Genomic DNA, 1,153,433 nt, shown 5'->3' with positions numbered 1-1,153,433 from the left:
ATTTTTATTTCCTTGTCGTATCTGAAGCTTAATTTTGCTGGATACAGAATTCTTGGTTGGCATCCATTGTCTTTCAGTGTTTGAAATACGTTGTTCCAGGATCTTCTCACTTTCAGCGTCTGTGATGAAAAATCCGTTGTTAACCTTATTGGTTTACCCCTAAATGTAATCTGCCTCTTTTCTCTTGTAGCTTTTAATATTTTCTCTTTGTTCTGTATATTGGATATCTTCATAACAATGTGTCTTGGCGTTGGTCTACTGTGATTTTGTGTGCTCGGTGTCCTGTATGCATCTACAATTTGTATATCTGTTTCCTTTTTTATTTCTGGAAAGTTTTCTGTAATTTTTTCTTTCAGCAGGTTACTCATTCCCTTGGTATGAATCTCTGTGCCTTCCTCTATCCCGATGACTCGTAAGTTTGGTTTTTTTAAGTTATCCCAAATCTCTTGGATGTTTTTCTCATGATTTTTTACCAGCCTATCTGAGTTGGCTAGACTCTTTTCAAGATGATATATTTTGTCTTCATTATCTGACGTTCTGGCTTCTACTTGCTCCACTCTGTTAGTGATATTCTCGATTGAGTTTTTAATTTGGTTTATTGTTTCCTTCATTTCTAGAATTATTGTTTGTTTTTCTTATAATCTCTATCTCCTGATAAAGATGCTTAACTTCTTCTTTTATCTGTTTATGTAATTCATTTTCAATGTGATCTTTAAGGTTCCTTTCCATCTGTCTAAGGTGTTCCTTGAGTTCTTTATATGGCCATTTTTCTGATGACTCCAGGTCCTCCTGAATATTTAGGCTGTCCTTCATTGTTTGTACTCCTTTTCTTCCTTGCTTTTTTATGCTCATGATACTTCTTGTTCTGTTTGACTGCTGAGTTACTGTTTACTCTTATAAATTTATTTGATGCTTGGGAGGAGAGATATTAGAAGGGAAGGGAAGAGGTCACTAAAGAGAGTGAGTGTAGGCAGGTAGAATTCAAGAAAGGGGGAATAAGAAAATTGAAAAGAAATGAAAAGACAAAAGAAAAAAGTGAAAAGAAAGAAAGAAAAAACGAAAAAATAAAAATTTAAAACCCCCAAAAAATTATAATGATAATAAACAAATGGAAATTAAAGTTTAAAAAATAATAGTAATAATAATAGAATAAAAATAATTTAAAAAAATTGAAACCATTAATAAGAAAGTTGAAGAACAACAACAACATCAACAACAAAAAGTGAAAATAAAATTTAAAAAAAATACCAATAATAATCATTAAAAAAATAATAATAATAATAAATGCAGTCATAGAGCTCAATTAACTTCTCTTCCAGTAGGTGGAGCTATGCCCACTGGGCCAGGCTTCTCTTCTTGATGGGTGGGAACCAATCACTGTGCCTCAGCTCTTCTTCCCAGACTGTGCGGGTCTCCAATCCTGAGTGCCTAGGGCCTTCTCTTGTGGTTCCTCAAGCCAGAACCCGCTCACCTGTGACGCTCACCACAATACTGGCTACACGCTGGGTCTGCTGCTCCTGGGAGCCCTGTTTCCATGGATGTCTGGGCACACCCTTTCTGTTTGCCTCCCTCAGACCCTAAGTTTGTAGGGCTTGGGGCTGAGGACCCCCAGCGAATTTGTTTGCCCTCAGGTAGCAACTCCCCTGGTAGCTGGTGCAAGGGACCTCTGTTGTCATCAGAGGGATACCCTGGGTCTGACTATCGTGCTCAGTTGGCTTTTACCTCTGTGAGTTCAGGTGGGCCGACTAGTTATTTCAGCGGGATCATTAGTGCTGAGTCACGAGAAGCAGGCGAACCGGAGCCAGAATGCAGCCAATCCGGGCTCGGTGTGTTTCGAGAAGGGCAGACTGTTCGCCCGGGATCCCCTTCAGCTCAACAGTGCCTAGTGGTCCTGAGCGAACAGTATTTTGACAGTTTACTTCTCCCTATGCTCGCGCAGCTGAAGGGGTTAGAGACTTGATCTCTCCGCGTCCACCGCCATGTTGGATCACTTAGATTTTAAATTGTCACTCATCTTATCAGCTGTTCCATTTTACTCGGCAGCTCACTCGCGCGGTGAAGAGTCTGCTCTATGGTGCTCCGTGGGAAGCGGCGGCGGCGGCGGCGGCGGCAGCAGCAGAGGCTCAGCTGTGGCCTTCGGGACCCCCGGGGAGGGGGTGCGGGCTGGGGGAGGGGAGGCAGTGCCTCGGGGCCCCCACCGGCCGGGTACTGGACCCGCGGGAGAGCGGGCGGGGTGGGGGAAAGAAATTGAGATCTAGATTTAGGGAGTGAGCGTGGGAGGAGAGACGGCGGGGGAGAAGCAAAGCGGAAAGGCGGAGAGGAGAAGGAGAAGGGGCCGAAGGAGCCGGGCAGCTCAGGGGCTGCAGCCTTACTGCTCGCGCTGAAGTCGTGATGGACTCACTCCACCTTGGCTGGAGTCGTGGCGGATTCACTCCACCTAGGCCCCTTTCTTGACATGGTGCTGAGTCTTTGTCGACAGATCTCATTTAATAGTGCATAGCTATATTGGCTATCCCAGATAGTCCTCTCTGGAACCTTCTTTCCAATTCTGCATGGAAAGTACTTTTCAAGTGACTAAAGTATTATATTTCACTGGCAGATTTAAAAAAGGGCCAGAGAGGGGTGTGGGTTTGTGGGAGATAGAGAAAGAGAAAGGCAGAATACAAGAATGAGCTGAGGACCAACGACTGATAAAAGAGAAAGAATCCCCCCAAGGAATAGGGAGGCTGAGACAGGAGAGTTGGAAGTTCAAGGCCAGCCAGCCTCATCCATTTAGGGGGACCTTGTCTCAAAATTTAAAAAAAAAAAAGTGCAGGGGTTGTAACTCAGTGGTAAAGAACTTCTTTCTGGATTCAATTCTCAGTATCTTCCCTCTCACCCCAAAGAAAAAGAGAATGAAGTAAAACTAGATGTTTGGGTGCATAAGTTACAGAAATTGGACACCCCATTGACCAGGCAGCTCGTATATCATCCACAATGCAGAGCCTCTCCATTCAGAGAACTAACAGACTAGCATCACTGCAGAGTTTGTTAGAAGTGAAGATCTGGCTGGGCGCTGTGGTGCACGTCTGTAATCCCAGCTGCTTGGGAGGCTGAGACAGGAAGATCATGAGTTCAAAGCCAGCCTCAGCAAAAGTGAGGTGCTAAGCAAACTCAGTGAGACCCTGCCTCTAAATAAAATACAAAACAGGGCTGGGGATGTGGCTCAGTGCTTGAATGCCCCTGAGTTCAATCCCCAGTACCATAAATAAATAAATAAATAAATAAATTAATAAAGTCTGGAGCCCCAGTCAGGACCTACATTAAAATATGTACTTGAATGAAATTCATATGTACCTTGCAACTTGAGAGACCCTGTTACAGAGCCTGGGTCCACTTCAATTGCTCTGCTGTTTCTGAACCGGGTTGCAGCACTTTTTGAGCAAACAAAACATATACTTTATATGTGAGTTGGACTTATGGGGCAATGGAACAGCACCTGAGTCAACTTTTGGGTCATCTGGTGGGGACCAGTTGCTTTGAGTCCATCACTCTGATCAAGTGATAGGCAGAGCCAGGGAAAGGGAAGAGAGAGATGCAGAATTTTGTAGGATGTCATTTAAATACTTCTAAGAGCCAAAGTGGAAGAAGGAGAAACACATTCAGAATAGAATCAAGCAAAAAATAAATTATTTTGGCTGATAAAGTGGTAAGCTAACTGGGGCAGTGTCAGGCTTATAGATACACTAGATAAGGATGTATTTTAAAGTTGGAAGAGACCAGCACCTTGTAATGGGCATAGACTTGGAGTTGGTTCGGCTCATGGTAATGATGAAAAGATTTCACTGTGTTAAAGATCATTGTCATGGAGCAAACCAAATCTCATACTGATTGAGTTAGGGAAAGATGCCCATAAGGTCTGAGTAATGAATCTCACACCTCAGCCAACAACCTCAAGCCAAAATGGATGCTTGTCCTACTGTAGTGGTTAGTGAAACTCCTTTCTGAAGGGGTCTTCATCCTTTCCAGGCTTTGAGCTAGGGAGACAGTAGAGTAAGCCAAATCCATAGGGTCAGCATTTCTGTGTAAACTTGTGGAGAGATTTTTACAAATATAATATGTATTTGTTTGGAATTTCAAATATTTGTAAAAGAGAACTTACTCTGTTAGAGAATTGTGATCTCAACTTAAAGAGTGTATATTTTTAGAGTTATAAAGGTATAAAGAAAAATTTAAAAGCCTTTTGGAATGTTGCAAAGAATTTGAGTTGCTATAATTTCATTTTCCTACAGTCACATAAATATTTGAAAATGTTCTGCTTGTTAGAAGCATTCGAACTCCTAAAAACGATTCAGTATATTAAAAATATAAGTACAGTTTGAAATTTGTAAGGGAATTTCATTAAACACGTTAACGAGACCATTTAAGAGAATTTAGTTCCTAAAGCTTTAGTTGACAGAACTTGGATCCCCTTGAAATTGAATTTTAAATTTTTTGATTTGTAAATAGAATAATAAGATTTCTATGTTGAACTTTAAGACTTAAGGAAAACTAGGTTTTAGAATTAGTTAAAATTTGTTCCTTTAATAAATTCATATTAAATTTAAAAACCCAAAATATCTACAAGTTGTCTCAATTATGCTCTAAAAGTTCCCATGAAAGACCCCAAACTTAGGTTGACATAAATAATTCAAATTGTCAGCAGTACCCCATAAGTTTAGAGACATTTTGAAGCCAGGAATGTTTTTTACAAGCATGGGGCTCACCTCTCACACAGACCTTCAAAGCCATAACTTTCAGTTTCATTTATGAAACTTTCCAGTCCACAATCAGTAGATACCCGGCCAGCAGACTGCACAGTGGCCTCTAGGGTGGTCCTTTCCAGGCCACCCCCTGCCTCACCTCCAGAATCCTGTCACAGGCAGAAGAGGTGGCAAAGCCACCCCTGACCCCCAGCTAAAGCTCTTCCATGATGGCTGCTGACCTGTGTGTCATTAGAATCCCAAGGGTTTGCTCACTGTCTCCTGTCAGGAAGCTCAGAGCTCAGGCCAGGATTATAGATTGCACATGGGGTGGAAAATTCTATTTTAAAATGTTGCTGAGCTTTTGAAGAACATATTTTCCTTACAGCACAAGACTGTCTTTCTGATGATGGGAATGTTTTGGGACCCAAACATCCAGACAACCAAATTTACATGCTTTGGTCTCCACAGACTGCCCAGACATAGGCCTTTTTCCACCAGGAGACTTTCATTCCATTGGCTGTTCTGAGACTTAGCGGGGGTGGGGGGGTGGGTGGGGGTGGATGGGGGGGGTGGGAGAAGAAAAGAAAGCCATTCTTCCTGTAGAAATGGCTTTGCCCTCGGGGTTTGAGAAACCCAGCAGGCTGAACAGTGGAAATTACCTGGACACTGGTCTATAGGATGCCCTATGGATGCTTAATGTTGTCAGGTCTGTCCCTTTCTCCTGCTAAGTGAAGGACAGAAGGAAACGCAGACAAACAACAAGTTATTTCTTAATCCAGGAGATAAAAGCAAAATCCCTGTGCTTGGTGGGGGTTTGTTTGTGTCCCCTTCCCTTCTCCTCAAGACTTTCCCTTCTTAAACTTTACTTTTTGAGTATATTTGTCCCTCAGTCCCACAAAGAATTAGTCCCAGGACTCCCCAGGATAACAGAATGCAAGAGTGCTCTAGATCTTTATACAAAATAGTGTAATATTTGCATATAACTATGCATATTCTCACATACACTTTAAAGCATCTCTGGGTTAATTATGATTCCTAATACAGTGAAGATGTCATATAAGTCAACTGTATTGTTTAGGAAACAGTAACAAGGAGAAAAAGTCCATACATGTTAGCACAGATGCAATTTTTTCCAAATATTTTCTATCTGAATCTGAGAAAATAGAGCCTGTAGATAGAGAGGGCCGCCCATGCCCTGTTATATGACTTCATATTGCAATTAGCGTATCTTCCCTTCACCCCAGGGCAAAGCTTGTGGTTTATTCTTCCTCATATTCCTCTGTAGCACCTTCCAGAGCAACTTGCACATTCTAAAGGCTCACGCAACATTTGTGAACCAATGAGCTAAAGTAGCCACGAATCAAATTAGAAATGTTTACGATGAAACAGAAGAAGGGATACTTTCTGTTTGCTTGAAGTTCTCACATTTTTTCCCCTACTTTAAATGTCAAATGTAGGATTAACTCTAACTCCATGGCTATGGTGTATTATTAAATATGTGCATATTTAAGATATTTAAAATGTGTGCATATTCTATGTATAAGGCCTACTCTTAATTACATGCACTAATGGAGAAAGAATTATAAAAGCTAATTGAAATAGACCTCACAGATTATTTGGTTGACTAATAATAGCTGTTATTATTATTATTATTATTATTATTATTTTCTTTTTATATTTATTTTTTAGTTTTCGGTGGACACAACATCTTTGTTTGTATGTGGTACTGAGGATTGAACCCGGGCCGAACGCATGCCAGGTGAGTGCGCTACTGCTTGAGCCACATCCTCAGCCCTGTTATTATTATTAACTACATTATTAGTAATAGTAACATTGATTGTTTATTAAGCACTTACTGTATGACAGGCACTGTGCTAATCACTGCACATACATCATCTCACATAATGATTGAAACAACCTTGTAAAGTAGGTATTCTTGTTATTTTCACATTACTGATCAAGAAAACATGCTCTAAGAGGTCATATCATTTGCTCTGGGTGCCAAAGATCATTTCAATATTTTTATATCTGACTTTGATCACAGTAGATTTATCTTTCCAGTACCTTTTATTCAAGCCAAAATGAAAATAATTTATATTTTTAGAAAATAAAAACAGATGATGGCAGAAAGTGGTTGAAATTAGCAGGGATTAAAGTGAGTTTCAGGCTATGCTCTCTTTCTTTTAAAGAATATTATTAGTGTTTGCAATGCACTGTTCTGGAAAGTTGGGAGGCATGGAAATGATAGAGGGCTTGGGTCCTCCCCGCAAAGAGCTGAACTTCTAGCAATGGGGATGCATCCTGATTACAAATAATTACAACGCAAGGTAGAACACTTTGACCTCTGAGCAAAGGGCAGAGGAAGTGTCCAGGTTCTGAGAAGAGAAACATCATCCTGGAGCAATAGGGCATCTTCAGAGAAAGGGGCTCTTGGGGGTCATGGAGGATGTGCATGGGAGGTGAGGGAGCAGGAGGCAAAGAGGAGCTCTTCCAGCAGAGGAGACAGGCGCCATGCAAACACACCTTGAGGCTACAGGTTGCTCTACCCAGCTGTCCTTTCTCACACAGAGGAAAGGTTTGCACCTGCGCCTTCCATTCTGACACCCTTGTTTCTCCTGGTTCCTTTCTAAACCATATACGTGTGATCCGGGGTTTTGTCATCTTTTAAATGGAGACCTTTCCTTAATCCCACTCTCTTTGCAGGTCTCTGGTTCTTTCCTTTCCATGACAGTCACAGTAAGCAAAAGATCTCTGTAGCAAGGCATGGTGGTGCACACCTGTCATCCCAGCAGCTCTGGAGGCTGAGGCAGGAGGATCTCAATTTCGAAGCAAGCCTCTTAAGCGAGGACCTAAGCAAGAAACTTAGTGAGACTCTGTCTCTAAATAAAAAAATACATATTAAAAAAATGGGCTGGGGATGTGGTTCAGTGGTTAAGTGTCTTTGCTCCTCCCCACCCAGGATTCCCCATCCTGTCCCCACCCTCAACAAAACTGCTCAACAGGATGATCATTGTCAACTCCCACAAACACACAGCCTGCCTGGCAGGTGATCTGTGGCTAACGTCTCATGAGCGTGCTGTGCCCTGGCTGTAGGACCACCGCTCTCTTTTGCTGGCCCCTCCCTATCCCACAGGTCTCGAACGGTATTCTCTGACCCTGATCTTTGGCCTACCTACATTGACTCTCAATACAAACTGTCCTCAGGATTTTGCTCAATCAGTGGATTCAACTGTCTCTACTCAGATAAGTGAAGAAGAGCTCTAATGTAGCCACGAAATCTGCCCTTCCCCGTCTCCCCTATACCCAGGTCACACAGGAGCCCAAATGCTCAGACTCTGTGCTGAGCTACTGACCCGCACAGCCCAGAGCTCCTCAAACCAGCCCAGTGGAGCTAATCAAGCCTCCCTCATTCCCTTGCTCTACTGAATCCCGCATGCTCAGTAATGGCCTGTCTCACCTGAGTGCCTGAGTGAGCCCCTCCTCTCTGTACCCACCGTGTCTTGTGGAAGGTCTCGGGCCTGTTTGTTCTTTTCCTCTCTTGCTGTGCAGTTCACTGTCTTCTCCCTGGGGTATCCTGACAGTCTCCTAAATCTTCCCCTTTAGCTTCTTTTAATTCAGATTCATCCACCCGGGTGCTGGGGGACTAATCCCAAACACCCCCAGTGCTATTTACTGTTATGCGTACAGTTCTCTATTGCAAGGAGAAGGTCCCCAGCCTCCTCCACTCATCAGTGACCACTTCTAGTCCTAGTCACAGCTGAATTCTTGCAGTTCCCCACTCAAACTTTTTGGGTGCCCCTTTTCTGGTTCCTTCTGTCCCTGACTCCTGCCCACCTGGAGAGCTAGCACTCCCCAGCCTTGTTGAGGCCTCCCTATTAAGCTGGATCTGTCAGCCTGGGAGGGGCTCCTGAGGGTCAGACCCTTCTTCACATAGGGGAATGGCACTGAGCGGCCCTAGCAGGGGCCATATATCAGGCTGCTGTAACACACTGCCATAGGCTGGTGGCTTAAGCAGCAAACTTGTGCCTCACAGTTCTGGAGACTGGGAAATCTGAGATCAAGGTGCTGGCAGACCCAGAGAGCACTTGTATCTTTTCTAATAAGGGCACTAACCCCATCCAGGAGGGCTCCACTTCAACCACCCAATCACCTCCCTTAGGGGTACTAGGGGGTGGATTTCATGAGATCAAAGACCAACTTTTTCCTCTTATTCGATTCTTTTCTGGGGCTTGACAGGAGAGAAGCAGATTTACTTTTGGTGGAAACAGGAGGCCACTAGAACCTCCTGTGACCTGCCACCTCTCTGGCTCCGGGCCCCTGATCTTAGATGGCAGCTCAAGGAGCTGGTCCCCCACCCACCCCCTCCACCCTCCCACACTGCAAAATGAAACCGAGAAGGAAATGATTTCCTTTCTTTGAAATGTCACTTCTCCGCCACCTTGCAAAGAGATCTCTATTGTTACATAACACCATCAACCGTAGCAGCCTTTCGGAGGATTAAACTGTTATTGATCTTTCATTTTTAAGAACACTTTAGATTTACAACACTGAATAGTAAATTTACAACGTTACAGAAACCAAATAAGAGATTAGTGCAATTAAATGAAAGCCACCGCCAATTAATTTAATCGAGACTAAAAACTGCAAAATGGTTACTAATACTCATCATGATTACAATGACATTAAGGCGCCTTTTTGGGTTGTTTTGTTTCTTTGTAAATGGGATTTAAGTAACATACCCTACGAAGATGATCAATCTAACTGCATGACTACCAGGTGCAAGAATTCTATTTGTGTGGCATGAACGGGGCCGCTAATCCTTGCTCATTTTTTTTTTCTGTTTGGCAGCTAACTATTTCCTGGTGCGCTCTGTAATAACAGGCAGCTGTCCTGTCAGCCCCACTGAAAAATGAGATAATAAGGCAGGCCAATGATGTCCTTTATGTCCCGAATCTACCACTTCCTGCAGTTTTCTTCTCAAACGCTTTAAGTAACAAGGATCTGGGCAACGTTCACACTGTTTCTTCTTCTAAAAAAGTTTGTCCAAATTCTTGGTGAATGTCATTTCCCTTTGGGACATTTGGTGGGAAAAGAGGCAGCCTGCTTCACTGCACCAAGACAGAAGGCTTCCAAAAAGCCTCTTGAATGGAGCTTGTGAATGGAAATCCCCCCTCAAAAGCCACCGAGGTGATCGGAACTGTCGCTGGGGCCTGGAGGGATGGGTTTGGCTCCCATGGAAGACTGCCGGGACCCTTCTGTCCTGCCACTGGCCCTAATGGGCCCTTTTAGAAGCTGCAGCAAGAGCAACAGTATCCTGTGATTCTTGAAAAGGGCTGGCTGGTGGCCTCCTGGCTGGGAAATGGCGATGGGTGGAGAGGATGGCCTGAACCTGGGAGCCCAGGCTGCCTATGACACACGGGTCTGAGGGATCCTGGGGTCAGCTGTGTCTCTCCCACATTTTACAATAAAGGAAGTCAAGACTTAGGCCGGAGGGTGTCTTGATGGCCAACCTGGGGTGGGTGCCTTTTCCCAAGGGTGCATTTATTTTTTGGAAATCTTTATAATCCATGCAGACCCAAGAGCAGTCACATACTAAATTCCTCTGATTTAAATGCTTCAGTAACGCATGGGAAGCTTCATGTTCAGAGAACATACATTTTGGAATATAGGTTTCAAGGACTCATGCAACAGCCTGTCATTCATTCATGAACCCCTCCGGAGGCAGGGGTTGGTGACAAAGAGGCCAGGGGCCTCTGCTGCCCCGGGTGGCATCTCAGGCCAGAGAAACACATTCCACATGTCCCAGCCGCGGGCTGTTGGCCGAGTGTGAAGGGCTGCTGGTCTGATTGAATTAGGAACAAACAGCCTGACGAAATAATCCCGCTGTACTTCCAACTGGACAGACTCTGCTTTTGCTCTGGCGCAAGGATCTTGCTTCTGTGACAAAGTTCGATTCTTCTTTCTTGTCCTTTGCTGGAATTAGCCTTAAAAAAAAACACAAAAAACAAAAAAAACAGCTGCAGGACAGGCCCTGCCCTGGGGGACCAGAACACTGTGCCTGCTGTTTGCTGTTGACCGAGTGGGGAGGGGGCCAGCAGCCACCTGGGCTTGGTGGTCCTCCTGAGCAGGCCTTTGTCCTGCCTGGCCCCAGGCAGGGATCAAGCTGGTCGTAGGACTGTGAGCAGTCCTGTGGGGGAGGGGCCCTCTGGGGAAAAGGGAATTTAATCAAGGGCTACAGGAGTTCACTTTGCAGACAGAATGTTCTGGCTCACTCTTCTGGCCTCCCCTTTGAAAGACTGGTCAAGGTGAAGTCTAAGCAATATTGAGAGGTTGTTGTGGTTTGTTAGCACCATCCACGTACCCTAAGGGAGGGAATAAAGCACCCTTTTATTCAACTCAAGTTCTTTCTCCGGTCTTCTCCCCTTTCCATCTCAAGCTTTGTTTTTCTCCTCCTCTATTCCTACTCTCAGAAATTAATTATGTATATAAAATGTATTGAATACTTACTATGTGCTGAAGCGCCGGTTCAGTTGCTTTACAAATGTCCACTCACTGAATTCTAGCAACCCAAAGATATTTCTATTATCATGTTTTATGGATGAGCATATTGAGGCTGAGAGAGGTTGAGTAACTTGTCCAATGTCACACAGCTGGCAAGTGGAAAGAAGTAGGGAATTCAAAAGTCTGACTTTGAAGTTTCTTTCTATCATTCTTCTAGGAATAGAATAGTACTTATCCCAAATCTAGATATACAGCATCCAATACAGTAGCCACTACTCACACACAGGTATTTAAGTTGACATCTAAATTAATTAAAATTAAGTAAATTAAATTTTTCAGTTCCTCAGTCACACTGGGCACATTTCAAGTGCTCAGTAGGCACAGGTGGCTAGTGGTCACTATATTGGATACTATAGATGGAGAAAAATATCCATAACTGCAGGGGACTCATGGGCCACTCTGCCCTGGAAAAAAATCCCTGACTTCCTATAATTTGAGTCTGCTTGGTAGAGGCCAGGAACCATAAAAACAAATAAAGGTGATATATGAAATGGGTAGTAAATGAAATGTCATCTTTGAAAATTGTTTACATAATATACATTGATTAAAATACTTCTTCCAGGAAGTTCTAATGCAGAGACTGAAAAAAAGATCAACTACCACAGCAGTCTGCAAAATGTGGTGCTATTTTTGTTGAAAAGGAGACACAAGCTCAGGACCATGTACACGCACATTAAAGACCCCCCCCCCCCCAGAGGACGAACACACACTCTTAATCACAGTCATCCATCCTGCAAAGTGGTTGTGGGGGCAGGATGCAGGGAAAGGAGTAGCTTTCCTTTTATAGTTGTTTGTTGTTTTTCTTTTTTTTTGTAGCAAAATTGTGCAACATTTATGATTTTTTTTTTAAGAGAGAGTGAGAGAGGAGAGAGAGAGAATTTTTTTTTTAATATTTATTTTTTTTTTTTAGTTCTCCGCGGACACAACATCTTTGTTGGTATGTGGTGCTGAGGATCGAACCCGGGCCGCACGCATGCGAGGCGAGCGCACTACCGCTTGAGCCACATCCCCAGCCCAACATTTATGATTTATGTTGCTTATAGAAAAAGATTCTAGAAAATAAAATTTATCTCATAAAAAATGAAAATGCTTTCTGAAATATTCTCATTGGGTGTTTGGATAACATCACCATATTCACAATCATAGTCACAATTTTTAAAGTGCCAAATCACCCTGAGGACATTTGCATCTTGTAAGAAAACAAATTCTGTTAAATTTAACTCGAAAGGCAGAAGCTGTGAGGACAAAGTTTTAGGTGGCTGGAGCCTGAGCAGAAACTAGGACAGAACAGGGGCCTTCATTGTGTCAGGGACCCACCAGGGGCATTTGCGGACCCCTGCAAGATCCAGTAACCCCACAGGAAAATCTAGGAAGCCCAAGTCTCAGGCAGCCCGGAGGATGACAGGCAGATTGGGGTTCAAGAAATGAAGGTAGGAACGTCTAGGAAGAAGGTCCTGGAAGAAAGAGCTCTGGGCTCTAGAGGACAGTAAGTGCCCTCACCTGCCTCGCTGGGCACCTGGCCTCTCCCTCTCCTTCACTTACCCTCCTGTAAGTTCAAACTTTGCTCTTTTCCAAAATAGAGTCCCAAACCTGGTGTGCATGCACCAAGTGCACACACACATATTTTAACATGCCAAAAATGCTTGCACAATTAATATATTTTAAAAAGCGAGAAGGAAATGTGCACTATGATAAGCTCCAAATGTGTTGGCTTTGGGGTGGGACACGGCCTGGCCACACCTGGCTCTTTGGTGGCTGCTCAGTGGTAAAGCTCTCCTGTTTTCTCTGGGGAGCAGCAGCTGGCCTTCCCTGCCTCACAGCAACAGGCCTTGAGACTCTCAGGCAGGCTTCTTTGAGGAGGTTGACCCAGTAGGCCGTCCGCACACACAGGCAGAGAATGGTGTGCCTGGGGTTGGGCAGGCTGGGGGCTGGGAAGAGGCCTGCTGGGGCCAGAGCTGCTGTGTTCCCCAGGCCCTGCAGGGCAGAAAAAGCTTCCCCCTCTGCGCTCCTCCTCCTGGCGCAGGCAGACTGCACCGAGCAGCCGGCTCAGAGAAGACGGTGCTGGTCACTTGCAAGTCATTTCAACATGGAGCACATTTGTGGTTTATAGTGTCTGTCGAGGGATTGAAAGGTCTGAGGTTCAAGCTCTCAGTGTCTCAAGGGAAAAGAAAAGGACTCGGAGTAAGAAAACATTTCTAGCAGCTCATCGCAAGGATGCATTTGTGAGGCCTTAACTCTTGACCCCTGTGTGAGAAAGCGTGTCACTAAGTAGAAAACCGGAAGGCGTGTGACCCCGGTTGGTCCCCAGTTGCAGATTCCTCCAAGGGTTTGGCTGCTCAAAGGCTGAACAGCAGGGAGGCCCGGGGAAGGCCCTGGGGAGGCCAGGCCAGAAGCTCCCTCCAGGCCAGCGCAGGCCTAGTCGGGCCTTCCTGAGAAGCCTTTGGGTTCTTTTCTGGGAGCAATAGGTGCCTGGGATGTGGCGTTCAGAATATGTCACATTTAAGAGCCCTTGGAACAGTGAATGATGAAAAGAGATTCACCCCAACTTCACAGAAAAGAAAAACACGGGAGAAATGGCCCATGAGGCCTTACTGCAGAGGCCCCAACACAGGCTTCTCATCCAGGCTGCGTCCCCCCGCATCAGAAAGGCGCTATCTCCTGTTGCCATTTGAATTTGTCTTGCCAAAGGATCCTCAGGTTCCAGTTCCAGTCAGGATAATTTTGTAAGAGACAGATTTTCCTCCATTGGTGACTGAATCAACCCCCCCCCTCCATCTGCTGGAGTAGAGTGAGGACCCCACTATAAACTCTGGTACCCACCTCTGCACCTCTGCCCCAACCAGGCTTCCTGCCTAGAGTCAGTGCAGAAAGTCTACGGAAGCGTTCAAGTGAGGCTATGCATCCCAGGAGCCCCTTCAGGATTCTGTGCTCACGTCAGGAATCTCTTCACGGGACAGTGAGAACGATGTCGCCGCATGGCTCCTGAGCTCCCTTCCCCTCAGTTTCCAGCAGCACATCCAATCCTAGAGGTCCAGCACACTCAGGGCTTGTCCAGGAGGACTGGGGCCAGCCTGTAAAACAGGTTAAGGATAAAGGTTTTGAAAAATGTTTCCAAAGATTTTTATTATTTATTTGTGGCAATCATATAAGAGGACCCTACAAACATTCCCTAGGAAGGCTGTTAGGAAAAGCAAGCGTCTGGGCACAGGCCAAGTACAGTTCATTCCTATTATTCAGGAACTTCTGTAGAGTTCTGTAGAGTCACTGTGAATACTGAATTAGAAAAGGTCCAACTACAGCTCTGGGGGAAATAGAGGGTTAAGGACTTGTGAGCCTCCGGTCACAGTTCTCATCAATCAGTCAAGGCATAACCCTGTTTTATATGCGTTTCTATGTAAGACAGCTTATTTTTTTTTTTTAAAGAGTGAGAGAGGAGAGAGAGAGAGAGAGAGAGAGAGAGAATTTTTAATATTTATTTTTTAGTTTTCGGCGGACACAACATCTTTGTTGGTATGTGGTGCTGAGGATCGAACCCGGGTCGCACGCATGCCAGGCGAGTGTGCTACCGCTTGAGCCACATCCCCAGCCCTAAGACAGCTTATTTAATACGTATTGTTGACATTGACATTGAACCTGAGGCCAGCAGCACTGCGGCTCCGACTTGAGAGGAGTTCTGCACTTCCCCTGTAAGTTATGTCACAGCCTTCCTGTCCTCAGGAGCAGTAGGCAGCATAGCAGCACCAACGTGTGTGTGTGTGTGTGTGTGTGTGTGTGTGTGTGTGTGTATGTAGGGGGCATTTGAAATAGTGAAATCTGCCAAAGCACAAAAATCTGACCCTACCTAGACCGTAGAGAGGACCCCCACTTGTTTAGAGTAGGAGTGGTAAAATCAAGATGGCAGAATATCACCTGTTCAACGGGGGCTGAGGACCAGGCCCCCTGGGTGAATTAAATATTTTTGTCAATTTGTATAAGTTTATACATAACCACAAAGTCCTTGCCAATCGTTGCTTTCGGGGTTACAATATTTTACTGAGGAGCCAAGTTCACAAATATGGAACCTGGGAATAATGAGGACCACTTGGACATCCCTCAGGGCAAGATCCATTAACCCTATTCCTACACCAGACTATTTCCCTGATATCATAAACTCATCAGTGCGGTTTTGCCTAGTGTTTGCCTAGCGTGCTGGATGCCCTGGGTTCCATCCCCAGCACTGGGGAAAAAAATATAAAGAAAGGCAACAACCTCTGAGAAGGGAAACAAAATATGTTATTTCAGTTATTTCTATATTATTATGAATTTCTTTGTCAACTTCCTTGTTGAAAAGGATTTATCTGCAAGCAGATTTAGAAAGGGCAGCATGAGAGTTGATGTGGGCTGAAGGTTGTGGAAACATCTGTTCTGAGACCAGGTTTGTTCTGTGGGATGACCCCCGAGGTCTTATTTAAGTCAATCTGAGGCCACCACCATGTCAGAGTGTCTTTCCACTCTGACAAAGGCCTCCTGCCCTGGGTGCTGAGACAGTTGAGCGGGCAGGTGTCGTGTGGATGTGGCTGTCACCTGACCTGGCTGCCTGGACTCTGAATTCCTTTTCCTCACTGGTGGGGCCTGTGTGCCTGTCCACCTCCCTTCTCCTGGCTTGGACCTGAGCTTTATGAATGGTCAGCTCCTTGACCCCAGGCTAGACTCCCTGACTTCTATCCACTTGTGATTGACCTCTGCCCGCCCCCGAATTCTTGGTGGTTCTGTCCTGATTTTCCAGTTTCCTGACCTTTTGCTTGGCTTGATCTCTAGCAGCCACAGGCTTTGTAACCCTCAGCTGGCCTGCCCAGAGGTTTCCTAATGATGCCAAGTCCAGTCTGTGTCACCCCTCCCCCACGGTGTGACGACCCTGCCCCCCACAGTGTTCAAGAGTCCAATGATTCAAGTCTTTATCTGGAGGAGGGTCTGCATTCCACGCCCACCACAGAGCATCCAGCCCAACGGGTTAAGCAAAGAGGACCCAAGACTTGGGAAACAGCCTTGCCAGTGTCAGCTCTGTGGTCACCCCGTAGAACAGGTAATCTGCATGGGGGATGTTTACTTTTCTTCTGGGTCAGTGATAATGGTAGAATGTTAGAGCCAGAAGAGACACTGTATTCCTTCACCTCAAAGATAAAGGAAGGTAAAGAAACTTCAAAGTCACCCAGCTACTAAACATCAGGGGTGGGATTAGAAACCAAATCACCTGATCCAAATCCAATGTCTGGTCCAGGATCCTGCATGCCTCTCCTATTTAGAGAAGGAAGATTTCACCTCTTAGATCAGGGGAGCTGAAGTGTGGGAGACAGAAACTGTGTACATTGTGGTTTAAGCAGAGAGGGATTTGAGGATTCAGTAAACTGCTGTCCAGGGTTCCCAGGGTCCCTAGCCTTCACTGTGATCTGAGACTCAGAAAGTCACTCCCAGAGCTGTAGGGTCCAAAGCTGCACATGTGGCCAGTGGTGTGTAGAACAGAGCTGCTTGTGGCCCTCCCCCTGCCTCTTTCCACTTCCGAACCACACCTTAGCCAGGTGCAGTGTGTGTGTCTGCGGTTCCAGCTGCTCAGGAGATCGAGGCAGGAGGATCACTTGGACTGAGAAGAGCTTGAGACCAGTCTGGGCAACATAGCAAGCGAGACCTCATCTCAAAACAAACCACAACACAAAAAAATCACATCTCTGGCCAAAGTAGCTGATTGATGTCACCTAAATCCTATCTTCATGGGATGGGGGTTGGTGGTGCTAGGGACAGGGCTATCTGGAGTTAGGCTTTCAAGATGAAGCAGTACAGGCAGGAAGGTATCTGGGGGACTGGACTTAGTCTAGTGAGCTAGCCTACACAGTTCCCACCCCGTGACCTGTTTCCTCATCTATAAAGTGGGGAAATGATTTTACTGAAATGATAGAATTGTTATAAACAACGTTTGTACTGCAAGTGTCCCAGGAACACTCATGCTGGGACATCAAAAGTACTCAGTAGGTGGTGTTAGGAAGAACTCAACACAGGTACCGCCATTTTGAAACATATCCTCCTTCCTAGAGGAAGAGTCACCTCACTGTCACTCTGACTCAGTCTGACCTAAACCCCAGACAATACTCCATCATCATACAAAGAAAGGAAATTGTTATCTGGGACTGGAATCCTGAAAACACCTGGTTCAACAAGGAACAGTGACCAGCTCAAAGAATGGAGGTGAGGACCATAAGAACCCTTCCCTGATGACCTCCTAGTAAGGGCCTAACTGCAAAAACTTCCCCTCCCCCATGTTCCTGTGTCTGCCCCAGGCTATGAGCAGAAGGGCCCCCCTGTGTTACTGTTGAGTGGTCTCCCTTCTCCAGTTCCCTCATTGTAATAATTATTCTCAGGACTTTAACCATGAATTTAATGTAGGTTTCATAGTCTTCCCCCCTCCCCGCCCAGTACTGGGGATTGAACCCAGGGCCTTGTGCATGATAAGCAAAGCAAGCACTCTACCGCTAAAATACAGCCCCAGTCCTTTTTATTGTATTTTAACACAGGGCTTTGCAGAGGTGCCCAGGCTGGTCTTGAACTTGAGATCCTCTTGCCTTAGCTTCCTGAATAGCTGGGATTACAGGCATTTGCTACCATGCCTGGCTTTGGTTCATTAGCCTATGCACTCTGCCTAGGCTTTTAATCTTCAGCCTGTCCATTTCATAGGTGTAAGAATTTATTATTTGACTAAAAGATTAAGTTTTCATTAAAACAGGACTTAAAACTCATAAAACATTTGAAATAGATTTTTTTTGGGGGGGAGATAATCTTATTCCTCCCCCTTTTATGGGAAGGAAAACAAGGCCCAGAGAAATGAGAGAATGTGATCAAACTAAAACCATTAACTAATTTCAAAGCCAGAACTAGCACCTAACGCTCTTACCTTAGCAAGGGATGTGCTGGACCTACAAGAAGGAAATAAAATGAATGATTATCCAGAGAGAGGCTGGAGAGAGCTAGGTCTTCAGTTTTCTAAAATATCACCCCAAAATGTAAGAAATTCCCATTTTTTTAAGGTACTCTGTCTTTGCAAATATGTACAGATTGGAGAGAAAAGCCCTTCATTATTCTAAAGGGAAAAACACGATAAAGGCTGTCTCAAACAACAGTCAACACTTTATATAAATGTGAAATATTGGAGGCACTCTTCTTCAGATCAGGAATGAGATGAAGATACTGTCTACCATTATTACAATTTAATGTGGTTCCAGAAGTCCTAACTAATTCATTGAGATAAGAATAAGAAATAAAGTGTGTCAGTGGGAAGCAGACTAAATTATCATTATTTAAAAATCTTTAGTGTTATACATAATGTGTAATTGTCTGCCAAGAAAACACAAAAGAATCAATTCAAAAGTTGCAGTGTTAGATATAATAAGAATCCAGTGATATGGCCAGTTGCTAAATACATATTTAAAAAGTTAGCTGCTTTCTTTTATCTTGGTAATGATGAGTTTGAAATTACAATACAAAAATAAAATGCTGTTCTTGACATCAACACAAATCATAAATTACCTAGACAGAAAATAAATTACCGTAGCAAGGGATGTGCTGGACCTACAAGAAGGAAATAAAAATATTTTGCAAAGGTACATAATATAATGGAGGCTTTAATAAATGAAAAACATACTTTGTCCCTAGAGGGAAAAACTAATAATATAAAGATGTCAATTCTCCCCAAAGCAATATATCTGCAATAAAAATCCTGAAAGGAAGTCTACAGGGATTTGGACAAGATAATTCTAAAATTCATCTGAAAGAACAAGTGAAAACTCACAAAAAATACAGAACTTTATTTATGGACAAATATATATGAAGTCAATGTTTTAAAGTATATACGGAAAGGTTCCTTGTTCAATTCATGGCTACCCTTGGTGTGGCAGGAAATAGTGTGAGCTGGGGACCACATAAGGGACTTGGAATCAATCTTTTGTGTTTTATTTCTCTTCCTAAAAAACACATCTGAGGCAATTATGTTAAAATGTTAGCATTTTTTTTAATAATTATGTGGTAGGTAATGATATATTGTTCTCTGTAATTTTTTTAAATTTTCCTTTTTTTAAAAAAAAAAATACTCCAAGGGACAGGAGATTGCACTGCCAGATACAGGAAGCTCTCAATAATTAATACATACTTTACTTGTTTTTGCACAGAAATAAATCCATAAAGAAAAAACTAAAAATAAAAACTAGCCAGGTGTGGTAGTGCATGCCTGTAATTCCAGAGGCTTGAGGCTTGAGGCTTGGGTGGCTGAGGCAGGAGGGTTGCAAGTTCAAGGCCAGCCTCAGCAACTCAGTGAGAGCCTGTCTCTGAAAAAATACAAAAAGGGGCTGGGGATGTGGCTTGGTGGTTGAGTGTCCCCTGGGTTCAATCCCTGGAATAATAATAATAATAATAATAATAATAATAATAATAATAATAATAAAAACAGATAAATAGAAACAGATCCAAGGTGAAGAAGTATTTTAAAGCAGTGAGAAACTATTTAGAGGTTCCTATTGATTTGCACACCACTGCACATTTAAAACATTGTTTTTTTTTTTAAAGAGAGAGTGAGAGAGGAGAGAGAGAGAGACAGAGAGAGAGAAAGAGAGAGAGAGAGAATTTTTAATATTTTATTTTTCAGTTCTCGGCAGACACAACATCTTTGTTTGTATGTGATGCTGAGGATTGAACCCGGGTCGCACGCATGCCAGGCGAGCGCACTACCGCTTGAGCCACATCCCCAGTCCTTAAAACATTGTTTTACTAGAGAAAACAATTTTTTAAAGTAAAGAATGAAACCCCCAAAGAGAAGAAGGAAATAGTATTGTGTATTTATCCAATTTCAGGGAAGAGAGGTCAAAATCTTTGAGCCCAAATACAAGGGCAAAATTTAACTATGAAGTCATTGAAGTGGCACAAGAAACAGGTACAGTTCAACTTCATGGCTGGGGATGGATTTAGTATGATTCCTTGGAGTAATCAGTCTACAAAACCTTTACAACATCAATGTACTTTGACCTTATAATTCCATTAGGAATTTACCTTAAAATAATAATTGGAGAAGAACCCCCAAAATTTTATGTACAAAATCTGTCTGCTTGCACTCAGGCTGCCGCGTCTCAGGACCTGCTCTGGAGGAACCTAGACCAAAGGTCCAGGGAAAGTTCTAGTGAGACAGTTTAGAAAATACTTGCTCTTCTCTAAGGAAACAGCCGTTAATTTCACTCTTCAGTGAGGACACTTCTTTATACAAAGTGCTCCACAGGATACTCATCTGAGCAGCTCTTCCATTTGTATGATTTCTTTTCGATTCATCATTTGAAATAATTTATACCATTTCTTTTGAGTTCACCATCGAGTTGCAAAGTTTATATAAAATCATCATATAGAGGGCGGGGGTGTAGTTTGGTGGTAGAGCACTTGCCTAGTATGCACAAGGCCCTGGGTTTAATCGCAAGCACTGCAAAAAAAAAAAAAAAAAGACAAAAGAAAATTGTTATATGTAAATGATGAAGTCTCTGTTTTTTGAAAGAAGGCCATAACTACTTAGTGCAATAGCTCAGACCTGATAAAGTTTGTTTAAAAAATGCAAAGACATTTTGTTAAAAGTTCATGTTTAGCTGGGTGTGGTGGTGCATGCCTGTAATTCCAGAGGCTCAGGAGGCTGAGGCAGGAGGATCATGAGTTCAAAGCCAGTCTCAGTAACTGAGGCCCTAAGCAACTCAGCAAGACCCTAACCCCCTGGGTTCAATCTCCAGCATGCACATGCACACACACACACACACACACACACACACACACACACACAAACACACATGCATTTGTTTTCAAAGCCAAATTGCAATTTGTATAGGTAAAGGGATTGTTAATTACCTATGTGCAGCTGAACTTTAAATAGTAATTATAATTTGTAAAGTAATTTTCAAACACATAACTTAATTGAAGTGAACTAAAATCGCAGATCATGTGGTGTCAACGAGTCCTGGGCTGACTGGTCCTTGGAGAGGCAGGAGAGGGACCTGTCAGTGTCCTGTGACCCAGTGCCTGTCTTCACAAGTGCAGCACCTCTGTGAGCCCAGTGAGGAGTGTGATGGGAAGTGGAGGCTTCTCCAGAGAGCAAGAACTTTTTGCTGTACTTTTGGACAGATCATGAGGCTCTCACTTTCCTTCACATTAATACTCATTAAAATCGAGGAATAGTCTGTATGCTGCTGTGGCCTTTTGAGTACAGAGTAAGATTGTAATTCTTAGCCCCAGTTGCCATTTGGATCTTATATGTCCCTCAGAGGCCCCTGATGTACAGTCTTCGGTCCCCAGTGTGGTGCGATTATGTAGTGATGGGGACTTTAACAGGTTGGCCTAGTGGGAGGTCTTCTGGTCAGTGGGAGTGTGCCCTGGAAGGGGAAGAGGGGACCCAGCCCCTTCTCTTCCTCTTTTTCACTTCCTGGTCTTGAAGTGAGTGATTTGCTCTCTTATGTGCTCCTATCAGATTGACCCACAAGAGCCAGGGCCACTCAGTCAGGAACTAGAAACTCTGAAACTGTGCTAAAATAAACCTTTTGTCTTTATGAGTTGGTTTATTTCAAACATTTGCTACAGTAATGGAAAACTGACTACATAGCTCCACCTACTCCCTTGTGGTTAGGTCATGTGATCAGTTCAAGATCAAGTTTTTAATTGCTTATATGAGACCCTCCAGAACTCTTTTTATCTGTCTCCATTCCAAATCGTGGGTACTTGATCAATGAATCTTCCAAGATAACCCATGACAGTGAATATGCAGCACAAGAAGAAAAAAAAAAAAACTTCATCATTTTAAGCCACTGAAGTTTGGGATTTTATTTGATACTGCAAAGGAATTCTAATGATTAGTCCAGTGTCCATCTGTAATCCCAATTACTTGGGAGGTGAGGCAGGAGGATTGCAGGTTTGAGGCCAGCCTCAGCAATTTAGTGAGAACCTGCTTCAAAAAAAAAAATATATATATATATATATATATATATATATATTGAGGCGGGGAATAACTCAGTGACAGAGTTAAAACCCCAATGCCACAAAAACAAAAAACAAAACAAAACAAACAAACAAACAAAACTGATTAATGAGATTCTTTGGAGATGCTGAGGAGTCTGCTATCTGGAAAGTCTCCTGGCTCCTATAGGAAACACCACTGTGCTTGCTAATCAAATCTTTCTCTTCTCACCATTCCACATCATTTTTTGATATTACACATGGAGAGACACTATCTTACTTTTACTCTCTTTAAAATGGTCAATTCAAAGTCAAAATTTTGCAAAGCAAGCTTCAAATCACACCAAGTTTTAATGATGAATTTCCATAAAATAGTTAGGAATTTTTTTTAATGTTCTAGAAAAATCCAACCTCACCTAATCTGGAGTGACATCTACTCACATGGCTGTTGCTCTAGTTACAAAGAAAAAAAAATTAAATCATGAAACATGACTGAGCGGTTATTAAATAGTATCTAGTCCCTAACGGCAAATTCATTTTCATTTAATAACAAGTTATTGTGAAATATAATGAAAAATAGAGTGGCATGCAAAATAAGCTGGCCTCTGTGTTCATTGACATTGTGCCAGTTTCTTGGGTGCAGCATTACCATACTATCCATCTTCATAAAGCACTCTTTGGAAGGCATTATTAAACAGCGGGGAGGGATGGCAGATGACAGCTTCATTAGTCATGACTAGGTAATCCTGGCCAATTTCTCTGGGGAATTATTAACACATTCTTAAACATCCAAAAAAGAAGAGAAAGAGATTGGTTGTAAGATATTGGACATTATCCAAGTCCAAGTTTCTTTGGGGCCTGGACCAGTCACTCTTCCCCAGAGATTCCCTGGAATGTTACTGGGGGAGTGGGACCTTATGAGCCAGGATGGACCAAGACCTCAAAACCCTTGCCATTGCTGAATACACAATCTGTGTGACATTTGACTGGTAGACAAATGGAGGTTGCATTGTTTGACGAGTGAATGAATTACCCCCAACTCATTCTTGTCTGGCTTGAAAACAGGAGCTCCAAGATGCTGTGTCTGGGAGCACAGTAAATGCATCCTAAGCCCACCAGAACCCAGCAGCAAAATCCCAGCAACCAGCCATCCCAAGTTAGCAAAAGATTTTCCTCATCCCCGAGAGCTTGCTCCATTTGTCTGGGCAGTTTGAAAAGATCCTGAGTGTTTCCATGACCTTCTCTAATGATACTGTCATTTGGTTTCTTGGTGAGTCATCTGGGTGGGGTTTGAGAGTGGTTCGGGAATGGTTTATTCTGCAGGCCAACAGAGTTTGAACCACCGGCTAAGACAGCAGTAACCGTGTGTGAAGTTCTCTGCTTATTTCATGGTGCAGCAAAAGGGTTTAAGAACTGGAGTGAGACTTGAGCTCAAGTGTTTGATCTGCCCCTTACCAGTTGTGGGACCTTGGGCAAGTTAATTAACCCTTCTTAGCCTTAGTTTTCTCAAAATAGGGGTAATAATAGAGATCAGAGAGCTGTCATAGGGCTTTGTGAGAATTAATTAATGTAATTAGGTAAAGCACTTGGCAAAGTGTTTCAGCAAATATTTTCCCCTTTATATAAATAAATCCATGGGTTCTGCATCTGTGGATTCAACCCATCATGATTCAAAATGTTTTTTTTTTTTTTTTTAAAAAACCACATCTGTTATAAACATGCACAGACTTTTTTTGGTCATTGTTCCTTAAGTAATATAATTATGTATTACTTAAGCATTTACAATGCATTACACAGCAATTGCATTGTACGAGGTATAGTAATTCAGAGACGATTAAAGTCCACAGGAGGATGTGCACAGGTTATGTGCAAATGCTATGCCATTTTATATCAGGGACTTGAGCATCTGAGGATTTTGGCACGGGGGGAGGGCCTGGAACCAATCTTCCTTGGATACAGAGGGATGACTGTATCTGTAAACTATGTCCTGCTCAAAAACAAAAGCAAAAATAATCAGATTTACAGAAAAGAGACATTGTTATGAGTTACTCATATTATCCTGCCTACTACCCCAAACTAAGTTGTAAGTGCCTGTTTTCATATACTTTTAAAAAGGAAGAAGGTGATGGCCAAATAATAATGACTGCACAGGACACGGGACACTGGTTTAATTTTCACATTGACTCTTACTATCCCCATTTTTGAGATGAGGAAATGGAGGCACAGAGCAGAAATATGCTGCCCAAAGACACAGAGCAGTATATTTATTCTGTTTTGGAAACCAGTGTGCCTGCAGAGTCTGTGTTCTTAACCATCACCATCATATTTATGAATTTTTGTTAAGAATTCTCTGCTTTTTTTTTTTATATCAGGGATTGAACGCAGGGACACTTCACCACTAAGCTCCATTTCCAGCCCTTTTTATTTTTTATTTTGAGACAGGGTCTCACTAAATCGCTTAGTGTCTTGCTCTATTGCTGAGGCTGGCCTTGAACTTGTAATCCTCCAAACAACAAGTGTTCTAAGGGCATTGTGTTAGTTTTCTGTCACTAAGACAAAATACCTGAGATAATCAACTTATAAGGAGAAAAAGTTTACCTTGGCTCCTGATTTCAGAAGTTTCAGCCCAGGGTCTTTTGGCCCTGGTGCTTTGGGCCTGTGGTCAGGCAGCATGTCATAGTGTGAGTACCTGGTGGAAGCGCTGTTCACCTCTTGCCACTGGGAAGCAAAGAGAGAGGTGTGAGGCAGGGGAGCTATGTCTTCTTCAAGGGCACAACCCTAATGGCCTCACTTCCTTCATCAGACCCTACTCCAAAAGTTTTCATCACCTCCCAATAGTGCCACAGGCTGGTGACCGAGCCTTTAGCATATATCCTTTGAGGGGACGTTTAAGATCCAACCTATAGCGGGCCCTGAAGTGTTCACAGGTTCCTAGTCTAGGATTCTCCCCTTCTACTCTCTACCCAGCTACAGTCCACGCTCAAGGCCGGGGTCCCTCAGGGAGCCTCCTTGGACCTTCTCTTCGTCTTCTCTCTACCATTCTAGCTTCATTCATTCCACAACCCACTCAGACCATTTGAGTCCTTCATTCATCAATTGCTTCCAAGAAGATGAGCCAGGGTGACAGCTGGAGAGGGTGACAGAATGATACAGGCAGGGACAAGAGAAAGTCCTCCAACAAGAGAGAGTAGGGGAGAGAAAGGAACTGAAGAGTGGTTCAATGACAAGGTAGATTTCATTTTATTTTTTGCGGTGCTGGGGATTGAACCCAAGGCTTCAGGCAGGCTAGGCAAGCGCTCTACCCCTGAGCTCCCTCCCCAGGTCTGGATTTCAGTTTTAAATATTCCATATCATAAAGTCTGAACTTTTTTTTTCTTCTCTGCCTCTGGCTTTGTGAAAGAGTGATATGTTTTTTGCTTTAGGCAACATGAAGGAATCTTGGTTTTAGTGATTCCTGACAGCAATTGAATTTGTAGCAGTGAAAATTTTTTTCATGACTTTTGTCTCTCTTTGAGTTCAATTTAATAAGAGTATCCTTTGGGGGAGTGGGCTAAGATTAGGAGACTACTTCAGTTACTTATTTCCTGTTTTAAAAAGATGTTAAAATTTTAAATTCCAACTGGAATTTAATACCAATGATGATTAATTTAATTTAATAATTGCTTAATACATGCCTGGCCCAGTGCCAAGCCCCCCAACACAAACATGGGTGAAGATCTCTGCCTTGGAGGAACCTTGAGCCTAATGGGGACTTCTCAGACTTGGTGGCATCCAGAGAGCCTGTTAGAGGTCCTCGCCTGAGCTCCACTCCAGCTTGGTCTACTCGATGAGGTGTCTCTGAAGCATCCCAATGCACAAGATTCTCTGGATGGGGCACACACAATAGGTACCTTCCCGTCCCTCACAGATCTGGCTTTAGAGAAAGTTATCCAGGATTTCATAGGCTCCATGGACACTTCTGTAACCCTATTTGCATTGAGTTCCTTAAATTGCAGTAGGTTCATGCAAAAGGAGGGCACACAGACGGGTGAGGTCAGGAGACAGATCTCATGTGACAGCTGAACAACACAGACTCTTGTCAAAAAGTTTAGAAGACCAAATTTGCATTGGGTCATTGCAAAATATCTTTGAACTTCTTTTTTTTTTTCAAACATTTGTTCCTTTTATATATATAGATAGTACAGTGGAGAAATATCTTAATTTTAGAGTTTTTTTTTGCGGGGAGATGGGGGTCCCCAGGCATTGAACTCAGGGGCACTTGACCACTGAGCCACATCCCCAGCCCTATTTTGTATTTTATTTAGAGACAGGTTCTCACTGAGTTGTTTAGTGCTTCACTAAGTTGCTAAGGTGGCTTTGAACTCATAATCCTGCCTTAGTCTCCCGAGCCACTGGGATTACAAGTATGCACCACCACATCCAGCTTAATTTTAGAGTTTTTAATATTAAAAAATATTGATTGAAAGAACTGTTTCAAGGGTCTATCTTGTCTTCCAATCTGCATAAGGTCAAAATAAATGTTATTGTACTAAATCAAACTTTTACACTCTGCAAAAGCCCAGTTTAATAAATTCATATATGATTTGATTATGCACAATATATTCTTTGCACTTCTAAAAATCTCAAATTGCCAATTAAAAATAATTTTGTTAATCTAGTTGTTTTTCCCATCATGGCTTCAAATTCTAGAATCTGTTGCTCTGATAATATTCTCACCCTATCTTACATTTTTCTCCACAAAATAAAACTAAAGCAATTTTATTATAACCATGTATGAACATGGCAAGATGAATCTCACTGTTTGGTATAATTATAATGCACTAGCAAAAATGAATAAGCAAACAAAGGCAATGATATGAATAGCTCTTACTTTGCAAGTAACTCGGATGAGGTCACCATGCTGAGCTTTACTTGACACAATTTTAGCTGACCCAATCTGAAAAACAAGAACAAGACTGCACAACAGCAGAGGTGTGTGTGTGTGTGTGTGTGTGTGTGTGTGTGTGAGAGTGTGTGTGTGTGTGTGTGTGTGTGTGTGTGTGTATTGGAATTGGAATCATTTTCATAGAGTACTGACAAACTTGTTGGTAATAACTTGGTTTTGCACTTAATTTTCTATTTCAACAAAGCCATTTTGAGTTCTGGCTGTGAGCACTTCTGATATTCCAGGGCTATAAATATTGTTTTTCTTTGCCAAAGGATCAAAGGGGTGGTGGTGACATTTTCTATGTCAAGGAATACAAGATCATCAAGGGGCGGGGGATTGAGGTGATGCTCTCTTCCCATCTCCCAGAGAAGAGGGGCAAGAGAGTTGGTGAGAAGTGGATAGGGACAGAGGTGAGATTTAGGAGAAATGGATCTGGCCATGCAGGTGAGAGCAATGATGAAGAGGCAGGCCAGTGGGGTTGGCAATGAGCTGAAATTGGACTTACAGACAGACAATAATTTGATGTACAATTATGTGAACATAATAAAGGGAAAACAAGAATTATTTATCCAATGGGTTTCCTATACAGATTAAAATTAGGGGGAAAGCACTTCAGATTCTTATTTATTTAGTGGTACTGAGGATTGAGCCTAGAGTTTCTCTTCCACTGAATTAAATCACAGCCCTTTTAATTAATTAATTTATTTTGAAATAGGGTCTTGATAAGTTGCTGAGGCTGACCTCAAATTTGTGATCCTCCTACTTCCCAGCCTCCCCAGTTGCTGGGATTATAGAGGTATGCCATCACACCTGGCTAGGTTCCTCCTTTAAACCAGTCTGAAATTAATTTAACCCAGTGCTCATTGATTGTTTTTAATTGTCTCTCCTTCCCTCTTCCCATCCTCCACTGAGCAGGAGGGCTGCTTGGTAGCAAGCAGGATGGCTGGTGCCATGCCATGGGGCTGACCTCGGTTCTAATACCACTGAGCTCCAGAACTGATGTGGAATTTGGGTAAAAGAGACAAATTCCAGGAGGCTGAGGCAGGAGGATCGTGAGTTCAAAACCAGCCTCAGCAAAATCAAGGCACTGAGTCAGTGAGATCTTGTCTCTAAATAAAAATACAAAATAGGGCTGGGGATGGGGTTCAGTGGTCCAGTACCCCTGAGTTAATCCCTGGTATTAGAGAGAGAGAGAGAGAGAGAGAAATTCCAACTTTCCCAGACATAAACTTACAGGAAACCAAATGAAGATTATCACATTTATTGTCTGGAAGGGAGAACTTGGGAACACAAAGCTTTACCCTGGCTTTTAGAGTGCCGTTAGCATTCAGTCGATGCTAAACAAAAGTGGGTGGACGAAAAGACTTCACTGCATGGTGGGCAGTGCCCATGGGTTGTAGCTGTTGTTGCCTGACCCTGAATTGACCTCAGAGTTTCTTGAAAAATCCTGCCAAGAGTCCTCTCACCCTCAAGGGCCTGCTGAGAGCCTTTCTCTGATATTCCAGAACAAAAGTGAGAATCAAATGCAGCATGTTAAAGACATAGGCTGAAGAACATGGCCAAGATCAACTCTGAGCCTTCCAAACAGGGGTGGCTGTGGCCTCTGGCAGGAAACACTCCCCCCCCTCCCTCTTCCCTGCCTAGTCCCTGGGATGTAATGTCACAAGAGAAGCAGGGGTGGGGTGGGGGAGCTGGGTGAGAACTGGGTGGGCTTCCCTTCTCCCTCCAACAGGTGGAACATTCTCCCAGCTCCACTTACTGTGTCTCAGGCCACTTCCTGGGCTTGGCCTCCCCTGGGTCTGCAGTGTGAACCCATTGTTCTTGGAAGGAGGCGGATGGTGCACACATGTGTGCCAAACTCCTGTAGCTCTGGTTGATCCTGGCTTAGGAGTGATCATCTGCTGACTGTGATGGGGGAGAAAGGTCCGGGAAGAAAGTTTGTCCTCATTCTTTGGTGATGTGTAAATGTATTGCCATTGGCTCTTACTAGGTAGCTCTAAGCCAGTGATGGAAAAATGTTTTCATTGGCAGGAGAACACATTTTACATCCACATACATGCATATCTACTTTGGCAGACTGCAGAAACTGGGGCTCAGGCCCGTCCAACTCCTCTGTCTACTGGATCCTTCCCGTGCTTCAAGGCCCTGCCCAGCGCTGCCTCCTGGTGAAGTTTTTCTTGACCATTCTCCCCGATCACAACTCTTGTTGCAGTGACCATCTCCACCACAGTGAGAGCAGATTTCTGGGAAAGTGAAGAAGCGTAACATTAGGTTCTGCTGGAGCTAAAGACAACTCCCAAGATCCCAGAAGCGCCCTTGCCTGAGCCCGAATGGTCATAAGCTTTAGGCATAAATGTAAAATCAGATTTTAACCACAATCGGCTAAGGATGTTTTCCCTTCCCACTTTGTTTCCCTGTCCATCAATTTCCTTGAGGAGGTGTGTGATGATGGAGAGGCCAAGGGCACCTTGGGGATGCCAGTTAAGGAGAGATTGAGTCAGAGATGTATTTTCTGGGGGTTCAGTGAGATCTACTTATGTGGTCCACACTCACTTCTATGAACAGTTAAGAAATGGTGATTTGCTCTCTGGTCATGGCTTCCAAAACACTCATGCTCAGGGAACAGTCACGGGCATCTCAGGTCCTACTGAGATTTAAATATATCCTGCAAAGCCTGATACTGGAAATGTGTGGGTGATGGAAAAGAACCAGGGTCAAAAAGCATAGTCCACAAAGACCATCTATGGAATGTTCTTGCAGTCATCAGATGCATAAAATGATGAGTGGATTGTTTGGTCCTCACTGAGGTCTCATCAAGACAGAATGACCTTCAGGAAGATATTCAAGAATGCAGTGTATATAATAATGATGCACCACATTACCATACTTTTAAAATAGGAATCAGAGTAAAACAGAATTGATTAGAATTCTTGTTTGTAGAACATGCAACTATAGCAATACTCTAAACTGCGAAGTATTGTTTTTGTGCATGCCAAGCTGCGTTTTTATGTCTCCCAACATACTGAATCAATCTTAGCATATCTGATTCACCTTATCCTGATGAAGTCTGGCAATATCAGAAACAGTGACATTTAAAAGCACTAAAACCTCAGCAAAGCAATCTAAGTGTTCCTGGAACAAAACACTCACATATTCATCCACAAGTTATTACACACAGTTTAAGGGCAATTTGATTAAACAGTTGTGTAGCTCAATCCAATATAATAGCATTTTTTCTTACCATTGTATTGCCTTTTTTTTTTACAATGGCATTTAAAAATACATTTGGATCACTTTCTCTTCTGTCTATGATAATGATTTTGCAAGATTGTCATATGAGGAGATGTTCATACAAAAAGTATGCATTCAAATGAGTAGGGAAAAAGAGAGGATAATAGAGGTACAGTATATAATTTTTTAAGGATTTTGTTGTTTGTGGTATTTTCCCCCTTGGAAAAAATGTGCAATGTATCTGGGTAGGGTGACAAATGCCTATAATCCCAGCTACTTGGAGGCCATGGCAGGAGGATCATAAGGTGAAGGCTGTCTGGAACAATTAGCATGATCCTGTCTCAAAATGAAATACAAAGGGCTGGAGAGGTGGTTCCATGATACCGTGTCCCAGGTTCAATATGCAGTACTTTAAAAAAAAAAAAAAAGTAGCCATGATAGTTTGTGATTTGGAAATAATTTTGACCATACAAAATTTTGTGTGGAAAATAAATAGTGTAGTTTCCAATACTCCCGGTTCCACTCTTAATTCCATGTCTGTCTTTTGGCATTTTTCTCCAGCCAGTTCATTTTAAGTGTGGCTTTGGTTCAGGCTGCCAGAGTTGACTTCCGCCTCCCCAGCCCCCACCCCCATCCCCACCCCCACCTGTGACCTTGGGAAATAGACTAAATCTGTTAGTACCTCCTCTGGAAAAGGAGGGTAAGTGCCTTTTAGGGGGTGCACCCAACATGCTGTACTCATTATGTGTTAGTTTGTTTGAAAAATTCACATGTTAGTTTCTCTGCTGTTATTTCATGTGCCTAAGTATATTGGTCTGGCTCCTCCCAAGACTGTAAACCCAAGATTAAAGATTAATGGAAAACATCTTGGGCCTCTCACAAGTCCTCCCAAATGCGTGGATGTGAGCGCCCTCTAGCTGCGGTCTCTGCCGTTCTCGTGGCCACCAGGCGACGAAGTCAGCGGATCTGGCTGTCTGCTAAGGGTAGGGGATTTGCCCCGGACTGAGGACCCTCGGTGGAGTGACAGAAATTCAGAACCAGTACTTTGGGAGTTACTCACAAGAAGTTAGAGATCCGTCAGAACCTAAGGGTGTCTTGCGGTGTGGTGGGGAGAGGAGGAGAGGTCAGGATCAGAGAGACTCCAGGAGCAGGGAGCAAAGGCTGCCTTCCCTCAGCCCCGGAAAGGGCGCTCAGAGCGGGGCTCCACGGAGGTCTTCAAGGAAGGTCGTGTGGAAAGGGGGATGGAGGGCAGCGAGACCTTTCCAAGATGACATGGCTCTGCAACTGCCTGGGACAAACAAAACAAAACCCAAACGAAAGGAAACAAAAAACAAAGCAAGGGTGAGTTGATAATAAGATCAAAGGATGACCAAAAGGTGCTTAATCAAAGGTAGCTGGGTGTATCCCTTATCATGTTAAAAGACTCTCCTTAAGGGAAAAAAAAAAAAAAAAAAAAAGATACTGGCAGATTAATCAGCCTTAGGTTGTAATAGAGGATACAATGGTTACTCACCTCCCCCAATCAATTCACAATCTGATATGAAGTGAAAAAAGCCCATTCCAGAGGAGCATGGAACCAATTTTATTTATTTTTATTTTTTTTAATATTTCATTTATTTATTTATTTTTGAAACTTTATTTTTTTAATTTTTTTTATTGGTTGTTCACAACATTACAAAGCTCTTGACATATCATATTTCATACATTAGATTGAAGTGGGTTATGAACCCCCAATTTTACCCCAAATGCAGATTGCAGAATCACGTCGGTTACACATCCACAATTTTACATAATGCCCTATTAGTAATTGTTGTATTCTGCTACCTTTCCTATCCCCTACTATCCCCCCTCTGGAACCAATTTTATTAACAAATATGAAAGAAAGAAAGAAACCAGAAAGAAAAGTAGTAAAATATGAACTGTGCTTATTCAGAGGAGTTGCATTATGAAAGAAACTTTTATTTCTTGTATGATTATAGAATCCTCCATTGTAATAAATATCTATTACTTCTGTAGTTAGAAAAGCATGTATTTAGCCAGGCACAGTGGTGCCCACCTGTAATCCCAGCAGCTCTGGAAGCTGTAGCAGAAAGATTGTGAGTTCAAAGCCAGCCTCAGCTACTTAGCAAGGGCCTAAGCAATTTAGCAAGACCCTGTCTTAAAATAAAAAATAAAAAGGGATGGGGATGTGGCATGGTGGTTAAGTGCCCCTGAGTTCAATCCCAGGTACCAAAATAAACCATGTATTTAAAAGCAATTAAGTAAATATCCATTTTTAAGTGGATGTTGTTTTTTGCATTCTTTCCCTAATGTTTTTTGATAATTTGGTCTAGTTCTAAATTGTAATTACAGAATTTAAAAACAGCTTGTCTCTCTGGGCATGCTGGTGCACACCTGCAATACCAGCTCCTCGGGAGGGATCACAAGTTCAAGGCCAGCCTGATCAATTTAGTGAGTTGCCCTGTCTCAACATAAAATGTAAAAAGGCTGAGGATGTAGCTCTGTGGTAGAGTGCCCTGGGTTAATCCCCACCACCACAAAAGAAAATGGACAAACAAACAACAGCTGTCCTCATAAAGGAAGCGCAGCATAGTATTCCACATAGAACAGACTCCATTTCCATAATCAAAATTGGATCACCTGTTGATCCACGAATAAGAAAGAAGTCATTCAGCATGATGTGGAAACTAAAACTGCAAAAGGTAATTTGACAATATAAAAATTTAAACTTCTGGTCTGGGGATATAGCTCAGTTGGTAGAGTGCTTGCCTTGCATGCACAACTCCCTGGGTTCAATCCCCAGCACCACTAAAATAAATAAATAAATAAATAAAATAATAAACTTCTATTCAAGAAGGCCTACCATAAAAGAAGTTTGAAAGATAATCAAACTGGAGGAAAATATCAGCAATATACATGACAAAGGATTTGAGATTATAATATATAAAAGTTGCAACAAGTCAATAAGAATCTGATATTCTAAATAATAGAAAAATAGATAACAGGCAATTCACTAAGAAAAACAATTCAAAAATATATTGAACAGTGCTGGGTGCAGTGGTGCACGCCTGTAATCCCAGAGGTTTGGGAGGCTGAGGCAAGAGGATGGAGAGTTCAAAGCCAGCCTTAATAATTTAGGGAAGAGCTAAGCAACTCATTGAGCCTCTGTCTCTAAATAAAATACAAAGTAGGGCTGGGGATGTGCTCAGTGGTTGAGTGCCCCTGAGTTCAATCCCCAATTAAAAAAAAAAAGTCAATCCTAAATGTAATTTTATAAAGATGTAAATTTTCATCCTGGAGATTGGCCAAGCATGCAAAGAATGATATTTGTTGTTGACTGAGATGTATATTGTATACAAAAATATATTTTACACTTTATAGGTAGAAATATAAATTGTCATGCCCTTTTAGTTTTGGTCTTGGAAAGCATTTTGGCTTCTAGGAATTTTTTTTTCTTTTTTCCTTCTTCTTCTCCTTCTCCTCATCCTCCCAGCACTTTTTGCATGCCAGGCAAACCCTCTACCACTGAACCACATTTCAAGCAAATATTTAGACTTTAAAAATCGATATCTGTATCTATATCTATATATTAGTTGTTGATGGGTCATTTATTTATTTATTTATGGTGCTGAGAATCAAACCCAGTACACATACCAGTCAAGCACTCTACCACTGAGCCACAACCACAGCTCAAATGTTTAGGACTTTTTCTTATAGTATTTGTACAAGCACTCCAAGGCATATGTTTATTACAGTATGCCTTGCTAAAGGAAGAAGGAGGAGGAGGAGGAGGAGGAGGAGGAGGAGGAGGAGGAGGAGGAGGAGGAGAAAGAAAAAGTCCAGAGGCTGGGTTTACAACTCTGTGATAAGAGTGCTTGCCTAGCATGTGTGTGTTCAATCCTCAACACTATGTAAAAATAAATAAATAAATACATAAAATAAAGGTATTGTGTCCATCTATAACTATTTTTTAAAAATCCATTTATGAATAACTGCTTTATCTCCATTGACTTGCATGGTATCTGGTACTTAGTAGGTGAACAATAAATATCTGTTGCATGGTTAAATGAATTTTTCAGATGTTAAGCAAAATGAGGTACTAATTAAAGTATCTAAATTATCTACTGGAAGAAGTTGCAGGTCTGTATTTATTTTGTCTATCTGTTGTCTGTCTAGTATTCCTATTTAAAAATGTGTAAAGTAAAAAGAAAATGTCTGAAGTATTTGCTTATAGTTTTCAAGGAAGATATTGCTGAGTGGAAGAGGGAATATCAGGCACTAATACTTTGTTTTATACACTTGTTTTCCTTGAAGTGTTTTTTTTTTTTAAACAAGTGAGGTTCTCCCTTGGTATCTGTAGGGGACTAATTGCAGGACTATGCATTCCCCATAATACAAAATCTGTGAATGCTAAAGTCCCACATAAAATGGGGTGATATTTGTATGTCACCTACACATGTCCTCCTATATACTTTAAGTCATCTCTAGATTATTCACAATACCTAATGCAATGCTATGTAAATAGTTGTTATACTCCATAGCTTAGGGAATAATGAATGACAAAAAAAAAAAAAACACATGTTCAGTACAAATGAAATTTTTTCTGAATATTTTTATTTGCCATTGGTTGGATTTGCAGATATGGAACCCATAGAAAGAGGCCTAATTGTAGCTGCTACTTTTGTAATCAGGAAAAGAAAAAAAAAACTTTTACATTAAAAAATAAATGAAACATGGGGCTGGGATTGTGGCTCAGAGGGAGAGGGCTTGCCTTGCATGCGTGAGGCACTGGGTTTGATCCTCAGCACCACATAAAAATAAAGCAAAGACATTGTGTCCACCTATAACTAAAAAATAAATATTAAAAAAAATGAAACAAAGAATCCTGACATTAGACCCTGCAGAACTTTCCTAAGGGTCCCCTTTCCCAACAGAGTGTCCATCTAAGACCCTGAAAGTCTTCAAGCCCCACGCTCGGAGCCTGGAGCTGGCTCTCCTTTTCTAAACTGGCTCAGCAGTTGGGAGAGAGAAAGAAAAGGGACTTCTCCCCTCCAAACTCAAAAGGAAAAGCATGACAGTGATTCCCACCTTCCACAGTCAGAAGGCAAGTGTCCATGGCTTTCTCTTTACCATATTGTCCCTACCCCTTAGGCTAGGACAAAATTCCAGGGGCCCATGACAACCTCCCTGGTGTGGTGGGGAGCTCACTCAGGGGCTCCTTCAGCCATTGAGCCAGTGGAGAAGGTTCCTTGGAGCTGGGGTGGGCTGGGGGAGGCCACCTGCACAGAGGGTACCCAGTGCAGGCTCAGGACTCCATGTGCTGCAAGAGGGCGGTGCATGTGGGACAGGTAGGGTCGCAAGCCAAGGCAAGCCAGTCTTGTCCTGTGTTGCCACTTCTCCTGTGTTGCTGGCTTGGCCTCTTGGCCAGGACCTTTCAGGTCTCAGGGAATCAGAATGCAACTGTAATGCCCCTTTATCTACCCCCACCCTGCCAAAAAAAAAAAAAAAAAAAAAAAAAAAAAGGTGTTTCATTGTTTCATTGCACATTCTCCTCTTTAGTGATTATTTATTTTCCTATCTATTTATTTTCATGGTGCTAGGGGTGGAGCCTTACACAATCTAGGCAAGTGCGCTAGCACTGGGCCACACTCCCAGCTAGCTTCCCATTGATGCTGGTGGTGAGAAGCCCTGGCATTTATTGAGCACTTACTGTATACTAAATACTCCTCTCAGTACTTAGCATACACTAACAGCAGATGCTCACTACCACCCTATGGAACAAACTTATTATTCTATTATTATCTAACTTTTAGAGAGGAAGCAACTGAGGCACAGTTTAAGTGGCTTACCCAATGTCACACAGCAAAAGTAGAAAGGTGAGAGTTAGGGCAACGAACTGATTGGTTAAAATGATCTTTAGTCTTTCCGTGGTGGGGTGTGGTGGCACATGCCTGTAATCCCAGAGGCTTGGGAGGCTGAGGCAGGAGGCTCTAGAGTTCAAAGTCAGTGTTACCAATTTAGCAAGACTCTGTCTCTAAATAAATTATTTAAAAAAGGGGCTGGGATGTGGCTCTGTGGTTAAATGCCTCTGGGTTCAATCCCTGGTACCAAATGAAACAAAACAAAACAAATCAAAAGTCTTTCTACAATCTTATAAAAGAGTAATTTCAGTTAGGAATTTCAGACTCGTGTCAGTCTGAAATTATTACTATTACCTATTTATTCTATGTTTTTTGAGATCCTCCCTCTTACATCCCAGAAACTGAAATAAGTGGAGCACACCTCTAGCCCTCCAGGAGCTAAACCTGTGAGGAGCGCTGTGTGCATGACTTAATACCACACGGGGCACTGGGAACCCCAGGAGAGGGAAGTTCAAGGGTGACGGGAGTGCCTGGGTCTGTCCTGGGCATTTGGAAAGGTGGCAAGGAGGACAAAGGTCACAGTTTGGTGTGGACAGCTATGGTGCTTCCGGCAGAAGGAAGGAAGGTAGAGGCCAAGGGTGGAGAGGAGGCAGCCAGGGGAGAGGGAGTGTGTGCAGGCAGGGGAGGTGGCCTCTGGTTGTGGAGGCTTGAGGGTTAGCTGGGAGGTTGTGGGGGAAGGGGGCCTGCAATGTCCATCTAACTATGCCTCCAACTCGGCCAGTCTGTGGTCAGTCTCCAACACAAACAGGAAGTGGCAAGGAGTGACCATCTCAGTCCCCAAACACTCTCACACCTGGAAACAGATAGGGGCGCTTCCAAGCCTGTCCTCCATGTAGCCTGGGCTGTCCTCCTCTAAGTCAGGGATGGGCTGGAAAATTTACCCTGAGCCAGGCTCACGGGAAGGTAGGGGTTAAACTGCAGAGATTCCGGTCACAAGGAAACCTTTGGAACTGGCTTCATAAGGAAGCAGAATTTTATAATCAGAGAAGGAGAAATCATAGAGATCCACTGTCCCTGCATCTCTCTCTAACTATCTCTGCTACTTCTTTTAAAAAACAAAAGTGCATAATGCAAAGCTCCTATCTTTCTAGCTCATCCTGTGGAAATCTTATCGTGGTCCTCAGGTCTCCTTGGTGCACACTCCACCTTCCTTAGAGCTTTTGCAGGTGGCAGGATGCACCTCCCTCTAGGTGGGTGCGGTCGCCACGCCTTCACTCCCCGTTGACTCTCTGGGTCCAGCTGAGCTCCACTGTTTGTAATGCAACTGGAGCAGGAGTAACAGGGCTGGCAACTAGGGCTGCTCTTGATTTTCATCACTAAAGTATGCATACATTAGTCAGATTTCCAAAGGTGCCTGTGACCCTAAAATCTCTAAAAACCACTAAGAAAAGTAAGAACTTTCTCTAACTAACTCACTATTGTCTTTTTAGTGTCTAGCAGAGTGCATGGCAAATAGTGGGTGCCTGTTCCTTTTGGTAAGAGGAACTTCTGATTTTTCTTCCTTATGCTACTTTCTTTCAATTATTATTATTTTGCAGTGCTGGGAATGGAACCTGGGGCCTCCATCATGCCAGGCAAGCTCTCTGCCACTGAGCCATACCCTTATTCTGCCTCTATCTTTCTAATGGTTGTACACAATCTTCAGTTTTTAAAATTTTTTAAATTTATTTTTGTCATTGTAGATGGACACCGTATCTTTATTAATTTATTTATTTGTATGTGATGCTGAGGGTCTAACCCAGTGACTCACACATGCAAGGCAAGCACTCTATCATTGAGCTACAACCCCAACCCACACAATCTTCACTTTGTTTGCTTGTTCATTTTTGGCTTTGGTGCTGGGGATGGAATCCAGGGCATTGTACATGCTAAGTACACCCTCTACACTGAGCTACAACCCCAGGCCAAATATACACCTTGGGAAGAACCCCAGCATTTCAGAGTTTTATAGGATCACCGAAGATTTTTAGGTCTCACCTAGGACCAAGTCATATTAGTTCCTATACCTTAAGTGTCTATTTGCTCCAATCTCTTAGCCAAAGAATAATAATAATGAAATTCTAACTAACATACTAAATTTATGTAAAGTAAATCATGAGTGTTTTACATCTAATAGCTTATTTACTCCTCCATGAGAACTCTACAGTATCATTACCCTCATTTTACCAATGAGAAAAAAGATGCTCTCCAGTTGGAGTGACGTACTCAAGGTAACCTAATCTGGGATTCTAACCCATGGTTCCACAGCTGAATCATTAAAGAAGAATGCTTAGTCCTGTTAAAGACCCAGCTCACTCCCAAGACACGGAGTCACAGTGATTCCATAGCATGGTTTATGGCCAGCCTTCGGGCACCTTCAGGTGTCACTTAGATACAGAGCACTCTCCTTAGCCATCCTGGATTCATTGGAATGATTTTTCTGGGTCCAGAGGCAGAGTTGCATCTGGGATCATTTCTTGGGATGTTCTGTCTAAAGACTTTGGTGTCCCTGTGTCCTACTGGGGATGGCCATTTGAAAAAAAAGTTCCTGAGTGGATTTCTAGAAGGGGTGCAGAATGATTTCAAGCTGCGTCTTTGGAGTTCTTGGCTTTCTTTAGTGGGATGGTCCTTGTGGTCCCACAGTGCCTGCTCTGTCGATTTGCAAGAGGCAAAACCCTTTTGAGAAGTCAAGGGGCAACCAGCACTCAACAGGACTTACCGGTTCTGGGTGTTGATTAAGTAATCTCTCTTTTTCTTCCTACGTATTTCAGTACATATAGACTCTTAGCAACCTGAAGACAAAAACCCAAACAGGCTTCAACGCCCTCCACACCACCTGGGTACTGATGGGGTTTCCAGTGACTATTGTGCGAGGAACTCTGCCTCTGTGTCCTCTGGCTTTCTTTTTGCTTTATGCCATTAAATTTTTATTTTAAACATGTCTTTAGAGGTTTTGCAAAATCTTTTGGCACTATCAAATGAATTGCCCATTGGTGCTAGACTGTATTTGTGTGAAAGTGTGAGAAGTCAGGAGACTTCCCAGGGTTCCAGTGACAGCTGATAAGGATATCCAGCCCTTGATGTTCTCCGTTAAACAGGTGTTGATGGAGTAAATAGATATTGTGATGTGCTAACTCATCCCCCAAGAGACTTGAGTCAAATACCACTGAATTAAACCTTTCCTTTCATAGTGATAGCTAAAAATTTACATGACAGAGGGTGAGAGAGGTGGGCATGGTGGTACATGCATGCCATCCCAGCTACTCTGAAGGATGGCAAGTTTGAGGCCAACCTGGACAATTTAGCAAGACTGGCTCGATATGAAATAAAAAGGGCTGGGGAGGTAGCTCAGGGGTAGAGTGCTTGCCTCACATACTCCAGGCCCTGGGTTCAATCCCCAGTACTACAGAATAAAGAGGGTGGGGTAGCTGGGTGGAACACATTAAGGAAAACTCCTAGGTTTAGATCTGGGCAACTTGTGAGTGAGCCTTCGTGACTTTGAGAATGGAAAGACTCAAGTAGCAGTGGACTCAGGCACAGAAACCGAGAGTTCTGATTTCAGATTTCTCAGTTTTAGGTCTACTGGCATTTCGGGCCTGGTGATCATTTGTTGTGGGGGGCTTTTTTGTGCATTGCATAATATTTAACAGCTTCTCTGGTCTTTACCCATTAATGCCCGTAGCATACCCTCTGCTCCAAAATATCCTTAGATATGGCTAAGTCTCTCCCTGGGAGAAACTCCCCAGGTTGTAAGCCACTGGTGTCTCAGACCAGTTTCTGTTGCTATAGCTGAATACCTGAGTCTGGATAATTTATAAAGAAGAGAGGTTTATTTAGCTTATGGTTCTGGATGTGGGAATCCCAAGAGCATGGCCTCAGCACCTGTTCAACATCTGGTGAAGACCTTGCTGCCTCATACCATGGTGGAAGTCGTCACTCAGCAAGACAGAGCCAGCAGGGAAGATCCAGTCTTGTTTCTTGTTCTTATAAAGCCACGAATGCCATCGTGAGCCCTACCCTCTTAACATTATCTGATCTTATGATCCTTCAAAAGCTTTACCTACAAAAACCACTAACATGAATTTGAGGGGCTGGGAGTGTTGCTCAGTGACAGAGCGCTCGCCTAGCATGTGTGAGGCCCTGGGTTCTGTCCCCAGCACTTCAAAACAAAACAAAATGAATTTAGGGATTCAATTTCCAACAAATGGTCTTTTGGGAGACACATTCAAACCAAAGCATGTGGCTGAAGAGGAAGACCCTATGAGATCACCAAGAGTGGCAGTGGGTATGTCAAGAATGCAGGGAAAGCAAAGGACTTAAAATCAGCATACTACAGTGACCCGCCACATCAATGTTATAGAAGCTCAATTCACAATAGCTAAGATATGGAACCAAACTAGATGCTTTTCAACAGATGAATGGATAAATAAACAGTGTTATATATACACAATGGAATATTACTCAGCCTTAAAGAAGAAGGAAATTATGGCATTTACCAGTAAATGGACAAAACTGGAGAAGATTATGCTAAATGAAATACGCCAATCCCAAAGAACCAAAGGCTGAATGCTTCTCTGATATGCGGATGCTAATTTACAATAAGTGTGTGTGGAGAATAGTGGTATTTTGGATTAAATGGAGAGGAGTGCAGGAAGGGGAGGGGGCACAGGGGTAGAAATGATAGTAGAATAAATCGGACATTATGACCCTGTGTGCATAGTGATCACGTGACCTGTGTAACTCTACATCATGTACAACCAGAAGAATGAGAAGTTACACTCTATTTGTATATGACATGTTAAAATGAATTCTACAGTCTCGTATAACTAATCAGGACAACAACAATAACTAGGAATGCGGGAAAGGCCTGAGTGAAGCACAAGTCCTAGCAGATGAGATTTACAGTAGATGTGAGAACTTGGGGAAATGGTTAGGTCCTGAAGGGCATTGCTTTTGGTCTCAGAAATTATAGGGAAAAGGATCAAGAGCTAGTTGGGCACTCTGGGCTGGAAGGAATGGACTCTGAGCCAGACAGGCCTGGCCTGGAACCTGGTTTGGGGATGCCTTTACTTAACTACTCTGGACTCATTTCCTTATTTGTTAAATGGAGCTAATAAGCGTCTGCCACCTGGGGTAAGCCAAGAAGATTTAGTAGCAGTGGATACAAAGATAAATGTAAGACACTTAGCACAGGGTCCGCATAAAATGGGGCCCCAGGAAACAGCAGGGATTGCTGCTACTGTGATTAATATTGTGTCTTCTGTTCGTACTTTCCTGCTAGGAGCTGGGGAACTAACAGTGGCCTTGAGCCTATCTTCCTGGTTGAAATGTGTGCAATCTTCCTGTGGCAGTGTTTGGGACTAAAGATGCAGTTATCTAGAAAGCAATCTACACTGTCACAGAAAAGGTCAGGACAACACTGTAGGTATGTCTTCGCTCACAGCCCCCACGTATTCGGGGCAGTAATCTGCTCCTGGCAGGGAGCACTCAATATATATTTAGTAGCTAAAGGGACTCATTAAGGGAGATGCTTTGGGTCTTCAGAGAGGAAAGCATTTTTTTTTCGGCCTAGAAATGCTTCATTTATTATTTTTTTATTTTTAAAACATGAACATGTAAGGTAGCAGCCATGCATGGGTGATGGACCAGATCGGCCACTCTTTTATGTCCATGGTTTGCACAAACCTTCAGAGCGATCAGTCAGGTACACAGTTGTATTATTCCATTTTCCCCAAGGAGGAAAGTAGGTCTAGAAAGGTTGTGTCTTTGCTCCATGTTACAAGTGGCGGAGCAGGAATACGAACCTAGACATTCTGCCTCCAAAGCCTGAACTTTTAACCACTACCCTGTAGAAAGCTCACATGAAGGTTGAGGGGAAACTTCTGGAGACCTTAACAACATCCAGATGATCATTTCCCCCGTTTATTATCCATTGTCAACATTCTCCATCTTATTTTCTTCCACACACACACATCTGTTGGTATTCCATTTAATTTCAATTCTTTTCATCTTTTTTTCCCAATAAATATTTTACTCATATTCAATACTATATTTAAAACACCAGGTACGAGAGAACCCTTCAAAGGGATCAGCGCTGAGCTGTCTGACGAAATGCTTATCCAGTGGCCTTTATCTCATGCAGCTGAATGTCATCTCCCCGTGGATGTCACCCTCCTCACTCACTGAATTGGCCCGTGGTGCTTCAGTACCAGTTGAAACTGCCCCAAGATCTGAGCTGTTCCCAAGGACCTGGGTGGTGCCTGTAAACCTGCGAGCCTGGGTGGCTGAGACGAATGTACACATTCCCCTGGGACTGTGGGGTCTTCATCAAGGATGAGTTAATTGAGCCGATGGAGGATGAGACCATTGGCTTCTCTGCAGGTTCACATCTTCCAGCCTCCTCTTCCCTGGGGTGAAGTGCCCCACTGACAGCCTGAGGAGCCAGCTGGGGTCTTCCTAAGGGGAAAGGGTGAGGACAGCACTGAGTGGCTTGAGTGGCCGCCCATCCACGCAGCAGCCAGGTAGGAAGTCCCTGCCATTTGGGTACTTGGGCTCTGAGCTACTTGGAACGGGGATGGAGAAGCTTTGACAGCAACATTAAGGACTTTTTAAAAGCAAAGGACTCTGCCTAGGCAGTCTCCCTGGAGTCCAATCTGCTGTTCCCCAGAACCCTAACACTGGAGGTAGGCTTGATCCCTTGCAGCCAGGTTTCAGCTACACCAAGAGGGCCACGGGGCCCCCTGTCCCCAACACGGTGCTAATAGACTTTGAAGAGGAACAAAGAGGAGACACTGGGAAAACCTCTGTGGAGGTGGCGTTTCAAAAGCTTCCCCTGAGCTTCTCCTGTGCTCACCACCCCACCCCAAGCTGTTAAACATGTTGAACTCACCAGCCCTACTATGGCGTCACCCAGCCACATCCTCCTTCCATCTCTCTCCGCCACCAGCCTCCCAATCACCTCCTTCTCCTCCCACCTTGCTCTCCAGCTCTGAGGAACACCATCTTCCACCCTCTGGAACATGCTCTTTATTTTTTCTTTTTTTGTACTGGGGATTGAACTCAGGGGCACTCGACCACTGAGCCACATCTCCAGGCCTATTATTTAGAGACAGGGTCTCACTGAGCTGCTTAGTGCCTTGATCTTGCTGAGACTCTGTGAACTCTCGATCCTCCTGCCTCAGCCTCCCCAGCCCCTGGGAATACAGGTGTGCACCACAGCACCTGGCTGGAATGTGTTGTTCTTCAAAACAGGTTTGTGTTCCAGTCACTCAAGGGCTGCAGGCTGAGTCAGACTGAAGACATTTTAGAGAAATAGGATATTTGTTCTGGCATCTTCTAAGTCTTCATCCACACTCCCACCCCTACCCCTTCCATGTCCTTGGCTGCCCTCTGAAAGAAGGAATTGAGAGGTCAGTGTACCAGCAGCCAAGAGGTTCAATAGGCCTATTTCTGGGCACACTCAATCAAGACCCTGAAGATACCCCACAGCCTTTCTGCCTTGACCCTTTCTCTCCTTGGCTTCTGTCCTTTAGCATACCCCTCCCACCCCTTGCAGTTCTCCTGGGAAAACTTTGTAGTTTCCACACTCAGCCCTGAAGAACTTGCAATCCTCGTGCCTTGGCCTCCCGAGTTGCTGAGATCACAATTGTGCCTCACCAAGCCCAGCCAGAAAAATCAAGGCTTTGAAGTTCATCTGACCCTGGCTTCAAGTCTTATGCCTGTATGACCTTGAATGGGGCCTCTTACTCTCTCTGGGATCAGTTTTCTTGTGAGAAGAATAGTATTAATATCTACCTCGCAGGTTGTATGTAAAGATTTCATGAACAAATATGTGCATAGGTTTTTTTTTTCTTTTTGGTAAAGATAAAATGTTCTCGAGGTGAAATTCAAATAGTATGAAATTAACCACCTTGAAGCAAACAACTGGTGGGACTGAGTACATTCCCAATGTTGTACAGACACCACCTCTGTTTCAAAAATATTTTCCTGACCCCAGAGCAAAAATGTGTACTTATCATTGCCAGTACCCCTCTCGCCAGCCCCTGCAGTCACCTGCATTCTGTATCTTTGGATTTGTTTCTTTCAGGACATTTCCTGTAAGTGAAATCATACAATATTTTTTTTCCACATTTTTTATTGGTGCATTATAGCCATACACAACAATGACATTTGTTGATACCTATTCATACATGCACACAATATAGCAATACAGAATTTGTTTTGTGTGATTGACTTCCTTCGCTTAGCATGCTGTTTCGAGGTTCCTCCATATTAAAGTATGTATCACTCCTTCATTCTACTTCAGAGATGAATGAATGTCCCTTGCATGAATATACCACAAGTTGTTTATCCATTCATCAAATTCCATTCATAGGAATTTGGGTTATTTCTACGGTTTGGCTATTGTAGATAGCGCTGCTAAGCACATTCAAGTATATGCGTGGGTTTATTTTGTTTTGTTTTGTTTTGGGTACTGGGCATTGAGCCCAGGGGTGCTTAACCACTGAGCCACACCCCAGCCCTTTTTATTTTCAGACAGGGTCTTGCTAAGTTACCTAGGGCCTCGCTAAATTGCTGAGGCTAACTTTGAACTTGGGTCCCTCATGCCATTGGGACGACAGGCGTGCACCACCATACCTGGCTGTATGTGCCTTTTTGAAATACTGTGTGTGCTTTGTAAATGTCAAAGAGGCAAATGAAGTCCAGAGTCCTGTACTGATGATGACTGGAAGATTGCTTGTCTTTACAGCATCCCAGGCAAAGTTACTCATAGTTCAGGTCTCACGAACGACAGGGCTTCTCAAATCCATGCGCATCTAAAATCCAGTCCCCACACGCTGACAGATTATCAATAGGTATGAGTGAAGGGGAAACATGCTGGGTCCCGCCCGAGTACACTCGTTGTCTGGGTGACCTAACCAGGCCCAGGCTGGGTTAGTTTTGCTCAGTCTTCCACTGGTGCTCTTACTTCTTGTGTTGCAATGACTTGCGTATGCTGAATGCCCGTCTGATTCTTCAACCATTTTGCCTCAATCTCAGCACTTTATATTTACCCATCACACAATAGGTGCTCAGTAAGTGCTTTTTGTAGCAGCAATGAATGAGGCTATATTTTTAAAAAATATTTATTTTTTTAGTTGTAGGTGGACACAATATCTTTATTTCATTTTTAGGTGGCGCCAAGGCTTGAATCCTGTGCCTCATGTTTGTTGGACAAACACTCTGAGCCACAACCCCAGCCCCAAGGCTATATTTTAACTGCCCAGACAGAGACCCCAAATAATTGTGACTTTAAAAAAGTGTTATTTCCCTCTCATGTACAAACCTAAGCTTGTATACCAGCTCTGCTTCCTGAAGTGACTAAGGGCTGTGCATGGCCCAAGCTGGCTCACAATCTTCTCTGCTTAGGAAGAAGAATGAAGGCACAGCCCTTTTTCTAAGGGCAAGAGCTTGAAAATAAACACATCCCTTCAGCTCACCCTCCATTGGCTAGAACTAAATCACATGGCCGCTTCCAGCAGCCAAGGAGGTTGGGAAATGTAGTCTATTACTGCTCACAACTGTATTATTATGAAAGAAAGGGGTACTGGCCATGGGAGAAGGTGCAGCGTCTCCACCACACACAGTCCTTCATTTGATCTTCACAACAGCCCTATAATATCAGCCACATATGCCTTGTGGTTTCTGTGGATCTGATGAAAGAGCTAGCATTCAAGTTAAGTGACTCACTCAACAACCATGATGAGAAGCAGACTGCCAACTTGCTACCTTGCTGCAGGGAGAATGGTTTTGTGTCACATGGGCAACGACTCAGTTCAGCCACAGGATGACATGGCCATGACTCATTTCAATGTCCACTGAGCACCTTCTACATCCCAGGGCTTCCTGGGAGACTCCTGTCAAGATGCACAGCCTCACTGGGCCTGATGCTTCTGAGGAGTGCCAGCCTCATGCTCCAGCCTCAGGGAGTCAGCAGCAGCAATCAGACAAGGCTTTCTGCAGTTTCTGAGGCTGGGGGCAGGAGCTGAGGCTTCCTTGGCTGTTTGGTTTGTTCTCAAGACAGTTCATTCATTAACCTGATACATCCCAGGGCACTAGAGATACAGCAGTGAATGACAGTAAAAACTCCCTGCCCTCAGGCAACCTATTCCAGTCGGGGGAAGCACTGGGTAATATAATAGGCTCAATGGTGATAGGAGCTATGGAAAAATATAAAGCAGTAACAGGGAATATGACTAAGTCCCCTCCGGGGAGCAGAGCTGCAATGTTAAACATGGAAATGGTGAAGACCTTACCCAAAGATGATGCAGTTGAGAAGGGAATGAAGTGAGGGAGCAAAACAGAGGATACCTAGAGAATGAGACTCTAGACATAGAGGACAGTAAGTGCAAAGGCCCTGAGTCAGAAGCACCCATGGGGTATCCAAAGAACTCATGTGCAGTTGGATCAGAGAGGATGAGGAGCAGGAGAAGAAATGAGAGGTGAAGTGGCCTCTCAGTACAGTGCACAGGCTGTTCATAGCAGGAGGCATTGCAGCCTTGGTGCAGGATTGTGTCTGTCTGGAGAAAGGGTTAGCAACAAACTTCCTTTTTAATAACTATGACTTATTCTGCAAGAAGAAGAAGATATCCATTGGAAGGTTTGGAGCAGAGGAATGACATAATCTGACTTTCTCTTTGGAGACTGTTAAGATTGGACCATAGGCAAAGATGGACAAGGAAGAAATGTTTGGCCACCTGATGGCATTAGCAGCTTGGTGGCATTGCTAATCTAAAGGTGGACAGCCTGGTCCACTAGTCAGCAGCTAAAAGCCTGGCTCAGACCTTTCTGGAACCCTGTAGATTGCAGCCCTGTAGAAGTAGAAGCTAGGCTGGCCTGGTCTTCCCCAGCCAGGAGGAGAGTTTGCCTTTGTGTTATTGGAGCCAGGTCAGGCTCCATGCTGAGCGTTTTGCTGACCACTTCTATCCTCACTACAACTGCATGAGGAGTCTCATGAGGAAGCCAAGCAAGGTCAAAAATCTTAGAACCTCGTCTGAGACTCGCCATTATGGAGAGGCAGAGCTGGGATGCCAATCTCATCCATCCTGCCAAGCCTGGACTCTTCTCTGCCCTGGTATGCGTTGCTTTCCATGGGAGGAGGACTTCTGGGGACTTCTGAGCTCTGCTCTGGGCTCTTGGTCAAATTGCCAAAAAAACGAGCCTTCCCCTCCCACCCCCATTGGCTGAGAATCTGTCCCAGGTCTTTGCTCTCTTGTCTTCTAGATAAAGTTAGCCAGATGGGCAGCTGATTAAGAAACAACCTTATTCTGAAAGAGGAGAATGTTCCATAATTTTCTTTGGTAACTCAATTACTTCTGGTAAACAAGAACTTAACTAGTTTACTATCACCTGGGGTGGGGTGGTCATTTCATCTGGTGCCTAATAGGATGCCGATTCAATTAGTACTTGCTAAACAGATAAATGGAAATAATGAGGACTTAATTTCAGATGTGAGAGGCAGAATGGACGAGATCAGGAGGGCGGGAGAGCAAGCTCTAGATATTGCAATACACAAGTATTTTTGTACAACCTGACCTTTAACCTTTTGGAGAGAAGAAGAGGAATGAGACAGACGGAGATAGCTGCATGTGAAAAATCTTTGTAAAAGGTAGTGAAAAAGAGGCTTTTATTTTGACTTTGTGATGTCATCATGCATGTCCTGGTTATGGAGTGAGCTCCCAGTTTAAGGTCTAGCTCTGTCATTTAAGAGGTATGATCTTGGGCTGGGGATGTGGCTCAAGCGGTAGTGCGCTCGCCTGGCATGCGTGCGGCCCGGGTTCGATCCTCAGCACCACATACCAACAAAGATGTTGTGTCCGCCGAGAACTAAAAAATAAATATTAAAAATTCTCTCTTTCTCTCTCTTTCCTCTCTCACTCTCTCTTTAAAAAAAAAAAAAAAAAGAGGTATGATCTTGAGGTATGGTTTTCTCCTGGGAGGAGAATGGGTAAAGTACTTTTAGTGTACTTGCTGTGAGACTGGGGATACAGCTCAGTGAGACAGAGTAGGCTTAGCATGCACAGGGTTTGGGTTTAATCTTCAACACTAAAAATCCAGAACAAAACAAAACAGAAATACTAATAAAGAAAATAAGCCTGGTACAGTGGTGCATGCCTGTCATCTCAGTTACGCAGGAGGATTGCAAGTTTGAGGGCAGCCTGAGCAACTTAGCAAGATCCTGGATCAAATTAAAAAGGGGGTAGGGATGTAGTTCAGTGGTAGAGTGCCTCTGGGTTCAATCTCTAGTGCCATACAAAAAATTTATAAAAATAAAGAACTAGCTGGGCCTCAGGTTCTGTACTAGGGGCTCCTGCAGGTCTATTACCTTATTTAAACTCTACAATAAACTCATGGGAAGTACATGCTCTTATTAACCCCATTTTGTAGGGGAGGTGACTGAGCCACAGAAAGAATGAGTAACTGCCCAGCTCAGGAGTGCTGTCTGGACCTGAGATCTGGTCCCACCAGTCCATGCTCTTAACAGCCTGATTATTTCCCTATAGGCTCATCATGGAGGTGGAGATAAAAGAAAATGCTGATCGTGAAAGTATTTTGTAACCGGGACCCAGAATAGTGCTATGCAGCTTATAAATGCTGAATAATGTCAAGATTGTGGGAACTGTCTGACCTTTCCCAGAAGCCAAGAGAACTGGGAGTCAGGAAGGCTCCGTTGTCTGGTCCTGTGGTGGCAGGCACCCTTTGGAATTCAGAGCCCCCTAAAGATAGTGGTCCTGGTTCCCTGGGTCAGATGTGCAATGCTTGCCCTCTAGCTAGGGGCAGGGCCTGCCTTCTTGATCATCCAGATGAGTTGTGGATAAAGAAAAACCTTCAAGAGACCCAAGCTCTGAGAAAGAATCAGAACCCGGGAGATGGCGTACCCCATGTCACTGCATACAGGTGGAAGGAAGCCCAGGGTAGGAGATAAGGAAGAGATGATCATTATGGGACCAGAGAGGTTTCCCAGTGGACCATGAGGAAGCCTCAACCCTTCATCCGCCTGTTCTGTGTCAGAGACTGTGCAAAGCAATTCATAAAAATGACCCTATGTAATACAATAACGTTAGGTAGAACATTCTGTTATTTTCTTGTTTTAGAGATATGGACATTATGGTCCAGAGCAGTGAGGCAATGTGTTCATGCTCACAGAGTAAAAGGCCCAGCTGGATCTGAACCTGATTCCAGAACTTTCCACACACCATACTGTCATCTAAGGTCTTATCTTCTCTTGCAATAACATTGTTTCCATTTACTCAAGAATAAAGTAGCCAGTCTGCCTGAAATAATGACATACCTGAGTTTTTAATGGAGGTTTTCCATTAAAGCTGTTTCAATGGATTTTATAAAAGCCAGATCATGTTTAAATAAATGTTTTCAGGGTCCTTCTAGTGGGACTCAATGACAAAACACACCTTGATAGGAGTAATTGCTTTGTTAAGCAAACAAGAATTCCCTTTCCTTCTTTCAGGAGGACAAACTCATGTTTAACGTCAATCCTTGCTTTCATATTGGGATTATATCTATGATATAGATAGAGTGTATTTTGACATATTACACATACATGGAGTAGAACTTATCTAATTAGGATCCTTTTTTTGTGTGTGATTGTACATGATGTGGAGTTTCACTGGTCGTGTATTCTTATATGAACATAGAAAAGTGATGTGTGACTCATTCTACTCTCTTTCTTATGGGGATTATATTTCTAAAGCCACTGTATGTCATTATCGAGACAAGCGGAAACCAGACAAGATTCACAAAACCCACACTGCTGAACCACCAGCACGGTACCTGGAGGAGAGGATGGCCACCTTTGCTAGACCTTTCTTGTTGGGGTGTCAAGATGGTCTTCTGGAATGGCTACCTTTGGGCAGCTCCCAGGCTACATTTGCAGGTATCCTTCTGACCCTCTGTGAACACCAGTCCTGGTCTTCTGTGGTTCCTGGGACACCTCTGCAAGGCTCTTCTGTTGCAGCATCCGTGTCACACGCCCAAACCCAAAGTCCTGACCTTCCCTCCACGCCCCGTGCGCTTTGTTCATGACCCTTTCAAACCTCACTCCTCTGTATTCACTGGGCCACCCAACCTTGCCTCTCTGTTGCTCCTCGTCTTTCCTTTCGTGCAGGGGTGACCAAAAGACCTCGTCAGATCTGTTTCTGCTGTGACCCTGCTTTAACGAGCCTCTTCCCCTTCTTCTCTCTCTTTACAAAGTCAGATGAACTTTCCCAACACTGGCTCCAATCGTGACCCTGCTTGGCTCAAAAAAACTTCAGTATGTTTCTGTCATTTCCCTTTGAACTCAAGTTCACTGGCCTGATAATGAAGCTTATGGTGTGGCTTTATTTGTATATTTTGGTACTGGGCATTTATCCTAGGGGTGCTTTACCTCTGAGCTACATCCCCAGCTCTTCTTACTCTTTATTTTGAGACAGGATCTTGCTAAATTGCCTGGGGCCCTTGCTAAATTGCTGAGGCTGGCCTCAAATTTGCAATTCTCCTGCCTCAGCCCTGCCATGCATGGTGTGGCTTTAACTGGTACCTCCTGCCATTTTTTTGTTTGTGTTGTTTTTTCTTTCAGTACTGGGTTTAAAACCAGGGTTGCTCTACCACTCAGCTATATTCCCAACTCTTTAAATTTTTTTTAAATTTAGAGTTAGGTTCTTGCTAAATCTCCTGGGATGGCCTTACAATCCTCCTGCCTCGGCCTCCTGAGTCACTGGAATGACAGCATCCTTCCCAAGGGGCATTTCCTCCCTTTTCGTCACCTTCTTCCACTCTCAGGTACCAGCACTGGACTGCTTGTGCTCGCCAGCTGGCCCACAGTCTTCCACACCTTGGCTCTTGCTCAGGCCTGGGCTTCCCTTCCCTGCTCATCTGTGTGCCTCTGGAAACCTACCAGGGGTTCAGGGCCCAGCTCCAAGGCGCACTCCTTCATGAGACTTTCCTTTCAGTTCTTGGCTCTAGATGAATATAATCTTTTCTTTTGCAATTTGCTTGTATTTTTCTTTCAAACAGACTCTATTCTGTTTTGCATTATGGCTAATTAGGGCCTTGTCTGATTCTTCTTTTAAGAAAGATTTGAGAGCTGGGTGCAGTGGTGCACACCTGTAATCAATAGCAAATTGGGAGGCTGAGGCAGGAGGATCGGAAATTTGAGGCAACTTACTAAGGCCCTAAGCAATTTAGCAGTACCCAGTTTCGAAATAAATAAATAAACAAAATGAAAAGAACTAGGGATTGGCTTAGTGGTTAAGGGCCTCTGAGTTCAACCCTGGTAATAATCAATCAATCAATCAATCAATTAACTAATAAAAGAAATCTGTTTCACTGGGGATTGACGTCACTCACCCTAGGTAAGTGCTCTACCACTGAGCTAGGCCCCCAACCCAGACCCAGATTATTTGATAATTAGTTTCTTTTCTTTCTTTCTCTCTCTCTCTCTCTCTCTTTCTTTCTTTCTTTTCTTTTTCTTTTTTTTTTTTTGTATTAGGAATTAAACCCAAGGGCACTTAACCACTGAGCCCCATCCCCAGTCCTTTTATTTTTAAAAATTTTGAGACTAAATTGCTTTGGATCTCACTAAGTTGCTGAAGCTGGCCTGGAGCTTGGGATCCTCCTGCCTCAGCCTTCTGGACTGCTGGGATGATAGGCACGTGCCTCCACCCAGCTAGTTTCTTAAAGGCTAGAACCTTGTCACCTTTGTATATCTAACCACAGAGCCTTATATGTATCAGGGGCTCAAAAATACTTATAGGAAGAAGGGAATCACTCTGGATTTAGGGAGTTCTTCTCCAAAAGAGAAGATGGTAGGTATTTTTAGCTAATGATAGATAGATACCTTAATGAACGGTACACCTTTGGGTGCTTGGGTTGCAATCCTTGCTATGGAGCGTAATGGCACATCCATAGTAAGCTTTTTGTAAAGAATGTGAATCAAGTTCAACCCCACATGATGACAACCAGGACAGAGGACAGCATTCTCTTGCAGGGACCTGGCTTTTTCCATGCACAGCATACACATGGATCTTATTTTGAAATGACTGCAAATTCTCTAAATACCTCCAAGAGTGAAATCCGACTTTCCCTCCCCACATGCTGATAAAATCTGAGCACAAAGAGCAGCGAATGATAAATGTAGAAATCTGGTCCTCGTCTGCAAAATGAACGGTCTGAACTAAAAGATCCGTCCTGACGACCTGTGATAGTTTGGAAAAACAGGACATGTATTTTTGTTATGTTCAACGGGAGATTTAGCCAATCAGACTGAAAAACAAAAACAAAACCCCCCATCTCTCCAATGGCCAGGCTTTTGCATAGGAGGAAAAACAAAAAGTGACTTTTACAAGCGCCCTGCTTCTTTTGTGGTGACTGCAGAGCCCAATATCTAATCTCCTTCCCCACTTCCTGTGTTATGAAATGCTGGGCATAGTTTTCTCTTGGCTCAGCTGCATTTCGATAAAGAGCAGAAAGCGGAGCAGGGATGAAAGATGCAGCGAACACTGCCCCCTGTCGTCCACCTTGGGTTTCTGCCACGTCTTCAGAGGGTGTCAGACAGACAAGAGTTAACTCCATCTTGCTGAGCCAAACCTTGGCCAGTCATTCCATTTCGGTTGTTCTCTGTATGACTGGGAGGTTTCGGCTCTGTGAACATCTTTATTTTGGCATCGCAAACATTTCAGCTTACCCAAGGCCACCACTTTGCACCAGATACCATTTCATGAGGGTTGCTCAGTGCTGGCCCCCCCAAAGTAGAAGTCAAACTGAAAAGAGACTCCATTGTTGGAGGTCTCCTTTTTCCGTTTGGATTACCCAGTGAGCTCAAGATAAAACCCCAGGCACTAAGTGACATGTCAGCACTAACGGAAAAGATCACCTCTCACGTTTACTAACCGCTCATTTGGAAGAGAAGGCTTTTGTCTGAGCAGCTTGAGGAATTCTTTGAAAATAATTTGGTCATGACACTCTCCTCAGCGTGTTGTATGAGATGCAAAGGAAGGGATTTTGGAAACTGAATCTAGTGCCACTGTGCTTGAGTCTCTGGAAGCAATGCTAGCAGCGGAAAGGCATTTGCTTGTGGAACAATTTATACATTTTTAAATAGGCATAAGTAGAAATTTTGTAACTAGAAATTAAAAATGAATTGGTTCATTTTTGGTTGCCTTGAATCACACTTTGCATTTAAGTTTTTTCTTGTGGAAATGTGTTCACATTTAAAGGGGATGAAGACAACATCCAGGATGAAAGGCAGAGGGATACAGTTTAGAGTTATTTAGGGTTACAGTTATTTAGGGTTACAGTTTAGGGTCCTGTTGGCTTTGCGCCTAAAGGCAAGTTATTTACTGTGGTCTAAAAGTTTTTAAAAATAATATTTGTGAGGATGCAGCCCATCAATAAATCACAATCTATATCTATGCATCTGCTACGTGCTCAACTAGACATCAGGGTGACAATAACAGAGATGGTATTCTGCATGGAAAGGGAAGGATTAACTCCAGCAAACAGAGTGTGGAATCTGCCTCATGTGGTTTTGTGTTCTTCGACTTTAGCTTCCTTTACAGCAACTCTTTGTCTTTTATTTCCTAGGACAGTTCTGTGGATAGATCTATTGAGCTCCACTCTGCCCAGAAAGGAACTTGTACTTTTCAGACGATGCACTTTGATTGACAGTTTGGAAAACACGGTTAGATAAAGTCACGATCTGGGAAGGGGTCCCAGGGAACTCTTCCACTTCCACTACCCTTTGAAAAGCCCTGTGAAAATGCTACTGTGCCTTCCTATCTCATCAAGCCAGGGATATTACCTTTCCAAAAGGAATGTCAGGACTCTTCTAATCCTTGATACCCTCTCACCAATGAGAGCTCTCAAATGATCAGAGGTAAGTTCGATGTAAGAGTAGGAAAATACCCATCAAAGAGCAAAATCAGGAAATAGGTTGATTTAGTTGTTATCTTTCTTCTATGTGCCTTTGATGGGCCATTTGCATTGGCTTGTGCCCATGTGTATAGAATCAGGCAGATAAAAGTGGGAAATGTTTTAGCAAAGCAGTGGTAAGAATGTGTGTGGCTTCTATTCAGACACATGAAGCTGAAATCTGAAACTAAGGGCTCTGTCCTGTCTTTAGCAACTTAATTGCACAGAATGCCACAGTGGCCTGATGAGGAATGGTTAGGGTATCGAAATCATTTGAGAATACTGACACCAAAAGATTCAATACTGAGAAATTATTATCCAGTGTGTGGGGGAGGGGGGCAAAGAAAGGAAACAAGTTACAGAAAAGTCTACAGTCCCTGGGGACTACTTGTAGAGCACAATCTTTAGTGACTGCCCCTTAAATAGGACAGTACTGGGTTAATACACTTTCCTTATGAAATTGGAAGTTTTAGTCTTTGGGTCCAACACAGGCCAATGGAAGGAAAGGCAGTTTCTGTTTATTAATGAGAAAATGTACAGTAGGTTTTTTTTTTTTTAATTTAAAATATACATGAAATGCCAAAAAGTAACTTCTGGAATTTTCCCTACTCTCCTCCTCTGAGGTCTTTCTCCCGGGTAGGCTTAGAGGAAGGAGGGCTGAGCTGTGGGTTAAGGCTAGGGGAAAAGCCAGTTTACAGGGTTAATTTGTGATGCAGACTGGAAATAGAAACTAAAAGTTTATTTCCCTCATTTGAGGAAGGCTGGCCTTTTACAAACTGTCCTGGGGGCTGCTCAGTGAAGGCATCATGCTGGGGGACTGATCTCTCTTCCTCTTATCTGCAGCTTCTTCTCTGTCTACAGTTTGAATACATTTCAACCCCAGCAGTCCCTGAGGGGCCAGGCTGACACGTGCTTGCTTCACAAAGTCCCTAGTGCTGCATGCTAGGGGCTCCATGGGGTAGTCTTGGGTGGACCGGAGAGTTACCGTATTACCTCTGCCATTGCCCCCTGAGCACAGAATCAGCAGGGCCAAGCAGGGCCAAGCTGCTGTCCTCCCTTGCAGGCCTGGCTTGGTCTGAGCAGGCACCCAGACGGTGTCATGACTGTAGGTGGCCTTTCCAGGAATACATGGAATCTGTCAAACATCAATGCTGATAGAGCTAGTCTAGGAATCCCTTCTAGCTCCTAGTCCCAGTGCCCAGGGACATATCCCACAGAATTTGGCCAAAACCATTGCAACACCAAATAAATAAGTGGGAAGCCTGAAGCTGCTGGTGTCTGGGGGAGGCGGCAGGTCCTGGGGAAGGCAGTCAGCTATGCATGGAGGCTCTCCAAATCGTTAGCAGTGAGCTGCCATCTGACAAAAGAGATTTTCTGATTTGACTTTGAATTAAGTCAACAAAGGTAGAAAAAGTATGGGAAATGCTGTCCTTTAAGAGGAAGGCCCAAAGACTGTTTGCTAACTAAGGAGGGCTCTTTACCAGATCTTGGTAGGTTCTCTTTGAGAGCCTTCCAGCCCTTCTCTCAGATAATATGTGTGTGTATGGGAACATTTTTGTAAATGGACGCTTGTGTATGGCAGTGACAGCACTAACACATCCCTCACAACTCAGGGAAGTGACAGCAGGTGAGAACACCAGGTGAGCTTGGACAGAGCACAGAAGAGGCGTGGACAAGCCCCTTGCAGGTACGTGAAGCAGGTTTTTTCTTAGAGATCTTGTGAAGGAGACTGAAGGGGACTGATTTAGAATATGATCCCTCCCCCAGCAGAGGCAGAGCAAATTTATAGCAGAAAAGGACATGTTATTATGGTAGACACTCTTCCCTACAGTTCTCATATCGACTCTCCCTTCCCTTAGTGAGAACAGCATCTTTTTTGAAATGGGGAAAATAGAGCATTGCCCAGCAAGAGGGGGTGCTCCTGTCTGGGGAAAGAAGTGTTTTCATGCATGTGCACTAGGTTTGAGAAGCTGGCCAAGGAGGTACGGTGCAGCCTCGGGAGAGCCAAGCCCGTCATCAAGCTTGTCGCCTGCTGCTGACATCTAAAGCTGAAAGGAGGGATGTTATGGCACAATAAAACGTCCAGGCCAATAACCCCCATCCGGCGATTGGTCATGCTCCTGGGCATCCCGCCCGGCCTTCGCAGGGTTTTATCACCAAACTCTTGGCGCTCCCGGCTCATGGAGCTAGTCCTCAATAAAGGCACATTCGTTCCAGGCATGATGGCACCCCTGTCGCAGCCCCCACGGTCTCTTAAACAGGAAGACCAAGGGAAACCCCACAATAACCGCATCAATAATGGCAAAACAACCCAGGCCCCGGCGCTTACTGGCAACCCTCTTGGCTGGGAAGATGGGGCTGGGCTGGGCAGGTCCTGGCTCCCAGGAGGGACTATGGCTTCACAGTTGCTGGAGAACAAAGCTGAGGATCCCCAGGGTGCCTGGGTTGTGTCTATTCATGTGTGGAAACTGAAGCCCGGGTGGAGGGGGCATGGGACTTGGCTGGGCAGGTCAAGAGACGTACCAGCTTTTCTGGGAGAACACTACATTCTTGGTTCAGAGAGAACCTGCCCTGGCCTGAGTCTTCATTTTCAGGACAGGAGAAACTGTGATATGACAGCAGCTGTGGTCCATTATGGTTCATGGAGAGATTCTTTGAGATCCTGAGGACCTCCTCTACAAGTTGGTGTTTCTCTTACAGATCTCCAAAGTGATTTTATATGTTGAAGCTTGGATTTTTATTCCAGCCCTGGCACTTTAAAGATATGTGCAGTCCTAAGCAAAGCTGAAGTTTGAGAGGCTTAAGTGATTTATTTTTCCAGGCAGAAGAGACAGCATTTGCAAAGGCTCTCAGGTAGGAATGGGCGTGGTCCATTGATCCCTAACAGGTTTATAGTCAATGCTGGACCTTCAAATCAGTTCTGCACATGGCTCCTTCCTTTTTTTCATTTAGATCTTCTTAGCAAGGACTTCTCTGATTTTCCCATCACATCTTCATCCCATTCTCTTGGCTTGGTCTGTTTCAAACCTTCACTCTCATTATTTATCTACTTCCTTGTTATTGTCTGGTTAACTGAAAAATAAATTCCGTAGCAATGACCCTGATGACTTTACCCCACCGCGATGTTCTCAGCACCTACAACGCCTCCCACAAGCAGATGCAACTCCAAACCCCTTAGCTGAAGCCTTTGGGCCAAATGTTTGGAAATTCCGGATTTTTCATAATTTAGAAAGGTCATATGGTACATATCACTAATTTACAGAACACCCTGGCAGAGTCTGGGGCGGGATCCCCTAATCAAACCCATTTGCCCATCTACTTTGAAACCTGCAGAATCTATGGATGTTCACATTGAGGGAGATCAGTAAGGACTTGAAAGAGCCTCCTATCTGTTCGGATCAGGAGTTCCTGTCCAGGGAGCTTGCTGCCAACTTCTGGGAAATCTTTTGGTGTCCAGAGCTTTTTGGAGTTTGGAACTGCAAATAAGACTGTAAGCTGCATTCGATGAATAGATTTAGAGTGTATACATTAACAAATAAGATGGCATGCCTCCTACGTGCCCAGGCCTGGTGGCGGCCTGGCTCTGCAACAGTGAAACCCAGCAGAGATCCCTCCCAGCTCACACCTGCAGAGAAAGAGGCGGAGAAATAGAGTGAATTGCCACACTGCTTCCCATGAGAGGCCTCGCCTAAGCAGAGCCAGCCAGCAGTTTGGCACTGAGTTACACCCAGAGCCCTGCAGTCTCGTCTTAGAGGTAGGAGAGGGACAGGGAGTTTTCACCGAGGGCTGTGTTTCTCTGTTCCTTCCCTCCCCAGCAGGTCACAGTGTCAACCCAACCAGCTCCTGGATCTCCTTTAGAGGCCTCAAATGCCAGGCAGAAATGCTGGTGGGCCCAGAGGTACCGCAGGGAGGGTAGACATGCAGGGAGGGCAGTTTGGATTCCTTGGATGCCAGCAGCTCCTGTCATGGAGGCTGGAAGCAGAGTCTGTAGTTCTGTGGTGCCAAGAGGACCCCCTCCTAAGGCCAAGCAAGAGGCTGTCCTTGCCTTCCCTCCTCTTTCCCTCCTTTCTCCCTCTTCTTCCAACCAAGAACTATTTCGTGAACAACTACTCAGTCCTGGATAGGAAGGTAATCTGGATACAGTTGGAGTCGGCAGATGGCAGGACCAGAGCATCACGGATTCTATCTTCCCACTTAAAATAGCTGTGGAGAAGCTTTGTATTACGGAAATTTGGGGGACTGTAAGGAGCAGCAATCAGGTGACTTTGGCCTCTGAAAGACTTGGATTCCAACATAAGCTCTGACTCTTACTAGCACGTGTTTTTTATTTTTATGTTTTTGGTACTGGGGATTGAACCCAGGGCTGCTTTACCACTGAGTCACATCCCCAGTCCTTTTTATTTTTTTATTTTGAGACAGGGTTTTGCTTAATTGCTTAGGGCCTTACTAAGTTGTCAAAGCTGGCCTCCAACTTGTGATCCTCTTGCTTCAGCCTCCCCAGTTGCTGGGGACTAAAGATGTACACCACTGCACCCAGCTCATGTGAATTTTTCATAAGGAAGTTACTGAGCCTCAGTTTTTTTTTTTTTTTTTTTAGTAAGATGTGACGTACATTATCATCTGTAAAATGTCAGCTTCACAGGGTTGTGAGTCATACAATGAATGGACTAGCCCAGTGCCAAGCCCGTGAGCCACACAGATCCCCTATTCGTGGAGCACCGACCGTGGGCCAAGCTGCGTGTTGGATGCTAGATGTATGGAAATAAGAAAGACAAAACCTCCACCTTACAGAACCCAAGGGAACTGGCACTAATTAGATTTTCTAAGCTGCTAAGGTTCTCAGATTGACTAATTTTTCCTTTTTTCAGATAAATATTGTTTCAATGATCATAAACTAAATTTGTATCTACTAAAGAGACATTGAAAAAAAATCAGACGTAGAAAAGCACAACGATCATTCAATCCCATTTAAGTCATGTGACATGCATGTATTGAGCACCTACTATGTGCTAGCACTGTTTTAAGCAGTGGGACGTGACCGCGAGAGGCCGGCCAGGCTTCTGCTCTCAAGACGCTTACATTCTGGTGGGGAGAGAGGTAGTGAACCAGTAAATCAAAGAATTCCCAGTAGCACTGAGTGCATGAGGAAGAGGTTGATATGCCTGAGAGGAGGGAGTGGGGTCCAGTGTCACCGAGAGAGAGTGGGGAGGTGACTACGGAGCTGAGACTAGGGCCAGGAATCGGCCATGGAAGGTCTGGGAGAAGGGTTGTCAAGCAGCGTGATTTTTTCCAGTGGTTTTTCTTTTCCAGCATCCAGCTGTTTCTCATCTAGTCCCAGAGGAAAATGACGTAGAGAGAGCTGAGGGTTGCCAAAGCTTTATAATTTAGCCTCTCTGGTTCTACAGCCAGTTTCTACCACTAGCACATAAAGACTCTTAACTCTTGGGTTTCCTCTGCTCTTCGAATGTGAAGATTCCTTTCAGAGAGGAGCCTGCCTGTTGGCTCTTCTGCTGACACCAAGACAAAGATTGATGTGACTAGGCACACAGCACAGAAGCCTCCGGAAACGATCCTTCTCTGGACTTGGCATCCGCTGGGCCCTTCTCCAGATGGGACATCCATGGCCCGTCTCCAGAGAGATTGGGCCACGTCCAGCAGAATGTGGCCACTCTGTCCCAAGACAAAGTTGAAGGGTGTCCTCAAATATGTTGAGATTTATGAATAGGATGATCCCGAGGCCTCCACAGAGATGTGAGGAGGGATGTGGACTCCCCGCAGGCTTTGCCCAGACAGACGGCCATTCTTCCTCTTGGCCTCTCCCCATTTCATGAAAGTTCATTCTTTTCAATAAAAGTCATGTATTTAGTAAATGTATAAATAAGTGTGATTTAACTTTTATGGCTTTCTGCAAATTCTCCAAACAGACCCTTTGTTCTATAAACTGTCTTCGTGTTAGAGTCTAAATATATGTTCACTGTAATCAAAGGAATGGCCCTTCCGAGTACAACACTAAAGCAGTGATTTGATATTGATAAGGAGAAAAGGTTTTTAGAATTAGGACAGGAAAATTTACCCACTCGCCTTATGGGGCAGACATGGTCCCTTCTTCACACGTGGAGGCTGAGTTAGATGAGATTACCCACCACACTCCCAACAGTGATTCAGGGCAAAAGGTCATTGCAAAAAAAAAAAAAAAAAATCCCTAGTTGGGTGTGGGAGTTGGCACTGCCTGTAATCCCAGCTCTATTGGAAGCTGAGGCAGGAGGGTCACAGTCTGAGGCCAACCTGTGCAACTTAGTGAAACCCTGTCTCAAAATAAATAAATAAATGAAAGGAACTGGGGATGTAGCACAGTGGACGAGCGCTTGCTTTAGCATGCATGAGGCCTGGGTTTAACCCTCAGAACTACACTAAAAGAAAGAAAGAAAAGAAAAGAAAAGAAAAGAAAAGAAAAGAAAGAAAGAAAGAAAGAAAGAAAGAAAGAAAGAAAGAAAGAAAGAGAGGGAGGGAGGGAGGGAGGGAGAAAGTGAAGGAGGGAGGGAGGGAAAAAAAGGAAAATAAATCTCTAAGTTACGCTGACAATCCTGTCACTTAACCAAAGATCAAAGCAATGTGTGTGTACCTCTATCACCTTCTACCATTTACATCTCCTTTTACATTTGATATGTGCACCTTTGCAGTGTTATAGATAAAATTTAAGAATAACACAATATAATACTACTATGCACCTGGCTCTTCCCTAAGTCCTTTAAATACATTAACTTAATTTGCATATTAACTCTCTGAGACATGTATTATCATATATCCACTTTATGCTTGGTGAAATGGAGGGAGTTTTTCTATGGTCTAGTCTGTATTTTCATTTAGATTATAATATTTTCCTCAAATTTTTATTTTGCCTGGCCTCTGCTGCCTGTTATGTCTATTTTTCCACATCTTGTTTTTCTCCCCTAAATGTACCATGGAAATTTCTTTGGTTCAATCCATGTGGATCTAACACATTCTTTCTAAACTGCTGCTTAGTCAAAGGAAACAATCAAGAACGTGATGAGAGGGGCTGGGGATGTGGCTCAAGCGGTAGCGCGCTTGCCTGGCATGCGTGCGGCCCGGGTTCGATCCTCAGCACCACATACCAACAAAGATGTTGTGTCCGATGAAAACTAGAAAATAAATATTTAAAGATCTCTCTCTTTCTTCTCTCTCTCTAAAAAAAAAAAGAATGTGAAGAGAGAGCCTACAGAACGGGAGAAAAATCTTGGCCACCTGCACCTCAGACACAGCATTAATCTCCAGGATATATAAAGAATTTGGAAAAATTAATACCAAAAAACAAAGTAGCTCAGTCAATGAATGAGCAAAGGAACTGAACAGGCACTTCAAAGAAGAAGAAATATGATCCATCAACAAACATATGAAAAAATGTTCAACTTCTCTAACAATCAGAGGAATGCAAATTAAAACTATGCTGAGCTGGGATTGTGGCTCAAGAGGTAGAGAGCTTACCTAGCACGTGGAGGCCCTGGGTTCATTTGATCCTCAGCATCACATAAAAATAAATAAATAAAATAAAGGTATTGTGTCCAACTACAACTAAAAAATAAATATTAAAAAAAAAACTATGCTGAGATCCCATCTCTGGTCAGAATGGCAATTATCAAGAATACAGGTAACAATGTTGGCAAGGATGTTGGGGAGAAGGTACACTCATACATTGTTGGTGGGACTGAAAATTAGTGCAGTCACTTTGGAAAGCAGTATGGCAATTCCTCAGAAAACTTGGAATGGAACCACAACGTGACCCAGCTATCCCACTCCTTGTTTTATACCTAAAGGACTTAAAATCAACATACTGCAGTGATGCAGCCACATCAATGGTTGTAGCAGCTCAATTCACAATAACTAAGCTGTGGAACCAACCTAGGTGCTTTTCAACAGATGAATGGATAAAGAAAATGTGGTATATAGCTGGATAAGGGGTACACACCTATAATCTCAATGACTTGGGAGGCTGAGACAGGAGGATCTTGAATTCAAAGCCAGCATCAGCAACAGCGAGGTGCTAAGCAACTCAATGAGACGGTGTCTCTAAATAAAATACTAAATAGGGTTGGGGATGTGGCTGAGAGCCCCTGAGTTCAATACTTAGTACTCCCACCCCAAAAAAGGAAAATGTGATACACACACACACACACACACACACACACACACTAGAATATTACTCAGCCATTAAGAAAAGTGACTTTATGGCATTTGCCTGTAAATGGATGGAACTGGAGGCTATCATGCTAAGTGAAATAAGCCAATCCCAGAAAACCAAAGGCTAGATGTTCTCTCTGATATGCAGATGCTATCAAACAATAAGGGGGTGAGGGTGGGGAGAATAGAAGTTCATTGGATTAGATAAAGGGGAATAAGGGAAGGGAGGGTGATGGGGAATAGGAAAGACAGTAGAATAATTGGAAATAACTTTGCTATGTTCGTATTTGAACACACAACAGTGTAACTCCACATCATGTCCAACCACAAGATCGGGAAGCTATACTCCATGTGTGTATGATATGCCAAAATACACCCTACTGTCATTATATCTAAAAATAAAAATAAAAAGTAAAATAAAATGCTGCTTAGTATTCCACACAACAGGTGCTGCACGTATATCCTTACATAGTGACGTCCTCGTTTCTGGAGGATTAATTTCCAGAAGGGCAAATGCTGAGTGAAAGTGAACTGAAGCGAATGCTGAGTGCTGTGAATTTGGAGCCACCTCGCCAGGTCTTTCTCAGCACGGTGCAGCCCCTCTGTTCCCGCCAGTGGCGCCGTGAGTGCGCAGGCGCTGTCCTCATTTTGGTGTTTTGATATTCTGTTGGGTAAAACAATAGAGAGATGGAAATTTGAATTTTCTTCCGCCTTTATATGAACTAAGATAATTTTTTTGTCTAATTACAGAGGTCAATTCAAGACCTGAGCCCTGTGGAGTCTGCAAGGTAACAAGGTGAAGTGTAATTATTAGATGCTTCAGTGACAGTTCATAGACCAGTAATCTGCAGGGACATTGAGATCCAGGGGCATTTGGCTGAGTCCTCCCACACACTTAGGCAAATGCAGAAGAATCTCTCAAATGGAGAGAATTCTGGGTCTCATGTTCATTAGCTCCCGTGGTTGTCTCAGTCTTCCCAACTAAGAGGTTCTTGCCATCTGAGATGACTGGTCAAGGTTAAGGTGACTTTGCTTTTTCACTTCAATCAAGTGGAATATAAGATCTGTTACTCTCATTTCTCTTTAAATTTTTATCTTCCTTGTAATGTCAGTAGTGTAAAGCAAAAGAGAGAGAGAGAGAGAGAGAGAGAGAGAGAGAGAGAGAGTGTTTTTGTTTCCAATGGGACAGATAAGTGAAAAACTTTTTTGAAAGAAAATAGAATATGATATGTCAAGAGCTTTGTAATGTTTTGAACAACCAATAAAAAATAAATAAATAAGTAAATAAATAAGAAAGAAAATAGAGCAAGGAGGAAACAGAATTTGGAGACGGCATTGTAGTACATCACTAATGTCTTCAATTTGAATCAGCTGTTTGAAAAAAGGAGAAGAAAACCCAGTGTTTTGTGCATGTGTCATCTGCCTGCAGTGTATTAAGTTCTGGAATAGATGGGTGTTCGTGGACCATTGACTTGTTGCCTGTACAGTGCTTAATTTAATAATGGTGTGAAAAAGCATTTTACTCCTCACTTGGCGGGTCTTACCTCGGCTGGCATTGTTGTTTGTGTGTATATTGCTGTGTAAATCCTAGCTATGGAACATCTACTAAGTGCATGGACTCTGAGATCAGACAGGCCTAGGTTCAAACCCTGGATCTGCCTTTTCCTGTATGGTTTTGAAGTTATTTCACTCTTACCTGCCTTACTTAGTCTTAGTTTACAGGATGGTTGTGATGATCCAATGCATTAATTTTAAGTTAGATACCATGACACACATTCATATTACAAGCCATCTGGGAGGCTGGGGTAGGAGAACCCCAATTTCAAGGTCAGTATGGGCAACTTAGGAAGGACCTGTCTCAAAATAAAAAAAATAAAGAGGGCTGGGGATATATCTCAGATCTCAAGCAAGCCTAGCATCCTTGAGGTCCTGGTTATAATCCCTACCACTGTAAAAATAAATAAATAAATAGGTAAATGAGTTAATTTAAAAAAGGACTTAGAATGTGTCTTAAAAATTAATATGTGCTTATGGTACTGCACATACCATTTTTCCATGTTGATTTAAATTTTATCCTCAATGAAAGAAGAAAATCATGTATAACATATAGCATATTCAGACACAATATCTTAAGATCAAGTACCAAAAGAAATTACAGATTTAAAAAAGTTCTTTATGGCCTACTTTGGTGGCTAAAGTGTGGGTGTTGGAGTTACAGACATTTGGATTCAAGTTCCAATTTCAAGTTCTATGTTCACGTTTTAGTTGAATAGCTTTGGGGAAATTCTGTCATCTTTTAAAGGCTGTTTTTCTGGAAAACAGGGTTTACAATGTTACCTGCTTCATGGAGTTGCTCTGGGAACATGCTCAGATAATGCATAATGTAAAGGGATTGGGGAAAATACAAACCTAGATGGTGGTTCTTATTATTTTTAAAATTTTCTCACTTGGGCATTAGAATTTTGATGGTTATTGTTATGTAAAGTCCAATTCACTAAAGCAACTAGCTAATCATTCCTGAAGTGGTTCTTTAATTTAATAAATAATGAAGGACTTTATGAAATTGAAAAAAGTTTTATTGAAAATTATTGATATTTATGGGCTGGAGATGTGGCTCAAGCGGTAGCGCGCTCGCCTGGCATGCATGTGGCCGGGGTTCGGTCCTCAGCACCACATACAAATAAAGATGTTGTGTCTGCCAAAAACTAAAAATAAATAATAAAATTCTCTCTCTCTCTCTTTAAAAAAAAAGAAAATTATTGATATTTAAATGATGCACTATTTCCAGTTGCTCCTCACTCAATAGCCAATGGCTCTTCCAAGAGTGGCTTGGAACAGGATGAATCTCATCCCCAGTGTTGAGGACACCCTGGCAGATCCCGCTTTGTTTCAGACCGTGTAGTGTCTTTGGGTTGCTGCAGGTTATACTGAGTTTTATGTACTCACCGTGGGGAGTTATTTGACTGTGAGTTCATATTTGTTGAACAAAGAGCTTTCAGTACTAACTTTTAATCAACATTTGGTTTGAGTGAAGATGGCGGTGTTGCTGCCCCTCTGCCCTGGCTGATTGGCTCTGGCAATGGGGAGGGCATTTAAATCCCTTTTAGGTGGAAAAATCCACATTTTATGGGAGTCTGAGACCAAAATATCCCCCCACCCCCAGGTGCCTTTACATTTCTTGGAAACACTAATAAAGATTCATCATGACTTTTCCTTCATTCTTATCTCTCAGATAGTTCCTACTTGTTCACCGAATATTTAATGACCATTCCCTCTGTAGAAAACTTGAAAAAAATTGCCAGTAAACTAGAGATCAAAAACAATCACTCCCCAGGTGGCACACACCTGTGATCCCAGTGGCTCAGGAGGATCTCTCAGTGTTCAAAGCCAGCCTCAGCAATTTAGGGAGATGCTAAGCAACCCAGTGAGACCCTGCCTCCGAATAAAATACAAAACAGGACTGGGGATGTGGCTCAGTGGTTGAGTGCCCCTGGGTTCAATCCATGGTACCAAAACCAAACAAACAAGCAGGAAAAGACAATAAAGAAAAAAAAAAAGAAAGAAAAATCACTCCCCAAGGACAACACTTGTCACATGTCAATGTGCTTCTCTCCACCCTTCAAGGTTTCATTCCCTCCACTCTCCACTCTTTTAATAGAAGGTAGAGAGCTTTTGATTACATAATTTTTTTATTACTTCTATTTTTGCCCAACATTGGAACAAGGATTCCTCTGAGAATTGTGGCTTTTTTTGGTAGATATAAGTAAGATTAACTTTAATGGAGTAAAATGAGATATTTCTGAAAATTAGTATGAATAAGCTCAAATGAGAAACCCACAAAAACAATGCTTAATCTTACCCTTCAGAGACAGTCTCTGCTCTATGTTGGTGCATTTCTTTCTGCATTTAGATGATCTGTATTGCAGGTTGCTATAGTCTAGATCTAGAAAGTGCCGAAGGCCCAAGGGTTAAAGGTTTGGATCCCAGGTTGGCTCTATTTGTAAGCATTAAAATATGGGTCATAGTGCAAGAATGGTAGGTCAATGGGGGTTTGTCCTTGGAGGAGGTATTGGGACCCCAGCCCTTTTTGTCTCTCCCTTTTACTTCCTTGTTGCTATAAGGTGAATGGTTTTGTCCCACCATGTCCTCCCCCGACCATAACATACTACCTTACCACAGACCCAGTGTCCAAGGGAACATGGTCTGAAACTTCTGAAACCATGAGCCAAAATAAACCTTTCCTCCTTATGAGTTGTTTATCTCATGTATTTTGTTACAGTAACAGAAATCTGACTAACACATAGATCTATATGAGAGCATATTTTACACGCCATTTTTAGTCTGCATTATTTATCTAAAGCATATTGGCTCACATTTTTATATAAAGACATAAATTTCTGCAAATGTTTACACAGAACTCTACCTTATGCACGTTTCTGTTACTTTTTAACAGCTTCTTATTTTTACACACCTGGTCTTCTTTTATTGTTGGAATTCATTTTGAATGAATGCCCAGTGGCCCAGTGCATCATGATGGCACCTGCCACCTTCTTTCTTGTCTCTGCTATGAACTGTGTCTTTAGGCCAGAGAGAATATCTGAGCTCTTTATGATTCCCTAGCTTGTTGCCCAGGGCCCAGAACCAGGTCAACACTATAAATGATGGCTGGATGAATGGATTCTTACTGAGCTCAGATTACCTGGGAGACATTATATCTGACAGTGCAGACTTTATGAAGAACAAAATAGAAAGGGGATGCTGGCCTTGAGGGAGTTACAGTCCTGGGTCAAGGTAAAGTCTGTCCCCCGCCTCACCCTATTTGGTTTCCCTTCCGTACTGCACTGCAGCACACAGTCCCTCTTTAATTATGGGCCAGAATATGTATCTGCATCTTTCTGAAGGTGAGGATGATAATTAATTTTCATTATTTGGGAAAGCATGTTGCAAGAGGTGACATGATACCCCATTTGGAATAGAGGCTGGGGTTCAATTCCTTGCTCAGCTACTCTGCTTTGTGATTTTGGGAAATTCACACCCTTCCAGGCCTTGCTCTTTGTAGAGTGGGACTAATAACAGCAGTACTCAATCTTCCTATGCATGTGGGATTGGGCAGAGACAGACGAGCTGGGCAGCAGGAGGGGAGGGCGGAGAGGTAATCCACAAATTGTCTCAAATTAGATTTTAACTAATCAATCAACTAATTAATCTATTTTTTTTTTTTGTTACTGGGGAGGAACACACTAGTGCTCTCACATCCACTGAGCCACATCCCCAGCCCTCTTATTTTATATTATGAGACAGGGTCTTACTAAGTGACAAGTCTGGCCTTGAACTTGTCATCCTCCTGCCTTAGCTTCCTGAGTTGCTGGTATTTCAGAGGGCACCACCATGCCTGGATTAGATTTGAGTTTAGTTTTAATTGACAAATAATAATTACATGTATTTGTGGAGTAGAATATGATGTTTTGATCTATGTACACATTGTAGAAATATTCAGTTACACTCATCCTATTTATCACCTCATCAATTTGTCTTTTTTGTGGAAAGAGTGTTAAAAATCTATTCTTTTAGCAATTTTGAGATATATAATATATTATTAACTGTGCTCCCACAGCAAAGGGTTATCTGGTCCAAAATCCAAATAGTGCTTGGGTTGGGGATTCTTGCTACAAGGCATGCCGTGGGCTTATCCCAATGCAGAAGAAATGTCATGGTTGTTGCTATCAATTCTTCCACGTGGCTGCTCCCTGTTGGAACAATGAATGTGCTGAGGTTCAGGAAAGAAAATTCATTTGAGTCTCTTGATCTGATACACAAGAATGCTACTCAGAGGCACAAATGTTGGTGGAAAACGGTGCCTATCCATTTAGCAAGATAGCTGGTGAAGCAAGGGAGAAAGGAAATGAACCACAGACCTTGAGTGAACCCTGAGGGAAAATCTCGAATACCCTCTTTACCTGCTATCATTAATCCTCCCTGCAAATAAAATGGGTTCTGCCATCTTTAGAGAGGAGAATGCCTAAGTTCAAAGAAGCTACTTGACTTACTCGAACTTGCCAGTCAGGCTGGCAATTGATCAAGGCAGGGTTAGAACTGGGTTTTTGCTTGTTTGTTCTATGGAGCTGAAAAGGGAACCCAGAGCATTGCCCATGCCAGGCAAGTGCTCTACGATTGAGCTGCACCCCAGCTAGTCCAGATATTTTGACTTCCAAGTCTACAATCTTTCCACAGACTGTCTGCCTTAGGACAGGACTGTTCCTCTTGGCATCTGCCATCGGCCCTTCTACTGCCTTGTAGGGCTAACCAGGCCGGCCTCTCTGTGTTCTAGGTCAGGCCAGAACCTGTACATTCAGACAATAACTTAACAACATGAAAAGGAAATGAGGACTAAAAAATGTCACTGCGCTGAGGTGCTGTGATCTTAAACGGTTCACCCAATTTTTAGAATTTTAGTAAGAGCTCAGCATGGATCTAATCATATTGAAACTTAAAAATGTAAAAGATACATAGACCTATGGGACAGTGACTTCCAATCTTGGCGCCGATCCAAAGCCATGAAAGTAAAGGTTAAATGAAAACCAAAGGTGATCATGATTTAATTAAACAGCCAGACTGGTGATGCCTCTCTTTGTGAAAGCAGAATAGAAATATAATCCTGGAGTTTAGTGCCTTCCTTCCTCCCTACCTACCATTCTTAAGCCCTGACACACACACACACACACACACACACACACACACACACACACAGACACATACATACACTCTTTCATTCTTTTTGCATCCATTCACTCACTTAGCTATCTCTCTTTCTTCCCTCCTCTCTGCAGTTGGTTCCATCTTAATGTGGGGTAAATGACTCCAGCAAATCCATTAGAAGATGGGGTAGAGTCATGAGAAGAAATTTTAGGAGGGAGAAAAGCCACAATTCTGAAATAAAGCAGTGCTTTCCATAAAACAAAACAAAAAAACCCTAGTCTTTTCTTTTTCTTTTCCTATCTTTTATTCTCCTCTTTTTCTGTTTGGAGACAGAGGGCCGAGTAGAGAATTAGAGACAGCACAGCAGAGGCCAGATACGTGGCGTTGCTCTGAACCAGGACAGTCATCTAAGTGATAATCTGGGGCTGGGAAAGCCCACTTTGAAATCTGAGCACAGTGACAGTGTTTATTTAAACATTCTTGGTATTTGAAGGGTGGCTGGAGCAAAAGCCCATGAGGGACTTTGTTATTCAGACTTTTGGAAGGGGACATGGGGAACCTTGGACAGTGTGAAGTGGTTTGGAGTTGAGGCCAAGGGTCTTCTCAGGATACGGGAGGCCGAGGGTCTGAGCCACTCTTCCTGGTCCTCTTGGATCTGTTTAAATTTCTGTCTTCTTTTGCATCCAGCAGCTTTGGGTCATAAAGCCACCAGGAAAAGAGACAGAGGATTTATCTGCTTTAGAGACGAAGGGGGCTGGGTGACTAGCTGATAAGATCTGTGTGAGCCTGTCAGCTGAGCCTGGTCGTGGGGCTGTGCTCTCCTGGTGCCACGGTGGGGCCTCCAGAATGGGCGGCTGCTGGTCCACCGGAGATGCTGCAGGCTCAGCTTCGTGTTCCCAGGAGTGCTCCTGGACGCGGCAGGAGTCACGGGCCCTGGAAGCCACAACACCATCACAGGAGCCCTCTGCTCTCCTCTCTCCAGCCCACCAGCCTCCTCTAGGCTGGGGCTGCACACATTCTGCCTTTTTGATGACCAGATGCCTAGTCTAAATAGTGGCCCCCAAAGCCCTATGCTGGATTCCCTGGGCCCCCTCCTACATACTCCTGTATGTTTATGTGGTGACTTGCTTTGGCATGGAAGGCCACAGCAGTTGGTGGGCAGTAGCCTAAATTCTGGAGTCAGGCTGGGCTTCCCTGTCATTACTCAATGACCGTAGATAGCTCACTTGACTTCCCTGGACTCCAGTATCTACTTGGGACCAGGTATATGGTGAAGAAATGCTTACTGACTACTTGTTGTATGAATTCCTTTCTCTTAGTTTTATGGTGAGAATTACATAAAACCATGCGAAGTACCATTTCAGTATCTGGCACATGCTCAGGGTTCAATAATTGCTACTATCATAGAATAATACACAATATTATGATATAAAGATATCTAATACATATGCATAGTTATGTATATGTATGTGTATATGTATGTATGTATATATATATATATATATATACTTTCATGTATATATACATGTATATAATGCTTATTGTGTGCAGGTATTATTTTAAATGCTTTAAATACATTAAGTAATTGATTCCTTTCACAACACCATGGAGTAAGTAGTATCGTTACCCCTAGTGCATGAGGCATGCATGAATGTTAAGTGCCTTTCCCATGACTCAGGGCTAGTTAGTGGTGCAGGCACAATTTGAACAAGGCAAGCTGGCCTGGAGTCCACACTCTTACATCAGTCACCTATGTGTTTGAGGACCCAGAGGTATCGTGCAAGGAGTGAAAACCATCATGACATGTGAGGTCCATCCCAGAAGTCCCAGAATCTTAGGTGAGTTGGGTAGGTAAGACAGTTTTAGTCAAGTTTTTTCCCTGTTGTGACTAAAAGATCTGACCAGAACAATTTTAAAGGAGGAAAAGTTTACTTGAGGGTTCATGGTTTAGAGGTCTTAGTCCATAGAAGGCCATTCCATTTCTCCAGGCTTGAGGTGAGGCTGAACCTCATGGCGGGAGAGTGGCAGAGGGGAACAGCTCACATCGGGGTTGCTTGAACACAAGCTACCTGTTGTCAATCTGATATCTCAGGCAGCTACTGTGGCTAATAGGCAGGTGAAGTATACAGCTGGACAAAGAGATCATTCCCATTCTGGAAAGACAGAGCAGGATGGTATGAGATTTTATCACATTACTCAGAATCACACGCAATTGAAAACTTACAAAATTGTTTGTGTTTGGAATTTTCCATTTAATATTTTTGGATCACAGTTGTCTGAGGAACTGAAATCATGAACAGTGATACTGTGGATAAGAGGGGACTACTGTAATTCCAGGTTGTCTTCATCACCCCCAAAAGAAATCCCCTGCTTACTGGAAGTCCTTCCCCCCTCTTCTCAGCTCCTGACAATCAAGAATTTACTGTCCCCATGGATTGCCTATTCTGGACCTTTTGCACAAGTGGAATCATACAACTTGTGGTCTTTCATGTCTGGTATCTTTCACTAGGCATAAGGGTCATCCATGTTATAGCACCTCGTTCAGTACCTCATTCTCTTTGACAGCTGGTTTCACTGTATGGATCTGCTACATTTTGTTTATCCATCAGTTGATGGAAATATGGGTTGTTTCCATGTTGGGGCTGTTACAAATAATGGTGATGTAAACATCTGTATACCAGTTTTTTTTTCCAGTTTGAAACATATTCTATTTTTAACATAGCTAGAAATATCCAATAACTATATATTTTTAAGCAGAAAACTTTCTTTTCCTTCGTACAGCATCATTAGCAGAAAAAAAGAACATTTCTCGTTTTTAGAAAGGATACTGGGTCTCTTAAGAAAATGAAGACTATCTGTTGTATTTATGGAACTTAAAGTCTAAAAGCACAGGACACATTTTCAGAAGAGTAATTTACTTTTACCCATTTATATTCTGTATACCAGTTTTTGAATGGACATACATTTTCAATTCTCTTGGATATAGACCTAGAGGTGGCATTGTTGGGCCAAATGTTAATTCTGCTTATCTCCTTTAAAAAAATGTTTTTAAGATAAGGGGTTGCTCTGTTACCCAGGCTTGTCTTGAACTCCAGTGATTCTCCTAGAAGCCAGGACTACAGGCAGGCGTCACCATGACTGGCCTATGTTGGATTTTTTGTGTAACGCCCCAACTGATTTCCAAGGTGGCTTCTCCATATTACATTCCTGCCAGCAATGTCTGAGAGGTCCAATTTCTTCATATCTTTTCTAACTCTTGTGATATATGATTTTTTATTGGAGCCAACCAAGTGGGTGTGAAGTGAGTTTGCTTTGATTTGCATTTCTCTAATGACTAATCCTGTGAAATATCTTTTCATGTGCTTATTGGCCATGTATTTACTCTCTTTAGAGAAATGTCTATTCAAATATATAACCCATTTTTAAATTAGATTGTCTTTTTATTGTTCAGTCACAAGTTTTCTTTATATATTCTGGACACTCGATCCTGATGGGATATATGAATTCCAGATATTCTCTTCCACTTATGGGCTGTGTTTTCAAAACCTTCTTACTAGGGTCCTTGAAGGCACAAACTTGGTCCAATACATCCATTTTTCCTTTTGTTACTGTTCTTATGACGTTTTATGTAATAAGTCATTGCGTAGAAAACTGGAAAGAAGTATCAAGGAGTTGTGGGAAGACTTCAAGTGACTTCATATGTGTGGAATTGGAGTTCTCAAAAGAAAGAAGGGGAGGAGAAAAGATTTTGAAGAAATAATGGAGGAAATATTTCCAGTTTGATGGAAACTATAAACCTGAAGCACAAGAAACATGAAGAAAATTACACCAAGGGACATAACTATCCACTTACTCCAAACCCATGTTAAAGAATATTAAAAGCAGCCAGAGAAAAACAGAAATACATACTAAGAAACAAAGATAAGGAGGACAGCAGTTGCCAGAGTAGGAAACATACAAGTGAGAAGCTAGTGGAGCAATTACCTTTCAAACCATGAAATACAAGAAAGGCCCTGGCAGCTGGAATTCTGTACCCAGCAAAAGCAAAAACAAAACACAGTGACAACAAAGCTTTTAAAAACAAAGGTGGAAAATCGACTCTTTGAAGATTATGAAATCTGAAAGAAGTCATCAGCTGCTGTCCTGCCTGCCAAGAAATGTTAAAGGAAGTCGAGTCTTTTAGGCAGAAGGAAAATGGGACCCGAGTGCAAAAGGATAGACACAAAGAAATGAGGAGCCCTGGGAATGGGAGCTGTCTGGGTAAACAGAGGAGGATTTTGATATTTAAGTCTCTTTCACTCTTCTCTCTGGATGGGTTTCGTCCACTTCATTTTTCTTATATAAATGCCCTATGGTATAGTCACAGCTGGAGCCTGGGGCCTCTGCAGGACGCTCTGCTGTGGGATTTGCAAGATGGTGGGTGAATTTCTGATAAGGAAGGATGCGGCCTCTTACCAAAGGTCGTTGGTCAGGTCTTGAAGATGGCATTAAAAGTGCTGTTATGTTTTGGATATGAAGTGTCCCCTCGATACTCTTGTGTTGAAGGTTTGGTCCCCAGTGCAGCAATATTTAGAGGTGGGACTTCTATGAAGTGACTGGCTCATGAAACTTCTGACCTCGTCATTGGATTCATCCACTGATAACTGAATGGACTACTGGGAGGTGGTGGGGTGTGGTTGGGAGAAGAAGGTTACAAGGGCATGACCCAGTGGATCATATCTTGTCCCAGCCCCCCCCCCCTACTTTCTGAGCTGAACAGCTTTCCACCTCTATGCTCTTCTGTTATGATGCTCTGCCTGACCTCAGATCCAAAGCAATGGAGTTGATGGACCATGGATTGAAATCTCCAAATCAGTGAGCCCAAATAAATCTTTCCTCCTCTCACTCAAGTCATGTATTTTGGTCATAGCAACGAAGAGCTAACTAACGCAAGTGATTTTGGCCAAGTTCCCCAGAGAGGCAGTGCAGCCTCTGACAGAGGTTTAGCACACTTCAATACCAGTCAGCAGCAGCAGCTTCTCGGCCACAGGGGCTGGGTTGGTGCCAGTTCTTCTGTGGGCAGGGATGAGGTTCATCAGTGCAGAATTGCAGCACCTGTCACCTTGCAAAGGATGGTGAGGGGCTTGTGAGAGTGGTGATCTGCACAGGGCTAAAGGAGAGCCTGGCCAGGGTGATGGGCTCTTGGGTGCTGGTGGTAACCTCCGTGGAGAACCTCACACTCACACACACGTGACGGCTGCAGTCCCTGATAACCACAACCACTTTGAACCCAGTCCGCGGAGCAGCATGAATGACCTGAGAATCTGACACACAGGGACAAGAGACAGATCTCTTCCAGGAACGTGACTTTCAGGTCCTTGAGCAGGTGGCCCAGCTTGGTGTAGGGGACCTGCAGCTTGTCCCCAGCTTTGCCACCATGAGTCCCACAGCTTCAGTGCTGCAGGACCCCGAAGAGACCAGGCCTGGAGTCAGCTGCCACATCCCACACCGGGGCCCTGACGCTGCACCTGCCTTATCCCCATTGGGCGTCTTCCCAAGAAGCTTAAGGTCTCCTTAAAAGACAGTTGGCTGTTTAAAAAAACAACAATATGGTGTGCACATTCAAAACATAAGTAAAAATCTTTGCCAGGAAATGGGTGAACTGGAGGCCATCATCTAAGCAAGGCCAGACAGAAGGTTGAAGCGAAACTGAGGCTTGGGAAGTGCTCGTTGAAGAGGTCTGAGTGCCCTGGGATAGGAATCCTTCTCAGGGGTCATTGTACCTTCCTGGCACTGGGTACAATGACAGGGTTCCTCAAATAAAGGCCCTTTATTTGGAGTGAGTATTCTGAGGGTCGTGCTCTAAACAGTGGCTGCAGTAGGCTGCTCCTAACCTGTGCCATTAATGTGCCCAGGGCCCCAGTTCTACCCGCTGGCCCACGAATTCACACAGAATTCAATTACCAGCTGAGCCAGAGCTGTGGGAGTCTCTGTCCACTGACCCGTGCACCGGGAAGAAGACAATCAAGCAGCAGGTCACCTGGGGTCAAGCCCATGGCTTTGGATGACCGTTTGTCACTTGGTATTGGGCAGGGAGCCATAAACACAGGAGACAGTGGGTGAAGCTAACTAATCACACCCGAGTGTGGCCATAGCTTATCCTCTTCAGGCAGAGCAGGAGAGCAGCAGTTGGAAGGCAAAAGTGCATTTGAAAGCAGAGTCTGCCCAGCTCAGAGTGGAGCGGCCAGGGCAGGGAGACACAAGGAGGAGGTAGAGCAGCCCAGTCTTCAATTGGGAGCCCATGCACATGGGTTTGGAAAGGAGTGGAGGGTAATTTCAAGGTTCCCAACAATTAAACCGGCGAGTGCTGCGTTATGTCAACCTGGGGTAACCATCATGACAGAGTGAAAAACAGAAGCCCATAAAAAACGCTTCTCCACTAACCAGCAACTCAGGGATAATGGGATCCAGAGCTCTTGAGGGAGAGTGTGGCTGCTGGGCCGTCAATCAGGTTGGCTCAGCCGTCTCACTTGCTAAGATAAGGGAAAGAGAAAAGAAGACTCCAAACTCTTTCCAACTGCTAAAACAGGAGGCCTGGGCTTGGAGTTAAGCTAATGTGGGTTCAAATCTCATCTGCACCCACTAGAAATGGCAATGGGGGCCAAGTTCATCAATTTTGCTGAGACTTGGTATCCTCAGTCCTGAGAGGAGGAGAACACAGAGCTCCCAGGTGGCTGGGAGGGCTAGAAGTAATATATGTCCTTATGTAGTGAATGGACAGAAGGTGCCTCCTGAGGACCATGAGTTGGTCAAATAGTTCTCCTCAGGCTGGGGCTGAGGCTCAGTAGCAGAGCGCTTGTCTAGCATGTGGGAGGCACTGGGTTCTGTCCTCAGCACTACATAAAAGTAAATAAATCTATCAATAAATAAAATAATTATTCTAAAAAAATGTTAATCCTCCTACTCTTCATCATTCTCATTAACCGAGTGACTTTGTGCAAGCTGCCTTACTCTTTCTTTGCCATTAGTTTCTTTGTCTCAGGGTGGAAAACAGGGACCATCATCCTGGTCACTAGGTCAAGCTATTCCCCCCTTCAGTACCAGACCAGAGCTATCTTCTGCTAACCTTCTGTGCTGATAACCTTCTCTCCCTGGGAGCACCTGCCCACCCAGAGTAAAGGGGCTCAGCACTTGATTTTCTCGGACTAATTGTCAAGTGGCCAAGGCCAGGCCTCTGCACTCCCCACATACAGCAGCTCATCCCAAGATCTGCACCTATCCTCTGAATACAAGAGCTGAAAGCCACAACTGAGTACATCTAACCAAATGTCTATAAAAACAATATGGCCATTAGTCAACTGCAGCTCAACTCATCTATTACACAATTGTGCAGAAATTATATTCAATGGTGGATGTGGGTGCAGTTTATAGTGTCTGCAAAGGAATTGTGTCCAAACAAAGGCTCTACCTGTCATTTCTACTAGGATCCTCCCCTCTGGATGACAGACGAAATAGCAGCAGTTCTCAAAACAGATGCCAACTCCCAAGAGAAACAATGAGCACCACCCCTGCCCCTTGCTATCCTGTTTCATCCCATCTCTGCTGGGCTAAGTAGAAAGACTTCTAAGTCTATCAACTATAGTTTGGGTCAAGCATCTCTCTTTGTTCATTTGCATAAAAATATAATAATAATGTGGTGGTTAATGCTTGATTGTTTTTCTAAAAGGAGAAAGAAGGTGACATTGGAGACTGCTGCCTACATACTCTGCCTGACATAGAGTGTTTGCAGAAGTCCCTCAGCCGAATGTGTCATGGGGAGGCTGAAGATTTGGGTACTGTATTAGGGCACTACTTAGAAATATTATATAGCATAATATACATATTTATTTATTTATTTATTTTAGAGAGAGAAATAGGGAGGGGGTGAGAGAGAAAGATTATAAGAAAAGAGTTCAGATAAATATGGAGGCTGAGGAGTCCCCAGGTTGCCTCTGGCAAGCTGGAGATGAGGGATTGTTGGTGATCAGTTCCTGTCCAAAGTCAGCAGTCTTGAGACCTAAGAAGAGCCAATGAATTTGAATCCCAAAACAGAAAAATGCTAATGTCTCAATTCAAGCTGTCAGGTCAAAAGAACTCTCTGTTAGTCAGAGAAGACAGCCTGTTTTGTTCTATTCAGACCTTCAACAGATGAGCCGAGAGCAACCCAAATTAGATAGAATAAGAGTAAAGACTGTTTTTTTCAAACTATTGATTTAAATGTTAAGCTCATCCAGAAACATACTTACAGACACACCAGATGAACATTTGACCAGATAGCTGGGCACCACATAGTTCAATCAAGTTGACACATAAAATCAACCATCAAAGATGCATACAGGCCCTATTAGGCCTGATGATTTTAGTACAGGGAATTGTCAGGCAGTGTGGGTAAGTGGAATACATGTGCCCTGGAGTCAGTTGGACCTGTGGTCAAATATAGCTGGGCTTCTCTTTACTCCATCAGTCTTTGTTGACTCACAGAAAAATGCATATAGATTTATTGCATAGAGTTCTAAGCTTAGATGAGATGATTTAAACAAAACATCCATCAAGCGGTGCTTAATAAGCAGTGGCTATTAGGACTCCTAAAAATGATCTATGATGATGCTGATAAAATTTGGATCTGTGACCTTTACCTCATCAGCTGTATTCTGTATCATATTCAGGTTAACTCACCCTGAGATCTGCACCACCCCACAGCCTGATTTTACCATTTCCAAATGCACAGTTTAGCTTCCCAAACTACAAGGGAATGGATACCTTTCTAGTGATTGTTCTTGACTGAAGGAGGCTATTTTATCCACTACAGGCATTGTATCTAAGGCCTACAAGACTTCCCAAGGAAAATCTCATGTTTTATCCTTGAAAAAAATTCTGGATAGAAAACACACACAAAAAGAAAGTTTCAATGTTACAATTTACAATGTTTAATTAAATATCCACAAAAAGTAATCATATGTCAACCAGCCGATTGTGAAGCAACTCATCTGTTATTACATGGAAATTACATTTGATGATGGCTATGTTTGCAGTTGGGGTGTCTGCTTTGATGTGGGGGAGGCCTCCAGAAATAAGAATGCCTAGGGTCTATGGAGGTCTTCACCCTCATGAAGACTGGGAATGTGCATGGACCCTGGTTGGGGAGCCAATGGAAAAACATTTGGGAGAAGAATGTCGGGATAATTGGATATTGAGTGGTGTGCGAGGCCGTGGCCAATGAGCCTGCTGAGTGTGGGGTCTAGGAAGGTTCTGGAGACACAGGGTGGACAGTGTGGGGAGGGAGTGACGGAAGCCCTGCTTGTCCCATCATTGGCAGGTCCCCACTTAGCATCCAAGTCAGTGGAGAGAAAATCTGTGCCCAGGCATCTTTCAGCACGTAGCACAGGGAGAATCATCACACAGAAGAGAACTGCCGACAGCCTGAACCACAAACCTTCTAGCTAAACAGGAACAATTAAACGGAACCTGATGCCAAGAGCAATTCTCGTTCTAGTCATTCACTAGTCATCTCTTGGATTATCAGTGATATTTCCCTCTTTATCTTCTTTTCCTGCTCTGTACCATAAGCTATCTTTACTAAGCAGAGTTCAAAATGCACCCAAAAAAATAAATAAATAAAAAATAAAATAAATTCCAGAGGAACTGGGCTTATTCCCTCTCTTGGGTGGTGGATGGAACTTGGTGCTCCTTGGAAAGGGAGGTGCTGACTTTGAATCAGGGCGATTCCCCAGTGGCAGGCAAGCTGCTGGTGGCTGCCCACATCACACACTTAGCACCTGCACACCCACCACCCCGGGGAAGGAAAGAGGGTGTACCACCATGGAGTGAGACAGGAAGTCAGCGGCTGAGACCGTGTCTTAGTTTGCTTGTGCTGCTCTAACAATATATCACAGGCTGGGTAATTTATAAAGAGCAGAAATTTATTTCTCCCAGTTCTAGAGGCTGTAAGTCCAGGGTCAAGAACTGGCAGGGTTGGTGTCTGGTGAGGGCTGCTCTCTGCATCCAAGATGGAGGCCTGAAGGCTGTGTCCTCCCCAGGGGAGAAACATCATGTGCAGAAGGCAGAAGGGCAGCAGGGGTCAACTCCCCTGGGGAGCCCTTTCAAGAGGCAGTCAGACCTGTCCATGGAGGTGGAGGCCTTGTGACCCAACCCTGTCCCTAAAGCCAGCCTCCTAATACTGTCACATTGTGAACTAAGGTTCAACATGAATTTTTGGAGGGACAAAGTCATTCAAAGCATCATAGATGGCAAGATCAGATGGATAGTTCCCCCAAGATATGCCTGACCCTACCAAGTGACACACAAAGAATTGACAACACCCCGAGCTGCCAACCTGCAGGGGTGACCCCCTCCTTGCTGACTGTGTTTAAAGACTGCTTGCCATTACACGGACCACCAGATCAGCGCCTCAGTACTCCCGAGGGGGCCCTTTCCCTCTTCTCAGACAGGGTAAGTCAGGGCCATTGATGTAACTGACCCCCACACCCTATGACACAGGGCTGTGTTTGCTGATTTCCTTCAATTCTCTTTTTAAGGTAAAATGGCATGTGGGTAGCTTGGCAAAGTTCACATGTGTTACTGAGAAGAATTCTGTCTTTCTCCCTATCTCTCTCCCCTCTATCCTCTTCCTCTCTGACTTCTCCAGACAAATCCACCTCAAACCCACAACCCTTTCAGGGGAAACCTTTATTATTTGTTTTAACAAGCCCTTAGGTATCTCTTGTTATGTGCCAAATATGATTATAGGAGCATTTACAAATACCAAACTATTACCGATAGCAACTGTGTGTGATTGGCACCTATATTACCATCATCTGTATTTTACAGAGTAAAAGAGGAACAGAGAAGTTAAGTAACTTTTCCAAGATCACATTGCTTACCGTAGGCAGAACAAGGCTCTGAGCCCAGGCAGGCCATGATCATAACTATATCCCTGGGCTGCCCTATTTCTTGCACTGTGGCTGTCCTCAGACTGGGTTACACTTGTGGAATGTAAAGCTGGTCATGACCTTCTAATGACAATTTGGCCTTACCAGGTACAGGGGGAGCCACTGCTCACCCCTCTGTTCTCAGGTTTCAGAGTTGGCTTTGCTTGAAGCGGCCACTGCAAGGCAGCCTTGGGTGCCCAGCCTTCTTCTTCCTCATGCTCAAGGCCCAGCGGTAGCTTAGATTATGTCAGAAAACTCAGAGGAGCCAGCAGGTTAGGACAGGGCAACATGCCCAGGAGCAAGCAGAGATGAAGGTCGCCTGAACCAAGGCTGATCGTTTGTGCTCCTTTGGGTCCTGACCTGCAGCAGAAACCGACTAGTCAACTTAACCCCCTTCCAAAAAGGACAGTATGGGAAGGAGTCTGTGTGGCTCATCCCATGGAGGGAGATTTGATGGGCCTGGAGAGAGTGGCCCTGGAGACCTCGGCAGCAGGGCTCACGGATGGCCTCTGTACGACGTTCCTAAGGAATGCATCCAACTGCAAGCACCTCCCATCCTTTCTTCTTGATTTTTAACGGACACGTGGTCATTGTACATTTATTTTATGGGCACAGTATGGCAACCTAATTCCTGTGTGTGGTGTGTGATGGGATCAGGTTCATTGGTATCGCCATCACCTCAGACATTCATAATTTCTTTTTGCTGGAATATCTGAAATCCTCTCCTCTCTCTCTCTCTCTCTCTCTCTCTCTCTCTCTCCCAGCTGAGCTATACCCCCAGCCCCTCTCTACTATCTATTCTGAAGTACTCAGTTTTAACAATCAGTACCCTGTTGTGCTATAGAACATTGGGGCGCTCCTTTTATCCAAGGACACCCTGTGTCCATCACCAGCTTCCTTCCCTTCCCCTCTCCCTCGCGCCCTTTCCAGGCTCTGGTAATCTAGTGTTCTATTCTTCATTTCTGTGAGATCAACTTTTCAACTTCCACATATAGAACCTATGCTGTTCATCTCTCTGTACCCGGTTTATCTTACTTAACAGAATATCCTCCAAGTTCATCCACGTTGCCACAAATGACAGGATTTCATTCTTTTTTTTTTTAATGGCTCAATAGTATTCCAATGCATATGTGTACCACCTTTGCTTTATCCTGTCATCCACTGATGGACACTTTTGGCAGTTCCGTGTCCTGCATGTCTTGGCAATTGGGGATAATGCTGCAATAGACCTATGAGTAAAGATAATCTTTGTACCGTATTGATTTCTTTTCCTTTGCACATGTACCCAGAGGTCGGGGTTGATGGATCATATGGCACTTCTAATAGTTCTCATTTCTTGTGTTACTCCAGTGGATTTCCATTCTGCACAAAGAGACCCTGATTACAACAGGTCTGGTCCTAGGGGAAGCTCAGCCAGGCTTTGGGAAAGCCAGGGAGGAGGAATGGACACCATGCAGGTAAGAACAGCAGCTGTTCACTCAATGCCCACCATGGCAGATCCCCAGTGTCACTATGCCCCATTCCTGTTCACCATACCGCCTGATCCATATCTTTCTGTTTTGACTCCACCTTGTTAATCTTGCCCTGATTCCTCTCTTGTCTTCCTTGATGGTCAGGTGTTGGTTCTTCTGGTCTCTTCCAGGGTGCCATTTTGGGAGGGCCTTAGGTGGGTTTTATTATCTTCCTGTATTTGTTTCTACTATTTTTATTTTATAGTTATTAATGTCTGAATGACATTTTTTTACTTGAATCATCTCATTTAATCTCAAAGGCTCTGTGAAACAGGCAGATGGCTATTGTTTCCACCACCCTGTAGAAGGTGAGCTGGGATGCAGGTCGACGGATGGCTTCAGTTACCAAGTAATCAAGAAGCAGCTTTTGCACTGAAACCTAGGGCTTCCAATTTTGTAATGCCAGGTTGCTTTCCACTCCTCCCATCATGATAGTTTCCAGGTTGCTATGTGTCTTTCCAGAACAGTCTTTGATTAATTTAATACATATCCTCTTGTTTTTCAGAGAAGAAAGAAGAGCAAGAATGTGGTAAAAGGCAGGAGGCAAGACTCTGCTAAGGATTTTTTATGGTAAAATAAGAAGGTTAAGTGTTCATTTCAGCATGTTCAGAATATTTTGTGTTTTCCTTCCCTTGGCATTCCTTTTTTAATCCCTTGAAAAATAACAGTCACAATTCACTCAGTGAGTAAATAGGATCCAGCTCTCAGGCTGGCGGTCCTTCAGCCAACACCCACAGCTACATCATATTTCCTTCAGTCTTGGTAGGAAAGTCCTCTTGCCATTTAGACCTCTGTCAACACCAGTGGAAAGCTAAATGCAAATGACAAATCGGTTGTTATTACCAGTCTTGTCAAACCTCAGTCCCCACTGAGTTGGCTCACATGTGCTGCTGTTCCAAACTGGTTTAGCAGATACAGCAGGGGGTCTGGAAAACCGGGGTCCAGCTGCAGTGGGTGTTGGGTGAGTCCCAACACCACCTGGAGATTATCTCAGAGATTCCTCCAGTGCCTAAGTCCTGGGTGGTGACCACCTCTGGGGTACATCTTAAATTAAGTCATTTTGCAAAACATCTGTGAATTCATTTATTCATTCAAAAGATATTTATTAAGTGCCAACTGTGTGCCAGGTGCTGGTCACAGGGCTAAGTGAACAATTTAAATTCTCTGCTTTTATTGAATAATTGAATGCCTATAAATGTGTGTGTGTGTGTGTGTGTGTGTGTACATGTATATGTGTGGAGTGAGTTTTGATATCTTTTTTTTAATATTTATTTTTTAGTTGTAGTTGGACATAATATCTTTATTTATTTTTATGTGGTGCGGAGGATTGAACCCAGGGCCTCACAGGTGCTAGCTCTACCGCTGAGCCACAATTCCAGCCTGAGATTTGATTCTTAAGGAAGGAGTAATAGACTTCATTTCCTTCACAATCGAGGAGTTAGGGTGGATAAGCAAGGTTGTAACAGAACATCTCAAAATGGATTTGTTGTGGGTCAAGACCAGTAGGAGATGAGTACTGGGGATGGGAACAGGGAACAGGAAGGGAAGGAAGTGGGCAATGAAATTGACCAAATTGTTATGTGCATGTATGATTATATTGTGATAAATCCATCAATTTTGCATAACTATAAAGCACCAATAAAATTACATATATACACACATACATACACACACACACAATTGTACAATCATTTAATAGTATGATTTGGGCTAGGCTTGCTTGGTAGTCTTTTTGCTGATCTTATCTGGGCTCATTCACAGTCACAGTCCTTGGTGGCTTACCCTCTGGGTTGCTAGCCAGACTGCTTCGTCTCTCTTGTCCATGGCCTCCTTGGTAGTCTTAGGGTTCCCAGAAGCCAGAGAAGACAAAACCTGTGTCTAAGCTCCATTGACTGAAGCTAGTTTCACAGGCCAGCCCAGTTACAGGAGCGTAGAAGAGGCCCACTCAAGGGCATGAGTGTCAAGAGGCACAGGCACACGGGGGCCGTCACTGCTGCAATCTGTGCAGATGTTGTGTAACAGGAAGTGGCACAGAATATGCCCTATTGGAGAGTCACCTCTTCCACAGGTACTACATTCCCTGAGGGGATGCAGGTGACCTAGTGTAACCCAACTTTGAATTTTAACAGGAAGTCAGAAATCCATATATATATTCTCCTACTTAAAATGTTTTGTAGTTAGTGCAAAATTTTCAAACCTATTGTGGCCAAAGCAAAGCACTTCTATGGGCTGATTTTACTTAAGAGTTCATAGCCTGTGACATCTGTAATTGAGAGTGGAACACTAGCATGTGGAGTATTGGTTTTGAAACATTTTGAAATTTTCAAGTAGTAAAAGGAAAACTGCAAAAAGATCTGAATTTCTTACTTTTGCTGGTATAGATTTTTTTTTTAAAAAAGCAACTATCATCTATTATTCTCTGATTTTGTAGAAATGGGTAAAATCCTAAAATGAGAATAACATGAAACTCACAATAATGTACAGTTCTTAAGTTATGAGAGTTAAAATCTTATACCAACATGTTCCTTATTCTTCAATTCTAAGATGTGCCTTTGTCATATACTACAATTTTGAAATCATCATCCAGCTTGATTTTTTTCTACATTAGTGCATTATAATTGTACACAATAATGGGATTTATTGTTATACATTCAGACATGCACACAATATAACAATATAATTTGGCCAGTATCACTCCCCAGCACTTCCCCCACCCCCTCCTCTTATTCCTTGGTCCCTTTCCTCAACTAATCTACCTTTGATTTCCATGAAATCCACCCCCACCTTTCTTTTCCTTTTTCTGCTCTAGCTTCCACATATGAGAGAAAATATATGACCCTTGACCTTCTGAGTTTGGCTTATTTTGCTTAATGGTCTCTAGTTCCACCAATTTTCCTGCAAATGCCATAATTTCATTTTTTCTTTCACCATACTATAGAACTACATGCATATCCATGTTTATAGCAGCACAATTCACAATAGCCAAACTATGGAACCATTCTAGGTATCCATCAACAGATGCAAGGATAAAGAAAATGTGGTATATACACAATGGAGTTTTATTCAGCCATAGCTTGATTTTGTAAATAAACATATGCACTATCATGTTTTTTTTTTCTCCTTGGGTATATTATTAAGCAATTGTTTTTTTAAGGTACTGGATGCAGATTTAAGGTAAGTATGATACTGTCCTTATTTTTCTCATTTCATTCATGAATTGGTGAAAACTGTATAAGGTGGGTGTGGGTTGAATATAGTAACTTCTAGTAGGGTAGAAAGAGTACTGGTTTGAAATTTGATGTATCTCACTTTTAATCCTTGCTTCACTCTTTGTGGCTTTGGAATTTTTTTCTTTTACCTCTTTGAGTTCCAGTTTTCTTACTTGTTAAGTGAAAATAATAATATAGGCTTATACATTAAAGATTATATAAATTGCCTTGCAATACCAGGCACACAATAAATACTCAGTACATGGTAGCTATTGTCACACACCTTTACAAGGAATCATGGGAATCTGTACATTTACTTCTATGCAGAGCGCATGATGCAGATGGCTGGCCCCTGGTGTGAATGTTGAGGGCCAGTGCTGGCTCTGTCATTTCATGGCAGCAAATTCACTCAAGTGGCAGCCACATATAATTCTGCAGTAGAGATGAAAAGCATCCAGGGCATGGGACACCCTTGCCACCACCTTGACTTTGACAATGATTATCCTGCTGTTTGGACTGTTGGACTTTCAGGGTCTTTCTCAGCAACCATTGCCATATCCTGGAGCTCAAGCAGTGGTGACCTTATTTACCGTTCCTCTTTTGGATATTATGGGCCAGCTCAGGTCAACCTTGTTTTATATGTTTATATATCATATACATATGCTTCTTGTCTTTAATTCTATTGATGTGATGAGTTATGTTTATTGATTTCCATATGTTGAACCAACCTTGCATTCCTGGGATGTACCCCACTTGGTCATGGTGCACTATCTGTTTAATGTTTTTATGTGACTTGCCAGTATTTTATTAAGAATTTTTGTGTCTACGTTCATAAGGGATATTAGCCGAAAGTTTTCTTTCCTTGATGGTCTTTGTCTGCTTCTGGTACCAGGGTTATACTAGCTTTATACAATGAGACTGAAGGGTTCCCTCCTTTTCTATTTCATGGAATAATTTGAGGAGGATTGGTGTTAGCCTTTCTACCTGAGGCATGACCAAAGTCATGTGTTCAACATGTCATTTCCCCACTGTTTACTTCGACTCCATTTGTTGGAACTCTGGGGAGGAAGTGGTGTCAGGATGTCACCCAAGCTGTGCTTGGCTGTATTAGCCTCTGGGAACAGGTGGATGAGTAAAGGCCCATTGCTCATCTTTCTGTTGGTGACAGCTTTCTCCCCTGCCGCAGCAGGTGAACATGAACAGGTTGTGGGTCCTTACCTGAGCTGGTCTTGACCCCTATTATTCTTGGCCATCTCTGACAACCAAATCCATTTCCTGATTCTCTAATTGTGTCATGTGAATCTTAACTTGATTTGGATCTTTAAAGTTCCTGATTTTACTTTCTTTTTTCTCCACAGAAAGAAAGTAATAAATATAAAAACATGTTGACTTCAGGGTTGGGCAGATTTGGGTTTAGTTGCTGCCTACTAGCTATGATATTGAGTAAGTTAATTGGGTTTTCTGGGGCTCCGTTTCCTCATCTGTAAAATGGGTGTGATGATACCTACCTATGGCACTATTTTGGGAATTAAACATGACATCACATTATTACATAAAAAGCCTAGCATTGTCCTTGGCACAGAGTAGGCACTGAACTCATTAACTCAACAAGTACCTGTTAAGGTTTTACCATGGGCAAGGTGGCATTTTAGCAATGGGGGTCTAGCAGAGAACAAAAACAGTTTCCATGTCAATCAAACTTACTTTCTAGAGGTTAAAACCATAAAACAGTCACTTAAATGGCTAAAGGAACAAAAGAAGTGAAATAGTGAAGTGCTCTGAAGACAATATACCATAGGGAGGTGGGGGGAGGGGCAGGAAGGATAGGGAAACCCCCTTCAGGGGACTGATCAGTCCAGGCCTAGTTAACAAGAACCAGCCAGATGAGCAAAGACACAAAAGTCATCTTCTGGTTGAAGGAACCAGTGAGTGTGCAGCCCTCTTTCTGCTCTTCTTTCCAACTCTGACCGAAGGCTGGAACCTTGTGTTGCTTTCCATTCTGACAACTTGCGTAGGGGATTCAGCCCTGGACCAAATCCTCTCTGTTCCCAGAGGCCTGGTGGGAAGGAGCTGAGCTTGATCTCCTGATGAAACGTGGGTGCAGAGTTTGTTCCCAACTGCCCAGACTCACCATTTTGGAGAAGCCTGTCCTGGCTTACAATAGCTTGCTCTTATCTCTGCTGTGTTTCTGAGACCTCAGGCTTTGGGCTTCCACGTTAAGATTCATAATTTCTGAAGGACTCTTGTCAGGCTGACTCAGCTCTCCAGGTGGGCCCTGGGGTCCTTCACACATAGTCATCACTCCTTCTGCTGCTTTGGTCACGACCCCTCCCCCACAGTGCCTGCTACCATGTTTGGTTCCTGGACAAGGAATGCTCTTATCTTTCCACTCAACCCCCCCACCGCTGACACCCCCCTTCCTCCTTTATGTCCTCTATCGCTGCTTTATCACTAGTATGTGTAGTGACTGCGGATCCCAAGAAACAGGTAAAATGCCCAAAGAAAATTTCCACTGGGCCCCGAGCAGCGTCGGTTTGCAGAAGCAGCTCAATGAGTGAATGAATCTTCAGCAAACGTGTGGCCTCTCTTGGGTAATCTTGGCAAAGTTAGAAGCATTGGCCAGGTGATCCTAACTCCACCTCAGAGGAGAAGCCCTGTTCTGGGAAGACTATTGTAGGACTTTCCTTTTCCTGGGCTCTGATTCCTAGAACTCAGGCCACAGAGGTCTGCCAACGGGATATTGTTCTGGGTCCAAGGAAAAATCACTAGTGTCCCGTTGGGTCCCTGTGGCTTTTCTCTTGGTACCTGGTCTAGAGGTGAAGAGTTCAGGTGGAAATGGCTGTCCTGTAGTGCACATGTTCCCCAAGGTTGTGACTACCTTTGTTTAATCATCTCCATCATCTCTTTTCTAACAGACTATTTACAATCTGCTGGGACCACAGCAGTGACCTGCAGGCTTAAGAGGGAAGTAAACTGGTGTACCAGCTAGGGAGCTGCTCTCTGAGCTCTGACACCCACCCTGCCTCCCCCGTAGGCTCAGGGAAGATGTGGTTTATATTAGTGACCTGGAGAAAGTTCATGCCCTCTGGGAACAGTGTGTCCATGAAATGGCAGGGTGATTAATGGTTTATTTACAGCACTGACATCCAGCCTGTCAGGACCCTTTAGCAGCCTTTGATGTAAAACACACCGAGGGGCCCTGGGTCATCCTTATCTCCTCAGAGGAGAGAAATCAGAAATGAAGAATGGTGGGCCAGGGCTCTGAATGCTGGGCTTCAGGGCTCCGAATGGTGAAAACAGACAAGAGCCAGCAATTAGGGGGCGGTGGGGGAGTTCGGAGGGTGGGCAGCACTCAGCAGGGTGAGCTCATGGTCTTTCTCCTTTTTCCTTCTCTCTTGGATCTTCTTCCTTGGGCACCCCCATGTCAACTGGGACCCTCAAGTCTCACAGGAGAGTGATTTCACATGTTATGCACACGTTACCAGGGGTAACGCCACGCATGTTTGCATTTGTCAGGGACGGTGGGTGGGCAGTGGGAAGGCCACAGTATTGAACCCTTAATGACCATTTAAAGCACTCTGGCCTCTGGTTGAAGGAGCCCTGTTTCTTTAAGAGAACAAAAGAACCCAAACTGATTCCCAGCCACCCAGGACAGACACTGGAGTTTGCAAAAAGGCAGCTACAAGCTGACTCCAGCCTACAGCTGTATTTTGTTTGGCTACAGAGAGCTGAAAAACTTTTTAGTAGTTGCCAATGCCTAACAATAAGATTTCAATTGCACAAAAACATTCAGAATGCTGCTGTCTTTTGGAAAATGGGAGATTTTGGAGACTGGGCCTGTGTTTCTTCAGGGCCAAAGATCTGGGGCTGACCAAGGGTGCCCCCCTCAACTGAGTCCAAGCCTGTGTCTAGAGCCTCCCCAAATGATACTTCGCGTTTATACAATTTATTACTGCACTTGGGCTGCTGTTTTATTAATTCTTAGTTCAGTTCATGCCTGTTTTGATGAGTACTTAATGCAAATTCTTTGAATCAGCAAAAAAGTTTGTTTTCATCAGTAAAATAGGGATGTCAAAACTCACCTAATATGAGTGTTGATTTGGAAGCTGTTATTCAAATTGACTTTTTTTTTTGGTACTGGTGTGGAACCCAGGGGTACTTTTACCACTGAGTCCATCCCCAGTCCTTTTTATATTATTTTGAAGGTCTAAATTACTGAGGCTGGCCTTGAACTTGTGATCCTCCTGCCTCAGTCTCCCGAGTTGCTGGGATTACAGGCATGCACCACCATACCAGGTTTATCAAATTGACACTTTAGAAAGTGCCTATATTTATGAAGATTCATCTGAAAGTCCTACAATATTCCAATGCAGCCTGGATTCTGGACTTTTAAAGAATTCTTTGAGAACACCAATCAGCAATTTTCCACTGTCTGACATGAGAACGTAGACAGCAAGAGTAATTTCCCACTTCAGGGTTGATTAGTATTGGGTCAGACAAAACTGCATCTGGCTAAGAATGGAAAGATACAGAGAATAAAGAAATATCCTACCATGAGAGCACAGGAAGGTATCATCTAACATCTCTCTGGCTGCAATTTTTTCTATTTTCTTGTGGAAAAAATTAGGCAAAGGAGAGCTACAGTTGGTCTAATGAGTCACAACCCATAACGAGACACAGGTGGCCTCAAACCCTTGCTTCTGGCAGGCATTCTATTTGCCTTTTTTGTTGTGTAATTCCTCTTCTAGTTCTTCCCAGGCCAGTACCTGCAGTGTGGGAATCCAGAAGCAGTGGTGCTTGGTACAATTTCAGGTACAGTTACAAGTGGTCCTGTCCATGGGCACCGAACTTCACCTTGATGGGAACAGGCCAGTTCATCTGGAATCAGTTACACACTAAGGAGATGGCCAGCTCTTAATTGCGCTGCTCACATTATTCCTTCATAGGAAGAACTGGGCACATGCCTCTAAGCTGCATGATCTCCCTCATGTACCTAAATTTGCATGAGTTAGAATACTTTGGCTGCAAGTAACAGATACACAAATGTAATTATTATTTCAATTGTCAGGAAGTCTGACGATGGATTCAAATCTTTCCTACTAGAAGGATTTATATGATCTTTTACATTTAATGTCCTTTATATAATTCTTTAAAAAATTGCTAGACATGCCAAAGGGCAGCACAGTGAAATAAAAACCAAGAGATAAAACAGATCATGGAAACAGATCTCCATTGTAGTTAGCTGACAAGAGCTTTAAAATAGCTATGATTACTACAGTTGAGATAATAGAGGGAAAAGTGGGAGAAATAGAAGATCAAAGTGAAATTCACAGCTTTTTGGAATAAAATAAATCTAATAAAATTAGATTATGCAAAGCATAAAACCTGAAATTAAGACCTCATTAGATGAGTGAACAACCAATTAGACACAGTAGATGTGGTTAGTGAAGTAGAAAATCGTTTGTGTGTGTGTGTGTATGTGTGTGTGTGTGTGTGTGTGTGTGTGTGTGTGTGTGTGTGTAATCAGTATACAGGATAACAATGCAAAAGATGGGAAGGGTATAACTGGAATTAAAGCTTCCTAAAACTGTAGCATTATATGGTAAATGGTAAAAAATAGTCATTTTTACTAGCAAAAAGCTTGTGATACATTTTTCACCTCTAAGTGATCCTGAAATGAAGAGTAAGATGTGCTTCACTATTAAGTTAAGATAAAATGGAATCAAAAGAGTTAAAAATAGATAGGAAAAGAGAGAAAAGGAAAGAATAAATGTGTGAAATATAAAGTAAATGGCAAAATAATAGATAAAACAAGAATATATCATTAACTGCACTAGATATAAATGGACTAAATATTCCATTAAGTGACATTGTTTTAGTAGCTGGATGGTAGGTAATGATATTGGAGGTTGGAAAGTTAGCCAACTCCAGGACCCATGACTTGTAGTAGCAAAGCATGTGCCTGGCTCATGTAGCAGGAAGACCAAATAATAATTATAACCCTTCATTTTAAGTAAAAACAGTGGGAAATAGAATATTAATAGTGTGCATGTTTGTTGTGACTGGTTGCACTTACCAAAGTATCAGAAAAGATCTGTTCAGGCAAGGATTTGATGATTTGAGAAAGGAAACAAAAAGCAGCCTGTAGAGTCCAGATACTTGGGGTATTAAAAGATTAAAAAACTCATCTATATCTAGGCTCCAAACAGTAAGAAATAAGATGGAGAAAAAATTTAATAATGGCCCATTAAGATTCAGATTTACAGCAAGATCAGATTAGGTGTGTGGTTTTCCTATCCAAGCCAAATGACTTCAAAATTGTTAACACTGCATTAAGAGAAAGTCAAATGAGATCAAGAAAGACACCTGTCGGACTTGAGAATTCTACCTAGGAACTAACATACGGAAGAGACTGGAAACATAGATATCTAGGAACCTTGCTATGTTTTTGAGGAAGTTTTATTGCCAAAGAAATATGAAAAAAAGAATCATGTACGTAAAACAAAAACCTTTTCTAGTTGAAGCTTGAAACCTTTAGACCTCAAAATCTCAACCTGCAGGAACAACTGTTGACAACTGAGCCATCCCTGAAGAGGGCATACTTTCCAATGTCTACTTCAGGTATAACCAAGGAGGTGACGGTAGACAAGGAAGAATGTCCCAGAGGGGAGAGCTGTGGGTCATGGCAAATAACATACCTGCATCTAAGGTTTTTCTTCAGTGGAATTAGGATTGAATCAAGGAAGCTTCCCTACCCACAGAGAAGGGTTTTCATGATACCTGCCTGGCAGGACTCCATCATTGCTGTGTCCTAATGACTGCTGAGTGTTCACTGAGCTTCCTATTTGTGAATGAGTTTTCAAAGCAGTTATTCTCTATTCCCCACTGAGTAGTATGTGCCTGTGTGTGTGCTTGTGTGTGTTGTTTACAGGTGACTGGATCACAAGGGTGTGGAGGTGACTAGGAGTTTGCATTCTGTAGAGGTTCTGGAGTTTAAAGTGGAACTTCGAGTCATCCCCCCTAAGGAGAGGAAAAGCTTGTTGATGTGAGAAGACAAGAGAAATGGACTCTTGGTGACTCAAGTGTTGTTGGACCGTGACCAAGAATGGTCTGTGTTCACCAAAACATGTCTCCTTTACCTCCTGTACACACAGCCAGTCCTCTTGCCTTTCTTTCTTTGCAGTTATGAGGGGCCAAGTGCCTGAATCTGTGGGAAAAGCCTTTTTGCCACTTTCAGTCCTGGCTCATAGAAACCTCCGATGTGAAATTATGGCATTTGCCAGTAAATGGGTGGAAATGGGGACTATCATGCCAAGTGAAATAAGCCAATCCTAAAGAAACAAAGGCTGAGTGTTCTCTCTGATGTGTAGATACTAACTCATGATATGGGTGGAGGAGGGAAGAATATAGATTCATTAGATTAGACAAAGGGGAATAAAGGGAAAGGAGGGGGGATGGGAATAGGAAAGACAGAATAAATCAGACACTACTTTCCTATGTTCATATATGAACATAGCACCAGTGTGACTCCATACCATGTTCAACTACAAGAATGGGAAGTTATATTCCACATATGTATAATATATCAAAGTACATTCTACTGTCATGTATATCTAAAAAGAACAAATATTTTTTTTTAAAAAAAACCCTACCATACAATCTCATATGTTCTATCTTCATCTATAGACCAACTGGATGTTCATGCCCAGGGTGACTTTGGAAGCCATATGATAAATGTAGAGCCTCCGTCATCCTGGGTCTCAGAATGTAACCTCCCTGTGTTCCCATCTCCCACCTGATTGGCTTTTAAAAATTCCACCGTATAAGACTGCGGAGATTTTGCAGTTGTGGCTGGTGTTACCTTAATTAATATACCAGCCTTCCCTGCAAGTCATTCTCTACATTCTTTGACACCCTCTAACTTATGCACTTATGGCAGAGAGCAAATTATGAGCTTTGACAGCTGGCCAAGCCGTTGTTCAGAAGAAACATATTATCTTGCTGAGTTTGGGATAAACCAAAGAACTGTCAAGGGTAAAGCATATGGTCATCAGTCATCCTACAGTAGTGGGTGGGAATCTTTTTACAATCCCATTCTTGAGCTTCCCCTACTGCCAAAACACTCTTCCCGCAATTCCAGTTATTAAAGAGGTAGCAAGGGTTGTAGGAACAGCCTTTGCTTAATTCTCTTCCAAAGCCTTATGATGCTGTGGATATACTTATGATGTGTCCTGAGAGCAGTGTTCTGCCACGGGGTCAACATATTTCCCCACAAAGCCCAAATCCTGGAAATGTCTGACTAACGTTAGCATCATGTCTTAAGGGGGTGAAATAGCCCTGCTATCTGGCCCCAGGAATGTAAGCCTCCTCATTTCAAGTAATTCATCTCCAAGGGGTGTTTCTGTGTTTTTCTTGGTCAACTACACAGTCATCTCTTTTTGTAGCCAGGAGTAATTTGTTTCTCTGAAACCGTCCAGCTTACAAGGTTTGTCTTCCAACCAGGAAGGGCGTTGTGGTGCAGTTCTGTCTGACACACACTGATTCATGATTGCTTTAGGGAACTAGCTCCTTGTCATCCTATTAGAATACGAATTTGGCAGTGGGGTAAGATTTCAGTTCAGTGAGTAAAAGAATAGTGGAGAAATGCGTGTCGTTGAGCCTGAGTGTGACCATGTGTATCTGTCTTTTATTAAGCAATGGGTCTAAAAAAATGTCAGTGAGATTCTCAAAGATGGGAATCAGGTTTCCCGGCAAGGCTGAGGACAGGCCCAGTTAAGCTGTTATGAATCTGATGTTTTAGATATAAAATCAAATGAGGAGGAAACAAACTTTAGCCCTCACCGGATGGCCCGCAAGTGCAGAGCAGGAGATGTGAAGTTGTACGTTCTTTCTGTCAATTAGAGGCTGCCCTCCTGCCACACACCCCTGCAGGTTGAAGATGATGACTTCAGAGACTGAGTCGCTGGATTGCAATCTGTCATTCATCAGAAAGATTGGCAGATGAAAATTTGGGATTTGGGAATTTAGTGTTAGACTCTTATTGTTACATCTTGTAATAAGGCTCAGATTGACCCACTGACAGGCTGATTCGCGTATTTAACAAGTATTTATCAAACAGCTGTCACATTAGAGGTCCTGGTCTGGGCTCTGGGGAGACCGTGGGGCACAAAAAAGAGAGTTTCTTCCTCTGTGGAGTTTGCAGTCTGGTTGGAGACACAGATCAATAAACAGACTCAATCACAGTGGCGACCAGGGAATGTTACAAAATGTGTATACAGTTGCTTAGGGAGGCCAGGGAAGGGTCGGCCAACCCAGTTCTGTGGAGGGCTCATGAAAGATTCCCTGGAAGAAAGGATGTCTCGACTGTCACATAAAAGATGAGGGACAGCTAGGCGAAGGCTGCAGTTGGGATCAGGGAGAGTTTGGCAAGGGAAGGCAACAAGCTAGAGAATTTGAAGCCGAGGGAAATGCAGAAAGCATGGTGTGGAGGGACCCGGGGGAGTGGGCAGGAAAAACTGAAAGCAAGCTTCAAATCTGCAGAGTTTGTGGCCCATTTCTCATGTGGCTAGACTGTTTGCAAGAGAAAGAGGGGCTGTTGAATCAGCTTAAAATTAGCTTGATAATAGCTTGACTTTGTAGTTAGTTCTCTTTGCAGAGCTCGAAGGCTGGACAGATGCACGTGGTGGGCAGCTGGCTTCTTCCGACCTCTGCTGCATGTCTACTTTGTTCCATTTTCTTACAGATGTCCTCCCAGATCTCCAACTCACTCTAAATAATCTGTGCTAGCAAAGTGAAGAGAAAGAGTAAATATTGCAAGTGACAGATGATCCTAAATCCTCCATCTGATTTGGGAGTGTGATCACATAGACAGGGACCAGACACACACACATAATCACATGCATGCTCACTTTTTTTTTTTTTAAAGAAGCTTTATTGGGAACAGGGGGAGGGAGAAGAGGAGGGAAAGGGGAAGGACTGAGGACTGAATTGCAGCAAATTAAATTCCATAATTGTATAATTATGTCAATATGAACCTCAATATTATGTCTAACTATAATGCACAAATAAAAAAATAAAAAACAGCTTTTTTGAGGTAAAATTGATGCACAACAAGTTGCACATATTCATTGCATACAAAGTGATGAACTTGGACTTATTCAGATACTCGTGAAGGCATAACATTTTTTCTTGATTGTGTGTTCCTTGCTTTACCCCAAAGGCTTTGTAGATGGTCCATATTCTCCCTCTAATGTGCCTCTGCTTTCCTAAATAAACTTTGGTCTCTGATTATCTATCTATTATCTATGTTAAGGAACATTATAATTTCAAGAACTGTGATTTTCAACATGTCTTTAAACTAATTTCCAAAGATTCTCTAGCCTGCTTTACCACTGTATTAGTTTCCCATTCCAAATACTTGACACAATGAACTTCTAAAAAGAAAATGTGTGTGCTGGATGTGGTGGCGCATGCCTGTCATTCCAGCCACACGTGAGGCTGATACAGAGGATCCCAAATTTGAGGTCAGCCTCAGAAATTTAGGGAGACCCTCAGCAACTTAGTGAGACCCTGTCTCAAAATAAAAAAATAAATAAATAAAAAGGGCTGGGATGTGGCTCAGTGATAAAGTGTCCCTGGCTGCGATCCTCAGTACTGCGCCACCCTGCAAAGGAAAAGGTTTATCGTGGCTTGAGGTTTTGGAAGCTTCAGTCCAAGTAGGGTGGCCCCATTGACTTGGGGCCTGTGGAAGGACAGCACATCATGGCAGGGACCATGGGTGGGGGGCAGGGGAATAAAGCCACTGCCTTCACAGCTAGAATCTGAAAAAGAGGAAGACTAGAACCCCACTATCCTCAAGGGACTTCCCCCAGTGACCTGAAGACTTCCCACACAACACCACCTCCCCACCTCCTGAAGTCTTCACCACCTTCCAAAAGTGCCACAGGTTGGGGACCAAGCCTTTAGCACATGGTCTTTTGAGGGGCAATTATCCAAATCATAGTAACCACAGACCCCTTTTGTGTTTTTGGGCTTTGAGAGGACGTTGGTGCCTCTGTGGCTGAGCGTGTCTCTGTGGGGAGGGGACCAGGTCTCTGCGTCCCAGAGCTTATGATTTGTGTGTGTGTCTGGGACAGAGTGCATCATGGCACATACAGAGCACTTACTGGATTCTTTTCTCCAGGAGGGACAGTGTGCCGGTTTAGTCAATTCTCCAAGGAATTATTCAGAGTGAAGTAACGGGAACAGCAATTCATTTGTAAAAACAAACACAGGCAGCCCTGTACCAGCAAACCTGTGGAGAGTAACTTGCTCAATATTTTAAATGGGTTTTAAAGGAGGATTTGGGGTCTTAAACTTGACATTGGGGAGAAAAAAAATAATCCATGTTAAGAAGGAACATATGCGAGACAGACACCGGGCAGCTGAATGTCGTGGGTAAGTTTGACACATTTTAAGTTGCAATTCTAAATTTGAAAAAAAAAAGATATAATCTTATAAAGTTCACCTTGCAAAAAAGTTCTTTTGAAATAGACAAGCTGTTCTGCATGACATTTACCTAATGGTATGGAGTTTTGCAAACAAAAGTGCAAAAGAATCTTAGCTTTGCTGATAGACCTTCAAGAGTAACATCCAGGTCTGGAAGATTTTCCTGACTTGTACTATTCTAAACTGTTTTTAACAATCAAGACATTTCCACCCACTCTTTGGATCTCACAAGAGTCATAGAAAGGCTGCTCCAAATGGAATGAGCAGATACACATGTGATAAAAAATTAATGCAAGAAACCCTGAAAAAGATAAAATTTTGCCAGTTGCAGTGGCACACGTCTGTAATCCCAGCCAACTTGGGGAGGCTGAGGCAGGAGGATTGTGAGTTCAAAGTCAGCTTCAGCAATTTAGCGAGACCCCAAGCAACTCCGTGAGACCCTGTTTCTAAATAAAATACAAAAAATCGCTGGGGGTGTGGCTCAGTGTTTAAGTGCCCCTGAGTTTAATCCCAGTACACAAAAGATGAATGAATGAGTAAATAAATAAATAAATAAATAAAATTTTAACTGTTTACATCAGAAAACATCCCTAGAATCTACTATGAATCAGTGAGCCCAGCAGGCTTTAAGGGATTCAAAGGGAACCAGTTGATTGCAGGAAGGTTAAAGCAAAAAGAACTCAGATCTTAAGAGACCTATTTCTTAAATGCACACATGACGTAATGCTTTTCATAATAATTCTGAGAAGTTCACATTGTTCCCAATTTACTGCTGTATAAGTTGAGTTTGGGGAAGTGCAGAGACTTTCCCAAGTCTCTGTAATTATTGAACATTAAATTAATATTTTAACCTAAAGCCACCGTACCTCTCTGTTCAACACTCCTGCTTCTAATGGCAAAGCTGGTCCCACCTGCATAAATTTAATTTGAAAGTTAAGGATAAAAGATCTTTGACAAGTAAGAAACATTCAACGACTTTTAAAATCAAACAGAATCCTGGGATGAAAACACATGGAAACAGGAATGAAATTGTTTCTGCATAGCTACTTAATTTAATCCAGCAAACCCAAGCACTTTCCAGGCCCTGGTTTAAGCACTTTGAAAATGTGCTTAAACAATCTTATGTGGTAGGTACAATTGGCATCTCCCTTTTACAGAAAAATAAACAGAGAGGTTAAGTAACTTGCCTGAGGTTACCCAGCTAGTAAGTGGAAGGGCAGAGATCCAGCTCCAGAAAGACAGGCCCGAGAGTCTGCGTTTTTAACTTTCAGGCTGTTGCTTCTTTGATCAGTCAACATGAGGTCTAAGGAAATTCCACATTAAGGTGCTGAGTCAGACGTTCAGGTTTTATAGTGTATTTACTTACCCAGTGTCAGATGCACTTTAGGAAAAGCAGATTTTCAAAGCTTTCCTGAATAGTACCATGTCACAGAACAGGAGGCCTGGATGTCTGTATCTGACGAGGATCTCTTGACCCTGTGTGACCCCCATGTGCTCTTCTCAGGGGTGGTCTAATTTCATTGGCCACGGTGAATCAGATCCCATGGCTTCTCTTGGGGGACAGTGGGTGGAGGGCTTGTCCTGCCTGCAGAGTCAGGACTCTCTGATTGGCACAGGGTGATACAGAGGGTCTCCTTTTGTGTTTCTCCATCATTTGTAGTGCTCAGTCACAATAGGCACTAAGAAGCAAATCATATTCCATGCAAGTATGGTTATGTTAAAATGAACCCCACTGTTATGTATCATTGTAGTGCACTAATAAAACTATTTAAAATACTAAAAAGCCAATATGCACTAAGATGCTTCAGAAAACCACAACAATAACATTAAGAGTAACCCTCACCACTAATCACACACACACACACACACACACACACACACACAGAGCTGAGTCAGGAGCCACGTGAACAAACATTTGTGCCAAGGTCTAATGGAGCACTGCTGTGCTTGAGTTAAAGGCTGGGAACTCTCAAAGGAATAGTGTCAGCAGAATTGAGACTGCCCTGTAAGGTGTTACGACATTGAAAAACAAGGGGTGGGGGTGGCAATATGGTAGAGCACTTTCAGATAGCGGTTAATGATGGACAGGAACTTTTAAAAATAAAACCAATAGATTGTATTGTGCATACTTGAGGTTCACAGCATGATGTTGTGGGGCAAATATGGTTAGTGAAATGGTTGCTATAGTGGAGCAGATGAACATGTCAGTCATCTCAGTCACTTTTTGGTGATAAGAGCAGCTCAAATCTACTTGCTTAGCAAAATCCCTAATGCAATACAATTTTATGAATTTTGGTTGGGTGCTAAGCTTGTTCATTCTACATGTCTGCTATTTTGTCTCCTTTGACAAAATCAAGTCCAAGGAGACTAAACACTTGTTACAATATTCTCACCCAATTCCCTTTTCTCTAACTAGGTCAGGGCATAAATAAACAGTGATTTCCCCCTTTATAGAAAGACAAGTTGGACAAACTATGAAGCAAAAGAGGAAATATTATGTAGCAGTAGGTTCTACTTCCATTTCTTTTAGTTGACCATTGTCTTTTGTGTAAAATAAAGTAACAAAAAGTTTCCTTTAATTCTTGTCTCTTTTGCAAGGGTTTTCTAACTTCACAAAGAACTTCCATTTGTTTCTTTTTAACATTTTCCCCTCAGAAAGGCAGAAGGCATGGGATGTAAATTATCATGTTTAATCAGTTCCTAAAGGACATATCAAGTCTTTGGAGAAAACAAAATTCTAAACAGTGTATTTAATCTAGGGAGTATTATTTAAAATGTTTTCTCACCACCAGAACCTAACAGGTAGCAGATTTACCCAACTCTGGACTTTTCCAAGTGAAAACTCTGGAAAATTTATCCTTGTGGCCTGAACATTTAAACCCATTCAGATTTTGGAAGGAGATGGCTGAAATGTCTTGGGTCTCTGGAAAGAAAAGCGCTTGCCTGCAAGGTGTGTTGAAGTTTTGCTCAAGCAGAGAATGACCACAACACTAAGAATCGTAGCTGACCTCAGCATTTCCAGATGTGGAACCAAGTGTCAACATAAATTTCCCCAGATTTTTCTTTTTTGCAAGTGTGGGCTTGACTGGAACACACAAGGAGAAAGCATGAGGTGGTGGCCCCTCTTCCCACGTGAAAGGGCTGCACTGTGTCCCCCCACCCCTGGCACCCACCTCATGTTTCGAAGCCAGCTCTCAAGTGATGGAGCTGAGCCACGGTTTTGTCTGCTTTGGAACAGACCAGAATAAGAAGTTCCAAGAAATGGAGGTGGAAGGGGACCTGAGAGAAGAGAATACACCTCTCGTGAACTTTCAGTTTTGTTTCAAGACACATGGAAATAGCTTTCTTTTAAACCTTGTATTCTACACAGTTCCATGTGCACTGTGGTATATCACCTTCACAATCTTAATTTTAGTGTTGACAAGATTCTCTTAAGTATCTTATAATGGAATTCACTCTTCTCTGCTATTGGAAACTGAATCTTTTCTAAATTTTTAGTAATAGAAAAAAAAAGTTCTCTGCCATTAGTATTTTCATGAGCATAATTGTTTTTCAAAACATTTGGTGGTGTTTCTATTTTTCTGAGTGTCTTTTCAATGGGATTTTTATGAATTATTGGTGCACACCCTCCTTTGGCTCTTTCAGTACATCATTGCTTGGAAAGTCATTAACAAGCAAGCCAGGAGAAAAAAAAAAAAGAGAGAGAGAACTGGGGAAATGTTCATTGTTTTAGTCAGCTTTTTTGCCACTGTGATCTGACAAGAACAGTCAGAGGAGGAAAACTTTATTTGGGGGCTCATGGTTTCAGAGGTCTTGGTCCGTAGATGGCTGACTCTGTTCCTCGGGGTCTGAGGTGAGGCAGAACAACATGGTGGAGGAGTCTGGTGGAGGGAAGCAGCTCAACATGGCACCAGGAAGCAGAGAGAGAGCTCTCACCAAGGATAAAATATATTCCTCAAAGGTGCGCCCCCATACTGACCCACCAGGCACACCCCCAATGACCCACGTCCTCCAGCCACACCCTACCTGCTTACAGTTACCACCAAGTTAATCCCTATCAGAGGATTAAGTCACTAATTAGGTTAAAGCTCTCATAATCCAATCATTTCACCGCTAAACACTTTTGCACTCACACACAAGCTTCTGGGGACACCTCATATCTAAACTATAACATTCATTCAATGAAATGTTAAAAATTAAATGCTGTTTAAAAATTTTAAATATTTATTTGTTTTTGTGTTACTGGGGATTGAGCCCAGGGGTGCTCTACCACTGTGCTATATCTCAAGTGCTTTCTTGTTTATTTATTGTTTTTGACCAGGGTCTCACTAAATTGCCCAGGCTGGCCACTAACTTTGATCCTCCTGTTTCAGCCTCCCGAGTCACTGGGATTACAGGTACGCACCATCGTGCCCAACTAAAATGACTTTTTCAAATGCAAGAATGTTAAAAGTAGATTTTTAAAAATGCCCACAATTATAACCATCCTAATATCATAATTCCACAACCACCTATACCAAAATATGACTGTGTTTCCTATTTGGCCAGTCTTCGCCTTTGCAAAGATGTAACAGCCCAGCAAACACATCCAGCATCCCCTCCTCCACACAAGGGAACTGTGTTGGCTAATTAAATCCTCCCGGGAAACTATAAGGAAGCAACTGCCAGTTTTCCTGTTTTATGAACAAGAAACTAAAGAATCAGAAAAGTTACATAAGCTGCCCAAGGTCACCACTGTACTCCCCAAGTCTCCCTGAGCCCAGTAACTCTCTCAGCATCTTCTTATTCATGAGATGTTTTGCGGATTTCATAGGCTTGAGGAAGCGCCTGCTGGGCCTGACCCTGACCCTGCAGCCTGTGTGCAGCTGTTGTCTGGGGATGACCTTCCTCATTTCCCCAGAGATTCCCTTCACCTCTCCCTTCCTAGGCTCCTCTCCCCTGCGTTCCTGTCGGCCTGTTTCTTGGTTTATTCTCTCATTTTGCTGGAGCACGGCTGAGGAGGAGGAAGAGTGCCGAGGAGGTCCCCTCTTTGGATTTTGAAAATGCCCACTCAGCCCTGCCTTCCTTTATCTCAAGTACTGCACGTGGAGTCCTAGGCGACAGGCCCTTTCCTCCAGAAAGTTTAAGAGAAGGCAGACTCCATTTCTGATTCTTTACCCTTTGTATAAAACCTGTGCTTGCTTTCTGGAGGATTTTAGAATCTTCTGTCTACCCCCTGTTGCCTTAAGGGGGCCTCTGAGACACAGACTGAATAGAACTGAAATGCACCTGATTAACTGAGGGATTAATCTCAAGGGAAGGGAGGTGAGGGCAGCATGAAGGGCCTGCCTGGGAAGGAGCTGAAGAAGAGGTCTCCCCGGAAAACTGAGGGGGTACTGTGGACCAAGAATTGTCCCAGAGAGTTGTCCCCCTTTGAAGGCAAGGTGACTGAACTTTTGAACCTTGAAGTTGGTAGGTCATTGGTTGTGAGTTCTGAGCAGGAGCAGAGTGGTGGGTGGAACCCCCCAGAAGGCATAGCTTCTGCTGGGCTGAAGGCTGTTCTCCAGAGAGGGGGGCTATGTGCCCTTAGCAGCTGCTGTGGCTGGCGAGTGTTCCTCCAAAGTTCATGTGTTGAGCCGTAGTCCCCAAATTCCCATATTAAGGACATGTAGAGGTGGGGCCTGTGGGTGGTCAATTGGATTAGATGAGGTCATGAGGTGGGGCCCGGAGATGGCATTGTAAAGAGAAAGAGAGACACCAGCTAAGCACACTTGCTCTGCCTGTGGGATCGTGCAGCAAGAAGGCCCAAGCCATGTCATCTGCAAATAGTGATAATTTAAGTTCTTCTTTTCCAATTTTTATGCCTTTAATTTCTTTCGTCTAATTGCTCTGGCCAGTGTTTCGAGAACTATATTGAATAGAAGTGGAGATAGAGGGCATCCCTGTCTTGTTCCGGATTTTAGAGGGAATGCCTTCAACTTTTGTCCATTCAGAATGATGCTAGCCTGATGCTTAGCATAGATAGCTTTTACAATGTCAAGGTAAGTTCCTGTTATCCCTAGTTTTTCTAATGTTTTGAACATAAAGGCATGCTGTACTTTGTCGAATGCTTTCTCTGCATCTATCGAGATGATCATATGGTTCTTATCTTTAAGTCTATTGATGTGGTGAATAACATTTATTGATTTCCGTATGTTGAACCATCCTTGCATCCCAGGGATGAATTTAATAGGACACCCATAGCACAAGAGTTAACAACTAGAATCAACAAATGGGACTTAATTAAACTTAAAAGTTTTTTTTCAGCAAAAGAAACAATAAGAGAGGTAAATAGGGAGCCTACATCCTGGGAACTAATTTTTACACCTCACACTTCAGATAGAGCCCTAATATCCAGAGTATACAAAGAACTCAAAAAACTAGACAATAAGATAACAAATAACCCAATCAACAAATGGGCCAAGGACCTGAACAGACACTTCTCAGAGGAGGATATACAATCAATCAACAAGTACATGAAAAAATGCTCTCCATCTCTAGCAGTCAGAGAAATGCAAATCAAAACCACCCTAAGATACCATCTCACTCCAGTAAGATTGGCAGCCACTATGAATTCAAACAACAACAAGTGCTGGCGAGGATGTGGAGAAAAGGGTACACTTGTACATTGCTGGTGGGACTGCAAATTGGTGCGGCCAATTTGGAAAGCAGTTTGGAGATTCATGGGAAAGCTGGGAATGGAACCACCATTTGACCCAGCTATCGCCCTTCTCGGACTATTCCCTGAAGACCTTAAAAGAGCATGCTACAGGGACACTGCCACATCGATGTTCATAGCAGCACAATTCACAATAGCTAGACTGTGGAACCAACCCAGATGCCCTTCAATAGACGAATGGATAAAAAAAATGTGGCATCTATACACAATGGAATACTATGCAGCAATAAAAAATGACAAAATCATAGAATTTTCAGGGAAATGGATGGCATTAGAGCAGATTATGCTTAGTGAAGCTAGCCAAACCCTAAAAAACAGATACCAAATGTCTTCTTTGATATAATGAGAGCAAGTATGAACAGAGCAGGGAGGAAGAGTAGGAAGAAAAGAGTAACATTAAACAGAGACTTGAGATGGGAGGGAAAGGGAGAGAAAAGGGAAATTGCATGGAAATGAAGGGAGACACTCATTGCTAAACAAAATTACATATAAGAGGTTGTGAGGGGAATGGGAAAATAAACAAAGAGAGAAATGAATTACAGTAGATGGGGTAGAGAGAGAAGATGGGAGGGGAGGGGAGGGGGGATAGTAGGGGATAGGAAAGGTAGCAGAATACAACAGTCACTAATATGGCATTATGTAAAATTGTGGATGTGTAACTGACGTGATTCTGCAATCTGCATTTGGGGTAAAATTGGGAGTTCATAACCCATGTCAATCTAATGTATGAAATATAATATGTCAAGAGCTTTGTAATGTTGTGAACAACCAATAAAAAAAAATGTAAAAAAAAAAAAAAAGAAGGCCCAAGCCAGATGTCTAGGCAGATGCTGGTGTTATGATCTTGGACTTCTCAGCCTCCAGAACTGGAAGAAGTGTATCTTGTCAGGTATTGTGAAGGCCACATAAATGGATGAAGGCCACAGCCAGCCTTCCCAGCAGCTGGAGGGTACAAGGCCTGGACATTGGAACTCTTGGACGTGTGTGTCTTCTTCTAGAATTTTTTTTCTTTTTTTTTTTCTCTTTCTTCTTTCTGAAATTTAAAAAATTTCTGAGATCTTACTTTGAAATTCTAAGTCCTCTTCTTTACTCTTCTTTATGTCAGTAGTTTTCTGCTCCTGTTTCATGGTGAGCCACCTTTTTTTCTGATGATATTAACAGTAGCTTTGTTTCTTCCCCCTTCATTGTCTCTGCTTCCTTTGACTTGCTTGCGGAGGGCTCCATCTCAAATGAAGGGAGGCGCATTGGTTTTGTTCCTAATCTTTTGTATCTAAGGCTCTTCCCCACACACCTACTTGGCTGTATGCTCACTTGAAATAGTTGGGCACTGAAATGCTGATCAGAAATTCTTGAGTTAGTGGAGTTGTTATTATTAATGTTATTATTATTTTGAACCCAGAGGCACTTTACCACTGAGCCACATTCCCAGCCCTTTTAATTTTTTTATTTTGAGATAGATGGGTCTTTCTAAGTTGCTTAGAGCCTCACTGAATTGCTGAGGCTGGCCTTGAGCTTGTGATCCTCCTGCCTCAGCCTTTTGAGCCAGTGGTATTATAGGCATGGGCCACCATGTCGCATTAGTGGAGTTATTGACTATGAACTTGCTGTAGGGTGACCTGGAGAGGTCATGTTTCTTTGAGGAGGGCACTAAGACTGTTAGGTCTTTTCTTGTGACTTAATTAGATTCCACAGGGAAGCTTCTGCCAATCTTCTGCATGGAAGAGACAAATCTGGTCTCCATTGGTTTGAGAGCCATGGAGGAGGAGATGACCAGTTGTTTCAAAATCCAGTAAATCTTCATTTGACCTTCCTATTTACCATTTTCCAAAGGCCATTCTTGGTCTCACTCCAGTGTAAAAGAGAGCTGGTCACCAGGCTCATGGGGTGAGAGAAGGAATACAAGGGACCTAATGGCTTCTTAAACAGACTTTCACCCAACACCACCTGTTCCAGAGTCACTGCTCTCCTAACATCTAGAAGAGCTTGATGCCTCCAATGCATGATGCGTCTGTGGATTCTTTGCTATAAATCATCTCCACTCTCTCCGTATAGGATTTAAGTTTCTTGAATCAGTAACTATTCATCCATCTGCTTTCTGGCTTCCACAACTGGGCAGCATTGTCTGCTCTGGAATTCTTTGTTCTTGTACATTTATGCCTTTTTTTCATCTTTATGCTATTATTTTAGTGGAATCACAGGAGGCAGTAAACATTAAAGCATGTGCTCCATCCAACATCTTTAACTGATATCCACGATAGAATCTTCTAATCGTCTTTCTTTCAGGGGAAAGAAATTCTCCTCTGAAACTTCTCTCAACATCTGTTTCATTCTAACTGTGTTGAGCCTGTCTTCTTCAGTGGTAAGGCCTGTCCTTGTTATGTTTTAGATATGAGGTGACCCCTCCAAACTCCTGTGTTAATGCAAAATATTCAGAGGTGAAATGATTATGAGAGTTATAACCCAGTCAGTCTATCATAATTCGAATGGGTAGTAGGGTAGAAACAGTAGGTAAGAGGGCTGTGGCTGGAGGAGGTGGTCACTGGGGATGTGCTCTGGAAGGGGGGCAAACTCTGGAAGGGTGCATCTTCCCTGACACCCCCCTCCCCACGACCACCCCCCTGTCTCTCTGCTTCCTGGCCACCATGATGTTCTGGGTCATCTTGGGCCCACAGCAACGGAGTTGGCCTACCATGGACTGAACTTCTGAAACTATAAGCCAAAATAAACCTTTCCTCTTCTAAATTGTTCTTGTTGGGTATTTTGGCTATCGTGAGAAAAAGCTGACGAGCAAGAGTTCTCATAACCTGAACTTCTTTTCTTGTGTGTACTTGATAAAGATAACTAATAAAAATTTTCTCTTGTCAAATATTTATACAACATTGTATGTTCAAAATTGTGTTAGATCTTCTAAGGGTATATCTAATTGGAGAAGAAAAACATACACATCATGTTGTTCTACTGTGTTAAATAATCAATAATCCATTCACAGATTCTATAGCCAACAAAAACTTTACATAGTATCTTTGAAACTCCACAGGAACATTTCCTTAATTTACTCATAATTTAAGTTCCCTTAATTCACTAACACTTTATGAGAGGTGTTTCACTGTAGTCTTCTAAGTCTTGCTCTAATGTCAAAGAGCTGACTAGAGCTATAGCATCAGAAATAGCTGTGATGGTAGAATGTAAAGGTATTTCTACTCTCCTGACAAGGGCCATTAAAAAAAAAAGTGCCTAAGATCAGAAAGAAAATTCAAAAGCTAGAACTACAGGGACAATAATCTACCAGCACATGTTGTTGGTGCCTTACCCATATACCCTTGACCTTCACCTCTTCCCCTTGACCTTGACCTTTCTTGCTCTGTACACCTGGGGCCGCTTGCTGTGAACATCTGCCAAGTTCCCATGAAGGGTTCTCCTGACTGCAGTGTTAAGCTTAGCTTGAGCACAGGGGACATCAGAAACAGCAAAGAGTTAAAATCCCTGGAAATCACCCTTCAATCAATGTCATAAAGGAGATGTTACTGGAGGCTGGGTTCCCCAGTTTCCGAGACCCTGGGTTGGGATAACTCTGTGCCTTCTGTACCATCTCCCCAAAGCTCCTGGGTAGATTGCATTCTGGTTGTTCCCAGTGATAACCTGCTCAGTAACACGCTCTTTAATGGCTTCCTTGCCTTTTGTGTTTCATTTCTTCTCATAATGCAGAGGGAAAACACCAAAGCGTTTGTTTCTATTTTCTCACTCAACAACCAACACAGAAGAGTTCTGTGACTTTTGGTCACCAAGAAACATGTGGGACTCTCTTACCAATGACCTATAATTTTGTGGTAGGTAGTAGCTGGCATCCTCTAGTTCAATCCAGTTCTGACACTATCTACCTGGAGATAGCCTCAGGTCCCACAGGAGGAGGGCTCTGTCCCATAAGCCTGCCTCCTACTTCTCACGCCTATTGCAAGTCCCCATGATTTAGCCTAGTGCTTCCGATGGACCAGCTATAAACTGGAGTTCCCACAAACCCCTCCTTGCTTTCTGTTAATCTGCTAGAGTGGTTCAAAGAACTCAGGGGAACACACTTACATTTATCATAAAAGATATCGCAAAGGATACAAAGGAGGAGATGCCCAGGACAAGATATGGGGGGAGGGGTGCAAAGTGGCCATCGTCTCCCAGGAGCGCCATCCCCCAGCAACCTCCATGTGTCTAGCCATCTGGAAGCTCTCCAAACCCTGTCCTTTGGGGTTTTAATGGAGGATTCAACATTAGGCATGATCAATTACACCGATGGCCACTGTGATCAACTTAACCTTCAGCATCTTTCCCTTCCTCAGAGGTTGGGGTAGGACTGAAAGACTCACCCTCTAATGCTGCCTTAGTCTTTTCTGTGACCAGCTCCTATCCTGAAGCTTCCTAGGAGTCTCAGCTATCAGTCAACTCATTAACATACAAAAAGACAATTATCACTTTAAAAATTTCAAGGATTTTAGGCCAGAAAATGGGAGGAGGGGAAGCCCACCAAATATATATTTCACAATATCACACTACTCCAGTTCCTTACTGATGCTTCCATGGTTAACCCCTAAATAAACTATTGGTACTCAAATTCTTGCCTCTGGGGGATCTAGACTGAGATATTCCTTAAACAATAATATATATCAAAGAGGTCATGCTCTTTCTCGGAACCTTGAAAGAGTAAATGAACACAAGTGATACACAAGCAGTCCAGTACCCCAGGCACGTAGAACTTTGGGATAACATGACATCCAACCAATGCTCACAGTTAGATCCTGGCAATGGAAATGGGGTAAATACTAATTTAATTCAATGGGGAGATATTAGAGTCACTCATTCCAGAGATCCCTGAACAAGATCTCCTCAATCTTCAGTTTAAATACTGCAGAACACCCACAGAAAACCAGAACTTCATGTTTAAACGCCTACATTGGGTTGACCATAGAAGATGCTAGAAAAGAATGAAGACAAATAAAAAAGCTTCTAAAAGCATGAGCAGTTATCAGGAAGGAGCAATTGAGACCATCACATATAAAAACACCACTAAGAATTGACTTGATCAATATTCCCAAGCTATTGAGTCAATCATTAAACTCAATGAATCATTTGGATTTTTTCATTCAGTTTCTAACCAATCTCTGTTTTCTATTTTCTCTGAATAGAAATCTCTCATGCTCTGCCTGAGTGAGCATCTCTTGACAGCCACACAGTGGACCCTGCTGACACTCCAGGAAATTAAGTTAAACAGTTTGAACAGCACATGTCCACTCCTGGTCACAGCAGCCTCATTAGAGACTCGTTATCATTGCGTCTCACCCCCTGGGTAAACAAAGAAAGGCTAAGAAGTGTGTGAACACCCAACTTACTGCCAAAACCAGGAGCTGCTTGTACTCAGTGCAGCTGCCAAGCCAGTCTTCGCAGAGGGTGCTGGAACACTGGGCTGTGGGCCATCTCCTCTTCTCCCACAGCCGAGTGAGACTCTCAGAACCACTGGACATTTGCAAGGGATATTAATATGAAAGGTACTAAACAGAAGGAAACTTACCAATCTAGGTAGCCACAGAGGGCAATCACAAAACTTTGGAAAGTAAGAGGGTCCAGGGTGGTGGGCTGTGTGGGTATGAAGAGGAAGCCAAGTGGTGAAACAAGACACTAGTTGTGTGAGCTAAGGCACTGATTAGGCTCTCTTCAACCTCAGTTGCTTCAGTCAGACAGGAATGACAATGAGAGTTAAAAGGATTCTTTGGGGGAGTAAACAAAGTAACAAAAATAATTAGAAAAATATAAAATTATAAGGCAGTGCATTGCATTATTACTGCCATCCCTCACTGAGGGCTGCATTAAGTAATAGCAATGCCCCCCACCCCCCTGTTTGAATGACCAATCTGAATTAGGGAAGCATAGTCAATCCAAAGCAATTATTAATTTTCTTTTCTTCTTTTGGTACTAGGGATTGAACTCAAGGGCCTTTAACCATGGAGCCACATCCCCAGTCCTTTTTATTTTTTCTTTTGAGACAGGGTCTCACTAAGTTGCTAAAGCTGGTCTCGAACGTGCAATCCTCCTACCTCAGCCTCCTGAGCCACTGGGATTACAGGCATGTGCCGCTGTGCCCAACCAAAGTAATTATTAATTTTAATTGAAGATAATTTATTGTCATTGTTCAGACTATGATTGACAGACCACTTATTAGATGTCAGCATGGTGGTAAGCTCTTTTCATTATCCTCACTTTAATTTTTAAAATAGAGATGAGGTACTTTTCCTGATGTACAGGTGAGAAAATAAGTTCAGAGAAGAGAAATTATTTTTATAAAGACTGTAACAAATGTGTAGAGTCAGGATGAAACCCAAATCTGTCAGACTCCTGTGCCATGGTAAATGTATGACTGAAGTTGGTGGCTGGGGACAGACACGTACGAAGGAGAGAACAGTGGGCAGGTGCAGGAGGGCATTGCTCAGGGGCAGCCTGAACATCAAACTGGATACCCAGAAAGGGCTAAGCCAGAGTTTGGCCAAGGACTGGGGTGGGTGCATCTTGGATCAAGTTATTAGATGTGTTCTCTCAAGGGCAAGACTCTTCACCATGAAACAGCTGACTGTCCGGAACTGAAGACTTAACTAAAAGCAACCTAAGCAGAAATGGAGTTGATCATGTCACTGAACACAAAGGACAGAGAGGAGTGAGTGCTTCCAGGGCCATCAAGGACTCAGATGTCCCCCTCCCTCTGCCAACTTGCACAATGGCTGTGTAGTTCCTGAAGTTTCATGCAGAAAAACCACACCCAAGACGGGGAATGAAATTGTCCTATTATACTGTTGCATGTGTGAATGTGTAACAACAAATCCCACTGCGAGGTATAATTATGATGCATCTACAAAAAGGGAAAAAGAAAAACCACACCCAAGAAAGAACTGGGCATTTCCCATTTCTTCCCCTGTGCCGATGTCTACTTATTATAGAGAAAATCCTTTCCGGAAGCCCTGAAAGGATTTCCTTCCAGGTTCATTTGTTAGCACTGAGTGACATGACCAGGCCCAAATGATCCATGGTTTCTGTTGAGGATTGGTTCCAGAACTTTCCTAGGATACCCAAATCTAAGAATGCTGCAGTCCCTTATATAAAATGACATAGTATTTACATAAAACACATATATTTTAAATTATCTCTAGATCACTAATGATACCTAATAAAATGTAAAAATAATAATACCTAATACTATATAAATAGTTGTTATATTGTTTTGTGTAGGGGGAAATGGCAAAAAAAGGGTCTGTATATGTTCAGTACAGATGTAATATTTTTCTGAATATTTTTGATTTGCAGTTATTTGAATCCATGAATGTAGAACCTAAGGCTATAGAGGGCCAACTGTACTATGGTTAGCTTAGACTAACCAGTATCCACCTACTGGGCAGGGTGAGGGGTCCTTTTTCCTTACCACAAGGTGTGTTGGAAGCAACACCTACACAAAAATCAGGCTCTCCTAGTAAGGAAGAAGCATGTGTGTGTGCATGGAAATGTGTGTCATTATTATTATTCCTATTGCACAGGCAATTATGGGCTTCGGAGGAGACAGATGAGAAGGCTGCTTTCAATGTTTCCCCTGAAGGCAATAAGAAAGGATGACATTTTCATGGAATTCAAGTAAAAATTCATGACACCAAACTCCAAGTCTTTTCTCCCTGGATATTTTCATCTTCTAATTTGATGGTCTCTTTGCTCTGCAACCCGGCTCCTCTCTGCCTGGTCTGAATCAGGCCAGACTCTGAAATTCTCTCTCCCCAGTCTCTAGAGTTGGGCCTACGGCCTCTGTTCTCCAGACCTTTCTTTCTTGGACCATTTTGATCATGGAACACTCTACCTACACTTTTTTGCTTTTGGAGAAACACCTGTTGAAACTATGGAACCCAGCTTAGGAAATGCTAATGTCAACAATTCATCCAGCAAAGAACTATTATTTCAGGGAAACACAAAACCACAAGAGATTGTTTTGGGGGAAAAGCATTTCCTCCTAAATATTCCTGTATTTTTAGCTGTTCTCTGTCTTCCGTTAGACACCAGAAAAACAAACCATTCCTCCTCCCTGCTTCCCAAGGCGAACCCTGTGACTGCTTCCCTGGCCGGAGCTGGCCATGATACAGCCCAGCTTCTTACTCTCATGGCGGCAGGGGTGGGAGGAGCAGCCCAAACTAAGCTTATATACTAATACCAAGCAGGGCTACTCTCCAAAATGAGTGTGGCAGGGAGCCCAGGACTACAGACATAAATAAGCTGCAGGTTTTCAGAAACCTGCCAGCAGCCCTCTGGAACAGGAAGAGGATACTTAGAGCTGTCCTGCTAACTCTCAGCTGTGGCCTCATGTGGAGGCTGGGGTCTGAGGCTCCCTGGCTGCCAAAGCACCAGCCTTGGAGCTGACAGCAAGGGCACCGGGCTAGGAGGCTGCCTGAACTCGGACAGCAGGGTGGGAGGACTCGTAAGATAACCCCTCCATTTGCAGGAGCAGAAGGGGGTTATAAATGTCATTCGTTTTCTGGGAGATGTGATACAGACGCCATTAGACTTCCAGGAGAATGGAAAACAAGCAAACAGACAACGAGAGGCTTAGGATAATGGAGCAGGATCAGGGCTGCTGCTGGGGTGGCTGGGGAGCTGTTCCCAAGCCCTCAGCATCCTGGGGCCCAGACTTGGCTGGGACCCAGAAGAATGCTGTTCACATGTAGAAAGAGCAGGAATGTATATTTTAAAGTCTGCTGCCATCAAACCAGGCATCTGGGTTTTTCAAGTCGGAGAGTCTTCAGATGTGAGTGAAAAGCCATTGTGGATTTATACAAGGAATACAGCTCAGCAACATCCTCCCGTGGAAATAATACCGAATGGTCAAGGCTTTGCAGATGGCCTGCTCATGTCCAGCCATATTGATACCAACGCATTGGGGGGTCATTCTTCAGAGCCTATGGGGATGCGAGTCGAGCCTAGGGGTTCCAACTAGGAATTTTATCAACTGTCAGGAAATAGCATCCAGTGCTATGTGGTCAAAGACACAAAAGATGTCTCCTGTTCTCCAAAAGCTTCCCACAGCCATAAACATAGGACAAGTTACACAACTTAAGTAACTGAACATGAGCACATGAGTTGTCACAAAGCTTTATCTGAGAAAGGATGGTGTGCGGGAGTCAGGCCATGCGTAGGTGGTACTGTTCAGTGAGACAGAGTGATCTCTGAAGGCTTCTGAGAGGAGGTGGGATTTGATCTGGGGCTTACAAGATGAAGGATCTGGACAGATGAAGGGGAAGAGAAAGGAGGGTATAAGGGAAAGCTCAAGGAATAGTCACGTGGGAACAGTGTTGTCTCCTAGGGTGTTTTCACCCGCCTGCGTGCCCAGGTACTCATCTGCCTGAAAGTCACTATTATTATGGTCTTTTTGTTGCTGCTCTAGAAGTTAACTACTTTAACAGCTTTATTGAGATATGATAAAACATAATAAATCACACATAAAATATGTCCTTTGATGCGTTCTGATACATATATACGACTCTGAAACCATCCCCACAGTCAACATAGTGGACAGACCCATCCGCTCTCAAGTTGTCATCCTCTTTTCAAACAGGGAAGCCTGGTGTGGGGCTTCCAGACACTCTTTCCACTTGGATTTGGAAGATCAACTCCTTTCCTTTCTCTGACACGGGTCCCTCCCACCTCCACCCCAGAACATGGATTCACGTCTCAGTAATGGTCTGAGACCCTCCTTCACTAGGATTGCACTTCTTTCATTATTATGCCTAAAGACAATCCCAGTGAGGACGTATTCACTTTATTTCCTTTTCACAGAAAGAGAAAAAAGCCTTGGAGAAGTCAGTCCCTTGTCAAGACAGTGAGTAGATGGAAGAGCCTCTGCTGGATCTCGGGTCAGCCTGTCCCTGAGGCATAGACACACATGCGTATTCTCTGAGACCTTTATGACCCTCTTCCAGGGCAAAGATCCAGCCTGGCTGGCACACGGGGAGAGAGAAGATAGAGGATCAGCTCCATCGTCCTTGAATCCTGACCATGTATATCCAGTGAGTGCAGGTCAGCTCATTCCACTTTTCAAAATGAAGCCTGTATGGATTCAAATGCCCATCAACAGTGTGCAGGGTTCCCTTCCCTCCGCATCCTCACCCACTGGTTATCTTTTGTCTTTCTGACAATATTTGCTCCAACAGGTGTGAGGCAATATATTGTTGTGGTTTTGATGTGCCGTTCCCTGATCATTAACCTGTGTCCCCATGTTCACTGTCCCGTTATTCACAAAAGCCAAAATGTGGAAACAGCCTCAAGGTTGACAAATGAATGGATAAACAAATGGATGAATGGATTAAAAAAAATAACACACACACACACACACACTAGAATGTTATTCAGTTTTAAAGACTTGCTATTTGTGACAACATGACAAACATGGAGGACATTATGTTAAGTGAATTAAGCCAGATGCAGAAAAACAGATTCTGTATGATCTCTCGCACATGTGGAATCTAAAATAGGCAAACTCGTGGAAGAAGACATGGTGGTTACCAGGGGCTGGAGATGGTCCATTGCATCTTAGTAAAGTTGAGGGGGAAAAGTGAGATGGTGACTTCTGCTCCCTGTAATGGAGCTTTGGTGGTCCGGGGTGGGTGCAATGTGGAGGTTCTTTTGTCCATCACTACTCTGCAATCCCAGCCAGTCCTCCAGTCTTTTCTGGAACCCAGCCAGGATCCTTCATGCCTGGTGGAGGAAACTCATCTCAGTGGTAAGACAAAAGAAGGCATCTCTCAGTCTTAAACTCTCCCAATGACCTGCGCCACCCTGGGGATCAGGGACTCTGCTCAATGCTGCTGTATAAATGTCCTGTCAACCTGTTTATATTCACAGTGCACTTTCTTGGCTTCCCCAGCTCTGTTAATTGCCTCTAGCTCAGGAACCTTTGAAGGGATAAAAGCCAGATTGCAGAAACACAGCCGTGTTTATCACAAATGCCTTTCCAGAGGATCCTTGTCACAGAAAGGGGCAGGTCCTTTTCTTCAGATACCAACCCTTTGTGGCCTTCTGCTTGGGATACTGCCTCTTGCTCCATTCAAATGGGGGCTTCTGATTCACAGGGGAGGGCTGACTTCTACTCCTGGTCTCTGGTCGGAAAACTTATGAAGTTGCAGCTCATGATGTGAAATGCCATGTTGCACGGTTTTGCTTTGTTTTGTTTTTCATTGTGTTTCTGCACTACCCTGTCCTGTCCTTCAAGCCCTCCCAAAGTGCCCAACCCATCCTCAGAATAGGAACCTCTCCCTGAACCATCTCAACAATGTTTGCCCCTGTGCTATGATATCTCTGTTCAAGTCCTGCACATGATTCCAGAGTCTGCATTTGCAAAGCTCTGTGTCAGGAGAAGCTTCTCTCAAGGAAAACACCACATGTGCAAGAACAGCTAGAACACAAGAGAAAACATGAGAAGTTCTTCAGAGCATCTCAATGAAATAAGATGCTTAAACAAGGGAGAGAAGGCACCCAACTGGAGAATACCAGGGGACATGTGTGAATTCAGCATGTCCTGGACGTTATGTTATTTCATCTTGACAGTGAACCCACTAGGTAAGGAGACTGAGCATGCAGTCAAGAGCTCCCACCTGGCCACCAGGGAGCCTCAGAAGCGGTAGAGGAGGGATCTGCATTCTGGGAGCCTGGCTTTTAATGGCACAGCTGTACTGCGAAAGTGGCATTGGTGTTGGCACTTGAAAGATGAGTGGGGTTGACTGGTAGGGTTAAGAGAGGACATTCTCAGCTTGAAGAGCAGCAGGAAAATGGAAAAAGAAATTTAGTAAGAAAATCATGCAAAACATCGCTAGGGAAATCCACCCATTCATCCATTCATTTGTCCAGCAAATACTTGCTGGACACCTGCTATGTGCCAGGCACTGTTAGACTCTGAGATCCATTAGTGAGCAAAGCCTCCTGCCTTCACAGAGCTTGAATTCTACCATGATTTGTGTTAGGGTTCAGGTATGATTTATTCCCTGAAGAAATACAACCCATCCCCAGCTCCTGTGTTGATTCAGGAATACCTGGAGGTGAAATGATTGGATTCTGAGAACTATAACCTAATCAGTTCATCCTGGTTTGAATGGACTGACTGGATGCTAACTGTAGGCAAGTGGAGTGTGGTTGGAGGAGGTAGGTTACTGGGTGTGTATTCTGGAAGTTTCTTCTTCCCAGTTGTCCCTCCAGCTATCTCTCTCTCTCCTTCCTGGCCACCACAAGCAGAGCAGTTCTCCTTCACCATGTCCTTCTGCCATGATATTTTGGCTCACCTTGGGCCCAGAGGAATGGAATGGACTTACCATGGACCGAAACTCTGAAACCATGAGCCAATACAAACTTTTCCTCTTCTAAATTGATCTTGTTGGGTTTTTGGTCACAGCCACATAAAGCTAATACAGGTTAACTCTGAAAATGAAGTACAGCATGTTAGAAATTATACCAATAGAAAAACAGCCCAGACAGGAAGGATTGGGGATCTAAGGTAGCATGGGGGCAAGTAGCTGTTTGAAAAAAGGTGGTGGTTGGTGAACCTATCCATCACTCAACCATTCTTTCCCTTCTAACTTTTGCTTGTCCTCTTCTCCTCCATCTCTCTATCCATCTATCACACCAGCCTCAGAAACCATAAAATTCCTGAGTTGGTGTCTTAGGACAAATTTGTCCTGCTGTATTGACAATCCCAAGCTGCTGAGAACACTCCTTGGACCAGCCTGGGAGGTGCTGCACCCCAGAAGGTTTTGATCCGGGGCAGGGTTGAGCATGGTGGCTGATGTTTTCTGCTCCCCAGGCCAGGCCAGGCCTGCTGTCTTCCTGTTTACTATATCCTACTTTGGCCCCTTCCACACTAGAGGGTCAACTGTTAGGACAAGGTTGAGGACAGACTCTTCCTGGGCTTGTGCAGCCAATAGCTTTGCTGCAAAACCAACCACCAGTTTGGAAGAGGCATCGAAGGAATGCAGAGTGTGACTTGGGAAGGGGAGTGCAGAATTCCACCAAAGAAATACAACCCATCCCCAGCACCCTGGCCTGGATTCCAGAGTAAACAATCCAGAAAGGAGCACACAGAGGGAATGTGTGGAGAGAGATGCTCTCCCAGAGCCCAGACTGCTTCTTCAAGAGCCATCAGGGAATTCAAAAGGAGCAAGAGCAAAGCTGCTCCAGGGAACTGGCTGAGGACTGCTCAGAGATCGGGGGGTGGGGGGGCTCTTTCTACAACTTCACACAAGGACACACAGTCTAGATAAGCAGCATGTGAGTGCACAGGGAGCTAAAGCAAGAAAAGATGACTCCTTTGACTCTTTGTCACCTGTTTGCACGAAGACATCTCCTGTTGACCTCCAACAAAGCAATGACTCACCTCACAGATACATATATCCATGCAATGTTTTTCCTCGCACGATTCTTTCCTGGGTGAGCTAAGATGACCCATCACATGTGCTTTTAGGCAAGAATTTACGTACCAGGATGCCATGAGCTGCAATGACGTTGGGTGTGGGACTCAACAAAGCAAAGGGGTTTATTAGTCAGAGACTCTTTACTTTCAAGCTAGTTGAGTCTTTATTAAGGTGTGGAGAGGAGCAAGAAGAACAGTTCTGGAATGGAGCAGAGATATCTCACACAGCTGAGGATGGGGGCTAAAAAAGGGCTCCAGCAAGGCCCAGAACAGGAAGCCAGGAACTGAGTCCATCCGGAGGCCTTCTCTCTGACATTCGCCTCTTCCTTCTCTCTCCGCAAATGGGTTTCCTCACTTTCCCACAAGCAGATTCAATCAGTCCTAGCTTCACCTGGAGTCCAGTTCTTAAGGGACACTGATAGGGGTTTCTGGATCCTAACTCCAAATGCCTGTTGGGAAGATTTGGCCTATCTTCGCTTGTCTGTTGAACCTTTCTTCAATTAGTTGGAGGCAAGTAGTTATAAAAATGATCATGGGAGTCTCCAAAAAGGGGAGGTGAGGCAGAGTGGAAGATGAAAGGGATATAGATGGGCAGATCTTCCAGAAAACACCTGCTCTAGAGTCCTCACAAGTTGGGGAAATGTTCCATAGAAGAGTCAAATCCAGCACTATTGATTGGAACACATTGGCTGCTCAGATGCAGACCCCGTCTTTAAAGAAGACGGTTCGTTATTTATTTCACTTTCACATAATGCTGTAGCTTCAGCAGACCAGCTACAAGGAGCCACTCCTCGGTGGCAGGATGTACAGCAAATAGCTCTCCAGTGGCTCCCAGGATCCTCTCCTCCTGGGACTCATGGCCTTGCATCATGATCTGGCCTGTGGGTAAGACCAATAACTCTCTTCTAACAAATAGCACAGGTGTAAGTGGTGGGATGTCTGTTCTGAGATCGGGCTATGAAAAGACTGGCTTCCATCCTCCTGTCTCTCCCTTGTTCTGTCTTGTTCCCACTCATTCTCTTGATCCTTCAGTGGAAAGCCATTTGCCATGGAATCACCTGCCCTGAGGAGAGGATCACTTAGCCAAGAACTGATGTCCCTAGTCAACAGCCATCTGGGACTGCCAACAGCCCTGTGAAGGAGCTGGGAAATAGATCCTCCCCCAAATGAATGCTGAGATGCAGGAGTTGGGGCCAATCCCCTGACTGTGGTCTCATGAGAGATTCTGATTCAGAGACCAGCAGAACCACCTGGTTCCTGACCAACAGAATTTGTGAGATCAGGGATATTGAAGCCACTAGAGTTGGGGATGAGTTACTACAGAGGAATAGAACAGTAACTCTGGGTATGTACCAGACTTCTTCATCTTGTTTCTCTGCCATCTTTGGGTGTCACTCTCCTCCACAGGGTCCAAGATGACTCACCACCATGCACACATCCCAGCCAGCAGAAACAGGGAAAATGAATGGGAGGACACAACTCTTCTTAATTTTCAGAAAAGACTTGGAAGCTTCTCTCCACAGTCCATGGGCCGGAACTTAGTTGCATGACCATACTTAGTTGCTATCAAAGAGAATTGAAGGGGCAGCCTCATGTCCAACTCACAATCAGGGATTCAATTACAATAGGAAAAACAGAAGAATGGATACTGGGAGATAATTAGCAGTTTCTGCCACAAACACCAATGTTCTCAATGTTTGTTTTCGTCGCATATGTGATGGGGGTATAGCCACGTGTATGTTGTCTCTTGAGGCCCACGGCATTGTGAAGATCCAAGAAGTTAAGATGTGGAGAACACCTTCAGGGACAGAGCACTGAGCCTGCTGAGCAGGTGACAATTCATGCTTGCCAGAAGAATGAATGAACCAGAAACCTAGGCCCTGTTGTTTCCTTAGGTCACACAACTGTTAAGGAGTGGAGCCACTATCACCCCCAGCCCCTGCCTCCTAACCTAGACCTCTCTCTGTAGGACAACGTTAGAGTGTTTATTTTGGGCAATAGGAGAATGAGGAGAGAGTGACACACAGCAAAGCCCTTGTGACAACCACTTGCAATCCTGGCATTAATTTTCCTGCCAGAACAAAATGGTTTGGTTCCAAGCACCTAGTCAATATGGCACCAGGTCTGTGCACCCCCACGAGCTCAGCAGGGCCATATCACCTGTGGGGGATCAAAACATTTTAATTCTGTTGACACCTGGTGAAAAGAGAAGACTTTGCCTCTGGCATAATTTCCTGCAAAAAAATACATAAGCAATGATCCTACTTGTGAATTTGGTTTACCTATAGATAGGTTAGGATTTTCCTTTTAAAGGTTTTACACTCACAAGGCCTTTTTTTTTTTTCTGGAAAATTAGGGTAAACTAGAACATTGGCACACAGGAAGCAGTCTATAAATGTTTGCCCAATGAAATTATCTTTTCATTCAGCAATTACTGAGGCACAGAGAAGACTCCTGTCAACCCCACCCTGTCACTCTCCATATTCAATCTCTCGTTTTTCACTTAGAAATATAATCCCTGGGTCCCAGCTGGGCACATGGGTGTCTAGTGAGAGACCATATTTCCCAGCCTTGTTTGCAGCTGGATGCAGACTTGGGCCACATTGGGGCTAAGGCAGTGTGATGTGTGCAACATCTGGGTCATCTTCTAGCCACCGGGCAATGGTATCAGTGGCATTCGGAGCTGCATTCTTGAACTCAAAAGTGAAGCCACATGCTGAGGCGTGTAGGGAGCCCAAACTTAGATGCTTGGAAGAGCCATGGATTTGAGCCAACTGCCAGCACAAGACCACCTGCTTCACTCTGGACTTTTACATAAGAGAGAAGAAAACTCCCATCTTATTTAACACTCTGTATTTGGGGGTCTTTGAGTGTTAATGATACATAAGGTTTAGTATTATTACAAAGTTTGAGACAGTGTTTAAGACAGCATTCAAAGTTTTTTTTCTTTTTTCTAGGTCTGTGTGTACACTCTAAAAATTTTTGCTGCTTAAAATATATAGCATAGGTCGGTGGACCGCCCCGCGGATGGAGTCTGGGGCACGCACTAGTTAGTTAGCGGCGAGGTTCCAGAGCGGGATTACAGCGAAGCGGATTCTGGAGGCTCCTGCCAGCGGTGCACTGGCCGCGCTGAGTGCTGAGTTCCGGCCTTGAGACAGAGGAGAGAACCGGTCCAGTTCGATTCCCGACACCGGTCAGAACACGGAGGAGGGCAGCAGCCGCCATCATGGAGAGCTGATGCAATCATCCCTGTTTTCTACTGATCTCAGCTCATTCAACTACGGAACAGGTGATTCCAGGCTGGTATTTGCCTGCGTCTTGCAGACAGATCGCTCAGGCTCCGGACTGGAGATCCTGAGGAGAATACTCTTCGGGGCTCACCCCTGGCAAGGCGGGCGCCGGACTTTGAGCGGCCAGATTCTAGCTCCCCGGGTTGCTTTGGCCCAGGGCGGGGGATCCTTCGGGGACTCCGGGCTGAGGCCAGTTACAAGTGGATTGTGCGCTGAGGGGTGGCGTGGCTCGGACTCCCGGAACAGTTTTGGCCCAGGGCTAGGGAGCCCGCGGGGACTGCGTCTTTGACCCTGCCCCTGGCGGAGCGTACACTGAGCTAGGAGAGGTTGGAGCGGCCAGGCTCGGGCTCCCGGGGCTGCTGGGGCCTGAGGCTGGGGTACCTCTGTGGAGCCTGCTCCTAGCAGAGTGTGGCAGGGATCGGAGAGGCTGGGTTCTGGCTCCCGTAGCTGCTTGAGCCCAGGGCTGGGGAACCTGCAGGGACCGCGAGCTGAGGCCAGCTACAAGTGAAACTTGCGACGAGGGGCAGCGGGACTCTGACTCCCGGAACAGTTTTGGCCCGGGGCTGGGGAGCCCGCGGGAACTGCGTCTTTGACGCTGCTCCCAGCGGAGCGTGCACCGAGCAGGGAGAGTCTGGTGCGGCCAGGCTTGGGCTCCCGGGGCTGCTTTGGCCTGGGGTTGGAGAACCCGCGGCAGTTGCTCTGTGGAGCCTGCTCCTAGCAGAACGTGGCGGGGACCGAAGAGGCCGGCTCCTGACTCCCGAAGCTGCTCTGGCTCAGGGTTGGGGATCCTACAGGGACTGCTTCTCGGTCCGGGTCCTGCTAGGTGCTGCGGGGGCCTGGGGGGCAGAATGGAGCTGCCACCTGTGCCCAGAGCAGGCTAAGGGTCCCGCCGGTGTGGTATCGCGACACCCCAACTGCAGCTGGGGCCGAGGAGAGTAGCCGCCCACGCCTGGAACAGGACCAGCGACCCGACGGCAGGGTAGCCAAGTCAACCCACTTGGAGTGGAGGCCGTGAAGAGCCGCCGTCTGATCCTGCAAGGTAGGCAGACCTGCGTCCCACTGGCAGGACAGGCTCGGCAGCCTGCCAGTGTGGTGGACAAGTAGCATCGAGGCAGTCACGTCACACTGGTTGGAGTGCGGGTTGAACAGAGCCGCCGCCAGTGTCCGGAAAAGGCCCAGCGACCCGTTGGAGAGGCAGTTAGGTACCCCCACTGGGAGTGGGGGCTGAGCAGAACTGCAGCCCAAGCCCGCAAGGTAGGCAGATCTGAGACCCACCGGCGGAACAGGCTTAGAGGCCGACCAGCGTGGTAGACACGTCACACCAATTGGAGTAGGGGTGGAGCAGAGCTGCCGCCCACATCCGGATCAGGACAAACGATCCGAGGACGTGGTAGGAACGTCACCACAATTGGAGTGGGGGCAGAGTAGAGCAGCCACCCGTGCCCACAGGGTGGGCAGACCTACGACCAACCAGCGTGGTAGATAGATCACTCTAATTAGAGGAGGAGCACAGCCACTACCCGCCCTACAAGAGAGATATCCCAACTATACAAGAGCAATATAAATAAATAGGGGGAAAATTTCAAAAACACAACAGTTTCACCAAGCAGAAAGAAACGCAAGCAATATGAAAAGACAAGGAAAGAAAGCAATGCAGGTCAACTCAACTCTAGAAGAGGTAATAGCTGCAACAGATGGAATGTCAGATAAAGAGTTCAGGATATACATGCTTCAGATGATCTGGAGTCTCAAAGAAGACATGAGACAGCAAAATCAGACAATGAAAGATCACATTGACAAGGAACTACAGAAACAAATCCAGGAAGTAAAAGATCAATTTCACAGGGAGTTAAAAGTAATAAAAAACAAACAAATAGAAATCCTAGAAATGCAGGAAGCAATAAACCAACTTAAAAACTCAATTGAGAATACTACCAGCAGAGTAGATCACTTAGAAGATAGAACATCAGACAATGAAGACAAAGTATTTCAACTTGAAAAGAACATAGACAGCTCAGCAAGACTGCTAAGAAACCATGAACAGAACATTCAAGAATTATGGGATAAATTAAAAGACCAAACTTAAGAGTCATTGGTATACAGGAAGGCACAGAGCTCCAAACCAAAGGAATAAACAATCTATTCAATGAAATAATACGAGAAAACTTCCCAGACTTGAAGAATGAAACAGAATCCCATATCCTAGAAGCCTACAGGACGCCGAAAGTGCAAAATCATAAGAGATCCACACCTAGACACATTATAACGAAGATGCCCAACATACAGAATAAGGAAAGAATTTTAAAAGCTACAAGAGAAAGAAAGCAGATTACATTTAGGGGCAAACCAATCAGGATAACAGCTGCTCTCTCAACACAGACTCTGAAAGCTAGAAGATCCTGGAATAACATATTTCAAACACTGAAAGAAAATGGGTTCCAACCAAGAATCATGTATCCGGCGAAATTAAGCTTCAGGATGGAAGATGAAATTAAAACCTTTAATGATAAACAAAAGTTAAAAGAATTCGCAGCTAGAAAACCATCTCTTCAAAAAATCCTTGGCAAAACATTACAGGAAGAGGAAACTGAAAATAATATTGAAAACCATCAGTGGGAGGTAGGACAGTAAAGGGGGGAAAGTAATCAAACAGGAAAACTAATCAGGTTTAGTAACATAAATAAACAAATATGACTGGAGGAACAAACCAAATCTCAATAATAACCCTAAATGTTAATGGCTTAAACTCACCAATTAAGAGACACAGGCTAGTTGAATGGATCACAAAACAAGATCCAACAATATGTTGCCTACAGGAGACGCATTTGATAGGAAAATATATACATAGACTGAAGGTGAAAGGCTGGGAAAAATCATTCCACTCATATGGACTGCGGAAACAAGCAGGAGTGTCCATACTCATATCAAACAAAATAGATTTCAAGCCAAAGTTAATCAAAAAGGATAAAGAGGGACACTGCATACTGCTCAAGGGAACGATACACCAACAAGACATAACAATCATAAATATATATGCTCCAAACAATGGTGCAGCTACGTTCATCAAGCAAACTCTTCTCAAGTACAAGAGTCTAATAGACCACCATACAATAATCATGGGAGACTTCAACACACCTCTCTCACCACTGGTCAGATCTTCCAAACAAAAGTTAAATAAGGAAACTATAGAACTCAACAACACAATTAACAACCTAGACTTAATCGACATATATAGAATATACCACCCAACATCAAGTAGTTACACTTTTTTCTCAGCAGCACATGGATCCTTCACAAAAATAGATCATATATTATGTCACAGGGCAACTCTTAGACAATATAAAGGAGTAGAAATAATACCATGCATCTTATCTGATCATAATGGAATGAAACTGAAAATCAACGATAAAAGAAGGAAGGAAAAATCATGCATCACTTGGAGAATGAACAATAGGTTACTGAATGATCAATGGGTTATAGAAGACATTAAGGAGGAAATTAAAAACTTCTTAGAGTTAAATGAAATCACAGATACAACATATCGGAATCTATGGGACACATTGAAAGCAGTTTTAAGAGGAAAATTCATTGCTTGGAGCACATTCCTTAAAAAAAGAAAAAACCAACAAATAAATGATCTCATATACCATCTCAAAATCCTAGAAAAAGAAGAGCAAAACAACAGCAAAAGAAGTAGAAGGCAAGAAATAATTAAAATCAGAGCTGAAATTAATGAAATCGAAACAAAAGAAACAATTGAAAAAATTGACAAAACTAAAAGTTGGTTCTTTGAAAAAATAAATAAAATCGACAGACCCTTAGCCATGCTAACGAAGAGAAGAAGAGAGAGAACCCAAATTACTAGCATACGGGATGAAAAAGGCAATATCACAACAGACACTTCAGAAATACAGAAGATAATCAGAAATTACTTTGAATCCTTATACTCCAATGAAATAGAAGATAGTGAAGGCATCGATAAATTTCTTAAGTCATATGATCTGCCCAGATTGAGTCAGGAAGATATAGACAGCCTAAACAGACCGATAACAATAGAGGAAACAGAAGAAACCATCAAAAGACTACCAACTAAGAAAAGCCCAGGACCAGACGGGTATACAGCAGAGTTTTACAAAACCTTTAAAGAGGAACTAACACCAATACTTTTCAAGCTATTTCAGGAAATAGAAAAAGAGGGAGAACTTCCAAAGACATTCTACGAGGCCAACATCACCCTGATACCTAAACCAGACAGAGACACTTCAAAGAAAGAAAATTACAGACCAATATCTCTAATGAACCTAGATGCAAAAATCCTCAATAAAATTCTGGCGAATCGGATTCAAAATCATATCAAAAAAATTATACACCATGATCAAGTAGGATTCATCCCTGGGATGCAAGGCTGGTTCAATATACGGAAATCAATAAATGTTATTCACCACATCAATAGACTTAAAAATAAGAACCATATGATCATCTCGATAGATGCAGAAAAAGCATTCGACAAAGTACAGCATCCCTTTATGTTCAAAACTCTAGAAAAATTAGGGATAACAGGATCATACCTCAACACTGTAAAAGCAATCTATGATAAGCCACAGGCCAGCATCATTCTGAATGGAGAAAAATTGAAGGCATTCCCTCTAAGATCTGGTACAAGACAGGGATGCCCTCTCTCACCACTTCTGTTCAACATAGTCCTCGAAACACTGGCCAGAGCAATTAGACAGACGAAAGAAATTAAAGGCATAAAAATAGGAAAAGAAGAACTTAAATTATCACTATTTGCAGACGATATGATTTTATACCTAACAGACCCAAAAGGGTCTACAAAGAAACTATTAGAGTTAATAAATGAATTCAGCAAAGTGGCAGGATATAAAATCAACACGCATAAATCAAATGCATTCCTGTATATCAGTGACAAATCCTCTGAAACGGAAATGAGGACAATTACTCCATTCACAATATCCCCCCCAAAAATAAAATACTGGGGAATCAACCTAACAAAAGAGGTGAAAGACCTATACAATGAAAACTACAGAACCCTAAAGAGAGATATAGAAGAAGACCTCAGAAGATGGAAAAATATACCCTGTTCATGGATAGGCAGAACTAACATCATCAAAATGGCGATATTACCAAAAGTTCTCTATAAGTTCAATGCTATCCCAATCAAAATCCCAACAGCATTTCTTGTAGAAATAGATAAAACAATCAGGAAATTCATATGGAATAATAAAAGACCCAGAATAGCAAAAACAATGCTAAGCAGGAAGTGTGAATCAGGCGGTATAGCGATACCAGACTTCAAACTATACTACAGAGCAATAGTAACAAAAACAGCATGGTACTGGTACCAAAACAGGCGAGTGGACCAATGGTACAGAATAGAAGACACAGTAACCAACCCACAGAACTACAACTATCTTATATCTGATAAAGGGGCTAAAAGCATGCAATGGAGGAAGGATAGCATCTTCAACAAATGGTGCTGGGAAAACTGGAAATCCATTTGCATCAAAATGAAACTGAATCCCTTTCTCTCGCCATGCACAAAAGTTAACTCAAAATGGATCAAGGAGCTCAATATTAAATCAGAGACACGGCGTCTGATAGAAGAAAAAGTCGGCTATGATCTACATACTGTGGGGTCGGGCTCCAAATTCCTCAATAGGACACCCATAGCGCAAGAGTTAACAACTAGAATCAACAAATGGGACTTACTCAAACTAAAAAGTTTTCTCTCAACAAAAGAAACAATAAGAGAGAGAAACAGGGAGCCTACATTCTGGGAACAAATCTTTACTCCACACACTTCAGATAGAGCCCTAATATCCAGAGTATACAAAGAACTCAAAAAATTAGATAATAAGATAACAAATAACCCAATCAACAAATGGGCCAAGGACCTGAACAGACACTTCTCAGAGGAGGACATACAATCAATTAACAAGTACATGAAAAAATGCTCAACATCGCTAGCAGTCAGAGCAATGCAAATCAAAACCACCCTAAGATACCATCTCACTCCAGTAAGACTGGCAGCCATTAAGAAGTCCAACGACAACAAGTGCTGGCGAGGATGTGGGGAAATGGGTACACTTGTTCATTGTTGGTGGGACTGCAAAATGGTGCAGCCAATTTGGAAAGCAGTATGGAGATTTCTTGGAAAGCTGGGAATGGAACCACCATTTGACCCAGCTATTCCCCTTCTCGGTCTATTCCCTAAAGACCTAACAAGAGCATGCTACAGGGACACTGCTACATCGATGTTCATAGCAGCACAATTCACGATAGCAAGATTGTGGAACCAACCTAGAAGCCCTTCAATAGATGAATGGATTAAAAAATGTGGCATTTATACACAATGGAGTATTACTCTGCAATAAGAAATGACAAAATCATAGAATTTGGAGGGAAATGGATGGCATTAGAGCAGATTATGCTAAGCGAAGCTAGCCAATCCTTAAAAAACAAATGTCAAATGTCTTCTTTGATATAAGGGGAGTAACCAAGGACAGGGTAGGGACGAAGAGCTTGAGAAGAAGATTAACATTAAACAGGGATGATAGGCGGGAGGGAAAGGGAGAGAGAAGGGAAATTGCATGGAATTGGAAGGTGAGCCTCAGGGTTATACACAATTACATATAAGAGGAAAGGAGGGGTAGGAGAAAAATTATATAAGTGGAAGAAACGATTTATAGTAGAGGGGGTGGAGAGAGAGAAGGGGAGGGGAGGGGAGGGGAGGGGGGATAGTGGAGAATGGGATAGACAGCAGAATACATCAGTCACTAGAAAGGCAATTTGTAAATCAATGGAAATGTAACTGATGTGACACAGCAATCTGTATATGGGGTAAAAATAGGAGTTCATAACCCACTTGAATCAATCTGTGAAATATGGTATATTAAGAACTATGTAATGTTTTGAACAACCAACAATAAAATAAAAAAAATGATAAAAAAATATATAGCATATTTTTACAGCTGACTACCAAAAATCCTCCAAAGAAATCCCCAAGGCAAGTAAAGGACAACCCATACTCCAGTATGTTAATCTATTGAAAATGACATTGATTCTGCTTCATTAAACATGTCTACCATCTTGAATTAGAGATTTATTATGGTCTGGATATGAGGTGTCCCCCCAAAGCTCCTGTATAATGTAGGAATATTTGGAGGTGAAATGATTGGATCTTGAGAGATGTAACCTAATCAGTGCATCCTAGTTTGAATGGACTGTCTGGGTGGTAACTGTAGGTGGGGGGGGGGGCATGCCTGGACAAGGGGGTCACTGGGTACATGCCACCCAGTGGACACAGGGTGCAGCTTCCCTGTGGCCCCCTTCCCTCTCTCTCTGCTTCCTGGCCACCTTGAGGAGAGTGTTGCTCCTTTACCATGCTCTTCTGCCATGACATTCTCCCCACCTTGGGCCCAGAACAATGCAGTCAGTGACCATTGACCAAGGGTCTGGAACCATGAGCCAAAATAAACTTTTCCTCCTCTAAGTTGTTCTGGTCAGGTATTTTGGTCACAGTGACAAAAAGTTAACACATGATTCTATTAGAAACAGGTTCTAGTAGAAAATAAGTTGTCTGTGACTACACAAAATTTATCTTCTGTGAAGGATGGAGTCCTTTAAGAGAGGGCAACTTGATTGTATTTTATGAGTAGGGAGGATGATTTTCCCTACTCATAAAGTCACTTACGTGATGGAAATGGTTACTACTTGAAAACGCCACCTCTATGTCCTAATGGTTCCAGGGACAATGTGAGACAGCCTACAAAATGTCCACTAGAAGAAATGGAATTGCCTGATCACCTGCTACAAAGTAGCACTGGGCTCTGAATCAACCACACGGAGTTTTCTGCCTGAACACACCATCCCCCATCCTCTGTGCTCTTGTTACCTTGTTGATGTCATTTGGCCATGATCTCTTCACAAAGGACCCAAGAAATAACCTTGGCATGGGTTACTTCCAATCTTCAATCTGGGTGGACCTGATGATGCTCCTACAACTATTGTAACACCACCTCATCTTTGAACCTCCCAGCACCAACCTGCCTATTTGGACTTCCTCGTACTTTTGAAATATTTGGAAAGAGAGGTGTGGGTTTGTGTGTGTGTGTGTGTGTGTGTGTGTGTGTGTGTGTGAGAGAGAGAGAGAGAGAGAGAGAGAGAGAGAGAGAATGTTTATGTATGACTGAGTGAAATAAACATCAAATATTCTAACCAGAAAGCAATGTTTTCCTTTCCAGTTCTTACCCATCAAAAACTCTGAGGACTTGAATTCATCTTCAGTGCCCATTGAGTAAAGTCTCAGACAGATTTTACGGATGCTTGGTCATTTTCAAATATTACAAGTCCAGTCCTGTTCCATATTAGAACCCTAGAATTATCCAGTGAGAATGTTTTCTGTCCCCTCAGCTCTGACCTGCCTCTGTGGAAAGGACCTGGTCATCTCTTCTCCCTTCCTCACCGCCTGCACTACTGGAAGGTCCAGTTTTGTTCTCGGGGTCAGGATCGGGTGTTGGTCGTGGGGAGTTTGGAGGAATAAGAGAAAATGGGTAAAGTTGTATCAATTGAGCATGAGGGCCTTCTCTGTTTCTGTGTGCCCCAAGGTTGGCTTGGCTCCTGGGTTCTTTGGAGCCCTCAGCACTGAAGATTTCCCATCTGAATGTCCATTGAGGAGGGGCCTCTTTTAACTAGCTAAGATTGCCTCCTACCCCAGCCTCTGATTTCTGGGTGGTTCTCCCTTGGGGTCACCTCATCCTTTCCGGAGGCCCTCTCATACAAGATCCCCTAGCATATGACACAGCACCAGCTCCCCTCCTCAGGGCCTGCAGGACATGCGAGAGTCATCACCCGCTGTGTCCCAGGCACTCACCTTTCCCAGCACTGCTGGTTGAGGCCACATGTGCCGTTAGACGTTGTAGGAGGGGTGCCAGTCTGGTTCCAGGGAGCAGAGGTTGGTTTCTCCAGTAGCCCACTTCAAGTGCACATTGGTGTCCTCATCAGACCTTTCACTTCATGCCAAACAGCAGCAAGAGATGGTCTCCCACCAAGAGATGGTTCTTTGGTTCCCTGGTCGTGTCTGCCCTGGCTCCTCTTTGTAGACGTCCCATAACCCAGCCATGCCCACAAGGGCCACTGCCTACAGCCCTGCTTTCTGGGGGTGGGTATTCCATTAGATGTTGGCAGCAGCCTTGTTCTCAGCTGCAAGGAGCCATGGAAAGGGGTGGGTATGTGTACAGAGAGGCCTCCCAGCTACCCATGGGCCCAGGCCAGCACAACCACCAGCAAAGAAACTGTGTGCCAGGCCCTGGGAGTCCTGTGGGTAAGAGCCAGGCTCCCACAGAATGGTGAGCCCAGCCTTGGGGTGGTCCAAACAGACCCCAGTGAGGAGGCCCCACAAAGCTCCTGGAACTTCCTCTGATTTATGATCCACAAGACTCAGTAAAATGAACACACACTTAATACATGCTTGTTGATTTAGCCACCATTTATTGGTTGAATAAACTTGGTCAGGTTTTGTTTTGTTTTTCCTAAGAACCTTGGCCATTTTGTCTACTGGTGGTGACACCTTCTCTGGATTGTGGCCAAGGGGCCAAACCAGGTGAACTTCTGTGGCTCCTTTCAGATCCTGGTTTCTGTTATTGGTTAAAGCAGAAGTGTTTGACACACTTCTCTAAGTACCAAATTTCATTTCAGTTTGCATTTGAGAGGAGGTGGAACTCTGGGTAAAAGCCCTGGCTCTAGCACAGATGGCCAAGTAGGAATTCTGGTGCCTTCAGTTACCAACAGTATAACTGGGAACAAACAAGCTATGCAGTAACTGGTATGTGTTCCCGTTCCCTTTACTGTTCAGTTAGGATAATGGCTCACACACAGTAAGTTGTTAATAAATGGGAGCTGCCATTATAAAGAAGGAGATGGTTCCATATTTCAGTTAAATCCTATTTGGAACTGTATCACACCAAATTGTGGTTCTGTGTCTGGGTTGGTTTGGACATAGTTGCTGAAGTGCTACAGGTACGTGTGAAACAATATCGTTACTATGAGCATCCTCCATCCCAACCATGTCTCATTAAGGCACAGCAGAGTTATTTTAGGGATTCACGATGGGAAGGATGTAGCAATCTGTTTTGGAGGAAACTCAGGTCTTTCTCCTCTAGTATACCTCATTACTGGATTTGCAGGAGCTGAGGCACAAGACGTGATCCTTGACAGTCTGTGACGCTGGATAAACCCAGGAAGCAGCCTGACTCCACCTTTCTTTATGTCTCTCTTGAAATTGCCATGTTTTAACTGTGGTGCAGGGGATTTCCTATTCTAGATCCTTTGCAACTAGTTTCTCTTTTGCTACCAATATATATATATATATATATATATATATATATATATATATATATATATATTGTTTTGGAAAATTCACTGGGTGTCATCTTTTCCCTTCTTGTTTCAGAAAGCAGAAGAGCCAAAGAGAGTTCCTGTCTCATGTTCTATCCATGCTGTGGGTAAAATAAGCATGACTACCTAGTGATTGAGTCCCGTTTAATTAAGCAGTTGGCATACAGCTAGCAGATTCTGTGTTATTAAGCTTAATTCGAGTTTTATTTTCTTCCACTTCTCAAAAATGACAAGTAGCTAATGTAGAATTAGCGATTTTTTTTTTCTACTACACAGCCTATAGGAAAACATCTGGGAAAGGTTGAATGATATTGGTCTTAATAATTTTTTGGCTTTCAGCAAAATCTCAGACAACAAAAGCAAATATAAAAAAGTCGGATTACATCAAACTAAAAGCTTCTACATAACAAGGAAATATTAAACCAAATGGAAAGCAGATTACAAACTAGGAGAAAATATTTGCAAACCTTATATCTGATAAAGGGTTAATATTCAAAACATATAAGGAGCTCAACACAACTTTTTTTTTTACAAGACAGTCTGTTTTTTATTGATTGTTCACAACATTACAAAGCTCTTGACATATCATATTTCATACATTAGATTGAAGTGGGTTATGAACTCCCAATTTTTACCCCAAATGCAGATTGCAGAATCACGTCGGTTACACATCCACAATTTTTCATAATGCCCTATTAGTAATTGTTGTATTCTGCTACCTTTCCTATCCCTTACTATCCCCCCTCCCCTTCCCTCACATCTTCTCTCTCTACCCCAGCTACTGTAATTCATTTCTCTCCTTGTTTATTTTCCCATTCCCCTCACAACCTCTTATATGTAATTTTGTATGGCAATGAGGGTCTCCCTTCATTTCCATGCAATTTCCCTTTTCTCTCCCTTTCCCTCCCATCTCATGTCTCTGTTTAATGTTAATCTTTTCTTCCTGCTCTTCCTCCCTGCTCTGTTCATAGTTGCTCTCATTATATCAAGGAAGACATTTGGTATTTTTTTTTTTAGGGATTGGCTAGCTTCACTAAGCATAATCTGCTCTAGTGCCATCCATTTCCCTGCAAATTCTATGATTTTGTCATTTTTTATTGCTGCATAGTACTCCATTGTGTATAGATGCCACATTTTTTTTATCCATTCATCTATTGAAGGGCATCTGGGTTGGTTCCACAGTCTAGCTATTGTGAATTGTGCTGCTATGAACATCGTTGTGGCAGTATCCCTGTAGTATGCTCTTTTAAGGTCTTCAGGGAATAGTCCGAGAAGGGCAATAGCTGGGTCAAATGGTGGTTCCATTCCCAGCTTTCCCAGGAATCTCCATACTGCTTTCCAAATTGGCCGCACCAATTTGCAGTCCCACCAGCAGTGTACAAGTGTACCCTTTTAGGAGCTCAACACAACTTAATGGCAAAAAAAACCAAATTATTTAATTAAAAATGGATAAAGAACTAAAATAGAAATTTCCCCAAAGAGGACATAAAAATGGCCATCAGACATATTAAAATGCACTCAACCTCACTTATCACAAAGTACAAATTAAAAACACAGTGAGATGTCACCTCACACCTGTTAGGATGGCTCTTATCAAAAACACAAGAGATAGTCTGGGAGTGTAGTTCAGTGATATAACTCTTGCCTAGCATTCAAATAGCCCTGGATTCAATCTTCAGCACCAAAAAAAAAAAAAAAAAGGAAGAAAGAACAAGAGATAGTGTTGGATATGATATGTCAAGAGCTTTGTAATGTTGTGAACAACCAAAAAAAAAAAAAAAGAAAAAAAAAGAAATCATTATCAAAAAGAAAAAAAAGAGATAGCGTTGGTAAAGGTGTGGGAAAAAGGCGAACCCTTGTGTAGTTGGTAAGGATATAAATTGGCACAGCTATTGCAGAGAATGATATGGAAGCGCTTTAAAAAATTAAAAATAAGTAGAGATATATTATATGAACCTAGCAATCACTGTTCTGGGAATATACCCAAAGTAAATGAAATCTGTACCTCATGGAAACATCTGTACCCCATGTTCGTTTCAATATTATTCACGATAGCCAAGATATGGAATCAACCTAAATGTCCATTGATGAGTGAAAGGATTAAGAAATTGTGGCATATGTAAACAATGGAATACTATTCAGCTTTTTAAAAAAAGAGAGAGATACTGCCATTTGTGATATGGATGAACCTGGAGGATATTATGCTAAGTGAAAACAAGTTAGATTCAGAAAGAAAAACACTATATGTCCTTACATGTGAAATCTAAAATAAACAGAAGTTGAATGCAAAAAAAAAAAAAACCAGAATGGAATGGTAAAAATCAAAGTGTACAAAGTTGCAGTTATGTAGGAGAAGTCTCTAGGAGTCTAATGTACTGTAGGAAGACTGTAAAATTTGTCTGGAATATCCCCTGAAGTTTCATGTATTAGAGGCTTATTTACCTGCCCATGGCACTGTTGACAGATGGTGGGACTTTTAGAAAGTGGGGTTAACTAGGCACGTAGAGAAATGCACTTGAAGGGAATGTTGTTCAAATGCTTCTCTGTTTACTGGTTCCCATGAGGCAATTAGCTTTGCTGTACCATGCCCTCCCTGCCATAATGCTCTGCCTGCCACAGGCCCCAAGACAAAGGCACCAACTGACTGACCCTGGGCTGCAACCGTCACAGTCAAACTGTGAGCCAAAATAAACATTTCCTCTTCTAAATTGACTCTCTCAGGTGTTGTGTTGCAGCGACAGAAAGCTGACCAACACAGTATTATAGTTAGTACTATTGTATTGCATATCAGAAATTTGTTAAGGAGAGATTTTAGGTTCTTTTAACATACATACACACACACACACACACACACACACACACACACATACACAGGGGTAACCATATAAGATGATGCATATGCTAATTTGCTTAGAGTAGTAAACATTTTACTATGTATATCAAAACATCATATAGTATATTAAATACATACAAAACAAAAACTAAAGCCTAGGAAAAACCCTAGACTTCTAACATTAGAGGAATGTTTGATTACATGAAGGCATATCCACAAATGTAATGCTACACAGCTATATAAAAGAATAAAAAATGCATAATATGCTGATAACAACAACAGCAACACATAAGAATGGTGACAGAGACCTGCGTCTACTACCTGTGTAGGGGTTAAGAGCTCATACTTTGGAGCCAGACTTCTGGTGTTTAGAGCCTGGTTTTGCCATCATTTGTGAGGTTTGGCAAACAACTCAACCCCAAGCCTATTTCCCAAATGGCCAAATAGGGATAGTAAAGGATTCTCATGCATGTAAAGCACTTAGCACAGTACCCGGCAAATGGAAGTTTGCCAGACCTACTGCTGTGTATTGTTATTCTAGTCCTTAAAAAAGCATAATGTTGAAAACTAGTGATATGATAGTGGGCGATTATGGACTACTTGGGTCCCTCCCAACTCATATATTGGAGCTCTAACAATCAGTGTGACTCTATTTGGAGACAGGTTTGTTAAGGAGGGGATTCAGACAACATGGGCCACAAGTGTGGGGCCCTAATCCAATGATTGGTGTCCACAACAGAAGAGGAAGCCACACCAGGGTGCAATGGCATCCAGGAAGGCCCCACAAGGACACAATAAGAAGGCAGCTATCTGCAAGCCAAGGACAGAGGCCTCCCTAGAAAGCAACAATTGTAGCACCTTGAGCTTCAGAACCATGAGAAAGACAATTTCTGTTGTGTAAGCCACCAGTCTGCTGCATTCCATTGTGACATCCCTAGCAAACTAACATGAAGGCAATGAAGGTCTATTTTTGACCAGGGGTGCATCAGAATCACCAAGAGCAATTGTCAAAACAGATTACTGATCTTGGTCCTCAGGGTTTTTGCTTCATAGATTTAGTGACATCTAGAATCTGTATTTCATTTTAAAAAATTTATACACATGATTGTTCATATTTATAGAATACAATGTGATGTTTTCATACATGTGTACATTGCGTAATAATCAGATGAGGGTAATTAGCATATTCGTCCCCTGAAACATTTATCATTTCTTCATGGTGAGAACATTCAAAATCCGCTCTTTGAGCTATTTTGAAACATTTTGCTATTTTATTGTCAACTGTAGTCACCCTCAGGATGAAATCCTGTTATTTGCAGCATGGATGAACCTGGAGGACATTATGTCAAGTGAAATAAGCCAGAACTCACACATGGCATCCAAAAAGTTGATCTCATTGAACTTGAGCATACAGTTGTGGTTACTGGAGGCTGATGAGGGCAGAAAAGAGGTTGGCCCACTGAGTATCATGCTGCAGTAAGGAGCAAGTTCTAGCATCTGCATTTCTAAGAGTTTGCAGCTCACTGACGATGCTGGTCTGGAGATTGCACTTTGAGAACCACTGATTTAGACCATGCCCACCTTTACCCGAATCATCCCTCTTCTTATCTCATTCAAGGGCAACAAGAAGCACACAAACTAGGCCCTTTTCTCCATGGCCTTAAGCACTGTCCTGAGTTTTTTGAAGACAATAAAGAGTAGAGCAGCCTTCAGAGCTTGTGAGTTAGCAGCATTTCTATAGGGCAAACAAAGGAGCAGCTTCACTTTGAGGGAGGAGTGACAGGCCTCCACTCTACCCTCCTCCCACTGACAGCCACATGTTCTCCAGCAGAGAGCTTGCCCCAGCTCTGCCAGGACTTCAAAGGAAGGCCTGTTGGCCAAATGTCTGCACGTGATGAGCAGCCTTGCGTGTGCGCCTCCCAGAGCCCTGCAGCTCTAGGCTTTAGGGCAATTCTCTTACCTTCATGGAGCCTGCACGAGTGTTTCCGTGCGGTCCTGAGCCCCGGGCAGGTCTCCTGGCCTCTGTAGAAAAGCTGCTGTGATTCTCTTACGCAATCTTTAAATACAGCTGTGATCGCTCAAACCCACAGCCTTGTCTGGACTGCATTTTAAGCACCTTGGGGGGCTCACAGAAATGTTTTCTAAATGGTTGCGAGCAAAAGCCCAGCAGGCAGGGTGCTGGGATTGCAGAATGGTTCCCAGTCACCGTGGCACCCACCCTTGTCATTGGGCACCTGGAGTTGCCTGGCAGGAGGCAACCCCGATTGCTTCCTGGGGTTGGCCCTCACTGGCTTAACCACCGCCTGAGGGGAGGTCTGGAAGTGGTTGGCACCCTGGAGGCTGGCTGAGTGATCAACAGAGGGGCCGTCTGTACCCGGGAGTGGACTCTGCTGGTGGTTCCTCTAACACATGCATAGGCACTGGCTGAGTTACCTTTCTGTGGGCAGCAGGGCAGCTTCCTGGCAGGAGGCCTGACATTACAATGGGCCTCATGCTCAGAGGAGGCCACATTTGCTTAATGGCCTATGGTTCTGTCTTGTAATTCAATTTTTGAATTGCTCCTGATATTTCATTGTGTATCTAGCCCTGTAAATTGTATAGTTGATCCTGGGGAGCAGTCTCAACCAGGACGTGAGAATAGGGGCACCAGGGAGGAAAGAGCATTTGATTGTACCTAATACATCAAGTGAGCTTTTGGCTCTGCTATCCTGAAAACCTCGGGAACTGGCAGTGACGAGAGATTGCAGGGTCACCCACGGTAAGGTCATCCTCCTACTTCTGGCTCCTTGGGAACCTCTGTGCTGAAAGCTTGCTGGATGTAACGATTAGGATGGAAGGTAGAATCAGGGAGAATTTTTTCCCCTATATGGATCCCTATATGGATTCCCGAGAGAAATCGCACAATCTGAGTCAACACATTGAGATGATCTTTCAAACAAGAGCCATGTATAGCCCTGCAATGTAGTGGCCGCGTTTCTAGAGCTCTGGCCCCTCTCAGGCCCCTTGAACTCCCATGCTGCACTTGACCTACAGTAGGTGCACCCAGTTGTTATTGACAGCAATGGTTCCAACAGTAAACGCAGGTCTCTGCCAGGCCCTTGGCGCATGCCTGTAATCCCAGCAGCTCCGAGGCTAAGGCAAGGAGGATCATGAGTTCAAAACCAGCCTCAGAAACTTAGTGAGGCCCTAAGCAACTCAAAGAGATCTTGCCTCTAAGTAAAATATAAAAAAGGGCTGGGGAAGTGGCTCCGGTGGTTAAGCGCCCCTGGGTTCAATCCCTGGTACCAAAACAAACAAACAAATAAACTAGTAAACACAGGTCTCATTCTCATCTCCTCTGGATGGAGCAACCACGTATCACCCAAAAAGACCCCTCCTAGTGAAGTTGCAACTGCTTGTCCTCCAAATTGCTTTTTTTCAGTACAGGTATGGGATCAGCCCCAACCCAACCCAACCAACTCCCCAAAGACATTTCCAACCTCTGATTGTATTGGCTAGTGGTCATTACTCCAACAATGCTATGCAACAAATCACCCCCAAATTCAGTGACTTAAAATGGTAATTGCTTTTTCTTATGAATCTGTCAGCAATCTTGGGGTCCATTGAAGTAGGTTTGACTTGTGGGGAAGGCTTTGCTTTAACTAGTGGGCCCGCTGAACTTACCTGGGGAGATAAGCTTCCAATGTGTGCACTTTGGTCTCAGAATGCAATACAGCAACTCATTTCAGGGCAAGCTTCTCTTGGGCTCTGTGGGAAGTGTGAGAGGACAAGTGGACATACTGAAGGTCTCTTAAGTCTTCTCTGAGATCATGTACATCTGTCCAGACTCCACTGGCCATAGCAAGTCACATGACCAAACTCAAAGTCAAGAGGCAAAGATATACTCTGCCAATTGGAGGTCAAGGCAAGAAGGTGGTTCTTGAGGTGAAGAGTTGATGGCCAATAATTCATTCTACACTAATCTTATTTTCCTAAATACCCTATCCATATTTTAGTCATAACGTGGGGCCATGGCCTTTTGTGCATTTAATACCTGCTAAGTGACAAGCAAGTTCCAAACGGAATTAAATGGAAGCATATATCTCATACCCCAAAATTCAAAGATTTTATTATGGAAACCAGTTCATAAAAAAAATCTCCTAGGAAGCATGCTAAAATGCAGATATCCAGCCTATTAAAATGTACATATCCCATATCCAGAGAGCATGATGAGGGGGTCCAGGAATCTGAATTTTCACATGCAGCTCAAGAGAAAAAGGGCTCATGTTTGTGGATAAACTGTCCTAGTCCTTGACTCTGGTATTAGGTTAATCCTTTCTGGATGCTAGCAAGTTTGGGCAGATCTGGAGAAATATTTAGCGATGGGTATTTCGTAAACTCACAAATGAATGAGTTTTCTGACCTCCTCATCCTCTCCCTGCATGAAGTGAGGTCTTGGCCAGGTCACTGACTACAAGATTCACAGGTGGCTTCTGGTCTCTAAGCAATATCTCAATGCATATACCAATTAGTCTTTGATGATCTGAGTTTGGTTCGTTTTGATTGTCTTTCCCCATCCATTAGCCAAACCCCTTTTTATGTTACTTCACTTAGATTAATTTTTCCCCTCATAACTACATCTTCTGATTTTTCAATTGATGGGGTAAGTCACAGCTGACGATGACCACTACATGATGTCCCTGGTTCTGGGTAAGCCACATAAAGTCAGGATGATTGTTGAGAAGACACATGTCTTCTGGTATAGGCCAAGCTTCTGTCTGTGGTGCACTAAGCTGGTAGATGAAAATCCAGAGCTGTGGCTGCTCATCATGTCTACTCTAGCAGCTAAAGCTGTCTGAGCAAGGCCAATCTAAAGGAAAGTAGAGCAAAGGATTTTAGCAACAGTGCTCAGTTTCTGAATCCAACTGTACCTGAAGCTGTATCCCCGGCTTTTCCTATTTTATTAGCCAATGCTAGCAGGGCTCTTGTTGTTTGAACCAATTTGAGTTTGGTTTCTTATACTTGCAACTCAAAGAGTCTTTGCTGATGTATCATAATCTGATATTGAGACCAACATGATCACAAGCAAATGGGACTGATCCGAGCTTAGTAAAGCCCAGAATTCACTCAACTAGACACACACACACACACACACACACACACACACACACACACACACACAGTTTGTTCTGTCAACTAGACCAGACTTGGAGACCAAACTTCATTAGTAGTTACTGAGGCACATCTACAGGAAAATAGATCAGTTTAAAAACAAATATACAAATAAAAATTACACTGAGATTTCATCTCACACAAGTCAGAATGGCAGTCATCAAGAATACAAATAATCATAAATGCTGGAGAGGCTGTGGAGAAAAAGGAACACTTTTACACTGTTGGTGGAACTGAAAATCAGTTCAACCCACTATGGAAATGGTATGGAGGCTCCTTAAAAGACTAGGCATAGGAATGTTCTCTCTGATGTGCAGATGCAGATGCTAACACACAATAAGGGGTAAGGGAGGGAAGAATAGAAGTTCATTGCATTAGACAAAGGGGAATGAAGGGAAGGGGAGGGGAGGGGAACAGGAAAGACAGTGGAATGAATCAGACATAACTGTCCTATGTTCCTATATGATACACGACCAGTAAAAGTCCACATCATGCACAATCACAAGAATGGGAAGTTATACTCCATAATGTGGGGCCATGGCCTTTTGTGCATTTAATACCTGTTAAGTGACAAGAGGGTCCAGGAATCTGAATCTGAAGCTGCATGTATAATATGTCAAAATACACCCTGCTGTCATGTATAACTAACAAGAACAAATAAAAATTTTTCAAAAGACTAAGCATGGAGGGCTGGGGCTGTAGCTCAGTAGTAGAGCGCTTGCCTAGCACATGTGAGGCACTGGGTTTGATACTCAGCACCACATAAAATAAATAAATTAAATAAAGCATTGTGTCCATATACAACTAAAAATTAAAAAAAAAAAATCCTAGGCATGGAACCACCATTTAACCCAACTATACCACTTCTCAGAATGTATCCTGAAGAATTAAAGTCATCTTACTACACTGATATATATTATAGCAGCACAATTCACAATAGCCCAACTATGGAACCACTCGAGGGGTCCATCAATGGATGAATGGGTAAAGAAACCATGGTCTATATACGCAATCAGTCATAAAGAAAAATGAAATGATGTCATTTGCAGAAAAATGGATGCAAGTAGAGACTGTCAGACTAAGCAAAATAAGTCAAATTCATAAGGTTAAGGATCATATTTTTTTTCTCACATGTGGTAGCTAGAGAGGAAAAAGGAAATAAAAAAGGTTGGGAGTGATCCCCTCAAAATCAAAGAGAAATCAGTGGAGAAACTGAATTAAGGGGTGGGAGTTGGGGAAGGAGGGGAAAGTGCTGGGGAGTAAGATTGGCCAAATCATATTTGCACACAAATAATATTGTGTTCAAGTATGAATATGTAACAACAAATGCCATCATTATGTACAACTATAATGCACCAATAAAAAAGTGGAAAAAGATGAATGCAGACATTAAATGCATCTGTGCATTTAACCAAGACTTATTCGCAATATTTAAAATTATTCCCCCTTTTCTTAATATCTTTTTTTTAAGAGAGAGTGAGAGAGGAGAGAGAGAATTTTTAATATTTATTTTTTAGTTTTTGGTGGACACAACATCTTTGTTTGTATGTGGTGCTGAGGATCGAACCCAGGCCGCACGCATGCCAGGCGAGCGCGCTACCGCTTGAGCCACATCCCCAGCCCTTCTTAATATCTTAAGATTCTATTTTCTCCCTCTCTTGACTGCGACTATTAACATTTTTGGTGATGTTTCCCCAGGTAGTACATGGAAGGATCTTTCTCTGAAACCATTTCTTGTTTCTGTTCAGCTGTGATAAAAGGACAGAAGCCTAATGTTGGAAGGCAGGAAATAATGCATCACTCTGAGTACTTTGTCTCTTCATTATAAATATGATGATTATGGCTAGGTGGGAAGGTTTCAAAGAGACAGGATGTTACCTTAAACATTTACAAAGTTGCGGTTAAAACAGTCTCCTTAAACTACCTTTTCAACCCACGGAGCTTACATAAATATTTGGCTGCTGGTGACGGGCCTAATAAATCTATTTAGAATGTTGCAGCAATATTTACTTTCAAAGTAATGTCATAAGCCCACTTTGGCCAATAATTTTAAGAAGAGAAGATGCTACTTTTTAGCACCTTGCATAAATATTTGCAAGACCTACAAATTCAAGATAACCCTGCCCCTTTCCTAAAGCTATTTACTGCTTCCTACCCAGATGCCCCTTGTAAATGTTACTCAATCCAGTTAGAAAGGCTTCACATTTACTTGAGATATATTGGAAGACATCCACAGATACTGGGCTCTCATGGAGGAATTCTCGGATTCCCTAATGACCCAAAGTCCTGCAAGGTAATTTCAGGTTGGAGGAAAAACAGACGTTCTTTTGCCTCTAAAGAGAGTGAATCAGAATCTGAACACTTGGGAATAAATCTCATTATGTCTGACCAGGAACTAAAGATGCAGCCCTTGGTGATCTGCCTTGTTATGGGGATCACAGGACAGTAGAAGGGAAAGTGGGTCCTCTGGGTATTGTTTCCCCTGCAGGAACTGAGATGGCAACTTCAGCATTTTGGCTGAGGGCAAATTGGAATGGTTCCTCCTTTTTACAAAGTGAAAGGAGATGGCATCTAACTTCTCCCTGGCTTTCTTCAAGAGTTGAGTTTCTTCTTAACAAAATTATGTCAAGGTCATTGTACTGTCATGTGTAACTAATGAAAATAAATTTTAAAAATTAAAAAAAAATTATGTCATTTGCAGGAAAATGGGTGGCACTCGAGAACATTATGTTGAGCAAAATTAGCCAAAATCAGAAAATCAAGAATCATATATTTTCTCTCCTATGTGGAAGTAGAGAGAAAAAAGGAAAGAAAGGGGGATGGGATAATCTCATGAAAATGGAAGACAGACTGGTAGGGTAGAGGAAGGGGACAGGGGAAGTGCTGAGGAATGAAATTGACCAAATTATGTTGTGTGCCTGTATGAATATGTAACAAAAAAATTTGAAGCCCAATGATATGTATAATTATAATGTAACAATAGAAAGGAAAGAGGTGAGTTTCTTCTTGATTTCCAGAAATGATTCGTCCAGGGAAAACACCAACAGTGGCAAATATCTTTTTATGAGGGCCGAATAGCAAATAAACTCTTGATTGCTTAACGTACCCCAGACTGGTTTTTAACGTGGTTGGATTATGTTTCCAAACATGAACAAGCGTTTCCTGTTTCCTACGTGGTAGAGGAGCCAGGTTGTGAAACACTCATCCCAAACACACCACCAGGGACTTCCAAAGTGTCATTTCTGTGCATCAGGTTTAATTGACAGTACGTATTAACTAAACCAGTGCTCACGGTTTACAAGAAAACAGGAACGGTTGACTTAGAGAAAGAGTATTTCAAGATCCCATGTGAAAATTGCTTTTTTTTCCAGATTTAACAGTCAGGACTTTTGGTTTGAACATTTCTGAAACACAAAAAGACTTGGCTTTGGTATTTACATTATCTAGGGGTGGAGGAAAAGATGATGGGGGCTTTGATGTTCTGAGGGGGATGGTATTTATCCTTTTCAGTGCATGAATTTAAACCAGATGATGCATTTAAAATAGGCTCCATTTTAAGCCACTGTACATTAAGTGGAGCCCTATGGAAAACACTCATTTCCTCTCTGCCAGTAGCTGGTGTGAGATCAGCCTCCTAGGAGTGGCAGCTGCGGGGCCAGCTTCTGCTGCCAGGTTGCAGCCACTCCTTGCCCTAGCACTGCTGCCCGCCAGTGCCTGTCTGCAAAGACTAGAACTTCATAGCCTAGATCATTGCACCTAAGTGAAACAATATACCCCAAAACATTGGGTGGGGTTTCAGATGGCGAGGGGCAGTGACAGTGTCTGATACAGTTATCATCAATCAATATATGGTGTTTATTAAATGAAAATGTCCATAGGAGGATACATTCTTTTCCTGTGGTTACAGTAACAAATCACCACAAACAGGGTGCTTAAAACAATAGAGAGAAATCCTCTTGAAGTTCTGGCGGAAATCAAGGTGTCAGCAGGCCACACCCCCTCTGGGCTGGTCTCAGCCTCTTCCAGCTTCTGGGGCCTGGTTCATGGCAGCACCACTCCATTCTCTGCCTCTGGTCACTTTGTCTGTACTTGTGTCTTCTCCTTTGTGTGTCTCTTATAAGGACATTACTCAGTTAACTTACAAAATCCGAAGAAATGCGTAGACCTTTTCCCTTTTGCGGCCAAAATGAAGTTCAATGCTTTTGTGACTTTTGATGGAAACAAGAAACTGCAAAAGGCATTTCAATGCACCTTCCCACATTCGCAGGAAGATTATGTCTTCCCCTCTCCAAAGAGCTGAGACAGAAGCACAAGGTTCTATCTATACCCATCCAGGAGGATGATGAAGTTCAGGTTCGGTGAGGACACTGGTCCAGGTTTACAGAAGAATCATGTCATCCCTATTGAACAGGTGCAGCGGGAAAAGGCCATTTGCACAGCCGTCCAAATGTGCATTCACCCCAGCAAGGTGGTGATCGCCAGGCTACACCTGGACGAAGACCACAAAAAGATCCTAGAATGGAAGGCCAAACCTTGCCAAGTGGGAAAGGAAAAGGGCAAGTAGAAAGAAGTGACAATTGAGAAGATGTTGGAATGAAGGAACCATATATAACTCACACTAAAAAGTACTAAATGAAAAAAAAAAAAAGGACACTACTCATCTAGATGACCTGGGATGATCTCCTCATCTTAAAATCATTAAGTTGATTACATCTGCAAGATGCCTGCTCCAAATAAGGTAACATCCCCAGGTTCTAGGACATGGGTATACCTTTGGGGGACCATCATTTGGCCCAGTCCACAGGACAACACATTTACATCTGGACATGGGCCCTTTGACTTGTCCATGTTACTTGGCTCACAGGCCACCTCCTCTCTTCCATGGGGGCGCCCAGGACTGACAGTGTGTTCTGCTGAGCGGAGGAGGCTGCTAGGAGTGAGATGCTGGAGGGCAGGGGGGACGCCAGGATGCTGCCCGTGCTTTCCTGTGACACTCAGGGACTTAGGGACTAACTTTGAGGAGAGGTTCCACTTTTTCTTTCTTTCCCTCTGTTTAGTTTGAAGTCTGGGTAACTCTTCAACTTCACTCCCTTATTTCAGAATTTCTCCTTTAGCACATGCTGAATTCTGTTGTGTTTCTCAGGAACTTCATGTGTTGATCAATTGGACCACGAATGAGGGCAGAGACACCTGATTTGTGTCCTCGGCTTCAGCACATGGAACCCGTGTTCCTGCCCAGAGTGTGGGATCCTTCTGATTGCACTGAGTTTGCTTATAATGGTGGGCGTGAGGGATGGTGTCTGTCATGTTTGTTTCAAAACCAATCATTTTTTTTTTTTACCCAAATGAGTCAAAAGCTGTCTTCACAAAAACCTCCTTATGGATGTTTAAAGCAGCTTTATTCACAATCGCCACACAGAAAACAACAGTTCTTGCAGTTCTGGAAGCCAGAATCCGGCTTTTAACAGGCGAGTGGGTGTGAACACTACCTCTAATGGTTGGAGGTTTTTTTAGTGCTAAAAAGAAATGAGATACTGAGGCTCTGAAGAGACACGAGGAAGCATGAATGCACATTACTAAGCAAAGAAGAAAGCCTATTTACTGTGTGAGTCCAACTCTATGAAGAGACAGTGCGATAAAAATCTCGGTGGTTGTTTGGGGTTGAGGAGAAGAGTGAAGAGCAGGCGCATGGATGATTTGGGGACAGTCACCCTCAGTCCGGTAGTAAAATGATGAACGCATATTATTATGTACTTGTCAACGCCCACTGTTCACCACCAAGAGCAAACCTTAGTGCAAATTGTGATCACTGATGGATCATGGCCTGTCACCGTTGGCTCGTCTATTGTAATCAATGTCATCACTGGTGCAGGATGTTGACAGTGGCGAGGCTGTGTGTGGGGAGGGATGGGGACACTGTACTTTCTGCTCAAATTTCTTGTGAACCTGAAACTGCTCTAAACAATTTAGTCTAGATATTAAACAAAAACCCAACGATCCTTTTCTTTTTCCTCCCAGAAAGGTCCGTGGTTCCTAATTACAGGCCTCACCTTGAGGACGACCTCTCAAGCAGATTTTTACCATCCTTTCTCCTCCTTGAGGATAAAATCCAAGATTGATATTCAGACCACTGGACAAACAATATTCTGGATTATTTGAGCTCACTGAACTCACCTTTCCTCTGAAATGCTTATTCTGGACAAACCAGGATGCTGCCCTTTCAGCCGTGTTCCTTGGAAAGGATCAGGTCATTCACAGCCTGCTTTAGGGTGTCCCTGGGCGGGGTGCATGTGCCAGCACCTGGGTCTTACAAAGAAGTCGCTGTTCCTCAGCCAGGCACGACTTTCCAGACTGGAGGGCAGAGAGCCTCAGGCTTATTCTATGGTGACAAAACATAGTGTTTGGCGTCCAAATATATTGATGTCACACATACCTAAGTTTCGGTAAATCGTGGCTTTAGTTATATTGGTCACATTTCAAGACTAAGAGGAAAATTGGAGGATAAAGTTGGTTCCCCTTCTGATCCCACCCCGAGGCACACAGACAGAATCAGAGAGAAAAACCATCTGTCAGCAAGTAGTGAAAATAGTGGGATAAGAAACAGACTGGGAGGCCTCACAGGGAAGCTCTGCAGGGCTGAGTTGGCTGCTGTCAGCCAGTTGGGTCCCTGAGATGCCTGGCGGGTGCTGCCTGCTTCCCCGCTCTTCTAAGGACTGTGATGGTCAGTAAGGCTGAGTCAGGGCCGGTTGGGCTTTTGAAGCTGCCTGCATACCTGAGTCCAGCCCGCCCTGCATGGCCTGAGTGTCCCCTACAGCCCTCCACACGTGGAGACGGATAGGCTCGCCCACTCCAGGCCACTAGGCTGACAGATCTGACCGCCATAGCCAGGTAGATCTCTCCATGTTGTGCATTAGGTCTCCACCGTTCAGATGTGTTTCGGAGGTGGTGTATCCAGATAAAGGGAGGATAAGAAATCATCTCAGGCCCCCACTGTGATGTGTGCTGGGGCAGCTCAGGGTGACCCAGGCACAGGGCATGCACACAGAGACTCCGGGCCCCGGCAGGCACTGGAACATACTCCCAAGTAATGAGAGTGTGAGGCAGACAGTGCTAACGGCCATAAAGAAGGCTCAAATGACAAACAGAAGGACTCAGGAAATGGAGATTGTCTGCAGCTGATTGTCTGCAGGGAACAGAGAGGTGATGGCAGGAACACCAGCAGTCAGTGGGCGAGAGGGGCGGGTCTGCAGACTGAGTGCTGGGGAGCGCAACGGGCAGCCTGGGAGTCATTTCATCATCAGCCCCAATGCAGGACGTGCATCATGTGGGAGTGCAAGGGGCGGAGGGTCAGGAGAGGGCCCAGGAGCAGAGAGAAATGGCTCCATGAGGCACATGTCTAGGTGGGCACTGCAGACATGGAGATGGCAATCTACCACACGCCCCAGGGGAAATCCAGCCAACATGGGAAGGGAAGGGAAGGAGGGTCCACACATTGATTATGGTTCAAGGAGGGATTTTGTGTTTCTTTTAAGGTAGAAAAGTTCTGACTGGGTGTGTACGCTGAGGAGAAGAAAGAAGAGGAAAGGGAGGGAATTGAAAACCTGAGTGGAACTTGGATAGGAAAAGACATAAGGGCACACAGACTTGGGTGGGAATGTTTGTAGTAGTTTGTTACTTGTGATTGCCAAAATGGAAACAACTCAAATAACCACCTACAGGGGAGTGGATGAAATAAATGGTGGCATATTCTTCATCTGGTGGAACGCTACACAGCAAAGAAAAATGAAATGCTGATGTTTTATGAATGATGTAGATGAAACTTGAAGACACAAACCTGAGCGAAGGAAGTACAGTACTCTCCACTTCCTATAACCCTCTTTCTGTGATTTCAGTTATCCATGGTCAATAGTGATCAGAAAATATTAAATGGAAAATTCCAGAAATAAACATTTCATAAGCGTTAAGTAGTATGATAAATCCTTGCACCATTCTGCTCTTTCCCACTGAGGACACAAATCATTCCTCCTTTCAGTGTAGTGATGCTATATATGCTGCCTACCCATCAGTCACTCAGAAGCCCCCTTGGCTATCAGATTGCAAAGTTTTTGTTTAAAGAACTATTATTTTACTTACAATGGCCCCAAACACAAGCTTTTATTACAGCTTTTATTACCGTGTATTGATATAATTGTTCTATTCCATTATTAGTGTTGTTATTAATCTCTTACTGTGCTTAAGTTGTGAATCAAACCTTATCCTAGGTCTGCAGGCACAGGGAAAACCAGTACCTACATGGAGCTCAGTACTCTCTGTGGTTGAGGCATCCAGCTGTGACCTTGGAACATTTTTCAAGTTCACGTAAATGCAATCATACAATAAGAATTCTTTGTGCCTGTTCATTTGCAAGTTTGATCCAGTAGTTGTCCCTTATGTATGGATATTATCTTTTTTATTTTAAAGAGAGAGTGGAGAGAGAGAGAGAGAGAGAGAGAGAGAGAGAGAGAGAGAGAGAGAATTTTTTAATATTTATTTTTTAGTTCTCAGCGGACACAACATCTTTGTATGTGGTGCTGAGGATCGAACCCGGGCCGTGGATATTATCTTTAAAAAAATAGCCACAACTAACTTACAGGAGTAGAGATCAGAACAGTGGTCACCTTAAGAAGGGTACCAGCTGGGAAGGGCCACAGAGGTGTTTTCTGGGGTGCTGGAATGTTCCATGTTGAGAAGGTGTGATGTTAGTAAGGGTCTATACCTGTGTAAAACTTCACTGTGCTCTACATTAAGATTTGTAATTTGATCTTCAAAAGAAAGAGAGAGAGAAGACAAATTAGGCAGATGATATAAGAAAGAGAGGAGGAGAGGGTGTGAGTGGGTGAGGGTTTTGAAGACAGATGGCAGTTCAGCTTCTGACCTCCCCACCATCCAGGTGTGAGGACGTAAATGCCTCCCCTGGGGTGGCGCTGATGAGGGACAGAGGTGGGATGCTTCTGCAAAGGAAGGATCTATAGGACTTGGTGTGGAGACTGGGGGCATCCAGAGATGAGCCTGAAACACTCCCGAGCCCAACCCTTGGAGGGATTGAGATACCTCCTGATCCCCTAGACACTCACTGACCCTTCCAACGCCTACCCCACAGTGGATGTGGACACGTATCTAATCCATTGCATTCAGTTTCTACTGACATAAGTCTTCTTTAGTCAGCTGTGGGCTGTAGCTCAATCACAGGAGCATTTGGAGCCTTAGAGCAGATGTGTGGTTCAGGGTAACATCAGCTCTCCATTGTCTCCTTGTTAAGACAGACTGGGAGGCTGGGGGTGTGGCTCAGTAGTAGATCTTCTGCCCAGTCCACACAAGGCCCTGGGTTCATCCCCAGCACTGTGGGAAGAGAAAGAGTCTGAAAGGGGTGGAGTGTGGGGCTTGCTCCAAAACTGTTGAACAATCATGAATACTAGAGCTGATGCCACTGAGAATTAAGGGGGATTATTACATGGAACAACCCAGTTCATATGTTCAAGAAACTATTCCTTCCAATACTGATTTCTGAAGCTAATTCAGAGGCCAAGAGCAGAAGGTGGGGAGAGGCAGCTAGCCCACCGGAGGCCCAGGCCTCAGCCTCCCTGCTCAGCATCAGAAGAGCCTCTGCCACGCTCTGCCGCTGGTCTCATGTCCTTGCTAAGGTACCTCAGGGTTCACTCTGTTGGAAGCCTTTTCATAGGTGGTAACGAGAGGCAGAAGTCAGCCACCTGGGTAAGTTCAAGAAATATGGCCTTCAGGGACTAGAGGAAGCAGGGCACTGATTCACCTCTGCCCCATAGACAAGGATGTAGGCTCACCGGGCCGAGTCCAGGTCAATCTAGGAGAGCCTGGTGTTGGAAACAGTCGCATACGTGGAGACACAGGGATTGTTAGTGTAGGCTCCTCTTGCTGGATGAGGTGAGCCAAGGTCGAAAGGACAGTGACCGAGCAAGCCCTGTGCTGTTTCTCCACCTCCGGCAGAATCCCATCCCCAAAGTGCTGCAGCTGCTGGGCCTCAGACAGGACCCAGGAGCAAAGGAGAAGCCACGGCAGGACAAGTTGCACCTGCTCAGCTGACTGCTTCCCTCCCCATGCTCTGCCTCCTGGCCAACTGAATTGACTGTGTGTGTGTGCGTGTGTGTGTGTGTGTGTGTGTGTGAGAGAGAGAGAGAGAGAGAGAGAGAGAGAGAGAGAGAGAGACAGAGAGAGCGCATATGCGCCCTTCAGTGAGTCCAGAACTCACTGAGCCAGTACTCTGAGGCATGTGGCCATATTGCAGGTAGGGAGGGAGGTGGCTGTGAAGGGGATGGTGGCTCTGGGGAACAGCAGACACAAGGTGAATGAGATGCCTCCAGTTCTTCGAAACATGCATGTCCTAAAAGACGCAAAACCCCACATGCACCAAAAGGAGGAACCCCATGAGGCAACCCAAGGCCAAGCGAGCTGTGCAGAGAGGAGTTAGTGAGACTCAGTGACACCAGGAGGGGGTGGGGACGAGAGTCAGCAAGCACAGAGAGGGAAGGCATCCAGTTGACAGGACGCCTGCTCTGGGCCTGGTGGAAACAGCTGAAGTTTACGCTAAGCAGAGAGAAGGGAGAACAACCCAGAAACCAGAACTGGTAGGTGCAAAGGTGTGGAGGTGGGGCAGGAGCAGAATGCCCAGGCGCAGGGGAGGAGCAGAGGTCTCCTGTGCTGGGCATGGGGCCGGGGCCACATGGTCAGCGTGCCCAGCCTGGAGAGTCCACTCCCCACTGTGTGCCTATTTGAGTGGTCAGTTAAGGGCACCTGGACTAGGACACATGCCAGGGAGGCCTGAGCTAAGTAGACAGAGGGGAGGGTAAGGGGACATTTTTAGAGGAGAGGAACACAATCCAGGGAGATTCCACGTCAGGGCTCCTCCTAGGTGATGCAGGAAAGAGAAGGACAGGGCCCCTGCAAAAGTGCCCAGTGGTCCCTGTGCCCACAGCTAGCTGAGTGCCCCCATGGTTCTCGTGAAGGTCTCCCCACAATGTGGCTGTGAGGTGTGACAATCCTGGAGCTTGGGCTGTGGAAGACAGACCTGGTCACATCCTGACTCTGTCACTTCCTAGATAGGTGACCTAGGCAAATGGCTCAACTTCCCTGAGTCTCAGTGATTTTTTTTTTTTTAATCTGTGAACGACAGCGCTATAAGAAGATTGACCTCAAAGGGTGGTTGGGAAGCTTAACGAACCTGGGACTGGCCCAGGGTGAGCGCTCAGACAATGTCAGCCGAGTTTGTTTGTTTATTTTTACAAATAGTGGGGTCCACTGTGTTCTCTGAGTCTACCACATGGATGCTAAAACTTCCATGGCTTGTAAGGCCCCTGGAGTAGGCAGTGCTAATTGCCTCCCCAAAGTGATTCTTCACTCCTTCCTTGCTAATCAAGCCTCCATTTTATTCAGTAGAGCAGTGCACCTGGATTCTATACCACACACACACCCACACACACACGAATTGTTCCCAGCTTCCCTTGCAGCTAGGAGTTATTATGTTCTGGCCAATGAAATATAAGCACTGTGCACTCCATAAAGTTCCTGAAATGAGCTGGCTCAGCAGGCACACATCATTTGCTCTTCCCACTTCCCTTTCTTCTTCCTACCCAAGATGTAGACGTGATGGCTGAAGCTTTGGCCACCTGGCTGACCCACATGGTAATCTTAAGGATGGAATCCTTGGAACTAAATCTGGATGTATAGACAAGGAGCAGAAGGTGCCTGGGTCCCAGATGATAATAGAGCAGCATCGTAGTCTTAGACCGTCTGTCTCTTAACCTCTCTTTACCTGATGAACGTAAGTCAGCGCCTGCGCTGTGTGAGCCGCTGTAGCTTTGACACCACTAATTGAAAATTGGAAATAATGCATTTCCCCTGGGGCAAAAAAAAAATGTTGATGGCAGACTCCTGTGTGAGCAAAAATATTGATGGCAGACTCCTGTGTGAGCAAAAATATTGATGGCAGACTCCTGTGTGAGCAAAAATATTGATGGCAGACTCCTGTGTGAGCAAATCCTTCCTGCCTGCCCTGGGGCCTCTCTATTTCTCTCTCCCACACTAATTCTCCCTTGCATGGGTTGAATGGAGACCCTAACAGATATGTCCACATCCTAATGCTGGAACTCATGAATGTGATCTTATTTGGGAAAAAGGAATTTGCAGATATAATTGAGTTGATGGTCTTGAAATGAGACCTGCATTATCTGGATGGTCCTAAGTCCAATGACAAGTGTCCTTATAAGAGACACACAGATGAGGAGACAGACAGAAGAGGAAAGGTAACCTAGAGGTGAGATGGAGGGATGTAGCCATGAGTCCAGGAAGGCTGATGGTCACCAGAAGCTGAAAGAGGCAAAGATTGTGTTCTCCCCAAGAGTCTCTGGAGGGAACATGGCCCTGCCACCAACTTGAATTCGGGCTTCTGGCTTCCAGAACTGTGAGGATATATTTCTGTTAAGTTAAGCCATCTCATTTGTAGTAACTTGTTATAGCAACCACAGGAACCTAATACATACTCATTGACACACTGCATTGCAGGCTCGCCTTGAGCAGGAAAAGAGTCTTCAACTCTCTGCACCTCCTCAGTCAATTCTTCTAGAACCTGATGGGTGTGTTTTTATATCAAAAATTCACAAGCGACGACGCACCCTCCCTCCCTGAGGGAGGAAGAAGCAGCCCCAGGACCTTGACGTTCCCCCGCACATTCCCCTTCCCAGACTCTGTAAACAGCAGCAGCTGCAACTCTCCCAAACACAAGAATAAAACCATTTGTAACCATCTGGAGGACATAGCCAGGTCCTCTTTGCTCTGAAATGTCTCCGAGTTTAGAAATCTAAACACATATTCCAGTTTGTCAAACTTCCCAAAGACTGGGATGTATTACATGGTTGCATAATATGGCTCAGTGACTGGACTTGTCTCCCTTCACCCCCACACGGGCCCCACAGTGGGACAGGAAGTGGGCTGCAGAGGCCTGGAGCTCCGGGATGGGGAGCAGGAGGGCAGAGAGGCCTGGGTGAGCTGGCTTAAGGATCGGGAGCCTTCCACCAGTGGTAGAAGAAAACCAGCTGTGGAAGAAAACATGGGATGTTGCATGTCCTGTGTTTCAGGAAAGCAAACGTAGGGTGGGGCCACATGTGGGTGACAGACACGAATTGGAGTCCAGCGTCTTCCTCTGACCAGCTCTGCGTCTTGGACCAATTCAATCTCTATGACTTGATTTCTTATTCACAAAGTAGGGACAGTGCCTACACCTACCTCGTGGGGGTTATGTGGGATGAGGGTGGCAGCAGAACCTGGTTAAGTGCCTGCTAACACAAGCACCTGGTGGTTAATTTTCAACAGGATCTTGGATAATAAAGTCACCAGGCTTTTCCCTGCCACTGGCATCCATCAGTGCATCCGTTTCCTGATGACAAGTTGTTCAGCCCTGAACTTTCCAGAACTTATCTTTCCATCTCCTTTTCCCCTTTCTATGTTGAAAAGCACTGGCCAAAGTCCACACCACAAAGTCCTTCCATTCCCTACTCAGGCCAGCAATGCCGCTGCCAAGGCCTTCCCACCTCCAGTACCTAGAGGGGCCAGCAAGCCCCGGAGAGGGCCAGAGACAGACATTCTAGGCTGGGAAGTTGCACGTGTCTCCCTCACATGTCCCTTTTCTTTATTCTCTTTAAAATAATTCTTTCTTTCTTCTTACTCTCCTTCCTTCCTTCCTTCCTTCCTTCCTTCCTTCCTTCCTTCCTTCCTTCCTTCCTTCCTTCCTTCCTTCTTTCTTTCTTTCTTTCTTTCTTTCTTTCTTTCTTTCTTTCTTTCTTTCTTTCTTTCTTCCTGTAGTGCTGGGGATCAAACCCAAGGCCTCATGTATACTTGACAATAGCTGTACCACTAAGCTACACCCCCAACTCTATACTTTTTATATGTTAAAAAAATTTTTTTTAAACTGAGAGTGGTAGTGCACACCTATAATCCCAGCGGCTCCAAAGGCTGAGGCAGGAGGATTGAAAGTTCAAAGCCAGGCTCAGCCACTTAAAGGCCCTAAGCAGTTTAACAAGGCCCTATCTGTAAATAAAAAATAAATAAAGAATGAAAAGGACTGGGGATGCTGCTCAGTAGTAAAACGCCCCTGGGTTGAATCCTTGATACAAAAAAAAAAAAAAAAAAATTAAACTTGAGTAGGCTCTGTAGGCCATATTTGGCCCAAGGGCTATACTTGGCAAGCCCTGATAGATGAAGGTTTAATGAGGCCAATTTTTTCTGAACAGATGACCCACCTGCATCAGCAAGGCTTCGCAAGATATCTGAGAACAAGTGGGGCTCCTGTCTCCTCTGACACTGTCAGGAGAGGAGGGGATGGCAGTGGTGGCCGCAGGGGGACGAGCAATGGTTGAAGGATCTAAAGTGAACCTGGAGGCCTGAGTGAGCCTCCACTCTTTGGGACCCCCGAGCCAGCCTGTTTCGAGTGAGCAACCTCAGTGAGAACAGTGAGCCCAGGTGAACGTCTGCACGTCGATACAGCCTTCCATCCACAGCTCAGAAATGCTGTCATTTCCCAGAAAGACACTCACAAGTTAAAATACTACACTCTGATTTCAGAAGTAATTTATTTCTGGTGACAATTTGTTCTCATCCTGAACCTTTTATTCCAGGTGGCAGAGGACAGGGCTGCAATTTCACTCTGACAGCAACAAAGAAACCCCGGGAGGGTGGACTGGCATCAGTAAATGTGAACCCCATGGCCAGGAGACTCCCCTCTGCGTTTAGTAGAAAAAAGGCTCGCAAAGCTGACAGCCAGTGGGCCAGGCTCTGACCAATAGGGCTCCACAGGGGAGGAAAGCCGAAGGCTGAGGTTGGCCACGTGGAGCTTGGGAGGATCAAAAGAGACAGTGAGGTTACCTCCAATTTTTCTTTATCAAAAATAGCAAGAGGTTAAAAAAAAAAAAAGGAAGCTAACAAAATTTGGGATGACAATTCTTAATGGTTTCCACAAAGGTGTATCTCCAGGGATCTCTGTTTCCTAGTAAAAGTTCATTCTTGCCCTGAGTTTCTTTACACCCAATGTCAGGGTTCTTCAAGAGAAACAAAGCCAATGAGCCGTGTGTGTGTGTGTGTGTGTGTGTGTGTGTGTGTGTGTGTGTACACGTGCACAGGGAGAACATGAGAGAGAGATTTTGAGGAGAAACTAGCTCACATATTTATGGTGGTGGCAAGTCCAAAATCCGTATGGCAGATGAGGAGGCTGAAAACCCGGGAGAGAAATGATACTGCTGCTCAAATCCAAAGTCGGTCTGTAGGCTGAATTCTCTCTTCTTCAAGACCTCAGTCTTCTTTTCTCCTAAGACCTTCACTTGTCTAGATACAGCCTACCTAAGTTAAAGAGACTGACCTGCTTTACTTAAAGGCTGCTTACTTAAATGTTAATTGCATCTAAAAATACTTGCACCACAGCATCTAGTTTGGTGTTTGACCACATAGCTGGATACTATGACTTCACTACATTGACACGTAAAATTAACCATCTTGCCCTAGAATCCTACTATTTTGGGGGGGGGGTTCCCAAATTTATCACAGATATGAGAGAATCTATGTCTGTCTTAGATGATAAAAAGGAACAATATGTTGTCCCAAAATAACATTTTATCCATTAGAAATGGATTTGACTGCAAGTAACATAATGTTGAAAAATAATAGCTTAAAAAGAATTTTATTAAATTTATTAAATTTCTCTCATGTCAAGAAATCCAATGATGCCACAAGAGACCCCCCCACCTTTTCTAAACTTTGCTTTGATATTCTAAATGTGTTGGCTATCCCCCTCACTTTATTGACTCATAGTTTCATGATAGCTGCAATAGCTCCAGATATCACATCAATATTCAAGGCATGGAATAAGGAGGGTGAGAAGAAGGAATGGTATCCATTGTGGCTTTTTCCTTTCATCAGGACAGCAAAGCTTTTCTGGAAATCTCCCCAGTGGTCTTCCGCTCATTCAATGGATGGCACTATTATGTGGGCACCTCAAGCTGCAATGGATGCTGGGAAATCAAGCACTTCCTAGAGCCAGGCTCAGGGACCCTCCAGGTAGAATTAGGGTTCAGTTAATAGCACAAAGGGTGACACGATTATTGAGTGGGTAACTTACAGCCTCTGCCGCAAAGACACTGTACAATGATTTTTATCTGGATTTGAAATGCTTCTTTAAATATGTGTTTATTATTAATTCAATAAATACTTGCATTTTCTCTATGACAGGTGTGAGATAGTTTGAATAGAAGAATATGCTTGCTTCTAAGAAAATCAGGTCTGTAGTGGAACTTTCCAAGAGTAAACCTCTTATTATAAGAGAGGTGGGTTGAAGAAGTGGGTTGAGAAACTGAGACAGCTTCAAAGAGGAGGCGAGGGTAGGACAGAGTCCTACAGGAAAAGCAGGAGTTCACCTAGAGGTTGAGCAGGCAGAGGCAGAGCAGAGGGAGAGCTGGAGCAGAGGTTGGAGCCTGGGAGCGAGAGCATGCTACCCCCAAATCAGCCAGGTTCCAGGAAAATGGACCCTTCTTCATGCATTTACCACACAGAGAATTTAAAGCAGGGGATTGGGTCAGTGGTGGAGAGAGATGCTGGGAGTTGAGCTCAGATGACGAGGCCATGCAGAGATTGGCAGCAGCAGGAAGCCACCAACCACCACCATCTCTGGCACAGCGAGCTTCTGGAGAGCTGTACTACCAAGAAGTTAAGCAATGCTGCAGAAGCTTCCAAGGCAGCAAGAAGAGAAATGCCTGGACTTCTCCCTCCTTTCTACTCCATGCTGCATGCCCAGCACCTCCTACTGGCCTAACCCCACCAGCTAGATACCTGAGACAGAGGAGCCTATGAAATGCAGCCTGCAGGGCTCCGCCATGGTGGATAAACACAGAACAGAGGAAGGCTGAGCATAGAGTCAGGCCAGACGAGCCCAGGAGCTGTCCTGCATCTTATGGAGCTGCAGGACTAATTGCATCCCAACAGCCAACACAGAAAGCTTTTGCTCTACGGTGGGGGTTAGGCTAAGATTTAGTGTGGTATGTACATTAACCTACCTAGTTAGCCTGGGTGGGAAGGTGGAGGAAGAGGAGGGGTGGGGGCAGGCGGTCATGCTGCAATGTGGGATTCAAAGCAAGGCTCACATCACGAAGGGCTTATATGTCAAACCAATGGCTTTGAAATTTATCTCAAAAGCACCCGAGAATCCATGGAGGTTGGGAAGGAGAATGGTATGGTCCATTTGGATTTTGAAAACATCACTCCATGCCTGAAATCCTGAGAATTGCTAACTCATCAAAGTACATAGAGGAAATCTGATGAAGGAGAACTGGGGTGTGACCAGATTCTCTGCCCCCTCCTCTGAGCAGAAAGCATCACTTCTGGACACTTTTGTCATCTGTTGACATAACTAGGGTCTTCTTTTACTTTATATCAGCAAAAAATGGAGGGGCAGACCTTTTTTAAACAAAATATTTGTTACTAATCTATACAATGGTTACAATGGTTGATGCACTAATACATTATTCACCTCATTAACGCACTTCCAGAGGAATCTACATCATCACGGTATTTTAGAGTTGGTTTGCTCTATCTGCTGCTTCCTTGAAGCATATACTGTGGTTCTTTTGATTTGCTTTTCAACTTTTAAAATAAATCAGTGTCATCTGTCACTGGATTGTGGAGGTGGCAGTTGGAGACAGAACCTCAGATTAACTTGAAGTGTTGACACAATGTTATCACAGAACTGTGACTTATGGCCTAAGAGGAGACATTTAGATTTCTTCTCTTCCAGCAATCTCTTCCACGGATGAGCCCACATTGATAAAGCCACCAGCCCAGGATTTGAAAGCAGTACTGGAGGCAGGCCTACAGCCCAGACACACAGGCCGGATTCTTCCACCCTTGGCTTATTGCCAATGGGCTCAGAGCTCATGAGAACCTGTCAGTATCAGAAATATTGTTCAGGTGGTGAGAATCCTGTCTCCATGGACTTAAACCAAAGAGGGAGCTTATTGGCTCCAGAAATGGTTTAGGAAGGGTACCAATTTCAGGCCTGGTCTTGTGAATTTGGCCTCAGGCCTCAGCCACTTTCTGAGCCCATTTCATTCAGGCAGGGTCCCGGATGCAGCAGTAAGCAAGCTTGCCTGCAAGGGCAGGCTTGGGAAATTTATGCCCAAACAAGTAATTCCCAGGTTGAGCTACCCTTGCTCACGAGGTCAGCGTTACGGGAAAGGTCTCTTCCTACACAGTGCAGTCAGTTCTCCACTTATTTGGAAATATGATGTTTCCTAAATTCCCAGTCTCTGCACACACTTTATCAGCTTTTATGGAAGAAGGAGGGAAAGGAAAGAAAGCCAATTGGAGCTCAGTGGGCCCAGTTTGTCTTCCAGATCCTATCTGGTGGATGGTTACATTCTACTGCTTCATACCTCCTTCTGAATTCTGAATCTGGTGATAAGACTCCCTGTTGGGATCTCTATGCTTTTTCAGGGGAAGAGGCTCAGAACTGGCCCTATCCCTTTCATGTCTGATGAAGGGTGTTTATTTAGATTTGGTAACGTTGAGTCCATTTCAACAGTGATGTATGGCACCCTGTCTTCTCATTACTTGATGCCCCCCTCCCTTTAATCCACTTCTGGTCTTCCAATTTAGGAGACGTGAATCAGAGCACTAAGATAGAATAATAGGGGGAAGAATACTCTGAAGTCCAGGTGTACATGGAGTTGGCATATTTTCAAATGCTCCTAGCCTCCCCAATCCCTCCCTCTCATCCCACTTGATTTCATTTTTTCTTTCTTTCATTTTTCAACCTAGCCCTCTCATTTTTCTGATCATGGCTCATCTGGATGGAATTGCAGTGCTATCCTCTCCCACCTGATGGATAATTTCCTGCACTGCATTTTGCAAGACAATCTGGTGAACACTCATTCCTCCCGCTGAGCCAAACGTTTCATGACTCTTTCGTCTTTCACAAGAGATCTAGCTCAGAAGCCGCACTGACTCAGGGGAGAGGAAGGGTTCCTTTAATCTCATCTTTCTTTTTTTCCGAGTATGTGTCTTGAGCTTTATCTGGGGCTGTTGGGTATCATTGAATTCAGAAGTCAAGGGACAACATCTTCACAGCCATCTATGTCACTTCACAGATGACTTGCCTAGTGACTCTGGAAAGAGGATCCATGTACTTGGCTTCTCCATCTGTTAATAATAAGCCCTCACAAAGCCCCATCAAGTTGGATGAGCCTTATTCCTGGGGTGCTCAGAAATCCTTGAAGAACATTCATCCCCCGTCAAAGTCCCTTCAGAGCAGAGCTGCAGTTAGGAAAACAGATATTCTATCCAAAGGGTGGCTAGTTCCCTCCTAGAACTAAAAGTCAGTTTTAAGCTGGGCACAGTGGCACACTCCTGTAATCCCAGGGACTCAGAGAGTCTGAGGCAGGAGGATCGCAAGTTTGAGGCCAGCCTTGGAAACTTAGTGAGACCCTGTCTCAAAATAAAAAATAAAAAGGGATGAGGATGTAGCTCAATGATAAAGCATCCCTGGGTTCAATCCCCAGTAGTGCCAATAAATAAATGAATAAGTCAGTTTTATAAGAGAGTTGTGATCCACTCCCAGCTCTTCTCTAGGTTCTCCATGAGTATTAAAATCTTTGCTTCTATTTATAAAGAAACGGTGTCTTTCTTTACCTTGGAAAAAAACTTGACACATTTTAGAAGGAAGAAAAAGAGACATCAAAATCCTGTAAGGAGCTTCTGGGGGTGATATATCAGATAGATGAGAGAGAGAGAGAGAGAGAGAATTTTTTTCCTGTGCTGAGGATCAAACCCAGGGCCCTACACATGCTAAGCAAGCACTCTACCACCGAGCTATGATACCAGCCCTTTGTGTTCTTTTATTTTTTGGTACCAGGGATTGAATTCAGGGGTGGTCAACCATTGAGCCACATCCCAGGCATGTTTTATTTTTCAGCATGTTTTATTTTATTTTATTTATTTATTTTTGAGACAAGGACTCACTAAGTTGCTCAGGGCCTTGCTAAATTGCTGAGGCTGACCTTGAACTTGCAATCCTCCCGCCTCAGCCTCCTGAGCTGCTAGGATCACAGGCATGCACCATCAGATCCAGCCCTAGGGGTTCTTTTTCTTGATTATGGTGATGGTTTCACAGGTCTATACATGTATCAACATTTATCAAAGTTGATACTTTAAATGTGTGCCATTGATTATGTGCCAATGATACCATAAAGCTATTAAAACAAAACCTATGCCTAACTTTTGCCCTTTCTGATCCAAGATTCCCATTTACCATCTTTCATTGTTACTAATAATTGGTGTTTCAATTATAAAAAATAAAAAGACATCATAAGAGAATACTGTTGGTTTGGACAAAACTTTCTAACGTGGCTAAGATCTTGTTTTATCTCACTGTTTTGCCTAAAAACTTAGTGCCAGACTCTGCTTGTGGGAAAAGACACTGAAGGGTAATTTGCCATGAGAAAGTAGACAGAGTGATAAAACCTACCTGAAATTATTTAAGACACAGCTGCATCAGGAGACAACCGTGGGTCCTCTCCCAAAGGACCTTAACAACCTGAAGGACGAGGTGGGTCCCATCTTAGTTGTTATCTTGTGGTTAACTTGTCATCAGTTCTCTTGACTGTGATTTAGGGACTATTGGGTCAGTTAAGACTAAAATTTCAAACAAGTTTCTATGCCTTTGAACTGGAAATATGAATGATGAACAGAGAAGTGTCAACTATCATTTAAATGGTGAGAAATTGCTTTTTTTTCCCTCCCATCATCAAAAGTATATTGACTTGCCAGGGGCTGGTTGGCACACACCTGCAATTCTGGTGGCTCGCAGGAGCTGAGGCAGGAAGGTTGCCAGTTCAAAGCCAGCCTTAACAACTGAATGAAGGCCTAAGCAATTTAGCTTGACCCTGTCTCTAAATAAAACATAAAAAGAGCTGGGGATGTGGCTCAGTGGTTAAGCACCCCTGAGTTCAATCCTCAGTTCCAAAAAAAAAAAGTTGACTTTACTATTTAGATAAAATGTTAATATTACCATGAGTAGGAAACCAACCAACTGGATGCATGTGGGGACTGCTGAGTACTCCAGAGCAGCACTGGATCACATGGCAGGAGGAGAATCACCAACAGGAGTCCCACAGACCCTGGGTTCTCTCTTCATGGTCAGGGTCAGGGAATGAGGCCAGCAGTTGTAAAACAAATACATTTCCGCCTTACAGTGGCTACGTTTGTTTGTTTGCGATATGCTTGGTGCTTTCCATGTGTTGTTCTTACCTTGATCTCCGACTTGAATATAGGTATATCATTCCCATTTTACAGAGGAGCAGCCTGAAGGTGTGATCTAGCTTACCAAGGCCACGTCATAGTACTACTTACAGGTACTTCTAGAGCGTGGGTTGTGTGCCAGGAACCATACCAACTGCTTTACATCTATGAACATGATTATCCTCCTGGTCACCCTTTGAAATATGGAATACCAATGTTTCCCTTACAAATGAAGATACTGAGGACAGGAGAAGAATAGTAACTCATCTAGGGTCACACGTTTGATAGGTGACAAGAGTCTGTGCTTTGCTAAACATAGCCTTGTGTGTCTTTCTGGTATACAGTAGGTGCTCAATAAGTAAATGTGTGTGTGTGTGTGTGTGTGTGTGTGTGTGTGTGTGTGTGTGTAATTGGGAGAGTAGGCTCTGGCAAGCTAGTAAAATTATTTGTTGTATTCCTAACTAAAATCCCCTATTTAGCTCAAATGAATAAGTCTGTGTGAGAGTCGACCCTAACACTGGGCTTTTGGTCCAACTGTCCCATATGACCACAGCCAGTCCAGTTACAGCTTCCACCTCTCTGTACCTGTTCCCGTTGCCTGTGGTTCTAGAAGGATTGTTAATCTTAGCACTTACTCATCCCAATAATCGGGGAAAGGATATTATGGGTCCAGCCAGTCAAAAACGTCCCCAGCAGCCTCCATGATTGGCCCAGCATTTAAGCATTTGATCTACCAGGAACCAATTAGGAGCCTTCCTCGGGGTTGTTGACACAGATGGTGGGAGGGACCCTTGTTTTCCTCTGGAAATTTTCATTAGGAGGGATATACCTGAACCTATCTGAGGCCAGGTTCTTCTTCCCTTTGCCCTGCCCATGCTAGAGTTTCAGCCATAATGGGAGAAAGAGGCCCCAATACCAGGGACGCAGAGAAAGGTGATGGGAGCAGAAAAGGAGAGGGAGTCTGCACACAAGATGGAGCAACTGGCGTCCTGTGCATGTTAGAAGTTTCTCAGGCCCACTCACCCCCTGAATTTCCTAGTTAAATAAACCAAGAAATCTCCTCCATTAATTAAGGTGGTTTTATTTAAGTATCTTCCATTTGTTACCTTAAAAACACCAACATATGCAGGAAATATTCTTTTCCATTGAAAGCATTAAAAGAATATCCCCTCCAAATTGACTTTGGCAATAATGAGGATTATACCTGTAACACCTTGAGGGAAGTGATGGGATTCTTTAACTACTCAGGGAGAATATTGTTGCTTTTATTTTTAGGTGACTACTATTTTGGAAATGTATTATCACTGAGAAATAATATGAACTAAAGGCTAATATTACCCTCTTTATGTTAATCAGAACAGAACCAAATGTGCAGAGACACAAGTTGGGGAGAGCTAGTGAAATCCACAGGACCTTGAGAAAAAAATAAATTATTTTTTTTGTAGATGATCCCTTTGGAAGGAGATTAAGCAAGATCAGTAAAAATTGGGCAGCATCCCCCAAAGTTTTACTTTAAACAGAATGCATTTGGGTCTTCCCTACCAAGTTCATCCCAGCCAAATACGTTTCAATGACTTGGGGCAGAGAAGTGTCCATGCAGCCCAGAGTCCCCCAGTGCCTGCAAGTTCACCCCTGGGAGCCATCCCTAGGGAGTAAACATTTCTTTTTCCCCTGTTTTTTTCCTTTAAAGAAAGATTCTTTGGCAGGTAATTGTACATGGTGTTCATCTTAAGATAGAAATTTTACAGAAGTCAAGTGCCTGGACTCCTTGCCAGACATCCTGGGATCATTCTAGTTGGACGATTTATTCACCATAGACCTTTGCATCCCTCTTACTTAAATCTCTCTCTGTGCTTTATTTTCCTCCTCTGTGAAATGGAAATAATAATAGTACTTCTATCAGAGGGTTGAAGCATGGGATAAAAGGAGATAACCCATGTTCACCTCTCAGCCTGGTACCTGGCACATAGTATCCGCTCAATAAATGGCAGCTATTATCCTGAGAGTGGGGCCTCCGTGGCAGTGTGGAAAGACCACTGAGAAACCCACCAGGAACCTCTCTGCTGAGCCTGGATGACCTTGACCAAGAGCACCTCACTAATGCCCCTGTGCCTTTTTCCCAGGGGTGGTCAACCTGAGACACGTGTTTTGAGGATAAAATTAAGCAATAAGAATAAGAGAGGTTTAGAAAGACGAAATAAATTTCTATAAATAATGGGTCCTCTCAGGAAAAAAAAACACCTGTTTATTCACTGAACAAATATTTACCAAGTGCCTACCAGGTGCAAGGATCAGAGTACAGTTTTATGTTCAAGCAGCTGGTGAAGCTGCTCTGTGAGAGAAGAATTTCAGGAGAGAGGAGGAGAGCCGGTTAAAAATAGGGCAAATGTCAGAGATGGGAGGCGAGAGAGAGAGCAGCTTCCCATCTTCCTGGTTCTGAAGCAGGCTCACTACACAGAGCTTTCTTGAACCTTCTCAGGGTGGCCAGCCCAGAGCCTGCTCTCGGGTCATCTGTTCTCAAGTCAGTACCAGGTGAAGGGAGGTCAGGCGGGTTTCTAAACAGCTAGGAAGAGAAGCCACCTCCACACATCTCATCCTCCAGGGCTCTGATTTGGTGTGTGCTGTTTTCCAAGGAGCAGAATGTGTTTGGAAAAGCTTGGGATAATTGTTCCAGGAAATTTGGAATTTTGTCCAAATTTTTATCCCCTCCGCACACCCCAGCTCCTCTGGCTTTTTGCTAGTCCTCTCTAGGCCTATACGGGACCCAGGCATCAGTGAAAGGGCAGAAAACGCTGCTCTGTGGGCCTGATGGCTTCCAGTCACAGAATCCATGTCTGATCCTTGGATTTCACCTTCTTTGACTGCTTTCTGTTTTCCTCTACTTTCCACGTAAATAAGACCTCCCAGGGGACAGGCGTATAAGCCGCAGTCCCTCGGACACCTTAGTTCAACAAGTTTAATGGAGACTTTTGAGGTCTTGTAAAGCAAAGTGAGAAAGAGCAGCTGCTCCTCCGCCCTGGGCCTCCATTAGTAATGAGATATGAGTTTGTCACGAAGGTAAACACGCTCTGGGAAAATGGGGAAGAGGGCCCCAGAGGGAGAGAGGACAACAGGACAGCTTGTAGGTGACTCTGGGGCCAAAAGTTAGGGGTGGTGCAAGTGTTGCTTTAGGAATGGGCCTTCATGGCCCAAACCTGAAAGGAACGCAGGTCTGCCAGTCTCCTGTGCCTCACATCCGGGCTCCCTGGAGAGGCTTTCAGCTCAGGAAATCCACCTCCTTCATACAGCTAACTAAAAAAAAAAAAAAAAAAAAAAAAAAAACAGAATTTACTGTGGGTTGCCCTCCTCAAAGTCACCAACCCAGAGGACATTTTATTCATGATGGCAATTTGAAAAACAGGCCTCAAGCAAAGACACAGTCTGTGGGCCTTCTCGATGGTGGTGGCAAGTCAACTCTTGGCTTGGATTTGGAAAAAGATGCTTATATCTGATCGATGGAGTATGTGATCAAACCAGATAAGTGGATTGGGGCAAGAAGACAAGGCAGGAGTTAGTATAATAGCTAACATTCATTGAGGCAGGCTAGGTAGGCCTTGTTCTAGGGTTCTGGATGGATTATCTTATTTAATTCTCACCATGACCTTATGGTTTGTAGAGTGTCACTGCAATTTTACACAGCAGGAAACTGAGGTACGGAGAAGTCAAATAATGTGCCATGTTACATGGCCACCTGATGTGGAACTGGAGTCTGATTCCTGAAACCTCACTCTTCAGCCTCCACTCTACCCTCCCTGATACACTTGTATGGTTTGTCAGTTGCTGGGCTGAAGGTTTACCAAGTAGACCTTTTTTTGATTAAAGTCTCCTGCTAAAATGCACATACGTTACTTTGGAGAACTTTTATTCAAACATGTTTAATAAATTACAGAGACTCAGAGAACAAAGAAATAGGAAATGGGAACTAGGACCCATGCATCTTCGTGGGGCAAAAAGTAGCAAAAGACCCAAATCCCCGAATTCCATGGAATAAAGCTAATAGTGTCGGTATGTCACCCATCCCTCCATCCCTTCATTTACTCAAAAAACATTTACTGAAGGCCCATGATGACACAGTACTAGGCAAAATCAGACTTGGCCCCTCCGAGTTTTTAGTGTCTGGAAAGGACAAGAGAAAATTTTTAACTATGATAAGATCTGGGGGGAAAGAGTACAAGGCGTTATGAGAACAGATGACAAGGGCTTGGAATGGAACCATCTGCGGTCACTGAATGTTGGTGGGGTGGGGGCAGGGTGAGAAAGAGATGCCAAAAACGTGGCAGGGGTGGGGCTCAGTGGAAGAGGATGCCGAACATTGAAGAGAACTTAACCTGAACTCCAAGATCAACTCTCCCTCCAGGTTTGGTGGTGGACATGTGCATGTGTGTACTGAGAGAAGGTTCAGTGTTTCTACAGGACGCTGTTATTTAGAAGAAATATGGTTTTCAACATGCTCTCAGCCTTGACTCTCTTCCTCCATAAGTCTACTGCTCCCTGTCACTTCAACCATCTTGATGTTAGTTGCCTCATGCATAAAATGATGTCACACACAAACATTGTCCCTAAGCTCAACTGAGAGTCTGTGCATAGCTACAGTACAAGGTCTACCGCCAACATCCATCTGTAATTTTCCTGAGTGTCTCTGCAGATTCTGAGCGAAGCAAAGGGCACCTGGAGGGCATCTGTTTCTAGAGAGTCCAAGGTGGGCTGGGGAGAGCAGAAAGGGCTTTCTTCCTTCTCTTTGTGGAGGGGGACAAATGGGGCCAAAAAGCCTCACTATTTGACATAATGTAGTCTGAAAACTGGGCTCATGTAACAGGGCCGGATCAGTTTGATCCAGAAGACAGAGTCTGCCTGGCAAACTGGTAATAGAAAGGAAAGTGTTTATACTGAACAGCTGCTAAGTGTACACATTTCAATCAGCCATTCATTTATTAATAATATTAATAATGTTGATAATACTAATAGTTAACATCCACTGAGGAGTGTCAATGTGCTAATTGTTTCATATCCACTTTCTCATTGACTTCTCGTGTTAATACTAAGAACTAGACGCTGTACTGTTGTTATTCCCATTTTACAGAAGAGGAAAGGGAGGTCTAGGGATATCACATGACTTTCCCAAGGTCTCACCACTGTTATGATGCAACCAAGTTTGGAACTGAGGTCTGACTGACCACAAAACCTTATAAACAACAGCGAAAGCTCTTCCTCACTTCTATTACCTCCATCATAAAAGAGATCGACATAAAAAAATATTAACAACCTGTTACTCTTTCATAAGAAGGGTATATCCCTAAAGACACTGAGCCCAACATTGCCAGGTTCTATAGACGAGTGCAATTTTTTTAAACATATGGGAATTTGACAGAAGGTTGTCAAGTTTTCAAACTTTGCTAGATGAATTTTTAAAGATATATTCCACTTGCATTTTATTAAAGAAAGACTAACTTAAAAAAATAAAAGGTAGAAATGAAATAATATCAGGATTTAAAAGCTGAATACATTTAACCCATGAACAAATAATTACTCTGGTCTGGTTTATCTCATTTTGCTACAAACTAGCAAAAACAGGGCCCCAAACGACTGACTGGCACCAGTGCAGGAACAGATATTTGGGAGTACCTATCCTTTGCCTTCTAAGATAACACTTTGATTTTGAATGTAACTGGGAAAAAATAGGATGGTATTTATTATACTCTTTTATAACTCAGACTTTCCATTACCTTCATCTGGTTTCTATCCTCCCCCACCAAGCAATTAGTCTGAATATTTGAGGTTTCCCTATTGTCTCCAGGAAGGTTCTTGAAGACAAGGTCAAATCAAGGGCAAGTCTCAGAGGTCAGAAGTACTCTGCTTTGAGTCATATGAGCATGTGCCTAAGTTTTACAAAGTAAAATCATGGTGTTAGTGAAGTTATTGAGTGTTTAAACTCAATAACTCAACGGGTGCCTAGGTCTTGGGGCCAAACCAAACAGCGTATTTTAGAGATGGCCAATGATTTAAAATTGATAATTTATCACAGTGCAAGTGGACAGAGAGAAGGAACTTTGGCCCCGAGGTGAGGGCATGGCTCCGATCAATGTTTGGGGGCTCTGATTTGTTTGGCGTTCGTGACCTTCCCTTGCTCTGATATTTTTTTTTTTTCAGATCTTTTTTGACCATTTGACATCCCACAGTTCTTCTTAGTTTATGAGCTGCAGGTTATCTTGAGGGCAGTGTCCTCTTTTCTGGGGTGTCTGTGAAAATTCCACCAAGTGGGCTGTGCACCATCCCTTTACTCCATTATTTATTTCTTTGACATTTGAGGGACAATCTGTTAAAAGAGTGTGAGATGCCTCAACATTTTCCTTTTAAAGTAAATCAAAGCACAGGGGTGACGAATTACTACCTTGGTAAAATCTTTTAACTTTAAAAGTAAAACAAATCCCACACCACGTCTTAAAACCAAGCCTCTGTATCTTCAGGTCACCCAGATAACAGGGGACAGGGTAGAAGATCATTTCAAGTACTTCAGGATTTTGGCCTCTCATCTTTGCTTCAGTTTTCGGAGTGATTCAGAAGACAAATAAAACTAAAGTTAAGGGCTCTGAGGTGTTAGTACAAAAATTTTCCATCAAGTCCAGGGATGATGGACTTCTGGAAATAGACCTGAGTCTCCAGGTGGGTTCCAGCATTTACATTCCTATGACCTTGAGCAACTTAATCCCCCTAAGCCTCAGTTTCCACATATGTAAAAAATAGATCAAGCAAGACAGTCTACATAACATTCTTGACATTGCATCTCATACATCAAGAAAATTCACAAAATGTGGTGGACACCATCTGAGCTGCCGAGTATTCTATGTGCTCCCCTATATTTCCCTGCCTGCCTCAAAATTAGTTGGAACCTGTGGAACATAAGTATATATGTCACATTTGGGCTGAGGAACTTAAAAGCTGATGTATAGCCTCCTTCTTTCTCCTTCTCTCTTCCTCTACCATAGTGACCTTGAAAGTCCCATGTTGAGCTGACAGCAAGATGGACAATTCCTAGATCCCTGAGTCACCACTTGGAGGAAAACCCTTGCTGAGCCACATCAAGTTTTGTAGAAAGGATGACAAACTTTCCCAGGTGAAGACACTGCAGTCTTGAGGAGTATCAATTATGGTAGCTCACATTAAATAACCTAACAAGCCAAGTTTGAGATACATACATATTTTTATTCAATCATGGAACCACGTTGTTGTTTTTTTTTTTTTTTTTTTTTTTTTTTTTTTTTTTGTAGCATCCCATTTCCATAGTGCTTCAGTTTCCCTGGGCAGGAAATTCAAAGAAGACTTCTGAGCTCATGCATAATTTGTCTCATCTTGACCTGTAAGAAAAGAAGCTGGTCTGAAAAGTTTGACATTCACCTGGCCAGTGACCAAGGCATTGAGAACAATCTGATTATCTGACAATCATGAGCTCATTCTGTGGCCTTCCAAGGTTTCCAAATTCTCTTCTTAGATTATTTCTATTCACCATCAACACATCCAACTTTCTACTGTCAACTGTATTATTCCTTGACTTAAATAGTGAATTTAGGACCTGAATGAAAGCTGCATATATCCATTCCTAGGTCTGCCATAACAAAGTACCACAGACTGAGAGGCTTAAGGAGCAGAAATTTATTTCCTCACGGTTCGTAGGCCGAAAGGCTATGATGGAGTGTCAGAGGGTTGATTCTTCCAAGGCCTCTCTCCTTGTAAACAGCCATCTCATCCCAGGTCCTCACATGGTCTTCTTCTTGAAGCTCTCTGTATCTAGATTTCTTCTTCTCATCAAGACACCAGTCATATTGGACTGGAGCCCATCCTAATGGCCTCATTGTGACTTAATTACCTCTATACAGGTTCTATCTCCAAATACAGTCTTGTTTTGAGGTACATGGGTTAGGACATCAATTTATGAATTATGGGGGACACAATTCAGCCCATAACACAGCACAACCAAGGTTCAGTGAGCACTGGGCCTCACCACATGAACCTGAGACATGCACAGTGAGTGAACACGGTTTGGCCCTATGGTGAGATTCTTAGAAAGGTCTCAGCTAGCTCATCCTCAGAGTTTTAAATTTAGCTAATTGGAATAATCTCAGATTGATCATGATACATCTAGAGTAAGTATAAAGGACCTAACATTTAAAAAGTCCTTGAGGATAGTATGAGTCTTTTCCCCCAAGTTACTAAATAATAGCAGAAAATTTAAAAACAGAAGAATATTCAGTTTACAACCTGCTCTTCAAGTTTGGTGCTTTTGTTAGGTTTGTGTTAATTAGGCAGCTGAAAACAGGGCCTGGATAGATCTAAGTACTGCCCTGGTCTGAGTGGCAGCTGCCCTGTCTCCCCCAGAGGCCCAGTCCTGGCCCTGCAGAGGAATGGTTGTGTCCAAATAGATGAAGCTTAGGCCACAATCATTTCCAATTAGATGAAAATATTTCCTTTTAAATTGGTTTTGCTACCCTCTTTGAACATATAAAAGACCAATTTGGGGTTTCATATATCCTTTCGGGTCGTTTCACTATTTCAAACTCATGCCTATGTGTAAAAGCATAAAAGGAAGTGAAATCAAGACTTGGAGCAGGGAGAAGTGATTAATTGCTGGCCTCTTAAAGAGAAGTCACTCCACAAAGCTAAGTAATGAATTAATAATGCCTCAGATCATGAATTAATAAAGACAGCTTGCCTAAGAGGTAGATGATAATTTGTAAAAGGACTTTGCGGGCAAAACATCTCAGGCAGCCCTTGGGAGGTAAGAGCATTGGGAAAGATGGCCATCATGTTGGCCCCCTGCACCAGTGACTGGAAGAAATTTAACAAATCCATCCCAGATTCTGGAGCTAATTCTGGTTTAGATTAGAAAGAAGAGATTCTTTGGACCTGCACAGAATTTGGCAAGGGTGGGGTGCTATTTTGTGGTTGTATTAGGGAGATGGTAGGTCAGGGCTCCTACAAAAGCCTATGTGGTCTGGGCCAATTTCTTTTCTTTCTTTCTTTTTTAATTAGTGGGCCAATTTTTAAGTACCTGTTAATGGCTCAGAAGTCTACAAAGCAGCACAGCATCAGACCAGGACTGAGGTAGGCTGCAGGGATTTACAGACCACAGCCCTGTTTCCCAGGGCAGCCTGGGCCTGACCATACTGGCTTCTCATCTACAGTGTCCTCTCTGTGCCCAGTCTCCAAAGCAGCCTTGTCCTGGTCAGCAAGACCAGCCCAGAAGAAAACTGAAGGGACTCTCACGTCCCTCATTGAATCTGCCTGTTTTCCACACAGGCACCCAGCTTTAGCACTGAATATTAACAAAATTTCGCTCTGAGGAGGACCCCAGGCAACAGGACGTTCCAGCTGCTCATTCCTTGAAGTCACCTGCACTTACCACAAGCGGAACCCTGGTGCACCTTGGTCACTCACAGGCTGTCACGGGACTTCAGTGACGTAATATGCATAAAATCCCCAGCACATGCATCGAGCGTGACAAGGGTTATGGAGACATTCCTCAAAGAAATAAGTCAGAGACTGATAACTCCTCCCTGCTACTGGGATCGGCTGAGCAGAGGCCTCAAGGCCAGCCTGTGGGCCTGGTGGCTCAGGGACAGCAACGTGGAAAACAAGGCCGGAGCCCTATGCAAAGAGCACTTCCCTCTGGGCTGGATGGCTGGACTTGAGTTCTGACTCCCCCAGACACACGTAAGCTCTGTGGGCCTCCACTTCTCGTTGGTAACAGAGAGATGCAGAGCGGGCTTCACGTGTTTCAAACCTTTTCTTCAATCCAGAGGGTAAATGGAACCCAAGGAGCTGAACCCATTTGGAGCAGGAATAAAGGTGGTTCCCCTTCCCCCACCCACCACTCAAGTGCCTTGCCCAGAGAGAACAGCTGAAAACCCAGAGCCCAAGGCAGTACTTTCCAGCGTGGTGTATGTGAACATCACCTTGTTTACACAGACTGTGATGCAGAAGTTGGGGGCGGAGCCTGAGGGTCTGAGTTTCTATTAAGCCCCAGCAGCTGCTAATCTGGGCACCACGCTCCAGGACAGGAGGTAATTTCTGCTTAGCTCTAAAGCCCATAAGTTCTCCTGATCCCTAAATTAGGGCACACCACTGGGGTCCCCTCCAGTAATGGCTGTCAACTAAGTGGAGAGGTACCCAGTTCTAGCTCCTTCTCTGCCTCTTTTTCTGGCTGAGTCATTCGAGAGTTAATTACAGATACCATAATACTTCATCCCTCCACATTTCGATTTATCATTCCTCGTATCAAGGTCATTCTCCTATATAACTGCAGAAGTTACATTCAGGAAACTCGGCATGGTTGCGATTCTAGTTTGTATCAATAAGTTACAGTCCATAGTCAAATGGTGCCAATAGTGTCTGGATTTTTAAAAGTTTCATCACTATCATATGACTTCCTAATGATCCACTGGACATTCATATAGGTTTTTAAAAAAAAAATCTTTTTGTTTCTGTACCTAGAACCTAACTTTATAAGTAAACACAAGCATGATTTTTCCATAGTTTTAATGAACATTAAAGTTTACACATGTGCGGTTACTGGGAAAACCAAGAAAGAATGCACTTTGTTTTTTTTCTGGAATTGAAAGAAAGTTGTTCACTCTTTTGAAACATGACATGGCAGAGAGAATGTTGCTTCTGGTGTCACTGCTAGCAACACCTGGGTGAAGCTGTGTTTGTCACTAGATCATCCACGGGATTCTGCTTGCAGGTGTGAATGGTGACTATTTTATTGTGCCTTCTTGTTTATGCCACCTCATCCACACACTAACACATGTATTATTTTATTAGAAATTGTTTTCTTTTTATTTCTTTTCCACTTCATATAAAAGTATTTGTCATTTTTCTTTTCAATGATGAATTACAGGTAGTAGTGATAATGGTCAATTTTAGTTTAGAAGCATAGGAGGGGTGTTACAAAACATTAATATACAAAAAAAGGAGTTGTTGAGCCCACTAGAATGCCTAAAATTAAGACTGACCCTGCAAGTGGTGAGGATGTGGTGGAACTGGAAAGCTCAGACACAGCTGGTGGGAAGCATAATCACTTGGGGGAAAAAATTATACTTTCTTAAAAAGTTAAACAAGAACCTACCATAGGATCCAGATATTTTCTTCCCAGAGATTCCCTGAAGAGAAATAAAAGCATTTGGTTATCCAATGACCTCTACATGACTGTTTACAGTTGTAATAGTCCAAACCAGAAACAACCCAAATGCCCGCCAATTTATCCAAGGTGAATGGATAAACACATTGTAATACGACCTTACAACAGAAGACTGTGAAACGATTAAAAAAAAAAAAATGGACCACTAATACAAAAACATGAGTGATTTTCAAAATGATGTTGTTGAGCAAAAGGAGCTAGACGAAGAATATATACCTCATGATTATTCCATTTATAAAAATTGTAGATGACACAAACACAACAATAGGGATGGAAAGTTACATAAGGGAGGAGAAAACTTTTGTGGATGTTATGGTTTAGATATAAGGTGTTCCCCCAAAAGCTCGTGTGTGAGATAATGAAAGAAAGTTTAGATATGAAATGATTGGGGTTATGAAATTTTTAACCTAATCAATGCAATAATCCCCCACAGGGATCAATTGGGTGGTTAACTGTAGGCAGGTAGGGTATGGCTGGAGAAGGTGGGTCTGTGGGGTGTCTTTGAAGTTTATGTCTTCTTTTTTTTTAATTCACTTATTTAACAAAATTTATTAACGTTCAGGCTTACATTACACAAAATGGGAATTTGGGGCTGTAGCATTGATGTGGGAAACAGGAACGGGGTTCAAGGACTCCTATTACTGCACCCCTAGGTCCTTACCATGACCCCCGGTGCTCAGTGTTATGGTGCCAGAGATGAGGAGTTCTTTGCAGACCAGGAGCATCCAGAGAGGACAAGACAGCTGCCCTCAGGGAGAGGGTGATGAGGGCAGGGCATCTTACAGCAGGATACGGCAGGGTCTTCAGACCAGAGAGAACGGCTTTAAGGGATTCTGAAGCTCCCATGGAGCACCTGCACCCCATAAGCTCTTTTTTTTTAATTGGCTTCATTTTTAATTTTAAAATCAGGTAACACTTCATTCCATAAAACAGAATCAGTTTTCCTATGAGCCAAGCACTCATCAAAAATAATTTGATGAGTTAACATCAGATTATTTATTTTGCTTACACAAAATAAGGACCAGGGAACTTCACTATTTCGCCAGTTGAGAATGGCTGTTCTCCCTCCAACCCAGATTTCTCTTGGAGGACAGATGTGTCAGCTTGGTTTGATTGACTCCATGTTGTTGTTTTGTTATCCCCCCCCCCCCCCCCGGAATATTGTCTCTGTTGAAAAACTAGCTTCACAAAGAAGGTGGCAGCAGGAAAATTTCAGAATCTAAAGCTTAAAAACAAGTCTTGGGCAGTGTGGGGTTATTTTCTGTCTCTGGGAGGGATCATCCGGTGTCTGAGGCCTGGGGACAGAGGCAAAGTCCCCAGCCACTCATCCAGAAAATGTCACTTTCAGTAGCGTCTGGTGTCCCGAACTGTGCTCGCCCAGGATGACGGTGGGTAAGGAGCAGCAGGTCATAGGGGCCCCCGACCCTCTGGGAGACAGCGCTCTCCCTGGGTAGACCCCAGGGCTGAGGGTCAGCAGCCAGGGGAGAATCATGTCAAAGATTGTTTCCACTTGTGGTCCCTGAGGTCCTGGGGCAGGGATGCAGGAGGCAGCCAGTGTCATAGACGTCCCTGTCCCCAGCCGGGCTGGGCGCCTGGCTAAGCGAGGAGAAAGATGGTGTCCCTTTTTAGGGCCTGCCCCTGCGCCTGGTCTCACTTCCTCCCTGGCACCGCCTAGAAGGGGAGGAAGTGACACCCAGGGGAAGGCCAGGAAGTGAGGCCACCGTCACATTCAAGTTCAGGGTGCGACAGCTCAGTCTGCCCCCCAACAGGCCCCATACTCAGGTCCCCTTCATGGGCCACGTCCCTTCTGAGAATCATGCCCTGCCCTTTATAGACACAAGGACCCAGAAGTTCCAGGGACACTTCCATGTTTAGGCCCTTGGATCCAGAAGTGCCTCAAGCATCTATGTTTAGGCCCCCGGATCCGGATCTGGAAGTTCCAAAGGTGCACGTCCATGTTTAGGCCATAGCATCTGGAAGTGCCTCAGGTGCACATCCATGTTTAGGCTCTAGGATCTGGAAGTTCCTCAGGTGTCCATGTTTAGACCCCAGGATCTAGAAGTTCCTCAGGCACACGTCCATGTTTAGGCCCCAGATCGGGAAGTTCCTCAGGTGCACATCCATTTTTAGGCCCCCAGATCCGGAAGTTCCTCAGGTGCACATCCATCTTTGAGCCCTCAGATCCGGAAGTGCCTCAGGTGTCCATGTTTAGGCCACAGCGTCTGGAAGTTCCTCAGGCGCACATCCATGTTTAAGCCCCTGGATCCTGAAGTGCTTCAGGCTTCCATGTTTAGGCCCCAGAATCCGGAAGTTCCTTAGGTGCATGTCCATGTTTAAGCCCCCAGATCCAGAAGTTCCTCAGTCCTCCATGTTTAAACCGTAGCATCCAGAAGTTCCTCAGGTGCACATCCATGTTTAGGCCTCTGGATCCAGAAGTTCCTTAGGCGCACGTCCATGTTGAGACTCTAGGATCCGGAAGTTCCTCAGGCGTGCATGTTTAGGCCCCCGGGTCCGGAAGTTCCTCAGGTGCACGTCCATGTTTAGGCTCTAGGATCCGGAAGTTCCTATGTCTTATTCTTGGTGAGAGAAAAACTTGCTTGCTCTGCTTCTTGGTGGTCATATTCTGAGTGACTTTCTTCTATCACACTCTTCTGCCATGATGTTCTGCCACACCTTAGGTCCAGAGCAATAGAGCTGTCATCTATGGACTGAGACCGCTGAAACTGTGAGCCCCCAAGTAAACTATGAGCCCCCAAGTAAGCCCCCCCTACAATTGTTCTTGTTGGGTCTTTTGGTCACAGCAGGGAAGAAGCTGACTAAAACAGTGATGGTCATTTTCATGACCTCAATTGTGACAATGATCTCCCAAGTGTATATATACTTGGCAGAATTTACCAAATTGCACACTTTAAGTATATTAAAATTCTAATATGTCAATCATCACTTAATGAAGCTATTAAAGAAAAAAAGAGGGGTTATTACTAACTTCTTCCCCATTAAATAGAATTCATGTAATGCCTCTACAATCTGAGCCCTTACTGCCTTTGCTTAGATAAACACTCTTCTCCTGGGTGGTGGATCCTCATGGCCTAAGTTAATTAGGGAGTTTATTTTCCCTTTGGTTGCCCTGCAAGGTTTGGGTTAGGTGTGAGCATGAACAGCCATTCTGGACAATGAAATGTGAGAGAAATTCTGTGGGAGGCTTCTGGGAAAGGTTTACTTCCCTCAAAGAAAGATTAATGGGAAAAGTACCTTTTCCTTCCTCTTGACATGGATGTTCCCAGATGCGAAGTCCGATGTTTCTGGAGCCATCTTGGGACCATGAGGATGGTGATCTGGGAATACAGCTAACACAGAGAGGAGGGCAAAACAAAGATGTGGGAAGAAGCAGATCCTTGATAACATTGTCCAGCTGTTGAATTAACCAACTCTAAATGCTGTATCATAATGAGTACCCTTATCATGTAAGGCTGTTGGTTTTAAGTTTTTGCAATATTCAGCAAAATCATGCTAACTGGCACATTCCTCCTCCTCCTCCTCCTTCTCCTCCTCCTCCTCCTCCTCCTCCTCCTCTTCTTCTTCTTCTTCTTCTTCTTCTTTTTTTTTGAGACTCAGCTCAGTAATCTCTTCCTCTGAGAAGACTTTCACGATACCATTTCTTTGGGGCCTAAGCTGAGTTATAGAACCCCAATCTATGTTCTCAGGACATCTTCTTATGCCCCATTTTACACTCTAGGTAATTTATCTGTCTACAATTCTCCCGCATCCGACTGGCAACTTCCCAGGACAAGAGACCCTTGTGGTTCATTCATCTCTATTTCACCAAAACCTGGAGTGTAATTGACCCATGGTAGGCATGTAACACACATGGGCCAGCTGAGCCTCTCCTCTCCTGCTCACCTTTCACACTCTAGCAAATGGGTCTCACTGCCTGCCAGTCATTGGCCCACATCGTCCTCACAGCTAAGAATTCCTTTCTTCTGCTCCTCAGTCTTTTGTGGTTGCTCTTCCTTGACATCTTTAGAACAGTGGTAGTCTTTGAAGTCTCTCTGCACCTGCCAAAGGCCAAATTCCAGGTGCATCCCTACAGGCTGAGAGGGAAGGAGGAGGGGAGCCTTGCCCCCTTTCTCTACCTTCCGGCACAGCCTCTCCAATTCCTGCCTGCTGCGGCCTGGGCTCTTTGGAAGAGCATCAGCTTTGCTATCCACAGCATGCTGGGTCAGCAGGCTAAAAGAACCTGTGCGTTTCCCTGCTCTCCCCAGGCCCACTTGGGATTAGATTTTTTTGCAGATGCTCAAGTTTGCCAAGAATGTCTAAGTTCTCACTAACTGACACTTTCATCTGTCATGCTGGGCACTTCCCGAAGGTACCAATTCCAATGAAACTGACAGGTTCTGTTTTCCTATCTCTCAGATCATCACCAGTGGAAAAGACATAGACCCAGCACGGTCCACCCCAGCCCTGGGCTCCCACTGAACATTCTCCCCACTCCAGGGAACCCCAAGCTGGAGGCAACGTTGCTTATCATTGCTTTGCAAATTGTGCAAGAAGATATTCTCTGTTTTTAGGGAAAAAAAAGGAGAGGGGCTTCTCTTTAAAATCCATAATATAAAATGGCATAGTCTCTCCTCCTTCCCCAAAGTTAGCCTGGGCATCTTAGTGAGACCCTATCTGAAAATAAAATAAAAAAAAATAGGACTGGGACTGCAGCTCGGTGGTACAGTGCTTGCCTAGCATGCATGAAGCCCTGGGTTCCATCCCCAGCACTGAAAAGGAAAGGGGAGAGGAAGGGTGCCCGTTTCTGCATCTTTGCTCAATCACGTATAGCTGTACAATCTTAAGGAAGAAGTTAAACTTTTCTGTACCTATTCCCAAAAGTGGTAATAATTATGCTATATTTATCTCAGACAGCTGTTGGAACCATTAAAATAGAGGTAGAGGGCTCATCAGCATGCCTAGTACAAGGTAGGTTCAATACAGGTCTTAAGGAGTACTACTACTGCTATTACTACCACTGAACCTTTACTTAAGCACATACTTTTACTATATGTCTGGTACTTATTATACTAAACTCTCTAAAAACACTAGTTTAAACCTAGATTTGGTGGTACATACCTGTAGTTCCAGCTACTCAGGAGACTGAGACAAGAGGATTGCTTGAGCCAACAAGTTCAAGGCCAGCCTCGAAAACATAGCAAGATCCCCATCTCTAAAAAGCAAACAAAAACCACAAGTCCCTCTACTCCTGGAAAAAGAAAAAAAAACAGTTTAAAACAGTTTTTGAGTCCTATGTGACCTGCACTTTTACAAGCCCTGTATACTGATTTTCTAATTTTCACTGCAAGCCTATAAATGATTACCATAAAGGCATTATGTGACAGATGAGGAAACCGAGGCTTAGATTCCATGTCTCACCCAGTTCACTTTGACTGTAAATGTGCAGAAGCCAACACTTTACTTCAACTCTGTCCCAAATGTTATCCTACATCCCAAACAGCTAAAGGGCTTGTTAAAACACAGATCCTGGCTCCATCCTGGGAAGTCAGTGATGGGGGCCTAGAATGTGCATTTCTGATAAGTTTCCAGGTGGTGCTGATCTGGGGTCATATTTCAAACCCTCTGTGTTAGCGGGAGACCTGCGTTATCCTTGACATGGGCAAAATCCTGCAGATCATGAGCTTTTCCTGAAAAAGGACCACACTGGAGCTGCCAACATGGCTGATTTCAAATGCCAATATGATATGTGGAGAGGCAGAAGCACCAGGTTGGGGAAGGGGGTCGGGTGTTTCCCTTGTTAATAGCAGATGATTATCAAATAAGGAAGACCTCTAGGACATCAGAACAGAGATTCCAAAACTGGAGAATGAAGTCCAGCACGTGGACCAGTCATCAATGTATTCCCTCTCAGCTCCAAACCCACCCATTTCTGCTCAGCCTCCCGATGTGCATCTGGGTCCTGTGAACATTTCTCCTCTCCAGCTGCCTCTATGTTAGCCTTTGTAGGAGAGGGTGCTTCGTCAGTATGACACTGGAGGGTCGCAGACAGGAAGAGGCTCCTCTCTGCACTCCTGGTGTGCTTCTTGTGGTACAGCTGCCAGCAGAGAGACTCACTCTCATCCAGTTTCTCCTACACCCAGCAGTCTACCTCCGGAAGACAGGCTCCACCAGCCAGCATGGCTGCAGGTGGCTTCCTGTAAATCAGCCCCAGTCCTCTGGTACCTAATTGGCAGCTCCCTGCTATCCAGTGAGTTTCTCAGTCACTTAGCAAGCTGTTCCTGCTGACCAGCTGGGCCCAAACTCTCTGGCAGGTTTCTCCAACACTGACAGGTAGGTACATGTTTCCCTGCAGCCACTCCATTCCCACTGAAGGCTGAACTTGAAAAAGGTCTTCTTTCATGTTCTCAGTTCTTTCATTATACTTTTTCCACTTTAGAGATAATAGCTTCTTTTTCCTGTGCCTGAATTCCTTAGTTCTCTTTAAGTAGTTAACTACTTTTTAATAGCTAACCATTTTTGCATTAAATTTTCCCTGTTCAAACACTAATGTGTATCTCTCTCCTGTTGACACCTTAATGATTCAGAGTTAAGGATGTCAGGAGTGGTTCCAGAAGACAGAGCCTCAGCCAGGAGATTTGGTATTAATTTGATCATCTCTTTAGGTTTAAGTGAAGTGATCCATTTTTCTGAGTGGCAAATGGATGTTAATTCTCCAGGGCATGGAGTAGCTTTGCAATTGATTGAGCCATGGTAATTTTGGTGAATTAGGCACAGAAGCAAATGCCCCTTGGTGGGGCCCCTGTGGTGTCGAATGGATCCTTCAGATGGCATGGAAACATTTGTAGAAAGCAAAGGACAAATTAAAATCCTTAAATTCTCAATTCAAGTCATGGCCTCAGGACCAGGAATTTCCATGGTTACCCTAAAAGAATTATGGCCAAAGGCTGATATTTTAGAAATTAAACACAGAATTTAATGGAGAGGCTTTCAGAATGGCAATGTCAGTTGAGTTCACAGCCTCACCAAGTCCCATGTATAAAAGTTAACGCATTGAGAGGGCAAGAGCCCAAGAACCTTGGAGTGGGACGGTCAGGTTGGAAGTTACGTGACAAGACTTCTACTACTCAGCCTCCTCCTTGTCCTTCTGTGCCTGAGACCCACCTTCCCTGATGGAAAATCCTGTGGTAGCTTCACTGGGACAGGAGGCTTCAAGGAGCTGCTCATTGTTCCCATGACCCCCCACAGCTGCCCCCTGTCCCTACTACAGCAATAACAAAGTTCCAAATGTATCAGGCTCCAAGGCTCAGGAACACATTATAACCTAGGAGGAAATGTCTTATAAACATTGTAAGACTTTGCTAATTTATGTGGGTCAAAACCTGAAGAATATGTGTGGGGTAGCTTTAATAAAATACAATCGTTGCTCATCCTTAAATATGTCTTTCCTCGGAGGCATAATCAAGGGTCCTTTTAAGCAAACAAAAGAACTTCATTTTACAGAAGAATTATGTGAAGACTAGCCTTAGTAGAAACTAAGAATGCAATATAAAACTATAGTATTTGAAACAGAATTATCGAGTACTTTGAACACAGTGGTCAATGGAACAAAATAGAGTTCAGAGAAAAATCTGAATATAAATAGGAATTTGATTTGTGAAAACATTGGTATTTTAGGTAAACAGTTGTTAGTTTTCTGTTACTATGACAAAATACCTGAGGTAATCAACTTAAAGGAGGAAAGGTTTACTTCGGCTCTTGGCTTCAGAGGTTCCAGTCCAGTTGGCCCTGTGGCTTCAGGTCTGTGGTGGCACAGTACACCATGACAGGGGGTGCATAGAGGAGGAGGTTTATACCAAGATGATATAAAGAACAGATTTTTTAAACTCAACCACGCAAAAATTTAAACTGGCCAAACAAACAAAGCCCAAAGACAAACAAACTAGGAAATTTAGGAAATTGACCTGACATTCATGTTAATTTATTTAGTTTACAAAAAAAAAAAAAAAAACTATTATGAGCCAAAAAGAAAAAAAAAAAGGTAAAAGCAAAGCTTGAAAATGTACAAAAAGATTAAAAAAAAAAACCTATTATAAGCCAAAAAGAAAAAAAAAAGGTAAAAGCAAAGCTTGAAAATGTACAAAAAGATAAAAGCAAACTAATTTAAAAAAATTAAAATTAAAAAAAAGATAAAAGCAAGCAACTCATGATAAAAGTACAACTGTTCTCGGCACAAATGGGTGCTCTACTCCAGTTAGAATTCAAGAAGGTACATGCAAACAACATTCAGAAAACAGTGGGTTGTATGAGTGGGAAAATGCTAGAAGCAATCTGAAGGCCTGGTGTTAGAGAACTGGTGAAATAAATCATGCTTCGCCCACATGGCGAGACACACTAGAGCCCCTTAAAACAATGGGATCTACAAGCGTTGACACCCAAAACTGTGGATGGTATATTATTAAGTAAAACAAACAAAGAGAAAAGCAAACTGCTGAACAGTATATATTGTATAACCCCATCTGAGTTTCTTAAAAAGTCTACACAAACACTGTAAATGTCTAAAAAGTGTCTGAAAGTTACACCAAAAATTATTAACAGATTTTGGCCTCTGGGGGAAAAATGGGCTGGGGAAGGCTGGGTTTGATGAGAAGCCTGGAATTGTTCATTTCTGCTTTCTGTAGTGCTGAACGGTCTAGCATTTTTTTAGTGAGCACATATCAATTTTGGATTGTAAAATTAAATACCCCCCCTCACTTTTAAACTTAAAATTAAAAAAAAAAAAAAGAATTTCCCTTTCTCTTTCTTCTTGGACAACTCTCTGCTTGGTGGCACTTCCCTTCTCCTTTGCTCTAAACTTGCCCAGAAAAACTGTTCTCAAGCTCCAGCCAGGCTGGGAGATGCAGGAAGCACTCCTGTGGCGGAGACCTGAGTTCCCTTTCTTCTTTCTGCCTCCAGGTTAACAGTAGGCTGTGGGACAAACGAACCTCTCTGAACCTCAGTTTCTTCATTTGTGGAGCGAGGCTGCAGGACAAGGAGCCTCCCAAGCTCCATGTAAGACGCCCGCCGGAGCGGAGCTGTGAGCAGCTTCCAACCCCCTGCCTGTCTCTGGAGACCGGCTCCAGCCTCCTGTGGGAAGCCCCTGCACCCACCTCTCACACGCAGGTGCCGCTGACACTGATGGACAGCAGAGGGCTTTTGTTTCACCTTGGATCTGCCTATTTTAGGTCACTATCAGCCACTGTACATCTCCGACTTGCCTGTTTTATCTAAATGGCCTCTTTGGGGCTGAAAAACAGATAGATGCTCTGGTTATCAAGGGGAGCTGTCTTTGTCTAGGTTTGATGTGGTTGCTCTGAACGATCCTGTCACCCAAACACCTGGGTGGCTCTTGAGATGAGCCTGGTGACACCGCAGCCTAGGACACCCATCTGCAGAAGGACTTCAGTCCAGGCAACATGAAGAGCCCCCCCCCCAACATGGCACCACATGTCTGTGGGGGGCTTCCTTCTCCTGTACCCTGTCTATGCCTACAGGGGGCTTGGTGCTTTCTACGGGATATATCATCAAATCCTCTAACCACACCAAAAGCTGTGTTATTAACCCCATTCCACAGAGGAGGAAAACAGACTCAGAGAGAGAGAACGCAACTTATAAACACATGTGCGAGAGGCTAGTTTGCTTTTAAGAAAATGAATTAAAGAACATGCACAAAAGTTTTCTTACCCACTGTGAAGCTGGCCCTTCTGTTTGAAAGGACTTAACAGGTCACCCCAAACACCTGATTGAATACTGGACAAGGATGACCTTTTCTCAGCTCTTCCCCAGTCTGTGGCCTCACACCTTCTCAACCACCACCAAAAGACCACTATTTTTATTTGCTTTCTTCCCCAGACATTTGCTTAAGTAAATTAAAACCTTCTGGTTGTCACTATTCACCAAGTTATGGCAGCTGGGTAGGAGAAAATAGGGCCAGCATTGAGGAGATGGGACACAAAGCCAGTGTTGATATGTCACTTAAAATATGGTGGGTGCCTGTGTCACAAGTTTGCACCAATCTCTGAATCAATTTTGTTGACTCTGAGTCACTTTTTGGAGACCAAGTGACAGATCTTGAAATACGGGGCTGGGAAACAACGTCAGTGGGCTCATTTTTCAATGACAACTTCCTCCTTATCTCCAGTGCCTCCGTTCTTCCAATTATAAGCATATGTCCCAGCGCTATGGAAAATAAATTCGTCAAGACAACAAGCTGGCACCGTGCAGAGCGTCACGCAGAACAGGAGGCTGTGGCAAATGCTTCTGTCCTCCCCGCAGACAAATCACCCTGCTCTGTTCACCAGGAGCCACCGTAGTAGTTAGCATTTTATTTCCTCGACTCTATAAAAGTCTAATTGGTGCCCATATGTCAGACAAGTGTGTTTCTTCCAGCCCTTTAAAGTCTGCTGCAAGATGAGGTGGTAGCAGGAGATAGTAACTGAGTCCTCCTTAGAATCCCACGTGCACAGATTCTCTGTACGAGCTGTTGGGATGTCAAGTCGATTTTCTCTTGGCTCCTGATTAGAGCTTCTCAACCTTACAACCAAAACCCCACCCAGCCCCTTGCACTCTCCCCACAGCATCCAAGTCCAAATCATTATTTATGAGCCTAGAGATCACTTTTAGGGACACCAGGAATGGCGCTCAGTGGTAGAGCCATCGCCTAGCATTCACAAGGCCCCAGGTTCAATCCCCAGCACTGCAAAAAAAAGAGAAAGATTACGCTAGAGTCCCCAGTTAGTTTTGTAATGTCCCAGAAAAAGATACACTTTTGTTGTTGTTGTTGTTGTTGTTAAGGACACAAGTGTTAGGTAAGGTGAGCTCTCATGGAAGGGGTTAGTGCTCTTATAAAAGGTACCCCAGACCAGGTGCCTGTAATTCCAATGATTCGAGAGCCTGAGGCAGGAGGATTGCAAATTTGAGGCCAGCCTGGGCATCTTAGAAAGACTGTGACTAAAAATAGAACTGGGGATGTAGCTCAGTGGCCTCTACTCTGAGTTCAATCCTGCGTGTGTGTGTGTGTGTGTGTCCCAGAGAGCAGCTTTGCACCTTCGACCATGTGAGCACAGAGTTTGAAGGTGCTGTCTGAACTAGGAAGCTAGCCCTTACCAGGCACTGAATATGCCAGCATCTTGCTCTTGGACTTCCAAACCTCCAGAACTGTGAGCAGTAAATTTCTTTTATTTATGAGCCAACTGGTCCGTATGATGTGTTCTTATAGCAGCCTGAATGGACTAGGATAGAGGGCGGGGGATTCGTCTGCTTTGTCACCATTTCCCTGGTGAAGGGTCTGAACATTAAGAAAGGTGTGTGAGCTGAAGAGAGATTGAAAGAAAGAAACAGACATGGGCAGAAATATTTCTACAGAAATATGAGCATATCTATACACAGTACTTTTAAATAAAGTAATAGATTTAATGTTACTTGAATTTAACCTCAGGAAACACCAAAGACAAAGCCAGGTACATTCTTGGTACTCAGTAAATATTCATTGAATTAGGAATAAATAAATCACAGTGAATAGCTGGAATTGTTGCCTGCCACATTCATCCTTTTCTTTCTGCTAAGAACTTCCTTTGGGGACCCTCTTCTCTCCCACCCTTACAGCACAGGCCTCCTATGAAGCTCCAGGCTGAGCAGATGAGAGCCCCAGACCTGAACCTCAGGCCACAGTGATTGGCTCAGACATGGGCACCTGGTCCAATCAGAGTCAATCTTGAGGCTCTCATGGAACCCTGGGAATAAGGAGTTTTGTCTCACTGAAACCGCTGTCTCCAAAAATACCAGGAGCCAGGAGCTTTCAGGGACCAACTTAGAGGGAGGTCCTACGTAGGAGTTAGCACAAAACTGACAAGCAAATCCAAGGGTGAGACTGAAGTTAACAATACCTGGGACTCAGAGTGCCCTGAGGTTTTTAATAGATGACCCAATAAACTCCTTCAAGCCAGCTGAATCTCTAAAAATCTAGTGTTTCAAAAGAATAAATAATAAGTTAAAAAAAGTCAATGATTTTATAACGATGGTCTATATTTGAATGTGTTAGGATTTGACTAGTCAAGCAGTCAAGAATAAGCAGGCTGCTGTTTCAGGGACCTCAAAATACAGCAACTTAAACAAGACAGACAACCCCCACCGGGTCCCAAACATAAGTCTGGGAGACAGTCCAGAGAGAGCTTCAATCAGGGCTTAACTAGGATTCCATCTTGTTACTTTGTCATTCTCAAAATGCAGCTTCTTTTCACGGTCCAAGACAGTAGTTCAAGTTCCTGACATCGTGTGTCTCCCTGCCAGCTCACAGGGAAGACCAAGGAAGAGGAAGATGTGTACTGACCTTTTAATGGCGGCATCAACTTGCAGAAAGATCCGGTGGGCAGATCAGAGAGAAACCCACAATACTCCTTCCTCCCTTTCCCCCTTCTTCCTTTCCTCTCTCCCTCCCTCCCTTTCTCTCTGTCTTTCCACAAGTGTTCATTGAGCACCTGCTATGTGCTGTGTTGACTGCTAGGTATGTAACATTGAAACAGTCAACTCAGTTCTGTTACCCCCGTTTACTTGTTGAGTAACGTTATTCATATGCATATTCAATTTCTTCATCATGTTTATATTATGAACCTTTTAATTATGCTGTTCAAGACTTTGACTCTATTCCAAGGAGTTTTAGGCAATTGCAGAAGGATGTACCATTTTTTGTCCGTAAAATGGAAATATAATGATACCTAATTTATAGATATGTTGTGAAAATAAAATGAGATAACCCATGTAAACTTCTTAGCATGGTTAAGAGGTTGATTATTTCTAAAATCATCTTTATTATATTTTCTTTTTTTTAAAGAGAGATAGAGAGAGAATTTTAATATTCATTTTTTAAATTTTCGGCAGACACAACATCTTTGTTTGAATGTGGTGCTGATGATAGAACCCAGGCCGCACGCATGCCAGGCGAGCGCGCTACCGCTTGACCCACATCCCCAGCCCTTATTATATTTTCTGATCAGAGAACATTCTTTCTCTCTCTCTAATTTTTCTTAAGGCACCTGGCAGAGAAGGTGCCTGGGTTTTTGTTTTCTGTTTCCTTTTTACAATGGGGACATATTACTTTCATATTTACTAATTTAATATAGAAAAATACTGACCTTTTTGTTTTTAAAATGATTTATATTCATTATAAAATATTTAAGCAATAGACTAGACTGAAGGTAAGAATCATTTTTAAAATAAACAAAAAAAAAACTCAAAATGATTACCATCAGGTGAATGATAATGCATATCTTTCTAAGCAAATGTACCAATTACAATGTTTTCAGCTCCAAAAATATGGATAAAGTCTAGATTCCATTGCTTTAACACATGGAAATGTGTTGATTCGTGTGACTGGGTGATCATCGAGTTGGGCCAATCCAGCTTTGCTTCTCCAGGACTCTCCCCCCTGTGCGTGGAGGCCCAAGTCACAGTCTGCTTTCACTTGTGGCAATAAACATGTCTGCAGCAGCCATGGAGTCTGCACCATGAAACTACCAAATCTGGAGAGAGAGGTGGGGAGCTTCTGGTGATGACCCTCCTGTCAAAGCTGGGGACACTCTTTCCCTAGAAGTCTCCACCAAGCCTCCCCTCGAGATTCCCTGGCCCATTCCAGATTCTAAACAGGAAGATGTCACACTTTGGTTAGCTCCAACCCGAGTTCCCTGAGACAAGGAAAAAATGGGATTATCCTCAGACTCATGTTGGCATTAGAAAGAAAGAAAGAAAAAGAAATAGACGTAGGCAGAAATATTTTCACAGAAATATGAGTGTATTTATACACACTATTTTAAAATAAAATAATAGACTTTTTGTTACTTGAATTTAACCTTAAGAAAGCAAAACTAAAATTAAAGGAGTTTTGCTCTCTAATTCATTGCCACAAGAGATATGATTAAAAGATTAATTAAGAGATTCCCTCCTGGGGAAATAAGGTTAAGAAAAAAAATTGTGCAAAATGTTAAAGAGGCTGGAATCATTTTTTTAGGAACATGTTTCAATTTTAGATGGTTTTGAATGACTCATGGTTATGAAGGATGAGTAAATCTTTAGACTTGTGCTTCCTCCCGACTCCCCACCCCTCATCTCTCAATTTTGGCTCTATTACTATTTTTACAATATCACAGTTTAAAATATTCACATTCTGTTGGGGAAACATTTCTTTCATAATTGCACAATATCATCAGTTTCAGGTTCAAATGAATTATATGTTTATGACAAATTCTTTTTAGCCCCAATTTTTCATTCCCAACAATTTTACTACTTTTTAAAACTCTGAATTGTCTGGGTTTCATCAGTGAACAATTCTCCTTGAGAAAGACCCAGGGGTGTATATTCCCTAAGTTCTTTGGTGGGTCAGAATATTTTATCTGTTGCTTTTAGCAAGACTCCATCTTGGATGGGTGAAATAGTCCTGAGACACATTTTCTCTTGGAAATTCTAGATGGTGCTTCTTTGTATCCTGGTGTTGAGTATAGATGGTCAGAGTCAGAAGCCAACCTAATTAGCTTCTTTCATATTTTATGTTCTATGCAAAAGGATTTTCTGTGTTAAGTCCTGGGAATCTAATAAGTTATTTCTCCTTTAGTCAGAGCCATTTCCGTATTTTTTTTTCCTTTTATCAACCAGTTCAAACTCAGAAAATGCAGAAGTGAGAGGACTTTATTTGAGGTCTTAAGAATTGCAATTTGGGAGACACTGGTTCAAAGAATCCTGAAACAGTGTTCCCAAGAAGTCAGGGAGGTGAGAGCTTCTGCAGGCAAGCAGTGCTATTTATGACAAAGCAGTAAACATTCCTTTGTAGGAAACTTCTACTGAAGTGTGGAGAAAGTGCAGGGGCCCGTGATGGAAGAAGATAAAGAAAAGGATGTACGATCAGAACAGAAATGTCCATCAAACTGGAGTCCAGTAACCTCTTCAAATGCATTGCAGTGTCGTTACTGGTCCTTCCGGATGTGGCAGTCTGGTGAACTCATGTGCAGAAATTCATTGTCCATCAACATTTCAGGCAGCAGTTTGAGACATGCATAAGTCCTGCTCCAAGAATGGCCTCCAGACTCCATTTTGAAAGGCTCTTTCACTGTTGCTTTCATCATGGTTTTCCTTTTATTTTCATACTTTGCATGTTTACCCCAGCCTGTTTGTAGATCATCTACTTTAGCATTCATTATTTACCTCCAAGCATTTAAGCATTTTCTCTGTGTAATTTTACTTTGAGCTGTGTCTATTTTTTTTTGCTGTTATTTACTTATTTTTCTGTTCCAGAATAATGTTATTTTGATTTTTAATGTGTTTCCATAGGACTGAATTATCCATTTTTTCCCCTCAGATCATTCTCTTGTCTCATCATTTCCTGCTTGGGGCTCAGCATGTCAATTTCATATTCTTGCAAGCCTGTTCTAGAACCCAAAGCATTCAGGAGAAGCCCCGTGCCCTGCTGGTTTGCTTCGTTCAAAACTTGGAACTGTTGGTAGAACTTCTTAAGATTTTGACGATTCAAGGCTTCCAGGGTGAATCCAGAGCTGGACACTGGACTCTTCTCAAATCTCCCCTTTCTCTCCTTTTCTTCCTCTTTTTACAAATGTGGCATTAGATTATACCCAGTTCCTTATCCACTTGCTGATACTGGTTTTTCTTTTCTTCTTTGTTCTTTTCTGTTGGTTTTCATTAATTTTATTCATATTTTAAATAGTGAGGGAGGAGAGTCTCTATTCATCATCTTTCTTCAGAAATCTCTATTGTTTATATTTCTCTTAATATTATAAAGTCAGAGAAAAGCGACCTCCAGTTTTCAAAACATCAATGAATTCATGTATATGAGGTTCACCTTAAAAGAGCGTACTATTGGGATATTGCTACATCAATGTTCATAGCAGTACAATTCACAATAGCTAGACTGTGGAACCAACCTAGATGCCCTTCAATAGATGAATGGATAAAAAAATGTGGCATTTATACACAATGGAGTATTACTCAGCACTAAAAAAATGACAAAATCATGGCATTTGCAGGGTAATGGATGGCATTAGAGCAGATTATGCGAAGTGAAGCTAGCCAATCCCTAAAAAACAAATGCCAAATGTCTTCTTTGATATAAGGAGAGCAACTAAGAACAGAGCAGGGAGGAAGAGCATGATAAGAAGATTAACATTAAACAGGGATGAGAGGTGGGAGGGAAAGGGAGAGAGAAAGGAAATTGCATGGAAATGGAAGGAGACCCTCATTGTTATACAAAATTACATATAAGAGGAAGTGAGGGGAAAGGGAAAAAAAACAAGGGAGAAAAATGAATTATAGTAGATGGGGTAGAGAGAGAAGATGGGAGGGGAGAGGAAGGGAGGGGGGATAGTAGAGAATAGGAAGGGCAACAGAATACAACAGACACTAGTATGGCAGTATGTAAAAACGTAGATGCGTAACAATTGTATATGGGGTAAAAATGGGAGTTCATAACCCACTTGAATCAAATGTATGAAATATGATATGTCAAGAGCTTTGTAATGTTTTGAACAACTAATAATAAATAAATAAAATAAACATACAAATATATTCCACCAAGAAAGATCCTTTTGTGGAGAATTGTAAGGATAAGAAAAAGAGAAAGCTCTTGAATTGACTATATTTTAACCCTAAATCTATAAAAAAAAAAAACAGTGGCTCTGAAAAATGGAATCATTTTGAAAAATAAAAATTAAGTTCTAATTGGAAAAAAAAAAAGAATCCAGAGGGAAGATGGGACCAAGTGAGTTTTATAAGTGAGTCATAAAACTGATTGACCCAAATTAATTTCTCTAAAATTTGATTTTTGGTCTCCAAATAATATAGGTTTATTGTAGAGGTGACAACCCAATGTATTGGCGAGAGTTTTGTAGCCGGCTAAAGGTTATACAGTGTTTCCGTTGCTTTGTGCTTGATTAAAACACATGATGATATTTCATTTTTCTAATAATCAGTTTCAATTTATCTCTAAAGGTGAAAAATAAATTAGGATATATATTATATTAGGATCATATAAATAAATATGGATACATATTTTAAAAAACTTTCAAATATAATGAAAAAAGCATTTTTTAAAAAATAAGATCATAGAAATGTGTTTGTTTGAGATGGGGTCTTGCTTTGTTGCCTAGGCTGGTCTCCAACTTGTGGGCTCAAGTGATCCTCCTGCCTCAGCTTCCCAAGGAGCTAGGACAACTGGCATGCACTACTGTGCCCAGCTTTTATACAGTCTTAAGGTTGGACAGATGTAGGATCTTGTGGGTTTGGTCTGGTTTGGTGATGGGACTGGTCTCACTAAATAACTCAGGCTGGCCTGGAATTTACAGTCCTCCTGCCTCATCCTCCTGAGTAGCTGGGATTACAGGCATGCACTACCACTCCTGGCTGCGTCTTGTGTTAATCCTACATTTAACTCAGAAACCTAATGACAGCATTCCTGATACTGACTTCTGCTGCTCTCTGTGATGGGAGATTACTCCTTGTCAAAGCCTGACCTTCAGTGGACGGACAGCTGTCAGTGTTTGAAATGATCTCCTACTACCTTTATTTAAGCAAAGAGTACTATTCTTACCTTCAACCTATGGTTTCTAGCTCTGCACTGCTTAGAGCAAAGCAGCCTTCAAAGTTGTCACAACGTAGAGATTTTGGCTTTCTGAAAAGCAAAAAATCATAAATAAAAACTAAAAGATTCAGTGTGTTTACACAGGAAGAATATAGATCACAATGATTTGTGTGAACTGTTTTCTATTTGTGCCCAAATATATAGAGAGAGCAGAAAAATGATTTTAATTCTAAAACAGCTAGTTTTATAGCAAGTTTTTAAAAATTGAACTCAATTGAATCCTACATAATTCTTGTTCAAAGCTGATAGATAATCGTTCCTACAAATGTTATGTAGCTTTTAAAGAAAATTAAATGGACCATTGCTGATTTCTGGTCATAATCGCCTCTCTCTGCCTCCCAGGCTGCTGAATAAGCACTTGTTGAGTGAGAAAGTAATTCCCAGGGTCCAGACCACGTTTCAGAGGAAGCAGCCCAAGGACTACTTCCTAATCAGCACACGCCTACTCCTCAGTGCCAAACCATCCACTTAAAAACACAAGAGCACAAATGACAGTTCTTATAATCAATTTTTTTATAATACTCAACTTTTTACAATTTGATTCTAGCAGGAACACATTTAAAATCTACAGACATTTTTGCATGTTGTTTCTGCTTAAGTTTCTCTTGAAAGTACTTAGCAATTACTGATGGTCTTTTGTTCTTTTGAGAGTAAAGTTCCCCAGCATTCTTGATGTTCCCAAGAGCTGGACACGGTGGTGCATACATATAATCCCAGCTACTTGGAAGGTTGAGGCAGAAGGATCATAAATTCAAGGCCAGTGTAGGCAATTTACAGACATCCTGTATAAAAAATTTTTCTAAAGGGCTAGGGATATACCTCAGTGGTAGAGTGTCCTTGGATTCAATCTAGTACTACCAAAAGAAGAAGGAGGAGGAGGAGGAGGAAGAGGAAGAGGAGGAGGAGGAGGAAGAGGAAGAGGAGGAGGAAGAGGAGGAGGAGGAGGAAGAGGAGGAGGAGGAGGAAGAGGAGGAGGAGGAGGAGAAGGAGGAGGAAGAGGAAGAGGAGGAGGAGGAGGAAGAGGAAGAGGAGGAGGAGGAGGAAGAGGAAGAGGAGGAGGAAGAGGAGGAGGAGGAAGAGGAGGAGGAGGAGGAAGAGGAAGAGGAAGAGGAGGAGGAGGAGGAAGAGGAAGAGGAGGAGGAGGAGGAAGAGGAGGAGGAGGAGGAGGAGGAAGAGGAAGAGGAGGAGGAGGAGGAAGAGGAAGAGGAGGAGGAGGAGGAAGAGGAAGAGGAGGAGGAGGAAGAGGAAGAGGAGGAGGAGGAGGAAGAGGAAGAGGAGGAGGAGGAGGAAGAGGAAGAGGAGGAGGAGGAGGAAGAGGAAGAGGAGGAGGAGGAGGAAGAGGAAGAGGAGGAGGAAGAGGAAGAGGAGGAAGAGTTCCCAAGGAAATCACGTGTTACTTCAATACTTAAGAATCAGATAAGAGACAGATAGAAGGACCCCTAATGGTGGTGTAGACAATTCCAGGTGGTAAAGGATCACTGACTTCCTCCCAGCTCCCTTTCCACCTTGGTTGAAGGTCAATATGCTTTGCTTGTTTTGCCCACAGCCTCCATAAGAAAGGGTGACCTCTCTGAGCCTAGCAAAACCCACGAGACCCTTCTGTGGGTCAGAGCAGACAAACTTCAAGTTGTTCTCACCCAAAACCACATTTTGACGAACATTTCTTAGAATCTTGCTTTTTTCCTCCCCTTGAATGGCGGGATCCAAATTCTCTTCCGTTATGAAGGGGACCTCAGCCTTCTCCCTCCTCCTCCTTCCCTGTTTTACTTCTGGGAGAGGCAGGCTTATCCTGACGGGTTTTGGTGTCCCTATACCCTAATCTTGCAAGGGAGAGCTTTGAGAAAACAGAGTTCTTCTCCAGGTCTGGTCTTGACCCTTCGCTCGCAAAGGCTGACATCTGATCAGAGCACATTGCTCTGGGGGCCCTTTGTGTATTACCTCATTTCACAAGAACCCTCTGACACAGGTTCCTTCACTAACCCTATTTCACATACTGGGAAATGAGGAATTCAATGGGCTGACCCAGTGTGACCTTCCTAGGAAGTAGAAAAATTGAACTAGTGTGTTGTAGAGTGCCTGCTCCTCCACTGCAGGCTGCCCCACAGCACCTCCACGCCAGGCGCACAGGAGTGCAAGTACCTCTGCAGGAACCATCAGGAGCAGGCGCCCTCTGCCTTCCTGAACCCCTCCCAGTGGTCTTCCTATGTGCCTCTTGTGAGCATCCCACACAGCGCTTGCTATTCCAGGTGATAAAAGTGGAGAGGAACGTGTCGGTAGGTGGCAGATGATGCTGGTGTAGTGTTACACGCGGGTCGCAGGGGCCTAATGGCATTTCCATTTTGGTCAATGTGGTGGATTGCATTACATGAAGCACCTCCTGCTAGGAGACACCTGGAAAAGCAGTACAAACCAGAACTAGCATCCCTCTAAATGTCCAGCTGAGCTCAGAAGAAGGAAAAGGAAATCCCCAAAGCCAAAAATGAAATGGAAACTAAAAAACAGAGTATAACCAGCAAACTGAAGCCAGGGCTACCTGGGGGCATGGGATGATCTCACGAACCAAGGAGTTTGAGATTTAATGGTCAGTCTGGGACAGAAGGAAGAATTGAAATCCCACAGAATGCTGTTACCCTTAGTGAAAGGGTAAAAGGAAAAAGTCCTACCACCACCAACCCCACCCTCTACCACCCAAAAGAAAAAGACCACGGAAATGACAAGGAAGATTGCATTCCTTGGTGTGAGCTCTGAGTGGAGGGGGAAAGAAATTCCCTTTCACTAACTGTGGAGTTTAAAGTTGCAGTCGCTATCTGGTGCTGGAGACCTCTGGGTATTAAGTTAGCATAGAAACAGTTTTTAGATGTACCCAAAGTTTCTGATATTGGAAGCACTGGGGAGATGCCCTCAAACCAGAGACTTGGGACTCCCATGGATTATACATCAAATAAGATGAATTTGAAATCCAAGATTTTTAAAAATCCAAACACATAAGCCAATGCCAGCAGGCAGAGCAATAGAAGATCTAAATCTTCCCCAAGCTCAGAGATGAGACAGAGTATAAAGTCAGAACCTTTACAGTGATTGAAGGTAAGAAAGAAGTATAAGAACAAAGGAGCCACCATAAAGTCTAGCAGATTGTACCCAATAGAACTTCGAGAGTGAACAATGAAGTCAATAAGGTTGAAACTCAAGGGCACTGAAGAGAGAACCACAGAGCCCTTGATCCAGTTCCCCCTGATATTTGAGACAGACAGATGAGAACAATTCCAGAAAAAAAGCGAAGGGAAACCAGGTCGAGGAAGGCAGTCTTGGTCTTTTACTGGAAACAATGAACAAGAATAGCTCTTTGGGTACTGGAGCTGCTGTCAGTAAACAGTTTTTTTTTTTTTTTTTTTTTTTGTAAAGGGCCAGATAATAATTATTTTCAGCTTCGCTAACCATCCATCTCTTTTCTAGCAATTAAAAAAATATAAAAAGTTTTCTTAGCCCTATGCTACACAAAAACAGTCCTTGGGTGGGATTTGGCCCTAGGATTATAGTTTGTAGACCCTTCTGCTAAGCCTTAAGTCTAGCTGCTCCAGAGAAGAAACATGCCAGGAGGAGGAAAAAGAGAACACATATTCCCCATGACGTGATTTGAGTGTCTGGACCCACCATGGACAAAGATTCAATCCAGGAATTTTTAGTTATATGAACCAATAAATGTTCTTTTTCCAAAACCAGCTTGCCTTGGTCTCATGCCACTTGTAAACAAAAGAGCAACAAGCTAACTTAGCAACATTGTTGAAGTTCACTTTAAACGAATCTCTATATCCTTTATGTGTGATCCTCTGCCGGTCTTGATATTGTCTGAGCTGCCATTGCTATTGTTCAGTAGTTAGTCCAATAGTTGAACCCAGATGAATGCAGTATTATTTTGCAAACAGTTGGTATGGGGAGGGAAAAATAGGAGAAAGGAGAATAATACTCTGGTGTGGGTTAGGCACTGTATTCAGTGACTTTCATATTGTCTCACTGTGGCTTTGTGAAATTGGCATTAATTCTCTTTACAAGTGAGAAAACTAGATTCTGAGAGGTGAATAACTAGGCCATGCCACACTCAGAAAGTAACAGCCCGACACCTGGATTCCTTTCCAAAATCATTGCTGGACTAAATCCCACATTGCAAATGTCCCATGTCAGGGGTCAAAAAGTATTTTCCATAAAGGAGCAGATAACAAATATTGTTCAATTTTGTGGGCTACACATTTATTGAGACTACTCCACTCTGGCAGATAGTGACAATAGGTAAACCAACAGGTGTGTCTGTATTTCAATAAAACTTTATTTACAAAAACAAGCGGTGGATAAGATGTTAATACCTGTCCTTGATGACTGCTGGCCTTAGAACAAAGGAACTTAACTCACCAAAAAGAGATCTTCTCCCCAAATACTACCCTGAAGTCATTTGTGTTTTATTGACATCACATGAAGAAACTTTCATCAAAATGTAGCCCCGTGCTGGCCTTGAACTTGTGGTCCTCCTGGCTGAGCTCCTGAGTCACTGGGATTCCAGGTGTGTGCCATCATGCCCGTCAATGTTCGTGATCTTTTCACATTTCCAACCTATTGTCCCCAACTTGATTTTAAGCTCTTTGGGAGCAGGGCTTTTCATCACTCATTCTCTGGATCAGCAATTAAAAATATAAAAAGTTAAAAAGTGGAATCCTGCTCCTGAACAATCTATGGCCGTGAGCTAGTTCTGTCTCCCCACTCCCATCTGTTTTCATTTTTATTTTATTTTATTTTTTGTGGGCCCTGCCTATTTTTATAAGTGAGTCTTTACCAGCACATGGATATTCTCATTCATTTATGTAATGGCTACTTTTTGCTACAGTGACAGAGTTGAGTAGCTGAGATAGAAATCTTATAGCCTTATTCACTATTGGACTCTTTACAGAAAAGGTTTGCTGACCCCTGCTCTTGACAATAATAGTGTAATCATTACCTTAACTGTTGGCTAAGATTTTTTTCTTAAGGGGAAACTGTCTTTTTGGGAAAAGACTTTGCTAGGTGTCTGTGTTGGAGGATCCCTGAGGACATTGGTATTTGGAGGACCCCAAGCAAAAAGGAAGACACACCTTCTACATGAGAAACTGAGAGGAGTGTTGGGGTTTAGCATCTGGCAAAAAAACCCAACCAAACAAACAAACAAAAAACAGTTTTCCAAGAAATCTCCATACCGCTTTCCATACTGGCTGCACCAATTTGCAGTCCCACCAGCAATGTATGAGTGTACCTTTTCCCCCACATCCTCACCAACACTTTTTGTTGATTGTCTTCATAATAGCTGCCATTCTGACTAGAGTGAGATGAAATCTTAGAGTGGTTTTGATTTGCATTTCCCTAATTGCTAGTGATGATGAACATTTTTTCATATATTTATTGATTGATTGTACACCAACTTCTGAGAATTGGGACTGGAACCACAATTTGACCCAGCTATTCCTCTCCTTGGTCTGTATCTAAAGGACTTAAAAACAGCATACTACATGGACACAGCCACATCAATATTTATAGCAGCACAATTGACAATAGCTAAACTGTGGAGTCAACCTAGATGCCCTTCAATAGACGAATGGATAAAAAAAAATGTGGCATATATTCACAATGGAATATTACTCAGCAATAAAAGAGAATACAATCATGGCATTTGCAAGTAAATGGATGGAGTTAGAGAAGATAATGCTAAGTGAAGTTAGCCAATCCCAAAAAACCAAAGGCCAAATGTTTTCTTTGATATCAGGAGGCTGATTCATAGTGGGATAGAGAGGGAGTATGGGAGGAATTGACGAACTCTAGATAGGGCAGAGGGGTGGGAGGGGAGGGGTGGGGACATGGGGTTTTAAATGATGGTGGAATGTGATGATCATTATTATCCAAAGTACATGTATGAAAACACGAATTGGTGTGAATATGCTGTGTATACAACCAGCAATATGAAAAACTGTGATCTATGTGTGGAATAAGATTGTAATGCTATTCTGCTGTCATTAAATAAATAAATGAATAAATAAATAAAATAAAGATATTGTGTCCAACTAAAAAATAATTTAAAAAAAAAACAGGAAGGCACAGAGGAGGAAGTAGGGTGGTGGCAGAAAAGGGAGAGAGAGAGAACCTGGAAGGTGCATAAGAGATAGGGATGTTGCTTGGGAGGTGGGCAGTAGGGTTCCAGAAAGATCTAATTCCTGATTTTAGGATGTTTGCTCTGTGGTATGGCCCCCTTCCTTGGGATCTCTTGGTCTTCAGTAAAATGTCTTACTTTTCATGATTGTTTTGGGTAAAGGACTGTCCAAGAGAAGTGATGTGGATGCTGAGAAGCAAAGAAATACAAGATGTGCAGCAAAGAAAATTTGACAAAGTTAAGATGGACGAATAGAATCAGCCACAAGACCACAAAATGTAGGGAGCCCTCAGGGAGTGCCTCCTTATCTACGAAATCAGGATTCAAGACAATGTTGTCTAGAGCTAAGCTAAGCTGACCTTAGCTCTAGAGACCCTAGCTCAGGCCTGTTTAGGGGCTTGCTCCACAATTGAACAGGCCTTCCCGGAGCCCAGGCTCTGAGGGGAATGAATTTAGGAACAACAGTGTGATATTCGCTCTGACAGGAGGATGAACAAGGTGCTGGGAAACCAAGAAGGCAAGATGGCCCCTCTGCCTGGGTGTCGGGAGGACTTCCTGTGGGAGGTGACATTGAAGCCAGGCCTTGAAGGAGGAGAAGCCAAATACTGTGGGGGAGCCGGTGAGGGAGAACCCCCCAGTCTGCACAACAGGAGGGTGAACTGGGAGGCCACCAAGGGCATGTGGAGATACAGAAAGCCTCCTGTGATGCAGGGAAGGGAGGGCAGAGGAGGGAGCCGGCACAAGTGGGTCAGGACCAGTCATTTTATGTGCTTGCTTTTCCCCTCCATCATGATTACTAGACAAGAAAAGCCCTCAGTAAGATTTGCTCGTTGGTCAACACATCCATTATGTCATAGGAACTGGAGTTGGCTATGGTATAAACTTCCCTTTCTTTTGTGACCTGAAGTGGCTCTTCCTACTGTGAACCTGTGACTTGTCTGAATATCATGATGAACATGAAGGACGTGGCGGGTCTTCACTGATTATTTGTGCTTCCAAAGGCAGCAACATTGTATATTAGGAGAAGCACAGGCTTGAGCTTAAACCTTGGGCTCCATACAAAAGTGGAGCACAATTTACTGACCCAGTCTAAGCCTCAGTTTCTCTGTTCATAAAAGGGTAAATAATGGCATCTAAGGGGTGGGACTGTAGTGGGGAGTAAAGGACATGAGAGCCAGTGGCTGTCACATAATATGTGCTCAGAGAAAATGAGCTTCCCACATTCTGATTAAGTGGGATTCTCTTTTTTTTTTTTTTTTTTTTATTGGTTGGGATTCTCTTTGTACGTGATTCTTTGGGAATTTGTGCAGAGTTGTATTGTTCAGTGTGGTAGCCACTGGCCTCAGGCAGCTGTTGAGCCTGTGAATTGGGGCTCGTTTGAATCAGGAAGAGTGGCAAGTGTGAAATACATGCCAGGTTTCAAAGGCCTAGTCTGTACTAAAGAATGTAAAAAGCACACTATAAATTTTGCAGCAGTTGCATATTAGAGTGATGATATTTTGGACATGTCGGGTTAAATAAAATATATTTGTAAAATAATCCCATTTCATTTTTAAAATTTTATTTATTTATTTATTTGTACCAGGGATTGAACCCAGGGGTGCTTAACCACTGAGTTACATCCCCAGCCCTTTTTTATATTTTATTTAGAGACAAGGCCTCTCTAAGTTGCTGAGGCTGGCTTTGAACTTACGATCCTCCTGCCTCAGCCTCCTGAGCTGCTGGGATTGCAGGCGTGCAATCCTGTGCCTGGTTCATTTTCGTTTTTTAGAAAGGATACTGGAAAATTTGAAATTACGTTTGTGTCTTGCATTATTTGGTATTGGACAATGACCGATCCAGAAGAATGATGGAATTGAAATTCAAGACCTCTGTAAAGCCCAGGTAATGTATTCAATATTTGTATCTTTCACCTTTTGTTGTTTGGATCTAGTCACCTAAATTCCAACAGAGTTTGAAAATTGGATCAGGAAGGATCACTAGTGATTAGGACAGGTTGACTTTAATGGGAAAAAATCCAGCTATCAACCTTTACTGTTCTTGCATTCCGCTCTCACCTGTATAATCTGAACACCCAGTCCTCAAATGTTCCCAGAAAGTAGGACAGCTCAAGAGCTGAGTCTCCAGTTCCCCCCGACCCCCAAATGCACAGAAGCCCCGGAGCTGCGTGCTCCATTGCCGGGTCTCTCCTGGATCGCCCCGGGAATTTGTTTTCTCTGAGTGACATCACCTTCGATCCTGAAACTCTTCATCTTCTGCAGCCACATGAGAACATCCCTGAACTGTGGAGGCGATTCTTTCAAAGGTCTCCATGATGTTAAAAAAAAAAAAAAGTCATTTAGGTGCACACACACAAAACACATGCAGAAGCCAGGTGTGGTGACACATGCCTATAATCCCCAGCAACTCAGGAGGCTGAGGCAGGAGGATCACAAATTTGAGGCCAGTCTGGGCAAACTTGTGAGGCTATATCTAAAAAGAAAAAGAAAAAGCCCGGGGCTGTATTCAGTGGTCAAACTCCTCCAGATTCAATCCCCAGTACTCCTGCTTGAAAAAACCAAAATGACCCAAACCCCCACACATGCAGAGGCCCAATAGAGAAGGAATGGCCTCTGTCAAAACAAATAAATCCAAAGCACCAGCTGCCCTGGGGATGCAGGAAAAAGCAGAAGCCTGACTTCATACACTCTATCTCCTCTTCCTTGCCTCCATTTGTGGGTCAGTTTGTTGGGGGCGGGTATCAAGAGGGTAAATGAGGCTCCCATAGCGCCCTTCTGTGGGTGCAGGAGGAGAGGTCAAAGGCAGCCCGTTCTCACTGTGAGGCCACACCATGGTCAGCCTCCATTTCCTTCTCTTCTAAGCCTCAGCTCTTCTAACCTGCCTTCCAACCCTAACACTCCCCGCCACGTCTGTCTCTCCCTGAGGACACCCGTGACCCACATATAGCCCCATCCAGTAGCTATTCTTCAGTCTTATTGAGAGCAGGAGATAGAGACAGGTTAGGCAACAGAGTTCAGGACCCCTCCTCAGGCTGCATGATGCTTCCGCATTTCTGCCATTGACCACAAATGGAGTAGACAGCTCATGTCCCCGGTGACTCCCCTGGAGCCTGGAGGTATGCAGAAATCCTGAGCCAGTCCCTGAGGCAAAGCACAGAATCAACATCCCTTTGGGACAGGTGACCTGGTGTGACTGGACTCACAGACCTACTTGTTTAAAATCTCTAGCCTGTGGTCTTCAAGGCCACCTAGCTCCTCTCTAACATGATCACATAAACCTCTAGACAACAGTCACCTGGCCACAACCCATCTTGGGACCCCTTCCCCACCATGGAAGCTCCACTTTCTATTACTTTAATAACCTGTTACTTTGCTCTCACCCTTTGTGTCTGTGGGTCTCATTCTTCACATTCATGAGACAAAGAGCCTATAAACCCTTGTGTCTCATTATCATAGGGACAATCTTTGACATCCACATCACTGAATCCAGCATTGACTTAGAGTTCATGGTTAGGTTCACCATCTACTTTCTAAAAAATTATTGTTTTTTTCTCCCCACCAACAATCCAAAGGGAGCCTCCTCCTACCTGGCTTTATAGATCTCCAAAGTGATCCCTTCAGAGGTCGCCCAGCACATAACCTAATGCTACACAAATAGGTCTTTTTTTTTTGGTTCTCATCTTTCTCAACCTCTTGCCAATATATCATTCTAATACAATTGTCATTTGATTTTTTTTCTTAAGGCCTTTGGACATTCCTTCCTATCTTCTTCCAGGTTCAGGGTTTTTTTCTTCCTTCTGATTTTTAAATATTGGATTCCTTGAACTTGGTCACAATCCTCCTTTTCTTCTCCTCCCTGCTCTTTCAATATTCAATCATCATAACCATAACCGCAGTTTCAACATCTGATAGTTTTGACAATTTTCAAATTTGTATCCTCAGCCCAGAATGTTATTCTGAGTTCCAAACCCATGTATCTACCCTTTTATTGATATCTGAACTCAAATGTCTGCAAGTCCTTCAAAATCAACACGACTGAAACTAAACCCCAAAGCATGGTCCTCCCTAAGAGCTTCATCACTCCACAGTGATGGGTCTGTTCCCCTCTTACATGAACCAGCAACTAAGTAAAGCATTAATTTTGGATCCTCCCTTCCCTCACCTTCAACTGCCTTGTCCATTACATCACCAAGTCCTGATTTTAGGTGATAACCTCTCAGATCCATTCAGTTCTTTCAGTCTTCCCTGTCAACACCTGAGCCAAAGTTACCATTCCTTCTTGCTAGGACGGCTTCAGTAGTTTCCTATCTACCTTTTCTCTCACTCCCCTCCAAAAACTGTCACCAAATCTGTCAAGAACTTCCCAGGTCTCTTGAGTCCTCTCCAACCTGGTTTCTTTCAGAGTGTAGAAGTCCTGGGCCTAGGAACCCTGTGATTCCTAAAAGCACTAGGATTTTGCAGAAATTAAGAGAAAAAGAAAGTGACTTCCAGCAAGTGGGTTGGGGGAGGCTTCCTAGAGGAGGGGTGTTTGCTTCTGAAGGCTGGCTGAGTGCCTGTCATGTAGATATCAAGCAGGTCACTTTAGAGAGTCGAACATGAGCAAAGACATAGAGATGACAAATATATATCGATATCCATTCAACCGTGAGTCACTGAGCATTGACTAGGAGCTAGGCATCCTTATAGGTGCTGGGAAGAGATGATGAACAACTATGGAGTTTACAGTGGAGAGGTACAGGGTGGGACTGGGCTGGTGCACAGAGCTCTGGAAGGGACGTTTTGCTGGAGGAGGAAGAACATGTCAGGTCAAGGAAGGAACTTGAGCAGAAGATTAAGGAACAAACAAGCTCCCTCAGGCCTCTTTGATAAGGCTCCTAAATCTCTTCAGGAGGACTTTGCCCTCCAGGTTTAACTAACTACTTCCTGAAAAGGCCACTCCTCTGAATACAGTCACCTTGGGGATTAAGTCTCCATAGACAAATTTTGGAGGGTCCCTAACACTCAGACCACATCCCTGCCCTTCTGTAAAATGGTTTGAAGATCGGGAACCCTGTAGGCAGAGAGCCCATGAGAAGTAGCCTAGGAGACAAAACAGGAGAGGCTGGATTAGAATTTGGAGGAGGGGTAAGAAACTGGGCTCATCCCAATGAATATTTTTCTCTTCTTTCTTATCAACTGAATCCCATGCAATCTGCTAGGCTGGAAAAAATTACATTTGATAGCCACTGAACTAGTTAGGTGTGGCCAAATAATTTTGGCCTATGTGATGGCAGCATCTTGTTGCATGAGGCTACATGAAACATGTTTAAAAGAAGTATGCCCTTTTGACCTATCCCCTTTTATCTTCCATCTTTGTGGGATATGGACACATGGTTTACTCCAGCAACCAAAGACAAAGATAAGAGAGAAGAAAGATGGAAGGATCAGCATCTTTAATGTCCCCTGTGCCATCATTTCAGCCCTGGCTTGCCTACCTTAGAGTTTCTACTCAAGGAAAAGTTAAGTTTTCTATGTGCTACATTTTGAGGGTTTGTTGTTGTTGTTATATGTAGTCAAACTGAATCCGGGGAAACCAACTAATAGGCTGTGGAGCTGGGCAGAATGGGAGCATAATGGGCTTGGGTATAAGATATTGGGAAGATTCAGGGCTGGGGTGTGACTCAGTGGTAGAGCTCCTGCCTTGCATGTGCGAGGCCTTGGGTTTAATCCCCAGCAGAGAAGAAAAATTAAAAAAAAAAAAAAAAAAAAAGAGGAAAAGGAAAATACTTAAAAATGGGCATAGCAAGAAACCAGCACCTGTCAGGGCAGGTGTCAAGGACCTGTTGAGTGTCTGCCTGTTTCAGGAACTGGTCCAAGTGCTTTACACGTGCTGACTCATTGAAATCTAACAACCGCACTCTAAAGAGACCATTCTTTAACCAGGTGGGAAAACCAAAGCACAGAGAGAATAGGTAACTTAGCCACGTCTCAGCTAGTAAGTGGTAGAGCCCTGGTCACTCAGGGTGTCTACTTTAGAGCCACACTGAGACTTCCGCCTGGTGCTGCCTTCACAAGATGCTGTCCCCAGCACCCTCACCACCACCCCTCTGCTTGCCACTCTTCAGCCATAATGCTTCTTTTTGACCTTGAAAATGCCATGTCCCTTCCTGCCTCAAGGCTCTTGCTTTCGCTGACCCCTGCAAGGCTCTTCCCCCAGCTTGTCGCATGCATGCTTTGCTCCTTCTAACTCTGGTTTCAGATCCAGTGTCCCCGCCTGAGTCTCTGGGCGAGTAGTAGGGTACTCTTATAATGCACGTTGCTTTTTCTATTTTTTTCCTCCTCGGTGCAAAAAATCCTCCTTTGTTTCTTCCCCTCATGCATGTTTCTTATAAAGAATTCTAACCTGTGTCCACATTCTCAGACATCTCTGGTTATGTTTCTCCATTTAAGCTAACCGATCAGTCTATTTAAAGACATAAAAACAAAAACCTGGAACGTCAGTACCAGATAGTCATCTGTGCCCTCGAGAAATGCTCTGACTAATGGGGAGGCGCACAGGATCCACATGTGTTGTGTATTATCTGTGCTCTTAGGGAGGTACAGACAGGGTGACGTGCACACCAAGGACGCACAGATCTGCTTTTGCAGAGGCCACTGCCAACAGTTGAGCGGAAAGGGTCAGAGGCTCATAGTTGCCCCCAGTTTCCTTTATCCCTTGTTTCCTTGGTAACAGGATCCCCCATTTTTTTAATGGACACGGTGTTTATCCAAGACAATAACTACATTTCCCAACCTCTCCTGCAGCAGATGTGTCCATGTGACAATGTTACAGGGGGACTCTACAGAACTTCCTAAGTGGAACTTCTCGGAAGGGGCCATAAAGAGAAGGGCAAGAATTATTTTGATCCTTCTTTTTTCCTGTGGGTTAAAATGTGGACCTGGGAGCTGATCTCAGGCAGCCATGGTGGCTGATAAGGTGGGAGCTACATGGTAAAGACAGTAGAAAAATAATATAGAAAAAACTTGGGTGATGGATGATATTTTCCAGATGAGCAGAAAAGGAATCAGCTTTAAAAAGTTTATGTCCTTGTTATTTTTATTTTTCTGTCACTTCAACAAAATCTAATCTTGATCCAGAGGGATTTCTTCCCTCACTTAGTAAATGAGCCTAGAAAGATAAAGCCAGATCGGTAAAATCATCTAAGAAATATTAAGAAATTTGAATTTCATCTTAAAACAATGTAAAGGGGGTGAACATTTCTTTTAGTAAGGAAACAACAGAGTTGGTTTCACTTTTTTTTTCTTTTTCTATTTTTAAAATCATTCTAAGAGTGAAAGCACCTTGGGAAGAATGGTGTGGAGGGGGCAAGACTGGAGGTAGGGAGGCCAGTTAGGAGGCTGGTAGAAGTGGAACAGCAAAATGGTGAGCCTCCAAGCTATTGTGGCAGGTGTAGAGTTGGACAAAATGGGTTTCAGGGAAAGAGAAGGGGCAGAATCTCTGCCACTCACTTTCTCCATGTGCTGAATGAGGAAAAGGGATCACCTGGAATAACTTTCAGGTTCTGCCTCATTTATGGGTGGAAGGCACTAGGAGAAATGGTTTACTAAAGCTTCAGAAAGGAGCCCACCTCTAAGAAGAGGGAAATTAATCAGCAGGTAACTATGGAAAGAGGGATTTAACCCAATTTCAAGATGACAGATCTATCTGTTAGACTTTTTGGCAGAGTCAAAAGCATGAACCAAATGGACTTGGTTCGAATTTTAGACAAACCTAAGTCATTTGACCTTGGGTTCAGTTATTTAACCTTGCTGAGTGTTAGTTTCTTCATCTGTAAAATGGGCTCAATCACAAAGACCTCACTGGGTTTTGTGATGGATAATGAAATTCCCAGTCAAGCACCTGGCCCTGGAATTAAACAGTCAATGCTTGGTAGCTGACCTGACCTGTATTTTCAGGTCATCCTCCTGCTGTATTGTCTCTTAAAGGTTCTTGGCACATAACATGGTATGTACTGCATTTAGTCTCAGTGAATTCTCACCTGACATCACATTCTCATTAAAAACAAAGATCAAAAAAGAGCCCAGCATGTCCAAGCTAGTCCGTGCAAAGCTATTAATATGAACCTTCTCTTTGATTCTCTTCCTGCTCTGTGTTTTCTCTCAGCTTCTCCTGTCACCTCTCCACTCCACCTAGCAGTTCCAGCAAAGACTTTTTAAAAATAAAGTGTTCCTAATGAAGATTTTGATAAGTATTTTGATGTTATAATGTAATGCACAAATGATTGTCTTTTTAATGAAGTTTTTTTATTTTCTTTGAAAGAATCTCAATTGGCACTATTGAACAACCAAAAAAAAAAAAAAAAAAAAACACCCAACCTGACATATATAATATTAATCAGCAGTAAATCTGGAAGAAATTCAAAACCCAGACAGAAGTCTTTGATTCTTTAAAGCATATTTAATCATGTTTTTAAGAAAAAAGAAAGACCACAAATTTATATGGACACTACAAACGGCAAAGAAATAACTTTTTATCAAAATCTTGTAACCTTATTCATGCCAAAAGAAATCAACCCTAAATAGTGCTGACAACCCTGTCTGAGACGTGGATCCAAAAACACTCTACATTTTTTTTCAATCATTCTTTGGAAGCCTTGAATGGGCTCAATGAAATTCCAGAATTAAGCCATTTTGGAATACATACTGACTCATTCCAAACGCCTCCCCTTTCCTCTTAGCAAGGTTCCCTTACTTATCTCCCTATAACACACACACACCTTCAGTTAGAATCAATGCCTATGATACATCAAATAGTCACCATTAGTCCAAAAGATTAATTTCATTTCCCTGCCTTTGTTTTTCCATCCTGGAGAGAAAATTTCTCCTTTACCACCTGGAATATTTCCCAGATGAGTTAAGATGCTCTTGATTTAGGAATGGTAGGTTGGCTCTTTAGGCCCATAAATCTAGGTCGTTCAGCAGTCTCACAGAGAATGCCAAGAGAACTCTGTTAGTATCTCCACCGATGCCAAGATGGCGGTAGGCTGACACTTATTGTGTAATCTTCATATAACAAATGATTTATCTATAGAGAGTTAAACTTCCAACATTTAATTTAATTCTTCTTCCAGGACTGCAGAAGTAGAGAGTCTGTGAAACAAAGTAGCTTCAAAGTTTATGATTTAATAACCTAAGAGATTTTTCTTTTAAAATGTAACTTTCAAAAGATATAATTCACATACATAAAACTCATCCTTTTAAAGTCTACAATTCAGTGGTTTTTAATGTATTCATAAATTTGTACAACCATCACGACTACCTATTTCCAGAACATTTTAATCACCCTGAAATAAAAGCCATGCTTATTACAGCCAAACCCCATTCCTCCAACTTCCAGCCCTAGACAATTGCTGATCTACTTTCGGTCCCTATAGTTTGCCTATTCTTGACATTTTATATAAATAGAATTATATAACAGGTGGCCTTTTGCATGTGACTTCTAGATGAGAGTTTGTGATGACATTGAATTTCTCTTCTACTAGCACCTACAGTTGTCCTCTATGGAGTGCCTCTCTGTGCCAAAGGGCTCCACACAACCATGGAATGAGGCATATATGATTGTACCCATTTTACAGATGGGGAACTGAGGCTCACAAAGAAGTCAAGAAGCAGGCATGGTGGTGCAGGCCTGTGATCCCAGCAACTCAAGAGGCTGAGGTGAGAGAATGACAAATTTAAAGCCAACCTCAACAATTTAGTGAGGCCCTAAAACAACTTAGTGAGACCCTGTCTCAAAGTAAAACGGGCTGGGGATGTGATTCAGTGGTTCAGCACTCCTGAGTTCAATCCCTGGTACCAAAAGAAATAAAAAAGAAGAAGGAGAAGGAGAAGGAGAAGGAATCAAGGAACTTGTCCAAGGTCAGGATTTGATTCAGATTTGTTTCTTCCTGTGATCTTAACCTCCAAGCTCCACTGTTGAAAGTCTTAGAGATGAAATCTGTTTCGCTACTTTTCCAACCTCTTCTTTTAAACAGGAAAAAGTATATTCCAAAGATGCTCGAGAGGAAAGGCGAGTCCTAAGAGCCGGACCTGTGTGGAATGCCTCACCAGTGAAAAGCGACCAGCAGGCTCAGCACGCTGAGCACCAGGAAGCAAGAGCTAGAAATCCCAGGATCTCTTAGGGGAGAGACCTAGAGCTCCTGCACCCAGCATGCCAGATGGACAGACTGAAAGCTGGGGTGTCTGGGTCAAACTTGGAATCTCATTGACATCCCTATGTGGGTCTCTAGCGGACGTGCTAATAAATCAGGTTATTCACATAAGAATAAGTTTATCCACAGCAATTGTCCATCTTGACTGATATTGGAGAAATAAGAAAAGAAAAAGAATCTTGCCCAGGATGATCTTTTCCGTCACTATGATGACCATAGCAAGTTTCAGCCCTAAGACTCTGGGCACAGGATTTCAATGTCTTCCTTGTCTTTTCAAAGAGGGACAAAACATACAAGCAGAGATCCATTGAAAACTGTGGATCTTCGTGTTTCTCCTGGACGTTTGGACATAAATTACAGCACAGTTCAGTCTTTAATCTCATTTCAATCATTTGTTCACCTCCAACTCTGAAATGTCAAAAGGCTAACTGGTCAGGGAGTGGTGGGCCTCACTTCTCCTTCCCACCCTCCAGCCTCAGAGGCCAGGGTCTCCACAAACCGCACTGTTGGAAGCAGGATGCATGGGTCGAGAAGGAGAAAATCAGAGGGTCTGCGGAATTCCTCCTTACAACATTGGACCCTGGATGCCTTTTGAATGCAGGTGCAGAGGAAATGGTCTATAAATGATGACAGATTATTAGGTACATGGTGAAAGTGAAGCCAGCCAACCTCGAATGTTCAGATCTTGATCCCAGTTCAATTTGGGGCTTCAGCTGAGTTCTTTAAAGAGGAAAAGAGCATCATTTTCTCTCCTGCCATGGGAGGACTGTCCCTCTGCCTGCTGCTTGCTATCTCTCATGCTCTCTGGCAGCCGGAACCTGTCCCTTCAGGCTGAACGCGAGTCTCCTCTGACTGCAGAGTGCTCACTGCATTTCTAGAGTCAGACAAAAGCCCATCTGCAGCCCCCTCTGCTGATTCCTGAGGTGAAGCAAATTACTTAACCTCCCCAAGCCTGTGTTTCCTCACTTGCTAAATGGGACTATGAATACTAACCTCTTCAGGGTGTTATGAGGATTCCATGAAATAAAATATAGAAAGCTCTTAGCAGAGTGTTTGACAGGGAGTAAGGCCCAGTAAACACGAGCTATTATTTTTATAAATTTCTCTCAGCTATTTGGAAGGGCGTCCCAGGGAGCCACCCCATGGGCTTTATTTTAGCACACAGGACACATGTATGAGTTAGAGGGCCTGGGAGGGGCAGGGTGGCACTGTCTCTAACAGGGCTTTACAGCATAAGCACTGCATCTGAAAGGGAGTGATTTTGTCCTCAGCTCATGAGTTCTGAACCTCTCAGAGGAGGCAGGGATGAGAGAGCCCAAGTGAGGAGACCAAATGATAGAGGATGCTGAGGCTGGGAGTGGGTACAAAAGCCACCACTGCTCAAGATAGCCGTGGTCCAGAGAGCAGGAGCAGGGAGGGAAGATCCAGACCACGTGGGGATGGGGAGAGGGGACGGCTACCATCGTGTCTAGCCACACAGCTTCCAGGAGCCAATTAGGATTAGGACTCTTTCTCCCAAACAGCACGTCCCCTCTCTAGGACCCGTGGGTGTGATGGGAACCTCAGCTGGATTTGGTTCATGTCCTCCAGTGGATCCTGGAGCAGCACCCAGCCTCCACCCAGCCTTAGCAGTGGCCTTGGACTGGGGCAGGTGTCGGCATCTGGTTAGAGACCAAGGGCCTGGAACCCGGAAGATGAGAGCAAATAAATGGATGATCTGTGGAGGGCAGGAGAGGAAGGGTCTCTGCGGTGTTTCTCTGTGTTGTGTCCCAGCCAATGAACCACCACCGCGATTGGCTTCCGCAGAGGCTGAAGCTGACATGAAGGTCGGATGTGAGATGGTGGTTACAGATCAGCACCGTGGAAGGAATGGGGAGGAGGCAGAAATGAGCAGAGGGAATCCAGAACTCAGTGCAGCCCCACGAAGCTGAAGCCAATGCAGACAGGAGAGGGGAAGGTCTGGAGCAAGGAGGGTCTGCACCCAGTAGGGCAGCCGAGACTCAAGAAGAGGATGACCTAGGGTACGGTGGCTTTCTGCAGCTGAGAGGGACCCTCCTAGCTGGGGGCTGACTGCTGACCCATTCCCCATGGCCAGGCGGCCAGGCCTTCTTGACAGCTCTGGGAGGAGCCTCTTGTTTCTACCACAGACACCTCCACTGCTGTTCACGGTCAATTCTCATTCGTGTTAGTTGTATTCAATAAAATCTCTGCAGACACTGCATTAGCAAATACTAAGCCATTGCTCCCAGGAGAATTGAAGCCCCTGGTCTCAACATTTTCACCAATCAATCCATACATAACCTTGTTTTATGTGTTTCCTTTAAAGATACTTTACAGAATACAAATTGTTTACACTGAATTCATGGCTGACAGCACTGTAACTCATGTCTGAGTGAAGCAGATATCTTACAAATCTTTTCCACAAGGAAAATTACAGCCGTCTAGTGCTTGGGAACACTGGTCAGCACCTCAACACTTCAGCTCTATACTTGGGGGGCACTTCAAATAGCAGATCACCAACCAAAAGTACAAAAATGCAAAAAAAAAAAAAAAAAACCCAGAAACAAACAACAGCAAAATACACCTACCACTTATTGAGACACTTGTTTGCAGTATAAAAGCTGAAAACTCAGACAGCATTCTCTCCGTGGACCTCAATTGGGAAGATGCACGATGGATCATTAAGTTTTTGCTGCTCTGTGTATGTCTATGGGTGGAGACAAAAGTGCTGCTAGTACCAGCTTTGAAATTACAAATCCATTTCCATGAGCAGGTGAATTCACAAATGCAGAAGTCCTGAATAATAACAATCAAACGTGTGTGTGAGTGTGTGTGTTTGTGTATGTGTGTGTGTGTGTGTGTGTGTGTGTGTGTGTGTTACTAGGGATCAAGCTCAGGGCCTTTCCACAATGCTGGGTCTATTTTTATTAACATACATTGCTATTAAAATTAAGTTTATCTTTATACCATCTAATATCATCTCTGCACTCTTAGTGATGCAAAAGGGTAAGGAACCAATGATCCGCTGAGGCTAGATCTTGTGAGTGGCAGGAAGCTGAGAGATCAGCAAGTTGGCCCTACCCAATCTTAGGGAATCCTTCTCTCCTTGGGTTTCTGTTAGAATCATTCATTTGCTCAAGAATCACTGGACTATACGGAACCAACTTCTCTTCCATGTGCCCTCAGCTTGAGTTATGTTTATTCCTCACTTGCTAATAAAACAACAGCCTGTGTTTAATGTGGATTGATTCAAATAAGAGAACTCAGCAACTTTCCAAATCCACCAACCTCTTCCTGTGTGGTTAAGCATTCCCATATTTGATGAAAATGGAGAAAGGAAATGAGAGAGGATTTGGCTATTATCCTGGAAGTTATTTTCTTGCTTTTAAAATATTAATAGACGATTTCTCCAAATTATTTTTTTATAATTTCTGTAGAAAGCAAGAACAATTTTTGTGGAAGAGCTGGTTTTTAGGCAAAAATGCCATTTAATCTCAAAGCACACCCTGCATCCGTTTTAAGTACTATCTGACATGTGTAATTGAAGATGGCCAAGGTTAATAACACTGCAAAGACTCTCTGAAGGAACAATAATCAGAGGGATGCAAGGTGACGTCTTTCAGTTCAGTGTTTGTTAAAAGCGTATGGGCTTTGAATTGGTTTTCTGCCTCCTGCCACACTATGTTCTCACTACATTTTCCTACAAGGTCTAAGCATTAGCAGAGTCATTTATAGATGAGTCTAAATGTTTGTTCATTCACAGTAGAAAACATTTAGAGCAAACAAAAGACGTATGTATAACTTTTTTTTTTTTAAATCTGGAACTTAAGATAAAGTGTTAGAGGATCTACATTCTATTTTCTTCTCCTTCACTGAGTCTTCTGATGGATATTAATTTCCCTTTGTAATTCCCTTCCAATTAATTATGCAGGAGAAAGAAGGAAGAGTTGTTCCAAATATAGCAAAATGATAGCTCAGCTCTAGAGTCCGGCTCACTAGAGAGACCTTCCCATACTTAATGTGGACTCTGGACAAAGGGAAAATCTGTGGTCCCAACACTTTGTCATCTTGTCAAATCCTCCAGGGCAGTTCCGCTTTCTCTGGGTTTTGCTGCCCCTAATTTCCCTCTCTGTTTTATCCCATGAGAGTGGCATCAGCTCTGGTCTTAACAGAATGCACTGCACATCTTAGCCATATGTCATGGCCTTTGACACCAGCTTCCACACCTGTGAGCTGCAGTACAATAGCAAAGAAGTTGCTGGCATATGACCCTCAGCTTTCATGATGTCAGGTAGCCACCTGGAGTGAATAGGGCTCCTGACCCATAACTCTGATCTTGAATAATCTCATCCATAGCATCTAACATGCAATACAGGAATTATCATTTCCTGTGTGTGCCATGAAAAAAGTTGGGGAGGACCACTGAAGAGTAATTTTAAGCCAAGGCATGATGGTGCATGCCTATAATCCCAGCAATTTAGGAGGCTAAGGCTGGAGGATCACAAGTTCAAGGCTAGCCTCGGCAACTTAGGGAGACCCTGTCTTAAAATAAAAAGTAAAAAGCCCTGGAGATGTAGCTCAGTGGTAGAGCACTCCTGGGTTCAATCCCTAATATCAAAAGAAAAAAAAAACCCAACAGAATTATCATGGTTTTCAGAATCTGAAAGGATTTCTTAATGCTCTTATCCTCAAACATATTTACTTGACGCTAGTGCCTCATGAGTAGCTGTCCCCCAAAACTGCCTCATCTTTAGTGTAGAAATGAGTCAAAAGTCATTCATTCATTCATTCAATCATTACTGCAAAGAATAAACTAGATGTGTACCCAACCCACTTCCCCTTCCTAGGCTTAGATTTCCTCAGGCCATTTCCTCTAGGTAGGCATGTAAGATTAGCTCTTGCTGAAGTAACCTACATCGAAGTGATATGTGACTTCTGGGTTAAGGCCACCAGCAATGGTGTGTCATCTCTGCACTTTCCTCTGACTCCTCACACCAAAGTACCCTTGGAGACTGCATGTGTTGAAGATGGCAGCTGGGTCCCTGAATCCTGTTATCCCACAGCCTCTAGCTGATTGGATGTGAGAAATACATTTTTAATTGTGTCAAGTCCTAAGACTTCAGAATTCATTAATTATAACAACTGGCATTACTTACTACAATCAACACAATTTCTTCAACCTTATAGAGATGCATGGTGCTATCCCGTGAATCATGTCCCACCCCCACCACCAAATTCATGTATAGAAGTGCCGACTCTCAATATCTCAGAATGTGTTTAATCCAATGTGACCAATGTCCTTGTGTGCAAAGGACAACACACAGAGGCAACAAGAGAGTGACCTTCTATAGAATAAACCACATGGAACTGTGGTCTTGAACTTCTAGCCTTTAGAACTATGAGAAAAATAAATATTGTTTTTTATGCCACCAAATCCATGGTACTTTATAATGGCAGCTGTACATGTCACATGACTGATGTACATGTCAAATCTCACATACCATCTTGTTTCCATCTCATTTCCTAATAAGTTTGCTTGTGTTTTTAACTTGTGGACAACTACTGAGTCCTTAAGGATGCTAATTTTGCTAGCTCTTTTCTCTATCATCGATATCCTTTGTGGCTCACAATCGATTTTGGTAACTTCTCTTCTCAGACAAGCCCACACACAAAAGCACACACCCACACACAGGTTATTATTGTTTTTGCTTGATGCTTTCCACATTTCATAATTGCCTTGGTCATAGAGGTTGATTTAATAAAAGCCTTTACCATAACAAGGGCTGTCCAGGATCTGAACTTGGTCTGGTCTGAGGGCCCACAGGGAGCTGGATGGGTTAGGTGAACACAATCCCCAATGTTTTTGCAAGATTCTCCTTCACTATATTTCCTTCCCGGCCACTGTTCAAAGCCTGTCACTAACAAACCCACTAAGTTATAGGTTCCTCTGACACAGGATCTGTCTCTGGAGACCATGAGCACGAGCCACGCTGTCCGGTGTGTGCATGTGCAATGTCAGCGGAATTGCTCATCTCCCTCACCATGCTCGGAGTCCGGGCCAGCCTGTGGGATCTGCGAGGCTAACTGTGGCACTGATACTTTAGGCCAAACCAAGCTCTGCTGATGGAAGCAAGATGTACAGTTCCAGGCAGCCCACAAAACTCAAGATACCACCTTGCAAATGCTTTGCTCAGGGCTTTTAAACAAGCAACCACCCCATTAATAATTGGAGCTTCCAAAGTGTTCACTGGGCCACCTGCTCAGATGACGGTCTTGCCCATCAGCTGGGGAATTTGTTTAAAACAGCGCCCTCTACTGGGTTATTAGTTACTCTGAGGCTTTTACAGTCATGCCATAGAATAGAACCCACGCCTAAGAGGAGCCAGGATATGATCCCAGCTTATTCTTAGGGACAAATATAATCCTAAATGTAGCTCCACATTTAGAAACAAGAGGGCAAAGGTGTTCCATAAAAATAAGCCAGAACATATTTACAAAAGGAGCCCTTCCAAAATAAAGAGTTCCCCAGATGAGAGCAGGCAGCTGTTTTGAGTCTTCCTTTCCTGGGACATCAGCGGGACCTTCAGAATTGGACCAAAGACTTTTCAAGATCTTTTGTACATACTTTTAAGAGGACCATCCAGGGACACCCCTGAGCCACACCTCCAGTCCTTTTATTTTTTTTATTTTGAGACAAGATCTGCCTAAGTTGTCCAGGCTGGCCTTGAACTTGTGATTCTTCTGCTTCAACATCTCAAGTCGCACGGATTACAGGTGTCCACCACCATGCCTGGCTCTTATTCTGCATGCTCTTTTTCTTCTCTTGCTGCCAAGCGGTGTCAGAAAGGAAACCCAAAGCAGGGGATGAGGGAGGAAAGTCTCTGAAAATGTGCTTCCTCTCTACAGAGCTCAAGGTCATTTAGCTGTGGAATGGAGGTTGCTCTCTGTGGAGCCAGCGTGATAAGCCCACTGCCCTCACCCATTTGTGTACAACACAGAGGATCATCTGCATTTGGGTTCAAAAAAGCCCAATAAATAGCACCTTTCTTGTCCCGCCACAGGAATCAGGCAAACTGAGATCAAAACAGATAGTACTGATAAAAGTTGGTTTGTTGGATATGGCATTAAATACATAAGCCAAAGGGACTTTGCGGACTCCCCCCACTGTATTGAACTCTCTCACCTGACCACAAGCAGCACCTTCTCACAACAGCCGGCCCCTGTAAAGTTTATGGCATGGAGGAGCAGAAGGAAACAATTCCCACCAGGGAAGGACTGAGTCACCCTGCCCCAGCTTCTTCTCCTGAACTATAAACTCTCCAATCAGATAAGTTATTCCTCTTGTCTCCTGGGAAGATTATGATGAAGTGGGGTAGGGTGGGCAAGAGGCCAGGAACATGGAAGGAGACTCAAGAGAAGGAAATATCTGTCCCCCAGCAACCTCCTCTGGAAGGAGGCCCTCATCTGTGTCCACTCACCTCCTCCCCCAGCACTGGCACAGGTGGGCATGCACATGGCTCAGCAGCATCTGGTGTGCAGGCCAGGTCAGGGGCTTCACCCAAGCTTCCAGAGCCTGCCATGACATGTATCGCTGGCCTTGTCATTCTGCTCCAAAACTGTTTTCTTTTCTATTTCCTGCATTTGAACTGGAACTCCTGGAAGGCAAGGATCATATTCCATTATTTTAAAAATGCATCTCTGCATCTCCAGAGCCTGTTAGTAGCACAGAGTAGATGCTTAACAAATATTTCTGGAATGAATGAACAGATGGGTAGATAGGTGAATAAAGCAAATGAGTAAAAATTCAATCTGTGGGAACCTACAGAAGAAGATTTCTTTTCTTTTCTTTCTTTTTTTTTTTTTTTCTTGTGGCACACCAAGGCTTTGATTTGATTTGATTTGATTCAGTCTAAGAGCATAATTGCCTTAACTCAGGGGAGGGGAATGGCAGAGAAGGGGTCATCCTAGAACTGACCTTATAGAAAGCCCCAGAGTACAGAAAATCAGGATCGGAACCCAAATCCTCAGAATGCCCGGGTTCCACAGATGGTGAGCCCCTGCTGGATCCCCACAGTGGTTCTGGCCTCTCACCTGAGTGTGGGCCTCTGAGGCATCCTCTTGTTCTCCATATTGCTACTGCTCCTCTCATCTTCTCTCCTTTAGGTTGGTCAAACTTTAGTTCTGGGCTGGAGAACTGGTCTGGGAATCTAACCCAGGAAAACACAAGGCCCTCTCACTACCAAAGTGTAACTATTGATAAAACACAAACTAAACGTTCACCTAGTATATATCATACACTTTCTCCTTTCTGTTTGCCTTTTTTGGCCTGATGTAGACTTGAATAGCAACTTGTCCAGAGAACATACTCAGTGAATATTGGTTAGATATGTTTAACTATGATGATGTCAGATATAACAGATTGAACTTTGAACAGAGGGAAGACCATGGAAAAGTTGCTCTGTAAACTGTACCGTCTTTTGTGTGATGTGATGCTTAACACAAGGAAACTAGTCCAACAGACTCTCATCGGGGTTCCACCTCTGTGGCAACTTTGACAATTCCTTTTCTAAACTTTTGTTTGCTCTTCTGTTCTCTGGAGATAATAATTGTATCAATCTCACAGGACTGTTCAATGAGAACTTGAAAAAAAATCAAATGCTTTGCATAGCATCAGGCACATAGTTAGTATCCCATTAAATACCTTTTTAGTTGCGAATGCTGTTTTTGTTATTTTTATCAGTTAAGATGCTGGGGAAGTGCAGGCAGCTGAGGAGAAAAGATAATAGCTTCCAGGAGCCTGTGTTGATTGAAGTGGCAAAGCCCAGAGTGACCCCATGCTGTGGCACAGATCTGTGAGCTTCCAGATGGTCACGAAGAAATGGTTTCTGAGAATGAAGGAGCTGAAGCACAGATGGAGTTGGGGTAACTTACAGGAGCTCAGAAGAAGTCAATTGTTAGATCATGTGCATGTAGAAACCCTGACATGGATATCTTGGCTCTTTCCTGGAGAGTTTGCTTTTGGGGTTTCCAAGCTCCATTCTACCCAAGGAGGAGAGTGGAGAGGGAAGGAAGAGAGAAAGTGAGAGAGAGAGAACTGCTCAACCCACTGTGCCTCAGTCCAGCTTCCTGCCTCCCTGGAGAGAGGAGACGTGTCCCTTGGCTGCTAGCCATCCAAGGTCTTAGCGGGACGCCTGTGTCTGAGGGTCCAGGGAAGACAAGCAAACCAGCTCTGCTTTGGGTTGTCCCAGGGGAAATGGCCTCTTGAGGACCCCGGTCTCTTGAGGATGCTGCAGAGTGTGTCTGCACACGTGGTCTACAGAGGGAAGCAGCTTGCCACCATGAGGGCTGACCGAGAGGCTGTGGAGTCCAGCCCCAGGGCTATTTTAGGCCAGGCCCAGAACTGGAGTCAATGGAGGTTTTGTTTATGTAACATCTGCAGAGGCCCTTTGGAGCGCATAACCCTGGGTCTCCAGGCCAGCACTGCAACTAGCAGGGGTGCGGCCGCCAGCTTCCTGTTGTTCTTGGCACGGCTGCCCAGCTGTTTGTGTGGCTCCTCTCTTGGAGCTGCTTCCATCCTTACAGGCTGCTCTCTGCCGTTGCCTTGTCTTCAGCTCCCTTCTGAGGGGTGGGATGGTAGAGTATAAGTAGCAGCAAAACCAGGCAGAGAGGGTGACTCAGGTACCTCGCCCAGAATTGCCTCCTGACTCCAAGGTGCCTTGGCTGAGCTGTGGCCTCCCTGCTCCAGGATGTCCTTCTTGCACATGCTGTTTGCTGAGCAGCTTTGCAGTCAGGTCCAGTGTGGGAAGCAGAGGATGATGGGCAGGAGTCTGTGAGCTCAGGTCTGAACCCAGATCTGCATCTGGGAGTTCTTGTTTTGGGTAAGTTGCTTAATCCCCAAGGTACTTATGACACACCAAAACATATATAAACATGGTCATCCCTTGGTGTCTTGGGGTGCTTGGTTCCAGGACCCTGTGGTTACTAAAGCCTACTTATGTTTGAGTTCATTATATATAAGGGCATAGTGTTTGCATATAACCTGTGCAACCCTCCTGTGTACTTTAAATCATCTCTAGATCACTAGAGATGTAAATGCAATGTAAGTATTTGTCATCTTGTACTGTTTAGAGAATAATGACCAGGAAAAAAGTCTGTAACATGTGTGTTCAGTAGAGAAGCAATTGGTTTTATTTTCTAATATGTTCTATCTGTGGTTGGTTGACTCCACAGATACAGAACCCACATACAAGATAAATAATAAACATTCATTTCCTGTCTACTGGATCTACTCAAAGGCATGAAGACTATATTGTGTATATATACCACATTTTCTTTACCCATTCATCTATTGAGGGACACCTTGGTTGGTTCCATAGTCTACTGTGAACTGAGCTGCTATAAACATTGATGTGGCTGCGTCACTATAGTATGCTGATTTTAACTCCTTTGAGTATAAACCAAGGAGTGGGATAGCTGGGTCACATGGTGGTTCCATTCCCAATTCTCTGAGGGATCTCCATACTGCTCTCCATAGTGGTTGCATCAATTTGCAGCCCCACCAGCAATGTATGAGTGTACCTTTTTTCACCATATCAACACTAACATTTATTGTTGCTGTATTCTTGATGATTGCCATTCTGACAGGAGTGAAATGAAATCTTAGAGTAGTTTTGATTTGCATTTATCTAATTGCTAGAGATATTATAACATGCTAAGCAAAATAAGCCAATTCCACAAAACCAAAGGCCGAATGTTTTCTCTAATATGCAGATGCTAATTCATAATAAGGCAGGTGGGGGCACTAGGAAAGAATAGCGTTACCTTAGATTAGGTAGAGGGGGAAGTGATGGGAGGGGAGGAGAGGGGATGTGGGTATAGGAAAAATAGTAGAATGAAACAGACATTATTATTGTATGTAAATATGTGAATATATGGCCAATATGATTCTGCAACATGTACACTCGTTATGGGAGTAATTAAGGTCAACAAGGTCATAAAGTGAGGACCCTGGTCCAACAGAATTAGTGTCCTTTTAAAAGGACAATTATATTCCATCTATATATGATATATCAAAGTGTATAAATGCATTCTATTGTCATGTATATCTAATTAAAATAAATTTTAAAAATTTTGTAAAAGACTATATTGTAATATTTTTTTAAATATTTATTTTTTAGTTGTAGTTGGACACACTACCTTTATTTTATTTATTTATTTTTATGTGGTGCTGAGGATTGAACCCAGCACCTTGCACGTGCTAGGCAAGCGCTCTACCACTGAGCCACAACCCCAGCCCTTATATTGTGATAGTTTTGAAAAACAGATTCATTGGGAAAGATTGGGATTAAAAGGCCTTTTGTAAACATAAGTAAAATTAACATACGCAAAAAAATGTACAGAGCTTGAAATGGACAATTGGATAAGTTTGTCTAATATTCATTGTGTAACTACTCCTTAAATCAAGATATAGAATATTTCCATCTCTCTGATGTAAAAATTTCCTTCTTATGCCTTTTGGATCAATAGCACCTTACCCCCAATCTCTGTGTATTAGTCTGTTAGAACATAACAAAATACCACAAACAGAGGGGTTTAAACTACAGAAATTGATTGATTTCTCAAAATTCTGGAGGCTGGGAAGGAGCACGAGAGACTGCAATGGAGTAAATCAAATTCCATGTATGTATGACTATTATAACTATAATGCACTAATAAAAGGGGAGGAGGAAAGAAGAAAAAACAAAAGAAATATTGGAGGCTGGACATCCAAGCCAGGGTATGAGCCTAACTCAGGAGGACTCTTCCTGGCTTGTAGGCGGTACCTCCCCACTGTGCCCTCACATGGCCTCTGTACAGGCGGAGAGAAAAAAACCAACTCTGATGTGTGTTTTTAAAAGGACACTAATCCTATTGGACCAGGGTCCTGACTTTACAACCTCGTTGACCTTAATTACTTCCATAAGGGCCTTGTCTCCGAAAATAGTAATAGTAGGGGCTAAGGCCTCCACATATGAATTTGGAGGGACACAATTCAGTCCATAGAACTATTACCATGACCTGCTCCCCCAGCCTGTGGCTGGTAGGTTCTTCTCCCCTTACCTCATAGCAACTCAAAAAGCAGGAAAGTCAACATTGGTATGCTACTCACTCACATAATGGAAAATAATGAGCTATTGGTTCATAGGATCTATTTTGGACTTTCCCCTGAGCAAGGTATGAGAGAAGCAAGACAACAGAGGTCTTTGGATCTTGAGAATTCCGACCCCTGCCAATGGTTAGTTCATAGAACCATGTTTAATTTATCCTTGTTGAAGGCAGAATTTCAAGGCTTTTGGGACCTGGTCTAACTACTGACAATGCTCCCACTGAGAGGCAGAGAAGGAGATCTCAGTTCACTGTGGTTCCTAGTCAAGATTTGATATGAAACATAGCTTTCTTGGGGAATAGAATTTGGACTTTCTATTATTCTTACCAAAAAACAATAGGGTAGCCAGTTGGCTGAAGAAAAACAGTTGTTCCCAATTACATGTAGTTGTGAATTAAGCCAATACTGACTTAACAGGTTTTATACAAGATGTTTTTCTATACGTGGGATATTTTACTAAATCCTAGAAAGATGTAGCAGATTTGCACATCCATTGTTATCTGGCCTCATGCTTTATGAAATATCAAAGGAAGTTTATTTTTAATAGTTGTACTGCCAGTTTAACTGTTTAACAAGGAAAGAGTTGTTTTGTTTTGTTTTTAAATAAAAATCTTCTCTTTGGGGACAGGGAGTTGTAATTTACTCTTATAATGGATTTTGAAGTGAAGGCATCGAACACTAGAGATCTGAAATAATAAGCCAAACTTCTTGCAACTCTGCAAAACGTGGCATTTCCCAGGCGGGGACTGGGCTTTCTGTTCCCAGAGGTTTCATCCTGGTTTCTGTAAGTCTGGTTTTTATCCAGAGACCCTGCTTGCCTGAGGTCCCAATTTGCACAGGAAGGATATTAAATTGGAAAGAAGCAGAGGAGCCTGGGCGATGTCGAGAGGGGTTTGTGTGTCAATATCTGAAAGACCTGGGTTCACCTCCTTTGTCTTCCCTGTCTGGCTGTGTACAGGAGCCAAGTTACTTAACTTTTCTAATCTTCAGTTTTACCACTTATAAAATGGGCAGCAATAATGTCTACCTCTGAGCATTTGCTAAGAATCCAGAAATCCTATCTGTGAAGTGCCTGTGTTTTAACCACCTTTTTCTTCTCTGTGACCCAAAGACCTTACAGGTTCAGAGGCCTCAGTCCTGAGATAACTAACTCCACTGTTCTGGGCCTGGGGTAAGGCAGAACGTCATGGTGGAAGGGTGTGGCATCAGAAGGCTGTTCAGGACATGGCAACAAGAATACAGAAAGCTCTGTCACCAGAGATAAAATATAAACCTCAAGGCACACCCCAGTTACCCACCTCCTCCAGCCACACCCTACCCGCCTACAATTACCACCCAATTAATCCCTATCAGTGGATTAATGCACAGATCAGGTTAAGGCTCTTATAACCTCTGAATGTTCTTGCATTGTCTCACACGTGAGCTCATGGGGGACACCTCATATCTCAACGATAACAGTATATAATAGCAAACTCTTTTAACAGATATGCATTAAGTGCCTACCTGTACTGTGTGCCAGACACTTTGCCAGGTAGTTCAAGGACACCAAGATGGCAGAGTCAGGGTATAAGAAAGATGCCACTGGGACAGATGACAAGTCATGCCCCTGTTTACTCTAAGTCCCATTACCATGACAAGTCTGGCCCCCGAGGACTTATCACCATGACAACTCACGCCACAGGTTGGATATTTTAAGTGTATTCTAATTAGGTCTTCTAAAATTGGACAATATCCTGATCAGGTATCATAAAGTAACCAATGGGAGCAAATGGGGTAAGGTCTTCAACCCAGTCCATATAGGAAAGAGAACACCTTGCAGCTCGCCATGTAAGACACTGATTCCCAGACACTGGGGCCCTGAGCCACTTTCTTGCTCAGCGCTCTCTGCTCTACTCCATGGAGCTCTACCCTCACCTCCACTTTCAATAAATTTGCATGCACTTCACCTGTTACTTGTGTGTGTCTTGCTCCATTCTTTGTTTGGGACACCAAGGACCTGGACCCCAACTGGACACGCCAACGATAACAACGTGAACAGTGGGGATGAGGGGTGAGCAAATTATGTCTGCCTTCCTGGAGGTCACAGCCATTCAGTCGTCACCATTCAAATGGGTAGATGGAAAGAAGATGCTCGAGTTCACTTTGTCACTGGGAAAATGCAATCAAAACCACAGGGAGATGCCATCTCACGTGTCTTAGGAGGTCCATGGTCAAAACAGTAAAAGGTAAGTGTGGTTCAGCATGTGGAGAGATCGGGACCTGACACACCACTTTTGGTAGGAATATAAAATGGTACGGCTGCTATGGCTCACAACGTGGAAGGTCATCAAAAAACTAAAAATAGACCTGCAATATAACCCAGCCATCCTACTTCTGGGTATTTATCCTGAAGAATTTTAAAAATCAAGACTTAGAAGAGAGACTATTATCCCAGTGTCTACTGCAGCACGATTCACAACAGCTAAGAGGTAAAACAACCTAAATGGTCGTCAATGGATGGATGAATAAAGAATATGTGGATAAATTCTCACACACATAGGAATAGTACTCTGTCATTTTTAAGGAAGGAAATCCTGCCATTTGTGACAACATGGATGAACCCAGAGGACAGTGCAATATGGTAGGTGAAATAAGCCAGTGCAGAAATATGAATACCGTGTGATCTCACATGAGCCACCTGAAGTTAACACAGAAGCAGAGCCAATGGTAGTCGCAGGGGGCTGGAGAAGGGACACATAGAAAACTTAAGGGTACTAAGGTTTTTTTTTTAATTGATTTTTTAAAATGAATAACAGTGAAATGCATTACAATTTGTATTACACATATCTCAGTCTATACCCAAAGGACTTAAAACAGCATACTACAGGGACACAGCCACATCCATGTTTATAGCAGCACAATTCACAATAGCTAAATTGTGGAACCAACCTAGATGCCCTTCAGTAGAGGAATGGATTTAAAAAAATGTGGCATAGATACACAGAGGGTACTAGGTTCCCGGCGTGCCCGAAGATGGATTTCTGGAGATCCGCTTGGCAGCACAGTGCCTCTAGTACTGTACTGGACACTTAAGAATTTGTTACGAAAGACAACCTCATGTTAACTGTCCCTACTATAATAAAATGTTCTAAACTGGATTTTGGTAAGGCTTGCATAACTATAAATTTACTAAAATTCACTGGATTATATAATTAAAAGGATGAATTTTATGATGTGTAAATTATACTTCAATAATAACGCTGTTCTTTCAAGTCGTTATTAAATTAATGGTCCCACTTCTTTCAAGCCTTTGTTCCATGTCACCATTCCCCCTCCTAAATGTCCTTTGCTTTCTTCTTTTTTGTAACCACCTTCTATTATACTATGATTTATTTTCCACATGTAACCAATTGTAAGTTGCATGATTTTTTTTTTCACATTTTAGCACACATGAAATCACGATGCAACAACTAATTAGCAGTATAGAATAACAGGGCCTCGCTTATCACTGCCACCTTAGAAATAGCAGACTGTGATATTGTGGTAGTGTGATATTGTGGTGCTGTGATATTGTGGTATTGTTTCCTACTATTTCCAGAATGTGAGCTCCACAAGGGTGGGATTTTAATTTTGTTTACTGCTATATTCCAAGTGCCTAAAACAGTGTCTGGCACATAGTAGGTCCTCAATAATCATTTATTAAATGAAAGAGCATCATGCCTATTGTCAATAAATATTAATAAAAGAAAGAAATTAAAATTAAAAGACAAAAACCGAGAAGCATATTTCTTCATTTCCTCATCCAGTGTATGCCCAGGACACTGGGGAAATCGCTTAGTGAGGAAGAATGTCAGCAGAGAGCCACCAGGGCTCATCCTCCAAGGACACAAGAGAAATCCAGGGGGATGAGGGTGGGACTCAGCATGCGCAAGGCCCTGGGTTCCACCCAGCATCACAACAGAAACAAAATCCCCAGAGACACCCAGGGACCTTTGGGAAAGTTGAGAAAAGGCACCCATTGTCAGCTCAGTTCCAGCAGCACTGGTTCCTGCCCTGTGTCCCTGTGACACCAATTCACAGAGTCCACGAGAGATGCAGGAGATAGGCCAGTACTGTAGGAAAAGTGGCCAACGGTCCCACTAGTCATCCCTTTGGCACTCCGTAATAGTACAGGGTCACCTGCCCCCAAAGTAGGCGGAGGTTCTCAGTTTGGCTTTGCCCTCCTGAGAGGTGGCTCCTGCTCATCTGCCTGGAGGCCCCAGGGGTCCCCAGTCTCAGGGCTGTGTGCAGACATCACCACTGGTCCTGGGACAGGTCTTCTGCCAGGTCTGGGTGTGCCTGGATGGGAACATGTGACTTCCTCCTTAGACAAGTCCTTTGCCTTCCTTAGCTGAAGATTACCAATCCCATCACAGACTGCTGTTTTATTTACCTTCAGTTGAAAGGGACAAATTTCATATTTTTCCTCCCTTCACTGACCCTCTGAAGGAAAAATGAAAGGCCAAAGAGCCAGGAAAACCCCATTTGGAGGACAGAAAAACCTCCCCTTAGAAGCAAGACCCCTTTCTCAAACAGCTTCAAGTGGCTGCGCTCTTCTCCTCATTTTTTTATTTCTCTTGCCATCAATTACCCAGTAAGCACAGAACCCTCCATGCCTTTAGGGGTGCATGGTTTTAGTGTCTTTTTAAAAGAGGACCAAAAAAAAGAACTTTCAATGTTAAAAAGAAAAGTTTTTATGTTTGTCTCAGTCCAGAAAAAAACATGAAATTTTTATGACCTATGACACTGCTCAGAGGAGGACATACAATCAATCAACAAGTACATGAAAAAATGCTCACCATCTCTAGCAGTCAGAGAAATGCAAATCAAAACCACCCTAAGATACCATCTCACTCCAGTAAGATTGGCAGCCACTATGAAGTCAAACAACAACAAGTGCTGGCGAGGATGTGGAGAAAAGGGTACACTTGTACATTGCTGGTGGGACTGCAAATTGGTGCGGCCAATTTGGAAAGCAGTTTGGAGATTCCTGGGAAAGCTGGGAATGGAACCACCATTTGACCCTGCTATTGCCCTTCTCGGACTATTCCCTGAAGACCTTAAAAGAGCATGCTACAGGGATACTGCCACATTGATGTTCATAGCAGCACAATTCACAATAGCTAGACTGTGGAACCAACCCAGATGCCCTTCAATAGATGAATGGATAAAAAATGTGGCATCTATACACAATGGAGTACTATGCAGCAATAAAAAATGACAAAATCATAGAATTTGCAGGGAAATGGATGGCACTAGAACAGATTATGCTTAGTGAAGCTAGCCAATCCCTAAAAAACAAATACCAAATGTCTTCTTTTATATAATGAGAGCAACTATGAACAGAGCAGGGAGGAAGAGCAGGAAGAAAAGATTAACATTAAACAGAGTCCTGAGATGGGAGGGAAAGGGAGAGAAAAGGGAAATTGCATGGAAATGAAGGGAGACCCTCATTGCTATACAAAATTACATATAAGAGGTTGTGAGGGGAATGGGAAAATAAACAAGGAGAGAAATGAATTACAGTAGATGGGGTAGAGAGAGAAGTTGGGAGGGGAGGGGAGGGGGGACAGTAGGGGATAGGAAAGGTAGCAGAATACAACAATTACTAATAGGGCATTATGTAAAATTGTGGATGTGTAACCGACGTGATTCTGCAATCTGCATTTGGGGTAAAATTGGGGGTTCATAACCCACTTCAATCTAATGTATGAAATATGATATGTCAAGAGCTTTGTAATGTTGTGAACAACCAATAAAAAAAAGAAAAAAAAAGAGTGGGTCTGAACACAGAGTGAAGACCTTGTCTGGAGAAGGAGGAAGTGACCTTCTGTGTGACAGGCTGCCGAGAGGTCTGGAAAAGCAAGAGCAGAGAATGGATCTAGTTAGATGGTAATCATGGGCCATGGTGGCCAAGGGGAGGTGACAAAACACAAGAAAGAATGGGAGGCAAGAACATGACAATGGACTAGAGAGGACTCCTTCAAAGATCTTGGCCTGCAGGAGCACTGAGAGCTGAGGCAAGAGCTAGAGGGGGCAAAGGTCAAGGGGATTTTGTTTTGTGTTCTTTTTGGGAATTAATCAATAGAAAGGGGGACATTATCGAAGCAGGACAAAGTGGGTGAATTGTAATAGTCAAAGCTGTTGGTGAGCCAGACACGATGGCAAACACCTATAATACAGCTACCTAGGAGGTTGAGGCAGGAGGATTGCATGTTCAAGGTCAGTCTGGGCAACTTAGAAGGATGCTATCTCAAAATTTTAAAAAATAATAATAAAAATAAAAAGGGCTGGGGATGTACCTTGGAGGTAAAGCACCCCTGACTTCAATCCCCAATACTGGAAAAAAAAATAGAAAAATAGGCTTGGGTAAGCAAGAGGAATAGAAAATAGAAGCGTGTACAAGGGGTAATAGGGCTACTCTCAGGAACAGGGATAATGCTACTCACTGTGGAAATGTGGCACATAGGACCTCAATTGCTTCGAGTGTGGTAGATTTGGTCTTATCAACAAGAATCCTCTCCAGGTATCTTAGCTAAATTTTTAGGCAGGAGTGAGGAAGTAGAAACATAGTCACAGGTCAGGAAAAGAGGGTGGAGACAGATATATTAGGATTGTCAGGCAGTGGATAGTGGCCCCTAAGATATAGGGCCTTTAATTAAAAGTGAGATCAGAGGTGGGCACAGTGGCCTGTCCTCCCACCTACCCTGGAGGATGAAGCAGGAGGATCATGCATTCAAGGCCAGCCTGGGCAACTTAGCAAGACTCTGTCTCAAAAAAATAAAGATTAAATAAAGAAAGTATGATTGATCAGCCTGGTTGTGTGTTTAGCTCCTACCAGTTTAGCCAGACAGCAGCAATCATGAAGCATGCAGGGAAAACCAAATGGTGCCGGGTGTGGTGGTGCACACCTGTAATCACAGCTGAGGCTGAGGCAGGAGGATTGCAAGTTTGAAGTCAGCCTGGGCAACTTAGCAAGAACCTGTACCAGAAAATATCTTAAAGAGGGCTGGGGGTGTAGCTTGGTGGTAGGGCACTTGCCTAGCATTCGTGAATGCTGGGTTCAACCCTCAGAACCACAAGAAAGAGAGAGAGGTGGGGGGGGAGAGGGAGGGAGGAAGAAAGGAAGGAAATTGCTAAGGAGATCCAGTTGAAGCTGTTTGATAGACACACAGAGCCTATGCTATAAATAGCATAGTAATATTATTTGAGAACAGGAATGTTATGACTGGGAATCATTCTATGATGAAAAAAAAAAAAACATTTCCTAGAAATGTCCAGTGTGACAGGCACTGTTCTAAGCAATAGGATACATCAGTGAACAAAAAAATATAAGGAGCCTCCATGCTGTGAGGAAAATCCTATGGAGATCAATGTTTTCCAAAGAAGACAGATACATGCAGTTCAATGGGCGTGCAAGACTATCTCGTTCAAAAATATTTGAACTTCTTCTCACATTTTTATGTCCTTTAATATCTATTTTATGTCACTAATTATATAATGTTAACATATATACACAGTATATACTCAATTACATAAATAAAAATAGATATGTTGAGAGATGCATACTGAAAATTATTTGCTGATGGAGGTGCTTGATTAAAAACGTACGGAAATCACTAGCCCATGTGGAGATAGCAGCGGCAGAAGAGGGATTGCCTCAAATCCCCCCAAACTGACATCTTTGAGGATAAATATAAGGAATTAGATTAGCTTTCTGAGGAGCACAATCCCTGAATTATCCCATCCTGTGTTGGGAGTTAAAATTCCTAAGTGGTGAGCCTTCCAGAAACGAGACAGACTGAAAAGATTGGGAAGGACTTTATAATGATTGTGCTGTCAAAACCCAGAACAGGCTGCCCTGGGACAAGGTAGAGACATTCAGCAGGGGCCAGATGCCTCTTGGTGAGGCTGGCAGTGGAGGGAAGTCCTTAGCAGGGTACCACAGATTTCCTTGGGAGGACTGGACCACATGACCTTCAGAGGGCCTTGTGAGAGTAAGCATCTTTGAACATAGGAAGAATGAGCTGGGAAGTTAGAATCCCAATCATATTTTTCTGTAGGGAATTGGACTAGGGAATGGTGACTCACAGCCTTGCATCCAAAATCAAAGGGGTCATAGCTGCCCAAATTGTGGCAAAAGGAGACCTGAAGGACACGTCAGCATTTCCAGCCTGCTCCGTGGAGGAGATGAGGCCTGAGTAGCAGATGTGAACATGTTGGTTTCTGTGGTTGGTATTTTCCGAGTGACTCACGAGGTCCCTACAGCCTGATAAAAATCATCAAGAGGCAGCTCAGAAGAGTGGAAAGTTACTCAATGTATGAGTGCTGCAGTGCTCACAGGTAAGGAAGCTGGTGCTCAGAAGGACAAAGTAACTAGGCTGGAGCTGCCCAGGTAAGAGCTGGCAGAGCCAGAATTCAAAGCCAGTGTTGCCTAACTTAACACCCCATATTTATGTTTATATAAAATTCAAATCGTATTTTACATAATGCAAAAAAATAAATATGGGGTGTTAAGTTAGGAAACACTGGCTTTGCGATTTTATTTAAATCTACATGGTAAATTTAAGAAATGTCTTAGGAAAAATGTGAAGGTTTGCAGGTGGTCAAAGAAACAAGAATTATAATGCAAAACAAAACAAAACAAAAAACAAAGTACATGTATAAAGTCATAAATTGGCGTGAACATACTTTATATACAGAGATATGAAAAATTGTGCTCTATATGTGTAATAAGAATTGTAATGCATTCCACTGCTGTCGTATTTTAAAAAAACAATAAAAGATAAAAAAGAGAGAGAGAGAGAGAGAGAGAGAGAGAGAGAATCAATGGAAATGCTAGTGGAGCATGGTCTAAGTAGAGCCTTAGGAGACTTCTAGGACACTGCAGAACTTACCAGTTAAGGGAACAACTACCTCTTCCATGAAGGTAGGAAGTCAGAAGGCTGCGGTGGGACTGGAATCCACATTGCCTCCTCCTCACAATTGCCTCTTGACTCCTGTGAAGCTGGGAGTTCTGAGAACCCTGCTGGAATACTACTGCAGAAATACGTCTCCACAAACTCATTTTCTAGCAAAATTCAGCCAAAAGCAACAGAAAAACCCCTTCTGCCTCACTTCCACCTTCAAAAGAAAAAAAAAAGTACAAAGAGGAATTTTGAGATTGTTCTAAAGGAAAATGAGGGAATAGACTTCTAGGTCTAGGGAATAGCATCTACAAAGGCAGAAGAGACAGGCTTCTTTCAGAGATGAGCTGGGAACTGAGTTTGGCTGAAAAGCTTTATAGTAGATGCAAGGGAACAAGAGTAAGAAACAAGAGTAGAATTTTTTTTTTTTTTTTTGTCATGGACATTGAATATTAACCTTGGTAGGTAAGAGAAGATGATTGCAGATTTGTAAAAAGAAAAAAAAAACAGTTCTGATTAGGTTTGTACGGCACAGAGATTGTTCCAACAGTGTATGCATAGCTGGGCTGGGAGTCAGGCAAGACAGAAAGCTAGGTGGAAAGTGGAAAAACTCTGGGCTGGGGTCAGGAGGCCTGGCTGCACACCCTGCCTCTACCAGGAATCCACTGTCACGTGGTGGTGACAAGTCCCTGTGTTCCCGTCTCAGCTTACCAACCACGTGGGAAAACCAGACAATCTACAGAGAGTGCTTAGCATGCTGGGCACGTGGGAATTGTTAGCATGGCCAGTACCTTGAAGAAGCCTTCTCTCCTGGCTAACTGCTTCCTGAGTTCAATGCAAAGTTTCCAAGAGTTGATTTCCAAAGACATTTTCAGCTCTAAAGTTCTCCGATTCCCTGATTCTGTGAATAGAATACAAATGTGTAACATTGGCTAAAGAAATGTGGCTAAAGAAATGTGAAAATTATAGTTTCATAATATTTTTCTTGCCATTTGTTTACATTAATTTTGTTCAACTCACCTTTGTTCCCCCAGACCAAATTATAATAATTTGTTGGTTACAGAGAAAGAGAATAAAATTCAAATTGTATTTTACATAATGCAAAAAACTGATGTCAGCCTTAGATAGTTGAAGTAATACCTGCCAAGGTTCATGCTTCTACCTTATGTCTTAAAAGAGGATTGGGAGCTTCTCACAACCATCTAATTTTCTGAATCAAAATACAAGTAGGTTCTTTACTAAAAGGATCTCTAGGTCCACCTACACCTTCTAGATAGAATTTCTACTTCCTGCAGCATTGTTGGGTACTCTTGGCTCCCAAGTTTGGGGAAACAGAGCTGTGCAGATGAGTTATACTCCTGCAGTTCAAGGAAGGGTAAAAGGGAAAAGCAGCCAATCTGATATTGGTTGGCCCATGTTACAGATTGAATTGTGTGCACCCCACATTTATATGTTGAAATCCTAACCCACAAACCTCAGAACATGACCTTGAGTTATGATGGGGTTACAGCCAGTAAATCCATCATAAGTTGAAAAAATATTTTAAGAAAAAAAAATGCATTGAATGCCCGTAACTTACCAAACATCCTCGCTAGCCACCCAGGGCACTGTGGAATTCTGGTGTGGCTGCCTGGAAGCTGTGCTCCCTGATGCTGCCCAACACCATGAGTGTCCAGCTGTATTAAACTAGTCTAGGAAAACATCAAAATTCAAGCTTCAAACTACTGCTGCTACTGAATGCAAATCACACTGGCATCATTGTACAACCGGAAATCCTGAGTGGAACCACGGTAAGTTAAAGACCTCGTGGGGTCTTTAAGGAGGTAATGAAGTCAAGATGAAGCCATGGAGGTGGGCCTTCATCCCATTGTGACTGGTGTCCTTATTGAAAGGGGAGATTTGGAGACAGCTTCACCCACCAGGGCCAATATCATGTAAGATGAAGCAGAGATCAGGATGAGGTTTCTAGAAACCAAGGAATGCCAAAGACTGTCAGCAAACTACCAGCAGCTAGGAGAGAGTCATGGAGATTCCCTTACATGCCTCAGAAAGAGCCAACCCTGCCAACACCTTGACCTTGGACATCTGATCTCCAAAACCATGAGATGATATGCATCTGTTGTTGAAACCGCCCCTTTTGGGTAACATAGTTACAGCTGTGCTGGTCAAGGAATACAGTCTATCACACCAAAGATGCAACCAGCAGCACTCAGGAAGGTGTTGGATAAATATTTGTTATATAAGTAAATAAATAAACGAGAAAATGGCTTTCAACAAATGAATACCTTCTCACCTCCTCTCTCTGCAGGAACGTTGCCTCTGTCGTAAGGGACACATGTAGCCAACTTACTAGAGGACGAGAGTGAGAACTCATGGGAGTAGGAAGAAGCAGCTGCCCGTAATGACCTGCAGTTCCTAGAAATTCTCCCCTGGCCAGACTTGCTACCTAGGAAAATTCACCTAGGAGGGTGGAATGCCTATTATTTATTACTCAAGCTAAGAACATGTTCCTGTCTAGAAAATGACTTTATTTTTTGAAATCAGCAAAATGGCTTAAAATATGTTAGGAGGTTTGGGGACTAAGGGTAACCTCAGGTGTATGTATCCAAATCAGTTTCTCCCTCTTTGTGAAAGACATCTGAGTTGCTAGGGGAATGGAATCCATGTTTCTAGCCCATCTATCCTGAAACCTCAAGAAGACTTGCTCTATAAGCACCACATGAGGGAGATGTGCTGATGACCCTCTAACTCCCTTCTTGAGTGAGTGCATTTCTTGCATCAGCTTTGCCCTCAAAGGCCTTTGGTTTAATTCTAACATCAGTTTCCTCTTCTGCTGGAGTAGCTCCTCACGGACCTTTTTGGGTATTTCTATTGAAGGGCACTGTGCTCGTCCGCTTTCTGTTACTATAATGAAACACCTGAGGCTGGGTAGACAGAAGAGGTTATTTAGTTTTCAGTTCCTCCGGGGCATGACGCTGGCATCATCTCAGCTCTGATAAGCACATTATGGCAAAGTATATGGAAGAGAGAGATTCCCGGCTAAACAGAAAGCTAAGAGGGACTGGGGAGGGGCCAGTCATGACCTCCCAATAGACCCCACCTCTTAAAGGTCCTTCCACCTCATAACATTGCTACACTGAGGACTGAGCTTCCAACACATGAAACTAGCAGGCCCACAACCCCAGCATGCAGCTCCTAGGTAGGTGAGGACCAGCCCCAGCCAGGCTCCTTCTTCCTAAGCAGCTGAAGATTCCTTGGCATCCAGTCTTGTCCTTGGGAAGTCCCTTCCTTGTGCACCTCTTTATGAAAGGCAGTAAATCATTTCTTTTAGGGTTTGGGATATTAAAAAAAAAAACTGATGTAAAACACACACCCTGTGAGCTGGACGAGGTAAAGACCTGTACAGTGTTACTGTATGTCCCAAGCAAATAGGAGAGTTTCCTAATAAATATTTGTGGGTCTCAGAGAAATGCAAAGCTGGATCTCAGGAAGATTCCAGAATATATGAACCACACAAGACAGGGCCCATTCAGGTTGGCTCTTTACTCTGAAATTTGTTTTGTGTTCATTGCTTCATGCATGTCAGTAACTACATACACTCTCAGAGTGTGTAACTGATCTTAAGCAGCAAAAAAGAAAGTTGAGTGAGCCAGACGTGATGTTGCACACGTGTCATCCCAGCAGCTTGGGAGGCTGAGGCAGGAGGATCGTGAGTTCAGAGCCAGCCTCAGCAACTTAGTGAGGCCCTAAACAACTCAGTGAGACCTTGTCTCTAATAAAATACAAAAAAAGGGCTGGGAATATGGCTCAGTGGTTAAGTGCCCCAGAGTTCAATCCCAAATTCCAAAAAAAAGAAAGAAAAAAGAGAGGACTGAGAATTCCATTTCAGATTAAAAACAGGGTTATTTTTAACCTGTTTTTAACCGAGGCCCGGGTTCAATCCCCAGCAACATAATAATAATGACAATAATAAGTAGAAGATGGAAGAGGGAGGAAAACAGAGCTCACACTGGAGACAGAAGACCTATCTGTTGGAGGGGAGAGAGGAGAACACACCGCGGAGCAGGCTGGGCAGCTATGTGGTACTGCCATCAGTCACTCCAGACAGTGCAATGTGGCCTTGCTGAGGCCAGAGCCTGGAGGTTCTGGTCTCTTACTCTCAGCTCTTGTATAATTTACCTTGTCTACACCGCAGGCTCCCCACCTGGGAAAGAAAACCACAGGAAACCTCTGTTCTGACTCAGAGAGGGAAGAGCAATTTGAGTTAGCAAATATTCTGAAGTGCGTTTTTAAGCCTCTCATGCCTAATGTCAAATTATTTTGCATTCTCAGCTCATGATGCATTATTTTAATTTGTCCTTGGGAAGTCCTTTTCTTTCTTCCATTTTTCCTTCTTCTTTCTTTCCCTTTATCTCCCTTCCATGTTCTCATTGCCCTTTCCTACCAACACCCCTTCCAGTGTGTTTAGAACATATCTTGACGTGTGTGCTTGCAAAATGAGGATGCATGTGGACTTTAGTTTTGCATATTTTGCATTACGGGATAGATCTCATGAGTCACAAACTCAGCATTTACTTGCCACCATCCCAGCGATAGATCACTTTCAGCAGCCCAAGCCACAGATAACACTGCCATCAGCATTTATTCAACAAGTAACTTCTACTTTTGAAGTTCACAGTCCAACAGAAAGAGACAGAAAAGAAGCAAATCACTTAATAAAGAAGTAAATCAGGAGCCAATCATGGTGGACCACACCTGTAATCCCAGCTTTCCAGGAGACAGAGGCAGGAGGACCACAAGTTGGAGGCCAGCCTGGGAAATTTAGCAAGAGCCCGTCTTAAGATAAAAATAAAAGGACTGGGGATGTCGCTCAGTGGAAGAGTGCTTGTCTATCATGTGCGAGGCCCGGGTTCAATCCCCAGCACCATAATAACAATGACAATAATAAGTCATGTAGTACATTAGAAAGTGATAAATATGATAGGAAAAAGAAAAAGCAGGATTAGAATTGTGAGTAGGATGAGCAGCAATAGAAATAGCATGGTCAAGAGAGTCCTTTGAGCACAGACCCAAGGGGAAGGGAGGGATAATTATGCAGATACCCAGAGAAAGGAGGTCCCAGAGAGAGGCAGCAGCCATTGCAAAGTGGTCAGGTTGGAAGGCACAGCAACAAGCCAAGCAGAGCAGCAGGAACAGCAGGAGGGCAGATCACTTAAACCCTGTCAAGCATTTAAAAACGTTGATTTGATGTTAGGTAGAGACTGGTTGCAAGGTTTTGAGCAAAGAAATGTCATGATCTGATGTGAGATTTTAAAAGATGGGTCTGGCTGACATTGGGAACAGATGATGTGAGAAGTGAGGGAGGAAGCAGGGTTCTGTAGATCACCACACAGTCGTTACGTGTTTGAGGCAGTCAGAGAACCGAGGTCTGCAGACAACCAAATAAACTCAATTTCAAAAAGTGACAGGACTTTGCCAGGAGAAATGAGTTCCGTGGGGCGTTTCCATCTGACAGTGCACACTGAGGAAAGATGGCTGCCAAAGACATAAGGAGAGAGGAGCTGAAGTTCTTCAGACATTCCTGAAGACCTTGGGTGGCCTGCTTTACCGCGAGCTGGACACAAGGGGAATTCTCACTCTCAAGCTTCTCCCTGCTTCTGACACCAGATTGAAGATTGAAGAGACAGGACAAGAGAGTGGCCACAGCACCCCTCAGTGTCCCTGGCCTGAAAGAAGGGGTTTCATTCCACTGGAGAACTGGAAGATTCCACATGCTGTCGCCAGCCCTTGGTCAAACACAGCTGAACTCTTGAGCCACTGGGGGACATACCACAAAAGTTTCTGTGCTCAAGAGCTCCTGCGGGTAGAGGGAAACCCTATCTGCCCCTGGGGTGACAGTATTCATGTCCCCTTCCTGCCCCCGAGAAACGAGGTGAAGATCCACTGCTTCTGGGGGAAGATGGAAACAAAAACCGTCCTCCCTGAGAGGAGGGGGCAAGAGAACCATCTGGACCCAGGATCCTGCACCAATGCAAAGCAGAAGGCTGCTCCCCTGGGGCGGGTGCAGGGGGGTCTTCTGCCCAGGAGTATACACTTTACAAGACGGAATTTTGGGTCATGGGCAGTGAGGGGAGAGGCCTAATTTCAAGATCAAGGCACACAGTCCCTGCCTAAGACTGAGGCTAAACCAGGAGAATTGAGGATTCCCCCGCTGTCACCCATTCAAGAGCCTAACATCAAGAAACAAGCAATAGCCAAGTGCCATGGCACACACCTGAGACTCTGAAGGCTGAGGCAGGAGGATCACAAGTTCGAGGCCAGCCTCAGCAACTTAGCAAGACCCTAAAGCAACTCAGTGAGACCCTGTCTCAAAATAAAAAAAAAAATACAAAGAGTCAGGGATGTAGCTCAGTAGTGGGAAAGCATCCCTGGGTTCAATCCCAAGAAAGAAACAAGGAAGGAAGGAAGGAAGGAAGGAAGGAAGGAAGGAAGGAAGGAAGGAAGGAAGGAAGGAAGGCGGGCGGGAGTAAAGAATGAGAAACTCTCTATGGCACAAACAGGGGTAGCTGGCACCTGAGGGTATAGTGCTCACAGAAAAAATTACTCTAGCATCCAAAGCCTCTCACTAAGAAAGGCTGAAGACAGCGCACCAGAAGAGCTGAAAGGCTACTGTCCTCAGAAGGTAATGACAGCAACAGCAAAGGCCAAATCTAGCTCAACTCCTCCACACTAATAGCTGGACAGAGGAGGAGCATGAATTCCATTTATCTCTGTCACTACTGTCCTCCAAACACAATGCCTGGCTTTCAATTAGAAATCGAGGCACAAGCAGGCACAATGGTGCACATCTGTAATTCCAGCTCCTAGGGAGGCTGAGGCAGGAGGATCTGGAGGTCAAGGTCAGCCTCAGCAATTTAGTGATTAAAAAAAAGGGGGGGGGAGAAAAGAAAAGGAAGAAAGGGAACTTCTTTAAGATGGAGGAATAAAATATGGCCTGGATCTCAGAGGTCAGGTTCCCACACTCTGGGACTGACAAATGGAAAGTTTATATTTGATTTTGTGAATCCTTAAAATTCTTAGCAAAGACTGCCATCCATTTTAAGAGCACTATTAAGAGTCAGAGCCGGTGGCTATCCATACATCTTTAACCGGGGGAATGGTTATTGTAAACCAGGAGGAAAGGAACTGGGCCAGATGCAGAGAAATAGCAAATGTCACAGGAAAGAAGCAAACGCAGAGGTAGCCTCAGTTCTGAAGAGGACTTTGAGCAGTGGAAGACAAATGATGCAGAGAGTTCGTAAGTGTATTGTGTATACACACACATGTGCGCTGTGTAAATATCCCACAGGCCGCCAGGCCATCCTTCAGATTCATGATATAGGAAGGTTTCCTTACACCCAAACTTAAATTGTCTCAACATATCCCTTCTATCAACTTCGAAAAGTTATTTCAATAATATTAACTATGTTACATTTAAGATATTTTAAGGGTAAATTTTAGCATCTGTTTCTACATAGTTCATCTGAAGAGGGGAACTGATTTAAACCCTGAGTTCTTTATTACAGTTAACTAACCAATAGAGTGAATCAAGTTCAACACAAAATCCTTTCCATTCTCATACATCCTCTTTTGAGCTTTCTGATAACATTTGTAGGTTGTGATTTTTCATCTCTCTGTGAGGCTACGGATCAGAAGCATTGCAAACACATGGTTACCTGTCAGGGTTTGTCAGCTTTCGGTGACTATGACAAAATCCCTGAGATGTTCAACCTAGGAAGAAGAAAGGTTTGTTTTGACTCATGGGTTCAGAGGTTTCAGTCCACGGTTGGTTGGCCCTGTGGATGAGGCCTGTGCAGCATGGTTTATTATGTGGGAGCACATGCTGGGAAGTGAAAAAGAAAGAGAAGCAGTGCCAGGGTCATGTATCCCCTTCATGGACACGCCCCCCTGCAGCAACCTAACTTCTTTCCACTCTAAACCCCTTAAAAGTTTCACTGCCTCCCAATAGTACCAAGCTGGCAACCAAGCCAGTAACCCATGGAATTTGGGGGAACATTTTAGATCCAAACTATAGCATTTGTCCTACTTCAGTCAGACATTCTAAATCCTGAGTACCATCTCCTGTTCAATCAAATGGAAGATGAAAGGGCAGATAGCGACAGAAAATTCCAGAACATCCCTGTCATATACCAGCTTAGTGAACATATATTTAGTGGGTATCATCTCAGTCCAAATAATTGTGTAATAAATACCTAGTTAGGGGTTTAATTAGGCTGCAAGACAAAAAAAAAGGATATATTTGAAAATAATTTACTTCACTATGGACAAATTATTAACTGATATTATCATAGAGTTAAATTAAACACTATGACTAATTACAAATATATAATAAAGGGATATTTCACTTTGACCATGGTGTTAGTCATATTTTTTGTTGCTATAACCCAAACTTAACAACTTAGACAAGGGAAAGTACCTTTTGGGCTCATAGTTTCACAGGTTCAGTCCATGGTCAGCTGGCTCCATTACTGTGGGCTCAAAGTAGAACCTCATGGCAGAAGGACAAAAACAGTGAAAGAAAGGTGCTGAGCTTGTGGTAGCTGGGAAGGAGAGAGAGAGAGAGAGAGAGAGAGAGAGAGAGAGAGAGAGAGAGAGAGAGAAGCCAGGGACGAGATATAGTCCAAGTCCACACCCGCAAGTGACCTACTTCCTCCAGCCATGCCCCACCTGTCTACAGTTATCACCCAGTAAGTCCATCCAAATTATGAATCCATCAAATGGACTAATCCTCCGATGAGGTTATAGCTCTCACTCTAATCATTTCACCTCTGAACTTTGCTAGGTTGCCTAACACATGTGCTTTTCCTGGGGACACCTTATATCCAAACCGAAACAACCACCCAGCCTCTTTTACCCAGGAGGGTTGCTGTGTTATATTGGATGTTTTAGTGAAGACCCCACAATAACAGTGACTTAGTAGAAGTTCGTGTACTGTCAGTAGAGGCTCAGGAAGGGGGCTAAGGGCTCTTATGGTAATGTCACAATCATCATAAACCCAGGATCTTTCTAATTTTATTGTCTTGTCATCACATCTTGAACCTGTATTAGGCTGCCATGATAGAATGCCCATATTTGGTGGCTTAACCAACAGAAACTTATTTTCTCACAGTTCTAGAGGCTGGAAGCCCAAAGCTGAGGTTCCAACAGGGTTGGCTCCTGATGAGGCCTCTCTTCCTGCCTTGCAGACACCTTCTCACTTGTCCACACAGCCTTTCCCCTGTGTGCACAAACCTGGTGCCAGTACCTCTTCTTAAAGGACACCAGTCCTATGACCTCATCTTAATCACCTCCTTCAACCCCCATCTCCAAACACAGTCACATTGGGTGTTTGTGCTTCCACATTTGAGTTTGGTGAGGACACAGCTCAATTCCTAACATGACTCAAGAGCGATACTCTAGCTGCCACCACAAGATCTCCATTCCAGCCATAAGGCAGAGAAAAAAACAGCAGAAGACACCCTCTTCCTTTTGAGTGCTAGAAATTTGCACACGTCACTTTAACTCAAATTCCATTGGCCAGATCCTTAGTTATGTGGCCACACCTAATTGCAAAGCAGCCTGGGAAATTGATTTTTTTGAGTGAACATCTGTGAGCCTGGCTGTTATGGTTGGGACATGAGGTGTCCCCCCAAAGCTCTTTTGTTAATACAGGAATATTCAGAGGTGAAATGATTGGATGAGGGGAGCTATAACATGATTAGTCCATCCTAGTTTGAATGGACTGGGGGGGGGTAACCATTTGAGGGTATGGCACGGCTGAAGGAGGAGGGTCCCTGGGGGCATGTCCTGGAAGGGGTCATCCTCCCTGTGGCCCCTTTATCTTCTCTCTCTTGCTTCCCTGGCCTCCAAGAGCTGAGCAACTTTCCTCCACCGCTCCCTTCAGCCATGATGCTCCACCTCACTCTGGCCCCCAGCAATGGAGTCGGCTGACCACAGACAACTTCTGAAATCAATGAGTCCAAAATAAACACTTTTTCTTCTCTAAGTTGTGCTTGTCAGGTATTTTGGTCACAGCAATGAAACACACCGGCTTAATTTTTTATTCAGGAGGGAAGACGAGATGTTTGGAGACAACCAGCCGTCTTAGCCACGGTTGGGAATGTTCCACTTTCTGGTATGATCGTGTCCATATCTTGGTTTGGGTCTGTCTGTCCTTATCCACTTCTCTTTAGTATTTCTTTGTCTCCTCTGCAGAGTGTTGGTTCTACTCAGCGTCCCCAACAGGAGCTTGGTGTGTTCTTACATTGGAAGGCTTTATATGGGTCCACAGGAGACCTGGATGCGTTATTATCTCAAAAGACCCTTCTGTGCTGTGATCAGGGGTGAGGAGGTCCAACACAGGAGTCCTAGGAGGAGAATTCAAGGTCAAAGGAGAGAACTTTTAGATGGAGACATTAGAACATTTTGTCTGCTGGTGGAGATGATAACCTTCTGTCCTTGTTTTTAAAATCTTCAAAGACAGCAAACCATTCGTGGGGGAGAGGATGTTTAGAGACTGTTGAATTCCTATGTTATTTCTCTCTGAGTAACAACTGGGTCCTGCCTCCTGCTTTGTGTCTCTTGAAGATGGAATGTCCCCTTCCGCTAGCATTTTTTAATCTGGTTCCTACAAAATTATGCAATTTCCTGATGTTTCTTCTATGATAACTGAGCCAATGTCTGCTTGGGGGGACTTTCCCTGTTTTAAGGTTTCCCAAAAGCTTTCTATGAGTCTCTGTGTCCTGTACTCTACGGGAACACTCTGTTCTGACACTCATGGAACAGCTATTTAAAAGTGCATCTTGTCACCTTGGCCCCATTTCAATCAACAAGTATTTACTGATTGCTTTCTCTGCCCCAACACCATTTGAGATCCTGTAGAATACAGACAGAGATCTGGAAAAGACCCGAGAGAGAACAGCTCACTTTGCAAATGAGCAATCGTGAGGCCCAAAGACCAAACAACTCGCCTCAAGATCTGAAGGCTGTTGAGAAAAATAACCTGCCGAGATTTCCCATTTCCTCTTCTCCTTGGGGTTTATGCTATGACGGGGAAAGACAAATGAAAGTGTGTGGGATAACAGGGCACCTTTTTCTGAGCCAGGCACTGCGTTTTCAGTATGTTATATAATTTCCATTATCCCCCTAAGAACTTAATAATAAGATTACTCTGTGAGAATTCAACTGCAAAAAAACCCACAGAATTCATCCCGGCAGATCAAATGCAAAACCTACAAGGAGACATGCACAAGAATATTTTCAATATAATTATTTATAACAGCAAAGACTAGAAAAAACCTATATGCCTAATAAAATCAGAATCATTAATTTTTTTGGAATAAAAATTTTTTTGTCCTTTTTAGATATACATGACAGTAGAATGTATTTCAACATGTTATACATAATTATGTGGTGGTGATTTACATAGTGGAATCTATTATAGCAATATAGATGAATAAACTGGAAATACATCAACGTTAAATACCTATATCTCTATTATACACAGTCATAACGTTAAAGGGAAAAGTAAGTTGCAAACTGACAAGCTGGATGTAATTCCATTTATTCAAAGTTTTAAAGCACAGAGGGACCACATATGTCTCTGGTGTACACATATATAGTATAAACAGGTGTGGAAGTCATCTAAAAATTCAGTGTACAATGATAATAGCAAACACATAGAGTTCAATTTGTGCCATGCACTCACTATTCTGAGCTCTTTGTACCTATTAACTCACTTCTTCCCATTAATACCCCTGTGGGGGAGGTACTGTTACCTGCAGAGAAGCTGAGCAGAAAAGGTCTGGTGAGTGCTGCTTTGTTATGCACTGGAATCCAGCCGTGAACACACTCATGTTCAAAGGCTCTGAGGAGTAGGATAGTTTTGTTTTGTTTTTTTAACCTTTTTAATTCTATGTTTTCTTAACTTTCTTGATGGCACCCTTTTTGATAACAATGCCCAGTGGCTTCCAATAAAGGTAATGCCTTACCCAAGATGATCTAGGTAGGAGCTCTGCTGCCCCCTAATGAGAAATGCTAATCTATTCATGTCTGAGCGAGGCAAGCTCTGGGCAGGGAGCCAGGAGCTGAGAGGCTGCCCTGAGCCATGTGCCCCAGCCTGCCCATGAGGCAGCACCGTGACCATGGGGGACATAGCTGCCCTATCACGATCAGATAACATTAACACTAAGATCACCCAGCAAATTCCTGGCTCTGTTTATGGTTCACCCAGGAATCTTCAACTTATAATTTATTTTCCCTGTAAATTTTCCAATTAACAAGACGAGTCTTATTGTTTACAAAAGTGCATTCTTTCATTCTGTCGTGAATTTGATAACGTAAGTCTCTTCCCAACACCAGTACCTACCCCAGAGCTTTATTTGAATGAACTAATAATCCAAAATCTGGACTGATAAAGCCAGGAACCAGATCTGGAACATCAGGTGTGGATACCTTCAGAAACCTTTTGGGAAGCAATCAGCCACTTGTCTAGGAATCTGTCTTTCTCTTGGCCTTTTTTATATCACCATATGTATCTAACCTTATCTTGCCAGCAATTCTGGGAAGAAGATGTCACCATCCTCATTTTAAAGATGAAAACACCAAGGCTTAAAGGGAGGGGGGTCTGGCCTGATTGACAGAAAATTATGATAGAAATCAAGTTTTATTGATGCCCCTCCCTATCCTTGAGGTGTTGGAGTGAGTCATACTCTTGTTTCACAACTTCCCAGTGGAGAAGGGCTAAAATGTCTGGGCAGAGGCACTACAATAGGTAACATCCTAACTCCTCCAGAGGCCATGTGGTAAATGCTTGTCCCCAGCCTCTGGAGCTACTGGGAGCTGGTGGGACCTTAGGAGGAGGTGGAGCCTTAGGGGAGTGAGTTACGTTATTGGGGTGCACCCTTGAAGGGGACATTGGGACCCCAGCCTCTTCCTCTCTCCCTCTGCTTCCTGGTCACCATGAGGTAAGTAGCTCTGCTCTACCATGGGCTCCCCTCTATGATGTGCTGCCTCACTACAGGCCCCCAAACAAAGGAGCCGACTGACCATGGCCTGAAACCATGAGTTAAACAAACCTTTCTTCCTTTTAAGTTGTTTATCTCAAATATTGTGTCACTGCAACAGAAAGCTGACTAACGCAGGCTACTTGGTGGCTAGGGCTTTGACCCTGAGATGAACATGATGATGAGCACAGCCCTCACAGCTGATTTCCCTGGGGTGCATGAAGTTTGCCCGTCCTTCTGCTTAGTAAGGACAGAAATCCTCACAGGGTGAGGCAGGATAGGGCCCTGGTCCTCTGGAAGGAGCTGGGATTTCTGGGGAAAAGGCAGGGTGTAGAAAAGAGTATGGAGGCCATAGCAGGAAGAGGAACAGGGCAATGTTCTGAACCATTTTCTAGAGCAAGTTAATGAGTGATCGACTATTCCTTCTTTCTAGAAACAGAAATCTGACAAGGAGAGCCATGGCCCCAGGTTTTTCTTTTGCACCATTTCCAGATGCTGCAGACATAAGAGTGGATACATGTGCACACATGCAGAGAAAATATCTGAAATAATAGTCATCAAAGTATTATTAACTGGGCTGGATGTTGTGGTGTACACCTGCAATCCCATGCACACGGGTGAGGTAGGACATAAGTTCAAGGTCGGCCTGGGCAACTTAGTGAGACCCCCATCTCAAGGAAAAAAACAATTACTAATTGTGATCTTTGGGCGAAGGTTTTGGTGATGTTTGTTTTCTTCTTTCTACTTTTGTTTTCTTTTTTTTATACTTATTTTATTTATTTATTTTTGTGGGAATCGACCACTGAGCCACCTTCCCCAGCCCCTTTTATTTTTTATTTTGAAGCAGGTTCTTGCCTAGGCTGGCCTCAAACTTGCAATCCTCCTGTCTCAGCCTCCTGAGTAGCTGGGATTACAGCTGTGAGCCATCATCCCCATCTTTGTTTCATTTTTAAATAGTGAGCTGAAATTATTTTTTAATTTTTAAAAAATGAGATTTTTTTTCATTTTTTAAAATTTTTATTTGAGAAACAAAGACCCACATGTATCTACTACTTTCAAGTATGTTTGCTGCCTCAAGGATGCCTGAAAGTTACAACACGACTGAACAAATTAGTATCCTCTGGCCACACAAAGATTTGAGAAGAGATGGAAGAAAATCAGACATACACAGATTTGGATGAGAGGGTGCCAGGTACACATCATACCGTTTTTAGTTCCAAGAACAGGCTGTTTGGTACCTCTTGACTCCCCACAAAATCATCTTCAGACTTTCCAGATATTTGCTCCCTGCCGGTTGGGGCAAAAAGAGCTCTTTAGGGCTGATTGTGATTACCAAAGACCTCGAATAAAAAGCTGAAAAAAAAAAAAAAAAAAAAAACATAGAGATTGAAACTTTTTTTTTTTTGAGACACAATCCAGAAAGAGAAATTGGGACATAGGTGTAGCTCAGTGAGAGAGTGCATGCTTGGCATGTAGCAGGCCCTGGGTTCAAATTCTAGCACAGTGAGAAGGAAGGAAAGAGCAAAAAGAGAAATGCTAACCAGCTGCTCCATCTTGGGTCCAGGAATGGACAAGAACCAAAATGTCCCTGAGTCACTTAGGGTGAGACCAGTAAATTGGCCTGAGATAGTGAGGCAGGGGATTTCCTTCTTTGACTCAACACATGACCATAGCACAGAATTTTGCCATGTGATTGTCCTTATAAAAACAAAGATATAGACTCAATCTATTTTTATTTTACGGCAGATGCTATGGTCCCCTCTCTCTTGACCTCCAATGAATGTGCCTATATCTAATGGTTGTCATCTGCAGAATCCAAGTTATTCCATGGATGAGGGCTAGAGCCCTAGAAAGGAGAACCAGGTGGGAGAACCTGGGGCCATGGCTCTCCCTGTCAGGTTTCTTCCTCCAGGTCTCTCCTAGATGATGCTGTCCAATGTAACCACTAGCCACATGTTTTTTATGTAAATTGAAATTAATTCAAATTGGTATTGAAGTGTCAAGAGAATCCAGGGACTCAAACAGGGGATCCCAAGCATAATGCCATCTCTTTTTTCTTTTTTGTACTGGCGAAGGAACCCAAAGGTAATTTACTCCTGAGCTATATCCCCAGCCCTTTTTATTTTTTATTTTGAGACAGTCTCGCCAAGTTGCTAAGGGCCTTGATGAGTTGCTGAGGCTGGCCTTGAAGTTGTGATCCTCCTGCCTCAATCTCTAGAGTGGCTGGGATTACAGGCATGCACCACCACACTCAGCCAGCCCATATCCCTCTCCCTCTCTCTCTCTCTCTCCCTTCCCCTCCCCATTCTCTTTCTCTCTTTTCCTTTTTTTCACCTTGAATAGTTCTCAGATGTTCTAGCATGGTAGCAGAAAGTATTGATCACCTCCAGATTGAACAGCAATGGATTTTTCTTTTAAAATAATCTACTCTCGCTGGGACCGCTCGCCCCTCCTGCCCCTCGCGGCTTCTCGCGCGCCCCTCCCCGCGCGCCAGCCCTGAGGAGGCGGGGAGGGGAGGGCTGGGCTGCGCTGCCCCCAACTGCACGCGGAAGAGCACGCAGTCCGACCTGGCCTTCTTCAGGTTCCCGCGGGATCCGGCCAGATGCCAGAAGTGGGTGGAGAATTGTAGGAGAGCTGACTTGGAAGATAAAACACCTGATCAACTAAATAAACATTATCGATTATGTGCCAAACACTTCGAGACCTCTATGATCTGTAGAACTATACATTTTGCAGAGGCATCAGAAAACTAAAGAATGATTGGGTTATTTTATTTCTCAAAATTAACTGAAGCAGATACTTGTGAAGTCACTGGGAGAGTCCTTATAGGACAGTACTTTGAGATAATGCAATACCAACAATATTTGATCTTACCAGTCATTTGAACAATCCACACAGTAGACACAGAAAACGAATAAAAGAATTGAGTGAAGATGAAATCAGGACAATGAAACAGAAAAAAATTGATGAAACTTCTGAACAGGAACAAAAACATAAAGAAACAAACAATAGCAATGCTCAGAACCCCAGTGCAGAAGAAGGGGGTGATGAACAGGATGAAGATATTTTGCCTTTAACCCTTGAAGAGAAGGAAAACAGAGAGTACTTAAAACCTTTATTTGAAATTTTGATTCTTATGGGAAAATAAAATATACCTCTGGACGGGCATGAGGCTAATGAAATCCCAGAAGGTCTCTTCACTCCTGATAACTTTCAGGCCCTGTTTGAATGCCGGATAAATTCTGGTGAAGAGGTCCTGAGAAAACGCTTTGAGACCACAGCAGTTAACACATTGTTCTGTTCAAAAACACAACAGAAACAGATGCTGGAGATCTGTGAGAGTTGCATCCGGGAAGAAACCCTCAGAGAAGTGAGAGACTCGCACTTCTTTTCCATTATCACTGATGATGTGGTGGACATAGCAGGGGAAGAGCACCTTCCCGTGTTGGTGAGGTTTGTAGATGAGTCTCATAACTTGAGAGAGGAATTTGTGGGCTTCCTGCCTTATGAAGCTGATGCAGAAATTTTGGCTGTGAAATTTCACACTACCATAACTGAGAAGTGGGGACTAAATATGGAGTACTGTCGTGGCCAGGCTTACATTGTGTCTAGCGGATTCTCTTCCAAAATGAAAGTTGTTGCTTCTAGACTTTTAGAGAAATACCCTCAAGCTATCTACACACTCTGCTCTTCCTGTGCCTTCAACATGTGGTTGGCAAAATCAGTGCCTGTGATGGGGGTGTCTGTTGCATTAGGAACAATCGAAGAAGTTTGTTCTTTTTTCCATCGATCACCACAACTGCTATTAGAACTTGACAATGTAATTTCTGTTCTTTTTCAGAACAGTGAAGAAAGGGGTAAAGAACTGAAGGAAATTTGCCATTCTCAGTGGACAGGCAAGCATGATGCTTTTGAAATTTTGGTGGATCTCCTGCAAGCACTTCTTTTTTGTTTAGATGGTATAAATAGTGACACAAATATTAGATGGAATAATTGTATAACTGGTGGAGCATTTGTACTCTGTAGTGCAGTAACAGATTTTGATTTCATTGTTACCATTGTTGTTCTTAAAAATGTCTTATCTTTTACAAGAGCCTTTGGGAAAAATCTCCAGGGACAAACTTCTGATGTCTTCTTTGCTGCCAGTAGCTTAACTGCAGTACTACATTCACTCAATGAAGTAATGGAAAATATTGAAGTTTATCATGAGTTTTGGTTTGAGGAAGCAACAAATTTGGCAACCAAACTTGATATTCAGATGAAACTTCCTGGGAAATTTCGTAGGGCTCAGCAGGGTAACCTGGAATCTCAGCTAACCTCTGAAAGTTACTATAAAGAAACCCTAAGTGTTCCAACAGTGGAACACATCATTCAGGAACTTAAAGATATATTTTCAGAACAGCACCTCAAAGCTCTTAAATGCTTATCTCTTGTACTGTCAGTCATGGGACAGCTCAAATTTAATACATCAGAGGAGCACCATGCTGACATGTACAGAAGTGACTTGCCTAATCCCGACACGCTTTCAGCTGAGCTACACTGTTGGAGAATCAAATGGAAACATGGAGGGAAAGATATAGAGCTTCCATCCACCATTTATGAAGCCCTTCATTTGCCTGATATCAAGTTTTTTCCTAATGTATATGCTTTGCTGAAGGTCCTGTGTATTCTTTCTGTAATGAAGGTTGAGAATGAACGCTATGAAAATGGACGAAAGCGTCTTAAAGCATACTTGAGGAACACTTTGACAGACCAAAGGTCAAGTAACTTGGCTTTGCTTAACATAAATTTTGATATAAAACATGATCTGGATTTAATGGTAGACACATATATCAAACTATATACAACTAAGTCAGAGCTTCCTACAGATAATTCAGAAACTGTTGAAAATACCTAAAAGACTTTTTAAATGGGCTTTCTCTTATATTTGATATTTGGAGAAAAGCCGTAAGGTATATGTAGGTCACTTATCACTGAATATCTTTGCCTACAGGCCTCATGAATACATTAGCCATTGGTAATCTGCCTATGTACATGGCACCTGTTTGAGCTCTCATGCTTTGAAAAATTGTCTGTTCTTCCAGAAGACTGCATTGGAAGTACCACATTTCACCTCTGCGTGACCTCTGCTAGTAGCACTCTGAAATTCTTTTAGTTAAGTCTTTTAGGTTATAAAATGTATTATTACCATGGATCCAGTTGTCAGGTATTATTATCAATTTTGAAGAAATAAATTTTGAGGAGGTATAAGAAAAGAATGCATCTTATGAAATGTTACAATGAAGCCTACTGTTGACCTTTGACTATTAGGAGTTTTAAGTGTGTTAAAATCTGTAATGGACAATTAAGGGAATTAACCAGAGTTGTGAGCTCACCAAATAGATTTCAGTATAGATTTTGTCTTTATCAAAAGAACTTAAAGAACAAGTTACAGTTAAAATTTGAGTGGAAGAGCTTGCTGTAGTTGTTCCACATCTGGTTGTTGCTGTTTACATTCCTTTGTTGAGCCTACGTCTTCATAAGCCTACACCTTCATTTTAGCAGGTAAATGGTGAACACTTTTGCTTCATGGTCAAGACAGAATCAGAGGCTGTGGATATGGGCAACTTGTCTGTTTTCTTTTTCCATGACTATATCTACTGCCTCGTCTTGATTTATAAGCAAAACCTGGAAAACCTACAAAATAAATGTTTCGCGGTTTATCTAGAAATAATACAGAAAATATTGCTGTTATTTTTGGTGAAGAAAATCAATTTTGTATAGTTTATTTCAATCTAAATAAAATGTGAATTTTGTTTAAAAAAAAAGATAATCTACTCTCTTCCTGTGTGCTTGTGTGCGCACCCCCCGCCCCCCGCACACACACACATGTTTGGAAAGGCACACACCAAATGAGGTGCTATGGCTACTTCTGCAAGTCAGGCATGATAGCTACAGGGTCAAAGGGGAGCTGACGAGGGGCTGGGAATAGAGGGACAAGGGACAATCCCTGTCCCTGTATTCATTTCTGGATGCAATGAAGGTTACCAGGCAAAGAATGCAAATCCCTGCCCCTACAGCTTTGAGGGTGAAGGAGGCAGAGTTCAAGGCCAGCCTTGTGCTAACTTTAGCATGGCAGAGCCTGGAACACAAACCAGCCAAAGGCATTCGAACAAAATACCACGGGAAACGAGGCCTTCCAGCTGCTTCCAGTAAAGTGGGACGTTTTCTTCGGTGAGGATGCTTTAATTTTTAATGTGAAAAACTGATATAAAGAGGCTTTAAAATAAATAAACAAGCAAATAAACACACCGTCCCCAAATTCTCGCCAATCTATTTTTTTTTTCTTGAAGGACAAAGCTTGTAAAGAATAATAAACAAATGTCTGGGAGAAAATCTTGTCCACTCTCACCTGCCGTGTCCCACCTTACTGGAAGCAGCTGGAAGGCCTCGTTTCCCTGTGGCGTTCGCATGGCTTTGGCTGGTTGTGTTCAGGCTCTGCAGTTCTAAAATCAGCACACAGCTAGTCTCCAACTCTGCCTCCTTCACCCTCAAAGCTGTAGGGGCAGAGATTTGCATTCTTTGCCTGGTAACCTTCATTGCATTCAAGGACTGGTTCCTTGTCTCATTTAGGAATCAGGTTGACTGAGATACGGGGTTTGCTCTTTATAACTATATGGTCAAGTACCAATTGACATGTTCTAGACCAGGATCCAAGTGATCAGAATGCTGGCTCTTTTTACTCACTATCACTGCACTTTAACCAAGTTATTTAGCTATTCCAATGCCCTAGTTTCTTCAGCTGCTATGTGAATTAAATGCAATGATATATATAAAGCCCTTTTAATAGTATTTGTCACATAGTGATTGTTAGGTGTCATTACTATTTGCACATCTAGAATCACAGAGGGGTTCTGGGGTCCAGGGATCTTCCAAATGTTCTGGCTAAAATAATTGATGGACAAATTTGATTTAAGGACTTAATATTAAATTTTTCTAAGCTCCTAATCATTATTGTTATCTTTAATGCTGCAGATTTAATGCGATTACAGTCATGTTTTTATTTTTTAAAACAAAGCTTTTACTCAGCAGCCTTTTCTATTATTTCTAAATACACTCGGATGCCATAAGATGTTTGGATCCCAGGAGAGGAGCCAGCTCCTCCAGACCTTCATCATCCCCGTCACAAACTCACCCTGTCTCCCCACAGAGCTTCTGGGTCTGTTCTCACTATAGCTTAAGAGAAAACGCTAGTGTGACTAGCCTCTCAGCTGCTTCCCCAGCCCCTGGCTTTCAAGTGAGGCAGATTCAAAAAGAGGACATAAACACGCTATTAAGACTTTCCTCTAATGTTAGATATATGGTCAGCGGGATGCAATTGGTACAACCATTTTGAAGTTCAATTTGACATTTAAAATAATTGAAGGTATCGCTAATCCCTTGGAGCTGGTAAATCCACTTTTGTGAATTTAAGTAACTGATAAAGTCCATCTGGCGTTGCTTACATTAGCAAAATATTCTGGAGACATATCTAAATGTGCATTCATAGTGAATATGATTACATAATTGTGACACTTTCATACTTTGAAATTTCCGTATTAATACTTTCTTTTTAAATATGAACGAGAACTGCAGATACTGCTACAAAAAGATGCCCACAGTGTGTTAAGATATCACGTTGTAGCAGTTCCCTATTGCCATGTAACAAACCATCCCAAAGTCTTATTTAGCAATCACTTACTTGCTCACGATTCTGTGTGCAATTTGAGCTGGGCTCAGACAGGACAACTCATCTCGACTAGAGGTGGGCTCAATGATAATGTGTCCCCAAGCAGGCACTGCTGGGGCCTTCTTAGAACTGCCTGGTCTTTCTCTTCTACCTGCCCTCTCATCCTCCAGGAAGTGAATCCAGGCTTGTTTACACAGCAGCTACACCCCCAAGAGACTGAGAGTGAAACCCGCAAATCCTTCTTGGCTGGGGATGCCCAATGTCTTTCCCACCTTTTTCTCTTGATCAAAGCGAGTAGTAAAGCTAGCCCAGATTCAAGGTGTGGAGAGATAGATTCCATCTCTTAATGGGAGCTGTGTAGTAGCCATCACCCCAAATGATCTGCAAATCATGCTCATTTTCTGGGATTTGTGTTTTTCTGTAGCCCCCTCCCATACTGAACCCAGGATAGCCCACGTGTCCAATAGGATAGAGTAGAAGGGATGCATGATTTGTGGGGCTAGGTCAGTGCAGGCTTTGCACCTGCCACTTTGTTCTCCTGCACCAGTCTTTGCAGGAAGTCAGGCTCATTCCCAGAGGAGTTTCAGCTGCCTACAGATAAACACCCACAAAAAGGAACCCAGGCCTCTGCCAACAGTCGGCTCCCTATGGGTGTGTGACCAAGCCACCGGAAGTGGGACCTCCTGCTCTAGTCAAATCTTCAGATGATGCAACCTCTGATGACACTTGGCTACAGCCTCGCGGAAGTCCCACACCAGGCCATGCAGTGAAGTTGCTCCTTGATTCCTGATCCACAGAACACTGTGAGAGGTAGTAGATGTTTAGTCTTATTTTAAGCCACTAATTTTAGAATGATTTATTATGTAACACTAGATAATGAATACAAGTGCAAATAATTGTAGCACAGAGAGATTAATGAGAGAGATAATTCCCAGAGGATGGGAATAAGTATGTGTGTGTGTGTGTGTGTGTGTGTGTGTGTGTGTGGTTGCTGTTGTTGGATGCTAAAGGAGAGGCAGAGTCACATTGTTTTCTTTAGGCTTTTTTTTTCATATTTGAAGCTTTTCACTGATGATATTTTACTTATCTAATTTTTTTAAACAACAACAAAAAAATTTCTCTTGATCTTTTGAAACATTTGCTTGCACGTGTGTATTTATTCTGGGAAGAAGGTCAACTCATCTGGGAGTCGTTAGAGGGCATCTGGTCCTTCCTGTAACTGCAGGACATGCTCAGAACATCAGCTCAGGCTTGGTTTACCACCATGAACACACTTGGGCAAAGCATCATGCTGGGACAGAAGTAACAGCTCAACTGCCGTGAGGTAAATGAGATTTTCCCCAAAAGTCAACATCCCACCTAGTCACTGCAATGCAATTAGAACATACAGCTGGATCTAGTTTAGAACATGGAGGATCTGTTTGAAAAAACAAACACAAAATGGGGCTCAGCTGTCTAACCCAGTTTAGAGAACACCGTGTTTAAAACAAAATGCTCCTATGCATTTTCCAATCACTTTTCATTGCAATGAGGTTTTGAAAATCAATGGACCCAACCAATTAATCTGTGTGATTGACAAGTTCTTTTCAAATAAAGAGTCTAAAGGTTTTCATCCACTGTAAAAAGAGATAATTACCATTTTGATAACTTGTGGGGTTTTTTCCCCCAAAGTCTGAGATAAATCCATAAATTTCTTCCTGGAGGGCAAGAAGCCTGCATTTTCTCTCACACTGTTCTTTTTATTTATAATGTTTGTTATTGCTTTTTTTTTTTTTTTTTTTTTTTTTTTTTACTGATTTACTAGGTGTTGACAGCATCTTCAGGGCTGGAAACAAAATCCTCAAGGAGGCACTAGCTTTGGCCTAATAGACAACAGCTTGGGTCTCTTCTCTGAGATTATTCCAGGATGCACGATCTTTAATCTTATGGCCTTGCACAGAGTCCTGGAAAAGGCCATTTCCCTTCAAAGGGAAATGTCTAACTTTCGAAAAAGGCATGAATTCGATCCCTAGCACCACAATTAATTAAAATAAAGAAAGAAAATAAAAATTTAAAAGGCATGAAATAAGGAAACATGATATAAAAAGGACATCTTCCTAACCCCTAGGGATTATACACCAATTGCTTAAAATTTCTAAATCTGTAATTTTTAAAAAAATATTTTTTAGTTGTCAATGGACCTTTATTTTTATTTATTTATATGCAGTGCTAAGAATCAAATCCAGTGCCTCACACATGCCAGGCAAGTGGGCTACCGCTGAGCCACAGCCTCAGCCCTAAAATCTGTGATTTAATGGAGAAATTCAAACCTGTTCTTCCTATTCTGATTAAAAGCTTAGGGGCATTGCAAATAAAAATCAGATTTTCCTTGATGCAGCAACTTCTTTTAATTTTCCCTACTGCTTTTAGTTCAACATCTGCCCCCAAATCCCATTCAAGACAGGATCAGGTGGGCATCTTAGGTGTATAAATATGAAAAAGACTGTTTCCCAAGAAATTGCAAGTCGAGCTTTCCCAAGAAATGTTCAGGAGGAAACTGTAGCCACTGCTAGCAATTTGGGATACACAGAGAGAAGGTTTGAGAGCTTCCATATGCTCCATATGTCCAGCTCCAAGACACACTGTGATTTCGAGCAAGCCACTCACATCCTTCTAGGGTTGGTTCCCTTCATTGATACAATAGAATAATTCTTGTGAGCCAAGCATCACAAAACTATTAGAAGGTTGACAAAAGTAGAGAAATTCTAGCCACAGAGATACAGTTCACATGGGTTTGTGTTCAATTGGGTTGACTCAATGGTAAAGACATTTAATATAAAATTCCTGAGGGAGTTTGCCTAAGTTTCCTTGAAAAAAATCTAAAATGTAGGAAGACTTTCACACTGATTTTGCAGATGAGGCAAGCCCTTGTCTTGTGAACTTTCTAATTCCAGTATGAGATCTATTTTCACAAACACGTTACACACAGGTATAGTAAAGTTGTTTGTGAAAGAAACAATTGAAAGTACAATCCACATTACTGATCATTGGGTTTGGGGTTGGGGAGTCCCGTTCTGGTTGAGGACAAGAACAAAAAGTGAATCAGGGATCTTCAGTACTATATAAGCCTTCTGAGGAACTGGATTGAAAGTGACTCCGAGCTTTATCCTGCTCTCCCTGAACTATAGGACCCATAAGGGTCTGACCAATGTACCAAAGAGTGAAAGGGGGAAAAAAAATGGAAGCAAGAGAACAGAGACATGTCTCAGCTGGCCTGGCATCCCTGTCAATAGGTGGCTGACTTAAAACAGGGAGATTAGACTGGACAGGCCCCTCCTCTTCCCTGCCCACCAAACATAGGCAGGCACACAGGATCTGAGAGAAGACAGAAGGGGGCCTTTGCTTTTTCAGTACAGCACCTGGTAAAACATGCTTCTCCTGTCTCACCAATCAGATTGGCCAGTGACTCCTAATCTTTCAGATTGGTCAGAAACCCCTCATCTTACCAATTAGACTTCTCATGACTCCTCCTATAGGGAGGAGCAAGTCCAGAATTTGGAGAGTTCAAAAGAGTGGTTCCCTATTGCACCACCCTCCTATACAGGAAGTCCCTTCCTAACATGGACAAGAAAATAAATGTTTCCTGGCTCTGCCTCAACCCAAATAAATATAATCCCTGTGTGAATAAATTATCTTGTAGGCATTCCAATGCTGTCCAACATATGTTAACCAGCACCCCAATTAACATGAAAGTTGGGGGTGTGTGGCTGGGAGATGAGTCACTGTATTTTTGCAAATTCATATGAAACACAAAACAGACAAACACTCTGCTCAGTTTTTGTTCTGAGTGATTTGGAGGTGGGTATGTTAGTTGTTAGAATTTGGAACACATTCCCCCCCTCCATAAACTGATGTTCCAAAGCAAATTGATATTTGGTTTCCCAAAGTGGGCCACCAAAAGTTTTTATACCAGTACAATTTTTCCCTCTGCCCTATTGTTTTCCTGAATAATGAATTACAAAATCTAACATGGAAAACCAGAAATATATTAGCATAGCGTGTACCAGCTGGGGCTCTCGCTACTCCTTCTCTCCTTCTCTGGCCCATGGAACAACTCTTCCAGGAACAACAGAATTGGGATTTTGAAAGAGAAGGCTTGGGTAGATTCTCCAAGACAGCAGTTACTTGCTAATTTTTCCATTTCTGTATCTGCATCTAAACAAGATGTAAGTTCTTCTCAACAGCTATATAAAAAACCTCAAGTTCCTTAAATGACTGAAATTGAGATGATAAAAGATTTTCTCATTCAGTTACTCATTTCTATATTAAAAATTTAGAGCCTGTTATATACCAGGTTCTGGACAGACAATTATGAACCAAACAGACCCTTTTCCTTCCTTCATGGAAGGAAACCTAATTGTAGGTACAGGGGTAGGTGTGGGTTAGTTAACTGTAAGTTCAATATTAAGCAAATAGACAAATAAATAATACAAGCCATATTAAGTGGTACAAAGGAATTGAGGGCAGGGAGGGAGTATCTCTAGGAAATGAAATTGGTGCTGAGGCTTGAAAGATGAGAGTTAGGCAGGAAGAGAGTTTGTGTGTGGGTGGGGTGGAGGTCAGAATAGACCAGCCCAGGAACAGCCAAGGCTGGGAGATGAGGAAAGCTGGGGGTGTTTAAGAGGCCACCAGCAGGTAGCCCAGAGCCCCACTGCACTGAGCAGAGAGGGAACTGAGGTGGTGTTGGAGAAGCCAGTGGAGGCTCCTCATGCCAAACCTTGTGGGCCAATTAAGGTGACATATCCTGAGTATGGAGAGGCTTGATGTCTTCAGATAGGCTCATGGCAGAATCAGAATTACTTTTTAAAAGTCTAGTCCAGTTGGGGTTGTGGAGTGTGGATTTGGTAGAGGGACTAGGGGTGGGAAGGGGAGCAGGGACACCCATTGGGAGATGACCACAGGAAGTCAGGTAAAAGAGAATGGAGGCTGGACCACTGTGGCTGTGGGGTTAGGGCAGTGGTTAAAGTTGCTCTAAAGTTTAAAGGAGGGATCAGGATATCTGTAGGATGAGTTGGAGTGTTTTAGTCAGATTTTTCGCTGCTGTGACTAAATTTTTTTTGAGCAGAACAACTGTAGAGGAGAACAGATTTATTTGAGGGCTCACGGTTTCAGAGGTCTTAGTCCATAGAAGGCTGGCTCCATTCCTTAGGGCTCAAGGTGAGGCTGAACATCATGGCGGAAGAGGGTGGCAGAGAGAAGCAGCTCACATCAAGGTGATCAGGAAGCAGAGGGAAAATTTCCAGTCTCCAAATACAAATATATACCCAGAGCCATGCCCCAATTCCTACCTCCTCCAGCCACACCCTACCCCTTTAGTTAATCCCATCAGGGATTAACTAGCTGATTGGGCTTAGACTCTAACTCAATCATTTCTCCACCAAACCTTCTTGCATTGTCTCATGTGAGCTTTCCGGACACCTCACACCAAACCATAACAGGCTGGAGCACTTGGGTGGATGAGAGGGCCTTGCACCATGATGGGAACATAGGAGGAGGGACAAGAAGAGAAAATGGAGAATTGGCTGGGGGGTGGGTGTGCAGTTGGAGATCACTGTGAAGTCTTGTGAGGCACTTACAACTCAGAAGGAGCTCTGAACTCTGAACCAGAGAAACCAATATGGGAGCTGTTGGGACAGAGATGGTGTCTGGAGCCACCATGGGGCCCTGCACACCTCACAGCCAATCACATCTGTAGTATAGGAGGGTAAACCAAGCCATAGGCTTAAAGTGGAGAAGGAAATCGATTAGTCCATGATGGTTCAAATAAACCACCTTCTACCTGCTATTATAATAAACCCACTTTTATCCCACACTTCACATAAGAGTGACAATGGGCCTGAGGAAAGGTAGCTTGGGTTCTTTTGTTGTAATGGTGGTATCTGGGGTGTGGGGTGCTGGGGATTGAACCTACGGCCTTATGCATGCTAGGCAACCACTCTATCGCTAAGCCCCATCCCCAGTCCATCGGGTTCTGATTTCTTTCTTGTGATTGGAACACTGAAGTGCCTCCTCTGTGATTTTGCATTTCACAGATTTAATATCCCTTCCTCAAAATACACCAAAAGTAAGGGAATTTTCTGTGCAGTTAGCTGGGCATGTCACTTTTCTGAAACCCTCTAAGAAGGGGCCATTTTGCCTTCTGGGCTAAAACCATTTGCTTTCCCTTCATGATTAGGATTTTAGTTGCATCTGGACATTGCTGAGTTGGAGCTTTACCACTCGCTGGAAAGTCCCACTCCAAGTGGAAGTGACACTCTAAAGCCATGGAGTTTGACCAGACTCTGGCCTCCATGCAGTGGACTGCCAGCAGTGAGTAATTCTGGCTTTGGAAAGGGTACATTTGTAAGGCTAAATTAATACGTCCTGTTTCTCATCCGTGACTTCTCTCTGTTTCCAGTTTTAAACAGTCAGCTGCCTTGGTTACATGATCATGCAAAAAACATTTTTTTGGAGGTGTGCATGTTTCTTGTCTTTCCCAGAATGGACTCGAGTCTTGGAACCAAATCAATCAGTACCTATCCAGATGCTCATAGGAGAGGAAGGAGAAATCAAATCCATGTCCCTTACCTTTCTGAATGGAAAACCCCAAACATCCAGCATCCTCAAATCTCCCGTCATTGTTCTCCAGTGATGAGAAGCTGTGAAGCAGATGGGGAACTTGATAGTTTCCATTACGTGGACAGTTTCCATTCCTTTCCCACATTTTATTCTTTCATTTCATCTGATAAGGTTGAAGAGGTGCGTGTGACTGATATAAATTGCTTTTCCTCATCAAAAAACTATGCCGGGCACTGTGGCGCACGAGTGTAATCCCAGTAGCTCAGGAAGCTGAGGCAGGAGGATAGTAAGGTAAAAGCCAGCCTCAACAATTTAGCAAGGCCCTAAGCAACTCAGCAAGACCCTGATCCTGTGTCTAAATCAAATGTTTTTTAAAAGGACCAAGGATGTGGCTTAGTAATTAAGTGCCCCTGGGTTTAAACCCTGGTACCAAAAAAAAAAAAAAAAAAAAAAAATCTCCCGAATCAAAGTCCATAAACATTCCTAGAGAGGGCACTTAGAGGAAAAACACTGGAAAGAAAAGTGAAATAGCATCTAAACTAAAGGCCCAACCTCCCTCTGATCTTCCTTTTTGTTACCCTAAATTCAGTACACAAGACTTAAGTCTCTGATGAGAAAAAATATCTCACCAACCTCAAGTTAAAAGACGTATGTGGCCTTAAGGCAAAATATCCCAAAGCTCCACCAGACCAAATCCAAGGTGACCAGGGGGACAATTACTCTAATGTCGTAACTCGCATATTTATGTAAATAGTAACTTGGGTCTCACTGGAGGGCATGGCTTTGCCTCCTAAAGGACTGTTTTACTTGTCTTTGACCAGCAGCCAGCTGCCCTGGGTAACTGCCACGGGCACAGGAGAGCTAATTGCTCACAATTGGAAGTACAGACGAGGACAATAAAGAAAAACAAGTCAAAGTTGGCCCTTAGGACTGACAACACATGTGCGGCTTCTCCTTGGCAAGCTGAAGTTTCCAGGTGGGACTTACTTCAATCCATTCTGTGGATTATTGATTAAAAGAATCTTGTCACAGTTAGGTTCCTAAAGTCAAAAGGACAAACCAGCCATCGGGCCATGGCAGAAACACACACAGAGGCCAAGGGATCTGCAGCGTCCACGTGTGGAATTGAGAATTGTGGTGGAGACCCAGCAGTCAGCAGCAGCAGCTGTGATTAGAGAGGCCAGTGGGTACCTGGGTGACACGGGTCCTACTTCCATGACGGAAAAGAATTCCTTTTCCAGGGCTAACAGTTTTTCAAGCACAATTTTTGGCGAATCACTGGAACTGTCAGCCACCAGAAGTGCTTAAGCCAACCACTAGGAAAAGCAAGATTTGGAAAAGCAAAAAACTTCCAGAATGTTCAACTAGCTGGGTCACTTTGCAAGTGACTTCACCCCTCCTACCCTCGGTTTCTTCATCTATATGATGGGGGTGATCATTCTAAGATGGCACTGGGAAGTAAATGAAATAATATAGATAATTAGCACAGGACCTGGAAAACAGTAAAATGTCTAATAACTGTTAGCCAAGATATTCCTGCTGCTGATTGTGATGTTGTCAAAGAGGGAGCAGAAGAAACCCTTAAATAAACAATAATTCTATATCTTAGACAAAGCCTTAGCCATAAACATGTTAATTTTTTCTTTCTTTTTGTTTACAAACATTGGCCAATGTTCAGTTATGACAACACTGCTTATGGAAAAAAAATACCGTTGAAAGTTTTGGCAAAGTGTGAGGAAAAAGTCAGAATCTCTTGATTTGTCTGATACAGTTTTCAGTGCACACTTCTTTGCATATTCAAAAATATAAGAATGCCCAGGATTCTGGGGCCTGTGGGTCAGCAGCTCCTGTTTATTTAGAAACTGGTCCCGGTACAAACATGTCCCGGGCCTAATGATAGCCCGAAGGTACAGTGACCCTGTGTTTATTTCCTTGTTGATTTCCCTTCCATGGCTGCAAACTCATTTTCCCATTGCTTGCAGGAAAACAACATCCAGGGGTGCGGTAAGCCTGACTTGGCAGCCCAAAGGTGAACAAACCATCCTGGCTTTTGGCAAGAGAAGGAGGAAGTTCAAGGGAGCCTCTGTCCATCCAAACCAGCACAGATTTGTCATTGATGCTAACAAGTAGCATTCTGTGGGGTGCTCTCCCTGGAGGATGCCCACAAGTTGCTCTCAGGATTGGGGATCTGTTCCCCAAGTCTTCATTAGGGCAGGGGATGTATTGAATGAACTCTGAGGAGGGGGATTTTCATGCCTATTCAGAAGGTGGGACTCAGGAGAGATGGAAATTTTCCTGATCTGCTGCTGAGCCAGAGAAACAGCTCCCAGGTGGATTGTCCCAGAGACCTCACACCACTGGAAAACTACCCAGCAAAGGTAAGAGGGCCTGGTTCCCCCACCAGGTGGAATCTCAGGCAATTTCAGAGTACTTTGCCCCTGCCCAGGCTCCTACCCTGGCTCTATCCGACACACATGCTCACCACCCCAAGTTGGGGAGGAACACCTAGAGGGGACCTTTCTCAAAACACTAGGAAGTCCTCCAGACAATAGCGCTTTTTGGGTCAATTTTTTTTTTTCCTTACTGATTTCATGGAAATCTCCTTTGCTTTTTTTTTTTCTTTTTTAAAAAAAGGAAACTAACTTGCAAAACAGATCAGTAAAAATGTATGCAATCCCAGTAAGCCTAATTGTATTTACATAACATTATTCTTCATTAGTTTTTAAAACATATTCACAGGCACATTTTGTTTCATTTCTGCAGGACTAGGTTTTCTTGTTGCAAGAAGAGACACTGTTCCAACACTGGGTCCTCTGTCACAGTGAAAGCTCTATGCCCAAGGAATGCCAAAGAGGTGGTGGGGGCTCTTCAAAGCTTGGGCTTAGCACAGAGAGGAGAGTAGATTGAGGGAGAGCATTTCAGATCAGCACATGTCCTCAGGGAGGAGTCTGTGGGGTGAACATTGACAGCAAGACCACGAGCATGTGTGTGGCTGCAAAGGAGAGTCTGGGAACACAGACAAGAGGAGCCCTGCCTTCTGTTTGATGAAAACGAGTGAGGTAGTTGTGCAACGAGCTGTGTGCAGCATGATATGAATGTTTGGGGATGGAGGGGGCTTGGGGGGCTCACCAAGTGTGTGAGAGCTGGGCTGGAGGCTTTGGCGACCTGTGGTGGGGAGGTGGGAAATTTCACAGCAGAGGCAGTATGTGGAGGGAGGTGGCATAAAACAGCAAGAAGAGCTACATAGATTTGATTTCAAATTCTATCTTTGTTTTCTCTTTACATATATATATTTATTTCCATAGTGATCTACAGGTATTGAAAACCATGAACGCATTCTGCGTCCTTCCAAGCCCAATACAACAGACAGAGTTCATTCTGCCTTTCTCCCTTTCCATGTTGGAACTCCCTTCTTTAACATTTATTGAAGACAGGCTACAATGATATATATTTGTTTATTTAATATACTTAATAAATTTATAATATATAGTAATACATTATATATTATTTTATATAATTTAAGAGATATTAATATATTTAATCATTTAATTGCTTAATATTTTTGCTCATTTGTTCATGTCCTGGATCCCAAAAACCTACAGCTGGCACAAGCCCTGTCCTTGTCCCCACACAGATGCCCTCCTTCCCTGCTTAGGCTCTGACACCTGGTCTGGGCCTCTACATCCCTCCACCACTCCTGCGTGGTGCCTACCTTGCTTGGCCCCACATAATGACCTTAAGGACTGTGGTCCATCCTCTGTATTAGATGGCTCCTAATTTATGATTGTTTGACTTACAATTTTGCAACTCTAGGATGGTGTGGAAGTGATGTTTTCAGCAGAAATCGTACTTCCTAGTACTCATACAACCATTCTACTTCTCACTTTCAGTACCATATTCAATAATATTTAACATGTTATTATAAAATGGGCTTTGTGAGAGACGATGTCCTGACTCTAGGCTAATGTAAGTGCTCTGAGCACATTTGAGGTGAGCTAGGCCAAGCTAGGATGTTCAGTAGGTCAGGTGTATTAGGTGCATTTTCAATTTATAATATTATCCACTTACATGGATTAGTCAGGATGTAACTCCGAGAAGGATCTGTATTATATCGTCCCTATCTTTAAGCTTTGAGGGGCAGAGCTGTCTTTCCAGGTATATAGGGCACGTGTTCCTGGCCCCAGGCCTGGAGAGGTGAGACTCACACCCTTTATCCCATCCCATTCAGTACTGCTCTCATATACAAGGACATGGGCTGCTCAGGGTCTGCTTAAGGTAGCAACAACATTTTCAGGGAACAAATTACTCTCTGCGATCACTGCTCCTATTTCTATTCTGCCAAGATCTTGCCCAGGCTCTCCCTTGCTCAACAACAGGTACTAATGAAGCAATGAAGCACTAGGTACCAGGTGTTTGTTTTTGTCTCTACATTGAGACACAGAGGTTTTTTTTTTTTTTTTTTTTTTGTACCAGGGATTGAACCCAGAGGCACTTAACCACTGAGCCACATCACCAGTTCCCCCCTTCTTTTTTTTTTTTTTTTTTTTTTTTGTATTTTATTTAGATACAGGGTCTTACCGAGCTGCTTAGGCCCTTGCTAAGCTGCCAAGGCTGGCTTTGAACTTGTGATCATGCCTTAGCCTCCCAAACCGCTGGAATTACAAGCGCATACCACTGCACCCAGCTAGACACAGAAATTTTAAACTGGGGTTTCCATTCTTAAGGGACACTCCATCTACTGGGCAGCAGACAAGCAGTCAGTGACAATTCCACATGGCCAAGGGCAATGAGAGCTGTCTTACTGAGGAAGGGCACCTAACCCAAATGCAGGGGGAGAAACGAGATGCTCAAGGGGAATCCTGGATGGGTCAGGATCAACAGGGAAGGAGGGCCAGAGGGAGGCAAAGGGAGTAGTGTGAAGGGCAAAAGGGAGAAATGGGTGGTAAATTCCAGCAGCTAACTAGGGTGGCTAGTGCCAGGGCCAGAGGCAAGGGCAGGGGCTGGACAGACAAGTTGGTCCAGGTGGACCATGCATACCAGGTCAAAGGCTGCATTGTAGACTTTGAGCCAAGAGGCTCTGGAGCTGAGCTCTCTGGGTTCAATCTTGGTTCTGCAACTTATTACTAGCTTTTCGATCTTAGGCAAGTTAATGTGCCTCAGTTTCTTTCACTGGAAAATTGGAGGCTATAACAGTGATGACTCATGGGACTGACCTGATTAAATAATTTCTTCTACATGGTACACACAGAAATGCACAGCATATGAAGCATATGATTAATATTAGATATTAATATGATTTTTCCAACAAGTAGATCAAAATGGGTTAGGGCACTGGCAATGCAGGATCATTAAAAAATAATTTTTTAAAAAAACAAATTATTTAAAAGAAAGAAATTTTAAAAAATAGATTTGAGCATTTCAAAAGAAACTGCAAAGTCATTGTCTTCTGAAAAAATCAGAAAATTTTGGACTTATTTTATGACTTCTTGTTTTTATTTGATACGTTTTGGGGAGTGGGGCATCATAACCTTTTCATTGTTTTGGCCTTGAATGGTCCTAGTGTTGCCCTGCATGCTCAGGAGACCTCTCATCTATTGGTTTCCCATTGTTAGGGGTAGCCTTTGTGTGCACTTAGTGGGTTCTGAGCCAATAGTAATGGTCATGATCTTCCTGACAACCCAGTAACAACCACCAAAGCTACCCCAAAGCTTAAAGCAGAATTATTGCTAAATCAATTCTGCATCATGAGTGTATCTGTGGGGATGGAAGGGCAAGGAACCTTGTAATTCTTGAAACTTTTCTGAAAGTCTATTTGCAGTAGGCCATGGTGGTCTTTTAGCATGGCCTTTTAGCCCTGCTATTGGAGCTGTGTGGTGGTCCTCTCTTCCCTACATCCGTATCCCTGAGAACCAGGGGAGCCAAAAGAGGAAGAGGAAAATCCCAATGATATATCAAAATTAAAAACATCTGTGCACCTAAAGACACAATCAACAGAGTGAAAAGGTGACCCAGAGTGGGAGAAAATGCTCACAAATCATATATCTGATAAGAGGGCTGGGGATGTGGCTCAAGCGGTAGCGCGCTCGCCTGGCATGCGTGCGGCCCGGGTTCGATCCTCAGCACCACATACAAACAAAGATGTTGTATACACCAAAAACTAAAAAATAAATATTAAAAAATTCTCTCTCATATATCTGATAAGAGATCAGTATCCAGAATATAAAGAAGTCCCACAATTCAACAACAAAAACAATTTAGAAATGGGCAAAAGACTTGAACAGGCATTTCTCCAAAGAAGATATACAAATGAACAAGACTCCCATGAAAGGATGCTCAGCATCACTAATCATTATGAAAATACCAATCAAAACCACAGAAAAATGCCAACTCACACTCATTAGGATAATTTTTGTTAAAAAAAAGAAAGAAACAATTGTTGTCAAGGATGTGGAGAAATTAGAACCTCTGTGCACACTTGGTGGGAATGTATATTGGTGCAGCTATTGTGGAAAATAGTAGGACAGTTCACCAAAAAACTAAAAACAGAATTGTCATATGACACAGCAATCCCACTTCTTGGTATATACCTCAAAAATTAGAAAGTGGAAACCTCAAACCAATGCTTGTATATCTATATTCATAGTAACATTATTCACAATAGCTTAAAGGTGAAAAGAAAGGTGTCAACTGACAGATGAATGGATAAACAAAATGTAATATATACATACAATTGGGTGCTATTTCACCTTAAAAGAGAAGGAATCTCTATACTGTGTACAACTAGAGAATTGAAATGTTGTGCTCCACTTTTGTATGATAAATTGAAATGGATTCTGCTGTCATATACAACTAAGTAGAATAAATTAAAAATAAATAATTTTTTTTTAAAAAAAGAAGGGAAATTCTGACACTTGGCATAAGTTGGATGAAATTTGAGGACATTATGTTAAGCGAAATAAAGCCAATTACAAAAGGACAAATGTTATATGATTCCACTTGCATGAGGCACCTAGAGTAGTCAGATTCATAGAGATAGAAAGTTGTTAAGAGCCGGGGGTTTGGGGGAATGGGGAATTATTATTTAATGGTAACAGAGTTTCTGTTTTGCAAACTGGAAAGAGTTCTGGAAACAGTGGTGATGGTTGTACAACAATGTGAATGGACTTAACTACTGACTGCACACTTATAAAAATGATTAAGATGGCAAATTTCATGTTGTGTGTATTTTACCATAATTTAAAAATGGCAATGAGTTGGATTGGGGTTTTTTGGTTGTAGTTTGTTTGTTTGTTTGTTTATTAAAAAGGTGGATCAATGATTTAGGGGAAGATGATTAGGAGAACTGTAGGACGAAAAAGAGTCCCAGGATTTACAAACTTTCCACATTTCACTATTTCCTAGAAATGGTGGAGACCTATGTTATAATACTTAAATTTTATTTTAAGGCTTTTCTCCTGGGAGAAAAATTATATATATAAAGTCTTGGTCAGAACTTGGTTGTGCTTCCTTTAAAGATTAGCTAAGACGCTCCGTTAAATCACAAAGACCTTACAACTCCACCAATTAACTATATAAGGAGATTGCCTCCAAACACCTTAGCATCCTACTGAAGGTACAGAAATGAAGATACATTATGCAACAGGCTTATTTTTTAGTGTGGGTGTGAGAGCATATAAGTGTGCTACTGAAATATTTCAGGCTGTAGCTCTTGATGGATGTCAGGTGGTATATGAGAGGATTTTAAGAAATCCACACCCTGATAATCCAGTTCTACGTAAAAATTTGTAGAAATAGACCAGCATGAGACTGAAACTGAATGTGAGGGCACAGCCATGGCAGGTAAAGCATCTGCCTAAACTCTGGTCCAAGAAGAAGAAAGGAGATGGAGTCAGGACCCTTTCCTCCTCCAGGTAAGTTACCTGACCAGGAGTCCAGCCTAGGCTGCCAGGGCCTTCCTGCCTCATATAGCTTCCTGTACCTCTTTTATTTTTGTTGGTGTATTATAATTGTACAAAATAGTGGGATACCTTGTGATATACACATATAACCTAATTTGGTCCATTTCATTTCCAGTACCTCCCCTTTCCCTCCTCTCCTCCCATCCCCATTCCCTTTGATGGGCATAACTTGGCTATTGGGGATTGGACTGCTTGGCTATTGGGTATACATATATTGCTGTAGCATTCTCTCAGATAAATATCAAGGAGTTTTACAGCTGGGTCATATGGTGGTTCCATTCCTAGTCTTTTGAGCTTTTGAGCTTTCTCCACCTCTAAACACATATGATCACTTCATCTCCATGTGAGGCATCTTAATTGATTCATGCTAAATTAGAACAATAATGAAACAACAAGTGAAAAAAAAATGAATAGTGGGTGATGGAGCTTTGTAGAGCCTAAACCAGATGTGTGTCTTCATTTGTTTATATTCCACTTCATTCTACAAAGGGACTGAGGCAACAACTGCAGGACAGAAAGGAGAACTGAGGCCACACAATTAGCATGACCCATTTCTGGCCAGCACAGAGTTTTAATTTTTTAATTCTATTATCCACTAACATCTAAAAAAAAATTTTAGGAAATTTCATATAAAAATTTAAATTTCGAATTCTTTTAAAGCAGGAAAATCCAGCCCTACTGTCCCCACATTCATTCACTCATTCATGCACTCAGCAAAGAGATTGGGTGACAATTCTGTGCAAGGCACTATTCTAGGTATGGGGGGTATAGAAGAGATGAAATAGACAGCAACCAAGCAGACAGATTAATGAGAAAAATAAAGGGAATTATAAATGTCATGAATAACTTAGGGCTAAGGGTAGAGGTTGACAATGGGGTAGGGGACAACATTATTTTAGTAGAATGTGAGGGAAGACCTCTCCCAGATTGCCAGTCCTCACCATGCCCAGTACCCCCACCCATTTCAATCATTCACCGTTATCTGCCCAGCAGTTGGGGAAATCTGAGTCTGTGAGTTCTGCAATAAAAGGATGGTTAAATATATTTTAAAAAAGAGTTTGAATTAGGATCAGGGCAAATTAAAAATAAGGATTGTTGATAAGACCAAAAAAAAAAATAAGAACCCAGCAGAGATAACATAAGAGTCTTCTTAATCGATATAGTTGGGCATTGGATTCACCGAGCTTCCTGGCAACTACAGCAAAAGGAAGATATGGGCAGTGGAAGTTATGGGCAGTGATGTCACTTTCATTTGCTGAAAAGAAGAAATAAAGCCACCCCTTTCCAGGTATAAAGCTCTTCTCTCCTGAACTGAGAATAGAAATTGGCTGCATCAGACTTTACAAAGGGAACTGAGTAAAAGAGTGATCAATACCTTCATTGACACACGTATATGTCCCATCACTTCAATAACTCTTCCAAAACCCCTTTATTAGGACACTAAAATAAGCATTAGAGAAGGAAAGTGCCAGTCTTTCTCTCCAGTGTCCACAGATATGAGACGAGGGCACATCTCACCTAATTAAACCTGGTGGGCAGTCATTGAAAAGCCAAGATAATGCAGAGCAGACCACTAGCTCCTGCTATGTCAATTCACAGTTCATGGAGCATTAGAAGAATGGACAGAGTGCCTGTCACTCAAACATCTTTCTTCCCTAAATCTTTTCTTTTTTTTTTTTTTTTTTGGTAATGGGATTGAACTCAAGGGCACTTAACCACTGAGCCACATCCTCAGCCCTTTTTATATTTTATTTTGAGACAAGGTCTTTCTAAGTTGCTTAGGGCCTCACTAAATTACTAAGACTAGCTTTGAACTTGCTATCCTCCTGCCTCAGCCTCCTGAGCTGCTAGAATTATAGGCATTCACCACTGACTGTGCCCTGTTCCGTAGTTAGACAGGGAGAAAGTAAAGGTTCTTGGTGGCATGCCTTAGTGCCAGACTATTACACAGAAAAAGCAATTTCTGTGGCCCTTGAGCTTTTGATTTAAGTAAGTAAAAGCTCCTTTGTTTTCTGGAGTAGCCTTGTGGAGAAACGCCAATGACCCTCGTAAAGGAAGGAAATTACTAAATCTATTCATCCACTTGCTGCACGAGAGGACTCTGCCACAGCCTGGGCTGGTGACCAAAGGCCAGGAAATCTCAACTGCCTTCTAGAATGTTCCTCGGTAGATCTCCCTTGGCTCCAGTCTCCTAAGCCTCCCCAGAATTGCTAAAGAAGCCTCTCCCCTGGATTCCTACTGTGTTCTGGCCATCATATATCTCCAGGTGCAGAGAAAATGTGCACTTTCAAATGTGTTCCTGTCCCAAGGAAAACATAGACGCCAAAGACAGTGAAGCCAAATTTTTTTGCCCTTATTTTTTTGGCCTGGGTGCTGCCTTGTCCTGGGTTATCTTTTTGCTCTCTGGAGATTCTGTGTGCTCACTCCCCTCCTGTAGGCAACAATCCGCAGCTGTCTGAGGGCCTGGACGGCAGGTAGGTATTATTTCTCTTTCTCTCTCTTAAAAACTGAAAAGAGCATTTTGACTGTGCTGCTTATAATCCCTTCCCAGACTTCCTCCACCCTCTGGCCACACCTCTCTGTCACTCTGGTTAAATATGCCCTTTGAGCCAACCTCACAGAACTGGTTCTCTGGGTTTGTAACAACGACCTCCCAGAATACCCAGGCGGAGCTCCCTCTAGCAGGAGCCTCACAGGTCTGTGCTTCTCCATCTGGCAACAGGCCCTTCAGGTATCAAATTAATCCGCCCCACCTGAGAGGCTCCTGAGCACCTGACGTGGAATCCCACTAGGTCCTGCAAAGGGGCAGTCATGGTCATCCGAGGATCTGCTTCTAGAGTCCCAGATGGGGCCATATTTTCTGACAAACTTCATCCTGTAAATTTCTTATCATGGACTGTAAACTCATTCATGGGCATATATCAACACAGTACTTAAATCACTTTCCAGGGGCTGGGGATGTGGCTCAAGCGGTAGCACGCTCGCCTGGCATGCGTGCGGCCCGGGTTCGATCCTCAGCACCACATACCAACAAAGATGTTGTGTCCGCCGAAAACTAAAAAAAAAAATAAATAAATATTAAAAAACTCTCTCTCTTTAAAAAAAAATCACTTTCCATTTCTTTCTTTTATCACTAAAATGAAATGCAAAACAATGAGTTCAACTTACCCATCGGGTTTTGTTTTTGAAGGGCAGGGGTCACTGTTACTAAGACTTCCGAGTTCTCCAAACATTTTAGTAGACAAAAAAAAAAAAAAAAAAAAAAAAATTTGTCACCAACGGGTGCTGAGTGGCTAGGAGACACACCTGGCAGGTGCCTGATGTTTTTGTGAATGCCAGATTCGTGGAATCTTGCTAATTGTTGCGGAATTCCTACTGTGGGCTGGGCACCCCAAACTCAACTCGGTTTGGTTTCTCATTCTCAGATTTCTGGAAAGTCCTGTTGTTATTCCCATTTTTCAGATAAAGAAAATGAGGTGCAAAGAGCTTCAGAAAGTTGTCCAAAACAGTGGGCCTGGGTTTGAACCCAGATCTGCTTCACTCTGAAGCTCTTAGGAGGCAGAAGGAGGTGAGGGAAAGGGTGAGATGGTGTGAGGTCTCAAGCCATCGATTCCTCAGTCCCCTCAGGCTTTATGACTCTCTATCCCACAGCCCTTGTCTGATTAGTAAACATAGACTCCATCTCATTCTCTACATCAGTCACACTATGTCCATTCTGGGTGCCACCTGATTTAGTTTTCCCAGGACAGGCATTTGGAGCTGGGTAATTCTTTGACATGGAGACTGTCCTGTGTGTTGTAGGATGTTTAGCCACACCCTGGGCCTCTGCCTCCTAGATATAAGTAGCTCCTCCCACATCTGACAACCAAAAATGTCTCCAGACAATGTCACATGGCCTCTGGAGCACAAAGTCACCCGCTTGGAGCACCAGCATCCTCCCTGCACACAGAGGCAAAGGGAGATTACAGTTCCTCAGAGGCCATGGTCAAAGTCCCCAGGGGTTGGAGCTTCCTGGGCCGCAGTGGGTGGTCTTTGGTAATTCTTCAAGGAGAATGATCTCTAGACATGGCAGCATTTTGGTCTCAAACTTGACAAAAAAAGACTGGGACTCCAACCAGCCTCAAGCAAGCCTCAGGTATCACCAGCTTGTAAGTGGATGGAGCAAGAGTCCCCCCAGAAGGCTGCAGGGTCAGGATTACCATTTGGACAGGAAATGGGTACCTTCTGGAGATGGTCCTTTCTTCTAGGCCATACCTGTGGCATTCATTTGACACCCCCCTACCCCAGCACAAGGGGTTAGAGTACCCATGCCAGATATGACTTTAGGGGTATAGAGGCTATGTGAGAAGGACTGTGTGGTGCTGGTTTCTCATGGCCTATCATAAGGTGACAGTGGCAGGCCACCAGGCCATTCATCCCAGGCCCCAGAATAGGTCTCAAATCTAAAATATTGACATAACCTCCAATGTTATATGCTTGCTGAATTTTAAAAATATGTTCAAAATCATTAATTTGTTCCAACTAAACATTTAAAATATATCATTCATATCTCTATTTTGAGATTTCTTTGATTGTTAATCTCTCGTGAGCTGTAAAACGTGAAAGTGGCCTGAACCAGTCTTGACTTTGGATGAGCCCCGTTGCATCATGTAAGCAGAGTAAGGCGCATGGGGAATGCACAGGGCTACAAGGCCCTGGGCTCCCAGCTTCTTCCCCACATGCTCTGATCAGTGCTGAAAATTCTATGAGAACAAATTAAAATAAGCCTACCATAGGATCTAACCATTGCACTCCTAAATATTTACTCATGAGAAATAGAAACCCCCGTCCAAAGAGTCGTACCCCAGCAAGTCTCATATTTTCACAGCAGCTTTATTGGTAGTAGCCCCAAACTGGGGACACCCCAAATGCCCATTCATAGGTGATTGAATAACTGTGTTATGCTGTGTCCACACCATGCAATACTACCCCACTGTGAGAAGTGTTGTCACACATAATATGAGTCTCCAAAGTGTCAAAAAAAGGATGCCCACTGTCTGATTCCACTTATGTAGACTTCTAGAAAATGCCGACAATCTAGAGTTATAGGAACCAGATCAGGGTTTGCCTGGGGATGTGGTGGAGGGACCAGGAGGACACTTTAGGGGGTGATGGATATGCTCCTTATCTTGATTGTGGTGATAATTTCATGGGTATATATGTATGACAAATTCATTAGGATTGTGATATTAAATATGTGCATTAGGATGGAGCCCTGTGTGTTAGGAGCAGGGACAGAGGCATAGTCACTTGGTCCACTTAAGAAATTCCACCATTTCTCTCTCCTTGGATTGAATGAACTTGGGGGTTGTGGCCATCACTCCTCAGCACTGTCTGGCAATTGTTAAGGACGTGTGAGGAACTCAGAAACAACATATCCGCTTCTTGGTGGGTGAGAGCCCTACTATGCTAGGGCTCACTGTTCCTGAAGGGCACCTTTTATCTGCTAACTCTCCTCTTGGGACCAAAAGCAAGAGATCAAAATACACCGGATGGATTTGCATGGCTAAGATCCCTCCTTCCTGGAGAGGGAAAAGGGTGGCCCCCACTTCCCCAGAACAGAGAAGGTGGCCCAGCAACCTGGATCCCCTCCAGCAGCCTCAAGCCAAAAAACCTGTGCAGTATCTCAGTGTTCATTGAAGAAACAGAATCGGTGCTGCCTCCAAAGCCGGGCTCTGCAGGTGCAAGCTCCAATTACAGCAGCCAGGCTTCCAATACCTTTTCATCCCCAACAACAGCCAAGCCTCAGCCCCAGCCAGGGATTGAGGGAGGCCCCGGAAGGAGTGCCGACCAGACTGGGAAAAACAAAGACTGTCCAAGCATAGCTCTTGGGAGTCAAACCTGAAACCTGGATCTGCTTTCAAAACTCTTGTGGGAAGGAGCCAGTGCACAATTTGGGGAAAATCAGTTCACTGGACACAGGGAAAGAATCCACCTGCCGAGGTCCTTACCCTGTCTGTAAGATATTGTGTGGCATTTTCTTTTGCACCCCATCAAGTCTCAGTATTTTTATAACAACAATCTTACTGGTTGTTTCCACCATTGACAAGGCTCCCCCTACACGGATGTATTTCCCAGGGTTATGGTTGCAGTATGTTCCCCTAAATTGATGGTTCTTTATTGTTAATATCACATCAAGGTTTAAAACTAAAGCACCCGGAACCTTCATATTTAGCAAAGAGGTGTGTGGCTGTGGATGCACTTACCTGTGCTCCATCTTCCACAGAAAGCACCAGGGCCACAGACTGTCTCTCTTAGTCCTCTTCCTTCTCATTTTATCCTGTGGTTTTTGCAAATTTTAGGCTAAAAAATTGACTCAAAGCTCCAGGCTGCTTCTGTAACGGAGTTAGCTTGTTCTGCAGCCAAAAGGGCACTGCCAGGGGAGAAAGATGTGCAGCCACCTCCCTGTGACTCTCTGGGCTGCTTTCCCCAAACCTGCTTCATGAGGAGCTGCTTCCTCACCTGTATGACACTCTTGTTTTTAACACCTAAATCTCTAAAGACTTAAAAGTAACAAAAGAAAGTTAAAAAATCTATATTTCTACCACCACTATCCTATCAGTCAGGTTTCGGTGTCTCCTTCTAGATCTTGTTATTGAGCCGATTTTTTTGGGGGGGTGGGGGGTCTACTTAGCATGTGAATACACATATAACTCCTGATTATTCCTCTGACTTGTCTCCTCCACTGAGTTTTGCAGTCATGAGACATGAACTGCTCATAAGGTGAAAACAAAAGAAATAGGCCATTTGACACTTTAGCACCTTAATGCAGCCAATTCTGGTTAGGGAGAAATAGACTGAGTGACTACAAGTCTCTGGTCACCACATTTTCATCAAATGATCAATACATAGCCTTGTCTTAAGTGTGTTTCTGTTTAAAGAAACCTTATCAATACACGTGATTGATTCTTTAGCATTGAACGTGTGTCCAATAGCGCTGTAACTCATGCCTGAAGGAAACTTATCTAATGTGAATATTTGCACCTTAAAACACAATGACAATCTTCTTAAGCTTTGGGACACTAGATAACACTTCAGCACTACACTGATGGGCCATTTGAAACAGTGAAATCACAAGTTAAAAGCACAAAAATGAGAAAAATGTGCCAATAAGTAGGCCACAAAAGAGCCCTTGTTATAGAACCCTCTGAAAAAAGAAGGCTAAGGTCACCTTGTTGAGGATGTGTGATCTGGTGAGTCAAATTTTCACTGCTCCACAAATGAGCTTGTCCACAAATGACCACAAAATCACTTTGAGTATTGATCAATTGGGCATTAAATTAAATTTTATTGCCTGGCACAGTGATGTACACCTGTAATCTCAGCAACACAGGAGGCTGAGGCAAGAGGATCACAAGTTCAAGGCCACCTTGGGCATCTTAGCAAGGCCATGTCTCAAAATTAAAAATAAAAGTGGCTGTAAATGTGGCTCAGTGGTAGAGTACCCCTGGGTTTAATCACTATTACCCCCCCTCAAAAAAAAAGAATTATTGAATAGGCAAATTTAAAACTATGGAATCTGCAAATAATAAGTATTAATCATACCTGTGTTGTATAAATACAATATATTATGAAGACAGAAGGCAGGTGGTTATTTATACTTCCCTTGGAAAACAGTTTGTCTTGTCTTATTAAAGTCATTACCAGGATGGCTGCCATGTCTCAGTAAAAAAATCTTTTCCTCTAAAGTGTTAGTTTCTGTAATATGTGACGGGAATCTTCTGTCTTGCTCCCAAGACCAGCATCAAAATTGCTAGATCTGGTTGAGTGGAATCCATCTGGGAAGAAGTCTGTCTGAGTTTGAGTGGTGGTCTAGACCCCATCAGCAGTCCTGACCTTGAACACAAGGTAAATGTCCTCATCTGCAAAGGAGAAAGTCTGCATCCCATCAATTCTAAGCCACTCATTATTTCCCATTTGAACCTCTCTGAAACTCTGTGGGGTTTTTGTTTTGCTTTGTTTTGCAACTGGTGATGCATTGTCATTTAAATGGAAGCATTTTGTTTTCTTTCTGGGTGGTACAAAAAATAAGAATGCACCGTCCACCCTTTGGTCTCATAGAAGTGATGAAATACAGCATTAGGGATGCTCCCTCAGGATGCTGTGTGGATTGAACAATGCGGCCGCTTCACGGGGCCAAGAAAAAGTCAACAACATGCAAAACAGAAATGTACAGTGCAGAGCACTTGCAAACAAAGTAATTATTATTTATGAGTATTTACTTTTGACGGGGAGAGCTCACTCTTTCACTTTCAAGTTTTTTTTCGGAAAATTTCACAAGGGCTGTGCCCTGACCTCTGCTCATTCAGATTATGTTTTTCAGGCAGTGCTTGGTACAAACAAATTATTTCACTAATAAAATGTTGGTCATTGGAAAGAAGTTCCTAAAGCAATTTGAAAACCATAACTTAGAAAAAAAGCAAAACACAATTTGGGGGGGGGCAGGGCTATGGCTCAGTGACCCCAGGACTATGGCTCAGTGACCATGAGGCTACCCGTGGTTCAGTTCCTGGGATTCTCTTCTTTGTACTACAAGATTCTTTGCCAGTACAAATTGGGTTTCCTCTTGTAGAACTGCCTTCTCCTATATCCTGTCCTCAAAGCAGTAAAGGAAAGTGAAACAATTGAGGCAATTATCCAGTCCTAATTATTAACACAGCTTAAGAATCTTCCATCTGCGATCCCCAGATCCTCACCTCGGAGGCTGCTGCTGCTTCTTTGGGGTAGAGGGTGGACACCTGGGTTCCATGTAGGAGAAAAAGCTTCCAGTGCCTTCACTCCAAACAAATGTTTCAAGTTCAGGGAACGTGTTTCCTGGTATGTGGTTGTTGGTTCCTTGATGGAAAGAGACAAAAATAGATCCAAGACATGTTTTCAGAGTCTAATGTGGACACACAACCGTAGGCTCACCAGGAGTGCAGCACTGAAAGCTTCTGAGAGTCTGCTCAGAGAGGAAAGTATGGAGGTGCTCTGTCTGCTGTCCTTGCGTCGAATGGCTCTCCACGTAAGAGGGCAAATGGGAGAGGACAGAAAACCAGAGTTTATCAGGTGCTTCTTGGGCATTTTGTGTAACGGTTTCAACACACTTAAATATGGGTATTATTATTTTTCTGTTTTACAGTTAAACAACCTGATACTTAAAGGTAAAATGAGGGCTGGGGATGTGGCTCAAGCGGTAGCGCGCTCGCCTGGCATGCGTGCGGCCCGGGTTCGATCCTCAGCACCACATACCAACAAAGATGTTGTGTCCGCCGAGAACTAAAAAATAAATATTAAAAACTCTCTCTCTCTCTCCTCTCTCACTCTCTCTTTAAAAAAAAAAAAAAGTAAAATGAATTGCTTAAGGTCACAAGGAACAAAATCAGCTTATCACTAAATCCTTCTGGCTCAAGTTCTCTCTCTCTCTCTCTCTCTCTTTTTCTTTCTTTCCTTTTTTCTTTTTTTTTCCAGGGCTGGGTATGAAATCCAGGGCCTCACATAAAACAGGCAATTAGATTCCACTTTGGGGCAACACCCCCAAGCCCCCTCTTTGTATTCTAAGGGACAGGAAGGTCTAACTAGAGTCTCAAATGCCATCATAATTCCTTTACCATCATTTATTTCTCCTGTGATCTTCTCTGAGGGACATTTCTAAACCTGGCTGCTGTGGTCATGTCGTGTCCTAACCACAGGGACATGCATAGGCAGCTGTGAGCTAATGTGTTAGAGACAATCAAGCTTTGTTTTCCCTGAAGCCAGGGGAGGATGCTGTATCCCTTCAGCCGCAACACTCCTCCTCCTTAGAAATATAAAAAGAAAGATAAAGTAATCGATGTGCGGCCTCTGTGAGATTCCTCTTTGATTTCCACTCTGAATAGCAGGCGTTATCCTTGGAGGTTATTGCTTTTGGAGTGCTGGCCAGTAAATATTAGTATCTCCTTTACGTAAATTATACTAGTTGACGGGCCTAAGGTCACACCAGGAATTAGTGATGCAGCCAAAAGTGGAATCTAATACTCCTAGTCCCCCATCCTGGGCCACATCAGACCACACTGCTGTTTTATGCACATTCAGTAAATATTTACAGCTCTCTATGTCTTCCCAGCTGCAGTTAGGACAAGAAGTACTCCTACATATATACGTGCATATGAAACAGATGTGAGAAAATGTAAACTTGACTTACATAGACACAGTCTCCTTGATATGAAAAGTGGTAGGCTAAACCCTGAGATACCCAAGATTTATGAAGAGTACTTGGCCCTTTTTTAATCTCTTGGATGTTTTCAATGTTTTGAATATAAGATGGCTTTTTTAAGATGAGTTGACAGAACATGTATCAAATCATGCCCCAACTTTCCAATACATAGATTTTACGTTAAATAATCAACAACTTATCAGATATCAGTCCTATGTCTCTTTGTAATACTATTGAATAATTACAATGTATTAATGATGAATAGACCCATTCTATTAAAATGGCAGATATTCTTTACTATAAGATGCTTGAGGAAGGAGAACATCTATCTTAATGGAATTGTATATTTTAAAAAATGAGATTCTTTTAAACATTATAGTGAATTATGTGAGGGAATGCTCATTCAAACTGATTAAAGAAAGAGAGGGATGTTGTTGGCTCACAAAACAGGGAAGTCTAGAGGAGAGGGTCTGGTTCCAACAGTACTGATCCCCCCCGCCCCCTGCGTAACCCCCACCAACCCCACTCCACCCCACCAGCATCTAGCCACTGCACTATTCTGCTTTAGAGGGAAGTGGTACCACTCTTCCCATCCCACCCACCTGACAGAAAAGATCCTAACTTGCTTGGTTACAAGTCAGAGAGCTCAAACATGCTGAGAAGGAATCATTGACTGAGTCAATCAGCCACCTTTGGGGCCAAATGGACTATGACCAGGGAGAAATGGACTATGGTCTCCTGAGGCCAGGTCCTGCGCCCACCTTCTGTCGTGAGTTGGTTGGCCAATGCCACACCTGTCAGTGGCACTAAGACCAGGGGATGGAGGAGAAGCTCTCCAGAAGAAGACAAGGAGTATCGACGCCAGAAGAATGGAAAACTGAGATGGGCAGACATTAAGTGCTAATTATCTCAGGCTGTTCTAGTGGGCTTGTGATTAAAATAACTACAATAAAAATCCAGTTGAGTGGCTGATATTGGGTGCACAAGGCTAATGTGTGACTTTCACCCTTTCCATGGTGTTACCATAGAGGATGTAGAACATGGTATTCTTATAGTTTAGATGTGAGGTGTCCCCCAAAAGCTCATGCATGAGACAATGCAAGGTTTAAAGGAGAAATGATTGAGTTATGAGAGCCTTAATCCAATAAAGTGAATTAATTCCCCTGATGGGATTAAATGAGTGGTAACTGAAAGCAGGTAGGGTGTAGCTGGAGGAGGTGGGTCCCTGAGAGCATGGCTTTGGGGTACATATTTGGTATCTGGCAAGCGAAGTCTCTCCCTGCTTCCTGATCATCATGTGAGCCAGGAATGGAGCCAGCTGTCTATGGCCAGAGATCTCTGAAACCATGAGCCCCCAAATAAACTTTTCTTCCTCTACAATGGTGCTGGTTTTGTTTTTTTAGTCACAGCAGTGAAAAAGCTGACAAAAAAACAGTATGCTCGATGACCTGATGAGTGATTTGCAATGGTTTCATGGTGTTCGTAACAAGAATATTAGTATCAAAATGTATTGTTCCCAGTTTCTGCACTGGGTTCCGGTGCCTCCCAAATAGTATTTTCTGAATCCCAGCAGGTCCCTTGTGGAGTAGCTGGCACATATTTCACTGTAGAGCCTTTCTGGTGATAGAGATACTGGACCTCAAGGAGGTGATGCAATCTCCCCAGGGTCTCACCGCCAGTTTGTGGCCGAGTCTGTAAACTCTTGTCTCACGTCCTGACTGTGGGGATGGGCTCCCTTCTGGGGCACCATTTGGCTCAGATGAGGAAGATTGATGAGGGCTCTTATGTCAAGCACCACTATGATTGGTTTTTAATGGCCTTGATTTTCATCTTGTAAGGAAAATAGCATATCCTTCCCTGGCTAAACACTATGTCAGGAAAAGCCACAAACCAGTCCCCTGAGTCCTGTTTACGAAAATGAACCCAAACCTAACTTTGCTGAGCCTACAGAAACTGATAACCTCATGGAGCTTCCCTGTGTGTACCCCCACAGAATGAGGAGCGGTGTTCTTGGGAATGGCCATGCATTTTTCTGAGTTCATCATGGCCGAAGGAAATGAAAAGCAGTGTGAAAAATTAGGTAAAGAAACCCTGGGAAAAGGAGATAGCAAGAGGAAGACACTCAAGGGAAGATGGAGGACATGGCAAGACTCCAAAAATCATTGTGTAGGGGGACCCACAGGGAGAGTGGAGAAGGAAGCTGGGAGGGAGGGCGGGTCCAGGTTCTAGGAGGCGGGGAAGATTGACATCACTGCATCCTTATCCCATGCCATAGATCTTCACATCCATTTTCCTGTTACATTTAATATGATCATCACGACGTCTTTGCAAGTGATATGTGGTCCTTCTGCATATATGTGAAGGTGGAAACAAAGGCTCATGGAATCCAGCTAACTTTTTCGGTTCCTGCCACTAATCCCTGATGAAGTTGGGTCTGAACCCAGACCTATTTGATTTCAAAGTTCATATTTTTTTCTGCCCCTCCCTCCCCATCACCCACTTGACTTCGCTTATCTAGAAATAGAGTCTGAGATAAGGATTCTTGTACAAAGCATTTCTTGAGGAAGTGCTCTCAGGAGAAAGGATGTGACAGAAGCAGGACAGAGCAGGAGACAATCCCAAGTGAGGAGATAGCTGTTTCAGGGCCAGGTTTAGCCTGATCCCACAGGGAGCATGAATTGCACCTGAGAATTCATCCTGCCTTGAGATGAGGGAGCAGACTTCTGTATACCATATCAGTCGGTTATCGCCTATGGGCTGTCCCACTTAGCCAGGGTGCAGAGGGATGGGGACAGGGGTGACACCTCAGAGGAGAAACTGTGTGGATGAAGGCAGTGGCTGTAAGCAATTAGCAGCCTCACTTGCAGCAGCAGGCCAAAGATCAGCAAAGGAGAACTGTGCGTGGTAACAGCTTTCTCTACACACCCGCTACAGCCTCTGACTGTGAAGGGGAAGGAAGGATGGGAAACCAAAGGAGAAGGAGCCGCTGTCCTGGTGGTCACTGGAAATCCCACTCTGAGTGCCCAGATCAGTTCTGAAGCCTCAGCCATTGCAGCCGTCAATTCCAGGTAGCTACCCTGACACTGAGCAAGGTCCTGTGATAATGCAGCCCTAGACATGCCCAGTACCAACCTTCTCCCCTCAGTGGCCCACCTGACTCTTTTCCAAGTCAAGCTGCAATTGATTAGAAGAACCATCCATCACCCTCACTGCATACAAGGCCAGAAAGACTAGCATTGGCTGCTAACATTGTCTCCAAGAAACTGCATCCCTTAATTCCAGGGACCTCTGCCCTGCCCCCACCATGTCTGGAACACACACATCCCAGATTGACCCAGTTCATAGGACCACACTTCTGGCCAGTGGAACCCCCTGAAAAGTTCTGGCTAGTACCCTATAGGCTCACCCAGACTGGTTTCTCCCACTGGCTTCTACAAGCAAGTAGACCCTAACCCAACCTGGGAGAGGGTTCTTAAGCTTTATTCTTGTTTTTCTGTTTTACTTCTAAGCCTGATTCAGTAAATTCTTTATTTTTTTATTTCTTTAAAAAAAATTATTTTTTTTAGATATACATGACAGTAGAGTGTGTTTTGACATGTCATACATACATGAACTATAATTTCCCATTCTTGTGATTGTACATGATACGGAGTTACACTGGTCGTGTATTCATAGATGTGATTCAGTAAATTCTCGATACTTGAGTTCTCTTATGTCTCTCTGAACACTAAATTAGCAAATTCTGAACCATTGTTCCTAGGAGAACTGTAAGCATCTAGTCACATTTTAATCAACCATCCAATACATAACCTTGTTTTATGTGTGTAATTGAAAACATCTTATTTAATATATATTGTTGATTCACTAACATCAAACACCCAATAGCACTATACCTCATGCCTGAGCAAAGCTTACCTAACATATATGTATTTGCTCTGTGAGGTACTTCACAGCCTTCTTTACTTTGGGACACTAGACAGCTCTTCAGCACAAGTCACTAGACAGGCACTGTGGTACACACCTGTAGTTCCAGTGACTCAGAAGACTGAAGCAGGAGGATCCCAAGTTTGAGGCCAGCTTCAGCAACTTAGCAAGACCCTGAGCAACTTTGCAAGAATCTGTCTCAAACAATAAGAATGGCTGGGGATGTAGCTCAGTGGTAGAGCATCCTTTGGTTCAATCCCTAGAGGAGGAGGAGGAGGAGGAGGAGGCAGGCAGCGGTAACAGGTGATGTCACCATGAACAGAAAGCACAAAAATGTGAAAGTGTGGTTCTAAATCGACTTGTTGAAACAAAAAGGCCACTTGTTGAAACAAGAAGGCAAACGTCATCTTGTTCAACCTCAGCTGGGAATATGTTCATCTGGTGACTCAAATTTTTGCAGCTCTGGGCATGTCCACAAATGACCACAAAATCACCATGAATATAGATTTGGTAGTTACAATTAAGTTTTATGGAGAAGTCAAACTCACAACTATGAAATCCACAGATAATTAAGATTAACTGTATAAGCACCCAATTCTAAATGACAAAATATTTTTGTGCCTTGTTATTAATTTTAAAGCCTCTGTTTTAAGCACAAGCTCCTGGAATATTATGTAGCATTAACGTGTGTGTGCGCGCTCACCAATGAAATAGAAGAAATAGTCCAGGTACATTGTATAGATTTTGACTTTTCAATGGATTAGTATTTTGGAGGAATGAGGAAAACAGATGTTATTATGGTCTTTATTGTGTGCACATACAGAGGATCTTTATTTTTTAAACAGGATCATCCATTTTTAAAATCTGAGGTGTACCTGTAATATTTAAAAACAAAAGGGAGGCTCTATTAAGCCACGATGCTGGCCTAGCGTCTTTCAGGTGACATCTGCTGAGATGAGTTGCAAGCCAACCACACCGCCACACCTACCACCCCAAAGACAGAGTACACACTGAGAAAGGGTGTCTTTTCTCCCATGCCTTGGGTCTGAGCCCGTCCCATACCTCCAGTTCAGCGCTGTTGCCTCATCTTTGAGGCAAATGGCTTTGCTGATGTTTTTGATCAGCTCTGGGCAGGGCAACAGCTGGTGGTGCTGACAAGCCAGTGGGCAAACCATTCAGAAGGCAGACGGCATGGTCATAGTGAGGGTTTAAGAGCCAGAGCGAACTCTAAGTAAGCACTGAAAGTCTGCCCCTTTGGGAGAGTCTGTTTCTTGGTTGAAAGGACTTTGTCACCATTGTTCTGTCTTTTAGGCACAACTTCCCATCCTGTGTCCAGTCCTGGATGCATGGAGGGATGGCTGGGCAGGAAGGGGTGCTCACTGCCACTCTCACCTCCGGGAACCCCCTTATCAGCCCAGGTGAACATCCTACCCTGTGTGTGTGCCCCAAGGACTGTCTTAGGGACAGACTTCCACTCATTCCCAACTTTCCAACCACATGGCTGCCTCCAAGCTTTGCCTAATAGAAATCCCAGAGATGATTTGGTTTCTAGTGATTTTCACTTTCTCTCCTACTTGGAAACCTGAAAAGGCCTCTGAAGCTGGAGTGTTGTAAACAGACACCCAGGATTGCATCTGGCTGCTTCCTATACGCAGTTTCCCTCACAGACTTGCGTAGTCATAATGAAATAAACCTGGCTCCACTTGACCCAGAGGGAGTGCAGATGGAGGCCTAGCTAAGGGGAAGGGTGTAAGACCCACACACTCTTGGACAGTCAGCCTCCAAAATTCTGAGCTGAATAAAACTCATTTTATAAATGACCTGGCCTCAGAAATTTTGCTGTAGCAATGAAAATGGACTAATACAGCTTATTTCTTTGCTTGACTTGTGAGAGTTCTTTATTTATTCTGAATATTAATAATCCCTCCTCCCATGTGCACCAAGAACTTTTAGATCTTCGTTGAGGAGCAGTGATAGCAAAGGAGGCTTCAAGGATCCAGTGCGGCTCAGAGCGTTAAATGTATACAGATGGTGGCATCCATCTGCAGAGATCTGACTCAGGACTGACTTGCACACAGAAAAGGAGTGCTTTCACTGAACAATTATTTGATTTTTTTAAAATCAAAAGTCTCCCGCCATTAACAGCAATTCTCATGGATATGATGTGGGAGTCCGTCTAAGTTACCTAGAAAAAAAAGTAAAATTTTCAACAGGATTGCTCAAATCAGTTTACCAACACTTGACAGGGCTTTTCTTAGATGTGTTACTGAGCAATTTACCTCCATCAGGAAGGATGATAAATACATGCTGAGGTCCACCCGGTACTTTCAAGGACATGACAAGAGAGTTCGGTGGACGGCGAGACACCAGTGGACAGCGAGAGTCCTAAGAAAACACAGATCTGGTCCCCATCTACCATCTGGGAAAGTCTTGTCCCTAGCTAAGCTCTCCTTCTCCCCCAGGACACTGCTAGCCTGAGAGAGAAAGGCTGAGAACAACAGCTGTCAGCATCCTGAGCCAGAGCCCCGCTGCACCCCAGTGAGTGTACCTGGAGCAAAAGTAGCCGAAGGGGACAGGAGAAGCCCTCACGAGCCACGCCTGTTGTGTCCAAAACGTATGAAGAATAAAGTTTCCCCAGAGGTCTGGTTGTCATCTGGCATCCACTTCCATTCCAGACTCATGCTAAAGATGGGCACCTGGTGTGGTTCTTATTAGATTTCAAAAGGGAACTTAATTCTCAAGACTTTAATTCTCATGAGTCTAAAGCCCCTGAGGAACTGAGGATCACAAGAGAGCTGACGGAGAGCTCGTCTCCTTTCCCTGGTTTGCCTATTTATGGCCAAAAGAATGTGAAGAAATGACACTTGACTGAGAAGAGAAGACTTTCTATCTTGGCTGCCCCCCAATTTCTACTATCCATATGGCTCCTGATGCCCCAGAGACCTGGTCTCTGCACTGAGGCGGGTGGCTTCAAAATGCCGTTTTGCCCAGCACCTCGCCCCCCCACCCCTGGCTCAGTGTGTTCAACGAGAATTTGAATGACAGAGGAAATGAATGCTAGTCTGCAGGCCACAAACCTCCATTTACTCATTTTACCTTTGTACAAAGTCATACTGAATTATAATTTACACAGCATAAAATTCACCTGCGTAAAATATACAACTCAGTGGGTCGTAGTTCATGTAAAAGATGGTGCAGCCATCACCACTATCAACCTTCAGAACACCTCATCCCCCCAAAAAGCAACCCTGGGCCCACTCCATGGTTCTCCATTGCCCCTCTTTGGTTCAGCTCTTGAAAACTACTTTCTGTCTCTATGAATTTTATTAATCCAAGAACCTCGTGTAAGCGGAATCATGCCGTCTAGATGTCCTTTCGTCGCTGTCTTTTTCACTTAGCATAATATGCTCATTGGGTCACAATGCCCTTCCTTTTTAAGGCTGAGTTGTATTCCACCGTGAGTATATACCACACTGGTTATCCAATCATCCATCAGCGGTCACGTGGGTTGCTTGCACCTTGGAGATTATGAATAATGCTGCCATGTACATCTGTGAACAAATATCCACTTGAGTCCCTGCTCTCAATTATTCTGGGATATTGAGGAACCTCCTCAATGTTTTCCCAAAGGCCAGACCACTTTAAATTCTTATTTTCTTTCTTCCTTCCTCTTTTCCTTCTCTTCCTCTTTCTCTCCCTCCCTCTCTCCTTCCTTTCTTCCTTTTCTTTTTGGCCATTCTGGTGGGTATCAAGTGATATCTCCATTTGATATACCGTTCTCTAACAATTAATCATATGGAGCATCTTTTCATGGATTTATTGGTTATTTGTGTATTTTCTTTGGAGAAATATTTATTCAAATCATTTGCCCATTTTTAAAACTGGCTTATTCTATGGTTTGGATAGAATCGAGTAAGTCCTCCAACGGTTCATATGCTGGAAGCTTAGGCCTTGGTGTGGTGCTATACGGAGGTGGCGGGACCTTTAATTGGCGGAGTCTAGTGGGAGGTGACTAGATCATTGGGGGATATCTCATTGCATAAATCTGCCCTCAGAAAATATCAATGAGGGTTGTTATAAACGAACAAGACTGGCCCCTCCCTTCTCTCTCCCTTTCTTTCTAGTCTTGCCGTGTGATCCCTTCTTCTTGCACACATTCCCACTGTGATGCCACCTGCCATGTGTCACAGCCCAGAGGACTCTCGTCAGAAGCCAAATGAATGGGACCACCCACTCTTGGATGGTCAGCCTCCAAAATTCTGAGCTAAATAAAACTCTTTTCTTTATAAATTTACCTGGCTTCAGAAATTTTGTTGTAGCAATGAAAATGGTCTGATACAGCTTATTTCTTTGCTTGACTTGTGACAGTTCTTTATTTATTCTGAATATAAATAATCCCTCTTCTGATGTGTGATTTGTCCATGTTTTCACATTGCAGGGGTTATCTTTTCACTTTCTCAACGATGTACTTTGAAGCACAAAAGCTTTTAATTTCGATGAAAACCAGTTGCTTTTTTCTTCTGTTATTTGTGCTTTTGGTGTTGTAGTAAGAAACCATTGCCTAATTCAAAGTCATGAAAATTTTCTCTTATGTTTTCCCATGAGTTTTATAGCTTTTTATCTTACATGTAGGCTCATGATTCACTTTGATTTAATTATTACATGATATGCCTGCAAGTTTCTCAAATATTAACCTTAAAAATATATAAGTCTTTTAGAACAATTGAATTAATTCCTTACTCTACAAAAGAGAGCTATTGTTGTGATGCTGAGCAGTTTCCTTTAACTGGAATCATTTTCCTTTTTAAAACTTTTTTTAGTTATATATGGACTCAATATCTTTATTCTGTTTATTTGTTTTTAAGAGGTGCTCAGGATCAAACCCAGTGCCTCACATGTGCCAGGCAAGCGCTCTGCCACTGAGCCACAACCCCAGTCCTGGAATCATTTTCTTATAAGTATTTTTTAAATGTAGAATTATGTTTATATGTTTAAAAAAGAAGAAAAAAAAGAAAAGAGAAAAAGTTTTCCTGGCCTTTACCCATATATACATTTTGTTTAGGAATTCAGAAAACGTTTAAATATTTTATTTAATCGCTCATTTAATAAATTTCTGTATGCTTAATATGCACGTGCAGTCCTCCAAAAAGTGGGTGGTCTGTAAGACTCAATGCTGCAGAGGGTTCAAGGTGAGGGGTCCCAGGAAAGTCCGTGAAGTTTGGCAGTTAGAAAGCATGAATGCCTATGCCAGGTCAGGCTCAGCAGGTGGGAGGGCATCTAGGGGAGTCACAACTAAAGAGAACATCGCTTGGGAAAAAGAGAAATCCGATAATACTAAAAGGTACAAAAGAGTCAAATTAAGAATTATCCCACCTGGGTGCAGTGGCACATGCCTGTAATCCCAGAGGCTTGGGAGGCTGAGGCAGGAGGAGTGCAAGTTCAAAGCCAGCCTTAGCAAAAGTGAGGTGCTAAGCAACTCAGTGAGACCCTGCGTCTAGATAAAATACAAAATAGGGCTGGGGAGGTGGCTCAGTCATCAAGCTGCCCCTTAGAGCAGCTTTTTTTTATTTTATTTTATTGTTGGTTGTTCAAAACATTACATAGTTCTTAATATACCATATTTCACAGATTGATTCAAGTGGGTTATGAACTCCCATTTTTACCCCGTATACAGATTGCTGTGTCACATCAGTTACATTTCCATTGATTTACAAATTGCCTTTCTAGTGACTGATGTATTCTGCTGTCTATCCCATTCTCCACTGTCCCCACTCCCCTCCCCTCCCCTCCCCTCCCCTCCCCTTCTCTCTCTTCATCCCCTCTACTATAAATCGTTTCTTCCACTTATATAATTTTTCTCCTACTCCTCCTTTCCTCTTATATGTAATTGTGTATAACCCTGAGGCTCACCTTCCAATTCCATGCAATTTCCCTTAACTCTCCCTTTCCCTCCCGCCTATCATCCCTGTTTAATGTTAATCTTCTTCTCCAGCTCTTCGTCTCTACCCTGTCCTTGGTTACTCCCCTTATATCAAAGAAGACATTTGACATTTGTTTTTTAAGGATTGGCTAGCTTCACTTAGCATAATCTGCTCTAATGCCATCCATTTCCCTCCAAATTCTATGATTTTGTCATTTCTTATTGCAGAGTAATACTCCATTGTGTATAAATGCCACATTTTTTTAATCCATTCATCTATTGAAGGGCTTCTAGGTTGGTTCCACAATCTTGCTATCGTGAATTGTGCTGCTATGAACATCGATGTAGCAGTGTCCCTGTAGCATGCTCTTGTTAGGTCTTTAGGGAATAGACCGAGAAGGGGAATAGCTGGGTCAAATGGTGGTTCCATTCCCAGCTTTCCAAGAAATCTCCATACTGCTTTCCAAATTGGCTGCACCATTTTGCAGTCCCACCAACAAAGAACAAGTGTACCCATTTCCCCGCATCCTCGCCAGCACTTGTTGTCGTTGGACTTCTTAATGGCTGCCAGTCTTACTGGAGTGAGATGGTATCTTAGGGTGGTTTTGATTTGCATTTCTCTGACTGCTAGCGATGTTGAGCATTTTTTCATGTACTTGTTGATTGATTGTATGTCCTCCTCTGAGAAGTGTCTGTTCAGGTCCTTGGCCCATTTGTTGATTGGGTTATTTGTTATCTTATTATCTAATTTTTTGAGTTCTTTGTATACTCTGGATATTAGGGCTCTATCTGAAGTGTGTGGGGTAAAGATTTGTTCCCAGGATGTAGGCTCCCTGTTTATCTCTCTTATTGTTTCTTTTGTTGAGAGAAAACTTTTTAGTTTGAGTAAGTCCCATTTGTTGATTCTGGTTGTTAACTCTTGCGCTATGGGTGTCCTATTGAGGAATTTGGGGCCTGACCCCACAGTATGTAGATCATAGCCGACTTTTTCTTCTATCAGACGCCGTGTCTCTGATTTAATATCAAGCTCCTTGATCCATTTTGAGTTAACTTTTGTGCATGGCGAGAGAAAGGGATTCAGTTTCATTTTGATGCAAATGGATTTCCAGTTTTCCCAGCACCATTTGTTGAAGATGCTATCCTTCCTCCATTGCATGCTTTTAGCCCCTTTATCAAATATAAGATAGTTGTAGTTTTGTGGGTTAGTTTCTGTGTCCTCTATTCTGTACCATTGGTCCACTCGCCTGTTTTGGTACCAGTACCGTGCTGTTTTTGTTACTATTGCTCTGTAGTATAGTTTGAAGTCTGGTATCGCTATACCGCCTGATTCACACTTCCTGCTTAGCATTGTTTTTGCTATTCTGGGTCTTTTATTATTCCATATGAATTTCCTGATTGTTTTATCTATTTCTACAAGAAATGCTGTTGGGATTTTGATTGGGATAGCATTGAACTTATAGAGAACTTTTGGTAATATCGCCATTTTGATGATGTTAGTTCTGCCTATCCATGAGCAGGGTATATTTTTCCATCTTCTGAGGTCTTCTTCTATGTCTCTTTTTAGGGTTCTGTAGTTTTCATTGTATAGGTCTTTCACCTCTTTTGTTAGGTTGATTCCCAGGTATTTTATTTTTTGGGGGGATATTGTGAATGGAGTAGTTGTCCTCATTTCCGTTTCAGAGGATTTGTCGCTGATATACAGGAATGCATTTGATTTATGCATGTTGATTTTATATTGCGCCACTTTGCTGAATTCATTTATTAACTCTAATAGTTTCTTTGTAGACCCTTTTGGGTCTATTAGGTATAGAATCATATCGTCTGCAAATAGTGATAATTTAAGTTCTTCTTTTCCTATTTTTATGCCTTTAATTTCTTTCGTCTGTCTAATTGCTCTGGCCAGTGTTTCGAGGACTATGTTGAACAGAAGTGGTGAGAGAGGGCATCCCTGTCTTGTTCCAGATTTTAGAGGGAATGCCTTCAATTTTTCTCCATTCAGAATGATGCTGGCCTGTGGCTTATCATAGATTGCTTTAACAATGTTGAGGTATGATCCTGTTATCCCTAATTTTTCTAGAGTTTTGAACATAAAGGGACGCTGTACTTTGTCGAATGCCTTTTCTGCATCTATCGAGATGATCATATGGTTCTTATTTTTAAGTCTATTGATGTGGTGAATAACATTTATTGATTTCCGTATATTGAACCAGCCTTGCATCCCAGGGATGAATCCTACTTGATCATGGTGTATAATTTTTTTGATATGTTTTTGAATCCGATTCGCCAGAATTTTATTGAGGATTTTTGCATCTAGGTTCATTAGAGATATTGGTCTGTAGTTTTCTTTCTTTGAAGTGTCTTTGTCTGGTTTAGGAATCAGGGTGATGTTGGCCTCGTAGAATGTATTTGGAAGTTCTCCCTCTTTTTCTATTTCCTGAAATAACTTGAAAAGTATTGGTGTTAGTTCCTCTTTAAAGGTTTTGTAAAATTCTGCTGTATACCCGTCTGGTCCTGGGCTTTTCTTAGTTGGTAGTCTTTTGATGGTTTCTTCTATTTCCTCTATTGTTATTGGTCTGTTTAGGTTGTCTATATCTTCCTGACTCAATCTGGGCAGATCATATGACTTAAGAAATTTATCTATGCCTTCACTATCTTCTATTTTATTGGAGTATAAGGATTCAAAATAATTTCTGATTATCTTCTGTATTTCTGATGTGTCTGTTGTGATATTGCCTTTTTCATCCTGTATGCTAGTAATTTGGGTTCTCTCTCTTCTTCTCTTCGTTAGCATGGCTAAGGGTCTGTCGATTTTATTTATTTTTTTCAAAGAACCAAATTTTAGTTTTGTCAATTTTTTTAATTGTTTCTTTTGTTTTGATTTCATTAATTTCAGCTCTGATTTTAATTATTTCTTGCCTTCTACTTCTTTTGCTGTTGTTTTGCTCTTCTTTTTCTAGGATTTTGAGATGAAGTATGAGATCATTTATTTGTTGGTTTTTTCTTTTTTTAAGGAATGAGCTCCAAGCAATGAATTTTCCTCTTAGAACTGCTTTCAGTGTGTCCCATAGATTCCGATATGTTGTGTCTGTGTTTTCATTTAACTCTAAGAAGTTTTTAATTTCCTCCTTGATGTCTTCTAAAACCCACTGATCATTCAGTAACCTATTGTTCATTCTCCAAGTAATGCATGATTTTTCCTTCCTTCTTTTATCGTTCATTTTCAGTTTCATTCCATTATGATCAGATAAGATGCATGGTATTATCTCTACTCCTTTATATTGTCTAAGAGTTGCCCTGTGACATAATATATGATCTATTTTTGAGAAGGATCCATGTGCTGCTGAGAAAAAAGTGTAACTACTTGATGTTGGGTGGTATATTCTATATATGTCAATTAAGTCTAGGTTGTTAATTGTGTTATTGAGTTCTATAGTTTCCTAAACCTGATTAGTTTTCCTCTTTGGTTACTTTCCCCCCTTTACTGTCCTACCTCCCACTGTTGGTTTTCAATGTTATTTTCCATTTCCTCTTCCTGTAATGTTTTGCCAAGGATTTTTTGAAGAGATGGTTTTCTAGCTGCAAATTCTTTTAACTTTTGTTTATTGTGAAAGGTTTTAATTTCATCTTCCATCCTGAAGCTTAATTTCACCGGATACACGATTCTTGGTTGGAGCCCATTTTCTTTCAGTGTTTGAAAAATGTTATTCCAGGATCTTCTAGCTTTCAGAGTCTGTGTTGATAGATCAGCTGTTATCCTGATTGGTTTGCCCCTAAATGTAATCTGCTTTCTTTCTCTTGTAGCTTTTAAAATTCTCTCCTTATTCTGTATGTTGGGCATCTTCATTATAATGTGTCTAGATGTGGATCTCTTATGATTTTGCACTTTTGGCATCCTGTAGGCTTCTAGGATATGGGATTCTGTTTCATTCTTCAAGTCTGGGAAGTTTTCTCGTATTATTTCATTGAATAGATTGTTCATTCCTCTGGTTTGGAGCTCTGTGCCCTCCTGTATCCCAATGACTCTTAAGTTTGGTCTTTTAATTTATCCCATATCTCTTGGATGTTCTGCTCATGGTTTCTTACCAGTCTTGCTGAACTGTCTATGTTCTTCTCAAGTTGAAATACTTTGTCTTCATTGTCTGATGTTCTATCTTCTAAGTGATCTATTCTGCTGGTAGTATTGTCAATTGAGTTTTTAAGTTGGTTTATTGCTTCTTGCATTTCTAGGATTTCTATTTGTTTGTTTTTTATTACTTCTAACTCCCTGTGAAATTGATCTTTTACTTCCTGGATTTGTTTCTGTAGTTCCTTGTCAATGTGATCTTTCATTGTCTGATTTTGCTGTCTCATGTCTTCCTTGAGAGTCCAGATCATCTGAAGCATGTATATCCTGAACTCTTTATCTGACATTCCATCTGTTGCAGCTATTACCTCTTCTAGAGTTGAGTTGACCTGCATTGCTTGTGGTCCTTTCTTTCCTTGTCTTTTCATGTTGCTTGCGTTTCTTTCTGCTTGGTGAAACTGTTGTGTTTTTGAAATTTTTCCCCCTGTTTATTTATGTTGCTCTTGTATAGTTGGGATATCTCTCTTGTAGGGCGGGTAGTGGCTGTGCTCCTCCTCTAATCAGGGTGATCTATCCACTACGCTGGTTGGTCGTAGGTCTGCCCGCCCTGCGGGCACGGGTGGCTGCTCTACTCTGCCCCCACTCCAATTGCGGTGACGTTCCTACCACGTCCTCGGATCGTTTGTCCTGATCCGGATGTGGGCAGCAGCTCTTCTCCACCCCTACTCCAATTGATGTGACGTGTCTACCACGCTGGTCGGCCTCCAAGCCTGTTCCGCCGGTGGGTCTCAGATCTGCCCACCCTGCGGGCCTGGGGGGCAGTTCTGCTCAACCCCCACTCCCAGTGGGGGTACCTAACTGCCTCTCCAACGGGTCTCTGGGCTCCTTCCGGACGCTGGCGGCGGCTCTGTTCAACCCCCACTCCAACCAGTGTGACGTGACTGCCTCGATGCTACTCCTCCACTACACTGGCAGGCTGCCGAGCCTGTCCTGCCAGTGGGACGCAGGACTGCCTACCTTGCAGGGTCAGACGGCAGCTCTTCACGGCCTCCACTCCAAGTGGGTTGACTTGGCTACCCTGCCGTCGGGTCGCTGGTCCTGTTCCAGGCGTGGGCGGCTACTCTCCTCAGCCCCAGCTGCAGTTGGGTTGTCGAGATACCACTCCGGCGGGACCCTTAGCCTGCTCTGGGCACAGGAGGCAGCTCCACTCTGCCCCCCAGGCCCCCGCAGCACCCAGCAGGACCCGGACCAAGAAGCAGTCCCTGTAGGATCCCCAACCCTGAGCCAGAGCCGCTTTGGGAGCCAGGAGCCGGTCTCTCCGATCCCCGCCACTTTCTGCTAGGAGCAGGCTCCTCAGGGCTACCGCTGCGGGTTCCCCAATCCCAGGCCAAAGCCGCCCCGGGAACCCAAGCCTGGCCGCACCAGACTCTCCCTGCTTGGTGCCTAAGCCTGGCCGCACCAGACTCTCCCTGCTGGGTGCACGCTCCCCTGGGAGCAGAGTCTAAGACGCACTTCCCGCGGGCTCCCCAGCTCCGGGTCAAAACTGTTTCAGGAGACAGAGTCCCGCTGCCCCTCTTCGCAAGTTTCACTTGTGGCTGGCCTCAGCTCGCAGTCCCCGCAGGCTCCGAGGCCCTGGGCTCAAGCAGCCACAAGAGCCAGAACCCAGCCTCTCCGATCCCTGCCACACTCTGCTCGGAGCAGGCTCCACAGAGGTACCCCAGCCTCAGACCCAGGCAGCCCCGGGAGCCCGAGCCTGGCAGCATTAGAGCAGCTTTAGCAAAGGAATAATTGAGAGCCCAGATTGCAGCGATGAGTAGCAAGGATAGTATGAAGAGCTTAGCTTTCATGAGTAACTTAGAAATCAGAAAAATATACCTATATAGAGATCTTGGAACACAAGCCAGCGTTTTAAACTAAAAGAAGTTCAAAATTTAGCATTTGAGGTCTAAGTGCAGACAGACCTGGCTTGGCTATTTGTTAGCTGTGCAGCTTTGAGCAAGCTACTAACTGCTCTGGGCTTCAGTAAAATGGGAATAGTGATAAACCTATCTCATGGGGTTGTATCAGGATTATATGAGACCTACACATAAATCTCTTGATAGCTATACATTCTGTACCTTGACAAAAAAAATGAAACACATCCAAGTAACTACAATTGAGACTTGGTTAAAATTCTATTTTATTCTACCATAACCCTCTTCCTACCAGGAAATCCTAATACTCTTGAAAAAAATATGATAAATACACATGACTCTCATCTTCTGTCCTTCATGCAATACGAAGTTGAGTCTCTTCTGCATTCATTAAACGCTCCATCCTCTGGTATAACTGAGACAAAGTCAGCCCTGCAGATTCCAGTTGTAAAATGTATTCAAGTGATCAGTTCCGGATGGTCCCTCCTAGTGATGAGATCAGCACCATTTTGAAATCTCTTCCAACCCCAAGCTAGAATAAGTCACTAAAGCTCTGTATGGCTAAAGGTCACCATAAAACATTCCTTTTCATCTCTGGCTAATGAAAGGACAATCTGTTTCCACCTATCTTGTGCAACTGTATTCACTCATTAAAACTCCCTCCCAAAGAATAATATTTTTCTTCTAAGAGAAATGAAATTGAGAAAGAAAACACCCGTGACTCCCAGGCACACAGGTCAGATCGTAAAGTCCTGTGACACAGATGAGCCACGTTTTCTGGCACCCTATGTCAGTCTCTCCTATCCTCTCGTCTCTCCAGCAATTGATATTTTCCCTGTAAACACAAGAAACTGCACTGGGTTAGGGATGTCTTGTTTTTCTCCTGAGTATTTTTCGTTTACAGTCTTAAACCTTTCCCTCTCATGAACTTCCTCCCTTGTTTTCTTTACCCTTTCCTGTTGTAAGAAGAGGATTTTGTTTCTTATACTGATTTGGAAAGCTTCCTTCCTGGCATTCAGATGCTGTCTTCAGAATCAGAGATAATGGTCCATTGCCGGCCAGGGGCAGGAGAGTGATGGAGGAAACAGGGAGCCCTGGTCTCTCCACGCTGATCAGGTGGCACGCTCCGAGGGCTGAGAGGCCCAGTGTGTGCCAACAGTGGTTGCACTGTTCCCTCCCGCGACACCGGGGCATTAACATGCAAGGCTGGTGGTTTGAAAATTGTCAGTATTTTCTAATCCACGCACTCTTTGGAAAGTCAATAGGTTTTCTGAAGAACTTAATCACTCAGAATAGAATTGAATTTATTGCAAATGCCAATTTTTGTGATCAAAATCCACTCTTCCTGGCTCCTGGCATACCTGAGGCAGGTTCTGCTTAATCATTTCCTTCTCATGAAACACGACATATATAATAAGTTATTTTTTAAAAAAATGTATGGGGAAACCTAACAGAGCAACTTGCCTATCAAATTATGAGAAATGATTATTAATCTCCAGAGGGCTGTTCAAATAAAACCTTCATTTCCAAAGAGACTTACATACCAAAAATATTCAAATTTTCATGCTTAAAAAGACTCAAGAGTATATGTAAGCAGGGGGTGAGGGGGGTGGCTGCATATAGCAAGATCACTCACTCCAATTCCTTCATTTATGAATGAGGAGACAGTCCAGGGATCTGAAATGAAAGAAACCCAAAGCAATTCATTGTGATCAGCATGCAATTTAGGACCCAGCTGTCAACCCAGACCTTGTCTCATGTCACCACCTCTGCCCTTTGAGGTGGGCTTGGGTACACCAAAATATAATAAGAAATCATAATGCAAATTTTTCAGAAGTAGAAACTAGATTTTCTCCTTCACTCCTAGTGACCTCCCAGTCGTCTTAACTTCCTGTGTGATTCTGTCAAACATCCTGGGTAGGATATCCCAAGCACAGGGTTCTACACAGTGCTATCATCTGGCAGGTTAGAAAATTGAGAATCGTTTCCAGTCCCCAGAGCAGAACTTCTGAAACTTTCATATGCATGCAAGTCACTTGGAGATCTTGTTAAATGTGAATTCAGATTCCTGGGTCAGAAGCAAGCTCTGAGATTCTGCCTCACTAACAAAGCTACTAGGTTCCCGGTGATGTTGGTGGGTTTTGTGCACCGCACTTGGGGTAACAGGGAACTACAAGGGAGACACAGGCGGAGACATCAGCAGGAGTCAGTTATGGTGTTACAATGTATTGAAGGCCGGCTGTAGAATTTGGATTCTCTCTTGGAAGTAACAGTGGCAACAACTATACTTGATATCTTCAAACCGATGTTGTCTTCCCAAGTTTATTGGATGCTCCTAAGTCATTTCCACAGGGAAGCTTACTCAGCCTTCCGTGGGTGGGTCATCACATGCACAGCTTTGTTTAGAATGTGTTACCCTCCAAGTTAATACTGATCCACTCATCTGTCAAAGTCACATGAATCTAAACACTGAGGGACAGCTATGTCTTTTTCAGTATTGAATGCTCAAACTGAATGTACCTAACACCTTATACTGGGTCTGCCCCATGGTTTTTCTATAAACATTGGTCTATGTTATATTTGTTCTAGGAAAAAAGTTCTCAAACACTAGCCTGCATCAGTTAGCCGGAGGGCTTGTTATAGCACAGGATGATAGATCCCACCTGGGGTGGGGCCTAAGAGTTTGCATTTCTACTATCCTTCCAGGTAATGCAGTTGCTGCTGGCCTGGGAACCACACTTTGAGAACCACTGGTCTAGAGGAGACCTTCAATAACTTCCTGCCAAGGGATGTTAATAAATAAGGCTAAAAGTGTGGACTCTGAGCTATTTATCATTAAGCCTCAGAATACACATACATAAAGTGCAGATGATAGAAATATTACTTACCCCCAGGTTAATGTGAAGATTCCATGAGCTAATATAGATAAATAACTCAGTAATTGTAAATCGGTATTAATTAACATTACTAAAACCACTCACCTCACTCGCTAATGGAACAGAGAGACTAAAATCTTTTGCATAAAGCCTCAAGGTGGTTTGTTTGTTTTTAACAAATAGACTGGGCAAATGTGAGTTTAGCTCCTAATCTTTTAAATCTTTAGGAATAGTATATGATCCTCTTGTGTTTTATAACCATGGTTTTTATATTTTCTTAACCCATGAGAATACCAGCTGACCTTGGATTAGTATGGCTGTAATAAAAAAGACAGACAATAATAAAGGTTGGCAAGGATGTGGAGCATTGGAAATTTCATATGTTGCTGACGGTTATGTAAAACGGTGCAACCACTTTGGAAAATAGTCTGGTATTTCATCAAAAAGCTCAACATAGGATTACCATATGACCCAGCAACCCCACTCCTACGTTTATGTTATATAGAATTGCAAATATGGTCTCACAAAAACTTATATGAATGTTCATAGAAGTAATTCTTTGTAGCCAAAGAGCCCCATACATTTATGAATAGCTGAACAAAACATGGGATATACTCATGGAATATCATTTAGCCATAAAAAGGAACAAAGTCCTGATGCCTGCTACAACATAGATGAAACTGGAAAACTTTATGCTGAGTGAAAGAAGTTTGGAACAAAAAGCCACAGATTAATGGACTCTATGTATATGAAAAGGGTACCCACCAGCCATGTGTGTCCTGAGTTCTTTTCCAAAGAAAATGATGCTAAAAGTGTTTAAAAAAAATTTTGAAGCATTTATAAAATAAAATATAACATCTCCATACAAATCCCTAGAGATAGGAAGCAGACTGGGATTACCAGGGCTGGGGGAAGAGGCAAGGAAGAGTGAGTGATGTTAATAGTTTGGGTTTTAAGGAGGATGATGTAAGTGTTCTAGGACACTGCCAGTGCTGCTTTCCCCATCTTGGGGGCGCCCAGGCAGTCCATCGGATCCCGGTGATGGAGTATAACAGGAAGCAAAGCTCTGGGAAACAGTGTCTTCGTCCAGCTTCTAGACGAGTCAGTTTGAGGCCAAGTTAAGTAACTTATAAAGCGTGAACAAAACTAAAGCAGCAGAGAATTATCTTACACAGAAGACAAGAGAAACAATTAAGTGGGAAGGTATCAAAACAAGGTTTGATGGAAATCCTTGAAAACGTAAGCCAAGAAAGAGAAAACAGCTTGAACTCAACAAAGAAAAGCGATGAAATGACAATTATTAGACTAAAAATATTTAGAGACTGGAACTTAATGGAACAATTCTAGTCGGAAGTTAAGTTCTGGTTAAATGTTTACTTTATTGTCTGTATGACTTTTTACACATTGAACTTGTGCAAAATTTAAAAACCATTGAGTTGTATGCTTAACGGGATTGATTTTATAGTATTAAATTATAGTACAAAAATGATTTTAAGATCCTATAATCCAAGTTGAGCTCAGTGGTGCACGCCTGTCATCTCAGCAACTCAGGAGGTTGAGTCAGGAATTTCGCAAGTTCAAATTCAGCCTCAGCAACTTAGCGAGACCCTGTCTCTAAATAAAAAATAAAAAGGACTGGGGATGTGGCTCAGTGGTTAAGTGGCTAAGCACCCCTGGGTTCAATTCCTGGTACAAAAAAAAAAAAAAAAAACTGTAATCCTGCTTGATTACAATATTTTCATCTTATTTTCATCTTGCACTGCCCTTTAGGGTACCCACCAGCCACGTGTGTCCTGAGCTCTTTTCCAAAGAAAATGATGTTAAAAGTGATTTTAAAAATTTTAAAGAAGAATTTATAAAATAAAATATAACATCTCAATACACTTTTAAACTGAAGTGATTCTATTTTGGATATATTTAAATAAAATATAATATTAAAATGAGCTTGCCTTTTTATTTTTATTTTTTAAAATCTAGCTAGTAGAAATTCTAGATTTTGTACATGATTTGCACTATCTTTCTATTGGCAGCACTGCTTAAAATGTCCTCCCCAATAGATCAGGTGTCTTTAGAGAGACACCATGAAAAGTATGGGTGTCTGGGAGTGGTGAAGCTGAGACTGGTCTTTCCTTCACACAAGGGCTCTGTACCCGGGCTCCCTGAGCTCTGTCCCATTAGCATGACTCAACACATGTAAACAGGGCAATTCAATGGATGTTTCCAGTTTTTGTTCTTTGAGTAGAAGGCCACCTGCGAAAACAGAGCCTTGTTATCTCAAAGAGCAAGGTTCTGAGCCATTATTATTTTAGAAAGTACTTTTTGTGTCTCTTGCTAATGAACTACACAGCAAGTCATCTGAAAAAGAAATTTTTAAGGCATAATTTCTTTCCTCTTCTGAGTAAATTTTTTTCCAAGACTCAAGTCCCGCATCAAAATATCATTAACATTGACATGTATTTCTAGATACAGTGATTCATAAGAACTCTCCTAGCAGGGAAAATTATTTAAAAATGAGTCAAAGACAAAGATTTATTTCATAAGCAAAGTAGTTAGAGGTAATTTACTTAAATGGTTTAGAATGAAAAAAAATGTCTATTAGTAAGAAAATTAAGTAGGTTGGTTGCTTTTACAAAAATCGTAATATCTTTTGACTATAAAAACAGCAGATGTTATTCCGAACAATGTCAAAAACACCAATAAGTAAAGACAAGTAAATAGCCAACAGTCCTAATTCTTCTACCAGAGATAACTGTTGATGTATAGATGTTAAGCCTTCCAGAAAAAAAAAATAAAGGTTTTGATCAGTCAAAATTTTTCTGCATAAAGAAAATTGGCTCAATTTCTGTTGTTGACTCCTGGCCAACAAATGGAACATTTACTTTCATCCAATCAGAGCTAATTCTGTCAGCACTCTAAATTTTGAGAAGACACATCCAATTTTTATAGATTTGATTAGACAACATTCCTAGGTTACAACATTTTGCCTTTACCTCAGCTAAAACAAGGAAGCTATTTACAGTCTGCACAGAGATGATGTGGGTGGGCATGAATCTATACATTTTTCTTTTCTCCTCACCAACAAGTTTGTATAAAAATATTTACTGCTTTCCTATAGATTCATGTACATGGAGTAGTGTCCAAGTCATGAGCCAGGAAGATGGATTATTTGCTGGAGTTTTTATGGACCCGCATTCAAGTATTTCCCCAGCTGTGTTTACAGCTTTGGGTTTCTAAGCCTCTTGAGAAGTAATCAGATTTGATCATCTTAAATCCCAAAGTAAATTTTCTTTTCTGGAGATTACTCTACTTTCGAACACAGGTTAGTTTGGCCTATTGAAACATCTTCTAGTGCCGTGACATCCAAAAATGAAATCTGTGATTTTGCTCCAAGAAAGAGAAAGGAAAACCTGAAATATGACTTAGATTCTTCCTGCAAGAAGTAAGATCTCAAAATCTCTCTGTTCTTTTAAAAAAATTATTATATCCTGTCTTACTCTTTGCTTACTTCATTTTGTAACTTTGGTCTCTTCAAAATAGTGTAAACCCCTTTAGAGCCAAGATTCTCAGAAGATTTTTTTTTGTATTATAGTTTATTTTATAACTTTCTATAGTAACCGGCTCAGACACAGATGGCTTTATATGCTCAATATTTTGTTTCTTGATTAATGGGAAGTACATATGACATTCAAAAGTTTAAGAGATTGTAACATGGGTGATTTTAGCCGGGGGACTTTTATAAGTGACTATTTTGGAATTCATTAGTTTAAACCTCTGTATCTTCACAGCAAGCTACACTTAGAGCCAGAGTGTTTGCTAAGAGCTGAGGCTTTGCCTGTTAACAGTAAGAATCAATTCACCCATCTGTGCCTCAGTGTCCTCATGGAAATGACAAAGAACTAATTGACTAAATTAGCTAATTCATGCAAAATGAATGGCATAGCAACCAGCATATTTATCAGGTTTTAACAAATGTTAGCTGCTAGCACTCATCTTACTACAACCACTATTCTCTTGATTAATGAGCTCAGTTCTCCACTAACTGAAAAAAATGTTCTCTTTTTCCAGGCTGGGTCCTTAGAGAGCCATGGATATAGAGAAGTGAGGCAACAGGGAACATCTGCAGAGCTGGCCAGGTAAGCTAAACAACCAGACCATTTTGTGACACATTCAAGTACCCAGGAAATGGGATGAAAGCAACACAGGTGTCATGTGAAATGCTTAATTTGGTCCACATATGCTGACCTCCCACTGCCGTACACTGCTGCCCAGGGAACGGGACAGCAAGAGCAGAAATGAGATGCTGTGTCTGCCTTTGCAAATTTTCCGTCTCTTGTGAGCTTTGCAGTGTACAGTACAAAGGAATTATTTGTGACCGTGTAGGGAATATGTTTTCCTAGATTTCTAAGAAAAGTCTCAGGGGAAAAAAATAAAAAATGTGCTTCATTTTACACGGAAAACTAGAAAAATAAAGATACTAAGTTAAAATGCTCATGCCCCTGTAATAATCAGGTGTTGCTGTTTTACAAACTACTTCAAAACTCTGTGCCTTCAAATAACTGTCATTCATTATTTGGCACAATTCTGTGGGTGGGTGAGCTAAAGGTTTTGCCTGTGATCACCACAGAGGAAAGTCCAAGATGGCCTCACCCGTGTCTGGGAGTTGGTGTTGGCGGTTGGCTAGAGCCTCAGTTCTCTTCCTAAAATTACTCATTCACCTATAGGTTAGGATGAGCGTCTTTACAGTTTGGTAATCTCAAGGTCTCAAGAGGGCAGGAGTGGAAGATGCAAAGCTTCTGGAATTCCCACTGTCCCAACAGCAGCCCATGTAGTCAGAAGTCCCACCTTTAGTTGCGGAAAGACGCGTTGCATTGCCAAGGGGTGGACACAGTGTCAGTTAACCATCGCTGCACAACAAACCACCAGGTGCTACACTAAATCTCCCACACCCTACTTATTACCCTTTCCGTTGTGGCGTTTTCTCTTTAGTGACATGTGTAATTATCCCTCCAGGTTCTTTCTGCAGTTACCTAATTTGAAGTGTCATGACAAAACGAGGGTCAATAACTTAAGGAGAACTACATTTCTTTCTCACTCTCAGAGTTCAAAAGCAGACCCATGCATTTAGGAATAGCTCCAAAAGTCAACTTGGGATGAAAGGAAGAGGATACATGTCTCAGTAAAGAGAGGGAGCCAGATTCTGAGGCTGGGCCACACCCCTGGACTCTTCCCAGCACCTGGAGCTTCCTTTGAAGTGAAGGAAATTGCTCCACCACAAGGAGGCTGGAGGAGGAGGGATGGGAGCCTGGAATGTGGACCCAGCAAACATTCTGTCTGCATCCAGGAGAAGATGGACTCCCGAGCTGCAAACAGCGTGGGCTGACTAAAGGGATCTCCAGTTAGGGTTCTTGGCTTCTTGTGTTTTACTTCAATTTGACCCTGAAGAATTTCACAATTTAAACAACTCTAAAAATCTGAAATCTCTAGCCCAACAAGCAAGGGTCACTTTCCCAGGTGCCCCCTGTGGAGCCCCTCCCCTCCAGTGTGCACAAAGAAGAACCGCAGTCTGATACTCTTAGAAAACATGCCTGCCATGGCCTGCCTTGCTCTGCCTAGAAAGGTTAACACGAGGGTCACTTCATAAAAGCAAGTGTGGACAAGAAGGGGCAGAAGTGGAAAACCCAAAAGGACACCCACTTCCAGAGGGGTGTCAGATGCCTTCCTCAGCGCTCTGTCCAGGACAAAACACCGAGTCATGGGAGAGAAAGTCTCAGAATAAAGTATCAGAATCCCACAGTCAGAAATTCTTTCCTGAAGAATGTGAGGCTCAGGGTTACAAATGCAACCAAAAATTTCCCGGAACTGAATAAGGTGTCTGTCAGAGTCCCTTGAACCAGCCGAGTCATTTCTGTATGTTTTCATATATTTTCATAAATGCAGGTGCATGATCAATTCAAGCACAGGTACGTGAGTCCAGGCAGGCATGGGTGGTCTTTTCATTTGTTTACTTTCCCTTTTATCTTTTTATTTTCACTTTGATTTGGGAGTTCCTCTTGTCTTCCTCACATTTCAAGTCCCAACCCACCACCTACCCAGACCCATTTAATACTCTAGTGAGTATATTTCCTATTTCTGCCCACGGCTATATAATGGTATATGGACACATACAAGCACAGACACACTCATGTGCTTTCTGATCATTGTCTAGTTCACAAAAATAACGATAGAATATACATTTCCTCTGCGTGGTGCACCCTATCAGCAAGCAATACCTTCTGAAATTCTTCCTGTCAACCAGCAAATGCTAATTCATTCTTTCCAATGACCATATTGTTGTATCATATAGAATCTATTACTGGAGGTATTTTCTAGCTTTTACAAGCTGTTTGCAAAAAAAAAAAAAAAAAAAAAAAAAAAAAAAAAAGAAAGAAAGAAAGAAAGAAAAGAAAAAAACAACAACAAGCAAACAAAAACACCAACCAACCTTCCCCTGTATCTTGGTCACTTTGGATTTGGTTTCCTAGGTGTTGCCTATGCATATCCTTTGCTCATTTTTCTATTTTCTTTCTTGTTTCTCTTGTCAAATTATAGTGAATCATCGTATATTATTATCAAATTATTATTTATCGAGTATCACTGCTATTATCTGCAAAACAAGTTTAGTATACGTGCTGCCAAAGCAAACACATGTTATCTGAATTACATATATTTTATTCAAATCTGTTGTGGTCTATTGTATCTTATGTTATTTTTACAGAAAAAGCTATAATTTTTATAGTTGAACATAACTGTCTTTTCTCCCAGAGTTTTGATTAGGAAGATTTTTTTCTGCCTCCATATAGTACATATAATTTACTAGATTTCCTTGTAAGTGCTTTGCTTTACTTTATCTTTTTATATTTTTCACTCTTATATTTGTACTACATCATTGAATATGCGATAAAATTGGAATCTAAAAAGACACTACTAGAATACAATGGCTTTATAAAAGTTCTAGTTACTTCTAAGCAAGTCCCCTGCCCATCTCTAGTTATTTTTCCAAACTTACTTGTCTTTTTCTTTGGTATTTAATTTTTTTCTCTAACAGTTCAAGGTCACTTTATCCAATTACCAAAAGCAAATGAATAAACCAAAAACATATCTTGTCATTTTTAGTGAAACACACACACAATTTGAGGAACCTAATACTTTTATGACAACGAGTCTTCCCATCCAAGATTATGGTACCTCTTTCCGTTTCTTCATTTTCCCTTTTGCACATAAGGGGAATAAGTTATTGTTGTTAATTTCCTTCTTATTGCATCTATTTGTAAGCACTTCACAGGGATTTTTTTGGTTTTCATCATTTTAAATACATTTTTTTCTACCCCTAATTTCTAGAGTAGAGAAGGACTAATGACGTTTTTACTAGATTCCTTGGGTTTTCTAGGTTTACAATCATATCATCTGCAAATGTAAATAGTTTTACTTCTTCTTTTCCAATGTTTATTCCAGTTTTCAAGTTCATTGTCATAGTTTAATATTTTATTATTTTTAATACCCTTAGCCATTTTAATATCTGTTCTTTCTGCTTCCTGATCATTTATAATTTTGCTTTTTCCCCCTTTTTAAAAAGTTAAGCCTATTTACAGATATGTATACGTGTTTAGATGTTTTTATATAACAAAATTGTAAATTTATTCATATATTCTACTACATGTTCTGATTCCTGTTTCATTAATTTAAGCTTTTACCTTTATCGATCATTCTTATTTTTTTGATTTTTTAGGATGGGGATTTAGTTTAATTCTCATCTGAAGTTTTCCATAGGCAAGCATTTCAGTTATAGAATTTTTCAGAACGTTCACAGATTCCTAGAGAATGTTGCAAAGTTCTCTTTTTTATGATTTTTGAAATTATCAGTAATTTCTATATTTCCTCTTTGAGCTGAATGTTTTTGAAGTATTTAACTTTCAATTTATTTTTGTCAACTTTAAAATTTTTTTTTCTTACTTATGGAATTTTGATCACATAACATAAACTGAGGTCTTTACACTTTTCTTTGGTATTTAATTTGGCTTGTAAATTTGGAATTGCTGCATTTTCCTTATAGTCATGTACATGGTCAGTCTTTTTAAATGCTCTGTGGATATGTAGAAAATGATGCAAATTTTTGTAGCAGGAATATGGAAGTTTATTTATTTGTCATGTGTGGGAAGAAGCACGGCACATAGGTTAAAATAAAGATTTCAGACAGGGGGCATGGCACGTGCCTGCAATCTAACCTACCTGGGAGGCTGAAGCTGAAGGATTGTTTGAGCCTACAGGTTTGAGGCCAGCTTGAGCAGCTAGCAAAAGCCTCATCTTAAATAAACAAACAAAAAGTAAGGACTTCATAGAAAACGTTTACTTTCAAATCTTGACTTTATACATGACCTTGAGCACATCTGTAAATATATAAATAATAGTATCTGCCTCATGGGGTCATTGTGAGCATTAAATTATTTAATATTCGTAAGATGTTTAGAATAGGAATTAGCACATGGAAGGTACTATGTAATTACTAAATAAGTAAAAAGAATTAGTCAATTCCTTCTTTTTTTTTTCTTTCTCCAGAACATTCCAACACAGTCCAAAGAGATATATTGAGTCACTGAAATTTTTTTGGTGTGTTCAAGGATGGCTTGTAGATTAAAACATATTATTCTTATTTTTAATTACATTTTAAGTTGTTAAAATTATAAATTGTAAAATTTAGTTCTTCCTTATCTCTTTTTCTTAAAGTAGATTTTTCAATGCTCACCTAACTTCAATGAGTTTTTCTTATCTTCACTATGTATTTTCTTCCACTTGACCACCCTTTTGTTCTTCAGTAAATTCAGCCCCACTCTTCCTTGACTGAGAGATCTTCTGCCAAGTTGTACATAAGTAACCATTGTTGGTACACTTTAGATCTTTGAAAGCAGTTTGGGGAAGATAAGTTGTTCTGTGTCATCAGTCTGGAGTAGAGAAGTACTCCCAAGTATGTTAAGCGATCTGAGTTTGGCAGTCCATTCATTTTTACCATTTCCAGTGTCCTTCATTTCTTTATGTAGAGCTAGGTTTCTGTCTGATAGCATATTCCTTCTGCCTGAACTACTTCCCTGAACATTTCTTGTAACGCATGTTTGATGATAATGCTCTCAGTCCATGTCTGAAAAGGCCTTCATTTCCCTTCCTATTTGAAAGACTGTTTCACTGAGTGCAGAATTGGGGTTGACAGTTTTCCTCCCCTTCAATACTTCAAAGATGTTCTTACATGGTATTTTGACTTTGATAGTTTGACAAATCTGCTATTTTTGTTCCTCTGATTGCCATCTATCTTCTTTCTTCATGATTTTCTCTTCATTTTTGGTTTTCAACAGTTTAAATGTGATGTGTCTAAGAATATTGTTTTTCATGAGGTAGAGAGGCAGGGATTTATCCTGCATGGTATTCTCTCAGAATTGCAGTGAATTGGGTCAGGCATGGTGGTACACGCCTGTAATCCCAGTAGTTTGGGAGGCTAAGGCAGGAGGATCACAAGTTCAAAGCCAGCCTCAGCAATTTAATGAGGACCTAAGCAACTTAGCAAGACTCTGTCTTTAAATAAAAAATAAAAAAGGGTTGGGATGAGGCTCAGTGGTTAAGTGCCCCTGGGTTCAATACCCTGTAACGGAAAAGAAAAAAAAAAGTTCAGCCAATCAACAATGGATTTTGGCTTGATGTCTTCTGTTATGAGAAGAGCTTGTATGTGGATGTGACTTCCCCTTGTAATTGGGGCTCTTGAGTTTCTAAACTTAGCTTCAGAAACTCATTACTAGTTTTTTATAACTCCTTTTAATGCACATCTGTTCTCCTCTTTTTTTTTCCCTTTGGTACCAGGGATTGAACTCAGGGGTGCTCTGCCACTGAGCCACGTCCCCAGCCCTACTTTGTACTTTATTTAGAGACAGGGTCTCACTGAGTTGCTTAGCACCTTGTTGTTGCTAAGGCTGGCTTTGAACTTTCAATCCTCCTGCCTCAGCCTCCTGAGCCACTGGGATTACAGGTGTGCGCCACCGTGCCTGGCACATCTGTTCTCCTCTCATGCTCCGCTTCGGGTAAGCTAGTTTGCATGTTGGAATTTTCCTTAGATTTCAGGCTACTTGCTCCTACAGCCTCAGCTCTCTAATGGACCAAAGAAAAATTATGATTTTGTAGATTATCCTGCATGCTCCTTTTCCATCCTGCAACTCACCTTCCCTGAACTGCTTTCAAAGATCTAAAGTGTACCAACAATGGCTACTTTTGTACAGTGGTGTTAGTGAGGCTTTATCCAGCTTTTTACATCCTAAGAGGAAATACCTACTTAGCTTTTAAATTTAAAGATATTATTAAATTTATAAATCTAGCAGAAAATATAATCCTTTTTAAGGGAAATTTTACAACCTAGTTATGAAACCTCTTTAACATGTTTAACTGCACTATCAATTATGTGATATAAAGTTAATATATCTCAATATTTTACTAGTTTTCTTGGAAAAAAAAGACCCACAGAGTATGGAGCCCAGAAATAAACCCAAACATATTTGGTCAACTAATTTTCAACAGGGGCACCAAGAAGATAGATATGATGTAGAAAGAATATTTTCTTCAATAAATGGTGCTAGGAAAACCGAATATCCACGTGCAAAAAATAAATAAATAAATAAAATTGGCCTCTTAACTCATACTTACACAAAAGTCAGTTCAAAATTAATTATAGGCCTAATATAAGTTCTGAAACAATGACATACCTGAAAGAAAACAGAAGCTCTTTGACACTGGTCTTCGTGTATACATGATTTTTTTAATAGAATAACAAAAACACAGGCAACGAAAGCAAAAATAAACATAGGGAACAACATCAAACTAAAAAGCTTCTGCACAGCAAAGGAAAAAATGAACCAACTAAAAAGGGAGCTTGTGGATGGGGAGAAACATTTATGGTCCATGTGTCTGACAAGGGGTTAACATCCAAAACATGTAAGGGACTCACACAACACAATAGCAAAAACCAAACAAACAAATCTGACTTATTAAACGGACAAAGTACCTGAATAAACATTTCTCCAAATAAGACATAAAAATGGTCACAGGGTGCTTAACATCACCAATCATCAGGGAAAAGAATCAAAGCCACAATGAGAGGTCACCTCACACCTGTTAGATGGCTGTTACCAAAAAGACAAGGGATAAGAGTGTTGGCGAGGGTGCAGAGAGAAGGGAACTCTGCACCTTGTGAATGGGAAGGTAGATTGGTTCAACTGTTATGGAAAATATTATGGAGGCTCCTCAAGAAAAAAAAAGAAAGAAAGAAAAACAAAAGAAGAGAACTATCATATGACCCAGCTATCCTTTCCCTGGGGTTGTATCCAAAGAAAATGAAGTCATCACCTGATAAATTTATGTGATGTCCATGTTAATGGCAACTTTGTTCATGAAGTCACAGTATGGAAACAACCAAAGTATCCATTGCTTGATGAATGAATAAAGGAATTGTGGTATACACACACACAAACACACACACACACACACACACACACACACACACACACCCTGACATCCGCATCAACAAGAATGAAATTGGAGAACATTATGCTAAGTGAAATGTCAGAAAAAAGAAAAATACTGCATGATCTCATTTATATATGGAATCTTTAAAAAAATTGAATACATGAAAACTGAGTAGAATGAGTAACAGGTGTGAGTGAGGAGGAGCATGAAGAGACATAGATCAAGGAGTACAAAGTTATAGTTCTGTAGGATGAATGAGTCTAGGATTGTAATTAATAATAGTGTACTGTATACTGGAAATTTGCTGAGTATATTTTAGGTACTTGTACCACACATAAACTTAACTGTAATAATTCCTTCATGGTTTAATCAGCTTTTTTGCTGTTGTGAATAAAAGACCCAACCAGAACAACTGTAAAGGAGAAAAGGTTTATTGAAGGGCTCACGGTTTCAGAGGTCTCAGTCCATAGAAGGCAGGCTCCAGTCCTCAGGGCTCAAGGTGAGGCAGAACATCATGGCAGAAGAATGTGGCCGAGGAAAGCAGCTCACACCATCATTCAGAAACAGGGAGAGAAAGACTCCACTCTCCAGCTACAAATATATACCACAAAGCCACGCCCCCAATTCCCACCTCCTCCAGCTAACCCTACTACTTCAGTTACCACTCAATGCTGCAGCCCAGCTGCAGCAAAAACGGGGGGGGGGGGCGGGGGGGGGGGCGCAGGAACTTGTGTACATTGATACAGCAGGAGTGGGAGCCGTTTATTGTAGGACAGGAGGGGTATATATACATTCCACACAGCTCATCTTAATTAACATAAACTAGATACAGCAGTCAACCAATAAGGAATCTCCACACTTAATGGCTTGCTGGCGTTACTTCACAAACCACTCCCTCTGGCAAAATGCCAGGCACCATCCTGACTTGTTTACAGACCCTAACAACTCACTTAATCCCTGTCAGGGGACTAAATCACTGATTGGGTTAAGTCCTCACAACCCAATCCTTTCTCCTCTGAACCTTCTTGCATTGTCTCACATGTGAGCTTTTGGGGGACACCACATCTAAACCATAACACTTCACTATACATATGTATATCAAAACATTACTGTTGTGCACCTTAAACTTATACAAATTAAAATGATAATGTGCTGAAATTTATTTTTAAGTGTTCCAATCATCTATTGCAGTAGATTGTATTTTTCAAGTGAGTACCATACCACTCTTCCCATCCTTCACACTCTGTCAGGAGTCTGTGCCACTCCCCACCTAAAAGTAGAGTCTTTCTCCATCACTCTAAATCTGGTGGTCTTTGTGACTCCTTTGGTCACTAGAATATGGGAGAATTGATGCCATGCTCATTCTAGGTATGACACTTAGCTGACCTGGCAGCTTGTTCTCCATATACTAATGGGGACACTAAGTCTCACTGATTTTGTGATCTGGGTCTCCTGTATTCTCCCACAATTCTCTGAGGAGTGTGAAAACCACAGGGTTTGGAGAGAGGGATGTTGTTTTATCACTTTTTATATTCAACTCATCTTTTTGCTACTTTATTTGATTATAAATTATTTTCATATTCTTTCAACATTTCATAGATAATTCAATTGCCTTCCATTAATTTTGCATATCTCTGTCTTATCTAATCCCCTGCTCACAGCTTCAGGTTTATTCTAATGACATTCTAAGGTTACCTACTATAATTATACTTTTTAAAAATCAAGCTGTTATTATATTTCTAATAGTTTTTGTTTCTACAGGTAGGGCGAACGAGTCTAGAGATCTAATATACAACATTGGTGAGTTTTTATGCTCCAGGTACATTTATTTACTCATTTATTTATTTTTATTAGAGCTTTATAGTTGTACATAGTAGTTGAGTTCGTCCCGACAAACTCATACATGGCATGGAATTCGATTTGAGTTCATGATTTCCTCTTAGATGTTTGGTGTTTGATGTACACAGTTTTATGATCATTATATCTTCTTTATTAAAAAATGTCCTTTGTCCTGCCCAAATATCTTCTTTTTATTCTGTTGAATGATTTTATACTTAAATGCCGCAGTCTGGCTGGGCACAAAATCACAAGCCACTCAAGCAGGAACAAACTTTATTTCTGAACTCCACCAGCACACTCCACACACACTCCTGGGAAAAATGTCGAACGCCTCGCCACGCAGCTCCTCCGGGACACACTACTCCAACAGGAAATCCCTCCTCCGGAATTCCCTCCTACCGCACTCCCCAACCAAGGGGAACTCGGGAGAGCTCCAAAGTAGCAGGCCAAGGCAGACAGCAGGGGTCTAATCTCCAATTGAATGTGCATCTTAACATAACCATTATCATCTCAATGGCTTGCTGGTGTCACCTTTCAACCCAAAATGCCATGCGTCATTCCTACTTGGCTATGGCTCTCAGCATCTAAATACCATTTTTGCTGATGTTAATTTTATATTTCAGATATAAATATAAACCTCTTCATGTGCCTCTTTTCTTCTCGTTATTAAGTCTGTACCCTTATTTCACCGTATTAACAGCATGCAGTTAAATTGTGTGTTTCAGTGTAATAGGAAAGTCTCTGCTATTTCCTTATTCAAAAAATATTAATTGAACACTTACTTTGTTCTACATTCTAGTCTAGGCATTGGTGGGTCAAACAAAGACACCTGATCTCAAGAAATTGGGTGAGAGGAGGCCAGTGATAAACAATACCCATAACCAAGAAGCAGTTAACATGGTGTATTACAAGTGCTAACTGCTGAGGAGAAAAAGAAGAGTTGAGTAGGGTACACGGCACTAGCATATAAGAGGGTAGGTTGCAGTTATACATCGTTCATGACAGGCCCTGTTGAATAAAAGTGAAGGACAAAAGGGAGTAGCTACGTTGGCATCTAGAGAAGAGTAGTCCAGGCAGAAATAACAGGCATTACCAAGTCTTATGGTGGGGGTGTGTCTCACATGTGCAGGGAAGAGCAAGGAAGCAAGTGTGGCTGGAGTGGGGTGCAAGAGAAAGCAGTAGATTAAGACTGACAACCACCATTGGATTCAGCTTTAGCAATGTCACTGGTAACCTGGCTACAGATGCACAGTGCTGGAGGGAGGCAAGGCCTTGTTCTCTGGGGCACTACTACATGGTGAATGTGCGGCTGGCCCTCCGTAGCTGCAGGTTCTAAAGTCACAGATTCCATCAACTTCGAATTGAAAATGTTCAAAAAAAATTAAGTCTGTACCAACTATGTATGTTTTAGTCAGCTTTTTCACTGCCATGACTAAAAGACCTGAGAAGAACAATTGTAGAGGAAGAAAAGTATCTTCGGGGCTCCATTGCTCTGGGCTTGAGGTGAGGCAGAACACCATGGTGAAAAAGGGTGGGGGAGGGAAGCGGCTCACATGATGATCAGAAAGCAAAGAAACTAAGCTCAGCTCATCAAATGTGTACCCCAAAGTCATGTCCCCAGTGACCTACCTCCTCCAGCCACAGGAACCACTCAGTTAATTCCTATCAAGGGATTAATTCACTGATTGGGTAAATGCTCTCATAACCCAAACATTTCACCTCTGAATGTTCTTGCATTGTCTCACACATGAGATTTTTAGGGGAAGCTACATATCCAAACCATAACAATGTATGTACACACCTTTATGCCATTATTCCCTAAATACAGTATAACAACTATTTACATAGCATTTACTTTGTCCTAGGTATTATAAGTTAACTAGAGATGATTTAAAGTATAGAAGAGGATGTAGGTAGGTTATGTGCAAATACTTCAACATCTTATATAAGGGATTTGACATCATATAATGGATTTTGGTATCTGTAGGAGGTCCTGGAACCAAGCCTCCTTGGTTACCAAGGGACAACCGTACCTAATTTTATTTCTACTCTTTAATTTATTATTTATTTTATCTTATTTTTATATTTTTATTTTGATACAATGATTTCAGTGGTTTGACCATTATTTGAGTTTTCTCCAGATTCTAATCTCATCTATACACTTTCTGGCCACAAAAGGAGCAGGATTTTTAGCTTTCCCTATAAGCCCTGGGCACAGAGGAAAGAGGACTGGGTGTGTCTTTGAGCCAGTGTCTCCAACTGGGCAGGAAGCAGGTGCCCTTGTCAGGTAACTGAAAACAGCTTATGAAAGGGACCAAGGTGCAACACAAGGTGTAGGATAACCAAAGGGAGAATGCAGGACCCAATGATAGTTTGTGTCGGAGTGAGATGGGTGGAGCCAATATCAGGCAAGAGAGAAGAAACAAACTTACATCACAAACTTGACCTCTCCATTAATCTGGAAGGGGAATTCAGAGGCACATAAGGTAGCATGTCACTCCTGGAATCTGGTGCATGCATAGCAGCCTCTATTCCAGTTTCCTGCCCCAGCACCCTCTCTTCTTAGCCTATAACCTGCCATTCCCACCCAAAAGGCTAATTCCCAATCAAACATGAGCACAAATCCTTAGACGTGGGGGATTTACCTTCTAGTTCATTACATAAAAGACAATTTAGTCTGTCTCTCACTTTGGGCTGGTATCATAATTGATTTTTGGTTACAAGAAACAAATAAACGGAGCCTAAGTATATTCCAGACATCAGATATGACCTTGCATACCCTTTGAGGTCTAGTTAAAACTTGGCCTGACCCCCAATACCACCACCTAGGAAATTCAGAATCTTCACTACAGTTTCAGTGAGTTCCTGGGCTATTTCCTTTTCCTCCTTCCTGCCTCTATACTCCCACCTCAGCATGGGCTCTGCCAGTTCTGCTTCTTGTTCATCTAGCATTTAAGTTGAGAGGATTCACTGATTTTCCTTGAGCAGCCCCTTTACTTCAAGCATCTTGTAAGGATAAGGACTTTAAAGACATGTCACTTCTCATTTGGTCTCAGTTCTTCTTTCTTCAAACATCATCCAGTGCAGGAAGTACATACTCGTGATAAGAAGACAAATATAGAGTGCAGCTTTAGCTTCTAGTGTACATTTAGTGTGTCAGTGGGGAAAGAATAATATTTTTTTTCCTATGAAGGGTAGAACAAAGATCAGCAGCTTATCATCAACTTCAAATGGACTTAGGATCAATTGGGTAAATTATTCTCCATCAAATTCATGAAACCACAAGTAGATTTGGGCAGCTCCCCTTGTTTCTGCACCATTGCCATCGTTTTTGTCAGTGTGTCTGGCAATGTCAAGGCCAGGGCTGGCTCAGGGGCAGCCTTGACACTGTGACATGGCTGTGCTTCCCCTATTGGAAAAATGTCTTGTTTGATCGTTAAGAATTTTGTTGATCAGAGCATCATTTGATTTTAGCATTTTACAACTGGAAAGGACCTTTTTACAGAAAAAAAGTGACAAGTGATGAGTCCTCTCATTGTCTCTGCTAATTTTTTTGCCTGTTTTCCTTTTCTTTTTAGTCTCAAAAGCAGATTCAGAGCTTCATACGCACTGCCAGTGCTAAGGCACACTCAAAAAAGTAAGAAAGCTGTCAACTTTCTAGACCTTCAGGTTTAGCTGGCTTGGAAATAGAGCCAGATGATTTATCAGGGGTAGATCTGAAAGCCCTGTGGCCCAAGCACACTTCCACCCAACCTTTCCTCTTCCTCCTTCACTGGCCTTGGCTTTGAATTGCAGTCTGACAGCTCTTCCAGCCATTCTCACACCATAACCCAGGGTGCTCATACAGGTTATTTCCCCTAATCAAGTCATAGGTCTTTTATCTCCTGAAGGTGTCTGCTGCTCAAGGGACCTGGACTAATCCTAGGGTGGTGTCTGGATCACAGGCAGCCGGGCTCACTGGCTACCTTTGGCCCCAATCCCCATGACACTGTGGAGGGGAATGTCTCACAGTGCTTTGGGCAGGAGCATCGATAGACCCCAGTTTCCATGTCTTACTCTATCCCATCAGTAGAATTCTAAGGCTTGGTGATGAGGAGCCACTTCTGCTATTCTATGAAATCTCGTGTGATCTTCTCCAAGGGAGGACAACAATGCTCATGGGAGGTGGCAGCCAGTCAAGCAGGGGTGAAGAGCGCAGCCTATTTACAGATTCCACATAGTGGGAGGACTTGTAGGCACGGGTGTGAGAGACAGGCAGAAACAGTGGTACCCAGCTAGGAGAGACTGGCTTTCGTATGACTGTCGGTGGGGACCGGCCTGTCAGTGACCCTGGTCTTCGGTTCCTGGTTCCTCATTCCAGAGAAGATGCTACCTTGAGATGAGTTGAAGGCAAACCAGGAACCTCACAGACCTTCTCCCAACTTGGGGCTCCAAGGAGTTGGTGTGTGAAACTGAGATGAGGAGGGGACGTCCTTAGCATAACTTGCTGTCCTCTCTGCCAAAACCCCATGGCCACATGGTACTGAATAGTAAGGACCCCACCTGCTTGCTGCCACACTCATGTGTACTCACAACTGCTGTGAGTTGTGGGTGAACCGACGGAACGGTCTATGTTCAGGTGCAGCCTAATCACTCAGAAGGACTGGTCACCCTGGGGGTCAATCTGGGGGTGTGAGTACAGCTGGGGCGGAACTCGTCAGGGTTGTCCTTCCAGTCCACCTCCTAGGCAGACTAAGAGAAAGTGGTTGAGGGGGGGACTGTCCTATCTTAGGGGGAAGGCTGCATCCGGAAGAACCAGTCTGGTCACCCTGGACGATGGCTGGCACTGATACCGACAAAGGCTCAAATTAAGACATCACAAACAGGGAACTTGGAGATCTGGGGCCTGTACTATCTGTACTGGTTAATAACACTGCACCTAGCTCTTAACCCTCCATATGCTATCACTGGACCAAGCTGAATGGATTTCAATACAAAATACAAGCTGCTTCTCTGGTATTCTGATATCCCAGAAGGAACTAGCTTCTGCTCTCTCACCTATACTGTGGTCCCTTGACTGCAGTGAAAGTCAACACTAGTTGAGCTACTCAATAACGGGGGACTCCAGAGAAGGTACATTATAATAATACCCCACACTCTTATAATGGACTAAGGACAGTTGCAAGGAAAGTATTCATTACTTGGTGATAATGTAAGCTCTGGACTGGAAGTTCAGCTTCCATATTGGGAGGAGATAGCTACTTCTGGGCCCAGAGTTATCAGAAACAGACGGACAAGCCCTCCCTGAGTCCACACCCACTGCTCCATCTTGCTGTGGCTTAATGGCTACCAAGAGACCTAACCTTGTTTGCCTTGAGCACCTCACCATGGATTAGCACCTGTTTATTAGGGTTCTCCTTGGCAGTGAAGAATTCAGCTTTAAAAGGGCTGAGAAGAGAGGTCACTCCATCCAGTGTAATTGTCCAAATTAGAAAAGGAGTGTTTTCATGCCTCATGATTGGAGAAAAGTCAAATGAGCTTCCCTTTGCAGAGACGCTGTTGCTCAGAAGCTGACTGCGGGGCCATCTACCCACTAGTGGTGAGTGGTTTTCATGATTCTCTCTTTCCTCGATTCTTCCACTCAGGAGGACCGTGGAGATGGGCTCTCTGCTGTGTTTTCTGTCTTGGAGGCCCTGCCCTTTCTTGCATGGAAGTGAAAGTTCACTGGAAGGAATGCACTTCCCCACCAAGAAAGCTGGCTTCTCCTGAACGTCTCACCCCCACATGGTCCAGCAACGCAGTTCCTATCTTGCTTTTACCCTTTCCACTACATTCCCTTTGGGGACATTTCTTGTGTGTATGTGTCCTTAAGTCACTTTATGAATTTTCAACCCCCTTGGGAAAATGTTTGGAGACTTGTGCTTTTAAGCCTGAACAGAGTCCTCTACTTAACAGCATAAAGCCCAGAGGGTGTGTGGATGGTTGACATAAAAATATAGTAATTTGTTATTTTCTACTGAAGACTGAAGACTGAAGATATAAAAGTAGAATGAAAAGGGATGGGGATTATAATAATGCTTTTAAACTTTTAATGCTTCAGGTGTGCATCTTTTAAAAAAAGGTCTACTGAGATGCCAACTCTACCTTAAAGGACTTTAAATTCATCTCAGTATTCAGTTGTTACTGTCATCGCACAGCCCAGAAATTTTTCAAAGCCTTGTCAAGGAGCCAGCCAACCCTGACTGTGGACATGAAAATAGAAACTAAATTTATGAACTGGTCTCTAACATTAGAGAACCTGCCTCTAACATTAGTGTGAACCATGATACCCTAAAAAGTTTAGATCTTTTGGGGTGATGAACTTCCAAAACCAGAAGAAGGTAGAGGTCCTTCTTTTCATGAGCCTTCTTCTCTGTGTGGCCCTACATGACTAAGGGTCAAGGCAAGACTGTTTGGGAACCTGGGAAGATGGCTGGATCTACCACCTAGCAGCCTGTGCTCAAACGTTAGCTCTGCCATTGACTTGGTGGGTGATCTCAGGCAAGTGCTTTTTAACAATTTGGAGTCTTGAAATTAGAAGAAGCAAGCTGGTCCCCTATCTCCTGTAACTGCATCTGCAACCTTCCTCTGTCATGATAATCTCCACCTTGCATTTCATTTGTCTATAAATTTCTTGACTATGAAATAAATTCCTTAAAGTCAAATTCTTTTTATCCTTGACACCAACTAGCATATTGGAGGCAACTCATACATTTGTTGTTTAAGTGAGTGAATGTGTGAATAATATTGGGATTATTGTGTGTAATTGTGAAAATTAAATGTAATAGCTCCCATCCCAAAACATATGGATCCTGATTCCTGAGAAAAGACTCAGGATTTAATGTAACAATGTGTATTTTCTTTGGTATTCATCTTTAGTTCTTTATTATTTATGTGTTTGTCTTTTTTATTTATTGTGGTACTGGAATTAAACCCAGGGTCTCTTGCATGCTAGGCAAGCACTTTACCAGGGAGCTACATCCCCAGCCTTCCATCTCTAGTCCTTTGAACTGAAATTTGTTGAAGTCCTCCAATGTCCCTTCCAGGTATTGAACTAAGCCCAAGATGACAGAAGAAGTTATTCTCCTTACTTTGCAGTCGAGAGAGGAGAAAGTATTTAAAAAACTAGAAGCAGTCAAATAATTGCTCAAGTGGAGTTTGTCGGGAGCACAGAACAGGCACCAATATCTGCGAGGGGAAGTCAGGCAGGGTTCCACAGAGGAGAGGGCAGCAGAGCCAAGCTCTGAGATGGAGCAGGAGTTGCACAGACTGTACTCCTAACAGCCGGGAGAGAGCCTCACGTCTGTCTGGAACCAGCCAGACATGAGGACAAGTCAGTGTACCTCTCAGAGAGCCAACTTCTTCTTCTGTTAATAACACAGTCCATGGGATTTCTGCCAAGACCAGTAAGGTAAGAGGCAAAGTGCATGATGACTATCCAGGCAATGATAAATGAACGCTGTCACCATGGTGCTGTATGGGAAGGAGCCTAGAAGAGACAGCCTGGTTGTTATGGGAGCCACAATCAGGTTTTATTTATTTTTTTTTTTAAGAGAGAGAGAGAGAAATTTTAATATTTATTTCTTTTTAGTTTTCGGCGGACAACATCTTTGTTTGTATGTGGTGCTGAGGATCGAACCCGGGCCGCACGCATGCCAGGCGAGCGCGCTACCGCATGAGCCACATCCCCAGCCCTACACAATCAGGTTTTAGAGGCAGCCCAGGGGAACCCCAATGAACATCGCCCCTCTTTTCCATCTGGGTTGAGGAAAATTTAGAAGGGTGATTATAGAGGCCAAAATATCACCTTCAAATTGCTAATGGTTAAATTAGAGAATCAGCATGGAACAAGGAAGCAGAGCTAGACGGCTCCCAACTGGGCAGCTCTGGCAAGGCAGCTTCCCAACAGGAAAGACTCAGCCCCTGGAGCAACAGGGGAAAACTCAGGAGCACTCCCCAGACAGAAAGAGGAGGAGCAAAACCAAGCTTGCCCAGTTGCTTTTTCCCGTGTTACCAGTCAGGGACTCCTGGGGCAGAGTGAGCAAAGGGTGGAGCAGGCAGTATGCTTAGCAAACAGTTTCCCTGTGGCAATGGGGACTTGGCAATGGGGACAGGGGAATGCTTCAGCGGATGTGGTGTTCCTAGGGCAAGGGGGCTGCTATTCTGGGCATGGAAAGGATTAGGACATGTGGATGAGGTTGATTGGCATCCAGGGCCCATACCTTGAGGAGCCATGCATGGAGAAGAGGCAAAAGACTGAGAGTAAGTGACTACTGAGAGAGAGGGAAGAGGGACTGACCAGGAATATACCTGGGTAGATTGCCAAGGGGAGTGACAAGTGTGTCTGCCACTGCATAGCATCAATATATGGTGGCGGGCTGGGGTTGTGGCTCAGTGGTAGAGCACTTACCTAGCATGTGTGAGGCACTGGGTTCAACTCTCAGCACTGAATATAAATAAATAAAATAAAGTCCATTGACAACTAAAAAAATAAAAATAAAAAAATATGGTGGCACTGATCCCCATGCTTCTAAGATAAGAAAAGGCTAATGACATGGTTTTGCCAAGTCCTTAGGAAGGATAGGATGTGGCAAGGAATTGAGATCTGAACATGGCAAGGAAGATGGGGGCTTGGTAGCCTCCATGGATCCAAGATCCACCAGCATAGTTAATGCAGAGGAGAAGGTAAAATTTTAATATGGGAATGAAAAATTCAACTGGGTCAGAGGACACAGAAGAGAAGTGCATTCTCTTATTTCTTTGTTTTTGAGATGGTAGACTTGGGGGTAACAAGATCTAAGGGGTAAGTCTGTGAATGGGTGGCTCAAGAAGAATTAAGTTAATTTATAGTTGGGGAGATTAAGGATGTTTAAGGGGTTATCTATAAGGATATGGAAGTTCTGAGGCTGAGGCTTAGGTCAAAGTTAATAGAGAAGGGACATTTTATTTCTTTACATGTGGAATCGGGTCAATTGAAGTAGTCATGTGTGAAACAAGACACGACAAGCTTCAAAATATCAACCACCACCACCAAAAAAGCTGCTTGAGAATATTTCACCTGGTTTATAGCAGGAAGGAGATCATACAGACAAAAAGACTTTTACAGCTGTCACAAAATAGAGGTCTAATGATGATTACAGAGACAGTAACGAAGAAGACTTTTTTTCCCCTCTACTACAGAAGAGTGTGCTGGCCACATATCTGCAAGGTCAACATTCACAAATGTATGCCATCTCCAATAAATGAATGAATTCTCATTTTCCCGAGAGATTCCTTGTCCCCACAAGAGCACATGAACCAGACAATAGACCCCTCCTAAGTTATGGACCCAGAGGTACTCTAGGGGCACATGTGCAAATCAGGCAACACATGCACTGTGAGTTTGTGAGAGAAACGGAATATGTTCCATTGCCATACAACCAGATGGCACCTACATCAGCTGATATTTATGATTACTACTATTATTTCCCATAATTGCCCTTCTGAGATGTGCTCATTTGCATCATGCTAAGCACTTGTAATTAGCCAATGAAAGATTTGGAGCTGAGCTGGTTCAAAATTGAGGCCTATGTGATACAATGTATATGTAGCAATTTCATCTCATAATGTTGAATATCTCCAGAAATTATGTAACTGAGGCTTTTTCTAGAGATGGCTTCTATTAAAATCAGATGAAATATGTTCATTTTTGTTGGGGCATTCAGTCATCTTAGCTCTACAAATAGGCTGGGGCCTGGGGAGGAAGCAAAACAGAGGCTACATAATTCTCCCAAATCACGAGGTATGGTCTTAGCAGTAGGTTCATTGCCAGGAGGAATCCTTGACAGTGCCGATGCTCATTGTGGGAATCTAGAAGTAAAGAGCTTTGAAATCAGCCCTCCTCCTCCCCTTCCATTTCCCTGTCAAGATGCATAAAGGCATTCAAACTAACCCAAAAGCCCAAGAGAGCTGGCTGGTTAAGTAGGACGGCCCAACCTTGAGTTCAGAGAGCTTTCTAATGCTTCCCACCTGCCTCTCTGAAGTACACTGCTTCCAAGATACAGAGGCAGCAAAGACAGAGAAGACCATGGGGTAGCAGAAATGGAAACTCATGGACGTTGGCGCAACCCTGAAAACACCATCGTTCTTAAGAAACCACCCCAAGATCAATCTACCCTTCTTTTCCTTTCTTCCTTCTCCCTCCTTCCTGAGAAAAGCAGCCTAGAGTAATATAAAGACATGAGAAACTCCACAGTCAAGGCTCTTGATAATCTGGTCCCATCTCACCTGTCCAAGTTCAGTGCCCTGGATCCTTTTGGCCCAGCAGCCTCTCACCTTTCTTTCCTCCCCACCACGCACACGCTCTGCCAGCACACATAGCCTGGATCATTCCAGCCCCCCACTTGAACACTGCGACTCTGCCTGCAGTCCTTTGTGATCTCTGCTTTCTCCACATCCTCCAAGTTCCTGCTCATGGACCAGCAATATGGCACCAGCAACAACAATGCCTTCCCTTCTGGCTTATCCCTCCCACTTACTGTCAAACTAGGGGTAGTAAATGGCTTGATCTTAGGGGTCAATATCAACTGCTACTGCACCTGGAAATGCAGCTGGAAAGTTCAGAGCTAACCTCTGAGATCCAGAGCACCTTGGCAATGAGAGCAGCAGGGGAGGAGGGAATGAAGCAGTGTGTGTCTACAGTCTGCCAGCCCTGGGCTAAACCATTCAGCCTGGTAATGTTGATAATGGAATTTAGTTTAACGTTGTCTTGTATTATTCAACTGGATGCAGTCTAGTGATCTTGTGGCAGTTCTGACAAAATTTTCAAATTTTAAAGACGCTGCTAAAATTATAGAGCGAAATGACCATAAAAGATGTCCTAGAGAGTTACAACTGGTCATCCGCTAGTGATCCTTCAAACTGGGTTTACTTCTTAGGGTTGGTTTGATAGGCCATAAAAAAGATGATTTCGATAGGCACAGTGGCACACGTCTGTAATCCCAGCGGCTTGCGAGGTTTAGGCAGGAGGATCGAGAGTTCAAAGCCAGCCTCAGTAACAGGGAGGCACTTAGCAATTCAGTGAGACTCTGTTTCTAAATAAAATACAAAAGAGGGCTGGGGGTGGAGGAGCAGGGGATGTGGCTCAGTGGTTGAGTGCCCCTTGAGTTTAATCCCTGGTACCAAGAAAAAAAGATTTCAATAATGCTCCCAGGAATGATAATGGTGTTTCTCAAATATAAGTATACACATGCATATGTGTCCTATACAGACACACTCAATGTATAAAGCAGATTACTGATTTAGTTGTAACTGCATTGCAACTGCAGACTTTCTTCCTAGAAAAGACACTCCCAGGCCTACTTCTACAAGACATCTCTTTCTGGATAGGTCAGAGGCTGAAGGAGGGAGGGTCCAGACCTTGTCCAGTGTACATCCAACCAGAACCTTCCCCTCTTTCTTTCCAGCGGTTAATAAGGACCTGGTTATAAACTACTCCGGCCCTGCCTCTTGCTGAATAAGCCATCTAGAAGCAAATTCTCAGCTTATCCAGGCCTCGGTTTCCCTAACTACGGAACGTAGGTAGCACTAGGACCTGATCTAGGCGGTCAGCCGAGCAAAGTGCTTGGAACAAAAGTGAACTTGGCAAACACTTACTCAATGTTAGCTTTTGTGATTATTATTTTCACCTTTCCCCCAGTACTTTAGAAATATAACTACTGAGATTATTCTATTAGATGGCTAATGTGTGAAGCAGCCCAGTGTTTTCTCTTCCTTTAGACACTACCTGGGAGCTCCACTCTAAGTTTAATGCTTATTCTCCGTTTTCATTCTTTTTTCCCTTCCTTTCTTTCCTCAGACCATACATGCAGACAGCTAGGGTTTGGTATACAGTAAGTAAAGCCCCACAGTATTGAGTCCTTTCTGTGAAGTTTTATGCACTGTCGCCTCCTAAAAATTCACTTCCCCTGCTCCCTGCGGCCAGTGCTGTGAACGTAAGCCTGATATCCAGTTCCCAGGTCAGATCCCAACCTTCTGAAAAGCCCCAGTGTGACCCACACCACACTGGCTGCTGGAGGCCTGTCCTTCTAGATGATTCAGCAGGTGGACAGCTCGCCCACCCCTCCCTCTGTTCCCAGGGACTCCAGGTCACTGGAAAGACCAAGTCTTTGTTTTGGTGGCCTGATACTTTTCCCTTTTTAAAAGATCTGCAAGCAAAACAATTTCTCTGCCTCAGTCTTTTTCTTGGTTGTTTTTATTTGCATATTAAAGGCACAGCCACAACTAACCTTAGTTTCTAATAAAGTCATGAATAACTTCTTTGGTTTGTTGTTGTTGTTTAATTTTTTTTTTTTAGTTGTGGATGGACACAATACCTTTGTTTTAATTATTTATTTTTATGTGGTGCTGGTGATGGAACCCAGTGCATCACAAGTGCTTGGCCAGCACTCTACCACTGAGTTACAACCCCAGCCCCTGTCTGTTTTTTCAGCTTCCAATTCCCCTCAACAGGCACCAAGCTCCCAGGTGGAGAAGGAATTTAGGCCTGTCTGGGGAGGTGGGGAGCCAGTTCCCTGCAGGTGAAGAGCCTAGGGTGCATCACACGTCCTGTGCCCTCCCCAGCATTTCTCTTCCTCGTGCACCCCTCCCCCACTGCTTTATCAGCTGTTGAATGACTGGCTGCAGCCAAGGTGGAAACCCAGGAATGGCATCAAAACTCCTTTTCCTAACCCCTTCCCAGGTTTCCTTCTTCTTTCACTCCTCCCCAGGTAAAATGCCAACCAACCCCCCAAACCTCTAGGTAGTACACTATTAAACACGTGGATGCAAAGCATTTTCAAGATCAGGAGGAGGGGTAAAATCTCTCTGGGCAAGCAGACCGTCCTCCAGGGAGGCTGAGTCCCCAGGTCCCCCCAGGCAGCACGTTCCTGAGAGTAAATAAATTGTGCGGGGATGCTAGATGCCTTCATAGACATGGGCCATGATGCAATAGGATGATAGGAATTGTTTACAGTCCTCTTCAGATGCCAGAGGGCTTAACAGCGGGGATTCCTCCTGGCTGCTGCTCAGGTGCCAGCTGAGTCAAGCATTAGCCTCCCTTTCCTGTTGGAAAGGCTGAAGCAGCAGTGACTTGCCCAGGGTCACACACAGCTTGGGACCGAAATAACTCTGACTCCTCCTTCCTGGCTCTAGCAGCAGACAACATCGCCTTATTACTGCGCTGTCATTCAAATCTGAATCATTTCAAAAGCTCCTAATTGCAGGCTTACAGTGAACTGTAACCGCCGTGTGACTGTAACTACCCAGCAAGCCCAAATAGGAATGACTGAAGTTTTACAGATTCCCCCAAAATGGAATTGAAGTGCTTGAGGTGAGGGGGGGGGGGCATGGCTTAGAGAAAAAGTGTTTGGAAATGACTTTAGAACTGCTGACAATGATCAGATTTAGATTTTTAAGCAATGAATTTGAAATGTCACCTCCACTTTGTCTTGATATTGGAACAGAGAATCACTCAGGATTTAAATAGATGCCATTCCAAAAGGCTTTGGGGGCTCAACCTCAGATATTTCTAAGGAGTCTATATCCTTTCTCTTTCTTTTTTTAAATCACTGTCTCGTTTCAGTATTTAACCCATTTTGTCCCAGCATCCCAGGTGTGGAACACCCGTAAAAACTTAAATTAAACCACAAATATACCACTTATCATAACTTCAAAATAACTATTGTTTGCAGAGTTGAAAACTTGGGACTTAATGGGTTAAACTTCCCTTTTAACTTCTATGTTGGCTGCTGTGGGGAGTGAAGAGGGCTTGGGGAAAAAAAAATCAGGCGTCTAAGTTCATATCTGTACACGGGGTTGGACACGTGCTGTGCTCAGGAAAGAAAGTAAATTCCATCTGGCAAATTGCTCTAACTGATTCATTTGTCCTCTAAGAGACGCCACCTACTTGCTTGCAGGTATTCAGGTAAATGATAGGTGGGCGGGACCTACTGAATGTCTCCATGCTAAGGTCTCAGCAATGCTTTATCTGTCCTGGCTCCTGTGATGTCACACGTTTCCTGCTCTGGACCAACCAATGCCCTCCTCCTTCCTCCAGGCACCTGTACACTGAAGTTGAGGCTGGTCAGAACTCAGGCAGCCCAAGAAGCTTCGCGAGGTTCAGCCACAAGGGGTGGGAGCTGCCTGGTGACTGCTATTTTGAGAGCCCCAAACATTTGAAAAGGTGAGCTGAAACTCCATTTTTTTTTTTTTTTCTCTTTGGTGTTTAGACCACTGGCATGGAAGGGAACTAAATGGGGAATTTGAATAAAAGCCGAATGCCTTAGCCCTGGGTAAAGTTCTTTTGAGAGGAGAGGAAACCTTGTCCTTGACATTCTGGTTGCAGAGTATACTTCTTTCAGGTCAGGTATTCAATCCTTTTTGTTTCTCCTAATCATTAATCCAGCCTCTGCTTGTCTGCGAAGCTGATCTGATTTTTTTTTTTAAAACCCCAGAAAGGAGTGGAGTAGAGACTTTTTGTTGAAACTTAGCACAAAGGCGCAGACCTGTTCATCCCGTTTAATGGAGGTTGGAAGGCCCCAGGGCTGAAAAAGTTCAGTTGCTTCTTTTTCGCTTGGCTTTGCCTAGCTTTCTGTGTTCATCTCAGAGACAATTGAGACCTAAATCTGTGCAACATGTTCCTCAGACACCTGCTTGTACCTGAATTCTGGTGACCAACTCAAAAGGCACCGTCCCTCCCATTTTCCTCCCTTTCTTCTCAGAAAAGATCTTCTGGATTCTTTGCTCTTTGTAGAACGAGTGCTTTTTACAAAAATACTGTGCTATCTAGATCAGAATCTTTACCTTCAGACTCAGATTGGCTGTCTGTTGACCTTTGGTTAAAATAAAGATTATCCCTTCAAGGCCACAAAGATGAAACAGCTTCCGTTCTAATTTTTAATTTGGGGGAATACTTTTGCTTTTTCTCTTTTTCTTTTAATAGGAAATATATAGAGGAGATTTGTTCTACCAGGGCCTGACTTGTTCAAAGTAATTGTATCACTAGGACCCATTTTTGTTTTCTTCCTCCTAATCACATGGCCTAGACTCCTTTTGCTCTGGACAGCCCTCGACAACTCCACACTGTTGTTAGTGAAAGCCAAGAAACCATCTCCAAACCCAGCCCCCTACTGGGGTGAGCTGGGAAACCTGGGGAATGAAATAACCTGTGAAGCTCTTCATTCCGGATTTATTCACGGGCCGTTTTTCTGAAATTTAAGTTAACAAGTAGGCTTGCAAAGGGGAAAAATCTATTAGGAATTATACTACCTACTATTTATCCACCCAGAAATTTGAATTACATGTAAATTTTCCAAGAGTATGAATTGGAACAAGTTAAGAAATCTTCATCTTAGGCAGACAGTTGCTTCTTACCACTAAGAATCTGCCCCGCTCTTGTTGCCAATTTCTCTCCTACTCCTAGAAGCTCACATTTTTTTTTGTTTTTTATTTATTTTTATTTTTTAATGTTTTAGTTGTAGATGGACATAATAACTTTATTTATTTATTTGTATATGGTGCTGAGAATCGAACCCAGTGCCTCACACGTGCTAGGCAAGTGCTCTGCCACTGAGCCACAACTCCAGCCTCTCAGATTGCTTTTTTTCACTGACCTCTGGGCCTTGAACTTGTGGTTGGGTGGAGACTGCTGCTTGTACCTTAATAATGTTCTTACTTGATTCAGAGCTTTGTCAGTAGAGAGAAAAAGATCTGAATCTTGTATCTTTTGGTTAAAAATGTGTCTTGAAAGTCCTGAATCTCTCCACAACCTTGTATTCCCTCTGGTTTACCATGGTTGATTAGTTCTTTTCACAATAGTTAACTTATGATTAAACACATAATCTCATCACTCTATGTCAGCATCTCTGGCTACTAAAGATCAAAGCCATGGACCTTATGCCCCCGTAGGAGAAAGGGAAAAAATGAGAGACTGAAATTCACAGTCAGAACATCTACAATGTAGCTGGTTTGTTGGAAAACTCATACCTGAGCTCTGTCCAAATCTCCTATATTAACTCCACCTGTTAGATCAAGGGACATAAAGCCTGATGGAAAAATCTCTTCCCCTGATAACACTGAGCAAATTACTTCTCTGACCTTCAGTTTCTTCCTCAATAAGACAAGAGAGAATAAGCCCTTGTATATACTGTAGTCAGGGGAAGTAAAGAAGGTAACTAAAATATGAGAAGCTTAGAGCAACCAGTGCTTGGGGTTGAGCCAGTGCCAAATAAAGGCGGGTCCATCTTTCCTGAAGGAACTCTCCTGAGTGTGTGGAGATGGTCCAGGCTACTGCGCTAAAAGATCTCCTGTGGTTGCAATTGTTAGGAACCCTGGTGGTTCTTGTCATTGTCATTAATTGGAAGTAGTTAACTCCAATGTGAATAGTTTGGAGAAATAAACCAGGTAGAGGTGAGTACCTACAGGATGTCCTGAAAGGAGCCAGGCACCAGTGTCTCCCAGTCTCCTAGGTAAAGCTTTGGGGAAGTTAGTTACTCCTTCCTTTCCCCACCTCACAGCTCTCACAACAGACACACAAAATATGGGCTCCCTACAGGCCTTCAGGGGGAAATGTGCCGCTGCCATTTGCTGTAATCTGACTTGGCAGGGAGCCCTGTTTGCTTTCAATTGTGCTATCTCCAGCTTGGACTGGGCACTTGATCGCCTCCAATCTTGCAGATAAACACCCTTTACCCGGCCTGCATGAGCCGATGGCAGCCAGAGAGGACAGACAGCAGGGCTGAAGCCTGCACTGTATTGTGTAACGGAGGTTCCAGGGTCCATTGGATCTAGGTGCCCCCTTAGTGGAATATCCTGGGACTTTCAGTGACCTTGAGTTGTTGCATAGGAACAGGGGTGTTCTCAGGGCCCTGGGAGTTTCTCCTGGTCTCACCCTATCAGAAAGAATAACACAGGTTTCCATCTTTCAAGAGCCAGGGGGTAGTGGACCAAGGACAGTGGCTTCTAATCTTGAATGTACTTCTATCTTGCTCAGGAGACTCTGGGGAAGAACCTTGACTTCCCTGACCATCAGTTTCCTTGTCTACATCTTTCCCCAAAAAAGGATGCCAAGATGAGGTACTTCACAGCCCTGTTGGTCCTTACAACAGATGCCAGGTGGGCTTCCCATCTAGGCAAGTGGGTCAGACTGACTGGAGCTGGGGGGCAATGCCTGGCTAGGAAATAGGAATCGTATTCATCCAAATTCTAGGTGGAGAAACGTTTCTGCTCTAGAACAATGACCTGGTATGTGGCATCAGATCACCTGGGCTCAAAACCCAGTCCCACCACGTGCTGCCTGTGTGCTCTGGGACAGGTTAGGTGCTGGGGATCCAACCAGGGCCACCTGCTCATGATAGACAATTGCTCTACACTGAGCTACCATCCCCAGCTAGAACAAGTTCACTAACCTGTTTATCTCAGCAGCAAAATAGGGTTATTGCAAAGATGAAATGAATTGCAATATGTAAACGGTACCTGATGGAAGGTTAACTCTTACATGCATTATTTTCTTGAAAGCATGGCTTAGTGGTGGAATCAGATTTGGGTTCAAGATTCAGTTCTGCCATGTAATTACTAGCCTCCATGTGGTACTCAATATCTCTGCCTCAGTTTGATCATTTGGTAAATTAAATGTTTAGCAAATTCAAGGCTGTTGTGACAAACAATTAAAAGAGTTACATGTGCAGTGCTTGGCATATAAATGCTTGGTCAGTGTTAACTATTGTTATGTTATTACAGAAAGAATGTCACATTGGCTACAATAACAATCTTCTTAATCAAGCTGAAGTCTGGATATAATGATGGAAATTCTAATAAATTGAGGGCTGAAGACTGAAAAAAAAAAAAAAAGGATTTCTCCCAAAGGCTTAGAAGGAAAACCTGTTAACAGAGATTATCTTCTTTACCTGGGCTCTCTAGGGTAGAATAGCTGCCAGCTACAGAGTTGGGCTTTTGCAGACCGGCAGACAGTAGGATCTGTGATGTGAGACACGGTGATCATCAGCTGCCGCTGCCATGATTCTCAGCTTCACACCTCCCAGAGCCTCTTCGACCTGACCTTGACCATGATATGCTTTTTGTATTTGAATTCCTCACTTAAGATGGGAAAAATAAGGTCTGCTAGGACTTTGGCCACCGTAAGAATGCCATCCGTAAGATGCTTCCAGGAGAGGACAAGTCAGGGAGGCTCTCAAATGTGGTTCCTCACTGCCTCGGTATCCCTGGACTTCCTGGTAACTATGGAACTATTCTTGCTATTTATGCTCTGGCATTACATAGACTCACTTTTACGTGGGTGGCACATTTATTGTCCTCTGACACTACCTCCAAACTATCAACGGCCTTTCAAAACTATTTGGAGGGCAGACAGTGTGTCACTCTTTGTGGGTTAATGAAATTTAACCATCTACTGTCCCCAAAGAATGAGGTTTGCCATGAAAACCATGAAAGTTTCTAAGTACAGAAAACTGCACTGAGCTCAAATCAGGAACAGAAAGTGGTTGCTGACTCTGGTAAACTTCCGACATCGGTTATTTCCTCCTATCTCATTCTGTGTGGCACAAGGACACCACAGTGACCTATTGGTTAGTTAAACAGAGCCAACTTCAGATCAGCATGAGGAAGACCTTTCTATGAATTAAGTTGACCAAAGTATAGCAGGTTGCTTGTCGCCGAAAGTGATAATTTCATGGTATATGCAGTGTTTGCTATGTGTTTGCCAGGTAGAGGGATGGGCATAAGGACAGCTAGATGGATGGCTGGATAGATGGATGGATGGATGGATGGATGGATGGATGGATGGATGGATGGATGACAAAGAATATTTGTGTTTCTTCAGCACACATACACTCACCCATAAAATGAGGGATCTATTAGGAATCTAACAAAATTATTTCAAGGATTAAATAAGAAGATACATGCCATGTACCTAGCACAGTATCTTGCATGCAATAAACTGCCCATTGAAAGTAACAATTATTATCTTAATTTATATTATATTCTAAAAAGGAATTCCTTACACTACACGTGTGAAGAGGGTAAATGAGATGATATGTGAACTTGAGATGTGCAGTTTCTATGACAGCCCCTTCATTCCTGTTCTGTCTCCCTGTGCTTTGTCCTGTACCTTTCTGAAAGAAGGTTTTCTTCCTGTCCCTTAAGCCATGTTCCTTGACATGGTGGGTTGACTAGTATACTTCCTATGGTGGCAACAGGTTCTATCCCAAATAACAGTCCTTATTCCTCCTCCTCCTCCTCCTCCTCCTCCTTTTTGGCAGTGCTGGGGATGGAACCCCGGTCACACCAGGTAAGCACTCGACCACTGAGCTACATCCCACACCTACCTTTTTGTTTGTTGACATCAAGAGTATGACTTGGAACATGTGGACTTAAATTCCACCATTATTTTCAAATGACTCTTATTTGTTTCTTGTATTGGATACATTTGTGACAGGGACACAAAAGACTTCACCCACAGCAGAGTGAAAACTCTCCAAGAATTTTCTTTAATAGCCTCTTGGCACAGAGCTTGGCCACTGCACATGTATGATGGGGAGGTCTAACTATGCCATTGCTATCTGTTGAGATGATTTGCATAACTTGCTTATGACTACTTTTGTCAGTCACGTGGCTTTTTTGGAATAGCACACTGCATGTTGAGGTTCCTGCATGCTCATGGTAATGCGTGAGTCACCTGGTGTTTTCAAACTCATCATTAAGTATCATTGTCATGCTTGCATTACGTCTTCCATAACACAAGCACACTCGGCCATCCCATCTGCGGCCCTTTACCCCTTGAGGCCTTGCAAATTGGCCTCACAGTCATCACTGAAGATGTCTGTATTCTAACTTATTAGTGGATTAAAAGGAAATCATAACCTTTTAGGACTAGAGAAGAGCTGCTATCCCTAAGTTACGTAGCTAAGTGATTGCCATCTCAAAATATTTGCCCTATCTCCAAGGCATCCTGAGAAGGGCTGGAGAAGGTCATTGGGAAGGTTCACCCACTCCTGTGGGAATGTCCTAAAAACACTTCCCCCCGCTTCTACTGGCTTCCTAGGTGTGCCATGACAAATTACCTTAAACTTGGTGGCTGAAAACAATGTGGGTTTACTCTTTCAGTCCTGGAGGCCAGAAGTTTGAAATCAAAATGTCAGCAGGGCCGGGCTCCCTCCTCTGAAGGCTGTCGGGGGAGAACCTTCCCCTGCCTTTTCCAGCCTTTGGTGGCTCCAGACATTCCTTCCTTGGTTTGCAACTATATAATTCTAATCTCTGCCTGTCCTCACATCCCCTTCTCCTCCATTTGTCTCCTCTTCTGTCTCTCATCTGGACATTTATTGCTGGGTTTAGGGACCACTGAGGTAATCAAAGATGATTTCCTCTCAAGATCTTAGAGTTGATGACATCTTCAAAGGCCCATTTTCCCCAATAAGCCATATTCCCAATTGTGGGATTAAGATGTGGACATACACTTAGAGGGGCTATTATTTTACCCACTCTATCCCCCAACTTATATCCATTTTTATGGGACCCTCCAACTATTTATGGAGAGATTTGTTTTTATCCTCTTGGAAGATGCAAAGTACAGGCAAGAAGAGTTAGAATAGGCAGCCTTCCCCATGGCCATCTTTTATTTCTATGAGGGGTTTTGAACTCTTAGACCTAATGAGTTCTTCTAGTCAATTCTCTAACTCTAAGGATCTATTGAGAAAAATCAGTATTGGCTGTGTTGCATTAGTAGGTGAGTAGAATCCTGGTTAAGGAAGTGATCACTCTCCTTAATTCTGAGTCCACCAAACCACAATAATTATGGTTCACTTCCAGGAGCCTTGTTTTCAAAGGGAACCTTAACAAACTAGAATCCTTTTCTACTACTTGCCTACCCAGGAAATCAGCTGGAAGGACCGGAGATGAAGGGAAAAGACAGAGGAGAAACCACCAAATGCTGTCTTTAATGCGGGGGACGGGGGGAGCTGTCACATTTGAGGGAGTCAGTGTGACAGATGTTATACTGAAAGGCAGAAACCAGGCCAAAGGTCAGAGTAACCAGAAGGAAGCATCCAGCTTTTGGGAAACTGACGTCCATCACCAACAGTGTGTCAGCAAAAGCGGGTAGGTCATCCCTTAGATGTTTTGGAAGAGCATTTCCCCATTTGGTAAGAATCTAAGATCCTTACCTAACTCAAAATCCTATGACTGCTGAAATAAATAATTTTAAAAGCTCAACTCATCACATGTGGACACCAGACACTAATGGGTACACTCCTCTTCCTTGAGTGCTACATTTGCTCAGGTCTCTGCACTCACTCAGATTTCTTCCCATCTGTCCAAATTCCATTTTCCTTCATAACCTTTCCTATGAACCTTCCTTAGCTGCTCCGGGCCACACTCCGGGCCTCTCTCTTGTTCCTTCTCCAAAGCTTATCTATTTATGGCTCCTACCTCGGCGGACCATCCTGCTGCCATTTGTAATGTTTTACCATTTTTCCGGGTTTGTAAACTCTATTTTCCTACTTAGATTTAAACTCAGTAAAGCTGAAATTGAACTCCCTTTGGAAGCTCCCACTGAGTTTAAGACAAATGCCAGGCATAGACTAGGCCATCAGTGAACACCTGTATAATGGAAATAGCAGGAAGACGTTGAGAATTCAAATATCTTTCTTCATCTCATTTTTCTCTCCATAAAACTTAGTTATCTGATTTTTAAAAACCCAGAAGTACTTCCTGAGGGGAAGAAGGCCCGTGTGCTTGCTTCTTTCCAATGCTTCTCCTCTGACATCAGCTCCTCCCAGGGCCCTGTGCTGACTGCGTGGACAGAGTGCTCGGTCAACGTAAAACACTCTGCCTTCATTTTTATTGTTGGCTCTTTCACCATGTTTATAGGCTAGGAAATAGAAGGACATCTTGTCCAGTAGAGCTTTCACAGACAAATCCCAAGAATGAAGGGTGCGCCATGACACCCCAGGGGAGGGGTGGTAAAATCCAACAGGAGAGGCGAAGCTCTTCTCCAACCTACTTCTGAAAGGTGTTTCCTGGCTTCTAAAACTCGTATCTGATTGGTTAGTCACTTGGGAGTCTTTTCGCTTAACCACTTCCCTTGTTTTTCCCACTTTATGAATATCTGCGTTCTCGGTTATTGACTCCAGATGTGTTACATTGTCTCCTTTTAGTTCAACTCTCCTATAATTTCCTGACCTAATTCTGATCACCGTAAAGATACCCCTCTCCTTTTTTTCTGCTGTCCTTTCTAGCATTGGAAACACTATGCAGGTGAATGTCATTAACACATCTCATTAATGAGTCACTTATTCTCTCTTTGAGGCCATGGATGTAGATGTTAAGCAGACACAAAGCTAACCACAACCTTTGTGGCAGCCTGTAAGCACCTGCTCCCCGTCTTCCTCTGCAGTGCACATGTCCCCTTAACATGCACACACAGCCCCCCACCCCCGACCACTGCAAGCAACCCTGGCTCTTGGTTCAAAGGCAGTTCATATCCCGCGCATGACCTTTTTATTTCTTTTCTTTTTTCCTGTGGGTACTGAAGATTAAGCCCAGGGGTGCACTACTACTGAGCCACATCCCGAGCCCTTTTTATTTTGAGACAAGGTGTTTAATCAGCTTTGCATTGTTGTGACCAAAATACGACTTAAAGGCAAAAAGTTTATCATGGCTCATGGTTTTAGAGATAGGCTGACTCCATGACTCTAGGCCCAAGGATGAGGCAGAACATCAGGGTGGAAACATGGCAGAGGAGCACTGCTCCATTCATGGCAGCAGGAAGCTGAAAGAGGGAAAGGCAGAAGGGGCCCTCAGGAAGATGGCCCCTCACAGGGCAAGCTCCTGCGACCCACCCACTTCAGTCATACACCACCTGCTTATGGTTACCACCCAGTCAATCCATTCAAACTAGGTTGGACTGATTAGGTTACAGCTGTCAAGGGAGCTTTTGGGGACACCTCATATCCAAACATAACAAGGTTCTCACTAAGTGACCCCAAACTCCTGCCTCAGCCCCCCGAGGAGTTGGGATTTCAGGTGTGTGCCACCGCTCCTGGCTGTGTGCCCCTTCTTATTCAGATCACTAAAGCATCTAATTCTTCCTGATTATGTATGAGTCTACAAACTAGGAAACAGCTCACAGAGCATCTGCCTATTTGCTTATGTATTTTAGTTCAAAAATAGTATTTATAAAAAAAAAAGTTGTTCCTAGGGATGAGCCCAACTACCATGTATAACCATAAAGATCTATTTTTTAAAAAGTCAATGGCACGGTATTGATACCTTCAAGTCTTAGTAAATTTATCTAAAATTTAGAAAATAATTATAAATTTACTTTGTTTGGTAGAGAAAGATAGTTAATCCTAACTTTGGTAATTACTCTCTCAAATAATATAATTTAGGAATTATGTTTCAGGCCAGGGCAGTGGTGACAGACCATGCCTGGATTACTGAACTATTAGTGAACTATTTTAGAGAGACCAGAACACTGTAGAAAGAATTACTACAGTATTAGTACTGGTACTGACCAGTGGGTTTCTGCACAGGTGTATTTCTGCTCAGGACAATGTTTCTGTGATTCTGATCTTTGCACTGAGGTATAGACCCAGTGACCAGTATGAAACCAACTATTCAATCTTTCTGACCCAAGGAGTTTCATCCGAAATTTATTTATTTATTTATTTATTTATTAATTTATTCATGCATTTTTTTCTTTTTTTTATTGTTGGTCGTTCAAAACATTACATAGTTCTTAATATATCATATTTCACAGTTTGATTCAAGTGGGTTATGAACTCCCATTTTTACCCCATATACAGATTGCTGTATCACATCAGTTACACTTCCATTGATTTACATATTGCCATTCTGGTGTCTGATGTATTCTGCTGTCTATCCTATTCTCTACTATCCCCCTTCCCCTCCCCTCCCCTCCCCTCCCCTCTTCTCTCTCTACCCCCTCTACTGTAAATCATTTCTTCCACTTGTATTATTCTTCTCTTACCCCTCCTTTCCTCTTATATGTAATTTTGTATAACCCTGAGGATCACCTTCCATTTCCATGCGATTTCCCTTCTCACTCCCTTTCCCTCCCACCTCTCATCCCTGTTTAATGTTAATCTTCTTCTCAAGCTCTTCATCCCTACCCTGTCCTTGGTACTCCCCTTATATCAAAGAAGTCATTTGGCATTTGTTTTTTAAGGATTGGCTACCTTCACTTAGCATAATCTGCTCTAATGCCATCCATTTCCCTCCAAATTCTATGATTTTGTCATTTTTTAAAGCAGAGTAATACTCCATTGTGTATAAATGCCACATTTCTTTTATCCATTCATCTATTGAAGGGCATCTAGGTTGGTACCACAATCTTGCTATCGTGAATTGTGCTGCTATGAACATCGATGTAGCAGTGTCCCTGTAGCATGCTCTTATTAGATCTTTAGGGAATAGACCGAGAAGGGGAATAGCTGGGTCAAATGGTGGTTCCATTCCCAGCTTTCCAAGAAATCTCCATACTGCTTTCCAAATTGGCTGCACCAATTTGCAGTCCCACCAACAATGAACAAGTGTACCCATTTCCCCGCATCCTCTCCAGCACTTGTTGTTGTTGGACTTCATAATGGCTGCCAATCTTACTGGAGTGAGATGGTATCTTAGGGTGGTTTTGATTTGCATTTCTTTGACTGCTAGCAATGGTGAGCATTTTTTCATGTACTTATTGATTGATTGTATGTCCTCCTCTGAGAAGTGTCTGTTCAGGTCCTTGGCCCATTTGTTGATTGGGTTATTTGTTATCTTATTGTCTAATTTTTTGAGTTCTTTGTATACTCTGGATATTAGGGCTGTATCTGAAATGTGTGGAGTAAAGATTTGTTCCCAGGATGTAGGCTCCCTGTTTATCTCTCTTATTGTTTCTTTTGCTGAGAAAAAACTTTTTAGTTTGAGTAAGTCCCATTTGTTGATTCTAGTTGTTAACTCTTGCGCTATGGGTGTCCTATTGAGGAATTTGGAGCCCGACCCCACAGTATGTAGATCATAGCCAACTTTTTCTTCTATCAGATGCCGTGTCTCTGATTTAATATCAAGCTCCTTGATCCATTTTGAGTTAACTTTTGTGCATGGCGAGAGACAGGGATTCAGTTTCATTTTGATGCAAATGGATTTCCAGTTTTCCCAGCACCATTTGTTGAAGATGCTATCCTTCCTCCATTGCATGCTTTTAGCCCCTTTATCAAATATAAGATAGTTGTAGTTTTGTGGATTGGTTACTGTGTCCTCTATTCTGTACCATTGGTCCACCCGCCTGTTTTGGTACCAGTACCATGCTGTTTTTGTTACTATTGCTCTGTAGTATAGTTTGAAGTCTGGTATCGCTATACCGCCTGATTCACACTTCCTGCTTAGCATTCTTTTTGCTATTCTGGGTCTTTTATTATTCCATATGAATTTCCTGATTGCTTTATCTATTTCTACAAGAAATGCTGTTGGGATTTTGATTGGCATAGCATTGAATTTATAGAGAACTTTTGGTAATATCGCCATTTTGATGATGTTAGTTCTGCCTATCCATGAACAGGGTATATTTTTCCATCTTCTGAGGTCTTCTTCTATATCTCTCTTTAGGGTTCTGTAGTTTTCATTGTATAAGTCTTTCACCTCTTTTGTTAGGTTGATTCCCAAGTATTTTATTTTTGGGGGGGATATTGTGAATGGAGTAGTTGTCCTCATTTCCGTTTCAGAGGATTTGTCGCTGATATACAGGAATGCATTTGATTTATGCGTGTTGATTTTATATCCTGCCACTTTGCTGAATTCATTTATTAGCTCTAATAGTTTCTTTGTAGACCCTTTTGGGTCTGTTAGGTATAGAATCATGTCATCTGCAAATAGTGATAATTTAAGTTCTTCTTTTCCTATTTTTATGCCTTTAATTTCTTTCGTCTGTCTAATTGCTCTGGCCAGTGTTTCGAGGACTATGTTGAACAGAAGTGGTGAGAGAGGGCATCCCTGTCTTGTACCAGATCTTAGAGGGAATGCCTTCAATTTTTCTCCATTCAGAATGATGCTGGCCTGTGGCTTATCATAGATTGCTTTTACAATGTTGAGGTATGATCCTGTTATCCCTAATTTTTCTAGAGTTTTGAACATAAAGGGATGCTGTACTTTGTCGAATGCTTTTTCTGCATCTATCGAGATGATCATATGGTTCTTATTTTTAAGTCTATTGATGTGGTGAATAACATTTACTGATTTCTGTATATTGAACCAGCCTTGCATCCCAGGGATGAATCCTACTTGATCATGGTGTATAATTTTTTTGATATGTTTTTGAATCCGATTCGCCAGAATTTTATTGAGGATTTTTGCATCTAGGTTCATTAGAGATATTGGTCTGTAGTTTTCTTTCTTTGAAGTGTCTTTGTCTGGTTTAGGAATCAGGGTGATGTTGGCCTCATAGAATGAATTTGGAAGTTCTCCCTCTTTTTCTATTTCCTGAAATAGCTTGAAAAGTATTGGTGTTAGTTCCTCTTTAAAGGTTTTGTAAAACTCTGCTGTATACCCATCCGGTCCTGGGCTTTTCTTAGTTGGTAGTCTTTTGATGGTTTCTTCTATTTTCTCTATTGTTATTGGTCTGTTTAGGTTGTCTATATCCTCCTGACTCAATCTGGGCAGATCATATGACTTAAGAAATTTATCGATGCCTTCACTATCTTCTATTTTATTGGAGTATAAGGATTCAAAATAATTTCTGATTATCTTCTGTATTTCTGAAGTGTCTGTTGTGATATTGCCTTTTTCATCCCGTATGCTAGTAATTTGGGTTCTCTCTCTTCTTCTCTTCGTTAGCATGGCTAAAGGTCTGTCGATCTTATTTATTTTTTCAAAGAACCAACTTTTAGTTTTGTCAACTTTTTTCAATTGTTTCTTTTGTTTCGATTTCATTAATTTCAGCTCTGATTTTAATTATTTCTTGCCTTCTACTTCTTTTGCTGTTGTTTTGCTCTTCTTTTTCTAGGATTTTGAGATGAAGTATGAGATCATTTATTTGTTGTTTTTTTCTTTTTTTTAAGGAATGAGCTCCAAGCAATGAATTTTCCTCTTAGAACTGCTTTCAATGTGTCCCATAGATTCCGATATGTTGTGTCTGTGTTTTCATTTAACTCTAAGAAGTTTTTAATTTCCTCCTTGATGTCTTCTAAAACCCATTGATCATTCAGTAACCTATTGTTCATTCTCCAAGTGATGCATGATTTTTCCTTCCTTCTTTTATCGTTCATTTTCAGTTTCATTCCATTATGATCAGATAAGATGCATGGTTTTATCTCTACTCCTTTATATTGTCTAAGAGTTGCCCTGTGACATAATATATGATCTATTTTTGTGAAGGATCCATGTGCTGCTGAGAAAAAAGTGTAACTACTTGATGTTGGGTGGTATATTCTATATATGTCAATTAAGTCTAGGTTGTTAATTGTGTTATTGAGTTCTATAGTTTCCTTATTTAACTTTTGTTTGGAAGATCTGTCCAGTGGTGAGAGAGGTGTGTTGAAGACTCCCATGATTATTGTATGGTGGTCTATTAGACTCTTGAACTTGAGAAGAGTTTTCTTGATGAACATAGCTGCACCATTGTTTGGAGCATATATATTTATGATTGTTATGTCTTGTTGGTGTATGGTTCCCTTGAGCAGTATGTAGTGTCCCTCTTTATCCCTTTTGATTAACTTTGGCTTGAAATCTATTTTATTTGATATGAGTATGGACACTCCTGCTTGTTTCCGCAGTCCATATGAGTGGTATGATTTTTCCCAACCTTTCACCTTCAGTCTATGTATATCTTTTCCTATCAAATGCGTCTCCTGTAGGCAGCATATTGTTGGGTCTTGTTTTGTGATCCATTCAACTAGCCTGTGTCTCTTAATTGGAGAGTTTAAGCCATTAACATTTAGGGTTATTATTGAGATATGGTTTGTTCTTCCAGCCATATTTGTTTATTAATGTTACTAAACCTGATTTGTTTTCCTCTTTGATTACTTTCCCCCCTTTACTGTCCTACCTCCCACTGTTGGTTTTCAATGTTATTTTCCATTTCCTCTTCCTGTAATGTTTTGCCAAGGATTTTTTGAAGAGATGGTTTTCTAGCTGTGAATTCTTTTAACTTTTGTTTATCATTAAAGGTTTTAATTTCATCTTCCATCCTGAAGCTTAATTTCGCCGGATACACGATTCTTGGTTGGAACCCATTTTCTTTCAGTGTTTGAAATATGTTATTCCAGGATCTTCTAGCTTTCAGAGTCTGTGTTGATAGATCAGCTGTTATCCTGATTGGTTTACCCCTAAATGTAATCTGCTTCCTTTCTCTTGTAGCTTTTAAAATTCTCTCCTTATTCTGTATGTTGGACATCTTCATTATAATGTGTCTAGGTGTGGATCTCTTATGATTTTGCACATTCGGCGTCCTGTAGGCTTCTAGGATTTGGGATTCTGTTTCATTCTTCAAGTCTGGGAAGTTTTCTCGTATTATTTCATTGAATAGATTGTTTATTCCTTTGGTTTGGAGCTCTGTGCCTTCCTGTATCCCAATGACTCTTAAGTTTGGTCTTTTAATGTTATCCCATATTTCTTGGATGTTCTGCTCATGGTTTCTTAGCAGACTTGCTGAGCTGTCTATGTTCTTTTCAAGTTGAAATACTTTGTCTTCATTGTCTGATGTTCTATCTTCTAAGTGATCTACTCTGCTGGTAGTATTCTCAATTGAGTTTTTAAGTTGCTTTATTGCTTCCTGCATTTCTAGGATTTCTATTTGTTTGTTTTTTATTACCTCTATCTCCCTGTGAAATTGATCTTTTACTTCCTGGATTTGTTTATGTAGTTCCTTGTCAAAGTGATCTTTCATTGTCTGGTTTTGCTGTCTCATGTCTTCCTTGAGACTCCAGATCATCTGAAGCATGTATATCCTGAACTCTTTATCTGACATTCCATCTGTTGCAGCTATTACCTCTTCTAAAGTTGAGTTGACCTGCATTGCTTGTGGTCCTTTCTTTCCTTGTCTTTTCATACTGCTCGCGTTTCTTTCTGCTTGGTGAAACTGTTGTGTTTTTGAAATTTTCCCCCTATTTATTTATATTGCTCTTGTATAGTTGGGAAATCTCCCTTGCATGGCGGGTAGTGGCTGTGCTCCTCCTCTAATTAGGGTGATCTGTCTACCACGCTGGTCGGTCGCAGGTCTGCCCACCCTGCGGGCGCGGGTGGCGGCTCTGCTCTGCCCCCACTCCAATTGTGGTGACGTAACTACCACGCCCTTGGGTCGTTGGTCCTGATCTGGATGTGGGCGGCGGCTCTGCTCGGCCCCTACTCCAATTGGTGTGACGTGTCTACCACGCTGGTCAGCCTCTAGGCCTGTTCCACCGGTGGGTCGCAGGTCTGCCTACCTTGCGGGCTCGGGCAGCAGTTCTGCTCAGCCCCCACTCCCAGTGGGGGTACCTGACTGCCTCTCCAACGGGTCGCTGGACCTTTTCCAGACACGGGCGGCGGCTCTGCTCCACCCCCACTCCAACCAGTGTGACATGACTGCCTCGGTGCTACTTGTCCACCACGCTGGCAGGCTACCGGGCCTGTCCTGCCAGTGGGTCGCAGGTCTGCCTACCTTGCAGGCTCAGACGGCGGCTCTGCACAGCCCCTACTCCAAATGGGGTGACTTGGCTACCGCGCCGTCAGGTCGCTGGTCCTGTTCTAGGCGTGGGCGGCTACTCTCTTCGGCCCCAGCTGCAGTTGGGGTGTCGTGATACCACGCCGGCGGGTCACTTGGCCTGCTCTGGGCGCAGGCGGCAGCTCCACTCTGCCCCCCTGGCCCCCACAGCACCCAGCAGGACCCGGACCGAGAAGCAGTCACCGCAGGTTCCCCAACCCTGGGCCAAAGCAGCTTCGGGAGCCAGAACCCGGCCTCTCCGATCCCAGCTCACGCTCCACTAGGAGCAGGCTCCAAGGAGCGACCCCCGCGGGTTCCCCTGCCCCAGGCCAAAGCAACTCCGGGAGCCAGAGCCCGGCCACTCCAAGCTCTCAGAGCTGGGTGCACACTCTGCTGGGAGCAGGCAGGCTCAAAGACACAGTCCCCGCGGGCTCTCCAGCCCCGGGCCAAAACTGTTCCGGGAGTCAGAGCCCAGCCGCCCGGAGCTAAGCGCACGCTCCACTTGGAGCTGGCCTCAACACGCAGCCCAGCCCTGGGCCAAAGCAGCCCGGGGAACCAGAATCCGGCCGCTCAAAGCCTGGTACACGCCTTGCCAGGAGCAAGCCCCAAGGAGTATTCTCCTCAGGTTCTCCAGCCCCGAGCCTGAGCGATCTGTCTGCGAGACGCAGGCAAATACCAGCCTGAAATCACCTGTTCCGTAGCTGAATGAGCTGAGATCAGTAGAAAACAGGGATGATTACATCAGCTCTCCAAGATGGCGGCTGCTGTCCTCCTCCGTGGTCCGACCGGTGTCGAGAACCAAACTGGACCACTTCTCTCCTCTGTCTCAAAGCCGGAACTCAGCACTAAGCACGGCCGTTGCACCGCTGGCAGGAGCCCCCAGAATCCGCATCGCTGTACTCCCGCTCCGGTACCTCGCCGCTTCCCAGCTGCGGGGCGATCTGCCGATCAGGCACTGCGACCCTCCATGCGGAGAAATCGCCCGCGACCCAGCCCCCGCGACCCAGCCCCCGCAGCCGAACCTCGCGCGTTGGAAATCCATCCACTAGATTCTGGAGCACCTCAATTTCACTGGAAATTCCCAACAAGATAGCCTTCAGCTGTTTCACCTTGTCTTTCTCCTGCACAGTGACTCGGCGCACTGGGGTGATGCACTCCCTTCGCCGCCATCTTCCGGAGCCCCCATCCGAAATTTAAAGTATCATCGATAACAAACTGTAACCTCAGATTTTTATTTATTTCTTTTTTGAAATGAGATCTTGCTAAGTTGCCCAGGATGGTCTCAAACTCCTGTCTCAGCCTCCTGAGTGGCTGGAACTAGGAGCTATAACATCATGCCCAGCTTTAAGCTCAGAATTTTTTTTTTTTTTTTTTTTTTTTTTGGTACTGGGGATTGAACTCAGGGACACTCAACCATTGAGCCACATCCCCATCCCTGTGTTGTATTTTATTTAGGAACAGGGTCTCACTGAGTTGCTTAGTGCCTCTTTTTTGCTGAGACTGGCTTTGAACTCGCAATCCTCTTTCCTCAGCCTCCCAAGCTGCTGGGATTACCGGTGTGTGCCACCGCCTTGCTAAGCTCAGATTCTTGAAGGTAACAGTTACCTGTAAAAGCATCTGGGATAGTGTTAGTCTGTGTGTGTTTGAAACACACTGTAAAACCTTAGATTGTTTGAAGGGATTAAAAGATTTTGAACAACTTGAAGTCAAAAAATGACAAAGCAAACATGACTGTTGCGCAATCACACCGTGTGTTCAGGGTTGTGCTCTGTGCAGCGTCCTGGCGGACAGAACAGTTGATTTCATGACCGGGCTCTCAGATATGCATGAAACACAGCTCCAGTTATTCCTTGATCTTTTTAGGCACCTGGCTTTAGATTGCACCTTCTTTCACAGGGTCCTAAAGGGGGTCATTCCCTCTGCCTCATGAACCCTTCAGCAAACTGCTTACCTGGCATCTCTGTCAAGTATAATCATAAGGTGGAACCACAATCAGGTTAGACGATGGTTAAAGTTTAGTGGCACATCTGTGAAGCAGTGGCAATTCTGTGGTTTTTGACATTGTACCTGGCTGGCATCCAGTTCAGGTGAAAGGAAAATGTGGAGACCCATAAAGGTGACTGATATCCCAGCTGGATCCAAGCTACAGTTTTGACACATTATGCTCTCTACCTGGGATTCTAAAACTAATAGCGACAATGTCATGGTTAAGGTGAGGCAAACCAGGTGACCCACCTTGGGATGCAAAATTGAAGTTACTAAAAAAATTCAATCATTATTTTAATGAAGTATTTTTAAAAATCAAAATTAATGAAAAAAATCAATGATGAACAACAGATCAAAACTTTAAGGAGAAGATCAAGCTGGGTGTGGTGTTATACATCTGTAATCCTAGACTCAGGAAGCTGAGGGAGGAAGATGGCAGGTTCAAAACCAGCCTCAGCAACTTAGCAAGGCCCTAAGCAATGTAATGAGACTCTGTAAATAAAAAAATTAAAAGGGCTGGGGATGTGGCTCAGTGGTTAAGTGTTCCTGGGTTCAATCATAGTACCAAAAATAAGAAATAAAATTTTAAAAAGTAAGGAGAAGATTCATAAGGTAAGGTTATTTAAAATGGAAATATTTCAGATGATTACTAGGTCAAGAGAAATTATCCAACATGGCATGTCCTCAAAAGTTAGATAAGCAAAGAGGAGGTAGGTTTTGAAAATATTGATGAGTTTGCTTCTTTTGCAAATCATGAAAGTAAAACTATCTTAAAAATTCTGCTTTTAGTATAAGTAAACGTCTAAGCTTTAAGTTACATGCTTTAATATACCTACTTTTCCTATTTCCCTCATTTTTTTCAACTACTTTAATGATCTGGGAAAAAATAACTTTTAGAAGGACACAGAAACATGTATATTGAGACACGTTTTTTTTTTCCTTTCACCTCAAACTGCAGTTTGGCTTAGCACAGCACTAATGGGAAAAATATGTCTGTTATTTGGAATATATTCAGTGCATCTTTCTGAACATGCTTTTCATGGCAAAAAGGAATTGCCATACGCAAGGCTTTCCAGCAGAAAAGGGGAAGAGGACACTGTTATGGACCAGGGTGACTAGCTTACCTCCTCAGACACTTTCTTTTTCCAATATTTGTGTATCGATTTCTCTTTTTCTTATTTTGGAAGAGGTGTTCAGAGCTGCAGGCTTCCAGTTCTTCCTATTACTCTCCATTAATTGCCCCTGACCTATCACTTTTTTAACTTTTTCTTTTTATTATTGAATTTCAGTGAATATTAATCAGCATTTGTGCTCTGGGTGGGACAACTAATCTGTAGTTGACTGTTTGTTGACTTGGTCTCCAGTTCTGTTTTCCTGTGCTGTTTATCATGTCAGTACATTTTGGAATGAGATTTATCAGAATTAAGGAATGCTTACAAACACATAGTAGTGCTCCAAATTCCCCAAATTCCATTTGTTCTAGGGAATGAGGATGTACTGTGGATTCCAATACTAAACTGTTTAGCCATTGAATACTTTTTTGTGTTTATATAAATCCACCTAGACCACAAATATCTTTGCATTTTCTAAAGCTGTGTTCATAGCTCTTGTTTCTGCTTTTAAAAGTCTAAACATTTCTCTGTCTTATTACCCTTAAGATGTGTATGGATGGATGGATGGATGTACGCACGTACACACATGGGTAAAAAAGTAGAGAGGTTGTTGACCTCAATATCTGCTGGATGATTGGTCCAGGACCCTGTGAATACCCAAATCTGCTCAAATTTCTTAGATAAATGTCACAATATTTGCATATAATCTTCTTACATCTTTCTGTACATGCTGAATCGTCTCTAGATTGTTTATAATATCTAATCTAAAGCTATGGAAAAAGTTATTATACTCTGTTTTTAAGGAATAAAGATAAGGCAAAAAGTCTGTAGTATTTTCTATCAACAGTTGATTGAATCCATGAATCTGTATCCCTCCCATACAGAGGGTTGACTAACACACACACACACATGCGGGGCATGTACACACATATTTTCTTTTTGTGTCCCTTGTAGCCAGGAATCATTTCCTTCAGGCCTCAGGGCAGAATCCTGCTCGGCCCACTCAGGAGCAGCCAGGTGTGCCACTGGTACCAAGCAGGCAGGTGGAGCCTAGGCTGGCTGCCATCAGACACAGGAATCCGAGGTGTGTCCTGAGGTTGTGGAACTCACCTTACCCATGCCTTGTGGGAGGGACACTGATAAGTCAGGGAGCTAGTGCAGGGTGGCTGTAGAATCTAGAAACCTGAAAAAAACGTTGGATGAACGTAGGGCTGATCAGCCTGGAAGAGGGCACACGATGGGTATTGGAATACTTCAGGACTTAGGGACAAGGTGTGTTCTAAACAGCAGTGTGAATAACACTGGTACTCATTCATGGAGGGCAGTGGGGGAGTTATATGGAGGCAAAATTTTGCCCAATATGTGAACTTTTCCCCTCACTACGGCTGTCCAAAGGCAGAATAGTCTATTTTATGAAGTAAGAAAGACCTGCTTCAGGACAATCCCTGAAAACTTCCTTTCAACTCAGAGTCTATGACTACAATGTTTCATTTTTAATACATTAAAGCACCAAAGCAGGACTTGCTGCCATCAGTGGGGGTAGATGGATTCTTTTGAATAATATGGAATCCTCTTTACTGGTCAGAAATGGGCACTCAGGCAACAATATCAGAGAAGCTTTAGGGTCAAATCCGGTTTTTCAATAGGAGGAAAATACGAAATCATCAGTGACAACTGTATCAGATAACAATTTTCTATAGTCAAGATGTACTGAAAGGAGAATTAGCAGGACAGTAGCACCCCCAGGGACCCCCAATGTTCTAAAGGACCTTATACAGAAATCTTCTCCTATCAGGCAGGCTATATTTCAAAGGCTGTTCTTAAATCTGTTTAGTGCAAATGATAGTTTCCACACAATCTCCAGGGACCCTCTAGGTTGCAGACAGCACCAACTCACTTTTGCTCTAGGATGCACCTTTGTTGTCAGTCAGGGCTACGGTTTGAGTGTCCCTCAAACGTACATTGACATTTAAGTGCTGTTGTGATAGTAGTAAGAGAAGAGAGGATCATGAACACTGGCCTTCAGGAATGGCCAAGGCCGGTCTCTCTGGAGGGGCTTGGTGATAACTGGATGAAGTTCAGTCCCCATTCGCGTTCTTTCTTGCCTGTCTGCATGTTCTGGTGCATGAGGCCCTGGACAGGCACAGGTGCCTTGCTCTGGCACTTCCCAGTCTGTGGTATTCTGTTGTAGCAACAGAAAGTGACTGAGACAGCCAGGAAGTTCAGAGTGTGAAAACCAGGCTTCTGTCCAGGTGTCAGACCCCGAAATGATGGGAGGAAGCACCTGTATTCTTTATGCTTCTTCCTGGTGCTTCTCAGCACTACATTGATGGCTTTGATGACACATTTCTATAAAAATCACCTTCAGCTTCTGTCCTACTCCAAATTAGAAGGGTGGGGAGAGAGTTGTGAAGGCACAGTAACCCTGAAAGTGCGACCCCCTACACACACACACACACACACACACACACACACACACACTTGAGGTTGGCATAGGCTCTTCTGCCTCACTCCAAACTGCAGAAAGCCCCGTGACAGTCTCTCTGCTTCCTTCAGCCAGGGCCAGAAGTGCTGCAGCCTGACACATCGAGTAAATTGAGATGGTCTCAAAGCCAACAGGCCCTCTCTCTTATTATTTGGGGCGGAAAATAGTTTACTTGTTACATCAGTGATTTTTGATCATTTCCTCTCCACTCATCAGCAAGGCTCCTCTGTGTCTAAAAACATGCGACATCATCTGTGTTTATAAGATAGAAACTGGAAAGATGAACTGCCAGGTAAATGATATTGACCTCTGTTTAAACGTCTACCTAGTTCTTTGCTTTAGAGCACAAACCACTGCTTCAGTCGATCTCCTCATCATCTGTTTTGATTCACAAAAGGCTTTATTTAGTCTAGAGTAAATTCAGAAAATCTATGCATCAGTGTTTATATTAAAAATACATTAAGAAATTGGTTTACCATATGGGTAAGTGCCAGGGCATTCAACTGCTCTCAGAAACAGAAAGAAAGAGAGGAAGGAGAGAGGAAGAAGGGGAGAGAAGGGGAAAGAAGGAGGAAGAGAGAGGAGGAAGAGACAGGATGGGAAGGGAGAGGGGAAGGGAGAGAAGAGGAAGGGAGGGGAGGCAAGGCCTGCAGTTGGGGCTGAGGCCACGTTTCTCCCCCTTCCCTTCATTCTATCTCAGATCATTCCAGGGCTCAGTAGAGTCAAGGAATCTTCTTCTCCCAAGATCTTCCCTATATCTACTTGCAGTAGGGCCTAAAGAGACAAAACCTTCTAACTTCCCAGACCTTTTGTATTGAATTAGTTACACTATTGGGGTTCTGAGTGGTCAAGAAAGGTGCTGGGAGATGAAGTGGTGGAATAGTTAGAAGCAAAAAGTGGAGGGAGAAGACAGTCCTGCCTGTTTGGTTTCCTTTTGGGTGTGACTGGCAAATTGTTACATAACACACTTTGGTTTCCTTGTCAGTTAAATTTAAAAAAAGAAACTTCTGGGGGGATTTTAAGGAATAAATAATATAATAAGGCCCCTTAACACAGTCCCCAGCACATGGAAAATGCTCAAAAAACTGTTAAGAAGAAAAGAAAAAAGAAAGGGGTGGATTCCAGACAGCCTGTTTCTGAAAGGTACTTTACACTAGTCTGGTGGATTACAATTTTTATTTCTTAAACCTCAAAGAAAAATTTTTTTAAATTTTTAGTTGTAGATGGATACAATACCTTTATTTTGTTTATTTAGTTTTATGTGGTGCTGGGGATTGAACCCAGGGCCTCACACATACTAAGCAAGTGTTCTAGCACTGAGCTACAACCCCAGCCCTCAAAGAGAATATTATGAGGAGTATTAATGTGTCAATGAAATATAAGCTGAGCCGAGCCTGGCTGGGGAGAAGTGCTCTATTAGTTAGGTCTGCATCACTGGAATGAAATACCAGCGGCAATTACTTACAAAGGGAAATGCATTGTTTTGGCACATGGTTCTGGAGGTTCCAATTCAAGATCACATGGCCCCATTGCTTTGGGCCTCTGGTGATGGTGGCACATCATGATGGGAGCATGTGAACTGCTCAGATCATGAACCAAGAAACAGAGAGGCCAGGGTCCCACCTGGCCCTTCAGGAGCATACCCCCAGTGACTTCCCAGGAGGCTCCACCCCCTCCCAAGAGCACCACCCTGGAGAACAGGCCCTTCACCCATGTACCTTTGGAGGATGCTCATCCAAGCCAAGGCTTCTCCTTGTCTCCTCCTACCTCCACTCTCCTAAGGAAGCTGAGGCATCTGACACCTTTTAGAACAGTTTAAATACTAAAAGTCTGCTTCCAGCCACCTTTCCATTGATAAAAGAATGATTCAGAAATGTGAAGTTATGTTTCCAGTGATAGCACCGGAGTTACGGACCCATTGCTATTCCAGACTTTCCCAACAGCCAGAGAGAAGGGACAGACAGGACGGGAGTACGTGGGAGTATGTGACCAAGGTCTTCCAGAAAACCCTCACAAGCCCCAGAGCTTCCGTTCACCATCTGTGAACCTTTTCCCCTGTAGTGAATGATAGCCTTTTGGGTGGCCTGTTTCCATTTTCTTGTTTATTTTTAACTATTCCTAGTGTCACTGAAAGCATTTCCGGTGAGGTTCCAGTACCTTCTAGCAGCCTTGAGGACAAATAGCAGCTGTGCAGGCTCCCAAGAAATTTGACTGAAAACTTCATCCCTTCTCGCACCCCCTGTCTTTGCGGTTGGTGGTCCTGGCTGACACGACATAAAATGCTGTGCCTTTTCAGTGCTTTCACACTGGGGGCATTTTACTTCAACCTCTTGTCCAGAGGGTTCTTCCAGGCATCCTAGCGCAGTTCAAAAATGTAAACAACAAAGCTGACTCAATGAAAGTTTGGAGTCGATGTAGTTTCTCTCTGAGATAAGGCGGTGTTTGTAAAAACAACCTCAGACTTTATTTGGAAGAGAGAAAAAATATAGCACAGTTTATGCTTTCACGCCATTTCCACATGCAGCTAGTCTGCATTTAGGTCACTCATGTGTCTTCATGTTCTTGTGGGAAGTTTAAGGTCTTCTTATTTAGTTTTGGAAAAAAAAGAAGGCTGACTTGGGGGTGAGAGGGGTTGGAGTTCTTACTTGTCATGAGAGTGGCCCTGGAGGCCTGGTGTTACCTGGGCTTCTGTTACTTTTGTGTGTGTCCATTTCTCCTCTGGATGGAGACTTCCTGAGAGCACACCCATCCTTCATGCCCCTCTCTGAGGTCTCACTCCCAACTCACTCCCAAGCTCACAGATGGTGCTTGAAAAAATATTCATCAACTGACTATCCATGAGACTTCCTTCCTATTCACAAATCAAACATGCTGAAAATCTCTGTTATTTGGGGGGCCCGGTCTATATTAGAGGAAAATGCACATTCTTATAGTATTCTGTTGATTTGAAAATATATATAATTGAATAGAAGAGCACTATTAGAACAAAGCTAAAAAGACTCCTTATGGGAACTGTAGCTTTCAGTTTCTGGTTCAACAGAGGTCAAGTGGAGACACAAAAAATGAATTCTGTAATGAATACATGTAAGAAGAGTAGCTAATATTTATTGAGCATTTAATAAATGCCAGGCACCCATCTAAGAGCTTTGTGAGACAGATCTTGTTTAATCCTCATATCAGTCCTAGAAAGTAGAACTTTATTATTCCCACTTTACAGAGGTTGAAACAGAGGCTGAAGTCACTGGCCCACAGTGGTGGTGGGATTTGAACCCAGGCCGTGTGTCCAGAACCCACCTCACCAGTGGCAACTGGGCAGATGAGAGGGGGAGGGAAATGCATGCAGAAGGAAACTGTGCTCTTCCCTTAGTAAAAATGCAAAAGACCCTGCACCTTTTCTTTCTTCTCAGATGATTTATTGAAGACTCTGGTTTTCCAGTTTCTGAGTTTTGGAGAAAGATAAGGAAAAGTTAAGAGAAAATCTTCAGTGTTAACTGTTTTATTTCTTATCCTGATGTGACAGAGAATTTTATGTCACTTTGTTTTTAATTTCATTAACATTACATTTCTTCAAGTTTATCTCTTTTAAGCTACAATAGGCATTTCACAGATATTACCAGGTGATCGTTAGTATGGCCACACAAGGATGTCACCAGTACATGTCACTCCACTCCCGTTGGAGTGGAGGGTGAGACTGAGGCCTATCAAGGCAAGGCCACTTGCCTGTCAGTCACAGAATGGACACTGCTCCATGATTGGATTAGGCCTGAGTTCCTGTCCACTGGTAGCAGAGTCTCATGCTGAGCATCAGTGTTTTGTGTGTTGTGAAGCAAAGATGAACCATTTTGTTCTCTTCCAGGTTTGCAGATGGCACCTAGGAGATCTTGACTTGTCCTGAGGAAGTATTGTTTTACTGGATTTACGGTCCAGCTGTTACCCAATTGACCATGATCCAGCCAGACTCCGTTGATGACCCGGATTCCAGCCCTTACCCGCTATGTGTGGTGTGCGGCCAAGCCCACTCCCCCGAGGAAAACCACTTCTATACCTACTCTGAAGATGTGGACGATGACCTTATCTGCCACATCTGCCTGCAAGCTTTGCTGGACCCTTTGGACACTCCCTGTGGACATACCTACTGCACCGTGTGCCTCACCAACTTCCTGGTGGAGAAGGACTTCTGTCCCGTGGATCGCAAGCCTGTGGTCCTGCAGCACTGCAAGAAGTCCAGCATCCTGGTCAACAAGCTGCTCAACAAGCTGCTGGTCACCTGCCCTTTCACAGAGCACTGCTCGGAGGTGCTGCAGCGCTGTGATCTCCAGCACCACTTCCAAACCAGGTCAGTCCTGCCCTTTGCTAGCTTGCAAACTCATCTGAGGGGATGCAGTGGGCTCTGTCTCCTGAGGGACAGGGCTTTCAGGGTGCTGGGTGCTCCATGGGATGCTGCTCCTCTCTTTTTCTTTGCATTCTTTGCATTCAAGAGAGATGCATTCAAAATAAGAAACATTCTAGGTGTTTAGGGCTGAGAATCAGTGTGAAGAAATGGTACATGGAGAGTTGTGTTGTGTGTATGTATGTTTATGGTTTTTCTTTGAAATTGTGTTAAAATATATAGAGCATAAAATTTACTATTTTTAACCATTACTGAGTGTGCAGTTAAGTGGCATTAAGTGCTTTGTGCAGCTATCACCACCGTCCATCTTGGGAACTTTCACATCTTCCCAAATTGCCACTCTGCACCACTGAATGAGAACTCCCTGTTTTGCCTTCCCAGACCCTGCAGCTGCCCCTGTACTTTCTCTGAATTTGACTGCCCTGAAGTACCTCATAGAAATGGAAACATATACTACTGTCTTTTGGGACAAGCTTGCTTCATGTCTATGTTTTGAAATGTGAAAGATACTAGAAGGAGCTGCCGAGAAAAAGATTTCCGGTGGGCATGACTTCTTTTTTTTTAACCTTAGGGGGAAAAAATATCTCCCAGTTTCACCCAGGACTATTAGAATTTCCTCTACACTAGAATTGACAATGCCTAATTGAGAAGATAAACTTTGGCCCTCCAGGAGACAGGTTCTGCTAACTTTAGGGCCAGGGAGCCCACACTGGTGGCAGACTTACAGCTGCTCCTGCTGGTGGTGGCTGGCATCACCTACTCCACCTGTCTGCCACTTCATTGTCATGTTCTGGGCAGTCCTTGTGGGAATGGCCTCACGGGCAGGTGGCCCTGATTTTTGTTCCACATGAGGGACTCTCCTAGGACATTGAGGGTGCTTAATCAAGGGTGAAAATAATACCACAATTATTTTGTAAGAGGAAATTTGGTGCCTGGTGTTTATCTTGGATTGGATTCTGCTGTGGCCAGAGCAAGGGCAGGTGCAGGTATTCTTGAAAAGGTCATTTGCCATAGGTCACAGATGTGTCTTTGTCTTTTGGGTCATACATAAATTCTCTAACATGAAGATTTGTATCAAAAGCAAGGACCTGAGCATGCTGCTTAGCTCATGTTTCCCATGCTAATTATGCCAGTGAACTCATTTTTGAGCCAACTGCTTCTTACTTGGATTTGCAAGAGACAGCTAGCTATCTGAGGATACCCACCTCCCTAATTCCCCAGAAGAAGAGTGGCCAAAGGAGAAGGAGGAAGGGGGTCTATTTGTGACCTTTGCTGGACATTTTGCCTAGGTGTGAAGGCGCCCAGTAGTTGCTGTCAGGTGCTGGTCCACACACGGCCAATACCAGGACCACACTGGGTGGGAAAGTGAGGAGCACGAGGAGAGTCCTGATGGAGCTCCACTACCCACACCCCATCCCATTCCCAACACGTTGTAACCTGCATATTTGTGTGGGCAGTGGTATTAGTTCCTTGTTGCTGCTGTAACAATTCATCATAAATTTGTGACTTAAAACATCTCAAATTTGTTAGCTTAAGTTCTGAGGGTTTGGAGTCCAGCACTGGCTTTACCAGACCAACCTCAAGGGGTTGGCCCAGCTGCTTTCCTTTGGGCCCTAGGGAAGGTTTCCTTCACTCACGCTTCCCAGCTACCTGCCACGGCTTGTGGCGCCTTCGACCATCTTGAAAACCAGCCACACTGTGTCTTCCAGTTTCTCTCTCTGATCCCTGCTTCTGTCAAGATATCTGTGACCCTGACCTTCCCACCTCCCATGTGGGACCCCCCTGGATCACCCAGTGTAGTCTCCTCATCTCCTTCACTGAGTCACTTCTGCAAGGTCCCCTCCGCCCTGTGAGGGATCATGTTCACAGGCTCTGGAGATCAGAAGGTGGACACCTTTGGGGCTCATCACTCTGCCCACTCCAGGAGTTACGAGAGAGTGAAGGAAAGAAATGGAGGCCCTTTCTGGGGAGAAAGTGAAAACACAGCTCTTCCTCACGCCTTCTCAAGAGCTGATTTGGGCTGAGAGTGGGCCGAAAAATAGGGGTGAGATGGCACATGGATTTGAGAGTGAGGCCAGGGCAGAGGCTGGGAGGAGGCTGTCAGACACCTGTGGGGCTCCAGGGAGAGAGGAGAGCTGCTCCCAGCCGAGCAGAGAGCATTCACCACCCACACAGCAGCATGACCCTCACACCCCAGGGAAGCTTGGGAGGGAGCCCTGCCCACCCGCCGCTCAGCTGATAATGATGTGAACATCAGGAAAACAGCAGTGAGAAAGGAACCCCAAACTGACAGAAATCCTGTCACCTCTCTGAGCTGTGGCCAGAGTCCTTCACAGATCCCCAGGCGGCTCTTTGGAGGGGGGACAATTCCCACCTCAAGTAGGTGTAGGCCTCAACACCTACTCTTGAATCTCTCCACACTCTGGCTGCCTAAGTAGGTCAAAGCCAGCATTTCCCCAAATATACCCTGTGTGTTAGTCATCAGATGCTTAATGCACCCCCCACCCCTCTGGTCCCTGGACACTTCATTGGCAAGAACTAAGAATCTGGAGATCACCTAGAACCTGACTCTGGATCCCTCTTGGGCCTTGACCACCTCTTCCTCCCTTAAGGGAGAGAGTAAGGAGGCTGTGATCAATACCTCTGCAGCCCTTTGAACTGGGAAGCTAGGAGGTGCCCAGGAGACCTGCATCTTCTTTACTTTTCTATAGGAAGCCTCCAACCTGCTAGGAGTATTGTCATACACGTGTGCTTTTGTTTATAAATTTTACATTTTCTTTAATATCATTTTATTCAGTAAATAAGTTTTCAATGTTTATTTTTTTTTTCATTGACTAATACAAATTATGATGTCCAGCACCATGTTATAAAATGTGTATTGTGCAATGGCTTAATCACGCTTCTTTAGGTGCATTACCTCACAGATTTATTTATTTTTGTGATAGAAACACTTAAAATCTAGTCTTAGCAATTTTCAAGTTTACAGAGCAATAACAGTGTTAATGTGGATCTCTTGAACTTACTTCTTCTGCCTAACTGAAAGTGACCAACAGCAGGCTTGAGTTGGGGTACGGGCAGGCAGCATGGTATTTTTAAACAAATGCTGCCTGTTTTCTCCAGGATTTATGTCATTTATAAACAGTGCTGTCTCCCTACTTTAGAACCTGAGTTGAATATAAATCCTGAGCAGAACCTTTAGGCCTGGCAGTGGGTGTGCATGACTGGATGGCTCATGGGCTACATGGACAAATCTTTCCGATTTCACACTAGAGAGCTCTTCTTTGGGAGTAACCCTGAGCATGTGAGCTAGCATTTGGAATCTTCTGGCAAATTCTGTTGACTTCTACCCTCTTAGAAGCTTGCAGACTCCCATGACATGGGTCTTCTGCAGGGAATTCCCAGCAGGTTGATAAGTTTGTTGAGTTGAGTGGCAGCTTCCTAACCAAAACACACTGCCAGGGGATATTGTGGGGCCAGTCCAGAGGGTCCGGCCAGCACATCTTTCTCGATGCAGACCATCAGTGAGACAGAGCATGGTGGCAAAGCTTTTCCTTCCTCCATCCTGATTGAGGCTCATCCTGGGCCCTGGACCATATCTGCCTTGTGTAATACCATCATCTGTATATATGATATTTATCAATAATCCGTACTAGGCCATGCTCTGGATGAAAGAGAAATCTACCCAAGCCATGATTTCTGCCTCTGAGGAAATGACCTTTAAAAGGTAAAGAAAATACTGAAAATGCACAGACATTAGGTTGTTTCAATTTCTCTTACTCTAAAAAATGAGAGATAATAAAGCTGACCCTCCTTAAGTACTTGAATAAAGAGATCATTGTTGAGTGTTTTGAAAGGAGTGGGGGATGGAAATATGATGTAATTGGCCCAAGACACACCTGGCTGCAGGTTCTCTGAGAATATTTCCTTGATTAACTTTGTACCCAATGTCCTGGGAGTTTCTTCTCCAAACTTCTGCCTGGAACCTGCGTTGACCTTTGCCCTTTTCTGAAGTGTGTTCAGTACAAGCCGGGCTCAGGCAGCTCTGTGGCAAGGGGGGATTTCACTTGGAGGAGAAGAATTCTAGGGGAGAATCGCCCCTGGACAGGTTGGTGTACTTCGAGTCTTAGTCATTTCAGCCTGGCTGAACACCTGCACGACTATTGTGCTTCGGCACATATATGCTTACCACACCTCCTGACCATGAACCCAGCCTCCTCTTGGCCTCTACCTCACCCCTGTGCAGTGAAGAGGAAAGAAATAAGAAAACAGAAGGTGATGAGTGATATCCAAGGTGACATTTAAGGATAAATAGGACAACAGTAGGGGCTGTTTACTGGCAAGGAAGCCAGAGAGCACTCCGTGATCATTGGATTTGATCACTGGAAGGTGGGGCTTTAGTCCCAGGGTATTGTGCCAATTGGGATTACATCTGGTGAGTGATGGTGTATCCGGGTTATATGGGTTTAACCAGGTAGCGATTTTATTTTTCTCATGTAACACCAAGGGTTTTAGTCAGCTTTCTTGCTGCTGTGACTAAATGCCCTGACAAGAACAAGTCTAAGGGAAAAAAAGTTTATTTGGGGGCTCATAGTTTCAGAGGTCTCAGTCCATAGACAGCAGTTTCCAATCCTGGGGGCTTGAGGTGAGGCAGAACATCATGGCAGAAGAGAGTGGCCGAGGGAAGCAGCTCACAACTTGAACAGGAAGCAGAGAGACTCCACTGGCCAGATACAAATATATAGCCCAAGGCCATGCCCCAGTGACCGACCTCCCCCAGCCGTACTCCACCTGCCTTTAGTCATTACTCAGTTAATCCCACCAGGGATTAATTCACTGATTGGGTTACGGCTCTCCTAACCCAATCATTTCTCCTCTGAACCTTCTTGCATTGTCTCACACATGAGCTCTGGGGATAACTCACATCCAAACCGTAACACAAGTCTTGTGGTGGGAAGCCTAGGACCAGAATGATGTGGCCATATTGCCACCAGGAATCCAGGCTCTTTCTGCTTTTCAGTTAAGTTTCCCTCCTCAAGTTTGTCACCTCATGATCTCAAAAGGCAAGGAAAAACACCCAGTGTGCAAACCGAGGCACTCCTTTAAATAGCTTTCTGGGATGCCTCACTTAGTATTTTCTGCTTGTATCTCATTAGCTAGTATTTGTCACATGACCCATTGCAGAGGGGCTACAGTAAACGAAACCTGGTTCTGTTATAAGAAAGAAGGAGAGATGAGATATTGGATAGGCAATCAGAAGTGGCTGCAGAGTGATGTAAAATAACAACTGAAAACAATACTTTAATACTTATATTGCATCCATGTTCATTAACTAGTTTTATCCCCTTGATTTGCAAGATGATGAGTACTCTCTTCTTCTGTAGAGGACCTACTGAATGTCAGGAACCATCTGACATGTCTAAGATTGCCAGAGGTACAACCCAATACCATTATGAAGTCCACAGCCTGTGTTTCAGGTTACGTCACCTGTGAGTTATGAGCTAGGCACTAGCTCTTGGACATTCAAGAAGAGCATGTCCCCAGAACTTTGTAAAACTCCACTTGTGGAAAAGACTATATTACATGTCATGTTCCTAATAGTACAGAAGGAAAGAAGGGATGAGAATAATAAAGCCTTTGGAGATACGTGAAGAGCTGCCAGCTAGGCTCATTCCCTAGTATTAATTACTATTAATAACAATATTCAGTGAGGACTCTGTTCTTTACAGGCATAATCTCATTTCACCTTCATACCAATACTCTGACTTAGTGCTGTTATTATTGTCTTTCTTTTATAGAGGAGGACACGGATGTTTAGAGAGGTTGAGCAACTTACCCAGTGTCACACAGCTAGTATGTGGCAGAAGCTCAAGCTTCTGTAATACCCAAATACCAAACTGAACTTCCTTTTTACTGTTTTTTACCATCTCTGACTCACACTTGCATTCCAGCCTTACTGGAATACCATTCAAATTTGGGCCTCAACAATATTCAAAATTATTACGTCACGCTTTATCAAGGTTGCTTATCTCTGATCTAAATTATAGAAGTTAAATCTGCACTGACCAGGGCTCTATTGCATTTAAACTCTTTGATTCCTGCCTCAGGTCCTTGCAGAATCCCGATGTCAAATTTCTAGTTACGCTCTGATGGCAGTTGGTCTCATCCTGTAGACTTCTCTGGTCATCTTCCTATCAAGGGTAGTTTGCTAGGACTGCTCAGTTGTCATTAGTGTAACTGTCCCTGTGAGCCATCTCTATTAAGATTTAAGCCTCAACGTGGTAAAAATGGATTTTAATCTTCTTAAATATGGGACAGAAGGAGGGGAGTCCGGGAGCCTTTTGTCATTCTAGAGCGTAGACACGCAATGAAGTCCGGTAGGACAGCTTCCATAGGCTCCAAGTGCAGATCTTACAGCTGGAGGAGATGATAAGGCCCAGTCCTTGCTGGACCAGGTACTATCAGTCCCATTACAAAGACGAGGTCACTGAGACTCAGGAGCTTTATGAAATGGTCATCGGGCTTGTGACAGATCTCCATCCTGTTACAGAGTGGGAGGAGGAACGGCAACTCCTTTCCTCACGGAATAGGACCCTGAGTGTTGTTTGGACTGAACTTCACGCCTGTCAGGCCCTTGTCCTCCTCAAAGAGAAGGACACATTCAATTCCTCTACAGAGCCGATTTTTAAAAGTGGCAAGGGAGCACTCCATCCCTTACACACATCAGTGTAGTCAGGATGGCGGTTGGTAAAATGTCATCAATACGAGTTCTAGATAGACAGGCAGTGCTCCGGAGGGGGGGCTGGCTTGTATCTAAGCCACTCCTGTGTCGCAGCATCTGAGACTCACTTCGAGCTCGGCCCTCCAGGCTGTGTTCCAAAGATGCTGATTTCTTCCGCTGTCTTGCTCCGGCAGACTGTAGGACAGATTTGATTCTTTGCTCATTCACACTGTGGGCTCTGAATATGCCATGCTTCTGCCCTCTTCCGACACGGCTTCACCCCCAGCCTGGCAGCTCCAGGCCAGTGATGTAAATGTACCAGCTGCTCCCCAAGAACCAGTCCGCATCCTGCAGGGGGGCTGGGCCCTCTGCCGGGCATCAGCCTGCCTGCTCTCTGCCTAAGCCCTCTTGCCAACCATGGTGGGTCCCTCCGATCTCCCATCATCTCATCTGAGAATCAGAGGACATAATCCTCTTACAGGCCCATGATTTATAGCATCGCTTAATCTAAAGGCTCTAAGTCAGATTCGTTATGATCTACTGATTGTGGGGAACATGAACAGGTTTGCTTAAAGGGGCTGGGCTGGCAGGGCCCTGCAGCTGTCAGAGGGAAGGTGGCAGGAAGAAAGCGGCACCCTGCTGGGAAGATGAAGGCGCTCCTGCTGCTGGTCTTGCCCTGGCTCAGTCCTGCCAACTACATTGACAATGTGGGCAACCTGCACTTCCTGTATTCAGAACTGTGAGTCCCCTCTCTTAGCCTGCCTGCTGCCTGCCTGTGTTTGTGTGTCGGGGTGTCGGGGGTGGGACCTGAGTCTGCTCCTGGCTGGTTTGTCCGTTTGGAGGAATTCATTCTCCATCCACTGGACTCGCTCGCGCACGATGCCCCTCCGGCAGCTTGGCCGCTCACTGTGATTTAACAAGGAAAACACCATCTTCCTGGGCGAGGTGCTTTCTCAGCACAGCATTTTTTTTTTTTTCTGCTTCTGTGCCAACGCGGCTTTTTACATAGTCGGCTTTTTCTCAATAGATGTGTGTTCTGCCCATAAATAGAACCCAAATAGCAGTTAAGAACAGAGCTGCCATGAATAGCTCTCCCTCCTCCATAGGGTATTTGTAATTGAGAACAGAAATAAGTAAAAAAATATACATTTGTTTTAGAGGTTGGGGACATGATCCCTTTATTGAGCCATGCATGGGTCTCCATACCTGAGAACAGGTATAATATCAGTAAAGGAAAAAAAAACCCTATGTATAAGATATGTAGGTAGGTAGGTAGATAGACAGATGATTGATAGACACACACATATCCATTTTATTTATATTTTTGATCATTTTTAAACACATGGGAAATATAGAATGATGCCATGAACACCCATATTCCCATCGTCTCAATTTAATGATGAATATTTAGCTCCATTTGCTTCATATATTTTATTTTTTTTGCTGAAAAAAAAAAGTGGTCTGGAGTAAATTATAACCATCATGACATTTCACCTTGAAATACTTCATTATACATCTCTAAATCAAAGACATTTTTCTACACAATTGATGTCCATTTTATGAGAGGAAATAGCTCATGTCCCCAATCTCTAAAATAAATATTTTTCTGGCTCCTTTTGTTAGTAAGCTTTGAAAGAGGATTGCAGACTGGTGTGAACAGTTTCAAGGGATCACGTAAAAAGTATTGCTGTGTGTACCTCGGTGTTTGGAGCATTTACAAAAATATATTCCTCCTTGTTAACCACGCAGGTAAAAATAGCAAGAATTGGTGTAAATGAGAGTCAGTGGGCAAATGAAAACAGGAACTCTAAACAGAGTTCATGGAACCCTGATTAGAAACACATGGTTTGTCATATTTAGATGGTGGTGCCACCCGTGACTAGGTGGTGACAGCCAGTGCCTCTTTTGTAATTAGCTAGACTAACCAATTTGTTTAGCACAGTAGCTGCTCAATAAATGCTTGATGAATAGAGCTAGGTCCCTGGAGACAGCTCATTTGTTTTGGGGACTCTACCTCTCAGCATTATCTGGTCCCCTTATTGGAAAACAATTCTAGTGCACCTTAGATAAGAACTCTCAAAGAGAAGGTGTCTGAAGCCCGAATCATGAGCACGTCTGGGGGAAATGATGCCACTGTGGAAGCTTTTCTAGAAATACATGCTAAATGGGTTACCTGGATAATGACAAGGCTCCTCCCTCTCTCCTGAAGGATGCTGAAGTATGGATCTCTGGAGTCCAGTACCAAAGCAGTCCTTCCCATTCCCATGCCCCTCCACCACCCTTGTTAGTTGCTGTGTTGGTTCCAAAGACTGCTGTAACAAATCACCACATGCTGGTTGTCTAGATATCTCTTTTTAAAATCCAAAAGCTTCAAGTCCAGATGTCAGCAGGCGCACACTTCCCATAAAAGCTGTAGGGGAATCTAACCCTGCAGCCCAGTTTCTGGTGGCTTCTGGTATTCCTTGGCTTCGGGCTGCCTAACTCTACTCTCCACCTCCGTCTGCACCTGGCCTTCTCTGTGCCCTTTCCAATTCTGTTTATGTCTCCTCCTCTTACAAAGATTTTCATGGTCAGGTTTAGGGCCTACAGGATGATGCTGTCTTGAGATCCTCAACTTAATTGCACCAAATAAGGTCGCATTCACAGTTCTGGTGGGCATATCCTTTTCCAGGAATTGGAGACTAGAGGCGAATTCAATCTTCTTCCGTTGCTACCTCAGGGCCTTTCCATTTAGTTACTTCCAGTTTCATAGCCTCATTGAAGGAAGAATTTATCTTGCCTTAACAATTTTCTTTTCTGAAAGTGCATGAATCAAAGGGAACTTTTCTGCTGAATAACTGAGTGAACACCCAGGTCTAAATTGTGACGTGACCAGGAAAGCATGATGCTAGGGAATTGTCCAGGACAGTACTCCCAGATTTATTTGACAGAACTTTCTTAGAAGTTTCCAATTGCTGAGGATGCTTGGTGACGGAATTCCATGAAGCCGCTGCCTGGTGCTGCTGTGATCATTGACAAATCAGTGAATCAATGACACATTTCATGTATAGTGGCTCTAAAGAATATTGGTGCTGTATCCACCCCCTCAGTGGGAGTTACAGTCGAATTGAAGAGGTGAAATGTATACACATAAGAAATGGAAACAATGAGCCAAGGCAGAAGGGATAAGCCTTTTCAAAGTAGAGTAGCTAGTCCATTGAGAAGAGGAGGTGGAGATCGTCCACCTCCAGTTCCTAGAGATCTTTGGGATTTGAACTGGAGCTAGATTAGGCAGAATTAGGAGTAAAAGAGAAAGCATTTCAGGCAGCGTAAACAACATTGGCAGAAAGGTTGAGCGTGGTTATAATTGTCACCAAAGCTTTGAAAAACAACTTCAAGCATAGGGCTGCGTGTCACTGAGTTGAGAGATTTTTCTCTTACCTACTATGGGCCACTGGGATCTTAAGGCAGGATAGCTCAGTGGATTTGCCAGGCTTCCTGCTCTTTTCATCTGAGCTTTGAGCCCTGACCTTGGGTGAAACTTGCCCTGTGTCCCCTGTGCTTACAGAGCCAGAGACCCCCCTTGCATTTTCCCTTCTAAGAAGACACTCTCAGCTTCATTCTGTGGGACCCAACTAGAAAACTGAAGCTAGGAGGAAATAGATTCAAATTTATCATGCAATCCAGGGTTCTTAAACTCAGATGCCTGCAGGAGGCAGGCAAAAAATATTTTAGAATGTGAATCATTCAGGTATAAGACAAAAGAGATGGTTAGGCCTTTGGTTGATGGATGGAGATATATATATATATATATATATATATATATATATATATATATATATATATATATATATATGCCAAAAGTCATTCAAATTCAATTTAAGATAATTTCAATTCAGCAGGTCACTTCTGCATGCTTGATTTGGCCTTGAGGCCCATAGTTTATGACCCTGAGCAGCTCCTTCAATAAACATGACCTTTGTCACCTGGTGCCTTGATCCAAAGGAGAGTAAGTTGACAGAAGCAGCCTAAACTAGAGTCTTTGGCATGGAGTCCCAGTCTGTCAAGTAAGGGTCAGGAGCCTGGGATGCTCCAGAGTTCGTACAGGGCATGCCATGCCATGGGAAAAAGGGCCAGCTCATTCACTCTTGAGGCCCTCATCCCCAGTCTCTGCCAGCTCTGATTCTGAATTTCCTAGATCCCAAAGAGAAAGCAGGAAATGAACCTCCTCGTATTTCTGGCCTACTTAGGGCCAGGCAGATGAAAACTTGCAGGTGAAGTCCTTAGAACAGTGTAGGTTAAGAGGAGCACTTCCATCAGAATTGGGGACTGAGTTTGTTTTTCAAATTCAGATTCTTGAACCTTAAACCCCACTAAAATTACAGTCTTTAGGGGTGGGGCCACCATGTTGCTCCTTGAACTCTTTAGGTGACTCATATGGGGCTCACCACTACCAGGCCAAAAGGGCTCCCCAGGTGATTCCTTGGCCCTAGATTTCAAGACTCCCTCCCTCCAGCTAAGATGCCAGCATCCTGACTTCCTGTTGAAAATTATTGCTCCTCTCAGTGTATCCTCCTTGCTGGGCATGGTCTTCCCACTCTACCTGGTGAGTTCTTAGGAGGGCTTGAGAGATTGTCACATGCCAAGTTCTGCACTCAATTAGTTAGGTTGAACTGAGTGACATGAATTTGCCTCACATCTTAGCCAATTTGTAGGCATTGCAAGCTGTGATAATGGAGACTCTGGTTTGGTTTCTATGGGAGGGAGAGTGGATCTTGCTCATCACAATCCAAGCTAGCCTCAGCTTAATGTCTCAGAATGCAGCTCTGTATTTGAGTAAGTAAGATTGTCATTTCCTTGGCCAGTGATCTCCTGTACTTTGAAATATTTAGTTTAGCAAACATCCTTGGGAAAAACACTGGCATTGGGAGGGGGAACAGTATGTGATACATTTTATGGTGCACCCAGAAAACCCATTTACAAAAAATATAATTTTTAAAATATTTCCTTCACCTTTCAAATTTCTAATTCTCATCACCCTTGAGAATACTTTTCACTGTCATTTCTGGTGGGCACTGTGACCTGCTCATGCCTAATGGGAAGTCTCTGAATGAGCTTTGAGTGGATACACAGTAAGCTGGGCCTTGCTTATCTACAGTACAGCTCAGCGTGATTGCTGGAGGATCACCAGTCTCGGAAACTAGCGCTACTGCTTAGCTGTGTGACTTGGGAAGCCAGGAAGTGCCGGCAATCTACCTAGCTTAGAGTCGGATAAATATTTTTGGTTTGTAAGTGGAATCACTATGAAGAGTATTCATGCCAGAATCTGGAGACAAAAAATTACACTTTATTCCCTGACCCCTGTTACATCACAGTTCCCAATGGGGATGGCTTCTTCCCACTGGAGTTTTATACTCAGAAAATGAAAATGAGTGATTCCAGTTCTGCTCGAATTATTCAGGGCGGTGCAAGGATGATGGCTCCAGGAGAAACCGCCAAGAGCAGCAGGAGTTGTGGGGGGTGCTCTGTGTGCATCCTTCCTGCAAACTGTGGTCAGCCTCAGGAGTCAGGACACGCAGCACTCATCAAGTGTCTTAGGGCCAAGGATTCCAACCACCCAGCACCTCTCTCTAGGAGGACTTTCTCAAACCAACCTGCAGAACACGCTTCTGGCAATTTGTACTGATTTCATGCAACAAGGACATTACTTTGGGGCTTACGGGTCAAAGAGAACCTTAAATCAAACCCAGCGGGGCATTCTGGGCCTTCAGGTGAGAAGATGGCTCACCTTTTATATGTCACTCTTTAGGCAATCTAGCTTCTCAGCTTTCCTTCTCTAGTTCAAGGCCTTATAGCAAAACTAGCCAGACTTGGATCAGGTGTCAGGTCACAAACTACATCCCCAGGGAAGCGCCTGTTCTGAACGCTTTATCCTAATGGAGAGCCACCCGGGCTTCTCTGTGTCCTTGCACTCTTCTGTGAACCAGGTCGAGGAGGACTAATGAGGGATGCAGTGGGATTACCTCAGCACCGTTTCCCCCCACTTTGTCTCACTGTGCTTTCAAAGTTCACACAAACCAGGGGAGCTTTGTGGATTTGCCGGTAAATGTTTTCCAAATTGACTCTCAAAGAATGTGTTCCTTTTCTGCCAAAATTGAATAGGGAAAAAAAATGCTACAGATCTCTGGATTTTTCTTGTCATGTTTGAGCACCTGAAGTCGAGTTTGGATCAGGGAAGAGGTAGAGTTTACAGAGGAAATGGGGTGAGGCTGAGAGACCATATTCCAGCAGGACTGAGGTCCAGTCTGGGGGGACAAAGCCAGGGCTCGTTTGGGTTCAGTGACTCTCAATGTCTTTGGAAGTATTTCGGTTCAGCACGTGTTTTAATGGGACATTTTCGCTCAACTTTTTAGACTTGTGTATTTTGAAGGAAATTGAAGCTGCATGTTCCTGATTATTTACACTGAACTCATCAAAATGCTGCTTTGTAATGACTCTTTGATGTCCAAAGAGCATTGTGATCCTGTTTCAAGGTCTTTTTTTTTTTTCCCCTCCTTCAGAGTTAACAGTTCCTTTTCACTGGCAGGGAGGCAATTCCAGTTCCAAACTCTTCACTTTCTGGTCTAAAATGCTCTCCCTTGGAAAACTCCTATGCCATCAAAACTCAGAAGTTTGACTCCCTGTCTCCTGTGTGTGGCCAATGGTTTCCTGTCTAGTCCGGTGACTGTGTCAGGTGAAGGGGCAAGGTTGGAGTTTCTTTAAAAGTCTCATCAATTCATGTTTGATTGATTGATTTTCTTCTTTATTTTAACTTGTTATAATGGAAAATTCCAAACAATACAAAAATAGAAGCATAATGAATACCCATGTATTTTACAACCATCTCTACACTTACCACTTTCCAGCCAATCTTATTTCATCCATGTCCCTTTGAATTGTTTTTGAAGCCAGACTCATCCTATCATTTTTTTGCAAAAATTTTGCAAATTTTTTTCCAAAAATTTGCAAAAATTCCAGCATTTAATCTCTGAAGGATAGATTCTTAAGAAGTGTGATTACAATGCTAATCTCAAGCCCAGAACAAGTAATTTGAGTACCTAAATATCAAATAACCAGTCAGTTCAAAAGTTCCCTATAGTCTCATAATTTTTCTTACTACGCTTTGTTTGAATCGTGTGCCAAATACGATCTTGCAAACGGTTGGCATAGCTCTGAGTCTCTTTCCCCCTCTTCCTCTCTCTTCTGTATGCCGCTGACACGGACAAGATCTGGAGTTAGATTTTTGAGGAATCCAGCTTTGGAAAACTGCAAATACTAGACTAGAAACTGAAAGAGAAGAATAGAACAATGATTTTAATTTAACATCCAAGTTGAGGGAATGATTAAGAGAGAGAGATGAAAACATTGAATACTAAAGCCTTTGTGAATTTAACTGCAGTTTTACCTGAAGTGAGTGTTTTTGATGACTTTGTCCCCAGGAGCTTTCGGGGGAGGACTTAAAGACACTGGAGAAGTGTCTTCTCCCTAGAGTGATTCATCTCCCCAAATTTTGATCATAAACCTATATCAATAAAGCTACCTCTTTGTATGCCTGTCATATGTATATTTATGTATTTGTATGTAGTTATATATAGTTACCCATACATATACATATTTCATATGTATTGTATATATATAGTCAGTCTTGATTTATATATGTCATATACGTATGTATAGTTTATATTTTGTCATATGTATAGTTATCTATAAACTACACACATGTCCTATCCATTATAGGACATGCATTAAAGTGTTTTTAAAGGCTGAGAAAAAGCTGTTAGCATTCTAGTGAAGTCTCCCCCGGTTCCTGACACTTTGGAGACTGCCGCTTGAGAAACAAGCCCTCTGAACTCTTGGCATAGGAACACAAGGGTTTCCATGTTAACAGAGGACATTCTTACTGTCAGTCTGCGGAGTTGGTCTTGGAAGGAATGGGGCAGGAAATGGCCCACTTTTACAGGCCAAGTAACACTTGCGGGCCAAAGGAACAGACATCCTTTTCTCTTAGTCATATTCCCTTTTCAGGAGAGAAAAAGGGGAATATCCTTATTTTATGTGCCCGCCTGTCCCTCTCTGCCCGTCTGCTTTCTCCACAGCTACCCCACTCTCCACCACCCCTGATGGCACAGGAGTGGGCTGAGGAGGAGCCAGGTTTGCCAAACCTGAAATATTGGATCATTTAAAAGCTTCATTTAAAGAAGATTCCATAAGGGTAGTTCCCCTCGCTGCTTCTGGGTGGGGCCCACACATGCCAGGAGCCTGGACCCATGACCATCAGTCTTGAAGTCATCCTGCTTCCTGCCAGAGCTCTCAGGTCTCACTCCCCTTGTGTCCTTCTTGTACAGACCCTACAGAAGCAGCGCTGCAGTCCCGGTGCCCTTCAAAGCCCACTTCTCCTATTCGACTCTTGCCTGGTCAGAGCAGAACAGTCCTTCCTGAGGCGCTGTGTGTCCTTCCCCACCCGCTTCCTTCATTAGCAGCTCGGCCCACAGCAGTAAGAGAGGAAGGGGCCAGGCCCCTGAGACAGCAAGTGAGTCCACTGGTCATCCGAACAACCGTGATCAAGTGACCCTCCACCGCAGGGATGGAGGTGAGATGACCTTGTGAATGAGTGACCAGGCACACACTGGAGGCAGACACACCCAGATCCCTCATACAGTCTCTGCCAGCCGGGCAACCTGGGACAAATTACTTAGCCTCTGAATTTTTCTTGCCCTAAAATGGGAGTAACGACACCTACCTCACAGGTTGTCATGAGTATTTAATAAAATTATCTGAAGTTTATTACAATGTTGAGCACACAGGAAACCCTTAAATTGTGAGTTTTATTAGTAATGGTCGGTAGTTACTAGAAAGTATGTCATTAGTCCTAAGACAAACTTTAATACCTCTGAAAGGAGGCTGAATACAAAGAAAATTGATCGTGTTTTTCTTTTTTATCTTGATGACATATAAAATAATGGTACAGTTGATAATAGATGAAGTCTTGGACTTGATGAAATTTGGTGATAACTTCATCCACAGTGAGCCTGGGTGGACAGAAATCAGAGGAATTGCTGAAACCACAGAGTCCCTTCTTCCCTCTCTCACTGAAGAGGCAGGCAAGTTATCTGAGCTGAGAAAGGGGTGTTAGGTGAAGTCTGGCCTCTTACCAGAGCCATTTGGCAACAAACAAGGTCCACACCTGCTCAGCAGATTCCTAGGAGCCTTGACCACACCTGCCCCTGACTCTTACCTCTGCCAGCCCTCCTCCCCAGGAGTCATTCCTTAGCTATTCAGCTCATTTCTAGTTACCCTCACATTGTGGCTCCTACTTCCTCCTTCCTGTCCAGCTTCCCCCTTCCTCCACTTGAAGAAGAAGTCTCAGCCCAGTGTGTCATTTGGCAGGTGGAGTCTAGTCCAGAACCATAGCTATTTAGAGTTTCAGGAGACCTTGGAGGTGATCTAGACCAAACTTCCTATTTTATAGGTGAAAAAACTGAGGTACAGTAGTGTACTCAAATGACTCAGCCCCATCAGTATTAGGCTACGTGACCTTGAACAAGTCATGATGTTTTATTGGAAACAATGTTAATGCATTCGTTATTGTATGAAATGTGACCTCGGGAAGCAATAAAACTGGAGCTAGTTGTTAAAATTTTCAACTAACAGCTTTAGGCAAAGCAATGCCATAGATGTGAGACAGTGAGACATGTGACCATGCATGTCACCCATTAGGAGCTGAGTGTCCCCTAAAGGAACCTCCTGGGAATGCTCAGAGAATGGTGTCATGGCACTTCTTTGGCCAGTTTTGTACAAATGCAACCTGGGGCCATTTGACCATAATAAAGCTTTTACATTTGCATGTAGCATTCCAAGGTTTTGATGGGATCCTAAGGGTTTCATATACAAAGGACTGCAGCAAAGGGGGAGGGCAGAGTCCTGTCATAAAGCAGCTTTTGTTTGTAATCATTAAAAATGCGGCCTCCAAAGTCACTTAAACCTGAGTTCAGATCCTGGCTGATGGCTGACCAGCTGTGTAACCCTGTTTATATGAATGACAGCCTCAGCTGCACCTCAAGTTTCTCATTCTTAAATCAGAGCTCTTAATGACAGTACCTACTTCGTGGGGGTCAGAACTAGATGTAATACTCATGGACCACTTAGTAGACTCCAGGAGCATTGTAAGCGTCCTATAAACATTAGCCATGGTGATGATAAATAAATTCACAGCTAAAGCAGTGAATTCCCATCTTATTGATGAGAAAAACTTAGATTCAGAGAATTGAAGGAAGCTCCCCTAAGTGACCTAGCCAACCTCGAAGGCAGGCACCCTGACAGCAGGACCAGGGCCCCCACACACACACTGCACCACACTTTGTTGCCATGGTGACAGATGGCTTCACTGGGGTGTGTGTTGCTCCAGACCTGTAATTTACTAGGGGCGGGTGAGTTATCGGAGCTGAGAAAGACGGATTGTGACCCAGACAAGTAATTGCTTTATAGATTAGAATAGTAGATAATTTAGTAGAATGTTTAGATTGTTTCTTTGACCAGTTAAAGTTATGCTGAAGACGGAGCTTTTTTTCGCTTGTACAGTTATCTTCCCACTGAAGTAGCCTAAGAGAGCAGACTACAAGAAGTCCCAAAGACATTTTTTAAAAAGTGATCAGCCAAAAACATTTTGGGTTTCATGACTAATTGCTGATAGATTTAAAGAGGTTCAAAGGCTTCCTACTGTGTGTGCATCTGAAATAATTCTTCTAAGATACCACTGCTGTTTTGTTAGAAAATTAATCCAGTCACCATCAGAAGTACAGAAGTCTCTCCTCCCCTTGTTAGAATCCCTGATGGGACTGAGGTGTCATTGGGGACATGCAGTATGATCACGGCATGAACTTGAGCCAGTGGCTCTGCCACTCACTGGGTACATATCTTCGGGCAATCACCACCACTTCTGAATCATGACGATCCTCATAGCAGCCCCGTGGATGTCCCTCGATAACTTAAGTGAACTTAAGGTCGCACGAGAACTTATCATGCACATGCAGCCCCAGTGGGTGCCTGGCTGGTGGCAATAGTTCTGCCAGCTATTTGTGTTTCCGGCTTGCTATTGTACAAGCCAGCTTCCTTTCTTCACTCCCTGTGCACTTTCCTCTTTGGAAAAGACACCCATGAGATATCCGGCAGTAGACTGGTGTCTACTTACTGGATGGGCTTCCCTGAGGTGCCCACCTTCTGGTTACTGCTCAGGACAGCAGCTCAACTCATCAGGGAATTAGGATCCTTTAAACATCATAGAAGAATTATGAGACCCCTGAGAAGTGCTAATTCTCCACGAAGAGAACTGCAAATGCTTATAATCTGCTTCAGAGGTTTTGGAAGCCCAGTGGTTACTAGACAGGAGTGGTGTCTGGGGTTCAAAAATATGACCAGGGAGTGAAGGAGACTAAGAAACCCAGTGTTCTCTAGACTCTGGTTTGTTTCTTCAGTTACAAAATAACCAGAAATAGGGTCAATTTGATTTTTTAAAAACATCCCATTCAATTGCTTGGTGTCATTTAAAGAAGCATCAGGGTGATTGATTTATGACTCTTCAGCTGGTTTGTTTGGACATAAGTCTCCCTCTCTCCTTTTCTTTCTGGAGTGCAGGGTTCAACTGAGGCATGGGACCTCCATAGAATCTGGTGATTTGATTCTCCTTCAAGTTCTTTGACATTGGTTTGATTTAGCAAAGGCAGGGAATTTCTGTGAATCAAAAGGCGTTTTACACTTTGTGTAAAACATAAACAGGTTTGCTTGTCCATTGGAAGCAAGTTAATGTTTTGAAAAAAAAAAAAAAGAAAAAATTCAGGGGCTGTGTGCAGCCTGCTTCAGGCAACCAGAGCGCCCACAATGAGCATCCCAGCCTCTGTGGAGAGTGAGCCGCTCCCTTGGCAAGCCCCCATCGGGGCCCAAGGTTGTAAGCAGGCCTCAGCCAACATCTTCCAGGATGCTGACCTGCTGCAGATCCAGGGCCTGTTTCAGCGCAGTGGGGACCAACAGGCCAAAGAGTGGCCCAAAATCATTTGGGAGTCTACCGGGGACCACCGAGTGGTAGAGGCCCTAAGGAGGCTGCACAAGAAGAGACCCCCAAGGCAGAAACCCCTGGCTCACTCACTCCACCACTGCAGCTGGCTCAGAATCCAGAGCCCTGCTCTCCACTGGCCAATGCACAGAGCAGTGCCCCCGAGACAGCCTTCAGCGAGCAGCACAAGAACTCCAGGAGGACAAGTGCCAGGATCCATCAGAACTGGAGGAAGCCAAGCCCCACAGGCTACCTTCACCAGATCAGACACTGATCCCAGGAAAGGGCTGGGAATGGCAAGATCTTCCCCAGGAATCCTGGGAACTTTGCCAAAGGCCTGGGAGGTGAAGACAGAAGACGGGCACAGATAAATGAAAGAAAGAGGCCACTGGCACGGGCCTGCTCAACTCAGAACAGGACTGGAGGCTTCCCCTGGGCTCTACACCACGTGATACCCATTCTTACCAGAGTGAGAAGACACACACTGTTCCTGCCTCAGCCCTTGTTGATCTAACACTTTACCTGGCCTGCATGATATTCTCCTGGGAATCAAACAACAGGCACTCAGATGCAGCACCTCACCACGTCTGCCCTAGTCTGCTGGCTACTACTGTCACCCATAGGCCAGCAGCCTGTCAGGCCAGCATGAGGAAACGGTGGTTTAAACGGCAAATAAAAACACTTGCATCCAAAAAAAAAAAAAAAAAAATCAGCAAGATGTTTTCCACCTCTTGGAAAGTCTTCAATGTTTTGTTTTCTAAACCAGGTAACCTCCTGGTAGTTGAACAAAGAGTTTAAACTTAGGTAGTAAAGAAAAAAAAAATGAACAAAGAGAAAGAAAAAGCAAGGCAAGCACACTCCTTCATCAACAACAAAAACACTCATTCCTGGGAAAAGTATAACAGTAGTAAATATTTATCAAATGCTTGTGAAATATCAGGATATTGGGCATATTCTGGGCTCTGGGGCTTACCGAAAACCTATAGTGCATCAGATGGAAATAAAGGGCTTGAAATAAAGTAGCCAGGGTAAAGGATGCTGTTTTACATAGGAAGGCCTGGTGAGAAAGTGGCATTAGGGCAGGTGCCAGATGGAAGATGGGAGGCACCCGTGGAGGCCTCTGATGTCAAGACAAGCCAATGCAGCAGGGAAGTCAGGACACTCTGCGGCCTAGGTCCACATCTGTAGGGTGACAATAAGAACTTCCAACCACAGGATGTCTGTGAGCATCAGACATGTAGAAGGGTCTTGCTCTTGAATGCTAGTTTTTGCTATTTCCACTTGCTTTCACCTCTTCTGGATTATTCCAGAAGCAGGGGAGAGGCATGCAGATTTAAATGGAGCAGAAGATGCCCGTGGCCTACCTCCCTGCCTCCCTGGCATCCCTGCTCAGTATGAATTCATGCTGCATTTTCTCACCTCTAAATTGTGCTGCTTTCTAAATTTCTCCAGTCGGTTCCTATCTGTGTTTTCAGTATTATGCTGTCTAATTGTAGATGTGTCTGTGTCTAATCCAGTTTATTTATTTTACCTCCCCTCCTGTCTTCTGGGGTATTCCCCACCTGAGTGTCATCCATAAATTTTGTGACACTTACTCCCAGGTCATCAGTCGGGGTGTTGAGATAGATGAGGTGGTGGATTGTTGTGACAGCCTCTGAAGTGCCTTCCCATGTCTGGGCTTCATACCACCTTGGTTCGTGATTTCTGTCCATTTCAGCAGTCCCCCTTCCTTCTGTATCTTTGCTCTAATAGTAAAAATAAAATCTTGCCCAAGCCACTGCATGAGGGGGTTCACCCCACCCCCACCCCCACCCCCAATCCTTTTATATTCTGAATTACATCAAGAACAGTATTATGGTCTTCAAGATAATCCCAGGAACTTGTCTTGGTAATTTAAATGCAAATTGTCCTCAGTTCATTCAATCTTGGCTTTCTGAACATTTAAAATTTTACTTCCCTACAATTCTAAAGTTTTTTAAACCAACGATTACTTATATTACCTAATAATTTTTCACTCTTTGTTTTCCTTCTGCATACTATCACATGTTGTTGGTCTTTTCCCAATTTTCGGACGTCCCCCTGAGTGCGAAGTAATTTTTCAGAGATAATTATTCATTTTTACTACACCATTGTTCAGTAAGCATATTAGTCAAATTCTCTTATTCCCCGGGGCTGTGTGTCCAGCTGACTAATGTGTGCTCGTGTTTGCCAAATATTCCTTTACTTATTGTTTTTGTTGTTGTCCAAACTTATCTGCGTGAGTTTATAATTCTCCAGATTTCACTTCTTTGTACCTCTGAAAGAGTTCTAGCATTTGGGGGTTTTAATTCCCGCATTTGCCTGCCTCTTTTACTTGTAGATCTGCATTCTATCAAGCGGTCTGGCCTATTTTTTAATGACTCAGGATGAGCTTATGGATTTTAAAGCAATTGCTAATGTGTTAAGATGTTTTGTTTCAACACATGTGTTTTTCTCTGCTGAGCTTAATTGATGCAGCCCATTGTCTTGGCCTCTGATTGTTCCTGCCTCCAGTGTTCGGAACTGTTCCTTGATCCTAAGGGTTTCTGACACATGACTTAATAGCTACCTACTTTTTCTACTTGATATAAATAGTTAGAAACTAGAATGAAAAAAAACATGTACTATAAATTTCTTTAAAAAAAAAAACAAAGAGCAATGGAATGTGCTGATCAGATCAGCTTTGTAGAAACTGTCAAGTGTCTCAAAGCCTAGAACTTTCCACGAGGTGAACAGCTTGGCACTGATTATTCACCTTTCCTCAGAGAAATGGTTTTACTCAACCCAGCCTCTTTTTCAACACGACCTTGCCAAGTCCACATTATTTTAGAGAGCATTTTTGCAGAAGTTTATTCAGTTGCTAATGGTATCCTAACTGGGTTGAGACCTCCACCCACTCACTGGAGAATCCTGAAATCACAGAATGAATTCCTGCCATTTATTTTTAGAATCTAATCCAATGCCCTTATTTTACTAAAAACAAATGTTTGACCCCAGTACGTGAGGACATCTAAACCTGTCGCCACTCTGTGTTGATGACTACTCCAGTAGAAGGCTCTGTCTCTGATGCAATAACTCTTATTCTTAACAAGAGTTTTTACAAGGTGGAGTGACACTTGGCTTGGGTTTGCTGTTGACGTGTGCTCAAGTGGTCTCATTGACATCTGTTAGCAGGAACAAGGTTATTGTTATGCCATTTTGCTTTATTCAAATAGCATTAGAGTTTGTATCGTTAGTAGCTAGAGCAAAAACAATTGGAACAACGCAAAATATTAAATTTCTGCTTCTAAATGTGTGGCCAAATCAGCTTTTGCCAAGGATGCCTAGGCATGAACAGCTGAAATGAAATACTTGGTGGCTGATTTCAAAGATAGAGCAGCCTTGCTCTGGGGAACACTCCCACCCTCACCCGCAGTAGCTCACAGAAAGCCACTGTCCCTGTTCTCTGAATGCACACTTGGGAAATAGGCAGTAAGCAATGTCTTAGATGGTGTGGGTTTTAGATAACAATAGTCCTGGTGTTGAGACTTCAGTGTAGATCCACTTTTAAAGAGGTTGGCACGGGGGTAAACCCAGCAAGTTAGAACTGGATCATTTTCTTCAAATAAAAGAATACTCTTATAAATCATGCGCTCATGTTAGTAGCAAAGAAACTTTAGAATTTTAAAATATTTTCAAAGTACTAAAAATCTTACAAATAAACAAGTTGTTTGAAAGAGAAAGATTGGGGAATATTTAGGCATTTTAACAACCCAGACAGAACTCAGTGGGCAAATAACCATAATCTCTATTATTATTCTTATAAGCAAAGGGCAAAATAACTTTCCTACTTTTCAGATTTTGTATAATTAGAGGACTAGAAGGATAGGAACCATTGCTAGGGATCTTTAAGGAAGGGAACACATGGACATTCCTTTGGTCCAGACCTTGACCTTGGGCATCTGGCAGCTCCACTTGGCAGGGGTCCTCATGGCCCAGTGGGTGGCTGATGGAGCCCTGGACCCATGCAGTCGCTGTAAAGCACCGTGAACCTCTTTGATGTAGCAGGATGATTGCATACTGATCGGATTTTAGTCAGGAAATTTAACTTGGTTGAAGTAAAACAAAAACAAAAACCCTTAAAACATATTAAGCCCTTGGACCTGACTCACTTTCAGTGGAACCAAGTTGATTTAGTCCTCTTTCTGGACCTCCTTCAACTCTTCGGATCTCTTGCACTTGGCCGTGCAAGACTGCAAGAACGTTAATCGGCTGCTTGGCTTCTCCTCTGATTACTTCCAGAAGGGCAGAACATGTTGTCCCTGTTGAGGGTCTTCAGTTACCATTCTTTTCCCCACTGCGCCTCCAAAAGGGCTCTTGTTCTGATATGTCCGTGTTCAGCCTTTCCTGGCCATGAAAATAATGAGACTAGACACTAATGGCTGCTGCATTTTGAGTTGTCATGTAGTGTCCCCAGTGAGCTGAACACCTGTGTGTCTGAAGGTACTTTCAATCAAGCTTTGGAGTCACCAGTGCATCAAGCGAGACTCAGGCTACGCAGGGAGGAGGTTTTAACCAAACACATGCCATGCCTCAGACTGAAGCCACCTGACAGAGCCAACTAGCTGATTGATTCTGACGTTTCCAAAATTTAGGCCTGGCTCAGATTCATTGTTTCTGAAGTGCAGTTAAGTGGTTTTTCAGAGACGACCCCAATTCATTCAGAAAAGAAGTCTGGGGTTCCCACCTCACACCCCACCTCACGTTACATGCCTCCTGCCCAGGTTCCCCCTGGGGGTGGTGGAGCCCCAGATGTGGCACAACTTTACAAGGAAAGCTGCTCTAGGTTGCAGAAAACACTGCACCAGAGGTTTTTCTGTGGCTGCTGACCTGGTTTGCTGAAGAGGGTCCGCTCAACCCAGGAGCTTCCTGGCTAGTCTAGTGGAAGGGCATGCAGTCCCATCCCCAGGAGCCAGCCCAAAGCCCACCCTGCGTGTGACACATGTGTCCTTCCTGTGTTCTGGGGGTTTTGCTTGGGAGTGAATTTTTCATAGCATTTTTGTAATTATCAATTTTTCTCTTTAATAAGGCATTTAGGGGGCTGCAGGGAGAGTTACTTACCTACCCGCAAGACCCAGCATTCAATCCCCAGCACCACAAAAATAAACAAATGAATAAGAAATCTATAATTTAGCTAATGGCTGATTGAAACTAAATGTATGCAAATTTCCTTAACATACTTTGTGTCCTCTACAATTTCATATTCAGAAGGAGAATAATTTGAGAAGCATCCACTGACCCTAGACAGGCTGCCCAGCCTTAGGATACTCTGACTTCCCTCCGGGAGGTACAGGCACAGCTCCCCTGGCCTCCCCACAACCCTTCCTTTCTGAAAAGAAGGAACCGGATGGACCAGACCATGTGTTTACAAGGAAGGAGAGCAACGCGTGGAAAGCTGCCCTCTCTGTTGTCAGTGACAAAGCCATTCCCTTCCCTGGTGTTACCGGGTGAGGTTGGGTAGGCTGTCCTGAGACTTAGGGACAGGCCAATGACAGGTGGACAAGTAGTACAGAGGAAGGAGCCCAGGGCCATCCACCTGTGTAGGCCCCAGGCAGCACCAAGAGCCTCCCAAGTCTGGCAGTAGAGCCTGGTGTTTTGTGTAAAGTTGGAGTGAGAGAAAACTAAATGAACAGAGTAACCATATCCCTCTCCTTTGTAACTACTTATCCCATGTGTGTACCTATTTAACTAAGAAAGGAATAAAACTAATGAATGTTTCCCAGAACCTGCATCCAACCTCTTGGGATAGAAACACTCTAATTTCCCTCCCTCCTCTACCCAGAAACAAGGCTAGATGCAGGGAGGACTAGAACTCAGCCTCAGCCAACAGATCCGATGGATCATACTTGTGGACTTCAAGGATGCTGTTAACCATTATCAAAGTACATTTAGAGCTGGGCACAGTAATGCACCCTTGTAATCCCAGAGGCTCCAGAGGCTGAGGCTGGAGGATCACGAGTTCCAAGCCGGCCTCAGCAATATAGCGAGACCCTAAGCAACTCAGTTCTCACCCTGTCACTAAATAAAATAGAAAAAAAAATGCTGGGGATGTGGCTTAGTGGTAAGCACCCCTGGGTTCAATTCCCCAGTACTAAAAACAAAACAAACCAAAACACACACACACACACACACACACACACACATACACACACACATATAGGCATGCTCATAGTTCCTTCCTTTATAATTTGATGAGTGGTTTGTTTTTGGTTTTGTTTTTTGGTACCAGGGATTAAACCCAGAGGCACTTAACGACTGAGCCACATCCCCAGCCCTTTTTTATGTTTTATTTAGAGACAGGGTCTCACTGAGTTGCTTAGGGCCTCGCTAAGTTGATGAGGCTGCCTTTGAACTTGCAATCCTCCTGCCTCAGCCTCCCAAGCCACCAGGATTTCAGGCATGCACCACAGCGCTCAGCTGATGGGTGTTTGACTCATCTGGGTGCCAGATGTTCATGGCAGTTGTCTTCCCCCTCCTTTTTTAATATGTCCACCTTTATCATATGTTTTCAGGCATATTAACTTTGACAAGAAAATCAGTATACCTTCCCCACTACCACACCAGGATGCAAAGAATACAGTTCTAGAGGTGAGTCCTTTCACTGATCAGCATGGGGGAATGGCTTAGGCTATGAAAAAGCAATAAACAAAAAGGCAGATTTCCCTGTAATTAGAAATTGACCACTGTTATCACCATGTTAGGGATATTTGGATTTTGCTACCAACAGAGAAAAAAAAATATCCTGGGATTGGAGCAGAAATTCCACATTGATGTTAATATTTGTAGCATATTGTGATAAATGCAGCTGATCACAGCTTTTGTGTTGTTGTTTAACCAAATGATACATCAATAGGTGTAGAATTAAGAAGAGGAAGAGAATCAACTAATTACAGACACACAAAGGAGTGACTTGTCATGAACACATTGTGCTTCTTCCAGTGACCAAAGACTCTGGGGAGGCCTGTGGAACACTCACTGGAGGAAGCTGTGTCACTTGGGTATCTGTACATCTTTTTATAAAGAAGTGATGTGGGAATGGGAGCCCCAGGCTGGGAACGTATTGGCCCTGAGATCTAACCCAGAGTTGGTACTTCAGGGTTGCCAAACTCCTTTTTGTAGCGTGCCTTTGTAGAACTCACTGTGTTCTAGGACGAAGGTCGAGGATAAGGAGGAAAACTTTATAGCCCGGAGTTTCTTGTGGCCTGGGCACTCTTCCACTCAGTACCTCTTCTGGGTGCTTTACTATGGCTGTTCTTGTTTTGTTTCTTACAAATTCCTCAGGGGACACCTCCGGTGGCTGCGGCCTTTGTGTTAGAGGCCTCTTCCAAAGGAGTGTGTAGTGGAATCTGTCCATCTATTTGAGCTTTGGTCACTGAAAGAAATTCTAGTAGGCATTTCCCATGGGATCCCACTGAGAGACTGACTTGCCCTTGAGAATGTAGAAGGTACATTCATAGAGGGCCTTGTGTTTAGAAATGGCCTTGGTTATTCTCTACCCAGTCCTCCTGCTTAAATAAAGAAAATGCCACTCTATTAAGTGGTATAACCAACAAAACACTGGTAAGGCAGTATAGGTGCTGTAAAATGCTTATTGACATCAAGTGATTCACTGCAAGGCTTACTGTTGGTGAGGTCTCTGGAAACTCTCAGAAGTACTGAACTTGACTAAGTGTTCTGCTTCAGTATCTCAGCTTCCCATCTGTACAATGGGTGTGACAGTGCCTTTGTCAGCAGTTATCAAGTTCTGTACCAAAGGCAGAAGAAGGTGAGTCCCAACCACTTATGATCTTGAACTGAACCAATATATGAATGAGAAGGCAGGGAGGGAGGCAGCAGAGTGAAGGAGGGAAGATAGGAGTGATTGAGTCAGAGGTACTGGGCACATACATAGTGCAGGGGATAGGGAGTTGATCAGGGACCAGGCTGACCACGAGCCAAGCAATCCCAACCCATCTTCCTGGCTCTCAGCCCCACATTTCATTTCAACCTATATCAAGGGATTGGGTTAGTTTTCCTAATTGATGGTAACGTTTACCCTGAGCATATTAACACAGTGTTTTAAAGTTTTCCTTAATGGAGTAGAATGATAAAAAGTAGTCATAAAAATAACTATTGTTCAATTTCATTACAACAGAGTGAGCCCATTTGTTTTACTGGACTGATTTCTCATGTGCCCTCGTCGGGAAGCAGAGGAAAACAGTTTGTTATTTTTGGCCAAGGGGCAATATTTCATTTATGGCAACATTAAGATTTAGGTTTTTCTGCCTATAGATGTCTTGAGATCATCTGTGAAACTGGTTAGCTACTCTCTGGACCTGGAATATCCCATAAAATCACATAATCCAGAGGCCCAGGCCATCAAGTTATACATATTCAAAAAGCCACCAGTATATGAAAGATGTCACCTTAAAGAAGCAATGTGTGCCATTCTGGCATGAAATGTGGAGTTGGTAGGTGTCCCCAGGCCAAATAGCAACCTGCATGGGGTCAGTGGCCCAAAAAGAGTGCTGAATTTTTGCTGCACATGCTTAAGGACACAGAGAGAATGCTGCACTGTAGAGCTTAGGTCTGGAGTCTCTGGTCATTTGAGCATATCCAGATGAAAAAGCAGCCAAGATATACCACCATTCTTACAGAGCTCATGGTCCTATTATCCCATACATAAGCTCCCCTTGCTATATTGAGATGATCTTACTGAAAAGGAAGAATTGTTGGTAAACCACAAGAGGAAAGTCATAGAAAAAAAAAGAATATCCCCAAAGAAACAGGGGAAACAGAAACTTGTGGCACAGAAACAAACTCGCCATCAGATAAATGCAAATAAAAGTTTAAATAAAATGATGCAGATATGTCATGGAAATAATAACATTGCAAGAAAAAGATAACCATTACAGTAGAATTTGCAAAAAGGACAAAAAGAGTCATGCCTCAAGCAACCCAAACAGCAAAACATTGTCTCAGTTGTTCATGGGGTCTGTATAACCCCGTTAAACAGACTTAATTTATAATGGAAATAGCAATGTTGGTGGATCTCACATGACTATGGTTATATCTTTTGTGTTCCTTTAAAAAAAATCTAAAATTTTAAATTATGATGCAGAAAGAAAAATGTGCTTCTATGTTTCTCCTGATTCCTTCCATCCCTGAGGATTATAATTATTCCAAAAAAAAAAAGGATAAGCACCTCCTATCATCAACAGGAAAACGTTTTCATTTTAACCCGTTAATGCTGAGGTGTCCGTCTCTTCTGCTTCCAAACAATCACTTCTTTTCATTGTGATTCCTTAAGAGGCTGTCTCCCCAACATTCTCTCAGTGATCCTTGCAATGTCACTGGGAGGTAATAGGTCAAGCCTTACAATAGGCAAGGACACTGAGGCCCCCAGACATCCAGAGGACTCAGCTGGTGATTAGAGACACAAAAAAAGACCACACATCATTGGCTCTTGACAGGTACTTGCTTGAGCATTACAAGACAGTTGAGTATTTCTAGGAAACACTTTTACATCTTTTTCATCAGTTGCATGCCAACTGACTGAAATGCAGGGTCTAGAATTCTCTCCCCTTCTTCCATTATCGGCTGGTGATAGCTGAGCCTGGAGATTGGCTCTACCCAGAAGCATGGTGCATTAGAGGATTCACACGCTCTCCAAGAGCCAGTTTAGCAAGGCTGTAGAAGCACTGGTGGGAAAATCAGGAGTGAAGTTGACATCTCTGAGCTGTTCAGCTCTGCTGGCCCTTGTGCATGGGATAACTGGAGCCAGTGCTAACTCATGCACACAGTCCCATTGTGAAAGGCCTTCATGGGTTCAATTGCAAAGCAAGTCATGCTGTCTTTAGGGTTAATGCACCCTGGGGAACTTGTGAAAACACAGACACTTGATCTCCCTCTCCACAGAGCAGTCGGCCTTGGCATTGTTGACATTTTGGATCCTGTAATTCTTTGTTCTGGGGCAAGGGCAGGGTCCTCCTGATCACTATGGGATGTTTAGCAGCATCCTTGGCCTCTGGGTGGATGCCAGCAGCATTCTCCCAAGTAGCGGCAATCAGACACTAGACATTTTCAGAGGTCCCCTGGGGTTGAGAACCACTGTCTCAGGGATTCTAATCCCTAATGGGAGAGGAAGACCCAGAATTCTATTTTTAATCAGCTCCTCCAGCCAGTCTAATCCCTTACGCATACTGGGCCTTTCTTCCTTTTAAGTGCTCCCATGTGCTTCTGCTCCTTCTTCTGTGGCCACCTCTAGGATTAACAGCAATCTAACATGGTAAAGCCCAGTTTGTCCTTCCCAGGCTAGGCCCACTGAGCTACCCAGAAGGCAATTCACTGACCTAGTGAACAAAACCATGCTGTCTGCTGCTAAGTGGGCTGCTCTTGTGTCTCTGAAGCACTTGTGCTTAAGCACAGGGTCCTTTTGAAGGTAATGTCCATGTTGTTGTTATATAACCCACAAAAACTACATACACACCACCCCCCCTGGGATCTTCTGGACCCCAAAAGGATGCAGAAGATCTCAGCCCAGCAGGAACAGATCACCTGGGCAGCCAGAGTGTTCCTGAAGGAAGGCTGGACCTGATTTCTCCTGCAGGTGAGACTACCTCTAGCAGGAACCCATCTCCCTGTGGTCTGGTAGAAGCTGGGCCCTAGCAAAGCTGAATCTGATGCCTGCCTTTCTAGCATGAGTGATTCCTGTGCTTTCAGGAATCCTGTTGTTTAGTCTGTCTCCTGTGGTTGGAACTTCCTCTCCAAATGGTCATACTGGGGATGTTATTTTCCAACTGGAGTGAGGAGAATTTCACTATCAAAAGACTCTGCTTGGAAGGGCTGCTTCATTCAATAGGGAAGGGCCTTCCGTGTGGCTCTTTATGGAAATGACCATTTTGTGTAAAATAAGCCTGGGTGCAGCCGGGTAGCCAAAGGGATTCCCATCTGTGGGTCCCCTTGGCATTTCCAGGTATTACAGCTGATGGACTTGTGTCATAGGTGATTTCTTAAAAGGGACACTAAATATATTGATGATATTTATATCCTTGATCCACCTCTTTCTTAAGGACATAAGTTTTTGCACAGTTGTACTTAGAAATAATGTTGTCATTACTTGTTTCTCATTGGAAGACTGAATAGATGTTCATGGTGTCAGCTTTTGGCTTGTGGATTTCTTATAACAGTACCAGAGCTGGCGAACTCCTCTCCAGCGAAGTGAGCAACTGAGGCAGAAAGTGATTTCTAGCCTGCAAAGCAGCCACACTGTGTCCCCCAAACATTCCTGAAGAGAGAAATAAATATATCACCAGGATGTTGTGATAGAGCAAAGAGCAACAACACCCGAAGATTAAGGGTCCCAAGCTCCCTCTTAGAACTCCGAGCATTAATTATGATCCAACATCAAGAAAAATGAAGTGCAAAACTGGTGGGCTTAACAGCAGCTCGGTTCAAACGTATTGCAAACGTGGAGCTTTTCAGTCTCACATGGAGTCCTTGCTCACAGTTTACACGAAGATTCTGAGCTCGTAGGCCTCCCTTTACATTTCTCCCTGAGCTTATATGTTTACATGGTGGAGAAGCATCAGAGCTAGCAAAACCTAACAACTAATTTCAAGCTAAAATAATTTACACTAAAAACTTTTCTAAAACTAAATATTGACCTGACCACTGCCTGTTTCTGTGAGCCTCTTTCAGGGACCTCTGGGTAGAGAATATGAGAAGGACACAGGTCTGAGCCAGCTGGGGCTCACAACTGTAAGATTTCAGGGGCATCCAGAGCAAATTTTGCCACGTCCATTTCTTCAATATTTCTTAGTTGCCCTTGGTGGCTTTTGAGGGAAAATTTAATATATTTTTTATATGTTAAAGTTTAAAATTTAATATATTTTTATATGTTAAAGTTTAAAATTTAATATATTTTTATATATTAGTTGTTTAATTATGCATGTAACAAATAGTTTTTCAATTTTTATCAGTCTCTTAATATTACTTATGATTCTTTCTGTATATTTTATTTATTTATTTGCTTTCATATATATATTTGGTATGGGGGATTGAACCCAGGGGCACGTAACCACTGAGTCACATCCCCAATCCTTTTTTTTTGTATTTTATTTAAAGACAGGATCTCACTGAGTTGCTTAGGGCCTCACTAAGTTCCTGAGGCTGGCTTTGAACTCATGATCCTCCTGTCTCAGCCTCCAGAACCACAGGGATTTCAGGCATGCACCACAACGCCCAGCATCTTTCTGTATATTTCAAAACATTATTTAGTCTTAAGGAATGCTTGGAAAGCAGAATGCAAGTATCTGTAACCATATCACTCTAACACAACTATTATTGTTTCCTAGTTTTTGTATACGAAGGCAAATGATTTTCATAATTGCAAACAGCTTAGAACATTTTTAGATGGAGAGAAGTGTGTAATTTCTGCTCGATTAAACATGCCAACTTTGACCTCTTGCATTTCTTTGAAGAGTAGAAAGTTCTCTACATGGAGGTGACCCTATTCAGACTCTCTGTATTGAGTGTGCACTTCATTTTCTCCTAATCTTTGAGCTCTTTTTCACAGGCCCCATGTAAATCATGTGCTCTTTGTCCATCTATAAATGAGGGAAGCCATTTGAAGACTGTGACCTGAACAGTGTATGCCCAGTTCCCTTGCCAATCATGCACTTGGCAATCATGCAACAGGGCTCATGTGGCCTCTGGCTCACAGCTACTGAGTTGGTTAAGCCCAGTTCATCCCCTCGTGTGGCAGGCCCTCTCCAGTGAAGGTCTCCCTTACTGAGTCTTGTGCTGCCGCAGCCTCCCAGTTCTCATTGTGAGTGCCAGCTTGAGTGCCACACTCTTATGCTGCAGTGCCAGTTCTGGGCACTCACAATGTACGTGAAGCTATTGGTGTCATGCTTCTTTGCTCCTGGAGCCTCCCTGCATCTGTCCTGTCAACAAGGACAGTAGCTTCGTGCCTTACTGGCAGACCATCCCTTTCAGGATATAGTGCCATTATTGCCCCTTTTCCCTTTGACTTTTAGTTCTCTTGTTTCTTGTGCATACAGTCTCTGTACGAGTATGGAAATATGTGAACGCAATAACTTAATATGCTGTCTTAAAAATCCACATCTCCCTGTTTTTCAACTGAAAACCCCTGCCTAGGTCTCTGGACCAGGGAGCAGAGAGGGGCATAGAAGAAGCATCTTCTTTTTTTTCCCTACCCACCCCCACCAGCTGTAATCTCTTCTGTTTCATGGGGCAGTGTAGCTGTGAGGTTTCCAGCTCCAGCTCCAGCACCCCCATCTCCTAGATTATGTCAGTGCATTGTCTAAGTTTTGGTATTTTAAGTTTTCTTATGCTATAGTGTGTGTGTGTGTGTGTGTATGTGAGCGCGCACACGTTGGGCAGGACTCTTAAGCTGCAGATGCCAATAAGCCAACAAAGATAGCATGCCTCACAGACTGAAACATCTAGACATCATTGGATCTTGGAATCCATCGGCATGGATCTCCCTTACCACCTCACAGATTAGGTTTTTTCTGTCCTGGCTTCTTTTCCACCAATGAAACATACAGTTATCTTTCCATATTCATGGGTTCTGAGTTCACAGATTCAACCAACTATAGACCAAAACTATTCATGGGGAAAAAAATCACATCTGTACTAAACAGGTACAGATTTTTTTCTTGTCTTATTCCCTAACCAATATAGTAGGACAACTATCTGCACAGAATTTACATTATATTAAGAATTGTAAGTAGCCTAGACGTGATGTAAAGTATATGGGAGGATATACATATGTTATGTGCAAATTGTGTGCCTTTCCATATAAGGGACTTGAGCATCCATGGATTTTAGTATCAGAGGGAAGTCCTAGAACCAGTCTCCCAGGATATTGAGGCACAACTGTAAATGGTTCCAACTCTGATTGAATATATCTCTGTCACATGTCCCTACTAGAACAAATCTCTTTAGATGTCCTGACTGGCTAGATTATATCACATGCTCTACCCACCCAGTCTTTCTTCCAAGGAAGGTGGTGCAGAGGTAGATAAAGTACTTGTAGGCCAGCTTGGATCAGTTATCTGCTCTCACTAGTTTCTGCCTAGAGTACACTTGCTTTTAAAATATTTTGTATATCATCTCCGTGCAAGCCCATGTGATTGACTGATAGTTCCTCTAGGTGGGGAGGAGCAGTTTTCAAAGGGCAAATATACCTAGCAGATAAACACAAAAGGCTATGCAACAATTTCTGCATTGTTGTGAGGACTTTTGGAGACAGATGGGAAAAACAATTGAACTGAATCCCAAATGTTAGATTAACTTAGAAAACATAAGACCCAGCACATAATAGGATCAAAATTAATATTTTGGGGTTGAATGAATGAATGAAAAAGTGAACTGTGACAGGTATGGTGGCACACACCTGTAATCCCAGCAACTCGGGGGCTGAGGTAGGAGGATCCCAAGTTTGAGGCCAGCCTGCACATCTTAGAGAAACCTTATCTCAAAATAAAAAATAAAAAGGACCAGGGGTGTAGCTCAGGGGTAACACACCTGAGTTTAATTCCCAGTATGGACGGGGGTGGGGGGAATAGGACTGCAATGAAGAATCCTTCCCCTTCCTCCCTTATTTGTCTGGGAAGACACCAAATCTGTCAGTGAGGGAGCAGCTTTCACAGAGTTCTGTCCTCACAAAGTCCAACAGCCCTGGGCTGCCCCCTCACCCCTGCCAAGGCTCATTACTGCACAGTCCACCTGGCACTTGCTGTAGGTGCAGGTATGGGCTTTGCCGCTGATTCAGTGAAGCCCAGAATTCAGGCTTTGCTGAGTAAAGGTGACATTGCTAAACAATGCAACGAAACCTGGGGAAAGTATAGTGGAGTCGGAGCATTTCCTATGCATGAACCCCATGTGTGAAAGGGGCTGCAGCGCACCTACAAGAACCTGTGGGGCCATGAGTGGCCTCGAGCTAAAACCTGTGAGATAACCAAGTCAGCACCAGGCTTGTGGAAACTTGTTCTGGGGGTGAGGGATTCAGCCCCTCTCTCAGGAGAATTGTGAAGCTGTTGGATAGTGAGCACCACTGCAAATTAGGAAAACACATATAGGCAAACAGATTCCTAAACTAGAAGAAAGTAATTACAATGGATAAGTAAGTAATCCTTGACTTAGAAAAATAACTTGAACCTAGCTAGTTCATTGAACGTGTAGATATAAAAGTACCATTAACTGAAATTTTTGTTATCAGTATACCAGGATGAAATGAAGTTAATCTTGGTGCTGATAATATAGAACTGCATTTTAAAATTCTTAGTGACATGGTTGATGTTTATAAACACTGTTAGGGTTGGTTTCTGGTTTTTTTTTTTTTTTTTGGGGGGGGGGTTCTTGTCTTTGGTGGAAAAAAAGAGTCTGGAAACTTATTTCACCTACCATGTATATGGTGTCTAATTAATGAATTCCCCATTCCTGATTTAGATATCATTTTCTATTACTTCAGAAAGATGACTGCATAGCTTACAAAGAGAAATTTTCTCTGTATTTGGGGAATTTTTTTGTCTGCTTATTTATTTAGATTTTGATACTGGGCATTGAACCCAGGGCCTGGCACATGCTAGGAAAAAGCTCACCCTGAGCTACATTCCCAGCTCCTTGCTCTGTATTTTAATTCATTCTACAAACTCTATGAGCCTTCTTTGAAGTCAGCTGCTGGAGATATAAAATTGTAAGATACCATTTTTACCAATAAGAGGCTGAGAGTTTAAGTGGTAACAAATTCACAACTGGTAAATGTCAGAGGTTCAGAGATTCAAAAAGAAAAAATATAGTTGGTGCTCAGTATCTGTGAGGGATTAGTTCCAGGACTTCCCTAGAACACTGAAATCCAAGGATGCTCAAGCCCTTTACATAAAATGGCATATAAGGCAGAGGGCACTAGGGAAGAATAGCATTACCTTAGCTTAGGTAGAAGGAAGTGATGGAAGAGGAGGGGAGGGATGTGGGTATAGGAAAGATAGTGGAATGAAACAGACATTATTACTATATGTATATATGTGACTGCATGACCAATATGATTCCACAACATGTACACTCAGAAAAATGAGAAATTATATCCCATCTATCTACGATATATCAAAGTGCATAAATGCATTCTACTGTCATGTAAAACTAATTAAAATAAATTTTAAAACTTAAAAAAATATATATATAATTTAAGTGGCTGGGGAAAAAGTACATACAAAATAAAATAAAATGGCATAGTATTTGTACACAATCCATATACATTCATCCATATCTATTATCCCTAGATTACTGGTAATATTTAATACAATGTAATTGCTGTGTCAATAGTTGCTACATTGTATTGATTAGGGAATAATGAAAAAAAAAAACAGTCTGTACAAGTTCAGTCCAGATGCATTTTTTTTTCTGAGTTTTTTCAATGCCAGATTGGTTAAATCTGCAGATGTGGAGAGCCTACTGGGCTTTTACCCTGGGGCTTAACGAAAAGATTTTAAGAGATGACCCTTGAGCTGGGTCTTGAAGATGCAAAGGGAGATTTTTGTTGGGCAATGACAAGGAAAGAGCAGATGGAAAAGCACTGAGATGGTAGCTGCTGGTGTCAGGAGCAGGGCAGGTGGCTGGTGTGGCTGGAGGGAAGCACCCCTCATCACAGGGACTGTGGGAAGCCGTGGATTCCTTCAGACTACCTTTACCAGCATCTTGGCTAATGCTTTCATTGGGCTTTAATATTTCTTTCTAAAAGTAATCATTATTATGTTATGTTGCATTTCAGGGGTTAATGGCTTAATCAATTGGAAATTCAGACACAAGAATTCAGAATTAGGGAGATAGTTCAGAAGTAGTTGTTATGTCTTGTTGATGCACTAACCAATACACATAATTTTATGTCAAGATTTATATACATCCAAAATTCAATTTCTTATATGAACATGGAGATGAATACTTAGGAATGTGTACTGAAGCAATTGTCCAATGAGGGGGTTTTGGGTTTTGTATCACCAACAGAAAGAGGTCTCTTGATAAATGTGATGCATAATAGCAGAAATTGTTACATATTTTTTCTTTCCTAAAAAGTCCCCAAAATAGGGTATACAGACGCTTCTCAATTTAGGATAGAGTTACATCCTGATAACCCATTGTAAATTGGGAATGCATTTGCCACATGCAAAACCCTATGTGTCTTTGCTCAGTAGTATAGTACCGTCTGTACTGTTGAGTGTCCATTGTTTCCCTCAGTGATCACGTGGAGACTAGAGCTGAGGCTTGCCACCACCTAGCATCTCAAGAGAAAATGGGACCACATATAGAGAACCTGGGGAAAGATCAAACTTCAAAATCCCAAATCCTCCCGAATGCATCTTGCTTTTTAATATCATCATAAAAGCTCAAAACTCTAATTTGAACTCTTATAAGTCAGGAATTGCTGTAATACTTTTCCTTTATGCAGCTTCCAGATAAATAGCCTGCATCTTCAAAAATGGAACGCCAATAATCAAGCAATTATTCTGATTAAGCAATAATTAGATAGATACTGGCAATTTGCAGAGTCCAATTTGCAAATTGCCCCTTTTATTAAATGACAGGGTATGGGCTGGCACTGCTCAGGTGGTATTTCCCCAAAATGGGGCTGAGCTCACAAAGAACTTCATTATTTTAACTAGCAGCCCAGCTTGCCAGTGCCCCGCCCCCAGCCCTGCCCCTGTCCCAAGAGTGCTCTCCCTGGCAGGGCCTGCCTTTTCAGCCACAGCTCAGTAGCATTGCTGGCCATGTTTTTGATCCAGGAAGAACCTTCTTTGACCAAGTCTACCTTTAAGCAGTTTTCAGTCACTGAAATGGCAGTATTGAGCTCTCTCTATATGTACCAGTCTTACTGTTCTCTCCTCGTGGTGGATGATGGCCAGTGGACTTTGTTGATGGAAGAACAGATATAGTTCTTAGATCTGCTGAGGCCACCAGAGAACTGGAATTGCAGACAGGGGGGGCCAATGACTTTTTGATCTGTGTGGTTAGCTAGATAAGATGGGTTGGGCTGAAACCATGGAAAAGCAAAAGCAGAATTAAGGGGTAGGGAGTTTTAGGCTTGTGTTCTCTTGGTTTACCAGCAGTTTGACTTTGAACAAGTAACAGAGATTTTAAGGAGTTTTAAAAATCTGTCACTGGGGGAAGCTTGTCCATGCTGAGTAGCTTCGGGAGTTCTAAATGAGAGTGGAGCTGAAGAATGAGCATGTGTAAATATTAGAAGGCTCTGTGGTTGCAAAGGGCTAATAAGTGTAGAGTACTACCTAAGCAGTACACAAAAGCTTTCTGGAAGCTTCTAAAACCATGCACAAATCTCCAGCTGCACACTGCAAGGTTTCTTCCATGCAAGGCCTCCTTCAGATCACATGGAAATTGGTAAAAACTACTTCAGCATGAACAGAGCTGTTTTGCCAAGAAAGAGCCTGTCCTCTTGGTAGACATATCCCCTGCTGACACATGTGTTGGGAAGCAGGGCACTGGCTGGATGGGAGTCCCCTCAACTCCTCAGCTGGGCTCCTGTGTGCAGGACCCAAATTGCTCAACTGTATTTACTTTTCTTAAATCTTATGTATGGTCTCCTCAGAAATGCAGCTGACTTTCTAGGAATTGAATGAGCCCAAGAGGTGATACTGACTGATGGAAAGAACATGGGTTTGCTATCACACTGGCTTATTACCCATATTTTGGTCTACCATCTACTAGTTGTATTGAGTCTTCAAGGAAAATCTTTCCTGTTGTATGACATTGGCTGACCAACTTAACTTCTCTGAATCAATTTTCTTTATTTTCTAAATGAAAAACAGCACCACCTTGGTCCTCAGATTTGGTGGTGAGTATTAAATGTGATAAATACCATCTATGAAATGAGGGTATAGGGGTCAACAAATGATTGTTCTACTGAGGGCCTTGTCTGCCCCTTCCATTAGCTCCTTATTTATTTTTAAGACAGGTGACCTCCACCCTCAATCACTAGCTCTACAAATCCATCATAATTTCAACAAGAACATGACCATATTGCTATCAAAGTCCAGTGAAAGCTTGTTGACTATGTCTTCAGAACAGAAAAAGAACATTTTAATTTAAACCATAAGACTGTTGCTTATCAAACTGTATCTTCTGAAAACACATCCCCCTACCATTAACATTAAGAGCGCAGACAGGGAGTCCAAATCTCCTGGTTTTCTGGAAGAACAAAACTTATATGAAATGTCAGTCTTATATAATAAGATTGATGGTCAATTTAAGAAAAGGCTGACCAGCCAGATGACAGTTAAACCAATGGAAAAGAAACTGTCTTCTGAATATCAGTTCTCAGTGTGGAAACTAACTCAGTCCTCTCCTGTAATCAACCAGATCCTCTCACTGTCAGGCAAGCAGGATGATGGGGGAATAATGAGAGTGGAGCCCTCACTGAGTATGTTAGGAAAAATTAGCAAAGTAAAAGGGGCTGCAAACTGTCTCAAATATCTTAAATTACCCGGATGCAGAATGATTTCTGTAATGTACCTAGGCCTGTCTCCATTACCTGGGTTTGTCTTCTTTTGGAGATACACAAACTATACTTCTAAGTTCACCTGTGAATCCGAAAATTTCTTTCCCACAGAGCACTGTCTGGGTTTGTATGAAATGTGCACATTTATATTCGAAAACTTGCACGACTTGAGATCATTGTTTCCAAGATTCACAGGATAGTACTAGAACAATCCTTAGTCTTTGTCAGGAACATAAACGCATGCCTAGATTGGGGTCTCCTTGGGATGTTCCTACAGGGTCCTATTCTTTAATGTAGTTGGAGATCTGTGCAGTTGTTTTATATTATCATAAACAACTCACAGTAAATGAAATGTCTAACATCTTAATAAAAATTTACAATATCTAGGAGAGTTCAGATCCAAAGGATGTTAACTCCAAAATCCACCACATGGAGACCGCGTCTTTGCTGACTGCCCTAATCCCCTGCAGCTTCGCATTCCCATCTCCTGTTTCCATTTTTGGCAGATGGGCAAAAGCTTGACTGGAACAACTTGGAAGTCCATGGCACCCTAATAAATCTGTGAATGCTGTTTACTCCTTCTAGAAAAATTGGACAGATTGAAATGTTTGACCTCATTGATCTCAGTGCGTTCTCTGGTGATAGATTTTAGTTATGAGTAAGTTGAGTGATAAATTGAGTAGTTGGCAGATGGCCAGACTCTGTGTTTCACTTACACATTTTTTTTCTTTTTCTGTTCTTTGCTATCTCTTTTCCACAAGGCTATTAAATTCCTAGAAAAGTGAAAGGAAAAAGAAATGGGTGGAGACCCAAAAGGCAAACTTTTAGCCCACAGGTGATTAAAAAAAAAAAAAAAACAGTAGGTATGGCCATGTTTAGGATTCAGAATAATAGGAATCAAAACTAAACACGGAGTATTGAAGAGTTCATAGTAAAGACAGAGGCTTTACCAGGTGTGCAAAACCTCCACTCTGCTTATAGGAAATCACCCTAATATGCATGGTGGGCAAGTAGTATTTTAAGACATTTACCCCCCTTGAGAAGTTTATAACCTTAGTGTGCATGGTTTGAGGGTGTATGTAAAGATGAGTATAAAAGTAAATGAGATTATGAGGGTATTTTTTAAAGTTATTTCAATTTTTTTTTGTACTGGGGATTGAACCCAGGGGTGCTTAACCACTGAGCAATAGCCCCAGCCCTTTTTATTTTTTATTTTGAGATAGGATCTCACTATTCTACTCAGGGCCTTGCTAAGTTGCTGAGGCTGGCTTTGAACTTGTGATCTGTCTGTCTCAGCCTCCCAAGCGACTGGGATTACAGGTGTCTGCCACCATGCCTAGCTAAATTATTTCAATTCTTAAGTGAGGTTTCTGAATCAGGAACAGAGTGACTAGTTTTTATATCAGGAATTGGAATCAAGAACCTAATTACTGAACTATTCCTGCATCGTCATTGAACAGGTGTTCCCTGAGAACCTGCTGCACTTGGAGCACCACCATCGTCCCCTGCACAGATCTTGGGCTTATAGTTAGAGCTGGCAGAGGGTCCAGTAGACCTCATTTGAAAGTTTTAATTATTTAAGAAAATGGAAAAAAAAATGAAACCCTTAATGAGGGTTGATTTAAGCCACAGAAATCCATCATTATGCTTATTGAAATGTACACCTTGAGCTGTCTATAAGTTTGGGGAATGTTTTGTGATCCTATCAGCCCCTCTTGATGGGTCGTTTGCCTGGTTGTATCTTACAGTATCATGCAAATAATAAAACTGTCAGAAGTCAACTTCTAGTAATTTAGAGAATAAATACATTGATTTGTGTAGTCTGGCACTGTCCAAGGCCAGGGTAAGTGGATGCTCTCTAGTGGAAGAGAGGGCAGTGAGCCTGAATTCTTCTTTTTTCAAGACCAAGTAGTCCCATAGTTGAGGGGAAAAAAAAAAAAAAAAGAAAAAGCAACCATTCCCCCTCTCCCTAGAGGAGCTACCCAGTACCTCAGGCTTTATTTACAGACAGTTCCCACACAGCCTAGATGAAGGAAAATAGCCTAGTAACTGCCCTGGGAGCACTGACACCTAGTCACCCAGCCTTGAAGAATGAAATGAATGATTTCAAGAATTCTCAGAGCAGTGATTGGTCAGTGGGCAGTTAGGTTTAAACACATGCATGTAATTCAGTCAATTAAATGAGATGGAACACTTTAGGATTGTGGCTCTCAGACATGACTATACACTGGAATCACCTGGGGGACTTTGCAAAAATACCAGTGTATAGTAGACCCACCCAGAGATTATGCCTTGCTTGATAGAAAAGGCATGTTGATAGAACAATGGTCAAGTTGCTTAGCAATATACCTCAAAATGTACAGTCTCTAAAAATATGCATTTCTTTTGGTCCAGTTGTAGGAAAACACAAAAATATAAACACCTGTATGTGCGTGTCTAGGCATATAAAAAGATTGAAAGGCTAAATACTAACAGAGTAGCAGCAGTTTTCTTTGGGATGGAATTATGGATTATTTTTATTTTCTTCTCTTTATTTTTCCATATTTTCAAAAATGAGGCTCTTCCCTAAACCTCAGTTTTGAAATCAGAACAAATCAAGCTATTTCTATGTGACTCTAATGTAACCAATGAAGCACTTTATAAACAGCTTCCACGTAAAACAATACTATATGCATGAGAGAAGACATACATGACGGGGTTGCAGGGAGTTTGACCTTTGACATGCCAGCAGAGGCGGGGGGCTACAGCATTGTAGGCCTATAGTTTATCTAGTCCCTTCAAGTGGATTCAGTGTAGCACTCAATACATGGAAAATTCAAGTTTGGTTTTTGGAATATTTTGGAATTTTTTTCCCCTGAATATATCTGATTCACACTTGGTGCACTCCTTGGATGTGGAACCTGTGGAAGTGGAGGACTATGTAGCTCCCGTGTCCTTGTTATCTGCCTGTCTTAGTGCTGTGCTAGATTACTAACTACTACAGGAGCAGAGCCTTTTTTGGGGGGGGGATGAGGGTACCAGGAATTAAACTCAGGGGCACTCCAACCACTAAACCATATCCCCAGCCCTATTTTGTATTTTATTTAGAGACAGAGTCTCACTGAGGTGCTTAGTTCCTTGCTTTTGCTGAGGCCAGCTTTGAACTGGCGATCCTCCTGCCTCAGCCTCCCAAGCCATTGGGAATATAGGCATGGGCGACCACACCCAGCAAGAGTCTTAGGAGCACCTAACCTATGTCCCACATTCAGTAGATATTATTAGCCACTTAAATATTTATGAAATGAGCCAAGTGTTGAGTCACACACCTATAATCCCAACTACTCAGGAGGCTGAGGCAGCAGGAGGGCAACTTAGAGGCCAATCTGATCAATGCAGAGAGACCCTATCTCAAAATTAAATATACGAAAGAACTACAAATGTAGATCAATGGTCAAGTGCTTGTCCAGCATGTGCAAGGCCCTGGGTTTAACCCCCAGTACCCCCAGTACCCCAAAACAAACCAATTAGAATGAATGAATGAATGAGTTCCAAGAAGAGAGAGATTATAGCAGTCCCCCCACCCCTTATCCATGGTTTTCCTTCCCAAAGTTTCAGTTACCCATGGTTAACAAAAAGAAGAGGGGTGAGTACAATACAGTAAGATGTTTAGAGAGACCACAATCATGTTACTCTCATCACAATATATTGTTATAACTGTTCTATTTTTAGTTATTGTTCATCTTCTACCAATCCTGATTTATAAATCAAACTTTATCATAGGCATCTATGTATAGGGAGAGCATAATATACATAGGATTCAGTACCCTCTGAAGTTTCAGGCATCCACTGGGGGTCTTGGAATGTATCCCCAGGTGATAAGTGGGGGCTGGTGTACTGTGAAGCTTCAGCAGAGAGAACAAGAATTGAGGTAGGCTTTGGATACATGGGCGGGACTTGCATGGTGGCCACTAGAGTCCAGCCTGGGCAAAGACCTACGGTAGAGATGGATTGGAGGTGAAGAGAGACCGTTTGTTGCTGTGCCTGATTGAAAGAAGCCTATGTAATGCAGCGTTAGGGTTTGGATATGAGGTGACCCCAAAAGCTCACGTGGGAGGCAATGCAAGAAGGTTCAGAGGAGAAAGGATTGGGTTGTGAGGTCTTAACCCAATCAGTGATTTATTCCCTTGATAGGGATTAACTGAGTGGTAACTGAACTGGTAGGGTGTGGCTGGAGGAGGTGGGAATTGGGGGGTGGATTTGGTGTATATATTTGTATCTGGAGAGTGGAGTCTCTCTCTGCTCCCAGATCCCTGTGATGTGAGCTGCTTCCCTCTGCCACACTCTCCCGCCATGACGTTCAGCGTCACCTGGGTCCCTGAGGAATGGAGCCAGCCTTCTATGGACTAAGACCTCTGAAGCCATGAGCCCTCAAATAAACTCTTCCTCCTCTCTAGTTGTTCTGGTAAGATCCTTTAGTCACAGCAGCAAAAAAGCTGACAAAAATATGCAGTGACTATGCCAAATGAAAGGAACTGAGCAGAACAGTAGCCAAAAGGTGGGAAAATGATGGAGAAAGAAGGGGTTTTCGGTTATCCAGCAAGTCAACACAGAGCTGGCATTTCCTGCCAACGGGAGAAGCATAACTCTGCTCCCCACCATTTATACAACACAGTGCAGAAGAAATAAAGTGTGATTTACAGAAGGAGGAAGAAGGTTGTTTGAATAGATTAAAAGGGAAGGAAGAACTGGGGTGGTGGCTCAGTGGTAGAGCACTTGCCTAGCACATGTGAGGCACTGGGTTTGATTCTCAGCACTGCATATAAATAAAGAAAATACAGGTCCACCAACAACTAAAAAGGCTTTTTTTTTTAATTAAAAAGGGGAGGAAGCTCATTTAGCAAACAAAATGACGGGAAAAATAGAGTTTTTGTTTCATGCAAAAAGATTTGGCAAAAAGAGCCGAATAGCTTTGCGTGACACTTTCTCAAACACAGAGGAGGAAGAACACAATTTCTCAATATCCGAGTGTCGGGTAGTGCATGTAAGAGTCTGACACCCAGTCCTGAAAGGGTTTAGACAAACTCTGGCATTTCATAGTTATCCTAGGAGTGCAATGGAATGCTCTTGGAGGACTGAAGGAAATGTTTTTATACGTCTGGAAATGATTTCCTCTCAAGTGCCACACCACCTTCCCCTACACTCCATCTTCACAAGGAGCTGGGACAGACTCTGAGCAGCCCCTGGGATGATAAAGACCTTACACAAAGGCTTCAAAAACAAACAAACAACAAACATTATAGAAAGCTGCACACCTAGGCTGCTTTCAAAGCTGATCAGAAAAGCTCAGTGATAGCATGTCTAGAAATTTTCACCACCATAAAAGCCACTCTTTCCAGTTACCCTAAAAATCCTTCCTGATCAATCCTGAAATGGAAATCACAGTTGATCTGAGCCAAGCTTTTGTCATTTGCAAGTGTTATAAAATTAAGTTCAGGCCAGGATCATTGTTATACGCCTGTAATCCCAGTGGCTCAGGAGACTGAGGCAGGAGGATCATGAGTTCAAAGCCAGCCTCAGCAAAAGCAAGGCACTAAGCAACTCAGTGAGACTCTGTCTCTAAACAAAATACAAAATAGGGCTGGGAATGTGGTTCACTAGCCTAGTTCCCCTGAGTTCAATCCCCGATACTCCAACCTCCCAAAAACTTAAGTACAATCACTCAGAATGGAAACAGGAATTGCAGGGAACAAAGGTTAACCCCAAAGAAACTGACCACCCCCCACACCTACATACCTGAATCCATCCATGGCAGCTGACAGAAAACTCAAATCATCTGTAGCATGGGAATTATCTGCTCCCCTCCCCCAAAGTGTCTAGAGAAAGAACTCAGTGACCCCAAAAATGTCAGAGACTCACAGAACGGATGAACTACTCTGACATCTCTGTGAAGAATGGATCTGGCATGTGGACTGTGCCCAAGCCCTCCACCTTCCCTCATTAACCACTGTCAACCTCACATCTGGTTTCGGCTTTGGAATTCTTCAGCCTCAGCCCAGGGAGCAGCACTGGTATTTATCAGGCACTCCTGGCTATCAGCTCAGCTCTTCCTAAACTAAACAGTGGGGTCAATTCCTTTAGTTGCTGGAAGCTCTGGAATTGTGTAAGGTTTGGACTAGCTAGAGCTGCCATGAGGGGCTGTACTGAGACAATTTGGGGATGGCGTTTTGGAACCCAACATGTAACAAGCAGCTTAGGATCCTGTGCTGGGGAGGTGCATGAGGTCCCCTTCAAAACCAGCTTCTGCTTCTCTTAAATCTTCGAGCAAAAACATAGGAAAAGACAGAAGATGTACTGCAGAATCATGGTTAAGAGTGTCCTATTCAGAGTCACAACTCTGATGCCAAACTCTGTCTTTGCCACTCATAAGGTGACCATCTTGTTTTTTGCCTGGGATTGACCAGTTTTAAAACTAAAAATTCTACCTCTCAAAAACCAGGTCTGGGACTGCTCGTCATCCTAGATGCTAACTATATGACCCTGGGCAAGTTAACCTATGTCTTGTTTCAAATATGCAAAACAGAGGTAATGACCATGCCTACCTCATTAGGTTATTGTTGGAAGAATTAACTGGGTAAGACCAACCTGACCTAGGTTAAGGCCTGTGTGTATATGTGTTAGTTGAGACCTGACATATGTAGAGAATTTAAATCAGCAATAAAAACCCAGTCAGGGGCTGAGGATGTGGCTCAAGTGGTAGTGTGCTTGCATGGCATGTGTGAAGCACTGGGTTCTATCCTCAGCACCACATAAAAATAAAATAAAGATATTGTGTCCACCTAAAACTAAAAAATAAATATTAAAAAAAAAAACAGTAGAGCTGTGTCTAACTTTCAGGTTTTGCTTTAATATTGTGCCATCTGGGGTAAATTACATAACCTTTTTGAACCTCATTTTTCCACACCTGTAAAATAGGGATAATATACCCAGTTGGGGCCGTGTTTAACAGGATAAGCCCCAGAACTGTGCCTGCTAATAAAGATCACATAGCAGACAACAGCTCAGGTGATGAGCATTGTGATTAAAAGGAGCAACCGGGGCGTGGCAGCCCATGCCTGTAATCCCAGCAACTCGGGAGGCTGAGGCAGGAGATCGCAAATTCAAAGACAGCCTCAGCAACTCAGCGAGACCTTGTCTGTAATAAAAGGGCTGGAGATATGGCTCAGTGGATAAGCACCTCTGGATTCAATCTCAGAGAGAGAGAGAGAGAGAGAGAGAGAGAGAGAGAGAGAGAGAGAATAGTGTACTAGCTAGTGTCATGGTCACCTTGGACTCCTCTCCTCAATGTTTACAACCAGGGCAGATGCTGTTATGAATGCACAGGAATATGCGGATGCCTGGACTAACGGGCTCCCCCTAGAGGTGGATGGATAAATCATACAGAGGAGTCAGCCTGCCCCTGCCCCTCACCAGACAGGATTCTTAAAGGCTCCATCTCTAGGATTCAGAGGCCACACCTGATCCTGGAGATATTTAAGTTATTTTTGGAGAGGAAGAATGGCAAAGAGAAACCAAGCTCGAGGGCACACGGGGACCCAGCAACATGTTCCACTGACAAATGGCCCTGATGACAGAGCCGACATGAAGGCACAGGCAGCATAATGGTCACAGTTAGCTCTTGCCTGTCACCCTAGGCCCCAAGATGCCAACTGGATAAGAACAGGCCACGCTTGACAGCTTGTGCCTCCTGTGTTCCCCATAGCAGCCACTCAGTAACTGGCGGCAAACGATATCAAAAGCAAAGAGTCTAAAATTATAATTAACCTGCTTCTAATTTTCCTTGCTTTTTCTCTGCCTCCCATGTTGCAATCACCTCCCAATTATCAACCATCAGTCTACATGGCATCTTGAGGTGTGTGCCCAGTTAAGTTCTGCCTGCCTTGGGTTCAGACCCCAGACCTTCCACTTACCATGTGACCCCAGGAGAGTTACTTCATCTCTCTGTGCCTCGATTTCTCATAGGCCAAGTGGGCATGTAACAGGATCTCCCTTGCGTGGATGGGGTGAGGACTGGATGGATTTATGTGTACAGAGTGTGTAAAACAGGGTTTAGTCCATAGATGATAATAAGTGGACTGGAAATATTGCCATAACTATGTGGTCATTTGTTAGAGTCTGTAAACAAGTCTGGATGGCGCCTGGCAAAATGCCAGAGGGAGTGGTTTGTGAAGTAAGGCCAGCGAGCCATTAAGTGTGGAGATTTCTTATTGGTTGACTGATGTATCTAGTTTATGCTAATTAAGATAAGCTGTGTGGAATGTATAAATACCGCTCCTGTCCTACAATAAACGGCTCCTACTCCTGCTGTATCAACGTGCACAAGTTCCTCGTCACCCCCCCCACCACCCCCACCCCCCCCCCACCCCCCCCCCCCCGTTAATTTGCTGCAGCCGGACTCCGGCAGTCATTGATTTGTGGGTTGAGATTCGATAAGAGATAACGCTTTAGTTGGCTTTTTCACAACTGTGACTAAAAGACCTGACCAGCACAATTGTAGAGGAGGAAAAGTTTATTTGCGGGATCATGGTTTCAGAGTTCTCATTCCATAGATAGCCAGTTTTATTCCTCAGGTCTCCATGTGAGGAAAAACAACATGGTGGAAGAATGTGGCTGAAGGAAACAGCTCACATGGTGATCAGGCAGCAGAAAGAGAGGTCTCCATTATCCAAAGCCACTCCCCCAATCAACTGCTTCCTCCAACCACACCCTACCTGCCTGGAGTCACCACTTAGTTAATCCCATCAGGGATCAATTCACTGATTAGGTTAAGGCTATGACCCAATCATTTCTCATCCAAACCTTCTTGTATTTTCTCACATGAGCTTTTCTGGGACACCTCACATCCTAACCATCACAGATGGAATCACAGATTCTTACAGATGCTAATTCTGTAAACTAATAGAAAAGAGAGAGAGAGGACATCTTTAACATTAGCTGGAAGAATGTTCACTTCCTCTTTCCCTCCCTTCTACCCTCCAAGGTAGAAACTGGCCCTGTTCAGAGACTGGCCAGCTGTTTCTCATGCCTGCCCAGCACTGGATAATTCCTCCCACTGCAAACATCAGTATCTTGGCAAAACTGAGTCAAGTGTGCTTGCTTAGGTTGGCCTTGGTCCATTTGTCACCTGAGTGAACTCTACCCTGAGGGCACGCTGCACCTTCTGCTCCTCTTCCCACCAAGCTATGAGGCTGGGGATCCATTTGCAGCTAACTTGGCCTTTGTTTTCACATACCTCTCCAGGTTGTTTTGAATTTTCCCTTTCTGGTGTTCTGGTGTTCATCAGCAAGTGAAACAGAGGTGGTTAGAAGAACTGGGAACATATATGCCCACTAGGGACATTTCCCCCCAGTGGTTTGGAGGCAGAAGAAAGGGGCTAATGAGGGGAGGCAGCGTGTGGCTGGGGTGATGTAAGAGAAGCAATGGTTCTCCAGCTTGGGGGCTGCTCAGAATCAAACTCGCACTCAGGATCTAAGCTGACTCCCAGAGATGATGATTTCTTCTATTAACTGACAGGTCACCCATGACTACAAGTGCTGGGGGTGTTTTCATGTACAGTTTCTGGTACCTGTGTAAGTGGCCATGAGGGTCTATCCCAAGGAACATGGATTATAACCTAGAAGGGGACAAAAAGCCATCTGAACAAGGAAGAATAACTCCACCTAATATTCTTAGCCCAAAGAGATATTATTCAAGAAGATGCAGCCTAAGATTATGCCTCAAGGCATGATAATTATGCTAGTTTCTGCTTAATGAGTTGCTACTACACAGCTGGGCAATTTTAATGAATCTTTAAACCTCATGGTAAATAAAAATTATTGTGTCCATTCTACCTATGGGAAATGATGTACAAAGGGACTGAGGAATTTGCCCAACTTTGCAGAGCTGGTTGATGGCAGACCTAGGATCCCACCTAGATGTTTTAAACTTGAAAGCCTGCACTATTTCCATTTCACTGTACCATCTTTCTGAGGAGGCTCTCTATAGCATTCATTGAATCAAAAATTATATTTCGGTATTACTCTAAAAAATCCCTATGGCACAAGCATCATGTGCCAAAGGGGACAATATATGGCAATAATTACTCTATAGTCCCAGGTTTTAAAACCCAGAGCAAATAAAATCCTATTAAAGTTTTAAGGGAAGTATGTGACCAAAAGGAAGACCAACTGAAAAAAATAAACTCTACCTTTCCCTTCCCACCCCCACCCCCACCACTCTCTCTGGCCTTGGATTGGAGTGCATGAAAATGAAAAGGAAAATGATGATCTTGCTGAGGGAAAGGGAGATGCCCATCAATCAGTATGACAATCACCCACAAGTAATTATGTGTTATCAGGGCCATGTGGGTGCAGCCTGAAATCCCCAACCTGGTAATTTCAACAAACAGAACACTAAAAGGGGTGACTGTTACTCAGTTCAATTCAACAAATGTTTACTTAGAGCCTTGTGGTTGCCCAGAGTTAACCAGTTAGCAGAGTTGATGTGTCTTGACCAGTGGCCATGAAACATATGGGAATCTAGGAGTCTGTTCTTCCCAAGCACCAGGATGAGGAAGCCACCTCAGTCCTAGAGAGCGAGCCTGCATTTTTAGAGTTTGGCTCCATTGACTTAATTATAGACTAGTAAATTCCAATCTCTCTGTGAAATGCTCCCCTATCATATATTTTTTTTTGGTGTAATAATTGTTATTGCATTGGAATTTTGAATCACAAAATCTGTTGTTTGGATGGTATATTTAGGCTTTAAAATATTGTCCCCCAAATAATTTTAAAAATGAATGTGCCTGTACTAATTGTTCAAGGAAATGTTCTCTGTGAAGGTCAGCATCTCACATCTGGTTCTCATGCCTCATTCATGAATTAGGACCTTAGCCTGCAGAGACTGAGTACCACAGTGGTGGGGTACAGTCTTCACACTGAGATGGTACAATGCCAAGGGGCACTTCATCTGGGTAGAAGCACAACTGACCTGAGTCATCTGATGAATATAAATAGCCAGTTAAGAAACAGGTTGAGAATACCTTATCTGAAATACTTGGGACCAAAAGTGTTTTGGATTTCAGATTTTTTTTTTAGTATTTTGGAATATTTGCATACACATAATTAGATATCTTGGGGTTGAGACCTAAGGCTAAACACAAAATTTATTTGTTTCATATACACCTCATACATATAGCCCAAGGGTAATTTTATTCAGTATTTTTAGCACATGTATTGACTGGACCCCATCACATTTCAGATGTGAAATGTTCCACTTGGGGCATTATGTCAATGCTGACAATGCTTCAGATTTTGGAGCTTTTTGATCAGGATTGTGCAACACGTGTGATTCTCTCTACAGTCTAGGAACTGAGTTAATTCTTTTATTAGGGAAAGTCATTCTTTCACTCACAATTTTATATTGAGCTGGATACAGTGGCACAGGCCTGTGATCCAAGCAACTCGGGAGGCTGAGGCAGGAGGATCACAAGTTCAAAGCCGGCCTCAGCAACTTAAGGAGTTCTGGATATCTCTTGCTGGATGATATCTGGGTCTCAAGAGAGAGAAAGAATCAAGGACAAGCCTAAGATTTGGGGGCTGAAGGAAGGATGTAAAATAAGGACGATGTGGGAAGAGCTGGTTTGGCAGGGAGAGTTGGCGTGTGTGTGTTAGGTTGAAGGTGCCTGTTAGATGTCAAAGTGAAGATGTGCATGGGTGCCCTGATAAAAAGTCTGAAGTCCTAGGGAAGCCAGAGGCCCAGGGAGAAAGCATGGAACCCACATTCTGGATTCAGATCCCAGCTCCTCTCTGTGGACTTGGACTCGTTCTCCCTCTGGCTTCTGTATCCTCATCTGTAAAGTGAGGTGGTGCAACCGATGCCTCAGGATAGCTGGGTGGGGGTGGGAGGGTAGTCAAGGCCTCATTTGTGAAGCATGATGCAGACTACAAGATGGGACGTGAACAATGTTCGTCTCCTCTTGCAACCTCCTGCTGGGAGATTGTAGATGAAACCATGAACAATGCAATGGGTCAGGAAAGGCCCACATCAGCATGAGAAGGTGGGACCCAATCCTGCAAGCAGTGGGACACATTTCCATGGGAAGTCCACGAGTAAAAAGAAATGGTGTTGGTGTGGTTACAGGGGACTGGATGGTGGGAAATCGGGGACGTAGACCTGGGACAGGGAGGAGGTTCAGGAGGAGGTGGTGCAGGAGGACTAGGGCAAAGCCAGTGGTCCTGGAGAAGGAGTTGGGGGCTGAGCACACTAAGCCCACCCTCAGTCTCTGGGGTCACCAGCACCTGATGGAGACCTTCTCGGAGCCCCAGCCCTGAGGCTCCCGTAGCCTGTTTCCCAGTTGCCTTCCCAAGAACATGGAGCCACTACTCTCTCCCAGCACCATCTCCCATCAGAATCACTCATCCTGTTCTATGGAACAGCAAGAGCCTCACACTCGGCTCTTGGCAGGGAAACCGGCTTCTCTCCAGAGTGTCCTAATCCTGGTTCCCTTTGCCTGAGAGAAAGAACATGCACATCCACAAGGGGTGAATGTCTCCCTTTACAGTTAAATATTAGCTTCCGGCAAGCTGTTCGTTCTCTCAGGAGTGAAGCAGTTGAGACTTCAGCCTCTTTCTCCAAATGGATTGGAAATGGGGGTGGGGCAGGTAATGAAAGGGATGCCGCCCCTGGGGGCCATCTCACCTCTGCATGCACACACGCCTGTGCAGGCACACACACATCTCACCCACATACTTTACACGGGGGAAGAGAGGGAGATTGGGGGCAGAGGAGGAGGAGGGCAGTGTTGCTGCCTGAGGCACGAAAAGAGAAAAAAACCCAACCTACCCACCTGGCCATTTTTTCTTATCACCAAAGATTGGAATATGCCACCTCTTGAAATAGATCTCTCCTACATATGTGTTTTGTTTGGACCACACAGTGTTTTTTAAAATTTTTGAATGTGTGGCCAACATTTAAAAATCAAGAGATTTCACATTTTTAAAAAATGATTCTTGGCATGCAAATTGCTTGCTCAACAGCACGGGGCTGGCCTTCATAAGGCTACAATCAGCAAAGCTCTGTAGTAGCCACTGAGTCCTACTCCCAACAGCAGTCTTCATCATGGTCCCCACCCAGTCCTTCCTCCCTCCTGTCCTCAAAGCACAAGAGTTTGCAAGCCCAGGTTTAAAGGAAGGTCAGAGTGGGTGATTAATGAATTCCAAGAGAGGAGCAAACTGGTTGTTTATCTGGTATAAAAATGAAATGAGAAAGAAAGAATAAAAGTTAGATTGAGGGGAGGTTAGATAGTTTCCCTGACAACGATGATGAAGGTATTGAAGGTCACTTTCTTGTGGACAACTTTTGCTCTCCTGTCATAAGAGGATAAGTTCACCATAGCAAGTTGCCATTCCCTATAAACTGGCTACTGCTGCCCGGTTGGCCCAACTCTTAGGAGGACACTCTTCAGGACCTCTGTGAGTTGAGTCTGGAATCTGTCCTGCTTCATCTACAACTCACTTTTAACAGTGAATTCACAGACCAAGGAAATTTCTAGGAAAGGGGTTTGTTTTCTCCCCACAAAAGAAACAAAAATCGCGGCATAGCTAGGGTTAGCATTCTTCCAGATTTGCCTCTGCTTGCTTTGATAAAGGAGCGCAGGCCCCCCCTACTCCATTATCACCAAGACAACCAGTGTTCCGAATTGCTTGTTTTAATGGACGTTCAAACATCCAAAGTTTGTGGTTCAGTTGGAAAGTGGTTTTCTGTGTTCCTTGTGTTCATCCTTCAAGTTCAGAGCCATCACCACCTGAGAGCACTTAGCAAGCTCAGGATAACTGAAAGAGAGCATAAATCCTGCTTGCTTTGAACACAACCCAGGGCTCACAGTATGTTCCTGAACTGGCCAACGGTAATCAGCTCTTCTTCTCTCCTTCCCTCTTGTGTGCTTGTAAATCAAGAGGCCCCAGTATTAGTCACCACAAAAGAGATAATTAGTAAGTACAAAGCTGCTCCCTCCATCCATCACTCAATGCCTTAGATTCCAGCTTAGCCAAGAGGTTGGAGCAAGCTAACATTGCACAAGGATGAGTTACTTAAACAAGATTATTTTTTGTTTTCAAACAAAGCTTATGAGTCTGTTTCACTCTAAATTCTGCAGTCGTAAGAACAGCTGTGACCCAGGGCCAAAGGGAAGGTCCTTACTCATTGCATGAAGTTTGCCTTTCCTGGAACCCCAGGAATTTGAAATAGCAGTGCTGCTTTAATGGCATAGTCTTGGGGATTCCCGAACTTTTAGGAATGCTTCACCCATATTCACCAGTGATCAGGAAACAGAATAAGATGCCACTTTCTTTTACTGGGATATGCCATGTCCTTCCCCAAGAAAAGCTTGCTTGTGCCTTTGCCAACCTTTTGTGCAATTGGAAAATTAATTTCCTGCTCTGGCAGGGCATATGGTCAAGGGAAACTGTTGCCCCCCAAAAATAAAGGCTGTTTCCAGACCCACTAAGCAGTCTAGGAACTTCCTTCCTGTGCCTTGCTGACCAAATATTGCTGGCCTGCATAGAAGTGTTCCACTCATGTATTTATGACTTGGGAGCTGCTCAAATGCACACTGGCTTCTATTTTTTCCAATCACACAATGTTTCTTCCAGTTTTTGAATTTCCCATATCAACCACTTTGCTATTTTTAAGCAGAATATTTTCAAGCCAAAGTAGCTGGTCGGTATGATAAAATCTCACTGACTCTTGCAGGAGCTTGAACTCTTCCAAGGTGGGCGGTATAAGCAGTATGAACTGGGCCTAGTCCCAGCCTTTCTCTTCTTCTAGAAGATGAGGTTGTATAATCCTAGTTCCTTTCTATTAAGATTTAAAATCATGTTTCATCAAAGCTAAGATGCTGCTAATTCTAAGAAACATCATACTGAAAGTGCTTGAAAGAAAAATAAATTTTAGAAGTTCCACTGGTTAAAAGATCTTGAAGCATCTTTAAAGATGTTTGTTCCCATGGTGACTGGATTGTTCACAGCAAACTCTTGTGCTTTGAAATCCTTTAAGGCAGAATTGTCAACTTCTCCTTCCCTGTGTTGTGTTTCTTGATATGACATAGTTGATCCTTTTTGAAGATCTAAGTAACAAAATGTAACATCACCTTTCATCTCCTTGGAGGTGTGTTTCTAAGCAAATAAAGCATTTACTTATTCCTTTGCAAGAAAATGTGGGATTTCAGATCTACTAAGGATGAATATTTGCTTCATCAATATCCAACGTATACCCCTCTGCTCTGTTTCTGAGACTTTCTATATGTACGGTAGCTTTTCATTTCAGTGCTGATTCATAATGTAAGCTTTTCTAAGACACTTAAGTGGCAGTTAAACTCAGGGTTGTAGTGCCAAGAGTGAGGCCAATACAGCAGAAATGACAAGAAAGACACCTGTGATTGTGTGGCCACTCTCAGGCAATGACATCCATGTCGTGACTGCTCCTTGGCAACAAACAAATACCCGCATCAATCACACTTGTTACAATATGAAAAAATGAGCATTTAAAAATAGCTAAATAATGGAAAGGTCTACAATTCACATTTACTGTGTATCTAGCAAGGTAAACTCTTAATAAGACAGTATCAACAAAACTTTATGCCAAGAAGTAAGTGTAGATTTTTTAACCAGGTTAAAAAAAATTGCCCCACATCCCTCAGTTCAGTAAATTTAAGGGCAAGGATTCTGATCCAGACAATAGGGCCTTCTATCCTGCCAGTTCTATGGTTATAAGGGTAGTAGACATCATGCATGCAGATCAACTGTAGACCAACATTGGATTCTGTTCCTTTTCAAGATTTTTCTTCCAATGAAGCATCATTTCCCACAGGATCACAAAGGTCTTTTTAAAATAGCTCAATCAAATAGAGTTTTTTTTAATAATTAATTGATCAGAATAACTTCTAATTAGCATGTCTAATACATGCCAATGGCCACTTCTTAAAGGAACTCAGGGGAATGATTTCTGTTTTCACAACTATGGGAGCTGCCTACCCTCACCACAGTGCAATGAGATAGTTAAATCATCATCATTTCCCAACCAGAACCTTGCCTATGAGCTGAAATGGCTTGCCCAGTGACAACAGAAATGCAGTCATGGTGAAATAGGGGCCTAGATCAGCTCAAACCTTGGACTCCCAAGCATTGGGTATCATCTTCTCTTTCTAATTCTCCCTATTACATCAATGACTGGTCTTACACAGTTAGTTTGTTTGATTTTTTACATAAATGGATGGTGAAACAAATAGTTTTTTTACATACATTGTTTACACAAATGGATGAATAGAAGAAAATATGTTTTTGTTAAAAAATAAAATAAAAGCTATTTTATTCTCCTAAGAAAATGTTAGAGGGCTGGGATGTGGCTCAAGCGGTAGCGCGCTCGCCTGGCATGCGTGCGGCCCGGGTTCGATCCTCAGCACCACATACAAAGATGTTGTGTCCGCCAATAACCAAAAAATAAATATTAAAATTCTTTCTCTCTCTCTCTCACACTCTCTCTTTAAAAAAAAAAAAAAAAAAGAAAGAAAATGTTAGAAAATGTGATCATGAATGACATTTTCCAGTATATAACATCCCTGGTCCTGGCCTCTCTGAGCAATAAGGGAGGTCCTTGGAGACCAGCCCAGAGGCAGAAATGGAAGCCACCAAGCCTGCCCCTAGAGTATAGCAATACTGAGAAAACTCCTGTGGCTTTGTGGCAATGGTGCTTTGGTTTCCATGGACAGTTAAATATGGATTCTGGGAGGAGCTTTGTATTTATGTTCAATACTGTGGGAGCAAAACCCAAAAGAAAGGAGTGAGAGTATGACTAAGAGCTTTCATGGTCAAAATAGATATCAGCAAGAAGAAATTACCAAGTCCAAACAGGTAAAGATCACCATCCTCCAACCCTAGTCACGTAGACACCAGAATGTTCATAGGTTTGCATTCCAGCAACTGGGATAGAGGCTGCATTAGGAGAATACAATAAGAACCCTTTAATTGTTTTCTCAGGTGGTTAATCCATTTGGTGGCAATGTTGGTATATTGAGTACCTACGTGTGAAAAGGGAAGGGGGCATAGGGCCAGCCTATGTGTTTGAAGAGGCCTGACTGAATACCGGCTGCAGGGGGGACCCTTTTCTGACCTCCCCACTGGTCCTGTCTCAGCTGTAAAGGTGCCTCCCACTATGGCCTGACCAAAGACAGGAAGAGGCGCTCACAAGATGGCTGCCCAGATGGCTGCGCCAGCCTCACAGCAACAGCGCTCTCCCCAGAGGTCTCCGCGGCTGCCACCATCTCCTTAATGATGGACGAGCCTGGCCTAGACAACCCTGCCTACGTGTCAATGGCCGAGGATGGTCAGCCAGCCAACAGTCCCTTGGACTCTGGCCTGAGCAACCGAACTAGGGGTGAGTCAAATGGGTGGGTGTTGGGGAATGGGCTCTTGGCCTTCCTTGGGATTGCCCTCCACGGAATACTCACCGTGGAAAATTCTGGAAATGTTTTTGTAAGGGAAATGGTTCTGGTAGTTTTGGCAGCCACTCCGCGTCCAATTCTCCAAAGTGAAATGAAACCAGGAGTACCTCAGGTCATTAGAACTGTGTACTCTGACGTGGTGAAAGGGGGTGAAGGGAGACCAGATGATTTATCACTCCCCCAGTGCCAGGGCCTTCCCTGCCTGCTCCAGAAAAGTGCTGTTACATTCACTTTCTCCCAAGGGGGAAAGCTGATTTTAAAACAAGCCACATGTATTTCACTGTAGAAAATTTAGAAAGCAGAGGTAAGCAGATTCTACCTAGAGGTAATCCTACTACCTAGAGGTCACCACTGTTCAGGTTTTCATGTATTTTATCAGATGTGTCCATGAAAGATGATTTCTATTAACTACTGGTTCTATCACCTTGCTTTTCCTCAGCACGGCCCTTTGAGCGATCCACTATCCGAAGTAGATCTTTTAAAAAAATTAACCGAGCTTTGAGTGTTCTTCGGAGGACAAAGAGTGGGAGTGCAGTTGCCAATCAAACTGACCAGGGCAGGGAACATCCTGAAAATCCCACTGCCCCTAAAGGTAAGTGAAGTCCCCCAGGAGGGTGGACCTGGGCTAGGCTCCCAGGGTAATTCAGGGTGAGGACAACCTAGCCACCACCCACCTTCTCTTCCCAAGGTTATAAAATACTTTTTGCCTTGATCAATATCCTTCTCTTGTAAGTAACTGAAGTCAGAAATGAATGCTGTCCTTTTTTACAAATGAGGGAAATGTGTCAGATCCCTTGCCTTTAGAAGCTGGTTGAGGGCTGGGGCTGTAGCTCAGTGGTAGAGCACTTGCCTAGCACGGGTGAGGCACTGGGTTCGATTCTCAGCACCACAGAAAAACAAAGGAATAAAATAAAGGTGAAATTCTTTAAAAAAAAAAACAAAAAGGAGCTAGCTTAAAGCATCGAAGAATGATAATCATAGTTAATAAATGGAAAGCATTTAAAATAGTGCTGGCACAAAATAAATGACGTATTAATTTGTTCTCATTAAACTCTGTACAAGGTGTGGTTCTGAGTGTTTTGTGTGCGTCTCCTCAGTCCTCCACACAATGAAGAAGTTACTATTATTATCCCTGTTTTACAGGTGAAGGCAACTGAGGCACAGAGATGTTACGTAGCTTGTTCCAGCTTATCTTGCTGAACTTTGAATACAGCTCTAGAATCCATGCAAAGAAAGTCATTAGGTAGATAGTAGATCCTATGTGGTTTCGGCAATTTAAAGGGAGCTGAAGAAATACCGTATTACCCATTTCTTCTCATTTCATTTTAGAAGTTTCGAGTAGTAATAATAATAGCTTTTTAAATAAAAGATGAGTTCTTTCTGTGTTCCAGGTAGAGTTCTGAGCCATCAACAATGCTAAGGAACAAGGGTTATCATTCCCATTTTATAGATGAGGAAACTGAGTCACAGAGAGATTAGGCAACTAAGCCAGAGTCACCCAGGTGAAAAAAAGAAATGGTAGAACTACGATTTTAGCTCAGATTCTCTGGCTCCAGAAACTACTCCGATAACCACCAAGTTATTCTGCCCTTCATTCTTGGGGGTTGAAAGGTGGAGCCTAAACCACCATATTTATTATGCCCTCAGAAGGTTCTCGAGGAGGCACATTAAGCCCCTTCTTTCTTACTTACTTATGACCGCCTCTTACCCTGTGTGTGTTCTCTCCCTGTGTCTCTGTTTCTGTGTGTGTGTGTGTGTGTGTGTGTGTGCGCGTGTGTGTATTTGTGCGCATGCACTCTAACTACTCTGAGCCTCTTACGGTCTTGTACATACTTTACCTCTTTTCCTTACCCTACTGCTATTATTATGAAACCTCAAAATACCCATTCAAATTGCTTAGCTCAGTGCCACCGTACAATGAACTCACTGTAAACAATAATAATTGTCAAATACTTTGGTCCTCTGGGGAGTGTGCAATTTTGAATAAATTCTTTTCTTTCCAGACTAATGCAAGTTTGACAGTTCAGAAATGACTTTAATGCGTTGGAGTCACTAGGGTCTCGCTGGTGTGGCTCTAATTAACATCATTTATGAGTGTGACTGGGTCTGTCCTTTCAGACTATGAAAGCAGATGTCCTTGAGCGGTTTAGGTTTGGGAGTATGGTTTTTGTAACTCTGTTGGGAATGAGGTAGCAAGGGAGGGGACAGAGGGAGGGAGGATCCGCAGCTTTGATGATTATTTCCAAATCTTTCTTTACTCAAAATACTTTTTAAGAACTCGCCTTTCCCTTGTTCCTAGACATGTCCTGACAGTTGCTGTGGTGTAGCCCACCTAATGGAATCAGAGTAGCTGAAACACTGATTGAACTCAAACACCCAAGTACTGTTAGCACCAGAACCAACAGATTAAGACAGCTACTGGCTGCTTTATAGCAAAGCCAGTCATTTCCATTAAATTAAATCTGAGCAGAGTTTAAGGGCACACATTTACAATGTCTCAGACTTGCTCTGGCCACTAAATTACCTTGTTAACCATGCTCTGTAACACTTAGAAATAACTGTGATTTTTTTTTAATGTATGGTTCCTGGAGAGTTGGGTTTATTAGGAAAAATGGACTGAAGTCATAGATTTTGAAAATAGTCACAAAAAATGGATTATCTAGAATCAGGCCCGAAGTGTTCCAGTTTCCAGATGACAACATTAAAGGAGATTCTCAGGGTAAAGACAGCTGTGAGCAGCTGCAGGAGGCAGAAGCTCATCCCTCTGCACCCTATCTTCAGTCTCAGGCTACTCAGGGGAGCCACTCTTCCCGCCTGACCTGGTGGCTGGGTCCCATCACTTAATGGTTTCTCCTCCATACACTTCAATTCAAGCTGAAATGGAAAAGTGTGCCCCTGCTGGGTTATGGTTCCTTAGGACAAGTCCCTGTGGCTTCTTACCTGGCTGTGAATACCTGGTTCCAGGAAGCCTGATGGAGGCAGTCAGCAGTCAGCAGGGACACCAGGTTCAGACCTGGCTCTGAGGGTCACCTGACTGCAGCCCCCAGCTAGTTGGTTCACTTCCCCTTTCTGTTGGAACAAGCTAAGGAGCAGAAAAGGCCCTACAGCCACCATCTTAGATGCTTCTCTTTACCTGGTCATAGCAGGATGGGAAGGGGGAGGAAAGAGGGAACTATGAAAGGTTTCATGGGGAAATCAGATTCTTCAGCTAAAAAAAAAAAAAAAATTAAGTTTGGAAACACCAGCCTACATAATCATTAAATCTCCTTAGCTCTGAATCCAGTGATTGAGGCAGATCAGGGACGAACCTCCAGAAGCTAAGCTTTGGACTCTTCTTACTTATGAAACAGCTCTTGTGACTTTAACTATTGAAAGTAGCATCTGAAAGAGAGGGCTGATGATTTCCCCCAACCCTAAAGAGCAGGGTCTTGAGAGGAAAGAATCCTTAAAATGATCAAAGAAGGCAGAAGAGCAGGTTTGTTTTATTTTTGTCCTTAAATCAGCAGGTGCTGACACTGCAGTCCATTCTGTAAAAGATGTTCCTTCATTCGCTCATCCATTCCTGTTCACCCAGTAAATATCAGCAGAAGACTCTTGCATGCAGAGATCTGTACACAGAACCATGGAGAAGCCAGAAATCAGGCCCTCAAGGATTTTACTATCAAGTGGGCAATATAAGAAAGGGGCATGAATATCCGTAATAGAAGGTTGAATGCCATAAGAAATAGAGAGAAAGGCTTATAGGAAATGGCATGTTTAGAGAGAGCAAGGGAAAAAGGGATCAGGGTAGAGTGTAATTGGAAGGGATCATTTCATGCAGCCTTGTAGGAAAAGTTGGTTTTAGGCCCAGGATGAAAAGAATTCCAGCAGAGCAACTCACCCTGGCACCAAGGGAGCAAAAGTAGAAAACACACTTGAGAAACAATGAACAGTTTAATTTGGCAAGAAAAGCGGTTGGAAATGCCACTGGGTGGTTGTCTTAAATAAATACTATCTTTGCCCATTTCAGTCTTTCCAAGGCTGTATCACCTGATTCCAGATGGTGAAATTACCAGCATCAAAATCAATCGAGTGGATCCCAGCGAAAGCCTCTCCATCAGGCTTGTGGGAGGCAGCGAAACCCCACTGGTCCATATCATTATCCAACACATTTATCGTGATGGAGTGATTGCTAGAGATGGCCGGCTGTTGCCAGGAGACATCATCCTCAAGGTAGAGACTGTTGGCTGTGGTCTGTGACAAGGCCCTTCCTATAAAAACCCTTCAGAGCAGATGATGGATGGATGTGGATGGACGGTTGAATGGACGGATGGGTAGGTTGGTGGATGGATGGCCAGACAGATGGGTGGGTGGATGGATGGTTGGATGGATGGATGGACAGGTGGGTGGGTAGATGGGTGGATGGATGGTTGGTTGAATGGATGAGGAGAAAATAGCAAAATAAATGTGGACATTCATTTTCCATAGTTGTCATATGACTCTTCATATGAGATTTATCATAATTGAGAAAGTCTTTCATTCTCACTCTTTCCCCTTCCAGTTTATAAATATTTCTGTTTCTGTATTATTTTTCTCTGTCTCCTTCTCTCCTCTCTTTCTTCTCCCTGCTACTTTTTAATCTTCTTTCCCCTTCTCTACCTCTCTTTTTCCCCCTCCTTCTCCTTCAGCATTTAAGTAACATAAAACTGGAACATATATTTTCGTAAATTATTTTTAGAGCAGATTAATGGAACATTTTGTGTTTTATCTAATCACATCCAGATATTCTTCTAAAGTAAATTTCCTATGGTTTAATGGTTCTCCATGAAAATAAAAACAATCCCTCGGCTATTTTTACCAACTCAGAGACATTGCAGGGGAGACACATGGAGAAGTGAGTTGTCTTGGGTACGCTGTCCGCCAAGACTTGGGTGAGGAGAGGGACTTCAAGGAGGACTTTTCAGGAGAAAGGATAAAGTAAGAGCTGTTTATCAGACAGAAGTCAAATGTGTGCCAGAAGTGACTAGGGATCCCTCCCTGCTCGTATATTTCCTGATACTAAGATAACGGCTGCATCCCTCCCCTTCTAGGTTGCTAAGGGACAAGCTCTTGTCACACTGTGAGCTGTTTGTTTGGCAAACTAATTGGAAGAAGAGGAGAAATAATCTAAAGCAGTTATTGCAGAAATTCTGACATTCCCACTGGCCTCTGAGGTGGGAATCAACCTCAGGGGGCCGCCAGCCGTGCAATCTGCAGTGCTCTGCATGGCTTCCTCCCCAACCATGGAAACTCTGCTGCCTGGGAGGGTTGCATAAGAAAACATTTTGATTCTTGTGGTCTTCAGCTGGCACTTGCAGGCAAAAGGGCTGCCAGCACTCTTTGCAGGCAACCCTGACCTCTTGGCCTGGGTGTAATGGGGAAAGCAGGCCCCATACTCTGCTCACCTGTGCTTGGACAAAGGTGGCCTGTGTTTGCATGGGGAGCCCCTGCTCTTCTCTGGAGCCGTAGCAGAGAATGGGTGACTGTCCCTCAGGAAGGTTTTTCCGAAGCTCATTCCAGGGCGCCTCTAACAATTGGCTGCAAGTACAAGAAATCTTACCAAACTCGAGAAATTCAAGAAGGCTGTGGCTCCTTCATGGGCCCCCTCCTCAAGAACCGAGTGTAGGGCTCCTCTGAATTGTTTTCTTCCAGAGAGGTGCCTAATGCTGGGGGCTGCAGCCCCCAGGCAGGACCTGTGTAGCTGGCGTAATTAAAACCAGAAAGCCTGCTGCAGCAACAGCCCTGCATGCTGTTATGAGAGGCACAAATGGGAGGGCCAAGCTTAAGTAGGTGAGGTGAGCTAGCCTTTCAATAAGGGAGCCCAGAAACTTCCTTTCACGTTGGTGTGTTTGAAATTGTATAAGGACTTCTCCCCACCTTTTTGCTGGAGGGAAACACAGACAAGATGAGCACCTTAATACCTACACACACTATCACTTTCACTACCACACTCACATACTTGGAAACAGACTCATGGCACACCACTTAGACACTTGTCCGTCACACACTTATACATACACCCTCATGCACATATGCACAGTCTCTCACACACACACATGCACTATCACTTGTAACAATAATCACGCATATGCACACGTGCACACGTTCAGATTTATATATTCTCTCTTCCTCTCTCTCTCTCTCTCTCTCACACACACACACACATACAGAGAGAGAGAGAGAGAGAGAGAGAGAGAGAGAGAGAGAGAAATGGGAAAAAGAAGTTCCAGTATGGGTGACCCAGGGAGAATAATCCAATTGAAGAATTTTGAAAAGAAAATGTCAACTCAGCTTGGTTTGAACGGCCATTAATGTTATCGTTTGGGGCTGGCATAGAGTTCAATGGCAGAGCATGTGCTTAGCATGCATGAAAAAAATCACAAAAAAAGAATAAGAGTTTAGTTATGTATCATTTGGCAGAGCTGTATGGGAAGATTTTTTTTGTTTTGTCTTTTCCTACTTTTTCTTTCTTCCCTCCCCTCCTACCAGCTAAAAACTAAGTTTGGCAGGCAACAGAAATGAAGGTTGGAACTCTGTCAATAAATGGGCAGCCTGTGTGAGGACAAGTTTGCAGATAGAGGGTACCCATTCACAGAGGCCTGAAAGGTACCACGGGAAAACCGGGATGTTTGGAAAGAATAAGGGGAGAGCCTGGGAAGTCTCTAAGGGAGCAGCACCCTGGGTCTTCCGAGGTCCTGGATCTTTAACTTCTTTACTGTTTCAGGATCTCACCCAGGGCCCTACACAGGTGAGCCTGGGCCTCTGCGGAAGGGTGATGACAGGGGTGGTTGACTGCAGATGCTCCATTCCCCCAGGTCAACGGAATGGACATCAGCAACGTCCCCCACAACTACGCTCTGCGCCTCCTGCGACAGCCCTGCCAGGTCCTGCGGCTCACCGTACTGCGAGAGCAGAAGTTCCGAAGCAGGAGCAATGGACAGGTGTTGGATTCCTACGGACCTCGGGATGACAGTTTCCATGTGATTCTCAACAAAAGCACCCCCGAGGAGCAGCTGGGAATAAAACTGGTGCGCAAAGTGGACGAACCTGGGGTGTTCATCTTCAATGTGCTGGATGGGGGCGTGGCGGACCGACACGGCCAGCTGGAGGAGAACGACCGCGTGCTGGCCATCAATGGACATGACCTCCGATATGGCAGCCCAGAGAGCGCGGCTCATCTGATTCAGGTGGGTCACAGTCAGAACCCCCCAGCTTGAGCGGAACACTTGCCTCCCTTCAGGCAGTCTAAGTGGAAGGGCTAGGGTTGCCAAAGCTTCCACCCAGGTAAGAACCGTATGCAAGCAACTGATGTGCCTTGGGATCTAGTGCATTCCCTGTGCATTGTTCCAGATGCAACTGAACACATGCAGCTATGTGTTGCAACCTCACAAGGTTAAGGTCACTGAAGGTTAGCAGGGTCAAGTCATCTTTGTACCCAGTGTGTTAGATGCAGACCTAGGAGTCATTCACATACCTCTGGAAACCTCCAAGACAGCCTATTGTATTAACTCCCTCAAGAAAGAGTTAACAATAGCCTGACAGTGCACTAATACATTTTTCTGATCGGTGTGATTTCATTTAGATGAGTGTGCATCTTATTGACTGTGGTTGGATCATCATGGAATTTTCTTCCTTTTCTTTTTTGTAATTAAACTTTTTATTTTGAGATAATTCTGGATTAATTAAAAAAAACAATAATCCTGGGTTGTTGTAAAAGACAACACAGAGGAATCCCTTATCCACATTTCTCTTTTCAACAGTGTTAATATCTTGCAAAACCCTGGTACAGTATCACAACCAGGCTGTTGACACCGACATATCAAGATGCAGAATATTTCCATCCCCACAAAGATCCTTATGAAAGTGATCCTTTTATAGCCACATCTGCCTCCCTCCTACCCCGCCTCCTTCTCACCCTTGGCAACTGCTCATCTGTTCTCCATTTCTGTAATTTTAAATTTTAAATTTTTTATATATATCATACAGTATATAAGCTTTTGTGATTGACTTTTCTCACTCATTTGAATTTTCTGAAGATTCCTTCAGATAGTTGGGTATCTCAGTAATGTTGCCTGAGCTGACAGCTTTATTCTTAAAGGGACAGATATTCTTCCGAGCTCTTGTGTTCTAACCCATTCATTCCCTTCACTTATCAAATGTGTATTAAGTTTCCACTGCTAACCCGGCTCTGGGTTAGGTGCAGAGAACAGGCATGTGTTGCTCTCCCCAAGGAGCCCACTCTTTGACAGGGTGGACTTTCTCTTCACAACTGTCATATGGTGTGATAGTTCTGCAATGGAGAACTAAAGTCCGGCTGATGCAGATGCTGGAGAGATCTTTGCTGAGATGGGCCTACCTAGGAATTCTTTGTGGCAGAAGAAAGTCTTGAACTGGAGCTTTCAGGAATGAGCAGAAGTTCTCTAGGTGGATAAGCAGTGAGAATCATTCTAATGAGATACAACACAGAAGAACATTTCCATCAGGGTAATGGCTAATACCTGAAGCATAGTGGGTTCAAAATAGCAGCAAATACACAAGGAAGAAGTGGGAGGCAAGGACCAGGCCATGGAGCGTATTATGAGCCAGGCTAAGGCCAAGAATATCTCCAAAGCTTGGGCTGGGGATGTGGCTCAAGCAGTAGCGCGCTTGCCTGGCATGCATGCGGCCTGGGATCGATCCTCAGTACCACATACAAACAAAGATGTTGTGTCCGCCAAAAACTAAAAAATAAATATTAAAAATTCTCTTTCTCTCTCTCTCTCTCTCTCTCTCTCTCTCTCTCTCTCTCTCTCTAAAAATAAAAATATTTTTAAAAAAAGAATATCTCCAAAGCCATGGAATATCATTGGATGGCTCTAGGAAGGAAGGTGATGTGAATCTTCCAGAAAGATCTGTCCTCAGAGAGATAGACAGTCAGCAGCAGAATCTGAACCCTGCAGGGCTCAGAGCTGCCCTCAAGACTTGATTGATCATCAAGCACTCATGCTTCCCTCTCCCCTTGGCACCTACTCATGGACTTCTTCCAGGGGACAGCAACTCTGATCACAGTTGTTTGTGTGTTTATCCCTCTTCTTCAAGGAGAATTGAGCAGTACATTGTATATTTGCCAGTTGAAACCTGGGCAGCCAGGGGCAGAGGGTGCATGGGGACTTGCCCTATTCCCTCTGTTCATGAGGGCAGGAATCACACCTGGTGCCTGGGCCCTGAGCAGTGGCTCTTGGTGGGAGTCCCAGTTCCAAGGTAATGCTCAGCCCCCTGGGTGTTCATTTGCCCAAGAAGGCCTGAGCTCATACCCTGTGGAGGAGGTAGAGGAAAAAAGCAGGGTTACCAGAGGCATATCCTCTCCGGGTTTACACCAGAATTCAAATTACCTGGCCCCAACATCTCTGACCACCACACTTACTTAGCTACATATATACTTGGTATCTAAAGTAAATGTCTAGCTAGGTGCAGTGGCACACACCTGTAATCCCAGTGGCTAGGGAGGCTGAGGCAGGAGGATCAAGAGTTCAAAGTCAGCCTCAGCAAAAGCAAGGTGCTAAGCAACTCAATGAGACCCTGTCTCTAAATAAAATATAAAATAGGGCTGGGGATGTGGCTCAGTGGTTGAGTGTCCCTGAGTTCAATCCCCGGTACCCATAAATAAATAAATAAAGTTAATGTCTAAAGGCACTCAAAAATGTCCAAAACTGATCCCTTGACTTCTCCACACTCCACCCATGGCCAAACCTTCTCCCCTTTCTCCTTTCCAGTCTCCAGAAATGGCGCCATTTACCCAGTTACTTGGCCAAAAGGAGTCTTCATATACTTGAGCATCCTTCTCTCCCAGTTCGTTTCTCACCACCTCCGTGGCCTCCATCAGCCAGGCTGGCCCACTACAAGAGCCTCTTAACCAGCCTCCTTGCTTCCACACTCAATTGCAGAATGACTTCTTTGCAAAGCCACTCTCCTGCTCTCAGCCTTCTGGGCCTTCTCAAAATAATTGGGTTAAAATTACAAAACCTTGGCATGGTGGGCAGACACAGACATACTCTGGCCTTTCGTTCTCTCTCCAGATTCATTTCTCAAGCAAAGGGGAGAATTTCTGGTATTCTCCACTTAGTTTAACCATTTTTAGCTACATTGCCTTCTTCCCACTCTGCACATATTTCAAGAAGTTTTCCACCTCCGAGCCCAAGTTCTTGCTGTCCCTCTGCCTAGAAGAATCTTCTGTAGAAGATTCATGTCTATCAGACTTCCCCCATACCTCATTTAAGTCTCTCCTTCTCAGAGAGGCCTTCCCTGACAATCTCACTTAAAATAGAGTGCCCGTCACAGAGTCCATCATCTCATCTATTTTTCTTTCCTACCAGCTGTTTTATGATTACCTGCCAGTCTAGGGTGGCATAATATGGTGGAATATTGTATCCCAAGCACTTAGCCCAGTGCCTGGCAAGAGCAGGCACTCTAATAAGCATTTACTTAAGGTTTGAAAATTTTGTTGAATTTGAAAAATGGAGTCAAATTATAAATCTGTAAATGTATGTAAGATATATTTTACACATTAATTCCACCTCAAGGGACTTGTTTTTAAACCATTTTACCAGAGAACAAGAAGTGCATCTACTTTTACATGCTATTTGTCCCCAAGACATAATCTCTCCTTGGATTTGTTCACATTATTGTTTGAGAAGCATCTGTGTACCCAGAGATGTGCAATATAGTGACAAACCAGACTGACACAGTTCCTGGCCTTATAGCCCTTGGAATGTACCCGTTCTTGACTCTGATCTCAAGTAGAAGTCAGCATGAGATGTGTGGTCTAGTCTGCATAAGCCAGTAGGTGAAAACACAAAATAGACCAAAAGAGTCTGTTTTATTTTTCCCATCAAGGAACTCCATTCTTAGCATTATTTTTTCTCTCCCAAAAGGAGAACTTTTAGGAGATCATCAAGGTTTCTTTCACGTTACATTGTTAGCGCCCTCTGCAGGTCAATTAAGGGAACTCACATTTTGAACATGATCTGTTGCCAACTGTACTTCGCAATAGGCAAAGGAAAAGCTCTTACTCATGTTATTTGGAAAAATCTTGATTGCATGTGGCAATCTACTTTTGTAGATTAATAACAGAAGAGCAAAAAAATTCCCTGAGAAAGTTAATTTATGAAATAAAATCTTGCCTAACAGTGGGAATTCCTAAAAGATTCTTTTGCTTACTAAACAAAGCCAATGTGCTTTATAAGCAGGAAAAGTTTTTCTTAAAAAAAAAAAAAAAAAAAAACTAGGGCAAAGCTAGTTGGAAAAGAAATGAAGAAAAAACAGAATGCTGGTAAAACTCAGCCAAGCAATCTCTTGCTGTTTCTAAAGAATGAATTTTATTTATGTGTTACTTGTAACACACACCAGGCTGGGGGGATTAAACTAAATGCCCTTCAAAGGTTGAGACTCAGATTTCCACCCATTCCTTGGCTCTGCAGCCCTCGTATGTCTACTCCATGAATCACATTTGCCTTACAGAGAAATTCCCAGACAACATGTCCCCTTGACCATGTTCTCTTCCACAGTACCCCACATTCTGCTTTTTTTCTGCATTACTTCAGGGAAGAGTTATTACAGAGAGACCACAACTGTTTTAAATCTGACCAACTTTACATATGTTGAGCCCTGACCTCAGCTTATTCAGCAGCAGCCTGGGTTAACCAGACCCTAGTGTTAGACAGATGGTCAGGCCCCACTGAGAAGAAAAACCTTAAAGAGACAGAAACATCCAACACAGAGCAGTTGACTTCGTGAGTACAAGTTGATTTTTCACTGTTGTTAATTTCTCAAGTGTTTTGAGCACTCTCATTGGACTAACTGTATATCAGAGACAGTGTTTTGGAAACTGTTTGATGTCATACCAAAATAATAGAACAAATAAATAATGGAATAAAGCATTGAGACACAAGGAAGAACAGAAGTCTCAACATCCCACACCTAGGAGGTCAGCATGCATCCACCCCGTTTGCATGAGTCTTTTATTCGGAGAGGTATGCCTATTTTGAGATGCTTTCATTTCTTGGCAATTCTAGATTCGTGTGTACATATTTATTTAGAAAGCAAATATAATTCATGTATATAATTAATAAAGAAAGAAGGTAACTGTGAATTTTAAACTTGAGCATCCCTCTTGTGGCTTTTGTCTTTTGACAACCCCAGACTTGATGTAGACACTGAAAAAAATTCTTAACCATTAGTAGAGGTGATAAAACGAGGGGTTTTCATGAATACTGACATGTGCTTTTGTTCTTCAGAAGAGTTAATATTTAAATGGAAAGTTATTTTATTAAAGAAAAACTGACACCCAGGCACTTCAGACTTTTAAAAAGAATACAACAGGGCTTTAGACAAAGCCAGAGGCAAGTAATACCTTATCATATTACCTAGGTTTATTCTAAATCCATGAGTTCTGCTACATACCTGGAAATAAAAAAAGAAAAGAAAAGGCAAAACTTTTGCGGTAATTTAAACATTCAAGTCCTGTGGAGCCAGTAAGAATCACCAGTGAAATAAGACCTGATAGGTCTGTGTGTGACTTCTACATATCAGCCAAGCTAATATGGAATCCAATCCCTACTAAAATTGTCTTCCCATGGTACTATAGTAAATTTAATACACATAGACTAAACTATACATAGATTCTTAAAGCTCCTTTAGCTGAATTCTCAAGGTCCAAATGATTTTTATATACAGCTCCAAATTCCATGTGTTTTTTGAGAAATTGTGCCTTGGTAAGTTGTACAGCTTTCCAACCTAGAGTTTTATAAATGCAAATCTTAGGCATAGCTATACACTGAACGTTAAGGAACCTGGACATTTTACTACCCTTTCTCCAATACACACATTCTCCACATGCATATTTTTGTTTTGCTTTTTACAAGACTAGGGATTGAACCCAGGGGCACTCTACCACTGAGCTGCATCCATAACCCTTTTAAAATTGTTTTTATTTTGAGACAAGTTCTCCCTAAGTTGTCCAGGCTAGCTTCAAACTTATGATCTTCCTGCCTCAGCCTCCTGCATAGCTGGGATTATAGGTGTGCACCACTGCCTACTGGCCACATGCACTTTCTCTTTTTTTAAACCATGGAACAGAGTTGATCCTGCAAGTAACCTCTAGACACTTTAAGAGAAATGGTGTTTAAGGCAGAGGAATAGGTTCACTCTCTGGACTCAACAATCAGCACATTCAGCAACGCAGGAACTAAATGCTTATTTTGAGTTTGGAACTGACATCCATATGACCCTGCCTAAATCACCATCTGTATTATCATCATCATTAATTTCTTTATACCTCAAAGATGTGTGTTTCTGGGAATAGGGGGTGAGCTACGGTACAGTGGAAAAAATAAACCAAATTGCTATCCTAATTTTCTCTTGCTACCCTGGCCAAATCCAAAAATCTTTTCCCCACTTTTTCCTCAAACCTCCTTAATTTCCTTTCTCTTCATCCAAACTCTAATTGCTTTTCATTCACTGAAAGAGATGCCACCTCTGTAGCCATTCATGAATTCCCTTTATAATGTGCCAGGCCCTGTGCTAGATGCTAAAATTTTCAATGCTAAACAAATCCACACATACCAGATTTGGTTTCACCAAGCTCATTTTATAGGGAGCATCAACTTGCCATGTACCATTAGCTCATTCTCGAGTTATATTTCTGAAGTTTCCAATTCTTTGATCAATGGGAAGGATTCCTCCCACCCCAGAAGTTCTCTTGCTCCCTGGAGAGAAGGGTAAGGGCCAGGACCTTGTTCCAATCCTTGTTGTGTAGTATGTAGTATGTGATTCAGTCAGTAGGAGTGACTGAACTCTGTTGTTTTTCTAGCTTATCATTTGGGTCTGATGCTTCCAGTTGTCTATATTGTCATGTAAGGCCATCCACGGTTTCAGAGGTAGGCCGAGCTGCTAGAATGTGTTGTGTGGTGCAGTCCTGTCTGTTATCTTTTAATTAATCAATAATGATCAAGACAGGAATCTATGGAGTTCTTGGTCCAATGAAACATATAGACAATCCTCTATGCAAGGTGGGAGTTCCGTCAATGAGGTCCTCTGTGCATCTGGCCCATCAGCCAAAAAAACCTTGCTATACTGGTCAAAGTAGAACTCAGCCTCTGGGCCCGGTTCTAAACACCCCACGTCCACCCAACTTTATAATTAGAGTCCAGAGTTCACCAGACTTTTGAGATGATTTGAAAAAAAATTAAATATTGCAGGAAGTAGAAAGAACTGACCCGGAAAGTAGAAGAACTAAGAAAGAGCGATGAGAGCCATCTTAAAGTAGGATTGTCACTTGGAAATTGATTTGGGGTTATCCTGTAGGGCCTAACCAATGGCAAGGGAGAGAATGACAAATTTAAGGTTAACCTAAAGGTAAATTTTCTAATTAGTGCTGTCTAAAATGGGCACACAGTGAGCTTCCTGTCATCGGGGGGCATTGACTCATGAGCTAGGTCACAACTGGCAAGGGGGTTGTAGGGAAATTGAACCATGGGCTAAAGGGAAAATGTTGGATTAGATGATGTCTGACATCTCTTGCATATCTGTGACTTTCTAATTAAATATAATCAGTGCTCCCCCACTCCCCCTGGGCTCCGTGTGCACAGATGGATGAGCTGAGCACGGTTCTTGAACATTTGCTGGGAGGGAAGCTAAAAGGGGCAGCCATTCAGGATAGAAAGAACCAGCCCCACAAGCCTATGTTGACAATCAGTTGAGCCAGATGACCTCAGCCTGAGATTTTTAGAAAAGAAGCCATTGGGGAATGCAGAATAAATTTGGTTTTTTAAAAGATGATCATTAAAACTTCTGATATTAAGGGATGGAACATTAATAGAGACCAGCTCTCCAGGCAGCAGGCACTATAAGTCCCACCCCTGCCATCACTCGCCTGTATCAGGGAGCCCTGCAATTGGTGAGCCTCCTGTGGACCTAGACTGCACTCTACAGAGAACTGTATCCCTGTTCTTCCTACTCTAAGCAATACAATCCTGAGGCCCCATTATCAATTTGGAGTCTCCCTTTCAGGTTGTTTGCATAGAAAGATGCCCTGCAGCATGCTGGGGGAAGGGAGTGACTCTTAATTTGAAGTGTTTTTTTTTTAAGAAGGAAAGAGAGTTTATAAAGCTAATAGAAGACAATGAATGAAACAACATGAATTAGATACAGTTTAGTTAGCATTTTATTTCAGCATCAATAAAAAGAAAAAAGCACCAAAAGTACATCTAGCGTGTCTCCTGTCTTCCTTTCCACATGAATAGCAAAGCCCTTGGCCAGGTGAGAGGCGAACACCTCCATGTGCAGATGATCTATCAACTTTTTCTCTGCCTGAACTCATCGCTGGCCCTCTAGCCATTATTTATCATTAAAATAACAGGTCCACTGTACCCATCTTCCTGGTACGTATTATATAGGTATCAAATTAAGAATCAGTCTCCTGTCAGACATGGTGGCACACACCTGTAACCCCAGCAGCTCAGGAGACTGGGGCAGGAGGATCCCAAGTTCAAAGCCTCAGCAATTTATCAAGGCCCTAAGCAGCTCAGTGAGACCCTGTCTCTAAGTAAAATACAAAAAAGGGCTGGGGATGTGGCTCAGTGATTAAATGCCCTTGAGTTCAATCCCGGTACCAAAAAAAGAAAAAGAAGCATTCTCCTTCACCCTGTTCTGCTCCTGGCCCATCTTCTCACACCCACATCACATTCTCACTAGTGGGGGAGAAATAAAGAGTCTGGAGCCAGGCTGTTTCTCTACCCTAATCCAGCTTCTCCTGAGAGGTAAGAGCCAGGACACACACATTAGCCCATTTCCCACCTTCTATCTTCAAACACTACAAAAGAAAGTGCCTCAAATAGTCTCTCTGTGAGCAATTTACAAGGTGGCTGGTGAGAGCCACAGATCCAGCCTCACAGAGAATTTATTTCCAAGTAAGTTGATACCAGAGTTATTTATTGGAGCATTATTCCTGCCAACAACTTAATACCAGAGCCAGCCTTTGAAAACACAGTGAGAAATCTGTGTTCGAAAATGTGAATTGAATAGCTCTCGCAGGCTGCTCCTTGGCCACATCCATTTTGCCTGGCAAGCCGACCCCATGCGTACGTCTCCAGTGTTCTCAGTTCTTATGAGGTGCTTAGATCATGCCCTGCTCCTTGTCCAAGATGAACCTGGGACGGTTCGTGGGCCTAGAGACAAACCGGCTGCCGGGAGCTTGCGCCACAGTGGATTTCCCCGAAGATAAGAGCAGATTCAGGCTCAGTGACTGAAGTTTGGACCTGACTGTTTGCTGCTGCTTATCTTTTAGTGATTTTTGCTTCAGAGAGTTCCCAAAGATAACCTTATTAGGATGACAGAGGCTTACAGGCCAAAGAAAGAGACACAGCTATTATTCCAAGGATCGACAGTTGGCTATTACCATAGTTCTGCAGGTCAGCATCTTCATGATTATTTCCTAGGCTTGTTATTTTTGCTCTCTTCTGACACAGGCTTTCTATGTGATGAGAAACACCAGGCAATGCAAGATGGGCAGGCAAACAAAGGGAGGGCACAGAGGCAAGGACTAGGCAGGCCAGGAGATGGCTGGGCCGGGTGAAGAAGAGCCAGCTGAGGACTTAAACTTATTTTTTGGACCCCATTCTTAGTAGGATTTTTTTTTCTTTCCTGCCTTTCTTCTTTTCTCTCCTCTCTCTTCTCTCTCTTTCCTTCTTTCTACTGGGTATTGGACCCAGGGATGCTTAACCACTGAGCCACATCTCCAGCCCTTTTTTATATTTTATTTAGAGACAGGGTCTCACTAAGTTGCTTAGGGCCTCATTAAGTTGCTGAGGCTGGCTTTGAACTCATGATTCTCCTGCCTCAGTCTCCTGAGCCACTGGGATTACAGGCATGCACCACTGCCCATTATTATTATTATTATTATTATTATTATTATTATTATTATTATTATTATTTGAGACAGGGTCTTTTTAAGTTGCTTAGAGCCTTGCTAAGTTGCTGAGACTGGCCTTGAACATGTGACCTTCCTGCCTCAGCCTCCTGAGTCGCTGGTGTTATAGTGGGCACTACCATGCCTGATTGGATTTTCTAAATTTATATGAAATGAATTAACTCACCTGAATGACCATCCATTGTGATACTGACATTCAACATACTAACTGCAATTCAACATACTTTAGCAATTTTATCTTAAAAGTTCCATCTAATTTACAGCAACCCAGTTGATGACCCCTGAGTTTCGAGAAAGCCCTGAGAAGAGAGATTATTAATATAAGAATGTAAAGTCATAAAGATTTGGGCTGATTGGTGTTAGACAACCATGGAGATAATTTCATTGCCGAGGGTTCATACTGCTTAAAGTTTTTTAAACAAGGGCTTGGTTCCTGAGAGATATGGGTTATGTGCCCTGGGAAGGAAGAGAAGAGAGGGAGCATCTTAGTCCATTTGGCTGCTGTAACAAAGTACACTAAACCAGGTGGCTTAAAAATAACAGAAAGTTATTCCTCACAGTTCTGAAGATTGAGGTACTGTGTCCTCACTTGGTGGAAAGGCAGACTCCCTCAGTCCTCTTTTATAATGGCACTAATCTCATTCCTTAAGTCCCCACATGTAATACCATCACCTTGTCGGTGAGGATTTCAGCATATGAGCTTTGGTAGGAATAAACACTGAGACCACGGCGGACGGAAAGCTAATACCTCCAGCTCCCATCATCCGAGCTAGAGAAGAAGAGCAGATGCTGTCCGCATGAGCTCTGAGAGCGGCTAACAGCTGTGTCTTCCCACCCAGGCCAGTGAAAGGTGCGTCCACCTCGTCGTGTCCCGCCAGGTTCGACAGCGCAGCCCAGACATCCTTCAGGAAGCCAGCTGGATCAGCAATGGCAACTGGTCACCAGGCCCAGGCGAGAGGAGCAACACTCCCAAGGTGAGGCCCAGCCCGGGCATGTCCGCTGCTCCTGGAAGGAGCTGCTTCTTAGGAAAACTGCTCACTTTATTATTTCAAAGTGTCACCTCTGGACTTTGTCACTTACAGAAACACTGTAGCGCCTATAAAACTTAAGGGCCAAAGTCCCATCATCTGATTGGTGAGATAACAGGTGTCTCCTATCCAAGCAGGAGCAAGGAAAGGGCTGGGAGAGTTTTAAAACCTGCTCTTACAGTAGACCTCATGTGGGGACCTGATTTCTAGTCTAAGCCAAATACATGTCTTGTTTTTACTAAGAGTCATTACGTGTAAGGACTGTTTTCCATTTACTTTGAAATGAAACAAGAGGTTTGCTTGGTTTCTGGTTCTTAAGATTCCCAGTCTGACTGGAAATAAAGAATGATTATTCCTCTGCTATTTTAAATATGTTTACGTTTTACAACAGACCCAGGAAGATGATTTAAACACTTGAAGCTCGTGGAATGGAACATTAGGGAGTGGTGGGGATTGGAGCAAACCAGAGAACATGTCCTATCTTAGGAAATTTAAAATCCAAAAAATCTTAAAACATTCTGGATCAAGCAGAATGGATCTGTGAGTGGAATCTTTCAGGCCACCAGTCTGCAGCCTCCCTTCAAGTGAGGTGACTCAACTCAACTTGTGCTGCTCTCTGTAGCTTCTATGAGAGGCCACACTTTAACCTCTCCATACATACATACATACACACATACATATATATTTTAATATATACATACACACATATATCCATAAATTGAGTTTTTGAGCAATGTATGCAGAAACAATATTCAAAATTTTAATTAAAGAGTGTGATTGCTTTATATTGTTCCAGAGTTTATATGATTACATCCTCTTCCCCAATCTCCAGCCAGCTATGCCCCATAGATCCTTAAATTCCATGTTTATAATAATAAATCTAGACAGACCAAATACAATCTTTTAAAACATTTTCTAGATAAGAACTTCCTGATGTTTTCTTGCTAATAAACACTGCTAAACGTGTTTAAATTAAACTGACAGTTTTTATAAATGGAAAAACTGGTGTATTTGCTTCATAACTAAAGTTTTTTGTTTAATTTTTGTTTAATTACTTAGAATGTAATATATTCTACTTAATATATTAAGTAGAATATATTACATTCTAATTCATTAAACCACTAGAAGGGAGGCCTCCCACCACCTGCCACGAGTCATGGCAAGGCCAGGAGGGTCTGCCCACTTTGCCACAACCCTCTGTCCTGTGTCTGAATTCCTGGAAACACTTCCACGCTGTCCTTCTGGGAAACCGTGCAGTTCTCTCTTGCCTTCTGAAATGTCCTTACAAAAAGAGTGGCACATTTAATATAAAACTAAGACACATATGGCTTGTTTGATGGTTTCGGTTTTTTATGTTCTGACTCAAGTTCTTTTTTTTTCTTGATTTAAGAAACAGTGTGGGGAAAAAAAAAAAAAGAAAGAGTGTGGCATTTTGAAAATAGGAGCATAAATGATTCAAAGACATACCCCAGGAGGCAAGCCAGGATTTATGGAACAGAAAAGCTTTTGGTCCATTGGAAAGTCAAGGAATTATAGGCGTAGGATGACCTCTGTGGGAGAGGAAAAGGCATGTGACTGGGGGAACTCGGGCCCTTTAACCCTATGCGGAACATTCTGTTGTCACCTCGGGTTGCAGGGTGCATGGTAGGTTGGGATGTTATTCTGCAGACAGTATTTTTAAGCATCTAAATTTTTACTTTAAAAATCCAGAGCAAATATTCTAAAATATATTTATTTTGTCTAGCTTGAGTGATGAATACTTGGCTGACCAAGTATTGGGCAGTATGATTATTTTTAATCTGCTTGAACTATTTCATCAGAAATTGTTTTTCAGCATTAAGGAACATTGCAAGGTCTTCAAAGTATGGAAGGAAGAGTGGGGAGAAAAGAAAAATAAAAAAGATTATTTCCATCATATTTTCCTCCTCCCCTCCCCAGGATCGGAAATGCTATGTGAAGGATTTTTTGAGAGACTTGGGTTTTTCCATCACTGCCTAGGACCTCTCTCAGATTAGGAGAGCAAAAGGAGATTCAGGACACATGGACATACGTGGACATAATGGCTTGTTTGATGTCTTAGTTTTTTATGTTCTGACTAAAATTTCATTTGTGTGGTGTTCCTTTGGTTCATCCTGTTGAACCCCACCCCCCCCCCATGCTCAGTTAATCATAACTTTGCTGAGTGCAGACAAGGCTGTGCAGTAAGCACCGAGGAAGAGAGAAGCGAGGGTCACTTGTTTTTCAGCTTACAAAACATTCCAGATATTCATCAAGGATGAGGGTTTTTGAGATGTTGACTTACCATCTCCGGAATGGGTGACTCGCTTGACCAATTTGAGATATGGTTCACTTTGTATACCTCAGATTTCTCCCCTCATCTCCAACCTGGCTGTCCCCCGATGTTTATTACTGCCTTTTCAAATGGAAACTCTCTCTGAGTTCGCCTATAGAATTTGGGATAATGTACCTGCTGTAGAGGGATGCAAAATGACAGTCCTTTTTATGTGTCTTTCTCTGTGATCCCAAGGACCGCCATCGTATTGATTCAATTTTCATAACGTATGCAACTTTGGTCATTTTTGCATGAAGACAACCCACTTGTGAATACATGCACCATGCTTTTTTTCTGTCTGTGCCCTCAGCCCTTCCATCCTGCAGCCACCTGTAACGAGAAAGTGATAAATGTTCGAAAAGACCCCAGTGAATCTCTCGGCATGACCGTTTCAGGGGGAGCATCGCATCGGGAATGGGACTTGCCTATCTACGTTATCAGCGTTGAACCTGGAGGAGTCATAAGCAGAGATGGAAGAATAAAAACAGGTAAAAAGCAAAGAGAATTAAGATACTGGGGTGGCAGAGCTCTAAGAGGGAATTAAAGCTCGCTAGGCTAGGTTACTGTTTTCAAGAATTACCAAGACAATGTGAGACAGATCTGGCTAGGACATCAGTGATGGCTTACCATGATTAGTTGGCACAAAGCAGCTGGACTGGGGTCCACTCCTTTGGCCATGGGGATTGTTAGGGGCCGGTTAGCCTGCCAGTAAAGCTAGAACCACCAGGCTGTGCCAGAAACGAACAGGCAATGGCTGCTGTTATGAGACAGTTGCTTCTAGGATATAATTTGGTTATATATCCTATATAAAATGGTTGTGTTCATTCTAAGTGCTTCTTTGTTGGATGATCCTATGACGAAATTAATTCATGAATTGTTCCATTTTATGGGTTGGATAGGAGGAATTATTTGGTAGATTTTGATTTAGTGGTACTGCACTGGGTGTTTTCTCATTAGAGAAAAAGTGTTTCACCCTCCTTCATCACACATTTCCTGGGCTACTTTAAGTGAAGGGAGGTGGTGGGTGGAAGGAGACAGCCATCATTATACAAAGTACATGTATGAAGATGTGAATTTGATGTCAACATACCTTATATACAAACAGAGATATGATAAATGGTGGTATAATAAGAATTGTAAGGCAAAAAAATCAATAAGAGAGCTCATGTATAATGGCATGATTTGGCATGAACATACTTCATATACAGAGTTATGAAAAACCGTGCTGTGAATGGATACTTATGAATGTGATGCATTCCATTATTGTCATGTATGAAAGAAATAAATTTTTAAAAAATTACTTCTACAAGTACATAGGGGTAACAGTATTGTCAATGCCCCCAAAGGGGTAGCTTAGGTGGATAGACAATTCCACCTTTGAAGGGTAAGTGGGTAAGAGAGAAAAATGTGAAGTTTCTGAAGATCAGTTGCTCAGCCTGAGAACCCCAGGGACTGGCATGTTAAGACCTCAGTCGGCCACCCCAAGGATGTTTGACCCATCAGCAAGGACTCCAGGCCTTTCCATCTGTATATTCCCTTGCCTGTTGACTCCTGCTGTGGTTATTCTGTATGAAAAAAAAAAAAAGATCAAGAAGAGAAGCCAAAGAACAGGAGAGATGAAATAATAGAAAATGATGATAGGGGAGGTTAGTATTTTCATTTCTCTTGCTTTTCTGCGAGAGCCTGTGTGCAGAACAACGCAATCCAACTGTAGTGAATCACTGAGGGAATACGAGCTGGAAGACGATACCCAGGGTGTATGGACATGGTCCTGCACACATAGGTGCTTAGCTGCATCCCTCGACAGCAGAAACATTCACTCTTTTTTCCACCTAAGAGCGCAGGTCCAGACCCTGTCTTACTTAGCTGCTCTGGACTCCTCTGCCAGCACCGTCAGGGGTAGCTTCTTATCATCTGGTCTTTCCATATTTATTGGGTTTGGTCTGTATGCCAGGCTCTGGGCGTTGCTGGAGCTTTTGCCAAGAGCTCCTGCTTTATGCTAAGAACAAACAAAAAGAATGAAAAGTAGAGGTTTTTTTATTTTTAAAGCAAAGGCCAAACGCCAATAGATAGTCTTTAGATAACCCCAAACAAACAGCATTGCTCCCCTGTTCAAAGAGTACGGAGGGAGTTTGCTCTGTGAGAAGCAACCTCACATCAATGCCAGGGACAAGTGATACACATGCCATCTGCATGTCCCACATCCTTGTCCCTTTGCCCTTGAAGCAGATGGGCCCTGTTTGCACTCACTAAACATGGCTTCTGCTTGTCTGGCCATCAGGTGACATTTTGTTGAGTGTCAATGGGACTGAGCTCACAGAAGTCAGCAGGAGTGAGGCAGTTGCCTTACTGAAGAGCACGTCCTCCTCGGTGGTACTCAGAGCCTTGGAAGTCAAAGAACAGGAGCCCCCAGAAGATGGCAGCAACCCAGCCGCCCTGGACTCAAACCACAACAAGACCCCACCCGGTGACTGGGCCCCGTCCTGGGTCATGTGGCTGGAATTACCACGGTGAGTCTCAACAGTCCATCCCTCTGGGGATGGGGGTGGGGGGGTGGGGGGGAATGATTCCATTTCTTAAACCACTGTTTTCACTCTCTGGGGCTGATTCATGGCACGAGCATCTTAATGAGACCCAGTCTTGGTTATGGGATTGTTTGAAATAATTCTGTCTTCCTGTTGGTTACTGAAAATGCACGATGTAGTGATCCTAAGGCAGGGACAGAGGTCTGGATACACAAACATGTTCAGGCACTCACACTGAATATTTGCAGAGTTGCCATGTACATCTGTATATGTTGTTCATGCAACAAGCAGCTCAGCAGACAGGCAAGAACGGGTAGACTTCAAGCCTGCATTTACACACTTGGGAGCTGAGCTGCCTCTGCCCAGGGGAAGCTTAACTTTTGCCTAATCTGCTATTGGCACTCCCAGGAACTTGTATTGAGGCTGACTGTGGCTTTGCCACTGCCTCTTTCAGTTGGCCATGGGAATACACAAACCCTGGGTGTACATAAAGCCTTTTTTAATACAGAAAGCCAACAAGCAGCAGAACACTGTGCCTTTGCCCAGAAGCCAAGCATCTGCTGGTTGAGATGCTTCTCAGCTCATGCCTCCTTAGTGCCTGCTCCTGAGAAGCGTTTTAGAAGCTTTCTGTTGTCATTTTAGTGGGGCGTTAAGTGAAGTATGAAGTCATTTTACATAGTGAGAGGTTTGAGACACTCCCACTAAATAGCTCTGTACAGAAATTAAATATGCAAAGGACAGATAAACCCATGTTTGCTCACCTGCATCGGAGTTTAAACACTGACCTTCAGAAGACGACCTTACTGATTTCCAATATGTGACTTAAATATCAAATATTGGAGTTGCTGAAGATGACATACTGGCACAGGATTAAATGAGTGAAAGCAAGATATTTGGAAGATTTGGTTTTAGAATGTTTTTTCTTGAGGCTGGAGATAGGTCCCTTTCATTTTTTTTTTTAATTTTAAAAGCTTCCCTGCCTCAGATACAAACTGACCTAGATTTCATTTTGAGCCTTCACTATATGACAAATTAATTTAAAACAGTACACTTAAAAAAAATGTTTAGAAGCTGAAAACCGGGTATTGACACTTTAAATCTTGAAACATTTTACAGCTGAAGCTGAGTAGAAGAAGAGAGTAATACTTCAAAAAAAATTTGTTTTTAAAAAAGTTTCTGAAACTTGAATCTTCAGTCGTGTTTTAGTTTTTGTCTGAAAGTGATTTTGTCATGTAGTCAAGGTCCCTCGTGGTTCATTCTCGTAAGGCAGGTCCGTGTGGAGTGCTTTTCTCTCCAAATACAGCCCAGTGATGGCCTCCTCTCTTCGCTTTCTGTCATTTGGCCTTGGATTAAGGCTGGATTTGCTCATTTCCTCTGAGAGGAGAGCCGAAGGTCTACCACGCGGCCTGCGCAGTGGTTTCATTAATGAGGTTCTGGCATTCAGTTAGTTAGAAGAGATCAAAATAAAACACACAGACAGTACCTTATTTTAATGCTAGGTCCGAGACGGCTCGGTCTCCCTGTTTCCCTGCCTCCAGCCGCTCAGCAGGGCAGCGAGGATTACTCTGGGCTAGCAGGAGAGAGAGAGAGCGAACACGCCGGGGATCAGCCTTTTATTTGGGGGAAACAAGAGATTCAGGGGAGAATTCCATCCAATGAAGGTTGAGGGGGGGCTGTACTCCAAGGTCAGGGTCAGTGATTGGGTCTCCAGGGTCAGTGGTTACGCACACCCCCACACGGATGGGCTCTCTCATCAGGAAAGGGTCGGGATAACTCCGACACAGCCAGAGTGCCTCAGGCCCTTAACGGGAGTCACCCAATCACGTGTCAGAATGGCTCCCCACATATTCCCCCTTTTTATTCTTAACAATGAGGCGGCGGTTCACTCTCTGGAGTCCCCGGATTCTTGATTGGAGGACTCGCCATCCTATAGTTACAATACAAAAGAGAATTAACAGCAAAGAGAATAATCCAATAATGTACCAAGCGGAGTGTTTAAGAATATTTCCAGGGTTGAATCCATTTAACTCCTTCAATATTTGGTTAGCCAAAGAAGAAGGATCTGAAAAATCAGCTCTATTATTTTGAATGTCTTGGATATGGTGATGAAGTTCCAGAATATCCAAGCTATTATTACTATTTTGCCAAATACCTAATAAATGGGTTTTAACCTTCTCCCAATCCCAGAGAGAAGCATTGTACTTGGCAGCTGTAACACATACATACTTATAATTAGCATGGCATTTAAGCCTTTCCTTAAATTTTAAGGCTGAAAGTTCATTACCAATGTTAATAACAGTCGCCTCTAAGGCGTTTAATTTAGTCTCAATCCTTTCATCAATATTTACTTGATTACGCAGAGCCTTGGAAGTATTTTGAGCTAAATTATTAAGAAATTTTGCATGCTGAATATTCTGAGACAATGTCAGAGATGCAGAGACGGTTGAGGCAATAAATGAGACCAGTGCTAAGGCACCAACAATTATGACTCCAATAGCACGTTTAGGTCTTGTTAGCTGGGCATGAATTTGCTGTAAAACTTGTAAACCAGCATCAGCATACCATGGCTCTGAAATATTAGCAGGTAATAAAACAAAAGAGGGCTGATGAAGTATCAGCACTCCTTTTCCTCCATTATACCTAGAAATACAATTGGTTAGGTTGCACTTATTACAAGTAACAAAATATCTATCATCTATCCATCTAACTTTTACATTTCCAATAATTAAAACATAAGGAGATTGGACACAGGCTCTTAGGCCATAGCAAGATCCCTCTTTACAGTTCTTGCCAACAAATTTTGGTAAAGGTTTATCTGTAAAATGTAAATATTCTGAGGCAGCAATTAAACGCCAAATATCTCTTTGAATGCCTCCTTCACTATAAGTCAAAATATTACTAACAAATCCTGCAGGTGTCATAGCAGAATTTCTTCGTAATTGTCTCTTATCAATTTTTGGAGACCAGTCTAAAATATACCCACTAGTTTTAGACACCTTATGTTGTACAGGAAAGGTATTTACACAATCCATCCATTTTGGAAAGGTGCCAATTTCAATTGTAGAACTATTTGGACAGTGGGGTACCGGTGGAGGTTTTGCAGAAATGACTGGCTTGTTATGGGAAAGTCCCATCTTAATTACTGATCTAGTATTAGGTTTTAAGTCTCCATAAATAGAATTATTTGTCAGTCTAGGTTTACCAATCGCTGTCTTTTCTTCAAATGATACTTTTAGACAGCCAGCATGTTTATCATGTGACCAACATAAAGGTAATTGGGCACTGTAGCCAGAATAATTAAATCTAGTCACATGACTGGGAGTAATATGAGTATCTGTAAATCCTCCCATCATGAATGAGTCATTAGTAAATACTGGAATAGATTCTCCAGTCCACACAGCTGGGTGTACCAGGGGTGGATCTGGGAAATATGTCCAATAAGTGTCTACTTGATTCCCTTTTACCTGACAGCCCAGTAGGGCAATTACTGTCGCTACCATCAAGACTGGGGTCCTGTTCTTTCCTAGGCGTCGAAGTATTTGGGAAGCCTGGGTTGTCAATTTCTTCACATCTTTCCACGAAATCAGCTTCTCGGCTGGTTCAATCTGGTCTTTCTTCATCTTTTTCCGATATCTCCTCCTTCTGGGTTGTGGCTCCTCCGTGTCTATCCTCAGTCGCTTGAGTCTGGGTTCTATTTCCTCCATGTCTGATGGCACGTTCAGGCACCCAGATGGGACGGAAAGCACCTTCTGGAAAAACACAAGCATGCCCTCGGCCCCATGATATTACCGGATCTGGGCCCTTCCACTGACCAGTCTGTAAATCTTTCCACAGAACTCTGCCTAATGGGCCTGTCACCGAGGGAGACATTTGCCTCTCAGCAGCAGTGTGACCTTCTGTGTCACAGTTTAAAAAATTTAAAACAAATAAGGCATGATTAAGGCTATTTTGGGGAGTCATTATCTTATTCCCCCTTTTTAATTTTTGTAATTGAAGTTTAATAGATAAATGAGCTCGTTCTACAATGGCTTGACCTTGGGGGTTATAAGGAATTCCTGTTTTATGATTAATTTGAAACTCTTGGCAAAATTGTTGAAAAGCAGAGCTTACATAAGCTGGAGCATTATCTGTTTTAATCTGCATAGGACACCCTAAAACAGAAAAAGCTGTTAAGCAATGAGAAATTACATGTTGAGTATTTTCCTTAGTACGTGCTGTGGCAAAAATAAATCTAGAATAAGTGTCCACTATGACATGCACATAACATTGCTTACCAAATTGAGGAATATGAGTTACATCCATTTGCCATATTTGATTTGGTTTTAAACCACGGGGATTTACCCCTGATGGCAGAGATGGAGTGTAAATAACACACTTAGGACATTGGCTTACAATCTGACGAGCCTGTTCTCTGGTAATACTAAATTTTTTACGTAAGCTAGAAGCATTTTGATGATGCAAGGAATGGGAAGCTAGGGCACAGTCATATGAAGACATCTGTTGACAAAAAGCTACTAATTTATCAATATTATCATTACTTGCAACCAAAGGTCCAGGGAGGCTAGAATGTGCTCGGATATGTCCAATAAAATATGGGTACTTTCTCATTAGCACTGTCTTTTGTAAATTATGAAATAATTCAAATAACTCCTGTGATGAAGTAAACCCAATAACTGAGGTTTCAATATTTTTGGTAACTCTGACTGCATATAAGCTGTCAGAATAGATATTAATAGGCTCATTTGAAAAATAATCTAAGGCCAAAATCAGGGCTTGAAGTTCTGCCCTTTGAGCTGAAGTATAAGAAGTTTGTATTACCTCTGTGTGAACATGGCTGAAGAAACCTGCCTTACCAGAGCTGGAACCATCTGTGAACACCGATAAAGCTCCCTCTATTGGATGGGAAAGTACAATCTTTGGAAAAATAAGTGATGTTAATGATGCAAATTGTACAATCTTATCACGAGGATAATGGCTATCTATCTGGCCAGGGAAATCTGCAAAAGCTATCTGCCATGAACTAGAAGTTTGAAAAAGCCAATTAGTCTGTTGAACAGAAAATGGAATAATTATGATATCAGGCTCAGATCCAATTAATTGTAAAATCCTAGTTCTACCCTTAATCACTAATTGAGCTGTAGAATCATGAAAAAGTGTTAATGTCTTTTGAGGGGAATGAGATAAGTAAATCCATTCAATAACTCCTAATCTTTGCCATATGGCTCCTGTTGGGGTATGTTCAGTTGGAAATATTAATAAATATATTATTTCTTTAGGATCTATTCTAGTAAGCTGTGCATTTTTAATTGCAATTTCCACTTTCCTTAAGGTTGCTTTGGCCTCCAAAGTTAGTTGACGTGGAGAGGTTGGAGAAGGATTTCTTTGTAATATCTGAAATAAAGGACTTAACTCAGAAGTAGTTAACTTTAAGGATGGTCTTAGCCAGTTAATATCTCCTAATAGTTTTTGAAAATCATTAAGGGTACGTAATTCCTTAACTCTTATCTGAAGATTTTGAGGACGGATTGTACTCCCTTGAATTATCTGACCTAGATATTGAAAAGGAGATACCTTTTGAATTTTTTGAGGAGCTATACTTAAACCCAATGTTGTAAGTGAGGTCTCTAACTGAGTAAAAATTTCTGAAAGTACTTCTGAATTAGCATGGGCCAATAATATATCATCCATAAAATGAATAATGTATGCATCAGGGAAGCTATTTCTAATGGGATCTATTGCCTGATCAACATATTTTTGACACAGGGTAGGGCTATTACGCATTCCCTGAGGGAGGACTTTCCAGCAGTATCTTTTAACAGATTCCTTAAAATTAACTGCTGGGACAGTGAAAGCAAATTTTTCACAATCTTCAGGATGTAACCTTATAGAGAAAAAACAGTCTTTTAAATCTATTACCATCAAGCTATAATCTAAAGGAATGGCTGTGGGGGAGGGAAGTCCTGGCTGTAATGATCCCATAGGCTGAATTATCTGGTTTATTGCTCTTAAATCCTGCAGTAATCTCCAATTTCCTGACTTTTTCTTAATAACAAAAATAGGTGTATTCCAAGGGCTAAGTGTTGGTTCAATATGACCAGCCTGAAGTTGTTCCTCAACTAATCTATGAATTATTTTAAGCTTTTCCCCTGAGATGGGCCACTGAGAAATCCAAATAGGCTCTTCTGTGAGCCACGTAATTTTTTCAGCTATTTTAAGGATCGGGGAAGTACTCAGTGCCTCTAATAAAAATTTTGTCCTGAAGTATTTACTAATCCTTGCCGTGTAGACTGGCTTGTAAACAGATATTCTTCCTGAAAGTTTTCCCTATCATCTCCAGGAAAATACCTCTGATTAATTTCTTCAACTGACCTTATAGAATTTGGGGTGACTAGTAGCAGTCCCATTTTGGCTAGTATATCTCTTCCCCATAGATTAGCTGGTAAAGACTCTAACACATAAGGCTTAAATATTCCACTGTTTCCATCAGAATCTTCCCAACGGAGATAGTTGGCACTTTGAGCAGGCTGTGAAATTTTTCCTATTCCTTTTAGATTAGCTGAGGCTGTATGTAGAGGCCATGTCCTGGGCCAAAATCGGCTGGACAATATTGAACTATCAGCCCCTGTGTCAATTATTCCTAGGAAATTTTTATTATTAATTCTAAGTTTTAATAAAGGGCGTTCTTGTCGCACTAACTGGGACCAATATACTCTGTCCGGCGGTTTAGAAACTGAATCTGCCGGCAGGTGCCTTTCTGAGACACAAGGCAATAATATTAATTGAGCAAAAATATCCTTTGGGGTGAGTCTTAGGGCATAATTGGATCTTACAGTAACATATAATTGCCCTTTAAATTCTGAATCTATCACACCAGGTATTACTTCAATAGCTCCCTTTAAATTATTACGCCCCAAAATTAAACCTACAGTATTTTCAGGAAGCGGCCCGAAAATCCCAGTAGGGATTTGTGTTGGTCCCGTTTCAGGATCTAATTCAACTGTCTCTGAAGGTCCTAAGAAAACTGTCTGTGATCCATGTCTCTGCTCCGGTAAAAATCGCGGACTGTCCTGGTCGGCGCCGCTAGTGACGTCACACTGTGCGACGTTTCCCCATATTGTTTCTGGGCCCGGGGAGGGGCCGAACGGAAGTTTTTTGTCCCCTCGCTAGGAGGAAATACTTGTGGTGAGAAGGCGGGCTCATCTGCGCCACCCGAATCAACCATGTGGCGCCGAGTCCTGCAATATCTATTATCGCCAGTAGATGGAGCCCTAAACCTAAATTTGCGTTGGCGACATTCGTAGGCGAAATGACCGGGTTTTCCGCAAACGTAACACTTGCTGCGGGACTTCTGAATTGAATTTTGTGGCCCCAAAGTTTCCTTTAATACTGTTGCTAAGGCTACCGTTTGCAACTGAGTGGAATCTAAGTCAGAACACAAGCGAATATACTCAGAAATTGTTCCTTTCTTACGATGGGGGCGGAGAACATCTTGGCAAATTTTGTTTGCGTTCTCAAAAGCCAATTGTCTAACAATAAATTCGCTAGTTCCTGGGTCTCCGATGGACCTGTTCGCAGCCTGATATAGTCGGGCTACGAAATCTGAATAAGTCTCATTGGCACCTTGTCTGATTTTGGTAAGAACTAAATTGGACTGGTCCTTGGGGACAATTTGCCTCCAGGCATGTTTTGCACAATCAGTTATTTGATTGTACATTACAAAATCATAATTTAACTGTCTTTCTAAATCAGCAAAATCTTCAGTCCCTAAAAACATCGTTACTGGCGTTTCTATGCCCTGTCTTCTGTTTCTTTCTGCCTGTTCATTACAAAAATCAGTCCAGTAAGTTTTCCAAAGTAAGTAATTTCCCCCGCTCAAACAGGATCTGGCTAAAAAAACCCAGTCACTAGGAGGAAGGGGTTGTGAGCAGATATTTTCTATCAGACTTTGAACAAAAGGCGAATTTGGGCCGTACGTTTCACATGCATTTTTTAATTCCTTGATAGTTTTAAATGGAATTACAGCATGAATTCTAACTCTCTGATTTTGCTCATCAGTTTGCTCAAAAACTGGAAAGAGGTGAAAACCAGTAGTATCCTCCCCCATTTCTTGAGCCTTCTTAATACCTTGCTGAACTGGGGTAAGAAAAGTCATCTTTAATTTAGCACACCTGTTAAATTTGGTTCTTCTAGCAGGTATCGGCTGAATTTTAAGGGCTTGGGCAGGTGGTGCTAAATGCAATCTATTAAAATTTCTCTCTAAGTCCTGAGTTTCTATGTCTAATTCTTCTTCCTCAGACTGCGAGCTGCTATCAGACTCTGTACTATCGCCATTTGGAATTTGGGTTTCTAACTCACGTGGCTGAGAAGAAACCTGAGCCCCGCTAGGAGTTTCCTTTGTATTTTCCTCTCCAGGAAGATTGGTTACCACTTCTGGAGGGCTCTCCAAGATTAGAGATGCTTCTTCTTTATCATGCTGTTCTGTATAATCTGTTTGCGGGCTAGCTTGCACATTTCTAACCTTTGTTTTAGCTCTTAGCGCTTTTGTTTTAAAACGGCTCAAAGGAAAGGAAATTAACTTAGCCTCAGGCTGATTTTCCATTTGAATAGACCTAATGGCTCTTTGAATACCTCTCAGAAGCTCTTCTGGTGGCCATGGACTCTGGTCCATGTATTCAAAGAGACAAATTTCTAGGGCCGTCCAAGTTTTTTGTATATTCTCTATGCTTCCAGGTATTTCAGTAGAAAGACAAACTCTCTGTAACTTTCTTCCTAATTTCTCCCAAGTAAGTAAATTTGGAGACTCTTGGTCACAAAACCAAGGACAATATTCACCTACAATCTTTAAGAATTGCAATAACTGAGTTTTTTTTATCTGTTTTCCTTTCTGATTAATTATACTGTCTAAAATAGTTAGATACATTTCCTTATCCGAAGAAGTAGAATTTCCCATTTTAAGTAAATTAATGTTTCTTTCCTTCAATAGTTCTTGGTACTTTTGTGACTCAAATGTCACTTTTTCCTTTCTCTTATTTCTTATTTTCTTTATCCTTTTTATTACTTTTGTGACCCAAATGTCATTTCTTCCTTATTTTTCTCTTTATTCTTTATCTTCCTTATTTCCTCTTTATTTCTTTATTTCTATTTCCTTATCTTCCTTTCTCTTTATTTCTTTCCCTTAATCTTTTTAGCGCGCGCTCCCACTCAATCTAACTAATTCAGAATGCCCCACGTTGGGCGCCAATTCTACCACGCGGCCTGCGCAGTGGTTTCATTAATGAGGTTCTGGCATTCAGTTAGTTAGAAGAGATCAAAATAAAACACACAGACAGTACCTTATTTTAATGCTAGGTCCGAGACGGCTCGGTCTCCCTGTTTCCCTGCCTCCAGCCGCTCAGCAGGGCAGCGAGGATTACTCTGGGCTAGCAGGAGAGAGAGCGAACACGCCGGGGATCAGCCTTTTATTTGGGGGAAACAAGAGATTCAGGGGAGAATTCCATCCAATGAAGGTTGAGGGGGGGCTGTACTCCAAGGTCAGGGTCAGTGATTGGGTCTCCAGGGTCAGTGGTTACGCACACCCCCACACGGATGGGCTCTCTCATCAGGAAAGGGTCGGGATAACTCCGACACAACCAGAGTGCCTCAGGCCCTTAACGGGAGTCACCCAATCACGTGTCAGAATGGCTCCCCACACGAAGGGAAGGTGCTGTAATGCCAGCCTAGACAGCACTGACTTCCAGGACCCTGGAAAGTCTTCGTTTCCTTCGTTCCTGTCTCTCCCTGCAGTAATATAATAAACAGTACAAAACCCAGAGGTTCAAAGAGTATGGGGGGAGTGGAAAGTGGGTCTCCCTCCCACCCTGGTCCTCTCAGATCCACTCAACAGAGGTGATCAGTGTTACCAATTTCTTGTGAATTTTTCCAGGGAAAGCCTATGTCAGAGGCTGGCAGACTCTGAAAAGAGCCAGAGACTTAAGGTTTTGGGGACCATCTAGTCTCTTGACAACTACTCAATTCTGCTGTTGTAGCTGAAGAGCAGCCATATTTAATCTGTGAATGAATGGCTCTGTTTTAATAAAGCTTTCTTAACAAATTCAGGTAGTATGCTGGGCTGTCGCTTGCTAAGTCTGGCCCGTGTATGTATGTATGTGTACACACACACACACTGTGGTAGCATATACACTCTTACACGCCTGTTTTCCCTATTGTATGGTTCAGCCAGTTTCCTAAGGTTCTCCATGAAAACATAACATGTCTGCGGGTCTTGAATCAGGAAAACCATTGCAATCATGTCCTCAGGTATATCATGTCCTCATGATATAGCCAAGCTGGGGACGAAACACACAGAAGAGGGTAACATTGGCACAATGAGCTGCAAGTATCTCTGCTGAGCCACTGGTGTTAGATACAGGCGATGGCAGAGAGCATAAAAGTGAGTGAGAAAGCTCAAGGCAAATGTGCATTATCAATAGTGCCCTTGTCGAGAGAGCACTGTGTGCCAGAAGTGACCCCAGAAGTGACGTTGCCTCCCAGCTATATAAGTTGTCAGCTCCCATCCAATAGGAGGCGATTCAGTAAACATTGACGGCCTTCTGATTTCTTCTTTGTTGGCTCTCAAGGCCCGTGACCCACATCTGGAAGGCTTTCAATTCATGCTCTCATCTGAACTAGTATGATAAAAATATGCATTAACTCATTTCTCCTCTTGCGTAAGAATTTAACCTTTTAGTCTTCTGAAACTCTTAAAAGCATTTTAATCACAATTGTCTATAGTGACTAGCAAAGCAGCAGATAGCAGGGATTCTCTTTTTTTTTTTTAGCCAAAAATCTTTCACATTCGATTGTGAGACAGTGACATTGTCAGGCACAGCCGTGACATGGAGTACTAACAAAGAGGCCCGGTGGCTAACGCTTCCTATGTGCCAGGCACTCTTCCAAGAGCATCATGTTTTACATTTTTCACTCACTGACAACTCACATCAGTTCTGTGAATTAGATATTAAGAGCATCCTGACACTAAACATAATCTAAGCTCAGAGGGTGTAAGTTGTCCAGTTGCGTATTAAAAGGCAGAGCTAGAAGTTCAACCAGACAGTTTTGTTTTGAAGTCTGCGTAATTTTAAGCACTGTGCACTAATAAGTTTGGGGAACATTCCCAATAGGATGTTAAGCCTATGTTTAGCTTTAATAATTTGAGTTATGTCATTTGTTTTTTTCTCTACCATAAAGCCAGTTCTGGAGGAATATGAATGACACAGTCTTTGTCATTTACCTGGTGTTTCTTATAACAGCCCCAGAAGAGTCTGTATAGCTTTTGTCATTGCTCACAGTTTAGGCCTCAAATTTCTTGTCACTTCCCCCACCCCATCACCTTCCCTATGGGATGATTATTAGTAAGTCATTATTAATCAAAAATCAAATGAGTTAGTTATTCATGGCCAAATCATTTCAAGAGCAAAATTATTTCTTAAAGTATTTTTTTAATATCTGCCCCAAACCTACCTACATTTTTTTTGAGAGAGAATTTTTTTTTAATATTTATTTTTTAGCTTTCGGTGGACACAATATCTTTATTTTATTTGTATGTGGTGCTGAGGATCGAACCCAGCGCCCCATGCATGCTAGGAGAGTGCCCTACCACTTGAGCCACATCCCCAGCCCAAACCTACCTACATTTAATATGAGATATTAAATACTCTTTTAAGACATTTGCTATAATAATGGGTGGAGCCTCCAAAAGAAAAGAATGCTTAATATTCCTGAAGGTCTTTAAGTGGCTGTGCTTAGCAAACGTTTGTTGGATGAAAGAATAAAGTAATCTACTGTATACTAGGAATGACCTTCAAGAACTTTATTCTAAATCAAATGAAGTAAATAACAAAATATCATCATAAATTATTTAAAATAATGAATTGTGAAAGTTATCATAAACTCATGGATGCTTGCGAGATACATGCTACTTTAGGAAACTAGACAAGACATTGGAGTGGGTGCTCTGTGTCATCTTGTTGGATGATATGACCAAAAGAGGAGAGCAGGAATACCAATTGTTTTCACAGTTGTGCTGCATAACAACCAGCTGCAAACCCTCGGTAGAATATAAGAATCATTTTGATTATCAATCAGTCTAGGGGGTTCATCTGGCCTGGGCTAGGCTTGGTTGATCTTGACTGGCTTGCACATATATTTATGCTCTGTTCTTGGGTCATTTGGATGGCACTGCTGGTGATCCTATCTGGCCGTGCTTGGATGTCTAGGCTTTGGCTGGCTGAGGCAAACATCCCACTGATACTCTTATAGCCAAGCTAGAAACAAAGCAGCTGGACACTACAAACTATCATAGACACAAGGAAGATGGTATGAAGAATTAGGGCCATTAGTGCAATTATTTTGTCACATTAAGAAAGAATGAGAGGCTGGGTGCGGTGGTGCATGCCTATAATCCCACTGGCTCTGGAGGCTGAGGCAGGAGGATTCCAAGTTCAAAGCCAGCCTCAGCAAAAGCAAAGTGCTAAGCAACTAAATGAGACCGTGTCTCTAAAAAAAATACAAACATGCGGCTGAGGATGTGGCTCAGTGGTCATTGAGTGCCCCTGAATTCAATGCCCAGTACCAAAAAGAAAAGAGAAGAATGAGGGGATAGTAGTTGTTCAGGACATTTTGAGTGGGACATACAAGTTTGCTAAATATGTCTATAGTAGCAACTCTTAAATGTTTCTTGTCTGCATACTTTAAAAAAGTATTTATTATCACAAAGAGTTTTTCTTTATGTGTATCTCATATTTACCTTACTACAAATAAGTCTAAGGGATATTTTAATAACAACTTTATGAGAAAAATATTTTCTAAAAAATTAGTGAGAGTGGCATTGTTTTGTGTTACTTGAAAACCTCTTAATGCTTGGTGTAATAGATGATAACTGGATTTTTGTGTTTTCTTCTGTGTTCAGTCTCTTGTCATATCACCCACCATCTGGAAAATACTATTGGTGTGCTCATAATGAGAGTAAAAAAGACAGATCATATCTACTATGAAAATTATTTTTATCTTCCCTGAAAGGCACATACTTTGGGATCGCACTTTGGAGGAAAGTCTAAGATAAAAATAAATTGGGGCAGGATCAATATGCAGATGGTACAGTGCCTGATCGGCTACTAAATAACCACACGGAAACAGAAAATACCTTTTGGGGGGTTCAGTGATGGCTCCTCGACCTCAGCTCCCACAAAGGAGGCAAGAGAGGCAGGCAAAAGAGAGAGAACATGCCTGAAACTCTGCTATCTATTGGGGAGAAGCCATTTGAGAATATTCCACCCAAAGAAGGCAAGGGATTGTGTTACAACAAATAGGGGGTGTCGCCCAGAGCTGCACTTCCTTGCCAAGCGGAAGCCAGTTCCACACCTTCATTGCTCAAGGCTAAGAGTACATGCTAAGCTCCTACGCGCTCTGCTCCTGATCATGGCGGCCCGATAGTACAGGATAGGCACTTAGGAAATGTTGAGGTCTACTGAGTAGGGGGCTTGTGGAAAGGGGAGCCTTGAAGGACACCAAGAGAACAGCAAAATATCCACTAGATTTGGACACTTGCTGCAACCATTTTTTTTTTAATCAGTATTTTCCACATTTAACATTCTATTTTCTCCTAAAGGTAAAATGGTCCAGGCGCTTCATTCCTGGAAGACTCTGCCATGTTTCACATAGCTACCTTGTTCTTGGGATTCAGGTGATGGACTAAATGGCATCTCTTTAGAGTCCTTTCTTAACCACCCTTTTGGACCATCTGCCTGGCAAATTCACAACCCTCAGAATTATCTAATGGTGTACATTTTCTCCAAACCTACACCTAGGTCTTAGGACACTGTGGGTGAACATCAAATCACTGACACATGTAGTCATGTGGAGCATGGCAGTGTATTCCACACAGGAGATCAGTTAACACCAAAGCTAAAGGTAAGAACCAACCTGGCATAGACCAGCAATAGCAAAAAGACTGTGTCTAGAACTTGTGAGCGAGAGAAGTGTGAGAACCTCAGAGAAGCAGACTGTGGCCAGGTGAGGTAGAAGAAGGAACTGAGTAGAGACTCCAAGAATTACTAGAAGTTGGAGACCACAACCTTGTAGGAGCGTCTATCTTCATGGTTGTTGCTTTGGAATTCAGTGTGTTTCCGTGCATGTATTATGATCTCTAGTTGTATTTTATAAAGTAATAATGTCTATCACTAATCTGATTAACTTACTAAAGAACAATGTCGTTCAGCCCTGGCTCAATCTTTTAAATGATTAAAGCTCAGGTCTCACAACCAAAGTTGATGTAATAGAAATACTTGCAAGGAAATGTCCAAAATGTGTTTCAAAGGTCAAAACACATCACTGTAAAAATGCTGGCTTTAAAAGCATTTTCAAAACAGTGTGGCAGAAGACTGAGCATAGTCAGATTTGGGGATGGCTCGTGGTACATCTTTTCCTGGTTCCAAACATCATTGCTTCCCTGCTATGACCGTGAACTAGGTTTAACAGGACACCAGAACCTTCTGATTTGTGTGAGAAAGAATCCAGTTTGGCACACTCTATATAATCTGGAACAAAGTGGGTGCCAAGGGAACATGGAAACTAGAAAATAAACAAGGTAGAACCATCTGGAAGATGGTTTTTCTTAAAAAAAAAAAGCTGAGCACATGCTGTGCCACTGAGCTACACCTCCAGGCCCCAAAATATTTTAATATGAAATACTGAATATAGATTGGCATACAATATTTGAATATAATTTTAAGAATAAGAGGCTGTAATTTTTCATAATGAGAAAATCACTAGAAGATAGCATTTCCAAGTTTAGCCCTGTTACAGATTATCTCAAATACAGGTTAATTCATCTTCCTGGTTTGTTTCTTCTTATAAGTTTTAGTTCACATTCTGTTTTCTCCTAAATGTAAAATGGTCCAGACTCTTCCTTCCTGGAATGCTCTGCCATGCTTCACCCACTTCTTGGGATTCAGGTGATAGACTAACTGGCATCTCTTTAGAGCCCTTTTTTTTTTTTTGATTTTTTTTATTGGTTGTTCACAACATTACAAAGCTCTTGACATATCATACTTCATACATTAGATTGAAGTGGGTTATGAACCCCCAATTTTACCCCAAATGCAGATTGCAGAATCACGTCGGTTACACATCCACAATTTTACATAATGCCCTATTAGTAATTGTTGTATTCTGCAGCCCTCCAAATGCAATCAAACATTTGTAAGAATGGGGCACTAAGTAAACAGTTTGGAAAGATCACAGAAGGGGTCAGAATGGAATACTTGAAATGAGAATTTAGGGGGTAGTCATTACTGGCAATGATAAAAATAAGGATGAACAGATACTACAGTAAAATTTATCTAACAAAGAATTTTAAATTTTATCCTCCGGTTTAGGCAGAATCTTAAGTCTAACATTTTTCCTTAAGAATAACTTTTTAAAGAAAATTTAAAGAAATGTGTAATATTTCTTAAGTATTTTACAGCTTCAAAAAATTATCTAGAGAAATTTTTAAAGAAATCTTAAAGAAATGCATAATATTTCTTAAGTATTTTACAGCTTCAAAAAATTATCTAGAGCAGTGGGTGAGACCAGTGCTTGATACACAAACTACATTATTGGTAAGAGCAGAAATTGAGGTCATTTGGAAATTTTTATAGCAATTTGACATGGCTAATTATTCTGGCATATGACCAGCAAACTCATCTTGAACTTGCTTGGTGAGTTAACTTGTGCAAGCATATTAGTTAGGCAAAGCAGGACCCCACCCTACCACCAACGGTACCTTTAATTTTTCAGTTGTTAACAAAATCTTTGAAAAAACCTGTGAGATGATAAGATTTTAATTTTGCAATCATTGAATTTTTAAAAATCAAATGTGTTTTAAATGTGTTTTAATATTATGAGCCAAATTAAGGAAGTAAATTTCCTAGTCATTCTAAATCATGTTTCACTGGACTAATAAGACAAGGCATAACTTTTCTGAAAACAAATGGTAAAAGTAATTTCAAATGATCTAAGTGATTTTTTTTAAAAAATAAAGGCAAATTGCATATTACTTTTACTTATTTATGGAACTTCAATTTTGTACCTGAGGTTGTTAGAAATATGGTAAAACCACTTTACTTACAGAGGTATTGGCTGATGAAGCAATGAAATAAATAAATGCCACTTATACACAAAATAAGTTCAAAACCAAAATAAATTTTGAAAGAAAAGGGTATTAGATTAAAAAGTCAAGAAGTAGCATTTTGAGTTACTAAGCTTAAATAAGTATAATATATTGTCAAGGAACTTGTGAAGACTAGCCATATGCTATATGGTAAAAAAAAAAAAAAAGTACCATTTTCTGGGGGCTAAAAACTATTATAGAAAACCAACTTATAGAAGAATAAAGCCAGCAACATATTTTTCATTTTACTTATTTTATTATTTATTATTTCATTTTATTATTTATTTTTCCAACATATTTTTCATTTTCATTGGTGCACAGGCATTATTATGCTGGCAAATCTTTTAGTAGGTGTAAACTTTAAACATGATTGTGATGTGAGAATTCTTTTTAAAATTCTTTGGCAATAAACATAACTAACTGAACCATATACCACCATCAAAAGTTTACTTTTGTCAGTGAACTGGATGTTTACATTTTAGGTAGGACTGTTTTGCTGGTGCAAATGCTTTGATTGGCAAACTTTCTGAAGTCTTTACCCAGATTAAAGAACCTGCACCTGAAAGAATGTACTTGATACAATGCTTCCTTTGAGAAAATCTGCTATGAGAAAAGATGTCAACTGACCTGAACAATGTGTTCAGGGATATGGTAACAACCGAGAGCTCTGTAAAGGCTAATAATGCATTAGATTCTAACTTACTCTCTTTATTATGAAATAAGGAAACTAATCATAAAGAACAGTTATCACATTCTGAATAAGAGGGTTAGAAAGAAAAGTTCTTTCAAAAATATTTGGACCAGAGATTGAACCTTTATTTTTTTTCTGTAAGCTAGAAAGTCAGTCTAGTTCCACCTTTTAAAGATGTAAACTGGATAGCCAAACTTTATTATTTGCCAGATTATCTTTGGTATTTTTACTGAGCTTAATATTTCCTGCAAGGAAGAAATTCAAGATGTTTTTCAATGGCCAATAAGATCAAAGGGCAAATGAAAGTTAGAAGCTTAGAAGAATAGTTTTCATAAATTGTCATGATGTAATTTAACAGCAATTATCAATGAGGTGGTGAGGTAAGTTTTGATATTGCACATCTGCAAAACGTTATCGTCAAACATCTTACAGATTTGATAATTATAGATTTTTCAGAAAACTGATAAAAAGGATATTCATGAATCTAGAATTCACTTCATCTGGGAGATGAAACTGTAACTTTTTATTGTTGTAACAACTAGCATTGGATAAATTTTTAATTTTTTTTTTTGGTTGTAGTTGGACATGATACCTTTATTTTATTTATTCACTTACTTTTTATGTAGTGCTGAGGATCGCATCCAGCACCTCACATGTGCTAGGGGAGCGCTCTACCGCTGAGCCCCAGCCTCAGCCCCGTCAATGGATAAACCTTTAAGTTAAATTATCATCTGCTTTATCTTTTTTTATTCAACTTTAAAATCCAAGCTTACTAAAATTGCTTTAGATTTTTTTTCTTGTTCTCATGAACACATCTGAGGCTGGTTTTTCTAGTACAGTAGTAAAAATACAGTTTGAATATCCTTTATCCACTGCAAGTAGCACCATCCTTAAGACAACCTAGTAATAAGGTAATCTCATACTTAAAATGCTATATACATTTGTTCCAGGGGTGCACAAAGGCATTCGATATGTATACTATTCCTCTCATAACTTTTGGAAAGTAACTGAGTTAATAAAAAGTTGTAACAATGATCATCTATATTAATCCTTTCTGTCCCACTGTCCCATATGTGGAACGCCCATAAAAACGTAAATATAGCATATAACAGAATGGGATTCCAATTAGAATAAGTTATACTCCATCTATGTAGTTGAAATACACTTGACTGTCATGTATGCCTAAAAAGAATAAAAATATAGCATATGACAATATAGTAATAATATTAACATATAAATTCTGGGTTATTTCCAACCTATTTTAGTGTACCTGTGTCAATTTCATTCAGATTTGAAAACTTGAGAAATCATGGGTAAATCTCCATTAAACACTTTAAGTGAACTATTGTTTCTGTAATTCATTCTGTTTTAGATTCACTGAAATACTTTTACATTGAAATATAATAAAAATGTGAGCTGGAAATAAAAATAAAAAAATAAAAGGTGATCCTTTACCACTGGCTGAGACATAGCTGTTTCAGAAGCTGGGATAAACAAAGTTAATCAATAATAGGAGGCTGTGTACTGCACACTCAAATTCATTGAGTTACTAGTAATGGTTACACGCAATTCAAGCTAAAAAGTTAAAACCTTTCTGAACGAACAGGGGTAGCAAAGTTAAAAGGCAACTGTTTTGTTAAAAGGCAAATACTGGTTATAGATTGAATTTCCTGCACTCGGGGCAAGCTCCAAATATCCTTCATTCACTCACTGTCTTTCCAACCTCTGCTATTCTAACACCATGAATTACCCAGGCTCGTATTCTCAAGTGGCTTATTGAATAAATTGGCATATACGACAATACAGTGAAAATTTAGAAAAACCTTAGCTTCCTGAGCCACTTGAGCCTTCCCCATACTCAACTTATTCAATAGAGCTGAATTTATATTTGAGGTAATCATATTTTCTCACTGGGAAAAAATGACCGAAGTCCTTGTTATTCCTTATACTATGTCATGTCTTAACCCTAAATTTAGAGACTGAATTCAGAATAGGAAAAAAGCTCATATTTATATTCAGATGGTAAAGTTGCTTAATCCCAAAGACCACTGATCAAAAACAGCTGCCAGGGGCTGGGGTTGTGGCTCAGTATAGAATACTTGCCTAGCACGTGTGAGGTACTGGTTTGATCCTCAGCACTGCATAAAAATAAAATAAAGGCATGCTGTTCAACTACAAAAAAGAAAAAGAAAAATTAAACAAACAAACAACAAAAAAACTCCAGCTACCAGTTTCTCCACTGGGAAGTAAAATAATGCAACCTAACAATGCCCTTAAGTATCAACTAACCAGGGTCTGACTAGAAAGGACTTAATATACTGAGCTCTTGCTGCTACAACAAAGGTAAGTACTAGACAACACAAATGAAAACCCTGTAAACAAAACTTATTAACACTGATACCTAGATGAATGAATGCTGCAGGAGTCTCTGTGTTATTCACCAATATACTCCCAGTATCTAGAGAACGGCAATATCCAAATGTCAAACATCTGAAAAATGACCCAAGAAGACACCTGAAATGTTTATACCAGAACATGTAAGTTTTAGATGGTTGGTTGTTTGTATGGAATAAAATATTCCTTAAGGGTCAAATAATTTCCCAGGAGATACTTAAAGAAAAAAAAACCCAACCAACCATAAGCAGCAGACAAAAGAATAAGAAACACTGCAGTTTCAAGTAGTGCTCTGTGTGTGTGTGTATGTGTGTGTGTGTGTATTAAAGAATCACAACTAGGAAATGTTAAAACAGATAATAGTTCATGACTTTGGAAGAGAAATCACCCAAGCTTGTTTGGAATCAGATCTAAGTATTTGTTTTTCCTTCTATATGAATTATCCTTAAAATCTAAGTGTGCCTCAATTTCCATTCACTTCATGCCTGCCCGCTTCTGAGCTTCCTTTCTCCCCCAAATTGCACACAACCACCCAGGTTGGTGTATAATACTAGGGGTTTGGGGAACAGGCGATTACGTGCTTTGTACTGAGCATTGACCATTATGTAATGTGTATCCAAAGTGGCTGGGGTTGTGGCTCAGTAGTACAGCACTTGCCTAATATGTGTGAAGCACTGGATTCAATTCTCAGCACCATATAATAACGGTTCACTGACAACTAAGAAAAAAATTTTTCTTTTCAATGTGTACCCAAAGACCACAGCTCTTATAGGATGAATTGGCTACTGATATCAAGGTTTACTATGAAACAGAGCAAATATTTTACAACAAAAAAGGCATCTTTCTCACTTAATGAAATTCACTCAAACTTTTTGCTGTCATCTTGGTGAACAAAATCAATTACTGTAAATGTTGTAGGACAATGGATACAAATCAAAACTGGGTATGGTGTTGAATTTTAGCACATTTTAAAAGTATCCATCAAACCAATTCCAAAGCCTTTGAAAGTCAGCAACATCATGAAGTGTTAGGTTACACTGACAAGCAAGGTCAGTAGCACATGTAATGACCAACTTCATTAAATATTTTACAAGAGACTTTTTATTGGTGTCAAAAAACAGTTAATGAATATTTTAAGGTACAGTTTATAAACAAAACAGTCATACCTTGATTTTTATCAAAATGAAAATGCTAATTTTTTGTCAGACCAGTTCTGGAACTACAGCTACACAAGGTGGACAAGGGGGATTTCAGAGTAAACTCTAGCTCCTGACACACCTGTCTCTATGGTAACTGGAACACAGTTTGCACCTGGCCTGAACATATGTGAACACTGATCTGATGAGCACTGAATAGCAAAAGATCCTCTTTAATTTCATTTTCTATTTTGAGGATTCTAGTCATTTACAGAAAAGATGTGGTCTTTCCTTCTCCCATTCCTTTTATAACTTCTAATTCAGTTTATGCCAGGTTGTTTTTCCTCCAATATGATTTATTCCTATAATCTTTAAATGTGCCTCAATTTCTATTCTTTTCATGCCTGCATGCTTCTGAGCTTAAATTAGTATCAACTAATATTTTTCAAAGATCAAGAAAATTGCAGAACTTCATTAATTAGTGTAAGTTTAAATTTTTCTCATTGATAATAATCATTTACTCAAAGGATCTTTGCCTTCATTAAAAATTTATATCCACAAGTACATAAAATTAAGATATTCACAGGAATGTTTCACTTTGGTTTATCAATAAGGATTCAGGCATACTCAGCTAATGCATATTCAAACTTGTCAGAATTATGATTATCTTTCCCAGAAGACATAAAAACTGAACATAACACGTGATTTTTTTAAGGGTCTTCAGCTATGGAAAACAGAGAATCAATTACAAAGAGCTGGCTTAAGGTATGAAGGTGACTGGGCTATCAGAGAATTTGAATGGGACCTCTCCGGTGCTACTTGGCCTAAAAAAATGCCAATAAAAGGAATGGGAGATGAAATCACAATAATTATTAACAGTTAAAACTTTTAACTGTACAGATACACTGATTACATTCTATTTCAGGTACTTATATAACTGTAAAGATGTTGTATTACGAAGAAACACAGCTGGAAGCCTGGGCTTCTGCATTGTAGGAGGTTATGAAGAATACAATGGAAACAAACCTTTTTTTATCAAATCCATTGTTGAAGGAACACCAGCATACAATGATGGAAGAATTAGGTAATGACAACTACTTAACAAAAAACTTACATTCATATATTTTGTTTTCTACATGCAAAAGTAAGGACCCATTTGAAACAAAGTATGTAGGTACTATACTTATTGTGGGGGAGGGTATAAGAAATTAAACATTGTGTAGCATTTAATTTCTAAGAAATCCAAAATTACACGCCCTCTTGGTCCCAGTACTGCAACTTCCTGTACTTTTAGCATCCCTTCTAACACAAGCTGAATGAATAGTGAGTTTGGAGAATTTGAGGGGGTGGGGGGATCCTCAACTAGAAGTAATATGTAATTAAAATGAACAGATATAGCAAAAACTAGGACCAATAAAAACTTAACTTTAGCAATGGACTAAAATATTAATAATCTATCTTGTTTTGTTTTAGATGTGGTGATATTCTTCTTGCTGTCAATGGTAGAAGTACATCAGGCATGATACATGCTTGCTTGGCAAGGATGCTGAAAGAACTTAAAGGAAGAATTACCCTCACTATTGTTTCTTGGCCTGGCACTTTTTTATAAAATCAATGATGGGCCTCAGAAAAACAAAAATCACAAATAGGCTAAGTTGAAGCAATGTATTTATCAAGTTTTATATTTAAAGAATACATTGTAAAAATGTAAAAAAAAAAAAATGGCCTAATGAAAGCCAGTTACACCTCAGAGAATATTCCCAAAATAAAAACCACTATTAATAGTTTTTAATTCAGTGTGGAAGATTTATCATTACAACTTTAAGTTTATATTTTTACATTTGATTAAAAAGTCCAAATGAAATGGTTTATATGCCCCACTGAATTCAAATCAGTGATTTAAATAAAAAATCTGGTATATACTTAGTTTTAGAAAGAGTGTATATTGTGATTTTTAATTCAAAAGCCAGAGGATTTAAAAAAAAAAAATGCATTGCTCAGAAACATTTATTTCATCAACTGAGAAATAAAATATTTTTCAAAAATCATAGTTGTCTTTGTATGTGATTCTATTGTTTACTTCTATTATCATCCATTTAAAAAATCCCAGTAATTCTATCTTTGAAACACCAAGTTGTTGCCACAATTTATAAATGCCTTCTAAAGTTATCCCTAAAATTCTCAGTTTCACTTTTCTTAGTTTTAACAAGAAATGACTAATCTAAATCTCCTATCATGAAGTTTATTTTTATTCACAATATAGTTAGTAATGGTATAAAAAAATCCACATGCTACTCTACCAATAAGCCTTGGAAAACACCTCAAGAAAGGTGAAACCGGCTTGACCCTGGCTCAGAGCTGGCCATGAGGCAATTCAACGTTTGTGTCACAGTGACGAGTATCTATACATGTGCCTGCTAAAAACTACACAGAAAAAAGTTACTTTACAGGTCACCCAAATGCTTTCTAGATTTCATTAATTTGGATATAAAAGTATCCGGTTCAGTTTTACCATGGACACAAATTTATAATGCTGAAAACTTGTTATAAAAAATTATAATATAAAAAAATGTGTACAAGTTCTTTAGTATGCTTAAGCAGGACTGCCATAGCAGTAATGTTAAAGACTCAGGGGGGCCTTTTAAAGCCTTTGCAGTGTGACCTCTTATGGGACTGGTGATGCATTTACAAGAAGCCTGTGGCCAAGGTGGATCCTTGACCTCCATCAGTTACTTACTGTGTATGTGCATAAGCTAAAGAAAGCTCTTTAAATTCCCTGCTAAGTGACTCATTCACATTACTTTCTTGAATATAAAGTCACAGCTGTCTTTTTTTTTTTTAAATATTACAAGACAAAGATTTTTAACTTAACATGAAAAATTCACGTTTATTTTGGGAAAAAAGTTAAACTTTCCATACTAACAGAACAAGATTAAAGGTAAATTTCTTAAACATTATCCAGAAAAATAACAAGATTTATAGTTTCTATTTCTGGTACTCATATACACAAAAGGCGAAAAGTGTGCCTACTCCGCAGGTGCAGCTTCAGTGCTCTCCTGTTCGGGGGCAGGCTCACTGCCAGCTTCTTTTCCTTCTTTGCTTCTTTTAGACTTTTTGTGCTTATGTCTCCTGTGACTGTCTCCTTCTTCACTTTCATGGCGACGTCTACTATTACTAAAGAAAAATAAGAGTGTTGTGTTTAAAAATGTTTAAAAACACAAGTAGTGACAAAAATCAACCCATTTAAAGTGAATTCATAATTCAGAACTAGGTTTAAGATAATTTAACCCCTTCTTTCCCTCTTAAACACATTTTGCAAAGAAATCAGTTTTGATGAGACTTTCATGAAGATTACATTATAGGGTCATCTTCACCAGTAATATCCCAGATTCCCATTTACTTTATTCTGAAAGACTAAAAAGAAATTGGCAACAGAAGCACTTTATCAAAACAGGAAGTACAATGCTATCAGGCTGATTTTCAGCAAACAATAGGTATTAAAATTTAATGATTTTTTTTCAACTATAAGCCCTAACTTTTTTCTCTAAAAAAACCATTACTTTGATTAATAATACTTACTATTAAGAATTGTTTCATAAACCAAAATTCCCCCCCTTGGAATGAGATAATGTAATAAACCCAAATCTCTCATAATTATTTTTATTCCATGTAAATTATGGATTTTGGTTACTAAATGTAGTTTTATTAAGATTTAAAAATCTTTGTTGAAGCTCATGAGGAAACAACTATTTCAACAGAATACCCTCAGTCTTCCAGTTAGGAACATGTACTCTACTGGATATTTGGAAATGTCTGCTTTTACTTTTTGAAGTCAAATCAGTTTGTATCTTGGCTTCAAAGTAATTCCCTACCTGCGAGATGACTTGTGTCTGGTTTCCTCTTTCTCTCTGTGTCGTCTTTCTCTATGTCGTTCTTCTTTCTCTCGACTTGCTCTGTGACGCTCGTAGCCTCTTTCTGCATATTCCCTGTATCTGTATCGCTCTTCATCACTGCAACAGAAATGGAAACAAGTTTTCTTGACACTGGACTATTTATTCTTCATGACTGCATATTACAAAGGAAGAGACTCTGAGAGTCACAAATTAGTACTAGATCCAATGTAAGAATACAAAAATATGATAATTACACATTATGTCTATTCTGTGCTGTATAAATGTTATAACATAGATTTCATGTAATACTTTCATATTTATTTTTAAAAATGGGAACTATTAACTCCTTTAAATTTTAATTAGCAAGTTTCTTTTGCTCCATTTAGAATTAAAAGCATATTTGTATATATCAGATTTCCAATCAAAATTCCTACATTATCTGTAAAGTCTTGGACACACAGTAAGGATTCTAAAAATATATGGTTCACAATGGCTACAAGGTAGAAAGCAGATCTTAAATATTTGGCTTATCAATTATAGAAAATACATTCGACTAGCAGAGAGGTACAAATATGAAGATCAGAGACATCAAACCAACTTCTATAACACCCATAGAGAATACATGAAGACAGGACATACCTGCATTCTGGCGTTCCCAATTATTTCAAACTACAACTCTTAGGGGTGGGGGTATGCACATGGCTAATAATGCTGAATTCATAAGTGTAAGCTACAGCTCTTCATTTTAAATAGAATTACATAAACTGGAAACTGGAACTGATGGACAGAGTTAAAGAGTAGTTTTTCTTTTCCTTCCCAGATCTGTCACTCCTTTCATGTCTTTTAACTGACACTCCTCACTTGATCTTTCTCTTATCCTTCAAGTCTTCTTTTTTTAGGGAGTAGGGTGGGGAGGTTGACATAGAAATCATAACTTTCTACAACATAACATCAGTAAATTCTCTCACATTAAAAATTTATCTTTTTAAAACTTTTATGGGTTCTTTTTCGCTATACAAAACATTGGGATTGATTTTAACATAATTATAAAAGCATGGAATACAATTTATTCTAATTCAGTCTCTAGTACTCCCCCTTTCCCTTTCTTTCTCCTTCCCTCTACTCTACTCCCCTTTCTGCTACTTACTTACACTGTTTTTAAAATTAGTATCTTGTGGATATATACAGAATGGTGAGATTCACTGTGGTATATTCTTACGTACATAGCAAAGTTAAGTAAGATTCATTCCACCATTCTTCTCTTATCCCATCCCTCCTACCTCCCTTCAATCTCCTTCCTCTAGTCCACTAATCTAATAAATTTATCTTTTAGAACACTGTATCCAAGAGGTTTGGTTTGTAGAAATATGTTTAATACAAACTACTAATCTTCATGAAGCAATGCAATGTTCAAGAATCTCGGTGGGATATAATGAAATCAGGTCAAAGTATAAGCCATATAAAAGAACAAGCCATCTGTGTTCTCCCAGCAAAAGTAATGCTCCAATAATGCTATGTATGGTTTAATGCCAAATCATACTGCTACCAAATTATCTGTGACATTAAATTTTCAAAGTGTTTAATAATAATAGAAAATGCACATTACATACATATGCATATGTATATACATATATGTATCTATTTTTTCCTCAGCATGCTTTATACTTGGAAGGCTGGAAACATGTCAACTAGTAGGCAACAAGCCATGACAGGCAGGGTAAAGAATATGGCAGAGTATACCCAGATCACATCCTGACTAGCAATTACTAAACGAGGGACCCAGGCTATAACTTAAACTCTCTAAACCTTGGTTTCCTCACCTGTAAAATTGGCAACAATCATTTTCAGGATTTTTGCACATTTGATAATAAAGTGCTTGGTATAAGAGTAGTCACTCAATAAATGGGAGTTAATTTTTCAGAAGCAGAATATTTTTTATAAAGGTTACTGGCCCTGAAGTAGAAAAACTAGCACCACAGCCCATGTATATAATAATTAAACCCTCTCAAAAAATGAAGTTGTCTTTGTAATGACTCCCAACTAGATTTACATAAAAATAATTAAGGCCAATTATCTCATAATTTGTCATTTGTATCCCTCTCTTTTCCCTCTTACCCTAAAACTAACTCTTGTTAGTTAGCTTTACAGCCTTTAGATTATGAAGACACAGCTCTATGACAGGAACCTTAAAATAGACGTGGGGGCATTGGTCCTATAGGTAAAATATGAAGACCTCCTACTTTCATCCCTTTTCTGGTAAGTGGCTTCAACATAAACATTTCTCTGGGTCTGGAAATAATTAGAGCCATTTGAAACACTCTAGAATGACCAATCTTCTTTCTGGCCCACAATTAAGCTGCCCAAAAAACAGATGTCAAAACTGGCCTATAATTTCCAAAACAATGACCCTGTAATTTATAATGCAACACATACTACATACCACACTGCTTTTTAGATATTTCTGTCTTCAGAAACAAACAGCTTTTATTTAATATATTTCATGTGGCTTTTCTAGAGGGCAATTTTTTTCCTAGAATGATTTAGAATGTATAAAATTCATTTGCCTTTTGCCTGTCTGGCCTTAAGCTTTTAGTTAAATTTAGATAAACAATGACTCCTAATTCCCTACCTAATTTTAACTATTCTTAACTGTGTGTGTATATACGTATACATACATACACACATATCTATATACATGCATATATACATACGTACATACATATATATATATACATACACACACACTTTTTTTTGCGGGGGGGGGGGGTTCTGGGGATTGAACTCAAGGGCACTGAGCCATATCAACAGCCCTATTTTATATTTTATTTTGAGATAGGGTCTCACTGAGTTGCTTAGCACCTTGCTTTTGTTGAGGCTGGCTTTGAACTCGAGATTTTCCTGTCTTAGCCTGCTAAGGGATTACAGGTGTGTGACACCGTGCCTGGCATTATTATTAACACTTTTTAAGTTTCAAAAAAAATTCAGTAACATCTGTGCATGTGCATATTTGAAATCAAATAATTTAGCCTCAAATCTTCAAAATACAGCATATTTATGCAAAGAAATATGAGTTATACCAAAGCAATTCATTTCAATCTTCTTTCATATTAAATTTTTGCACTAAGTTCCTTACTTTTGAATATGTATGTATACTCTAGAGGTAAAAGTATTTTCTCAATTGCCTATAGATACTAACCACTTCTCTAGCAACCTCTTTATCACCATCTTATCCTTTTAGAAAAGAAAGACGTTTCTTTCACCAATTTTACCATCATATAGTGGTTCAGTTTACAGAAACCACCAAGTACACTATAAATTAACTCTTTTTAATTTAAAGTATCAACTTCAGTGAGAACTATTTTATTTAAGGAACCATAAAACTTCCATAGCGCTTTGGCTCTTCCTATCAATGACAGATAGTACAAAATAGAGTATTTTGGCTTATGTCCTCCTGAGCTGTTCTAAATTCAGTAGTGAAGAAATTAAAAAAAAAAAAAAAATCCGTATGGAGGATAGTCCCAGGAAAACAAAACTAAGTGCTGGTACTCAGCATCTTATTTTGGGCTCTGTGACAACGGCATTCATCTTAGACAGTGAACACAGATTAACTCAATATAGATCAACTCATTTATCTGAACAGAAAAATGAAGCCAGACTTTGTTCTGTGAACTGGTTGTCTGGCTGGACAGTGAGAAATATATTTTTCCAATTAAGCTGCATTGTAGCTCTTTTCCATAAGTGGAATGAGGAAAATTTGCAGTTCCAAGGTCTTCATGAAAATAAATCTTTAACACATATTACACTGTTTTCCTTTTTAACAATATTTTAGCAAATATGTACTAAAATTAGTAGTATTTTGGTCTTCCCAACCATTTCTAAGTTAAACAAGTTACACTGTCTTTAAATCAAAGACTAACAAGTATAACTGGTAGTCTTTTAATAAATCTTGCCACTTCTTACAAGAAACTGAGAAAGTGAAAGACTTTATTACTGACCATATGTATGGCACTGAACTGCAAGCCCTAGAAAAATAGGAGCCAAGTCCTAATCCTGGTACCTGTGAATGTGACCTTAGTTAGAAAAACAGGATATTTGCATAAATAATCAAGTTAAGATGAGATCACACTGAATTAGACTGCCCTAATATATGTAAACAAAGCTTCTTAGTGCTTACCTCTACATATTAAAAAAAAAAAAAAAAGCTAATGACAGACCATTTAGTCATTAACAATAATAATATTCATTCATGAATACATATATTAACTGGAGATGAGGAAAAGTTCTTCCATCACATTTATGGGATATATTTCCATTACATTATTTTTAGTATATTTATTTATAATAAGGAAAATAATTAAAATCAGGATAAATGTTTGAAAAACCATTTCAGATACCTAGGTCATGAAAAAAGCTGCTTTAAGTATTTTAATTTACACACATGTATTGCAGAAAAGATAGGATAATTAATTTAAAAATTTTCAAGACTAAACATTCTTTAAGAAAAGTGACACAAAAGTGAAAATTCAAGCATAAAAAAACAAGGTAAATTTCCAACTGTTAAAGAGAATCTACTCATTTTTTAAAAATGGATGATAGTGTTTGGCAAGCCACAATATTTTTAATCCATGGGACACATTTAAAAGAGTAACACTTTTATTTTTAAATATTAACATTTATAATACACTGGAAGTTACAATGTACTGGAAGGTATATTTGTAATATACTGTCAACTATTTAAACTAAAATTTTAAATGGTTAAGATCCAAATTTGCAAGGAGGTATGAAATTCTTTTAAGGGATAAGTGACCAAATAAATTTGAAGACTTGCTCTAAGTAATGGGAAGCCTCTAAGCATGGAACAGATCCGATTTTAAATGGTTTATTAACCACTTTTCAAGCATCCCTTCTCCAAGTTAATTGGAATTCACTTCCTTACCCCAAATATTAATTTGAAAGATTAAATGAAATATGCATCTACAAACTCATGCACACCCAACAAACCTGTTGAAAACACTTGGGGTAGGACTGTGATCACGCTCCCTCTCTCTCTCTCTGGTGCGTTCTCGTTCTCTATCCCTATCACGATCTCGCTCTCTGTCTCTGTCTCTTTCTCTATCTCGGTCTTTTTCTCTTCTTGCATAATAGTCCCATTGCTTGGTGGTGTCCACAAGACTAGGCCATGAAGGAGCAGAACCAGTAAGATGGGGAAAGGCAACTAAGGAAAAAAAAAAGAAAACCACTGTAATTAAAAACAAAGGTTATGGTACTTGAATAACAAAGACCAAAAAACAAACAAACAAAAAAACTTCTCCCCCCAAAAAACGTGTCAGTAGATTATAATAGAAAATAGAAAAGAGAAATATCAAATGGCAAATACCCCTGATATTAAATAAAGATCTAGCAACAAATCTCAAAAGACCTAATAAATCTTAAAGTCCATTCATTTGGCAAGGTAAATAGGAATCAGAATTAGACCACAAACTTCCCAATATAAAAAGTAGAAATCAGAATACACTGGAGCATCTTCAAAGTGTTGAGGGAAAATAATTATTATTCTACAAAGGCATACTCAACAAAATTATATTTTAAGAATAAAACAATGATGGGGCTGGGTTGTGGCTCAGCAGTAGAGTGCTAGCCTAGTACATGTGAGGCCCTGGGTTAGATCCTCAGCACCACATAAAAATACATAAGTAACGGTATTATGTCCAATTACAACTAAAAAAATAAAAAACAATAAAACAATGGTATGTATAAAACAATGGTATGTATAAAACAAAAAAAGCAAACAGTATCAAAAGACTTCAAGAAAACAAGATATACTATTAGACAAACTTTGAAAAAAAAGGTAAATTACAAAGACCCAAGACAATGAGTAAAAGAAGTTACTCTAGAAAGCTGTAAGGTCAAAGGAGGGTGCAACATGTACACTCAGAAAAATGAGAAATTATATCCCATCTATGTATAATATATCAAAGTGAATAAATGCATTCTACTGTCATGTATAACTAATTAAAACAAATTTTAAAAATTTTAAGAAAATATCAAAGGAGGAAATAATTGAACAAATAAATGGTAATCATATATACAAATAAAATATGCTAACCAATAGTAGAGATTTTTTTAAGAATAAAATAATTCATTTTTTTATAACAATGAATCACAATAGAATGTCAGAAGAGTGTCCTAAGGTCTCTATTGATGAAGAAGGGGATTCAGCTATCATTTAACCATGCATAATAAATTTCCAGAGGATCCACTAAAGAAATAAGAAAAAATTTACTATTTCAAAACAATATAGGAAAAAATAAAATTAAATAATTAACCAAAAAACGCAGTCAATTCAAAAGACTTAAAATCACAATAATAAAAAGGGATTGAATTCATCAGTTCAAAGATAAAAACTGTTGATTTATACTTTTAAAAAACCCTTTGAATCTCCCAGATGATTAGTTGTGTTGATAAAGCAGATTCACACAAAAATCATTACCTAAGAAAAAATGATTACATGAAGATAAAAAATGCAATTCACCAACAAGAAGATCCCTGAAAGTTTAAATTTGTTCTAACAAAATCACCTTAAATTTTAGAATGAATGCTGATGGAAGCACAAGTAGAAACAGCAAAATCCATGGGAGATAATTTTTCAATTATCGACATATTAGGTTAGCAGACAAAAAAGTTTCAAGATTATATTAAGTTTGAATTAATGAACATAACATAGGATACTAACCTTAACAAAAAGTACTTATTCTCAAGCATCCAGAAACTTTAAAAATAATAATGCCATATTCTCTGGACTACCATGCAATTTATGTTAAAAGTCAAATCTAAAAGTTATGGGTAAACATCCATACATTACAAATTAAAAACATATTTCTGATAACTCATGGGTCCAAAAAATTCCTAAATTTAAATTGCTATAAACTAAACCTACGGCAAAAAATATGATCTATAGAAAGTTTAGGAATACAAACTGTTCTATAAGGAAATCTAGTCTTAAAACACTATTAGAAAAGACTGAAAATTAATGAGCTAAGCTTCCAACCTACAAACTTAAGAATAAAATGATCCAATAGAAGTGAGATAGAGAATTGAAATCAAATAAATAAAAATTCACCATATAAAAGTAAATAGCTGAAAGGTGGTTTTCGAAGACTAGGAAAAACATGACAATCATTTATAAAGTATATAATGTTCTCTTTATTGTTTAACAATGCACTGTGTAAATCATGGCTGAAATGGGTTCCTACAAAAAACAAAAACAAAACTTTAGCAAACAAAAATGACTCAAGAAGAAAAAGAAATCTTGAATAATCTCGTAACCATAAAAGACATTGAATCAGTAATTTAAAATCTTCCCATAAAGCCAAATAGCTTTTACAGGTGAGTTCCAATAATTTATAAGGTATAGAGTATTCCAATATTATCCAAATAGAGGGAAGAAGAGATTATTTCCTAACTTTTCCCATGTGGCTTGTGTACCTTGATAAAGAAAAAATCACAGGTCAGTTTTACGCAAATTTAGATGCCCCAATTCTAAATATTAGCAATTACTGCTTATTTAAAAGAAGATAATCACAACCAAGTTAGGTTAATCATAGCAACCAACAGTAATTTAATATTAGAATAACATAGAAATCTAATTTCTCAAAATAACAGATCAGAAAAGAAAAATAATTATAATCATCTCAAAAAGCACTTGATTCAATTCAAAATCCATTTACAGTTTAAAGCCTTTGGAAAAGTAGGACAGGATGGAAATTTTCTTAATCTGATATGATTCCAATAAAAACATGATAGTAAAAATCCAGAAGCATTTAAAGAGAAAAAGGATAATTTTATTCCTAGTACTTCAACATTATATGGAAGGTCCTATTCAGAATAAGAACAACAACAACAAAAGTCAAATACTACTACTACTACTACAACTACTACTACTAGTAAACATAACAATAATTAAAAATAAATAAAAGAAAAAAATAGGAGGGTAAGGATAAGGAAATAAGTAACTGAAAAGAAAACTGTCACAATCTATAGGTGATATTACTGTCTAATAGATTGTAGAGATTTAAGCAAGGTAAATGCCTACAAGATAAATGTAAAAACCAACCAATTCTATTACTAATTCAAGCAAACATAAATAGAACATGTGGTTCAAATGTATATACCATTTGCAGCAGCAACTCTGTATTAAGTACCTACAGACTATATCTAACCCAAAATATGCTAGTGTACAGATATGATTATAGTAGCTTATCAAAACACATTAAGGAAGTTCTGTATAAATGAGTTTTCGCTGAGGGATATATGCACTTCTGCAAAGGTTTGAATTCTACACAGAGATCTATAGCACCAATGTAATTCTAATATGGTCTAGTAAAAGCAAGGGCTCTGAAGCCAGGCTATATGAATTCAAATTCTCACTGCCATTTGTTGTGTCGATCTAGGGAAATTAATTAACCTGGTATTTGATTTCCTCATATGAAGCATAAAGATAACAGTACTATCTACTTAAAGGCTGTCAGGACTATGTGAGTTAATGTAAGTTAATGTAAACAAATTGCTCAGAACAGTGTTACAAATAACACTATATTAATGTTATTAATTATTAATTATTAATCAAAACCACAACAGAGATTTTCAAGGAACTTGGAAAAGTATAATACTTACGAAGCAGAGTAGGGAAGATAAATATTGCTGCACCAGATATCACATTATGAAACTTGTGATTAAGAGGTTATAGCATTATTAGTAGACAATTATTCAATTTAATTAGCCAAACAGTCTACAAAGCTCCCACGCAGACTCATTCATATTTGGAAATCTGATATATGAAGATGATATTGTAGGTCCCCCAGGAAGAACAGATTATTCAATAAATGATGCTGGGACACTTAAATCTTTAGTACCAGAAACAGAAATTAATTCCAGATGGCTTAAGGACTTACATTTGAAAAACAAAATTAACACTTTTTTGGAAGAAATAAAAGCATTAAAGAATATCTTTATGTACTGGAGGTAGAAAAAATTATGATCCAACTATGAACCAACCAAAGTAAGATGTAATATGACTTTATACAATTGATGAAGTATTAAGGAAAAGATGAGTTTACATACTTGCTATAAGATCTATCTCCTTTGAGGGGCTTAGGTGTTATAATTTATCTCTGCAGTGCCCAAAGTTTACAGAGCCCTAACAATGTGAATATTATTTATTTTTCAGCTTTTAGAATAAAAAATCTATTAAGAGTACAGGTAACTGGGGTTCCGGGACAGAATGTAAATATTCTAAGTACATGTCCAGCCAAACAAAACAAAGATGCACTAATATTCTACCCAGTAGTGGTTGACGACACATGTAACAGAGGTCAAGCATATAAATAAAGAGAACAAAACAGTGGGGAAAAGGAGAGAGGCAATGATAAATGGGTTTAAGGATTATTTTGAGGTGAATGTAAATGAGAAGCAGATAAAAGAAAAGTTCTTTGCCCTCCCCCATTTGCTTAGAAATGAAATAAATTTTACAAAAGGCATAGGTGTTCTTCTTACCCTTTCTACCAAGAAGGACACTGATCTACAGATATCTTTAAGCCCTTATCACACTGGAGAACACACCAGAGTAAATTACATAACAATCTCGACCAACTAGCCTTTGTCTACTATATATACTGCATTCCCAGCATTGGATCCTTTGTCTTGTCACTTCTCTAAAATTTTCCGTTTCTTTGTTGTAGATGCCAATCTATGCCAGATTTTTTTTAAGTCACCTCTCTGAGAACTACTCATTTCCTTGGTATCTTATATCACATGAAGCATACCTGTTTTTTTTTTCTCTTATTAATCTGTCTTTTGTTAGAGGAGTCATCTATGTAGACAGAAAGTTATTTTTTACCCTGCCCTACCTACACACTCAACAACTTCTAATTTTCCTCCTAATCCAAGAAGGTAACACTTGTCAATCCCAACCTTAATATACACCCTATAAATCCACAATTTCTTCACAGTAAATAGGCGGAAAGGAACTTTTTCAAATGTAAATCTCGTAATTTCACAACTCAGCTTAAAAAACTAATTGGTTCTTCACAATGCTCTAAGAGGTCCAAGCTCCACAGCATGGCTATACAAGCAAAGCTTGTTTAATTGATCTTTGCTTTATTGTGCTTTGTGGATATTTTCTCAAATTGAAGATTTGTGGCAACCCTCCATCACGCAAATCTATTGATACCATTTCCCCAACACCATGAGCTCACTTGATGTCTCCATGTCACATTTTGGTAAGTCTCAAAATATTTCAAACTTTTCAATATTATTATTTCTATGATGGGGATCTGTGATCAATAATCTTTTGTTACTACTATAATTGTTCTGAGGCATGAAAATCGTCGGTCAATAAAGCAATATTAATCAACAAACATGTGTGTTCAGTCTGCTCAACTGACCAGCCTATTCTACCTTGCTCCTTTCTCCTACAGGCCTCCCTCTCCCCCAGGACAAAATATTGAAATTGGGCCAGTTAATAACACTAAATTGGCCTCTAAGTGTTCAAGTAAAAGCTAGAAACAATTAAACTTGGTGAAGGAAGGCACATCAAAAGTTTAGGTCAGAAGTTAGACCTCTTGCACCAGACAGCAAAATTATGAATGCAAAGGTAAAGTTCTTGAAGGAAACTTAAAGTGCTACTCTAGTAAACACAAATAATGAGAAAAGTTTTAGTCTTATTGCTGACATGGAACAAGTTTTAGTGGTCTCGATAGAATATCAAATTATATGTAATATTCCCTTAAGCAAAGCCTAACCTAGAGCTAGGACTTAACTCTTCATGGAGGCTGAAAGAAGTGAAAGAGATGCAGAAGACACGCTTGAAGCTAGCAAAGTTTGGTTCATGAGATTTAATGAAAAAAAGAAAAAGGAAAAAAGCCATCTTCATAACATGAAAGTGCAAGGTGGTGTGGCAAGTGCTGATGCAAAAGTTGTCGCAAGTTATCCAGAACATCTAGTTAAGACAGTGATGAAGGTGGCTACACTCAACAACAGATTTTTAATGTAAACTAAACACAGCCTACTAATGGAAGAAGATTCACCTGTGATTTTCATAGTTGCAGAGAACAAATCAATGCTCGGCCTCAAAGCTTCAAAGGATGGGCGGGCTTTTTTATTAGGGCTAATGCAGTAGAAGTCAATGCTTATTTACTATTCCAGAAATCTTAGGGCCCAAGAATTGCACTAAGTCTACTTTGCCTGTGCTCTGTAAATGAAACAACAAAGCCTGCATTACAGCAAAACATGGCTTATTGATTATTTTAAGCACACGAAGACCTATTCCTTATAAAACAAAATATATCTTCCAAAATATCAAGAGTTCTGAGGGTGATGTACAATGAAATTCATGTTGATTACCTACATTCTAAAAAAACTTCCATTCTGTAGTCTTTGGATTAAGGGGGTAATTCTGACTTTCAAGCTTCTTTAAGAAATACCTTTCCTAAGGCTGTAACTGCCATAGTGATTCCTTTGATAGATCTGGGCAAAATAAACTGAAATTCTGGGAAGGAGTCACCATTCTAGATGCCATTAAGAATAGTTGTGATTTACTCGTTAATATTAACACTAATGACAATTAGAAAGCAGCTGATTCCAATCTCCATGGATGACTGTGAGGGGTTAGGATTCAGTGGACAAAGTAACTGCAGGTATGAATATGGCAAGATAATTAGAATTAGAAACAAAAAATGAAGATGTGATGAAATTACTGCAATCTCATCATAAATTTTTAATGCATGAGAAATGCTCCTCATTAAGATGGCATCTACTCTTGTGAAGATGCTGTGAAAAATGTTGAAATAACAAAAGATCTAGAATAGTACATGAATTTAATTGAGAAGGCAGCAGCAAGGTTTGTGAGGGCTGATTCCAGTTTCTAAAGAAGTCCTACAGTGGATCAACTGCTATCAAATAACATCATAAGCTACAAAGAATTCTTCCTGAAAGGAAGACTAAATTAATTATTGTTGTCTTATTTTAAGAAATTGCCATGGCCACCCAACCTTCAGCAACTACCAATAGCAGTCATCATCATTCAGGCAAGACCCTGCACCAGCAAAGATGTTAAGATTTGGCTCAGGTGATTTTTTTCTTTTTCAAAAGCAATAAAGTATTTTTAAATCAAGGTTCTTTTAAACATAATACTACTGAACACTGTTACTATAGTGTACTATAGACTGTTACTATACTGTAAACATTGCTTTTACATGCTCTAGGAACCTGAAAACTTTGTGTGACTTATTTTATTGCAACATTTGTTTTTTTACAATCATTCAGAATCAAATGTGTAACATCTCTCAGACATGCTTGTACTCCCCTACATGAAGCCTATCATGTTCTCACATCCCCTATATTTGAACTACATGGAAGTCAAATCATCTACTACTCCACCCCTCTGGAGCACAAGACCCCTTCCACCAAACTCCCATGACACTTTTAATAAGCCATCCCCTTTCTAGTCTATTGATGAGAGTGACTACCACGTCTCACTGTAGCCTTAAAATTTAGTACAATGCACAGCGTTTTAAAAATAAATGAATAAAAGTGGTATCAAAAAAACTTGAATAAAGTCATTACACATGAACACAAAAGAAGACCTACAGATAATTTACAAGAAAAATTAAAGTAGCGAGGGGAAAAATAAGAATATTAGATGGATACTATGACTCAGACAAGGATACGAGACAAATTTGTGACAAATCCTAAGTCCTTTTAGGAAAAGGTACAAATATCTCTTATGCTGTTTACTAATCTTTAAAAGTTTAATCAACAAATATTTAATCAACAAATAAACAAAGTTTAAATCAACAAATAAATTATTTTGTTAAGTTACCTGGCAGATACTTAACCTAGTTATTTCTTCAGATAATTGTTTTCACTTCTCTTTAAGATGTTATTTTAAATCACAGAAACACATTTTTATTGCTTTAAAATAGTTATGTACGTTACTGATTCAAATTAAATCTGGGCAACTAATTATGAATCTGAATCTAGGTGACTAACAACTTACCATTGCCATATGGAAATGCACGTGCAGAACGGCTATCATAACCAGAGGAATGTCCACTGTTGAGGGAAAAAAATGTATTTTTACATCTGTTGCAAATTAGTTTCAATGGTTTGGTACAAATGGAAAAACAGCAAGGTAAAATTATAACTTATTTTTGAGACAGGTTCACACTAAGTTGCCTAAAATGGCCTCCACCTCCTGGGCTCAAGAAATCCTCTGCTTCAGCCTCCTGAATACCTCAGACTACAGGCATGCAGCCCTGTGACTGGCAAAACTTTTATTCAACTCTGATATATGTTAATGCTATAATTTTATTTATAAATACTTAACACAGTCTCTTAACCTCAAAAAGCCTAACATCTATTTTTTTGTTTTGCAGTACTGAGTACTGATCCCAGGGACTTGTGCATGCTAGGTGTTTATTTCTGAATGATTTCTATTTGCCAAGAATTGTGCTGGAGCTTCAATCTTCACAACTTTATCAATCCATATAGTAAAAAGGGAAACTAAGTCTCAAAAAGGTTATGAAATTTGCCTGGCAACACTGTGATTTCAATGTTATTAAATACACTGTTAAACCCTCTACTGTTAAACACAATATTGACTCAATATTACTCAGAATATTCTTCAGTACAGCATTCCAGGTGATATAAACTGTTTAAGAGATAGGCATTATTCATTATTTCCAGTAAACTCTATTTCCCATAAAACTGATACTCAAAATTTTGTTTTTAACCATCTAGCAGTTTCTTTCACCAATGTATCAGAAACCAAAGATATTATTTCAAAATATTATAATAATACAAGTGAAGAAATGATTTACAGTAGAGGGGGTAGAGAGAGAAAAGGGGAGGGGAGGGAAGGGGAAGGGGGATAGTAGAGAATAGGATAAACAGCAGAATACATCAGTCACTAGAATGGCAATATGTAAATCAATGGAAGTGTAACTGATGTGATACAGCAATCGGTATACGGGGTAAAAATGGGAGTTCATAACCCACTTGAATCAAATTGTGAAATATGATATATTAAGAACTTTGTAATGTTTTGAACGACCAACAATAAAAAAAAAAAGGCAATCACAATGATAAAAAATTTACAGTATTTATAATGATTTACCTTTCTATTGTTGGTATAAGAGATGGAGGAGGAGCACCTGGTGGAGGAGGAAAACCTGAAACATTCAATCATAAGACAAAAAAAATAAATAAATTAATTAACAAAATATATGTTTAATGTAAAGAGCAAAACAAAGTTGCTGAGTACCACTAAATTTCTCTGGGGACATAAACGTGCTTTTCTATGTTAAAATGGATAGGAAAAAAATGGAGCTTAAACTTATAAACAGATTTCTGGAGCAATAAAAATTTCCAAATACAGTCTGGCCTAACACAGAACACAAACTGGGAGTCAGGACACCCGGTCTTATTTTCAGCACCACACACAGCCCATTTTGTGAGTATGAGAGTTAGTCTCAATGCCTTACCTTTTCCATATAAACAACAGTAGTAGTGTTGCCATCAGATATATTATACTTGAAATATTTTAGAAGAAAAGCAAATAAAATAGCATTTACCTCTTTTTAAAAATAGCTTGAGTTCTACATGTATAAAAATTTCCTTTAAAAATGTGTAACTTTAAATCAAATCTTACCAGTAAATATATAACTACTCAAAGCTGAGAACATCCGCCATTAAATATGTTTTAAATAGCACAACCCCAACAAATTACTTAACAAAGAAAGGCACATAATGGAGTTTTTTTATTTGTTTGGAGGAAAATAATTTGCACCTTTATATCATGAGGTCTGCATTCTCAATAATTCATAATACTTAAGTGAAATACCACGAATAATATGGCTAAAAGGGATTTTAACAGTTAATCTACTCTACACTTTCAAATTCAGATAGGCAATATAGCATCACAACAAAGACTTTAAGATTCCACAACTTACAATACCAATTCCTTCCAAGTTTTAACAACTCTCACTATTAGGAAATGCATTAGATTATATAATTGAAATTCCTCACACAATTCATCTGCTGTCCTGATGAGGACAAGTATTCTACTGTCATATTATCTATTATCTTCTACATATTTAAAAACTCTTCCATTAAGCCTCCTTTTTAATAGTAAAATTAAATCCCTGTTATCTTATCCCTTCTCAAAACTCCATTTAAATCTTTTTCGTTCTGCTTTAAACTACTTCCAAGTTTATCATGTTTTCCACTGTGTACAATTTTAGGGTCTATAACTTCTCTATAAAACATATCAATATAACCAAGTTAGGCCATTGCCACATTAGTCCTAGAGTCCACAATCCTATGTTACACAGCCTCACAATCACATTGCCTTTTAAGACACACCAATTACTTTGATTTCTGATAAGTCTTTTTTAGCCACATTCATACACAATCAGTGACTATCACATATGCAAATATTTACACTATCCTTTGCAATCTAAACTTCACTACTTCCGTTTATTTAGGCCATTCTGAATTTAGACCCAAGCAATATCACCTGTCATTTTCTTTATATCCTTTGGCTTTTAAAATACTGAACTTACTAAACATGATTACTAATAGGGTTTGCTCTCACAAAATAAAAATAACTGACCAAAAAAACAAAACAAAACTGGGCTACACATAAATTCCTACTGACCATGCCACTCTAACAATGAACAACAAATCACCAGTCTAAGAACATCCACCTGACCAGTTAATAATCCTTCTAATTGCTGTGTGACTCACAACATATTTTCTCATGATACCGAGTTATGCCACAAGGGTAGAGAAATCAGAAACCGTGATAAAGTCAAGATAAATCATTTTTCTCTTCTCTTATAGTCACTTCATCATATAAAAATGTCATTAATCTAAAAAGACTTTTAATAAATTTTTTTATATCCCATACTGTTTACTTCACCAATTGATAAAGAGAGAATTTTCTCAGAATCTCTATTTCTACAGAAATGGGTAAGACAGGTAGGTATAAGAAAACTAAATATCTTAAAACGGGAATGAAGCAAAGGCAGAGCTGAAAATAGGACCTTGAAATCCCAATAGCCTATTCATATTCTAACTGCATCAACACTGTCCCTCCTATAAGCTTGAAATTTCATGTTCATTAACAATGATGGAGAAAACATGAAAAAAGTTTTACCTGGAGGTGGTACAGTTATTGGAATACCTAAAAAACAAGTGATGAAATTTAATATAGTAACTGGATTTCAGAACCTGTTATGTATTTATGCCATCACCAAAACAAACTTTGAAATAAAACCCCTTGCCTGATTATCCTGGCTTAGTCACTCAAGAGAAGAATTCTGTTTTCTTGCAGACCAACAATTCAGTATAACATCCAACTTCCCTGATGAAAACCCATTCTACCAACTTGATAACAAAATTTCCCCCACTAGCTGTAATCACAAATGAAATTAAGAATAAGTTAAAGAGCACCCTCGTGCATACGCAAATATCAAACTCCAAAATATTGATTCTAACTAAATTTGATAATCAATGGCTGATCTTAGCACCTTAATATTTTATTAGAAAAACTGATCAGTGAGCTTCTTTAATAGTATAGGTAGTGCAAGACAACTCTGATGATTATGAATATTATTTACTGTTGCAAAGCTCAATGTGGGCCACTCAAATGAATGGAATATAAAGTTGATGAGACATCATTTTACTATGAAATGTTTTATTACTATTGGCAGGAGTGGGGCAATATTTAATATTTTCCTTGTTTTGTAGGAATATAAAAAGGAATATAGCAAATTAATATATATGTACATGTATATATGTATATATATGTATATATGGGCACATTAAAATAAATGTGGATGATTTACTTCTAACAGTGTCATCAAATATAGTGATTCTAACTCATTATTTGCACACATTATAAACTTTTAATAAATTATATGTAAACATTCTCAGATTATATTGGCCAAATGTGCCCTTAAATCCTAATGTAAAATTGATTTACTAAGAACTAAAATTAAATTCTGCATTTTAAATTTAAGAGATACAAGAAAGGCAATTTATGTGGCATGCAAATTATAACTGATTTCTAAGTAGAAAAATAGGAAAAAATTTAAAACAACTTTCTCATGAAAAAGCTTTATACCACAGATAAATTCAACACAATTAGAGTGGTTTACTAAATCTTAAAAACTACATCAAAATTAGTCCAAAAGATGGGGGGAAATCAAATTCATTAAATAAATGCATGCAAAAAAATGAAAACAGAATCACTTTCAGATGTTTTATTGAAAATGGATACCTACTAATAGTTTAGTTTATAATGTTGGGATACCCTTGTTTTATCAGAATAAGAGGTTTATATGAAAAAAGCAAATAGCCTTAAAATACAGACCTGATTCAACCTGATCCAACCACCTATGCAATCAAAGGATATGCTAAGCTTACAAAATCAACAAGACTAAAAATGGCAGGTAAGACACCCATGTTTCAAAAACCATGTTTCAAAAATCATTAGGCTTCCACAATCTACCAAACTAACCCACAGTTAATGACAATTCTCATCCATCATGAGGTTACCTTGCTGCTCTCAAATCACAGAACTAAAAGAATCCAGCAGCCAATGACAAGCTAACAGAGTACCAGATTCCAAACTAAATGGAAAATTAAAGAAGACAAAGCATCAAATGCTCTTAATATATACTATTACATAATTCTCTTTAGAACAGTACAGATTTTTTAGAACACTACTGTACTTCACTTTTTTATCCTAGTTTCCCCACTTAAATTTACTTTCTTTGGTAAGTAAAATAAAAGACTATACAAAACTCAGCCATCCACTCTGTCATACTATGAACCTAATAACGTTACCTGAATAATACGTGAGCAGCACGTATCACTTCAGTTAGTGTTTACTACAGTTTACTAAAATGTGAATTTGTGCAGAAAAATCAAGAAATCACTAGTTAGCCCCTTCAAGATTGAAAAGCATCCAAGTTTTGTGAAATGCCCATAAAAAACAAAGATGAAAGACATATAACCGAATTAAATATACAATTAAGGAAGTTAAAATTACAGTTTGCCATTAAGTTTCATCTTAGTAGTATCATAGGACAGATTTTTTTTAAAAAGTCAACTGGAACTAAGTACAAAGAAAAATCATGTTTTATATAGATTTAAAAAAATACCTATATACATCAAAAAGTTGGCATGAACTCTAGAAAGTTCTATCTGTGAGACCTCTATTTCGCCTGAAATTTTATTTCAATGTTTATTGGTAAATGTTCATTGAAACAGGATTATAAAGTTGAAATATTATACAACTAATTCCTTAACAACCATCAAGTACATTTTCAAACTACAACTAAGTTTATTATCTGATACAATATTGTGCAAATAACATTTTCATTTAAAAATCACTATTTAGTATTTGATTTTTGTTAACCACAAGATAAATAATGTAAGGGACAGGAAATTCATCTCAAAAATCCCTGTTTTCCAGTTTGGAGATTCCTGGGAAAGCTGGGACTGGAACCACCATTTGACCCTGCTATTGCCCTTCTCGAACTATTCCCTGAAGACCTTAAAAGAGCATGCTACAGGGATACTGCCACATCGATGTTCATAGCAGCACAATTCACAATAGCTAGACTGTGGAACCAACCCAGAAGCCCTTCAATAGATGAATGGATTAAAAAAATGTGGCATCTATACACAATGGAGTACTATGCAGCAATAAAAAAGGACAAAATCACAGAATTTGCAGGGAAATGGATGGCACTAGAGCAGATTATGCTTAGTGAAGCTAGCCAATCCCTAAAAAACAAATACCAAATGTCTTCTTTGATATAATGAGAGCAACTATAAACAGAGCAGGGAGGAAGAGCAGGAAGAAAAGATTAACATTAAACAGAGAGATGGGAGGGAAAGGGAGAGAAAAGGGAAATTGCATGGAAATGAAGGGAGACCCTCATTGCTATACAAAATTACATATAAGAGGTTGTGAGGGGAATGGGAAAATAAACAAGGAGAGAAATGAATTACAGTAGAGGGGGTAGAGGGAGAAGATGGGAGGGGAGAAGATGGGAGGGGAGGAGAGGGGAGGGGGGATAGTAGGGGATAGGAAAGGTAGCAACAATTACTAATAGGGCATTATGTAAAATTGTAGATGTGTAACCGACGTGATTCTGCAATCTGCATTTGGGGTAAAATTGGGGGTTCATAACCCACTTCAATCTAATGTATGAAATATGATATGTCAAGAGCTTTGTAATATTGTGAACAACCAATAAAAAAAAAAGAAAAAAAACTGGGAAAAAAAAATCCCTGCTTTCAATTAGAGAAATGCAAATCAAAACTACTGTAAGATTTCATCTCACTCCAGTCAGAAAGGCAGCTATTATGAAGACAAACAACAATAAATGTTGGCGAGGATGTGGGGGAAAAAGTACACTCATACACTGCTGGTGGGACTGCAAATTGTTGCAGCCAATATGAAAAGGAGTATGGAGATTTCTTGGAAAATTTGGAATGGAACCACCATTTGACCCAGCTATGCCCCTCTTTGGTCTACACCCAAAGGACTTAAAAACAGCATACTACAGGGACACAGCCACATCAATGTTTACAGCAGCACAATTCACAATAGCTAAACTGTGGAACCAACCTAGATGCCCTTCAATAGATGAAGGGATTAAAAATGTGGCATATATAATACACAATGGAATATTAACTCAGCAATAAAACAGAATAAAATCATGGCATTTGCAGGTAAATGGATGGAGTTACAGAATAGAGAAGATAATGCTAAGTGAAGTTAGCCAATCCCAAAAATCCAAATACCTAATGTTTTCTTTGATATAAGGAGGCTGATTTCATTTGATATAAGGAGGCTGGGATACAGAGAGGGAGCATGGGAGGAATAGACGAACTCCAGATAGGGCAGAGGGGTTGGAGGGGAAGTGAGGGGGCATGGGGTTAGAAATGATGATGGAAATGTAATGATCATTATTATCAAAAGTACATGTATGAGGACACGAATTGGTGTGAATATACTTTATATACAACCAGAGATATGAAAAATTTGTGCTCTGTATGTTTAATAAGAATTATAATGCATTCCACTGTCATATATAAATTAAAAAAAGAAATCCCTGCTTTCTCCATTCAACACCTCCACGTTCCTGGCCAACACACAAACTGCCTATGCTAGCCAAACAGACTTGAAAAACTTATTGAATTTCTTTTCTATATCCTTTATCTGTAAAATAAGTATGAAAAAAATATTTATTTTCCTGAGAATCCTTATTTAACAGTAGTAAAAATAAGGTTTTTAATACTGACCAAAGCCTCTTGGAAAAGTAATTCAAACTCTAATGAAAGGAATAATTAGCTGTACTGAAATCACAACCTGTATCAGAATCACCTGGAAACACTGATGAGCTCTTTTCCTAGAATTTCTGATTCAGTAGGTCTAGAGTGGCACCAGAAAATTTGAATCCCCCCAAATTTCCCAGGAGATAATCATGTTGCTGACCTGGGACCATACTTCGAGAATTAGTGGATTAGATTCTAAACTTCTCTCCTAATTTCACTGCTGAGAAACTCAAAACAGATTAAATATATCTAGTAACAATTACTAGATATATTTGTAAATTGTTACTAATTTGTAAATTGTTACTAAAGCATATACATGTGATACAAAGAGTAAAACCATATTACAACCTATAATATCCAGCATTCTCAAACAATGAGAAGGAAGGAGGGAATGGGGAAAGATGATTTAGTTTTTCTAGTTCATAATATACACTCCGAAATGTGTAAGTGGAGTACTAGGACATGGAAACCTGAAATCTTTCTTGGGGAATTAAGGCAAGGAAACAAAAAGGCAGTTAATCCTGTTAAACATAATATTAAGAAGAATTTACCAATACTGAAAATTCCCACAAAACTAATATGGGCTCTGCAGTTTCTCTTTTTTCACCCCCAAACCGCCACAAAACTGAACAAAGATTGTCTATAAATAAGCTCATTCTTAATGTATTCCTTCATCAATTTGTGATAGGCAACTTCTAACTTGGCTCTCAATGATCTCTGTCTCCTGGTATATTCTCCTTTCTATAATCACTGATATTCATGCCCTTTCGAGTGTAGGCTGAATGTTGTGACTTATTTTTAACAAATGAAATATAGATAGCAAAACTGATAGTACATCGATTCCATAACTAGATTATAAAAAGCAGTGACTTCTATTTTGATGACACTCTTTCTATTATTGCCACCTCAGTTTGCGTGCTTTAATGAAGTAAGCTGTCATGCTGGAGAGGCCCACGGACAGTGAGGAACTGAAACCCTCTCATCCCAACATGCTAGAAAAAAACTGACTCCTTTTAATAAATAAGTGAGTAAGCTACAAGCACAGTTCTTTAATCAAATATTCAGAGATGACTGCGAGGTCTGAAAGACTGTGAAGCACAGAACCCAGTTAATTATTCCTATATTATTGACTAAGAAAAGCTGATAACCCTATGTTGTTTTAAGTCACTACATTTTGGGGTAGTTCATGACACAGCCAACAATATAATAACTATATTTTCTCTATTAATAAAGTTCAAAATAAAGAAAATAGCAAAATTACATGAATTCTGCTTCCTATTTCTCACTAGTAAATTTCAAATACCGTCAGCACTAGTGCGTAAGGAGTAGAAAACCCTGATCACTTAAAGCCACAATTTCACTTCACAAACATCAAGTTCAGAAAGCATGCACAAAGAAACTGAGTGAAGAGACAGATTTATAAAAATTTTTAAATACCACTTTCTATCAAATGAGATTGGGCACATTCAAGGTAGTATGGCTGTTGACAAGATACCACCTTCTGTAAGAAATGCTTTTCTATATATCATGATTGTAAAAATAAGATACACACACACACACCATCTACTATCTACTTTTTAAAAAAACATCAAGTGTAAAATACCCTAAACCATTTCTTAATGATTCAAGATTTAATTACAAGAAAAAATGTATTTAGAAAATGCTGTGGTCACAAAACTTAAAGCAACCAAAAAGTTACCAGCATATCAAACAAGTAAAAAAGATAATTTTATATTACAAAATGAACACACTATAACTATTATAAGGGGAACATCAATGGGGGAAAAGACATTGAAAAACCAACATCCTAAAGAGGCTTGTAATCACCATGAAATTTACAGTTAATTTTAATTGTTTCAAAAAATACTATTGTTTACATATAATTAGCAACATAACAAAAGAGAAAATGAATACAGTTCTCAAATATTTCAAGAAATTTTTTTTCAAGGGTAATTCTGGCAAATAGTGCCAATTAATATGAAATCTGTTGGGTAATACCAAAAGCTATCACACTATAGCTTAATGAATGCTACATCCAGAAAACAACTTCTCAATTAAAAGTACAAAACTCAAGGGTGCTGATAATATCCATCTAATGTAAGCCAACCTTCTGCCAAAGCAGCACTTCCCAAAATTTTGTCCAGGAATTTCAGAGGGTGGTCTCTGAGATCTTCCTCAGGTCTAAACTACCTTCATAAAAATACTAATATGTTGTCTTCCATATTTATTCTCTTACAAATGTGTGGTCAAGTTTTCTAAAGGCTATAGAACTTGTGATGTCACTATAGATTTAATGTAGAAACAAATAGGAGAGCCCCGCTTTTTCTAATAAGTCACATAGTAAGAGATTTACAAAAGTTTAAAACCACTTTTAAACTTCTTTAAGTTTAAAACCACTTCTAACTAGAGGATTTTTTAATTGCTCTAAGAAAAAAAATACTACTTTTTCATTAAAAACGTTCTTTATGTTAACATATGGGTTATAGGTATTTTATATTAATAAATACCTTAATTTTTCAGTTTTAATTTCTACTACAAAAAAAAAAAAAAACAGATACAACATGTATAAATAGAAGGTCTTTGGGGTCTGCAGTAATTTTTAGGAGTTCAAAGAAGTGTGTGACCAAAGTTTGGGAAATGCTTATAATGTTAAAGAACCATAGTAGTAATAAAGAAATCATGTAAAGAGAATGCAGACCTTTGGAAAATGCAGAAAACATCCCAGATGAACCCCAAATCAAGATATTTAAGGCACAAAAATTTTAACTTCATACAATTAGCAGTACTCAATGACTAGGTAAGATACTGATCTACAAGACAACAATCTTTTAGGAAGGAATCAAATGTCTTCTAAAATGTAGAATTTTTTAATATTTGAATTCTACATAAACAAGTAAACTCCACATCCAGCTTTTAAATCAGCGATAAAATGTTATTCAGAATAGTTGAGCTACAAAGAGCCTTTGTCAACTCCTAAGAATTCTACTCTTGGGCTGTTTCCACTGTTCTCAAGAATAGTCCTAATATTAGTTAATGCAACAAAAAATGAGTCAAATTAACCTTGCCTTCTATCCCTCCAATATGCTTCATTATCAAAAACAAATATATGACACTAATGTCTGAAGTAAATTAACATTTAAAAGCCTACATTATAGCCTACCATAAATACAGTTAGTTCAAATCATGCAAATTATTTTATTTTAGAAACAAAAACAAGCCAGAGACAGATGAACAAACACTGTTATAATTCAACTTATGTAAGGTACTAGAGTAAACAATTTCAGAGAGACCAGAAATTACAATAGAGGTTAACAGGGACTGGGAATTTTCGGGGGTGGGGGGCTGGGAGTTGGGGAGGAGATAATGTTTAAAAGTTATAAAAATTTTTTGGGGGGATGAAGAAATTTTAGATATAGATCATGGGTGATGGTTACACAATGACCTCTACTCTTAAATGGTTAAAATAAACAACATAAACCAGATCACCTAGCCTATGTATGATATCAATCCTTTCAGTTTTATATAGTATTTCTTCTAATAAACAAGAATTTAAAGCTGCTTATTCAGTTAGGCTTAGACAAATTAACACAAATCAGGCAAATAATAAAACTTTAGTTAAATGAAGTTAAAAACAAAACATAAAACTAATTCCTGGTTATTTCCCTACCCAGAAATATATATGAATGCATTTTGACATCATGGAAGTGCTTGGGGAAGGGGTAGTGAGGTGTCCCTAACATTATTGCTGTAAATACACATAAGCCAATAAATAGTTTCCTTGAGAGGTACTGATCCATTTCAACATAGTTAAGAAAGAAAACAGTCTTTTCAGCAAACTGCCTGGATTAGAATTCTGGTTCTATTTCTAGTTATTATTTAAATTCACTAAGCCCCAGTTTGCTCATCTATAAAATCAGAAATAATGGTTCTAAAATCAAATAAGATAATACATAGAATATGTTCTTTTAGGAAGAAATAGATATATTTCTATTATTACTCAGAAAAAAAAAGCATAAAATTGCTCTAATGTGTTTCTGGAGGGAAAAAAACAACTTAAAAACAGGTTCTATTTTCTGGTTCACTCGAAAATGAAAATAACAGAAGATCATAATTTGCCAGTATTTACTTTCAAGCTACTGTCAGTATGGCTGCAAGGAACCATATTTCCAGAGGTATTTTTCATCTTTGTTGTACTCTAATACAAAAATCTCCTCCAATCTTCATATAAATCTACTGTGGCCAGAAATACTTTGTCCTCCCTGTTTACTACTAAGATTTCATGTTTGCTGATATGTGTTTATGGGGAGAGGAGGCAATACATCTCTGTCAACTGACAGTAAAAATCTTGACTAAGAGTTGTTTCCTCATCTCATAATTGTTGGGAACTATTTTGGGGACTAGGATTTTGGCTTAGTGGTAGAGTGCTCGTCTGGCACATGTGAAGCACTGGGTTTGATCCTCAATACCACATAAAAATAAATAATGGTATCATGTCTATCTACAATTAAAAAAAATTAAAATAAAGAAGAACTATTTTGTTATGTGATGAGTTATATCTGTAAACCTCCAAGCAGAGCTGACCATAAATTTTGTTCTCCAAATGAGGACATGTTTGAGAATTAACAGCAATAACTATGGTGGGACAGAATGTGTAAGGTAGGTCTGTTACAGGCAAACTTGTATGTATAGTCACCCTACTTATAAAAACAAAACTGGCAGCAAACTAAAATATGGATGTAATACACCATTTCTGTATATCTTATCACATATAGAACTTTAGTCTTAAAGTTATGCATTAGAAATCTAACATTAACAAAGTCAACATTAAAACACATTTAAATCATTTCTCAAAGGATTTTTCCCATTGGTGGGTGGCGCACCCCTGTAATTCCAGAGACTCCAGGAGGGTAAGGCAGGAAGATCACAAATTCAAAACCAGCCTCAACAACTTAGCGAGACCCTGTCTCAAAATAAAAATAAAAAAGACTGGGGATGTCGCTTAGTAGTTAAGCATCTCTGAAGTCAATCCCTGGTACCATCTCCCTGCCAAATTTTTCCTCTTTTCAAAATTTTAAAGAAACCAAAAAAGGAAACTCAGAGTTTCTCTAAGAAAAATTCCTTTAAGGGAATATTTTTTTAAAGACTCTTGAATCACAGCTTTCTTTCATTGGCTGCTTACGAGCCTGAAGGTGATTTAAATTACAACAAACTACAGACCATGGTATATTTATGTGGTTTTGTGGCCAAGAGCAACTTGATAGCTTTCAGCAGGGTCTACATTCAGCTGGTATTTGTCTATGCAGCCATGCTGCTGTTGAGAGCCAGTGGAAATTTGGACTGAATGTACTAATTGTTAATCTGAAAATCACCTCTGGTGTTATGTAAAAAATAAATATGTTGTTAATTAGCTAACATTTAGGGAATGTGATGTGTATACAAGACATTATGACTACTACCAAGGGAAAAACAGATGAAAATAGCTTATACTCTCTCCAACAACCCATACTCTAGTAAAAATTAGGAGTAATTCAGATAGTCTCTACTAACCAATATTCAGTTTTAATAAAAGTTGACATTCTCCCCACCTCTAGCATGGTACCATGCAAGTCAGCATTAGAATTCAACTTGAATCTATATTCCTTAAATACTGACAGTACTGCAGGGAAACATAATCCCAAAATAAGCATTAATGGAAATCTGGATAGGAAGCACGGAGCTGAGAATTAATATTCAGGAGATAAACAGACTATGCAAAAAAGATAATGGTATTCTGTAGCATAATGTCATCAATAACCTAAATATTATTCAAAGATTTCTTTTTTTTTTTTGAGTACTTGCCAATCTAAAAGATTTCTTATTCTTATAAACAAATTACATGGCAAAAAAATGGAGTGGTTTTAGTATTTTGAAAAAACAGCAATGCCAATTCTAGATAATCCAATACCTATCAACAATACCCTACAGAAAGCTTCTGAATATTCTAATACTAGCAAAGTATTTATTTTTTCTTTAATTCTTACTACTTTTCTCCTAAATAGATAATATTGAACATATAAAAATGTTAGCCATCTGAAGACAAACCATTAGCTAATAAATAAGAAAATTTCTTTCATTCCATCATTTGTGACAACATGCATGAACCTAGAGAACACAATGCTTAGTGAAATAAGCCAGGCACAGAAAGACAAATACACACGATCTCATTTATATGTGAAATCCAAAAATAGTAAACTCATAAAGTAGAGAGTAGAATGGAGGTTACCAGAAGCTGAGATGAGGGTGGGAAATGGGAGAAGCTGTTCAAGGAGTACAAAGTATCAATCAAACAGGAAAGTATTAATTTTAGAGATCTATTGTATAGCATGGTTACCAGTTAATAAATGTGTTTTAAAATTGCTAAAAAAAATAGTTTTAAAATGTTCAAACCACAGAATATGAATATATAAAGTGATGACTGTGTTCATTAGCTCAAAATCATTCCACAATGTAAATATACAGTGAAAATCATGCTGTATCCACAAATATGTAGAATTATTTGTTATTAAAATAAAATTTTAGGACCCGGGATATGGCTCAGTGGCAGAACGCTTGCCTCACACATGTAAGGCACTGGATTCTATCCTCAGCAATACATAAAAATGAATAAACAAAATATTGTGTCCATGTATAATTAAAAAGTTTAAAAATAAATAAGTAAAATTTTAAAGAGTTAAAAATTTTTTAAGAAAATTCTTTCAAATCCCCTTTAGTACCTAAAGTTTAAGATTATAAAGCAATTCAGCATAAGAACCATTATCATAAACATTAATCATTTTTTGTCTTATTAATCAAATACATTCAAATCTGTACACTTTATCTCTTTTTTTCCAGAGGACAAAAGATTAATTTATGAATCATATTAAGTGTGAATCACCTAAGTCCCCTTTCATTTGGTTAGTTCTCAGCACAGTAAGACCCAAGAATCATAGGTCTAATTCCAATTTATAACAGTTGAGTTCAATTCAGTTGTTTAAATAAGAAAGTCACTGAACTCTAGAAACTAAGTTGTCTGGAGTAATAAGCACATCTAACCTATCCTGGTCTTCTTTTCCTCTATTTGGAGATAAGAGATTCTCTAAAAGACATGAATCATTTTTTGTAATATTTTCTCAACTTTTCTGAGGGTTGAGGGATGGAAGGAAATCAAAGGTGGTAAGAGAATAAAGGGTAGAAGGCACAGCTGACATTCAGAGGTCAAGCGAAGAATATCAGGGAAGGCCTAAGCAAACCCTTTGGTTCTGTGCTCTGATCACAATTAGCATTTCAAGGCAAAAACAGCTCTCTGGCAAATGTAAAGTGAATGAAAGTATATGACTCTGTCTAGTATAAGTTGATTTTACTAATAGCAAATTCTAATACATGTTGCCATGTAATTTTGATTATTATCAGCATTGTTACCATTTACTACTGGCATTTTCTATAAGAAGAAAGTAATTAGAATCTCTATCAATCTTGTTCAATAAAGTTGGCTAAAAGGAAAAAGACTGAAACTTACTAGAAAGAAAGAGAAGTTACTGCATGAAAAATCAAAAATACAAGTAAATGTGAAACTTGGGGATTGTAAAATTTTTCTCTACTACCACTGAAAGGGTTTTTAATAATTTGAAGCAGTTAAAAATATAATAAAAAGTTAAAATTACTTTTCTGTTTTAAAAGTAGTAAATACCAGGTACCTGGTACCTAGTAGGAGTCTCCTAAAAGGAAACCAGCACACAAAGAAAGAAGACTGCCAGACAAATTTTAATTATAATATCTTCACAGGATGTAAACTTTTTGGACCTACTCCAATTGTTAAAGTATCTTTAATTCTTTTTTTCCAAAACAAGTTTATATATGGTTTACATTTCAGTATGGATTTATAAACACACTATTAGCAACTTTAGTTTGGGAATCACTATATTTTGGGGTCAATCTTAGTATCTGTATGTTCTTCTCTATTTTAGAATATTGTTTCTGCTACGCCAAAATAGCAAGACATACATAAATATATATATACACGTATATGTTTCAATGTAAATTTGTTAAAGATAATAAATGTATCTATTATATTAATGTAATCGATCAAAACATTATTTTCAAATATATATTTTCACTGTGAACTCAAAAGAAACACAGGTTACTTTTCTTTCAAAGTCAAATGCCTTTTTTGCTATTTACCTGGTGGTGGAATCAAAGGTGGAGCAGTGCTGACAGTTGGAGGTGGTGGAAGAAATGGAGGTGGTGGAAGGTGGGTGGGAGGAGCTCCTGGAGGGAAAAACGGAGGTGGTTTGCTAAAATTGTTGTCTACTTCAGTAGCAGATCTTTCAGAAAGGACCTAAAATTAAAGCATAGTTCATTAGAAAGATGATTAAATATTCTTATCTAAGATTAATCTTAATAAATTAATTTCATTTAATCTAAGAAATAAAATAAAAGGTAGTTTAATTCATATACATATATGTTTTTGGGGGGGTGATAATTCTATGTATATGACATGCATTTATAACATTTGCATTTCATTCACACAAAATACTTTTGAAAAAGTTCATATTGAAAGCCTAGGAAAAGTAAGTAGATTATCACCAAGAAAACCTCTTGGGGGGCAGGGGGAGGCGGGGGTGTACCAGAGACTGAACTCGGGGCACTCAACCACTGAGCCAAATCTCCAGCCCTACTTCTCATTTTATTTAGAGACAGGGTCTGAGTTGCTTAGCGAGAGCCTCACCATTGCTGAGGCTGGCTTTGAATTCTGGATCCTTCTGTCTCAGCCTCCAAAGCCAGTAGGATTACAGGCATGCATCACCATGCCCGGCACCAAGGAAATTGTTAATAAGAAACAATTAATGGGGCTGGGGTTGTGGCTCAGTGGTGGAGTGCTTTGCCTACCACTTTTGAGGCACTGGGTTTGATCCTCAGCACCACACAAAATAAATAAATAAAGGTATTATGTTTATCTACAAAAAAAAAAAAAAAAAGAAAAAGAAACAATAAAAACATTCCAAACAAGAAACAAGTACCTTGTAAATACAAAGTAGCAAGTATATTTGTTATCCAACCAAAGTTAAAAGGTTCAAATTAAGGAAACATAATCATCAGATACAGATACTAGCCCTGAGAAATTAACATGGCAGCAGGTCAGAAATTCACCATATCAGGGCCTATCATCACCGGGTTGCAAAGCAAAGCATCCATCAACAGGTTGCAAGTAACAGACAGTAATACATGTACACTACTTTTTCATGTAAGCCCTATGAATTTAAACTAAAGTGCATTCCTGAAAAATAAAGCAGTGTTGGCAAAATGCTAATCTGTGTGAACAGGTAAGACTCATGCACCAACAGAAGCACTCCAAACTTACTGAAATACAACAGCAAGCAAAATGGCACCTAGAAATTTGGACTTTTAACAAGTTGCCTAAAGGATTCTCAAGTTCAAATAGGTTTGGAAAAAAGCAATTTTTTTATGTTATTTTTTAAACAGAATTTACACTTCTTGAATCTTGGTTAACTAAAGCATATCATTTAACATATAATCTCTTTTGTTAAGTTTTTGTATACTGAAATACAGTAATTTTTCTAAGGCTTACACTCGTAACTTACATTTCTTAAAACAGGTACAGAATTATTTTAAGAAGTCATGGCATTTTAATGACAGAAAGAGGAAAAAGAGGCTACTTTCCATTTCAGAAATAATAACATTTAAGAATACTAAAAAGAATATTTTACATAATTAATTGGAGATTAAAATTCAAAACACTTTTGACATTTTTTAAGGTATTGAAAAGAACCAAACAAATAATGAAAAAAGTACAGCCAAGCTGAACAACTGGCAGTCTGTTACTGAAGTTCTAATATTACTAGTCAATTTACTCATAGCTCATTTCATTTCACTCTTCCACTTGGAAACAAAGAAACTCTGCTTCCCCCAGAAATGTCATATGAAATTAATTATGGCACATACAATAAAGCTTTCATAAAAAGATCTTAACTCATATTTTTAAGATTAATATTGGGAAAATACAAATAATTTTAGATGAAAAAATACATGAAAATGTAATCATAATAGCATCCCAATTTTGCTTAGCAATAAGGAAGAGCTGTGCCAGAATGTGAAATGTGACATAATTTAGGTAATAGAATTATTGATTTTTTCCCAAAATTTTAATCAGGAATATATGTTGTTTATAATAAGGAAAAAGAAAAACCTTACTAAGAAAGACCCACAGATTATAAATTCTAAATGGAAAAGCTTTTGTAATAATTATAAGGGTGAGTAGTTCCACATTTTCAATCTCTTTCTAGAATGTAAAGCACCTAACACATAGCACAGTATTATGAATATTCATTAAATAAATTATTATACAGTTATACTCCCTCAGTTAAAATATAATTGATCTTCAAATACTAAACCTGTATGTTGCTGTTTTCATTTGCCCGTCGCCTTCCCTCTACTCGGCTAATAGTTATAGTCTGACCAATAACATCAATTGCTCCAGGTAATCTCCTGTAACATAAAAATTAGATCAACTCAGTTTCTCCTAATTATATATGTTTGAAAAATAATCAAAATATTAAGTGAAAAATAAAACTAAAACCTTTCGCAATACATTTTTAAAATAAAAACAGTGAAAGAATTTCACTGAATTAGCTCTCAATATCCAGCAATGACCATAATGTTATATTTTAACTACTTGTATAGCTTTACTTCTATTTTTTAAGTCTCCACCTGAATCATGTTCAAGAAACTGGATCAGATAGCAAATGCTAGACATATTTAATTAAAATTTGTTGAACAAATATCTTAATTCCATTAACACCAACTTTTAAAGTTCCCTTAAAAAGGTTTAAAAAGAAATAATGTTCATTTCAATACAACAGGATATTATCCCTAATAATAATATTCAAGCATTAGAAAAGCAGTTTTTCACTACCGATAATTTGCCTTTAGATAGAAAAATTCAAATACTTAAAAAGTCCACCCTATTTTTAGTTCTATTTACAATCCCTTTGAAATTTAAATAAATGAGTATATGAGAAAATAGTCTACCAGAAAACAATGCTGTCAATTTAATAGGAAAACCTAGTAAGTTAAATTTTTAAAAATAAAATGTTAAAAGCTATTGTATAGTTGAGGAACGACTCCATAAAAGTATATATGCTTATGTGCACATATAACTACATGACCAGTATAATTCTACATCATGTAAAACCAGAAGAATGAGAAGTTATACTCCATTTATGTATGATGTGTCAAAATGCATTCTACTGTCATGTATAACTAATTTGAACAAATTTTTTTAAAAAATATATATGTCTAAGACACAGAAATTACTTGCAGGAATAGGCAATGAGAAGTGAGTACAAAGTAGAGGAATTTCTCTTTCATCATTCAGTTCTCAACAATTCTACCTTTAAAACATTTTAGGAAAAGTGAAGCAATCAAAATACCATAGACCCTTCCAGTTACCAGGTTGGCTTCCTAAAATGATCAATAATAAACAGCAGCTATTATTTGCTGAATGCCTAACCTGTTACACCAAAACCTCACAAAAATCCTCAACTTAAAAATTATTGTACAGTTAGACATGATAAAGTTGGGGCTGAGAGTGAAGTCACCAAGTAATAATTAAATGGCAAAAGTAATTTTCAAACCTGAAATCTTTCAGATCTCAATGCCTAAGACCCTTTCCTTTGAGCTATATTACCTTCTAGTAAAATAATTCCCATTTGAGAAATTTAAAACTCTTCTGGAAATAATGGATCAGCAAAAGTCTATCTCAAGTGAACCTTAACACACTCCACAAATAATTTTTTAAAAATTTATTCTACTTTGTTATATATGACAGCAGAATGCATTTCAATTCATATTAAACATATATAGCATAATTTTTCATATCTCTGGTTGTACACAACATAAAAACACCATTTGGATCTTCATACATGTACTTAGAGTAATGATGTCCATCGCATTCCACTGCCTTTCCTACCCCAATGCCTGCTCCCTTCCCCTTTGCCCTATCTAGAGCTCATCCATTCCTCCCATGTTGTCCCTCTCATCCCTATTATGAATCAGCATACTTATATCAGAGAAATCATTTGGTATTTGGTTTTTTGGGATTGGCTTACTTCATTTAGCATTACATTCTACAACTCCATTCATTTACCTGCAAATGCCATGGTTTTATTCTCTTTTAATGCAGAGTAATATTCCATTGTGTACATATATACCACATTTTCTTTATCCATTCATCTACTGAAGGGCATCTAGGTTGGTTTCACAGTTTAGCTATACAAATAATTTTTTTACTCATAAAAATAAAGACACCCCTATTACTACAAGTATATAATGACACCTGAAATATCAAGTACATAGTCAATACCATCTCCTGCCAATTTTTTCCCTTCTCTACAATTTTAAATAAAAGTTTATAGTCTTTCTAATTTTATGCCTGGATCCCTAACTTCCTAGGTTCCCTTATGGTCTCAAAAGCCAAGAGTGAGTTCACTTAACTTATATGCTCCAATATAACTGGGGAACCATCCTAACATTCACATATAGGAAAATTCCAAGCACCTCCAAGATTTAAAAAAAAAAAAAAAAAAAAAAAAAGTTCTCCAATTTTTATCCTAAAACTTAAATTAAAACTCTATGCCTGCCACAACTTCCCATCAAAGTACACACCATCTGCTCTGATACATATACTTCTCAGATTCTAACATCCTACCCGATACAGGTATGCAGTGAGCCAGGATTTCCTTCATCATTTATTGTTGATACCTAGATTTCATTGTCAAAATTTGTATATTCACTATACTATTTCATTTCCTATTCTTTCCTGTTCCCAATTGCAGAATTTGTCCCCTTTCCATGTTTAAATTTATTTCTGTCAAGACCAAATTTTCCCAACTGTGTTTACATTTACAATTTAGATTGGAATTTCCCAAGTTGTTAAAAGCAATAAAAATCAAATCTAGACATAAGACTCTTAACTTTTCTGTTAAAGGGAAAGACTTCAATTAGCTGTCTTTTACCACCAATTTTTAAGGGCCTTAGGTTTTCAAAAAACCAGGAACACACAAGAATATTCATCTTAAAATTTGTCTTAAATATGATCAGAGAAATTCGCTTCCCCCCACCAGCTTTAAATGGCCTGATTACTAAAAATTCAAAATGGCAGATACTATTTCTAAAAGGATACAACTAAGAAAGCATTCTTAAGAAGTGTATATTCCTACAGGGAAGTTCAGAAAATTCCAATTTCCTACATTTTCATTAAGACCTCTTTGAACAGGCATTTTTACCATTCACAGATTTACCTTTAATTAATGATAAATGAAATTTACTTGCAAATGTCTTATGACAGGTACACAGCATATACTTAAGTTACCAAAAGCAAATAATATTTAACACAAATAATTTAAAAATTTGATATTCTTATGATGTTATACTTTGGAAAACAATATTGAGCTGTATTATTCCCATGAACATTTTCTCCCCCTTCCTAGTGCTAGGGATGAAATCCTGGGCATGCTAGACAAGACTTCTACCACTGAGGTATATAACCAGCCCTCTATGAAAGTTCTTGAAGGACAGCTTTTTATTTCATTGCATAAAAACATTTGGTAGAGCTTCAATATGAGGAAATCTAAGATGTACTTAAGATGTACTAAAGGTTGAACTGGAGTCTGCAAACTTGTTCAATAAGCTAGATAGCTAATGCCACTATAACAATTCTCTTCTCTATTTTTTTTTTTTAAAGATAGAGAGAGGAGAGAGAGAGAGAGAGAATTTTTAATATTTATTTTTTAGTTCTCCGTGGACACAACATCTTTGTTGGTATGTGGTGCTGAGGATCGAACCCGGGCCGCACGCATGCCAGGCGAGCGCGCTACCGCTTGAGCCACATCCCCAGCCCCAAATTCTCTTCTCTAAATTGAACTCAACCATCTAGTAAAATCTTAAGACAGAAACTAACTACATTGGATATAAAAGTCAAGTCTACGGTTTAAACAGGTAATGAAAGTTCACAAGAGTTTCTACCTTGCTTCACGGAACAGATGAATATGAAAATATCTCTAAAATTATAATGGAATTAAATTAAAATACCATATTTTGATGATTCTGATGTCTCAGAAAAAGTTTAAGGGCTGCTTGCAGAGATGCAACAAAAACTTTTAATAGAAAACTTGGGGCCAAGCAAAGACAGTAAAAATGTTAATTGCTAATCTTTTGCCATAATTTGATTTCTGAGCTACTTATTTTTAGCAATCAAAGCAAAGAACATCATTGATATAAAAAATCTTTAATGCACATAAGATAAAAAATCATTTCCTCTGAAGTTTGCTTTTGCTGGTAATAGCAGTATTTATTAAGCACTTACTGTTAGACAAACACTGTTCTATAAGGGTTTTACATATGTTTATTCCTCATAATAAATATTATTATTCCCATGTAGATGATAATAAGGAGAAAAACTTTGGTCTTTGAGTCCACTTAAGAGAAAGTATGAGAGTTGAAGAGTTTTTAAAAACATAGTGAGAAATACATTTTGCATGGCAATTCAGAACATAATGATAGTACATAAAACCTAAAGAAAGTTTCACGAGATAATGCTTACCATAAAGAAAATTAAAATCAACTCTAATTTAATGTTAATATTTATATATAAGAGGAAAAAAGCAAAATAAACAATATATTGGAAGAACCACCAAATTGATTTCATAACCTACTAATGGATTGTAACTCCATTCTCTGAAAAGCTCCGAAGTTTCCAACATTACAACAAAACAAAAGTAAATCTCAGAGCTATTTCTCAAAATGTTCCTCGATGCTATCTATACAAAGCATAACAATAAGAAGCAATTAAAATAAAAGCAAGCAAAACAATGTGGTCTGAGTATTTGTTCCTCTGAATGGTCAGGCTTATCTAAGGACTTAGTATGTTTTTGATAGCAAATGTTCCTAACTAGTACACATGGTTCTCTAAAAAGAATCAAGAGGCCCTGAACCTAAATAAATGCATGTGTATATATGTAAATTTCAAAGAGACCATAGTTTGCAGCAAAATTTCAAAAAGGTTATTACAGAATCGCTATTTTAAAAGAAAAGGATGAATCACATATTCTTATGGAAATCTATTTTTCTCATAATAGAGGAACTGAGTGGCAGACAGTACAGAGGTCTATTCTCTAGGGGAAAAACTAGAATGTGGTATTTTCATATTCCCAAGACAGATGCAATTGGCATGATGTCTAAATCAGATCATGTATTTAAAGATACGGCTGTACAGTTCTGCACAAAAATCAGTGTAACATCTTTTTAAGCTATTGTAGGAAAGAAATGAACCTTGAAAGACAAATAGGATGGATTTAGACATTGAGAAGCAAGGACATTTTAAATGGAGGGAAAAGCCTGAATTGGGGAAAATATTTTTATGTATAGGATTTCTTTTGGGCAAATATATTATTTAGCATCCTGCTTACAGCAGCATAATTCACCTGATAATGGTTACCAACCAAAAGACTTTCCAAAGAGGCAGAGAATATAAATTAAATGAAAAGCCCATAAAGAACTCAATGAGGCTATAAAATGCCATGCAAATGTCAGTTCATTATAGCTAAATCTATCATTTTACTTCAAAATCCAAAATGCCCAGCCAGCATTTGATCTTAATTTTTATGCCCAGCCAGAATTAAGTCTTCACATTAAAATGATTCTCAATTTGCCTGTACATCAGAATCATTCATCTGGGGAGCTTTTAAGAATCCTTATGCCCAAAATGAATTAAAAAGACACTTCTCAAATGAAGAAATACAAATGGCCAACAAATATATGGAAAAAAATTTAACATCATTAGCAATTAGGAAAATGCAAATTAATACTACCCTGAGATTTCATCTCACACCAATCAGAATGGTAGTCATCAAGAATAGAAATAATAATAAATGCTGAAAGGATGTGGAGAAAAAGGAACACTTTTTACACTGTTGGTGGCACTGTAAATTAGTACTACCACTATGGAAATCAGTATGGAGGTTTCTCAAGAGACTAGGCATGGGGCCACCATAATTAAGTCCCAACTATACCACTCCTCAGTATTTATCCTAAAGAATTAAAGTCATCATACTATAGTGATACATGCATACCCATGTTTATAGCAACACAATTCACAATAGCAACACTATGGAACCAGACTAGGTGTGTATCAACTGATGAATGAATAAAGAAAATATGGTGCGTATTTTATTAGCCATAAGAAAAATGAAATTATGTCATCTGTAGGAAAATGGATGGAACTAGAGACGACTATGCTAAGCGAAGTTAAGTCAAACCCAGAGGTCAAGGGTCTTATGTTTTCTCCGATATACATAAGCTGGGGAAGAAAAGGAAAAGAAAACTGGGAGCAGATCTCATGGAAAACAAAGGGAGATTTGAGGATGAAAGGAATTAAAGGGTAGGAAGTATTGACGCAAGGGGAGTGCTGGGGGTGATACTGGCCAAATTATATTGTTATATTGTGTGTATGTACACATATGTAACAGCAAAGCTCATCATTATGTACAACTATAATGCACCAATAAAATATGGAGAAGAAAAAAAAAAAAAGAAAGAACCATGATGCCCAGAGTGCACATCACACTATTTAAAACAAGTATCAATATTTTTTTTAAGGTCTAAGTATCAATACTTTTATAAGATCTCCCAAGTAATTCCAACAAACAAAGTGAAGACTACAGACTACAACATAAAGAACATGTTCAAAGAAGAGACCAACAGACATTTGATTTTCCTCTTGAAAAAATTTAGTTGTTGAAAATTAATATTTAATGCTTTACTGCTCAATAGAGTCATACTATCAAGGCCTATTAATTAACATAAGGTGAAACTCATTACATACTTTTTTTAATAATTTAATATTTTCTAGTGTTCAGATGGATTTATTAAACAAAAATCCTAACTAGAAAAATAACATACATCCAAAATACAAATCACAGAATTTAAAACATCTTCAAGGAGGTGTGATTTATTTCCTCTTAGCACCAATTTTAAAAGATATGGATAAAACCTGTGATCTACAGGTGTGGTATCAAATGCCTAGAATCTTAGCAACCTAGGAGGCTGAGGCAGCAGGATCAAAAATTCCTTACCAGCCAGGGAACTAAGTGGACCCTGTCTCAAAATAAAAACTAAAAAGGGATGGGAATGTAGCTCAGTGATAGTAGGTCCCAGGTTCTATCCACAGTACCCACTCCTCAGTATATATCCAAAAGATCTAAAATCGGCATACTACAGGGATACAATCACGTCCATGTTTACAACAGCACAATTCACAATAGCCAAGTAATGGAACCAACCTATGTTACCTTTGACAGAGGAACGAACAAGAAAACATGGTATATATACACAATAGAGTATTACTCAGCCATAAAGAAAAACATTGCAAATGAGGCATAAATTCAATTAACTTCATTTTTATGATGAGCCAAAAGGCTCTTTTGCATACTAAAATTGCAGTACCATGTTTCAGGTTCCATATACCCCTCTACAGTATGCCTTTCCCAACTCAGTATGCCCTTCCCCTTCTTCCAAAAAGCAATAATTTCCACGCTAATTTTCTGGGACCTGAATTAGTGAAATATTAAGTTACTTTTTAAGCTTTATTTACAACAAAACAAAAGGCCTTGAATGCTTAAAGATGAAATATGTTCAAAATTACTCACTGGAGGGCATAAAAGTGTTCATTAATGCAATCAAGTTTATTCATTTTTGTACAGAGTTTGCAATAAAGTTTTACCTGCAATATTTATGCTTAAATTCACACCTTTAAATTTATCACTGACAAGGAAAAATCACAGCTCTCCAGGAAACTTTTTATAAAATAACAAAGGCCTTCATACATCCAATCACATAAAATCTCATAAACTATAAATTATAGAAGCACGCAGAGTGCTCAAATACACTAAGGTCTGTCTCATTGACACATAAAATAGGTATTTAAGAACAGATGAAGAAGTGATTTTTTTAGACATAATCTGCATTAAACATCCAGTTTTATTACAAGTTTTGTGCTTGTTTATTATACAAGGTATAAGCAGGTTTTAATACATTAGTGATTCAACACTGAAAAGCAATTTTACCAATCCTCATTGAAGAATCTCAATCAGGTAAAAAGTATTCTGATACAGGAACATAAGCATTTTAAAAAAACCCAGAATTTGAAATTCATTATCTAAAAGAATTTGATACTATAAAATGGAAACAAGAAATAAACTGGATATTAGGATAGGTTACAGCCAACAATCAATGAATGAGTAATATATGAATTTTAATCTTCTGTTTACTAAAAGTGCTCCAATCTTCTAATTGGTTTTCTAAGTGTTACAAATTTGAATTTATGAAGCAAATTTAATAAAATGCCATTGTTATAGATACCAAATTAGCTTAAAGAATACTATTTAAGGGAGGGGAGGGGAGGGGGGATAGTGGAGAATGGGATAGACAGCAGAATACATCAGTCACTAGAAAGGCAATTTGTAAATCAATGGAAATGTAACTGATGTGACACAGCAATCTGTATACGGGGTAAAAATGGGAGTTCATAACCCACTTGAATCAATCTGTGAAATATGGTATATTAAGAACTATGTAATGTTTTGAACAACCAACAATAAAATAAAAAAAATTAAAAAAAAAAGAATACTATTTAAAATGTTTGAAAAACATTGTTATGCAAATTAAGAGTTATTAGTGTGAGGTAAGAAGTCCAAGGCTTCAAATATAGTAGCTTATTAAAAGAATTTCAACCTTCCGATTTAAGCAATGCCTCAAAGTCCACATTTCTCAATTACATTAAATATAAGAGCTGAGCTGGGGATAGTGGTGCACTCCTGTAATCCCAGTAACTTTGGAGGCTAAGGCAGGAGGATGTCAGGTTCAAGGCCACCTGCAGCAATATGGCAACTTAGGAAGACCTGGTTTCAAAATAAAAAATAAAAAGGGGGTCTAGGAACAGAGCTCTGTGGTACAACACTTGCTTAGCACATGTGAGGCCCTGGGTTCAATCCTCAGCACCACATAAAAATAAATTAAATAAAGGCAAGTGTCCAACTACAGCTAGAAAATATAAAATAAAAGGGGGGGGGGGGCTGAGCTGTGGCTCAGGGGTTAAGCACCCCTGGGTTCAATTCCCTGGCATTCCCCCGCCAAAAAAACACAACACATACACACATAAAACAGAAAAAACAAAAGCTGAAATCTAGCTTTCTATTTTAACATTAAGTGTGTGTGTATACTCATACAGTGTACACACTCTACATACACATGCACACACTTATACAATGCTTAAAAAGAGCTCTTACCTAGGGATTTTGGAATTTTCAAAAATACAAAAAAATGCACTGAAAATACAGTATTCACTTTCCTATTACATATATTTCCCAAGATAATCACAAAGTCAGAATGGAGAGGTGTTTTTTTTTGTTTCCAAAGTTTTGGTTTTTTTTTTAAAGGGGGAGAAGGGAGTGTGGAGGAAGTTTACATAGAGTAAGCACCGAGATGCATCATTTTCAGGTAGGAAAACCCAATATTCTCCCATAAACCAGCCATGTTGTTTCAAGAAATAAAATATTATATAAAAAATGAAATAAAATTTTTAAAATTCTAAGTAAATGACTGATATAAAAGAAATTTCAGATGTTCAAACAGTACAAAAAAATATAAACTTTAAAATTAAAAAATAATGGATTTAATGTATTTCTATGACACTTTGCCTACAAAGGATAACTTGCCTACAGTGAAGGGATTCTAACCCAGGGTTTGCTGTGAATTGGGGCAAATTCCCTAATTCCCAAGATCTTCTATTTCATCATAAACCAGGAAGTAACCAGAAAATAAAAAAATTTCAGGACCAAAGGAAGAAGCTTTCCAGATTACATAGTCTAGCCCCAATATTTTACACAGTGGTAATGAAGAAACAGAGACTTTAGAAACTCTACTTAATTCACACAGGAGTTACTGACAAAACTACATCTAAGATCCAAATCCAATACTTAGCCATGAGACAATTGTTAAGAAAATTTTATTCTTTATATACAAAGATGGCTCATTATCAATAGCATAATAATTTTATAATTAAAATTCTTATTGTCTAATTTAATGGGCTATTGATGTTACTGATCACTTTAAAGACAATTCCAAGTATTTCTCCATGCACTAAATAAAGTTAGTAACAGAGAAATTATATTAGTGAGTATTTAGCACTTTGGATTCCATAGAGATGACAAGTGTGAAAAAGTTCACGTCCACATTTGTTAAAGTTTCCTTTCCTTAAAACAGCTCTGGACATTTTTCATATCTAGTATATAATACATATGAAAAAAAGTACTGTTAAAATAAGATATATAAATTTTCATTCTTTAACCTGCTAAAGCAACACAGGTTAACACTACACTGAAAACACAAATAACACATTTTTATCTGTATTAGTTACTAAACTGTAGTTTTAATATTCTTTATAGAGTCAAATTATTTTTTACTGAGAGGAATACCTACTTTTGACAATGTCTAAGCTTATTCTCTCCGAACAGGAAATTCTATTAAAGTAAATTGACTAGAAATTCGTACAACTCATGGGAAATATATAATTAAGACTCCATAGAAAAAGAAATCTAAGAAGTCAAATTGTTTCTTCCCTTTGCTTATTTTAAGGTGTTATGAAACTCTAATTCAAAGCCATCATCATAAGATACAAAAATTACTTTAAAAAATAAGTTGTATAGAAAGAAAGTCAAAAAATTACAAATACCCTTATAATACCACAGTTATTTAAAACTTCTATGGTTATATTTGGAAGCTATCTTGGTCTTTATCCCATTTCAGGCATTGAAGCATAATATCTCTCAGGCTGGTTAATATTGGTCACGCATTTTCACATACTAACACAGTTGCTTCTCATTATATCCCTTAGGAATAAAGTTATACTTCTATTTCACAGGCTCAGAGAAATGATAATTTCTAAGATTGTATGTTTTGTAAATATAAAATTTAGAAAACAAACCAAAATTCTATGGAGGTAAGTCATCAAAGCATAACAATAAGGAAAATAGTACATACCAGGACAGACAGTAGACCCACTTAATGGAATAAGAGGTTTATGCACTATTGTTGGGTGTAAAAATTGAAAAGATTTTTAAGTGGAGTTAAATTTTACAGGCTCTAAATACTGTCTCAAAGGTTATATTTTACTCCATAGGTGGTAAAAAGCACCTGGGAATATTTTAACAGGATATTATATGAAAAAGAAGAGAGTAAAATATTTACTGACCACCCTTAAGTGTGGTTTAATACAATTTATTATGTATTATAAAAAGCCAGAAGGATGAGTGGCAAGATACATGCTAGGTCTTCATTAATAAGGTAACTAAAAAACCCTTAACTATACTCTAAAAAAGCATAATATGGGGGGTAAAAATATGGTAGACTAATCAAAATTTCTTATCTTACTAATGAGACAAAACAACACCGGTGATCTAAACATCAGGGAGTATCCAATGTTTAAAAATAGCCTTACCTTAGATCAGGTGATTCGGCCCTCCCATATCGATCCTGCCACTTCCCAACGCTTGAATTGGCTTTTCTGGAGGCAGTACTTGTCTGAGACTGAGAAGAGGTGCTGTTTCTGGTGAGATAAATTTTCTATGTTTTTTCTTACATATTGTTGTCTCTGACCCCCCTTGTACTGTTTCTTTCTTTTTTTCCTTTACATGATTTTGCTAAAGTTCTTTAACATGTTCCTATAGTATCATCCTTTTCAAGTCATATAAAATACCTGCTGTGGAACTAAGACTACTAGGGACATTTAAATACTAGTATTACCAATATATTATAAACTCAAGAATATTTTTAGAAATATTCAACATAGCATGATGTCAAAATGTAGAAATAAGAAAAGTACCAAGTGTTTGTTTCAGGTTAAAATAAATTATCAAAAAATAAATTTCCTTGACTATGAATGAATAACATTAATTTCTATAGTTTCACAAAATCTTATGCAAATTTTGGTATTTCCTTCCCTACATTTTTCAATAACAGATATAGGTATTGTTAGTGCAACCAGTTAAGAATAATACACTAATATATGTATTCAGAACCGATATACTAAATACATATATTTTATTAAAATTCCATTTCAAAGTAACGACTCTTTCACAGTAAAACTGCAAAGTTAATTTTATCCCCCAGTGACATACTCTATAAAAGTTCAGCTATTTACACTCTTGCCAGCCCTTTAAGAGTCTAATAAAATGCTCATGCAAAGAAACTAGCAAAATATATATGCTTACTTATGTAAAAAGAGACACAAGAACAAACCAGAAACAAAATGAAATGAAATCTCACAATAATAAAACAAGAATGACAAAGTCTTTATATACCTTTGGATATTCTTGTCTTTGAAGCTATTTTTAATATTTAACATAAGCAAAAAATAAAATTATCAGTAACCATGCAAAAAAAAAGAAATGCTAAAAGTGAAAACCTAGGGGCTGGGGCTATAGCTCAGCAGTAGCACACTTGCCTGGCATATGTGAGGCACTGGGTTCAATTCCCAGCACCACATATAAAAATAAATACAGAAAGGTCTATCAACAACTAAAAAAAAATTTTTTTAAAGTGAAAACATATATAATGAAACAAATTATATTTTAAACAACATAACCACTGAAGGAAATTTTTGAACGCAATACTTTTGACTATTCACCTTCAGTCTAAAAAAAAAAAAAGAAATGCAACCGAATCTTGAACTCTACCTATTGGGTTTGCTTTCTGTAATGTAAGTGTAGAGAAGTTATGAATCTATTTTAGGTGTACTTGAACATCAATCAAATGAATATTTATAAAGCTGCTGAGATCTAAGTTCTCTCTGTGAGAAAAGGGAGATGTAATACGGAATAGGTGAAGAGAAGAGAATTAGGAACTCTGGTGTTGAACTAAATGCAAAAGAAATATAATTTCAAGATTAAAATTTTGTAAAAAGAACATGCATACGGACAATTTCATATTGAAATTATTTTTTCCTGAGTACTGAAAAGGCCTGGAAATAATGGTTCTTCAGTACAATAAGCATAGCCAGCACTCTGGTCTTTGTTTTTAATTACCATTTCCCACTAAGAGGTAGAGAGTGCCTTCAATAAATGACTGCTTCTTGGGAAAAAGCAGGGAAAGTACAAGGTAAGCCTGGAACGTCTTAGTAATGACAAATAATAAAGAATTAAAAAAAAAAAAAAAGATGGTGACACATTAAAAAGTTACAGAAGCCTATTTAAAGAGAGCTCCCACTGACCTAAACCGGTACAATTTGAGCATCAAAATGAATTAGAGTACATATGAATCATACATACACTTTATACACTACATATACAAAAAAGCCTTATTTATAAGCCATACATACATGCTCCCTTACACATAAAAAAAGAATTAATAAATCGAAGAGATAGTAAGTGAGGTAGATGGGAAACTTCATTTTAAAAATAGAATGCCAACTAATAAATATGAAGAGAAATAGTTAGATAATCATTTGTAATCACTATTTGAGCCAATACAGTAGTAACTGATTAAAATGAAAACCATCCATGGATGCTAAAATTCTTGGGAAGTTTGTAAAGGAATGAGGTATTTACACCCAGTTTCCCCACAAAATTATTAAATACAAAGGGGGGAAACAGCAACTGTGCAGTGCTGCAATCTGAAGGGTGCCACCCACAAGGTTATCATCACTAGTAAAATAATGGGTCAAAGTGATATGTATCCCCAAGAAATGCACTGGAAATGACACAACATCACTAACATATTACTTCTGTGCCAAAAGCAAAACCTAAATCTAATAATGAGGAGACATGAGACAAACCCAGATTGAAGGATCATCTGTGAAACAACTGAATTGTACTCTTCTAAAATTCAATACCACAATATAAATAATGAAAGGCTGAACAGCTTTTCCAGATTTGAAAAGAATAAAGAGAAAAAGAATTAAATATAATGAATGATCCCAGACTGAATTCTAACTCCAGGAGGAAAGGAAAGAACTGCAATAAAGGGCTTATTGGTAAAATTTATAACCTATATAGATAAAATTATTATTAAAATTTTCTCACTTTGATAACTGTGCCCTATGATTATGTAACAGAATGTCCTTACTCTTAAGGAAAACATGCAGAAATATTTAGGGATAGAGCGAAGTAAAGCTCACAATTAACATGCAAAAGGTCCAGAAGAAAAATGCTTCTGAGAAATTAAAGCAAATATGACAACATGTTAGTACTGGTGAATCTGTGTATATGGAAGTTTTTTGTGTTTTTCTTCCAACTCCTTGGAATTTTGAACTTTTGTCAAAAAATATTAAGAAAATAAAAATGAAGAAGGTAAAACAGGGACTTTCCGGAGAATGGTAACATTCTATTGATCTACGTAATGATTTTCATGAGTATGTTCAGTTTGTGAAAACTTACTAAGCTGTAAATTGTTAATGTCACTTTTCTGTATGTATGTACTTCAAAAGAGGTAAATAATACAAAACCTTTTGAAGATCAAGAAGAATTTCTAATATATTAAATATTAACCTTTCACTAAAGTGTAACAATTTGCTGGGCAGGATAAGAAACTAGAAACCCAGTACTTCTTCAGATAAGGTACCAAAAATTTTCTTTAATAAGGTTCTATGCAAGCATATCAACATCTAAAAGTTTGTAAGGCAATCTAAGATTTTAGCAATGGAAATATAGAAATTACATCAACAGTGCAGCTAATTACTCAAATGCCTATTTTGTAGCCTCTACTATGTTTTAATAAATGACATTATCCTCTTCTCTCTAAAGTCAATAAAATCTTATTTTCAAAGATTTTATCCAATCTCCACAAATATGAATAAAAATTATATTAATTTTTTAAAAAAATATTTCACATTGACTAGAAAATATCCTTTTGGTCAACTGAAGATAAATCCAGAAAGCAATTTTTCTAGTAAATAGTGTCCTTTATACACAAAAGTGACAGCATTGATATGCAAGGTAATTTTAGTTTCTACAGGTTGCAAAGATAAATTATTCACTTTTTCTTTAGTCATGATGGGCCTGCTAATTTTTCCATTCTTTCTTTACCTACTTTTTATTTGTTCCTTGCCCATCTGTGTTCTCCCATCTCTCCTTACTGTCTCCATCTCTACTTAGATCCATGGTCCATCATTATTATCAACCCCTTGAGTACCTGCTCAGTACATGTTTACCTGGTACAACCTACACTCTTGTGAGAAAACTCTAGCTTCGCTGGGCACAGTGGAGCATGCCTGTAATCCCAATGGCTTGGGAGGCTGAGGCAGGAGGATCATGAGTTCAAAGCCAGCCTTGGCAAGAGAGGCACTAAGCAACTCAGTGAGACCCTGTCTCTAAATAAAATATAAAATAGGGTTAGGGATGTGGCTCAGTGACAGACTACCTGCGAGTTCAATACCTAGCAGCCTAGCTATTCCTCAACACATACTTGAAAAAGATGAGAGAAATAACTTTTCCCATTTCCATTATCCACCTACTTACATGCAATGGGGCCCTGTATCCTACTTTCTCTCCTGTTTTGAGTAAATTGTCTGTTGTCCATGCTCCTACTTAAGGATAACTTCAGCATGTTATAGTCCATGCCTTCTGGACTGTGTTACAACAACTGACCCCTTCTCACTTGTTGCTTGATCAATTTCTCCTCTAGTAACTCAACCCCTAAGTATACAAAATGCTCTAATGACTTTCACCATGAAACACCTCCTGATGCCACATTTCCCTTCAAATACTGTTCCATTTCTTGGCACTGGCCCCCACTGAAAAAATTAGAAGTCTTGAAAATTTTTTAAGATTTTTTTTCTAACTCCTCTACTCCCATTTTCTCTTAAGTCCATTCTAGTCTTTTAACTTTACCATGAATGGCTGAAAGTGATCCCAGTCAGGATCACCAATGACCTTCACATATAAAAATCTAATAGTTATTCTCAATTTTCCTTTTCTTAATTTTTGGTAGTTGATCATTTCTTTTTAAAACACACCCTTTTCTTTGGGTTTTCTTCAATAGTCATTCTTCCTTATTTGTCCCTTCTCACTGAGTTCCTTTATTTTTCTAATCCACACAGGAATACCTCAAAGTTCTGTTCTCTTACTCTCTATTGATACTTCTTTTATGCTCAAATTCCATTTCATAGCTTCATTTACTACTGAACAGTGTTCATCTCAAGTTGATATCTCTAGCCAATACTCCTCCCCTGTACTCCAAACCCACATATCCGATTTCCCACTCACATTTTTATTTGTATGCTGAAAGAGCATCTCAGTTTTATTATGCCCTAAACTGAACTTTTAGTCTTCCCCTTCTGAAGTCACTCCTCCAGTAATCTTTTCTGTTTCCATAAAAAGGACTCCATTATTCCACTTGAGTAGGGCAAAAACCTTGTATTCATGCTTGATTTATTTTTCTCTAAAATCTATACATAATCCATCAAAATAGGCTACTAGTGTAGTTTTTGAAATATAGCCAGTATTTGACTATTTCTCCCCACTATCATGAAAGTCCAAATCACAACTCTCTCATTTTAATAACTGCTGTTAACTTCCCAACTGGACCATTTCCTCCCTTAATTACTCTATAGGATGTTCATAGTAAAGCAGCTCAACAGAGAATTAACACCTAAATAAGATTATCTAATTGTTCCATTCAAAATCTGACAATGGCTTCCCATTTATTTCAGTGACAGGAAAAGCCAAATCTCTTATAATGGGATAAGGTCTTATATAATCTGACCTAAATTTAAACAATAAACAAAAGCAATGTACAGAAAACCTGCTAATTATTTTTAAATAGTTTAATTATAACAGCAAACATCAACAGCATATTTTCTATGTACCACACTCTGTTCTGAAATACTCTACATAAATGAATGCATTTAACATATACAGCTATGTAATGAAGGAAGTGTTATTATAGTATTTTATAGATTAGTAAATCCAAGCCTAAAACGATGTGGGAGTTTGCCCAGAGACATACAACTATTAAGTTTCAGAGACAGAATTTGAACCCTTAAAGTATAACTCCATATTCCAAGCTCATAACACTATACTACAAAACATCAGCAACTCAATGAATGAAAATTGATTCCCTTAAAAAAAAAAAAGAAGAAGATCTAAAGGAATACTATGAATTACAAAAACCAACATCCTTTAGCTATCATAAGTTCTTATCAATCTATGAGATTGCATTTAGTTTAAATAATCACATTTGAATGTGTCAATGACAATCCATAAAAATTTTGGATCACTTTCTGATATGTAATTTTGGCTAAAATCAAAAATCTGTACCTAAGGGTTAAACTATATACTCCCATAAGGTTTCTTCCTGCATTAGTATATTATTAAGTATAATAATTTTTGACAATAAAAAATTATACAATTAAAAACAGAAAACTGTACAAAATAAATTTAAACAAGTAACACAAATAGTAAGTAACTTGGCTGAGAACTAGAAATTGCTGGGTTCCAGGCCCAGATTTCAGACACGTTTATCTAACCTAAGATTAAACTGCCAGCATCATCAAACTTCTCAAGCCTTAGCCTATCCTTTGCCCTTATCCTTGTAATGGAGAAACAGATAAACATTTGTCACAATTTAGTAAAAAGGACATTTTCCATGTTTGCAAGTTATATCTTGTACTTTGTGAACTAAAGGAACAAAGTTAGGTACTGGCACTAAAATCAAAGGGGACAAAATTGCTTTTAATTTGAAAGACGTCTAGAATGAAATTTCTACCACCTCTTTTACTAAGATCAGCAAAACCCTTAGATGTAGGAAGCCAAATATCTTTAAAAATAACATGCACAGACAAGAGCAAGATCATTTTTATCACCTTTACTAAGATTACTATCTTTATATATACACATAACTATATACTGTGCTTCATTTCTTGCTTACCCAGGTTTTCTCTTACTTCTTCCAGATGCAATAGCATCCAGAAGATATTTTCACAAAGAATTCATTTTGAACTACAAAGTTCCAGTTTTTGTTGGTAGAACACTGGGAAACTAACTTTATACTTAATGCAGCACAAATTAAATATAAAAGACACCAATGCCTTACAATAATTGAGTTACAACTCTTCTACTAACCTGCTTGGTGGCAGTCCAGTCTTGAACAAAGATGGAGGAGAAGTAAACTCGGCTTTTGTAGATGGAAGTGCTGTTTCTTTCTCTGAATTTCCAGTTCTGCCCTGCTGTACCTTTAAACAAAAACAAAAACATTCAAGAAAATTAGCTTATTTAATATAAAACACAAAATACTTAAGATGTTAAATTTATAACATTTATAAATGTATAAATGTTATATGAAGTTACATATAAAAATTTTTATGGCTGAATATTTATTAAAATTAACTTCTTTATTAGCCTTAAGTGAAAGGCATCAAGATGGATTATGGGATCAAAATGTTCCAACTACTAAAATGTTAATTTTGTCACATAGATGCTCAAGAAATTAAAACTCTTTGGAACTTTCACAAATTATTTCTGATCTACAATAAATGAGTTCAAAATACTCAGTATAACTCCACTTGTCAGAGTTCAAGAAAGGCCTTGAAGAATTTTTTCCATCTGTGTTCACTATCCTCATTCAAAACAATTAGTGGCCATTTTAGCCATTCTGACCATCTATTTAGATTTGCTGCAACATAAATACAAATAATCTGCCCCTAATCCATACCATTTCTTCAATTTTCCCATCACATTGTCAGTACCACCATCTGCCAGTTCTGTAGATCTAAAAACTTATCATCAATCTTCTGTCTCCTTCATACTTCTTCAGTCTCTATACTTATTTCCAAACCAGGTATCCATTTAGTTTATTATTTGTCAAAGATTTGTCTGCCCATGCTTTCTGCTTCCATCAGATCCTCTGAATATGGTCTAGTTATACTCCTCTAGACTGGTGTCTATGCTCTTTTGCTTTTATCTCAATTTCTATCTTAAAATAATCAAATTATTAAATTTAATCAAAGTTGCCTACCATTTAAATAACATCACATTATATCGCAGGCCCTAAATTCTATGGTCCTCTTTCCATCTAAATTCAGCATGGCTGTCCTTTCCCAAAGGCAAAGATAAGAGAATCTCAGATATTTGACTCTAATATATTTGAACCATTGATTTGATTCCAAAGGTCATTATGTGAAAAAAAAAAAATCTTGCTTTAAGCCATTACAGTTAAATCACTTATTAATTACATTAAATAGCACCCAATACGTCTATTTAAAATGTACTGATCCTAAGGAGATAAGGATCAACACTAAGGCAATGGAGACAGAAAAACTGAAGTAGAACTGACAGGCATGTGACAAGTAAAACTGATAGGATTTGGTGACTGGAAAACAGAACATAATTCATTCACCATTTATTAACCACAAAACACATACTATATACCAGAAGCTGAGACAGAGAAAAATACAATGTATCTCAAACCTCAGGGAAAAACAGACCCCAAAATATGCAATATATAAATGCTATGAAAAATACAGACAAAAGATGCTATGGAAACAATTTTAAAAAATGCATTGCTCTGCTTAGGGATGTCAGGAATACTCAGACTTGACATTATAGTGCTAATGAACACAAATAATTTATATGCAACATCTGACTTGTCTAATTGACATCTCGAAGATGCCTTGGCCAAAAAACTATTGATTTTCCCTAATCTGATCCTATCTGAGTCTTCCTCATATAAACAAATGGCTCTATCATCATACGTTTCTATCATAAATTACTCAAGGAAAACAAACACCTAAGTATTATGTCAGTGTACAATATGTCAACTTAACCTTTACAACATATACAAAAATCCCACCATTTATTATAAAGCCCCCTCCACTTAAATAACATCACAGTATATCTTAGGCCCTAAATTCTATGGTCCTCTTTCCATCTAAATTCAGTATCACTGTCCTTTCCCAAAGGCAAGGACCAAGAGAATCTTAAAAAAATCTTGCTTTTTTACAGTTAGATCACTTATTAATTATACTGAATAGTGCCCAACATGTCTATTTGCCCCCAAGTCAAAGCCACCAATATAATCTCAGCCATTCTGCTACATGAACTTGTCTCACCACTTTTACCTCTCTAAAATCCATCCTCCATACACAGCCAAAGCAATCTATTAAAATATAAGTTTAAATCAACTAATGTCTCTTCACTGCTCAGAACTGTCCAAGTTTCCTATTGCAACTAGGGGGGAAAAAAATCAATATCTTGGCAGCCTACAAGGACTACTTGGCATGGGCCCTGTTTACTACTCTGACATTGTTTTCCTCTATTCTTCCCCAACTGATCTTTACTATGTCCAGTCATATGGTCTTCTTTTCTTGTCCTTTTTAACATATAAGCTACTAATTTGTCAGGCTTTTTTTTTTTTAATGTTTTTAATTGTAGCTGAATACAATACTTTTATTTATTTTTTATGTGGTGCTGAGGATGGAACCCAGTGCCTTACACATGCTAGACAAGTGCTCTACCACTGAGCTACAACCCCAGCCTCCCAGGGTTTTTATACTACATGTCCCTTCTGTTTGGAATGCTCTCTCTATAGAACTCATGGCTTTCTCCTTCTAATCAAGAACAGTAGCCTCCCTATCTCTGATCTTTGGTTTCACTTTCTGTATTTTCATTTACCACTTGTCAAAAGCAGACCAAAAATATTAAATGAAAAATTCCAAAATAAACAATTTGTAAGTTAAACAGTGCAATGACAGTAGCATAATAAAATCCTGAACATTCTAACTTCATCCCACATAGGATATGAATAATCCCTTTGTCTAGTACATCCTGTCTGTGCTACCTGTACATTAAGCATTTAGCTGTCTGGAACACTGGAAAGACTTTGGTGGTATCATAGTTCTTGTGTTCCTAACCCTTATTTTACTCAATAATAGTCCCCAAGAACAAAGAGTAGTGATACTGGCAATTTGGATATGCAAAGAGAAGCTGTAAAGTGCTTCCATTAAATGAAAAGGTAAATGTTCTAGATTCAGTAAGCAAAGAAAAAACAAGTATGCTGAAGTTACTAAGATCTACAATATAAGATATATTTTGAGAGATGCCATTCACATAATTTTTATTACAATATATTGTTATCATCATTCTATTTTATTATTGTTTAGCTCTTCCTAATTAACACATTAAACATTATCATGGGTATGTATGGAAACTTATAATACCCAAAAGGTCTTGCAATGTGTTCCTTCAGATATGGGAGGATTCCTGTCTTATTCAATTAGCTCGTTAAGAGTGGCTTTGTAATGTTGTGAACCAATAAAAAAATAAAATTAAAAAAAAAAGAGTGGCCTTCCCTAACCACTCCCAATCATTTTTGTTTTCCCATAGAATTTCTTACTAGTATCATTACCTGAAAGTATCTTGTTTTGTTTATGATTACTGTCTATTGCCAGTTTACAGGATCTCTGAAGACATGGACTATATATAACAAATCTGTATCTAAAGTAACTAGAGACCAGTATCTGGTGTTCAATAAGAACTCTAATAAATGTTTGACTCTGGGGCTTAGTTTAAATATCACTTCCTCAAATTCCATCAAAAGATATGGAGTTTATAACCAATGTAATTTTGGCTGGGTGACTCCAGAGTATGAGGCAGAAAATCACAAGTTCAAGACCAGCCTAAGCAACTTACTCAGATCTTGGCTCAAAATAAACAAAGGGCTGGGGAGGTAGTTCATTTAAAATCTATACACCAGAAAAGTTAAATATTCACCCAAATGATGCTACCCAAGTACCAAAAGTTTGGGAATTATTTTTTGAATGTTTCTTTAGTCCATTACAGCATTTTTATAAAAGTTTAATATGAACAATATTTTAAAAAAGAAACTTAGAAAAACAGTGGTATACTCAAATAGTAGATTATGCAAAATTATAACTATCAAAAAATTTTATCATGTACAATAAGATGAATGAGAAGTTATACTCCATGTATGATGTATCAAAATGCATCCTACCGTTATATGTATAACTAATTAGAACTAAAAAAATATTTTAATAACCTAGGAAAACATTTACCAAATAATGTTAGGGTGAATAAAGGAAAAGGGCAAAGCCACAAATAATCACAATTTGTTTCAATCCACAAGAACAAAAAATTTGGGACAGCAATGACATTTAAGACTTTGAAAAAAGATGAGGAAAATAGTAACTGAGCAGAACAGAAAGCTGAATCCTGAGTTGCAAAGAGAAAGCAAAGACATCCTGATCAGACATGGCAGGACCCAAAAGGCTCAGAAACTGACAACTCCAGCTCCCAGAAGATCTGAATCAGCCAGGCACATATCCTCTAGGCACAATACTGGAATGCCTTCTCTGAAAAGTCATATTATCAGAAAAATAAGGCGGGGGGAGGGGGGGAGGAGCAAACAATCTAAAGATACTAACATGAAAAAAACTTAATCCTACAAGAACTTCCAGTTGACTTTTAGCAGCCCACTCTTAAACAAGCAAATGGCCAACAATCAATAAACATTTGAGAAAAGTCCAAGTCAGAAGTCAATAATAACATCAAAAACCAACTTGAAGAAAACAAACTATTCAGAAAAAAAAAAAAACTAACACAAGCATAAGCATAATCATTAGTATTCGTGGGGGGAGGGGACGCTGCATTACTACAAAAACAATGGGATGCAAACATAATACCAAGTTTCTTGGGAATAAAATATATAACAGCAAGCTTCCATCTGTAAGAGCCATAAGAGCCAGCCCCTATGAATTTTTTCTGTTTTTAAAAGTCTACCATAAAAGAAAACGAAAAAGTACCCGGAAGCTGAGTCTCATTTCTATTAGAAGGAAAAAAGCACCACTGCAAACAATCAAGGTAATTAAGACAATTTTTCTATCTCATCTTCATAATCAAGTATAACAAAATATTCAATGCCTAAGTAGACAACATTACCAAAAAGAACCTGATGACCCTTTAAAATATGGTAGATCTTATCAAGTACTTTCAAAATATTTGCAACAGAACAAAAACCAAATACTTACCAGTAGTAGGATGTAAATTTAAAATTTGATTCTCTATACAGAACTGTGCCCAGCAGAGCAACTACATCTGCAGATATAGCACACGCGTTGCATAAGGCAGTATTTTGGTAGACAGCGCTGCAGTCTCAAAAGGGACAGAGTTCATTTGCAGATCATAAGTTTCCTAAGTATTTTTGCCAGTCTAAAAGCCACTCCAAATCTTTATCACACTGTCACCCAATGTTAAGAATCAAATATTAAGGGAAAGGAAGACTACCCAACCGAATTTCAATGCAAATATAATATTCACTTTTGAACTGGGTATGAGCCTACCATGGCATGGAGAAGCCAGAAGACAGAGTTGATATCTAAAGTGGTAATATCATCCTTCAAGTTTCTCACATAAACCGACTCCTTTTAAGTATTAATTTTAAAAATCAATGGCTTTATCCCTTTTGTTGAGATCTTAGAGACTCTCAGATAATGTGTAAAACTCTTGAAAACACCTTGATCTACAAGAGATATCACACCAACAATTTCAGTGTCATACAGATAGAAAACACCATAGCACCATTCTTACCTTTTTTTTTTTTTAAAGAAAATTAGGAAAAATAAGCCTCTAATTCTTCATATAAAAATTAGAGCTTGAGCTACAAAACAAAATGACAGCTTACTCTGTTACCATGAACTTTCATCTCCTATAAATAACCATGTGCTGTACTCAAAATAAAACCACAAAATACAGTGAAGAATAGTTTAACTTGGCATTTGTTAGTAACGATAGGCTATAAATTCACACGCTTGCAAAAGTGGAGATAAAACAATAATCAGCAAATTTGTAAGTCACCAGGAAGCTGAAGGTTTGGGAAAAAAGATAGCTATTTCTACTTTAAATTTCACCCTTCAGTAGTGGTATGGAGCAGACTCAAGAACAAAAAATGAGAGCAACCAAGGATAATTTACTAAAATTCACCTTAAAAAGACTGAATCTGCCATCTTGCATCTCTGCACCTGGTGTAACTTCCATAGTACAGTCTTCGGCCTAAGTTAGATAACATATTCCCCATTAAGATACCACACAAATTTTAATTGATAGGCCATATAAAGACAAACTAGCTGTAGCTAGTTTGTGACTTGAAACTAAGAATAAAAATAATCATTAATAAGAAACTCTGAAAAGAAAGAGAAACAGGGAAGAGAATGAAAATTTTAAACTATCCATGTAGCATTTAACCACCTTCATAGGGAAAATGTGACTTATTTGGGGAGTAAAAGTGGGACAGTAAAAAAGGTAGGCATATTCTGGAATATTTACTAATTACCGTAATTTTATTTGTAGTAGAAGTAACTGGTATAACTTCAAGTCCCATTCGTATCCTCTTTTGTTTTTCACAGTAAGCTTTCCAAGTATCTTCATTGAACCCATAATTAAAGTAATCAGAAAGATCAGCACCTAAAGACAAAAAAATATTTTTTAGTGTGCAAATATTTAAATGCTATACAGCAGCAAAAATACAATGACCTGGGCTGGGATTCCAGCTCAGTGGTAGAGCATATGCTTTACATGTGTGAGGCAAGGGGTTTGATCCTCAGCATCATATAAAAATAAAGGTATTGTGGCCATCTACAACTAAAAATATTTTTTTAAAAAAATACAATGAAGTACTGAAACATAAACTTTAGCATTCTAGCAGTCTTACCACCCCTTCTAATTCTACTAGTTCTCAAAATTACCACCATAAAACAAAAAAAACTACAAAACATTTTGATCGAAATTATTTGGCATTATAATAAACATGCATGTCAACATTTATAGTTATGCTAGACCGCAGGCAGATTTAATAATACAAGTCTTTATTACTCATCATTTGCTTAACACAATAAAAATAACCTTGAAAAAATAATAACCTAAGTTGATGCTCAAAAATACTTTACTGATAACATCAAAGGATACATTTTTTTGAAATCAACATAATACATAATAATCTCACCAGGTTTACGCCATGGTTTATCTTCAAAGGAATCCAAATCTACCTCCAAGAGTGGAACTCCATTAATGCTTCCAGGTGCATCAAGATCTACTCCTTTGACCTTTGTTCCTATTTCACAGAAATATAAAATGGTAAAGGAGCTACATTAGCAAGGAGATGGGAGATACCATAGACCAACAGAAAACACTTGCACCTTTTTATACTCCTGGCACAAAAAAATGGCAAAAGTTCCAAACAAACATTAGAATAATGTTCACCACAAAAAAAAAAAACTTAGATGACCTCAAGCTTTATGATGTAACTATAAGATTCACTGGATGAAAAGCTTAGGGACTTATTACTTATAAGGAATTACTATACTAATAAGAAGTAACATAACATAAATTTCCATTTTGAAATCACTGTTTTGTATAGCCTGGGAGTAAAGAAAAGTTTTACTTTTGCTAAAATAAATCAAAGAAAAAATAAATGACAACTATATAGTCAGAACAGCCTAAAATGTTTGCCATTTAGTCCTTTACAGAAAAAGTTTGCAAATGTGACTTACTTTCTTACTGATACAACTGCAAATATAAATTTTACCTGTAGTTCCATAAACTCTTCCCCCTGTCTTGATATTAAGATTTACAGGTGCTGTACCATAACTCCTAAAAAACAAAATAAAAATTATACTGAGAAACAAAGTACACACACCAATATTTAATGTGATATGTACCCACATAAGCTGACAGACTCAAAACATTTTAGAAAACACTTTATAATAATTTAAAAATCTGTCACTTGCTTAAGAAAAGATATAGAAAAAATTTTCGTACATATCTGATTTGTTTCCATCTCAAAAATTTCCCTGCCACCAAGTCGATATCCTATTGTTACAAACTTCACCAGAAATTTGGCTGGGAAGCAAAGAATCGTTTATATGCCTTTGTTTAATTCTCTTGTCTCCTAGTTTTATTTAACATATAGCAATTCTGATAGAGTGAAATTTCTCCACCTTGTTCCTAAAGCCAGTGGTCATAAGATAAATGAAAATAAAATAATAAAAAACTTTAGTGCTTTCCACATTTTGTACTGTTGATAAAACCTCTTTCAAATGTTCACATATTTTGTCATAAAAATGAGTGCATTTATATGGAATTTTAAAATGAGTATGCCCCAGCATGTTGGCACATGCCTATAATCCCTGAGTCTCAGAAGGCTGAGGCAGGAGGATTTTAGGTTTCAAGCCAACCACAGCAACTTAGCAAGGCAGTTAGGCAACCTAGTGAGACCTTGTCTCAAAAAATAAAAAGGGCTGGGGATGTGGCTCAGTGGTTAAGCACACTTGAATTCATTCCCTGGTAGTATTAAAAAAAAGACTGGGGTAAAAGCAGAACAGGGTCTGCTGGTGGTGGTATGGTTAACGATTGAGAAGGAAAAAGAGGAAAATTTCTGGGATGCTTCTAACATTCCATATGTTGATCTGGGTTGAGGTTACATGAATGTATACATTTCAAAATATTATTGAACAGCACCTTTTGAAATGTAGTCACACATGTGATGTAAAAAGTCAGATTAACCCATATTCAAATACAAGTTCTGTCAACTACTAGTTGTATAACTTTGGCCCAGTCTCTCAGACCCTATAAACCTTGTATAAAATTTATAAGTTTACAATTTTTTCCTTTTCTATATAAAGCATGAAATGTATATAAGCAGAAATATCAAATATACCAACATATAGTTGAGGTGGTTAAGGAAAAGGGAATAGAGGAGACTGTAAAGACTCATATTGAACAAAGATATCAGGAAGACTTCTCGTTATAGATAATATCTTAAATGATACATTTTTTTCACATTATATTCACCGTTTATTTAATTTGGTGCTCTTTCCCTCACAGGCTCAACCAAGTCGACTTGTGATGATTCATTTCTTTTGATTTGCCTAATAATTATCTGCATCTTTGTCTCCAATTTACTAAATTTATGGAACTTGGGTTCAGTTACATTAGCAGTTTTATTTTTGGTTTTTATTTTTTTTTTAATTTTTTATTGATTATTTAAAGCATTACATAGCTCATGATATATCATCTTTTGGTTTTTATTTTTTAAAAAAGTCCAAATGCAATAAAATATACAAATAATTGTAGCTCCCTTGGTATAAATGCAAAAAAGCATAAAGTAGCCCAAATTAAACCGTTACTCTCAAGCAATATTATCATTAACAATTAGCAATGTTTAATCTTCTTTGATCAATTCATTTAATAAATGTTTACTGAGCATAAAAATAAGCCCAATTGATTTTAGGTTAAGGAGGGAGAATGAGGAGCTAGATAAATGTGGTTTCAGTTTTCATGATGCTTACATTTCAACAATCTAAGTTCAGCACAGTAAAGGTAGCTTAGAAATATAATCATTTATGTACAGTATGATGTATAAAATTTCTAGTCAAAGACTAATGCACAAATATCAAGGATTGTCTTTAAACTGTCCTCTAACAGGTTTGCTACAGGAAAAACATTTATAAGAGGCTTATCCATAAGTGTTCAATAAATGAACTTCTTTGTTTCCTACGTTCTACCTCTTAAAACATCACTTTTCTTTATTAAGCCACCAAGTCTTTAAGTCATTATGTGCAAAGGAGCTTAGCTGTAGGGAAAATTGCACTTAAACAAATCTACACATGTCCCTACTTCCACAAATCTCAGGCTACACAAACTGCTGGATCCACTGGGCTTGCATTTTCTCAAGAATCTTCAAAGTTAATGTCATATAAGTGTGTTTAAACCTGATCCTTCCATATGTACTTAATTAACAACTCTAAAAACCTTTAAGTTACTGAGTTGTTGGTCTCTAATTTATCCACAACCAACCAGTAAATCATGGTAATTCTCTTTGTCACACTCAAATATACTTTGCTTTCCTATTCATCTCCATACTGTTGCTGCTGGCTTATCAACTCACCTGGACAAGTACATTAGCCAAGTTCTTATCAAATCCATCCCAACTACTGCTACTCAGATTTATCTTTTCACATTTTCTGCCTGCCTAAAAACCTTTACAGCTTCACAAGGGCAGGGCAAAACTATCCTAATTTCTTCCAAAGGACATTTCAACTACCCCTTTCCTCAACCTTAGCTTCCAATCATGTAGTTCCTCTAAGTCTACTTTATTTTATTAGCAGTGCCCTCTTTCTAAAACTTATCAAGAATCACTCAAGTAAGTTCAATTGTTACCTCTAGGATCATCTCTTCAAGACCTGTGGCTTTCAGCAACTCTCCTCTCAAGCTTTCAAATCACTATTATGTGCTTATTTCAGCATTATGTTGCACTGAAAATATCTGCTTACTTATCTGTCTTCCTCCCTACTTCTAGAAAATTTTAAAAAACCTATTAAATTTGTATTTCCATCACCAGTTAATAAATTTAGAAATCAAAAATTGTTGTTTCCTTGTAACTATACCTAAATAGGTAACCTTATCTTTAGGAAAAAAAAATTTTTCATGGTGAATCTTCAACAAGAGTTGTTTTTTTTTTTTTTGTATCATGACTAAGATAGAAAATGTAAAAACAATGGAATCAACCACTGATGGTTTAATGTTGGCACACTCTATATTACTTTACATAATGCCAAATTATGTCCAAAAAGTTTATTGAATAAATGAACAGATGATTCAGACATAGCTAACAAACTATTTTCCCTTACAAGATAAAGTATTCTAGTTTTAAGATTTATTTTAAACTTTATTTATATGTAGAATGAACTGTAACAAAAACATGTTACCTTAAAAAATGCTTTTTTTACTTTCTACTTTGCTTTATTTCAGTATCTAGAGATATTTCCCTTGAAAACTGAAAGAAAGCCAGTAAGAAAATAATACTTTGTGCACTGAATTCTTAGAAGCAAATTTAAAAGGCAATTTGTGTTTAAGGGACAATACTAAACTGGTTTAAGTTTCATCTTATAATATTATATTTCCAGATACTAAAGTTAAGCAAACTGCACTCTTCATAAAGGTCTGTAACTTACTTTTGAAATGCATTAAAATAAGTGGACTAACAAATAGATAAAGGTAAGGACAGAAACATGTATGACTTAATGTAAACATTGCAAAGTGTATATAGTACAATCTGGGTGATGGGTGAATGTTCAAAGGTCAAATCCTTCCTTCAGGTTTTTGAATATTTGAAAATTTTCATCATCAAATGTTGCAGGGGGAAAAAATCTAGAGACAGTGTCAATTTATTCAACAAACATCTACTGAATACTTACTATATATAAGGCAATGTGAGAAAAAGGAAAATCCATAGAACATAATTTCTACTCTAAATGAGTTGATTATCTAAAAGTGATGAATATATACAAGCATAACTATTAATTCATGAAACTAAGAAGTACTATGAGGAATAAAGTTCTGATAAAGTACTATGAAAATATATGTACATTTAATATTTGCATGCAATTCCTACTAAAAAAGAAAACTGATCACATTCATAATATTAAAAAAAAACTGCTACTCAAATTTATCTTACAAATACAAAACAAAAACTGCTACTCAGATTTAACTTACAAGTACAAATGAGTCAATACAACAAAATCTACTAAATATACACTGATCATCATAATGCAGATAGTAAAAACCTACTGGAACAAAGACCTACTAGTATTGTATTACAGTCCACCGGCAATTATTTACTTTTTCAAGTGGGAATGAGTTTCCAGCATTAATATAAGCAGTTGAGTCTCTTCTCTACCCTGTTTCCTAAAAAGTTGCTAAGATTTTTAAACCAAATAGGTAGCTATTATCATAATGCAAAGCTGTCTATGACAATTACTGAATTTCAACATTCAAGTTTCCTAAAATTAAAGATTTTGTAAAAAATGGCTCTACTGAAGAAGTTATTAAAAAGTATATAGATAGATATAGATTCCAGATAAGGCTGCTTAATAAACTAAAGTAAAATTAATGGTTATTTTATGTGTCCAACGTACAAGCTTTAGTAATCATATTATGTAGACAATCTGAAAAACAAACAATACTGACTCTTAATTCTACCAGCGTAACTAAAAATCTCAATCTATACTTTAGCGCATTCTCTTTCAATCCTTTCATATTCCTTATGTGCTCAATGAGTCAGGAACAGTCATTTACTTGGTCCAGTTTGTGAAATATAATGAATAATTAATTTGAAAAATAATTACAAAAAACAAAAAGAAATACATTTGGTTTTTTTATGTATATATGACAGCAGAATGCATTATAATTCTTATTATACATTTAGAGCACAATTTTTCATATCTCTGGTTGTATACACAATATATTCACACCAACTCGTGTTTTCATACCTGTACTTTGGGTAATAATGATCATCATGTTCCACCATCATTAATAACCTCATGCCCCCTCCCTTCCCCTCCAACCTCTCTGCCCTATCTAGAGTTCGTCTATTCCTCCCATGCTCCAGCTCCCTATCCCACTATGTATCAGCCTCCTTACATCAAAGAAAACATTTAACATTTGGTTTTTTGAGATTGGCTAACTTCACTTAGCATTATCTTCTCCAACTCCATCCATTTACCTGCAAATGCCATGATTTCTCATACACTGCTGGTGGGACTGAAAAATTAGTGCAGCTAATATGGAAAGCAGTATGGAGATTTCTTGAAAAATTGGAAATGGAACCACTATTTGACCCAGCTATCCCTCTCCTTGGTCTATACCCAAAGGACTTAAAAACAGCATACAGGGACACAGCCACATCAATGTTTAAGCAGCACAATTCACAATAAATACACTGTGGAACTAACCTAGATGCCCTTCAATAGATGATTGGATAAAAAATGTGGCATATATACACAATGGAATATTACTCAGCAATAAAAGAATAAAATCATTCGATACAGTTTTTACTAGACAAAAAAAAATTAAACCTAAATTAAGATTTGGATAAGTAATAATATGAAAGAATTAATGGCAAATTACAATTCAAAATTTTCCAATTATAGCCAACAAATTCACAGCATTCAAATTCTTTTATGAAAATACTTTAAATGCCATGAATCAAAACTACTGCTTCCATGTAACTAATTAACTTAATCTTTAGGAAAGAAATATCTTCACAGTAAAATTGTAACAAGAGTTCCTTCATATTACATTAAAATAGAAGATGTAAAACAGTGAAATCAACCATTGACAACTTGATATAATCACATATATCTTTGCTATACAGCTTTCACATAAATATTACCTAATTAAAAATAACTTACCCATACTGTGGCGCTCCTGTTTTAATATCTCCTATAGTGACATGAACATCATCCTCGTCATCATCACTGTCACTATCACTATCATCTTCTGTCTCAGTCACTTTCTATAACCAACATAAGCATTTTTAAAATACATTCAATAGTCTACAACAAAATTTTTTTATTTTACTATTTTTTTTTAAAGAGAGTGAGAGAGGGAGAGAGAGAGAAAGAGAGAGAGAATTTTTAATATTTATTTTTCAGTTCTCGGCAGACACAACATCTTTGTATGTGGTGCTGAGGATCGAACCCGGGCCGCACGCATGCCAGGCGAGCACGCTACCGCTTGAGCCACATCCCCAGCCCCTATTTTACTATTTTTACTTGGTCTGTTTTAATAACTACAAATAAAACCATCCTGTTTGAGATATAGTTTTAAAGAAGAAAGTTACAAGCTTATAAAGCTGATATCTATTTCAACTCAGTTATAACTTTGGTGTTCTGTACAATAAAAGTCTTTTTTTCAGCATCACCTTCTCTTGGCAAATAACAACTCATTTTTGTTTTACTATTTATGACTGCCCTTCTTATAAAAAGAATCTAAGGCAAAATAAGAGATCCACAAAATTATTTTTTTAAATATTTTTTTTAAAAATAATTTTTAGTTGTAGTTGGACACAATACCTTCATTTTATTCATTTATTTTTATGTGGTGCTGAGGATCGAACCCACGGCCTCACATGTGCTAGGCAAGCACTCTACCGCTGAGCCACAACCCCAGCCCCTTAAAAAGTATTCTTAACAAAAATATGAATAAAAGGAAAATAATTTTAAGATTCAGTGTCAAGCTTAAAAACTACCAAATAGTACAGGAGCAGCTGGATTACTCTTGGCATTCATTTATACCTAAAACGGCTCTTGCCTAAAGATGCTTGAGGGAACTTCTTATTCCACTGAGTTAAAGTGGGTCCACTTATAAAGGTTTTACTATGGCTCTAAAAGACTATTAAGTCCACAGTTACATAACAGTAAATAAGCATATCACCCAAGCAAAATATTAATATAATGTACAAATATTCATAAGACCTTCCAAAATACCAATTTGATAGGCATGAAGTTAGGGACCATCACATCTATGGAGAAGAAAAAAAAAAGGCACTGCTAAAAACTCACAATAGTTAAACTTAGGTTGTGAGATTCAATGTTTGCTTTGAAAATCAAACTATGTGGCTCAGTGGTAAAGTGCATGGCTAGCATGTGTGCGCCCCCGAGTTCAATCCTCAGCACTGCCAAAATGTAAAGTAATTGAGAGGAAAAAAAAAAAATCAAATTATGATCTATTCAGGTAGTCTATTATTCAGTTCTTTGAAAGCAATAACCATCAAGCCTTTTGCATGTTATTATTTCCTCTGAGGTCTCTTCCCACTATTTATTCTCCTCATTAACTCCTATATATACTTTTGATGGTACCAGATGAAGTAACAAATGCAAGGAGAGGCCAAATCACACAAGATACTGCACATTATGTTAAATGCTGGCTTTATTTTCAAGTCAATTGTGAAGTTACTGATAAAAATTGTAAACAGTAAATGGATCTCAAAGCCTTATAATTATGTTACCGGTTTTGGTACGCCATTTTCAGCAGTTTCATCTTCTATTCCTGATGGAGGATTAGCGCTACAGATAAAATAAGTACATGTCAGATACTGCTTTTCAAGTACAGAGAGATTATACTAACATACAGATAGATTATACTAATATTTTTACACAATGCCTGATAAGTTTTTCTAAATTAATGTCTCCGATGGATAATAAAAATAAGGATCATAAAATCTGTCTTATTCTGGGTTATTCTTAATATCTTGCATAAAACAGTACTCAGCAATTAAAGAGCTAGGTGTGTAGCTTAAAGTTTTGTCTAGCAATCATAAAAGCCCTGGGTGTAATCCCTCATCACAACCACCAATAAGAAAAACAGAAGTAGGAAACGGGAAATGCCTCGATAATTTGTTAATAAATTACAATTTGATGATAGGATATAATTTTTAGATTTTAAAAATATGCAGCACACTTAATCAACTTTCCTTATCATAAATCTTTATAGTACATTTCATGTGCAAGGTAATATCATAACTGCCAAGAGCTGTGTAATAATTTCTCCTTTTCCTTCGTGCCCATGAAATTCAGATTTGTGATATCTCTTAGTATCCAGTTAACATAACAAACTTCTGCCTGGTTTCCTGTTTCATCAGTATTATTGGATATGTCCTTTGTTATATAAAAGCCAAAATTCTAACATTAAAAAAAATTAATCAAATGCAAATAGTTTAAAAAAAAAAATTAATCTTCATGCAAGACAGTCCTCCAATGTGATATTATCAACAGCTCCATGCCTAGTCTTTTTTTATTTTATTTTTTTTTTTGTAGTTGGACACAATATCTTTCTTCTATTTATTTTTATGTAGTGCTGAAGATCAAACCCAGTGCCTCGCACATGCTAGGCCAGCACTCTACCACTGAGCCCCAGCTCCAGCCCCTAGGACTAGTCTTTTATATGGACAGTTAATACTTGAATTTGTCCTTTCACAACAAAAACTATATACAATGTAACAATAAAACACACTGTTAAGAGACTCAAGATGACCATTAACCAACAAATAACACTTTCAATACTCTAGGGTAATTGAATAATTATGATTTCAACAGTGGAAACTACCCACCACTTCACTTCATAGATAGGAAAACTAAAGCACAAAGCAGTGAAATGGTTTGGTCTAAATCCCAGAAAAAATTAGTAGCATTTCTAAGACATTTTCCATTATAATTCATTAGTATATCCACTTCCTGCTTAAATAAATTTCTAAATAGACATAAGTGTTACTTGTTTTTTTCTGGTGTATATAAGTGTGTGCATGCATGCACAGGAGAGAGAACACTCATTTGCTTTTTGTGTCACAAAACAGGATACTACATTCAGTCAAAACTTGGACAGATAAAACCTAACAACAGAACCAGAGACAGAGTATTGTAATAGTTTAAGGGCAGAGGCTTCAGCAATGAACCAGTCACAAAGATGTGGGGGCAAACTGCAATAGCAGGGACCCAGGAAGAACAATGCAGTGATGTACCAAGCTAGATACTAGTTTTGGCAGAACTCCTTTCTTCGAGGGAATTCTCTCAGAAGTTTTAATTAACCACCACTATTAAAATGGTCAGGTCCCATCCCCAACAGGATGAATTAAATGCATTAGCTCTCCAAATGAAGTTTTAATAAATATGAATAAATTATAATAGTGACACTAAGAGCAAGTAGGATTCTTTCAATAAATTTTATCAAGCTGTATACTAGAGTTAAAGTTCAAAAAGAAAAGAAATTTTGAGAATTACAGCTAAGAACTAACAAAAAACCATGGTATGAAGACTATATTTGATTACAGCTCTATACCCAGTAATCAACTAATTGCTTCCTTAATTAAAGAAATATTTAATCACTTTCATAACTATATATTAATCCCAAATTTTGTGGTTGGGAATAGGATTTGAAATTGAGCTGAATACATAAATTTCAAAACTAAATGATTAAATTTCACATAACAAATTGAGTGAAATATAGGGGTATATTTGGGTGAGGAAAAACTGTAATTTCAGCTCTTCCTAAACTATTTCCACTTCCACTTCTTCCTTATCTATTTTTTTTTTTTTTGGTTATACAGCTTTATTGAGATATAATTCACATTTATCCACTGAAAGGGTATAATTATATGAGTTTTAACCTATTCATAGTGCAATCATCATAACTATTTGACTCTAGAACATGTGCATGGACCTCCAAAAGAAATATTCTGTGTATCAGCAGTTGCTTTCCATTTTCCCCAAGCCTACAACTATTAATCTTCCTGTCTCTATGGATTTGCTAATTCTGAACAGTTCATATAAATGGAATCAGGTAACATGTTGTCCTTTGTGACTGTTTTTTTTTCTCACTTGCCATAATGTTTCACAGAAGTGAAATTTCTTCTGTGTTGTAACATATATCAATAGTTCATTTCTTTTCACTGTCAAACAGTATTTCGTTATATGGGTACACACATTTAACCTATCATTTCATTGGTTTATGGACCCTTAGATTGTTTCCAATTTTTTACTACAATGAATAAGGCTGTTATTATGAACACTCACAGGCATGTTTTTGTGTGGATGTATATTTTACCTTCTGAGTGGAAATGCTGGGTCATTTGGTAACTCTTTGTTTCACTGAGGAAACCATTAGACTGTCAAAGTAACTGGACCATTTTATAATCTCACCAGAGGTATTTTAATAAGGAACAATGAGGATTCCTATTTCTTCACATCCTCAACAACACTTGTTTTATCTTTTTGTTTTATAGCCATCCTACTGGGTAGTTATTTCCTCGCTTTTTAAAAATCCAAATATTCCTTAAGTGCTCTTTTTAAAACTATTCCCTCCATGATTTAGAGTACTAAGGTATTGTCAGAGTACAGTCAGCATAACCATGTACTTATATGAGGTGCTTTGAAATTTGGAGTAAATTTCTGTTCCCCATATATTTCTACAAGTGTTATTTATACCTTCCTGATAATTTAACAAAGAAAATCAACCTTACCAAAAATTAGTCAATTCTATTTTGAAGTTAAATAAAACATTGAAATTTTTAAAAATATTATAAAAGCAATAATTTTCATAGTTTCTTTAAATGTTAAAGTATTTTCCTCAGTAGTGTAGTGATTATGCTGTATACACCACTATTAAGCTCACTTAAGTTACTTAAAAAGTATTCAAATCCCAACTTTAAAAACTATCCTGTAAGCTACTAGCAAATAAGATGGAATTAGTGTAAGACAAGGTCTTGAATATCCTCCAACCTTTAGTCAGAATGTTATAGTCAAGCCAATAATCATAACAACCTTGACAATTTGTTGATAGAACTACTTTAGCACACAATCTGTACAAGCATCAGCAGGAAATTTCACTAACCTGGCATTTTCTTCTTCTGGCCTTTCAACTTCATTTTCGTCTACCAAATAAAATAAAATAAAATAAATAAATAAACCAAGCTTAAAGAAAGCAGTATTATGAAAATCTGAAGTGATCATCACAAGCACTAACCTAGGTCCTTTGCCAAATCACTGTGCACATGCACGTCCCATGGGCCTATAAGCATATCCAAAGTTAGATCACCTTATAATCACTAAACAAGATACGTCTTTTATGGAAAAAAAAAAAAAATCAGACTTTACTGCTATAAAAATAAGCTTAAGAGGTACTGAAGATTTCCAGATCTTCATAAAAGAAATTCCACACTTTCACATTTCAAAGTATTAAAGCTAAATCTCTCCACAAAAGATAATGTACTTTTTTACAAGTTTATCAAAGTTACATCATTGAGGAGCTGCATGGTGCCCAACATGCAGATTTAATGTACTCTTCTAAAGCAATAGAGAATTTACCTTTTAGTCAAGGAAAAATGTTTGGTTTCAAATCTGGAGTCACTACCAGACAAGGATTATGACTTTTAAAACCAGATGTTAAATAAGTGCTCTTCAAAAAGTACAAGATGCATTATTTTGAGGAGAAAGAAAATACATGAGATGACACCGGAAATTATAAACCCAAGGGTCATGAACTTCTATGATGTGGATTAAAGAGTAATCTCTTAAAAAAGAAAAACTTCACCTTAACACAGGAGACAATCAGAGATTTTCTTTGTGGGCCATAATGTATTCATTCCATCTCTTTTTTTTTTTTTTTTCCTGTCTTTTAAATGATAAATTTAAAGTACGACTTTCAGACAAGGAGGTACCCTCGCAGGTGCATTTCATACAAACTGACCATCAAGAAACAAGACATTAGTTTCACAGCATTAACTTTATTTAGCTATCATTACACAATGACTGTTTCTAAAAGCAAGGGACGAGAAAGCACCAAGAGATGCACCAAACACACTCCAAAATCGATAGAAAAATCAAGAATAAAGGGAGAGGAGGCGAGGCGGCCCGGAGGCCCCGGGAAGAGGCGGATGAGCGGGACTCACAGTCGAGCTGGGCCCGGGTCCCACGTCCTCCACCGCCGCGGTGGTGTACAGGGGGTCAAGGACCGGGGCTGCGCGGAGGAGGCCGCGGGGCGGGGGGCGCGCATGCCGCGGTCGGCCTCGGCAGGCCCGACAGGCTCCCAGGGAGGCCCACAGCGGCGGCGCGAGGGACCGAGACGCCAGCCGTTTGAGGGCCGAGAGAGGGGAGGCTCGAGAGACCCGGGAGAGAGGGACAGGAAGTTCCGTACCGCCATACAGCCACTCTTCCTCCTCATCCCCTCCGGTGCCGCCGCTCAGCTCCGACACTAGGCGCTCGACCTCGCCGGCGGACATGGCCGCCCCCGCTCACAATTTAAAGACGACGATCAACAGCCCCCTCCAACCCCTTCCCCAGATTCGCTGTCCCGGGGCGCGAGACAGGCGCGAACCCAGAGGTGAGCGAACCAAAAAAGCACGAGACCCAAATCCAGGGAAGGCGGTGGCGAAGGCGGCAAAGATGAAGATTCCTGCGCCGGCCCGCCTGCGCACGCGCAGCGGCACTTAAGCGGCGTCTCTAGGTGGCTGGGCTTCCGCGGCGGCTGCACCTGGGCCCTGTTGGGCATGCGCAATGCAGTCGGCCCCGCCCCGACGGAGGCCCGCGGCGTCCTCGGCGTGGCTTTCTCGCGGGCGTCCTGCGTCCGCTTGGTTCCCCTCCCCCAGCCTTCCCTCCAATCGCTCTGGGCTTTTGCCACTGCATTGTGTGTTTTCTGTCTGCTGCTGTTTGCTTTGACGTCCCATTTAGTTACTTAAGTTTTCCTAAAGGCATTTTGTTTCATTCTGGACATGTTGCACGCAGGATACCGAATCGTCACTGTCACCTGTCGGGCCAAAAAGTTGCTCATTAGAGAAGAAATCATCTACACTTGGTGTCTCGAAAAATTAATTTAAAAAGCCAACCGAAGAAAAATTGTCATGAAAAATACATTCTCCTTGTTTAAAAAATAATAATAATTGAAGTCGAGGTCAAAGACCGCCTTATCCACTACCCTCAACTTCAGAGGTCACCCTTTTGTTTGTTGTGCATTGTTCTGAAATTTTTCGTACATTTACTTCAGGTGTCTTGTTGGAAGAACTTGAAGTTGAGGAGCCTTAAAAGGCATAGTATAGTACTCTACCATCCTGTGACTTGCTCTTTTTTTTTTAAACCTACTAAAGTCTTGACGATCATTTTAATTTTAGTATATGTCCCCCGCCTTTTTTTTTAACCTTTATTTTATTTACTTTTATGTGGTGCTGAATATCGAACCCAGGGCCTCTCCCATGTTCTAGGCAAGTGCTCTACCGCTGAGCCACAACCCCAGTCCTAGTATGTGTCTTTTTTTAAGCTGATAAAAATCTGTAGCATGGCTATCACAAAGTGAGTATGGCTACTTTGCTATTGATGCACATGATTGCATTCAAATCTTTTGCCAGAAGAAAGAAATCCTACAATAAAGATCCTTGTGGTTTCTTGAAGTTTTATCAAAGTGTTTCCTCAAGCTGGATCGTAAGAATGGGTAGTTTTTATTTTAATAAATAATGTCTCAAGATGACATTGGTTGTGTTAAAAATAGAATTCCAGTTCTTAACTAGTTGGTTGTATGACCTTGGGTAATCAACCTACAAAGTTAGAAAGCTGAATTAGATGTTTCTAAGAGTCCCTTAATTCTACAAGTTTCAAGTGGGATACTCATTTTTCAAAAGAAAGAAATCTATTTTGATTGTACAAATCAATGAACAGACTTTTTTGTGTGTGTGTTTTCTAATGAATAAATATTGTTTCTTTATTCCACAGTCCATTGGTACCTGCTCTGTTTAAGATGGTGGAAAATAAAGACATGAGTAAAACAGGATTGCCCTTAAAAAGCTCTCAGTTTATTGAGAAAGACAGAGGGTGGTAAGCAATTAACTTTCCCTCAAGGAAAAGGTGGAAGTGTTTACACCCCACCAATTCCACACCATCTCCTGTTATTTAAACAAGCCATGTGGTTTTAATTCTCTATCTTTGAATGAACCTCTACCTACTTTGTTGAAAGCAATTCCTTACATTCTTCTAAATTCTGTTTACCTTTGTAAAATCTTTCCTAAATCCCACTTCATCTCTTCCTATTTATTTACTTATGCAATCAATATTTGTGGAAAGTCTACTGAGGGTCAGGAACTCTTTAAAATTACATAGATTTAGCAGTGGGCTAAAAAAAAAAAAAAAAAAAAAAAAAAAAAGTCCTTCCTTTCCTGGGGCTTTCGTTCTTTTGAGAGTCAGACAACAACAACAACAAAAATATTAAGAATTATGAAGAATAAGCTATAAGAATGTCCAGAGAAATGTGATGAAGAGGGATGATGCAAATTTATATCGAGTAGTCTGAAAAAGTTATTCTAATGAGTGATATAAGTGTTGCGTCCTGCATGAAAACAGGATATAAGCCCTGTGGATTCCTGTGTGAATAGACTTAACAAAGGAATTAGGAAGTGCAAAGGCCCTGAGGTAGAAGAATTCTTGGCATGTTCAAAGAACCCAAATATACCTGGATTGAAATGGTGACGAAATGTAGATTAGGTCAGTGGTATTGGAGAATAAGTAGGGCAGAGCTAATCACCTGTCTAGACCTTGTGCTTCTTCCATGGCGTGAGTTGATCACATTGTACAGTTCAGACTCTTCATTAGACCTAATCCTCCCTCAAACAGGGCATCTTGTTTGTTGCTTCCATTTCTTGCATGGTACAAAACACTAAATGGACCTTCTTGGTTTTGCTGAAAGAAATGGAATGAAGGTTTTCTTTGTTTATTATTCTAAAAATCCCTAATGACTGGTGATTTTATGGGAGAACCAATTGCTTTTTGCTGAGGGGCGTTTTTTCGTCTCCCAGCTGCCTGAAAGCGGCTTCCCTTTCAAGGCATTGCTTAAACTGAACTAAAGAACTGGTGAAGAATAATTGATGCATGAGATCACCTTCATGGTAGAGGTTAGCATTTGAGCTTAGCTTTGAAAATGAACATTTCTATAAGCAGAGAAGCCCATAAATCACTAATAACCACTTTTTAAAGGCCTCTTCCTTCCTTGCTTCCAAACTGAGTTTCTGGCATGACTACACTTCCTTAGTTAAAGGTGTCTTTATCTGCTTACTCACCGAGTGGGGAGGTCAAAGATACATAGTTTGAAGATATTTTATACACTTCCTCCCACCCTATACACTATTGCTAAGAGCCTTAGCCAGTAGGAATGACGCATGGTATTTTTGGTTGAAAGGTGACACCAGCAAGCCATTGAGATGATAATGATTGTGTTAAGATGTGCATTCAATTGGATATTAGACCCCTGCTGTCTGCCTCAGCCTGCTACTTCGAAGCTCTCCCTGGACTCCCTGAGAGTACCCGTTGGTTGGGGAAGTGTGGTAGGAGGGATTTCCGGAGGAGGGATTGCTGGTTGGTGTGGTGTGTCCCGGAAGAAGGCCAAGTGCGTGGTTTTCGCGGGAGTTTTAGAAATAAAGTTTGTTCCTGCTTGAGTGGCTCGTGATTTTGTGCCCAGCCAGACTGCGGCAAACTATAACCTTATCAAACTACTACATTTGTTTTGATCATTTTGGTTTAGTATTTTATTGTTTTTTTTTGTGATCTGTTATTTCTTGACAAAAATAATAAGCCAGGCATGGTGGTGCCCCTCTGTACACAGCTACTCTGGAGGCTGAGAAGGGAGAATCACTAGAACCCACAAGTTTACAACCTGGGCAACATAGCAAGACCCTCCATCCCAATAAATAAATGATGATGATGATGATAATAATAATAATAATAATAATCTGATTTTAATGTATCTATCCCTGAGAAGCACTCTCAAGGAATGTTTCATTAAAATGATTAAACGGTGGCTAAATGATGACAAGAGTTGAGAATCAAAATAAAAGGTCTTGCACAGCAACCAGCGTGTGGAAATATAGTACTCAAAAAGGTGTTTTTCAGGGATATGGCATTTGGGCACAACTGTCCTATTTGCTGCCAACTTTAGATATGTCACTTACATGTCAATGTTCTTTAGTTTCATGTCAGTAAATTGATATAGTAATGTTTTATAACCAGTGCTTAAAAGGATAACAAAGTTAAATGAAGTTGCAAACATCAAAGAAATTGACCAGTTAGAGGCCAGGAGGTGCCATGTTATGGGTTAGGCCTTTCCTCACCACCCCTCCAACATTTTCTTTTTCTTTTTTAGTTGTTTTTATTTATTTATTTATTTACTTATTTATTTTTCTAGGCCTATCCTTGTTTGAACAACCAGAATAATTACACCTGTGCAGAGCTGTCCCTGTCTTCTTTTTGGTACTTCAGTGATGAATTAGTCCCAGTTAGCCATCCTCCTCTGCATCTTAACATCCTTTTTACAGTTTGTATTGCTAGTTGTTTCTAGAAAGTTCTGTTGTCTCCTATTCACACATACACTGTTAATGTAAACTGGGTGTGCCCTTTAAGGATGAGAACAAAATTTTGTTTTAATCTGTGTAGTCACCAGATCTTGTCTCATAATGTCCATCACATGGAAAGTGGTCAGTGAATCTTTAAGCCAAGCACTGATCCTGTATATGGAGGACTTAGAAATAAGGTTAAGGGAAATATGTTTGATTTCTTTTTTTTTTTTTTTTTTTTTTAGGAATTGCTGACTATTTTGAGCAGAGAAGTACAAATCACATTTTAATAAGGTAACTGTGATAGTCTTAAGCAGATCATGTTAGCAGGAATTTATTCTATTCCACCATAACATCTGAGACAAAGAAATCACTTTTGGGGGGCTTTCTTTTCTGTCTACCCTGCATATCAATGACATTTTATCCAGTTACATGACTTTTAGTACCACCTACATCATTGGGAGCCAAAGACTCTCAAATTCCTACCTTCAGTTTTCACTTCTTGAGCTCAAGACTCTCAGCATCACTCAGATATTTCATCAGATGAATCTTTTTGATAGTTAATAGGCATTTCAAACTTATGCTCAGAACAGAATTTGTGAATTCCCTTCTCAAGTTTGTCCTATCCTATTGCCATATTCCCCAAATTTCCTTTATGCTTTAGATATGAGATGTCTCGAAAAGCTCACATGTGGGACAATGCAAAAAGGTTCAGAGGTAAAATGATTGGGCTATGAAAGCCTTAACCCAATCAGTACATTAATCCCCTGATGGGATTAACTAGGTGTAATTGACAGCAGGTAAGATGTGGCTGGAGGCGATGGGGCCCTGGGAGCGTGCTTTTGAGGTATATTCTTTGTGTCTGGTGAGTAGAGTCTCTGCTTCCTGATATGAGGTCTTGACCTGCTTCACTTTGCCACACTCTTCTGCTCTGATGTTTGGCCTGACCTCGAGCCTGGAGCCCTGAAGAATGAAGCCGGCTGGACCAAGACCTCTAAAACGGTGAGCCTCCAAGTAAACTTTTTTCTCTTTTAATTGTGCTTGTTAGGTCTTTTGGCCACAGATGAAAAAAAAAAAAAGCTGATTAAAACACCATTTTCATATTAGTAATCACTATTCAAATAATGATGTCAACACAAACCCAAAGAATCATTTTTTTCCTTTCCTCTTCTTTTTTTTTTTTTTCCTCATCCGCCTCTCTCATACTGTGCAATGTCCTCTTAGGTCTTCTCATAAAATACAACCAAAATATATACAAAATATATCCCAAATCTGTCTTCTCTCCACCTCTACTACCATACTGAAATTCAAGTAACACAAACCCTTCAATGGCTTCCTCTGACATGTCAAATGCAAATCCTTGGGACCTACAAGCTCTTTCATGGTCTGGTATGTCCTAAAGTTTCATGAGGCTACATAGGCTATGCATTAAGTAACATTTAGGGATCTTCCCTATCCCCCCATTCTTCATCTTTTGTCAACATTGTAGTGTTGTTCCTTCACATCTCTACTATGGACTGAATGTTTGTGTCCCCCACCCCCACAAAAAAATTTCTGTGTTGAAACCTTTTAATCCACCATATGCTGGTGTTTGAAGATGGTCCTTGGGGAGAAAAGAAGCCATCCTGGATAGGGAGGAATATCATGTCCGTCATAAGACAGGAGAGCTTGCTCCCTTCCTCTTTGTTGTCTGCAACATGATGGCATGGCTGAAAGACAACCACCTGCAAACCGGGAAAAGGTTCCGCACCAGAACTAGTCAATCCCAGAACTCTGATCTTGGACTTCCCAGCTTTCAGGACTGTGAGAAATAAATCTCTATTGCTCAAGTTATCCAGTGTATGGTATTTCTGTTTTAGCAGCTTGAACTGAGACAATCTCTATGCTTATTCCTTTCCAGTTCTTGCAGATCTGATTCCCAATGATGCATTTAATTCAATCTTTACCTTTGTTCCATTTAGTGTGCATTCCCAGAAATCTCATATTTTAGTAGAAAGGATCAGGGGCTGTAAAGGGGGTGTGGCTAAATGGCAGAGCACACAAGAAAGAAGAAAGAAAATATTTAGCAGAAAGATGACCCTACTTTTCACTTAAACTGATATTCAATTATACAATTTATTGACAAGGACATCATTTCTCATCTTTTTATACTACAATGCCCACCATTATTTTTTGCCTGATTGTACCATGAATCCTGGAAAGATTATACCTGCACCCCTGTTGCTCCTCATCATGTCTGTAATTTCTTCCTGCACAGGTTCAAATCCTGTGTATTCTTTTCAGATTCTATCTCCTTTTCCCCTTCTCTGACATTTGGCCACCATGGATCATGCTATTCTGGAAACACTTTTCCCCCATGGTTTCTCACACATACTGTAATTCTGCCTGCCCAGAGAAATTGCTCTGTTTTCTATCATTATCATCTCTCTTCTTCATGCTCCTTTAAAGCTAACTCAAGCATACCATATGACTCCCCAGATACCAGACTTATTTCCTGCAATCCAGAATCATATATCCAATGTCTTGCTAGATGTTTCTACCCAGATGTCCCTCAAATATCTTCAAAACAATATGCCTCCATATCTATTAGGATGGCCACTTTAAAAGTAACAGAAAGTATCAAGTGTCGGAAAGAATGTGGAGAAATTGGAACCCTTGTGCATTGTCATTGAGAATATAAAATGTTGCAGCTACTGTGGAAAACAGAGCTAATGTTTTTTGAAATATTAACAATAGAATTATTGTATGATTCCATAGTTTTTTCTTCTAGATATATGCACAAAAGAATCGAAGACAGGATATAGAGATTGGTACACACATTCAGAGCAGTATTATTGACAATAACCTATAGGTGGAAGCAACTCATGTCCATTAACAGGTGAATGGATAGATACTATATATACATACCATTAAATATTAATCAATTTTTAAAAGGATATAAATACTGACACATGTTACAACATAGATGAACATAGGACATTATGCTAACTAGAATAAGACAACAAATCAAATACTGTATGATTCCACTTATGTGGAATACTAAAGTAGTCAACTAATGGAAACAAAGTAGAGTGGAGGTTGCCAGAAGCTTGGGAAAGAAATGAAGAACTGTCTAAAGTGTATAGGATTTCAGTTTTGCAAAATAAAATGTTCTGGATATGTGTTATACAACAGTGTGAATGTACTTAATGCTCTTGAACTATACACTTTAAAATAGCTAATATGGTAAATTTTATGATATGCATATGTTCCCATAATTTAAAAAATGTTCCAATTGAATTCAGTATATTATTCCCCAATCTGCTGCTTTTCTGATTTTTCAAATATAATTCACTGCCATTTACCAGTGATCCACACACTGGGTGCTAACCTAAAATTCTCCTTCTGCCTCCTTCTTTCTGCTAGATAACTCACCAAACCTTTTGGCACTCTTTTTTTAAATATTTATTTTTTAGTTATAAGTAGACAGGATATCTTTTTAAATATATTTTTGGGGGGCTGGAGCTGGGGCTCAGCAGTAGAGTGCTCACCTAGCATGTGCAAGATGCTGGGTTCAATCCTCAGCACCACATAAAAATAAATAAATAAAATAGACATTGTGTTCAACTACAACTATATATATATATATATAAACTATATATATATATATATATATATATGTATATATATTTTAGTGATGAACACAACATCCTTATTTATTTATTTTTATGTGATGCTGAGGATTGAACCCAGTGCCTCATGCATGCTGGGCAAGCATTCTCCCTCTGAGCCACAACCCCAGCCCTGGCATTGTTTTTTAAACATCTCTTTATACACCACCCTCTGTCATTCTCTTTTATTGTTATCCCTAACAACTCTTAGCTATAGTTGTTGCTGGTAACTAACCTATTTTTCTAAAATGCAGAGGTGAGCTGGGTGCAGTGGCAGGAGGGTGCAGTGGCAGGCTGAGGCAGGAGGATTGTGAATTCAAAGCCAGACTCAGCAAAAACGAGGCACTAAGCAACTAACTCAGTGAGACCCTGTCTCTAAATACAAAATAGTTCTGGGAAAGTGGTTGAGTGGTTGATTGTCCCTGAGTTCAATTCCTAGTACCAAAATAAATAAATAAATAAATAAGATCCAGAGGTGAACAAGCAATTTCTACCCAAAGACTTCAACAGTTTCCAATTGGCTGCTACTATTTAGAATAGAAAATAAGATGCTTCATGATCTTGTCTGTTCCTTTTCTAGTTACGTGTTCATATTTTTCTTAGACCTTTCTTTATGCAGTGCACTCCAGCTAAAATAACCTATTTGTAGTTCCAAATAACACATTTTACAGTTTCATACCTCAACAACTTTTTTCATGTTGCACTTTCTGCCTGGGCTACCAGGAATACTCCTCCCTATCCTGTCCACCTGCTAAACACCTGGTTTCTTTAAAAGAAACTAAAAACTCATGTTCTATATGAAACTTCTTCTGACCACTTCCCTTTTTCTTTTACTCAATCAGAATTTATTATTCCTTTCCCTAGTAACTCCTATGTATTTTTAAAAATCATTGCTTCTGTGATATTTTATTGCACTTGGTATGAGTTCTTTTATTTCTTTTTTTTTTAAAGAGAGAGTGATAGAGGGAGAGAGAGAGAGAATTTTTAATATTTATTTTTTAGTTCTCGGCGGACACAACATCGTTGTTTGTATGTGGTGCTGAGGATTGAACCCTGGCCGCACGCATGCCAGACCAGCGCGCTACCACTTGAGCCTCATCCCCAGCCCGAGTTCTTTTATTTCAGTATAATTCTTTTTGAAGACAAGGATTAGCTTACTTCTCTTCATATCCTGAATACCCAACACAGGGTCTGGAACACTGACAAGTTCATTAAAAGTTTTCTGAATATTTATTATATGGATTTTTTTAATTTTTAAATTTATTTATTCTAATTAATTATATATGACAGCAGAATGCAATTCAATTCATATTACACAAACAGAGTGCAATTTTTCATGTCTCTGGTTGAACACAAAATATCGTCACACCATTCATGTTTTCATACATGTACTTATGATAATGATGTCTGGCTCATTCCACAGTCTTTCCTACCCCCATACCCTATACCCCCGCTTCCCCTCCCTCCCCTTTGCCCTATCTAAAGTAATTAATTGAGCATTCAACAAACACTTGTAGAACACATACTCTCTTCTAATTTGGGGGATTCCTTGCTGTCTAGTGCATAATCTAGTAGAATAGATGTTAAGGAAAATAGGTATGTTGAAACTTACCCAATGATGTTGCAAGTACTTAGCAGACTTAGAAGAGGACAGGGTAGTAGAGGTAGTGAGTTAGGAAAACCCTCACATGGAATGTATAATTGGAATGGTTTTTTAGGGTAAGAGTTTATCAGGTGCAAATTCTTTGTGAGTCCTATGATTTATTAATCATTTCATCTTGGAGTTTGGCACAGTGATTTCACTTAAGTGTTTAATAAATATTGGTTGAACAAACTGAGCCTTTGAAACTCTCCAGAGTCAATCGTTGATTTTGTTGTGCAGGTACATAATGTTCCAGGCTGGGAGAATCAGTGCAGAGAAATTGAGAAATCATGAAGGATTTGGTAACTTTGAAGGAGTGTGGATATATCCTATAGGCAACTGGACCAGGTGAAGCTTTGAAGCAGTAAAATGGAAGGACCATCTTAGTTTATTAGGAAGAAACCTGAATCCAAGGTGGAAGAGATGGAAAACTGGGAAATCATGGGACAATCATTGTGTTAGTCCAGGTGAGTGATATTGCTGAGTGATGTGACAGCAAGGATGGAGAGGTAGAACTAGTTTATAGGAGTTTTGAAACACTTCAAAATTTAGTGATAATGAGATGCAGGTGAAAAGATGGAGAAAGGGAAATTAGGTTTATTAAGAGGCTTGTTTGCAGGCTGGAGTTGTAGCTCAGTGACTCCCAAGGGTGAGGCACTGGGTTCTATCTTAGTACTACATATAAATAAAGGCATTGAGACCACATACAACTAAAAAAAAGTAAAAAAAACAAAAAACAAACAAAAAAAAAAAACCCACCACCACCAACAACAAAAAACAGGTTTGTGTGCACAACAACGCGTGTGATAGCAGCCTATCAACTACAAATTATTACATAGCAGTTGCTGTTTTTATATGGGGAAAGTGGCTGTAATTTCAGAGAGGTGTTCATATCCGAGAAAGATATTAAATTGCAGATCAGGTTTTATTATTCCTAAGACTTCTCAGGGAGCACGGAAAGGTAACTTGAGCAGACAGATGGGGGACAAAGGTTGCATAGTTCAGCTCTTTCCTAGACGGCCCCTTTTCTTCTCCGGAACTTTCGCTGAAGCCCAGGGCCACGGAGCTCCGCCCATTTCTTCCCAGTCCCGCCCACCCTTCCTCTAGCCTCCTAACTAGCCAATCAGTGCTCAGTGACGTCATCACCGTGCGCGGTCACCAGGCGCGTCACAGACAGGACCACGTGTACTGTGTTGACTGTCAAAGTCTGAGGACACCCAATTTCCGGAAGCTGTGAGTTCTGCCAGAAGTTCCTGCACCCGAGTTTTCCCGAGTCTGCGAATCCCGGCCATGAGTGCCCCGGGCGTGGTGTCCTTCACCCAGCAAGGCTGGGAGCAGGTGCTGGCCAAAGTGAAACGGGCTGTGGTCTACCTGGACTCCGCCTGCGCCGAAAGCCTGCACTGGGGCTGCGGATCCACGCGGCTCCTAGAGGCTGTGGGTGGTCCTGAGTTTCACCTGAGGGAGTTCGAGTCTGATGCAGTTGGTGGAGGAGTCAAGCAGCCCAAGGCAGTGTTTGTGTTGAGCTGCCTGCTGAAAGGTCGGACTGTGGAGACCATAAGAGGCATAATATGCCGCAGTCACTTCCAGTATTGTGTGGTGGTCACAGCAGTGAGCCACGCTGTCCACCTTACGGCTAACCATGTCCCAGCGGCTGCAGCTGCCGAGCTGGAGGGGCAGCATCCGGTGTTCGAGCAGCTGGAGGAGAAGCTGTGTGAATGGATGGGAAACATGAACTACACAGCCGAGGTGCTGCACGTCCCATTGTTGCTCGCCCCTGCTGCTCCGCACCTTGCCTTAACTCCGGCCTTTGCTTCCCTTTTCCCACTGCTACCCCAGGATGTACATCTCCTTAATAGTGCCAGACCAGACAAGAGGAGGCTGGGAAGCCTGGGTGAGGTGGATGCCTCTACCCTGACTCCAAAGCTGCTGCTGCAGATCAGGTGCCTGGTGTCGGGTCTCAGTTCTTTGTGTGAGCATTTAGGGGTACGTGAAGAGTGTTTTGCTGTGGGTTCCCTCAGTCGGATCATCGCTGCAGATCTGGCCAATTATGCTCCTGCCAAGAACAGAAGGAAGAATGCTACAGGCAGGGCATCTGTGGTCTTTGTGGATAGAACTCTGGATCTCACAGGTAAGTGGCATTGCTATGGAGTTATTCATATTCACTCTCTACAGTGCAGACACTTTCATTGATTCAGCATGTTTTATTGGCCTCTCACTATATGTGAGATTGAGGAGACAAAGATGATCTAAATGGACACAGTCCTTGATTTCTCAGAGTTTAGAGTTTAGTTTAGAAGGGAGATCAAGAAAAGAAAGTTATCAATTATAATACAATTTGTTGAGTGTGCGTAATGGGTAAACATAGCTTCTATATTCATTGCCATATTAAAACAACTGCCTCTACATGAGACTGGAGAATGGAATTATGCTTACACGGAGAACTGTCCACCTGGAAGCTTTCTAAAATTTCAAGATGCCAACATTTACAAAAATCTTTCATAAGAGGATTCTAATCTATTGGAGAGGTGTTAGATGACACAGGGGAAGGAAAACTATAAAGCAAAACATGAAATTATAATGGACAGTTGAAGTTTAGTTTCCTGTAAATGTTAAAAGATGAGACTACCCATAAATATTCCTAGTAAATTAGATGAAACAGAAGTATATAAATGTTTTCAGATATTTATTAATTTGTTCTTAGGTTTTTTGTTTGTTTGTTTTTGGTACTGGGGATTGAACACAGGAGCGCTTAGCCATTGAGCCACATTCCTAGCCCTTTTTATTTTTTCTTATTTTGAGACAGGGTCTTACTAAGTTTCTGAGGCTGGCTTTGAAATTGTGATCCTCTTGCCTCAGACTTCCGAGTAGCTGGAATTACAAGTGTATACCACTACTCCCGGATCTTTCTTTAGTTTACATTCTGTTAACAATTGGGTATGTAGTCTCAATCATAATAATGTATTAAATATTTATACACACAAGGGACAAATGTAACCTTGAAATTGGCTAAAGAAAAACTCTTTGTGATACTTGACGTGTGCATTTATTTTCAAAGGTTACATTTATTTTTCTGTAACTAGGTAGATACAATGCTACTAGTAGTAAATGCTAGTCATACAAGTTTAGGAAGAATACTCAGGAAACTAACATTGGTAAGCATTCCCTTTAGTAGGCAATTAAAAAGGTTGAAAGAAGTTATATAAACAATAATAAAGTATTTGAGTTTTTTACCTTAATCAGATGAATTTTTAGATCATAAAATGGGAAGCAATGGTAGTACTGAGGTGGAAATTTATTCGACTGGGAAAACCAGGTGTCCAATGTGAAACTGTAATTTAAATATAAGTAATAATTGTAACATAATTGGATGCTTAGAGGATTAAAACTATAATACTTGATGAGTATATGCTTGTTAAGATATTTAATAAATTGTATAAATGTTTATGCATCTATTCCTGTATGCCAAAAATGTGACTTATTATTTCATAGTTAATCAGGAAGTTTGTATATTTTTTTTCATTTTCCTCTAAGACTTCAGTGCTCTGGCTGCTCGGCATCATAGCAATAACTTTTTTATGTCTTCGATATCTAATCTTTGTACATGCTTTTTTTTCACATATAGAATAAGTGAAGTAAGCATAGCTTCTTCCCTGTAAAAGTGGTAGCATAAAGCAGTCAAGGAAGACTTAGAAAATAAGGACCCATGGAAAAACAAAATTGGCACGCAATAGCAATCATTTCATACAGAATTTCTCCAAGGGAAGTTTCTAGATCTCTTCCCCATCCCCAACTCACGCTCAACTTTCTTGCTTATAGAATCACTGAGAAAACAGAAGCCATTAGAAAACTTCCTTATTTTCTATCACCAAATAACACCTTTTCTTTTTTATTTATTTATCTCTTTTTGTGTTTTTTTTTGTAACTGGGAGTTGAACCTAGGACTTTGTGAATGCAAGCAAATGCTTTGCCGCTGAGCTACATCCCAGGCCTCTACCAACTTTTCTATATCTCTACACGTGTATTTTTCGTTTCTTCCTTTATATTAAAAAGGCAAGTAGCCAAGTGCAGGGTGCACACCTGTAATCCCAGCTACTGGGGAAGCTAAGGCAGGAGGATGGCAAGTTTGAAACAAGCCTCAGTAGCCAGTTCTCAGTTTAGTGAGAACTGTCTCAAAATATAAAACAAAAAAGGTTGGGGGGTATAGCTCAGTGGTAGAGCACCCCTGGGTTTAATCCCCCTGTACCATTAGAGAGAAAAAAAGCAATATACTGTCTCTGCTACAAACATCGACTTTTTCACCTATGCAGACCCTCTCTATTTTTACTTCTCATAAATTTACCTTTGTCAAATACCCCTTATCTAGATTAAGTTTTTCCTCTTCTCTGAATTTTCACCATTACATCCAAACAGGAGAGAACATCTCCTCTCTTGACCCTTGATTGCTTCTCCAACTTCAATCCATTTGGGGATTTTTTTTTTGCTTCATTTTATAACAGACTTGAAAGAGTTTATATATTTGCTGTCTCCACAATCATTTGGTTCAATTGTCCCTCAACTCCCCTTAAATTAGGCTTTTATTTTCCAATACTTTCCAGACACTGTCTTTGTCAGGGCCCCCAATGATTTCTACATCACCAAATTTAGTGTTCAAATATCAGCACTCCTTTTTTAAACCTCAAAGAAGTATTAGAACAGTAAAACAAATAGCTTAAAATGTATAAAAATTCAAAAAATATACAGATAAGTAGTCCATGGAGCCAGTTTCTTATGTAATCTCATCAAAGCACAAATCTGACATTCCATTTGTTTGCTTGTAGTCCTTACATAGCCTCCTGTCACACCTACCTTTATTTTTTTTATTTTAGTTTTTAGTTGTAGTTGGACAATTTAGTTTTTAGTTGTAGTTGTAAAGGACAAAATACCTTTATCTATGTATTTTTATGTGTGTTGAGGGTCGAATCCAGGGCCTCACAAGTATTAGGCAAGCGCTCTACCACTGAGCCACAACCCCAGCCCCATCTCACGCCTACTTTTAAATTTAATGTCTTTACCATTGTTTTCAGGACCACGCATGTCATGCATTTTCTCTAATCTCCCCTCACACCTACACTCTGGGTATACACTGTCCACCCTGTCACTCCTCAGACATGCCAAGCATGTCCCAATCTCAGACCTTTTTTTAAAAAATTTTGTTGTTGTTGTTGTAGATGGACAGAATGCATTTATTTTATTTGTTTCTTTTTATGTGGTACTGAGGATGGAACCCAGTGTCTCATGCATAGGCAAGTGCTCTGCCACTGAGCTGCAGCCTCATCCCCTGGGTTCAGGGCTTTTGAAGTTCCTCTGTATCTCTGCCTAGAATGTTCTTTCAGGCATCCACTTTATTTTGTACCTCACTTTCTTTGAGTCTCTGATCAAGTGCCTGTTCCTCATTCCTCAGAGACCATTTCTGACCATTTGTTTTGTCCTCTCTAATCCTTTCGCCCTGCTTTGTTTGTCATAGCTTTTCCAACTGCCTGGCACTGCCAAGTGATGATTGACTGTCTCCTCCCACCTGAAGGCGAGCTTGTGCAGGAGGGGCTCTATTTAATTTATAGTTATTTGCCAGCACTCAGAAGAGAACTTTGAAAACAATAGAAATTCATCAAATATTTGTTGAATGAAAGTGGATTAATAGTTGCTGCCAACTAAACTTTTATACATGTTAGCACACATTCTATTTGCTTTTGAGATTTTTTAGTCATTCCCACAGATACAGTAGGTATGCACTAAGGTGCACAGATTCTTAATATTCTTTCATTTTGTAGTTTGGGCACACAATAAAACTGGAGAAAGTAAATTGTGATATTAATTAATCATATCATGTGAGTATTTTATGGCTAAAAATCACTTTCACATTACTTTGATGTTCTCACAAGTTAGGTTAGTTAACAACAAAGAAATTAAGGCTCAAGATTTATTTCTTACTGGAAAAAAGTATGAACATTAAGTAGCTATACAGGTGTGAAAATACTGCATCAGTATTTCTTTTCTTTTTTTTTTTAAAGAGAGAGAATTTTTTTTAATATTTATTTTTCAGTTTTCGGCAGACACAACATCTTTGTTTGTTGTGGTGCTGAGAATCAAACCCAGGCTGCACGCATGCCACGCAAGCGCGCTACCGCTTGAGCCATATCCCCAGCCCTGCTTCAGTATTTCTATAAACGTCTAAGTTCTGTTACTTTTGTTTTTAGAATTGTTGAGGGAGAGTTGTAAATGTTGTTATTTTGAAGTCCTCACTTTCTGTACATTGGTTACGGATCCTTCTGTTAGTTGTCTGACTTCCAGAGTGTCTTTTAAATTAGGGAATTTACCTAGTTAGGCAGGTTGGTATGGGGGGAGATGTTAGGTTCAAGAAATCATGTGAAACTATTCACTATTGAAAGGGCATTGCTCCAAGGGACAAAACTGGAGTTTTTTTTTTTTTTTGGTGTGTGTGTGTGTGTGTGTGTGTGTGTAGATTCAAGGCAGCAATTGAAAAGAGAAAGAAAAAGCAAGTTCTTGCTAAGTTGCTTAGGACCTCTCTAAGTTGCTGAAGTTGGCTTTGAACTTTTTTTTTTATATTAATTTTTTTTTAGTTATCGGAGGTCACAACATCTTTGTTGGTATGTGGTGCTGAGGATCGAACCTGGGCCGCACGCATGCCAGGCGAGCACGCTACCGCTTGAGCCATATCCCCAGCCCGGCTTTGAACTTTTGATCTTCCTGCCTCAGCTTCCTTAGCCACTGCAATTACAGTGTACATCACTGAGTCTGGCTGAAATTTCAATTTATACCACTTGATAGCAATTTCATATAGATACCGAAAGGAAATAAACATTAAGTCTCAGTGGTGAGCAAGACAGGCAAGGTCCTTGCCCTCCTGAAGCAGTTGATAAATTCTCAGGACTTAAAACATATGGAATGTTTGTTAAAATTTCTGAGAAGTAAGTGACCACATATTTGTCTATCCCTTTGATTCTGCATTGCTTTGACCATCTTCAGGCTACCCAGGAGCTTGGATACCCAGGCTTCAGGCATATTTGCACAGAGGATTTACACTCTATTCTGTGGCCTGCTCTGGCTTCTGGTTTGTCTCCAGACACAATTAAAAGGAAGAATTGGTTCATGCATCACTAGAATATTAGGGTCTGGCTCTTGAGATTATCTAGAATGCTAGGTTAATAGTCTTCAAATTCAAAATCAAAAGTTAGGCAGTGATGGTAATTTTGGGATTTAAATTTTTTCTTCTGAAGTCTAGCTTGATTTGAACTTTTAAATCAAAGTTATTTGATTAAAGATTAACTTTTTTTTTTTTTTGGTATCAGGGATTGAACTCAGGGCCACTTGACCGCTGAGCCACTGTGTTTCTAGCCCTGTTTTGCATTTTATTGAGACAGGGTCACACTGAGTTGCTTAGTGCCTCGCTGTTGCTGAGGCTGGCTTTGAACTTGCTATCCTTCTGTCTCAGCCTCCGGAGCCACTATGATTACAGGCATGTGCCACTGCACCTGGCAAAAATTAAGTTTTGATTCACTAAGTGGCTGTTGGTTCTGGGGTATCATTGCTTTAAAGTATAGTTGTATATTTATTCATTGAAGTACTGAAATTTGGTACTATTGATACTTGCAAATATTTAATAGTATACTGTTTTTTTTCCACACTCTGCATATATAATCATCTACTATTTTCACTATATTTCTTTGAGGTAAGTTGCCGCAGTCTTGGCTGGGCACAGAATCACGAGCCACCACACAGCTTTGTAGATTCCCAACAGCAATTCTTTATTCCCGAACTCACACCGGCCTCCACACACATTCTGGGGCAATCCCAGTTCTGCTGCCACCCAATTCACCTACTACACGAGGCTTTTTTCCCAAAATGCTCTCTGAATCTCATGAGAGCTCAACGGGAGCTCAGGTAGCAGGAACGCCCTATTTCCAGCAGCAATAATCCTCAACATCGAACTTCCCTAAAACCCAAGGTCTTAAACTGGGAACGCCCTAAACCCAAGGACCAGGATACTATACTTCCTCAAACTGCAGGATACACCCTAATCCTGGATCCACCCTCTTCCTTGAGTAGGGTCACCTTTCTCAAACACACATGCAATGTCAACAGCGAAATTAACATGGGGTACGCTCGCAAGGAAATCGATGCGTCATTCCTACTTGGTAATGGCCCTCAGGATCTCCCCCCTTCTGATTAATTAAACAACAAGCAATGTGGCTTAAGGACCGTGCCTGGTAGGTTGTCCAATTCAACATATGGTTCTTACCCGTCATGGGAAAACTGACCTTTAGGCGTCAGCCTCCTGTCTTAGGTTGAATCCCCTGCAATCAGATCAACCCGTCACTGACTACCGGTCCAGCATTCAGCCATGCTTGTGGATAGGCCTATGCACCAGTGGGGGGGTGAGGTTCTTGCCTCACCTCTGTTGGCCCCCAAATTTAGCCTTGGTGCCAGTGGGGGGGGTGAGGTTCTTAGCCTCACCTCTGTTGGCCCCCAAATTTTAGACCATCACTAGTAGAAGGGAGGAAGATACAGAAATGCCACGACACCAAGCCAATTGACGGCTCCTTTGGAAAAATTGCGTCACTGGTGACACCATCAGCAAAGATATGCCAGCAGTACCACAATTAACATGGGGTGCGCTGGCAAGGAAATTGCATCACTGGTGACACGATCAGCAAAGATATGCCAGCAGTACCACAATTCGCTGCACCAGATGATATTTCACAATGCATGCAACTGATATATAGTCCAGGCAAGTTCTCAGGCAGTTCAAATCGGAGGAGTCTATCAATATGTCCATTTCCTCCCAAAGTAAATCGAGTCCTTGATTGAGCATTACTTGTTGAGTTATATTCATTGATGCATCAGTTTATACAGTTTACTGTGATGGCTATCATAGAAGCTGTAGTTTGGTTTTATCTTAGTCTTCACTGGCACTGGGATGGAGATGGAAATTCTGGCAATGATGCTAAAGAGACATTATCCTGAACAGAATTATTAAATATAATGAAAAGAAAAGGTGAAAGTAAACAAACAGATCTGTTAACTTCCTTAAAAAACAATCCTTAACAGCTGTTTACCTAATTTAAATTAGTAAGCAAACAGATCTGTTAACCACCTTTAAAAACAATCATTAACAGCTGTTTACCTAATTTAAATTAAACCATTTAAATCACGTGAATAAAAAAAAATTCGGATCCATTTATTCATGAGCGCTCCTCATAAATGAAATATGGACATACACACATACAGACATACAACACAAAACAGAAATGTGCACACAACATACAACACATAAGACAATAGTAAATAAAGGCCTTGTAGCTATACCTAGGTGAAATCTCCATTGCAATGTTTAAGAACTCCACAGTCAAAAAATAAAACACAGTCAAAAAATAAAACTGATCAGAAAAACATTAATCTAGGTTTGTATGAGCTCAAAAAATAAAATAGAACTTTACGATGTGGGAAAAATGCAATAATAAAATAGATATTGAAAAAAGCACCGTGGTTAATCACTGTCGCAGATGTAAGAATAGCCAAGCTGGAGCTCTGGATATCAGCTGTTATGGATTTGAGTCAAATCATCTTCTTTTTCTGTAGAAATTGCTTTAGTTAATCTCTCTGGAATCCAAATCGGCTGCTGTTCTCCCTGTGGAAAAACACAAACGGAACCCCGATTCCAGACAATAACTGGGTCGGGACCTTTCCATTGTCCTGTTAGAATATCTTTCCAAAGTACCTTAGGCTTACGTACATTTTTCGGGTACATATGTCTTTCCGCAGCACTAAGTCCTGATGAATCCAAATTTAAAAAGTTTAGAGTAAAAAGGGTTATTTTAAGTTTATCTTTGGGGGATATATACCCCTTACCAATTCCCTCTTTTTGCTTTAATAGGTACGTTTTAATAGTTTGATGAGCTCTTTCAACTATGCCTTGTCCCTGTGGATTGTATGGGATTCCTGTTATATGAGTAATACCAAATGATGAGCAAAATTGTTTAAAAGAGGCAGATGTATAACCAGGACCGTTATCAGTTTTTAACTGTTTAGGAACACCCACAGTGGAAAAATTTTGTAAGCAATGAGCTATAACATCTTTAGTTTTTTCTCCGGGATGAAGGGAGCCCATCAAAAATCCAGAAGAAGTATCAACTGTAACATGTAAATATTTTAATTTTCCAAATTCTGGCAAGTGTGTGACGTCCATCTGCCAAATATGGTTAGGTATCAGTCCTCTAGGATTGACTCCAAGATTAACTTGTGGTAAAAAGGTCACACAATTTTGACATTGTTTTATTATATGCCTGGCTTGTTCCTTAGTTATTTTAAAATGCTTTTGTAAAGTATTAGCATTAACATGAAACCTTTTATGAAAATTTGTAGCTTCTAATGTAGAGAAAATATGTACGTCATGTGTAGTTTTATCTGCTAAATCATTGCCCAAACTAAGGGCTCCAGGCAATCCTGTATGTGCCCTAATATGTCCTATAAAGAATGGATCTTTTCTGTCCCATATTAGACTTTGTATAGTGGAAAACAAAGAAAAAACAGTAGAGGAAGGGTAAATCCTACCAGCATCTTCAAGGGAATTAATAGCATTAACTATATACTGACTATCAGAAAATAAATTAAATACAGAATCTTTGAACATCACAAAAGCTTGTATAACTGCATTAAGCTCTACCTTTTGAGCTGATTGTTTGGGTACTAAAAATGTAAAAGTTTGATCAGGGGTAACTATGGCTGCTGTACCATTATTAGACCCATCAGTGAATATATTTGGAGCATTCATGATAGGTGTTTTCCTTGTCATTTTAGGAAAAACTACAGGATGCTTAGACCAAAAAGACAACAAAGGATTCGATGGCAAATGATTATCAAATGAAACATTAGATTTACACATGATTATTGCCCAAGTATTTAACTCATTAGCTAACTCATCAGTTTGATCTATAGTATATGGAGTAATAATTTTATTGGGAGAAATTCCAAACACTCCCTTTGCTGCTCTTATTCCTTTGAGTATTAATTGTCCTACAGCCTCAGGATACCTAGTAAGAATAGTGTTAGGAGAATAAGATAAATGTATCCACAATAATGGACCTTCTTGCCAAAATACTCCTGTAGGAATATTTTTTGTTGGTAGTACAATAAATAATAAAGGCAAACTTATATCAATTCTATCTAGATGCATATTTTCCATATATGTTTCAATAATTTTTAATGCCTTTCTAGCTTTAGGAGTTAACATTCGGGGTGAATTTGGATCTGATGGACCTTTTAGAATATCAAATAAAGGTCCCAACTCTCCTGTTGGTATGCCTAGATAAGGCCTTATCCAATTTATGTCTCCCAATAACTTTTGAAAATCGTTGAGTGATTTGAGTTGATCTACTCGTATTTGAATTTTCGGTGGACGGACCATGGTTGAGGATAATAGAACTCCTAAATAATTAATTGGAAAATTTAATTGTATTTTATCTATTCCTATCTCTAGATTATAATTTTTTAATAAGTTCGTAAGTGTGGCATAACATTCCAGCAATATGTTTTTATCTTTATGTGCTAATAATACATCATCCATATAGTGAAATATTTTTAGTTCAGGATTTTGATTTCTAAGTGGCTGGATTGCTTTATTAACATAGATTTGACACATAGTTGGACTGTTAGCCATTCCTTGAGGGAGTACTTTCCACTCATATCTCTCATCAGGACCTTCATGATTTAATGCAGGGATAGTAAATGCAAAACGTGGACTATCCTCAGGATGAATTGGAATCGAAAAAAAACAATCTTTAATATCTATGGCTAAAACATGCCACGTTTTTGGTAAAGCAGACAATTGAGGAATCCCTGATTGAGCAGGTCCCATAATAACCATCTCATTATTAATGGCTCTTAAATCTTGCAATAATCTCCATTTACCCGATTTCTTTTTGATGACAAAAATGGGAGTATTATGGGGAGATACGGAAGGTTGTAAATGTCCTTCCGCTAATTGTTGTTTGACCAGATCATGGGCTACTTGTATCTTTTCTTTAGTCAAGGGCCACTGAGGAACCCACACTGGTCTTTCTGATTTCCAAGTAATTTTGATTGTCTCAGTGGCCCTTTCTGAAAATCCGACCCATGTCTGTCTGTTCCTTGATCTAATTGAATTGGTGCTGCTAAACCTTGTTCTTGTTTTCCTAATCTTTTTTCTTTCTTAACACCTTGTCTAGTCCTAGTAGTGGGCGCATTAGAATTGATGTTATTTGTTAACATCAAACCTAGTTGATCCAGGACATCTCGTCCCCATAAATTAATAGGAAGGTGATCCAAAACATATGGCTGTATAGTTCCTTCACATCCTTCAGGATCCTTCCAATCTAATACCATAGAACTTCTATGGGGATTAGTCGCCACTCCTAGGCCTCGAAGCGTTTGAGTGGCTTGTTGTAATGGCCAATGTTTTGGCCATTCTCGACGAGATATGATGCTAAGGTCAGCACCTGTGTCCAGTAGCCCATTAAACTCGTGACCTTGAATATTTAGTTTTAGCATCGGGCGAGAATCTAAATTTAAAGACAACATAGCCCAATCTACACCTGTGGAGCCTAATCCCTTAGAACCTCTTTCTACATTATGACTAGAGAACTTATTATGTAGGCTGGGTATTATTAACAACGGTGCTATTCTATCTCCAGGTGAAATTACTGATATACCTCCTGGAGAACTAGCTATAATTTTTATTTCACCTACATAATCAGGATCAATTACCCCAGGACTTATCATAAGTCCTTTTAATGTAGATGAACTACGTCCCAATAATAAGCCTACTGTTCCTTGGGGAAGAGGTCCTTTTACTCCTGTAGGAATGATTTGAACTCCCATCTCTGGAGTTAATACTGCTCTGGCAGAGGCACAGATGTCCAACCCTGCGCTCCCTTGGGTTTGTCTGATGAGGGATTTAATGGACAATGTGTCCTGGGCACCACCCTGATGGTGTTGCTGGGTTCCTCCACTGCCCCATATATTTGTGGTTGTGGGCCCCGGAGCATTGGGCCCCTCAGTCCGTTTTTTGGCAATGAAGCCTGATGCCTTTCTCCACGATATCGTGGGTAAATACCTGATCCTTGTCCGTTTTTTGATAACGGAGTACCTTCTATGGTGGTTTGAGAACGGCATTCATTAGCCCAATGTCTCCCTCTACGGCATCGTGGGCAAATACCCGGTATTCTATTCCTTTGATTTCTAGTTTTGTTAAAACCTCCTCTTACAGGGCAACTCCTTTTAAAATGTCCTGTTTGTTCGCAATTATAGCATGTTTCTGGCCTAGCATCTAAAGCCTGTTGTACTGCAGCTGCCAAGACTTGCCCTTGTTCATTAATATCTCTACATAATTTAATATATGTATTTAAGTCTTCATGTCTCCATGGTCTAATAACCTCTCTGCAGCAACGATTCGCTTTGTCATAAGCAAGTTGTTTTATTAATGGCATTGCTTGATCTGTATCCCCAAAAATTTTGGCGGCTGTTTGAATAAGCCTATCTACAAAGTCAGCGTAAGGTTCATTAGGTCTCTGTATTACCTTAGATAGCTGACCTTGTGAATCTCCATGTCCTTGTAAAGTCTTCCATGCCCTAACTGCGTCTGCAGCAATTTGTGCATATATAGCAGGATCATATTCAATTTGTTGCCGTTGACCCTCATAAGATCCTTGTCCTAAAAGCATATCTAGATTTCTTTGAGGGTAACCAGCTGCTGCATTTTGCCTAGCTGTCTCCGTGCAAAATTCCTCATTGGCAACTTTCCATAACAAATATTGTCCTCCATTTAGCACAGATTTACACATGCTAGCCCAATCTGCTGGCGTCATGTCCAAGTTAGTAATGGATTCGACCATGCTTACCGTGAAGGAAGCTTGGGGACCGTAGGTTGTTACAGCCTCCTTTAACTGCTTCACTGTTTTAAAATCTAAAGCACGGTGAATTCACTGCCCTCCTACCTGCTCAAGTACAGAGCATGCTAATCTTTGAGGTCCTGTCTCAGGATCCCACTTATCAACTACGGGGTTTGAGGGCCACTCAGCTGTTTCCATCGGTGGGGCTGTTGGTTGAATTACGCCCTCTGGTAATAAAACGGAGTTAGTAACAGCCTCTTGTTGTGGCCTTTTTCCTAATAACCCCTTTTCCTTTAAATTTTCTTCCTCTGACTAGCTCGAGAGACCTTCTCTTTTGCTTGATCTAAAATGTCTTTCTCCATGGTCTGAATCTCTAACAATTTACTTAACACCTTTTCAGTTTCTTTTTTACTAATTTCTAATCTTCTATAAAGATAACGCAACCCAATAAGATAACACAGGACAAAACCACAACTGAATGAAACAAAAACTGAATAAAAATTCGCTGTATCAATTTTCTCTTTCTCCGGGCTGACAAACTTCAAACCTTGAGCCATCCATTTTTCCCAGTTTGCCTGAGAAATTTCTAGGGACAGGCAACTTGAAATAAAAACAAAATAAATCACAACAAGAACACATTGTTTTTTGAAATGGTCACCCATTCTCAGGGGCGAGCAATTACACTTACCTCCAAGTTTCAGACGCTCCGCGTACGGGCCACCAAATGCCGCAGTCTTGGCTGGACACAGAATCACGAGCCACCACACAGCTTTGTAGATTCAAACAGCAATTCTTTATTCCCGAACTCACACCGGCCTCCACACACGTTCTGGGGCAATCCCAGTTCTGCTGCCACCCAATTCACCTACTACACGAGGCTTTTTTCCCAAAATGCTCTCTGAATCTCATGAGAGCTCAACGGGAGCTCAGGTAGCAGGAACGCCCTATTTCCAGCAGCAATAATCCTCAACATCGAACTTCCCTAAAACCCAAGGTCTTAAACTGGGAACGCCCTAAACCCAAGGAGCGGGATACTTCCTCAAACTGCAGGATACACCCTAATCCTGGATCCACCCTCGTCCTTGAGTAGGGTCACCTTTCTCAAACATACATGCAATGTCAACAGCGAAATTAACATGGGGTACGCTGGCAAGGAAATCGATGTGTCATTCCTACTTGGTAATGGCCCTCAGCAGTAAGTGTTATAGCCATCTCCATTTTACAAATGAGCAAACTGAAGAGGAGTTAAGTAACATGCACAAGATCACACAGCTAGGTACAGGCAGAATTTGAACCTTGACAGTTTGCTCCAGAGCCTGTGCCGGTGAGCTCTCTCATCTGTGTGGCTGTGGGGAGTTTCAGAACCCTTGTCCTGGATAGTAGAGAGAGTACAGATTTGGTGTCCAGAAGTTAGCAGCTTCAGATACTAAGCATAATTGTTGACTAAGTGCTGCTCATTAAAGCATCTATTTAAAAAGTAACTTTTTAAATAGAATTCCCCTCCCCCATCTACTTTTCCACAAATGTGAATTAACCAACTAATATCTTCATTTTAGAGTTTAGATGGTACTGTTAAGCATAGGTCTGAGGCACAGTTGGAAGGCCACATAAAGCACTAACTAGTTTGCTGACAATAAATCCACATAAGTGTAACCTCATTCCTATCTTAGTGACTTAACTTGCTGTATGGTCTTCACTGAGCCTTTGAAGAGTCTTCTCGTTTGTAATAAAGGAAAAATGTCAATCTTTTGGAAGGACATGAAATCATTCATATACTCAACATGTGTTGAACATCATTGCTTGAGGAATGGAGGAATAGTGCTAAAACTATCAAAGTTCTTATATTTATGAAGGTTAGATTTTATTAGAGGAAGAATATGGTAAAGAAATTACTACATAATATTAGGTAGTAATAAGGGCTATGAAGAAAAATGAAGCTAGGTGTAAGTTTAAATGTATCTACTCATTGATACATCTTTCAAGAAATGGAGCTTAAATTGCCTTCTCCTGAGTATGTGCTGGTATAGTGACCCACTTGCCCTCTCACATTAGCATTAGTAGAGATGCCAATGTACATATCCTAAGTCCAGATCATAAAAGGCATGTTCCCTCCTCTTTGCTTTGTTTTCTTGTATCACTTCTTCTGGGAGAAAGTAGCAGCCATGTCGTGAGGGCACTCAAGCAGCTCTGTGGAGAGGCCCATGCAGGGTTCTTTCCATCCGCTAGTTAGGAACTGAGGCTTCCTAGCAATAGTTACTTGAGTGAGTCATCTGGAAGTGGATCCTCTATCCCCAGTTAAGCGTTCAGATGACTACAGCCCCAGCTGACATATTGATAGCAATTTTATGACAGACTCTGAGTCAGAACCCAGTTAAGCTACTCTGAATTCCTGGGTACATAGAAACTGTGAAATAAGTAAATTTTGTTTTAAGCTTCTAAGTTTTGGGGTAATATGTTATAATAGCAAAATATATTATGTATCATATAACTAATACACTGGGTAAGACATTAGAGATTGTTATGATGGAGTTTTCATTTTATATAACATTGCTAAGAAAGACCTCCTTGAAGATGTGGCATTTGAACAGGGACTGAAATAAGAGAGTAAGCAGGTCGGGAAGCTATCTATGGATAGAACATATAAGACCCAGGGAATGGCAACTGTAAAGGGTCTGAAGTGCGCACATGTTTGACATGTTTGAGGAGCAGTGGGAGGTGTAGCTGAAGTACTGTGATCCAGGGGAACAGTGATAACAGGCGAGGTTGAGAGAGAGGCAAAGGGACTGCATTATAGGGCAAAATGAGGATTTAGAATACAAGCCAGAGTACATTGGGAAAACACTTGGAGGTTTTAGAGCTGTGATGTAGCATGATCAGATTTATGTTATACAGGATCATGTATGTAAGGAATGTGGGGATTCAGGTAGATCCTTGATATATGGTAGCAGATCTCACCACAAAAGACTAAGGGGAAGAATCCCCCCAAAATTCTGTTTGTGATATGTAGAAATGGCTGCTGTTGCCTTTTTATCTGTTGAGCTCCACTACAGTGTGATTGAGCTGTTATGAAGACTCGCCAGTTCTTGCTTTATCCTTTGTAAGTAGAGGCAAGTGAAGATGCTACATACCTTATAATGACACTAATGTTTGTAATCACATTATGATTCACAGGAGTGGTATTTTTCTGAGACTGTTAACTAAAAAGTTGAGCCTGAAGCAGTAGCTTATTAATGTACAATCTCAAATCCTGGAGTTCAAAGATACCTAGGTGTCAGTTGGACCAATTCTGAGTTTTTAGATTGGTAAAAGAGACCCCCCCCCAAAAAAGAAAAAAAAAACTAGTAGAGGAAGGAACCACTTGAGCACATGTCTCTGTTTTTTTGAGTTTACACCTCTTTGAAAAAGATGGCATTAGGGTCTGGGGACATAGCTCAGTTGGTAGAATGCTTGCTTCACATGCACAAGGCCCTGGGTTTAATCCCCAGCACTGCAAAAAAAGAAAAGATGCCATTGAGAATTGAACCATTCTTTGCTCATATTAGGGACCACATTGCTATTGACCATATTCAAAGTTGGACAAGGAAGAAATAACTGGGTTCTGGTGACTTCCACTCCAGAGTAGCTCAACCAATATTTTAAATTTTTTCTAATAAAGGAAAAATTAAGCTCCCTGAAGAAGTAAGTGTTATAAAACTCTTAGCTTTTTATTCATTTTATAAAAGGAGATTCTGAAAACATTGATAGGCCCAAATACTTAGTCTACATTTAAGTGAAAATGGCACTAATTGAATTTTAAAGATGAATGTTGAGCCCTCTAAAGCTGGACATCTGAGAAACCATATTCATAAAAAAGCAGTGGAGTTATCATAGTCAGTTCAGATCAGCATTTTGTTATTCCTCTGATGTGATATTTTGAACAGTTTTTATAGAACATAAATTTTTAAATTGTGCTCTTTGTAGCAAATATTGGAGAGAGTTGAAGTTTTGGTAGAACCCTAATCTTAGATCTAAATATAACCCTGGTTAAGATTTAAGATTTTGGGATGTTTATGTGTGTGTGTGTGTGTGTGTGTGTGTGTGTGTGTATACACAGTACATTTTTAATTCTTATTACAACCGGGATATATATTCACCATAGGAAGTTTAGAAATTCTGCATATATACAATGGAATTAAAATCTTAATTTGAGAACTGCTTCAATAAATATATTGCAAGTTGAGAAAGATTTTTCTCAGCTGGGCATGATGGCACAAACCTTAACAAGTCTAGTGACTGTGGAGGTTGAGGCATGAGTATCGCAAGTTCAAAGTCGGCCTCAGCAACTTAGCGAGGTCCTAAGCAACTTATTAAGACCCTATCTCAAAATGAAAAATAAAGAGAGCTGGGGATATGTCTCAATGATTAAGCGCCCCTGTGTTCAATCCCTGATACAAACAAACAAACAAATAAAAACAAACAAACAAGCCAAAACAAAAAACAAACCTTTTTCTCTACTTGTGATCATTTAGGATGTGATGTTTTGGTTTTGTAAAGTTAATAGCCGTTAAACCTTAAGAAAAATACAAGCATTTTATATCTGGGCTTCTCATATTCAGAAAATTTTGAGAATGTCAACAGTTTCAGTTTGTAGAGGGTTAATGAACTGAGAATTGCTGATGATCCCCAAGTTTGGATAGGAAGGAGGACTGAGTGATACCAGATTGTGCGGCTAAATAAGCTGGAAAGCAAGAGCACATACAGAACATTTATTCATACCATATTTTTATGAATGTCAGAGGAAAAATTAAGAATAGCTTGGGAGAAGAGATCAGAATTTGGGTATCAGTATCAAAGAAAAGTTATGATGATAATTAGAGATTTATTAAAGTTTTTTAGTAAGTGAAGATGAAACTAGTGGAGACAAAAATATGTTTATGATGTTATGAACAAGTCTTGTATCTCTGATTTGGTCTTAAAGACATAATTCACTTAGACACTTTGACCTCTCATAAATAAGATAACCATATTCCTTCTGCCCTGAATAAGTAAATATTCTGCTGGTAGTACAAGCAACTATTCTTTAACATAAAGAGTTACCTTAGAAGCACTCACACTGGCTCTATCTTAAATCACTTTTGTGAGGCCAATTTTTTTTTTAATGAAGAACATGGATTTTGGAATTATCTGACTCCTGGGTTTGAATTCTTTCTTTTTAATTAACAAGTTAATTATTTACTTAATCTTGAGAAAGTGGTTTAATCTTCTATTATGTAACTGAACATGACAATACCTACATATTAGAGGTGTTGTAAGAATTAAGTTGATAGTAAATGTACTATATGGAACTTAGCATCTGGTATATCATAAGCCCTCAATAACTATTAGCTGTTTTCATGAAGATGAGTATGTTGATGATACCTTGGGTTCCTGGTTTGGGCTTTCCTATCTAAGTTCTTCTGTCCCATTAATATGACCTGACAGAAAATAACATTAGGAAGCAAAATATTGGTTGATTTGAAGTGGATGGCAGATACCACCCATGTCTTTCAAATGATGATGGCTTTTGGAAAGATGATTTGTTTAGTGTTGAGTTTTAATTTGAGTTCATTCATACATTAATTAATAGAACTAACACATGAAAAGTTCTTTGAGTACCTAGTATGCAAAAAACATTCAACAAATGTTGTGTCATTACTAGCTGTTACCATTTGTTCATTTATTCTTTCCTTTATCCAACAAATATTTAGTAAGAGACAACTAGCTGCCAATTTCAATGCTAGACATGGTGGGCTGTAGGTGAACTATATAAACAGGGCCTTTTCCATTATGAAGATGAGGTTATAGTGGAGGTTTCTAAGTCCTGGATTTTAGTGTCTTTGTCAATAAAAATCAAATACTGCTTTAAATTTTCAGGTTAATATCATCCTATGATACTTAGTTAACTGATTGACTATATGCTGAAAATTTGTTCAGCAAATACTTATGAATACCTGCTATATGTAGCACTGTGCTGGTGCTAGGGATATAACAGTAACCAGAGAAGATAAGATGCCTGTCCTCATAGAGCATTAAGTCAATCCATGAGGCACACATCGATGAGGTGATTAATATGATCAGTATTACAAAGGCCAAAATACTAGGTTTATGTACTTGCTTTGTGTAGCAGAAACTAAAAATGACTATTATTTTTTATAAAAGTGATATTATAAAGGATTTATCCAATTAACTTTTTCCTCCTGGTTTGTGAGTTTACATTTTCTTTCTGCTGAAATAGGAGCTGTTGGACATCATGGAGATAACTTAGTAGAGAAGATCATTTCGGTGCTTCCACAACTTCCAGGCCACACAAATGATGTGATGGTTAATATGGTAGAGCTCACTGCACTCCAGCAGGAAGAGGAGAATCAGAATGTGGTTGCACCAGGCTGTCTTGCACAATCCAAGTAAGTTGTGTAGTTTTGTTCTCTTGTTCTCTCTTTTCCCTTTCTTCTTATTCTTCACTGAGTATCCACGTTCAAAGAAACACTGATGATTTGGTATAGTTGAAAAATTCATAACCTTAGAAAGAATCATTTTTAAATTAAAAATAATTACATCCATTAAACATAATAATAAGCCACAGAGTATGGCATTTTACAGAAGTGTTACTTGGAGATGATATAAGCTTGTTTCCACTGTCAATTGAATCAGTTGATGTATCTCAATTTTAAAGATAGTTTCATATGGAATTGTGACTAGGCCTCCTCATTTTTTTTCCCCATTTGACTAAAAAATGACACAGATAGCTATGAACCAATGCCATCTTTTAATAAGTAAATGATAAGCTCTTGGGCATCAATGGGAGAAGTTTTTGTTTGTAAGTATATTATTTTTACATGCTTAAAGCAACGAAAGATGGACTAGGTATGTAGTTCAGTTAGTAGAATGATTGCCTCGCATACATAAGGCCCTGGGTTCAATCCCTAGAACCACACACACACACACACACACACACACACACATAACAAAAAAAAAAAAAAGAAAGAAAAAACATGGAATACTTGAAACCATATAATATTTCAGAATTATTTAAAACAATTATTATTGTTTTAAAAATTGTACTAAAAGGGAAAAAGATGTCTAAAACTGTTTCTCTTATTTCTGTTTTTAAATAAGAATCTTTTGGCATTATAGTTTTAAATTTTAAATATAATATATACATTTGGAATTTCCTACCATATACATAATTTATTTGGAACTCTTAAAATTTTAACTTTTTTGTGGATAGTTAATAACATATAACAGATGCCCAGAGCGTGCATATGGATCAGCATGGGAAGAAAATGAAAAATTCTAGACCTTGTCTTGTATATGTGTGTGTGTGGTGGGGAGGTACTGGGGACTGAACCCCCAAGGCTTTGTCTGTGCCAAGCTTGTGCACTATCATTGAGCTATACCCCTAGCTTTTAAAAAAATTATTTTGAGGTAGAATCTCAGTAAATAGTTCAGGCTTCCTCAAACATGTAATCCTCCTGCTTCAGCCTTCAAAGTAGCTAGAATTACAAATGTGTACCACTGCACCCTGGCTGACTGTCTTCTTTTTAATGCTTGAACATATAATAAAATCATAGACCAAGGGTCTGCAGCTATATAAACCTAGAAATAACTGTGGTTGTATATACTTATCACTATTAGAGGGCTTTTCAGAAGTTAATTATTAAGGATTTAACTGTGAGTCTTATTTTAGGCTAAGTAATATGAAGGACATAAAAGTATATAAAATATCATTCTAGCCTTTAAGGACCCCCCTTTCTTGTTTGTAACAATGATTTATCCCAGGTATAATAAGAACAAGAAAACTTAAAATGATATGAAATCAAGACTAATGTGTTTGTGCTACAAATTATAATTCCTTTAAGTGAAGTATCAGGATAATGTTGTCTTTGTAGGGACAGTCTGGGCCTTGTGGAAGGGGTGATGCTTGAATTGATTACGTCTTGAGAGATATAGAAAAAAGGAGGGGACTAGCATGAACACAGGTATAGAAACATAGGATCTGTAGTGACGGGGTGTAGAGAAGAGAGACAACCTTAGTGGACCACTGCTGCCATCAACTCTGTGAACATTTTTCAGGACATATTACATGCCAGGCATAGATACTCCCAGGCATTTACATTTGGGGAGTCATTTTCAGTATCACAGAAACCCAAATTGGTGGGTATTATCATTCCATTACAATTTTATAGGTAGGTAAACTGAGGCAAAGAAACATTTAGTAACATATTAAGTGTATAGAGGTAGAGCTGGAAATGAGCCCACCACTTCCAACTGTAGAACAAGAGCAAGCAAGCTCCCCAGAGAAGTTTGCAAAAGAGTGGTGTTGAATCCATCAATTTTAATGAGCAGGAAAAGACACAAATTCTTAGAAGTATAATAAGACAAATGTTAGAATAAAGGTGGCTTCGAGATCTATAACTTATGTTTTCATATGGCCAATTTATTTAATTTTGATTCTTAAGCATTCATTCTATCTTAAGCTTAGTTCAAGTGTCAGCCAGGTCAGTCTTTTTTTTTTAGAGAGATAGAGAGATTTTTTAATATTTATTTTTTAGTTTTCGGAGGACACAACATCTTTATTTGTATGTGGTGCTGAGGATTGAACCCAGTGCCGTGTGCATGCCAGGCGAGCGTGCTACCGCTTGAGCCACATCCCCAGCCTGCCAGGTCAGTCTTGAAGTCCCATATCACTTGCCAGTGATTGATGGAGAAATGAGCAGATGATAAGAGGGAGTCTTCTTAGGACTTCTTGCTCAGATTTCTTTGCTTCTTTTTTCCCATTTTTTATTGGTACTTATAATTGTATATAATGATGTGATTTGTTGTTATATATTTATAAATGTACACAATATAACAATATAATTTGGCCAATATCATTCCTCAGTAGAAATACTGAGCAGGAATATATGAAGGACATAAAAGTATATAAAATATCATTCTAGCCTTTAAGGAACCCTTTTCTTGCTTGTAACAATGATTTATCTCAGCTAGAATTACAAATGTGTACCACTGCCCCCTGGTACACATCTTTTCTTCCCCTCCTCCATGCCCCTGGTCCCTTTCCTTTACTCTACTTGTCTCCCTTTGATTTTCATGGGTCCCCTTCTACCTTTCTTTCCTTTTTCCTCTCTAGCTTCTGCATATCAAAGAAAACATATGTCCCTTGACCTTCTAGGTTTGACTTATTTTGCTTATCATAAAGATCTCTAGTTTCATCCATTTTGCTGCAAATGACATTTCATTTTTATTTATGGCTGAATAAAACTCCATTGCATATACATACATTTTCCATTAATTTGCTGATGAATACCTAGACTGGTTCCATAGTTTGATTATTGTGAATTATGATGCTATAAGCAAGGGTCTGCATATATCACTGTAGCATATTGACTTTAATTCTTTAGGATAAATGCTGAGGAGTGAGTGTATCTGGGTCATAGGTAGTTCCATGCCTATCTTTTGAGGAACTCCATGCTGATTTCCACAGTGATTGCACTAATTTCCAATCCCCCACCCCCTAAAAACAATAAAAATGTGAAGAGAGAGCCTACATAATGGGAGAAAATCTTTGCTAGGAGCTCTTCTGATAGAGGATTAATATCCAAAACTATATAAAGAACCCCAAAAACTTAAGGCCAAAAAAAAAAAAGTTAATAAATGAGCAAATGAACTAAATAGACACTTCTCAAAAGATCAAATACAAATGGCCAACAAATATATGAAAAAATGTTCAACATCATTAGCAATTAAGGCAATGTTAATCAAAACTACACTGAAATTTCATCTCACTCTAGTCAGAATGGCGATCATCAAGAATACAAAACAAAGCCGGGCACGATGTCGCATGCCTGCAATTCTAGAGGCTTGAGAGACTGAGGTAGGAGGATAGAAAGTTCAAAGCCAGCCTCAGGAACTTAGTGAGTCCTTGAGCAACTCAGTGAGACCCTGTCTCTTAATAGAACAAAAAATGGTTGGGGATGTGGCTAAGTGATCAAGCCACCTCTGGGTTCAAACTCTAGAATAATAATAATAATAATAATAATAATAATAATAATAATAATAAAAAATGCTGAAGAAGATATGGAGAAAAAGGAACACTTTTTACACTGTTGGTGGAAATGTAAATTAGTTTCTTTGCTTTTTAAAAACGATTTAAGAGACATACAGAACCTTCTATTGCTCTCATTGCTCCCCCAACTCCCGAGGGTTCTCATGTAAATCTCAAAATTGCTGCAGCCATCTTGCTGATGCCCAGAAGTTGATGCTAACCCATGGAAGGTACCGTGACAAATATTGCTGCAAAGAGCACTATGGTTTTCCCCCTATATTCTCTGGAGCTCATATTGTGTGGGTGAATACATTCCCTTATTGTTTAAACCAAACCAAATTGCTTTTTTCTATTATTTGTAATCCTGGCACATTTTTTATACCTTGTTATTTCATCTTTAAAACAAAGACGTTGCTTTAACTGACTTCTAAGCCTCTTATTGCCCTTAAAATAATCCATCCTAACTCGATCCTTGCTGTGACTCAGTTCCACCTCTCAACACTTAGACTATGTTCATTTATGTGTTTTTTCTTATAATTCTTTTTCTCCATTGGTGTTCTTCTCAATAGATTAGGAACAAATGTAATCCTAGACAATAGGCTTTGAGTACCATCCAAAGATGAGAGTATGTTCACAAATCTCAAAGATGAGTTCTAGAGGGATCTGAATGAAGAAGAAAATGAGAACAATTCTGGTGAAATAGTGAAACTAGAATGAGGTTGTACATGAAAAAGAGATAGGTGGTAAGAAAATTATAAGCAAAAATAGTGTTATGAGTTGGATATGAGCTGTCCCCTAAAAGCTCACATATGAGACAATGCAAGAAGGTTCAGATGAGAAATGATTGAAAGAGTTGTAAGAGTCTTAACCCAATCAATGGATTAATCCCCTGGTAGGGATTAACTGAGTGGTAACTAAAGTGGTAAGGTATGACTAGAGGAGGTGAGAATTAGGGTGTGGCTTTGGGGTGTGTGTGTGTGTGTGTGTGTGTGTTTTATTTTGAGAAAAAGGAAAAAGACAATATATTGCTTTGCTAGCAAAGGAGAAATACAAGGGGACTCCTGCCCCAAAGTCTGTGATTCTACCTATCAGCAGGAACAGGGGGGTTTTAACAGGTGATTCAGAGAAAATGAGATTGGAGAGATCAGGAGGAAGAAGATCAGGAAAAGAAGATCAAGGAGGAGAAGATTAGGAAGGAGAAGGTTAGGAAAAAGAAGATCAGGGAAGAGAAGGTCAGGGAGAAAAAGGTTGGGAAAAAGAAAACAAAAACATGTAAGTTTCAAAGGAACAAGGGATATAGTCAAAGCATCAACTGAACCCCTGTTACAGTTCCCCATTGTCAATTTCTAGCTTCCATTTCTGTGGAAAATGGGTGATGACATCTCTAAGCTATTTCCCCTTTGAGGGGGTGAAGTTGGGGGAAGTAACCCAAAGTCCTTGTTTTCTATCAGCTGGGGTGTGGATAGTTAAGAGCATCTAGCGTCAGAGCAGTCCAGAGGTCCACATGGCAGATGGCAGGTGACTGGACAAGGCATACTTAAGGCAGGGATCATGCTAAGACAACAATAAAGAGCAAAGCATTACATTTTTGTAATTAATTAGAACAAAAACTATTGATATTTCAGCCAGGGTCTCTGAAAACCATGAGGACAGTGACTCATAGTATTATGAGTGAAAAACAGATCAAGTTCATCAATGTAGGAGGTTAGGAAGATTTGTAGCTCAATGAAATCAGACTCAAATTAACTCGGGACAAATTAGGGACTCTTGTGATCAATACTATTATTCATTCTCACACCAGAACCCTTTCTTTATAGACTCCAGCTTTACTTACTTTTTGGTAGAACTGACACAAGTGTGCATCTTAAGTTACATTTAAACAACCATTGTTTTTCCTTTTAAATGGTCCATGTAGGACTGTGTTTTTAGGTTATACTCTCGTGCCAGGTGTTTAAGACCAAGTTGGTCAAAATGACTTTGTTCCTACTTACTCTTAAGAGTCAGCTGAGATTCCTCAGAGATCACTCTTTGGGACATGTGTGAAGCTTCCTGGCTCTTTTAGCTTTTCTCTACCCATGGTGCCACTTGCCAGGATGGGTTGGGGTCTTGCTGACCACATGTGGCTTCTCTTGGAAGCATCAGGGACATTTATGTCTTTAAAGACCCTCCATTTTGCAGAATGTGCACTGATTGGCTTCCTATTCTCTAGGGTCCTCTCCATTTCCCTGATCAGCAGATCTGGTGGCTCACCAGAGTTGTAGGCCAGAGAGGAGTCGCATTGTTCTCTGGGTCCTGGCTGACTGTAGAGGGCAAGTGACAAAATGATTTTTCCTTGGCCTTTTTACTTTCTTGACTTTGGTCTCCAAGGTTTTGGTTTTAAACACCCAGCAAAACAGTTTCACCAGACTTAAAAAGGGAGTAACAGGTTATAACTTCAATATCTATATTTTTACAGTCACCCCTTTCATTTAATTGGGTATTAGTACTGGAAATCAGCATTATATAATATTTTTCCTGTAGGTGATGGCTGTATTATCTCAAATTAGCCCAAGGGTTTTTTTTTTTTTTTTTTTTTTTTTTTTTAGAAGCGGTACTTCTATACAACATTAATAGGCAACAGTTAATAACGTTAACAAGGAAAATAAAAAATGAAATTACAGAGCAAAAACATATTTAGTTTGTGTAATAGCTATGAACAAAGAAAAATCTTGAACCTTTACTTAGTTATACCTATTTCCCCTGTTTGAGACCATAGTAATCTTTATAACAAAAATCAATCTTTTGAACACAACTTTAAATGAACTGAAGTCTAGCCTATTTTTGAGCCATTTTAACAGGGATTAAGGTGGGAGGCAGAGCCTTATCTTAGGTAAGGCAGGGCTTTTAACAATTAACACAATACAACATTACACCATAAAGACAGACTAAGAGAGATTTTAACTTTCTTTTTTTTTTTTTTTTTAAGAGAGAGTGAGGAGAGAGAGAGAGAGAGAGAGAGAGAGAGAGAGAGAGAGAGAGAGAATTTTTAATATTTATTTTTTAGTTCTTGGCGGACACAACATCTTTGTTGGTATGTGGTGCTGAGGATCGAACCCGGGCCGCACGCATGCTAGGCGAGCGCGCTACCGCTTGAGCCACATCCCCAGCCCTTAACTTTCTTTTTGTGGAAAAAGTGGTGGTGTATATATTTGTAACGGGCAAGTGCAGACGTCTCTCTCTGCTTTCTAATCACAATGTGAGCTGCTTCCCTCTCCCACACTCTTTTGCCATGATGTCCTGCCTTACCTTGAGCCCCGAGGAATGGAGTCAGCATCTTATGGACTGATTCCTCTGAAATTGTGAGCCACTAAATAAACCTTTCTTCCTGTATAAGTGTTCTGGTCAGGTCTTTTAGTCACAGCAGTGAAAAAGCTGATTAAAACAAATGGCATAAAGCAGTTAACTGGGAGAAAGTGGTAGTTTTTCAGTCTTTCTTGGAAGACTTGATTTCATCACTTAATTTCTCTGCAAAGAAGAAATTGAAACAAGTCACTTTTCCTAGAATATACTTTATGTCCATCAAAGTATCAGGAAACCACTACCACCTCTGACAACTCTCCAGAAACTTCTCAATGACACCAGAGTGAGAATAAAAACATTTAGTACTAAAATGCAAAACAGATGGGTATTTTGGCAACAAATGTGCATGCAGTGGAATAATCTTTAAAAAGCAACTTTCTAACTATGATATAAGCCTTCAGAATAAAAATTTATTGCTAATATAATTTTCATAATAGGCTGTTTGTAATTATTGCAGTTGAAGTTACTGCCAATGCAAATGTGAAGTTGAGAACTTAAATGCATTACAACATGGTTTTCCAGTATGTGTCTATTATTCCCTGGATTATATGGAATATTTTTGGCAAGAAAGAGGCAGAGTATTTCTGTTCTTATGTTTTCCTCCTGTTGAAGTAGGTTTTTATTTTCTGTCCCCAGCTCAATTCTTCTAACCCATTAGTTAGTCTTTTTCAACTCCTTAAGCAACCTTTGTCCAATTCCCTTCCTGTATTGACAATATCTGTGCTTGGTGCCCCAGCTCTGGCCTATCCACTCACCCATGGTTATGCTGGTTCTGCTGAATCCAGTGTCCCCTTCTCTTATTGCTTCTCAATGCCTCCCATTGAAAGCCAAAGGCCTTAATATGGCCTAAAGTCTGTGTGCCATCTGACTTCCTTTTCCTCTCTGAACTTATTCTTTCCTCCTTACTTACTCTTCCAGCCACATAAGCAAGCTTCCTTGCTATTCCTCCAATGAAGCATGTAGGGTTCTGCCTCAGGGCTTTGACTCTTGATGTTTCCCCTCGTATTTCTTTTCTTCCTTTTTAGTGAGTCTTTTCATGATCATCTTAGCACTTCAATTTCCTCTATTTCATTTTTTTTCTTCCTGCACTTATTACTGTTGAATATAGTTATTTATGTTGTTTTTTCCACTAGAGAGTTTCACGATAACAGGGCTATTTGTCTCTTTTATTCACTGCTATGTCTCCTTGCCTAAATACTACCAGCACTCCAGAGATACCTGTTGAAAGGAATGAATGGTGATGGGTATTGTCAGGGTAGGACACATGAGGGGGAGTGTATTACTCGACTAAGAGAGAGCCAAAATAGAGAATGGACTTTCTAGACTCTAATTGTTGAATCTTTAAACAGTCATTAGTTTAGCAAAATATTTGTAAAATATTCAAAAGTATACTTTAAATATATGTGAAGAATGTACAAGGTACTGATGACATTATGTTTCTCCATAGAGGATTGTTAGGTGACTGAAAAGTTAGTGAAGTGAAGATGGAGGAAAGAAGAGGGTACTTACTATATTTATTAGTTTGTGTGTTCTGAGTATTCAGTCATATGAATATATATCTTATTAAAAATAGATAGAAATAATATTTCAATAAAAACATTACTTCTTCTTAAGGTCAAGTTCTCTGCTCGTAGGAAAGAAAGTTAACCTCTTACTTTTCAACCTCTAGAAAGCTTCTCTTGCCTATGTGTCCTCCTTCCCCTGTGAACTATTATTTCTTTTAAAAGGTTTATTAAAATGCTACATTGTAATTGTTATATCTTTCTTTTCTATTAAATTGTAACTTCCTTGAAAGTAGTAATTGTATCCTGGCACTCAAAGAGGTGCTAGTGAATTGAATAAAACAACCAATAAATGGTCAAATAAATATTTTTGAATAAATTTTAACATTAGATTTGAGGCCAAATATAAAAATAATGCCATAAATCCTTGAAAAGCTTTATATGCCTCATTTCAGTACTTAAGTCATTGAAGAGCATTTTTGATTGGCATTTATATATATAGCCATGGGTTGCTTAAGATTGAGATTTACTCTGAGAAATTTGTTCTTATGTGATTTCATTGTTTTGAGACTATCACAGCTTGTACCTCCACAAACCTGTATAGTTTAGGTCAATCACTCTACATGTCCTCTTGATGAAATGAAGAAGTACGGATATGGGATGTATAAGTTAAATAGTATGTAAATGCATACTATTTAACAATAAACTTAAAAGAAGAAATACACTTTAACATTAAAAGTAAAGAATAATAAATGCATAAACCAGTAACAGTGTTTAGTTGTTTATCAAGTACTATACATAATTGCTTTCTTATACTTCATACAGCAGGCAGTGCAGTAATGCAGCATCACCACCAACACACCTTGAGCTGCAGAGTCACTAGACATACAGGAACTGTTCAGCTCCATCAAATTTTATGGGACTGCCATCATCTTTGTGTTCCATTGTTGATTGAAACGTTATTATATGGTGTGTGTCTGTGAGTGTGTCCATGAGCACCTCTTATTTCTTTCATTAAGTTTCTGCAGGCAGGACAGGCTTTTTGTGTGTACTCTTTACCAAATGCACTGCATTGTCTAAGTCAGAAGAAAGTAAGTAAAATTCAGTAACTGAATTTTGTCAGGCATTGTGTTAGATATTTTAGTTATTGTTTCACTTAATTCAACAGCAACATTAGAAGGTAGATATTATTATTATTATTTTGTTGTTGTTTTTATAGAAGTTGAGAGAAGATTCTTAAGCAACTTGATCTAAGTCAAATTTTCCCTAAGTGAGGGCTGGGGTTGTGGCTCAGTGGTAGAGTGCTGGCCTAGCACGTGTAAGGTCCTAGATTCGATCCTCAGCACCACATAAAAATAAATAAATAAAATAAAGGTATTGTGTCCAACTACAACTAAAAAATAAATATTAAAAAAAATTTTTTTCCGTAAGTGACTGGGTCAGATCTTGAAATTTTTTTTTCTTTTAATTCCAAGGCACATGCCTTTTCTACCATATCATACCAACTTCCTGACACATGATTAGTTGAATGTACATATAAGAAAACAAATGAATTCAGAAATTATGAATATCTGGTTTATAAAAAGGTTGTTTTTTGTGTTGTGTTGTTTTTGTTTTTTGATAGCTAACCTAGGGTCTAACTTAGGACCTTGGACATGCTAGGCAAGTGCTCTACCACTGAGCTATTCCCCCAGGCCAAGAATAGTATTTTAAGTCCATTTTTCATGTAAGTTTTTAGTTTGGTGATAGGATTCTGTTTTTAGACTATAAAGCAATGTAATATACAGGGCAGATCAAATGCAAACCCAACAGCTTGAGCCTTAACAATTATGAGCCAATTTAACTTCAACATTGTTAAGCAACCTGGGAATGGAGTGTATTTACATCATTAACTGGGCCATTAAACTAAGAAAATGTTGAATCATTTCCAAGTAGTGATAAACCAGCCTTCCATCACTGGAATAAACTCCATTTTGTCATGATATATAATTATTTTTACATATTGCTGCATTCTATTTGCTAATATTTGGCTAAAGATTTTTGCACCTATATCCATAAGGAACATTATTCTGTAGCTTTATTTGTATTATTATTATTTATTTATTTTATGTTCTAATTTGTTACATATGACAACAGGATGTTATTAAATTCATATTATACATATAGAGCACAATTTTTCATGTGTCTGGTTGTACACAAAGTAGAGTCACACCATTTGTATCTTCATATATGTACTTAGGGTAATGATGTCCATCTCATTCTACCATCTTTCGTACCCGCATGCCTCCTCCCTTTCCCTCCCTCCCCTTTGCCCTATCTAAAATTTGTCTATTCCTCCCATGTTCTCCCCAGCATCCCCATTATATATTATCAGTCTCTGTATCAGAAAAAAACATTTGGCATTTTGTTTTTTGGGATTTGGCTAACTTCACTTAGCATAATATTCTCCAACTCTGTCCATTTATCTGAAAATGCCATGATTTTATTCTCTTTTAATACTGAGTAATATTCCATTGTGTATATATACCACATTTTCATTATCCATTCTTCTACTGAAAGTCATCTAGGTTGGTTCCACAGTTTAGCTATTGTGAATTGTGCTGCTATAAACATTGATATGGTTGTGTCCTTATAGTATGCTGTTTTTAAGTCCTTGGGGTATAGACTGAGGAGTGGGATAACTGGGTCAAATTGGTAGTTCCATTCCTAGTTTTCCAAGGAATTTCCATATTGGCTGCACTAATTTGCAGTGCCACCAGCAATGTACGAGTGTGCCCTTTCCCCCACATCCTTGCCAAACTTATTGTTGTTTGTATTCTTAATAGCTGCCATTCTGACTGGAGTGAGGTGAAATCTTTGTTTTGATTTGCATTTTTCTAATTGCTAGCAATGTTGAACATTTTTTCATATATTTGTTGATTAATTGTATATCATCTTCTGAGAAGTGTCTGTTCAGTTCCTTGGCCCATTTATTGACTGGGTTATTTTTTTTTGTTTTTGGTGTTAAGATTTTTGAGTTCTTTATATATCCTAGAGATTAGTGCTCTATCTGATGTGCATGTGGTAAAAATTTGCTGCCATTCTGTAGACTCTTTATTAACTTCACTGACTGTTTTTTTCCCCCTGAGAAGAAGCTTTTTAGTTTGAATCCATCCCATTTATTGATTCTTGATTTTAATTCTTGCACTATAAAAGTCTTATTAAGGAAGCCAGGGCTTAATCCAACATGATGGAGATTTGGCCTATATTTTCTTCTATTAGGCACAAAATCTCTGGTTTAATTCCTCGGGCCTTGATCCACTTGTGTTTTGTGTATGGTGAGAGATAGGGGCTTGATTTCATTTTGTTTCATATGGATTTCCAGTTCTCCAGCACCATTTGTTGAAGAGGCTATCTTTTCTCCAATATATGATTTTGGCACCTTTGTCTAATATATAACTGTGATTATGTGGGTTTGTCTTTGTGTCCTCTATTTTGTACCATTGGTCTGCAAGTCTTATTTTGGTACCAATACCATGCCATTTTTGTTACCGTTGCTCTGTAATATAGTTTAAGGTCTGGTTTAGTGATGCCACCTGCTTCACTCTTCCTGATAAGGATTGCTTTAGCTATTCTTGGTGTGTTATATTTCCAGATGAATTTCATGACTGCTTTTTCTATTTCTATGAGGAATATCATTAGGGTGTCAATTGGAAATGCATTAAATCTGTATAGTGCTTTTGGTAGTATGGTCATTTTGACAATATTAATTCTGCCTGTCCAAGAACAAGGGAGATCTTTCCATCTTCTAAGGTCTTCTTTAATTTCTTTCTTTAGTGTTTTGTAGTTTTTCATTGTAGAGGTCTTTCACCTCTTTTGTTAAGTTGATTCCCAAGTATTTTATTTTTTGAGGCTATTGTAAATGGGGTAATTTTCCTTGTTCCCCTTTCAGAGGATTTGTAAACTGATATACAGAAATGCCTTTGATTTATAGGTGTTGATTTTGTATCCTAATACTTTGATGAATTAATTTATTAGTTCTAGAAGTTTTCTGGTGGAATTTTTGTGGGTCTTCTATGTGTAGAATCATATCATTGGCAAATTGTGCTAATTTGAGTTCTTTTCCTATCTGTATTCCTTTAATTTCTTTCATCTGTCTAATTGTTCTGGCCAGTATTTCAAGAACTATGTTAAATAGAGTGGTGAAAGATGGCACTTTTTAGAAGGAATGCTTTCAATTTTTCACCATTTACAATATGTTGGTCTGGGGTTTAGCATAAATAACTTTTACAATGTTGAGATATGTTCCTGTTATCCCTACTTTTTCTAGTGTTTTGAACATGAAGGGGTGCAGTGTTTTGTTGAATGATTTTTCTGCATCTATTGAGATGAGCATATGATTCTTATCTTTAGGTTTATTGATATAATGAATTACATTTATTGATTCTGTATGTTGAACCAAACTTGCATTCCTGGGATGAATCTCACTTGATCGTGGTACACTATCTATTTTTTTGATATTCTTATTATATTTTATTTGCTAGAATTTTATTGAAAATTTTTGCATCTACATTCATTAGAGATATTGGTTTGAAGTTTTCTTTTTTTGATATGTCTTTGTCTGGTTTTGGAATCAGGGTAATATTGGCTTCATAGAATGAGTTTGGAAGTGTTCCCTCTTTCTATTTCATGAAATAATTTGAGGAGTATTGATATTAGTTCTTCTTTTTAAAAATTTTTAAATTTTAGGTGGACACAATATCTTTATTTTATTTTTATGTGGTGCTGAGAATTGAACCCAGTGCCTCATGCATGCTAGGCCAGCACGCTACCACTTGAGCCACATCCCCAGCCCATTAGTTCTTCTTTAAAGGTCTAGTAGAACTCAGCTGTGTAGCCATCTGGTCCTGGGAATTTCTTGTTTAATAGGCTTCTGATGGTGTCTTCTATATCATTGCTTGAAATTGATCTGTTTAAATTGTGTATATCATTCTGATTCAGTTTAGGCAAATCATATCATTCTAGAAATTTGTTGATGCCTTTGATATTTTCTGATTTATTTGAGTACAAGTTTTCAAAATAATTTCTAATTATCTTCTGTATTTCTGTCGTGTCTCTAGTGATATTTCCTTTTTTCTCACATATGTTAGTAATTTAAGTTTCTCTTCTCATCTTCATTAGCATGTCTAGTTTGTCAATTTTATTTATTTTTTCAAAGAACCAACTTTTTGTTTTGTCAATTTCAATTGTTTCTTTTTTCAATTTCATTGAAAAAATTTCATTGAGTTCAGCTCTGATTTTAAATATTTACTGTCTTCTACTAATTTTGGTGTTGGTTTGTTCTTTTTCTAGGGCTTTGAGGTATAATGTTAGGTCATTTATTTGTTGACTTTTTCTTCTTTAAAGGAATGAACTCCATGCAATGAACTTTCCTTTTAGTACTGCCTTCATAGCATCCCAGAGATTTCAATATGTTGTATCAGTGTTTTCATTTACCTTTAAGAATTTTTAATCTCCTCTTTTATGTCTTTTGCAACCCATTGTTCATTCAATAGCATATTATTTAGTCTCCAGGTGTTGGAGTAGCTTTTATTTTGTATTTTATCATTGGTTTCTAATTTTATCCCATTATGATCTGATAGAATGCAGGATAGTATCTCTACTTTTTTGTATTTTCTCAGAGTTGCTTTTGTCGCATAATATCTGGTCTATTTTAAATAAGGTTCCATGTGCTGCTGAAAAGAAAGTTTATTTGCTTGTTGATGGATGAAAAATTCTATTTATGTCAGTTAAGTCTAAATTATTGATTGTATTATTGAGTTCCATAGTTTCTTTGTTCAGCTTTTGTTTGGAAGATCTATCCAGTGGTGAAAGATGTGTGTTAAACTCACCCAGAATTATTGTGTTGTGGTCAATTTGACTCTTGGACTTGAGAAGAGTTTGTCTGATGAACGTAGATGCTCCATTTTGGGGGGCATATATATTTATAATTGCTATGTATTGTTGATATATAGTTCCATTGAACAGTGTAAATGTCCTTCTTTATTGTTTTATTAACTTTGGCTTGAAGTCCACTTTATTTGATATGAGGATAGAGACTTCTGCTTATTTCCACAGTCCATGCGAGTGGTATGTTTTTTTCCCCAACCTTTCACCTTCAGTATGTGGATGTCATTTACTATGAAATGAATCTCCTGGAGGCAGCATATTGTTTGGTCCTCTTTTTTTAAAAAAAAAAATCCAATCTGTCAGTCTATGTCTTTTGATTGGTGAGTTTAGGCCATTAATATTCAGTGTTATTATTGAGACATGATTTGTATTGCTAGCCATTTTGTTTTTGGTATTTAACTAGACTTGGTTTCTCCTTTGATTAGTTTTTTCTATAGTGTAATACCTCTGCTGATTTTTATTGTTGTTTTTTTCATTTTCATGATATATTTTGCCAAGGATGTTCTATATAATGCACCCTTTCTACTTGTAAATTCTTTTAATTTTTATTTATCATGGAAGGTTTTTATTTCATTATCAAATCTAAAGCTTAATTTTGCTGGATATAAGATTCTTGACTGGCATTCATTTTCTTTCAGAGCTTGGTATATGTTGTTCCAGGATCTTCTAGCTTTCAGAATCTGGGTTGAAAAATCTGAAGATATCCTTATTGGTTTCCCCTATATGCAATCTGATTCTTTTCTTTCATGGCTTTTAAAATTCTCTCCTTATTCTGAGTGCTGGGTATTTTCATTTTAATATGCCTTGCTGTGGATCTGTTGTGATTTTGTACATTTGGAATCCTGTAAGCCTCTTATATTTAGTTTTTCAATATATTCTTCATGTTTGGAAAATTTTCTGATATTATTTCATTGAGTAGATTGTTCATTCCTTTGGTTTGGAACTCTATGCCTTCCTCTATTCCAGTAACTCTTAAATTGGGTCTTTTTATGGTATGCCATATTTCTTGAATGTTCTGCTCATGGTTTCTTACCATCTTCACTGCGTGATCTACATTATTTTCAAGATTATATATTTTGTCTTCATTGTCTGAGGTCCTGTCTTTCAATGGTAATCTGTTGGGGATACTTTCTGTTGGGCTTCTAATTTGGTTTATTGTTTTTTTCATTTTAAGGATTTTTTTTTCCAGAACCTCTTTATTGAAGTAATCTTTTGCTTCCTGTATTTGCTTATGTAGCTCTTTATTGAAATGATCTTTTGCTGCTGTATTTGCTCTCTTGTATCATCCTTTAAGTCACAGAACATTTTAATTATATACAGTCTGAACTCCTTCTCTATCATTTGTTCTGTTGTGCTAACCATGGATTCTAATAATGTAGTATCTTGATTTGTTTGGAGTACTTTTTCCCCTTGGTTTTTCATGTTCTTGTGTCTTCCCTCCTAGCACTGTGGATCCAAGGCATTACTGTTTTTACTCTATTGGCTTCTAGTGCCTCTGCTGGGTTCCAATACCTCTCCTTTAAAGGGGAAGAACAATGTTAACAGATCTCAATACAAACAATAGACAACCTTAAACCAAATAGTTGCTATTAAGACATTTATAGTTTTGTCACAATATACAGAAATGGTGAGTTCAGTATAAAAAGCAGGTTTGCAAAAGGGTGTACAGTTTCTGATGGTGGACGCAGAACCAGGGGTGAGGTGTAGGATGAGATTCTGAGGTGGTAGGAGGTGAGGATATAAAGCTATTAGATCTTAGAAAGTGTGAAAGAGGAATCTAAAGAAGTTTACTGATTCCTTTGTCTCAGAGAGGCATTGATCAAAATCCTGCTAATCAGGTATTGGAAAAGAGCCAAGTCTATTGGTCTGTATCTGTGTTAAACAGGTATTGGAAAGTGTTAGGGCTGTTGGTTCAGCCCATGACCTTTCTGATTGGTTGTGCCCTTTTAGGCCTTGAGTCTGTAGCCTTCACTCAGGTCTGGTCTACTCTTCTTTTCCTGCCTCTCTGAGACAAAGGAATCAGCTGGATGTTTGGAATGTTTATAAAAGTTAATTTCATGGAGTGGTCTTTACATTTAGAGAAGCCTCATGGGGACCCATTGGCCTAACTGCCTTCCTCTTTTACTATCAGTCCATCCTTCTTATTCAGCAAGCCTCAAAGAAGGTAAAGATAAGTTAAATGCTTTGCCTAGTTCCTTCAGAGCACCTATCTTCCCTTTGGGATTTCAGATTTGTTTATGTATTTACTGAAAACTGCTTTCAGTGTGTCTCACAATATGCCTTGGCAAAATGATTCTGGAACCTTCTTGGGTTAATGCTGACCTAAATTGTAACTCTTGAAGACCAGTCCTGTTTCTTTCTTCTATTTTCTTACACCTTCATCTTTCTCTCCTTTTCTTCTAATTCTTTGTGATATGATTGAACAATGCATTAATTATTTTTATTAATCATTTATGTTTTGCTGGGTCTCAACTTCCAAATATACTTTACTTTCTTCTAGGAATGTATTATGTTGAGAGTTTTTGTCATCTGTTTTCCCTGGAAAGGCAATGAGTCTTCTTTTATTGCCACATATATATGAGCACACAAGTGTATGCACACACAATAATTTTCTGGGTTGTATCAGGTACTTAAGGAAAATGTATTTCAGAGGCAAAAAGATGAGAGAGAACTTTATAGTTTCTCTAGTGAGAAAGGGGCATTGCAAGGTCCATTAGGGTTGGAAAAAAGGCCCTGATTGCTGGTTCAGTGTCATATGTATCTTTAATTGAGATTAGTCACAGATACCTTTCTCATCTGCTATAATTTTTATTAACCTACTTTCCCAGGCTGTACTTATTAATACATAGTTAAGTAATCTCAGTGTTTGTATTAACAGTATTCTATTTTCTGTGTTCTTGATGCTTTGATATGGGTCCTAGAGAAAGCAAACAACTAGCTGGAAATGTGCCTTTCATGTGTGAACTAACATACATCTAGGCATACCCACCTCCTTCTCTGGGGTGTTCACCCCAGGCCAGTGTTTCCTTACTCTAAGGTCCCCAGAGTTAGGTACCAAACAACTGGAGTGGGGGGCACCCCCTGTTCTTTAGAGCCCACTGAAATCACTCTAAACCCTAAACACTAAAACACAATTACACTAAACCACAATGATGGCATGCTTCTATGACTCTGCGTTGCTTCCTTCCCTCTGCCTCCTCACCAGCCCCATGCTTCCCCTGTGGCCTGGCATGGTCTGCCAGGGCATGGCAAGCCTCTTGTTTCAGGGGATCTGTGACTCTGTGAGTATAAACATTTTTTTCTTCTTGACAGTCATTTTAGTGTCAGTATGTCTTGCTATACTGATTAAAATAAATCTCAGGTCCATTTTAGAACTATATTAAAGAGATTTTTAGGAGGTGATGTGCTGCTCGGCCAGAAGATTGACTGAAAATGAGTGAGTGTTAGTTGTTCCAGCCCTTTGAATTTTGCTCTTCCTTGTGGAAGACATGCCAGACATGTGTGCCTAGTATCCTTTCATTTTGGATTTTTGCCTTGACTCTCCTTTACTAGTGGGGCAATTGTCACAACAAGAACCTGGAAAGAACCTTGAAGGTTTGTCTTTATTCCTTATGCCTGGAGCTTTTTGAAGTGGTTCTCAGACTTGGCTATTATGAAGCAGAGAAATGAAACAACACAGAGCTCCTTCCTTTTTATGGGTCAAGTAAGGTCCTGTTCTTTTACTACACAAAACCCAGACCCACGTACATACACAATTTATCTTGTTTAAAGCAAAAAAAGCTTTAAGGTGAATAATTTAGCTCCTCAAGAAGCTGTACTTCATTTTTTAAAATTTTTTAAAAAATTTTTTAAATTGTTATACATGACAGTAGAATGCATTTATGCACTTCAATATATCATATATAGATGTGATGTAATTTCTAATTTTTCTGAGTGTACATGTTGTAGAATCACATTGGTCATGCAGTCACATATATACATAAAGCAATAATATCTGTTTTGTTCTACTTTCTTTTCTATTTCCACATCTCCTCCACTCCACTCCCTTCACTTCCCTCTACCAAATCTCTTCTTCTCAAGTGCCTGGCCCCATTATGAATTAACATCTTTATATTAGAGAAAACATTTGGCCTTTGGTTTTTTGGGATTGGCTTATTTAGCTTAGCATGATATTCTTCAACTCCATCCATTTATGCTAAGTAAAAATAGTACACTTACTGTGACAATAGAACTTCAAAATAAATCCTCTTTTCTGTCCCTTAAAGAGATTGCTAATCCTAAAAACCTTTTATTTAAAGAACTACTGTATATTTTGCTCTTCTCAGGATTGTATTTCTATTAACACCTCAACACTAAACTCCTATACTATTAAGGGAGGTGGCGTGAAATACCTTACCAAAATCTATGAGCATTAAGGTAGTAAATAATAGGAGCAAAACAAATTTATATCCACTTGAACCAAAACTGAAACAAAAAACGATGAGGGAAAAATCAAGACTTTAATAATTTTGACAGATCAACTTTTCCCAATTTAGTAGCTTTGAAGTTTCGTATATATGTATGTGTTTGGGTACAATGGTGTCACCCAACAGAGTGATAGATTCTGGAATCACTGTGTATTTAATAGTACAATAGATTATGGTGATGTTGAAATGACCATTCTTCATGGAGTAAAGTGATGGGTAAAGCAGGCAAATAAAGTTTGCTTCTAAGATTCACTAAACAACTGTCACTAATCTTCTAAGAGTTCCTTGACACAGGAATTAGTCCTTAACGTTCCATATCTTGAATGTGAGCCCAAACAACCAGATGTAACCACTTGAGTCTAGAGTTGGGTTTTTCAGTGGAGCAAGTGCTGGCCTTTGGAGTGGGTTAGGGAGGTGACCTGCAGGGACTTAAAAGTAAATCTTTTGGAGGTAGAAAAATGTGCATAAAGGGGTTGTGTGTTTTTTTTTTTTCAAGTAAGCTAGTTGTGTTAGTGATTTAATATCTTCATACTGAGTTAAATTTATAGATCTTTCATATGAAAAACAGTTTTTACTACACTTTATTATTTGCTAAGAGGACACTGTTAATGAGTTTTGTCGATTATAGCATTTCCCTTAATGAACTGGTAGAGTAGGATTAGGAATAAAAGATATTTATTTGCACTAAGATGAAGCCCAATTAGCCTTAGTTATTTTATATGATGGTTAAACATTTCATATATTATTGTTATTTTAAATTTTTTTTGATGTTGATGAGCCTTTATTTTATTCATTTATTTATATGTGGTACTGAGAATGGAATCCAGTGCCTCCCACTTGGTAGGCAGTTGCTCCACTACTGAACCACAACCCCAGCCCTATTGTTATGTTTTGATCTACTTTGTAAGAGGTTTCACAGGTCTGTGACAGTGCTGAATGAAAGCATCATATTGAAAGAAGAAATGATGATATTGAGTATATATCGGAACGAGATGAAACTTTGCTTACATATTCCAAACATTATAAATCTGGTGTTTATCCTGAATTTTATTTAATTTTATGAACACGTGGTTGTGATTTTGATACTGTTAAAAAATATTTCAGTGCATTTATAATCTGGAACCAATCACACAGATGGATTTTCTCTTAGCTATAGACTAATGCAGAAGGAGCCTGAATTCTTTTAGGACATCTTTAAATTTTTGGATACCAAGCCAAAAGTATATAATTCACAACAAGCTTATTATGCTAATTGAATGTTTATAATAGAAATTTATTCATGCTTTTGAAATAACATACTTTCCCTCAGTTAGAACAATACAGGTTAAATTAGTATGATGCTTTATTTTTGTTGAACGAAATAGTAAAAGTTACTTTCCTATAGTATAAATGAGACCTGAAAGGTAGATAGAAGAGACTTCTCCAAAGAATGAACTGTGTGAAGGTTCAGGCTTTTTCATTGTGTTCTGCTTCTTCCCAAAATGTTACTACAAGGAGATATTTATGTTTAATATTTTAAATTGGTCTTTTTCTTTTGAATGTATTTGATAGTTATGGAGACATTTTTTAACAAATGTGACAGTGGATACAAAAATTGTTAAAATAGTTCTTTTCCTATCAATTACTAAACTACATATGAAAGGCTGTTTCTGTTGATGATTGTGTATGTGTGTGTCCTTGAGTGGCTTCTGTACAGTTTTTGATTTTTTTTTTATAGTGGTATGGTGTCTTTTTCACCAAAACCTTATGGTCTTGAGCAAAGTACTCAGTATATCATTATGTTCACAGTTTTCTTCTTAGAAAGAAGGTAGATGAGATAATTTCTAATGAACTGCTGGAAGATCTCAATTCCTCTTTAAGATTTCTATTTATCATGTTCTGAAAATAAACTCCAAAACATGGATTACATGACAGCAGTGGTTTTATGTTTGCTTTGCTCACTGCTGTATCCTAGTCCCAAGAACAGTGTGTGGTGCATGGTAGGCACTTAATAAATATTTGTTAACTAAAGAACAAAACCCCAAAGAAGAACCATCAATAGCAAAATCCTGATAGATTATATTCACTGGCTGGGAGATACATGTATTCATTCAGCTGTGAAAGTAATAGTAAATCTGATTCTAGTGCTACCCTGGGAAATTCTTTCAGTGGCTCTTCATTCTCCTATAGGTAAAGACTTAAACTTTGAACTTGCACAGGATTTCTTTGGCTATTCTGGATCTCTTATTTTTCTAAATGAATTATAGGACTATTTTTTTCTAGTTCTGTGAAGAATATCATTAGTATTTAGATAGGGATTGCATTGAATCTGTATATTGCTTTTAGTAGTATGGCCATTTTGATAATATGAATTCCACATAATGGATAAGTTTCTTAAAGATGAAGTAATTGTTTAAAAAAGTAGTTAAGAGAAAAGATGAGTAGTGAAGTCACTGTGAATGTTTTCATGAACAAAACTACCTTAAGAGCTATTAAGCTTACTACTGATGGAAGCAATAATTTCCTGCTGCATAAAATGATTCAGCTTGCTTTCTGTTTAAAATTAGTTGAAATATATATTTTTTCTTTTTTTGTCATTGTGTTTCTGTCGGAATAATGTCGCTGTTATTGCAAATTCTGTGAGTAAGCTTAGCTTCCTGTGGATGCCATTAAAAAGCTATTTCTCTGAGTTTAGTCACAAAATGATTGTGTGCATTCACATTTAGTTGTCAGTCTCCTAATTGTATGCTTTCCACGTGACTGAGGTAGTACCATGATTCACCAGTCAGCCACCTTTTAAGAGTTAAAGCTGTCTTTATGTTTTATTTGGTGATGAGTATTTCCTGTTTGTTTCTGCATTTGACATTTCATACATGCCAAACCAAGGCCATTTCTAAGATTTCATTAAAAGTAGAAAAAAACTGCTGAATAAAAAGTCAAGAATGATCTGAAAGAACCATATCTTCATGTAGAGAAGTATTCTGAAAGACTGTAAAAAATGACCTTTAGCAGTTTATTAATATGTGTATGTTACTGGTTTGTGGTCTTCAAAGATGATAATTTGTCAAAAGTAGTTTGATTTCTAAGGATACAACAATCAGTTTATGAAAAGCACATGCATTTGATATGTATTTAGTATCAGATGTAGTTAATGAAAATATAGAAACTAATTGCATTTCATAGTAATATATTGGATGTTCAAATATAGTACTTTTTATTATATATTTCAGAGAGTTAATTATAACAAATAAAATTGTATTCTGGTAGCTGCAATGAATCAAAGTTTATCTTTTTGGAAAATATAACTTTAAAAATATATTTTTAGTTGTAGATGGACACAATACCTTTATTTAGTTTATTTATTTGTATGTGGTGCGGAGGATCAAACCTAGTGCCTCACACGTGCTGGGCAAGATCTCTAAAACTGAGCTACATATAACCCAAGCCCCCCAAAATATAACTTTAAAAACAGAAGAAGATAGAAAATTGTTTCATTTATATACTATAGAGCTGTTGGGAATTTTCTTTCGTTAACTCTTTTAATTAATGTCACTAGATTTGTAAAAAAGAAAAAGGTTTTATTAAAAGCATTGTGAGATACCCACCCATCTTCTGCTGAGGTTGGCAAAGTCAGGCATATTCACAAATGTGAACTTCTAGTACATAATGGAAACTTTATAGTTTGTTTGGGACCCAAAGAACCTCAGACATTGACATTTTAGTTCAACCAGAACTTGAATTTTATAGAATGGTGTAGAATCATGATAAAAAGTAGATTTTGGAGTTTTAGGGACCCAGGTTCAAACCCTGTGTATTTTGGACAGATGATTTCATCTCTGTAAGAATCAGCTTTGTTATTTATGAAATGGGGTCAATGATACATATCCTGGGAGATTGTTATTTAGTGAGATAAAATGGTTATATTGCCTATGACATATTGAGCTCTCAATAAATGAAAAAAATGAGTTGCACCTATAAAGAGAAGCCCCAAGAAGATTAACTGAATTATCCAAAGTGACAGAAAGAGCTCATTGAACTTGAGCTCTATTGAAAAATTTTTATTAAAAAGAGATGTTATCAATGTTTATTGCACTACAATTCACAATAGCTAAACTGTGGAACCAATCTAGATAGATGCTCGTCAGTAGATGAATGGATAAAGAAAATGCTATTTATACACAATAGAATATTACTCAGCAATAAAAGAGAATAAGATCATGGGCTGGGGATGTGGCTCAACTGGTAGCGCGCTCGCCTGGAGTGCGTGCGGCCCGGGTTCGTTCCTCAGCACCACATACCAACAAAGATGTTGTGTCCGCCGAGAACTAAAAAATAAATATTAAAAATAAAATTATCTTCTCTCTCTCTCTCTCTCTCTCTCTCTCTAAAGAAAAAAGAATAAGATCATGATATTTGCAGGTAAATGGATGGAATAGGAGAATATAATGCTAAGTGAAGTTAGTCAATCCCAACAAAACCAAATGCCAAATGTTTTCTCTGATATAAGGAGGCTGATTCATAGTGGGGTTGGGAGGGGAAGCATGTGAAGATTAGATGAACTCTAGATAGGGCAAAGGGGAGGGAAGGGAAGGGAGGGGGCAAGGGATATAAAAAAGATGGTGGAATGAGATGGACATCATTTCCTTAAGTACATGTATGAAGTCACGAATGATGTGAATATGCTTTGTATACAATCAGAGATATTAAAAAATGTGCTCTATATGTGTAATATGAATTGTAATCCATTCTGCTGTTATATATAACAAATTAGAATAAAAAAATAAAATTAAAAAAAGTACATAAGACATGAAAAAAAAAACCGAGATGTTAGGCAAGTGGTTTTATTTTTGTCTCAGTTTATGGGTCATAAAGTTTCTAGAGGATATTTCCCCTACTCTTTCCTAAGGTTATAATGAACATAAAATAATAGCTAGATTGAAAATAATACCTCTAAGCAACTTAGACTTTAATTTTTTGTCTTTTGGTTATATAAATGATATAAGTAGGATGTTTGAAAATTCAGCAAAGTTTTGTTTGGAGAGAAACAAGTAAAGCTGAATATTTAAAAAAGAAAGCTGAGTAAAAGTGGGAAATAATTAGTATTATGTAACAAAGCAGTGGCTATTGATGACTAAAGGGTAACAGTATGACATTATTTAAAACAAAAAATGCAGAATCCTGAGAGAGCTTTACCTGCTTTATAATTTTATGTAGATCTTCACTTTTTACTCTTTTCCATTTTATCCTATGTGGGGTCCACATTTGAGTTTAAAAGAAGAATAATGGATGTTAAGGATTAGAAGAGAAAACCAAGTTGAAAATAATTAACATTCTACATAATTGCTTCTCTTTGATGATTTGCTTACCATCAACAAGGCATGTTATAGTAGAAAGATTATCTTGGTATGAGTCCTGTTTTTGCCAGGTTGAGTTGCCATTTACAGGTTCAGTGTACTTAAGTCAGTTGGCATCTCAGAGGATCTAATTGGTCACTAATAATGGCTTAGCTTATAAGGTAAGGATCAAATGAGATATATAAGGTTTTTTGTAAATTCTTTTATATGTATGTATGTGAATGCTTTTATACATGTATGTAAATGCTTTTAAAATAGGGTACAGTGATGGTATTTGAAAGTAGATCTTAATATAAAATAGTTATACTTTATTTACCTTTCAAAACTATTTCTTAATTTAGTCACCATCACCCTACCATCCCCAGAAAAGAGACAATGAGGGGCCTGATTATTAAAAAGACATTGAGCCAGCTGTATGTCGTGGCACACACATGTAATCCTAGTGACTCCACAGAGTTCCATAGGCAGGAGGATGGCCAGTTTGAAGCCAGCCTGGGTAACTTATCTTAAAATAAAATACAAATAGGGTTGGGGATATAGCCCAATGATAGAACATTTGCTAGCATGTGTGAGACCCTGGGTTCAATCCGTAATAGCACAAAACAAAGAAAAAAAAAATAAACACAAATGGATTTTCATCTGTCTGTGTCAGGTTGGGCTTAGTCCTGCTGAAGATGTGAAGGTGATTAATTTAAGCCAGATAGTATGGCTTTGATTGTCCTCAGTGTCAGTCATTCAGAGAACCTGGATTAGTTCATGAATGTTCATTTGATCAACTTAAAGTGACTGTATGTGATGTGGAGGTTAGTATGATGTTTAGGAAACTGTTTAGGAGAGGAAGTAGACATTAGTAAATCAGACGTAATTCTGGAATTATTTACAGAATTATTTACAGAAACAAAACAATTTTCAAAGAAACATATCCTGTCTACATGTCAGTGTCAGAGATCATGGATACTATATATTTCTCCTAAAATGTTTTAATAGATAAAAGGCAGAAAGTTCAAGCCCAAAGTGACTTTAGTATACTGTATGACATTAATCAAGGTCTTATGAATAAAAGTAATCAAAGTAGGAGCTGGAATTGTAGCTCAGTGGTAGAGTCCTTTCCTCCCACAATTGAGGCACTGGGTTCATCCTTAGCACCACATAAAAATAAATAAATAAATACATTGTGTCCATCTACAACTAAAAAATATTAAAAAAAACTCAGTGTTAAAAAAAACTCAATGTAATTAAGTGAATTTGCACAATATATTGCCAAGATTTGAGCATACTGAATTAAAAATTATAGGACAATATTATTCATAAGAACAATAATAGTAGTAGCAACCACAGTGACAACCACACATCTATTCAAAATTTATTGTGAATTAAATTGCTTAAGGTACATTATTTTATTTACTTCTTACAACAGCTCTGTGAAGTTACTCTTATTACTTTCATCTTCATCGATGAGAAAACTGAGGAAAATGAATTATGTGCACAAAGGTACACAACTAGCAAGTATTATTTATTCAATATTTATTGAGTGTGCCGACCACAGGTCTGCCTTGTTCTAGGTAGTGGGGAATTAGCAATGAGTTAAACAAAATCTCTGCCTTCCCAGAGGGTCTCACCTTTCATGAGGAAGATACGCAACAAACAAACAAACATGGAAACATCCAGTAAGTCCAATCGCAGCAAGGATTATGTGGAGCAGTAAAACCAAGTGAGGAGGCAAGAGTGCAAGGATGGGGTAGTGAGATGAGCTTTATCACTCTTTTATCTAGTGTGGTGGGGGAGACCTTTCTGATAATGTGAAATTTCAGCAGATACCTGGGAATAAAGGAATGTTTTCAGGAAGAATGCTCCTCGTAAAGGAGGGGAAAAGGTTCTTGTTCTTGGAAGGATGATATGGGAGGCCATATATTTGGAGTGGGCAAAGAAGATAATGGTTGGACTCCAGAGCGCGTGTTTTAATTCTACACTAATCTAATTTATTTGGTCAACCACAGCATTACCTAACCCACTGTGACCTTGGGCACATACTATATTAGAGAGATGTATATTCTTGTGGCAAGGAAAAGGGTAGTGACATGTTATGCTGGGGAGGTTCTCTGAGACATCTCTGTGGTCTAGGGAGAGGTCCTTTTGAGAATAAAAGTAAGTTATATTTATGGACCATAAGTTAGGGAAACTGGGAGTGAAACTTACCCCCCTCAGAACTCTACAGTGATTTTCCATTGTCTGCTGAGCTTTAGAGAAATTGTGTCTTTCTGAAAACCCTGCTTTTGAATTATGATAAAGACTATGTTCAAAACTGCTAAGCTATGTTGTTGTTCTTACAGTGTGAAATTAATTACAAATTCCTTGGCATCCTGTCCCTTACAGATTGAAGCCAAAAGACCTGACAAGAAATACAGGGCCCTCATAGTATGGCTCCCATCCTCTCTTGCCCTTACTTCTTCTGTCCCTCCCCTTGTACCCTGGCATAGAACAAAACAGTCCTAGGACTTTGTGTATTCCAAAATGTCCTACTTTCTTCTGTGACTATAATTTTATATATTCTTTAAAGCCTTTCCTCACGGCTTCTCCTTCCTAGATTGAGTTATAACTTCTTTCCTTGGCCGCTTTTGGAGTTTGGGTTTTGTTGTATTTGCTCATCATTTCCAGTTGAAATCCTTCCTTTAGCTACTCACCTCCTAGACAGGATTAGATTTGCATAAAGATCTATGCAAGTGTTGATCATGGCTCTTACCACACTTTTTTTTTTTTAAATTTCTCTTTCAGACTAAGTCATTGAAATCTTGTTCTTAGAATCTAAATTCCAACCAGATACCAGGCTTGGCATGTAGTTTACTTCCTCACTTAAATTACACTTATAATAGATGCAGAGTTGTATTAGGGTTTTCTAAATGAGCAGAACCAATATAATGGGTATATAATTATAAAGGAAGATTTATTAGATTGGCTTAGATGTTGTTCCTACAATGGCCATCTATAAACTGGAGAGTTGGGAAACCAGTAACTGCTCAATCCAAGAAACCGGAAGCTTCAGGACAGGAGGGTCCATTGATGTAACCCCAGTCCAGGCTGAAGGTCTGGAAGCTCCCTGGAGAATTGCTGGTGTGAGTCACATTCAAAGGCTGAAGAACCTGGAGGCTGATGTCTTATGTCAGCAGCAAAAGCCACACCTGCTCAAGAACCACTCACTGTGCATGTGACTGACTTTCCTCCTTTGCTTTTTGTTCCATCTGGGCCCCCACTCTATTTGATAATATTAGCCACATTCAGGGTTGGTCTTCTTACCTCAGTTGGCTGACCCACATGCCAGTTTTTCTGGAAACACCCTCATAGACACACCCAGAAATATGCTTTACTAATTTTCTAGTTTTCTCTCATTCCAGTCAGGTTGACAACCAAGATTAACCATCACAAGAGTAATCAGGTTGAAAGTTTTGATCAGATTAAACCAAGAAGAGTTTAGTTGAACAGTGATTTCATTTCACTATGGGGAAATAGATGATAATAAAGCAACTACTGTTTAATGAAAGATCACTGTGTGCCAGACATTAAAATTAGGGCTAAGTTATGAAATGTCAGCATTCCAGCTCAAATCCAAACTTGAAAGCTGCATTTTGTTAGGTATAACTTTAAAGCTAAACTTTTAAAACTAAAATTTAAAAAATGCATTCATTTTCAAACGAGTGCTAACTGGATAGTAGGAGAGTAGTGGTGCTTTAAATAGAGGAAGAAGTCCTTAAAAAGGAACAAAAGTCATCTTTGTTTCTTTATGTCCTGTTTTGAAAATGTTACTACAAATGTGTATACTTGGCTACATGGCAGATATCTTCCGGAAAGAACACTGTACTCATTTATAATTTGGACATGGCATGTTGGGTAAGACAGAGGGCTATTGGGGAAGAAACCCAGATGAGACCCTGCATAATGCAATGCTTCGAGCAGTCATAAACAGTTAATTGTAAAGGCTTCTGCAAGGGCCATCTTTCCAACCTAAGGCCCAAAGTGGAATACTTTAGCCCATGGTTTCTTAGTGCTAGTCCTGATTTTTATTCAGCAGGAAGCCTACTAATTAGGAAGTCTATTGAGTAATTTTTGAGCCGGAATTCTCATTGCTGATTGCTTTGTATTTCTCAGAAAAGTATGTTATTTTAAATTGACACATGGCTTATAATCACTGATAGAGTAATTTTTAGACAAATATCGAATTTTGACTTGCTTAACATTTATGTTACTCTAGTAAAGTTGAATTACACTCTGAAGTACTTTCAAGTGAAAAATCTCAAAAAAGTTTTTATGTAGTTTCCTATACTTCTCATGGCACAATATAACTTTTATTCCTTTTTTTTTGGTTTTGATTTTATGATCTCCTAATTTCTCAATAATTTGTGCCAATTAAACAAATTAGATATTCCTTATTGAATCCTAATCCTAATGAGTCTGTTGGTAAGAAAAACTGTATTAGTGCTCAAAAGTGCTTTCAACCCTTTACATTTTCTGGTATAAATTTATTCTAAAGCTCTCGTTGTGGTTGTTCTGTTGCAGTGACACAGCTGCAAAAGCCCTGTGGGAAGCTTTACTGAACACCAAGCACAAAGAGGCAGTGATGGAAGTTCGGAGACATCTAGTGGAAGCAGCAAGCAGAGAAAACCTGCCAATCAAGATGAGTATGGGTAAGCCTTTGTACTCCACCTAGGAAGCTTCTGTAAGCCTGCTCTGAACTGTGTACCAGTCTAGCCAATGTGGTGAAAATACTGAATGCATTTGTGAACTGCTGAAAGAATAGGGGAGAATTATGTGCACACTGCCCTTGGGCTTGGCATTGATGACTTTTCTTAGAATGCTTGGGAACTTTAGGAAAGTTCTTGCTTACAAAGAATAATTCTTTTAGTTTCTTAACTGATTCTAAAACTATCAAAATCAGTCTGGACCATCTTCCCTTAATTCTATTCCACTCCTACTCCCCTTTTTCTCCCCATCCAACTTATAGTAGATAAAAGTTCTTTCATTGGTTTTGAATTAATGAATGAACTATTATTCTGAAAAAGCAACTGAGCAGACAGATATGTTCTATCCTGGCCCCTCACCCTAGAGCAGTCTGCTAATTGTCCAGTCACATGAATGTTACTTCTTCTTCACCATAGATCGCATACTTCATGTTTCTCTCTCTCTTTCTAACATTCAACTTTGTCTTTGGAAGAATATGGCTGCAATGAATTTTAAGTGTTTTAAACATTACTAATTAGTTCATTAATTTATTTTTGTGATGCTGGAGATTGAATTTAAGGCCTCGTGCTTTCTAGTGCTCTACCACTGAGCTACATCTGCAGCTGAAATTTCTGTAAAATATTTTTTCTTTTTACCAAAAAGTAAAAAAAAATCACAGAAGTAATATTTTTATTTTAGAAAATAAATTTGGCTTTTAAAGTTTTTTGTTTTTAATAATACATTAAATTTTAATATGGAAATATTTAAATATGACTATTGAGTCTGGTTAGTAGGTAGAATTTATTTCTGGAAACTTGCAAAAATTAATTATTTTAAAAATAAGGTTTCTTATAATCTGCTTTTTGATATCTACTAAATATTAGTATATTGATAGTCTGTCTTTTATTTTCAGTAATGTGATACTTTTGTGATACTTTTCTATGTCTGGTTAATTTTACTTCATCATGATAACCTCCAGACCATTCAAATGACACTTCTTTATAGCAGAGTAAAACTCAATTGTGTGTGTGTGTGTGTGTGTATTTATATACCCCATATATTTTTTTAACCCACTCTTCTGTTGATGGGCATTTAACCTGATTCTATACCTTGGCTATTGTGAATACTACTGCAATAAATGTGGGTATGCAGGTATATGTTTTTCACATTGACTTCCTTTACTTTGGATAGATACCTAGGAGTAGAATTGCTGGATAGTGTGGTAGATCTATTTTTATATTTTTTAGGAATCTGCATACTGCTTTCCATGGAGGGTAGCCTAAATTTTTAATTATGGTACAATAATTAAAAGTCAAACTATCAAGTTGAAATAGAATAAAAATTTGGAAATAGAACAATGTAGATGAGCCTAGGAAGAAAAAAGTTATAGGGTCATTACATGAAAATGCAATTATGACTTTTAATATATTAAGTGACTATATGTGAGAATTTTAAAGAACATAGTGATGATAAGAAAAGTGAAAATAATTAACATTTGTGCCAAGAGTTTCTACTTCTTTACATGTGTAGTTTTACTTAATCATTACAGTAATTCTATGAGCTAGGAACAATTCACATATCCCATTTTTTCAGATGAGGAAACAAACAAAAATTAAGTCACTCAAGATCATACATCTGATAAAGGGTAGGACTGGAATTCAAATCCAAGCATTCTGATGGCAGAGGATGTACACTTTGTTTATAAAATTATGCTAATTCCATGTAACCAATGCCAGAAGTCTTACATGTTGTTTGGGGTAGAAATAAAGTTACTGCTTTGAGAGCATTCTGGCATTTAATTACCAATTTTAGTTCCCTCCCTCCTTCCTTTTCCTTATGCCTTTCTTCTTTCTTTTTTTCCTCCCTCCCTCTTTTTATTTCCAGTCTTAGGTATACATTACTAACAAGTGTATTTACCTTTTAGAATCCCTTATTCATGAACATGTTGAAACAAGAACTAATTTGTATTGTGAATCATCAAAAGTAGGAATGCACAAGGGGTCTTAATGATAAGGTTAGTTTACGTTGTATTTCAGTGACATAACCTTATGATGCTGTCACAGAGCAGAAATCAATTCTGATTGCTCACTGTAGGACTCTCAAAAGGTCAAGAAACTTTACTTTTTGTGAAGAGCCAGGAAAAAAATAAAAAGGCAGAGTTCCCCATGAGGAAATCAAATGTCAATGTTTGCATTTTCTCCTCTCCCCCATATTAAGTAAAATGGTTTTCTTTATCCCAAAACTCTACACAGGAGGGTGGGATCCAAGAGGAAGAAAGAAACAAAGAAATAGGTGATTGCTAGCAAGACTGGCTCATACTCTATCCTTGTGCCAATTATAATTTTGTAAAAAAAATAACACAGTGTAGCTACCCATTTCTGCTTCATATCATTAGCTGGAATTTCTTACGTGTCTCATTTCCATATATAAACAGGCATATAACCATGCAAGTAAGAAAAAGAGCTGAAAGTTTTAATCATAATGACATTGAATTTTGAAAACTGCCTATCATAAGCTTATTATTTTAAAAATGAAGCTTTGTTCTCTTAAATGATTTAAATGCTTTTTTCTAGCAGCATTTAAGACTATGAAATACTATGAAGTGCATTTTAAATTATGCACTGTCCTCCCACTCTTGCTGTAACTCTTACCGAAGTATAAATTTTCTTGACTACAATAGAGGCTTCTGGTATTTTTTAGACATTAAACAGACTTTATTTGTAGACTGCGGATTCTCTTGTGTAAATTCAATGAGAAGGATCTCATGACCGAAACCTCAGATCTTAAATATAAAGTTTCTCAGTACAAGGTAAGTTCATATTAAACGTTATGAGCACCAAGAGAAATAAACACCATTCTCTTAAATGATAAGAGTTTATTTGCTAAAATAAAAAAATCACTTTATCATTGCACATATAAACATAAGTCATCTTTCTAAGAGCTTGTTATTAAATTGTCAGTTATGCAGTATGTTTCAGAAGAGTGATTTTTTTTTTTAAAACATGAAGAGTGACTTGTACTTTTCTTATTGGATTCCGTAATGAAAATTATTCTGAAAGTAAGAAACAAATACATGCTAAGAATCTATTTGATTGTGTCCAAAATGGCCATTTAGAGAAGAAATGAGAAGATGTCTGTCTTGAACTCTGATACCTCGGAGAGAATCTTCTCTGGAGTACCATTGTGGTCATGGTGGTCGAGAGATCTTCACCTGTCTGCCCTACAGCTCTGTGAAGAGGAGATATATTCCTCAGTATATAATTTGTGGCAGAATATCCTGTTAGAGCTGAAGGGAAACAGATCTCTTAATAATACTGTCCTTTCTTTAGCAGCTACAATTCTTGAGAGTATTCTGTACTTGATGCCTGTTTATTTGTTGTTTTATTGTTTATTAATTTAGTGCAGTCTAAGTGCTGGTACTTTTTTACACTAAAACTAAGGAGATTTTTTTCTTCCTCAGTCTTTTTTCTTCTCGACTTCTCTATGGCATTCACTTCTAGGCTATTGCTTCTTTCTCATATGTGTGCTTTCTGTGACTTTTGGCCCTCCTGATTTTGGTGGAGTACAAAGTTAATTCTCTTGGGGTTGAATCACAGGTCTGCCACTTATTAGACAAACATATTTATTTATCCATAAAATGGGAGAAATATCTATTTCCTGGAAATTGAAAGAGAATGAAAACTCAGATCTTAGTGGTAGTTAACACTTTGAAGCAAATTGGAATTTGTGTGCTGTCTGTAGGAAAGTCTTCTTTCTTTGAGAGGAACGTGCTATTCATTCTTTTTCAATTGTCTTTTTCTAGGCCTTATGCTGAGTGTTTGAATATCTACTTTCTAGAAGCACAACCTACTTGCTGTTTTTTTTTTTTTTTTTTTTTTTAAAGAGATAGGGTCTTATTGTTCCCTGGGCTGACCTCATATTTGTAATCCTCCTGTCTTGGCCTCCAGGGTAGCTAGGATTACAGATTTGTGCCCTGGTGGCTGGTTTAACCAAGTCTTTCTTTATACATAATTCTGAATAGTTTTTCACTTTACTTTAGTTATGATTAACTTCTTCTCCAACTCCATTCACATCTTCACTTCTACCCTATCTCACCTTGACTGTATTAGGAATTCCTGTGCCTCTGTGGTCCACACTTTTATAGAAAAATCTCTTTGAGTTTCGTTTCTAGATCATAATCCAACTCACTATGCTGTGATACTTCTCAATGTGCTCTCATAGTTCTGGGGCACCTTAGTGTCAGCCTTGTTTATTCACCACCATTTTCTCTTTTCCAAATAATTTATGATGAATTCTTTGAACCATTTTGAACAGACAAGCCTGCCCACCTAGTACCATCATGGCTGCCTCTAGTTCCGAACCAGTAGCAAAACTCTAGTTTGTTAACCTCTCAGCTGAACAAAGATACTGTCTTGGCCTTCCCCTATTTTGGACACCACACTTCTCTTAATCAAGTTCCACATAAGATCAGTGGTTTTTGTCCCCGCCCCCCAATGCCTTACTTGCCGTTGTTTCCAGCCTTTAACATTTAGCAATTTCAACTAGTTTTAAAAAAATAGCAATAAATCAAAACACTCTAAAATTTTATTCAATATGTCATTTTCCAACATTATTGAGAGTCCTCTGCTTCCTGTTTTTTGGTACTTTTTGCCGTGCGACCAGCATGCTAGCTTCATACTAGAGGTCCTAAGCATAGAAGTTAACTAGTGAGATCAAAATAAACACACATAAACTCAATTTACCTTTTTCTTGACCAGGTCACCGATGGCCCCCTCTGGCTCCTGCCTCGAGCCACCTGGTGGGGTATCGAGGTTTAAACAAGAGACTAGCAGGAGAGAAAGAGGGCACGCCAGGGAGTGGCCTTTTATTGGGGAACAAGAAATTCAGGGGAGGAAGAGCATGAGGAAAAGACTAACAGTAAACAAAGACGAATGGGGGGAGAGAAAAGGAGAGAGAAGGGAAAGCATATGGAAATGGTAGGAGACCTTCAATGATATACAAAATTATAAGAGGTTGTGAGGGGCAAGGGGGAGGAAAAAAAAAGGGGAGAGAATTGAACAACAGCAGAGGAGGTAGAGAGGGAAGATGGGAGGGGAGGGGAGGGGAGGGGGGATAGTAGGAGATAGGAATGGTAACAGAATACAACAGTCACTAATATGCCATTATGTAAAAATGTGAGTGTGTAACAGATGTGATTCTGCAATCTGTATTTGGGGTAAAAATGGGAGTTCAAAACCCAATTGAGTCAAATGTATGAAAGATGATATATCATGAGCTCTGTAATGTTTTGAACAATCAATTAAAAAAAATAAAAAAGAAATTCAGGGGAAAATTCCATCCAGTGAAGGTCGAGGGGGACAGCATTCCAAGGTCAGGGTCAGTGATTGGTCTCAGGGTCAATGGTCAGTCACACCCCCAAACGGATGGGCTCTCACACCTAAAAAGGGTGGGGATTAGTTCTGACACAGCTTGGCCAGAGCACCTCACACCCAGTCAGGGAGGTGCCCAATCACATGTGAGAACGGCTTCCCACAGTACTTGAATTAGCACAGTTTTGGCTGCATAATAGCCGTGTTTTGATTACATTTATGTCTTTTGCTGTCATTATGGAGAATTTTATCTGGAATTAAGGGGAGCATGTATGAATGCACATTTTTTTTGTGTGTGTGAGAGGGACAGTGTAAAAGAGAGAGAAAGATAAAGGAAAAAACAGATGGGGAAATGGGAAGTTGGCAAACTTTGTAAAAAGGATAGGTTAAAACCTAATAACAACATGCAATGTGATATATAGTGACTTACAAAAGATGCCTTGTAAGACACATTGATTCTCAACTCTCATTCATCCTTATCTTTATGTTTTGGTTGTTACCACAATTTTGGGAATAGGGAAGGGATTTAATTTTTATCAAATAGCTACTTTATTTCAGGTGCTATAACAGAAGTTTTGCATAGTTCACTTAATGTTCCCCCAAATCTTGTGAATTTGGTACTCCCGTTTCACTCCCATTTCACCAAGAAGGAAAACAGACCCAGAAGGTTGGCTCCCTTTTCCAGGATTCCTGTGCCAGTTGTTAAGTTGTTGTCTCTCAGATCAAAACTCCCCCTTCTGCTCGGTGCTGCTGGGGCTGAGACTGCAGAGCACACTTCTGCCCTCCTGGCTGGCTCCCTTTATGCTGTGCTGATGGAGAGTGTTGAGGAAGACTGCAAAGCTCCAGGGTGAAGGAGCAACCTGGGGCTTCTTGTCTGCTTGCCAGAGACTCTGCTTCTGCTTGTGTTGTGCACAGTATTGGCGGGGGTGGGGTGGGGTTTCCTGTGGCAGCAACTGAATCCAGTTTGCAGCTCTGGCAACACATGCAACTTCATGGCATTCACACTTCAGAGGCGCCAGCCCAGCCCAGCCCAGTCCATGAACATTCTTTTCTTGGAGGTCCAAATTTTCCAAATTTAAGCTCATAGGTTCCTGAGTTTGTAAATTTTAATAATTCCAATTTATTTTTCTCTCTCCTCTCTCTCGGTTTTCTTACCACTAGTGGTAGTGACTGCTCTTACCTCCATTTTACCCTGGAGATTTTCCATCTTTTCAGTTCCCTAGTTCACAGTTGTTGTTTTTTTTGGTAGTAGATTTTCTCTGTTCAAAAGCTGGTGTGTTGACTGCCTTCTGACTGGGCCTTGAAATGACTCACAAATGAGCGAATGAGCCAGGATACAAACCTGAGTCTATGTGACTTCTGTCTCAAGACTCTTTTTGGATAGATAATCTGATGATTGGGGTGGGGGTGGCATCTACAGAGCTACAAATGCAGATATGATCGTGTCATCCTCCTGCTTAGAACTCTTTGAGGGGTCCCCATTATCAAGATAGTGTACAAACATGCCATTTATGAAAAATTTCTGCCTTTGAGACTCTTGACTTCACCCATCCACTCTCCTTGCTTTATTTCTCTTCTCCCCATTCCCCAGCATGGGCTTTTGCAGATCCAGGTCTCTGCTGCCTTTGCTGAAATACTTTGATTTGCTTTTTCCTCGAGCTCCACTCTGCACCCTTTTCTACCCGTGACTCTGGAGGTAGACTTTTATGGGCTGCCTCAAAGGCTTGACTGTCCTTTGCCTATCAGTTGGGTTAGGGTCTTGTTCCCTTGGCTTCTTTCCTGCCAGGATGCAGTTGGTTTCATTCCTCTACCCTTCCCTTGTTGGTTTTCATTAAAGCTTTAGATTTCTTCCAGCTTCCACTCTCATAAGAACTGTCTCTGTTAAGAGCTCCTTATTTTCACTGCTTGAGAATGCTCTTTGCTGCCACAGCCTTGATTTTGTGAACACTCATTTTCCACATAGTGTCCCTGGTGCATGTGTGCACAAATACAGACACACATTTTTGTCTGCTTCCTGTTAAAACCCACCTTATTTTTCATGACCTGATAATAGTTGTCACTTTCTCTGTGGAGCTATATCTAAGTCCTTTCTTCCTTGCTTTTCACCCCCTCATTGTGGGCTGAATGGATTGTTCTGACTCCTTAGGATACACGGCTCTTTTATTGATGCTTCCTTAGCACTTGCTATAGTATAATAGAGTTGAATGTGTGTCAATCCAAAACCTTATGTCGTGTTCTTTATTGGCCATTTGAAGAATTTAGTACATAGTGGGTGGCTCAATACTTGTTGGTTCAGTAAGTATGGCAGTAATTGTGGTGTGGAATAAAGAGACAGTGAATATTTCTATTTTAAATTTTAGTATTATTATTTATGTTTACAGTTCTCCTTTCTGATATTTCTTGTTCCTCTTGATGTCTCTGTACCCCTTTGTTCACATCTTCTTTCTTGGGCTTTTTTTCCTATGTCCTCATATCACTGTGCTATTTTGATGGCTTCCTCTTCCTAGTTGTTTCATGTCTTCTCTTCCTTACTTCTAGTTCGCTAGAAGACTATAGATGTCTTTGTTTCCTTGGACATATTTTGCATATAGATGCTCAGTTAGTGACTGCTACTGATCTTAAAGCCTTCCCCTACTTTCACTCCCTCCAAAACAAGAACACTCATTTTCTACAATTCTGTCTCCTGGCTTTTACAATTCTTTCCCAACATTTTCTCCATTATATCTCCCAGCCCATACCATCCTCTCTAAGAGATGACATCTTATATTCCTTTCAGTACTGTTTTTGTTTGTTCTGCTATTATAGCAGTTACTACCAGACTCTGAGTAGTTGGGGCTTGGAATTCTTATCTGTGTTTCTTCGTTTTCTTTGTACTTAACACAGGACCTTGAACTTGCTATATGCTCAATAAGTATTTATGAAATGAATGAATAAATTTTTGAATTAACAGTGTCAAGATTTGTCATCTATTTAATGGGTTGCGTTTTCTATTACTTTCTTGTGGAAACCAAGTGCAGTGTTGTTTTAGAACATATCGTCTCAAACTATGTAATCTCAGAATCCCTTTACAATTTTTAAAAAAATTATTGAGGATGCTGACAGGCTTTTGGTTTATGTAGATTATATCTATTGATATGTACGGGATAGATAAATGAAGGGATGAGTAGGTAGAAGATATCATATTGGAAATTAAAGTAGGAAATATTTTGTAAATATTTATTAATTTATATAAAGATAATAAACCATTACCAGTTATTAAAAAAAATCTGAGGCTGGGGTTGTGGCTTGATGGTAGCGCGCTCGCCTAGCATGTGCAAGGCCCTGGGTTCGATCCTCAGTACCACATAATAATAAATAAATAAAGGTATTGTGTCCAACTACAACTAAAAAAATTTTTTTTAACAATTATTTTCTATTTAATTCTTTTTTTTTTTAGTTGTTGATATACTTTATTTTCTTTATTTTTATGTGGTGCTGAGGATCGAACCCAGTGCCTCATGCATGCTAGGCGAGCATGTTACCACGGAGCCACAACCCCAGCCTCTAAAAAAAAATATTTAAAAAAAATCTGGGGCTGGGGTTGTGGCTCAGTGGCAGAGTGCTTGCCTAGCATGTGTGAGGCACTGGGTTTGAATCTCAGCACCACATACAAATAAATGAACAAAATAAAGGTCCATCAACATCTAAAAATTAAAAAAAAATCTGTTTTCTAAAGCAATGAGAAGAGGGGCAGTACTCTACACGTTTGCATATTTCTGCTGTCTAACTTAACAAAATACAACTGTCTTCATCCTAATATCTGTCTCTTCATGCAATCTACTGTGCTGTATCATTTTAGATGAAGCATATGAAGAAAAGTTGGCCTTAGAAAGATAAAAAGTTTGGGACTGGGGCTGTGGCTCAGTGGTAGAGCACTCTCCTAGCACATGCAAGGCGCTAGGTTCAATCCTCAGCACCACATTAAAAAAAATGAATAAATAAAATAAAGGTATTTAAAAAAAAGAAAGATAAAAAGTTTGAAAAGGAAGAGTATTTTAATAACCTTTTCAGAAGACCACAGATACTCTTTCTCTGATATTACACTAACTTTACAAAAGGTAGTTTCTTATATGGTAGTTGCAGTTTGAAATATGAAAACATCTTTGAATTTTTTATACTGTGTTCCATTAAAATCCATTCATCTTTAATTCCCATCAAAATACCAATGCTATTCTTCACAGAATTAGAAAAAATGATTCTTAAATTCATTTGGAGGTACAAAAGACCCGGTATACCCAATGCAATACTAAGCAAGAAAAATGAAGCTGGAGGCATCACAATAACTGATCTGAAATTGTGCTATAGAGGTATAATAGCAAAACCAGCATGATACTGACATCGAAATAGACATGAAGGCCAATGGAATAGAATAAAAGACAGAGAAAATCCACATACCCATAGCCATCTGCTACTAGACACAGGTGCCAAAAATATATCTTGGAGAAAAGATAGCCCTTTAAAAAAAATGTTAAAATGATAGCCTTTTTTGTAAATGCTGGGAAAACTGGATGCCATATGTAGAAAAATGAAATTAGACCCATATCTCTTACCCTGCACAAAACTCAAAATGAAATGGATCAAATACTTAGGAATTAGACCAGAAATTTTTCAACCGGTAGAAGAAAAGATAGGGTCAGCACTCCATCTTATAGGTGCTGGCACTGACTTCCTTAATAAGAGCCCCAAAGAACAAGAAATAAAACCAAGAAGTAGTATGTGGGATGCTATGAGACTAAAAAGCTTCTGCACAGCAAAGGAAACAATTAAAAACATGAAGACAGAGCCTTTGGAATAGGAGAAAATCTTGGCTGGCTACTCCTATAATAGGGGATTAACTAGAATATACAAAGAACTCAAAAAACTTAACAACCCCACACAAAAAACCCCAATCAGTAAGTGGGCAAAAATACTAAACAGAAACTTCTCAAAAGAAGAAACCCAAATAGCCAACAAATACATGAAAAAATGTTCAACATCTCTAGCAATCAGGGAAATGCAAATCAAAACTTCACTAAGATTTTATCTCACTCAAGTCAGAATGTCAGTGATTAAGAACATGAATAACAATTGTTATTCTAGCTCCTTTCTGATACAAGTACTTTAAGTTATAAACATTCATCTGAGTACTGTTTCATCCCAGAGATTCTGATATTTTAAGCTTTTATTATCACTTAGTGCAAAGCAATTTTTATTTACTTTTCTTGTGCTTTCTTCCTTGATCTCTGAGATATTTATAAGTGCACCACTTAATTTTGAAATAGTTGAAATATGGGTGTGGAGTTCTAATATTTAAAGATGATTGATTTCTAATATAATAAATCATACAGGAAGCACAGTCTGTATGATTTCAAATTTTAAAAAGCAATGGAAATGCTTTTTTATTTATTGTAATGGTTACACACATGTCAAAATTGATCAAATTGCATATTTCAAATATATGCATTTTATTGTACTTCAATTTTACCTCAATAAAGCTATGGAAAAAAAGAATATGAACAATAATAAATGCTGGTGAGGTTGTGGGGGGTGGGGAAGGTACACTTATACATTGTTGGTGGGACTATAGACTAGTACAACCATCCTGGAAAGTATATGGAGATTCCTGAAAAAACTAAGGGTGGAACCACCATATGACCCAGCTATCTCATTCCTTGGTATTTCTTCAAAAGACCTAAAATCAGCATTTTACAGGAACACAGCCACATAAATGTTTTTAGCAGCACAATTGACAATAGCTGAATTATGTTATTAGGGCATCTGTGAATAGATGAATGAATTAAGAAATTGTGATATATATATCTCACATACACATGCTTACATATACATACACACAATGGAGTTCTACTTAACCATTAAAAACAATGAAATTATCACATTTGCTGGTAAATGGATGGAAATGGAGAATGTCATAATAAGTTAAATTAGCCAAACCCAGAAACTCAATGATCAAATGTTTTCTTTTGTATTCAGAAACTTGAGCAAAATAAAGGGAAGGGGGAAGAGAAGATAGGATAGCAAAAGGAACCAATCAAACACAAATTAATAGACAGGCAAAAGCAAAACTAGTAGAGCAGAGGGAGGAGAATGGGAGAGAGGAGGGAGGTTGGGAGGGAAGAGGGGGAGATCATGAACTGAAATCCAGCTCCCTGTGTGTATGAGTTTGTCAGGACAAACCCAAATACTACGGGTAACTATAAAGCTCCAATTAAAAAAATCCATTCATCTCTCTTGCACTTTGAATGAATCATTTATATTAGTGTCTTGAAAATATTGGTTATCCCACCATTTGACCCAGCTATTCCCCTTCTCGGTCTATTCCCTAAAGACCTAATGAGAGCATGCTACAGGGACACTGCTACATCGATGTTCATAGCAGCACAATTCACGATAGCAAGATTGTGGAACCAACCTAGATGCCCTTCAATAGATGAATGGATAAAAAAATGTGGCATTTATACACAATGGAATATTACTCTGCATTAAAAAATGACAAAATCATAGAATTTGGAGGGAAATGGATGGCATTAGAGCAGATTATGCTAAGTGAAGCTAGCCAATCCTTAAAAAACAAATGCCAAATGACTTCTTTGATATAAGGGGAGTAACCAAGGACAGGGTAGGGACGAAGAGCTTGAGAAGAAGATTAACATTAAACAGGGATGAGAGGTGGGAGGGAAAAGGAGTGAGAAGGGAAATCGAATGGAAATGGAAGGTGTTCCTCAGGGTTATACAAAATTACATATAAGAGGAAAGGAGGGGTAAGAGAAGAATAATACAAGTGGAAGAAATGATTTACAGTAGAGGGGGTAGAGAGAGAAAAGGGGAGGGGAGGGGAGGGGAGGGGAAGGGGGATAGTAGAGAATAGGATAGACAGCAGAATACATCAATCACTAGAATGGCAATATGTAAATCAATGGAAGTGTAACTGATGTGATACAGCAATCTGTATACGGGGTAAAAATGGGAGTTCATAACTCACTTGAATCAAACTGTGAAATATGATATATTAAAAACTATGTAATGTTTTGAACGACCAACAATAAAAAAATATTGGTTATCTAAATTATATCAATTTTCCAAATGCTGACACATATTATGCAATATAATAAAATCATATTTACTGATATTAATGATATTAATGATTTTCCATTCGAAAATCTTGAGTGTGGGAATATAAAGATTCAGCAACAAATACAAATTTTCAAACATTCTAGTTTTTTACACACAAAATTGTCTTTTATCATTGGCAATATAAATGCCAATAGTTTTTCTCAAAGTGACAGGCTTACTTCATTCATGTTTTAGGAGATGTCTGAAGAACATGTCTTCTAGTTGTCTCTTCTGTTTGGAATGAAAAATGGCTAGTTAAGTTCATGATCCAAGTGACCACCCCAGAACTTTCTCTCAAGATAGCCATTATATTTTAGTGTGTACCAGAAGTCCACTTGCGTATTTCCCATTTATTTATGTAGAATATTGATGTTTTCTCAAGGGTTCAGATTTGATAAAATTAATAACATTTATAGTTTCCTGAAGTTGTTTGGAAGTGACACTGACTAGTATAATTTGGTGCCTGGATTTATGCTAAGCATCAACACTTTTACCCACCAAATAATATAGTAACAAAATCAAGTAAAACTTCAGTATTATTTATTATGAAGATTGTTTGTCTTTTCCAGAATGTGCTTCAGGACCCAGGGGTTTGTAGAATATCTTTGAGAGCCATTACTTAAAAGAAGGTCATATTCTCTGGGGCTTCTATTGGCACAATTTCCAATAGAAATCAGTGGAATCAGTTGAATATCAGAAAGGACGAGAAAGCTCATCGAACTCTTCTCTAAATGCTATTCTGAGTTTGAGATAACAGGCTATTTTCCTTTGTTCAGAAAATATTATGTGTGCCTACTATATAGTAAGTCTTTGTAGTAGATAGAAAACATGTAAAATATCTTGTTTTCGAATGTGCAAATTTTTAACTTTGCTGAGTTTGTTTATAAAGAAAGGGTTCTAGTACTTGTTAATCTGATAATTAGATGAAATGACTTACATGGAACATAGCATTTGTGAAGAATTCAAAATATGAGTAAAGTGAGGATATAGCGTGATGAAATTATTATCTCTGGGTGGATATAAAAATAATGACCAAGAGTCCTGCAACTGAATGTGAAGAATACTCTACCAGATCAAATCTAGGGGTGGGATCATTCCATCTGTAGAAATTGTTCCTTTAGTTGGGAAGTGTGACTGGAGTAAGATTTGGATTAGTTGCCTAATGATTATATTGAAACCTAGTGATGAATTTCTGAAGGAAATACGTATCATATAAGGTTGATCTAAGAGAAATGGTAGACTGAATAAGAGGTTGAATCAGGGCCCTAAGGAATACATCCATTTAGGAGGTGCAGAGAAGAAGAGAATCTAGAGAAAGAGACAGTCTTAAGATTGTTAAATAATGCTTAAGCTTATACCCCATCACCTATAGCAGCATTTATTGCTTCTGTTTCTTTATTTCTTCATCAGTAGATGGGAATCTGAATTTCTAATGTCCTTTAAACATCTACCCTCTTGCTCTGTACGTTTAATTTAAATAGATGTTTCCTCTTTTTATGTCTTATTATCTTCTTCCTAAAAATAATGAATTTTATATGTATGTTTGAGGTTTACAACATGATTTTATAAAAATATCTTGATAGTAAAGTCATTAGTGCAATGAATCAAATGAAAATATTTCTCATATAGTTACTTTTTGTGATAAAAACAACCAAAATCTACATTCGGTGTTATATCAAAGAATCATTGCTAAAGTCAGTGTCAAGGACGTTTCCCTTGTGTTCTAGAAATTTTATTATTTTCAGTCTTACATTGAGGTCTTGATCCATTCTGAATTGATTTTTTAACGTGGTATAAGAAAAGGGTCCAATTTCGTGTATTTGCATGAGGAGACCCAGTTTTCCCAGCACTGTTATTGAACAAACTGTCCTTTTCTCATTATGTTCTCTTGAGGTTTTGCTGAAAATTACTTGACTTGTGTTTGGATTCATTTCTAGACTTTCTAATTTGGTTCACTGGTCCTACTGCTTTTGTACCAGTACTATTCTGTTTGGATTGCTATGCATTGTAATCTAATTTTAAATTAGGAGTTGTGAACCCCCAATTTTGTTTTTCTCAGTATTGGTTTGTATATTTAGGGGTTTTTGTTTTGTTTTGTTTTGTTTGTTTGCTTGCTTATTTGTTTTGTAGTTCTACATGAATTTTAGGTTGTGTTTTCACTTTCTGTGAAGAATGCCATTAGAATTTTGATAAGGATTGCATTAAATCTGTATATTGCTTTGGGCAGTATGAACATTTTAACAATATAATTCTTCCAACCCATGAACACAGAATATATTTCCATTTGTTTGTTTTTTAAAAATTTATTTCATTGATTTTTATAGTTTTCAATGTACAAATATTTAAGCTCCTTTATTAAATTTATTCCTAAGTAATTTTTTGATGCAATCATAAATGGGATTGTTTTCTTGATTTCTTTTCCATTTACGTTATTGTTTGTATATAGAAAAGAATCTCATTTTCATATATTGATTTTGTATATTGCAACTTAACTAATGCATTTATTTGTTTTGACAGTTTTTAAAAAAATATTATTTTTGGTTGTCAATGGACCCTTTATTTTATTTATTCATATGTAGTGCTGAGAATTGAATCCAGTGCCTTGCACATGCTAGGCACACACTCTGTTACTGAGCTCCAGCTCCAGCTCCTGTTTTGACAGTGTTTTGGGTAGAATCTTTGTGATACTTAACATAAAGGATTGTGTTATCTACAAATAGGTAAGTTTTTCATTTGTGATTTAGATACCTTTTATTCATTTTTTTTTTGTCTGACTGCGCTTGCTAGTACTTACAGTACTATGTTGTGGCAACAATGGGCATCCCTGCCTTGTACTTGATCTTATTAGAAAAGCTCTCAGTTTTTCTCCTCTGATTACAGTGTTAGTTTTGGGTTTTTCATGAGTGGCCTTTATTACATTGTGAAATTTTTTTTATATTCCTAAACAATTAACAGTTTTTTTTTTTTTATTAAGAAAGCCTGTTGAGCTTTGTCAGGTGCTTTTTTTTTGCATCAATTGAGAATAATTTTGTGGTTTGTATTTTTCATTCTATTGATGATTTGTATTACATTGATTATTTGCACACTTAAATCAGCCTTCATGACAGGGATAAATCTTAGATATTATATTTAATCTTTTTGATGAAGTTGAATTTGGTTTGCTAATATTTTATTGAGGATTACCACATCAGTATTCATCAGAGATACTAAGTTATAGTTTTCCTTTTTAATAATGTCTTCATCTAGCTTAGGTATTGCTGATATCATAAAATATATGTAAACATAACCCTCAAGTGCTATATTTGGAAGAGTTTATTGGTAATAATTTTTCTTTTGAATATTTGGTAGGATTCAGTTGTGAAGCCATCTATCTAGTCCAGGGCTTTTTCTTTGTTAGAAATTTGAGAATTACTACTTAAATCTATGCTTCTTTGGTCGGGGTAGGGGTGGAGAATGCTATTAAAGCCTTCCATTTTTTCTTAATTCAATGAAGTCTATATTTCTAGAGACATTTATTTCCTCTAGGTTATCCAGTTCTTATCATATCATTGGTCATAATAGTCCCTTATTTACTTCTGAGAGGTCTGTTGTAATGTCTCAACTTTTGTTTCTGATTCTATTTATTTATTTGAGTCTTTTCTCTTTTTTTGGTTAGGAATTGGTAAATATTGTTTATATATTTTGAAAAAAGAACAACCCTTGATTTTATCAATTCCCCCGCCTATGGTTTTTCTGTACTCTGTTGAATTAAGCTCTGTCTCATCTTTATTATTTTCCTCTTTCTGCTAACTTAAGGTTTACTTTGTTTTTAATTTTTTTCCATAGTTCCTTGAGGTATAATGTTAGGCTATTATTTGGTATCTTTATTCTTTTTTAATGTAATTATTTATTGGCATAAACCTTCCTCTTAGAACTATTTTTGTTGCATCCCATAGGTTATGTTTCTATTGTTTTATGTTTCAAGAAGATATTTTAAAATTTCCTATTTTTTTTTCTTACTTGATCTCTAAGTTGCTCAGGAACATGGAATTTATGCATATTTGTGAATTTTCCAAGATTCCTCCCTTAAATTTGTTAAGACATTTTGTAATGTAACATATCCTGGAGAATGCTCCATGTGTGCTAGAGAAGAATGCATGTTTTGTGCTATTGGATGTAATGCTCTACATATATCTGTTAGCTCCATTTGGTCTAAAATTTAGTTCAATTCCAGTATTTTCTCATTGATTTTCTGTCTGGCTGACCTATTCATTGATGAAAAAGGGGTATTGAAGTCTCCTATTATTATTGTATTGGAACCTATTTCTCTCTTCAGATTTATTAATATTTGCTTTATATATTTAGTAGATTCTTTGATATTAGGCACATATAAATTTACAACTGTTAAATCCTTTTGATTACCTGACCCTGATGTCATTAAATAATGTCCTTCTTTGTCTTTGACAACAGTTTTGACTTGAAGACTATTTAATCTAAAAATAGTAACTCTTGCTCTCTTTTGTTATTACTTGCATTTGTTTACTTAGTAGTGTTCAGTAAGTCCTGTAGACTTTTTTTACTCTTTCATTGCATTTTCTTTTGTTTCCTGTGACTGGATTATTTTAAAAGGTGAATTTTAAGTTTACAGACACTACTTCTGCTTGATTTAGTCTGCTGTTGAAGCTCTCTACTTTTTATCTCATTCATCAAATTCTTCAGCTCCAAGATGTCAGTTTGGTTTTTTTTTTTTTAGTCATTGATGGATCTTTATTTTATTTGTTTATATGCGGTGCTGAGAATCAAACCCAGTGCTTCATACATACTAGGCAAGCGCTCTACCACTGAGCCACAACTCCAGTCCTCAGTTTGGTTCTTTTTTGATGATATTTATCTGTGTTGGATTTCTTATTCATATTATGAATTATTTATCTGATTTTGAATAAATTACCTGTCTGCATTCTCTTGTAATTCACTGAGTTTCTTAGTTTCCATAGAGATCGTTATTTTGAATTCCTTTTTAGGTGATTTGGAAATTTCCTTTTCTTTGGAACAATTACTGGAAAAGTATTATGTTCTTTTGGTGCTGTCCTCACTTTTACATGTTTCTTATGCCTCTGTGTTGATACCTGTGTATCTGATCCCCTTTCAAAGTTAGAATGGATTTCATAGAGACTTTCCCCTGTAGATAGGCCCTTGGATATCTTTTGGTCGGGTGTGTTGACTCTGATTCCAGGTGAACCCAGTAGAATTATCTTCGTGCAGCTTCTTCAGCTGGGTTCAATGTCAGCAATGGCTACAGGTACCTTAGTGGCCCAGGCTGTGGGAATATTTGGCATAAGTGGTGGCAGGGTAGATTGTTAGGCTTCTCAGCAGCAAGAATTTTAGGGGTATTCCAATTCTCTTTTTCTTATCGAGGGGTGACTTAGCTGAGGGCATCTTTCTTGGTATCAGGTCTGATGTGACCCATACATAAACACAGCAGTGCTATGTTCCAGGGCATAGATTCTGCCGTGCGACCAGCACGCTAGCTTCATGCTAGAGGTCCTAAGCATAGAAGTTAACTAGTGAGATCAAAATAAACACACATAAACTCAATTTACCTTTTTCTTGACCAGTTCAGAGACGGCCCTTCCCGGCTCCTGCCTCGAGCTACCTGGTGGGGTAGCGAGGTTTACACAAGAGACTAGCAGGAGAGAGGAAGGAGCACGCCAGAGAGTGGCCTTTTATTGGGGAACAAGAAATTCAGGGGAAAATTCCATCCAATGAAGGTCGAGGGGGACAGCATTCCAAGGTCAGGGTCAGTGATTGGTCTCAGGGTCAGTGGTCAGTCACACCCCCCAAACGGATGGGCTCTCGCACCTAAAAAGGGTGGGGATAAGTTCTGACACAGCTTGGCCAGAACACCTCACACCCAGTCAGGGAGGTGCCCAATCACGTGTGAGAAGGGCTTCCCACAATAGATGGTTAAAGTTGCTGTCATACTGGGGTCAGGGGATTAGTGTCTTGCTGAACTATTGGGATACCTGCAATGTGGGCACAGGTTCAATCCCTGATACATGGGTGGATGCAACTTTTCCAAAAAACTGGGGACTGTGGCTTTGAAGAATTCCCTTGTAGCTTGGGCTTAGGAGGGAGGGGTATAGTTGTGACTCTGATCCTGGAGGTTGGAGAACAACCCTGGAATGGCCCTGTGGAAGAAGGAATGTTCCAGAGGCTTGAACCTTGGGTAGCAGAGCACAGCTGCAATTTGGGCTCTGGAGCCAACAGGGTACAGTGGTAACTGGAGCACTAGGAGAGGGGTACTGCATTGAGGTGTTTATAGACCCCAGGGTGATGAGACCCAGAAGTGAGTCTGGCTCTGTGAGACTGGGTACAACAGCATGAAAAACTCAGAATGGCAAAAGGGAAGGGGCATGGAAATGAAATGATAGGTGTACTGCCCAGAGAGCTGAGACTCCTCATCAGTTCAGACTCTGGTGACTAGTTCAGATCCAAGAGCTCTGTAGCTCTGTAGCTCTCTGGACCAGAGGGTGGGTGGCACAGCTTGGACAAGGCAATGTTTCCATGAGGAGAAGGACACCACATAATTTCAGGTTCCTGGAGGTACAAATGCTGTGCTGGACCAGGGCTGCAGGTCTCTGAGAGGCTGGTCTTACAGGGAACAGTGCTGTACTTCGGTTGAAACTGTCTGCAGTTGAAACTGTGATAGCTTGGCCATGAAATGGTGCTCTGTCATATGTGCATACATGGTGCAATGATGGCAGAGCCTTAGGGATGAAGGCATGCAGTGGCTACTGGCCTTTGGAGAAGGATGAACTCTAGAAGGAGCTCTGGCTTGAAGATGCACAAAATACTAGCGGCTTGAGCCATGGTGGGCAGGACACAATATGAACTTTTCTGGAGTAGTGTGATCTGCATTCCACTGTAGGCAGTTCCAGGCAGCTCCTAAGCTGAGCTCAGGACTTATGAGGCCTGCAGGATGCTCCAGTAGCTGAGGCAGCAAGTGTCTGGGAGAACAGGAGCAGCTGGGAACTTCCTGCACACCTTTTTCCTGTAGGGAGAAGACCCTTCTGTTTCACACTGGGGCATAGGGCAACAGAGACAAAATGTTTCCTTTCCTTCTCTATGTGGCCATCCTAAGTTTTGTGCTTCACAGGATTTTTGCTGCTTCTTTCCTGTACTGTAGACTCCAGTAGTCTCCTCTTAGTCACTCTCTACAAAGAGCAGTTGTTTATTCATTCTATTGATCCTTGCACTGGGTGGAGGAGGAGGGGGCGAGCATTGGGCACCTCTAGTCGGCCATCTTGCTTATTACTCCTCTTAGGCTTTCTCAACATAAGGAATCCTGAAGGTTATGCTATGAGTTAGGCAGGAGTTGAAAATCCCTGAGAGCATGAGGTGGTGAGAAGGCCCATGGCTGTAGGGTGGGAGGTTCTCCTTTAGGAGAAGAAATTCCTTTCCAAGTCAGAGTGGACCATCAAGGAGATGCTTCTTCTCTGGCAAGCTAGAGTTCTGCCCCTGGATAACTGGGGGCAGGGTATGGGGCTGGGGGAGAATCTCTTTTCTTCTTTGCTCTATACATCGTTTATAAATGTTGAACCAGTGTTTAAGTTAGCTTTAGGAAGGCTACATTTCCACAGAAAGCCAAATCATAAATGTTTCTGGTGATTTTCTAATTTGCTGTTCTGTATAACTTCAGGGACAGCTATTTATTTTTTGTGTGTAACCCCTGATCCTGCAACAGTTACTTTATTCCATAATAACCTGGAAATAGAGTATATAGCACATTTCTCAACTTTGGACCCATGGAATTGAGTTGTTTTATGTAATTAAAATACTCTTTTCACATTAGTTTCTTCTTCTACTATTATTATAATGGTTGTAGAGCTAAAAAAATTTTGTGTAACAAGAAACACATACTATTTAAAGGATATACCAGAACACTTTTCTCAGTATTTATGGTGTTATAAAAATGAACATTAATTCACAGCTGGGCTTTATCCAAGTTTTACTATACAGATGGCTGTGTATATTGCCCTTCAAATCCCTGTGGGAGAAGGTTTGTAATTTCTTCCCTCTTTCCCCTTTAGTAACTTATTTCAGTGTCTCATAGTCATCATGATCAAGATTTTTACCCCAGGTCTGATTTAAATCTCTCCACCTGTATGTTAACCATATTTCTTTACCCTTTGACCTCAATTGAGGTGAGAAGCAGGCCGTTATTATTACTCTTCTATTTCTTTATTTGTTGAAAGACCATGCTTTATCCATTGCACAAATCAGTGATAGTAATAAAGTCAAATTTCTCAGAGAAAAACAAATATCTGTCCACTCTACAAGAAACAGACATTACTTTGTTTTAGAGCGAAGAGATTATTTTAAAAGTTACACTAGCTCAAGTTTATAAAAAATTCATATGACAATATACGTAAAATAAAAAGTGAACATATAATTCTTTCATCCCACTACTCCCACTACCCTGCTTTTTGAAGTAACTTTTTAATTAAATTAATTTTTGCCTTCCAAGCATCTGTCTATGTAAATTGTTAGGAAAGTAAATTTAAAAAAAACAAAAATGAGAAAACAAAATCAAGGTGCTTGCTAATAGTATAGTAATGTGGTTTCCATCCTGATTTTTCTCTCTCCCTCTTATTAGAGTTTTGGCTACCCAGCATAAAAACCATGAGGAAACTTAATTATATAGTTGCGCTTCATTTTAAACCTTATATCTATTTAAAAAATCATGTTAAATTGTTACATCAAATAATATTTTAAGTATATGAGGATATTGATATAGCCATGGGAAACTACTATACCATATTAAGTAAAATCTAGCAGTTTCACAACTGGGTGTGTATCCAGTAGAAATGAGTGCTTATGTCCACCAAAAGACATATATTAGAATGTTCATAATATTTTTTATAATGGCCCCAAACTATAAAACATAAATGAGCTTTAATAGCAAAATGTATAAAGAAACTATTGTAGTCATACAGAGCAATAAAACACAGTAACAAAATGGATTTTTGGATAGTATGGAGCAAATGAAGCCAGATGAAATCGAGTACATACATAGAATTTCATTTAAATGAAGTTCAAAAGCAGACAAAATGTGATTTGTTGTAATAGAGAGCAAAGCACTGGTTTACCTTTTGGGAATTGTTGACTGGATAAACATTCCAGGGAATCTCCTAGGGTACAGAATGTATGCTAGACCTATTCAGGAGGTGATTATATGGACAGACATATGTGAAACTGATTTGAACTATGCACTTAAGATTTGTGTGCTTTACTATATGCATGTTGTGCTCCTCACTTACCAACTCCTTTATACCAGAGGCTTCTGATCTTGGAGTTCATGTTCTGGAAAGGTGGCTTCCTCTTTGATGCAGGTCTTTTCACATATTCCAGGTAAAGTCTTTTATGGAGATGGCAGCAGCAGATGATAATGATGATGATGATGATGATGATGATGATGGTGATTTTTGCTTTTTCAATTAGTACTCTTACATTCCTCTTTTGCCTTTCAGGAAATTATATTTCATTAGATTAAAAATGCATTATAATTGTTTCACTATATATAAAAAGAGTTCAATTATTACTACTTGATTTTTTTCTCATTTCTATTGCTTCTCTGTTTCTTGGTATAACTAAATACAGTTAGTCTCCCAGATGGATGTCCTGTTCCAGTTATATTCTAATATGAATGGTACTTTTTCATTTGGGCATGGGGTATTATTTTGAAGTAATAAAATTTTTCTGAAATTACATAGCATTTGTATAATTCAGTGAATATATCAAAACCCACTTAATTGTGCATTTTTAGGGTGAATTTGATGGTATATGAGTTATATCTCTGCAAAGCTATTTTTAAAAAGAGCTTTTAGAAATTAAAGAAATCATTGTGGAAATAAAATGTTCAACAAAAGTTTGAAGATAAGTTCTGAAAAATCTAAAATGAGAAATCTAAAATAAAATAAAATAAAATGAAAAATCTAAAATAAGAAAAAAAGAAGATGACTTTGAAAAGATGAGGGAAAATAAAGAAGATTAAAGATACACAGAATGAATTCAAGGGTCCCCAAACTATTAAAAGTTTCAGAGAGAGGAAGTAGAGGATAGGAAATTAGCAAAGAAAAAATGTGATCTTTCCTAGTGTTAAAAAATTTCAAATTAAATAGTCTTATCCAAGCAAGTAGAAAAGATTTTTTTAAACCCTCTAAATTAAACACTGTGATTCTGTGATTCCCCAGATACTGAAGAGTAAGAAAATATTAAGGACCCCAAGAGAAGCTCATCTGCAGATGAACAAGACTGAGACAAGCACACATTTCTCTTTGGCAACCCTCAATATCAGAAGACAATGAAACAATGAATTATTTTCAATCCAAGAATCCTAGATTCAGATACATTGTCATTAACTGTGAAGGCAGGAAAAAATAATTTTCTGACATAAAAATACTTTGCTTTCCATTCAGCTTAAGGACATTCACCAAAACAATATGGTTCATTAAGAAAGAAAAATTGGGGACTTAAAGAAAATATAGATCCAACTGAAGAGAGCAGTGGAAGGAATTTTGACTGATGGCTGTGCAGATAGGCCTAGAGAACAAACTGCCACAGTGGAGTATTCTGGGAATGGGGAAAAGCATGAACTACAAAGATAGGACAGGGTATTCAAGGTTAGAATATTTTAAAGCTTGTTCAAGAAGATAATAAAAATACTAAAGAACAAAAAACATGATTGAGCATTCTAAGAAGAAATAAAATCTTCTTTGTGAATAAGTAAATTGTGAATAGTTACATACTTAACAATGATGTAAATAGTATAGATTGAGTTTGAACTTTTAGAATCAAATATAGCAAAAACAGATAATACTGAATCATGGTTATGGAATAAAAGTAGTGCTACCAATTTTGAGCAGATAAACATAAAACACAGATGATTTAAAAGATGAAAGGGGGAAAAAGAAATAAAAGGAAGGATCAGGGACTTAATATCCTCTTCTTAGAACTTGAACAGCCATATGATACCTTCAGTGGTTGACAGCAAAAAAGAAAGCTTTGGCATGCAATGTAAGTTTTAAAGATAACCAGTAAGTGGGGGAAGAAGGTGTTGAACTCTTTTGTCTGCTTTTGGGCTGTGTGATGATCTTTTTGTTGGTATCTTCCTACCTCTTTTTACAGCTTTCTATCATTCTGGTGGGTAATTCTGGTGAGATCTCCTGAGAAATAGATGTAAACACATGTGCTCAGGGTAGCCATTTGAGCCTTTTGTACATTATTAACAAAACTCCTAAACCATTCTTCATATACGGAATTCAGGCTGTTTTCTGTTAACTGTTGAATTAACACTCAAAATTTATTGAATGGTGCAGTGAATAATTTTAGCAGAATTGCCTGCTTTGGAAGGGGAAAATTTTTGTTTTGCAAAATCACGTGCTAGGTGTCAAGGCTCATGATTGAGATGTGTGTATGTATATATGTGTGTGTGTGTGTGTGTGTGTGTGTGTGTGTGTGTATGTATATATGTATGTATGTATAAAATTGGCAGTAGCCTGTTAAAAAATTTATTCAACCTTGTAATCAGAGCACAAACAAAACAACAAGAATCTTGATAAAAATACTAGTATATTTAGAAAGACGTAGTCAATTTCTATAGGTAAATGTTAGAGGAAATGTAGGACTTAATGTGGATGAAAGAATTGAAGGTAGCTCATTGCAAGGTGGTATGAGAGGAGTTGAGGTTGTTTAGTTATGGAAGCAAAAGCAAAATGAACTGAAGATCAGGGCAAATCCAACAGGAAACATTTTAAGATAGGGCATGTGGCCAGCAGAGCCAAGAGGAAGAGCTGGGAATGAATGGGCATTTCATGCAATACTTAGTTTCTTCTGTGGCTTGCAGAATCCAGCTGTGCTCATTTACTTTGTGTTCAGTTGCTGTTATTTGGTGATACCAAATATTAAAATAATGAGGAAAAAATCACAAATCAACAGGTGTGACTTTTGTGAAATGTTAATATTATCCTGTTTTGCCAATTGTGTATGAAATAATGAACCAGAGTCTTAGAAGAGTATATTATATTTAAATATTCCCATATGCTTTGTTTTTATCATATTAGAAAATGATTGAGAAAGGAGAAAAATTAAATGCTAATATTTGATATCTGGGGATGTGAGTCTTAAAAATATAAAGTCTGTACACATTGGGTTTTTCATTCATGTTTGTGGGAATATGATGAATGAAAAATGTGCAATGACAGTATGGTTATATGTTATATCAAGAGATTTTTAAAAAATAGCTAAATGTACTATTTTTAGACAAAATTTTTGTTGGTTATTATTTGTTCCCACCACAACAGTTATGGGATTAAACCATACATGGCACTAACAAAATACTCTTTAAGAATGCCAATAGAGAATTAAATATATGTAGGTAATTTACTTAATTTTACTAAGTCACAAAACAGGTTGAACAAACTATAATTTATTATGTATGCAGTAATGGGAAGAATGATCTCCATAATTCATTTGAATTTAACTGAATTCAATATTGAAAGGGTTTTAGAGAATATTAAAATACAATACTAAATTCTTTTATTTTCCAGATCTGTACCCTTTCCCCTAAAAGATAATTATATTTCAGTAAGAGTTTTTAAAAAATGTATAGAATTGGTGATAAGCTTTGTATTTTTCTCTTAACTAAATTGAAATCAGAAGTGTATTTCTTTCTTTAAAATTAAAAAAAGAAGAATAAACCTCAATAACATTTCTTGCTTGAAAACCACTTTTCAAATGTGAAATTGTCACTTCTCAAAGAGTTACTATAGGGCTGGGGATGTGGCTCAAGTGGTAGCGCACTTGCCTGGCATGCGTGCGGCCCGGGTTCGATCCTCAGCACCACATACAAACAAAGATGTTGTGTCCGCCGAAAACTAAAAAATAGATATTAAAAAATTCTCTCTCTCTCTCTCTTTAAAAAAAAAAGAGTTACTATACTTTATGCAATTTTGATATAAAATAATCCTTGTTTTATAGCATTTAAAAATGTGTTGCAAAGCCTTCTGGGTTGACATTTTAAAACCACCATATAAATCTGCCTGACAAGTTATTTTTTTTCCTTTTTTAAAAGTAAGGTATGGATAAATGTTCTGCACTTTACTTTTCAACACCTGGTTCTAGTTGCTCATTGTTTTAGTTGATGTGAACTAAGAATCTTTATTCAAGTCATTAATCTTACTACAACATTTTTGGTAGCCAATTCATTGATTTCCATTTTTTGGAATTACATTTTTTGTGATTAAATTAAAATTTTGAAAATGCCATGTCACAAGCCTATATTTTAAGGCATTTTTGTGAAACACTTTTTTATTGAATTTCAGTTAGCATGTTATAAATTATTAGGACATATCTAATGAAGTGTTTGTGAGAAAAGGATTTACTGTGCAAATAGAGCAGGAATGATGAATAATTGCAGAGTTCACAGTGTTGTGCTCTGTTGGCATTTCCTGTTATGAAATAACCCACTTTGTTTCTTTAGATCACATGCCTTATGTGAGAAGGTAGCATTATATAAACCTGAGTGACTGAGTCTGACTCTTAGCCAGGAAAAGCTAACAATAAAAAGTTTGCCTATGTTTTTTAACTGAAGACACTCTTACCTTTAAAATGTACATATGGTGGGGCTGGGGCTATGGATGGTGGTAGGGAGCTTGCCTAGCATGTGTATGAAATAACAACTAAACATACTTGAATTTCAGTATCAAAGAACAGCCCACAAGGAGGAGGTGGGTAAAATGTATAGGAATGATTTGCTTGAGTTCCAGCTATGTTGACCCCATTGCTTTCTTTATGCCTGATGGTGGAAATCTGGTGTCCAGTGACTTCATGCAAAGCACCAGTGAATGGCAGGGATGAAGTTTAAGATTAGAGAGTGGCAGTGAGTGAGTCAAAGACTGCTATGGGAAGAAATTGGACTTAGGGGGTCTGGGGGAATGAATTAACAAATTGTTGTGTGCATGTGTGTCTATGTGTATCTTGTACAATCTCTAACCTTTTCTATCTGGGTGACTAGTATAGCAAATGTGCCACATGTCATACCAAACCCTTTCTTCTGATATTTCATTGTCTAGTGTTTTTGCCACCCAATTTCTCCATACATTTTTTGTTTTTATCCTCACGAGTATTTATGAACCCACTGATATCAATGATAAAATTTAAGCTATAGTCATAACATATTTCTTCTCTTATTTTATGTTATACCTATAATTAGGAATCTGACCTTTTGGATTCCTATATCATATATCATGGAGTGGTAATCTGAAGTTCTAGCTATAGTCACATAAAACTGATATTTATTTGAAAATTGTTTACAGTATATCACAGGATTTTAAAATGTATTCTACTGGCCATATGACCTTGGTTTGGTCCCTTAACATCTGTTTTCTTACTTGAAAAATGCAGGTAACATCTTTGTTGTTGTTCCTGCTGGGAAGATTACAGCACTTAGGAAAGCGTGTAGTCAGTTCTAAAGTTCTGTGCAAATATAAGACAATGGTGTTTTTCATGGCATCTTCTCGTTATTTTTCCTACTCCCAGAAGAGGGTATGCTGATTAATTATTATGTTTCTCCAGGGAGAGTCTCGCCAGGACAGCTTACATCCTATATTCAGCTCTTCAAGAACAATCTCAAAGCTCTAAGGAATCATTGTGGACTCCTGCAGCTTGGGCTGGCCACAGTTCAAACTTTGAAACACCCGCAGACAGCCAAGTGGGACAACTTTCTAGCTTTTGAAAGGCTCCTTCTCCAGGTATGTTGCTATGGGAGGTTTTGACTTCCAGGGAAAACTGATGTTTACTAGAGTTTCAGTAATGTATTGTTGACACGTGTGCTGCATCACATTCAGTAAGCACCTCCAAATTAAAATTTGATAGAAACTTTTGCCAGACCTGTTTCTAGAATTTTTTTGACAGTGACATCTTTGGCTTCTCAATTCTGGGAATATTTTTTGCATGTTTGACTGACTTTTGGAAACTTCCTTTCAATTTTGTGCCATTTGGACCTTTCTTGATCTTCATGGCATCTTTATTCAATCCTTTCCATTTGTCCTTTAAAATAGCACTGCTATTTACATTTTTTCTGATACTACTTAATCTCTAATCTTTAAACAACATAGAGCATGCGCCTTAATGATGTTTAGCAAAAGATGAAGAGAGATGAACTCCATTTGTAGTGTTTATGCAGAAATTTGTACATGGAGGGAAACTTTTTTAAAAAGACATTTTTTATATTATAAAATATAAATTATACTGTGCTTTAAAAATTATAAAATATTGTTAAATTATAAAATATTGTTAAAGTATAAAGTACTTTAAAATATAAACTCAGGTGAAAGAACAAACGTCTATGGACTCTATATATAGTCTCAGTGTAATTTACCATTTAAAAATATTTATCTTTTACCTTTGTTTCACTAAAGAAATACAACTAGAGATAAAGTTGAGGCATCCTTGTTACTGAACCCTTCTCTGATTTGATTCTCCATTTACTTTCTCCAGAGGTATTTTTGTAAGTATTTACTTTTCATAAAGAATACAGAATATTGTGTTATAGGTTTTAATTTTTACCTAAGTGACATAATACTATAAATATTCCTAAACTACTTGCTTTTTCCTCTGAATATTTTATTCTTAAAATAACCCAATATGCTCTATTTAAGGTTCTAGTTTGTTAATTTAATCCATACCACGAATATACAATTTATTTATCTAATCCACATTGATGTTTAGTTAAGCTGTTCAACTGGTGCTTTTGTGTATGTGTGCGTGTGTGAATATGTGCCTGCACATATTCATGTATATAAATAAAAATAATATGAATAAAACTAAACCATTTTTATAGTTGTTCATCACTGTTTCTTTGTATAGATTTGCAATTCTTGGACTACTGATGAAGCTGATCATCTTATCTTTTATTTTTGGCTATTTAATTTTCTCTACTCTGAATCATTCATTCTTGTATTTTGCCTATTTTTTATCTGTTGTGTCATGAAAATCTGGTTTGACATTTTATATGTTAGACTTTTTAAAGTTATATCATGTAAATACTCTCTCAGATCGTTGTCTTTCAACTTTAATTTCTATATGTTTTATTATATAAAAGTTTAAATTTTAACATATAATATGTTAAATATTATTCTTTATAGTTTGTGTTTATGTTTTATATTATTAATCCGTTTCTACCCCTAATTTCTAAATATATTGTTTGGTATTTTCCATTGTAAATTAACTTCTATTCTTGACATATGAATTTTTAATCCATCTGGAATTTATTTACATTTATGATATAATTAGTATCTATTTTTTTGTCTTCCACATAGATAGCCCAATCTCCCTATACTATTTATGGAATACTCTATTATATTATAGATTACTTCTCTAATAGTCATTTTTCACTTTCTCATGTTGGCAGAATGCCAATTTTGTTTCAATTTCTGTTTTCCATATGGTTCAGGCAAATCCTGTTTGATCTCAGATTACCTTGCTCTTCCTATTCCATACTTGGTGATTGATATAGCAGTTCTAGGCACAACGAGGCAAAAGGAAGTTTACTGGAGGTGTTTCTAGGGAGGGTTTTCTTTTGTCTTGATAGAAAAGATATACAATATAGAAGCAAGTCACTTTTTCTGCCTCCTAATGTATGTTTGTGACACTCTACACACTTTGTGATAAGAAGGGAAGCTCACTGGCATCCTGAGGAAGACAGAACCATCTGGGTCCTAAGTGATGACTTTGAGCATACTTCAAAATATCTTGCTCTGTGACATGATAATTGTGTTTGGTTGCTATGACAAAAATATCAGACAAGGACAATGTAGGAGAGGAAAAGTTTAATTTGGGCTCATGGTTCCAGAGGTTTTAGTCCATGGTTGGCCACCTCCATGGACCTGAGATGAGGCAGAACATTATGGTGGAAGTGGTGGGGGAGGAAAGCTGCTCCAATCCTGGCAGCCAGGAAACAGAGAAGGAGACAGGGTCAAGACATAACCTCCCAGAGAATACCTCAGTGACCACTTCCTCTAGGCACACCCCACCAGCCCACAGTTACCACCCAGTTCTTTAAAATGATCCCCATCAAATGGATGAATCTACTGATAGATTACAGCTCTCATAATCTAATCATTACACCTCTTAATTCCAGCAGAGCTTTTGGGAAACTCTTTTTTTTTAATTTTGAAAGTTTTACTCATATAAACATATTTGATAACAAATATAATTGACTTTTTTTCTCATTTGAGTAAAGTTTTAAAAGAATTAAATTTTGTGATGTTTTGATACATGTATAAATGTGTAATGTTCATATCAGATTAAACATAATCTCTCTCTTCAAACATTTGTTATTCCGTGATGGTGTAAACTTTCAAAATCCTTTCTTGTAGCTTTTCAAAATGTGTATAGCATGTTACTGTTATTTACAGTCACCCTATAATACAATATGCCCCAGAACTTCTAGCTTTGATCTAACTGTAACTTAGTGGCCACTGACTCTTTTTTTTCAGTCTTTTTAAAATTTGTTCTACTTAGTTATACATGTCAAAAGAATGCATTTTGACACATCATACATTCTTCTGGTCGTACATGATGTAGAGTTACATCAATTGTGTAATCATATATGTACTCAGGATAATGCTGTCTGATTCATTCTACTATTGTTCCTACCCCTACATCCCCACCCCTCCCTTCACTCCCCTCTGTCTAATCCAAAGTACCTCTGTTCTTCCCTCCCCATCTCCTACAATTGTGAATTAGTATCTGCATATCAGAGAAAACATTTCAGCCTTTGGTTCTTTGGGATTGGCTTATTTCACTTAGCATGGTATTCTCTAGTTTCATTCATTTACCAGCAAATGCCATAATTTCATTCTTTAAGGCTGAGTAATATTCCATTGTGTATACATGCCACATTTTCTTTATCCATTCTTCTGTTGAAGTGCACCTAGGTTTGTTGTGGGACACCTTTATCCAAACTATAACAATAATTATTCTATTACTTAAGCCATTTTAGTTGATGTTCTATTATTTTTAGCCAAAATATATTTATCTTTTCCACATTGATATATAATGTATTAAGCTGCCATGTAAAGTAGGTTATAGTTTTTAGTTTCTAGTTTATTTTATTGGTCAGGGATTTTGAGTCCATATGTCCAGTGTTATGCTCTTCTCAGAAAATTTATTTATTTATTTATTGTGGCACCGGGGATTGAACCTAGTGCCTCATGCATGCTAGGCAAGTGCTCTACCACTGAGCCACAATCTCATCCCCTTATTTTATTTTTAATCAGGCTAAGGAAATTCTATCCTAATTCTAGCTTGATGAGGTTTTTGTGTTTGTTAATTCAACTAGTATTGAATTTTATGTTATGCAGATTTGGAAATTTTAGGTGACTATTTCATTATTCTCCCTTAATCTGTTAATATGAATTGTACTTCAAAAATTTTAAATGTTTAATAGTCTTTATTGTATTCCTGGTCCTACACACAACACAGTGGTATGTTTCCACACACACAAACATTGCTGGATTTAGTTGCTGTCCCCTAGCCTTTGCATGGAGACCTTTTGATTCTGATAAGCCAAGCAGGGCTGCTGTTGCATAATCCCATCTCTCTGATCCTCTCCCCAGGATGTCTTCTTTATTACTTTTGGTCCCTGATAGTCATGTGGACACCTTTCTCAACTTGCTTAGGTTCTTGTACTTTGCACTGGGACTTGCCTGCCTCATCCTTCGTGTGGATGCCCCCTCTATTTCCTTGGGTTTCAATAACCTGCACTAGGCCTTGGCATATCTGTGCATAGAAAACCTCCTCACTAGCTTTGGCCCTGGTCTCTTGCACTGGGATATGATTGCCTCTTTGATAGACATCCTCTGCACTCTGATGAGAGAGAGAGAGAGAGAGAGAGAGAGAGAGAGAGAAAGAGAGAATTTTTTTTTAATATTTATTTTTCAGTTATCGGTGGACACAACATCTTTGTTTGTAAGTGGTGCTGAGGATCAAACCCAGGCTGCACTCATGCCAGGCTAGCGCGCTACCACTTGAGCCACATCCCCAGCCCTGATAACCTGCTTTAAGTTACTTTTGCAACCTCCCTCTTACCCTTGCCCTACCAGGTGGACACAAACCCTTCACTCTGGAGAATGTAGCTCCAAAGTGAGAGTAGGTAGCCCCAAACCAAATAAAAGTGTTTCTAAACAAGACTAGATAGAGCTTTTCTCCTAAGAAAGATAATCTGTCAATTTATTAGAGGTTTTTGAAGAAATTTGACAAACTCTTAATATTTTAATTTATTTCTAATTAACATTCAGAATCTTTTGTTTCCTATTAGACTGTTAGACTACTAGATGAGAACACGATATTTGGTGTTTTTCTTTCAGCAAATAGAAAAAAGAAAAAAGGACTGGGGAAAATAAGTAAACATTTAAAATACTAAGACTCCACTTTCATCCTAATTGCATATCACCCTGGCTAGCACTGTGTTAGTCTATTCTGGATCCTTAAAAGTTAGGGTTTTAGCATTGGCAAACTCATAAACTGGCCATTATAATTGCTCTTTGTCTATGAACGTGCTTATTTTATACAGTATACACTCATCCATTAGTGTAACAGGTTATAATGTATTGTCAGCTGTCTCTTTTACAGACTTTGATTAGAAAATGGAGGATTTGAGTTTATTTTGAGCACGAGGGCAATGTTTAGCTTTTCCCAAAGGCTTGAGAGCCACTGAGAAAGCTCAGCTAATGTTAAAAATTGTTTATTTCTTTGGGGAGACTTATTTCTACTCTTTTCTACCAGGCCTCCATCACTGAAACCTCAGTGTTGACTTTATGGCCTAAGTAACCTTATAGGCGACCTTGGTTAAGAAAAAGAAATCAGTCTTGGAAATCTACAATTCAAAATGTTTTGCAGAATTTCTTCGACTCACTGCTAGCTCATGGGTCACTGATTCTGGTGATCTCACGCGAGTCAGCAACAGAGCGGAGGACTGTTCGCAAGACTCGCATTTGACTTAGAATTCCTAAATCACTTCTAAGAGCCTATTAAGAAATAGCATTTTATATGTTCAAAGGAGGAACTCTGAAAATATTCATTTTTTTAGAGTTCCTCCTTTGAACATATAAAATGCTATATAAATATTTATTATATAAATAATATATAAATATTCATTTATTAGCATAGGAATACATTTTGAAAAGCCAAAGGAAATAAAGTATGTTCATGACTCTTTTTTCTCTTCAGTGTCCAAAATCACAGACAGTATTTTAGGTGGTGAGTATATGTATGCTAATTATCAAATCATTATGTTTCTGTTTCAAAAAGGAACAAGTTTAACTTGAACACAGAAACATTTATGGTATTAATGAATGTGTTCCCAGAGTAGGTTTGCTTTCTTTGTTTTTTCTTTTTCTTTTAAATTACTTTTATTTTATCAGTTTATAATTAGGGCATCACACTGATTTTTAAAAAAAAATATTTAAATTCAATTTATTTTTAATGAATACATAAAAACATACAACTGCATGCATATTAATGGGATAATGTGATGTTTTCTACATGTATAAATTGTATAATGTTTAAATTAAGTTAAACACATCTCATCATTTATCATTTCCTTATGGTGAAAACTCAAAATCCTTTTTTCTAACATTTTTGAAACAGTAAATTATAGTTACCTACAGTATAAGAACACATCAGAATTTCTTACCCCATAACTTTGCTTTCTAAGAGTACAGATTTACTTAATTTGTTGGTAATGACATGAAGAATACCTTTTTTATAGTGTAGCAAAGACTTTGAATTTATTTCCTCATCTAAGTAGGAAAAAAGCATTTACTCCCCGGTGTTATTTCAGAATTGAGTGATATCATATGTCTGTATCACTAAGTTTCAGTGCCTGGCAAATACCAACTGCTCAATAAATGGTAATTATTATTATTTATTCTTTTAGCTGAGCCAAAATATTTAAAATGCCAATTTATTTTATGTGAGTAATCCCTTAATAATATTCTCACCTTAATATTGTTTTCCTAAATTAAAATTTATTGAGGAAGAATGAGTCTGTCACTTTGAAAAATGTTAATGTCTTTTTATATTTTGATATATGTTTGATAATGTTTAGCAATGTTGTTTTTTAAACCTGCAATGTATAGCTGATGTTTTTATGCTAATTGTAACAGGAAAAACTTTTATTGAGTGTAGGATTATTTACTGTGGTTATAAAATACTAGCAGACTATATGGAGTAGAGGAAGCAGCTGTGTTTATGTTTCCTAAAGCACATGCTTTCTAAATATATGTATTATACATTTCTAGTTATTTCTTTAGGCACAATTTATATTTTACATCAAGAAATACAACTTGGAAAATGACTTTAAAATACAAGTGAATTATAAAGCCACTCAAGATAATACAGGTATAATATTGCTTTAGTTTTAAGTTTTATCTCTCTTTGCAATGAAACATAGACCATACTATATCATTAGTTGCCAAAGTAGTTTTTCATAGGCAGGATTCATTTTTAAAATATATTAAATTTTAGATTACCTTTTTCTAAAACAAACTAAATTCACACAAACTAAATAATACTGTATTTGCTTGTTCTGTAACAATTTGGTGGGTTTTGCCTTTTGAGTTCTCTATTGCTTTTATTAGCTCTGAAGCCATATGGCTTGGCTTGAAAATAGAATAGCTCATTTTTGTGCTGTTCCTGACTTCACTATCCCCTTAGGTGGTCCTGTTTTAAAATATTTATTTATTTTTTATTGATTATAGTTAGGGTTGAATTTTTCTGGGAAGTTTTTACCAGTTAGTTTTCTGTGGGCAAGGACCTTGATATCCAGAGTCATTCAGCACCATGGTATGTTGTCACTTGCAAACACATCTGTTATATCATTTAAAAAAAAAAAAAGGTGAGGAAAGAACAGAGAAAGTTGATTTCCTAAACCAGACCTGGGCACTGTTTATAGATGAGGGGAAGATTTTGATAGGATTTTTGCTGATAAGGCAAATTGTGAAATTTGCTTTTCACAAAACTGCTTCAGAATAACTGCAGGGGCAAGTATTGGAGCAAAAACCATTTTCTCCCTCTCCTGATTTCCATAATGAAGGGTTTTCCTAGACACACTCTCGCCTCTTTCTGACATTCTACTCCTTCCTCTCCTAGCAACAGAGGTGTTTTGTCTGGCTGGTAATTTTGGGATGGTTGGCCAGGCTCAACTCTGCTTTTATTGTTCTTGGAGGGTCCTTGAGCCACTCTTCAGGGTTAGGGTCTGCTCTCACTGGGTAGCAGCTGCTGCTTCTTTCTCTACTCTTCTTTAGAGTGAGCTGGGAACAGGGGGTGGTCAGTCTGTCCTGTGCCTTCAGTGGAGGTCTGCCCTGGCCAAGGCTTGCCTGTAACTGGGAGGAGAAAGTTGTCTGATTTTGAGTACCATATTGGCTTACAGACATTCCATCACTTAGTCTTGCTTATCTGTATTTTCATATGCAAATATGTTCATCTTCATACTTTATGAAGATTTATTTATCTTAGCACAATACTAAATTGTTGGAGTTTTAAAATTTTCCAGACAAATTGAGAAAGTTCCAGATTAATGGCAGGGATTGAATCTGAGCTCTGAGTAGCCTAACATATTTATTCCTCAAGTGTTCACATGATTAGACTCTTATTACTCCTCTGCTCCTTTTTGCAATTCAGAACACCTGGGGGGCACTCTCATATAGGTAGGATAATTAATAAACATTACTAGATCTGGGGCTCAGTGTTAGAGCACTTGCCTCGCACACTTGAAGCACTGGATTTGATCCTCAGCACTACATAAAAATAAATAAATAAAGATATTGTGTAAAAAAAAAGAATTTAGTTTTAAAAAAATAAAATAAAGGTATTGTGTTCACCTACAACATATATATGTGTAACTAGTAATATACTTATTATATTATATGATAATAACATGTTAATAATAACATTATATTATAACATAATAAATAAAAATATGTAATATATATAACATATAACATAATATATATAACATATATAACAATAATAACAATATATGTTAATATATACATATTACTATTTTTCAGAAACATAAATCTTCTAATTACTTTCTCTTCTCTCCAGGGAAGCCTCTGCCCTCTAATTCATTGCTAGAGGTGTCATTCCAAAATGTGTAAAGAAAATGCTGAAAAACCTTTTCCAAAAGAAATTATTCTGTTGTATTCCATGTATTAGCCATCTTTTGAGCGTGTTATGTCTTCTAAATAGTGAAATTATAAAACCGAAACATATAATGTCTCTTGCTTATGCTGCAGCTTATTTTGTAATGTGGATTAGAAATAGGCACCTTAGCACTATTTGTGCCATCACCAGGGATACAGGCCCAAATAGAATCTTGTAGGTTGGTCTGAGTACCTAAGTTCTGCATCAGTAGTATTGCCTCTATGAGAAAGTCCTAGATTCTGATCAACCAATTTTCTTAAATACATTTCTTAAATTGCTGATTTGAACTTGTGAACTGCATAGCAGAGGTTGGACATGTCATGAATTTGACTGTGATTCTATTTGCTAGTATCAGAGTCAGGTTAAAAGCCAAGTCTGGGGGCTGGGGAGGTGGCTCAAGCAGTAGCGCGCTCGCCTGGCATGCGTGTGGCCCAGGTTTGATCCTCAGCACCACACACAAACAAAGATGTTGTGTCCGCCGAGAACTAAAAAAAAAATAAATATTAAAAATTCTCTCTCTCTCTCTCTCTCTCTCTCTCTCTCTCTCTCTCTCTCACTCTTTCTTTAAAAAAAAAAAAAGCCAAGTCTGTTTGATGCTCAAGCCAGGCCCTTCACTACTATGCACTACTGGAATATTTGTCCTGGGGTAAGGCAACAGAATGGCTGTTGGCCACTTTCATACTTATTCTTAGGTATGAGGGAAAAAAAAGTTCTTAATACATGAAAGGTCTATAGAACTCATTAATAAAAGCTCAAAAATTTATATATGTTTAAATTGATGATATTATGAGTTCCAGAATCACTAAAATGCAAAGTTTCCTACTAACTTGCTTTTCCTTGATCCTTGATCTATCTATAAGTTTGGCATTCAATGGCAATCATCAAAAATACAAATAATAATAAATGCTGGTGAGGATATGGGGAACATTGTTGGTGGAACTATAAATTAGTACATCTGGAATGGACTTACCTGATGACCCAGCTATCCCACTTCTTGATATTTATGCAAAAGAACTAAAATCAGTATACTGTAGTGATACATGCATACCAATGTTTATAGCAGCACAGTTCACAATAGCCAAACTATGGAACCAGACTAGGTGTCCCTCCATAGATGATTGGATAAGACAATGTGGTAAATATACACAATGGAGTTTTACTCAGTCATAAAGAAGAATGAAATGTCATTGGCTGATAAATGGATAGAACTGGAGAATATCATGCTGAGTGAAATAAACCAGATGCAGAAAGTCATGGATTGAATGTTTTCTCCTACATGCAGAAGCTAGAGGAAAATAAGGAATTTTTTTAAAAGGGAGGGATCTCATGAAAGTAGAAGAGAGACCAGTGAAGTAGAGGAAAGTGAATGAGGGGGAAGGAGGAGGGAAGGGGAAGGGAAGGAACAGAAGAATAAAATTAACCAAACTATTGTCATGTGCATGTATGAACATGTCACAATAAATTCTACTTTTATGTATAAATATAATGCACCAATTAAAAAATAAATAAAATGTTTATTAAAAATGTTTGGCATTCAAGTTAGATTTTCATCTTGAGTTTCACTCCTTACCAAGCCTTTATTTCAACCTTAAGAGGCTTACACATTTTTAAAAATATTTATCATTCAATTTTACTGTTTTATGCAGAATATTTTATTATTGTTCTTCTCTAATGCATTAAAATATTGTATTTTTGAATAATAATAAAGGAGAGAGACAAATGGAAAAAATAGAGAAGCTAATATCCATGAACTTCTTATTCCTTTACCCAGGATGGACACATTGCCAGATTTGGAGTTAGGTGAATTTGTGCCAAGCACCTGATTAGAAATGAGAGTCAAATGCATAGGCTCTGTGAACTATTGCTTTTAAACTGGGCTTGCCCTAGAAGCAGTGATATCATGTGTTATTCCAGCTGGAAGCCAGAGTTAGTAATCAGGCAAAGTAAATTCAAGGCTAACAATTTTAGTATTTTATGGGTCAACCAAAAAAGTTTCAAATACAGACTTTATGCCAGGGACTGAAGGTGAATGTGGGTGGGTTCTTCTGGGAAAAAACAAGAAGGGTACCATTCTGGTTTGCTTGACCAAGGGAAGTAATAATAGAGTATGCTGCCCTGCACTGATTCCATCTTCCATCTGAGCCACTCCCTCTAGCTGTTTGTACCTGGCTTGTCACCCTAGTGGTTGCTGAGATTTTTTTTCTTCTCTTTTAAACATCTGGATTCTTAAGTATGAATGTGGCTTGTCCCTTAGCTGGCTGACTATCTAGAGCACTTCTAGATATAATCATTCTGAGGGTGCTAGAACTTAGCTTAACACTAGTGAGTCCTGAGGCTAGACAGTAGTAGGTTTGAGTGTGAGCATAGATTTCTCCTCTGTTTTCCTTTTTTTTTTTTTTTCCTATTCTCAAAGGCTAGATAGAGTGAGTTATTTATTGAGGTATTTTGTTTGGCTTTGTTTTGGTCAAGGGCTGTTAATGTTCAAAAACTGGAGGAATATTTCAAGAAATATTCCAGTTCCTTTCTGGCCAGGGACATTGGGGATATGGTTGAATCTGGCTTACCTGAAGTGGCTGACTGCATGTGTGTGCCTTGGCAGTCTCCTTTGTCATTTTTTACTTCTGAGTCAACGAGCTGACAGCAGAAGTGTGAAGTGATGAATGGACACGGCTCACTCTGGATTTTTCTTTCCAGAGATTGTGGGTGCCTGAAGTGATGACTGTGGAATGATACAGAGCTGCACAGAGGGGCGCGCTTAAGGAGGACTATTTGTTATGTGTTTGCAGTGGGAGAAGTACTGGTTTATAACCTGCAGTCTGGTGTTGTGGTGTCATTTTATAAACATTATGGAAATACATCTTTAGAATGACATATCATTTTATGTTTGTGGAAAAAAAACCACAGTGACATTGGTCACACCATATATTTTAATAGGAGCCTTCCCTAACACATATATAGGAAACACTATTTTTTAATCTTCCAATTTAAATTTATTTAAAAACATAGTAAATGAGCAAAATTAAATTCCCCAAAAGCCTATTCCAGGGGAAAATATGTGTTGAAAATTGATAGGCTGCCACATTGACTCATGGAGCTCTTGTAATCCATTCATGTGATTTTTCTTAACGTCTATGTTGTGGTTTTACAAGAGAGTACAAAAGTTTCCTTTTACTAGTTAGTTTATGTGGGGATGATGTAGTCTTTGTTTTTTGTAAGTTGATTTGTTTCATGTGAAAACAAAATGGGAACAGCATTTTCCATGAAGACAAAGATAGATATACATGACACTTATGGATAAGAAAAATAACAGGATAAATGTGGTCAAATCGGGCCCTGGAAGAATATTTTTAATGATGTGGAGATATGTTATGTCATGTTAATGGAAAAATAGTTTTTATGGATATGAAAAATAAAACTGCATATATACTATGAACTCATCTGTTATATAATTAAAAACATGAAGACAGTAGAAGGAGCTTAGGTGCTTAGAAAGAATTAATAGAAACATTGGATACACATCAAAATGATTATTGTAGTTATTTATGAGCAATAGGTTTTCCAGATATATACTGCTGCATGGCAAATTACCCTAAAATGCAGTGGATTAAAGTAAGAGTTTGGTTATAGTTCATGATTTTGTGTGGCAAGAATTCAGACAGAGGGCTGGGGATGTGGCTCGGGTGGTAGCGCGCTCGCCTGGCATGCGTGCGGCCCGGGTTCGATCCTCAGCACCACATACCAACGGAGATGTTGTGTCCGCTGAGAACTAAAAAAAAAAATAAATGAATGTTGAAAATTCTCTCTCTCTCTCTCTCTCTCCTCTCTCACTCTCTCTTTAAAAAAAAAAAAAAAGAATTCAGACAGAGCTCAGCTCAGCAATTCTCTGGCTTCACATGGCATCTACTGAGGTAACTTGGTAATACTCCCATGATGGAGGGAGGACCCAAGATGGCTTCTGCCACTTGTTTGGTATACATAGGAAACAGAAGGATGGATTTGGCTGTAGGGCCTACAGTGGACTTTCCAACATGGCAGTCTCAGGGTAGTCCGACTTCTTAAGTGGAGGCTACGTGGCCCAGAGAAATAGTTTTGGGGAGATTGGTAAAAACTACAAGCCTTCTTATAACTTGGCCTTGGAAGTTCCAGAACTTGAAGAGACTATCACAAAACCAAAGGGAAAAAATTAAACTTCACTTCCTAAAGGGGAAAAATGAAGAAATTGTCACCATTTTCATCCTATCTCAGCTGAAATGAATAATTTTTATGTTCTTTGTGTTTCTGCAGGATCTGTGATATATTCTTTTTATACATTTGTTGGAGCTTTTAGAATATCAATTCTATAACCTTGAATGATACTTGCATAAAACAATTTGCATGGAGTATGCCATAGAGACCTCTATAAATGTCATCTTTCATCAGTATCTATCTTTGTTTTCTTCTTTTGGGAATAGAAAAGAATTGGTGAGGCATTTTGATTTGCATTTCTCTAATTGCTAGAGATGATGAACATTTTTTCATATATTTGTTGATTGATTGTATATCATCTTCTGAGAAGTGTCTGTTCAGATCCTTGGCCCATTTATTGATTGGGTTATTTGTTTTTTTTGGTGTTAACTTTTTGAGTTCTTTATATACCCTAGAGATTACTACTCTATCTGATGTATGAGGGGTAAAAATTTGCTCTCAAGATGTAAGCTCTCTATTCATTTCACAGATTGTTTCTTTTGCTGAGAAGAAACTTTTGAGTTTGAATCCATCCCATTTATTGATTCTTGATTTTAATTCTTGCACCACAGGAGTCTTATTAAGGAAGTTGAGGCCTAATCCCACCTGATGGAGATTAGGGCCTACTTTTTCTTCTATTAGACGCAGGGTCTCTAGTTTTATTCCTAGGTTCTTGATCCATTTTGAGTTGAGTTTTGTGCATGGTGAGAGATAGGGGTTTAATTTCATTTTGTTGCAAATGGATTTCCAGTTTTCCCAGCATTATTTGTTGAAGAAGCTATCTTTTATCCAATGCATGTTTTTGGCACCTTTGTCTAATATAAGATAATTGTAATTTTGTATGTTAGTCTCTGTGTCCTCTACTCTGTACCGTTGGTCTGCCAGTATGTTTTGGTGCCAATACCAAGGTGTTTTTGTTACTATTGCTCTGTAGTATAGTTTAAGATCTGGTAAATGACAGCTATTATGAATACAAACAACAATAAGTGTTGGCAAGGATGTGGGGAAAAAGGTACACTTATACACTGCTGGTGGGATTGCAAATTGGTGCAGCCAATATGAAAAGCACTATGGAGATTTCTTGGAAAATTGGGAATGGAACCACCATTTGATCCAGCTATCCCACTCCTTGGTTTATACCGGAAGGACTTAAAAACTACATACTACAGAGACACAGCCACATCAATGTTTATAGCAGTACAATTCACAATAGCTAGACTGTGGAACCAACCTATATGCCCTTCAGTAGATGCATGGATTAAAAAAAAAAAGTGATATATATACACAATGGAATATTACTCAGCAATAAAAGAGAATAAAATCATGGCATTTGCAGGTAAATGGATGGAGTTAGAGAAGATAATGCTAAGTGAAGTTAGCCAATCCCCCAAAACCAAATGTTTTCTCTGATGTAAGGAGGCTGATTCATAGTGGGGTAGGGAGGGGGGACATGGGAGGAATAGATGAACTCTAGATAGGGCAGAGGGGTAGGAGGGAAAGGGAAAGGGCATGGGGTTAGAAATGATGGTGGAATGTGATGGGCATCATTATCCAAAGTACATGTATGAAGATACAAATTGGTGTGAATATACTTTGTATACAACCAGAGATATGAAAAATTTGTGCTCTATATGTGTAATATGAATTGTAATGCATTCCGCTGTCATATATAAATAAAAAAAAGAAAAAAGAAAAGTATTGGTGAATTTATTTCTAGTGGCTCATTTTAAATGGTGTTAAAAAGGCATAATTTGGGGTAGGCAGGTCAAAAACATTTTCCATTAGCAGTTAACACTTAAACTATGTTCTGAAGGAAGGAAACTTGTTAGTTAGGGTGATTAGGAAAGACATGCAAGGTAGTGAGGACTATACACACAAGGGCACAGTCCCAATAGCACACGGTAGACCTTAGGACCTTTTATTGTGGCTGGGTTTTTAAGGTACACCTTTGTGGATAAAGGGCTGAAAGTGGGAGAGGAAGGAATAAATCTAAGAGTAAGTCAGAAACAGAATATATAGGCCTTTAGTGACTGATTTGCTGTAACAGATCCTTGAAAGTTCAAGCAAATAGAATTTAACTCTTCCGCCAGTTAAAGCAATCTTACTATCTGTTCCTGATTCCGTTTTCTTTCCTTTACCGCAAATTTCATGTGAAAAAGACAGAATTTAGACCAAGCAATGAACTACATGTGGATAAATTTTCTTTCAAACTAAAAAAATGAGTTAGAGAAATGACTGACCAAGGCATATTTCTGTGTTTAAAAATAAAGTGATTTATTTATTTTTTCCAGAAAGTCAGTAGAAGCGCTATTTGTCCATCATCTTAGAATGATGTTGAGCTTATTAGCTCCTTTCTTACTGTCCCAGGGCTCTTGTGTGCATGTGCCATATGGGCTGCACATCTGGTGACCAGTCCATGCTCTTCTGGGGGGAAGAAAACAAAACTTCCTTTGAGGGACTACATAAATACATTTCTGTAGAATCTGCTACTGCCCATGTCTGCAAATATCTGGGTCCCAAATTAAATGCATAAAGCTGAAGTTGTATTACTTTTCAAAGATAACAGTAACTAGATAGGACACAATACAAATTAGGGCTTTAAACTTTTTGGCACCAGATCTTTTCTCCTAGCATATTACTTGTGACTATACTTCTTTGATGTTTTGACATCTCTCTGAAATTATGATTAAATATGGTAACCAGAACTAGTACTGATTTGGACTGGGAAAATCATTTGGAATCAATATTATAGGGGAAAAATACTATTTGGAATAGGTCTTCAACTTTTAATGAATTTAATTGGTATTAAAATTCCAAGTCTTTTTTTTTCTTCCTCCAGAACTGTCATTGAAGTAGTTACCACAATAAGTTATTAAACAACAAAAAAGTTTTTAAAGAGTTCAAGATTTTATTAACAAAAGCTTGTAACAATATTTTTTAAACTTATCATAGATATCCACTCTCATATTCATAAAAGAATAGCCTTTTGGCAAACCACTCATGGTGGTATATTTGCATAATTTAAAAATAATTTCTTCAGTAAAAGCCTTAAGAATGTTGAAGTGTCTATGTATACAGTGGTTTTCTCTCTGCTGTCTGTGGTGGAGACACAATCAGGATTCCATGTTTTAATACTATATATACATACACACACACACACAAACATATGTGTGTGTATGTATATATATATATATATTTTTTTAACTCACTGAGTCATTGTTGCTTCTTTTACTGTTTTAGAACATGATTAAAATCTGTACATTTTCCTGTGTTGAAGAAACAAAAGGGTCTAAGGGGAAAGACATAATCCAGATGAGATAGTTATATAGGAACAGATTTTCGAGGTGTTAACTGATGCTGTGAAAAGCTGTTTCAGTAATGCCCCTAATGAGAAAACAATATGTTCAGGAAACTTGCTGATATTGAAATTTGACTCTTTCAACGTAATGTCAGGTACCCCAGGAACAAAGGGACACAGTCAGCAGAATCAGTTCCATGTGTGGAACTGAGCAGTTTTCTGTTGTGGTTCCTCTGCTGCCTCTTCTGGTAGCTTCTCATGGTGCTTGCTGGTGTTCAAGGCCTGGAAGTGTTGCCTGAGGTACAGAGCTTCTGCTCTCTCCCTGCTTCTTATTTTCTCATTTCCATCTTCCAGCAAAATTAATCTGGTTTTACTTTCATCCAATTTGTCTCCTGGAAGTGCTATTTTAATCTGAAACTGATTTTCTCTTATAGTATAATAAATCTTGATTTGAAATTTATATGGGCAATAAGTAAAAAAAGTAACTAAGCAATCAGTGCAATCATTAAAAAAAATCACTGAAGATCTGGATAATATCCATTAGATCAAAATCCATGGCAAATCACCATTGGAGAAGAAGTTAGAGATGGGGTGATATTACCATTCCAGACTGTGGTAGTATTGTCAAGAATAAATTATTAGAAAAGTCTTTTAATTCATAAGACTTGGGTTGAGTGGGGTTCTAATTTAATTTTACAACTTTTATTACAAGGCAAGATCTTGGCAAAATTAAAGACACACAAGTTAGTCTCAATAGGGCTCCTTTGATCAGGAATCAAAGGGGCTGATTTTCAGTCTTTAAATTCATTGCTCCTTAGTTTATCATTCTAATAAGATACTATTTTATTTCCTCTTTTCCTTGAAGAGAGTCAGCAGTGATCAATGTCACCTTACTCTTTTTTTCTTCATATTTTTATTAATATATTATAGTTGTACATAGTGGTGGGATTCATTATTCATACCTGTACACGAAAACAATGTGACAATATAATTTGCCCAAATCACTCCCCAGTATTTCTCCTTTCCCTCTGCTCCTCCCTCCCCCTGGTTGCTTACTCTACTCATCTCCTTTGATTTTCATGAGACTCCCCTACCTTTCTTTTTTCTTTTTTCTCTCTAGCTTCTGCATATGAAAGAATCATAGGACCTTTCGCTTTCTGAATTTGGATTATTTTGCTTAACATTATGTTCTTGTTAAGGTGTGGATATGTGGTGTCTGCCAAAAACTCATGTGTGAGACAGTGCAATAATGTTCGGAGGTGAAATGATTAGATCACGAGAGTTGTGACCCAATCAGTGGACTAATCCACTAATAGGGATTAACTAGGTGGTAACTATAGGCACATAGGGTATGGCTGGAGAAGGTGGGTCAGTGGGAGTGTGCCTTTGGGGTTTTTATTTTGTCCCAAGTGAGAACTTTCTGATTGCCATGTTCTGAGCTATATTCCATCTCTACAACCTTCTGTCATGATATTCTGCCTTACCTCAGGCCCGGAGCAGTGAAAATGAAGAAATGATATTTGAGAGGAGACCTGAATGAAGAGAGACCATCTGGAGAGAGAATGCTCTAGATAGAGACAGCAGGAAGGAAAGTGTATCCTCATGCAGGTTGGAGGCCACTGTTGGGTTGTATGCTAGAGTGGGGGCCTGAGCTTGGAGGTGTGGAGGGAAGAATGGATGGGCAAAGTTTGAGGCCTTATTGGCTCTGTTGCTTGTAGTAACCATTATTATTATTTTCACTTATATTTTGATCCTACGTATCATAAAATAACACTAAACCTTAAAAACAAGGCATTATTAGTTGGATGAATGAGAAAATTTGAAGCAAAATTTCACTGTTACTCTTATCTGCTTTGATATTTGCCCGAACATCTTAAGTGTATTTTAGCCTGAACTATACGAACTCTTAAAGGTTTTTACAAAAGTTCTTTTTTCCCCCCAGGGTTGACTGAAAGCAGATAGACTTTGGAGGTCATACTCACTCTGGTTTCAATTTCAGACCCTTCTTGTATCAAATTCACATCCCTGAAGAGAAATGAATTAAGTCAGAGGCCTTTTTTCTTCCTCTGTTCCAAAGTAGCTTTTAGAGGGTTTGTTTTGGTATTGTGTATCATCAAGGGGAATTTTTTTCCCTATACACCTGCAGCAATAAAACATAAAAGGATAGTGATCTTGAGTTCTGTCTTTACTCGTGTCTTTATGCTTATGCTAGAGATAATCATATCTAAAATTTTCTATGCAGTTGGGTTGTCTTGAGATATAAACTTTATAATAAAGGTAATACTTTTTATACTAAGCCTACTAAATAATTTTAATGTAGTCATCATTGCTGGAAAGTATGTATGTGTGCCATCTGTGTTTATACATACTTCATTTATCATTATTACTGAAGTGTTTCCATATTTTAAGTAGAACAAGCCATCCTGGTACATACAAGCTGAACATGTTCCTTGGTTGCCTTTCTACCTATACCTAGTTAACTATTTGGTTTTCTCTCATGTGTAGAATTTTTTAAAAAATTAACTATATTTGCTAACAAGATAGAAAAAAAGTAAAATGTGCTGGCTAAAATATACTGATGTCATTATTATAAATGAATTAAGGTTTCACTTGGGAAGTAGGATTTGAATGGTTCACTTGGTTTCCTTTTGAAAACTGCCACCATTTTAAGAGAAAAAAAAATTTCATGTAACAGTCGTATCACAAGAACTACTCTAAAGGTCCACTTATAATACGAACAGTTCTCCTTACACCTTAATTCTGATCTCCCACAACACACAAACACTCCCTCACTCCCTTGCTATCTCCTTAATATTTTATTGTGCTAGTCTCTGTTCATGTGCAATAGCTTCTTGCTCTCTTTTGATTTGGACACTGTCTGCAGCCTGTCCTGGATTGCGTTGTTGGTTTGGGAAGTGAGATGAGCCAAGTGATTGCTTCATGGTTTTGTCAGCTTGGGTGTGCTGAAGAGTACCCCAATGTGGACATGTATCCAACATTTGTATTGTTTTGACCCTTGCCAGTCCTGGCCCTTTATAGGTTAACTTTACCAGCTTTGGGGAAGGAAAGGAGCATTTTATTTTGAGGGTAAGGGAATGTTTTCCCAACAGTGAATTGTATTAAGGTCAGGGACTATTTTCCAATAGAAGGAATAGAGGTGCATGACTGGGCACTCTAAAATACAGCTGGAGAATATATTATCCAGCCCAAATAAGGCAACTGAAGAGGGAAAAAAAAGCAAAAGTATAATAATAAAATCCTAGGTAGAAATTGTCCTTGATGAACCTAACATTCATAATCATTAGCTGGCGTTTTTGGCTCATTAGTGTGTGGTTTAACCCAGTGGATCTCAAGCATTTGGGGCATAGGGCCCCTTTATGTTCTTGAAAATTGTTGTGGATGCCAAGAAGCTTTTGTTTATATGGCTTATATCTACTGATATTAATAATTTTAGAAATTAAAGCAGAACTATTTTTTCCCATTTTATTTATTTATTTTCTTTTTTTTTTAGACAAACATGACAGTAAAGTGTATTTTGAAATACACACATGGAGTATAATTTATTCTAAATAGGATCCCATTTTTTGTGGTTGTACATGATGTGGAGTTTCACTGGTCATGTATTCATATATGAGCCTAGGAAAGTTATGTGTGATTCATTCCACTGTCTTTCCTATTTCCATCCTCCCTCCTTCCCTTCATCCCCCTTTGTCTAATCCAGTGAACTTCTAATCTTCCCTTCCTTATTCTCCCTTGTTATGGATTAGCATCTACTTATCAGAGAGAACATTCAGCATTTGGTTTTTTGGGGACTGGCTTATTTTGCTTAGCATCAAAGTCTACAGTTTCATCCATTTACCAGCAAATGCTGTAGTTTCATTCTTCACTGAGGCTGAAGCAGAACTATTTTTATTCATTAAATATTATAATAATAAATGTTATTCACTAACATAATAATATCTTATGTATGCCTAACATGAATATATTTTTAACGAAAATAATTACAGTTTTCAAAACATATATATTTAGTGAGAAGAATGGCATTGTTCTGTATTTTACACATCTCTTTAATACCTGTCTTAATAGAAGACAGCTGGATTCTCCTATCCACTTCTGCATTCAATCATTTGTTGTATTACACACACAGAGCTTCTGGAAAACGTCACTGTATGCTCCTGAGAGACTGAGAGTGGAGAAGGCAAATAATGTATTAGTATTACTATGAAAATCATTTTGGCCTCAAGGACCCCGTGGAAAAGTCCCTAAGTGATTCCCTGACCACAGTTTGAGAACTCTTGGCCAAAGCAAATCTTCCCAACCACACTTAAGTACTAACCCATTGCTTTTTCCACCTCCACACACTTGTTATCCTAGCTATCTACAGTTTGGGGACTAGATCCCCAAGCATTAGAGGCAAATAGATAGTACAGATGTCTCTCTAGGAGGTTTTTCTTTCTTTCTTTCTTTCTTTCTACTTAAGATCTATGAAAATAGCAAAGGATTAATTAAGAATGAGTGATCCTACTTTCTGAAGTTATCCACAGTCGTCAGGCCCAGGTTAATTGGAAAGTAGTTCAAAGGAAGAAGAACAAAAAAGATACATATGTACATCAACATTTTTAAAATGTGCAATATATATGGTATATCCATTTATTCACCCATAATTCTCTCTGTTCCCTTCTACCCTCTCTTTTCCTCCCTCTTCCCTCTTTTTATCTTATTTTCTTTCTTTCTATTTTTTTTTTTTTTTTTTTTGTGGAACTGTGAATTGAACCCAGGAAGATAGGAAGATTCTGCCTCTGAGCCACATCCCCATCCCTTTTTACGTTTATTGTTTTTAAGACAGTGTCTTGCTAAGTTGCCTGGACTAGGCTTGAACTTGTGGTCCTCCTCCCTTACCTGCTGAGTATTTGGGATTACAGGTGTGAGCCACTGTGCTGGGCTTACCCAAACTTTTAATGTAGTTCCAGGTTGTCTTTAGGTTTGCTGATTGGCATTCCCCGTCCTCTTCTTTGCATAAGGCACACTCAAAATGCAACATTCACTCTTTTCAATTTTGTATTTTTAAAAAATGGAGTAAGACCTTAAAGTTACTTTCAAAATAATATATGATCTCTAAAAACACAGGTATTCCACTTTTTTATGGTGTAGTTTCTTGAGGACAGACAGCATGTCTTGTCATATTTTTCTTAGTCTTAACATAGTGTCTGGCTATTGGAAATATTCTGTGAAAGCTTATTAATTGAATATGCAGGGAGAGCATGCATAAATAAATTAATGAATCAGAGGCTACATAATGAAATCTGTTCATTATCAATGATTTCTGACTCTTCTATTAGCACTATAGGAAAGAATAGCCAAGAGGACATTCTTACATTCAGGGAAGAACTGACAATTAGTGTTTTTAAGGAGAATCATTACATTTTCCTGCTTCAGCTTTCAGTTCTCCAGGAATATACTGAACACAAATATTAGACATCTAAAGTCTAGTCATCCTTTGGTATATGCTGGGGATGAGTTCCAGGACTGCCCTCAGACACAAAAATTCTGGAATGTACAAGTCACTTATATAAAATGGCATAATATTTGTATATAACTTATGTGTATCCTCCTGTGTATTTAAATCATCTGTAGATTAATTATCATATCTGATACAATATAAAGGCTATGTAAATACAGTTATACTGTATTTTTAGGGAGCAATAGCAGGAAAAAAAATTCCATGCATGTTAGTACAGACACAATCATAAATGGCAGGGGTGGTTAATGCAGGGAATGCCTGCATACCATTTCATCAGCATGGATTCAGCCTAATGCACAGTGAGCAGCAAATATGAGTTTTACCTTTTAAAACTTCCAGGATTTTATTTTTCTTTTTTGAAAAATTTCAATTAACAGTTGGTTGAATCCTTGGATTTGGAAAGTATGGATATAGAGTGTTGACTGTATAAACTGCAATGTCTCAAGATTGTTCAGAATACCAGCAAATACTTTGTAGGAACGTGTATGTCATATACTAGATTAGTCAATAAATGTGTGTAAAAGCATTGTTGTTATATCTGAATTATCCACTTGTTACTGCCCTGATAAGCTAGTTTTTCCAATGTCAGAATTTTCATTTTACATAAGATGTTTTGTTTTTTGGTACTGAGGATTAAACTCAGGATGGGGACTTAACCACTGAGCTATATCCTCAGGCCAACCCCCCTTTTTTGGAGACAGGGTCTTGCTGATTTGCTGAGGCTGAGGCTGGCTTTGAATTTGTGATCCTCCTGCCTCAGCCTTCTAAGTTGCTGGGCTTAGTACTTAACATTTCTAATATTGATTTTGAAACTACTCAGCCGTGTTTTTGTTGGTCCAGGGTCTCTTCAGGTTTGACCCTTTCTGGACATTAAGGATTATTGGTTTTATCAGTACAGCAGTTTGAAAATGTGAGCACTTTTTTTTTTCTTCCTTCCTGTTTTCATACATCTTTTCTCCCCAAAACTATATTAAATTCCTAGGCTTTTCCAGGTTCTGTTAATTTAATTTATCAAAGTAATACATGCATATTGTTCTAAAGGTCAAATATAAACAGTCTGCACTTTGACTATAGTGAGGACAATTAACTGAAACTGTGTAAAATCATATTAATCAATGAGAAAAATATAATTGTTCCATGAACTTAAAAATTTTTGGTCAAAATGTTAAAAACTCATTTACTCTTGGCTGTACTTGTATGGAGAAATTAGTATTATAACATTCTACCCTTTGCACTGTCAAGACCATGAACGTCTCTTAGAGTTTCTTCAGTGTGAGATATTTATTTATTTATTCTTTTTAGATACATGACAGTAGGGTGTATTTTGACATACTATGCTTACATGGAGTATCACTTCCCATTCTTGTGGTTGTCCATGATGTGGAATTTCACTGGTCGTGTATTCACATAAGAACATAGGGAAGTTATGTCCAGTTCATTCCACTGTCTTTTCTATTCCCATCCCCCTCTTCCCCCTCATTCCCCTTTGTCTAACCCTATGAACTTCCACTCCTGCCCCACTTATTACGTGTTAGTGTCCGTATGTCAGAAAGAACATTCAGCCTTTGGTTTTTGGGGGATTGGCTTCCATGTGAGAGGTTTTTGCCTGCATTGTCTTCTCTGAAACCTCTTTATCCACTTCATCACAACCAATTTCCTGTTTCATATGGGTGAGTGTGCCTTCACTCTGCATTCTATTTGTGTTTCACTGTTAGTGGTATTACTTTGTATTATTGCACTTTCATCTTCATTGACCACTTTCCCCTTTCAGTTTTTGTTTTGTTTTGTTTTCTGTTTTTTGTTTGGTAAAAATGTCACAGGACTCATCAGTGAGAGATAACTGAGGCAACACCTTCACACATTTTGCTGTCTCTGTGTGACCTGGATAATAGATGGACAGTGACCAATCACTGATTACCCTGAAAAAAGTGACACAATTAGTCACTGATCTTGATGCATATCTGGTTTTTGTGCAGTAATGTGTGGATTGAAGAGTTGGCAATGAGGTTTGTACTTTTAATAATTACTCCCTGTTAACATCCCCAGGTAACTGAAATTTGAGATGGTTAATAATTAGTGTTAATAATGACCAAGAAAATATTATTCACAGCTGTGCCTTGTCATATACTGTGATTGTGCTTGTATTTTTTATGTTTTGTTTTTCTTCAATAAATACCTTATTTTTAATTTAGGTTTGCCTTGTATCTATTAGTATTTGGGGAACATCTTTAAATAGTCTTTTTTTCTCTTGTTGGTTTTATAATTTTCCCTACGATTAAATCACATTAGGGACAGGGTTTTAAGAAGTTCTGTTCTGCTTTGGTTTCTGTTTCTAACCTCTGTTCTCTATCTCTGCCTAGTTCTCATCCTGAGCATCATCATTCTTTGCTGTCATCTTTCAGATTTCAATTGCATTTTTCCTGAGATTGAATCATGTTTTCTTGGATCACTTTTTTTTTGTTTGTTTGTTTACTCTTCTGATTCAGTAGAGCACATCCTTTAGTTATTTGGCAGGTTGAATGGACAGCAGAGTGATAAAGGGTACATTGGTGATGACAGCCTTCATCATGCCTGTTCCTTGGGTCCAGTCTGGACTACTTATCTTATATGCCTAGTGCACAGTTGTGATCAAATATTATTTCTTCTCTATTTGCAGATTCCTTTTTCTTCTTTTTTTTATGTTGGATCTCCTGTTTTTTTACCATCCCATATCTTACTTTATCTTAACCCCCCCCCCCATTTTTATGAAAAACATTGACTAGTAATTTCCTGAGAAAGAGAACACAAGGATATATCTTTTCAGATGTTGATAATTTGAGTAAAGAATTCCAGCTTAGAAATAATTTTCCTTTGGAATTTTGAAAACATTGCTCCATTGTTTTCTTGCTTCCAGAGCTGCTTTTGAGATGCCTGATGTTGAAGTCTTTGTAACACTCTTTTTCTCCCTCTATGGGAAGTTATAGGTCTTATATTTGTTGCCAGTATTCTGAAATTTTATAATTATGCACAATGTTGTAGATTTAATTTCATCTATTTTGCTGGGTGTTATTTCAGTATACAATTGCACAGTCTTTCTCTCTGGGAAATTTTCTTGATTTTGTGTGTGTGTGTGTGTGTGTGTGTGTGTGTGTGATTTCCTTTCTCCATTCTCTCTATTTTCTGTTTCTTAAATTCTTATTATTTGGATTTCACCTCCTTAACTGGTCTTCTAATTTTTAAATTTTTTCCCTCCTATTTTCTATTGCTTTTGTTTCCTTTTTGCTTTTTTGGGAGATGTCTTCAACTTTATCTTCTAAGCTTTTAATTTTATTTTTGCTATCACATTTTTAATTTTAAGAGTTCTTGGCCTGAGTATATAGCTCAGTGGTAAAGCACTTGCCTAGCATGTGTGAGGTCCATCACCACACAGGCACACACAGAGATTTTGGGGAGGGTGTTTATACGTGCGTATGTCTGCACTCTGAATATTATTTTTTGCAATAGCATAACTTTTTATGAATACAGTATTTTTTCATGTTTCAAGGATATAACATTTTCTCCTTCTGCATGATTTTTCTACATTGCCTTTTAAAAAATTTAAGGTGTTTATTTTATTTTTATCTTCTATGTTAGAAGCTTTTCTCAAATACTGAATAATCCCTGGTGGTAAGGATTAGGAGTAAAAGCCAAAAATACTGATTGAACATACTGAACTTTTGTTGGGCTTGTGGATTTGAGACTTACTATGGGTGATTAGGTGAGTTATTGTTGGTGAAGCATCTATTTTAGTCAGCTTTTTGGTCACTGTGACCAGAGACCTGGCAAGAAAAATTTTAGAGCAAGGAACGTTCATTTAGCACTCATGATTTCAGAGGTCTCAGTCCATAAATGGCTGACTCTGTAGCTCTGGGCCTAGATGAGGGAGAACCTTGTGGCAAATGCTCATGGAGGAGGAAAGTGGCTTAGGATATGATGACTGGGAAGCAGAGAAAGTCTGCTTACCCAGGGTAAAATATAAAACCCAAAGGCATGCCCCAAGTGACTTAACTCCTTCAGCCATACCCTATCTGCTTATGGTTACCACTCAGTAAATCCATACAAGTAGGTGAATGCACTGATTAAATTAAGGCTCTCGTAACCCAATCATTTCACCTCTAAACTCTTTTGCATTGTCTCACACATGAGATTTTGGGGGAGATCTCATATTTAAACCATAATACATCAAAATTAGTATTAGGACTTTCCTCCTGAGATAGACATATTCCCTCAGTGAGTGCCTTTCCAATTTTCATCATGGAATGGAGGCATCTTTGGGGATTCATATGGAAGAAAGTTTAATATCCAGGTTTTGGTGTATCTTCAGTAAAGTTTTTGCCAATCAATCCCTAGACTAAAACTCAATTGTCTCTAGAGACTCTAGAGAATAAACCCCTAGTCTGCTGTCAAAGTAAGAGAGAGGCAATTTCTAAGTGACAAGGAGAGTTGAAAGAAACTTAGGGATCCAGCTGATTCAGACAACTTTCTTTCATTTACTCTTAATTCACCCCCATTCCCTTCTAATTTTTTTTTATTGATTGTTCAAAACATTACAGAGCTCATGATATATCATCTTTCATACATTAGACTCAATTGGGTTTTGAACTCCCATTTTTACCCCAAATACAGATTGCAGAATCACATCTGTTACATACTCACATTATTACATAATAGCATATTAGTGACTGTTGTATTCTGCTACCTTTCCTATCCCGTACTATCCCCCCTCCCCTCCCCTCCCCTCCCCTCCCCTCCCATCTTCCCTCTCTACCTCCTCTGCTGTTATTCAGTTCTCTCCCCTTTTCCCCCCCCTTGCCCCTCATAACCTCTTATAATTTTGTGTATCATTGAAGGTCTCCTACCATTTCCATATGCTTTCCCTTCTCTCTCCTTTTCTCTCCCCCCATTCGTCTTTGTTTACTGTTAGTCTTTTCCTCATGCTCTTCCTTCCTGTTCAGTTCTTAGTTGCTCTCTTTATATCAAAGAAGACATTTGGCATTTGTTTTTTTAGGGATTGGCTAGCTTCACTTAGCATAATCTGCTCTAATGCCATCCACTTCCCTGCAAATTCTATGATTTTGTCATTTCTTAGTGCTGCATAATACTCCATTGTATATAGATGCCACATTTTTTTTTATCCATTCATCTATTGAAGGGCATCTAGGTTGGTTCCACAGTCTAGCTATTGTGAATTGTGCCGCTATAATCATTGATGTGGCCGTATCCCTATAGTGCACTCTTTTAAGGTCCTCAGGGAATAGTCCAAGAAGGGCGATAGCTGGGTCAAATGGTGGATCCATTCCAGCTTTCCCAGGAATCTCCATACTGCTTTCCAAATTGGCCTCACCATTTTGCAGTCCCACCAGCAGTGTACAAGTGTACCCTTTTCCCCACATCCCCGCCAACACTTATTGTTGTTTGACTTCATAATGGCTGCCAATCTTACTGGAGTGAGATGGTATCTTAGGGTGGTTTTGATTTGCATTTCTCTGATTGCTAGAGATGGTGGGCATTTTTTCATGTACTTGTTGATTGATTATATGTCCTCCTCTGAGAAGTGTCTGTTCAGGTCCTTGGCCCATTTGTTGATTGGGTTATTTGTTATCTTATTGTTTAATTTTTTGAGTTCTTTGTACATTCTGGATATTAGGGCTCTATCTGAGGTGTGAGGGGTAAAAATTTGTTCCCAGGATGTAGGCTCTCTATTTACCTCTTTTATTGTTTCTCTTGTTGAGAAAAAACTTTTTAGTTTAAGTAAGTCCCATTTGTTTATTCTTGTTATTAACTCTTGGGCTATGGGTGTCCTATTAAGGAATTTGGAGCCCGACCCCACAATCTGTAGATCGGAGCCAACTTTTTCTTCTGTCAGACGCAGCGTCTCTGATTTGATATATAGCTCCTTGATCCATTTTGAGTTAACTTTTGTGGATGGCGAGAGAAAGGGATTCAATTTCATTTTGTTGCATATGGATTTCCAATTTTCCCAGCACCATTTGTTGAAGATGCTATCCTTCCTCCATTGCATGTTTTTAGCCCCTTTATCAAATATAAGATAGTTGTAACTTTGTGGATTAGTCTCTGTGTCTTCTATTCTGTACCATTGGTCTACCTGCCTGTTTTGGTACCAGTACCATGCTGTTTTTGTTACTATTGCTTTGTAGTACAGTTTGAACTCTGGTATCGCTATACCTCCAGATTCACACTTCCTGTTTAGAATTGCTTTTGCTATTCTGGGTCTTTTGTTTTTCCATATGAGTTTCATGATTGCTTTATCTATTTCTACAAGAAATGCCGTTGGGATTTTGATTGGCATCGCATTAAACCTGTAGAGAACTTTGGGTAATATCACCATTTTGATGATGTTAGTTCTGCCTATCTATGAACAGGGTACATTTTTCCATCTTCTGAGATCCTCTTCTGTCTCTCTCTTTAGGGTTCTGTAGTTTTCATTGTATAAATCTTTCACCTCTTTTGTTAGGTTGATTCCCAAGTATCTTATTTTCTTTGAGGATATTGTGAATGGAGTGGTTTTCCTTATTTCCATTTCAGAGGTTTTGTTGCTGATATACAGGAATGCCTTTGATTTATGCGTGTTGATTTTATAACCTGCCACTTTGCTGAATTCATTTATTAACTCTAGCAGCTTCTTTGTAGACCCTTTTGGGTCTGTTAAGTATATTATCATGTCATCCGCAAATAGCGATAATTTAATTTCTTCTTTTCCTATTTTTATGCCTTTAATTTCTTTTGTCTGTCTAATTGCTCTGGCTAGTACTTCGAGAACTAAATTGAATAGAAGTGGTGATAGAGGGCATCCCTGTCTTGTTCCAGATTTTAGAGGGAATGCCTTCAGTGTTTCTCCATTTAGGATGATGCTAGCCTGAGGTTTAGCATATATAGCTTTTACAATGTTGAGGTAAGTTCCTGTTATCCCTAGTTTTTCTAGTGTTTTGAACATAAAGGGATGCTGTACTTTGTCAAGTGCTTTTTCTGCATCTATCGAGATGATCATGTGGTTCTTGTCTTTAAGTCTATTGATGTGGTGAATAGCATTTATTGATTTCCGTATATTGAACCAGCCTTGCATCCCAGGGATGAATCCTACTTGATCATGGTGCACAAGTTTTTTGATATGTTTTTGTATTCGATTCGCCAGAATTTTATTGAGAATTTTTGCATCCAAGTTCATTAGAGATATTGGTCTGTAGTTTTCTTTCTTTGAAGTGTCTTTGTCTGGTTTTGGGATCAGAGTGATGTTGGCCTCATAGAATGAATTTGGAAGAGCTCCTTCTTTTTCTATTTCTTGAAATAGCTTGAAAAGTATTGGTATTAATTCTTCTTTGAACGTTTTGTAGAACTCCGCTGTATACCCATCCGGTCCTGGGCTTTTCTTGGTTGGTAGTCTTTTGATGGCTTCTTCTATTTCTTCCTTTGTTATTGGTCTGTTTAAATTGTGTGTGTCTTCTTGTCTCAATCTGGGCAGATCATATGCCTTAAGAAATTTATTGATATCTTCACTATCTTCTATTTTATTGGAATATAGGGTTTCAGAATACTTTCTAATTATCTTCTGTATTTCTATAGTGTCTGTTGTGATATTGCCTTTTTCATCCCGTATGTTGGTAATTTGATTTCTCTCTCTTCTTCTCTTCGTTAGCATGGCCAAGGGCCTGTCTATCTTATTTATTTTTTCAAAGAACCAACTTTTAGTTTTATCAATTTTTTCAATGGTTTTTTTTTGTTTCAATTTCGTTGATTTCTGCTCTAATTTTATTTATTTCTTGTCTTCTACTACATTTGCTGTTGTTTTGCTCTTCCTTTTCTAGGTTTTTGAGGTGTAGTGTGAGTTCATTTATTTGTTGGTTTTTTCTTTTTTTGAGGAAAGAACTCCAAGAAATGAATTTCCCTCTTAAAACTGCTTTCATTGTGTCCCATAGATTCCAGTATGTTGTGTCTGTATTATCATTTGTCTCTAAGAATTTTTTCATCTCCTCCTTTATGTCTTCTGTAACCCATTGATCATTCAGTAACATATTGTTCATTTTCCATGTGATGTAGGATTTTTCCTTCCTTCTTTTATCATTGATTTCCAATTTCATTCCATTGTGATCAGATATGGTGCATGGTATTATCTCCACACCTTTATACTTAATAAGAGTTGCCTTATGGCATAATATATGGTCTATCTTTGAGTAGGATCCATGTGCTGCTGAGTAGAACGTGTATCCAGTTGATGATGGTTGTTATACTCTATATATGTCGGTTAAGTCTAGGTTATTGATTGTGTTATTGAGTTTTATAGTTTCTTTATTCAGCTTTTGTCTGGAGGATCTGTCCAATGGAGAGAGTGGTGTGTTGAAGTCACCCATAATTATTGTGTTGTGGTCTATTTGACTGTTGAACTTGAGGAGAGTTTGTTTTATGAACATTGCAGCTCCATTGTTTGGTGCATACAAATTGATAATTGTTATGTCTTGTTGGTGGATGGTTCCTTTTAACAGTATATAGTGTCCTTCTTTATCCTTCTTGATTAACTTAGGTTTAAAGTTGATTTTTTTATTTTTTATTTTATTTTATTTTTTTTATTGGTTGTTCACAACTTTACAAAGCTCGTGACATATCATACTTCATACATTAGATTGAATAAAGTTGATTTTATTCGATATGAGTATGGCCACTCCTGCTTGCTTCCGAGGGCTATGTGAGTGGTATGATTTTTCCCAACCTTTTACCTTCAGCCTGTGTATGTCTTTTCCTATCATATGAGTCTCTTGAAGGCAGCATATTGTTGGATTTGTTTTTTTGATCCAGGTTACTAGCCTCTGTCTCTTGATTGGTGAGTTTAGGCCATTAACATTTAAGGTTACAATTGAGATATGATTTGTACTTCCAGTCATGCTTATTTATTTATTTATTTTAGTTTGGCTGGTTTTACTTTTTGGTTATTTTCCTCCCCCTTTACTGAGATACCTCCTGCTGTTAGTTTTGGGCACTATTTTTCAATTCCTCTTCTTGTAGTATTTTGCTCAAAATGCTTTGCAGTGCTGGTTTTCTTGCTGCGAATTCTTTTAGCTTTTGTTTATCGTGAAAGATTTTAATTTCATTTTCAAATCTGAAGCTTAATTTTGCTGGATACAGTATTCTTGGTTGGAATCCATTATTTTTCAGCGTTTGAAATACATTGTTCCAGGATCTTCTCGCTTTCAAAGTCTGTGATGAGAAATCAGTCGTTAACCTAATTGGTTTACCCCGGAATGTAATCTGCCTCTTTTCTCTCGTAGCTTTTAATATTCTCTCCTTGTTCTGTACGTTGGCTATCTTCATAATTATATGTCTTGGAGTTGGTCTATTATGGTTTTGAATGTTTGGGGTCCTGTAGGCTTCCAGGATTTGGCAATCCATTTCATCTTTCATCTCTGGGAAGTTTTCTAGAATTATTTCATTTAATATGCTGTCCATTCCTTTGGTTTGAGTCTCTGTGCCTTCTTCTATCCTGATGACCCTCAAATTTGTTTTTTTTATGACATCCCATATCTCTTGAATAGATTGCTCGTGGGATTTAAGCATCTTTTCTGTGTTGACTATATTCTTTTCAAGTCGATAAACCTTGTCTTCATTATCTGATGTTCTGACTTCTACTTGATCAAGTCTATTTGTAATATTCTCGTTTGAGTTTTTAATTTGGTTTATATTTTCCTGCAATTCTAGGATTATTGTTTGATTTTTTTTAAGATCTCTATCTCCTGGTAGAGCTCGTTCTTTGCCATTTGAATTTGTTTGTTTAATTCATTTTCAAAATATACTTTTATTGCTTGGACTTGCTGTCTCATGTCTTCTCTAATATTCCTTTCCATTCGAGTTAGGTATGCCTATTCCCTTCTAATTTCAGAGGAACCTCTTGCTGCCATTTCCTGATTAGTAGTATAGTGTTGTTTCTCAGCTTTTCTATTAGCTATATTTTGGCCTTTTTGGTTCTTCTAAATCCTTTAGCACTTATCCATTAAATTTCCAGCTTCTAAAATTTTTTTCTATCATATCCTCTCCAGATATCCTTGTATTTATGAGTTTACTTGTTAAAAAATAGAGAATACTTACTTATTAAAAATAAGAATTTAGAATAAAACCTTGTTCTTTTTGGTGATTTTAGCAGGGATTTGTGAATGACTTTGTTTATGTATATGCATTTAGTTTGCCATCTTAATGTTGAATTCCTTTTATCTTTCTAAAATTGACAATCTTACTTGCAAATCTTCTATTATGCCTAATTAGCTTACTGGAGTCAAATATAAATTTAAAGGACTATCTGACCATATTTTGTCTCTTTTTGAAATTCAAGTTCCTATTATTTATAAATGATTATATAAATTTTGTTTTCTATAAAATATTTACCCTTTTCTAAGTTTTAAAACTTTTAACTTGGAAAATGAGCTTACATGGTTGTGATGAAATATCAGTGGAAAATTCAATGTTCACAGAACTGAGTGACATGCAAATTCATTCAGCATGCATGTGTGTTCAGATTGAGTCTGTTAGAGGTTGTACAGGTCACACGTAGATTAAATGCATGTCATTAAGACAGAATGTACTTTTATCTACATTTACTTCTCAATAAGTATATAGTGAGGATCTGATTTTAACATATTTTGCCCATACCAGAGACTCTGCTTTGTGGAGAAAAACTACTTTTGGTTATTAGCAGAGTGCTTCCATTTCCTGACTCTCCAAACAGAAAGCAAATTATTGCTTTTACCATAAGTAGAGGGAAAAACTCTGTCATTAGTCATGGTGACAGTGTTTACACTCCCTTTCAAATATGGTCATATCAGGATGCTGCAATAATATTTTTCATTTTCAATCCACAATAGTTCAAAGTTTTCAGATATTCCTACTTGTGCTACTTTATGTATTCTACAGTGAGTTTTTTGTTGAGGGTGAATTTGGAGGTAGAGGGATGGGAAGAAGAACAGAAGTTGCTCAGTAGGGATTAAGACAAGCCTCTATTACCCTGACTCTAGGATTCACTCAGTGTCTTTGATTCTAGTTCAAAGGATTCAGGTGCAGAATACACACTCATCCCTTGGAAGAATTATTCCTGACTACAAGCTCTATTTCTGATTTTGGCCAACAGCCTTAGCACTATATACTACTGTGTTTCCCCCAAAATTCCCGTTAAAGTCCTAATCCCCAAAGTGACTATATTTAGAGATGAAGCCTTTGAGAGGTATTTAGATTTAGATGAAGTTATAAGGATGTGACTCTCCTCGCTCTCTTTTAAGAAGAGATACAAAAGCACTTATGTCCCACCCCACCACACTCCCTGCCATGTTGAGAAAATGGTAAACAATTAGCCATCTGCCAGCCAGGGGGAAAAAAACCCTCACCAGAACCTGATCATATTGGCACTCTGATCTCAGACTTCCAGCTACTACAGCTGTGAAAAAATAAAGTTTCTGTTGTTCAAGCCATCTAGTTGTAGGCTTGGTATGGCTCAAGCTGACTAATATACTCCACTAGTCTGTCATCAGTCATGTGGGAGACAGCCTGGCTTTAACCCATTCCTACTCAGGAAACGTATGTCGGGATGATGGAGAAAATGGACACCTGCCTAGCCAGCGAGATCATCAGAATTAACCCTGGTGACCAGTGGGTGACAGATGTTGCAGCCAGTTTGCCCTCACATCCAGGAAGGTCTTGATATCTTGTTGTTCAAGAGTTTTTGTAGAGCCCAATCTCCAGCCCCACTCCCCTCCTGATAGACTGGGGGATGGGGCTTAAAGTTTCAGCCTTCTAATTACTTGGTCTTTCCGGTGACCAGCCCCATCCATGCTGACACCATCTAGGGGCCCCACAGTAAGTCATTGTTTAGCCTAAACTCAGGTGTGATCAAAAGGGGCTTATTAGAAATAACAAGACATTTCTGTCTCTCAGGAAATTCTAAGGGTTTGTGGGAGCTTTTTACCAGGAACAAGGACAAAGGCAAAATTGATTTCTTATGCTATTTAATCCAAAGCTCATACCTTATTGTTTGCGATCATCTCCTCACTCAATCATTAGATACATAAAAAACGAAGAGAGGCAAGAAAGTAAGCATTAATATAGTGTGTCAGGAAGCTTTTTGACTATAGGTGATAGAGAAATGACTTAAAGAATGAGGAAGATGTGTTATTGCTAGGAGAAAATGCTGCCTCCTTTTTCATCACAAATCCAGAGGTAAAACAAGTGCTTTCCCTTGGAAGGACAGAGCAGTTACATCAGCTCTGCTGCAGAAGAACCTTGGCCCCTCAAACAACCTTGACAGTGATATTTTGGTTAGTGAGAAACTAATTAGAAGATGGGATCCTTTTACAAACTCTTCAAGTGACCCAGAGTTTCAAACAGATGTTTCTGGGACATGCATACCTGCTGCTCTTCCATTAGCCAGTTACTTTGTTGCAACTGTCACAAGTTCTTTTTTTTTTTTTTTTTTTTTGCAATAATTATGAAGAATTATGTACCATCTGGCAAGTTAAATGTTTAGCTCAATTTGAGGGAAATGTGGTGGTAATTACAGGCCAGAGTTTCTGTTAAGTCTTGAAAAGGAGCCTATCAGCACAACTGAGAGAACTTTGGTGCAAAGGCATAGGGACAGATCCTGTTCTCCAGGTAGCAGCATAGTAGGGCCTCCTGGTACCTTTAAACAAATACCATGCACACAAGTGTGAATGCCCCCACACACTTGCACAACATAAAACCAAGAAACCCCCATCACCAAAACAACTTACACAAATGGATAGAGTATACCATAGTAAGAAGAATGTACTGAATTAAAATTGAGAGCATTTAGATATGGTTCTATACATTCTTGCTGGTTTCTTAAGATATTAGAATAGTTTTGTCATTCTTAGCATCTCCTTTTGCACATTTAAAAATATTATCCTATGTACCTATCAACAATTATAATATTGAGTTTTTATTAGAATTATGAAATTTGTAAAAAAAAAACCCTCTTGTTTGAGTTAATAACACCCTAGTTTCTTAAAGCATGTAAGCAAATAAACCTTTGAGTTGAAATTGAAGACAAAGATGAACATAAAACTTGCTAAGTCTGTAGGATGTTTGTTTTAAGGTTAAATAATTAGTTGTTTTGTTTAGTAACTTTAGCTTTCAAGTATTATAAATGTTTCAAACACTCAAATTTTTAGTAATCAAGAGAAATCTATATGGACTACCATTAGGTATGCTAAAAAATTACTACTATCTATCTCTCTATTTTTTATTCTTGGGACCTGGAAAAGACTTTGTGTTTTTTGTTTGTTTGTTCGTTTTTCTCCCTCTGCAAACCCCTAAAGCCTTGTAAGAATTAGAAGCCAAGCATTCAGCACAGTTTCAGTTTCCATACTTCCTAATAGGCCAGCCAAGAACTATCCTAGGCAGATGGAAAGAAAAAGTTTATTTCTGGAAAATATGAAGACATCCTTGTACTTGTAAATATTTTTTTACCCCATATTTTTGAAATTAACATCTAATTAGCATGGGGCACATTGGCTTATGTTTACAAACTAGCTCTGCATTTCATTCTGTACCAAGATGAAATATTCATTCATTTATTTTTTAACCATCTCCCAATATGATATTATATTTACAATAAAGAACATCTGGATATTTTCATTTGGAAAAGTTTTCATGCTTTGAAATATGACATTAAATGAATAGTTCTCCTTCCACTGCTAAACAACAATCAGCATGTCTCAGATATGTATTTTTTTAATAAAAATTTTGCTTTTTATATCATTTAAGATATCTTATTTTAAAGAGGTAGGTGGTGAAAAAACAGGTTGGGCTTTAGGGGAAAGCCCGAAATTTTGTAATAAATGAGGGTGATTATGCCAGCAAAGTTAAATCTTAATGAAGAATAATGGCCATTTTTCCTCCTTTAATCTGGCCTCAGTCCTTTCAAGTATGAGCATGATGTTACAATACTGCCCCCTACTGCAAGACTTTGTGTGGCACTTCCAAAGGAACATCAAGGGGGAAAACAGAAACCAACAGATGACTGGGGACAAGTTTATCTCATTACATTTGGCATTTAAAATCCTGTTCGGAAAAGCGGTTCAGTCCCCTTAAAAGAAGAAATCTAGAATAATAGCATAATGCATGCTTTTGTTTTTCAGTTTGTATTCTTTTAATGTTGTTGCTACTCTGTTCCTTTGGGTTAAACAGAGGAAACTTTCTTCTCCTGACACGCTTGGGGACGATGGATCTTACTCAAGGTTTTGTGAATGTGTTTTTGTTTTAATTAGTGTTAGTTTCAAGGAATTTTGCATCTTTTAAAAAAGCATCAAATTCGTTGAGGCTGGATGAAGAATGATGCTTTTGTCTATCTTCAGTGTGGCTTTGGTATTTTTAATAAGAGATACAAATCTTGTGGTAAAGTATATTGATTCAACCAGTCATCTTGGGATTCATCCAATCTTAAATGTAACTGTAAACAACTTTGTATTGTTTTGCATTGAGTAAACTATAAATTCATGTGAACAAGCCTTTGGCATGAAAAACATTCTGACTGCCTTTTATTTGGGGGAAAAGATGAATTCTTTTTCCTTTTTTTATGGGTATTGCTTTTAAAAAATGATTTTCATGACATTTATTTTGCCAATGCATATTTTCTGACATTAAAAAACAAATCGAAAGCCACTTATCATATGAATCATTGTTAAAGTCAGCAGTAATCCACTGTGTAAAATCTCCCGGTAAAGGCGCAGAGGCCGGGGGCTTAAACCTGGAGCACATTAAATTAGTTCCAGTCTCTCTCGAATGGGCTTTGCCTGGCTTGCTTAGGCAGGCAAATCGGAAACAGGCAGTTTATAACAAGAAGTCTGCCTTAAAAACCATGGGGTTCATTGGAGAAAGATTTATATCCCCCACTTATATAAACATTACAAATGTGGACTGCGAGTAGGAGGGAAACCTTTATCGAAATCTCTTGAAGAGCTTTTTCATTGTGAGTAAAATGGACAGCATGCACTGTTGTTTGAAGACATGCCAGCATTTCTACAATCGTCTTCTTCAGTGCTTTGCCTGATTAAAATGTAGCACTGTGAAAACTAACCAGACCACCTACTTTTAATTTATTTTCATGATGAGACTAAGTTGGCATCAAGAGTAGAGCCAAAAAACTCTGTGCTGAAGGAGAAAATGATCATCTCAGGATTTTAAAAAAGACAATATAATTATATAAAGTCATGAGGACAACGGAATCTGGCTATCAGTTTATATCACCTCCTGATTTAAAATGATTTTTATATATAAACGCTAGCCTAGATATTATATTGTCTTTGGGAATGTAATAGAACACAGATGAGGCTTGAAATATTTAGTCCAATAAAATGAGAAAGGCTGAAAGGAAAGATTACTATTTGAGATTAGAGTAGCTATTTATTTGATATTCACATATGGTGAATTTTGGTCTATGAACTAAATTTCTGTTTTCATTTCATTTGTAGTACCTTAAAAATTTCCATAGAAATGTACTTTCCTTTGCCCTCAAATCTGTTTAACACTGCACCAAAACTTGTTTTCTTTGTGCTGTTAATAGTAGCTACTATTTAGTGGATTTTAGTCACAATCCAGGTAGTTCTGAATCAGTATTTTCTTAGGATTTCTTCAGTCTATCTGAAAGATAGCACATATGTTTTTAGCATTCTTAGCCAGTTACAAATGCACCTTAAAATAAAAACTGACTATAAGAAATGTCATGTTGAAAGCATTTGAGAGATACAACATGAAACTAGGACCTGCAGGAAGATTGTGAGGGTTAAAGTCTCAGGAAGTGCAGCCCCAAGAAGGATCTTCTAAGGCTATTTGCCTAACAGTCCTATTTGCCTTGATGGATTTTAGATACAAAGGCAGATTTCTGAAAAAGAAAGTAATTCATTTGACTTTATCAGGCATGCAGAGGTGGAAGATGTAGTTAGGTCCAACATAAAAAAATTGGGGAGGTCATACTAAGGCTTTCTGACCAGAAACACTAGTGGGTCTCCTGTGCGAAGCTTTTATAAATAACTGTATACCATGCCAATTGCTTTACAGACATCATTTTTAATTTTTGTAACAACTCAATTTTTAAATGGGGAAATTGGGATATAGAGGCTTGGATCACAAGCTCAGGTTATACCTCTGTGTGCGGCAGTGATCATGGTAACCAGTCATTCAGCCCAAGCTCTTAGCCTTTTTTATCACTACATAGTGCAGGATCATTTTCTGATTTTAATGTCACATGGGGTTTCTACATCACATCTGTAATTTATAATCCTGTTAATGTCCAACCTGTCCTATTGAGATCCATGGACTTTTTTTTTCTTTAGTACCAAGAATTTAACCCATGAGCACTGTACCATTGGACAACAAACCCAGCCCTTTATAATTTTTATTTTGAAATAGACTCACTAAATTGCTGAGGCTAGCCTCAAATTCAGTCTTCCTGCCTCAGCCTTCCCCGTTGCTGGGATCATAGCATGCCCACCGTGCCCAGCAAGATTCATGGACTTTTAATTAGAAGCTTTATCTATATCTAAAGCCATGATACCAATATGAGAGACCTTGAAAATGAGAATGGATTCTTTTCTGTTGTATACTGGGCTGGAGGCTCCGGGGATATAAGGTGGCTGTGTCAGAGGTCATTAGATGGTGACGAAAATGGCTCTTTGGTCAAGGAGGCTGATAATTCTGTGCAGAGGATTATGATGTAATCCTGTTAATCTGAAGGTAGTTAATCTTTCCAAACAATTAAGTTAACCTTAATCTGTAATATTTTCTAATGGTAGAATTCTACTGTGGAAGGCCTCTCATTTCAAAGATACACTGACCTTAAGTTGAAGGCAGAAGAGTTCTTAATCATTTCTAACTACTGCTTCCTTGAATGAGTAAAATTTAGGTCCTTGAGAAATTTGACCCATTTTCACTTGCAATATGAAGAAAAGAATATAATGAATAGTAACAGTTAGTCTTCATTACATAATACTTTCTTTTCTTTTTTTTTTAAAGAGAGAGAGAATTTTTTTTTTAATATTTATTTTTCAGTTCTCAGCGGACATGACATCTTTGTTTGTATGTGGTGCTGAGGATTGAACCCGGGCCGCACACATGCCAGGCGAGTGCGCTACCACTTGAGCCACATCCCCAGCCCCACATAATACTTTCTTAAACACAAAAACCCCTCTAAAGCTCAGGTAATTGACATTACTCTTTTTTTTTTTAATTATTCCACTATATTTTGTGCTAAAAGAAAACAAAAGTGTTCTTAAAAATTTATATCAGGTGTTGATCTTTATGCATTAACAGTGGATATTGAATTTTAATAAATTTATTTTGATAAATTACAAAAAAGTATTAATGCACAAATGCTTATGTAATTATAAGTTTCAAGATGGTTGTGATAGATAATAGTGAATTTCTTCTTTTCATGGTTGGCATAAGCATGGACCTAAAGGAAAAAAAAAACATTCTGAGGTATAAGGTAAACTTGTGGTAGTAGAAGTGACTGGAGGAGGAGGAGGAAAAAAACCCCTACTCTTGTTAGTATGTTTGCTGTGTTATACTTTGGATCTGGAATGTCCCCAAAGGCTCATATGTTGAAGGCTTGGTCTCCAGCTGGTGGTACATTTGGGAAGTAGGGCTAATAGGAGGAAATAGGTCACTGGGAGTGTGAAGGTTTCCAGAAAAGACATTTTAAAAATACATTTGGTTAATTAGGCCAGCTTTTTTAATGATTGAATAAACCTGATCAATGACCCTGTCCCTTCCTCTCTCTCGAGTTACTTTCTGACTGCCATGAGATGAGCAGCTTTACTCTCTGCCATGATGGTCTGCCTCACCATAGGCCCAGTGGCCATGGATGGAAACCTCTGAAACCATGAGCCAAAATGAACATTTCCTCCTTTAAGTTGATTTTCTCAGGTTCTTTGTCACAGTGACAGAGAGCTGATTAACAAAACCTGTGAGATAAGAAGTATGGTCTGTGGTTGATTGAAGAAGAAACAAAGATGGCAACAGTATTTTCAGTGCTTAAAATTAAGAAGTTAATCAATAGAGAAACCAAAGCTGTGATATATAAATATGTGTTGTCTGTAGGTGTGTGAGTTGTGTGTGTGAAAAGTCAATGGATAATGTCAGCAATCATGATTTGTAAAATAAGTGGTATAATTATGACACATCATTTGATTGATGCTGAATCTTCAGAGGACACTAAACCAACAATCAACAAAAGTTGGTTTCCTCTAAGAAGGAGGAGCAGGCTTGGTAAGGGCTGAGGATGTTGCTTTTCATTATAGATCACTCTGTTTATTTGTATGAAATCCTATGGACCATGTTCATGTTTCCTTTGATAAAAATAAAATTTGTTTGAAATAGTAGTGGTAGAAAGACAAGAATACTTAAGGTTCTACCTTTTTAAAAAGACAAGAAAAATAAATCCTGTCATGTACTCTATTGTCCTTTTCTGCCCCTTAAACAGAGATCTGAGAAATTAAGTAGAATACAGCATAGGAGTAACTGCTCTTGGTTTTGTTTAGTCTTAGAAGTTCCCTTTGTTGGTGAGGTGAAGGTTTCCAGAAAAGACATTTTTAAAATCCATTTGGTTAATTAGGCCAGCTTTTTTGATGACTGAAAAAACCTGACCAATGACCTGTGGACCATTCTGATTAATTTTCAATCCCAAATTACTGAGGTCCATAGATTTAAGTGATGGATGTAGTGACAGGAAGCCTCAAGGACTTCTTAGATTATTTTTGTCTTTTTGTTACTGTTACTAGAAAATATTTGTACTCTGAAGCTCTGTTTCTTTCAACAGATAATCACAGCAACCTTGACTGTCTGGGATCTTAAAGCTGGTTAACTACTTAACGAAATCCTGTTGGGGTGTCTTTAGAGGTAGTAGGAATCTCAGCTCATTACACATATTTTAATATCAGCATTTATTTGTCTTTGTTTCCTTTACAGACTTTTCTTGCTCATTTTTTTCTTTTTCATTCCTTGATAGACTTTTTTTGATTATATATATATTTCTTGAAAACCTATTTAGCTGAACTTGTTTGACCATAAACTTATTTTTAGTTCTCAGGAAATTTAGTCATTTCCCAGTTTAACATTGACAAATTAGGTGCTATTTATGCTCAAAATTTTTGTAAAATAAAGAAATGGTTTTTAATATGAATATTTTACATTTCCTGACTATGTAATCTTATGCTTGATTTTTTTTATGCCACTAACCAAATAGATAATCAAACTCTCTCAGTGTATCACCTTTAAAGATTTATATCAGGTGCTACTGCTTTATAATATTTTAAAAATATGCATTCCTATCCAAAGATTAGCATTTATACCTCTTCTCTGCAGAGCATTTTTATATCAATTATTCATTTAATCATCACAACAAATCTGTGAGGAGAACAGAGAGGAATCACCGTCCTCATTCATAGATTAGGGGAGAGAGATTGAGTGACTTGCACATAGTCACACAGTCGGAGTTAGTGGGAGAACAAGAAAATTCAATTCTGACCTTGATTTCATGTAACTCTGCAGTGGGATTTAAATCTAGAGTAGAAGGGGTGGGAGTTTAGTAAAACACACAACAGGATATACCCATATTCTTTCAGAGCTTAGTTTATGCTGTTCCAGGATCTCCTGGCTTTGAGGGTCTGGGTTGAAAAATCTGCTGGGATATGAATTGGTCTCCCCCTATATGTGATCTGATTCCTCTCTCTCGTGGCTTTTAAAACTCTATCCTTATTCTGTATACTAGGCATTTTCATTATGATGTGTCTTGGTATAGATCTATTATAATTTTGTACATTTGGTGTCTTGTAAGCTTCTTGTATTTTATTTTTCATGTTTGGGAAATTTTTCATGTTTGGGAAATTTTCTAGTATTATTTAATTGAAGAGATCATGCATTTCTTTGGTTTGAATCTCTGTGCCTTCTTCTAGCTCAATAAATCTTAAATTTGGTCTTTTGATTTTATCCCATAATTTTTGAATGTTCTATTCATGGTTTCTTATCATCTTCACTATGTGGTCAACTTTATTTTCAATATTGTATATTTTTGTCTTCATTGTCTTAGGCTCTTTCTAGTCTGTTGGTGATGCTTTCTATTGAGTTTTTTATTTGGTTTATTTTCTTCATTTCAAGGATTTCTGTTTTTTTTTTTTTCCCAGAATCTCTATCTCTTTCTTGAAGTAATATTTTGCTACCTGTGTTTGCTCTCTTATCTCTTTTTTGGTGTGACCAGTGGTTGCCTGTATTTACTCTCTTATCTCTTTATTGGACTGATCAGTTTTTGCCTGTATTTGCTTACTTAGGTCATTTTTTTAATTCACAGATCATTTTAATTATGTACATTCTGAACTCCTTCTCTGATATTTCATCTACTGTGCTGCCCATGTATTCTATTGATCTAGTATCTTGGTTTGTTTGGGGGCACTTTCTTCCATTATTTTTTCATGTTGTCTATGTGTTTTCTTCTCTTGCGGTGTAGATCTGAGGTATTGCAGCTTCTACCCTAGAGTCTTATAATGTCTCTTCAGGTTACCAATACTTCACCTTTAAACAGGAAATATCAGTATTTACAGCACCCAATGCAACCACTATGCAGCCATAAATCAAGAAGCTTCTATTTTGACCTTTACAATTTTGTTGCTATAAAAAGAAATGATGAGTTCAGTTGTCTTCTATCATCTAGCCAGTAGGTTTGCATAATGGTTTACAGTTTCTAATAGTAAGTAGGGGCTGTGATGTTTATTAGGTAGGATGTGAGAATACAGAGGTATTAGATTATAGAACTAGTGAAAGAGTAATCAAAAGAAGTTGGCTGTTAGCAGGAGAAAAAAGAGAGAGGGCCAACCCCATGAAAGGCTCCCTGTTACCTCTGCAACAGGATGGTGTTTGTTAGCACACCTAGTAGAGATACATCTGGTGCAGCTGGGCCACAGGGACCTTGGTGATGGTTTTCCAAGTCCTGGTTGTTGTCCCTAGATGGAAGTGGCCATATCCCTAGTTGGTGGCTCTAGTGGCATCAGTCCTGTAGGTACCTTGATGTTGGGCTTCCAGGTCCCAGTCAGTGTCCCAAGGTGGAAGCTGCCTCGGCTAAAGATGGCAGAGGTGACAGCAGAGGTAACCCAAAATGGCAGTGAAGGTGTCCCAAGATGGAGGCAACTGCTTTCAGAGATGAGGCTAGAAAGATGGATTGTAGGATGGCATTGGGTGGCCTATTCAGTGATGCTGCAGTGTGCCTGTGGTGCTGCAACAGGCAGCTGCCTCCTGGCCCTGTCCGATGTCCCATGGTGGAAATTACCACGTGGGGAGGGCTATGGCGGTGGCTGCAATGTCCCAAAATGTAGGCAGTTTGGGTGGAGCCACATATTGGTGAATAGGGATCCGTGGTGTGGTGTTTCTCCCTGGGCAGGTGTGGTGTCCCTCTCCAGTGGGGCTGCCTTGTGGGTCAGACCTCTCTGGGGCAGCAGGCTGTGATGTCCTGATTTAATTTCTATGTGAGGTAATATAATATTAGATTGATATATCTAAGTTTATTAATATTTTCAGACTTGATTTTTCTGCAAACGAATATTACTTATTTTTTATATTTTATATTGTTCTAGATCTAAAGCAAATAAGTATAAATCTTATGCTTTCTGATTATCAGTATAGTTTTTCTTTAATAATGTGTTTCTTAAATGATTTTATGTCTTAATTTCTGTACTGTCTGGAACAGTTTTATGGCAATTCTGATATTAAATTTATTTGTAGCAATTTTCTGGTTTCAACTTCTACAAGAGTTCATAGGCATAATCTGTAATTTACTGGATTATAAAATATTTATATTGATCAGAGCATTTGAAGATCCATTTGTAGTTATCATGTTTCATTGCCCTTTGTTAATTTATTTAATACCTACTATTTCATTGGCATTGGTGTTCAAAATAGAATAAAACACAGACTAAAATCTCTGCTTTCATAGATTTTACCTTCTTAATGTGGAGAGAGACAAATCATGAAAATCAATAAGTGAATTATATTATAGAAGTATGAAGAATAATGTTATAGAAGTATAAAGGCTATGCAATGGGAAGTTAGTGGTGAAGATGTTTACAATTATAAATAGGATGGTCAAGAAAGCCTCAATGAGAAGATGACTTTTAGGCAAAGACTAAAGAGAGATATGAGATTAGGCTACATAGGACATCTGCATGCAGCTGTTACAGCAAAAGCTTGACATGCAAGATGCCAAGTATTTTTAATGAATAAGGAGGTCTATGTGGCTGGGGCAAAGAAGCAAGAGCATATGAAGTAAGCTCAGGTGGGGCCTTGTTAGCAATGACAAGGACACATACATAAACACACACACACACACACACACACACACACACACACGCCTCCACCTACATTTCAGAGCTGTTTCTTCAGGTAGTTGAATAGAAGAGACCAATTATTAGGGATTATTCTCCATTATTAAAGTAGTTTGTGTTTGTTGAAGGTAGGGCTAAAGAAAAGATGAGGAGATAAGTTGAATATAACAGGAGGGAGTCAGATCAATTAGAATTGGAATGTGATTCTAGAATTTCTGGTTTTCATATAGAATTGCACTCCTCCTTTGTATGTTCATATTATGTTGCTGATACATTTATTTTATCTTTCATCTTATTGTTTAGTTTGTATTGAAAGTGTCAAATTCACATATACGTTTTTCATCAAATATTTGTTGAATGATATTCTGACTAGGAACTAAACTAGTCTTTGGGGTAAGTAGAAAAATGAATTTAAGGATGTAGCCAACATTCTAGTGAAATGTTCTGCTACAGTGAAGGCTATGTGGATCTTCTTGGAGGTAGCATAAAATAATGTCCTCCAAACTATTTTTGTGTGCGTGTCTAAAAACAATTTAGATAATATGAACTGAATATGTTTCTCCCAAATTCATTCAGGGAAGCTCTACCTGCTTCCCTGCTCATGTGATAGTATTTGGAGATAAACAAAGTGTAGATGAGGTCATGTGGATGAAGTACTCATGATGGAATTAGTGCCCAAATAAAGAGACCAGAGAGATCACATGTGCATGCTCATAAGATTCTTTCCCACAAGAAAATACAACAACAAGGAAGCAAAGTCTGTAAACCAGAAAGATGGCCTCACCAGAACCTGATCATGCTGGCACCCTGATCTTGGACTCTCCAGGCCCCTAGAACTGTGAGAAAGAAATGTGTCTCGTTTAAGTCACCCAGTCTGTGGGATTTTAAGTCACCTTTGTGGGATTTGGTGTAGCAGCTCAAGCTGACTAAGACGGGTAGATAAATGGGGGGAGAAAAGAGACAATCCTCTAACCTCCTTTTCTCCCATATTTATTGCCTCCTTTTGGTTTCATGTGACAGAAATTTAAATCAAATGGTAATTAACAGCTTCAGGCATGATTGGATCCAGATTTTTAAAATGGTTTATCAGGAGTTTGTTTCTTAATTCTAGTCCCTTTATTACTTTCAGTTTTGGTAGTCTCTTTCCAAGTGGTAACAAAGAGGTCTCCAGCAGCAATATGCTTATATTTTCCCAGCATGGAACTCAGAAAGAACTTGCTTCCTTCCCAAGAGCTTAAAGAATAGTTCAAGGCCAGATGTGCCATTTTTGAAACATGAGAATGTTTGCCTTTTGCCTATTTCTGAAGTGGTTGAAATGGGTTCTTTTCCCCTCAGCTGTGAACAAGCATTTGAACTATTAACCAAGAGGTTTCTTTAAATTTGTGGAAAGCAAATGAGTTACAGCGTAGATAAACACACAATGGAAGTGTTTCTGGAACTATAACCATACAGATCACTAAATCTTCAATAATTAATGCTTTGTTTTGTTTTTTTCTTCTTGCTGCTGACTAAACATGAGATGAAAGTCTTTATGTAGCACTACATAGTTTTCTTTCTTTCTTTTTTTTCATGCCATTTAGCCATTAAGCATAGGATGTCTCCTTGAGTAGTTATTTTTAGTATTTAGTTGAACTGTTCACTGAACTACTTAGATTGCTTATTTACCCATAAAACCTGTGGGCAGAAGCTCTTTATGCCTTTCTAAGAAGGGTAGGGCAACCACTATATAATATAATATATATTGAAGACATAGTGTAGTGTCAGGGATATCTGGATGACTCATGAATATCTCCTAATGTTTAGTTTTTCTTTTTGGAAAAGGTAATTTTTCTTATTTTCTTAATTATAAAATACTTTTTCATAAAAAGTTTAGGAAATGTTGGAGATTTTTATTACCTAGAGATAATTATTGTTAGCATTTTGATATGTTTCTTTATGTGTATGTACGTGTACACTCTTGAACCTATACACACTTTGTTATAGTTGTTTTAATGAAAAAGGAACCATATGATAATGCTGTTGTACAATTTGCTTTTTTTAAAATTGCTTTTATTTTTTAAACACGACAGTGGAATGCATCAAATTCCTAATACACATATAGAACATAATTTTTCATATCTCTGTATATCAAGTATATTCACACCAATTCATGTCTTCATACATGTACTTTGGATAATGATGTCCATCACATTCCACCATCATTGCTAACCCCCTCTACCACAAGATCACAGCATTTGATCACAGTTTTATAACTATGCCATAATTTATAAACTATCCTTGTTGGATCACTAGTTTATATTCACTTTTTCACTCTTATATAGAAATCTGCAGTTTGTATCTTTGTACATATTAATGATTATTTCCTTGATATAAATACCTAGATTTCCTAGCCCAAAATGTTTGTGCATTTTAAGGCTTTTGATGGTTCTTGGTAAAATATGCCAATTTAATATGCCTTGGAAATATGCCAATTTAAGCTCTATACAAAGATCCAGAAGCATGCTCATTACTTTATACCATATCTATAGCTATTTTAATAAGCAAAACAAAAACAAAATGAACAAGCAAAAACCTTAACTAATGCCTTCTAATTACTTAAATAACATGTATTTTTAATGTTTGATTATTTCATTTGCAATATTAATAGTCTTTGAAATACTACATTCTGCTTTCCATTTTTATTTTTTGTCTCCTTTTTATTAGATTTTTATATTTTTGTTATTTTGTAAAAGCTATTCCTATATTTAGAATATAATCTTTTTTCATGTTTGGCCTTTGGTATTTATTTATTTTTATTCAGTCAGATCTATCTGTTTCTTTATTGGCTTGATTTTCAGCATTTATGGAAGACATTATATTAGGCATTGGGTTAAGAACTTCATAGTCATTCTCTCATTCATTCCACCCCGCCACTGTGTGCATCAGGCACTGTTATCAACCTCACTTTACCAATGAAGAGACTGACTCTACAAACACCAAATTGGGAATTGAATCCCTACAGCCTGACTCAGAACTGGCTCTCATGACCATTTATTTAATTCCTCTCTTGCTTGATTTTGCTTTTAGTGTCATTTTAGGCCTCCCACTTAAGATTATATAAACATTCACCTGTATTTTCTTTCATTATAATTATGATTTAAGACTTACTTCATATTTAAATATTTTATCCCATAATCCCTGGGATCTCTTGTTCTCTGGTGTGCAGACAAAGAATAATTGCTTGTTGCTTTTTATTCACTACTCTTTGTTTTTAAAGCTGTAGCTAAATTCCTTTCTTCTTTTTCCCATGATAATGCTAGTGTTAGTTCAACAAACATTTTCTGGACTGTTCTTTGTGCAAGAATCTCTGCTAGGCACTATAGGGATGAATAAATGAATAAGGTAGAGTCATCCGCCTTTCCAGAAACTTGTGATGTAATGGAAAAAAAAAAAGCCATGCAGAAGGAGCTTTAGGGTGAACTATGATAACTTCTCTAAAAGAGATAAACATAACAGAGTGGAGAAAGAGAGACGTAGAAAAGAGTTTGAGCTGATGGGCGAAGGTGGGATTAATTAAGGAAGGACCTTGAAGGATGGGAAAAATCAGACTATACAATGAGGAGAATAATGCAGCCATATCACATGGCTGTTAAGATCAAATGAGTTAATACATGTAAAGTGTATGGGACGTGACTTGCATACAGTCAAGAGTTAAGTGTTTCTTTTCATGATCACAAATAAAATCTTGAAAAGTGCTGATTGTAGAGTAAGTCCGCCCTTGTAGATTTTCTACTTACAGATCAGAGTATCTCCCTTGATGTTTTACATTAGTAGTTGTTGTTTTGTCTGTTCCATGGTTTTCTGCCTTGCTCTTACAAAGCTATTTATGTTGTGCTTGTAGGAGGGCAGGTTATTACTGAAGGAAAATGAATTTAATTAACTTGGAGCCAGTTTTATCAAATTTTATGTAGCATGCTTTTATTTTGAAAATGTTCATTAACCTTAGAAAGAAGTTTAATTAAGAAAGTCTGAAAGTCTCAATTACAGATTGTAATCACAGTTAATTTGAAATATCTTCATGTACAGGGACGTGTGTGTGTGCGCGCGCACATGCCTTTTATTACTTAGTAATTAAAATAATTGCCTAAAATAATGAATTGTAGTAAATAATGAATTGTAGTAATTCTAGTTTAATTCAGATACTGAATAGAACATTTGAAAACCATGTTTGGTGTCTTTGCTATTGGCTGATATTTGGGTGTCTGGAGGACCCTCCTAACTAGCAGTAGACCCTTGCCAGGGAATAGTAATCAGCAACAGAGATCAGGAAGCAGGAAGCTTGGAGCCCAGAATGAATTTTGAGAGCAGCACTGACTAGGTCAAGTGGATGATGACTATAAGCCCTTATCCATTAAACCTTGGAAACAGAAGTCACCAGGACTCAAGAGGAAGTAGGTTCATGTAGAAGAGCAATGTTGGTAGACTAGAGACTATTTGCAGCCCTTGGTGGGTGACCTTTAACAGTCGTGGTTCATTAGAATGGGACCCAATGTGGAAGTGGACCGATTCCTTGTTGTTCTCCTTTCTGTGCATACCCATCAGAACCATCACTTTCTCCTTTACTAGAACCAGTTTTTCTTGGATAGTTATGGAGTTGGAGAGGAAAACCACAGGACTGCTACAAGTTAACAAGTTAACTAACCTTTATAAGAGTAACAAAAGACTCTGCTTCCTCCACACATGCCAGTGTGTCTGTCTGAAAACTGCCACAATCACTATAAAAATCTGTGATGTCTATGATTTGAATGTGCTCCCTTAATTATATGGTGTATAACCGTGTGTTGATGCCCTGAAAGTGAAGGCTGGGTCTTGGAGACAGTGGAGGAAAACTGTAAAGGCCACTTTGAAAAGGCTTTCTCCTTTATCACACCATATAACTTTACTTACCCCATCCTCCGGCATTTGGGCAGCACAGTTCATTGTTGTGCAGAACTGTCTAGGGTACTGAAAGATATTTAGTGCCCCTGGCCACACTGTCTACTGACTACCTGAGTGCCTATAGTGCTCCTTAGTCATAGTGTCAACCAAAAATATTCTGCCTCCAGTTCCAGATGCCTCCTAGAAGAATAATACCTTCAGGTTGAGAACTTTTGCCCTGACCCCTGTACCAATCCTTAATTCTTGAAGATGCCATATATGAAGCCTCATCCTTCAAGACTTGTTTTTTAAGTCATCTCCTTGGTGGAGATTTCCATCTTCTTTTTTTTTTTTAATTTTTAATTTTTTAGTTGTTGATAGTCCTTTATTTATTTTATGTAGTGCTGAGAATCAAACCCAGTGCCTCACACATGCCAGCCAAGTGCGCTACTGCTGAGCCCTAGCCCCAGCCCCTCCTTCTTCTTCCTAGACAGAACTGATGCATCCTCTGTGCTCCTATATAGCACCTGTTAGGAAAGACACCACATTGCCTTGTGGCTGGGTTTGAAAGCCCGTTTCCCTGTTCCTCCCATTAGATTTTGAATTCTTTCAGATGGGGATAATGTGTTCATCCTGGCGTTTATAGAGTCTAGCACAGTCCCTGGATCTTCTTGGAAAGCTTTTCTCCACTTTCTCTATAAGGCCAACTAAAAATTTTAAATCCCCAAAACATTTTAATTTGCCAAAGTATTTGCCCAATGAAGTATCACTTGAAATTAAATAACAATATAGGTTATTGTAATTCAAAGTAGTTGGGAGTTACTTTTATAAGATAATTAAAATGTTAGTTTTCTCTTCAGTCCATCATTTTTAAGAAAGGCAGGCTGTTGGTTTGCTGGTGCAAAAATATTATTCTAGGTCAAAATTGCTATGGTTGGGCTGGGGATGTGGCTCAAGCGGTAGCGCGCTCGCCTGGTATGCGTGCGGCCCGGGTTCGATCCTCAGCACCACATACCAACAAAGATGTTGTGTCCGCCGAGAACTAAAAAATAAATATTAAAAAAAAATTCTCTTCTCTCTCTCTCTCTCTCCTCTCTCACTCTCTCTTTAAAAAAAAAATGCTATGGTTCATTACTACCTAGAAGAATAAGATATGATGTCTTATAGTATACTTGATTATATGTGTATGTGTGTGTGTGTGTATATATATATATATATATATACACACACATACATATATATACATACATACATATATATATATATATACACACACACACACATATATATATATACATATGTATTTAATTTAATATTTCAAAGGACTATCATTTCAAGAGAAATTCATTGCTGTCTGTATTTCCATTTGGTTATATGTCCCACTGAGTCGGCCCCTGTGGCATGAAGTATGTGAAGAATAGTTTTCTTATTATTCTACTATATGTGAGAGTCAGTTAGCTACTAGTAATGTTCAATGGCTCCTATTTGGAAAGAACATTTTTATATTTCATGTGGTTTTTTAAAAATTCTCTCTCTTTGTTTTTAGCAAAAAAAAAAAAAAGTCAAATCCATCTAAAAAAATGCTTGTTCTTCAGGAAAGTCAATGTATTACAGCTGCTAGAGAGGTTGTCTCTAGTAAGCCAACCTATATTAGATAATGGACAAAGATTCTTCTTTCTCTATGGCACTATTGCGAATAAGTGCAAAAGTAAGAGATGGATGGGTTTGGTTCCCTCTTGCCAACCGTTTGCTTATGAGTAACTCACCATCCTGATAGAAAGGCCTTTGGACACACAGGTCATAAAGTTGTTCAGTTAGTTAGGGTACATCTTAGGCTGCTATAGTAAAGTAGGCATAAACAAAGTATACATTTTATTTTCTTTCATGTAAAAATCTCTGTGAGTGATCTAGGGCTAGTAATACAACTTCTTGGTGATAGGGTTCTAGTTATTGTTGTTCTGCTGTACACACTATTTACAGTTTGTGGTCTCAAGTATCTATAACAGATACTAACAAGCACTTTCTTATTCCAGAGGTTAAAATTAGGGACAGAGAGGAAGTGATGGGTATGGCACGGTCCCTTTAAGATAATGACTCAGAAATTGTATATATCACCACATCTCACCATCTTACTGACCAGACCTTAGTTACAAGGCCACACCTATTGTCAGGGAGGCTGAGCAATGTACTTTTCTTTTCTAGGCAGCCACATGCCAAGCTAAAGGACTAGTTATGTTAGTGAGTAAGGAAAATGAAATATTCGGGCACAAGGAAAAGTCTCTACTAAAATGGCCCTTAGTACTAGTTACAGTTTTCCAAGTCAGGGACATAAATTATATATGTTGACTGGTATTTCTTCAGAGAAGGTCACTTTTCCTAGTTAATTCTGCAGTTTTTGAAAAACATCTGTTAAATAAAGCAGCACTGATGGAATTGATGGAATTGACTAATTCTTTCTTGGATTTACTGTTGTGCATATTCAGATTAATTGTTCTGTGTTTCTTTTTTTTTTAAGAGAGAGTGAGAGAGGAGAGAGAGAGAGAGTGAGAGAGAATTTTTAATACTTATTTTTTAGTTCTCGGTGGACACAACATCTTTGTTGGTATGTGGTGCTGAGGATCGAACCCGGGCCGCACGCATGCCAGGCGAGCGCGCTACCGCTTGAGCCACATCCCCAGCCCCTTGTTCTGTGTTTCTTTGATATGAAGATATGCAAATATGAAGCTAAGAGCAGTAGCCTCTTTCATCTTTAGGCCACATAAAGGATACAGAATTGGAAGCTAATACTACTTCATTCCTAAAGGCATTGCCTCATACCTGCTAAATAGTATTCATTATCCTAATAACCAAAATGTAAGGAAGATGGAAAATTTCATATGGTTGCAAAGTTTAGAAATGTTCTCACTATAATTCTGTTAAATGTTAGTTTTCATTTTCTAAGATAAAAAAAAAACCTGCTCCATTTACTTTGACTTTCAAAAGAAAATTTTAATTTCCTCTCCTTTCCTATTCTCTGCTTTCTTGCCTGTAACTCCTACATAGTCTTTATTTCCTCTAAAAAGCTTTCTTTACCTGATATTCCAATTCTGGATGGGTGTCCCCAGTATATTTTACCCAAACACCAGGAATTCTATTACTATCTTATGACTAACCTCTGTTTTGTAATTGTCTGTTTCTGTTATTATCTCCCATAGACTCTGAGCTATGTTAGGAAATGACCTTGTTCATTCACTAGTATATCCCCTCTGCCTAGTACACACTTCCTAAACTGTGCAGTCTGGCTGGGCAAAGTAATGGGGCTGGGGGGGAGGCGGTGATGACAAGCAACTTGTGAAGGTTGATACAGCGGGAGCCACTTTATTGTAGGACAGCAGAGGTATTTATACCTAACTCATTATACACAGCTTGTTTCAATTAACATCATCTAGATACATCAATTAGTCATTAAGGAATCCTCATCATCTTAATAATTATGCACAGCTTAACTTAATTAACATCATCTAGATACAGCAGTCAGTCATTAAGGAATCTCCATCATCTTAATGGCTCGCTGGCGTTACTTCTCAAACCACTCCTCCTGGCAAAGTGCCAGGCGCCATCTTGACTTGTTTGTGGCCCTCAACACTAAACACACACTGGTTAAATAGATGTTAAGAATGAATGGTAGGGGCTGGTTATGGCTCAGTAGTAGAGCACTTGTCTAGCATGTGCGAGGCACTGGATTCAATCATCAGCACACATAAAAATAAATAACTATCTGTCCTGGGGCTGGGGATGTGGCTCAAGCGGTAGCGCGCTCGCCTGGCATGCGTGCGGCCCGGGTTCGATCCTCAGCACCACATACCAACAAAGATGTTGTGTCCGCCGAAAACTAAAAAATAAATATTAAAAATTCTCTCTCTCTCTTTCTCTCTCCTCTCTCACTCTCTCTTTAAAAAAAAATAAAAGAAACATATGTCCAACTACAACTAAAAAAAAAAGAATGAATTGTGTAGAGAAGGAAGAGGTGGGAGGTAAAGCTAACAAAAGAAAAATAAGAGAGCCGTGTGCGGTGGTGCTGGTCTACAGTTCAGCTGCCAGGAGGCTGAGGCAAGCAACAAAGTTAAGACCTTTCTCAAAAAGAGAGGGATTGGGGCCGAGGAGACAAGAAGTAGAAATGGGAGAACAACTTTTGATTTCATTAAGTCATTATAGTTAAAGTTCTTTCTCTCTGATGCACCTAAGTGACAGGACATTCAGTACAGGGTCTAGAAGGTTTTGGTCCCTGTGATGCCTCTTCTTTGCTGTGGCAGTTGTTCCTTACTCCCTATTCAGGTCCTTCCTCTAAGCTTGTGGTAGGAATCAGAGGTGCTTTAGGTTTGGTGGAGCATTTCTGTGTCAGCTTATTGATGCACTCGCCAGGTAATAGTCTCATTAGTTCACTCCCAGGGAGCCTCGAGATATATATAGAAAATGTGTGTGTGTGTATATATATGTATATTGTGTGTTTTTTTGATACCAGGAACTGAACCCAGAGGCTCTTAAACACTGAGCCACATCCTCAGCCCATTTTTTTATATTTTATTTTGAGACAAGGTCTTGCTAGGTTGCTTAGGGCCTTGCTAAGTTGCTGAGGCTGACTTTTAACTCATGATCCTCTTGCCTCAGCCTCCCAAACTGCTGGATTACAGGCCTGTGCCACAGTGCTCAGCCAAGCCCCAAGAGATTTAAGGAAAGTTTAAATAATGTGTTTAAACTATGTATCATGTTTTACTATTTCACAAGAGTAAATTTCCTTTGAATATTATCTGTATTTTCAAGCATTATTAATTTAAAAATCTATATGGTATTTTTAGACTTGGTAAAATATATTCTATATTTTGTTACAGATTTTAGAAAGAGTTGTTTATAGGTGGATGTGTTTCTGTGTTACTTAGTGTAAATCTAAGTATTCAATGACACATTTTTACCATAGTGCATTCCATTATTATCTCAGATTGAGTACTCTCTCCCAATTGAATGAGCCTGTTTTATGAAATAAAGTGAAAAAAATCATTTGAATAGGAAAAAATTGAAAATGGGCAACTATGTGCAAGGTAGAAAGATCTAAAGAATGGAATGGGAGAAAAATTATAGTCATAATTGTAAATTCACAGTTTTGGTGTTCGATCTTTAATGAATAGAGGAGGAAGTCAGGGGCTTGGAAGGTATGAAAATTCCATAGGTATTACAGAACTGTAAAGCTAGAACCAGGACCTTGAGGATCCTCTTGGCAGTGCTTCCATTTCATACCTGAGAAGACAAATCCAAAGTCACTAAAAGGGGCAGTTGTCTTACCTGTTAGTTTAGTGCTTTTCCATTTTTGAGACTCTTAGGGCCTATAGTTATGCAGTCTGATGAAATAGTCCACGGAGGCAAATTTAAGGATGCCAAAGTGTTCTAAACCAGTCATTGATCTTTTTTTGCTTTACACCTTTTCTGAGAAAATAGGGCATAAATAAGCTAGTAACAGATATGAATCTAATTCATGGTAGTATTTCGGTTAACTTAGGAGTTAATTTCAGTCTAAATGCTACAGACAATGGAAAGATTTCAGAAATACATAGTAATCATGCAAGCTCATTGAATTGCTTGCAGATTAAAATAATTATTTAGTCTTGTTTCATGTGCAAGTAAAATTTTAAATTTAGTAATATTTTTGCTATTTTTGTTTGCTTTTTATTTTGTACCAGGAATTGAGCCCATGGGTGCTTAAACATTAAGCCAAATCCCCAGCTGTTTTTATTTTTTAATTTGAGACAGTGTCTTACTAAGTTGCTTAGAGCCTTGCTAAATTGCCAAGGCTGGCCTCGAACTTACTGTCCTCCTGTCTCAGTCTCCTGAAACATTGGGATTACAGGCTTGCACCACCATGCCTGGATATTTTGGGTTTTATTTGAATAACTTGGAAAATATTACAGTTTTGTCTCAAGTGAATTTGTACATCCAATTTCTTCATTTCTAAAAACAGGAAATTTAAAAATTCAAGCCAAGCTAAAATATATCATATTACATTAAGAAAGAAAATTTATTTCTTTTCTAATAATATTTGTTTTTTACTTCAGGGGAAAAGTTATTAACTCTGAAAGTGATTTGAAAATTTTGCTGTTTGTTAGGGTACCTTCTGAGTTCCTATATTTCAGTTCATATTCCTGTGGAATTCTATGGGGATGGCTAAAATATGCAGCCATTGTTGGGGGGTAAAGTTTTTTCTGTAGTCAGCAGAATATGAAACCCCCAAGTAAACTGAAGTTGGAGCTGAGTAAGACTTTCTGTAGTCAACATGATGTATTCATCCTTCACAAACATGCAAAACAGTGGCCTATGCTACCTGCACGGGCAGAAACATTTTCATAGATAATATGAATCTTTTTTTATAAAAGAAACTGTATTGTCTCAAAGGCAAACTGTACTAACTAAAAGGCATTTCTTTTGACTGAGGACATAGAGAAAGGTGTGGGGGTGTGGGGACTTCCTGTTTTTATTAGCAGATGTTTTTCACTTTGTAACTGTGTACCTTGCCATCAGCCCTAGCACTCTTAACAATATGAGGAATTAAGCCAATTTCAGATATCATTAATGGTATTCTCATTAATGGTATCCCAATGCCTAATTTAATCATTTGATTGAAGTAGAGATGAAAAATAGATCTGATTTATTATACCAGCATTTTCTGGGTTCTTTAATATGCGTATGACTACAATAGAAGCTAAGTGCACAAAGATGACTAGTACTTTCACTTTTTATTTTACTATATCCAAATTACATTGTCACTGTTGAGACATCTGCAGTCACTGTAATGCCAGTTCCTTTGTATGTGATCCATTTTGTTTGATTTTCAGATTTGTATATGTGTATGTGTGTGTTTTGCAATTTCACAATATTATGTCTAATTTTGGATTTCTTTACATTTGCCCTGCTTGGCATATATTGTATATTCAGTATCTGTAGATTTATGTTTTTTGTAAGTTCTGGAAAATTCTAATACATTATCTCATCCAGTTTATGGTTCTTCTCCATTTTTACCATGTCCTTATAATACATCAATAATACCAGGGTTCATTGCACATAACACAATCCACTTCATTTTATTCTCTAGTTCTTTCCCTTTCTCTCCTTTTCTCTTTCCCCCGATCATCTTTATCCTCTTTATTTTAATTGGTGTATTACAGATATATCTAAAATTAGGATTCATTGTGATATCTACATGTGTGCACATAGCATAATTTGGTTGATTTCATTTCTCAGTCTCTTCACTTTTCTTCCCCTACTCCCTCCACGTGTGTACTCTTCCTTTATTATTCTCCCTTCTATTTTCATAAGATCATTTTTATATTTTTTCTCTCTAGCTTCTGCATATGAGAGTAAATCTTTGACTTTGAGTCTAGTTAATTTTTCTTAGCATGTTGTTCTCCAGTTTCATCCATTGACCAGCAAATGACATACGTTTCTCCATTTTAAAAATTCTGGAATCCCATGTATTAGACCTCTCACTTGGTATTCATCTTTGGGTTTTTTTGTCTTTTCTTCCTTTGCCATAATTTTGTTAATATCTTCAGCCTTATTGCCTATTATTTGTCCTTTTCATATTTGAAGTCATTATTTGAGCTTTTATTTCAAATATTTTTCACTTTTAAAAACTTGTATTTTTATATATATATATATATATATATATATATATATATATATATATATATGTACGTATTTTTAGTTTTCGGCGGACACAACATCTTTATTTTTTTTATTTGTATGTGGTGCTGAGGATCGAACCCAGTGCCATGCGCATGCCAGGTGAGCGTGCTATCGCTTGAGCCACATCCCCAGCCCAAAAACTTGTATTTTTTTCTTTTAAACTTCAGGTTATTTTTGACAGTCTCTTCTTCCCATCTTAATTGTTTTGTTTTCATCTTTTATTTCTTTGAACATTTAAATAGAGTTATATATTTTACAATTCCACTATTTAAGTCACTAGGATCTGAGTCCTCTAAATGGTTTATTTTTATGTCTGTATTGTATGGGATAGGGAATGAAAGTGTAGAATTACTGTATTTGATTAAACTTAAGTTGTTATCAGATTAAATAACAACTATAAAATATTTTATGTAAGCCTCATATTAACATTAGCCTATTTTCTGTTGCTATAACAAAATACCTGAGATTGGATGTTTTAGAAACAAAAGAGGTTCAGTTAGGTAACAGGTTTTGGAGGTTTAAGAGCATGGCACTGGCATTTGCTAGCCTTAGTGAGAGCCTTCTGACTATATTGCAGTATGGCAGATGGCATAATGATAGTAGTACATGTGTGTGAGAGAGATAATATGGCAAGAGAGGAACACAGAAAGGCATTCAGGAGTCAGGCTCACTCTTTCTTAACAACTCACCGTTATAGGAACTAACCAGTATCCCATGAAAAACACATGAATCCTTTCAGGGTCAGTGCCCGCAGTGACCTAATACCTTTCACGAAGCCTCACTTCATGAAGATTCTGCCACCTTCCAACATTGTTACAGTGGAGACCAAGCTTCCAACACATGAGCCCTTAAAGATACACCACACCCAAATCCATAGCAATAACCATAAAATGAAAATCTGTAGTAGATCACAAAACATATATAGAAAGAATTCAAAGCACTGTAGTACAGAAAACCATCAGATAGTAAGACAGCAAAAGAGGAAGGAGCAAAGTATCCACAAAACAACCAGAAAGCAAGTTACAGAATGGAGTAGTAAATCCTTACCTGTCAATAGTTACTTGAAGGTAAATGGATTAAGTTCTTTAAAAAATGATATAGATTAGCTGAATGGATGGGGGGAAAAACAACCCACAATTGCCTATAACAAATTAACCTCACTTTTAGCAACACACATAACCTGAAAGTGAAAGGTTGAAAAAGGCATAGCTATACTTGCGCAAAAATAGACTTTAAGGCAAAATCTATAATGAGACAAAGAAGGATATTCTTCAATGATAAAAGGATCAGTTCACCAAAAGGACATACTTATTATAAGTGTATATGCCCCCAACATTGGAGACTTAAATATATAGAGAAAATATTAAAGGATCTGAAGGGAAAGATATATTACAAAAAATTAATAATAATAGTAGTAGTAGTAGTAGTAGTAGGAATCTTCATTGCCAGATTTTCTATAATTGGTAGATCATCCAGATGGAAAATAATGAAGAAACATTGGATGTGAATCATACTTTAGACCAACGGACCAACAGACATGTACAGGACATGCCATCCAACATTAATAGAATAATCTTTTCAAGTGAATATGGAATATTCTCCAGGATAGATTATATGTTAGGCCACAACAAACTCTGAATAAATTGAAGAGGATTAAAAATCATGTCAGATAGCTTTAGTTAGGAAAAATAGAACTAAATCCATGCATTTCTAAAGATTTTTTTTTTCTTGCTAAATTGCTTTTTCCTTAGGGCCTTACTAGGTTGCTAAGTGTGGCTTTGAACTCACAATCATCCTGCTTCAGGAAATAAAACCAAGCCACTGGGATTACAGGCTTGCTGTACTACTGTACCCCACCTATCAGTTGATTTTTAAAAAATTTTGTAATTAGTTGCTCAAAACATTACAATTATCTTGACATATCATACATTTGATTCTTATTTTTCTACATGTACATATTGCAGGATCACATTGGTTATACAGCCACATTTATACATAGGGCCATACTAGTGTCTATTGTATTCTGCTGCCCTTCCTATCCCCCCCTCCCCTCCCTTCCCTTCCCATCACCTCTTTCTACCCAATCTACTGTGATACATTTCTCTTTCTCTCTTTTTTCTTCCCCCTCACACCACTTATATGTAATTTTGCATAACAATGAGGGTCTCCTACCATCTTCCATGCAATTCCCCTTCTCTCTCCCATTCCCATGCACCTCTTGTCCCTATTTAATGGTAATCTTCTTCTCATGCTCTTCCTCCCTGCACTGTTTTGAGTCGCCCCCCTTATATCAAAGAAGACATTCTGCATTTGTTTTTTAGGGATTGGCTAGCTTCACTTAACATAATCTGCTCTAATGCCATCCATTTCCCTAAAAAAAATTTACCCCTCACACTTCAGATAGAGCTCTAATCTCCAGAGTATACAAAGAACTCAAAAAATTAAACAACAAGAAAATACAAACCCAATCAACAAATGGGCCAAGGATCTGAACAGACACTTCTCAGAGGAGGATACATACAATCAATCAACAAATGCATGAAAAAATGCTCACCATCTCTAGCAATCAGAGAAATGCAAATTAAAACCACTCTAAGATACCATCTCACTCCAGTAAGAATGGCAGCCATTATGAAGTCAAACAATAACAAGTGCTGGCGAGGATGTGGGGACAAGGGTACACTTGTACATTGCTGGTGGGACTGCAAATTGGTTCAGCCAATTTGGAAAGCAGTATGGAGATTCCTTGGAAAGCTGGGAATGGAACCACCATTTGACCCAGCTATTCCCCTTCCCGGACTATACCCAAAAGACCGAAAAAGAGCATACAACAGGGACATAGCTACATCAATGTTCATAGCAGCACAATTCACAATAGCTAGACTGTGGAACCAACCCAGATGCCCTTCAATAGATGAATGGATAAAAAAAATGTGGCATTTATACGCAATGGAATATTACTCAGCACTATCAGTTGATTTTTGACAGAGGTACCAAGAACAAACACATAAAGGAAAAAGGACAGTAGTGTACCAGACAGTACCAATGCAGAGTTAATGATTCCTATTCAGCAAGCAACCTTTTTCATAGATTTTTTTTTCCTTGTTGTCACCCAGGCAAAGAAAGAGAATTGATATATTTTCAAGGATTGGATGTCATGATCTCTGATGTTTCATTCTGTTGTTGTTTTTTTTTTTTAATGAAAGTGCATCTGAACAACCAATATCCATAGCAGCATTATTCATAAAAGGAAGAAACAACCTAAATGTTCATTGACAAATGAACACATAAGCATAATGTTATATACATATGATGGGATACTTTTTAACTTTAAAAAGAAATGAAATTTTGGGATGGAGCTGTAGCTCAGCAGCAAAGTACTTGCCTAGCATGTGTGAGGCACTGGGTTCAATCCTCAGCACCACATAAAAATAAACAAATAAAATAAAGGCATGCTATCCATCTACAACTGCAAAAAAAAAAATTAAAAAAAGAAATGAAATTCTGACACATTTTACAACATGAAAGAACCCAGAAGACACTAGGCTAAGTGGAATAAACTATAAACTACAAGAGAAAAATTGTATTTTTCACTTCTGGAAGAATATAGTGTGGTTCAATTTATAGAGACTGTACACTTAAAAAATATCACATTTGTGCAGATACTGACTTCCTTAACAAGATCCCTAAAGCTCAAGAAATAAAACCAAGAAGGAATATATAAAGAACTCAAAGAGCTTAGCACTTAAAAAGCAAATAACCTAATCAATAAGTGGGCAAAAGAACTAAACAGACATTTCTTAAAAGAAGTACAAATGGCCAATAAATATATGAAAAAACATTTACTATCTCTGGCAATCAGGGAAATGCAGATCAAAACTTCACTAAGATTTCATCTCACTCTAGTCAGGATGGCGATTATCAAGAATACAAACAATAATAAATAGTAATAACTGTTGGAAAGGATGTGGAAAAAAGGGACAATTGTGCATTGTTGGTTGGACTGCATATTAGTACCACGACTCTGGAAAGCACTATGAAGATTCCTCAAAAAACTAGCAATGGAATAGCCATGCAATCTAGCTATCCTATTCCTCAGTATTTATCCAAAAGAAATAAAATCAGAATGCTGTAGTGACACAGTCATATCGATGTTTATAGCAGCACAGTTCATAATAGTCAAGTTATGGAACCAGCCCAGATGCCTGTCAATAGATGCATGAATTAATGAAATGTGATATACATACATATATATAATAGAATTTTACTCAGTCATAAAGAAGAATAAAATTATGGCATTTGCCAGTAAATGGATGGAACTGGAGAGCATCACGCTAAGGAAAATAAACCAGACATAGAAAATCAAGGGTTGGATGTTTTCTCTCATATGCAGAAGCTAGAACAAAATAAGGGGAAAAAAGTGTGTGGGGGGTGTCTGTTATCATAAAAATGGAAGATCGGTGGAGTAGAAGATGCAGATCAAGAGGGAAGGAAAAGGGCCCTGGGGTGGCTCAGGGGTAGAGCACTCGCCTAGCATGTTCAAGCTCTGGGTTTGATCCTCAGCACCACATAAAAATAAATAAAGAAAAGAAAAGAAAAAGGGAAAAGGACAGTAGTGTACCAGTATGTCAGATAGCTTTAGTTAGGAAAAATAGAAATAAATCCATGTATTTCTAAAGAAACTCCAACAAAACTAAAAAAAAAAAAAGAGGGAGGGAACAAAGATGAAAAAGGGGAGGAAATGTGGAATGAGTTACACCATGTGCATGTATAAATATAATGAATTCCACCTTTATTTATATCTGTAAGGCACCAATTAAAATTAGATAAATAAATGAGTAAAAAGGAAGACAAATAGAGGAGGGCAAATGGGAAGGGAGGAGGAGGGGAAAGCCAGGTCACTAGGGCCTAAAGTGAAGTAAATTAAATTCTGGGCATGTATGATTTTGTCGAAATGAACCCAATTAGTATTTATAACTATAATGCCCTCATAAAAAAGATCTTTCAAGGAAAACAGAAAAATATAAAAAAATCTAAGTGATAAATCTGTGTTACATATATTTTACAACAATAATAAAGAAAGTACATCTGAGGGCTGGGGATATAGCTCAGTTGGTAGAATGCTTGCCTCTCATACACAAGGCCCTGAGTTCAAACATGGCACCACAAAAAAAGGGAAAAAAAAGTATATCTGAGAAATGATGAGTTGAAGAAAATCATATCATGTCAGAAAGTTCATTTACTCAGTCATCCAATCATTCAACAAACATTGAATTCCTACTATGTATTAGATACATTTTAGACACTGGAGACACAGTAATGAACAAAATGGAAAACAATCCTGTTATTCCCATGCATTTTAGAGTGATGAGATAGATATAAATAAAGTCAATAAATAAAGCTTATAGTAGATAAGATGGTAACAATTTCTATGAAGAAATAGAAGGCAGAGGTGGGGGACTGGGTGAATGCAGTGTGGCTGGAGCAAACAGAAGGAAGGGCTGGGGAGTAAGAGTGGTTTAAGATAAAGGGAGGCAGGGCCCATCATGCAGAACCATGCAGGTCAGTATGCAGAGTGCACTCCATAGCTCTCTAGGAGTAAATCTCCGTTAGACTCAAAACAATAGTTAAGATCCTTTCATATCACATTGAGAAGAATTTGTTTTTTCATTCATTACATCAGTGAAGGCGGAGATTTCCTCTGTCCTCAAGATTATCTATTTAAAAATTCATACAAATAGATACTTATAGAGACAACACACACACACACACACACACATGTGCCCACATGCTCAAAATCAAACAGTTCTGAGGTACCAGGAGCCGCCTTCTTGCCTAATTCTGCTTTGTGGCCTAAGTATTTTTGTCCTATTTTCTTAGGAAACAGACTATGGGGCAAAATTTGTATGGTAATTCTTTAAAGTAGATGGGATGGAATCCTGGAATAGCAAGAGTAAGGGGAAAAGGAAAATTGATGAAGGAGGGAAAGGAAGCAAATATAAGGGGATCCATGACTGAACTGGCCATCATTTCACAAGAAACACCGCTTGTTATTCAATCAACCGGAAGAAGGCTCGACAGCACTGTTGCTGCCGGAGATAGTTAGCAGGGGAGAGTCTGGGTGAGGGATGCATCTGCCAGTTCTTTTCTGTCTTCTTATGTCTCGTTGGCCTTAAAGTTTTTCTCAAAGAATGTCAATCAATCTTACTTCCAGATGGTGTCCTCTGGTTCCTCTAGGTGGTCATGAAGGAAGCCAGAGCCTCCCGCAGGCCAGTTGGGGTTGATCTTGATAAGGAGCTGCTGTAGCTTGCATGGGCATGATGTAATCATGACAAAATTGTCCTCCCCAGGGAAGTCTAAGGATTCAGCAGTCCTGGGCCAGGCAGGGCAGCAGTAGCTCAGAGACTCCATTGAACAAGTGGCCAAGGCTTGGTTGGGTGTTGGAGGGCAGGGTGCAGGTAAATCTTGAGGGGCATATAAGTACATCTGGTTCCCCTGTCTACATTGAAGCATTCTTTTGGAGAAAAGTTGAAAAAATAGTAATAAATGTAGTAATAAAGCAAATATATAATTGTTTAAAATTTATAAAGAGCTCATCTCGTTTATATTCCATGAAAGCCTAGTGAAGTATATGGTATTGTCCCTATTTTGTATCAAGAATTCAAGACCCAGAGATGTTAACTGCTTTGCTATGGCTAAGAGGTATAGTGTGACTTAAATTGCAGTCATTCATTCTACAAGGAAATGAGATGCTTACCTTCTGAATCTGTACCAGTGCATTTTCAAAAGAGGAAAACGGTAATAAGTACTCTTCAGTTAATTTCTATAGAATGTGATTTGAGGTAGGTTCAGAAAGGCTTTCTATTGCCAAATTCTCATTGAAACAGAGTTCCATTGAGGAGTTAGCTCCACATCCTCTGAGGTTCTTTCTCTCCTCTTTTTCTAATTTTTTTGTTTGTTTTTTAGTTGCAGATGGACACCATACTTTTATTTTATTTATTTGTTTTTATGTGGTACTGAGGATGGAACCCAGTGCCTCACGTGTGCTAGACAAGTGCTCTACGGCTGAGCCACAAACCCAGCCCTCTCTCCTCTTTTTAAATGCAAACTTTTCTTGGATGAGTTTGGCCACCTAGTCATTCATCTCTTGGAGGAAGAATGGGCTTATTTGTTCATAGGAAGAGGTCAGTGAGTTCTGGATGGGGACAGAGAGAATCAAAGCCAGAGAGAATGGGGAGACCATAAAAGGCAAATTTACTCTATGATTTTTGCTATCCATTCTACCTTTCAGGCCTTTGTCCGTACTTCCCCTCAGGAGGAGAGAACATTCCAGAATTGCTTCTTAGTAGACTGATTCAGCCAGAAGGGCTTCTGGCTGGGACACTTCTGAGAGGGGACTACAGGATCTTGTCCCAGTTACACTGCTATCAGGTTTCTATAGGCTGGTCATGAATGAGGAACAGTGCTTTGTTGCTGAGTAGCATTTCTGTGCTGCTGGTCACTCTCAGAGAGGAGCCTGGGGCCTTGACCATTGAGTGCCCTTCTCTACTTCCCAACAAGTGATATGAAATGTGTTGAAACAATACTTAAGATAATTGTTTTTCACAGACAGCTTTTACACAGGTGTGTGTGTGTGTGTGTGTGTGTGTGTGTGTGTGTGTGTATCTTTATTTTATTTGTTTATTTTTACGTGGTACTGAGCATCGAACCCAGTGCCTCACGCATGCTAGTCAAGCGCTCTATCAATGAGCCACAACCCCAGCCCCTACACAGGTCTTTTTTGTTGGCCATTATCTCCCTCCTCTGAAAACATTTGGTAGTGTTTGCTTTCTCTGTGGATTTTTGAAGTCAAATTCTAGCAGGGACTTGGGAATAAGGTATCACATTCTCCATTAAAAGAGCTAAAATTTGTATTTTTATCTTCTATCATTCCTAATTTGCCAAAAATGTAGCTCCTTTTTGTGAAGTCAGTGATATGATATCACTTTTGTTGCCTGCTAAGAGTTGCAAAATTGTTGCTTGGCCAGATCAAAAAAAAAAAAAAAAAAAAAAAAAAGCAAGCAAGGAAAGAAGAAAACAAAATAAGTTTTAAAATGATGTACAAATTTTGTGGAATATTTTGTTATTAGGGGCAGAATTTATAACAGCTCAAGCAGAGTGGGTATCTTAAGTAGGCACTGATTTGAGAAGTGTGATTTTAATTTTTTTTTTTTTTTTTTTGTAGAGAGTTTGGAAGGCCCAGCATTGACCTGTTTTTATTATTTATATTGGCTCCCTTGATGATAGACAAACAGACCTAACCTGGGGCCAATAGAACCACAGGAAATTTAGGTCACGGATACTTGCATTTTAAAAACTCTGGATTTTAGAGGCTGCTCCATCATTGTCATTGATTGATGATAACATGACAACAAGAGCTCTTAAATCATTAAAGGTGGCCAGATAAAGACAAATGGCTGGCGGTTTTGTTGGATGCACAGTTCCCAACTCCCCGTGGTGTTCTGTTCTGCTCTCGGAAGAGGTCACTTGTCCCTCATTTCATGCGACTTAAGGCCCTGCTAGCCTATTTACAGAACACAGCTTCTTAAACTTGGCAGTTCTGTTTGAAGCACAGCATAACATCATTTCCCGAGAGATGGGAAAAACATTACAAAAAAGTTTATATTCCCCCTGAAACATATGTGCATTTTAAACTGAGCAGCCTTTGAAATTGTTCTTTCCATCTCTCTCTGAAATCAGGACCTTTCCCTGTCCCCTTAGCCAAAGGTATGCGTAGCCCAATGAGATTATTTGATGAATCCTGTAAGCTTCTTGTGTTTTCCTGCTCTTGCTTTGGATAAATGCTAATCTGTAATAAGAACTCTAAGTAGATAGCTCTGTTCTTCCCAGGACACAGGAAATATGGCCTGGTATAACGGCATTTTAAAAACTTTTTATTGAAGTAAAATATAATATAGAAAAGTACAGCTCAATGAATTTTTACTAACTGAAGACAGCTGTGTAATCAGCACCCAGATCAGCCTGGAAGATTACCAGCTACCCTGGAAGCCCCTTTTGCTGCCTCACAGTTGCTCCCTCTTCCCATGGGGTAGGGATTTTTAAAAACATAGATTATTTTCCCCTGCTTTTTATAGTTTGAACAAGTGGTATTGTATAATATGTTATTTTTTCTAACTTTTTCATTCAACATTGTATTTATTAGATTCATTCATTTTCTTGTTTTGTGAAATTGTAGAGCATTCATTCTCATTGCTACATAGTATTCCATTGTGTGAATGTCTCACATTTTTTAAAAATCTGGTGGCATTTATAATGGGAGAGAAAATTTATGGAATGTATTTTTGTGTTCATGAGGAATTCACTATACCTCACTGCCACAGAATAATTTGTTTCTCAGACACAGAATGCCAGGTTGTTTCTGGTACGGATTAAATTTGGGAAAATTTGTATTTTGAGATCAGCCTCTCTGAACAAGATCTTAAAAAACATAAACCAATGCCATACTTACTTATTTTTCTTTTATTTTGTATTTTAACTGGACATATTTAATCTAAAAAGGAAAGTTCAGAGAGGATAATACTTGAGTTGACTCTTGAGACCAGGTGAAGAGGCAGAAGAACATTCTTAGGCAGGGAGATAAGCCTATGCAAATGCTCAGAGGCAAATGGAAAAAGTTCAGAAAGCTGAATTGGGATCTATGAAGAGAGGATTCCTGATGGATGAGGGCCGCGAGGGTAAAAGGAATGTCTGTGTTAATGGTAAGGGCTTTATCAGGAAGCCTTTATTGTCACTAAATAAATCCAAATAGATCAAATTTTTAGAATGAGGTAATGATATTTGCAACTTTGGTAGTAGAAAAAGGGTTGGAGAAGAGAGAATGGATATTAAAATCATCAGTATTTGGTGGCTGATGTCCTGTGGCAAGGATAAGGGAGATACTGGAAGAGTCCAAATTTTTGATTTGACCAGCTGGAAGAATAATAGTACTAAATGATAATATAGGATATACAGAAGATGCTCAAATTTTGGGATATGAATATTGATTTCAGTTTTAGACAAAGTGAATTAAAATTGAAGGTGAGATATACAATGGAAAAGTCTAATAGATTGGATTTGGAACAAAGGAAAAAATTTGGCTAGAGATGATGCATTTATTTTTTTATTTATTTATTTTTTTTTAAAGAGAGAGTGAGAGAGAAGAGAGAGAGAGAGAGAGAGAATTTTTTTTTAATATTTATTTTTAGTTCTCGGCGGACACAACATCTTTGTTGGTATGTGGTGCTGAGGATTGAACCCGGGCCGCACGCATGCGAGGCGAGCGCGCTACCGCTCGAGCCACATCCCCAGCCCGAGATGATGCATTTATGAATCATATTATTTAGTATTCAAGTTAAAGTGTTCTGTATCAGAAGAACACATACAGAGACTCAAATAGGATCATTTATTTCACTTTTATGCTGTGGTCTAGAAATAATTGGGTGCATTGACATTCATTTGGAAACCTGTGAAGAGTTCAGGATCTTCAGGGCCTATCCCAGACCTAATAAATTTAACAAAATTCTCAGGTAATAAAAATGCACATTAAATTTTGAGAAGCCCTGATTCAGGAACCTATCTTCCTTCTATCTTGTTGCTTGGCCTTCTTCTCTAAGAACATAGTTGAAGCTGGTTTGCCACCATTTTTCTACAGTTCAGCTAAGGGAAGTTGAAAATAATAAACTTTCCCATTAGAATGTAACATCTTGAAATTTATTAAATATTAATATGAATATGTAATATTAGAAATTAGAATAGAAAATTGAAAATATTATTTTATTCCTTTACAAAGTAATAGCCCTTTACATGCTAATATGGATAACATATTTTATGAAAAGTAACTATTTTCCAAAATAAAAAAGAAAGCAAGTATAACATTGGTTTATGTTTTTGAAAATCTATTAAATGTCTTATTGCTTGAAAATAGCTGGATTCTTGAATTTGCTTCCTTATTCAATATGCTGCCATATTTTTTTGGTTGAAGTGTGTGAAGAAAATTCAGCCTCATGCAGATACATAGTTAGAAAAGGGAAGAATATTTTGATCGCCTTTTCAGATGTTTATAGACATCCTTTTTTGATACCATATCTAAGTTCTATAGATAGTGATCTCTTAAAGGTAAGTTGTGATGTGGAACTGGAAACCATGAATGAGTTTTTTTTGTACCTATTTACTTTACGTACACTGGCTTATCTTTATTTTGTATGGATCTTATCTCCTGTGCCTGGTCATTTGGAATGCATTGGTCAATTGAATTTTATAGATCTTCTGAATGTTGATACATTTTATTTTACAGTTAAAAAAAATCACACTTTAACATCACCACTTATCTCATCAGAAAAGTCTTTAAGAATATAGAATCTGGCAATGACAGATACAAGTTTTCCAAAAATTCAATTTTCACTTAAAAGCCAGAATTTTGTCATTTACAATAAATGCATCAGTTGTTTTCCTTGAAGGAACAGGCTCACTTTGCTCAGTTTTGAGAACGTGCTTGCCAAATACCCAGCTCTTAATAATCACACTTTCTCCATCACTATTTCAAATAATGGGATTTTGCAGGAAGGAATCAGTGAGTTCAGTTCATAAGTCAGATAGTTGCACTAGGGCTTTTTCTAGAGATAACCACCATACGGTGGTATGCAGCAAAGTGCTTCATATATGGTTTCCTTTTTGTCACAGAATATGAAAAAGATATTTAAGCATTGAGAGTTCATAAGGTTAATAATTTTACTCTCATCAGGGACACTTTTCAGTGAAACTTAAATTCTTCAGTGAAACCATCTTTTTTCAGAATTTTAATTCCAACTATGAATACGTAGCAGAGTGTAATAGTAACTATTAGCATAGTTTGGAGCCACAGACTTAGTCTGTGTTAAGTTATTGGCAATTTCACCCATTATGCTTTTGCAGTTTTAGTACAAGTGTCCACATAATGGAAAAGGCAAAGAAGGTTTGGTATTATTATAAAAATAATTTTTACCTCATGGACCTGTCGATAGGGTCTCAGGGATCTCAGGGATCTAAGTGCCCCACTTGGAAAACCACTGTCCTATGTGATCATTCTGGATCTGATAAATGTTAGCTTAGGAGACTTCATGGTTTTGGACTGAGTAGTTGTAGGCAAAATCATTAATTAGAAGGTTTTAATTCTGAAGTGTCTTGAAGCCTTCCCTTTCTATCATATCTCTGAAGGTACTCACTGGCTCTAGTGGTACAAAAGAAAGAAGTACCACTGAGGTCCTGTTCACACTTGTTCTTGCTTGTTCATGCAATCATTTGGCAAATATATATTGAGCCCTACATCTTGCTTTGTTTTGTGCTGATATACTAGATCACTCAAGACTGGGTAATTAATAATGAATAGAAGATTTAGGCTCATACTTCTAGAGTCTGGGAAGTCCATATCAAGGTGTTTGCATCTATCAAGGGCCTTCCTGCTGCATCATCCTCTAGTGGAAGGTGGAAGGGCCAGGAGTGAACAAGAGGTAGCAGAACTCACCTGTTTATAGTAGCAGAAATTCCACTCCAAAGGTGGATCCCTCTTAAAGATCAATCTCTTAGTATAGTATTAATGGCAATTAAATTTCAGCATGAGTTTTAGAGGGAGCAAACATTCAGGCCTACCACCGGCCAGTTCTCTGCTCTGGTGCAGTGGCTCATACCCTACTTCACACAAACCACCGACACTAACTTCCTACTGCAGCTCCAGCATATGACCACAAACTTGGTGGCTTAAGACAATAGACATCTATTACATTACATTCCTGGAGGTCTTACTGGATTAACATGAAGATGTCATCAGAGATGTATTTCTTATCAGAGGTTGTAGGAGAGAACTCCTTTCTTTTCCTCTTCCAGCTTTCACAGGCCCCTTGCATTTGTAGTTCTTTTTCCTCCATCAAAGCCAGCACCGCTGCATCTTTCTAACCCTTCATCATCACATCTCTCTGACCACAGCAGAGAAAGGTTCTCTGTTTTTAAGCATTCATGTGATTAATTTGGACCTACTCAGATAATTCAGGTTTATCTCCCCATCTCAAGATCTATAGCTCTGATCACATCTGCGAAGTCCCTTTTGCCATATCAAGTAACATATTCACAGATTCTAGGGCCTGGGGCATGGGCTTCTTTGGAGGCCCATAATTGTTGTACAGTCTTAATAACTGCATATTGGATATTTGTTAAAGGAATGAAGGGAGGATTCCATTCCACTACTCATTTCTTAGAGCCTTGATCTTCCCTGATATTAGATGCTAACTATTTTAAGAGTTAGCTGAGGTGCACCTCTTCCAGGATTTAGGTGTGTTTCTAAATTAAATGTACACCTCTGTTAAAGAACTTATTTCTAATATTGTCATAGCAGTTGATTCCTACCACCGTTCACCAGTGAGCTCCTTAAATTTTGTGTCTTGCTTTGTTCTTGTATTTCCAGAGCATAGCACAGGCTTTGGCACATATTGTGTGCACAATTAATATGTATTGATGTATTTGTTGATGCATGAGTACATCCATGATTATCTTACACATACTAATTTATAGTTTTGCATATTGCTGGAGTATATTAAAATAAGCCCATTGCCCAAAGAAACAGAGTGGCTTTAGTTACAGGAGTTTAAAGCCTTGTGACAGGTTTTAGGTAAGTGATGTTTTGGTGCAGAAGGCCCTTGGGCACTTTCTTGGGTCCTCACTGGCAACATCCCATATGCCTGTGCACACCGTGGCCGGGAGGAGTTTCAGAGATAGGTTCTGTAGCCGTGGCGTGGAGTTTCGACTACTGTCTCCAGGTTCTGGCCTCAGAGAAGCAGGTGTGGGGCCAGCCTGGCCTGGCCTGGCCTGCCCTGCAGTCATATGGAGTATGCTGCTCATGCCAGAACAGAGACTAAGCTTCTCAGAGGTGTTTTAATTCAGCCAAAAAGTCAGCTTTTCTAAAGATAACACACATTTTACAGAAGGCTTTTGTGTGGAGTCGTTGGGGACTGATTCAAGAACAACAGGAGCTACAGACTGCAGACAAACAGAGGTCTGTTCACTCTAGACTCAGCTCTAGTTCCCTGCTCCTACTAGGTAGCCCGTTTATATAAAGTGACTGAGAAACTTCATCACAGGTACTTTACAAAGAAGCCATTTTCCCCTGACTGTGGTCATGGCTTGCTGCGCTTCTCTGTTTTCAGTGGTGGTATTTAATAATGTTTATTTTTCCTTTGACCTTTTACTAAGGCTGCAGTTGAGTTCTGAGGTGTAGTTTCAAACCCAGTATTTGTAGGCTCTTTCTCTCCTTTGAGACGACTTCCTATTCCTAGAAGGTAGGCTGTTTCTCCATCAGCCCTCCTGACCAGGTCACCTGGTGGGGGAATGGTAGCAATCACAGTTGATATTCATAAGGGGCTTTGTGCCGAGCACTGGGCTGGGTGGCTTACTTTTGTCATTATATCTCCAAAACAACCTGATGAAGCAAATCTGTGATTGTGTATTCCTAAATAAGATAAGGTGTTTTCTGCTAAATTAGTCCTCAGGAAAGAGGGTGTCACCTTATGTTAGAATCCTTCCAAAGACTGTGCTAGTGCTTTATTCTAAACCACAGAGTAGTTGAAACAATTTGTCTCAATGTTATACACATGTTGTTTTGTTATCACATTGCCTAATAATCAGGTATTCGTGGTGATTTTTCCATTTTACAGATATAGCTTCTATATAGCCTCCACCTTATTATTATAATTACATTGCTATAGTACATTCCTTAAAACTATGGAACCAACACGGGTACATTAATATCAACTATAAACTCCAGACTTTTCAGATTTTATTAGTTTTTCCTCCTTTTTTCTCTGATCTAGTATCCCATCCAGGATGCCACATTACATTTTGTAGTTATGGTTTTTTAGTCTCATTGGCTATGTGACAGTTTTTCAGTTGATCCTTATTTTTCATGATTGACAATTTTGAGGAGTGTAAGTCAGGCATTTTATACAGTGTTCTCAGTTGGGATCTGTCTGATGTTTTTGTTATGGTTGGGCTTGAGTTATGGGTCTGGGGAAAGAACACTGCAAAAATGAAGTCCATGGTTAGGGATAATAATATGACACCACTGGTTATATCAACCTTGTTCTCCTAGATAAGGTCAAGTTATTTTGCTCTTGTCTTTTCTATACTCTCTTCTTTAGAAGCAAATGACTATATACATATACAATTGATTGGGAGAAATAAGCCCCACCTCCTAAGGAGAGAGTATCTACATAAGTAATTTGGAGTTTTTAAAGGAAGGCTTGTCTCTTCTCCACATTTATACTTATTAATTCAATTATTTATATCAATATGGATTGATGGATGTCTTTTATATACTTTATTTTTATTTAAAATTTTTTGTTGTAGTTGGACACAATACCTTTATTTTATTTATTTATTTTTATATGGTGCTGAGGATTGAACCCAGCGCCTTGCAGGTGCTAGGTGAGTGCTCTACTGCTGAGCCACAACCATAGCCCGTATTGTATACTTTAGGTTGTAAACAAATTCGACTGTTGTTTAAATCACCCCAGCTTCAGTCATTTGGAAGTCTTTTAGTTGGTTCCTGGGTCTTTTTGATAGGTTCTGATTCTTTCATTTTTTGAGCATTTTCTTGATTTCTGTCTCTAAAGTTGGTTCATCTTGTGTTTTTCCTGCACCATCTCTTGAATCAGTCATTTTTCTGGAGATCCTGGGCTTCTTTTCTTGGAAAATGATATTAGAAACCAAGGTCTGGCTACCAGATGTGCTTATTGCTACTGAGGTGCCATGACTTTCAGATCATTTCAGTGGGCAAAATTAGGAAATGTGCCAACCCACATTACACATGCACCTTTAGCTATTTCTGCACTTGTTCATCCGCATCTATGGTAAAGCTTTTCTTTGCTGAGCATTTAAATTTTGCTGAGTAGTGAATAGTAAGAATACAAAGTGCTGCCTCCTATTACCAATGGTAAAGTAAAAAAAGGAAGGGGAGGGAGCGAAGAAAATGAAAATGAAGATCTGAGAAAAATGTCACTCATTGCTCTACCCTCCTCTAGTCAGATCATGTCATTTTAAAGATGAAAAGATCCCAAGAAGTCAAGGAACTAGTTAATGAAAGAATCAGGATTGGAATCTCACTTTCTGAAATGGAATCTCTTTCTCTCTCTCTCTCTTTTTTTTCCCCCACCGTACTTTATGCCTCTGGTTTGTATTCTTGGCTTTGTGTTCAACTTAATTTTTGGTTTCTGGGGTTGCAATAAGCAGATTTCAAATGTAAGTTTTGAAATTGGTGTGTAGCATAAGTCTGCTAGAGTCTCACTGAGAGAGGATTCTACACTCTGGCCCCTATCGTAGATCAGTGACTTACGTGAAGTCCAGAAGGTCAGATGGTAGTGTGTGAAACCTTCAAATGATTGATGATTATCTTACCCTGGTTTACTTTTTCGAATGGTCTTTTAGAAAAAAACTTTCTACTCTGGGGAGAGAACCACAGGGCTCCTATAGGTTAGATACTTAGGTATATACCTGCTTTTTTAGAAATGGGATATAAAGCAATGAAGGGAAGTGCTCACTGACATCCAAGGAGTTGGAGAGTCAAAAGCAAAAATGTAAGCGGCAGTCTTCGTGGCCCTTTTTGAACAGGTTAACCATATGGCTCCTTTTGTTTAAATTACTTTGGCAGCTAGTAAAGCAAAGAAAGAGCCCCTGAGGTTTCCTCTCTAGACACTCTGGGCGATAGGACAGTCATAGAGTGCCTGCAGCCTTTCGGCCTTGTTACTTGTGAGGAGCGTATTTGTTTATACTTGGTAAATCATCCCTGTCACCATATGCCAGTAAAATCTCTGTTCTTTTCCATTTTTACCTTATCCAGTCCAAATACGTAGTATTTTGTTTTTGAGCAGTACACTACGAACATCCAAAACTTTCAGTGGAAATAAATGGCAACAGATGTTTTTCTCTGTGAATGTGTTTATGTGTATACAGAATATAATTGGGAACCTTAACCTCAACATGATCTATCCAAATTTGTCCAGGTGTAGAAATGACTAGAAAAGCTCACTTGGCGTGCTCATTCCAGTATGGAACAACATTCAGGTGTTTACTGTTAACTTTCTTTTGAGAGTTTCTATAAGTCTTTGCCCTTCCCAGTACTCTCTTCTTCACCTGGCTCGACCTTTTCAAATAGTGGCTGCATATACATGCACACATGTACATAACATATACACACCCCTGAGGCCCCATGGCACTTACCACTGGCTACTGCACTATATATTTTCTTTTTCTTTTTTTTTTTTTAAAGAGAGTGTGAGAGAAGAGAGAGAGAGAGAGAGAAAGAATTTTTTTTTTAATTTTTTATTGATTATTTAAAGCATTACATAGCTCATGATATATCATCTTTCATACATTAGACTCAAATTGTGTTTTGAACTCCCATTTTCACCCCAAATATAGATTGCAGAATCACATCTGTTACATATTCACATTTTTACATAATGCCATATTAGTGTCTGTTGTATTCTGCTACCTTTCCTAACCCCTACTATCACCCCTCCCCTCCCCTCCCCTCCCATCTTCCCTCTCTATCTCCCCTGCTGTTGTTCAATTCTCTCCCTTTTTTTTTCCCTCCCCCTTGCCCCTCATAGCCTCTTGTAATTTTATGTATCCTTGAAGGTCTCCTACCATTTCCATATGCTTTCCCTTCTCTCTCCGTTTCTCTCCCCCCATTCGTCTTTGTTATCTGTAGTCTTTTCCACATGTTCTTCCTTCCTGTTCTGTTCTTAGTTGTTCTCTTTATATCAAAGCAGACATTTGGCATTTGTTTTTTAGGGCTTGGCTAGCTTCACTTAGCATAATCTGCTCTAATGCCATCCATTTCCCTGCAAATTCTATGATTTTGTCATTTCTTAGTGCTGCATAATATTCCATTGTGTATAGATGCCACATTTTCTTTATCCATTCATCTATTGAAGGGCATCTAGGTTGGTTCCACAGTCTAGCTATTGTGAATTGTGCCGCTATAATCATTGATGCAGCCGTATCCCTATAGTGCGCTCTTTTAAGGTCCTCAGGGAATAGTCCGAGAAGTGCAATAGCTGGGTCAAATGGTGGTTCCATTCCCAGCTTTCCCAGGAATCTCCATACTGCTTTCCAAATTGGCCTCACCATTTTGCAGCCCCACCAGCAGTGTACAAGTGTACCTTTTTCCCCACATCCCCGCCAACACTTGTTGTTGTTTGACTTCATAATGGCTGCCAATCTTACTGGAGTGAGATGGTATCTTAGGGTGGTTTTGATTTGCATTTCTCTGATTGCTAGAGATGGTGAGCATTTTTTCATGAACTTGTTGATTGATTGTATGTCCTCCTCTGAGAAGTGTCTGTTGAGGTCCTTGGCCCATTTGTTAATTGGGTTATTTGTTATCTTATTATTTAATTTTTTGAGTTCTTTGTACATTCTGGATATTAGGGCTCTATCAGAGGTGTGGGGGGTAAAGATTTGTTCCCAGGATGTAGGCTCTCTATTTACCTCTTTTATTGTTTCTCTTGCTGAGAAAAAACTTTTTAGTTTAAGTAAGTCCCATTTGTTTATTCTGGTTGTTAACTCTTGGGCTATGGGTGTCCTATTAAGGAATTTGGAGCCCGACCCCACAATTTGTAGATCGTAGCCAACTTTTTCTTCTATCAGACGCAGTGTCTCTGATTTGATATCTAACTCCCTGATCCATTTTGAGTTAATTTTTGTGGATGGCGAGAGAAAGGGATTCAATTTCATTTTGTTGCATATGGATTTCCAATTTTCCCAGCACCATTTGTTGAAGATGCTATCCTTCCTCCATTGCATGCTTTTAGCCCCTTTATCAAATATAAGATAGTTGTAACTTTGTGGATTAGTCTCTGTGTCTTCTATTCTGTACCATTGGTCCACCCGCCTGTTTTGGTACCAGTACCATGCTGTTTTTGTTACTATTGCTTTGTAGTACAGTTTGACCTCTGGTATCGCTATACCTCCAGATTCACACTTCCTGCTTAGAATTGCTTTTGCTATTCTGGGTCTTTTGTTTTTCCATATGAATTTCATGATTGCTTTGTCTATTTCTACAAGAAATGCCGTTGGTATTTTGATTGGCATCGCATTAAACCTATAGAGAACTTTGGGTAATATCGCCATTTTGATGATGTTAGTTCTGCCTATCCATGAACAGGGTACATTTTTCCATCTTCTGAGATCTTCTTCTATCTCTCTCTTTAGGGTTCTGTAGTTTTCATTGTATAAATCTTTCACCTCTTTTGTTAGGTTGATACCCAAGTATCTTATTTTCTTTGAGGATATTGTGAATGGAGTGGTTTTCCTTATTTCCATTTCAGAAGTTTTGTTGCTGATATATAGGAATGCCTTTGATTTATGCGTGTTGATTTTATAACCTGCCACTTTGCTGAATTCATTTATTAACTCTAGCAGCTTCTTTGTAGACTCTTTTGGGTCTGTTAAGTATATTATCATGTCATCCGCAAATAGCGATAGTTTAATTTCTTCTTTTCCTATTTTTATGCCTTTAATTTCTTTTGTCTGTCTAATTGCTCTGGCTAGTACTTCGAGAACTAAATTGAATAGAAGTGGTGATAGAGGGCATCCCTGTCTTGTTCCAGATTTTAGAGGGAATGCCTTCAATTTTTCTCCATTCAGAATGATGCTAGCCTGAGGCTTAGCATAGATAGCTTTTACAATGTTGAGGTAAGTTCCTGTTATCCCTAGTTTTTCTAGTGTTTTGAACATAAAGGGATGCTGTACTTTGTCAAATGCTTTTTCTGCATCCATCGAGATGATCATGTGGTTCTTGTCTTTAAGTCTATTGATGTGGTGGATAGCATTTATTGATTTCCGTATATTGAACCATCCTTGCATCCCAGGAATGAATCCTACTTGATCATGGTGCACAAGTTTTCTGATATGTTTTTGTATTCGATTCGCCAGAATTTTATTGAGAATTTTTGCATCCAAGTTCATTAGAGATATTGGTCTGTAGTTTTCTTTCTTTGAAGTATCTTTGTCTGGTTTTGGGATCAAAGTGATGTTGGCCTCATAGAATGAATTTGGAAGAGCTCCTTCTTTTTCTATTTCTTGAAATAGCTTGAAAAGTATTGGTATTAATTCTTCTTTGAAGGTTTTGTAGAACTCCGCTGTATACCCATCTGGTCCAGGGCTTTTCTTAGTTGGTAGTCTTTTGATGGCTTCTTCTATTTCTTCTTTTCTTATTGGTCTGTTTAAATTGTGTGTGTCTTCCTGTCTCAATCTGGGCAATTCATATGCCTTAAGAAATTTATCGATATCTTCGTTATCTTCTATTTTATTAGAATATAGGGTTTCAAAATACTTTCTAATTATCTTCTGTATTTCTGTAGTGTCTGTTGTGATATTGCCTTTTTCATCCCGTATGTTAGTAATTTGAGTTCTCTCTCTTCTTCTTTTCGTTAGCGTGGCTAAGGGCTTGTCTATCTTATTTATTTTTTCAAAGAACCAACTTTTAGTTTTATCTATTTTTTCAATGGTTTCTTTTGTTTCAATTTCATTGATTTCTGCTCTAATTTTAATTATTTCTTGTCTTCTACTACATTTACTGTTGTTTTGCTCTTCCTTTTCTAGATTTTTGAGGTGTTGTGTGAGTTCATTTATTTGTTGGTTTTTTCTTTTTTTGAGGTAAGAACTCCAAGAAATGAATTTCCCTCTTAAAACTGCTTTCATTGTGTCCCATAAATTCCGGTATGTTGTGTCTGTGTTATCATTTGACTCTAAGAATTTTTTCATCTCCTCCTTTATGTCTTCTATAACCCATTGATCATTCAATAACATATTGTTCATTTTCCATGTGATGTAGGATTTTTCCTTCCTTCTCTTATCATTGATTTCCAATTTCATTCCATTATGGTCAGATATGGTGCATGGTATTATCTCCACGCCTTTATATTTACTAAGAGTTGTCTTATGGCATAATATATGGTCTATCTTTGAGTAGGATCCATGTGCTGCTGAGAAGAACGTGTATCCACTTGATGATGGTTGATATATTCTATATATGTCGGTTAAGTCTAGATTATTGATTGTGCTGTTGAGTTTTATAGTTTCTTTATTCAGTTTTTGTCTAGAGGATCTGTCTAATGGCGAGAGCGGTGTGTTGAAGTCACCCATAATTATTGTGTTGTGGTCTATTTGACTCTTGAACTTGAGGAGAGTTTGTTTTATGAACGTTGCAGCTCCATTGTTGGGTGCATACAAATTGATGATTGTTATGTCTTGTTGGTGGATGGTTCCTTTTAACAGTATATAGTGACCTTCTTTGTCCTTCTTGATTAACTTAGGTTTGAAGTTGATTTTATTCGATATGAGTATGGCCACTCCTGCTTGCTTCCGAGGGCCATGTGAGTGGTATGATTTTTCCCAACCTTTTACCTTCAGCCTGTGTATGTCTTTTCCTATCATATGAGTCTCTTGAAGGCAGCATATTGTTGGATTTGTTTTTTTGATCCAGTTTACTAGCCTATGTCTCTTGATTGGTGAGTTTAGGCCATTAACATTTAAGGTTACAATTGAGATATGATTTGTATTTCCAGTCATGCTTCTTTATTTATTTATTTTAGTTTGGTTAGTTTTGCTTTTTGGTTATTTTCCTCCCCCTTTACTGAGATACTTCCTGCTGTTAGTTTTGGGCACTATTTTTCACATCCTCTTCTTGTAGTGTTTTGTTCAAAATGCTTTGCAGAGCTGGTTTTCTTGCTGCAAATTCTTTTAGCTTTTGTTTATCGTGAAAGATTTTAATTTCATTGTCAAATTTGAAGCTCAATTTTGCTGGATATAGTATTCTTGGTTGGAATCCATTATTTTTCAGCGTTTGAAATACGTTATTCCAGGATCTTCTCGCTTTCAAAGTTTGTGATGAGAAATCTGTCGTTAACCTAATTGGTTTACCCCTGAAAGTAATCTGCCTCTTTTCTCTCGTAGCTTTTAATATTCTCTCCTTGTTCTGTACGTTGGCTATCTTCATAATTATATGTCTTGGGGTTGGTCTATTATGGTTTTGAATGTTTGGGGTCCTGTAGGCTTCCAGGATTTGGCAATCCATTCCATCTTTCATCTCTGGGAAGTTTTCTAGAATTATTTCATTTAATATGCTGTCCATTCCTTTGGTTTGAATCTCTGTGCCTTCTTCTATCCCTATGACTCTCAGATTTGGTTTTTTTATGACATCCCATATCTCTTGAATAGATTGCTCGTGGGAATTAAGCATCTTTTCTGTGTTGACTATATTCTTTTCAAGTTGATAAACTTTGTCTTCATTATCTGATGTTCTGACTTCTACTTGATCAAGTCTATTTGTAATATTCTCGTTTGAGTTTTTAATTTGGTTTATAGTTTCCTGGAATTCTAGGATTATTGTTTGATTTTTTTTTAATATCTCTATCTCCTGGTAGAGCTCGTTCTTTGCCATTTGAATTTGTTTGTTTAATTCATTTTCAAAATATATTTTTATTTCTTGGACTTGCTGTCTCATGTCTTCTCTAATATTCCTTTCCATTCGAGTTAGGTATGCCTTGAGTTCTTTCCCTATACCTGTTTCTGAAGTTTCTATGTCCTCCTGTAGAATTGAGTAGTCTTGCATTGTTTGTAATCCTTTTTTCCCTTGTTTTCTCATGTTGTCCACGTTACTTTCCAGCTCTTTTTGATTGTCGTGTTTCTGCTCTCCTCTATAGATTTGTTTTGTTTCTGTATTACTCTGATGTCTTTCCTTTGTGTTGTTGAAGTATGACTGCTAACGTGGATTCCGCTGGGAAGGAATTCCGACGTTCGAGCTCCAGTGACGACACTACTCTGCTATGACGGGCCCCAGTCTCCTTGCTGGGGTGCCCTAATGGGGGGGGTGTGACTGGACTGTCTCTGTGTGGTTTCAGCTCCCGGTCGTGGCAGGCGGGTAGACTCCAGCCGCCCAGTATCACAGGCCGCGGGCAGGTGATCCGTCACCAACGGGAGGGCGTTCTCCTACCGCCAAGTTACGCGGGCAGTGGGTGAACTGTCGCCGGTGGGCCTGCAGTTTACAGCTGCCCAGTCGCGAGGGCCTTGCCTCTAGGCTCCTGGTTTCTCCTGCTAGCCTTGGTTTCTCCTGCTAGACCAGATTTCCCCTCAGTGATGATTCTCGGCAGTTCAAACTGTACTCTGTGCCTGTTTTGTTGTTGCAATCTGTCAAACAGTGGCGGTGGATACTTCAGCTGTCCAAGATGGTGGCCGCTGGTTACCTTAGTGGAGTGTCCCTTGTGGGGGGTGGGGCTGTACCGCTTCCGTCCCCGCCAACAATCCCGAACTCAGCCCGGGGGTCAGTGCGGGCTTGGGCTTAGCTGGTGGGATACCACCGTGTCGCAGCCACTTAATTCCCTGCTGACTCGTTAACCCCTTCTCTGGGGCGCCACGCCTTCTGTAGCCTCGGGGCAGGCCGCGCGAATCAGACAGCCTGGATCTCCGGGGTCACACCGTTGGCTTTTGGGATCCCCAGCACTCTATGGTTTTGATTTTTTCTGCTTGCCCCTCCCCAGCGCTGGCTAGACAGGTTTTCTTTTGGCCGCTGATGGGGGGGGGGGTTGAGGGTCAGGTGCCTCTAGCTCTCCTTTAGTCTTTATGCAGGCTCACTCTGATAGTCCCTCCCCCTGAAAGTCTAGGAGAGATTTTAAGCGAAATCCCCCTATGTATGGGGGCTGAGCTGGGTGATACACACCTGTTTGTTGTTGCAATCTGTCGGCGAGTGGCGGTGGTTCCTTCCGCTGTCCAAGATGGTGGCCGCTGGTTACCTTAGTGGAGTGTCCCTTGTGGGGGGTGGGGCTGTACCGCTTCCGTCCCCGCCAACAATCCCGAACTCAGCCCGGAGGTCAGTGCGGGCTTGGGCTTGGCTGGTGGGATACCACCGTGTCGCAGTCACTTAATTCCCTGCTGACTATTTAACCCCTTCTCTGGGGCGCCACGCCTTCTGTAGCCTCGGGGCAGGCTGCGCGAATCAGACAGCCTGGATCTCCGGGGTCACACCGTTGGCTTTTGGGATCCCCAGCACTCTATGGTTTTGATTTTTTCTGCTTGCCCCTCCCCAGCGCTGGCTAGACAGGTTTTGTTTTGGCCGCTGATGGGAGGGGGGCGGGTTGAGGGTCAGGTGCCTCTAGCTCTCCTTTAGTCTTTATGCAGGCTCACTCTGATAGTCCCTCCCCCTGAAAGTCTAGGAGAGATTTTAAGCGAAATCCCCCTATGTATGGGGGCTGAGCTGGGTGACACACACCTGTTTGTTGTTGCAATCTGTCGGCGAGTGGCGGTGTTTACTTCCGCTGTCCAAGATGGTGGCCGCTGGTTACCTTAGTGGAGTGTCCCTTGTGGGGGGTGGGGCTGTACCGCTTCCGTCCCCGCCAACAATCCCGAACTCAGCCCGGGGGTCAGTGCGGGCTTGGGTTTAGCTGGTGGGATACCACCGTGTCGCAGCCACTTAATTCCCTGCTGACTATTTAACCCCTTCTCTGGGGCACCACGCCTTCTGTAGCCTCGGGGCAGGCCGCGCGAATCAGACAGCCTGGATCTCCGGGGTCACACCGTTGGCTTTTGGGATCCCCAGCACTCTATGGTTTTGATTTTTTCTGCTTGCCCCTCCCCAGCGCTGGCTAGACAGGTTTTGTTTTGGCCGCTGATGGGAGGGGGGGGGTTGAGGGTCAGGTGCCTCTAGCTCTCCTTTAGTCTTTATGCAGGCTCACTCTGATAGTCCCTCCCCCTGAAAGTCTAGGAGAGATTTTAAGCGAAATCCCCCTATGTATGGGGGCTTAGCTGGGTGACACACACCTGTTTGTTGTTGCACTCTGTCGGCGAGTGGCGGTGTTTACTTCCGCTGTCCAAGATGGTGGCCGCTGGTTACCTTAGTGGAGTGTCCCTTGTGGGGGGTGGGGCTGTACCGCTTCCGTCCCCGCCAACAATCCCGAACTCAGCCCGGGGGTCAGTGCGGGCTTGGGTTTAGCTGGTGGGATACCACCGTGTCGCAGCCACTTAATTCCCTGCTGACTATTAGAGAAAGAATTTTTAATATTTATTTTTTAGTTCTCGGCGGACACAACATCTTTGTTGGTATGTGGTGCTGAGGATCGAACCCAGGCCGCACGCATGCCAGGCGAGCGCGCTACCGCTTGAGCCACATCCCCAGCCCCATATATTTTCTTCTTTAGCTTTTTAACTATCTGTTTCTCCCATTAGAATGTAAACAACATGAAAGCAGGGAATGTTTGTTCACTGTTATATCCTTAGACCTAGAATAGTAGCTGGAATTTGGTAGGTGCTCAGAGAATACTTCTGAGGTAAGTTGCAAGTTGTAATAATTTGGCCCCTGATCTGAATATAAAAACAAATAATGGAATTTAATTTTATGGGGCTGTTTTATAAGTGAAATTAAATTATGAGTTTTAAAATTAGAATTTGTCTATTCACCAAAAATTTATATTAGGATTGAGTGTAGTTCCTTGGGAGTTATGTAGTTTCTAGTAATGCAGTGCTATAATCACATGCAAAAAATTTGAAAATTCTCTGCTAAAAAATCACTGAAAAAGTTGATGGAGAGATAAAATACAAATTTTTTAAATTTTAAGGTGAACTACCTTCACATTCACTGAAACAAATCTAGAGCCTTAAGTGACATTACTCAGTTTACCCCTTATTCTATTAATAAAATTTAGCAGAAAATGACTTTGTTGTTGTAAATATTTTCTGAGCAATATTTTCCAGAGTATGTTAAAAATAATATTAAAGAATATGCTGGAGGCATGGGTCCATCCTGCCACTAGCAGACACCCAATGGAGCTCGGGCCTAGCCCAGATCCGCCTCTGCCCACCTGCATGAGACCCAGGCCCAGGGTAGGTCTGGGTCTGCCAACCCCCGACCCCCACCTAGGAGCCCAGGCCTAATCCACCTCCATCTTGGGACAATCAATAATACAATGAATAACTTAGACTTAACTGACATGTAAAGAACATTTCATCCTTCAACAAGCAAATATACTTTCTTCTCAACAGCACATGGATACTTCTCTAAAATAGACCATATAATATGACACAAAACAATTCTTAGCAAATACAAAAAGTAGAGATACTACCCTGCATTCTATCAGATCATAATGGAATGAAACTAAAAAACAATGACAAAATAAAAAATAAAAGCTACTCTAATACCTGGAGACTAAATAATATGCTACTGAATGAACAATGGGTTGCAAAAGGAGAAGATTCAAAAATTCTTAGAGGTAAATGAGAACATTGATTCAACATATTGAACTCTTTGGGACACTATGAAGGCAGTACTAAGAGAAAAGTTTATTGCATGGAGTTCATTCCTTAAAAGAAGAAGAAATCAACAAATAAATGACCTAACATTACACCTCAAAGCCCTAGAAAAAGAAGAACAAACCAACACCAAAATTAGTAGAAGCAGGAAATAATTAAAATCAGAGCTGAAATCAATGAAATTGAAATGAAATAAACAATTGAAAAAATGAGCATAGATGCAAAAATTCTCAATAAAAACAAAAAAAATTGGTTCTTTGAAAAAATAAATAAACTTGATAGACCCTTAGCCATGCTAATGAAGAGAAGGAGAAAGAAAACTCAAATTACTAACATACATGATGAAAAAGAAAATATCACAACAGACAATACAGAAATACAAAAGATATTAGAAACTATTTTGAAAACTTGTACTCCAATAAAATAGAAAATATCGAAGGCATCAACAAATTTATAGAGTCATATGATTCGCCCAAATTGAATCAGGATGATATACACAATTTAAACAGATCAATTTCAAGCAGTAAAATAGAAGATGCCATCAGAAGCCTGTCAACCAATTAAAGCCTAGGACCAGATGGATACAAAGCTGAGTTCTACAAGACCTTTAATGCAGAACTAATATTAATACTCCTCAAATTATTTCATGAAATAGAAAAAGAAGGAGCACTTCCAAACTCTTTCTATGAGGCCAGTATCACCCTGATTCCAAAGCCAGACAAAGACACATCAGAGAAAAAAAAATTCAGACCAATATCTCTAATGAACATAGATGCAAAAATTCTCAATAAAATTCTGGCATCTCGAATACAAAAAAAAAAAAATCAAAAAGATAGTACACCATGATCAAGTGGATTCATCTCAGGGATGCCAGGTTGGTTCAACATACAGAAATCAATAAATGTAATTCATCACATCAATAGACCTAAAGATAAGAATCATATGATCATATCAATAGATGCAGAAAAAGCATTCAACAAAATACAGCACCCTTCATTTTCAAAACACTAGAAAAACTAGGGATAACAGGAACCTATCTCAACATGGTAAAAGCTATCTATGCTAAACCCCAGGCCAACATCATTCTAAATGGAGAAAAATTGAAAGCATTCCCTCTAAAAACTGGAACGAGACACGGCTGCCCATTTTCACCACTTCTATTTAACATAGTTCTCGAAACACTGGCCAGAGCAATTAGGCAGATGAAAGAAATTAAAGGGATATAGATAGGAAAAGAAGAATTCAAATTAGTACTATTTGCTGATAATATGTTCTATACCTAGAAGACCCAAAAAGCTCCACCAGAAAACTTCTAGAACTAGTAAATGAATTCAGGATACAAAATCAAAACCCATAAATCAAAGGCATTTCTGCATATCAGTGACAAATCCTCTGAAAGGGAAATGAGGAAAATTGCCCCATTTACAATAGCCTCAAAAAATAATAAAATACTTGGAAATCAACTTAATGAAAGAGGTAAAAGACCTCTACAATGAAAAATACAGAACACTAAAGAAAGAAATTAAAGAAGACCTTAGAAAATGGAAATATCTCCCTTGTTCCTGTGTAGGAAGAATTAATATTGTCAAAATGACCAAACTACCAAAAGCACTATGCACATTTAATGCAATTCCAATGAAAATCCCAATGACATTCCTCATAGAAATAGAAAAAGAAGTCATGAAATTCACCTGGAAAAATAAGAGACCCAGAATAGCTAAAGCAATGCTTAGCAGGAAGAGTGAAGCAGGTGGCATCATTAAACCTAGAAGATCCAAAAATTCCACAATAATACTTCTAGAACTAAGAATATATGAATATCTATGAATTCAGCAAAGTAGCAGTATATAAAATCAACACCAATATATGAAAGACATTTCTGTATGTCACTGACAAATCCTCTGAAAGGGAAATGAGGAAAACTACCCCCATTTATAATAACCTAAAAAAAAAATACTTGGGAATCAACTTAACAAAAAAGGTAAAAGAACTCTACAATGAAAACTACAGAACACTAAAGAAAGAAATTAAAGAAGACCATAGAAGATGGAAAAATCTCCCTCATTCTTGGACAGGAAGAATTAAATTTGTTAAAATGACCATACTACCAGAAGCACTATACATATTTAATGTAATTCTAATCAAAATCACAATGACATACCTTATAGAAATAGAAAAAGCAGTTATGATATTCATCTGGAAAAATAACAGATCCAGAATAGCTAAAGCAATTCTTAGCAGGAAGAGTGAAGCAGGTGGCATCACTATACCAGACCTTAAACTATTCTACAGAGCAAAAGTAACAAAGCCAGCATGGTATTGGTGCCAAAATAGACTGGTAGACCAATGGTACAGGATAGAGGACACAGTGACAAACCCATATAACTACAGTTATCTTATATAAGACAAAGACACCAAGAACATATATTGGAGAAAAGATAGCCTCCTCAACAAATGATGCTGGGAAAACTGGAAATCTATATGCAACAAAATGAAATTAAGCCCCTGTCTCTCACCATGCACAAAACTCAACTGTAAGTGGATCAAGGACCGAGGAATTAAACCAGAGACCCTGTGCCTAATATAAGAAAAAGTAGGCCCAAATCTCCATTATGTCCTGACTTCCATAATAATTCTTCTATAGCACAAGAATAAAAATCAAGAATAAATAAATGGGATGGATTCAAACTAAAAATCTTCTTCTCAGCAAAACAATCAATCAGTGAGGTGAATAGAGAGCCTATATTTGGGAAGCAAATTTTTACCACACACATCAGATAGAGCATTAATCTCTAGGATGTATAAAAAACTAAAAAAACTTAATATCAAAACAACAAATAACCCAATTAATAAATGGGCCAAGGAATTGAACAGACACTTCTCACAAGATGATATACAACCAATCAACAAATATATGAAAAAATGTTCAACATCTCTAGCAATTAGAGTAATGTAAATAAAAAAAAATTCTAAGATTTCATCTCATTCCAGTCAGAATGGCAGCTGTTAAGAATACAAACAACAATAAGTGTTGGTGAGGATGTGGGGGAAAAGGCACACTCATACATTGCTGGTGGCACTGCAAATTAGTGCAGCCAATATGGAAAGCAGTATGGAGATTCTTTGGAAAACTGAGAATGGAACCATTTGACCCAGCTATCCCATTCCTCGGGTCTGTACCCAAAGGACTTAAAAATAGCATACTGTAGAGACACAGCCATATCAATGTTTATAGCAGCACAATTCACAATAGCTAAACTGTGGAACCAATGTAGATACCCTTCAGTAGATGAATGGATAATGAAAATGTTGTATACATACACAATAGAATGGTATTCAGCATTAAAAGAGAATAAAATCATGGTATTTGCAGGTAAATGGATGGAGTTGGATAATATTGTGCTAAGTGAAGTTAGCCAATCCTCCAAAACCAAATGCCAAATGTTTTCTCTGATACAAGGAGGCTGATTCATAATGGGGTTGTGTGTGGGGGGGAACATGGGAGAATTAGATGAACTCTAGATAGGGCCAAGAGGAGGGCAGGGAAGGGAGGGGGTTCAATGGGGTAGGAAAGATGACAGAATGAGATGCACATCATTACCCTAAGTACATGTATGAAAACACGAATGGTGTAACTCTACTTTGTGTACAACCAGGGAAATAAAAATTGCCCTCTATTTGTGTAATATGAATTGAAATGCATCCTGCTGTCATATATAACAAATTAGAGTTAAAAAAAATGTTGCAAAATCTGAGGTGATTCTATAAGGGAGGGTCAGCATTAATTTGTGTGTATAGATCTGCCATATTTGTTTATTTTTTAAAAATTACATGATTTTACAATAAATTATTTTTATTTAGAATTTCAAGTGTCTGAAATACTTAACATTTTATTTTTAAAATTAGTGGACTCTTGTTTGTTTAAGCAATAGTAACCAGCCATTTTACAAAACTAGAGCTCACAAAACAACAACTTTTACGACAAACTTCTTGCAATATTCTCTCTAGGACAAATAAACAGAAATTAAAAACAGTGTGGTCAGCGAGAATCATAGACTTGTTTGCAAGCTATTTTTGGACTAATTGTGGTGCATAAATTGTGTCTTTGTATGAGATTGACATATTTTCCTATTATCACTTTCTATTTCAGAGCATTGGGGAATCATCAATGTCTATTGTATTAAGTCAGCTACTACCTATGATTAAGCCTTCAACCCAGAGGACCAATGATGACTATAACCTTGAGGAGCTGCTGATCCTCCTCATATATATTTATTCTGTCACTGGAGAATTTGTGGTGGACAAAGACCTGGGAGATACTGAAGAAAAAGTGAAGAAAGCATTGGCTCAGGCTTTTTGTGAGGAGTCCGAGTTGTCACCTTTGCTTCAAAAAATTACAGGTCAGTGTTCGACAAAGTTATAGGACATAAACACCAATGATATAGAAAACAGAGTTAAAAGTAAAGGCTATTTCAAGAAAAGGATATAAGCATCTCCCTTGGCATCATTCAGAATCTCTTGAGGCCTGAGGAATGCCAGCCACCTGTAGAGTCAGGTTTTCACTGTGGTGTTTTTCTTTTCTAGTTATGGTAGTGAAATGGCTTTCTTTCTAAATGAGCATCAGAATTCATTTTCCCATTGAGAATAATGTTGTCTTTAAGGAAAAAAAGAAAATGTAGCACATCTTATACTAAGGGTTTCTATTGCATGTTTTTCTTGAGATTGTCATTTCAAACTTAACACTGTTTTTTTTTTAAGATGTTATACAATGTTACAGGGTTGAAAATTGCCATTTTCAGGAATAGTCTCATATTTTGTCTTTTCATACTTCATTTCAATTTGAATTAATTGTTATTATCCCAAATGATGCCATAACATTACAGTAAGTAGTTTATGTCAGTTTGGGGGAAATATATAATTAAATATCATAACATCTGTTTTCATTTCCAACAATACCTATGATATAACTCATAAAAACACCCATTTGTGTATGTTGTGTCAAATTCAATCTAGTCCTTTTTAGTTTGGTTAAAACATATTTCTATTCCTATGGATTGAGCCCAAGTCTGGGAGTGAGAAGTTATTAAAACTTATATGTAAAACATAAGTACTTTAAAAACAGCAAATTTCCCTTTGTTCATGTGTACGTGCGCGCGCGCGCGCGCGCGTGTGTGTGTGTGTGTGTGTGTGTGTTTAGATGCATACAGACCTCTTCATTCAGAAAGGCTCAACTGAAGCAGACTGAATATCCTCCACTTTCCCTTTGTCCTGTGTTGGTTCTCCCTGGGAAAGCCTACAGACTTCTCAGAAGCAGACTGTGTGCCATAAACCATGGTGTCTCCTGCATATGTGCTTTATTTTGTGCCCACTGCTAACCTTTCCTGTGGTTGGTTTTGGAAAGTGAAACCCTGATGAGATGGAAACCAAAGTTTCCACAGAAATGAAACATTTCCTTGCTTAGAATAGAGACTGTTGGCCAGCCTCAAAACTACTTGAGCAAAACTTGTGGAATTTGTTTCCATTTCATTAAGTTCAGCACTATATGTGATTACATGGGTTTGTTTGGCTATAAATGAATATTGACTTAAGAAGACTTAATATGGTTTGTACAGTACTTAGAACAGAGCTTTAATTTAAAGTAAATTTTAATGCTAGGTGAGTTTAATTGGAAGTTCTTCTTAAGAGCATAATTTCAGAAACAGACAACAATCACGGTATATTTTAACTGAGGTCATTTGGATAGATTTTTATAACGTTTGTATGTTTCCATGTTATTTTTGGAAGTAATGTCATGCTGTAAGAGTGTTCTTTTTGCATTCACTAAAGGTGTTCATTGACCCAACAGTTCCTTTTTTATTAGTTTCTTTATTTATGGTTGTTCAGAATATTGAATTTTCTTGCTTTTAAAATATGTCTGAGTTCATGTTTATATTAGAAAAAATTTTGTAAGCTCAAAATTGAAGATTAAAAAACAAGAATTTGTGGAAATTTTAGTATCTTTAAATTTCAGAGATATTTTATAATATTAAGTATACATTTATGCCTGGATTAACTTCGAGTGTACAGTTTAAACAGTGTGGAGAAGTTGTGTTACTTAACTTTCACATAAGTGAACTAACCACTCAAACAGACGCATGCACATGCATGTACACACACATACACACACACACACACACAGAGATGTTTATCAGCCTCTGTAGACACCAACAGGACTTTATTTCTGAAGACAGACTTTTACATGGCCAGTGTGGATATACCCCTTATTAAATATGTTGAGAAGCCAAATTTTCTAAATAGAAGGGTTTATATTTACAGTTAAGATGGTTGAGGAGAATGTGGTACATCTTGGGATAAAAAGTAATAGCATAATATTGGGTGATTCAGTTTTGTGAAATTTATTGGGATAATTGAATTACCTTTCAAATGTGCTCAGCATATCCTAGAACTAGGTTAACCTGGCTTTTATGAAGAACTTGCCTACAATGTTGGGTTTACATTATTCCAGTGTATATTCTTGACTTTCGTGTTACTAATGGCAGAACTTATTTTATGCCTTGTGCATATTTTGTGGTTGATGAAAATTTTGTTAAGAATTTTTGAAAACAATTAATACAAGTACTCTACTTTTTATGTGTTTCTGCAGTTTTCCCTCTTAACTGTGGATAGGATCAAGAAAGTAACCCTTTTTCTGTACTTCTCAAAATCAAGACCATTGTAACCTTTGAAGTTACCATATTCTGTAACTCATGGTTGGGTGTATATATTATTTTACGCCATGTGTGCTCCACTGTCCCACGAGGTTCTGAATGGAGAATTAATATTCTCATGAACATTTTGGATATTGCCTGTGCTTTTTTATCTATCTATATTAGCTACTTGTAGATGTTTTCCATACCTTCCTGTTTTCATACATGAATCCTCTTCATTTTGGCACTGTTTTAAAGAAATTGAAATATTATTTCCAGCCATTGAAATCTAACAGTTATCTAGTTTTTTGAAGCAGAAGTAGAAAATATAAATTCTGTTGATTTCAGTAATATCTCTTGACAATAATTGTCCTGTGTTTAAAATTCATAGTTCCCTTTTTTCTGATCATTATGTAATTTATTTTTGACAGTTTCTTTCATTTTTCTGTATTCTTTCGTCAAGTAGAAAGGGCAGTAAGAAGTTGTGATTGGCAAAACAAAAACTTAACATGTCCGTCAATGACATTTTCTTTTTAATCTGTTCTCTTTATAATAGCTACTTTGGGGGATGTTTCTAGAGTGGTGAGCAAAAAAAAAATTTTTCCGCCAACTCACACAAAATAACAAGGATTAGCTCTCTGGAGGTTGGGAGTGGGGAGCTGTAAAAAGAAAAGTGGTACAGCCTAAATATGCTGATTAATGTTATGCTTTCTCAGTCCTGCTAAGTTCAAAGAGAGTATCAGTTTCTGTATAAGTTAGTGTTTGCAGGGCAGTCACAAGAGAAAACAAAGGAAAACCATTTGAACTTCAGAGAATGAAATCAAATGCTATTTTTAAAGGTCTGTATAGGCTTTGGAATGTCATCATACAGAGAGATCTATCAGAGAAAAATGTAGGGTTTGGATCCTTGATTGAAAGTCCAGGCTCTGTTGTTTCCTAGCTATGTTGTGTGCTTGTGGGCAAATCACCCATCTTGAACTTGACATGAAACATAGGTGCCTTATTGACTGCTGTGATTTTACAGAGAATAAAATGATGTTATGTGTGTGAACTAATTTGGGGCCATTTGGGATTGTCAGTCGGTAATCATTATTTTGATAGCGTTTCAAGCCTTTCACCTGGTATGTGCACAGATAAGACTGCAGTGGTCAGAGGCAGTCCTCCTACCCAGCTGACCCTTGGACTGAGGTGAAGCAGCAGCTTGGCACACCTGTAGCCAGTTAAGAGCAAACCAGTTCTCTAAGGCAGGTTGGTCAGAAAACTCTGAATCAAGAAACACAAGCAAAACTTCCATATTGTTTTTGACACAGGAAACTATTTGGAAGATTTTAAAAATTTATTTATTTATTCTAATTTGTTATATATGACAGCAGAATGCATTTCAATTCAGAGTACACATACAGAGCACAATTTTTCATGTCTCTGGTTGTACACAGAGTGACACCATTCGTGTCTTCATACATGTACTTAGGGTAATGATGTCCATCTTTCCTACCTCCATGCCTCCTCCCTTCCCTTCCCTCCCCTTGGCCCTGTCTCGAGTTCATCTAATCCTCCTATGCTCCCCGCACAACCCCATTATGAATCAGCCTCCTATATTAGAGAAAACATTTGGCATTTGTTTTTTTCGGATTGGCTAACTTCACTTAGCATAATATTATCTAACTCCATCCATTTACCTGCAAATGCCATGATTTTATTCTCTTTTAATGCCAAACAGCATTCCATTGTGTATATACACCACATTTTCATTATCCATTCATCTGTTGAAGGGCATCTAGGTTGGTTCCACAGTTTAGCTATTGTGAATTGTGCTGCTATAAACACTGATGTGGCTGTGTCCCTGTAGTATGCTGTTTTTAAGTCCTTTGGGTATAAAATGAGAAGTGGGATAGCTGGGGAAAATGGTGGTTGGAAGATTTTTTTGGTACAATAATTTTTATTACTCATTGATTTATTTTCCCAGCATTTTTATGGTAGCTTTAAAGACAAAGTCAATAAAGGCCAGATCTATTGAGTTAGGCATAGTGTTAAGCAAGAGAATGAATGATCTAAAGTATCTCAGAATTCTGTTATTTCATGATAGAGGCATGATAATACCATATAAATTGTCATTTACATTTATTAAACTCTTATTTGACTTCCTGTTGATAATCTGGGATTTTCAATTGTCGTCATTGCCTTAGGATTGCACCCAGATGTGTGCAATAGAAAATGTACCAGATTAACTTAATAAATCAGGATTTATTTTCAGCCAAAAGCACAGAGACAGGCAGACCTCAGGGTCTTACTTCCTTCTTCAGTGTCTTGAAGATGTGTTTTTTTCATGGTCACAAGGGGGTCATTTCTGCTGAGGCATCGTGCCCATGCATTGGACAAGAAAGATGAGATGAAGGAAAAAGGAATATGTTAGCTGAGTCTGTCCCCACACAGTAGTTTTTCTAATAAAAATAATAGTTTTCTTGAAAACCTCACTTAGAAGACTTGTATCCTTGGCTAGAATTGCATTGCACAGTTACTGCTAGCTACAAGACATATATTGCATATATTGTCTTGAACAAAGTTAGGGTTTTCTTAGGAAAAAAAGAATGTGAGATTGGATATTAGGTAAGAAACTGGTATTTGCTATGTATCTTCAGTATCTTCATTTTAGTAAAATGACATGGAAATTTATTTTAAAGAATACTAAGATAATATTGTGCTGGCTCATTGGTCTTATATACCAACATTTTCAACTAGTTGATATTTATTAACGTGGGTAGGTGTCTAGCATAAGCCCTCCATGCGTAGAACACGTGGGGCAGCAGTAGAGAGTATTGTGGCTCTTTTAGCACAGGGTTTGGAGTCAGGTGGATCTGAGTGCTGGCTTTTCGTCATTGTGTGATCTTGAGTTGATGGTTTAACTTCACAGAGCCTCTTTCCTCATAAATTAAGTGGGGGTAATAATAGTAACCAAACTCATGAAATAAAATATAGTGCTTGGCACAGATCCTGAAACACAATGTATTGTCAGTGTATATTAACTAACTGTGTCATCATCATTGTTACATTTACCATTATTGTTATTTTTATCATTGTTAAAATCATCAGGAAATATCTCTTCTCAGAGTTTTCAAAGCTGTTTTAGAGACAAGACTGACATAGAAAACCACATAAAACAACATAATAAATGTCATAATAAGAAGTTAAGCATCCAAAATGGGTGAAAATGAATGTCACAATGACTTGGTATTAAATGATATGCATGAATAAAGAATTGACATTCTTGTATTAAGTCTCACCAAATAGAATCCCATATAGACAAGGATCAGGGTAATACCAGGTAATAGCATTATAATACCTGACGAGCCTAGGTAATAACAATATAGTGTTGAAATCACTTTCATATGCAATCCCTTAAATGGAATACATGAGCACATAAGCTTGCATGTCTAATAAACATATATCCCCAAACATCTGAGCTCAAGTTAAATATGTCTGTTATGCTAACTTCTCTATGAGATCATTTATTCACAAATTAGTAGTTTTTCAAACATGCTTTGGGACAGATGATAAAATTATATTTTTATTTAAAATAGTAGAGTTGCAGATTTCATTGTTTTCATTTTTCCATGACAATTCCTTCCCCTAATAAATCCAGGTACATTTTTGGGAGGTCCTATAGTTGCCTGGGTTTTTATGTTAGGTATAAGAGCTAATAAGAGCCAGGCATGGTGGTGCACACCTGTAATCCCAACAGTTCAGGAGGCTGAGGCAGGAGCATCACGAGTTCAAAGCCAGCCTCAGCAAAAGTGAGCCACTAAGCAACTTAATGAGACTCTGTCTATAAATAAAATACAAAATAGGGCTGGGGATGTGGCCCAGTGGTTGAGTGTCCCTGAATTCAATCCCTGGTACTCCCCCACCAACAAAAAAGAGCTAATAAGGTATAGATTGTTATGCTTTCTTAATAGAAAGAGTCTCAGCAATTATCCAGTCTGTTCACTTTGCACATGAGGAAATCAAGACCTCAAATGTTAACTGGCTTACCTTAAACAACCAACCAATAAATAGCCTGTCGAGTGCAGGAATGGGGCTGGAGTCTTCCTGTCCCTGTCTCTGTCTGTCTGTCTGTCTGTCTGTCTGTCTCTCTCTCTCTCTCTCTCTCTCTCTCTCTCTCTCTCTTTCATTCCAGAATGCTTTTACTAAAACAGTGATTCTCAACCTTTGGCTCTTAGATCTGGAAAAACATAGTACTTAGAGCAAGGGTTCACTGCTTTGTACTGTATGTGTCACCCACAAACTATTACTCTTTACATATAAGTATACATATATTTTAGGTGCTATTGTGATTTATAAAAGATTAATTCATTTAAAGATATTGATGAATTTATAGGACTTTCCCCCTTTGAGTCCTCCAATTAACAGATACCGGAAGCATGATTATATGACATCACACATTCTTTAAAAATGGGAAACCATGTATTATAATAGAAATCTCAAACTCAAATGCCTTCAGGGAGTAGCAAGTAATATAAATTAGTACAGTAGTTCAGGTTTTGAAAAACAAAAGTGAAAAATACAGTAATATGACAAAATGAAGTTAGTCTTACTAAAGTGGACTATAGGAAGAGGGAGAGATTGTGGCAAACTGAAGATGCTCTTATTTTTTCCAGGGGAGCATCTAGTATTCTAACCTCTCAAGAAAGCAGGAATCTAGATTTTTTAAAAAAGAAAACTGATATCATCCAAGTTTAAGAAATTGGCTTGTTTTCTTAAACACTGTGTGAGTTTAAAGATATATTACTGGAAAATAGGATTCAACTTATAGACTTGCAGGTTACAATTTTTATATTAGAGATCCTGCTGTAATATTGATTCATAGAGGAATGATTTTTGAATCTGTAACTGGATCTTTAGCTCCTGAACTTATGAGAAATCTAAAAGATCCATATGGATGAAATGCTGTGCTACAGTTTTCATGAGAAAGCAAAGGAAAGGGGGCTTGGGGATGTAGTTCCATGGTAGAATACTTGCCTCATGTGTGCAAGGACCTGGGCTCTATTTCTGTTATTGCAAAAACAACAATAATAATAAAGAAAAAAGCATGCAAGTAAAGGAGGAATATAGTGATGTCCTTTTTCTACCTCTTTTAACTAAAACTAAAAATCATATTTTTAAAATTTTTATCTGGCATAAGATTACTAGTGAGATTGCATAGATTTTTTTCCTTCTAGATAGATTCTGTAAAGATACCATTTAAGTGGAAGTAGATGTCTCACAGAAATCTTGTCTATTGGACAAAAAATGCTGAGGGGCAGCTTTGGGTTTGATATAAGGGAAGATAGTTCTAGAAAATAAAGCCATCCAGAAAGTCTGACTTACCCCATGAGAAGAGCTTCCCAGCACAAAGAACTTGCACTGGGAATTGTACTAATTGAGTTATAAGACTTTCAAGTACCTATAGAATGTGAAGAGTAAGTTTTGTAGAAAGTACATAAAGTTCTCTTTCAATTCTGTGAAGATAATATTCTTCTAGATAGATCTGTAATTATGTTTCCTTTGCTTTATCATACCTAAAATTTTGCCATAAAATAATGAGATAGGGACTCCTGATACTCTTAATTAGAATAATCAAAAACTCCATGTTGATTTGCATAAAATGTAGAAATTATCTTTATGCTTAATTTTTAAAAGTCGTTTAAAAGCTTTAAAATTTTTTGACTTTAAAGCATTTTGTTTATTAAAGTTTTTATTCTCTGTTCTGTCTCACTGTCCATTACCTTGTTTTATTTTGGTTTTTTTAGATATATATGACATTAGAGTATATTTTGCCGTATTATACATACATGGAATATAACTTCCTATTCTTGAGGTTGTACATGATGTGGAATTACATGGGTTGTGTATTCATATATGAACATAGGAAAGTTATGTCCAATTTATTCTGCTATTTTCCCTATTCCCATTTCCCTTCCCTTCCCTTCCCTTCATTCCCCTTCACTAATCCAGTGAACTTCTATCCTTCCTTTCCTCCCCCTTATTGTGTGTTAGCATATGTATATCAAAGAGAATCTTCAGCCTTTGGTTTTTGGGGATTGGTTTATTTCACTTAGCATGATAGTTTCCAGTTCCATCCATTTACCAGTAAATGCCATAATTTCATTCTTCTTTATGGCTGAGAAATATTCCATTGAATATTTACACAGGTGAATATATACACTGTCATGATACATGACTAAACCTGTCAGGGTTACTCCAAATGAATTTGGGGACTAAATAAAGACACATAGAAAGTACCTTTTCTTTGGGTTCAGTGACTGTTCCTCAGCCACAGTTCCCACAAGGGGGGCAAGGCAGGCAAGAAAGAGAAAGAACATGCCTTGAACCCGGATTTTATTGGGAAGAAGTCATTCAAATGAGGCAAGGGGTAGGGTTACAACAAACAAGTGGGTGTAATCCAACCCCATTGGATGACGTCCACTTCTGGAGCTGCACCTCTTTATCCCAGTGGAGGTAAAGTCCAAATTGTATTGCAGGGTGCAATACCTGTTCAGTACCTCTTTACCTGGGACTTAAAGGTGTGTGCATAGCTTCTGTCCAGAGTAGCTCCCAACAACACACCACATTTTCTTTACTCATTCATCTATTGAAAGGCATATAGGTTGGTTCCATAGCTTAGCTATTGTGAATTGAGCTGCTATACACATGGGTGAGGCTGCATCACTATAGTACATGGATTTTAAGTTGTTTGGGTATATATGGAGGAGTGGATAATTGGGTCAAATGATGGTTCCATTCCAAATATTCTAAGGAATCTCCATACTGATTTCCAGAATAGTTGCACCTATTTGTCGTCCCACCAGCAATGTATGAGTGTGCCTTTTCCCCCACATCCTTGCCAATATTTATGGTTACTTGTATACTTGATAATTGCCATTCTGACTGGAGTTAAGATGGAATCTCAGTGTAGTTTTAATTTGAATTTCTCTAATTGCTAGAGAAGTTGAACATTTTAAAATATATTTGTTGATCAATCATATTTCTTCTGAGAAGTGCCTGTTAAGTTACTTTGCCCATTTATTGAATGGGTTTTTTTTTGTGTTAGTTTTTTTTTTAGTTCTTTATGTATCTTGGAGATTAATGCTTTATCTGAGGAGCAGGTGGCAAAGATTTCCTCCCATTCTGTAGGCTCTCTTTTCACATTCTTGATTGTTTCCTTTCATTGTCTTCTTTTAAATCAACTGCATATTAACAAATGAGGAAGGTGGATTTAGTTTAGAAAGCACTCTTCTTTTTAAAATTTTATTTCATTGTGGTAAGAACACTTATAGGACAGCTACGTATGCTCTTAGCAAATTTCCAAGTGTACATTCTGATACTGTTAAACATAGGCATAATGTTATACAACAGATCTCTAGAACATGTCTATCTTGTGTAATGGAAACTTTATGCCCATTGATTTATCTCCATTTAACTCCCTCCCAAGCCCCTGGTAATCACCATTCTGCTCTTTCATTGTACACATTTGCCCATTTTAGATACCTCATATAAATGGAATCCTCTAGCATAGATCCTTAATGATTGGCTTATTTTACTTAGTGTAAATGTCCTCAGGTTCATCTGGGTTGTTACCTTTGCTGGATTTTATTTTTAAGGCTGAATAATATTCCATTTTCTCAAAGATGTTGGCTCTCTAGTGTTCACTGCAGCACTGTGGACAGCAGCCAAGATGGAAAAAGTGCCTAGCAATAGATAGACAGATGGTATTGTTCTTAAGGACACTTAAGCTAGGCATAGGCCAGTGAGCTTCAGCTGGGGTTCTATTGCATGTCCTCATGGAAATCTCAAAAAGGAGTCTTCTCATCCACTGTGAATGTGGAAGGAGTCGAGGATCTGTTTTCCTTTGGGTTGTGGAAGGCAGCTCATGACATTTTCAGGTCTATGTTCCAGTGGAAAACACACATATGCTCTTATCCATGTAAAGCAAAGCTACATTCTGCAACCAACAGTAAAAACCTATTTGCAATCATTTGTTTATGACAGTGCATCTTTTGTTTTTGAAAAATTCAAGTAAACATAGGTCCTATAAAACCATTATTGCTATTCATGACTGCTATTTGATATAAAAGCCTTCATCTCCTTTAGCACAGGGCATTGACATTCTGTTTATTATATTAGAGGAGGTATGCTTTCAAACAAAGCATTTTTCATATTGAGACAGGTATTTTTTCATAGTCTTGTATAAAGTTAGACTTTTAAATAAATTATGAAGTACTCCCAAACAGAGAATTATAAAAAATGAGGAGCTAATAAGAATTTCTCCTTGTAATCTTCCTTTACTATCAATCACCTCTGCATTCCTCCTTCATCTCACAGTTTTCCCTCAGTCATTTGTCAAATTTAGGAATATGCATTTCTGCATATTTATATGCTTAAGGATGCTATTCCAACTGAAAAACAGTTTTCAAGATTTTAAAAATATGTCCCTTGAGAATTTATTCTTTAAACCTTGAACATACTCCTGGCCTGGCAATGACAAGGATGTTGCTATGGTAACTGGAAGAGTGATCTTAAAAGTCCATCACCAATCTTCATGTTATTGAAATCTGAATGGAAACTTTAGCTTGTGACAGTAGGTGACAGTGAATAAAACTATGACAGTAGAATCCACTAACTCAACTGAAAGAAGACTTCAAAATGTGGAAAAAGATTTGTTTCAGAAAGTTTCACCTCATCTCTTGGTTCATATTTTTGAGTCCCATTTATTATGGCATGCTGATATTAGATTTTTCTATGAAGGAACATACATACCTTCATTTCTAGTGTTTCAGATTTCTGTTTCAGGCCTGCCAAAACAAAATAGCTCTGAACGTTTTTGTTTTCTGTTGTAGTTTGCAACACTGTTTGGTAAAATAGGGTCTATTTTTCCTCTTGATTTCCAAGATTTCTGCTGGAAACTCTGATGAAGAACATATGTCTGCCCTAAATCACTCCCCTGAGAAATGTTGGAACTGTTACATTTCGTTTTACTATCCAACATATTAAAATAGTTAACCACAGCACACATTACTAAACAGCTATATCAAGTGAAGTTTCAAAAGTTTAGTACATATTTAAAATATATCTTAAGCTTGAAGAAAGAAAGAAATTTTGAGCTGCATATTGAGGTAGCTAACTAGAAAAGCAATTGTGCTTAATGTGTTAATGGATCCCTACAAATTACTTTCTTAAATACTTAATTTTTCCATGGCATATCATAAAAACAATCATTCTTAACTAAGAAACTGGAACAGATCTTGTACTCATATTTATATTTGTACAAATGCATGTGACATAATGTCCATGTCATCAATTTTGGGGTCTGCACACAATGCCAACAGTGTCACACACCACATACCAAGGTTTCAGTTAACAGTTGAGCTCATGTATGATGGTGGTCCCATGCAATTCCATCTTTTGTTTACTGTGTTTCTTGATTGCATCAAGAGGTCATGTTGAGTGATTGACCTATACCGTCTAGATTTATATAAATTCACACTATGATGAAATTGTCAATGTTACATTTCTCAGAACACATTCCTCATTGTTAGGAGACCTGTGACTTTCATGGAATGTGATTATCTAGTTCTTTAAGATTAATCATTACTGATTCTTCTTAACTATATATTGAATGTATACATTTCTCAATTGTGGAAGAAGAAATGGATACAAGGGTAGTTTTCTTGAACACATAGCTGAAAATCAAGAAGGAGAAATTGGATTATGCAGAAAACAGTGGGGAGGAAGAGGCCCAATTTATGCTTGTAAACATGCCTGTATTTCTGTAACTCACAAGTCAGTCACTTAACTGTTGCTGCCTCAGTATCCTTATCAAAACATGAGAATCTGTACTAGGCACATCTTAAGTCTCCTCTTTGTTTACCCATTCTGTGGTTCTAGTTCCATGGACTTTTTTATTTTTACCAGAATCAATGTGCACTTCCCCTACTTCCCAATCAGCTCTTCCTCCATACAGTCTGTCATTTCAGGGATCCTGGCATCATTTCTGGGGAGAAGCAAGGGAGCCATTGACTCAGCTTCACCCCCTTGTCATTGGCTGCTTTCTGCAGCCCTTTTCTGTTTCCTTTGAGATCCTGTTCACATCTCTCCAAAGGTGCTCCTTTTCCCCCAGAGGCAGGCTGGCCCATGGCCGCCTCCCCTAGATTTCATTCTGCATGCTGTTATCAGGCAAACATTCTCAAATTTATTTTTGTATATTAATGCATCTAAGATTTTTCTTGGTTATTATAATCAATCATTCTCATTGTAGAAAATTTGGAAACAGAATAATGTAGGGGATACTTATAAGTTTTATCTTATTGATATTGCTATGGCCTTTTTTTTCTTTTTTTCCTACTGAATTGTTCATTATATGATTAATGATTTCAGATCTGAGAACTTGGATTTAAATTTTTTTTAATACTGAGTCACATGTTTTCCTGGTTGGGGTTTGCCTTTTGTATTTGCCTATCTGGGAATTGCAGAGAGTGGGAGTGGGGTGGGAGGGTATACATAAAAGTGGAGGCAGGAGCAACAATGTGATTAGGACTCTGCATCTTCTAAACTTCCCTTTAGGCATTGGTCCCATTCTTTCCTATCACAGCTGCTCAGTATGACCTCTCATACCTCCCAGACACTCCTGGTTTATGTCATTACAGAGTAGCAACCCATGAAAAGGAGTGCTTTTTTCCAATCCCAGGAAAGAAAGTGACTGGCTTTCAGTCACTCAGTCACTGTTGCAGGGGATGGGGTACCTTTTGACCAGGCCACATGGCCAGACTGTGTGTGTGTGGGGGGGGGGGGAGGGGGAGGGCACTGGAGTCTGGGATTTGTAGAAATGGGCCTTGGAGTTAATACTGTGATTGACAGTCTCATTTTTAAAAATATTTATATTTTAGTTGTAGTTGGACACAATACCTTTATTTTATTTATTTATTTTTATGTGGTGCTGAGGATTGAACCCAGGGCCTTGCACATGCTAGGCAAGTGCTCTACCACTGAGCTACAACCCCAGCCCGACAGTCCCATCTTTGTTACTTAGAGTAAGAGTCAGAATGATTCCATAAAAGAAGGAGTTATTGACATAGAAAAATTAGATACGTTTACCATAAGAACATTTACTAGTAAACCAGGTTTGTATCTTTATGTTTTAAAAAAATGTAAGTATTTTTTCTTCTCTCTCTCAAATTTGTTGTTTTGCCTGTAAAAGGGTAAGGAAATATCACCGATACCTGAATAACTGCTTAAAGAGTCGGTGTTTGCATGCCAAAAAATAATTATATAGGATTTTCTCTACACAGTCTCTTAGAAAAACAGTGTCAGAGCAATTGTTAATTAAAATAATTCTTAGACCTAAAGGTGCTTTCATCTTGTGATTGCCTCTCAACCCTCAAGTTTCTGTAATTGTGCCTGTGATGGGTGGCTGTGTAACTATGTGTAATTCTTGCAATATAAGCTTTAGAAGGGCAGGGATTCTCCTTTGGATAAAATTTAAAACTTCATTCAGGAGTTTTACATATTCCTTAAAAATATTTATAAATGAGTTTTTTCCTTATTACAGAAGACAAACTTGTTAGAATACTTGAAAGAGGGGCTGGAGATGTGGTTCAACGGTAGCGCGCTCTCCTGGCATGTGTGCGGCCTGGGTTCGATCCTCAGCACCACATACAAATAAAGATGTTGTGTCCGCCGAAAACTAAAAAATAAATATTAAAATTCTCTCTCTTTAAAAACAAAGAATACTTGAAAGATCTCTTGCTCTTTAACAGGCAGAGAATAAAATTAAAAATTACCTCTAAACTCACTATAGAGAAAAATGACTGTTGGTATTTCAATGTATATTTGGTGCAAAATCAATTGGAGAGATCACAGACATACTCCTAGGTGAAGGTATCAAGTGGAATTTTGTTTTACATCTGTTTTGCAATTGATCTACTAAGGTCATAGTGCCTAGAATTAAATAAATAAATACACACACACACACACATACATCTATATTTATTTATATATTTATGTATATATGTATTACAACATAACGATCTCACAACTAGCAATGGAAAGGAAGTTGTTGAGAATGCTAGTGTCCCAACATCTGTGTCCCAACTTCTAAGAGACATTATTCTTGCAAAGTAAAATTACCCTTAATTGGAGACTAATGAGGATCCTCTAACCCCAAAAGGAGAAGCATTAGGATCTTGGATGGTAGGAAAAACATTTAAATAACAAACTATTCAGCCTAAAATTTCAGTAGAAAAAAAATGTTTTAAAAGACACAACAAGCTCTTATATGATGCGAAAGTGGAAGATGAGCATTTTAAAAACTAAAAGGAGAATGTATATGTGCAACCACAGTGATATTGATTTGTATTTTGAAGTTTAGTTTTAAATGTAACCAAGAAGCCAATTCCCACAGAAGCCTGCCTCTTCCTGCCTTCATGTGATGCCTGTTTATTCCTCCTTAACACCTGGATAGAATTGGTCCCAAATGGAATGGTAATTTTCACTCAAGTGTTTATAAAATGAAACCCCCTTCTTTCTTCCTCTTCTTTTCTTTTTTTAAAACACAAAACATATGCCTGCACCTCTTCTTTAGGCTCTTGAGTTGCTGCCAACCTGACAGAGAGCCAATTGGAACAGGAAACTGATATGGTACAGTGTTCATTAACAATTTACATTTTCTAAAATGCAGAATGGTTTAGGGCTTTAATTTTAGAAACTGTGGTTTTATCCAAACTATACTCTAAAATTACGGACTCTTTATTTTCTTATTTTTGTTGAGGTGGTGAGAAAAATCAGTTAAATCCAAACTGTTCTTTTCACTTAGTGGGGTAGGATTTAGGGTTACTTTTCTGTACAAATCTCTGCCTTACAAGGAATTTAATCTTTGGCCAGGAACAGTTTCTTTACAGTTAAAATGTGTTTAACTGGAGATGCACATCCTTTCTGTAAAGTTGTAGAAACAGTTTACCAAGTAAACAGTAACACTTGTGGTTATAGTGTGTAGTATTTTGGTCATCTCTTTCATATACAAGAAATGAAGCACATGTTTTTTGTATATTAAATAATATAGAATGCCTTAAATTTGGTTTCAAGAAACTGATTCCAAGACATAAATTTAGTCTGTAATTGTTTATTTTTATGTTTAAGCTTTAATCTCTTGCCTACTATTCTCCTTCACCATTCTTCCATTCCTAATCTCACACCTAAAAGAAATCAGAAAGATTGCACACCCCACGACAGTTGGGAAGTTTGCACACTCTTCCTGATGATTTCAAGTTGTTCTCCTTGGGAACACAGGCGTCCAGACAAAATGACATCATCGGAGATGAGTACAACCCTTTCATTGTAGGAATGGACCTTTTTTTTAATGGCTTTTGACTTTAGGGTGATTATAGCATTTCAGAGCAGCAGCCCTGCCAGATATTAGGATGGAGGTGTTGAAGCTGTTATGTATCTGAGCTGCTCGTACACAGAGTTCAGAACAGAACAAAAGCCACCAGGGTATTTTTGTTGGGAGGTTTTAGGTAGGGCTTGTGCAAAGATAAGTCAAAATATCAGTTCCTTAATTACTTCCTTATTGTTTTTATCTTTGCAGTTATTTCTTGAGCCAAATCATGGCTAAATGTGTTTGAAACTCAGATTCAATGTGTAAAAAATCATAAAAATATTCTGAGAACATACATATATTGGCTCTTTGTGTAAGTGTGTGCATGTGTGTGGTACAGGGATTCTAGCTCAGGGCCTTGCACGTGCTAGGCAAGTGCTTTACCACTAAGCTATACCTCAGCCCCATATATTTATTGTTTTATTGGCTTATTTTTTTTAGGACATGGCTCTTGTTTTTCAGTTTGTCAGTGAAAACAATCAATATTTTGCCTAAAATAATAGCAAAAGTGCACATGATCAGGCTGAAAAAAAAATCTAGGTCATTACTCTCCAGGGTAGGGAGGAATCAGGAACAGTTACCAAACACTGTGATACACCCACTGTGTCCTCTGTGTCTGGACCAAAGTGACACACCCTTCTGTACTGACCTTTTCAGAGCAGCAGAATGTGATTTTCCCATGGTTACCTTCTCACTCTGAGGCCATTTTATTCTTTCATTTCATTTGCTCTAACCACAGGCTTTTCATTTCCTTAAATATATTATGCTTCCCTTCAGACCTGAGGTCCTCACACAAGCAGTTCTCTGCAACCACCTCCGCAGCCCCATTCAGTTACCCCTTCAGAGCTCAGCCCAATCCCAGCTCCTCAGGTCCGTCTATGACCCTCCAGCCTGGCTCGGCACCTCCAACACCGTTATGTGTCTTCAAGTGAATGCATTTTATTATATAGCTGTGTGATCATTCAGTTAGTGGCTGCCTTCCCTCCCAGACCACAAACTCCACAAGGTTTGCTCCCCGTCATATCTCAAACAGCAATCATATATGGAGGCACACAGTAGGCTCTTCATTACTTTTAATTGAATGAATGAGAGAATAAGAAGGAAACTCTCACTCAGTTTCTGGGTTTACGCTGACTCTGCAACAGGGCAAATATGTTTCAGGTTTACCAGAGGGACTCAGCCTTGGAGAATTGAAAGGCTGATTGAGGAAGAAAATGGAACATCAAAGGAAGCCACAGCTATGAACAGCGTTTTGAAACTGTTATTTGAAATATATTTAGGAAAATATTTCATGCAGTGAAAACAACTATCAGTCATTATTGAAATAGTTGTTTTTGTGCTTTGATATTTTTATGCAACCAGATTTTTAAATTCTGGAAGTTTTGGTTAAATTAGCTATTTGTTTTCCCATTTTTTTCTTCATCTTTATTGTTTTTCCCTTCCCCCCTTTGTTCCCCTCATCTTGTTTTCCTAGTCAGATACTGAGCATTCCTGCCAATACTTGGAGTGCAAAACATTTTAGACCCATATTTTAACCCTCCAGTCTTCTGAAAATCCTTCTCTAACCTGATCACAGTAGGAGTAAAACAAACCAAAGAAATTTTGTGGAAAAGAACTCACAGAGGGTAGGAAAGTTTCCTGATAAGAGCTGATCCTGGGAATCCCATTTTCTCTCCAGGTGTGGCTCACCCACACAGCAACTAACAGCTAATCATTACTAACACCTCTGTAGTTATGTAGATAACTCATTTGTCTCACATAGTGTGATGAGTCTTCCAGACCAGTTATGAAGGAAGGTGCATTCTACCATCGTAGCCCAACATTTGCAAATGGTTATGATATGATGTACAATTAGGCTTTCAAAATGGGTTGTTCTTTCTTTTTTCCCTCCTCTCTTCCTGTTTTTCTTCTTTCAACCAGTTGCTATAAAGGAACAATTGGGCATCTGAGGTGGTGCTAGGTACAGGGATGCAGTAGGAACTCTTTTTTAGATACAGTGGCTTTCAAGCACTATTCTGCAAAGCAGCTGTATCAGAATCACCTGAGATGATCATTAAAAATATACATTTGCAGGTTTTTCACAGAAAAATATACATTTGCAGGTTCTTCCCTGACCTACTGAATCAGAAAGTTGAGGAAGTGGCTTAGGTGCTCTGTATGGAACTGGAACCGTGTTCTCTTTTTGCAGTCCTTTTGATGGAGAAGGGTTTTTCCTTGAAATATTATTCCATTTGATGTAGCCCGGACCTCAACCTCTCTTGTGAATCACACAACAAACAAGGTGGTGGGAATTTCCCTCTTGGAGGGGTTGCCTAGAGGTTCTGAACAGATTTGGGGGCATCAATGAGCATTGCTTCTCACTGGCTCTCAACTAACACTAGCTGTGTCCATCAGTGTCCCCATCCCATGTTAGCAGCAAGGTTGCCACCTGGTCTCAGGTTGGCTGTTTCCTCAGTGTTGCCCAACACTGAGCAGTGTTTACTGTAGAAATGTGCATGGTCCCATGCTCACCTCTTTATACATTTCCTCTTCCCATTTACTGTGCCCAACCTGAAACATTTTTAAACCCATTCTGAGAGTGGGGAAAGATAGCTGTTCTAGTATGCAGCCTAATCTTTTTGACTTTCACTTTGACTAGTAATGTTTAAACTTAGTGGTGAAGTGTTTGTGCATGTTGTTTTTTATTTCTTTAGAAGGTGATATATTTGCATATACTTGTCAGACTGGGTTAGATAGGAATAGTAGGGGAAGGAAGCATACTTTACATCAGTGGTGGAAATGAAAATGAATCAACTAACCTCTAGATTGTGGATATCCAACATGGTAGTCTTCATTGAAAATGTGGATCTGTGATGATAATTTAGATGGAGAGTGGGTTAGCAAAGTAGTCCTTCTATAGAATTTTACAGGAACAGAGGGGAGTATTGGATGTGAATTACAGACACATTGTGAATAATCTCACAGTGAAGAAATGTCTCAATTATAGTAAATGTGTAACTTATTTGAATTTATTTATAAGTTACACATTTACTATAATAATATGAAAATAGGTAAAGCTGAGGAGGGTAGTTAAGAAGGATAGCACTTGCCTAACATGCCTAGCATGCACAAGGCCTGGGGATCAATCCCCAGCACGGCAAAAAAACAAGAGCAGAACCACCATTTAGTGGAAGCCTATAAAATATCTTGTGGACTTACCTCATTTAATCTACTGGTTTTATAGAAGAGGATTAATTGCTATATCTAATGTACACTGCTATTATGCTAAAGAGTCAGAAATCAACCCTAGGCTAGGGGGCCAAGGCAAGGCTGCTTCATCTCTGTGCTGTCTTGCCGGCTGGTTCTGGGCCGAACCACTCCAGCAATTCCTTGTCATCTGTTTGTCTTTCGTTGTTTGTTATGATGAAGTTGTTTAGTGGCTGAAGCTCCTGCCAAAATAAGAATTCTTCCTACTCTTCCTTCCCTTTCATGAGCGAGCTGGAACTGGAGCTGGCAGTGTGTCAGGGTTCAGAGGTCAGAGACCAGGATTTTTTCCCCTTGGTTCCTTATATTTAGCACCACCGTTAGTGAATCTTGGAAAGGGATTCTGTAAATGATCCTAGTTGGTAAACATTGAGTTTAAATGGATAACATGATGTGATAATGGCATTGACATATAGAAGGAAGGACTCATTTTTTGAAAAGAATCAGAGTTATATTGATAGCTGCTCCTGTTGGTGTTCTTGATTAATGTCTACTTTTTAAAAAGCACACTGGCAATATAGTTTTAATCATTGTACAAGTTACAAGCACTTGGTTATGTCTGTGTCACATGAAACCACATGTAGGCAGCCTGGCTGGACTGTCACATGCTGCACCAAGGAGTCAAGATGTGAGCACAGCCCTCTGCAAGCTGTGCCAGTAACCCCCAGGGTCACTTCTTCTGTGTATTTGGAAGGAACCTGAAGGAATGGCTCACACCAGCATTCCCCAGATTCGGTCAGCTCTTCTCTTCTACACCTCAGAAGCAACTGGATCCCAGACTTACAACCACCAAGCCTTTGCTCTTCTGGAGCTTGTTTTGCTTGGCCTACTCAGGGTTCATGTTAACTTTCAATCCAAAGACCCATTTGAACAATAGATTCTCATGAATAGTTGGATTTTAATTAATTAATTAATTTACTTACTTATTTTTCTTTCTGAAAATGTGGGAACTTTTGGAGCTGGGTGGTGGCTGCCCCTTAGAAGCAGTCTGTGCTCTTCATCCTGCCCTAGAATCTGTCCCTTGATATATTCTATAGTTATTACCTGTGGTCCCAGGCACAGTGCATTTGGTGGCCTCTGCTTCACCGTCACTGCAGTGTGCTCCCTCCACCCTCCTGTTGGTGGAATGGAAGAATATAATGAGCAGCAGTTCTGACCAATTTGGAAATGGCTCACTTAATATTCTGTCACTTTTTTTGCAAACAGGAACTTGAGATCCACACAGCCATGTGTGTCCTTAGAGGCCCAGCAATGTATCAAGCACAGGATGTGCCACTTGGCAAACATCTGTTAAATGAATGAATCTATGACTAGAACCCCTGAGTGCTTGGGGACTCGGGGTCATTTGTTTGGCTGGAAGAGGAGACATAATGGGGCAGTTCGGGGATATTAATGACGTTCTTTAAATACATGCAGAGTTTGGATGACAACTAGCAATTTTCCATTTCCATGAAAAACTGGATTTTATTTTTATTTTGTGATGGGATACCTTGGCCACTGTATCCCAAAGCCCTTTTGGGGACATTAAACTTTGGTGACCTTATTAAATTTCAACAAATTTTCTTTCTTTTCATCCAAGCAAATGTCCTCTTGGATTCAGTTGGGCCACATAGTTCTCTAACCTGATGCTGTCTGTTTCTCCCACTGTAGGCTATGAAACACAGACCCCTGTGTCTCTGGGCCCCAGAGAATTTTGGTGATAACTTGGAATCCTTGTGTTGTTAGTAACACCAGGGCCTTGCCCCACCAGTCAACATAGAAGTTAATACTGTTCTTACCACAGTGGTTCAGAACTAGGTCTTCTTAGTTGCCTGGCAATAGATCCTGGTTCTACTATTTATTTGTATTATGGCCTTGAGTAAGTTGTATCACATGTCTGCTTAATTTTCTCATCTATAAAATGGGTATCCTGGGGGTGCTGGAGATAGGTAGAATTGTTGGACAGTGCCTGCTATATCGTGGACCTCAGCAAATGGCAGCTGCTGCTCTAGTGGGGTAGTGAATGCAGTGGTGATATCTGCTTTAAATTATAGAGAGGTAGCCAATAAGAAATTCTTTTGTATCTCTCTTTTCCCCCCAGTTTTATTGAGGTATACTTGACAAATAGAATTGTATTTGTTAAAGTGTGCTAGATTTCTCTTAAATGCACTTATTACTTTGAGAATTGCCAAGTCCTTTTATCATCAGACTGTAAAAATATCGGATGTGTTTTTCCCCAAGTTCGATATGGCAAGGCAAGAGCCTTTCAGGTGTGCATTCAAGGAGCCAGCCCGCTGCTTTCCTGGTTATGGAAGGTAGATGAGGCTGTTTGAAGGAAGGTGACTATCCTCCCATTGAAATTACTCTTTAAAACCCCAACACTTTCTAACCCCTGATTGCTGAAGGAAAATAAGGCTCTGGTTTCTGCCTAAGCCCTTTGCAGTGAGAGGCCAGCTTTGGAATGCTGGGTGACGTCACTGTTGATTGGCCCTGGGGTTCTGGGTTTCATCTGTGTTGTTAGAATACCTCAGCATATCTGTTTTCCCCAGAGGATTATAAAAAGTTTTGAAGTGAAAGTATACTTGAGGGGTAAGACTTGCCTATCCCAAATATTGGCAAACTTGACAATGTATGCTGACTTTAAAGGGACTTAATTTTTTCTTAGCCATCAAGGCACAGGTTCTTTTTTTTTTTTTTTTTTTGCTGGCCTCATTGCCACCTCCTTCTGATCCACGCCTTACTTATTCTGAATGGACACTTGATTCAGGGGCAACATCATAAAGAAAATATTTATGCCAGGCTCTTGCTTTCTAGTTTCTTAAAGTCTCCTTTCAGGTTTCTACCAAGATAGAGTGCCTTCAATCAAAATTAGAATTGACTCCCAGAGTGGCTTTTGTACTTCATGTGATATGGCTTCTACTGAACAAAAGCCTTGCATTAAAAAAAGGAGGGGGGATGCCTTGCAGGCTATCACAGGAAATGTGTGGGGCTAAATGGCAGCAGCGGGTGTAAGAGTCAGAATTGAATGTATCACAGTTCTGCTGTGACCTTAGCAAGCTCTTACCTCTCAGTTTCCCACTTTGGGAGTCAGTAATGTGGAGCACCACCCTCACAGAGAGGAGGGAGGAGCCTGCCCACAGGAGGCTCTCAGTTAATAGTATGCTGCCTCCCATGTCTTACTCTAGACAGAACCTCTAAGAGTATTCTACTATTCCAATTATGGGATCTCATGCTCTCAAAGCACTTTCTAAGCACATTTTTTCCTTATAGAATATTCAGATGATCTGTTTTTGTGATCCTATATCCTTTCACATCACATTGACCACTACAACCCTGTCTAGTCAGTAACTATTATAGGTGAAGAAATGCAGTCACCATTATGACAGATGCTACTTACTCTTTTTTTTTTTTTGATTTTTTAAAAATTTTATTTGCTACTTACTCTTAACTCCCAGGAAACCAAGAACTTCTTGAGCTAATCAGTTCATTAGCTATTTCTTATTTACTGAGCACCTACATGTACACATGTACAGGTGGGAGGAGGTTCTAGGGCTCGCATAACAAGCTAGAAAAGTCCCTGCCCTCAAAGAGATTGTCTTTTTTTTTTTTTTTTTTTTGGTACTAAGGATTGAATCCAGGAGCGCTTAACCACTGAGCCACATCCCCAGCCCTTGTTATTTTATTTAGAGATAGGGTCTCACTTAGTTGATTAGGGCCTTGCTAAGTTTCTGAGGCTAGCTCTTAACTCCTGATCCTCCTCCCTAGTCTCCTGAGCCGCTAGAAATTATAGGTAAATACTACTGCTCCCAACTCAAAGAGATTGTCACAATAGCAACATTACTTATTTGTATTTATATCTCTCTCATACTGCATAGTATCTGGCATGTAGTAAGTACCCTACATCAATTCTAGGTGAATTGAGTGCAACTTAATTGAAATGGAAGTGCAATGTTCTCTTTCTGGGAATTTTTCTTTTTTTTTTTTTTTTTATTGGTTGTTCACAACATTACAAAGCTCTTGACATATTATATTTCATACATTAGATTGAAGTGGGTTATGAACTCCCAATTTTACCCCAAATGCAGATTGCAGAATCACGTCAGTTACACATCCACAATTTTACATAATGCACTAATAGTAATTGTTGTATTCTGCTACCTTTCCTATCCCCTACTATCCCCCCTCCCCTCCCCTCCCATCTTCTCTCTCTACCCCATCTACTGTAATTCATTTCTCTCTTTGTTTATTTTCCCATTCCCCTCACAACCTCTTATATGTAATTTTGTTTAGCAATGAGGGTCTCCCTTCATTTCCATGCAATTTCCCTTTTCTCTCCCTTTCCCTCCCATCTCAAGTCTCTGTTTAATGTTACTCTTTTCTTCCTACTCTTCCTCCCTGCTCTGTTCATACTTGCTCTCATTATATCAAAGAAGACATTTGGTATCTGTTTTTTAGGGTTTGGCTAGCTTCACTAAGCATAATCTGCTCTAATGCCATCCATTTCCCTGAAAATTCTATGATTTTGTCATTTTTTATTGCTGCATAGTACTCCATTGTGTATAGATGCCACATTTTTTTTATCCATTCATCTATTGAAGGGCATCTGGGTTGGTTCCACAGTCTAGCTATTGTGAATTGTGCTGCTATGAACATCGATGTGGCAGTGTCCCTGTAGCATGCTCTTTTAAGGTCTTCAGGGAATAGTCCGAGAAGGGCAATAGCCGGGTCAAATGGTGGTTCCATTCCCAGCTTTCTGGGAATTTTTCTTTAAGAAAAAAAAATCTAAGCTTTTTCATTCAAGGCTAACTTGTCTTGATGTTTTATTTATTTATAATCTCCATCAGTCTGATTAGATGGAAAAATAGATCTTGATTACTACCATTTTCTTTCTGTTTGAAGAAGTTCTTTGCTTTGATACCATTTATACAAAATTGCCTGTGATGCTTGAGCATATCAAAGTTTTACAAAGATACAAACCGTGGTTGGTGGACTTATCCTTGAACTTTCTAGACCTTGCAGCCTGACAAATTCTTTCCCTAATGTACACAAAACTCCTACCCTGCCTGTACACAGCAGCCTCCCTTTCCTCACCTCCAGAAAAAAGCAAGGCAGTAGCACAGGAAAGACAAGGCAAGAGGGAGGCAAGCTCTTACCTCTCAGTTTCCCATTCTGTGAGTCAGGCTTGTGTAGAACATTTTACCTTTTCCTAAAATCATCTCTTACCTCTGAGAAATGCTGGTAGATGCTATTGGCCCCACTGTCCATAGGAGGAATCTGAGGCTCATAAGTTAAGGAACTTTCCAAAAATGTTCAGTAGAAAAGTAGCAGAGGCAGAACTTGAACCCAAATTCAATTCAAAGCTATATGGGAACAAGGACATGTCCCTCCTTGTCTTAATGGATAATCTTGGTTAAGCCTTACAGGTATCAAGACTTTCCCTCCACACTGTTCTGGGGCCAGTTGGGCAGATCACAGGAAGTAGTGAATTGAAGAGTGGTCCCTTTTGTGTCAGCTCTCCGCAGTTGGGTCATAGGAGCAGTCAACACAGTCTGGGATTCCCTCAGGTTCTGTGGCTTTGTCCCAGGAGAGTGCTACTCACCTCTGTGAAGAAGAAAAACCCCTCCTTTCCATGGTTATTTCTTGGGATTTCTCAGCTAAGATGCTGACACATGGTTTAGGTATAGTTAAAATTGTTCAACAGCTTCGACTTTTATCCCCTACAGAATTTCAGGACATCTGTGTTGAGGCTCTGTGATTGCTTAATGACCTGTGTGTATTTCAATCTGTTAACCTCTTTCTGCCTTCTTCCATTTTCCTCAAAACACCAAAATACTGTGCTAACTCTGTTATTCACTGGGAAGTATGTGACTTAGGGTTCTTTCAGTTGTTATCTAAGAAAGCAAACTCAAGTGAATTGAACAGAAAAGGGAGTTACTGGGTTCACGTAACTGAATAGTCCAAGGACATTGAGCTTTAAGCACAGCTGGATTCAGATGCCCAGAGTAATCTTTCCCTCCCTCTTCCAGTGTAGGGGACTATGTAATAAATTCTGTGTAATTGTTAGTTGTTTACCAATTATGTTTACCAGAGTTCCTTTTTTTTTTTTTTTTGGTACATGGTAGGATTAAGCTTCTTTGTTTTCTGATATAAGTTATGGCAATGTGATTTGCTTTTATCAATAAACTGGGCTCTGAGGTATGTGTCACTTCTGGGCAAGAGTTTAGGAACAGTGTATTATTCCCTATGTCCTCTTCACCCTGCCTTGCAATCCTTGGAGCATGTGTCAAGACAGAGCCTCTAAGAGTAAAAGTCCCTGAGTGACTTTACTTAGTGGAGTGTTCCCCTTCTGATCCATGATAATAGTGTGAGGGGTAACTATAATTGCATTGAGGTTTTGGTATTTTACTGCAACATAATTTAGCCTATCCTAACTATTATACACACTCCAGGTTCATATACAAATTAAAACAAAAGGTATTTCTCTCCTGGTTGCTTGAATAAGAGTCCTAGAATTAATTCTGTTTTTTTTTTCCCCACCAAATTTTCATTTTATTGATTATATTTATTTTATTTGCTCCTTTATTGGTGTGTTATAGTTGTACATATTGATTAAATATTTTTGTTACATATTCATAAATGTACACAATATAAAAAACACAATTAGCCAATATTACTCCCAGCATTTCCTTTTTTTTTTTTCTTTTTTTGATACTGGAGATTGAACCCAGGGGCACTTAACTACTTAGCCACATCCCTAGCATCCCCACTTTAAATATATTTTTATTTTGAGACAGGGTTTCGTTGTGTTTCTTTACAACTTTGCTAAGTTGCTAAGGCTGGCTATGAACTCGTGATCCTCCTGCCTCAGCTTCCTAAGATGCTGGGATTACAAGCATGACCCACAACCCTTAGCTCCTGTTAATTCCAAGGAGCCATGATAGTTGATGTTCCCATTCTTTGAACCAAACTCATGGTCTAGGAATTCAGAGTTCTGATTGATCAGACCAGAGTCACATCTTTATCCTTGAATCAAGGGGAAATCAGCCCACCCAATGTTCATGGCTAGATGAAAGAGATGTAGGGACTCAAAAGAAATAAAGATTTCAGAAAAGTGGAAGATAAATATTGGTCAGATTTAAATGAAATATATCTTTTATGTCTTAAGAAGTAATGAAAAATTTCTGCGGCATTTTATTTTTGTTCTGGAACAGAAATCCTATTCTTAGATCTTTTAAAAGGCAGTGTGTCTGTACAAACCTACTGAAGAGAATTTGACTATCATCTTTATTGCCATGCTACACATATATATATATATATGTGTGTCAGAGAAATTTTTTAAATTGCAAGTTCAAAGGGGAAATATCCTACCAGCCCTATAATCCAATCATCAGTAATTAAACATGAGATTAAAGTAGTAACATGACTGGCTTTGCTTTCCCCAGTTTCTTCCACAGCATTCCTATAACTTCAGCATGTGTTCAGCATTAGGAAAGATACCTCCAAAGAGAGGGTAAATGTAAATCTGCCCTCTCTCTTTTTGTATTCTTATGGTGATTGATGATCTGTCTTCCTCTCTCATTAATTTTGTCCACTAGGAATCAGGAAGAAAGCAAATCTTATACCACTTCTATGAGTGTGAAAGCTTCTAGGATGGACCTAGCATTGAGTAAAGAACAGTTTCTTGCTGTATATTTAAACAAATTTAAAGATGTTCTGTCCTAGTCTTTTCGCCAAGGGTTATTCTTATCACCTTCTTTCAGTTTTTTCTTGAATGAGATAGTTCTAAGTCTCCTAACTATATTGCCTAGTATATCTTCTGTTGCCACTCCAGTTTGTCTATGTGCCTACATTGCTTTTAGTTTTCTTAACCCAGTCTACTGTCTGCCTTTTAGCTTCGTGTGTATAGGCCATTTATATTTGTTGTAATAATTGAAATGTTTGGATTAAGTTTTGCTATTTTATTATTTTTATGTTTATTTCATTTTTTCATTCTTCTATTTTCTGTTTCCTGACTACTATTAAGGTTTTTTTTAACATCTTTTTACTATTTAATTTCAATTTTTATTGTGTGTTTGATTTTATCTCTTTGTATTCTATTTTTAGGGATTATCATACACAAAGTTAACATGGTATCATGACAGTCAACATTTTACTATTCAAGGTGTAATGTAGAAGCATTCTGTACTTAAGTTATTTTATGTTGTAATTCTCTTATGTATTATATTTACATACATTTAAATTATGCTTATTAATATTATATTTTTATTTCAATTATTGAACATCTTTTAAAGATCTGCCTATAATAATTTATTATATTTACCAATATGTTTACCATGTCTATTTTTCTGCCTTAATTTCTAATGTTACACCTTTATCCCTGACATCATTTCCTTCAATCTGAATAACTTTTTAAAGCAAATCTTTAAAAAAATAAGTTTGTTGTCAACAAATTCTCCTCTTTCATCTGAAAAACATTCATTTCACCTGCAATTATGAAGTCTGTTTTCACTGAATATTTCTTTTCTTTTAGCACTTTAAAACAGTTTTACTTCCTCTGGCTTATGATTCTGATGTGAAATCCTAAATCAACTTGAATTTGCATTTTGGTTTCATTGAGTACAGTCTGGGTAAACAGAAGGGAAGAAATGGAATACTCACCATAATTTTGATGAGACTTCAAAGTTGGTTCTTTATCATACTTAGCTTAAATACTCTGTCTAAATCTTGTAGTCAAATTCAGTGGGAGAGAAGAGTTAGAGTATGCTGACTTCATATTACACAGAACCTCCCTGTACATCTGCTTTGAAGAAGCCTGGGTATATAGTTCAACAAAAGCTACCAAACACATTTTTATGTTCATAATTATGTATGTTGTGTGTGTGTGTACATTTAACAAACACCTAGTGCTTAGTGTGTACCAGGTATAGTTTTAGGTATATTAAAAATTTATTTACTTCCCAATGCAATTATTGTCCCATACTTTACAGAGGAGGAAATGAATGACTGAAAGTTGAAGTAACTTAACCAAAGTCACACAGTTAATTAGTGGTAGAACCAGGATTCAAATTTGGTTTCAAAGTCTAGCTCTTAATCATTACACTAAGATGCCTCTAATTCATTTTTTGTTGTTATACAATAATAATAACAAAAACAAGGAGAATAATACATCATTATTATTGAAAACCTTCTGTATCTTTGATTTATTCTATTTTATACACATTCCCTCATTATATACATTATGTCATAGAATGAATATGTTCCTTTGTCCAACTCTTATTGAGAATTGTGTCAGGTACTGTGATAGTTTCTAGAGCTCCAGAAGTAAACAAACCCATCCTGGTGTGATTATAAACTTCTAGCAGGAGAGTCATTGAACAGACGACTCACATGAGTGCAGTAGTAAGAAGTATTGCAGAGGAGACTTGTTAGTGGGGAGAACCTTCTTGTGGAATTTCTAACTGAAGGCTACCAATTAGGATAGGATAGATTATTTTGAAGTAAAAACCTCAAAATTTCAGTGGCTTGAAGTAATAAATTTCTGGCTTATCCTACATGTTCATCAGAGGACTGAGAGCTCTGTACTCCATTGTTATTTTCATCCTTACTCCAGAAATGTATGGACAGAGCAGCACTAACACATGGCTATTCTCCAGAGGAGAGCGAAAGAGCAAGGTAAACAGGACTGGTGATTAAACTTTTTGCCCAGATATGACACAGTAGCTTCTGCCCATGCCTCAGTGGCCACAGAAAGGTCATGGTCACCCCTAACTTGGACTATGAGAAGTGTAGTCCTACCTTTCTTCCTGTGAAGGAGGAAAATAAAAAATTTTGGGGAGAGCGCACTAAAATCTGCCAGGCTGGTCCTGAGGTCAGGGAAGGCTTCCTTAGGAGGCAATGTTTGATTTGAATCCTGAAGCAGAAGACAAAGGGACTGAGGTAGAAAGAAGGTGAAATGGCAAATGTGACCGACGTGCTGAGACTAACTGCAGGCCTGTGAGCGAGCTTAAAGAGTGGGCATTTATCCTAAGAGTTACAGGAAGCCAATAAGAGGGTTTAAGTGGAGTAAGACTCAGCTGTATTTTTGATAGGATGCCATGGCTGGTGTGAATAGATAGGATTGGGCGGGGTAAAGAATGAATAAGTGTAGGCCAGTGGGGATGCTGAGGTCCATAGAGCTAGAGAAGATGGAGACTCCATTTAGACAGTGACAACTGAGAGAAGTGGGGAGACTGGAGAAACAGAGATTAGACAAGATCCTCTGAGGAACCTATTGACCACGTCTTCTCAGTGAGGAAACGAGCTTGGAGAAAGAACAGAGCTGGGCTTGTAGGTGCCAAACTTGGGATTCAAACCTGAGCCTGGTTGCAAGACTTGTACTCTGTCACACTATTTCAGCAGACTATTTTGAGGTTTATTTTATGTTCCTGTAATAGAAAAAGGGTACAAACTTTCAGGGCTCTGACTTGGCTCAGGTGGAGTTTGCAAACCCTTTCATGGCAGATGTCATGACTCACTGATATTTGCTCACCTTAGAGCCATGCCAGCTGCACAGTAAATTCCAGATGACTTTATAATGATGAGGCATTAAACTAAGAAAATTGGAAATCATATTTAAATGCTTCCATTTGAATTGATTAATATATTAGGACTAGAGTCTTTTGTATTATAAGATATTTTGGAGTTGGTTAAACTACCTTAAAGATTTTAGGTGAGTAGTCATTCCTAATTTCATCCCTACTCCCTTCTTAATCTCTGTTCTCTTTTTCTTTCTGCATCAACCATTTGGTCATCAAACACTTCCTGAGTTACATTTATTCTGGGGCAATATGGCAAGGTCATTTAGAAGGTGGTCTTTAAAATTGTTGTGGAAAAGCCCCATTCCATCTTCTCTTTTGACATAAAAATTCCAGATCTAGTTCAGTATTGACTGGTTTATGAACCTTCCTCAGCCTCTGCCTACCGTACTAAATGACCTGCATTCATGAGGCAGTTTTAAGCTCATCTGTCTTAGATTAACTCCCTACTCCCCTTTGTAGTCTGTTCTCCTTGACAATGAGGAACTCATTTTTTATACTTCTTTTATTTTTCTCAAATACACTCATCTTGATATTAAGCATAGTTACTTCCTAATACATCCAAGAATAGAGGGATGAAAGGCGTTTCATTCTGATCTTTTTATAGCATTGAAATTTCAGTATAATAAACTGAAACACAAGTAGTCTTGAAATATCATCTGTAATAAAAATTTCAGATAACACAATCAGAAACCCAAATCAATATGTTCAAATATGAAAAATTTTAAATGGTAAAATTATCAATAATGCTATGAGTAATGATAGAAGTACAAAAATTCAACTTATATAATTTATTTCCTTTTCATTTCTCAATTATATGTCCAAAGACTCACTTGGTACCCAGGACTTTATGATCCAGAATAGCTTTTCTACCAAGTAATCTTTAGTCTGCGGTTTGCTATAATTTTTGCCTTTCTAAGTGTCACAGAGTTTTGCTTGAAAGATGAAAAAATCAGAGATAACTCAGAATAATTTCAAACAAGATTATGATAAAAGAATGGAAATTATATATATCAGAAAATTAAGTAATAATATGTCTTATTGGTCATATTCTGCCTCATTTCCTTTTTTACCACTAAGTCTCTAACTATGCTATGCTGGATGACCCCATGAGCTTTGGAGAAGGGAACTGTGGGGAAATGACAAGTGGTCTTTGTTATGTGCTAATATTCTACAGTAGTTATTAGCACAAACTGGTGTGGATTTTATTTTTGTTTTAAATAAATTTTACTTTTTAGAATGGCTTTGCATTTACAGAAAAATTGCAAAGCTAATATGGGGTTCTCAAACTTGCTAACATTTTAACATCACAAGTTAATATGCACATATATTCCAATAACAGATATTGATATATTTTATTAACAACAGCCTCTAATTTTTTCACATTTCCTTAATACTTAACCTAATATACTTTTTCTGTTCCAGAACCATATGAAATTTAGTAATCATGTATCCTTATGTCACATTGTATCAAGGGTATGTAGTATAAATGTGACATTGATACTTGGTAGAGTCCTGTTTTCTCCATGATGCACTTATTCTTCTTTCCCCTTTACATACTGCATGCACTCTTTGGAAGGAAGTCATTATGTGGAGCATACTAATGAATGGGAATTATGTTCTGCCTCCTTGATGGCAAAATATTTATGTAAGTTATTTGGAGTTTTTCTATAAAAGAGATTTTGTTTATTTCACTATGGACTGATGGGCATGTATTTTGTACTTTGGGTTATAATCCCATACTTCTTTTTGTTGTTGTTCCTAATATTTTATCTTTGACTTTTGTCAGTTTCTGTGTTCTTCATCTTTATGCATCTTCCCCCCCCCTCTTTTCCTTCCTTCCTTCTTCCCTCCGTAGCTCTCTTCCTTTCTTCCTTCATTCAGGAACTACAAAATGATCTAGACTCATTATATATTTCCTGCCCTAGTCCTAGAATCAGGTATTTCTTCAAGAAGGGTTGTTTCTTTTCACTGAAGAGTATTAGAAATCAAGATCAAGAGCTAAGTATGCTTGTTACTACTAAGAAGTCATTATCCTTCTAAATCCTCTTAGCTTATAGAGCAAGTATGTGTGTGTGTGTGTATCTGTGTATTTTTTTTTCAGATCCATGTCGATGCACATATCTAAAATATTTCTTTATGAAAGCATCTGTCTCCAGTTAAGCCCAATATTGGTTATACTGATATCTCCGACTCTAATTCATTACCTATGTGGACGGATGGATTATAGCCTCATATCCGTATATGTCTGTACACTTCCATACCAACAGTAAAAAAATCTGGCTCCCATCATAATCTATTTATTAAATTGTTTAGATTCACCCCCATCTCACCTGAAAGAGCACATAAGTGAAGTTGTGGCCTCTCAGGATATGTCTCTAGAGCCACCTCTTCACTTATGATGTTAATTTTGATGATCAAGATGTTATCTAGTTTGTTCCTATAATAAAGTTACTGTTCTCCTTTGTGACTAATACGTAGTTCATGGTCATTTATTTTGAGACCATACAAATATTGTGGTTCTCATCAAGTTTTTTTCCCATTGATTCCCAAGATCAGAGCTTGTGTGTGTGTGGTTGTGTGTGATTGTGTGTGTGTGCATGTATGTGTGTGTGTGTGTGTGTGTGTGTGTGTGTGTGTGTACATGGATGTTGGTGGTGTTAGTTGTTTGACTTCATATCAGGGAACTGTTTAGGCTGAATATTGCAAGTTCAAGTTCAGCCTCAGCAACTTAGTGAGGCCCTAAGAAACTTAGTGAGACCCTGTCTTTAAATTTAAAATAAAAAGGGCTGTGGTAAAGTACCTCTGGGTTCAATCCCCAGGACCTGCCCTCCCAACCCCCCAAAGAAAGTCTACAAAAATAGTTTTAAGATTTACTTGCAGATTCCCCTCCCCCAGACTGAGGGTATTAATTAAAATACTATATTCTAATGGTACTTGGATTAGTTCTTCTCTAGCCTTCCCTCACCCGTCTTTCCCAATGTGGTTCTATAATTCAGTCAGGATTCAGTTTGTGTTTGTATTTTAACTTAGGGTTTTTACCTATACTTATTGATTTAATTGTATTTTTTCAATATGTAAAAGATTAACATTCTTCCATATTTAAAACTGTATAAAAAGGTACAATCACAAATGTCATTCACTTCTCTATCCTGTGCTCCTGCCACTTAATCCCTTTCTAGGTAACCAATTTTATTAGTTTCTGATTCATTATTTTGTGTTTCTTTTTCAAAAATAATAAGAGGAAATTTATGCTATCTTATTTCCTCATATATAAAAAGTACCATGTTATACATACATACTATTTTTTCCTGTGCTTTTAAAAATGAATAATATATCCTGGAAGTTATTCTGTATCAGTTCATAGAGAACTTTTTTCTTATATCTGCCTAGCTTTCAATTGTGTGAGTTAATTCAACCATATTCTGTTTGAAATTTTAGGCATTTTTTAGGTGTTTTAAAATATTTATGATTCCAAGTAATGATCTACTGCAGAATATTGTATATATGTTTTGAAAGTATATTATCAAAGTAAATTTCTAAATAGGTCATTGTAGTCATGATATGTGGGATAAAGGTAAATGTGTATAGTTTAATTAGACATTGAGAAATGCTTGTACATTGTTGTAACTGTCTGCCTTCTCACTAGTCACATGAGGGAGGGTTAGTTTTCCTCCAATCTCACCAACCAACTGTATTATCAAGATTTATTTTTCACCAATATGCTGAGTGAAAAATGGTATTTTGATGTAATTATATTATGGATTTCTCTTTTAAGGGAAATTGAATATATTTTCCTATTTTAAAGTAACTTTTAATCTTTTATGTGAATTGTCTATTCATGTTGTTTGCCCATTTTTCTATAGTACTTTTGGTCTCTTTTCATCAAAATTTTAAAGTTATTTATAAATTAGGAACATTTGTTCTTATGGTATATTTTCAAATATTTTTTCTAATTTATTTTCTTATGACTTTGCCTATGATATTTTGCTATTCATTATTTTTATAGTGAAATATATCAGTCTTTTGAAAAAAATTATATCTGGCTTTTAACTCAGAATTAGAAAACCTTTCTGCATTCAGGTTATAGAGTAAATTGGCAAATTAAAAATTAATTGTATAGTCTTATATTTAGGTATCAGATCAATTTGAAGTTCATGTTTATGGCTGGCATGAGAAATTGATAAAAATTTGTTTTTCCAAATAGCTATTCAGTTGTCTCATCACCTTTTGTCATAAAGTCTAAGATCAGAAGTTCAAAGCCAGCCTCAGAAACTTAGGCCCTATGAAACTCAGGAAGACCCTGTCTCTAAATAAAATATTTAAAAGTATTGGGGATATGACTCAGCTGTTAAGTGCCCCTGGGTTTAATCCTGGGTACCAAAAAAAAAAAAAAAAAAAAAAAAAAAGTCTACCTTTGTCCCAGCATTTTGAGATGTTCCTGTTCCATCTGCAGTTGACTGTCTTTATGGACTCATGGTTCTCTATTCATTGGTCTGTGTATCTTTGTGTTCCAGCCCAATACCATTTTAATTATAGAGACTTTTAGTAGGTTTTAATGTTTCTGGTATGGATATTCCCTCATCACAGCTTTTCCTTTTCATTGTTTTCCTAGATACTCTTGTTTTGTTTTTTTTTTTTTTTTTTTTTTTTTGTAGGAAGTTTAAGATGTAGTAAAATCAATTTGTCTTTTTCCAGGAGGGGTAAAAAGGCTTTTTTTTTTTTTCTTTTTAAGCTAGGATTTCACAAAATTTACATATTGACTTAGTGATAACAAACGTCTTCTATTGACGCTGAAATATCCTGGCTAAGAACTAGAAATGTTTCTCCATCTATTTAAGTCTACATTTGTATTTCATAGGAGTGTTTTATTTATATATTTTAGAACTTTAAAGTTTACTTGTAAGTATTATCTCTTTTTCCATGTCATTGTAAATAGGGTTTTCTCTACCATTATAAGTTTTTTTTTGAATTTTCATTTAAAAATCGATGCATAGTACATTTTTTTGTCATTTCAAACTATCTCAGTACATCCAGACTCTATGCTAGCTAGCATCAAAATATTTCTTCCATGAGTAACATCCTTTACATCAGTAGATAAGTTTAAAACTTCACACATGTTCTGTGAGCTAGAATCTACTGAAACCCTTCATTATCTAGAACTTAATAAAACAACTACTATCAAATAAGAATATAATTCAAGAACTCTGTGGGTTGCTCTTTGGATTAATGCAACAGAAATGTTTTGACAGGAATCAAAGACAGGAAAATGACCAGAGAAGGGCCCCATTCTCCTTATAGGTGCGTCAGCATGTGGTAGCACAGCTCTTCAACAGCATAGGAGTGACTTTTGTAAACCCAGACAGCCACTGGTTCTGAGTTTCTACAAGCCAGCCTTTCCAGAGGTGACGTGGGTTAAGTATTTTGCCATACACAAAGTACTGGTAGTTTCTTCCTGTCCCTGGGAGCTGCAGTGCTTCAGTGTAATCGTTGCATTTGACATTTTTCTGTCTCTTTTCAGGCATTTGAAGTTGTGCCAGAAGTGGAGATCTTTCTTTTTTATACCTAGTCTCCCAGCTGTGGAGTTGCATGATTTATTCTGAAACACAGGTTAGGGATGGTGGTTCTTTATGCAAAAGTTCTGGAATAGTTGCATAGTCATGAGATTTAAGGAAACTTGCAAACGATTTTATTTTTTACAGTTCAATTTTAGCATTGGTATACTTTGCATCACTACCAAAGATAGATACTAAAAAAACTAAAAAAACAAAACAACTCACACATTTTTAGAATAATGCTGAAGTAAAACTAGAAACTCACTCTCAATACTTGTTGGGTTTGGCCTGAGGTCATATTTGGTTCCATAGGGAGCCTCCTGCATCTGGTTTTTCATCCCATCCATTCATCCCTCATCTAGAGCCTATTCTCACAGATGATTTTTCAAAATACCTATAAAAGTATCTTTTTATAATATAATATAGTCCTAATAACCTTTCAACACCTAATTTAATGAAGGCAATTCAATGTTGCTATCTAGCTTGGATAGATTAATTGATCAAATTAAGAAACCATCTCTCAGGCTGGGGATGTGGCTCAGTGGTAGAGAGCTCACCTAGCACCTGGAAGGCCCTGGGTTTGATCCTCAGCACCGCATAAAAATAAATAAAGTTATAAAAAATAAATAAAGTTATAAAAAACAAAGTTATAAAAAAGAATAAAGTTATAAAAAAAGAAACCATCTCTCTCACTACACACATATGTATGTGCACATTTATTTATTTGCTTGCATAATTTGTTTTATCTTTCTTTTTTTTTTAAAGAGAGAGTGAGAGAGGAGAGAGAGAGAGAGAGAGAGAGAGAGAGAGAGAGAGAGAATTTCAATATTTACTTTCTAGTTCTCGGCGGACACAACATCTTTGTTGGTATGTGGTGCTGAGGATCGAACCCGGGCCGCACGCATGCCAGGCGAGCGCGCTACCGCTTGAGCCACATCCCCAGCCCTGTTTTATCTTTCTTAACTGTGATGGTACTTCTGATTCTTAACAACTTCAGGGCCATCACTAAAATGTTAAAATTTTTGGAATTTATTAGATAATAATAATAGACAATGTTTGTGGTACATTTCTGTACCAGGCCCTATTACTTTTGTGTTTTTAAAGTTTCTGATATTCTTTAATTTAATTCATTCTAATTTAATTCTTTAATTTTAACTTTTGCCCACAACAGTTTCAGAATTAGCATGAAACACAATAGGAAAACCATGATTATATTGTCCCTGTACTAGTCCTGAAACATGCATAAAAGTATCTATATAGGTATGTATAAAAATATATGTGACCCCTAATGGCAATAACATTTCAGAAATAATAATATAAAGTAATTTTCAAGTGCATATATCTCCTTTTACATAGTCTGACATGAATTTTATAAGAGCCAAAGTGAAATCTCCCATTATAAATTTTTTTTAATTTTAAAATTTAAAAGATATTAGAGTGCTGTTGTTATTATTTATTTCAGTACTTCCCTGATATCCATATTCTTTCTGGTTTCCTTTGTTGGTTCCATAATTTATTGGTATTTCATAACTAGTTTTCCCTCCCTTTCTTCCTCTCTCTCTTTCTCTCTCTCTCCTGTTTGTGCTGGGGATTGCGCTTAGTAGTGCCACTAAACTACATTATCTGCCCCTTTTATACTATCTATGTCACTGAACTCGAATGAGGTTCAATTCAGTCTTGTCCAGTATTTTATGAACATTAATATGCCTTTTACTAATAAATCCTTATTTTGTTAAGTAACAATACCCCTCAAAAGAGTAACAACCATTAGAGGATATTGTGAGGAAAAGAGCTAACAATTGTGTGCTTAGTGGGCACAAGGTAAGAGGAATGTAATGATAAACTCTTGGCTCCATGAAATTTTATGAACCCATGTGGAAGAAACAGATTGCATAAATAGTCCTGTGAATGACTTTAGTGATTTTGGAAAACTAGTGATGATTTGTAATTGTTTACTATTCATAATTTCTAACATTAATGGTGGTGGTACAAGTGATAGAACCAATCATGTTGGTGTTTGTGTTCACTGACTTAAAAATAGTTTTTGAGCACTTGCTGAGATGCCCAGGATATAGCAATGAACAACACACGCAAGGATCCCTTTCCCCACAGAGCCTACAATTTAGCTGAAGGAAAAACTTAATAAGAAATAAGCAAAATGTGTGGATAGATAGATGAGTAGATGACAGAGTATCTTACTAGGTGGTAGGGGATGTGGGGAAAGTAATAGTATGGTAGTTGAAGGAAGCTGAGACTATGGGAAGAACAATAATATAGAGTTAGGGAAATCTGGAGAGCATGTGTGTGCACTCACGTGGGTAGTATTAAATAGAAGTGCCAGGCAGAGTGCATTGACAAGATGAGATTAGAAAAATGATTTTAAAGGGTTCAGGGAGTAACGAAGTAGTTATCTGGGGGAAGAGCTTTCCAGGCAGAAGGAATGCTTAAAGCAAAGCTTCTAAGCTGGGTAAGTCGGGAAAGTTTAAGGAACAGAATAAGCAAGATAAGGGGGAGATAATGGCATACCATGAAGTCTGTGAGCCCTTTACAGGGCTATGGTTTTAACTCTCAGTGAAACATAGAGCCATTGGGGCATTTTAAGAAGAAAAGTCCTCTCTGACTTTATTTTCATAGGATCACATTGTGGATTCTGTTGAAAAGAGACTGAAGAGGGGAGCAGGAGCAGAAGCAGGAACTCCCAGGGGAGGCTTTCAGAGTGCCATGTGAGAGGTGGTGGAAGCCTGGCCCAGGATGGTGAAGGGTGTTCAAAGAGATCAGTTTCTGTATTTATTTTGAGGGTTATACACTAAGGATTGGATATGGAATGGTTATACAACATAAGGCAAAGAAAGTTGTCAAAGATGACTCCAGGGTTTTTGATCTGACAACTAGAAGGATTGGAGTTAAAGTCAGCTGGGATGAAGGAGGCTTTATATAAGTAGTTTTTGAAAGAAAAACATCAATTCCCCTTGGCTGTGCTGAGGTTGACATATTGTTTGGACATCCAAGACTGAAATTGAAGAGCCATTGGAATGTAGATGTTATATAAGGTCACAAGACTGAATCGTATCACCAACGGGTAAGAATAGTTAGAGAAGGAAGCAAAACCAAAGACTTATGTGAAATGGAAGGGGAGAAGAAAGGAACCAGCAGTGAAAAATGAGAAAGAGCAACCAGTGAGGTAGAAGGAGAACCCAATTGAATGTCATCTTGCTGGGTAATGGCACTTGCCTAGAATCCCTGTGTCTCAGGGGGCTGAAAAAAGACAATTACAAGTCTGAGGCCAGCTTCAGCAACTTAGCAAGGCCCTGTCTCAAAATAAAAAATAAAAAGGACTGAGGATGTGACTTAATGGTAAACATCCCTGAGTTTAATCTCCAGTACCCCCTCAAAGAATATGTTATCTTTAAAGCCAAGTTAAAATATATCAGTAATGCTGCTAATCAGACACGGACCACTTTTTGACCACTGTATTTTGCAACATAAAGTTCATTGCTGATAAATGAAATAACAGTTTCAGTATAGCAAAGGGGCAAGGCTTTGTAGGACTACATTTAATAGACAGTTAGAAAACAAGAATGTGACATTGACTATGAACACCTCTTTGAAACACTTAGTCTATAAAGGAGACAGAAGAAATAAGTTGGTTGTAGGAAGGGAAAGTGTAGTCATATATATTTAGAAATAAATGCATATATATTTGATAAGAGAAATAAAAGCATATTTATGCCAATAGAAATGATCTATACCTGGGAATGGTGGTACATTCTGTAATCATAGCAATTTGAGAGACTGAGGCAGGAAAATCACAAGTTTAAGGCCAGCCTGGACAACTTAGTGAGAACCTGTCCCAAAATAAAAAGTGCTAGGAATGTAGGTCATTAGTAGAGCACTCTAGTTTCAATCCTCAGTACTATATATAAGGAAAATAAAAAAGAAGAAGAAGAAATTATCTGTTGGAGAGTAAAAAAATTGATGATGTTGGAACAAAAGGGTAGAATGCTAGAGCCAAGTTGTGAATTGAATTGCAGCCCTCCCAAATTCATATGTGAAAGCACTGACACCCAGCAACTCAGAATGTGACTTTTTTTGAGGATCATGTCCTTAAGGAGGTTAATTTAAAGTGGGATGAGGTCATTAGGGTAGGCCCTAATCCAATATGACTAGTACCAATATAAGGAAAGATTAGGATGCTGATACACACAGAGGAAGACCATGTGGACACACAGGAAGAAAGAAGATGGCCATCTGCAAGCCGAGGGGAAAGGCCTTACAAAAAGCAATCCTATCAACACCTGGATCTCAGACTTCTAGACTCCAGAATTGTGAGAAAATAAATTTCTCTTGTTTAAGCCACCCAGTATGTGGTGTTTATTATGGCATCCCTTGCAAACTAATACAAACCACATGCTTGAATAGACAAGGGGCTGGGTGCAAAGCACAATGGAGAATAACTTAAGTTAAAGTAAGGCTACTCTACAAGAGTCTCATTTACAAATGAGAAAATTGAGACTCATGAAGGTTTAGGTAGGAGAATTGCAAGTTTGAGGCCAGTCTCAGCAACTTAGTGAGGCCCTAAACAACTTAGCAAGACCCTGTCTTAAGAAAAAAATTTTAAAATGACTGAGAATGTGGCTCAGTGGTAAAGCACCCCTGAGTTATATCCCCAGCACTGTCAACCTCCCTGCTCTGAAAGGACATGTGGCTTGGCTAAAGTTATACCCCTAGTAAAGCCAAATTTTCTAACTCTTTCTTAAGTTTCCCCTTCTTATTTATATTAGTATATGAATAACCTATTTCAAATAAGAAAGATGATTTCAGTGCTATTCATTTTTAGTCATTTAGTTCAAAGTTTAAAAATTACATACAGTTGAAATGGTTTCCTCCCAGCCTACTCCACCTGCTCCACCAGCCCTACCACCACCATTATGCATCCTGGAGACACCAGATACCTCAGTATCTTGTGTTTTCTTGTGGGGGCATTACACATACACACACGCGCGCGCGCGCGCGCACATGCACACACACACAAATACATGTATCTCTTTTCCCCATCCTTTTTGTTAAAGGTAAATCATATTTATCTTCTCTTCCTCAGAACCACTGTCTCACTCTTTCTTCCTTCAAAGCAGTCTTGCTGAATGGCCTACACAAACGCAATAACTCCTGTCCCCAAATTGGCCCTTGGGTTTTTTGTTGTTGTTTTTCAGTTTCCTTTATTTTTTATCATAATATTTGTTGCCATCTCACATACTATATTTTAATTTTCATTATTCTTACATCATGAAACCAATAATCTGCTTTCTATCTCTATAATTTTATCATTTCAAGAATATTATATGTATGGAATCATATGGTAAGTGACCTGTTGAGACTGGCTTTTTTTCTCAAATGAGATCTGCCACTGAGATCTGTTAAAGTTGTGTCATGTCCCAGTAGTTCCTTTGGCATCCCACATCTTGTTTTCACTACTGAGCTTTAGGCATATATACACCACAGTTGTTTAACTATTCACTTATTGATGGACATGTGGATTATTTTCAATTCTGAGCTATTACAAACAAGGCTGCTATGAACATTCATGTTCAGGTTTTTGTATGAATATAAGTTTTCAGTTCTCTAGGATAAATGAATAAGAGTATAATTGCTGGGTTGTCATATAAGTATACAATTATTTCTTATGGAAATGCCGAAGTATTTTCCAGAATGGCAATATCATTTTACATTTCAACCAGCAAAATTAAGATAATTTCCCTTTTAAGATGTTTTAAAAACATGGGAGCTTTTTATTATGTGTCATGTTATGTATTTTATCAGCCATATTGTAAATTCAAAAAAGGCTGAGATTTTGTCAGTGTGTGTGTGTGTGTGTGTGTGTATAAACACACATACACTTCCAGCACAAGGTCTAGCATGACATGTTGTATTGTGTAAATATTTGTTGAATGAAATGAATCACAAGTTGGGCTATAATATGGCCTATTAATGTGATAATTTCTAATGTGGCTTTGATTCAGTGGAATTATTTTGCATGAATAATATTCTAATTTTGATGTCTCCTTTTATTCCCCCTTGCCTAAAAACCTACAATTATGTTGATTTTGACTCTGGAGGATTTATATTTAATTATCAAATTGGTGTCTCTTGTAGAATTTTGTTATCCCAGCAGAATGTAAACTAAAAGAATTTTTTAAAGGGTGAAGCTTCAAGTTATTGTAAATGGAAAATGAATATGACATAGAATGTATTAACATGGAAGATATGACATTGCTAAAATGAAATTGAGAGTGTTGGACTCCATATTCCAGCAGTCTTATATAATCCAGATGTGAGAGTACATCTCTCCTCTCAGAAACCCTCAGGTCTGCCAAAGCAATTTTTGCAAAAGTTGTAGCCTCTGCACTCAGGAGGGACTTTAGTGTCCTAAATTTGAACTATTGAGGTTGAACTAAATTGACATTTTATGGAACAATAAATTGTAATTAACTTTTATTTAGCAATAAGATTTATATAGATATTCCTAGAGGATTGTGTTAATATTTTTATAAGGTATTTCCAGAGTCTGGATTAAAGGAAGATAATAAGAGACAATACATATTCAGATGATTTTTTTAGGCTTTATGTTTTTAATCTCTTGTTAATAATCACTTTTGAGTCTTCCATACCACCCTAGCATAGTTTGCCAGAATTCTTTTACCTATTTTTCTCTTTTCCCTATGTACTAAGAATTAATTCTTTATCCCTCATGGGAAAGAGCTTCCTCCTCCTCCTTCTCCTCCTCCTCCTCCTCTTTTTTTTTTGGGGGGGGGAGGGGGTACCAGGAATTGAACCCAGGAGGACTTAACAATTGAGACACATCCTTTTTAAATTTTATTTAGAGACAGTGTCCGACTGAGTTGCTTAGGGCCTTACTGAATTGCTGAGGCTGGCTTTGAATTTATAATCCTCCTTTCTCAGCCTCCTAAGAGAGCTCCCTTGTATCTCAGAAAAACTCATAATATTATTTTCTTACATTATAACCATCTCTTTTAACTTTGTATCTCCTAACCCTGCCCTTTCAACCTTCTTTGAACCCTTGGACTTAAGCTTTACAAATCTGGAAACTCCCTCTCATCTGTTAATGACCACAATGTATAATATATCATAAGATATTATAACACCCATTTGTATAATTGGCACCCAAAATCAAGCAGTATGGCATAGCAGTTATGATTGTGGTCTTGGGTTGACATGATGAATCAGTGATGGCTTGGGCAGTTGTGAAGAACAAGGACTGAATGCCTAGACAGGCCTGTGTCTGAGTCACTGGTTCCTGAACTTCGATTGTCCACCTGTAAAATGGGAAGTAATAGTGTATATCTCATAGGGTTGATGTGATGATCAAAGGAGATAAGACATATAAAGCCCTGAGTACAATGCTTAGCACATCTCAGTGCTCCATAATTAATAGCCTTTAATTGTAAGCTTCATGAGGGCAGAGATTTGGCCTGTTTTGTTGATAGCTGTATTCTCATTATCTAAGACTATTCATTGTAGATTCACAAACACTGAGTAAGTGAATGAATTGTTATTAAAGACCTTACTCAGGAATACTACTATGTAATCAGTTGGACTCTTTCTCATTCCAAATCACAAACTGTAGAAGCTTTTCATGGAAGCTTCTTTCTTTTCTATCCAGATCTTATGATTCTTTCCTATACCCTATTTTCACATAATTATTTAGCTAGCATTGAGCTCCTAAAAATACCTAGTGTAAAGGTTTTCATCTCTGCCCTCAAGGAGGTTTTAAAAAAATTTTAAAATTTGTTTTAATTAGTAAACATGGCTATAGAATATGTTTGTGTACTTTGATATATCATACATAAATGGGGTATAATTTCTTATTTTTCTGATTGTACATGTTATAGAGTCACATTGGTCATGCAGTCATATATATCCATAAGGTAATACTGTCTGTTTTATTCGACTATCCTTCCTATCCCATATTTTTGTCTTGGAAAGAAAAACAGACCTGCTGCTTCCTGCTTCTGGATGAGGCCCCCCTGCTGGTTCCTTTTCATTCTCCATCCTCTCTCTTACAGCGTTGTCAGTGAGTTCAACATGTGTATCTTCTAGAAAGCATTGCCACGTATAATTTGGATCCAACAGAAAGCCCAAATGTTTATGGGAAGATGTTTGTTTTCAGTTTTTTATTTTTTGTTTTGTTGCCAAAATAGTTTTCACTTGTCATCCTTTTTTTTGACTGGCTTCCAGCATAACTGTATATACAAAGCAACAGATGGCCTGGAAGAGGGTTTCACAATGTCCCTTGGGCCTAGCAAAATCCCACTTGCCACCCAGACATCACAGTTTCTTGACAAACCTTCAAAGCTTCTCCAACTTGTTTTTCATTGCAAAACAGTACAGTGCTTGGAAGTCGCTATAGCATACTTTATAACTACCAGAGCGAAACTCTGGTGTGGAGCTCTCTGTAGAAGAAACAAATATATCACACATATTGGCACAGATGTCTTTAAATTAATTTTATTTTAATGGTTAAGCATGTTTTGGAATGTCACAGGGGAAATATTTGTATATCTTTACAACTTCAGAAATGATGCCAAGCAAATATTTCTGTGGATTAATATTAGCATTTAGTTCAAATGCTGATTAAATTATAAAGCTAATTTAAAAATATGGAAATTCTTTAAGCAGATAGGCTATCTAAAGATGGCCCTATCAGATTTATTTTAATGCCTTTCTAAGCAATTTATACACATACACACAAATATATATATCCATACACAAACATAACACACACACACACACACACACACACACACACACACACATATATATATATATATATTCATATACAAACATATATATACATACTTTTGTTATAAATGTCTTATGACCTTGTGACAAAATGAATCAGTGTCATCTGAATAAGAAATTTTTATCTTGTTATTTCATAGATATCTTTTATAACTAGAAAATTAAACAAAAAAATTTCACTTTTGTGCCAGTAGAGAAATTGTAGGCTGCTTCATTAGTTATTTGTCATAAATAACTTAAAAGCCCTATATTTTAATCTTACTATTTTCATAATGACACATTTTATAAAGAATTTTATGATTTTAAAAATAAGCATAATTTGCTGGGCATGGTGGCACACACCTATAATCCCAGTGGCTTGGAAGGTTAAATCCGGAGGATTGCAAGTTCCAAGCCAGCCTCAGCAATTTAGCAAGGCCTGTCTCAATATAAAAAATAAAAAGTGCTGGGGGTGTGCCTCAAAGTGGTAGAGCTCCCCTGGGTTCAACCCTCAGTACCAAGGATGGGATGGGGAAGCACAATTTCATTTCATCAAAATTAAAAACTTTTTTGCTTCAAAGGACAATGGAAAGAGGGTGAAAAGACAACTCAAAAGAATTGGATAAAATATTTCAATCATATATGTGATAATAATCTAGCATTCAAAATATATAAAGAATTCTTATTATTCAAAAATTAAAGAGGTAAATAATACAACTTAAGCATGAGCAAGCCAAAGACTAGGTGGTATAAACATAGCAGAAATTTTTTTCTCACAGTTCTGGAGGCTGGGAAGTCCTAGGTCACACTTCTGGCAGATTCGGTGTCCACCGAGGGCCAGCTCTCAGGTTCATACATGGTACCTGCTTGCTGAATCATCACATGGTAGAAGCTCTCCAGAGTTTCTTTTATAAGGACACTTATCCCATTCACCTACTTAATCACCTACCAAAGGCTCCTCCTTGTATGAATTTTGGGAGGACACAAACATTGAATCTATAGCATCCACCATTGCCCCTCCCCCCTCCTTCATGTCCTTACATGTAAAAGACTTTCATTACATCTCAATAGACCCACAAGTCTTAATTCATTCCAGCTCCAACTCTAAAATCTGAAATCCAAGTTGTCATCTAAATATCTAAATCAGGTAGGGACAATATTTCAAGGTATGCTTCATCTTGAAGCAAATTTCTCTTAAGCAATAAGCTTGTGAAACCAAACAAATTATATGCTTCTAAAATAAAATGGTGGGAAAGGCATATAATAGACATTTCCATCCCAAAAGGGAGAAATAGGAAAGAAGAAAGGGGTGATGGATCCTAAATAAATTCAAACTCCTTGAGATCTTAGGGCTCAACAATCATTTTCTTTGGCTCGATGCTCTGTCTTCCAGACCAACTAGAGCAAAGCTACTGGGTGGGGTCCTGTCTCTGCAGCCTTGCCAGAAAGGGCTTGGGACCCCAAGGGTTAAGTGCACCTGCCGTCATTGCTTTGGGCAGCCCTGCCCTCGAAATTTTGCATGGAGGTCATCTGGCCTTTGGAAGGTGGGGTGGACTCCTGTCCCCTATCCCACACTTTTGAAATAAAGGAGGCAGCCTAATGATCTCTGAATCTACTTCAGTATCATTCTTTTGTGGTTACTCCTGGCTTCTGTTGAGATGACTGATCCATAATTTTGTCAAGTGGTTCCTTGGACATACCCTTACTTTTCTGTTTTTTTTTTTTCAGTAAAATAGGTTGAGAATCTTGCAAATCTTAATGTTCCACTTCCTTTTTGCTTTTCATCTTTAAACATTTCCATTTTCTCTCATTTTACCATAAACAATGAGAAGGAGCCAAACCTCATTTTCAGTACTTTGCTTTGAAACAGCTTTTGCTAAAAACAAACATACTTTGGAGATATCACAGGTTCAGTTCCAGACCACCACAATAAAGTGAATATTGCAATAATGTGAGTCACATGGATTTGTTTCCCAGGACATATCAAAGTTATGCTTACACTGTATAGTAGTCTATTAAGAATGCAATACCACTGTCTTAAAATGTATATATCTTAATTCAAGAATGCTTTATTACAAAAAAATTGCTAACAATCATCTAACTCTTCTGCTAGTCACAGTCTTTTTGCTGGTGTGGGGTTTTGCCTCAGTGTTGTTGGTTGCTATCTGAGCAAGGTGATGGTTATTGAAGATTGGGGAGGCTGTGACAATTTTGTAAAATAATTGGGGTAAAAAAGGGAGTTCATAACCCACTTGAATCAAATGTATGGAAGATGATATGTCATGAGCTTTGTAATGTTTTGAACAACCAATAAAAAAATAAAAAAATAAAATAAATAAAATAAAATTCAAAACATAAAAAAAAGAAAATCATGAAGTATGCCACTTTTGACTTTTCCTTTCATGAAAGATTTCTGTATATCATGTGATATTGTTTGATGGTAGTTTATCCAGAGTAGAACTTTTTTCAAAATTGGAATCAAACCTCTCAAACCCTACCACTGCTTTATAAGTTAACTTTATGAGCTATTTTATATCTTTTGTTGTCATTTCAATAGTGTCTTCACAGATTCCATTGGATTCCCTCTCCAGAAACTATTTTCTTTGTTCATCCATAAGAAGCAGCTCCTTATGCATTAAAAATTTATATGTGATTATAGCAATTCAGTCATATCTTCAGCCTCTACTTCTAATTTTCTTATGGTTTGGATATGTTGTGTCCCCCAGAGTTTCATGCACTGAAGCCTTGGTCCCCAGTGTGCAGCAATGACCAGAAGTGGGGATTTAGGGAAGTGATATTGGATTATGAGGGCTCTGACCTCATAAATGGATGAATCCATCAAAGTATTCATAGCTGAATGGACTATTGGAAGATGGTGGGAACTGTAGGAGGTGGAACCTAGTTAGAAGGAGTGGGTCCTTGGGGGCATGCCGTCAGGTACTGTATCTTTTTCCTGGCCCCTTCTCCTCCCCCTTCCTCTTGCCCCCCTCGAACCTGCTCCCAGCTGCCATCAGCTGAGCAGCTTTCCTCCACCATACCCCCCCCCCCTTTTTCCACCCTTCTGCTTTGAGGTTCTGCCTCACTTCAGGCCCCAAGCAATGAGCCATCTGACCATGGACTGAATGAAGCCTCTGGAACTGTGAGCCAAAATAAATCTTTCCTCTTTTAAGTTGTTTTTGTTAGGTATTTTTTAAACAATGATGAAAGCTGACTAATACAAATTCTAATTCTTTTGCTATTCCTAACACAGCTGTAGTTTAAACCCCTCAAAGTACTCCATGAGTTTTGGAATCACCTTCTTTAAAACTCCTGTTCATGTTGATATTTTGACCTCCTCCCATGAATTACCAAAGTTCTTAATGGCATCTGGAAAGGCCAATCTTCTCTAGAAAGTTTTCAATTCATTTTGCCGAGATCTATCAGAAAAATAACTACCCACAGTAGCTGTCACCTTATGACAACATGACATCATTGTACATCTCTGTCAGAGCTCTTGGGAGACCAGGTGCGTTGTCAATGAGCAGTGATATTTTGAAAGGAATCTTTTTTTTTTTTTTTTTTTTTTTTTTGTTCCTGAGCAGTGAGCTTAAAATATCCAGTAAGCCATGTTGTGAGCAGATGTGCTGCCATCAGGCTTTGCTGTTCCATCTATAACACACAGGCAGAGTAGAGTTAGTAATTCCTAAGGACCCAAGAGTTTTAGAATGGTATATGGAGTCTGGCTTCAACGTAAAATCACTAGCTGCATTAGCCCTTAAGAAGGGGGCCAGCCTGTCTTTGAAACTTTAAAGCCAGACATTGACTTTTCCTGTCTATCTATGAAAGCCCTACCTGACATCTTCAACCTAAGGTTTCTCATTCAACACTGAAAATTTGTTGGTTAGTGTAACCACCTTCATCAATTATTTTATTTGGATCTTCCGGAATTTTTTTTAAAAATTTTTATTGTTGGTTGTTCAAAACATTACATAGTTCTTGACATTTCACACATTTGATTCAAGTGGGTTATGAACTCCCATTTTTACCCTGTATACAGATTGCAGAATCACATCGGTTACACATCCACTGTTTTTCTTCCGGAAATTTTACTGCAGCTTTTACATGAGCATTTGCGGCTTTACATTGCACTTCAATGTTATGGAGGTGGCTTCTTTTCTTAAATCTCATGATCCAATCTCTACTAGTTTCAAACTTTTCTTATGCAGCTTCTTCACTTCTCTCAACCATTATAGAACTGAAGACAGTTAGGACCTTTACCTGAATTAGGCTTTAGCTTAAGGGAATATTGTGCCTGGTTTGATCTTTCTTCCAGACTGCTACAACTTTCTCCCTATCAGCAATAGGATTATTTTGCTTTTTTATCACTCATTTGTTCACTGGAATAGCATTTTTAATTTTCTTCAAGAACTTTTCCTGTGCATTAACAATTTGGCTAATTTTCTGGCATACAAGGTCCAGTTTTTAGCCTATCTTGGCTTTCAGTGTGTCTTTCTTGCCAAGCTAAATCATTTATAGCTTTTGACTTAAATGAGAGATACATCGCTCTTTCTTTCACTTGGACATTTAGAGGTATTGCAGGGAAAAAATGACCTAATTTCAATAGTGCTTTGTCTCAGGGACTAGGAAGGCCTAGAAGAGGGAAAGAGACCGGAATGGCTGGTGGGCTGAGTAGGCAGAACACACACATTTATCAATAAAATTCTCTTTTTTATATGGGTATGATTTGTGGCACCAAAGAACACATCCACAATTTTACATAATGCCCTATTAGTAATTGTTGTATTCTGCTACCTTACCTATCCCCTACTATCCCCCCTCCCCTCCCCTCCCTTCTTCTCTCTCTACCCCATCTACTGTAATTCATTTCTCTCCTTGTTTATTTTCCCATTCCCCTCACAACCTCTTATATGTAATTTTGTATAGCAATGAGGGTCTCCCTTCATTTCCATGCAATTTTCCTCATCTCTCCCTTTCCCTCCCATCTCATGTCACTGATTAATGTTACTCTTTTCTTCCCCCTCTTCCTCCCTGCTCTGTTCATATTTGCTCTCATTATATCAAAGAAGACATTTGGTATTTGTTTTTTAGGGATTAGCTAGCTTCACTAAGCATAATCTGCTCTAGTGCCGTCCATTTCCCTGCAAATTCTATGATTTTGTCATTTTTTATTGCTGCATAGTACTCCATTGTGTATAGATGCCACATTTTTTTTATCCATTCATCTATTGAGGGGCATCTGGGTTGGTTCCACAGTCTAGCAATTGTGAATTGTGCTGCTATGAACATCGATGTGGCAGTATCCCTGTAGCATGCTCTTTTAAGGACTTCAGGGAATAGTCCGAGAAGGGCAATAGCAGGGTCAAATGGTGGTTCCATTCCCAGCTTTCCCAGGAATCTCCAAACTGCTTTCCAAATTGGCCACACCAATTTGCAGTCCCACCAGCAATGTACAAGTGTACCCTTTTCTCCACATCCTCGCCAGCACTTGTTGTTGTTTGACTTCATAGTGGCTGCCAATCTTACTGGAGTGAGATGGTATCTTAGGGTGGTTTTGATTTGCATTTCTCTGACTGCTAGAGATGGTGAGCATTTTTTCATGTACTTGTTGATTGATTGTATATCCTCCTCTGAGAAGTGTCTGTTCAGGTCCTTGGCCCATTTGTTGATTGGGTTATTTGTTATCTTATTGTCTAATTTTTTGAGTTCTTTGTATACTCTGGATATTAGGGCTCTATCTGAAGTGTGAGGAGTAAAAATTTGTCCCCAGGATGTGGGCTCCCTATTTACCTCTCTTATTGTTTCTCTTGCTGAGAAAAAACTTTTAAGTTTAATTAAGTCCCATTTGTTGATTCTTGTTAACTCTTGTGCTATGGGTGTCCTATTAAGGAATTTGGAGCCCGACCCCACAATCTGTAGATCGGAACCAACTTTTTCTTCTATCAGATGCAGAGTCTCTGGTTTGATATCAAGCTCCTTGATCCATTTTGAGTTAACTTTTGTGCATGGCGAGAGAAAGGGATTCAGTTTCATTTTGTTGCATATGGATTTCTAGTTTTCCCAACACCATTTGTTGAAGATGCTATCCTTCCTCCATTGCATGCTTTTAGCCCCTTTATCAAATATAAGATAGTTGTAACTTTGTGGATTAGTCTCTATGTCCTCTATTCTAAACCATTGGTCCACCCGCCTGTTTTGGTACCAGTACCATGCTGTTTTTGTCACTATTGCTCTGTAATATAGTTTGAAATCTGGTATCGCTATACCACCTGATTCACACTTCCTGTTTAGAATTGCTTTTGCTATTCTGGGTCTTTTATTTTTCCATATGAATTTCATGATTGCTTTATCAATTTCTACAAGAAATGCCGTTGGGATTTTGATTGGCATTGCATTAAACCTATAGAGAACTTTTGGTAATATCGCCATTTTGATGATGTTAGTTCTGCCTATCCATGAACAGGGTATATTTTTCCATCTTCTAAGATCTTCATCAACTTCTCTCTTTAGGGTTCTGTAGTTTTCATTATATAAATCTTTCACCTCTTTTGTTAGGTTAATTCCCAAGTATTTTATTTTTTTTGAGGATATTGTGAATGGAGTGTTTTTCCTCATTTCCGTTTCAGAAGTTTTGTCGCTGATATACAGAAATGCCTTTGATTTATGCGTGTTGATTTTATATCCTGCCACTTTGCTGAATTCATTTATTAGTTCTAGTAGTTTCTTTGTAGACCCTTTTGGGTCTTCTAGGTATAGAATCATGTCATCTGCAAATAGTGATAATTTAAGTTCTTCTTTTCCAATTTTTATGCCTTTAATTTCTTTCGTCTGTCTAATTGCTCTGGCCAGTGTTTCAAGAACTATATTGAATAGAAGTGGAGATAGAGGGCATCCCTGTCTTGTTCCGGATTTTAGAGGGAATGCCTTCAACTTTTGTCCATTCAGAATGATGCTAGCCTGAGGCTTAGCATAGATAGCTTTTACAATGTCAAGGTAAGTTCCTGTTATCCCTAATTTTTCTAATGTTTTGAACATAAAGGGATGCTGTACTTTGTCAAATGCTTTCTCTGCATCAATCGAGATGATCATATGGTTCTTATCTTTAAGCCTATTGATGTGGTGAATAACATTTATTGATTTCCGTATATTGAACCATCCTTGAATCCCAGGGATGAATCCTACTTGATCATGGTGCACAATTTTTTTGATGTGTTTTTGTATTCGATTCGCCAGAATTTTATTGAGGATTTTTGCATCTAGGTTCATTAGAGATATTGGTCTGTAGTTTTCTTTCTTTGAGGTGTCTTTGTCTGGTTTCGGAATCAGGGTGATGTTGGCCTCATAGAATAAATTTGGAAGAGCTCCCTCTTTTTCTATTTCCTGAAATAACTTGAAAAGTATTGGTATTAATTCTTCTTTAAAGGTTTTGTAAAACTCCGCTGTATACCCATCCGGTCCTGGGCTTTTCTTGGTTGGTAGTCTTTTGATGGCTTCTTCAATTTCATCCATTGATATTGGTCTGTTCAAATTGTGTGTATCCTCCTGACTCAGTCTGGGTAAATCATATGACTTAAGAAATTTATCAATGTCTTCACTATCTTCTATTTTGTTGGAATATAGGTTTTCAAAATAATTTCTAATTGTCTTCTGTATTTCTGTAGCATCTGTTGTGATATTGCCTTTTTCATCCCGTATGTTAGTAATTTGAGTTCTCTCTCTTCTTCTCTTCATTAGCATGGCTAAAGGTCTGTCAATCTTATTTATTTTCTCGAAGAACCAACTTTTAGTTTTGTTAATTTTTTCAATAGTTTCTTTTGTTTCAATTTCATTGATTTCCGCTCTGATTTTAATTATTTCTAGCCTTCTGCTACATTTGCTGTTGTTTTGCTCTTCCTTTTCTAGGGCTTTGAGATGAAGTGTGAGCTCATTTATTTGTTGGTTTTTTCTTTTTTTGAGGAATAACCACCAGGCGATGAATTTTCCTCTTAAAACTGCTTTCATTGTGTCCCATAGATTCCGATATGTTGTGTCTGTATTTTCATTTATCTCTAAGAATTTTTTGATTTCCTCCTTTATGTCTTCTGTAACCCATTGATCATTCAGTAACATATTGTTCATTGTCCATGTGATGTAGGATTTTTCCTTCCTTCTTTTATCATTGATTTCCAGTTTCATTCCATTATGATCGGATAAAATGCATGGTATTATCTCCACCCCTTTATATTTACTGAGGGTTGCCCTATGGCATAATATATGGTCTATTTTTGAGAAGGATCCATGTGCTGCTGAGAAAAAAGTATATCCATTTAATGATGGTTGATATATTCTATATATGTCAGTTAAGTCTAGGTTATTGATTGTGAAATTGAGTTCTATAGTTTCTTTATTCAACTTTTGTTTGGAGGATCTGTCCAATGGTGAGAGAGGTGTGTTGAAGTCACCCATAATTATTGTGTTGTGGTCTATTTGATTCTTGAACTTGAGGAGAATTTGTTTTATGAATGTCGCAGCCCCATTGTTTGGTGCATAAATATTGATAATTGTTATGTCTTGTTGGTGAATGGTTCCTTTTAACAGTATATAATGACCTTCTTTATCCCTTTTGATTAACTTAGTCTTGAAGTCGATTTTATTCGATATGAGGATGGCCACCCCTGCTTGCTTACGAGAACTGTGTGCATGGTATATTTTTTTCCCATCCTTTCACCTTCAGCCTGTGTATGTCTTTTCCAATCAGATGTGTCTCCTGGAGGCAGCATATTGTTGGGTTTGTTTTTTTAATCCATGATACCAGCCTATGTCGCTTTATTGGAGAGTTTAAGCCATTAACATTCAGAGTTACTATTGATATAAGGTTTGAACTTCCATCCATGTTTGATTGTTTATCCTTTTTTTAAAAAAAAAATTAGTTTGTTTCTCCGTGATTATCTTTCCCGTCGCCCTCTGTCTTTACCGAGGCACTTCCCACTGATGGTTTTGGTTATTGTTTTTCATTTCTTCCTCGTGTAGTGTTTTGCTCAAAATGCTTTGCAATGCTGGTTTTCTGGCTGCAAATTCTTTTAACTTTTGTTTATCATGAAAGATCTTTATTTCGTTGTCATACCTGAAGCTTAATTTTGCTGGATACAGAATTCTTGGTTGGCATCCATTGTCTTTCAGAGTTTGAAATACATTGTTCCATGACCTTCTTGCTTTCAGTGTCTGTGATGAAAAATCCGTTGTTAACCGTATTGGTTTACCCCTAAATGTAATCTGTCTCCTTTCTCTTGTAGCTTTTAATAATTTCTCTTTGTTCTGTATATTGGATATCTTCATAACAATGTGTCTTGGTGTTGGTCTACTGTGATTTTGTGTGCTCAGTGTCCTGTATGCATCTTCAATTTGTATATCTGTTTCCTTTTTTATTTCTGGAAAGTTTTCTGTAATTATTTTATTCAGCAGGTTTCTCATTTCCTTGGTTTGAATCTCTGTACCTTCTTCTATCCCGATGCCTTGTAAGTTTGGTTTCTTCATGTTATCCCATAACTCTTGGATGTTTTTCTCGTGATTTTTTACCAGCCTTTCTGAGTTGGCTAGACTCTTTTCAAGATGGTATATTTTGTCTTCATTATCTGACGTTCTGGCTTCTACTTGCTCCACTCTGTTAGTGATACTCTCAATTGAGTTTTTAATTTGGTTTATCGTTTCCTTCATTTCTAGAATTATTGTTTGATTATTTTTTATAATCTCTATCTCCTGATAAAGATGCTTAACTTCTTCTTTTAGCTGTTTATGTAATTCATTCTCAATGTGTTCTTTTGCTGCTTGAATTTGCTGTCTTGTATCCTCTTTAAGGTTCCATTCCATCTGTCTAAGGTGTTCCTTGAGGTCTTTATATGACCATTTTTCTGATGACTCTAGGTCCTCCTGAATGTTTAGGCTGTCCTGCATTGTTTGTACTCCTTTTCTTCCTTGTTTCTTGAAGCTGCTCATGTTGCTTCTTGTTCTGTTTGACTGCTGAGTTACTGTTTACTCCTATAAATTTATTTGATGCTTGGGAGGAAAGGTATTAGAAGGGAAGGGAAGAAGTCACTAAAGAGAATGAGAGTAGGCAGATGGAATTCAAGGAAGGGGGGATAAGAAAAATGAAAAGACAAAAGAAAGAAATAGGAACTAAAAAAAGAAAAAAATTAAAAAATAATAATAATAATTAAAAAAATTAAAATTAAAATTAGAAGAGAAAGAAGAAGAAGAAAAAAAACAAGATAGAAAAATGAGGATGAAAGAAAAACCCAAATTTAAAAAAAAAAAAAAACTAATAAATGTCGTCTTAGAGTTTGATTAACTTCTCTTCCACTAGGTGGCGCTGTGCCCACCAGGTCAAGTCCCTCCTGTCAATATGCGGGAAGCAATCAGTGTGCAGCAGCTCCTCCCAGACTGGGCGAGTCTCCAATCCTGATTTTCTAGGGCCTCCTCTTGTGTCTAGTCACTTCCCACTTTTCCTCTAGCCAACCCCCTCTCACCACAATACTGGCTATAGGCCGGGTCTGCTGCTCCCGGGAGCCCTGTTTTCATGAACGACTGGGCTCACTCCTCCAGTTTGCCATTCCCTCAGACCCTAAGTTTGTAGAGCTTGGGGCTGAGAATCCTCAGCGAATTTTACTTGCCCTCCGGTAGCTACTTCCCCGTAGCTGGTGCAAGAGACCTCAGCAGTCAGCCCTGGCGGGAGCGGCACTTCCGCGCTGCGGGTCCCGCCCCACCTCTGACTCCCTCGGGCTGACTGTAGCACTCACGGGAGAGCTGGGAGGGGCCCTTAAGGTTTCCCCGATGCGTGGAGAGGGAAAGCTAGGGGGTTACACACCTGTAGCAGCAGGCTTCAATTAAGTTATCTTCTTCGCCGCAGTCCTGCGACGCCAGCCCTCCGCCACAGTGGTGTCCCCCGCAAACGGCGACAGTTCGCCTCCCTCTGCCGGGCGACCAACGCAATGGGCGGGTCCACACTGTCTCTCCCAAGCCCCGCCTGGAACCTGCGGCCACTACCCACGAAGGCCCGGCAGGCATCCACCTCCGTAGGATGTGAAGGGCTGACCAGCCGCCTCAGCTGGATGGATTAATGCCTCTTTTAAATTCTTGATGGCTGTCATTCTAATTAGAGTAAGATGAAATCTCAGTGTAGTTTTCATTTGTATTTTTCTAATTGCTCAAGTTATAGATCATTTGTATTTCTTTTTTTTTTTTTTTTTTGAGAAAAAATTCATTTGCCTATTTATTAATTGGGGTTTTAGGGGTAGTTTTTTTTTAAGCTCTTAATCTATCCAAGATATAAATCCTCTGTCAGAAAAAGTAGGTTTTCTCCCATTCTGTAGGTGCTCTTCACATTCTTAATTGTTTCCTTTGCTGTGCAGACACTTTTTAATATGATGCCACTCCATTTATTAATTCTTGCTATTCTTTCTCAAGCTTCAGAAGTCTTACTAATGAATATTCCATTTTTATTAATCAAAATAACCCCAAATTGGTGACAACCCAAATGTTCATCGGCTCATGAACAGTTTAGCAAAATGTATTATATCTATACAATATAAGAAAATAGATAAAAGTATCAACACATGCTAAAACATAGATGAACCTTGAAAACATTATGCTAAATGAAAGAAGCCAGACACACAAGAAAACCACATATTGTATGATTTCGTTTATATTAAATGTCCAGAATGGGAAAATCTATAGAGACAGAAAGATTAGTGTTTGCCAGAGCGTGGCAGAGGATTGGAGAGAAGGGGAGGGAGGAGGAAGGGGGAAAGGAATGACTCCTGATGGGTCTGGGTTTCTTTAAAGGATGATTTAAGTGTTCTGGAATTAGATAGTGGTGACAGCTGTACAACTTTGTGAATATGATAAAATCCACTGAATTTCATAATTTAAAGTGGTAAATTTTAATATATAAATTGTCCCATTTTTAAAAAATCAGTATAGAACAAAGGAAAACAAAAAAAAATCAGTATAGAACAAAGGAAAACAAAAAAAAATCAGTATAGAACAAAGGAAAAAAGAAGTTAAATACATTTTTAAAAGAAAAGAAAAATCAGCACAGGAAGCCTATAAAAATCAATTAACAACAACAACAAATCATCCAGATACTCCAACGAATAATCACTCACCCAGAGTTTCCTCCTAAAGTCTTATATTCTTAAGTATTTTACCTTTTAATAAGTTATCTATGTCAAAAAAATATTCCTCTTAGGGTTTATATGGTAGGTTATATAGAGATCACCTAGACTTTTTTAACCCAGCCAGTAAGATAATTGCCTGAAATTCTGCTTCAAGTGTGCTCAAGTGTAGACTTAATCATGTCTTGCATTTATAGAACATTAGGAAGTAGACTATAGTTTGCAACAAGTAATTGAAATAATACACTAGATAATCCCTGAAGCTAGAATTATCACATACTTGCTGTATTTTGTCTACTTTAATATGCATTTTTTTTCAAATTTTAATGTCTTTGAGATGGAACATAGAATTGATGGTGCCTTGAATGTGGTGAAAAGTGTGGTTTTGTATTGTGTGTTTGCTTCCAGTGCCTTTGTAGAGTGGTCAGCCATACCAGATTAGCTTTTCTATTCCCTAAAGAGCTATTTATATTTAAATATCTTTGTTAGTGCTCCTCCAGTGGTGTGTTTATTTTGAGGTTTTAAAATCCGGTTGTTGACATATCTCCTAATTGCATAAAAATAATTCTCAGAGGTTAAAGGAAGGCTTCCCACACCCCTTCCCTGTCCTTTTTGCACAGTGAATATTGAGAATGATTGATTTAGTTTCTTTGTGGGCCAGAGAAAGTCCTATCACAGTTCCTACTGGTAGATTCTTTTCTGTTACTTTGGGTGGTTTGAAGGAGTAAGTGGAAACTTATCCTGACATTTAAAATTTCTGTTTCTACATATGTTATTTTCAATTGAAATCTTGAATTTCTTCAGTGTTTATATTATAGAGCATAATTTAATTGTTTTTGTTGCCATAACATATTCTAATTGTGCTAAAATATCCTATAATACAAGTTTTGCTTGAGTGTCTTCTCTACGGACTTTTGAACCAGAAAAAATCTTACGTTCCTGAGTGGAGACTGAGATGATATTATTAATCCATTGTTTACAAAATGTTTGTTTTACCCTTAAAGACAGACTGAACCTGGTTATTAAAAATGTTCATACTTTTTATAAATCTAAACATGAAATGAGAACTCAGAATTAGCAGGCTGAGAAGAAATTGTCAAGGGGAAGGGGTAGGGAGGGAAAATTTGCATTCTTAAAACACTTGGTCTATGTGATGGTCTTTTTCTCCAAAGGCAAAGCTTCACTGGTATTACCTTTAAACAGATATGTTAATCCTTACCATCTGTCCATATGTGCTATGCAACAGGAATACCTAACTATTCCCATGTGAAGAAAGGAATTTCTTTATGTATATATTAAAATGTATATTTATGCATATAAATCATCTTATATATGTTTTCTGTATAGCACAAATATGTATCTGTATATGCCATATATCCATCAACTATTTCTTAGGGTCTTAACCCAAGGGTGATTTGTAATGGAGAGAATGACTTTCTCATCTTTTTGGTTGAGGATTTGAAATTGGATAATAAATACAAGTGATGAAACAAGATATAAATGGAGTATAAACATGAGTAAGAATCTAATGATTCTTGTGCTGAGAGCCATATAGTAATGATCACTAGGTACTTTGAATACTCTAACATTAATTTCAATCTGAATCCTTGTTATTTGAAAATCCTTTGCACATTAGATTGATCACATACCTGTGACAATCTCTCCCCATCGCTTTTTTCCCAGTCCAGATCAGAATCCCTTCTGATGAAAGAGGAGTAACTTTTAGAAAGCAGGGCACCATAGAGGTCGATAAACTCTCAGCGATTCATCTACCTAGATCCCTCTACCTAGGTATTATAGCCTGTGGTGGTGCCTAATTGTAGGATATCTGTGGAAACCTGCTTCAGATCCATGGCAATGCTGTGTTCTTGCCTGATTTGCACCTTATTCTGTTCCATCTTAATTCAGTGTGATGGTTAATTTTATGTGTTAACTTGATGGGCTAAAGATGCCCAGGGAGGTGATAAAACATTATTTCTGGATGTGCCTGTACAGTTGTTTGCAGATGAGATTGGCATTTGAATTGAAAGAATAAGTAGTAAATATTTCCTTCACCAGTGAGGGTAGGCACCTGCCAATTCACAAAGGGCCTGAATAGAACAAAATTGCTCCTTGTTTGAAATGAATGTTCCAGCTTCTAGTTCCTTGGACTTTGAGACTAAGACTCATATGGTCAGTCCTTTCGCCTCTCCTCACCCCACCCCCTCATTCCCGTATTTTCAGGCCTTCAAACTCAGATTGAATGACACTACCTGATGTTCTGGTTCTTTCACTTTTATATGGCAGATCATAGGACTTCTCAGCCTCCTTAACCTTTATCTATCCATCTGTCTATCTATCTATCTACCTACCTACCTACCTATCTATCCATTTATCTTTTCTAGTTTTGTTGTTATTTTCCTGCTACACTGTGCAATCTAAAATTAAATCTTAGGCTGATTACCTATGCATGTAGCCTTAACCCTAGAACTGGATTCATTTAGAACAAAGGAAGATTCTTCCTCATAAGAAGAACAGTGTAAGTTTTATGAGATGCCACTGGATGCTCAGATGAGATATGTCTTTACAAATGAACTGACTCTTCAATCTTGGCAAACTTTGAGCAATATATAAAATGACTTCTTATGTATTAAAATTAGTGCCATTACCAAGCCTATTGTTTCCAGGTTCTATTCTGGTGCTGAATGAGGAAATAATTTGTTCTTTAAAAAAAAAAAGAAAATGAGATAAAACATTGGATAAACCCAAGTGTGGCCAGCAGCCTCCTCTGGGCCAGTGTAGTGAAATGCTGCTGAGAAGCCCGAACCCCTTGCTCATCACCATTTGAAGGTTCATTAAATTGGATGGAGAATTGTATTTAAATGCTCAGAGTTGGCAGGTCCTTTTTAATTCACAGCTTTTTTTTTTTTAAATATAGTACCTTTATTTTCATTTTTTTTATTGGTTGTTCAAAACATTACATAGTTCTTGATATATCATATTTCACACTTTGATTCAAGTGGGTTATGAACTCCCATTTTTACCCCGTATACAGATTGCAGAGTCACATCAGTTACACTTACATTGATTTACATATTGACATACTCATGTCTGTTGTATTCAGCTGCCTTTCCTATCCTCTACTATCCCCCCTCCCCTCCCCTCCCCTCCCCTCTTCTCTCTCTACCCCCTCTACTGTAATTCATTTCTCCCCCTTGTATTATTTTTCCCTTTCCCCTCACTTCCTCTTGTATGTAATTTTGTATAACCCTAAGGGTCTCCTTCCATTTCCAAGCAATTTCCCTTCTCTCTCCCTGTCCCTCCCACCTCTCATCCCTGTTTAATGTTATTCATCTTCTCATGCTCTTCTTCCCTACTCTGTTCTTAGTTACTCTCCTTATATCAAAGAAGACATTTGGCATTTGTTTTTTAGGGATTGGCTAGCTTCACTTAGCATAATCTGCTCTAATGCCATCCATTTCCCTCCAAATTCTATAATTTTGTCATTTCTTAATGCAGAGTAATACTCCATTGTGTATAAATGCCACATTTTTTTATCCATTCGTCTATTGAAGGGCATCTAGGTTGCTTCCACAGTCTTGCTATTGTGAATTGTACTGCTATGAACATCGATGTAGCAGTGTCCCTGTAGCATGCTGTTTTTAGGTCTTTAGGGAATAGACCCAGAAGGGGAATAGCTGGATCAAATGGTGGTTCCATTCCCAGCTTTCCAAGAAATCTCCATACTGCTTTCCAAATTGGTTGCACCAATTTGCAGTCCCACCAACAATGTACAAGTGTACCCTTTTCCCCACATCCTCGCCAGCACTTGTTGTTGTTTGACTTCATAATGGCTGCCAATCTTACTGGAGTGAGATGATATCTTAGGGTGGTTTTGATTTGCATTTCTCTGACTGCTAGCGATGGTGAGCATTTTTTCATGTACTTGTTGATTGATTGTATGTCCTCCTCTGAGAAGTGTCTGTTTAGGTCCTTGGCCCATTTGTTGATTGGGTTATTTGTTATCTTATTGTCTAATTTTTTGAGTTCTTTATATACTCTGGATATTAGGGCTCTATCTGAAGTGTGAGGAGTAAAGATTTGTTCCCATGATGTAGGCTCCCTATTTACCTCTCTTATTGTTTCTTTTGCTGAGAAAAAACTTTTAATTCACAGCTTTTTAAATGCCTTCTTCTGCCAGTGATTGGTCCATCCACCTCATTTTCCCCTTAACATTTCACTAGCACCTCTGCTCCTGACAGTAACGAGGACACAAGGCCAGGCAGATATCAGCACGCTCGCTCAGTCCCGCAGCGGTTTGGGAATGAGCCTGACAAGAGCCAGGGAGCAGAGGCTTCTCATAAATAATGGTATGCTCTTGTCAGTGGTTTTGGCCTCGCAGGATGGTGACATATTTCCACACAGATGGGTCAGCTCTTGTCTGCCATTCTGTCTTCCACACTTCCTGTTCAAGGGAATGCTTTTCATCAACCTTGATGCTGTAGAGAACACCTACCTTATAAGATGGGGTGTTTTTTTTTTTCAACTCAAAGAAAATAACTGAATGTTTTTGTTGCATAAAAGATTTCTTTAGAAAAGAATGAAAGGGGTTGGAGTAACTAGTCCAGTTGTCCATGTGAAAAGTTATAACTGTCATAGAGGCTTTCTTTTGTATTACAAGAAAATTAAGACTGAAGAGAACAATGCTGTTGAGGCTCAGGCTTCATTAAATGTCATTAAGAAATTTTACCATTTGCTGTATAACTGCTTCTCTTATTTTTTTCTTGTAAATAATCTCTGCACATTTATGTCATTTTGTTCATGCATATCTATAAGCCCTTTGGCAAGAAAAATAATGTCTTCTCCTTTTTTTAGCATCTGGATCTCATTTTTCAGAGGGACAACCCAAACGTAGTTCATAGGGTGAGAAGGGTTTGGAATGCTTGGTATGCCAGCCTCATTCAGCCAGTATTTACCACTAGGAACAAAACAAAGCACAGGTAAATTATAGGGATCCAATCAGCCTTATTAGACCCATGAAATTAGCTTTATCTAAGCAATAGAAAATGAATAACTTTCAAAGCTTTGTACATTTATAGAAGGAAAAATAATACATGTATTTCTGTCATGGTATGTACACACACTTGTATCCTACTTTAAGAATCCCCAATATGTAAAAATAGAATCATTATAAGCATACAATGTAGGAAGTGATTATATACCCTTCTGCATTTATATTCAGATTATTATTACTTGACAATGAGAATAACTGGCAAGCTGCTAGAGTCAATAGAGATAATTCCATTTACAAAGGTTTAAGAAATTATTTTGCATTATTGTAAGAATGCAGAGCGCCATTAGAAAGAAACTGATTTCAAGACGAAATAAATGTGAAGAAAAACATAACCCCATTAAGTAAAATGTGATATCAAGTGTAATTTTTGATAATTAAAGAGAAGACACTAGTGGCACTCAGTGTATCCTATGCATATTCCTAAAAGTAATATTTTTGAAGCAAAGAAATATCCCTTTCCACTAGTATTCTGATGACCACCAGAAAAATCCAACTTGATCCGTTATACCTGACGAATTTGCCTAAAAGGAGCCCCAGTAGCACTGACTTTTACCAGGAAGTCATTATGGAAGGTGTTGGTAGTCATCTCAGATGTGAATTTTGCTTCCTTCCATGTCTGAATATTTAGCAGAAGGGATGAGAAGGCTAAGTAATGTTTAATGGGCATGTTTTATGCTGGGGATACTGTGCTAGATGAACTAGAATACTAACCAGCAGCAGAGAGTAAGTTGCAGTAATATGAGGGAAAGGAAGTATTGATAACAAAGGTCAGAAACCCAAACCAGATCAAGAGAAAGGGTACTGATGATAAAGAATGGAGAAGGATCTGGAGTCCAGTTGCAGAATGCAGCCAATCTTCAGGGGAGCTCTAACCTTTGGGCTTTTAGTCTCATTCAGGCAGTCTCTCCCTGGGTAGTACACACACACTTTTGTATGTGCTTGTCCCCTTTACAGACCAGGATCATCTTCTTTCTTGGTTTCTGCTTCTTCATTAGCCCACTCACTCAGGGTGTTGGTGTATCACGTAGAGTTGTCTGTATTCTACATATTCGTACACTTCACTTCTCCACAGCTAACCAACTCATTTGCATCCCAATTTCAAATTCTCAAGAAAAAAAGTCTGATTAACTCAGCCCAGCCTCTGGATTAGTTGGTCTTGGATTATCTAACACAAAAAAATTTCAGTATTTACTCACACTGTGACAGGTCCTGGTTAACATACTACATGTACTATCATGTAATTCTTGGCATTCTTGTTATGGTTTGGATCTTAAATATTGCCCAAGAGCCCATATGCTGAAGGCTTGGTTGTCAGCCTGTGGCACTCTTAGGAACGGTTTTGTTGGTGATGTTACAGCATTGTATGTTAAGCAAAAATTTAATTGCTTTTTATGTTTTTAATAATGTGAAAATTCTATTTCTATCTGATACCGAAAACTAAAAACAATTTTAAATAATCAAAAGCTTTATTGGGGCTGGGGATATAGCTCAGTTGATAGAGTGCTTGCCTTCCATGCACAAGGCCCTGGGTTCAATCCCTAGCACCACCAAAAAAAAAAAAAAAAAGCTTTATAATCTCTACACTTTTTTTTAGTTATATGGGAATAGAAACTCTCTTTTAGAACATAATCCCTACAGTTAAGTTGTATGCATTTGCCTTTCTTACTTGTTTTTAAGAATTAGTTTTTGTGAAAGTAGGGCATGCCTGTACATGTACTGCAGTTATTAGAAATGATAGAGCATGGGATTTGGAATCCTTCACCTTGATTATAGTTTTCACCCCATTTTAACTTTGTAAAAGAGATACACACTGAGGTTTCAGGATTTTTTGTTTTTAAATCAATAAACAAATGAAATTTAAAACAATATTTACTTCATAGGTGATTGTGAAGATCAAGGAATAAAATGGACATGAAAAAATTGCTAACTAAAGAGCAGACACTAGTGGTGCTCAGTGTATCCTATGCATATCCCTAAAGTAATATTCTAAATTTGGGGTCCACAGACACACACACCCTAAAATTATATGCAAACTTACATGTGTTTACATCTGTATCTGTTAATAAGCAGTTCAGCTATGAGTGACAGAACACTTAAAAGTAACTTTGGCTTCATGAAATGTTAAGTTCATTTCCCTTTCAAACGTACAAACTCAAGATAAGCCTCTAGACCAAGCATGTTGGTCCAGTAATTAGGGACTCAGGCTCCTTCTGTCTTGTTTTGCTTTATTAAGTTTATGACTTCCTTCTTATATTCCAAAATAGCTCAAGCTTCAAGTTGTCATTACATTCAGTCCAGCAATAAAGAGGACACAGAAGTTTTTTGGATTAGAAAAATGGGAATGAAGGGAAGGGAGGAGGATGGGAATAGGAAAGATAGTAGAATGAATCAGACACAACTTTTCCATGTTCATATATGAATACACAGCCAGTTTAACTCCACATCATGTACAACCACAAGAATGTGAAGTTATATTCCATGTGTGTATAATAGGTCAAAATACACTCTACTCATATGAGTAACAAGAACAAATTTTAAAAAATGGGAAAAAATTTTAAAAATATGCTGTAACAGAAAAAAAAAAAGAAAAAGTCACAGAGGAGGGAGTGAAAGAAGACCATGTTTAAAAACATTTCCTGGAAGTAACAGCATTTATGCTTATATCTCATTGGCTGAAAGTTAGTCACATGGCTATTCTAGCCAAAGCTCAACTAAGAAAGGTATTTTTTTAATGTATTCTAATTAGTTCTATATGACAGCAGAATGCATGTCAATTTATTTTACATATATATAGCACAACTTTTCATATCTCTGGTTGTACACAGTGTAGGGTCGCACCATTCATGTCTTCATACATGCACTTGATGTTCATCTCATTCCACTTCCTTTCCTCCCCTCCTCCCTCTCACTTCCCCTCCCCCGCTTTGCCCTATCTAGGGTCTGTCTATTCCTCCCCATGCTCCCGCACCCTCAAACCCAGATATGGTGCTGCCATGTACACAGCATGGATAACATTTGATAATAATTGCTGATTATTTTAATTTGCCCTGTTAAATCAATTGCTTCACACATCATAAGCCAAAGACTTGTTTTTCATGCACTCTGCTTATGATATATTACTTAAAAGATTTTTAAACAATTTTAAAATTTATTTACACCCTTCATCATTTTGGACACTAATCAAGGTTTCTTTTGAGAATTAATTGACTTTTGCTTTTCATAATAATTTAATTTCAAATTAATAAAGTCCAGTGAACATTTTTCTTAGTTTAATTGAATTTTTGCTTTTAATGCTTTTGTTTTGTACAAAGAATCTGATCTTTTTATTTTCATGTTTTAAGAAGCACATGTTGGGCAATACATAAAATCTCAAAAATTTTATTTAATTCATTCAAAAATAAGCAACTGATAAAAACCCATTCTAAGAAAATAATTTTTTTAGACATTTTAATTGTTTTATTTTTGTTTTTATAATACAGTCTTCTTTGCTATGCATAACTTTGTAGCTATAAATGGATGGGTTATTTATTTTAATTAATGTCTACTAAGAAATTTCCCTCTTTGGAAAAAGTCAGATGTCAACATGAAACACATAAATCCCCTCAAGTGGTTTTACTAGTTTAATTGCTGAAGTAAAAATATGTCAGGCCTTTTACAAGTATTAAGAATAGTTAATTTTGCAGCTGTAAAAAATCAATGTTGATTGACACAGAAACATATATATGTAAATTGGTAAAATAGAAAAGGTTACAAAGTAAGTGTTTCTAATGTGTTTTTTCAAATATTTAAGTGTCAGGGAGAAAACGATCTCTCGAAGTATACACCAGCTATCCAATATTTTAATAGCAGCTATCTTTGGATGATGGGGTTAGAGGTGATTTTTTTTTTTAACTTTGGGGAGTTTCTTTTCTATATTCTATGGATTTTTACAGTATCATGTTGCAGTACTTTTATTACTAGGGAGGAAAACTCACAAGCTTTTTTCATTTTGGAGAAAAGTAATAAGAAATCTATAAATAAAGGTAGCAGTTTTCCCCCACCACACAGTTTTATTTTCTAAAAATGAAATAGCCACTTAGGTAAAATCAAACACCTCCCAAGTGAGTACTGTGATATACAGCTGCTTCTGTTGATGAAGCTTCTTTGCTTTGCCTGTGTGGGCTGAATGGCAATAGCTACGCTGAATTGCCTTAAGATGTGAAAATATAGAAACTCAATTCAATGTGAATTAGAAATTCTGTCTCCTGAATATACTTCCCTTCAGAGTCAAGGACTCGGTGTTAATGAGGATGTGTGGGTATTACTTATCCTAAGGTGTGAGATTAGCAGATGACTGCTGGGCAAATCAGTAAAGCTTTTGTGCACTATACAAGCAAGAATAAACCAGCTCTTTTAACCCAAGCCCAGGCCTTCCCTTTTTCTGGATTCCCTAGCGAATCCTTCAGCTGAGTCGGAGACTCAAAGATAAAGCCACTTCTATGCTTCTCTGTGCCCACTGAGAATCCTGCCAAAGCCTTCTATGAGGTATCTGTGAATTCACCCTGGGAGAACACCACACAGTGTCCCTGGCTTCCTGTTCTAAATGACCCACTCCAATGGCACACTGTAATACTACTCAAGGTAGAGAGAGTGAGCTGCCAAAACCTATTTATTGCTTTGCTGGCCTTGGACCATGTACATCCGTCTTAAGTTAAACGAGGGTCATAGGAAGAGCTGTTCTTCTCTCCTGTCTTGCCAACACTAGGATCTTGTATAAAGATTGAAATAAATTATATAGTGTTTCTCTGTGCTCATTTTCCCACCCTACAAAGTGCTGTTCTTTAAAGAGATGTAAGAGAATGAACTGGGGAAAATAGATACTTGTAGTTTCACACATAAATATTGAATGTTGTAAGCTCAGAGTTACAGGTTTTTAAAGACTATGGGCCTCCAAGCTGGAATATTATGCTGCCTTTAAAAATAGCATTAAAGAATTAATTAATGAAGTGCAAAGGTGGTCAGAATATTCTGTTATATGGATGATGATAACTATCATCTATTTAATCAAAATGCAATGTAGAATATTATCTTATTTTGTGCTTAAAATTTAAAAAATACATACACAGGAAAAAATATTATATTGAAAGATACTCCAACACACTTTTTGTAGTTACCTTTCATTAGGGGAATTATGCTCTTTCTCTCTCTCCCCACTTCATCATTATTTATTGAATTTTCAAAATAAATTAAAAATTAAGTCATTTAAAATAAGTTAGCAATTATACTTGTGTAAAATAGGACATTTACTAGTTAATTGAAAAAAGGACATAGTTCAGAACATCTTACTTCTGATAGTTACATTTTTATCTCTTGAAAAAATACTTTAGACACTGTGAAGCAGGTAGAGTGACAGGATATGGGAATTCTCTGTGCTTTCTGCTGATTTTTTTCTGTGAAACTAAAACTTCTCTTTTTAAAGAAAGCCTATTATGAAAAGTCTAAAAGACCCTTGCCGTTGCACTGTTTTGGCCATCTTTAATTTCTTCATAGTCAGGAAAAAACAGGACTGGCTGCGTACTCTGAGGGCCGTTTCCTCCTGCTGGTTCTCCTGGCTGGCTCCTCTGGCCTTTTGAAGCCCAGACTCTATAGCCCTTGCCCTTTTCCTGGTTAAGGACCAGGCTGTCTCTTTACCCTGGATGCCTGTGTACTGGTGAGGACACGGTCCTCCGAGGTTCTGTTGTGCCCAGTGCACAGGCCCATTCGGTAAAGCTTCTCAGTGCTATGACACCACTGTTTGGATTATGACCCAGCTCCCGGAGAGCTCTTATTGAAATGTAAGTATGAATACTAATTGCATTACCCCAAATCAAGGTGTGAGGTCCAGGATGAGTACAGCATGTTTGGGATAAATGCAAGAGCTAGAAGGTCAGACAGATGGGACTGAGACCTCCATGCCAAACCCGACTTCTCTTTCTCCACCGGTGTTCCCTGCAGCAAGACAGGGGGAAGGAGGAGATAGAAGTTGGAAGGAAATAAAGGATGATTGGTGGATGGTACACTACTCTACTGTGCTTGGTTCTCAGGTAGAATGCTAATCGTTATTACTACCTAACCGACCAGTAATAACTAGCTAAGTGGTAATGACTCCCCTTTTCTCTTTCATCCTTCATAAACACATGTCAAAGTATGTGCCCAGCTTTGCCCTAGGTTCTGGGACTGCAATGGTGAGAACAAACATCTGTGGCCCCTTTCCCTCCTGAGGCTTGCGGTTGAATGGGAGAGAACTGAGCCAATAAACACACTTTATAATGTAAAGTTGGAACTGGGGCAAGTGCTGTGGAGGAAAGGTACATACAGTATTGGGAAGGTCTGAATCTGGCAGGTCAGATATCTGGCCCCCAAGGAAATAGCACATCAGCCAAGACCTGAAGGAAGAATTGGCGTGAACTAGGGAGAGGGAGCAAAAGGTTTTCTAGGCAGAAGGAACAGCATGTGCTAAAGCTCTTTTTAATATTGTTGATTGGATGGAGGTTCCCAGATCACTGAACAGCCTTCAATTTTTAATGTTTCAACTTCCAAACAGCCCCACGGGACTCATCCAGGTGCAAGCAAATGTTCTTCTGAGCCTATTATATTTATTTTGGGTGTTCTGTATCAGCTATAAAATTTGTTTTTACAGCTGCGATTTTTGCTACAGAATTTGAACACATATCATAAACAATCACAAGGAAAAAGCACACACAATGACTATTCTGATTTTGATTACTAAGAGCCTGCTGTCACCCCGCAGTTATTCCATCATCCTGATAACTGTAAAATAAGGATGAAAGGTCAGGCTCTCAAGTTTAGGTTGTCACAATAACATGATTTTTATATACTTTTAAAATTTGCTTAAGGTTACAGCTTTGATTTTAGCTATTAGCCAAAAAAGACTGGGCCTTACCCACAAATTGTTTTCTTTGTAACCTTTTGGTAAGGTGAAAGTTTTGTGAAGCACCATTTTTCTTGAACTTAGAGAACTTCAAAGACAATATTAGTCCTGGTCAGAACATTCACCTGTGATTATTTTCATGGTTAAATGATAGTATTAAATCTCCTGATGTTAAAGGAATTATTTTATTTCAAAGCATAATTCCAGAATATTCTGTCTGCTCTTGCCACAGTTTATGTTTCTTAAAGTTTTATTCTGTGAGAGGTGTTCAGTGAATACAGTAGTAAGAACTTGGTTGTGAAATATATGGTATTGTTATTCAAGGGCTCTGCTGGATATTTCCTTTTTGAAACTTTCAGTTCGCAATCTGTTTCACTTCTGCAAATTGAGAATTATACTGAGCGTTTTTTTTTTAAATGAACTATAGTTCATTACAGGAAGCATTATATATATATTGAGTTTTTTTAAGTTAAAAAGAAACTCTTACTTTGATATGGTAACAGAAACCAAATAGAAAATTATGATATATTATTTCTTTAAAAATAAAATTTTCTGAACTAGAATAGTAATGCTATTGAATAATGTTAATCTAAAATATACTATGACTGTACTTTGAGGTGTGATAATAATTTAAAAACAATAAGCATTTAATGTCTTGAAATATTACTGTAGTTTAAGTAAAATAATATATTCTATTAGACAAAGCAGAGTATTACTGATGGTTTGCTATGATAGTTTCTCAGAAGGATTGAGGTTTCCATGCTCTTTCGTAATCTGACATCTGACTTATTATTTGTGTAGTGAGTGTTCTTACAGTATAAGTATTCATTACTTTTTCCAGATTTCCTTTTAAATTTATATGAAAGTTTCTCTCTCTTATCCTTTTCCCCAGGTTACTTCCCTGGTCTATATCCTTGAAGTAATTTATGTGCAGTATAACTATTCTTTCTTTTGCATTAAAATCCTGCAGTATAACTATTCTTAACACATAAAAGCTGTATTAAATTTATTGTGCTAATTACTATAAGTAATCTGTGACCACTTCTAGTTACGTGCCTTTCATTTGTGTAGTAATTATTCTACCAGGATGAGCTTCTGCTGAAAGTGTCCTTGTCACTCTCAAGGTATTTTCTGATTAAATTTTAACTTCTGGGACTGTTGGAAAAACAAATTGAATCTTTTCTAAAAAGAAACATGCTTTCATAAGTAAATTTGTAGAAGTGTGCATTCTATTGGAAAATTATGGATGTCCCCAAAGAAAAACACTAAGAGCATTATTAATTATAAATCATGATTGATTGAATCATTTCTACGTGACAGACACTAAGCTGAACACCTTACATGAATCACCTCACTGAACCCTATGAAATCATTCCCTTTTTTATGCCTGTTTTCCAATGAAGAAATTGAAGCTCAAGTAAGTTAGTAAACCTGTCCAAAGGTTCATAAATAGTAAGTGGTGGAGCTGGAATCCAGACTTTGAAAGGACATATTTTAAGACTGTGATTATATTTTTTTCCAGATAATTCCATTGCATTAGTGTATATCTTCTGATGGGGCTTACTGAGTAACAGAGCATCACTGTCAAACATCAGGCCTTCCTGTCCCTTCTCTCTTTCTCAGAGATCTGGGACTGTTACTTGGATTGTTGTCAGGATTTTCAAAGATTGTTATTTATAACAATCTTTGTTATATATTTATATATATTCAGAAAGTTAATTATGTGGCTTGTAGTTTTGAAAATGAGGCACAAGTGTGCTCTAGCATGTCTTCAGGACACTCACCCTAGTAATAAATTCTGTGCTCCCCCATTTTCAATTTCCAAAAGACCATTTGCAGTAACAGGATATTGTTAGAATCTTCTCCAAAGTGTGGCTTTCTTATTGCATTCAGGTGTTTGATCAAAAATGGATGTGCTGGGAGCCATTACCAAAGAAAGAAAGTGAACTTGAGTTGACACGGATATTTCATATAAAGAGCAAACTTCTGTAGGAAGGGAGAGAGGGAGATTGAAGAAAAGAGGGAGGAAAAAGGAAAGAAGGGAGAGAGGGAAGATGGAAAGGGGACACGAGACCAGTTTTCTTCAAAGTTAGCCACGAACGATAGAAAATCCAGGGTAAATGCCTGATGCCTTGAGCTTAACTGGAATAAATTCTGATGATCCAGTCAACAAATATATGAAAAAATGTTCAACATCTCTAGCAATTGGAGAAAAGAAAATAAAGACTACACTGAGATTTCATCTCACTCCAATCAGAATGGCAATTATCAAGAATACAAGCAACAATGTTGGTGAGAATGTGGGGAAAAGGGTACACTCATCCATTGCTGGTGGGACTACAAATTAGTGCAACCACTTTGGAAAGCAGTATGGAGATTCCTCAGAAAACTTGGAATGGAATCACCATTTGACCCAGCTATCCCACTCCTTGGTTTATACCTAAAGGACTTAAAAATCAACATACTGCAGTGATACAGCCACAACAGCAAAAAAGCTGACTAAAACCCCCAGCCATAAATAATGAAATCATGGTTATTGCCAGTAAATGGACGGAACTAGAGATTATCATGCTAAGTGAAATAAGCCAATCCCCAAACACCAATGGCCAAATGTTCTCTCTGATATGAGGATGCTAACACACAATAAGGAGAAGGGAAGAAGAATAGAAGTTCATTGGATTAGACAAAGGGGAATGACAGGAAGGGAGAGGGTATGGGAATAGGAAAGATATTAGAATGAATTGGACATAACTTTTCTATGTTCATATGTAAATACACAACCAGTGTTACTCCACATCATGTACAACCACAAGAATGAGAAGTTAGACTCCAAGTATGAACACTAAGTCAAAATATATTCTACTGTCATGTATATCTAAAGAACAAATTAAAAATTTTAAAAAAATAGAAGTATACAATGTAATAACAACAACAAGTTCTGATAAGCATAGAAACTGCCAGAGATACCCTTTTCCAAAAGCTGATCATGCTTATCTGGGGTTTCCCCCAGAGGGTTACTTTAATCAAGTGACTCTAGTTTTAGTGATGAACTCACTTTCAATGAAGAGAATAAATTCTGGATATCATCATTCAAAAGTGAATCGTGCCAGGGTACAGTGGTTCATGCCTGCGATCTAGCGGCTCTGGAGGCTGAGGCAAGAGGATCATGAGTTCAAAGCCAGCCTCAGCAGTGGCGAGGTGCTAAGCAAATCAGTGAGATCCTGTCTCTAAATAAAATTTTAAAAAGGGCTGAGGATGTAGGAGTAGTTAAGTGCCCCTGGGTTCTATCCCCAATACCAAAAAAAAAAAAAAATCATATTCACGTGATGTAATGTTCTCTTACTTTTCTCATTTAATGAAAGATTATTATTATCACTATTGTACTGGACTCAAGACAGATTTGAGATCAAGATTGAACCCTAACTTCCTGTTGAGCAGACTTGAGACTTTGGGCAAGTGGCATTGCCTCTCTGGGCTTCATTCTTCTTACCTGTTAAAGGAGATAATTATATTATTTGAATTATTTGATAGTGAAATCAGGCCTCTCTTCTTCCTTCCCTTTTTATCTCATTCTAAAATAAGAAATTTTATTTTAAGGATACATTTCTTCTAAGGAAATATGCTTCTCTTACTGCTTTTGGAGGACTGTTACATTGAAAGATGAATTATATACAGAAAAATTGCTTTCTCTTTCTCTCTCTCTCTCTCTCTCTCTCTCTCTCTCTCTTTAAAGGGATGGAGGGTTAGAATTTCTAATGTAAAGATAGATAAAACAGTTTTTCACATTTGAAGTTGAGTGCCATGAGATCAGTAGATCAGTATTTATAAAGATTAAAGCCCAAAAAGGAATTATTCCCAATCATATTTCCAATAGTGAAGGATATTAAATTGCTAAATTAATCTTTACCATGTTATTAACAAGTATATGGTAAAAATTATTTTTATGAGCAGGACCTTATCTTAGGTATTTAGCTGTGAACATATATTTTTAAAATTGAAACTTCTACTTCGACATCTCAATGTGAAAAGAACTCAGGAAATTGCAAGACAAATGATTTTTTTTTGGTAGGGCAAGGTCATTTCACATTTTAGTGTTTTCATATCATCATGTACCTATTAAATTATATGGGTTCCATGTACTAATGCCAGCCTTGTTACCTGACAGACTAAGTCCCAGGAAGATATTCAAAATCCAGGTTTTCTTATGTCAAATCACAGATGTGATTTGCATAACCTCTCACTTGAAGCAAAAATACTTTTTCTGTGTGTCACTATTAAGTCATAATTTTACCCTTGTATTATATTTATATTATGACGGGATAAAACTTTTAAAGTTTGAGCCAGCTTTAAAACGTTTACACAAGTACAAAGAGCTCTTGATTTTGTTCATCGGAGTACTGGTCTCTCCACTCCTGAATTTCCCAGCTGAAGAAAAATGATGTTTGGCTAGTAGGCATGTTGTGATGCTTCAGCAAAAGTACCTCTAATTCTTCATTTGCTTCTCTGATAACTAGGATGAGAGTTTGAGCATAAGTTTTCCACACTCGACTCCTCCTCTTCCTCCTCCATTATTACTACTACTACTACTACTACTGTTACTATTATGATTTTGCATACTATCTCATATAATTACAATGATAATAATATATATTTTAAATCACCTAATAGCATCTTGCTACCTCCCTGAACTAAAGGCTGGCATCACATCTGGATATAATAACATCAGCCCTCTGTCCTGCTGTGGGTTTGGGAAAAGTGACCTATTGTCCCTTTTGTACCAGCTTGTATACTAGTGTCACAGTTCTTTGTAAGTTGCTAAAGGAAGACTAAGGCAATCAGATTTGCATAATGGAGACGGGGGACATATTGCCTTTATGAGAATTTCTTGTGACACACCTCCCCAGGGAAAAAGTCCTTAAAAACTACCATCTGATCTCCCAGCCCTGAAGCACTTCACACATAGGGTGTTATTTTCCAAATGAATAAATAACACAACTGCAGTAAGCAGAACTCTGCCCTAAAGGAACCCACAATGTAAAAGCAACAGAAGGCAGAACCATAGACCCCCAGCTACATTATGGGCCTGACATAATCTTAAAAGCCTCTCTGATTTGTGTTTTCCCTCTCCTCATTTGCATTGTATTCTGCCAAGCAGGATTATTCTGTAACACTTTTCTCAGTGGTTTGAAGCATGGCCATTGGTTAGACACTGCCTGGGTCCATATACCAACTATCCTGCCTTGGACAAGTTAATTGAACCTCTCTGGGCTTCAGTCCCCTCCCCGAGCACCATTGTGAGGACTCAGTTGTGAACGAGTGGAAAGCATTTAGAAACAGACCAGGCTCAAGCAAGGTCGCAGTAAATATTAGCCATTAGAATTAGAAATGACAAAATGTTCAATTTTGTGTTTTTCTCTGCTAATAGATGTAGAACTCAAGAAAGATTTGATTCTTTTAAAGTTCTTAGCACATCTAATAAAGAAATAATGAAACAGGCTTATAAAAATGATGGTACATTTTAAATATTTATATTTTCTATTTGTATAATTTAATATAAACTTATATTATATGCTATCTATATAGAAGTACTTGGTTAATGCTTTTAACCAAAAATATAGTGCAACATATTTTTGCCATTCAAAAGTAATCATAGGATAAATTCTGAATTCCCAGTTCTTTCTTTCTATGTGTATGAGCCAGTATAGCAACAGTTCTTGAACTGTTCATATGATCATTGAGACTTCTGGTTTAGGTATTTACTATACTATATTTACTACAAGTTGTTGACCATATGATAGCATACTGTGTTACACTGACAGCAGCTTCACAAACACCATGTTCACCCCGCCTCTTGTATGTATCAAGAGGTCGCATCGAGAGATGGACCTGAACCATGTAGGTGTAAATATACTTATGATATACCCATAATGACAAAACACCTAATGACACATTGTCAGAATGCATCCCCATAGTTAAGTGACAAGACTATACATTGTCTGCCTTTCTGGTTTTTATTTTCATGAGCTCATAGTGGCTACTTGAGGGGGTGATATCACAACAGACTGAATCTAAAAGGAAATAAAAGATGCTATCTGCCTTCTTTTGAGCAAGAGATTTAGGAAATTTGCAAAAATTTGAAATCATGGTATTCACTATATTTGTTGCTTTTGGAAATATAGTTTTTAAAGATATAAAAATAAGTAACTTTGTTAACATGTAATGGGTTATTATTTTCAGGTTTAATTTCTAACCAACAGTAGATAAAACACATATAAACAAAAGTTTTTGGAGATTTCTCATTATTTTTAGTTTAAAAAGTTCTTTACTTTTTTTTTTTAGTATAAAAGAGGTATCTTCACCTATAAGAAGAGGTCGAGACACCTCCCTCGCACAGTTGTAGGGAGATTTAACAAGCACAAACTTTCTCTGTTTCTGGTGTCCTTGGTTTTGGGAGCTCTGTGTTTCATTTTATTCAGGATTTTCCTATACAAACTTTAAACCACCTTTTTCACTGAGCTCTACTCTGTACCCTGGCCCACAGTGGTCCTGGGCATTTCTGAGATGCTGTGGCACTGAATGGCATGTCACATGGTGGCTTCCTTAGCTCTAAGTCATTTACCACTTTCTGCGTGCTATCTTCCAAGTCTACCTTGAATCAAGTTCACCTCCTTCCCAATTTCTTTGTCCTTGTGGGTTAGTAACTTTTTTTTTTTTTTTAACTACTTTACTGGTAGTTTTAGGGGTTGGGAGATAAACAGATATGAGCTTATTTATTTATTCTTCTACACTTAACTAAAAGTTCTCACTGTTATTTCCTTTTAAGTTGATCCAGACTTAAAGATCCAAACAAAAAGATCCAGTTAAGGGCAGATTGTTGGGCTGATTTTGCTTTCCTTTTTGGCAATTATTGTTGTGAACTTTGACTGCAAATTGGAATCACGTGGGGAGCTTTACAACTGTTGGTGCCTGGTCTCAACCCCAGAGTCTCTGGTGTCCTTAGCCTGGAGTGTGACCTAGGAATAGTAATTTTTGAAGCTCCCCAAGTGACACCACTGCTATGAAGACTTTGGTCCTAAACTTCTGTCATTTTTCTTGGGACACTGTATGTATTTGAACTGTCTATGTATGATTGGTTCATCTATTAAAAACATTGTTGGGCTGGAGGTGTAGCTCAATGGTAGAGCACTTGCCTACTGTGTGCAAGGCTCTGGGTTCTCCAGTGCCACAAAAATAATTTGATCAAAATAAAAAATTATGGCAATCAAATGAATATTTTTCAACATATTTTGCTAAATATGACATCAATACTTTTCTTAACACAAATGAATCTCCTACTGTGCTCCTCACAATTATATGGAAATATACTCATGAAGTATTATGTATAAGTCAAATAGGATTCTTTTTTAAATAATCTCTGTAGTAGCACTAAATATAATAGCACTATAATGGTACTAAAATTATCACCTCTATCTTCCTGACTGAGCATTATTTATGATAGAACGTTAAAATGAATTATATTTGTAATTAGATAAGTTAATAACAAATTCAGCTGCTTGTTGGTTGGTCAGGTTTTATTTGATAGCACTATTTATACTGGAAATTTTTCTGCTGAGGAAGAATAACTTTCCTCTTGTCGAATTCTGGGATGGTTTATATAGGGAGTGCTGAGTAATTTTCTAGCCATTAGAAATCTTCACTTTGTAAGCTGACATCAAGTTCTTGCTAGTCTTTGCATTGCCCAGCAGCTGCTAAATATTAGTGCTGATAACTTTACTTTTAAAAGCTAACACAGCACAAGGTATATATGGCTTAATTTTTATGTTCTACCATATTTGGAAAACTAATGAAAAGCCTCTAGTGACCTTCCCCCTAAACCTTGAAGACACATCACACCTACCCCCTGCCTTGATAGCAAGTACCCTGTCCCTGATATTGTTGGTTAACTGTACCTGACTTTGGTCTCTTTCCCAGTATTTCCTTCCATGTCTCCATTACTCTTCCTTCTCCATTCTTTATAGTCTTCCCACTAGGTGTCCCCTCTCCTCCCCATTGTTACTGTATTGTAATGTATATAAGAATCTAAAGCTGCAGGAGATGGGGAAAGTATAGAAATATAATTTATTGGTGACTAAAAATGGTTCCTTACTAGAGAAGCTAAGTTTAAAAGAAATAGTATATTACAGAAAATCCAATCTTGAAGTTGGTGTCATGGTGGTTACACTACTTGTTATTGTCCAAAATGTACATCATGCATGATTATGCATTTTGATTGAATAATACTTAGAAAGGTGTTTGATGTAAATCCATTTGTTGTGGATAAAATAGACTTAGCATTTGCCTATAAAATCTACTCTTTCTCTAAGTTTAGGAGCTGTCCTTTCTCTGAGAGGTAAAACATATACATTTCACATTAGCATTTTAGAGATGTTGATGGGGCCTAGTGCTAGACCATGGCTGAGGTTGAATGGTTGGGACTTGCTGTAAGAATGGTCATCCCCCTGGGTCCTCACCTGAGGTCATTAAATTGATTTAGTCTAGATCCACTCGCTGTATTTTAATGCAGCTTAGCTGTAAAAATACAAGGCTCCTATTGTATAATACAGGCTGTGCATTGTTGTTTTTTTTTAGGCCTGTCAATGTAAAAAATGTGTCTGTTTGCCTTCCCCTATGACCTGAAAAAAAATTTTAGTTATATTACAGAGTAGCAGGACACCCTGGAAATGTTGGTTTTGGAAGGTACCTTGAGGAATAACATATAAAAAAAATATGGCAACATGATTTGGTAAAAGTGCCAGGGATACACATGTTCATTTTGGGGTATGTCATTATCCATCCTTTTTAGTTAAGTGTCGGGGCTAGGAGTAAACCACATGAAGAGCCGCCACGAGGCTGGTGGTTCTCATCATGGTGGTCTGCTTTGGCCAGAGAGATGATTTTCACTTCAGCTAGTCAGGAGGGAGACCCAGAAGTGGACACATGCTCCAATACCCAAAACCCTAGGAAGCCACACTAAATATACTATACCCAAGATCTGCCCCAAATGAACCAGATGGCATTTGGTGTGCCAGGGCGTTTACCAGAATGTTTGTTGTGGGTTGCTGCAGGACCCATGTATCTGTCATAAGACTGGTGAGTTCTGGTGGGGTTTTTTTCCTCTCTCTTTCCTTTTCCTCTTTTTTTTTTTTTTCCTTGCACGTGGACACCAGTAGCTATTTCTTCAGATCATTCATCCTGTGGGTTCCTCCAGGGTGGTTCTGTTTTGCCCTAATATTTACTGGGATGAATACCTTACAGGAAATCACTACACTGTACCACGTGTGGTTTTGTAATGGGCCTGTTTTGAGGCTGCTTTCTAAACCCTGGGACTCTGAGGCACTCTTTCTCAGGGGTAGCTCTCTAGCAGCTGTGAAGGTTTAAATGCTGTGGGTAGACACAGGGGAGACAGGCTGGGTCCTTTTTCTACCTCTCATCCACCATGATGGGCTCTAAGGGCCCTTGTGAGAGGGATCCTGGCCATAGTCCCTCTTCCTCAGGCTCTGGAGTCTCATGGACCTGGCTTAGATTTGAACTCTACCACATCCTCTGTGTGTGACCTCCAGCAAGTTACCCTTTTGGGTCAGTTTTCTAATATGGTAAAATAGAGAATAATGCAGACCTTCAATGGGTTATTGTGAAGATTAAATCAGATAATGAATACAAATTTCCTAGTTAATAGTAAGCACTCAATCAATGTTAGACACCACAGTTTTGCTGCTATCACTGTTATTGCTATGAATGTCCTATCCTGTGCACTAAACCCACCCATAATTGCTGTCATTGTTTCTCTTCCTGTTAAATTTAACCTATTTATATTTTTAAAGTTGGAATTTAATTAAAAAAAATTTTTGATAACTAAGCCACTCATGCTGATTCTTCATCTGTCTTCAGCTTCTTGTGCTCTAAAAGATTTTAGTTTTTTTAAATCAAAAATTGTTTAAACTATACTATTGATCTTTGTTACCCATTATATCTCTGTATTTTTTCAGTTTTCTATTTGAGTTCAACAAATATTTGTGAGGCACCTTCTGTTTAGTGGGCACCATGCCAGGAGCTAAGGACACAGAGATGACTTGTGTAAGATTCTGCCCTATAGTAGCTTGGGAAAAGCAAATACCTAAAAATTCAACTACAATACAGAGTGTTAGTTGTCATTAGAAGAGGAATGAAAAATACACAGGGGAACAAGAACAGACTCCTGACCCAGCCCAGGGAAGCAGGGAGTCTTCACCAAGGGAATTATGAGGCCATTTTTCCCTTGTGCTATGGTTTGGATAAGTGTCCTGCAGTAGCCTGTGTGTAGAGGCTTGGTCCCCAACCTGGGGGAGGGTGGGATCTTTAAGAGGTGGACCTAGTTGGAAGTTTCCTGATCATATGGGGGTGTGCACTTGAAGGTATCATTGGGATCCTGAATTCCCTTCCCTCCCCTCCTCTTTTGGCCACCATGAAGTGAGCCGCTTCTTATGCCACACACTCCCTCCATGAGGTACATCTCTCCACAGGCCCCAAAGCAACTGAGCTGACCAACCAGGGACTGAAAACTCTGAAACCATGTCCCAAAATGAGCCTTTCCTCCTTTTAAGTCATCTCAAGTATTTTGTTATCATAATGTGAGGCTGACTGACATACCTGGTGGGTAGAAGGTGTCAGGAGGATGGCAGGCCTGTCCTCTCTAGTCAGAGGGAAGAATGAACCCCAAAGCATGAAGGTGAGCTGTGGAGTGAGAATGGTGTGACTGGAGCATAGTGTGTGAGTGTGGGGTGTCAGGAACTGGGAAGAGACCATTGAGGGTCTGTGTAATAAGAACTTTATAAGCCTTGCTGAGCAACTTTGTCCCCAGCTGTGAGAGAGCCATTGCAGCTTCTACTTCCATATGGTAATGCAGATCCTAAGTGTGCAGCCTGATGAGGTTTCCATAGTGAGCACTCACACGTGCAGACAACTTTCCCAACACCACAGCAGCCCTCTTCCACATCCTAGAGGCAACCACCTTCCGACCTCTGTCACCATATGTTAATTTGCCAGTTTTGAGCTTCAGATAACTGGAATCATACAATACGTGCTCTTTCATTTCTGGCTTCTTTCCATCTTTATTTCATCTGTGAGATCCATTTCTATTGTTGAGTGTAGCAGTACTTTTGTTTTGTAACTTGCATCCTAATGAAGATACCTCTGCGGCCACTTGTGACTAATGTTTTCCTTCACAGGTTGACCTTTAGTTACCTGAAAACAAACTAAGAATGGACTTTTTATCCACTTTCATTTTAACCCTCTTTACAAAATGCTCATAGTATAAGCCCCAGTCATTACGTGGTACATAGCTGGGAATTGTCACATGGTCCCACCTGAGGGAGTATGGATCTGTCAGTAGTTGGAACATTGAAGACCATGAAGTTCTGTTCAAGAGTGTTTCAGTTATCTCATTACTCTTTAGCCTCCCATGGCCTTCTAACTCATCAATTACACAATTTTTTATTTGTGCTAATTAGTTATACATGACAGTAGAATACATTTTGACACATCATACCTAAATGGAGTGTAACTCTCATTCTTCTGGTTGTACATGATGTAGAGTTACACCTGTCCTGTAATCATATATGCTCATTAGGGTAATAATGTCTGATTCATTCTACTATCCTTCCTATCTCCATACTCCCTCCCCTTCCTTCACTCCCCTCGGTCTAATACACAGTACCTCTATTTTTCCCTAGTCCCCCACTTATTGTGAACCAGCATCCTTATATCAGAGAAAACATTTGGCCTTTTATTCTTTGGGTTGGGCTTATTTCATTTAGCATAATATTCTCTAGCTTCATCCATTTACCATAATTTCATTCTTTTTATGGCTGAGTAATACTCCATTGTTTACATATATACCACATTTTTTCCCTTTTTATTGGTGCATTATAATTATACATAACAGTGGGATTTGTTGTAATATATTCATATGTGCACACAATAAAACAGTATAATTTCATCAATTTCATTCCCTAGTACCTCTCCTATCCCTTCCTTCCCTCCTCTTCATCCCCTTCTTCTATTCTACTGACCTCCCTTCTACTTATTTTTTTATTTGTTCTAATTAGTTATACATGACAGTAGAATGTATTTTTTGACACATAGTTCACAAATGGAGCACAACTTCTCATTCCTCTGGCTGTACATGGTGCAGAGTCACACCAGTAGTGTAATCATGCATACATATAGGGCAATAATGTCTCTCATTTTACCATCCTTCCTATCCCCTTGGCCCCACACAGCTTCACCCCTCCCCTCACTAACCTGTGCACAGTCCAAAGATCCTTCATTCTTTCTTACAGCCCCCCCCCCTACCCACTACTGTGGACCAGTATCTGCTTATCAGAGGAAACTTGGCCTTTGGTTTTGGGGGATTGGCTTATTTCACTTAGCATGATGTTCTCTAGTTCCATCTATTTACCTAAAAATGCCATAATTTCATTCTTCTTTAAGCCTGAGTAATATTCCATTGTATATATGTACCACATCTGGTTTATCCATTCTTCTGTTGAAGGCCATCTAGGTTGGTCCATAGTTTAGCTGTTGTGAATTGAACTGCTATAAACATTGATGTGGCTACATCACTGTAGTATGCTGATTTTAAGTCCTTTGGGTATAAACCAAGGAGTGGGATAGCTGGGTCAAATGGTGATTCCATTCCAAGTTTTCTGAGGAATCTCCATATTGCTTTCCAAAGTGGTTGTACCAATTTGCAGTCCCACCACAATGTTGAGTGTACCTTTTTCCCCATATCCTCGCAACACTATTATTGCTTTTATTCTTTTTTTAGAAGGAAAAATTAATTTTTATTTATTAAATTAGAAAAATATAAAAAATAATAATATATTGAATTGAGCAATAAGAAACTACAATATTCATTTTACCTAGATAAAGTAGAAATTTCACGTAGCTCATTTAAAATAAAGGCAAATAAAAATGTGAAACAAACATTATTCTATGAATGTAACCTTTATTAATTAACTGTATTAATACTAGGCTACGTAGTATTATTTCACTTATTTTTTTGTATTTATGTGTGGCAAGAGAATATATTGAAAATTTCTAGACTGTGTACCCAGCATTATGATAGGTGTAGTTTTCTCTCTCCTAAGTTATACTCATGAAATATTTTTGGCCCTTTATAAATATTGGGTTCCCAAAAAGCCACACTAAAACTTCATATACTTCAAAGGTAAATAGAAAGTAATCATTAACATGAAGAGGTTTACAATTTAATTGCTTTTATTCTTAATAATTGTCATTCTGACCAGAGTGAGATGAAATCTTAGAGTAGTTTTGATTTGCATTTCTCTAATTGTTGGAAATGATAAACATTTTTCCATGTTTGTTTATTGATTGTACTTCTTCTTCTGTTTAGTTTCTGTTCAGTTTCTTAGCCCATTTATTGATTGGGTTCTTTGTTTTCTTTGTGTTGTGTTTCTTGAGTTTTTATATATCCTAGAGATTAATGCTCTATCTGAGGTACATGTGATAAAGATTTTTTTCCCATTCTGTAGGTTCTCTCTTCGCATTATTGTTTGTTTCCTTTGCTGAGAAGAAACTTTTTAGTTTGAATCCATCCCATTTATTGATTTTTAATTTTGCTTCCATTACTTTAGTCATCTTGTTAAGGAAGTCAGGTCCTAACCTGGCATGAAGAAGATTCGGGCCTACTTTTTCTTCCATTAGGCGTAGAGTCTCTGTTCTAATACCTAAGTCTTTGATCCACTTTGAATTGATTTTTGTGCAGGGTGAAAGATAAAGGTTTAATTTTATTTTGCTACATATGGATTTCCAGTTTTCCCGGCACCATTTGTTGAATAGGCTATCTTTTCTCCAATGTATGTTTTTGGCACCTTTGTCTAGTATGAGATAACCGTATGTGTATGAGTTTGTCTCTGTGTCTTCTATTTTGTACCATTGGTTTTCATATATATATTTTGGTGCCAATACCATGCAGTTTTTATCTTTGCTCTGTAGTAGAGTTTAAGGTGTACCACATTGTCTTTACTCATTCATCTTTTGAAGGGCATGTAGGTTGGTTCCATAGGTTAGCTATTATGAATTGAGCTGCTATAAATCTTGATGAGGCTGCGTCATTGTAGTATGCTGATTTTAAGTCCTTTGGGTATAAACCAAGGAGTGGGATAACTGGGTCAAATGGTGGTTCCATTCCAAATTTTCTGAGGAATCACCATACTGCTATCCAAAGTGGTTGCACCAATTTGCAGTCCCACCAGCAATGTGAGTATAGCTTTTTCCCCACATCTTTGCCAACATTTATTGTTGCTTGTATTCTTGATAATTACCATTCTGACTGGAGTGAGATGGAATCTTTGTATAGTTTTGATTTGAATTTCTCTAATTACTAGAGATGTTGAACATTTTTTTTCATGTATTTGTTCATTGATTATATTTCTTCTTCTCTGAAGTGTCTGTTCAGTTCCTTTGCCCATTTATTGATTGGTTTATTTGACTTTTTGGTGTTAGATTTTTTGAGTTCTTTATATATCCTGGAGATTACCACATGTACCTCAGATAAAACATTAAAGATTTTTTCCCATTCTGTAGGCTCTCTCTTCACATTTTTGATTGTTTTCTTTGCTGTGAAGCTTTTAAGTTTGATTCCATCACATCAATTAAATGACTTTTGAAAACCTCCTAGGTGGCAGACATAGGGACATGTGACAAAAAAATTGTAGTGAGCAATCAGTCAAAATTGTGTCCTATTCTAGAGGTTAGGAAATCCTTTCTCAAAGAAGTGCCAGCTGAGCTAAGAACCAAAGGCTGAGTGGGAATTAACCAGAAGGAACAGCATATTCAGAGGCTGTAAAGTTGGAGAAAACCCTTGAAGTTCCAGAAGCTGAAAGAGTTGGTTGTGTGGGATGAGGAGGAAGATGAGACAGAGTTGAGGGTGGGGACAGAGACAGTGATATGATCTTGTGAGGATCTTGGGTTTTCTTATGAAGGCCAAGGAAAACCTCTGAAAGACTCAATAAGGAAAGTTATATGATGCATTTTTATTTTTTTAGTTATTGATGGACTTCTTTACTTTATTCATTTAGTTATATGTGGTGCTGAGAATCCAACCCAGTACCTCACACATGCTAGGCAAGTGTTCTCCCACTGGCCCCCAACCCCAGCCCAATTTTGCCTTTTAAAAAAAATATTAGATATTGATGAACATTTAAATATTCATTTGTTCATATGTGGTGCTGAGAATCAAACCCAATGCCTCACACATGGTAGGCAAATGCTCTACCATTGAGCCATAACCCTAGCCCCCCAATTTTACCTTTTTAAACTAGATTCCCTGTTGTACTTTGATTAAAGGAGAGGGGGCCTGGTGTTGAGGATAGAGAGAAGAATGGCCTCAGCTTGCTGTTCTGGTGGGCCCAAATCTGGGGCCATTCTTCTCTCTATCCTTATCTCATTGATGTGTTTAGATATTTTCTGTATATTTTACCTTCCTTACTTCGAGAACTTTCTCCCCTTTGACTAAGATGTGAAGGAGGCACCCAGGAGAACAACTTTTAAAACCTTACTTTCTTCTTCTTTTTGGTACTTGTAGATAGACAGAATACCTTTATTTTATTTGTTTATTTTTATGTAGTGCTGAGGATCGAACCCAGTGCCTCATGTATGCTAGGCAACTGCTCTACCACTGTGCTACAGCCCTAGCCCCTTACTTTCTTCTTTAAACAGGCTTCTTCAGGATAAATGTCAGGATTTTAACTTTAGGCAGGTGCATGGAAGCCTCAGTGGTTTACCCCAGTGCATGAGCTTGGCTTTACATTCAGGTGGAGCAGCACATTAGCGATCCCAGCAATTATCCTAGTAAGCATAACTTACTCTAGCTATTGTAATGAAAACCCAAATTAAAGCAGCTTGCCCTAATAAAATTTTATTTTCTCACTTAAGCAAAACATGGCGTGTTCAGGTGATACCTCTCCTGGCCCTAAGCGGTCTCACAGCTTGGAATCTTCAGCCTCCCACCATACTGCTGGGGATCAGAGTGGTACAGAAGATTGGACAGGGTGTTCTGTTGCTAGGTCTGGGAGGAGCTCTCATCACTCCTGTATTTGGTAGGCCAGAGCACAGCTGCATGCCCTAGAGCGACGCTGGAAGGGAGGCTGATGAAATGTCTTCCAAGTACCAGGAAGAAAAAAAAAATAAGGAGTCTTCATCTCACCAGTTGACTACAATGACATAAAATGTGCTAAAGCTGATCTTACTTTTTGCAATTATTTATATTCAGTCTTTTATCCAATATGTCTTCATTAGTGCCTTTGCTGAACCAGGCATGAGGAATAGAGCAGGGGACAAGATGGATGTGATCTCTGCCTTCAAGGATCTGACAGATTAGCCAGGAGACAGAAATTTATATAGCAATCACACAAATAAAAATTTAAATGTAAATTTGAAATTAGGGCTCTAAAGGCCAGAAGGTATGAGCACGCATGTATCAGGAGATCTGATGTAGTAAAGAAGTGTTCAGAGAAGGTCCCTCTAAGGCAAATGCGGATAAGCTGTCACTAAGAGATGACAGAGAATTGAGACAGTAGTAGGCAGCTTTCAGAGTGATCAAGAGAAGGTGCATTGGGCTTCTAGAAACTGAAGGAAGCATAGCCAAAGCCCAAAGAGAAGGGGGGCTGCAGCCAGACAACCCCAGGGCCTGGTGGGCCATGAAAATAATACATTTTCAGGTAATAAAGCAGGGAAAGCCATTGAAGGGGTTTCAGCTTAGGAGTCACATGACCACATCTGTGTTTTATGAAACGTTGATCTCACTGCTGAGAGTGGATTGGAGTGAGGCCAGGGATGGTGTCAGCAGTCAGGTGCTTTATCTGTGTGGCGTTTCCTGGTTCTTGTTCTTCCCTCTGAACCTCCTACCACTGTGTGTAAAACTCTCAGGCCCCAGTGGATGGGCAGTGATTTTCAGTTCCAGACATGGAGATGTTATCTGTATTATTGAAGTAGAATAATCTAATCCAATTCTGAATTCTTTGTCATCTTGAAATGTTCCTCATGGCCTCTCTACTATCTGTCTCAATCCAGTTAATCACGTCAGCTATTTAGCCAGACCATTGCTGGCAAGGGTTGCCGCCACTTAATCTGGAGCTAGTAGAAAGCAGTGCCTCTGACTGCCTCACACGCCATTATGAAAATGTCGAATTGCCATCTCATTTGTTAATCATTATTGGGGAGGGTGAAGTATCTCCGGTAAGGTCTTGCTTCTCTTAAGTAATCAATAGTTTAAAATTTTCTGCTTTTAAAGGTAGCTATAGGGAAAAAAAAAGTAAAGATAGAATTTTAAAGGGAAAATTTGTTTACCTACTTTATACAACTATGTTTACATGTCATATTAGAGTATTTATGGACTTTCATACACATATCAGAATATCTTCTATTGTTTCTTTTTTCCATTTTATTTTTTAATCTCTATAGACTATGGCAGGAATAAACATTTGCTGAGTAAGTACGTGAATGAAAACATGTCAGCTGAAGAAAGTTTTAAAGTATTGAAAACCCAAAAGAAGAAAACAGAAAAAACAGACCTAAAAGAAAACTATGAAATGACTCATTATCCCTCCACTGAGGGACAACATTTTGCCTATGCATTTTTACATAGTTTGTATAGGTCATTTTGTATGCTACTTTTCTAAAGAAATATTTTATGGTTGTTTTCTAAAATATTTTATGAAATTACCTGGCATGAGGTCCGTGTAGATCTTACTATTAGAAAACTGAGATGAGACAGCTTGGTGCAAAGGGCAGAGTCAGCAAGATCCATGATTTCAACTGCTGTGTTCCCCGAACCCCATACCCCGCTGCCTCTCTGCTCACATTTATATGTCACTTTGTTATTTGGGCAGTAGGGGTGTGTGATGGCAATGAGGGGTCAGCATCATGGTTTAGGGCTCCTGGTGCTCTCCTGTGGGCGTCTGCAGTCTGTAGACCTACCCTCAGGACGTTCTGAGGGTGAAATGATTCAGTTCAGGAGATGAAAAGAGCTCTGCACAGCGCCTGGAACATGGAATGCACTGTGCAGTGTTTGCATTATTGCTATTGTTACTGTTACTACTAACCTCCCCCCCCCCCCCCCCCCCGGGTCATTGTACATTTCTTCTCCTCACCCACCCACCTTAAGATTATGCATGTCAGACAAAGTTCCAGTCCTTGGCATCATAATTATGCTTTTTGCCCTTCTTGATAAATTCCAGATTCTTAAAGGTTTAAATTTGTTCCCAAGAAGAAAATGCTTTTCCACATGGAAATAAGTCTGTGATGTATTCTGTGTTAAATAAACTGACCTGGGTTGAAGGCAAATACACCATTTTATTGTACTTAGTCTTTGGGACATGTTTTCTAATTCTCATTTACTGTTCATTTGATTCGCTCTGCAAGCTGCAAAATGATTCCCCGAATTGATGTTTTAATAGTGTATTTTAATTTTTTTTCTTTTTTAGGTCAAAACAATACTGTAAGGGTTAAAGTGAGCCACTAAGTTTTAGAGTATTTAAAGTATCTTCAAGTTACCTTATCCCAGACGCTCCTGGGTCTTGTGGGAAGGCTGAATGAATGCCTGAGCCATATTCAGCCATCACCAAACATAAGGCAAACTCCCCGACTCTACAACTAATTGGGGCAGGAGGCCTGTCAGGCCTGCGGCCAGTCACTTTTTCAGAACTAAAACCTCTGCAAAATATCATTTGATATCCCAGGAGTTACCCACTTGGAAATTCCTGTTCAGAAAGGTTTTAACTTCATTCATTATGCCAAGGTAAACAAAATAGCAAAGCAAGCTTTATGGGGTTCTTGGGAAGAAATAAATGTGTCCTTAATGGCCTTCTTTGGGTAGAAACAACCTAAGTAGAACCTCAAGGCCAAAAGTAGGGAGATTTTTGAATTTCAAAATTGTGAGAAGGTAGAAGTATTGGCCTGCGTGTGCATGTGCATGTGCACTGGTTGTGGATGTGTGCAGACTGGGCTGGGGGTGGGGTGGATATGGTGAGGAACAGTTAATGGCTAAGAGGAGGCAATCTATTAGAAAAATTGTATTTTATACTTGCAAGAATAATAGGGAAGCAGGAAATTTCTCTTTCTCTTTTTATTCTCTTTCTCCAAGTTGTAGAAAAATTCTTAAAATGTTGTAGGCACTCGATAAGTAATTATTGAATGAAATATGAAAAATCAAAACTTGGGGAAATAATTACTATGTACATTTTTGCTGTAATACATGACATTGTTAAAATGGGACTGTAAAGTATCACTGAAACCAGAACTTTCTAGTTGAAACATTATTTTCTGGAACTTGTTCCTTTTAGTGATTTTTCAGGGTATCAAAATAATAAACAACCTGTGCTGTTTAAAAAAAAAAAAGATACATGTTTAAGAATAATCTGTGCCCATACCCAAATTTATCATCTTAACATTGAAGATTTGTGCTGAAAATACTTTTAAGTATTAACTTTTCATCCTCACAGTAGAAGAAAAATAAAAACTAAACTAAAGATGCAGCGAGCTGGATTCTGGTCCAGCCTCTGTACCTTGAAGACTGTGTAGCCTTTGGGAATATACTTGACATCTCTGATCTTTGATTCCTTCATCTTTAAAATGAGTGTTCAACTAAATGATCTGAGGTACCTTCCAGATATATGAAGCTATGAAGTTTTTTAATTCCATGGATAGTTAGCAAATCTCTACATTTTAAGGAGTTGGATAACTATGAGAGAATTCTCTATGAAGAGCATTTTAGGGCATATTAAATTTTTTCTAAGTTGACAGGAACTTATCCATATAGCCACAGACTATTTTTGATTTTCCAAAATATGTAAATAACTGGTAGATAGACTAATTTATTCACTTTTCCACTAAGCATTTTGAACATTGATATATATATGTGTGTGTGTGTGTGTGTGTGTGTATACGCCAGAAGTTGTATGCTAAACATTCAAAGAAAAATACATTATTTGGAAGGATATAAGATATGCATATATATAAGAATCAATCTAATTTTATAAGGAAATTTGAGAGAAAATAAAATTTTAAATGTTTCATTATGCAGAAAGCGAAAAAGATATTCATATATAACATATTTGTATAATGTGTGAAACCTAAGTTCTAGATATAGTAATATGTTACAGACACTCAAAATTACACTTTTAAAGCTGACTTAGATATCTAATAAGAAATGTGTTGGCCTTGGCATAATAGTACATAGCAAGAAAACACAAATTACCTTGACAAATGAAGTGCCCCTGCCAGTGGTGTTCCTGTGGGGTTAGAAAAGCAAATACCACTACCATATTTCATTGAATACTAATAACTAAAAGTCTGTAATATAAAACAAATGTTAATGAATTCCAGTTGAGACCATGCAGTTAAAACAACAATATTGGTAGAACTTAGTACAGAGAAAAAAATAAAATGCTAAATATGTGCCTGAATTCATCTTTGGGTAGCCTGAGTCTTTGTGAAGCTCACTTGGTGCTGTGGTGTACTGGGGCACCATGCTGTCTCCTAGAGCAGAGTGGCGCTTCTCCTGCCATTGTCCACTGAATGCAGGTACAGACTTATTGACTTTTTAAAATTGCAATAGCATTGTTTAGTTTTAGTACATTTTTATCAATGATTGTATTAGGTGACTGTATGTTCTACAGCTCAGCCCAGACTCAGGGCAGTTTTTCTTTTGAGGCGAATGGAGGTGCAAATAAGAGCTGGCAAAAAGCAGCAGAAATACTTTTGCCTCCCAGTAGACTCACTATGTAAAAACAGAGACAGAACTATAGCATGATACTATAGGACCTTCTGACTTTAATCATTGCTGCATCTGAATCACTGAGAGAACTTTGCAAAACTCAGATGAGCAAAGAGGAGGAGGAAGAGGAAGAATGAAATCTAGGACCTACTGTGTCACAACTTCTATGGTTAGGGTATTTTGAACAATAACTTTTCTACTCAGGCTAGACAGTAAGGTACATGAGAGCAGGAAGTGAGTGCAGAGTCTGCGCAGCTAGGCAAAAACTACTTCCTGAAAGGCCTTGCGTGCCCTGTGGAACAGATTTTATTCTTTAAGTAGTAGGGAGTCATCGAAGATGGAGACTAATGTGGTCACATTTGGGTTTTCAAAAGTTACTATGCTAAGAGCAGCACTGGAAAGAAGACCCTGTTAGGAGGATACTGCTGGGTTGAAGCCAGTGTTGATGAGAGCCCTTGCATTGGTGGAGAGGAGGGAGTGGCTTCCAAGAGGTGCCTGGCGGAGAGCCATTGGAATTTGTGCCAGTTGTAAATGGCTCTGGTTTAGGCAACAGGGTGTTGAGTGATGCTGTTTTTTTAAAGGTGGAACAAATAGATGAAGAAGCAAGGCTGGGAAGGACAGCATGGGTTCGACTTTGGCTCAGTGGCTTTGGACAGGCTATGGAGCCTCTGTCTAACTGGAGTAACTGTGTTATATCCAGACTGGTCTCCCTGCTCCTGCTATTGCTCTCCTATAATCTTTTCTTATCATAGCAACCAGAATTGTCCTTTCAAAACATACATTGAAACTTATCAGTCTTCTATTTGAAAAGCCCTCAGTAACTTACCACCTCATTCAGCATAAAAACCAAAGTCTCCCAGTGGCCTTAGGGGCCCATGAAATGTGTAACCTCTCAGACCTCGCTTCCTCCTCGTCTTACCTCGTTCATTCCACTTGAGCTACATTAGCTTCCCTACATCCCCCAAACCTACCAGGACTGCTCCTTCCTCAGGACCTCCGCACCTTCTGGTCTCTGCCTCGGGTGGGGGTAGTGGTGCTAGTGGTGTGGTAGTAGCTTTGGCCTGTGTTCAAGCCAAGAGCCAAACCCATGGACCTTAGTAAGAGAAAGAATGGCTCCTTCCGTCACCTGTTCAGGTCTTTGCTAGATGGCTTCCTGCCCTTTTTAAAATGACAACTGCCCCTCCCCTCTTCTGACATTCCTTATTTCCCATTTGAAATCCACATTTATGTCTCTCGCGCAAATAACTCAAACCGATATTCACAATGATCTTTCTTTCATTCAGTCAACAAGCTTTCATTAAGTACCTGTGAAGCACCGTGTGCTAAGCACTGGAGATACAGATGTGAATGAAACAAATCTCCGTGGATTTGCAGGCCTGTGTTATAGCTGGTGGAGATGAACACAAATAAATACAGACAAAATATATTATTACTGCATAGTACTTTTTAATGCCTGTCACTCAGCGAATCTGACACAGGACAGGAAGGTAGGGAAAGGAACTTATCTTGAGCTTGGGTTTGGCAGGAGGAATTAGTGAAAAGGATGAGGGTGCTTCTAAGAGGAGCTAAAATGCTAGAAGGGGAAGAAAACAGAATCCCAGAAACTTCAGAAGAGTTTAAGGAGACAAAAAAAAAAAGTGAATAGTATTTCCTTTGTCTACAAGATTAAATATTTTAATTTAGTTGCTTCTAAGTCCTCAAAAAATATGCTCAAAGTTTCTAATGGCTTACTAATTTATTCAAACTAAATTATTTATTGAGCACATTGTACATTTTATTCACTGTCATTATCTTTGGCAAAACAGTTGTAAGCAGATCTAGAATTATAAGATTACGAGGGACCTTAGAAATAAATTTGTCTAAAATCCACACTTTTTAAAAATCACAAAGTTAGGCCCCAGAATAGTAAGTTGGCTTTCCCAGTGTCATATAACCTGGGACTTCAGGCTCCTTCAGTGTTCATATTCTAAATCAGGTCTTTAGGCTCTTTTAGTGTTCATTCCCAAACCTCACACTGTCCTTGTTTATAGGTCTCAAACTTTTTAAAGGTGTAAACTTGTATTTTCATGATAAAAATCACTGGGAAGTAGTACTTTCTTTATAGATACTTTATTTTCAATGTGCCTTTCAGGAATTTCCATAAAGTTTTAGGGATACCTTCAGCTGTGGTGTTCATGCTATACAAGTGTACTAGAAGTGAGAAAATTGGTCATTAAGTGTAGTAGTTAGGAGATGTGATTACAAGTCTTAGAACCCTACTTGAGCTAGCACACACAGCATAAAGAGGGGATGGGCACCAATAACAATTTTTTAATAAACAGCTATAATTTCAAAAATAAAAGGGGATGGGGATAATTTATGATATGCTACAATGCTTATTGGTGCAGGTTGGATCACATACCTGCTTCCTATACAATCCATAATACCAGGAGAGATTCATGGTTTAAGAAGTAAAAAAGCCTTTGCAATGGAATCCGGGGTAGAGAGGAGCTCTCCAAGAGGAGGAGGAAGAGTGCCTGTGGGGTGTGTCTAATGGGGCAGAGCAGAGTGGAGCAGGGACACCTTCAGTGATGTTCATCCTACAACAAGGAAAGGCTGATCAGGGAGGGAGACCTCAGACCCTGGTGCAGGTCTGACATGGTGAGAACAGCCACAGGGGAATTCAGGACTGAAGATTGCCTGTTAAAGGAGATTCAGGAGGAAATGGCCAAGTCTAGTGCCTTCCCCGTCTGCATATCAATGTCCAAAAATAATTGAGATTCCTTATTTTGCAAATATATTTTGGTAAATTTATTATTTTTTGATATTTTATGTTTTTATTTGAAGAAAAACTTTAAAAGGTGTTTTTTTAAAGTTTTCCAATAATACAGAAGTATACAGATGTTTTCTATTTCCCTTTACTACTTGAACTATATGGTGTGTATTCTCACACAGCTTTTTCATATATAAGTACATATTATATATGTACAACATATATATCATATGTGTAACATGTTATATACAAAAGTGGAACAATATTAAAAATAATACTTTTGCCAATTGTTTTGTGTTTAACAAGATGAGACCTTGAACACTTATTAACATGTTTCTCCTATTCTAATCCTCATGTTTTGATATGATTATCCAAACATTGTTTTCCAAATAATTATCCTTTCTTTATATTTCTGGTATTTAACTAATTCTTATTTACAAATGCATGAAATTTCACAGTCAACAATCATTTAGAGTTACACATGGCTGGTTTCTCTTTTCAATACAGTTTCTTGCATGACAAATCTCCCTAACTCATTTATATTTGTTAGTTGACAGCCACCTAAGATCTCCAGCCTAATCATGACACTTTAATTTCACTGCCATCTGCTTCCTGCCTCCTTTTGGCTCACCGCCATCACTTTTGCTCCACTCTTCCCTGATGTGGGCTTCATCTGATTCCCCACAGCGCCTTTCCTGCTTCCATCTGATCTGGGGTTGCCTACAGCACTTTGAAGCAGAGCTTTATGGAGATGTTTTCCTAGCCTCCTTTCCTCTCACTCCTGCTCTGTTTAATAAGAAGCCTCTTGATTAATGTTTAACATAATTGTGTTTTGTTGGTTTCCAAATCCACTGCCATGGTCAGAAATGGTAAAGTGGGACTTACTTTTAGAAACAGTGCCTGTGGTCCCTTATTGTTCTAACTTATAAAGTTTAGGTGCTTTCTGGTTTTTCTGTCACAAAAGACAGAGGAAGGCATGCCAACTCTGGCTGTGACTGTTGAGCCCAACCTTGCTCCATGACAAACCGGGGATCCCGTTTGGATGGCAGCAGCATGGTACCAAGAAGAAACCACAAGAGGCTGCTCCAAGAAAGGGGATAGGCTCCAAGGATTCTGGGGCTCCATTGTATTGCTATTTTTGGAAATCTAACATTTGCATAAATAGAGGAAAGTAGAATACAGGGGATTAACACTCAGATGGGAAATATGGACTGAGACAAAACAAAGAGGAGAGTAGTGTAATATGTGCAAGTATTTTCAATTTTTAATATGTGCAAGAACTTTTGTCTGATACCAGAAATTTCCCATATATGTTTTCCTGTACACATTATTTTATTTATTTATGAAGATATTTAGACCCTGCTTTAAAGTTTCAGGAATTCTAGTACATACCTAGTACATTTTCTGTGGGATCAAGAAAGGCAAAGACCATGGTGTGTTGAACCATGCCAGGCTATAACACAAGCACTGACCCTTCCTCCACTCTGGCTTATTGTGGCGTGGTGGTAATGAGGGCACACCATTGTTGCAGCTTTTTATTTTTTTAAAAAAAGAAACCTTATTTACTCACATAAAAATAAATGTGATGTCAGGTTGGTGAAACCAATGTAATGTCTTCATGCACTTCCACATTTGGGTTGGGAAATTGGTACTTCTACCACCATGATGTTTTGAGAATGAGAGAAAAGCCATGTAGGGGTCCCCATCAAGAATGGCTTTGCAAGCCACATCAGAGTTGTGAATGACTAAAGGGCCCAGAAGTCATCTGTTGGAAGCATAGTCAAGCTCTGCTGAAAGAAGTGTGTCCATGCTTTAATGAGACCCAGGAGACCAGGTCTGGGCTCTTAAGTATGTTGAGATATGCTTTGTCTTTTTGACAGAGCCTATTTGTCCTGCAGCTTATCTTAACAAAGTGGAACATTTATGCATCATGCTGTTATACTGAAAATTGGATATATATAAAAAATAAGGAAACTCCTAAGGATAGTGGATAATAAAATTGAAGAACTGAGTAGACCCTGGGCTATGCTACAGAATGTCAGACAAGAATAAAAACTAAGAATTTCAGCACCAACAGTTATAAGTAATTGTACTACTACTGAAATAGTGAAACAGGGATTTAAAAAAAATTAGTTGTAGATAAATAGCATGCCTTTCTTTTATTTATTTATTTTTAGGTGGTCCTAAGGATTGAACCCAGTGCCTCTCACATGCTAGGCAAGCGCTCTGCTGCTGAGCTACAGCTGCAGCCCAAAGCAGGGATTTTTTAAGCAACAATATATGTATTTCTTAAGAGTTATATCAACCAAACCTTAAACCACATGTACCAAGTGGCCTTTATTATTTTCAAAAGCAAATACAATGTGGCTCATTTTCTTTGTTGCTCTTATCTTCACCCAATACTCTTGTAAAACTGAATTCTTACATTTAGACCTGGAGACTGTGATATGCAAGTTATTCACTTGTTTACTTACACCAGGCAGCTCATGTCCTGATTTAAATGCTATTTCAATAACTGTAATGGATGTTGATGTATTCTGCATAGAATTGTTTTTAGAGCACCAACAACAAAACACATAAAAACTCTTAAAGTCTACCAAGTCTTGTGCAATGATTAGAAATACTAGTCAAGTGTAAGAACACCTTATAAATCCACCAGATTCTCCAACACTTTTGTTCCCATCAGTGAGAACGTCTCAGGCATTCAAAAACTATAGGAGGCAACATAGGATGCAACAGCATGGACGATTCTAGAAATAAGCCTCTGCCATTGGGGATCCCACAGATGGTTGCATAAGCCCTTTTAATTAGCACATTAGTGACCCAATAATAGCTTCTTCTGAGAGATGTGCTTTATATTTCAGTCCACCCATCTGGCATGGCTATGCTGCTTGCAGACCACATAATAAAAGTCTTTATGAAAATACACACAGCATATGTCTAATAGCAGATTTATAGACTGAGTAGACCCTGTGGTTTCCTTTTTTTTTTTTTTAACTTCCCTTCACCAAATAAGGGAAATGAGTAAACACCCAAAGCCTGAGCAATTATTTAAGTTCAGCAAGGGTTTTATCTGGCTCACAAAAGATTTAATAGCAACAAGTTTAAAATGTCTGTTTTCAAAATTATCATTTTCACTCTTGATAAAGATCTTTTATAAAATTTATCAGTTTTAAATAATTAAAAATTACAGTGTTTATTGGCAATGTTGAAGATTCATGAACCTGCTCCTAAGAGGCATAAGAACTTTAAAAAAAAAAACAAAAAACTTTTTTTAATGTTTATTTTTTAGTTGTAGTTGGACACAATACCTTTATTTTATTTATTTATTTTTATGTGGTGTTGAGGATCGAGCCCAGAGCCTCACACGTGCTAGGCTCTGCAGCTGAGCCACAACACCAGCCCCACGTAAGAATTCTTATGGCTGAGGTTTGCAGAGAATAGAGGAAACCTAAAGAATAGGGATTGTTAATATTGTACAATTGAGAGATTTTTTAAAAATTTTTTTTATTTGTTTTAATTAGTTATACATGACAGTGAATGCACTATATACTTTGTTATATCATACATAGATGGGATATAATTTCTCATTTTTCTGAGTATACATATTGTAGAATCACATTGGTCATTCAGCCACATACATACATAAAGTAATAATTTCTGTTTCATTCTACTATTTTTCTTATCCCCACATCCCCTGCCTTCCCCTCCTTTCACTTCCCTCTACATAATCTAAGGTAATGCTATTCTTTTTTTTGTGTGTGTGTGTTACAATTCTTAATATACTTGAGAGCTTTTTATAGAAATTTTCAGCCACAAAAGTAGTCAAAAGTACATTATTTGTGCTAAACATAGCTATATACTTTTCATATTATACACTAGCAAGCTTTCATATAAAACATAGAATCTGAGATTATTTCATTTCATTGCATTATAGTAATTAAATTTGGGGTTGAATGACCCCATCTTATAAAATTAAGGTGTGACTAGAGGAAAAAAATGTCAAATTCCAATCAAACTACCATCTTGAGAGAGAATCTATAGAAGATATTTGTTAATATTAAAGTATATTTACATTTTGGTGAAGAACCTGGTGTTTTTCTGGATTCTTTCTGTGTATGCTGTTGTACTTAGAGGAAAACTCGTAATGGCCATGGCTTAGAGGCTTCAGACAGAAGGCACGTTTGCTACATGAAACTCTCCTTGCAGTTCTATTTTCATCAAAACCAGACTGTCTAATGAGAGCAGTTTTAAACAAACTCTTCAGTGAACATTTGAACATTTGTAAGGAAACATAAAGAAGCCCAGTAATCAATCTGAAAAATTATATCCAAGAAGATGGAGTTGCCTTTATAGTTGAGGCTGGGCCAGGGAAAGGTGATTGCATTTGGGAAGGTTCTCTGGTCCATGGAACCTTCTTGAGATTCATGAAAGGATTTGTCAACTGTAGAGAGGTGGAATTATCTTACTGGATACCAGTGAATGCCAATAAATAGCTTAGTAAATGAGGAAACATGACTTTTTCTAGACTTGTATTCATTTTTTTCTTTTCAGAAGTATCTCTTCAACATGCTGTTCTTATTAAGAAAAATTCTGGGAACCATGTGGTTCTTCTAGAGTCAATTTTGTTTTCAATTAATTTTCAAAAATATTACATTTACAGCCTAACATTGGCCAACACTCTTAAAAAGATCTGTAGCACCACCATTTTATTTTCATTGAATGCAGTCTTAATAAAAATGTCCATATTCTGGCTTACAATAAAGTGTAGTGTTCCAAGAAAATATCCAAGATCTATATTTCCCAGGGTTTGGTTGGACCATGACATTACATTCATTGTTGGATTGTTGTCATGTTTATTGTAGATTTTTTTTTCCTAGGCCTTGAGCAGTTGAGTTCTCTGGCCTATAGTGGATGGATACGATTTTAAAAGATTAGACATTTTTCTGTGAAAAGACAACTTCAAATCCAAGAGAACATAAATGTCCTAAAAGATTTAAGTTTAGGGGCTATTCAAGCTGTGCTTTTACATGTACCTGTGCTTACAGAATAGGTCTCAGATTAGTTTGTGTTTGTCATTGGTTTCATAAAACATTCTTTTAAACTTGGCAGGCATTTACTGATTGGCAACCCAAATGTTTCCATAATATACTATCATTGGGTTTCATTAAATGACAAACAAATGCTGGCTCAAGGAGAAACTGTCAATCTTACTCTCAAATCTGACTCTTTAAATCAAAATCAAGATTCCATTTTGAATTATAGGTAAAACACATTTTTAAGTGGCTGGCATAATATCAGTTAAATTCTGTTTTTATTGGAATATACATGCATATCTTCGGCTTGAGACATGTTAGATCTTTATACTTTTGTATTATGAAAAATCTTTTTTAAAAAAACTATACATTATAGTAATAGGTAAATCATGGAAAATGAAAGTCTCTTATCATCCAATTTCTTAGAAAATTTCTCCCTATTTGGAGAATATGTTTGTCTATTTTTTCCTATACAATTACTAACATACATGTGCATATGTTTCTTAAGATGGACTAACCATACGTCTAAACTTCTGTAACTTATTTTTCTCTTAGACAACTTTTCTTGTAAGTGCAACAAATCTACCTTATACCTGGACAGGAATATTTCGTTCATTTTTCTCATAATTAATTTAAATTGTCCTCAGCTGTTAAGTATTTACATGAAATATTGTTGTTCATTTTAATTTAAGTATAGTAAACTTTACTTTTTGGTGTAAAGTTCTAGGAATGAACACAGTCATGTGACCACCAAAATCCAGATATAGCACTGTCCCATCAATTCAAATCCAGATACACCATAATCCAGATACAGCACTGTCCCATCATTTCAAAAGTCTCCCCATACTGTCTCTTTGTAGTCAAGCCCTTCTCCCACTATCAACCCTTGCCACTATTTTGTTTTATGTTCTTATAATCTTGCCTTTTTCATAATTTCATAAAATGGAATCTTAACAGAATATAGTCTTTTGAATATGGCTTCCTTCACTAAGCATAATGTATTTGAGATCCACCAACGTTGTATGTGTCAGTTGTTCGTTTATTTTTATTATTGAGAAGTCTTCCATTGTATAGAGATGCCAGTTAATTTACCCAATACTAATGAAGGACATTTGAGTTGTTTCCAGTTGTTGAAATTATGGAGTAAATTCATTATAAAGGTTTTTGTGTGAACAGATTTTTGTGTAAACACAAGCTTTAATTTCATTTGTATAAATTCCCAAGAATGGGATTACTGAGTCATGTAGTAAATATATTTGATTTTTAAAAACTGCCAGATTTTTTTTAATCTATACCATCTTATAGACCACTTTTTCTCACTGATTGTTTTCTTATTGAATTTTATGTATTTTATATTTTTTGGATACAAGTTCTTTATCAGAGATTGTTTTGCAAATATTTTCTCTCATACTACATTTGTAATTTTGTTCTCTCAACTGCATCTTCTAAATTTGATGATATCTAATTCATCATTTTTAAATGAATTATGGCTCTGATATCAGTTAAGATATTTTTGCATAATATAAAACCTCCAATATTTTTCTCCTATACTTTCTTATAGAAGTTTTACAATTTTAACTCTTATATTCAGATCTGTTTCCCAGGGTTCTAAGTTTTCCCTCCTCAAGCATTTAATGAGGTAAATATTAAGGGGACTGAGTGACTGCTTGACTCTTTTCTAGTTTGCTGAAGTAACTGTTTTCTGGAATTCTACCAAGAGTTGATCAATTTAGAGTTAATTTTTATGTAAGGTATAAAGTATTAATTAGATTTTTTTTGCTTACAGACATCCAATAATATCAGCAACATTTGTGATAAAGATTTTCCTTCTTCCATTGTACTGCTTTTGCATATTTATCAAAATCAGTTCTTCATATATATGTGGGTATATTTCTAAACACTTCATTCTGTTCCAGAGTTATGAATTTTAAAGATCTAACATATTGCTTCTAATTTTTTTCTAAGAAAGGAAGCTACCAAATCCCATTCAGACCATGTTCTTGCTTATAGAATAATAAAGTTATAGTGAAGGCATTTTGTAATTAAACTCAAGTAATAAAAACTTGAATTAAGGAGCAGGTCTCCAAAGTACAGTGCACACATAAGATGTTCCAAAAGAGTGCAGAAGAAAATACTAGGGCTTCTATCCTGTTCTCTGGGCCTCTGACCACATGCTTACCAAAAGGCTTTGCCTTGTTCCCTTCTTGCCATTTTCAGCAATTGAATAGGACTTGGTACTCGCTGAAGTTGAATAGGCAGAAGAACAAAGCTAATGAAAAGCAATGTGTACACACTTGAGGTTAAATATTTTTGGTAGGATTTTTCCAAAGATGAAGATTGGTGTTAAACTTTTCCAGATTCTTCCTAATAGGTAAAGTGTAAAATTATAGAATGATTTTCCTTTATACATACAAACACACTCACCACATTAAAAGGAAAATTTTATAGCTCAAAAACATTTGATATTTGTTTGAGCCCTGAATAATAGAATTCTTTTTGTTACTAAGTGCTTGCCTTTTTTTCTTGTATTGGAACAGAGTATTATAAGCTGACTTTTTTGTTTGTTTGTTTCAAAGAGCTGAATGTCAAAGCAAAGTGTAAATTACATGTAACATGCATTTATCAATGAAATGTTCAGAAAACCTCTCCAGTTTGCCAATTTATTATACACTGGACCTTCCCAACCCTCATAAGCCCTAAGGACATTTCATCAAGTGACTGAATCAACTCTGTGGTAGAATTCAGGAAAAAAGTTACTTCAGCAAACTAGAAAAGAGTCAAGCTGTCACTCCCCCTTAATATTTACCTCATTAAATGCTTGAGGAGGGAAAACTTAGAACCCTGGGAAAGAGCTTTCTTCCTTCTAATTTCCCCCTCCTTACCTCTCTTCTATTTCCTCCATATTCAGCATGTATCACTGAGCCATGTTATGAGGGAATCACAGAAGGAATGTGACACAATCCCTCTCTGTATTGGACAGAAAATATATATCCACAAGTCAGGTAAATAATACTATAATATGATTCACAAAAAAATTATTCTGCATTTGCTTAACTTTACCAAGGTACTAACTTTACTTTTATTGATATTTTTATCAATAAAATAAAAATAATAATAGCCTTTTGTCTAATTTGCCAAAAAGAAGTTAATGGATAAAACTTCAAGCATTTCTCTCATGTTTTTCTTAAAACTTTAATGCTTGCTACCTATGGTCTATCTAGAAATAAGAAAATAATGAAATCTGAATTAGCACAAAAATTTACTTACTTTGCATTCAGTATGTGTATATCCATTACTCATATTCTTCAACAAATCACCCCAACACCTGAGACTTCCAGGTGATGAATTTATAGAATTACCAAGTGACACATACTAAGGGAATACATGGAACTATAGATTTGGGGGCTGGGAGTGACTTCTTTAATCATCCTACCCATGCCTGTCAGGAGACCAGCACAGGCAAGCTGGCCCACTTTTCCAACATCACTACCCAGGACATTTTCAGAACTGGACCAGACCTTTTCTGTGAATGACTTCTGAGGGCTCAGTTGCAAAAAAGAGCTGTGTGGGACCGGGCAGCTATGTGGAGAGGGCAGACAAACAAGATCTAGAAGGATGGGAAGAACACAGTGGGCTGAGAGAATGTATTTGCAGAGCTCTTGAGTTTAGAACACTCCAGTGAAATAAGTCTATGGTTATGGATGATCCTGACTCAGAAACTGGTTCTCTCACTGGTGGTGTAGTTAGTTAGGAACTTAAAGGGATCTATTACATTGGTCTATGTTAATTCTGTCAGATTATTAGGGTGACAGTTAATTCATTGCTATTTCAAAACACACACATCTATTTTGACCAGAGGAATTATTTTGAAACTTCACACTTTTACTAGTAGGAAAAATCTGGAAGAGCTTAGTAATCATTTTCAGCTTTGGAATTTGTATTCTCCATTTCTTGCTTTCCCCCTGCACAGTGGTTTAAGTTTAAAAGTTTGCTTCTCATTGTTTCTTTCACCCACCCTGTACTACACCTTATTCCAACAACCTTCAAGTAGTAGCAGTTGTGACTACTTTAGTTGCCTAGAAGTTTAAAGTATTTCAGACATCTAAAAGGATCTGGCTACTAGTTTGATCACTTAGATCTTAGAGGTTAGCAAACAGCAACACAATGATAAGCCAGTATGGATTTGTAGAGTTTTCACTATAACTTAATCCCAGTGTCTACCAACTGCAAGAGGTTAATTTAACTCTGTAAATGGACCAGGTTATCATTATTTTTCATTCAGTGCACCACTGTAAAACTGGTCTGGTGACTTGTCCATAGTGCTGTGGAGGCTTGACTAGAAACTGAGGCAGCCTTTTTAGCTCCTGTTAAATCATCTGTTTATCCAGTTATATCTACTGAATGGCTGCTGTGCACCAGGTGTCATTGCTAGTCTTTGGAAGCACAGTGACAGTTCCAGCACTGTAGAACTTCAGTTATGCCTCTGATTGGCAGTGGGCTCTGGACAAGTTTCCTTTTTCTATAAGTGAAGAACTTAGACTGGATGTTCTTGAAAGGGGCTTAAAACTGGAATATTCTATTCCCCAAAGCAGAGAATTTCCTGGTATCTCTAAGGGGGACCAGGAGTAACTTAAAACAGTTTGTGGGGGGTGGTGAGGGGACATTGTAATAAAAAGTAACAGTTTAAGAGAAGGAATTCTGGTTTTTGGTTTTTTGAATTTTTTTTCCTAATGGTGGAATCATTTTTGTAAATGTGGAATTTTTTTTCTGTGAAGGGGAAATAAGAAAACTAAAACAGTAGTCATTTATTCCATCTATTTTATTTAAAGTAGATTTTAAGAACATAATTCAGTCTAAGTAAAAAGATTTCTTGAAAATTTTAATTTGTGAAACTGGCCTTGTACAAATCAAGTATATCAGCTTTGTGCATATATTTAACAAAAGTTATATTTAGAGAAATTTTATTTCAAATTCAATCCAGAAGACAAGTGACATGCCTCCCATTAAATAAGAGTTTGGGGTCTACTATGGTGCCCAGCTGCAGGCCACATGGGCCATCAGAGGTGAGTAAGACAAGGTTCTTGTCTTCAAAGAATTTTCAGTATGGTTGTTTCTCCTGCATGAATTGAGTAGCTTTTTATTTTTCTTTTTGACTTGAGTCTTTTGCATTTGCAATGGAGATATTTTGCTCTGGATAATGGGCAGTATCATGATAGAATACACTGAGAAAGCATAAAAGTGAGAAGGACTGACTTTGGTAGGGAAATTTGTGCTTTAACTAAAATGATGGAAATTGGGAAAGAGCTGTCTCCCAGTACTCTAATGATAATCTTAAAATTGTACTTACTAGGCATTCTTCCTTAGTAACACAGAGGATATTCAGTTTTCTTTGATGTGTTTCTTGGTTTGGAAGTATCCATGCTATTTGGTATCAATTAAACTAAAAAAAGTTTTATGGATTAACAGAAATGTTTGCTTTAGTGTTGATTTTTCTCATTTTGTTGTAAAATGGATATTCCCATCTGTGCTTCATCTACAACTTGGAAAAAAGACATTTTTAAGTATATAAATATGATTTGAGGATTTTTGCAAGTATAGTTTTCTATTTCAGAGGTGACCACCCAGAAGGGCTTAAGCCACCTTCCCTCCATTCTATCCTCTTCTTTCATTCCATTCTTTTTATTCCAGGCTATAATAATAGAAGCTTTCACCAAAGCCCACAGTAGGGCTGTGGAGAGGCTCACAGGGTGAAATTAATCACAATGTTTCCCATTCAGCAATAACCAGATTAAGGCATAGAATAATAACTAGTGGGCTAAGGGTAGTGCGTATTAGCAGAGTCTAAGATGATACTCTGGAGAAGAAGTTCAGAAGCTGTACCAGTCTCCAAGTTACCAAGGACTGCTTTCTTCAAACTGTTTGGGCCCTGGGATAATCTGGGCCATGTGTGTTTATTGAGTTGGTGACAGGACAGAGTTAAAGGAACAATGGAACTCTTTCATAGTAACATTATCCCTAGGGGCAGCTAAAAACTTATTTGGAGTTTCTGATGCCAAAGGAAATGGCTGGAGGTATTTAAAATAAACTTTTAATGAAAATGCTACCAGTGATTTCTGAAAAAATGATTATTTTATTTGTTTATTTGTTTATTTTATTTCAGCAAAAAGTCCCCAATTTGATATTACATAGCTAGTCTTCGAAATAGGCCAAACCAAACAACTGATAGTAAACAATTGATAGTGTCCTGACCTATTGTTTATTCATTTAACCGTTCATACATCAAATATTTACTGATTGCCTCCTCTATGTTGTTCCCCTCCCCCACACCCTTCCTTCAATATCTTCCTCCAAGTCAATCATGCTGTTTTTAGAAACAGAGCTTTAAATCCTGCTTACCTGTTACATGGAACAAGTTAAATAGAGAATGTTGGGTTTTCAGCATTTGTTGTCCAGTTTGTATTAAATAAGAAAAGACTGACCAGCCATCAACTCTTTAGATGACTTTTCTGTGGCCACAATTTAGCCTAGAATCCTTCATGTTGGGGAGGTATGAGAATCTTCAGCCTTCCTTATGACGGCTGACTTGCCATTAGGGTTTTAGAAACACAGCCACACTATTCAATGGCAGCAGACACACGGGAAGTAACAGGTTTCCATTGGTTGGTTGGTTCTGGAGGCCCTTCAAAAAGGCCAGAGCTGATTGTGGCATTTACATTCCAAGCCAGCTTCAGATTTATTTAATTTACAGTGTCTCTAGAACTCTGGATTTCCATCAATAGGGATTCCCTCTCACCCTCAATCTTTCATGCAAATAGGCCTTCCCAATGTGGGATGAAGTTGCCCCTTAAATGATCACCCTCACATGATAAGAAGATGCCACAACCAGTGGGGGAGAGCTCACACTCAGGGCTGCTGGCACTGGAAGTTGCATTTATTAATAATACCTCTCTTTTCAAAAGAGAGCCAAAGTGGTTATAGAGAAGCATACTATAAAATAAGTGATGATACCAGGGCAAGAAAAAAATAAAAACAGAAAATAAAATTAAGCTAAATCATGATAAAGAAAACCACTGAGTATAATTATAAAGCATAAGATAAAAGCCATAAAGCAAAATCCATAAAGTCCTATATGATTGAAACTGGTTTAGATTCATCACAGAGCTTCCTAGGAGCTAAAAAAAAATGAGGAACTAAGATTGGTTAGAATTTGGGATCTTAGAAAAGAAGTGATTAATGTCATAGCATCATGCCCACCTAGACTATACCCTCAACATAGATCCTGTACTTCCTAGATTATTGTTACTTCCTGTGGCTATAGCAATATTTTTTAGAGTTCACATGGATCCATGGTTCATTTTCCCAAAGTGTACTTTTGGAAGGTGATGTCCTAGTTTTTCCAAGTACAGTGTTAGTTGAATCATAATTCAATTACAGATTTCAACTTTTATCCCGGCAATATTCATCTTTTAGGGGGGAAATTCAAATCAGAAGGAAGAAATGAGGTATAGGGAAGTGAACTAGCAATTCAAAATTAGGTGTAGTTTCTCAGGAAAGGGTTTTCCCTCCCTGGAGTCTAACTCTACATTTAAACCCCTGACCCCTGAGTCTAAATATTTATTGAGCTCTCTATGTACAAAGGTCCTAAGAAGATACAACTACCCATGGGCACCATAAATTAAACCAGTTGACTGATATACTTAGAGGTTTAATGTGGCTTTCTTTAGCCTTTTGGATATTTCTAAAAAAAAAAAAAAAAAAAAAAAAAAGCATGTGAAAGCACTGCTTAATCTGTAGATTTACCTTGGGCCCACTCATTTATTTGTTCAATAAATAATTCTTACACTCTAGCTCTTTGCCAGGCACTGTGCCAGGCACTGGGGATAAAGCAATAAATAAAAATGTCAAAATCTCTATGTACATTACAATTATTATTTTGCTGTTATTACTTGACATTAAGAAGAAAAACTTAACTTTCCTTGCACTTTTTTCTAGCTAACCAGTGAGTCTCTTAAGTACTATCTCATTTCTATTTTGATCTCTAAATTCCCTATGAGGTAGTTTTACAGGAATTAATCCCCTCTCTGGAGACAAGGAAAAAGTTTAAACTTGCCAAGGTTATGCAGAGTTGGGATTCAAAACCTAGCCACTAACTCTAAGGCCTAACCTTTCTCTATTAAACCATTCTCACAATTACCATTTTTATTTTTTTTCTGACTTCCAATTTGCTAGATCAAAAAAGATAAAGAGCTATTTATGACATTATATTAATATAACATTATATGAGCTATTTATGACATAATAGTTTATAATGACATACATTATATACGTATTCCATATACATATCTTTCAGAAAATAGAGAAGAACAATCAGAACATAGGGGTTTTTCTATACCTGTTATCTGATTTAATGTTGGTCTCTAGTGACCTTTGAGACCCTGACCTTGTGGGCCCCAGCATGTTTTCAGGACTGACTTATGGGAGGAGAAGAACAGAAAGATCTTTGCTTGTATTCCTCATCACTATCGACTTTTAAAAAGTCTATGCCCCAGAAAGAAAAATATTTTTTCAAAGTTTCTTCCTTTTTACATGCATCTCTCAATAGTTAACCTGCACTTGACATCCTTACATAGTTCAGTTTCCTTTTCCAACCTACTAGAGATAATATTTTCCCTACTCCCAAAGTTTAAATAACAAAAGAGTATAGTAGAAGGGCTTCCGGCAATCCCACAAATCACTTGACAACATCCCCAGTGGCATTAACCATCATGCTTTCTGATACATAGACCTGTGACCCCCTCCTCATTTTTCACATGGGGATGCTGGCATCCAGTAGAATGGGCTAAGTAATGTTTTCCATCTGCTGGCTTGGCACCAGTCATCATAGAATGTCACCTGGATCCTGTCTTATGGCCTCTAGGGCCAAGTATAGAGGCACTACAGAAAAATAACTATCATGTTCATCTGTCGGCACTGTTTATATGAACAAAACAAGATTTTGCTGAAGTATATAAAAGAAAAAAATATTGAGAGAAAATTCTGGTCAAAAAGTCCAGCAAGGCTTTTCTCTACCTTTGTTCTTCCCCCACATCTTCAAATCCTGACAGATCTCAAATGTCACCTTCTCTAAGGAGCTTTTCCCAACACCTTCACCCTCTGGGTGCCCCTGGAGAACTTACTTCATCCCATGTTGTATTGCTGTTATTTATTTGTATTTCCCTCTCCCACTAGACTATAAAGGCTTCAAAGGAGAAAAGCCATTGCATCTTTTAAAGTTCATAACATATAGCATGTTTCCGTTCAGGAAGTGATTTGCAAGTTTAGAAAAATATTAGGGTTCTCCATTAGTTTTAAAATAAGCCTAGAGAAATAAAATATGTTGAAAGTTTTTATAAAAAACACGATAGTTAGATATGTTTTGTAAAAAGTTAGGATTAGAAATTTCAATGTTTTGGATTTTAGGATATCTTTTTAAAGAAAAAACTTTAAAACAATGGAAATTTTTTTATTAAAAACTGACAGATATTTGAAACTCTTCAATATCATTTAAAATTGGCTTCAGATGTTTAACAGCTGACCATCATTAATTAAATGACCTGAATTCATGCTTGTCATTCTAAAATGGCTTTCTGCTTTAATTGAAAATTTCACTACATGAGTATATCATGTGAGAGATGCATATGCTTAGTCATACCACTTTGAGGCTGGCTTAGACAATTTAGGGAGAAATGATGAGGTGGCCACAGCAGCAATTCTGGAAGGAATGTCTGGGACCCTCGCACCACATTTTCATGAAAGGGCTAAGGCAGGTCCTCAGGATCAACCTCATGCAAGCATAACCCAGATAGATACCTGCCTTCATCTTCTCTAATACCTGGTTCCTACCACAGTACCGGGGAGGTTTTTAGGGCCAGGTGTGGCAGTGCTCATGTCAGTGGCACCCATAGTCAGTCACAAGGGCCTTCCCACTGGCAGGGGAGGCTAGAAACATGGGATTCCTCATGGAAAGAGGAAAGTACCCCAGTGAATGAGCTACTTAGTCTTTAAGATCTGGAATCATCTTTCAGGAAACCTTGTTCTAGGCACCACAGTATGGAAGTGAACTGGAAGATACAGATACTAGAGATGTTTTGTTTTGTTGCAGGGCTGGTGACTAAACCCAGGTCCTCATGCATACTAGGCAAGTGCTTTACCACTGAGCCCTACCCCAGCCCACAGTAGCAATGTTGAATCATTAGGATTTAGTGACTGACTAGATGGGGGGCGGGGGGCAGGCAGGCAAAAAATACACAAAGGATAGACAGTGCCCTCTCCTTTCTCCATATCTGGGCTTTCTGTTTAAGCTGTCTGAAAATTATTATAAATGAATGAATAGGCTCTGAATAATTTGTCCTATCACAAAATTGTTTTGAAACAGTGACCCATTTAGTCACCAGATGTATATAACTGGCTTTCACATCCATTCTCTACCACATGACTTTCGGGAGGTCTGATTTGAAAGAGAATACCATCTAATTAATATGAATTAACATTAGCAAATACAGTATTGTACTGATACATTAAAGGCCTTTACAATGAAGAAAAGTCATGAAATGACATGCTAATTTAGTGTGTGGGCACCGGAAGAGCTATTACCTATTCAAAGATAGTTGTAAAAGAATTAGCCAGGACAAGCTGGTTGCTAATGGTTTTTGGCGTGGGAGGAGCACTGCAATTCTTGGCTCTGAGGTGGGGTCAACAAGATCAGTAGCCCAGAGACGACCTTTGTGTTTGGAGTCTTTACTACTGACTCGCCAGACTCTTGTAATTTGGTGAGCCAAGTGGCAGAAATGTAGGCAGAGCTTTCTGCACCTAAACCTTAAACCTCCTGACTAGCATGTTCTTTATGATAATAGTTAGCATTGCTTAGGATCCACAGCAGAGCAGTCACCTAAGACCCACCATATTAATCTAAATTAAATCAAAGAGTGGCCACCAGAGAACCCACCGGAAGGTGGGGGCAAGCAGCCAAGTAGCATAGCTGAATAATTTTGTATATCTTTTGTTTGGAAGTGACTTTTTTGACAAAAGTAATATGCCTGATAGAGTGAGAGGATTTTAGCAACACCAATATAATCATACATTTTTTAAGGGTTGAGGTTGTTCCAATCCCCTTGAATCCAAGTAGAATTTTTACTATTTCTTTCTTCTCCTGATCATGAAAGCAGAGTGTCCTTTTATAATAAGGCCAATGACAATTAAGCAAAGTCTATATATGGTGGAAGATTATGAAAGATAAACATTTTAAATTAACTTTAATCCCATCATCTACATATAATTACTCTAAATATTTTGGTAAGTCTCTTAGTTCATAGGAATGTATACATAAATATATGCAAATATAAAAATATATACACATACACACAAACAGGCTTTAAATAAAAATTAATCTTTATATCGGGGTACTTCCTACATTATTTGTTTTTCAAAAATTTATTTTTAATAGTTGCATTATAGTCTGAGATTTACTATTATTTATTTAAGCATTTTTCTATTTTTTGTTCATTTCAGTTCTTTCTAGCTTTTGAATATCCTTGTGCATAAATATTTGTCCTTATCTTAGATTACTTCCTTAGGATAAAGTCCTGGAAATGGAACTATGAGGTCAAAGGTTACAATCCTTCTTAAGGCTCCTGATGACTGTGGGTCCCATTTTACCTCAGGATATTTGCTGCTGTTTATTCCCACCATCTGGATGTAAGAGGGCCTGCCTGACTGACCGAAATCATTTTAGCATTGGGTATGATTCTTTACTCACCAAGTAGAAATTGGATGTTCTCTGGTCTCTGTGTAGCTACATGGAGTATTCTGCTTAGTACCTGCTCACCTCAAATACGTACTGCGGCTATTATAACAAACTTCATTGTGATCATGCTCAGTCTAAAGGCTAACAAGAGCAGACATAGCTATCTAAAATGTGCCCTGCATGAGCACGTGCCTTACATTGTTCTTAATGAACAAAGTCAGGCTGATATGAGTTTGTTATGTTTAGACATCCTCAGCATCCCAGACGATGCTATTTTGGTCCTCAGGGTTGATATGTTGGGTCTCTTTCCCAGAAATGTCTAACAATAAAGGGAACTCCAAGCGTGAAAACTGCACTTCATAGGCCGAGTGCAGTCTTCCTGCTGACAGAAAATTGATTGACTGAATATAAATCACTCTGACTTGAGTGATTCTGTCTACTTAGGATGAATTGAGGAGAAATCACCAGAAGGAAATTGGCCTCTGAAGTGTGAGAGCATTGGATTATTGCCGTCAGGAGCGATGCTTGTCAGAAGTGTTATTTTTACCTCATTTTGGATTGCATGTTGTTCAGAGCAACACTGAGTTGCTCTGAGATTTAGACCTACCTTTCTCTAGCTATACATGTGCTGCCTATTTCCTTTTCCATTTTAGTAATCCACGGACAACAAATTTATAATAGTTAATAATGCTTGTTTTATTTTGCTACAATATCAAATTTTCATCAACTTTTCTTATATGCTTAATAATGTCATAGAAATTAATCAGATCATTTACTTGTGGGGCTAGACCAGTAAATAAAACCAATGAAGTTTTGCCATCATGGAGCTTACATTCTGGTGTGGAATACAGTAATGAGGTCTATAGTACCTCCCATCTAATGATAGCTTTGGAGAAAGAACAGGGGAGATTGTCAGGGAGGGTATGGAGTGGGATAGAGGGTACTATTTTACATGGCAAGGTCAGGAGGGGTCTCCTTGAAGGATACATCTGAACAAACCTGAAGGGAGCAGGACCATGAGGCTTTTGGATTTGGGGGTGAATGCCCTACCAGGTCTGGGGAAAAACAAATGCCCAGGCCCTTAAGCTCCATGGGCCTCCTCCAGGAACAACAGCCAGGAGGTCAGAATGAGTGAGCAGGATCGGGAGGAGAGGTGGCAGTGCTTAGGGTAGGCAGGACTGGTTGGCCTTCACAGGGACTTTTGCTTTGACTCTTCATGAAAAGTAGGTCACAGAGGGTTTTCAGCAGAGTATTGACATCATCTGACTTTGATTTTCACTGGCAGCAGAGGCAGTAGTTCATCCTTAGACACAGGAGGGAAGGATGAGCATGTGGGCACAGGTGCAGAGGTCCGAAGAGGAGAGGTAGGAACACGCGAAGGCCCCATCTGATAGCCTCTGCTTCTTGGAGAAGCAGAAAGCCAAGGCACCAGCTGGAATGAGGTTGTGGAGGAGGGGAGGAGTGTTGAGGAGAGGGCCTGTGTAATGTTGGGAGGCTACCTGGACAGAGAAATGCAGGAGGAATGAGAATTGATACGGTCACTAGTGTTTTGAGTAGAAGATCGATTGTATATAAAATTTATTCTTGAAATTACTTTTAAGTTTTCCTTTAGCCTCCTCAGCCTTCAACCTGTAACTCTTAGCTGACTTTCTTTGCCAGTGTTAATACTTACAACTTTAATAAGAGTTTGATTGTAACAACTAAAATCTTGGACCACTGGAGCCAGAAAGGGCCTTAGAAATCATCAGTTCTACCCCTTCATTTTACAGATAAGGGTCAGACAGACACCCACCAGGGAGATAAAGTGACCTCCCCAGAGGACATAACTCATGGCTTACACAGCTGATCTCAATCATCTCCTGATTCCCAGCCCACTGCTCTTTATACTACAACAAATAGCTACTATTTTTTTCCAAAAATCAATCTTAAAAGAAGATTATCGTACTAATGTTGGTTAAAGTGCCATATTCTGATGGAATCTAAATGGTTAATCTAAATGGTTTCAAAGATGAATTTCCATCAAGTGTTTTGAGGATTTTATTTAGGTTTGTAAAACCCATATAGCACTTACTGTTTCATCTTTCAAGTTAAATATAGATATAAAACAGATCACATCACCATCATCAAAAATTTGGGCAAGTTACCTCACTCTCACACAGTGTGTTTTTACTTAACTTGTTTTTATTCATCCTGTCTCTTTCCTTATTTTTCATATGTGATTTAAATGTTTTCCATGTTTATTTTTAGTGGGTAAAGTGTGGTCCATGTGGTACCATTGCACAACACCCCCACCCCTGGATAATTGCTCTCCTTATTTTTAGGAAGCAGAAAATAGCCTATTGTGTTATAATTAGTCAATGGTGCCCACCCAAATATGATTGTTATAGCAAGAACTTTTGCTTCTCTGTTTTAGGGGAAGGCATGAGGATAGAGAGCAGGACGAAGGATATTTTGGTCATTTTTTAATGTCCAGAAATATTTGGAAAATCTTAGGATTCTTGTTTTTTCAAGCGCTCTAAGAGACTTTTCAAAAACTTCATACAAATCTGGTTTAAAACTAAAAATGAAAAATATAAGTTTTCTTTCATTTATCTTCTGATTATAGTCTCTTACTCATCTTTAGCACAATTCATTTGTCTAGTACAAAGAATATTCAGAGTGCTCACTCATAGTTAAAGAGATCAGGAATTGCAGCTAAATAAAAATTTTAATGTGCTAGAGTTTTGAAAATTTGCAAATAGATTTGGAAGACTTTTTAAAAATTCATACTATGCAGTTTTTTTTCAGTTTTTCTGAATCTGCTTAAAATCTTAAAAAATGAAAATGTTCTCACAGGATAGATAGGATTTTCTTGCTTTCTGCTCCTGTATGATCCAGAAGTTGTAACCAAAAAGCTGAATTTGTGACAGCAGATTTATTTCCATGGCAACTGACTGTAATGTTACAAACAAGAGATTATTGGCTAGTTCAACATGAAGGTTAAGGAAGATTCCTATTAGAATAGGATCATCCAAAACCAATGCCAAGGGGAATATGATCAGAGCGGTTTCCAACAGTGTGTCCTCTTCAAAAAAGTCCACATTGTTTCCAGAACTTTGTCTTAGCTTGTGAGGGTTTTTTGTTGTTTGTTATTGTTGTCTCGTGTTTTAGTTTTGTTTATTTATTTCCCCACCCCAGGTAACTGGGTAAAAAAAAAAAAAAAAAAAAAAAAAAAAAGGTTATTTTTAGCTTTAGAAAAAAAAAATTCAGTCTTCACCTTCATTTAATTCTTCTTTCATAAATAAGACTTATGTTGGAACTTCAGTCAAAAACATCTGTACTTTGTGCTGGACAAACATCTGCCTTCCAACAAGAGCTGGCCTTCTGATGTAGGATAAACCCATGTTTCTTTTAAAGTCCCTCACAGAAGGTACTGGGAGAGAGAAGCAGGCTCATTCTTTAATCCAGAGTGCCTCTTTGTGGCCAGAATAGGTTACTGCACAAGGAAGTCAAAGCTTCCAAACTGTTCACCAATTTAATTTACTCTCCATTCCTCCCCTCACCAACCTTAATAATTTTTTTAAAGCAAATGAATACATTTTTTTTTGAATTTTTTAATCTTTATTTTTTAGTTCTGGGCGGACACAACATCTTTGTTTGTATGTGGTGCTGAGAATCGAACCCGGGCCGCACGCATGGCAGGCGAGCGCGCTACCACTTGAGCCACATCCCCAGCCCTAATGAATACATTTTTAATAAATGTTCTGCTTGACAATGTAGTCTGAACACCAAGTGTGGAGCTCGTGGAGCTCTGTTACCACTCTGGATCATACCCAGGGCTTGGGGGCTATTTTTCTAATAGGGATGGGAGACACATGCTAATCTGTCTGTATCTTATCTGATCCGCCCCATGTTGACCACATGCACCTGAGACATGTGGCCACTATGGGAAAGCCCACCTGGCTCTCCTGCTGCCTCTTCCAAAGGTTGGGCTAGTTCTGACTTTTTGCTAAATTCCCTTATTGTAAATTCCTTCAGGGAAGAACTGTTGTCTTCTTACTTCTGTATTACCAATGCACATCCCAGTGCCTGGTGCAAACTAGGTTCCCAGTGAATGCTGGATGAATGATGGGACCAACAGTGGTAGATCACAGACCTAACATCCATAATCGTGGCCTGTGTTCTGACCATCTGAGTATATGGTTAGTTTTTATACTGTTTTTTTCTGTGTTTACTCTTACAATTGCCTTAAATATAGTGAACTTTGCTTAATGAGAAACTGAGGTAGCAAATAGCAGACCCTGTAACAAAGCTGGACATTTTAACATAGTTCCTCTCTTCTCCCTCCTGACTTGCTGACTTTTGGTTTATTTTGCTAAATCATTAGCTTGTAATGTCTACTTTTTATTCAAAACATCTGCCATCCAGTAGTGCACCAGTAACATTTTCTAGTGGATACCATTGGCTCAGAGAAAAAATAGGCCTATACCCAAACAGCAGGGAGTCTGAGTTATGCTCATTTTCACAGAATAGGGATCCTTTACCATGTTTGATTGTCACTGTACCATCCACATAAAATACATTGTGTAGGATACTTTTAAATTTTTTATGGTTTTTAAAAATGATTTTATTGGTGAATTATGGTCGATATGACCATACATAATTATTGGATTCACTTTGGCATAATCATGTATAGAATTTAATTCACTCCATTTCAGTCTGCAGTATCTCCTCTTTCTGTCCTCACGATACAATGTTTTTTCAAAACATTGACCTATGTTTTGAAAATTGAACTGTACTCACCAAACTCATGTATTATTTCAGTAAACATTTATTCATCTCCTACTCTGTGCTTGGCATTGTTCCAGGATTTTAAAAGTGGATAAAATAGTCCTTCCTGCACCTCTAAGAGACCCAAGGGTGCCCAACTGCAATGTGATCTATGCCTTAGTGGAAGAACATATACACACAGGGCTGAGAGTATACTTGGGAAGAGCAGTCGTGTGAGGTGCTTGATACATACTTGATTTGAGGCCTTCCCAAACAAAGTGTATCACCTGTATGCTGCGAAGCTGAACTGAGAATAGTCCCTGGGGTGACAGAAGAATAGCTACAAAATAATGTTACATACCAAACTAAAAATGTTAACTTGGGCAAGGCCAGGAAGGAACGCTTGGATTTTAGGTGTGGCTGGTAGAAACCAGACTCTGACTGTAATTCCTTTCTTACCTCCTCTACTGTGGATTACTGATATTGACTTTTTAAATTCTGAAACTTTCTTCTCCAGACCTTTAACAAGCTTTTCCCTCTGCCTGCAGCATCTCTGCCAGTCTGTCCACAGACCCACTCCTCCTTTCATCCTGGAGGAAGCCTTTTCTCTCACAGTGGCTTGTGCTTCTGTATCATGGCATTTACCACACCATAATGTGGCAGAGTGTATGCCTAATCTCCCCTACACATGGACAGGGGTGTGTATGGTGTTTCTCCAGGGCCTTTCTCCTCACCCTTAGCAAAGATGTGTTGCTCAAATTAGGTAATTAATGTGATTGCCACTGGCTCTGGGATATAGCATCTCTGGATGTCACTTCAAAATACCAGATATTTTTTTATTGAGCCTTTTAATTTTATAGAGAAGGAAGAGAAAACACTTCTCACATAGATGAGAGGAATATTCACTCTGTAGAACTCACAATATCTTTTCTTTGGTGGTAAAAATCGAAACTTTCTTAGAGTATAAAGAAGTGTATTCTCTGAAATAAAAAGGAAGCTATATAGTCCAGGATCTTCCCTGGAGCCCGTTTCCTATCTATAAATGAGGGTTAGGTCTGATGATCATAGAGGATCCTCCAGCAAAAGTCATCCTCTGGAGCCAAATCACAAACACTACAAAACCATCTTATCACTGCCAAGACCCCACTAATGTTAATTAAGATTCATAGAGGATTCAAACTCTCTAGAAGAAAAAGTGAAGAAACTGTCTCCCAAGCAGACTTTAATGCACAAGAATTTTTTTTTTAATTTTTTAGTTGTCAGTGGCTCTTTTATTATTTTATTTGTTTGCTTGTTTATATGCGGTACTGAGGATTGAACCCAGGGCCTCACACATGCCAGGCACATGCTCTACCACTGAACCACAACCCCAGCCCCAAGTACATAAGAATTTTGTTGAGTAACTGAAAGAATTAGATTTTTAAAAAGCCATATGAAAGAAGCTCAAATAGTAAAAAGGGAAATATACACACTGTTGTCAGAATTTTTAAGAAGGAAAGGGAGACTTGCCCACAAGGGCACAAGTGGACATTTGAAGTAAAAGGGTTATTTAAGGAGTTCACACAGGTTAGGGCCCATGAATGTGCAGGGAAAAACTTGTCTAATAAGAGAATGAAGGCCACGAGACCAGCACTGCTGAATTTACATGGATAAATTTTGTGGATTAACAGTTTGATGTGGCTTCTTTTTGAAATTTAGTGAAAAGGAGTCCCAGGAAGATAGTGAAAGGTGGGAAGAAGAATCCCTTCTGAACAGGTTTTCTTCCCCCATGTCTAGGATGGCTATTTTTCTAGAGTTTCCAACAGTTCTCAAAGGCAGAGGCAACACGTGTTCTCAGCGAGGCTGCTGTTTGGAAGTGGTGCGGGAGCCCCGCAGCCTCCTCCTATGCAGCCGTCTCAGTGTGGCGCAGTGCAGTCTAGCGGGGGCCCCTTCCTGTCATAAATAAGATTACTTTCATTTCACTTGTGGAGTGTGCTATTCCTCAGAGTAATGAATTTCCTCTGTGCCTTTGAGCACATAAACATGGTTTTCATTAGCTTTTTCTCTCTTGAAAAAAAGAAAAAGAGAGAGAAAAAGAATAGAGAGGGAGGTAGAAGAGAGAATCTGAGCAAAATTAATAAGATGTCAATTAACTCCCTAAATGCCTATACCTTTTTTTGCCAACTGGATGGAAGGTGCTTGTGAGCAGTATCAGAAAAACACAAGTTCGTCTCTTTTAAAATGCTAAGAAAATGAAGCAGGGTAGAGAGGGACATGGGTTTTATCCCATGCAAACAAAGAAATGAAAGAAAAAGAGCAAGGAAAGATTTTTTTCAAATCTTGTTTTAAGGAGAATTGCATCAAACAGTCCATTAGTGTGGCCTCTGCCCAGACCATACAGATAGCCCTGGGTTCTCCTGGAAGTGGGGAGCACTTCACAGAGGACCAGACTGCTTGATGGGCGTCCCAACACAGCCTTGGCATCCACCTCCCATCTCTGTTGTGTGTGTGTGTGTGTGTGTGTGTGTGTGTGTGTGTTTATGCTAATGAGACATCCCAGCCTCTCCAGATTTCAAACGTACCCCCCTGAGATTTGTAAGTCAGGCAGTTTAGAGGGCTACATACGCAATTGTTCAATTTTATGGTTTGAAATCTCTTGTCAAGGGGTGACTCATGATAACAGGGCTGGGCTTTTCTCATTGTTTATGCTGCATACTTGAACCTGAAAGCTATTTAGGGTCCATTGACCCTTTGACTTCTGCCAGGACCTTTTTCTTACTGTTGTTTTTGGAAATTTGTAGGCAGTGAGTGGGGGATGGATTCTTCTCAAATTATCCTAAAGAAAGAGTCAAGCCATCTAAATTAAAAGATCAAAAAAAAAAAAAAAGTCTAAAACTGGCTTTCCAAAATTAATTATTCTCTGTGGAAAATCCCTAAATTTGTCTTCCCAGAATCTTTTTCTCTCTCTGGAAGTCAACGTTCATTTCGTCTTTAATTCACAGCATATTATTTGCTTATTTGTCCTTCTAGAGAGGAAGAAAGATAATGTTATGAAACATCAAGGGATTAAATTCCCAGCAACAGGTTGTCACTGACAATACACAGCAGATCAAACTTGTAACGCAGAGAAAGAAGCTTGAAACATTTCTCAGTGAGGTGACTCCCAGCCCAGTTTTGATCTCCTGGATAGGTGTTCTTGTTACAGTTGAGAAGTACAGCTGGTTTCCATTTGAATGGAGAAGGATGAAATCATTTAAGGAGCCCGTGCTTCTCATAGGTGAAGGCCACTTCACTTGACTATGAGCAATGCTCCCAAGGACCCTTGGAAATAAGCTTCCATCTCACTTAGCCGTAGCACAGGAAATTCTTTCTGGCTTGTTTTTGTTGTGAACAGAGAGAATATTGCATATGAAAAATTCCCTGTAGTTGCTTAATATTTGCTTGGTAGTGTGCTGGTCCCTAATCAAGTCCTTCTTCTGGGTAAATCATGTCAACTCTGTCACTGTTTTGATTGGAAGCTTGAATTGTAACATTGAAAATCTCTCAGGACAGTAAACCTCTGCAGCTGGGGAGGCTGGAGCTTTTTACTGGTGTTATTAAAGGAACCTAAGGGACTTTTTTTTTTAGGAAAAAAAAAGCCAAGATGGAGTGAAATTCATAAGGTGCACAGAGATTTAGGATGAAGGTTTTATTATGAACACAGCCCCATAACAGTATCCTCATAGAAACAGATACAAAATATAACAATTGTTCCATGAATTGGCAAGCAGTTTTCTGCTGTCTTTTTGCCTGTTGTTGGTTTTTTGTTTATTTGGGTTTTGTTGTTTTGTTTTTTTGCTTTTTGAAAAATAGAGTCCAAGTACAAATATTAAAGCAGACATATTTCATGCTTTAGAACAGTGTTTGAACTGAATACTCTTTCCAGGTACTCTCTAGGAACCTTTATTTCCTAAAGACATTTTTTTCAGGGTTTTTCATTAATGTTTTTATGACATCAATTCTCCCTGGAACAAAAGAGGTGCAAAAATGTTAAATTTTCATTTTTCTAAGGACATGACTGACTAGACTACCCCCTGCTGTGTTTGGGATCTGAGGAATGGCCTCAGAGTATAAAAACATGTGTTGAAGGGGTTGGATCCCAAAGAACACGAAAAGGAACAAACAAAACCAAAAATTTGCTTGGGAGCAGAGACCAGTCCCACATGGAAGATGTTTCTTTTCCATATTGTTTCTTTGTTCTCTTGTTCATTCCTTTATTCACTCATGCATTCCACAAAGTATGTTTATTGAGCATCTACTGTGAGCCCAGAACTGTGCTGGGTACTGGGAGGTCTGAATAGAGGCAACTTGCCCACAAGGACAGGTATTCCTGCCAAGAATGTGCTGTCCTTGTTGCTGTGTGTAAGGAGCAGCTGGACTCTGCAGTCAGCCTTGACAGTGAGCAGAAGTCTGTGTGTTCTCTTGACTGTGCCTTTCATTGCCAGCATCTTTGCTATTGTATAAAAGCCATCATTCATTTTAAAGACAATCTCTGATTGGATATAAATCTGTCATACTTAAGTAGCAATACAAGCTCCCCTCCCCCACAAAAAAAAAACCCAATTTAGACAAAACAACTTTAAGTAATTTAAACAAGGTAACTGTAAATTTGGAGTAATTTTAAAGTTAACTGTCAGATATAAACAATAAGAAGATCTTGTGAAGGCTACAGAAATGTAACAAATGTGTTTTCTTTAAGGCCAGAGCAGGGTCAGACCTAGGGAAGAAACTTCTAAAATATCAACTTAGCAAAATAAGGGTAAAACTTTGGGAAACTCATACTCATGGGGGAGGCTGGATACTGTGGGAGATACAAGGTAGGATAAGATGGTCTGCATCCTAATCTAGGGGAGGAAATGAAACATAAGCCATGGACTTAGAAAATGATGCTCTCCAAGCTCTCCTTGCAGCCTAAGAAATCACAGTGAACACTGAGCTCCTGCAGGCCAATGGAATGCTGGGGTCCTTGGGAAAGGTGCAGGACCCCAGACCGAAAACATGTACAGAGTCATCCCGTGTTCCCACCTGGAATGTTCATGCTGTTCCTGGCCTTGTTCCTCAGAAAAGATAGAATCAGGCAAGATTCTGAGAAATGCAAGTAAAGTGGGAAGCAGGGATGGATGGTGAGTGAGAACAGCTGCCATATTGGGAAAAAACAAAACAGCTGGGATTCTTCAGTCTGTAGGACTGGAGGTTGAACCTACTTGGGTCTGTAAATGAAGCTTATGTGTAAGGTCAGTATTAAATCTCAGTACCACTACAGTCAGGGGAAAGCCACAATTAGTTGTGAAGTCTTCAGCCAAACATTTCCAGTTCTTTGGACCCCACTTTCTTCTTTAGTAATCCAGATTCCAAGGGGTTTTCAGCAACACATCTCTCCTACAAGGTGCTTGCTGAAAAAAAAGCAAGTTTGAAGATGTCTGCATACCATGTTTTCCAGTACACCCAACCATTCACATTTGATATGAAAAGCTCTCAAAAGGTTATCCTTAAATATAACCTGGTCACCTTGGTGGGTCTCAGCCAGCATATCCCCAACTTGTTTGACCATGGAATCCTTTGTTCATTTAGTGTCTGTGAGGACTTTGACAGTGCTTTTGGAAAAATTGGACTCCAAGTTCTTTAAGAACCCTGGAAGGAAGTTAGTTCAGGATAGAGAAAACACTGCCTAACACTGTGAAATGTGTTGCTCTAGAGCTGATACTAGCAGAAAAATAGTGGGAGTTTATACCCATTTATGGATGATGACAGGTTTATCAAAGGTAATTGGGAGGAGAAGCTGACAATCCAAAGAAAAAACATGATCATGCACGTACATAGTGCTTTTGGATTGCTGTTAGACCCAGCTCTTTACATGAGAGTGTAGATTATTCTGTCAGAATCACATATCTGTTTTGCACCATTGAAGGAAAAAGTACATAAATGACTTATTTAAGTTTTGGCTAAATCAAGTATACAGTTCTGCATGAGAGAGAGATGCAGAATTGGAAAATACTTCTCTTGGACTTTGAAGCCAGTCATATTCCATTAAGTTTGAGTTCATGCCCATTAAAACAGTGTCAGCTGCTTTCTATAGCTTGTCTCCAAAAACCTGGCTAGGCATTCAAGTTCTAGTTTTTTTACTTGTGTTGGACCTCCTACAAACACCCCCAGACACTGTTCACTAATATTTGGAAAATGTCTTATACATGCACCCCTGTTTCCTGACCTGTTGGCTGACTTCCATCTTTCTCTTACTTCGCTACCTTACCAAACATGTTTACATGAGAGTGTAGATGGCCACAATGTCCTTCCAACATTGTAAAGTTTCCTGTTATTTACTGGACTTTAGGGAGAGCAAATTAATATGGTAGATTAAATAATTGAGGTTCAGAATAGCTTTCTTGCTCACATTTTGCTTCATCTCTCCCTTTGTGCTGATTCTCCTCCTCTCCCCACTCTTCTCCACTCTGCTTTGTTCTGGGATGGGAAGGGAAGGAAACAAATCCTATGTGGACTACACCAGAAGCTCTCTTGCCCCATGGCTTCTGGTTGGGATTAGTTAATGGAGATTTTTAGCTATAGACTAGACTTTAGTGGGAGAATGAGGCCACCCACTCCTTTGAGCTGCTTTCTTTTTGTTTTGGACTCTTCTTTCCATTGGCTCTTAAGACCTATGCCTGGCCTGTGACTAGCCCAGGAGTGCTGGACCTCCGCTTGTTAGTTTCCTTCAACCCAGCACACATATTTGTAAATAATCCTTTATTAAATTCTCCTCAAATTACCCAGTTTGAATATGTCATCTGTTTCCTGCAGAGGCTTTGACTGATGTACCCACCTTCCTCTAACTTCTGTTTTTTTGTTGTTGTTGTTGTTGTTTTTTTTTGCTTTCTAGCCAATAACTCCATTAGAGGGCAGCTCAAGTTCACCTTCTTAAGGAAGTTACTCTGTTCCACATGAATCTATTTTGGGGATCTCTTAAGTCTTACAAACTGCCGTTCTTATTTGCATCCCAAAGTGTTCTCTTGTATATTGACTTAAATGCACTAAGACCAATGTTCCTGGTGCTTACAGCTGGTGTTTCCCTGTTGTGTAGGAAGGGTGGCTAATGAGTGGAGGTTGCCAGTTGGCATCCTGACATTTGGTAGATGATTATAATTGTCAAACTTTCATGGAGTATCTCCAGGTCCTAGCTAGCAAGTTGTAGAGTGGGGAGGTGTGAACTATTATCATCTCCATTTTACAGACACAAATACTGACACAGAGAAGAGTTAGATAGATTGCTTCCTACACACCGGAGCAAGTACTAGAGCTAGAATTTAAACACAGACAGTCTAACTCCAGAATCCATGCTCTTAACACAATACCAAACTACTTCTCACTGTTTTTAAATTTTCAAATTACCAGTTACCACTAAAAATTTATATTTTACTTTAAAAATCTGCATTTCTAACATCCCTTGGGGAAAAAAAGGCAAATCTGGCTGTTGGCATCCAGAGGCCACAGCACAATTGGCCAGAGGAATGCAAACACTGCCCTGTTCAAGTGGGGTGCATGCTGTCCCTAATGAAGGGCTCACCCAGCTTGTCCTTCCATCCACGCTCCTTCCTGACTTCTAGTGGCATCAAGTCTGAGATTTGTGCATGAAAATAATTTTTACATATGGTCTTTTGGAAACCACTCACATGCCCTTCATCATTCCCCACATTGGAGTTAGAGAGAGAGAGAGAGAGAATTTTTAAAAAATATTTATTTATTAGTTTTCGGCGGACACAACATCTTTGTTTGTATGTGGTGCTGAGGATTGAACCCGGGCCACAGGCATGCCAGGCGAGCGCGCTACCGCTTGAGCCACATCCCCAGCCCCACAGTGTATATTTTTAAACTGCCTCGATACCTAGCATAGATAAGATTATACTTGGTTAAAAAATGGATTAAAGAATATGATTTGCTGAAGTTAGCTAAGGTAGATTAGGTAACTCCATAAGGACATAAGAGGTTTCCTTGTCCTTAAAACAGCCTGCTTATAAAGCCAAATGTAAAATCCAGGAACATTCCTGAATCCTCATTGCTGTTGGCAGTACTGCTTCTGCTGCCCACTGAAAGAGACTATCCACTCGCTCTAGTCACAGTGGTATGAAACTTGGGGAAGAGAAGATCCACATCTTGGAGGAGAGAAGATCCATTGCTTGGGAAGGCTGCAGGAGAGTGGAAAGGCTGCTTTTGGGGTGAGCAAGAAGGTGAAGGGAAGTGTCAAAGGAGTTGAAGACACAGAGAGTGTCCTCATGGACATGAATCCCAGCAGGCACAAAGATCTGGAACTTTCACGGGGGTAGATGAGGGCAAGTAGGGATGTGCAGAGCCAAACTGGGAACAGGTGTGGTGAGGAGTGATGGGGAGGCTTAGGTGTTGGATGTACACGGGCTGCAGACACTTGGGAGTAGACCTTATGCCCGGAGGCAGATCATGGTATGAGGCAGTGAGTTTGAAGAAGAGGCAGGGATGAGGAGGGAAAGTTGTTTTAGGAGCACAGAGCTCTGCCCACCCCACTTTCTTCTGGAGTGTGGGATGGAGCATATGGCACAAAGTAGAGGTATTTAAAGGCAGGTTCCACCATCGTTACTGTGAAGTGGACAGCAGAATGCTCTGCCTTTTATATTTGCATGTGCACACATAATTGGGAAGCTTCATCAGAAACTGGATGTTTTCATAACTCAACACGAGGAAACTTGCTTCTGCTCTGATAAGCACACATAAGCCTTATTTTTTTAATGTGCTATTCTTTGGGTCTCTTTGATTGCAACTTTTATTATTCCATCTTTTTATAGCTTTACCCTTTCCTATGGAACCAAAGGACCTCAGGAAATATATGCAATTAAGAAAGTGAATCACCTTTCCCAAGCCAGGTGACTAAGTATATTTGTAGTGGGTAATATGCAAACCTGCAGCTGGAACATGAAGAGCTTAGGGAGACCTCACAGACTCCTCCTCATGAATGACTGCCAGTGATTGGGGTACAGAGTTGGCCAACACTTGGAGCTCTCAGTCCTTGCTGAGCAGGGTCAGGTGCCTGACCTCTAGGAGGCATGCCAGGGACTTTCCCATCTGCAGAGATCAGCAGTGGTGGGTAAGTGGTGCTCATCCCTCTCAGGAGTTCATGGAAAAGTACAGAATTGGCAGATCTCTTCAACATCTATTGCCCTAGCTTCCATGGACTTGGGGAGTGGAGTCCTGGCCAAAGTTAAGAGTAGAAAACCCCATTTCTCTTAAGAATAGAGAGCTTGGGCTGGGGATGTGGCTCAAGCGGTAGCGCGCTCGCCTGGCATGCGTGCGGCCCGGGTTCGATCCTCAGCACCACATACAAACAAAGATGTTGTGTCCGCCGAGAACTAGAAAATATTGAAAAAAAAATTCTCTCTCTCTCTCTCTCTCTCTCTCTCTCTCTCTCCTCTCTCACTCTCTCTTAAAAAAAAAAAAAAAAGAATAGAGAGCTTTCCAGAGAGTGAGGGAGGGAGGCGCTTAACCCCTTAAACTCCCCACCCAACTGTAAGAGCTTCCCCACCTCTCCACTCCCCTCACTTCCATGGTATACAGCTTGTCCTCATGGTGCCAGGCAGGGAAATCACCCTGGAAAGTTTCTAGAATGCCTCTGACAGTGTATCTGTGCATTGAATCCTCCCACCACCTTACCCTCCTTCCTTTGGCTGGTCTGTCCCCAACCACACATGGCACATGGCCAATGCTCTCGAATTCCAGATTGACTACCGACATAGTTGTATGACCATGGGCAATTCACTTACCTTCTGTGACCTGTCAGAAGGGTCATAATTGTACCCCTGTTGTAGGGTCATTGTAGGGATTTAATGAACTAAATGATATCTGGCATGTAGTATCTAAATATTAGTTACGGGACATATTCTGACTACAATGACAGTGGGTGGGTATCTGACCGTCCACCAGGTCCTCTTTATGCAAGATAATTGCCTGCATGTCTCTGGTCAGCAGACATTGGTCACTGAAGTCAGCCTAACCTGGCCTCCCGGCGGCACTTGTTTACGTCTCCTTTGCACACTCGCCAATCTTCTTGATCTCGTGTTGCTGGGATAGCCACCAGATTGGACAGCTCTAGACAAGAGCTGTTCTGAATCAGGGCCCAGAGGTCTCCCGCAGACCACATAGCGTGCATGTGTTGTTACCGGCTTCCTTCTGTGGCTGAGGAATGGCCGCCTAAGTACTGCTTCTTTTTATAAATGGCTCTGACTAGCATATTTGCTGATTAAAAGGGAGGCCTCACAGAGCAGTCATTTGGAAGAGCATAGTAATACTTTAGAACCAGGATGGATTCAGACATTTATTGCAAAGTGTTTATTTCCTAAAATAAGGAGGCATGCGTTTTGTTGACTTCCTTCTAACGAGAATTCCTCAGGGATTTGAAAGCTGTCATTGTGTGCTTTCTCTTTCCTCACTTTCCAGCTCACTCATCCAGAAGCATCTGACTAGTGCTATCATTAAAGTTGTGATTGAGCTTTGAAAGGAATCCTTTGCTACTATGGTCTCCTTAGAATCATTCCAAGCTGCCTGTTGACCAAATGTATATCAGATTTTTTTCATTGTTTTCTGTTGAATCTTATTTTAATTTGTTTAACTTAGTTACACATGACAGTACGGTGATCTTGACATATCATACATTTGAATCAGATGGGATATAATTTCTCATTTTCCTGAGTATACAGGTTGCAGACATTGATCATACTAGAACTTTTAATTCTATTTCAAACCCTAGCACCAATCCTCTCTCTTCTTTAAGTACTTATCTTTGAAAAGGAAAGGTGAAAGTAAACAAACAGATCTGTTAACCTTCTTTTTTGTTTACATATTAAAACAATTCTTAATAGTTATTTACCCAATTTAAATTAAACCATTTAAATCACGTGAATAAAAAAAATATTTGGATCCATTTTTTCATGAGCGCTCCTCATATATGATATATGGACATACGTACATTCAAACATATAACACAAAACACAAGTGTGCACACATAATATAATACATACAACACATAACATAATAGTAAAGGCCTTATAACTTTTTACAGGTGAAATCTCCATTGCAATGTTTAAAAACTCTATAGTCAAAAAAAAAAAAAAATAGAACTGATCAGCAAAACATTAACCTAGGTCTGTATGAGCTCAAAAAACAAAATAGAACTTCATGATATGGGAAAGGGCAATAATAAAATAGATATTGAAAAAAGCATCCTGGTTCTGTCGCAGATGTAAGGATAGCCAAATTGGAGTTTTGGATATCAGCTGTTATGGATTTGAGCCAAATCATCTTCTTTTTGGTCTGTAGAAATCGCTTTAGTTAATCTCTCTGGAATCCAAATTGGCTGCTGTTCTCCCTGGGGAAATACACAAACAGGCCCCCGACTCCAGACAATCACTGGGTCAGGACTTTAGTTAATCTCTCCGGAATCCAAATCGGCTGCTGTTCTTCCTGTGGAAACACACAAACAGACCCCCAACTCCAGACAATTACTGGGTCAGGACCTTTCCATTGTCCTGTTAGAATATCTTTCCAAAGTACCTTGGGCTTATGTACATTTTTTGGACACATATGCCTTTCTGCAGCACTAAGTCCTGATGAATCCAAATTTAAAAAGTTTAGAGTAAAAAGGATTATTTTAAGTTTATCTTTGGGGAATATATACCCCTTCCCAATTCCGTCTTTTTGCTTTAACAAGTACATTTTAATAGTTTGATGAGCTCTTTCAACTATGCCTTGTCCCTGTGGATTGTATGGGATTCCTATTATATGAGTAATGCCAAATGATGAGCAAAATTGTTTAAAAGAGGTAGAAGTATAACCAGGGGCATTATCTGTTTTTAACTGTTTTGGAATGCCCACAGTGGCAAAATTTTGTAAGCAATGAGCTATAACATCTTTAGTTTTTTCTCCGGCCTGAAGGGAGCCCATCAAAAATCCAGAAGAAGTATCAACTGTAACATGCAAATATTTTAATTTTCCAAATTCTGGCAAATGTGTGACGTCCATCTGCCAAATATGGTTAGGTATCAATCCTCTAGGATTGACTCCAAGATTAACTTGTGGTAAAAAGGTCACACAATTTTGACATTGTTTTATTATTTGTCTAGCTTGTTCCTTAGTTATTTTAAAATGCTTTTGTAAAGTATTAGCATTGACATGGAACCTTTTATGAAAATTTATAGCTTATTCTAATGTAGAGAAAATATGTATGTCATATGTAGTTTTATCTGCTAAATCATTGCCCAAACTAAGGGCTCCAGGCAATCCTGTATGTGCCCTGATATGTCCTATAAAGAATGGATCTTTTCTGTCCCAGATTAAACTTTGTATAGTGGAAAACAAAGAGAAAACAGTAGAAGAAGGGGAAATCCTACCAGCATCTTCAAGGGATACTATAGCATTAACTATATACTGACTATCAGAAAATAAATTAAATACAGAATCTTTAAACATCACAAAAGCTTGTAATACTGCATTAAGCTCTACCTTTTGAGCTGATTGTTTGGGTACTAAAAATGTAAAAGTTTGATCAGGTGTAACTATTGCTGCTGTACCATTATTTGACCCATCAGTGAATATATTTGGAGCATTCATTATAGGTGTTTTTCTTGTCATTTTTGGAAAAATTACAGGATGCAATGACCAAAAAGACAATAAAGGATTAGATGGTAAGTGGTTATCAAATGAAACATTAGTTTTGCACATGATTATTGCCCAAGTATTTAACTCATTAGCTAATTCATCAATTTGATTCATGGTATATGGAGTAATAATTTTATTGGGAGAAATTCCAAATACTCCCTTTGCTGTTTTTATTCCTTTGAGTATTAATTGTCCTAAGCCTCAGGATACCTAGTAAGAATAGTGTTAGGAGAATAAGATAAATGTATCCATAATAATGGACCTTCTTGCCAAAATACTCCTGTAGGAATATTTTTTGTTGGTAGTACAATAAATAATAAAGGCAAACTTATATCAATTCTATCCAAATGCATATTTTCCATATATGTTTCAATGATTTTTAATGCCTTTCTTGCTTCAGGCGTTAACATTCGGGGTGAATTTGGATCTGATGGACCTTTTAAGATATCAAATAAAGGTCCCAATTCTCCTGTTGGAATACCTAGATAAGGCCTTATCCAATTTATGTCTCCTAATAACTTTTGAAAGTCATTAAGTGATTTGAGTTGATCTACTCATATTTGAATTTTTGGTGGACAGACCATGGTTGAGGATAATAGAACTCCTAAATAATTAATTGGAAAATTTAATTGTACTTTATCTATTGCTATCTCTAGATTATAATTTTTTTAATAAATTTGTAAGTGTGGCATAACATTCTAACAATGTGTTTTTAGCTTTGTGTGCTAATAATACATCATCCATATAGTGAAATATTTGTAGTTCAGGATTTTGATTTCTAAGTGGCTGGATTACTTTGTTAACATAAATTTGACACATAGTTGGGCTGTTAGCCATCCCTTGAGGGAGTACTTTCCATTCATATCTCTGATCAGGACCTTCATGATTTAGTGCAGGGATAGTAAATGCAAAACGTGGACTATCCTCAGGATGAATTGGAATTGAAAAAAAACAATCTTTAATATCTATAACTAAAACATACCAAGTTTTTGGCAAAGCAGACAATTGAGGAATCCCCAATTGAGCAGGTCCCATAATGACCATTTCATTATTAATGGCTCTTAAATCTTGCAATAATCTCCATTTACCAGATTTCTTTTTGATGACAAAAATGGGAGTATTATGGGGAGATACAGAAGGTTGTATATGTCCTTCCGCTAATTGTTGTTTGACCAGATCATGGGCTACTTGTATCTTTTCTTTAGTCAAGGGCCACTGAGGAACCCATACTGGTCTTTCTGATTTCCATGTAATTTTTATTGTCTCAGTGGCCCTTTGTGAAAATCCAACCCATGTCTGTCTGTTCCTTGATCTATTTGTATTGGTGCTGCTATACCTTGTTCTTGTTTTTCTAATCTTTTTCCTTTCCTAAAACCTTGTCTAGCCATAATAGTGGGTGCATTTTGATTGGTGTTATTTGTTAATGTCAAACCTAATTGATCTAAGACATCTCGTCCCCATAAATTTACGGGAAGATGATCCAATACATATGGCTGTATAGTTCCTTCACATCCTTCAGGATCCTTCCAATCTAATACCATTGCGCTTCTATCAGGATTAGTCGCCACTCTTAGGCCTCGAAGCGTTTGAGTGGCTTGTTGTAATGGCCAATGTTTTGGCCATTCTTGACGAGAGATGATGCTAAGGTCTGCACCTGTATCCAGTAGCCCATTAAATTCATGTCCTTGAATATTTAGTTTTAGCATGGGGCGAGAATCTAAATTTAAAGAAAGCATAGCCCAATCTACACCTGTGGAGCCTAATCCCTTGGAACCTCTTTCTACAGCATGACTGGAAAATTTATCATGTAGGCTTGGTATTATTAGTAACTGTGCTATTCTATCTCCTGGTGAAATTACTGATATACCCTTTGGAGAACTGGCTATAATTTTTATTTCACCTTCATAATCGGGATCAATTACCCCAGGACTTATCAAAAGTCCTTTTAGAGTAGAAGAGCTGCGTCCCAATAATAAGCCTACTGTTCCTTTGGGAAGAGGTCCTTTTACCCCTGTGGGAATGATTTGAACTCCCATCTCTGGAGTTAGTACTGCTCTGGTGGAGGCGCAGATGTCCAACCCTGCACTCCCTCTGGTTTGTCTGATGAGGGATCTGATGGACAATGTGTCCTGGGCACTACCCTGATGGGGTTGCTGGGTTCCTCCAGTGCTCCGTATATTTGTGGTTTGGGGCCCCGGAGCATTGGGGCCCCCTGTCCATTTTTTGGCAACGGAACCCGATGCCTTTATCCATGATATTGTGGATAAACACCTTGTCCTTGTTCGTTTTTTGATAATGGAGTACCCTCTATGGTGGTTTGAGAACGGCATTCATTAGCCCAATGTCTCCCTCTACGGCATCGTGGGCAAATACCCGGTATTCTACTCCTTTGATACCTAGTTTTGTTAAACCCTCCTCCTATGGGGCAATTCCTTTTAAAATGTCCTGTTTGTTGACAATTGTAGCATGTTCTTGGCCTGGTATATAAAGCCTGTTTTACTGCAGCTGCCACAATTTGCCCTTGTTCATTAATGTCTCTGGCATCTAAAGCCTGTTTTACTGCAGCTGCCATGACTTGCTCTTGTTCATTAATATCTCTACATAATTTAATATATGTGTTTAAATCTTCCTGTTTCCATGGTCTAATGATATCTCTGCACCAACGATTCACTTGGTCATAAGCCAGTTGTTTTATTAATGGCATTGCTTGTTCTGTATTCCCAAAAATTCTGGTAGCTGTTTGAATAAGCCTATCTACAAATTCAGCGTAAGGTTCATTAGCTCCTTGTATTATCTTAGATAATTGACCTTGTAAACCTCCGTGTCCTTGTAAAGTCTTCCATGCCTTAACTGCATCTACAGCAATTTGTAAATATACACCAGGATCATATGCAATTTGTTGCTGCCGATCCTCATAAGGTCCCTTTCCTAACAACATATCTAGATTTCTCTGAGAATAACCAGCTGCTGCATTTTGCCTAGCCGTCTCCTTGCAAAATTCCTCATTGGCAACCTTCCATAACAGGTATTGTCCTCCATTTAGCACAGCTTTACAAATATTAGCCCAATCTGCTGGCGTCATGTTTAAGTTGGTAATGGATTCGACCAAGCTTACAGTGAAGGGTGCTTGAGGACCATATGTTGTTACAGCCTCTTTTAGCTCCTTCACTGTTTTGAAATTTAAACCCTGGTAAATTCGCTGCCCTCCTACCTCACATACAGGGCATACTTGAGATCCTGTCTCAGGATCCCAACTATCAACTGCGGGGGTTGGGAGTCTCCTAGCATATGGAGGTGGTGCTGTTGATTGGACACTTATGCCCTCTGGTGATAGAATGCTGTTAGTAGCAGTCTCCTGTAGAGTTGGTGCTGTTGGTTGGACACTTACGCTCTCTGATAGAAAGGTGTTATTAGCAGTCTCCTGTTGTAACTTTTCCCCTGATGGCTTTTTCTGCTCTAAACTTCTTTCCTCTGTCTCACTAGCTTGAAAGACCTTCTCTTTTACTTGAATCTTTTCCTCTTTCTGACTAACTTGAGAGACCTTCTCTTTTACTTGAATCAATATGTCTTCTCCTTCCTCTACCTTTGTCTGAACTGAAGGCTTTGGACTAAGCAAACCAGATACCAATGCCCACAATGGCAATGTGCCAACTGGCAGAGTCCCTGGGTTGTTCTTTTCTATTCTTTTTAAATCTTCACCATGATGGTTCCATTGTGATATATCTAACAACTCTTTCTTAAAAAGCCATGGGCTACATTGTTGTATTGTATCAACGTATGCCCTGACTGCTCTTGATTTTACTGGGATGCCTTCTTCCTCTAACAATTTACTTAACAGTCTTTCGGTTTGTTTTTTACTAATTGCTGATCCCGTATTTCTACTATAATACAACCCAACAAGATGCCGCCAAACAAAACCGAGACAGAATGCAATAAAAATGGAACAACACAAAATCATTATATCAGCCTTTCTATCCTCCTGAAATGTGCATCCGTCCTTTCTCCCTATCTGTTCCTCAGACGCAAATAGTTTTTCCTCAGATGTGAGCGGTTTTTCTTCCGTCTCACTCATCTCCAGGGACAGGCAACTTAAAACAAAAATGAAGCAAAACAAAAGAGGAATCTTAGAATGGCTACCCATCCTCTTGCCCTGCCCTCAGGGGCGAGCAGTTTACTTACCCTCAGTCGCTCCCCGTGCGAGCCACCAAATGCCGCAGTCTGGCTGGGCACAGTTCAGGAGCCACTTGTCAAAAGAAACTAACTTTATTTTTAGAACTACAAATGCCAAACAAAACAGCTCCTCAGGAAAAAACCCTCAAAGCCCAACTGCCACCACCAGCTTCCCACAAGCCTCTCACCCCCACACAAACCTCACCACCTCCCACAATCCTCCTGCTCTTGAGGCTGATTGGCTGGGTCGTGTGGGCGGAGCCAAAGAAGTCCCCCAATGAGCAGCTCCGTGGAGGAGCCAATCAGCTAGATGTTGCTGGGGCCACTGTGAGCCAATCATCAGCTGGCAGTCTGAAGGGCAGGGAAACAGCCCAATGAACATCACCGCAGAGGAGCCAATCAGCTAGATGTTGCTGGGGCCGCTGTGAGCCAATCATCAGCTGGCAGTCTGAAGGGCAGGGAAACAGCCCAATGAACATCACCGCAGAGAAGCCAATCAGCTAGATGTTGCTGGGGCTGCTGTGAGCCAATCATCAGCTGGCAGTCTGAAGTTTGCTGGCAGCTGGAAGTTTGCTGGGGCCCCTTTGGCTGTGGCTCTCAACACATGACAGTACGGTGATCTTGACATATCATACATTTGAATCAGATGGGATATAATTTCTCATTTTCCTGAGTATACAGGTTGCAGACATTGATCATACTAGAACTTTTAATTCTATTTCAAACCCTAGCACCAATCCTCTCTCTTCTTTAAGTACTTATCTTGAGTACTTAAACAAAGTACTTCTTCCTCTGTGCTGTTTCCATACTGGGACATCCTTTGTTGTTAGAGTACTTATCACACTATTGTAACATTTGACAACTATGTAATAGTGCTTATTACCAAGCTCAGTGCTAGATTCTGAAGAACTGACCAAAAATAAGACTCCAAAACAGTTAACAGTACCTTCTGTGGTAATGGAAATGTGCTATATCTACATTATCTATGATGTAGCAGTATCCAGAAGTGCCTGTGGAGTACTTAAAATGTGGCTAGTGCAATTGAGGAACAAATTTTATAATTTTATGAATTTGAATTTACATGCAAACACTTATACATGGTTAGCCACCTCTAGAACCTAAGCCTCTGAGGAGAGAGATCTCTCTTGCTGTACTCCCAGCAGTAACGATGGCGCCTGCCCACAGGAAGGGAAGGGAAGGGAAGCCAAGGGGACATCTTAGGATGTGTGTGTGTGTGTGTGTGTGTGTGTGTGTGTGTGTGTGTGTGTGTTTAACCAGTCTTTAAGTCCTAATGGCAGGGATTTATCTGTTCATATATTTGTTTCTGTATCTGTAAGTCCCAAAGTCATGAATTCTCTTTCTGCCTGTACCTTTAGACCTATTGTCTAAAGCCAAATTTAGGCTCATAGGAGATACTTAAGAAGTGTTGAATCGAATCAGATGCTAAATAAATGCAAGATTGGTAATGGTAATCAGTGACACTGATCATAGTTGTTAACAGGAGGAAAGTTACACTGCCCAGCGCTCCATGTCAGAGCAGCAGAGTGGCCCTGCCCAGCTATGGCATCCCTTGAATGCATTCTAACTCCTTTAGGCAAATCTGCCTTTCCTGACATGTCCCCACCTCTGGCTCCCTGCTTGACTTAGAAATACAGCTTCCTACACTTGAAGAGTCAGAATTCCAGCTGGGCACCATAGCGCATGCCTGTAATCCCAGTGGCTCTAGAGGCTGAGGCAGGAGGATCTCGAGTTCAAAGCCAGCCTCAGCAAAAATCAAGGTGATAAGCAACTTAATGAGACCCTGCCTCTAAATAAAATACAAAATAGGGTTGGGGATGTGGTTCAGTGGACAAGTATCCCTGATTTCAATCCCAGGTCCCCACCCCTGCCCACCAAAAGACAAAATTTCTTGTTATACCACCCCTCCCAACTTCCTGTTAAACATGGGTTTCTCACAAATGATCTTTCAGTGCCTCTCTGATGCTTCTTTTGTTGAACCACAACATTCTGGCCTTTCTTTTCCCCTCCTCTCCTTCGTGACAGCCACAACTGAGCTCTCAGATTATTCCATGGTCTTTTTTTTTTAAGTTCTTTTTTTTTCTTTTTTTTTTATTGGTTGTTTAAAACATTACATAGTTCTTGATATATCATATTTCACACTTTGATTCAAGTGGGTTATGAACTCCCATTTTTACCCCGTATACAGATTGCAGAATCACATCAGTTACACTTACATTGATTTACATATTGACATACTCATGTCTGTTGTATTCTGCTGCCTTTCCTATCCTCTACTATCCCCCCTTCCCCTCCCCTCTCCTCCCCTCTTCTCTCTCTACCCCCTCTACTGTAATTCATTTCTCCCCCTTGTATTATTTTTCCCTTTCCCCTCACTTCCTCTTGTAATTTTGTATAACCCTTAGGGTCTCCTTCCATTTCCATGCAATTTCCCTTCTCTCTCCCTTTCCCTCCCACCTCTCATCCCTGTTTAATGTTAGTCTTCTTCTCATGCTCTTCTTCCCTACTCTGTTCTTAGTTACTCTCCTTATATCAAAGAAGACATTTGGCATTTGTTTTTTAGGGATTGGCTAGCTTCACTTAGCATAATCTGCTCTAATGCCATCCATTTCCCTCCAAATTCTATGATTTTGTCATTTTTTAATGCAGAGTAATACTCCATTGTGTATAAATGCCACATTTTTTTATCCATTCGTCTATTGAAGGGCATCTAGGTTGCTTCCACAGTCTTGCTATTGTGAATTGTGCTGATATGAACATCGATGTAGCAGTGTCCCTGTAGCATGCTCTTTTTAGGTCTTTAGGGAATAGACCCAGAAGGGGAATAGCTGGGTCAAATGGTGGTTCCATTCCCAGCTTTCCAAGAAATCTCCATACTGCTTTCCAAATTGGTTGCACCAATTTGCAGTCCCACCAACAATGTACAAGTGTACCCTTTTCCCCACATCTTCGCCAGCACTTGTTGTTGTTTGACTTCATAATGGCTGCCAATCTTACTGGAGTGAGATGGTATCTTAGGGTGGTTTTGATTTGCATTTCTCTGACTGCTAGAGATGGTGAGCATTTTTTCATGTACTTGTTGATTGATTGTATGTCCTCCTCTGAGAAGTGTCTGTTCAGGTCCTTGGCCCATTTGTTGATTGGGTTATTTGTTATCTTATTGTCTAATTTTTTAATTGCAAGTCCAGTTATTGACTTCATCAGCTGATACCTTGGATTCAAGTTTTAGCTTTGCAGCTTGCTTCTCAGGTACTGTATACTCAATTACATAACCACTTAATACCCTCAGTTTCCTCATCTATAAAATGACATAAACGTTTCTCATAAATTTACTAAGAATTATGTGAGATGTTGTGAAGTATTCGGCACAGTGTTTGTTGCCCTATAAAGGTTAGCTCTCTTCTCTCCTTGAATATACCTACATATACTATTGCCATACACATAGATACATACGAATTTAAGTCAATTTGTGGTGTTTGGCTTTTAATTTACGTTATACAATTTTTATTATATTATTGCCCCCACAAACCTGTCTCATCATTAAAAGTTTAAATTATTAAACTAGTAATCTTACTAATTTACCCTCCCTCTGAAAAACTAGTTTGTTTCTATTATTGTAATAAAGGGCATATTTATATCCTTTACCCCTCCTACAAGAAAATAAAGGTCGGTTTTTTTATCTTTTTTTTTTTTTTTTGTACATTGCAAATCAAGCAAAACTTAAGCCAAATAAAGAAAGAGTAATAATAATTTTAGAACCACAATTCAGTAATAGGCAGGAAAGTAGAATGACTTTAGAGTAAACTCTTTAGAATAATTAGGGATAATTCCCCCTCCCCTGTGCATGCTCTTGGCTGTCCTGGTAGAGAAAACAACAATTTACACACATAAATTACCACTGTAGGACAGGCCTTTGAGGGAGGCAGCTACAGACTCCTCCACCACCCTGTGCTCCCTCCCAGCAAAAGAGTATGTCCTTCAGAAGGCGGCCACAGCACCAACTGCACAACTGCAGTTAGGTTGATTACTATAGCAAGGGATTATATTTGAGAAGTATCAAGAATGCTCATTTATTTAATACAATGAAAACAGCCAGTGTTGTAGCATTTATTATAATGTGTAGTTCACTGTTCTTGATTAAGTACTGCAATGATAGAAGAATTCTAGATCTTTCTAGAACACTCAATTTTAGGACTCAGTTTTGGTCTCTGCCATCAGCTAGCTGCATGACCTCAAACCTGTTCTTTTATTTATTATTAATTTTTTTTGTATTTTCATCTTCTTTTTTGTGTGTGTTTATGTGGTGCTGGGGATTGAACCCAGGCCCCTGTGCATGCTGGGCTGTGTCCTCAGTCCTTCAGACTTGTTCTTAAGGATTCAATTTGCTTATCTATCAACTAAGGAGGTACAAAATGTTTTATTATATAATCTTTTATGTATATCTGTGGTACTATGTGATAATAGTCTCCCCTTACCCATGGGGATATGTTACAAGATCCCCAGTGGATGCCTGAAATAGCAAATAGTACCAAACTATGTTTTCTTATATAGAGCTATATACCTATAATAAAGTTTAATGATATATTAGGTACAGTAATAGATTAACAACAACAATAAAGTAGAACATTTATAACAATGAACTGTGATAAAATTATGTGAATGTGGTCTGTGTTTCTCAAAATACTGTACTCTACTCACCTTTCTTGTGATTCTGAGAGATATCACACAGATATTCAGTTGATCTGAATACTGAAATGGCTATGAAGTGACTTCTGGGCAGGTACTGAATACTGCATGGATACACTGCATAAATGGATGATTCATATCCCAAGTGGGATGGAACAAGATTAAGTGAGATTTCATCATGCTAACAGGAACAGTATACAACTTAAAACTTATGTATTGTTTATTTCTGGGATTTTTTGGACCATAGTTGGATAGAACTATGGTAACTAAAACTGCAAAGTAAAACCAAGGATAAGGGGAGACTATACGTGCCCATTTGCAGTTATGGCATGTGTTAAATATGTGGGAAAACCCTGAGGACCCTTTTTATGATACTTTTAACTGATAGAGATATTTTTAACTGATACCCATTACTGGGTAATCTCAGCCTTTGGAATGAAATGTAGCTTAGGAATCATAGTTGGTTTCCAGACATAGGAAATAAAGAATAAACAAACTCATCTTGGGATAGAGAATTACTTTCATGTTTCTCTTTTCCATTGCTCTTTCACCTTATTGGCATTACAGAATTTACTCATATGATGTAAATACATATTAGATTCCCACTGTGAGCTAACAGAATGCCCCATGGTGGAGAATTTAAGAAGGTTAGAGCATAGCCCTGAACTCGGAGGACTCAAAGGTCAGAGCAAGAAGTCAACAAAATGCTCATAGGCACTCAACCACCTCAGGCACTCAACCACCTCCCTCTTCCTTAACATCTATGATGGTCCCTGGAGGAATGGTTTCTTGAGGAATGAGTAGTTTTCCAGGTGGACAAGATGTAGAGGTATCAGAGAATATGGGACATTCAAGGCTTCAGATTGCTGAGTTGGGATGTGGGAGGGTTCTCAGATTGTGTGTGTGTGTGTGTGTGTGTGTGTGTGTGTGTGTGTGTGAGAGAGAGAGAGAGAGAGAGAGACAGACAGACAGACAGACAGACAGATGGGAGGGGTAACTTGGAAGGTAGGCTGGGACTGATCCCAAAAGGTCTTATATGTCAAATCTAGGACTTTATTCTGGAAGTACGGGGTAACTCCAGAAGGCTTTGAACTCAAGAAGTGACCTGATTAGATACCAAGGCCTACTAGCCAGTGGAACTTTCCTTTTTAGTATTTATACTCTTCAGTTTTTAGTGCTTTAATTATGCAACTCAAGAAGGAACATTATCTCTTCAGAGCCTTCTAGAGTTTTCTTTCCTTCTTAGTGCAACACAATTAAATCTTAATATTATTGTCCCAATATAGTAACATCTGGCCAATGCAAAGAAAGTCAATTAGAATATGATTCAATATGAATATTTTGTCTGTTTTAGTATGTGAGGAGAAATTTATCACTTAGCAAACATACGTCAAATAGTCACTATATTCACATAGCAGTTCTGCTACAGCTATTTCCCTTCCCATGAGGGACCCTGGCTTTTCTCGGCTGGCAAAATCCAGCCCTGCATAGAGAATACATACTGCCAGGACCAGGAGCAGCAGGCTGCCTGAAAAACAGGCCAAGACTTGATGTTGAGAAGTTCAGTGCTGTGTCCTAGAAGCTTTGAGACTTAGGGCTCAAATTAAGATTCCCCTTGCTCCTCCATACACGTCTGGCTGGCTTTCTAACCTGTCCTTCAGTGGAACAGAGGCAAATTCAGATGGCACAGGGAGCCATATGGAGAGTATAAACACAAGAGATTTGAGGATTGGAGACTGTGTTCCATCTAAAGGGAGACACTCCTGCTAAGCTCCTGCCAGTTGTTACCAAGATGGAATGAGGGCTATGTAACAAGATCTGCTTTCTCAAGAGATGCTGGAAATTTTTATGTATGGAAAAAATCTTTTGGTATTTAGATATTGGGGGCAAAATCTTGTTTGGGGTCTCTGACAGAAGTCAAGCACATGCCACCACCTGACTACCCAAGGGCCATCTAGACAGGTTCTTCTAGCCTTGCCCATCCTGGGATCTCTTCAGCCTGACCACCAAAGGGAGCCCCCTGTGAAAGCTCCTGCCCCCACAGTTGCTGTCCTCCAGCATCCCATCAGCACTTCTTGGGCATCTGCTATGCCCCAAGGATTGTGCTAGAGGCTGCGGGGGCGGGGGTGGGGGAATGCAGAGGTTAGGAAAATGCAGTCTCTGGTGTTTACAGAAACAAACAGGTAAATAGACTACACAGGAGGCCATCCAGTGTCCCAGGAGCTCAGAGACTGCTGTCTCTCTCAATGCCCAGCGTAGTCCAGGAGGGATCAGAGAGGACAACAAGGAATTCCCCCTGGACACTTCTTGAACCCCTCCACAATGACCTGACTTTGAACCATGAGGTTCATGAGGTAGTACATGGACCTCTCTTCAGGTGATTTCAGAAAGTCATAGCTTACCCAAGATGGCATCCTAAAGGCAGACCGGAAATATAAAGCTGCAAAGAAATGAAACATAGACTTTTCCAGGTTTAACCAGCAATGAACTAAATCAAGAGGACTCAATTGTATTTCTGATGTCTTGGGTCAAATAACTTTCTTCTTTCCTTTCAAAATCATGAAATCTGATTAAAAAAAATATTAAATGGAATATATTGGCATTAATTCATCCTTTATTAATTTTGGAATCATGGTAATTCATGCTTACATTGGATTGAATTCTCAGTTGTCCTGACTCTGAAATGAGGGCATCAAAGCAAATGCAAAGTGCAAATAGACTTCAGGATCAGAGAGCTGGGATAATTCTGTGTCATCTTGGTCAGTTCATGAGAGCAGGTCCCCAAGGGTCTTACTCACCAACACTCTCAAGGATCATCTTATGTTCTGGAAAGTAATATTCAATTCCTTAATAATTAATTCCATATATTAACTCTATTGCTAATTCAAACACTCTCATATCAAATTTCAGAGGGAAATCATAGAAAGTGTATTTTTGGTTGGTATTTTTTTTTTTTTTTTTTTTGCCCAAATGAGGGTTCATCCGTGTGATACTTTTCTCTACCACCTCTAACTCAGGGACCACCCAGAATGTGGATGGAAGGTGCAGTGTCCCCTGCAGTGGTCTACGCTTGTGAATGGGTTACACGACACAGATGTCTTGAGGTTTCTTGTAACTTAAGGCCTTTTTCCCAACCGGGAAAACGGACCTCTTTCCCAAGAGGGTTGGCCTTTGGATATTTTACCATTCCTAAGGCCCCAAAGAGAATGATAAGTGCTCTGAGATAGAGAAAGGCCTTTCTCTGAGGGCTGGACTAGCATTCGCCTCCTTCTCTACTGCAGACCTCCTGTCCCCAGGTTCTGAGCCATACTTAAGCAGGAGGCCTGCCTTCTTGCACCTGCCCCTAGGAAGGATGGGAGAATCCACTACAAAAGGCCTTTTGCCTATTTATTTCTGCCACAGAAAGTTCCAATAGTCCCTACCAACAGGGCCCACCTGTGTTTCTCCAAGAGCTTTTATCCCTTCAACTCCAGAGGGCCCCCTAAGGGGCTGAGTAGGAGGAGGGAAGCCTAGAGCTCCCTTCAAATGCTGCATATGGAGCCAATAATAATGACTGGCTGTACACAGGTGAGAGCCCAGGGGAAGGCTCTGAGGTGGGCTCAGTGGGACGCAGTCTAAAGTTTTCCAGCATTGCAGGATAGAGAGGGACCCTGGGTTTGGGGGAAGGTCAACGTCCCTGAAGCCAAACCTATCCCAGGGCCTGCCTGGAATCATGCATGACCCCAAAGCAAGACAAAAGTCAGACATTTGAAATATGCTTGACGACACTGGCATTCTGAGCATTTTAGACTTAAAAATGCAACCAAGTACTCATTCTGGATTTTGAAAAAAATTTGCTGTGCTTCCATAGAGTCATGTTTCCAGTAGAAGCCCTGGAATGTGGCCTTATCTTCCCCCTTTCTTGGGCTGATCCTCTGTCCTGGCTGCTGACCTTGCTCCTTCCTCACACAAGATCTTCTGGATTGGGAGGAGCAATAGATGCAGACAGCCTAATTTGTTCTTGGCAAGAACCACAGCCTGTATTGCTGTGAGGGTCAGGAGAATCATAAATAATTCACAAAGTTTTGGTTTTCCAAGATGAGATGGGCTGCAGTAAAATTTCATTTTTTTCATCCCTCTTCCCACCCCACACCCTGATACCCGTAGAACTGCTTGTCCCTGAAGCCAGCATCTTCCTTGTATTCCTTAGAAGGGGCAGGGAGGGAAAGCCCTCTGCATGTGAACATGAAGCACATGGAGTCTGTCTGTGAAGATGCTGCGCAGCAGAAGCTGGGACATCTTGAAAGCTGAAACATAAAACAACATTTTAAAAGAGGAAAATAGCTCCAATGTGTTTCCAATATGCACCACACAGGAAACGGGGATGGGGGCTCCAGAGGTGATGAGGGGAGCCCGCTCCAGCTGGAGGGTTTTTATCATTACTCCGTTATCGTCTGCACATCAAGTGTCTAAGACCTTGCTCTAGTTCCAGAAGGGAGCGGGTCCTAATGGCTAGAGAGGCTTGGAATGGGTCCCTCCATCTCCTTTAGCATGAAAATTTCAAATTAAAAGTTCAGTCCTTGTCTGACTTGTGATGTGAAAATAAGTGGCCTTATTCTCTTTAAACTAGGGACAGAAGGAAGATGGTGACTCAAAGGCAGTACCAAGATTCCAGTCATTGTTTAATGCTATTTGGGAACAGATATCACTCTGGCTAAAGGTGGCATTGAGCGAGAATCCAGCTCAGTCCACTTACTGCCAGACCATCAAGGCCTTCCATGTTGAGCAGGAATGGCAACCTCAGAGCTGGTACGTGAGAGATGACACTACAGGGGATGCTCGTGGAACCCAATAGTCACCTACAACCACCTGCCTTCTGGGCTCAGACTTCCTTAAGCCCCTTCCCTCTTTCCTTTCCCCTTTGTTACCTTTTCCTTGCCCCTTTCCTTGGAGATGGGGTCAAAAGAGATACTATTTCCTCAAAAGAAGCAGAGCTTCAATAGTGTTTCAACAAAGATCTTTTGGGAAGTGGTAAGAAAAGAGATGGAAGGTTTCAGGACCATCTCTGAACTTTATTTCTCTTTCTGTCTTACCAAGGCCAGGCATGTTGCTGAGTGCTGGTCAAACAAAAGGAGTTAGGAGTTAGTTCTTACTCTTAAGAAACCAAATCTAAAAAGATAAAATAAAATAAAAAAGAAAGAAAGAAACCAAATCAACACTGTAATGACACTACGGTATCAGTTTGCTTCCTTTCTTAAGTAGTTATCATTTAGAAGTAAATAAACTTTCTAAGCAACATATGTTAGTGGTATTATTAACACCGTAGGTGTTTGTAAAGGTTTTATTTTTATGAGATGATGATGATGACAGTAAATATACTTTATGATATTATACAGATGTAGACACTCTCATTCTTTCCTATTGTTAAGGAGTGAGCTTCTTTGTATCATAAGCAATGATAGCAGAATCTGTGTTAGGCCAGACTGTTCTGTGGCATTTCACAGCAAACAGGATTTCACTGGTCACAAGCTTTGAAGTCTAAGTGCAGGACCCCTACCACCTGAGATGTCAGGGGGGCATGTGACTACTTGGTGCCTTTCTCTTCTCATCTCTAAAAAGTGGTCCTTGTCTTGGGTCCAGTGGGCTAGATGATCTCCAGATTCCTCATTGAGCACTGGCTCTTGCAGTCCACTCTCTACCTTTGACCAAGGAAAACTCTGATACCAGAAAGTCCAATGCACTTGCCTGAAGTCCTAGCAGAACCAGAGGTACAATCTAGGTCTCTGGCACTAAGTCTTTTATTCTTTCCACATTCCCTTATAATTCCAGGATGGTCATAATGTAAGCTGCTAGTGAAATGTGAGGGCTTGGTAGAAAGGTGAAAGACAAAAGCAATGCAAAAAAGATATAGAGAATTCTCCAGATTTAGTCATACTCCATGCGAAACTGGTCCAGAACCCTTGGGCTTCCTCAGGCACCCCTGTCTGTGATCCACAGGCCTCAAGGTATTTTTTCACCTTTTCTGCCCACCATTCAGAAGAGATGCTGGCCCAAGAATGCACCGGGAATGGCCCCTGAGCAGTCCACTCCTGGCTTTGGGAAGCTGCCCCTCTGACCACAGCGGCCTCTAGTGTAGCCCTGCTACACTGCAGCTATCCAGGGTTGGAGCAGCCTCAGGAAGATACACGCAGGGCAGGCAAAGTACACAAGTGCCACGTTCCCTCACCATGGCGCAGCCACCAAGGCCTGCAGTTCCTAACCCCATGCCTGTCATCTTTCTGACATTCCCAATTACTTCCCACAGTTCTATCTCCAGTTCTTTTTCCTGAGGGCAATGATTGCCAAATACATAGCAGTCTATGAATAATTTCAGTGTCAAAAGAAAAGTACCTGTCCTAGACAGTTACAGTGATTTCAGTTAATTTTATAGACATTTTTATCTTCACCGTCTGGAAACTTGGGGTGGAACTCCAACAATATTGCCAACTTCCCCCAGCATCTGTGCAGTGGCATTTTGTTTTCATCAGACAGTCCCTGTGTGCCAGCTCCTTGCCACTGTCTGTTCCTTCATTCTTAAAGTAGTCATCTGGAGGAGAGAAAAGCACAAGTTAATAAAAAAAAAAAAAAAACTAACATGGAGCCTACAAACACACTGGCAACCAAAACACAGAGCTGCTTTTAGATATGCATCTAGTGAACCATGGTAGGTATTTGGATAACTTAGCTGCAGCACATACATACAATGTCCAATTTAAAGAAAAAAAAACAAACACACTTTTTAAGGTTGCCTGGATGTACAGATGTACATTTTTTTAGGTTTAGACTCCACCTCATTCCAAAAAGGTTTGAGATAGCTTTGGGAAAAATATTGGCAGACAGAACAATCTGAACTCAAAATTTTAATGACAAAATGGTTCCTGCCTGCACAGGGCACCCTGCTTTCCATAGCTAGGTTCCACCGCAGCTTCCAGAATTTATTCTGCCCTTAGAATTAAAAGCACTTCCCTCTCTGGGTAGTTGGGTGGAGCAGCATCCAAACACCTTGAGCTGTTCTATGTGGAGCTTGTAACCAGGCTTTCTTTGTCTCTGATGATCCCCCTCTCCCCTGACCTTCACTAGGCTTTGTCCTGAGGTGCCAGTCTTGCTCCCCAAAGCTGAGCCCCTCCTCAAAAACCATGTGATTTCCCTGAACCTCCAAGTTCAGGAGCCTTCCATCCTTTGCCCATACTTCTTGGTGGTGGGAGGTCTCCCCCTGGACCCCAAACTCTCTGCCTAAGGGGAAAAGGCAAGAATATGGACTCTGAAATCAGCAGATCTTGAAATGAATCCATAGTCTGCCTTCTACTGTCCTTAAGACCTTGACAGTTTACTTAGCTACAATTCCTTATGTTTAAACAGGAGGAATCATAGTACAATCCTAGAGGTTTTGGTGAGGATGAAGTCAGATAATGCTCACAAAATGTTTCAGACAGGACCTGACACATAAATAATTACTGAAAAGCAACTATTGTTATTAAACTCACCTCTCCCAAGCATTCCAGACACCAACCACCTAGCGCCTGAGCGTCCCTGTACTTCTGTAAACAAGCTTTCTGGCAGGCCACATCTCCTCAGTCCCTCTTTAGCCCTGCAAGATGCTCTCTAGTAGCCCTCAGTGAACTCTCTCGCCCCTTTCCTACCCTGCTTCACTCCTAATCAGCATGATCTCCCAATTGTGCACACCAGTGACCCTCCCTGCATGCCCACCTATAGCCCAGTCTGCTCCAAGTTCAGGTGGGTCTGCCCAGGCTTGCTTAATCCCTCCCCCTCAGCCCTCATTCTGATGGAACTAAAGATGAAGCTAATGCTTAAGAGCTACAATTGCATCCAGTTTCTTTGGGATCTCTGTATTTCTCTTTTGTTAGAAAAACCAATCCTTTAGATGTTTCATGACTTCTACTCTTTACTTTTGTCATTTATTCTAAGATAACCTTGCCTACAAAAATGCATAACATAGACACAGTATCTACTCTCAGTTCATGCTTTGCTGAGAGAACACTACACAGGTCAATATACTATACATTTGTCATTGTCATTTGTGTTCAAATAGACTGTTTAAACTTAGTAATTTGCATGGTTCTTCCATCTAGACAAGTTACCTAATTCATCTGTGCCACATGTTTTACATCTGAACAGTGGGAATAAATGATAGTCTGTGCCTACAGGTTGGCAGGCCACATCAGCTCTCTTCCTTGCCAGGACTCCTTAATGCATTGTACAAACTGTGCAACTATATGAAGAACCTTCAACTAATAATTCACTTTATTTTTTAAAAAAAATTTTTAAAATTGTTCTTTTTAGTTAGACATGATAGTAGAGTATATTTTGACGTATTATACATACATGGAGGAAAAATTTCCATTTTTGTGGTTGTACATGATGTGAGTTACACTTGTCATGTATTCATATATGAACATACAAAAGTTATGTCTGATTCATTCTACTGTCTTCCCTATTCCCAGCTCCACTCCCTTCCCTTCATTCCCCTTTGTCTAGTTCAAAGTAGTTCTCTCCACCACCACTACCACTTATTGTGTGTTAGCATCCACATATCAGAGAGAACATTTGGTCTTTGGTTTTTTAGTATTGGCTTATTTCACTTAGCATGATAGTCTCCAGTTGCATCCATTTAGTGGCAAATACCATAACTTCATTCTTCTCTATGGCTGAGAGATATTTCATTGTGTGTATATATATATACCACATTTTCTTTATTCATTCATCTGTTGAAGGGCTCCTAGGTTGGTTCCATAGCTTAACTATTGTGAATTGAGCTGCTATAAACATTGATGTGGCTGCATCACTGTAGTATGCTGATTTTGAGTCCTTTGGGTATATACCAAGGAGTGGGAAAACTGGATCAAATGGTGGTTCCATTCCAAGTTTTCTGAGGAATCTCCACACTGCTTTCCAGAGTGGTTGCACAAATTTGCAGTCCCACCAGCAATGTATAAGTGTACCTTTTCCCCCACATCCTCACCAACATTTATTATTACTTGTATTCTTGATAATTTGCTTTGAATAATTAAAAAGGAATAGTAACAGGTTGGCACACTGGAAGTGCACAGTAACAAGTTATTATTCATTGTAATGGTGAAACAAGGCTAATAAAACACATCGGAGGTGCTGGAATCTGCCAGGTCCTCACTAATCTTTGCAGCAGCTTTGTCTCATTAGAAGCATGTTTGCAGTCAACCTTAAATGTAAGAAGACAGCTTTCGTATTATAGGTGGTTGTCCTTCAGGAGCCACTGAATCATGTTAAGATGTCTCTTTCATTTTTGACCCCTGCTTCAGCACTCCTTCTAGGAGGATAATAAATGAGCACGTTAGATTAACTACTGTCTATGCAATGCCACAGGAGATTATCTCAGAGTGTTCAGATAAATGATAGATCACCTCGGCCTATTTATGCATGCAGCAATAACGAGCAAAAGTTGAAGCAGGCATGAAGGATGAGAGGGAGGGGAGGAGGGAGCCAAGGCAGAGGTGGAGAGTCAGAGAAGGAAAACAGGGGAGGTGAGCACCCGCCTGAGACGCGGAGCAGAGAGCACAGGGAGGGGGTGTCTGGAGGGCACAGAGGGTACCCAGAGGGAGAGATCATGAATCACCCAACAGAAAAGCCAGGGTTTTGAGAAAACAAAATGCACTGGGCAGATTGGGAAGAAAGTGGAATTTTAAAAATGAAGAGAGAAATCAGGGTGCATATAATTCAATGCCAAAAATGGAAAATATGCATCATTAGATTACATCTAACAAAGAAGCAAAGGGTTTCTCTGATAGAAATTATGCTGCTACAGGCACTTCCAGAACCATTCCATGGCATTTTTATCTTTTTTTGCATTGTATTTGAAGCATGCACACTAGGGAAACTTACAATGTCTTTATCATAAGTTGAATTCCTAAATTAGAACATTTCAAATGTTTCAGATGCTGAAACACTATAGTATGATATTATATTGTGTAATATGTATCATATATGATATTAGAGATCACAGTGTGGATTAAGACATAATGGAAGTTAGCGTGTTAATGAGACTATTTATATCATCTCTCCTCAGTGTACATTATCAATAGTGCCATATTGATCTCATAACATCCCTTTAAAATCCATAAATAGGTGTTGATTTCACAAAAAGACATTAAAAGACTAACCAAATAATCCTTGAATCATTTGCATTACTAGGAGTGTCATTCAAAATTTCTCTTCCTTTCTTAAAATGCCTGACCATTCAGTGCATCTTTCAGAAACAAACATAATAAGTATTGGACACACTAGGCAGAGGTTGGGCTTCCTGATGTGTTAACTTTACCAACTGAAGCAACTAACTTGGCCTCTCTAAGGTCCCAATTTCTCCTGTAACATATTGCTCCTTTACCCCTGGGATTATTGTGATTATTAGAGATAAAAAATATTAGTGCTCCTCAACTTACAATGGGGTTACATCCTGGTGAACATCTCATAAATTGAAGATATCCTAAGTGGAAAAATGGTTTTGCAATTAGCCTATCAAACATCATCACTTAGTAAATCAGCCCCTTGTAGAGTTTCTGTTCTTTTCCCTTATGATCCCATGGCTGCGTGGGAACTGCAGCTCACTGCCACTGCCCATCTCAAGACAGTATCAGACTGAGCATCACTAGTCCAGGAAAAGATCAAAATGCAAAGTGCAATCACTACTGAGCATGTTTCACTTTTGTACCTCATAAAGTTGAAAAATAGTAAATCAAATCATAGTAAGTCAGGACCATCTGTATTCAGAACAAGTGAGTGGTCAAATGTGGTTGTTATTTTGTATTATAGAAAATAGTTATAGTAATGAACAGCAGTCTTATAATCAAGAAAAAGTATTGCCAGGCATCATTGTAACACCTGTAATCCCAGGCATCATAGTAATACCTGTAATACCCCCATCGTAGTAACACCTGTAATCCCAGCAACTCAGGAGGATGACAAGTTTGAGGCCAGCCTCAGCAACTTAGCAAGAGATCCTGTCTCAAGATAAAAAAAATAATGGGCTGGAGTTGTGGCTCAGCAGTAGAGCACTGGTCTAGTGGGCGGTTCTGGGTTCGATCCTCAGCACCACATATAACAAATAAATAAAATAAAGGTATTGTGTCCAACTACAACTAAAAAAATATTTAAAAAAAAAAGATAAAAAGAGCTAGGGATATGGCTTAGTGGTAAAGTACCATGTGTTCAATCCCTAGTACATGCTCCCTACTCCAACAAGAAAATAAGAAAAGAAAATGTATTAATGTATTAGAAAAAAGGGGCAGGAGGGGGAGAGAGCATGATTAATTCAAGGAGAATAAATGAGAAAGTATTCTGGAGTGAATTTATCATATATCAAAGTGGAAATGTATCCTCTATCGCCTCTGGGTGTGTACCTAAATGGAAATACTGACATAAATAGAATAAATCCAGCCACAGACTTCATGAAAGATTATTAAAATGAAGGTTTGGCATCCCTCAAAAATGTCATAATCTGTATCTCAACAGTAAGATGAAAATTAGGGCAAGTTAGCTTTTACAAAACAATAAAGTATTACATAGGTTGAAGCCTGATTTTATAATGTTCAAAAATCTGAGAATTAGCAGCCATTTCCCCCTGGACTTGATCTTCTGAACTTACACCCTTCCTAGAAGCCTCCTAAATTATGGAACCTGACACAAATGTGGCTCATGAGGTCAAATCATAAAGCAGTCTTACTTGGTTTCTCCCTATTACTTTAAATTATTCAATGGGCCTGATTCTTTCCTTAGCCTAGACTGAATATTTGAGAAAGTCCACAATCATACTGAACCATGTTTTCTTTTGATATATAATGTCTTGAACTATGCTTTCCTGGTCACACTTAGAAAACGTAATCCTGAGTTAGTAGTTTGTACGTCCAACCTCATGTGGTAGTCAGGGATTTGAAGATGCATTACAGTTCAGTTTTCAAGTTTCTGCCTACCACAGGTGAAGAGGGAGTTGTGGCTGGCTGCTTCTCTCTTCCTACCCTTAAGGGTTCTCTTCTTCCTCCCACAGCTGAGAAAACTGCAGCATCTGATTTCTGCAAAGCTAGAGTTCAGAAAGCCAAAGGGGAGGGAGGATAGGGGTGTCTGATGCTGTGGTGAGCTCTCTGGTCAGATGTTGCACTCGGCTCTTTCTCTAGGCAAACCTTGGGAGGATCTTCTGAGTTACCCCCAATGCTCCTGATTTCTTGCCTGTATGTCCCTCTGCATGGAGGCTATTGCCACTGGTCAATTTGATGAGAGGGCATTGCATTGTGTGTTTTGTCTGTTGTTTGTCTTTGTGCGTGACGGCTAGTTGCATATACCATCACCTTCTCAGTTAACAGTAAAATAAGCACAAAAAATAATTCAAATAAATGAAGGATAAAGGTAAAAGAATCCAAGCAGGCTTGAAGTTAGTTCAGTGACAAATTTTTCAGTTATTCTAATTTTCAAAAGGTGCTGATAATGATGGCAGATTGCCAATCTCAAGTGCTCTCCATCTCAGAATAGATGGCTCACCTTCCTGTGAACTCTCTTGAAGAAGAAACTCTATAGGAACCTATGCTCCAGAGACTCCAAGAAAAGGGAGAGGAAAAAGAGAGCAAGATCTAAAAAAATCATTGTCATGAAGAGGAAAGGAATGGCTGATAGGAAATGGGAGTTTCCTCAACTGTATTGTTAAAGCACAATGAAGGGGGAGAGGGATCGATACAGAGATCACTCATTTAAAAATCCTTTCAAACTTTGGTTAGTTTGCAACTAAACATTTCAAGACATTATATATCAAACTCTGAATTTTCACAAAACATTAGGTTGAGCTATATGAAATTTCCATTTCATAGATTAAAAAATGTCCCAAGTGTTGATAATTTCATATGGTTTAGGCTTTTGGTTTTACTTCTCTTCTCATAAATACTTAATTCTTCCTTGTAGTCTAGAGATATAAATTTTTAAATTAGGTACTTTTGCAATCCCATGACTAGATCCTAAACTGCATGAGTCAAGGAATGGAGTCTTACTCATGGGCTCATTCCCTGCAGCACCCAGCACACTATGGTGGCTGAGAAAATACTTATTCACTCATTCTACACTCAGGGCCTTCATTGTTAGTCATGGAAGTCCCAGAGTGAGATTCATAGCATAGAACTTGCCCCTGATATGCAAAGTAGAAGGTAAAAGAAGCTTCAAACTTTACATATGATCAACAACCTTAAGAAAACCTTATACCATTTTCCTTTCTGTAGCCCAGGGAAGAGAGAGAAAAGGAAGAAGTGCAGCAGTATCCTCCCTCCAGGGTTGCAGAGAGGATCAGCTACAAGGGAAGTGGCTAGAATAAGATCTGCTCAGATGTGTCTCCACCACCACAATGTCAAAAGGGACAAGAGAAAGAGCAGAATATATGGAATTGCACACCATTTATGTCCTTTCAGTGTCTTAGAAGTTACTCCTTGGAGATCTCTTCAGCACCTTTAAAAATCTCCACATACAGTCCCACCTCTCCTTGGCATTTTGCTTATCTGATTGGAAATCCCTGAGTGTGTTTAGGACTTTGTTCTAGAATGGGGGAACATAGCTGGATGTGCAGAGCATCATCTGTTGCATATTTGGAGAAACTGTTTTAAACCTAATGTGACCCTAACCTGCTGTCTTTGACCCAGAATTCCAGACAGCTACTTGGGTCTTCTAAAATCATAAACATTTGATGTTTGTGTTCCTAAACTAATTTTTTAAATGAAAACATTTACATCTGGCATTTTGCAATCTTCTAAAGGAAGTTTTCCAAACACCTTTGGGGGTGTGATTTCTTAATAGAATAAAACTGTCATGGTTTTATAACATGCTGCAACATGGCAGTAGACACCTCTCCAAAACACCCTCAAATTTATCAACACCCAAATCCCCAAAGTCACCAATTTGAAATTAGCATTTCATTAGAAATGCATTCAGGATCCTTAGTAACTTGAAAGCCTTCTACTTTAATATTTAGGATGAAACATAAGGCTAATTAATAAAATATGGAGCTAAGCACCATGCCAGGTGAAATAAATATTTACTGGAAATAACTAAAATGACTTTTCTACATTAGGAAGGTCCCCCAAATTTTAAAGAATGCTGGGTGTTCATCTGCTTTTCACTAATGCATGCTGAATATTCTATGCAGCTCTCTGAGCTGAATAAGAGCAGGGCAAGGATTACTCCTAATGCCAGGAAGCAGTCACACAGTCCAACAATATTAAGTAAATATTTATGATCAATACTCTTAAAACCCCAGGAGAAATTTTAAAACTTAAATTGTCTGAGGCTTAGCTGTATGGTTCCCAATTAAATGAGTGAGTTGTGTTTTTAAGTACCCATGTCCTGCTCAAAATTCCTCATAGCTTTTTTTTTTAAGTTATAAAATGTGTTACTGGTGACAGAATTCAGCTTAATAAGTTTCAGAAGGTTTTGATAGTTCATTTGCACTTTGCCTTACAAAAGGTATGGGCAAGTAAGCAAAATAATTTTCACCATCTCCTACATTATTGGGAAGGGTACAAAATCCAGCTGCATTTCATTAAAGTTGTTTTGGAAAGTTGAAGACAGTCCCTGAAGAAAAGAGGACTCAAATTCAAATACTTGGAAGCTGAGGTTAAACATTGCACAAGCCCCTCTCCCTTTATATCAGAATGATAGATGACTTTAGGCCTCTGCTGACCTAAGGGTTTGTCACTGGTGATCAACCACAAGAAGAACTACTTAGACTTGTTTAGGAATCACAACTGAAAAACTATTTCCCATTCATTCTATCATATAATAGTCACTCTTAGGTCATATATGTCCTCAAGAGACCCTGGTTTCAGAGCAACTTGAACCCTTGGGAGCTCTTTTACAAGTTTAGTTCCATTGGGAAGCATTTGATTCCAGTGTCAATCAGCCAGGCACTTTTTGTTTCTCTGACAAAGAAATAAAAGGGCGTTGGATACTCATAGGAGTGTTTGAGCAGCACTCATAACAATGGTGTTTTTGAGACAGAGTGCTGAGATCACTATTTTATAAAGCAGCAGGAAAAGTTACTTTTTAAGACAAGCCAACATTCAAATTCTTCACCTCGTTTTATCAGTGATTCTAGTATTATATATGTTCCTTCCTTTTATTTCAATATGGACATATATGACACAGTCTCTGCCTTTCCAAAGTTAGAGTCTTACAAAAAAGTGCCTTTCGAGTAATTAATTCAGGGGGTCATATTTATGACACATAAATATGTTCCTGTTTGGCAACCTGGCCCAGTGGGACTGAAGCATGCATTTTGAATGCTCTACCACTCACTTACATTCTCTTCCATGGACTCAAGCACTACAGCTGCTTTGCACAGAAGCAGTAAACAGATAACCCTATTCACTCCATCAGAAAGATAAAAAATAAAGCTGGTAAGGATGTGGGGAAAAGGAAAGTCTCATACATTGTTGATGAGAATATAAATTGGTATAGGCACTATGGAGAACAGGATGGAGCCTCCTCAAGAAACTAAAAATTAGGTTTACATTTGATCCAGGTTTCCTACTTCTGGTCATGAAAGAACCATCAAGGCTTGTCGTAGGAGAAAATGCCCATTTATTGAGGAACAGCTCTGCATATTTATAGAGCCAGGAGTGGTTTGACAGTTATGACAGTTTAATGGTTGAACGGTTTTACAGTTGGCATGGGATGCTTTCTGATTGGTGGGTAAGGATCATGTGAGTCAGCAGGGCTAGTCTGATTGGTGGGTAAGGATCATGTGAGCCAGCAGGGCTAGTCTGATTGGTGAGTAAGGATCATGTGAGCCAGCAGGGCTAGTCTGATTGGTGGGTTAGGATTATGTGAGCTAGCAGGGCTCACCATTGGATGGCTCTTCTCGGGGAATGGGGAAGTTAATATTTGGAGCTGGGGTGACTCCCAACAGGTCATATATCCAAAGATGTTTAAATCAGCCTACCAAAGAGATACCTGTATGCCCATGTTCTCTGCAACACAGTAGCTAAGATAGGAAATCAACCTACATGTCCTTCAATGGATGAATAGATAAAGAAAATGGAGAGAGAGAAAAGAAAATTATTCAGCCATAAAAGGAGTAATATTCTGTCATTTATAGCAAGATGGATGAAACCGGAGGACATTATACTAAGTACAATGAGTCAGAAGCAGAGAGACTAATACTTGATATTCTCTCCCATGTGGATTTGTTGTTGTTTTTTTAATCAACCAAAACGTATAATAGTGACTACTGGTGGCTGGGAAAGTGGGGAGGAAGCAGAGTGGGAGCTTGAACAATAGGTATCCCAACATAGCTAGATAGAAATGATAGATTCCAGTGCTCTCCAGAACAGTTGGGGATTAGAATTTATAATGACATATTATGTATTTTCTGAATAACTAGAAGAGACAGACTTAAAGTCTCCAAACACAAAGTAGTGATAAGAAGAGGAGAACATTAATTACCCTGAAGCAATCAGTACATACTGTATATACTTATTGAACTATCACCCTGAACTCCATGAGTATCTATAATTTTATGTTAATGAAAAAAATTTCAAATGTCTAAGAAGATGGAAATGTTAACTACACTGTCTTGATCATTATACACTGGATACATGTATTACATTATCACATTGTACCACATAAATTTGTACAATTAAAATAATAATTTAAAAAAGAAAAATAACCAACTTTTCTAAAATTGACCAAGCAAAATCAAATACAATAGATGGTACTTCTTTTAAGAGAATTTAAAATGCTAGCAGAATATGATAGGGTATTTTATGTAAGGTATCTTTTTCCCCAGAATTTATTTATCAAAATGACAATTTTAAACATGTCTTATCTTAGAGAATATTTGATGTTAAAGAAGAGAAACCCATTGAAAGCAACTCAGAATAAAAGTGGATAGCAAGGATATAGGGATTATCCCAGAATCTGATTGCTGGAGTGTAGCATGTCTTTCCAGATTAAAATCAAACTCTGTGACATGTTTTAGTTTTAAATTCCTATGATCCATATTCACCAAGGAAGAAGAAAGGGAGAGAGAGAGGGAGAGATGGAGGAAGGGAAGAAAGCTACGAGGAATCAATAATTGAGGTGAGACTTCCTCTTAGGAAAAGAGATATCCCACAAAACAGTCTAAATTCCCCAGGACAGAGGAGACCAGGTGGAGCATCTGTCTTAATGAGAGTCTGCTTCTGGCAAGCAAGGATACTAGACTTACTCCTAAAGCAAGCAAATAGTTCTTTTTTTCATATCCCAGATAATGAAACCAAACTAGAAACAAAGGACAGAGTTTGTGCCTGTAGTTTCGTTTGATTTTTTCCAGCAGAGGTCACCATTTTCATGATATAGATGGGTTTCAAAGTCTAAAACATAGAAACTATTGGGTTCTGTAATGTAAAATAGACAAATTATTGAAAGGATCAAGGAAATTGAGCCCTCAGCTCTTGGAACTGAGCACAGACCCTCTATGAGCCACTGTGTTTTATTTAAATTAAAAAAAATAATAATTGTCTGGAATATGTAGGTTGTCGAAGCAGTTTAATTTAGATCTTGGCATTTGAGATAAATTTCCACTAAGCTAAAATAAATAAATTGCCTTTGAACATTTGTGTAAACAGGTATACACACACACACACACACAACTACAGTTTTGAAACTATTTTGGCAGCTTTAAAATGTGACTCTTCCCCCCTTTAAATCATTTAACATGAAAAGAAGAGTTATAAATATTATCACAAATCTCTGCCATATGGTGCTTTTAGGTGTGTCCATTATTAAAACCCATTCTATAAGCATCAAAAATGGCAGATGTATATATTGAACATTTGAATTTGGTTTTCTAGGATCTGGTGTCCTTATGTGGCTGTATAAAGAATTATCATGTCCTTCTGACCCTTTATTGGTGAACTTTCATAGACTCTGTTCTCTGGCAAACATCCAGGCCTTAGGTTGAAGGATTGAAACAATGCCTATGTAAGTTGAACAATGCCTTGTGGAAGTGTTTCAAGTTGTAACACTGTCAAAAGCCATCACAATAAAGCAAGGGATCAAATAGTTCACACTGGAGCTCAATAAAAATACCTTCTCTGAGAGAGTAGGGAATAGTGACCATAAATAATGCCCAATGGAATTCAGTGAGGCTGCATTTTCTTAAAAGTATTTGTTGTCCCGTGTGGACCATTATTTTGACTATTTCTGTCATGTATATCTCTCTCAAATAAATTTGGATGAAGTATAGATAGAGAAAATAAAGGTTGCTACTTTTTCCCCAATGCATTGCCATGTGTGGACATGTATCCAGCTGCTGAATGATTTTGAACAGTAGAGAGCAGTAGAGGAATGCCAAGCACTCAGCTTGCCCAAATCAAGATGTTCAGGAAAGGAGTGGGGGAGCAGACAGGAAAGGTGTGCTCTCCTAAGATGACAATGGAAGACCCTTTTCCACTGACAGTGAGGGACACTTTGGAACTATGTTGTAGATATATCCATTTTTAGAGAATGGACCAATCAAATAGGAATGGTAGTATTTATGCTATTTTTTATTTATTATTAATTAAAGCTGTTTACTTTGGAAGAGTGGAAAAGTTCAGTAGCAAATTCTGTGCAAACTTTAGATCAGTACTAGTTATAATCCAGAGCATGCTTTTGACTACTTATATAGAAGAGTCATCAAAATCACATCATTTCAATGAATGTCATTTTATTCCAAAAGTTTGAGGCATTTGCATAAGTTTACTAAGAAAGTTGCCTGTCACTCACAGTGTAGTTAAACTGCCTTTTGTCCAAACTGTATCATCTTTCAGATCTGTCCCCTGGGCCTTTGTAACTCTCCTTGGGTGGTAGTGATGGGGGCACTGGTGGTAATAACATCACCACCGTCATGCCTGCTCAGTGCCAGGTACCATGCATTGCAACCTCTGTTGTACTGTTTCCATTTCTAGCTTCACATAACCATGTCCAAAGCCAGTTTCTTCATTCCTTGTACTTGTATCTTCCAGTCTCATAAACAGGAACACCATCTGCCCAAACCAGAAACGTCAAAGTCGTCTTTGATCTTTCCTTCTTCTTACCTCCCACAAATCCTTTTGATTCCAATTCCAAAATGTATCTCAAATCCATCCCTTCTTTCCAATTCAATCATCACACTCTCAGCTGGACTACCATAATCTCATACCTGCACAACTTTAAGAGTCTCCAGCTGGTCTTTCCCCTCCTAGCAGCAGTGTGATACTATATTTGTATTTGAAAACATAGATCAGAACCTACTGTTTCCTTGTGGGAAACCCTTCAACTTCATCAGAATGCATCCCATACCCCTGGTGGCAGCCCACCAAACCTGACCATCTCCCCTTCTTCACCCTGCACCCACTCACATTCTTTCTCATTCAGGGCCTTCTTACATGCTATCGCCTCTGCCTAAAGGTGATGTGATTTGGAGAAGTAAATTAAATTAATCTTCTGAGCCTTGATTTCTTCCTCTATGAAATAGACAGCTATTCCTCTCCAGCAATGACCTTCCCATTTCCCTTGAAAAGATAGCAGTTCTCTTGAATTTGTCTTTTAATAAACCTCTACTATGCACTGATCCTGAAACAATACTAGAGGTTAGCCACAAGCCATTGGAAAAATATTTTCCAAGTATATTACAGGAATATACAGTACTTTGAAATTGAGATGTATATTTTAATTGAGATGTATGTTTTCAATTAATAGAGGGATGTTTATACCATACAAGAAGCCTTAAAGCCTACAATTATAGCAGGCAGGAGACTTCATCTTCCATAGAAAGTAAATGTACTGCTCTCTCACTCTTTTCTATCCGAATGCAGCATTTACATGTGGGTTTGTATACAAATTGGAATTCTAACCATCCTTTATTAAAAAGTGCATTTTCATAATTTATACTGTTCTCATTAGCAGGACGGTGTTGTTTAAGATTCCAATCTTAGATTCCCAGGCTCCCAAACCAGAATTCTTCCATTGCCTATAGCAGATAATAACTAATTAGATGTTCTTAAATCAGTGTACCAGAAAAACAAAGGTGAATTTTGAATTAGGTTTATTTAGAAACTGAGCCCTCTGCATACCAATCCCATCCAGTTTCTGCACTTTGCTGAGTATCCACCAGATGCCAGGCACCATACCAAGTACAGGCTATGTGATAAGTAGAGACTCTCAAAAGGCTCACAGTATAGCAGGAATTTTCACATGCAAAATCAGTAAATCATGTCAGAAACTGGGTGAAGTAATGAAGAAAGGTTCTATAAGCTCTGGGGCAACTAAGTACTTCTGTCAGTATGGAGGATCAGGCAAAGCATGATGGGTGAATGATATTTACCTGCCAAAGAAGAAAGCATTTCAAGAAAAGGAGTCAGTATGCAGAGAAACAGGAAGTGCAGCAGTAGTGTCCTCTGGAAATAGCTGGAGTTCAAGAGGGTCTGTGGCCAGAGACAAAATTGTAAAAAGACAGGTGCCATGTCATGAAGCTCCTGGTATGTTCCACATGCGCTCCATAAAATTTGAACAGTGTCCTAAAAAACAAATAATAACATTGTTAACTAACTTTATTGAGACCTCACTAAATCCTCTTTACATGGTATAACTCCTGCAGTCCTGGGAGACACCAGCCCAGTTTGACCCCCTCCTAAGTCCTGCTTCGGGCTCTTCTACCTCTAAGAGAAAAGGAGCCATAGAAACCACATGATCTTGGCAAATTACCTAACACCTCTGAACCTTATTTGTCATCTGTAAAATGGGAATAATCATAGTGCCTGACACACTGGGCTATTGTGAAAACTAAACAAGTTAAATGTTTAATTAGGACAGGGACCTGCTCTATTATCATCTTCAACATCATCGTTTTAATCCGTTTTTGAGGATTTAAGAAATAGAACACCATAACCATATTTGCATGTTAAAAGATGACTATGGGGTGAGAGAAGTCTGTGGTATTCCCAACTCTGGGAGATGCCCTCCACCTTTAGTCTGTATAAATGGTGCCCTGGGACCTGTGGTGTGCCATAGTTCTGAGCAGGACACAACAAGGAGTAATCTGGGGATCTGAAAACCTAGATGTGGAGAGCAGAAAGAGCAGTGATTGGTACTGAGGAACCAAGAGTGAGGGGGTAAGCACAACAAAGGGAAGGGAGAAGTCCTGATTCACTCTCAGGTTTCTGCTCTAGGGTGGGTTGAGGGAGACATGGGGTATGGGAACCAACCCAGATTATTCTGTTTCTAAATAAGCGTCTCTAACTTCTTTTTAAAGGAAAAACAAACACGATTTTAGATTTGCCATTTTCTTTCTATTAAGTATATGTCTCTTCGTTTTATGAGTGCAAATAATTGGGATTGACTATGTTGCCAGTAGCAACATACCCTGAGGCATGTGAGGTTCGGTGCCAGGACAGGTATTATAAGCCTGTTCCATTTTTTTTTTTTTTTTTACTATGGCAATTTTCTGTCTGGCAAGACTGACCTTGTTATTTCTGAATTGATGGTTTTTGTCACTCAGGAGACCTTTTAAGTGAATTTGGATGCACCTTTAAGTGCATATAAATGAAATCTATTGATTATGGGAAAGTACTTCATTGTGCTATTGTATATTTGAAATACCTCATTTGGGGGCATGTGAGTGTAAAGTTTTAATGACATAGAAGAAAAAAAAATCCATGTATCTATCTTTTTGTAAAGACAACTTCTGAACATCCTGAAAATTGAAGAGACAAAAAGGAATATGGGTTGTGTCATTGCATATGTCCCTGGCAAGCCTACACTCTGGGGGTGTGGGTCACACCCGCCAGCTTGGGAGAAGTCTCCATCTCCAGAAACAGGCAGGTGGTATGTTGCAAGATGATTTCCTTAGCCCTTTGAATGATCCATTTTTCTACTTTATACTTTTAACTACTTTCAAAGAAAAATAGTTCAATAGTTTATAGAGGCTGGAAACAACATATTTCTTGGGAATCTAATTATTGCCCCTGCTTAACCCTGAGTGTGATACTTACAAAAAAAGCCACATTTTTAGTGTTGTTTTACTAGAACCAGAGAGCTGTGGATGCCTTGGTGATATTCCAAGACCCTCTTCATAAACACACATGCTCCCCACGATTCATGTCCCAACCATGTTTATCCACTGCTGCTGCTTCCTTCTGTTTGTTTTCTTGTTTTAAAGCAAAATATGCCCTTTTATTTTGCTAAAACAATGAATCCAAATAAGCATCCACTGATTACAAAAACAATCTAAAAACAATTTTTAAAGAAATAAACCATCGGTACAATTTGATATCTTCAAAACAACAATAATAGCTACCTTTTTTGAGGGCTAATGGTACACCAAGTGTTGTGCCAGGTGTTTTACATACATGCTTTGCATTTGATCCTCCCTGAAAGATGTATCACTGCAATTTTCCACACGGAAGGTTGGGCTCAGATATACATAATCTGGCCCTTCTCCCAGACTCTGATGAGAATGTTCGTTAGCAGTGCCTAGAGGGTCGTTTGGGAATAGGACCAGAGGCCAGGGAGAGCAGTGGCCAGGGCTCCCATGCAGTTATTCTGCCTAAGAGGATGCTCTCTTGCCCCACAGTACTTTCAGCATTGCCTCAGCCTTGACCCTTCACACCTTCTGGAATCAGCCTCCACTTTAGGCCTTGGCCCCAAGACTCCTGATTGCATTTCTCCCTTGGTGAACACAGCCATTGGCTTTCCTCCTTCCCTCTCCACAATACTTCTTTCAGTCCTTTGTTCACCCTTCCCATGAGGAGTTATTGAGCACTTCTGGTGTGCCAACCACTGCTCTAAGGCTGGAGGTAGAGCAGTGAACCAAGTGGTCCATTTAGTGCAGCTCTTGGTTCCATACAGCCATTGGGTGCAGACAGAAAACAAGCAGGTAAAGAAATCATCCTGAATCTGAGTGTAGAATCAAGCCCCTTTCATCTCTTGTGTCACTTCAGGCTTCTGACCAGCAACACATCCAACACCCTTGCTTGAGCATTTTCTCATCTGCCAGACACAGCGCGTGTGCCTCTCTATCCTTGGCAGGCTGGAAGATTTCATGGAGGGCGCTGGCTTCTGTGCTTCCTACTCATACACCTGAAGCAGGAGCAGGGCTCTGGAGGTCCCAACAGCTCCTCGGTGTCTGTTTTCTCCTCACCCTCTATTCATCTTCCCGATAACACAGAACAAGAGAAACCAGCCAGTCCTGCAGTCATCATTCCCAAACAGGGTCTGCCCCAATCCTTCCATCTTTAACTGGATGGAATAATCTAGAAGCAAAGCTGATGCCCTCTTTTTTAGAGTTTCCCTACCAGGCAGCCTGTCTTTTTTCTGGTATGTAGTCTGGCCTGTGAGATCAGTGGATCCCTAAGTACCCCAGCTGGCTGCAGCCATGATTCCCTGATAATGCTGTGTTGCTTCTTCCCACAAAGCTCTCGCCTCCCAGCCCTAAGAAAGGGAAAAGGGGATGGGGATGTGGCTCAAGCGGTAGCGTGCTCACCTGGCATGCATGTGGCCCGGGTTCGATCCTCTGCACCACATACAAAGATGTTGTGTCCACCGAAAACTAAAAAATAAATATTAAAAAACTTCTCTCTCTCTCTCTCTCTCTCTCTCTAAAAAAAAAAAAAAGAAAAGAAAGAAAGAAAGGGAAAGGGACGTGACCTCTGTACCTGACCCTCTCTACCTGAGCCTGGAATGTGGTAGACCCTTCACCCTGTTGGGAAGGATTCCTTAGCAGCGGTTCAGTTTCATAAATGGTCCTATAATAGCACATAATTTCTCCTACAGAATGCAGTCAAGTGTAAGTGGCCCCTTCAGACACTTAATAATGCTATGAATATTGTACAAAAATAGTTGAATTTCTTCCAAGAATTGTCAGTTATATACAGGCCCTTAAGTTTCTCTCTGCTGCCAAGGGCATATGGCAAAATCAACTTTCCTGTGGGGACAACAGTTCAAAGTAAAGTTGCCATTTCAAGGGAGTTCCAGGGACTTAGATAAGAATAATAGCAGCAATAGGAGCTGGCCTGCCACAGAGCTTATGTGTGTGAGGCTCCATGCTGGGACTTTACAAATAGGACTCTTTAATCCTTCAGCAACCTTAAGAAGTAGGTCCTATTATTACTTCAATTTTTCACATCAGAAAATTAAACACAGAGAGGTAAAGTAACTGACCCAAGGTTACCCAACTAGTAAATGGTGGAGCCAGGATTCAAAACAAGTCTGCCTGTTAGGATTAATGCTAAAATCTCAAATGTCATTCCTTTCAGTGGGAGTAAACAACAAAGCTGGGATGAGCTGTAGGCTCTGGGTTCACCTGATAGCCACAGTGAGGCATCCAAGTGTTTGGTCCTTAGGAATGCCAGTTCCTTACATGCTATGGGTGCATTGGCACAGTGGCTCCTCTGAGCCCAGCTTTCTCTGAGTGTCATCAAGCTTTGTCTTTTCAGTTGTGGTCCAACTGCCTTTACTCTCTGCTGGACTTTCTGTGATTTCAGGAGGAGGTGAAGTCCTGGGAAGTGGCTATCTGAATTTGGATGACACTTCTGATTAAAACAGGAGCCAGAGAAGGGAGAGCTACAATTTCTTGAGACTTCCAAGAAAGAAATTTTCTGCTTGGCTCTGAAAGACAAGGGAAATACCTCCCCTAACAAATTCTGTTTATCAAAGTGACACTTTCCCACCAGGTCGGAGTTTCTTCATCTCAACAGCAGTACACTGCTACAGCCATAGCTGGAAGCTTTCTTTACCAAAGCCTCTGCCTTAAGTTCAAATTTGCACCTGAATAGAATCTTAGTAACTACTGGTTGTCTTTTACATCCCTACAGCTCTCTATCCTTTAAAAACACTTTAAGTGGAAAATATAGCCATATTAAAGGAAAGTGCACATTTTAGAGATTCTGATTTTTTTTTTTCTCCAGAGCTGGGGCTTGAATCCAGGGATGCTCTGTCTCTCAACTGTATCCCAGCCTCTTTTTATTTTTATTTTGAGACAGAGTCTAAGTTGCTTAGAGCCTTGCTAGTTTATTAAGGCTCCACTTGAACTCGAGATCCTCCTACTCAGCCCCCTGAGTTTCTGGGATTACAGGTGTGCATCACCTGGTCCGGCTTAACAGTGCTTTTCACTTGTGCATGTTGTCTTCTCGTCCAGGCTCACGATATTCATGTTTTCCAAATCACGCTCACGGCTCATGGTAGTGGCTAACCCTCAAATCTGAGGGGCTTACCCCGCCTACATTCACTTCTCCCTCTCTGCATCTCCAGCTCAGGTCGGCAGAGGGCTCTGCTTGTCAGTCACTCCCTCACTCCCCAGCCCAGGCCCCGTCCCCACACACACTTCTGCCATCACTGCAGCAGGGGAGAAGAAACAGCAGATCAGAGACACAAGGTTTAAAGCTCTGCCTGGAACAACACCATGATCTCAGCTCGCTTTCCACCAGCCACAGGAGTCACCCACCAAGTCACCTGCAGGGAATAGAGTTGTACGTCTCCCGTGTGCCTGGAAGGACGAGATGGGTGTTTGAGAATGCCCTTTATGATCCTTTAAATGTGTTATATTCTATCATGAACCCTAATTACTCAACCATTTTCCTCCTCACAGAAGCAGTATGTGTGTGATTCTAGAACAGGTGTGTGAATGTGTCTTATGGCACCACCCCCAAGTAATGTTTGGTTGCCTGCACATGAAATCCCTTATGTGCACATGCCCTCCTTCCCCCACTCCCCTTCTCCCTTACACACACACACACACACACACACACACACACACACACACACACACGAGTGTGCTACCAGTTCCCAAACTAGCAGCTTCCTTCTTGCCCTGTCTAATTCTGCCTTGTGTTATTGGAAGTGTAACTCAGTTGTCACGCCCACTGTCCTGTGGCTCGGTTCTCGACCACCTCTACTCAGCCCTCCTCTGTTGCAGTGAAGAATTCATCACAGACTCTGTTCCGTGTCAGCCAGCTGCAACTGCATCAATACTAACCACACACAGGCAGGCAGATCTGATCACCTGTTTGCCCTCTGGCCACAGATCAGAAAATCAGGCACTAACAAAGCCCAGCTCCATAATACAACCTAGTGTGCCTGCATGTTCTGATTTGCTCCCTTTTAAATGCAGGGTGTCATCCTAAGCACCCCATCTCCTCCCTGCTGCCACTTCTGACTTCATGCCTTTTATTGAGAATGTTGTGCCCAGCATCTAAAATGCCAAGCAGCAGCCCTCTACACAGCTGGGTGATGCACCCGTACGTTCAGCCTAGCACTGTCCCTGGCACACAGCGGTCCAGGTCCAGGTCATAGGACCACTTTGGCTTTTGGATTGAATATTGTGTATTGCCAGCCTTCTAGATTATTCAGTAAAGTGTTGATGGGACATAAGAAGCCACCTGTCCTGTAGTTAAATAATTACATTAAGAAATGAATGACCTAGTGGACCATGGCTAAAGGTATGCTGGAGCTGGGAAGGGACACAACACTGACAGAAGTGGAATAGGGAAGGAAGGGGGAGGGGCAAGGGGCAGAATCATGCAGAGCCCAGGTGGTCAAAGCAGGGTTCAGTAGGCTGTGCAAGCTCAGGCATGGCTCAGGAAAACCTGGCACCCCCAGGCCCAAACTGACAAACAACAACAGAAAGGGATTACAAGAGGAATCAGAAGCAACTGTAATTGGGTGAAGAAGTGAGTTTATTTGGAGATATGTGAGGAGTACAGAGAGCCGAACCTCTTCCCTGGTGGAAGGACAGCCAGGACCAGCAGGGACTAACAGACACCACAGGATGCTTGGAGCTGCTGGGCTGGGATTCCAGGACTGTCCTGTACTCCTTTCATAAATTCTTGACCCTCCCTCTGCTTGTGATTCCTTATCTGTGAAATGGAATTACATAAGGTGGTCCCTACCTCCCAAGGATGTTGTGAAGATTAAATAAAACAGTATATGTAAAATTGCTTAGAGCAAGGACTTCCATTAGTTAGCACTCTAAAGATGTGGTTTAGGCTGAGCACAGTGGCACACACCCATAATTCCAGCCATTTGGAAGACTGAGGCAGGAAGATCACAAGTTCCAGTACAGTCTGGACAACTTAGTGAGAATCTCATCTCAAAAAATAATCACAATAAGATAAAACAAAACTATTATCTAGGAGGCATTCTTAGGTTTCAGTTCCTAAATGAGATTTAGGCAAAGGTCCCAGAACTAGAAGCTAGATGGATTTCCATGTAGAAGAGGCCTGACTCCAGAGTGGAGAATCAGTTAGAAGGAAGATTAAAGCCATGGTAGAAGATCGGGAAGGTGAAGAACATGACTTTTCAAAGTGGGTTGAAGATGCAGAATATGGGCAACATGGGTGGAATTTTGAATACATGCCATTCATAAAAAGACAAAATACTGTATGACTGCATTTTCATAAGGTACCTATAGTACTCAAACCCATAGAGACAGAAATTAGAATGATGGCTGCCAGGAGGATGGGGTCAGGGGTTGCCAGGGATCGTTGTTCAAGGGCAGAATTTTAATTTTGCAAGATGAAAATAATTGTGGAGATGGAATGGCAGTAACAGTTGCACAGCACTATGGGTATGCTGAAGGCACTGAATGCACACTTAGAATTTTTTAAATGGTAGATTTTATGTTACATATTTTCACCACTTTTTTTAAATTAAGGAATTCTGTATGAAGTGTAGACTTTAGTTACAATTATGCAACAAAATTATATCATTCATTAATAGTAACAAATTACCACGGCTGGAGAAAATGCATACAGAGGAATATGAGAAGTCTCTGTAACGTTTTATTTTTTTGTACCAGGGATTGGATCCAGGGGCACTCAACCACTGAGCCGCATCCCCATCCCTTTTTTATATTTTATTTAGAGACAGGGTCTCTCTGAGTTGCTTAGGGCCTCATGGAGTTGCTATCCTCTTACCTCAGCTCTCTAGCTGCTGGGATTATAGACATGCACCACTGTGCCAAGTATATCTTTACAATTTTTAAATTTGGAGCAAGTACTAGGGATTGAACTCAGGGTCACTTTACTGCTGAGCTACATCTCATTCCTTTTTTCTTTTGAGACAAGTTCAAGATGACTTTGAACTTGTGGTCTTCCCACCTCAGCTTCCTAAATAGCTGGGAATAAAGGCATGCAGCAAAACTCTCATTTTACAGTTCTTTTAACTGATATAAAAGTGTATATATTTGTAGTATACATGTATATATAGTATATACATATATATGTGGTATATATGTTATGAAATTATTAAATCAAGCTAACTGACATATCCATTATCTTGCATAGTTAACACTTATGTGTGTGTGGTGAGAAAATATGGAGATCTACACTCAGTAATATTCAAGTAAAATATATTGTTATTAATTGTAGTCACTATGTTGTACAATAGATCCCTTGTATTTACTCCTCCTAACTGAAATGTTGCTTTCTTTGATAAACATCTCTCCAGTTCCCTCATTTATATTTTTTTATAAATCTGAAACAATTCTACAAAAACAAATTTATTTTAAAAAATAAATATGCAGAAGATAGAAGGCCTTGGAACTACTTTAGCTAGAGTAAAAGATAGTTGTGATTTCTGGAGAAATCATTATAAGCCTGAAAACAGACTATAAATGTGATTTGTATAGTAATGTGACAAAGAGGAAAGGGACAAGATTTAGAAGATTGGTGACAGTAGCAAGGAAATGGATGATCACTGGCCTGGCTGGAAAAGGATCCAGGTGGTCATGGACCTGTGCTCACACTCATCCTCCTTTGCACCTTTGTAGAAGGAAGGCACAGAAGCAGATATCATCACTCTAGGTTGTTTCAAATTTCAAATAGGGAAAATTACGAAACCTGCATCCTTGAGCATTTACTTAAAGCAAAACAACTCTGACAATTTAGGGATGGACAAAATGGTACCAAGCAGGGCATGAGGCCTAGGCTCCAGAATCCTGGTGATCTGGTATGTCCATGAAGACTTGGGTACCCAAATATATCAGAACGGAAATGTTAATCACTGATGCTATAAGTCATTCAGATGTCATTTTTATAAGATTGTGCCATTTTGAATTCTCATCCCTAAAAGTCCAGAGAGAGCCTTTATAAATTAGATTCAAGTTTAACACATTTTTAGCACTCACAGAGTTCTATATTTGGCATGTTTATCCATGTTGTTTTAATCCCCACAATAGCTGTAACATTATTACCACAGAATATCATATGAAGAAACTAGAATCAAATATTGTGAGTAGTACATGACAGAAGGAATCAAATTATGATCTTTCTGCCATAACTATGGAAGAATGAATTGTGAGTTTCTGTGTTCTTTTTATAATATCTGTCAAACCAGATGAAATCAAATCAGAGCAGGTTTTGGCCACATATATGGTGGTGAGGTGTTTGCTTACAGGCCTGATCCAGGCATACTGGCTACAGCAGAGGGCACTAGAGGAAGCATGGAAAAACAGAATGGGCAGAGAACAGCCCAATGTGTGTCCTGCTGCACTCCTGCTGGGAGCTGACCTATAAGTAATGTTGACACCATTTTGAAATCTATGCAGTAGTATAAAAATTGGCCATTCACAGGTTCTGACCTATTATTGATGGGAGAAGAAGGCAAGGAAATTGTGGATATAGGAAAACATGGCACAGTGTGGGCAGAACAAACACTAGCATGACTAGCTTGACAGGGAAAGAATTAAAGAGTTTATGCATGAAGAAAAGTGAGCTTTGGGGTGAGACTGCCAGACAGCCATGTGGCCTGGGCTAAGGCAAGAAATCAGTAAATAGTGTGCCCTAATGTTAGGAAATCTAAGAAGTTTGGTAATATGCTAAGGAAGCTATCAATGTTAGGGCCTTCTTGAGCCTCTATAATCTACTTAAGTGATTAGGATGTTTTCAATATAGCTCCCAGAAAAACAAAGGCATACACCAGGTTGCAGAAATGGCATGGATAGAAGCATGAAAATTTGTGATATTCTCCAGCTTAGCCTTCAGCAGCCATGATGTGTATAGCTGCTAGTTGTATTCAATAAATGCTTTTTTAAATTTTTAATTTGTTTTATATTACAACAGAATGCACTATAATTCATATTACACATATAGAGCACAATTTTTCATATCTCTGGCTGTACACAAAGTAGAGTTGCATCCTTTGTGTCTTCATATATGTACTTAGGGTAATGATAACCATCACATTCCACCATTTTTCCTACCCCTATGACCCTGCCCTTCCCCTCCCTTCCCTTTTCCCCTTTGCTCTAGTTAGAATTCTTTTAATCCTCCCATCCCCCTACCCCCCCCAGCATATTATGGATCGGCATCCTAAATCAGAGAAATCATTCAGCATTTGGTTTTTGTGGATTGGCTAATTTCACTTAGCATTATATTCTTCAGCTCCATCCATTTACCAGCAGATGTCATGATTCTATTCTCTTTCCATTGTGTATATATACCACATTTTCTTTATCCATTTATCTACTAAAGGGCATCTAGGTTGGTTCCACAGATTAGCTATTGTGAATTGTGCTGCTATAAACATTGATGTTGCTGTATCCCTGTAGTATGCTGTTTTTAAGTCCTTTGGGTATAGACCAAGGAGTGGGATAGCTAGGTCAAATGGTGGTTCTATTCCAAGTTTTCCAAGGATTCTCCATACTGCTTTCCATATTGGCTGCACCAAATTGCAGTCCCACCAGGAGTGTATGAGTGTGCCTTTTACCCTACATTCTCACCAACACTTATTGTTGTTTGTCTTCATCATAGCTGCCATTCTGACTGGAGTGAGATGATATCTTAGAGTGGTTTTTATTTGCATTTCTCTAATTGCTAGAGATGTTGAACATTTTTTCATATATTTGTTGATTGATTGTATGTCTTCTTCTGAGAATTATCTATTTAGTTTCTTGGCCCATTTATCGATTGGGTTATTTGGGGTTTTTTTCCTTTGGTTAAGATTTTTGAGTTCTTTATATATTCTAGAGATTAGTGCTCTATCTGACATATGTATGGTAAGAATTTGTTCCCATTTAGTAGGCTCTCTATTCACCTCACTGATTGTTTTTTGTTTGTTTGTTTGTTTGTTCGTTTGTTTGCTGAGAAGAAAGTTTAGTTTTTAATAAATGCTTTTTGAGCAAAGGTTATATCAGGGAATAACACTTATATGCGTGTCTTTGTGCAGGTTTGGTTATTATTGTGAATCCTCTATGTCCATGAATCACCATAAATTCTGCATTTGTGATCAGGAATAATATGACTAATGTCATCTCTGTAACTCTTCTCAGCTTCTGTGAGTTTTTTTTCCATTGTGGGATAGAATCTCCAGTGGTACATTTTCTAAATTACAGACCAAGTTAACATGGGTTATTTCAAATGCTTATCTGAGACCATCCTATTTCAATCTGTCCCACCCTTAGAAGTAATCAAGTGAAGGCTGGACCACTAACTAATCTGGATGGAAGTTTTGGATTAAAAGATTCAGGGATCCCTTCTGATTCTGAGTTCATTTTTTTTTTTTTTTTGTGACCTCTGAATTCTTGAAGGTCCATATTCTCATGACAGTCTGAGGTAGATTATAGTAGCTGAATATATTGTCTTCATATTGCAAAATTGTTATGTTTAGCTTTGAACCATTCATGAAGTGAAATGAAAACTCAAGCCTACAACTCATAGAGTGTGCCTGGGAGTGTGGATGAAGATAACCAGGGGACTGCAGAGGCCTTTGAAAAAGATATTGGTTCCCAGAAAATGAGGCCCCTCATAATATAATAAAAGATTTCTCTTTTCTAATTAGAAAATATTGAACCTCATGGTTAAAGCAGTTATCAATCACTACAGCTTCTTAATTAACTCTGAACCAAATCCAACCTGGTGATATGTACTTGTTCACCCTTCTGCTAAGCTCCTGTGCCTTTAACCAGTCTAGAACTTAAACAACTGACAGAAAAAGGCCTGACCTAGTTTTTGAATCTTTACATGATGCATAGATAAAAATAATTTCTCTGTACTAATTAACTTAAAAATCTTGGAACATAACAACTTGGAGGCTTTCCATTTCTAAAATTAGTGCCCACGATATTGCTAAGTGACCTAATCTAGGGAAAGATGTGTTGGTTTTAGATAATTCAACATTGAGCTTTTCAGTGGAAATAATTCAATAAAAATCTCTGTATTATTCTTTCTCTCAATCACAAAGGAATAATGTAATGTGTGAAGGATAAATATATGACCAATCTTTCACACCCAGGTTTAATTTTTCTTAAACATCTCTTGATTTTCATGTATTTGATTAATTATTCAGATAGCTACTCAACATGGAACTTTCAAGTTCCACTTACTGATGCTTGTCTTGTCCAATTTATGATGAGATCAGAATGCAACATTTTCTCATTCCACATCTGTTTTTTGTTGTTATTGCACATTATTTTATTTTCCTATAAAATGTTTAATTTTATTATGATTATTAGCACATAGTAATTGTACAGATTGATGGCTTTTACTGTGTCATTTCCATATATACATATATTGTGACTGGATCATGTCTATCTCCCTTCCACCCTCTCTTGCCCCAGATCTGAGACAGAGAGGGGGACTGATTGCTGCTAATTAGACTTGCAGAAGATACACCTGTCTCAGAGAAGTTCTCTTCCCCCTCTGTCTGAGAAAACCAAATAGATCATTAGAGCTACACCCCCAGGCTCTGATGGGGAGACCTTGAAGACAGTTAAATTTTGTAACTTTGCCTTAGATACTTATATTTATTTGCAGTAGTTCAATTTTTCATAAGGAACATGAGGGGTGGAGAGAAAAAGGAGGAGGAGAAGATGATGAAGGAGGAGGAGAAGTAGAAGGAGGAGGAGAAGTAGAAGAAAAGAAGGAGGAGGAGGAAGAGGAGAAAGGAAGGAGGAAGGAGGGGGGCAGGAGGAAGAGGAAGCCAAATCAAGGACATGGGTGCTCTGAGAAAAATAGATGGGATTGCTTTGAGAACCTGCTCCAAGAAACAGGGAAGAGAAGGCAGTTCAAGGACCTTTTAGCAAATTCTTAATGCAAAAGAATTAAGTGCATGTAAACGTTTTTAAAACAGGAAGGGTGAGTGACCCAACATAGTGTCACTATTCCTCCAATCTCATGTTGCATCAGAAGAAAACAACAACAGCAGGAAAAATGATTGGGGGTAGAATACTTTTTTTTTTTTCAATTAAAAAGCCAGTGATCTGTTCTCATCAGAGTATTAACACAACTATCATTTAAAAATAGTTCCAGAGTAATCTCATTTGTTTTTTGGTTTTGGTTTTTATTAGCAACCAGGACATTTCTCATAACAAGTTGCTAATTTAGAGAAATTCATTTGTTCTTTTTAAAAGGAGTAATTAAAGTGCCCTAGTAGTAATGGAGTACTTCTGGAGAATCAGTCAACTTAGTAAAACTGGTGTTTGTTTAGGAACTTCTTGATCTAAATGAAGCCAGTATTTGTGCATGTTGGGCTGGGGCAGGAGAAAGAAGGCAATCAATGAGCCATGTGTAAACAAGTCACTCTGTGTGGATTCAGGCCTCGGCCCTTTCTCCTCTTCTGTCCTTTTGGGATCTCATCCAAGCTCAGAACTTTAGCTGTGCCATGCATGGAGATAATTAATTTGGAAAAGAAAGATTCACAATGACCCAGATATTAAAATATTGAATAAGTGGTCCTGAGTAAAAGGGATTAGATTTCTTTCAGAGGCAGCCAGGTTCCGTAACCAGGTAGAGCCATCGAGGTGAGGCAGGTTTCCTGTGGCTGATTTAAGGAGGCGAGTGGGGAGACAAGAATTCTGACTGCTTCCCCAGTCTATCTCATGGTCATACTGTGTCCCCTAAGCTGTTCTCATCAGAGTATTAACACAACTATCCTTTAAACATATTACTTCAAATAAGAAAACAATGGGTGGGGGACAGCATGTTTTGAGAGGTGACCGAGGAGAATGACCTCTTCCACTGTGCTTTTTCTTAATCATGTCATAGTCCATCTGTGCTTTTTCTTAATCATGTCACCTTCATCTAACTTACCCATCAAATTTATGGGGAAGCCCATTTCAGCACAATAAAAAGTTAAAGTAAAACAAAGAGCTCTTATAAAAAGGTCCAAGGGTACATCTGGTTCCCTCTGTCTTTGTCCTTATGAGTCTATCTCCAACTTGGCTCTGCTTTCCTCTATGTTGGTTTCCCTCTCCAGTCTCCCCTCTCAAGGTAGTAGCAAAATGACCACCAATAGCTCTGAGGCTACTTCCTCTGAATGGGAAACCCCAGATAAAGGAGAGCTTCTCTTTGCCCAGGTTTAAGCAAATATGGCTTGTTTTGAATCCTTCAAGTGAACCACAAGGGCCAAGGGTAAGTTTAATGACAACCAATGTGCTGTTATCAATAGAAATGGGAATGGACGCAGTCATTGCCTCTTCCTGATTCCTCAGTCTCTCCTCCAAGGCCAGCCTCAGGTCCCATGTCCCTCAGGAGACCATTTTATAACCAGACTGCTCATTATGACCATGAACTCCAACCACGCTTACTTTCTGCAGCCCTCCTACTCTAAAACTGAAGGCTAAGATCCTTAAAGGTGGACACCATATCTTATTCATCTTTACAGTTTTGTTTGGCTCATAGATCCTGGAACTTATTTTGCATCATTGATACATGATAAATTTTTGAGATTAAGAATGACTTTTGCTGGTGTGTGCCCACGTGTGTGTGTGTGTGTGTGTGTGTGTGTGTGTGTGTGTGTGTGTTTGAGAAAGAGGGATGAGTGCATGGGTAAAGGAGAAGTGAATCTCTGTGGAAATGGGTCAGCAGGCAGCCCCTGGGTCTCGTGGCTGCTGGATTGATGCAGGTCTTTGACCATCCATGGCCAGGGTCAGGCCTCAGCTGAGGAGATTTGCATCCTTACAAGTCAGGCAGCATGATGATGAAATTACAGGGAACATAGAGAGCAGGTTATTTGGTCTCCCTTGACCTAAGTTTCAGCAGGGAGGGACAAAAATCAGTAGACCCAAAAGGAAAGACTGAAGACAATGGGGTGAATGGGGACATTTTCAGGGGACAGCAGCAACATAAATTAGGAGAAAAAGTTAAGACCATGGTCAAAGGTGACAAGACCTATTTGCTCTCACATTGTTCACTTACAGCCTAATTTTACCTGTTTTCGTGTGTGTTTCAGTTTGGAATCCACCTCCTCTCCCATATGTGCTGTCAGTAGTCCCCGATCTAGTGACCCTTTCCTCAGTAACTAGTTCCATATGTTTATTCACTTCTATTTGAAAAACAACTTTAAGAAAATTCTTTCAGCTAAGGTCATGTCATCTTGTTTTTGCATTCCTTTTAAATGGGAGGAATTTGTTTGGTATGGTTTAAACCTTTCAAAGGATGAAGAATTTGCCTCTCCTGTAAGAAGCAAGATCTTGGTGTTGTGTACAACTGATCTAAAGAATATTCCAGATGTTTCAGGGTTAACTTTGGGCCCAATGAAAGAGCAAAACTTGCTTTCTTGAAAAGTCTCTTACCAAAGGAAACTTTGGGCCATTACAATAAAGGTGGATTAATGAGTCACAGACAATGTTATCTCAGATTTTAATGCTTAAAAATCACCTGGGTTCTTGTTCAACAATCCCTTTACCCCAGGGAGTCTGACTTTGTAGATCTGGAGTGGAACTCAGATCTGGTGATTCTGGCAAGAGTGGTCGGTTTGCCAAGCTCTGGGAAACACTGACCCAGCCCAATATCATGTTATCAGGCACCAAGCAACTGCAGCCAACAGTTGTGAAGTGGCCTGTTGAACATCACACAGCCATTAGATTAGAATATTATGGAGGGCTCCTGACACCCCACCCAAAGCTTTGCTCTTTTGCTTCTCTTAAGAGGCATCTTAAATAGTGAGTAAGAACGTGGACTCAAGTCAGAATGTCTGGATCCCAATGCCAACTTGACCACCACCAAACCCTGAGACCTCTTCCAAATTACTTTACCTCTCTAATCCTTAGTGTTTTACTCTGTAACATCAGAATAATAATGTTTCCTATCTCCAAGGGTTATTAAGAGGATTACATATCATACATGTAAAATACTTTGCATGTTGCCTAATAAATGAATTCAGCTAGTACCCAAGTATGATTATCAGATTATTGTTATATATGGTAAATTACCTCCCTGCTTGAACTGTACTTACCTGTAGTTTTCCAGAAGGCATCAATTCTATTTGGGATGGAATGGCAAGGTATTTCTGGGAGCAAGAAATACAAAAACCCCTTTTCTCAGCCCTGGCCACACATCTCCTCCTGCCATGCTAGTAGTGGGTGACTGATGTGGGATTCAACTGGTCCCAAGTTAGAAACTCCCTTCTGGAAAATTTTAACTTTATCCTTGAGCCTGTGGTGGCTATGAGGAAGTCCATCTGTCTTGAGACACAGAGATGTTAGATGGGTGATAAGAGACTAAAGTCAGTTTTGGGAGTGGAGGAGAAACTGCAGTGAAAGACCAGTTATGAGTGTTTCTCAAGCACATAGAAAAGACCACCACGGGGGCTGGGTGTGGTTCAGAGAGCTCGCCTAGCATGCGTGAGCACACGGGGTTCAATCCTCAGCACGATATAAAAATAAAATAAAGGTATTGTGTCCACCTATAACTAAAAAATAAATTTAAAAAAAAGAAAAAGAAAAGGCCACCATGTGGGATTATAAATAGTACAACCACTGTGGAAATCAGTTTGGAGGCTCCTCGAAAGACTAGGCATGGAGCCACCATATGACCCAGCTATACCACCCCTCGGTGTTTATCCTGAAGAACTAAAGTCATCATACTATAGTGATACCTGCACACCCATGTGTTTGGCAGAACAATTCACAATAGTTAAACTATGGAGCAAGCCTAGTTGTCCACCAATGGATGCATGGAAAGAAAATGTGGTATATATACACAATGGAGTTTTATTTGGCCATATAGAAAAAATGAAATCGTGTCATTTTTAGGAAAATGGATGGAACTTGAAGAAATTATGTTAAGCAAAATAAGCCAAACTAAAAAGGTCAAGGGTCATATGTTTTCTCTCATATGTGGAAGTGAAAAAGAAAAAGAAAAGTGAAGGGTAGGGATCTCACGAAAATCCAAGGGAGATCAGTAGAGTAGAGGAAAGGGACTGAGGGAAGGAAGAGGAGAAGGAAAGGGGAGATACTGGGGAATGATATTAGCCAGATTATATTGTTGTATTACGGGCATGTGTGAATATATAACAACAAATCCCACCATTATGTACAACTATAATGCACCAATAAAAATATGGAAAAGAAAAGGAAAACATGCTGTAGTGGTACATAATAACTTGTGTTTATAGCAGCACAATTCACAATAGTCAAATTGTGGAACCAGCCTAGGTATTAATAAGTGAATGAATGGGTAAAGAAAATGTGGTATATATACACAGTGGAGTTTTGTTAGCCATAAAGAATAATGAAATTATGCCATTTGCAGGAAAATGAATGAAACTTGAGAACATTATGCTAAGCAAAATAGGTCAAATTCAGAAGGTCAAGGGTTGTATGTTTTCTCTCGCATGTGGAAGCTAAACAGGAACAAGGAAATGAAAGGTGTAGGGCAGGGGAATCTCAAGAAAATCAAAGGGAGATCATAGAATAGAGGAAAAGAACCAAAGGGAGGGAAAGGAAAAACTCTGGGGAATTATATTGACCAATTTTTTTTTACATAGAATTTATGCTGTATTAGGCATTATTTTTTCATGTTTTTTATTGGTACCTTATAATTATACATAATAGTGTGTTTTGTTGTTACATATTTGTATATGTACATGATATAACAATATAATTTTAAATGAATTGTTTTAAATGCTATCGTGTTCTAGAATGTTAGTTCTGAAAGGAACCTCAGGAAACTACCTTGTCCAGCACCTTCCCTTCCTCCATTGAGAAGTGAGAAAAGTACCTGGTTGGTGACAGAACTGGAATAAGAGACCAATTAGTCTCCTTCCTAACCATAAATAAACACACACATAAAGCCCACTTTACTGTATTGACAAAAGGGTCTCTTAGCCTAGTCAGATTTTAGTATGTAAGCCCAAGTTCATGACCTTGTTATAAAGACTCGGATCAAATGTGTATGCTGGGCGTACTTTCTAATTGGACCTAAAGTGTCATTGTTTTTCCTCCCCACCTTGGGGAATAAAAGTAGCTGTGCCTAGTCTAAAGGAACAATTTGAATGCAATGAGAGAAAATGAACCTTTCTTCCTTTGTGTCTGACTTGATTTCTGTGTACAATGAGCCTGTGTTCTGAGGAGTGCCTGGAGATGGCCATTGGATCATAATCACCTTCACTGTTCTGCTGCACAAGGAAGCTGTGTGCGGGGTTTAATGGGACTCCCTTAAAAACAGCACCAACCAGCCAGTTAATAAAAACAGTCCTCCGAGTCCTGCTTGCAGTGGCTAGCTGAGATTTATGCTACCAAATTAAGACATAAATATAACCTCGGTCTGATGTAAACACATTCCTCCAGCAGGTTAGATTTTCATCTAAATCTTGGCCACCTGGCCCAGGACTTGGGGCTGCAGGTTTAAGTCTCATCTCTGTGGACAAAATCAAATGAGGATTGAGTCGAAGTCAGACAGCAGAGAGAATTCTTTTGCTGACATCTCCATGAGTAGCCTCCCCTCTCTTTTTCTCTGGTTTTGGGGCCTGGTGCACGCTTGCCATTGTGAAGCAACGGAAGAGCTGAGAACAAAACCTGGTGAATGCGCTTGGTGAGTGATGGCCGTTGGAGCCATGTGGTATGTGGGCCTCAGCCTTTGTGAGGGGTCACCCGGGATTTGTGAGAGCCCATAAACTGCCACGTCAGGAAGAACCACTGCTATTATCAGCAACTGATAGCTGGCAGCAGCTGCCAACATTTTTTTTTTTAAAACTCAGACCACATACTGCTCCTCTCCTGCTGATTCTTTAAATCTGCCTCTCAGAGTGGCAGATGGTGACAGTTCTCCAGATGTTACAGCTTTCATGTTCATCTGACGTTTATACGGTGTGCCCCGGTTATTGATGTAAGTAGAACCACACACCCAGCACTTGTGGACCCAGCTGTGCATCCCACACCAGCTGTCAGAGCTGCTCTTCAGGGCTCAGGTGAAGGTGCTGTGCCCCCACCTGTCCCTTACATTTACAATGCTGTGTTTGCAAGCCTACTCCTCTGGAATGCAACCTTTGAATATACAGCCCAGAGTAGTTTTGAGACTTTTGGGGTATCTCTGATCCACTTGCCCTCCTCTCTCCTGTGACTTCAATCTCCCAGGCCATAGGAGTTCCCCAAAACACTGAAGACCTGGGTTATAAAGACATATTCATTCTGACCTCCAGCTGAATTTTGCTAAAATTTCAGCAACTCCAGCCCATCGTCTCTTCCACCTTGGCCAACCTCTGGCTACTCACCCTGGGGCAGTGTTCCACCATACTGCAGAGACTTGAGGGCTCTGTACTAGAAAATCCTCTGTTGGGCATCGTGATGTCACCTGCCATGCACCCAGCCTCCTGAGAATTCTTCATGGGGAAACACTCTTTGTCTCCAGCCATTAGATTTTAGTGGGCTGTCTATCACACTACCTCACCTTTTTTGCCACTGAACTGGGCCATCTGGATTTCTTGTTTAGGACTTTACTAATTGACATGAAAGGAAGCCCATTATTTCCTAATCATGAAGCTGAGAAGTTATGTTCATGAAAGCTGCTGGCAGCCATGTTTTATATTGCATGGAAGACACCGGTATGTAGGAGAAGAAAGCTGATCCTCAAAGAGAAGAGAAAAGAGATGAAAGGGCCTGGGAGGATTCAGGGTCTTACTTCAGTGTTCCAGGACCTACCTGGTCACCTGTCCTTCCCTTGGCTTTTCGTTGCTTGAACCAATTCATTCCACTGTTTGCCATAAAACATGATTTAAACTAGATTTCTGTCACCTGCAATAAGAATCCCAGTGTAGAGCCCTTGACTTCTGCTATGGTCTCTGTTATGAAGCCACTGCACTATCCTCTAGCCCTTCAACCACATGCCCCTTCCAGTTCCAAGCAGAAGGAGGTTTTCCTTCTAAATGTGTCAGGCGATTCTGGCCTGCTGTAGGGAGGTGGCCACTACTGCAAAGAGGACAGTTCTTTAAGCTCCAGAAGTGACCGTGGGCTTCTTCCATACTTCCTGCTGTGGAAGATTATCCCAGTGCCCTTCCCGTGGCATCTCAGACCCAAGACTGAAAGGAAGACTTGAACCCACTGTAGCCTTCACTTCACCAACAAATGTCAGTGCCTGTAGTGAAGTCCCCATGGCACTGCCAACCACAGCAGCAGGCACCTCGGCTTGCTGCAGCAATCCAGGGTGATATGGTCCTGGAAAATATTCATATGGCCAGAGAGCATCCCAAGTTGCTGGATTATAGGTGTGCTCCATCATGACCAACTTGCCAGGGTCTTTATATGAATGTCCTACAAAGTTATGGGAAAATGAGGCAATTTTCAGGAGTCTTCTAGAGGAAAACTAAGAGCAACTTTCTCGAGTCTGACTTCCTGTTTGGACTTGTAGCTCTGTTGCTTACCAATGCTGTCCCTAAAACAAATCATTGAACCTCTTTGTGCCTTAGTTACCTAAGCAGAGAGAAGTCCTGGAAACCCCTCTCCAGAGCCTCCCACCCCATCCAATCAGAGGGAACACTCTGGAACAACAGTGCTCAAGGCAGAAAGTCAACCACTATTGCTACCTTCCCAGGGTTGCCTTTGTGCAAGAGGAGATAAAAGGTGAAGCTCGAAGGGTGGGAGGAAAGTAGCCACCAGATGGAGTGAGAAAAGTCTCAAGAATAGGGAAGAGTGTGGGAGAAGGCTTGACGTCAGGAGCAGGAGGGTGGGTGGGTGAGGTTCCTTTAGGGATCAAATGGAGCAGGCAGAAAGCAACAGATGAAAGAGAGTCTGCACCATACAGAGAGGGGTCGTCGCCTGGGGTGGGGGTCAGGGACAGAGCCCCTTCCTTCTATCTTTCATGGCCCTGAAGAATCCCTCCTTGTCCCACGTCCTAGTCAGTGTGTTCATCTGCAAGCCTGCCAACCCTTGAGCCAGTGTTTGTGTTTGGAGGACATGATTAGATCCTGGACTTAATTTATGCATTTCTTTGATGCTGATTGCAGCTGCGTGAGTCATGGTTATTTTATTTGCTTTCCTTCAGACTCTCCCTTCTGGTTTTTGCTAGACTGCGTGTTCCTCTTTCGTGATGCTTTTCTGGGCCTTAGATGTGTTTGCCCATGGGTATTAGGGTGAAATACAGGAAATTGGAGGAGGCAGGGACTGTAAGGAACTAATGCAAAGATGAATATGAAGAAGATTTTGAAAGCGTGAGGAGCTACATGAGTTTGAGGAGTAACATACCTGGGGAAGTTCATTGTCAAGTAGAGAATGACTAATGGACCTGTTAGAGTTTCTCCAGAAAAACCAAGTCATGAACACAACCATGATACCCCCCAAATGAGAAGGCTGGGCAGGGATATTTGATTGATGCTATTAGCAGTCTACAACCAAGGACAGGTGAGCACTTACTACCTACTCAAGTGTTTGCCTGTGGTCTAGTAGCTGAGACCTGCGCCCAGCTGGTCTGTGCTACCTACTAGCTGTGTTATCCTGGGCAAGATGCCTTACCTCTCCATGCCTCTGCTCCCTAATGGCAGGAGACATCTAAATCCCAGTGTTGTGGGGTTGGTGTGAGGTTACGAGGAGGACTCAGAGCAGCAGCAGGTACGGAACACTATGATCTGGGTGAGAGCTGCTCTCATGTCCTGACAGCCAACCAGGCTTCTGTCACCATCAGACAGTACTCTTCAGTGGCAGGGACTCAGAGCAGGTGGCTATTTTCCTGCTTTTTTGGGAACTTATCTTTATAATCTGAACTTGAAAATATTCATTTGAACCATATGAAATTGTTTCGGTAGTTCAGAAATGGCTGAAAATCATCACTTTCCAAGCTCTAACAGGGGAAAAGACTTTCCCAGGCCACAAGGTGTGCAACTGCCACCTACAGATGAGCAAGTGGCCATGATTCCCAGGGAGGCTCACCCCCGAAATCATGTAGCATTGCTGAGCAGCTGCCTGACCTGCTCTAGTGCTCAGGGCACCGTGGCATGGTGAGATGCGCTAGACTCCCCCAGTGTTGCTCACTCTCAGCTTGGAGGCACTTGAACTTGGCAGGACTGTGATCAGCACTGCCTGTGAACCTCTTCACGTGGTGGACGTAGTAGACATTCCTCCCTTCTGTTTGTTCTGCTTGAAGCTGGCTGTCCTCTTACTCCAAGTCGTGGTCAATGGCATCAACTGACAGTCAGGCTTTGGGTATAAAACTCAACTGGGTGCATGTTCTTTAGGAGTGCAGCATTGGAAATTTCTGTAGATAAATTTTGGGTGGACTGTGAGGACTGAGGGTGGAAATACGTGAAGCACACCCAGCACTCTGTGATTTTGTTGTTGTTGTTTAATTCTAAAGACATCTTTATTTTTATATTGCACCCAGTACTTTGTAAATGCTCAGCTAATGCAGTGGTTGTGGTTGTGGTTGTCATCCTGGCCTGGTTGTCATTCTTATTCACTTGCTGTTACTTCTGAACATGCCTTTGCACTCAACCTCACCAGTAGAGTAAGCTGTTGGCCCTGTGGGACAATAAAGCTATTGACACCACTCCCCTCTTCTGTAGCTATTGAAAAGATACTTCTACAGATTTCAAGATGCTGGTTGTAATTTTATTAGCAGTGCCCTACTCTTTGGTGACATTCCCAGGGAATAGTTAGGTTCCATGAAGAGTTGTATTTTTATCTGAGAAAATATAGGGGGATTTAATGTTGGGGAGAGTGAAATACTGTCAGTTTTCTGTTGGACTGTTTCCAGCAAGTGTCCGCTTGTCACCAACAAATTACAAAGTTCTCATCCACCCTGTTCCTCCTAAATTGGGAGTTACATATCAAGAAAGAAAAACATCTTCAGCAACTGTTGCTTGAGTCCTCCTCCCTGGTTCTATATGTGGCTGCCACGCATTCAAAAGATACTGTTGATTAATTCTTTGCTGAGGGCCATTACCAAGTAGGAATGACGCATCGATTTCCTTGCCAGCGTACCCCATGTTAAATTTGCTATGACCTTGCATGTGTGTTTGAGGAAGATGACCCTACTCAAGGACGAGGGTGGATCCAGGATTAGGGTGTATCCTGCAGTTTGAGGATAATAGAATTCCTAAATAATTAATTGGAAAATTTAATTGTACTTTATCTATTCCTATCTCTAGATTATAATTTTTTAATAAGTTCATAAGTGTGGCATAACATTCCAGCAATATGTTTTTATCTTTATGTGCGAATAATACATCATCCATATAGTGAAATATTTTTAGTTCAGGATTTTGATTTCTAAGTGGCTGGATTGCTTTATTTACATAGATTTGACACATAGTTGGACTGTTAGCCATACCTTGAGGGAGTACTTTCCACTCATATCTCTCATCAGGACCTTCATGATTTAATGCAGGGATAGTAAATGCAAAACGTGGACTATCCTCGGGATGAATTGGAATAGAAAAAAAAACAATCTTTAATATCTATGGCTAAAACATGCCACGTTTTTGGTAAAGCAGACAATTGAGGAATCCCTGATTGAGCAAGTCCCATAATAACCATCTCATTATTAATGGCTCGTAAATCTTTCAATAATCTCCATTTACCCGATTTCTTTTTGATGACAAAAATGGGAGTATTATGGAGAGATACGGAAGGTTGTAAATGTCCTTCCGCTAATTGTTGTTTGACCAGATCATGGGCTACTTGTATCTTTTCTTTAGTCAAGGGCCACTGAGGAACCCACACTGGTCTTTCTGATTTCCATGTAATTTTGATTGTCTCAGTGGCCCTTTCTGAAAATCCGACCCATGTCTGTCTGTTCCTTGATCTAATTGAATTGGTGCTGCTGAACCTTGTTCTTGTTTTCCTAATCTTTTTTCTTTCTTAACACCTTGTCTAGCCCTAGTAGTGGGCGCATTAGAATTGATGTTATTTGTTAACATCAAACCTAGTTGATCCAGGACATCTCATCCCCATAAATTAATAGGAAGGTGATCCAAAACATATGGCTGTATAGTTCCTTCACATCCTTCAGGATCCTTCCAATCTAATACCATAGAACTTCTATGGGGATTAGTCGCCACTCCTAGGCCTCGAAGCATTTGAGTGGCTTGTTGTAATGGCCAATGTTTTGGCCATTCTCGACGAGATATGATGCTAAGGTCAGCACCTGTGTCCAGTAGCCCATTAAACTCATGACCTTAAATATTTAGTTTTAGCATCAGGCGAGAATCTAAATTTAAAGACAACATAGCCCAATCTACACCTGTGGAGCCTAATCCCTTAGAACCTCTTTCTACATTATGACTAGAGAACTTATTATGTAGGCTGGGTATTATTAACAACTGTGCTATTCTATCTCCAGGTGAAATTACTGATATACCTCCTGGAGAACTAGCTATAATTTTTATTTCACCTACATAATCGGGATCAATTACCCCAGGACTTATCATAAGTCCTTTTAATGTAGATGAACTACGTCCCAATAATAAGCCTACTGTTCCTTGGGGAAGAGGTCCTTTTACTCCTGTAGGAATGATTTGAACTCCCATCTCTGGAGTTAATACTGCTCTGGCAGAGGCGCAGATGTCCAACCCTGTGCTCCCTCGGGTTTGTCTGATGAGGGATTTAATGGACAATGTGTCCTGGGCACCACCCTGATGGTGTTGCTGGGTTCCTCCACTGCCCCGTATATTTGTGGTTGTGGGCCCCGGAGCATTGGGCCCCTCAGTCCGTTTTTTGGCAATGAAGCCTGATGCCTTTCTCCACGATATCGTGGGTAAATACCTGATCCTTGTCCGTTTTTTGATAACGAAGTACCTTCTATGGTGGTTTGAGAACGGCATTCATTAGCCCAATGTCTCCCTCTACGGCATCGTGGGCAAATACCCGGTATTCTATTCCTTTGATTTCTAGTTTTGTTAAAACCTCCTCTTACAGGACAACTCCTTTTAAAATGTCCTGTTTGTTCGCAATTATAGCATGTTTCTGGCCTGCCATCTAAAGCCTGTTGTACTGCAGCTGCCAAGACTTGCCCTTGTTCATTAATATCTCTACATAATTTAATATATGTATTTAAGTCTTCATGTCTCCATGGTCTAATAACCTCTCTGCAGCAACGATTCGCTTTGTCATAAGCAAGTTGTTTTATTAATGGCATTGCTTGATGTGTATCCCCAAAAATTTTGGCGGCTGTTTGAATAAGCCTATCTACAAAGTCAGCGTAAGGTTCATTAGGTCTCTGTATTACCTTAGATAGCTGACCTTGTGAATCTCCATGTCCTTGTAAGGTCTTCCATGCCCTAACTGCGTCTGCAGCAATTTGTGCATATATAGCAGGATCATATTCAATTTGTTGCCGCTGACCCTCATAAGGTCCTTTTCCTAAAAGCATATCTAGATTTCTTTGAGGGTAACCGGCTGCTGCATTTCGCCTAGCTGTCTCCGTGCAAAATTCCTCATTGGCAACTTTCCATAACAAATATTGTCCTCCATTTAGCACAGATTTACACATGCTAGCCCAATCTGCTGGTGTCATGTCCAAGTTAGTAATGGATTCGACCATGCTTACCGTGAAGGGAGCTTGGGGACCGTAGGTTGTTACAGCCTCCTTTAACTGCTTCACTGTTTTAAAATCTAAAGCACGGTGAATTCACTGCCCTCCTACCTGTTCAAGTACAGGGCATGCTAATCTTTGAGGTCCTGTCTCAGGATCCCACTTATCAACTACGGGGTTTGAGGGCCACTCAGCTGTTTCCATCGGTGGGGCTGTTGGTTGAATTACGCCCTCTGGTAATAAAACGGAGTTAGTAACAGCCTCTTGTTGTGGCCTTTTTCCTAATAACCCCTTTTCCTTTAAATTTTCTTCCTCTGTCTGACTAGCTCGAGAGACCTTCTCTTTTGCTTGATCTAAAATGTCTTTCTCCATGGTCTGAATCTCTAACACTTTGCTTAACACCTTTTTGGTTTCTTTTTTACTAATTTCTAATCTTCTATAAAAATAACGCAACCCAATAAGATAACACAAAACAAAACCGCAACTGAATGAAACAAAAACTGAATAAAAATTCGCTGTATCAATTTTCTCTTTCTCTGGGCTGACAAACTTCAAACCTTGAGCCATCCATTTTTCCCAGTTTGCCTGAGAAATTTCTAGGGACAGGCAGCTTGAAACAAAAACGAAATAAATCAAAACAAGAACACATTGCTTTTTGAAATGGTCACCCATTCTCAGGGGCGAGCAATTACACTTACCTCCAAGTTTCAGACGCTCCGCGTACGGGCCACCAAATGCCACAGTCTTGGCTGGGCACAGAATCACGAGCCACCACACAGCTTTGTAGATTCAAACAGCAAATCTTTATTCCCAAACTCACACCGGCCTCCGCACACGTTCTGGGGCAATCCCAGTTCTGCTGCCACCCAATTCACCTACTACATGAGGCTTTTTTCCCAAAATGCTCTCTGAATCTCACAAGAGCTCAACGGGAGCTCAGGTAGCAGGAACGCCTTATTTCCAGCAGCAATAATCCTCAACATCGAACTTCCCTAAAACCCAAGGTCTTAAACTGGGAATGCCCTAAACCGGGATACTATACTTCCTCAAACTGCAGGATACACCCTAATCCTGGATCCACCCTCATCCTTGAGTAGGGTCATCTTCCTCAAACACACATGCAAGGTCACAGCAAATTTAACATGGGGTACGCTGGCAAGGAAATCGATGCGTCATTCCTACTTGGTAATGGCCCTCAGCATCACCCCCCCACTGGTGCATAGGCCTATCCACAAGCATGGCTGAATGCTGGACCGGTAGTCAGTGACGGGTTGATCTGACTGCAGTGGATTCAACCTAAGACAGGAGGCTGACGCCTAAAGGTCAGTTTTCCCATGACGGGTAAGAACCATATGTTGAATTGGACAACCTACCAGGCACGGTCCTTAAGCCACATTGCTTGTTGTTTAATTAATCAGAAGGGGGGAGATGCCGAGGGCCATTACCAAGTAGGAATGACGCATTGATTTCCTTGCCAGCGTACCCCATGTTAAATTTGCTGTGACCTTGCATGTGTGTTTGAGGAAGATGACCCTACTCAAGGACGAGGGTGGATCCAGGATTAGGGTGTATCCTGCAGTTTGAGGAAGTATAGTATCCCGGTTTAGGGCGTTCCCAGTTTAAGACCTTGGGTTTTAGGGAAGTTCGATGTTGAGGATTATTGCTGCTGGAAATAGGGCTGGAATCTCTCGTGAGATTCAGAGAGCATTTTGGGAAAAAAGCCTCGTGTAGTAGGTGAATTGGGTGGCAGCAGAACTGGGATTGCCCCAGAACGTGTGCGGAGGCCGGTGTGAGTTCGGGAATAAAGATTTGCTGTTTGAATCTACAAAGCTGTGTGGTGGCTCGTGATTCTGTGCCTAGCCAAGACTGCGGCAATTCTTCTATCAGGGGGTGGGGTGGATGAGTGGAACTTTGGATTGGCCTAAAGTGAGGAAGGGTGGGGACCGTGAGAATAGGTAGGATGGTGGAATGAGACGGACATCATTACCCTAGGTACATGTATGATTGCACAAATGGTGCGGCCCTACTTTGTATACAACCAGAGAAGTGAAAAACTGTGCTCCATCTGTGTACAATGAATTGAAGAGCATTCTGCTGTCATGTATAACTGATTGGAACAAATAAAATAAAAAATATTGTTGAAATAGCCTTTGAAGTCATACTGGCAGTGCTTTTAAAGTCTTTTTTGTGAGAGGGAGAAAACAAACTTCATTCCAGAGTAGTATTAACTGGCCTTGTTTAATATGCTTGCAGTATTTCTCTCTCAGCAGCTGCCAACCTTTTCCAAAGGTGCAAACTTTAGCTGCTCATTGCCTGGGAGCAGACAGCAGAGGGCTGCAGGGGGGAGAGCATCTGCTTGCAGATAGCCCCTCGAGAGATCCTTGGCTGTGGCATGTGTCACTGTCTGTGCCCCACCATGGGGTACCCATCTGAGGCAGAAAATGGCTGGGGTGGAAGTGGGGGCAGGACAAGATGGGTCACATGGATAGTCTTTCTGCAGATGATGTCTCCACCATAGTAAATCTCCCTGAATTTTCAGAACTACATGGTAGATATGGTTTTCTGATTGTTAGTTAGTCTTCCTAAGGATTTTTATTGACCAGGCAAGAGATATCCATTTTCAAAGACCTTCCAGTCTCAAATTAATGAGCCCTCCTCTGCTCCTAGGCCACAATATCCATGTTGCCTATATGGATACTGTGGCCTAGGAGTATATGGCCTATATGGCATTAGATCTAATTGTCAGAATCCTGTTCCTGCCCCTCTCTGCTTCTCCCACTCCAAGCTCAATTCCTAAATCTTGAGGGAAGAAAACAGATGTGTAGGGGGAAAGTACTGCTAGTACTCAACAGGGTGTCTGGCTATTTGGTGAGTCAAGAAAGAAGGGAAGAAAGGAAGGAGAGGAGAGAATGACAAAGAGAAGAATCAGTTAGTCAAAACCACTTCTTGGAGTGGGTTAATCATAAACTAGACTCATCTTTTATAGGTTGATTTTTACCAGTGTGGTGAGCACCGGTGTCAGGATAAATGTTTAGGAATATAGCAAATGCAACATTAAATATTTTTCTCTAACTTCTTTAATTTATATGTTGTGTTCCCATCCCCCTGGGTTACAAAAACTTACTCTCTGGCAAGTCTAGGGCCCCAACCATTTTTTCCTATATTCTGAAAGCCAAGGCTATAAAGAGCTGGTATCTGTTTCTGACAATATCCCCGAGACAGCCTTTGTCCCACTGGTCTTCCACTGTCAATCTACAGGGTCCTGGTGGGTGTCCCTGGCTCCTGTTTGAAAGCCAGTTCACTATCTCTCAGAGTCTCTTTGAATTCCATTGGGCTTTGCAATCTTTGAGCAAGGGGGTCCCACAGTCCTCAGGTTTCATCTGCAGCCCTGCCACCCTGAGCCACAGACAGTGCTGGGCCATGGAAGATACTGTGATCTCATATGACACATGTCATAGCCAATTCTTCTCTGAGTAACCAAGAGGTGAAGCATAGACCGCTTTGTTCTATAGACCTACAAATGTGTCTATCCAAGGACTCTCTCCTTCCTTCCAAGCCTTTACTGAAAAGATGTATAAAGAGTAGAGCATGGCCCCCTTTTTAGGATCCGGTAACATTTGTTACAGTTTGTGTCCCCATCATTTTTCCTCTCCTTACATCCCAACCACACCCAATTCCACACCATCCACAACCCAGGGACATTTCTCTAGTCTCAGGGTAAGAAGCCTGACTTGTCTCTTTCACACTCCTCAATATCCTCAGGACCTCACTTAGTAACTCAGCATCTAAGAGAAGCTATGGGTCGTAAGGTCAAAAGAAAGGTGAGTCCATGCACGTGTGCATGGTCCATTAATACTTTAAATATCATCTGCCATGCTCAGGCTCTTTATTTGTTCTGTGCCCCAAATTTAATCTAAAGGCCTCTTCATCTGCCTCATCCCCTGTCTGCTGTCCTGTTGGGCATACACATGTGTCTGCTGTCCCGTCTGCCCACCTGCTCTGCCCAGAGCAGCTTTCCACAGCAATCCATCATATGCCACAATTCCAGGCTCTGCTTCCCTTTACCCTCCTGGATTCTGCACCAAGGTTCAAACATCTTGCCTACTCCTGTGGTTTGGGGGTATAGGTCTGGATTTTTTTATATCCTAAATCAAAGGATAAAAGATTTGGGGTGCCACTGTTTCCATGGAGCATTTGGGTCTGGCCCTTGCAGGTCACTCCTATAACCAGGCATCTTCCAAGAAGTGAGGAAGGAGGAGACTAGAGTGAACACAACAGGCTGCGGCTCTCAGAGCAGAGCCAGTGGCTGGGGGGATTTATTTATCCGTGCCTGTCAGTAAACTTGTAGAAAAAAGCTCTGTCTGCAAGGAACCCTGCAGAAAAATGGCTCATGCAGAAAAGCAATGCACGAGTGAACACCTGTTGGTTAAGTCTAAAAGGAAAGTGGTGAACCTTGGACATCAAAAAGGAACGTGGCGGCTTTCAGAGACAGCTGCAGATACAAATGGTTGTCAGAGACTAACACAACACACCATGAAGAGCAGCCCTGCTTTTCTCTGGGCTCCTGGTTCTGAACCTAGAACCAGATTTTCATAATGTACATATTGGGAAAGATCTCACTGTTAAATTACGAACATATGAAGAAAAGCATTAGATGTGTGTTTGTTGTAGACTAGTATTCTGAGGATATTTTACTGTCCTATAATGACTTATGATAGAGACATGGAGCACCAGCAAGGTCACGTGGTCCCAGTTGCACAGAGAGTTGGTGGCTCTGCAACATCCATCAAGGTCCAGTCTTATGGCTGTCCATGCTATTTCATAAGAAGCCTTTATGTTCAGATTCTAATTCAATCTGATGATGTAAGAGTCTTTTTAAGCCATCTCTTAAGATGCCCACTTTTAATAAATTGGTATTCAAAGTGCCTGTGTAGGGAGAAGAAAATAGAAGGCAGGATGTGGAAGAAAGAGAATGTATATTACCACTCTGGAAATAGACACAAAAAGAATCAACCCGCCTGTTGATTTAAATCCAGCCTGTCCACCCCCATGAAGTTACACACTGGCAGGAAACAGAAAGGCTCCAGCCTGTTCTGCTGGCTGCTTAGGCTGGTGCTACATCCTCTGGGATGCATACTTCAAAGACAGAAGTAGGAGCTGGAAATTCTCATGATATTTCCATGTGTGAGCCACTGATTGCAGTGAAGAGACTTGGCGTGTCACCACTAGTAGCAGATATTGGCCCTGACTTACACTGTGGAGCCGTAAGGAGCCTATGCTGCAGTTCATTAGCTCATTGCCACTGTCGCTCTTTCAGGGAAAACTGAGGCTCGAAGTTTGTAAGTCTGTCCACAGTTTGCTGCTATAAGTCCAGGTCTTCTCACCCCACCTCCCTATTTCTTCTGTGGCACACAGGTGTACTAGTCATGTCTTGATCTTGTATTAGGAACCTTGTTCCAGGGAGTAAAGAAGGAAGAGAAAGTGTGTTGTCAGCAAAGCGCTGCCATGTTCTAAGGACATAATGCTCCTTGTCCCATTTCCTCTTACAGTTTTTATCTTCAGTACAGCACTGTCACCTGAGGTTTCCAGCCATTGCTGTGTCCCTGATGGGACTTTACATGTGTATCATTCTCATTTTCCTGAATCTGTGTTTAATAAAAAAAAAAATGTATGTGTTTTTTGTAGTTCACTTTGTTTATTCTGTGATTTGCCTGTTTGAATTTTTTGCTTGTCCACTCAGAAGTTTATCATTTTTCTATTGATTTTCTTATAGAGTTCTTCATTTGTTTAGACAACCCTTTGTTGTTTCTATATGTTACAAGTATCTTAGACTAGCCTAGGTTTGTCTTTTCGCTTGATTTGTGGTATCCTTAAATTCTTTTAAAAATTTTTCAAGTTTCGGGTTATTCAAATTGTAGGTCTTAATGCATCTGAGTTTTCCCCCATGTACTTTGTATTGTAGGGATGAGATTTTGTAGTGTTTTTGCTAAATACCACTTAATCAGTAGTAGTTCACCCTTTTGCTGTGGAATTTCAGTGTCATCTTGGCTGAATATCAAGTTTCCATATATGCCTGGAACTGTTCATAGACCCTCTATTTGGTTCATTTGTTTTTTTAAAAAAAATAAACATTTTTTTCAGTTGTAGTTGAACACAATGCCTTTATTTTGTTTATTTGTTTTTAAGTGGTGCTGAGGATCAAACCCAGCACCTCTCACATGCTAGGCGAGCGCTCTACCGATGAGCCACAACCCCAGCCCTCTATTTGTCTGTCTCTATGTCAGTACCATACTGTCTTAATTACCATATGTGTTTAATGACTGTTAACCTTCATATATGCATTGGTTATTAGCCAATTAACTTTTTAAATTACACATATGCCCTTTACTTTGTGACTTTCATTGAATTCTTCTGAATTAATAGATTAATTTAAAGAGAACTGATACTTCTTTACAGTAGTAATCCCTGATGGAACTTGAGTTTCATCTGTCACAGGTGTGTGAAGGCCAGAGCTTACTCTGAACAATGAATCGACTCCTGGCTTCTGTCTGGCAGTTTCTCTGTGAATTGGAAGCTCCCTGGAATAGCTGTTTGTGACTGAACCTCAGGTTCATTACAGTATGTAGTTTTCTCAATGGTGAGCCAAAAGGAGAAATGATTGTAGTGTGATTTGCCAAGATGTTTTTTCAAGCTGAGTTATCAAATATATATAATTAGGTAGAGGAAAAAAACTGTAAGAACAGGGGGAGGACCAGCACTGCTCTGATAGCTGGAACCCCAAGGTGGCCTGAATGAGCGCACTCACACTCACCCAGGCACCTTGCACAGGCTTCAGCAGCTGGGAAGCATCAGCAAGACAAGAGGTTCAAAAATAGCATCTGTGTCTTCGAGCCCACTGAGTTTGACAGGCCCAGCCAATTTCATTCCAAAGATTATTGCCCTTTTCTTCTGATGTGTACTTTCCTCCTCTCCCAGCTTTCCAACCATAAATACCTGAGATCTAAAGAAAAACAAACCCTGGGTAATAATGCCAATCCTTTATTCTCAACGGCTCCAACACTGGAAAATGAGAATTTTTAAAGAATGAGAACCGATTTTCTTTTAACTCTGAAGATTTTATGGAAATTAAACTACGTAGCTGTGTTATGAAAAACAATAGAAACAGAAACAATATTTTTAGTTGAGGATACAGGAATGGTAATGCTGGTTCATGACCTTCATCAGAGTCATTGTCATGGTAAAGCATTTGTATTTCCAACTCTAGAAAGTTTTATGAGAACTTAATACTCCTCCTTGTTGAAGAAATAATAATGAATTTGAGGTGTAGACATCCAACAGTAAGAGGGGGGGAAATGACCTCAACTCTTTTAGAGTTGGAATGCTCTGGTAATTTTGAAATATGGCATTCTTCCTCCTTTTAAAATCACTCAATGGGATATACTTATTTTTAAATAGAAACCTTAAAATCTTTTACTGTGAGAATTTGAGGTTATTTATGGCCTTTTGAGACTATCTATGGCTGTTGATCACAGCTTCAGAAGATGCATTTACACCAAGAAGGAAAAGATAGCAGGCTAGCCGTCAGGCCTGACTGGCGGTGCTAAAAATGCAGATCCTGCGTACCAATCCAAGAGATTCAGTTTTTGATGTAAGCGTCTTATTCTATGAACCTTTTACAAGTAACCTATTTCCTTTTTCCATTGTTGTGAATTATTCCAAGTTCACAACTTTTATTTTCTCCTAAGACTATAAGAACTAGAAGATGATTTTTTAAAGGATGCAGGATTTGCTTTTAAAATACCATTAATTTAAGAATAAGAATCAGATCCCCACACACAGAAGTTTGATGTATAAAACTCACCCTCTTTTTTTTCTTAAAGAAAAGAAAGGAGTATTACAGTTCTCTTGAATCCTTCCATAACTTAAAGATTGGAGAGAAAAAAAAAAAAGTTAAATCTAAAGTCAGTAAAAGAATCATTCCGTTTGAAATGTGCTCTTGGAAAGTACACCTAGAGACCTCTGGTCACCAGGGGCTGTGAGAAGGTCATGTTCTAGTGGGAGCTGTGGCTTTCTGCTGATAAGGAATCCTATCTTTTTGCTTTTGTTTATTGTGGTGATGCTGTTTTTTTCTGATTTGGAGGTTTTTATCCTTGACTTAGCAGAAGCAGAACACATTTCCCATGGATCAACACTGAGTGCTGATGAAAAAAGAAACATTTGTAAAAAGATCAGTGTTCTAGCCCCACTTTTTTCCATGACAAGGAGGATACAGGATGATTTAGCCAGTTTAGACTCCAAATGTATGTATTTACGTAGAGATTATTTGACAGTAGAAAATCTTAAATGGGGGACAGAGCTCTAGAAATAAGAAGGCAGCCAGATTTACTGGGATAAGTTCCTTAAAGAAAAATAAGTGTGTAGTTAAGTCAGACTCATGATGCTTGAATGTGTGGATTTTTTCTCCTTGACCAACATTTAGACAATATAGATGAAAGTACAAGTCCCTCTCAGTGTCTCCTCTTTTCTTATTCCATTCCTCTTTCCCTGAGTAACCTCTATCATCAGTTTGGATACAGTCTTCCACATTCTTTTTTTAAGTATACACATAACAAATGTATATGCAAAGGGATGCTTAAAAGTATATAAGGCTTTTTAAAGCATATATGAGCATCATATTCAACATATTGTTCTGCAGCTTGCTTTTCTGATTTAATATATCTTAAAGTTTTTTTCAGATCTTCCCATATAGATATTTTTGTTGGCTGCATAATATTCACATAAGACATATAAGAAAGGCCAGTCAATTTTGTTCTCGAGCGTAAACTTTAGATGATAAATGTGTCACTGAAACAGCAGATATAGGCCACGCCATCCATCTCTTTGCAGTATTGCACAGTTCTCTGACATGAACTCTGAGGCATAGAATGATGCAGTTATGATTCTTTTTCATCCTGTGGTCTCTTCCTTAAGTATCGAGGACATGAAGCTTAAGACATGATCTCTAAGATGTGGTTGTTACAAAAACAGCACACTTTTTCTCTCTCCCAACCACAGGCCTCCTGGAGTGAAACTTAATAATATTGTGGAAGTATGAAAATCTTTTTTAAAAATAAGTACTAATATGTCATTTGTATGATTAAAGAAATGAGAATTCTCAGTCTTGTTCTACATTGACATAAAATAAGTAGTAAGAGATAATACTTATAGTAATTATGCAAAACTGTATAAATTCAGACACAACTCGATGAGACAGGATGGGTTTAAATTTACAAGTGTTATCTATCATTCAGTGAAGTCCATTGAGAATATTTTTAGTTCTTATTATCCTTGTCAATTTCTAAGGGTTTATCTGCTGAAAATTGTTTGCACCATTGACATTTAGATATCCAGGTGCTTTTATGTTTTAGGCTTTCATTTTATTAGAGTCTTTTGTAAATAAAATGTTCTCAGTGGGCTAAAAATAAAAGGAGACATGTGATTGAATGTGGTTCTATTTTAGGTGTATTGAAGGGTTGGGAGGACAGGAAATGCAGCTGGTCACCCAGAGCCATCATATAGTTGTTGTGATCTGACCCTCCAAAGTTCGGGGGTTACCAGTGGGACAGTGTTAGGGGCCAGACCTGTCAGAGGTGATGAGGCCAGGAGCACTTCTCTTTCCTGAGCAGAAGGTCCTTATAAAGGGGCCTGAGGGAGGCAGGTAGTTCTCTTGCCCTTCTGACCCCTGCCACAGGAGGACACAGCAAGAAGGTCCACACCAGATACTGGCACCTTCATCTTGGACTTCCTGCCCTTCAGAGATATGAGGAAATGTGTTTCTATTCTTTATAAACTACCTGGTCCCAAGTATTCTGTTATAGTCCCATGGAATGGACTGAGCCATAAGCTTAATGCCTACCTTCAACAGGGATTTTTTTTTAAAGCCATGAGTTACTAACAGGATTTCTTTCAAGTGAGATATTTAGAATTCAGTACATTCCGTGAGGCATAGTCTTGATTGCTAGTGTGGAGGAGCTGGGAACTGCCGCCAGCCTCCTGTGCCAGGGACACCATCTTGAATTGGTGGGCTACTCCCACACGTTTCTTTCATTTTAATCATCCTGAAGCATTTTAGAAGATTCTTCTCTAGTAGCAGCAGGGTAATACATATTCAGATAAAGCCCAGTTCTCTTTCAGTTAATACTTGTTTTATGTGCTTTTTTTTTTCTTGCAAGGTAGATTATATAGGTCAAGTCTTCAGCCATCCATGTTTTGCTACAGAGGCAAATCCCATCTTGATGAGGACATTCTCATGTCAACATGCTCAGGATGGCTTAAACATTTTGAATGTCAACACAATTGCCCACTTGTTTATGCTTTCTCTTTGTCCCTTAGTCCCCTTACCTTCTGTTCCAAACCAAGGTACACTCATTGAAAGTGCCACCTAACGGTAACCTGACCAAGCTGCTTTCCCTGAGGGTCAGGCATCAGTTCAAGGTCTTCCCATGTAACTTATCTGCTCCCCTAACACTCCTAGGAAAAAAGTACTGTTATCTCCCATAATGCATTGGTGAAGCCCAAGGAGTTAGGCAACTTGTCCAGCCCCACAGGACAGGAATTGTTCCAGTCTCCTTGGCTCCAGAGGCCTTGCTTCTAACAACCACAAGATCCCATCTCCTCTAAATCAGAACCTCCAACCGAGATGGTCGTGTGTCTCGGATCAGCTCCCTGTTCCTCAGGTTCTATTGACACTGGAATCAGCCCTCTCAACTGCTTTCACACCAACATCCCCATGGTGCCCCCAGCCCACCCTCACTAAGGGTAATGGGAACAAACACGAGCCACTCTGGGGATCTGTTACTGGGTTGTCAGGGATGTCAAACCTACTATTGCTCCGCAGCCCCTCAGCTTCCTGGGACACTTTTCTAACTCCACCACTCTGTGCTGTCTGCCCAGTGACACTGTCCAAGGTGTGGTGGATACGATAAGGTTATAAATGAGCAGGAAGATGGACAGACAAAGGCCCGTCGGTGCCTCAGGGAGTGAGCTCCCTGCCTGGTGAGAATTCCTAAGCCAGCTGGGCTGGGGGCTGCTGTGGACCACAAGGTGGGGCCGCACTTGTCTTTCAAAGGTGGTTTGGATGTCACCAAGCAGTAGCATCATGTTACCATAGCTGTGTGTGTCAGGGCAAGGCAGGTGGCATATTCTTACCAAATGTGTGCAAAATCTGGGCAGAAGGAGCAGGACTTCTGTATTTGGCCATTATTTCTCATTGCTTTCCTGGTTTCCCTTCTCCCCTCTCTTGTTCCCTTATCCTTCTTTCTTTGCCTCTGAGTGTGTCCCTTAAGTCCCACCTAATCCCTACCCAAGCAAGACAGCTCTTCTTGTGCCATCCTGAAACTCACTGTAGCCTAGAGCACCACCAGTTCAGCAGCAGAGCTGCCCTGTGTGCTGGGGGTCCCGCCCCAGTGCCTGACAGCAGGTTAGCATGGTGGGTGGGACTCTGCCTGGGTGCCCCTCCCTCCTGGCGTTCCCGTGTTTGGCCCTTGGAGCAATCTAGTTGTCATGCTTTTTTATAGACAGCATAGTGTAATCACCAGATTCATGCAGACCCGGATTCAAATTCATCTCTGTCACTTAACTCGCTATGTAACTTGGACTAAGTTCTCCTCCCTCTCTGAACCTCAGTTTCCTTAATATAAAATGGAGATAATACCCACTTCTCAGTGTTACTAAGGTTAGGTGTGCATAACATGTACATATCTAAAATACAGTAATGGTCACTTAACATTTTCATTTTCTTTTCAGTTGACTATCTAGATTCTTTATTCATTTTCTTCCACTTTCATCTAGAATTTGGAGGGCTGGTATCTGTGTAGGTTAGGATGAACTAATAACAAACAACCCTAGAATCTCAGTACAGTCATCTCTTGATATCCAGGACTCCCACAGGAACCAGAATACTCAAACATCCAAGTAAGTCCCTGATATAAAATGGTACATAGTATTTGCATATAACCTACACACATTCTCCTATATTCTTTACCTCTAGATTATTTATAATACCTAATACAATATAAATGTTATGTAATTGGTAGCTACACTACATTATTAGGAAACAAGGACAAGAAAAAAGTCTATAATGCTCAATATGGATGCAGTTTTTTCCTCAAGAATTTTCTCTCTGCAGTGGTTGAACCCAGGCCTCCAGAACCTCCAGATACAGAGAGCCATGTTATTGCTGTGTATACATGGATTGGTGTTTTAGTCAGCTTTTTCATTGCTGTGACCAAAAGACCTGACAAGGATAATGTAGAATAGGAAGGTTTATTTGGGCTCATGGTCGCAGAGGTTCAGCTCATGGTCAGCCAACTCCATAGCTCTGGGACCACGCTGAGGTGGGAAGTCATGGCAGAGGATGCGGAGGAAGAAGGCCACTCGGGACGTGGCTACAAGGAAGTAGAGAGCTCTGCTCACCGATGACAAAATATCAACCCCAAAGGAATGCCCCCAATAACCTCCTCCAGCCATACCTACCTGCCTGCAGTTACCACCCAGTTAACCTGTCAGTGGGTTAATCCACCGATTAGGTCACACCTCTCATATTCTAATCATTGCACCTCAGAAAATTCTTGCATTATTTCACATGTGAGCTTTTGGGGACACCTTATATCTAAATGATAACAATTAATTTCTCTGTATCCTGTGTCCCCCTCAGTTTGTAGGGGCCCTGCAGGCAGCCAGAGGCCTTCTGGCTTCTGTGGGCACAGAGGCAGGTAGAAGAGGAAGTAAGTGAACTACACGCTGGCTTTTAAAGGCTTCAATTGAGATATGGCACCTGTCACTGCCAATCCATGGTCCTCCTCACATGGGAAAGCATGAAATTCTACCACATACCAGGAAGAGGGGACCTGGGATGCTGTTCAACACAAGTGATTACCCGGGGGGCATTGGAGATGAGTAAACCTGGGAGCGAAATCTAATTTTGTACAATGAAATCTTAATTTAAATTCCTTTCACCTAGATCACGTGAGGGTTGTTGCATAAGTGAGTAAAATCAAGAAAATGGTAATGGCATCGTTAGCTCTTTGGAGAGAACAAAGCACATTAATGATATGAGGGGTGTGTGGTTAGTGTTGGGCACTTTGCAGAAATCCAGTCTTAAATGTTCATGGCAACAAGAAGCAGACTCCTGTGCTTGTTAGTATCTTACAGATGAGCCCTAGGATCACTAGCAGGTAATAAAGATAATATCTTTCTAAATAATCCATAATTTAGGTCTGTCATAGATTAGACTGATCTTTCTCCTATTTGTTTAAATTTGAACTGTTTTGTTATGTTTATGCTATACTTGTTATCTTAATCCTTCGGGTGTTTGTTTATTGATTTCCTGCTGTGATAAATACATAGCATTTTAGAGTCTGGACACTGGGTCTAGATGGCTCCAGTTCAAATAATGGTCTGCCCATAAATTGGCTGTGTGGCTTTGAGTAAGTTACTCAGTCTCTCTCTGCCTCATTTTTCTCTTCTGTGTAATGGGGATGATGACAGCTCCTGTTTAATAGGACAGTTCTGAGGATTAAATGAATTCACATATATCAAGAACTTAGAATAGTACTTGGCACATAGCAAGTACTCAATAAATGTTACCTATTATCATCATTCTCAGGCTCAGTGGAGAAATGCAAAGAGAGTTTGGTGCAAGTGTAACTTTTTATGTTTTGTTTGCTGGTCTGTGCTGTGTTCAGTGCCATGGGCCAGGAGGTGCTCAGTAAGCAGGTGTTGAGTGAATCAGTGCATGAGCCCTCACCTTGTGCAGTTTAAAGAGCAGCCTAATCCTTGATTCTGTTTGTGTAATAAGAGTCTTTTCTTCTTTTAAAGCTACTTGACCAATCTTGAATTTTCAGGATCCAGAGTGAACCAGCCTGACCCTTCTAGCTGAGGGCTTCCTCCCCTCCCTCGCCAGCTCATATTCAAGCAAATTCTGGCAGCAATGCCAGCCAGCCTTGGGCTTCCCTGACCTCCCATCTCTTCACACCCCAGTTGGTGACTGCCATTGCAATATGAGCTCTCAGAGCAGAGGCTGGTGATGATGACACAGGCTCATGTGCCAGCTTTCTCCTGTGGCAGTTTGGGTGATTGTCATGTTATTTAATGTGGCTTTACTCACCAAGTTTCACTATGTTCTTACTGTCAGAGGGAGAGGGGGTGTTGGACAGGTCTGGGCACCTCTTGCAGAGGGCCTGCCACTCTCCAGGCCACCTGTTCTCTGCTGCGCCTCTACTCAGCATCCTGGGAAGGTGCCAGACTTGTGGGCATTCCGTCCTTCCCATCTTCATCTTCATCTGTGTGCTCTCCCCTCCCCTTCTATAGTGGCTGACGAGGCCCTGCCTGAGCATCTGAGCTCCTCTGGGACCCTTCCCTTTCCACCAGGCACTTAGCCTTTTGGCCATAAGTCCATACCTTTACCTCAGGGCCTTTGCACTGCTTCCTGTCTGCCTGGAAAGCTTTTTCCTAGGTATCTGCAGTGTTTACCTACTCTTTGTTTTTTTCCTGCTTATTCTTTTTTTATTGATTTTTTAAAAAATATACAACAGTGGAATGTATTACAATTCTTATTACACATAAAGAGCACAGTTTTTCATATCTTTGTATAAAGTATATTCACACCAATTCTTGTCTTTATCCATGTGCTTATTTTTTTGCATACAATTCTTATTACAGATATATACCACAATTTTTCATATCTCTGTTTGTATATAAAGTAGGTTGACACCCAGTTCATGTCTTCATACATGTACTTGGATAATGATGTCCATCACATTCTACCATCCTTGCTAATCCCATGCTGCCTCCCTCCCCTCTTTCCTATCTAGAATTCATCTATTCGTCCCTTGTTCCCCCTCCCTACCCCATTATGAGTCAGCCTCCTTATATCAGAGAAAACATTTGGCATTTGTTTTTTGGGGATTGGCTACTTCACTTAACATTATCTTCTCCAATACCATCCATTTACCTGCAAATGCCATGATTTTATTCTCTTTTATTGCTGAGTAAAATTCCATTATGTATATATGCCACAGTTTTTTTTATCCATTCATCTACTGAAGGGCATCTAGGTTGACTCCGCAGTTTAGCTATTGTGAATTATGCTGCTATAAACACTGATGTGGCTGTGTCCCTGTAGTGTGCTGTTTTTAAGTCCTTTGGATATAGACTGAGGAGAGGGACAGCTGGGTCAAATGGTGGTTCCATTCCAAGTTTTCCAAGAATTCTCTATACTGCTTTCCATATTGGCTGCACCAATTTGCAGTCCCACCAACAATGTATGAGTGTGCCTTTTACCCCACATCCTTGCCAACACTTAAACTTCATAATAGCTGCCATTCTGACTGGAGTGAGATGATATCTTAAAGTAGTTTTGATTTGCATTTCTCTGATTGCTAGAGATGATGAGCGTTTTTTCATATATTTGTTGATTGATTGTATATCCTCTTCTGAGAAGTGTCTGTTCAGGTCCTTGGTCCATTTGTTGATTGGGTTATTTGTTTTTTCAGTGCTTAGCTTTTTGCCTACTCTTTTGAAGGTCTCTGCTAAGATTCCACCTCCTCCAATAGGCCAAATTTTTTGCCATTTCTTAAATATCTACCTCCATTTTTCTTCTGGGCATTTCTTTCCAATAACCTTATGATTCATTGGTTTGAGTATTGATGTGCAAATGTCTGTTCTCCCTCCCCATAGTATAAGATGAGCGGAGGCACTGAGCCTCCAGTGCCTAGTGTGTACTGAGCACTCAGTAACTGTGTATTGAAAGGAAGGAAGATCAGCTTACAACTAAGGAATAGACGAGTTGGTTTAACTCACAGGAAAAGACTGAGTAAGTAATGGGACAGATAGTGCATAGGAGTTGCCGAAGGGAAGGTGACTGAGAAGTGACTCAAGTTTAGGATCGTGGACGTGGCAGACAGGTGCACAAGCTGAAGGAGGCAGAGGGGCAGAATAGTCTTGAGTCAGCTTCCTGCATCAGACTTGGAAGGAGAAGAGCCCAAGGGCCCGGCCTGATGCCGAAGGTCAAGCAGTGGCATTCACGGTGCCTTGGGGACTCAGTGAACAGACAGGCTAGACAGGTGTGCGGGCGAAGAGGAGAGCTACCTTAGGATCCTACCACTTAGACACTCGCTGACTTCGAAAGGTGATAAATCAGGTCCAAGACTGGCCTTGTAAATAACCAAGAGGAATGTGCCCGACCCTGCATCTTAACGACAGAGACAGTATTTTCTGTCAGGGTTTCTTCCCCACTGGAAATACAGCCTCTGCTGTTGACCTTGCTGAGAGCCCACACTGAGGAGTGAAAGATGAAACCGAAGCCCAGGCTTCTGCTAGGCATCAGGGACAGGGGCCTGGGGTTAAGTGAGTGAAACTGTGACACACAGGAATGTTCACTGGGAGCGAGTCAGTCTGGGCACCCAGCAATGAATCACACCACTTCCCAGAGCCAGCCGCCCTCCTCGCCCACCAAAGCAAGTATTACTTGGGTCAGCCATGAAAAGTAAAAGGAGATTGATGTGGATTGCTTTTCAGAGGTAGCATATCTTTATTTTTTCTTAATGCTTAAATTATATGCTTCTTAAAAAATCAAAATGGAACAGAGGCCCATAAAGAAGAAAGTAGAAACCTCTTATAATTCACAAGTAAGAACCCTTAGGAGGTAACTGCTTAACAGTGATTTATTGTGCACCTACCACATTTCAAGCACAGGCACTATTTTAAAAGGTTCAGATACATCAGTATTTAAACAAAGGTCTTTGTCCTCTCTGGGTTTATGTTCTACTGTTGTGCTGTATGTCACAGTAGCCACTAGCTAAATGTTTCACCAGAAACACCAGCCACATTTCAAGAGCTCAGTGACTATATGTGACTAGTGGTTACTGTATTAGGCAACACAGATACAGGATATTTCTATCAAAGCAGAAAGTCCAGATGAATAATAAGTGAAACCGTTTGTAATAACTTATTTTGTATTTGTACATACAAATGGGTACATGTGTGTGTGTGTATGTGTATGTGTGTGTGTGTGTGTGTGTGTGTGTGTACAAGATAGGACATATACTATATAACATAGGTACTGTAGTTCTGCTCAACAACCTACTCTTGTCAGTTAATCTAGCATCTCTTATTAATCAATAGTAGATCAGACACATTAATTTTTATCCTCCCACTGATGGGTATTTAATTAATTCCAAGTTTTTACTATTATAAACAATATTACTATGAAATCTCTTGGAACTTTTACCTTACCTTATTTCTCTAGTCCTTTTTTTTTGTGGGGGGGGGGGTACTGGAGATTGAACCCAGGGGCACTTTAACACTGAGCTACATCCTCAGCCTTTTTGAATTTTTTAAATTTTGAGACAGGGCCTCAATCTTGCCTCCGTCTCCTGAGTCACTGCATTATAGGTGTGCACCACTTCTCTAGCTCTTTCTTAATCTGCATTCTGTGACATACAGTGAGATTCAGTAGCCACTAGCCACATATGGCCAAGTAGCTCAGCATACAGTAGGCACTCAGTACCTGTTGACTATGCCTGTGGGAAGCTTTGCAGAAGTTCCCAGAGGTGCATTTCAAGTTTGTGCACTTTCCAGACCTTCATGTCCCCCTGGCCCCAAAGCAAACCAGATGGTGCAATGGCCTCTGAAAATCTGGAGCCTGAAGCTATAGCCAGCAACTTCCATGCAGGGCATTTTCGTCTTGTTTTGTTTCCAGAATAATTACACATTTTGAATCTCACCACATGTTACGTTTATGGACCACCTCCTGGGTGCCTGGCCCTGCACGAGGCGCCAAACCTGTTGCAGGCCTGAGACGGGCTCATTTTATGAGCTCACAATGGAGCTGTTGTGGCAACCATAGGTAAAGGGGATATGGCTGTTCGTTAAGGCTGGTCCCGAGCCCTAGGCACAGTTTCACTGGGATGGAGGTGAGTGCTGGGCCCAGAAAGGAAGGCAGTGATATGCTGGTGTGGAGGGAATTCCTGTGTCATCTAGGTGGCCCTTCAAGGTTAGCGGGGTTTTTCTCTGCACAATGGAGGCCAAAAGAAATTCTAACCTTTTTTATTTCTCAACTAATTCACTCCAACTTGCTCTTTCAGGCCCATGAGATGTCGAGCCCTCTCTGGGCTGCCGTGTGTCTTCTGCCCTCAGATCACAGAGCTGGTTCTGTGCCTTAACCCCTCCCGTCCCCATCCTGCTGAGGGAAGAGCTTGCCCAGCCATCTTGCCTAAAATCACCCTCCCTCACCTTTATAGAGTGATGGTGAAAACAGCTGTGGGCTTTACAATGTCCCTGCTCAGAACCAGCGGAAGACTGGATGCCCTACATCTTTGTGATGAGTTCTTTTTGTAGACAGAATTTGACTCACCTGCCGACCAGGGGATTCAGCTCAGTTATCTCCAGCAAAGGTTGAAGGAAAGGGGTAAAAGCTGTGTGGAGCCTGTCTAGACGGTAGTTAGGCAGGTAAGGAGTCCCTGGAAGGCTGCAGACAAGAAACCCTCACTCACTCCTCAAGGCAGGGAACTGCTGCTCTCTGTCCTACCCCTTCCAAACCCTGACCACTGGGGTGTGACCTGTGTGCGCTTTGAGCCTGTGAGCTTTCCTTGATTTCTCTGCCTTTGTTTCCAGGGTCTGTCTCAAGCGTCTTCCTGGTTTCAGGGAGATATTTTTGTCCTCCTCTCTTGCCACAGGCGCATTGGCAGCCCTTTCTGGATGGCATCCCATCTCTGAATCAGGAATGGCTGACCCACACACTAATCCACGGCCACTCCAAAAGAAAATACAGAAAAGTGATAGATAAGGGGCCTCATTTAGTGAGAGCTTAAATTTCAGGCCCAGCAATGCTGGCTCGGTTCAATGGAGATTTACAACAACAGGTGCAGGGGACCTAGAGTGAGGCCCGGAGCTGTGTGCCCATGGGGGTGGGGAGAGGGAGGGGCCTCACTTGATCTGTCTGCTATTGGAAGAAAAATAAACGCCATTTGCTCTTCTATTCTTTTAAGAAACAAAAGGGATGAAAGAAACTTTAGGCCAGTAAGCTTCCCTTTTATTCTTCCCTATTCCCCAAAGAGATCAGAAAATGATCCCTTATTTTTAACCACTTCATCTTCCCCCAAAAATATGAGGGTAAGAAGACACTGCTGTCCCCCTGTGCTTCCAGAATCTCATAACAAGCCCAGTGGAGCCGCAGCTCAAAAAACACAATGGAAAACAAAGGGTTTAAAGAAATCTTCCAAATGACAGTGGGAACAAGAGCCTGGAGACAGCCAGACAGTAATTTGAAAAGCTTTTAAATATGCCATGATTTGAACTTCTGATTTCACCCTTTTCTACAAATGGACAATTAGCGTAGTGCAGGTTTGTATAATTAACAGGCATTACAGAGGGCAACCTGGGTAAGAAAGCATTTCCCAGCAGCATGTCATAGCCAGAAATGACACTGTATTATTTGCACACTCTTAAGCCCACTTTCATTGGCATTTCTAAAGTGAAGTACAACCTTATCTCTTTTTCCTCATGTGCATTAGGCTTTTGGTAGTATTTTTCAAACCAGCAATTAGACTGGAAATGGGCTAAGAATCAGACTGGAACACAAACAGTCCTCACACTGTGGTTCTTCACAGCTTCTTTTTTGACCTGCACCTGCAGGAAGACTTCCTTGTGGTCTTTTGGGGGAGCTCTGGAGCCTCTGCTGCAGCTGTATCTGTTCAGGTCCCCAAATATGCCCCCTTGTCCTCTTCCACCAACACACACACATACCCTTTCGACGATGGAGAACAGGGAGGGACAGGGTATGGAGGGTAACACAGCAACAAGCTACAGCAACAAGCTACTTGCAGGAAGGGGTACATCAGACATGCTTCCTGGAGGGCAGGTGGGATCAGCCACCAGTGGGTCTGGAAAGGACCATCGATGGAAGGAGTATCTGGACTCCCTTTCCCTCTCTCTGACATGCTGGCCTGGCCCATGGGTGCTGAAACTTTGCACCGGGGAAATATTATTCCCGGCTGTAATGGAAGGATTGGCAGGCTTTCTCCAATTCAGAGAACAATAAAATAAGCAGATCACATTTTTCCAAACCTGTTCTCATCCATCCTGTGTTATCTTTGTTGCAGCTTCGTCTTTTGTAGCTACTGCCCCACCTACCAAAAAAAAAGTAAGCAAAATTTAACATAAATATTGCCAGCAGTGCTTAACTTGTGGGCAGGGTGTGATGATTGCTCTGTGTACCTTGTTTTCTCCTGGTTCAGAGGAGAAGTCACAGTAACAATTTGTCATAGTGTTCCTCTACTGGGCGGCCTTCAGGTGGTCTTAAGGTGCAGCCTAGCTCCCAGGGCTCTGCCACCTGGAAGCTTTTGAAAACAACCAGATCCTGGGCTGGGGATGTGGCCCAAGCGGTAGCGCGCTCGCCTGGCATGCGTGCCGCCTGGGTTCCATCCTCAGCACCACATACAAACAAAGATGTTGAGTCCGCCGAAAACTAAAAAATAAATATTAAAATTCTCTCTCTCTCTCTCTCTCTCTCTCTCTCTCTCTCTCTCTCTCTCTCTCTCCCTCTCTCTCCCCCCCCCTCCCTCCCTCCCTCTCTCAAAAAAAAAAAAAAACACACAGATCCAGGTAACCTGTCAAGGCAGCTCTGAGAGTGGGCAAACCATATTGAGCTCTTCAGACCCAGCAGAAATGTCAGCACACTTTGAAAGGGGACTTATTATAGTATAAATGGCAAGCTTGTAATTTAGTAGAATTAATTTAACTGAACAAAAACAAGCAACTTTTTAGGAAGCACTTATAGTGAGATCTGCCACTTTGAGCCCTTGGCTGTGACTAGTAAGAGCCCATACTCCTCGGGGATGGTGAGATTTGTGAACACATGCTCTGTAAGTGGCTGTATGGCAGGTTTCATGACTGGGAAAGCAGCCCAAAGCCAAAATTGATATGAAAGAGATCTGATTTTCCCATGGTAAAAGCCCAATAATAGAAGATTATGTAACTAATCAAAAATCCAATGCATACATTTTTTGAGAAATACCCTCAAACATTGTATCTGTTTCAGTTACTCTGAATGGTGAACTTCAGGATCTCTTTGTCTATAATATATTTGGATTGGTTTGATAGACAACATCATGACGAACATGAAATTGTATTAATTCATATGATATAGTATCATATCATCTATTAAGTTCTCAAGGATTCCCTTAGTTAGCCACATACAATCTTAAGATAAAGAAATTCTCTATCTTTCAGTTATGGTAGTCAGAAGAGCCACCTTGGAGATATTTCTCAGAATCATATTAGAGGAGATTTTTAGAAATAGTTGGGGTTATTTCATGGCTTTGTGATAATCTAGTATCATCTGATTTGTTGCCTCCCTGGCACTCCTGCTTGCACCTCAGATAGGATTACTGCTTTCTGGGCCTGACAACTTGACCTTGAACCCTGCCAGGCAAAGCTACCCTTAAAAATGGGTGAGTTCCAAAGCATGTTCCTAACAGTTTCTTTCCTTCTTCCTCCTACATGAGTTCTCCTCAAAAGCCTCAGAGCTTGGGCAGCCACATGCAGCATGTCACATTCTCTCTTGACTGTACAAGTCTTCCCATGTCTTCCACTCATCCCAAACCTGCCTAATGATAATAGAATTCAGCTGTCATTTGTTCCTTTAATCATCTATTTTAAAAAGCTGAATTTGCTGGAGGCTTAGAAAGCAGTGGAACTGGTTTTTCTTATATTTTAAGAAGATAGCAGTAATCTGTAAAAGATTAGGTGACATATATTAAGAAGCATAATTATATAATAAACACCCGTGGACCCACCACCCTGTCCTGTCCCTTTGCTTACATACGTCCCTACTCCACTCTGTCCAGAGGTAACCACTGCTCTGAAGTGTGTATTTGTCATTCTCGCTTCTTTTAAAAACAGTTTTGTCACATATGTATATATTCCTAAACCATGTGTGGTTTAGTTTTGTGTGTTAAATAGACAAACAGAATTCATCATTGCATAGAATTCATCAGAGCAACCATAGAGGTTGCTCTTCTCTGGTCGCCTTTTTGGGAGTTGATCTGTTTCCCAGTGTAGGCTGCAGTTGCTCAAAACCAGCTGGGAGCTCTTTGTTTGAAATTTCCTGCAGAGGTAGTTTATCATCAAGATAAAGTTTATTATCAAGAAAATCAGTGCTGTTGCTGTACAGAATGTTTACTCTGATTCCACTATTTTTCCTACAACCTCTCTTTTTTCCCCATTCATTTATTTAAAAAATATCTAGTGGGCCAGCAGTGAGAGTTCAGCAGAGGAGAGTTGAGAGTCTTGCTCCCATTGAAGCTTGTCCTTCTGTCTGCTTCCCTCCATTGTTACTTAGGCAACAACTGTAGTTGCAGGATAAGAGATTATGGGATACAGAGCAGGAGTCAGCAAACCAATAGGACTGTCCAACCAGTATGGGCAGGAGCCAGAGGGAGGCTTATGAAGAGACTTCAGGAAATAGCCTTCGTAGGTGCCTCCCTCTCTTGGACCCTTTGTGGCCTCACTTTGGTATTTCTGGCACAGATTTTGTTAGAATACCTCATACACTTAAACATATTCATGTCATTGCTTGTTTTAGTCAGGTTTTTTTTTTTTTTTTTTTTTTTTGCTGCTGTGACCAAAAGACTTGACAAGAACAATTAGAGAAGGAAAAGTTTTTGGAGGCTGTTCATGGTTTTAGAGGTCTCAGTCCATAGATGGCCAACTCCATTCCTCTAGGTCTGAGGTGAGGCAGGACATCATGGCAGAAGAGTGTGGTGGAGGAAAGCAACTGGGAACATGGCACTAGGAAGCAAAGAGAGAGACTTCTTTCACCATGGACAAAATATATACTCTGAAGGCACGCCCCCAAGGACCCACCTCCTCTAGCCACACCCTACCTGCTGACAGTTTCCATCCAGTTACCTGGTTAACTATCAGCAGGTTAATGCACTGATTGGGTTAAGGCTCTCACAAACTAATCATTTCACCTCTAAATCCTCTTGCATTGTCTCCCAGGTGAGCTTTTGGGGACACTTCAAAATGTCATCTAAACCATAACATTACCCCTGCTGAGAAGCCCCTGCTGTGTGGTGTAGTTCAGGGCCTCTGCAATGAAGGAGAAAATGGGCTCTGTGACACCCGAAATCTGACAACCTAGATTACGATTCTTTTTATTAGAGGACTCAAAAGTCACACCAGATCATTTAGATGAGATTGATGATGTAGCTGAGACTGTCTGGATAGTATAACTGGAACCTCAGGAATGTGTTTAGATTTTTTTCTCATTTGTAATAATATATATAATGAATATAAATTTTTGTATACTTACACACATTTCTTGTATTCCTCACCTGCTTTCACATGACCCAGTCACCAAAATAATATTGGTAATCCTTCTGTAAAATATGACTAATGCCAAAACACTCACCCCCTCGTGGTTCTAAAGCCATCTCTGTGTGCCCATGCACATTTGCTCTTCCCAGTTAGGTACTTCTCAATAGTCGGCTATGTTTGTCCCCAAACCTACTTATGCCAGTTATACTTGTTACTAAATTGCAAAATTTAATTAAATGTTTTCATATAGTGATAAAATAGAAATTCAGAAAGAAAACTGTTTTAGTGACAAACTTAACTGAATGCTTTTGAAAATAAAGATAAGTCACTTTTAAAAAATGCATTTCTGGGCTGGGGACGTAGCTCAATGGTAGAGCTCTTGCCTACCATGTATGAGGCCCTAGGCTCCATCCCCAGCACCACACAAACAAAATAAACCTTTCAGATTAGGTGTAAATAAGGCAACTATAAAGGATCAAAAGACAATAAAATGTAAAAGAATTCTGCCCTCAGATTATGCTGAAGTTCTCTTTAACTGCCAGTTCCATTTTAAATGGAGTAAATGGTATATCAGAAATCCTACAAGGTGCATCCTGCATTTTGTTAAGAAAGAACTGTGACCAGCAGACAATGCTCAAAAAATAGACCTTGGTCTTTCATCAAAGGATTACTAAATGAGAGTATATTTATGTTTTTTAAACTATTTTTTTTAGTTGTTGATAGATCTTTATTTTATTTATTTATATGTGGTGCTGATAATTAAACCCAGTGCCTCACACATGCCAGGCAAGGGCACTACCGCTGAGCCACAGCCACAGCCCCAACATTTATGTTTTAATTTAAAAAATACATTTATTTATATGTGTATAAGGATGGATGGGTGGGTGGATATGGATATGTGCATGAGAGATTGATTTTTCGTGCTCCTCTCTTTAAATAACTTTCCCAGTCTCCTGTCTTTCTCAGGAACACTGGAAAAGAGAGCTTCTATTGTTTGCCTTATGTACTTGGCAGGGCCACCTGACTCAGGAGTCATTTTAAGTAGTCACATCATTAGAAGATTTTAGATGTGACACCACTTGCTAAAGACTTCTTGGTTTTTATTTTGTTTATTTATTTTCTCATTTAATGAAAGCCCTGAGAAACAAAACTCCATTTTTACAAACAATCATTTCAAAAGAGAGAAAAGGCATTGTCAGACTGCTGGATGGATGAGGTAGGTCGTGACCTCCCAATGCTCTGCCCTATCCAGCCATGTCAAACCCCCTAGCAGATCTTTTCTCTGACTGGTCCCTGGAGGTGGGCCCCCTGCAGCTTGCAGAGAAGCAGCCAGCAGGGGACAAACAGGAAAGTAGCCTGTGCTTTCAATTCTAGACCAGTTAGAAGGACAAGAAGAGCATCCTTGGGCCAGAAGAAAAAATGGCCTCAGACCAGGCCTCTTGACTCTTGGATTATGGTCTGTTTTTTGACCCTGCCTTTTTCCAAAGTTATGAGGGGCCAGAAAAACTTTTAGAACTATGAGGAGAATAATATCAGTAAATAGGGAAACATTTCAAATCCTAATCTAGCCACACTCCCTGCTTTTCAGCACATCTAGCCACACAAGTAACTGTCCCCTGTGTTTAATCTGCGTGTGTGTGTGTGTGTGTGTGTGTGTGTGTGTGAATGTGTATGTGTGTAAGGCCTTAGATAAGAGCGACTTCAGTTCCAGCCCAGACTGAGGCAAGTCTCCCATACAAGATGCTTTATTTGCTTTATTTTCTTGAATTCACAAGGAATAAAATCAAACCATGGAAACGATGAAAAGATGTCCCAAGAACCACAAAGCTTCAAGACCATTTCGTACAGAATAGAATATCTCAGCCACATAGAGGAAGGAGTAGAGCTTCATTCCAGCCATCCCAAGAGGATCACTAAGTGATTCAGCCTGCTTTCCATTTTAACCTTGTTGTGGCTGAAAATGTGGCCCACCCATGTACAGAGCCATGGAAACCACCGTTCTGCCTCTGCTGAAGGCAATGGACTTGAGGAAATGGAGAAGGGTGGGAGGGTGGGCATGACACAGGAGCCCTGCTTTGTTACTCTGAGGAGTAACTGGACCCCTGCCCAAGAGATGCCAGGCCACAGAGAAAGAAACTTCAAGAATGAGTCATCCCCTCCCCCATTTGGGAAGAAAACAGGGGCCTCCCTTATCAAGAGGTAGGCAACTAAAGTACACAGACTATGCTTAGCTAAAGGCTAGGATCAGCTTCTGTTTTATTACCTATTTAACTAAGTGGATTAAATGGAGTTCACTGGAATTGTACACTTAAGAGTTCCCTTACAAAATGCTGTTATCTCAGGAACTGGCTTAATAAAGCAGGCTGTCAGGGGTTTATTAGAAGTAACTGAATACAGCACCTTACAGAGCAAAGATTCAAAGGAGCCCACACAGCCGGACCTGGGAAACATCACACCTTGTGTGGCCAAGGGAGAAGGGCCAGGGTCTAGACCTGAACCACTAATTAGCATCTGCTCCCAGGACAGGCCCAGGTCTTCCCAGGAAGAGAGGCATTTACCATTCCCTCCATTTTAGAAGTGTTTCTTTAGCTTGGTGGTGAATTAAGTATTTTATTTAAAAAAAAAAAGTGTGTGGGGGGGTACTATCGATTTTTTGTATGTGTGATCTTAACACATCTGAGACAGCAGTCAGTACTGGGAATTCACAGAACCACCTTTGGAGAGGGCCTGCAAGGATTTGAATCTCAGGTTTACCATTGACTCGAGAAACGACCTTGTGGAACTTCTCTATGGCTCACTTTCTCCATTTACAAAATGGGAATGACAGCAGTATCTGATGGGTTTCTGTGGAGGTTAAACATGCTAATGTGAATAAATTTCTTAGAATAGTTCCTAGCATAGAGTGAGCATTCCGTGATTATAGGGATTACTATCCTCTCAGAAAATAACTCACCCCACTTAATAGTTTTTGTATCCACATCCCCTCTTATCTGTTAATTTCAATGTGAACTTGAAATGAGCAGCCTTCATGGATGAGACTTTGAATGGTGGGAGGCCATGTACATGGACAGCTCAGGTCTGTAGTCAGGGACATTTTGGACCCTGGCCCTGCTGGTGATAGCAATATGTGATCTCCCACAAATATTTATCTTCTCTGACCATATTTCTAAAGAATTTGCATGTTTAACTTTCAATTTGGGTAAATAGATTTTCTAGTGAAGATTAATTAGGAAACATGCCTAAAGACTGAAAAAACCAAATCCCCTTTACCTAGTGTCGACAAAGCATGCACATCCTTGCACACTTCTTTGGGGATAACAGATGAGTTAGAGTTAACGATTTGGATGGAAGTTGCCCTGGTACGGCTGGTTTGAACAATGGACGTAATTGGCTATTTTTCAGGAGACTTTTACTTTATTAGTCAATTTTGGACTTTTTGTTTTCCTTCCAGCAATTTGACAGTTTTATTTTCCTGTTGAATTCATTTGAGCTCAATTCACCAGAAACCTATAAACACTTCTTTCAAACAACCTACTCCAGTGTTGACTTTAATTGGTGCTTTTGCTTAACTTCAGTGTACAATCAACAACTTCCATGTATAATCTAGAATTTTTAGTAAATAATTTTTAGTCTAGCTGATGATTCTGTTACACTCAGCTTAATGGGTAAATATACTCCTCACTTTCCAAAAAATTAAGCCATATAAAAAAATTGGATAAATTTCTCAATTCTATAGAAAGTGAATTGATTTAAATAAAAATTTCAATCTATTAGATAGGTTTCTTTTAGAGGAATAAAACACTTTGCATAGTATTAGAACTAGTATCATTTTCTTTCTCCTTAGTTTTGTGCCTTTTTTATTTGAAATAGCAATACATACTCTAAATCTTTAGATATCGTTGATATAATTTCTGACATCTTAAATGGTTCAATCTGAGAATTTGTAAGAAGAAAGCTCTTGATTGAGTGAGAAGCCATTCCCTTCCAGGACTTCTTCTGGTTGATTGGTGCCTGATGCACAGACTATTGTGTCTTACCAAGGACAAGCATGGTGTGATGTCATCCAATGGTCTGTACCTGTGGATCTGAGCTTTTCTTGGTGATGAACCTCTTTAGGAATCAGGAGGAAGTTATGAATGTGTTCCTTAGAAAACTGCACACGTGCTCCTTCTCACAAAGTTTGGCATTGGGTTCCAGGGAGTAAGAACATGTGACCCCTGAATCCTCTCCATCAGCTGGCTCCCTTCCAACCCCTGCAGTTGATAGATCCCATGTGTGTAGGGTCTATTGAATACAGGGAGGATTTTTTCTCACTGGGCTATGGTTTGGGTGTGGGTTGTCCTCCAGGGTCATGTGTTGGAAGTTTGGTCTCCAATGTGGTGATATAACTAGTGGTAAAACTGTAAAGAGGTAAGACCCAGTGGAAGGTGATTAGGTCATTAGGGGCACTGACCTTGGAAGGGATTAATACTGGTTTTACAGAGAGAGAGTTCTCAAAATAGCAAGTTGTTATTAAAGGAAAAATACTGGTCTCTCCTCATTCTCTGGCTTCTCCTCTCACCATGTGATCTCATACATTCTCCCACCATGATGCCACCTGCCATGTTGTGGTGTAACTAAAGAGCCCCTTGTCAGAGGCTGAACAGAGAGGTTCACCAATATTAGATTTCCAGCCCAAACCTATGAGCTAAATAAACCATTTTTCTTTATAAAGTTTCCAGTCTCCAGTATTTCATTATGACAATAAAAAATGGATTAGCACAACTATACTTTGATTTTTTTCCTTAATGGTAATGAGTCAGATGTTTCTGGAAGCAAGAAGACAAAGATTAGACACAGGATTTTTGTCCGCCCTTTGAGAGTTATTATATAAAATGTCACACAGTCATTAAGAGTATGGACTCAGCTACCCGTGTGTTACCTTGCTACTTGATAGAGTTGGGTTCTTTTTAATGCTTCTATAAATGTTAGATAAATTTATTTTTAAGTTTAAGCTTGTTTGATTCTATCATTTCTCTCTAAAAAAACAAGTTCTCTGATCAAAATCAACAAGTATCTCTTCACTTTATACTAAGTAGGATAGCTATAATCAAGAAAATGGATAATTTGGATAACAAACAGATAAAGCTAAACCCTCTTATACTCCTGTTGGGAATGTCAAATAGTGCCGTCACTTTGGAAAACAGTCTGCAGTTCTTCAAAAATTTCAACACAGAGTTGTCATATAACCCAGCAATTCTATTTCTAGGTAAATACCCAAGAAAAAGTGTGTATCCACTCAAAAAATTGTACATGCAAAACTAACATTTGGTAGGAAGAACCCAAATGTCCTTTAATTGAAGAATGGGTATATAAAATGTAGTGTCTCCATTCGATGAAATATGGTAGGCAATAAAAAGGAATGAAGCACTGATACACAGTACAACTTGGATGACTCCTGAAAACATGGTAAATGAAAGAAGCCAGTCACAAAATGTCACATATTCTATGATTCTATTTATATGAAATGTTCAGAATTGGTAAATCCATAGACAGAAAGCACTTTGGTGGTTGCCAGGGTGTAGTGGTAGGGAAAAAAATGGGATTTATTGCTGACAGGTATGTGGTTTCTTGTTGGCGAAATAGAAGCTGTTCTAAAATTGATTGTGGGGGTGATGGTCTTATACTAAAAGCTATTGGATTTTGCATTTTAAATGGAGAATGATTTACATCTTAATAAAGCTATTTCCAAACAATAATGACAATGAGAGGACAGCTCTGGGTACAGCCTGCCTGGGTTCAATTGCAGTGGCAGCTCTGGAGTCAAGGATTTGAGACAAGGATTTGAGTGCAGTTACTGCATTTGGAAAGAGCCCCTGATCACAATGAGCCAGCAGGGAAGGAAGGAAGGCTGATCAAGGGGACGTTCATGAATGAGTTTCTGCTATGGGTGGCTGATCCCCTCAGAAAGACTGTGGAGACCACAACTCAAAAGTGTCCCTGCCAGGGGTGAGAAAGTGGAGTTATTTCTATATATATGGACTGTCCAGCACTTCCAGTCTGCACCTGTGCAGGTTTGACACTCTTACAACCAGAGAAAACTCCAGAACTAGAGACAGAGATGAGGGACAGAGACGGAGACAGACAGACAGGCAGGAACTTGAGCTAGAAAGCACTCAAAGTGCCCAAGAACTGTTCACCAAACCTACAGGTGACATGAGGGGTGACACTGCAGATATGGACAGGGTTTTGATAATGTCCACTTATGGGAGTGTTACCTAACCTGTACCTCAAGATGAAGAACATAATTGCTCCTACCTCACCAGGGCGATGTGAGAAGTAATGAGTCAATGCTCATCTGATGTAAATAAGAGGGCCGAGAATACACATTTTAATCTTTCTCCATTTTTAAAACTTCTGTCTTATTCTTGATCTTTTCTCTCCTGAATGAGCTTCTAACAAAATAGAGAGTGAGTCCATCTAATTCAAAAGGAAATAGAATGAATGCCGAGAACACTCTGCGAGGCCCCTTTGTGCCTCCTCAGCTCTGAATGGCTGCCTTTTGAAATATCCTTATGCTTTGTTAGCACATCAGACAGATGCCCATCCCAGCAAGTTCTGCTATTGGAGCAACTCTATTATCTTTTTTCAGTCTTTCTGTCTGACTTTATGGAAACAGTTAGTGGGATTCAAGCAAGGGAGCTTCATAAGGGGTCTCTTATATTTTCCTTTGAGGCTCCTTAGACGTTCCCAAAGCTGTATTCTGAAGAGTGCAGCCCCTAGAGAGTTTCTTTCTATGAACCGTATGCAGTGTAGGGGTCTAAGCCAGTGGCTGCGACCCCAGGCATTCTGAGCACCACTTCTGTCAGAGGCATTTAGACTCAATATGTTTTGTTGCTCATGGGTGATTGAAACAGCCCAGTTGGTGAACAGCCAGGGCAAAGTGGGTTTTTTAAAAAATTCCCAACTGTATTATCAAGCTCAAGCTGTCATGAGGAAAACTTAATTTAAGAATTTGCTCACCTAAGAAAATATTTCTGGATTGTTTCAGGCTGTGACTCTTCAATTAACCTGACATCTCACAAATCCAAAATTGCCGTGGATGAGCTCTTCAGTACTCTTCGGGACATTGCCGGAGCTCGGAGTCTCATGAAACAGTTTAAGTCTGTGTGTGTCCCTGGGAATCACAGCCACCAGGCAAGTGCATGTGCCCTAAAGTGACTGTCTAATTGGTTGCACTTTGAGGATTCAAAGGCTACAACTATACATACGGAAAGCCTTCATTTAATTCCTAAGATGAGGGGTTCTTTCTAGATGAACGCCTATTCCCTTTTAGTTCTGGGCTTGGGTTCCACTGACTCTGAAAGCTCTCAATTTACTTGTACCCTAGGCTTGATGCAGTAGGATGAGCACTGGATTGGGACTCACCCATAGTTTGTTGTTTTTTGTTTTGTTTTGTTTTTTGGTGGGGGGTGACCAGGAATTGAACTCGGGGGCACTCAACCACTGAGCCAAATTCCCAGCCCTATTTTGTATTTTATTTAGAGACAGGGTCTCACTGCTTAGCACCTTGCTTTTGCTGAGGCTGGCTTTGAACTCATAATCCTCCTGTCTCAGCTTCCAGAGAACCTGGGATTACAAGCATGCACCACTGCACCCAGCACATCCATAGTTTATTGACTGTGGGTCTGTCATATGCTTGTTTTATAGCCCTAGGCAAGTGTTTTGGTTTCTTTGGGAGATGCCAAATGAAGGACTGCCCCTAGATGAGTCATAAGTTTCTGGATCTAAACAGTCTATAAACATTTTGAACAATCAGAATAATAAAAATACTTAAAAATTATATAATAAGGAAAAAGAAGTTCGTGAGTGGCAAATACTTATTATTAAAACCCCCTCAGGGCTGTCTGAGGAGAGTAAGAGAACATCAAAGAATGTTTTGACCATTGAGTAGGAAGATAGTATGAGAAACCAATATTAAAATGAAACTCAGTGTGGGGAATGCACAGAAGAAGCCAGAGGGGAGCTCAAGGAGTGAAAAAAGGCTGTAGCCATGGAGCATGGGGAGTCTCTCTAAGGTTCCTGGTGACCAAACCTGAGCTTCCAGGGAAGAAGAGAAGTTTCTGATGGAAAAGATCATGAATTTTGACTGTGGGAATCTTCTCCATCTTCCCATGAAATCTTTAATAAAATCCACTGCATTTGTTAAAACTTCTTAGAGAGCTGAATGTGCTCTTAGTGAGGACTGTGTCACAGTGAGAAGCTAAGCTTCAGAAAGTCAGCTCTGTAAGGGGGTGTGTAGACAAGCTAACGTTCCCCATGACAGCTAGCACATCCTGACTCTCCCCCGTGTGTTCCTATAGCAGCTGAAGTTCCTAAGTACAGCACTCTGCACTTAGTTTTTCCTTGGATTCCAATAAGTAAGCCAAAGAGGCATCATCCAAGACCCAGGAAAGCCAAGTGACCTACCTCGGGCACACAGTGACCAGTGGCAGATTCTGGGTCTCTCAGCCAACACGAAAATCTCCTGTTCATCTGTACTATGGTTCTCATGGAGGTTCTAGAAGTATTGATTGATGCTGCTGATGGTCATCTAAAATCACTTGCCACTATACTGAAGACCATAGAAACTGGCACCTGACTTAGAAACAAAGATCTGAGGATAGCACTGCCACAAAACATAATCACTCAGATCACTAATCACATGCAGTTTTGTCATTTAAAAAAATCAGCAATTTAAATATTGCCATATGGATTAGTTCCAAAAGAATGATAGAACTGGTGAAGTACAATGAAGTTTAGGCCAAAGAAGTCAAGAAGCAAATTACTGCTATAGTTAGAAAGAGGAAATAAACCACTAACTTAATGAGGTCTTTTCCGTTTTCTGATCATTGTGGTGAGTGATTTGGCCAGCTTCATTCACATACACATGCATTAGCTATAAACCTTGAGCGTCATGTGGACAATGATGAGCAGTCCAGATGGATTCCTTGCTGCCTGTCCTCCAGGCCTCAGAACTCTGTCCTCTGTCATGGCCTGTTGCATCTACTTCCCCTTATAGGGAATCAGTAACATCAACACACTCACCAAAGACCCTAGATGGCCACTATCAGGAAGTGGGGGGTGGGGCGGGATAAAGTGTGCATTAAATAAATAATGCTACGAACACATAGTGAAATACTGCACAGCCATAAAACGAATGGGCTTAAGCTGGGTATGCTGGCCAGGGCCATATGGAATCTCTGTCCCAAGGTCTGATTCTTGGGGAAGTCCAACTACAATAGGTTCATGATTCATTAGGTGGAGAAAAACATTACAGATCATTCTGTAAAGCATTATCCTATTTCATAAAGATACAATAAAATAAAAATATATATGAGTATGTATGTTTAATAAGTCTTTAAAATTTGGGGAAAAAATTGTAATAGAGACCTTCTAGAGGACGGGGAGGGTTGGATGGACAGGGAGGAACACTGACTTCCTGCTTTATATTTAATATCTAGAGGAAAACCTTTTGATGGGATTAGGAATCGTTTTTTACCTGTTTGGCTTTTCAAGTATTTTGAAATTTCAAAAAATTTTAAATTACAGATGTAAGCCTTGTGAGCACAGGGCTTCTGATCTGTTTTGCTCACTGCCATATCCTCAGTGCCTAAAGAGGTGTCCTACACATAACAGGTGCTTAATAAATACTTGCTATGTGCATCTGTGGAATACTTACATCTTTATTACAGATCACAGGATCAATTGGTATAGAAAGTGCTGGATTTGCTTTTGAAGACAGGACTTGGCTGGGCAATTTTCTATCCATCTCTTCTCCCAATTTGGTCCTCAACCCATGGCTCCAGGAGAAATCTGTGCTTTCTGTCCAGTGCTGTGCTATCTCTCTGCAAAAGAGATATCCTGGGCTCCCCAGCACACCCAGGAAAGCACTACACCTGGTCGGGCCATCAGCTCCTATTCCAGATCTGCCCCGTGCTGTGCTCTGGCTCTCTTCCCTGGGTCTTGGGACCCCTGCCACCTCAGTTACCTCCCTAGGGCCCTCTCTCCTGCTCTGATGCACATGTGCTAACTCTCAGAGGTACTCGTGTTTCCCCACTGGTGCTGGAGGTGTTTCTTATTGTGTCTTCATGTATTATCCTGTTAGGAAAATGTGTCCATCATGGTTCAGATGCAGAAAGCAGACCCCACTCCTGCCTTTGAAGGAGAATGTGGTTCATACAAGAGATTATCAAACCTCTGGAAGACCCAGAGGAGGGGGACCTGCACTGGTCCTCCAGAAATAAGTTTCGAACATCACCAGATCTGGCACTCCAGGGGAGCCAGGACCTCGCCACAGTCAGGGACTGGGATGGGGGGGACAAGGAGGCTGCTGCTGAAGCTCCTGATGTAAAGAACATGCCACACAGCTGGAAGCAGCCTCTGTGCTGCTCCCCATGGATCTGTAGGGTCGGGCCCAGTGCTTGCTGCTTCTGGGTGAGCAGGGAGGTAGGTGGAAGGATGCCAGAGTGTGGGCCTTACCCAGAATGGCATTTCCCAGGGTACCTGTGTTCACAGACCAGCTGAGCCCCACACTAACAAAGTGACTTTAGGCAAGTCACTTCCCCTGTCTATGCCTGGTTCCCCCTCTATAAAAAGGAACTTATAATTGTGACTCTCTCACAAAGATGCTTTAAGGATTTGGTATGTTAATACCTGTAAAACTCTCAGGACAGCATCTGAATGTCACATAATCACCATCACATAAATATTTGCAATGACAGCCATGAAGAAATGCAGAGCAGAGAGCCAGTCCCTTGGTCATCTTCTGCAGCATCCATCCTTTCCTTTGACTGAATGAGAGCTATGCAGGAGGACCTTCTGAAACTGGCCATTACTGCTGTTTAGAGCTAACTCCTGTCTGAAAAGGTTGTGTTTGTGGGTCCACCATAGCCAGCGAAGCCCCGGCTCCCACGGTGCCTGTGCAGCAGGACTTTTAGTGCTTCCTTTTCTTTTTCTTTTTTTTTTTAAGAGAGAGAGAATTTTTTAATATTTATTTTTCAGTTTTCAGTGGACACAACATCTTTATTTTATTTTATGTGGTGCTGAGGATCGAACCCAGCACCCCACCCATGCCAGGCGAGCACTACTGCTTGAGCCACATCCCCAGCCCCAACTTCCTTTTCTTATTGCACACGTCCTGGTTCCATGGAGGCGTGGGCACCTTCCTGGGTGCCAGTGTTTGATGTGCCCCTGTTCCTCAGTGGTGGCATCAGGATCATATCAGCAGAGGTCTCAAGGCAAGGAGCTGACAAATGTCGATGGCTCTTGCATGGCCTTGGCATAACCAAGAGCAGAGCTGTGCCGAGAAACTCTGAACAGATGTGTGCTGTCTCTTGTGCCTCTGGCATGCTGAATGGGAGCATTAGACCCAACAGTGCCCAGGAAGTTTGATTCATCTTGTGCCCAGTGAAAAATAGATCTCTGAACATCTCCAGGCCTCTCTCTTTCTTCATCGAGCCCCGGCCCTGGCCGCCAGCTGTTCATTTCCCAGGCTAAGTTTGATTCCTTCTCCTGATTCTATCTACCTAAACCCAGACCTGCTAAGTGGCCTTATGGAAAGAATCAGCATGGGACATGACTAAAACTGAAAGCCAGGAAATGTGGCCCTGTCCTGATATCTACTTCTAAATGGCCATGTAAACTCAAGCAAATTTCTTTACTATCTTTTGGTTTTGATTGCCTCATATTGAAGTTGAGGGACTACGTTCAAATTTTTTAAAAATAATCTTCTATATAGAAGGATGGGATGGATGGATGGATGAGTGAATAGATAAACAAATGAAATGTTGATTTAATCTGCAAACAATTTCCATTAAGAAGATGAAAGGAGAAAATAATAGGTCATAGTTTAGCAAAAAATAAAAATAAATAAGCCGTGGAATAGTCAAGTAAAGCCACAGTTTCAAGCAGATGTTTATCTCTGCCGTCTTGGACTGAAACAAAATGAATACCCTCTACAAGTCTAGTTTCATGAGAAGTTGGTGTTTGGAGTCAGTTCTGTGGAAGAGGGAGAAACAAGCGTGGGGTGACAGTTCGAGTTTCCTTGGAAACGGATATCCTGGACCATGTTTAAAGTGCACCAAATTCTGGAAGTGGCTGGAGTTAGACTGTTATGGATAATGTCGGACACTGCTGCTGTACCCGGTACCTTTCCTCAGGCAATGAAAGTCTTCTAGACATAACCACACTTTGCTTATCTCCACCACAAGATTAACCGGGGACATTGGCATGAATATTTTATTTTTCATATTTTGTTTAAATATGGCATCTTTTGTTTGCTTTTCAGTTTTTATTTTTATGATTTTTTATTTTTATTTTTTATATATTTTTTGTGATCCTGGGGATTAGTACCCGGGCCTTGTGCATACCAGGGAGGCACTCTACCACAGAACCACTGAGCTGTATCCCCAGCCCTACATACGGCATTTTTAAAAGTCCAGTTTGTTCTTAAGAAGACACTAGGCATTTAAAGAATGGAAGGCAAGGAGTTTCTGATATGAGATCAGCTCTGTGACGCTTCGGCTGTTTCACATGTGCCGCTATCAGGGCATCTCTTCAAGCTCCACCAAACCTTCAGCCCCATGAGACCAGCAGACAGGGCCAAGTGATGACCACTCTTGCATTTGTAGGCTCCTTCCCATAAAAACAAGAAATGTTAAAACATTCAGTATAATTATACTGATGTAAAGGAAAACATATTAATATTTCATTTCAAAACATGATTTTGACTTAAAGCTTCTTTTTTTTTTCTTTCTGATATAAAAAATTAAGACATTGTCATGGATCCTGAAAAGTAATGTGGGCCCGAAGTCTATGTGTCCTGTGCATTCCAGATAAGTTGGCTCTGTAGTCATAACCCCACTGACAGCAGTCCCCAGGACAGGAACAGAGCTTGCCATCAGAGGAGCACCAGGGGTTGGCTTCCCTGCAGTCGTCCTCGTGATCACCCGCAAAGCATGAAGCAGCCCATGCAGCTATCAGGGAAGGAGCAATGCATCTTGGTCCTGAGGGGACTAGCTGCTCATCAGGTGGGTGCAGGAGTCCCTGGTTTTAAAGCTTCATATCTTACAGGAGCTCATTTCTCAGCAGCAACTCTGTGGGCATAGCTTCCAGTGCTCCTCCCAGGGACACGCCCAGGTATTATTCAAGTCATCGGACTCAGGAGCCCAGAGCTCTAGCTTTCTATCAAATATTTGTAGTTCTCCCAGTCTAATGCAGTGCACTAAGCCGGGGTCATTTTGTCATAAGCACTCTTGCCTGGCTACATAGTTTGACATTCTTTCTTTATCAGGTTTCCAGGGAAACAGCTAGAAAGTTAACCAAAGGTCAAATTCCTAGGCAGAAGAGAAAAAGGGTTTAATGATCCTTTGCTCACACATGCACCATGCCAATTGTTAAGGGAATAATTATATTAATATTGCTTCAAAATTTACAGTGTGTCTGTGGCAGAGACAATACTGTGTGTTCCCCAAACTCCATTTACTTGTCCTGAGCACGCAGTGAGAGTACATTTTCCAGATTCTCTAGTAGGTAAATGTGGAGGGGTGACTAATTCTGGCCAATGAACTATGGCTAGAAGTGACACGTTTTCAAGCCAGGCCCATAGCCTGCCCCCTCCCTCCCTCCCTCCCTCCCTCCCTCCCTCTCTCTCTGTCTCTCTCTCTCTCTCTCTCTCTCTCTCTCTCTCTCTCTCTCTCTCTCTGTCATCATCTGCTGAGGAAATGTGAAGTTTCCAGTGTGGAATTCTAGTGCCTCACTCAGTGACAGGAACCTGGTCTCTGAATGGTTGTCTAGAACATAGACCACCCCAACCCACTCCTACAGCATGTGAAATAAGCAAGAACTAAATGACCAATGAGAAAAGGAAAGAGCAAATTGTCTGAATTTTTAATTCCTCTCCTTCCCCCGCAAAAAGGTGAACTGCTAGGCAGTGTTTGATTAGGAAAGTTTAAATTACTGTGGTTGACCCTCTTAAAGTTGAAGCAAACAACATGACTGATCTACTCTCTGGCCATTTCGAACATGTGAGAAAAACTTTTGGTAGGGTTCCAGAGAAATGATACCCACCTCCTTTTCATCTTCCGTAGGGTCCTCTGTTGAGAAGTGGGTGGCTCCTGGCTGAGTAGACAATTTTGTGACAATCAGGTTCTCATCTCATCTCTGAAAAAGCCATGGGCAAGGCAGTTTTTTTCAGATTTCAAACATGATTTGGGTATCAGAACAATTCAAACTAAGTGGCTGAAATTAAGGAGTCAAAGGTTTTCATCATTAAAACCCTAATTGGAAAAAGTTCAGATGTAGTTCCTAAGAAGGCATAAGACAAGCAATGCTTTGTACCCAAGAAAGTCTTTCCCAAATTGTACTTTTAAATATTACTTAGTCATTTTGTATCTAGTTGTTTTAATAGAAAATTTAGTGTTTTTTTTTCCTAAGTATGAGATGACAAAAGCTGTCGACTTCTCTTTAAATGAGTAATACTTCTATTACTTACTATCTTTGGGTTATAAGTAAAAATAGAAAAAAAGAAAAAAAAGCTCTAAATGGCTTAAACAAGAATGGTAATTTACTGGAGCCTATGACGAAAGTCCAGAAGAAGGTCAGCTTCTGCTGGGGAGAGGCCATTGCCAGGGTGATGCTGACAGGAAGAACACGCCCAGGGAGGAGAAATCATGCTTGCTCTTTCTGCCTTCCAGCCTCCCTCTAGTGACCCCTATAGGCAGGGCCTGACACACCCAATTGGCTATGCACATGTGTGGTTTGCAAAGACCAGCATCACAGAACTGAGTCTAAAAGGGAACTTTAAAAATGGAGAGACAAAAGCTCAACACACCTATAATCCCAGCAACACTGGAGGCTGAGGCCAGAGGATCACAAGTTGAAGCCAGCCTCAGCAACTTAGCAAGACCCTAAATTAAATCCCCAACACAAAATAAATAAATAAATAAATAGAGAATGCAGCTAAAAGCATAAGAAATGAATATTCTAGGGGCATGTCAAGCAGTTAATAAAAACATTTATTTTTTTGGATTATGTGATGTGTTTTTTATCTATCACATTTTTTGTATTTTAAATTTTATTTATTTTCTCATTCTAAATAACTGTTCACCTACTATCTTAAAAAATAACATAAAAAAGACTTCCAACATTCTCCACAAAATCTCAAGAATAAAAGTGTTAAAGGAGCAGCACTTCTAAATCTCTGCTCACCCCATATGATGAATAGTATATGATGTGCTCAGGGGTGCTTTGTTCCCCAAAGTCCAGCCCAGAGTGGAGCAAGAGTGAGGGAAAGAGGCAGGTGCAGAGAGAAAGGTCCCAGAATCCCTGCTTTCCCTAATCCTCCTGCCTCCTCTTGCCTTTATTCCAGTCTACCTTGGGTCTCTGGAGCCCTGAGAACAATCCTGTCACCCTGAAGACACTGTGTCTAGCACAGAGGAGAACAGAGTAGTGTCTTAGCTTGGTTTACAGAGCCACCTTTGTCGATGGTCTGAGCTTAGGTCAGAATTGCTTTTCTTTTTTCTTTTCTTTCTTTTTTTAAATCTTTTAGTTGTAGATGGACACAGTACCTTTATTTATTTTTATGCGGTGCTGAGGATTGAACCCAGTGCCTCCCTCACCCATGCTAGGTGAGCACTCTACCACTGAGCCTCAGCCCCAGCCCTCAGAATCACTGAAAAGCAGCAACCTTTTTGTGGGTGTGTTCATTGGGAAGTATATATCTTTCTTCTAAAATATGAAGCCTATGTGTATTTCTCTGTTTTCACATCAAGTTGCTGTTTAAGAGCAAATTTTATATACGCTAATAAAACAAGTAACTGTAAGCTCCTAGAAGTAAAGAATGGCCTCTTATGACTCTATATTCCCTTCATGCTTCATATCAGAAATTCATTCAGTTCAGTGGCAGAAATCTGAAAAACAGTAGCTCAAACCCACAAAGTTTTGTCATGTAGAATAGGTCCTTATTTAGCCTATCTGTGTTCGATTATGGACGCGCTACAAATCATCCCTGCCCAAGGTTTCCCCAGCTTTCTGCTCCATCTCTAAGGAATAGCCTTGTCTTCCAAGATGGCTGCTGGAGCTCCAGGTATCACTTCCGCATTCCAGGCAGCAGAACAGAGAATGAAGAGAAAAGCATGTGTTTCCATTTTAAAAAGAAGACTTCTGAAAGTCCCTTATGATTCTCCTACTTACATCTCATTGCGCAGAATTTAGGGACACAGCCACACTGCACTGCAAAGAAGGCTAGAGGAGGTAGTCTTTTAGTCAGCTGACTGAAAATTGGAATCTATTGCTAAGAAAGAAGAACTTAATGTCTGATGATTCTTTCTTCTTGGAGAAGGTTTAAGGAGATTAAAATTGAAGTTAAGGAGAATAAATATCCTGAAGGATTAAGATGATAGAAGTGCTCCCAAGACAACTTACTCCAGGAAGAGTATTTGCAGAACCAGAGGCCGCTCTGTGGGCATTAACATTTAGCATGCTATTTGTTGGATTGTTTTATGAATCCAGAAGTAGACCTTTTAATTTGGAAAAATAAGAAATAAATACCTCCTACTTCCTGAGCACAGAAATAAAATAGCCCTAATTAACATGGCAGTGTGCTTTACTGTAATCTCTTTCCCATGCATAAATAATTTATTAATTTATAACAAATAGGAGGTAGTTTTTTATTATTATTTATAGTGATATCTTAAACTGTACTTAAAAAAAAATAAAAATGATACAATGGAAAGTCTTCCCTCCTCCCTTTGTCTGGTTCCCTTGATCTCTGCTGATTGTAGTTTGCATAAATCACAGCAGTTTATTTTTGTGTATTTAGCAAATAGAAACTGTCGTGTTCTTCCTCCCACTCTTTACATAAATGCCAGCCCACCATACCCTGTGGCTCATCTTGCCCTTTTCCATCACGCATGATTCTGCACCCATTTTCTGCCACATCAACGCAGAAGTCCCCCCGCCCCCCCGTTCACTTGCATGAATTTCCTCCCTGTAGATCCACCTCACTCATTCAACAGCTCCTAGTGATGAGGACTGGGGTGGTTTCTCTGGTTTTGCTATTTCAAACAATAAACAGCCTTTTTTGGATCTCATTTGCATCCATGAACATATCCAAGGAATAAACTTCTAAAAAGTGGAATTGCTACATCAGATGCATCGTGGTTTTGATGGGTATTGACAAATTGTTCTTCATGTTGGTTGCAACAATTCACATTCCAAACAGCCACATCAGAGAGTGCCTGTGACCCCTGGGCCTCATCAAAAGTGTGTGTTTTCTAACTTTTGGATACTTGCCTAAGTTGAAAAAAAAAATCTTGGTATAGCGTTAATTCAAATTTCTCTTATTATTAGCAAGGGTGATCAATAGCTTTATATAGATTGCTATCCTATCAATGTTCCTTTTTCAGTGCATGCCCTTCATGATCATTTATTTAATCATGAAATCTTTGGGCACACAATGGTCTCCTTGACTAATAAATATCAAAAGGTAGAAGGTGGTATCTTCAACTGAGCAGATACTGGTTCTCCCTGCATCATATCCCTGAAGAGCAGACCAGCTACATTCTGAATAAATGGACATTTTTAATGTTAATTAGCTCTATATTGCTTGATTTCTAAGATATTTCCAGAAAATTGGAATAAAGGAAAAAATAAATTAATATGTCTGTTAAAAAAGCAAGATGAAGACAGGGATGAGGTCAGTATACTACATACCTGTGACCACGGCTACAAGCAGCCACATATTTGGCCAACGCAAAGAGAGAAACAGAGTTCAAGTCCGCTGCACCCCACAGTGCCCTGTTAGACCACGGCTCTTCGTGGATCAGAGAGTGAATAGAGGGGAGACTTTTCTTCTGCCTTTGCCCTGCATCTGCATTTGCCAGATGCTGTGCCAGATGTGAGCTGATCAACAGAAGCAACAACAACATTGGGAGGAAGGTGGCCCAGCTAAGGGGAAGCAAAGACGCAGAAGAACTTCCCGTGAGAACTTAAAAAGGGGTGGGGTACAGTATGGCAAAGAAAGTCAGTCAATCAATCAGTTCTGTGTAGCTCAATGGTAGAGTGCTTGCCTAGTATGCCTGAGACCCTGGATTCCATCCCCAGCTCTGCACCACCCACGAAATCAACAAATAAATAAAAAATGAAAATGAAAAAAAGAGAGAGATGGGGAAAATCTTAGGAAAGAGCTGCTCGGAAAGCACAGCAGTCAATGAGACAGCAGCCCCCAAGTGCAACCTAAAGATGGACTGGTTATTCAAGTCAGAGAAGAGGAAAGCGTCGTTTATTAAACTCTAGGATTTGTTGTAAACTAACATTACCCTAATTCTGCTGAAATTCCTGTAGTGCTCTGTGGCCTGCTTTCTGCCCTGACCTCGGTCAGATTTGTTTTGTCATCTTGAGCTGCTTTTTCTGGCCAGAGCTTGGAGTTGTGCTCTTTAGATGAAGGGGGATTGGTTCAAACTTGGATGTTGATGACATATCATCAGTAAACATTCGAGTTCCTAACAGAGGGGAATGTAATTCTAAAAATATTTAGGAAAAAAATGGAGTCCATCTTCGTATTTATATCAAAGGCCAGGACTTTGCTTTCCAGCGTACTTCACACATAAAATTGTCACTCTAAATCTAGATGGAAGCCAGTCTGAGGCAACATGATTACAAGTTCGAGGCTAGCCTCAGCCACTTAGTGAGACCCTAAGTAATTTAGCGAGACCATGTCTCAAAATAAAAAAATAAAAAAGGCTGGAATGTGGCTCAGTGGTTAAGCACCTCTAGGTTCAATTCCTATACTTAAAAAAAAAAATTGAACAATTAGTCAAACTATAATTATAACTCTGGTAAAAGAGATTTGCTTATAGAAAGGGGTGTAAGAGGCAGAACATAGTGTTAGAGAATTAGGATGAGAGTATCAAAGAAACTCCATATTGTTTCACTTTCTTTACACACACACACACACACACACACACACACACACACACACAGAGACATACACACACACAAAGCACAGCCATTGCTCAGTATCAAAATAAACTTGCTTTATTTTCCTTTATGCAGATAAGGTGTCCTTTCTCCAGACCCAACCAACAAGTGCTTTCACTTACAGCACAATATTTTGTCTTTCCAGGCAATCTATAAGCCATTGTTGAAGCAGGTTGTGGAAGAAATATTTAATCCTGAGAAGCCAGATCCTGTTGATATTGAGCACATGTCTTCAGGCCTCACTGATCTCCTTAAAACTGGATTTAGCATGTTCATGAAGGTAAGCAGCCTTGAAGAGGTAATCCTGAGGAGAATGACGTTCCCTTGGCTGAGCATGAAAATGTGGTGCTCTGATAGCCCTGGCCAGAGCCACACAGATAACTGTCTGTATTTTAGCTCTTCTAAAATCAGGACAGTCTTTGTTTACCTTTTGGTTATGAGTAGCCTGACCTTGCAGCCTCATAAAGCTTCTTCTGACCTGTCATTTCCCACCCGCTAGTGCAGCCTAAGGTGGCACACACCAACCCCCTCCCACATGGGGAACAGCACTGGAAACTTCTCTCCTTGTGACCCTCGTTTCACTTAACCATGAATCCATATACTATTCACCAAGCCTAGTGATAATCCTTTGCTCTTAACTCTAGAACTTATGTTATAGGATAACAAGCAATTCTGCAAAGTCCTGTGACTAACATCAACCTAAAATCCATTTGGAAATGAATGACTTGGGTTTAGGTCCAGGAGGCTTCTAAGTGACAAGTGCTAGAACTTCTCTGGCTCGTATCTGGGGTGGGTCAGAATGATTGAACAGCCCTTGAAGCAGGGATGAAAGGAGGAAAAGTACACAAGTGGCTTCTATTTTTAACCTACTATAAAGTTTCTAAATTTAAAAGAATCTAAACAAGATTACAGGCTGACCTCCGAGGCTATGCCAGGATTTCAGTGGTCATAACTTTGGGAAATAACAGAATGTTTTGCCAGTTTCAAAAAGTCTTTGAAATTGTGAATTAATCTCCATAGAAGATCTGGCCTTTCAGAATTCAATAAATGCATATTCCAGAAAAACAGCCTATTCCAAAGCCCGAGGACAGACGCCAGACAATCAGACTCTCAACCAAGCAGTAAACGGCTGGAGCAGACACACAGGGCTCAGTTCTGCTGGTCCCAATTACCAGCAACTTCTGTTGCAATGCCTGGCTGCTGCATTTTCCAACTCCTACAGGTCCCCCTCCTCCTCTTTCTTTTCTTCTCTTTCTTTAATGAAGCAATGCAGATCGGCTTCTTTATTATTATTATCTTTTTAGTTGTTGACAGACCTTTATTTTATTTATTCATATGCGGTGCTGAGACGCAGACACAGTGCCTCACACATGCCAGGTGAGCGCTCTACTACTGAGCTACAACCCCAGCCCCCAGATCCACTTCTTAAAAGCACCTGTGGGCTTCTGCATAGAGTGTCAGTAAGTCCAGAATCGCTGAGCAGCTCCTCTTCCTAACTAGCCCTTTGTGGTTGCTAATTTGTTCAAACACTTCCAGGCTGAGCATAGTTTCCAACCTTCTCCACTTGACCTCTCTCGTTCTCACATTCACTCCTGAAGAGACACTAAATAACAAGTGTGGAGTTTCAGGTCCAGGTCAGTAAGGACTGAGAATGGCACAGTGGCCTCTCTGTCCTTTCCCAGACAGGCTTCTTCTCTGTGTAAAGTTGGGCCCTGAAGGAAGGGGTCTGACCAAGGGTGCAACTGGCAGTTTGCTGTACTCTAAGAGGTAAGTTTTGGGTGAGAGGGGACCTTGACTCTATTCCTTGTCCAAGGATGTCCCTTGGAGAGGAAGAACTGTTTATTAGCAAAAAGGGTTCCACGATCACATAGGTTTGTAAAAAGCTGGGTCAAAAAACAACTTACCTGTGTCATTCAGCATCCAGGGTTTACCTGCTAATGGACCCTGTGCCTTTCAGAGGTGACCATGGAGCATGGCAGGCTGCACATTCGTACTGTGGGAGGACCACGCACAGGCATTTCCCACCACTGTTCCATGACATGGAACATCTAGGAGATGTCACATTTTAATGCTACCCTTTAAACTCTGCATCTTCCTGAGATCAGAAGCTCCACTATGATAAATGCACTTGGCCTAGGAGGAAGCTTAGAACCATCCTGGGCCAGCACTGGGAAACTGCACTTTCTTCTTTCCCAAGTTCCCCATTCCAAACCCCATTGTTAGGGCTCATGAAGAAACACTCTGGCAGCTTGAAGATGATATCAGAGGTAGGTTTCCACAAAGTGAATTAAGAAAAAGGAATCAGAGCTGGGCACAGTGGCACACACCTGTAATCTCAGCTACTCAGGAGGCTGAGGCAGGAGGATCACTTTTGTGTGTGTGTGTGTGTTGGTGTTGGGGTTGAACCCAGGACCTTGTGCATGCAAGGCAAGAACTCTACCAACTGAGCTGTATCCCCAGCCCAGGACCACATTTTTGAGACCAACCACAGAAACTTAGTCAGACCTCATCTCAAAATAAAATAGAAAGGACTTGGGTTGTAGCTCAGTGGAAGAGTTCTTGCCTAGCATGTGTGAGGCCCTGAGTTCTATCCGCATAAAATGATTAAAAAAAAAAAAAGCAGGAGGAGGAAGACCACCCTGTTCTACCAACAGCTGTCAGTATCCACTGCTCGGTCCTCAACTCTGGTCAGGGCATCTCATCTGTCCACCTGGGCTAGAGAGACTCTCCCTAGGCTGGTAGGAAAGCCCTTGCCACCCAGTACTCCCAAAGAAGAATCATTTTGTTTTATTTCTGATTGAGTCTCTATGGTGGGATTTTCCTGACATTTCATAGAGCTCGGCAAAGAAAGCTATGTGTGGCCTATGTGTTCAGGATTTGGACATAATTGTGATAAACTTGCAGCCAATAGGGGTTTTGAGGAACCCCTAATTTCCCAAAGACACTTCTTTGAGATGGAGGTGAACCCATCAAGAAGAGATTCCATTCCACTCTAAGGCCCTTGGAGAGAGGGGTGTGGAAGACACAGTCTCACCTGGTTATGGTGGTTTACCAGTCTCCTTTGAGAAATAACCTGTGATCAGTGTGTTTCTGTCCTTTCTTGTATTAATCCTCGTGACCACCTTAAGGGGTAGGTCCTGTCATTATCCCTGTTTCCCCAGTGAGGAAACTGAGTCAGAAAAGCTGAGCAGTGGAAGTGAGCTCCAGAAGGCTGGATTGTGTCTCACTTTCCTCTGTCCTCAGGTGCTCTCCAGAGGGCAACATAGTGGTGACACCAGGATTTATCCCCAAGTCACTCTTATTCCAAACCCCAGGCTCCTGGCAACATGTCTTGGCTCTGAGATACTGCCAGGCATTTTTTTTTTTTTGGAAGTTAAATATTCGTATGTTATTAATTCTGGTTTTCTTCAGAATTACTCACAAGCACAAATGCTTTCCCTTTCCAATATCTGTGTAGCTGTGAATAAAGTCTATGCCTGAGTTGGTCCCTCAGACAGCCAGATCTGTTGGCACCCTGTCTTTTCCTCTGGGACTTGGCCGCAGGCTCTTGGGTGGTGCACCCCAGGAGGATAAATGTGTGCATTGCTATTGAGCTGCCTCTGCACATGGCCTCTTCTTTCCGGATCAGCAGCCTACATATCACTCATGCCTTTCTTGCCACTTGCTGTCCTATACTGTGCCTCTGCTCCTCACTTCTCACTCAAGACTCCCCAGTGCTGAGCCAGGAGGAAATAAATAGACAGAGCTGATGAAACAAAACCATCCATGTGGAACCCTTCCCCTGCCTGGGGCACTATGTACAAATGGGAGATTCTAGAAGTGCAGCATCAGCTGGAAGGGAGCCAAGTTGCTGGCCCAGTCCTGCTCTTTCTCTGTACTTAGAGATGGTCTCATGAACCATGTTTGCTTGAGGTCACCCAGAGGCAGTATCTGTAGACTATGCAGAAGACAAGGGAAGATTGAGAAACCAGTGAGAGATGTGCTGGGAAATGGGACCTCAGTGATCCCCACGGGATGCACTGTGTCTGCCCTCATGGCCAGTAACAGAGCACAGGAAAGAGTTGTCCAGGCTCCTGTCCTCCTCAGAGCTCTATGCCTTGTACACACTCCGGTGGCTACCCTTACACAGTATGCTGTAATCACACTTGTTAACTTTCTTTCTGCAGATTAATGTTTTTCTTCAGATTAGCACAACTCGGTCCATTGCACATTAGGGGAAAGAGACATTGTTTCAATGGGTTGTAATCAACATTTTATTTTAAAGACATGAGTAGAATACACTAGATCAGAATTCATTGCATTTAGTGAGGTAAAACAGCATGCCCTAGGAGCTGATATATCTACACATGTGTGATTTAACTGTGTTTCTCACGGTAAGTCACACTGAAAATGCAAAGCTATGGCTGTGAGAGCGGAAGGCGATCTAGGTCAGATTCTCTTCTGTATTCTCAGTACTTGGCATCTGGATAGGCCTTGTGTTTTAGTCAGCTTTCTCACCACTGTGACCTGATGACCTAACCAGAACAATTTCAGAGAAGGAAACATAGTTTCAGAGGTCTCAGTCCATAAGTGGCCAACCCTGTAAATTTGAACTGAAAGTGAGACACAAAAGCGTGGAGGAGGAATATGACAGTTACTGTCCAACTCATCCCTATCAGAGGATTAATGCCCCGATTAGGTGACATCTCTCAGAATCTAATCATTTTGCCTCTGAACAGTCTTGCATTGTCTCACACGTGAGCTTTTGGAGGACACCTCATACCTAAACTGTAACTGGTGCTCACCAAAGATGGGAGGGAGGTTAAGAGTGGACCTATTATAGTGTTCTCTCAGAAAGCAGCAGTTTTGACTCACTGATTCCTTTTTCCAACTCTATCAGTTCATGGGGGATATATTCCAAGACCACTGTGGATGCCCAAAACCACAGATAGTGCCAAACCCTTGGTGGACTGTTTTTTTTCTATACACACATACATGAATTTAATGCCTTTGCCATCTTAACTAAACACATATCATGCACTGTAGACATACCTTTTGCAGTTTGTAGTGTGACAATAAAACTAGAACTAATTTCTTTTTCTTCACAATTTCATGGGTAGATTGGCTCTTACCATTTGTCTTAGCAAAGTCAGCATACAATTATTTTTTTCTTTCCTTATTAAGTCAAGAACTTTCACTTTTTCAGTTGAGGGAAGCACTTCTAAGCTTCTCTTTGGTATATTGGAATTTCCAGCATCATTATTCTTCTGCTTTGGGCTATAATTACGTAAAATAAGGGTTCTGAACACAAACAGTGTGGTATTGCCACAGTTGGTCTGATAACCAGTATGGCTGCTAAGTGACTAATGTGTGGGTAGCATCTGCAGTATAGATACTCTGAACAAAGGAACAATGTGTGCAAGCAGAACAGAGCAGGACAGTATAAGATTTCATCACACTGCTCAAGACAGCATGCACTTTTAAATTTCCAAATTGTTTGCTTCTGAAATTTTCCATTTTATATTTTCAGACTGCAATTGACCATAGGTAAGTGGAACTGGAAAGCAAAAGATCAGTTAAGTGGGGCGTACTATATAGCTCTGAATCCAAGCTTCATTTCAGTAATTTCACAAGCTATCTATAGAAGGTAGAAGCCTTATCGATCAACTCCAGTGACCTGCAGTGGAGTCCCTGTCCTCCTTTCTAGTGGCTACTAGTCAAGGTGAAGCTGACCACTGGGTCATCATTACATAATCCCCAAAGCAGAGCTCATCACACTCCCACCATGTGCACAGCAGAGGCAAGGCCACCTCCACCTTTGTCAAAAACAAATGACAGTCTCATCCCCTTTCCACATCAACAGCATAGAACCTGTTTCTTCCAACTTCTTTGTCTCCTTGGAGAAAAGGACGGAAGCAAAAGGGCTTATTTGCTAGGGAAATTAAGTGAATTGAGAGAGAAAGATCCTAAAAGTGGTCAGATAGAAGATGAGTGATACCAGGGGAGATCTGAGAAATTGAGAAATCTCTTTTCTATTAGCCTCTTTTTTTTTTTAGTTTCTGTAAATAATAGATGGCTATCTGTTTTGCACATTCCTTTCCCGCCAATCTCATACATTCTGTACTAACTTCCTTCTGCCTTCTGTTTACAATAGAGTCATGTGACACATCTGAAGTCACACCCATGCCTTAGAACTTGGGCCCCACCAGCTATGTGTTTTCTTGACTTTCCTAATTTATAAAATGGGGATGGTAATAGCACCAACTTTATAGGGCAGTTATGAGAATTAAATGAGTGACTACATACACAGAACTCAGAACAGTACACAGCCTGTAGTAAGTGCTATGTAAGCGTTTGCTGATCTTTTCTAGAATTGTGACTCTTGAGAAAGCAGCCACCTAGAGCATCTTTGTATCCCTGAACACAGCTGGTACTCAGGCATTTGGCGTACACAGCCAAACTGTTGGGTGCACAAGTGATTCAATAAAAGAGAAGAGCCAGGCACAGTAAGTGCATGCCTATGATCCCAGTGACTTGGGAGAATGAGGCAAAAAGTTCACAAGTTTGAGGCCAGCCTGGGCAACTTAGCATGCCCTGTTTCAAAATTAAAAAAAAAAAAAATTTAAAAAGAACAGGGATGTATCTCCGTGGCAAAGCACTCCTGAGTTCAATACCTAGAACAGAATAGAATTGACACCCCATCCCCAAAGAAGACATAGACATTGCAGATTTTACTAGCAAATTGCTCTTGACAGAAAGACATGTGATTTAGTGCCCTCCTTTATTGTGTCTGTCAGAAGTCACCTCCATAAGGCTGTGATGTGGTTTTCCAGACTCATTTCTTTCTTCACTATTCCTCCTATGACAAATTGTGATGAGCCCACGAAATACTGTACAGGTACCATACAGGATGGTTCAAGGCCTAGAGGCCCACAGCAGTAGACCCCGGCCATGCAGAATACAGAGGCACAGCCCAAGATGGCTTAGGTCCCTGACTCCCCAGTAGCATAGTTGCTGTGTGCTGGGAGAGGGCAGGAGCTGTCCACCAGATTTGCTCCTGCTCTTGGGCCAGCCTCAGCTCCCTAGGCAAATGAAGGCCTCTGTTCCAGGCACTTGGAAGTGGCTCCCAGAACCAGTCTATTTATATACATTTTTATAGGCAGCATTTTATGAAAAAATGCCTGGGTGTCTAAGATTCTCTGCATCAAACAAATTCCACATGAGCAGGGAAGTCAAGGTAGCTGGATTCCACCCTCACTAGAGTCAGAACTTCATTTATATCATATTACGATTCATTGAACCTCTCTTTGCAATGCCTTCTTGTGTAAATCAGAGTGTCAAGAGAAGTCTTTCATCCCACTTGTTCTGATTATTTGTTGTCTCTTAAGAAGTCATCCCAAAACATTGACTAATAATACGAACCCTCCATTATGTTCATGACTCTGTAGTCTGAGCAGAGCTCAGGGTGCACCCCCCAGGGAGAGTGGCTCATTCACAAGGACACTAAGTTGATGCTGAGCAGCTCCTGGTAGCTTGACCATGCACATGGGCTGGGGCCCCAGTCCCTCTCCCCATAGGCCTCTTTAATGAACTTTCTCACACACGGCAGCTGTGTTTTAGGGGCAAGCATCCAAAGAGGAACAGCCAGGTGGAAGCTGTATTGTGTTTTACGATGCAGCCTTCAAAGTCACGCAGCATCATTTCCATAGTAGCGAGACAGTCACCAATGCCCACCCAGGTTTAAGAAGAGACTGAAAAAGGACCAAGAGCACGAGGAACAGAAAACATTGTCAGGATCACTCTTGAGATATGCAGTCTGCACTCCGCTAAATACATGCTTGACTCTCTGGCTGGGCAAGGGCAGTGTTGGGCTGAAGCTAGGAGTTTTCCCTCCAATCTAGAAGACATGAAAATCATTCATACTACCGACCTGGCCTCAAAATAAGTGAGCCCAGAAAGGCTTTGATGATGAAGGCTAACTTGCTATTTATCCAGGATGTTTTTTAATATAATCTAAAAGGAAAAGGAGGAAAAAAAAAAAAAGTACAAAATCAACTTCCTGCGAAGAAATGGAGGTGCAGAACTTTCCTCAATTTCCATGGAATCCTGTAAGGTAAACCAGACCAGCTGGGTAGAAGAGCTAGCACGTCCACCAGGTCACTCTTCTGTACCTCTAAGAAACTGTTCCAATTCGGCCTGATGCACTTGTGGCTCACCCATTCGACTGCCAGCTTCCAAGGGCAGCCAGGAAGCCCACTGGGTTCCTATGGGACTCGGAAGAACTGTGAAGGGCCAACCCTGACATTCCTGAAACAGCCCAGCTCCCTCTCTGTAGTCCTTCTGCACAGAGTACCTTGAGCTCCTTAGAGGAAAGCTTGATAGCAATCTAATAAATAAATCAAAACATTCCTCACCCCCACATTAATTTAATTTAAAACTGGCATGTCTAATAAGCAGCAATTTTAAAGTGCGTTTCTGGAATTTTTGGGTTGGAGTTCAGTCTCCTGAAAACAATGTATTTTTATATCTATTCCATGTGTTTGGACTTCGGCTTGTTTTGACTAGAGGACATGATTTGTCAAGATGTGTTCTCTGCTGGAATCGGCATGAGGAGGGTGGGTTTTATCTAACGAAATTGCATGAGGCCCTTTCACCTCCTTTCCTGTGTGCTTTTTAAGTAGTGTTCTTTGTTGTTATGTGGCCATGTTTAATTGGAAAAAATAAGAGATTTGTGAAAAAGCTCATGAAAGCTACCAAGGCTTACCTCTGGGCTTTGTTTTTGAGTTGATACAAAAGTCCCATCGCCCAAGGTGGTGACAGAAAAAGACCCACAAGAAGAAATGAACGACTGCTCAGCAGGCCCTGAAAAACTGGGCACAGTGAGAAGATAACATTTGAAACTTTCTTATTTGCATTTAATACGTCAACACATTGTGACAACTTAATCCAAGAAAGGGCAATTATGAGGACCAAGGGGTGTCCCAGGGAACTCAATCACAGCAATGCAGTGGACCTTAGGAAGAACTGGGACTAAGAACTAGAAAGCCATGAGGGAGGTAGGGAGCTGGCTAGTGCCCAGCCTCTGTTAGGTGCTCAATAATACTAGCTGAATGAATAGCTGAGTAGCCAGTCCATGGCTTGGTTCTTTTTGAGAACCTAGCTTAGAGCCTCATCTATCTTAGATCAAATTTTGATTCAGAGGAAAAGGTCTGTAGTTGGCCCAGCCTAGTTCTGGACTCCATTCCATGACCAATCAACTGTAGCTGGGCAGCAGGATCACATTGTAACTACATGGCTCTAAACATGTGCATGGGGGACTACTGGCTTGTGGACTGGAGGAGAGAGACCTACAGAGGAATCTACCGCAGGTGTCAGCAGTGAAATACCCAGTATTTCACTCTTCATTCATTTTGGAATGAAGAGTGAAATACTGGGCTTCAAGTAAATTTTGATGTTAGATCCTTGAACTTGAGAGGTAGACATACCTTGGAGATCATCTAGTCCAGCTCCTTCTTAGTCACACAAGAGAAACAAGAGTCAGAGAGAAACTGTTGGCTTAGGTCTATCATACTTAACAGCATTTATGACAAGAGGAAACCATCTCAGCATTCAAGTTGTCGATTAGATGAGTACAAGTTCTGGAGTTCCTTTTTATGAGGTGGGGTTTGATTGATGTCTAACACTAGCTAAATGTGTTCCATAAGTTCTAGTGAAATGGACATTTGGTACAACCCAGTAAGCAAAAAACAAGAACTTGATGCTTTGCTTTGTCTGGAAGTGAATAATTCTTGAGATCTTCTGCTGTATGGAAGGCAGACATAAAATGAACTAGATCAGGGTGAATTAGACACCACAGCACAGCTAGGTCATGTTTCTTATAGTTTGTGGGGGAGATTCCCAAGAAAACTGAGGATTACAAGAAAGAGGAGAGGTGCAGGAAAGGTGATATGAGAGCACAGAGGAGTAGCTCAACCAGGATCAGAGGAAGCTTCCCGAGACACTGAATTTTGTCAGACCAATAGGAATCAGGAACAAAGTAATGAACTGTCGTGGTATGGGGGGAATTGCTTTAGTTCCAAGTGACGGAGCTAAGGTGGCATGCAGGCAGTAGAAGAATATTAAGACAGAGGTAAGCAGAAGCTAGATTAACAAGGGCTGGAGGTTTGAAATGTGACCCAAAACAATGAAGTGTCATTGAAATTTTTTTTTTAAGAACACACAACAAGTTTACATTTCATGAAGATAGTCCCGGCGGCATTAAGAGAAGGGAAAACAAGGGCCCACCTGGCATCAGGTAGGGAGGGAAAGTGAGAAGGTGAGAGTCTAAGCTCAGGGTTAAGGGAATGAGGGGGCATTGATTGAACATGGCAGTGAGAGGAAGTTGTCTAGGGCCATTCGCTTGGTCTGGAGCGACTAGATGGAGGTGGTTGACATTATCTCTTATTGGGAAGCAGGAAATGGAGAAGGTAACTTATATTTTGGCGTGAACAGCTTAGGGGCTTGGGAGACAGCCCTTAGGCTTGGCAGAACCTGGTCCAACAGTAGCAAGCTGGAGCCCTTGGGATGTGTGAGGCATGGAACTGTGAGCGGGGGAGGGGTGCCTAGGGAGGATGTGGGGAAAAGAGCAGGAACTGGAGGTTATTATGATTTGGATATGAGGTGTCCCCCCAAAACTCCTGTGCTAATGCAGGAGGTTAAATGATTAGATTATGGCAGCTGTGACCTAATTAGATGATTATTTCCATTTGATGGATTTGTGATTTGAATAGATTATTAGGTAGAAACTGTAGGCAGGTGGGGCATAGTTGGAGGAAGTAGGTCACTGGGGGTATGTTCTCGGTGCACCCCACCCTCCTTTGATTTCTGACTACCGTGAGTTGAACAGCTTTCCTTCACTATGCCTTTCTGTCACAATGCTCCTTGGACCCAGAACAATGAAGTTGGCTGACCATGAACTGAACCTCTGAATCTGTGAACCAAATAAACTTTTTCCACTTCTAAGTTGTTCTTATCAGGTATGTTGATCACAATGACAAGAAAAACCTGACTAATATAGGAGACCAGACTAGATGGGAGCACAACATGTAATGGAGCAAGTGGAGCAAGAGAACAGCATCTTAGGAGGGCTCAGGGGGTAGGGAGCGTGGGAGAAGTTTCAGGAAGGAGGAAGCCATCTACTGCAGCAAATGCAGCAGGGAGGTCAAGCTCAACAGCAGAGTGGTGTAGTGGCATGGCAGCCTTTTGCAATGTGATTGAATGGACAAGTCCACAGGAACCTGGTAATTGAATGATGTTTCTAAAGAACTTTCAGTTTGAAGAATTGGTTTATCAATGGAAGTGTGTGGATTGCAAAGGAGGACGTTTATATCTCTTCAGGGAGATAGACTTGAATTTTAGTCTCAATCCTACAGCATATTAGCTTGGTGACTTTGAATTATCTTACCCTTTAAGCTTCAGTGTCTCTCTTTATAAAATGGGGCTTCTGCCTACTTCATAGATTCTAAGTATTGCCTAGAGTAATGGCTCCCCCCTCCCCAGTTTTCCTCCATAGCACTTACCACCTTCTGCACTTACCAGCTTACTTATTTATTTTTACCCCACCCTCCACCCTACCACTAAAACTAAGTTCTACCACTAAAACTAACTAACACCCCAATTCTTCTCTGTTTGGTGCATTGCTGAATCCCAGATGCTTCAAGCAGCATCTGACCCTCAATAAATATCTGTTGAATGGACAAAAAAACTGAATAAGAAGCACAGCATTAGACATTAAATATCTGGTGACAGTGGTGGCAATGTTACCAACTCCTGTGGAAGAAAAGCCCTTGTTGGGCCATCTTCAAAGTCAGCCTGGGTCTTTCCAGAGTTTAGTACTCTTTAAGGCCCATGCTCTAGTTTCTGCCTCTACAAGGTACTGCCCACTGATGGAGAATTGGGGACCTGACCTTCCTTGTTCTAGGGACAAGTGAGCCACAGAGAGAGAGAAATTGAGTAAAGGAACATCATGTGAGGGAAGTGACCACAGGATTCCCAGGGCTCCTAGAAAGCACCCAGAAACCAGAAGCAACAGAAAGCCTTTTGACAACCCCATCCTGGAAGCCACTTAGATATCAAAGGGCTCCCTTAGGGTCCACACCTGCAGAGAGGACCCACAGCCTCTGCTGGAAAGGCAGCAATGCAATATGAAGGGAAACCATCTTCTGTGGCCAGAACTGCTGTCTCAAAGTTGCAGCTGGCAAAGTTTTGAAAATGAAAGAGCAGAGACACTGACTTGCTTTATTAATCTGTGCATGTGTGATGGCAGAAATGATGCTCAAATCTTTCATCTTCAAAGTGTGTCTCACCATGAACTAACTTCCAAATGGAACCCAGCCATGTATGGCTGCTAATAAAGAATGCGTTATTTGGGTGGAAGAGGCTCCAGTTTCCAACAGCCTGCTGACCTGACATGGTCTGAAGGGAAAGTCTAGTATCAAAACATAAATCTAAACTAAAACCCAAATAGCAAACAGGAACATGCATTAATTAGACCCATTTATTTGTACAAAACCAGCATTCCCTCCACTCCTCCAGGGAATTGCTCTTTGTTGTTGCTGTTCATTTCTTTTTCCCCTTTTCATCTTTCAATACATCTTTCCAAGATTCTTGCCATGTACTACAGATTCCAGACTCTCTTATGGAAAGCATATGTCACGGGGAACATATTGTACCATGCTGAAGCTCTGGAGTCAATTGTGTTTCTGCTCCAGGATTGAGAAACAACAGTTGTTTGTGGGGCTGGGGGGAATCCCAGGGTCAGTTATGCAGCCAGATAAACCATGAGTAAAGCACTTTCTAGAAGCTCTCTAAGATAAGAAGGGCATCTCTATTAACCTGTGCAACCCATTCACTTGTTCATTCCTCTGTTTTATTTATGTAACAATTTCTGACCATTTCCTGTGTACTAGGTACTATGCTCAGCCCCATAATTTCAAGGCAAATGTGTGCAGTCCCTGCCTGTCAGGAACTCAGAGCTGAGGAGATGGTATGTCAGGGTAGCAGTTTGGTTTTCCAAGGCAAAGACATAGGGGGCTATCAGGCTGGAATCATGCACAGAGGTTGAAAGATATCTGGGGAGAACTTCTCAGAGGAGGGCATGCTTTTAAGAGAAGAGAAGAGAAGAGAAGAGAAGAGAAGAGAAGAGGCAAAGAGGGAAACAAGGGACTCCACATGGAGGACACTGAATGCTACCTGAGATGATGTGACTCAGGTGGCACTCAAACTGTTTAATGGGCTTAGAGATAGGCCGAAACCCTCTGGTATGGCCTCACCAGGACCTATGGACTGTAGCTGAAAACCTCCCAGGCTTAGAGTTAAGCAAAAGAATCAAAGTACCATGTAGAGCAGTAGAAGTCAGGGTGGTGGTTATCCTAGAAGAAGAGGTGACAGGAGGGGGCTTGAGGTACAAGTTTTACTTCTTGATCTGGGTGTTGGGCATGCAGGTTTATTTACTTTGTGAAAATAAATGAAATTGTACACTTGTGATTAATGCACTTTCTGGGGCCTATATTCAATAAAATGTCACATATTCAACAGAATTTCCCAAAAAAATGCAAATAACCAAGCATTGAGGCATGCACAAGTCATTGTGAATGACTCCAGAAAAAAAAAAATGTGGAGAGGAAATGAAGACTTAACCCAAAGCTATGCAATATGAGCCTTATATACTGAAGTATATATACTGAAGTATATAGAGGAGTTTGAACTTCATCTTCATGGCCATGAAACTCTATGCAGAGAATCTGCACATGTAACAGAGCTGAGCAGTAGATAGGACTGTAGCCCCTGGCTCTATAATTTCATTACTTCAATCTTTTCATCTGTAAATACACTAATAGTTGCACTTGCCTTCTAAAGATATTTTCAGAATTAAAAAAAGAAAATGCACACAAGTAGCATTATGCTCACTATAATCAATTCTAAATATTGGTATATTAGAAAGATTACTATAGGCTGGGGATGTAGCTCAGTTACTAGAGTGCCTGCCTTGCATGCATAAGGCCCTTGGTTCAATCCCCAGCACCACAAAAAAAAAAAAAAAAAAAAGAAAAAGAAAAGAAAGATTACTAGGCAGAAATTAAGGGAATGGATGCAGAATATCCAGACCAGGGACTCAGAGATGAAGCAGAAAGCTGTAGCAGTCATCTAGTGAAGAAGTTGGGGATGTGAGAGTCCAGAAGATACTGATGACCATGAGGGGCAGAAAGGGCAGGACTCAACCTGAGAGACAAAAGAAGCAGCAAAGTCTAAGATGGTTTTCTTACGTCTGGCTCAAGTGACTGTGAAGGTGGCATGTGGTTTGAGTTTCAAGCAAAGGGTAGAACTGGAAGGAAGGTTGCACATCAAATTTGAAGCCAGTTGAGTTTAGAATCCAGGGAGGCATCCAGGTGGCAATGTCCAAGGATCATAGAGATGTCTGAGCTGAAGACAAACTTGGGAAATATTTAAAAAATTGTCAAAGGCAGATGAGAATATGAGGTCCCTTGGGATGGTGTGTTGAGGGAGAAGAGTAAGAGGCCAAGCATGGAGCCCTAAGCAGGGCCAAAATTTATCTGAGAAGAAACAGAAATCGGGGCTGGGGGTGTTGCTCAGTGGTAGAGCAATTGCCTAGTGTGCATGAGGGCCTGGGTGCCCTCTCCAACAAAAAAGAAAGAGGAAAAAGAAAGAGAGACAGGAGGGAGGATAGAAGGAGGGAGGGAGTGGGAGAGAGAGAAAGAAAGAAAGAAAGAAAAAGGAGGGAGGTGGAAGGAAAGGAAGAAAGAGGAAAGACCAAGAGAGTATCATCATGGTAACCAAAAAGGGTGTCATTAATTGTGACAAATGCCACAGAAATGTCCTGTTAAATAAAGTCAAAGAAGTATCCTTTGACTCCTACAATATAATGGCCATTAGTGACTTTGGTGTGAACGATTCCAGGGGATAGTGTGACAATAGCAGGGTCTCAGTGGATGGCGGGTTGGAAGAAAGAAGTCAACAAGTGGAAAGAGGTCAAAGGGAAGGAGAGAGACAGAGCAGGATGCTAGAGGTGGGTGAGGAGTTGACAATCTTTTTCTCTTTGGGGTGAGGGGCGTACTAGGGACTGAACTCAGGGGCACTTGACCACTGAGCCACATCCCCAGCCCTGTTTTGTATTGTACATAGAGACAGGGACTCATTGAGTTGCTTAGTGTCTCGCTCTTGCTGAGGTTGGCTTTGAACCTCCTGCCCCAGCCTCCCGAGCTTCTGGGATTACAAGGTGTGTCACCATGCCTGGCAACAATCTTATTCTAAAGGTGAAAGGGCTTTGTAACTTTTTCCAATATTCACCATTACTAATTTTAAAGACCTTTAGAATTTCTTCCACCCTCTTTCCTCCCTCCCTCCCTTCCTTTTTTCTTCCTTCCTTCCTTTCTTCCTTCCTACTGTGAGTTTCTCTGCAGAATCCAATAAGTTATAAAACTTGGAATATTTAATATGTAATCCTTTTAAGAGTTTTTAAAATAAGAGACTGAAAAATGGGTATCTTTAGGCAAGGGACAGCATAACCCAGCTGAGAAAGGAGCTGGGACGGGGAGAGAAAGACTTCCTGGTGCCCCACTGCCCACCCTGCTGCTCCTTGGACACTCCAAGGCCTGCAGAGGCTTGTGCATCTGTGAGCAGAGTGAATGAACACACGAGCCTCTCTGTCGTGCCTCCAGGTGTACTCCATCCTGGCCAGGCCCTGAGCTGCTCCCCGCAGCTGGCGACCACTTATCTCCAGACCCTGGCTCCACCCTCCCTCCTGCCCACTCCTCACCAACTCAACTCCAGCTTCCAAAACTAACTCAAAACATAATTCTTAGAAACCCTATTATCCGGCTGGTGTCATTTTGCTAAGTCCGTTCACGAGTTATTTTGCATTTCCTGAGTGGTTATTAAGAGTAATTCTGATTTTAAGAATAAAATAATGGGCTGGCGATGTGGCTCAAGCGGTAGCGCGCTCGCCTAGCGTGCGTGCGGCCCGGGTTCAATCCTCAGCACCACATACCAACAAAGATGTTGTGTCCGCCGAGAACTAAGAATAAATAAATGTTAAAATTCTCTCTCTCTCTGTCCCCCTCTCTCTCACTCTCTCTTTAAAAAAAAAAAAAAAAAGAATAAAATAAAACTTGGTCTCATTGGTGAAATCATTTGTAATCATGAAGAATTCTCTACAGCATCTGTAGGTTCCAGGCAGGGGGGTTCTCCACTAAGACTGTTTGAAGAAGTCTGAAGAAGTCGAGGTCTGTGCTAGAGTCTGCTCTCCCCAGGGTGGCCCAGTCTCCTCCATCTTTGTACACCTCCCCCCGCCCCCACCTGCTGTGAGTTCTGACTGCTCATTAGTTCAACCCACATTTGCAGAGCACCTGTTCTGGGCCAAACACTAGGTATCCTGGGAGTTGCAGAGAGCAGGTAGATAAGGTGCCTACCCTGGTGGGTTTCTGTTCTAGTACAGGAGACAGCCAACAGGAAACAAATAAGAGAATGTGGTGGCCACAGGCTGTGGGACCTGCTCTGAAGGAAGTAACCACTGCAACAACGAAGGGAAGCAAGTTTGCGCTGGGACCTGAACAATTCTGAGGAGTATGACGTGCTGTCCTCCGCCTTCACTTTTGTCTGGTAGCCACCAGCTCCTGTGAGCTTTCTTTTGGTAAAGTCTTTAAATGGGTGTAATAAGGGACCATGTTATTTTCCTGGTCAATTCAGTCACTAAGCACTGACACACCTGATAGCTGATAAATCACAGTCTCTCAAAGTCCCAGTGCATGATGAGGTGGCAGTCCTGGGCCCACCTCTGATGCTGGTAGTCTTCTGTTTTGCAGGTGAGCCGGCCTCATCCCAGCGACCACCCGCTCCTGATCCTCTTCGTGGTGGGTGGCATCACAGTCTCTGAAGCCAAAATGGTCAAAGACCTTGTGGCTTCCCTGAAGCCAGGAGCCCAGGTATGAAGTCATGGGTGATGAGAACAAGAGTCCAGGGGCAGGAGCGGGAGGGGCCAGCAGGGGTCCTGGTGTCCCTCTCCGTCCTGGCTTTCTCTCTCTCCCACCTGCTGCTGCCGTCAGCACAGTCCCCTGCCTGCCCCAGAATCCGCCAGCCTCCTGTCCAGATCCAACCTAGCACCCTCTGAATGGCCTTCGTTCCCCACAGTAGAGGACTTTGATAGAGTCCATTATGACAGGTTAATTCCCACATCAAGCAAATTAACCCTAAATTGAATCTAAGTTGCTTGCAAAGTAAATTGCTCTCAGGTGGGTGATGGTAGGTGGGTGAAGTGACCAGAGGAAGGAGAGCTCTCCCTGCCCCATCCTTTCCTATGTCTGGGTTCCAAGGCCAAGGTGTCGCTATCATCACTCCTCAGTGCATTGATTATTCAACCTGTGCTTAGTCACTCAAGAGTTTACCCTGCTTTCTAGGCTCCCTATAGTTCAGGGACAACTCAGAGACCTCCTCCAAATTGTGCCCATTAGGGGACAGATATCGCCAAGACAATAACTAGTGTGTAGCTTTCTCCTGTGAGGTCACATCCCATTTCCCAAACAGGAAGCCTGCCCTGCAGACCTAGGTTCAGAACACAGAACTTTTGGTTTTATAGGTCTGGGTCTAGTCCTGCCTCTGCCTTTGACTAGCCAAGGAATCTGTGGGAGAAAGGTCTTGTTTTCTCACTTAGGAAACTGGGTGGGTTGGCTGTAAATCAGATCCAGTTTGAGAAAGTGCCTCTGACACGGTGCCTGACTGGCGGCTGGCAGCACTGGTGGCTACGGTGATTATCCACCCTTTCCAAGTAGCCACCACCCTGCTTTGGAGGAGGGTTTGAGGCTCATGGCCCAGGAAAGAGCCTTCCAGAAAAGGAGTGCCTCAGCCTCTGCAGGCTCCAGTCTGACTGGGGACCCAGAGTCAGTTCCTTGGTAAGATTTAAACCCTCACCATGTGTCTTTCCCTGGGACAGGGCCACGAGAGCTGCTAGTTTACTTAGGAGATGATCCCAAGAAACAGCAGTGAGGGATGAGAGACAGAGATCAGTGAGGGGACAAAATCCAGAACAAGGTGCACCACTGGGCTGGTTATACTGTGTACAACTGAGGTCCAGTCCTCCTTGGGGCCCTGAGGGACCGTGTATGACATGCCTCAGCATCACCTGGCTATCTCCCCTTGACTCCCACCCCTGATTGGGACTTGGTTCCAGGGTGCTATCTTCCTGACATTTGGAGGTCATAGCCTCGAGCCACCTCTACACAAGCTGGGCGGTGCTTTGTGGCTTGCACAACACCAAACAGAGGTGCAGTGCTTCAGGCAGGATGCCAGCTGGTGCTGGGGACTATCCGCCAAGCTGCAAAGAAACCAGCTGGATGGGGCCATGGTTCCAGCCCAGTGCTGGCTGCCCGAGACCTACTGTCATCTTTGTGTGCTGCATCAACTCACTGCCATCAGGGTCCACACAGCCAGCAATGGGAGCCCCTGTTTCCCTTCTGTGATGTCCTGCTGTTGAGCCAGGCCCTTCCTGCGTCTCTGCTGGCATCCCAAATCCATACTGTGCGGTGAAGCCCTGCTCATACCTGCTTTCTCTTTGCTGGCCTGGTGTCCTCAACCTCAGGAATTCCCTGAGGACAAACCGGGGCTCTCTAGGCCTGAGCATGTAGCAGGAACTCAGTAGTTTGGTGGATTTATTGACTCCATGAGAACTGGTTTGACGAAGCAGTTTTGATTTGATAGGTCTGGGTTCTAGTCCTGCCTCTGCCTTTGACTAGTCTGTGTTAAGTGTCTGGGCCACCTGGTGAAGTCAAGCAAGCCTGGTCTCTATTGGTGTCCAGACAATCAACTAAAGAAGCTTAGAACTGGGTACTTGGGAGCTACAACAGGTACTTGAATAGAGGAGTGACCAGGCATTGGCTGTGACCATTCCTGCTGTCATTACTATACCCTGTTATGGTCATAGCTGGTGAAACAAATTGGTAAATTCTGCTGCATTTAGGACCTTCTCCATCAGCAGTGTTAAAGGTCTATTTAATGAGCAGTTGCCTTTTTTGAAAAACACATTAAAAAAAAAATTTGAAAGTTCCCTTCTCACTGTCCCTAACTCAGTAAACCCAATTCTTAGCTCTTCAAAACAAGGATGCATTGTAACAGCCTGCAGACATGGCAGTCCTCGCTGTAAAAGGATAAATGCAGACGTCTTCAAAGCCCTGTGACCTGAGTTTGACAAACAGCCCCAACCTCCAAGGGCTTTGCCGCAGTCTGATCCTGTGCCCAGTCTTCTGCCCAGAGAGCTTGTTAGAGAATTTTGGGCATAAGGAGCAGCTTCAATGGCTTGCCACTTGTCCTTTGTGCCCAAAGCTCCCCAAAGAGCTAATAGGCCCTGGGAAGATTCCCAAGGCATTAAGGGAAGTGGGTCATTTATCACACTGTCCTCTCCAAGTTCAGGAAAGCAGGGGGATCACGCATGTTGGCATTTTCCTCTCCTACACCTGACAGACACACAGCTGCCTTGGCTGGCCGCTAAGCTAAGAGTTCAGTTTCCTGCTTTTAGAGGCACCTTGGGAATCAGGCCTGGTGCTGAGCCATCCACACAATGACATGTGCACCAGCTCCATTATCTGTGGGGTCTCAGACTTCTGTCAAGAATATGTGTAACCTGACTGAAGGGGGCGTTCTGAGGGTCCACACACCGTGCACGGCTGGCCTGAGGAGAGGCCACCTCTGCTAGATGCAGCCCCAGTCAGCCTCCTGAGAGCCTTCACTCACTCAGCTCTGGGGCCGCACAGAACTTCAAAGCAAATGAGGCTGTTCCGTCTTCCCGGCAGTCCTGCAGACCTAACAAGCTGGTGCCTCTCCTCCCCCAGGGCTCCTCTTCAGTTCCTATAGCCACCTCACTTGCACCCAGTGACACAGACCTGAGACCCCTGATGATCCTGGCTGCTGACATCAGCCTCATTTTGCTCTGTCTCTCACACAGTTGGAACTGAAAAAACCATCCCCTTGTGTGGACTGATCAGTGCAGAGGACATTGGGCTACCTCCTCCCATCCTGGCCATGGCTCACAAGACCCCACAGGGTCTCATCCTCCTCCCTTTGGGGCTTCTTTTCTATTATGCACCTCTTCCCTTCCAGCCTCAGGACTTTGCCTTTCTTAGCTATCATTTCCCAATACCTCAAAGAGGGTCTGCCACTTAGTGGATATTCATCCATGTTCATTGAATGTCAGATACTAAATATTAGAAATTTATTATATTATTGTAGCATAAGAGAGAAGATTTTCTGGACCACATAAATCATGCCAACCTATTGATTCATACTGAGAATATGAACAACTGAAATAACTTAATCTCTGTATCTATTGCTACTAATCTCTATCTTCCCTATCCTATATGTTTTGGGGTGCTTTTTAGACCTAAGTAGAGACACTTAAGATCATTTCTACTAAATTGGATTAACTGATCGCTCAACAATACATTTATTGAGCATCTACTCTGTGCCAAGTACTATTTGTGCAGAGGGTAAGCAGTAGTCAAGCTAGATACGTTTCTGCTTTCTCAAAACTGGGAGTGACTGATAAGAGGCAGGATCTGCAGCTCATGGTGAACATGCAGAGGATACAGGTGGGGGCTGTGGTGGGAAAACCAGAGGAGAAGCTTCCTTTAGATGGCACAGGTTCCTCTGGGAGGAGAGCATTTTGGATCTGAGATGTGAAAGCACATAAGGGATCAGCTATTCAAAGGAAGCCTATAGGACTCTTTTAAGGCACCTGCAGGAACAAACTTTCCCTCACAAAGAGTGACAAGAATAGCATGAAACATGGGGAACCAGAAACACTTTCCCTCCTCTAGGCCCCAGGACTGTGGGACTCACATGGGATGCTTGCTTTGCTCTCACTGTCTATGGTCACAGGACACATGCTGGTGAGAGAAAGAGGCAAGTCGGGAAAGGTCCTTTTTCCTGGCCACAAAAAAGCCCTCTTCCCTGACTTCATCGAGGAGAGCAACTCCCCAACACACCCCAGACAGCCACAAGAACCAGGTGGGAGTCCTCCCCAGCCAAGCACCAGCCCCTGTCCCCTCACCCACTGGCTGCCTGGTGTGGGATTTGTGGCCAAGACAGCTCTGGTCACCTGAGATCTGCAGCCCGGTGGTGGCAGCAAGTCCAGAAGCCTGTGATTGTGAGAAGAAAATAACAGGGAGGAGCCAGGCTGGAAAGCACAGGGAGCAGCCAGCTGAGGAAAAGAGAGGAGGCTAGGTGGGCAGGCAGACCCGCTCCTGCTACTCTTCAGAGGTGGCTTGTGCTCATCACCCACTCTACTTTCATGCAGTTCTGAATTTCAGAGATGAATATTTAGTGAGGACATGACATTCATATATTTTTTAAAAGTATGGTTAGGCATACAAGTTCACAAGGTCAGGTATAGTGGTTCACCCCTAGAATCCCAGCTACTCAGGTCTCTGAGGCAAAAGGATCACCAATATGAAGACAGGCAACCTAGTGAGACCCTGTCTCAAAGTAAAACAATAATAATAATAATAAAAAGGGCTGGAAATGTGGCTCAGTACTCGAATGCCCCTGAGTTCAATCCTCAATACTAGGGGAAGACAAAAAATGCAAATACACAATTTGCACACAACTTCTGGGGTTCAAGGAGAACTAAATCCTGCTCTAAAACCTGCTTCCAGGTTATTTTTAAATCGATGAGAAGCCCCAGGGAGGGAGGTGAGTAAATTTAAAAACACCAACTCCACCTACAAAAAATCAGAAGGGACAGAAGATGATCTGAGTCTCACACTTCCAGGCTCTTGGGGAGCCTGAAGCACAGCACACCGAGATTGGGACAAGATGAAAGCAGGTCAAATGGTTTACGAGGAATTTTCCAAAAAAAGAAAATCTATTGCCCCATTGGTGTAAGATCAAACCCTTTTACAATTAAGACAGGTGTGTGAGTGTGTACGTGGGTGTGTATGCACGCACAAGAATTAGACGGTGCCTCCAATATGATATGTGCTCAAAAAATAGTTCTTCAAGTCAATGAATATGCATAGTGGTGCCTGTGCTTATGTGGGTTACTTTTGGTGGGGGAAAAAAATCTCTCAAGAAAGAGAAAGGAAGAAAACAAAATTATTCCCTGCTTCTTTTGATTCCCAGTGTTAGAAATCAGAGGATTATGAGCATCCAAATCCTAGACTTTCCTGCTTCCTCCACATTCAGCAGAAATAGAACAGCAAGATGCTGGCACCTGCAAATTATATCAGATGAGGAGGGTTGAGCAAGAGAGTGGGCTGGGTGTCTCTGGGGGCTGGGCTGCTCCTGGTGCTGAGAGCAGGGCATCTTAGAGCAGAGTGCCACCAGCATGGGGCCTGGAGGCTGCTGGAGGGGGGAATCAGTTCCCTGGCTCTGGGGAACGTAATGTCCTTGCCCCTGACTCAGTCAGCCAGCACAGTTTTTTTCATGTCAGATTTCTGCTGTGTCCCAGATGCCTGTTGTAAATGAAGGATCTCCATATCCCAACACTCCACCATGGAACTGCTAGCCACACTTAGTGATGCCCTGCAGGAGGGGGGGGCGGAGAAGAAGGGCAAAGACACAAAAGGGGGACAAAGGAGTAGACAACTCGGAGACCAGGAGTGGCCTGGTGGCCAGGACAGGGGCCGCCCTGGGTTCTGCGTTAGTGCTCTCACTGCCTAATAGCAGGCCATTCTCTAAAAGGACATTAGAGATAATATTTAATTTGTCTCCTGTCACCCACTTGATGGCTGTGTTTTAAAAACCCAAGTGTCATCTGATAGGCCTGTCTGGGCTCTTCTGAGCATTTTCTTTTTCATTTTTGAGTCTTTTTTCCTTCCCCATTTGGAGTCCATTTGTGCAGAAGTGGCTTTAGTTGAACCAACTAGAAAAATACTTAAAAGCAGTCTGAATGTCAAAAATGCCTAAGATGAAAAAATACTTAAGGGTCCCTATCATACTGCGTGTGAACTTAGCCGGGGGACCCCACTTGCTCTTTAATAGGAATTTTTGATGAGTAGATTTTTGTTGAATTCATGTGAAAACCAGAGCCATTGAAGCATCTTTTCCCAGAACTTCTCTGAGTGAAAACCTTCCTGTTGACCATTGCTAAACTCCCTGCCTCCTTCGCTGTATGGTTTCTGTTCATCAATTCTTTATGAACTCACTAAATCAGGGACCTGCTCTGTATCAGGAACTGTGCTAAGAAGCCCATGGAGAAATGGAGAAAGCTGTGAATTATAAACCACCATGAGGACACAGTCTTGGGGGAGGGTAGTCTGGGAAGACTTTCTGGAGGTGGTGACACCTGAGCAGAGTGAAGGACAACTGCGATGTCTTCAGCCAAAAAGTAGGGAAACCGTTTTCCAGATTTTTTAAATTGTGCCTGAAGAGCCAGTTACAAAACTGCTAATAATTTGGGGTGTCTGGAGCATGGACTGATGGTGAGGGGTGTGAAGACAGGGGGTGGGGTGTGAAGAGCTGAGCTAGGAGCCGATTCTGAAGCCTGGAAGACTCTCCAGACAGCTGGGCTTATCAAAGGGCAGTGAGGAGGCGGAGGATTTGAAGCCTATGAGTAATACCCTCAGATTTACACTTGGTGGAGAAGAAGGTTCTGGCAACTCCACCTCCCCTGCATCGCCCTAGTGACAGCAGGGGCTACACAGCAGAGGAAGGGCAGCAAGAGGAGTGCAGCAGAGGAAGCAGATAGTGAGGGTGGCGATGGTGGTGATGGTGTTCAAGACGGTGATAGAACCGCCATCTGGAGCCTGCTGTGTTCAATGTTTTACACAGTTGTTCCCATTTGATCCTCATAAAAATTATACCTAACAGATGAGGAAACTGAGGCTCTGCGTGATTAAACAACTTCTCCAGGGTCAGCTGGGTTCCAGCTCCAGTTGGTTGCTCCTGAACCTTTACTCTTAACCTCTTACTCCTGGGAAGAATCCAAGAAAGCCTGGCTTTCTCCCATCCTCAAAGGCCACCTAACCGACTTTATGAGCTGCCTCTGTTTTCCATCTGTTTCTTTTCACTTCTCCACAGAGTGGGCCACAGACACTCTGGTTTAGCTCTCACTAAGCTGTTGCCTGGGGTGTGTGTAAATTCTTGCTTGTTTAGATGTGAGGCACCTGGTATTTGGGTGCCAGCTCAGTGGTGGACAGTGAATCCACAGTCTCTGTCGGCTATGGTCAGGAGCCCAGCGTGCCACCTCACTCTCAGGTGTTCAGTTATTGCTGCTCTTGAAATGTTGACATTAACTGAATCTCCAAGTTCCTCAATTCTGCCAGCAAACTTTACCACCTTGGAGACTCGCTGCCCCCACTCACACCCATGAGGAATCCGCTAACTTTATATTAGAACCAAGGACATCAGGACAGCAGGGGCTGGCTGTATGATGGGGACTGGCAAGTCACAGGGGGTGCTGCCTTGCTAGACCTTTTGGTATATTAATCATTACTGGCCTCTCTTACCTCAGAAGACTCTGCTTCCAGAGAGTGTGCAAAGAATTTTTGCCTTTATGTGTGCATTTTTAAATGGGCTTCCTAATTGTGTTCTGTGAATCCCTAGGAGTCCACCAACCTCTCCTAAAACTGCATTTGAAAAGTTATATATGAACATATGTGTATTTTTCTAGAGAGTTCTTAACTTACATAATATTCAAAAGGAGGCTTGTGACCCAATCAAAAAAAAAAAAAAAATCAGTAAAACAGCAGCTGACGCTTGCTGAGCACTTTCTGTGCTCTCCACACGGGAGCTTATGTAATCCTCATGACAATCCTGGGAGCTCAGGCCATTCTTTTCCTTCTGTGATAGCTGAGGCGAGGAGACTTGAAGTTAGGCTACAGTAGCCTATCAGCAGTGAAGTTGGGATCACTCAGGGTCTGCAGTGGGCTCTGGCCTGGTAGCCACCATCACCACTCACCTGCTAGACCTGGTGCAGACCTGGGATAAAAAGAGACCCTCTCCAGGCCCACAGTGTCTAAGCCACACGCGTGGGTGATAAGGGGATGCTAATATTTGCTCAGTGTCCTCAAATACTCTTTGTCTGCTTTCAAGGAAAAATGGCAAGCACAAATTCCATGGGTTTTTTCCTGCCAAAATACCATTCAGCCGTAAGACATTAGCCATCTATTTTTTTTAATGATTATCTTTCAAGAACAAGTAAACTGTATGTTTCCAATAACTAGTGTTTTTTCTTAAAAAAAAAAAAGACAAAACTTTATTAAGCTTTTAAAAGTTGTTTCTTTAACAAGAAAATGATGAAAGACCTCCTTTTCTCCTTTCTTAGTTCCTTCCACTTTTCCTCCATGCGGGAATGTAGACTTTGTTTTCATCAGCGAACCAGCTGAAATGGGATCTGGTCACTTCACTGTTTTGAACAGTGAACTGAGGACTATTTTGGGGGATGAGAAGCAGGGGATGGGATGTGTCCAGGCCAACTTGCTCCCCTCCAAATTGGCAGGGCCAGGCAGTATCGCCAGGTGAAGCTCAATCATGCTGCTACCCTGGAATCCCCTTCACTCAGACGCTGGCTTGGGAAATTCCAACTCTAGTACCACCTCCCCCATTTCCCATAGTCACCTCCTTGCTGAGGGGGTTACAGCACCTGCGTGGGCAGAACCTCACTGGACACTTACCAAGCATACCACACCCCCCACCCAACCCTAGGATCTGGTTTTCCTAGTGTTCCAGAGAGAAACCCACCCCAGGGTGAAGTCCAGGCTGAGGGAGCTGGAAGCATCACCCACCAAGGGGCCAGAGAGCCCAAAGGTCCATGTGGACTAGAGGAGCAGAGCAGCCATGCCCAGAACCTTGGTGATAGATAGGTGATCCTGGAGCCTCAACGGCTCCTGACTTACCCACTTACTTATGTCCTGGAAAAGCTCCTTAACCTTTCTGTACTTTGTTTTTCTGTCTACAAAATAGGAATAATAACCCTATTCCATAAGGGTATGCTGAGGAATTAAATGGAGATTAGAGATAGTCCTCAGAACCTGGTGTAGCATAAGAACTATTGAACATCAGCTGAGATCATCAGCATGATTATCACAGACTGAATTACGTTTCCCCCTAAAAAAGAGATGTTGAAGTTCTAACCCCATCCTCTAAGACCTGTGAATGTGACCTTATTTAGAAATGTGGTCTTTGCAGATGATTGAGTTAAAATGAGATCATTCACATGGACTCCAATTCAATATGAATGTGTCCAGATAGAAAGGAGAATTTGGACACAGTGGCAAACATGAGTTGAGCGGAAAACATGTGAAAACACAGAGAAGTGAGAAAAGGATGTGGACCGGATTCTCCGTGCAGCCCTTAGAAGGAACCTACCTTGTCAGTTGATCTTGGGCTTCTCATCTCCAGAACTGTGGGACAGGAGATTTCTGTTATTTAAGCCATTTGGCTTATGATATGGAGAAACTAATAGAGTCATCATTGTCATCCCCAACAACAGCATTCCCCACCTTGGGTTCAACTCCATTTGCTCCCTTCAAGGAGCAAAGACTTCCTGAAAGTAGAAGAAACCTCAATATTGAGGTCAAAATCCTGCATGGGAAGGCCACCATTCAATTCAGCAGCAAGGTGGTGGCTGGGCCCAGCCGCTCCAGTGCACCCAGGGTTCCTCTTAGCTGTTCTTGGTACCACATTGGTTAAAGGTCTTGTAAACATCCCAGCTGTCCCACAGGCCACCTTCCCCAGACTGCATCCCTCCTTCCATCCAGGACACTGGCACCAGGTGGTGTTCAACCTGTACCTTTTGCTTTTTTCATTGAGGTTCTCTCCACACCCCTCCAAAGACACGCATTTGCATTTTTATTTCTCATCATCTAATAACCCAGCATTGACCTTCCTAATTTCTGCTGTGTGTTTGCCCTTCCTGTTGTTAGGTGATCCTACTGTCCACACGGCTCCTGAAGCCACTTAACATTCCCGAGCTGTTATTTGCAACTGATCGACTACATCCAGACCTTGGTTTCTGACAACTGCTAAGAAGATAAGACCTGCCCAAGCTGGAATACCAATACCGTCATCTGTCCCCATTCCAGATATGCCTCCAAAACCAGTGTCCCTGTTGCTAATTGTGGGTATGACCACATTCTGCCGGAATAGTCTTTTGATAACTGAGCAGCGAGGTACTCTGTTTGGATTGCTCGTATATTTTTTTAAGTTGTTTTTTTCATTTTTCTAAAAGTGTCAAGTTCTCTTTAGCTGACCTAATAGTGATAATTTCCATTTGTCCTTCACTCTTTATTTGTGATTCTTCCTGTAAGTTCATTAATTCTAAATAAAAGCCTGTTGGTAAGTGTGGGTAGATGACAATGAGTCTTTTGATCTGAATTGGCCAAGAAAAATTTAGGCATGCTTTAGAATTATGAGTGTGAGGAAAGTTTGCTTTTCTTTAAGATTACATAACCGAGGAGGGCATGCTGCAGATGCGTCTGAGGCTCTGTTTCTCCCTTGATCTGAAACAATTCTGAAAAGGCGGGCAAGGGGAGGGGTGGCGCTGGGGCAGCCTCTGTGTGCTGTAAATCATGCTGCCTAACAAAGGGCCACATTGTTCCAGCCTGCTGGCTAGGCAGAGCTGCCAGGCTCCTTAGAACAGCAGTGGGAGAGAGGGCGAGGGGAGCGCTGTCCTTGCCTAGAGGTTTCCTCCCCCTACAGGAAGGCCCAGTAGAAGAGATCTTGCCCAGGGAGTCTAGATCAGGACCTCGACCCCCACGGCCTTTATGATTTCAAGTTCCTAATTAAATATATATCTTTTCTGTAAGTTTAAATTTTCTTTCTGGCTGAAGTAGAAAAACCCAGACCCACCTAGTGAAATTATATGAGAACCCTAGGGAAAAAGAAAAGAAAGACCAAAAAATAAAAAAAACCTGCTTGGAACCCAGACATTTATAGGTGTACAATTGGTGGAAATTTCTGGCATCTCTAAAAGATGTTTGAAACAAGAGAATAAAGCTGAAAAAGTTTCTGACATGAACTGAACAGGTGGAGGAAATAAAACTAAACCACAACACTCATTTATCTGATTTTAGTTCTCTAAAAAGTATTTAATTAAAAAAAATATTTTTTAAACTGTGAAGATTTTTTATAGAAATGGACATTCATTTTCTTACCCCTCACTCTAGTTCTTTGTTGGTGCAAAATATCGGAGACCTCAGTCTGGGGATGTGGCTCAAGCGGTAGCGTGCTCGCCTGGCGTGCACAGGGCGCTGGGTTCGTTACTCAACACCACATAAAAATAAAAATAAAGATGTTGTGTCCACCAAAAACTAAAAAATAAATATTTAAAAAATATATCAGAGACCTCATATACTTATTTATTTTTTATCGTGCTAGTCTAAAAGTTATCAGAATGAGGAAGAAAGTGGCAGTAGCCCCAAAGATATTATGATGTTAGCAGAGGCTAGTATTTTATAAAATGGTATAATTAGAAGAAACCTGTAATATAATTCAAATCTGAATTCATTCTCACATGTTGAGTGAGCACCTGCAATAACATTCCAGGCCCTCTATTAGGTTCCCAAACATGGTTATGCATGAGGAGACACATCCCTGACTCAGTGGCACTCCCAGAATAAGCAACTAGTGCTTCCTTTGTGCCTGGGCCCTATGTGAGTATCTTCTCAAGGTTAAGTTGCAAACCATATGCTTACAGGCAAAGGAAGCTTTCTAGAAATATAGAACCAAACTCCTAACAAGGTTACCTCTGGGGGAAAATGTCCAATGGGAGGGCTATGAAAAGAGGGAGTCTCGCTTTCTGTATACTTCTGTATATTTTTTTTTAATACCAAACTTGTATTTTTGTTTGGTATTAAAATTTAAATTTAGAGTGTGGTCAGTGAAGAGGACTGAACCCAGGGGCACTTTCCCACTGAGCTACATCCCCAGTCTTTTATATTTTTTTACTGAGACAGGATCTTGCAAAATTGCTGACGCTGGCCTTGAACTTGTGATCCTCCTGCCTCAGCTGCCCCAGTAGCTGGGATTACAGATGTGTGCCACTGCACCTGGCACTTTAGTGACTTCAATTGTATTTTTACAAGTTATTTTTTTATATTACAGAAGAACATTCAAAATCTTCTACTTTTATATAATAATAGGAGAAAGTGACTAATTATAAGTGTTACTATGTAGTAGTCCTGAAAATGGTCTCAATACTGCATTAAACATGGCCACATTAAACATGGCCTAGTCTCTCAGTGGTGGGGAGAAAGTGCTGTTTACAATCTGTTTCCATCACTGATTGGAGGAACTGAGCCAGCGAACAAGCAGACGGCAGAAGGCTTTGGAGGGAAGGTGAAATGGAAGAAGTGAGTCTTAGCCAGTTTGCTTTGAATAAGAAGGCAGGAGGCACAGGACTGGACACAGCTGATTGGTTAAAAAGCAGGAACATCATAGAAACTTGGTATAAATCCCACAAAGGGCCTTCAGTAAATAAGGAAAAAGATGATGGTTCAGGAAATGGAGCACTGTCCCTTTGGCACATCTTGGAACCTCTTGGAACCACTGTCCCTCTCGGAAGTTCTCTGCTACTGTTTCTGTGCTCATTTCTCAGGCAAGGGAGGGGCTGCCAATTACCTTCTTCACCTACTACAAAGGAACAGAGTACAGAACAGAACTCCGAAGCCTTCTCAGGGTCAGTTCTGCCACTAAGAGCAATATGGATCCCTCCAAGCCTGTTTCTGCATCTGTAAAATACAGATAATAATAGTACCACCTCTTGGGAGGCATGCTATGGAGCCATTGCTTACACAATGGCTTAGCGTGTGACCCCCCCCCCCCGCCCCGAGCAATGTCTGTCTTTACTTCTGAAGTCACCAATGAAATTACTTTACAAAATGCTAAAGTGTCAGGAGGAGAGCAATAATAAATGAAGAAAAAGTTTGAAGGCACTCTGGAGATGAAAAATGGAGGATATCTTGGTCCAGTACATTTTCAAGAGGAGATAACCCTGACAGCAGTATTGGTAGCCCAGTCTCATGGCTACATTCCAGTTCCACTTCTTTCACTTAGTGGTTCACTTTTCCTGGTCTTAGCTGACAGTGACATCGGAGGACAATGGGCCTACTACACTGGGTTGTGGCAAGAATTAAAAGAGCTGATGCACATGTAGCAGGAATATGGCATGAGGTAAGCTCATTCACTAGAGTCACCACCGTCGGTGATTAATGTCTGCTTACTCGTGCAGGGCCATTTGTCTCCAAGAGTCCTTTCTCCATCACTACCATTACTCAGAAATAGTTATAGAGAATCTGAGATTGACATCTGAGTTACCATTTCACCCTTATCCAAATGTGTCCATTTGTCATTGGGATGAGGGTTCCGAGGAGATCCCCAAAAGGCAGGTGGACTTGAACTTAGCCATTAGGGTTCTTGAAGTTGTCACAGAAAGGAATTTAAGGACAGGTCAAAGTGAAGCACATACTGAACTTATTGAGAAAAAGAAAGAAGTCCACACTGAGAGACAGAGTAGAGCACAGTGATGGCACCATCTTAACCAGGCACATTCCACATGTGAGATCAACAGTACAGGGACATGACCTAAGAGGGTGTTTTTATTTCTCCTTTGTGTTGGTAACTGGGCATGACTGCTGCCAGTCGGGGGTCATTTACTGCCATTTGACCATTATCAGGACAGGGTATTCTTTTTCTTCTTTGTTATGCTTTGTAAACGCAGCATAGTATTGGTGTACCTGTGGACAAGGTCTAATAATTGATTTAATAGTGCTGTTTGATCAGGGCATGTGAAAGTGACTTGTAAATCTGAACTTCAAATTATGCTACTCTTGTGTTGTCCCGCCTGTCTCCTTTCTACCCATCCTCATGCCTCTATCCTATGTCCTATGTGACATTCTGAGGGGATCACCCACCCCATGTCAGCCACCCAAAGGTGACATGAAATGCAGAGCTGAGTGGTAGTGCTGTTCCTCCTGTCTCAGGCCTGGCGTGAGTGTTTACCACCTGAACTGGCTGGCCAGAGTCAATGCCGACATACAAATGCAAATCTCCTGCCAAGGACCTCACAGGCCACTTTTTATAAACACAGTAGATAAAGGTGTAAATACTTTGTAGCAATTGACTTGTACTTTTGTAAGCCTCTTTCTGGAGCTCCTCTGCAACAGAGTCTGGCAGAGCTCCAGAACTACTCAGCCCAGCATGGTCCCCAGGGCCAGGCCTATGCAAATATTCTGCTTCTCCTAGGGCCCCTACTTACAGCCACATTTAAATAACAAAGAATTCCATCAAGCTCCCCGCCCCCAAGACCACTATTATTTATTTTACCCTGGTTACCAGAAACCAAATCTTAATAACAAATAATCCAGTATTATAAACATTGTCTTCAGGGCTGGGGATGTGGCTCAAGCGGTAGCGCGCTCGCCTGGCATGCGTGCGGCCTGGGTTCGATCCTCAGCACCACATACCAACAAAGATGTTGTGTCCGCCGAGAACTAAAAAATAAATATTAAAAATTCTCTCTCTCTCTCTCTCTCTCTCTCTCTCTCTCTCTCTCTCTCTCTCTCCTCTCTCACTCTCTCTTTAAAAATAAATAAATAAACATTGTCTTCATCCTGCTCAAGAAACATCAAGAAACTCCATCTCTGTTTTCAAAGGAATTTAAGGAGACAAAACAAGATGATGGGAGGTTTGAAGACTATGTGAGAAGAAGGCATTGAGTGGCTGGGGTCTTGCCATCATCAGCAATAACTGTAATCCAGTTCTCTTCTCAAATTCGGGAGTAATGAGGACAATAAGAACTTTCTGGAATCTTCTCTTTAGACTTTCAAGGGAGTGCCAACAACACCAGTTTTCCTGGATTATTTATTGTAACCAGACAAGCTCCATGATTCCTTCTGGGCTGTGTCCCCACCCCCACCCCCTCTTGCTCTGGGCCTGTCGTGAGTTTTCTCTACAGAGACTTCTGAACCATCCCATCTCCCCTAAGCCAAGTCTGGATCACAGTTTCCCAACTACTCCTTTGTGGGCATTTGCCCACAAGCTTGTTCATTTGCCCAGAAAATAGATTTCTTTTTTTCCCTCTTGGGGTGTAAGATGAATGTTGAAATCCCATTTTTCTCCTAAACAAGGGTCTCTCTATAAACACATCCATAGCTCCTAAGCCTTGGGGTTAAGAGCTGGCCAGGCGGGCAAATCAGCCAGTCCTGTGTCTGCACAGCCCCTGCTTGGCCTGCCGCAGAGGCTGCAAATGGTTTTGATTTGAGGCAGGGAGGAAACTCGAAAGCCAAACATCACGACAGACATGGGTCCGGCTGGTTCTTAGACAGATGGGCTGTGTGGCCGCCCCTCCTGCCTGGACATCTTTATTACCGAGGGGGCTGGAGGCCAGCAGCAGCTGGCTGATAGCAAGAGCAGATGTGGCCTAGCCCCAAAGAGGGACTGGGCCAGGGAGGAGCCAGGAGCAGAAAGAAGCAGGCCCAAGCCAGAACAGAGTGGGGAAGGCAGGTCCCTGGTGGAGTCTAATTCAAGGAACAGGACCAGCGCCCCGAGTTTTAAGCTGTGGCATCAGAAGAACCTGGGATAGAGTCCTGGATCTGCCACTTCAGAGCCTGGCTGGAAACTTGGTTCTTGTGAACCTCCCATTTTCTTTTTAGGAGAAGAAACTAAAGATGCATGGTAGAATGGTAGAAAATGTCTGTTATTTCAAACCTCCCACCATGCCCAGCACCTAGATGTTCAGTAAACACAGTGGAAGCAGTTATTGTCACCATCTATGTAGCCCTAAGTGGGCCATCTCTGAGCCTCAGTTTTCTCATCTTTAAAATGGAAGTGATAGTACCTTTCTAAGAATTCTTCAAAAAATTACAAGAGAGCATGTGTAATGTGGCATGTTGTAAACATTCAATAAATTTGAATTTGAATTCCTTCCCCTTCTCTACTGCCCCACACCCAGACACATCCACACCCCTGCCTTCCCTTGCCAGGTGGCAAAGGAGAGATTTCCCTGCCCCAGGAGGGAGAGGGCTGATTTTCAGAGCCAGCTGATTATAGCTTAGAAAATTTTAGAAATGGAGGGGATGAAATGATGAGAAACAATACTAATCATAAAAGAGATAAGAAAAATAATGAAACATGAGGTTGAACTCAGAAAAGAAAACATGGCATATTCCACAATTATAAATAGTGGAGTCAGCCTGAGATGGTGGCAGAACTAGGCCCTGGGTGGTTTCTGGCTGGGACTCTGTCTCTGTGTCTACCTCTGTTCCCCATTCCCCACCCCCAATAGCCTGAAACACACCCCTGTATCCCTCTAAATCGACTAAAGCTGGAACATGGAGATGACATGTGAGACCCAGTTCTGTGCAGGGGTGAGGAAGTGAGGAGCAGAGGCCAGGGATGCAGAGGTGCAGCACACACCCAGCACGGGAGCAGAGGAGGCCAGCAAGATGCAAACAGAGGTGTGGAGCTGATCAAAAGGAAGGGGAAGCAGCATGGCAGTGACAAATGCAAAGGCACCTTTGCCACAGAAAGCCACCCACAGGGAAGCTTTTACCTCCTTTCATTCTGGAACCTGGGGAAGAGACCCTGTGAAAAAATATACAGATTAACCTCCCACTCACTGGTCATTGTTAACACAACCACGCAGAATGAGAATAAATGAAGGGAGAGGACTCCAGTCAGAGATTGTTGGCTCTGCCTTTGTACTGAGATGTTTTTAGTCTCCTCTTGGAAACTTTTCCTCTCCCTGCTCCCAATATATGCACCCTTGAGGTGAGGTGAGACTCCAAGTGCATATGAGGAAGCTTTGGAGCATCACCTGAGCATCAATGTCAAGAACAGTCAGAATTTTCCTCCAAGAAAACAGATTTGAAAATCGGGGTCCACATGATAGTAGACCCCAATAGCTAGTCACAGTGGCTGCTCCCCTGACACTACCACCCAACCTATGCAGCAATATCATGAGAACATTGAATATATTCAGAAAACACGGATTCAGGTCCTCTCTTATGAACCTGAGGACACCACTCAAAACTCAGAGTGCATTTTTCTCATTTGCAAAATGGTGTTATCACCTCCCCCACCCTTCTCACAGGGTTGCCCCAGGATTGAACAAGATCAGGTATGTGAAAACCCTACTCAAATAGAAGGTGCGATTATTTGCCCACAAAGATGGTGACTCACTTAGCTTGCATGAAAAAGGCTTCCAGGCCCAGGTGGGAGCAGGTAAGAGGCCCAGCGGTCATCACACACACACTGGCAGAAAGCTCTGTGGAAGTGCCTCTGAGCAGCCATACATTGGTGGCTGTGAGCTTTCCAGTGAGAATAAAGTGTATTTTTAGAACTGCGTACCCAAAGAGGCTTACCAAATAAATCACATAGAGAAGCACTGATCTTGTATAGAAGCATTTCTACCCTCGAGGATTTGCTGCGAGATTCACATAGTAAGACATTCGTCTTAGATTTACCTGGAAGACCATGAAGGAAATGAATAGACATAAGCTACTCTGGAGAATAAATAAAGTGCCAAACAAATTGCAGTCCACAAAACTCACAGGTTGTGGCCCTTCAGTTCTTCAACTTGTTCTGTAAGTCTAAATTTCATCATCTATAAAATGGAGATGCTAATAAAAGACACTTAAGAGATAACCCTGAAAGGTGTATAATGACTGATTCAACATGCCCAAGAAATAGAAGATACTGAGTGATGTTTTATCTGAAAGGCAGAGGGTTAAAATTTCAATAAAGACCAAGTCAGATGTCTGCTCTTTTAAAATCAGATTTATTGTACATAAAATAAATTAATTACAGTTTCAGCCAAAACATGAGTGGCTTTTTAAAGTGCATCTGTGGTAGGGGATTTGGTGGGTAGCCACGGCATCTGGTCACTTTCTGCAACATAGTGTTTTGTACGTTAGCCACCCAAAGCCACGATTCAGCCAGGCTGAGGAATCAACCTAACATCATTGCCGTGAGCCACTGAATTGAATCACACCAAAATCAATTGACAAGTTTTGTTTCTGTGTACTTCAAGCAACAATTTAAAAAAAAAAAAAAACCAAACTACACAGTCTCACAATTAGTCTGTCTGAGTTTCGGTTGTTTTGAGTTCACAGCTATTCACACATGTCCAACCAGGCATGCCCATTCTGTGTCAGGAGAGCCAGCACCTTCCTGAAAACCACAGCTTATGCTGTCTGTATACAGAATATTTTGGCCCAAAAACTCCACCTTTTGTGTGTGTGTGGTGTTGGTGGGAGAGCCTCCTCCTTGTTCTTAAAGAAATCTGGGTATCCTTCAAGTTTGAAAGGTATTCTGTAAGGAAGGGTGTTCCAAAAATGCAAATCATACTGATCCAACAGGAAAGGGGGAGGGGGAGAAAGAAAAAAAAGGGGGCTGTGAATGCTTAATTTGTTCTTTCCTTCCCACTATTAATCACATCAATATATTTGGTGAAACTACAACTGACCATCATTTACAAGGCAAAGAACAAAAGCCAAAGCCAGTCTGCTCCCCTCTTCACTCGAAAGGGAAAGACACAGTATATGTCACATAATTTAGAGCGGCTCAATGGGCTCACTCAAGCCTCATCCATCTGTCCTCCTGTCCCCTGCTCCAAACAACACTTCCTTTTCTGTAGTAGTTCCTTAGGCCCTCTGGGCACCTCTGCTCCAGCCCTTTCTGGAACCATGAATTACATCCAACATCCAACATTCCTGCACTGGAAGAACCTCAGGCCCTCTTCCCGGGAAGACCAAATCCCCTGGGGTGGCCTGCTTCAGACAGAGGTGACAGTTCTCACTTTGGCAGAGAGAGCTTGCTTGAACCTCCTCTTCAGGTCCTGCATGTTTGGTGACTTGGGCCTGGGAATGAGAGAGGTTCTTCGCTTCTCCGGTGTGCTGCTGGGCTGCTGTTTGTGACTCACTTCTTTGCATAGGACATGGAAAGCACTGTAGACATCATTGTAATTTTCACTGACAGACACTTCATAGAAGGAACAGCCTAGCACACTGGCCAGCTGAAGTCCAAGCTGAGGGTCAACCTGCTTGATGTGCAATAGGTCAGCTTTGTTGGCCACGACCACCACAGGCAGCCGGGTGCCCAGATGGAGCTGCTGGACATGCTGGTGGAGCTGGCCAATGAGTTCATAGCTCTTGTGGTCAGTAATAGAGAAAACAATCACCACGGCGTCTGCCCAGCGAATGCACCGATTCAGCTGTTCACTGCAACTCAGGCCATTCTCGTGGACCTGGAAGAGAAGGGCAGTTCCAGGGTGAATTGGAGTGCCAGTGCCGCACAGTACCCTGGCTTGGGTGGCTGGCAAATTCAAAAGAGCCCTTCACAGTAGTGCCGGGCTGCAGGTCATAAACAAGTTAGATCCCCACACACTCCAGCTTTCTTGACAATATGTTGATCCAGCTGCACAGAGTTGGAATAAATAACAGTGCAGCTCACCACACTCAAGTGGAAAATTGACCTGCAGAGAACTCCATGCAGAGAGACTTTGTAGTTGCACAAAATGGGAAATTAACTGGCTAGACAGTAAGTCTGGGGAAGTAAAGATAGGAGCTGGAAGCATTTAAACCTGGATAACTGCCCAGTTCTGGAGAGGGAGAAAAGAAAAAAAAAAAAAAAAAAAACACTAGCATGGCTCTTTTGTCTATAGAGTAACTTTCCATAACATAAAAGTGATTCCAAGTATTTGAGACTATACCTAGATATTTGGTTTTTAATGCCAAAAACACATATGTAAAAACTGACCTTTTTAACCATAGCAAGGAATCGCCGCCAATTCCAAGTGCTTGGTTTAGTCTTTCCTGCTGTGTTGAATCTTCCTAAGAGAAGGATTCTGCCTCTTAGCCAAATCTCCCAAATTAGGCCAGGCTAAGATTGACCATCAGCCAGATACAATTAATGTGTCAAATAACATGTAAAAGTCTAGACCTGACTCCTTAAGTCTTCTCCCCCTCCAGCTTGAGATACTCTGAGAACAACTGAACAGTTCCACAGTTAAACTCCCCTTTGACCTAGTAAGTCTCAATGCTTCTCACCTGAATACCTGGAGTATCCTGAACTTGAATCGCCAGGGTTTCACCTTCTATCTGGACTTGTCTGGTATAGAGATTACCTATGAAGGCAAACAAACAGACAAAAAAAAAAAGAGATTATGATCTTCCTTCATGTGCAACTTTAAAAACTTTTAAAACACATGTGTGTGTGGTGGGGGTGAATGTATGTTGCTGAGGAGAAGAACCTAGAGCCTTACACATGCTAGGCAAGTAGTTTACTACTGAGTTATATTCTCAACCCTAGAATGTTTCCTTGAAGAACATTTTGTTGCTCAGCCTGTGTGGGGTTTCTGTTTTAATATGTTACCATTCTTTGATAAGAAGTTTATATTTGGGCCATGAGATATAATGGCTCGGTAAGCAAATATGGTTAGTAATGCCCAGCTAACATCAAATGTAATAAAAATGTGGCACAACAATTATCAACTCTCCATCAAAGCAGAAGGCTACCGTATCTTATCTTGGGATGGCCTGCATAGTTCATTTCAAATAATCCCCTATAGGTACTTCATAGGCTCTACGGACTTAAACAATTTGCTAAAAGAGCATAGGTAGAAAGCCCTTAAGCCTCCCAGTGGCTATTCTTAATCATAGGGATTGAAATATTTGTCCTCTCATTTATTCAGGAACTCTCCTTCTAAAACTCTACCATCCAGTTATTTTCTTTGTTAAGAGAACTTTAGGTTTACAACTGATGTCCTTTGGCCTTTGCTTTAAAAGGTCACTTCTGAAAGGCAGCCAGCAGAGAGGAAGAGGGAGGGGGGGAGCTGGCCAATGTTTTTTATGACTTTTGCAGGCCTGTTTTGAAGGGAAAGGCCCTGGAGTACAAAGGGTGCTTCCAACTGGGGTCCCTATAGTTAAAACATACCAAGGAGAATACTTTCAGGCACTTGATAAAATGATGAATGGGCCTGGAATGGAATGAGGCAGATGGCAGGGTTTTTTTTGTTTTTTGGGGGGGTTTTTTGGCGGGGCGGGGGGATCGTATAAAGGACATGCAGAATTGTAAGTGCCAGAATCCTGATGCTCCCAGACTGTCACTCTGAAGGAACCTGCCTGGGAGGCACTGAGAAACGGGAATGGCAGTACCTGACAGCATCTTCCTCAACACATTTCCTCACCTGCGTTTCTTTCGTAGTCACCAATGAATCGTTTGGTGAGGAACCGGACCACCAGAGCTGCAGGTCAGAGAGAGGAAAGAGGGTTAACCCTGGGAATTGGATGACTCTCCACCCCACCCCCCATCTGGAAAACAACTTTCCTGGAGAAAGCCACAGCCGGCCACCGAAGGAAATTCCTACCCTGTACCTCCTTGACCCTTCTTCCAGACAGACAGGACGAAGGGGTAGCATGCCTGATGAATTATGGCTCTGCCAGCTGGGTCTTGTGGCCCACCCCCTCCTCTGAGTCCAGCTCAGCCACACCTAAGCCTTCCAGCAGCGAATGGTCCCCTAATTTTAGAGACCTCTGGGAGGGATTATGTTCACTAACTTCCCTTTCTCTGCTAGACATCGCCCAAGGCTCTAAACCCCAAAGATCTACTCCCATTGTGCTGGTAGTGGCCGGGAAATCATCTGGCCAATCTGGATCCCAGTCACCCTCATCTGCTGAAGCAATCCCGGCGGGACTGCGGGAGAGCGGTCCAGTTGCAGCTCCCACCTTTCCCCACGCCTGGTTAAGCCACAAATCTTGGCACGGGTCTCCCACGTCCTGCCCTGGAACTGCGCGCCCGCCAACTCCTGAGCGCGGGGACTCACCGGTCTTGCCCACGCCGCTGGCTCCCACCACGGCGATCTTGACCAGCCTGCGGCCGGCGGCCCCTAGGCAACAATCGGCGGCAGAGGCGCTGCCGGGGGCAGGGTACTCGGCTATGGTGCACATGTTCTGGATGAGGCGCATCGCCGCTCCAGCCGGGGCTGCACCACGCGCGCGGGACCGGACTTGCGGGGCGGGAGGAGGTCGGCGCAGTGCAGGAGTGGGCGCGGACGGGGCGCTCCGCGGTAAAGAAAACAAATTAAAAAGTAAGAAATGCGGGGAACCGGGCACAGAACCGAGAGAGCAGAAGCTCTGGGCTAGGACTGCACAACGGCGGCGCGCGCCTGGTTTTCTCCAAGGCCGGCCCCGCCCTCGCCCCCCGCGGCCAATCCCAGGGCCCTCTGCTCGAAGCCCCGCCCACAAGGCTGCTCCGCGCTCCCCGCGCCCCCGCGCCCCCGCGCCCCCGCGAGTGCCTGGAGACTGTGCCTGGGCCCCGTGAGGCGAGAGCAAAACCGGGCCGCGGGCGCGAGAAGAGCAACGTTTTGGCCGGAGAGCCCACCGCTGAGCCAATGGCGAGCGCCGGGCTGGGTCCAGCAGCGCCCGCAGTGGGCAGCTGCTGTGGCCGCGGGGTAGCGGGCGTCTCCGACTCTGGGAAATGTGCTGGCCCCGCGGCTGCGTGAGGGTATCCTGTTCTCTGTCTTCCTGGGGAGAGCGCGGCCCCAGGCTTCGAAGGGCATTCCCAGGCATCTTTCCTGAGCCCACCAACCCACCTGTCCCAGCATCCTGCTGACTTCTGGACTGCTGCTCCTACCTAGGGAACCTGCTCAGGGCAGTGCAGGACCTCATGGGTGTGATGAGCCTTTGGGGGACTGGAGCTCCCTCGCATTTTGCTGCCGGGCTCCCTAATTTAGGGAGTGATTGCACTGACTTGGATGCATCTGCGGTGGCACCCTGCATCATAAATTTTAGCTACGATTACAATAATTGGTCCCCATACCTACTCCCCTAAAATGTAATGTTTGACTTGGGGGCAAAATAGTATCACCCATTTTGCTCTAGATCCACTTTCTCTGTTGACAGCGCAGGCTGGCATGAAAACACACACACACACACACACACACACACACACAGCAGAGCACATGTACTGCCCCCAAGAGGCAAATCAAGAAGTAATTATAGAACAAGCTTTCTAGCGCCTCACACACATCACACCTCCTCCGGGGAACTATGAAATGGTAAGAAAACAGTTACCCCAAATGCAGTGTCTGTGGATGCCGACTCTGTTGGGAGGCAGAAACCCGAAAGGATCTGTATTTAGTCTCTGGGCACAAGACATCAGAAGAGTTAATTGAAAGTGGCTTAATGCCAAGGGAGGTGTAGGCCCTGCACTCATAAAATTTCGAGCTCCAAACCTTACATTCTCATCAGGGAAATGCATCTTCAGTGGCAAGCCAAATTCCTCCTCCAAGCAACCCTATGTAGCTGGAACTGACTGCAAAATACATCACCCTTCTCTCAAGCTGATCACCCCCATACACCCGTGCGGCACCCTCCTTCCAGCTTTTCTGGACCTCAGACGTCCCCAAGTCTTTTATCCTGTGGCATATTCCAGCAAATTCTGTGACTTGTGGCTATCCACATTAAAGGTTTAAATGTAAACGTATGATAAACCAATTCCCTTATCTTCACATCAGGCATCTAATTTGACCCCATTCCACCCTGGGTTTAACTGACCAGATATTTAGCAGAATTTACCAACCTGACCCAGTGAAGACTGTGATGCACTCTCTTGTCTCCAAGCTTAGAAGTTTGAAGGAATTTAAGGGGAAATAAAAAGATAATAATATTCTCTCTCTCTCTCTCTCTCTCTCTCTCTCTCTCTCTCTCTCTCTCAATAGCACTCATTGTCCCTTAAATGTGTATCCCTTGCTTTATTCCAAAGGTTTCTCGTTCTCAAGATAGCCCACAATCTCCCTTTAATGTGTATCTACTTCCTAAATAAACCTCTGTCTATGCCTTTGGGGAAAAAAGATAATCTCAAACTGCTTTGGTAGCAAGCCTTCTAGGATGGGCAACTTAATTACCAAGACACACAACTTTAGCAATAACCATAATAAAAGGTTCACTTCTAGGGAGCTCACTAGAATGAAATAAGATCAGCCATTTGAGTCAGAAAGAAAAAGAACATTTCCAATATGCTTCATGTCTTTCTGTGTGGTTTAAATCAAACTTGAGTTTTGCTGGTCTATAAAATCAAACTTAGCAAGACTATAATTACAGGTAACCTTGTACTTTTAAACCCCACCCCCCCAAAAGCTTGCAATTCTATCATGTTTACATGGTAAAATAATTATGTAGTCTACAGTATTTGTTTAACTGCTTTTCACCCCCCCTTCCCCCCCCCCCACACACAGACATGACAAAAGTTGTCGGGAAGAATTTTGCTTTGAATCATTTTAGCTTCTGGGGCTTGATTTTCACTACCATGAAACTATACCAAACTTATTATTTTTCTGTCTGCATCACAAAGGCTGAATTTGGTATTCTTATTTTGGGCCTAAATGATCTGGCTGTACTTTAAAGAACACAAAAAAGAAAGGAGGAAAGAAAGATGGAAAAAAAGTAAAGAGTGCAATTCAAATTCCAAGCATCTACCATATAGTCCACCTATCTCAGATGATGACTCAGACCTACCTATTCCTTCTTGTAAATTCAAAGAATTAAAAAAAGAAAAGGAAAGAGACAGGTCAGGAGAGCTGGTATTTATTGAGGGCTGTAGGAAAGGGATGTTGCATTTTAAAATCTCATTTTGCTTTCACAACACTCCTATCATTCCTTCCAGTGGCAGTTGTCCACTGCTGCTTAGCAAACCTTAGTGGCTCATGGTTCTGCATGTTAACATGTTCCATCAAAAATATTTAAAATAGCCAGGATATTCACAATGAGATGGTATGGTATGGCACAATAGAGGTTTGCTACATCGTATGCTACAAAGAGGTTTAAACGTCTCTCTTTTTCTATCTCTCTGTGTATCTGGTGGAACTAAAAGAGATGAGGATAGAGGATTAAAATATGAGTGATTTCAGGAGGAATAAAAGTAATGTTTTTCCAGGTTTTGATTTTGCCTCAAAAACAAAATTCAGCATCTGGAGTTTCTATCACCTCCTTGAATATTCAGAGCTGACCTTTTTCCTAAGACCTTCCAAAGATAATTCAGTGTCCAGAAGCCCTTAGGATACCAAAATATAAACTCAATAAATATTTATTGAACCTCTGGGCCATAGGTATGCCCATGAGTCGTGGGTCTACACAGGCAACAAGAGAGACACATCTTTGCCAATTATGGCAATTACATTTAGCCTGAGAAACAAGTGACCAAGCAATTTCAATAGAGTGTGAGAAAATGCTTTTGATAGGAGAAATTCAGGAGTTACTGGTCTATAAGCCTGGATTACAACACCCTAAGAAGCATGTGTGAAAGAGCGTCTGAGGGATTGCAAAGATGTGAATGATGTACAAACACACATGGATATGCAAGGATGTAGCAGGGGCCAGGAGTCGAGGAGAGTGGTCTGGGTGGGCCACTTAATAGAGGAAACATCCCCTGCCAAAAGACAGAAGATACTTAGTAATATCTGTAGACTGTGAAATGAAAGAATAAGTGAATAAAGCAAAGAGCTCACTCGCATCACAAAAACAAATTCAAGAGAGAAAGAATAGTTCCCAATGGGCGTACAGAAAGAAGAGCCCTGGTGAATTTTAAGGAGAGACATGCATATTGACAGAAGAGGTCTGAGAGGTTTGTGTGGTCCTCCCTTCTTTCATGCAACATGCCCCATGGAAGCCAAAGGAGCTTCTTTACCCCTCTCACTGAGGGTTGCTCACAAATGCACCCATCTGAGCATCCGGACCTTCAATAAGGACCAAACATATTTTTGTTGTTTTTCAAGACTTATGTCAACCCTGCCTATTTGAATCCAGCAAACAAATACCTCTTTGGCTATTTTAAACAGAATATATTTAATAAATTAAAAAAGAAAAGAAAAGAAAACAGGCTGGGCATGGTGGCACATGCCTGTAATCCCAGTGTCTCGGGAGGCTGAGGCAGGAGGATCATGAGTTCCAAAGCCAGCCTCAGCAAAAGCGAGGTGCTAAGCAACTCAGTGAGACCTTGTCTCTAAATAAAATACAAAAAAATAGGGCTGGATGTGGCTCAGTGGCTGAGTGCCCCTGAGTTCAATCCCTGGTACCCATCTCCACTCCCCCACCAAAAAAAAGAAAACAACAACAACAAACAAAAAAAAAAAAAAAAAAAAAAACACAGTGAGCTCCCTGCTTTCACTGTTGGAAGGGTACAAATAGCAAGCTTTCAACTGGGCCCACAGAAATGGCTTCCAGAGTAGTGCTGTAGAACTGGTCTACTTTAAGAACTGCTACTACTTCCACAATCGGGACTCCAAAGGCTACCTCTGCTGCTGTCTCTCAAAACCCACCAAACTAGAGACTGCACATTGAAGGTTGCTACAGAAAAGCCCAAGATCTCTGCAACTGCCTCTGACAGCAGAAAGCAACCAAGCAGCAGAGAACTGCCTTCCCGCTAGCTTTTTCTTTGTAGAACTTCTCTGAGCACCTTTACTGAATGGAATTAACTTGTATCCATTACCCTCACTGCAAGGAAGTCTGGGGAATGTCATGTTTAACTTTCCAGTCTCAACATCACTGTAGAAATGGGTAGAAAGGAAGCGAAGTATGAACCCACCATTTCCTCCACACTTTAGCAGCCCCAAGAACACAAAAGCCCACAGGAAAGAATGTGTCCTACCAGACATTTAGTTTTCAATTAAAAAGATGATTTGGGGGGGGGGGTTTGGTTTGTTTGGTTTTAGTGGATTAAGGACAGGTTTAATTGCTTTTACGTAGTATGTATTAAATCCATTCTCCTACTGTTTTCTCATGCTCTTCCACAGGGAACATCTGTTGATTTCACTTTCTCAGAATCCTTTTCCATTCTTTTAATAAGCACATCCCAATTTTCCTTTAGGCACCTTCCCTATTCCTTGGTGAGTGTGCTGTGGGGACAATCCCAACCTCTCATTCCATATGGTCAGCTACCCATATTAATTCATGGCCAGTCCAGTGAAGTACCTCCCTGAATGCTTTGCCGGGTGTTAATCAGCTGGTAGAAGGTGAACTTGCAGCTCCAGGGAACCATCTTGGCCACCTCATGTGTGAGTGTGCCTGAGAATGAAGCCAGCCTAGAAGAAGACAAAAATTGAGAGACAGAAAGAGCCAGAACCCAAGTGGCATCTTTTCTGGCTCTACATCCAGTCATGCCTGAAAATCCAGACTTACCCCAGTTATAGGAGTCAACACAGTCCCTTTTTAGAATCAACTGGTTATCATTGAGTCATTGTCACTTGTACTGAATAAGTCCCCACACTTCCTGTTGTCCTGAGCCATGGTCTCCCTGCTGCCATACTAGGATGCAGCTCAGCCATCTCTCTTCAGTAGACATTACAGACATTAGGCCGTCACATCCTTCTTATTTCATGTTTGTCGATAAAAACCTACAATTGAGGCCATCAGTCCATCCAGACAAGCAATATTCTCCAAGTGAAAGAAGCCGGTCTAAAAAGGCTACGTAGAGATGACCCTACATGTGACATTCTGGGAAAGGCATAACTATAAAGTCTGTAAAAAGATGGGTGGTTGGCCATGGTGAAGGGGAAGGAGGGACAAACAGGTGGAGCACAGAGGACCTTTAGGGCAGTGAAGTTACTCCATGTGACACCATAATGGTGGACACACTTCACATTTTTTCAAAACCATGGAATATACAGCAGTATATGAGAGTGAACCTTAATATAGACCATAGACTTTGAGTGATAATGATGTGTTGATAAGGTTCCATTAACTATGACAAATATACCATTGTGGTGTGGGGGAAGTTGAGGGGAGGTGTGTGGGAGTTCTCTGCCCCTTTTTTTCATTTTTGCTGTAAATCAAAAACTCCTTTTAAAAAAAAATAGTCTGATTCTTTTTTTATTTTCCTTTTTTAGTAAAAAAAAAATATATTGTAGAGTATCTGGTCCAACTTCTCCCCTGAGGTTTTGAACTCTCATACAATATCCCTACTATGAGATTGTCCACCTCATCCAGAACACTTCCTGTGGTGGGACCCCTACCACCCACAGCAGCATATTGTCTCTCCCCAGCCTCCTTCCAGAAAGACAGACTTTGGCGTGCTCCCAGCTTAACAAAAGTCTGGTGCATTTTTGCTTTGCTTTTTACAGCATCTGGAAAGTAGTGGGGAAGGGACATGGGGACAGTAGCTGCCTGGACATGGGCTGCATGGGAGGCATGGCCCCTGCATTTGTGTTGGGAAATATTTGCAATAAAAGCTTTTAACATTCAGATTTTTTTTTTTAATTCAGGGAAAACATGGCTTGGAAACAGCCTATGAATTAAAGAGGGGAGGAATTTCACTTTAGAAAACTTATCTTCAAAGAGATCTCTGAGTATACAAATAGGAACAGGACAGATATAATGAGGCATGGCAGAGAGCTGTCATGCAGTGACTGCATGAAATGTGTGTTAGACATCCTACAGGCCGGCACATTCCACACCAGAGAGCTCCAGGGGGACGTGTAGCATGCTCAGGGGGTGTTGCTTTAAATTGCCAACCTTCCTTCTGGTCAAGTCTAGACTGAAAGTCAGCCAGAATCCTTAGGTTTAAAAGGCAAAGTAGACACGAAGGAACTCAAATAAAAGGGAACATACACATACATACGTCTTGGAACTAGAAAGATCACCTCTTGACTACAAAACTTTAACTTTGAAAAAAATGGGATCCTAAGTTCCAAGGGGGGGGGGGGAATGGGCCTTGAATGGACCCTCCCTCCCCCTTCACATACCTTGGTGGGTTTCTATGGTAGCAAAACAGGTCACAATTCCTCCTTCCAGGCCTAGGAAGAAAGAAAAACTAGTGTTGCACCGTTATATTCCCCTGCTATTCAATCAGATTTTATCTGTCCTCTTCTGGAAGGTTGACTCTGCCCTCTTGCTCTAATTCAATGTAATAATGAAGAAAAGATGAAAGTAATTCTCTTTTTTTCATTTAGGGAAAAATCTGAGGTTTTCTTCTACTCTAATAACTTGAGTCTTAATAGCTCAAGTCATTTTTCTGGGAACACAGATCTCCCATTTGTAAGCAATCTGATGACAATATTTCAGAATAAACTCAAGTTTTCAACATTGCTTGGGACAACTAATGAGTTTCCCCCATGTTTTCACTTAGGAGTAGAAAAAAAAATTTCAGTGCCTATTTTCCCAAAGCTTTTGGAACATTGAAAGATGTGAGGAATTGACATGACTTCATTATTAATAAAGCCATTTTTAGGAGTTCCCTTAGTTAAATGAAAAGTCTAATAATATTGCGAGTAGACAGTGAGAATATTCTTTTGGGTCAGTATCTTTTTTTTTTCCAGCAAGAAGAACAGTACAAACATGTTCACCTGCTCCTTTTCTCACTAACCCATCATTTGTCCAGAAAACAAAGGAACAGAAAGCAATGAATATTGGCCTTGGGTCCACAGGAATGGGCACTCTTGGTATACTTGACAAGATTTTGTGATCAGAAGCTATGCACAGGCAGAAAAGGTTCATAAAAGAATCCCAACAATTAAGCCAATTGTTTAGCCAACCCCTTGGGTCTCAAATTCCTAAGTCGATTGGATACACCTAATATTTGCCCTCTTACTGCCCCTCGGAATGTAGAAAAAGCCATCTAAGGACACTTTAGGAATTCTTATTGTTTTGGTAGATGGTGTCCTCTTCCCAGAGCTTTAGCTCCTTTAACATAAGGATCTAAAGTAAAAGGAAATCAGAACTTTTCATAAATATCCACCCACGATCCAGGGAAAGAACAAGTGTTACTTCCCCCATTTCACACTTCATCTAGAAAACGAGAAATCGAGTCTTGTTTTGCACCAAATCCATGATCGTGATTGCTTTTCCTGGCTCTCAGAATTACAGTAACCATCAGAACCTTTCCAAACTCTAATTAATGCTACTGTCTCAGGCCGTTCACTAGTGTCCAAGTTATCATGGTCATAGTATGAAGTTATAGAAGTTGAGCCTCAAGTTGACAGAGGTGTATTAGTTACTTGGTTGGTGATGATGCAAAGGAAGGTGCAATCATTTTTTAAACAAGGATGAAATTCAATCACCACCCAGAAACTCTTTTAATTTTTTTTAACAGTAGACCACCAGTATTTTTCACCATATTTGATTTGTTAGTACATTTTCCTTCTAATGAAAAAAAATAGGTAGTGGATGAGAAAAAAATTCGATATAATGGTTTTTAGGAAATGCACAAATGACTCATGTACTTACTTAATTTGACAAGGCACTGGTTTCTATATAAAGAAACAAGTTGGCCCCAAGATAGAAATTGCACATGGCACAATGCAGCTGGTGGAGGAATCACATATGCCAAGCATCAGGAGTATGAAAGTTGGTATGTAGGGACATCTCTGTGGGAACATTGTGTGAAGCCCATTAGTAATTATTATTAATTCATCTGGAATGTAAAGCTTTCTACCTCAGGACCTTAAGTATTACAAGATAGGAAAACTTCAGTATCATTTGAGATAATTCTTAACAGACCCTAAAAGCAAGAAACAACAACAGAATTTGTTTATTTTTTGCAGTTTAATGTGTCCCCCATGCTAACAGACAGATCTATTTAACTCAATGGTAAATAAATTATGACAGATTTTTTTATCACACAATACATTCAATATCCAATGAGACCTGTTATATGAAAGAGCCCAGTAAGTCATACAAGTTTAATACCTTTACATCTTCATGATGAGAGTGAAGCCAAGAGCTATTTTTCCAGCCTGCGTTGTCCTTTAATCAGTGGTTGGGAGGCAGCGTATTTACAGCTCATCAAGTTCTCTCTAAAATTCCTCATTACCTGGGCCTAGATGAGGAGATAGGAGGAAAGACCCGTGCTGAAGAATTTCTTGTATTCATTTGCCAAAGACATGCAGTGGAGTCAAGAGCCAGGGCATTCCTCTGCTCCCTATCCCCAAGAAAGAGATGGAATGATTCCTTTTGGAAAAGCTATTTCATTGTGCTATCAACCAGACCCATTGTGTCTTTAGGGCAGGCTCCTTGTGGTCACAGCACACACCAGGCCTCAGAACACTGTGGAGAGCGATATCTAGACTGTTGTACTGTCCAAGGCAGCTGACTCCAGAAGTATCTTAAATATTCGTTCAAGTAGCAGGAGATTGAACAGCTTCTCCCTCACCATCATGAACTGGCACAACTATGAGAGGCCACTTTCTTGCATAAGCTCCCTCTTTCTTTCCCTCTATCTTTGGTCACCAGCTCACATAGGCCCAGTGTCACTTGATGCATGGTTGAAAGTTGTTGTACAATTGCCCCTTAATATTCATGGATTCCAGGACCCCCCAAAGATACCCAAATCCACGGATGCTCAACTCCCGTCTATAAAATCGTGCAGTGGTTGCATCTAACCCTAAATACATCCTCCCATATATTTTAAATACCTCTATATAACTTATAATAAGTTATACAATGCAAAAACTATGTAAATAGTTCTTATTCTACAATGTTAAGGAAATAACTTCAAGAAAAAAGTCTGGACATGTTCAGTTACAAATACAAAAATTTCCCAAATATTTAGGACTCTCAGTTGGTTGAATCCTCAGATGCAGAACCACAGACACAGAGGCTGATCGTTTACCATGCAATATGCCACATCATTTGCTTGGTATTTTATTTCCAACTCTCCACACTATACTGCGAGCTCCACGTAGGTACAGATTTTATTTTGTTCACAGCTCTATCCCAAGGACCTAGGATAACTGTTAGCCCATAGCACACAGGTGAGCACTTCATGGGTTTTTGTGAGTGAATGAATGAATGAATCTGTGCGTTTTGTGGGCGTTGAGAAAAGAGGCAGTGGAGAGAGTCTGAGAAAGCTAGAACTGCAGGAGTGGAGGTTGGAGGGGTTAGAGGAAGGGATGAAACACAGGCTTTGGAGGTGAGGATGAGATTTGAGTTGATTGCCAAGTGGAGAGCTTGGAAAGAATGCTGCTGATGGCCAGCTGGGTCTCAAACAGAGAGAAGTAAGGTCATTGGCTCAGAATGGGAGGTGAGACAGGGAATGGCAGGGCGGTGGTGCGGAAGGTGTGAGAACAGAGCAGGCGAAGACATCTGCCAAAGATGCTTCAGCAAGAACCAAAGGAGCAATTGAAGTGAAAAACTGGGAGTCGGGAGCTCATGGTTCAGGCAGCAATGTTCTCTGGAGGGAAGCAGAGAGAGAAGGTGCATCACAAGGACCCAAGTGGGTGGGTCTGCCCGGGATCTTGGTGAGTGGCTGATTGTGGAACGGAAGTGGGAGGTCAGTCAAGGGCATCCAGGGGAGGCCTACCTGCAGGGGGAGGATGGTACCGATCCCTTCCTGAGAGCCAGGCACTGCACTGCTCACCAAGCGTCCAGGGTGAGGCATCTCCCCATTAGAGCATCTTCGACTGAGCCTACATGCTAGACTGTAACTGCATGGGGCAGGCACTTCCCACTTTCTTCCACTTGCAGACGAATTCATCCATGACAGCAGGGTCAATGCAAGAACTGGCAGATACAGTTTTCTATCACTCACTTTCTCCTATGGGCCCCTTCCTAACCTGTTTGGGACTTGCACAACTTCCCCCCGCAATGCTAATTCATACCAACTGAGCACAGAACGTGTGCCTGGTACTATTGTAAGTGCTCCAAGCGAGCTGACTCATTTAATTGTCACAACAAACCAAGACTGTTAGATGCTGTTGTCATCCCTGTTTACAGAGATAGAGTCCAGGTCCAGACACATCAGGCCATTTGCTTGGGAAGACACAGAAAGAAGGTGGGAAAGACAAAATCTGAACCCAGACATTCTGGCTCTAGAGACCCACAATTCAGAATCTGCTGCCCACTTTTCAATAGGCACCACTGTCTAGCGACCACCCAGCAGGGTGCCCTTTATCCTCAGCCTTGATCGCCCCTTTTTATCTTTTCTGAGACTTGCAGGTTGGAGGAAGTTTGTATTTGGAATGGAATGTGTGCAATGCAAGAGCAGGTTGAGAAGAAGGCTGGAGTCCAGGAGCTTCTGTGTGCGTGCGTGTGTGTGTGTGTGTGTGTGTGTTTGTGCGCGCGTGCGCACATGTACACACACACACACTCTAAAGGGCCCTGCAGTTGTTAAAAGTCACTTTTTATGTATTTCCCCCTAGACCTGAGTGGATCACTGCTACAGGACAGCAGCTGGACCCTGACGTAATTCCCAGTCGGAGCATAGAAAGTTTAGGACTAGTTGCCTAAAAAAGCCACTAAACCAAGATTCTGCCTATTCCCAGTGGAGGAGGGGGGAAAGAGGGTCACTTTTTGAATTTAATTTAAGCATTCAGTCCAAACACCTCTTTATTTTCATCAAAGTCCCAATTCAATTCAACTCCAACCATAAGCCAGACATTCTGTAAGGTGCTTAGAAAAGGAAAAGTGGCGTTTATTTATGTCTTGATGTTTTTGCTTTTTCCACTTTCTGCCCTTCTATTACATAATGCCAGTGCCATTCAAAACTGGAATAATGCTTCACAATAGGGCCAGTGCTCAATGACGTGGAATGCATTTGCCAAACACTGGTGGCTGTTGACAAATGCCACTGCTCCACTTGACTGTTTGTTTAATCATCAACAGAACCTTCGATTGCTTCATATGTCCTGCCCATGTGACAATTATGTTCAGGTGACAGGCTCCAGCTGGTTTGGAGGAAAAGATTCTGTTTCTGTCATGGGCTCATTCTTCTGACTTGGGCAGAAAGTTTATTCCCTAACAAATACTATCCTCATCACCATGATGCTGAAAATTTGAAAAAGTTAAGGATTTTTCAAATGTTAAAAAAAATAAAATTTTCCCAGGAGAGATACCCCATAAATATTAGGTTTTTAACTATAATATAGGGTCAGTCCTGTTTTTTGCTTAAATCACGATGTGCATTTGTGCCAATGTGAAAATCACTGAAGTAATTTGACATGATCCTTGTCCTCAGGAAATTTATAATCTACTGAGGAAGGCAAAATAATCCACAGAGGAAAGAATGAATTATATATTATGCCATAAAAATGTCAGACTGTATTTAAGGAGGAAAAGGAAGATCGATAAGTTCTGGAGTGGCCACAGGAAGCTTCTCGGAGGAGCTAGAAATCCAGCTGGACTCTGTAGGGTGGATGAGATTTGATGAGAGTGTGCAATTGAAGGAGGAATGGAGGTGGTATTGTGGTGGGTATGGGAAAGGCTTCGAAGACAGAAGGAATTGTGTGAGGACAGAGAGGGGACTCAAACCCAATATATAAGATGTAACCAAATAATGGAAGGACTTGGAAGCTGGGAGATGGCATGTTCAGACTTGATCCTTAGTGGCTGCTACCACCCAGACTCAGTGTGAACCAAGACTGCAACTTGCAGGAAAAGCTCTCATAGCAGTTAGCCACCTGTCATGGTTCAGACACGAGGTATCCTCCAAAAACTCATGTGTGAGATAATGCAAGACAGTGCAGGGGTGAAATGACTGGGTTATGAGGGCCTGAACCCAATCATTGCATTAATCCACACATTAATAAGGATTAATGTGTGGGAACTGTAGGAGATAGGGTGTGGCTAGAGGAGGTGGGTCACTGGGGGCAAGCCTTTGTCCTTGTTGAAGGAGATCTCTCTCTGCTTCTTGGTGGCCATCTTCTGAGCTGATCTCCTCCACCACACTCTTCCATCATGATGTTCTGCCTCACCTTGGGCCCCAAAGAATGGTGTCTATGGACTGAGACCTCTGAAACTATAGCCCCCAAATAAACTTTCCTCCACTAATTGTTCTTGTCAAATCTTTTGGTCACAGCAACACAAAAGCTGACTAAAAGACATCCCTTCCATAGTCCATTGGCAAGACAGGTGCATCCAGATTACACTAGAAGCACAGGGATTGAAGGAAGTAAGGAATTAGGAGAAGAAACATGGTGCCTTTGGCTAACCTCAGAAACAGGCCACTATTCAAAGACTGACTTAACTGTGGACCATCTTTGATATTTGTTTTTTCTTGGAAAACAAGGAAACTATAACCACTGAGCTTAGTCCCTTTTGTCTTAATCTGTTTTCTGTTGTTGTAATAGAATGCCTGAGACCGGGAAATTTATAAAGAAAAGTGCATGGTTCTGGAGGCTGGGAAGTCCCAGGGCATCGTGGCAGCTTTTGATGAGGACTTCATGCTGCAACAGAACATGATAGAAAAGTGGAAGTCAGGCAGGCCCACAAGGCTGAGACAACACAAAAAGGGCAGCCTTACTTCATTACAACCTGCTCTTGCTATAACTCATCCAGTCTGGAGAGTATGGGAACCCTTGTGAAAAAGGCACTAATCCCTTTAGCCACCCAACTACATCTTTAGGGTCCTTCCACCTCTCAATGCCCTTATGCTGGGAATCATGAGTCTCAGAAGGTACAAATAATACTCACCACAGCAATGAGCCAGGAGCAGACATCTACCTGTAGGATAAAACAGGAGTAAAGGAGTGATGGGATGAGGAGAAAGAGCAACCCTAGGTAACCACTAATCTGGAGAAGAAGGATGGTGAGGGCACGAACAATCCTAAAGAACTGTCTGCTTGAGCAGATATTGTCCAGAAGCTCCAATAAGCAGTCAAATTGTCTAAATGGAAAGCAGATGATCATAGGAATAGATTTGATCTAGAGGCTGATACCATCCAGGCAATATTTATGGAGTATCTACTGTGTGTTAGGTTTGTATTAGGAAAAGGCAAGCTAGAATAGACAACATAATGAAAAAGGAAACCTTGGGCTGGGGTTGTGGCTCAGCGGTAGAGTGCTTGCCTAGCACGTTCGAGGCCCTGGGTTCAATCCTCAGCACCACCTAAGAATAAATAACAAAATAAAGGTCTTGTGTCCAACTAAAACTAAAAAATAAAATATTTTTTTAAAAAAAGAAACAAAAGCGAACCTTGTGTGCCCGAGAAAGCATGTTCAGCCAGAATTTCATTCATTCATTCATTCATTCATCTATTCTCATCAACAAAATATATAAGGTGCAGCCACTTAGTTATCATTCAGGGGTCCCCATTTATATCATTTTCTGTATAAGGGGCACCTCTAGAACACCATGTAGAATAAATATGAACAAAGTTCTTGAAGATGTTCATCAGTGTGGCCTGGATTGCATGCTTAATACACGTTGTAGTGCAGCTGAATAGAGGTTCAGAGACGAGTCCAAGAAAGGAACCTGCCAGCCAGCCAAGACTGCAGGTTAAAGAACATAGGATGGCTATAGAGCATGAGACATGCATGCACAAGTCCCCAGGACCTGGCCAGCGCTTGTTTGTGTTCATCCTTCCACTTACAGTAGATGTGAGAAAAGTTGAAGGCAGCTCTTCCACTGTGAGGGGGGGGGGGGGCGGTTAAAACACATTTATAGACAGATGGTGGATTCCTCTACCAAGCCTCCAGGTGGGCAGCCCTCCTTCCCGGAGGAGAGCTCAGCCCATTTGGAGAGAGATCAGACATCTGAAGAGACTGGGAGCAGGATTCTCCAGCCTGTGCGATGAAAATGGATAATAAAATGGCCCTGCTCCCTCTGGAAGGCTGACGGTGGGGAATATTTTCCAACCTGCAATGACACCTTTCTCTTGACTTCATTAAACACTTACTTGAGTGAGAAAGGTGAAGTCAGTAAAAATTTATGGACTGCCTTGCCCTAATTTCTGCAAAACCATGACTTTTCCTTCTCGTTGGCTGCAGGATTTACTGAACATAAGCTAACAGTCACAAACTGGGCACCAGGTGAGCACAAAGATGCTCTGGGTAAGTTGAGACTAGCATCACGTTGCTAGCTTTATGGCATTAAGCTGGCCATGATGTCACAGCAGAATGTCTAATTACTTAGGAACATAAAAAGAAATTTCCACAGAAAACCTGATTCAGCAATGAAATTTGTTCTTTGCTCTCTCCTGCCCTCACTTAAACCCTATAGTCCTTAAATCATCTTTGGAGACAGTTTCACCCAAAGTATCGTCCTCAAATGCTCAGCACTAACTTTTTGTGCCTCTAGCTTAGGGAGAAGAACCTGTTCAGCTAAAGGGGGGAGGGGTGGCGAAACTGCCTGGAGACATTTTCATTTTATCATGCAGATAAGTGGATTTCCAGGAGGATAAGCATGGAGGATGGGCCTGGTGGATGCACTGCCAACCCTGAGCTCCATGACACTCCTGGCATTCCCGATGCTCCATGGCTCTGGTACCTTGGTGGCCATTCACAGAGTGGTCATCCCAAGCAACCGTTGTAACCACAGTCATCATTTCTCAAAGTTACCCAAACTATTCTGCTCACTATTTAATCCTTTTGAGCCTTTTTTACTGCTCAAAATAAACTCAAAATTAAAAAGAAGCATTCTTATCAATAAAGGAGAGCAGAGGGATCAGGGGGAGGAAGGGGGGAGGGAAAGGGGAGAGGGGAGGGAGATTGAAATCAAATCCCCTACATGTATTATTTTGTCAAAATGAACCCAAATACTATAATTATAATGCTCTAAAAAATGTTTTTAAAGAGGCATTCTTTAGTGTCTTCCTTAACCAATGGCTTTTGCCCAGTTAAACAGGCCTTTGGGAGTCTTCTCTTGAGACAGGACCCTTTAGCTCACTTGCAGGGTTTTCTTGTGTGTCTTTGTGTCTGTGGCTATGTCTGCATTGTTCCTGGAGCGCTTGGTGTTGGCTTCTCCCAATTTGCTTCTCGGCACTTGGTGAACATTCCCCATTGTTCAAAATGGCTCCTCAGGCTCTCATTGGTCATCTCTAAGCTCAAGCGTCCAATGAGGAGTTTCCATGGGCATGATTTCAACATGGCAGCAGCCAGAGAAGACATCTTGATGAGGCTTCCCAAGGCGGGGGGTGGGGGGGGGGTGGGGGGGGGGGGTGGGGGGGTGGGGGGGTGGGGGGGGTGGGGGGGTGGGGGGTGGGGGGGGTGGGGGGTGGGGGGGGTGGGGGGGGTGGGGGGTGGGGGGGGTGGGGGGTGGGGGGGGTGGGGGGGTGGGGGGGTGGGGGGGTGGGGGGGTGGGGGGGGTGGGGGGGGTGGGGGGGTGGGGGGGTGGGGGGGTGGGGGGGTGGGGGGGTGGGGGGGGTGGGGGGGTGGGGGGGGTGGGGGGGTGGGGGGGGTGGGGGGGTGGGGGGGGTGGGGGGGTGGGGGGGGTGGGGGGGTGGGGGGGGTGGGGGGGTGGGGGGGGTGGGGGGGTGGGGGGGGCCTGGATAGAAAAGAGCTGATAAAGACACAGATCTCAAAACCTGCTTAGTTTTGAAACCAAGTTAACGGAATGATGAGGTATCCTTTCATTCTTCACTAACAATCAATGTTCCTTACATTTCCTGGGAAACTCACGGCTAGGATTCATGCTTAACTGAATGCATATCTTGAATATTCTGGAGTAACTTTTCCATATCTTCATTGCTAGGCCTTTGTTCTTTTATCATTGTTTGCTGTAGAGCATCATTACATTTTTTTTAAATATATAAACCCATCTCAATTTCCAACATAAGTGAGTAGTTGAGGGAATGAAGAAGAAATATCTATGGATCCTAAAGACAGAAACATAAAAAGCAGACCACGCCTCAGTGTTTAGGTTGTGAGGTTGAATCTGATCATTTTAATAAAGTAATAAAGGGTCAACTAATGGTAAAAGCTGGAGCAAGGAACTCAATAGGCTTACAATGGCCAAATCTTTCCTCTTGGGTAAAAAATGTACCCCCACCTAGGATCACATGAGGGCCCCATACTTCAATGAGGGAGGGAACCCTTAGGAGAACATCATAAAATACAGGAAACCACCTCACTGCCATGAATGAACATGGCTATCTGTGGCAAACACTGTTGCTATCTGATCTAACGGCCAATCCCAGCTCCTTGGCCCTTGCTGCTTCTGAAACAGAAGACAAAGGACTGAATTCTCATTTCCCAGTGTCAACTGCAGTAAGGATTGCATCAAAGTTCTGGCCAACAAAATAGAGGAAGTGGAAGTTTCTTTAGAGCTTCAGGGAAATCTTTGCCTGGGCTGTAGCCAGCACTGTCCCTCTCAGGGAGTGGGAGAGCATCACACTGATGTAGGCAGGAGGGTGGGCATGGTGGGAGTGTGTGGAAGTTCTTATCCAAGGGCTTCCTCATCTCAGTGACATGAAAAGCAAGGCCAGCAGTTGAGATAAGGACAAGGAAGAAGTTGGGGTTGTATATTAGGATTTTCAGGCAGTTTCAAGACCTATTTGAGATCAGTGGTCAATAGCATAGCAGTGTTTCTCTCCGATCTTGTGCAGCAGCCTATAGACAAGCACAGTTGAAGGTGTAAATGTTCATGTTCTGCCAGGAAAGAACAAGAAAGAGAAGGAGGTGGCTGGCAGGTCTTTGCAAATAAGTAATTCTAGACGTAGACTGTGGTCACTAAGCTTGGGACAGAGTGATGTGAGAAAGGAGGCAGGTGGGGGCAGTGATCTTGTTGGGTCCTCTACTCACTGAGGCTGATGATGGTTTGAGTTGAGCTCTAGAGATTGTGTTCTGGGAAAGAGGAAGGTGTCAGAAGGGAGAAGTGTTAAAACTGAGACTAGAGTTGTTGGATTATGATAAAGATGCAGTGTCCAGAGTGGACAATGAAGGAAATAGAGATAATGCTTTCCCCCTTCCTTGAAATTGTATAATTGCCCTAAGGACTGAAAGCCCAGTAGTAGTTTCCTCCCATTTCCCATCACATAGACCCACGGGGTCATTCACGGGTCATCTGTTCTTTTCCATGAACCGATGACATGGGCTGCCTGAACCTCAGGGCCTCTCTGCTCCCTCCCCACCCCTAGTAGCAGATCCATGCCAGAGCCCCAGTCAAGAGGAACTCCAGCTCCAGATGAGGTGCAAGCCAGGACCTTATGGGAGAAGGAGCCTAGGGTCAGTGAAGACAGTCTCAGAACAAGATGAAGTTGCAAGAAGGGAGTGTGGGGCCCAGGCTCTCCTGGACCCAGGTGATGTGCTTTGGGCTGAGAATTCCCCCACACCCCCATTCCCTCCACCCCCCGCCCCGTGCACCTTCACTTGGTAGAAGTGAAAGCTGTGCAGGTTATAGTGCAAAGGCCTGAGAGCTCAGCATGACATTGTGTGTATGGAGTCAGGATTTCACAGGCCTCTCCTGCTCTTCTTCTAAGATGGGATGCAGCTTCAGGGAGCAGAAGACTTGGTAGGTGACTCAGGCAGACATTCATGTTGGGAAGGTCCTAGCTTCATTTTCTTGCCCACCGCCCAATTGTGACTCCCATTCTAGTAATGTTATTTTGGGCAAGATACTTATCTTTCCTCATTTGAGGAGTGGGAGTAATTACTGTATCTACTTCACAAGGCACATCAGCAAATCCATTAATATAACTTGAAAATGCTTGGCGTCAATACCAATACAGTGAGCCTTGGCAGGGACTATTTGTTTCATTTGGAACTACTAAAGTACTGGGCACAAAGTAGGAGCTCAAAAATATTTGTTGACTTAATAATTAATTGTCATCATTATTATTTTTCCTGCAAAGTACCCTCAAGCTCCATCTAGAGTCTACTCCATTCACACAGCCCCTAGAATCAGCCTGGACTGATTGACCCATCTTTATGTCTGGAAACCAGTTGCCCAAATTGGAAATGACCTGGGTGCAGTTGTCCAGGGGTAGCTGATAAAGGGACCAGCCCACATTGGTCCTACCAGAGCCTGAAGACTGCCCCAACTTCTGCCGCCTCCGCCAGACCAGACACTGCTAATGGCTTTTGTTTGTCTGCCAAATTCTCCTGCCTGTCCTCTGGGAAGGAGGAGCAGACATGACTGAGTCCTTTGGAGGCCAACACATGCCCGAGGCTGGGCGCCTTGGAAGGGGAGTGAGGAGACAGCCCCTGGAGGGGACAGCTTTGGGGGATCCTGCACAGCCTTGGAGATGTTTTCTTCTCTTTGTCTCCGGGTTGCCTGTGCAATTGCAGCCATTGCTCCAGAATCCTCTGCTTCCTTCCTGCCAGAAGGATTGTGGCGAGAAAGCTCACAGGAGTCAAAACAAGCCGGCTGATATGAAAACCATATGAAAACTTGGCAGGACCCCCTTTCAGCCTAATGGGCCTCCCAGACATCGCCAAGCCCACAGACACTGGCCCTTTGTGAGGTGGGGGGGGGGCCCTGGCTCCCTCCCTCGTTCCCATTCTACTGAGACAAAATTAAAAGGGAAAGAGAAACAAGGAATGCAGTCAGTCTTCTCCATCACCATGTGCTTTGGAGGGATCAGAAACAGGGAGCTGAGCTATGTGTTTGAGTGCCTGTAGTTACCCACGGCCAAGGGCAGTCTGTAAAGATTAAATGGAAAATTCCATAAATAAATATTTATATTTATTTTATTGATTATTTTATTTATAAATTAATAATTCCTATTTTTATTTTGGGGTTCCTCTTGACTGTGGCTCCTGCGTGGATCTTCTAATAGGGCATCGGAGGGAGGAGAGAGGCCTTGAAGTTCAGGCAGGTCATGTTGTCTGTCCATGAAGAAGAGCCCCAGTGAATGACTCCAGGCAGAGGCTCCTCCCAGTGGCTCTCCTTACTCACTGTGGACCTTCTCTCCACTTCAAAGGTGGGGTCACTGAGGCTGATGGAGGTCAGGCAGCCCAGGTCCCACTATTGTAAAGTGGTAAGACAGCCAGACCAGGTTCATATGCAAAACTCTCTGGCTGAAAGCCAGGACCTTGATTATTCCAGAGCTGCCTCCCAGATGGCATTTGATTATTTCAACCAAATTTACCAACATACAAAATTTGCCTAAAGGCTAAACCTTCAGAAAAAGGCATTTCCCAATCTAGAGAGAAATTGAGACTTAGCTTGTCCTTTGTGATGCTATTGAACCTTTGGACAATGCTCTAACATGTCATTGTTATTTATACCTGAAATCACTATAGTTCAAAGCCCCGCTGGGTGTATCATCACCGAGGTGCTAAAATTAAGTGTTAGTTTAGAGCATTTAAAAAAATAGCTAAATTAGAAAGTAAAAAAATAAAGGGCTGTGTAGAGAAAAGGGATGAAAGAGAGAGAAGCAGGGAGGGAGGAGGAAATGCTGGGGAGTGATACTGACCAAATTGTATGGTTATGTTGTTTGCATGTATGAATATGTAACAATAAATGCCATCGATATATTCAACTCTATTGCATCAATAAAATAAGTAAATAAAAATAATTTTAAAAAACAAATAGCTGGGTGTGTGACAGCTATTTGTTTTTTAAAATTATTTTTAAATAATTGGTATTTTGTACCCAAATCCCAGAAGAAAAAAAAAATTAACTTGAAAGTCCATGTGCAGACTATGATCTGTCTATAATCTACTTCAGAACATATCCTCTTGGGATGATTTCTAAAAATATCCCAAAGATCATTTAAATGCATTTGCAAACTTGATGACTTCTGTGTGACACTCCCCTCCCTGCCTAGGACTCAGGGGGTCTTGATTTCCTCTCTCCTGGACTTCAGGGGTAGAGGCTCCTGCAGGAGGGCGTCTGGTCACTTACTTTAGTCTGGTCATTTTAGGAGACAAGGATCTGCCTCAACTTTTTCCTGAGGAGCCTCATGAAGGGGTCTCCCCCTGGGGCATGGGGAATAAGGGAAGGCAAAAAACACAGCGAGGGACCGAAGCAGCCCAGGTAAAAGGGGCAGGCTAAAGCGCCAAGAAGAATAGGTGGGATTCACGAGGAATGGTCATTTCATTGTGATTTTTTTAAATTTACAACAAATCTTCTCAGCGTAGACCAGACTATAATATTAGTCCTCTCTTATGTGTGGGAGATACTTTTCAAGATAATAGGGAATGCCCCAAATCATGGATCATAATGAATCCTCTACTATGCTTTCTTCCCATATACACACCTGTTATTAAGCTTAATTTATGAATTAGGCACAGTAAGAGATTAACAATGATAACTAATAATAAAAATAGAACATTTTAACAAATACATAATTTTAAAAGTTATTTTAAATTTATGAGTTGCTTATTTCTGGAATTTTCCATTTAATCTTTTCAGATTGCACTTGACCATGGGTAAGTAAAACTGCGGAAAGCAAAACCTCAGATGGAGTGGGGCTTACTGTATCCTATGCATATATTACTTTAACAGAATACACTCTTTTTTCAGTGTGGAAGGAAGTTGCTGCAGCCGTTTTTCACCATGAGAGCTACATCATCCTTGGGTCTGTGATTGTTGGGTCCAGTTCCCGGTGGTGTTACCTGAGAGTGGGTTGGGTGGAGTTGGAAGAAGGTGGAAGTGGTAAGGTCTGTCTAACCAGTATCTGGATTGCCCAGCCCCTCAAACAAGAAGCCAGGGTGTTCATCCTCTGGAAGTTCTTGATTTCCGTTATTCTCGTGGTATTTTTAAAGTATATAAGTTAGATCTTGCTTTAAGCCTCATGATGTGGTTTTGCAACCCTTGGTAGATATAGTTCGCCTATTAGGGGGGAGAAACCAACAGTAGTCTCTCCCGCTCTCTAACGGTTAGATGAAAATTCAAACTTCTCTCACACATTTTCCTCACCAGATTAAAGGAGCACATTGTGTTGTCTAAACAGGCTCAAGCTACAGACAGAATGACTTTCTCTCCAGTCACTGTAACCCTGAGTCAGGTTTGGCTCGCAGGGCCATCTGGTCTCAAAACCCACAGTACTCTACTATATTCAAAGCAATGCTAATTGCCTTGTTAACAGAGCTCCTCTCCAGAGAACGAAATTTAAGCAGAGGAATATCAAAGCGTGATTTTAAGAGAATTGAGTTGATCCAGGAACTGATAGCATTTCCAGCAACCAAGTCTCCGAAGGCTCCCAGAGCAAATAAAGAACATTTTAATGGTATTGTCAGAGGATATGACTTGTCAAGGCAGATTTGCGAACAGGAAAGGGGGCAGAGACTATGCTTGTCTAGACATCTGATTAGTGGGAAATTGTAGGATTATGAGGAGTGTAGGTTTTTCTGGCTGCCATTTCTAAGGAGGTCAGGTTTTCTATGCACAGAGCTAAATGAGAGAAACATTTGTGTCCGGATAGATGAAAATCCTCCATTGGGCTCCAGCAGTAATTCCAGACCAAGGGAACACATTGGATGGAAATGCACGGTGTCACTCAAAGATGGAAACAATCATTGCTGGGGGGAGGAATCTAGGGCTGTCACCCTTTCCTGCCCCTCAGTCTCAGTCCCAGTTTGCTTTCTGATCCCACTGCTAGCTGATCCTTTGGACTTGGGAAATCTGCTCTGCTGAAATAACAGCACCCTTTGTCCCCTTACCCTACTCTGGACACTAACAAAACCACAACACATTCAGGGTAGGAGTTATAGATTGTGGTGGACAAATAGTTCTTGATGAATTCACCATGAAGCCAGGAGAGCTTGGGATGATTTCATAGGTTTGGTTAACAGGTGGGACTCTGAAGGCCAGGTGGGTTTGGAGAGGAAATGGTCTCAGAGTCAGGAAACTTGGGGTTGTGGGTTAGGTTCCTCATCTAGAAAGCGAAGGCATTCACATAGCTCTCCCCGCCTCTGTCCCACCTGAGTGCTTTCTGTTCCGTGTGCCAACCATTCCTGCCTACAGCCCTGGGCTGCATACTTTTGCAGTGACCTAAGACAGGGCACAGCCAGGCACTGTCTGTGAGAAGGTCACATCCCTGCTCCACACCAGACACCGGCCCTGCTGCAAAGGCCTGGCTGGGATTTAAAAATACAAAGGGTAATTACATCAGTCTGAGTTCAATTAGGAAAACAAACCACTTTGTATCTAAAATAGGAACTTACTCGAGGGAATGTATTACATAGGTGATCAGGACGGTGGGACAACCTGAAATTGGCAGCGGCAGGAGTTGTCAGTTCTCTAATGCAGGGGACAAAAGGAGAAGGGACAAGCAGAGCCATGTAGAAACTAAGAAAGCAGACCTGGCCAGTGGGAGCTGTGACTCTGGAGAAGCCACCATTCAAGGCAGGGCAGAAGGGGACCAAAGGAACTTGGCTTTTGTCCCTTTGCCCTGCCCTCCAGCCTCCTGGAGGTGCCTGCCATTGGCCGAACCAAGCAGGAAGTGAGCTGGCCTGGAGTGTGGGAAAGAGAGGGCAGGGGTCAGTCCAGGCTTGGTCCAGGGCAAGTTGGGGCCAGCAGGCAGAGTGAGCAGGTCAGATATTCTGTAAACACTCCGCTGTCACCCTCTGCACTTTCCTCTGCCACAGTCAGAATTAAACCACAGAATGAAATATTTGGGTAATTATTGGTTTAATGTTTCTTTCACCTGCCCCTCACCATCCCTTAGACTTGCAAAGTCTAGGCTCTGTGAGGACAGGGAGGGAGTCTGCTGAATTCAGATTCATCCCCAGCATCTAGCACAGAACATTGTCCCAGGAGATTCTTTAGCAATATTCTTTGAAAATAGTTGAATGAATGAATGAATAGTGTGTTCTGTCTATCTTGCAAACAACTGATTCTTGAAATGGGATCTTGGCACATCATAGGCAATAACACATTTTAGTTGTGGTTGTTACAGTTACATACAGTCCCTATGAAGGGAGTAGCAAAATTGCATTTTTGAAGCAGTGGATGATTAGAGATGTGTGAGGAACCCCAGTCAAGATTTTAGGTCTAAGATAGGAGCAGTGGTACATGCCTGTAATCCCAGTGGCTCACAGGAGGATTAAAAATTCAAAGCCAGCCTCAGTAACTTAGCAAGGCCCTATGCAACTTAGCAAGACCCTGTCTCAAAATAAAAAATCATTTCAAAAAAGGGCTGGGGCTGGGGCTCAGTGGCTAAGTGCCCCTGGGCTCAATCCTTGGTACCAAATAAATAATAAATTAATTAATTTAAAAAATAGATCTAGGGGAGAGCAAATTCCATAGGCCTAGACCAGATAGTCCCTTGGCATACACTTCTAAGAATTCAACTTTATTTACTCGAGCAAGATTTTAGAATTTAAACAGATTTTACTCCATTTACCAGACAAGATTTTGCCACTTGATAAAAGATGAGATTATTTTTGTAAACTATAAAATGAGTTTTAGTGGTAGAGATTAGGGTAACAACTATTATGCTTTCCCTGGGCGGGCCTGACTTCTGCATCCACTACAGTGGCAGGGAAAAATTTTAGGGTGCCTCCTTTTAAGACCTGTTACCATCTGGGCACAGATAAAATTCCAGGTGACAATATAAGCAATTTAGTTACAGGAAGAAATAAAGAAGGGGAAGATGAGAAATCATATGGAGACAAAGACTCAAACAGAGTAAAGACAACATGGAGTAGCTCACATATTGTCAGGACAAAAGGAAGCAAAGTGGGACAGGTAGGAGGAAGGGGGTGCGAACTAGAGACCATGACTGCAGGGAGGGCCGAGCTCTGAGTGACTGGAGCCAGTGACAAGTGAGTCACAGATGCCAATTAGGGCAAAGCACAGATGGAACCTGATAGGGTGAATGTTATGAGTCCAGAAGGGGCTAACAAATTGATAACTGTAACAACCACAGCTAGAATGTGTTACTGCCTATGAGGTGCCAAGGATCCAGCCAACTATTAATCCTCTGGACAACACTCCAAAGTAGACACTATTATTTTCCCATTGTTACTTGTAAAAAAAACAAGTGTTTTCTGCAAGTGTGTGTGTGTGTGTGTGTGTGTGTGTGTGTGTGTGTTATTTTGGTTTGGTTTAGTTTTACAATATTTTTTCCCCTCCTCCCATGCATACTCTGGTTTCTTTCCTTTTAAGAAATGTGTTAAGTGGTTTTCAGGACACCACAAATGAAACCTTTTGGTATCTACACACCTTATACACCCCATCCACATTGTATAGATGTGACCTGCATAACTAGAGAGAAAATGTGGAAATAGTGGCATATGTCATAAAAGACAGGTAGTGTCCACTTTCTTCTTTCCTGGATCACTCACTCTGGGGAGCAGCTGCCATGTCATGAAGATCTCAAGAAGCCCCATGGAGAGAGCCAAACGGTAGGGAACTGAGGCCTCCAGCCAAAAGCCAGCACAACTGCTCAGCTGTGTGAGTGAGACATCTTTGAAGCAAACTCTATTTGAAGCAGGGGATGACTAGAGATGTGTGAGGAACCCCAGTCAAGACTTCAGATGACAGCAATCCCGGTTGACAGGTTTGCCAACTCATAGGAAACCCAAGTCCAAAATCACCCTGTCAAGCTACTCCTAAATCCCTGACCCACAGAAACCATCACATAATAAATGTTCACTACTTTCATAAGCAATTAAGTTTGGGGATGATTGTTTGTAAGACAAAAGATAAATGTGAGAAGTCATTTTTCTTCGTTTGGTCCATGGGGCAGACACCTGACCTGAGCTCGACCAATCAGCACTTGCTGGTTGGAATTTAAGCAGAGTGGAAATGGCTGGGGCTTGTCCATCCTGATGGACATCCTTTCTGCTAAAGACCTTTCCTATTGCTCTTCTTTCCCAGCTCTTGTTTCCCACCAATTCATTCTGCAATCTTGGGTGAGTTGCTGAAGCCTCTGTACCTTTATTTCCTCCTCTGTAAAAGTGTGTGTGCCCGTGTAACATCCTGGTACCTTACCGTGTTTCTAGCACATGAGAAGTATTCAAAAGCCGGCTATCATTAAAAAGCAAAGAATGTTCACAGACCAGAAACCAAGCCCTGAAAAGTAACTAGGTCATTGACTAGTCAATAGTGCAGAACCTCCAATATTTGGGCCTCACTTGGATTGTCTGATTCTGTATCTCCTGCCCTGAATCACTCCTAGGAGATGGCTGGAGCATAGCCCTAAGACACCTGCTGGACACTGTGCCAAAATTAACCATTAGCATGAGTCAAGCTCTCAGCTTGCTTTGGCAGGGTTATAACCCAGAAAAGAGCCTTGCCTTTTGCCTGTGGCCATTCTCCCTCTATCACACTTTCTGATCTCTGCTCCAACAAGGAAGAACAGCCTCACCTGGTGCCTTCCACCTCTTACCTTCCCTCACCTGCTTGGTTTTCAAATCACACCTGGATGCAAATGAATACATTCCTTTTGCTTACTTTATCACCCCCACTGAGACAGAAGTGAGGGTGATTCAGTGGGCTGGGTCCACTGGCTGGAAAAGAACAACAACAGCATCTACTTCAGGAGGAATGGAGGTCGTGCTGGTGGAAGATAAATGTTCGATAGAATGGTCAGGGAGACCTCACTGAGAAGCTAGCTTTTGAAAAATAATCTAAAGGAAGTGAGGGAGCTTCCTTGTGGCCAAGGACAGGGAGAGGACATGGAGAGGAGGGAGTTTCAGGAAGTGGAAAATGGCAAGTGCGAAAGCTCTGCCATGGGACTTGATCTGGCATGCTCAACAAACAGCAAGGAGGCTGGAGCAGAGCCTTGGCTGGGGGCAGAGCAGAAGATGGAGTCTGCAATGCAGTGGGAGGAGAGGGGAGCTGATCACAAGGGCCCTGGCAGCCAGGACCATGGCTTTCCTCTGAAAGTTCAGAAACCACGTGACCTCGCTTCTGTTTGGCAGGTTTATTCTAGCTACCATGTTGCAAGTACACCAATGGAGCCAAGAGTGGACATGAGTGATTGCAGTGGTCCCGGGAGAGATGGTGACCTGCTCCAGAACAGTGGCAGTGAGTAAAAATGGGAGTTCATAACCCACTTGAATCTAATGTATGAAATATGATATGCCAAGAGCTTTGTAATGTTGTGAACAACCAATAAAAAAATAAAATAAAATAAAAAGAGAGTGGAGAAGATAGGCCAAATTCTGAAAATATGGAATCTGGAGCCCTAAGGATTCTGGAAGTCTGATTGTTGAGCAGGAGAGAAAGAAGTCAAGGATAGTTCCAGGGCTTGGGTCCTGTGATGAAGAAAGATGGTTTCCATGAACTGAGATGGGGAAGCAGGCATGAGGCATGTCAAGGAGGCAATTAGAGGTTCCATTTTGGACACACTGAGTTTGTGATGCCCATTGGACATCCAAGTGCCCAGGGGGAACTATGTAAAAGATGTCACTCAAAGATCCAAGATCACATTGAGAGTGAGAATTTTAAAAGGGGAGGGGGGAGAGAGAGAGAGAGAGAGAGAGAGAGAGAGAGAGAGAGAGAGAGAGAATGAGTTCAAAATGCCTGTCCAGTGAAGCATGGCTGGACTCTGGCCACCCCACTAGCCATGGTCCCAATGGTCCAGGCCAGATCCATTTCCTCAGCCCCTGAGCACTTACCTGTGGTGGGATCACAGGTAGTGTCATAATTTCCAGAAGCTCTCCACCTCAGAACATCAGATTATATTTCAGAGTCATAAAAACAGAGACATTCAGATTTAAACAATTCTTGTATCAAAACTCAACATTTTCAAGGAAGATAGAAGACAGAGCAAGGGGCTGATAACAGGTTTTGTAAATGAGTCACCAAGACCCGCCACAGTCAAGCTACACACACACACACATACACACACACACACACACACACACACACACACACACACACACACCTCTTGTGCCTTTCAAATAGGATTCTGTTTGTAAAAATGGGGCACCAGATTTTTATCAGTGCACCTGTTGCTTAAAGTTTCACCTGTCCCCATGTTTCTGTAGTCAAAGGTCATCTACCCAAACCACCCCCTGGGGATGTCACTGGCTGAATTGCCCCTCCAGGTCCTCCTGGAAGAGGAGACAAAGACAAAGCAGGGGGAAGGAAGTGAAGCTCTCTCCACTTCTGGGATTCTGTCCCTCAACCCTACACGTGACTCCAGCCTGACACTGAGCCCTCTCTCTGGTCCCATGCAGATAGGAGTACACCCTCCCAGAAGACACTAAAGAAAAGGCGTGTCCTTCAGTAGGAACTCAGACTATGATACCTTTTCTAAAGCACTTGAGATATGACACACACACACAAAAAAACCCTCTTAACTGGGGGATCCTACACTTGCGTACTTCCATGATATAGGGGTGTATGCAATCTGTTGATGCCTTGATCTCCTCATCTCTCAACTGGAGATCAGAATGACCTGAGATTATCATGAGGATTAAAGGAGTTGAAGTGTGTAAGGAACAAAACAGAGTATGTGTCAGAAAATAAGTTAATATATTATTGTATGGCATGGTAATAATACAGTTCTTAGTTGCTGCTGTTATTATTATGAATTACTATGACAGAGTAGACTCTGGACCACCTAGTTGAGTGACCCTGGGCAATATTTGTTCTCAAAGCCTCCTGCCCTCAGAGATGCTCTCCTTTCCTTGGCAGTCAGTGAACTGAACCCCATTCCTGGCTCCCAGACTGGCCACAGAATCCATGGGAGCACTTCAAGAGGCCACAGCCACGGACAAAGATTGAGGTCACATGATGGGAAATAGAATAGTGCCATCAGAAGTGAAATGTCAAGGGGGAAATTATACCTCTGTGCCTCTGGCTCCCCATGTCCCCTTTCCCCCAGGAAGAATGATGTTCCTCCGCTCCCCACTTCTGCCTCGCACGCTGGATCCCTGGAAGAACTGTACAGAGTGCTCTGAGCATGCTGGGTAGTCTGTGTCTGCAGTTTCAAGGAAACCATCACATTTCACCAACTTGTTCCAGGAAACAATTTTCATAACAAACAAAAAGATCCAAACTTCTGAGAAAGTCTCTCTGTTTGCCTCTGCAGGGTCTTGCTTATGTTTGAATTTGCTCTACTGATCACTGTTGGGCAGGACTGGGGGCATCTTGCCAAGGTGGAGGGAGCTGGTCATGGAAAACTCCTAGGAGACACTGGTTGCCTAGAGCTGTGCCAAAATGGGAAAAGGGAAGCAGAGGGTGGGAGGCGGAGGAGAGTCCTGGACCAAGGGCCAGGAGCAGAACTGAGAATTGTGGGATCCCAGGGCAAGCTAATCATTTGATACTAGACTGAATGAGGAATTGATTTTTTTTTTTTTTTTTTTTTTTTTTTGCTATGTAAGAAACCTAGCTTCAGTAAGTGGTTTATTTCTCTCTCACACAAACAGAGGTCCAGAGAGTACTTAGAGTGGCTCCATAAACTCATTAGGGACCTAGGCTTCTTTCTTCTCTCTGGTTCATTGTCTTGGTTTATTGCTTCCATTCTTCATGGTTTCCTCGTGATCTAATATGATTGCCAGGAGCTCCAGCCACTGCATTCATATTCCAGGCAACCAAGGAAGAGCAAAGAGAATTCACACTCTCCCCTTTATAGAACCTTCTCAGAAGTCCCACATCAAATCTGCTTACTTTTCAATAGTGAGAGCTCAGACACATGACTGCATCTAGCTGCAAAGGAGGTTGTGCTACATAGAAGACAATGACAGTGCTTTGAGTGAGTGGGGAGAATGGGTCTATTAGGAGCAGCACAACCTGCCCTCAGGGAATGTCTTATCCCAGATCCTCCAAAACTCTGATCTGGCCCCAAACTTGCACAGCCACCTCGCAAAAGAGTACTTTATAAAGTACTCTCCTTACTCAAATATTTCCCGGAGAATATCAAATGATTTCCCCTCACCGTATTATATACCATTCCCTAGCGGGGAATTCTGGCAAACAGAGTTAGTTCCATGTTGGCATGTGTTAGGGTTTAAATCTGGAACATTCCCCAAAAGCTCATGTGTTGAGGGCTTGGTCCCCAGTGAGTAATGTTCAGAGGTGGGACTTTGGGGAAGGTGGGATCATGAGGGCTCTGACCTCATCCATGGATTAGTCCATGGATTAATCATTTCAGTGGACTACGGGGAAGTGGTGGGGACTGCAGGCAGGTGGGGCATGGTTGGAGGAAGTAGCTCCCTGGGGTATGCCCTCCGGGAATATGTCTTATGCCTGGTCCGCTTTCTCTCCGTCCCTCCCCCCCCCACCTCTCCCCCACCCCTTTCTGGCTTCCGTGTGCTGAGTGGCTTTCCTCTGACATGCTCTTTGACATGCTCTTTGGCCATGATGTTCTGCCTCATCTTGGGCTCACAGCAATGAAGTCAGCCAGCTAAGGACTGAAACTTCTAAAATCATAAGCCAATATAAACCTTTCCTCCTCTGAGTCGTTCTCATCAGATATTTTGGTGACAGTGATGAAAAATGAACAAACACCATACATTTCCCAGGGTGCTTTGGCTCCACAACAATGTCCAAATACTCCAAAAGACTGGTGGTCTGGGGGCTGGGGATGTGGCTCAATCGGTAGCGCGCTCGCCTGGCATGCGTGCGGCCCGGGTTCGATCCTCAGCACCACATACCAACAAAGATGTTGTGTCTGCCGAGAACTAAAAAATTAAAAAAAAAAATTTAAAAAAAAAGACTGGTGGTCTGAGCAGTTATCTGGCTGGTCCACACCAGTCTGCCTCTGACCTAGCAATGACGCTGTCTCTCTGGATCCTCATCCAACAAACATTTGTCAAGCATCTAACTTGCCTAAGGCATCGTGCTAGGTGTCGTGGCCTCAAGAACCAACACAAACGATACCACAGCCCGATGATGCTCATAGTCTGCTGGACATTGTAGACAATTCACATTCACCATGGGAGCAGAGAGGCCGTAGAGGAAGCTCCCTGGCAGCTCTACAAGTTGAGAGCTAAAGGTCAAGTACAGATTGTTCAGATTATGAGTAACCAACAAATGACAAGATCGGAAGATGAAAGATCATTCTGGTCCCCGTGCAGAGAACAAATGGTAGAGGGGCAGGTGTGGAGGCAGGGAGGCCAGTCTGTTGCTTCACCCAGGAGGACAGAAGAGAGGAAGGGGCAGTTTGGATGGAGAGAAGGGGATGCATACATGGGCTCTTCTGGAGGTGGCATTAGGGATCTTGGTGACTGATTGAAGGATCTATTTGGGATGACAGGAGGGGTCCAAACATGAGCATCAGTGTCTGGCTTTAAAACTCTGGATTGTATGTCATGGTGCTTATGGGTAACACAGGGGATAGACTAGAACCTTTTGCCACTGATGGAAGCCTGTAGCCTAAATCTGGCTCCTCTGCCTGCACTGTGAGGAGCTGAGCATGTGGCTCCCCAGTCTGCACAGCCCCAACTCCCTACCACCCTTGCAATCGCAGCACTAACTGGCTGAGATCCACAAGGGACCTGGGAGAAACTAGAGCTATTAAGGAGAAAATTCTGAGTTCCTGGAATAAAAGCATGGACAGAGGGCTTGGCCTGGGCTTGGTGGCATGTCCTATGGAAAGAGGGGCAGAGGCAGAAGAGAACAGAAACAAGGGCTCCCAAGTGCCCAGGGCAGTGTCCCAGCAGCTGGCTGCGGTCTAGGGGACGTGCTGCAGGAGGGTGCAGGGTCAGGGGTAATCTGGGCAGGTTGTGTTTGGAAGCCTGTGGAGATGCCCAGGAAGCAGTCAGAGATGTTGTTCTGGAGCTCAGGACGAGATTTGGGAGTGACACGTATGCCTTCTCACATCCAATACCCGGAGCGTCACACTGGAAACAGGCGATGCCACACTGTGCGGTACAGTCACTGAGGTTCCTTCCTGATCCGGCTCCTGCTCCTGCTCTGTACCATAAACCAGCCCCCACCTCACTCCCTGGCCCCGGGCAAAGTCTGCGGAAATCTGTCCAAGGGGCGCAGCACACCCCGATTCACCAAACTCTTGTAATCAGTTTAGTTACACGACAAAATTCAGATCAGACTGAGGATTACTTTTTGAACAGTGCTTTGAACTTCACAGATGAAAGCTCCCTCCCCCATGCGCACAAAGAAAGCCTGAGGTATTAAACGTGACAGAAACACAAGGCCACCCCCCAGTCTCTCTGCCACCTGATGCTCAGAGACGCTCGGCAGCCCGCTGGGTGATCAGTTGGCATCCCAAATCGCCTTCCCGTGGCATTCCACTCAGGTCTCCCAGGGAGGGAAATGGACTGTCTTCAGCCCACTGCTCTGGAATGGCAAGCATTCGAGAAGGCCAGCCCCCGCCCGCCTCCTCCAGGCCTCCCGCCTGCAGCCCAGGACTGTGTGGAGAGGCGGGACCCTCCCTCTCCCTGCACTGTCCCAGCTCACAGGGTGCCCAGCGCAGAGAAGGGTGAGGGAGGCGAAGCCCGGAGAGAGGCGGCAGCTGCTGCAGGGACCGGCCTGCAGTTTCACTGTTATTGTTCCCAGATGGGGACTGTCAAACCCTGTCAGCCTCAGATACACACGGAGAGCCTTACATCCGCATTCCTGGGATGTGTGGAGGCCCAGGCTTCACCTTCTGCGGCCCTCGATTCAATAACATGTCAAGTTCCCTCAGTCTCACCCGGAGCTGAAACCCACTCACCCACTCACTGACTGTGCCCGCGTGCACCCTGCCTGTCCCCACACTTCAGCGGGGTCCAGGCCAGGCATACTTAGCCTGCGCTGAGTACATGAGGTGTCCAAGCCAACCGGGTCTCACCTGCCAATGCCAGTTTCATGATGAGCTTTGAGCGGTTGACCGCTCACGGGGCCTTAGGACTGATTATCCTGAATGCTGTCCCTGAACTTGGCAGCCTGTGGGACCAGGGAAGAGGCCCAGGACAGTATGGCTGGCTGCTCTTCATTTCTTGGCCTGGCTGCTCGCATCACCAGGGCAATGCCAGGGACTGCAGAGGAGTCTGGTGCCTTCATTCTCAACTGGGCACACCCAGTCTGCCAGGATGGAAGCGCCTAGCAGGATGGAAGCCCCTTTCAGATTTCACTGTCCTGGTCTTACCTCTCAGGCTTGTGCTGCAACTCCCAGCCTGGCAGACTCTTTCCACCTGAGTCTAGGCTCTGACTTATCTGAAAGAACTTGGTCTCTTTTTCCAACAGCTCTGAATCTGCAGGCCGTGAGGGTGTCTGTGGGGACAGATTGAGGGGACCTGGGGCCCAGGAATGGTAAGTGATGGCATAGGACCACAAAGCATTGGTGATTTAGATCTTTTAGCTTTCCAACTATTATGGGTTGCATTGTATCCTCCTAAAGATATGAAATCCTAACCCTTGTACTGATGAATATGACTTTCATGTGGAAAGAGGGCCTTTGCAGACATAATCAGGTTGAGCTGAGGGGTGGACCCTACTTCACTATAACTGGTGTCCCTTTAATAAGACAGAATCCGAACCCAGACACAGGGGGAAGATGGCCATGTGAAGATGGAGAAAGAGGTTAGAGTCAGGTAGCCACCAGCCAAGAAACACCTCAATAAGCCTCCTCAAGTGTTTGGAGGGAGCACGGCCCTGCCAACACCTTGATTTCAGACTTCAAACATCTGGACGTCTGAGAGAAGAAATATAATCTGTTATTTTATGCCACCTTGGCTGTGGTACTTTGTTACAGCAATCCTAGGAAAGTCATATCCCATCCAATAGCATTTCTGATACAAGAACTGGGTGACCTTTAGAAGAGAATGCAGTTTCTTGGAAGCATGAGAAATGATGGGGTTGGGGTTCAAGAGCACTAGCAGGTCATGTTCAGCATGTCAGCCATCTTTGAGGAGAATCTGGTGCTCTTCACCTCCTCTCATCCTGAGAAAAGCTCTCAATCAAGGCCCAGTGATGTGGGCTTCTTATCTAACTTTAATTTGTATGTTCATGCAAAATCAGAGAGATTTTTCCTCTTAAGCATTTTTATTTACTTATTTTGTTTTACTTTTTTATTTTTTATTTTTTATTTTTGGTGGTGCTAGGGATCCAACCCAGGCCTCGTGCATGCTAGGCAAGCACTTTACCACTGAGTTACATCCCGGACCCCCTTAAATCCTTCTTTGGGCTGTCGTCTACAATTCTGATGATTGGCGTGTAAGTGACCTTACCATATGAGGGATTTCAAGGCACCAAAATTGGAATAGCCTCTGGGGTTAGGAATTCCTGGTTTACATTTGCCTTGTGACCTCACCCTGTCCCAGTGACTTCATTAAACTGAGTCATTTAGTTTTGTGGACTCAGTAAAGATGATAAGAGGCGGCACAGAAAACACTAGCTTGGGATTTGGCTGACTGTGGGTTGTGGGTTTGGGCAAATGGACACTTTGCAATTGACCTCAGTGTTTATCCTAGTTCTCAAGAGATGGAGATTATGAGCTGGCAATTTTCCGAGAATCCATTAGCCAGCTCCTTGAGTCTGTGATGCTATTTCCTACAAGGCAATTAGGGAGGTTTTGCATCCAGGAATGATTGTGCGGCTGTCCTACCACCCAGCAGTGCCAGTCAGAGAGACCCCCACCCCTGCTGCCTTCTGTCAGCCTCACCCATCATCCCAGGTTGGTCTCCCAAACCCCAGATCTCCTGTTTACATAACTTAGGTCTAACTGTCCTAAAAAGTATGTTCCATTTTTTTCTTGCCTCTCTGCTTTTTGCTGAAACTTCTTGTTTACTATGGAAGAGCTAAGAATCTAAACACGTCAGGGGGCAGTCCCCCCACCCCGTGGCCCTTCAAGGCATGAGTTGAACTAAATGGAACCATACCTCTGGTTTCTTTGCAAACAAACAGGTGGAACCAATTTAAAGCCTCATGATCTTGCAATGCATGTGCAGAAATTTCCCTGCCTGTTTGAATGTTCTACCAAGAGGGACACACCGTTCTTGCCTGTGTTTTATCTGCCTGAGACAGGCATTGCATTCCCCCAGCAAAGGGTCTGAACAATTGGCTGTCGCTTAAGCCTATTGTTGTCTAGCCATACAATGCACCCCATATAGTCATAGAAAGTCACAGTTTGGAAGCAAATTTCATGACATGGAAAAATGTTGATGGTCTGCTACTAAGTGAAAAGAGCTGCTTACCAAACAGAATACACGGTATGAAAGCAATTATGCAAAAATAATGCATATGTCTGTAACAAAATCTGGAAGGCTGTACTCCAAAATGTAAACACTGACGGAGCACTGGGCCGTGAGCATGCGGGGGCCCAGTTTGTGCAGGCACAATGGCATCCACTGGAGGGAACAGCGGTGGCTGGCACCTCGGCACAGGCTGTGCCTACTGGAAAGACTCTTCTTCTACTCTTACAATGACACTGTAGAGGCTGCTATCAGCCCCAACAGTTGTGGGTGATTCTAATTTTTAGTCAATGTGCTTTTTCAATGTTTTCCAAGAGTTCCTCAATGAGTACATGCTACTTTTGTATTAATTTTTTTAATTTGTTCTAATTAGTTATACATGACAGTAGAATGCACTTTGATATATATACTGATGAAGTATAATTTCTCATACTTCTGGTTGTACATGATGTAGAATTCCACCGGTCGTATAATCATATATGTACATAGGGTAACAATGTCTGATTCGTTCTACTCTCCTTCCTACCCCCATACCCCCTCCCCTGCCTTCACTCCCCTCTGCCTAATCTAAAGTATCTCCATTCTTCCCTAGCTACCTGCCCCCTTATTGTGAATTAGCATCCACATATCAGAGAAAATATTCATCCGTTGGTTTTTTGGGATTGTCTTATTTTGCTTAGCATGATATTCTCCAGCTTTTGTATTAGTAAAAAAAATGCATACTATAACTAATAAAAAGGGTAAGTGGTAGAAATTTGAGTAAGACCAAATATTTGATAATATTAAGGAATTTTTTTTAAGTGTGCTAATGATCTTGTGTTTATATTTTGAAGAGTCATTGACTTCTAGAGATATACACCAAAATGTGTGTAGATGAAATGTTGATGTTTGGGTTGTTTTCAAAATAATAAAGGAGATAGTTAAGTGGGTAGGTATATGACATAAAAAAATAAAGGCCCTAAATTAATTGTTGTTGAACCTGAGTGCTAGGAACACGGGGGTTTGTAATACTATTTTGTCTATTGCTTTATATGTTATAAACTGCCATGATACAAAGCTAAAATAAAACAGAAAGTTGGTTTAGGTTATTGAAATTGTCAGGGTTCTCCAGAGAAACAGAATATATATACATATATTCTCTGGAGAAACAAATATAGTAGTTCCCCTTATCCACAACTCGGGTTTTCTGAGCTTTCAGTTACCCCTGGTTAACCATGGCCTGAAAGTATTAAATGGAAAATTCCAGAAATAAACAATGCATGTTTTCAATGTGCTCTGTTCTGAGTAGTGAAATGAAATCTCACACTATCATGCTTCATCCTGCCAGGACATGAATTATCCCTTTGTCCAGTGTATCCACACTATATATGCTACTTACCCATTCATTTGTCATTTATAGCTATATTTTTTGTCAGATCAACTCTTACAGTATCATAGTGCTTATGTTCAAGTGACCTTTATGTAGCTATATCATAGTGTCTCTGTCATCCACCTCACTTTGTCTCATCACACAGACATTGTATCATCTCACATCATCACAAGAAGGGTGTGTATAGAGTAACATATTTTGAAAAAAAGAGAAAGGCCATATTCACATAACTTTTATTAGAGCATAGTTACAGTTGTGTTATTTTATTATTAGCTATTATTGTTAATCTCTTGCAATACCTAATTTTTAAATAAAACTTTATTGTAATTTAAGTATGTATAGGGAAGAATATATAGTTTAGTCAATACTTCGTATTCACAGGTTTCCGTATCTGTTTATTCAAGCAGTGGTGGAATGAAAATATGTGAAGGAAAAAAAATTACATCTTTACTGAACTTACATAGGCTTTTTCCCCATCATTATTCTCTAAGCAATGCAGCATAACAACTATTTACATAGCATTTATCTTGTATTAGGTATGTTAAGTAACCTAGAGATGTTTTAAAATATCAGTGAGCAAGTGAATAGGTTATATTTAAATACTATGCCATCATATTTAAGAGTCTTGAGCATCTGCAGATTTGGGTATCTAAGAGGGTCCTGGGAGCGATGCCCTGTGGTGTTGGAATTTGTATTCACTCAGTACTATTTAAGGGTTCACGCACCCATTGGGATCTTGGAATGGACATCCATAGCAAAGGGGGGTGTTTGGTCAGTTCTGTTTTTTTCTGTGACCAAAAGACTTGACGAAAACAATTTAAGGAGGTAAAGTTTATTTGGGGGCTCATGGTGTCAGAGGTCCATAACCAGCCAGCTCCATTTCTTGGGGCTCAAGGTGAGGCAGAACATCATGGTGGAAGTGCGGTAGATGGAAGTGGCTCACATGATGATCAGAAAGCAGAGAGACTCCACTTGCCGGATGCAAAATATATACCCCCAAAGGCACACCCAGTGACCCACCTCCTCCAGCCACACATACCCGCCTTCAGTTACCACTCAGTTAATCCCTATCAGGGGATAATTGACTGATTGGGTTAAGGCTCTCATAACCCAGTCATTTCTCCTCTCAACCTTCTTGCATGGTCTCACACATGAGCTTTTGGGGGACACCTCACATCCAAACCATAACAGGGTGGAGGGGTAAGGTCAGGGTAAGATTGAGAGACTTTAAGGAATTGATTCATACAATCGCAGAGGCTGGCAAGTCCAAACTCTGCCAAGATGGACTAGCAGCCTTCGAGCCAGCAAGGAGCCAATGATGCAGTTCAAGTTTGCAGGCCCTCGCTCAAAGTCCTCTTGCTTGAAGGAGATCAGCCTTCAAGTGATCAGATGAGGCCCACCTGCACTGGGGAGGACAATCTGCTTTACTCACTGTCCACTGATTTAAATGTTAATCTCATCCCAAAATACCCTAACAGAAACATCCAGAATAATGTTTGACCACATTATGTGGGTGCTGTGGCCTAGCCAAGTTGATGCATAAATTAGCTGTCACAGTCACTGTGGCTGAGACAGACCTGGATTTTCCTGCCCCTTTGCTTCTGGTAGAATTGTGCAAACCCACCGGCGGGGCCGTGTGAGGAGTGGAGTCCAGTGAAGGCTGGAGGATGGACAGCGCAGCTGGCCAAGAGGGAAGGCAGCAGGACACACGCCGCCCACCCACTTCTGGCGGTGGTGGCTGGCCATCCCTGTTCTTGGCATCGAGGTCTGCTGCAGACAGCCATGGCAAAGCAGGCACCAGGAGTTCTGGCCAAGCATGGACAATCTGGCCCTCGCAGCCAACATCAGGCAATAGGTCCCACAAACAGGATCAAATAGCCAAGTTTAACCCTTGACAAGAGCCACCTCGTTTCTGACAGGCGGAACTACAACAAAGATTGGGGCCCAACAAGCCTCCTTCTCTGCTTAGACTAAAGAAGAAGAAAAGAATTGATTTATAGTGGAAAGAAATGAATTTAGCTACATGGGGAAGCTCAGTACTGGTAAGGGAATATTAAGTACAGGCTTGCTGTATCTCCTAGGAACATTTTCAGTTATGAGAAATTTAGAAATCCAACAGTGCTCTAAGGCAAACTGCCTTTTATAATTCATTTTTATTAGCGTGTAATAACTGTATATATTAATGAGGAACCAGGTAATATTTCAAAACATGCAGATAGCATGGACTGATCAAATCAGAACAATTCACCTTCCTCCTCCTTATCATTTCTTTGTGTTTGGAGATCAAGTGCTCCTCTCTTCCAGTTTTTCATAAAATATATAATAGGTTGTTGTGAACTATACTCACTCACTGTGCTGAGGCACACCAGAACTTATTTTTTCTGATTGTGCCTGACACCCCATACCCAATCTCCTCTTGCCACCCACCACCCCCACCTTTCCTGGCCTTCAGTGATCACTATTTAACATTCACATGGGCATTTTTTTAAGCTATAAGCACATTTGTCAATTGTTTAATAGTCAACAGGTAAGAAATCTCAGGGTTGGTTCAGTAACCAGTGATAACATTGAGAAACCAGTGCTCTCCCACCTCCACTCCTCTTCCTTCAGTAGCTATAGATAGACACAGTGATTTTTCACAAATACCTGAACATGTAAATATATCTTTGCAGCTGTAAAGTGAGTGTCCATATGCCCATTTTGAAGGTGAGGAGATGATGGGCTGAGAAGTCAAGGAGTAAGGAGCTGAAATCAAACTCAAGACTGCTTCAAACAAGAGGCCACGCTCATGGCTCAGTAAACCCTTTGCTGTCCCAGAGCGAGAGAAGGGACATGAAAAGCAAAGGGAGGGGAGACTCCATTGGCCCTCCTGGGACTCCACACCCAGAGCCTCTGGCCACTCAGGTGCTGCTGAGCAGGCAGAGGACAAGGAGCTGGAGCTGAGCAACACGAGGGCCTCCCCAGAGCCCAGAGCTCAGAGCTGCAGGCCCAGCACTTGGTTGGAGAAAGCTCTGGAAAAGGATGCAACCTCCCCCTCTCCAGGAGCTCAGGGCTGCTGACTTCACTCTGGGGCTGTGAGGAGAAGGGATTGCCTAGGCCCTTGCTGCCTCACACTGCTTCTCTCCCCCATTGTCACAAGATCCTGGGGTTGTCCCAAGGTGTCCTTCTTATGCATCCGTGGTGCCTACAGCAGTGCCACCACATAGTAGGTGCTCATATTTATTTTCTATTGAGGCTGTAACAAATGATCACAAAGTGAATGGCTTAAAACACTGCAAACATGCTGCCTTCTGGTCCTGTAGGCCAGAAGGCCAGGCCAACTGTCTCCCTGGGTGGATACCAGATGGTCAGCAGGGTGGGCTTCCTTGGAGGGGCTGGCAGGGAGAGCCCATTTCCTGCCTTTCCTGCTCCAGAAGGCTGCCTACTACTCTGAGCTCAAGGTTTCATCCCTTTTCAAAGTTAGCAGCTCAAAGGGTAAGCCCTTCTCACATGGTATCTTGTACCCTGCCACAACCTGCATGGTCGAACCCTAGAAACCAGCAAGGGGCAATGGGAGATTAAGAAAAATGCACCAACATTTATAGAGAAATCTGGGGCCAGGTGGGACACCGACCCAGAGCTAGTGCAGCACATTTATTATATACTGGTCTCACAATTAGGAAATTAAAACTATAGGGGCATTGTCCTTTGTGCACTAAAAAGTTACAGAACTAAAAACATTTTTGTAGATATTTTACTGTTGCAGTGCTAGGAACATCCTGTTATTATCCTGCTGCACCCAGGAAGCCCATTGTCCAGAATTTCTGCAAAGTAGAAAGGCTTCAAATTTGCAGCACTTGCAAGATATATTGTGGCTATCTTGTTATGCTCAGAATTCTCTATCCCTGGCAGCTAGTGTCTGAGCTCAAGGTTGAGACTGTTACTGTTCCATACCTTTGCACAGAACTTCCTCAGTCAGGGCTTTACCATAGCTCCTGGGCAATCTTGTCCTGCACATTTGCACAGAAAGCTCCCAAAGCAAAGTGCAGCTACAGCTCTGAGGCAATCAGAGACCATGATCCAAGTCATCACTCTCCACAGGACTCTCCTTCCCATGTAACACCTGTTCCACAGCCTGGGAGACTTTGCTTTGAAGGAATCATGTAAATAGTTAGGGTTCAGAATAGTCCCAGGTCTTAATGTAATCACACCTGCAAAATCCTTTTTGTCATATAAACTAGCATAGTCACAGGTTCCGGGATTAGGATTTGGACATTTTGGGGGAGGGCAATTGTTCTGCCTATGACAGGACTTTAAAAATAATGTTCAGTAAATGAGAAGATAATCATAGGTCAAGGCTACACACAGTCCAGAGCCAGCTGCTTTTGACTCAGAGCTTGGTTCCACCATTTACTAGTCATGTGACTTAAATAAGTTACATAACCTCTCTGAGTCTTGGATTCTTCATCTGCCAAGTGGGAAGCATCTTAACCGGTCCTCCCTCCTGGGGTTTGTGGAAGAGTAGATGAGGTAATGCACGATCGGCTCTGGGTTGGGACTTGCTCTTACGATGGCTGGAAGCAGCAGTGTCACACATCACTATTGCCCAGGTCATTACATCCTTGCTGAGTATCTGCTTGTAAGGTTGTGGGATGAGCTGGAGAAAGTGTGGGCTTTAGGGCAGAGGGACTGGCCCCAGGCGCAGCTCGACCACTTTCTAATTATGCACCTTGGTAATGACACAGTTTTCCATCCACAGAGTAAGGGAAATTAAACCTGCATTATAAGGTCCTCGTGAGGAAGGCAGAGTTGTGTAGGTGAGAACCCACGACTCAGCATTAGACCTGCAACAGGTGCTCTGCAGCAGCACTTTTAGGGTGATTTACAGGCACTGTTACGCCCTGAGAGGCCCAGCATGCTCCAGCCACCTCCCCTCCACCTGAGGCTACTTCTCTGTCCCAGTCTCCTCTCCCTTCTGTCCCTCCCACCCCTCCTGCTCCAGCCATGCTGGCCTCTGTGCCAGGTGTCGTTCCTCACACTGGGACACACACAACTGGTTTCCCTATCTCCTTCAGACTTCACCCAATATCATCTTTCCACGAGACCTACTCTGACCACCTGTATTAGTTTCCTAGGGCTGTGGAGACAAACTGCCACAAACTGGGTAGTTTTAAAATAATAGACATGTATTCTCTTACAATCCAGGAGGCCAAAAGCCCAAAGTCAAGGTGTTGGCAGAGCCACACTCCTTCAAATGCTGCGGGGAGACTCCTTCCCAGCATCTTCCAGCTTCCGGAGGCTGCAGGTGCTCCTTGTCTAGGGGCTGTGTAACGCCAAATTTAAGGCCCACCTGGATAATCCAGGATGCTCAAAGCTTTAAACCTTTAATTATGTATGCGAGAATATTTTTTCCAAATGAGGTCACTTTTACAGGCTCCAGGAATTAGGAATTAGATACATCTTTTAGGGAGGACGGTATTAACCCACTACATCCCACTATTTAATGATTGCAAAACTGAACACACACACACACACACACACACACACACACACACACACACACACAGGTCCTCCATGCCCTTTATCCTATTCTACTTTTTAATTCCCCAGTGTTTGTCATCTTCTAATATACTCTGTTATTTGCTTATGTAAGAAGGGTCTTGCTGTTATGCTTCCCTTCTACTAGAATAAAGTCTCCACAAGGGAAGGAGTTTTGTCTGTTTTATGCGTTGATGTAACACAAGAATCTAGACCTAGAACAATGCTGGGTCCATAATAGATGCTTATTAAAGTCTTGCTGACCCACTTGAATCAAATGTATGAAATATGATATGTCAAGAGCTTTGTAATGTTTTGAACAACTAATTATATATATATATATATATAAAGTCTTGCTGAGTGAATACATGATGCATGTCATACGTTATGAACAGCCAGTGACCCAACTAGCTCCTGACACAGACAAGAAGTCAATAAGTACCTGTAGAATAAAATGAGATTAAATAATTGTAAACTCACCCTTAAGAAAGTCCTGGGAGGTCCTCAGTAGACACGAAGAGTTATTCCCTTTGCAAACTATTTTTTCTAGCTTTTAAATTTCTTTTATCTTTTTCTTATCAGATTTCCAAATCCTGAGCTGCTTACTTGGGGAGGATCCCTGGGGCTGATTTGGAGTTAAATGGTTCCCAGGCTGACTGAGTTGAAAATCACCACCCCCGAGTTAGAAAGATTAGACTTCCAGAGATTGCATATTGGTCTCTTAATAAGGTGTAATTAATCACACCAGTGAGCATAATGACTGAAAATAGTTTCCAAAGAGCAACTTGATGTTGGATAATTATAAATCGGAGGATACAGTGAATCTGAGATGCTGCTAGAAGGGGACATGGATGGCTTGAGCTGAGCAAATACCCCGTGGATAACAAAGACGGGAACAGGCTCCTCACAGGTTCAGGCAGCTGCACGCCCCTAACGCCCCCTTCCTGGCGTGCATTTATAAGCTCGTTCAACCTTTAAAAGCTACTGTGGGATACAGTTACTTGTTTATTTCCCAATATACAGGCCTTCAAGACTTGAAAAATAAAAAAGAAAGAAAGAGATGAATAGCTGATGGGAATGTCATTTTTAATGATATTTTTATTTTATTTTTAACTGAACAACTAATAATTCTGTGTATTTATGGGAGATCATGTGTGGTTATAATAAACATATACATTGTGGAATGATTAAATCAAACTCTCATCCTCATCACTTCACATACCCCTGGTTTCTGTGCTAAAACCTACTTTTGGCAATTTGGAAACAAATAGTACAACATTATTAACAATTGTCACTGTGCCACAAATTGATGACTGAAAGTTTTTCCTCGGGTCTAACTGAAGGTTTGTGCCATGTGACCAGTCGCCCCTTTCCCATTCATCTCCCCTCCAGCCCTGATGACCAGAGGCCACTCTCTGCTTCTGTGAATTGGATGTGTCAATGTCCCCATGTAAGTGAGATCATGCCGTGTTTGTATTTCTGGGCTTATCTGGCTTGGCACAGCGTTCTCTAACCTCATCCATGATGTCAAAATGACAGATTCTTCTTTTTTAATACCGACTAGTATTCATCTGTATACAGTGACCACGGTTTCTCTGTCCATTCGCCTGTTGATGGACACTAACAAGGTCGTTCCCACATCTTAGCTATTGTGAGTGTCTTGACGTTGAACAAGAGTGACATGTCTCCTTGACATACTGATTTCTTTTCCTTTGCAGGTGAACCCAGCTGTGAGCGGGACTCCTGGATCATGCAGTAGGTTCTAGTTTAACTTTGAGAAAGAAAATGTCATTTGGGTGCCTGGGATTTCATCTTACTGTTTTGTCTTTATTTCAGTTTGTTGGGTAGTTTGGGCCTTTTGCAAAGTTCACAGCACAACTAAAGTCTTTAAATACTAATTTATTTCTTATTTTTGGTAAAATGGTAAGACATGTTTTGAAGGGTATTTAGAAATTACAGACGAGCAAAAGGGAGAAAATACTTCAAATTGCCTGTGACCCCACTGCCCAGAGAAAACCCTGGCCAAGCTCCCCTCTGGGTCTCTGCATCTTCTGTCCTTCCTATTTTGGCCCTTCTTAACCTTTGTTCAGATACTCCTCCAGCTGTGTTTACAGTGACTTGAAGATAACACATACCACACTAAGCCAAGTGGCCAATGACGACCTGCTGATGTCCCAGCCCTGTTCCCAGTATTGTACCCTCCACTCCTGGACCTGCTCTTCTTACATTTGTCTTGCAAGGGTTAAGTCACAGGCCTCCATGAAAGTGGGTGGCCCAGGCAAGATCTCCACCCCGGAAGATATTCCAGTGCGAGGTCTGTCTCGGAATGACTGTGCACCTTTCCTTCCAGCAGTCAAAGAATGAGAAGAACAAAATCAGACATTATTCAATTACTCATTCACTGGACAGATACCGACCAACTGTCTACCCCTGTGCTAACGTTCACAGCATTGACTGCTGCATAACAAACCACCTCAAAACAAAATGGCTTTTAAGAACAATACATTATTCCTGCTCACGGTTTGGGTCTTGGCTGAGATCAGCTGAGGGGTTCTATTTGGGGGCTCAAGGGGCTGCAGTCAGCTTACAGCTGGGGCTGGAGTCATCAAGGGCTGGACATCCAAGATGGCTCCCTCCCAGGCCGGCACCTCAGTGCTCCTTGGAGTCTCCCTGTCCATGGGGTGTCCTCCCCACAGGCCATCTCCACTTGGCGTGGGCTTCACAGCATGGAGGCTTCAGGACACTTGCACATCTCACAGGGCAGCTGACTTCCAAAGGTGGAGGCCGAAGACTCCAGGCCAGCAAACGATCATCCACAGAATAGGAGAGTGTTACTCAGGCCCCAGTCTATGCATGAAAGCTGTCACTAGGCCCACCCAGGTTCAAGGAGGTGGAGATGGGAGGGGGGTGGGTGCAGAAGGGCATATGGGTGGGAAATACTCACCAACATCTTTGGAGACCACAGTCTGCCACTGTGTATGGCCAGGGATACAGCAGTGAGGCCCCTTGGAAATCAGAGCTAACGTCTAGGAGGCATTAAACAAATAGAATAAGCATGCAATCGAATACGTGTTTCTGCATTGAAAACCTAGGTGCTATAAAAAAGAAAAGAAAAACAGGAAAGAAAATGAACAAAAGAAGATTTGGTCAAGGGTCACCTCCATTCACAAGGATGGAACTTATAGATGGAGACCCCAGGGAGGAGCAGGAGTTATCCAGGGGAACAGCACTCCAGGCAGAAGGAACAGCATGTGAGATAAAAGGAGACTGGGCTAAAGATGTGCAAACAAAAGAAAGATTGTGCAAGGTGAGGTTAGAGGATGATCCAGGGCTAGGAGTTTTTTTTCCTCAGTGCAACAGAAATCACTTGTTTCCTATAACTTAGGTTCACCTAAAAGTGACAGATGTGTAAACAAGGTGGAAATCCATCTCTTCCTCACATGATCGAAGCGTTGTGCGATCCAACAGAAGTGGGTGTGTCTAGCCACAGCATCGGGAATCTAGCATCTTCTTTTATCTGCCCCCAACTCACGGTTCAGCATGGCTGCTTGAGGGGGCAGCCACCACATCCATGTGGCAGTCGGCAGGAAGGAGGAAGACAGGTGTTTTCTTTTGCTTGGGACACAACACTTCCACTTTCCCTCACTGGCCACAATTTAATCAGGTAGCCATAACTCTCTGCTGGGAAGCTGGGGGTGGAGTCTTGATCCTAGGTGCCCATGTGCCTCCTTAAAATCTGGATGCTTTGTTATTAATTAAGAAGGGAGGGTGGATAAATCAACAGCCTCTGCTTAGTACTGAGAGGTTTAAAGAAGGAATTATTTCTTGCATCTCCAAGATGTGTTGTAAAATAGAGTCTCAAGAGCCCAGGAGCCATCACACAGTTCTCCAGGCAATCAGGACAATTCACTTAACTTCTCTGGGCTCCCAGTTCCTTGGCTGTACGAGAGGGGCTACTCTGTCCATCTCATGGGTTTTGAGAACTAACGAGGTAATAACAGTGGAGGGATGAGCAGGGCGTGGGAAGGAGTCGTCTTTTAGTGGGGAGGTTAATTCTGAGAACTGTGTAGAGATCTGGAAGCACCCAGGATATGAACCCTGTTCCATCTGAAGCCATCTAGAAGTCCTTCAGTGGACAGAAGTGGGATGATGCCCCCGTGTTTAAGTGGACAGGAGTGGACCTCTGTCGTCAATCCCTCGGGAATGCCAAAGCTGACCCACCCCACTCTGGGCATGTGGCAGCCGTGAGCCTTTGGTCACAGCTCAGCCAGCTGAAATGAATGACCGGAATGCAGTTTCCAGGAAAGCAGGACGCACCACAGGTCACCTGGGGAGCGACAGGACTTGAGATGAGTCCGTCTCTAAAATCTGGATTCAAGGCAAAGGCAGGGACTGAACTAGAGTTCATTTGTTTCTTGCTCCAAAAATTTTTCTCTACCTAATAATATGTAAGGTGACCCTGTTCACAGGCTGCCTGCTCTGCCTAGTGGCTGGCTCTGAGCCAATCTCCTAAAACAAGCACCTCACATGACAGTCTGTAAAGAGGCAGGGGTCAATCACACCTCCATGTGACAGATGAAGAAACTGAGGCCACAGTTACTATGGGCTAATAGCAGGATCCAGCCCCAGGAAGTCTGGCTCCCAGCCTTTGAACATAACCACTAACGACCCTACCTTCACTTCCTGAAGTCTGTAGGTGCCTCAGATCCTGAAGGTCTGCTCCACATTGGGCCTCACACTTCTGGGAGCACCCAGGCAGGTGGAGAGATGGATGGATGAACAGAGTGAGCCCTCCAGGTTCATGTACTGCTGGGTATGCTGACTGAAGGCTGACTGAGGAAGAACCCTGCCCTGGCCACCTTGAAGTCAGGGAAGGCTTCCTGGAGGAGGCAATGCTGAATCTGAGGTCTCTGATTCACAGCCACTCGAATGAGGATATGGGTAGGAAAAACCCTTCACACACACGTGGCTATGCCTGCCTTGTGACTGTGTCCCTTTGATCCACCCATGGGCTACTAGTACTTTATTGGTAAATGGCTGAGTGGGCTTTCCTGAACCTCAGCCCTTCTATTTATGGCTCAGGTGTTCCATGGTAGGTTCTGGCAGATTTGGGCAGCCAGAGGGGGCCAGAAGCCAGCAGCACTTGCCCCGTGGGGGAGGGAGGCGTGGAGCTCGGCCCCCTGCTGAGAACCAGGTCTTCCTCCCTCCCTCACACATCTGCTCCACAGGCCTCATTCTCCTCTCTGTTCCATGATGACTGTCTGTGAAGAGCCCCAGCTCACATTGTCAAAGCTGAAAAACCTTCCAGCATGTGTTCCATTCCACCTGCCTTCCCCAGAGTTCCCCAGGGGGAGGGCCCACTGCCTGCATCCATTCGTCTGAACATCCTTCTTCATCTCTCTTCACGTGGGGAAGAAAGTGAGATCAGGAAAGGGCACAGGATGGAGGGGGTGGTATGGATGGTGGAGGTTAAGGAGTGGGGGTGAGCCTTCCCTTAAGACTGGAAGAAAGAAAAGATAAAGGGAGGGGCCTGGGGATATAGCTCAGTTGGTAGAGAGCTTGCTTCACGTGCAAAGGCCCTGGGTTCCATCCCCAGTACCACCAAAACATAAAGAGAGAGAGAGAGAGGGGAAGGGGGGAGAGGGAGAAGGAGAAGAGTCGAAGGAAGGGAAGAATGGATGGAGAGAAAGAAAGAAGGAGAAAACTTAAGAACCAGGATTGCTAAAACCAGCTTCCTCGTTAGTGAAGACCTCCAGCCACATTTCAGGGAAAATCTTTAACATTTTCTATTAGGACTAGAACCCAGATGTGGCACTGTGGTACAATTAAAAGAATCTGCGTTTTGGAAAAAAGAAGGATGGAGTTGAAGTCCCGTTGCTGCTAGGCCTTAGCTGAGGGACCTAGGATAAGCCTCCACGTGCCCCGAGTGGAAATGGTGCGATCAGGTCCAGAAGAGCAGCAGACATGACCAGCTGCGGCACTCAGGAGCCACCGGGGAGGACAGTGATGGCCTTCCCCACGGGACTAGAAACCAGGGCAATCTGGCCCGAAAGCTCCCTACAGCTCATGCCCCTGGAGAGGGACCCTCCAGGGGGCATTTCCATAGCTGCAGAAAAACTGGGGGAGGAAAGGCCTGAAGAGAGAAGCGAGAGGCCCTGATGGCCCCGGGGGAGGGAAGGGCGCAGGCGTGGAAGAGGCGCTGTGAGGGGCAGCCGCTCACTCCCAGCTCGACCTGGGGTTTGGGGTGTCTGGCTGATCTTTGCTGGTCCCCAGGTTCCCACGTGTGAATTCCTCTCCTCTTAGCCCTGTGTCTGGGGCCTGGGCTGCTCCAAAATCAGTGCCCTTCTCCTTCCCCCATCCGAGTTCTAGACGTGGGGTTCAGGCCTACGGTCATGTCTCTAGTTTTGAGGTTGGAGGCTGTTATGGTTTTTACACGAAGTGTCTGTCCCCCAGAGAGGCTCATGTGTTGAAGGTTGGTCCCCCATGGGGCAATGCTTAGGAATGGGGACATGGGGAAGAGTTTGGATGGTGAGGGCTCTGACCTTGTCAAAGGGTCAATCTGCTGATGGATTCCTGGCTGAATGGACTCTTGGGACATGGTGGAAACTGTAGGTGGGGACCTAGTTGATGGGATTGGGGTGTGTCCTCGGGGACTACATCTCATCCTTGACCCTGCTCTCCTCTTCTCTTCTCTTCTGTATCTCTCCTCCTTCCTGGCCACCATGAGGTGAGCAGCTCTGCCCCACCATGCCCTCCCGCCATGATGTCCTGCCCCACCACAGGCCCGACATCATGGAGCCCAGTGACTGTGGACTGAAGCTATGAGGTCTCTCAGGTATTTTGTCACACTGATGCCAAGCTCTGAACACAGAGGCCATCCCTCCTCCTGGGCCACGTTGGTCTGGGCAGGCATTCCTACTGCTCTTCTCAGGGTTGAGCTAGCTGTGAGAACAGTCTTGAGTGTGACTCACGTGTGCACGAGTGTGCTCCCTTCCCTGTGGCACCCCCCCCCTTCCACTCCCCATGCAGCCTCTCTGTGAATAAATTCATCCTCAATCCTTTGAAACATTTCACCTCTAAACCCACAAGAATGCTGAGATTCTCTCGAGGCCTCAGGAATTATAGATTTAAAAAAGCAATTTCAAGTTGCATGACTCTTAATCTAGGAACTTTAACCTTTTGGAATCTTTCAAGTCATTCCATGTGCAAATTTAAATGCATCCTGTTCTCTCTTTGTTGAGTAAGCTAACTAATCATCCTGGCATTAGCCTTATTGTGGGTGTTAAGAAACCCCACAGTACCAAGTAGATTTCTGACAGTTCTCAGAAGGGCTTATAATCAGAAGAAAAAAAAAAAAAGCAGTGATGTTTTCCAAGTAAACAAGAGAATTGCCCAGGAATTGAGTTAAAAGAGACAACTTATATGTAAGTACTTGCTCAGGAATGTGCAGATTAATACAGTAATTTCTTAATGCAGTGACACAGTATGAACACATTTTATTTACAGTGTTCTTGAAGCAACTTCTCAGGTGCTCTGTGCCATGGAATAAGATACTTACTACACTCTTCTCAAGAACCACATGCTCCAAAGAGAAGTAGAATGTAATACTACCATGGGCATATCTCCAAAATAATTGGGGGAAGAAAAGGCTAGACTTTATTGAAACTGTGAAAACCTAATATGCTTAAATGAAATGGTTCAGTGCAGCTTACCTAGATAAAGATATGGCAATACAGTGCATCTATTTGAGCCTGGAATGTGTGAAATTCAATCATTATATTCTAACTTAGAATCCATTCAGTTTTTCATGGGGATCTAGTCTTTCATATCACTTATCCAGGAATGTGTAATTTTGTCATAAACTTTATTAATGTGTCTGATAAGTGTAAAAGCATATATTGATGTTGAGGAAGGGACTCTTTTAAAAATAACTTTCTATCAGTATAGAAGTACACAGAAATTTATGAAGGACAGAAAAAAAATCACTTCTATCACAACTTCAGAACAATTATGAACTTTTAAGGATAAATCTTTCAGGCTTTTTAAGTCTTTTTTTTAAATTTTTTGGTACCAGAGATTGAACTCAGACACACTCAATCACTGAGCCACAGCCTCATCCCCCATTTTTAAAATTTTATTCAGAGACAGGTCTCACTGTGCTGAGGGCCATTGCCAAGTAGGAATGACGCATCGAAATTTCCTTGCCAGCGTTCCCCATGTTAAATGGACTTGCCTTGGAAATTCGCTGTGACATTGCAAGTGTGTTTGAGAAAGGTGACCCTGCTCAAGGACGAGAGTGGATCCAGGTTTAGGGTGTATCCTGCAGGTTTTAGGAAGTATCCCGGTTTAGGATAATTTGGGTTTAGGGCGTTCCCGGTTTAGGACAATCTGGATTTAAGGCAGTTCCAGGTTTAAGGTTATTGCTGCTGGGAATAGGGCGAGTTTCCTGGGAATAGGCCTGAGTTCACGTTGAGTTCTCGTGGAATTGAGAAAGTATTTGGGACGTGAATTGTGCGGCAGAAATGGGATTTCCCCAGAACGTGTGTGTGGAGGCTGGTGTGAGTTCGGGAATAAAGAATTGCTGTTTGAATCTACAAAGCTGTGAGTGGCTCCTGATTTTGTGCCCAGCCAAGACTGCGGCATCACTGAGTTGCTTAGGGCCTTGCTAAAGTGTTGAAACTGGCTTTGAACTTGCAATCTTCCTGCCTCAGCCTCTTGAGCTACCGGGATTCTAGGCATATGCCACCACACCTGGCTTTTTCAGCCATTTTTAATGCATAAATAATGTGTTTTTTAATTAGGAAGTTATAATAAAAATGTGATTTTTTTAAAAGAGAGAGACAGAGAGGGAGAGAGAGAGAGAATTTTAATATTTATTTATTTATTTTTTTAGTTCTCAGCGGACACAACATCTTTTGTTTGTATGTGGTGCTGAGGATCGAACCTGAGCCGCAAGCATGCCAGGCGAGCGCGCTACCGCTTGAGCCACATCCCCAGCCCAAAATGTGATATTTTAAACTAGAGGATTATAAATGTACCAAATTTTATGCTCTATTTTGCTATTATTGTCACTTCTGCTTAACATGTGGTGCAAAGTCTGTCCCGTATCATTGTACTTTCCTTTAAGCCCTCCTTATCATTGATATATAGCTTTCCACTAAATGAACCATGATTTCTTTTTTACATTAGTTCCCTTCTATGCACCAGTTAGGTTATTCTGGCTTTTTATTTGCTTGCTTGCTTGTTTGTTATAACAAATGACAGTGTAGGTAGACCTATATGTATATCCACAATCGGTTTTCTATAATAAAGAGTATGAGCATATCTTTTTGTAAAGCTACTCGTACTACAGCCAAATTACCTCCAAAGGTTGTAACAATATATGCTCACTCCAGAAATGTATAAAAATAGTGGGGGAGCCAGGTGCGGTGGTGCACGCCTGTAATCCCATCAACTGGGGAAACTGGGGCAGGAGAATTGCAAGTTCAAGGCCAGCCTCTGAAATTTAGTGAGGCCCTAAGAAATTTAGGGAGACTCTGTCTCAAAATTAAAAAAAATTAAAATGACTGGGATATAGCCCAGTGACAAAGTGCTCCTGGGTTCAATTCCTAGTACCAAAAAGAAATACAGAAGAAAGAAAAAAGAAAGAAAGAGAAGTTGAACATTCAGTTCTGGGTTCAGATTTTGGCTTTGCCACTCTCCAGTCATGTAACCTGGGGCAAATTATAGAAATTTTCTGTTCTTCAGACTTTTTTTTTGAAAAATAGGGGAAATAAATGTATTTATATCATCTGGCTTGTGGAGATTAAATAAAATTACTTAGGTAGGCCTGTGAATGGCATATCATAGGTGCTCAGTAAAAGTTATCATCATCATCATCAGGAGAATCTTACGACCAGGTTCTTCCACTCAGTGGTTCAATTCACTGCACAAATATTTATTGAGTGTCCTCTGGTGTGCCGGGCTCAGCTCTTGGCACTTGGAATACTCAGTGAAGAATCCAGGAAGATCCCAGTCCTCATGGAGGCCCTGTCCTGTAGGGGAGGGAAGAGACAGAGAGTGCACATCACAAACAAGTAACCGTACCGGAGATTAGAAAAAGAAACCGCAGAGCAGAATGAGGACTTTCAAGAATTGAGGAGGAGGCTGGGGGTGAAATTTTAAGAAGGGCCATCAGAGCAGGTGCCAGTGAGAAGGTGACAGATGAGCAAAGACTTGAAGGGGTGAAGGAGTGTAGCAGGAGAGTGGCTGTAACAGGAGTAGCCTGGAGCCCCAGAGGCCAGCAGGGGCAGCCTGGCGGGGGATAGGGACGAGGTGCTGTTGGGATCACTGGGGCCACAGGTAGAGGGAGAGAACACAGGAGGGGCTGCAGATCCCTCGGGGCCTCTTCCTCTGTGTGGAGGGAGGCGCTACCACAGGATTCTGAGCAGGGAGTAACATGCTCTGACTCATGCTTTACAAAAATCCCCCTGTCTCAGACAGACTCGAGGAACCAAGGGAAGAACCAGGGAGCCTGTCAAGGGGCCTCTGCAGGGAAAGGTGATGGTGCCTCCAACCAGGGCGGAAGTAGTGAAGGTGGCCACAAGCACCCAGCTGCTGGGCATGTTTTGAAGCAGCACCTAGAGGATTTCTGTGAAGTGAGAATTGGAAGCAGGGCATGAGATGAATAAGAGTCAGGGATTCGCTCCATGGCTTTTTTTTTTTTTTTAATTATTTATTTTTTAGTTGTAGTTGGACACAGTACCATTTATTTATTTATTTATTTACCTACTTACTTACTTACTTATTTTTATGTGGTGCTGAGGATAGAACCCAGGGCCTTGCATCTGCTAGGCGAGCGTTCTACTACTGAGCCACAAACCCAGCCCTTGCTTCATGGCTTTTGACATGAGCCCTGGGAAGAAGAGTGTGGCCTTTAACTGATGGGAGACTATGGGGTTGATCATCTACTAGACATCCAAGTGGAGATAGAGAGAAGACAGCTGGGTAGGTGGACAGACTTCTGGAGTTTGGGAAAGAAGGCTAGACTCAAATATAAACTCAGGGGTCATTGACCTAGGTGTGGAATTTTTCAAGCTATAAGGCTTAGTCTTTTTTGGCTGCTATAACAAAATACCCTAAACTGGGTTGATTACAAACAACAAAAGTTTATTTCTCATGTTCTAGAAGCTAGAAGATGAAGACAGCAGCAGATTCAGTGTCTGATGAGGGCCTACTTCCTTCATGTGCAACTGTCTCACAGTATCCTCACATGGCAGACAGGGCCCAGAGAGCTGCTGGATATGGTTCAACTGTGTCCCGCAAACCTTCTGTGTTAGAAGTTTGGTTCCCAGAGTGGTGGTGGTAAGAGGTGGTGGGACCTTTAAGAGATGGGGCCCAGTGGAAGGCAGTTAGGTCCTGGGGGCTCCACCCTCAGGGAGGATTAATGCTAGTCTGACAGTCAACTGGCTCCTATAGGGGAAGGTGGTTATAAGAAGAGAAAACCTGCTCCCCACTTGCTTCCCAGCTCACCATGTGATCTCTTCCACACAGGTTCCTGCCATTGTGATGCCATCTGCTAAGAGGCCATCACAAAGCCTAACAGATGCTGGGACCATGCTTTTGAACCTCCAGAACTGTGAGTCAAATGAGCCTATTTTCTATATAAGATACCCAGCCCCAAGTTTTATATTATAGTAACAGAAATTGAACCTAAGGCAAGAGCTCTCTGGGGCTTCTTTTACATGGGCACCAAACCTATTCATGAAAACTTTGTGAACTAATCACCTCCAAAGACCCCCCAGTACCATCACATTGGGGATTAAGTTTATCACAAATATGTTTGGGATACAGTAAGTAAACATAGTAAATATTCAGACAGTAAGACTTTAAGATTAAATACAATCTCCAAAAATTTTATTTAGATGCAGCAGAATAAAGCAGCCAATGATTAAACTCTGGGATAATCTAAAAGTCTGAAGGGAGAGAAACAAAAAGCAGAGGAGACCAATAAGCAGCAAATTTTAAGGGGAAAACAAGGAGAGTATGATGTCCTAGAAACCAAAGAAAGAAGAAAGGGGAGAAGAAAGCAGATCAAGGAGAGTGACCCAGGGTGTCAAGTACTACTAGAAGGAGATCAAGTGGCCTGGAGATGTGGCTCAATGGCACAGCACTCGCCTAGCATGCAGAATGCCTAGCGCCCCAAAATAAAAAGTGAGAGAGAGAGATCGGGTGAAGATGAGGACCAAGAACCGAAGGGTGGGTTGAGCAGCGTCAGCTGTTGAAAGCAGGCCTGATGGAGGAGGCAGGACCAAGCCTGAGAAGTCAAGTTGAAGGGAGGTGAGAGGAGACAGCTTGGAGACTGAATGCAGGCAAATCTTGGAGGTGTTTGCTTTTAAATGTGGCAGTAGCTAGCTGAGGTGGTGTATTAAAAGAAGGTACTGTGTGTGTGTGTGTGTGTGTGTGTGTGTGTGTGTGTGTGTGTGTGTGTTTTAAGGAATGTGTACATGTTGATGGGGAGGATTCTGAAGATAAGAGGAAATGCAGGAGAGGAGAGAACAGCTAGAGGGAATACAAAATGGAAATTGTATCTGGAGACTGGTTTTAATAGGAGCCTGGGAAATATTTCCTTATAAATACTTCCGATGCTCATCAGGAGGTGGATTGGTAAAGGGAGTCTGTGAACATTCTCTCCTGATTGCCAGATTCTCTTATGTACTTACTGAGAACCTACTGGATGCATGCCAGTAGGCTGCCCACTTGCCCATACCAGCTTCTCCATATCCTTGGCATGTCCCTGCCTCTCTGCTGAAGTCATAATTCAGGACTATGTATAGGACTTACTGGTTTTAAAGTGACAGGGGAAATGGTACCCACAGAAGCCTAGAAAAATGGGCTGAGAATAGAGCTGAATGGCAGAGCACCTTCCTAGCATGTATACAGCTCCATGTTCATCCCCAACATTTGGGGAAAAGAAGAAGCCTGGAAGGACCCGAGGCTTTCCAAAGCCTTCTCTGAATATTTCTTGGGGTCAAGAATTTGAAGCAATTACCCTATCACCCATTACTAAGCATTGGTAGAATTCTGTACTAAAAATAGCAATGCTAAAAATAAGAAGCCCAGACTTATCTGAGTTTTGTCAACTAAACAGACAACATCTACATATTTGGAAACATCAAAAACCCTTGCATCATTTGGCATTTTAATAGCTTTACACTCCTTATCTAGATATTTGAGTTTTGTGTAGACACAGCCAGACAGTATGTAAATTATTCATTTGACATAAAGCCTCTGTCCACAAAGATCTGGTTCTGCTCTCATTCAGATGCTAAATGAAAGAACACAGTAATCATTGACCATGAGAAACAAAAATCTGATCATTTTTTTCCCTTAATATTGACCATGGAAATAAATATTCCCCTATATTTAAAGGTAGACTCTTTCCCCAAATTTTCATTGCATGCTTAAATTTTTTTTTCACTTTTTATTTGTTCTTTTTAGATATACATGACAGTAGAATGTATTTTGGCATATCACACTTACGTGGAGGATAACTTCCCATTCTTGCGGTTGTCCATGCTGTGGACTTTCATGGGTTGTGTATTCATACATGAACATAAGAAAGTTGTGTCCGATTCCTTCTACTGTCTTTCCTGTTCCTGTCCCTCCTACCTTTCGTGCTTTAATTCTTCATACTATTAAACTCTGATGTCTTCTGGCACTCCAAGTAATTACAAATCTTTTTTTCATCTTCTTTTTTAATTTTTGATGAAACTTTAAACCCACTAAAACCCTTGCACAATGTGGCTGGTGTGTACCCTCCGGAGATCTCACAGAACCTGGCAGTTAAATGACCTTGCCTTTTTATTGCCTTTGGGTTCTGTTTCTGCGCTTTGCTAGGAGTTTTTGATTAAGACACTGCAGCATAACTCCCATGAAATTAAGCCCAAAGCAGCTGGGTGCTGTGTCGCACACCTGTAATCCCAGCGGCTCGGGAGGCTGAGACAGGAGGATTGCAAGTTCAAACCCAGCCTCAGCAATTTAGCAAGGCCCTAAGCAACTCAGTGAGACCCTGTCTCTAAATAAAAACTAAAAAGAGCTGGGGATGTGGCTCAGTGATTAAGCACCTCTGAATTCAATCCCCAGTACCAAAAAACAAAACAAAACAAAAAAAAACCAAAACCACAACAGCAAAAAACCCCAAAGCACTATGCAGCTTTTCTAAAAACCTGCAATTCTTTTTAACCAACAGGGCATTAAATTCAGCTTCCTTTGTTTATGTGAAATATGATGATAAAGAATAGGCACATCATTTTTTATTTGCTTTTATTTTTTAAATACATGACAGCAGAATGTATCACAATTCTTATTATACATATAGAACACAGTTTTTCACATCTCTGTTTGTATATAAAGTATGTTCACACTATTCATGTCTTCATACATGTACTTTGGATAATGATGTCCATCACATTCCACCATCATTGCTAGCCCCCTCCCTCCTCTCTTCCCCTCCCACCCCTCTGCCCTATCTAGAGTTCCTCTATTCCTCCCATGCTCCCTCTTACTACCCCACTATGAGTCAATCACCTTATATTAGAGAAAACATTCAGCATTTGGGTTTTGGGGATTGGCTAACTTCACTTAGCATTATCTTCTCCAACTGCATCCATTTACCTGCAAATGCCATGTTTTAGTCTCTTCTATTGCTGAGTAATATTCCATTGGGTATATATGCCACATTTTTAATCCATTCATCTACTGAAGGGCATCTAGGTTGGTTCCACAGTTTAGCTATTGTAGGCACATCATCTTTATGGTCTTATGCTTACGAGTACTTTGCCCTCAGTTGCCCCATGGTTATGCATAATTACTATTCCTAAAATACCATTCAACTAAAGGAAAAGCAAAATTGGTCACAACGGGTATAGACAAGAATCTTTGGCACTGCTTGGTCCTTCTGGTGCAGTAATAACTTAGGAATGCATAGATACCTTTCTCATATCAGGTTCCAATATGAAAGGAAATGTTAAGAGGCAGTTCATTAATCTGCCATTTTTTTACTCCTTCCTCTATAGCTCCCTCCAGCTTTATGTAGATGATATGAGTTTTGAAAGTTAAAAACCAGTAAGGACATTCCTCGTTATACCTGGAACTTGGAATCCTACAAATGTTAATTTTATTATTTTTATAAAAAGTACAAGTGTATAAAAAGAAAATAAAAATTGTAATTACTGGTCAGTGAGTATTATTTGTGTTAGAGTAATGCTAGCTGCTCTAACAAATAACCCCCAATTATCCAAGACATGGCAAAACAAATTTGTTTCTTGCTCATGTGATGTTTAAGAAGGTATTCCTGGCCTGGGATGTAACTCAGTGGTAGAGTGTTAACTAGCATGTTTAAGGCCCTGGGTTCCATCACCAGCCTAAGAAAAAATAAAAAGAGAAAAGAAAAGGTATTTTTACTCAGCCATTGGCTGTTCCTCCACATTGTCATTTAGGGACCTGAGCCCCTTCCAAGTTGTAGTCCCATAGCCTCTGTTTCCCTAGGGTTCTCTATACCAGCTAACAGAAGGCAAAAGGGAGCACAAAAAGAAAAATTTTAAAAAAGCAAATCCCATTTCTTAAAAGTCCTACCCCAGAAGTGACACATCAGTTCTCTTCACATTCCGCTGGTAAGAATTAGCCATATGTCCTGATTGGCAGACTGGCAAATTAGTCCCCAGTTGAGCAATTGGGCCCAAATACAACTCTAAGAAGAGTGGCATAGCCAGCCATCTGTATCTGCTTGTATAATGTAATTACATTTAAAATACATGTTCTTTAATGCCTCCCACTGTGAATCTTTCAGAATGTAGCTAATAACTGGGATCACACTACAGAAGCTAATTTATTAGATGAATTTTAAAATCAGCAATATATTGAGTCACGCGTATGTGGCACGTTTTAAGTGCACATCGTTTACATGGACAGTGTGGTTGCAATAGTAGCTGGGCCATTTCTCTGGTCCATCTATTTGTTAGCCAGATTTATATTGCTAAATTAAATCTTAAACACATTAAAAAAAAAGTCAAGAAACCAAATTGTTATAAAAACAATTCTTGTTATTAATTTTTTTTGGAAGAACTGTGAAGGAATCGGATTCACACCCATGACAAATCTTCCCCATGGTCTCGGGCTCTGATTATTCATAATGCTTTAGATGATGCTACCCGAAATGGACCCTCTGGATCTCTGGATCTCTAGATGCTCCTTTCCTTCTTGAAAGCCTCCTCTTTTCTCTCTTCCTTCTACCTGCTGTCGCTCAAACCCATTCTCTCCATTTTGAATCCCAAAGGCTCCGATATTAGCAGAGAGAGAGGGAAGGGGCGAAGTTTACCAGACACAGTCAAGACAAGGGAAGAAGAGGACAGGGACCGGGGGGGGGGGGGGGGGGGACACTTGCACTTTGTTAAACCCTCTATGACAGTCACTCTTGAGCCTCGTGGTCCTCAAGGGCCCTCAGACTCCTTCCAGGGCTGACCCTGGCAATCTTCTTGGAGTTAATGGAGATGCTGTGCAGAAGCATCCTCCAGGGCGGGGTTCCTTCTCAGCTCCACAGGAGGACCTTTGTCTGGGGGTGATTGTGGGGCTGCAGTGGAAGGTCATCAAAGATCAAGCTAACCACCTAGTAAGTAACCTATCTGTTCCTCAGGACTAACAGAATCATATATTTTTGATCAAGAGAATTCTGAAAAAATGAGAGCAAAGGTAGGAACTCATTATGTAGGCAACACGCAACACACACACACACACACACACACACACACACACAGATGCGTGACCTCTAGTCCAGATGACAGATGGAAAAAGAAATCTTAATCCTACTTTAAACAAATAGAAATGATGGACCAAATGTCTTCTGAAAAAAAATATTTAAAACACATACTCATACTTAAAGTAGGAAATAGTATCTCCAGGAGCAATCATGAAGAGATAATTCAGAGCTGGGGAGATAGGCAGGGGTTAAACCCATGTAGCCTTCAGACAGATTGGATTACAGGCTTCAGGGCTGTTTTTAATGCCCCTGAAGGACTGAGAAGCAGAGCAAGAGATCCTATGCAGGCAGAGAGCTGGAATTTGCCTGATTTAGGAGCCAGAATTCTGCTAAACCATTGGTCCCCAGATGCCAGGAAAAGGTGTGCAAAGTATTATAGGTTACATGAGGAAGTGAGGCATCCACCCCAGGCCACGAAAATCACCAACTGGAAGACAACCAACCACCCTCAAAACTTGTTATTGAAAAGAACAATAAAAGAAATGAACCTCGGGCAGCACTTTTTTATTTTAAAAAACCTAACTAAGCAGTTTTAGGGCAGAAAATAAATCCTAACTACAGATATGGCAGGGATGAAGAAATAGTATTATTTAAAGAAGTTATGACAATAAAATAGAAAACTTGTATGACATGGGATAATTTTCTAAGAAATATGAAATTCTAAAATTTATCCAGAAGCCCCATCTTTCCGTAGTTCAGGGTGCTGTATGTTTCCATTATCTGACCCCTCTTTGAGTCTCACATTTTTGTGGGGCTCTCCTGTGTGAACAAGTTATTAAAATGGTTTTTATGTTGGTTAAAATGAGAGACGATTCAAAGGGAAGGAAGAGGGGATGGGAATAGGAAAGACAGGAGATTGAATCAGAAATAACTTTCCCATGTTCATCTATGAAACTCCTCATCATGTACAGCCACAAGAATGGGATCCTAATTAGAATAAGTTATAATCCATGTATGAATAATATGTCAAAATATACTCTACAGCCAAGTATACCTAAAAAACAAAAACTTAAAAATAATTTTTTTAAAAAATGAGAGGAAATTTTCCAGCACATTAAAGAATCTGAAGAGCACACAATGTTACCCATGGTCCTTTGTTCAAGCCCCCCCCCCCCAAATTATTTTGGCTTATTACAAAAACTCAAAAAAGTTTCTATGAACGGAGCAGTGGAGTTGGCCATCTATGGACTGAGACATCTGAAACAAAGTGTTCAAGAGAGAAGGATAGTAGAAGCAGCAAATAAAAAAAGAAATAGATTGAGTAGAATGAATCAGATATGAGGACCCTATGTACATACAGGACTTCGCAACCTGTGTGATTCTACATCACGTACAACCAGAAGATGAGACGTTATCCTCCATTTATGTACGATGTGTCAAAGTGCATGCTACTGTCATGCATAATTATTAAATATTATTATATTCCTTTATATTTTTATATTATTTATATTATATTATATTTAATTATAAATAGTTAAAACAATTAAAATAAATAAATAAGAAGTACAAGCAAAAAAAAGAAAAGAAAAGAAAAGAAAGAAATAGACTGTTTAGTAGGGAATATCCCAACTGGATGGAAAACTTGGATTAGAAGAATGAGGAAGACTCTACTTCCTATGGGGGAAATACTAAAAAATGAATAAAATAGAGAAGAAATGAAAAGTCAAAATTTTTATGAAAAAGAAAAACTCCTTAGGAAAGAGACCAACAAGGAACACTTACCTCTACCTGCTCAACCTCAGATCAAAGGTCATGCCCCTGCTCTGTACTCTAGAAAGGAAGGACACTCTATGGCTCCCACCAGCACTGGTAAAAGCTTTCAGCCGGAATCTTGGATGCCACCAGATGGCAAGAGCCATCATTAATGAATTGCAGTGTGGTAAAATCATCTCATTTCCACGGATATAACTATTTTAACAAATGAAATGTTGGTCACTCAAAAAAAAAATGTCGCTGTGGTTTGAAGGTCCCCTCCAACACTCACTAAAATATCGTGACAGTATTGAGAGGTGGGGTGCTTAAGAGGAGATGAGGTCATCCGGGTTCTGTCCTCCTGGATTTAGGCTGTTAATAGCAGGAGTAGCTTAGTTGTCATGGAAATGAGTTTCTGGTAAAAAGAATGAGCTCATTCCAATTTCTCTGTCTTACACGTTGTCACTTGTCCTTCTGCCAGGATATGACGCAGCAAGAAGGCCCTTGCCAGATGCCAGTACTATGCTCTGGGACTTCTTAGCCTGCAGAACTATGAGCCAAATAAACTTCTTATTGCTTATAAATTATCCAGTCTGTGGCATTCTGTATGGCAGCAGAAAATGCATCAAGACACCAGTCAATCTCTGTTACAAACATATATGCAAATAGTCAAGGAAAAATATTAGCTCATTGAATGCAATAATAAATCTTTTTAAAATTTCAAAGCTAAAGTTACACGGTAATTGGAGAAGGCACCATGATACCACTAGACATTATTGTCCCTGGACACTTGATGCTATTTCTTGTAACATTGCCACATGAAAAAAAAAATAAATTTTTAAGTCAAATGTCCTTGATTCTTTGCTAATGTGTTCCAGATTTTAAATTCTATGAAAGAAGTTCTCATAGCTAATCATACAGCATATTTCCATGTCATAGATATATATGGGCAGAGGAAAGCATGTGTTTGATCATTTCAACTGTGGAATTGGAAGACAAGCCCAGTTTTCAGGCAAGAGTCATATAATAGGAAATTCCCAAAAAGAAAGTTTAGATGCTGGACAGTAAAAATGAGAAAAAAAATCCATCAGAATTTATCAATGTGAAAAAATATTAAATCTCTCCCTTCCCACAAAGGATACCATGTTTAATTTTTTTCTTATAGGCAGCTCTTATCAAATCATCAAACAATTACACTGTTCCAAAGATTTTCTTTCTCTCCATATTAATCAATAATTCAGTATATCTCAATTCAATTATCAATAAGATTTTGGGGTGACACTTGACAAACTGATTCTAATATTTACGTAGAAGGATAAATGTTTAAGAAGACCCAAGCTAATTCTGGGGAAAATCATCCTTTGAGACATAAAGATGTATTATGATCCTATTAAAGCTAAGATTGCAGTGTTGGACAAAACATCAATGTAAAAAGAAGAGGTTTGCAAAATTAGAGACTCATGGTTCTACAGAAACTTTGAATACACTAGGGAAACTCTCCTTCTTCAATCACTTTTAGAAGAAGTGTTTGATAATTGTGGGGAATTAAAAATAGAAAGAAAGTTGAACACAAATTCTACAATGCCCCAAAGTCAAAATTCACCTCCAACATGAAGAATTCTCTAAACTTTATGACAAATTCTTTCCCTGGAATAAATAACTCTTTTGACCTTCTTCCCTTAAAGTAGCTAGAGTTTTGTGCTATGCCCAAAACAACAATAATAAACATATTTAAATGGGCTTTATTGTATTGCAAAACAAAAAATACCTAAGCAAAAATGAATACTAACCAAGCGATCCTCAGAATATCAGTATTTGTTTGGTAATATTAGATAGAAATCTTTATTCACTTTGTTTCAGGATTGTTTTAAAGCAATGGATGGCTTTATAAAATATTATTTTAGATGTGATCAAAATAATAAAGCATAAGAAAGGACAATTTACTTTTAATTTTGGTAGAGGTCATAGATACCCTGATTTATGATCTCACTAGAAAACACTAAGTACGTAGGACACTCATCAATTTAGAGTGGAGTGAATTCATTGTTACAGATAAAAGAAGGAAACTCAGAATCTCAGAGCGAGTGCCATGTTCTTACGGCACAGAGAAAAGGAACACAGTATGCAGATGAGAGCTCTGATATCAATCAGGAACATGTCCAGAGACTACACAGAGAAACCCTATTAAGGAAATTTTGACTTTGGAAGCTATTCAGTAAATGATAGTCATTCTTTCATGGAGAGAGAGAGCCAAGCTCACAATAACACTGAAAAAAAAGCTGTTTTTCAGCCTTGACATTCAAATATTTTACCTTAGTAGATGCCATGGCAAAAATCTTTCACTTTCATGTTATCCAAGTCTGGTTGAAGTGAGTCCTTTCTTACACCTTGTTATTTTGATTACACCTAAAACATTATTTTAGTAAATTATTTGTTACTTAAAACAATTTTAAAAAAGACAGCTCTATCTGAAATTATCAAATAAATAAATGTTGGTATTCTGAGTCCCCAAGCAACTTAGTAAGACCCTGTCTCAATTCTCTATAAAATTCTGGCAAATCACATACAAAAACATATTTAAAAAAATAGTGGGGGCTGGGGTTGTGGCTCAGTGGCCTCGCACTTGCCTCACACATGTGAGGCACTGGGTTCAATCCTCAGCACCATATTAAATTTTTTTTTTCAAAAAATAAAGGTATTGTGTCCGTCTGCTATTAAAAATATTTTTTTAAAATAAACAAAAAATGAAGATATTGTGTCCATCTACAACTAAAAAAAAAATTTAAATGTTAAAAAAAATAGTGCACCATGGTCAAGTGGGGTTCATTCCAGGGATGCAAGTTTGGTTCAACATATGGAAATCAATAAATGTAATTTATCACATCAATAGGCTTAAAGATAAGAGTCATATTATTTATCAATTAATACGGAGAAAGCATTTGGCAAAATACAGCACCCTTTCATGTTTAAAACACTAAGGATAGTAGGAACATACCTCAACACTGTAAAAGCTATCTATACTAAACCCAAGGCCAATATCATTCTAAATGCAGAAAAATTGGAAGCATTCCCTCTAAAAACTGGAACAAGACAGGGATGCCCTCTTTCACCACTTCTATTCAACATAGACCTCGAAATTCTAGCCAGAGCAGTTAGACGAAAGAAATTAAAAGGATATCAATAGGAAAAAAAGAACTCAAAACTATCATTATTTGCTGAAAATATGATTCTATACTTAGAGGATCCAGAAAACTTCTAGAATTAATAAATTAATTCAGCAAAGTAGCAGGATATAAAATCAATACCCATAAATCAAATGCATTTCTATACATCAGTGATGAATCCTCTGGAAGTGAAATTAGGAAAACTACCCCATTCACAATAGCCTCAAAAATAAATAAAATACTTGGGAATCAATTTAACAAAAGAGGTGAAAGACAAGACCTCTACAATGAAAACTACAGAACACTAAAGAAAGAAATGGAAGAAGACCTTAGAAGATGGAAAGATCCCCCATGCTCTTAGATAGGCAAAATTAAATATTGCAAAGATCCCCCATGCTCTGGAAATCCATATGCAGCAAAATGAAACTAAACCCCTATCTCTCATTCACAATAGCTAAACTGTGGAAGCAACCTAGATGTATGTGGCTGTGTCCCTATAGTATGGATGAAGAAACTGTAGTATATATACATATAGAATGGAATATTACTCAGCATTAAAAGAGAATACAATTATGGCATTTTCAAGTAAATGGATGGAGTTGGAGAATATCATGCTAAGCTAAGTTAGCCAATACCAAATAAACCAAAGGCCAAATGTTTTCTCTGATAAGTGAATGCTGATCCATAATGGGATGGGGGACATGGGAAAAAATGGAGGAACTTTGATTGGGCAAGGATGAGGGAGGGAAGAGGAGGGGGTATGGGGGCAGGAAAGATGGTGGAATTAGATGGACATCATCACCCTAGGTACATGTATGACTGCACATATGGTGTGATGCTACATTGTGTACAACCATAGAAATGAAAAGTTGTGCTGCAATTCTGTACAATGAATCAAATGCATTCTGCTGTCATATATACCTAATTAGGATTAATTAATTAATTAATTTTTAAAAAGAACTGGATATGTGGCTCTGTATTTAAACACCACTGGGTTCAATCCCTGATAAGAAAGAAAAAGAAAGAAAGAAAGGAAGGAAGGAAGGAAGGAAGGAAGGAAGGAAGGAAGGAAGGAAGGAAGGAAGGAAGGAAGGAGAGAAGAGGTTTATTTAGCTCGAAGTTTTGGGGATTGAAAATTCAGACAGCATGGTATAGGCTCTGGTGAAGTTCCCCTGGATGTGTCACATCATGGCAGATGAATCAAGGCAAGAACACATGTGAGAGGCAGAGATCACATGGCAAAGAAACGAGAGAGCAGAGAAGAGGCCAGGCTCACGGATTTTTGTAGGGATTTTGGGTATGGGGAGGGAGGGGTGAATATGGGACTTTAACTCAGGGTCTCATGCGCACTAGGAGAGCACTCCACCACTGAGCTACATTCCGGCCCAGACTCACTTTTTTATGTCACCTCCCTTTCTTGAGTACTAACTCAAGGTCTCATGAGTACTACCTTAATTTCTTTGTAGGGTGATGACCCCAATAACCCAAACACCTTGCACTGGATTACACCCTTAAAGATTCTACCACTTCAACATAGCCACACGGAGGACTGAACTGCCAACACACAAACCCTTAGGTCCAAACCACAGCAAGGCACCAGCCACCAAAGGCAGTCAGGTGGGAAATGCCAATGAAAACATTAGCTGGAGGATTCTAGGGAAGAGGGAGAAAGAGCAACAGTGGGAGCTTAGACACACCTGCAAGCTCAGGGGAGCAGCGCAGTGGGAGACACAGGCAGCCCTGGCAAGGGTGTGGAGCAAACTTGTCCTCAGGGAAGATTCCCGTCTCCTTTAGATGAAGGGGCAGGAAAACTTCAGAAAAGAGATCAGGCATAATTTCAGTGATTGTTCTTTTTTCTGGAAGTCCTATTTTTTTTCCTCAAGCAAGTTTAATATTTCAAAGTTTCTGTTCCTTTCTCATTTTTTTTACTTACATCATTTAATTCTTTAAGTTTTTATGCACAATATTCTATAGCTAATAATTCTAGTTTATTAAATTCTTGGGAATCCAATTTTTTTTTAACTTGCTGACTTTCGTTCATGATGAACCCTTTTCTTGTGCTTGCTAATGTTCTCTTGTGAGCCTCTGTTCCACTGCACTTGGTCTGTGGCAATCCTGAATGACTTGAGTTGATGCTTTGCCCCTGAGTGATTTTGAATTGTCTTGGCCACATGCCAGAAAGCATTTGCAAACTGTGACCAGTACACATTATTTGAGTTCTGACCCTGGGACTTTCCCTGATTGCTCTGGTAGCACAGATTTAGACCACAGATTTATAGATTGGGATGTTGTAATTTTCATTTGAAAAAAAAAAAAAATTTCCTACCCAGAATAGTAGTTGCCTCAAGGAAGTATAGTAATTCACATTTTCACTAAATCTCAGCTTTGGAGGGTCACAGCTTTGCTTTACATGGGGTTTTACTCTTAGAGAGTTTGGGAGAAACAGTATAGAGACAGATGAAACTTTACCACGAAAACAAAAGTTTTAAAAATGTCGGACAAGGAGCTGGGGTTAGGGCTCAGTGGTAGAGCCCTTGCCTAGCACATGTGAGGTACTGGGTTCAATCCTCAGCACCATATGTGCTTATTCAATTGTTTACCCATTCCTGTTAGTTTACTAGGGCTGACATAATAAAATGCCACAGACTGAGCAGCTTAAACAACAGAAATGTATTTTCTGAATTTTGCAGACTGAAGTCTAAGATTAAGGTTTGGTTTTCCTGAGACCTCTCCTTGGCTTGTAGACAGGCACCTTCTCCGTGTGTCCTCATATGGCCTTTTGGTGTGTGTTTGTACAACCCAAGTTTCTCCTTCACCAGCCATATTGTATAAAAGCCTTGCTAATGACCTCATGTAGTCTCAATTTACCTCTCTAAAGGCCCTGTCTTCAAATATAGCCACATTAGAAATCAAGGCTTCAGCACATGAATTTGGGGAGAAAGCAATTCAGTCCATAACATCACCTGTTAAATAAAGTAATATTCTGCCCTTCAATAGATGAATGGATTTTTAAAATTCATTTATTCCATTTATACACAATGGAATATTACTCAGCACTAAAAAACAACAAGATCATGGCATTTGTAGGGAAATGGATGGCATTAGAGCAGATTATGCTAAGTGAAGTTAGCCAATCCCTAAAAAACAAATGCCGAATGTCTTCTCTGATATAAGGGGGGTGACTCAAAATGGGGATAGGGAGGAAGAGCATGAAAAGAAGACTACCACTAAATAGGAAAGAGAGGTGGGAGGGAAAAAGAGGGAGAAGGGGAGTTGCACGGAAGATGGATGGAAGGAGAACCTCATCATTATACAGAATACATATATGATGTTGTGATGAGAAAAAGAAAAAAAAGTGTGTCACATTAGTTTGGATAGAGAGAAAGGATGGGATAGGAGGGGAGGAGTAGGGGGGATAGGAAGGGCAGCAGAATAGAATAGACATTTTGACATACATTCCACGTATGTATTATACGTCAAAATACATTCTGCTGTCATGTATGACTTAAAAATAAATAAAAATAAATCGTATGGTAAAAATGTAATATTCAATTCTTATCTTATGAAATATTAAAAACTAAATTCCAGCTGGAATAAAATTTAAAAATTGAATCATAAAATTTGTAAAAAATAATTTGAGATACTTCATGTGTGTGACCTTGGATCATAGTTTTTTGTTTGTTTAGTTGGGCTTTTTGTTTTGTTTTGGTTTTTTGTACTGGAGATTTAACCCAGGGTGCTTTACCACTGAGCCATATCCCCAATCCTTTTTATTTTCAATTTTGAGACAGGGTCTCACAAAGTTGCTTAGGACTTCAGGCTAAGGCTATCCTTGAACTTAAGATCTTCTCACCTCAACCTCCGGAGGGATTATAGGAGTGCACCACCACACCTGGCTCTAGAACTTTTTAAAATCAAGTCAGGAATCTCATAAGCTATGAAATAAAAATAGTAGATATATTTTAATCTGTGAAAAAAAATTAATTTTATGAGGTGATTAAACAATGTGGTCAATTGGTCTTGAAATACCACTCTAGGTATTTCAAGAAGATAGAAATTTAATACAGGGAATTGGGAGTTTGGAAAACTTTTTTAAGGACCATAGTACCAGAAGTCAGGTGGCTGCCACTGTACAATTGATTTCAAGGGCATATCAACAAAATTGCAATCAGGTGATGGAAAGCTATTGCTGCTATCACCACTACCTCCTTAATTCTCAAAGCCAGTAAGCTGATGATCAAACACTGGGATGCAGAGTCAGGTCACAAATATTCATGTCTCCCCAAATTTGCTTTCTAGTAGCAATAGCAGAAGGAAATGGTATCTGCCTCACTTCTAATCCTCCAGATCATGGATGAGTACATCTCCTGGTGCAATCTAAACAATTTCCTAGCTGCAGTGAATCTATGAAATGTGGTTTTAATTTTGCCAGTGTCTGTGATTGGGAAGGTACTTAAAGATGTTGGAGCCAGGCATGGTAGTGTATATCTGTAATCCCAGTAGCTCAGGAGGCTAAGGCAGGAGTATCACAAGTTCAAAGCAAGCCTCAGCAACTTAGCAAGGCCCTGAGAAACTTAGTGAGCCCCTGTTTCTAAATAAAATATAAAAGAGTCTTGGGATGTGGCTCAGTGTTTGAGAGCTCCTGGGCTCAATCCCTGGTACCAAAAAAGAAAAAATGTTAAGAATTATCATTGTACAACTGTCCAGACCATGTTTAGCAAACAAAGTCTATTAAAAAGCAATATATTTGAGAGGTGGGGTTGGAAATTATAATACTTTGTACTATCCTAAAAGACATAATTCAAAATGCATTGGAAACTCTTAATGATGGATAGGAAAATGGTTAACAACCTGAAAGAAAGATGATAAAGAACATGAATAGACAATTCACAGAAAAAAAAATATGTGGTAAAAAGAATATGTGCTAAACTCACCAGTTATCAAAGGAATCCAAAATTAAACAGTATAAAAATGTCCATTTATGCCCATCAGACTTGCAAGAATTTTAGAGAACATTGACATATAGCAATGGTGGGATTTGGCAAAAAAAAAAAAAGTACTTGAATTCAGGTAAAGAAAAGACAGATAACTCTAAGTTGATTATGCTATGATATGTTTTATGTTCCTTCTGCTTTATGTTCCCCCCAAATTCCTATGTTGGAATCCTCACTCCCAACATGATAGTTATTAGGAGGTAAAGACTTTGGGAGATGGTTAGACCACAGGGTGGAGCCTTCATGGATGGAATTAATGCTCTGATTGAAAAAAAAAAAAAAAAAAAAAAAAGCTCTGGATAGAGTCCCTTGCTTCCTCCACCGTGTGAGTTTAGAGTGGGAATAAGGCTATGTGTGAGAAGCAGGACCTCTCCAGACACTCAATCTGCCAGAGCCTCAATGGTGGACTTTTCAGCCTTTGGACCTGTGAGGAACAAATCTCTGTTGTTTATAAACCACTCAGTCTGTGATGTTTTTTATAACAGCTATAACAGACCAAAGCAATTAGAAAGGAATTTAATACCAGGAATTACAAGATAAAAGATGTATTAAACAAGGTAGTCAGTGAGAATACAGTGCAGGAAAATGAATTCCTCTGGGTATTTCAAGAAGAAATCAAAGTGATTTTTGTTAGGTTTCCATTACCAGAAAAAAAAAAAACCACCTGAGATAATCAATTTGCAAAAAGAAGATCTATATTTTGGCTCACAGCTTCGGAGGTTTCAGTCCACGATTGGTTGGCCCCTTTGCTCTGGACCCATGTGACTCATTATGGCTCAGTGAACAGTGGAACAAAACTGCTCACTTCGTGCCTGAGAAGTGACAGAGAGCAAGAGGAAGGTGTTGAGGCCCCATTATCTCCTTTAAGGGCACACCCCCAGTGACCCAAAGACTTCCCACTAGGCCCCAACTCCTCAAAGCCTCCACAAGTCCCAACAGTACCTCCCCAGGAGCAAGCCTTTGCCACACGGGCCTCTGAGGGACACTCAAGATCCAAACTGTAGCAAAGCACCAATTATTGAAAGAACTAGAGCTGGTGGTTCTAAGTGGACCGCCACAATGATGGCCAGGAAGCCACTGCTAAACTCACCACCAGAGACACTGCTTCCTATTTAGTCTATGGGGAAGAGTGTACTGAATATCATTTCCATGAAGCAATAAGATGTGTGTGTTTGTGTATGTGTGTACATATACAAATGTGTGTCTGATTTTGTATGCATGAGGAAGATTATGAAAGGGTGCCCACTGACTCATTAACATGGGTTGCTAGCATTCATGGAGGAGTAGAGGGAGGAGTGGGTCTTGAAATGCTGTGTGTGAGAAGAGTGAGAGGGAATGAGAGAGGTGAGAAGAAAGAAAAGGGGAAAGAGAAACACTAAAACAAGGTTCATTGTATGTGGCAATGTTCAAAGTCACCCTCTGAAACCTACAATTTAAAAAAGCCTGTGTCTAAACGCTGCCCTGTAAGAAGACACCACGATTCAGCTAGGAATGTGTTGCACATCACTAGAACCTCTGAAACCAACTCTTGCTTAATTTATTCAAATGTTCTTTAATGGAATCTTTTCCATTCTGAAAGCAATTTGGCATAAGCCACAAAACTTCCCTATTCCATTGATCCAGAAACTTGCACTTTTAAAAATCTCTTCTGAGGAAAAAAAATTGGAGATTTGGGAACAATTTTTGGTTTAAGTTTAAAGACGTCATTGTAGTAGTCATTACAATAACAAAACATAAGAGGAAAGCAGTGTAAGTGTTTAGGAGAAATTAATTTTATAGATCCATAGAATGGAATATCATGCAGCCACAGAAAATTATATTTAAAACCTTTTAATGCATATACAACTGCCTATGATATAATATTGAGTGAAGAATAAAACCAGAAAAAATAAGTATTGCATGATTTCACTGTTAGACACACACACAAACACACACACATACATAAAAGACCTCAAGGAGATACATCAAAATGTTCATGGTAATAATCTCAAGGAAATAGGTTGAAGATGATTATGCTTTTCTTCACTTATTTATATTTTTTCCAAATTTTCTAAAATGGGCATATGTTTGGGATGAAAAGCTGTTCTTTTGCTCATCAGATATGAAGGCAATCTAACTAGCAAATCAGTCACCTCAAGGATCCTCAGTGAGCTGAGGTATCACTGTATCCTCCCTGCATCTGGTAGTGGACAAGTGGACAGATGGGTGGGTGGGTGTGTGGATGGATGGATGGTTGGATGGATGGGTGTGTGTGTGTGTGTGTGTGTGTGTTTGCTTGTTGGGCAGTGGTTTTCCTCCTTCATCAATCCCCCTTCTTTTCTCTTAAAGCTTCATGGCACAGTAGGACTTTTTTTTTTTTTTTTTTTTTTTTTTTTTTTTTGCAGATTGGAGGACCATTCTACTTTCACTCCTTCTGTATATGTCAAGCTTAATTCAGGAGAGGATAGTATTTGTAAGAGAGAGCTAATAAAAACCACAAATCACTTGTGCATTTGTCAATATAACATGGGAATTATTATAGGGCTGTATGGAATTTTGAGGTTTGGTCCTTGGGTTCTCTACCAGGCCTCGTCCATATCCTTTGATAAGTCGTATTCTGGTATCTTTGGCTTTCTATGGAAATCAGGAAGGACACAAGCCAAAATCATATCAGGAAGAGCTGTGTAAGGTAAGGCATTTGGGACATTTTTATACACTTAAAACTCATGGCACATTAAGAATAAAAAATTTGGGCTGGGGATGTGGCTCAAGCGGTAGTGCGCTCCCCTGGCATACATGCAGCCCAGGTTCGATCCAGCACCACATACAAACATAGATGTTGTGTCCGCCGAGAACTGAAAAATAAATATTAAAAAATTCTCTCTCTCTCTCTCTCTCTCTCTCTCCCCCACTCTCTCTTTAAAAAAAAAAAAAGAATAAAAAATTTATGGAATGAATATTGTGCTCAAAATCCCACATCTACCACTTTAGCCATCTACTTATAGTTAGGCACCTCAAATGTGTAATAGCACTTTATCTTAATATTATTATCTTGGGCTGGGGTGGTGGCTCAGTAGTAGAGCGCTTGCCTAGCATGTGTGAGGCACTGAGTTCGATCCTCAGCACTGCATATAAATAAAAATAAAGGCTCATTAACAACTAAAAAATATTTTTAAAAAATAATAAAATTATTATCTTAATTTTATTCTTGAAGACCCTGGAGAGGATGTAATTTGCTTAAGGGTATACCTCTAATAAGTGGCAGAAGCTGGATTCAAAGCTGAACTTGTCCTCTTCCAAAACCCCAGGCTTCGTCCAGTATGCCCAGCCATAAGACTCACCTCCTGACTCCCTACCTCCAACTGTGCTAGAGCAAATCCTTTCTCTGCCACTTTGAAGCATTTGTTCCCAGTTAAACTGTGTTTTGTTTGTTTGTTTGTTTTTTAAGTTGCCTTTGTTAATGGATGTTAATACTTCTGTTCTCGAGGAAGCTTTCTATCCAGGATGCCCAGGAACATTTCAAAGTTACAACTGAGCAGTAACAAATTATGGTCTTAACAAATTTCCCACCTAATCATAAACTGATTGTGGATTTGCAGGTATACTCTGGGGTTTACATCCTGGCTGTGAGCGGTATGCAGGCAAACATCAAAGTTTTGTGGGTGACAAAGAATCACCTCTGATCTTCACTTCAAAGACAAACCAAACAAAAAGACCTTCCCAGCTATACATTGGAGATTAATGTCAATCAGGCTTTTTCCTCAACTTGTCTATACAAGTGCGTGTTTTATGATGATGAAAGCTTGTTAGGAAACTGTAAACCTTCTCAGAAAGATGGTAAAAACACCTACAGTGCGTACACACACACACACACACACACAATTTTTTTTCCTGATGTGTTATAAGGAATTTTAGCCAATGGACTTTTCCCCCACTTCATCCTTATTCCCTAAGACTAATTTTAAAAGAATGCCAACAAGTACCCACTGTAAAGATGTACGAATTGTGTTTTTTTTTTTAAGTGATAGAGAGAGAGAGAGAGAGGGAGAGAGAATTTTTTAATATTTGTTTTTTAGTTTTCGGTGGACACAACATCTTTGTATGTGGTGCTGAGGGTCGAACCCGGGCCGCACACATGCCAGGCGAGCGCGCTACCACTTGAGCCACATCCCCAGCCCACTCCTAATGTTTTCTATAATGTCTGCAGAACTTTCCTTCCTCTCCAGAGCCCACATATAACTCTTCTCTCCCGGGAACATGCTCAGCTTCCAAAGCCTTTTGGTCTGATTATAGAATTTGCTCATGGCTCTGAATCCCACCTCATAAACAGAGTGTTTCTAGGACACACAGACCTGAGGAAGGCAGCCTTGCTCCTGGAATCTTCCCAGGCTGGTTCCCTGCCCCATTTCTGTCTCCCACAGAGCCTGAAGTTGCCACGACCACATCACTTCCTGTACAGTCTTCATCCATGAGCTCTCTGAGAGTTAGGACCATGTTTTAATTATTGTATCCACAGGCACAAAACTCAGGGCCCAGTATACAGTCAGTGCTCACTAAATGCCTGTCATCTGATTAAGTGCATGAAGGGATGTGCAGACCGCACTTCACCCATGTGGTTGATCATGAGTCCTCAGAAGTCTAGGAAAGGAGATGGAGAACAATTGGAGGAGGGGGGCACGTAGCTGGAGCAAGGTGGACAGTTGCAGTTTCTGTTGTGAAAACTCAAAAAAAATCAGAAAATATATATTTAATCAAAAGGGACCCATGAAGCACAGGCTAACAGCCAAACAGACCATAATATGACAGCCATTATGGGACACAGGCTGGAGCTTCTGATCCAGGATTGGTGATATCATTTTCTTTGCAATCAAGACCCAGGATGGTCTCTAAGTTTTTAAACTAGTCCCATCCAAAATCTCTATGTAGTGTGTGTGTGTGTGTGTGTGTGTGTGTGTGTATGTGTGTGTGTGTATATGTGTGTGTGTGTGTGTGATCTAAATAATGTGATAATGGTCTCTTTTGTTTGACAAATACCTTCAAACTTCTCAAATACTGAATATTCATGGCCTCTGTATTAGTTTTCTGTCATAACAAAATACCTGAGGCAAAGACCTTACAAAGAGAAAAGGCTTGGGGCTGGGGTTGTGGCTCAGTGGTAGAGCGCTTGCCTAGCACATGGGAGGCCCTGGGTTTGATCCTCAACACCACATAAAAATAATAAATAAAATAAAGGTATTGTGTCCAATTACAACTAAAAAAAATTTTTTTAAAGAGAAAAGACTATTAAAGCTCATGCTTTTGGATGTTCTAGGACATGATCCAGAGGCCTCATTCTTTGGGTCTCTAGTAAGGCAGCACTTTAGCGCAGGGGCACATGACAGATCAAACCATTTGTTTCATGACCAGAAGACAAGGAAAGGAAGAAGAAGAAACTGGGGTCCTACAGTCCCCTTGGAGGGTATACCCCTAATGTCCTAAGGACTTTTTACTAAGACTCACCTTCTAAAGGTTCCACCACCTCCCAATAGCACTACCTAACAGGGCAGGTCTTTCGTATATAGGCTTTGGGAGCCACTTATCTAAACCACAAAATGATGGGTCTGTCCATGATGGGTCTGTCCCAAAAGGAGCTTGATAAGACATCTTGGATCAGATTATCCTGAAATCACCTACTCTGTTACAGAAAAACGATTGAAGACATTATGAAACCCCTTAAAATTGCTTTTCAATATTTTCAATTCAACTTTGAATTTGATGATTCAATAAATCAACAAATATTTGTTTAGTATCAAATTACATATTAGCTCCTGGGCTAGGTCTAAAGATACATCTGCATACCACTAAGTCTTAATAAAAGTATCAGCTGGAAAGGTGTAAAGTAAGAACATTTCACTTTTCCCACTCACCCTGATTCTACAGCCACTGCTATCAAGAGTACAGAAGAACCTGAGAAAGAGTAAAAGACATATATTATTTCTAATTTTATCTAAATATCAGTGTTATGGTTTGGATGTGAGGTGTCCCCAAAAGCTCATGTGTGAGACAATGCAAGAAAGTTTAGAGGAGAAATGATTGGGTTATGACAGCCTTAACCCAATGAGTGGTTTGGCTATTGTTAAGGATGGTGGGATTGACTGGGTGGTAACTGTAGGCAGTTAGGGTGTGGCTGGTGGAAGTGGGTCATTGGGGGCGTGCCTTTGGAGTACATATTTTGTGAGCTTCGCTCTCTCGGCTTCCTTTCACCACACTTTTCCATCATGATATTCTGCCTCACCTCCAGCCCCCAAGAAACGGAGCCAGCCTTTTATGAACTAAGACCTCTGAAATCTTAAGCCCCCAAATAAACATTACCTCCTCTAAAATTGCTTTTGTCAGGTCTTGTCTAGTCACAGCAGAAAAAAAAACTGACTGAAACAATCAGCATCCATGAAAATGGTGATTTCTCTGAGTTACTGAAATGAAGTGAGTTGACTTGAGGAATTTTATGAACAGAGGTTGCCTTAGTTCTTTATATAAATGTTATCCCAGGGCCAAAGTAATGAACATTAATAGCAGATGGCAAGAAACTGCTCTCCCTGTTCGGTTCACTCTTCAAACTCACCAGGCAGAAATGTTCCTCCTTCTCTGGGAAGCAGTAAGGAAGGGAGCCGGCATGCTGTTCTGCTGGACACTTGCTCACTTGGAAAGTATATGATTGGGGAAGGAAGCACTGTCCACTGACCAGCTCAATATTTTAGAGTGGTTGATTTTATTCCCTGTGATCCTGACTTGGACTCTGTCTTTCAAAAACAAGTACAACCATAATGTCTGTCTCACCCAATTGCTGAAGTAATAGCTGAGCTCTTTCATGGTCATATAGGACAGTAACAGTTACCTGGGATGGTTCTGTGGTTTTGCTATGGTTTGTCCCCACCAAAACTCATGTGAAATTGGATTTCCAATTTAGTGGCCTTGGGAAGTAGGCTCTTTGAGAGATGATTAGTCATTGCGCTCAAGAATGTATTAATGTCTTTCTAGAGAGACTGAGTTATCTCAAGAGTGGATTGTTATAAAGCAAGACTGGCACCTTCCCTCAGAAACTTTTAGTCTTTTTTTCTTGTACATGTGCTCTTCTGCTTGTACCCCTTTCCCTGGTTCAATCCCTAGCAACACACACACACACACACACACACACACACACACACACACAATGTGCATTGGGATTGATGGAAAGATCTCTGTATGATCAAGAGTCATTCTGAAATGCATTGCCACAATCTTCCCATGTAAATTCCCATGAAGACAGCAAGTTACTTTTTTTTTTTAAATGTATGTGTGAGAGAGAGAGATGCTGGGGATTGAGCCCAGAGCCTTGCACATGCTCTACCACTGAGCTACATTCCCAGCCCAGCCTCATTCAACTTAAGATTTAATAATGCATTTCAGATATTCTTGCTAATTTTACTGAAAATAAACAGTGTTTTCCCAAGAAAGCAAAAGAAATAGACCTCCATTTGTAAGGCAACCCTTCAATTCCTTCTTACAGTTTTGATTATCACTTGAAAGATTTGTCTTAATTCTCCTCTTGTTTAAATTTAGAAACTGAATTTTAAAGTGCAGCTGATCAATTACACATTCCAGATTTTAAAGTTTTAGCTTTATATTAACTCCTCAGGGGAAAAAAACTAGAAAATTCTCATTTCTTGTGAAAATATAGGAATAGGGATGCATAGCAGTCACAAAATAGGCCTAGGTCATTTGTGGTGCTCATTAGTCCTGCGACTCCTATGAAAAAAAGCTAAAAGCACTGCCTGTATTTTGCAGATGGAAAAAAAAAATGTGACAGGTTCCATCTTGCTCTGGGAATAATAGCAAAGCCTCTGGTAGACTCGGAAATAGAACCTCAAGGGATTTGTGTCCTTACTTGATGCAGAACATACTCAACTTAAGCAGTCTCATTAAAATCGTGTTACAGAAGAAGCAGGTCTATCTCTTTCCTCAATTTTATTTAATAGAATTAAGTAATTCACTTCAGCTCTACTCTCAATTGGATGCGTTATGCTAATCAAGCTACTGAACCAACCAAATATGATTAGATAGTGGTCTCAAAGAATACATTGAATGCTAAGCATAATGAATAACATGTAATCATTTTAAGAAATCTTTTTTTAAAAAAAGAAAAAGGAATATATAAATTCCAATGTATTCAGGGCTGTGAGAGAGAAAGCTCTATCATTTAGGTTCAGTAGGTCAATATGCAACATCTAATATTGCTGCCTTAAAATAATTCTGAATTTTAAAGGATTATAAATTCCATCCCACAATCATTTTTTTTACTGAGAAAAAGTAAAATTTTAATTATCTTGTGAATCTACTTAGGAAAACACATACAGGCAATGTTCACAACTATAAATTTAAACCTTTTGCACTGGAAAAAAAAAACATGAAACAACAAACACAGGCATGAACTGTAAACCTGTATTAATTATCAAGTAGTCTTAAGGTTAACTCTTAGCAGTAATTCAGTATTTTCTTCCTTGGCAATTGTAATATTTTAGCACCAAATGATCTCCCACTAGTAACAATGCTGGTTGCCAGTATAAGGAGGTATTTCACACACACACACCTTCCCCTCACACCAATAAGGAGATATGTGCAAGCATGCTGATTCCAGAGCAATGGAAACAAGATGAAGGCATGGGGTCACACGTGCATTCCTAGAAAAGGCCAAATATTATTCTATATCTTTCCATCAGTGTTCAGGAAAACACTTTAAATTGCTACTTAATTTACACCATAATGACTGGGTTACAGCTTTAGCTCATTGGCAATTTTGGAAGCAACTACTTTTGAAAGTTATGATGTCTCTGGTTTCAGCTTGAACCGGACCTCCTTCAAAGACATTCTCTTGGTCGTAGCTATTGGCGTCCATCACTTGGCAGATTTCCCTCATCATGTCACTGGAATCCCTGGAACTAGTGGTTCTCATGCTCCAGGTGAAGCGCAGGGAGCGAACTGTTGCTTCTTCGTTCTTGTCCTATTGCTCAGCAGAGACGTTGCGGCTTCTTGTGAGTTTTGAAGTTAATTTACAAAAAAGATTAGGGGCACCTCTGCTTCAAGTCTGGGACAGTGGCGTGGCTTGGTGGGACAGGCTGCGCTAGGCAGGAGGGCCGTTGTCTGTTGCAATTGGCGATTCCTGGGGGCTGGCGGTGGGAAGTGCTGCCACCAGCAGTCCTCTAGGGAAGAAGATTCAGTCTGAGGAGGTGGCACTGCTGACACCGTGCGTTGAAGCAGCTGGAGTTCTCTGATCTGGAATGGTGCTCTTCTCCTTGCCATTCTGGATCACTAAATATCTGTGTGCTGTGGTTTACTCACTGCAAACGTGAATATTTCTCTGTATCATCCCCTCCAGATCCTGTGCTACTGCTGGAGACCTCGGGCTTTTCTTGCTGTTCAGGAATGTCCACCTTGTTGGGAATACTTGCCTTCCCAAGCATGGGACTGGCTGGAGCGATTCCCTTTCCTGTAATCCCAGTGGCACTACCTCCTGATTTCCAGGAGGGAATCCCATCTTCTTTGAGGTCACTATCTGCAGTGCTAGTCTGACTCCTCTTCGGATATGCCACAACTGAAGGAATAGCTGGTCCAGCATGGTCACTGTACTCTCTGGGCTCCTGGACTGAAGAAACACTTCTTGGTACTTTGTGGTGAGGAAACTGTTCCTGAGGTCACTGCTTGGCCGCACCTCTGAAGATTTGCTCCTCAGCAAGTATGTAGCTGTGATTTCGTCATATTTCATTTTACTGAGAGATTCTTGAATTTCCTCTTGTGAATATCCCATTCCCACTATAATATCTAATCTCTTCTGGTCTGAGATGTCTAGCTCTGGTTCAACAAAGGGTTTAAGTTCATCTTCCTCACGCCCTGCGTTGATCCACCTGTCCTTCATGATTTGCTTTGGAGTATCTAGAGTAATTGGATTTGGCATCAGGAAGCATTTGAGAAGGTTCTCAAAGTCTATGGACATGAAGAAAGAGATTCTGTATTTCTGTCATAACACTCTTTCTCTCCAAGTTCCTTCAGATTTTGCCTGCCAAAGGGAGGAGACCCACCGACTGGGATGTATGGGAGAACACCTAGACGCCAAGCGTGGACTTCAGGCCCATCGTACTTCTTGCCCTGGAAGAGGTCTGGGGCTGCATATGGAGGACTACCACAAAACGTTTCCAGTTTACTGCCAAGAGTAAACTCATTGCTGAAACCCAAACTTGCTATTTTAATGTTCATATCCAGATCTAACAACAGATTTTCAGCCTTGAATTTTGCCAGGTTTTATTTGTGACTAAAACACTTAGGGGTCACTCCAGGGGAACTGGGCTAACTGGGCTGTGTGAAATAACCACATAAGAGACAGAAATACCTTTTTCTTTGGGGTTGCTGTGACAGCTCCTATTACCTTAAGGGTCCGGGGTGAGAGAGAGAGAGAGAGAGAGAGAGAAAGAGAGAGAGAGAGAGAGAACGTGCTGACCCCTTTTATTGAGAAGCTATTCAAATGAGGCAAGGGGTCAGGTTTCAGGGGACTGAGTCCAGCTTCATGATGTCTGCTGTCAGCAGGTTGACTAACATCTAGGTAGGCCACACCCAAGGGCACAGTAAGAGAAGGGGACATGCAAAAGGCACTTTCATGGAACATTCTATCCCAAACAGGGCATGGGGTAATATTACAAAGGAATAAGTAAGCATAGGTCTACCCATGAGGCTGTAGGAAGTCACGCCCAAGCACGAAAATACCATCCCTGAACCCAAGAAGGGTGGGGCAGTCTAGCAGCGTCTGCTGCCTGATGCCTCAATCACCCAGCCGGGGAGTGACTCAGTCACATTCAAGGTTGGTATCCCACAGAGTTCCCTGTGATCAATCAGCTTTTAGTGGCAATACTGTACTGCGGACATGGTCTGTCTAAATTTAGCTCTTGCTTCTTTTCCCGCCATTCATCCACGTGGAACCAAATAGTGAAATACATCCCATCCACTTGTGTATTCCATGATTAAGTAGAGTGGTTTTTTAGTTTCAATGACTTCAAGCAACTTCATTATGTTTGGATGATTAAAAATCTTCATACTCTTAATTCTCTGAAGACCATTTGAAGATTTGTTGGATTCAACTGAGTTTTGTCAATTTTTTTTATCCAGGGATTGAACTCAGGGGTACTCCACCACTGAGCCACATCCCCATCCCTAATTTGTATTTTATTTAGAGACAGGGTCTCACTGAGTTCCTTAGTGCCTTGCTTTTGCTAAAGCTAGCTTTGAACCTGTGATCCTCCTGCCTCAGCATCCCAAGCCACTGGGATTACAGGTGTGCACCACTGGGCCACAGCCTGTCAATTATTTTTATTGCAATCTCTCTGCCTGTAAGGATGTGTCATGTCAATGTCATTTTTGCAAAGTTCCCCTTCCTGATCGTTTTCAAGAGTCTGTAGTTTCTGATATGAGGCTGCTCATCTGCACAGGAAGCTATGGAGTTTCTGTACCTCCAGAGCACCCAGTGTGGGAGGTGACTTCTACTCACCCATCTCCATGTGAGGTGTGCATGCTATGTGTAAGGTTCTTTGCCGCAGTCTGGCTGGGCACAATTCAGGAGCCACTTGTCAAAAGAAATGAACTTTATTTTTAGAACCACACACGCCAAACAAAACCGCTCCTCAGGAAAACCTTCAGAGCCCAACTGCCACCACCGGCTTCCCACAAGCCTCTCCCTCAACCACAAGCCTCACCACCTCCCACAATCCTCCTGCTCTTGAGGCTGATTGGCTGGGTCACAAGGGAGGAGCCAAAAAAGTCCCCCAATGAGCAGCTCCGTGGTCTGAAAGGGCAGGGAAACAGCCCAATGAGCATCACTGCAGAGGAGCCAATCAGCTAGATGTTGCTGGGGCCGCTGTGAGCCAATCATCAGCCGGCAGCTGGAAGTTTGCTGGCAGCTGGAAGTTTGCTGGGGCCCCTTCGGCTGTGGCTCTCAACATCTCCCGCTCTCTGTTTAAACAACAAGCATGTGGCTTAGGGACCGTGCCTGCCTTAGGTTGTCCAATAGTACATATGGTCCTTACCCGTTATCGGATGAGCTGACCTCAAGGCATCAGCCTCCTGTCTTAGGTTGGTACCATTGCAATTGGATCTTACCCGTCACTGACTATCGGTCCAGTATACAGCCACACCTGTGGAGAGGTCTTTGTACCATCGGGGGGGAGGGGGGAGGTTCTTTGCCTCACCTCTGTTGGCCCCCAAATTTTAGCTGAACGATCATGACAAGCAGAAGGGAGGAAGATACACCAAGCCAATTGACGGCTCCTTTTGGAAAAATTGTACCACCGATGACATCATCAGCAAAAATACCCCAACACTACCACAAGTCGCTGCACCAACAGATAGTTCACAATGCATACAGGTGAGTTCACAATGCATACAAGTGATACATAGTCCAGGCAAGTTCTGCAAGCAGTTCAGTGATGGCTATTGCAGAAGCTGTAGATTGGTTTTATCTTTGTCTTCACCACTGGGATGAAGATAGGAATTCTGGCAATAATGGCTAAAGAAAAAATTATGTAACATTCCAGAAGGCACTAAAAGAAAACAATTTACATTGTCTTGAAGAGAATTATTAAATATAATGAAAAGGAAAGGTGAAAGTAAACAAACAGATCTGTTAACCTCCTTTTTTGTTCATATATTAAAACAAACCTCAACAGCTGTTTACCCAATTTAAATTAAACCATTTAAATCACGTGAAAAAAAAATATTTGGATCCACTTTTTCATGAGCGCTCATCATATATGATATATGGACATACGTACATTCAAACATATAACAGAAAACACAAGTGTGCACACATAATATAATACATACAACACATAACATAATAGTAAAGGCCTTATAACTTTTTACAGGTGAAATATCCATTGCAATGTTTAAAAACTCTATAGTCAAAAAAATAGAACTGATCAGCAAAACATTAACCTAGGTCTGTATGAGCTCAAAAAACAAAATAGAACTTCATGATATGGCAAAGGGCAATAATAAAATAGATATTGAAAAAAGCATCCTGGTTCAGCCAGATGTAAGGATAGCCAAACTGGAGTTTTGGATATCAGTTGTTATGGATTTGAGCCAAATCATCTTCTTTTTTTTTTTTTAATCATCTTCTTTTTGGTCTGTAGAAATCACTTTAGTTAATCTTTCTGGGATCCAAATCGGCTGCCGTTCTCCCTGTGGAAAAACATAAACAGACCCCCGACTCCAATCACTGGGTCAGAACCTTAGTTAATCTCTCTGGAATCCAAATCGGCTACTGTTCTCCCTGTGGAAACACACAAACAGACCCTCGACTCCAGACAATTACTGGGTCAGGACCTTTCCATTGTCCTGTTAGAATATCCTTCCAAAGTACCTTGGGCTTATGTACATTTTTTGGACACATATGCCTTTCTGCAGCACTAAGCCCTGATGAATCCAAATTTTAAAAGTTTAGAGTAAAAAGTGTTATTTTAAGTTTATCTTTGGCGAATATATACCCCTACCCAATTCCTTCTTTTTGCTTTAATAAGTACATTTTAATAGTTTGATGAGTCTTTCAACTATGCCTTGTCCCTGTGGATTGTATGGGATTCCTGTTATATAAGTAATGCCAAATGTTGAGCAAAATTGTTTAAAAGAGGTAGAAGTGGGGCTGGGGATGTGGCTCAAGCAGTAGCGCGCTCGCCTGGCATGCGTGCGACCCGGGTTCGATCCTCAGCACCACATACAAACAAAGATGTTGTGTCTGCCGAGAAGTAAAAAATAAATATTAAAAAATTCTCTCTCTCTCTCTCTCTCTCTCTCTCTCTCTCTCTCTCTCTCTCCCCCCTCTCTCACTCTCTCTTTAAAAAAAAAAAAAAAGAGGTAGAAGTATAACCAGGGGCATTATCTGTTTTTAACTGTTTTGGAATGCCCACAGTGGCAAAGTTTTGTAAGCAATGAGCTATAACAATCTTTAGTTTTTTCTCCAGCATGAAGGGAGCCCATCAAAAATCCAGAAGTATCAACTGTAACATGCAAATATTTTAATTTTCCAAATTCTAACAAGTATGTGATGTCCATCTGCCAAATATGGTTAGGTATCAATCCTCTAGGATTGACTCCAAGATTAACTTGTGGTAAAAAGGTCACATAATTTTGACATTGTTTTATTATTTGTCTAGCTTGTTCCTTAGTTATTTTAAAACGCTTTTGTAAAGTATTAGCATTAACATGGAACCTTTTATGAAAATTTATAGCTTCTTCTAGTGTAGAGAAAATATGTATGTCATGTATAGTTTTATCTGCTAAATCATTGCCCAAACTAAGGGCTCCAGGCAATCCTGTATGTGCCCTGATATGTCCTATAAAGAATGGATCTTTTCTGTCCCAGATTAGACCTTGTATAGTGGAAAGCAAAGAGAAAACAGTAGAGGAAGGGGAAATCCTACCTGCATCTTCAAGGGATACTATAGCATTAACTATATACTGACTATCGGAAAATAAATTAAATACAGAATATTTAAACATCACAAAAGCTTGTAATACTGCATTAAGCTCTACCTTTTGAGCTGATTGTTTGGGTACTAAAAATGTAAAAGTTTGATCAGGTGTAACTATTGCTGCTGTACCATTATTTGACCCATCAGTGAATATATTTGGAGCATTCATGATAGGTGTTTTTCTTGTCATTTTTGGAAAAATTACAGGATGCAATGACCGAAAAGACAATAAAGGATTAGATGGTAAGTGGTTATCAAATGAAACATTAGATTTGCACATGATTATTGCCCAAGTATTTAACTCATTAGCTAACTCATCAATTTGATTCATAGTATATGGAGTAATAATTTTATTGGGAGAAATTCCAAACACTCCCTTTGCTGCTTTTATTCCTTTGAGTATTAATTGTCCTAAAAGCCTCAGGATACCTAGTAAGAGTAGTGTTAGGAGAATAAGATAAATGTATCCATAATAATGGACCTTCTTGCCAAAATACTCCTGTAGGAATATTTTTTGTTGGTAGTACAATAAATAATAAAGGCAAACTTATATCAATTCTATCCAAATGCATATTTTCCATATATGTTTCAATGATTTTTAATGCCTTTCTTGCTTCAGGCATTAACATTCGGGGTGAATTTGGATCTGATGGACCTTTTAGGATATCAAATAAAGGTCCCAACTCTCCTGTTGGTATACCTAGATAAGGCCTTATCCAATTTATGTCTCCTAATAACTTTTGAAAGTCATTAAGTGATTTGAGTTGATCTACTCGTATTTGAATTTTTGGTGGATGGACCATGGTTGAGAATAATAGAACTCCTAAATAATTAATTGGAAAATTTAATTGTACTTTATCTATTGCTATCTCTAGATTATAATTTTTTAATAAGTTTGTAAGTGTGGCATAACATTCTAGCAATGTGTTTTTAGCTTTGTGTGCTAATAATACATCATCCATATAGTGAAATATTTGTAGTTCAGGATTTTGATTTCTAAGTGGCTGGATTACTTTGTTAACATAAATTTGACACATAGTTGGGCTGTTAGCCATCCCTTGAGGGAGTACTTTCCATTCATATCTCTGATCAGGTCCTTCATGATTCAGTGCAGGGATAGTAAATGCAAAATGTGGACTATCCTCAGGATGAATTGGAATTGAAAAAAAACAATCTTTAATATCTATAACTAAAACATACCAGGTTTTTGGCAAAGCAGACAATTAAGGAATCCCTGATTGAGCAGGTCCCATAATAACCATTTCATTATTAATGGCTCTTAAATCTTGCAGTAATCTCCATTTACCAGATTTCTTTTTGATGACAAAAATGGGAGTATTATGGGGAGATACAGAAGGTTGTATATGTCCTTCCACTAATTGTTGTTTGACCAGGTCATGGGCTGCTTGTATCTTTTCTTTAGTCAGAGGCCACTGAGGAACCCATACTGGTCTTTCTGATTTCCAAGTAATTTTTATTGTCTCAGTGGCCCTTTCTGAAAATCCAACCCATGTCTGTCTGTTCCTTGATCTATTTGTATTGGAGCTGCTATACCTTGTTCTTGTTTTTCTAATCTTTTTCCTTTCCTAAAACCTTGTCTAGCTATAATAGTGGGTGCATTATAGTTGTACATAATGGAGGGATTTGTCACATATTTATACTTGCACACAATATAACAATATAATTTTGGCCAATGTCACTCCCCAGTAATTCTTCTTTCCCTTCCATCCTACTCCTGAGTCCCTTTCCTCTATTTTACTGATTTCCCTTTGATTTTCATAAAATCCCCCCCATTGTTCTTTTCCTAAAAAAGAAAGACTTTTGAAAGACTTCTTTAGAGAAGAAAGAAAGGAATTGAATCTTGAGAATTGGGTAATATCCAGTAGACTTGGCAGAGAGTAGGTTCCCAGTAAATATTGGTCTTCACTTGTTCATTCATTAAACAAACATATATTGAGTATCCACTATATTTTCTACATTGAACTACATTGGTTCTATTGAGAAATAGAACCAATTCAGGTATAATGTAAGACAAATTGAAAGCTTGAAATTTTTGTAAATAAAAAATGTTTTGTTTCCTTTAATTTTCAGAGAACATCAATACTCTTATTTTATTTACCTCAAATGAAGAAAATAATCTCCACTTACTGCCGCAGTCTGGCTGGGCACAATTCAGGAGCCACTTGTCAAAAGAAACAAACTTTATTTTTAGAACCACACACGCCAAACAAAACCGCTCCTCAGGAAAACCTTCAGAGCCCAACTGCTACCACCGGCTTCCCAAAAGCCTCTCCCTCAACCACAAGTCTCATCACCTCCCACAATCCTCCTGCTCTTGAGGCCGATTGGCTGGGTCACATGGGCGGAGCCAAAATAGTCCCCCAATGAGCAGCTCCGTGGTCTGAAAGGGCAGGGAAACAGCCCAATGAGCATCACCGCAGAGAAGCCAATCAGCTAGATGTTGCTGGGGCCGCTGTGAGCCAATCATCAGCTGGCAGTCTGAAAGGGTGGGGAAACAGCTCAATGATTATCTCCAGTGAGCATCACCACAGAGGAGCCAATCAGCTAGATGTTGCTGGGGCCGCTGTGAGCCAATCATCAGCCGGCAGCTGGAAGTTTGCTGGCAGCTGAAAGTTTGCTGGGGCCCCTTGGGCTGTGGCTCTCAACAGTTCTTTATCATTGAGTATCTTCAATGTCTTTTGATGATTTAATAGAAGAAAAAATAAATGCATAAATCTACTCAATCAGCAAAGCTAATAAATGTCTGTGGGTACCATTGGCTGGATTAGGACATGTAAAGGGAAGAGGAAACAAGGAAAGAGTTGGAGATGAAATATTGTTAAAAAAAAAAAAAAAGAAAAAAAAAGCCTCACATGCCTTCCACAACAAAAGATGTTTGCCCAGGTAAAAATTATTATTCTTCTGGGTAAGTCTAAGAGCAGAAGGCAAATGAGAAGTGGTACTAGGTCTACTCATTTCCAAGATTCTCATTCTATAATCTGCTATGCAGTCAATGTAATCATAAAGGTACTGACTGCATAAAGAATGGGCATATACAACACTGGGATCAAAACTTCTGGTTCAGCTTACACAAACTTCATGTTCTATCAGTAGAGATTTTCATGTCAAATGTCCATAACACAAACCCCACAATATTTAGACTCTACTAAAAAGCAACTGCCTAGCTATTAACAAGAAATACAAAACATCTCCTGCTTTGTTTGAGCTTCAACTTTGAACATCAAGATTCCACATAACCCACAGAAACAATGCCTTAACTAATCTACATAAGATTATATAAGATTGGTCATGGCTGAGCAGTTTAAGTGGCTAGAAAGCAGTGCTAAAGAACCTCAGGTTGAAGAAAAAATTGGGTTCTGTTAGTTAGCTGTTGCTCTAATGAAATGCCTGAAATAATTAACTTGTAAGAGTAAAGGTTTATTTAGCTCACAGTCCTGGAGATTCCAGTTCAGACAGAGGAGGAGGAGGAGAAGGAGGAGGAGGAGGAGGAGGAGGAGGAGGAGGAGGAGGAGGAGGAGGAGGAGGAGGAGGAGGAGGAAGGAGGAGGAAGAAGGAGGAGGAGAAAGAAGGAGAAGAAGAGCCCACAGTCACTTTTAAAGAAAAGCACCTTCAGGGGCTGGGGCTACAGCTCAGTGGCAGAGCATTTGCCTAGCTTGCTTGAGGCACTGGTTCTATCCTCAGCATCACATAAAAATAAACAAATAAAATAATATAATATAGTTGTCCATCTACAACTATAATTTAAAAATAAAAAGGAAAAACACCTTCAAAATTACAGAAATTGAGATTCCATGCTGCCATTATGTATCCACCATCTTGCCATTGCAGATTATCTAAATATGTATGTTTTTGCACACAAGTGTGCAAATGTTCAGAGAAGAACTGGAATCTCTAGTGCTACATTCATTGGATGTGCTTAGAATGCCTGATAGGCTCACCAGTCACCTATCCTATTAGACTGGGGAATCAAAATGTTTTCACAAAATATTAGCAATATATGGGTCCTTGTGGAGTGTGGTGACTGAGATTGGGGGGTCCCTGACTGCTTCACAGCTGTGGCATACGTGCTACCTGGGAATGTATCTAGGCAAGGGTACAGGATGCCCAGTTGTTATGGTGACACCCCCAACCCTCCCAACCCCCACCCCCACCAAGGTTCTGTGCAAGAGATTTATCAGTCTCTACCTTGATCTCAGGCACATAGCTCTGGGGAGAGAGGAATTCTAAGCTTGACAAGACAACTACAATGTTTAACCAATGCTCCTACTTTGTAGCCTGCCCACTTAACAGTAACTTTAGACAATGGGCATCCTGGAGTGCTGCAGGAAGCTCTAAGCCTTGCAGCAGTGAAATAGCTACAAGAATGTTTCTAGCCTTGTAACTTTCTAGTGCACAAAGAACAATGCTTCTATAGTCCTGTACTTCTTGATTATGAAACATTATATAAATAAACTTGCTGGGTCAACTCTTTAGAAACTGCTTCTTCATCAGAGAGCAGTGCTCTACCTCATCCCAGCCTTTGGTCTTAATATCTGTGTGTGTGTGTTTCTTAATTTCCTAATGCCCCTTGCTGGTTTCTCAGGTTCAGCTATACAGGGCGTGGCAGGTACTCATGTGGAAATTGAGGAATTTAATCTTGGCTACTGGATAGGGAGTTAAAGGACTGAGTTAAAAAAAAAAAAAAAACTATATAGAGCAGTTAAAGGAGTCCAGAGAATGTAAAAACTGAGCAGTGAAAATTGGCTACTATTATGTAATATACCAACATAAACATATGCTGGTCTGGCAAACATAACTTTTTATTGACATTCATGTATACAACACATTATTAATGAGCATCATTTATGGGCTTGTGTATATGTTGGGATAAGTACTGGAGATTTAACACAGGGCATTCTACCACTGAAATGCATCTTCAGTCCTTTATAAGTTGGCCAGGCTGACCTCCATCTTGCAATTCTATTACTTCATTCTCCTGAGTATCTGACCTATGGGCATTTAATATGGCCTAAATGTCTACCATGATCTGATAGCCTCCAACATCTCTAGCCACATCCCACCTGTAGCCCGGTTTATATTATGATATCCTGCATCTTTTTTCTACTTAATCTCTTGGCTGTTTGTACTGAAGTCATGGCAGACATCCTGCTCTTCTAAGAATGAACAGAGCTCCAACCTGGAGCACACATTCTGTACACACTCTTGCTTTTGCCTGGAACTAGACCCCAAGCTCCTCTTCTTTGCCTGGGATACACTTTTTTTTTTTTTTTTTTTTTGTACTGGGGATTGAACTCAGAAGCATTCTACTACTGAATGCTCAGCCCTTTTCATTTTTTAAAGCAGCCCCCCCACCCCCACCCAAGTTGCAGAGGCTGGACTTGACCTTGTGATCCTCCTGCCTTAGCCTCCCACATCTCTGGGTGTGCATCACTGTGCCATGCTCTCATATACGCATCTTCAATGTTCTGCTTCTTCATCTCTTCCAACCTTACACAGGAACCCTGATATCTCCATTTTAGCTCTTGTCAAGTGGCAAATTTACATTTTAAGTGAGTCTTACATTCATGTTTGTCTACTAGATTGAAAGTTCCAAAAGAATAAAGTTTATGCTTTGGATTTTTGTCTACTTACTCCCAGGTCTATTTACAGTGATTTGGCATGTGGTAGGTTTTCAGTACATATTGATTCTATAAAATAACAAACACATCCCAACATAAGGCTGGTGCTCCTGAGGAATGGGCATTTCTCTCTTTCACTTTATTTCACAATCATGGTTCCCCTCATCTCTGGTTTTACTCAATTATACTATGAAGAGACATACATATTTTACTAGGTAAAATTAGCTTGCAGAAAATGTGAATTTAATTGTCAGGAAATGGGAGAGGAAGGAAAAGTCAATTAAGTAGGCATACTGAGAAATTGGGTAGTCAGGGATTTATAGAAACATGTATACAGAATTTCTGGAGTATTACTTTCCCAGTTGAGAATAGTGTTGCTGCACTTTCATTCGCCACAATGTCATGTAAACATGTGCATGGTGTTTAAAGACGTATCTATAAAGAATGTAAAACTGTGTAAAGAAACATTAATAAAAGATGTTCTTAGTGTGCTACTTGAAGAGAGGGAGAAAGGGGAGGAGTTGGAAGAGAAATAATAATGAGGTGGTGAGTCGACATCAGCAATGAATAGTAGTTAAACTCATGTCACGAACCAGACAAACAACAGAAGACAGAAAGAGGAAATCAATGAAGAGACAGGAGACAAAAAATAATGGCCAAGGATGGGCTGAGATAGGTGAGAGCAGAGACTACAGGAGTGGGGTGGAGTATTCGTGGGGTAGGGTCCCTCCAACTGCCAAAACAGTGGGAAGCTGGGAACCGAGAAGCTGAAGAATTTGAAGACCTCAACTCCTCCCCATGACTGCCTTCTTTAGAGGTATCCTCTTACTACTGACTCAGTCTAAGGGAGGCCTTTTATTTCGTCCATTTAAGAATTAGGAAGCTGCAGGGTACATAGAAGCACTCACTGAACTTAATTGATCGTATAAGTGAATAAAAATATAGCAAAGAAATAGCAGGTCAGGATTCTAGAAGCTGTGAGACCGTAGCCTAGACTCCGAGGTGGGGAGAGAGTAACTGAGCAGACCAGGAAGGCTCAGTGACCGGAGACACCCCGATTCCTCAGTGCCAAGGACTGGTGAGCAGCCTGATAAATCCGGTTCTTTGGGCTGGGACGCTGGAAGTTTCAAGAAGGATTCTTGGAGCAAGGTGCACTACTTCTAGAGCTACTAAGTGCCAGAAAGATCCCGGGCCGGCAGAAGACCTTCTGCAGCCAAGGTCCTGGCCCGCCCCGCCCCTGTCCCGAGACCTCCCGAGATTGGTTGCCCGGCCAGAGGCCCCTCCCACGTGGCTCCCCCTTCCAAAGTCCTTCCAGGGATTGGTTGCCCATCCTCAGCCCCGCCCCCAACCCCAAGTCATTGCTCCACCGAGCTCCGCGCCCGGAGTGGATACCGGGTCTCTTTTTCACTCGCCGAACTGATGGAGTCTTCGGCCTCCGGCTGCGAGTGCGCCCTGTCGGCCCCGGGCCTGGGTAGTGGCTGGGCTCGCCACACGTCCCCTCGACCTTTGCTCCAGCAGGATGGAGGGAAGAGCAACTCCCGGCGTCCCGGGGAGCGGGTGGCTCTGCGCCTAGTCTCACGGAAGTTCCCTTGGGAGAGTCTGAAGCAGTAACAAGTTTGAGCTTTGCTTCCGCAGGCGGATCCGCCGCAAGTACCCGACCTGGGATGACTTGGGCCCCTGGAGTTTGTTTCTAACGTCTGCGGCGGTCAACAACCTCAATTCTAAGCGCAGGTATGTCCCTGTCCTTGGGCGAAATGAATTGACCCAGATTCCCAGCTCTTGGACAAAGGCGACAGAGTATTCTCCGGAGTCTGGTGCAGTGGTGCTAATCGGACACGCCCTAAAAATAAATAAATAAATAAATAAATAACCAGAAAACTCCAGAATAGCCTTTTCCTGTGTACTTTAAAGGTTGACACAGCAGAGAGGTTAAAATCTAGAGAGGAGATTGCAGAACTCCTCTTTGGATCCTGGCTGGTGTCACAGCTGAACCAGAAGAAAAAGATTTCTTACAATTTGAGAACCTTTGTGATATTTTTACATAACTTAGAGCACAAGTAATAGATTCAAACTTATTCACTTTGTGGATCATAGTATCCACTCTGACCTCAGCCATTAACAACCCTGGACTCTTTACATTGCAATAAGGTACATGAAGGGCTCCCACCAAATGGTCAGGGTAATGTGGACTTAGCTCTTTCAATGCTAGCCAAGTTACAAAAATGGGATCCTTCGTGCATAAAGAAACACCACTTAGTTGCACCCAACAAGATGTCATAAACAATCCACTCAGGGATTCAATAATATGAACACTTTTTCCAAGTTTGGCAACTATGATCTTCCAAATGCAATTCTAAACATTTCCAAAATAATAGAACAAATGTTCATGTCACTATGCAGACCTTAGAAGTCTATCAATCTAAAGTTACTGGAGTAACCTCTGTACCAAAATGGTGACCTACAAACACTGATCATACAACAGGGAAGAGCTTGTTCAATCATTGGCAAACAGTGGTGCTTCTATGTAAATAAAACAGAAGAAGTAATGTCCAATCTACAGTGTATAAAAACACAAGTCAACATTCTACATCAAATAAATGAGGCACAATCATTTAATTGCACTGATCTGTTTCAGGAGTGGGAGACTATCTCTGTGGAACATGGAACTATGTGTTCCCTTCATTTTTTCTGCTTGTTCAACCTTGTTCTAATCTGTTCTTGTCTTTCATAGATCACTTAACTCCCAATCTTTAACCCGACTCCTCTCTCCACAGCAATGGAGCCAGCTCCTTGTCTATGAAACTTCATGTCCATTTTCAGATGGGACAGTGAAGGGCCTAACAACACTTGGGAATGGCAGAACAACTACTTAGTCCATCTGAACAAACAGCAGCTGCAGAAAAAAAAGCCTATCTAAGCTTCCCTTTGATGTGTATTTCAGGCCTCTCTGAGAATTCAGCTGCTCTAGCCCCTTTCAAGGGAGCATCCTGTGAGGAAACTGAATGTGGGAACTTCTAGGGGAATTAAAATGTATAAATAAGCCTTATCTGACCCTTCCATACTTTCCCTCTGAAGCCTTAACACACACACCCTATCCTTGGTCATTCAGAAAAATACCATGTACAGTGCTCTCATATGCATGTATACTAATTCTCTTTCTTATTAATCAATTTTCAGAACCCCACACTGGAACCTAAGTTAGTAGAAGAAAACTTTTCCTCCCAGCAACACTGTCTATATTTTTCTGGATAGACAAGAGAGTGTGTTCAAATAGATAATGCAATTTGGAAGCCTGTGTTTTGTTTGAAGGTAGGAAAATCCAATGTCTGCATATACACAAAGATTTTGCCCTTTGAACTTGTCTTGAAGAGTAAACTTTGGACAGTCATCCTATACATTTAAGAACTGAGTGTAGCTTTTTATTTCCTTTAGGAAGGAAGCTAAAAACCAGTTAAAGTGGATCTGTGCTTTCCTGACTTCCCATAGACACTGCAGTCTACAATCTTAACAGGGCATTAGGTGTGAATGGAACCAGCTGACCACCATGGGCAGCAGATGGGACTAGAACAGTGGGGATGATGTAGAGGAATCATTTATTGTACCAAACACTTCATTCTACCTGGTTTTGTGGTAAGTTCATAAAAAGAGGAAGAAGTAAGAAAAAAATTTATATACATATCTTTTGGCATTTAAACTGAAAGATTAAGTCAGAAGTTAATGAATGTGATTATATATATATAAGGAATGGGCAGTGAGATGTTCATCTCCTTTTTAAAAGTTGAATATAAACAAACTAATAAATTAAATAACAATAATTGTTTATAGTTACATAAAAAACATTCTGGGAACATTCTTAAAGGTAGGTTTATTCATTCTAATGTTGGTGCTGTAAAAAAAAAAAAACTCCATTGTGGGGAGAACCAAGACAATTACATATGTATACACACACCATATATATATATATATATATATATATATATATATATATACATACACATACACACACACACACACTTTTTGAGGCTTTAAAATATCTTATTTAAAAACTTCTTATTCTGAGCTCAGTGCAGTAGGACAAACCTGTAATCCCAGTAACTCAAGTTGATGAGGCAGGAGAATCCCAAATTAGAGGACTTAAGCAACTTAGTGAAACCATCTCAAAACTAAAAATTAAGAAGGGCTAGGAATGTGGCGCAGTGGTAAAGTGCCCTTGGGTTCAAACCTCCCCCTACCCCCCACCCCCCAAAAAAACACAGAATTTTTATTCTGAATTAAATTTCAAAGAAAGTTGCAAAAATCATAAATTCCATGTACTCTTCATCCAGTTTCTCCCAGGGGAAGTATAAAACCAACATTGAGATGTGTGGCAGTATTCCATGGTTCTGTCATTTTGTCACATGGAGATTCACATAACCACCACAATCCATATATAGAAGGTGGGTGGATTAATTTTTTTATCATCTTGATTTTTAAAACTTCCTATTCTCTTATGATGCTTTTGTTTTCATTTTACAGATAATTAAAATTGCAGTGTGTGTGTGTGTGTGTAATATAATATATTTATTCATTCCTTCATTCAGATATTCTGGTCTTTTTCCACTGAATTTTTTATTTTTTATTTTTTTTTATTTTTTTTTTATTGGTTGTTCACAACGTTACAAAGCTCTTGACATATCATACTTCATACATTAGACTGAAGTGGGTTATGAACTTCCACTGAATTTTTTTTTTTAAAGAGAGAGTGAGAGAGGAGAGAGAGAGAGAGAGAGAGAGAGAGAGAGAGAGAGAGAGAATTTTTAATATTTATTTATTTATTTATTTTTTTTTTAGTTCTCGGCGGGCACAACATCTTTGTTGGTATGTGGTGCTGAGGATCGAACCCGGGCCGCACGCATGCGAGGCGAGCGCGCTACCGCTTGAGCCACATCCCCAGCCCTCCACTGAATTTTTTAAAAGAGAGAAGTTGACTTTTCTTTCATTGCTCTATTTTTTTTAAAAAAAGTTTCCTAATAGTTTTATATTAATTTAGTTTTTATGTTTAATTTCTTATATTTGGATTGTTATTCAAATGCCTATCCAATATTCCCTTGATTTAAAAAACCTTGTACAGCCGTGTACTGTTTATTCCTTTTTAAAGAATTCTGAATTCTTATTCATTGGAATAAAAAATTTCAATACAGCAGAATAGGCAATAAAAGCTAATAATGACCTCTTTTCAGGTATCCTTTTATATTCAAATTCATTTATTTTTCCATGTGAATATTTGTAAATATTTTCTCTTTATATTGCATTCAGCATGCTCTATATTTAATCTTCATATACATTTGTGCAGTTGTAACTTAAGTAGAGAAAACAGGCATATAAAATATTTAGTCTCAAGCTTCAGAACTTAACTTCTTATGCTCCAGCCATCTACAGCTTATTTCTTTTTTGCCTTCCTTCATCCTTTATGCCTCTATTCAAGAATAAGCTATAGCTCTCTCTATATACAATTCCTTTCTCAATAGACTCCCAGTAATAAACTTAAGAACTAGCACTGAAATGTATTTTCTATGCAGCAGAGACTGTCCTAAGCACTTTATACTTTTAACTCATATAAGCTTTCCAGCACCATTTCTTCATTTTCGAGCTAGGTAAATAAGACAAGTAGAAACTGAAGTTCTCACAGTTGCTAAGTGGTGAAAGCCAGTGTGACCCCTGATGCAGCCAGTTCTACAGGCCATTCTCTGAAGCCCAGTCCAGTCAATATGTTTTACAATTAAACAAATAGATGTAAGCAGCATCCTTTTTATTCTTTCATATAATTACTTTTTTGTGACTGTTATAAATTACACATATTTTTAAGCTGGTTATATGAGGATCCTATTGACTTTTATCTGTTTTTTTGTTATTAACTTATTTTTGTACCTACATTCAGGAAAATGTTAGCTGATTTTTTTGGATTTTCTAAGTACATCAGTTACATCACCTGCAAATACTGGTGCTTTTCTTCTTTTTTGTGTACAAGTACACTGGCATGGAATTTTCAAAGCAATATTAAATACTAATTGTGTTAGAATTTGTTATTAAAGAAAATGTGACTAGAGTTTAATTAGATTGAAAACTTTTTTTTATTATTGGTGCTGGGATCAAACACAGGGCCTTATACTTGCTAGGCAAGCACTCTATCATTTAGCTATGCCTCCAGACTTACATGTTTGAATATATAGTACTACTCTGACCTGATAGAAGCAAACTTTTCCTTAACAATAATAGGCGGACCTGAGATTTTCTCTCTAATCTCAAATTTTAAGTTTAAGTGCTTTAGCTGAAGATCTTGAAAATATGAAAATGAACTTATGAATATGAAAAATTTGATCCAGTTTAATTGGATTTGAAGATATGGGAAACCTAAGTGTGATTTAGGGATTATAGGGAAAGGTGAATGATGAGACTTAGATGAAATGGTGTTTACCAGGCATTTATTTGGGGCACTAATTCTTGAACTTGGCTACACATTGGGAAATATCAGTAATATTTACAAATGACACCGATGCTTGGGTCCCTCTCCTAGGTACTCTAACATAATTGGTCTAGGGTACAGCATGAATACTAGGCACTTTTTAAACATTCAGATAATTTTAATGTATGGCCCAATTTTATAACTATAAATTTAGGAGAACTTTAAACCTATTTCCCATATTGTATAAATTCCAGTTTAGAGGTTTGTGTAGCCCACTAATAAATTATTCCAGTGTGTATACTAAAGTTCATCACAGCATGTTGAAAAATATGTTGAGTGAAATAAGCCAGACACAAAAGAGCCAATACTGTATGATCCCCCTTATTTGAGTTAGTTAGAATAGTCAAATTCATAGAGACGGGGAGACAATGGAAGGCAGGGGCCATGAGGAGTCTTGGTTCAGTGAGTACAGAATTTCAGTTTGGGATTATGAAAAAGTTCTGGAAATGAATAGTAGTGGTGATTTCACAACATCATGTATGTATTCAGTTCTGCAAAATTGTACACTTACAAATGGATAAATTTTGTTATGGGTATTTATTTTATTTTTTATTTTATTTTATGTGGTGCTGAGGATTGAACCCAGTGCCTCACACGTGCTAGGCAAGCATGCTACTGCTTAAGCCACAATACCAGCTGTTATGTGCATTTTAATATGAGAAAAATATTTTTTAAAAGCATGCCAGCAGGCAGTCCATGAACCTCCTTTCCCAGCTAAATTTAGAGCATTGATATCATAGGTGTTGTAGTAATGACTATGACAGTTTATGGGACTGGAAGGGGGCAGTCCTCATGCTTTTTTTCAAGGAAGACAGCCACATGCACTTTGCTAACAACTATTAGCCACTATAAAACCTTACACAAATGCGGAGAGGTGGGCGTGGAGCTGGATCTGCAGTGTGCTGCTCTGAAAGCCCTTGTGGGTGGAGCCTTTATGTATGTATGTATGTATGTATGTATTTTTCTGTGCTAGAGATTGAACCCAGGACCTTAAGCACTGTTGACAAGTGCTCTACCCCAATCCCTGTGTGGAACCTTTTGAAGCAGATTAGAGGTGAGTTTTGTTCACCCTATACCTTCAGACCTACACATACACACCAAATAAAGCTAAGACATCAAAGCCATTATTTCTTATTAATTGACAGATTTATCGATAGTATTATTTGCATTTGACTTGGCAATGTTTGGGTGTTCCAAAGAATGAACTGAAGTGAAACATCTCTTTTTGATGCTATTTTTCATGAATAAAATGATGCCATTTATTAGTTTTGACTGGTGAAAAATGATGGATCATGGTGTCAAAGAATGGCCTTGCATTACTATAGTCCTGAGGTTTTGCCTTAGCAGAAGATAGGTGAGCTTCCATGGCTTCTTGTCCCATGCAAACAGTTACATGATAAATTCAAATTGGATGAGTATAGCAAATTTATATTCACAATGTCTAAATTCCCCAAAAATGTCAAGTCCAAGAGATCTTGCCAAGGAACAAATAGTTCTTTGGCAAGCAGAAGACTCTAGAACTGCACTGTCTGAAATTGTGCCCTTCAAATGTGGCTAGTGCTACTGAGGGTTTTAATTTCCTGTAGCAAATGAATACAAAGGTGGTTTAACCCATTATGTCCCATATTCTCATATGTGGGCCTCCTATAAAACATAAATTGAACATTATTACCCTAAGTACATGTATGAAGACACGAATGGTATGACTGTACTTTGTGTACAACCAGAGAAATGAAAAATTGTGCTCTACATGTGTACTATGAACTGAAGTGCATTCTGCTGTCATCTATAACAAATTAGAATAAAGAAATAAATCTTTAAAAATGTAAACTGAACAATCCATGCACCACTTACGGTAACTTTGGAATAATTAATTCATTTTATTAAATTGATTAATCAAAAGCTTGGAACTTATCAAAGCAATACATGTTTATTCTTTTATAATTCTAGGCCAGAAATTCAAAACCAGTTTGACTGGGTCAACATCGTAAGCTGGGCCATTCTCCCTCTGGAGGCTCTAAGGGACAGTCTGTTTCTTTGCCTTTCCCAGCTACTAGAGCAGCATTCCACGCATTCCTAGGCTAGAGGCCCCTTCTTCCATCTTCAGAGCTAGCAGCATGGCCACTGGCTTCAGTGACCACATTGCTTCCTTCTCTTCGGTAGTCAAATCTCTTTCTGTCTCCCTTCTGTGAGGACACTGCCAGTTACTTTTAAAGCCTACCCAAATAATCCAGGATAATCTCCCATCTCAAGATTCTTAGTTTAATTACATTTGCAAAGTCCCTTTTTCCAAATAAGGTCCAGAGATTAGGGTATGGACATATTTAGAGACCATTATTTAGTCTACTGCACTGAGAAACCGAATATTTAATTTAATTAGACCTACAGCTGGTGGCTATTGTATTACCTTAGGAATCTTTATTTTTTATTTTATTTTATTATTTTAGTACTGGGGATTGAACCCAGGGGTGCTCTACACTGAGCTACAGCCTCAGTATTTTTTATTTTTTTATTTTAAGATAGGGTCTCATTAAACTGCTAAGACTGGCCTCAAATTTACCATCCTCCTGCCTCAACCTCCCAAGTCTGTGAAATTACAGGCATGTACCACTAAGCCTGGCTTCCTCAGGAATCTTTTCCTGTGATATGGGGCTACATATTTCATCTTGTCTGATCAAGAAAAATGTTTTCCAAGGCACTACATTCTCCCACACTGGAAATAGTATTTTCAATTCTAAGAGTTTAAGTTCAATTCTGAAAGTTCAAGGTTAAAAGAACTGGGTGTCTTACTAATCTATGGAAATTGTGTCCCAAATTCCTTTTAAAAAGGACTTACATAGATATTTTTGAAGAGCAGTATAACATTAAACTCTGGTATTTTCTGCCACAGACCATCTAGAGCTGTTATCCAATAAAGCTTCCTGTGAAGATGGAAATATTATAAATCTGTGCTGTCCAATCTGGTCACCAATAGCCACTTGGCTATTAAAATTTAAATTAAAAATTCAGTTCATTGGTACACTATCAAGGCTTACAATAAAGCCATAGTAATGGGGACAGTGTGGTGATGGTGTGAAGATACACAAATCACCTGATAGAACAGAATCAAGTTGAGAAATACATCTGCACACAAATTGTCACTTGATTTATAACAACTACAGAAGGGAAAGTGATTTTTTAAATTAACCTTGCTAGATCCATTGGCTGTCTACATAGAAAAAAAAAAAAGTATCTGGACCTACCTCGACAAATAAAAAAGTTTTTCCTCAAAAGACATCATTAAAAGAATGAAATGATACATTAGTATAATTTTACACACTAAAACCAACATGTCCATAGTCATCACATTTATAATTTATCAAAATGTATCCATTTATGTTAGATTTCCTATCACTTTGTTGAATGTTTAGAATCTTTTAGAGCTTGTATCCTTCTTCATGCTGATAAAAAGTTGTTAACCTAATAAAATATATTTCTAAATTAAAAATAAAGAATGAGGGCTGGGGATGTGGCTCAAGCGGAAGCGTGCTCGACTGGCATGCGTGCTGCCCGGGTTCGAGCCTCAGCACCACATACAAACAAAGATGTTGTGTCCGCCGAAAACTAAAAAGTAAATATTAAAAAGAAAATTCTCAATAAATAATGCTGCAGTAAACTTTGGAGAGGAGGTATCTTTAAAAAAAATAAAAATAAAGAATGAAATGGAACTCAGAATGAGAGAGGATATATGCAATATGTATGTGTGTATATATGTATATATACAGGGAGAAGAGAAAGGGGGTGAACAGGCAGGAAGAAACTCTTGGAGATGATAGATATGTTTATGGCAGAGATTAAGCTGATGGTTTCAAGGGTGTATCATTATCTCCAAACTCATCAAGTTGTGTATATACAATTATATTAGGTATATACAATTTAATGTAGTAATCATACCTCAATAAAGTGATTCTTTTAAAAAGACACTTGCAGCAGATACACAACCTGTGATATATTCATCCAGTGGAATACTATTCAAAAATGAAAAGGAAGGCATTAATGATATGGATAAATCTCAATACAATGTGTTAAATGAGAGGAATGTTACAAAAAAAAAGAATGTGCTGTATGACTCCAGTTGTATGAAATTTTGAAACAGGCAAAACTGACCTACAGTGGTGGAAAAAAAGATCAGCATACCAGTTGCCCTGGGAGAGTGGAAATAGGGGGCAGCATGAAAGACCTTCCAGGGTGATGGTATGGTACATATTTGATAGAAGTTTGGGTTACACAAGTAAGTGCATTTGTTGAACCTCAGCAAATGTTCACTAAAGATTTGTACACCTATTTCATGTACACTTTACACTGAAAGAAACCTTAGCTACCGATTTCAAGTGAAAAACATGCTAAAATATTTAGAAAGCTAAATACGTATTGCTATCTACATTTTAATTTGAAATGCAACAACATTAAGATGGATAGAGAGGGCTGGGGATGTGGCTCAAGCGGTAGCGCGCTGGCCTAGGGTGCGTGCGGCCCGGGTTCGATCCTCAGCACCACATACAAACGAAGATGTTGTGTCCGTGGAGAACTAAGAAAAAATAAATATTAAAATTCTCTCTCTCTGTCCCCCTCTCTCTCACTCTCTCTCAAAAAAAAAAAAAAGATGGATAGAGAAAAGAACTGTCATTAAGCAAGTTTTATAAAATATTAATTAAAGAATCTCTGTGGTGTTCTTTGGTTTTGTTTTTTTGGTGTTTTTTGTTGTGATTTTTGTTTTGGTACTGGGAATTGAAACCAGGGTGCTTAACCACTGAGCCATATCCCCAGTCCCTTTTTATATTTTATTTAGAGATGGGGTCTCGCTAAGTTGCTTAGGGCCTTGATAAATTACTGAGGTTGGCTTTGAACTCACAATCCTCCTTCCTCAGCTTCCCAAGTGCTGGGATTACAGGCATGAGTCACCACACCCAGCTATGTAATATGTTTAAATGTGTTCACTGTGTGAAATTTTCTAAACTTTGCTCAATATTTGCTATTTTTTATAATCAAATGTTAGGAAAATACAAAAAAGACATTCTGAAAAGTGGGCAAAGATTTTAAAAGACACTTCATAAAGTTATTTCTAAATAGCAAATAAATAAAATGAAAAGGTGCTCAACTTTGTCAGTCACCAGGGAGAAGCAAGTTAAAATGACATGAAACTCAATTATCACCCACCAAAATGATCAAAATTGAAAACCAATAGAAGTTTCACTAGATTGGACAAAGGGAATGATAGGAAGGGAGGAGAGATGGGAATAGGAAAAACAGTATAATGAATCGGACATAACTTTCTTATGTTCATATCCAAATCACAACCAGTGAAACTCCACATCATGTACAACCCCAAGAATAGGAAGTTATATTCCACATATGTATGATAAGTCAAAATATATTCTATTGTCATGTACAACTAAAAAGAACAGATAAATTCTTTTTTTAAAAAAAAAATTAGGTGTAGATGAACACAACACAATGCCTTTATTTTTATGTGGTCCTGAGGATTGAACCCTGATCCCGCCCGTGCTAGGCGAGTTCTCTACTACTGAGCCACAATCTCAGCTCCAGATAAATTCTTTTTTTAAAAAAATGGAAAACCAAATGGTGATGAAAATGGTAAACATGTTGCTGAAAGGAGTATAAATAGACACAAACATTTTGGAAAACTTTAAAAATATCTACTAAATTTGAACATGATATATAACCTCTGATCCAAGAATTCCATTTCTAGGTTTATATCCAACAGAAATGCATTCATCATTCACTATGTTCATCAAAAGATATATTACAGTGTTTGTTACACTTTATTTGGCACTGGGGATTGAACCCAGGGGTACTTTTACAACTGAGCTACACCCCCATCCCTTTTTATTTTGAGATACATTCTTGCTAAGTTGCTTTAGGGCCTCCTAAATTACTGAGGCTGTCTTTGAACTTGCCTTTCTCCTGCCTTAGCCTCCTGAGTTGCTGGGATTACAGGCATGTGCCACTGTACCTGAAAGCAATGCTTTTAGTAGCTCCAAAATGTTGACTACTCCAAGAGGATCACTATCAAATTTGGCTAGATAAATCAATTGTATATTCACACAACGAAATCCAAGACAGGGTTTGTATGAACAGACGATACTAAAAATAAATAAATAAATAAATAGCATGAACCTCATGAACATAATAAATTAAACAAACCGAGAACAAAAGTATATTTGTTGAAATGGCTCCACTCACTTACTGTGCAAATGCAGGGATACTACCCTATGCTCTTAAAAGTCAGAATAGTGGTCACCATTGAATGGAGGGGAGTGGTTAGTCCTGGGATGTAGTTGTGTTCTGTTGCATGAGCTAGCATGAGTGTAATTAGAATTTCAGCAGACTGCATTCATGATGGTGTACTTACGTGTAGGTATGTTGTATTTTAATAAGAATCAGTCTCTGCCAGAATATGTAAGCAAAAAGGGGCCACAGAAGGATTACACATTTGAAAGACTTGAGAAGGATTTGAGAAATGGAATCAGATTTGCATTGGGAAGATTAATAGAGGATGGCCAGAGAGGAGTAACTAAGCTGTTTATAGAAGTAACCCAGGCAAGCAATCACGAAGGCTTGAATTAAAGCAAGAGGGATAGGGATGAAAAGGGCTGAGCACAGTGGATATTTAGAGAGTAAACAACAGGATTTGGATAGATAAATAATCCCCCCCCACATTTTTTTGGCTCAAAAAATGAGAATGATAACAGTTCTACATTGTTGGGCCTCTTTTGATGATTTATCGAATTAAGGGAGTTTAGTAGTGATCCTTGTTTACTATATAAGGTATTGATGGAAAGCTTGAAGAGAAATACTTAAATATGACAAAGTTTAGGCGAGTCTGCCTTCCCCCAAGCACAGGTAAAAGCCACCTCCCTGATTAAGACTGGTCAGCATGGATCGCAGGATGGAAGGCCAAGGTTAGGAAGGAGTCAGGACAAGTCTGAATCTGGGCGTGAATTAGGACTGAGGTACCAGGAGGGACTCCACTAGGTCTCCATTCGGGTGGCCAGGAGCACAGCGAACCAAGGGCCTGTGTTGACATTTCCTCTCCTCACCAGCTCGGCTAACCCGTAGACTTACAGGAAGGGCGGGGACTCAGGCCTAGGGGTGGAGTCGCAGTCGGAAAAGTGGCCAATGGAGCGCGAGCTTCCCCGTTCTTAACCAATTACGTGCACCGAGGACCACTTCCACCGGTGATTGGTGGACGCGTCGCGCAGGATTCTCGCGAGCTGCAGGCGTGTGTCTCGCGAGGGTGTACGTCTTGTCCCAGTCCTGACCGCTTGGTCTTCCGCCTCCAGGTGTTTCCTTGTCTACGGTGCTTTGGACACCTGTCCTCTGGTTCCAGACCGTGAATCGAGAGCCTCGAGGAGAGGTGGGCGCAGCCAGGGTCAGTGACAAGCCGCCTCTCCTCAAAACCTGGGCCTGAGGCCAAGGTGAGGCGCGGCCCGAGCTCGGGCTTTACCTGGCGTTCACCTGCCTTCTCCGCGGGGTCCCGAGAGACTCTGCTGCCACTTGGCGGAAGGAACCTATAAGGAACCTGTAGTGTAGAGCCACCCGATTAGGCTGCACCAGGTACTACGCTCACTTCCGCTCTGAAAAGTTGCTGAGAGGAACATTTGAATGAAATTTTATGGGTGAGCTTGTGGTCCTATTGTTAACACTTTTAAACATTTTTTTTTAGTTGTTGATAAGCCTTTATTTTATTTATATGCGGCGCTGAGAACCGAACCCAGTGCCTCACACATGCCAGGCAAGTGCGCTGCCGCTGAGCCACAGCCGCAGCCCTTGTTCGCACTTTTTAGCGCTGGCAGCATGCTGATGGGGATTCACTGCCAAAGTTATTTAATTGATGGCCTCCTGTTCCCATTCTCTTTCTAGCTCTTGCTTTCTCTGCCAAATAAAAGATGTTCAAGTGAGCTAAAGCCACTTATATTTTGAAGTGTCTTTCCAGTGCAATCAAAGTAGTCCTAATGCAGATTCCTTCAGTAAAGAAACAATATGTCAATATGTACTGAATTCTTACATTTGGCAAATAACTCAAAATCATTTCTAAGTATCTTATATGTAATACCCTAAGTATTAATATAAGATTGTGAAAATAACAAGTGCTAATGAGGCTGGGAAGAAATTGGAACCTTTGTGCATTGCTAGTGGAAAAGTAAAGAAATGTAGCTGCTGTGGAAAAAGTTTCATAGTTCCTCAAAAAATTAAAAGAATTATGTAGTTCAACAATTTCAGTTCCTGGTATATGCCCCAAAGAATTGAAATCAGGGATTCAAACAGATACACTAATTACATACTAACATTCACAATAGCCAGGGGGAAATGATCCAAATGTCTATCAACAATTGAATGGATAAACAAAATGTGGTGTACATATAAGTGGAATATCATTTGGCCATGAAAAGGAGGAAAATTCTGATACATGGTGACCTGAGTAAGCCTTAAGAACATACTCAGTAAAATAAGCCATTCAAATATGATTCCACTTATGTGAGATAACTTAGAATAGAAAAATTTATGGAGACAGCAAAATAGTGGTGGCTAGAGTTGGGGGAGGGAGAAATAAGGAGTTATTCTGTAATGATTAAAAATAATTTCTGTTGGGATAATGAAAAACTTCTAGAAATGAATCATGGTGGTGGTTGCACAAAATTGTGAGTGTACACAGTGCCAAAAAATTGTATCCTTAAGTAGGTTTAAAGGATATATTTTATTTTCTGTGTATTAATACACACCAAAAATAAATAAATGAATAAATAAAACCCTAGTAAATACACTCTAAATCACATCCAATCACTGTAAAACTTTGCTTTTTTTTTTTTTTTTTTTTTTTTTTTGTAGTTGTAGGTGGACATCATGCCTTTATTTTTTTTATTTTTTTGTGTGGTGCTAAGGATCAAACCCAGTACCTCACACATGCTAGGCAAGCACTCTGCCACTGAGTAACAGCCCCAGCCCCAGCCCCTAAAACCTTGTTTTTAACCGATTGTGGCATGTGCATTTTACAGCCTCTAAGTGAAATATCTATTCAAAATTTGTAAGATGCTATTTTTTAACATGTGTGTTTTTTCAACCACACTAAGCAGTATTTTTAGGATGAATTTGGGGAACAATACTTATGTTCCTAGGGACATAACCATACGTATTATACAGACCAGAGACATCGATATCCATTTTCTTGTTATATATTTTGAAATAAAGGGGCTGGGGATGTGGCTCAAGCGGTAGTGCGCTCGCCTGGCATGCGTGCGGCCCGGGTTCGATCCTCAGCACCACATACCAACAAACATGTTGTGTCCGCCGAGAACTAAAAATAAATATTAAAAATTCTCTCTCTCTCTCTCCTCTCTCACTCTCTCTTAAAAAAATATTTTGAAATAAATTATTTTGATATTTTCCTTTGAGATTCCCTATCTGTCAATACCAATAGAAAAAAATCCTAATTTCATCTGTCAATACCAATAGAAAAAAATCCTAATTTCATCTTAGCTCATTCTAAATATACAGCCCAGACAAGGAAGAGTTTATATGTTTTTAAGGTGTATTTTTATCATCTTAGTTTATTTGGAGGGGGGAGTATGCTGCCTACATATAATGAATGTACTTCCTATTCATTTGATAAGCAAGAAAATGCCAATTTATCCTTTTAAAGGTGGGAAAATAAAAAGCATTCAAGCTGAAATGGCATGGTGCCGAAGCCTTCATCAGCTCCAAAGATTATTTGTACTTTTTTTTGCTAAAGCTTAATTGTGCTCTTCTGAAATTTTATTAATTTTTCATGTGTACCTTGGGAAATTAGAGGAACAGCTATTGCCAGGATAGATTATAATATTTCATCTGGCCACAATAGTGCTTTTAAAGCTAACTTTGTTAGGAGGTATGTGTGAAGATAACTACCTTCACCATAAAAAAAAAAATGGGTGCTTGTAATTTAAAGCAAAAAAAAAATCATATTAAATAATGTAAAGTTAAATATATCTGCAAATGAGACACTTGAAATGTTAAATGCAGTCAGTAGTGACAAAAAGATGTCAAGAGCAAGTATTTTGACTAGCACAAAAGATATAAAGAAGGTAGGCATAAACCAGGCATAGTCCCAGCAGCTCAGGAATCTAAGGAGGGAGATCACAAGTTCGAAGCCAGCCTGGGAGGACCTTGTCTCAAAATAAAAAATAAGAATAGCTGGAATATAACTTAGTGGTATAGAACCCCTGGGTTGAATCCCCAGTTACATACACACACACACACACACACACACACACACACACACACACTACAAGGATAATATCCATGATAACCCATGAAGTGGTCACCCAGCCACCCACAAAAACCGTGAAAACACTGAGGGTCAAAAATTTGGCTGGGGTCATAAATTTTATTAGCTCAAATAGCCAACTAAATGATAAAAATGGCCAAAAAGTTAAACAATTAAATTCATTCTGAAAGAAAACGTGTACATGAAGAAACTTTCTGGGAATATTATTTCTCATGCTGTTGTAGTTGATGATCTTGGGAGGCTTAACCAAAACAGCTACACATGGATCTGTCACTTGGGTATATATTCAGGACACAGTCCAACTGTTGGTCTTGGAGTAACAAGCTAGTGTCTTCAAATGTTTTTCACTAGCTTTATAGATACGTGATTTAAACAACACAAAGCCGGTAGAACTGGTGTAACAGGGTGGAACATGGGACTAGATGCTTATTTATTTATTATGGGTCTAGGGATGTAACCCAGGGCTTTGCACATACCAGGTAAGAACTTTATGACTGGGTTCCAATCCTTAGCACCAGCCCTCTTTCAGACAGAGTGTTGCTATTAAATTGTGCAGGTTGGTTTTGAACTTGAGACCCTCCTGTCTTAGCCTTCTGTGTAGCTGACATTACAGAGGTGTGCCAATACACCCCAGCTGCCCTAGATATCTATTAGGAAGACCCTAGTAAACTACCTCATGCATTGCTACTTTTTTTCAAGGTAAGCTCATGTGAATGATCCTAGGCTACCTGCAATCTGGGCACTTAAACTATATGGAAACATCTCAGAAGTAAGAGTAGCCATATTTAAGCAAAAATATTCAGGTTTGTAATGAAACTTCTTTTTGAAGTCAAGGTAGTAGAAACAGGAATTTGATTCCATCAGCGAATATATTGAGGGCTGGGGCTGTAGCTTAATGGCAAAACACTTGTCTGGCACATGTGAGGCACTGAGTTTGATCCTTAGCACCACATAAAAACAAATAAAATAAAGGCATGCTATCCATCTACAACTACAAAAATAATAATTTTTTTAAAAAGAATTTATTAAGAAAAAAGTGAACAGTTTAAGTAAAAATATGCTCTTCATTTGTACTTATCCCACCCCTGAAAAAAATCAGGACCTTATTTTAGTCACTTTCAAAACTTTCTAATCTCTATATAATCTGAAATGTCTTTTAAAATTTTTTGTTTAAAATGGTACTGGGGATGGAAGTCGGTGGTGCTTTTTTTGTTTATTTTACAGGATCTCACCAAGTTGCTGAGGCCACCCTGGTAATTATGATCTTTCCTGAGCCTGCAGAGCTGCTGGGAATAAAGGCATGCACCACTGTGCCCAGCTCTAAATTTGTTTTAAATAGATTTTAATATATAAATTGTTCACATATGAAATTTGGTATGAAAGGTAGGCAAATAGAGGTCAATGTTGAATCCTACCTTCTTTATTTATGAGAATGAAATTTCACAGGTTGAGTTTTCATAAGGCATTACTGCAATTCATATATACACACACTTCATCCACAAAAACGGACTGAGTTTTGACCTTCACATTTTCTTTATTATTGAGTGTACCTGGTCATACCCTAAGCTTCAGCTCTAAATGCATTTATTAAAGGGCAGCTTTACTAAATAAGTGAAAAATGGTTTCAGATATATCTGATAAGCCAAGAAAAAAATGCAAAAAGAATTTTAGGGGGCTGGGGTAGCTTAGTGGTAGATTGCTTGCACTTGTCTGGCACATGTGAGTCACTGGGTTCAATCCTTAGTACCACATAAAAACAAACTTATCACCTATAATAAATTTTTTTTAATTAAAAAAATTTAACTTTTAAGGAGCTAGTTGAATCTCATGAGCTCTTCCTTCCCATAAGAATAAATTTTTGAGTTCAACAATTATGAATTTCTTTCAGAAATTTATATTCTTTGCCCCAATTTCCTTTTTGGTCTCTGCTATACTGGTGTTTAAGGGTTATCTCCTGTCATTATTAGTATTCTTGCAACCTATAATATAAAGGACTTAAGTAAGCCCTCTGGTATCTGACCAGTTTAGTTTTATTAGTTAAAATGCAAAACTTCCATAGCAATCATGGTTTATGGAAAAAAATTTAATTGTCTGTGTCACCTCTGGGATACTGCTGACCAAAGCTATATGGCCCACAAGGAAAAAATTATAATTACAATGTTTTTCCTATTGTTTCTATTACTAAAATCTTTTAACTTAGTATTTTATACTGTTTAAATGAAATTTGTTAAAAGCATACATAAAATGACATTCTAATAAACTAAAAACTGACTTTTTTGATGTAGTTGCTTATTCTGCATTTTACCCACATGCTTATGTCATTAGTAGTCTCAATTTTAAATTCACCACCCCACATGGCTTTTCAAAAATTGACCCATGAATAGATAAACTCTACTTCTACCCTTCCATTGGTACTAATACAAATAGTCTGGGAGGTATTCTGGTGTGGTAGTTTTAATCCCATCAAAAACATTTGCAATCTTAAGCTTTCATTTTGTTAGTTACCTGTGGTTGCTATAACAAATTGCCACAAACTTGATGGGTTCAAACAAATTTATTCACTCCTTTCTGAAGATTAAAAGTCTGAAAGCCAAGTACATGCTGCCTCAGGAGGGTCAAGTGGAGAATGTTCCTTGCATCTTCTAGCTTCCGGTGGCTCCCTCACTCCAAGACCAGTATCTTCAAACATGTGTTTTGTCTTCATGACTGCCCCCTATATGTATGGAATCTCCCTTATGAGGGCACCCCCCCATCCTGTTGATCCTGGAATATTCAGAGGTAAAATGAATAGATTGAGACCTAGAACCTAATCAGTCCATCCTACTTTGAATGGGATGACTGGGTGTTATCTATAGGTAGGTATGGCATGGTTGGAGGAGGTGGGTCACTGGGGACATGCCCCAGAAGGGAACATCTTCCCTGCAGCCCCTTCCCTCCCTGCTTCCTGATCATCATGATATTCTGCCTCACCTTGGGCCCATAGTGATGAAACTGATTGATCATGAATGAAATCATAAGTCCAAAATAACTTCTTTTTCAAGCTGTTCTTATTGAGTAGTGTATTTTGGCTACAGTGATGAAAGCCAACACAGGCTTTGTGATTGCATTTAGGGCCCACTAGGATTATCCAGGATAATCTCCACATCCCCAAACCCTTAATCTAATCCTATCTGCAAACCAGCTAACATTTTCAGGTTCCAGAGAAACCTGTTAATTCAGCCTACCACACTATCTAGTTCTGATATTTTCTGAGAAATAAGATGGCTACACTACATAATCTCTACAAGAAGTGTACTCCATCTTTTGCTGTCTGTAGCCACACAGTTACAGAGCACTTGAAATGTAGGCAATGAGTTATATGGTCACAACCACTGTTTTGTCTACTTTGTAAATAAAGACCAAAGCTATTCTAGTATTATATAAATACTAAATACCGATATTGTGACTTTGTTCTCTTTAATTACCATATATTATAAAAATGAGTACCACTAATATAATAAAATTTACTGAGCATTTACTACTGACAATGCAGTTATATATATTATGTATGACTAGTTTTTAGAAATGAAGATTAAGAAGTAACTTACAAGATCACATATAGGGATTTGAACCTAGGCTCTTAACATTGCTGCTCTGAAGAGCAGGTGACTCACCTGAATGCCATATATAATTCGACTAAGTGAATTCATAATGATGCTGCTCCTTGTAGTTGTCAAGTTGGGCATAGGAGCCAAGTTAAATATTTGAGAATGTAGAGTATGCCAGGCACTTAACTAAACCCTACAAATATGGTAGGAATTTAGATAAACCTCACCTCCAATAGTCCAGGGCCTATAAATGAGTCAAGTATAGATCTATGAACAGTTCCAAATGTGGTAAGGCTATTATAGGCTGCTACAGAAATTCAGATCAAGTGCACTTATGTGGGGGAAGGAATGTTTGGTCAGAGAAAGGTGAAAACATGACCTTCCTCTTTATACTTTTCCCTCCATTTGAGATGGTCTTCCCCAAAATATATAAATGTGTCCTAATGGTACTTCCCTCATCCCTCCTCCTTCAGGTCTCCCACATAGACCCCTTCACCCGCCAGCCCAATCTGAAATAAAAAAACTCCTTCCATAGAAATACTTACCATTTGAGGCTCTTACCTCCATCCTTAACCATGAAAAACACGTCTGTTACTCATTTCTATAATTGTGTCACTTAAATAATGTTACATAAGTGAAATCATACCATACGTGGTGTTTTGAGATTGGATATCTTTATGTAGCACAAATCTTTGGAGCTATATCCATGTTGCTGCTTGTCAATAGTCTTTTCCTTTTCATTGCTACATAGTACTCTATGTTGTGGATGTACCTGTTTATTTAACCATTCACCCACTGAAGGACATCTGGATTTCTTCCAATGTTTGTTACAAATAAAGCTGATATTTGGGGGGTAGGGGGGACTGCCGCAGGGAAGACTTCCACTTAGTGCATGCGCCTGTACTTACTGCCCTTCCTAGCAATTTTGACCTACCTATACATGTCGAATAAATTTCTGAAGACTTTTTATAAGACCAGACTTTTAGAGTATAATATGGAACATAAATCTTAGTAAAGCCAGAAAAATGTTAGAAGTAGTAAGAATGACTCCAAAGTAAATATTAAATACCTTTATTTTAAAGTTTCTGGAAAATAGCTCATTTGTATTCAGGCTCATTAAAAAAAAAAAAAAAAAAGTCAACTGCTAGACAAGTAAATTGGTTACAAGGAGTAAATGTGTTCTGGGCTGCATGCACCTTTGCAGACCATCACATTTCCTCCCAGAAAACTTTCTCCATAGCCATCTAATGTTTATATATTCTAGTGATCTAGTACCACTGTGTCCTTTAAATCTCCCGGCTTTTTTTTTTTTTTTTTTTTTTTTTTTGAGTACTGGGGATTGAACTCGGGCACTCAACCAATGAGTCACATCCCCAGCCAGTTTTTGTATTTTATTTAGAGACAGGTTCTCACTGAGTTGCTTAGTGCCTCGCTTTTGCTGAGGTTGGCTTTGAACTCACCATCCTCCTGCCTCAGCCTCCAAGATTATAGGTGTGCACCATCATGCCCAGCTTAAATCCCTCTTTTTTTTTTTAATTTTAGTTATTGATGGACCTTTATTTTATTCATTTATTTATATGTGGTGCTGAGAATCGAACCCAGTGCCTCACACATACTAGGCAAGTGCTCTACCACTGAGCCATAACTCCAGCCCCCTCTTTTTTTTAATATTTTTTTTTGGTTTTGGTGGACATAATATCTTTATTTTTATGTGGTGCTGAGGATTGAACCCTCCCTCATGCATGCTAGGCAAGCACTCTACCACTGAGCCACAGTCACAGCCCCTAAATCCTTCTTTTATACCTCATCATGGTACGAACATTAGAAACACATAACATGCTGACATGTGCTCTCTTTGTGGGAAACTAGGTTTAATGCAATTAAATACTATCAAAAATCATATTTTTAACAGCTCTTTTGTGGCCCTTTCCACCACAAAACTGGCACAATCTCTTTAAATGTTATTTTTTACTGTTATACTAGAATACCAAATTTCAAGGGATCTCATTAGTTACAAAGCCAGTTACAAATGTGAGGGTCTTCATTCAGAGCTACTCTTGTGACAAGTTCCCACCTAACCCATTTTTTCATCTGTAAAATGGGAGAATAGTACCTACACCTCAGTTGAGAAAATTAAGTGAAAGGGGTACATAAAGCACCTGCCGCATTATCCTGCTACCACAGGCACAGTCTTAACTGTTCTAACTCCTGGGGCAGGGCAGAGACAGTTCTACATGTAAGAATATTTCATGTCATTAGAGGCACTTCCCTATCCTAACTGTAGAATAATTGATGTTGTCAGTTATTGAAATAACAACATCAGAGCATCCCAGCGTCTATGGCTTGTACTTCTGTTTTTGACCTCTAAAAAGAATGGAAACTTTTTAAATGATCTTTTAATCAAACAACTTTTAGTATTTTTTTTTTCTCAGTAAATTTCTAGGACAAGCATTATGTACATGTGTTTTACTCTTTTGGATTTTTTCCCACCTTCAAAGAAAACCAAAGTAATTACCCTGAACAAGAATATCAGTGGTCAGTCTTCTTCAAACACAGGAACCACAGCTGGAGGTTAACCACTAGACATATTAATAAGCACCATAAAGGCCTATTTCAAATGTACAAGACCTTGAGGCTCCCCTGTAGGAATACCTCCAGCCAACTCCTTTGTCCCAGAGGTGGAAAAGGAAAGATGAAGGTGAACCCAGATGGAAGTTATAGGAAGGAAGGTGGGGTAAACCTGGATGGAAAGATACTTTGATGCTCTACCTAGAACCATATATAATAAGCTCCTAAGATGGCTCACCAAAATGGTTTTTTGGGCTATCAGGCCCCTTCCTGCATGGCAGGAGTTCAATCTCTTCCCTTGATGCATTTACTCTTCCCTTCTGTGATTGTGTGACAGTGTCTACTTTATGCTTTGAATGTAGCCCTTGATGCTTTGCCACTGCAACTTATTTTTAAAATGGACAGGTTTCTCTTCCTTTCTCCCTACTCCTCCCTAATCTCAGAGCAAACAGGATTACATTTCTTCCCCATTTTAGGCAGTTATCTGTCCTCGAGTACACACCCACCATAGGAAGAAATAATCTAAACTTAAGGGATGATAACCAGAGATCTCAGAAATGACTATCTCCTTACTTGTCTCCCAAATTAACAAGTGAATTTCAACTCCAGAAAACACAAGGAATGTAGCCTTTGAATCACCTCTTTAAAAGCCCCATGATGCCTGGCAGAATCACAGCCTCTGGAACAAGAGTGTTTCTCCTTTGCTAGCAAAGCAATAAAACTTCTTTCCTTTTTCTCAAAACTGTTTTCGTGTTATTGGATTGACATCCTAGACAAGAACTGAGATTTCAGCAACAAAAGTCCAAGATTTTATTCTTAAAACTTTGGCAAAGTGGGGAATCTAGTTGAAAGGACACTCCCAAAGTCCACAGACCACACCATTCACACCAAATCTCACACAAGAGATTTATTGTCAGTCTCATAGAGCAAACCAGCAAGACTGTCCCTCAAAGGAGAGCAGCAGTGTCAGCACTCAGAGGGCTTTATAGGCTGCAAGAGGAATTTCACATGTTTAGGGGTTGCAACATGGGCTGGGGTGGGGCTTAGGAGTTCCTAGATAAAATGGCTCCTGAGCTAAAATGGCAGATCTGATGCCAACATTCCTCCCTTTTTATTTTTACAGATACCAGGAGTGGGGATGAAGGTCTTTCTTCTGCAGCTTTTTCCTGCTGATTAGAGACGAAGAGTGTTATTCCTATAACAGGGGTCAGGGAGGGCTTTAAGTGGGGACAGAGTCTCTGGAGTCTGAGGATTTGACAAAGAGTTCTAGATCTCGTCTTGGGTGTCAGGGGTGGGTAGTCTTGGAGAAGTAGTTGACTGACTGACTGGTTGGTGAATTTGTGTATCTGATCTTGCATCTGAACTTCTGTAGGCAATTTAACAGGCATGGTCCTATTAGGAGAAACAGAGGACTAATAGGGGTCCTGCAGGGTGGGGAAGCCAAGGCCATACTAGATTGAGCATTCCCCAGGGGGACTGTTGGCCTAGTTGTTCTCTTTTCTACCTGCTCTTCTTGTCCTTCACTACCCCTGACTGGTTGACTAAAAACACTCCTCTTGTAGGTATAGGCAGAGGTCTCCTTGTTCTGCTGTTAGTATGTCCAGTCCACAGCAGTTTTATAGGACCACAGCAGCAAAGAAGTCCAGTTGATTCTGAAGGGTTAGTATAGACATGGCTTCCTGTTGGATATCCCCTATTTGCTGATTTGCTGAGCTGATGATAATAATGGATGAGGTTATTCCTGTGGCTAGGCCTGCTGTAGCCCCCAGGGTGGCTAGTATGGAAACAAATTGAATTGCCCATTTGTGTCAAGGGCTCATATGAGTCATGAGAGAGATAGGGACTTCCTCATCCCCTGAGATGACCTCTATAGGTGGAAATAAGAGGACTAAAGCACATATACCCTTCCATTTGGAGGGTAGGCAATGATATACACTTGTCCTGCACAAGAAGGAAGCCTTGGAGACTGGGGAGTGGGAGTTTTGAGACACTGTGTATGGGATGATCTGTCTACATTGACTGTCCTGCAAATCCCCACCTGATGTAATCCCTGATGAGTTAAAACACATTGGAGCACAAGCTTAGATGAAATGTCGGCGGAGTCTGGGAAGATCTCATTGAATACCAATGAATTGTTTAGGTCTAAAGGAGTTGCTATTATATGGGAGAAGCCAGCCTTTAGGCACATCCAACATCCTTGAGCCAAAGAAGGATTAGCAAGATTTAGCATATAGTGAGTAGTATTAATTATCTAAATTAAGACAGGGTCCTTAGGTATGGTTCCCCATCTGATTGGGTCGCCTTGTGGGAAAGAAAATATTATGGAGGTAGTACTTGGGGCAGCTCAGTAAAAATGTGTTCTTTGCGGCCCTGATCTTGCACTCCACCCCCATCCGACATTCCCATGTGGGTCTGGAAAGTCCAGCAGTAAGTCTTGAGAGTGGCTTGATCTGGCCAGGGACATTGATTTAGTCTAGCTTTGAAATTTGATTGACCTGTCCAATACCTAGTCTGACCCCGTTTGCAGAGGGTTTCTCGATCATAGCATTCTTTGGGGACATGGGTATAGGCCACAAAGTAACCCTGGGAAATGCAGGCCTTAGGACACTCCGGGACTTTAGCTAGATTTGGTTTAGGAGAGGTTGGGTTTGGCAAGAGGGTAAGTATGAAGGTTAGTGCCATGGAGATAAAAAGGAAATAGACATTCAGGTTACTCATTCTTTGTAGCAGCCTCCTCTGGCAGAGAAGAGTCTTCTTTCAGGAATCGGTGGGAGTTCCGTAGAGTTGAAAGTTGAAGTTTTGGAGATGCACAAAGACAGAGATCCTGTAACGAGATGATGTGAACAGTTTGAGATGGGAATTATGAATCCAGTGTGGAATGCCCTTGAGTTTGGCAGCAGAGGGGGTAGTTAAGATTACCCTAAATGGTTTCTTTCATTTTGAGGTTAGTAAAGGAGGGGGTTGGGGAGAGACTAGGTCTCCCAGAGTCAGAGGAGAGCATGAGGCCTTAGGATAGGCAACATTGGCCTATAGTTTATTTCTGAGATAGTGTAAGAGAGGGGTCATTAGATGAGGCAGGAGTGTGGGAGGTTGGTAAGCTAGATAGAGTTGGAGGGAATGGCTCGACCATACATCAGCTCAAAGGGAAAAATGTTTAGGGGCTTTCTTGGTAGGGCCCTAACCCTAAGTAGGGCTAGAGGAAGGAGTTTAAGTCAGTCTAACTGTAACTCTAAAGATAGTCAAGGTTGATTTTTAGGGCTCAATTGGTTCATAACACCTTTCCAGATGACTGAGGATGGTAGGGAATGTGAAAGTGCCAGGGGATGTTTGGGGCCTTTGAAATGATTTGGGAGATTTGAGTTGTAAACTCCGGCCATTATTAGTCTGTAGTGAGCAGAGCAACCCAAAGCAGGGAAGGATGCCTTTTATTAAGGTGTCAGCCACCATTTGAGCCCTTTTATTAGTTGTAGGGAAGGCCTCTGTCCAGCTGGTGAAGGTATCTACCAGGACCAGGAGATATTTACTGTGGGCATATGGGTGAAGTCCATCTGCCAATCAGATGCAGGCAAATGGCACCAGGCTTGACAGACTGGGAAGGCAGTTGAGTGAAGATTTGAGTTGTGACTGGAACTTTGGCAGATATTGCAAGAAGCAGAAAGGGTCTTTAGAAATTGAGTCCAAGAGAAGAGAGGTAATATAGGACTTTATGTATTATTGCAGGGCAGAGGTATTAGGATGAAAGAGGTTATGTAGATAAGTTAGTATGTCTTGAGTGGCTGGGGTTTGGGTCTGAGGTGAAGAAGAATGTCATGATGGGGGCCTCTTTTGGGGGATCCAAGGCTGCCTATCTTGCTGCCTCATCAGCTTTGTTATTTCCCTTGGAAATGGTAGAAGTTTCGGTTTGATGGGATCTGCAAGGAGTTATTCCATTTGCAGTGGGGAGGTGGAACACCCTAAGCAGGGGCACAATGTAGGAAGCATTAACCACTGAGGTACCCTTGATGATGAGTCCCCTTTCCTCCCACTGGCTGAGCATGACAAGAGGATGTGGAAAGCATATTTGGAATCTATGTAAATGTTAAGGGTGTAACCCTGAGCTAGGGTAAAGGCCCTTATGAGAGGAATAAGTTCCATCTGTTGGGTGGAGTTGTTGGGAGGTAGAGGCTTGACCTCAGTGATTTATTTAAGGGATACTATGGCTATCCAGCCCTGCAGATAAAGAAAAGAGCTCCCATCAGTAAACCATGTGTAGGCAGCCTGTGGCAGGGGCTCCTCTTGAATGTGGGTAGGGTGAGGTAGAAGGTCTTCTAGGGTCTCTCTACAGGAGTGGAGGAGGATGGGAGTGTTTAAGGGAGAAGACTAGCCAGATTAGTCGGTGGACAGGGTTGAAAAGTCAGTATAGAATCCTCTTTATGAGCAACTTGAAGGGAAAGAATCCTGGAAAGAAAAAGGATCCAAAGGCCTTTGTAGGTGAGGAGTTCGGAGGTGATGTGGAAAGAGGACTGTGGTAAGAGATCCAAAGGTTAGCTTCTTTGATTCCTGTACTGGGAGGGCTGCCAAAGCTAAAGTTCTCAAGCAGGAGGGTGCCCAACCTTGGATGGTTCCAAGACTCCCAGAGCATATCCATCCTTTTCAAGGATATACAAAGAGAATGGGCAAGTAAGAGCAGGAAGACAGAGGGTAGGGGCTCGCCCGCAGGAGGGCTTGTTGAAGCCTGTGGAAATTTGGTGTGATAGGATTCAGACAGGGTTTGGAGAGGCGGCCACGTGCAGCCTCATAGAGAGGGCGAGCCAAAAGGGAATAGTTGGGAACTAAAATGGGATTGATGCCAATACTAGTCTTATCTCAAAACTCCCATTTCATCTGTATTTGAAAACATTATCTTGTATTCCCAGGAGTCTGAAAAGCATGCCTGAAGATTAGTTTAAATTGAAATGTATCACTTTTTTTCTATTAATTGTAATAAAAACATCACAAAGATATTTAGATCTGTAACAAAATTTCTTCTAGTTCATCTGTAACTCCAGACAGGTTCCAAAGAAGAGTTTTTGCAGTCTCTTCTCTGGGTTTTTATGGAGGTTTCCTTTACCCTTCTGTGTTAGCCTCTTAAAGCACTACATCAACCTTAAAAGGGCACAGGAAAGGGCGATTTGGGAGAGTTTTTGTTTAACTCTGGGTACTGCCTTGTGGGTCTCAGTTATTTTTTTAGCAAGTCTGAAAATCCATTAGAGGCAGTTGTTGAACTGGGTGAGCACGTGAATGTAAATTTCCTTTCGGTTAAGAGAAGGCCAGTTTCCGGCCTCTGCCTGAGCACCCAGTTCGCCATTGGCCGCGTGCTCGTGGCCTGGGTCTTTACATTTCACTCAAGACACGGACGTACCTGCGCTTTAGAACTGAGATCGCTCTGTCTTCGAGACGTCAGAGACAACGTCCCAGGGCCCAAGGTCAGCCCAGGTCGGGGTTCCTGCAGCGGCGGTTGAGGCCCTGCCCGCCACTCACTACAAAGTAGCAGCGGATCCGCCTGCGGAAGCAAAGCGCAAACTTGTTACCGCGTCGGGTCCTCGCAGGGGAACCTCCGCCTGGCTGCGCGCGGCGCCTGTGTCTCGCGCGGCCCCGGGACGGACAAGGTTGCCCGCCCCGCGGACCGCCGAGAGCTGCTCTACCCCTACATTCTGGCCGCCGGGAGCAGCGGAGCTCCGGGCGGGCAAAGCTTGAGGGGACGCGAGGCAAGCCCAACCCCTAACCCAGCCTGCGGGCCGGCAGAACGCACTAGCAGCTGGAGCCCGAAGACAGAGACACTCACCGACCAACTCCGTGGGACAAAAAGGCCGGAGTTCCGCGCCAGGCACAGAGACCCGGAGGGCGGAGAGGGCGGAAAGGAGGGCGGCGGAGCAGACAACCAATCCTCAGAAAGACTCTGGGCCGGGGCGGGCGGAGAGGAGGGCCGTGAGGTGGGCGGCCAATCCCCAGAAAGTCTAGGCCCGGAGTGAGTAGGGACGGCCTGGCCATTGGCTGCTTTGGAGCTTCAGTTTGCCGGGGTCGGGGGAGGGGGAGTTCTTCCAGCTCTTGCTATGGCTGTAAAAGGAGCAGACCCTGAATAGAGAGAGTATCCTTCTTTAAGTCTCAGGCATACCAGGCGAGAATGCCGTGTTCATCTTCCCCACCAGTTCTTGGTAATGGGGAGATCTGGTTCTCTGGGACCCACGTGTCTTCCCCGAATACTTGGCTAGGGAGGCCTTCCTTGTTACTTCAGAGCTGGGACAGCCCAGCGCTTCATTTTCCTAAAAACTGCACAGCCCAGAGTGTGTTCAGGGCTTCAATCATGTCTTGTTCAACAAGCTCACCCCTGGCCTCTCCTAAACCTGAAAGACCTCGTGCTCTCTGTTCATTTATTTACAATGCTCACCAAGTAGACTGTAATCAGCTGGGGGTGGCATGGTGGAGGTAAGGTGAGTATTACAAGCATTCTCAAGATGACAGACACGAATTTGGCCAACAATTAACAAATTTAAAATATCTTTTATCATCCCCAAATTGTAGGGATAGCAATGGATATATTGGGCAACTTACCCAAGTTCAGAGAGCAGCTAGCAATTTGTTTTTGTGGGATTTGAACCCAAGCAGTCTGAACACAGAACTCTTCAAACACTATACTACACCCCCCCCCCCCACACACACACACACACACACGCACACTTTTTGTGGGAGTTGGGGCCGGAAGGGAAATCAAAAACTGGCCTTCTTCTAATTGACTGACCAAAATAGGCAACTATGGTGGAGTTGTCTGTCTATAGGCAGAAAGAACAGCTTGCCCAGAACTCTAAGGTAGAATAGGAAAGTGCTTGATCTGCTTAAGAATCCCAAAATACTTGAGCATATAGGAGAAATGTGGCCTGAGATAAGGGTGGCTTGGGGCCAGACCTGCAGGAAGCCCAGGTAGTTTGTTAATTGTGCCAAGAATGATGGAGCAAAATCCATTTATAGTGGCTTTTGAGATAAGTTCAGGATAGTCTGTATTTGGTACTAAAAGTGCTCATAATACAGTTTAAAGGGAGCTGAATCAATTGAGTTTATTATTGGGCCTGATTATTCAAGAGAATTTAATCTGTCCAAATTTAACCTGTCAGATGAAATGAATGAAACAGAGACCTAGAGGAATAGGACTCCAGATAGAAAGGCATAGACCTGTTGATAGTCCTTTTGGGGATGCATTGACTTCATATTCTCCCAAACTCTTAGTTCAATAAATGTGTACATTTCCCCTTTATGACTATTAATCCCTACCCCTGGGCTCTGTGCTCCATCCCTGCCAACCTCTTCAGATTCCCCCAAGTTATTCTCTCTGTCTCTTCTCTAATTTCTCTCTGGCTGATAGCTCCTCTGTTTATATACATTCTGTCTTGGAAGTGAATACCTCCTACCTCCATCAAATGTCCCCAGTCCCCAGGTACCACAGATGCTTTTCTTCTTCCTAACCAACCTTCAGAAAATACAATATATTTTCCCATCACCTCAGCCCTGCTCACTCCTCAACCTTGCATAGTCCAACTCTCTTTCTCACTATTTCCCTGAAATTGCTTTAATGATTAAATCCAATGGTCCTTCACTTACTCAGCTTTTCTGATATATGATCCGACTGTCCACTGCCTCTTTGGCTTCTCTTGCCTCTGAGTTGCTATCTAGGTCCCTGTTCCCCATAGTGTTCCTCTAACATTTATCTGCAGCCATCCTTTCTTTTTTTGTGGCTGAGTTCTTTTTCAGTTCCCTTCTCTTTTCACCCTGTATACTCTAGCTGACCAACTTCCCAGGTGTGACAGTAATAAAAGTCATATACTGAGTGCCAGACATTTTATACACATTATCTCTAATTCTTAAAGCAGTTACACAAGAGAGATAAGAATGTTAGCAATACAGAATGAGCACTTATGAGCCATTCATAGTATTTAACTCTTTACATGAAAATTCCATTATCATCATTTTAATAGGCCTTGAGTGACTCTCTTTCACCACACAAGGGCAGTTCTGGAATTCCAATCCTGTATCTCAGCCCACCTGCCTCCTACCACCGCATACTAGAGTCCCATATACTTAGAAGCTTTCCAGATATTGTAATCTGGATGTCTCAAAGAACCCACAAATCAGCTTGCCTCAAATATAATTCACTGTCTTCATCCAACCCTACATGTCCCTTTTGTGTCCTCTGTCTTGATGAATAACTTGTTCTTTGAGGCAAAAGGATCATTTGCATCCTGGAGTTTAAAGCTATTCTGGGCAACAGAATGAGATGCTGTCTCAAAATAAATGAACAAATAAATCCAACAAAAACAATTCTTGGTCCCCATATTTTCCTCTTTCAGGCTCTTCCACATCTCTTGGCCTCCTTCTTCAACCTGTTCTAGTCAGCCAATTTTGGATCTTCCTCTCCTCTTTATCCTCTGCCTGTTTCTTAGTTCTAACTCCATGATCTTTGTTCTGGCCACTGAAGCAGGCTCCACTCAGTCTTTCTGTCTCCAGTTTTCCCTCTTCTAATAATTATTCCACATTGTCATTATCTGCATTAGAAATTCTAGATGGTTCTTCACTGCCATCAGGAACAAGACCAACTCCCCTATCTGTCTTTCTATCATCTCCCACTTCCCACACCTCTTTATGATGCAATCATGCTGAGCTAATCACAGCTTACTGTCCTTTGAGGCAAAAGAATCATTTGCAGCTCTCCAGCACTGTCCAGAACAACTGTCTGTATGGAAATGTTCTGTCCGTGCTGTACAATATGGTAGCCACATGAGACTTTGAGTACTTGAAATATGACTAGCATAATACACGAATTCCTAATTATCATGTGGCGAAACAGTTCTCTGTCAGGTCAGGTAACATTTGGAAAGAGCACTAGATTCTGATTATGAAGCAGATAGGCCACACTCTACTGAAACCAGGGACTGAAAATAAATTGGATGATATCATAAGAAAGATATTAGTATAGGGCCAGGGGTATAGCTCAGTGGTAAAGCCTAGCATATGTGAGGCCCCAGGTCAATACAAAGCACTAAAAAAAGGAAAAAAAATGTAATTCAGTTTAACTCCCTGGCCAAAGATTAAGCATTGAATTATAGATGAGTATAGACATGCATGCAACATATTTTTAAGGCAGTTCAGTCAAACAAGAGTTAGAGTAGGTTCTAGGAATAACATATCTCCATAGGAAGCCCTTCACAATAGACAATTAGATATATTATATCAAAATACTTGCTTATCTTGATGATGAGAGATCAACTGGTTGCTCAGAATATCAACTATTTGGTTAATATAATTTTATCCTCACAGAATTTCAACTGGCTTTTGAGGAGGGAGTTTGAATAATCTTTCTCTTTTTAAAAAATGACCAAGAGGGCTGGGGTTGTGGCTCAGCGGTAGAGCGCTCACCTAGCATGGGTGGGACCTGGGTTCGATCCTCTGCACCACATAAAAAAATAAAATGCATTGTGTTTTGTCCATCTACACCAAAAACTAAATATTAAAAAAAAATGACCAAGAAACTTATAGCCCAGTGCTTTTCCTATTTTGTCCATTAATTTTCCCCAGTTAATGGAGGAATTCAAAATTTTCTCCTTGAGCTTTTTTTCTGCTGAAAACTCAAAAGTAAAGACCTGCTTCTAATATTTGCTCTTCAACCTCATCCTTACACTACTGGTATTCAATGGTACAACTGAAATTCTTGGAATCAAAACAAATTAAGTTGGTTAAGAAACCCTGAGTTCCTTTATTCTTAATTTTTTTATTATGAAAATTTCCAAGCATGTACAAAAATAGAGTTCAACAAGTCCTTGTGTATTTATCTACCCGCCAATGATCATCAACCACATTTATTTTTTGTATACTTGCTCCATCTATCACTCAAAATATTTTAAACTAAATCTCAAATGTCATGTCACTTCACTCCTAAATATTTCAGCATTCATTTCAAAACAAAAGATACAGTTATACCTGGCAACAATGCCAGCATGATTACTAAGAAAATAAACAATAATTCCAAGTTTACATTCAAATTCTTCCATTGTCTTAAAATGTCATTTTACAGTTTGTTTGTTTCAGTTGGGATTCAAACAAGGTCTACTCATATTTAGTTATTATGTTTCTTAAGTTTCTTTTAAGCCTGTTTTAGTCCAGTAAAATGATGTTCTATTTTTTTTCTTTTTGGTACTGGGTACTGAACCCAGGAATGCTTTACCACTGAGCTAAATCCCCAGTTCTTTTTATATTTTATTTTGAGACAAGGTCTGCTAAGTTGCTGAAGCTAGCCTTGAACTTGCAGCCTGCTGAGTCACTAGAACTATAGGCATGCAGTACCACACCTGGCCCTTTATCTTTTTCAGGAATAATTTTTGAGATATAATTCAGGTACTCATTTTTTTTGTTTGTCTTACAGTTTCTTTTATAAGCTAGGTACTATAAAAGTCACCTTTTTAGGTGCCCAAATTGGTGGTTTTTATTAGTTATCGAGTTTCACATAATTATTACCGTTATCTAATTCCAAAATATTTTCACATTCAACATTTTATTCCAAAAAAGAGACCCTAATTCTTGATAGCCACACTTTCTGTCTCCATGAATTTGCCTATTCTGGGCTTTTCATGTCAATGAAATCACTCAAAATGTGGCATATTGTGTCTGACTTTTTTCACTTGAGACTCATATTTTCAAGGGTTATCCACATTGTATCATGTACCTACTCCCGTCCATTTTATGATTGCATCACATTGCAGAGATATGCAGCATTTTGTTTAATCATTCATCAGTTGATGGACAAGACAGTCTTTGAAGAAACCAGGTAAGTTGTCCTAGAGTGTACCACATAGAGGATTTTGCTGATTGCTCAAGGAGGGAGTTTGAATAATCTTTCTCTTTTTAAAAAATTACCAGCTGGTGATGTTCTTGTTTTTATCTTCCCTGTTTTTTTCATAGACTTGGGAACTATTTCAGGGTTTTTGTTTGTTTTGTTTTGTTTTGGGGGTGGGAGTGGGGGAGGACATATCAGGGATTGAACCCAGTGGTGGTTACCACTGAGTCACATTCCCAGCCTGGACCTCACTAAAATGCTGAAGCTTAGGACCTCACTAAAATCCTGAAGCTGCCTTAATGTGTGATCCACCTGCCTCGGCCTCCCAAGATACTGGGCTTATAGGTGTGCACTACCATGCTCTGCTGAAAATTCATGTTCTTGAAGACTTGACTGTGAAATTTTATTTTATGGAATAAATCCTCTGTCATGCTCACTAAAGGTCCAGAGTTCCAGGCCACATCACCAGAGTCTGATTTCAAAGGCATGAGAGCAGACCTAGGAATCTGCATGTTTAACACACACCAATGGATTCTGATGCAAATTCTGAACATGGTTTAGAGAAGCATACCAGAACACAATTTTAGAAACACTGCCTAGGTATCCTTAAATATTGACTTTAATGACACTTGGCATTTCACAGAAAATGCCAGAGGAGCAACTGGTAGGGTTGGGGATACTACTTTTAGAGATACTAAAAAGGACCTAAATTAGTCCCCTGGCTAATATCTTGTGGGATGAAGATGGACATTTGAAGAAATGATGGCCAAGAAAATGTTTGTGTGTAGATGAAAATCAGCCACCATGCTTGAGTGAAGTAGCCAGATTTAGCTTTAAAGGAAATGAAAGCCAAATAGCCCCAAGAATTAGGTTACTGCATACAGTTCCAAGATATTGACCTCAAAATTTACCTATGCACTTAGATTAATGAGAATACTGTAGGAACGGTGGAAAAAGCTCTGTAAACTCAACAAGCCAAAACAACCGTTTACCCGTCAGAGATTTTATTAGCAGGACCTTAGTGGGCAGTCACAGAGGAGAATGGGGGGTGGTGGTGGGGGGAGAGCGTGTGTGTGTGCACAGAGGGGGAGAGGGGAAGAGAGAGGAGAGGAGGGCAGAGGGGGAACAGGGTGCTGATATTTATGGGCTCAATGCAGGATGAGGAGGAGCAAGGCGAGTGGGCTGTTACTTCTTCATTGGCTGAGAGTTCATGCCCCTTCAGGGATTGGAGGTGCGCCATTCAAAGTTCGAGCCATTCACAGGGATTGGAGGTGATGGTTCGCAGCCATTCAGTGCGTCATGGACCTGAGCTCCTGGAAGAGAAGCGCTCCGGGCGCCATCTTTACCAACAAATACTTCTTGATAGGGAAATATGAATTCCGAACCTGAAACCATTTTCTTTAATGTAAGCAAGAATAAGGTGTAACTTGCAAATATTCAAAGACAGCTATCTTTTGCTCTAAAAATACACCAAAACAAAGTACAATCATTCTTGTTTCAACACATTTTCATTATTTAAGTAATGCATTTTGTATCACCAAAAACTCTTGAGAATGAAGAATTGTTTTTCCCTAATTTCATGTAAAGCATGTGTGTTCACTTAATAGATGAGCAATACTTTTAAAAGCTGAAAATGGAATTCCTACTCTATGCACCTTATTAAGCTATAATAGAAGAAGGTATTGTAGCATAGGGGAAAATATTGGCTTTTTTTTTTTTTTTGGACTTCAAGGGAAAATGGATTTCAGGTAAATAAAAGTGAATTTTGATTTTCTGGAAGGGTATTTACTTAGGAATCACTGAAAGGAAATGTTTCATTGTGAGTCATAACAGCTTCCATTTGCTCAGTCCTCTTGACCTCGTTAGCATGAGCGAAGGGGTGGATGCCCAAACAAGCTATATTTTAAAAAGTATTTTATGATGGAAAATGTCAATACTTAAATGTAAGAAGAATATATAAGAAGATTCAACAATATAGAAATATTTTGCCAATTTCATTTCATCTATTTACCTATCTTTCTTTTTACTCAAGTGTTTGCAAAATTACTTGATTTCCCTAATTGTCTCAAAGTTGTCTTTAATAGTCAGTTTCTTCTAATCAGGATCCAGAGAAGATCCATAGAGTTAGTTATGTTCTTAGGTCTCTTGTATTTTATAACACCCTCCTTCCCTTATACAACCACTGATTTGTTGTAGAAAATGGATTAATTGTCCTGTCAGGTGACTCATAGTCTGGATTTGCCTTAGTGCTTCTTCTTAGTGTATTTATTACCTTCATATTTCTGTTTCCTAGCTGGATGAGATTTAGATTGAATTTTGGATCAAGGAACTTTGTACTTCCTGGTGCATCCCATTGTGAGGCTCTTTTTTGTTGTTTTTAAATGGTACTGAGGATTGAACCTAGGAATGTTCTACCTCTGAGCTACATCCCCAGCCCTTTTTATATTATTTTTTTTTTAAAGAGAGAGTGAGAGAGGAGAGAGAGAGAGAGAGAGAGAGAGAGAGAGAGAGAGAGAGAGAGAGAATTTTTAATATTTATTTTTTAGTTCTCGGCGGACACAACATCTTTGTTGGTATGTGGTGCTGAGGATCGAACCCGGGCCGCTCGCATGCCAGGCAAGCGCGCTACCACTTGAGCCACATTCCCAGCCCCCTTTTTATATTATTTTTGAGACAGGGACTAGCTAAATTGCCCAGATTGGCCTCAAACTTTCAAACTTCTGCCTCAGGCTCCCAAGGAGCTGGGATTCCCCAGATGGCAAGTACCTCACCAGGGTTCATGAGACTCTTGATTTGCCCTGTTTTTCTAGGCTTCAACAATGGGTTCAGGTAGTGTCAATCTAATCCGTTCAGTATGAAGTTAGCCTTATCACCTTTGACTCAATGGGTTTAGTGTCCATTTATGTTCATTGTCTACCCCCTTTATTTCATTGGTAGTTGTAAAAACAGCATTTTTAAAAATTTTTATTTATTGTTTTCATTGCTGGGTATCAAAACTGGGACCTTGTACATGCTAGGCAAGTTCTCTACCACTGACTACACCTCTGACCAGAATTTAGAAAGACAATTCATCATTGTCTCTGCATTTCTTAGCTGGGCTTCTATAGGGAAGAATTGCCTTCATATATTATTTGGCTACCCTGGAAAATAGTTCATACGGGGAAGTCCCCATAAATTCTTTTTTTTCCCCTTCTTATCAAATTTCAAAAGAACACACTGTCCAATAATGAGGGGAAAAGTTTTGTATTATGAATTCAGAATTTTAATATATTTGGCATTTCATTTAAAAAACTGTTTTTAAAATTGATGCTGGAGATGGTATCATGAAATGTTGGCATCAGCCTCCTGAGATGGTGTTTCTGAAAATAAAGCCACAGACCATCTATATCAGAATCTCCTGGGGGCACTGATTACTATGCAAATTCCTGGTCCCCACCAGGACCAACAGGGTCAGAGTCTTTGGAAGCAGAGCCCTGGAATCTGATTTTTTGTTTTGTTTGCTTGTGTTACCAGGGATTGAACCCGGAGGCACTTAACAACTGAGCTACCTCCACAGCCCATTTTTAGTTTTGATTTTGAGACAAGGTCTCCAGTTGCTTAGGGTCTCACTAAGTTGCTGAGGCTGGCTTTGAATTCACAATCCTCCTGCCTCAGCTTCCTTGAGCTGCTGGGATTACAGATATGGGCTACCACCCCCAGCTGGGATCTGAATTTCTGATACATCCCATTGTGAGGATTTCTAAAATCACTGTGGAATGGAGAGCTTATGAGGCAACCTTATCAGAAATCAGATATAAAGGACTGGGAGGATGCACGCTAAGATAATTATTCCAAAATCACCTTAAAGATCAACCACCAATGATTCAGAAAAAACAGGGTAGATAGTCTAGTTTAGGGCCTGCAAGAAAGACCCAACAGACAGGAGTAATACAATGCAGAGTTGACTGCCCACTGGATCCTGAACTCTCAGGAGCTTTTACCTGTAAATCCTGTAAAATATGGTTCTATATGGCAGTGAACTAATTTCCCCTGTGGGTTGACAGAAAAAGTGTTGCTTATATCCACAGCCTCAGATTTTGCACAACTGCTGTCTGCCTGGCCCCTGATCTGTGTCATGTCATCAGGTAACACAGTTCCTCTTCCATCAGGACATTGAGTGCCATCAGTATTTGAAATATCAATTATCAATGTTGTCATCCACTCTGTTTTTGCATTGCTCATCTTCTCTAGGGAACATACTTTCCATATTTTATTCAGGTTCCCTAATGCTTGACATTTAAACAAAACATTTGTTTAGTTGGTTTTCCCTAAAGTGATGATCCATTTTTATAATTTCATTTGTCTTTAGTTATTGAATTTTAAATAACATTGTTGAATGCACTGACTCACAGGGGGAAAATATAGATTTTTTTTTTAAAAAAGATTCAAACTTGATCTCCTTGTCAATTGAATTTCTTGCAGATTAGAGAAAGCTAAACTACATCTCTCAGCATTTTTCTGCACATGTACTTGGGAAGGGGGAATGGGAATCAGGTTCATGGTTCATAACAGAAATCCCTGATCTCTCTGGATGAATGAAGCCCTGTTGTATGCCAGTGAAGCTTTGTGTTATGCCAACATTCAGCTCACAGAAAAGGCATGACAAAGGACAGGACTGGGCAATCCAGCAAGGCCCTGCAGGGGAGACAATTGTATGCAGCTTCTTGTGAGATTCTTCAAGTTGGTGCCTGTGTCGGCATTGTTGTCTTCAGCCAGAAACCTGACTTGAGACTCTTGGATTAGAGCAGAGGTTGTAAACTCAAATGACTATGGTGGCCAGGAAGGTAGCTTAGAGGAATGAAGAGGCCTGAACAGCAGCTAGGAAGACATCCCCACCGGAGGCCATTTCCAACTCAGCTACTCCTGGCCATACCAGGAATGTGGACAATCAGTGGCTAAAGGTTTTGATGGTTAAGAGAAGTTGATAACTCTGAATTTTTATGTGAACTTTCTGGATTTCAAATGTTGGCATTATTTCAAACATATTTTAAACACAGCAACAGTTAAACTAGACATGTCTGCGGGCCACTATTTTGGAGCTTTTGATGGAGGGGATATATGAAATAGAAGAGGACTTATTCCTGCCAAATCAAGATGAGAGATGAAAGTCAGAGTCATGGCTAGTTTGCAGAAACTGTTAGTGGAGATTCAAATCATGAACATTATAGGGACAAATCAGCCTTATTCTGGTAAGTAGCCAAAGGCCAAGCTTGTGCAGTTGTGAGCCATTTGTCACCTCGGCTGCTCTGGGCGGTTGTACATGGATCAGTGCAGAGCCATAACTCAAATTCCATGCTGTATTGATTGTGGGCCACTGTGACATCTTCCTACAAGAAAATGATTACATTACTGAGGTACCCCTCCTCCTGAGTCCTCAGTGGGAAAGAGACCTGAGTATTTACATGGATCGCTCTGTAAAACTCCAAACCCTGACTTGCTGGCAATGAAAGTAGTGAGATTTAGTCAAATGCTTTGGTCTTTCTGAAGAGCAGTTGTCAGATAGCATGTCATGTTAGGGTTGGGTTTCAGGGTCTAGTTGCCTCCTGATTAGTCAGGGAGAAGGAGTGTGGCTATATAACTACAACATAAGGACAGAAGGGTCTTTTGTATGGTTAGCTAAGTGCATTTACAAAATTAATCTGAACTTTTCGAAGTTAAATTGAATTTAAAGAGAAATTTTAGACTTCAGAAAAGTATGTGGCATAAAATTCTGGGATGCTATAAAAGATTATGGGTATTTAGACCAGACTTCTAGTTCTAAGTCTGTCTGTAACTGGTTAGGATCTTAATTATGTGATCTCTTTTGGCCCTAAGTTGATTGAATTAGATGAATCTGACTGATATATTTAATCATTATAGTTTACATTTAATTTTTTAAAAGCTGGCTGTTTCTCTGTTATTGCTTATAGTTTCTAACTATTCCTTTGCCCATTTTTCTTTTCTTTCTTTTTTTTTTTTTTTTTTGCATTGCTGGGGATCCAACCCAGAGTTTACTGAATGTTAGACAAACACTCTACCACTGAATCATATTCCCAGCCCAGAACTCTAGCTTTTCCGACTAACATAGCTGAATCTCAAAAACATGATATTGATAAATAGAACACACACACAAAAGCACATGCTGCATGATTTTATTTATATAAACCCCCAGAAAGTTAAAAAAAAAAAAAAAAAAAAGGACTATCAACTGGGCATGGTGGCACATGCCTATAATCCTAGGAACTTGGGAGACTGAGGCATGAGGACCCTAAGTTTGAGGTCAGATTTAGCAACTTAGCAAGACCCTGTCTCAAAATAAAAATAAAAAAGGGCTGGAGATGTTGCTCAGTGGTAAATTGCCCCTGGGTTAAGTTCTCAGTACCATAACCAAAATAATTTTCAAAGCAAAACCAAACCAAACCAAACCAAAGTCAGGATGGGGTTGCCCCTTGTGAAAGGGATAGTGATTGGGAGGAGTGTGTGGGGATGAGAGGGGGTGAGGGGTTCCAGTGATGCTGGTCATGTTCTATGCCTTCATCAGGATGGTGATTACACAGGTTTGTTTGCTTTATCATAAATCACTTAGGTTTTCTGTATTTTTCAGTGCTTACATTTTAATTAAAAACATTAAAACAGAAAAATTATGATTTTCAAACTTAGCCATAAGAAATCTTTAAAAATTGTAGACCAAAGAGAAATATAGGTACTGCCCTTCTGAGGGCAGAAATCTTATTGCAGATGCCCCTGGAGGCCTTGTTATCCCAGGTAGTCCTAGGTTATCCTTAAAGCTTACACAGGATAGGCTATAATCTGGTGATCTATATATATATATAAATTTTAAATAATGTTTGTGGACCTGGAAGGAATATATAAAATGCCCCCAAAGAAAGCCCATTCTAACTCTGTTCATGGTTTGGAACAATTATTCCACTTATCTATGGTCTTACTCTCTTTTAATCAAACCCTCATTCAACAAACACTTCTTGAGCACCTACTGTGTGCCTGCAGTTCCGTAGAACTGTCAAATATTTTGGGAGTAATGGAGGAGATGTATCCCCACCTGCTCTACTGAGAAGATGAGGACCTCTCATGTCAATTTCCACAACCTAACAGAAGGACTTTTATCTTTTCAAAGTTTCTGAGCCCTTGATCTGCCCGACTCCTCATGTCTCCCAATAAGTGCCCCCCCCCATCAAGCTTTACCACTACTGGTCCCTCACTTTTTAATGACAAACTCAGAGCCTCCCACACTAATAATCTTGTTGAAAGGAACAAATAAATTGACAAATGCATTGATTTCCTCACCTCCTTCAAGCTTCTGTCTGAGATCTCTTCTTATTTTATGGCCAAATCTCTCTAGGAAATTTCATTGCTAGGGAAGCTCATTTGCTTCCATTTCCACAATTGGCCTTATTTATCAAACTCCACCCTCTCACGCTCCAAGGGCACCAGTTGTATATAATTCAGACCAGAGCCTGAAGGAGAGAGAAACCCACCAGGAAAGCAACATGATGAGTACGATGGTTTTGATCAAATGTTTCAGGTAAAGTAATGACTTGCTGAGTATCTGGGGACATTCCCAGTAGGTGCCTGGCACAGTGCCAAGTGTTCAAGGTTTTTAAAGAATTATTTAAAAAAAAAACACCTTTGACTAGAACTTCACTGGAGAAGATGAGGCTGGGAAGAGTTCCCTATGGAAGTGAGCTCTGAGGAATGAGTGGACTTGAAATAGAAGGAGAGGTGGGGGTGTTGTGAGCCTGCAGGCCTGGGGGCATGAAGTGAAAGTGATGTTTGACTTCAAAGGTGGAAGAGGTGGGCAGAAAGCCCCTCACTGGAGGTTCTTTTGAGCTCTTCCATTGTCTACTCTTCAAAGTCAAGCATCTTTAGGGTCTATCTCATCTCCTTTTCACTTACTGACCTACTCCCATAGGCATTCTATCTAACCTTCCACCTAGATTGCCAATAATAGGATTTAAATTTCTCTCCAGAGATGATGCTTACATGACTCTGGGCAACTTACGTAAACCCCGAGTCTCAGCTTTCTCTCCTTTCAAAAGGGGAATTTAAAATAACCTCTCTCACAGAACTGTAAAGAGGATTAAATGCATCTTAAAACTTGGTTCAAGAGCTGACCATTGTTACTATTATTATTTACCATCCTCAATTTTGTAGCTGCAAAACATTTGACCACTTACTCTATCTTCAAATATTCTTTGCCTGGTATTATGTGTGTTTTTTTTCTTTTTAATGTTTGGTATTGTTTTGGGTGGGGGGGGTGTCTTACTACTTTGGAAGCCCTTTTAATTTTTTGGTGGCTCCTCTTCTTCCTGATCCTTGCATGGGGAGCGCTCTATGACCACCTCCTCCCACTCTATTCTCACTCTGTTCCCTCTCCCTGGACAATTTCATCCACAATTGCCTGTCCTCCATTATCTTACATATGTTAATTACTCTTAGATTTATGTGTTCAGTTCAGACTTTTCTTCTAAGCCCTAGATTTGTATGGCCAAGGGTTTAATTGTATACAGCCAAGGGTTTATTTGATATAACTATTTAGGTGTTTTATGGTTATCTCAAAGTCATCACCTTTAAGCCAATCTCACTTCTCCCTAATCAGGTATGCCCAAGCCTCCTCTTACAGCATTTCATATCATAAAACCAAAAAACAAACAAACAAAATACATTGTCTTCATTCCAGTCAGAAACCTTGAACTTATCCTTATCTCTCACTCTAGTCATCCACAAATTCAGCTGACTGCTTCCAAAAGCCAGTCTTCAGTCTGTATGCTTCTCTTTTTCCACAGCCTCTCCTGTAAATCCAGGCTGCCAACAGCTCTGGGACTCTTAGGTTTCTCAATGGCCTCACCTAGGGCACTTCTGCTGTCCTTCAACCTTCTTTCCTATAGTGTAGCCAACTAGAGTAAACTGTTCTTTCAGCTAATCAAAATGTATTACCACATAAAAATCTCATCATGTCCCAACCTAGTTTAAAAATCCTTCAGTGGCCTTTTCAATTAGTTCTTCAAAATCAGCCAATTGTTCCAAAGGCTTAGGGAATCTCGACTATTTATAAATACAACTAGGATTCTACACCATGATTTTAGATGTTATTTCTCCATGGGAGAGATCCTAATGTGACCATCACTCCAAAGTCATCTTATCCTTATTTAATATTAATAGCATATAAAAAGTAGCAAAAATACTTATAAACAATGTGGAAGAAAACTTCATTATAAAATCCAGCAGGGCAGAGTTGGAAATGCCTGATTTTATCCAGGGATCCCCAATGCCTTTTGCAGATTCAGCTCAAATCATGTCTTTAATATCTGTTGGATACATGGTGATTAAGGGAAAAGACTGAATGGAACTGAGATACAATTCACAGAAATCATTTTGGTAATTAAACTCAAGTCTACAGCCAGGAAAACATTTTTTTTCCTCCACCAGAAAGCCACCATTTACTAACCATTTGCATATCAAATGAGCTGCAATAGCCTGTTTGGCAGTAAGGAAAATGGAAAGAGCTTACTGTGCCAGGCACAGTGTTTGAGACTGCATGAGGTTTTTAAAAAAAATCAGTAAGATCAGCCTGCGCCCCTCCAGGAACTTCCAGACAATTGGAAAAGAGACACTTGTCCAAATATTAATATTCAGTTTATTGGCTCCTGTTGTGGACAATGCCCTGGGTCTTTAGGTGTAGTATAGGGAGCAAAACCAGACCTGTTTCTTTTTTTTTTTTTTTTTTTTTCATTTTTCACCTCTAAATTTATTAATTTCAGTCTTCTTTTTATATATATATATATTTTTTTCAGACCTGTTTCTTATTTCATGTCTGATGAAGAGTCAGAAACAGACATTCATCACATTCAGACATTCAACCCCATGCACGATATTAATGGCTCTCAGATAGTAGTTGTTAGTATATGCCATACCTATTCACTGTACTTTATAGAAAACAGTGAAATGAAACTCTGAGGGGTACTCTTATTGTCTTCATTTTATAGGGAAGGAGACTGAGGCATAGAGAGGGTAAGAAACTTACCCAGTCATACAGATGATCCAGAAAGCCTGAAACCAGCATCTACTGTTTAACTACCCCTTGCCTCCATTCTGTGCTATATGGCATAAGCATATTTACAGATATGAGTTCCACGTTGGGAGGATGGATGGTGCTATAAGAATATAAACAAAATCATCTCACGTGTCTTAGGAGACACTTAAAGACTGAGTAGGTGATAGCAAAGGGAAGGAAGGCAGATGCAAAACTGTTGACAACAAGAATGTATGGCACCAATGGTCATCAGGATGGAGAACTTCATTGGTGGGGGTGGGGAAAGCATGAGGAGTTTCAGGGGCCATCTGGGAACACCTAATGGAGGAGGCAAAACTTGTAAGTTTGGTTTAGAGGATAGACAAGAGAGGAAAAGGGAAATCATGAGTTCAGAATGAATATCAGGGACAGGGAGACACTGTTGTCTTAGGATTCTTTTAGTCGTGAACAGCAGGTGCCTTGTTGAAGTTGGCCAAAGAAAAAAAGACTTTACCAGCTTGAGTTACTGAAAAGTTCAGGAGTTAGATCTGGCAGCAAGTGGGTAAATGATACTAGGATGTCTTTAACATCCCACGGTTCCTTTTTCCTGAGTTGGCTTTGTTTTCAGACAATGGAAAGAAGACAGCTCTAGATTTATATCTGATCAGTTCAGTGAATTCAGGAAGGGAGCAATTCTTACCCCCAAAGTCCCAGGGCTGACTCTTACTAACTTAGCTTGTTATTACATCCTCTTTACCAAACCAATCTCTGTGAATGGATCATGAAATGCTCTCATTGGCTGGGTCTAGTCATATGCCTTCCTCCGGAGCCAGGGACCAGGTCAGACAACACCTAAACCCTAAGGTCTGAGAACCAGGGAGGGAACATTCCCCAGAGTAGAATCCCCAAGCAATTCCTAGAAGAAGGGTAATGATTGCTGGGCCTGCAGAAGCAGAATTCCACCACAAATACTTGGCTGAAGCAGCGGTCCTCACACTTTTAAGCAAAAACTGATTTGTTATTTAGGTCTGGGATGGAGAATGGAGTCTGTATATCTAACAACATCCCAGCCCATGCCAGTGCTGCTGGTTCAAGGACCACACTTGGTGTGTGCAGAGGCATGCATACTACCTGGAGTGAATGCCTCCTTCAAATGAGGCTACTTAGTTTCAGCCCATAACCTGTTCTTCCATTTGCCTTCTTTTCCCAGCCTTATATTCTACACCTTCATATCCCTGCTCACTATATGTGGGACAGTTTTCCTCAAAGTTCTCTCATTGGTTTGTTAACATTTTCACGGTTTTACCTCTTATCCCCGCTGAATAATGTTTCCTCACTGAGTGAAGCTATGGTTACAAATCTTCAACTCAGGCCTTTTTTTTAAAATTTATTTTTATATACATGACAATAGTTGAATGTATTATACTCATTATTGCCCATTTACAGCACAAATTTTCGTAACTCTGTATATAAAGTATGTTCATGCCAAATTATGCCATTATACATGTACTCTTTTTTTTGCATTACAATTCTTAATACACATATATACCACAATTTTTCATATCTCTGTTTGTATATAGATTTGAAGTGGTGTCAACTCAGGCCTTTTCTAGTTAAGACCTATGAATATCAACCCTGTGCAAGTGTAAGATGTATTTAATGATTCATGAGTTGGACAAGCTCTGTCATGTTCAATTGATTTGTTGGGTATGTAACTTACTACCCCAGTTTCAATCTTGTTGTGTATATTGAACACTTCGGTTTAGGCTATAGGCTGTGAGAGGCATGTAAAAGTTCCCTTTAACTTGCTGAGGTAGCACTCAGTAATCAGATGCTGTTCAATTTTCATTGTGTCAGTGGTCTTTTTAATCCTGTGGATTTTGCAATCCATATGCCAACGTTGGGAGAAAACCGAACTCTTATCATGGTGTAAAATTTTCATTTCATTTAAAGATTTGAATTAATGCCTTTATAGAGGACCTGTGAAACTGAGGCCTGACTTTTAGCCTTGAGGTTGCTCTTAAACTTGTTATGTGACATTTTAAAAATCTTTGAATTTTTCTGGGCCTCAGTACCCTGATGGATCATAGTTTGGGTGTTTTGCTGACTCCTCCTCAATCAATAGTGCCCAACCTGGGTTAGCACACCGGCTTCATCTGTAACATTTGGATAACACAGAACGGGGCAGGATAGTTGATCCTTTAAACCTCTGTTAGTGATCTGCACAATAATAGTGTAATAGTGTATACCACCTGATAAAGTCATGGTGGCAACTGAAGGAGATCATAAATGTCAAGCACAGCAAGACTGACAATGGTTACAAATGAAAGTTGGCTATCATTATCATCAGGACCTATTCAGAAATTAGATTTAGGTTGTATGGCTTAAGCAGGAATATTAATGCTTATATCCACTGAAAAATACAATGCTGACATGGCTCCCCAGATGTCCAGTCTGCAGTGTTTGTCTTCTATTTCCACAACAGGTCCTAGGAGTATTAGCAATTAACAACTCTTAAATCTTATGTGTGTAACACCACTTCCCACCCAAAACATTACCCTTGGCTAGACAGAAGCTGTCTTCAATTATTATTAATTTCTCTTCTAATTCGGTTTGCCATTAAACATTAGGAATTTATCATGTGTTTCACTTGTACAAACTTCCTTTATGGACAGCCCTGGTATAACCTTGCATTGTTTCTCACAGTTGGAAAAGGTTTCTTTAAGTTCACATGAACTTATCTGCCAAGTGATGTACAAATTTGCACTTGGAGCCTGCAGTCATGACCTTCTTATGTGGGAAATGCGTATAAGGGGAAACATCACCTATCTCAAAAACCAGAGATTAGGTGCCCCTGAGAGGGATGTTTTCTTGGAGGATGAGGAAAAGTTTTGTTCTTCTTTCCACTCCATCTTTATACTTGCCCAGAAGCATGACTTTCCCTTTATACCTGCTAATGTCACAAATTGCCTGAATGCACTGCTGCATCTGGCCTCTGCCCAGACTCGGATTCCTTTCCTTTTCCGGCACCCTCTACCAGGCAGCTGCCGGCCGGCTGCTGGCCAGGGCTTTCAGGCCACTCCCATGTCCTGACCCCATTTTACTCCTTGGATTCCCGCGGGTGCCATCTGGCCGGAACCCTGGGGGAAAACTAAAAGTTGGACGTAATCACTCCTACTTCTCATGTTCTCCACGCACTAAAAAAACATAAAAGCCAGGGGATATTGGACAAGGTGGTGGTGAGGGCTCAGAGATAAGGCAGAGAGACCTAAAGACGGGGCTCAGACCGAAAGCGGTGGGTGTCCCTGTCAGCCCTCTCCTTGGCGCGCGTGCCCTAGACTGGAGTCCCCGTTTCCTCAGCCCGGGTCGGTCAGTGGCCAACGTCTGGAGCGGTCATTGGCTTCCCGAGGACGCCACGGGCTCCGGAGGAAAGCAGAGGGCCACCGCTGTGTTGGGGTTGAGGTCCGCCCTGCGGGGAGCGTGGTGCTACTGCCACAGCTGTGCGACCACCGGCCAGGCCCTGCGTTCCATCCAGAGTGGAGCCGGGCATCCAACGGAAAAGCCAAAGGCTGAGACCCTGCAGGGAGCGAGGCGCGGGCCGGCAGGGCGCGCGGCGGAGCGCTCGGAGCGGCCGGCGGACTCCCGCGGCGCGCTCGCCGCCCCTCCTCCCCGCGCGCCGGCCGCGGCCCAGGCTCCCTCGCTCCGCCACTCCCCGCCCCTCGGCCTGCCTCCCGGCCCTCCCCGCCCTCCCGCCGCCGCCTCCTCCTCCCTCCCGGCCTCCCTCTCCCAGCCAAACTGAAAGCCGGACCCCAGGCCGCCTCGCCGCCGCCCGGCCTCCTGCGCGCTCTACCATGGACAGTCCTGTTTTCACCTTGTAAAGATGGCGGTGCGGGATCGCTGCAACCTTTAGACTAATGACTGTCCGAAACATCGCCTCCATCTGTAATATGGTGAGTGGCCGCCGCCTCGGGGGTCGCGCCCGAGGCGCTGCGAGGCAAAGAAAGGGAAACCCGAGCCGCACACACGCCCGGCAGCCCGGCAGGGTGGGGACGAGGGGGCGGTGGGTCCGGTCAGCGCGGTCAGAAGTTCCCGGCCCCCAGGCTGGGCGGGCCGGCGGCGACACGAGCAGCGGGGGAGGCACCCCGAGCCCCCTGCCCCGTCACCGAGTGCCCGCCCGCCGATTCCAGGGCCCGCCGTGCCCCCGCCCTCCCGTTGCGGTGGAAGCCGCTGGCGGGGAGGTGGCCGCGCTCGAAGGTCCCCGGGGAGGGGAGTGGGGCTGAGCTGGGAGTAGGGGTCACCCATCCTGTCTTTGCAGTCAATAAGCCGGTGTTGGACTCCCTGACTGCCCTCATCTCATTTTGAGTTTAGTCCTTCGATTGTATTTACAATTCATTTTGTAACGACAGTTGGTGTATCTGGAGAAATTTGAAATGTAATAAAGCTGGTAAAAAAAAAAAGTGCAAGATTGTGGTTAGAGAGCTGAAATTCAACCTGGTTTAGGAAAGCATGATGATTGATTCTGGATACCTCAGTTTCCCTCCCTGTGAAAGAGGGGCAAGGTTCTTTGGCAATAACATTTATGGGCCCTAAAGGTGGGGATGGCTGTGGGTGTGGAGGAGGTTTCCATGGTTCTTGTGTCCCATTCACTGTAGATCTAAAGGAAGCTGGTGGGCATGGACACAGTGAAGGGACATCACTGGGCTCTAATGGGGTCTGGATCCATGACCTAGTGGTCACTTTAATTTGGGAATTTCCCATTGCTTTCCCTTCTTTTCAGTTTCTGCAGTTTGGGTACCTCCAGTTTGGGTACCCAGGGTATACCCTCTTGACACTCTCCCTTGTCAGAGCCTTGGGAAGCTCAGCTTGGGATAAGGTATTGCTCCCCTGTGCAGGGTTTGAATATTTTATTTTATTATTTATTTATTTATTTTGGTGCTGGGAATGAAATCCAAGGCCTCCTGAACTCTAGGCACACACTCTGCCACTGAGCCAACCCCCAACCCCAGGGTGTGTGCTTTGCTGGCACTCTCTAGAATTCTGTCCAGCCCCATTCAAGTGGGAACTAGTGGCAGTTTAGGGACACCTCCCCTGAAGCTGGTAATATTGACCTCTAAAAGCATCTGAGGAGGCTTGATTGAGTAGCCTTGGGGTAAAGTGTCCTTCCTCCATCACATAGCTTTTAAAATCTTCCATCCCAAATTCTGTTATGAGATCGGCACATGGCAAAGGATCATTGAGAAACCATGTGTTAACTCAGGGGTGGAAAAGTGAGACCCACTGGTTCTGGCTTCAGCTTTCAGGGCCACTGGGCAAGGCCATTGCCACAGCCAGTAGAGCAAAGGCTGGGGCTTCCCAGAGTGACAGCTGCCTGGGATTGGTGCAGGGGGAGTTAGACAATGTGGGTGGCTCTTGGAGGCTTTTTCCATTTCCTCTTTTTCCTGCCTTTCTCCACAAGGAAACAGGTTTCCTGCTTCTTCCTGTCGAGTGGCATTAATGTTGCTTGGTGCAGTGAGAAGAGATGCTTTTCTTCTCAGTGTCTCTCTGCTGTGACCAGCACCTGAGGGGACTGTGAAACCACAGCAACTTGAATGCTGTTCTTCACGCCTGCTGGGGTGGCCTCAGGCCTACAGGGTCTCTGCTCTTGGTAGTGTTCCTGTCCTGCTCCTTTGTGGTGACACCTCTCTGTATTAAAGCAGGCTGGAAACTTTGAGAGCCAGCATGTCCCAAGAGGAAGCCAGCCTCCGGATTTTTTTCCTTTTCAGTGTATCTGGGGCTCCTTGGCACACCTGGGCAGAATGTCACAACCTGTTTTCCTTGGAACTCAACCAGTGAGACAAGCTGCCTGGCAGGACATGAGAGGAGCAGGCCAGTACTGTGGTCAGAGTGTTGACACCTCCGTCCTGTGGCCACCTAAAAAGCTATCAAGTTTAGGATCACTGGGTGAAGTGAGGGCCCAGTAATTGATAAACAAGGAATTTTATCTTCCTGTTTGGACGCTGTGTCCAAAGAAGTCAGACTTCTGGGTACAAGTCCTGTAAAAGCTTTGTGTCCTTGAGCAGGTTGTTCTCTGCCTTGTCCTTGAGCAGTTTGCTCTCTGTCTTGCCTTCTTAATCTATACAAAGAAGATGACAATGGTTATTATCTCACTGGACAGTTGTTTTAAGTGAGTTACTGGGGTTCAGGAGGGAGTCCACACAGCAAGTACTCAGTGCTAGCTATCATTGTCCATAATCTTCTTTTTCATTGTGTTACCTTCCAGTTGTTAAAGGGACCATGGAGATTATGCCTCTTCCTACTGGATGGAAGCAACCACTAATATAAACAACCCACACATTATCTTTTGCAAGCTGAGTGGCACACAGAGGCCAGGATGGAAATTATTAGTCCCGCCCCTTATAAAAGGCTGTTCAGGTCACGTCTGGCCTTCCCAGACTCATTCCCAGAGCAGAAGGGTTGGTGATGAGACTGCTGTCTTTTCACCCAAGCAGACATAAATGTTCACTGGACCTCTCTTTCGTGTCTTCACTCAGAGATGAATTGTTTCCAGGTAGGTCTTTTCTGGATCTAGCCTCATTATTGGGCTTCTCTCTGGGGGGTGCTTACTGATCCTTTCCACTCCTAATTCCACTTGGTCCCAGCCATTTTGAGATTTGAGAAGTTGTAGTAAGAGTTGGTGGGACTGCATTTTTTTTTTTACTTAGTTTTTTTTTTTTTTTTAAAGAGAGAGAGAGAGGGGGGAGAGAGAAAGAGAGAGAGAAATTTTAATATATATTTTTTTTTTTTTTAGTTTTTCGGCAGACACAACATCTTTGTATGTGGTGTTGAGGATCGAACCCGGGCCGCATGCATGCCAGGCGAGCACGCTACCGCCTGAGCCACATCCCCAGCCCTGCATTTTTTTTTTTTTAAGCAGGTCATTTGGCATATTTTAAACAGGCATATGTGTGTCCCCAAAAGGGTGTTGGGATACTATCCTTCTGGGTGAGACAAACAGACCACTGAAAAGTGGACTTGTTTCCTCCACCAGAGAAGAAGGGGCTCAGCTGAGCAGAAACAAAACTTGTAGCAAATCCTCCCAGAGTTGAATATCACCTCTTGTCCCCACACTTCTTGTGCCAGTTTTAGATATAGAGAACATGGAGAATGTCCTCATTCCTGCTCTTGCCTCCCACCCCACTGAAATTTTATTGTCCTTTGGGGTTTAGTGCTGGTTCTCTTTACTTCTTCCATATGAATTCCCACCATAGTAATTCTTGATCAACTTGCTTAGTGCAAATCAGCGTGGCCAGACAGCAGTGTCTGGTTTGGAGACAGTAAAGCTTGTTTGGCTGGTGTGTTGTAATTTTGAAAATGCTCTAGCTGCTCCCAAGCATGAGGAAATGTCCTCTGTTGATAATCCTCTGATTTTTGTCCAGACCAATGGACTTGATTTTCTGTGTATTTTTATGGCCCTAAAATGGAAGTGGGTTTTTTTTTTTTTTTTTAGTTTTCTATTTGAATTGAGGAATTTTTTTAAAGAGGAAGCATTTGTTAGGAGAAACCAAATGTGACTTGTACCATTGCAAATTGGCTTAAATCATCTCATCCTTATGTCATTCATTAATAGTGCTGTAACATGTACTTTGGAGGAAATGCTATGTATTAAATAGATCACAAGTTTTGTACCTTTATAAACAGCCATCTCTTGAGGACCTGCTGTGTTAGTGTTAGCTCATACTACCTGAAAGTGCTTAATAATTGAACGAGGGGAGTCCCTGTCTCCAAGGAGCTCAGCTGATCCTTATCTCGTGGGCATAATATTGGTAAAGATAAAACAGTTTCAATACAGTGATGATATTTACACAGATAAAGCTGAACAAAGTCCCCAAAGCAGAACAATGGAAAGACCAATTTATATAATGGGGCATTTCTTTAATATTGATACACTTTCTAGTTGTAGCTTTTATTTTATTTTATTTTATAGGAAGACACTACCTAACTGTGAGTTAGAACTGTAATCTGACATTGTCTTTCAAGTTAAGCATGAAATCTAATATTGGCTTCGGGTAAATTGTTTTTCTGGGGAACTTTGTTTTTCTCATCTTCTAAAGGTAAATATATATGTGTGTGTGTGTGTGTATATATACACATATATATACTTATATGTGTATATATACACATATAAGTATATATATGGTTACAAAAATATTAATAGTATTTTTTCCAAAAAGTCTTTATAAAAATTCACCTCATAATTGGTTAGCAACCTCATGAGTACCTACCATACTTAAAACCTGTTGAACTTGTCAGCATTTTAACATCCATGGAACAACCCTGGGATAATATTAACACCAGTTTGTGGGTTAGGTTTGATTTTTTAAAAAAATAAATTGTTACCTTAAAATAAGGGAAAAGTAAAATTAACGAAATTTTGAGCCAGTGTGGTGGCTCATGCCTGTCATCTCAGTGACTCCTGAGGCTGAGGCAGAAGTATCACAAGTTCAGGGACAGCTTCAGCAACTTAATGAGACCCTGTCTCAAAAAGAAAAATAGAAAAATGACTGGGGACTCAGCTCAGTGGTAAAGTGCCCCTGGGTTTCAATCCCTAGTTAAATAAATAGGAAAAAATTGAAACAAAACTAGAGGATTTTTATAAATATAGTTTTTATCCTAGAAAGTCAACTACTTATCTGAGGCAAGCATTTTGCGTTTTTAGAGTGGCTAGAAAAGTTTTTAATAAAATATGTGTCAATTTCATAATTTGGAGAAAGGATAGCTTGCCTTTTGTTATTCATTTCCATTCTCAAGGGTAGCTGGCAACCATGAGTTTAGTGTAATGTATCATCTAGGAATTGTTATAATTGTTGGATTTTTAAAAATGCACCTTGCCTGAGGTGTGTTAATGTTTAAAGAAAAAAATTCTGCTCTTGTGGCCCCACAGGCCTAATATGCTAGAGTTTATGTTAGGTCAAGACCTGACAGTTAAGTCTGCAGATTTTTCTTTGTTTTTCTTGGAATCCCAGGGAAAAAACAAAGTCGAATGCCAGTATTTAGGGAGAATTAAAGATTGTATTGCCTTTTGTGGATGTCAACTTTGTGTTTTAGTTCACCCGTACAGTAAAACCTATTTATTTATTTTTCACCAGTGTGGCATTTTGGTATGTTTGGGTTGTGTTATTCCCCCCCCCCCCCCTTCCAGCTTAGTCTTTCTAGTTATTAACGCTGGTTGAGGCTTTATGTTGTTATTAAGTTTGGTAGTATCATCAGAAATGTACCTCTTGGTGGTTTTATCTATAGCCTACCCACAAAGCCAGCCCAAAGCAAACTGATGGAAAAGTTGTAAAAGATGGTGTCTTTTAGTCTAGTTAACTTTTCTGGTCTACATATTTTAATGCAGCACCTATAATAAACCTTCAGTTGTGGTGTAACCAAATGCTAGTCTACGAGCTTGAGAGCCCTTATTGGTTTTTTTGAGAGACAGGGCCACCCAACAGTGAACCAGCAAAAACTTTCTTGAGATAAATAAATTCTCGATCAGCCTCTAGCACTAGCACTAAAGGCTTTCTGGAATGTCTCTGTTGTGGGATTGTGGGTTAGAGTTTTGGGGATAGTATAACTCCCTTCATGGAATTTTACCACAGCTCAGAGAATGATTATTTGCTGTGCATAGTTTTAAGATCATGGGGGTTGGGAGTACGCTGTTGGTTCCCAAAGCTTCATTTCCCACATGGATCCAATATCCAAAGGAGTCCCGATGCCACTTTCAGAACCTTCAAATGCTTTAAGGTAGCTCAGATGTGAGATTCCATATCTGGGTGGAGGTGCAATTGGGGCATCCAGAAAAGTAGATTAAAAGGGTGAACACTCCTATATTTCCCACCCAGTGAAGAAATAAAATATTACAAATATAATTAAAACTGCCTGTCCTTCCCCATTTCATTGCCTTTCTTCCAGAGGGACCACTATTCTGAAGTTGGTGTTTATCATGTGTTTTTATGTTTTACTAGATAGGTGTGCATTCAGAAATCAGATACAGTATTATTTCTTTGTGTTTTAAGTGTGCTTTGTAGTATTGAACAAATCTTCTCAGTTTGCTTTTGTTGTTTAAACTATGATCTTGAGATTTATCCATCAGGATACACAGGATTATAGTTTATTTTAACTGCTACATAATATTTCTTCATATAAATGTGCTACAGTATATTCATTATATCGTTGATAATCACTTAGGCATACATATTTTCATTTGTGCTGTTTTTAGTGTTGTGAATGGTTGTGAACTCATTCTCCCTGTATGAAAGTTTAAAATTTCTCTGTGTTGTATTCTGTAGAGGGAATTGCCGGGTCAAAGGAAATGGGCATCTTTCACTTTAATAGGTTACCAGATTGCTCTCCCAGGTAGTCAGATCAGTTTTCACTCCAACCAGCAACAGTTTGGAGGGTTGCAGTCATTCTAGGTGCTTGCAGATAATTGATATTTTAGACATTTTGCCAACCTGATAGGTGTGAAATGCATCTTTGAGATTTAAACTAGCCCTTTCCTGTGTACTAGTGAGGTGGAATGTGTTTTCCTGTGTTTATTATGCTGGGCTGTTTTTAGCCCAAGGCCTGGGGAGCAGTTTTCCAGGGCTTGGGAGTCAGGATTGCGGTGTTGGTTCTGTCCAAAAACAGGTAATGGGACAATGAAGAAGAACAGGGGACCAAAGCAAGAGTCAGGAAACGTAGGGAAGAATATGGAGACAGAGTTTGAAGGAATAATGGATGACAGAAGATCACCCTGGAGGGTTGAAAACCTGTAGCAAAAAGATGACAGATGACATCCTGTGTGTTGGGAGTGATTTTGGGATAGGTTCTTGCATTCAAGCCACATTGCTTTCATTGAAATTGGCTTTGGTGAAAATCGTGTCAGGGGCCTCTTCCGTTGAGCACAGCATCAAGGCTGGACTTGTGGAATTTTCCTGTTTACGCAGTTGCCTTTTGAAGTTCTTTTAGAAAATCCACATATGCTCTTCTTCCTAAAACACATTTTTCTTTGTCCTTTAGGTTAAATACACTGTACAGGAAACATCTTCAATATTTGGAAAATATTCCCTGGACTTCATTTTAATTGTCAGAGTATGGTGAATGCTACCTTATCGAATACAGAAATACTTGGTTTTAAAAGTATGGTTTATGGCAGCTTTAAAAATGCTTTATACTGGGCTGGAGTGTGGCTCAGTTCTTGCCTTGCATGCATGAAGCCCTGGGTTTGATTCCTAGCAACACACACACACACACACACACACACACACCCCACACACAAAGTTTAGTGGTTCTTGGATGTACCAAAGAATGATGCCTACATGTGCATTTTTTTATTAAAAATTCAGATTCTGGAGTTCTATTCCTAGAGATTTTGATTAAGTAGGTCCAGTGGGATCCTGGAATCAGCATTTTAAATAACTAGACCTTCCTGTTTCCCACTCCTCCTTCCACACACTCTGCTACAGGGGTTGCGAGGACCACACTTTGAGAAATTTTGTTTTCTTTGCTTGCCTTGGCTTCTTAGAAAGCATTGCTTATAGAAGCTGCCTGCCACCTGAAATTTTTTTTTTTTAAATCAATGTAAAACTGTTTAAGGTAATAATTTAACTTCAAGAGCTATAGATTGAGGCCATTCTGTAGATTTATTTCTAAATATTAAATAGCAAAGTTTTTATTTATACTTGTAGAACAGAGAGTCTAAGCTCTGACTATAGATCATATCACCAGAGAAGCTTCTAAAAGAAACTTTAAAAATTAATTAAATCGTAAAACATCAACACTCAAAAGTATGAGGGGAAAAAGTATGTAATATATATTATATGGCCAAATACCCACCCTTCAGATTTAACAGATATTAAAATCTAGCCATAGCTAGTTGATTTTTTTTTATACTGAGGATTAAACTCAAGGCTGCTTAACCACCCATCCACATTTTCAACCTGTTTTTTAAATATTTTTAGAGACAGGGTCTTGCTGAATTGCTTAAGACCTCACTAAGTTGCTGAGGCTGGCTTTGAACTCACGATCTTACTGCCTCAATCGCCAGAACCACTGGGATTACAGGCATGTGCCACTGCACCCAGCCATAGCTGGTTGATTTTTTAAAACCTTGTAGATGTGATACCTTACAAATACCACTCACTGCACTGTTTCCTCATTGCTTTTCCCAGAACGGACCATTTTCATGAGGTTGGTGTGGTGTCCACCATACATGTCTTACACTTTATGAATCCATAAGCAGTCAAAGCTTGTGTGTGTGTAAAAATATGTGGCCTTTTGCAACTCTTTCTTTGCTCCACAACTATGTTTGAGATTATATTGACACGGAGATCTAGTTTAGTCATTCTAACTCCTTTATGACTATGGTTTACTTATTCCCTTGTTTAGAGATAATTTGTTAGCTACTTAAGCATTCTCTTCTGGAAAGAATAGTGCAGTGAGTGTCCTTGTTCCTGACATTTTTGCTCATGTGATTTCCTTTCTCCAGGATATAGCTCTGGAAGTAGAAGTGCTGCTCTTAGGCTATATCCATCTGCAGCTTTACTAGGCATTGTGGCCTTCCGCAGAGCCTGTGTCATGCTCTTTGGACTTTCATAATCTACCACTGTGAGCTAAATAAACCTCTTTTCTATATAAGTTTCCCAGCCCTGGGCATTTTGTTATACCAATGGGAGATGAACTGATACATCAGATATTTTCAAGTTACTCTGCAAAGTGGTTCTGTCAGTGGGGGCTTATTTGATATACACTACCTAAAGGGCTGCAGTCTTAGTTTCTGATTATACATAGATGTAGGTAATTGGAGTAGGTTTTAGGGAGCTGAGTGTGTGTGTGTGTGTGTGTGCATGTGTTTGTGTGTTTTAGTGCCACAGTTGATTCAAATGAGCACATCAGGTTGAGAAACTGCTATATGTGACTGGCAACTCCATGAAGACAGGAGCTGTCTTCATCTTATTTGTTGTTGATTTTCCAACTGTCAGCATGGTGTCTATTACATATCTGGTAGATGCTCAATAAATAATTGCTGATAGGTGAATAAAGAGATGTAGTCTGGTATAATGGAAATTGCCTTATAGTCAAGCAACACTCCTCCAGCTGTGTTGTGTATAAGAATTACTTAAAGATTTCGTGAAATTGTGTTTTCTGATCCAGGAGCACCCCTGGGATGGGGCTGAGATCTGGCATTTGATGGATATGCTGCTGTTTTAGGGAAGAACATTTGAGCAGCAGGATGGTGGCGAGGGAGGAGGACAAAGACAAAATGAAACAATTATTTTCTTCTGGATAGTTGTAAAGTAGAGGAGTTTGGAATTTGGAATCCTGCTTGGTAAATCTCAGAGCTCATCTCTTCATCACTTTACAATAAAAGCAAACGAAGTACTTTCCTCATAACTGTTTTTTGAAATCAAAGGAGCTCTTGTTCATGGAAGCACTCCATGAGCTGTGAGGCCATCAGGCTTGTTACTTCTCATAATTATTGTCACTTTTGTAGTGGATGAATATTTTCCTTTACTTTGCTAAAAGCATAAAGCTGTTGCCATTACAGGATCCAAGGAAATCTCATTTTGACCTGCTATCTCTATTGAGTGGGGCACTTTATCTGCATTTGGGGAAGCAGAAGCAAAAATCTGCCATTTTTTTTGGTTCTGACTGTAGGTGCTATAGAGCTGAAGAGGGTCTCCTTCTTATTGTTTTTGGGGTATTAGAGAAATAAGGCTAGAAAGGCCCATGGTTCTCTCCTAATCAGTACTACACTGTAGCAGGATCATAGGGAGATGAAATTTATTCCCCAAGTCAGGCACATCTTTTTTTTTTTTTTTTTTTTAAGAGAGTGAGAGAGGGGAGGGAGAGAGAGAGAGAGAGAGAGAGAGAGAGAGAGAGAGAGAGAGAGAGAGAGAGAGAATTTTTAATATTTATTTTTTAGTTCTCGGCGGGCACAACATCTTTGTTGGTATGTGGTGCTGAGGATCGAACCCGGGCCGCACGCATGCCAGGCGAGCGCGCTACCACTTGAGCCACATCCCCAGCCCGAGTCAGGCACATCTTAAAGAGAAAAGGGGGATGCTCAAAATAACAAGATATTAGATGTAATCTGAATTATTCAGGGCACACTAGAGCTAAGAGTCCCCATAATAATCCACCATAGGACACTATCATATAAATGCAAGTTTTCTGGATGCTTTGGTAATGGGGACACTGATCATTGATCTGAGAGAGGCAATGGAGTGTGGAGAAGAGAGAGCAAATGTAAATAGCCACAGGAGGTGTTATGTGTTGTGTAGTCCAAGTTACTGGGAGACTGAGGCAGGATTGCTTGAGTACAGGAGTTCGAGGCCAGCCTGAGCAACATAGTGTGACCCTTTTTATTAAAAATAAATAAAGTGACATTCAGAACTAGTTGCATTGCATGCTGGGGATGGGGTACCTATTATTCCCAGGCTTCTTTTTCTCTAGAGAGAGAACATGGGATGGATCCAATTCCTTAGGTCAGTGACTCTCAAATACCAATTTTGTGCTTCACGGTTTTCACTATATCTGTAGTTCACCCGATTATTTACTTAGTAGTTGTCTTTAAATCTGTTTATCTTGGTTTAATTTGACCTCCTTCTATGCCAAAACTATAAAACTATGGGTTCAATGAGCTAGATTTGTGCTTTTCTGGTACAGATCAAAGACATAAGTGCTGCGGGTCACGGTGGCAAATGCCTGTAATCCCAGCGGCTCAGGAGGCTGAGGCAGAAGGATTGCAAGTTCAAAGCCAGCCTCAGCAAAAGCAAGGCTCTAAGCAACTCAATGAAACCCTGTCTCCAAAATAGGGCTGGGGATGTGGCTCAGTGGCCAAGTGCCCCTGAGTTGAATCCCTAGTACCAAAAAAAAAAAAAAAAAAAAAGTGCTAAGTTAAAAATGTTCATCCCTGTGCCACGTAAGATTACCTTCCTCTTACCAGGATTTAGGGCCGGTAGTTCATAAGATGTTTACTTGGATAAGAGGTTCTTGATGGTGGTTCAGGTAACTGGCTGTTGAGCTACATTGCAGACTGCAGGTCTGGCTGGAGAACTTTTTGGAAGGCAGGTCAGCACATGGATGGAGTCTGGCTGAGGTTTCCACATGCTGGTGGCAGGGTGTAGGCAGCTGTGTGAGCAGGGTGTGAGATGCCTCTGAAAGACTCTCTCCTCGTCCATGCCTGTGGGTGATGAGAGAACTTTCCTTCCTGGGTTGTTGTGGGTGGGCTCAGTGTAATCAGTTATGTCTAGTGCTCAGTTTGCAGCCTAGACATTTTATTACTACTTGCTTTGAAAGTCCAAACAGTGCAATGGTCAGAGCTCTGAGCTAGGAACTCCCAGCTCCAGTGGCTTTCTGGTTCCATGACATTGAGCAGATCACCTTGGCCTCTCTGGGCCTATGAAATAGAACTGTTCCAATTGTCAACAGTGGCGAAACATGAAGGCTCCAATCGAGGAGGACCGGGGAAGGGGCTGGGGGGAAGGCAAAGAAGGAAGAAGCTGTGATTTCTGGCCTAAGTATCATTGGAGGTCACAGTGCAGATGGTGCATGGCTGAGCTTTTGTAATCATTAGTCAAGATATGATGTCTTTCCTTACCCCATCTGTGAGGGCACGTGGTGTGGTGAAAGGCATTGAAACATCTAAGAGCTTATGCCATTCCTCTTGGTGTTATTTAGTGAACCCAGACATTCTTAACTGAGAAATACATGGAGTACTAACCTTGGCTTCTTTTTAAATTTTTTTTTAAATTGTTAGTTGTAGATGGACATAATAACTTAGTTATTTATTATGTGGTGCTGAGGACTGAACTCAGTGCCTCACACGTGCTAGGCAACAAGCACTCTACCACCAAGGCACAACTGCAACCCGTCTTAATAAGTTTTTAAAGTTTTTGATGAATGGGTAATATACATTCACATGGCAGAAACTTCACAATGTGCAAAATGATTTGTGTTGAAAATAGACCCATCATCTAATTCATGTTTCTGGCATCTACCAGTATTTACAGTGTCTTACATTTCCATTTAGAGATATCTTATGCATATACAAGCAAATATGTTTATATTTTTCTCCTAGTTTTTGAAAACACGAATAGTATTTATAGTACATACGAATCTGTCCTCATTTGACCGTTGTTTTTGTTTCTTGGAGGTGAGCCTGTAAAGAGCATCTCATTCTTTTTTAATAGCTGCAGGATATTCAGACACTTGAATGTACTGAATTTACTTACTTAACCAGGCTCCACAGATCAGACATCTAGTTGGTTTTCTGGTCTGGTTTTTATAAACAAGGCCTCAAGGAATGATTTTGGGCATCATGATGCATATGTGGGAGTGTATCTGTCCCCCGACTTTCTAGAGATAGGTTGGTGTTTGTGACTTGGAGGGGTTGTGCCAAATTGCCAGCCAACGGCAGCATGTGCAGTATGTTGCCCATAGCCTGGTCAGTTAGGGGAAAGATGGTGTTCTGGTGTATTTTCAGTTTGTTTCTCATATTCAAAGTGAGCTTGAGCATCCATCACAGGCTTAAGAAATAAACTCAATATTTAAATGTTTTGCTCTTGGCAGTTATTTTCAGTCTATAGGGAAGGACCTGCATTTTTATTTCCAACCTACAACCAATACTTTTATAAAATGCAATAAAAAAGGATTGGTAGCAAAGTGGAATTAAAAAATCCAATGATAAATAAAACACAAACCTCAATTTTTTGTTACTAAACTTGACACATACAAAATTGCTGTGTCCACTCATTATATACACATAGCAGTTTCTGAACCTAGCTCCAGGCAGAGTATTAATGTTTTGCTTAGGTAGCATTCCTGCTCCTGAGAAGGTCTCTACTCGCTTCCTCCCCCGTTGTCACCCTATTTGGGTAGGGGGAGAAAGCTTACAAGTTTATATTTCTATTTCACAATCAGTACATTTCAAGATGTTTTTGTTATATTGGATTAAAATATCTCTGAGGGTGTGATACTGATCCAGACAGGCGTGGCTCCCAGGACAGGGTTGCCATCAAACACATTCAGGCACAGTGAGTCTGTTAGTTCTCCGGATGCTATGGGGGCAGGGGGGAGCTCTATGAGGGGAAGCTGTATGAGTGGGAGCTGGAGTTGGGGTTTTTATTGATGAAGACCTCAGCTTAGATGGCGGCCTGGAGTATGGGATGAGGAGGGTGAAACACTATAGGAAAATGCACAGCACTGTTTTTTGTTTTTTTTTAACCTGGGGTTTTGTCAGGATCCCATGCCCTACACATGACCTTTCTAGAAAGTAAAGGGAAGAGGACCTCTGGGTAAAGCAGGAGCTTAAGGGACAAGCTTATGGAGAAGGCTTCTTGGTAACTTTGTGAAATATTGGGCACAGAATGAGTTCTTGCTTCTGGCACACTGAGTCTTTCCTCCTTCTCCACCCTCAGCTAGAAAACAGACATGGGAGCTGGGGGCTGTGGCGCATGCCTGTAATCCCAGCAACTCTAGTCAGGCTGAGGCGGGAGAATTGCAAGTTCAGTACCAGCCTCAGCAATTTTGCCAGACCCTCAAAATAAAAAATAAAAAAGGCTGGGCATGTGGCTCAGTGTTTAAATGTCCCTGGGTTCAATCCCTGGTATTAAAAGAAAGAAAGAAAGAAACCAGACATGGGCCCAGGGGAGTGAGTCTTTGTTCTTTTTTAAGTTGAAGTTGACCTCTCTAAGGACTTCATGGTACTATCTCTAAATGCGTGGAGAGGGGTCTCAATAGACAGAGCCTGTAGCGGGTCCACACCGTTTCTTGCTATAATGATGTTGTACCATTATGTCGTCAGTATCCCTGGGTCAGCCTTCTTCATTAGCAGATGTTTAGCTTCCATGTTACAGTTATCAAATCAAGTCATGTGGAGGTTTTTTTCCTGAGTCATTTTTCTATATCCAGTGTCATAAAGGGTGGAAATGCATGTTGTCATGGTGCAGAATGAAATACCCTTTACCATCTTGTGGAACTGGTCCCCTGTTAAAGCCTGGAGAAGAACTGCCATTCAGTCAGGAATTGGGGTTGTAGAGTCGCAGTGACTAGTAATCTCTGTCTCATGCTAACAGTTGACCTTGGCAAATTACTTAACTCCGTTGACCTCCTTCCCCTCACCTGTGAAGTGGGGATGGTGAGTCCACATAAGTGACCTGGCAGGCAGGATGGGTTATATTCAGGGTTGCTCTGTAGGACACTCTGAAGTGATCTGTCTGGTAACTCAGCAAAACGGGCATCCATAACTGCACTGGGGTGTGCCAGTGGTTAGGTAATATGTGGCAACCAGCTGCCAAAGGATAAGTGCTCAGAACCAGTCCTGGCTCTCTGCCCCGGGCTCTGTACCTGCAGCTAAGGAATGGCTAAAATTGTGAATGAAACCATCCTCTCTCCTGACGTGTGGTGGAGAGCTCAGAGTCTGGATCTGGGCCACCTGTGTTTGAATCCCAGCCCTGCCTTAAGTGGCTGAGTGGGCGGCTCCACAGCTTCCATCCATTTTCCATGTGTAGAGTGGGGAGATTAAGAGTAATCTGCCTTGGGTTAGTGGGATTAAACGAATATATAGATGTGAAGTTCTCTGAATCATGACTGCTTATCTCTCCTGTTTCCTGAGTTTTTTTCAGTCAGCAACTTCATCAAGTTTTTCTGCACTCAAGGCACTTAGGAGGTGCTGGCAACTGAGTCAGACCAAATAGCCTGTGAGGACTCTGTAAGGATCATAGAGTCTATGGTCTACTGTGGGGGTGGCCAGCTTGTCTACAAAAGGGCTGGAGAGTGAACATCTTGTGTTTCGTGGGCCATAACATCTCTGTCACAAGCATGCTACTCTTCTGTTGTATTGTGAAAGCAGTTTCAACGATAAATGAATGATCATGGCTGGGTTCCAGTGAAACTTGATGTCCAAAAACAGCGGGTCACATCTGACCTGTGGGCTGTCATTTGCAGATCTGTGGTTGAGTGAGAAGACAGATGTTAAATAATCACAAACAATTTTTATGGTGTTACCAGTTGTGATATGTGCTGTGAAGGGGCAGGCCACATTCCGTGAGAGGGAAGGGTCAGGGAAGAAGTGACATTGAAGCCACACGGTGAGAAAGAGACAGCTGGAGAGGGGGAGTCCTCCACATAGGGGACTGCTCTGAGGGGCAGGGACCCTGGCCTAGAGAGTTTGAACCAAGAGACTCAGCATTAGAGTCTGTATTTGTATCTTTTGAAGGCATTTCAGATACTTTGCAGCTTCCTTTGGATAAAAGAAGACAGTATGTTTTTCCTCTTATAACTTATGCCAGTTCTTTCCTTCTCTGCCCTCTGACCCCCAGTGATCCCAGCGATAGAGGTGAACTATATCAAAATGATAACATATTTTGTTCTGCCTACTACCCTCTCCCTCTCTCTGTTGTCCCATTGTTTTTATTTTATTATTGTCAGTTTCTATACAAGAATTTAGAAGTTAGGTAATCGAGGCTGCTCTGAATTCCATTACTAGATGTAGAATGGCTTACTCCTTAGAGTTATATTTTTGCTTCTTAGCAAAAGACTCTTAAAACTTAACGTTACTTTCTTTTCTTGTTTGCTTGATTAAAAACTCACAGGCTTTGAAATGATTATAAAAAAAAAAAAAAACCAACTCCTCCTGATACAGTGTCTCACCTACTGCCAGCTTTAGTTCTCATAGTTTTGTAGTCGCAAGGAGACACTTGACATCTTGACAGACAGTGTTGTGTGGTGGTTGGGGGCACACTCTGCAGCCAGACTGTATGAGCTCCAGCGTGGTTCCACTATTTATTAGCTACATAAGCCAGAATAAGGTTGCCTATTTTCCCTGTCCTCTGTGTTCTTACCTTTAAAATAGGGACAATAATGGCATGTACCTCAGAGGATTGGTGTGAGGATTAAAATGAGTAAAATATGCAGAAATTACTTAGAAAAGTGATGGGACACAACACCTGCTGTTTATGAGTCCTCTGTTGTTATTAATTACATCTGAGGCTCCAGGGCTTCTTTCCTCCTTCCCATCCTTGAGCCCCGGCAGGTGGCTCCTTGCTCATCCCCATACCTTGGGCTGCATCGCTTCCTTTGTGCTTCACGTTCTCCATGAGGCTGTAGAGAGACTTTTGCCATGACGAGTCCAGGAACACATGTCCTTTTGCACTAGTCCTTTATGTATTGTTGTACTTTGAAAATGTAGTTGATGAGGAGTTTTTTGAACATAGACCTAAAAACGTGGTTTTTGCATCAGCCTTCACCATTCATGTCATCTGTTTGATTCCTGCTGTGTAACTAATGACTTGTTCTCTGTACATAGGTGTCGTCTTTACATGTTGTCTTTGGCCTTTCTTGGGTCTCCTCTCTACTTGATGTAAATGTGACCAAGAGATTTAATGCCTTGAGAAGCAGATGCAGGAGGTGCCTAGGGGAGATCTTGGGCGGGAAAGGTTACCTGTCTGGGCCTCCGTGTGGTGAACTAGCTGATCTCCAGGGATCTTAGTGCTTCTTTGTTGTATTGTAGACCCCCTTGTGCTGTGGCTGTGGTCTCTCTGGTTTTTACAGACCTTGACATGCCATTGTTCCTATTATTTTCTTCTCCTGGGCAAGACTCTTTCTTCATTTTGCCCCGCAAGGAAAAAAAATTCTAACTTGTTTTCCTTATAAGTTGCTTTTAAAAATTGTTTTACGAAGAAATTGCTTTGAGTCCCCACCGGGTGCATTGTGACTCATCCTTCCTGGGTCTTTGTTGTTGTTTCTTTTGTGTGTTCGTAGCACCCTTGGCACACAGAATCACTTTCAGAGGTGCTTTGAAAAGCTAACATTATAGTCGTCTTGTTGGAACTTGTCCCAGCTCAGATTCGATTTTTAATAAAGTTGGCTGCAATTGTTTTTCAAAGGTTACCACTTTTTTTTTTAAAAAAACTGATGGAAATACAAATTTTGCTTCTTGTAATCCCAGACCCTATGATTTACCCCCACAGGTCTGTTCTTTGTTCAACATCTGATCACAGAACAATCACTTTTCAGGGCCTCCCATTGGCCTTCGGTGCCATTGTGCTAGGAGCGGCAATAGGATGCAGCTTCTGGGTTCCTAATGCACTGTGCAGTTTGTGTAGTGGGATGATATTCCCAGTTTCGCCTGATTCCCTCTGCTGGCCTTTGGAACAGGCAGGCTGGATATCAGCAACTTGAGCCGTCAGCCAGGAAACTAACTCCAAAGAGTGGTGAAGTGAGTGAAGTCAAAGGCAAATAAATACCAGCAAGAAACCGAACAGCAAATGCAACCCTAGACACGGGCTGTGAGCCTTAGGTAACTGGTCTACAGGACATTGGTTTACTAAATTTAAAAGAAAATTGGTACAAAAATAATACATGCTCACAGTAAAAAGTATAAAACATTGAGATGATAAAAAGGAAAGCCCCTTTGTGACCTGCTTATCTCCCTGCCTCACTCTCTGACTCTGAAGGCCATTGGTAATCCTGTCTCAAGTGTAGTCCCATCTGTAGTCCCATCTGCTCAGGAGGCTGAGGAAGGAGGATCACTTGAGATCAGGAGTTTTAAGGCAGCCTGGGCAATAGGAAGACCCTGTCTCCAAAACACAAAAACAAAAAAATACCTCTCACACACAAAAAGAATCACAAACAAAATGAACAGTTTCTCAAGTATTCTTTGGGGGAATTGTCATTACATGCAGGTGTTGAATACAGTGGTCTGGTCTGTTGTGTTCACCTGTGTTTTCCCCTTATAGAATAGTACTGGCACAAAGTGGGCTCAGAGCACTGCTGATTGAATGAATGACATTTCCAGGATTGTCCTATGTACATTGTTACTGTATACCATGGACATCACTGCATCTGGGACAAATTTTCACAGCAGTACATAGAGAGCCACTTAACTTTTCAAAATACCTACATGGGATTCCATCACATGAATTACTATAATTATTTAACCAGTTCAAGTTACTTCTCATTTTTTCTGTTACAGACCTTTCTACAAGGATTGTCTGACATGTTGACTGCTGGTTGTCCCCTCAACATCCATTTTTCATTTCTAGTATAACAGAGATTTTTAAAAAAAATTTTTTTTAGACATTGGTGGGCCTTCATTTTGTTCATTTATTTATATGTGGTGCTGAGAATCGAAGCCAGGGCCTCACACATGCTAGGCAAGCACTCTACCACCGAGCACGACCCCAGCTTGGGGTAACAGACATTTTAACTGGTCATAGGTCTTAAGTACAGACCACCTTTGCCAGGTTCCCTTGCCCTAGGTGCAGCCATGTGACTAGATTAGATTCTGGCCAGCGAGGTGTGAGCAAAGGTGATGTGTGCAGCGCCCAGGAGCATCCTTGAAAGGGAAGGAGAGGTCTGCTCCCTCTTGGAAGAGGTCTTCTGGTGGTAGGAGCTGGAGCAGCCTTCTTGGTTCCAAAGCTAGAAGCTGACTCCGGAGGATGTCAGAGCAACAAGGTAAGAGGAACCCAGGTCCCTGGCACCACATTCTCTTAAACATTTGCATGAAAGAGACAGATACCTGTCTCACTGAAGCCACCCTTACATTATTTGGGTCTTTGTTACAGTCTGTGTCTCTTCCCACCTCTGTAAGTGTATATGCAGAATAAATAGAAGTAGAATTGAAGAGTTGAAGGACATGGTCATTTATGTATTTATTTTTTTAACCAAAATGAATGCAGTGTTTTTAAAACACGCTCTGCCAAGTTTTATTAAAGAAAAAATTTACATGTTTTACTTTTCACCAGTCTGTTCTGGCATGCTTCTAATGATATCAGAATCACCTGGATCAATGATAGACAGTGTGCACACTCTGTAGTATTTTCCACATGCTGTGCCCAATTCAATATTATTGCCACTGTAGTGATGGACACTAGTTTTGGCCAACATGGCATAGTACTCTATTTCAGATTACCTCAAAGCTGGACGTTGTTGGTGAGGATAACCAATTTCGCTTTGCCCTGTCTGATCATCTTCAGAGTTTGCTTGTACCCCAGTACATACTTTCCACTTTTCATAACAAGCTGGAGCCAAGAGTTGATCGACTCCAGAGTCTTTTTTGCGGCCACCATCTTCCCGCCCCCAACCAAGAGCAGCCGTCAAGATGGCGGGAGAGCTCAAAAGGAAGGGGCCATGGTCAGTTAAAACTAATGGATACTGACTGCCTAATTACTCCTTAAGCACTCTCCACCATCATCATCTCTTGAGACATTCCCCATCCAGTCATCTTATCATGAAGACATTCACATTTAACTTCTGAATATGTTAAAAATGTAAAAAGATTTAATTTACCAAAGAAAAATACTAGCAAGTAAGGCAAGAGTTTGATTCCAAATGTCAATATCAGTCATATTCTGTATCCTGGAAACCAATTCCTGGAAAGGGAAGGGAGAATGGAGAAGTGATAGAGGATACCACTGGTGCCTCATGGAATGGTGCAGAGGGAGAGCACACACACCTATGTCCAAGTTGTCATGCTCATGGTAACTGCTTAGCCTCAACCATCCCCACTGACGTGTTCATCCAACAGCTCATCTGCTCTTACTGTGGGCCTACTATGTGCTTGCCGCTGGGAATGCAGTATTGGGCAGGTCAGAGACGATCTTTGCTTCTTTGAGGTATAGCTTAGGGGACAGGGCAGATGTTAATAATTATACAAATAACAACTGGAATGTGTAAGGTAGTCACATAGGATGCTGTGAAGAGTGAGTAGAGATTGGGGAGGAGGTGATTAATTTTCTATTAATTACATAAACTTAGTAGCTTAAAAAGACATAACTTGGTTATCTTAGATTTCTGGAGGTCAGAAGTTGTAAAATCAGACATGGCTGGGTTATGCATCTTCCTAGGATGGCTCTAGGGAGAATCTGCTTCCTTCTCTTTTCCGGTTTCGACTGGCCGCTTGCATTCCTTGGCTCATGGCCTCTTCTTCCATCTCTGAGGTCAGCAGTGTAACATCTTTAGTCTCTGTCTGACCTCTTGTTCCACAGTTACCTCTCCTCACTGACTCCTCATCTCCTCCTGCCTCCTTCCTACGAGGGTACTTGGGTTCATGCTGGGTCCAACTGGAAAATCCAGGGTAACATTTTCCATCTCAAGATCCTTAATCATATCTGTAAAGTCCCTCTTGCCACATAAGGCAGGATTGTCCTAGGGCCTGGGGATGGGATGTGGATGTCTGAGGAAAGCATCATTTCTCTGTTTGCATCAGAGGGACTGACAATGTAGGAGTGGTCTGGGAAGAATTCCCTGAGGAGCTGGTCTTTAAACCAGAATGGTAGGATTTTGCAGGAGGTAGGAATCAGGCAGTAGAAGGGTACTTAAGTGATATGTGGGAAGGAACTAGAGGTATCCAGGAACTGAAAGGCAGCCACTGGACTAGATAGTGGATATGGGGGGTGTGATGGCTCATGCCTGTGATCCCAGCAACTTGGAGTCAGAGGCAGGAGGATGGCAAGTTCAAGCCTAGCCCCGGTAACTTGGCGAGACACCATCTCAAAATAAGAACTAAAAAAAGAGCTGGAGATATAGCTCAGTGGTAGAGCACCCCTGAGTTCAATTCCCAGTGTGGGTGCGGGGGACAAGAACAAACATACAAATCCCCCTAAGTATACCAGAGAATGAGTGGCAAGATGAGGTTGGTGACTGCAGTGTAAGTCGCTGGAGGACTCCAAAGCAGATGTGCATTTAAAAAGAGCACTTTTGCCACAGTTTTGATAGAGGGGTTAGAGATGAATAAGGTGGAGATTGGAGGCTTTGTAGGAGGGGTTGTAATTCAGATGAGAGAACCTGGCAGCTTGGTCCAGCTGGTGTAGATTGAACCACTGGGCACTATGAAGGGGGTGTAGAGTGCAGCAAGCTATGCCCAGTGTGATCCTGTGGTTTCTGGCACGAGCCAAGAGGAGGAAAGTGCTGTCATTTACTAGGTGGGAAAACACCAGAAGGCGGAGAAATCCAGGTTGGGTAGAAGGATGTTGAGGCCTTATGGGCACATGGGAAGGCCTGTATTTGTCCATTCTGGAGCTCAGACATGAAGTTTCCAGGATGCAGAGAGAGTTGGAAATGGTGGTGTGCAGTTGCTGTTTGAATCCATGTCTGTGATTACTGCCTGGGCCCTGGAGAGAGAGGCACAAAAGGAAGGAGGGCCTCAGACTGTCCCAGGGAGGAGCCAGCCATTTAAGTGCCCTATTGGAATCTGCAACCTTTGGAGCTCATCAGGGATGAAGCGGGGGTAGAATTGAGAAGGGGGTCTTTGGAGGGAAAGCTGAAGGTGAGGACATAGAGACAAGTCTTACAGAAGATTTTGAAACTCAAACTTGCCATATTAATTCCCTATGCTACTGTAGCCAATTACTTGATCTTAGTGGTTAAACAGTACACATGTACTATCTTACAGTTCTGGAGGTCAGAAATCCAAAATGGATCTCACTGGGCTAGAGTAAGGGGGTGCAGGGCGGCACTCTCCCTGGAGGCTCTAGTGGAGACTGTTTTTCTCACCTCTTCTAGGAGCTGTCTGCCTTCCTTGTCTCTGGCCCTTCCTCCATCTCCAAAGCTCACAAAGGCAAATTGAGCCCTCACACTTTATATCACTGATCTGTTCTGCTCGGCTTCCCACCTTGAAGGACAGTTGTGATCACACTGAGCCCACCTGGATGGTCCTGGGCATTCTACCTTTTTAAGGTCGGATGATTAGCGTATTAATACCATCTAAATTTTCCTTTGTCATGGAAAGCAATGTATTTATCATTTATGGGGGGGCCACTATTTTACCTGTATCTGTTCAGCCATGTCCTGCTTGACTACATGTCCTGCCTGTTGTTTAGGTAACAGTGGACTACAGATATGACAGTGGTAGTAGATTGTAGTGGAGCTGGAAAATCCCTACCGCCTGGTGATGTTGTGGTTGTTACAGTGGGATGGCATGCCACACACTCATGTTTGTGGTGGTGCAGATGGAAACAAACTTATTGCCAATCATATGACTGTATAGCACGTTTAGTTATATACAAAATACTTGACAATAAACAACTATATTACTGGTTTATGTATTTACTATATTATTTTTTATTGTTATTTTAAAGTGCACTCCTATTTATATATAAAAAACAAAGTTGACTGTTAAACAGTGTGCTGTGTTGCATAGGCAGCAGCCTCAGATGTTTCATGTTTACTGTTTCCCCCCACCCTCCATGCTGGGAATTAGACCCAGGGCCTCATGCATACTAGGCAAGCACTCCTTACATTGAGCCACATCCTTAGCCCCTTACCATGTCTCCTGAATGCACCATTTTCTCTTGTGCTTGATTGACACTCATGGTGTTTTGCTCATCATGGCCCTTGGAGCAATAGGCTATTCCATGTGTATATACCACATGGCCAGGTGTGCAGTAGGTGGTACCATCTAGACTTGGGTGAGTGCACTCTGGTGTTCCCACAAGGAACTTGTGAAATGCTGTATTACTTGGGACATGTCCCCGTGTTTAAGCAAAGCATGGCAATACTATAAAAGTGGTGAACTCCCCCAAGACCCATCACAACACAACTTTATCCCCACCCCACCCCACCATCTCCCCACTCACAAATCTTAGCAACCCTCTGGTTTATCTCCTTGTACTTCATGAAGACTTTTTTTTTTTTTCTAATTTGTAGATGGACACAATGTCTTTGTTTTATTTTATTTTTATGTGGTGCTGAGGATCGAACCCAGTGCCTCATGCACTGGGGCAAGAGCTCTACCACTGAACTACAACCCAAGCCCCTCTCCTTGTACTTCAGAAGGGACAATTGTGTAAAGAGGTTGGGTGCTGAAAGAGGAGTGAGAATGAGGTGGTAACTGCAAAAGGCATTGATGTGGGAGATGATGAAGGGTGTTTAAATTCTGATGAGATAGACCTGAATGAAAAGGAGAGATCCTTGGACAAGAGAGACATCGCCACTGTCAAGGAGAGGATGTGGGTTGGTGAGTCTCAAGGGAGCCCCTTTCTGCTGGTTAAAAAATATATTGTTTCTTTTTTTTTTTTTTTTCTGTTGAGAGGGGTCAAGGGGACGCTGAAGTTCTGAGGACCATGGGGAAAGTTGGAAATTGTCATTGTGGAATGGAGGGTGAGTGCAGGAAGCAGTGTGGGGCCTGGGACGCGCTGGGGACCATGGGGTCTATGCGCTCTGGTGCGGCTGATCAGTTTAGAGGGGCGGATGATTAGATTCAGACTGGGTTGGTTTTCTGCTGGGTGGTGTGTCCAAAGGGTAGGGTACAGGGGATTTAGAAGGGCAGTTGAAATCATCACCCAAAGAGGAAGAAGCTGAATAAGAAAGTAGAGGAGTGAAAGTTCCGTGAGGTATAAATGTGGCATGATGGGACTTAAAGTCAGCGTGCAGAGCTGTGCTTAGGTGGACGGTGGCAACTAGAGATGAGGATTTCAGGATGGTGGCCAGGTCCAAGGTGTGTCTTTGGGAGACCCATCTAGGACCTATCTCCATGAGTTGGGAGTGGTCTTCCACAGTCAAGACAAAGACAAGGAGACATGCACCTCTAAAAAGGGGATGTTTTGACAAGAGGGGGAGAGTGTGGGGGTCTGGAGTCAGTATCAAGGGTCAGACCCTGTCAGCTTCTCCTCCTCACCTTTCCACACCCTTGCATGTTAGGCAAGAGTCCATGAGCTTGACTTGCGGGATGGTGAGGCAGTATTGCCCTCAGGGAAGAACCAGGCTTCACCCAACTGTCATTCACTTTCTTCCTGGGCTGTGCTGTGCTGTGCTATGGGTGGTACTCCAGCATACTGTCCCAGAGGAGCTGTCCCCTGGGACTCTTCCCTTAGGAGGAGTCACCATCCTCACAGATGGGAAAATACCAAGGTAGGTAGAAAAGAGCAGAAGCAATCTAAGACTTAATAGCTAGCAAAAAAAATCATACATTAACTTGAATATATTGCTTTTTTTCCTAAAGATTTGATGAGATTTATCTCCTTGTGCTATATTTTTGTATCTGACGTTTCTCCCGGGCTCTAAGCCATATATTCTAATTTTTCTTGAAAAATGGCTATGGGTATATTTAATGCGCATTATTTACATTGAATTATGATCGAAAGGTAACTTTACTGAAACTTTAGTGATTTATTTTGGTCTGCACCATAAAATCCTGCCATAATTTGATGTTATTTCAAAAATTTAGCCTTGTAAGTAGAGTTACATTGGTGTCTCTCTCTCTCTCTCTGTCTCTTTCTCTCTCTCTCTCTCTCTCACACACACACACACACAAAATAAAAAATATTGAAACTACCTTACCCACAAATGAACATTGAACTCATACCTCACTCAGTCTCAGATGATGGGTGAAGGAACTTAGATTGGTGGGGCAGTATTAAGGACCTAGAAACCAAGTGGAAACAGGATATTAGGGTGGGGGGGATGCAGTTTGCCATTTCTGCTGCTATTTTCTTCCTTTCTTCTTCTTCTTCTTCTTCTTCTTTTTTTTTTTTTTTTTTTTTTTTTGCATTTAATGTTTTCTTGGTGACTAGTAGCCATCTTCACTAGGTCTCAGCTTCCATTTTGGCCATTTCTTCCTGTGAGAGGTGCTAATTTTGAGTTAGGACTAAGTAGTAGCAGCATGGCTTTTTAGCTGGGCACCGTAGTGCAGGCCTGTAATCCCAACAACTCTGGAGGCTAACGCAGGCAGATCACAAGTTCAAAGCCAGCCTCAGCAACTTAGCAAGGCCCTAAGCAACTTAGTGAGACCCTGTCTCAAAATAAAAAATAAAAAGGGCGGGGGATGTGGCTCAGTGGTTAAGCGCCCAGAGTTCCATCACTAGTGTCAAATAACCACCACCACCACAACAAAAAATGTCTTTTTACCAATCTGTCTATATCCCAAAGTTTCTGTGAGCTAAGTCTTAAGTGATAGCCTGAGAATGTGAGAAGGTTACAGAGTTAAGGAAGAACAAATGGAGTTTGATCCAAACCATTCCTCAAACTCTATCCGGCCCTTCACATCCATGGGCTCTTCATTCATGGATTCAGTCAGCTACAGGTCAACAATACCAAAAGAAAACTTCATCTGTACTGGACATGTACAGTCCTTTTTCTTTGCTGTTATTCTCTAAACAGTACAGTGTAGCAACTGTCTACATGGTATTTCCGTTGTATTAGATATCATAAGTGGAGATGGTTTAAAGTATACAGGAGGATGTGTGTGGATTGTATATACTACATCATTTTACATAAGGGACTCAAGCATCTATGTAGGGGTTCCTGGGACCAGTCCTCCGCAGATAATGAGGGGCCCTGCACTTACCTTATTGGAGTGAACCTAGTCACTTCCTAATCCCAGCAGACTCATTCAGGCCTGGGGGAGTAATGATTATCCATTGCCAGTGACTGCCCCTTAGTGGGGCTCAGTCAATGTTTTAACAGGCAGGATCACTCTGTGCAGCATTTGTTTAAGGTCAGGGACTTCCGAGTCTGACTCCTGGTTTTATCCTGTGGCTTTACCACTTATTGACTGTGGACTTGGGAAAGATTCTTCAGCTCTTCTGAGCTTTAAATTCCTTGTCTGTTAAATGTGATCTGTTGGATAACTGTAAGGATGAATAGCACAGTCCCTGGCACATGCTAGGAGTAACTGGTAGCTGTTTATTCCCATGCTGGAGTGTCTCGTGGCTTCCAAATTTGATGCATCTGAGAACTGTTGGGTGTCAAAGTGTATTTCTCCATTACTCACAATATTCTTTGGATGCATTACCTTCTAGGTAAGGCCTTCCCTGACCTCTCTTCTTAGAGGTGCAGCTATCCACCCTCTGCTGTCGTATGCCTCTCCTTCACCACTGCTTCCTGTCATCCCCATCCCTGCTTCCTACTTTCTTCCCTATTTCACTTGCCAGTGTTCTCCTCCAGTGCACTGCACTCCTAGTAAACTGTCCAACACTCTTGCTTTGTGTCTCAGGCCCTCTTCATCTACTAAAGTGGGCATTCCATGAAATCAGGCAACGCGTCCCTTTTGTTCACCACTCTCTTATCAACGTCTAGACGGAGACCAGGGTCTGGCTCAGTGGGTGCAGAGTAAATCCTTGTCAAATAAGAAATTGACTTTGAAAGTGGTAATATATTTCTCCGTGCCATGTTTTTTTAAAGCCTCTGCAGCTGTCTAGAATGATGATGTTTTATTCAGAAGTTCTTAGTGATAGTTTGCTCATTTGCCTATCTCACACTTCCTTTCCTGAGGGAGGATGATGGAAACCACAAAGAACAGGGCTGAATGGATGAAGAAGAATAGAGCTGGCATCACTACCAAATCTGCCGACTTCTTCTGACACCTTGCCTTTCAGTGCGAACATCCCCAGATACCTGTTGACCAGGGGAGATGCTTGTCTTTGTAGTAGGCGGCTCAAGTATCCTCTTGTTTTCTTGTCTATTTTACATGCAACAGAGCTTTTGTTATTTTTCTTTCTTTTAGGGCACCAATGCCTCTGCTCTGGAAAAAGACATTGGTCCAGAGCAGTTTCCAATCAATGAACACTACTTCGGATTGGTCAATGTAAGTATTTAAAATGTACTATTTTTATCAAACGTTTTAGAGTATTTGATGCAACCTCCTTGCCATCTTCATCATTACCAATTTTTAAATAATTGTCAGTGTGCATTAGTTCATAGAAGTGGCACATGTTGGAAATGGGGGGGGGTATTTTAATCTATTTTTTGAAAGTTTTAAATGAATTGTCCCAGAAAAAAAGGATTTAATTACGACAATATTGGGTCAGATTCACATCCCCCCTTCCCTGTGCTTTGAGGGATTTCCTTTGCACACATAATCTCATGGTGATTTCATTAGCCTTTGTAGCCAAATCTGCTTTTGCATGTCCTCCTTTATCATGGGGTGAGCTCTCCAGGCAGGCTTTGTTTCTGTATGTATCAGTATAGCCAGAGTTCTGACACTGTCACCGGCTCATCAGTAGTGACTGGCTCATAATATAACCTGGTAGCGTGCCAGGAACAGGGACAGCTGTGGGGAAGAACCAGCACATGTTGCTCAGAATTGCTTGGCCTCACTTTCCTTTGCACTCTGCAGTAGCCCCTTGTATCTGGCTGGACTTCCAGGCTCTGCTTCCTAAGTAGGTTCCTAAGGAGCAGGGCAGTGTCACCCACCCCTCCTGAGCTACCTACCCCTTGTGAGTTTCCTTCCTCACCCGGTCCTTTCTCTCTGTGATGGAAGTTTGAAGTGATATCAAGTGTTAATTCATAAACACATGGTTTTCTGGAACAACTACTCTGTGCATAGACTGCCAATGCCCAGGTCTGGTCAGTATTGGGGTAAGCTGGAAATATTCTCTGCAAGTAAATACAGCCTAGGATATAATGGAAAGAACAGTGGTTCCAGTGCAGTGCAGACTTGTGTTGGAATCCTGCCTGTGCTGTTCCCTAGCTGTGTGATCTGAACCTGCATTTTCCCATCTGTAAAATGGGGATCATAGTTTATACCCACTTGGGAAAAGGATGGATCAGTATAAGACCCTGAGATGAGACCGAGGCACATTGTGGACACTTGGCAAATTTTTGCCCCTTTTCTTTCCTAGGAGTTGTTCACTGGATCAGGGGCAAGCATTAAAGAATGTCTGGGTAAAAGTGAGACACTGAATAGAGAGGAAAGAAGAGAAGGTGGAAGGATTAATAAAGCACTAGAATATAGGGCATTGTGTGGGTGAAATACTGACTTCTAATTTTACAACAATTTTTTTAGCCATTGTGCCCGGGCCTCTGCTTAGCTCTGTGAAGATGATTATTGAAGTCATGGGAACTCTGCCCTGGCTAAGGAAAATATAAATGCAGACTATGAAGGAAAAAAAGAATTAAGGCCCATTTCTAGTTTGTGGAAGAGTTGTGTCCTCTCTACTTGTTACTTTCTTCATTTATGATCCCTCAAGTGGTAATTTATGATGGTTCCAGAGTCTCTATAAAAGGTTCATCTTCTGTTACATAATTGTGGTAAAGCAGATTAAAATATGTAAAAATAGAGAACGTTCTATCTCAGCTCCCGTGGAGATGTCATGAAGGTGTGGTAGAGCCTCTGTTCCGCTCTCAGGCAGAGGACCTGAGCCCAGAGCCAGTTCCGAGAAGGTGTCTGTGCCCTAGTGAGTCCTCCACTGCAGTTTGCAATCTGGGCTGTTAATCTTGTTACTTCCTTAGGGTCTTTCTTCCTGCTTATTTCACTGTGTAGGAGCAATTCTGAAGTGATGGTCTCAGCCGTGCTCTCCCACGGAGTCGGACTTAGTCACTGGGAACCGAGTGAGATAATGACTGTCTCCTCTGTACGCATAAGCTCAGTGTCCATGATTTCAAGAGGTATTAACATATTACTGTGTGGGCCCTAATCTGGTTATAGGAGACCGGGACTTGGGTGATACTGTACTGGAACAACTGCCTCCTTGGAAGAAAGGAGGGAGGGTAATTTAGAAGGTAAGAGGTGGGAAGATGGGAGTTTGTCTTAAAGAGACATTTTTTTTGCCTCCTTTGCACTGAAGTGAGGCATTGTGGTCTGAGGTAATGGGCAGGGGCACTGGACTCTTGAAAGAAGAGAAAGAGCCCCCCTTCATTTCAGGTGGATTCAGCTGGGCAGGTGGTTCCTAGTTCCTCCATTTCTTTTTGATTTGGGTTTAGTTTCCTTGTCATGAGAGTTTTGATGTGTTGTAAATGTGGCAACTTTTATCTGGCCAGCTGCTTTTCTTGGTCTGCATATTATGTAGATTTTTTTCTTCTCTTTTTCTAAGCACCAGAAGGTTTCATTAGACTCTTTATCTAAGCATAGGCAGAGTGCTTATTATTATTTTAGAGATTTTTATGGGTTAGAGAAGCACCAGAATTATGTGTCTCCCCTTCTCGGTGGGGATTATGTTCCAGGACCCCCAGTAGATGCCGGAAACCATGGATAGTACTGGATATGTACTATGTTTTTTTCTATACATATATACTTGCGATAAAGTTCAATTTATTACACAAACTTAACAACAACAATAATAATATCCTAATAAAACAGAACAGTTAAAACAATTATTATATCATTGCTTTTTTTAAAAAAATGGCTTTGGAGCCATTATTAAGTAAAATAAGGGTAACTTGAACACAAACACTGTGGTACTGTGACAGTTGATCTGATAACTGAGATGGCTACTAAATGATGTATGGACTGGTAGCATATACAGCATGGATACACTGGGCAGAGAGATGATTCATGGTCTTGGCAGGATGGCACAGGATGGTATGAGGTTTCATCACATGATCCTGAATGGATCACCATTGAAAACTGACATGTCCTTTATTTCGGTAATTTTCCACTTAATATTTTTGGTCTGTGATTGATTACAAGTAACTGAAACCATGAAAAGCAAATCACAGATAAGGCCCTTTCATTCCTTTTCCTATTGATCAGGTAGTCACTGGTGTTTAACTAACCAATTTTCTCATGTGGTGAGCTGGGCTCTAATACAGGGAAATCTGGGCAGGTTCATGGATCCTGGCCTTCTCCTTCTCTCCTCCTGTTCCAGAGCTGGCTTTCCTCAGGCAATGACTTGAACCCAACCCCTCTTGTCCTTTGGCAGTTTGGAAACACATGCTACTGTAACTCCGTGCTTCAGGCCTTGTATTTCTGCCGGCCGTTCCGTGAGAATGTGTTGGCATACAAGGCCCAGCAAAAAAAGAAGGAAAACCTGCTGACGTGCCTGGCAGACCTCTTCCACAGCATTGCCACGCAGAAGAAGAAGGTCGGCGTCATCCCACCAAAGAAGTTCATTTCGAGGCTGAGGAAAGAGAATGGTGAGTCAAGGTGGTGCATACTGGATTTAAAGCTCTAGAATAAGGGACGCTGACAGTTCTGTGCATCTTTACAATGAAAAGCCAACTTGGTTTCTAAAGGGAAAATAAGTATGGTCAACTATTCAAGTGTCATTTTTTAAGAAAAGTTATTTCTTCCTCTCTATCCATTATATATAACACAAAATTGGTTTGACAATATGCTTAAAAACTTAGATCCATCTCATGATAGAATAATTTTTTTTTACTCTATTCTGAGTGGGATCTTTGTAAGAGGAAAATGGTCCATGGCAGCCTTCTGAGTGGGACAGTCATCAGATTAAATAGGCTGATGTAATAGCTGAATAAAATAGTACTATTTTCTAAACTTGTCATAAGTGGTAAAGTAAGTGCATAGTTCCTAATCAGAGTCTCTGCCATTTTGAAGATAATACCTCATTTTTATTTGCCTAAGACAATTAAAGGATATCAAGTCGATATCTATATGATAAAAATGTGCTGCCATCACCTGATTTTTCTGTCTTCTCTTTTGTGGGGGATATTTTGCACTGATAATATTTCTGACCAGGGAATTATTTGTCAGGGCAACTTGTGTTTTTTCTAGATTTTGCTTTCCTCCAACAGACTTGCACGGTTAATCAGATGTTTATTTTACAAAGTCTTATTTAATTTGATTGCTGTCTTTTGAAGCTGTTGTGGTTTCTATGTACTAGAATACAAGTCACTCAGGGAGAGAAGGAAGCAAGCACTCCCAGTCCAGTGGTGAACATGATTAATAGTGGAGTTTCACAGCTGCATTTGTCTCCCAGTGAATGGTCCTGATAACAGGGAGCAGCAGGAGGCTTCTGGAGTCATTTGTAATTTGGTTTTGGAATAGTATCAGATAATGTGCTCACACATATTCCTCATCTCCCTTGTGTATTATATTTAAGCTGCTTCCTGGCTGGTCCAGGGTTTAATATGCTTTTTGGGAAAAGGCTCCAGGGCCCTGAAGAAATTACCCAGTGAATAATTGGTCATTGCGATCACATCATGTTGATAATTGGTATTTTACCAGATATATTGTCAGGCAATTTATGTTTTTCTCTAGAACAAATAAAAATTCTGCTCACTTTTTACATACATGACTATAGGGAGACAGAGGAAATTAGTTCTTGATGGCAGCAGAAAATGGAAATGAACAAAACTTTAGAAACTTACCCATTGAAGCCACGTGATAGAGATGAATAGATTTGTATTCCATACTGTCCACCCTTTCAATATAAAAATGGAAGTGTGGCATGTGAAACTAGGCATCTCTGTTTGCCTTTTAAGAACCAGAGATGGAAATAATGACCTTCTCTTTTCCAGATCTCTTTGATAACTACATGCAGCAGGATGCTCACGAATTTTTAAATTATTTGCTAAACACTATTGCGGACATCCTGCAGGAAGAAAAGAAACAGGAAAAACAAAATGGGAAATTAAAAAATGGCAACATGAATGAACCTGCAGAGAATAATAAACCAGAACTCACCTGGGTCCATGAGATTTTTCAGGGAACGCTCACCAATGAAACCCGATGCTTAAACTGTGAAACTGTAAGTATTGGGGCGCTCTCATGAAACCTGCCTATGCACATTTAGGTGGGCAGTGCTGTGCATGAGTGCAGCATACTGCTATAGAACTAGCAGTTCCCTTCAGCATATTTGGAGGAGCTTATTCATGAATATGAAACTGAAGTGCAGACTTTGAGAAGCATGAATCCATCCAAGATGTCTCAGCTGGCTAATGCAGTGATGAGGCAGATCTTTTGAAATGCTGGATTGCTTCGCGCCATGGACACTTTTAGGGTCTAAAAATTACACGACTGAATTGGATCATAACCATTTATCTTAAAAAGATTTCGGTCATGTGTGATTGGAACAGATCGTTGCCCCAACTTAAAGTGAGTTAGCTGTGGTTCAGTGGACTTGAAGTCAAAAGATTGACTCCTATTTTTCCAAAATAGAAAATTTCTACCACAGAGAGCTGAGTGGATAAGGCGAGTCACTCACAGAGCTGTTTCGAGGTTTGGGTGAGCTTATGTGTTTGGAAGGGTCTGGCACATGAGAGGTACTTAATGCTGATTGAATCTGAAGACATGTTCTTCAGAGCATGATACAGAATGGCATATTTGCTTATTATATTTAAGCTTTGTGAGTGGCCTCATGTATTGATATTTAAGAGTCCAGCTCTGGATTCAGGCTGCCTGGGTTTGTATACTGGCTGTGGCACAAGGTAGTGCAAATTATTCCTCTTTTCTGTCTCCTTATCTCTAAATTGGTGATTATGTGTGTGAGTGTGTGAGAGTGAGAGAGTGAGTGAGAGAGAGAGAGAGCGTGCACATGAGCGAGCGCCTGTTTCATAGGTTGCTGGGGGAATTAAATGAGTCAGTCCTAATAAAGCACTTAGCACCATGTTGGCACGTAATATCCATGCAATAAATGTCAGCTATTTGTTACAACTACTCACAACATAGAAAGTCTATGGTTTCATTAAGGGTCTTAGAGTTTCTTGATAGTATCTTAAAAAAAAAATGTGTATGATTGTGCATTTTGTGGGACGGGAGACAGGTGCTTTTCAACAGATCTGCTAATGGCCCCTTAGTCTGGTCAGGCTGCTGTGGCACAATGCTATAATGGGTGACTTAAGCAAATAAAATTAGTTTTTCACAGTTCTGGAGTCTGGAAATCTGAGATCAGGGCACTGGCGTGGTCTGGTTCTACTGAGGGCTCTCTTCCTGGCTTGGACATGGCTGCCTTCGTGCCATGCCCCCACATAGTAGAGAGAGGAAGCCAGGTCTCATGTCTCTGTTTTATAATGACACCAATCCCATCACACCCTTATGACCCAAGGACCCCACTTCCAGATCCCATCCCTTTAGGGGTTAGGATTTCAATATCCATCTTGAGAGGACACAAACACGTAGTCCTTTGCAAGTTGTGACCTCCCCAAAATGGTTAAGAAATGTGGATTTAAACATCAACTTATATCTGTGTAAGTAGAGAAGCCTTTAGTTTTTGGCAATCTTTCTAATGTTCTTTTTAATGGTGTTTGAATCAATGTTCTGATTTCATTGTGGAAACAATTAGAAACCATAGCTAAGCAAATGGAGACTAAAAAATTACTAGTAATCTTCCCATGCAGAGATGATAAATTTGTAAGAATTTTCTAAAAATTCTGACATATTAGCCCCACTTGCACATTTAAAAATATATTCTGTCCAAACATTTTCTGCACATAATTATTTTTCTTGAGATCCTCCCATCCCCTTTTTTCATTTTCTCTCCCTTCCTCTGTCCCTTTATACCTTCTATTCTGGTAAAATTCAAATGAATATGAAAGTAGAATAGCTTAATAAACCCCACATATTCAGGATCAGTGATTGCTAGCACTTTGGCCCATGTTGATCTCTCCTTCCACACGCCTCCTCCCTCATTAAACTGGTTTATTTTTAACCAAAGTGCAAATAATCTTTCATTTGTAATTTCTTTATTATTTGCATGTATCTGTAAAAGGAAAGAAGTGTTTTTATTTTTAAAAATGTGCAATACTTGGGGATGGGGATGTGGCTCAAGCGGTAATGCGCTTGCCTGGCATACGCGGGGTGCTGGGTTCCATCCTCAGCACCAAATAAAATAAAGATATTGTGTCCACCGAAAAACTGAAAAATAAATATTAAAAAATTCTCTCTCTCTCTCTTCTCTCTCTCTCTTTAGAAAAAAATGTGCAATGTTGTTACCATACCTAAAAAGAATCCCTTTCCATCATTTTTATCCATTCAGCATTCAAGTTTCTTTGATGATGTTATTTTTTTTTATTGGTTGGTTAATTCAAATCACAATTCAAACATGGTCCATACATTGCATTTGGTCAATATGCATTCTAATCTACAGCTTGCCTTTACTTTCCTCTTTTTTCCCCCCTTACAGTTAATTTGTTGACGAAATCAGGTTGTTTGTCTTGTAGAATATTCCATACTATAGACACATCCTTGTGGTGTTATTTAACATGTATAATAAAATGGCACCAATCCCATCATGAGGGTTTTCTACCACATTTACCCAGAAATCCATTCCCAAAAGGATTACCCAGCAAGTCTTTTAACCATGTGCATAAGAAGACTTGTATGAGAAGGTTGTAGCAGCATTTTAAGGAATAAAGAAATATCCGCATACCTGACACTTGGAGTAAGAAATGGAACATTATCAATAACCCTGAAGCCATCCAAGTGTTTCATTGCAATTTAATTATTCTCGTAAATAATTATTCTCTTAAGCCACTATTTTCAATTTTGTGTATTAGCACTTGTTTTTCTTGATGGTTTTACCCACACATGCATGTTTATTGCTAGAAATTTAATTGTGCGTGTTTATGACTTTTATATAGATGCCATCATATTCTTCTACAATTGCTTTCATCATTGAAAGATCCAGCCATTTTTTGTGTGCAGAATGGTTCGTTCATTTTCATCATTGTGCAGTATACTGTTCTGGAATATACCACAGTTTATTTTTCTATTCTTTTATGTTGTGTCTAGTCTTTGACTTATTGACAGAGCTGCTACAGATCTTATACAAGTGTCTTCTGGTGCACATGGGTAAGTATTTCTGGGGTAGTCCTGTGGGGCATGGAATTGCTGAGTTATAGAGCCCATTTGCCTTCCAGTTTAACTAGGTAATGCCAAATTGTTTCTAATGTGGTGATAAGTTTCTATAATAGATTTTCTGGTGTTGGCCTTGCCTTATATTTTTTTGATAAACCAAAGTTAATTTTTATCTTTTTATATACATTGTTAGTTTTGAGATCTATTTTTTTTTCTTTTTTAGGATTTTTGCAATGGAGTTTTTATTAGTGAGATGGATTTGAATTTTTCCTTTCTCATAGCGCATTGTCTATTTTTGGAGTCAACATCCTTATAAAATAAGTTTTCTTTGGAAAAGTTTGTATACAGTTTGATCTATCTGTCAGATGTTTGCTAGAACTCATTACCTACCTTACATCCTTTAAATATATAGTATGGCCTGTTTTGATGTTTTTATGAATGGCCATGTTGCCACCCTCCCTTTTTTTTTGTGGTGTTAGTGATTGAACCCAGGGCTCATGCCTGCTATGCAGTTGCTCTACCACTGAGCTACACGCCCAGTTTCCCCTCCCCAACCCCTCCCAGCCTCTGTAGCCTTTGTCTCTTGGTTTCTTTTGCTTAGTATCTATCCCTCATGAGATTCATTTGTGTTTTGCATGATGCTGTAATTCATTCATTGCCGAAGTCTTGGCTGGGCACAAAATCATGAGCCACTCACAGCTTTGTAGATTCAAACAGCGATTCTTTATTCCCAAACTCACACCGGCCTCTACACACACGTTCTTGTGAAATCCAAGTTCTGCCGCACCATTCACGTCCCAAATACTTTTTCAATTCCAGGAGAACTCAAGGGGAACTCAAGGATCGGGCTTGCCCGAGACAGCAGGATACGCCCTATTCCCCCTCAGGGTACACCTTAAACCTGGAACTTTCCTTGGACGGGATACTCCCTAAAACCTGATCAGCTCTAAACCCCGATCCGCCCTGGTCCTTGAGCAAGGTCACCTTATTAAAGCATACATGCAATGTCACAGTGAATGTCCTCTAAGCAACATGGGGTACGCTGGCAATGGCCCTCAGCAATTCATTATCATTGCATATAGTATTCTGTTGAATGCAGTTTACAGTTTACTAATCCACTTTAGTGTTGGATGGATATTTGGTTCTCTCCAGTTTTGGTCAATTCTGAACAATGCTGCTATGAACATTGTAATACTATAAACCCTGGTGCACATAAACTCAGTTTCTTTAGGATGTACACATGGAAGTAGACTTACTTGTTTATATCATATGCTTATTATATCATTTGAGAGTATCAGATTCTTAAAGCAGTTATACCAGTTTACACACCCAACGTGTGAGCACTCTCATTTTCCAACATTTTCGTTTCTCCTAATACTCTCAGATGTCCTCACTGTTGCTAATCTATAACTGTTTTTAATGAAGTAACAAAACAAAACAAAACAACAAAAAACATTTTTTTTTCACATCTGCTATGTAAAGGTAGGAGATGCTGAAGATACAATGAGAGCCTTGTCTTTCTGGAAGTTCCATTATGAAGACATATTAATGACAAAATGAATAACTGGTTATATAGTTACAATCGCAAAATGCTGCGAAGGAGAAGTACAGTCTACTCTGTGACCATATGATATAGATATGAGAACAGTGGGGTATCATGTCTACATTTGTAACCAGGAAATCTGCACCACACTGGTTGAATCCTTTTTGGTTGTCTTTGAAGTTAAAACTGCAGTTAAATCCATCTTGGCAATATTCCATGTAGATTTTCAAGAAGACTCTGATGATTGGCTCAGTTTCTTTTTTGTCTATGAATAAGTGAGCCAATCCCAACAAACACAAATATTATATCCTCAAATGTTGGTACTGCAAAGCAATTACCTGGGTTGTGATTTCCTGAAGGGTCACCATGGACAGGAAGCCTTTTGCCAGAGGATTCCTCCAAAAACTTTGAACCATACCATAATATTTTTTTTATAATGGCAACCCCACTGTTTGCAGTTGGTCTGTGAAAGTAGATGAGGGTGGGTGGCTGTGTTTTTCTGGAGAATGGGACGATCTTTAAAAATTATATATTTTTTCCACCTCGAAATGTGTAGATGATTTTTTTTCCCTCCCTGAAGTTACTTGAATAATTCCCTCCATTTTCTTAGATCTTTCAACTGGATGGGATTCTAGAGTCATCTAATCCTTCTTCTGCCAGTGTCCCAGTCCCTTCTATGATGTCCTAGCCAGTTGGTCACCGGCATTGGATGGACCCCATCCAGAGGCTGGAACTCAATCTCCCAAGGATGCATTCCATTTTTAGAAAGCTCTAGTTGTTGGAAAGCCTTCTGCTTTCTAAGAAAGCACTTTGCCTGCAGGCTCTTCCTGTTGTAAAATGCAGAGGACTTAGTGTTGAGGAAAAGCCAATGGGAAAGTTTTCCTTCAGAGAGGACAGACCTAGAGTCCTCTTTGAGGGAGGTCCCTTTGAGGACAGTCCTTGCCTGTGGCAGGCAGCTGCAGACCGAGCTTTAGTCAGAATCGACAGGACCCACACTTGTGAAATCTCTCAGTGGGATTAAATTGCCCTAGATCCTGAGCAGCAAATTAGCCCCTGGGGACACTGTGCCTTTTGTCCGGCCTCAGCCTCTTGTTCCTCCAATTGTGGAAAACCCTTGTGCCACTCTTCAGGTTTTCAGAAAGCAATGATTTTGCCCCTAGGGTCTCACCCTTTGTAAGCATTGCTCATGATTGTAGTGCAAATGTCAGCTGTGGGATTTATGGAGACAAACTATTTCTTTCTGCAATAGATTTCTCCAAACTATTTTAAGGGGCAATTCATTGCTGACTTTTCCAGATAACCTTGATAAAAGCACTTAAGAATTGGGGTTTGGGGATTTTCCACTCTAGCTAAGAGTTCTCTTGGTCTATCCTTTGTTTGCTTCCAAAGATTTATTAGGCTAGTTGGAGTTTTATTTTGTTGTTAATTTTAATTTTTCCTCTTTTATTTCAGCTGAGTTTTTTTCTCTGCATATCTGTGGGTTTTCAGTGCTTTTCCATGGCTTTAAGACCCATTTACATTTGTTTCTGAAGCCAAAATGTTGTTTAAGGAACTGCTGTTCCAAGTACCAATTTGCAGCTTCTTATATTGCTTTGTTTGCAGAGGTTTAAATTGATCCTATAGAGCATCTGAGGCCTTCACAGATGCAAGAATGGGCAGGTTGATGCATGGAGGTGCATCTCTCACCTAATGGAGAGTCCCAGACTCAGGGTTTCAGATGGGTGGAAGTGGCCTCTTTTCTCAGCCAACCCTTTGGTACTACCTCCAGCCAGTACACTGTCAGGTCATAGTTGAGCAGTGTAGAACCTTGTCACTTTTTCTACTAACTCAGGAAAGGAATATGGAGATTTAGAAGCACATTTGAATATAACTTCAATTATTCAAGAATTGAGCAAAACTCATGATTTGTATGTATGGTCTGTACATTCACTTGTTCTATTAACTGATATATAATTTAATTACCTTAAAATGAAGAGTAAGTAGGGTCTCTTCTGTTCCTTTTAAACTGGAGTGTTTGGGTTGTAGGGAGGACTCCATGCCCAGAATGAGGGGAGAAAGGAGACTAAGATATAGCTTGTTCTTACTGAGAGTATTGGGTCTCCTAGTGATATATGTTTCCTTGCGGACAAGCTGTATTTTCCCTTAGACCAAATCTCTGTGTGTAGGAAGAATATGTTTTTTTTTTTTTTTCTGGCAGCTTTCTTAGGAGAGAGAAGGACACCCCAGGACCCCCACCCCCAATTTTTGCTTGATCACTCATTGCTTCTGATTGACACTCTGGGGCAGGGAAAGGGAAAAGTCCATAGAGGAAGGCTGTTTCCGCTGGGTAGATTGACCTGAGCATTACTTTCTCACATTCTAAATCTAGAAGTACTTTGCATTTGGAATTGAAAAAGGTACAGTAACTTTCTTCTGTTAGGTATTGAGATTTTTACCTTTTCTTCCTCTTCCTGAAATCATTATTGGAGAAAAAGATTGGCATCTAGTAGGACAAATTTTTATTTTGTGATTTTTTTTCATTACAAAGTAATGCTAGTTATCCAACTTCTGTATGATTCCAGTTGGCTGTAATCCTTTGGTTTTCTCCCAGAGAAGGTCCATTTAGGTAAAAGTAAATAAATAAACATATAAATTACTAATAAAAAATAGAATAACTTGTGGTTTGTTGAAAAAACAAATAAGAATATATGAAAATCATTCATATTACTGACAGTCAGATGCCACTGCTCATATTTAGACATCTTTCTGTTTGTTCAGTTACTTTTTCACTTAGTGAATATTTATTGGGCATTTACTAAAGACTGGAAGTTATTTAGGTACTAGATATAGCAGTTGAAATAGAAAAGATGGTTCTTGTTCTTTCATTTATTAATATACCTATATAAAACTGTAAATTTCCCTTTACTGTTTTAACTGAATACCATAGATTTTGATATTATATTTTCTTTGTCCATCAATTCAAGTAATTTTCTAATTTCTCTTGTGTATTTTTTTCATTTACCCATGCATTAATTAGAAGTATGCTTTTTAATGTCTAAACATTGTGGATTTTCCTAGATGTCCTGATGGCATTGATTTCTAATTTTGTTGTGGTTAGAGAATGAATATATTTAGTATCATTTCAGTCATTTAAATTTACTGAGATATATTTTGTGTTGTACACATGGTCTTTCCTGGTAGGTGTACCATATGCACTTGAAAATGGGGTCTTCCAACCTCAAAACTATTGACATTTTGGCTCAGATAATTCTTTGTTCTTGGGGGGTTGCCCTAAACATTATAGGATGTTTAGCAGTATCTCTGTTTTCTACCCAGTAGATGCCAGTGGCATCTGCCAAGATGTGACAATGGAAAACGTCTCCAGGCATTGCTAAGTGTTCCCTGAAGGCAAATCAGTTCCCCTTGGCACCTGTCCCTGCCCCCACTTTCATTAAGGGGGGTTGGACCCAGGGGCACTCTACCACTGAGTTACAACCTCAGTCCTTTTTATTTTTTATTTTAAGACAAGTTTTTGCTGAGTTGCTGAGGGTCCCACTAATTTGGTAAGACTGGCCATGAACTTGAGATGCTCCTGCCTTAGCCTCTCCAGTTGCTAGGATTACAGGCATGTGTAGTTGTTGGGTGTAATATTCTTTGTCAGTCAGATGTGGTAGTTGATAAAGTTATTCAGATCTTTGATGTCTTTGACTACCCCCCACCCCAGCTTTTCTGTCAGCTGCTAAGAAAGGGCTGTTAAAATACCTAACTGTGTGGGATTGTCTTATTTCTCCTAATTCTGTCAATTCTTGCTTCATGAATTTCTAAACTTTTTAAAAATGACTTTTTTTGTGGGACAATTTACATACCGTGAGATTCATCTCCTCAGTGATCTTTTAGTAATTTGCTGTATTGTGCAACTGTTAGCTTCACCTAGTGTCTGAACATTTCCACCAATAAGACGGATCTCTTGTACCTGGCTGTTAATCCCATTCCCGGCACCAGCCCACTATGAATCTCCTTTCTGTCTTAGAGATTCGCCTTTTCTGGATGTTTCATGTGAATGGAATCAGTCTTTTGGATCTTGACTTCTTTTATCTACATAACTTTTTGGAGGACCATGTTTCAGTGGTTCTTTCCTTTTTATTGTTGAATACAGTTGAGCTTCATGTATTTTTTAGGCTCTGTTGTGAGGAGCCTTCATATTTGATTGGTATATTCTGATAATAAATTGACCCTTTTGTCATTAGGAAATGTTTTATTCTCATAATAATTTTGTCTTAAAATCTATTTTACTTGATGATAATATAACCCCTCTCCATACTTATTCTAATTATTTGCATAGTATTTTTTTCCTAACCATTTATTTTCAATCTGTATTTTTATATTTAAATTTTAGCTCTTGTAGACAGCATATAATTGGTCTAGCTTTTTTTGTTAAATCAATTTGTTAGGGTCTGTAAAGAAGTCAAGATGGCGCCTGGCATTTTGCCAGAGGGAGTGGTTTGTGAAGTAACGCCAGCGAGCCATTAAGTGTGAAGATTCCTTATTGGTTGACTGCTGTATCTAGTTTATGTTAATTAAGATGAGCTGTGTGGAATGTATATATACCCCTCGATCCTACAATAAACGGCTCCCACTCCTGCTGTATCAATGTACACAAGTTGTTCGTCACACCCTCCCCGCCCCCCTCCCGTTATTTTGCTGCAGCCGGACTGAGGCATCAATTCATCAGTTTATTTCTTTTATTTGGAATTTTTAGTTCATTAATATTTGCTATAATTATTATTTAGGTGTGGGGCTACCATTTTATTATTTGTTTTCTGTGTGTTCTCTCAGATTTTTTTTTCTCTTTTTATTTCTGGATTATTGGAGTGTGTGTGTGTGTGTGTGTGTGTGTGTGTGTGTGTATACACATACATATACATATATTTTACAATTCCTTATTAATTTTTCTCTTTGCCTTTGTTCTCAGTATTACCTGTGGGTGTGCACATGTGTAAGTTTAGTGGTTGTGTTAGAGATTACATTCCACATTTTTCACAGTCTGCAGTCCATAATGCTTCTATTCCACATAAAGTATAGAAGGTTTGTAAATGTGTAGTGTAGGTCATATCCCCTCTGCCCTCACCTTCCCTTGTTCTTTATGTTATGTAGTTATACGTATTATATTTGTGTATGGTATGAACCCCCACAGGACAATAATTTTTTCTTTAGAAATTTTTATTAAAAAAAGTGGAATAAGAGGAAAAAAGCCCCCAGAGTACCCCCAAACAAACAAAAACAGAAAATTCATATCTTTTGTGTTCACACATGTGTTTACCATTTTGATGCTCTTTATCACCTCTTTCCATCCCCTACCCCCTATTGCTGGGAATTGAACCCTGGGCGCTTAACCACTGAGCCATGCCCCCACCCCTTTCTATTTTTTATTTTGATTCAGGATCTCTAAGTTTCTTAGATCCTTGCTAATTTGCTGAAGCTGGCCTTGAACTTGCAATCCTCCTGCCTTAGCCTCTGGGTTTGCTGGGATCATAGGTATGCACAGCTGCCCCTTGCCTCTTTGTTTCCTTTTGAGGATCTGAGTTTCTTTGGCTGAAGAACTTGCTTTAATTTTTCTTATAGTGCAGAAATTGTCAATAACGAGTTCTTTCTTTGTGCCTTCATTCTTGAAGAATTTGTTAGTGGGATATAGAAGATGGTATTAAAGATATCCTTCAAACTTTTCTGGCTGCCATGGTTCTGAGCAGTCAGCTGCTAATTGAATCACTCTCTTCTGTGAAGTTGCCCTTTTTTTCTTGATGGTTAAGATTTGCTTTTTATCTTTTGCTGCAGTCTGGCTGGGCAGAAAATCACGAGCCACTCAAGCAGGAACAAACTTTATTTTTGAAACTGCCGCCAATGCCCCGTATGCCAACCAACACACGCAGTGTTCTCTCCCACCCCAACAGGAAGTCCCTCCTCCGGAATTCCCTCCTACCGCACTTCCCCAACCAATGGGAACTCTCCAGGAGTCCCTTAGCAGGCCCAGATGGACAGCAGGAGTCTAATATCCATATGAATGCAGATCTTAACATAATCATATCATCTCAGTGGCTTGCTGGCGTCACCTTTCAACCAAAAATGCCATGCATCATACTACTTGGCTATGGCTCTTAGCAATCTTTGGATTTCAACAGTGTGCCTCTGATATTTCCTGGTGGCCTTCTTTGTATGTATCTTGTATATATTTTTGTATTTTTCTTGAATATGTTGAATCTAGTAATATATGTATTTCATCAAATTTGGGAAATGTATAGCCATTATTTTTTCAAATAGTTTTCCTGTATTATTCTCTTCTCTTCTAGGACTCTGTTTGTATGTACAATATTATAAAAAAGGCCCCGAGTATTTGCTAATTTTTACTGCAATTTTTTTTTCTTTCTCTTAGTAGATAATTTCTATTGATCTTTTAGTTTACTTGCTCTTTCCTCTGTCATTTCCAATTTGCTCTTAAGTTGACCCATTGTGTTTTCCAGTTCTGGAATTTCCATTTGATTCTTTTTTTTTTATTGTTTCTGTTTTTCTTCCAGGATGTTATAGTTTTTGATTCATCATGCATGTGTTTTCTTTTACTTTACCAAAGGTAGTTATAATAGCTTCTTTACAATCCCAATCTACTAATTTCCAACATCTGGGTCATTCTAGGATTGGTTTCACTTGATTTTCTGTTAAGAATTTCTTCCATTTTCTTGGTTCTTGGCATATTGTAAGTTTGGATCTTGTTTAGAACATTCAGACTGTTAAATTACAGAGACTCTGGGTTCTATTATTTTTCTTCAATGAGTATTGAGTACCTTTAGTAATAAGTCCAGAAATTATCTTGACTCAACAAATAGACGACAAAGTCTACTTATTGGATGGCTCAGATCTTGGATCAGACTGTCCCCCAGCTGAGCTGCTTTGTATTCCATGCTGAGCCGCAGATGTGTAGCTCAGTGGTCAACCAGAGGTGGGCAAAGTTGGTGATACCATCTCAGACTCTTTCCCTTCTTTTCAGTGGATGTTATTTCTCAGATTTAGGCTCTGGATCCCAGATCAGAAAGACATTTCTCCCCACAAACCCCATGTCCCAGGTGTGAAACCACAAACTCGGGCCATCCTTCTTCCTCCGAGCATGTGTCCCCATCCATTCTCCAACACTTTCAGGTGCCTGCCTTGAGTTTATGGTTATCTGAGTGTGTCCTATCTGGAGGAGTCTTGGTGTGCTAAGATCTTTGTTATTACTGAAGCCAGTCTTCTGAACTTTTCATTTAAGTAAGGGAGAGGCAGATAGTAATCAAACAAAAAAATACATATAACGTAAAGTGATCAAATCAGTTCTCTATTGCTTTCTTATAAACCACTCCCAAAACTCTGAAGCTTAAATGAAACTATATTTATTATTATAACCCATACAGCTGTGGGTTGGCTAAGGGCTGCTCTAGGCTGGACTTGGCTGAATTTGTGTGTGTGAGGGTCAGTGGGCTCACTCATGACTCTGCAGGTTCCCCAGGGTCTTGCTCTAGGTTGGGCTTGTCCTGGGTGCCTTAGCTGACTCTCTTCTTCATGGGTCTCCATCTCCTTGAGAACAGCAGGCTAGCCAAAACTTCTCTGTCCATCTTGTGGCCATGGTGTAAGTGCAAGAGAGCAGTTTCACACGTGTTCATTTCAGTCTCTGCTTTATAACACGTCTTCTAAAACCCCCACTGACCACAGCAAGTCACATGGCCACACTCAGCATCAAGAATGGGGCCACATAATCGCCTCTCAATGAGAGATCTGTAGTCATGTGGCAATGAAGTCAGCATGGGCAGTGGTGAAGATTTGGGGCCATGAATTCTGCAACTGCAGGAATAAGTGCCTAAGAAAGTTAAAGGATGATAGAGAGCCATAAGGGAAAAGATGTGTGTGTATAAACATACACAGGTCCGTTTTAAAAAAATTATTTTTAGTTGTGGATGGACACAATACCTTTATTTTGTTTTTAGTTTTTTGTGTTTTGTTTTTTTTTTTTTTTTAAATGTGGTTGTGGGGATCAAACCCAGTGCCTTATGCATGTTAGGCAAGCAATCTACCACTGAGCCACAACCCCAGCCCACACATGTCATTTTAATACAAAAATTGGAACTAACATGTAATTGTATAGCTTACTTTTTCATTCAATATTGTAACCATCATGTAAATCATTTTCAGCCTTTTGACCATTTTAGGTGATGTAAAATTTTTTACCCTCCTCCATTTATTGGGCACTTATCTTCCCATCCCAACCCTTGCCCCTGGTACTGGGGATTGAACCCAGTGCACTCTACCAGTGAACTATATCCCCAGCCCTTTTTATTTTTTATTTTGAGACTGGTTCCCATTAAATTTCCTAAAATGGGCTTGAATTTGCACTCCTCCTGCCTCAGCCTCTCAGGTTGCTGGGATTGCAGATATGCCCCACCAAGCCTGGCTTAAGTGCTTACTTTTTAGAGTACTTTACATGTATTATCTGATTTCATCCTTACAATGACCTTATGAGGTATATATTGCTACTGTCCCCACTTTACAGATGAGGAAGCTGAGGCACAGAGAGGCTAAATAACTGGCCCCGAATCATATACACTTCATAAGAGGCAGGGGTAGGATGTGGATCTGGGCAGTCTGTCTCAATGTCCATTTTTGTGCATACTTACAAAAGTACCAAAGGGTGTGCCTCCAAATGTCAGTATTTCCTTAGATAAATTCCAGAATTTGTGGTAATAGTGGAGTTGCCTTTGAGGAAGTGTAATTTCCATTCTGTTGCCAGTTGACTGAGCACTTGAAGGTTGTTTTGCTGAGCCCACTTGTCCCTCCCACTCCAAGAACAGGACAGTAAAACCCTGGGGTTGTTGGCAAATGAGTGGAACATAAGCACTAAAGCTTCAATAAGAACGAGATCCAGAGCTGGTGTGGTGTGACCCGTGCAGGGCCGAGAAGCAGCTGGGGCCTGTGAGCTGGTTCAGCCCATGCAGGGCTCAGCATGGGGCTCCGCGTGAGCCAGGGATCCAGGCCAGCTCCAGGGCTGAGCCTCACACAGACAGCACAGGGCTCTGTAGACAATGAGGACAGCTCGATGTGTGTGTGTGTATGTGTGTATGGTTACTGTGGCTCTCCACAACCTGAACAGTGAGGCACGGGAGGCAGGGCGTGAGTTCAAGAGACTGGCAAAAGGTGAAACAATTTAAAGAAGGGGTGATTCTCTGCGAAGTAAATTTTCCAGGTTTTGTCCTTTTTCCACTTGCGTCATTCTGCCGGGCAGGCTGTTCGGATGTTTGTCTGATACTTCCTATGTTGAAACAATGGGGTAGATGTCGGGAGAGGAAGAAATCTCGTTGAGATTTAATTATTGAAGATTTTGAATCAAAATTGTGATAGAGATGAGGTTGACCTGAGAATCAAGTTTTCTCTAGATTGGGTGGTTTGGGAGGTAACTGCTTCCAGTGCATGTGTGTAGCCACGGGCGGACTCTTACTGCAGGGATGGTGCTGGATTATCTGTGCATGTTCAGAGTTTTAAGCTACAGTGTCTACAATGTATTTTGTGCCTAATGCATTTTTTCTTATTTCTTTCTTTAGGTTAGTAGCAAAGACGAAGATTTTCTTGACCTTTCTGTTGATGTGGAGCAGAACACTTCCATTACCCACTGTCTGAGGTAACCTCATGACTTCTGCCTGTGTTTTGAAGCTAGTAAATAAATGGAGAAATATGACCCTGTATTTTTAAGACATAATCTTCCATGCTCTTAAACCAGTGTAATCCTACTATTTTCTATTTCTTCTTTCCAAAGAGAGATTCAAAATAAATATATGTGTTCTGAGAAGAGTCTTACAAGCAGTGAGAGGATCGGGTAGAAGTCATCAGTCATTACATTTATTTATTTATTTATTTTTGTTTCAAATATTTTAATTCAAAAAATTAAGTAGTACCTAAAAGATATATCAAATATAAAAAATTAAAAATTGTTCACTTCAGAACCTTTGGTATTAAACTTGAAAGAAGTATCAAGAATTTTAAAATTCCTTTTTTTTTACAGCTAAAAATATTTTTTTTATTAGTTGTTCAAAACATTACATAGTTCTTGACATATCATATTTCATACATTTGATTCAAGCGGATTATGAACTCCCATTTTTACCCTATATACATAATGGAGATTCACATCGGTTACACATCCACTTTTTTACCTACTGCCATACTAGTGTATGTTGTATTCTGCTGCCTTTCCTAACCTCTACTATCCCCCCTCCCCTCCCCTTCCCTCCCCTCCCATCCCCTCCCTTCCTGGCTTCTCTCCCTACCCCATCTACTGTAATTCATTTAGTCATTAAATTTAAAAAATAAAATTGTGATCTTTAAAACACAGAGGAACGCTTTTGGCTTTCTGCAGTCTCTTTCTTTGTCTTACACTCACTTATGTAAATAAGTTAATAAATATTACAGATGCCTATCATTGCTCTTTCTTTTTCTGAGATAATCTCTTCTATTATTTAAAAAATTATGCACTTTGAGAACCAGTGAGGGAATTGCCTTCTCCTCCATCTTTTTAGTATTCTGTGGAGCTCATTCATGGAGAGTACTTCCTCCTCATTAGCCCTGAGAGAAGGTAAGGAGCCCAGAGTGTAGGCATGCCTGTCCAGGAGTACTGTCCATACGTGTGTTGACTCGTCTGTTGAAATATGCTCAGAGTCGTTATGTAGACAAGATTCTCACTCCCCATAGCCCTTACACAAGAGGACGTGTGTTCTTGCAGTTTGCCCCGGCCCTGTTGTGGACATGGGGGCAGAGGAGGGACTACCACCTCAGCCCCCTGCTCCTGCAGCACTTACATTCTAGTGGGCACACATGGTGAAACAGCCCGCCCGGGCAGTGGCTCCGATGACAGAGTGCCAGTGTAGACTGAGTGGCCAGGGTGGGCCTCCCACACAGAGTGCCACAGCTTTTTATAGTGTCGTCACAGGGCACTGTCAATCTGTGTCAGTAATGCTCAGGTGACAGGACTGTTCTTTTAGATACTTAGGTTCCCTGGAATCTTTAGAATAGATTCAAGGGACTTGCTGTGCTGGTTGCCTGGTAGAAAACCATCTTTCAGAGCAGAGTTGCCACCCCCAGCTGAGAAGAGCTGTGGGGATGGGAGCGGGGTCTGATCACTTCCTGTTACCCAGGGCTCAGAGGCTCCTCACCTCCAGTGGACAGCTCCCTGTCAGTTTGGTGTTTAGCTCTTGTCTCCGTAGGTATAGGTGAGAAGGAGGAATTTGTTGTCTCTTTTGCGTGGTGTGTTATGGGCTAGGACAGCCTCTTTTTCTTCTGCCTGGTTCTGCTCATGGCACATGTTCCCAGCATTCCTGTGGGAGAAAAGGCACTTTTGATATCCCCAAGGTTTCGTGATCACAGGATGTGGGAAATGTTAAGGTTGAAAGGACGTTAGCAGATGAGGGGATGGAGGAAAGGCATTATCTGCCCATTCCTTTTCTTGGAGGAAGTTTGGGGTTGGGCAAGTTGACTCTTTCCCTGCCCTTTTGGGAAATCCTAAGGGAAGGAAGCAGTGGCTGTAACTCTGAGATCAGCCAGGTAAAGAACTAGGTGGCTTTGACCTTTGGGGAGCTGTGTTATAAAGAAATTAGTCCAGACTTGTTTCCATGCTTTCTTTTTCTGGAGAAAAGTATGTATTGGTCCTGCATGCAGGACCAATGGAGAAGGCAGGGTAGAGGCATTTGGAAAGGTTAAAGTTGGGATGGGTGAGTGTGTAATAGCCACCAATGCCTTTAAACATCATTAGATCCACATCTGAATGGGCCCTTTAGGCCAATATTCCTCACAGCACACTTAACCTTGACCTTCTCACCTTATCTACCCACATGTGGGCATCTTAAGAGAAGCTCTCTGCTGTTGCCATTCACCATTGAGTTCTGTGGCAGCTTTCAGCCTGTCCCACCAGAAGGAATTCCCACTAGCGAATGAGCAATTCGTGAGCTGGCCCAGTAACTTTTTCTATCGCTGAGACTAATGAGAAGGAGTGATGTTGGTCTTTCTTGGCCTCTTTAATGATTTTATTTGGATTTTATTCTTTTTTTTTCCCATTTGTTTTTAAAATTAGCCTATGAATTTTCTTGAACATTATCTCCACACATCTCTTTATTATTTTGGTCTTTCAAGTTATTTTGATTATTTTTTAATGAATCAAACTAAAATTGTGGGATTTGCTGGGTGTGGTGGTATACATCTGTAATCCCAGCAACTTGGGAGACTGAGGCACGAGAATCTCAAGTCCAAGGCCAGCCTCAGCAACATGGACCCTGTCTCAAAGGGGGGAAAAAACAGAAAAAGAAAAGGGCTGGGGATGTAGTTTAGTCGTGAAGTGTTCCTGGGTTCAATCTCCAGTGCCAAAAAGAACCAAATGAAAGATTCCTGCCACCTCCCCCCAGAAGGGGTGTAGGTGAAGATTACAGTGCATTTTCACTGAACTTTAGTCCCAGAGAAATGGTGTAACAGTGGTTAAATTCAGGATACAGATCTAAAGAAACTTTAAATCCATACTGTGGCAGAGCTATAATTCTGATATTTCAAATCCCAGCTCTGTGTTTTAGACATGATAGGAAGATACTGAAAGAGGTTTCTTTTTTTTTTTTTTCTTTTTGAAAAAGTTCAGGGATGTCCTCAGGCAAAAACTTAAAATATGTACAGTTCATCTTAATTGTCCTTGCCATGCCTTTTTGGTAGCTTTTCTCTTCCCCTTGAGTGCCTTCTCCTTTCCTTGTGGCTCCTTCACAGAAATTCACTTTTCTCTTCAAAATGTTCAGTGCCCCCAAATCACCTTCCACTTCCTCTTGCGTTCCCCTTACTTAAAATCCCCAGCGTCAGGACATAGGCCATGTGTTAGAGGAAAGCAGCCTTTTAATTGTCCCAAAGCCCTTTCTATTTGAAAAATTAATATTCATTAAAAGAAATTCCTTTTCTACTTATTTTGAGAAACTTCTTTCACATACTAAGTTCGTGTACACATGCATTCCTATTGCTTATCTATTGGTTTCTCCCTTCTGTTTCTCTGACCTGTGTCCATTTTGGTTATTATTAATGCATAGTATTTCATAGTATCTGACACATAAGCCCTATTTATGGATTTCTTTATTTAAATTGCTATAATACTTGAATTAATACTTCTCAATGGTTAGTGTGTATCAGAATCAGATGGGGAAGTTAGTAAAACTAGAGACCCAGACCATGTTCAAGAACTTCAGAGAGTCTGGGCCTGTCTTTAAAAATATTCTGGTGATTCTGATACTACCAAGTCAGCATCTCTGCTCTAGCTCCTTGCTACTAAGTGCTGGCACCTTGGATATCACCTGGCATCTCATTAGAAATGCAGAATCTCAGGTCCCCCACTAAGACTCAATCAGAATCTGCATCTTGACAAGATTACCCAGGGGCTTCAGATGCCTGCTAACATTTGGGCCACCTGGGGACCGCCGTTCTGAGCCCTGGCAGCACACTGAAACTGTGGGGGGAGTTTGAACAGCAATGCCTAGGTTTTACCTGGAGAAATTCTTGTGTATTTGGGGGGTGTGCGTGGAAAGAGGCAGGGAGGGTGGACATGGAGTAATGAGATTTGTAAACAATCCCCACGTGATCTAAAATTTAGAGCAAAGCTTCCTAGTGGCAGGGAACAGGGTAACCGGGGCATGTTGGTCCCCTCAACTCCTGGGTGAATGCGCAGAGGTTGGCACCAATAGAGCCCCATGGTGGGAGCAGCTGCATCAGTTTACCCAGTGTGCTTCTCAAACTGTGTCCATTTCCACGTGGATTATGATGTGAAAATTATCAGAAAGCATTGATGGAGAATTTCTTTTATACAAAAAAGTTTTTGAACTATTATGTTGAATTAGTTTAGATTCTAATTGAAAATGTATTAAATATAGACATTAAAACTTGGACAGGGTAGCTGTCTGTACGATATATAATTGCCTTTCTGTGTGGGAACGTGGTCTTTGTCTATTTAATCCATCTTGTGTATGTGTTTCCATAAGGTCAATAGTTTCCTGTATTAAGGTGGACATTTCTTATTCGATTTGTTCCTAGAGTGTATCTTTAAATAATGTTTGCTACTATAACTCTTTTGAAAGAAATGCAAAGGCTTTGTGCCCCACCCCGCTCTCTGTACTCCTGTCATGTATCAAAGAGCTCTGCCATCTCCCTCCCCTTTGACTCTCTCCTTGAAAATACCTTCCATCTCTGTTGCTCACTTTGCTTCTGGCAACCATCAGCCTATACCAATAGACCTGTTCTGCCTTAGTTTGCTGCTGGTCAGCCCCTTTTTCTGACCGACCCTTATTTTCCATTTCTTAACTCAAATACCGAGAGAGAGCGTCACCATGTCTTTTGTGGCGGTGGGTTTCCAGCCAGCTGGAACTGGGCATGATGGTGATCGCTTGTAAATTGGGTCTTTAAATCAGTACAGGTTGAGCATCCCTTATCAGAAATGCTTGGGCCCAGAAGTGTTAAGGATATGGGGATTAGGGACGCTTTTCCTGTACTAACCTCTACTTATCTGGGCCTACAGAGAACATTTTTGGAGACATGAGGATAGAAAGTGTTTAATTCCTTATCTTTGCTGTGCTTTCCTTGGTTGTGCTGATATGGAGGCTTGTCTGTGAGAGATGTTCCATGGACATGAATCTTCACTGAGGCCTGTCCTCACCTCCTGCTGCGCAGTTCTGCCATCCCACTCCAGCCAATCCCGTGCAACTAAAACATAATTTCACAGCACTGACTCAATTAAAGTTCTTCATTCAGCTAATTTTGAGTCTGTTTATGCACTAAACACTTGAAATCTGAAAGTTGAGTATAATTGCCTTCTAAATGGTTTCCTTGGCTTACGACCCCCTCTATCCTTCTCTTCTGTGCTGCCCAAAGTGGCATTTTTGCAAAGCATTGTCTGATGTTGACTTTTCCTTAATGAGAGCTGTTGGTGGGCTGCAGAGCCACAGGGTCCATGCCAGCCTCGTGGTAGCATCCTGGGGACTGTGCTACTCAATGCAGAGGCAATTCCTGCCACACCCTCACCCCATATTCTCACCTTACCTCTGTGCCTCGTGTCCCTGCCTCTGCATTGTGGTGTTCCTTTGCTGTTGTCCCCTGGCACACATTCCCTCTGTGAGAACCTAACTTGGATTTTGCCCTTTGAGGAAACAGCCTGAATTTCTCCAGATCATGTTCATCTCTCTTTTTTTTTCTGAACTATTTCCCTTTCTGTCTTTGGTTGTTCATTCATCTGGCCACTAACTGTTGTCAAGTGCCATTATGGGTCAGGCTGGGCATATGGCAGTGAGTTAGACAAAGCCACTGTCTGCTTACAGGAGAGGAAGTGACCAGATGAACAGAAGGAGGGGCAAACAGGTGCTGAAGAAAACCAGACAGCCACATGGTAGAGGCCGGGTGGTCCGGGAGGTCCTCTCCAAAGAGCATAGTTAGGCTGAGCTCTGGCTAGCCAGCCCAGCAGCCATGCAGGCCTCAGAGAAGAGCTCTGGGTGCTGAGGAAGTAGCAGGGCTAGAAGAGTATAGCCCGAGGCTCCAGCAGCTGAGGCAAAGAGGTCAGAGGAGTAATGGGCCCTCATGACCACAGCCTGTAGCTATGGCAGGGAGTTTGACTTACTCCTCAGTGCTGCGGGCAGGGGAACTATGTGTATAGCTTGTTGTGATTTTTTTTTTTATGGGGGGTGGTTATTAGGAATTGAACACAGGGGCACTTTACCACTGACCCACATCCCCAGCCCTTTTTATTTTTTTATTTTGAGAAAGGGTCTCACTCAGTTGCTTAGGGCCTCACTAAGTTACTGAGGCTGACCTTGAACTTGAGATACCCCTATCAACCTCCCACGTCACTGGAATCACATGCATGTGCCACCATGCCCGGCCCATGTCCATTGCTTTATGTCTTGGCCACACCAAGCATTTCATATGATCAGTGGCTCATTTGCTCATGGCTCTGTTAGTCTATGAGTTATATGAGGGCAATTATTCTCTGTGAATCCCCAGGACCTAGTCCAGAGGACTGTTTGGGGATATAAGGAATGAGCAATTTGTGTTTTCTTTGATTTTTTTTTTTTCTGTGTAGAGCCATTAACACCCATTTAAATGCCATTTTCTATTTAATAAAATCTGATCATTCTGGTAATAGGACACTCTGAATAAGGAAATGTCACAAGTATTTTCAAAACCATAGAGTATTATTATATTCTCAATGTTCTTTTTCAGTCTTTTGAAACAGACCACAAAAATGTTAAGTAGAATCTTGACCAGAAAAGAAAGGCCGTGACATTTAAAAAATGAAAACCTTAAGTAGCAGAGTAAAACCCTGTGATAAGATGAATACACAGAGAACAGATACAATGCCTTTTGTTCTCAAAAGTAGGCAGGCTGAAGTTTTTCTCCTCTTGGGGGTGGGGGAGCCGTGGGGGATGGGGTGGGTAGAAGGCAGTCACCTCCTGGTAACTGGGGGTTTTCTTAGTTCAAAGTAAGGGAAGTTATATGTGGTTAATTAATTAATTAATTAATTTTGTACCAAGACTTGAACTCAGAGGTGCTTAACAGCTGAGCCACATCCTCAGCCCTTTTTTGTATTTTATTTTGAGACAAGGTCTCACTGAGTTGCTCAGAGCCTTGTTAAATTGCTGAGGCTGGTGATCTTCCTGCCTCAGTCTCCCTAGCCACTGGGGTTATAGGCGTGAGCTACTGCCCCCAGCTATATGTGGTTTAAATTCCACTGTCTTTACTATTGTGGTCTTTGAAAATGTTGACCCTCTGTGAGTCTTTATTAACTGCACCTTCTATTTTACGTGATTGCCTTTTTCAGACCTGATGAGTATTAAGGAGGGCTTTTACTACAGTAGTTTTCTGTTACAATTTTCAATTTCCAGCTTACAGGTATTCTCTGTTAAGTCCTGATGATTTTTTTGTTTTTTTGTTTTTCCCCCTGAATCTGTTGGCAAGCCTAGTTTATATCTGTGTTCCATTAAATAAAGTTGTATTTTAAAGTCTCTTGGTGAAGTGGTGAACTTGTTAACACAACCCAGTAGACATGCTCTAATGGCATAATGGCCCTGCTGTTACGAGGGATCTTCTCTGATTACTGTTTTCCCTACTTCCACTTGAAAGTCACTCTGCAGGTAATAGTGGGGTGTAAACCGTAGAATGCCAAGTACATTGGACTTTTTTTTTCCCCCGGTGCTGGGGCATGGAACCCAGGCCTTGCACATGCTAGGCCAGCACTCTACCACTGAGCTGCATCCCCAGCCCGTTTGGACTTTTTAAAACATGAAAATATTTTTCTCTGCAGAGACTTCAGCAACACAGAAACGCTGTGCAGCGAACAAAAATATTATTGTGAGACATGTTGCAGCAAACAGGAGGCCCAGAAAAGGTATGTAAAGGATTTGGCTCCAAAGTGGCTTTGTGACACGGGTGGCATAGGTGGGCACACAGCTCTGGCTGTGGATCTCAGCTTCACGGAGCTGTTCAGGTCCTTCCTCACCAGGGAAACGTGGACAGGAGGGCTGGCTTGGAGAGCTGTCTGTCCGATTGTTTGCTCACTTATTTAGTCACTCACTCAACCAGTACTGAGCGCCACGGTGTGCCAGATATTATGCTGGATACACAAGTGGGGATCAAATATAATCCCTGTCCTCTTAATTAAAGATAAATGTATTTAGCACAGTACATAATGTAGTAGACACCCAGTATTATTGCTGTTAGTATCATTTAGACATTGGGACTTCTTATTTACAGGGATTTAAAAAACCCCCATCATCTAATAAGAAGTTGTGAGGGAGTCAAGGACACATCAGTTACAGAGCTAGGCGGTAAGAAAGTTATTGTGTTCTTAATTGATATAGAACCCAGAGCTCCCCATCTTTTTGCTAGCACCTGACAGTTACAGTTTCTGGACACTCTGTGATAACCGTTTGTTCCTCCTTATCTGCCCCCAGAAGCCAAGATGCTCAGTGTTTTAGTCATCCCATGAAGCCTTACTGCAAGTTAAATTTTATTATTATTATTATTATTATTATTATTATTATTATTTCTTCCTGCTGGTTCTGGAGTTTCCAAGGTAGCTCACACATGCTCAATACTTATGTTTAAAACCCTTGAGGGTCTGGATCAAGATTGAAATAATTTTTCTACCAGCCTCCTTAGCCCTCCACCCCAGATATGAACATCTTTCCTCATTTCGACAAAACTTACAAAAGGTCCATCAGTGTCTCAGGCAGCAGTGGAGGTAGCAGGCAGATCTCTGTTAGTGGACAGGGAGCTTGTCTCTGCTTCCCATCTTGGTCTTCTAAGGCAGACGGCATGAAGAAGATTGCTGTTCAGCCCTGCAGGGTTTTTTAAATTTGTTTTTTAATACTTGTTTATTTTTTTAGCTGTAGGTTGACCTTTATTTTATTTTTATGTGGTGCTGAGGATCGAACCCAGTGCCTCACGCCAGCTAGGCAAGTGCTCTACCACTGAGCCACAACTGCAGCCCATCTTTATTTGTTTTACTAGTAATTGAACCCAGGGACTCTACCACTGAGCTACATCCCTAACCCTTTTTACTTAATTTTTTTATTTTGAGTCTGGGCCTCATTAAGTTGCGTAGGACTTCACTAAGTTGCCGAGGCTGGCCTGGAACTTGCAATATTGCCTCTGCCTCCTGAGTTCCTGGGATTACATGCTCAGGAGCCCTGAAGGTTTGATGCATTAAAATGTCACATGTTCCTATAAAAGAGGGGGCTCCCCATAATTCTTTGACTGATGTTTTTATTTTGCTTCTTTTTACGAACAAGTTTTAACTTAACTGATTCCTCAGTTAGACTCAATCTCTTCTTTTCAAACAATATGCATTGAAAATGTGCAACGCTGAGCAGCACCGACACTGACTCAGCACACTCACGACATGGGGGACCTGGGAGGTAACCAAGCTCCTCCCTTCCAGCAGTGCTGTCTGTTAAGCTATTACTGCCGTGATCATTGAGGAACGCTAATGATCATCCCATGAGAAAAGGCTTTCTGTGTTTATGTGAGTGTGGGACATGCTGCTTCAACAAACCAGAATAGTTCCTTAACTGCAATAAAAAAGTCAAAACTTCAGTGTGCTAATGCACATGGAGGACTTTGAAATAGGAAGCATCCCTGTCCAAACATAGCCATAGGAAACTCCAGTGTTCTCTGGAGCCCAGTTTGGGAAATGTACCCCTAAGGCAATGCCTGCATTATAGGTGAGGAAACTGAGAACCACAAAAGGGGTCTGATTTGCCAGATGACAGGAGAAAGGGGTAGGTATAAGCCCAGCCCCCCTCGTGTCTGACACCAGGAGTGTGTGCCGGAGCATCTTCTGCATGTTCTCTGGAGTTTGGTCTGCATCCTCCCACCTTGTCCTCTTCCCAACTTCCTTTTCTCAAAAGCTCTCAGCCCTCCTGTCCATATCTCAGGGATGGATTGTCCAAACATATTCTACTCTGGGAGGCAGAGGACAGTGACAGAGCAGTTGCACGTGTGTTTATTAGTACACAAATTCAGAAGCATCTACTTTGACCAAACAGAGACACACGTTGCGATGTTGCTCCAGTTAGCTGAGGATCAGCATTAGTCAGTCTCTATAAGCCGGAATCCTTTTCTTCCTGTGAGCTGTTTGGTTATTGGCCAGTTTGAAATGTGCTAGAATCCTTCCTACTCACGTTTGTTAGGCGACAGCGTGTTCTCGTTCCTTAAACAGTTATTGGGTGCAACTGATTTTCTGTTTCTTAGGATGAGGGTAAAAAAACTGCCCATGATTCTGGCCCTGCACCTGAAGCGGTTCAAGTACATGGAGCAGCTCCATAGGTACACCAAGCTGTCTTACCGGGTGGTCTTCCCTCTGGAACTCCGGCTCTTCAACACCTCCAGCGATGCGGTGAACCTGGACCGCATGTATGACCTGGTGGCCGTGGTCGTTCACTGCGGCAGGTAAAGGTGGGCTAGGAAGCGGGTGCACATGATAACACAGGGGTTTGTCACCAAAACAGGCCCAGGCACCTCTGACTGGGCTGTAATACTCAGCATTTTGGGGGATGTCATCCATACTCTCATTGATCACCTCATAATATAGGTTTGTGTCATTTCATAGTGGGAATGTGCACTAAGAAATGGCTCATCATTGTGTGAACATCGTAGAGTGTACTCCTACAACTAAGGCTGTGACATTGCTTTACATTGTTACAGGCAATGTAATCTTCATTCTTCCCTATCCCCCACCCCACCCTGTCCCACTATGGATCAGAGAAAACATTTGGCTTTTGGTGTTTTGGGATTGGCTTATTTCACTTAGCTTGATATTCTCTAGTTCCATTCATTTACCTGCAAATGTCATAATTTCATTCTTCTTTAAGGCCAATTAATATTCCATTGTGTATGTATATACAATGTTTTCTTTATCCATTCCCCTGTTGAAGGGCATCTAGCTTGGTTCCATAGTTTAGCTATTGTGAATTGAGCTGCTATAATCATTGATGTGGCTGCGTCAGTGTAATATGCTGATTTTAAGTCCTTTTGGTATAAACTTAGGAGTGGGATAGCTGGTCAAATGGAGGTTTCATTCCAAGTTTTCTGATGAATCTCCGTACTGCTTTCCATGGTGATTGCACCAATTTGCAGTCCCATCAGCAATGTATGAATGTACTTTTTCCCCCACATCCTCACCAACACTAATTATTGCTTGTATTCTTCATAATTCAGGCAATGTAATCTTAAGGGACTATTGTTGTATGTGTGGTGTGTCACTAGCTGACATATCACATGGTACCTGACTCTATAAACATCCTACAGGTATACATAAATAGGATCACAAAAATGATAATTCAGTTCTATAATAAAGGACATAATAAATCTTCATTGGTAACAATGATACTTAAGATAAATTTAAAATAAAATGGAAAAATAAAATTTATGCTATGATTTTAAAATTTAAGAAGCTAGATTACATCTACTGCATGATCTCAAAAGTTCTTTAAGATATAGAAATAAAGACTGGAAGCAAGAGGTCAGATTTAATAATTTTGTGGTATTTGGAGTGATTAAAATTCTATTCTTAAAAATGTTCTTTAGGCAATGTTAAGACTTCCCCCACATTCTGTAGTAAGGGTACCATCAGAGAATGGAGAGAGAAGGCTTCTAGAAATGGAAAAGTAAAGTGTTTAGATGAAGGTTTTTTAGGCAAATATTTTTTATCTTATAATTTGGCATAAGCACAGAAAAGTATATTGAAAGCCCCCACCCCCACCCCATTTGCCATCTCTTTATTTTGGGGAGTGTCCTAGAGCTAGTCTTCTCTCCATCCGCCTAGGTAGTAAGTCGTGAGCAAACCATTTCCAAGAGGAGACTGTTGCAGTGTGGGGAATGGGCTGGTCCATTTTTCACTCTGCTAGGGTGAGTGGGCTCAGAGAGTGTAGCTTTGCATATGATGTGTCCTTTTTTTTTTTTTCTGAGTATATTAACTTCAAGTCACTGTATATTTTTTCTTACGTTTTATGTGTCTTATGTAAGTTATATTTATTGACAGTTATGAACCAGCTTTGTGTTCTCCTGAAGAATAGCTCTAGCATCTGTTCTTCTAAAGAACAAAGACTCTATATTGTGGAGAGCTGAGGGAGGTCTTGGAGCAGGTGGAGCATGATGGGGGTGGACATTGTGGTGACGACAGTGTGGACCTTCAAGTTGTGCCAGGGAGGCTGCAGAAACGAGCATTCGGATGGCAGGGCACACGAGCAAGTTCAGTTTGGATCTCTGTGGGTACCCAGTGCTGATCCCTGGGAGCACTGGTGAGAGCAAGTCAGAGGCCCATGGAGGGCTTGGGGGACCTGTGGGAAGTTGGGTTCTGGAATCATCCCTGTCTGTAATGGGGATACGAAGGTCATAGCAGCCCTGGCAGCCAGGGGAGTTGGTGCCAAGTTACACATGCTACCCACTAGGATGCTTGAAACTCCTTCCCTGAGGCCAGCTCCTTCCCGCACACAGAGCAGGGCTGGCCTCACATAGGAAGTGGGTGACTTCCTGGGGTTTGAGCTGCTGCTGTGTGGGTTCCATGCCAGGATCTGAAGGAGCCTGCCTTCGTGAAGCATAGGGTCGGGGGGAAAGACAGATAACACAGAAGTAAGCCCACACCACCAAAATAAAACTTCTGCCAGATAAAGTACGGTTTTGATTGGTGCTCTGAGGAGTAAGTAGGGAGATGAGGGTGGGTATTGCAAGGCGCCTCTTTAGGTGAGGTGGTGGGTGACATTGATCTAGGAAGGTAACATTCAAGCACAGCCAAGGAGGGAATGGGCCAGGAATGCAATTGCGAAGGCCCAGATGGGAGAGTAGGAGCCCAATGCCTGCAGCTCAGAGGCAGAGGGAAGGAGTGTCCTGAGGAGGCCGAGAGACAGGAAGAATTGTTTGCAGAATTTTTGTGTTTCAAGAAGTGGAGGGATTCAGCTTTTCAACTTAAGTGGTGCATTAAAAAACAACTCTAGATTTAGAATGAAAATCCCCTTAGAATGCAAATCTCATGTAACAACCCAGTAGCAGTTGTTCTTTCTACTCCTTCCACAGTGCAAAACTCCAGCCTTTCTATCTTAGCACTCATTATCATGTATTATGGTTCCTCAGCATCTTTCTAAGACTTAAATCAGATCATCCTGCTCCTCAGAATTGCTGGGTGTCTTCCTGACTCCCACAGCCCGGAGTCTGCACTCTTAGCTACGAGGCCCTGTGCTTTCTGCACCATTGCCCTTCTGCCCCTCTCTGGTTGTCTCTCCTCTGTCCTCCTGGGCCTCACTTGGCTCCAGCTGCTAGGTTTCCAGGCTCTTCCTGAACACACCATGGCTAACTCTGCCCCAGGGCTTTGCACTTGGTATTTCCCAGTCTTGAAACTTCTATCACTAGTTGCATGACTGCTCTCCCCCCGTGTCCCCGTGTCCTTCAAGGAAATTTGCTTCTGCTCAAATCTCACATGATCAGAGAGACCTCCTTTCACTGCTCTTTATCAAGTTAACGCCTGCCCCTTGGTCCTCACTGTCCTGTTACCCCACTGACTCTTCCTCGTGGCACTTGTCACCACTTGACATGTATTAACTGTTGGTTTGTTTATTGCCTACCCAGCCCACACCCAGTGCCTCAGTCCCTTTAGTGCTGCTCTAACAGCATCACAGACTGGGGAGTTTATGTGAGTAGAGGTTTATTTGGCTCATGGCTCTGGAGGCTGGGGAGTCCAAGGCCCAGGGGCATCATTCTGTGAGGGCCTTCTTGCCATCCTACATGGCGGAAGGCATCACCTAGAGAGGAGGGCAAGAGGGAGAGAAGGGGCTGATCTCGTTCGTTTTCATAGCAAACTGCTCTCGCGATAGCAGCACCAGTTACCTTTAAAGATCCCACCTCTCAACTCTTTTTTTTTTTAAGAGAGAGAGAGAGAGAGAGAGAGAGAGAGAGAGAGAGAATTTTTTAATATTTATTTTTTAGTTCTCGGCGGACACAACATCTTTGTTGGTATGTGGTGCTGAGGATCGAACCCGGGCCGCACGCATGCCAGGCAAGCGCGCTACCACTTGAGCCACATCCCCAGCCCCCACCTCTCAACTCTTGATGCATTGGAGGTTAAGTGTCTAATAGGACCTTTAGGAGACACATTCAAACCCTAGCACCAAGTCCCAAGACAGTGGGACTTTGTGTTGATCACTGTTTTTCTCCCTGACAGCCGGAACAGGGCCTGGCACACAACAGGTAGACAGGAACTCTTTGTTAATACTTGCAGATCTGAAAGCCTGTTTCCCACTGGAAGCTAAGTCCTTAGAGCATATTCCCTTTGTGCATTTTGGTATTTCTCTACCAGGTGCTCCTCTATGAATTGTGGGTATGGACAAAGCTATACTTTGTTCTTTTTGTTACTATTATTATTTAAGGTGGGGTCTGGCTATATTACCCAGGCCAGCCTCAACTTCCTGGCCCCAAGCAGCCCTCCTATCTCAGCCTCCTGCATAGCTGGGACTGTAGGTGCCTGCCACTGAGCCTGGCTGTACCAAGTTCTTTATCCTGATGGCCTTAGTTCTTTTTTTTTTCCCCTAAGACACTGCTCAAAAAGAGCAAAGTAGAGTTTTATAAAGAAATAAACGTTTACCTCGTGACTTTCTTTCATTTGTTCTTTTCCAGTGGACCTAATCGTGGGCATTATATTACTATTGTGAAAAGTCATGGCTTCTGGCTTTTGTTCGATGACGACATTGTAGAGGTTAGTATTCGGATTGTTCTCCAGTAGGCAAAGGGTAGAGATGGGACTTTGGGGGGATGTGCATGTGTGGGTGTTTTCTAAAATAGGCCCGTTTTCCCATAATCTGACTTGAAAACTTAAATTTCTTTTAAAACTAACTTTTGCTGATCCCCATGCTCCATGGAAAGGAAGAGGAATATGGACAGTGCACTTGTTACTGTTGTGTTCTTATTACCTGATGCCACAGACATGGCATCTCTCCCTGTGTGTGTCACCATAAGTCACAAGGATGTGTGCTTCTTGTTTCCTACCATGTCTAAATTCCTTTCAGGTACAGAGCAAATAATAGACTTCAGAGTTCTATTAAAATTCTTTTTTTTTTTAATAAAAAAATTTTCTTGTTTTGATTATTGTTTAAAATATGTGTGATATTTTTCTGTCTGTTGGATCTGGAAATCTATATTACAGCAAAACATTTCATATATTGATTTTGTTGATTTTGAACTCTACATTTAAGGACATAGTCTGCTTTAACCCACTAGGGTAACTTTTGAGTAAGTTACACTGAAAGAAATTAACTCTAGTGGTCTGAATGAAATAAAGTTACTCTCAGATCCTTCAGTTTACCAGCTGAAAGATAGAACCCCTGGTTTCTTCAAAGGGTGTTTGTGTATATTTGCTGATGAATGAAAAGGTGACTTTCTTCTTTAGTGATTTGTAATTTGTGAATATGTCCTTCTGTCTGTGGAATTATCCATTGGTTATCAAAAGTTCCACACTGGATTACAAATTCAAAGCCAGCCTTAGCAACTTAGCAAGGCCCTAAGCATCTTGGCGAGACCCTGTCTCAAAACTATGAAAAGAACTGGGGATGTGGCTCAGTAGTTAAGCACCTTTAGGTTCAATCCCTGGTACCAAAAAAAGTATCAAATTGTGATTTTATAACAACTAGTGTCTCTTGCATTTTTCTGTATGTTCCATTAGTGTTTCTTTGCCCAGAAATCAAGGTAAATAATTGTATTGTTTTATTTTTCCTTTGTTGCAGAAAATAGATGCTCAAGCTATTGAAGAATTCTATGGCCTGACGTCAGATATATCAAAAAATTCAGAATCTGGATATATTTTATTCTACCAGTCAAGAGAATAAACTTAAAGAACTGTGGGACTAATTCAAGCAGGGGAAACTGTTCAAAGCACTATTACCCATTTCCCCTGCAGACCTCCTCCTTCCCCAGCAGCCCACTAATGTCACCACTCAGTGATCTGGCTGTGTTAAACTTTCTCCTTTTTTTTTTTTTTTTTTTTTACATGCAGCACTACTCTTGGTTTTATTTTGGTCTGAGGTAGAGTTAACTGCAATCAGATTGAAGTAAGATTTATATGAATAACAGTTGCTAATTTTAGGTTTGGGTGAGTGCTAAGCCACTCAGCTATGTCTGCTGAGTTACAGTGGCATTTCCTATGAATGCCATGGTCTATTTTCAGTGTTTGCTAAACTTCCTAAATGGCTTCTGGGGTTTCCTTCCAATGCATTCCTTTAACTTGTCCCTGGAAGCATTGCTACTACCCCTTTCTAGCTTATCTGCCTCTTTTCTGACAGAAGGACAGAAGAATTGGGTAGATGTTCACCTTTTAGGGCTGCAACTATAGCTTTAAGTTCGTACAAGTGGAATTGTTTAAATGTTTAAAAGTGAGTAACCTCGATACTAAAAATCATCCTCCCCGTGGCACAGGGTGACGAGGAGCTGTTCGCAGTGGCTAGTGTCTGCACCGGGCTGTGCTGACCTAGCTGTCAGAATTCCAGGGGCTAAGCAGTTCTGGAGCTCAGGGCAGGCAAAGCCAAGAGGAAGGAGTTTTTGTGGACAGTGAAAAGTTGCTTTTCTTAATCTTTCTACCAAAACCAAGTTTCAGGAAAATAACTCAATGCTGTTAATTTTTAGTGACACATTTCTTTTCTAAGGTCCTGTGAGTCGTATTTATCCTGTACCTGGCACTGCTAAGGTTTTCAAGCTCTCTTTCCAACCCTGCTGGTGTTTCGCAGTCTGTGATCTCAAGGCTGAGACACCCCGTTGACTGCCTCTGGCACATCTCTCCTTAGCCAGCCAGCTGGTCAGCACCAACGTCCTTCTGTATCTGGAGTAACAACAGCACTACACCTTCACAACCATCAGCTGCACTGTACAGCTTAATTTTTTAAAAAACATATTCTGTCTGTTTACTGAGGCACTGGCAGTCCCAGGGCAGAAACAGAGAACCCTCCCTGGAGGGAATGCTGGAGTTAGCTGAGGTATGAGGTGGGTCCACGGACGTGTAAGTGGGCAGGTGGAGGAATGGACAAGATGGCGGCGGTTTCTTTGGCTCAGACTCCTAGAATGCTTGACAAGACAGAGATTTTTGGAAGAACCTCATCTCACTATAGTTACTTTTACTTTTCACTTGTTATGTATTTATTAGAGCATTTGAGTATTGGTACCTTTTATTAAAAGGGTCAATTTGTTGTTTTTGCTGTTGGACTGGTTTTTGGTTTCCTACAAATACCATGAGTCAGAAATCACGACTTCCTTTGGGAAGTCAGTTGACTTCCATACATTTTAATATACTGTGAACATGTTATTTTGTTACCTAATCCGTCTGAGAACACACATGCAAACTCTTGGCATAATGTGAACTAAATCTGAAATTGAAAATGTTAGTGGCCATTTTGCAACAATGAAGAGGATAGCACTTTATCTAGATGAAAACTGGATTTCTTATTTTTGAAATATCTTGAACTGTTTATTGCTCAGAACTTAAGCATGCCAACACTTCATTTGTTCATGCTTGAAGTGAAATGTTTTACTCTTCACTGGAGAAGACAAAACAGGGTGATCTTCATGTTATTGTTTTATACAAGTGATGAAAATGTACCTTGCCTTGATTAGAGGCAAATTCATGTTTATAAATATTTTGTCTTTTCTTTTCCTCCATGAAACATTTGCGGTAATCACTTACCTGGGAGGTGAGTCTTTATCTTTAAGAAGAGGCTCTTTCCAATCGAAGGTGATTGATATAGGGAAAAGTTTGTACTATAGATAGTCCATATACTTGATTGCAAGTTACAAAGTTTAAGAAAATGATGGTTGATCTCTAATATTTGGAAGTGATTTCATAAGAAAAAAACTATTAAAATTACCTGTGAAACAACTCTCGAATCCACTTTATTAGACAAAAATGTTTCAATTGGAATTCCACAGGAGTAATAAATAGTATGACTATAGGCTCAGTTCATTTATCACTTTTTTAATCTGTAAAGAATTTTTCCCAGTGATTTAATTGGAGTGATTGCTTTGAATAGACAAAGTCAGTTATAATTCAGTGTTCATGAGTACATTTTGGGAATTAAAATATGGAAACTATTGCACAGACATTTGGATGGTTGTGTGATACAGAAAAGAGGATCAGAAGGAGACAAAACACTTCTCTATCAACACTCCATCAGTTTCTCAAAATTTAGAGTTCTCTGGTAATTCCTCACCTCTTCCTCTTCAATAAACGAAACAAAAACTAGGCAGCTACATTCCCCCCACACACACCCCAATCATTTTTCTTTATGTAAAGACAATAGCATGCAAACACTTTGTTATTTTTTATCCCCTCATTCCAGGCATAATGCAGAGAATGGTGTGGGATGCGTGAGACCATTCCAAGGTCACAGTGATAGCACAAAGGCTCAGCAATATTCCCTCCATGGCCAGGGTTTTTGTGTGTCCCCTTTCAGCAGGAGTAGGCCTGCTGCATTTCTCTAGCTGCTGGGTGTCTAAATGAAAGTTACAGTGTTTTACACTTAAAAAAAAAAAAAAAAAGACTATTTGTTTTATTGGTTACTTACTAGTTTAGTGCTTAGATTTTGGTACAGTATGCTAAAGTCTTTTTTTAAAAAACAAATTTTGGTAAAATGCTGACATCCAGTCCTGTTCTGTTGCTGCGTCTTCTGTTCCAAGACAATGAGAAGTGGACTGACGTGGAGTGCAAGGAACATGATCAGGGCGTTAGTTGAATAGGAAGCCAGTCATTTGGTTTTGTGGCCTGGTATATTTTGCTTTTAAGCTGAAATGGAAAAAATGATGGAAATGGTCCTATGCATTTATTTTCATGAATACCCTTCGTTTCATGGACAGCCTAACAGAGAACTGTGTTCTAACTGGCACTTAGGACTTATTTTAGATATTGGAGTGTAGCTTTATTACAGATGGATTTTATCTTTAAACATTGCATTTTGATCAACTTTGTATATTCATGTGTATTAAAATACTGTGCACAAAATGTTTTGCCCTCGTTGGCTATTATATGGTCAAGGCATTTTTCAGCACTATTGTGATTAACTCATGTAAATGGCATGGGTCAGAGAAAACTATTTCCTATTTTTCTGCCTAATTAAATTTCTGTTTTCTAGTATTACAATTAATTTATTTTTGGCTCCCATTTCTGTATAACCAAAATAGTTATTGTATTTGTGTGGCATTCACTTGATTTTGTTGCTTAAAAAGAAAAGAAAGTCTTGTCGTGTTTGTTTAAAATAATCTGTACCTTTGTTTTTGTTTTTTTTTTAATGTAACCAATTTAAGCACTTTAAGCAATAATGTCAATCTCGTGAGATTTCAATCAGTTTAACACCCTGCCTCTAAAACTGTTTGCAAAAGAATAAATAAATAAATAAAATAGGAATTCTCTTCCTAGAGAATGACATCTGGGTACTGTTACACACGTGGACCTGAAGTCCCTTTACCAGGTGAGAATCAGTGACAGATCTTGGGTTCAGGGATTCATTCCAAACTTGATTTTCAAACAGTGGAAATGTAAAGAAGAGTCTGGTCACTGTGGTAGATAAAGGCAGTGCTACTGTCAAGGTTGAGAAAAATCAATGTTCTGGAAATAATGCACCGTGTTTTGAGTGAGAAAGATCAGCAGAATTAATCTAGAAACTGACATCTGGGGGATGGTACATGGAGAAAAATCAGTGTATAGAATTCAGGCGTAGCTGTTTTCTAGGCAGGAGTAGGGTGTGGCCCTGGGCCTGGGCTGCTTGGCCTGGGAGCTATGGGAACCCTGAGCTGCATGTATACCACTACCTACCCAGAAGGCCGCATGTTCAGGTCTCTGCCTAGTGGTCTCAGAGTGCAGCCTGGGTTGGGCTTCTATTCCCAGAGGTGCATGCATGGACTGGAGGTTGTTATCTGGATACTTGCTTGGACCCAATTATGGAGGTACAACCCCACAGGCCAAGAGCAGGGACTATGCCGTTAAGTGGTAGGTTTCCTGGTTCCTGCCTGTTCTCTTTACAGGTGACACAGTTGAACTTGACTGAGCAGCAGCAGACACTTTGGAGAAAGTCTGCCAGAAAAGCCAAAGGAGAAGACCTTGGGACTGTACTTTTTTAGGCTTCATTTTCTCCACTGGTCAAATGGCATTTATAGAATAGGCCTGTCACCCCCAAGGCACCAAGGTAAAAGTGGTGTTCTTACACAGAACCTCTACCTTTCTTCCTTAGGGCCCCACTTTGTTCCCTGCCTGATTTTTGTCTGTGCTAGCCTGCCTTCTAGCCCCTTCTATGGATGATGCAATTTTTAAATCAAGGGATAAATCCATTAGGTTGCAGCACTAGACAGAGCTTTGCTTAATTCATATGATAAAGGAACCAATATGTTGGCGACCTTAACCATAGATTTTATGAATCAAATATGTCATTTCTAACAAATTGTTTACTACCAAGTAATTAGAACATATTCAGACTTCTAAAATAAATCAGGGCCTGAGAGTCTTGAAGCTATGTGTCTGGTGATTTTACTGGCTTAACCACCTGTGTTTGCATTTTTAAGTGCCCATTTGATTTAAGGTGCTTTGAACCAAACATGAGGACCTTACAAGGAAATAAAAGATAACTTCTTTGTGGATAAGAGACCGGAGTCAGAAATGACATTGGATTTTGTAAAAAAAAAAAAAAAAAAAGAAAAATGATTTCTAATTTTGTGTCCATTTCCCATGTGATTATAATAAAGTATTTAGTCACAACTTTGGGATGTCATATTTAAGTTATAAATTACACAGATACATCTTGCACTTTTTCCTCTCTTGACAGTGAGCATATAGGCTGTATGGAAGGTGGCATGGAATTCCACAGAAGCTCTTCATGAGAAAGGAGGTTGGCAAATGTAGGTTGCAGTCCTCTGTTTTGTCCCCACCTCTTCATGACAGGGGGCTTGTGGATGAAAACTAAAACTTGGATCTGACTTGGCTGGAAGCAAAATAATTTGATGGTTGAAGTTTTGTAACCAAGTCCTGTGAGCCAACTCAACTGTAATCATATTTCAGAGTCTTTCTTAATGGAACTTGCCAGAGAGAACTTTGTGTGCTGAGACAACTAAAAATAAACAAGAAAAATTTCAGAGTGAGCCTTGATACCTCACAGCACACGAGGTCTCTGCACTTCAGAGTTCATCTCCAGGTTGAGAGTTGCTGTCTTTCCAATCTGAGGAGATTAGTTTTTTCATGAGTTAGGAAACCTGAGGGAAAAAGAGACTATTGGCCTTTTCCTCTTTCATAGAATAAATTGTTTGAAATGCCTTAAAAAGAAATTGCTTCTGCATATTTTTCTGTCTGGTAGCTCAAAGTCCAGAGAACAGTACAGCTATATCAGCAGCCTGTATTGTTGTCTGTGTCAACTTGGGCATAGGAGGCTATGTGGAAGGAAGGGTGAAGGCTATCAGTTCCGGGATGTTTATTAGTTGACCTGGATTTTAAGCCACATATCATCTGAAGAATCTAATTGGTTTATGAAATCTGAATTTGCTATAAAACCTGCTGTCAGATGGGAACTTGGACAGAATGTAGAAGAAAAAGGGGGCATGAATCTCAGAGGGACAAGTGGAAGACAATGACTTTAAGACTTCCCACTTAGCTTCTAGCCTTGGGTATCATTGCAACAGCTGGTCCTGTCTGTGCCTTTGACCTTCAGGGCAAGATGGGACTTAGGCCAACCCCATAAGTATACCCTCAACTGATAAGAAACCTACAGATTCTTTTAAAACTTTTTAAATTGGTGCATTATAATTATCTATACCAGTGGGATTTATTGTTATATATGCCTATGTGCGTGCAATATAATTTGGTCAGTTTTCATTTCCGGTCTCCATTGTCTTTCCTTGCCTTCTCCTTCCCTGATTTCCTTCCTCTATTCTACTGGTCTCCCTTCTATTTTGCAACCTGCAGATTCTGTGCCCTATCTGTTGTTGCCCTGACCTTGATCTGTGATAGAATTTTAGACACCTTCAGTACAGGTGGACATAATGCTGGGGTAGGATGCTAACAGGTGGCATTTGGTGAAGGGGCCCTTCTTCCCAGGACCTCAAGGGAGATTCAGACACAACTGCAAAACAAAGATAAGCTTGCAATCGCTAGTTACTGGAATCATCCAGAATTCCTGGGGTACCACACTACACTGCTTTATCTGTTCTCATAACATCTCCCAGGCATGAAAGACAAGGCTGAAGAGAGGTGAGAAAAGGAAAAACTGCCTACAGCCTGAGCCAGCCGCTGTGACCTTGTTTTTGCCTATGTGTCAGGAACTTAGATGCTGTCAGGAACCGCCTGGCGCTCAGAGCTGGGCCATGGGTTTTCTTGCTTGACATAATCTCACAAAACACCAGCCTCAGACAAGGTCATGCTGTGACCATGATGAAATGAGACAAAAAAACATGTCCACTCCATAATCTTATTGACACATAGGCAAAAACAAGGTCATTGTATGAACCACAAGATCCAAACATGCCCCTACCCTGCCCCGCCCAGTTTGCAGTCTGAGTGACTGTTGCTGTTTGACCAATTGCCACTTTAGCTTCACCCTCAACTGGC

At 40.5% G+C, this 1,153,433-nt stretch overlaps 6 protein-coding genes, 1 long non-coding RNA gene and 4 pseudogenes across 34 annotated transcripts; 6 read left to right on the top strand and 5 right to left on the bottom strand.

The window, feature by feature from the left end:
• Positions 1-50,021: 50,021 nt before the first annotated feature.
• On the top strand, positions 50,022-60,008 carry LOC308654845. Its single transcript, XR_014023326.1, has 4 exons — positions 50,022-50,265; positions 53,955-54,246; positions 56,982-57,134; positions 59,592-60,008. It is a non-coding gene; the product is annotated as an uncharacterized lncRNA (long non-coding RNA).
• An 82,350-nt stretch (positions 60,009-142,358) lies between these two features.
• On the top strand, positions 142,359-142,769 carry LOC308655001 (large ribosomal subunit protein uL24-like; annotated as a pseudogene). Its single transcript has one exon. The product of its transcript is annotated as a large ribosomal subunit protein uL24-like (transcript).
• Positions 142,770-255,233: 112,464 nt separating this feature from the next.
• On the top strand, positions 255,234-443,872 carry LNX1 (ligand of numb-protein X 1). 7 transcript variants are annotated; one of them, XM_081303327.1, is made up of 15 exons: positions 255,234-255,556; positions 294,111-294,178; positions 303,339-303,377; positions 308,947-308,994; positions 317,509-317,634; positions 342,578-343,057; positions 398,670-398,911; positions 399,418-399,570; positions 402,988-403,190; positions 405,812-406,183; positions 416,799-416,933; positions 419,630-419,807; positions 421,601-421,829; positions 443,180-443,338; positions 443,728-443,872. In XM_081303327.1, exons 6-15 carry the CDS (start codon positions 342,666-342,668, stop codon positions 443,861-443,863), a joined length of 2,199 nt encoding a protein of 732 aa, XP_081159453.1. In that variant the 5' UTR covers positions 255,234-255,556; positions 294,111-294,178; positions 303,339-303,377; positions 308,947-308,994; positions 317,509-317,634; positions 342,578-342,665; the 3' UTR covers positions 443,864-443,872. The 7 variants fall into 7 exon arrangements, with proteins under 7 accessions (XP_081159453.1, XP_081159450.1, XP_081159451.1 ...); XM_081303324.1 differs by lacking the exon at positions 308,947-308,994; XM_081303325.1 differs by lacking the exon at positions 308,947-308,994 and having other exon boundaries at positions 303,339-303,396.
• On the top strand, positions 361,722-362,167 carry LOC308654208 (arginine vasopressin-induced protein 1-like; annotated as a pseudogene). Its single transcript has one exon. The product of its transcript is annotated as an arginine vasopressin-induced protein 1-like (transcript).
• A 1,274-nt stretch (positions 443,873-445,146) lies between the features above and the next one.
• FIP1L1 (factor interacting with PAPOLA and CPSF1) lies at positions 445,147-514,530 on the bottom strand. 16 transcript variants are annotated; one of them, XM_081303335.1, is made up of 19 exons: positions 514,181-514,530; positions 513,011-513,055; positions 512,879-512,918; positions 509,502-509,559; positions 507,904-508,007; positions 502,239-502,303; positions 501,657-501,764; positions 500,988-501,118; positions 500,639-500,707; positions 494,768-494,877; positions 488,149-488,256; positions 476,990-477,083; positions 474,759-474,915; positions 462,364-462,390; positions 460,321-460,375; positions 459,202-459,257; positions 451,149-451,362; positions 446,127-446,264; positions 445,147-445,428 (listed from the first exon to the last, which is right to left on the bottom strand). In XM_081303335.1, exons 1-19 carry the CDS (start codon positions 514,263-514,265, stop codon positions 445,281-445,283), a joined length of 1,812 nt encoding a protein of 603 aa, XP_081159461.1. In that variant the 5' UTR covers positions 514,266-514,530; the 3' UTR covers positions 445,147-445,280. The 16 variants fall into 16 exon arrangements, with proteins under 16 accessions (XP_081159461.1, XP_081159474.1, XP_081159470.1 ...); XM_081303348.1 differs by lacking the exon at positions 488,149-488,256; XM_081303344.1 differs by lacking the exon at positions 513,011-513,055.
• A 10,274-nt stretch (positions 514,531-524,804) lies between these two features.
• On the top strand, positions 524,805-941,659 carry SCFD2 (sec1 family domain containing 2). 3 transcript variants are annotated; one of them, XM_081303332.1, is made up of 9 exons: positions 524,805-525,771; positions 543,819-543,987; positions 572,745-572,872; positions 600,038-600,213; positions 687,229-687,478; positions 898,222-898,367; positions 910,336-910,470; positions 927,029-927,148; positions 937,076-941,659. In XM_081303332.1, exons 1-9 carry the CDS (start codon positions 524,934-524,936, stop codon positions 937,166-937,168), a joined length of 2,055 nt encoding a protein of 684 aa, XP_081159458.1. In that variant the 5' UTR covers positions 524,805-524,933; the 3' UTR covers positions 937,169-941,659. The 3 variants fall into 3 exon arrangements, with proteins under 3 accessions (XP_081159458.1, XP_081159459.1, XP_081159460.1); XM_081303333.1 differs by lacking the exons at positions 898,222-898,367; positions 910,336-910,470; positions 927,029-927,148; positions 937,076-941,659 and adding an exon at positions 786,937-787,027; XM_081303334.1 differs by lacking the exons at positions 898,222-898,367; positions 910,336-910,470; positions 927,029-927,148; positions 937,076-941,659 and adding an exon at positions 688,276-688,378.
• A 3,262-nt stretch (positions 941,660-944,921) lies between these two features.
• Positions 944,922-949,317, bottom strand: RASL11B (RAS like family 11 member B). The gene is made up of 4 exons (XM_081304165.1): positions 948,973-949,317; positions 948,337-948,393; positions 947,198-947,274; positions 944,922-946,395 (listed from the first exon to the last, which is right to left on the bottom strand). The coding sequence occupies exons 1-4, from the start codon at positions 949,112-949,114 to the stop codon at positions 945,925-945,927; spliced, it is 747 nt and encodes a 248-aa protein (XP_081160291.1). The 5' UTR covers positions 949,115-949,317; the 3' UTR covers positions 944,922-945,924.
• A 31,506-nt stretch (positions 949,318-980,823) lies between these two features.
• On the bottom strand, positions 980,824-1,028,842 carry LOC308654655 (MAP/microtubule affinity-regulating kinase 3-like; annotated as a pseudogene). The gene is made up of 6 exons: positions 1,028,635-1,028,842; positions 1,028,138-1,028,378; positions 1,026,149-1,027,573; positions 986,764-986,909; positions 981,727-981,851; positions 980,824-981,139 (listed from the first exon to the last, which is right to left on the bottom strand). The product of its transcript is annotated as an MAP/microtubule affinity-regulating kinase 3-like (transcript).
• A 7,701-nt stretch (positions 1,028,843-1,036,543) lies between these two features.
• On the bottom strand, positions 1,036,544-1,084,412 carry LOC308654654 (uncharacterized protein; the record flags this gene model as incomplete). The annotated part of the gene is made up of 5 exons (XM_081304341.1): positions 1,036,544-1,039,287; positions 1,063,143-1,063,252; positions 1,065,809-1,065,949; positions 1,066,232-1,066,451; positions 1,084,351-1,084,412. The coding sequence occupies 5 exons, from the start codon at positions 1,084,410-1,084,412 to the stop codon at positions 1,039,023-1,039,025; spliced, it is 798 nt and encodes a 265-aa protein (XP_081160467.1). The 3' UTR covers positions 1,036,544-1,039,022.
• Positions 1,084,413-1,084,506: 94 nt separating this feature from the next.
• On the top strand, positions 1,084,507-1,148,727 carry USP46 (ubiquitin specific peptidase 46). Its single transcript, XM_081303951.1, has 9 exons — positions 1,084,507-1,085,263; positions 1,111,762-1,111,842; positions 1,114,898-1,115,111; positions 1,116,459-1,116,688; positions 1,130,872-1,130,948; positions 1,138,626-1,138,709; positions 1,141,076-1,141,273; positions 1,145,489-1,145,567; positions 1,146,592-1,148,727. The coding sequence occupies exons 1-9, from the start codon at positions 1,085,228-1,085,230 to the stop codon at positions 1,146,691-1,146,693; spliced, it is 1,101 nt and encodes a 366-aa protein (XP_081160077.1). The 5' UTR covers positions 1,084,507-1,085,227; the 3' UTR covers positions 1,146,694-1,148,727.
• LOC308654962 (large ribosomal subunit protein eL30-like) lies at positions 1,103,994-1,104,388 on the bottom strand (annotated as a pseudogene). The gene has a single exon. The product of its transcript is annotated as a large ribosomal subunit protein eL30-like (transcript).
• Positions 1,148,728-1,153,433: the final 4,706 nt, after the last annotated feature.

This window comes from Spermophilus citellus (assembly GCF_964194105.1).
Source record: "Spermophilus citellus genome assembly, chromosome: 8".
Classification (NCBI taxonomy): domain Eukaryota; kingdom Metazoa; phylum Chordata; class Mammalia; order Rodentia; family Sciuridae; genus Spermophilus; species Spermophilus citellus.
Note: the sequence above shows the minus strand (reverse complement) of the source record. Positions and strands in the feature narration are given on the sequence as shown.

Coding starts and splice junctions, on each gene's coding strand:
- LNX1 (XM_081303326.1), top strand. CDS start 342,666: ATGATCCAGCCAGACTCCGTTGATGACCCGGATTCCAGCCCTTACCCG. Junction 399,571..402,987: donor AAATCCCACTGCCCCTAAAG/GTAAGTGAAGTC, acceptor TGCCCATTTCAG/TCTTTCCAAGGCTGTATCAC. Junction 419,808..421,600: donor AGATGGAAGAATAAAAACAG/GTAAAAAGCAAA, acceptor TCTGGCCATCAG/GTGACATTTTGTTGAGTGTC.
- FIP1L1 (XM_081303335.1), bottom strand. CDS start 514,265: ATGTCCGCCGGCGAGGTCGAGCGCCTAGTGTCGGAGCTGAGCGGCGGC. Junction 462,391..474,758: donor ACCTTTGATTCCACCACCAG/GTAAATAGCAAA, acceptor CTTGTTTTTTAG/GTATTCCAATAACTGTACCA. Junction 459,258..460,320: donor CTTATACCAACAATAGAAAG/GTAAATCATTAT, acceptor TTCCCTCAACAG/TGGACATTCCTCTGGTTATG.
- SCFD2 (XM_081303332.1), top strand. CDS start 524,934: ATGAGTGCCCCGGGCGTGGTGTCCTTCACCCAGCAAGGCTGGGAGCAG. Junction 600,214..687,228: donor TTGAAAGGCTCCTTCTCCAG/GTATGTTGCTAT, acceptor TTTCTATTTCAG/AGCATTGGGGAATCATCAAT. Junction 910,471..927,028: donor GATTTAGCATGTTCATGAAG/GTAAGCAGCCTT, acceptor TCTGTTTTGCAG/GTGAGCCGGCCTCATCCCAG.
- RASL11B (XM_081304165.1), bottom strand. CDS start 949,114: ATGCGCCTCATCCAGAACATGTGCACCATAGCCGAGTACCCTGCCCCC. Junction 948,394..948,972: donor CAGCGGCGTGGGCAAGACCG/GTGAGTCCCCGC, acceptor TCTGACCTGCAG/CTCTGGTGGTCCGGTTCCTC. Junction 946,396..947,197: donor AGGATACTCCAGGTATTCAG/GTGAGAAGCATT, acceptor CTTCTCTTCCAG/GTCCACGAGAATGGCCTGAG.
- USP46 (XM_081303951.1), top strand. CDS start 1,085,228: ATGACTGTCCGAAACATCGCCTCCATCTGTAATATG. Junction 1,111,843..1,114,897: donor ACTACTTCGGATTGGTCAAT/GTAAGTATTTAA, acceptor GTCCTTTGGCAG/TTTGGAAACACATGCTACTG. Junction 1,130,949..1,138,625: donor TCCATTACCCACTGTCTGAG/GTAACCTCATGA, acceptor TTTTCTCTGCAG/AGACTTCAGCAACACAGAAA.